The sequence below is a fragment of the Lissotriton vulgaris genome, chromosome 5, assembly GCF_964263255.1.
Source record: "Lissotriton vulgaris chromosome 5, aLisVul1.2, whole genome shotgun sequence".
Taxonomy (NCBI): domain Eukaryota; kingdom Metazoa; phylum Chordata; class Amphibia; order Caudata; family Salamandridae; genus Lissotriton; species Lissotriton vulgaris.
Genome location: NC_141693.1, coordinates 906,318,970 through 907,472,402, shown reverse-complemented (window position 1 = coordinate 907,472,402; position 1,153,433 = coordinate 906,318,970). Strand labels below are relative to the sequence as shown.

Genomic DNA, 1,153,433 nt, shown 5'->3' with positions numbered 1-1,153,433 from the left:
ACTTGCGCAGTACTGCTGCAGCTGAGTGGACTGTCACTCAAGCTGCAGCAGGCCCAGCCCCCCCCCCCCCTTCGCACTCCAGAAAAGTTTATTTTAGCGACGACGCAGTGGGTCCATGGGACTTAGTGGGGCCTCGCCCCTACGCCCCAATGGATGCACCGCGCCTGGCAAGAAGTGCGGTCAGTGGATATAGGTGAAAAGGAACTAGTGGATAGTACAAGGAAGGTTTATTAGTTATGGAATGTGGTTGGATTAAGGTGCGCCCGTTGGATGGCCGTCGTTGGCAACATAAAACACAGTAGCATAGTCAGTGTGTCCTGGGCCACAGTGCACGGAGAAAATGGGCCCCCTAGTTGTTGCTTGAACAATACAATTCAACAAGAATCAGGGTTCAGTGGGCCCCTTCAGGCCTCTGGGCCCCAGCGCACTGTCCCTGTTACAGCAATGATAAAACCGTCTAAACATCACAGTGTGTGTAGCTGCACATGTGAAAAACGCCCCATAAACGCAATTGATAGCGCAGCGGTATTCAATCAAGCTGAAAGGTTTACCCCAGCTAGCTTCCTTTTGAGGCCACAGGTCCATATGCCCTTGTACATTCTTATTACACTTTGAATCCTTTCTAGAGGTGTGCTCGAACTCAAAGGTAGGTGACTGCTCTGGCGGTGTGGTCAGTGCTTTATAAAACACTGTGGCATAACATAAACAAACAGTAAAGGAAAGAGAGCTGTGGGAATCCACCTTCACCGTCTCCTGCCCGCTCAGTCATGTTCTAGACTTTCTGCCTCACTCCACTTCCATGGGAAGACACCATCATAAATAACCAAGGGAAAACAGAGCTAACGCACATTTTATGGAACCTGCTGCAAAATACAAGTGCAGCTTGGAAGGAAGCAGACACTTCTCAGTCTAGGAACCAACTCCATGTAGCATCGCACTGAATACAGACCTCACCTTCAATACAACCTTCAAAACTCACCTCTCCTTAGCATGTTGTTCAGGCACTACTTCCATCCGCAAAGCGCCCAGAGTCGATCCAACTCAGACCTGCGCTATACACATAACCCAGTTATTATGCAGTATTAGGAAGGTGGTCTGAGGTGCCCATTTTGAAACGGAGTTGATGAATGGCTGGAAAGCACAGAGATACAGTCTCACTCTGATGAAATAAGTTCAACAAAGTCAGCTGCTTACAAAAATAGATACGTGAAAAGTTACAGCAGCCGTAAAAATAGCTAAAGACACACAATTGATGGACGGAATGTAGAACAAATCAAAACATTCACCCCCAGTCAAGAGATCTGGGTTAAATCCATCATTCTTTTGCTCACCATGCCACCCCAGTTTAGACCTGACCATATGCAAATCAGTGTTGACCCTGTGCCTCATGGGAACAGTCCAGCCCCAACTGCCAAGCCAGGTCCTCCTTGGACCAGAACAAGCATCCTAGGACCGGTTTCGGAGTTTCACCCCTCTTCAGCCAGGATAGCTTGCTTCCAGTGGCACAGTGAGCCCAGGACCCACGTCTGGGCATACCTGGCGCACTTAGGGTGAGAAAGCATACCTGGCGCACTTAGGAGGGTGAGTGTTTGCAATGTTCAACACTCGGTCCATCGTCCCCTTTGGTTTTGCTTTGTTCGCCCTAAGTTGGCAGGGTATGCCCAGACGTGGGTCCCTTGCTCACTTTGCCACTGGATTCAAGATAGCCTGGCTGATGAGGGCTGTGAGCCCGAAACCGGCTCCAGGATGCTTGTTTCCCGTCTAGGGAAGACATGGCTTGGCAGTTCGGGCTAGACTGTTCCCATGAGGCACAGGGTCAGACTGATTTGCATATAGCCATGTCTGAACTGGGGTGGCAGAATGAGCTAAAGAATGATGAAGGATTAAAACCAGATCAGTTGACTGGGGGTGAGTGTTTGCAATGTTCAACACTCCGTCCATCATCCCCTTTGGTTTTGCTTTGTTCGCCCTAAGTTGGCAGGGTATGCCCAGACGTGGGTCCCTTGCCCACTTTAATATTGAATTCAAGCTAACCAGGCTGATGAGGGCTGTGAGCCCTAAACCGGTCCCAGGATGCTTGTTTCAGGTCCAGGGAAGACATGGCTTTGCAGTTCGGGCTGGACTGTTTCCATGAGGCACAGGGCCAGACTGATTTGCATATATCCATGTCTGAACTGGGGTGGCGGAGTGAGATAAAGAATTATGATGGATTAAACCCAGATCAGTTGACTGAGGGTGAGTGTTTGCAATGTTCAACACTCCATCCATCATCCCCTTTGGTTTTCCTTTGTTCGCCCTAAGTTGGCAGGGTATGCCCAGACGTCGGTCCTTTGCTCACTTTGCCACTGGATTCAATATAGCCTGACTGATGAGGGCTGTGAGCCCGAAACCAGTCCCAGAATGCTTGTTCCCGGTACAGGGAAGACATGGCTTGGCATTTCGGGCTGGACTGTTCCCATGAGGCACAGGGTCAGACTGATTTGCATATAGCCATCTCTGAACTGGGGTGGCGGAGTGAGCAAAAGAATGATGATGAATTAAACCCAGATCAGTCGACTGGAGGTGAGTGTTTGCAATGTTCGACACTCCGTCCATCACCCCCCTTGGTTTTGCAGTAAAAACAGAGCAGTTTAAAGAAAATATATTTCCGAACAGACATATTTTCATGTGCATGTAGTGGCGTGCAGTCAACCTTAGGAGACGAGTTTGTTTGGATCGGAGACATGTTTACATTTTTGTGCTTTTCGTCAGAGTTCCGCCTTCTAAGTTTGGTTACACCAGATGTCTGTAGCCTTTCCCTTGCCGCTTGCTACATCCTCAGCCCTTTAAGTGCTCCACTCACACACCATACAGATTTTCATTCTAAAATAAACCTCAGTTGTTAGATGCATCGCATACATGCCAACATTTCAGGAGAGCAAAGTGGGAGATTTAAAAAAAAAAATCGGGAGAATGGGACTTTGAATCGGGTTAACGGCATGTATGGGCTTTGGAAGTGTGCTGCAGGATCGGACATTTGAAACGAAAATGCACGTTTTTTTCTTACCTTTCTGAAGCATGGAGCATAAGCCAGGCAGAGAGGGTGATGCAAGTGTTGGGCACTGGCCTGGTTGTTGCCAGTGCATGCACACCCCACACCCCTGTGGCAGCCCGGGCTGAAACCGCCCCTCTGCCTCGCCCCCTACTTCGCAGGTCTTTAAAAGACGATTCCCTTGTTAATGACGCTTTGTTAGTTTTTCACCCCTTCCAGAGCCCCTGCATCGTCACTCTTTGTTGGAAGAATTAGCACTTTACACAATACCAAGCCCTCTCAGCTGAAACCCCAGAGGAATCGGGTTTTTGCTTGTAGGAATCGGGAGGCGGGAGACTAGCCTTCAAATCGGTAGTCTCACGCCTGAATCGGGAGGGTTGGCATGTCTGACATCGAGAACATTCTATGCTAAATATGGCTTGATTCTCACTGTGGTTGGTTACAATGTTCTTGTTTGAGGACTCTGGGCTTTTGATCGGGTACCATAGCAGTGTAGCATTAATTACATTTTTGTTTAAAAAAATATGCAGCCATCTACGTCATTTTGTAGGAGGATGCCAATATGCATGCTGACGCCTACAAAATAGAGGAAGTGCTTTATTTATTTGACAACATAAAATAGATTGGTAAAAACAGCACGAAAAGTGGTGTTTTTACTTTTAGCACAAAGGAGCTTAAAAAAACGAGCAACGACCTCGGAGCGAGAAGTGGTGGTGGGGGAGGGTTCCAGTGTTGTTATGGGGTCAGGCAAGCAGTGTTCTAGGGGGCGGGAGGTGGGTGGGTCTATGGCTCGCTTAAAAATGAAAGCACTCTAATCCATTTTGACAACAAATGCAGCTGTCACGGTACTTCCGGACATCAAGTCAAGAGCGCGAACACTGCACAGAGTTGACAAACATGCTTAAATTTGGAACTGCGAGCAGTGACCTTGGAGCGAGAGGTGGTTGTGGGAGTGGGCTCCAGTGTTTTGATGGGGTCAGACAAGGAGTGTTCAAGGGGGCAGGAGGGGGGTGGGTCCATTGCACGCTGTGTGAAGAGAAAGGGGGGATGGCCAACAAAAGTAATCACTAAGTGAAATCGCCTGGGCTGAAACAAGCAGCCAAAAGGCGCGATAATTGAGTGGAATGGACCAATTGAAAGCCAGCATATCTGAATGCCACGAGAAAGAACCAAGGTCAATGGGTGGGTGTGCCAAACCCCACAGAAGAGATAATAGCAGTTCGATCGGAGCTCGACCTAAAAATAACTAAATAAAGTAAGACAAAGTGGTCGCAAAGTGTCCATATTGATTTTATTCACACCCTAACACATCAGGGTCCCTTTACAGAGTTGGCCACTGAAGCGCTACTTTTGTTGTCTTGTCTTTCTTTGAACAGCATTGTTTTCCCCAGGTAGGAAAGAGGACCCATCCTGGAGGTACTGGAATGCCTTATTGATGGGTGGATTGGAAAAAAATTGCATACTGCGACTGTTCATTGATGTGGTCTTTTTAACCATACTGCTTATGGTTTATAACAAAATAAGCAATGGACATTGAAATGGGTCCCTTTCGGGCCCTTAACTTTTCAGGCAAAAACACTCACTGATTTCTGAATAGTGAGTGCAGAAGCATCATTACTGCTTACATTTCACCTGCTTTACCTAATCTTGCATTCTCTATGAGTGTTTGCTTTTTATAGCATGTGGTTAATTTTTTTTAGGCAGCATATTGCCCTTGGCTTATGCTTAATTTGAATTGAGTCACATCCGGGTGTTTATAGCGGGACACAGTGCAAGCTTTCTCAGTGTGGCAGTATGGAGTTCAGAGGGAATGAGAATGCAGCACTATGGTCAGAGCTGCTGACTTTGGAACTGGGGAACCAGGTTCAGCCTTCATGACCAGACACCCAGACCAGTCTCCCGAGGGAGCACATTCCCATGCTGGACCTAAGAAGGCCCCGCAAGACCTTAGAAGCCCTGGTGCCCTAGCACCAGCAGGTGGACCTTAGCAGTGTCAAGTGTGGGTTAACCTTGAAGGCCTGTACACCAAAATCCATACTGAAGTTCACCTCCAGTCTTGTGGGCAGGCCTATGACACATTACACCCTAGAGCAACAGAGACTCTGTCCCTGAGGTCACAGGACCCTTGAGAAGGACCGGTCGTAGGGCTGTGCGACCGATATGACCGCACCGGGGGCTGACTTTGGGTAGGGACGTCAGCAACAATACAAATTTCATGATAACTCCAGTGATTAATGTTCTTCCTAGAGAGAGTTCAGAGTTTTGTCTATTGAAAGTTTTGACTCATAGAAAGTTAGCGCAGAGGGTTAATGTGCCTGCTGCAAAGAACATGTGCCATCAGATCACAAAGTGCACATAATGTAAATAAGTCAGTGGTCTACTGCTTTTGTCAAAGAGATCCTTTTGTTACTTGCAGTTTATAAGTTAAAATCCTAACATAAAACACTGAGCTATTGACTATCTAAGAGCTGCAGAAAAACTGCAAGGTATAAATTAGTGTGTTACGGTGTTTTCCCCCCAGTCTTTGATTATCCTAATGTAGCAAAAAGTGTTCATTTGTATAGAAATCAATTCTGATTATTAAAGAGAACCCCCAACCATGGTATTATGTTTTACATTCTGAGTGTGTGTTTCTCCAGATCAATAACTATTAAACTATAATGCCTACTAGTATGGTTGTCATGTGACTCCTACACCTTGTAGTCCTTAGTCTTTTTTTAACATGTTCTATACAGTGATTTACGCACATATAATTGATTGTCTCTGTATAATGTGTGTGATGTAAAGTACTCTGATGCCCTACATGGGTAAATCAATCAATCAATCAGTGGTTTATAGAGCACGCTACTCACCCGCGAGGGTCTCAAAGCGCTGGGGTGGTAAAACAGCTCCGGGTCAGTCGAAGAGCCGGGTCTTGAGGTCTTTCTTGAACGTGTGGAGGGTTGGGGAGCGTCTGATGTTGACCAGGCACACGTTCCAGGTTTTGACTGCAATATAGGAGAAAGTTCTCCCACCCGTTCTGCTTCTGTGGATGCGGGAGAGCTCTGCTAGGGCAAGGTCGGTGAAGCGGAGGTTCTTCTTGGGTGCGTGGAAACATACTCAGTCGTTGAGGTATTTGGGTCTGATGTTGTTGAGGGATTTGTAGGCGTGGGTGAGGAGTTTATAGGTGACCCTCTTCTCGATGGGGAGCCATTGGAGGTTTCGCAGGTGTTGGGTCATATGTTTGTGGCGCGATGTCCCTAGGACGAGCCTGGCGGCAGCGTTCTGGATGTTTTGAAGCTTGCGTAGAAGTGTTTTGTTGATTCCGGCGTAGAGGGCGTTGGTGTAGTCAAGTCTGCTTGTGATGAGTGCGCGTGGGTGACGGTCTTTCTGCAGTCGGGGGGGATCCATTTGAAAGAATTACAGAGGATGCGGAGGCAATTGAAGCTGGTGGAGGAGACAGCGTTGATCTGGTGGTTCATGGAGGGTGAGGAGTTGAGAATTATGCCGAGGTTCCGAGCGTGGTCTGTCGGGGTGGGTGGGCTCCCTAGAGCAGAGGGCCACCAGGCGTTTTCCCAGGCGGAGGTGCGGGGTCTGAGAATGAGGACCTCGGTCTTCTCGAAGTTAAGTTTTAGGAAGATGTCCTTCATCCAGACTGCTACGTTTATCATGCCTTCCTGGAAGCTGAGTCAGGTGGTTTCTGGGTTGGTGGTGAGGGAAAGGATGAGTTGGGTGTCATCAGCGTATTACATGATGCTAAGCCCATGCTGTCTGACGATGGCGGCGATGTGGGCCATGTAGATGTTGAAGAGCGTCGGGCTTAGTGAAGATCCTTGTGGTACTCCGCGGACGATGTCAATGGGGTCGGAGAGGAAGGGGAGGAGTCTGACCCTCTGAGTTCTGCCAGAGAGAAAGGATCGGATCCAGTCGAGGGCGGACTCCTTTATTCCTGGGTTGTGGAGTCTGGCGGCTAGTGTGCGATGTGAGACGGTGTTGAAGGCTGCAAAGAGGTCTAAGTGGATGAGGGCTGCGGTGTGACCCTGGTCGAGCAGCATGTGGATGTAGTTGGTGGCAGCGAGGAGGGTAGTCTCGGTGCTGTGGTTGCTGCGGAAGCCGGACTGGGAGGTGTCCAGGATGGAGTTTTAGTCAATGAAGGCGGCCAGCTAGGCGTTCACGAGTCCTTCAGTGACTTTAGCTGCGAAAGGGAGGAGAGAAATAGGCTGTTAGTTCTTCAGGTCAGTAGGGTCGGTTGTTGATTTTTCGAGGAGGGGTTTCATCTCTGCACGTTTCTAGTTGTCAGGGCAGGTGCCGAATGCGAGGGAGGAGTAGATAGTGGCGTCCCTGTGGAAGATGTGAGGGGGGAGGGATCAGTTGGTGCTCCTGAGTGTGTCTTCTTCATGGTTTTGGAGATGAGCTCGATGGACGCGGTGGCCCAGGAGGTGATGGTCGGCTTCTCGGCGGTGGTGAGTTTGTCGCAGAGTTCCTGGGAGGGTGCGATGCCAGTGACTTTGCAGGAGGGCTTTGCAAACTGCTGAATCACGTTGAACAGCTCCTTCGTGTTGGATGCGTTAGTCTTGACTCTGCGCTACGCAGATGGTAGTCCTACGCTGGTGGTAGTCCTTCATGGCAATCCTGTGGTTGTTTCGTGTTTGTGTGGTCTTCTGGTTCCACCAGGTTTTCTCCAAACATGTGCAGGTGGGTCTGGCTTCTTAGAGGTCGGTGGTAAACCAGGTGGCCTTTGGCGGGCATTGTTTGGCGATGTGTCGGAGAGGTGCCAGCTTCTTACATTTTTTTCCCCGCAGTCTTTGATTATCCTAATGTAGCAAAAAGTGATCATTTGTATAGAAATCAACTCTGATTCTTAAAGAGAACCCCCAACCATGGTATTATGTTTTACATTTTGAGTGTGTGTTTCTCTAGATCACTCACTATTAAACTATACTGCCTACTTGTATGGTTGTCATGTGACTCCTACACCTTGTAGTTCTTAGTCTTTTTTAACATTATCTAAACAGTGATTTACACACATATAATTGATTGTCTCTATATAATGTGTGTGATGTAAAGTACTCTGATACCCTACACTGGTATAAGTGGCACTGTAAAACAAAGTAAATGCATTTGAGAGAGAGTGTGGTTATGGAGATTTGAGGGACACTGTTTAATCGTGGTAGTGTAGGATTCTGTGGTGGAGGTGGTCATTGAGTGGCACCCACAAACATTGTTGCACAGGTATCCACCAGCACTAAGGCTGCCCCTGCCCTTTGACGCCAGTCTGCCCCACCGATTGGTATCTCCATTGGCCTTGTTTCAGTACTAGCAGTGCAACTCATCAGGGATCGGCAATACAGGATTTGCACACACCAAACTAAGTTTGTGAACTTTACAGTCTCTCTGCTCCATGCCAAGCACTTTTAGTTGTGCTGCCTGCTTTGGGGCTACGGGAATTATGCAGCAAAGGAGGACAAAGTAATGCTACAGTGTTTCCTAAATTATGCAGCAAAAAAAGGCAGCAGCATAATGTAGGATATTTTCTGATACTTTATTATTCTGACATTTTTACACATGCAAAGTCTCTGCAAAGATGTTGCCTTATTAGTACCAGTGTAACATACAAATACAGCAGTGAGGAAGGTGATCAGTCAGCCTTTGCAAAGGGCCGTCACTTCACAGCAACAGAAGTCACATTTTTTAGTAACTTTTGATCTGTTTGAGCTACAAACAATGTATTAGTTAAAATTGTCAGATTATACAGCAGATGTTTTATTATGTGGCAAATATGGCAGAGCCATAATTATATAGAGTCAGAGTCTGAGTCAGAGTCAAAAATACTTTATTCGATTATTTTAAAATCATAAAAGTATACTACACATGCAATTATACAGAAATACACATACATACACAGATCAGCAATACAATTCAATTATAGGCAATTGTTAAAAAACGGTTAAGATCAATTGGGTGTAAAAAAGTCAATAGCAGTTAAAACATTAAAAATAATTCATGTACCCTAAAACCATCATATTAGAATTTTAAGTAGTTTCATTTACCATGTTACTTCATCCTGAAGGCTTGATCACAAGAGGGAGAAATAAATGAACATCTCTTGACAGAATAAAATTAAATCTAAACTTGGGCTATTCCAGAATACATTCCATCGTTGGAGTACTCAACAATCTATGCCGTTTAGCACGCATCGATGCTACCAAGAAATTAGCAACCCCAAACATCACAATAGGGGTCTCCATAAGTTGTAAAAACAACAATGCGGGTTTCACTTGCTTAAATCCCTTGTCCCTCAGGAGTGGTATGATATATTTTTTCCTACCCTCAGCAAAAAAGGGACAAAAAAAGACAAAGTGTATCAGGTCTTGATCAGTGAAAGCCTCACATTTACAAGGATCATTATCCCTAGGCGTATTCCATTTCGGGTATTCACCCAATAAAAGATGCATCTGATTAAAACGGAATTTCGTCAATAGCCATCGATGATATGGCTTGTTCACTATAATCAAATAAGGCTGAGTAGTCATAGTTGATATTACTGAATAGTGTGCCCTTACTGTAGTTTTCTCTATTTCCTGGGCTTCACGGTGGATATTTCTATAATTCATAAATTGAACTTTTATCCATGTGACATCATCTTTACACAGGCTTTCGGGGTTAGAATATAGTTCCGGGCGGCCCAAATGTGTAGCTACGGTTTTAATATGTTTCAACCACTTTATGTCTTTGGCTCTATCTCTCCCCATACAATCGCTGATAATTTTACGATTTAGAGTCAGACTAGGATTCAGCCATAGTTTCACCCAAAGAAGTAGTGGGGCCATATTAAGTGCATCCTCAATATAACCTAACCCTAGTTCCGTGTGAACAGCAAAGGAGGGGGTAGACTGTGGTAAACCCAATAGAGAATGCATGGATTTGTTCTCTTCTTTCTGTATTGGGGTAAGATCCTTATAGCCCCAAATCCCAGCCCCATATCTTGCTAGGGCCAAAGTTTTGGCTCTATACAGAGTAAGTATGGCTTCTGTAGGTTTCCCTCCCAGCCTTTTAGCGAAACTCAATATGGCTGCAAACGACCTGCGCACAGCCATTGCTTTATTTGCAATCTGGGGGGTCCAGGTGCCCATATCATCGAAGATTACACCTAGGTATGTAAATATTTTAACTTTGGACAGTATCACACCGTTACATCGCAAGGTTTTCCTGGTTTTCTTTCCTTTCCCCAGTGACATAACGTGTGACTTTTCCATATTTACTACCAGGTCTAGTTTCTGCATAAAAGTCCCAAATGAGTCAAGAAGCTGCTGCTGTCCATTTGGGGTTCTAGAAATAAGGACCGTGTCATCGGCATACATCAGTACGGGCAGAGGGGAGCCACCCATGCTAGGTATATCTGGTGTAACAGTTGATAAGATTGAATACAATGAATTGATATACAAAGAAAACAACATGGGGGCTAAGATGCACCCCTGTCTTACCCCTCTAGCCGATCTAAACCCAGCGGTGCATTTTCCATCCATTGTCATACGCACTGATGCAGTCAGATCTCTGTGCAAATAGGCTAGAAAATTTACAAGGGCTATGTCCAACCCCATCTCCATGAGCATTGTCCACAGCTTCGACCTATTAACTAAGTCGAAGGCTGTGGACAGGTCCATAAAGGCCAGATGGATCGACCCCCTAGCAGCAACAGTATATTTACAGATGGTCATATACAGGTTAAGACACTGGTCCTCAGTACCCCTCCCAGTTCTAAACCCATATTGGGTATTGCATAAGATTTCATTTTCTTTTTCCCACTTGTTAATTTTTTCTAAAATGACTTTGCCTAGAATCTTAAATGACGAATCGATCAATGATATCCGTCTGTAACACCTTGGGTCACCTCTTTGACCTTTTTTAAAAATTGGGATAATGATAGAGTGTGACCAAGATGTAGGTATATTCGATGTGTCCATACAAGCTAGGTTAAAAACATTTGCAAGGACTATGGACCATACATGAGAGTGTGCCTTGTACATATCAGCGGGAACCCCGTCCGGCCCGGGGGCCTTACCACCTGCTGTGTTTTCTATGGCTTTTTGTACTTCTTTCACCGTAATTCTCAATGGGGTTTCTGGGGTTATAGATACTATGGAGGTGAAAGGAGTTGTGGCGATCTTACTGCCATAGATAATCTCAAAATGGTCCAGCCCTTGTTTCTCAGTAATGTTAACCTCCATCACCTCATTTTCTCTACCATTAAACAGTGGTGTATTCACTATAGACCAAAACTTGGCACTGTCCCTCAAGGTCAGTCTATCATATAATGATTCCCAGGCCTTGACTTTAATTTCTTTCTTGCGTGCCTCAGTCGTTATTTTATATTCCTTCCTAAGTCTTGTCACTTCTACAGTGTCGCGCGGTGTACTTTTCAAGGCATCTAGTAAGATATTATGAGCCTTTGAACATTCTGCGTTAAACCACCCATACGCTTTGCGAGGCTTATGATTGGGTTTACACATGAGTGTCTGTGCAACATTTTTACATATAACTTCAAAGGCATTTATAACATTCCCTCCAGTAGTCAATGGATCTCTGCAAATGTTTAGTTCTAATCCTACTTTACCACACAAATCATTAAAAAAGTCATCAGGAATGATCTTTGACCATTTGACTCGTCTGCCCTGGTCATGAGCCCGGATTTTTGTAGGGTAAGTTGGTTGAGATCCAGTGTTTATTATGGTTGGGTTGCTATTAATTAGTTCTATAATGACCGGGTTATGGTCGCTAAATGTCGTCTTGGTTGCATTATAGGAGATGACATTTTTAAGGATACTGGGTGACCCAAAAATAAAATCAATATTAGTGTTACTACCCCTGGCACTGTATGTTGCAACTCTGTCTTTGGCGTTCACAAAAATGGGTTCTGATATATCAAGATCTATCAGCAGTTCTTCTAAAGCACCCCCTTTTGCTGAGTGTTCAAAGTGAGAATAGGCCAAATAATCGTCTTCCAGGCAAACACCGTATTGACAGTTCAATTCACATAAATGTGTATTAAAATCACCTAAAAGTATATAATGAACAAATGTAGATTGACTCTTTTTATAGTCATTTAAAAAATCGGTCAACATAAGGATATTTTCATTACCTTGTGAACCTTCTATTGAATTATAAAAATTTACATAGAGGATTTTTTCCCCCGTATTCATCAAAACCTCTAAAGCTAGGCAATTGGGAGAGTTTACATTTATAGTTTTCATCACCCCCATATGGTTCACTGAGATTAAGAGTCCTAAACCTCCCTTGCTTCTCCCCCTATGTGACTTTCGTGCTGCTAAAAAAAGGATACATAACATTCTACCCAAAAGTTACATTCAGTGTCCCAAGTTTCTTGTAGTGCAACCACATCATGTTGTTTTATGATTTCCAGCCATAGTGTGTCTTCCCTTTTGGCTTGGAGTCCAGAAATGTTCCAAGTCATTAATTTCAAATTTCTGGTTTCTGTGATATCGCAGGGCTGTTCCTCCACCCCCTCCTGTGGGGACAGTCAGTTATTAGCATCAAGTTCTGATAGGACAGCAAAACTGTTTCTCAGTTCCAAAACAGGCATGGAAGCCACTGAGTGTTTGTTGTTATGAGCCAACTGGGAGCTTAGTGGTTGAGTTGCCCAGGTAGCTAGGCGAGCATTATGTCGTGGGGTGTTTTTCCTTGTATTCGTAATCAGCAAGGGAGTTTGTTGTGCTGGGCGAGGATAGAAAAAACCTAATGGGACCGCACGAATTTGTCCAAGTGTAATATTTGTAGCGTCCCAAAATAGCCTAGTGCAAACATGTGGATTCCTAAAGTTTACAATGACACAGTCATCAGAAAAGCATTTGGCGGTCGGACCCAACCAAGCTACTCTTCGTGCCAGGCATATAGATGCAGAAATATCACTTGGGCCTGAGCAGTTTGTATCACACCAACTCTTTACACTTTCCATAAGGGATAACTGGGTTTCTGACTCTCCTGGTTTGAGCATCGGTACATTGACCAGTACCGCCACAAACGGAGTTGCCTCTGGGGGTAAGTTTACCATGGGTTTTAGATATTGACCATTGCCCGGTCTTTGGCTAATTCTCTTGGAGTCGTCCTCTTCGTTGGAATTGAGTCTATAGTTGTGCTTGGGTTCAGGAATATGCTGGCGGGTTGTATGTGATATTTTATCAGCGGTTTTGGAATTGTTTGTGGAATCCGCAATAGAAGTATGTGGCAAAGGTATTGGATTAGACATAATCACTGCACTATTAGACTCCTCCATAGGTTGGCTTTGTTGGTTCAGGGGCTGTTGTGAGTCTAAGGCAAGATGCTCCGTTACCTTTTGAAGTAACAGTGAGTTCATCCTATCACATTTGCTTAGTATACCAGATACACAGTCTTTTAATGTTTCTACAATATCACTTGAAATCTTGATCAGCGTATTCTCGATGGTGTCTGTTAGAACCCTTTCAATCATGTCTTTTATTGAGCCTTCAAGCTTGGTTGAGGGTTGTCGTGATTTTGTGTTAGCTCTATATTGTGAGGCTTGCTTTTTGTGTAATCTCGCGATTTTTCTGTTTTTTTGCGTGTTTTGTACTTCCCCCTCCAAAGTTTGAACACGCTCAGGAGCCTCAGATACAACTATAGAGTCTTCTTGGTGTACTGAGTTTTGATGCTCAGGTACAGTGTCATGGACAGCGGTGATTATGATATTAGGTTCTAGGGGTAACATTGACTCTTTGGGGTCGATAGATACACCTTCCAGGCAAATTCTCGTTCTTTCTCGGCAATTTCCTTATTTAACTTCCCCACCGCTGATGTTAAATATGTCATGATGCTTTCAGAGGCGTTTGTTTTACGGGCAATTTTAACTTTACTAGTGCCCCCTGTAATCGAGGTCTGTAGTTTTCTCTTACCCATTCTGGCGAGGTAGATGTTAGGGGTCCGGCCTGTCCTGTCCTCTGTCGTCCCCTCCGCCCGGCGCCGCCCGCACGCGTCCGCGACGCGGAGGAAGCTGTTTCCTTTTGTGCGCCCTCCTGGCGCTAATTATATAGAAAACATTTGCAAACTAGGATATTTTGCCATTCATGTTTGAACTGCTCTTGTGGAAAAAAGGGAGGAGAAGTGCTGATGACAGAAACTCCATGGCTCGGAGACAAACGGCTTGTGCTTCCGCTTTTAAGAGTATTTGGGACATTCCGTGATTGGAAACATATCTCACTTTGTGAATATATTTTAATGTCAATAACCCCTATTAAACCTTAAATAATCATGTGTCCGTTGGTTGCATTAAATAACATAGTAAGCTGTAAATGGTCAGTGAAATGCCAAACAAATACTAAAAATTGGAATGTTTTGCGCATTCTGGCCACACCTCTGACTCTGCTCACTGAACCCATCCACAGGTTATTTCAGCCCTTATATTCTCCGCCCACATTTCCCCAAATTTTTCCCCCACTTCGACCACTGAATAAGGCAACTGTGAAAGTATAGTTATGACATCAATAAAGAGATTTAATTTGGTAACAGCGTAGGTAGCTGTCAATAAATCGCAATGGGTTTGGCCTTCAGATATTAATTAGGGGGAAATTACTGCGTCGCGGTGTTGTTTATGACACTACTCCCGTCTCAGCACGAAGATAGGTTTGCCCAGGCATTAGAATTTTATTGTACAATTTGTTTTCATGGCATGGCATTAGCAGTGCCCTCGGAGAGGCATACCTTGTGAAGCTTCCAGACATTTTTAGCCTGGTGCTTTGTAAGCTCTTTCTTGCAAAGAGAACTACAAATCCCAAAATACCTCGGGGCATATTTACAATAACTGCCGCATCCCTGCAAATCAGCAGGGATGCACCAGTTATTGTGCGCCACAACTCCGGCATCATGGATGCGCCGCATTTACAATGCGGCGCACCATGGTGCAAAAACGGCACAGATGCGTGACGCATCTGTGCCGTAAAAGTGACGCATTGCTGGAGTTGCGTTGCAAGCGCGATGCAGCTCCAGCAATGCTCTGGGGCCCTATCTAGTTAATGCTGTGTCAATCCTTAAACCTGCTTCAGGCAGGCGCAGGGTTTTGACGCAGCATGGGCCTAAAAGTGACTGAGTGAAATGTTGTAAATTTCACTCAGCCACTTTTAGGAGGCGTTCCTGTGCCGGAACGCCCCCCCCCCCCCTGCACAGGAACGCCTACATGTGGCTCAGGGCATTACAACGTGACGCATCTCCCAGATGCGTCACGTTGTAAGTACCCCCCCCACCATGGACGCCGCCGTAAAGTGACACAACGGCGGCGTAAATGAGGAGCAAGGGGCTTGTAAATCTGCCCCCTCTTGTTTCAAACTTGGAGAAAAGATGAATCTGATACAAATAGCAGGGGGCTAATTACTTCAAACCAAAAAGATGCAATTCATGAAAAAGCATTTAGGTTGCTTCGTGTAGAAAGTTAATAACTATTTAATAAAAAAAATATATACTTTTTTGAAAGCACTTACGGTCTAAGTGACAGAACACTCTGAATTAAATGTAAACTTCAATGCTATTAGCACATAGAGGCGCATTTTTTCTGTGCTCACAATAAACATCCCCCCCCCACCCTTATCTGTCAGTTATGAGCAAGTGGACGTTGCCGTGGCAATACCGGTCCTATGATTAGGTGCTCGAGGGGCAGAATGAATTACTTTCCGTTCTGCGGGACTCGGAATAGCCGGGCTCCGATCAATCCAACAAGAACAGCACCTTCGGCGTCCATTTAAAAAGCACAGCCTGTTAATTCCACACACCTGGGCAATGCCATTTGTCTACATCTGTGTTCAGGAAGGTCTGTTTTTATGACCTGCCTATCCATTTGTCAGGACATAAAGACACTGACAGCATGCACACAAATGGCTTCGGGATTTCACATTTCAGTGACACACTTGACTTGACAGAAGTTGAGTCCTAAATAGGTAGTTTAGCTCATAGTTTGCTGATGTGGCTTACACAAGTTAAATTATTGAGGAATAGATGTCAGAGGCTGAAACCAGCCGGACAGATGACAAACAAACTTTAGTCTTTTTATTCTATTGCTGTTTTATATTTTATAGCTTGTTCTTATAGAAGGATCGCATATAGCTCTCAGCAGACCTTCGGAAAGGCAGTGTCGGATTGGCAGGGCGGGCAATCGGCCGGTGCCCGAGAGGCCAGTGGCAGAGGCCAGATTGTGGACCGATTCTTTAGTCTGTGGATCAAGCAACTCCAAATGCCTGGGCCAATTTTTCCAATAGAGCTGCAGCTTTCAGGTGAGAGGTAGTCTGAGCAGCTCGCATATTAGGCCCATTAATTATTATTTTCAGAATGACAATAGGGCGTCAGGAGGACGTGCATAATCCCGGGACTCAGAAGGTACCAGTGAGCCTTTGTGGGAGGTGTGTCTTTTGAGCAGTGCAAATAACAAGTCGTTGGTGTGGAAAGGAGGCTTTTGTCCCCCACCGCAGGTCACAACGACCTGCCTGCAGCCAAATTTCTCAGATGGAGATTAGGAGTTCCATTCAGATACTGTGCAATGGAATTAGAGAAAAAAAACAAGAAACACAAAAGTTTTAAATAACTTTGCAACAAAAAAAAAATCTGACTAGAAACGGATAAGAAGAAATCACCTCTTTTGGCATGAAGGGTTGCAAACTGCAATTGTCGGCCTCTTTTTTTGGGTGCCTGGGCCAATTTTTCACCACAATCTGACCCTGCGGAAAGGTCTGAAAAGAGGCTAATTAAACAAACAAAGGTCAAGGTCAGTGTAGCCCTGAACGGATGAGTGTCTTTCCATATCTGTGGTAGTTGCACAGCACTCGTATCTTCTATAAGCTTCATGGGAACCATTTCACCCAATAGATTGGCACAGTGGACAAGACCGAGATTGGATTCAGAAGTGTCATGACCTAAGGAAAAGTTAACTCAGGGGCCGATAGTGTCTCAGAGTACCACATTGCTTTTCGTAAGCACCATATCTACTAAATAAATATTTTACTCTTTCATAAAGCTTAGTTGCTTCCCAGCATTTATTTGCTTGTGGTGTTCCTAGTGTGTCGCTGCTGTGTGAGTGTGTTGGCAAACGCTTTACACATTGCCCCTGAGATAAGCTTGTCTGCTCGTGCCAATCTACCAAGGGGGTGAGCAGCGTGTAACTCCCTTGCCCTGACTGAGGTGGTGGGTTCTGCCTGGCTTAGGTTTCTAACAGGCCTCTACTGCGCATGTTGGGCTGGCCGAAGAAAGGCAGACAGCCAACCTGGCATGTGCGCTTTGTAGCCCTAGGCTACGCGTTGCGTGCTACTGCGCCCAGTGTATACTGTTGGTTATGGTTAGTGGTGTAATTGAAGCCCCACCCACTCAGAGCCGCAAACATAAACAGTCTGCCGCTAAACACTGACTGCTGTGGGTACATGCATAAAAAATCAAATACATTTGGAAGTTTGTTTGAATAAAATGTATTTATTTATTTACATGTCATGGAAGAAAAGGAGGCTAAAATATGAGCGGGGTAACACCCCCATGCCCTACTGCAGGGACCACCCCTGTGGGCCACAGCAGAACATGGACGTGCGCATAAAAGATACTATTACTTAGCAGTAAGTTTCATTACCCTCGGTCCAAGAGTTCCTTGTCTCAGGCCTTACATTAAAAGGCGGCCTCCTCTAAAGCAGGCCCTGTCACAAAAAGTTTTCCCCTTCCAACTTCAGTTAAAGGGATAGTGCCTCTTCTATTTTACTTCCTGTGAGAAGTTGGCCTGGCATATGATGTCCACTATTCTAGTGGGCCCCTTGCACCAGTCCAAACGACCCTTATTGATGGGAGGTTTAGAAACCGTTATAGGAAGCTATCCTAGTGGTAGCTGTGGAGAGCAGCCTTCAGGCTAAGTCTTGAAGGAATGTAAAGCAGATTGTTTTAGCAGTCTATAATCTCTTGAATGATCAAATGAAAGCAGAACCACACCAGGTATATATATAAAATATATATATTTATTCTAAACGCAACCCCTCTAGTTCCTTTATGAGGCTAGAGGTCAAAGTACAATACAAGGACATAATTAGTACACAGTAAGTTGCACAGTATACGTTTTGCGCTAGGGGCCTCACAAACCATATACTAAGAAAGTGGTATAAGAACCACGTAGAATATAGAGACAAGGCCTAGGGCCTGTAGAACCACTGGGGCAACCAGGAACCACCCAAGGTAGGGACACAGGAGACCCACAGGGTTACGCGTGCAGTGTCTAAACACAGCTGCGAATCACCATTGAATTCTATGGAGGAAATTCAAGTTACAAAGTTAAAGTTTAAGGACACTTAGGGGTGAGTTACGATGAAACCCTTTTAGACTTAGACACTTCGAGAGTCAAGACCCACCGGAGGATCGGAGTACTCGTGTTACCTCACCCAGGGAAGCCGGGTGCATAGGTGTCTTTTCGTGTCGGGTTTCGTCATCGATTCCAAAGTAGAGCTGCGACGAAGTGCTACAGGCGACCAGAGGAAAAGTATATACTTATACTAAGTTTAGGGGATGGACTAACTCTAGGGTCCCACCTATGGGAGGCCCCCGCGGAGGAGATGGATACACCCCTTCCCCTTTGTCCAGTTTCTTGCCTGAGCTGGGGCTGAGTGCCCCAGCAACCAGTTTGAACTGGGAAATGCTTGGAGCATCTTGTGTGCACCAGGCAGAGTCTGAAAAGCATTCACTGAATGCAACCCACCCTGCCCCAATACACTAAAGCCTGCCTGGGGAGGTGCTGGCACCTCCCTGGACAGGAAACCTATTGTCTAGGCCTCCCCTGCTGGAGTTTCGTCCAGTATCAGGAGGGCAGACTCGTGTCTGTGGCAGCAGCATCCATTTTGTGATGCTGAGGCTCTGTTTAACTTCTACCGGGTGTACCAGTGTGTACATGTCTTCTCCCTTTAGAAGGGTGGAATGCTACCCCTGCCGCCAGAACTGGCGAGGGGGTAATATTCCAAAGTGTTTGACACCAAACACGCCATGTTTTGATGCAGCCAAACCAAAGTTAGCATTTACTGTGAGGATTATACTGCACTTAAGAGTATATGGTACGGCTGTATCATGGAACGGCTATAAGGAAGGGATTCCGAAAGCTGCAGAGGGGCTCAGCTCATGCTAGGGAACCCTCTCACACAAAACCAAGCACTCTGCCTCCAGCATTATCAAGGGTGCCATAGAACTGACTTATAGGTTTATATGTGCCCATATATATATAGGTAAATATAGGTATACTATATCTAAGCAAGAGGTGATTACACCACCGTACCCCGGCTGCAAGTGCAGACCTGTGGTGCCATTTTGGAAGGCATCCCAGGGGTGGCATAATACATGCTTCAGCCCCTGGTAGGCCTCTGGGGTACCCATGCCCTTGGTACCTAGGGTACTATATACTAGGGACTCAAAAGGGTAACCCAGTAACCAATCTGGTATGTACCTGATGTACATGCAATCAATTTAGAGAGAGAACAGCTAGGCTGTGGTCCTGATTAGCAGGGTCACAGCCAGACTAAAGTTTAAAAACCAGCGAAACACAGCAAAAAGTGGGGGTAACCATAGGAAGCAGATCCGACTCTCCTACACTTCCCCCTTAAAGTGTTTGATTTTTTACAGAAAAAATACCAGTGCCTGAAACTCTGCATTTCAGGTCTGGCTCCAGGATTCAGGAACTGAGAGAATTAGTGAGGCATGCTGAAGAATGGACTTGCTCAGCATCTCCCGGGCGTTAGAGACCTGGGTATAGGCATGCTTAATGATCTTGTTGGGGGATGAGCTGCATTCTTTGCCTCCTAAGGGGAGTCATGCTTTATAGTTTTAACTGTAGTTCTATGGTTTTGTTTTGTACCTAGATTCTTTATCTATTTTGAAGTGGAAGTTTCTCCTAAAGGGCAGAGGAGTGTTGCCCTGCCAGCTGCGAGCACAGCAGGTAAACACAGATTAATAAAATGCTCTTTACCATTTTATTACATGTATGCCTGGGCTATTATAGCATAAGTGTGAGGACGGGGATGGGCTGATTCTTGAGGATTGCAGGATGACTGCTGCCACTGCACAGTGCACATGTCAGATTGGCCAGCTGTCATTTAACAGCCAGCCTGACATGCGCATTCCAGGCTCAGCAATCCCAGTGCTATGAAACAGCTGGGGGATTGTTGACACAGGCCCCTAGCCTCAAAATGACCTCTGGGTTAGCCTGCTCCAACCAATCCTGGTGCTTCTCTCATGTAGAAAACAGCATAAGAACAGCTCTAGGATTTGTTAGATTCACATTGGCACTTGGCAGGAAGTCAACCACCTCCTTTCCCTTTCCTACTCATCACCCTCATGATCCCAGGAGATGAAAGAAACCGGACTGAGGGCCAGCAGCATCTCAGGGAGCTTTTTGGAATCGCACCACACCTCACCACTTTTTAATGTTACCTGTCGTCACTGCTCTTTTGCACTCTCAGTATCACTCTCCTTTCTCTCTGTTGCACCTTCCTATTTTTCTGCCTCACCCCTCTCTGTCTTCACATCACCATTCTCTTTTCACCATTTTGCATCATCCTACCTCACCCCCGTCTCTCTACACCTCACCTCACCCTCCTCTGTCTCTGTCCCACCCTTCTTTCACCATCTCATCCTCCTATTTCCCTGCAGTGGCCTCCTCTCTATCTCTTCACATCACCCTCATTTCCTATCCACCTCTCTTTCTGCCTCAGTCTTCTCTTTCCCTTTATCTCACTATTATCTCACTATGCTTCCACTTCCACCTCATTCTTCTGTCACCACCTCATTTACCTTTCACCTTTCTTTCTCTGCCATGCCCTTTGTTCACTCGCTCTCTCCCTTACCCACCTCCTTCTCTTCACCCCCCTCACTCTCTTTCTCACTATCCTTCCTCTCTGCCTCGCTCTTTTATCTCTTGTTCACACCCTTATCTCCCTCCCCTCTCTATGCTTCAACATCCTCTATTTGAAATAAAACTCTCCATCGAAGTCATGACTCCCTCCACCTCACCCTCTTCCAACAGCCTTACCTTCAATGCCGCTGCCTATTAGGTAATCATTTTGTGTATGTAAAGGAAGCTTAAACTGCTTCTGTACAAGTGGTTCTGCTGGTTCGGGTGTGCGTGAACGGACCTTGCAATCCTGCTGCCCTGTTCTTCACTGGCAGCTCTAAACATTTTAAACAGCGGTAGCGCCAAGGCCTGTATTATGCAGTGTGTGTATGCAGAAGATCTACAAAGACTTAGGGGACATGCATATTTTCAAGAGATTGCAAAGTGCTGTGTGACTTTTAGATGTTCTTGATAGTGTATTGCTTTTCATTTACTTCAAATAAGTGCAATAACAATTGGAAGAGCAATCAAAGTTGGCAAAGGTCAAACATCAAATGTGTGCCTGTTTCTTCCCTTAGCTGCGCACTGTGTCAAGAGCACAGATTCAGAGGATGACAAACTAAAATTGTAATTTGGTGGCTTGTTTTTCAAATAATATTCGGCTGTCGATCCTTTGAGTTGCATGTATTTTAAAAATGCATTTTAAGGAGAACAAAGTGCAAATGTATAGCACATGTGAGTGAATGCCTCAAGTCTGAATGGTCTTTTTTTAATTGTGATTGTCATGTTCCCTCCTCTTCTTCGTTTCTCCATTTAGTCTCTCCTATTTCATTACCCTGTCTCCATTACCCTCCCCACCCATCACTATCCTCTCCCTTCTGTTCTACCACTCTCCTTTTAACACTCCTTCCCATCACAACTAAGCATGAGCGAATTTTGCGGATCTCGCGTTCGCGAATTTTGCGGATTTGCGGATTCGCAATCCGCAAAATCCGCGAATTCTCGCGAATTTGCGGATTTTTTTTTTTTTTGTGTTTGCGCGGGTTTCTGCCAGTTCGCGAGGGTTTTGTACAATGTCGCAAATTGCGAACTTACCTGTCGGGTCGCAAGTTTCGCGAACTTGTTGTTTCTACGTGTCCAGCCTGTTTGGGACACTCTTCTTCATCACTGCCACTCTCTGTCACCACTGCCACTCTCTGACTACTCATGCCACCCTCTGGCCCACCCATGCCACCCTCTGTTTCATCACCACACCCTCTGGTTGTCCAGTGTACATTATTTTCGGCAAAGCAAAGCACACCTTCCCTGCCTCAAGTGACCTGAATTAATTTGGGGCTGATTAATGTGTCACAGAATATTTTTTTAGCTGGCACCTGCTTCCTTAGTGCGCCCTGATTAGTGATCTTTTGCACTTGCTAAGTGCTTTCATTGTTGCAAAATTAGTTACAACATCTGCCCTGCCCCAACTGACAATAATGAATTAGGGGCTGATTAATGGATTTTAACTTCCAGCCTGGCTCCTGCTTGTCTCCCTTAGCTGTAATTCAGGACCTTTGTGGCATATGTGTAACTATTCTGAGGTTCAGAGCAGGGTCACATAATAGTTGCAACTGGCAACTGAACTCTGGAGGGGCCCCTCAGGAAGCACTACAGGAAATGGCTACTAATGATGAGCCTGAACTTTTGAACCTGGTAAGTAGTTACTTTCAGTTTTGCTAAGATCGTATTTCTGCAATTTTGCACTTATTCGCGGGGCGCGAACTCACGCGAACTCACGCGAACAGTGCGAGCAGTGCGAGCAAAATCCGCTGCTCGCGGATTTGCGGATTTTGCGGGAGATTCGCGAATCTCGCGGATTGCGGATTTCCCGAAAATCCGCAAAATCCGCGAGCGGAACGGATTTTCCGCCCATGCCTAATCACAACACAATTTTGCATTTGCTCATTACCCTCCACTCTGATTACCTTCCTTTCTCATCATGCTCATTTTTATCAGCCTCATCTCCACCTTCACCTTTCCTTACTCCGCCCTCTTTACTCACTGCCACCCTTTTCTCAGCTCAAGTCTATCAGTCAACCTATTCCCATCAGACACATTTCTCAATGTTCTCCTGCTACATCCTCCTTTATCCACCTCTAACTGGGCAGGACTGGGAACTGAAAGCAGTCCTGGCAAATGTTGACAGACCAGTCCCCATCCTGCATCTAGCGAGCGAGCGCAGCGAGTGAGCCCGACCACTACTAGAGGGGTTTTGGGGGGTTCTCCTCCAAGAACATTTTGGAATGGCAGATTTTACAGCACATTTTTCATTACATATTCAATTGTATCATCATTCAAAGCACAGTAATTAGTAGATCTTGACCTTAAAGAGCACCAGGTTACCCACCCCGTTATATGTACCCATAGACATACTTTCAGAGAGCACCAAAAATAGACACAAGTAGTGAATCGGCGAGAATAAAGTAAAAGTGAGACCAGCCCCCACATTGTGTGTAGCGAGCAAACGCAGTGAGCAACCACTACTAGGGGTAGTTTGGGGTGTTCTCCCCCCAAGAACATTTTGGAGACAGAAAGGGCAAAACAAAGCATTTTTCAACACATTTTTTCTTACATATTAGATTGTATTAACTTTTACAGCATAGTAAATGATTACCTTATGGAGCACCAGGATACCCAGTCATAAATCACAGACATTCCTACAGAGAACACTAAAAAATTAAATGTTGAGCACGAAACATGAATTTAAATATAACCAATTTATTTCTGAGAGATGAACTTGCACTGTCGCACACCCTCTCTCTCCACTGTTGGTGGGGCTGGGAACTGCAGCAGGGCCCCTCCCTGCAGGATGGGTATACTGCAGTGGGGAGGCTGGGCTGGCACGGGTCCAAGTGGGTCCCATTTCTACACTTATGTACAAGTATCAGGCCCAAAGGGGGTGCCATCCACTTGCACACGTTAGAAGGGGCATTTCCTCAAACGTGGCTATTAGTCCCAAAGATGTGGCCACCACAGACACAGAGGGATATCTGCAGGCACCAGAAACAAGGAGGGCATTAAAAATACAGGAAGTACCTACTAAAGAGAGTCACTTACATCCATATTTTAAATGCGTTTTACATAGCACCTCAAACAGCCAAATGTTCTTGGCGCTATAATGGTCATGGATAAGCATTACTAAGTGATCAAAACATGAGGCAAGCCTGGCTCGTTTTCCACCTAGAAGTTTCGAAGTGTATTTTAAAGTCTGTTCTGGTGTCAAGCTCGCCTCGATGCATTAAAGTGAGGAGACGTTGCCTGGCTTATAGCGCCTAATGTTCCTGAAGCACAAAGTCCTTCAATTACTGCATTTCTCTAGCGCTTGCTGCTGTAAACCTCACTAGCCGTATCCTAGACTAGATAATTTCTTGTTGCACCCCATCTGTCATGCCACTCTCTTGTTCTATGTGACACTTTCAGTGCTATGAAGTGATAACGCGGCGAGTGAACGCTATACAAAACAAAACTGTTCAAATAAAATACAGCCTGCTGGGCTCCATGGCTTGGGTAATGTCATGTAACATGGGGTATGTACCACCAGAGCAGAGCATCCAGGATGCGATCCCAGGAAAGGGCCCGGCCGCCCTCAGCCCGAACACTGCAATTCAGATCCCAACTTCCACACGTGCCTTCCGCGACTGGGCCGCTGTCCTCTGCGCCACATCAGCAAAACCAGACACAAGACCCACCAACCTATCTGGCAGGCAGAGGTGCGGCGAGTTCAGAACTCCACCCAGAGCCACCAGGAGGCAGGGGAGCACTTTTGCCCAAGCTTTCACCATCCGTTAGATTGTTGGGCCTGAGGCGGAGCTCAAGGACGTGGATAGATTTTGGGAGGGCGGGGGCGCGGGGCGATCACGAGTGATCTGACCTATATAATACCAGCTCCGGGGATCCAAACAGCAAGGTAGAGGGAAACAGTGTGGGTGGAAAACTCCCTCTGGATTGGCTGGCTCTCCCAGCATCATGTTACAGCTCGGGCACAGAGAGCCCAGTTGGAGAGCCCTGGAACTCACCTGCTGCCGACGGTAGTCGGCAGACAGGGAGGCTAAATAAATTATGGCCATGGCAATGGTCATGGTGCCTTTCTCTGTCTCAGTCATCTCTGGGATCATAGATGCCTCATCCTCACCAGGCAGTCACGTGCACATTTAATTGCGCGGACCTGCATGCGGCATGAGTGACCCACCAGCCCCACCCTAAGGTGAAGTAAGGTGCGCAGACGTGGGGCGGAGGAGACATCTGCGCAAACGCGCCGAGAACCGGCAGTCCTGCAATGATTTTAAAATTTAATTCACCTGGCTGGCTGCATCGGGTCACGGTTGGACAGTGCTCTACACTGCAGTTGTGCTTTTTCCCCTGACCATGGAGGTGAGACACGGAGTAGTAGTCTGTCTGACCTGCAGACAGACAGTCAGACTAGTCTGTGAATTTCTCTGATCACATCACGGACCGAAAACAAGACCGGCCCCCTGTCTAAAAAACAGCCGCCGCCTCATCCAGCCTACTGGGTGATTGCCTGGTGCCTGGAATTGCAAGTCTGGCCCTGACCTCTAACACCATCTTCATTGCATTCTCTACTTCATGAGATACATCACTTACCTGCTCTCTAATCAGCCCTTCTGTCATATTTCTTATCTAGTTATGTTATGTTATGTTATGTTATGTTAAAACTATTTGTACCGCGCTCGGTCACCAGACGGTTTCATGGCGCTCAAAACAATTGCGGGGGGAACAGATCAGTGGGATAGCTCAATAAGCTAGCTGAAAAAGATGAGTCTTGAGTAATTTACGAAAGCAGGCATAACGAGGGCAGAGCCTAAGGGAGATATCTTGCATTCTACTCACTATTTTACACTTATTTAATCCACCTTTTTCCATTCTTTTTCTTATCCTTTCTTTTTTTCTTCACCCTTATCTTTGTTTACCCTAACATTCTCCTCTAATTACCCACCATTTCTCATCTCTGCACCATTCTCATCTCCATTTCCGCTTGTCAAGATTCTAGAATTTTTGGTTACGTGCAATACCCTTTAGAGCCGCAGCTGTGGAAGCTGTGGACCTAGGTTTTTTAAGACTTCTGACAAATAGGACACCATCACATCCACAGGTGCAAATAATAATTATTTAATAACACTAGTGAACGAAGCTTGTCATGTTCTCTGCCTTTTTTTTTGACGAACAATTTTATTGTTTTTACAAAGAACAAGCACCAGCAATACGACATTGGATAGCACCAACAGTGACACGAGACACTTAACAGAGCAAAGACATTGCTTTTAAACCCCACCTTGCAGCATTGAGTACAAGCATCCTGTTTAGAGTACGGGCTACACCACGGCACCTAGCCATTTGCCCCACACCCTCCGGTATTTCTTAGGACACCCCCCTTATGCCGCGAAGCAATCCACCCCCCTTCACCATTTCTCAGAACCTGGTGGCATGGAAGCTTCCAGGAGGCGGCTATGTGCCACTTGTTCACAACCATGGCTGTGTTGTAAAGTCATTTCTCGTTTCTGGACCCGTCTAGTCCATCTGTAATCCAGAGAAGGGAGTGACATGGATTGCGAGGAACCTCCCACCCCAGGACCTCGGTCAGTTCACTTTCGATCTCACCCTAGAACTGAGCTAGTTGTGGACAAGCCCACACCATGTGGAAGAAGTCGGACGAGTCCTGACCACATCGCGGACACGAGGCGGATGGGGAGAAGCCGGCTCGATGTAGGCGCTTTGGGGTTAAGTAGGCAGCATGCAAATAGTATAATTGGATCAAGCGGAGTTTAGCGGAATTGGTGACCGTCTTGGGTGACATGAGGGCATCACGCCAATTCTCCTACTCCAGCGGGCCTACCCACACCTCCCATTGTTCCCTGAGTCGGTCTAGTGTGGTCAGGGTATTGTTGACCAGTGTCCGGTAGATACTGGAAATACCCCCCTTCCCCAAGTCACCTAGCATTATCTGTTCTTCGGGGGGACTGTGTTCAGGGATCCTGGTATCGCCCGGTATGTGTACATGGAGGGCACATCTCAGTTGTAGATATTTTTAAAATTGTGATGGGTGCAGGGAATACCTGGACTGAAGGTCTTTAAAAGAGCACATATGGCTACTTGCCAACACATCACTGATCTGAGAGATCCCCATAAGATCCCAGGCTCTAAACCCCTGTAACCCACTGACCTCTCCATGCCATAGAGGCGTGTGGTGGGTGAGTCTATGTGTCCACTGAGTATGTCCTAGAGCAGCCTGCCAGGTTAGGAGCACGGAGCGAGTGACGTCAGGTAAGGTGGATGGGATGGATTCCCCCTACATTAGGGCTTGGATTCTGGGCAGGCCGAGCTCACTTAGTTGAAGCCTATAGGCCGGGTCGGACCAGTCCCCATTTAACCACTAGTGTTTAATCAGTAGACGAGTCATAATGTAGTATAGGTCATCCCCATGCCCCCATCGAATGACGGAATTCGACAAGTGTTTAACGCCAGCCGGGCCCTCCTCCCCCCCAGAGGAATTTAGTAGCCATAGTGTCTAGCTCCCAAAACCATGCCCTTGAGACCCAAAAGGGGGTGTTTTGGAGGACGTAAAGAAACCTGGCAAGAATCATCATTTTAAATAAGGGGACCCTCCCCAAGGGGTTCAGGGGTAGTGTCTGCCATCTGTGGAGGTCCGCCTTAGCTTTTTTCATGAGCGGGGTGACATTGAGGGACCATCCCAGGTCTTGGAGGAAAACAACCCAGATCCCAAGATATTTAAAAGACTGACGCCGAAGCGGTATCGTGGACTTCAGTCATAGCATTCACTGGAGTGGGACCAGGACAGACTTATTAGAACTCATTCAGAGGCCGGAGGTTTGCCCGAAAGAGCGCAGGATCTGGAGTCAAGGGGGACCTGATTTGGCAGGTTTGGTTAAAAAGAGAAGGGCATCGTCCGCGTAGAGAGCGATCATGTCCACTTCAGAGTTGGGCCATTCCCATCCTCGAACGAGATTCTAAGACCGAATCAAGTTCGCTAGAGGCTCCGTTCTCTGCCTTTTTAAAAGGTGCCAAAGCACAATTATTACTAGCTCAAATTAGTGTGTTGTTTGTCCAGATCAGAGACACCTAGAACCTCAGATTTGTTTTTACTAATGGCAGGACATACACTTTTATTTTACAGTCCATGCTTCTAGCAATCCTGAGTCAAAAACTGAAGGCTTAGTAGAAATAGGTGAACTTATGAAGCCACCTATTGTAGGAGGAATATCTTGGCAGCAAGTCCTATTCGTCCTCTATATTATCTTATTGGTTTATGGCCAAAGGGATATTGCAGATATATAATCCCTTTCTATTTATGTGACAAAAAGAGAGAATTTGTCGGTAGATTAAATTAACCGTACTCTGTGTACCAAAAGGTGCTATCTGTGCCTTAAGTTCCATCTATTTATGTTAGACTCAGCTAGCACCTCTGCATAGTGGGAGTAGGCAGGACATTGGCAGTACATGTTCCCAGTGCTGCCACAGGATAGCTGCTAATACTGTTCTTTGTATAACAGGAACTTGCACTGCTCCTGCCCATATTGTATCTGAGTTCTGCTAGTGAAAGTCAAATTGTGTGGCATTAGCAGTGTCTTCTTCAAACAGTGCAACAAGCTAAGAATTGGGTCGCAGAAGAAAGAAAAGGAAACAAACCACTACTAACATATAAATTGATTGTATGCATATTTTCGAATACTTTTCTTGAGATGGCCAAATCTGACAGTTTCCGCCATATGCATGGCCATTGTAAATATTCAGCTAGGGAGGACCAAATTATGTGACAGGGTGTACTAAATTAAGTGACAGGGTGTACTAAATTATGTCACAAGAAAAGGCAAATTATGCAGCCTAATTCAGCACATTTTGAAGCAGTAGTCGCCATCTTCTCAGTTTACACATGTTACCACTGTATGGATAAAGGTTTTGCCTCATTAATATCAGTTTAGCCCTTAAATACAGCAATCAGTTGCACAGAGGGGACTTTCCTCTCCTTTCTAAAAACCCTACCACTGTGTGGCAACATGTGTGGCAGCGTGTTAGTAACTTTTGATCCTTTTCAGCAAGAAAATTGTTTTTGTTAAAATCCGCAAACCATGCAGAAGATGATGGACTATGTGGCAAGTGTGGCCAGTCCATAGTTATGTGGAAACCACTACAACTGGAAAATCACAAAATCCCTTTGGCTCTGTCCATATGCCATCTCTGTGTAACGGGAGCTTGAGGCATTCTTTTGATGCTGTTGTGTGTCGATTTAGATTCCGTATATAGGTTTCAAGATGTATGTCCTTATATAGGCACAATTCACCTTGCCCTTATTTACGCATAGAAATCCTACCCTTATTTAGGCATTATCCATGCTAATCAAATACAGGCATGGTCGCGTACATCCGTCTATCCACGTCACAACGAGTTCTTGGAAAACCAGACTCTTAAGCCTTCAAGACTCCCCCTTGCTTGGATTAGTGATTTCTTCAAGAACTCATTTATTATGCATGAACATCTGATCCTTAGGGGTTTATTCATGACATTCCTCCGCCCGACTTTTACGTCAATGCTGGCATTCCTATAAACCTTCAAGATATAAATATACCTTCCCTTGCCATGGCAAAGCACGGCACGATTCAGCTTCATACTTGTACGGCTCACCACAGCAAGTTAGGAAGGAAGTCAAGTCCCCTCATGAAGCACTGGCATAGAATCCAGCTCCAGTGTTTCTGACTCCCCTTGCGGGGTGTTAGAGATCGAGACCCGGAAAGAGAGTCCAACCTCTCTCCTTCTAAGGTACTAGAACCTAGAGCACCTCTTGGCAACTCTTGGCAAAACTAAACTATAGCTAGCTATACTTATAAAACAGCACTTACGTCTTACCTCATACTACACTTAGGTTAGATACACTGGGGTAGAACTAGCTAGAAGCATCAGATGAGTATTCATATTTTAGCCTGTGTTATTTATGTATGTATTTTTATGAATATATGTCATAGCTACAAACCATGCTATTGCAGTATTATGTTATTCTACTTCTAACACTGTACATTTTATACTTTGCATTCTGTCTTACGATTGTAGCAGTTCATATCTCTTGCACAAGAAATAAGTCTGTTCAATAAACCCTTTTTATTGAAACGCCCGTCTATTTATTTCTGTGTAACTCTGTAGAAACGAAGCATGCACGATTGACTGAGTGAAACTGTTATCTAATATTTCCACGATTCTGAGACTGTTCCGATTCTAAGGGAAACAAAGTTGTCATGTTTATGCGGTTGTCAGAAACTAAGCCCTTCTTGTTCATTCGAGAAGTTTTTAGTGACCTCTGAGTTAGCTCCCCTACTCATAAAACTCCATAAGACGTCTGGAGTGGGTAGGGATAATATCCGCCTAGCTGAGTAGGACGAAAATCCTATGTATTAGCTTTTTGGTTTATTCAACATTGGAAGATACAGTGTTCCAAAATATTGTGCACCTTATCTTTGTTCCCTTGAAACTTGCTCTGCATTTTTCATTAAAAAATGTCTAATAACGGCAATAACACTGAAACCGGTGGAGCTGTACCCGACGATGTGGCAGTAGCTTTTGATTATACAGGTTTCAATGAAACCGATGAAGATGTGATAATCATCGCTCCAAATTTAAGGAGAGGCATCACTCTAAAACATATAAAACATAGCCTAACACCAAGAGGTGGTAGAGCAGTTTTTGTGATAGACGCACACGAATCTCACCAGACAGAGGTATTCTACTCATGGATAGTATTCCCTAAATCACATCCAGTAACTAAAATGTTTCACTTCTACAAAGAAGATGAACCACCTGAGGAATATATTCCTTTCGAGGATATTGAAATTCCACTCACATACCAGGAGCATAATCTCTGGTTTAAAGGCGCCATAAAACATCATAATTACATTACCAAGCACTGCCCACTAGGTAGACCAGGAGCAACATGGCCGATTTTAGCCGGTTACACACCTGACCCTGACATTGAATCAATGTTGGACAAGGAATTACTTAATAACATACAAAAGTTAATAGAATTATACAGTGAATCCACAACTGTCTGAGAGTTCTGAAAAGGACTCTATCAGGCACAATAATTCCTCTTCTAAAAAGAAGTGGGCGAATAACAAACAACATTCCAAAGAGAAACATTCTCAATCCCGAGGTAGATCTCCTCAAAAGGTGCCTTCTGAAAGGAGGTACAACCTTAGGAATAGGGATAATTTGAGAAAACCCGACAGGTATCAAGATACTGATACACGTTCCTCTCGTACCTTTCAGATATCGTCACAGACATCAGAAAGAAGAGGATGGTCAGAACTAAACTAAACTAAAAGAAGAACGTGTGAAGTCCAAAGACAATCAACACGTTCAGAAAAACAAACAAAAACCTCAATTCACAAAGAAGAAGGTAGCAGGTCTAAAGATCAGACATGCAGTGGATTCTGAGAACACAACTCAAGAACGGAGAATGTGCTCAGACAATGCTGGAGAGTTCAACAGAAGCAACAATACCTCACCAGAACATGAAGGGACTTCTGGAGACAGTGGACTTGAATGATGACATTCAAGTTGAGACTTCAGACACCATGGTTAGTTCTCCACATAGGTTATATGAAATAACACTTCGGATAGAGGGAGACATACTGTTAGAAATGGGAGTTCTGGTTAGCTACGGCTTGCGCCAAAGCTAGGCAGAGACCACCACTTCAGTCAGGGCAAGGGAGTTACACGCCAAGATAACCCCTGCCCCCCCTTTGTAGCTTGGCACGAGCAGTCAGGCTTATCCCAGAGGCAATGTGTAAAGCGTTTGCGCAACACACACACAGCAGCAACACACTAGGCACACCTCAAAAGGAACTCCACAGAAAGGTTATATCAAAAATAGCCTTTGTATTATCATAAAACACATTAGATGGTAATCACACAATACACACTGTGCCAACTGGCACTGGGAAGTATTTACAGGGGATTATATACACATGACAGGGCCACATGGACCACCGTCAGAATCAGCACTTAGCAGAAATAGTAAAAGTAAGACTTATCAAAGACGTAGAACACAACCAGTAATTGTAGCACAAATAGTAAATGTAGAGCACAACAAGTAACTACTGGCCCAATAATGACCTCAGCATTATCACATTAGGCATAACACATTAGGAGAACACATTGCGCAATCGGGGACACAACGCACTGAAACTGGCCCAAGGCCAACTGGCCTCTCATAGGGGCTCACAATGCCCAATGTCACAAATGTCAGGGTGGGCTTCACAAGCAGCAAAGTAAAGTGTGCAGTTGCACCACCTAAACGTGGAAGCAGCCCACTACTTGCTGGGCAGCTGTAAAAATGAGCACAGGTACTGAGGTGGCCCCTAAACCCCTCTCTGGGTCTCTAAATAACACTGTCCCCCACGATCGCAGCTGCTGGTATCTGCTACCCAGCTGTGGTGGCAACAAACTGCCCTGGCGCTCTTTGTGCCTCTGGCGCTCAAAACAATGCCCCACAAGCAATGGGGACGCGCACATGGGAGTCCCACTCTGGGACTCTGAGACTCACTATGCCCCAATGTTAGTAAAAGGGTACTGGCCCTCCACGAGCCGTCGTAGTCCCCCCTTCCTTGTAGCCAGAATGAAACAAAAGGAGCAGCCCTACTCACCGGGCTGACTCAGGACTCCCCCGCTGCTCTCCGGGCAGGTCTTTCCTCATCAGGTCTGCCGGTAACTCTGCTCTTCAGGCACCATCCAGGGGAGTTTCCTTTAGGGACTTGCTGGTCTCCTCTGTGCTGCTTCTAACTCCCACCAGGCATCGAGGAGTCCCCGCTCACCGGGCTCTCTCCTTCGTCAGCGGGTCAGGCTTGGCAGCAGGTGGGGCTCGCCACGAGCATGGGTTGCCCCGCTGGCTCACACGATCGCTTCCAGCTAGCTTCACGGGCACAGGAGAGCAGGGTAGGTTCCAATCTGATTCCTGCTTGGCTTGTGGCCCCGCCCACATCCCAACACAGGTTGCCTGGCTTCTGTCCGAGCCGGGCTGCGGATGCGATTTTGGCAGTTCCTTCCTGCAGGTGCAATACGGGGTAGGTTCAATTTTTAAGTGAGGACACTTGCGGGGTGGGTACCCGCTCACTGTACTTTAAACAAAAACAAGTCCGCATGCGTGGTGGGCACCCGCTTGGAGGCAGGAAACAGCGAGGCGGACACCCACTGTTTAAATATGCAAAACAAACGGCAAGGATGCGGGGTGGGCTCCCGCTTAAGAAAGCAATATTCAGCTGGGTAGGCTCCCGCAAGTTTTAAGAAGACAAATGCGGTGATAACGTGGGGTGGGCTACCGTAAGACGATAAAATATGGGGGAATCCCCAGGCAGCCTCTCCGTGCTGCAAATTAAAAATAGAAGCGCCCTCTAAGCTCTAGGGCCCACAATTCAGCAAAAGGTCAGAGGGGCAAGTTGGACAAAATAAAAGCGCTGTTCCCATGAAGCACAGTGTTCCTAAGTAAGGATGTAGCGCTTTTCAGCAATAATCCAGATAGGCGCTCAGTCCAGAGAAAAGTCCTTTAGGAGGAAGGGGCAAGGGCTGGGCCTAGGCAAGCCAGCTCACAGGGCCTTCCAGCAGGGATGCAGTCCTTAGTGGCGGTTCCTCCTGGCACCCAGCAGCAGCAGCAGGCCCCCCTCAAGTCAGAACAGCACACCAGAGAACACATTCATGGGTCACAGCCCCTATATTTATATACCCTTTTTCCTTTGTGTCACGGCATAGGGCTTGGGGATACCAGTCAGAACTGGTTTGGGGGAGCTTTGGGGCACTTTGTTTTTCTCAGCTCCTCTCTCCTTTGTCAGGTGGGGGCTCAGGGATCAGACGCACCACAGTGGGGGGAGCCGGCATTGTGGAGGGAAAGCACAGCCCTATTCAGTTCCCAGGTGCAACTCCTCCCTCCCATCTGCATGCAGATCTCTCTATTCACCACTGGGCTGACTCCCCCTGGCTCCTGGAGCCACCCAAACCTCTCAGCACCTGTTAATCACAAGCCAGACATGCAATTCACATCAGGCAGGCAGACACATAGCATACAGAAATGCCAGCTTCTAAAAGTGGCATTTCTCCACCAGTCACCATACATCTGTGCACACTATTGCGCAGCATTTATTCTCACAAGTTCATACATACTAAACTTGCCCCTGCACTCTTCTCATACCAGGAATTACCATGGACACACATATCCCCCATGCATTTCTATGGGAGGGCAGGCCAATCTCACCACAGGCACTCAGAGCGCGCACTCACTTTACACTGGGCCACAGTGCTAAAGTGTGCGGAGGCCAAAAGCTACCAATATCAGGTCACAGAAAAGGCAAAAAGTTTAGGGGTTAATCTGCCAAAAGGGCAAAGCCAAACACATACCAGGAAAAGTGAAAGCACTCTTTTGGGAGAGGCTTTCAAAGGGTTATGTTATACTTCTAGCAGAACAGGCCTGGCCACCAGAATTTGTCAGGGAGTGCCCACATGGCGAAGACATCATTATGCCAGCCTTCTCCAACCACGTTCAAGTACATTTCAAATATACTTATGCCAGGAAATTGGCAGTTGCCCAGGCCCCAGCATCATACAAAAATCATGTAGGATGGGATGAGGATTCACCTCATCATAAGATCCAGTAAAACAAAAACAACCAACTGCGCAAAGGCAGTATCTAATTAAGCAAGGAGCTAAAAAACAGGTCAGGGAGATCTTAGATCCACTTGAATACCAAGGGGTGATTGAAACATGCACCTCATCAATGAACAATCCTTTGTTTCCTGTTTCCAAACCAGACAATATATATCGTCTACTTTTGGATTACAGACACCTAAACTCTTGTTGTAAAACATTTGCAGTGTAAAATGCACACAGTACAGCATTAATTAATAACATTGTGTGTAAAAAATATAAAACCACATTAGATATTTCTAACTGTTTCTTTTGTCAAAACATAGCACCTGAAACTAGTTATTTGACAGCTTTCTCAACAATGGGGACCCAGCCTCAATTTTGTCAACTCCCACAGGGAGTCAAGAATAGCCCAGGGTTATTCTAAGCAAGGGTAACAGAGTTACTACATATTTATGATGATGAGGCATTGTCATATGTCAATGATATCTATATGACAGACAATGACCTGGACAGGCACTTGCACAGGGTGAACACCATTATACTGGGCTTCGCCTCTGAGGGTTATAAATTCAATTTCAAAAGATCAAGAATTACCAATCTCAACATCCTTTTTCTAGGATATAAACTATCAAGTGAAGGCAAAAGCCTGGCAAATGTGTGCGCTTCTCCAACCTCCAAAAACGCTGAAAAACTTACAGGTAATTCTAGGTTTCCTAAATTTTGGAAGAACATACATTCTAAATTATGCAGAAAGGGTTAAACCTCTCTAGGAATTAATCAAACCTGATCTCAAAATCACAAATTGGACACAAGAACACACAGTAATCTTGCATTCACTTCAAGCTGACATGTTAGCAACAAAACACTTACAAACACGAGTAAACATACGCAACTTAGTGATCTGAATCTTTCCGGGTCAATGCGGATTCACCTACTTCACTTTTAACGAAGGTGAAAAAGTACCAATTACGTACAAATCACATTTGTACACACAAGCAGAAATAAAATTTACATCGACTGAAAGAATTCTGAAAACATTTCAAACCGCTGTAGCAAAAGAAAGAGCCCTAGCACAGGGGAAACGCATTATGGTCATAACTCCTGTACCAGCCTTAGTGGCAGTTACAAAAGCGAGCATTCCAAATGCAAAAGCTTACATACAAGATGGATACAATGGGTTAATTCACTTGCTGCAACTGATGTTGAATATGTTTTTGATCCTTATTTGAAAACACAAGCATTCCTGCAATACGAACACGAATGTCCTCTGCCTACTGAAATTCTCCCTCTTGATCAGTATGAATTTATAATTTATACTGACGGATCTGCACAACCCGCTATGGGGGGTAAGCAAGCTTATAGTGCAGCATGCGCTATCCTTAAAGGTTGTATACACGATGGCAAATTCAGACCAATGGTCGCAAAAACGCATTCTCTAGGATATTGTACAGCTCAGCGAGCTGAACTACATGCATTCAAATCGGCACTTGAAAATACGGATCGCGAATCCCCCACACTCATAGTGTTAGATTCCTTGTACAGTGTTCAATCTTACAATGGATATTTACAGAATTGGCTTCAAAACTGTTTCAAAGATGCAAACCGTGGCACAATCAAGCATAAAACACTATGGGAACAAGTAGTTCTGTTGCAAGACGGACTACAAAACACTCATGTGATACACACGCTGAGTCATCAACGTGATGACGTTCACATTGAAGGGAATTTATTGGCTGATGAAGCCGCGAAGGAGGCTGTGCAAACGGCTTCCGTAGCTGCAATCACTCATTCAAAGACAAAACTAGACAGTGAAATAATACTGGCTATCAATGTTTCAAGCAAAGGCAGTGGTGCAGTGTTACTTAGAAAGTTTCCACTCAAATACTCATATACAATTGATGCAAACAATGTTCCCTTGGCTCAAATCTCTGGAGTGGGGGATAGGGTAATACCAAATATGGAACGTAGATTAGGACTAATCCTAGCAGCACATGAAGGGATTGCTCATGCAGGTGTTTCCACCACAGTATCACCATTAAATTAGAGATACTGGTGGCCAGGTATTAAGAAACAGACCAGAAACTATGTTTTGGACTGTGAAATATGCCAAAAGATGAAAGTCTCTACTGTAAAACGTTCTGCACAGACGCCCCTGTTCATTTCAGATAAACCACTAGCTTGTGTTTACCTGGGCCACTGCGGTCCCTTACAAAGGGATGGTAACTATAAATATATCATGGTTGCAGTAGATTCATGTTCAAGGTTCCTATGGATGTAGCCTCAGAGCTCGGTTGACGCTTGAACTGTTATAAAAGATTTGCGAGTCTTTATCGGCACATACGCAATTGGCACACAACACTCTGACCAGGGCCCTACGTTTAGCTCTCGAGCTTACAAAGAAGCCATGGCCAGTTTGGGCGTAGCATTGCGGTATTCTTCTCCATTCCATCCTGAGGGAAATTCTGTTGTGGTAAAACAAAACCGGGACATAAAGCAGTCCAACGCGGCTTGTGCCGATTGCTTGGAGGGCTTACCGGAAGGCACAGAAAGTACACCACTTCCGGCGGATGCAGAACGTAGCGCTCCAGTCTCTCGACTGCCCCAGTCTACAAAGGGCGGAGGGCAAGCGTAAGCGCATCGGACGCAAGCAGCGGGCGCGCCGGCGGCGCGCCAAAGGCGCACCAAAGGCAAGCCCGTCTGCGCCCGTCCGCGCCTGGCCCGCGCCCAGGGCCCAAACCCTGGTCCGACCCCAGCTTCATCTTATACCTACCATCATCAGACCCTCCTAGATCTACGCCCTACCATGACATGTCCAGATGGTACATACAATTTACTTGAACCCCACTATCACCTTAACCCCTGTATTCACTGTGGCTTTAAACTAAAGGCCCCTCAACTAACTCAAGCTCTCACTCCGTCTCTTAAAATAAGTTCTAAGCATATTAAAGCCTCACTCATTAATGTGAGATCGTTGAGTAAGCATAAAGAGGAAATTGCTGATCTCATCGGTAGTGAACAACTGGATCTATTGTTTCTAACAGAAACTTGGACCAGCCCGGCATCTGATCCAGATCTCCTTGTGGCCGTCCCAGAAGGCTATAATATCTTTAGGCAAGACAGACAAATAAAAACTGGAGGCGGCATTGCCATTATATACCGTAGTCAGTTCAAAACCACGGTTAACCCCCTGCCGCTCTCCACTTGTGAGGCCTTGCAGTTCTCCATAGTTCTAGGTCCCTCACATCGTTTTAAAGGTGTCCTTTTATATCGTCCCCCAGGCAGCAGAAGCAAATTCTTGACCTCCTTCGCCGATATGATGGAATCTCTTGCATTAGAACACACTGTGACCATCTTAGGAGATTTCAACTTTCCATTAGAAATTGAGACCAACAACGACACCAAAGCTCTCACTACTGACCTAGAATCTCTTGGTCTTATCCAACGTATTACAAACTGCCCACACGAAGCGGGCCATACCTTGGATGGGCTATTTACAAATGACACCAACCTATCCATTATGGAGATCATCCCACTGGGATGGACAGATCATCATGCTATCATTTTTACTATCCCATCTGATCCGCTATCTATCAAGAAACCCCACAAACGACCACTTAAAACTTTTAGACCCTGGAAACACATTGACCATCTCCAACTTCGCGATATGCTCTCCGCTACCGTACCAACCTTATCTCAAGACCCTGACAAAGCAGCCAGAGAATACTCAGAGTGGCTTTCTCTGACCCTAAATAAACTAGTGCCTATTAAAACCTCCTATAAAAATCGTAGTACTCCATCGGCGCCTTGGTACTCCGAGGATCTTAGGTTACAGAAACAACTTTGTCGCAACGAAGAAAGACACTGGAGAAAGACCTACTCCACAGAAGATAAGGAAATCTATAAGAAAGAAATGACAAGATACAAGACCCTCATTCAAAATGCTAAAAGTATATTCTACTCTTCTCAAATTGAGCAAGCAAAGAATTCCAACAAAGAACTTTATCAAGTAGTAGCCAAACTGTCTCATCTGCCTCCCCAATCGACCCCCAATCCCTCCCAAGCACTTTGCGATAATCTGGCCACCTTTTTCTTCGATAAGGTTAATAACATCTATACTAATTTCACACAGGAAACCCACACAGACACCGGTCCAAACACCTTCCCCACCAACCATCCAATCTTCTCTCAGTTTTCTGACACGAATCCTACACATGTTATTGATGTCATGAATTCCATCAAATCAGGATCAGCCAAAGACCCCTGTCCTGCCTCAACTCTCTTTCCCATCTCGGACATTATCGCACCTCAACTTGCATACATTTTCAACACCATGTTTAGCTCGGGAATCTACCCTGCTATCTGGAAGGACACGCTTCTCAAACCTCTACTCAAAAACCCCATCTTGATGCAGAAGACACAAACAATTATCGACCTATTGCCAGCTTGCCATACCCAGCAAAAATAGTCGAAAAACTCATGAACTCTCAAATGTTTAGAACAATATTCTTTACTAGATGACAGTCAATTTGGATTCCGCAAATCTCATAGCACGGAGACCGCGCTCATCAAATCCACCGATGAAATAAGAATAGCCCTTGACCAGGGAGGTGCGGCTATACTCATTCTTCTCGATCTTACAGCGGCCTTTGACACGGTCGATCATAACATCCTGATCGACCGTGTCAATGCCATAGGCATTCAGACCAAAGCAAAAGACCTATTGAGATCTTTTCTAGCTGGCCGCACCCAGACAGTCCAGCTAGACACTTTCCTATCAGAACAACTGGCCCTACCATGTGGCGTCCCTCAAGACTCATCCCTCAGTCCAACCCTTTTTAATGTCTATGTCACTGATTTGGCAAGGGTAATTAAGGATTGGGGGATGAACCTAACATCCTATGCTGATGACACTCAGTTAGTTCTTACCATCAAGGAGAATGGAAAAGAAATAGCAGCCAACTTTCAGCAAGGTATGATGACCATCAGTAATTGGATGTTGGAAAATTGCCTCAAATTAAACTCCAATAAAACTGAGGTCATGACCTTTGGCAAGCTCACTCCCACTTGGTCAGATACATGGTGGCCCACGACTCTTGGCCCCCCCCTTCCATCTACCAAGGTAAAAAACCTAGGAGTTCTCTTAGACAACAAACTCAATTTCTCGTCTCACGTCAATGCTATTGCTTCCTCATAATTTTTTAAATTGAAAGCAATTAAAAAGATTCTCCCTTTCCTTCCTCCCAATTCTGGTAAAACCCTCGTCACCTAATTCATTATGTCCTCAGTGGACTATTGTAACGGACTCCTGGTCAATGCCCAAAAAAAGGTCATCAAAAAACTGCAGTATATACAGAACGCCGCAGCCAGAATGCTTTCGAACACCCCTAAATTCAAACCCATTGCATACACCATAAAAAAATACCATTGGCTCTCAGTCAAAAATAGGATAAAGTTCAAGGCTCTCTGTATCGCCTATAAAGCCACGCACAAACAAGGCCCACGTTTTCTTATTGACCATTTCAAATTCCATGTTCCTAATCGATCACTCCGATCAATGAACAATTTCATCATGACGGTTCCCCGCACTAGAACAGTGGCTTGGGGTGATCGCAGCTTCTACGTATCGACGGCAAAACTCTGGAACTCCCTTGATTCAGACATTCAATCTGCTCCTACTCTGACTGCCTTCAGGAGAAAAATAAAAACATGGCTTTTTAACCAGTAACTCACCTTCCCTTTCACCCTGCCCTCATTCATAGCGCCGAGACGCCCTTGGGCAATTGTTCACGCTCAATAAATCACATAAATAAATAAATAAATAAATAATATGTCAATTAGGGTATTCGGTTCAGGTGACGGGTGGCTCAAACATCTTTATGGGGTCCAACTCTCATTAAATAATTTGCCAAGAGGTTCTCTAGGGGATGTCATTCCATATAAGGTCCTATTTGGGACTAGAATGTTGGTACCGGACCTTGATTGTCATGGAACAATGGTGGAAAATAAGCAATTTGATATCAAAGATCGTTTGGCTGCTTTACAGGACTTAAATGAACTAAGTTCAAAACAAAGCAACGTCTTCCTGAAGCCAACCACCACTGGGGAAAAAACAGCCGTCCCAGCAAGGCCTGTCTGGATCCCGAAGCTTGGAGAGCTAGTCAGAGAAAAGATTGAGGATAAGAAGGAATTTGGGCCTTCTTACAGACAACCAGTACCTGTCCTAGCAATCCACGGATCAAGAACAGTACTACTGCCGCCCCTTGCTGGTAAAAAGGAGAAGAGATTTGTGTCTATCGACCTGATCAAACCACACTATGTGACTGATACTAAGCAGTAGGCCAAGTGGACTTGGACAATGTAGCAGGCGCACTCCTCTAGCTACAATCCAAGAGGTTCAAACTGAGAAACTCATCATCTTTGAAGATTCTACAGTGAGAAGTGAAGGACTAAGCAACAAAGCTATGGAACTCGTTCCTCTTGAGACCCAAATAACAGTTCGTCCTGATACACCTGTCTATAATGAATTAACAAGTGATCAACTGGTTCCAGCGATTTCAACAAATCCTAAAGCAATTCCAACCATTGACAGAACTGCCTCTGGCTATTTCATTTACTTTGATACGTTTTCTGAGGATCCGAGCGAACCTGAAACGACTCCAGCACAAAGAACTTTCAAAGAAAAAGCAACAGATTTTTTTCATCTCCTAAAAAAGACTTATCTGGTTTCACCATGGATTGAACTATGGATTGTTTTGGGTATATTTTTTTTCTACTTTGTTTAGCTCTAGTAATAACTCTGGGTATGCTGATAAATGGAAGATATATTTAAATGGACACAGCAAGTAAAAGAATAAACTTACTTCTCCAGCTACACAAATCATTCCATTGTGAAGCAAGAAACTTGTCAGCAGTGAACATCAAAGCCGTTCCTATACCAGATGGTATAGTTTGGGACAAAACAGAATATGACATTTTTGGCCCATCTGAACTTTTGAAGATTCCATACTTATTTAAAATTTCATTAGGTGACTTTATTACCTCTAGTACCTTTTCTGATGATTGGGACTTCGAGATTGTTAATAACATGATGTCTGATCTAGAAATGTCTGCAGTATTCACAAATCATTAATATTTAGATGGTTCATCAGACTATGACCAAATGCATTGTTATAACCATTATGGTCATCATTTCTTGCACAAATCTGCCTCACCTAGAAATGTATTTATGTATAACCAATGGGAATAATGTCCTACACCTCAAAAGAGTAGCTCAAAAACTTTTACAAAGAAGTTTCCATATCTTTCATGGTTCAACTTGTCAAATCCAAAATCGTTTTACTTTAGAAATGTGAACAAGACAGGAATTAAAAATATGTTAACCATTACAAAACAGATTTATTCTGCAGCTTTTAGTGCCCAACTGTCTACAGAGGGTTTTGACTTTTGGAAAGACAACATTGAGACAAAATCTGTCTGGGCTACAAAAGATTGGCAAGTGCATCCTGGAATTTACCATACACACACAGATGTTGTTGTGGGGGGCGTGAAGTGCTTCTTAGCGGTACTAACTATGAAAACCCACTAAGCGGTTCTCTCCTTTGTCAGGGTATTAACTTACACGGGGCCTGTGATGGTTCCACTACAAACTTATCCTGTCACCTGCAAGGCTCACCAGCTGCAGTGATTAATCCAATTTTTGGACAACTTTCAAATGGAAGTTATCTCATGTTGAATGATCATAGCTGCTCTGGCATGTTGCCAGGCATCCCATATCTAGTAACGGTTACATCCAGGGTCACTTGCTGTATGCAAGTCTTGTTTCCACAAGAAAACACAGTCAGGGAGTCGCCTTTATGGCCTTTACTGAACATCACTTCTGTACGAATTGATACTCTAAGCAGAATGAAAGACGTTCTTTTGCAACAAACAGTGCCACTGACCTCGGCCAAAGAAACCTATGATCTACAAGTCACAAGGACTTCTGCCGAGATACATGCTCTTTTGAACACAAACTGCCCTATACATTTCTCAGAAATGTTGGAACGTATAATGAACATGTCTGATACGAGCGGTATTGTACATGTATTTAAGATTGTGTGTTCAGGACTGTTAGCACCTTTTCAAGCAGTTCTCTGAATAATTCCCAACTTCGTAAACTCTGTCTTTGGCGGACTGCCACTACTTTTAGCACTCGTTGCAGGGATCCTATTTTTGCTCCTACTGCTGTGATATGGCAAGCCAAATCACCAGCGTCACTACAAGCACTATAGAGAGACCTCTATTGGAGATGAAGTGTTGTGAGCGCATTGTCCAAATTTTGGGTTTAACTCGTCTACGAGAATTAATTACCACATGGTTTCTGTCGTTCAAACCAATATGGCAAGATTGCATTTAACCAGTTCTACGCCGCCTGCTTTGCGGTGAAAAATGCGTGCTAGACATCTGTCTAACACTCCCTTCAGTCATGCCTACGGATATTAATACTCTGCTGGACCCAGTACCGGTACATGATGTGTGTTGTTTCCAGCGGCTACCAATCTTCTTGATGGCATTAATTAGGATCTCACAGACGCAAATTGCTACTGCTGAGGTACGAGAGGAAACCACAGGCACGCAAGTAACATGTGATTCGAACATTGCTGATGCTTCCAATGCTGAAGGCAATAGTCCACATCTTTGTGCGGATAATCTTCTAAACAAGGTAATCCAACTTTCACCTACAACAGTAGACAACTTTGTGGCTGCAGGATAAGAAGATTTCATGTTTTCTCCATCCCCATACACTGGCGTTTGATTCAGCACACAGTGTACTGAGAAACTCTGAATTTTACCTTAATTTTTCAAAACAAAGACTACAAATTTGAAACTTTTTCCTATGATTAATTTTTTTGTCCAACTTTGTATTTTTCATTTTTTGGCAAAGTAATCTGCTTATAGTAGAACTATTCGTAGAGAACAGAATTCTTTGAAAAACTTCCAGCAACAATATGTCACCTTGTCAATAACAATTGTTTTATGTAACTTGACATGAAATGGTTTTGGCCTTTTTTCTTCTGTATTTACGAGCCATTTTATCATGTGTATATATATATATATAGATTGATAGCTGGCGAAGCAGCAGGAGCGCAAGTGGTGAAATATATATATATATATATATATATATATATATATATATATATGTATATATTCACAGAGACATTCCCTAAGCCATCTCCAAATCCGTTATATCGGCTAAGCTAGTAACAGGAGACGGACCACAGGATCTGGCCATAGGATAATTTATTGGTACAGGAAAACAGCCATGACGCGTTTCGGGCTACGAGAGCCCTTGATCACATGCAGAGTGGTTACATTTTTTTGTCATTTTTATGCAGTGAATAAAAGTACCTGCCTCCCTGATATCAACTTCCAGGTCACATGACTAAGGATATGGAAGAGGTACTATTCCCAATGGATTTTGCATGAATATTTGTAAGAAACGCTGGTTATTTGCAAAAAACAAACACCCCTTTGCAAGTATAAAAACAAGAACATTGCCTCTATAATAACCGCTATTTACATTGCGCAATCCACTAGATATGCAGCCCCCTCTATCAAGAGATACACATTTACCATGAATATTAATATATCAGCATCAATGCTTATATTCGATGACAGGTGACTGTACTCTTAACGATGTAACACAATTCAGCGTACATCACAAAAAGCTTAGAATGTAATATGCCAGGATAAATACTTGACCGAAAGGGCATCTCTATATATATAGAAATCCCTCAACGTGGAGCTTATTATGAAACCAGGGAGGAACTAGTATCAACAAAATACATACATTTATGTGAAAATATCTAAAACACCTCTGCAAAAATGTGCTAGAAACTGTGCAAAACAGTGCAGATAATATATACATAAAATGCAAGAGTGTATGATAAATACATCTGTATAAATACGTAAAAATATGTTCCAACAATATAAATTGGTCATGGCCTAAATTCATTGCTAAAAGACACATAAATAACACATTTATAATAAAAACAGTAATTCATCATATCGAAAAACTGGTGAGCACCTCAAATGTGAAGGAAAAAAGAGAGGACCAACATTTCATAATATTTACAAGAGACTGAGTCAGCAACAATTTTAATGTCGCGTAACAGGGAACCTGACTACCCAATCAATCCATCTCAATATATGATGGAGACAATAACCAATGTGAATGCACCCCTATCAGAGTCTTGTGTAATTTTAACAGGTAACAGGGACCCTGATTACCTATTATTTAAGAGACACCCATATAGTTCATAAAGAAAGCTCAACCCAACTGAAGAAAGGGCACCGGCTTTTATAGCCCAATATATCTAATGAATATAGGACAGAAAACTGCTAAGGTAGACCTTGGACTATTCTCACAAGAAATTGTGCATGTCCTCAGTATTATTGAGGCCATTCGGCCATTTACTGTCGAATTCCAAGATCATGGTGGTCTCAAGTTTCCTTAGTTTTTGCTCCCTATTGCCTCCCCTGCGTGGTTTGTTAATGGACCCAGCCACATAGTAGGTTAAACAAGCAACGTCATTATTATGTTTCTTTTTGAAATGATGTGCAACAGGATATGCCGGGTCACTATGCAGGATTGCTCTCAAGTGCTGCAAAATTCTGACGTGCACCTGTAATTTTGTACTGCCTATATAATTAAGGCCACAGGTGCACGTCAGAACGTACACTGCAAATTCAGGTTTGCAGTTATAACTACCTGCAATTGCAATATCTTTAGAGCAAAAAGGAGTTTGAAAGTGGGTTTTGTTGATTCCAAATTTGCAAGCCCTGCAAGAGGAGCATTTCCGAATTCCTAGCGCCAGTTGTAGCCACATACTCTTGTGTCTAGTCTCTGGGCTACTTTTGTCTAAGACTGTTCCCATATTTTTAGACCTTCGAAAAGTGACCAGCGGCATAATAGGAAGTTGGGGACCTAGTATCGTGTCCATTAACAAAATAGGCCAATTCTTTCTAACAATAGCTCTGATTTTGTTCTCTTCATTGCTATAGTCCGTGATCAATCTAGGGCATTCTGTCTTTTTGGTATCTGGTGTCTCATTGGGTACCTTCTGCGTAGTCCCAGAATGGTTCAATAAAAAAGGCTGTCTCTCGGATGTGTATTAGCTCTAACCAATGCTTGATTTAACAATGCATTGGAATAGCCACGATCTCTGAGTCTAACCTTCATGTCTTTAACATATTTCTCAAAGTCATCATTAGAACTGCAAATACGTTTAAGGCATAAAACCTCACCGTAGGGAATACTGCTAATGGTATGTTTAGGGTGAAGGCTCGAGGCGTGTAATGTTGTATTTCCGGCTGTTGGTTTCCTGAAAAGTGTGGTTTCCAGCCTGCCGTCCTTGACAAAAACTTTCACATCTAGAAAATCTATCTCATTCTTGTTTATGTGTGAAGTGAAGTTGAGGTTGAGGGAATTATTGTTAATCTCATTTACAAAAGCCAATGCCTCTTCCTCATCACCTTGCCAAAGAATAAAAACATCATCAATATATTGTAAATATTTGACAACCTTTTCATTGACCCAAGCATGATGTTCGATGTTAAGGACCTATTCCTCCCACCAGCCTATGTGTAAACACGCGTGGCTGGGGGAGAAACAGGATCCCATCGCAACACCTCTTAATTGCCTCCACACATCTTTACCAAAAAGAAAAAAGTTGTTAAATAAACACCATTCAATGAGACTAATGATTACTTTGTTGTGTTCATAAAAATCCACAGACCGTTTCCCAAGGAAGTGACTAACTGCTTGCAAACCGCACGAATGTCCTATACTAGTATAAAGGGACTCCACGTCCAAAGTTATCAACAACATATTGCTATTCCATTCCAAATCCCCAATCCTTTGCAAAAAATCACTAGTGTCCTGGACAAAACTAGGCAAGCTCTTAACCATATCTTGCAAATAAAAAGTCAATGTATTCACCAACATGTTCACTTGCACTATTGATCGCCGAAATGATCGGTCTTCCCGGTGTTGGAATAGTGCACTTATGAATCTTGGGGATTAGGTAAAACACAGGAAGGACAGGGAACTCGTTATTCATAAACTTGAATTCCTCCATGGAAATTAAGCCTTCTCTGCGCCATTTGTGTAATAACTTGGAGAGTGTCTCCTTATGTTTAGTATATTCCTTGTGATTGGTCCTTTCATAGCAGTTAGCATCATTTAATTGTCTATAGGCTTCTTTGGTGTAATCCTTTTTGGGCCATATGACAACATTACCACCCTTATCAGATGTTTTGATCACGATTTCAGTGTTGTTACTTAGTTCTTTCATAAAGGTGGTATATGCAACTTCCTGGCAATGGTATTTTTTCTTTTTATTCTTGCAAGTGGTGGATCTGTGAAGTTGTTTGATTTCAGTAGTTACACAATCATGAAATGTATCCACTGCATCCTTAGTCATGAGGGGGACAAAACTTGATTTGCTCTTAAAGGGAGTTATCCCTGCACCTTTTTGTAACTTATTAATTTTCCTTAGTCTGGTTTGTGTGTTCAAGTTTGCATCTGGGCCTGAAGGCTGTGAATCTGTAGCTTCATTTAAATCATGAAGAGTCAAAAGGATCGGGACATCCCCAGCTGTAAACTCTGCTGTCTCCGTACCCGTTATATATTACCTACTGGCGGTCGCCAGTAGGTAGTTATAGTTAGGATTATTTTCAATACAAAATCTCAACATTCTATTGTGAATAACTTTGGCGCCAGTTGAGGAATGTGACTGAGAATTTCCTCAAATTTGCCTTGCGGCGCCCCGGTCCTTCCCTGAAAGTTTGGGGGGGATTTTTCAAGCGGGGGCCAAGGCAGAAAAGGGGGGTCCCAAAACGTGTTTTCCACATGTTAATTTCCATAGGGCGGTCGACCTCACTTTTAGCCCGAACGGCTGAATGGATTTCCACCAAACTTGGCAAAATTGTAGGGACTGGTAGCCCGATGTGCCTTTGCTATGTCTCAAGATATGTGCTCCAGTGGATTTTGAGTAATTTAGGTTCGAAAATATATATATATCTATAAGCGCGCTCCGGTATGCGCACCGGGGCGCGTACCAGCGCGCTACACGAGTTCCCGCGCGGAAAGCTGATTGGCTCTCGGGTGTCTGTAAACATTCCAAACAGTCCGGAGCGGCCGCCATCTTGTGTCTCGGTAGGATCGAGATACAAGAGGTGGCAAAAACAATGGGTGAAATGACCAAAAGGGGGCAGGGTAGACCCCCCCGGACCCCCTAGGTTTGATGTGGGGGCCATAAAAGAGCGCCCGGTACGCGGGGGAGCGCCCGGTACGCGCTCCGGGGAGCATACCATGGAGAAAAAGAATGACAGTTTTAAAAAAGAAGTAGCTGTTTTAAAAAAATGTTCTTTTTGTTGTTTTTGTATTTTTTATTTAAGTACCTACATGTAGGTAACAATGCAGAGACTTAAATTTAATGTACACCGTCTCCTCTGTAGATATCTTGCATGTTGTTACAGAAGTTATTGTGGTATATGGAATACATACCATAGTCTGTCAGGAAAGCAGAAACATATACTTTAAGCACTCCCTGAGAAGTCCTAGGGGATCATGGGTAGTCTATCCTGCTCCCTTATGATGAAAAAGAGATGTAAAATACACATTGGAGATAATATAGTGGGAGAAAGGTAGTAACTATGAGTAAACTTACTATGTAAGACAAAAAAGTTGCACAGTATACTATAAGTCTCACTTTATATTATAATAATTTTGGTACTATTTCATAAATTACATATAATAATGAATAATTTGCCAAATCATTTTTAATTATTAAATATAAATTTATTGTTGTGATTTTTCAAACTTTAAAAGAACTTCTAACATTAGATCATCTGGAATGTCCTCATTTTGATTCAATGATTCTATTGTTTCAACAATGTCAAGTAATTGTTAGTCCAGTGACTGATCCATAAAGTCCAAGTCATCCATATCTTCCTCAGGATTGTTCTCAACAACAACTTCGAAAGAAATATTAATTTTGTCTTGTTTTCCTTCCATTTTCTTGCTGTAAATTACATAAAAAATAACTATATCAGTAGAGTTAGGGTACGGTTGGGTTTTTAGTTCAGACAGGTACTTCTGAGTTTTTAACAGTGAAGTAATTTTTGAGCAGTGTATGGTTTCAGGCAGGAAGTAGAACTATTAAAAAGTGCATGTGATGAAGCCTAAGAAAATTCATAATTATACCAGAGAAGCCTAACTCAATCCATAATTATAACAGAAAAGTCTATCTCAATCTCTAACTCTTACAGAGGGACAGTATATAACTATCAGAAAACGTTTTCCCAAATTAACTTAAAGTGCACAACATAGTTCCCCTTCCAAATTAACAACTTACCTTTTTCAAAGTAGTTGAAGTTTTCTGTGAAAATTCTTTCAAAATGTACCTCAGGTAGTATTAGTCAAAATGGCTGTGTTTCCCTCTCATTTTTCATATATATTCATGTACTTAACCAATCAAATGTCAGCACATAAAAGTACAAAATGTAAGTAACATTTTAATTGGTTGTAAATTCCAACAGTTTCATATGTGTTTTTGTCATGTAATTTATCTCAGGATATTTAGACAGGGCTACAGCCTAAATGGCTCAATGGAATACCACCAAATTTGGGAAAATGGTAGGGACTGCTATGTAGTAGGGCATATTCTATATTTGGTGAAGGTGTCTCCTGTGGTTTTTATGTAAATTAACTTCCCACATTTTTTTAGGGAGCGCTTACCGGTGCGCGCTCCGGTACGCGCACCGGGAGCGCTACGGGAGTCCGCCATCTTGTTTTTTGGTACAATTGAGACACAACATGGAGGACAAACAACGTTGGGAATGGGTAGACGGGGGCACGGTAGACAGCCCCTGACCCCCTAGGTTTTGTGAGGGGGGCTTATGAGGCCTAGTTAGGCCAAAAAAAATGATTTTTTTTTTTAATTTCACGGGAGAGCGCCCGGTACGCGCACCGGGGAGCGCACCTGGGACCGTACCGGGGAGCGTACTTTGGTGAAAAATAGTGAAAAAGGTTAGAGTAAAATAATCATTTAGAGTGATCAGACGTAGGGTAGCCCTGAAAAGACCTTTTGGGTTCTGTGTCTGATTTAGGTACCTACAAGTAGGTTCCAATGCACAGTCTTAAATTCAGGAGGAATATTCTATTCCCCTCATCTGAGAAGTGCACACCATCTCCTCTGTAGATATCTTGCATGTTGTAACACAAGTTATTGTTGTATATTGAACCCATTCCATAGTCTCTCATGTAAGCAGAAACAGATTTATTCACATGTTTCCGTGCTTTCGCAAATTGTGGACAAAATTGGTTGGACCAGTTCCATTTCTGTCTTTGACATATATTGGAATATACCAAGGCAGTTTGTGGAAAAAGTGTCATCAATTGACCAAAGGTGTCCTTTAAAAACATTTCCAGACCTACCCCAGTTAAAGTGCCCAAGTAATTTCCACCACAGTGCACTATTAAGAGGTCAGGGTTTGGCAGATGCAAAAAGGTTTTCACCAATGGCATCAATTGGTGACATCTCAATCCTCTCTGGCCAATCCACTTGATTTCCACATTTGATAAATCAAGGTTGTGAACATTTCTACTAGCTGCATACCTTTGAGCCCAGTGGATGTAGCTATTTCCAATAATCCAGACAATCTATTTACCGGATTAGGAAGCACATTAAGCTTTTTTATTCTTCCTTTGTGTCATATTTCCTGATAATACTTGGTTAAAAAATGTTAGTGCATAGAGAAATTGTATTTTGAAAAAAAGTGAGCTTTCAAAAGTGTAATGAAATACTTGTACATATGACCTATGCTCTGTTTTTTAAATGTTATGTAAAAATTGATTTACAGCACATGAATTGGTTTTACATTATTTACAAGGTTTAGATACTGTGTACATGATTGCACGTTTCACCTGTGTTTCCTCAGATAAGGAAGCAGATTGTGCAGATGAGGTGAGGCCTCTCCAGAAGCGCAGAGGAGGTGAGGCCTGTCCAGGGGAGCAGAGGTGGTGAGGCCTCTGTCTAAGATTGCAGTGGACTGGACTTCATGAAGCCTCTCCCCCACTGCATTCTTAGACACAGGCCTCACCTCCTTTGCACCCCAGCACAGGCTTCTCTCCCACTACACTCTTGAACACAGGCCTCGCCTCCTCTGCACCCTATACAAGTCTCACCTCATCTGCAACCCTGAACAGACTTCACCTCATCTGCACCCCTGGACAGGCCTCACCTCATCTACACCCCTGGACAGGCATCACCTCATCTACACTATTTATTCCTTCTCAAAAATGTTAAAACCATTCATTTGCCCTAAAATCGTTTTTCGCATCACATTTAAGAAACACAGCATAGGTCCTATGTACAAGCATACAATTTCACTACTGAAACCTCACTATTTCACAAAAGACAATTCCTCTATCTTGCATATGTTAATATCAATCATTTCCAAAAAACATGCCACAAACCAACAAGAAAGAATCTCAATCTTTAGTTTAGTTTAGTTTAAAGGAGTTTGTAAAGCGCCTGGTGACGCCTCTCGGCGTGTCCCCGCGCTGTGGAGAGAGTGAGTTTTAGGAGAGAGAGGATCCCATCACAAATTAAAAAAGGCATGTTTTCAATTTCTTCCTAAAAGAGGCCTCATTCACCTCTAGTCTGGTGTCCAAGGGCAGGAGGTTCCAATGCCTCGCTGCCATCGTGCGGAAGGATTTGCCTCCCATTCTGGCCTTTTTAGGACGGGCAGTTCTGAGCAGACCTGTACCTTTGGATCTGAGGGTTCTGTTGGGTTCGTACAGAGATGCCAGATCCGACATATAGGCAGGTGCCTTGTTATGGATAATCTTGTGACACCACAGCAGAGCTTTAAAAATGATCCTTTTTTTAATAGGCAACCAATGGAGAGTTGCCAGAGAGGGTCGTGAAGGGGCTCGACGAGGCACTCTTAGTACTAAGCGTGCTGCCGAGTTTTGTAGGACCTGTAGTTTCTTTATATTTTTCTCTGATGTACCCAAGAGTAATACATTCCCGTAATCAATTCGGGAAGTTATTAATGCCTGCGTCATAGTCCGTCTGGAGTTGAGAGGCAGCAAGTCAAGGGTGCGATTGAGTGTCTTCATCACTCCGAAGCACTTGCCTACAGTTCTCTTTATATGGCTATCAAAAGATAGCTTGTTGTCAACCCAGACTCCCAGATTCTTTGCCTCCCAGCTAGGAGGGGGCAAGGGACCCAAGCAGGTGGGCCACCATTCTTTTGTCCAATTAGTCTCATTACCTCCAATGATGATGACCTCCGTTTTGGTTCCATTCAATTTTAAACAGTGCTCTGTCATCCAAGAGGCCAGCTTGCTCATACAGTTATTAAAGTTATCAGCTTCCCTGGAAGGGGCTTGAGTCAGAGATATTAAAAGTTGCGTATCGTCGGCGTAAGAGACAAGCTCCATGCCGAACGATTGCACCACCTCTGCCAGGGGGGCCATGTATAGGTTAAATAGGGTGGGACTCAGGGCAGAGCCCTGAGGCACCCCCTGTTCAAGCAGCACGCTGTCTGAGAGGGAAGTCCCTCTTTGAACTTGGAAGCTCCTATTGATCAAAAAGGCTTTCAGCCATCCCAGTGCCTTGTTGGTTACTCCGGCTTTGTTTAGACACTGTAGCAGAATGGAATGTGCTACAGTGTCAAACGCGGCACTGAGGTCGAGCATGATGAGGGCCATGGTCTTGCCCTCGTCTGCTCCCTCTCGTAAGGTTTCAGTGGCCCTGAGGAGAGCCGTTTCCGTTGAAAAATTTGATCTGAAACCCGACTGGGATATATGGAAGACATTATGTTCTTCAAGATGTTCCATGAGTTGAATGTTAGCATTCAACTCATGGAATCTGCTTCCTAATTTGAGGTAACGCAGGTGACATCATTCTAAAAGGTTCAAATATATTTATTTAATGAGGCAAACACTATTAATTCCTTCTCAAAAATATAAAAGCCATCCATTTACCCCCAAATCGTTTTTTAAATAACATTTTACAAACACAGCACAGGTCCAAAGTACATGCATTCTATGTCACTAGGGAATCTTCACTATTTTACATAATGCAATTTGTCTATGCAGCAAAATCTATTTACCAGATTAGGAAGCACATTAAGCTTTTTTATTCTTCCTTTGTGTCATATTTCTTGATAATACTTGGTAAAAAAATGTTAGTGCATAGAGAAATTGTATTTTGAAAAAAAGTAAGGTTTCAAAAGTGTAATGAAGTACTTGTACATATGACCTATGCTCTGTTTTTTAAATGTTATGTAAAAATTGATTTACAGCACATGAATTGATTTTACAATATTCACAAGGTTTAGATAGTGTGTACATGATTGCACGTTTCACCTGTGTTTCCTCAGATTAGGAAGCAGATTGTGGAGATGAGGTGAGGCCTCTACCGAAGCGCAGAGGAGGTGAGGCCTGTCCAGGGGAGCAGAGGTGGTGAGGCCTGTGTCTAAGAATGCAGTGGACTGGACTTCATGAAGCCTCTCCCCCACTGCATTCTTAGACACAAGCCTCACCTCCTTTGCACCCCACGACAGGCTTCTATCCCACTACACTCTTGGACACAGGTCTCGCCTCCTCTGCACCCCTATACAAGTCTCACCTCATCTGCAACCCTGAACAGACTTCACCTCATCTGCACCCCTGGACAGGCCTCACCTCATCTACACTATTTATTCCTTCTCAAAAATGTAAAAAACATTCATTTGCCCGAAAATCGTTTTTCGCATCACATTTAAGAAACACAGCACAGGTCCTATGTACAAGCATTCAATTTCACTACTGAAACTTCACTATTTCACAAAAGACAATTCCTCTATCTTGCATATGTTAATATCAAGCATTTCCAAAAAACATGCCACAAACCAACAAGAAAGAATCTCAATCTGCTTCCTAATTTGAGGTAACGCAGGTGACATCATTCTAAAATTTTCAAATATATTTATTTAATGAAGCAAACACTATTAATTCCTTTTCAAAAATATAAAAGCCATCCATTTACCCCAAAATCGTTTTTTAAATAACATTTTACAAACACAGCACAGGTCCTATGTACAAGCATTCCATGTCACTAGTGAAACTTCTTAATTTTACATAATGCAATTCCTTTATGCAGCAAAATCTATTTACCAAGCATTATCAAAAGACATGATACAAACCAACAAGAAAGAAGCTCAATCCGCTTCCTAATCTGAGGTAATGCAAGTGACATCATTGTAAAAGGTTCAAATATATTTATTTAATGAGGCAACCACTATTAATTCCTTCTCAAAAATATAAAAACCATTCATTTACCCAAAAATCGTTTTTTAAATAACATTTTTAAAAACACAGCACAGGTCCTATGTACAAGCATTCAATTTCACTACTGAAACTTCACTATTTCACTAAAAGACAATTCCTCTATGCAGCAAAATGTTTTAACCAAGCATTATCAAAAAACATGACACAAAGCAACATTAAAAAAACACAATCTGCTTCCAAATCTTCTCCATAGAGCATACAAGTCTCTATCTAAATTAAATGAATCATTACTTACCTTTACAAATGCTTTGGGAGATTGAGAACAGTGTCAGACAGACACACCAATTTTTCTTTAGCAGAGCAAAAGGTATGCACTCAAGACACTGCAACCATGACTGGCACAGAAAACCTCTAATTCTACACACATATGCCTCATTTCAACCAATCAAAACTCTTCCCTCACTATTTTCAAACCAAAACCCTTCCCCCCTCAGACCTTTCTACCTGTTACCATAGCAACTCCCTCCGTACTGAACTCTCAGGTTCAAAAGTTTATTGTACAATGTTGCAAATGAAGTCAGCAAGGATGTTTGACCTCTCAATACACCAGCTTATCCGGTGCAATATTTCTTTAATTTACTTTTTCTTAACCATTCAAATAGCTTCTTTCACAAAACACAGCCATGCACCCTAACTTTTAGTTTTCAACTATCTAAATCCACCAATCATTGCTTGTGATTCAAGAGCAGTGAAACTCCACAATTATTTTTTTGTAAACTCCTACTGTTCCAACTGCCATTTCATTCCCACACTTCATCTGACTGCACCAGAACCTTCTCTCACCATGTATGCTGTCTGGATTATTGGACATAGCTACACCCACTGGGCTCAAAGGTATGCAGCTAGCAGAAATGTTCACAACCTTGATTTATCAAATGTGGAAATCGAGTGGATTGGCCAGAGAGGATTGAGATGTCACCAATTGATACCATTGGTGAAAACCTTTTTGCATCTGCCAAACCCTGACCTCTTAATAGTGCACTGTGGTGGAAATGACTTGGGCACTTTAACTGGGGTAGGTCTGGAAATGCTTTTAAAGGACACCTTTGGTCAATTGATGACACTTTTTCCACAAACTGCCTTGGTATATTCCAATATATGTCAAAGACAGAAATGGAACTGGTCCAACCAATTTTGTCCACAGTTTGAGAAAGCACTGTAACATGTGAATAAATCTGTTTCTGCTTACATGAGAGACTATGGAATGGGTTCAATATACAACAATAACTTGCGTAAAACATGCAAGATATCTACAGAGGAGATGGTGTGCACTTCTCAGATGAGGGAATGGAATATTCCTCCTGAATTTAAGACTGTGCATTGGAACCTACTTGTAGGTACCTAAATCCGACACAGAACCAAAAAGCTCTTTTCAGGGCTACCCTACCTCTGATCACTCTAAATGATTATTTTACTCTAACTTTTTTCACTATTTTTCACCAAAGTACGCTCCCCGGTACGCTCCCCGGTGCGCTCCCCTGTGTGCGTAAGGGGCGCTCCCCCCGCGAATTTTTTTAAAAAAAAATCTTTTTTTTTGGCCTAAATAGGCCTCCTAAGCCCCCCTCAGAAAACCTAGGGGGTCAGGGGCTGTCTACCGTGCCCCTTCTACCCATTCCCAATGTTGTTTGTCCTCCATCTTGTGTCTCAATTGTACCGAAACACAAGATGGCGGACTCCCGTAGCACTCCCGGTATGCGTACCGCAGCTCGCACCGGTAAGCGCTCCCTAAAAAAATGTGGGAAGTTAATTTACATAAAAACCACAGGAGACACTTTCACCAAATATAGAATAGGCCCTACTACATAGCAGTCCCTACCATCTTCCCAAATTTGGTGGTATTCCATTGAGGCATTTAGGCTGTAGCCCTGTCTAAATATCCTGAGGTAAATTACATGACAAGAACACATATGAAAGTGTTGGAATTTACAACCAATTAAAATGTTACTTACATTTTGTACTTTTATGTGCTGACATTTGATTGGTTAAGTACATGAATATATATGAAAAATGAGAGGGAAACACAGCCATTTTGACTAATACTACCTGAGGTACATTTTGAAAGAATTCTCACAGAAAACTTCAACTACTTTGAAAAAGGTAAGTTGTTAATTTGGAAGGGGAACTATGTTGTGCACTTTAAGTTAATTTGGGGAAACGTTTGCTGATAGTTATATACTGTCCCTCTGTAAGAGTTATAGATTGAGATAGGCTTCTCTGTTATAATTATGGATTGAGTTAGGCTTCTCTGGTATAATTATGAATTTTCTTAGGCTTCATCACATGCACTTTTTAATAGTTCTACTTCCTGCCTGAAACCATACACTGCTCAAAAATTACTTCACTGTTAAAAAGTCAGAAGTACCTGTCTGAACTAAAAACCCAACCGTACCCTAAATCTACTGATATAGTTATTTTTTATGCAATTTACAGCAAGAAAATGGAAGGAAAACAAGACAAAATGAATATTTGTTTCGAAGTTGTTGTTGAGAACAATCCTTAGGAAGATATGGATGACTTGGACTTTATGGATCAGTCACTGGACCAACAATTACTTGACATTGTTGAAACAATAGAATCATTGAATCAAAATGAGGACATTCCAGATGATCTAATGTTAGAAGTTCCTTTAAATTTTGAAAAATCACAACAATAAATTTATATTGAATAATTAAAAATTATTTGACACATTATTCATTATTATATGTAATTCATGAAATAGTACCAAAATTATTATAATATAAAGTGAGACTTATAGTATACTGTGCAACTTTTTTGTCTTACATAGTAAGTTTACTCATAGTTACTACCTTTCTCCCACTATATTATCTCCAATGTGTATTTTACATCTCTTTTTCATCATAAGGGAGCAGGATAGACTACCCATGATCCCCTAGGACTTCTCAGGGAGTGCTTAAAGACACTCTAAGGCAAAAAAAATAAGAATAAACATAAAAAAATAGTATTCCATAAATATAGAATATAGGAATAATTTTTAAAATATTACATTTAATAGCTATAGAAATTTGCTAATAAAAAACCTTTGAAATTCACTGAAAAAACCATAGGTTTCACACCAGTTATAGTTAGGAATTAGCATTTTAAAAACCTATGAAATTCACTGAAAAAAACATAGGTTTCACACCAGTTATAGTTAGGAATTAGCATTTAAAAAACCTATTAAATTCACTGAAAAAAACATAGGTTTCACACCAGTTATAGTTAGCAGGAAATTTTACTGACATAAAACCATTGAAATTCCACGTTATAGTTAGTTGGATTCACTATAACTTGCGTGCCTGCAATGCACTGCTGATGACGTCACATATTACATCACTCATGACATGGTCAGTGACATCACTCATGACATCACTGATGACACCATCCTTGTGACAGAGTGACAGACCTCCTTTCAGTGTAATGTAACCCTTGAAACACATATTCAAAAATAGAAACTAACATTTTCAAAAGATGGACATACCCATACCAGTTACAACAACCAATTCAGTAATTCCACCATCTATATACACATCCACTCATTCACCAACAGTTCTATATAGTCACTCATACATATACTCACTCATCATATGTAGTGATACACCTATACATCCTGTTACACGCCGACAGTCATCCAAAAGTTACTCACACACATACTCACACATGCAAATAAACTATAGAACATCCATTTATTTGCATATACAACTATACACACACTACCACCTTACTTCTAAGGATACTTACACACACTAACTCTCTCAAACAAACACGTATCGAAACACATACTTATTTAAACAGGAACTCTTACAATCTCTCACTCTCAAATATACTCACTTATATACATTAATACTCACATATACTAGAATAAAACATATGTTGTTACTGATAAAGACACTAGTGAGACAGTCATTCACTCACTAACACACACATATACACACTCATCCACCCATACAATCCTGCACATATGCTGTCTTCAAAACACATACAAACAGTGAGTCAGTCATTGATGCATCTATGTGCTAAGTAACACCCCCACCAAACCATGCAGACACTCATACTGATACTAAAAAAACCATCTAATAACCCATATACACACACATGTAGCTACTCACCAACCCATGCAGCCACTTATACACAAAGTGAAACACTGATACAAATATTTAAATATTTAAACAATACTCGCTAATATATGTATTCACTAAGATACACTTAATAAGTCAGTTAACCAATCAATTTAAAAAAAAAAAACATCCATTAAGACACTTATTTAAACATTTATTCTTCCATCGACCTTTACATATACATATATAAAACATATTTATTTTTCAGAAAGACACACATTCACTGGATGGTGTCATCAGTGATGTCATGAGTGGTGTCACTGACCATGTCATGAGTGATGTAATATGTGACGTCATCAGCAGTGCATTGCAGGCGCGCAAGTTATAGTGAGTCCAACTAACTATAACGTGGAATTTCAATGGTTTTATGTCAGTAAAATTTCCTGCTAACTATAACTGGTGTGAAACCTATGGTTTTTTCAGTGAATATATATACAGATATATCATATATGTATGATCATTGATTTTAAGCATGGGCGAATTTTGCGAATCTGGCGTTCGCGAATTTTGCGAATTTGCGAACTCGCAATCTGCAAAATCCGCGAATTCTCGCGAATTTGCAGAATTTTTTTTTTTGTGTTCGCAAGGGTTTCTGCCAGTTTGCGAGAGTTTGGTACCAGTTCGCAATTGCGAACTTACTTGTCGGCTCGCAACGGTCGCGACTATGTTGTTTCTACGTCTGGTTCATCATCACAGGTTCCCAGCACCCTCTGTTTCACCACTGCTACCCTCTGTTTCACCCATGCCACCCTCTGGTACATCAATGCCACCCTCTGGTTCATCATCACTGTAGATTAGGGGGAGGAAAAGCAAGCACACCTGCCGGCTTCAACTGACATGAATTACTTTGGGGTTGGTTTATAAATGTGTCACTGTTTTAAAATTCCAGGTCTGGCACCTGCTTCCTTATCAGTAATTTGCGTTCTGTTGCAGTGCAAATTTTTTTCCAGGACCTTTGTGGCCTACTTGTAGCTATTCTATGAGCCTGCTGTGAGGGTCAGAGCAGGGTCATACAATTGTTGCAACTAGCAACTGAACTCTGGAGGGGCCCCAGTCAGGAAGCACTACAGGGAATGGTTACTAATGATGAGTTTGAACTCTTGTACCTGCTGAGTGCTTTCAGTTTTGCAAAACTCGTTTTTCTGCAATTTCGCGGTATTCGAGGGGCGCGAACTTGCGCGAGATCGGATTCGGAAGCCGCAAATTTGTGCGAATATGCAATTTGTTTTTTTGCAGCGTGTCAGTTCGCAAGGTTTTGTGCGTTTTAGCGAGCCGCTTGTAGCGCAAGGCGCGAAGTTACCCTCGCGGTCGTTCAAGGGCGTGGCCATCTTGTTTGCATGACGTATTTCCGTTTCCGGGCGCGAAGTGTAATCTCGCAAAGTGTGCGGCTCGCTAGTACAATTTCGCGGGTGTTCGCGAGGAAAATCTCGCGCGAACTTACCCGCGCGGTCGTGAACGGGCGCGGCCATCTTGCTTCTCATTCATTGCTATGGTTCTGGGCATGCTTTTGGTATCCTCTCTGTATCTCTGCCATCCTTTGCTTGTTTGAAGTTTTTTTTATCTATTTTACTTATTATCTATCTCTCTATTTTTCTAGCTCTATATTTTTGTGTTTTCTGCTACTTTTGGTTAATTTTAAACTACTTTTTTCAACGTTTTACTTTTCTTCTCTTCCCTATTCTATTTTCTTTAATATTTAGCTTCCTTTCTGCCCAGACCATGGTGAAGGGAGCCGGGAAGCAGCCCGAGAAGGGGAAGGGTCCCGCACCCCGTGCCCGGCTCCCGTGCGGGCGTTTGAGGGGGGAGACAGTCGCACCCCGGGAGATCTTCAGCCCGGAGGAGGTGGCCGCACTAATTTTTCATGTTCAGTGCCGCCTCCCCAGGACCATCATGGCAGGCGGCAAGATCGGTAGCGGGTACGGGATCCGGGAGCGCCGGAAGCGGTGGGAGAAGGTGTGCCGGGCCATGTACCACCACTCTCGGGTCCGGCGCACCTACAACCAGGCCACCCACCGCTGGACGGATGTCCTGGACCATGAACGGGATCTGCTCGACCTGCTTGGCCTTGAGATCCCCGGGCTTGGTGAGTAGTAGTAGCTATTTCTTTACTACTCTGTTTTCTCCTGCTCTGTGTGTTATTATATTTCAAATTTTTGTTTTTTACCAAGAGCAATAATGCTGCTGATTACATTGTAGGTAAATTATATTTCAAAATCTTCTGTGCATTTCAGGTGCACTGCTCTCCTTCAAGCAGGCGCAGGGTTTGAGTCATGCATCATTGTCGTTAAAGTGAGTGATTGAAATCTTGTAGATTTCCCTCAGCCACGTTTAGGATGCGTTCCTGCGCAGGAACGCCCTCCCTTGCGCCGGAACGCCCCCTGGTGGCGCAGGGCTTTACAACGTGATGCGTCTCCCATATGCGTCACGTTGTTAATATACGCCGCACCATTGCGCCTCTTTTGCTCTGCCGCTGCGTCACAAAAGTCACGCAACAATGGAGCAAAAGAGCCGCAAGGGGCTTCTAAATCAGCCCCTACAGACTCAAGTCCAGTCCTTCCTTTGTACACATGGCGATAAGAAGAAATAGTGGTGGTGGATTGATAGTTTGAGTATTTTAATGACTGGTTAATGTAGTAGGAAACTTTAGTGTTGTCGCTGATCTGTAATCACGATGGATTTTGTCTGTCACTTCGCGTGCTGCGGACTGCTGCCTGCCAATCCTAGGCAAACCTTTTTAGTACTTTGTTTAGTGAGTTACATAAGAAGTTTCCAATTCGACGGTCCGCAAATCAAGCAATACTAATAACGTAGTAGACCACATGAGATCGGTCAATAATATATCCCGTGGAATAGTTGTCTATTTGCTATTTCGCCAAAATATTTTGTTATTGTTCTTTTGAAATGTTTGATTTGGTTGATAAATATCATCCATGTTTTCTGGTCTTTCTTTCTTTCATGTTGTACATCAGCTCCCCCCAGGGGCAAGAGGACACAGGAGGAGGAGGAGGGTGCTGTTCAGGATGCAGGCCAGGATCGGGCAGGCGAGGGCTCCTTTGCTGGCCCCAGTAAGTTTTAATTTTAATATAGAGTACTTATTTTTCCCTAGCGTTCCTCATTCGATTTTTTCTAAATAGTCTTTGATCTTCTTGTAGACTGGATCTAAATTCTTATCCTGCCTCGACTATGACTCCCTGTGGTATTACTAGATTATTCCTATTAGTCTGTCTGTGTAGCTAACTAAGATTGCACATTTGGCAATTCCATTGGACTCCCATTCTAGTCAGCAATAGCTCTATGCACTGAGTGCAGTCCTCTGGGATTGTCCATAATGTCTTTTCAAGTCTTCTAAATGTTTATGCTTTGACAATTGCCAACAATAAAAAGGTGAATGACCACCAAGAAAGAATAAGATAGTACTTTACTTTTGGTTTGGATAGTAGGACAATCCATTCTACTACTGTTGCAGGGACAAATCTGCACAAACAGAACTATGGGCACTAAATAATGCATTGCTTAGCTTATCAATTATAATAGGTGCTGTTAGACTTTCCACATACCTCAGTGATAACAGACTTTGTAGTTGAACCCCCAATCTCCTTACTGACTAGATAGTGTGGGAGAGTCATTTAGCTCCCAAAGTCACCGATGATTGATCCCCAATGATGTCAGAGGCACGGACTCATGCTTGCAAAAATTCCAAAGCCTTTAGCTCATCCACTCTAGTCTGGAGGACCAAAAACCACAGAGTCTATTTAAGTTTAAAAGCTTTATTAAAAGTAAACACATTTAATAAAATCAAGTTTGTCATAAAAGTAAACGTTTAACTGAAAATGGAAATGTGCTTAGTGCTGACGATTAATTGGACACATTTCTTGTGGTCGAGCCGAGCTCTCACCTGGTTTGAACTTGATCCTGCTCGTGTTCTTAGAAGTCAAGCTTCTGTCTGTTAGGAGAAAAAGTGGTGCGTGTTAAAAATAAAAAGCAAGCATTCATCAGTTGTGCCAAAAAGTGCAGCAAGACAACAGCCTTCCCTGGAAAAAGGGACATTTTTACTTTAGAGTAGACAGTCACAAATTATTACATTGTATTCTGTTTTTTTCACATTTCTTTCTTCCTCCTAGACCAAATATTATATAGTAGTGAGTGGTGTATTCTAACATTATTAAATGTACTTTGTAGGTGGAACATCTGGAGGCGGGGCCAGCGCAGAGGTGGTGGCATTGGACGAGGGGAACAACTCTGGGGAGGAGGCGGTGCAAGTGCCGGACATGCCTGTGAGGGATAACACGGTGGTGGCGGGCAGAGGTAAGCTATATATTCCTTACTTATTGAGATTGAAGACTGCAGAGTGTGCTTTCTGCACAGGTGTATTATAAATCAACCAGGTAGTAGCCTCCTCTAAATGTACTTCGACTTAGCTGTGAAGTTTTTGGCGAGAAGAATCCCAATCAGATCTGAGATGAACTTGATGGATGGGATAAACGAAAAGCGAAAGAAGGGTGTAAGTAAGTGTGGAAGGACGAGAAATGTAATGATGACTGGCAAAGAAGAATGATATGTGTTTGCTTGGTCCCCGAGGTGGCTGGGAAGGAAAGAATATGGTATGGTGCATGGCTGGGTGAATGATGAAGCAAGGATGGGTGGAAGGAGAAAAGCCTGGGTGGGTGAAACAGAAACTGTATGTGTGCATATACTTTGAATGGATGGATGCCTGGATCATGGTACTATCTGACTCTTAGATAGCATATGTGTATCTAGTGAGAGTAGACGGTCACTGGATGAACTAAGTGTTACTTTGAAGAGCATGTAACACCGCACCCGCACGTCCGTTCCAGTGTAGGAAAGGCAAGGAAAAGAAGTTGTAATTTTGTCCAAATACTACCATGAATAGTAGCAGTAGTTTGTATTGCAACTGCAAGCACAGCATATATCCGGTTATTACGGTGGACACTCCCTACCTCTCTTAATAACTTGAGTTTAGTAGTAGTACGTCATTCATGTGTGGGTGTATCACTGTTCACTCAATAATAAGCAAAGCACCTAAAGTCATCCCATATGTCATCAAATACATCCCATGTGAAGTGATAGATAATCAGATTATTTAGCTTCTTCATTTTCCTTTTCTAATACTCATTTGCACTATAGGGTGAAAGCTAAATTAATTAAGCGGTAGCCCTTTTAACAGAGTATTCTCAGTGCCACCCAAAATAGAAAAGTAAGAGCTTCTCCACCTGCATGCACTGGACCGGTACAGTAACGCAAGTCTGTCTCACTCATCATGGTGTGCGTCTGTTTTTCTCGGGTGCAAGTTCACTGCGCTGGCATTATGCCGGCTTGCATAAGATAACATACCAATTTTCCTAAACAAGAGAGAAGAAGAAGAATAAGACTGGTGTACTGTCATAGTCGACTGTAATGGAAGTCCATAGTGCTCGTAGAATTGGTTCCTTAAACTCCCACTAATGTTAGAGCAAGGATGAAGAAGTCGGAGGTTACATAGATACTGTCCTCAATAGTTATGTACTGTGCTTTCAATTTGCTACTTGTACTGTGACACAACTTTCTGCTCAATCATTTTGTGTTAATCTTAAGGAGCATTGGTTACAGACTATGTCTTTCTTTCTTCATATAGTTGCTCCTTCCAAATCGAACAGACCATCAAGGAGGAGGGAGCTGGCTCGAATGGCCCGGCAATGGAGGCTGGATGCCACTGTTGCCGAATATCAGCGGCTGGTGGCCCTGGAGGAGGAGGAGACGCAGTCTACCGGTACAACAACAACATCCACTGGGACAGCTGCATCCTCCTCCATGCCCCCATGGGCTGCCAGCCAGCGCAGTGCTCCAGCGGTACGGAGCCGGGCTACCAAAGCCAACCGCCACCGCCGAGCAGCAAAGACAGCAGCTGCCCCCCACAGGATTTTCAAGGCACGCCAGCGCTGCTTATGCCTCAGAGTGTCCTACCTGGAGCAGGAGGTCCTAACCTATAAGAACTTGGTGGAGGGCCTCCGCTTCGACCATGCCACCCTCCGCAAGGAGCATGATGCCCTGGCCTCTAAAGTCAACAGCACCCTGCCATAGTGTCCCTTGCCCCTTTTTTAGAGACTTTTGGGGGATGGGAATTGGGACTTGGGTTTTTTTGGGACTTTTGAAGGACAATCGTTGGGGTTAGGGAGGGTCTTGCGGGAGATTATTTTGTTAGGGCTATAAAAATATACTTTTTGAAACTTTATCTGACCACACCTGTTTTTTACTGCTTTTGAGTCTGGTGGGTGGGGGTTTAACAGTAAGTTTGTTTTCCTAAATAGTCCTAGGACTTTAGTAGTACTACCGTCAATCTCTCGTCTCTCCTAATACTCCATTATACTACCTCAAACCAAACGCTTATCTTACCTGTAATTTGTGTTTGAAAGTAGGGCTAGGCCCAGGGCTGGCTCCACGGGAAATGGCGAATAAGGGTGGCAATCCAGGGCTGATGAAATTTCCTCCTCATTGCGGTGGTACTAGTGGTGTGACACAGTGGCAGTTGCATGCCTATGGAAAAAAAGAAAATGAAACCTGGTTTGTCCTTAGTGTGGCATTACAACGGTACAATAGAGAATATAGCAGGTGACAGTACACTAGAACAGTGCCACAATGTAGCCTAACAAATGGTAAAGTATGGAAAGTATAACTTGTACTTGTGTTGGATTTCTTTGACATTGGCTACTACTACAAAAAATAGTACTGAAGCTGAGTAAGTCTAGAATATATCCTCGGATTCCTTCACCAGCCTGTTGCTATGACCTTATCCTCCCCAGCAAGTGTGTGGAATTATTGATGTCATTTAGTCACACATCAAGCAAAACCACACAGCCCGGGGGAAGAGGGTTAGGGTTTGGAAAATGGATGGGAATGGGGGTTTCTTTTTGGGTAGGTTTTGTTGAGAGAAAAAAAGCACAGCATGGACAAACAATAATTGAACATAAAGAAATTTTTGGGTACAAAGCTAACCATAAATCTTTTACGTGACATAAAGGAAGTGCATGCACGACTGAATGCATTGTTACTGAAAAGTAAGTAGTACTTTTGACAACCGTGAATGACAGAATGCGACAGTACAGGGCTACATTAAATTAGGTTTATAAAATAGCCGAAGTAAAACCTATAAATGGCTATAGGGATCAATTTAGAAGCAGAGAGAGATCCAAGAAATGCAGTCACACTCATAGAAGAAAACAATGGATACTGTATCTGTATGTTGTTGTAGTTGTCCTGTTGAATTTGGTAAGTAAGTTGCATGCAGCAAATAATTCCTCTTATTAGCGGCACTCCTCCATTCCAGCTGACGCTTCGTCCATCAATGTTGGTGACCAGAAGACACCCTGTCCACTGCCTGCCTGGCGGATGCTGAATTGCGGCTCGCTAATGTGAAGCCTGACTCCATCCTTTTTTCCCCATTGCACAGACTGAAACCCGGCCTGTAATTATTGAACGAAAAACAGGAAGTGCTATAATTTTACAACACCACTGATAAATAAATATAAGGTATGTACGCTGTGTAGTGCAAAAAGTCACACTTTGATTTTCCTAATAGGCAGTACAATATTTTTGAAAGTGCGTACTCTGTCTGAGTCACATTTTGAAGGATAAATAAGTATGGGCAAATTAATTTAGCGGATCTTTCCCCTCAAGCTAGGTGTACTGTAAACTGTGTTTTGGAACAAAATTAGACCTTCCCAGCAGTGCTCCCACCCAGACCCTTACTAAAGCTAGTCGCAAAAATGTAGAAGACCCCCAATCAGATCTCAAAAAACGAGGCCTAGCAGAAAACTGGTGACAAAACGTACTTTGAAAGTAAAAGTACGCCCAAATACCCCCTTACCCACCGTGGATTGTATTTAAACCACTTGCAAGCAAGCAAAAGTATCCATAGCCAGCATCGCTCCAAGACTCGAAAACCCCCCCACCCAAACACATGCAATAGAAATACTGCTAACCCTAACGAGCCCTAAGTTAAGAATAGTGGCAAAGGCTTTCCTTAACTGTGCCAAATCCCCCCTTTCCCACCATGGATTTTCTTCAAATGACTTGCAACCAAAATTACACATTCTCACGAGTGCTCTAAGACCCCAGAACTCAGTTGCAAAAATCTAGAACACCCCGAAACACATACAATCCTGCTGCTAGGGCTAACCCTAATGAACCCTAAGTTACAAAAAGTGCCAAAAGGCTTTTCCTTATGGATTTTGTCCCAAAGACTTCTATCCGGTATTAGACCTTCCCAGGAATGCCCCAAGACCCGCCAACCCACCCGCCAAAAAGCACAACACCCCCAAACAGCCAAAAAGGAAAATCTCATACTTACAATATTTCTCGGCCTTCGGTCCAAACGCGCTGTGCAGCTAGGCCATAACTCCCGTTTTCCACCACGGATTTCCCGAAAAGCAAATGCAATCAAGATTAGACTGTCCCAGCAGTGCTCCCAGACCCCAAAACTCACTCACAAACACCCGGAACCCCCCCAAAGAGCACCTCAAAGGCAAGCAAGTCAGCAAAAACACAAAAAAATTCCACCTCCGATTTGGTCCAAACCACTTTTATCCGGTATTAGAGCTTCCCAGCAATGGCCCCAGAGCCGTCCACCCAGGAGAAAACTAGTAGAAGACCCCCAAACAGCCAAAAAGCAAAAGTACAAAAATGGGGACTTAGTCATTTTCTTGCCAATTTCCCAAATCACTCCGCGCGCGCTCTGCAGCTAGGCCCTAACTCCCCTATGCCACCATGGATTTGCTTCAAACCTCTTGAAAACTAAAGTATCCATAGCCAGCAGTGCTCCCAGACCCCGAAACCCACCCACAAACACCAGGAACCCCCCAAACAGGCCCCCGAAAACGCTACATTGAGCAAAATGTCAGAAATAGCAAAAATAAATTCTGCATGGATTTTGTCTCAACCACTTCTATCCGGTATTAGACCTTCCCAGGAATGCCCCAAGACCCGCCAACCCACCCGCCAAAAAGCATAACACCCCCAAACAGCCAAAAAGGAAAATCTCATGCTTACAATATTTCTCGGCCTTCGGTCCAAATGCGCTGTGCAGCTAGGCCATAACTCCCGTTTTCCACCACGGATTTCCTGAAAAGCAAATGAAATCAGGATTAGACTGTCCCAGCAGTGCTCCCAGACCCCAAAACTCACCCACAAACACCCAGAACCCCCCCAAAGAGCACCTGAAAGGCAAGCAAGTCAGCAAAAACACAAAAAAATTCCGCCTCCGATTTGGTCCAAACCACTTTTATCCGGTATTAGAGCTTCCCAACAATGGCCCCAGAGCCGTCAACTCACCCGCAAAGAAGTAGAACACCCCCACAAGTGCTGAGTCTTTCTTCATTGGGCGTAATCCAGCCCTCTGCTTTGAGGGAAATAGGAGTCTGGAGGAGGATGATAGAGGAGCATGTTCTTCTGAACTTGTGAACCTGAGGAATGCAGACTGTGGCACCTTCAAATCAATAAGCAAACAAGTGAAGACAGTTCTGCTGATGGGCTTGTTTTTGTGATTAGGTGATTAAAGTTTGATTTATATTAACTGTGCACAAGAAAGAAAGACAGACACACAGGAATAAAAGTGAATAAGGACGAAAAAGAAAGTTATTGATTCATTGTCTCATTTTCAGGGCTGGGTGTTAGGGTCCAGGAATAAGAATAAGGCTTCGTCATCATACTCTGCGAATTCAGGCAGGGTGAGCTCAGTGTCACCTAACAGAGAAGAAATTCCCTCATCTACGTTGCTGTCCACCTCGTCTTCATCCGGCGTGCTTTCTCATACTTTGTAATCTGGTGATATGAGGTGCTGATTCATCTTGATCATTGTTAACCTCTCAACATTTTTGGGCGAGAGGCAGCTCCGTTTGGGAGTTACAATGCCACCAGCAGCACTGAAAACATGTTCAGAAGATACGCTTGCGAGTGGGCAAGACAAGTAGTTTAAAGCCAGGTTGGAGAGCTGTGGCCACAATTCTTTTTTCCCATGCCAATACGCCAATGGGTCAGCATTAACATAGACCTCTGTTGAGTCATTCAGATAGTCCTGCACCATCGACTCAAGGTCCTCCAAGGTTCCTCCACTTTGCTTAGCTGTTGCTGTGACCTTTTGAGAACCAAACCCAAGCAGAGTTAGCCAATCCTCTTCAGCATCCAATGTTACTGTTGTGTCTGGTGCAGATGATCCGGTTGCCGGTGTCTTTAACGGCTGAGAGGTCACTTGTGCCACAGCCACAGGTGCAGAAGTGGATTGTTTTGACTGGGGAATGCCTGCTGATGCTGATGCTGATGTACTGCCTTTTCCTTCAATGAGCTGCCGTTCTCTTTCAAACCTCTTGGCTGACAAGGCTAGCCAACGTTTGTACTTTGTAACATCTTCATCAGCAAAAGGAAAGAATGCTCGGCCTGCCAGCGCCTTTTTGTAGCGTGGATCCAGAATAGTAGCACAAATGTAATGCTGTTCTGAGTGGATCATTTTAAGACGTTCATCACCTTGTAGGCGCTTTAATAATTTCTCCGCCAAAACAAAAGGGTCTTGGTTTTTTTCATCTTTTTGAAACACAGAAGACACCGCCTTCAGTTGGTGCTCCAGCATGTACAACAATGGGATAGCTTTTCCCAAATTACAGTCCTCCTTGCTGACTGCACGCGTGAAGAACTCAAAAGGACGAAGCATGTCTGTCAGGCTTTTAACTAGCTCCCATTGCGCCGCATCCATCCTCAGGTCCTTCTGAGCTGTACCCTGTTTTTTAGAAATAGTGATTGAGTACTGTATACTGCTCATACAGATGCTCAAGCATGTAGAAGGTTGAGTTCCAACGTGTTGCCACCTCCTGGATGAGTGCTTTCACTGGCATTCGACGTTCATGTAGCAGGCTCCTCAGATGCTTCCGGGCCTTAAAAGAATGGCTGAAATGGTTGCACATTTTTCGGCAGGTGTCCACTACCTCGCACGCTGGACTGTCTTTATCACTCAAGAATTTTTTACCAACCAGGTTTATACAGTGCGCCAAACACGGCACTCTGAAATAGTGACCCAGCTCCATGGCCTTAACTACATTGGCGCCATTATCCGTGGAAACATAACCAATCTGGCGTTTTTTGGGGGCCAGCCAGTGAAGGACCTTTGTGTTAAACTCATCCAAAATGTTTTGTGCTGTGTGACGTTTCTCCAAGCCAAACATGGCTAGTGTTGCATGTTTCGGAGCAGCTTTAAAAACTTGGTCCGGGTCAACACCTGCGTTTAGCTTTGCTTTAACCCCTGAAAAAGAGACCCAGTGTGCAGTGATGCACATGTAATCAGCGCCTGCACCACTGGTCCACATGTCTGTTGTCAGATGTATAGTGTGAACAGCACTCTTCTGCAAAGCTGCCCCAATCACCTCCAGCACATCTTCATGTAGTGCTGGAACCGCAACTCTGGCAAAATAGAACTGGCTAGGAACCTTCCATTTAGGGCAGAGCGCTGCCACTAATTCTAGAAAACCAACCCCTTCTACAAAAGAAAAAGGGAGAAGGTCCAGAGCTAGCATTTTTGCCAGCTTAGTGTTATACAGACGCGTCAGTGGGTGGTTGCGTTCATATGGCGCTTCTGTTAACAACATGTTTCTAATGTTGCCCTGGACCAAGCATTTACGGGATGATGATGATTTCTTCGACCCAGTTACGCTCGCTGATTAACTTTTTCGCATTGGTGTCTCACTCTCTCCCACACTCTTAGTGTGGCTCACATGGGGTGTGCTGCTGACAGGGGTACTGGGTGTAAGTGAAGTGTTTGACACGTCTTCTTCCTTCTCGTCATCATCAGATGAAACATCAACATTTTCTTGACGTGTAATTCGGGCTTCCTTGATCGCCTGTAGGTGCGCAAACCATTTGACAGCGTGCTTTCTTTCAAGATGACCTCTCTGGCCTCCGGTACCATAGTTGGAACCAAACTTACCACGACTAACTGCAAACTTACAAATGCTACAAATGGCGAGGTTTTCCTTTTTTGGGCAAACACTAAAGAAGTCCCAAACTGCGGACTTGAAATGTCTTTGGGGGCCGGAGGAGGCGGCGATACTGGTGGTGGTGGTCCTGCTGCTAATGCCAGATGAAGTGGAGGATGTGGATTGCCGAACTTCAGTATGTTTTGCACTTTCACCACCACTAATTGAGGTCGAGGTGGATGGAGGTCCCTTCTGGCGAGTAAGAAATATGGAAGCGGTAGGTGTTGGTGTACTAGTTAACTCCAATGATTGTGGTGTTTCTTCCATTGCCTCCTCGTCTACAACATCATCACGCTCAGCAGCTTCTCGGGCTAGGGTCAAAATGTCTGTTTGCTGCATGCCCGCTGGGGCTGCAGTGACCTTTATGATGACTGGGTCGTCGTCGTGAGAGCCTTCATCAGCAGCAGTATCACCCACTTCTTGTTGAGCCTCATCACACTCCATAACTATGAGTTTTTCGATGACCTTCCTTTTACGCTTAACTACCTTTGTCAGATCATGGTGTGCCTCACTCTCAGACGGCCGTGGTGGTTCCCAATTTTCATCCATATCATCAGAAGGAGGTGGGCTTGAAGAAGATGTAGACACCACCCTTGATCTTTCCCTTGCTCGGGATGTGGAAGACAATGAATGATCATCAGGAGGAGTGGCTTCCTCAAATGATACCTCGGCTTGATTGTCGATTTCCTGATGTGCCCCTACTTCGGGAGGAACAACTATTGTGGGCACTTGTGACCCTCCATGCACCTCTGCTTGCGCATCTCCTTGCGCTGCCTCTCCTTCCACATGTACTTGGGCTTGTACTTGCACATGTGGTTGTTGTTGCGGCTGTGGTTGTTCAACACTCGTCAGATGAGTTACAACAACCTGTGTTGATTGAGGGACATTGCTGCTACTTTCTTGCGATGAGCCAACATCACTGGTCGATGGTGATTGAAGAAGTACACTGACTGCCTCTGCAGCACTCAAGGGCTTGGCTTAAGTTGGCATGGTGGTGGTGGTGGCACTGAGCCCAATGGAGCAGGGGTGCTGCTCCCAGCTTGGTCCCCAGCAGATCCCGCTGCTGCTGCAGGCGTACTTTTTTTTTACTCCCAAAAAATGTGGCGGGCGGCACACCAGTCTCCTTGGTAACTTGCTTCTTCTGCTCCTTACTGGCAACTTTCTTGCTAGAGGAGCTACGGGGAACTTTTTTTGGGGCCATCTTCTTCAGAGCAGGTCAGAACAGCAGGCCGCAGTTGCACCAGTTGCAGAGTTGTCTGTGGCCAGACCTGACGTCGCGTGATGTTATGCTGCACACACACACCGCTGCAGGACTTCTTCCTGGCACTGGTGGTTCTCTTGAGTCTTGTGCACCTAAAAGCAATGGAAGACAGAGGAACATCAGTTCAGTTATACACCCCAAAAAAATTGAAAAACACAGAAAAATCAGCACAATCCCATGCCCACCATGATGATTAAATTCAAGACACCCCACAGAAAGACTAGGCACATGCACCACTCACTACCCCTGGTGAAAAGGCCACAACAACAGCCCAAAAAAAAGAAAATCACAGAAAAATCAGCACAATCCCAAGCCCTCCATGATGTTTAAATTCAAGACACCCCACAGAAAGACTAGGCCTATGCACCACTCACTACCCCTGGGCATAAAGGTTCAAAGCTAGGCAAAATGGTTGCAGACCTAAGAACACTGCCTGCATTCAAAATGGCCCCCTCTCTCCCAGCACATGGCCAGGGCCTGTAGCAGCACTCAAAATGGCCCCCACCCACATGGCCTGTCCCCATGAACACCCCAAAAAATCGAAAAACACAGAAAAATCAGCACAATCCCATGCCATCCAGGCCCTCCATGATGTTTAAATTCAAGACACCCCACAGAAAGACTAGGCACATGCACCACTCACTACCCCTGGTGAAAAGGCCACAACAACAGCCCATAAAAACGAAAATCACAGAAAAATCAGCACAATCCCAAGCCCTCCATGATGTTTAAATTCAAGACACCCCACAGAAAGACTAGGCCTATGCACCACTCAATACCCCTGGGCATAAAGGTTGAAAGCTAGGCAAAATGGTTGCAGACCTAAGAACACTGCCTGCATTCAAAATGGCCCCCTCCCTCCCAGGACATGGCCAGGGCCTGTAGCAGCACTCAAAATGGCCCCCACCCACATGGCCTGTCCCCATGAACACCCCAAAAAATCGAAAAACACAGAAAAATCAGCACAATCCCATGCCATCCAGGCCCTCCATGATGTTTAAATTCAAGACACCCCACAGAAAGACTAGGCCCATGCACCACTCACTACCCCTGGTCAAAAGGCCACAACAACAGCCCAAAAAAACGAAAATCACAGAAAAATCAGCACAATCCCATGCCATCCATGATGTTTAAATTCAAGACACCCCACAGAAAGACTAGGCCCATGCACCACTCACTACCCCTGGGCATAATGGTTGAAAGCTAGGCAAAATGGTTGCAGACCTAAGAACACTGCCTGCATTCAAAATGGCCCCCTGCCTCCCAGCACATGGCCAGGGCCTGCCTGTACCAGCACTCAAAATGGCCCCCACCCACATGGCCTGTCCCCATGAACACCCCAAAAATTCGAAAAACACAGAAAAATCAGCACAATCCCTTGCCATCCAGGCCCTCCATGATGTTTAAATTCAAGACACCCCACAGAAAGACTAGGCCCATGCACCACTCACTACCCCTGGTCAAAAGGCCACAACAACAGTCCAAAAAATCGAAAAACACAGAAACATCAGCACAATCCCATGCCATCCAGGCCCTCCATGATGTTTAAATTCAAGACACCCCACAGAAAGACTAGGCCTATGCACCACTCACTACCCCTGGGCACAAAGGTTCAAAGCTAGGCAAAATGGTTGCAGACCTAAGAACACTGCCTGCATTCAAAATGGCCCCCTCCCTCCCAGCACATGGCCAGGGCCTGTAGCAGCACTCAAAATGGCCCCCACCCACATGGCCTGTCCCCATGAACACCCCAAAAAATCGAAAAACACAGAAAAATCAGCACAATCCCATGCCATCCAGGCCCTCCATGATGTATAAATTCAAGACACCCCACAGAAAGACTAGGCTCATGCACCACTCACTACCCCTGGTGAAAAGGCCAGAATAACAGCCCAAAAAAACAAAAATCACAGAAAAATCAGCACACTCCCAAGCCATCCAGGCCCTCCATGATGTTTAAATCTAATCCAAAAGTGATCCAAAGAAAGTCAAAAAGGCCTCAAATCCAAATATCCAGCAGCATCCACAAAAAGTAATCCTTCCAGGTGAAGAATCCGAATGAAAGTGACCAGCACATGAAGAAAGCACTGGGAGGAGCCTGCTGGACAGGAACAGGAAGTTGGAGACTGTGGGGCACTTCCTTCCTCCTCCCCCCCCCCCCCCAAATGGACTCCTTGCAAAGAAAAGTGCAGGCAAATGTCAACCTGAGAAGTTATTCTGATAAAAATCATCATTTCCAGAAGGTTTATGCTGCTTGCTGGTGGATTTCTTGTGCAGAATTGCAAATTTTGTATTTTCGCGAGTGTGAGATTGTTGCTGCCCGCCGCATCTACAAGTTTGCAATTGCGAACTCCCGCGATACGTGATCACGGCGTACTCGCGTTGACAAACTCTCGCAGTGCAAGGTGGCAAGCCGCGATGACGTAATCGCGCTCGCCAAACTCCCGCGGGATCCCGAAGCAAGATCCAAAATGGCGCAGCACTCGCAAAATATCGAGAAAAACAACTCGGCAAAAGCTGAATGACGGTAAGTGAACACCGCGCGCCGCAAAATTGTATCACCAAGAAAAAAAAATACGCTGCGTGCGAATTTGCGGATTTTCGGTAAATTCGCGAGCGTTCGCGGATTGCAAATTTACCGAAATTCCGCAAAATCCGCGAGCGGAACGGATTTTCCGCCCATGCCTAATTGATTTAGCATTCACTGTAAATATTTGCTTGGAATGAAACATTGCTTTAAATATGTACAGCACCATTGCATTTTATGCATAGCAACACTTTTAAATGCATTTTTTAGAAATATGTTTTTTAGACATGTTTTAGCAAATCATGCGAAACTCTTTTTTAGATATGTTTAACATGTTTAGGATTTAGTAATGTCGTTCATACGAAACTGGAGTGGGTGTTTTGAGTCGATCTACCGTATATAGGTTTCCCGATTTATGTCCTTATATAGGCACAATTCACATTGCACTTATTTAGGCATAGAAATTCTACCCTTATTTAGGCATTATCCATGCTAACCAAATACAGGCATGGTCACCCACATACGTCTATCCACGTACAACGAGTTCTTGGAAAACCAGACTCTTAAGCCTTTAAGGCTTCCCCTTGCTTGGATTATTGATTTCTCCAAGAACACATTTATTATGCATAAACATCTATTCCTTAGGGGTTCATTCATGACGTGCCTCTGCCCTACTTTTACGTCAATACTGGCATTCCTAAACACCTTTAAGGTATAAGTATACCTTCACTTGCCATGGCAAAGCACGGCACGATTCGGCGGCATACTTGCACGGCTCACCACAGCAAGTTAGGAAGGAAGTCAAGTTCTCTCCTGATGCACTGACCAGACGCTGTCATCCTCCTCGCAGAGAATCCAGCTCCAGTGTTTCTGACTCCTCTTGCGGGATGTTAGAGATAGAGACCCGGAAAGAGATTCCAACCTCTCTCATTCTAAGGTATGGAGCAGACTAGAACTGAGAGCAACTCTTGGCAAAACTAAACTATAGCTAGCTATACTTTAGAAAACAGCACCTACTTCTTACCTCGTACTACACTTAGGTTAGGTACACTGGGGTAGGACTAGCTAGAAGCACCAGGTGAGTATTCATATTTTAGCCTGTGTTATTTATGTATGTATTTTTATGAATATATGTCATAGCTACAAACCATGCTATTGCAGTATTATTGTATTCGACTGCTAATGCTGTACGTATTATGCTTTGCATTCTATCTTATGATTGTTCATATCTCTTGCATGAGAAAAAAGACTGGTCAATAAACCCTTTTTATTGAAACGCCTGTCTATCTATTTCTGTATAACTCTGTAGAAACTAAGCATGCACAATTGACTGAGTAAAACTGTTACTATTGTTTCCACAATTCTGAGACTGTTCCGATTCTAAGGGAAACAAAGTTGTCATGTTTATGCGGTTGTCGGAAAATAATCCATTCTTGTTCATTCGAGAAGTTTCCTGTGACACACAAGTAATTAAGTTTAATGTACTCGATAGAGACATACTGACCTCAGTCCTATGTCAAAACTATAGTGTATATTATTCCAATGCGCAGAGCCTATCAGGGATATAGGAACTACACTACAATGCAATAGACATGTCATAGGTACCCCTTCTTTTCCTGTGTACCTGTTAACAGCCATTATCCCCATGGACTTCACACTTGTCTCAAGGCTTCAAATAGCCCACAGCATTGGTGTTTGTCATAGAAATAAAAAATTCTACTTGTAAATGGGTCTTAGGAGGGCCTGGCCCATCTGGCCACCTTGGTTGAACCGAGCCTGCTGCACCGAAGCCTGTGGTCTATGCAATTAAATGTCAGGCATACCGAATGCCAAACCTGGCAGTTTTAAAACTATCTCATACCTCCTTCATCCACTACCAGACACACTCTCTCCCTTTATCTTCCTTCTGCAAGTTCCTGCTTTCTTCTTTTTGACAGTTTTGCCGCCTTTCGTTTGATATTCAGATAGATAAAGGAGATAGATAAGAAGTTGTGAGATCGGAAAAGATAGTCAGAGGCTCAGGGCCATATTTATCATGTAGTTGCATCGCACTTGTGCCACAGAATGGGGTGCCTGTGCGAAACAACTACTAAGTGTTATTTATCAAGCCACACAAGGCCACCTTGTTTGGCCCTAAGTGGCTTGAAAAAACCAGAGTAATGTAACGTAGCGCAAACTGGTGCATTGTTATACTCTGCCCCAGGGAGGAGTTCCAAGGGTGGTTTGTGGGTGTCCCCATGCAACACCTATGGATTTGACGCATTCCCAGATTTACCATAAGTGGCACCAGACATAGAAAGAAAAATATGCCTCAGGGGATTGTTTTTGTGCAGGAAGGTGCCACTTCATGTACAAATGCAATCCTTTTTACAATGCAGGCGCCCCTGCACCATGGTGTAAGGGTGCCTGTGTTGGCGCTAAGCAGCACATTGTGCACCAGGGCTGCAAAAAGACAGGAATGTGACATGTAATGTTAAATACGCCTCATTCTTGCCCTTTCCCTGTTGTGCAGTGCAGCAAGGTGGCTTGGTGCGCTGTTTGACTTTTTGAGAAATAGGCTCCTTAGTGTGTTTTAAACTGTGTCATTAACCAGTGATTTTTTTTTGTTGGACTATGAATGATGTAAGAGAAGGGTCATGCTTTAGCTCAAATCATTCCAGGTCTTGTTGCAGTATTGTTTTTAAGGTGGAGAATATTGGTGCTCCTGCGATGCCGATGGTTTTCTGATAAGGAATTCCTTTTTATCCTCAGGTAGTGTTGTGTTTACTTACCTTAAGGATGATGCAAGCTAGTGTAAATGGGCATTGCTTTTAGAGTGGGAGCCTTCTGAGTTTCATTAGTACCTGGATGTTGTGATCACATTTCTTGTGCCTGTGGTCAATCTAGCTGCTGAATTGTGGAGGACTGCTGCTTGACTTACTTATTTTATGTCATTCATATGTAGTTTGGATTGATTTTAATTGTTTTAGTAGAAAGGATGTATCACTGTGTATCATTTTAGAACAATTTTTAGGAGGTATAGCTGCCAGCACTTAGTGATGTTACTGTTGGGATGATGGGTGAATATGAGGAACTCCATTTCACTTCGATTTGAGAGGTCACACTGTTTTGTATTTTGAATATATAATTCTTGAAGTAGTTTGTGGCTAAAATCCCTATTGTTTTTTTGCATAAATGTGTGCCATTCACATATTGATTGAATGACAGGCCTAGATAGTTTAGGAGTTCTCATAATGGTTCCTAATTATTTAAAATATACAAATGTTATCTTACCCTAATGAACTTGTAATATGGCAACAAGGTTATCACTTCCATTTGTGGCGAGTAACCCATCCGCCAAACTCTGAATCAAGCTCAAAGTTTGTTGTAGCATCCACTATATACTTTTTTATCTTGACAATCAGTCAGCTCTCATGCAGAAAGGATAGGGTTTGAACAACCATATCACTGCCCCACCAATGGCAAAGCAAGTACACTGGTGCTACTCAGCACAGCATGATAAACCATTTAAAATGTGGGCTCAGGAGGCATTGTTCACCCTTGTACTTCATCTGCTATGCATCATACATGAATTGATGGTGGCTGTTTTGGTGTGGTACTCTATTCTGGAGCTGGATTGAAAGTTATTCAGTGGTCTGTTTTCAAGTTTTGAACTAGATGTTTTTCCATTGTTTTGCCAAAAATGGAAAAGGCCAGCCTTTGGTGGTTTTGGTTAGGCTTTATAGTGCGTTTCATAAAGGAGTTGTGAACAAAACTTTGGCCAGGAGGTGCATTGATTACACAAAGTGGAGTGGAGAGCAACTTACTGGCTTGGAAGGTCAGTTGGTGGAGGGTCGAAATGATTGTTTGGTTGAGGGGAATACTTCTTTGGGCTTAATAAATGATCCAGTTCAAGGTAACCAGCCATACAATGGCATTTTCTAGCTGGGGTGAATAGTAAGGATTATTGTTGGTGTTAACACTGTAAATGGAGTTCCATCTTGAAAATCTTGAATAATTTTATTAAAAACATTTGCAGGTGTAGCACATACTGCGCTCATCTGGTATTCGGACACATTTCTAGCGGCGGCTCCTTCGCTATGGTGGAGGAGCATCGCCTCACCTGCCAGCAGCCTCAAAACGGCAGGAAAGTAAAAATAAAACGATAATAAACATGCCTTATTGTTATTTTATTTTTCCTTTCCTGCTGAGTCTTGAGGGGTGGGGCCATGGGGATGGCAGGCTGCAGGAAGAGTGGTAAGTGCACTGTGATCAGCGCGCATGACAGTTTAGCTGGCTGTCTCAGCCAAAGTTTGCTAGAATAATTTTTCGATGTTATTATGTGTTCTTTGAGGAAAGCACCTTTGATGTTTATTGGATTGGATTAGTATTTAAATCTGCACTGCTTTAGGTTTTAGCCAGGGTGAGTGAAGAACATTTTTCTGTTTACATTCCAGAAAACATAAGGTTCATCTCTATGCATGTTCTTTGGGTGCATATTTTTTTATTCTCTGGAAGCATGTTTTTAGTTCTTTTATTCAAACCTGTTGTTGTAAGAGTCACTAAGGAGTGGTCATGTTCATGTTCTTGAATCATGCAGTTAGGATGAGCAATATTTAGGTCAAGAGTAGCTCTCAAACAATTGGTAGATTTTTCAAACAGCTGTATACGGTCCATGGTAAGTTGGAAAGAAAAAACGTTGCTCTGGATGGGTTAATGTAGTCGTTTATTAAAGCCCCCCAGCAAAAAGTGAGCTCTAGAGTATAGTAGTGATAATAAAGAAGGTCTTCAGTCACTGATTTATGAATTCTTGTCAGTGATGCAATAGAGAGTTTGAAAACAAAATCCAAGACCTAATTCACAAAGAGTCTTTAAAACTTTTTTTGAAGTGAAAGTCCCCTCCATACAGGTCAAAACTGAAATTATAGCCACCGCTGTGGAACTGCAGGTCAGATACTGGAAGAGGGTTAGCCCGCTAACAATCTGGAGCTTTTCAGTTTTGTCTAAAAATCTTTTAACATTATCGGTGCGGCGCATTTTCCCACTGTGCGCAGAAGATTTAAAAATCCCGTGGTTCATGACGAGCTCAGCTCGTCATGAGCGTACAAGAGGTGTACTTCATGACGAGCTGAGCTCGTCATCAGCGTCGAAGGGGTTAAGCACTGAAGCAGAACGTTTTTACAGATGTTAAAATATCTCCATGTGGAACAAAGCTGAAATTCAATCCAATGCTGTGGAACTGCCTTTTGGATACTTTTCACAGGAGTTACCACTGAGCCTCCGGAGCAAAGTTTACAGACTTAAATATGGTGCCCAAACAATGAGAGGAGTACAATACTAAGGTCCCAGTACAGTAGGGGAAGGCACTTAGAGACTTGCATGGTATCAGACAGAGGCGAACAGAAAAGTCCAGTCCCAGTCCAGTTGGGACTGGTCATTTGGGAACTTTAGGAAAAAGGCTGCTTGTAATTTGTTTGGTCCCTGGAGCCACACAGAACGTCTGCCAACTGACCTTTGGAATTCACTTATTTTGTTCTCCATACAAGAAGGAGATGGTCCAGTCCTTAAGGGCTCCTGTCAGAACACAAACTGTAGGTCCAGACCTCTTCTGTTCTCCTTCAGGTCCAGAAACTGTTCTAATGGAGTTCCTTGTGGTGCCACATATATGCCTGAAACTACCTAGTGGGTGGCAAAAGTCCTGGGCATGCCATAACCAATAAAGTAAAAGTTCCTTAGTGAAATCTACCCGCTTTTTCAGTAGTTCTAGTTTACCCTACTACAAACAGGCCCAACATGGGGTGTGTCATGGCATTCTTCAAGCTGGCAAAAGTCTTCTGGGCTATGAGGATTGTGGGTGTGTAGGGCAGTGCACTATGGTAATTACCAGGTTCTCCCACATCTAGCTCTAAAATCAAGTTTGAAGTTTGCCCTTTATCAACTAAAAACTAGCAGGCAGATGTCTGGTAAGACAACAGCAGAGCCCTCCAGAACCCAGACAGGGGATACACAAACAATTACTTGTCATGGCTACCTGTTTTCTCTTCTCTTCAACAGCACCATAAGTGTTACCTTTGGCTAAAACAGACCTCACAGGTGGCAGGATTTTATACTATGGTGTCAACAGGATGCCTACAGCCCCATTCTGAAGATTCTGCAGAGCTCAGAGGAGTTATCTCTGCCCATAATGGTCACCATATTGTGTAACTTCAAGAAGGAATTTCACACCTCATTTACATCTCATTCAGGGTTGAGGATGGGTTTGGAGCTGGCAGAGCTAATGTTAATTAGCCATCTGAAATGTCAGGGAGATAGAAATTCTCTGTAAGATCTTGTAGCACCGGCAATACTGTTTCACCTACCGCACTCGCTCCCCCCGCTGTGACGGACACAGGGAGAGAATGACCCGTAACAGCATCCGCTAGTAAACATTCCTGCAGCACCTCTTGAGCCCTTGGGACATCCCGGACTTCCCCTCCCATAATGCAACGTTCAGGGTTTTCTCCGACGACTGCATCATCAACTGTAGCATTAGAATGTGTTATTTCACCCCCTTTTCTGCTAGCCTGAACTTTAAACATCTCTGGGACTGTTAGTGTAAGTTGGCTCGCACTGTTGCCTACTCCTCGTATTTCAGACACTGGGGTGGCAGGAACACTCCCTTTCTGACTCTCAGTAACAATAGCATTATCAGCATCTTTATTCATTGAACGGCCAGAATTCTTTGATGGTTTCTCACCGCCATTTTTGGTGCTTCGTGTGCTGGCAGCCACCGTCTGCGTGGGATTTTGCACCTGCATTTTCTTCTTGCGGGACCCACCGCCACGGCCCCGAACCATAAAGCTCTGAGGCGGAAAAAAACCAGGAAAGCGCCAAAGCGGAGCACGCCGCTGTGCACGCAGCAGGTCAGCCAGCATTCGGAGAATGAGGGGAGGAGCGAAGTCCAGATAGCGAAAAGTTAGGAAAATCCGGTAGAAAGTCTTTAACTTTGTTACAGATTTGGCTGCTTTCAGCTACTTTGTATTTCTAATTTTTCCGAGCTCAGCAACTTTATGTATATGCGCTTCCCACATATAAATCAATTTTGCGAATACAACAAGCGCCGCTCAGAGACATTCTGCTCCGACACAGTCCACATTCCACCAGCTCAACTACAGCGGCGTGTCTTCGGGTTTTCAGGCTTTTTTTTCCCCGTAGCGCCTCCGGAGTCTCAATAGCCTCGGAGACTCTCTTACTACAGTCTTTCCTCCTCGGAGAGCTTTTCGCTGGTTTTCCTAAGCCCGTAAATCCATTCGGCCAAGGTAGATTTTCGTAAAGTCAATGGTAAATCCTCGGGAGGGTCCGGAGCAGGAGGACAGAGCTGCTTACACAGCCCACACCGCGGCAGCCATCTTGCCTCCAAGATAAAGGGTAACTTTCTGAAAGTTACTTTTCTTTAAAATGTATTAAAAATCTGACATCACCATTGACTTTTTTTTTATAACTATTGAAAATAGTAGTTTAATTATTGTTCTAGCTGTTCCCTTTCCCAAGTTAGCAGTACTGGTATTTTAATCCGTGCACTGGTTTTACAAAGGATAGCTAGACCTGCCAAGGTGAAAACAGCTTTTTGGGCCTTGTCACTGTAGGGACATGGTAATATTATTCTTCTACCTGTACCATATTTAAATACCTTGCACCCTGCCTTGTAGGCTACAGGAGCTACATACATACATAGAAGTGACTTCCTAATATTTAAAATGGAGCATGTTTTACATGGAAAAAGTCAGATGGCACAATAGGTGCTGCCGACCACAAGTGGCATTTAACATCTAGACCCTGGGGCACTTTCTACACCATGTATTAGTGACATACAGGCAGGTTAAATGTGCAATCAGGAATAACCATATTTAACTATATTTAAAGGGGGAGCACAAACATTTTACTCCTGGTTATCAAGGGTAAAGTGAACACAGCTCTGAAGCACACCAAGTAGAAGTAGCAATAATATGATGGGGCATTTCACAAAAGACGGTCTTTTCCTACAGGGGTGATCACATCACCCTAGTGCTTGATTTGAGCCTGTGGTTTCCGGTGCTTAGCACCGGCACTTAATTGTTAGCACTGGTGCATATGACAGTCTGGCACATGGTGGCATGTTTTTTTAATTCAGAGATCAGCAAAATGGTTGTTTAGCAAATCGATATACATTAAGAATGACTAATACCTGCTGCCAAAACCATTCTTTTAACTTTAGGGTACTGAAAATAATAGACTTATCACACTTGTAGGAGTTTGACTTATTAGCTATGCTGTTACTGTAATTTAATTGACCACAAGTGGAAGTGGCCTGCTGACTAAAGCCCTGGCACTTCTTTTTTTTTTTAAGCACTGCATCACCCCTATCTTGATGGAATCCCATTGGCTTCCCTTGCTGGCCTGCCCCAACTTCAGAATCGGTTGCATCATTTACAAAGCCATCACAGAGAGCATCCCTGCTTATCTTGCAAGCAACATCACCCTCTCTGGTGGCTCTAGGCACACCAACAGCCAGGACACCATCAGACTGAAGACTAAGAAGTGTTTAAAAAGAAAAAACACAAAGAAGCAAGCACTTTCCATCTACTCAACCAGGACCTGGAACAAATCCGTATATCCATCAAGACCGCCCCAACAGGGCTCCAATTTAAGAAAGAGTTGAAGATGCACTTCTTTAAAGAATACAACATCATAATGGACTAACAGTTTACAAGCCAGCTAACTCTCCTATCACTCATTGACTGTATGTATGTCTTTGACCCTGTATAGTGATCTGCAGCCTTTTGGCTAGTTTTGTATTATTTAGACATCCAACAGACATTCATACAAACATATATAAATCTTTGACCTGATGGCCCATCTGCACCAGGCCGTCAGACCACAGTCACGATTGCCCTGGCCTATTTAGGGAGGAGCGACCATCAATACCTCTCAATTTCAGTTCAAAGAATAGTTTATAAACCTGTTTGTCCATAAGAACAGTACATAACATGTTTGCAATACAAGACAATACACTCTACAACTAAAAAACAAAAAAAAGGTGAAAACCATAAAGTATTTATGCAAATATCACTAGTGTTCCCATCAAAGACCACCATGCAACCTACAGCATAGTGGCTCAAGACAGAAAATACATACCATAGCCTCCACACAAGGGAGAAAAATCCTTGCACATCAGCCACATCACTGTTTTGTTTCCACAAAACCAAACTCCCACTCAGAAATTATTGAAAACAGAAAAACCTTTGAGTGAGATCAACAAAACTTGGAAAACTTCAGTGCATTGAGTGGGAGCTGCCCTGGCAGCAGCTCCACTAAAGGTACAGGGATCTCCGCCTGCCTGGTAGGAATCTTTAAATATAGGGGCAGTAGCCGCCAATGGAGCAGACGTAACAGCCTTTGATGGCCTTGTAGGCCGCCCACCAGGCTCTACATTAATTGATAATGACATATAACTTTGAGTCTTAGGCAGACAATTAAGAACAGATGGAGTATGATCTCGATAGCTAGCACCATGAGAGTTTCATTATCATATTGTATGTGAAGTTCACATTTTCGGTCCGCATAACCTAAGATACATAGTTTATAACTATTGGCTATGGAATTGACATTGATTACAGAGAAGAAATTAGACATGTAAGAGTTCCAGGTTTTTATTGTCTTCAATGGTGTTTTCTATGTTTTTAAGTGTTTTTAATACAAATAGTGTAGAATACTTCAAATGTATTAGATCCTGTGTGGCAGATTTACAATACCTGGCGCATCCCTGCATATCAGCAGGGATGCGCCAGTTATTTTGCGGCAGGCCACCGCCACCATGGATGCGCCGCATTTACAATGCGGCGCACCATGGAGCAAAAACGGTATAGATGCGTGACGCATCTGTGCCGTAAAAGCGGCACATTGCTGGAGTTGCGCTGCAAGCGCAAAGCAGCTCCAGCAATGCTCTGGGGGGCCCTATTCTTACAATGCTGCGTCAATCCTTACGCCTGCTTCAAGCAGGCGTAGGGTTTTGACGCAGTATGGGCCCAAAAGTGACTGAGTGAAATCTTATAGATTTTACTCAGCCACTTTTAGGAGGCGTTCCTGCGCCGGAACGCCCCCCTGCGCAGACACGCCTCCTTCCGACGCAGGGCTTTACAACGTGACACATCTCCCAGATGCGTCACGTTGTAAGTACCCCGCACCATGGCGCATCTTTTGCGCCACCGCTGCGTCACAAAAGTGACACAACGGCGGCATAAAAGGGGGGCAAGGGGCTTGTAAATCTGCCGCCTAGTTTTTAATTTGGACGTGCCATCTGGATTATTTGCGTTAATAGGAGCCATGACATACAGGGTAATATGGGGTAATGACTGCAAGGACCTGCCATTTTGTGCCACAGTACAGCTTATTTACCAATATGAGAAAGGCAATCGTAGTTACACAGGGAAATTGGTGATAAAATACAATTGATAGTGTGTGAAAGTCCCCAAGTCGAAAAGTAATAAATAGAGTGGTGGATCATGGGCCAGGCCTGCTGGTCAAGTCCCAACACAAAATGAAGTTAAATTAGGAACCTGGCTCAATGAGGGAAAAGTATTTCCATGCCAGTTATGAAGCAATTATAATAAAAACAGGTTCTCCTGCGGGTTGGGAGGAAGTTTTCATTGAGACATGAATGTCATGAGTCATGCGTTTCTCTGCGGAAGTAATGTTATTGCAGATGCGTTTTAAACACCGGTGAATGAGTTCCCCTTAACAGTGCTTAAAACAGAAGGGTTGCTGTAAACTATTTATCGCATTACGTTAAAAGAGATGTGTCAGCTGAACTGTCACTTGCAGGTGTATGGCCCTGACTACTGCACAGGTCGCCCTGCCCTTACAATAAGGCCCCTTGTGTCAGAGTGTCTGAACCGAGATGCAGAGGAAGCTAATATTTTTTTGTGACTCACGTTAATACAGACCTCATTGTTTGTCCTGGCAAGGCCACGGGGCAGGAAGAGGAAGGCTTTCAAATCCTATGAAGCTTAATACTTTGAAAACCAAAATGCATTGTGAATATGCACTTCTCACATATTAGCATTTGTGTTGTTCATTTACTGTTTCACAGAGTCTCTTTAATTGTGTCAGGCGTGACATTTTCTGTTCTATGTGTCCACGGAAGCAGAAGGGATTTCTATCCAAGGCAGATTCAATGAATGTTGTTTCTGTGCGGCATTGTGTTCCCTACTTGCGCAGTTTTAATGAGATAATAGGCAGAATCCTTACAGCTCGGTGGAAAACATAGCTGGGAAAGGGATTTAAAATATATGTGGGGTAAGTAAACATTTTACATTACACAACTCTTGCAGTGATAAATATTCTTCAACATTGGTGAATGTTTACACAGGCAAGGTATTTATCATATTAAAGTACTCTGCACCACTGGTAACTTCCTAAAGCCCCAAGATGTTTGAGGTCCAGATATCTGCCCCTCATCCCACTGTATGTCGATGCCAAGACCTCTGCCCCAGTCAAATTTTCTGATACCAGACGTTCTGACAGCTTCTCATCAGGGCTGACTCGCTATACCGGGCACCGGGCAATCCCCCGGTGCGCCATACGGGTGGGGGGCGGTCTTGGGCCCCTGGGGGTCGGCTTTGTTACAGGGACGTTTTTGCATACCAAAATCGGCCGAATACCAGCCCTGGTAAAGAGCTCGGCAGCACCTCCAAGCACCCCCCCCCCCCCGGGGCCGGCGAGCACTTTGCCAGGGCCGGTTGTGGTTCCCAGTCCAGCCCTGCTTCTCATTCATCTCTACCTGTCCTAATTGTGAGCTTGTGCCAGGACTGTGTCCATTCACAAACACCATCTCTGCACCTTGCCCTTCACAAGAAAATCACAGCCGGCCGCTGTGCTGGTCCCAGATTATCTTACCTTTCACAATCCTCTTAATAAATGTCAGGCAGTACAAGGCATTCTCTTGCATTAAGCAGTAAGACTGAGCCTTACAAGAGGTACTCAATGAAATGAGATCAGAGAATGCACGGACTCGCCATATGTGTTCCTACAACTATCGCCTCCTAGCCGGTATACCCCTGAGCTCTAAAATATCAGAAGCCCCCAAAATCCTAGATAAACTCTAATCATGGCTGGATCCAAACTGGGGTGTCACAGTGAGCAAAAGAATGATAGATTAAACCCAGATCTCTTGATTGGGGATGAGTGGTTGGAAAGTTTCAACACTCCCTCCATCATCTTGTACTGTTTACTATGACATGGGCCGCAAACAGGTCTTTTCAATGTCTGGAACGACTATCAAGATGGCTTGAAGCCATAGTTCCCTCAGCATGTTATGACTAGCTGCCACCTTTGATATGCTAGGCCACAACATCTTCCTCCACCCTCTGTAATAAATAGCAAATGGTATTGATTTATACCACAAATATTTCAAATGCTTTCTCTGAGACCGCAGGTAAAAAGACAAACTTTTTGACCAGTCCTGCTGTCTCTGTTATATATAAAACTCCACCCATCCTGCACCACTGAAACATTTGTATTACACCTCTCTAGAACCACTTCAAATACCTCCACTTTTTTTTCAAATAATGGACTCTGACGACCAGCAGATGTACCTATGCGTCTCAAAAGGGTATGGTACCAGAATATCACTTTCAAAATAGCCTCTGACACAACTATTGTGTCCTAAATAATGCTTACAATAATATTGCCCATTGCAGTTAAAAATGGAAACTATACACCAATGGCATGATAGTTTTGTAAATGGCATTTAGGAAATTATATTTATGGCAGATATGCTGAAAATAATTTACTGACATTCGAAGAGAGAGGGACCACTTTCGCTATATACATGTTGCTCAGGGCAGTAGAGACCCAGATTACCCAAAACGCCATAAACATAACTAGCCCCAAACCAGTCTGAGGACCACTACTGCTAGCTACTGAAACAAAATAATTTGCTGTGAAGACACAGTCCCCATGGAATCAAGATGAGAAATAATGGCAGAATATGTGGCTCAGGACTGAGTACATGACCAAATTGGGAACAAAAAGTGCAATTAGCCTTTGAAAAAATGATGCTACTAAAAAAAGTACCTGGCTCTTCATTCTTTCAAAATCCTTCCCCATGGGAGTTGGCACATTCGCCATCTCATGCCTAGACCAAGGCAATAGTGTCAGTGCTGGTGTGCTAGCATAACAATTAAGATTACAACAGGCGCAAAATATGCTCAAAAGGCAGGGAAGTGTCTCATAAAGAAACACCAGATTATCACATTCAAATTGAAATCCTTTCTAGTTCCATATGCAGTCCAGACTTTTGTTCAAGATTTGTGCCTCACATGCAAGTACCAAGAAGGATGCAAATCCACTCTTTAGGACTATATTCAACAATACAGACGCTCATTCTTACTCTGCTTTTACCAAGCCGAACTCCTAGTGGTAGCAGGCCCACCCACAATCTTTTTGCCTTCTACCCACCTGGTTGCTGAAATTTGTTTTTGTTGGCTGTAGGGCTCTGCAAACTTTACCCCTGCCAAACAGTGCTAAAGTGTTTGTGCTCTCTCCTTCAAGCATAGTAAATGTGGCTTATGCTCAAGTCACTAGTAAAGTGTACACCTTTACCTAGGGACTGTACATAAAATGCTACTAGTGGATTTGCAGCCCAAAATGTCCCACCCACTTAAGTGAGTTAAACATTTATCAGGCCTGGAATTGCAGCCCGTGTGCCTTTTTTAAACTGCCAATTCGATCAGGCAAAGTAAACCTTTGGCTAGGCTTAAACCTTTCTTTTAAATGTATACAAGTCACCCCACTGCCATAAAAAGCTATTGGGCAGGGTGTATTGTATTTAAAAAGTTGGGTATGTACTTTTAAGTTTTACATCTCCTGGTAGTGAAAAACTCTAATATTTGTTTTTCACTACTATGAGGTCTTCCTCTGCCATAGGATAGCATTGGGTTGCCTTAGTACTTTATTAACTGATAATGTTTCATTGGGAACAGGTACAAATTTCATGTTTCTTGTCTGATGAATTAAAATTGTCTTTTAGAACGTTACAAATAAAATATCTCCTTGGAGGAAATATTTATATTCAACTTAACCTTATGCTAGTCATAAATATGATTCAATTACATCAATACATCACTTATGTACAGTACCAATGACATATTGTTATTGGCATGAATATATTTATAAAGATTGAATCCTCAAAACATCATATCCATTGCACATAATTACAGTACAAATATAATATTATATGCAACAGTACATCAAAAAAACAACACTGACCCCACCTTATGATCCCTAAAAATAGCAACTATTCAGTTTGGGGATCCAGGGAAGTGCAAAATCCTCCTACCCATGTGGTTTAAGACACCACAGTCCATGAGATACAAATCATTATATTTCAACTTTAGATGAAGGACTGAAAGCTGGTAATCCATTTTCCTATGTTTCATAGTTTCAACGTACTAGCAATTGTTTGTGGAAAATGTTGTCAAACTGATGGGGGGACCTGCAGTGCTATACATTTCCTAATACTAGACTGACTTCCTAAGTCAGCAAGAGGTCTTTTATTTAGATTGCATATGTTGTTCCACAAGAAGCTAATTGCTGAAATAAAAAAAATAGTGAAAATATGGAGAAAAAATAGTAATTGGTGATGTTTTCATCTGTAATTGTAGTCCTGATGTCCATTTACAAAAGTAACCTACATTTAAGTCCAGCAAACCCATCTGGTCCTAGGGATCTATTGTCTTTACCGGTTGTCCAGAACAAACAATACTCAGAGCCAACAACTGAGCTGCAACTTGTAATGATTTTTCATTCTGTGCCGACCATGCAGCAATTCATACGCTAAAATTTAATGAAGTAAAAATTGGCATTTTGAAATGTGAACAAGATGCTGAGTTCAGGAATAGTGGGTATTAGTATACTATTGTGCTTTAGAGGGCAGTTTGAAAATATTGATCTTTCTTGCACTCTGGCTTACATTTGAAGCCAATAATGGGCAGATATTTCGTTCATATTAAAAAATGTCATCCTATTCGATGATCCCACACTTCCCCTATTAAAAGCGTTATTCCTAGGGCCCATGACACATAAAGGCCCAAAATGCGTTGTGGTGATCCCATTTCCTGTAAAAAAAAAATCTGCTTTGGTAAGGGTGGCAGCAACAGTTTTTGGACATGACCTCAACAGCCACCCAACGAAACCTACCAAACCATGGCATTTCCGAAAACTAGACAACCAGAGGACTCCAGGGTGGGGTGTCTTTTATCGGTTCCATTATATTGTCTGACAATAATGCTGTGTAAACTTCAGACGTTGCTTAAAATCACTCATTCTCTTAATATTTCTTTAATTGAAACCTTTTGAATCTGCAGAGAGCCACAAAAGTCTTACTATTCAGCTTTCTCACACTTCTCACAATAAAAACTCTACCATACTTGTGTGCCTCAGCCTTTCCCCTGAGGCAGAAAAGATCCCCTGATGGATTACAGAAACATCAGCTTTTCCTGTCAAATAATGGCCTATTATAGTGATGGTGCTAGCTGTGGCTGACGCCACCCGGAGAAACCTTCCAAACCCAGACAAATTCAGTACTTTTTGTAAACTGTTCACCAAGGGAAGTCTACGGTGTTGTGCCTTGTATGGATGACATAATGTTTTCTTACACAAAATGTCCTGCAACCCTCAAACATAGAGTAAAATTACACATTTTTCTTAAATTTCCACCACAGAAACTTCAGTAATCTGCGAAGATCCACAAAATGTATTCCACTCAGTGTTACCACACTTTGTCAGATAGAACGCTACTCCACTTGTGCGGCCCAGCTTAGCACCCACGAAAGAAAATGCCCCAAACTATTTTCTGTAAATACAAATGATCTGTTTTGGCAATGAGCGTAGATGCAGTATTTGGGGCCAGGCTCGCCCGCCACCCAGCGTCACCTACCAGACTCAGACATTTTTTTAAACTAGACCCCCCAGGGGAGTCCAGACTGGAGCACCTTGCATGAATCCCACAAAGTTTCCTTACCCACAATGCCCCACAAACCTCAAACTTTGCCTAAAATAACACATTTTCCTCATACTTCTAAGATGGAAACATTAGACGTTTGTAGGGATCCACAAAATACCTACCACCAAACATTCTTATACTTGCCCCAATGCAAACTGTACCCCACTTGTGTGAGTGAACCTACAGCCCACAACAGAAAAGGCCTCAGAACACAACATGGAGAGATCACAATTTCCCTATCACAATTATGAGTTTTTTTATGTGGGCCACTGAGGATTTCGGGCCTGGGCTAGGCTGCCTCCCAGGGAAATCTGCCAGGTTTCAGAATTATCTGAAAACGAGACACACAGGGGAGACTGAAGATATCTGGTTTGTGTAGATGCGTCTACCTTGCCTTACACATAATGCCCTACAAACCTCATACATTGGCTACAAACATGCATTTTCCTCATATTTCTCGGAGAGAAAATTCCAGCAACTGCAGAGACCCACAGAATTCCTACCATCTACTGTTCCCACAGGTGCAGCGACAAAAATGCTACCTCACTTGTGAGGGTGGGCCTAGCACCTCAACAGGAGCAGAACATACTTGGTACCCCACTTGTATTTGGGGGCCTGGAGCCAACAACAGGTACAGATCAAACCAGAGATCCAGCCAACTGTGCAAGGACCTTGGTTTAATCTGTTTCTGTTGGGGGGCTCAAGGTCCACTCATACATATGTAGTACTGTTTTTGTCTGGTAAATATGGGTACGGGGTGGTAAGAATTTTGTGGATCTCCACAGATTCTGGAACTCTCCATCACAAAAGTATGAGACAAATGTGTTCTATCAACTGTATTGGCCTGCTAGTTTAGCAGGTCGCAGCGGGTTGCACAGCCGTATGCACATTTGTGTCTCGACATAACACAATTTCACCCAAGTAATCAATTTTAGTCCATTTAATTATTTCACTTTTCATCATCATTTTTCACATCTTTTTCATCAAATGTGTTCTAGCCATAGTCTGAGGTTTGCAGAGCATTGCGAGTAAAAATAAAACAGTTAGGGTGATCCATGCAAGCCAGACTTTTACGGCCTTCCCCTGGATATCTAGTTTTCCAAAACGACTGGATTTGGTAGGTTTCCCTGAGTGGTGGCTGAGCCAGGGCCCAAAATCCACAACAACCCCTACTGCAAAAAATGATTAATTTAGTTTGAGAAAAAGTGATCTTTCCATGTTGTGCGTAGGGGCCATTTCTGTTGCAAGCACTAGGTCCACCTACTGCATTGTTTTTAATTTGAAAAGTTTAAAAAAAAGTTGTATGTGGGAATTTTGTAAATCTCCCCAGATGCTAGAACTTTCCCTCTCTGAAATTTGAGGTAAATGTGTGATGTTCGCCAAAGATGAGCATCAGCAGGTAATTCTGAGTACCAATACCTAGTAGGATCCACGCAAGTCACAACACCATGGGCTCCTCTGGGTGTTCACTTTTCAAAAATGTCAAGTAGGGTTATTGTTCCCTCAGATATTACAGTCCCAGAGCTAAAATACCATAGCCGTACTTGAGCTTAAGTTGAAATAGAATTATACAGATATTCTAGCAAATGCTGAACTTTCACCAAGATAGAGTCCACTCTGGCCACCTATTGAAAAAACACCTGCAGCACAGTGTTTGTAGGTGAGAATGGCATCAATGTGAGAACAGATTTTAGGAGCAGCAGTTCTAATTAGAATTGCAAACATATCCACTATTCAAGTACAGACTCATCCAGGTTGGGTTTAGCTCAATTGTAAGTGGACTCTTCCGTTAAAAAATGATCTCATATGAATTAAAATGAAGTAGTCAATGTTAATAAAATAATTTGAGTATCAGAAAAATAAACTCCCGACTTACAGCTTGTTAGCTATGAAACCATGTTATGGAACCAACCACTTCACAGTCTTGTCACACACCTTTCATGCTCCACACACACCAACCAAATCATACCAACAGCCATGTGCCCAGCACAGGACAATGCACATATCAGCAAACTGCACCCAGTCAAAGGTCCATCACTTACATGTTCCCACAAGACTGATAGACCAATCACACACAACTCACCCAGACATCAGCCAATATAGATACAAAATATAACTCCAGAAAACCACTAAACATATACCACAGGCCAAAAGCTGCACATACCGCCAGTCAATAGACACACATACCATCAGCTAACAGCAACACATATCACCAGCCAGAAATGCCACAAGCTAACATCCACACATACTGCCAGTCAACAGCCATGCATACCACCAACACACACATGATGTCAATATCATAGCTGACAAGGTTTCAGATTGCCTATGTGTGACATTTTCTTATTTTTGGTGTAATTATGAGTGACAATCAACGCCTATGAGTGACACTTTCTGGCAAGCAAAATCAAGCAATGAAGACTAGGCAAACACATAATTATCAGAAATGTCACCCATTTGAGCAATGAGCAACTCTAAGAAGATCTTAAAACTGCCACAAAGCACCAGAAATGGAAGGGCACTCTGAGACCCAACTGTACCAAACAGGAGGTACTGGCCATACTGCCTGCAAATGAGCATCATGTTCCATAACGCCCACAGCTGCGAAGTATTCAGATTGCTTATATGTGACATTTCAATGGTTCCAGTGTACTTTAACTGCCAAATGTGTGATACTTAAGTGACACTTTCGCATGAGTAAAACCAAGCAATGAAGTGCATAGAAAGACATAAATATAAGAAATTACACTATTTTGATAAATGAGAAGTTCTAAAAGTGTCTCACGGACAATGTCCTCTTGCTCAGATCAGTAAGTGCTCTCTTGCTCGACTCACCTTTGCTCCCAGAAGCAAGTCCTCCTTGCAGTGCCAGACTGAGGCAGACAGCTTCTTTGGCCCATGTTTTTGGACAAGATAGCAACAGTGCTTGCTGGCAGGGCTGCTGTAGTCTGTAAGTCCCTGCAGCTCTTAGTCTCAGCTTTGGTGCTTTGCTTTTACTCTCAATTTATTTATTTATTTATTTATTTATTTATTTATTTATTTATTTATAGCATTTGTAGAGCGCTCTATAACCCTACGGGCATCCTGGCGCTAAAGTACATAACAACTTGCTCCCCTGGTATTCCAGCAAGTGAAAGTAGAGCCTCACCATGGACTTCGTTGTCCCTATCAGCATGATATGTCAGTCATGCTTAATTTAGCCCTGTCTTTTATATACTAATGAGACTTACAGCGTATTTGACATTTAGAGGATCAAATGCTAATATTGGATTATGCTGGTCTTTAGAATAAAAGTTTTACTATGAAATGCTGGCATGAATGCTCCAGAGTTATATTGCTGAGTTAGCAGCATTTTAGAAAATTAGAAACATCTTGAGGGCAGCACATGTTGACAAGAGTTGAGCAGCTGTTTTCGTTTGATTCATTCCGGCAGGGTCACCCGGGCAACAGAAATGACTTTCTGGGGGCCGGCTCGGCAGGATTTTGCATTAAAATTAAAAACACCCTGGTGCTAGTAGACAATGACGCGTCCCTGTCTAGGCAGACTAGCTCACAGTGCGCTACCAGTAAGGCTGAGGTCAGGCAGTGTGGACGGACCAGAGTTGCTATCTCTACTCAGATTGGTTGTACAGAGCCCGAGGACTTGTGAAGAGGAGCTGATGTCAAGACTTCCCTTCTTCATCGGAGTTCCAGCTCGAACCAAGCTGGGGGCACAGGAGCACCAGACACTGTGATTCAGGGTGTGAGCAAAGCTGTAACAGGCTCTCGCCATGTATGCTGATCACGTTCTAAAATTAAATCTAATTAACACCTCCCTGTGTGCATGCACCCCATTTCCTGCACAGCATGAACTTTTCAGTCCATGCCCTGCAGGACCTTTTTTGGGCATTCCCATTGCAGCGCCCATTTCCTGAGCCCCCTCTATGGAAATGTCAAAAACCAGTGGTCGGACCACAGCTATGGCGGTGCGGCGGCGGAACAGACATGGCACTGCATGGCCAAAGTCGTATTAAAGCCCTAAAAGTGCATTATAAATAATGTATACCACTTCTGATACAGCGGATGGGATATTGACCACATTTTGATTGTGTACGTCAGTCACTAAATTCTAAATCAGGCCCAAAGAACTTTAAAGTTTGGCAAACCGGATGTTCTTCTGCCCTCAGCATTTTGCAGTGCAGTGACTGGAATGCACTTGTAATATGGCGATCAGAATATCTCGAAAGGGTGCACAAGATCTGTGACTCTACACAAAGCGCACTACTCATGGACCTCTAAGGTTCCTACCAACAAAGTAAATTGTTTCAAAACAATTTTTACAAATTCATTAGGACACTCAATTTCTTGATGCTTTATCTAGATATATAGGTTTCGTTTGCACACTTTTTTATATTGGAAGACAAACAGACTTCCATATTTATCTTCCTCGCTGAAGCTTAACCAATGTTACATCACAATGTACAATTTCATTGATTAAACGTTATTGGAGATGAGGTTATGAGCTGATTCCCAATGTATTTCGGGTTGAAAACCCTTCTTCAGAGGTACGAAAATTCTTGCATATTGATAACTCTGATGTCACGCGGCCAACTAATTACTAAACATGTACAAACTTGTCACTGGTAAGATGATCCAACACGGGGCGACTTGGATACACTGTGGCTTGCCATCTTGTGCTTCCGTTGTGTAGACACGCGATTCACTCAGCGTGGACCGTGCAGTATTCCTGGTGCACTAAGAGTCAGAATATCTGCCACATTTTGACACAGGATAAAGATAGGAAGCAGGTCACAAGCAAAAATAAGGTGTACCTATTTACTAAATCAAGTAAAGGCAGAGCACCTGAAAGCTATCATCACAAAACTTCCTTTCTCAAGGCGCCTACCAAAATGTAGCCATTGCATAATGCAGATTGAAACATTGGGGGTGGCATAGCGCAGGATTTGGGGGAAGTGGGGACAGTAGTCCCTGGTTTCTTGTCTGATTCCCTTTTAGTAACAAACTTGTCATCTCTGGTAAAGTTTGTGCTTCTTCTCTGGTTCTAGAGGAAATTCTAAAAACTGCTATCTAACCAATCTAGAACAGCCTAAAAGTATAATGAATTTGCCCCCGCACTCCTTGTATACTTGATTGTTGTTTGTCTTTTTCTGTTTCCTGTTACTCCTGTGTTTGTTTTTCAGTATGCTACCTTTTGCATCACCCTCTGCACATAGGGCGATGAATGTCAACTGAAATTGATTTCACAGCCATCCCAGGGGTTCTGTGTCGCACCTAGCTGCACTACTTTCTTGGTGTCGTTGTACTTTCTTTTTTCGTCAAGTTTGTATTCCAGGCTGGAAATGCCCTTCGTCACGGAGGTTAATGTAACATGGTTGTGAATCTATTGACCATTAATGGCGGCTTTCAGACGTTAGCAGCGACCGCAGCTTCACCAGTACTAAATTTGTAAAAAAATAAGTACAAGGGCCCTCGTCAGGAGGCCCTTGCAGACTGCAACACCCATTGTCCCTGCCAGCGCTGCCAATGACAGTATATACACAACTACTAACCCTCACATTCCTACAAGTAGGATCGTTCAAACGGTTCTAGGCCCCCAGAGCTATAAGAATGGCTTGGGAGGCAGGTAGTAGTCGTTTTTAATGTATATTGAATAAATGAGCAACTTTTGTTATGCTCATCTTTAAGTTACTCAAACAGCACCAACATGTGACAGACTGGCATAAGTGCCAGTGTCAACATTAAGTGCAGGTGCCGTGCACCGGAAACCACCGGCACAAATTAAGCACTGAATGGCACTCGCTGCTATATGAGGGTTTAAATAGAATTACAACCCTGTTCTAACCACCTGACGAAGGCCGTTTTCAGAATGAAATGTATTTCGGATTAGCAAATTAAGCATTCATAAGTAATGAAGTGTTGAATAAACAACGTGACGATAATGAGTTAAACATGATAAACATTTTTATTCTTCATGAAAGCATCAATTATGCAGTGTTTGTTCAGTAACCCCCAGAAACTAAAGAAGGCAGTTAAATGACGTCAAGAATGTAGTGCACCCAATGTGTATTTGCTGTGGTTGTGCTGTCTTGATTGTTTGTCCTATGGGAGTCAATAGCTTATTTAACTTTTTGAAATGTACCTGAGTCGCTCTTTCTGACATTGTATTTGTGGAGTTTTAGGATTATATATTAAATATATGTTCTTAAGAACTATTTTTAAGCAGCATTAATATTTAAATGTGCATTACATGTTTTTAGGTCGAGATTTAGCAACCGCGCGCATGCGCTGCTCGCTCTGCGAGGCATGCAGTAGTAGATTATGGGAGACAAGCTGCCCTCTCTCTCCCCCAATATTTTTTATTGCCTTCTGTCTTTGTCCTTTGTAAATTCTGTCTTCTGATTGATTATGACACTTGTTGGTCCCGCCTTAATATGGCCATGTCGTCCTTTGTACCCTCCCATGGCTATTGGCCCCTTTACTTCGAGTGTTACACTGTACGAATGTGTTATTTAGAGCACTATTTTTTTCCCCTCTCCTGCCCCCACTTCCATTGTCCTTGCCTTCTCCTCCCCCGCCCGCACTCCCGCTGTCCGTGCCTTCTCGCCCCTTTGCACCTCCTACCCAGACTGCCTGCCCACCCACAATCCTGTTTGCAATGCAATAGGTCTTGTGTAAATGTGAGTCGTAATGCATTAAAAATCCTTGTTTTACTACCGTCTTTCTCCAATAGTAGAACAGGCATCTAAAAAAAAGTAACAATGCATCAGTTTAAGGTTTGCAATTGTCAGTGCTTTTTTCTGATGTTATTCAAAGTTCTATTCCACCAGTCCCATTTTCAACTATGACCATCTGGACGTGTATAGTTTTTGTCTCAAGGCTCTCTTTTCTATAGTTCATATGGAAAAGGGTCAGTGCCTTTAAAGACTTACATCTGAACTCGGTGCCATCTTCGGTGCTCTCTGGAGTTGACGCCTAGTGCACCATGCTTCGAGAGGATGCCACACGTCGACATGGCGTTTCGTGCATTTGGGTGCAGATGCACATTGCTGTATTTCTCTGTGCTCGCTCTTGGTCTGCCCGTTAGAGTCTAGACTGCGTATACTGTACTGTTGCTGGACAATTTTGAAATGTAATTTTACAGTCAGTGCCAAAACATTTTCATTTGACCTGACCTTACAAATTAAACATTTTGCACCTGACAGTTGATGCAAAATGTGTTTTTACACTGGCTGTGCAAAATTCTACCTCCACCCCTCACACTGAGGTGCAGTGTCAGGACTCACACACCTGATTTTATTGTCCTGGGTTCTTACAGACACTAGCATCACACTTAGGTCGAGAGGTGTTTATAGGAATGGAGTGTCGCAGGATGGTGAGGCAGGGCGGCAGGATTGGTTCTTTCCCTTGGGGCTGCTTTTTTATCAGGTAAGTGCGACGTGGAAGATGGAAGGTGATATTCGGTTTTAATGACTATTGAAATATTAATTAACTGTTGTTGTGATCATCTCTAAATTTAGCCACACATCGCCACCTTGTGGCAGACAGCCACAAGCGCTGTTTTTGACAATTACGTGCTGGTGCAGAGCACCAGGAACCACTGGCTCGAATAAAGGACTTGTAATAGCCAAGGAAACCACATATCTGCTCTTCTGCTCCAGGTGGGGCCTACGTTTGGCTAAGCTGGGCCCAAGGAAAGTGAGGTTAGCTTCTGAGCATACTTAGCAAACTGCTTTAAAAAAAACATTTCAATTCCAGGCTGCCAGCGCCTGTTTTTTCACTACAGCCTCTCATTTCCTTCCTGTACTTTCCTTTCCTTGCCTAGGGATGCCACATTTCCCAAAATACAAGTCATGTGTTCATGTTGTAAGATTCTGCAAAGGTCTGGGCCCGATACTTAAATAAGACTTTATATAAAATCCTCCGTCTTCACTTTCACCTCAGGCTTCTTTCATTGTTTAATTAAACTATCAGTCACTGATCATTAAGACAGTTTTAGAACATATTTCACAATTATTTTTTAAGTTTCTGCTTTAAGTATGTACTGATAAGAGGGAAAATACTGGAACTAGGTGATTTTTCTTCATTTTTGTTCTGCCAGAAGATTAAAATATTGGTCATCCCAGTAAAAATAAAACAATGGGCCAGGTGACAAACCTATTCTTGTTCTCCACCTTCCTTCTCCTCTTTCTCAAGGCTCCCACAATCTGTTTCGCTCCATTGGAGCTTGTGTGCGGCATTGTAGATCAGGTGAGCAGAGGAGGGGGAAATGTGTTCACCGTCCGGTCACTGTGGTGAGGTGATCAGCATGACCTGCCTGACCTATTAGCACTAAAGGGCTCAACAGTGACACCAGAGAAAGACCAACACGAGGGGGGAGAAAGACATAGAGTCAGTTGCTCAGGTTGTCACATTTTCAAAAGAAAAACATCGGCCATTTGTTCATGTTTAAGAGTCTGCAAAGGCCTGATTGTGATACTTAAAAAGAACGCCATATAAAATCATATGTATTTGTTTGAAACTTGACTTTTCTCTTTTTGTTTATTTAGCAGTCAGGGATCGCTAAGCCAGTTGTCGAGCATTTTTAAAGTGTTTTCCTGTATTTCTTGTTTGAAGTATGTAGTGATAAAGGGGAAAAAATACCGGCTTTAGGTAATTTTTCTATGAGACAGGCTATAAAATAAAGGTCATGCCTGTAAAAAAAGGATGTATGACATTATAATACAAACTATTACAACGCATACTTTTACAACATGGTTTTTACAACGCAACTTCCATTACAATGCATGCTATTACAATGCAAGCCATTACAAAGCATGTACCATTACAACGTAAATTACTATTCTAACACTGTTGGGTGCTTACCTCAGGGAAGGTGCTGGTCAGTGAGGCATATCTGCTGTAATGGCATGCATTGTAATAGCATGCGTTGTAATGGAACTCGTGTTGTATTGGCCGCATTGTAAAGACATTGCGTTGTAATACCTGCGTTGTAATCGATGTTTTCCATTAAGGAAAAGCCAGATGGCAACCCTATCAGTTGCAGTGAAGGTTGAAGAAAGTAAATCTTCCCTTATTCCCTGTCACAACCCAGCAACACCGTCCCTTCTATACCCTCAGGCTCACTCCATCGTATTTACTGTTGTAAATAGTGCTTAGAAAGTACAAGTAAAAGAAGAGGGGAAGCGGATCATGAAGGGTGCCAAATTTGGTTTTGCTGAGGCCGCTATCTGATAAAAGTTCAGCTCTGGCTCCAGACATCACTTTTTAGGTTGTTCCTAAAGTCAGCGCGCATGCACTGCTCTACGAGACTTGCTGTAGTGGAGTATGGAATAGAAGCCCCACCCACTCTCCCCCCATATTTTTCATTGGCTTTTATCTTTGTCCTTCATAAATACTGGCTTCTGATTCTGTAATTGGCTTGTTAGTCCCTCCTTAGTACAGCCTTGTCTTTATTTGTAACCTCCCATGGCTACTGGTCCTCTTACTTCGGTTGTTACACGGTACATTCTATTTAGTCTGTAGCACTATTTTCTTTATTGAGTGTATCTTGATGCAGGCACGAGGAGCTTTGCTTACATTCAGCGACCCCCTTCTTGTTTTAACCTCCTGCTCCATTAGTTCCACCCCTCCCCGGCCTCATTCCCGCCCTGCCCGTCACTTCACTTTTCCACCCCTAACTTCCATCCCTCGTTGCTCTGAGGAAAAGCGGAGTAAGTTCCCGGCGCAACGGTTGAACAAAGTGCTGCACCCCATGTAACTGTGGTCTGGGTGGCTGCTGACCCAAAGCCCGCATGCAAGGATATAAAAAAAACACACACGTGTGTGCCAAACACAGTGAAATAAATGAATTTACCGCACTGCTCACATGACGCGGTTCCAGCAGCGAGCAGAACTTTAACGTTCGGTTGTTTATTTTGGAAACATAAATGCGTTAAATGCCTGCTGCTTTATCTTAAAGTGCGTCCCTGTCTCAGGCAAGCAGACATCGAGGCAAGCACTCCCAGTCTTTGTGGTAAGGTTTTATTGCACCAGCTGCCGGACTGACTGCGAGGCTCACCAATATAAGGTTCCACTATCATTTCTGCTTCCCGCCTCCGATTGCTCAAGTACCTGAAAAAAAGCTTCACACCGTTACGGCTCTTATTGCGGCGGAAAAAGAGCATTTAGAGCAGAACTGCACAGATAAAAAAACGTGTACTTTCTGCTGTAAATTTAATCTCTTAGAGGAACGTAATTGAGTCAGTCAGTCAAACAAAACTTTATTTAGTTTGTTACAACGATAAAAGTATACAATTTTCATCTTATCATTCCAGTAAAAAGCATAAACATGGTATTATCATAAAAAATATAGCACATATCCACACACATAAAATAACACCTTCCCTTTAAAATAAGAGTCTAATATCATCCTAAAATTATTAAAATCAAGTAATTCATACATGTACATCAAATCCTTCATATGTATGATGAGCAATACTGTTATCCCTTAATAGCACAATCTCGTATTATCCTAAGGGAACCACTTACAATGCTTACTCTGTGCACTTGAGGAACACTTTAACTTTACTCATAAATTTCCCCATAGCACAGGCTATATCTAAGTTCACCATTCCCACCAAAAGGTTAACAGCTTGCATCCTATTCTTGATCCTATATTTTGTTTAAATCAGGCATAAAATCTCTTTTCGTATGTCTAAAATATTCATGCAATCTAATAAAATGTGCAAAATATCACAGGGGGTACCTAACGTACAAGTGCATTTACTATTACTATCTATCATAAAGTTTCGAACCCCATTATTCGCATAACATGGGTTTATCCCAATTCGCATTTTTAACACTTCCCGCCTTAAACGGTAGCTGGGTAACCGGTCTACATAAGGAAAATGTTGATCATTTTCCCAAGCCAGGGTCATATGGGCCACTGAAGTTTTTCGCGAGAGGTACTCCTGATCATGTATACGGGACATATCAAAACCCAATGACCTTAGTTCTTTCTTGTCTATTATCACATGGCCTTGCTGTGAGTATACCCTCAAACCAAGCCCCCCATACGCTTCACTTACTGATGCTCTTGTCTCTTTCGCCCAGGGCAGCTCACTAATGGCAATTTCACCTTTACACCATTTGAACATTTTAAGAGACTCCCCTGACCCTAAGCCCTGCCAAAAGTGCAATAGGGCCATGCAGGCTGTTACAGCCCAGGAGGTAATTCCCAACTCAAGTCTTGCTGCCTGTACCATTGATGATCTAGGCAGCAAGAACAAGCTTTGTAGGATATTTCCCTCCTTTTTATCCCAGGAGCTCTTACCACTTAAGTAAAGTACCTCTGCCCCATATAGGAATTGTGGAGGGACCGTTGCTCGGTAGCCCTTTATTACCGGCCTATCCGACATTTCTCCGTAAACACTATTACATCTTTTTAGGCCCTTCACAGAAGCTGATGCCCTCATTTTTAAAGTTTCTAGATTGGTATACCATTTCAGGGTACTCGTAAACCACATTCCCAGATATCTGTATTCTGTTACCCTCTCAAGCAATTCTGTGCCAAGATACCAAGAGAACTTTATTGTTCTCCTCCTGAAACATAAAATGTTAGTCTTCTCCATGTTCAGTACTAATTTTTTATTTAGGCAGTATTCTTTAAACCTGTTCCATTTTCTCTGGAGGCCTATCTCTGTCTGGTCCATAATCACCAGGTCATCTGCATATAATAAGCAGGATATATGATTTCCTCCCAATTTCGGACTAGCCCCTCTAACCTCTCTTAATTTTAGAGACAGGTCCGCTACGAACAGGGAGAAGAGTAAAGGGGCAAGTACCCACCCCTGCCTCAAGCCTTTCCCAATTTTGATCCTCTCAGATAAACTCCCTCCTCATCCAAGATTATATGAGCCCAGTTTTCAGTATGTAATGCTTGGATCAGGGCCAATAAATCATCATTTATTTCAAACCCTACCAGGGTTGACCACAGCTGCTCCATGCCCACGAGATCGAATGCCGCATGGAAGTCCACAAAACAGCAAAATAAATTACCCCTCTGATCTATCGACTTCCGTGCAATGGACCAGAGAGCAAAGCAGCGGACCATTGTTGAGTGACCTTCTTTAAACCCACTCTGTTCTGGGGGTACTATCTGTTTGTCATCTGCCCAATCCTTTAGCAAACCTAAAATTACTTTGGAAAATACCTTTTCACCTATGTCTAGGAGATTTATCAGACGATAGTTTTTAGGGGAATTTACGTCACGTTTTTTGTGTATTGGTCTGACAATGGCCCCTTTCTAACTATCTGGTATAATTCTGGTTTTTAATATCCCCTGGCACATATTCGAGAAGACCTCGACCCACCATTCTGGATTTGTTTTTATAATAATTGTTGGTAAATTATCTGGGCCGGCAGCTCGTGTTAAATTAAGCCTAGTTATTATGCTCCTAATATGTCCTGGGGAGAAATGCTCTTTTGCTTATTCCCTTACTCCAGGCCAGCTATTGCTAATTATTTCCACCCTCCTTGGCCATTTACCATAGATTTCCTCAAGATAGATCACCCACTTATCCTCTGGCACAGAGCACTGCAGGGTCCCTACAACTTTCCCTGAACATTCTTGTATTAATTTTCAAAAGCCTTTCACATTTTTTTCTTCAATTACTTCGAGTAAGTTCACCCAACATTTATCCTTATAGGATCTTTTTTTATCTCTAATAATTGCCTTGTATTTTATCTTTAATTTCCTAAATTCTGATGATGCTACTTCATTTTATCTACTTCTAAGGTGTCTCTCTTGTTGCCTAATGCCGGCCTTTACTTTCCGGCAATCATCATCAAACCAGGGTTTATTATTAGGATGTAATTTAGCTTTACGTACTAACTCGTGTTTGCCTCGTTTGATTTTTATCCTGAGGCATTCAACCAGTTGCCTTATTATGCTCTCATACCAGGATATGTCCTCTCCTGGTAGTAGGTTATCTAATTCAACTGTTAACTGGAGTGCACTCAGTTTCTTTATATTCTCTTCGCCAATCCGGGTTGTAAGTCGCTTTGGGTATTCAACCTCTACTTGTAATGCTTTTTGCCTCTGTAATTCTACCAGCAGTGGGTAATCGTCACTACCCTCCACCCTGAGTATTTCAAACTGTTTAATTAAATGGAAGCTCCATGCCTGGATAAATGCGTGATCTATGGGGCACTTTTGCTGCCTTATTTTAAAGGTGTGCGTAGCGGGCCGATCCGCTTCCTTTCTTCTATTAGCACAGACCAGGCCCTGAGCCCCCAACAGCTGGCCGAGCTTGACATCTTGGGCTGAGATGTCACAACTAGGGAACTTAGCAAACTCTATATTATATATTCTTAGCAGATCACTCTGCCAAGAGTCAATTTTTGGGGGGTTTAATCCATGCTTAAATTAACCCAGTATCAAGAGCACATCACTCGGGTAACTATCACATAAACCTTCCAGGTCCTTTTTTAAGCGTTCCAGGTCAGCCTTATACTCATTTATTTTTCCTTTCTGTATGTACACATTTATAATGCATAGACTTTCGCCCCCTAACATATTATTTAAAATCCGCACTCTACTACCTAATGCCCAGTTACACTTGAGTTCGAGGGGTTCTATGTCTCTAGCTATCCTTGTTGAGACCAACGTCATCTGACCGCCTCATGGCCTACCTACTATGTTCTTTCTTACAGGTTTTACATGGTGAGTGAAGCCTTTGGTAACAGGGGTTACGTCGCACAGCCAAGTTTCCTGTAAACAGACAATATCGGTCTTCCTAATGATGTTTTACAATTTTTCTGTACCAATATTCTTTTATATCCATTAACGTTCCAAGACAAAATGGATAGGCTGTGCGACGACCCTACTTCCTAATCATTATTACTCAAGTACCCATCTTCCTCACAATTCATATATTCCAATTCTCTATATCATTTCCCGACCAGGAAATCTTCAACATCCCCGATCCCCATTTTTAGGATTATAGTGGTTTCAAGAGCTTCCTTCTTACCCCGACCTGAACTGATCATTTTTATTTGTCGTTCTCCCTACCCCCCATGGTTCCTGAGGAATGATTTCCCTAGTTTGTCCATCAGAACATCCTCCCTTTTTAGTATTCTAATTCCTTCCCATAGCATCTCTGCTTCTGCCTTTTCCATTGCAACTTTTATTAGTGCTGAGTGGAGTAGAACATTTTTTATTTCTTCCCCCTTACTGTTAACCATAAACCCCACTTCTTTTAGGTCTAACATATCTTAAACTAGGACATTTTGCAAATGAAGAGAGGAGCTGGGAATGATTCAGAGGGTTTAGTTTCTTAATTCTTCCCCCCCCTTTCCCTGTCCTATTGGTTCAACAAATATCCAGGTATTTGCAGGCCTTTCTGACTGCAAATCTTGTGGGTTTTCATCTGGCGTTTCTTCCCTTCCTTGCCTATTTGCTTCTTCTCTACCTCTATTCCTGAGAACCTTCCCGGGAATGAGGTTACTAGGCCCTGCACATAAGGACGTCTCCATCCCCCATTCTGGTGCTCTGTTCTCCTTTTCCCCCGGGTATTTCCTCAAGGTATCCTTCTCGTTTTTTCCATACTTTTCCCTGTTTTCCACCTAGGTTGTCCCTCGGGTCTACCGGTAATTGCTCCTATATCTGCGAAGCTTAACTTTTTAGTTTCTAGCCTCACTACCTTATCAACTGGCCTTTGTTCTGAGTTTACCCCGCTCCCGTTCTCCTGTTGCTTCGCAGGTTGGCATTTAGAAGGGACCATTTTCCCTTTCCTTCGCTACATTGTATTTTGCTTTATATACCTCCTTTCTCCATACCTCTTTATAATCATGGGGCAACAGGATATATATTCTGTTGGTTCATCCTCCTTAGGACAGCTCGCCCTTACCATTACTTCCCCCCTGTCCACTTTATTTTCCTCCTGGGCTTCTACTGGCCTTACTAGTGAGGGCATCAGGCTTTTAATCTGTGCCAACTCCCCAAATACATCCTCAAACTGGTTGCCTTGTGTTTTTAAAATTTCATTAATTAAGACTAAGACCTCTAAAATGCCCTGCAAGGTTTTCTGGAGCATTAACATAACCTCAAGTATAGATAAACTGGAGAAACCTGTCACCTCCAGACTATGTAGAGGCAGGCCTGACAGGTCAGTTCGGGCAGCATAAGAGTTTTCCAGTCTTTCTTTCCCATTTGTGCTGGATTCCCTCTGGGCGGGGTCTTCTTCACACAAGGATTTACTTCAGTTTGTTCTTTCTTCCTCCACCACCTCTACTTCTTTGTCCAGGATAAATATCGACTGAAACAGCGTTGGCGAGGAAGACAAGCGTGGTTCCATTGGTATCTCAGCAATATTAAAATTAGACTGGTTCAGAGATTCCACGCTTATAACTGCTGAGTCCTTTATATTTTGCGGTGTCTCTAGCACACTTATCTGCTTGTGTGACGTCTCCTTCACTTTAAAACGTTTACCTAGAAAATCCTTAATAGATATTGATACTGCCGATCCCCCTTTTGCGCCCTGCTGACTTAGAAATTGTTGGCGCTATCTGTAGGATTGAGCTCGGTGAGGGGGTAGACCCCATAGCTGCTGTTCTACTACCCGTGGGTGTCGCCGTATCCACATTTACATCATTCAGGTTTTTTTTGGTATTTCAGTCAAATCCTTTTATTTTTTGATTTCTTAAGATTTTTCGGGACTTTATGGGGTTTAGTTTTCGCTAGGGCCATTGCTTTTACTTTCCTTAACTCCTTCTTTCCGGCATACACGATGTTAGGATGGTCTTCTCCTTCACTTTATTTAACTTCCACAGCTCTATGGGTACACTACTACCCCCACTCCCTATGCACTTTGTATAATTCCCCTTATTTTTATTAAAAGGGGCAAAATTGTCTCTTCCACTTACCTCTGTTCTGTGGGCCCGCACTCTTGCCTCCACCACTTCTCAATTACAGCCTCACTTTCCCATTCTCCAATCAAACTCCAGGCCGAATACTCAACCACTTCTGCAACTTAGACTGCTGCAAATTTCAATTGCCTTCACTGCCTACAATCACCCCCTCGCAGCTTCTTATGTATGTCTTTCATCCTCCTGAGTGTGTTTTGCCTGCCGCTTATATTTTTTAATGGGTTCTGTCTCCAAACAAGTTGTACTGCTGTCTGGCTGCCACTGCCGTTACACGGCTCGCGCCCCCGCGCTTCACGAGCCTCACGCACCTCCCGTGGTGTAGCTCGTACCTTATGTCCTTCTGGCAGCCGCGGAAAAAGCGGGCTCCACGCCCTTGCTGGCCCCCACGAATTACAATCGTCGTGACCCCACACACCCCGTGCTCTCTGCAACGGTTTCCCAAGTACGGCAGTCGATACGCCTGTCGATGGCGGCGTCGAAACTGGAAGTCGGTATTGAGGGCTGAGAAGTGGGAGGTTCTCCACGAGAGCACATCCGTAGCGAGTCACGAGTACCCAGCTTGACATGAGTTTGTGCCAGCAAAAGCCCACACAACAGAAGAATGTCAACACAATGTAACAAAATAGTGTGTTGAATAATGGTGTATACAAAAAGGGTGTAATACAAATACGATTGTTCAAAAAAGTGTGGTGAGTCAAGGGAGGATTTACCGATTTCTCCAAGCGGGGGCTGTGTTCACCTCTCAGTCATTAGCTGTTCTAGCGTGCGGCTGTTTATGTACGTGACTTATCAAGCTATTTTGCATATATACACTTATTTGACATAAATTAGTTTTTACAAATACAGAAACAGTATCTGCACATTTAAACACGGCACAGAGTATGATGTCACACCTGCCTCCTCTTTACACTGTCAGCAGAGGAGGCCTCACCTGGGATAATAGGGGCAAAGAAACATGTGAACCGCAGATATCTGGATTTTCTGTCTAGTAACTGATCAAAGACCGAGAAAACGCTCAAACATTAGACAAGTATGCATATCATGATACTACTACACTCACACTATTGATAGCAATAACATTTGTTTTTATTATTATCGTCAGCACTATTGTTATTATTAGTAGTAGTACTACTACTTTTTTTGCAATTGTTATGGGTGATTTTTAACAACAATAAGAATGTGACCTAACAGCTAGAGCGATCGACCTCGCAGCTGGGAACCAGGTTTGAGTCTTGGTAGGGAAACTCAACATCCTGTGATTCTGGGCAAATTAATTAATGTCCCTGTGCCTAACAAAATGAATGTGTCCCTCTGTAACGCAACTGGTGCTCATTCATGTAAAGCGCTCTGATACATTCGGGTTGAACTCGCGCTACATAAAACCAAATACATAATGATAACTTAATATGAGACACTGAACAATCTTTAGGTGCCTAGATAACACATACTGTTACCATCACAGTCGGTCTCCTTATCTCAGCCTGGTTGAAATGCTGAAGCAGCTGGTCCTCACATCAGCACCGAGGTAGTTGTGCTCTCGCTTAGGCCTAGGACTTATGGGAACCCTGTCTAGATAGTTCTACATTAGTAGTTGTGCAGTGCTTAAATGCGACACAAGACAAGAACCTTACATTTAGGCTGCACATTGTAAACAAGAGAGGACACTGGAACTGCTCTGGAGCTTTAAATTATTTAAAGCTGGGGGTGGAAGCACATGGGTGCCACCACCCCCCATCAATCCTGTACCCTGACATGAATGGTCTGTCCCTACATTAGGAGGAGCTTCAGTGTTAGAGAGCATTTGTTTCTCCAAATCTCTGGACTACCCACACTGACATGTTTTTAACTATCCTGCAAGCAGTTACAGAGGATTATCTGGAAACAGTTTCAAAGAACCTGGGGAGCGCCATCATGGTTCCTGAGCACTCAGCGTGTGCCATAGATGGGAGTGTGAACAAAATAAAATTGCCGGGGTGATCTCTTGTCTTTAGTGCAGAGGTGCAGTGGTTCTGGGCACAGTGCTGTGCTTAATTTGTCCGGCCATCAGCACTCAGCAATAGTACTGTGTGTGAAACAAGACCAGCGAGAGCAGCAGTCAGTCCCCGTTCACGAGTGCCAGCCTCTGCCTCGGAGACAGGCAGTGCGCATTGCTAATCCTGCTCCTCCTGATAACAGCGCTCCCTTCTGATTACAGCCCTGCCAATCTGATGACAGCTGTTCCTTGCCTGCCCTTCCCAAACTCCCCCAAATCTACACTGCTCTTGAAGGACTGGGTTTTCGTAAGACCCAGCGGTGCCAGGGATAACACCTAAAACCTTCGTGGGTAACCTGTTCCGGCGTACAAATGACAGAGACACGGGACACTTCCTTCGGCGTCAAAGATTCAAGGTTTATTTACTGCAGGGAACACAGAAGTCACAGGAAGTACAGCATGTGTATGTTCGAGTAGTCTGATTCGACTTGCCTCTGTGGGTCGCTCCTTTTTATACAGTTCTAATGCATTGAACATCATGGTACACAAAAGGTTACAACTCGGTTCCCATCGTAAAACCATAAGGGGTTACTTTCATGTATTCAAGGCCCGGAACATAAGTACAGAAACGTTTGGTGGTTCCCAACTGTAAAAACCCATCTTCCCACCATTAGTACATTCCAATCAACAATAAACAGATCGAGGAAGGGACAGAAACAGGTGCAGAGGAAGACAGGAACAGTGGGGAGATCGGAAAAGGTGTAAAAAGGGGTGGTATCGGGAAACACGAGCTGCAGGCATCAAAGGGGACGTGCCTAATGAATGCACAACTAAGACAATAGACCGGCACGGCAAGATGAGCCTCGAGCGGGGCCATCTGCCTTACAGTGCCGTCCTCCTTATCATAAAGACACCTTCAAAGGAAACGTGTCTTCCGCAAGAGTTTGGGAATCCCAGGGTCGCGAAGCGGACAGCGTCCGTTCGCTGACTACTTGAGGGCAAGACAAAATTGGTGCCGCATCTAAGATGGAACCCGTGGGCTCGGATGTAGAAACCCACGAAACAAACGAACGGTTTAGGTTAGCACAGCGAAAATGCGTACACCCACTAAACTCGTCATTTGCGGTTCATAGATACCAGACTCGACCATATTCGTACGAGTTGAAAACACCACTTACGATCGTCACGGAACCTCAGATGCTCCTTTTGCCCTCATGTAGGCAAGCACTAGTCAGAATCATATTCGATATTCATCAAACCATCTAGATGTTGCTGCAACATAATTCTATCCATCTGAGCTCCTTTGGTAACAGGCGGCTGTCTTATACACGTTGTAGCACAGAGGCCACATAAGGCAGGACCACACTGCACGCAAAGGCAACACGTGAACAGAAACGCTACAACAACCCCGATGATCATCAGAATCTTCCAACCCCAAGTCGACATCAGGCCCCAAAACCACCCAAGTAGCGTCCAATCCCCTACGTCCACGTGTATGGACTCAGAGATCTTATGCAACTTTGAAATGGCTTGATAGACAGTCGGAGCGTTATATGGAATGAAAATACAGCAGCTCAAATGGATCACCTTACATACTCCACCTCGATCTGCTAAAACAACGTCTAAAACCATACGGTTTTGTAACGTCATGAGCCTATCCGCCTGAAGTTCTGCTGTGATGTTACCAAGGGCACTGGCAGTGATATTAGCTGTCGATTCCACCACTCGGGTCAACTGTCTCAGGTTCCTACTATTAACCATAGGTCCCCAAAACGGAAAGAAACCTTTGAAAAAGTCTCCTGCCTCTTGACCGGCAGTGTCCTCTTCGCTAATCACGCCCCTCACAATTCGAGTCTTGTGGTAATCGGAGGCGACTGTAAAAGTCGGAGGCAACAAATTTGCAATGTAACATGTGCCCGCAAAGTCGGAGGGCAACCACGTATACGCACGATCATGACAGACAAAGTACGTACCCTTGGCAGTCAGAAACACAGGGGACGAGAGCATCGGCAAGACATACGTCTCGGAGCAAGCACTCTCTCCAAGATGAGCTCTCGTTCTTCGGCCACGACCTTTCAGACAGAAATTTCCAAGGTGGGGTACGATCCATATTGGAGACGAGCTTCTAAGCTGTCTTTCACCCACGAGCGCACTATACTCAGCCTCACTCAGATCCCTATAGGCTCGCACCTCTTCCTCTGGGATGAGCGAAGGCTCATAGATATCCCTATCTAAATCAGCGATCGCTATAGCCAAAGGCTTGTGGTACGGACCAGGACCAAAGTGGGAAGGACGTGGCTCTCGATTGGGGTAGGAATCTAGTGCACTTCGAAACATTGTTTGAAATGCTCGAGCTGAACCCTGGGAACTATAAGCATCAACCCACACACCCAACAATTGGTAGTGTTAACCACCAACTGATGTTGATGAAGGAGCTGAATAAAGGAATTATTCATAAATTCCGCACGTCTGGCCTGCTCGTGTTGGGGTAAGATGTGGAAGGAATGAGGAGAAACAGTAGAGGTAGTTTTAGGTTCAGGAGAAGGGGTAGGTGAGGCAGAAGGCAAGAACGTCAATATCAAGTAATACACCCCACCCGCCAATAGCGAAGAAACAGTTAAGAACAAGAGGAACACTTGAATCATGAAGCATTTTGTGCGAGTAATTTGCTGCAACTTGAATCTTTGAGCCTGAGCTTTTTCCAAATCCCCCAGCTTAGAGAACGGCATCCTCTAAAACCGTCCGCAACGTTTCTTGACGCACTTCGTTCTGTGTAGCAGTAGTCAATCCCCAGGAGTTCCCAGGAACCGACGGCCTTCGACCTAGTGTCAAGACCTACTAACCAGAAGGAAGTACACACGCGGCCCTACGGTACACCCGGATGTGAGGTACTTATTTACAAATATACACAATATTTCCAAGCTGTGGAAGCAAAAACATATGTGGAAACAAACTCACAATATTTACAAAAACCAAAATTATACGAGTGTGTTCAGACTGACTGGTGTCAATGGGGTAATGTGGATGTCAAGGGAGAAAGCAAAAACTTTTTTATTTGTCCTTAGTATTGGATCTCAGGAAGTATCGGCTTCTCCCAGGACGTGTCTGTTCATCAAACAACTGATCCGATGGTGGGACAGAGTTCTGCTGGTCAGTCAATTGTTCAGATCTTGAGTTTGTAGGTGGCAATTGTTCAACAATGTCGTCCTGCTGCGCTGAGGGTTCTCCAACAAGCTGAGCGTCGCTAAAAGGAACGAAGGTCTGTGCAGTTTCCGTTTCAGACGAAGCAATGCCTTTCCTCACCCACGAGTCTGCCGGCAAAGGTAGAGGTACCTTTTTAGTATGGGTGGCGTGCACCCAGTGTTTACGGCCTTCCAAACGAACAGCAGTCCTCGTGGCGAGAAGAACTTGGTAGGGTCCAGTAAAGCGGGGCTCAAGGTTTCTTTTACGTCCGAAGTTCCGCGTCACCACCCAGTCTCCAGGCTGGAGCTGGTGGCCTGGACCCTCCGTCTGCGTCGGCAGTGCTTCAAAGACCTGTTGGTGAATTAACCTCAGTTTAGCAGTCAGATCATGCAAATAATCGATCAACATTGGGTACTCAAGATCAGAGAACACACTCGGTACACCCGGTACACCCGGATGTGAGGTACTTATTTACAAATATACACAATATTTCCAAGCTGTGGAAGCAAAAACATATGTGGAAACAAACTCACAATATTTACAAAAACCAAAATTATACGAGTGTGTTCAGACTGACTGGTGTCAATGGGGTAATGTGGATGTCAAGGGAGAAAGCAAAAACTTTTTTATTTGTCCTTAGTATTGGATCTCAGAAAGTATCGGCTTCTCCCAGGACGTGTCTGTTCATCAAACAACTGATCCGATGGTGGGACAGAGTTCTGCTGGTCAGTCAATTGTTCAGATCTTGAGTTTGTAGGTGGCAATTGTTCAACAATGTCGTCCTGCTGCGCTGAGGGTTCTCCAACAAGCTGAGCGTCGCTAAAAGGAACGAAGGTCTGTGCAGTTTCCGTTTCAGACGAAGCAATGCCTTTCCTCACCCACGAGTCTGCCGGCAAAGGTAGAGGTACCTTTTTAGTATGGGTGGCGTGCAGCCAGTGTTTACGGCCTTCCAAACGAACAGCAGTCCTCGTGGCAAGAAGAACTTGGTAGGGTCCAGTAAAGCGGGGCTCAAGGTTTCTTTTACGTCCGAAGTTCCGCGTCACCACCCAGTCTCCAGGCTGGAGCTGGTGGCCTGGACCCTCCGTCTGCGTCGGCAGTGCTTCAAAGACCTGTTGGTGAATTAACCTCAGTTTAGCAGTCAGATCATGCAAATAATCGATCAACATTGGGTACTCAAGATCAGAGAACACACTCGGTCTAGGAACCCCCCAAACATTCGCAGGGCGGCCGAACACAATCTCGTAGGGACTAAGCCCTACTCGGGAGTGTACAGTCGCCCTAGTAGACAGAAGGGCTAGAGGTAAGGCGTCAGGCCACAAGAGACCAGTCGTAGCCTGAACCTTCGCCAGCTTCAATTTGAGGGTGCCATTATACCCTTCAACCAAACCTGCTGACTGGGGATGATTGGCGCTGTGGAATTTCTGGGTAATTCCAAGGCCCTTACACACACTCTTCATCACACTCCCCACAAACTCACTTCCGTTATCAGACCATACAATTCGTGGCATTCCATACCGAGGAAAGTATTCCTTCAGCAGGATTTTCGCAGTGGACAAAGCGGTATTATCTTTGAGAGGGTAGGCTTCGATCCATCGGGAGAACGCGCAAACCACAACTAAAACGTATTTCAGGTTATTGCATCGCTCCATATGGATGAAGTCTAGCTGAATCACCTCAAAGGGACATGAAGGGGGAGCAAAATGGCCAGGAGGTGTAGGGGTTCCTTTTCCAGGATTGTACATCATGCATATCATACAATTCTTCACCAGTCTCTCAGCACACTTCGTGATACCATCATTCTTCCATACAGGAGACAACAACTTACAAATACCTTTCGCGCTAATATGTGCCAAGCCATGTGCCATCGTCACAACAGCTAGTACATACGCATCTGGCAACATCCACCTCTTATTCTCCGACAGATCAATCCAACAACCATTCGCATCCAACTTTCCCGTACTCTCTTTCCACTTCGTCTTTTCAGTTTCGGTGGCCTCATTCTGAATCATTTTCACACTCTCGATGGTATCCTCACACATACTAGTCTCTGTAGGCCACCTAACCGAACTCGTCATATACATTCTGGTACTAAGATTCCGAGCAGTCTCTTTAGCAGTTTCATCAGCGAACGCATTGCCACGACCAACATCATCCGTCACCTTACGGTGTGCACTGGATTTAATAATCGCCACCTGCTTGGGCAATGTAAGTGCATCCAAAAGATCATTCACGAGCTGTCCGTGTTGGATCTTCGTACCATGCGATGTCATAAAACCTCTCTCTCGCCACAAACGTCCAAAGCTATGCGCTATGCCAAATGCATACTGACTGTCGGTAAACACATTCACCCAATTCCCTTTCGACAACACACACGCTCTAGTCAAGGCAATCAGCTCTGCCGCCTGAGCAGAATTCTGATTCAATCTCGCAGTCTCCACAACAGTATTCAATGTCACCACAGCATAAGCAGTCGTTACATCGCCATTCGGCAACTTAAAACATGAACCATCCACATACAGGGTCCCATCGGGATCTTCCAATGGAGTATTTTTCAGGTCTACACGACCTTTTGTTTCCTCTTCAGTTCGCAAGTAGCAATCATGAGGTGCTACTTCATCTGACTCCATACTGATTGGCAACAAAGTCGCCGGGTTCAGGACATTACAGCGTTTTATTTGAATGTGACTTGCCAAAAGCGTCAACTCATAACCAGACAACCTTGCACTCGTCAAATGCTGAGTTTTCGTACGATTCAAGAGAGTGTCAACTGCATGCGGAACCATCCCCGTAAGCATATTATCCATGACCAATCCTGCAGATTGTCGGATGGACACCGCAGCTGCCGCTGTTGCTCTCAAACAACTCGGCAATGCTCTAGCTACCGGGTCCAAGGTCGAGGAAAAATATGCACATGGAAGTTGCTTACCGCCGAATTGTTGCGTCAAAACACTCAACGCACAACCTTCTCTCTCGTGGACGTACAGTGTAAACGGCTTACTATAGTCAGGGGTCCCTAACACAGGAGCCGAACACAATGCATCACGCAGTTCAGAAAAACTTTTCTGACATTCTTCCGTCCATGGTAAAGGAGTCGGAACATCCTTGCACGTAAGAGCTACCAATGGTTTCGCTAACAATGAAAAATTTGGAATCCACTGTCTGCAGTATGACGTGATACCTAAAAAGGCACCCACATCTCTCTGAGTTGTTGGCACAGTCATTCGAGCAATCGCTGCAATTCTCTCTGGGGTCAACCTTCTTCCCTCCTTTGACAATAAGTGACCTAGATAGGTTACTTCTTGACAACAATATTGAAGTTTAGAAGGCAACACCTTGTGATGTAAGTCACAGAGATGCTGCAACAACGATACCGTGGCAATTTTACAAATGTCCTGAGTATCTGCAGCCACCAATAAGTCGTCAACGTATTGGATCAAGGCCGCACCAGCCGGCAACACAAACGCATCAAGTTGGCCCTTCAAGGCTTGACTGTATATCGATGGACTCTCACAGTAGCCCTGAGGAGCACGTTTAAACCGGAAGCTGCGGCCACCAAGAGAGAAACCGAAAAGGTCTCTACTTTCCTCAGCAATCGGAATACTGAAGAAAGCATTCTTCAGATCGATCACAGAGAACCAAGATGCAGAGGCTGGAATCAGAGTCAGTAGCGCCGTGATGTCAGGCACAACAGGGAACTGAGGAATCACAATTTTATTCACCTCCCGTAAATCGATAACAAAACGATAAACAAGTGGTTTTGATGGATCCGTGCATTTCAATATGGGCAGTACAGGGCTATTGCACACGTTTCCCCGAGTCTCCTCGATAACATCTTTGTCAATCAAATCGTAGATAATAGCTAACAATGCTCGCTCACCATCAAAGGAGATACGATACTGGGGAATACGTGGCAGTCGCACGTTAGATTTTAAATGAACAACATAGGGGGAGATGTCAAGCAGGCCCACGTCGTTGGGATCTGTTGCCCACAAAGATGCAGGAAGAGAACTCAATTCCGGTGGAAGCTTATCGATGGATAAGTACATAGGAGAGACAACTCTCTCACCTAACGTAAGCTTTACTCCTGCAGGAGAACAATACAAAGTCGCATACAAACGTTTTAGCAAATCCAGGCCCAAAAGATTTTCGCCACAACCAGTGGTCAAAATCAGAGGAGCTTTCAGCTCACGAGGCCCAATCGTAAGGGGCAAAAGGCACGAAACCGGATTGCTAACAGGGGCGCCAAAGAATCCAACGGAAACATTTGTTAAGCCAGACAAAGGTGCGCCAGGGAGTTTCGAATGCATTATGGAACTTTTCGCTGCACCAGTGTCCAACAGAAAAGGCTCAACGACGCCCGAGGTGGCAACTGCGACGTAAGGTCCTCTCTGATCAACCGGAACTGATACTACTCCCTCTCCTTGTCTATGGCTGTCCTAGTAATTACCGTCGTCAGCATCCTGATCGACGTAATAATCATCCACATTGTACTGAGCAGATCGCCCTTGCGACGATCCGCGCTGATCAAAACAATTATTAGAGTCAGAAGTATTAGTGGAACGGTCGTTTTGAGCACCGCGACCTCTACCACGTGATGTCTGTTGAGAACCACCACGACCTCCTCTAGACGAACTACCACTATTACGCTCATTCAGAACTGGACAATCGAATTTTAAATGACCCTCATTCCTACAATAGGCACACTGATTGTACCCTAACGAGGATCTCTGAGAAGAGGAATCATTTTGTGATTGTGACCTATTCGACTGAGATTGTGATCTGTTCCGCTGTTGCGAGTCATTCTGATTCGAACGCGGAGGATACGTCTGTTGCAACAACACTTTAGTTTTGAGCTCTTTTGTTTTCTTGTCAGCACGATCATTCTCCTCTTTCTCCCTATTCTCATAATATTGGGCCGTAGCCAATATTTGAGCAGAAGTAGAAACAGCCCACGCACTTTCTGAATTACGCAATTTGTTGCTTAAGTCAGGCAGCAAATTTGAGACAAACTTATCCACAAACAATCGCTGACCTCCTTCAGTACCCATATCTTGACCACTATGGTCGATGAAAGCCTCCTCAAATCTCGTAAAGAAATCAGAGACGCTCTCATCCTTCTTCTGCTTGCAAGCGGACAGTTTGTCCCAATTTACCTTCATGGCGGGCATAAGCGTTTTCATCAGAGCGATAATTCTCTGAGGCAGAGCCGTAATTAATTGATCAGGCTTGGCCCCACCAACTTGCAAAGCGTCAGCAGCCCGCAATGCATTCCAATCACCACCTAGTTCTCCCGCATGGTCTTCCTGACGAATCTTTGCCCATACCGGTAGCGGTACGACATTGCCAAACAGCATATCGATATCAGCAAGATTCATTATCGTAGCATCCACAAGCTGCGACAATTCTTTATAATACCCTGCAGGATTTTTGCGAGGGTCAGGCAAAGATTGCTTTACCTGCAAAACTCCCGAACGTTTCCATGGAAGATGTATCCACACTCTTTGAAAGTGCGGCAGGATCGGTGGGACTTGAGCAGCATCACCTGGCATCCACACTGGTGGAACTTCACGCATTGGGTACTGACCAGGCGCTGCAAGCGATCCCTCAATGTCCTCCACAAACAATGCCCGAGGCATCGTAGAAGGACGAAAAGACATTAATTGCTCGACAGCACGTCGAACATTGGTGCCCACCAACATTCCGCTCGCAAACTGGAGTTGAAGGTTAGTCAGAGCAGTCAATACCTCATCAGATGCATCAGCCGATATTAGGTCACGTAAAGCCTTGCACATTTCTTCAAACACGAACCTTTGTGTCGGTATGTTGAATTGGAAAAACGTATCTAACACTACACGAGGAGGATTTCTAAAGGGGTATTTCATCCAACCCATAGCCATATTATACAATGAGTCACGCTCCCTACCACCAGGAAGCTGACTTCGTCTTTGAGGACCGTCCGAACCAGCGGACTCAAGAATAGGTCCAAGAGAATTAAAGAAGTTAGCAGCAACAGAGGGGGTACGACGTCGGACAGATGGAGAAGAAGAGTAACACAACGAGGTAACAAGAGAAGAGTCAGGAGCAGAAGTAACAGCAGGAGTAACCAGAACAGCAGGAGGAGCGGGAACAGCGGGAGCAGGAGTATGGGGAAGTACAAATGGAGGAGCAGTAGGGACGGAAGCAGGTAGAGGAGCAGGAACATTTTGAGGGACAGGTTGTGGAACAGCAGCAGGAGGAACAGGGGCAGGAGGAACCACAGGAGTTACAGTGCCCTGTGCGTACGGAGGTGGCGACTTCAAAAGATAGGACATTAAAGGGTCATCTGCAGATTCCTCCTTCTTATCCGTACCCGTCGGTAAAGCGGGATAACACTTGTCTACAGACATACGTTGCACTCTATCGAAAACTTCCTTTTCCTTTTCCTCCTTATCTCGCTTAAACTGCTCTGCATTTCTTACCGTAGTAACAACTCCTTCTCTCTTATTGCGTTTAATCTGTCTGATCTCTCTCTGTTTGGCTTCTTTACGCCACAACCGAAAGGCATCAAACATGGCCGGCCTTGATTTTTTCTGAAACAATTTAGCCTCAAGATTATCTAAAATCGGGGTCTCAAAACTACCATGAGGTGGCCAACTAAGGACACCATCCTTTTTAGTATAGCGAATCCAATATTCATTAAAGGTAATTGGACCTAACCCGTGCTTGCTATATAGCTCATAAGTTGGAGTTCCAACCGGAGGTATCGGACACGAATCCTCCAGTCGGGAATCCGCACCACAACGTCTAAAACAACTGAACAAAGTACTACAGCCAGGCATCTTGCACACTAGCCGAGTTTCACAAACTTCAAGGGTTATAGGATGAACATTGTCCCTGCAAAGAGCAAAAACCCTCGGTTTTTGGCGACTGCAGACGTCAAATATCACAACAAAGAACCAAATACTCTAGAACCACAAATGCAATGGAACCATGCAACAACTAAGCACCCACAACTAAGGACTCTGGGAGCGACCCACAAATACTTAACTCAAAGATCGATGGCGTCACCAGGAAGGCCCGTCAATCGTCTCGCTGTACCAAGGGCTACGCCAGGCGCCAAAACAGGTCTACAGTCAGGGCAGCAGTCCGTCGCAGCCGCCAGGAGGCGGTGATCTTCGCGGGAAAAGTCGTCGGGCCACTTGTTTCGACAACAGGATCGATGAAGCGGGGTGCACCTTCCCTCAGAGATTTCACACGAAGTTCCTCACGATCGTCGGGCTTGGACCGGTACCACTGATGCAGCCCTACGTTGGGCGCCAACTGAAGGACTGGGTTTTCGTAAGACCCAGCGGTGCCAGGGATAACACCTAAAACCTTCGTGGGTAACCTGTTACGGCGTACAAATGACAGAGACACGGGACACTTCCTTCGGCGTCAAAGATTCGAGGTTTATTTACTGCAGGGAACACAGAAGTCACAGGAAGTACAGCATGTGTATGTTCGAGGATTCTGATTCGACTTGCCTCTGTGGGTCGCTCCTTTTTATACAGTTCTAATGCATTGAACATCATGGTACACAAAAGGTTACAACTCGGTTCCCATCGTAAAACCATAAGGGGTTACTTTCATGTATTCAAGGCCCGGAACATAAGTACAGAAACGTTTGGTGGTTCCCAACTGTAAAAACCCATCTTCCCACCATTAGTACATTCCAATCAACAATAAACAGATCGAGGAAGGGACAGAAACAGGTGCAGAGGAAGACAGGAACAGTGGGGAGATCGGAAAGGGTGTAAAAAGGGGTGGTATCGGGAAACACGAGCTGCAGGCATCAAAGGGGACGTGCCTAATGAATGCACAACTAAGACAATAGACCGGCACGGCAAGATGAGCCTCGAGCGGGGCCATCTGCCTTACAGTGCCGTCCCCCTTATCATAAAGACACCTTCAAAGGAAATGTGTCTTCCGCAAGAGTTTGGGAATCCCAGGGTCGCGAAGCGGACAGCGTCCGTTCGCTGGCTACTTGAGGGCAAGAGACAAAATGGATGCCGCATCTAAGATGGAACCCGTGGGCTCGGAAGTAGAAACCCACGAAACAACCGAACGGTTTAGGTTAGCACAGCGAAAATGCGTACACCCACTAAACTCGTCATTTGCGGTTCATAGATACCAGACTCGCCCATATTCATACGAGTCGAAAACACCACTTACGATCGTCACGGAACCTCACTCTGGAGGGCCGAGGCATCCTACTGTTTATTTACTGCTGTGGGAAGCAACATCCAAGCAAGTGCACTGAAGTTTAAAAAACTATACTTTTTCTGAAAACTCTCTTATGGCATACTATCATGATCCAGTGCAGCAGCCTGTTAAATTAATTTTAGCCTATTAATCTGACTTTCCTTGCGTTCATGCGCTCTCATCATTACTGCGCGTTCATTTTTTTGTTATGTGTGTATTTATCATTGCGTATGTTTATGCGCAGTGTAAGCCTTGTCTGGACTGTATACTAATTTAGCAATATTTAGGGGGAAAAGCAATGCATCAAAATACGCTGGGGTCTTTTTTTTTAATGGCTATTCTATTTGGCACACTCGTAAGCATATGATTTCAACACTAACATGGCTAAGAATATTTGAAATTCTGCATATTGTGTGGCCCAAAACAATGACTGTGTATCACTCAGGGGTATATTCACAAGAACGTGTGCTAAACATCACCAAAAGATGCTGACGTACCTTTACACATCACAGCCTACCACGGGAAATAACCATGTGGAATTCACAACAAGGCGGTAGCATGCAATAGTCTGCCTAAACCGAGGCCAATCTCCGCGATACAACCACCTCGACAGAGATAAAAACACAAACCGCAACACACAAAAAGTCTGAAGAGCCCAGTCGTGATGAGGAACGCAGGGATATGCACCGCCAGGCCCGCGACACACACAGCAGGTTGGAATAAGCACAACAAAAGCCTGAAAAAAGAGACAATCCAAACAGAAAACAACAGCAAAGCACAATGGGGGCAACCCGAGCCAGCACACAACCCCACAAGCCCCATTGCCAACAAAACATGGCAGGCCATCTTGGACAAGGTGAATGCAGCCTGGGAGCAGAGGTGGACAATGGAACCAGAACATCCGGAATGATGTGAAACGCACAAACAATCAGAAACATGCTGACAACAAGAAGGCAGCAATGCACACTGGACGTGGGAGGCCAGCCCACACCTGTAGCTGGATGACATGGTGTCAACCACATCAGCCTGGAGATGTGGCAGGACTTGGGGACTGGCAACTGCCCAAACAGACACAACAGCAACAGGGAGAGGTACCAGGAGGGAGCTAGGGGAGATGGGCACAATGGCACACATGCACAATTAAGCTCAGCACCACTGCAGACAAACCATGGCATCAGTGGGTCTTCAGGTGTGGCTCTTGGCTGGGCTCCCTTTCATGCTGCAGGTAGTCGTCCTACTTTACACCAGCAATGAGCAGGTGTTAATACCCTGCTATTTCTGCGGCTTATCTCCTGTTTTTGTTTAGCATCGCGGATCTAGCATTTAGTTGTGAAAGTGGTGTTGTAGTTTTTTTGTGTGTTTTTGCACGGGAACATCTACTCTGCATCTCATTAGGGTTAGTTGGTGGTGTCCACTGTGGAGATAAATTTTGGGGCAGTTGTCGCGGGAATACTGGCAATGTCTGCAGTTTGCACTGGCTTGTGAATAGGGTGGTAAATCTATTTCCGCATTTGTTGCGTTACGGTGGGGATAATTTGAAGTTGTGTCCTTGTTATTATCCCCCCTAGAGTCTTTAAAAATGTACAAATATAAGGATGCTGGTCCCTTCATTAAGCAACTTTTCCCAACCCAAAAATAATTCTCCACCCGGGAGCACCCAGTAATGAAGGGAGGTGTCCCATAGAATCCTCACAGCAGTTGAAAATTTGCTTTTCAAGTGCATTTTTTTTATGTTTTTGAAATTTACAAAGAAACCTGGCGGTCTAAGCAACAAAGAGACAATCATGTACTCAAAAACCTATATAATTCAAACGTCATCAAAGTACTAAGTAGAATAACCCATAGGTCTTCTATAGAATTAATAATCCAACGCATCCAACCACCAGCAAAAGTAGGTGAGACCCAAGATCCAGAGATGGATTACCATCAAAATCTTGTTAGTGATCTTATTTTCTCATCTGGTCATCCAAAAGGTTTGACTGGAGTGTCTATAGATCATTGAGACTGCTTCGAGATCCACCTGATAGGACTGGGGTCAAGCCCACAATCACTTGTAGACCATGTGTGGGATCACTAAATGGGACCAAATGCAGTGCAAAGAGTGAATGTGTACAGAAAGTGAAGTTTAAAATAGAATAGAGAACGAACAGTAAGGTAACTTTAATAGCTGTAAGCCTCTTTCTGTTTAAAAACCAGAACAGCGCAAAAACGCAGTGTAAACAAATAACTGTTATGGGGCCGACATGTTTCTGCCAATCAGGGGGATAACTCCCTAGGCTTTCTTCAGGGCCTCTGTTCTTAGAAAATCTTTTTCTACTGCTAGTGTGAACCACACTCAAAATCATAAAGGAAACAGATAAAGTGACAACATAAAGGATATGTATTTCTTTTCCTCCATGTCAGCTGGTGTATCAATCACCTAAAAAAGGCAATGCAAAGTGGTATAAGTACACCGGATATTAAACAATATAGATCTATAATTCTGAAAAGGACCGCCAAAGTTCCTTACTCACCCATACTGACAGGGGATATTACCTCACCTCGCCTGGACCAAGCTCAGGGTAAGGGAGGCCACGCTCTAAAGAGGTAAGAAAAAAAGGGGGAGAACACTCACATTAAGAGGAAAGAAAAAGAACTATTCCTTTCTATCTATAGTGAGTCCCTTATAACTGTCTTAGCTCTAAAGCTCATTCTCTCAGACAGTCTACAACTAAGCTCACCCACTGGCTGTCTGACTAGGTAGTAATAAAGAGGGAACCATGCTCCCACACTTAAGGAACTCTCTATCACGAGTTCAAAGAGTGTTAAATAACACGAAAGTAATGGCTGCAGGCGTTGCTTGCACTTACCTCTCCGTCGTTGCCTCGGACAGTATCTGAGGTTGGGGGAGGCAACGCTCGAAGAGTAAAAGCGTCTTATATTGGTTATAATTCACACCGTTTCCACCTATCCAACCAATAGGGTAGCATCACGTGTAAAAGCGTTGGCCAATAATCGTGCTGGTTAAATGAATCACCGGCCCTTGAATCACTGCTATGGATTTACATTACTATTAAAATTACTTCTTTGGGACAAGATGTCGTTAAGACGTTTATCGTTGAATGAGATTGCAGCCAGCATAAGAAGTTAATCGCGGCTTCGCGATTAACTTCCCACGCACCCAGGGAGGACGCGTGTGTATCAACCGATCTCTCAAGCTGGTAGACCTTTTGAACGCAAAGAGGGGTTATTTGATTTTATCATTCCCTAAATTGAGAATTTTCCAATGGTGCTTCACAAAGCGTTGAAACTGATTCGATTTAGTGTTAAACGTGGTCACTAATGTTAGCAGGTCAAGTGGTGGTTTTTCTGTTGGGACCTCTAACAGTGCATCACGATGATTATTAGCCGCCCTTTTCCACGAGCGTGTGATCAGTTTTTTAGGGTAGTGTCTCGCCTGAAGTTGTCGAGATAGCCCTTCAGCATGTTTGTGAAAAGGTTCGGATGCTGAACAATTCCGCCATACTCGTAAAAATTGCCCATATGGCAAATTGTCCCTTAGGGATTTAGGATGTTGGCTCTCATACAGTAGTAGTGAGTTTCTGGCCAGTGGTTTTCTGTATAATTCAGTTTCAAGACCAGTCGCAGTCACAATAACAGACAGATCGAGGAAGGAGATCCTTTCTTTACTGTTTTCCACTGTAAATCTCAGAAACTGATTCTGAGTATTGAGCCACTGGTGGAACGATACAATAGCCTGCTCATCGCCTCGCCAGATGACGAGGATGTTGTCTATGTAACGTTTCCACCAATGGATGTGTGACCGGAAAGGATTGTTAGTGGTCAGGACACGTCGCTGTTCGAATACGTGGACGTACAGGTTTGCCAGGCTGGGAGCGAAAATACTTCCTATACTGGTTCCTGAGACCTGCAGGTATATGGTGTTTTCATATTTGAAGAAGTTCTCTTTCATGGCGATCTTGGCTAAGGCCATAATGAAAGAGACCGGTGTTATTGACTTCAGATTGGGCCCTTCTAGGATGAGCATGATTGTCTCCAAGGTCTCATCTTGGGGGATGGAGGTATAGAGAGACTCTACATCTAGCGAGACAAGATCTGTCTCAGCATTGAAATCAATTTCTGGGATTACTCTTAAAATGTATTTGGTGTCCTTAAAGTAAGTAGGCATGGTCTGCACCAGAGGCCTTAGAAATAATTCTACAAGTGCACAGAGAGGCTCTAGAAGAGATCCCTGACCAGATATAATAGGTCTTCCTGGTGGGAGTCTTTGGGTCTTATGGACTTTTGGCAGAGTGTAAAAGTAAGGCATAGTTGGACTGTTAGTTTGTAAGAACTGTGCCTCACGTGCCGTGATCCATCCCTCATTGAGGTACAAAAAGGGGTGGTGATGGACGGAGCATCTGAATCAATCAAACACTCACACCCAGTCAAAAGATCTGGGTTTAATCCATCACCGTTCTTTAGCCCACTCTGCCACCCCAGTTCAGACACGGCTATATGCAAATCAGTCTGACCCTGTGCCTCATGGGAACAGTCCAGCCCGAACTGCCAAGCCATATCTTCCCTGGACCGGAAACAAGCTTCCGAGGACCGGTTTCCGGCATTCCAGCCGTCTTCAGCTCGGCTTGCTTGAATCCAGTGGCAAAGTGAGCAAGGGACTCACGTCTGAGCATACCCTGCCACACTTATGGCGGCCAAAAGCGGTACAAAAGGGGGTGGTGATGGACGGAGCATCTGAATCAATCAAACACTCACACCCAGTCAAAAGATCTGGGTTTAATCCATCACCGTTCTTTAGCCCACTCTGCCACCCCAGTTCAGACACGGCTATATGCAAATCAGTCTGACCCTGTGCCTCATGGGCACAGTCCAGCCCGAACTGCCAAGCCATGTCTTCCCTGGACCATAGAACAAGCTTCCGTGGACTGGTTTCCGGCATCCAGCCGTCTTCAGCCCGGCTTGCTTGAATCCAGTGGCAAAGTGAGCAAGAGACTCACTAGTGTGTTTAGGTACTTTCGAACAATCAAAGTGCGTGTGAAGTTAGAATAGTAAATACACACTTTATTACGGTCAACGCCTGGTCCTCATAACAATAGGCATGTTATGTTGTGTCTGTGTATGTGTGATTGTGTAAGAGGGGCTCCAGATGAGTGATCTGCACTAGAAAAAGCAGAACTTCCCAGTGGCGTCCAGCTCCCTACTTGGTATAGGTGTCTCAGAGCTCCCTGCTGTATCGACTGCCCCTCCCCACAATGGTCACAGTTTCCATTGCAATCTTGCCAGCTTCTTCAGTCTCCCAATGGCACATCTGTCCCTGTGACCAACCTAAATCGGTGTGCCTGTATAGACGCAGCCTGTAAGCAGGGGGTTTAAATTAAATGGTGCTAGGATGAGAATGTTTGTGCTCTGTCCCTATCTTTTCCGCTACGGCAACCCTCAACTCCCCTTGCTTTTCTAAGTCAATCAAGACGATTTCAAATGAGTTGGGAGATAGGTATATAATGAACATTTAACCTCTTGGCTGCTAATGACAAGGGTAACTCGTCATGCACTTTTCATTGATTTCAATGGAAATTAGAGGAGAATAGGTAAATGGCCTTAGCAGTAAAGGGGTTAAGTAAGAAATGTCATTTGTCGATAGGGAACACCCAGATGTATTTCTGTAGATACTCTCTTATTAGCATTGCTACGGTCTGAGTACTACTGAACAAGTCTCATTCCTATATGCTCATTTTAAATAACATTTGCTCACTTCCATTCGCATAGCTCTTAACAAAGGACTGGATTGATACATTGTGAGGCCAGCACATTATCACTGCCAGGTGCACAAATTTAGCACCCAGTATGAGTACAGGACCACTCTTTCCTGGTTATATGAACAGGTTGTTATGAGGTCGGGGGTTATGTGTCTTTTTCTCCCAATGGCCTGAGAATCCTGTACTTGGTATTTAGGCACCTATGATTGATCTTTGCAAAACAGTCAACTGGAGACCTGTCAAAGGCCAGAACTCATCCCCTTCCCTCTGTATAGCCATTTGCAATATCATGTGATCAATGGCAGCAAATCATCTTATGCTTGAATCATTTAAAATTATTCCCAATCCAGCCAAAGTAATGGTTATAACAGGAAAGAGTTATGCTTTTATCCAAACAGCAATTTAGTCTAAATTATACGAGGGGCTCTGTAGGAAAGTAGGATCTGCTTTCATGGTTACCCTCACTTTTTGTTGGTATCATACTGTTTTTCTGACTAGTCTGACTGGGATCCTGCTAATCAGCACCCTAGTCACTGTGCTTCCTCCTGAAATTGGCTATGGTGAGTACCTTGGTACATTCCTAATTGGCTGCTGGTGTACTCTAGTAAGTCCCTAGTATATGGCACTTAGGTACATGTATATGGCCTAGTTATGGCCTAGGTACACCAGGGGTCCCCCGTGGGCTGCAGCATGCATTATGCCACCCATAAGGGACCTTCCAAACTCTGCCTACAGGCCTGCCAATGCAGCCTGTGTGAGGGGGTGCTTACACTTCTCACAAAATATATGTTTCCTTATAGCTAACCACACTGCACTTAAAACCTCTAAGTCACCCCTCTGGTAGGCCTTTCAGTCTCAAAGGTAGGGTGCTCGGTTCTAAGTCTGAGGGTATGCCTGCATGAGCAGGACACCCCTAAAACCGTCAGAGTCCATTCTCCCGGGTTGTAAGTGTACCAGCCATTATGATACATAGAGAGGCCATGCGTCATAATGCGATGACCATCTCTAAACTGGCTGTAACAAACCCTGCCATGTTTGGTATCAAACATGTTTGAATCATATCTCCACACTGTGAATGGTGTGGGAGGTATGATTCATGCACTGCAAACCTCCTCCAGGGGGCCTTTAGTGCTCCCTATACTAGTCTTCCAGAACCGGACAGCAAGCTAAGGCTGCTGCTGATCTGAGACACGATTCTGCACTTCAGCTGCTGAGCCAAGCTCGAGCAGGGAAAGGCAAAACAGTAGATATCCTGTTACAGGGAGGTGTGACCACTTCCCATACAGGATTTAATGTATTGGGACAGGGTGGGGGTGCTTGCCAGTGCCACACAGACTGCTTGAGTGGCACATTTGGTGCCCTCCTTGCATACTCTAGCTCAACCATTAGCTCCTGTTCTCCTGTGAAAGTGGATAAAAGGACATGGGAGTATCCTCCCCACTGTCCAGCCTGTCCTCTGGGAAGGGCCCTTGAATCATCCCAACAATTTCCTTAGGGCACCTAAGGGCTTACCTGAGGGTGGACCCCTAGATTCGATGTGAGATTCAATTCAGATCCAACTCTGCGTCCTCTTCAACCATCTGGACATTCAGACTGTGTCATTCTGACCGTGTCAGACTTACCGCATCAGAATTCGCCTTGGAACCAACACTGCAACCAGGAAGACTCTGTCTGCTCCTGATCGCTTTGTTCTACAAGCCCACTGCACCATCAGTGTCTTTGTTCCATACAGGTCCCTAGATTGGATGTGAGATTCAATTCAGATCCAACTCTGCGTCCTCTTCAACCATCTGGACATTCGGTCTGTGTCATACTGACTGTGTCAGACTGACCGCATCAGACTTCGCCTTGGAACCGACACTGCAACCAGGAAGACTCTGTCTGCTCCTGATCTCTTTGTTCTGCAAGCCCACTGCACCATCAGTGTCTGTGTTCCATACAGGTCCCATCTAAGGCCTTGGACACCCGAAGAATGTCCCTTGGAGTGAAGGTGTCACTCCTCTGCATCCGCTGGCACCGCAATGTAGCCAAACTGCTCTGTTGATCCTGGGCTCCTACGGACTCCAACAGGTTCAGTAACACAGAAGGTGATTCTGCAACTTCTTTGAGGCCTGCACTGTCTTCAGACCGAGTTTGAGGCCAGGATTCCTCGTCGATATTCCCGGAACAGAGCCCATGCACTGGAAGTGCTTGCATTAAACCATTATCTCCAGAGACAAAAGAGTATGCCTTGGGCCAAGGCTGCTTACCTGGTCTAACATTGGTCCCTGATTGCAGCAACAGACTACACTGGTGGGGGTTCACAAAAAAAGAGGTAGGTAGTAGTGTTCCCTAACAGGGAAATGTCCGCACATTCGTTAACCAGTCTGTAGTAATAATGCAGTAACAGCATCAAGTTTAGTCGTGTGCTGGGAGTTTTTTATGGAGAAACTGACTTTGGAATAAAGGCTATCTAACAGCAAGATGACAACCTGTCCTAGATTTTCTATTTTGGACTAATATTGTTGAGAATGTCTCCATAGCTGAGTTAAATGGGGTTATTCATACCCATTGGTGTGACATACATGTTTATGACTAGAAAATAACAAGTGGAGTGCTGTAAACCCCTTACTTTTTTTCTTACACCGGTGGGGGTAATTCTCTTGTAGTCCACAAGGGATTGACTGACTGACTGTCACATCCTATCAACGAGATGTAACCTAGATCTGCTAAAAAGGGGATGCAAATGCTGAGACATACTACATTTCCAGTTGAAGGAATGGCCTTCAGTCACTAACAACAGACTCATAAGCCTGCAAATTCAGACTTCTCCAAGGCAAGTGTGACTGCATTCTCCAGCCAGGACATACAAGAACCAAGGATAGTGATGGATCACAAGATAGATGCTGTCACAACTGATATTAACCGGCTGAGGATCGATTAGTGCAAGCTGTCACAAAGAGGCATAGAGTCTGAGGGGCCTAACTACTAATCAATCATGCAACGCAGGTCAGCAAGCTAAGTTGCTGTGCTGCATTGCATGAAAGAAAAAGAGCAGAAATGCTCAATATTTACAAAGATATGCATTGTTTCTGCTCTCTCCTTGCACTATCTGCTGCCTAGTGCCAACGGAGGCACCCTGGCGCCACAGTGCAAGGGTACCTGAGTTACGGGAGGATTGTTTTTGTGCAGGTAGGTCCTGCACAAAAACATTCCTTAGAAGCATATTCCACATTCTATGTGTGCTGCAGAATGGAAAGAGGTAGTAACGAAGAGAAATAAAGATATTTCTCTGTGTTATTCCTCATTGGGGAAGGCGTAGCATTTCAACATATTTAGTAAATCTGGGAGCGTGGCAAAATCATCCATGGGTGGATGCAAGGGAATACCTATGCCCCACCCATGAAAGCCTCCCAGCTTCAAATGTAACATAATGCAGCACAAGCTGCTGCATTGTGTTACATTTTTTTTATGTAGCTATGCAAGGTGATGCAAAGCGATCCTTGCATGGCTTTGTTAATATCACTGAAGCCTTTGTGTTGTCCTTATGTCATCTTAATGACGCAAGGACAACACAAAGGCTTGCTAAATCTTGGGTGAATCAAACTTTCTGAAGTGAAGCCGTGGCCGGCCTGCTCCAACAGTCACATGACCTACATATGTGACTGAGGGGAATATTCACAACGCCATGTTGGAGCATGGTGTTACTCCAAAATTGGTAATGCCACGCTCTGACATTTTTAAAACACAGGGGTGCGCCGTATTTACAAAAATATGGCACACCTCTGTGTTTCCCCTAGCGCTGCTGCTAATAAAGTTGCCTAGCGCCAGTGCTGACAGCCTTGCATCATGTTATGTTATGTTATGTTATGTTATGTTATGTTATGTTATGTTATTTTGTGTCTTTTATAGCGCTCGGCTACTCAAAAGAGTGTCCCGGCACTTTATTGACAGGCTGAAAACGCCAAACATAACAGACAGATTAAAAGAGACAGGTCAGCAAAACAAAAATCTAGAAGGCAAAAAGCCAGGTTTTCAGGCCCTTCCTGAAAGCCATTAAATCAATGGGGTATCACCCACAGAATCAAAGGACCTGGGTATGAAATAGTATGAAAAACAATGGTCCTTGACTTTAAATCAAACAAAACTTACATGAATATTATTATTAAAAGGCTCTTCTATAGCGCATGGCCACTCGGGAGCATCCCAGCGCTTAAGACTGACCAGACAGAGATGGATTAAAAATGCAGATCTGTATTATCTAGTTTTTGGAAACAGAAGAGTTTTTAACTTTTTCCGGAAGACAAGGAGGTTAGGCTCTTGGCGAAGAGGTGGAGGAAGAGCATTCCACAACCCAGCCGCATTGTGCGAGGACAGACGACCTCCTGTGCGGGCTCTGCTGATCCTAGGAGCTATCAGCAGGTTTTGTTGGTTCGAGCGAAGATTCCTGGTAGGTTTGTATGGTCTGATCATGTCATCTAGAATGGGGGGGCCACTCCCATAGAGTGTTTTATGGACCGTGCAGAGTGTCTTAAAATGGATTCGCTCCTTTATGGGGAGCCAGTGCAAGGTACAGAGTGCGGGCCTGGCTGATGTACGATGGCTAGTGCCCGTGAGTAGCCGTGCTGCGGAATTCTGGACAACCTGAAGTTGCCGGATAACCGACACGGGGGCTCCAAGATAGAGCGCATTTCCATAATCCAACCTGGATAGAACAAGGGACTGGACTATGGTTTTCTTTGCTGTTTCAGGTAGCTGAGGAAGGATTTTCCGAATTGTTTTCAGCAGTCCGAAGCAGGTGGCCACTGTCTTCCTTGCCTGGGTCGTAAATGACAACTCTGCGTCCAACCAAAACCCGAGACTCTTTATCTCGGTCTTTGGAGTGGGTCCTGGGCCCATACAGGAGGGCCAATGTATCACGTTGTTAAATATGGCTCGTTTTCCTAGAAGCATCAGCTCCGTTTTTCCTCCATTCAATTTCAGGTGGGACAAGTCCATCCAGTTTGCTACTGCCTCCAGGCAACGGCAAAGCCTGGAGGGGGGGGATTCCACCTGATTGAGAGAGACAACTAGCTGGGTGTCGTCAGCATAGCTTACCAGTTGGATCCCAAAGGGAGCTACTACTTCCGCCAGGGGCGCCATATAAACATTAAACAGTGTGGGGCTAAGGGAGGAACCCTGTGGCACCCCACACTGTAATGGCATTGATGGGGAGCAGCTATTTTCTGAAAAGACCTTAAAGAATCTATCGCCAAGAAAGGACTCCAGCCACATGAGTGCCCTGCCTTTGACGCCCAGCTTTCTGAGACGAGACAGGAGGACACGGTGGTTCACCGTGTCGAAGGCGGCACTGAGGTCCAGGAGGATAATGGCCGCGCTGCCACCTGCGTCCAGAATCCTCCTGGAATCCTCTACCACCCTCAACAGTGCCGTCTCCGTTCCCTGTCCTCTCCGAAACCCGGTTTGGGTTGGATGGAGCAGGTTATGGGTCTCCAGAAAGGATGCTAATTGTTTATTTACCCATTTCTCGGCAAGTTTACTAATGCCAGGGAGCAGGGAAATGGGACGATAATTGGAAAAGTCCTGGGGGTCGAGATGAGGCTTTTTTAACAGGGCCCTAACCATGGCCAGTTTCCAGTCTTGGGGTACCCTTCCTGATTCAAGTGAGGTGTTAACTAGATGGATGATGTATGTACTGATATTGGGCAGGGCTAACTTTAGAATATTCATAGGGGCAGGGTCTAGCGGAGACCCGGTTTTTACAGAGTTGAAAAGCAAGGGTAAAAGTTCAGTACTGAGGGGGGAAAAGAAAGAGAGGCAAGGCAGAATAATATCAGTATCATCTGGCAAAGGAAGGATAGGTTCTTCCAAAGATAGAGGAGGGAGGGACAGGAGGATCTTTTGAATTTTTTCAGCAAAAAAATTCGCCAGATTGTTGCAGTGAGCGTCAGCCTCCTCCGTACAGAGTGGTGATGATGACGGGTCGGGGGCTTTTAACAGAGATTTGGCTATCTTATATCATTTCTGATTTGGTAATGCGATTAAATCTGCATACATTGATTCAAGCAAGGTAGGGGAGATATATTCAAGTGGACAATACATTTGTGCACATTAAATGCAAAGAAAAAACGCACCCAAAAGTTATACGTTCAGCCTATAAGAAGAAAGAAAAGATTATCGCCACACTCTGGGTACTTGTATTACCAAAATGTACACATTTATTTACAATCTCATAAAACAATTATGATCATAAACGGCGCAAAAGACTATCAAAGTGTAGTCAGTGGAAAGGAAAGGGGTGCTCAAGTGATTAGGAGAAGGAGAAAGGGAAAGATAGCAATTATACTGTACAATTATGATATTTACATAAACCAAAGAGGAGAAACTTCCGCTGTCATATGGGCCTGTCCACAACAATTGAGGGGGGAAAATAAAAAAATAATTGGTACAGGCACACAAAGCGTCTACAACGTGTGTGCCTGTACCAATTATTTTTTTATTTTCCCCTCCTTGTTTATGTGCAGGAAGGGACACCTTCCTCCACATATACAATCTTGAAACACGATTTGCACTTTCTATGAAAGGAGCAAAATACGAAGAGAAATGAATAATTTCTCCTTGTATCGCCAGGTCTTAGATTTTGGTGCTGCCCCAGCCTTGTAAATATGGGGCAGAGTCAAAAAGCAAGGGGTGTTATGGTGGAATGCCCACTGCAACACCCCTTGAATGCCCCTTTCACCCTAAGTGAAGCATGAAAAGGGGCCATCTTTACAAGGCGACGTTAAGCCTCGTTAAGTAGCTTAATGCCGCTTTGTAAATAAGGAGTAGAGGATGTCACCACCAGAACATCTCTAAAAATGATGTTCTGGTGGTGATATCCCCTTGTAAATATGCCCCAAAGATTCTTGGAATACAGGGTAGAGGACACTGAAGCACAGACAACATCCAAATTGTAGGTCTAATGGAAATAACAGAGCGCCACTTAATGGAATTATTTTTACAAAAATGGTTCATAAAAGCATTGCACCGCAAATAATTATCAAACCTCTTCACAGCTGAAAGGGAACACAGGGCCCGGGCCCCCCTCCTCACCCTGGTGCCCACTGCATCTGATTGTAGCAAGGCAGTTAAATTACAGGAACTGAGATGCTACCTTGCAAAGTACAAGACAGATGGGGTCTACCATGCATAACACCACAGTATGTACACACTCAGATTCACACCCTTACTGTACAACATGCTCAGAATAACTTACTAGAGGTGAAAAGAAGGTTATGAGAGTTCGGGCGGTAATACATGTTACCGTTTACAGTAAAATAGAAAATAATGGCCTATGAGAGCTCCCACTTCTTCACAGATGCAGTCACCGGCTTTTCAATTACACTAATCCGGAAGTTGTGCAAGATGATGATTGATGCGAAGATAAATGTACAATGCACAGAGGAAAGAAGCAGCAACAAACATGACCATTTCAGGTCAGGTAGCAGCTGGCAAGGCGGCAGTAGTGAAGAGTGTGCAGCAATCAAACTTGAAACAACTTAGTGATGCCAAAAGTGAGACGAGGGATAATACGAATGAAGCCAAGTCAGTGACATAGTTATAAGAGGAAAGCATATTGGGATCTGAGGGTGAGTCCAATGGCCGCAGATGACCTGGTCTGACTGGGAGGAACAGGTGGACTAGCTGGGCACCGTGCATGAGCTGCTCCTTTCCACCACTGGATCGCCCAACAAGGACGCGGTCACTGAGATAGCTGGTCTGGGGGAAATCAGTGCCGATGTTGTATCAATGCGCTGAAGATGGTGAGCTGAGACCATCTGCTGGCAGCCCAGAAGCTTCCCTTCTTTCCTTTACTTCTACTCCATTTCTGACTGTAATAAACTTATCAGTTGTCATGCTGTTTCAGGTTGAAGTTAGAAAATGAACAGTTAGTTTGGACAAGATGTGTGTGGACATAAGTTTTGTTATGTTTCTTTTCCAGCCCTGGGTGAGGGTTGTATGTTATCTCAAATATGTTGCTATATGTGGTCACAAAGTAGGCATAGCTGCGTGACTCAACATGGATCGCCTGGCTATGGCTTGCTCAACCACTACACATTTTTGAAATCCATGCCCCGGAGCTACAAATGCAATTTCAGATCCTGGAATATGAAAGGCATGGCCACCCCAGCTAAAATATATTATATGTATGTGCTTTTATGGTTATATCCAACCGAAATAAAGCTTTTTGGAATGGAATGGAAAATATATTCAATGTATACATATTTCAAATGCAGAGAGATTCATATAGCCATCTTGCACAAGACCCACTATAATGGGGTGGGAGGATAAGGATCTAAAGTAGCTAGATGGTGCAAGTATATCATACAAACTACTCAGCAAACACAGGAAGAGTGCTGGTATGGATCAGACCTCATCCCTGTGCACGGATCACAATGCAGACTCAGAAAGTACATGGTTGGTTCAAACGTTACGGAGTCAATATTTCTGATTGACCTCTAAGCACCAATTGATTCTTCGGTGTAGTTCATGCACAAGCTTAGGCCCACACTCAGATTTGGCTCATGCTCCACTAATATATGACGGAGACTTTGACTGTGTTTCTGATGCTGTTCTGGATTGTTTGTGTCCTCCTCCCCAGAAGCAATCCAGAGCTAGAGTGGCGGGTGACCTCAGGCATCTATGAGGTACTGGAGCCACAGGCCAACACTTACTGAAAAAAGTGTAGGGGGTAGAGAGAGTACCTCACGGTCGTAACACCCGAGGGGGTTGCTGGTTTAGCAATATCCGGTATACCCACTTCTCATCATCGGTCACTCTCTCTACGTGAAGAAAGGAACGTGCACATGTATACAAACAAAGACCCCAAGACAGCCAAAACAAACAGATAAATAAAACCTGGTAAGGTCTTGCTGGCCGTCTTTTTCTTTATTCTGATGCTGCAAGAACTTCCATTAAAAATGGTTAATTGTATACCATATCCTTTTCTTTTTCAAGCCTTGAAAAAGAAAAGGATATGGTATACAATTAACCATTTTTAATTGGGGTCTTAGTTTGTATACATGTTGTCACAGTATTGTTTCAACTCACTCACTGTTTTTCATCACTATTCTCACTCTGTGTACTAGTATATTTTTGTGCACGTTCCTTTCTTCACGTAGAGAGAGTGACCGATGATGAGAAGTGGGTATGCCGGATATTGCTGAACCGGCAACCCGCTCGGGTGTTACGACCGTGAGGTACTCTCTCTACCCCCTACACTTTTTTCAGTAAGTGTTAGCCTGTGGCTTCCTATTTCGATTTTGTTGATTTATTGAGACATCCTGGCCTAAGGAGGAGTGTTAGTATACACACCTAGGGTATAGAAACAGACACTGTGGTCGTTTATCCGTGTTGTGGTCAAGAAAGTGGATGTTGTGTTGACTAAGGTAGGGCTACATTTTGATTAACTTTGATTGAGTGGGGGGCAGCCTTACCTTTTTCCCCCTACACCCCTTGAGATTAGTTAGTACATCAATCAAAGACTTGTACTGTAAACAGTGAAGCTATCTGTCAGGTTGAATCCCTCATAAACTCAGATCAGAGGCAGATAAACCAATGGGTATCTCAGCAGAGTGGTTGGTCAGCAGGTTAAAGCAGTTTAAAGCAGAGTGGACCAAAAACTTGACTCCATAGGCTAGAAACGAACCTTTGAAAGGTTATTAGGTCTGGAGCAGGGTCATCAAAATTCAGCATTTTGAGTTTAGCAGACAGTATTCATGTCAACGTCAAGAAGGCAGAGTCAGTCACATGCAAAGTGTAGCACTTGACCAATATCACAAAAGAAATGTACTTATGGTGGACACTCCTTGACCGCATTGTAATTCAATGTAAGGGCCCGATTCCGATGCAGTTAGGAATGGCTCCGACCCTTGGTCGGAGCCATCCTAACCGCATCAGACCTGCCTGTTCAGATTCCTTTCCGACCGAACCATTCTGATCGGCTAGGTTGGAAAGGAATCCGACTCCGTTTTCCAAAGGGCTTCCGATGGGCTCGGAGAGCCCGTCCGCCATCCGGAAACCCCTCAGTACTCTCCCGGCCGGCTCTTTCCGGCTCTCACAAACAGTTAGACGTGGCTGTTCAATCAATAAACTTTACTTCGCAGTCAATGTCTAATCATAAGCGCCGAGACACCCAAGGGTATTTGTGCGCTCAATAAATCTCCCAAAATAAATAAATAAGGGAGTACAATGGCAGTTTCCCACTGCCTTTCTGTGTCGGTCTTTCTGAAACAGAAAGGCAGTGGGAAACTGTCTTTGGGGGCCTTCAGCACTTAACGATGCGAGCATACATTCCATTCGGAATGCATGCTCCAGTTGTTAAGTATCGGATTGCGACCGAACAAGGTTCCATTGCATCCTACTTGCAGTTCTGGAACCAACAACAAGAAGTTGTTCGTTCCAGTTCCTGACCAATGTTGCATGGACTCCGGTCCGTCCGACATTGGAATCGGCCCCTAAGTGTATTCGTGTTCTTAAAAATTCACTATAATATGATGAATGATTGTGTGAGGTGGGAGGGCGTACCCTTCCTGTAAATAGAGGGTCTTCTAGCCACAGTCAGTTCTTTAGTAACATCTCCCTTTAATATTCAATTGCATTTTTTCTTATACTAGGCCCTCCCTCCCTCATTAGCTATATAACATGCATGCCCGATTATTTTACTCATGGTCTCAAACATTGCCAAGACTATTGTCGAGAAGGTGTCATCTCGACCGGCGCCAAGTGAAAAATGCATGTTTTGTGGTATTAGACTGGATTAATGTCTTGGGTGGTAAGTGTAAGAAACTGGCTCTATATATACTGCACCAAAGTGAGGTACAGTGTATATAGAGTCCAAGGGTCTCCAGAGGTAGGCAGAGGTTAAAGTCAGATAGAACCTTACTCTCTAAAGTGGTAGCTTGGTCGAGCAGTAAGGCGGTATCAGAGGACAGTGTTAAGCATTCGATGCACCCACTCAGTCAGCAAATGAATTCACACACTCAAAAACTGAACTCTAGGCCAATTGTTTTTGTGTATATACTGTTGTTTATTTTTAGAACCAAGCAAGCCTCGTACAGGTAAGCATTAAATACTTTTCAGCAATAAGTTACTGGATATAGAACAGTTTAAAAAGGCAATAGAAATGGTACTTTGTTTGATTTACAGGGGAGCAGTAGTATGCAACACTTAGCAAATAAAGTACATTGAAATGAATAGGCGTTTTCAATAAATTGCAGGTAAGTACTTTTTACAATACTTTTTCTAACTCAGTGCTGGATGCCTAGATTCAGCACTGGGACATTTCCTGAAAACAGTTTAGAAAATGCGTTTAGGTTATTGTTACGATTTGTTAGGAATATTTCGAGCTTTCAAAACTCCACACAGTCGTTTTTTCGAAGAAAAATTGTCAATGTTATCCTATGGGAGGAAAACAGGTTAACGGTTCACAGGTAGGTAAACGACTGTGGGAGTTAAGGTTCTGGGGTAGGACGTCTGATTTTCTTACCCGCTCTGGTCACGGTAGGGTGGGTCCTCTGGATTGAGGCTGCAGGCTACGTCTGGAGGCTTGAGGCAGGTCAGGGGTCACCGGATCTCATGTCATTATCGGCAGGGGACCTCCTCGTGGAGTTTTTCCACTCGAGCTCGGGCCAGAGTCGGCGGGTGCAGAGTGGGCTGGATTCGTGGTCTCTGGCTGGCACCAGAAGCTGCAGCTTGAACAAGTCTGTTGTTCACGGGAGATTCCGTCTTTGAAGTGAAGGCAGGCAGGTCCTCTGGGGTTTTTTAGGTTGCTGGCTGCAAGACACACCGGGATGTCGCAGGAGCAGGTTCGAGGGAAGACAGGACGGTTGGGCTGGGGCCAAGTCTGTAGACCTCGTCCTCTTGTTAGCTCTGCACGGCTTTTCGTCCTTCTTATCTTCTTTTCTTGTGGTTTCTGGATCTGGGGATTCAAGGTTCAGGGGGCCCCCTAAATACTAGATTTAGGGGCGTTAAAAGTATGTAAGAGCAGGGACCAATGGGTCCCTTCCCTGGGGTGGGTACACCCCCGGTTCTGCCACTCTCCAGTGGGAGGGGGGCAGGAGCCTGTCCCTGGTTGGCTGGGTCCCCCATCCTCAAGATGGCGGGGTCTCAAGGTTGTGCTTCACTTCGCCTCCCCCACCTGAGGGGTGGAGTTGGCAGAGGTGGGTACACCTCCCTTCCTCACTTGTTTTTCCCGCTGGTTCTCCCGCCCAAAGTGGGGGGTAGAACCAGTGGGGACCGGTTGCTGAAAGCAGTAAATGATCTGGAGAGGCTCACAAAGGCAGCATTCCTTTGAAGCTTCTTCTTCATGAACCCTGCCCATCCTCGGGTTGGAGGTTTGGCACATCGTCCCAGTGTGTGCATTGTTTCAGGCCCCCGACAGCAGCATCTCTCGACCCAGGGGTCCAGAAACATGTCAGTTGGTGGCAGCCTAAGCAGCTGCTCATGTGACTTCGGAATGTGGCTAGGGTAAACCTTGTGCAATACCATTAATTTAGTTCAAAATACCAGTAATGTCTTGGAGGTGTTCAAGGGAACAGAGGGGAAACAGCCATCCATGTTTCCAAAAATCCTTTGTGGCCAATGGGACACAGAGGGCAGATTATAAACAGAGGTCCCATTCCCATGCAGAGAGCAAATTTAATCATCAACTTTATTCTGGACTTCAAGTACGACGGGAGCTCTCTCCGAAACTCGATATATTCACACAAACTGTTTTTACCTGGAAAGCAAGTTCTTCTGAGATATTTGCTCACGCACCTTACTGTTTTTCCTGGGACACAAGTCCCACTAAGACCCATGCTGAATGGGACTATTTTAGGTTCTGCCTGGATTTTGGCGGACCTGTTCTTGTTGAATTTGCGTTTGCCCTGAGGAAGTGGATGGGCAATATTCTCAAGATGAAACACTTGGTGGCTACATCTCGGCTATACCAGCTTCGCCTTTTTTTCCTAGAGCCACTTGTAAAATACCTATGGCTTTGAACAAGATGAGAAAAAAAAGAAGAAGAATAATATATAAGATTTGGAATGATACTTGCTTGGATTGACTTCTTGATGATATAAAGTTGCTCCATGCTCGGGAAAGGGACCTCTGTTTATAAGCAGCTATTCAGTCAGGTCACTAGAAGCTGGTCAAATTTCGGGGGCTTCTCTAAGATGCCCTCTGTTGTGCATTTTACATTAAATCCCACACTGGCATCAGTGTGGGTTTAATCAGCTGAGATGTTTGATACCAAACTTCCCAGTATACAGTGTAGCCATTATGGTGTTATGCAGTTCGTAATGACAAACTCCCAGCACCATATTCTCTTAATGGCATCGCTACCCTTAGAGTGCCCAGTATTGGACCTGGGTACTGTAGTAAAACAGGTCTCATCCAGCTGGACCCTCACCACTGGCATAGGGGTCCCAGGTAGAGGGGTGACTGATATATGCCAGTGCAGTGGGCATGGCATACAGGGATGTGTGCCATGATGACTCTTCACTTTGTTCTGCACCAAGACACGCAGCCTGCAAGGGCAGTGTGTGAGTGTCAGCCCCTAGAGGCCTTCTTTGGTCATAGTGCCCTGGGTACCTGTGGTACCATTAACCAGTAGCTGACATGTGGCCAGAGATGGCAATTAAGTTAGTTTTGGGGAAAGAACACAGGCCCTGAGAACCTAAGTGGCAGGGCCCCAGGGCACATCAAGTCAAAGTGCATCAGTAGTCGGGCAAAAAGTGGGGAGGGGGGTTACAGCAACAGAAACCCGCTTTCCTACAGTAAGGGCAGGGCATAGCAGGTATATGTAGATACCATGATCAGGAACAACCTGACTTTTTTGGATGTGGTTCCTGTAGAAGACCCGGGTGGCAGTGATTCTCTAAAGGGTGATGGAAACTGCTCAGCACAGGTGAATCCCTGTGCTTCAAGGTCCCTGAATCTACACTCATGGACTGCGGATAACATGAGAATGAAACAACTTCTACTGTCCTATAGGATGAAGTAAATAAAACAGATTTCAGTGAAGCTTTACTGTGAATCTCAACCCACAAGAGTAGCCACCTGGCCAATAGTTTGCTGATATGCTCAGTATTTTTATTTCAAGGGCTGTAAAAAAGGAAGGGAATGGGCAAATAATCCTTTATCTACCCTTGAAGTATAAACCTAAAATGACTCAAGATCTATTTTAGATCTGTCTCTAAACTGTCCATCAATGATTATTAAAAAACAGAGACAGAATTGTCCTGTTAAAAACAATACAAAGAATTTTATACAAAATGGTATTTATGATCCAGGTCCAGGACCTTACAGAATGTCGAGACATAAAAAAGTGGCTGTAATTTTTATTTTACACGTGTGGAAACACTCTAAAACCAAAGAGAATATATTATTTTTCAGCAGTGTGTCACTGTACTCACTATCTAGCCATTCTCCAGGAGTGAAGTGTAGTAAAACACATTTGTTGAATGACAGCTTTTGAACTGAAATTATTGCTCCTAGAATTCCTACTTTGCACGTCCCATTCTATCCAGACACCTGTGAAAATTCGACTTAATTTATCGGTCATACAAATACCTTTGTATGAAAAGGTTGGGGAATTTTGTGTAAAATTAGGGCAATTTGAAAGGCAGGTCTAAATAGAATTGAATGAATCTAGGGGCACAATATATTAGAGAACAGGCAAAATAATAAAATGCCTCTAATGTAGTGACTTCTTTAAATTGGTAGTAGCCCTAGTTTTCATGTTAACAGAAACCACTGTAAGGCCTCTTGGAAAATGCATTATTGAAATTCACAAAGAAGAAGCCCATTGGGTATCTAGGCTTCCTTGTGCTATGCAAAGAATGTAAAAAATGGGTAACATGGCAAGATCTTAAAACTCTTGTGTGTCAAATGTCTTATACAGACTTTTAACTCAGTTTCACCTTTTCACTTGTAATTAGGGAGAATCCTCTCTGTTGAGGTCACCGCAGTCTGAGATAAAAATCTACATCTTCTCCCAAGCATATGTCTATCTAGATACTATTTCAAATTCAATAAGCAAAATGCCAATGTGAATAAAACAAGCAAAATTTGCACAAATCAGAAATGCTTTAAACTTTTTTTCCATCTGGTGGAGCTTGTTTACATCGACGTAATTAAATTATTGTTCTCAGACTGAAGACTCTGACTTCACACAGGCCACAGTATAGGCGGGCCTTGCATCAACATTTTGCCCTTATGACAAAAGGTCTGATTTAGGGGTTGGTAGGCGGATTGTAAGATTCAATTAAAATGTTTTATTTATTAAGTTATGGAACTCAATAGAGATCTACAAAAGGAATACAGCAATTCATTCTTATCACCATCAAAGGATGAATTATTTCATCCATTCAAAATTGACATACATAAATCCATCGGCATAACCATCAAATGGCCTAAAACTGTGTAAGTGACAGATCTAGTACAACATTCTATCACAGAGAAAATATACAGCCTTATTAGGTACAAATATTCAATATTGATGCTAAATACAGCCCTCTATTATAAAGTGCCATGATCTGAAATGGCGAATGTATGCAAGTCAGTCAATTTAGGCAAAACAGTTTAATACAAAATACAATACACTCTACATTAAAAAACAAAATATTAAAAGGTGCAAATGAGCAGCTGATATGATAAAGAGGCAAGCAATAAACAATTGTGTCCACTCAAATTGTAAAGTGCAATAATCCCATTACATCTGTCGAGCATATTGAGTACTAATAGTACTTCCAATTGCACATTAGCAATTACGGTCCTCTACAATTAGAGCAGGGTAGAGAAAGCAAATAAAAACATGGACATATGAAATTTAAAACACATTTAAAAAAACATTTTTAAAAATGTAAAAAAAGTATGCAAACCATTTCAGATGGGGAGAGGTGCAAATATACATTGGTGATTTTCAACTACCGAAGTTATATTATACTTCAAAAAGAACGGTCTTAAAAGGTGGTGACATACAAAGTGAAGGGATTGGCATACAAAAATCACATGGTTTAAGTCTTTGAAATGGTTCAGGCAGAGATCACAAAACCGTTTCCATGTTCCTGTGATAACTCGTTACGGAAGCAAATGTAACCTCAATAACAGGATGAGTCCCGTTCACCATGTGGGAGATTCCATAAAATATAGGGTTGGGGCTTTTTACAGATACATTACAATTTAATTCCTTAAATGCTGCCAACAAAGCAAATTATTCCTTTTCCTATTCACTACGAGCAAAGATTTTATCATCAAGTTTTTTAGAAAATGTTTTTTGAATGAAATGTCCCCACTATGACTGACCTTACACATTTCCAGAGCTTTTAAATAATTAGAAAATAAGTGCACTTCTTCCTTTCAAAATATGAAAAATGTCAAACTCCATTGCAGCTGGGATAGAACCTATTTACCTACACAGTAAACTGTTCCCCCATCCTAGGACAGCTGCCATAGCAAGCACAATTTTGGAAGGTAACCCAAATTCAAGCCAAAGAGCAAATGGAGAAGCCAAAGTAATCAAATTACGAATTTTGCGCCCTGGTACAGCGCCTTACTTTTACAGTCATTTATGCGATCTTTGTTTAGGCAGTTACTTGAAAAGATTTTTTTTTTTTTTTACTTTTTTCTTTTTTGTCCTCATACATGCCACTAGAACAGATATACTCTAGATGGGGTCCCTCTGTGCCTTCCACACAAACATATTCGATAGCCACCCTGGATGTCTATGCCAGGCATACAGAGTTGGCCCAGAGGTAAGGTCCCACTCCCGTTCCCCCGACTAAACAAACCACAGGTTACTACGGAGGGCCGGACAACAATCCTCTGGCATTATCATAGGACAGATGTTACTTCTTCCTCCAGGTCTCTAGAGCTGACCAGATCTTATTACTGCTGGATTCATCGCAGGCCATATCTGACTGGCTAGTCATAATAATGATTTTAAGACAGTCGGCAAATGTAGGCGGGGCCTCTGATTTTCAGGCCCTACAGATCTCCCTTCTGGCAATAACTATTACATAAAACAGAAATTTTGAAGCGGGAGTACTGATGCAATAGTCCGGGAGAAGGCCAAAGAAAACCAATCTGGTACTGACTTCAATTGGCTTTAATAGGACCTCCTCCAGAATGCCACATAACGCAGTCCAATACAGAGCAATCCTTGGACAACCCATAAACATATGTAGGTCGTCCGCAGCCTGGTGCTTGCATCTAGGGCAATATTATTTCCTTGTGTTTACCTTGGATAGTTTAGCCGGAGTCCAATACACTCTATAGGCAGTATAAAGGTGATTCCTCCTAAGATTCGCGGGTTTAATCACTGACTGAGACATAGTGAAGGAATCGCACCAGATTCTCCGTACCTCCTCTCGATTTTCTGTAAAAACATTACCCCAAAGATTCTCCAACTCGGAGTCCAAACAGTCCCCTGCTTCAGTAAGGGCCCTGTACCAGAAAGAGATCTCACGTTTCCATTCGCCCGCTCTGGAGATGGAATTGATGGGCGAGCTAACTTCTTCATTTCCCCAGGATTGTGTTGCCGACCAAGCAGAGAGCTGGTAAAACTTAAATCTTGTTAGAGTCCCATTTGTCAGATTCGAGAGGGACTCCCAATTCATAAGCTGTGAGTTTTTACAAAGGTTGCCCCACACCATGATACCAGCTAATATAAGCGGCTGACACAGTTGATCCAAGAAGCAATCAGGAGTGCTGGGGGAATCCCAAATAGAAACCTGTAAGGTGTAATATGATATCCCCAGAATTCTCCTGATATAGCTCCAATTCCTTAGAGCAGCAGCAGGATCTTAAGTCGTAGTTTTTTGTAGTACTTGAGGTCGCCAAATTTAAAGAGAAAAAATTCCTGACCTTGCGGCACATCATGTAGCATTGCCCTAAATAAGCGACCCTGAGAGGCAGAATCTAGTTTATTGGCTAATATCCTAAAATTCTTAAAATGGATGGCATGACAGTAGGAAAGTAAATCGGGTAAGGCCAAACCTCCAATCTTCAGACCTCTCCTTAATTTCTTCCAGGCTATTCTGGATGTTTTTGTTGCCCATATAAAGCCACTGATCTTCCCTTGAAGACTGGCAAAATCCTTAGAATTAACGGATAATGGAATTGTATTAAACAGGAAGGTTATTTTGGGCAGGATCGTCATCTTTACAAGATTGACTCTCCCATAAATATTCAGTGGTAGACTCCCCCATCTCAACAATAACTTGCACACCTCCTTAGATACCTTCTGCCAGCTTATTTTAGGTATACCAATCAATTTCTGGGTTAAATAGATCCCTAGGTATCTCATCTGTTCTCTGGTCCCCTGTATGGTGCCTAAGCTATTCCACACCATTATCTCGTTTTTTTCCCTGTTGATCTTATAGCCAGAGATTCTACCGAATTCCTCAGCCAGTTCGAATAACCGTGAGATAGCAGCTATATGATTTGAGGTGTACAAAAGAAGGTCATCTGCATATAGGGCAGTTTTAAGCTCCAAGTGCGCAATTTTGAAAGGTGTGATGTTATGATCCATTCTAATTGCACACACAAAGAGTTTGATGTATACATTAAATAATAGGGGGACAGGGGACAACCCTGCCTGGTACCTCCAAAAATACTAAACCACCCCGTTAGGGCACCATTAACTAGGACTTTTGCCCTAGGATTCGAATAGAGAGATTTAACTGCTCCAATAAAGTTTTTGGGGAAGCCAAACTTATTCATGGTCTCCCAGAGATACTCCCAGTTAACCTGGTCAAACGCCTTAGCGGCATCGATTGCAATGATGGTAAGTGGCAACTTCTTTTCCTCCGCATAGTCGATTGCCCCGATTACCTGAAAAGTAAGCTAATTGAGCTGCCTCCCTGGTATAAACCCTCTTTGGTCCGGGTGTATGATGGTTTTAATAATTCTGTCCATCCTAGTGGCCAAAATCCCGGAGAAAATCTTCAAATCAGAATTTAATAACAAGATGGGTCTATACAATTTGATTTTTTGGGGATCTTTATTTTGTTTAGGGATGAGTGATACTGTCGCTTCTGACCAGGATAGGGGGGGTAGATTTGCCGTGTATGAGTATTTTATTAAAAAGTACTTTTAGTACCGGCACCACCTTCTCTAAAAGGCCTAGATAGACTTCAGTTCATTTTCCTCAATTGTTCCCTAATCTTCCCCTCTGTAATGCCAGAGGCTAGATATTCCTTATCCGATTCAGATAATTGGGGTAAATCCCTATGGTCTAGCCATGTCTTAACTTTCCCTGGTATATAAGTAATATCCTCCTGATATAGACTCTGCATAAATGACCTCCTCTCTGATTTTATCATCTTCTACTAGCAGCATCCCTGACCCCCTTTGTATCTCTTGATGTTATTTCTCACCCTTTCTGTTCTTGATTTCCAAGCCGGGAGGGAGCCACATTTTTCGCCATAGGCGAAGTTCTGTAATTTGCTGGCATCCCACCTGTCCTTCATAATCTTATCCAGTCTTTCTTTAAAATTCACTTGTAGACTAACCAACTCCCTCTCCAGCTGAGGAATACGTCACCTGGCTGCCAGGGCAGCTTGTTGAAACTCCAGCTCTTTTTCCCTAATAGCCCTTAGGCCCTCTATCTCTCTTTTCCTACTGGTGTTCCTCTTATGGGTCATTAGAGAACTCAGAAGCCCCCTCAAATATGCTTTAAAGGTCTCCCAGACCGTCTGTTCAGTGGAGGAGCCTATGTTGAAACTAAAGAAATCGCTTATTCTATCATTTAGCTCCACCTTCACTCTCTCGTCCAATAACAAAGTCCTTTCTAGGGTCCACCTAGTCTCTGTTTTCTTAAATCCAAAATTAAGGACTAACTCAACTGCAGAATGATCTGAAACAATAACTGGAATATAACTAATAGATCCTACTTCTGAAAACAACCCCTGATCTACTAAAAAATAATAAATCCTTGAGTATTGCTTGTACTTCTTACTATAGAACTATAATTCTCTAACATTATCATATTTTGCTCTCCAAGTATCAAGCAAATTAAAATCTTTCATAACGTTCTTAAGTATAGAAAATGTCCTAGTTTGGACAGAATATTTTGCTTTCGAAGTCCGGTCCAATTGTTTATCGAAGACTAAGTTAAAATCCCCACCAAGTATGACTGGGGCAGATGTGTGTGACAAGCTAGTCTCAAGTTTCAAGAGAGGACCTGAGTTGTCCTCATTGGGCCCATAATATACAGCACAACAAATTGTTAACCCGCTTATGGACGAAGTTGCCACCAACCATCTCCCAGACTGGTCTGTATCCCACTCCTCGACCTTAATCCCCTTATTTGCTCTTACCACTACTGCTACCCCTCTTGTGCAACCTCTTTGTTTGGAGCAGAACACTTCCTGCACCCAGCCTAATTTACTAAAGGCTTGTTTGCAGTCCATGGCTTCCAAATGAGTTTCCTGCAGTAGATAAATATGTGCTTCGCTGTTTTTTAGAAACTCACAGACCTGAAATAGTTTCCTGTCCCCTCCTAGACCGTTAGCAATCCAGGAGAGGAATTTTATCTTAGATGACCCAATCATAACCTATCCATATGAGCCACACATCTAGAGCTAAAAAATAACCGTCTTTATTTTGTATGAGGACACATTTTCTAATTTCACCCCTCCCTCCACCCTGCTCCCTCCCTCGCAACCCCACCCCATCCCCCCCCTTAGGAACCCACGCTTGATGTGTGGTTCTGGGGGTTCTGAACCTGTGTTTTAAATGTCATGATTCTGTTATGAATTTGGTATCAGTGAACCGCAAATGATGAATGCGTTATTCATGAGTGTTTTCATCATGTTACACCAATAGATTCACTGTGCATTTGAAGGTTTTGCATTGAACACTTGGGTTCCATCTTGTAAATAGCAGCCATGTTATTCGTTGCCCTTACAGTAGGCTCTCCCCATGGCAGAGCAAGCATTTAAAGGACATAACCTTAGCATGGGTTTGTGCTGACTTCTGCATGATCTGACGACAGCTGACCCTGTTGCTTGAGGCTAACCTCCCAAGCCAGTTCCTTGTTCAGCAGCTGGCGCAATAAAGTTCAGAGAGCAGGACATGTCCGATCTTTTATGGCACCATTCCCACCGCTCCTATCGCCGTCCCATCTGTTGCTGCCTTTCCTTTAAGACATGTTCATCGATCTAGTTTAAAGGTTTTATGGTGGGTTTGTCCGGCCTGATGGAACAGGAAACCAAGCATGTGTGCGATCCTTTTTTAGCCTGGACTTATCTTGAAAGTGGTGCTTTGTGTGCACGTCCTGGGAGTGACTAATAATAATAAGGAATGTGTGTGCCTAGAGCACAATTTTCTGTATAAAAGGCCTGTGCGAGGCCATGCAGGCAGACTCCCTCATTCAGTTGCTTTAAGAGTGGCTGGGCGACGGAGCCTCACAATTAATAATAATAAAGATGTCTTTTCATATTTCAGATTCTGTGTTGATTTCTTTGCCACTTTTGAATGGACTACTTATTGGTAAGAACCCTGAGAAGGAGTATTGTAAATATTTGTTTCTTCAGTTGGCGCAACCAACTCGGGCCTCATCATGAAGTGACTACCTGGAGGAGAAATTTTTCAGAGAACAGAATTCTGCTGGGGAAGGCAAGACAGAAATCTACTAAAAGAGGTACTCTGTGCACGGAGGTTCTGGGGGATTCTCTGTCTTTGCGGCCTGGCATATTTTTGATTTTTCTGACTTAAAACTCTCCAAAAGATGTCACTTCTGACTGAGCAACCCTTTTTGGCGTAAGTTTTTTTAAAGAGACTGTTAGTGCAGTTAGAAATTGGCAGTTAGAATTTGGACACCTATTTGTTTGGTACAGCTTTGATAAGTATTTGTGGGTCGCTCCCAGTTAGCTTTGTGGTTCCATTTTAGGAACATTTGTTTCAAATTTGTGAACTTGGCATCTGTTTGACATTTGCTTTGTACTTTGAAACTTGGCCTTTGTTGTTGAAACTTGGTTCTTTGATTTAAGTGGGTCGCTACCAGTCCTTAGTAGTTCTTTGTTTGGTTCTTTGTATTATTTGAAGATTGCAATTTTCAATAACCGAGGGTTTGCATATTTGCAAATGTATCGATGGAGATAACCCCTTGAAGTTTGATGCTTGATTAGTGAGCTATAAGATGCCTGATCTTAGCAAATTTGGAGCTTTGTATTGGCCAACTTTGTATACGCTTGAATTAGCCGGTTTATCTAAATAGGTTAGATTTACAAACATATTTCTTCCTTGGTGATTTTGTATCCCCAGAGAACTAAAATATGTCATAATACATGACAAGGATCCTTTGCTCTGTATAATTTTATGAATGGATATGCAGAACGATTTTTGGTGTTCTGCCAGCTGCAGCTAGTGAATTGAGTGTATTTTTTTGGTTTTTACACTGTTGAGCAGTGTTTCTTGTAAATATGACTTACAGCTACGTATAGTCCGGACTGTCCTGTTTTCGTTCTGAGTGTTGATTTGTGGGTTTAAATGTGTGTTTGAATGCGTGGTTAAAATGTGTGTTTACATGTCTATTTTGTTTGTGAGATTTGTTGTAAATTGCGACGGCGCGATTTACAAGAAATGTTTAGAGAGCGCTGTATTGTGTGTCCTAAATGTTTTCAACACTTTCTGTTTATGTCTGAAATGAGCTCAATGTGTGTGGTTCACATTTAATGGATATAAATAAGGCCCCAGCCAAAAACGAAATTACATGTTTTTGCAGAAATAGATACATTTACAGCGTTTTCACTTAAATGCACTGTATTAAATGTTCACAGGCAAAACGTTTTTAGCTGCAGTATATTTGCATAGGAATGTTTCTTCAGCCAACAATTATTTTGTAGTTAAACACGTGTGGAATTTTGCATGACGGCCCTTTTACATGACAGAGGCCCTAAAAGTGACGCAGAATGTGACGCTTTTTAGATTAGGCATATGCGCTCAGGTTTGTGAGTAGATGCATCTAAATAATAGGCAAGGGATGTAGCGGGCTCTTATATGTAAAACAATCACAAACAGAAATAATTGGGTTTTATTAGAAGACAAAAATTATTAAATATGGAAAAATAATTAATAAAAATTAGTGCTACCAAAATCGTTTTTTAATATTTATAAAGCTTAGCACTCATACTATGACCTCTTAGCATTAAAATGTGATTTACGTTATGTTGCATCACTAAAATGACAAGAATTCATGTGTATAAATTCGCTTGCCATAGGCGCAAGCAAGCTCATTTTTATAACGTATAAATTATTATTTTCAAAAACCTGCCTCATGGATTATGTAATAGACTTTCTAGTAATCCATATTCTGCAATAAGATTGTAGGATACTCATTTTTTAATGCCCAAAATCAGAAAGTCGATTTTGAGTAAATTCACTGTTTAAACTGCATTTTGCTTTCCTTCAGAGTACTCTTTAAAGTGTCTCAGCCTTAAGCAAATGCATGCATTTAGGTTTTGATATAAGGTTGTGCTTTCTTGTGAGTCAGTGGGTTAATGTGCCAGTACACAGGCATGTTTTAATATAAGGATTGGAGGTTCTATCTTCAAGCTAGGCCTACGGAAAGATTGCTTATTTAACACTGATGAAGTGTGTGCCATAGGATTGCAACAAGTAATTACTCTAAAAAACTGGTCTGTGTGTCTTTAGCTTTTGAGACAAATTGACAGTGAATGTAGTCTAATAATATGGGAATAGTGATAATTTTAGCGCCTAAAAAGAAAAATTATTTTTTAAATAGCTTGAATTATTGCAGATTAGATCCAGCCTACTGGCTTTGTCAGCTCCACTGTGGCAGAGGCCGGGGGCTGGGAGAATTTGCAAAAGCTGGCTCAGCGCTCGCTGAGATGTTCTCTTTTAAGTGTTTCCCCATAAATTATGGAGAAGGCCCCTCGTGTGTTGCCATTTACAGCCTCTTAATTAGGCCTTTGTTTCCAAGGAATGCAGAATGACCTCTCTGAACAGCTGCTAAGGGTGAGGTTTCTGGTTTCTGGTAACATGAAGGAACTTGATTTAAATGGGGAGATGAAAAGGGGTTTCTTTAAACATCGTGTTAAATGCTTGGCAGGACTGCTACATTGTGTTTCCACGTTAAGGAAAATAATGTTTGCTAACTGTGTTTATTTTACAGAAAACGAAATGATGCATCCAGTCTTAGATAAAAATAACATACGGCCTTTTTCACACAATTTTGAAGGTTATAGGCCTAGTTAAAGAAATTGCTCATTAAAAATAACATGCATATGGAGTATCAGTGTAACAATTTCTTTTAGAACGATAAGAATAAGGTGGTTTTATGTCGAGAAGTCACGGTTAAGTGATGTAAAATATTTCTGTGTCTCTTCCAATGTATTTTTTGGTGTTGTGTATTTTTCTGCTTTTTGCCAACAGATTGTTTATGGATTGTTCTTAAGAGGAGAAGACACGTGAGTTTGGCTAATTGACAAAAGATGTGTTTTTGCGTCATTTCTTTAACAGAAAGAAATGTACATGTTTCTGTTTGAGGTATTTACAGCTGTCATGACATATTATATTTGACAATGGACCTACAACTGCGTTGTGCTCAATGTCAAACGGTGGGAGTTTGGACCTGACAATTTAGACAGGCCCAAATATTGGGTTTTTGGCTGCAGGTTTAAAGTGCATAAAATACACATGCCATGGTGCTGCATTTTTGTATGTTTTGTTTATGTTGTTACCATCACAAGTTCTCCTGTGTTCTGAAGAGGTCCGCATGACGATACGTACCGCTACACAATTATTGGATGAATTTGGTATAATGATAAATTTCACAGATATAGTTTGCATACTGTGAGGAAGAATGGCAGCACTTTTACCAGTGCATTCCTATGTTTGGCTATATTGATAAGAAAACTAAACAAATATAAAAGGTTCAAAGTGTATCACCTGATGTTACTTACTGCAAATTCCCTTAAAGGAATAGGCAGCCCTAAATTGTTATGTATCCTTGATTGGACCTAAGGATTGAATTAGAGATCTGTGACTCACGGTGACCTAATTTTTATATTGCATTATTTAATCATGTTTTGTTTCCCAAATAGCATATGGCTTTTGTCCCTTGAAAGGAAGCCAGGTTTCATTTTTTTTCCTCTCCCTGAAGAGAGAACAGGAACATAGAATTAGAATTTGTGTAACTTTGGTCTTTTGTGTATTCCCCGTTCTCTTGGTGCTGTGTCACATGCCTGAGGCACCCAAGCAAACTCTTGTTCTTCCTATAGATTTTTCTTTTGTTGTTCCGCCCCTGACCAATGTCGCATTATGCTTAGTTATTAGGCATTTTAGTTGTGTCCTAATTCCATTTCCCTTTTTCCCATATCCCTTTCACCAGTCAGCCCATTTATTATTATGGGTGTATTGTTTATGTGCACACTTCTAGACTGTAGTTATGTATTAGGGACCCCCCATGTTATGTAAAATGTTTTTTTCAGACTGACTGTCAAGGTAGTGATAGGCTGGTTCCAATGTCTATTTTTAATTTTTCAGTTTTCTTGTGTTCCTGCTGCTTTAATTTTTTGGTGGGATTAGATGTGTTCTAAACATGCAAATACCAGGACTTTCTAGTGTTTGTTCTTTGTCTTCACATTTGATCATTAGCCTTTTGTATTGCATAGTGCACTTAATGCACATTTTTTAAGGGACTTTTCTTCATGTCTTTGATAATGTGAATGATGTTATTTTTCTATTCGAGATGTTCTAGATAAGGAATTTAGGAACACCTAGGCTTAGTCATTGAGGGAACACATGTATTTACCCCATTAGACAATGCCACTGTGTGAGGAAATTCATTTGGATAGAATTCCTGTGTAGCTATAGATGACAGGGAATAATGAAAAGAAAATAACTGAAGATTCTAAAGATACTGTTTTGCCCTTTTGCCTTTGCTCTTGTATTTTATGCTCATGGCACATTGTCACTCCCTTGCAGATTGCAGGCCACCTGCTTGCCAGTCCTTTTGTTAAAACACATGAACTATTTTTTGTGCTTGATTTGGAGGAAACTAACAATTGTGTTACATATCCTACATCACAAGGGTCCTGCTGGATCTTCCAGAGTCAAAGGAAGAGTGATTCCCTGCAGACCTGTGATCAACTCTAAGCTCACACCCCATCAGTGACCGCTCTAAGATGAACAGATTTCCTGGCTCTACAATTCTTGCAACAAGAAAGTCGCGAAGCTGGACAGCGATCATCAGCGCGACATCAGTGATACCTCCAAAGCAAGGCATTTGATTTGCGAAAGGCGTTGCAGAAGAAAGGAGGAGCTGATTCGTTTATTTGTTGTTTGGGCTCTGTACCTGTTATGTGCTGGAAAACCTCTGTCAGTGTACATTCCCTTGAGCCCTTGGCCCGAGTTTTGGCCACATTCACACCTCTTTTGCTTTGCACCAGTGGAAAGGCAGTGCACCCAAGGATCCACGTTTGGAAAAAGGCACTACATTCTGGTGCCCAGGAGAGAGCAGCTTGAGCGTCCTCTGACACTCAATGATGAGTGTTGGAGTCTGAAAGTGCTGCTGATTTTGCTAAATAGTGCTTGGATCTGCACAAGATGCTTTGTGCCCTTGATCAATGAACAGCACATCATTTGTAGTGTCTGCCACAAAGAAGAGACACTGGTGCATTGTTTTGAGACTTTTGAGTGAGCTGTGAGTGTTTTCCCCGGACGGCACTCCAACTAAACAGTATTGTCTCCTCATGAAAGGCCTGACTTGAAGAGGCCCAACGCGAAGAAAACACTGGAAGCGGATTTGATGGACTCTAGGTATTTTCTGTGAGCTTGTATAAACTCGAAGTTTGGAAACTAATTTTTGCTGCTTTGCTGGCATTGTTTTAAAGTACTATTCTGTTTAGTAAAAGCAGAATAAAGTCCACTCTCTGTGGAACAGTATCCCTTCTCATCTGAGAGCATTGATCAGGAACACCATTGTTTCACTTAAACATATAATGAATTACTGAAATGCATAGGAAGCTATAAAAAACGTTATTAGATAATTCTAGGATTTGCTTTCTGCTTAGGACTGTGCAAGTATTACGCATTTGACTTTTTGTTGTTCTTTTTCTCTTGCTGAATTGTATTATGGTTTTTTGTTAAATTTTTGATTGGTTGCCATTTGCCAGTTGCAGGGTCACGTAGGAGTACCAACGGTTCAGTTTGTGACCTGAGTAGTGGCAGTAGGCCTTCAGGACCTGCAGTGTCCCTATGACCTGCTAATAATCACAGCTGAAGTACTCTACCAAGATTGCGTGAGCGACATTAGAAAATGGAGATTGTATTGAAGAATTACGATAAAAAGCAAGAGATGAAAAAACGAAATCATAGAATATTGTTCTCTAAGTGCGGTATAGCTCTATCTATTTTAATACTTTTATGTATTTTATTGGCTACTATATTTCGGTTTGTTTCCTCCTACACAATTGACGTCTGCACCAACTTCCCAACGTACTCTTTCTTTTTCTACTGTTTCTTCACATGAGCTTCATATTTTACCTGAACATGAACTGGTTAGGTCGGAGTTTACTGATAATTCCTTTGGTACAGTATTTACATCAACACCAGCTAGTGATGAATATAGACATGGTCTCAGATTTAGCATGAGTATAGGTTATTGCCTATGTAAGGGCAAAAGGATGCTCTGTGGTTCTGGGGGTTCTGAACCTGTGTTTTAAATGTCATGATTCTGTTATGAATTTGGTATCAGTGAACCGCAAATGATGAATGCGTTATTCATGAGTATTTTCATCATGTTACACCAATAGATTCACAGTGCATTTGAAGGTTTTGCATTGAACACTTGGGTTCCATCTTGTAAATAGCAGCCATGTTATTCGTTACCCTTACAGTAGGCTCTCCCCATGGCAGAGCAAGCATTTAAAGGACATAACCTTAGCATGGGTTTGTGCTGACTTCTGCATGACCTGACGACAGCTGACCCTGTTGCTTGAGGCTAACCTCCCAAGCCAGTTCCTTGTTCAGCAGCTGGCGCAATAAAGTTCAGAGAGCAGGACATGTCCGATCTTTTATGGCACCATTCCCACCGCTCCTATCTCTGTCCCATCTGTTGCTGCCTTTCCTTTAAGACATGTTCATCGATCTAGTTTAAAGGGTTTATGGTGGGTTTGTCCGGCCTGATGGAACAGGAAACCAAGCATGTGTGCGATCCTTTTTTAGCCTGGACTTATCTTGAAAGTGGTGCTTTGTGTGCACGTCCTGGGAGTGACTAATAATAATAAGGAATGTGTGTGCCTAGAGCACAATTTTCTGTATAAAAGGCCTGTGCGAGGCCATGCAGGCAGACTCCCTCATTCAGTTGCTTTAAGAGTGGCTGGGCGACGGAGCCTCACAATTAATAATAATTAAGATGTCTTTTCATATTTCAGATTCTGTGTTGATTTCTTTGCCACTTTTGAATGGACTACTTATTGGTAAGAACCCTGAGAAGGAGTATTGTAAATATTTGTTTCTTCAGATGCTTGGCGATGAAACCGCCTTTTAGAAGCGCTCTCTGGGGCAGCACAGCATCTTCTTTATCAGCACTGAAAAAGGAAGCTATTCCAACTGATATCCAATATAGCCTATGTAGCGTTACTTTATATATTTTGAATATTTTTTTTTAATTTTCCCTTTCTCTACCTTTTTCTTTTTCTTTTTTATTCTCTTATTTTTCCCTTTTCTTTCCCCCCTTTCCATTTCTTTTCCGCTCCCCCACTTCTTCCCCCAAAGCCAGACCCTACCACCATAACATTCCCCTCACCCTCTCATCTGGGACAGGAGATCATCTACATCTTCAGGTTGACTGCAGCTATACATCTTGTTTTTCAACATTATTTTTAACAATGCAGGAAACTTCATCTGAACCTGCACCCCAAGTGACCTAAGTTTTGGCATTCTGGAGCCTAGCTCCCACTGCCTTTGCGCTGTTCTCCTCCAGATGTCTGACCGAATTTGGTAGGGGTTGGCCCCTCCCTAAAATTAGTTCCTTAATACTGAAGGTCTGGAAATTGACTAGGATCTTCCTGGGGGCTTTCCTATCCGGATGCAACCTAAAAGGGTCCCTATGCACTCTTTGTATTTCAGCCTCTAGATTGATATCTAGTCGATCTTTTAACACCCCTTCTCTTATCAGCTTACATACGAACCCATTTATGTTGTCCATCTCAGCTCCCTCCGGTATCTTCCAAATACTAAGATTATTCCTGCGTGCCTGCATTTTCAACCTCTCCATATCCACCTGTAAGGATCGGTTCTGGGCTTTTAGAGCATCTATATCTTTAGAGTTCCCTTGGACAGATTCAGTTAGTGATAAAACTTTAAGCTCCAGTGATCCTGTACGTGTGCATATTTCATCCAATTTTGACTCAAGGGCGTCACACTTATCGTGAATGTCCTTCTGGTTTGCTTCGGATATTTCGAACTTGGTCAGAAGGTCCCCCCTTAATGCCTGCAGCAAAGATCCTAGACTATCCCTATCCTTATTATCCCATCCTGATGCTTGCATTGTACTGTCCGTGTGAGATTCTCCACCTTGGGTTTGAGATTGAGATTGATCTATTTCCGACACTACAATACTTGAGGAGCTGTTTCCCATACCTTGAGGACTTCCAGCATTTCATTCCTGTGGAGGCTGTAGAGCCAAAAAGGCTGTGGGGGCCTGAGGGAGAAAAGAGGTACTTAAAACATCGTCGCTAGTGATAGTGTCGCTAGAGCAGCTGGAGGGACCACCAAGATTGGACACCATTAAAATCATGGCACTGTCACCAACCACTCCACTTGGACTCCTCTCCGGATCCACTATGTTTTCCAGGGGTGAGAAGCGATTTTCGAGTGTAATGGGGGGGGGTCACTGTCTTGTGCATACGGGGCTATATCTGTGACCCGAGCTGAGCCCGCTACCTGCTCCATAATTTTAAAGTAGGTATTGAGAGACGGGGTATTCTTCCGAAGGGGGCGAGTTGTTTTCGGGACTTTTGATTTGTAATTGTCCACGGTTTTTGCTGCTTTCTTTTTGCGTGGGGTGATGGAGTGACCCCAACCCCTTCCGTGTGATTCAGAATCCCCCTGGTCTTCAACTCCTGTTTGGACCTTAGCTCAGATCTATTCCTCCTAGGGGGAGGCGACCCCCTCCAATGCCTCTGTGCGGGAGATCTAGCACCGTCCTTACCACCACTCCCTTTAGACTCCAACTGCTGGCTGGACCCCCCTGCTCTTTCTGTGGGACTTTGTGCTGTTATCACTGCTGCTGCGAATCCCCCTACTACCGCCCTGCTCCTTGAGGGAATAACTAGATGGACATGAGTTGAGACCTGCTCCATGCAATCTTGTTTCTGCTTCCCACCTGCCCGTGACCTCCTTACCGGATCATGATGCAATACCAAGCTGCGCAGTAGAAATGTAGCTTGCCGCATGTAATCCCTGCATTCAAGCCCCCGGAACCTATTTTTACAAGGGCAGTCCGGGCACGTAACTAAAGCCTGGTCCGACGCTCTCGGGGTCCATCGAGCAGCACGGACCCTGTCTCCTGCTCTGCTAGCTCCGCCTCTCTGCCCATCCACGTCCTCTCCACATCCTCTCCTGGGTCCCAAAGCCTCCACAGAAACCCGGTTTTGGATGCCGAAAAAAGGAGAAAGAAAGAAACAAACTCAGCCCTCGTTCTAAACAAAATGGTAAAAAACTGCATCCCGTTCTCACCGGGTAGGTCTTAAAAACGTAGCTTCTTTAAATCATGCAGATTCTGCCGTTTCAGCGCCTCTCGCTGTGCTGCCTCTCCAAGCTCCTGCGACCGGCGTCAGCCTGCCGCCATGTTCCTCTGGCATGCCTGTTACTTGAGAAGATTTGGCAGAGGTAAGAATAGAACTGCACAACTTCCAACTTGACATTCCCCAGGAATCAAGTTTGCCTAATTATACACTCCTTCATTCTAAAAATCATAATTTTACTCTTGGATATGGTTATTTTCAAAAAGTGTTATTCTACATAATTCTCCAGCACACACAGATGCCTATGAAGGCTTATTGGGGTTAGATCCAACCAAATAACATTGTATGCATAAAGTAGACAGCCAACATTCATTAAGCCTAATTTAGGTGAGTCTCCCTTTATCTGACCAACTCTATGAGGCAAAACATGAGTATAAAGCAAAACAAGAAGAGGAGCAAGCAAGCAATCCTGTTTTAAGCCATTTTGCATCTCCACTCTACTAGACAAACCTTGGTTACCTCCCATCAAGACCTGAGTCCAGGTACAGGAGTGCAAGGCACTTATTAGCCTCAAAAGAGGAGTAGGCGTCCCTAATGCAGACAATTTTCGCCATGTGTCCCTTGGTCAAACTTTTGAACGCTGTGGAGTAATCAATAATTGCAGAATACATGAGCTTACCCCTAGCCAAAGCATTCTTATCAATTAATGTTTGAAGGGCCGTGATATTATCAAGGGCACCACACTTCTTACGAAAACCAGCCTGCTCAGCAGATATGAGGTTATGAGGCAGATTTAACTCTTTCGGGATGGTGGAGGACAATAACTCCACCATCTTGAGGGACATCTGTGTGGTGTTCAACACATTAGATAAAGTAACAGGAAACTTGTGAAGTAGGAAAGTGGGTATTTATTAACCCCATCCACGAAGACCAACGATCAACTACCCTCCAGGGAGGTGTACATTCTAAGCCAGAATCTCCTGACAAGTTTCCATAAATTAAAGGTACAAAGCATGTTAACACATTATCTCAAATCTCCCTTCCTAATAAAAACAAAAAAAACAAAAGAAGGAAGAAGAAAAGATTACACGTAATCTTTTAAGTTTAAAGGAGGTCTACGTACTCTCTGACCCAACCTAGAAGAAGAAGAGGAAGGCAAACTTGGAGATACAGGGGAAGAGTAACGGAAATAACCTGAATTACATCCAACAGGATGGGCACTTACAACAGCAGGCAACCTTGAATCAACCAAAACCACACGACTGTTATTCCATATCCTTCCATCATCCGTTTTGATAGCATTTCTAAAGATTTTCACTACAGAGCGAACTTCAGTGAACTTCGACCAAGACCTACACCCAACAGGAGCTCTGATTCGAACAAGATCACCAACTTTGAACTTATGAAACAAAACAGACTTTCTGCGATCAAAATATTCCTTCCTAGAAACTTGTTTGTCCAATTCCCTACACCTCCATTCACCAATACTGTTATCAACCAAACCTTTGTTCAGCTTCACCACAATGTATTGGGAACCCTCCCCTTAAACAATTCAAAGGGAGATCTTCCAGTGGTCGAATGGGGAGCCATCCGGTAACTGTTAATTCTATCTTTAAGTGAAACCTTCCAATCCAACCCAGATGACCTGGCCAGCTGAATCGCTTCCTTAAGAGTCTTATTACCTCTTTCAACCGCACCATTTGACTCAGGATGATACAAGGAACATCTCTTATGAATTACACCACACATCTTTAAATAATCTTCAAATAGCTTTGAGCAAAACTGAGGACCATTATCTGAAAGTAAACTGTTAGGAAAACTTTCTTTAAAAAAAATACCATCAAAGAATTTGATGACAGCATTTGAGGTTATGTCCCTCACAGCAGAAACCTCAATCCATCTTGAATATAAGTCTATTAAGACAATCAAATATGGAGTATCAGAAACCCCAGACAAAGGACCAACAATGTCAATTGCAACTTCATCCCAAGGATGATTAGGTAAAATCCTCTTTACCATGGGCATTTGTCTAGTCTTTAAGATTTTGTCGCTAGCACAACATTCAGGGCAATCTCTCACCATTCTCTCTATTTCTAGATCCATCCCAGGCCACCAAAACTGCAAACGAAGAATTTCTTTAGTCTTGACGATGCCAAGATGACCACAATGAGCATGGGACAATAATTATTTCCTGATACCAACAGGAGGAATTAATTTTGTCCCACGAGTAAGAAGACCATCATCAGTAATAGAAAGTTCATCTGAAACTAACAACCATGGTTTTTCAAAACGACTATGACTTTTTAAAGAAGAAATAAGTTTGGAAATTTCTTCATCCTTCTCTAACTCAGTCTTCCATTCACACTCCTCAACTGCCCCCTCAGTAACTTCACATACTCTGATACTGTCATCTGTACTGTCATCTGTATCAAAAATATCTTCTTCATGAACATTCCCTACAGCAACTAGCCTAGACAAGCAATCTGCGGACTTATTGGCTACACCAGGAATGTAATCTACATCAAAATCAAATTCCTGTAAAGAAATAACCTATTTCCTAATTCTTGATGAAATGGCATCTAAACCTTTCTTTGAAAAAACTTCTTTTAGAGGTTTATGATCTGATAAAACACACACCTTAGAGCCCCAGATTAAATTTCTAAATTTCCTCAAGGCCAAAAAAATTGCAAGAGACTCCTTCTCAATAACTGAATAGTTTGTTTCCGCACCCTTTAGACATCTAGAAGAACAACAAATCAAGAAATCATGCCCATCTTTTCTTTGCATTAAAATAGCCCCAAGACCTTTATCACTTGCATCAGTGAAAATAAAAGTCGGTAGACCAGGAACAAAAGCATGTAAAGATGGAGCCTTATTTAACTCATTTTTTATGCTTACAAATTCTTTTCTGCAATCATCCGTCCAATCAAAAACAGAACTTTTGGCAGTCAACTTCCTCATGCTATGTGTTTTTTCAGCAAAATTAGTGATAAACTTTCCGTAGAATTCAACCATTCCTAAAAATGAAAGTAACTCATCCTTGTTAACAGGTTCATTTATCTTTGAAATAGTCTCCATCAGTTCTTTTTTAGGGAAAACACCATCACCTGTAATTCTATGTCCCAGATAATTCACTTCACGCACACCGAATTTGCACTTACTTTTCTTCAGAGACATACCAGCTTCACCCAAACGTTCAAGAACCAGACATACTCGTTCATTGTGTTCTTTCAAATTTTTTCCAAATATTAACAAATCATCCTGATAACACTTCACCCCAGGCAAACCTCTCAGAATCTTAGACATAATCCTTTGAAATACAGAGGCTGCCGAAACAAGCCCAAATGGCATTCTTTTGTACTTGAAAGTTCCCATGGGAGTGATGATAGCCGTTAGCTCCTGTGAAGACTCATCCAGTTCCACCTGGTGGTAGGCAGAAGCTAAATCAAGAGTGGTAAAGTATTTTGCTCCACCCAAAGTGCCAACCAACTCATCAATGTTGGGTAACGGAAACCTATCTACGACAACTTCCTTATTTAGGGATCTCAAATCAACACAAAGACGAATTTCGCCAGTTGGTTTCTTCACAATAACAATGGGGGCCAACCACTCTGTTGCCTCAACTGGTTCAATTATCCCATTTTTTATCAGCTTGTCAATTTCTTCTTTAACTTTGGTTTGTTCTAACAAAGGAATTCTCCTCACCTTTGCTACAATAGGAATGGCATAGACTTTCAGTTTGATATGATGTTTATAACCACGTAAACATCCCAATTTTTCTTTAAAAACATCTGGAATTTTTTTTGAAAAAAACGTTACATAAGTCATCACTCACACAACTTTCAACACTCTCATTCACTTCTTGAATTATCACTTGAGGAATAGAATTTGGATCAAGTGTCACACCAAGTTCTCTTTGATGTAACCATCCTAATAATGCATCACCTTTTTTCGCTACATATATTTTTCCAACAGTTATGCGACTACCCAATTCCATTTCACCCAAGAAATGAACTAGAAATTTTATTGGTTTGTCACTATAACCTAGAGGTAATATATCCGATCTCATTAATTTTGGATTGTCTGGAAAAGTGTCCTTAAATAATTTTTCATCAATAAGGGTAATACGAGAACAAGAATCAAATTTGAAATTTATCATCTTATTCTCCACCTTCACTAAATGTGAAGGATGATCAATCTCATTACATTTTATCTCAAAACTCACAGTTCTAACTTGGGGTTGAGACCATTTCTTTTTTATAAATTCTCCTTTCAACATTCTTGTTCTACAGAACTTTGCATAATGACCTCTCTTTCCACATCCATTACACACAACTTTTAATGCAGGACAAGTTGGAGAATTTGCTAAGTGTGAATTTTGACCACATCTGAAACACGAAAATCTACTAGATTGAGAAGAAAAGAAAGCATTAGGCATGCTAGGATTCATTACATTTCCTATTGCACCCTGTTTTTCTTGTCCACCTGTACTTTCTTGCTTTTTTATTTGACAAACAATATCATCCACCTTAGTTTCTTCTTTAACATCAGGTTTCTCCTTTTCTTTTTTTAATTCACCTACACATTTACTCATGTGTTCGACTTGTTTAGCGATAACCAAAACTTCTTCAAGATGAGGTTCATCTTTCAACCATAACTCTTTCCTGATGTCATCATGTGCACATCTTAGAACAAATTGATCACGTATTCTCTCGTCAAGTGTTTGTCCAAAATTGCATGAAGATGCTAATTTCCTTAAACAAGATACATATTCCTCGACTGTTTCATCTTTCTTCTGTTCTCTCAAACCAAAATGATAACGTTCCATTATGGTGCTTAATCTTGGTAAGTAATGACGGTCTAACTGTAATATAGCGATTTCATATTCATTCAGATTTCTTTGCTCTGCTGCAGGTAAATCTGGTAGGTGTTCCAAAACGTCTTGTCCTTCACCACCGAGGCAATGTAGAAGAAGAGCAAGATTCCTTTCTTCACTCAAATTTGTGCCACATACCCTGGCATAATTCGCAAATATTTTCTTCCACTTTTTCCATTTCACGTTAGGTTCTCCAGGACTTACTAGAAAAAATGCTGGTTGAGTAACGTTCTGCATTTTTTTTTAAGTTTCCTCTTTTTTTTAAATGTTCACTAGTTTAATAGAGCCAATTTTATTTATATAACAAATAGACCTTATGTTTAATTTGAAGAGAAAAAAAATTTGGCATAGTTTGCTTGAAAATATCAATTAACAATGCTCTTTACTTGTTGAAAAATGTTCTTAGCTTGCTGATAAAATGTCAATTAATCAACAATGCCCTTTATATCAATTTACAATGTCTTGGAATGGTGGAATTGACTTAACTTGATGGAAAAAAAATTATATCAACCAACAACGCCCTTTACTTGCTGTACAATGCTCTTAACTTGTTGAGAAAATGTCAAATAACAATGCCTTTGAATAGTGAAATTGTGACAAGATACAATGCTTCGACTTGAAAATAGAACTCCGTGGTATTGTGACGTGAAGAATGCGCTGAGTAGAAATAATGGAACACAGCGCTGACTAGAGATGATGGAGCGCACAGCTGAAACGCATTGAGATTGTGCGTGATGCGCCCAGTTCAGGTCGTGCTTACGTCAGCTGCAATTCCCTTTCAGATTGTACGGCTCGCACTTTTCACTGCTCGCGCTCCTCACTTTGCTCGCGCTCTTCACTTTGCTCGCGCTCCTTACGTTCAGTTTATCTTTTAAAGCTCGCGCTTGATACTTTTAACTTCAAAGTTGATTTTTAGACTAAAAAGAATAATTTATCTACACTTTCGCTGAGTTTAAATGCCCACCGCTCTCCTCACCGGATGATAACACAGACGAACGTCGTGTAAACAAACCGCCGTAGGGAAGTCACCGCTTCCTTTTCTTAAACACAGCCGCTGGAGGAGGGGTGTCTTTATCTTCTTTTCCCTTTGTGTTGAGGTCTCCCGATCGTCGCCAATTTAATGTGGTGTTCAACACATTAAATAAAGTAACAGGAAACTTGTGAAGTGGGAAAGTGGGTATTTATTAACCCCATCCTCGAAGACCAACGATCAACTAACCTCCAGGGAGGTGTACATTCTAAGCCAGAATCTCCTGACAAGATTCCATAAATTAAAGGTACAAAGCATGTTAACACATTATCACAATCTGCCCGCCAAATCCAGAGTCATCCATTGACCTTGCAGGCAACTCTTGGCATTGACAGGAACCACCAAATTTTATGGAAGTTGCCATCAACCATGATGGTTTGCTGTCAAACTTTTCCAACTTGTTTTGCTTTTCAAAAGAAATAACTAATGACCCCCAGAACGTTTTCTCCCATTGTATAGGGGTAATTTTGGGTTTTTTCATGTCAATTACCCCCTGGTCTAGCTGGTGATGACTGACAGGAAATAAAAGCCTGTAACCTTCCACCCTGAATAGGGTGGAGAGTATAAACCTCTTCCTCTGCTGACCCCATTGGGCCATCAGAGGAATTATTCCATTTAAGGAACCAACGAGGACTCCAACAAGGAAATATTTACAGTCCACCCTACTTTAAATGAGGCAAGTGGGCAGTCAGTTTGGCTGACAGGTTGCTCAGTCATGTTTGCGAGAGAGTACCTTGTCCGCCAAACTCTTAATTAGGCCCTAACACTCGATACCAAACAATGGCAGATTGCATTGGCCCAGCACAGAAGTAATATCTTTAAAGAGGATTGTGCTCCACTGGACAGCTAATTCTACCTTTCGGTATTACATATCATCCTCTTCTCATGACTTGTCTTTTAAACATTAGAGAAATGCAGTGCTCCACAAGGTGTGCAAGTAACTACGATGATATCCAGATATTGATTCAACACACTCCTTCAGTCTTATTCACTAGTGTGGAAATTTGATTGTGGTAAATTTCTGTAAAGAAAAAGATGAGGAAGAATTTCACCTCTATAGCATTTACTGAAAATTAGCAAGTTATGCACTCACTACAAACATCAAACAAGTACATGGTGTGTGGTATGCTTCTTGCAAACTATTGTGAGAAAGAATTGCAAAAGTAATGAAGTAGTGCAACAAAGAAATAATGGCAAAATAGTGGCAATGGTTTTTAAAATTTAAGTATTGAAGCTCACTATTGTTTTAATATCTTAAGCATTTATCATATCTAGTACAAGCAACAAGACTGGGAAGCTTATTTATGAGAGGGGTGCATCACGTTTGCACCATGTAATGTGGTACATGTGTGATGCAAACCTCCAAGTTGGATTTTTCAAGCCACACAACACAGGCACCCTTGCACCGTTGTGCAAGTGTGCTGGCAATGGTATTAGGCGGGCAAAACGGTGCAAGGGTAGGGACAGAAATGCACTGTATTGACTTAAATATGGTGGGGCAGATGTATGAGGCCGTTGCGCCGCAATTGCGTCACTTTATTTGACGCAACTGTGGCGCAAACAATGCGCCCTATTTACAACGTGACGCATCTAGGAGATGCGTCACGTTGTAAAGCACTGCGCCATAAGGAGGCGTTCCTGCGCAGGGGGGGCCTTCCTGCGCATGAACGCCTCCTGCTTGCGACGCAACTCCAGCAATGCGCCACATTTCTGGCACAGGTGCGTCACGCATCTGTGCCGTTTTTGCACCATGGTGCGCCGCATTATAAATGCGGCGCACCATGGGTGGCAGAGCTGTGGCGCACTGTGGCGCACGTTAACTGGCGCATCCCTGGGGATGCACCAGTTAACATAAATCTGCCCCGGTGTGTTCTTGCCCTTTCCCTGTTACATAGTGCAGCAAAGTGAATTGCTGTGCTGCACTGCGTCACTTGCTCATAAATGAGGCCCTAAGAATCTCTAAAATTATGTAGGAAGAAAATCGTGAGGGTATATTCAAAACGTATACAGTTTCACCTAAAGAAAATAGAGGAAGTACTCATGTGCAGCCTAAAATTCAGCGACAGTTCTATCAGTTGATAGGCTTTTGTAAGTAGGCATGCTTAAGATACGATGTGCAGTGGAATACTGACAGGTACATAAAACGTGGAATGATGGGTCATGTCTATAAACAGAAGTTGTGTAACTGTTTTATGATTATTCCTTGTAATTGTTATGCTATTGACAAATAGATTACGGTTCTGCTGGGAATAAATCCGACTGCAACTGTTATTGTGGTGATGGGACAAGATTCATATGCTCCTACTTTCATGGATAGGAGCACAGCAATGGTTACTTATAGTGTTCATTGGCCTAACTCCTTCCATGTGATTCCGTCATGAACACAAGTTCAAGGGTGCTCATGTCGGAACTATTCCGCCTTGAGCACATGCTCAGAAAATCCCTCTGCTGCAGCCAGCAGAGGGATTTCCCTTTTTTTTCCTTGGAAGGTTGGGAAGAGCTTCCCCAACCTCCCCAGGCCTATTTTGGAATTTTGTTGTAATGACGATCACGCGCATGGCGCACAATCGTCATTGCAAGAAAAAAGAAACTGAAACTTAGTTTCAGTTTCTCCGTTTCGGTGCTTGTGAGGCTATCTCAGCCCCCCAAGCACTGAAAAAGATGGGAGGGGCATTGTTGGAAAAGGGAGAATCTCCCCTTTCCAATTGTATACTTCTCTAGTTGATCCCTGCTTGGAGATCGCCCTAGGACGGCGATCCCCAAGCAAGGATCCACCAACTGTCACCAGGGAGGGGCCCCTTAGGCAAGGGCCTCTGCTCCCCCATATTTGATTGGGCACAACCGTCTTTCTGCTCCCCCAGGAGCCCCCAATCTGCCCCCAGGGGGGGCAGAAAGCCCACTAGAAACCAGGGATATTTTTTTTTATTGACGTTGGGGTGGGGACTGCCTAAAAAGGGCATGGTAATGCCCCCCAAGAGAAATGTCAGTCTTTCTGCCCCCCAGGGGGCAGATGGGGGCGGTAGCAGAAAGACCACTAAACAAGGGATTTTTTTAATTTTAGTTAGGGTGGGGGCTGCCCAAAATGGCCACAACAATGCCCCCACCCCCAGTAAAATTCCAGTCTTTCTGCCCCCCTGGAGGCAAATGGGGGCAGTAGCCCCCAATCTGCACCCCGGGGGGAGGGCAGAAAGCCCATTAGAAACCACTGATTTTTTTTATTGATGTAGGGGTGGGGGCTGCCCAAGATGGACACGCCAATGCCCCCACCCCATCCAAAAAAATGAAACAGTCTTTCTGTTCCCCCCAGGGGCAGATGAGGGCAATAGCCCCTGATCTGACCCGGGGGGGGGGGGGGGCCAAAAAGCCCACTAGGCACCAGGGATTTTTTTTCATAATGTAGGGGTGGGGGCTGCCCAGAATGAGCATGATAATGCCCCCACCCCAAAAACATTTAACACAGTCTTTCTGCCCCTCCCCGGAGGCATATTTGGGCAATAGCCCCTTATCTACCCCCCGGGGGAGGGGGCAGAAAGCCCACTAAGCCTCAGGATTTTTTTAATTTTTATTCAGGGTTGAGGTCAGCCCAGAATGGGCATGCCAATGCCCACAACCCCCCCCCCAAAAAAAATGCCAAAGTCTCTCTGCCCCCCGAGGGGCGGATAGGATCAGTGGCCCCATATCTGCTCCGGGGAGGAAACAACTAGGCGCCAGCGATTACGCTGGCTTTTTCTATGCGTGGGTGTGGGGGCTGCCTAGAATAGGCATACCAATGCCCCACCCCCCAAAACATAGCCACAGTGTTTCTGCACCCCCCCCACCCCCCCCCCCCCCTTGGTGGCATATCGGGACAACCCCCCCCCCCTATTCCCCCCCACAGTGGCAGAAAGCCACCTAGGCACAGGCTTGTTTTTAGCAATGTGCCTACTTGTGGATTTTGGGCCCTGGCGCAGATGGTACATAGGGAAACCTAGTCAACCTGTACATTTTTTTAAACTAGACACCAAGGGAAATCTAGGATGGGGTGACTTGGTTGTCTCTCACCAGGTTCTGTTCCCCAGAATCCTTTGCAAACCTCAAACTATGGTAAAAACACATTTTCCTCATATTTCTGTGATGGAAAGTTCTGGCATCTAAGTGGATCCACAAAATTCTACCTACCCCGCATTCTTCAAAGTCTTCTGAGAAAAATGGTACCTCACTTCTGTGGGTAGGCCTAGTGCCCGCGACAGAAAATGGCCCAAAACACAACGTGGACACACCACATTTTCACAGTGAAAACTGACCCTTTTTTAGCAAAGTGCCTAGCTGTAGATTTTGAACCCTAGCTCTGCCGGTACTTACGTAAACCTATTAAACCTATATATTTTTTATAACTAGACACCCAGCGGAATGCAGGATGGGGTGACTTGACTGGCTCTCACTGGGTTCTGTTGCCCAGAATCCCCTGCAAACCTCAATATTTGTTTAAAAAAACAACATTTTCCTCACATTTCTGTGGTGGAAAGTTCTGGAATCTGCGTGGATCCACAAAATTCCACCCTCACTTGTATGGATGGGTCAAGTACCCGAGACAGGCAAGGGCCCAAAACCTATTGAGGCGACATCAAAATTACCTATCACAAAACAACCTGGTTTTGCAAAGGGGGTCCCATGGGTTTTTTCCAGCTAAATTTGAGGTTTGCAGGGGATTCTGGGTAGGCAAACTTTGGGGGATCCACACAAGCCATACCTCATTGGACTCCCCAGGGTGTCTAGTTTTTAGAAATGTGTGAGTTCTGTAGGTTTACCTAGATGGCGGCGAGCCCGGGGCCAAAACCCCAGGTGCTCCCCCCAAAACCAGGTAGTTTTGTTATAGGTAATTTTGAAGTCTCCACAGTACGATTTGGGCCATTTCCTGTTGCAGCCACTATGCCTACCGACACCAGTGAGGTAAAATTTTTATCGGAAGACCTGGGGGAACGCTGGGTACTAGGAAATTTGTGTCAGCCCAGTGCTCCTACAACTTTCCCACACAGAAATGTGAGAACAATTTTTTTTTTCAACAACATTTGGTTTGCAGGGTATTCTGGGTAGGGAAATGTTGGGGGGACCATGCCTTGATAGACTCCCCTGGGTGTCTAGTTTTCAGAAATGTGTGGGTTTGGTAGGTTTCCCTAGATTGCCGCCGAGCCCGGGGCCAAAAACTTATGGGACTCCCCTTGCAAAACCAGGTTGTTTTGTGATAGGTCATTTTGATGTCTTCTCAATAGGTTTTGGGCCCTTGCCTGTCTTGTGCACTTGACCCACCCGCACAAGCGAGGTACCATTTTTCTTGGAAGACTTTGGGGAATGCGGGGTTAGTGGAATTTTGTGTATCCACAGAGATTCAAGAACTTTCCACCACAGAAATGAGAGGAAAATGTTTTTTTGGACACATTTTTAGGTTTGCAAGTGATTCTGGGTAATAGAATCTGGTGAGAGCCAGTCAAGTCACCCCATCCTTGATTCCCCTGGGTGTCTAGTTTTCAAAGATGTATATCTTTGCTAGGTTTCCCTTGGTGCCGACAGAGCTTCGGTTCAAAATCTACAGCTAGGCACTTTGCAAAAAAGGGTCGGTTTTCACTGTGAAAATGTGGTGTATCCACGTTGTATTTTGGGCCGTTTCCTGTTGCTGGCACTAGGCCTACCCACACAAGTGAGGTACCATTTTTCTCAGAGGACTTTGGGGAATGGGGGGTAAGTAAAATTTTGTGGATCCACGCAGATTTCAGAACTTTCCACCACAGAAATGTGAGGAAAATGTGGGATTTTTTACACATTTTTAGGTTTGCAATGGATCCTGGGTAATAGAACTTGGTGAGAGTCAGTCAAGTCACCCTATCCTGGACTCCCGTGTGTGTCTAGTTTTCAAAAATGCATAGGTTTGCTAGGTTTCCCTAGGTGACAGCTAGAGTTCAAAATCTACAGCTTTGCACTTTGCAAAAAAAGGGTTCGTTTTCAATGTAAAAATAAAGTGTGTCCACGTTGCGTTTTGAGCCGTTTCCTGTCATTGCAGGCACTAGGCCTACCCACACAAATGAGATACCATTTTTATCAGGAGACTTAAGGTAACACAGAATGGTAGAGCAACTGTTATTACCTATTGACTTTCAATGCATTTCGACCTTCAAAAGGAAAAACAATAAAAACATAAAAAATAAGTCATTTTAAAAAATGACCTATAATTCTCATGCTAGTATGGGTACTCACAATTTCGAAAATGTGCAAATATTTAGTGTTTCTAAACTCTACATTTTGTTCCAATTTCAGAAATATATAGGTGTCTTTCATACCGATTCTTCCATGTATATATTTTCCCAAATGAATTGCTATATGCCCGGTACATAATAAAAAAACAGTGCAAGACGCTGCTCAGTTATTGGCTCTGGGTTCTTCGGGTTCCTGGTGAATGTACAAGTCCTATATATCCTCACAACTGGAAAGGTCCACCGGATGTAACGGTATATTGCTTTCAAACAGCTGTCACAATTAGAAGATGTTACAGGTGAAAACGGGACAAATGACTGGTTTTTTCAACACATTTTCACTTTTTCCTTTATTCAACTGTTAGTTTCTATGAAGAAACCTTGAAGGATCTACACAAGTGAACCCTTGCTGAATTCAGAATTGTGTCTACTTTTCTAAAACGTATAGCTGTCTAGGATCCATTATCGCTTTCTTACCCATTTCTACCATTAACTGGAAGAAGGTTGAAAGCACAAAAAATAGCAAAAATATGCCATATCCCAGTAAAATGCCAAAACTGTGTAAAACATTTGTTTTTCTGACAAAAGTCTGTCAGTCCCTAAAATTGGGAAAATGGTGATTTCATCCCCACAAACTTTTTGTTGATACCATTTGCAGTGAAAAAAACAGACGTTTTCATTGGCAGCACTTTTTTCTAATTTTCCCCCCCAAAAACAACATTTAGCTGTATTTTGGCTAATTTCTGGGTGCCCTCCAGGGGAATCCACAAACCCTGGGTACCTTTAGAAACCCCATGATGTTGGAAGGGAAGGACACAAATTTGGCGTGGATACCTTATTTGGTCAAAAAGTTACAGGGGCCTAAGCGTGAACTACCCCAAATAGCAAAAAAAGGCTTAGCGGTGGGGGGAGGCCTAGCAGCGAAAGGGTTCCACAAATGTGAAAAAACATGACCATGAATATTATGCATTATAGTCCTTCAAGTTATTCAAATGGTCACTGATTGTGGTTCAGGATGAATCTTAATCTATTTCCATCAGTCACAAAAGTGGTATGGTTGAGTGCAGTTCATGGTTTTGTTTCCAGTGCTGGAGCTCATTTTTGGACTTTGTTTTAAGGGTTAACAATTTGGGAATATTAGATTTGTATTGTGTTACACATTAACCCGTTTTGGCTCTATTTATGGAACCTTCACCAGGATGAGTGGGACTTCAATGCAATTAAAGCACTATGCAAAATTCACATGGTAATTATGAGAGCAGGAGCAATATCGTTGTACAGAAAGAATAGCAGCAACCCATTTTGACATTGAAATTAATAGAAACGATATCCCATTTTCTCTCTAGTACGAGACGTGCCACAGTAGTGTACTTTCAATTAAAGAAAGAAGACTCATTTGTAAAAAAGGTTTTAAATAACTCATATCAACGTTAATAGGAACATTAACTATGAAAGGGTATTATTACCCGTCAGTGCGATTCACCCTGTTAAAATCACTGCCTCCCAGATATCAAAATACTCAGCATTGTTGGAGCCGCACTGTTTAATGGGCTGTAATGTTAATTTATTCTATGAATTACTGAATGTGGAAAAGCCTATTTTAAAGAAGCAAGCTAACCTTTCCTGAGACAAGAAAATGATTCAGTATGTAAATATTGGAGGCGCCTGCCACTGTTTTCACACACAAAAGAACAGAGCCACCGAATGCGTGGCGTTGTAATCACCATAAGGATTTTGTTGTTGTCCACTTTTCATACAGAGAGCCTTGAACCTATTTCTGCTCTTTATAGAAAAACAGTGGTTTGTCTGTAAATTTGATTTCCACGAGGCCTCAGAGAGCAAGCATGTATAACATTTTTGGATTGGATTAAAAATGCCAGAAGTCCTATGTTTACACATTTTTATGGTCTATCATGGAGAATATTATTGTATATCTTATGAATATTAAAAAGGAATTTGTGCATATTTTATGTGAAAAAACAAGACACTTCTACCACTTTTGCAGATGTCTGTATTGATAATTGACAGTGCTAGAGAAAACTAAGAGTTTCGACTAGCTAGACTTCAAAGGACTAGCCAGACTTCAGTGGGCCTAGCTAGACTTCAGAGGGACTAGCCAGACTTCAGTGGGACTAGCTAGACTTCAGTGGGACTAACTACAATTAAGAGGGACTAATTAGATTTAAGAGGGACTAGCTAGACTTCAGAGGGACTAACTAAACTTCAGTGGGGCAATTGGGGTAGACCACTACTGCTAACAATAGCAAAAGAAATGCAAAATTGACATTACACTGGCCATGTTAAGTACAGACAGTGGCAGTGCAAGTTACATTCACACATAGAATCGGCAAAGCACAACAGCACCTGGTAAGCGCTTCCTTCAAGGTCCTCACTTCACTGTCTGGGTCTCCCACCTCCAGCAACAGGAAAGCAAACAATACACTTCCACTGTCAGGGGAAGTAATCCTCACCCGCAATGTGTTCCACTCTGAAACAGGGACATCCAAATGAATCCTACCTTACTCTTCTAATTAATACTGTGAGTGATAACTTAAGGGTGAGCATCAGAAGAGGTTATCTCCAGCATGTGCAAAATCTCCTTTTCAGTGTTTGCAGTATTTGCAAAGAATATTCTCTCATTTATTTTATTTAATTTTTTTTAAAGCTTTTGGAGAGACCTCTGGATATAGAATAAATAAGGAAAAAACAGAAATCATGCAATGGAACCAGGAGGTGGTGTTACCCGAAGCAAAATTAAGGATGAGGTACCTTGGGATCCAGTTAGTCCAGGACATTACAGAGATATCAAAAGTTAATCTGGATAAGGTGTATAAGGATATTTGTGGACAATTACAGCGTTGGTCCGGGCTCCCATTAAACATCTTCGGGAGGGTCAATCTTATAAAGATGATTATACTGCCAAAGGTAACTTTCTTATTTAACTCAATACCCTTATCTTTTGACACAAAGGAAGTGGGTAAACTCCAAGGAAAAATAGGTTCTTTTATTTGGAACTCCAAAATGCCCAGAATTTCTGCCAAGAAGTAGGAGACAATTAAAAATGGGAGGACTGGCGCTACCTGACATTCTGCATTATGGCCATTGCTTCCATTTTAAAAATTTCAGAGTTATGGCAGGCAAGGCAGATGCATCTTTTTTGGGACGTTTGTTTCAGGCAATACTGCATGGTATCCCCCAAGGCTATGAATATTTTTTATTTAAGTTTGGAGACCCCAGATTTAAAAAAAAGGTCAGACTAAAGGTTTTAGTTACGGCTCTGAAGAATTGGGTTTTTTTCAGGAAAAAACTACAAATCCCATACTATGCTCCTCAGTCCCAAATGTGGGACTCTCCAGGGACCCCAGAATGTCTTAGAGATCACTGTCAACCCCTCTTAAACTAGCAGGGTTGATGCAGTGGAGAGATTTACAAAATGACCAACAGCAATTGGGGTGGGATTCCCTCTTCCTGTTGACCGGAGGAACCCTTACAAGGTTTAAATATTACCAGCTATCAAGCTGGTGGTCTAGTGAAACATGGGATTGTGCATCTAACCCGAAATTTGATTTTGTAAACAGAAAGGGGCGTTGGGATAAAGAGCTTTCTTTCTGGTATGAGGCATTGATGGAAAAAGAGGGAGTTACTGATTTGGAACTTCTGAATCTCTGGGGAAATGTTGAGGGATTGGATGGTAACAAACTGGTAGACCTGTGGGGGGATTCTTTTAGTCTGGTGAACGGAATAGTAAAGCCAGCTCCTCTTAAACGAAACCATCTGTTCACACTGTACATAGTGTATTTTTCCCCAAAAAGATTGACAAGGATCACAAACCTGCAATATAGCTGTCCACGGTGTAAATCTCTAGAGGCAGATGACCTACATATGTCTGTTGAATGTCCTAGTCTCAACCTGTTTTGGAAAGAAATCGAGGGTTTTTTGGTGGATGTATTAGGAACACAGATTGAGGTGTCACCGGTAATGATATTGTTTGGCCTAGAGGCGGATTACCATCTTGACAATCTACAGACTAAATTTATTTTTTATGTGATGTTATTGGCAAGACGAGAAATATGTAAAGTATGGAAATCTGAAGATGCTCCCATTTTTTCTTAATGCTTAAAGTATATTATATATATCAGTGAGTCTGATATAGCATGTGATAATTCCTCAGAGTTCAAGATCTGGGAGCTCCTTGTGGCATGGCGGAACAGATGAGAATATTCCTATGATTTCACATGGGTACTGTTGGTGCTTAGTCCTCAACCAAATCGGGGGCCGCCAAGTTTCAGAGGTTGAGGTGGATAAAGCAAACAGTAAACACTAGAGGGGGGTTTCTTTTCCTGCCTCCACTGGCATCAAATTCTGTGGCCGTAACATCAAGATGTCAGGGGGGGGGGGGGGGGGGGGAGAGGATCTTCTTCTAGAGCACCCAAAATTGGTATATGAGGAATAAACGAAATAAAAAAAAAAGAATATTCTCTCATGTTGCTACTGTTGACTGGTGGTTTATTGGTAGTGGTAGGTAGGTACCTAAGGTCAGAAAGTGATGGAATTCACACCAATTTTCTCAGTGTAAACAACGCTTTAAGAGTACTCAATGGGTAATATTTGAATGCAGACTTGATGTGTGCTCTGCCCGGATAGCTCAAATATGCAATAACAAGAATGTCTGGTGAGTATCATGCCACAAGTTCAAGTCGCACAGCCGTGCAAGAAATTGCAAAGATCAAGAATCCAATATTTCATCTGAGTAATCCATATTTAATCCATGTTTTCCTTTTTCTCATGATTTATTTGTTCACAAATCGAAACAGCATCCTACCAAACTTTAAATTCTTCAGAAAGGCCCATCCAGGCATTTTTTCATTGGCATATAAGAAGATGCAGTTCATCCTGGGTAGCCATACACATATCTTCCCAATGCATCCCTTCATCATCAGTAACAAAAACAGAAAGAAAGCCCATCAGAAGTTGTAAAGAACCACATAAAACATAAACTTAAACCAACCATAAAGTATGGAACATGTACTCCTACAGTGAATATGCCAATTACAACATGCACATTCAATATAAAGCTATCAGTGCCATAAAACTTAGGACACATTTTGATGGTGCATGTTCCATACTTTATGTGGTTCTTTACGACTTCTGATGGGCTTTCTTTATGTTTTAATATTTATGCTTCAATTATGAACATTTAACCCCTTGCATGCTGCCGCGATTCTGCGCCTGTGCGACACATTCCGATTGCAGGTGCGGTCATGACGGCCGGGAGCCGTCATCAGCACACGAGCACTGTATGCCATAACGGTTCCCGGCCGTCAACAGCATGCAAGGGCTTAAATGATGAGAAAAATAAAAATATGGATTACTTAGATGAAATATTGGATTCCTGATCTTTGAATTTTCTTGCATGACTGTACGGCTTGAACCTGTGGTGTGATGACGCACCAGACAGAAACAATGCCACTGACACGACACTGGGTCCTAAATATTGACTCTATAACTTAGTCCCTTTCTCAACCCTTGGTAGTTGACACCAAGCAATGAAGCTTAACTTAGGAGACTGCCATGTAAAGCATTTAATAACACCAATACAGTAAATAAGTAAGATACAACACAATAAAAAACACACAGCAGTTTTTAAAAATAGGAAATAGTTTTATCTTTAAAATGACACCAAAACTTTCCAAAGTAGGGAAGATAGACATTTTTTAATAATGAACACTTTTGAGTGCTTAGAAACCAATAGCGCCACTTCTGGACATCTCGTCATGCTTCACCGGGACAAAGACAAAGTTTGAGGCCGACCAAAATGGAGCCCTACTCGGATACCCCACGTGTGAGACCTCGGTCAAACTTTTACTTTCGTACTTAGAAACTTTTCTGAAGCTTTATCCGCTGAAGGCCCTTTCTACTCTCCACCAGTCCAGATTTGTTGAGGGTTCGCAGGCTTGACTTTCAGGGAGCTCCCGGTCAAACTCTGTAAGTCAGAACTCCGGAGCTCTTCAGCATGATGAAACTGGATCGGGACCAGGTCACGGTTGAAGGTGGCTGATTTGGCTATCTCCGTCAGGTCAGTCACCTCCAACGTGTGACATCATCTTGTGTCAGAAGGCACTATTCCTCCAAAATCCATCATGGCTGAAATCTCAGCAAAGCAGTAGGACCTCACTAAACCATCTATCAGCGTGGCTCATTTTCATTGTTCTCCTCCCACTAACATCTGTAAATAATTAATTCCTTAATTCTGCTAGCCGGCTGCTGCACAGGGGAATGGGGGTAGATAACTCTGGCATCCCCTTCATGTCCTATCCTCCTTTGAAGCCACATGCTTTACGACCCCACTCCTCTGGCATTCCTGTGCAGCTGCAGAGCTCTCTCCAGCACATAGTCTCTCCCCTGGATAGCCACTTATTACCTAATCAAGGCAGCCTTGCTAAGCCTGTTAGCACTGACCAATCAGGGACGACTGCAGGAAGGCTAGATTTTGGCTTACATGCAAGAAAGTGTTATAACTTATTTTCTGTATGAGTTAGGATAAATTCAACATGATCAATTTGTTGGATTCATCAATACCATTCTGTTAAGTCTTTGAATTATGTTTTCATACTTTCCTAGGAATAGTTTTGCGTCCATAAAATATTATCATGTTAGCCTAAGAGGCCAAATATCTACAATGCGGAAAATGAAATGTGCAATTCCTTCCTCACAAGGGTTTATAAAACATATTTTATACCTGCTCATAATTCAAGGACCCCACCCCTGGGACACATAGGGGAGCCCTGGGGGGTGCCTAATATGTAAAACTTATGAAGATTACTATTTCACAGTGCACACAGAACCAAAGCAACCTTGCAGGGTATTTCCTACAGTGTGGAGCAATACAATGGACAGCTTTTACTCACTAGGGTTTGTAAAACATCTTTGCAAGGGACCCTGCTTTTAGGTACATGACACCTCACCCCTAGATTACCTAGGCAAGACCTTGGGGGTACCCAAACTGTAAAAATAAGGTAGATTATCACTTTTAAAAATGCCCATGCCAGCAAAGTTGAGTTTGCAGTGAATTCATTTTTAAAAGTAGTTCTGCAACACTGCTGCTTTTAAAATTAAATCATGCTCTCTGCAGTGCACACATGCATGTGCAAAAAGGCTGCTGGTCTCTAAACTGCGAGGCCCTAATATATACTATGGATTTATAGGTAGCTTTCATCCCCTTGCCCAATTATCTACTAGGGACTTACAGGGTAGGTCAGGCCAATTGTAAGTGTACCCTAATACATAGTGTACCCTATACATGGAGATGTTTAAGCATACCACGGGCCCTGGGCCTGCCTAGCATAGCCAAGGGCACTCTCAGAGTCAGACAACCAGCATTCGGGGGTCTCAAATGGGTCATGGGTAAGGGTACACTGCAAGCAGGTCCTGATTCCTCACAGCTAAGATCATGAGGTTACTGCTTCCTTTGAGTGCAGCCTAAAGCTCTTGATTTTTCCCTAGATATGCTTCCAGCCATTACTTTACACTTCCAACCACTGAGCTGATTAGCTCTTCTTGCTAAAGAAGTGATCCAGAAGTAGAGTAACAGGATAAACTGTTTGCCCATTCTAATGCCTCTCACAGGCTCTAATATAGGTATATAGACAAAATATCGACTTTTAATTATCGACTAGACATAATATCGAGTAAAAAATATAGAATAGACAAAATATCGACTAGACATAATATAGACTACCAAAATATCGCCTAGAAAAATTTATTATCAAATAGAATGGACATAATATCGAATCAAAAATATAGAATGGACATAATATCGACTAGACATAATATAGACAACAAAAATATCAAATTTAAGACAAGTTAATATTAATTTTCAATTTTTGTGTAATATAATTATGTAGCGGGTTGTGGGTTTATAGGAGAATAGGGTGGGAAGTAATTTAATTATAATTAATTAAATAGGTTATTTTATTTATTGGTATTTATTTAGAACTAATTGTTAATTAATTATTAATTGGTAATTAATTAAAATATAATTGGTAATTATTTTTAATTGATTAATTGATAAATATGTTAATTTTAGTATTTTATTTTCTGTAGCGGGTTGTGGGTTTATAGGAGAATAGGGTGGGAAGTAATTTAATTATAATAATTAAATATGTTATTGTATTTATTGGTATTTATTTAGAATTCATTGTTAATTAATTATTAATTGGTAATTAATTTAAATATAATTGGTAATTAATTTTAATTGATTGATAAATATGTTAATTTTAGTAAATTATTTTCTGTAGCGGGTTGTGGGTTTATAGGGGAATAGGGTGGGAAGTAATTTAATTATAATTAATTAAATATGTCGATTTATTTATTGGTATTTATTTAGAATTAATTGTTAATTAATTATTAATTTGTAATTAATTAAAATATGATTGGTAATTTATTGTAATTGATTAATTGATAAATATGTTACTTTTATTACATTATTTTCTGTAGTGGATTGTGTGTTTATAGGGGAATAGCTTGGGAAGTAATTTAATTGTTAGTAATTACATTGTTTTAATATTTTTTGTGTCTAATTTTTATTTAATTTTATATAGTAAATAAATGTATTGGTAAATAATTAGTAATAGTAGGTAATTGTTATTATTATTTAATTTTCATTTGTAATTTTAATTGATTAATTAATATGTTTTATAAAATTGTAAAATATTTTAATTTTTTTTTTAATTGGTATTAATATTTATGTTATTTATATTTATCTATGAAGTTTTTACTTTCCCTACTATTGTACTCACTGGAGTGGGAATAGTAATTTTTACCCCTACGCTATCCAACGCTTTCCCTACTGTTGCACTCACTGGAGTGGGAATAGTATTTTTTACCCCTGCGCTATCCAACGCTTTCCCTACTGTTGCACTCTCTGGAGTTGGAATAGTAATTTTTACCCCTACGCTATTCAACCCTTTCACTACTGTAGCACTCTTTGGAGTAAGAATAGTAAGTTTTACCCCTACGCTATCCAACGCTTTCCCTACTGTTGCACTCACTGGAGTGGGAATAGTAATTTTTATCCCTACGCTATCCAATGCTTTCCTTACTGTTGCACTCACTGGAGTAGGAATAGTAATTTTTACTCCTACGCTATCCAACACTTTCCCTACTGTTGCACTAACTGGAGTGGGAATAGTCATTTTTACCCCTACGATATCCAACGCTTTCCCTACTGTTGCACTCTCTGGAGTAGGAATAGTAATTTTTACCCCTACGCTATCCAATGCTTTCCCTACTGTTGCACTCACTGGAGTGGGAATATTAATTTTTACCCCTACGCTGTCCAATGCTTTCCCTACTGTTGCGCTCTCTGGAGTGGGAATAGTAATTTTTACCCCTACGCTATCCAACGCTTTTCCTACTGTTGTACTCTCTGGAGTGTAAATAGTAAATTTAACCCTCTCGCTATCCTATGGAAAAAATATTGTATATGTTCTGTTAATATTATGTGTGTATATATATATATATATATATATATATATATATATATATATATATATATATATATATATATATATATATATATATATATATATATATATATATATGTGTGTGTGTGTGTTTTAATTTTTTTTTTTAAAGTTACATTAACTATTTATTAATTTTAAGTTTATTTAAGTATTTTAAGTATGTTTAAATAAATTATATTTATTATTATATTACTTTTAAATTACTTTTAAGATATTTAAAACATTTGATATTTTGACTGTCTATAATTTTTTCCTATCGATATTTTGGAGTCAATATTTTTGTACTTACGTGTTTGTAGATAGGAAGTCGATATTCTGGCATTCTATATTTTTACCTCAATATTTTTGCAAGTCGATATTTTGACTGTCGATATTATGTCAGTGATCCTCTAATATAGCCATATCTCATATGCAAATGTTGTTGTTTCTTTCTACAGTTTTGCATCCCGAGATTGCATAATAGCTCAAAAACCTCCACTGTATTCCCAAAAGAATACATTAAAAACATCCCTCTCTCTTAGTTTCGAATGCCCCTCTCCTTACTTTCCATCCTCTCATTGCCTTCTCTCTTTGGGCTTAGCCTTCTTTTTCTCATGCACATTTGCCCTAATCTTTATTATTGTATTTCTGCAAATTGCCCTCATTTCATTCAAAACTTTCAGAAAATTAGCTATCTTTTTATAATGCTCATTGTTGCAACCTAACAATATCCAATCTCCTCTGTCTCATCTGTTAATCCCACCATCCATCTGCATGAACACAAATGCCCACCCACTACTAATTATTACACCTAACTCCTATTAACTTAATTGACCACAAGGAAACTGGCATGGAATGAGGTTTTTTTGCATGAAAGTTCAAGGCTAATTCTACTAACTGCTGGATTAACCACTCACCTTCGGTTTGGGAGTACTGTGCTCCCTGGTGTAAAGCTCTTCCGCACCTCATCAGGAGTAATACACACTATGTAAATGCAATTACAGTACAATACCTCTTTATATCTTGGTCAAGATACAGGGATGTCAGAACTCTGGCAACTATTTGCTCCAATCCACACTGTAATCTCCGACGATATAAAAAATGAAATGGTTGTTAAAAATACTGTTTAAGATATGCCATTTGATAAAAAGCAAAACATACCTTTTGACCTGGAATCCAGACATTGAAATGGGCCACTTTAATGTGCTCTCTTGTCCATTTTTTTTATTCTTCCAGGATAATTACCAAAGGATGAGTTTATTCTTGAAAAACAAATGACTCAGGGTTCCAGTGGGTAAGCTCCCTTCCTTAAATTAAATGCTGCTAATGTGCCTGTGGAACCAATTGTGCCAGTCTCTAAAGTAGCCTTTTAAACATGTCTCAGGCCCGCCATTGCAGCCTGTGTGTGCATTTTTAAACTGCCATTTCCTCCTGACAAAAGAAACCTTTTGCTGGGCCTAAAACATCCTTTTTAATACATATAAGTTACCCCTAGGATAGGCCCTAAACAAACCAGAGGACGAGGTGCAGTGTATTTAAAACGCTGGACATGGCAGTGAAAGACTCTTACATTCGGTTATCAGTACTGCATGGAATGCCTCACCCATAGGATAACATTAAGTCAACTTATTACATTTAATAAGCGATAACTTTCAGCTGGAAGCAGGTAGGAATATCAATACAACTCCAATTGAACGGTAAATCGTGGAGTCTTTAATGAAGTATACAGCCAGCCGACACGTGTTTCATCGCACTCGCGTCATTTATGTTCCAAAAGTGTTGTTGTATTGTTACTTAACAATCTATAAACTATGTTTTGAGTGCATCGGCAACCCAGTCAGTCAGAAAAGTGGTAGTTTTTTCTACTCAATCCGAGTGGTTAAAGGTTTGTCCACTCGCCGATTTGCACCTGAGATAATTTTGTTCACAAAACCTTTGTGCGTATGAACAGGCAGTGCACCCAGTGCTTAAACTGACCAAAAAACCTTTAATTCAAATCAGGTAGGAATATCAAGTTTGGTGTCTAATAAATTGTGTTTTAAAACATGAATTAACGGTAAAGTCTGCTTTTAAGTCACACTTCGGAAAATGCCACTTCAGGAAAGTTGCCATTTTCTGGTTCCAACCATTTGGTGCCTGCAGCCTGTATCATGGGCCACATGACTAGTGTTGGAACTGTTAGCTTTAAGGTGGTCTTCTCCCAGGCTTTTTGTCTTCTTCTCATTTTTTCTGACCTTGTTTATGCTGGCATTAGGACTCGGAGCACTTTACCAGTGCTAACCATTGCTAAAGTGCATGTGATCGCTCCTCTAAACATGATAATATTGGCTCATACTCAATTGGCATATTTAATCTATACTACTATTATAAAGAGAGAACTGGAAACCTTTGAGGCGGGTAAACTCGGGAACCACAGCGCCAATCCAAACACCCGATACATCATTGTAATTGTCAGGGTCCGCAGAAAGACATAGGCTATATAAAATAAAAAAATATACGTTCTTTAAAAAATTTACGATAAAAAAAAGTAGTCCCTTGGAAGTAGCGCTGGCTGCGATGTGCGTGCTGACAGCAGGAGCGCGGGGAGAAGCGTCGTACAGGAGCGCGAGGAGGAGCGGCGGACATGAGCACGGGGAGGAGCAGCAGACAGGCGGGGAGGAGAGGTGAGGAGCGGTGAGGAGAGGCGGACAGGCGGGTAGGAGCGGTGAACTCAGGAGCGTGGGGAGGAGCGGCAGCTGAGGTAGGTGAAGCAGCCGCAGGTGCGCTCCGGGGGACCCACGGACAACATAGGGGCGGGCGGGGGCCCTGAAGCCTGATTGCTCCCACGGACAACGTCGGGGCGGGCGGGGGCTCTGAATCCGGATTGCTCCCGGACAACGTCGGGAAGGGCTGCTAGTATATACATAAAATGCAGTTGACTTTGCATGCTCACTGTGGGAAACAGGTGACTATTTTGTACTCTATTTTGAAACCAAATCCACGCCTATGTAACCAGAGATATGGTTAAGCAAAGAGTAATAGTGTGAAAAAGTGGTTACAGAAGTCACATGGGACAGTGTATTGAATTGATGCCTGAAGATAAAATGGCAATACTGAATGTTAGAATTGAGTGTGAGGGCCTCATTCTATGGCAACCCTGAATGGTAATGGACACTGAATGGGCTCACTCAAAAATTCTGTGAAGATTACACACACAAAATCCTGGAAGGCACACACCGAAAATGGACATATCAACTCCTGGAATCTGACCCATACAAGAGTGAGACGCCTGGTTATGGCGATCACTCGTAGTAATTACTGAACACTCATAATATTTGATGGACAGCTGTAGTGGCAACATATCACCTCCTCTGTGTAAGGCGGGTCTCCATGATAATAATGGGAAGGAGACTATCTCAGGAGGGAGAGAACTCTTAAGCAGTATGACTAGCTGTAAAATGGGGGGAAATAAATATACCCTGGTTAGCCCTTCATATGCAAAAACCTGGTGTACTAAGGCAACAATGGTGAAAGGACTAAGCAAGGGGAGTCTCATGAGCGGTCTCATGAGCAGTCTCTCAGGCCATGCCCGAGGGGTTAAAATATCGTGGTCGGTCTGTGTTAAATAATTCATCAGTCAGGTGCTGACAGACCGCTATCTAAAGCTAGATGCGGGGGAGTGAAGTCGTAGAACAGAGCTTAACTGCTATGACGGGGAAACTACATGGAATGCAAAAGAAAGCAATGAGGATGGTTGAATAGTGTGTTAAGTAATACCAGGATACATGAATTCTTAACTTCTTTATTTAGACCAACACGCATGCTCCGACAACGTGGAGCGAAGCTGCAGTCAGCTCGGCAATCAGCTGGTAACTGTCACATCTGACAGTTATCAGCTGGTGACCTCACTGCTGGGACGGTGTCCTCGCAGGGACACTTGCGAGCACACCAGGTATGGTGTCCTACAGGGGACACACATATAATAAACACAACACATCCCCCTCCTTTAGGGGAGTAATGAAACCAATAAGAACGAGTAGGGAGCATAAGGGTCCGCTATCCACGTATATAGTCTTTAAGTTTAGCTGGCGGTCCCAGCAGTCTGCCGGTCCTGCTTGTGTCCACCGGTCGCGCCAGGTCACAGACCGGAATGGTAGGAAGCCTGCGCCTTGCGCCTGCAGGTCTGGATGAAGAGACCGGACGGTCCTCTGGTTGAGTGTCCTTGTGCATACCATCATCACCTTTACACCCTGGTGTTGCAGGAAATTCAATGTCAGACTCAGTGTCAGAAAAATATAGTCTTGCCGCACTTCCCTCAGCGTACTGGATTGCTCCGCAGTGGCATCCAAAAGTGTGTTGTCCACTCTATCGTTCCCAGGATGTTTCTGGGCCGACAGTGCAGAGAAATGCCAGACCTTCCCATCACTCAGGCGTGCAGAATTGCAGTACACCTCGCGAACGGTAAGAGGTTTTGTGTATCTCTCTTGACCCTTGCCGACGTGTCCGGTCCTTCTTACCTTCACCACATCACCTGCCTTGATTTCCACCTTCTTGCACCCATGTTTTTTGTCGTAGTAATTCTTGCTTCTAGATTGTGCTTGAGCCAGTTTTTCTTCCACCAGCTCTGAAGACCACTGTACTCTGCGGGCTGCCTTAACCCAACCCACATTGTCCTTTGTAAGTGGAGTCCGTCCGCTCATAAGTTCGAATGGGCTGTGGCCAGTAGACTCACATGGCGTTATTCTGTGCGCCCACACTGTTTTCATTATTTCTTTCTTCAAGTCCAGTTGATTTGAGGTGGAAATCTGTATGATGCCTTTTAGTACTCTGTTAAATCTTTCTACGGCTCCGTTGACGACTGGGTGGTATATTGACGTAGTCTTGTGTTCAATGTGGTGCCTTTCCATGTAGTCCTTGAACAGGTCTGAGGTGAACTGTGCGCCATTGTCGCTTACTACTTTTTTCGGTAAACCTTCACGCGTGAAAGTGTCTTCCAAGAATTGGACCAAGTGCTGAGAGTCTGCCTTTCTGGTAATTCTCACTTCAGGCCATTTAGTGTAGAGGTCAATTATAACAATTATGTATTGCAGTTCATTCTCATCAGACACCGGTCCCATAATGTCTACTCCAATTCTTTCCCAAGGCATGGATGGGCTATGTATTGGCTGCAGGAGAGGTCTGTACGATACTTGAGTTTTGTCAGCCTCCAGGCATAACTTACAGTTCCTCACATATCTTTCAAGGTCTCGGCTGATACCTGGCCACCAATACATGTTTTTCACCCTGTTCTTACTTTTCGCGATGCCCAGACGTCCCTCATGGCATACTTCCAGTATTTTCTCCCGGATATTCATCTGCGGTACAAATCTTCCGCTTCTCATAAGTGGTCCATCTTCTATGGACAGTTCATCCTTCACTTCCCAGAAGGGTTTCATTTCATCTTTTAGTTTATTCTTGCCGGTCCAACCTTCTTTGACCATCTGGATTACCATACCTATGTCTTTGTCCTTCATTTGTCCCTCCAACCATTCTTTCTTCGTTATCCTGCTGGAATTTTCCCATACATTGGCTATGCATGAGTCATCTATTTCGTTTGTTCCTGTGACATCGTTGGTCTTGATAGGCATCCTACTTAGAAAATCAGAAACCACATTCCTTACGCCGGGGACATATTGTATGTCGTACATGTAATAAAACAGTCGCACGGAAATTCTCGCTAGGCTTGGTGAGGCTGTGTGTAGGCCTTTTGTAGTAAGCACTTTTGTTAAAGGTTTGTGGTCTGTGCACAGGTGTATCTTCCTACCCCACAAATACTGTCTAAAATGTTCAAGGGCCCAAACACAGGCCAGTGCTTCTCGTTCAATTACTGAATATTTGTCTTCGGCTGGAGTAAGGGAGCGTGAAGCAAATGCGATCGTATATTCTGTCCCTTTGGCATCTTTCTGTGTTAGGACTGCTCCAATGCCCTTGTTGCTGGCGTCTGTCGTCACAAAGTTATCCAGGGTAGGATCAAATCCCTGCAAAGGTAATGCTTTGCACATATTGCATTTCAAGTCTTGGAATGCTTGCTCACATTCCGTCCACTCAAATTTGTTTTTCATTTTCAGCTGTTGCCTTAAGGCGTATATTTTCGTTGAGAAGTTCTTGATAAACTTTGAGTAGTACTCTACTAGTCCGAGGAATTACCTCACCTCATCCCTGTTGGTGGGTACAGGCGCCTCCTTGATGGCTTGGATTAGTTCATTTTTGGGACTGATGCCATCGCCTGTTATCTGATGTCCCAGATAGTTGACAGTTTTGCACGCAAATTTGCATTTGGAATGCTTAGCCGTTAGACCATTTTTGTTCAATAAGTCCAGGACTTGCTCAACTCCCCTGTCATGTTCCTCTCTTGACTTACTCATTACCAGTATGTCGTCCTGGAATAACAGTATCCCAGTGACGCCCTCAAAAATGTTAGTCATCAGTCTTTGAAAGATTGCAGCGGCTGAAGCTAACCCAAAAGGAACGCGAGTGAACCTGAAACAACCGAATGGTGTGACAAAGGTAGTTAAAGATTTGCTGTCCCGGTGTAGCTGGACCTGATGGTACACAGATTTTAGGTCAATGGTGGTAAACCACTTTACTCCCTTGGTGGTGGACAACATCTTGTTTATTTTAGGGAGTGGGCATTGCTCTACAATGATGTTTTGATTAAGATCGCGGAGATCAATGCAAAGTCTTAGTTTCCCGTTGGGGCGTTTCGCTACGACATGTGGTGCAACCCACTCTGATGCCTCCACCCTTTCTATTATACCATCAGTTAGCATTTTCTCAAGTTGATTTTTAACTTCTTCCTTAATTGCAAAAGGTATGTTCCGCACTTTATGCACTGTGGGAGTGGTGATAGGTTTCAATTGTATTTTGTGCTGATATCCCTTAAGTACTCCAATATTCCCACTGAACACCTTAGGGAATTTCGCCAGTATCTGGCCTGCGTAGTCGTCGGTGTCTGACATGCTAAGCACAGGTTCATGGCTGTTAGGATCCAGCTTGATTCCCAGACTACCTTGGTCCATCCATCCAAGTACAGATGGTCCTATTTTTGATATATACAGTTTACACTGTGCCTCTCTGCTCTTGAATATGAACCTGAGTCTCCTGTACCCCAATATTTCAATGGGTTTCTCGTTGAATGATTTAATGACAATGTCTGGTTTATTGAGTCTCTGACCGATTACTTCCTTAAATTTTGCTTCCCAGACCTTTTCGTTCACAATAGTGTACGGTGATCCGGAATCAGCTGTTATGTTAATTTCCACACCCCCAATGGTCATAGTACACATAGGTGTTTTAGTCTTAGCTCCTTTTCCAGTTTCTTTTACTTCCTCTTCTTCGTCGTCTATGTTGAGGATGTACATGTTGATGTCTTCATCCGTGTCTTCATCAAATTTGTCCTCATCTTCTACCACTGCCTTTACATGTCGTGGTTTTCTTCTATTACATGCCTTGTTAAAATGTCCAATCAGGCCACAGAATGTGCATTTCGCTTCGCGGGCCGGGCATTTAAAATCATACGCCATGTGTGCAGTGCTTAGGCATCGGTAACAATACCCTTTTCCCCGTTTCTCTTGCCTTCTTTCGGGTTGGAAAGCGTATTTCTTTCTTACAGCTTGCTTGCTGTCCTTCCACCCCTTATGATCAGACACCTTGCTGACATGGTCACTTTCTTTTTTTATTTTATCATCCTTCAACACAGCTTTAGCACATCGTCCAGTGAGTTCAGCCTTCCTAGCTATGTCTATTATGTTCTGCAATGGGTACTCACCCTTCGCCCAAAGGTTATCTTGGACGTTTTCATTTGACCCTTGCATTACTATTTGATCCCTTATTAGTTCATCGTGAAGACCTCCGAAACGACAGTTAATTGCTAGGTCTTTAAGGGCAGATACATAGTCGTCTATTGTCTCCTCCTTCCCTTGTTTCCTGTGGAAAAATTTGTATCTGTCTACCCCAACACAAACTGTAGGTTTATAGTATGCGTTTAGGTCATCTATTGCGTTGGAGAATACATCACCATCATTCACACCCCTTGTTTTCTTGTTTATTGAATTATAAACCTTTATTCCTCCTGCACTTAAGTTGTGCATTAACAGCTTGTACTTTTTTTCTGGTTTTAATTCTGCATCCTCTTCAATTGTGGAAATATAGTTGAGGAAATAGTCCCTCCACTCCTCCCACTTTAGAACTGGTACACTACCAGCACGTAGAAATGACTCGGGGGGTGACAGATTCCAAATGCAACCGGTTGCTAAGTCACTCATTCTGGAGGTTTGGTCTATTGACTTCTATAAATTATGACCTTTCAATGTGTTTCCACTACTGCACCTGTATGACCTTTTTTTCTGTTGCTAGGTTGGTCTGCTAAAGTCCCATGAGCGATTTCTAATTACCAATGTTATAGTCACTGTAATTATTATTTGCTGCAAGTGTCTATGTATTTATTATTTTCCTTTTTTAGTTATTATATTTTTACCATTTTTCTTCTTGATCTAGCATTGCGCCGATGCACTGGTACACCTCTTCTTTCCTCAGAGATGAGCGTTGTTCACCTCGCGTTAGCGCTCTGCGTTTATTTCCGCGTTTTTCTCTTGTTAACTAGACCGCTTTTACCAATTTGTTTAGGTACACCCAAAATGGCCGCCAACGTCAATTGCGTGTTGACGCGATGACGTAATAGCCGGCTCCGATTCCCTTCAGCTGCTCCTTGTCAGTTCACTGCATACGGCCATTTGTTTAGTCCGTTTGCTTGGCAGTTGAACGTTACTTCACTTACATTCGTTTTAGCGCTCAATTCTTTTCATTCACCATGTGAGGCTTAATTCTGCTTTTGATTCATTTTCGCCGCAGATAATCGCATAAACATTTATCTCCTGCGCCTCAGTTTTCACACACCAGCCGACGCGTCAGTTCACTCACAGTATTTTCGGCTCCTTTTACCTCAGTTTTCTCCGATTTTCAGCTTGACACTCTACCATATAAGCGCTTGATATTTTTCCTTGTTTTTTTTATTTAGCCTGTTTCTTCTTTTCTCTTATCAGAATCAATTTTCTTCTTTTGACTGCTTTATCTTCTCAGTGGGTTCGTACGTGTTGGCCCCTCGTCGCCAGTATTGTTAAGTAATACCAGGATACATGAATTCTTAACTTCTTTATTTAGACCAGCACGCATGCTCCGGCAATGTGGAGCCATGCTGCAGTCAGCTCGGCGATCAGCTGGTAACTGTCATATCTGACAGTTATCAGCTGGTGATCTCACTGCTGGGACGGTGTCCTCGCAGGGACACTTGCGAGCACACCAGGTATGGTGTCCTACAGGGGACACACATATAATAAACACAACATAGTACTTACCTTGAGGGGGAAATACTCCCGACCAGTCTGTGCGACCATGATGGGGAATGCTGCTCAAATAGGAACACACGGTATACAGCGTCCTACTGAACTTCGGCTCGACTGGCTGGATTTTGAAAAATAAACAAAGTCCTACAGAACTCATGAGAGAACCGTAGAAACAAAATAAGGGCTCGGCATGCTTCCTGTTAGAACAAGTGGGAGTTTGGCATCAAAATGCTGATGAAAGCTCTCAGCAAGAAATAACAAGCATTTGCAATGCAACAGGTCTCGCATTTGGGAAAGCTAGACCTGTTGCTGTTAAAAATAGCAATGTTTTTATTTGTGTTTTTGTATGTAGTTGAGTGATGATATCTGCATAGCGCTATTGCCATTCGTATGACCTTGGGGCGCCGCTGGAGAACCAGAACATGGGAAGTAGGTTATGAGGGAGGGGAGACAAGATAAGTATGCCATTCGGGGAAAAAAGGAACAAGAATGGAATTATATGCTGCTGCAGCCACAACATTTTAAACAGCATTATGTATTTATCAAACAAGACACGGAATCCACAACCTACTGCAGAATCTCAGATTACAACAAACACATCGTAGCTTAAACGAAAGTTAACAAAAAAGCCTGACAGATGGTGCTGGGCACTGGAATGGTCTCTCAAAGTTCGGCCGGTTACTGTCCAGCTGCTGATTGTTAAATTCAAGTACTAAACTGGCACTAATGAGGTTCATCTTTTCCACAGCCAGTAATTTCTGTCAAAGAGCTCTCCACACCCCTGGACCTTTTATGTGAAAGAAAAAGGAGTGCAAATGGCGTCCCAGTTAAAACGGAAGGGAGCGGAGATCACAGGGAGCTCAAGAGAACAAAAGGGGGGAAGGGGTGGGTGCATGGTGGCAGGGTGACTGGCACAGGAGCTGCGGTGGTTGGCTGTCTGGGGAGGGGTTGGGGTGGGCGCCAAGGTGGCAGGGTGACTGGCACAGGAGCTGCGGATGGTTGGGTGTACGGGGAGGGGTTGGGTTGGGTGATTGGTGGCAGGGTGACTAGCACAGGAGCTGCAGTGGTTGGGTGTCTGGGGAGGGGTTGAGGTGGATGATTGGTGGCAGGGTGACTAGCACAGGAGCTGCAGTGGTTTGGTGTCTGGGGAGGGGTTGGGGTGGGTGCATGGTGGCAAGGTGACTGGCACAGGAGCTGCGGATGGTTGGGTGTATGGGGAGGGGTTGGGGTGGTGCATGGCAGCAGGGTGACTTTGGCACGGGAGTTGTGGTGGTTGGCTGTCTGCGGAGGGGTTGGGGTGGGTTCATGGTGGAATGGTGACTTTGGGTAGATATAGAAGACTCAAGTACCTCTAATCACAGTCTCACATTCTACAGAAAGCCCCCATTATTTTGTCAGGTCATTGCATTCGCCAAATGCTGGCGAGTTGGTGCGAATGAAACGCCATAAACATACATTCCTGTGATGTCGTCCCAGACTGAGATGCTTGCCAGACTGAGCCCTCAATAATCCCAGTTTCAAGCCGTAGCCGCACTCTGCTCCTCGCACATCAGGCACAAAGTGTAAGCTTTTTAGCTCTGGACTCACCGTGCTATGAACACCTGTCAGAGCGAGGGGAGGGCGTCAGGGTTAGCAGCAGCTCCTGGTTTGGGACACCTGGGAAGGGGAGTGTCCTGCTTGTGAGGGCAACTGAGCTGTCCGGGTACACCGGGGGTGAGAATAGAGTATCTTGCCTTGCAGGATGGGGTGACGCATGCAAACTAACATTCTATGCCCCAAAAATCAAAAGCAGGCTGTAAATTACTGTACTGCGGTACCACGAGCAAACTGCAACTTCCGCTGTTGGAGATATTAATGACCGAGTGAGATGGTATGCATATGGCATCAGTCTACAATCACATGTGGCATCACATGCAGGGCAAACCCTTGATCCTGGGATGTTTCATAATATTGTTGAGAGATCGTTTGAAAGCACCATTTCCATCAATGTGTGTCTACTGCGTCTCGCTGATAAGCCCCACCAAAGACTGCCAACTTTGGTGCAGGAGACCAGGGTTTGAGCCTTGGGGTCGCGTCCACATCCTGTGGTTCTGGGCAAATCACTTAATCTCCCTGTGCCTGAATGTGTCACGTAAATACGGTGCTCATGTAAAGCGCTCCACCTTCGGGTCGGGTTCGCGCTATATAAATATGCAACAACAAAAAAGCGACTTTGGAGAAGTGTGGCTCACGGTGTAGAGCAGGCAGACCCGGAAGCTGAGGTCAGACCCGGGACCAGGGTTCAATTCCCGACGCGGCAGGGTCTTGAGCTCAAATGTCCACGGACTCGATAATTCTCGCTTCGGTGCCTGCTCTAATCATGGGTTCTCACTCTGCAACTCTGGGCATTAAGCTTGCTTAATCTCCACAACGGCCCCCCTGCGGCGGGATGCCTGGCTTTCACCTTGGGGATGCCCTGTAGGGGCTATCTCACAGGGAAAAGCCAGGACGGGTTCCCAAGGCAAGCGCCGGGAAACCTCCGGGTAGCTGTGCGCTCAATAAATGCAATAATAATAATAATAATAATAGAACATTTCGGAAGAAGTTTGCCTTTGCTAACACACACCCTCTAGTGGGATAACGTAAATGAATCGCCTCTTTAAAGTTACTTCATAACCAATTTGGCCTGTGTCTGTTACAAATGTGAGTCTCTCAAGGGGCTGTGAAAGGAAGATTGACAGGAGAAACATGTTTTCGACTCTCCGCTACGGGGTACTGTATCATTAAGGTTTATTGGTATTATTGGTTAATTAACTAATTGACACCATTTCAAGATAAGTCACTAAAACATGGTGTTAAGAATGAATTTATTAATTTAAGTTAATTCACTCACGCATGAATCTAAGTTGCAGACTGGCAGCAATTCCCTCGAGCAATAATATTTTCAAAAAAATATAGTGCTAGCGGTCCCGAAAATGAAAGCGGACAGCGCTCCCTTAGTGCATGCAGATGGTAGCAGACAGTAGAACAAGTGGTGCGCACGTCACGCCTGTGTGGGTACAATCATAGCTCCTCCCACGGCCTATTGGTGTCCATTACGCGGTTGGTGCGCGTAATAGACACCAATAGGCCATGGGAGGAGCTATGCGCGTGCTTCGGGACAATTGCGTGCAGTCTTTCACAATAAGACGCATTCAAAGGCCAATGAGGGAGCTGAAAAGGAAACGCACAATCACGAGCGTGTGCGATTCCTAGGTCAGCACACAATCCCCGTTTTTTTATTACAATAGCTCATGCGACTTTTGTGAGCACTGCTACGTAGTGCTCCGCAGGTTGCGAGACCTAAAAAGGACTAGGCAGAGGGACCTCATGAGGTAAACTAGTCCTATCTGACTACTACTTGGTTATTTAAATAATGGACATCGGAAAATGCGCAAAGACTCTGAAATTATAAAATTGATAGAACTGCATCAAACGGGCATGTATACATTGAATGCCAAGTAGGGAAAGGGTCAACAAAAGTAACAAAGGGGCATGGATGGTGTAAACAGCGTGGTGGCATGGGAAATGCTGTAGAGCCAAAAAGCCTTATTGAGTGTGAGTTGAAAATGGCGGGCAGCCACAATTGAAACTCAAAACTTTATTGAGGTTTCAGTGAGCGATAACAGGCCTGGTTGGCTCAATAGGTATATTACTCAGCTGAGGCATTAAATAAGATAATAAATGGGAAAAACATGTAACAAGAGTGCCTGTGAGTAATACATTTCTAGTTGATAAGAATAACATGCACATAGTACCACTTACGAATGGGCATGGCTGAACCAGGGTATATCATCATTTAAACCCCTGGTGTCCGTGTGCAACCTGAAGACCCAGCATTGTTCTTTTCTGAATAGGAACTGGGTCATGTTGGCAATGGGCTGGGTAATGTTAGCTTTGTCCAGAACAACCCACGAAAACTCATTGGCATCATGTCTCACTTCCAGGAAATGTGTGGTAAGTTTATTGATCTGTTTTGTGCAGCGTATTTTGCTCTTGTGTTCAAGTATCCGTGTCTTAACCTTTCTCATGGTCATTCCCACATATCTAAGTCCACTCGGGCAGGTGGTGAGATATATTAAGCACTCTGAGTTACAGTTGGTATGTTGTCTAACTCCCAGGGGTGAACTGCACCTACATCTATAGTGGTAGTGTGTGAGGTCTGTGTGCAGACCCTTCGGTTCCCACAAGAGAAATGCCCTTTCACCGGTGGAAGATTCCAAAGTGTTTTCTGTTGGGATGGCTGTTTGATCCGTAGTCTTGTGTGGACTAACTGGTCCTTTAGGTGGATGCTGCGTTTGAAGGCAAAATCTGGGTTTCGTTAGCCTATGGCTGCCTTGTTCAAGATATTCCAGTTCCTATTTATGCATTTCTGTAGGAGACTTGACTTACTGCTAAAGGTGCTGACACAAAAGTGAGGGGTGTTGTAGCCCGCACTGCGACTAAGTTCGCAGAGAGAGGAGGTTCCAGATGCTGAAGTATGCCACCTACAGGTGGGTGAGGGAATTTATCCATTACAAGGGACTCCGCTGCACTCCTTGTGTTGCAACTTTGACCCTGGGAGGCTTGTTTGTGGTACCAAAATTTAAATTTTACCTAAAAAAACAAAGGGACAATAAGCTAGTCCAGGTCCAGAATACATCCTACTCTTTATGAATCAATATACAAAGAGTATGAAGTTCCTAAGAAGAGTCAAATGGTATCAGACTCATGGAAATATTCCTCTGATCTTTTTTTTTGTATGAGTGTATTACCTATAGGATCTCCCACTTGACTCTACTTAGAAACTGCATACTCTTCTTATATTAAAATAATCTTTTACCAGGCCCAAGTATTCCTTTTTAATACATATAAGTTTCCCCTAGGTTAGCCCCTGGATAGCCCAGAGGGCAAGGTGCAATATATTTAGGCTGTCCAGCTTCAGGTTTAAACCTATAATAGCTGATAAAACATTACTGAAAGAGAAATAGCCTTCCCCTGTGAAAACATATAAAGACTGAAAAAACACCTGCACAACTGCAAACTAATTGCCATTCAAAGAAAGAAAAAGGAGAGTGAAAGAGTATGTTGTCTTCTTCTTGAAGGGGCCAATACAATGTAACTTTGTTATACAAGTTAGCAGCAAGAAATGCTGAGCTAACATTATTCTGCTCGAGTTTTGTTGTTTACGGATACAGCAAACATTTTGTTTATTCTTCCTTTTGCATTTTTTAGCTTTGTGGCCTTTGGTCTAAAGATACAGGGTTTAGAAGCATGTTTTAGATCTTGTTTAATTATGTTATAAACTGGGGGGCGTGGCTAGCAGCCGGAGGGAATGGTCGCTTGCTAACGCGACTCCCGGCCCACGCCCGACTATCTGCCCAATAGATCCGCTTAACGACTGGGGACTCCCCTGTAACTGGGAGGCCCCCGTCCTCAACCGCTTGTGCACGACTGGCAAAAGTGCTGGCCCGATCGGCGAAGCCGTGCCGAAGATCGAGCCCTTTGGAGTGGGGTCCCCCGGAGCTCGCAAGATGGAAGCTGCGCTTAAGCTCCGGCCTGAGTGCTGACTACCTTCTGCCGCTGGGGGTGAAACAGAGCCTACTGGAGCCTTTATCGCCCTGCCGCTTCTCATCGAACTTGAGTTGCAGCCTTCCGCGGCTGCCGGGGATCCCCCCCCCCCGCTGCCGCAGAGCCTGTGGGTCGATTGCGGGTGGAACTGGAGATCATCGCCTGCCCGCCGGGGCGTCATTCCTGCGACGCTCCGGCTTTGAGGCCTACCACCGCCGGAGCTCCGGTACAGTCCTCACTGGCCCTGCTGAGTGCGACTAACCTTCCGCCTGCTGCCCTTACAACGCCGGCAACTTGGGGGCTGAACATTGATTACCTACTTTTAAAGAAACAGTGGTTCAAGGGTGGCCTGATAAGGCCCTAAAGAGAATAAAGCGAATAATTAATTAACGCTGGGGAGCTAGAGATGTAGGTTCATATGGAATCTTTTATTTACTTTCTTTTTTTATATACAATTCTCATAATGTTTTTCAGGTGCTCAAATGAGTGACAAGGTGCAGAACGTGACACGAGTGAACATAGTGAAAAAACAAAATGTCACACAACAACAAGGCTAAAAACCACAGAGATATATACAATGAAGTGGGGGTATTTCCTTGGGTAGGTCGACGACGTTTCGATCTGTATGAATTTAGATCATCATCAGGACTGATGAGCCTCCTGAAACTTAGGGTCATTGAATACGACAGAAAAAACTTTTTGAAACAGGGTAACTGGTATATTCGGTAGTTTGCCATAGAGAATTTTGAGTATATTAAAACCGTAGTTTTTCATGGGGTCCGAGTAGCGCTCAATCAATTTGACTTCGAAGAGGGTCCTACTGGAACTGAGTATATTTAAAAACGTAGTTTTCCAAGGGGTCCGAGTAGCGCTCAATCAATTTGACTTAGAAGAGGGTCCTACTGGAACTGAGTATATTTTAAAACGGAGTGTTTCTTGGGAGTCCGAGTCACCATGATGGTGAGAGCAGCTAAGCAGCGAGGCACTCGGACGCCCTCCTACAGCCGCCCATCCGCTGTGATTAATTCTAGGCGACCACCACACCAACAAGTTATCCTCTTCTATAGCGACTACAGCGCTACTCGTGTTGGACCTATGGGAGGACCTGTACGGTAGAATGTACTTTGTTTGATCTGTATATAACCTTATGTGTACTGCAGTGCTCGTGACTGATTTCTGACTCTGCTTTCGTTATTTTAATAAAATCTTAAGTTATAAAAAATTATGTTATAAACTGTAGAGAATCAGGAAATATCAAAATCATGTTTGATATTTTGGCTGCATTTGATTCTTTCACTGGTAGGCAAAATGACTGGGAATCTTTACCAATACGTGTCATCACATTTACCCACAGAGAAAGGGTAAAAACCATTAATACATCAGCCCCCAGTTTCTAGTGAGTCAGTATTGGTAGTAGGTGAATTGCCAACACCTCAGGCTTCAAATATTCAATGCAAGGTATAGTGACAAGTATATGTGAAAAGAGTGCTATCACCAAGCATCTGGGATAGTGGTGAAAACATGACACCAGTCTTTTGGAAAACATGGAATGCAGTGTCACTTGGAATGCTTTGTAAAAAAGGTTCTTTCCAAGTTCAACAAAGATTGGAATGATATTGTTTATATGTGCAGTGATTCAGCTATGTTTATGAAAATGTTTTGTGATGGCCTGTCAAAATCGATACCTGAGCTGAAGTTCGTCCCGGTAAGAGATCCTTGCCACTTGCTAAATCATATGTTGCAAGCATCTTTACAATATTTAGAGTAAATGAAAATGCTATAGACTTTTTAGTCCATTCTGGTGCACTGTTTTAATATCCACTGGAACTAAAATACAAATATTTCTCATTTTGTGCTTTGTGTGGCATCAAAGAAAGCGTCATCCCAACTGTGTCACTTAGATGACGGTTCTCAGTCCAAGAGGCGATAAATGCTATAATATCCATGTGGCGACCATTTACAGAATTTGTGATGAGTGATGATGGCAAAGGCAAGAAATGTGAGGATCTTTGGTCGATATTGATAGTGATGTGAAAAAAGTACACTCCGCAGCATTCTTAGATTTTTACAGGGAAGCATAAATGCTGTAGTGGACATAATAAAAAAACTAGAGTCGAAAATCACCCTTGTCTGCCAAGTGTTCAGCATAATTGGTGTAGATGTGAAACATCTCCTGCAGAGTAGGCTGGGCAACACCTTTAGTGACTCTGGCACTGCAACATATTCCATGTTAGAGTGCTTTCCACTTGGTAAGCAAAGCAACGTTGAAGAGCAATTCAGGAACTTTTTTTTACAATATATGAGAAATGGCTTGCAATGATGCATAGACATGTCCCTTCACCAACATGGCATTTGAAGTCAATGAACCTCACTGTACAAGTTCTAGAACCCTTCTGTAAAGGGGAATTTCCTCTGTAGTTTCAAAAGTGCTGCTTCATTTTTGACCGATTCAATAACTCTGAGGGCCTAAGCGTCCAGTTCAATGCAAATATGCAGAACCTGGCATGAGAATCGCAATCTTCAAGTGCGCCAGTAATAGCATGGAAAGCTATGTCAATGGCCAGAGTCAACAGATTGTGTACTGGCTGCTTTGGTGCCATCTCAAGTGCCAATGTTGAGAGGGCCTTTTCACAGAAAAAAAGTTTACATGGGAAGGAAAGTGTGAGCGCACATGACCAAAGGCTCACTGAAGAAGTATTGTATGGTGTACTACAATAAGTTAAATTTGCAAAAAACTTTTTTGGACCTCATATATGCTATATGTACACTGTCTAAATACCATGTACTATCAGTGCATAAAGCAAGCAATGATAAAAGCAATACATTCCAACTGTTAAGATATAACTGGTTCATGTGTGGAATACTAATTAAAAATCCTAACTCATGGTGAAGTTGGATTTTAAATTAAAATTCTCAAAATGCCACTTTTAAAAAAGTTGCAATTTTCTTGCCTAAGCCATTTGGTGCCTTGCCGCACGTCTCTGGTCACCTGACTGAGTATAGTTGGCAATTGGGTTTTGTATATTCCTCCTAGACAGGCACACACAAAGGGAGCTTAGGCGTGACAGAATGAGCCATCACTGTCAGGATGGGAGGGATGCGCTGGACCCAGCCTCACTTCCACCTGAATACGATGAGTCCTGTCTCCACACAAAGGGCAGGATTGCCCCTGTAGTTAGTCTGGAGCCAGGGGCACTTCTGGATCTGTGGAAACTCTGCCAAAAAGAAGGACTGCTGTGTTGCTGAAAGACTGCCACTCTACTAGACTTCACTTGGCTGGACTCCTGCCTTGTTGAGCTGATTGATCTATTGCCTGCTGCCTTCTTGACTGGGTGGTAAGGAGTGCATTTGCATCTGCATCTCTTTACTTCAGGGACATAACAGGCTTCCAATCCCTGCACCTGTACCCTACCATGAGTCTACCCTGCCAAGTAGTGACACCCAAGACCTGGACCCTGGGAAATGTGCCTAAGGTGTTTGCCAGCAGATGTTTGCTGGCAAACACCTTAAAAGGTGTTTGCCGCATGGTCTCTCTGAATGACGCATCCCAGTGCAAAACAAACACATCTTCTCGGCTGAGCAGCGCATTCCCGAGCAGAATTGATGCATTGCCTCTGCGGTATGGATTGGACATGTCGCAAGAAGACTTGCCACAACATGCATCTTGCGACGATGCATCCCCTTAGAACCACCACTGAGCGATGCTTTCCCATGGTGCAAGTCTTTGCATCTCTTTTGTACGGCAGCTTCGGCACTGATGCCGAAACTCCCCATCGCAGCTTCACCTCTGATCGGAATAGACACATCGCCCTGACTGCGCATCCCATTCCCCACCAATGGACCTTGCTTCACAAGCCCCATCGATGAGATCTGCAAAATTGGCGCAACAGGACCTTGTCCCGCAGCTTTGACGCATCTCAGAATCGACGCATCGGCTCGCCTGTGCAACCCATCTTTGACAAGCATCCACGCAACGCTGCACAACCAGGATTTAAGGTACTCTTTCAGCAGGCCTAATTGGGTTCCTGTAGCCAGCCTGTGTTTCATCACCATCGACCTGAACTTACAACTTTGTCCCTGTCCAGCGAGATATCCCCAATAGCACTTTGTGCTTTTTGGCGCTATTTCTCACTACAAATTCAAAATTCAATAACTCAAATTATACCTTTTGGATTTTTGTCATGTTTCATTTATAAAACCAAGATCTATTTTTCTAGCCTGGTGTGGGATCCTTTTCTTGTGTGGTGTTGCACAAATAATTTACACATTGCCTCTAAGTTAAGCCTGACTGCTCTTCTGTGCCAAGCTACCAGAGGGTGAGCACAAGTTTATTTAGGGTTTGCCTTTACCTTACCCTGGTAAGTTTGCTGTTTGTGGTTGCTGTTTGGCCAGAATTCACACACCGGTCAACCAGTATCCCAATTTCTAACAACTAGGTGTAGCTGGTAGTTGGGCTGTGTGTATTGCTCCCAGACAGTTAGACAAAGGAGCATAAGTGTTAGCAGGCTGGGCCATCTTTGACTTGATGAGGGGGAGAAGCTGTCACCTACCACACTTGCAAATCACTAAAGCTCTGCCTGAGAACACTCACAAAGGTTTTGGGACTACTCTATTGTGATCGCAGACAAGCTCGGGCTAGGGCAAGTAGGCAGGAAGATCCAAACACCTCTGGGAGCGGAAAACTCCATAACCTTCTCCTACTTCAAAGGGGACACCAGGTATAAAAAATGAACCCTCAGACCCAACTCTTGAGTACACCTTGTGACCTGTGAAAGACTCAGAAGGACTTCTGCTCTGTTGTCCTACTGTCCTGTAGTCTGAGTAAGAAGGAGCGCACCTACATCTTGAACCCAGGACGAGTGGCTAGCTGGATGGTCTTGAGATCAGAGACTCAGGGACAAAAAAGGTGCCAACCATCTTGGACCAGGCATGTGGACTCTATTTGCTGAATGTCTTACACTCCAAGGGGTGCCACCTTAGTTCTGCACCCTTAAAAAGTGGTCCTGTAGGCAGAACTCATGCAGGGGATGTATTTCCTCAGAGTTCCACTTTGGAAATGCTGCTGTGTGACGCATCCCTAATGCAGAACTTCACATTGCAGCATCAAGTCTCCTCAGAACCACCACTGTGCACCACATTCTTGACACTTGCCTTTGTATTAGAAGCCCCTCATCTACGCCATCCTTGACGATGATGCAGAACTCTGATCACAGACCGTCAGCTGGTGTGCAACGCATCTTTGATACAGAACTTCACATCACAAGCCCCTCGTCGACAGCATACTCAATGGTGTTGAAGGACTTGCCCCTGCAGCCTCACAGCTCCTTAGAACCACTGATGTGCAATGCATCCTTGATGCGGGATCTCGAAACGTTCTGCAACCAGGATATAAAGTCTTTGTTCAGCTGGCCGAATTTGGTCCCTTTATCTGGCCAGCACTCCATAGCAGCTGGCGTGGACTTGTGACTTTATACTGGTCTGGCCCAACAAGATAACCAGAATTAGCGCCCTGTGCTACTAGACATTATTTTTACTCAAAATTTTGAAAGTGCATACCTCTGATTTTACTGATTGGATTGTTGTTGTTTTGATGTCAAAAAATTTATTAAATTGTGCTGTGTTCCTTTAAATTGATGTGGCATTTTTCTTGAAATGTTTTCACTTTATTACTGTTTGAACTGCGGCATAAATATTTTACACATTGCTTCTAAGTTAAGCTTGGCTGCTCTGTATGGTGAACAGCCATGACAACGCGGGGATTACCCTGCAATGCCATTACAAGACAGGGATTACAACGAAAGTCATTACAACGACTTTCGCTAGAGGGTGCTGTTGGATAGGGAATAGTTTAATTTTCTATCCAACACCTTCCCTACTGTCAACGTGGGCTGGAGTTGGAATAGAAAATTAAACTATTCCACTATCTAGCGCCCTCCAGCGACTTTCGTTGTAATGGCATGCGGGGTAAAAGCCTGCATTGTAATGCCATACAACCCTCTGTACTGAGCTATCAGAGGGTTAAGAACAGGTTAATTTGAAGTTTGCTTGTTACTTCACTGTGACAGAAATTGTTGCTGCTGCTTGAGCAGGGTTTCAACCCCTCAACCAGCAACCTGATTTCCAAAACCACACTGCCGCAGCACCCCCAAACCCCCAAACCCGTGTGAGAACCTCCTGCCGTGACTTTTTTAGTCACAGGTAGGCAGCTTCTTTGGGGTTCCCACAGTGATGCCTATGAACTAAGCATCGCAATAGGAACATCGAAAGAAATTCCAGCATGGCATGCTGGAACTGGGGCTGCATGCACACAGGTGGGCACATGTTGTGCCCTCCAGTGTGCATCCACACGGAGTAAGGCACAAGGGGACATGTAGGATGCTACTTTCTTTCCTCACCACCACTGTTTTCATAGAGGAACGACCTCCATGAAATCAGTGGCAATGAGGACAGTCGTAAAATGCTAGACGGGACCGCGGTTTCCTCAAGCCTGTGGAGCCGCCACTGAGTCGGCAGTCCCAGGGCGGCAGGATTGTCAAGGTCGTAACGTGGCAGTCAGAAGACCACATCCAACCACCACAACTCTGTTGGTCCGATGACCGCCAGACTCATAATAAGGCCCTTACTGTCTAATAAGGAATATTTGTGTATATTGTATTTAATGTTCCTTAATGGTGGAGTAGCAGGGTTTTAAACACAGTTCCACGTAGACCCTGTGGTGCAAGGAGGGCCCCAACCTCTCAGTGTGCTCCACACCCTTCAGCGAAGCTCCATTCTGCCCGAGACCAATGAGAATCTGTGCGATATGTGAGACTCAGGGGCCCCTCTACACATTCTGCAGGGAGGCCCATCACTTTAGGTTACACCACTGATTGCTAGCTATTCTTTAATGCCATACGATAAATAAAATACGTTCAAAACACAGATGGGTTATTTTCATCTTTCATGCTCAGCCCTTAGCAGCTTAACGTTCACGTGCGGTAGATAGTCACCCCAGTGACGAACCACTAGCCACGTTCGGTTCCCTCACAAGCGGAAGATAGGGGCGGTCAGCCGTGTGCGCATTGTGGGTATTTTTCAATGACTTGCATAATCTTCTGTCAGGAACGGACCAGCGAAGCTGTCAAGTGTGCACTTCCTTCCCAGTGTGTTGCAAGGCTAACTTTAGAGGCACACAGGGCTCATTGACAGGCAGAGTCAGACGGGCACACAGCGAGCGAGAGGCGCTCCCACCGCACAGCAGCATGGCCGCGAAGTTCCCCCTCCGCGAGGAGTTCGAGCGCTGGGCAGTGGAGCAGGTGATGGAGTTTTTGAAGCAGGTACGATACCGAGTGCAGCACAATGGCTTTCTTCTGAGCTAAGTGAAAGGAAAGCATTTTAATCGTCTTTTTTTCTTTACTATGCCAGTTATTTACACAGAGAAGTATTTGTATAATCATGGATAACTTTGTGTTCTGATATTTCCAATAATTATATCATATTTAAGTTACATCTTAAACTTTCTTGCTGAGCTTGAGCTACAAGAGACGCATTTTTTAACAACATCGTTCATAGCAGTAATCGGAAAAGCTTCAGTCCCACAACAATGGATATAAATAAGGAAATGACAACAATATGGCGGTCCCTTCACGTCCCGGAATAAATAGCAGTTTAATTCCAATTAAAAATGTTTACAACCAGCTGCATGTCACATCCACACGGTGTCTTGCTGGCACAAAAAATATGCACCAATGAAGTACAAACTAAGAAAAAGCAGGAATGTGTTTTTCTTAATTTCAATTGTTTGACGGTACAGAAAGCATTAAACGACCTCACTCATGACATGAGATTATATGACGCTGTTATGTCTATCTCTATCCCCACCGATAATGGGATGGACACTGGGCACGAATTGCGTAACAACTAGACTACACTCAGCTATTCCTAATTAGTGAGAAGCGTCTCATTTAATCAAATCCACAGAAACGAGCAACATTTGAATGTCAATAATAGCAGGAACTGCATGATACTGAATGCATTCTGACATAATGCGTCCCCATTATGTCAGACTAAACCATGAACACAGAGATCTCAAGGCGAAGTGTGCTATACCGTCTGCAAAGCGCTCCAGTGTCTCTATAGGGGTAGTGCGCACTGCATAATTCCCTCTTAACTCATTTACAAACAGATCTGTACACTATTTTAATTTGACCGGAACACTCAAATATGCTTTGGATTTATCCTCAGTAGCACTATCAGAGTTTATAGCGTTCATTAACGTTGTATATCTGTTGCAGAATTGTCTGTTTTCACATAATTTCCATGAGGTTCTTAACAAGTTTTTGTTTTGTCAGTTTGTCTTTGAAAAACAAAAAAAAATATGGGCCTTGACACAGATGGAGCTTCCTCCCTGAGCACTGGGACCATTGATGGATTTACTGCACAGGACCACCAATCTTCTCAAGGAGGCCCATGGCCAGGAAATCTAGTGAGTGTCACTGGCAACCCAGTGATGGACACACTGTCGGGTCAAGGACTTCAACTAGGGGAACCAGCTCAGTCTTCACCCATGGAAATCATGTGGTTTGCCCATATCTAAATGGGGCAGTAGAGCTGCGAGTTTGGTTGGTGGTTTACCCAACAATTAAGGGCTGTTCACCCGTTCCATCAAGCTCTAAATGCCCTCCCGAGGTATTCATGTTTCTGCACGATTATGTGAGACTCCTAAGATGTCCCCTTTGGCTTATGATCTGCAAACGAAATATACCTACGGCTGTGTAGAGTCGATAGAATTCCTTTGCTGCAGGATGTTGTACTAGTGCATGTTTTGTCTGGGCCAGATGTATCTCTATTACTGTTGGTTTTGAATTGTAGCTGTGCTCATTGACTAAAAAAGCTTCACTAAATTGGAGCCTAATTAGATTTTAGTATGTGTTTTTTAAAGTAGAGATGCTTCATCCTTACCCTTTGCACTTTAGAGGCTCACTATATAAAATCATAGTATTTATTACTTAGTGACAGTGCTTTTCTTGTCCATTGATATGTGTAGTAGTACTTCAGATGTCTTTCTTTCTTTGCCTTCGCTGTCACATTGTACTTGTATCCAAAAGGCACTAATGAGGTGTATGCTTTTTGGTATTTGTATGTCACTGGTAGGCGCTTTCAACACATACTGTATTCAATGGTTTATTGTTTTATGAAACACGTAATATGAATGATTGCATGGGACATTTCAGCCATTTTAAATGGCCAAAATTATATCCACCAATGGGACAAATTAAACCCTACATTCCATGCCCAACCTAGGAAACATATGGTAGCCGGACTAACTTGATAATCTGCATAGGGATGGAATACCCAGATTGGTCTCTTGCAGAAAAAAACCTAGCACACTGGAATTCCACAGAAAGGCACTGAATACAAGTTAGGTAGAGCGGAATTACAATGTGGAATTTCACTCCACCTAATCATGACTGGCTCGACTTCTGCGACCGATTTTCCCTGGTTCGGGATCACCGACCTGATGAGGTTGCAGTGGATGGGGTGTTAAGGCTGTTTTACTGGATAGGCAGAAAAGCCTGTGTGCGAGCAACAGTAAAACTGATACAACACGTGGGGACAAAATCGAAGAGCGAATGGACAAATGGATGCGTGGACATGACTGAGAGACATACTTTAGACACTGATGATTCAAGTGGCAAGGGAGAAATCTTCTTATAATGGAGAAAGTACCAGTGGTTATCCAAATAAAGAATGAAGACTTGGAGTTGTGTTCATGCAATAATAAATGAAGCATAACTGGAATACTGTAGTCCACACAAAAAGGAAATATGGAAGCATATGTTGAAAAGCTCATCTCTGGTTAGATTGATAGGTAGCAGTAGTCAGTTCTCTTTATTGTGGTTATGTGCACGATGCCTAGACCAGTGTCTGGGGCTTCCCTGACACCCATTATTTTATGTATACTGTAAAACAGGGACCGTGATACAATGTTGTGCATACCTAGGGCTCAGAGAGTGTTACAATGCTAGGTTTTATCCATAGTGATCTATCTAGATTTCACCATAGCGGTCCAGGAGGAGGGAAAAGCCTTTTGCCTGGGAAGATAAAAAACTACAAGAGCGCCACCCAGAACAAGCTATGTTATACCCCACCAGACTGAGTCACTTGCAAATAAAAAGTACATATCTTCACTGATCTTCAACCTGACACGAAGTTTGTTAAAGCAGCTGTGCTGAAAGACAAATAACTGAGGTCTGAGACTGTGCAATTAAACTCAATTTTGCATCTAGATGACCCTTGGTAGGGTGATGTGGCTTTGCAGGTGAGAGGGGATTTCCTCAGACTGAGAAATAGTTGTTTTTTGGACCCACGTGATACTGATGCTTGCTCAAGTAGGTCAGTCATGTTGATTGCATTGCTAGCAGCATCATAGACAAGGCCAATGTCAGATGATGCCTGAAAGATGGGAGATGGACAGAAATGCTCTCCCGATGTGATGTTTATTTGCTTCCCATTATTGTATTGTGTGATTTTATACAAAATCCTATCAATACTTTCAAGCTAAACACTTAAAAAAACATAAGGTGCAAGCAGGAAGAGGGAACAAAACTATGTTATGGAAAGAACACGTAACCAATTTAGGAGACAGATAAAAAAGAATCCTAAAGATTTGGATTTGTGTTCAAACTTAAAAAGGCTTAATTGCAACCTGCAGAAGTTACTGTGGGATGAAAGGAATAAAAGAAAAATGACCTCTGGGCTAAAGTGTTCTTTTGCAGAAAATAATCTAACTCCAGAGAATTCTGGAAGTTGATAAATGGCTTAGCATGACCAAATAGGTCAGCTGTTACATCTTCCTTAACGGAGAACGAGTGGATCAGGTTCCTGTCAATACATCTAAATGCTGGTGGGGATAAAATACAGCTGAAAGTTAGGGTCAATATGATAGAAGCGACAAGGGAGGACATGATACAAGATATTGATATAACAAACAAACAAATATGTAAATGAATCCAGAAACAAAAAAATGGTGAGCCTGGTCTAAACTGTGTCCCGTTTGCACTTTATAAAAATCATCCCAGTCTATGGTCAGGATACTTGACAAAGGTATTCAAGGAGATTGTTAGGTCATCAATGATCCCAACAACTTGGAAGGGATCTCTGATAGCTCCAATTTATAAAAAAGGAGATTGGTCTTTGCCGGAAAATTACAGACTCATTACGCTCCAGGATACCAATGCCAAATTATTTGCAGGTGTATTGTTATCAAACTTAACAGAATGGATAAAGAAAAGCAGATAATCCCACCAAATCAAACCTGATTTACACCAACGCTTAGGTACTACAACAAATATCCTTGTGTTATCTGTATTAATAGACAAATACATTACAAACAAACAGCCACTATACTTGTTCTTTGTGGATTTTAAGTCGGCTCTTGACTGTGTACATATAAATCTCTTGTGGCAAAAATTGAAAGATCAAGGTATACACCTCTCCCTTTTAAAATGAATTCAACTTCTTTACACCAACACATGGGTCAGAGTCCGGATTGGAGATGGCCTAACTGTAACAGAAAAAATACCAACTGCTTCAGGTTGGAAGCAAGGGTGCGTACTGACCCGTTGCTTTTTAACTTATTTTTAGCTGATCTAACGCAAGCACTGGATGAGGCAAATGCTTGTCCACCTAAATTAGCCAATACTCCGATATCAAACCTGCTATATGCAGATGATGTTATCTTATTTAGTCAAATGAAGGTCGGACTGCAACACCTGATAGATAGGATATCTACCTACTCTAAATAAAATAGAATGGTGATCAACGAAACAAAGACAAAAACTATGGAGGTTAACAAATATTCAAGGTCAAAACATAAGTATAAATGGATTTTGGATAACTCACAACTAGAACAAGTGAATACATATAGATACATAGGAGTATTATTGACCGAGGACCATTCCAACCACATAAGATTGACATACAACTGAGAGCAAATATACTGCTAGCAGCTTTCAGAACCATACAGAAATCCATGGAGGGGCAAAGTTATTGGCCATTGTTAAAAGTAATATCAGCAACACATTTGCCAACTCTAGCATATGGAAGTGAAGCATTGTGTGTAAAAGACTCAGTCATAATTAACAATGCAGCTATGAAAATCAATAAAGCCCTCTTTCTAATTCCACATAATGCATCACCCGTGCAGATTCAAATAGAATGTGGGTTAACTAATCATGTACTTGCGTGAAAAGGCCAGATTGTTAAAGTGTGGAAAAGAATAAAAACGGATATTGTAAATCAAATGTCCAAATTATTGTGGCAGGAAGTAGATTTAAATTGGAAAGCCCAGGCTTGGAAATACCTATTTACATCATTAGAGGAATATTCGGTAAACTCAGTCTGGGAGATGCCAATTACCTTGAACTCATTTTAAAAAGTTATCAATAGCACAACAACACATTTATCACTTCTATTGGCTAAAGATACCTTTTCAAAAAGAAAACATGCATGGCCTCTAATGAATGGCTATACAAGGGTAAAAGTTCAACCTTACCTTGAAATTTCTTGGTCTGTGAAGCACAAATAAATATTTATAAAAGCTTGCTTTGGAGTATTTCTGGGCACATGTCACCTAATGCCATGGTTGAGTACAGAGGGACCAACGTAGCTTATGTAACTTGGTGAAGAGAACATTATGTACCTCCTTTGTTTTTGTCCAGAACTAAAAGTTGAAAGAATATCTATTCTTAAGAGACATTTTAATGTTCGTGTTATTAGGAGTTGCAGATAAGCTTTGATAAGATGCCTCCATACTGATGATATAATTTAACTTCAGCTTTTGTAAAGTTCCTAACACGACTTAGAGTTAAGTTAGATTATCAAAAAGAAATAGAAGGTAATGTAGGATGTACCTAATATGCAAATAGTACAAGAAACGTGAAGCCCACATTTATTATTTTTGTTTTTTCATTTTATAATTGCATTGTATAAGTAAGAATTACTGAATTTATATTGTAAGATTTTATTTAATCAAACAATGAACTTTTTCAACCCTTCGCTCATTATTGTGTTCGTCGTCATGGATCCATGTTTTTTGAGGCCACTAGTGGGTGCAAATGTTTGTCATAAACAAATTGAGCGCACACCCCGGGAAAAAAACAAATTGGGAATTGGTGAGTTGGGATATCATTTCAGAGATGACCCTTTCTAGATGTGCTACTGAAAAGGTGCTATGACAAAATGAGGGAATGAGTTGAGCCCATTCAAAGATGATATTATGCTTAACATTAGGGATCTGGCCAGCAATGTTGCCCCAGTGTTAAGGGAATTGAGATGCATGGATTGATATCAGGGCTACAAATAATTTGGAGTATCTGAGAGTTGTATCCTGTGACCCCCAAGCACTTTTAAGCTGACGTGTTACTTTTCTTTGGAATGAAGGGAGGACTCTGTAAGATGTCAGGGTATCATGATTCTTTGGGGAATTGAATTAATACTAAGGAATTATTAAGTTTATTAATATCCACATACCATATTTGAGATCTTCTTTTAAATCTTTCCTTATGATACTTTCTAAATTCATGTGGGTGGGCAAACAACCTCATATGATTTTGGACACCATGAACTTGCCATATGAGAGAGGGTAGTTTTCTATTACTGAACCTCAACAGTACTGTTTGGTAGCAGAGTATGTACCATACTGAAGTACCACCTCCTAATGTGATGTGGATCCCCATGTCTAAAATTCATCCCAAGACCCTTGACTCAGATAAATATGGTGTGTTGCAAAAGCCTGGCGTGGCACCTTCTTGGTGGACGGTATTTGGTTGGTGGTGGTTTACTACCCTGAACTTCCATTGTTAGATTATCTTTGGGGACAGGTCACAATGGAAAAAAGGATCAAATGCAGATGAGAGACCTGGGTTTATGTGAAATGGGAGATATTTCCCCTCTCTTCCTAATAAATCAACAATATTAGTAGTCCTCATACACATTATCCTTGTAGATCGCTCATCTCTCGATTATACAGTATGGACTTCGCTAATCTTATGGAGATACCGGTGACTGTGCCAGGATGACAATGGGACGCAGACCTAAAGGAATGATACACTGGCAAGCAATCAACCTACTGCTGCACCCAAATTAAAGAAATAACATTAAACACTAGGCACTGATTGTTGCATTATAAATACCTTCATAGGTTGTAATATACCCAGTGCTTAATTTGAGCCAGTGTTTTCCAGTGCTCAATTGTCAGCACTGGCACTTACAACAGTCTGCCAAGTGGTGGTAAAGTTTGTCTAATTTAGAGAAGAGCACAACAACAGCTGTTTATTAAATCAATATACATTAAAACATGATTAACATCTGCCTCCCAAGCCATTCTAAACCTTGGGGGTCCTGGAATAATCTGAGTTGTCAGACTTGTAGGAATGTGATGATTACAAGTTGTGTTGGCACTGTCAACGAGTACACATTCTTAGTTATTAGTAGCCGAGTTACACAGCAGGTTACAGACCACTAAAAGGCATTGATCTATTTACAATGGAACTGTTTTATACACAGTCATTTGGGGAGGGAGGCTGCATCCGATGCATCACTGAATGACCAGGAGATGTGAATGGGATACGTGTGAGCTATGCTGTGAGGAATAAAGACACCTGATTTGTGGTGCCAAGGCTTTCTTGGTATGTGAGGGCAGTCAATGGCTTTTTGGTAAAACCATGCAAAATGTTGAATTCAAGTTATATACACAACGGGCTGATTGTTAAATCTCGAAGTTTGTACACTTATCATTGTATGTACCAACTAGTTGTGTACCACTCTTTACAGTTTGTGTGGTAAAAAGCAAACTTATGTTGTAAAACAAAACACAATCTTGGAACAGAACACATCAGAGCAACGTAAATAGAAAATGGGAGCAACCTGCTTCCACCATATTCCGAGACTCTGCGTAAACACCGTACTTTGAAAAGTTACCCCCAACAATTTCAACTATTGATAGTGTAAGGGCTAGACCGTCAAAGGTTCCCTAATGAGCATCAAGGGTGGAAAGAATAGGGTAGTGCAATACAGAATAAAAATAGTTCCCACTCCAGACAGAGTAGGCACAATTAAAGTTAGATTGTATAATACAGCAAATGTAATATAGTTAATTGCTAAAGCTGGTGAGAAGGTGGTTTAAGCATAATTAAAAATAGAAGGAAACTCAAATGAAATATAGAGGTTCAAATGTTTTTTCATTATTTTGTTGAAAAGGACACTGGCTGTAGAAGTACCGTTTGTGCTGACGTCAGCTTCTGGCTTCAGGCCACATATCAAGTCTGGAGTCTGGATGTAGAGGCCATCTTAGATGTGAAGATTTCCCACTGAAGCCAATGGAACCCCATTGGACTGTGACAGAAATCCCCTCCTATAAAATGGTCAAACATCAAAGTCATGACAATTTGTCAATCTTATATGAGGAGAGTCTCCTCATAGTCCTTCTTTTTGCCTAATCACTTTGCACCATCAGAATCAACACATTTAGCAGATTCTGTCTCACCTCACCCACTGACTTTCAAACCATTGCGTCCCACAAGCTTCTGTGATATCTGCTCACATTACATTTGATTGATGAAGGATGCAGTTCTCACTCATTTGGTTTTCTCCTATTTCTAAGCTCCTATCTCATCCATTTCCACAACAACTCATTATGTGACAGTCTACTCATTTCACCCGTAACCCCAGTATGAATTCCTATCTACTAATTCCTTTAAAACATTTGCTTTGAATACAATATTATTCTACAGTGAAATAGGCTGAGGCCTCACTATTCATTTATTCAGCATATGATTGGAAAATGTGGTTAGATGACAGCTGAGACATCGCAGAACTGTACCCCTGGGCACCAGGAGACACCATGGCTCTCTCTGTGTTCTGGATGATGGCCTCCATCCACATGTCAATGTCATGGCAAAGTGGATATCTTGGATGAGAAGGTTCCCTCAGAAACAAACATAATTCCCATTGGGGTATGAGAAGACAGCCCTCGTGTAAGATTAAAACATAGCAATGTCACAACATAGCTGCCATCTTAGATGGGAGTACTCTGGTCCGCTGAGGTTTGCTGACTAAACAAAGATACCAAACAGAAAAGTAAATCACCCCTTTATGCTAGCACTGTGTGGGTTTGCATGCTGACTGTGTTTCTCCTTTTTCGAGGGGAAGGAGGGAGTAGCAGTGTTGACAGTGTGTTCCGAAGTAATGGTAAATCAGTGCAATAATCACAAGGGCTGACTCAAAATGTGGAAGAAAGTTCAAATAAGAATTAGTTGAATGGGGTAACCCAAACCTCCTCTCTGTTCATGTTCTTGGTAAAATACATTTGGCGTGCAGAATCCATAAAAGGGTCCAAGCTCTATGGATTCAGTTTAGAGCCTTGTAGCTACAACGTGCTACAGTCAGGGTCTGCATTGATTTCTTGCTGATAGAAGAGCAGGAGTAATTTCTGCATAACATTGCATTTTAGCTACCTTTTGTGCTGGCTTACAGGACTGTGTGGTCAGTAGGGACTCAACAATCTGAAAAACCCATCAAAGCTAGAAGTTTCTGCTTATGTACTGATCTTCATCTTCAGGTATAGTCATCAAGTAGCCCCCGCCACTGGTTGCATGGACCCCTGCTGGTCGACAAAGAGAGTTTAAAAGGAGCATTCATGCACATAAACCTTTCAGTATAAGTCATTAATTTAACATTTGTAAAGTCAATGGAGAGAATTTCAGCGAGTTACAGGGTTTTATTAACAATTTAGTAAATTAAATCTATTTTATATAAAAAATATTACTCTTTAGTCATTGTACTTACAAATTCAAATAATCCATCAATTGATATTTCAAACCAAGATAAAATCCAAATTTAGTGAAAATTATTGTCAAAACAGTAATAATTCAACAAGTGTGTTCCAGAAAGGAATTTTCCGAATCTAAATTAAATTGATAATAAGGTGTCATTTCAGAAACCAATAAAGTGTTCTGATGAGAGAATAAAATGCATAAACTCGACACCTTTGCACTTCGAATAAAAGAGAATAGTTTAGCTGGAAAGTATTCTCAGCTATAATGCAGCAGACATCTAGTAAATGGGAACAGGCTCAAAAAGTAGTCTCTCATGAAGAGAGATATAGTCTCAGAAAACCCAGGGAAAGGATCTCCAGAATGTGATGACCTACTCTAGGAACACATGCTAATATAAACACAGTTAATTGTGAATTGAAATAAGAATCAAATTCTCCGTTCACAGCATTCAATAGGATTTCAGTACATTCCTGGCAGTAGATAAACTCCCCTGTTTCTCACATCTTTACACTAGGCTACAGACACATGTCCTTGAAAAGATACGTTGTCTACATTTTACAGTTCAGACAGCTCTTCCCATGAATCATCCTTCCTGTTGTCTCTTCTCCTCTTGGTGACAATCTCACTATCAGTTGTATTATACAACCGGTAAAAATCTTTATTTGGATAAAAGAAAAATATATTTAAAAGCATTACAAATTGAAGCCACAAATCGGTACATTGTAATTAAAAAATTTCAAAACATATTTTACCACAGTTAAACAGTAAACATCGATTGACACCTGTTACTCGATTTATATGAAATGAAATGAAATGAAAAAATATATTTATATAGCGTATAGACTACCCGGAGGCCTCGCAGCGCTTTAACTGAAGCGCTTTATATCAAACAAATGCCTATTCACTAACAGAAGGCTTTCTGGAAAGTTACAGCATCTGCAGTGGAAAGAAAAATGTCTTATACAAAATAACAATTCAGCACGAAAACAGGCCTTTCAATGTTAGAATAAAAATCTCTGTTCATATGGCATCAACTGTTAGGCTAACTGAAGCCAGTACATTATTATTTCTTTTGTATGCTCATAATGCCTAAGTTTGAATTCTTACAGCAACATTTATAATACCTAATACATGTATTTTTTTGGGAAGCAGGAGCCTGGCAGACAGAGCTGTTGTCAGAAAACTCCTATCCCACTCAATAGACCACACCTGCCTGGAATGCGATCTCATCAAAAAGACTAAACATATTGCATATTTAAGGGAATTTATTCAGCAGAGGACACTTCTGGCCATGAGCCAGATATGGTGGTGTTCAAGAGGGAGGCTGGAGTTGGGCTGAGGAAGATAATTAGGCAGATGGAGGCTCCAAGCTAGCATCACCGAGGTCTGAATCAGGTAATGAACTGGGAAGATGAACAGAGAACTTACTTGGATGTCAGAAGGGTAGGACCCAATAAAAATGTTAGCCAAAAAACGTTGAAGAACAGTGTTCTGGTACTACACTATGTATCAGTATCAAGCCAGCAAAATATTTCGGGGCAGATTTACAAGCTCCTTTGCAACACATTTAAGCCGCCGTTGCATCACTTCTATTATGCAGCAGCGGCGTAAACCATGCGCCATGTTGCAACTTATTTCCGTTGTAAAGCACTGCACCACAAGAAACCTGTGCAGGCTTCATGTGGGCGTTCCATCGCAGGGTGGGCGTACTGTTGCAGGAAAGCCTCGTAAAAGTGACGCAGTGAAATCTGAAAGATTTCACTGACTCAGTTTTACGACGCCGCTGCGTCAAACCCTTACGCCTGCTTGAAGCAGGCGTAATGAGTGACGGACCACGTTAAGTATGGGCGGCCCCTGAGCATTGCTGGATTTGCGTCACTCTTGTGACACGAACCCAGCAATGTGCTGCCCTTACGCCACAAGATGTGATATGCATCTGCCTATCCTTGCGCCACAGTGCGCCGCATTGTAAATGCAACTCGTCCATGGTGGCGCAAGGTGAGAATTGCGTGTCGCATCTATTCTGGTGCATTCCCGCTGATTTGCAGAGATGCGCCCGACTTTGTAAATATGCCCCCATACATTTTTTGCTGAGTGAAGAATCAGTTATACAGCATGAGCCAAGTGGCTGGGTTCACCTGGTACTCTGCTTGAAGCAGAAGGTAAGATGTGCATGCACATAGTAGACCTATGTTTTTTTATAGCATTTAAAACAAATAAAAGGTGGGTTAGAAATGAACAGTTTTTATTGCTAACCCTCCTTCATCCAATTAGTTAGCGAATTTAATGAAGACTAAGCTAAGCAGTGGAATGTATATATTGAAGAGAAATATGCAGAAAATCAAGATATTCAGATAGACTTTGCCAGCTTAACTATCAGAGTAAGTGCTAACTTATAAAGACGAGGACTGTGAAATTAATTTTGATGGTAGTAGGGCTTTATCACCAGGGCTTTACTACCTCCTGTCGGAAGGATAAATGCATCATTTCTTACTGGGTATCTTTGATATTTTTCTGAAAAATCAGTATCATCTTTTTTTTAAATTTGCTTAAATTTGTCACCACATTGCTTGAGTCTAATAAGGGGATGTCCTTTCTAGTCTCAAATACTTGATTGTGGTGTGGCCTTATTGCTAAATTTAATGATTCCATAGTTGTCAACTTCTTCTTTTTACTTAGGTTTGATTGACTCACTTCTGTGAAGGATTATCAAGCAGCTATTTACAAATGTCTTATTACGTTGAATCCTAGCAATGTATATGAACATTTCAGGGGTGTAAGTTGTTTAACACATAGGCCAAGAGCAGTAGGGTCGTTTAACAAGATATTAACTGTTGTTAGAGAAGGGTAAAGTAATACATTAGGTTTGCACCCATTGACTCAGAAAATCATTGAAAATCAAAAAAGGTTTCCGAGTTCACCATCAGAAATTTGGCCTCTTCTTTGGCAAGGTGGCTATTAATAAGTCTTCCTCGTGTTTGAAGATAGAAAATAATTTATTGATTTACATTTAAGGTTTTTTAGTAGGGTTTGTGATACCAATGCTTTACAAGGCAGGGTACTGCTGAACAACCCTATCTTTTATTCATACCACGTTGGGAAAAGGTACTACATTTGTTTGAAAAAATCATGTCTTTCTCTTACCCACCAAACTTCTAATTTAGAGTGGTGGCAAAATACAGGTGCATTACTAATCATTTTTGGTGCCCAAGGTATTTTGTAGGGTCAATGCCGTAGACTTCCTTTGACAGAAAAAATGTTGATGGTGTATGATAGCATGTCTTAACACATTTCCTATAGTGAAAAGACATTTTATTAATGAACTGATTTCACAGTGTGATGTACGAATAATGACAGACATTATGGGGCAGATTTATTATTTTTTCACGTAGCGCACTGCAGCAGCCCTAAAGGCTGCGCTACCTGAAAAATAAAGAGGAAGAGAGCGCTCTATTTACTTAAAATAGGGCACTCTCCTCCCCTATCACTAGCGCTGGTGCTGAAATCAGCTGTCGTGCGCCACGGATACACCTTTGCGCCATGGTGCAAGGTTATCTCTTTGAGTCTAGCTTAGGTTTTGTACTGGAAGAAACCCTTCCAGTACATAATACTATGCACAGACTCAATGTACCCATTTTCCCACTTTGTATGTGTGTTGTAACGTGCAGCACATATGCAAAGCCGGAAAAGGAAGAGAAATTAAAGCATTTCTCCTTCCTTGCGCCTACTTGAAAAGGGTGCAGTTTTCTCACACTAAACCCAATCTACTTCCTTTAGTAAATTGGGTTTAGCGTGAGAAACCATGGGTGGTTGCATGGCAACGGCCACGCACCACCCTTGGTATGCCCCCATGGTGCAAAGTAATGTGCAAGCTTCGCATTACTCTTCTGTTATTTGCAGCAATAAACAAGTATAGCACTGGAAAGTAAATTGGGAAAAAAATTGTGCCGATTTGTATCACTTTTGTGTTGCAAACATGGTGCAAAATCTTGGTAAATCTCCCCCTATGTGTCAAGTATTGCATTTTGAGAATGGTGTAATTATCTTGATTCCTGTTGCGACTGGTCTATGCTGAAGATTGCCCGGTTAAATTGAGGTCACGTTACCAAAACTCTTCCCAGGTGTGTAACAAATAATGGGCTGTGTAGTGCAATAAGTGATATCAGTCTATTTCCCATTGCAAACTATTTAATTTTTATCCTTGCTTAATCGACATTTCCTGCATGTCTTGCTTCCTTATCCCTGAAAATAATGACCAAACTCAAGCACTTCCCTAATCAAAATATTTCCTCTTACAAACCACTCAGTCATTTCAGTTCTTTACAGAAAACCAGAAAAGGGGAAGTGAATCTATGACTCTCTGAAGCAGTATAATATGTTGAACACAGCACAGCCACACATGTCCTTATAGGTTCTACTTAGGTGTAGGAATTAGACAGATTTGGGTTGAAGTAATAAAACAAGCCAAAATATCATTGTTTGGTAACAAACCTTTGTGCCCTTAAACTATCAGGAGCTATAGAGCGAAATCGCCAGGCCACCCTCCTCTCACAAATTATTCATACAAAAAGGCCTGGTTACATGAGAGTGTCTTCCATATAACTCTTGAAAACTGCTACTAATGTGGGAGTACCATTTTCAACCCAATCTTTGGCACCCTGTCCGCTTTTTCGCAGTCCCAGAACTCTCAATCTAATATAATCTTAAAAACACCACGAACCGCTGTTAGGCAAAGTGTCCAACCACGCATATCCTTCCCCACAACATATGAGTAAAGAATAATTTACAAAAATAAGTCAGAAAGTGTGAGGGCACCTCACGTATGCAACACCAGGGAGGCTACCAGCCGGTTCTCGCCAGTATGCCCACGTATATCAGCATTGGTTGCCCACTCATAGAAAAAAAGAAAATAGTGTCCAGTGCAGTAAGAAGAGTAAGAGAGGAACTGTTCCTCTCTTCCTCTTCTTACTGCACTGGACACAATTTTCTTTGGACTCATTTATGAGAAAGTGATGTAGTGCAGCGCAGCAGGTCACGTCGCTGCACTGTGTAACAGGGAAAGGGCAGGAATGTGCTGCATTTAAGGCAGTACAGCAATTCCTGTTCCATTCCCCTGCACTGGCACCCTTTTGGCAGCCTAGCACCAAAGCATACACCCTTGCACCTTTGTGCAAGGGTGCCTGTGTTACAAGCAGGGTTGTTTTTGTGCAGGAAGGAGCACCTTCCTGCACAAAAATCATCATGGGAGGCATATTCCTCTTCCTATTCTGCAGCACACTTAGAAAGAGGAAGAAACAGGGAGAAATAGAGATTTTTCTCCTCGTTACTCCTTCCCTGGGAAGGCAAAACGTTTTGGCACATTCCAAGGTTTACCAGCTCTGTTAAATCTGGCAATGCATGAAAAACCATGGGAGTTGCTTGGGAACCCCCTCACAATGCCCATGGAACATCTTCTAAGGGCAGAGTAACACAACACGCAGTGATTTGTGCTGCGTTGCGTTACTCTTAATTTTTGAAGCCACTTAGAGCCATGCAAGTGGCTTAATAAATCTGACTTAGAGGTTTGTATCATGCATGTACCACGTTGCGTGGTGCAAAAGCAATGTAAGGTTCTCATGAATATGCCCCCTTGTAGCTAAATAATGAAGTAAGAGCGTCTTAAGGTCATGATTCCCCAAAATGTTAGCAGATCCAAAATCTCGCAAAATACGATTTTTTTGGCCTTCACTTGCACTCTAGAATGGCAACCGCTGGGATTATGCCTGTGCCCCAATGTACTACATTTGAATAGGAATGTTACTGTTTCCCCAATATTTAGTTTGACAAGATGCAAATAATAGTGCATTTGCATGCTGGACTATTCAGGGGAAAATTGTGTGTTCCCCAAATAATCTAGAAATGGAGTTAGAATAGAAAAATGAAAGGACACTAAAGGCCCAGTCACTATCCACGTTCAATAATCTGGTGCAAATTGCACACCAGCTAGATTACACTTGCATGCTGATCATGCATTATCCATCATAATTTGAACCAAACTATGAGGTTTATTTACAAGTCCATTGCGCCATAGGTGCTTCACTTTTATTGATGTTTTTTTGATACACCAGAATCGCAATAGGCTTCCCCATTTTTACAAGGCCACGTGAAGTCATCTTACGAGACTTATCATGGCCTTGTAAATATGTTTCCCTTTCGTTCCATGGGTGTTGCTGTGGGTGTTCCCATGGAACGTTTTGTCAACCTGGGAATGCGTCAGAATCCTACACCCCCAGTGGAAGCATAAGGAGGTGCAACGAGGACAAATACTTTTATTTCTCTTTTTTTCCTCTTTCTATTCTGCAGCATACATAGAAAGAGAAAACTTGGTTTAATGATAGTTTTTGTGCTGGAAGGTGTCTCATTCTGCACAAAAACAATTATCACCTCAGCGTAGGCACCTTGCAAAATTAAGCAAGTGTGTCTGCGCTGTCGCACGGCTGCTGTTTCTGAGCAGGGGATCAGTACAGGAATGCGCTGTATCTGGTAGATATGGCACATTCCTGTGCTTTTATTTTGACGCACAGCAGCGCAGCAGGGAGGCTTGGTGCGCTGCTGTGCCTCAACATCTTGTAAATGAGGCCCTATGTGTTTGGTACCTTGGAATGGGAACTATCTACTATAGTGTAGCTTAGAAGGTGTGCGCTCTGCACAACACATACACTTATAATGCGAAGGAAACAAAAACGTAAAATGAAAGTGCACTTTGCCCAATCCTTAGAAAGTGACAATGATGTATGAGAAAACATATACTAAAAGCACAGTGAAAGCGTGCTTAGAGGATAGCAATAGAGAAAATATATATTGTGTGTCTAACTTGTCTAAGAGCTGAAATTCAAAAAAGCCTAAATCGTGCTAAACACTTTGAAGTAGTTATGTATGTCGTTTATTTGACTCTTCCAGTAGGAAGTAATTAAAATTAATCTATAGATGGAAGCAATGATAATGATATATTATTAGGCTTTACTTACAAGTCTAACGATTTGCATACTGAAAATGAACGCATAACTGTCTCAATGCTATCATCATTTATTCTCATTGCAATGTACCATTGACTTTGAAAAGTTGGTGCAAAACTGTCATATAATAAGTTAGAAAGCTGAAATTTTCCTGACATAATCCTTATACTGATAGAGTCCCGGATTTACTAAAACAAAAAATATTTCCTAATGTATGCACATATGGTACATGTATACGGACTCCAACATAGAAAAAGGCAATTCTTACTAGTGAACGTTTCATAAGACTGTTTATGACATTGACTGATATGCCAAATGTAATAATGAAAACACACAAGGCTCTGGTAAATGTGTACCTATAGATATTAATTATGATATATTACTCAGGGGGCGGCTCCTCCGCTATGGCGGAGCAGCGTCGCCCCACTGCTTTTAACCTCTTAGCTGCGTCAAACGTTCAGCACGCAGTGCTGAACGTTCGAATACCGAGCGCTGGCCCGTCGGCCAACGGTCGTGCGCAGCACTGGCAAGGTAGTGCTCGCGACGACCGTTGGCCGACGGCAGCGCTTAAGGGGTTAAGCAGTGCACTGCAAAGTAAAGAAAACATAAAATGATAATAACTTTGAGTTATTATAATTTTATGTTCCCTGCTTCTTTGCGGGAGGATGGGCAGGGGAGGAGTGGTTTGCCCACTCCTAAGTGTGCAATGACTGTTTGGTCGACCCTCTCGGGCCGCACAAACCAGTCATGCGCAACTTTCCCCGTTCTCCATGCAGGCTGCATTACTGCCTGCATGGAGAACAAGCCCAGGCCCCTATTCCCTGGTTGAGCGTGAAAACCAGGACACTCAAAACCAATCACAATGCTTTGCAGCATTGTGATTGGTCAGGGGATCCTTTTCTGTGCTTCCTGTGCCTCATTCTGACAAGGAGAACAGTAGTAGAGACACGGACTGGCACGGCACGGTAAGTGTTGCTTTCATTATTTTTTTACCATCCCCCACTCCCCCCTCGAGCGCCCTTATCTGCCTCTCCACCCTCGAATAATGCCAGCCGCCACTGATTGCTTCTTTAATGTACTGCCATTCCTGATAATGTACCATTTTGTGTCCTTTCTCATGAGACTAGAGGAGTCAATACATATTTTATTTGCATATTGATATGTTACATGAACTTTTTGCACTAGCACAGAGGACGTTTCAGCTATCAGTAGCTTATTGTTAATTAACAGGTGTGTCTGGGATAGAAAGTTGTTCTCACGCTTGCTGTGGGAAGATTCTTGATTGGCGCCACTTTGCACTTTGTGAGCAGAAGATGACCTCATTGATGTCGAACTATGATGGTGTCACAGTGGGTGACACCCCTGGATTAATGAATAGTAATATCAAATCTCTCTGAAGAGTTGGGATGTTAGTTCGTTGGAGAATTCATTTTTTGCTTTGTTGGCCTTTGGCAGAGCTGTTCCCCCACTTCATTCGTGTGGCTGTTCCCTTTCACTTGCCTGTTTGGACTTACTGTTTGTGGACTATGACCAGACCCTGTGCTGTTGCTGAGAGAACGTGCCAGACTGTCTAGGGACTCCTTGGCCATCCCAGAACTCCACAATTCTTTGCTGAGTTTCCACTTTTGAGCCTCCTGCTTCCTAAACTCCTTACCATGAGTAAACTCCTTCCCACGGACTTTGGAACTTTATCCTATGAACTCTGTTTAATGTGTAGTTTTGCACTACACCTGTAATTGACCAATGTGAGACTCATGGCTGAGCTTTTCTAAATGATGATTATTACCCTTGTGCTTCTATTAATACTTACCATAAACTCTAAATGCAACTCCTACTTATCTGAGCCTGTTGAGTTTTCTATTTATTTTCCCTACAGAGACAGTGCTGGGATTCCTACTATATAACAGACATAGTTATAAACTAATCACTGAACACGAGATTCTTATGTTATTGTTCTGTATTGCGGTGTAGCAGAGTTGTTAGTCTGTGGCATCTAACCCGTTCAAACTTCTGCAGGTGGTTTGAACTTCCAGTTGCTATTTTGTACCTTTACAGTATGGTCCTTAGGGTCATATACCTGATTTCAATCATCAACCTGTACATTTATTGCCAGGTCCAGGTACTCATTGGGTAGCCAAAGTTGACACCTTAACTCCCTCACCCCTCAATGCGATAAGCAAGAAACATTGGAGGACCAATTAAAGGAGAACAAAATATTGATTGAGATAGATAAACATAGAAAGAATCCCATGTGGGCCCGGTAAATGCTGGATCAATAGCATGTGTTATTCTATAGTTCATTGTGTGTATGTAGCGTAAGAGCACAATTGCTTCCACAATTTGAGCAAGGTTTCACCAGATGGCAATCACAGTAGCTAAAACCTGCAGTTTGTTCCTTCACTGTAATCTCATTATGGGAACAAAAATAGCTTGCACACAAAATGTAATTAATGGGCCAATTTGCACCTGTTCAATGTATTGAGGAGCATTCTTTAGGAGCAAGAGTATGCCAAGGGTGTGTAGGAGAAGTGTCTTTAAGATGATGCAGCCCAATTTAAAATGTATTCTTGCTTCTAAGGAAATCAATGAAGATCTCTTAGAACAGGGGATATATGGTTGAATAGTGCTTTGGCCGAAAACAGCACTGGTCACCAAGTGAAAAACAACTTTCATTGGTATTAGGCAGAACAATGTTATGTCTGTAAGATAGAATTCCAAAAAAAGTCTGGCTAACAACATAGACTTTATTACGTATTGAATTTGGGCATTTACATCATCAATCACTAGAGGAGGACATTCACCAGGAATTCAAATATCTTGGGCACAGACTTCTACTTCCTGGCATACAGATACATTTGCTAAGGCAACCCAGGTGGTTAAGCACAGCTCATCAGGAGAGGATGGTGGTGGGGTTGGCCTTCATTGGAGCATATTTCTATCCCAAACAGTTACCTCCACATTGCAGTATGATTTTTACTGCTGTGCCAGGATTCACCCCAGAGGAGGGCAAATGCTGTAAATGTTTGCATAGGGTCCTCTGACCCAGCACTCCTCAGAGTTCCAAGCTAACCACTGTTGATAACTATACACTCCAGAAGAGAATTTGGGGGCATATTATCAAAGACCGGCGATAAATATCGCAAAGCGCCCTTAGCGCTTGCATATTTATCGCCGGCAATCTCTGGAACTAATCGCCTGGTTAACGCGTTATTAACAAAGAGCATCGCAAAGGCGATAAAAATTCCAGAGATAGTGTGGATATCGCCGTTTTCCATGGTGGAAAACGGTGACATCCTAGATGATAGGGCCTGTGGTCTTAGCCACACAACACAGCCCCCATGTTAGGTATGCTTTAGTCAGGAATTTAAGAGACGTTAAATTCCTGCGTTAAGGCATTCTTAATGCGATTTTATATATATCGCTAACCCTCCTTGATAATATTGCGAAGCTGCCTTCGCAATATTATCCCATGTTGTTTTCACAGCCAGGCCTCCTTTGTATCAAATTTTCGATGCGAGGCGAGACGTCTGAAAACCGGGCGATAAGTCAAGGAATCACGCGGTAGTGTGTCCTTGATGATACTGCCATAATATTATTGTCGCTTTTCGCCCGAAAACGGGCTCTAAAGCGGCAATAATATTATCGCCGCCACTTGATGATATGTCCCGTAGAATTGCAACCACATTGTCTGAGAAGATGAGATTGTGTTGCAGGCTGCTCTTAAACTATTTATAGGTCTAAACTAATGTATGCCATTTCAGACTGTCTAGGTTATACAAATGCAGGGGCACACATTTTTGGAAGCTCTAGAAACATTGATTACTCTGGATTTCCGAACTTTACTGAAGAGCTCAAACCAGCAAGAAAGCACAAGCACTTCCACTATGATGGGTGTATTTTGTTATGGTATCGCAGCTACATCTTTTTTTTCTTCAAACATCTCCGACTCTGCCACATTCTACCACTATATTGATACCTATGGAACTGACCAGACATTTGAAAGAGCATGAAATCCCTCTTGAGCTAACCTTTGACTGCTGCGAATCCTTTGATACAACTGACAGATACGGCCCGGTAAACAGACATAATATCGAGTCCAAAATATCGATTGGACAAAATATCGAGTAAAAAATATAGACTGGACAAAATATCGACTAGAAAAAATATAGACAACAAAAATATCGACTAATATCAACTAGAATAGCCAAAATATCGAGAAAAAAAATATAGACTAGACATAATATAGACTAGAAAAAATATAGACAACAAAAATATCGAAAATAAGGTAAGTTATTAATATTTAATAATATTTGAGTAATGTAAATCTGTAGCGGGTTGTGGGTTTATAGGGGAATAGGGTGGGAAGTAATTTAATTATAAATAATTAATTATGTAAATTTAATGTAATTGTTACTTACATAATAAATGGTAATTAATTAAAATATAATAGTTAATTAATTAAAAATGATTAATTGATAAATAATTAATTTTTAGTAATTTATTTTCTGTAGCGGGTTGTGTGTTTATAGGGGAATAGGGTGGGAAGTAATTTAATTATAATTAATTAATTATGTAAATTTAATCTAATTGTTAATTAAATAATAATTGGTAAATAATTAAAATATAATTGGTAATTAATTAAAAAAAAATAATTGATAAATAATTAATTTTTTTAAATTTATTTTCTGTAGCGGGTTGTGTGTTTATAGGGTTCAGAATCAGTTTTCAGTTCTTGGGTAAAGGGGTATTTTTAGGGTTCAGGGTCAGTTTTCAGTTTTTGGGTAAAGGGGTATTTTTAGGGTTCAGGGTCAGATTTCAGTTCTTGGGTAAAGGGGTATTTTTAGGGTTCAGGGTCAGTTTTCAGTTTTTGGGTAAAGGGGTATTTTTAGGGTTCAGGGTCAGTTTTCAGTTTTTGGGTAAAGGGGTATTTTTAGGGTTCAGGGTCAGTTTTCAGTTTTTGGTTAAAGGGGTATTTTTAGGGTTCAGGGTCAGTTTTGTGTTTTTGGGTAAAGGGGTATTTTTAGGGTTCAGGGTCAGTTTTGGGTTTTTGGGGTACAGGGATATTTTTAGGGTTCAGGGTCAGTTTTGGGTTTTTGGGGTACAGGCATACGCTTTCTCTACTGTAGCACCCACTGGAGTGGGAATAGTAATTTTTACCCCTACGCTATCCAACGATCTCTGTAATGTAGCACCCACTGGAGTGGTTACATTAAATTTAAACCTTTTGCTATGCCACGGTAAATATATTCTATATGTTTTATTAATAACATGTATTTATATATATGTATTATTATTAATAATTTTTAAATTTACATTAATTATGTAATAATGTTACATTTATTTAATTATTTTAACAATGTTTGTATTAAATATATGTAATATTATAATAGTTTTAACTTATTTTAAAGACATAAAAAATCGATATTTTGACAGTCTATATTTTTAACACTCGATATTTTAAAGTCGATATTTTTGTACTTATCTTAGTGAAGATAGAAAGTCGATATTATGTCCGTCGATATTTTGTCATCGATATTATGGGAACTCGATATTTTGGTAGTAGATATTATTTCAGTGATCCATACGGCCCCACTGGCAATATTCCCACAGTACAGGGCCTTCAGTGGTATCTCCCCATATGTGCTGAGTTATCTCTCTCACTTAGCCTCCTCCTCCTTTGATAGTACTATAGAGTGTATGACGTGGGAGACCACCCAAAGCAAGAGAAATAAACAAAAAAGTGTTTATAAGTCGATAAACAATAGCAATTTAAGAAAGGGACACACACTCCTTATTTCTCAAGCCCACAGACAGTAGATACCACTAACCTGGAGGTTAATTCTGAAACTTCATTCAATGTGACTACAATGAATTCTGTATGACAACATCGTCATAGTGGAAGCACATTGACTCTTGAATATAAAGCTGCATCCACATTTTCATCACTTGCATCGATGGAAGAGGTCTACCCTCTGCCCTTCTTCGCTTAACAATTTCTTTTGAGGAGATCTAGCAATAAAGTTGGGATGCTCAATCTTGTTTTCATAATACAGTCCACATTTCTATATTTTACTTTTTACTGTTGCATTTTTATTTAACCGCATCGCTGCAGCGGTTATTTTTCCGCTGCGCAGCTTTTTTCGAAAAGCAGCGTTAGATGACGAGCTCAGCTCGTCATCCGCACACGACCACCGTGGCTGATGATGAGCTGAGCTCGTCATCAGCATCGAAGGGGTTAATACAACCAATAACTGGTGGTGTCAGGGGACTTTACATGGGCACAGTTCCCATTGCATTCAAATTACACGAAAATAGTTATTGATTTACGGTTACGAGTTCACATAACAACGTTACAAAGATAAAATATGGTAAAATATTAAAAGCAGTGAAAATGGTTGCAGTATTATTCATGAAGTCAATATAAATTTAAAGAGGCAAAAAGAATTTATTTGTAACTACATGAGTCTCAGAAACCCGCCATGCTCCTGGTGTACAGTGGGTGCCAGATTCAGTAAAGTAAACTTACAATTTTATGAGTTTACGATTTTTTGCAATTCACAAAGCAATTCTACGAGTAGTATCTTTATGAATGCCTATCTTTTTATGTGCAGTGTCTCCACCAAGAGTACGGATACTCCGCAGTCGTAAAGATATCACTCGTAAAATTCATTTGTGAATTGCAAATAATCGTGAGCCTTTGAGAATCAGGCCCTGAATGAGTGGGAGTAACCCTAATTTGGCGCCAAATGGTACTGTGTACATGCTATGTTATTTCAGACAGTGGCGTAGCTGGGAGGTGGGGGGTCCGGGGTACTTTTTTTGGAGAGGCGGCAAGTACAATGTCAGTTTTCTCTTTATTTTCCCTCTTCGTCTGTGGCCACCCGCTCGCTCTTACCTTCATCCGGCCATCACTGGGCAGCAAACTCAGCAACCGCCCCAGGCAGTAAAAGCTCTAGGTACGCCACTGATTTCAGGTGGTAATCAGCATTCTAGACTGAGGAGAGAATCTCTGAAAAAAAATGTCTTTCTTTTGTGTAGAGGTTTATGGCTCCTGCCATTGAATGTACACAGTTCAAAGTAACAGTAATACAATGTTCCTGGCAAGGTAGAGTGTCGGAGGCATGCAGACAGATAGTCTGTCTCAGAATGTCTATTGTTTGAGGCTCCCCATCCCCAATCTGTCCTAACTTACCCATAAACCTCTACAGCCATGCACGAGGAGAGGGAAGAGGTCAGACGAGGTTCTGTCTAGTGATCCACTATGCACCACAATGGAAAACAGCCAACAGATGAGAGCTAAGATGGCTCACAACATCTGGAAGCATCCCATTATTGAGAACATGCATGATGCTGGACCCTGAGTGCGTCAGAGGTAGCCACTGATAGTGCAACAAGACCCAGCATCAAAGTGGAGGAGGGGCTCTTACAACCATCAGGGAGTTCTGCCTCATCACAACCACAACTCATATGGCAGAATGGAATTCTGATGGCCATTGCCAGGTGATTCAGGCTTCACTGTTTGAGATCAGCCTGCAGATGACACACTCTAACATGAGTTGAGAAGCTGGAAAAACGGGTATACTGTGGAAAACTGTGGGCAGCCCGTCCAAGGCAGAGATTACAAAGGGGTTGCTATCAACTATTGAAAACTAATATAGACAATATGGAAAACTAAATGTAATGTTATAATGCTGCAATCTTTGGGCTCGTTGAAGTAGTCCAGGAAATAAACCTTGCTAGAATAACACCACTTTTATTAAGGTTTGCAATGACCAAGCTTACAGCTTGGGGACGTGATAAAAAGGCCCACAGGACCCACAGCTAGTGTGTTTCACTGTGAGCCCAAGAGTAGTCTAATTAGTTTGTGCTTTTCTAATTTGATTTGATATAAGTTTTGTATAGCGCGGCGTATGCGGGTAGGCATCTTGACGCTACCATCTGCATAAAGGCTGAAAACTGATTGTAGTTTAAAACTACATGAGAAGAGTAAACAACCAAGTTTTGAGACGCTTTCTGAAAATCAGTAGATTTGGCTGACTTCTCAAATGCCACAGCATTTGATTCCAGAGAAGGAAGGTAGTTTAAGAGAAACTTCTGCCACCCCAAGAGGTTTTATGAATTATTGGAACTAACATTTATTTTTGGTTGTGACTAATTGAAGGCATTTTTTAGGGGTATACCATTAGATTTGTTTATTAAGAAAAACAGGCTGGTGTGATTGAGAGCCTTATGTGCTTGGCAGAGCACTTTGAAAGGTAATGTATTTTTAATGAAGAGCTAGTGTAGTTCTTCCACAGCTTTTAAAACTGATTTGAATTTCCTGATGTTACTAAGGAGCTGGACTTCTGAATTTTGCAGTCTCTGAAGTTTTTATTTTTTAATGCCTTGCTTCACACCAGTGTATAGGGCATTGCAATAGTTCAGCCTTGATAGAACAAGAGAAGTAGTGACAGTTTTCTGCTGGTCAAGGGGTAAGAAGGGAAGGATTTTATTCAAGGTTTTCAAAATGAAGAAAAATTAAGACATAAGTTGACTAATTTTATTCATGAAGTGCAAGTTTTTATTTTTATTTTTTTAATCTCGTTACAGTTTGAGAGCCATTCATTAGCTACAAGGGCAGATATCACCAATGCATCAGCGCACTGAAAGGCATGTGTTTAAAAGCTGCCTTTCATACATTTGAAGAGTTAGACCGGTCAGCCTTAAGGTGGTCTTTCCTCAATCCTTTTACCTTACTCCTCCTGTTTTTGCTGAACTTGTTTTTGTTGAACTTAGGACTCTGTGCACTTTACTTCTGCTAACCAGTGCTAAAGTGCTTGTGCTCTCTCCCTTAAACATGGTGAAATTAGCTTACACACAATTGGCATATTTACTTTATTTGTAAGCCCCTATTAACGTGGTACTACATGTACCGAGGGCCTGTAAATTAAATGCCATTGGTTGACCTGCAGCACTGATTGTGCCATCCTATTAAGTAGCACCTTTAAACCTGTCTCAGGCCTGCCACTGCAGCCTGTGTCTGCAGTTTTAAATTGTCATTTCGACCAGGCAAATAAACCTTGGGCCAGAACTAAACCTCCCTTCTTAATGCATACAAGCAATACCTTATGGGGAGGAGGGCCCATGGGGCAGGATGCAGAGTATTTAAAAGGTTGGACATGTACTTTTAGCGTTTACCTACCCAGGTACTGAAAAAACTCTTCAATTCATTTTTCACTGTGGCATGGCCTGCCTCTACCATAGGATAACATTGGGTCACCTTCCATTCAATTTGTGATACTTTTCAATTGGGAGCAAGTAGGAAAGTTGAGTATTGTCTCTAAAGAATGGTCATTTAAAACGCTCTTTAATTGTGAAGTGGGATTTTAAGTCACAATTCTGAAAATTCCACTTTTAGAAAGTTGGTGTTTTCTTGTCCTAACCATTTGGTGCCTGCAGCCTGTATCCTGGGTCACTTGACTAGGTGTGGCTGGCAGCTGGTCTTTGTGTATTGTTCCCAGACACTAAAACAAAGAGGCAATAGATGTTGGCCTTACAGGCCATCTCTGTCAGGATGAGGGAGAGGAGCTGTCACCTACCACACTTGCACATCACAAAAGCTCTGCCTTAGCACACTCACAAAGGGTTTCACACTAGTCGTTTGTGCTTTTGTGCTGTGTGAAAATGCTTGTCACTTACCTAGGAATGCCAGAGTTGTTCAACTCTCCAGAGAAGCTGCTAAAGGTGGATTTGATTTAGGCCAAAAAAGCATATTTGCAGGAGTCACAGATGGATAGAGAGGCCAAGGGAATTGAGAAAGCCATTGGTGTGGGCACATCAATTGTTATCCACTTCATGTGCAGTGGAACCCTATCTAAACATAGCAACCAACCAGCACCATTGTTTCCTTTTAGTGAGGTTTAGATTTAATCAATTGCATTCACTTCTTGCTGAACCAAGGGGATGGAAAAAGATGGAGGATCTGGGTGTTTGTATGTGTGATAATTTTTCCACTCATGATTAATTGCACTTTGTTTTATTCTGTGAGCACTTTATGCACATCCGGAACCAGTTCATTTGACCTATTTGAAGGGGTAAAGGATTTTTACAGGCTAGACCTGCTTTATATATATTTGCAGATACTGACTAATGTCTGGGAAATTTTTAATATAGCTAGTTTTCTGACAGCAGTGGTCAGAATAAAGATAAAAGACAGGGATTGCTATGAATTAAATCATTTTTATTTATGATGAATTTTAATTAATTATAACATGAAATGTTTTTCTGTAGATGATCTAGATGCATTTGTGTACCCTGTTGGTGTTTGTGTAACTGTAGTATTTAATGTGTTGTATGTACTATGCTTTTATGGTTTTAAATAACCGAATAAAGTGAATTTGTCTGACTGACTGACTTGTCTTTTGTGGCCCCATATAAGCTGGGGCCAGGGCATGGAGGCAGGAAATTCCAGACTCCTCTTTAGGATGAAGAATTAAAGAAATCTCTGCCACTTCAAAGTGGGCAGACACAACACTTCAATACACTCCTGAATCTGTGGATACAACTGAAGAAGGATGACCTGCTGCCTTGCTGCTACTTGAGGCCTCCCCTTCCTGCGTAGAAGGAAAACTTGACCTGCAAATTTCATCCGAGGCTAAAGTCACTCCAAGAGTCAGCTTCCTGATCTCCTGTTCAGAGATACAGGGACACAACAAGCTCCAGAGGACTCCCTAGAACTGCTCAGCTGACCTGCTGCACTTGACCTGACTGGAACTGCAACTGGACCTCTCTGAGCCCTGCTGCCCTCTTCTGGAGTGAGTTCCTGATCCCCAAGAAGAGCCCTTCCAGTCCTGGATCCTTGTGCGGCATCCGTTGAGCCCCTCTTGGAAGAAAATTAGAAATCCTGAAGTTTTAGGCTCTTTGTGACCGCAAACAGGCCTGTTTGCCCCAAGAGCTTGCCACCCATGCCACCCACCAACATGAAGCTCCCGTTAATTCAACTCTTCAGGCTACAGTGACAGCGAGTGACTTCCGGCAATGTGAGATCTGCACTTCATGGTACATCAGTGATAGCCCATGGCAACCACCCACATGAATCACCGCCAACAACTGTACGCGATGCCAACAGGATCATCATGCTACAATGATGACCATCCATGACACTTGGCCTTCTCTTTGCACTGTAACGACAAGCATCTGCAATGCTCTCTGCTCCTCGCTGCTTCCTCCAACATGAACTGAACTCTTTGCACTGGACTGTAGAAAGTAACTTTTTCAGTAGGACTAACCCGGTCCCTGTATCCTGCCAGCACTCTATCTCATTCATCCTAAACTTATGCCTTTCACCTGGTCTCGCACAACCAGATACCGGTGAGTGGCACTTTGTGCTTTTAGGCGTGATACTTACCTTAAATGTTTGAAATTGCATGTCTCCGGTTCTAGTAAATAGATTATTGTAATTTTGGTGTCAAATAATTTATTTCCTTTTACTCTATTTCTCTAAATTTATGTGGGATTTTTCTTGTGTTGTTTTTTCACTTTATTACTGTTAGTGTGCTTAATAAATACTTTACACATTGACTCTAAGTTAAGCCTGACTGATTTTGTGCCAAACTACCCGAGGATTGAACGCAGGTTAATTTAGAGACTTTATGTGGTTCACCCTGACAAGGATTGTGGATGCTTAGTGAGTAGAGTTTCACCTGCATCAATCAACAACCCAATTTCTCACATTAAGAAATTGGGGTTAGTGGCAAATTAAATATATTTTATAGGAATCAAGCTTACCACTTAAAAAGTGGATTTGTCTAACTTTTTCCACTCGTCCTTCTCCTATTATTATTATTATTATGTTTCTTATATAGCGCCAGAATCGACCCCCGAAGGGGTATCTCCGCGCTTGCCTTGGGAACCCGTCCTGGTTTTTCCCTGTGAGATAGCCCCTACAGGGCATCCCCAAGGTGAAAGCCAGGCATCCCGCCGCGGGGGGGCCGTTGTGGAGATTAAGCAAGCTTAATGCCCAGAGTTGCAGAGTGTGAACCCATGATTAGGTCAGGCACCGAAGCGAGAATTATCGAGTCCATGGACATTTGAGCTCAAGACCCTGCCGCGTCGGGAATTGAACCCTGGTCCCGGGTCTGACCTCTGCTTCAGGGTCTGCCTGCTCTAACCAGTGAGCCACACTTCTCCACTTTGCTCTGTCGTAAAAATGCATTGATGATGTATGACCCGGCGGCGGCTCCTCCATAATGGCGGAGCAGTGTTGCCCCACTGCCTGGCTCAGAGGTATGAAAAATAAAACGATGTTCTAGCATCGTTTTATTTTTCATGAATGGCTCTGAGCCAGTGCTGTAGGGCGGGGCAGGGCCGAGGCATGGGGGGGGGGAGAGGAGTGCTATCTGCACTCCCTAAGTGCTCATATGTGTTTTGGCCGACCATCTCAGGCCGACCAAAACACAGATGTAAAATTAGGTTTCTCCAGCCCAGCTGCATTGAGCAGCTAGGCTGGAGAAACCCCACAGACTCCCTGATCTGAGCAGGGCGTCTTTTCAACCCACTCAGGCCAATATCTATGCCTCTCTGCAGTATGGTGATTGGATGGTGATTGGATGGGAGTCTGTCCCAGGGGCTGCTGGGACCAGGAAGAATAGAGCAGGCACGATGCGACAAGGGGGCAGCTTCAGGTGAGTTCTTTTAAAAAAACAAAATAATATATTATTACTAACCCCCCCAAAACCGCCCGCGCAACTTGACCCCCTCCGGCTTTCCCTCCACCCACTCCACCACCCTTTGTTTGTGGCGGCTGCCACTGGTATGACTTAGCTCGCCTGCATATCTTTGATTATTCTGGTACATCTTTGTACATTTACTGAGTTGGAATGTGAATCCGGAATGACTGCAGAAAGTTTATTGTTACTTTGCATTTGGATATCCATGTGTTTTTGGAGATGCATGTTGGGGGTGAGGATTGGAGGTATTTTCAACAGTTTTCGGCGGCAGTATAAAACCAGATAGAGCACAAAAAGTGAATGAGAGCAATTGTAATAAGCAATACTCAATAATCCTTGAGGCTTCCACTGAGGCATATGAAACATTGCTTGATTGAGCATTAATGAATCCAAATGGACACTGGATGCCTTTCATGCACCACCCCACATCAATGTACGTAAAATCGAAAATCGAGGATAATTGATGGCTACTTTTCTGCTCATTGGCAAAGGATATTCCCAAGGTCATCACAATTTGCCTTCTCCTTTCGTTTTCATAAAGTAGCTGCAAGCATCTACATGTATTTCACTTCCTGATTGTTGCTTTCAGGTACTCCTTAGACTATAGTGGCAAAGATGCAAACCAACCATGCACCTGTCCAACTGCTAATTCTTCTTTTGATGTCAGTACTTCACAGTCCTGGCTGCGGACACTCAACCAAACTATTGCTGCCACCCACAGAGACGTTTTAAGGCAAGGGCAAAGTGGGCCCTGGCCCAGGGCCCCAGCCTTTCAAACGGCCCCCACAGAGCCAGCTCTGTTCTGCAGAGAGTCTTGCCCTGATGACCTGGAATAATTCTTAAACAGATTGTTTTATGTACGATTTTCCTTTGATTTATTTTTAATGTGGGCAATGTTATAGAGTCTACTACAGACATTTTGCAGAGAAAAGTGTTTATATTTCATGCAACATCCATAAAAAGAGTTTATTTTAGATCAACATAGGACTTCACATATGAGAAATGGGAGAATGCCACAGAGATTATATGCAGTAATAGTAGTGACATTACGCGAGGTGTGACATTAAGCAAGGTGATTGAGGCAATTGAGATGAGTAAGGGGTGGAAAGCCCCGGGACCGGATGGGGTCCCTGTGGACTTTTACAAATTTGAGATTACCCTATGGGCCCCCATTTTGACCCGTTACTTTAATGCTGCTATTGAAGATAAGTTGCCAATTTCATGGGGACAATCAATTATTGTGCCACTTTTTAAAAAGGGTTCTAGGGCAGAAGCACGAAATTACCGCCCAATTTCACTTTTAGACTCGTCGTTAAAGATTTTGAGTTGTGTACTCTTGGCAAGATTAGAGTCCTGGGTTGAAGACAATAACATTCTCTCACCTATCCAATACGGGTTCCGAAGGGGTCTAGGGACTATGGAGCAGTGCGTGAACCTGGAACTTATCATCGGCAAGTACACGAAGGCCAAGGAAGGGAATTTGTTTATGTGCTTTGCCGATCTAAGTTCCGCATTTGACTTGGTGGAACACGCACTGCTCTGGCCCACACTACTTGCCATGGGCGCTCCGCCCGAAATCATTCACCTCTTGGCTAGAATGTACAGTAGCCTCTCAAGTAAGGTTAGATTTGGAACAGATGGTGAATGTACCCCCTTTTTTAAAATTGGCAGAGGGATTCGACAAGGGTGCGTGCTAGCCCCTCTTTTATTCTCCCTTTTTATCAACCAGGTTGACCAATTTCTACAAGAATCTTACGCTGATGCCCCTATTATCAATGGAAAGCAACTACCCGTCCTTTTATATGCGGACGACGCGGTCCTGATTTCTAGGACCGCGAATGGGCTGCAAAAGTTAATTGAGAAGTTTTATAATTTTATTCATGGCAGAAAACTTAAAATCAATAAGGGCAAGACAATGACTATGACCTGTGGGAAGAAAACGAAGAAAAACAAAACATTCTTTTTAGATGGGGATAAACTCGAGGCTGTTCAATATTTTTGTTACCTAGGTATCACTTTCTCAGGAGATGGGAGATGGGTAAATGAACAATCTAATGTTGACCTGAAAATGACCAGAAATGTAAATTGTATTTTTAGATTTGCCTCAAAACTAGGGGGTCGTAGAATCCGACAGATGATCTCCATTTACAATTCAAGGTGTATGTCCTCTGCCTTGTATGGAGCAGGGATATGGGGATATAATCCTCAGATTGCCCTGTCCATCCAGCAGGAGGAAAACAAGTACCTAAAACGACTATTATGCCTCCCTGCCTCGGCTTCAAATGAGATTACCCATAGAGAGTTAGGCATAAATCATGTTACAGATTTGATTGCATTGCGCCCCCTGTCCCTATGGCGGTCCATATGGGCCAAAGAAGAAACCAGGTTTACCCAGGAAGTAATTATGGATTGTATTAAACTTGACCGTCACTCGAAAATCCCCTGGCTAAAACACATTCAATCTTGGTATAAGACCCTTTTTGGCCAGGACATTTTTAAAGACTTACTAACAGAATCAGTTTTAACAAAGCGTGACCTCAAATCCATTTACCTGGACCATGTAAAAGGGATCAGAATGAAGGAGTATGCAACACAAAGTACGTTCAAATTATACATGGAATACAATCTCAGTACAGGTCTTTCCTCCTATCTCACATTTGTCAGTATTAATTCCCATCGCTTTGTTCTAGCCCGTTTGAGGCTGGGAATAGCTCACCACTTAGTGGCTTTCCCCACCGTAAAAAAACCTGGAACATGTCTGTGCCCATGCGATGGGAAATCTAAACAGAGCACCTGCCACTTTTTACTTTTTTGTAATTTTTATACTGGTTTTAGAAAGTTTTATCTGAAGCAATTATTTTTAGATCATAACATGTGCAATACAAGAGCCGCAATGCAACTGATGTTTTACTTGGCTTCCCGGGATGTGTGTTACCGTGTGGCCACTTATATCCTAAAATGTATGTGGCAAAGAAAATCTATAATAATATGACCTCTTCCCCCCCTGAATATCCTCCAGACTGTTACATTTTAAGTGGTATTTGCCTTTTGCACTAGCGTTTTTGCACTAGCGTTTTTGCACAAACCTTTATTGTAAACAAATTGCTGCTATAACGTTTATAGTGACAAAATGGTCTTTTGCGCTTTATATTTATTTGACATGTCAATAGCACTTTATGTATATAACAGGTTCTCTGAATTTTTGCATCTTTTGCACTTACCTTTTGTATAATAACTGCTGCTAGAATATACAGAGTGACCAAATTTAATTTTGTTCCCAAACGTGATATTCCTGTACTACAATTGAACCAAAACAAGACTGGTATGGATATTGATGTTATTTTAACTGTTTCATTATCTAGTTCACATAAATATGAATTTGAAACTGTATTTATGTGTTGCTACATGGTTGTACTTGTACAAACCGAATAAAGCATTTTGAAACGAATAGTAGTGAGCTGCTGCTGTGATATAATATTGAAAACACGTCGCTATCCCTCAATATGCGATGTAAACACATTTGGAATTTGGGAGGAGTGTGCTTGTGCCATGTCAGTCACCTGGACAAAGAGGTCATTAAAGAGTTGAAATTTGATCATAAATTCAACCCTGGTCCGTACAGGGGCCCCCAAAATATGTTTGGCCAGGGGTCCCCAAAATCCTTAAGATGACCCTGGCCACCCATGCTGTTGGCAATTTCATTAATCAGCAATGACGTAACGTTGGGAACTAAACCATGATTGTGATTTGAGTCGTATTGCATGGGATTCACTATTATTTTATAGCTAACCACACCGTTTACTGTTTTCAAGACTTGACTGGACTCCTTTAAATGATTGAATAAGATAAAGTTAATACTTGCATTGTTGTCAAGGAGAACTAGTATACTGTAGCATTAACTTAAACATAGACCAGTGTAGTTAGTGGATCAGGTAAACTGTGCTCTCAGAACACTGCACATTAGCATCACCAACATATTGGCTGCATTCTTGAAATATATAGAAAGAAAATTTCTTCTCGAAATAAGACAGACGAAATCTTACTCTCACATCTAAGAATAGGTGGTTGGCATGAGTTACGTCAGATCAAGATTTTGATAATGAATATTATGTATCTGCATACAAAAAATAACCACGGGGTGTTTTTCACAATAGGGGGGTTGATGGTTTTGTCTGTAGAGACGTTTGTATGTCATAATATCACTGTAATAAATGTCACTGGCATAAATATTCTCTCGCAAATATTGATTACAAAAGTATTGCCCCGTAGTGTGCAGATTTTCTATTATTAACTCTGTTGAGAGGATATTTTGTTACACAACATTAGGAACACATATTTATGTCAAACACCATTCTGACTTACTCTATGGAGTCGCTTCTCAAGCTCTTACTCAAGTGTGGAGGGGACATAACAGATTTTTCCTTGAAGCGTAAAGACATTCTTACCAAACTTTAGGAATGTATAGGACTCAAATCTCCAGGTGGACATTTGGCAGTCCATTTTCTCGTGAATCTGCCAGCTGAATGCACATTGAAATCGAATTTTGGGAAATTCGTTTTGGATTATATATTTCTGATGTGCCAGCGGTGTGCTCTTTCCAAGCACTTTTTAAAGATTTGTTACAATGAAAGAGAACATAACCCTTCTTCTAGTGCAATATAGGTTTCTAAACAGGGAAAAGTCCAATTAACAAAGCAGTTTGCATGCAAAGTTCTTTGCAGGGCATATGTCCTACCAGGATTCAGTCAAAGATTTAAATCTGCAAAGTACTTGGGGTACAAAGGAAGGCGTTTTTAGGTCGAGCCTGTGCCAGTGCGCAAGCGCTGCTCTGGCGATCTGATGTAGGTAGAGTACGAAGGAGAAGCCCCGCCCATATTTTTCATTGGCTTGTATCTGTGTCCTTCCTAAATGCTGGGGTTTGATTCCTCAGGAGGCTCTGAGCAAGGTGTTCCTTCTCTCTGCTCCTCAGAGTGTCGGGGAAGCCGCAACACTGCAACATGGTGTCATTTGTAGGACGTTATATCATTTAAAGGGTAGGGAGGGTTTGCGGAGAGAACAGAGCATTGTCTTCTGGAAAAGGTTCCCAGATGGCAGAGCAAAGCTTGACACAGATCTTTAGGCAGGAATCTGAGGTGTGGAAACAAAAACCTCTTCGAAAGGAGAGCTGTTCTGGGAGCCGGTGGGTGCCCCCTTCACATGGCATAGCCTGTCTCTGAGCAAAGGAGCCCACACTTCTGTTGCATGTAGACTTCTGCCCCCGGTTGCCTTTCAGGATTTTATTTTTATTGCCCTTGGTATGTCAGAATTAAAATGTACCTGTGACACCCCCGCCCCAACCCACACCACACACTTTCACTCCACCCACACACTCAGAACGCAGACATTTTCATTTTCTAACAACTAGTGATGCTTTTTCTTGCAGGGCACTTTGCTCGGATTGTTACCACATGTCTCGATATTCGATGGACAGTTTCTACTTTTTTGGGAGAAAGTTATCATTATTGTCAATTACATTTGATATAAAACAAAAAAAGAGTAACTGCATGTACCTTAAGCTCCATCAGAAATTTCCATTACATCAGCAAAATATTTTTGTGTTCTGTCTTTGGTAGCTCACTTATATTTCTCGCATGCCCCAAATGCTGCCCCCGTATTTAGTCTGTAAGCACTATTTACTTTATTGAGATTTCCTACTGCAGGCCGAACATGCACTGCTTCTGCTGAAACCACTGGTGGGTTTTTTTTGCAGCGCAGCTGCCCCCATAACACGAGCGCCTGCTTTCAATCACTTTAACCCAGCAATATCATGTATCTGTTTCAACCCCCACCCCCCCCAAGTAAAATAGAAGTAGAAATTATTAGCGAATTAAGTCATGTGAATTCCAGGCAGCACATAATCCTGTGCTAATGGTCTGAAGCTGACAACAGCGCATCTGTGTTACATGTAATCTGTACTAAAGCCACCTGATGGGTTGTTTTCAAAAGCCTGTTTTATTAACAACAACACCACCACCAATACCATCACCACCATCACAAGTACCACCTCCACCAATACCACCACAACCACCAACATCACCACCACCAATAGCACCAACACCACCACCAACTCCACCACCACCAATACCACCTCCAATACCACCAGCACCACCAACACCACCACCACCAGCAATACCACCACCAATACCTCCACCACCAATACCACCACCAATACCACCACCACCATCAATACCACCACCTCCACCAATACCACAACTAATACCACCAATACCACCACCACTAATACCACCACCACCAATACCAACACCACCAATACCATCACCAACAATACCACCACCAGTACCACCACCAATACAACCACCACCAATACCATCACCACCAATAACACTACCACCACCACCAATATCCATACCACCACAAATACCATCACCACCGATACCACCAGTACCACCACCAATACCCCCACAACCAGCAATACCACCACCAATACCACCACCAAAACCACCACCACCACTACCGCCACCACCCGTACCACCACCACCACCAATACCACCACCACCAACAATACCACCACCAATACCACCCCAATACCACTAAAACCAATATCAATAATACCATCACCAATACCATCAATACCACCACAACCAATACCACCACCAATTCCACCACCAATACCACACCACCATCAACACCACCACCAACATCACCACCAACAATACCACCACCACCACCAATACCATCACCACCAATACCACCACCAATACCACCACCACCAATACCAATACCACCACCACCAATATCAATACCAACACCACCAACAATGCCACTACCAATACCACCACCACCAGTACCACCACCACCAATACCAACACCACCACCACCACCAATACCACCACAAACACCACCACCAATACCATCAATACCACCACAACCAATACCACCACCAATCCCACCACCATCACCAATACCACTACCATCACCACCAATACAACAACCACCAATACCAATACAACCACCACCAGTATCAATACCAACACCACCACCATCAATACCAATACCACCACCAATGCCACCAACAATACCACCACCAACAGTACCACCACCACCAATACACATACCAATACCACCACAACCACCACCACCAATACCACCACTACTACCACCAATGTCACCACCACTAATACCACCACCACCAATACCACCACCACCAATACCACCACCACCAATGTCCTCTACTTTTTAATATCTAGGTTAGACCCCTGGCCACCATTTTGGAGAAAGCGGGCCTCACTTTATTTTCGTACGCTGATGACACTCAAAATATTTTTTCTCTTTCTACTGTGGAAGATGGCAGCATTTCAGTTCTTAAACAGGGACTGAATAAAGTCTCAGAATGGATGCGTAACAACTTTTTAAAGCTTAATGGGGACAAGACTGAGGTTGTTATCTTGGGAAAAGGGAGGAACTCATGGGGCCCTCTACACTGGCCTAAAGAAATGGGTTATTTTCCCCAACCTGTTGCCCAGGTTCGCAACTTTGGATTTCTCATTGATGAGAATCTTTCTATGAGGCAGCAAGTAGTAAAAGTGGCCTCCACTTGTTTTACTATTTTAAGATGGCTCCGCAAAATTATTTGGATGCTACCTGTTTTCACCCAAAGGACAGTTGTCCAGGCCTTAGTTGTTTCACGCCCCGACTACGGTAACGTTCTTTATTTAAGAGCTGATCAAGAAACTCTCAGAAAGCTCCAGGTTGTGCAGAATGCGGCTGCACAACTCTTATGCCATGTTCCGCGGGGAGTCTCCATTTCCCAGTCACTCAGTGACCTCCACTGGCTCAGGATCGCCAGCAGAATTAAGTTTAAGGCCCTCTGCTATATATTCAAGATCAAACAAGGCACGGCTCCCGCATATTTACAGGAACTCATCCACGCTTATCACCCTACCCGTACTCTCAGATCCTCTTGTAAAGGTGATTTTGTAATTCCTAGATTTAGGCTGGTGAAAATGGGTGGTCGCTCGTTCTCCCACCTATGCCCTAAGTTTTGGAATAACCTGTCCACTGTGCTAAAAACTGAAACTACCTATCTCGCTTCCGTAAAGGACTCAAGACATGGCTCTATCAGCAATGATTTGTGTTTGTTCTCTCATCTTCTTTTAATCTGTCCCTTGGTGCCGGGAAAGCCTCTGTGGGTAGCTGTGCGCCTTAAAAGTTAAATAAAATAAATACCACCAATAGCATCAACACCACCAATACATACACCAATACCACAAATACCACCACCACCAATACCACCACCAATACATCACCACGACCAAAACCAGTACCACCAGTACCAATACCACCTCCACCAATACCACCACCTCCAAGACCACCAGCACCACCAATATGAGCACCACCACCAATACCTCCAATACAAGCACCACCAATGCCACCACCACCAATACAATACCACCACCATCAATACCACCAATACCACCACCACCAATGCCACCACCACCAGCACCAATACCTCCACCTAAGTACCTCTCGCACACTAGTAATAGCTAGGGCACTGTATGAGGCCAGAGCTGCAGCTGAGACCATCCTTTCCTCCCTCTATGCCTACCATAAAGCACAGCCCACCCTTCACCAGGAGGTGAAGCCAGAGCCCTACTACAGATGGAGTATTTTTATTAGACCAAAGATAGCAATGACATTATACAATGCCGCACTGCACACTCAAATCACCAACAATACCAATACCACCAACATCAATACCGCCAACACCACCAATACCACTACCTCCACCACCACCAATACCACCACAAATACCACCACTGACACCACCACCAATACCACCACCGCTAATTTCACCACCAATGCCACCACAATACCACGACCACCAATAACACCACCACCATCAATCCTACCACCTCTACCACCACCAATACCACCAACAATACCACCACCAACAATACCACCAGTACCACCACCAAAACAACCACCACCAATACCACTACCAAAACCACCACCACCAATACCACCTTCACTAATACCACCACCACCATCAATACCACCACCACCAATACCAATACAATGGCCACCAATACCACCACCACCACCACCAATACCAGCACCAATACTGCTACCACCAATAACACTACCTCCACCACGACCAATATCAATACCACCGCCAATACCACCAATACCACAACTACCATCAATACCACCACAACCACTAATATCATCAGCAATACCACCACCACCACCAAACCCACCATCAATAACACCACTAACACCCCCATAACCACCACCAATTCAACCACCAATATCACCCCCACCAATACCACCACAACCAATACCACCACTACCAGCACCACCACCCACACCACCACCAATACCACCACCAACACCACCACTACCAATACTACCACCACCAATACCACCACCACCACCAATACAATCAATACCACCATAACCAATACCACCATCACCACCAATACCACTACCTACACCACCGCCACCAATACCACCACCACTAATACCACCACCAATATCACCACAACCACCAATACCACCAGCAATACCACCACTGCCAATACCACCACACCACCAATACTACCACCAAAATCATCACCAATACCACCACTAATACCACCACCACCAATAGCACCAACAGTACCACCACCAATATTACCACCACCAATACCATCACTACCACCACAAATACCACCAGTACCACCACCACCACCCATACCATCACCATCAATACCACCACCAATACCACCACTACCAATACAAATACCACCAATACCAATACCACCATCACCAATACCACCACCCCACCAATACCATCAATACCATACAACCAATACCACCACCAATTCCACCACCACCAATACCACCACCAATACCACTTCTCCCACCACCACCACTGACATCACCACCAATACCACCACCACTAATACCACCACCACCACCACGAATACCACCACAATACCACCGCCAATACCACCACCACCAGCAATACCACCACCTCCACCAACACTGCCATCAATACCACCAATGCCAGCACCAATACCACCTCTACCACCAATACCACCACCAATACCACCACAACCACTAATATCACCAGCAATACCACCTCCCCCAATTCCACCAATACCACCACACCACCAATACCACCACAAAAAACACCACCAATACCACCACTAACACCCCCACCACCTCCACCAATATCACCACCACCAATACCACCACCACCACCCATACCACAACTACCAATACCACCACCGCCACCAATACCACCACCACCACCAATACCATCTCCAATACCATCAATACCACCACAACCAATACCACCACCAATTCCACCACCACCAATACCACCACCAATGCCACTTCTCCCACCACCACCAATACCACCACCACCACTGACACCACAACCAATACCACCACCACTAATACCACCACCACCACGAATACCACCACCACCACCAATACCACCACCACCTCCACCAATACTGCCACTAATACCGCCAATACCAGCACCAATACCACCACCAACAATACCCCCACCAGTACCACCACCAATACCACCATCACCATCAATACCACCACCACCAATACCATCACCAATACCATCAATACTACCACAACCAATACCACCACCAATTCCGCCACCACCAATCCCACCACCATCATCAATACCACCAATACCACCACCACCAATACCATCACCACTAATACCAATACCACCACCACCACCAATATCAATACCAACACCACCACCATCAATACCAATACCACCATCACCAATGCCACCGCCAATACCACAACCACCAGTACCACCACCAATACCAACACCACCAATACCCAAACCACAGCCAATACCAATACCACCACAACTACCACCACCAATACTACCACCACCAATACCACTACCACCACCACCAATACCAACAATACCACCAATACCAGCACCACCAATACCAATACCACCACCAATACCACCAGCGCCAATACCAGTAACACCACCACCAATACCAATACTACCTCCACCAATGCGGCCACCAATACCACCACCAATACCACCACCTCCAATACCACCAGCACCACCAATACAAGCACCACCACCAATACCTCCAATACGAGCACCACCAATACCAGCACCACCAATACCACCACAAACAATACCATCACCAATACCATCAATACAATGCCACCACCACCAATACCACCATCAATAACACCAATACCAATACCAATACCTCCACCTCAGTGCCTCCCCCACACTAGTAATATCAGGGGCACTGTATGAGGCCGGAGCTGCAGCCAATACCATCCATCCCTCCTTCCATGCCTGCCATAAAGCACAGCCCACCCTGCACCAGGAGGTGAAGCCTGGGCCCTACTACAGCTGTAGTATTTTTATTAGATCAAAGATAGCAATGACATTACGCAATGCCACACTGCACACGCAAATCATGGAGAGGGCAGGAAATAGCCCCCAACTCTTCCTTCTGAGCCATGACAGTGTAATCACAGAGCAAAAGCTGTTGGAGAGCTTTGTTAGTTTTTATGGCTCGGATCATATGTAACTCTTACTTCACACTTTGTGTCTGTGAAATTTACAACAGTTACACATTTTCTTCACTGCACTATTTATCACTACTTTGAAGATGTCAAAGGCTGGTTTCTTTTTCTGATATTTACAATCTAACAAGCGGTCAAGAAGGTCCTTTATTGCAATGCGATAGGTCTCACATGTGCGAGAGCTTAAGCTATTAGTATTGTAAATGACAATGCCTTTTATTTAAGTTTTAAAACCCAAAACATAAATAAAAGGCATTGTCATTTACAATGCCAATAGCTCAAACACACGTGTATGCGAGACCTATTGCATTGCAAATGCTTGTTCCAAAGGGAAATAGTTTCAAAATGAAGAAAAATACCCACTTGTTACATTACCCTACACTGCTGATGGTCTGCGGGATATGTTGATATGCATGCAGGATTTGGAATATTGTAAATCTCTCCAGATCTTATGTCATGATTTTGGGCCCTCAAAAACCTGAAAACCAAATTCATGCTTATTGGTAACACATTGTTAACACCTGGGAAAGCATTCTATTATCTATGTATATTATTTGGCACTCCGGGGCAGATTTACCGACATTTTTTGCGCAGGTGCACAGTCAGCAAAAGTACTTCTAACTGGTGCAAAGTGCTGGTTTGTTTTTTACTTTCCAGTCCGAAATATCCGGCGTGTAAAATTGCCAAAAAATTACACAAAGTAGAGCTTTGCTCTACTTTTCATTAGTTTGCATCAAGAGGGCATTACAAGGATGGGACATGGGCATTCCCATTCTACCGCTCATGTATTGATGTGATGCCCAATCTACTGCCATTGTGGACAGTGATTTATGCCCAAACATTATCCTTTCTCAAGGCAGGCATTAAGGTAGAGGAAAGAATTTATTCATGCAAACATTTCAAACTTTCCATGTGTGCTGCATGTACAGCATACCTACAACATTTTTTTTTTTTTTTTACTGGAAAGATATCCTTCTTGATTAAACCTATGCCAGTCCTCAAGCACACACCTTTGCGTTATGGTGCAAAGGTATGTTTTCAGTGCTAGGAAGCCTAATCAAGAGCCAGAATAGAGTATGACATTAGGGGCTGCATTACAGATGCAGAGCACTCCCCTTCATTGCGCTGGGCGCACCTTTTGTCAGAAGGGGCACCCGGCGCGAAGAAGAGAAAAGCACTGTATTACCAGGAATGCACTGCCCCCAGGGCAGCTGTGAACTCGCGATGCTCTGGGGGCAGCACATTCATGTGAAAACCGGAGCAGCTGCTTGCAGCCGCTCCATGTTTTCACAGTGCAGGCGGCAACCCACCTCCACTTTTAAAGGGGATCAGAGATCCCCTTGCAGGTGGGTGCAGTCAATGACTGCACCCGCCTGCAAGGGGATGTCTGGGGGATCCATGGGGACTCCTTTTACCCCCTCCAGAGGGCTGCTCTCAGGGGACTCACTGACAGTGCCCCATCTTTTAGGTGGCACATTATCAGTGCGCCTCCTGAGAGCTTCTTTGCCTCTTGGCCCATGTCTATAATACAGCATGGGCGCAGAGGCAAGTGGATTCCTTAGTTTGCATGGGGCATGAGCCCATGCAAATGAGGGAACATCCCCTGAAGTAAGCGCTGGCGCTTTATGTATCACAAGCTGGGCCTAGAATACTTACGTGTTTCATTCCACTCCTGTGCAGCAAAAGATTTCCATCTTCTATAATTTCTATGCATTTTACATCAAGGATTGCCTGAAAATGAATGAATGTGTCAGGATGCTTTGACTGACGTTTATTAGACATATTACCTGGGATACTGGATGACCAGGGGGCATATTACCAAGCAATAGTGATAATTATCGCTATTGCTTGGTTAGCAGGAAAAAAATATCGCCAAGCACCGAGGATTTTTACCGCTGAGATATCTTGATATTATCAAGGTTTATCTCAAAAGCGGTAAAAATCCTGCAAAATGCATGAATATCGCTGAAAAATCAGAGATATTCATGCATTATCGTGACAATGCTCTTAGCCATGTTATCCACCGTCCATTGGATAACATGGGTAAGAACTGCTTTTAGCAGGCGTTAGCGTTTGGAGATATTCGTGCTTAGCGCGAATATTTCCAAAAGTTGTTAATAGGAGTTAGAGATGTTAGTGACTGTTTTCAGTCACTAACATCTTGGCACGCCCACTTTGCATGTCATTAGCGATAATTATCGCTGACATGCAAAGTGGGCCCCTAAATGCCCGCTATCGCCTACAAGCTGTCACTAACTGGTGTTAGCGACAGCTTGGTAATAGGGCGATAAAATTATCGCCGCATTAGCGGGAAAAAGTCCCGCTAATGCGGCAATAATGCCCTTGGTAATATGCCCCCAGATCTTTTTACTGAGCCTGATGGGATCTCTTAGGCAGACAAGAATAGTCTGGGGAGTTTTTTCTCAACTAATATGTATGTGAAAGAGACAAAAGTGAACCAAAGGAAAGTGACATTAGAGCCCATTTGTAGTGAAGGTTTTTATGGGGATGGAGACTTACTTAAAATGATAATTTGATGAATGAGGTCACATTAGATCTCAAAACTCCAGCTGATATCAAATAAATAAACAATCTTGAATGACTATTGTTGGTGATTTGTATAAATTTAGGACTGGCCGCAAAGAAACATATTTATCTCTACAATGGATGGCCCTTTAAAGAGGGTTGTCAGTAGTAAAACCAGATTTCTGCTGACTAAGCTGAGATTTGGCACCATCGTCCATTTATTGCCTTCTTCAATGACATAATATCTTTGAAGTGATGCTAATAAGTGTGGCAACTCATCTAGACAAACACGAATACATTACCTTTTCTTTAGTAAATTTCAATCTGCAGTTCTTAAGGAATGTATTAATCCTGTGATTAAGGAGAGACATTTCAGTTCATGCCATCCAGCCTTCCTATATCTTCTCTCTTTACAAGTTCCATTGATTTGATCCTTTTTGAGGATGGGCTAAAAAGAAGGAAAAAATTGCTTGTTGTATTACAAAAGATCCCTCACTTAGACTTTGATGGTCTTTAGAACAGTTTTGATGGTTTTAACCTTGGATCATTCATTTATTTTATAATTTTCTTTTATTAGAACGATGCATTGGATATGTTTGAGTGTTCATTTACATATTTTCGTTGTGGATGTGGAACATTTTTGTTAATAACAATAATTCATTTTATTATTTTCATTGTATTAATATTATGATTCTTTGGATATGTTTAAGTAGTATGTTGCACATTTTCTGTGTATTTAATGTATTTATCAGATGCTAAACTTTTTTACTCTGTGTTGGTGTTGTGGATGAGCGAAAATAAATTAAAAGAAACTAACAGAAACTTCGAATTGACAAAATAATTGCAAGACTACTCCTGGAAATCTGCAAATATCACAGCTGCATGATATCAATCTTGTACTCCTTTGTGAAGCAAACAATTGTTGGAAATGTACTTCAAACTTAAAAGCACACCTACATTATTATATGTTAACATTGTTTTACTCAAACCTTAAGATAATACTGCCGTGTATAAGAGAATTTTAGACAGTGGGGCCTGATTCGCAATTCTATTGGCACATGTAAGTGAAAGGTGTAAACAAAGCAGTGAACTGTAACATTGTTATTCACAATATGTGAATTTGCAGTTAAAAAGTATTTTTACCAACATGTGAGCAAGTCCCCTCATAGGTAGGGTTTAGGGGCATCTCAGTGAGTAAATCTATAGTGAACACACACAATCATGAGTGTCACAACCAATCTTGCAGTACAGTTTGTTCGCTAAACATTATCCTCGTTCCCTAATTTTAAAAAAACAACATTTTATTGGTAGTTTCCCAACCTGGGAATGGCTAAGGATTTACTTATGTGAAGAGCAGAAATAAATACATTTTTAGAAAAAGTAAGATGTAGAGCATGAAGATAATTTTTGGGGGATGTAGAGGAAAAGTGGATCAATATTTTCTCCGTGGAAAAAAAATAACAAGTGCAAAACTACTGAAGACTTATTTCTTCCCATTCAGTGATATATATATATATATATATATATATATATATATATATATATATATATATATATATATATATATATATATATATATATATATATATATATATATATATATGTATGTACAACAGTTACCTCCAAGATTACGAAGTAAGCCAGGACACACGGAGTTCTTTGCAAAGATTTAATGGCAGAAGAAATTGCGACGCGTTTCGCCGATAAGGCTTGCTCACGCTCGTCATACAAACAAAGTCAGCCATTTTTAAAGTGCTGAAAACACACCCCCAGTGTAAACATAGATTCACAGAAGTATTTGCAGGGTCGCCATTTTGTACTATGTTAATAACACATATCGATGTCTCATATATCACAAGCAGAGTAAAATAAACTGCGGGGGCCAAGCACCCACGTAATGTAGTGAACGCTCGAAGATTGTCTGTCAGAGCGCGATAATTACATAATATGTAGTCACCCATCCAAAATTTGTTATAAAATATATATATATATATATATATATATATATATATATATATATATATATATATATATGTGCGTGTGTGTATATATATATATATATATATATATATATATATATATATATATATATATATATATATATATCTATATATATACCTTTCTTAGTCTAATCCTGCAATTCGTTGTGAATTCAAAGACAGCAAAAAGAAATATTCAAAAATTGGAATGAACCTACAGGAACAGCTTTACAACATATTGTGAACTGGGTCAAAATTTGCACAGGCCAAATATTCTCCTCGAACTTTTATTCAGCTTGAGTGGACTTAGTAAGAAAGGGGGAGATATTTTTTTAACTAAATATATTGTTGGAACTTAGTCAGCCAACCTCATTTCAAGATGTGTTTTATGATGCCATTGAACCGGGCGGTTCTTATTCCTTCATCTTTATTTTTGTTTATTTTTACCTAAATGTGATTTACAGTTCGACCTGGAGACATTGACCTATACAAATGACAGCTGAAACGTGTCATTGCCAACATATCCACGATCCATTCCTTTAATTCATATCTCAGCGCACTGTGTCTAATATGAGCATGTGGCTTAAATGAGTACAGATGAGTTCATTTATGAATTTATTTATTTACAGATGAGGCTATTTATGGTAATGCCCGTCATGAAATTTATGAGCTTATGTTGTAATTTAGGTTTCATTAGCTTCCACTTTCAAGTATTTGATGACTGTTCCTGTCTCAGATCTTTATTAAAGATTAAAGGCGTTGGTGTGTCACCTTTGAGTAGCACAGCATGTTATTTTCATTTAATTGAATCAGATCTTTAACTTAAATGTCACCAAAACGTTTATTTAAGAAAGGGAACATACATCCTTCGAAGCTTTTAATATCTATCAATGCAAACTTAAAAATATGCGTGAGTTAGGCTCTTTGTGTAAAGTGCTTTTGCCATTTCCGCAACTGTTTTGCATAAAAAAAGAATGTTTTTCTAGGTTCTGCAATTTTGAGCGCTGAAAATTCCTGCCCATCCCCCAGCAAGAGGCCAGTAGTTCTAGTGACGTGGTATTACTGTTATGTAACTTCTGTTAGAATGTGACGGGTGGGTAGATATTGTCAGAAGTGAACACATTTGAGATCCATGATCTTCTGGTATGTGCTTACTCAATTCTCAAATGACAACTGGTGTGGAGAAACTGCAGTTTTTCCCACACAAGTTTCTGCAGGTAAGACCTGATAAAAATCAAATGTTAAGGTCTGCAGCTCGGAACAAGGGAAGCATGTGGCTTTATTGCATAAAGACGATGCAGACCTCGGAATGGGGAGGTAGCACTGCACAGGCATAGGCAGCCGGGTTAGTCCGCATTAGTATGGAATTACCTTCCGAAACACTTGAGCACCCAGAAAGAGTCCCAAACTTGATATTCGTAGGTCTACCTTAGGAACCTCTCGTCCCAGAAAGAAATTTTGGAACGGCCTAGAATATATTTCACTTTCACTGTGGGGCACAAGACAATAAAGGCATAGTCCAATGAATTCCCACTTAAAGTGAATCCTAGAGAATTATTGCTGTTTCATGGATCTGCAGTAGCCCATGATCTCTTTTAAGAATAAACAGGAACATCCTCCTTTTCAGCAGGGTTGAGTGCGAAGTCCTTGTCTTCTGTAAGGGGTGACTAGGGTTGGGCAGGAAGGTACCGCATTGGAGCATTGGCTCGTCCAGTCTGCACTCGTCTCTATTCTGCAAATGTAAAAACTCTAAAATGCCTTTCTGTTTGTGTGTTTAACCTTGTGACTGCAGACTGAACTACAAACTAGGATGGTGTCTACTGTGAGTAGCAGTTTATCATCAACCAGAAGGTGCCCACCGTGGGGCACAGACTTCTTTCAGTATGCTTTCAAATCCTTTCTACAGTTTGAAAATTCCCATCCTTGTTCTAGAAACATCCATACTGACGCCCTGTACATTGCAGTCGGGTCAATTTAAGAAGTGTGGGGACTTGGTTGGGTTTCTGTAAAGGCAAATTAAAAACGTGAAAGCATGGAGTGATGTTGAAATGATGGTAAAGTTGCCTGGCTATTTGACAAATCATATTCTGTTTCACAAGCCACAAACAACTACACGTGGTGTTGTGCATAGAAAACATATTGCTTCTGCCTGCAGCTAAATCTAATTTAGCCGAAGCACACTTTAAGGTGTTAGTAAAATGATGTGAAAACAATTGCCAGCACAAATGATAACTACTAAATGCCTTCTGAGAATACCAAAAGTAGTACGTTTAGGATTTTATCCCAGTTCAGTAGTAGTAAAGTTAGGAGTCTTAACTTTACTACTACTAAATGCCTTCTGTGAATACAAAAACAATAAGTTTAGGATGTTATCTTAGATTAGTTCTGTGAATCGCCCCTGCGTCTTTTATTTGTGTTAAAATCGAATCTGATAAACCATTTTTGAAATGTATCTCCCTATGTGTGGAGCACTAAAGGACATAATGCCATATACTGGTTCAGCTAATTTATTGTTAATTATGTATTTGTTTGTATTCCTTGTTTTTAAGATGTTTATAGTATTTGTAATGTGGGTTATTGTGTTTTGTTTAGATGATACTGTTTGGTTTGTAAGTGTTGTGCATGTTTTCCAAGCAAAGTCTGTTACATGATGTATCTTGTAGTATATAAATTGAGATAATAAATAAAATTGCTGATTTTTATCCAGCAGTTCCCCCAAAACAACCCAACTAAGTAGAAGAAGTACTAACTATTTTGAAGTTAAGAAATCAAGAACAATACAATTCCCAAACCAATTTAGAAAAATACAAAATAAACAGTATTTAGCAAAAAGAACAAAAATGGTTAAAATCAGGTACTGGGTATCAGACATATGAATTTTTAAAAGTTTTATGGCAAAATGGTAAAACAGTCCACTACATCAATGGATATCAAAGAGGCACTTACAGACTGGGTGCATTATCCAAAAACAGTCTCCAGACGCCTCTCTTGCACAAGAAATTAAAACAAAGATACATTACCAGCAATCGGTCTGTTTTGAGAAGCCGGGAGATCAGAAGCAGAGTCGGTAATCTTCGTCACAGGTACACCCTAGCATCTGCAATCTTCCTGGGACTCTTCTGGGTGACTCCAGTCACAGCTTCAAAGGGTCTACCAGTCCTTCCGCCTCTGCTTCTTGCTACCACTAAAGTTACAAATGTTTCTTTAGTCTGGGAAAACCACTCCTGAGGTTTCTTCTAAAGCCCACATGTTCTCACAACAGTCTTCCAGACACCAGGTCACTTCCCAAAAAGGGTACTCCCAAAGTTCAGTCTCAACTGGTCAGCTGGGTCTTTGTCGGAGTAGGGTGCCCTTCTGTTTTATTTAGACAAATTCCAATCCCTGGGTGCTAGCAGGAGCAAGGAGTTTTTCAGTCTTCTTTCCACGGCGGACAGGCAGAATCTTTCTTTCTTCCATATGTTTCTTCCTAGGTCCAGGAAAATTCTGATGTGCCAGAAGTGAAATGTCAGTCTTATCATGTGTGCATCAGCCAGTGAGTGGAGAACCTCATATCCCCAACTCTGACTACTCTCTCACACAATTCCCACATCCTTTTTCAGTACCTACTCTCTTAGTTTACTGCAAAATTCACAGAAGCCCTAAAACCAAAATGACTGTCACCATCCTCCACCAGGAGGAGTGGTATCCCTCCCTGAGCCACTGCACTATTTTGATGAGGTGCCCTCCTCTCTGTCAGCACCCATGCTGGGGTTTCCTCTTTCTGGGCCTTGGAATGAATGGATCAGTTTCTGTCAAATCAATAAGAGATCAGGTTGTCTGCTCTTCTGCCAGCTTTTTACACACCCTTGAATATAGCTAATCCTTGTTAAGTTACTATTTGAGACAAGACCCTAAATACCTGTACCCAGAAGCCAATCTATTGTATGCCTAGTGCAAAGTAGATAGCATCCAGCCAGGCATGTATATTGAGCCTCTGGAGTAGGGTTGAGAAGCAAACAGTCTCTGAACCAGTTTTCTCTCAGGCAGCGAGAAGAACATTGTTGTGAACTCGCTCCTTATTTGAATTAGCATAATGAAGCTATTACAGCCTTGCTGTCTTATTTTAAGTTTGAAATTATTTATGAACACAGTTTTGACTCATAACACAGTTCCTTGTGTGGTCTTGGGTGCCTACCAACCATGCGAACCTGCCTTGCTGAATGTTAGAGCAAAAGACCATTTTGAAGGACCGAAGCATGTTCTTTTAGGTGACAGGCTTAGTCTGCTGTCCAAGGTCAATGAGACAGCACACATTCTGGGATGCAATCAGACAATGAAGAGCATTGTGTAATTTGGATAGGTTTCCATTGGTTATGTAAGTCAGGTGTGAAGCTGTGTGCTCTACTGAAAAAAGCAAAGTAACAATAGGTCACTTTCTCTCACCTTTTTCAGTTTGAACCAGCTGGTAACCGAACCTCGAATTCTCAGTCTTTTCTATTAGTCAGAGAGGGTAATGTTAGGTTTTCCGGATTGGGTGACATTTGTTTAATATAGGTTTCATGGATTCTAAAAGTGTCAAATTACAAGTATGTAGGTGTTCTTATCAGGCAGGGGAGCGGACCAAATTGTTTTTATAAACACCTGTCTTTTGAAACTATCAAAATAGATCTCGAGGTTGGTCAGGATTCTGCCTGGAAAGATACCAAAGGGAGATGTAGAAACCTGCATCTTTCACTGGCATATCACCCTCTCGTTTCAATTGAGCATCTCGAGACAGGGACCTAACAGAACAGCTGTTTTAATGAAATTTATTGAACCATTCTTATAAAGAACCTGGAATGACAAAACCTAGTGGGATATTAGTAAAAACTTCGGTTTTCGTTTCAGAGGGGTGGTTGAGCCTTTCCTTGCCAAGGTGACCAATAAAACATCACTAAATTAACCTGTGCTTAACACACTGGTAGCTTGGCACAAAGAGGTCAGGCTTAACCTAGAAGCAGTGTGTGAATTATTTATGAAGCACACAATCAGTAATAAAGTCAAAACACAACACAAGAATAATCCCAAACTAATAAAAAAAATAGCGCACACTTTACTAAATATTATGACACCGAAGTGGACAAAATCCAATCAGCAGAACCGGAGACATTGATTTTGAAAGCTTTTAGGGAAAATAGCACCAAGAAGCACAATGCTCCACTCAGGGTTATCTGGTTGCGCTAGACCGGCGTAAAGTCACAAGTTTAGGCTGACTGTGATGAAGCGTGGGCCAGTTACAGGGGCCAAGTTAGTCCCCCTGAAAGTTTACCTTCTCAAGTTGTGGCGCGAAGAGTTCCATTTGTGTCAGAGGAGGCCACAAGAAGGATGCTTTTGGCCAGAAGAGCAGACCTAGTGTTGTGGACAGTCTTTACTGTGGAGGAGAAATGGAAGGTGCTGGAGCACCACGTTGATGGATTGTCAATGTTAGTGCAAAGTGCAGATCTTTCATTGCCAGTTGTCGCAGGCATTCACAGGCGGTCATTGTCGGCGTGAGGAGCAGGTCCAGCTGGAGCTTCATGTTGGTGATCGTCGCAGGTGACAGAGTCTTGGCATGACTTGACCCTTTTGTGATTTAGAGGATCCATACCTTCAGGATTTTTGCCTCTTTCTTTAGAAGGAGATCTCACTGATGCCAGCCAAGGGTCTAGGACCTGAGGAGCCACCTCTTGGGGATAACGGAGCAGTCCAGCGGAGGCCAGCAGCAGGGCTCAGGCAGATACAAGCAGGTCCAGTTGGTAATGGTCAGCTGGGCAGTTGCAGGCTTGTTGTTTACTTGTCGCTCACATAGGAGGTCAGTCCCTAGAGTCACTGTGGGCAGACTTGGTTCAAGGCACACAGGTCCTTCTTCAGACAGCATGGCAGTCCTTCTAGCAGCAAGGCAGTCCTTCTTCCGATTTTCCTACAGGCCCAGGAGTGTTCTTATGTGGGGTCTGAGAATTAGGGGTGGACGGAATTTGCGTAGTTGCCCTATGCAAAATTCTTCAAAACGTCAAGAAATCTCCGCAAGTACGCAGAATTTTGCATGCTCGTGGAGATGATTTTTTGTTGCGCCCATTCTAATCTATGCAGGGTCTCAGGAGCAGACAAGCATCGTGCCAGAATGAATCCTGCCCTGCATATGTATCCAAGAATATGCCACTGTTTTGTGCAATTCCTCTACTCAGCTGGAGTACTTTCTACTGGCTAATCAGTAAGTGCTACCTCATTGGGAAAATATATAGCGCTTTTCCTACATGACAGCTGCCTAAAGGGACAGTGACCATGTGTGTCTGTAACTTGAGTGAGCTGTCTGTCCATCACAGTGGGTAAAGGACAGGAAGAAGTTGCATACCGCTAGTGTGTGTGGGGGGCGGGGCTCTATGCGAGTTCACATGCCTCCTGTTTATAAAGGGTCAGAGACTGATCAGAGCAGCAGATGAGGAGAAAGAACCTCCTGGTCACAGGTACACAGGGACTGCGCTCGCGAAATTCATGGACGGAAAGACCTCCATCAAGCATCACATCATAGCTAATTTACAACAGTAGATATGGGGAGAAAGCACAACTGCCCAGCCTCGACCGAGCTCACAAGGTTTTTGGGCTGATTAATGCGTTCCAGAATTTAAGCTTCTACTTGGGCACCTGCTTTGTCTGTAAGTGCTTCCTGTCGAGATTTAATTTTTGTGATAGGAGCGGGCGGTGGGGCTGCGGGGCCAAACGGACAGAGCTTCTATGTGAGTTCACATGCCTCTTGTTTATAAAAGGTCAGAGACCGATCAGAGCAGCAGATGAGGAGAAAGAAAGAACCTCCTGTTCACAGGAACTACATCAGGACTGCCCTCGAGAAAGTAATGGATGCAAAGACCTTCGTCAAACATCACAACTAATTTGCAACGGTAGATATGGGGAGAAAGCACACCTGCCCAGCTTCGACCGAGCTCACAAGGTTTTTGGGCTGATTAATACGTTACAGAATTTGAGCTTCTACTCCGGCTCCTGCTTTATTTATATCTGTAAGTGCTTCCTGGTGAGGTTTAATTAATATCTCATACCCCCGAATTACGTTCCGCTGCAAATCGTGGAAGTTTCATAATCTCTACGTTCCACGCGGAAATGGCGAAATTTCGCAAGTTCCGCGAGTGGAACGGAATTTGCCACCCACCCTTACTGAGAAGGGCAACTTTTTCCCACAATGCCAACCTTGTGTGGGGGAAAATCCCCAGTCCACTTCCAAACTAGTTATGACCAGTTTCCCATTCCTTTCTGGGTTTAGCTCCCCACTGTCTAGGGTGACAAAAGCAAGGGCACGTCTGGTGTCAAGGTTCTTTGTGTGTGCTGTAGGCGAAGCCCTTTGAAGTGTACGTGGGGCTGGGTCGAGCCCCCATCCCGAGCCATCCCGTCAGGACGGCCCATCCTGTCTGCCCCTAAGCCACCTTTTTTCCCACGTCTGGTAGAAATCAACAACATACTCCAGTAGAGACAGCCACAATCATTTGACTCTGTTTACTGACAGAAATGCACAGTAGTTTTGGGCACAAAAATACCAAATTTAAGTGGCATTTTCAGAATTGTGAATCAAAATCGACTTTAGCATTAAAGAGAATCTAAAATTACAATTAACTTAAGTGTAAACATAATTTCTCTATCTTTTCCTATTCTGAAGTTAGCACTTATTAAAATATAATAAGGTAACCCAGTATTAGCCTATGTAAAAGAAAGCCTTATAATAGTGAAAAACAACTTTAGGAGTTTTTCACTGCTAAGACATGTAAAACATAAACCAATATGACCTATATTTTAAATACCATGTACTCTGCCCCAACATCTGTTAGGGCCTACCTAAGGGGTGACTTATAAGTCTTAAAAATGAAGATTTAGTGCAAGAAAGTGGGTTATTGGTTGTGAAGGATGTGAACCCTTCCCAAGTAATACATCTGTAATCTTTCTATTACTATGAACCAAGTTCCAAATTGAAGCATGCGACTCTCTCAAGATAGTGAGCAGAGTAGTCCAAGCCTTACATAGGGGGCTGTGGTGTGGTTAAAAGATATACAATAAGGTAGATGGAAATACATCCTCAAAACAGTTCATACCCCCAACAAGTCCTGAACCCATCATCATACACCTCCACCACATACACTAACTGCAACATCACAAAATGAGTGGGTGTCAGTATGAACTAGAGAGGCCTACTAGCGTAGTCAGGATGTCACCACAATGATAAAAGTAGAAATATGTCATAATAAACCAAGATAACACCTTTGAAATCAAAGGGATGGTACAATCTTAAAGCAACATTCATTAAGGTGTGTCATAACTCCCTGTTAACCTTGGGGGTGTCCATAATTCAATTTAACAAAGCAAATCAAATGTAGGTATATACCCTTGATTTAATCATGCAATGATTGACTGTTACCCTATTGTTCATCAATAAAACAGTTTTTATGGCCATGCATAAATGGATGTGTGACGTTACAACGCATACTTTTACAACGCATACCTTTACAACGCATTTTTTACAATGCAACATCCATTACAACGCATTCCTTTACAACGCATGCCATTACAACGAATTTTTAAAAACTACCTTTACAACGCATTCCATTACATCGCATACTACCTTTACAATGCATATTACAACGCATAACATTACATTGCATGTAAGGTAAGTATTGGATAGTGTAGAGGTAAAAATTACTATTCTAACTCCAGGGGGGTGCAACAGTAGGGTAAGTGTTGGATAGTCTAGAGGTAAAATTACTATTCTAACTCCAGGGGTGCAATAGTAGGGTAAGTGTTGGATAGTGTAGGGGTAACAATTACTATTCTAACTCCAGGGGTGCAACAGTAGGGTAAGTGTTGGATAGTGTAGGGGTAAAAATTACTATTCTAACTCCAGGGGGTGCAACAGTAGGGTAAGTGATGGATAGTGTAGGGGTAAAAATTACTATTCTAACTCCAGAGGGTGCAATAGTAGGGTAAGTGTTGGATAGTGCAGGGGTAAAAATTACTATTGTAACTCCTGAGGGTGCAACAGTAGGGTAAGTGTTGGATAGTGTAAGGGGACTATGTGTTGTAATGCTATGCGTTGTAATGGTATGCGTTGTAATGGTTGTGTTGTAATGGCATGCGTTGTTATGGATGTTACGTTGTAAAAGTTTTGTTGTAATGGTAGTTGTAAAAGTTGCGTTGCAAAGGTTATTTCCCTGCATAAAGTATATATCAATGCGTTGTCAACATTATCATGGTCAATAAAGCATATTTAAAAGAATTCAATGGGTGCAAGTTTGTGTCTTCTACTTTAATGATGCTGCATTTTAGTTTTAGGACCTACCGAGAGGGAGCTTACAGTCCAGCGCCTATGTGCAAAAATACAGGCACCAAGAGTGCTTCAACACATTGAAAGTGTATCTTCGAGCATGGCTATCACCCCCTGGGAGACTTGGGGCAAAAGTTTGGGAGCATCTTCTGGGAGGGCTGCTACACTCTCTGCAGTCCCCCACAACGCGTACACAATCTGTTGGTACTGCCCTTGCCCATTGTGAGATACCACATGTAAAAACATATGCAAATTTAGGGGCACTTGCTGGGATTCATGGGAAGATCGTCAGCGACAAACAGTGCACATTATTTTAGTGGCTTTGCAGCTTGTATAAATGCATTTATTTTGAGTGACAGGCTTTGTGACGCAACTTTCTCATGACCAGGTGCCTCGGTGAAGGCCCAAGGTCTCGCAGCCCCTGCTGACTCCCTGTGTGTGCGGCACTCTTTCAGTGTGCCATTTAGGAGCCGGCTGCAGCTTCTATTTTTTGACCCACACCTGCGATCTCTGTGACTGGGTGGGATGAGTTGCTGAATGTATACAGATGCATCCAGGACACCTAGCGCCTACCTGGCCTAAACAGATCTAGCCCTACCCTTGCCATGTTTCATGTTACTCGATGTCAACCCCACTCTTCCTGGCAAGAGTTCAGGGCCTCAGCTTCAATGTTGTCAAGTCCTACAGGTCTGAAATATGTCCCTCAGGCCGCTGTCTGTTCTCCTCCTGGAGAATACACAGCCCTAGTAACCTTAGGTACCTTAAGTATGACGACCAGCATCGAATCCATAACCAGGATAAGAGGAAAGAGTGTACTAAGACCTGGGGAAAAGGGCATTAGTAAAAACTTTTTTATTTTAACAAGTTTTGCGTCTGGAACTGGCCAAACTGCAACATTTTGATAGCTTAGATAATAAGGTTTATATAATCAGAAACAAAATAATCTGACACCATGAAGCTAAAGATGTTCATGAATTGCCAGAAAGGACATTAGTACCAGTCTATCCATTTTAAAACTCTGCATATAACCAATTACTGACTGGACAGTTTCCTGGGAGTTTCATATAGTACCAGATGATCAAAGACTGTTCACCAACACTCATTTACAAAAATTGTCATCAATGAAAGGGGAACTTTATGTAAATGTTCAGGTGTTGTAGATTCATCAGACAAGTCACGGGTAATAATAATCATAACTCAATAAGGATTCGGGCACCTTTACTGTGTCTGCTGTGAGATAATGAAATGCTAGTCGTTCAACATATGCAGCAACAAGTTTTGCCACTACTTTAAAAAGTCTGTGCACAGAAATGTGATAGCCTTACAGCTAGCCACAAAAGGTTGCCTGTCTATTGTAAATTGTTTAATTCTCTGTCACCAGTGCATTGAATAAAAAGTAGTAAATTCATCCAAGAAGAGGTAGTGGGAGGTCAATTTTGTGGTTTGCTTTGCCAGTTTGTGAATGCCTACAAACCATTGAGTTTATGAATATTTACTCACTCCTATCAGACCCTTTCCCACCCTACATATTGTTAGAGATGTGATCCAGCAAAGGGCTGTGTACTGGATCACCACCAAACATGGTGGGGTGTAGGGCAAATGTGTTTTCTCGTTAGAGGAAAAACACAAATAAGTGTGCCTTTCAATATTGAGCTGCTTTTCATTAGATATTTACGCATTGGGGAAATAGCAGCCTTTAAAATTCTTGACTAATGAAGGCTGTACGTTGCATAGTTTTCCTGGAATACTCAAGTGGAGTTTTCTGAAAAGTGGAAAATCCTAACCCCACATCCATGAGAACTAGTACTTTTACCAATGTAGATTTAGAGGCGTATTTATGAGAGCCCTGTGTCACTTTTGCACTACGTAAAGTGGTACATAGTGATGCAGGATTCTCAAAAAGCTATGAAGCCAAGCAGAGCTAACCTGCGTGGCTTTAAGCGACCTCATAAATTATGAGTAAGGCGATGCAGTGCAAATCATTGCGTCGCCTTACTCTGCATCGGGGAGGCGTTTCATGGGCATTGAAGTGTGCTTTCCCACACAACATCCATGGAATTTGACGCTGTACCAGATTTACAATGTGATGTAAACCTGGGGAAGCATCAAATCCGTACGCCTCCTGAGATGAGCGTAACGAAGAGAAATATGTTCATTTCTACTAGTTTTTTCCTCTTTACATATGTGCTGCATTCTGCAGCACACATGGAAAGAGGAAAATGCCTCGTAGGATTGTTATTATGCAGGAAGCTGCCCATTCCTGCACAAAAACAATCTGCCTGCAACAGAGGCACTCTTGCACCACGCTGCATGGGTGCCTACGTTGGAATTAGGCTGCCAAAACAGCACCAGTGCAGACTGAATGGACAGAAATCCACAGTATAGCTTAAATACGGTGAATTCCTTCCCTTTCACTTTGGCGTAGGGCAGCGCAGCAAGGTGCCTTGCTGCACCGCCCAATACCAACATGCCATAAATGAGGCCCTTGGGATAATGTTTGTGAATCTGACACAAATTCAGGTTCACAACAAAGTAACTCTCCCAAGACTCATGGGATAATGTTTGTGAATCTGACACAAATTCAGGTTCACAACAGAGTAACTCTCCCAAGACTCATGGGATAATGTTTGTGAATCTGACACAAATTCAGGTTCACAACAGAGTAACTCTCCCAAGACTCATGGGATAATGTTTGTGAATCTGACACAAATTCAGGTTCACAACAGAGTAACTCTCCCAAGACTCATGGGATAATGTTTGTGAATCTGACACAAATTCAGGTACACAACAGAGTAACTCTCCCAAGACTCATGGGATAATGTTTGTGAATCTGACACAAATTCAGGTTCACAACAGAGTAACTCTCCCAAGACTCATGGGATAATGTTTGTGAATCTGACACAAATTCAGGTTCACAACAGAGTAACTCTCCCAAGACTCATAGGATAATGTTTGTGAATCTGACACAAATGCAGGTTCACAACAGAGTAACTCTCCCAAGACTCATGGGATAATGTTTGTGAATCTGACACAAATTCAGGTTCACAACAGAGTAACTCTACCGAGACTCAGCTTAAAGTCTGGCTGCATTTTATTGTGTGCATTCTATTAAAGCAAAACATAGGTTTGATGTAACTCAAATTTGTTCATCAAACATTTTTAAACTTTTCTTTATATCATTTATTTCATCCTTGTTTAGTTTGGAATGCACCAGTGTGCTGGCGTTGTCCAGAAATTCGAATTAAATGGAAGTCGCTTTCTTGTAAGTATTAAAATCTATTAATTTTGAACTATTAAAATGGTTATTATATAACTGCTTACACTTTATAAACTGCACCTGATGTGTAGCATGACTACTCATTCAGACTCAATAATTCATGTCTTTTTTACAATATTTCATGGCTCTTGGAATTACTAGGGCCTCATTTACAAGGCTCCTGCCACACCAGAGCATCATTTTTTGTGATGCTTCGGTGGCGCTGTGTCCTGCTCCATATTTACAAGGCAACACTAAGTCACTTTGCGTGGCTTTACGCTGCCTTGTAAATATATTGTTCCCTTGTAATGGGTGATGCTGTGGGCATTTACGGCAACACCCATGGCTTTTTAGCACTGCCCTAGATTTAAAAGGAACCGTGAATCTGAGGCAGTGCCAAAAGCCTACGCCTCCCCTGCGGAGGCATAAGGGTGGCGCAATGAGGAGAAATAAAAGTATTTTCTGCAGCACACATAGAAGGAGCAAACTACCATCAATTTTTTTTTTTGTGCAGGAAGGTGTCCCAGATTCTGAAAGTGCATAAGAAACCATAGGAATGGTGGGAATGCACTACACAAATATATATTGCATAGCATAACTGATGCTTTCTAGTATCAGACAGTTGTCACTCTGTACTGTGAAGAAAATACTAATGTATAGCAGTGTCTTGGGATTTATTACAGCCTGAAGAAAGTCATATGACCAGTGCCACATTACGGAAACCTGTGCCTGGTGTGTTTTTCCTGGTATACTATTTTACCCATTTGCAAATGTCAGTAAAGTACAAAATTGCTTTCAGGTGAAGATGTAGGACTTTGCCCCTATTTTACATCTTTGTACCTGAATTGGGCATCTGGTGTTTTGACCTTTGGGCAGTTGAGGCCTTCTAAGCAGCTCTCAACAGCATGTGTTTTTCCATTTTTGTGTTTGGATTGGCATATTCTATCTTTTGGTGAATAAGCTGGAATTGAGCACATAGGCCATAACAATACTTTGTTATTCCACCTCAGTAAAGGTTTTAGACTTTGTATTGAAATGAACAGAAATATGTCTCCTTCAGAACTTCAGCTCAAGCTTTGCACCTCGTTATTTTGCTCTCTCTTCTGTAAAATCTCAGAAGTTCTAGCCTGTGAATGTATTTACTCTGACTGTCCTGTAATAAAGTCAGTGCTTAATTTGAGCTGGTGTTTCCAGTGCGCAGCATCAGCAGTTAATTGTCAACACAGTTACTTATATCATGACAGCCCACCACATGGTTGTGCTGATTGTCTAATTTTATGATGCGCACAACAGTTCTTTAATAAATCAATGTACATTAAAAATGACTAATACCTGCCACCTAAAGCTTATAGCTTTAGGTGGCAGGTATTAGTCATTTTTAATAGTTTGGGCGACACGTAAAAGTCATGTTTAATGTATATTAAAAGTCTGAATTGCCTCACTTGAAGGAGCGTGATGGCTAGTAAAGCATGTACTGTCGTTGGCAGCACTGGTGGGGCAATGCATGGTGCAATGCGTGGTGCAGCCTGCAATGGCCTCCTGAGAAGGGGCCTGGCTCTTATGTTTACAATTTAGGCACTGAATAAAGTGTATGTGTGCATATGTTCACACACGCTTTCCCTTTCCCAGTTTGTAAGGAGAAACGTTATATCACTCTTCAATGCACTTGTGGCTCTTGCTGTAGTGGCACTTTGCGATGAGAATCTTGACTTGTGCTTAAATACTTAACTTCATCTCTCACTTTTTCTAACTTTCTTTGGCAAGCCATGCTCCTTTGGATGCTGCTGGAACTTCCCTAATGGGTATTTCAAAACAAGGGAAACCCAAAAGGAATAACACTAGGGTCCTTGGGCAGTAATCTATTGTACAAAACAGGGGACCCTAGTACTAAAGGATCACATAAATAATAGACATATATTGAATAGTATATATGACCTTTGTCCAGCCGGACTGTTTTTTTATTTTTCAATATTAGGTAAAGGATCTGAATATAAAGCACACATTAATACAAAAGTGGGCACAACCTGTGACCCACATTAGGACAAGACAAAAACAAGTGACAAAAACAATTATGTAGAAAACTCACAAAAGCAGTCTGTACTCATTATTTAGTTTTACAGACTGGAATTCGATCATCGCAACCCATTGTTGTTCACAATTCAAGAAATCAAACCAACATATGGTGCAGTTAGGTCGACGACGTTTTGATGCAGTTCAGAGATACATGCATCATCATCAGGACAAAAACATGTTTTGTCATGCTTGTCCAAAGAATTATTTTTGAATAAAATGCCTCTATTGCGATTTACATAATGTTACACACATGTTTGAAAGAAAGAGAAATTAAGAATGGGAGAGAAAAAAACATGGACAGAAGATTATTCAATAGAGTTGACTAGGCATGAGTACACTATGTGTTTACATCAATCAACATCAAACTTATAAATGCTGTATCCGAATTTACAATGACATAGTGAATAGCAACGATTGTCTGGTGCATTTGGGCACATGCTAGTGACCATAAAACCGGGAGAACGTGTCGGTTATATGGTTTGGTTAAAAAACGACGCAGTGAAAGGGGTAAGTGCTTCTAGCTTTGTACGATAGTTTGGAGAAGGGTTTTGTGAAAACAAGCACATGCTTGTGGTTTTACAACGAAGCAGGAATGGCAATGTCCAATTGGATTTATTTAAAAAGGTCGGCGCAGTGAGGAGAAATTGTGGTGTAAACGGCGCGGTGTGTGGAGCAAGTGAGAGTCAAGGCGAGTACATATAAATAGTGCGTGAAGTGTAGGAATTAAAAAGAAGGCGCATTACTCAAGGCAGTTACCGCGTGAAGACTCAGATGAGAACCTCAGCATGTTTAGAAAATCAAAGCGGACAAGTATCTATTAAAACCGAAATACAGCCATTAATTTTTTACCGTGTTGAACGGTGCAGGCAGTGCTCAAAAGGGCAGTAATATATACTCACGATAACTTGGTGGTCGGGTGGAATAATACGGGGAAACTGAGAAAAAATACAATAATCAGCCTGACGTTTACACGGGAAGTAACAGTGCCGTGTATCATCACAAAACTTACTTAGTTTGATAGCTCAAGATGAGTACACGTGGCGGTCCGATTATCCATATTGGATTTCTAGGGGAAAATTGAGTAGACATGAGCTGGGCATAATGAGCTAAATTTAATCTAAGATAGGGGTCGGCTAGGAGCAGTACTTACACGTCAGTGCAGCATGATAGCAGGACGGTGGGTTTCTGGCGGTGATCGCTGGTTGGCGGGGAGAGGAGTCAGATAAATATAGTCGAGGAAGGACTGCATGCAAGAATCAGTGAATTGAGCGGCCATCTTGTAGTGGTGACAGTGATTCAAGTCGCAGTGATGTGAAAAGTGCCTAGTGAACATTCAGTGACATATCAAAAAGGATGCTTTTCAACTGAAAACTATATTAGCACCATACAGCAAAAACTGAACATGTTTTCATAGTAGGGAGGTCCAATCCTCAACTCTGTTCAGCCCCTTTCGTATACTGTCTGTTTTGAGGATCCAATGAAGCTCGACCTTGTTTAGAATTTGCGAAATGTCTGCTCCTCTTGGGGGTGCTTTGACTTGTGTAATCACAGTCCATTTGAAGTCATTCTCTGAGTGCCCTTTTTCCATAAAATGTTCCACCAAGGGTGCATTAGCAGTTTGACAGCGGATTCGGCTTCTATGTTGTCCCATCCGCAGCTTGATCTTCTGGCTGGTCTGTCCTATATATATCATCATGCATGGACATAAGATTGCGTATACCACATTATGTGAATTACAATTTGTAAAACAGTGCCTTTCATGTTTAATTGTGCCAAAGGTGAATGTTTTTCCCTCTATAGTAGAATCACAAGAAATACATTGACCGCATTTAGCATGACCTTTCAAAGTTGGTAAATTCCACATATCATTTAGGGTATTTCTCGAGTCAGATTGAGGAAGTGAGGCACAGACCAGGTGATCCTTTATGTTTTTCGCTCTCTTAAACGCAAACATTGGTCGTTCCAGGTTAAGAATACCGGCATTTAGAACTGGCCAACTTCCCTAATGAGTATGTTGGAAAATTGCCCTACAAATGGCCCACTCATTGAATGCTACACTAACCCCATATAGCTCTACTAGGCCTGTGACCCTGTCTTTATCCATTTCTATGCAGTCCCGCCCTACGCATTTCCTTGACACTATCCTTTGCCACAGCAGCGTTTCTGTCTTTATTCATTGAGCCACCTCCTGGATCCAAGTATATCTGTTCCACATGTTGTTAAAAACTAAGGGGGAGTCCAGTGTATGGGAGGTCTGTGCACAACTGATCTTCGGTATGTGCATGTATCGAATTGCTTAACGAAGCTGCTCTGCCAGTAGTTATTATGTGATGTGGAAGCTATGTGTCTAGAATGTCGGTCTACAAGGCCTCTGTAGTTCGACAGCTGTTTCATTGTCTTCAGCGCTATGCTGAGCTTTCCATGACTCTCTAGTAGAGGTATCCTAGTGGTGATCCAAACATCTGAAAAACAGTTCAGACATAATCACTGGCATTTCTTTAATGAGTCACAAAATGTTGAATGAATTTGATTTAATCCAATCCATGTCTAGTACATTTTTGGGAATGTCCTCCACACTAACCTCAATAAACATATGCCTGAATGGCATTACGGATAAACCTCATTGGCAAATCGTGTTCTTTTTTTTTGCTTCCCATACTACTGAATATCAACAAACACAATAATGGGATATAAGAATATCATGGGACAAAATATTGAAAGGTAAGTGCATATAGGGAAACATAGATTTAGTATTCCTAAATCCACATCTATGTACCTTGAAGATATATGTATCCCATAGGTACACATATTTTGAGTTACGTATAGAAAATCGAGACCTAGTTACCTGTCAATAATTTTTTTTAATATTTTGTCCTCAGTATTCTGCCCCTTTGATGTTGTGGCTTAGATATTTAGGTTGCTCCTCCTTTCCAGTGAATTGATGGGGCATTGAAATTAACAAATGCTGTCTCTTAGAAAGAACTGATTTGTCAAGAGTCAAATCCCAGTGCCAAATACAGCACCCACAAGCATGTACATTATATCTCAGTCCTCTCATATTGACTTGGGGCTTACTAATCAACATTTGGAGTTTTATTTCAAACTGCTGCCGCTATTTGAGCATTTTGCCTTAACTTCAAAAAGAGCTCCAACAATAAAGGGTAGTGAGTCAGACAAAGTGTCTCTTTGACATAAGGCTTTTCCTAATATGGTCAGGTACTTTTGCTGTGGTCTGAATCTCATTGGATGCAAATGAGCAATATATTTTTCAGCACATAAGCATACACTCAGGTTTTCTTCTAGAGGCGAGTGCTACTTCAAGAGTTAATACTTTTGCAGTCATAACAGTAAAACAAATTGGGATGTGCTACATTACCCCTGATTTGAGTCCAGATGTAAAGAACAGTGGGGCATATGTATAAAAAAATCCGATTTGCGATTCTCAAAAAGCGATTTTTAGCGAATCACATTTTGAGAATCGCAAATCGCGATGTAAATAAAAAGTCACAACTTTTTTGCGATTCCCTAAAAATCGCAGAAAAATCTGAGAATCCATTTTTTTGCTATTCCTTAAAATAAGAAATTGCAAATGTTGGGAATCTGCAATTCAGGTGCAGCTTGATGACATCGCACCCAGGAAGTGAGAGTGATTTGCTGCACCTGATTGCCTGAGGCAGAGTCAGAGGCTGTGAGGAGAGGCAGAGGAGTGAGCACAGCATTAGCAAACTGCTACAATGGAGTCATAGGACAAACAGAAGGACAAGGAGGATGCAGGAAGAAAAAGAAAATACAAATTTATCGAAAGGGAGCAGGAGGTGCTTATTGAGGAGATGGTGTGCAGCCTGAACTCTTATTTGGCAAGAAGGCACTCTGAGTACCTGAGTCCAGAAAGAGGAAGATCTCGCTGGACATACAGGTGAAGTTCTATGCAGTTGGTGTGACCCAGCGCACGGTCGAAGAGTTAAGGAAGCACTGGTATGACATGCGCAAAGGTTGAAGGAGAAGGTGGCAGCCAGGCTGTTGGAGGCCAACAAGACCGGGGGTGGAACATCTACTGCAACCGACTCAACACCCAATGAGGAGTTGGTGGAGTGAACCCTCCTGCCTGAGAGCGTCAGTGGTGTGGCTGACATAGACAGCTACGACCCTGCAACCACCAGCCAAGGTAAGATGCATGCTAAATGCAGCCGCACACATCACCATCCCATTCACACAGTCAGGAATGCACCAAACACAAACTACATATGTCACTCTGGTCCACGTTTTCAGCACACACACAGCAGTGCATCGTGGAGATGTAGTCAGATGCATAACAATGGGGCAATGAGACATAGCAATGTTAACGCAGTATGTGAATTCATGTAAAGGGGAAAAGTGAGAGATAGCAGTTAGCCAATACAAATTGAGAAAACTTTATTGAGTGAGAAATGCAGACAATGTCACAAAATCATAAATTCCCCTTTCCATCTGCAGCAAAAGCCAGGACAAAGGAAGAGAGCGCAGAGTGCGAGTAGTCTGAACATTTGGATGATCAGGCAGGTCATGGGAATTAGAAAGTGCACCAGTGTGCCACCACTGCCACCAGTGGAGGATGAAACACAGGCCACAGGGGAGGATGATGTACAGGCAGAGCAAGGGCAGCATGTGACCCAGGTGCGTGAACAGCACACACCCCAACATAGGGAGCTAGGAGCAGTGAGATGCAGGTCAAGGGCCAGGACCAGCTCTACCACAGACGAAGAGGCCACAGTGTTTGCAGGACTGGATGGCAGCATGCTGCAGATACAGCACCTGCAACAGAAATCAATGAGGTTCATTAACCATCAGCTGTGCACAATGAACGAAAGCCTGTGCTACATGGCGGGAGGGCATCATGGGCATGGCAGCTGCCATTCGCGAACTGTGTGTAACATTAAACAGTGGCCAGGCACAGGGTTAACCAATGTTCCAACATCCGTCTGCGCAGCTACACCAAGGCGGTGAACCGCCTGTGCACTACCACTAGCCAGCTGAAACATTGCAGCATCAGCATGCAAGTGGAGATGTCCCACTGCTGCCACATTGTTACGGAAGGCCTGACGCAGGTCTCCACTGCCGTTGAACAATAGCAGACGGCAAACACAGGTGGCCCAGCACTCATGGGCTCAGGGGAGAGTGAGGAGACATCCAGCAGGAGCAGTATCACCCCACCAGTGCCCGATCCAAGAAGGTGCAGTGGGAGAAAGGATGCAGCACCTGTTGACCCAAGGGAGGGCAATCAGCCCCCAGAAAGGGCAGCAGCAGTCCGTCCCAGAAGGAGGTGAATTTGAAACAATGAGTCACGCAAATGGGTGAGGCAACCCATTCCTACAGGACTCCAGACTTGCCTGACTACCTGCACTGTGGACCTAACATGTGCTACGTACAGCGATCCTCATGATGTTGGTCATACTCTGTGACAAATTTTCATCCTGCAGTTAGAGGTTCGAATTAACACAGATCTGCTACAAAATATATTTTGCCTCATGTCATCATTACTCACCTAGAAGTAGTTCTGTGTGATCTCACCGCATCTCTGCCGTCCGGCAGCTGCTCCAACTCCAACTGCTAGTCTGCCAGGGGGACCTGGGCCATCAACGTCCGATGTATCAGTATGACTCAGTTCTATTGGGATGCCTTTTTTCATAGCTATGTTGTGGAGCATTGCACAGGTAGCCACAATCTTGCAGCAGGTCTCAGGGCTATATTGGAGTGCTTCTCCGCTTTTATGCAGGCAGCGGAAACGGCTCTTCAGGATCCCAAATGTCCACTCTATTACACAGCGTGTAGATTTTGTGCACAGTTGTATCTCTTCTCCCTTGCATTGGCTGTGATTTAGGTACAGGTCAGGATGAAGTCCTACACTGCATATGCACTGCAGGAATGGAAACAAGGGGTGAGTCAATGTTCCACCCCCCAAAGATGTACTGTATGTAGGGACGTGTGCCATGCATTTACCTAGCAGGTAGCCCTCACCAAACTCGCCAGCATTGAGACGTCTGAATATCCCACTATGTCTAAAGATGAAAGAGTTGTGGGTACTGCCTGGGTATTTAGCTACAATGTCATTGATGATATGTTTGGCATTGCAGACGATCTGCATGTTCAGGGAATGGTATGATTTAAGGTTTCTGAATACATATTCATTGGTTGATGGGTATGTGAGGGCCACATGGGTCCCATATATGCAGACAATTACATGGGGGAATCGTGCAATCTGGTAGAAGTCCTGTTTAGTTTGCTATAATGCCTGTTGTGTGCTGGGGAATTGTATGAGATGTTATAGCCTCTGTACCATTGCATCTAAGAATGCATGGAAGAAGCGCGACAGGCCACTCTGTGAGACCCCACCACCACTGATATCACCCCTTGAAAACTCCCTGAGGCCAGTAGGTGCAGTGAACACAGAACCTGCACATGGGTCCTAATAGGATGAACAATTACATTTTATTTTATTTTTTTTCCTAAGCAGTTTTATTGTAAGTTTCTGTCCCCATAGGACCAGTGATTGGACATGTGTGGTGCTGGGCTAACTCTTTTTCTAATCTGGAATGTATTTACTACTGTTTTGGGTTCTTTTTTATTGTAGTAACTTTAGAAGTGCAGTTTGAGAATAGCAACAGGTTTACTGCTTTGGTGCTTGTTGACTGTCAATTCATAAACCCCTCCTATGCCCTCCCTAAGCCCCTCATTACTCCATCCTAAAGCCCTCTTAAATGCCCCTTTTTCCAGCCACTATCTCAGTTGCTGTCACATTTATTACTAAGTAGTAAACCTACATGTATGAGAGGTTTAGGTGGAGAGTTACATTTGTAGGTTATGACTTGAATTTTGTAGTAATAGTATTTTATATACTGCAAAATGGAGTTTGTAAATCCACACAATAATTAATATATGATACATTAATGTTTTTTATGTATTTATTAAACATTGATTTAAATGAGTTATTGTACTGTAACATTCAATTTTTTAGTTCTTGGTTAATAATAATAATTTAATTTACTTTTTTTTTATTTTGCATTAACATATTTTGTTATTATATGTCCTTTGCCATATGGAGGGCTCCCCCCCCCCCCATAGCGCAGACCTCCGCCTACATGTGAAAAGATACTAGTTGTAACTTTACATTCCTAGCAGGCTCCACCTCATGTTAGGAGGAGGTGAAGACATGTAAGTCTGCACCTAATAGTAAATGGTGAATAGCAAAAAAGTGTACAATTACTTCTAGGGCCAATTGTAACTATTCACTGAGTAAATCTAAAATTGAAAATTTATATTCGTGATTAGGTAGTCCAGTATTTAACAATGTATCTTCTGAAGGATTCTTTTTCGAAATATAAAAAATGTGGCCGATTATTTTTTACAAAATAGATTGTTTATTTTTGTTTTGCTCATTTCTTTGCATCCACTCTAAGATATTGCAAAATCTCCTTGTTAACCATGAGACAGTGGCAATGTATTATGTGGTTACTTCCTTCTCATTTGCAATAGAGGTGGTGAATAGTTGCCTATGTTTACGGCTATGGCTTTAAGAACAGCACTCTAGTTCCTTTTCTGATTCTCGTAAAAGAAGCTGTTTTGCATATTGCTTTTTCCCAGTAAACGTTTTATGCTGAGGTGACTATAAGAAAGCTTGTTTTGTGGTATAGATAAGATTGTATGCTCTGCCTATAGTCATCATTATGAAGTCGGAATATACTCAGAGAACCTATTTAAAAAAATCACACTTTCAACAAGTACACCTTCATTGTTCTTTTGGTCAGTTTGAAACCACATGAGCTCTGTGGTTCAGTTCGCATAGGTCAATAGTTATTGCGCCACGTTATGAAATATCTTTATGCCACCCCTATTTTAGCAGAGACTGGCATTACAGAGATAACAGCGGCTAAGAGACAAATGCTGACTGTACGTGAACTTTGCGAAAGCTCATAAAGAGCCATGTTCCAAATCAAAACATTTGGTTTTAAATAGTGCGTTCCCGCACCTGGTATTGGTTGGGTTTGGGTATGGAAGTAACACCTCCCTCCCACTTCGCCAGGCAATGAGGCCCTAGGCTGACAACCCCCCTCCTAGAAGAAAGTAGAACCTCACCCAACCACCATGGTCGAAGCAATGTTATGCACAACCAGATTGCTTATGTATACTTATGTTGCTATTGCTGAAAGCCCTTTTCATTGTTCTATTCAATTTTAGAATCTACTTTACACAAGTGTACTAACCTTTTCGTAGGACTCATTGAGAGCTGAATTACCTTAAGATATACAATTAATAGAGATCTAATACAAAAGTCTGTGACCTTGTGGCTTTCATCCCCACGCCATAAACTTGTGTAGTAATGTATTATTTAAATATTAATATTATTCATTTATTTGTTTTTCTTTCTGCATATTTATTAGTCTTGATATGCTAAACACAGCTGGGCCTGCCCCACAGAGCTAGGATGGTACAGAAGTAAAAGGAGTCATTGGGGATAATCTTGTGATGGGAATGTAATTAGCAGACACAGGGTGCTCTTTCATCCAGGGCAATGCTACCCCTTTCAGGAACCACTAGTTATGTAATTGAGATAGCTTAGATTAGTACCCATCCTTAAGGAGGGCAGACCAGCACATTGGACAGAAGAGGTGTGATGTGCTTAATCAATTGGGGTGCTGGTCGGTGTGTACTGAGTGTGTCGTATAATGGTCTATTACGTACCGGTAATCTTCATTACTCCGGGTCCCATTGTTCTCGTCCCATTCATTACAAAGAGGAGATAACCATCCCTCAACAGGAAAAAAGACGAGAGGAATGCTGGGACCCTAACCCCGCCCCTCCCAATGGGAATACATAAGCAGCACTTACCCAGCATTCCGCCTGAACTACCAAGCCCCCTACAGGAAGGCCGGTCGTCCGGGAGGGAAGGCAGGGAGTATGAATGAGATGAGGACAATGGGACCCGGAGTAATGAAGATTACCGGTTAGTAATAGAGCATTACCCCAGGTCTCTCCTGTCCTCGTCCCATTCATTACAAAGTGGAGAATACCAAAGCAGAAAATCCAGCCTTCCAAAACCCACAAGCACACCCAGGAAACCACACCAAAGGCAGCAATGCAAAGAAAGCAAAAGGGAAAACCAACAGAAACCCCACGCAGAGCACCCATACAGAAGGGTGCCCCACCAAAGCAGGGATGCACCCACCAAGATAACGAGGCACACAACCAACAGAGGTCATCCGGTACACACCACTGAGATTTGAATATCGTAGAAATCTCGATACAGTAGTAACATTGGCCTGGCACCTTTGTTCTATTGACCAGAGTCTCTTAAAAAGCCATAGTAACAGGATCAAAACACAAGTGTGTCCGAAGATAGCCAAAATTTCCAATCCTTTCAAATTTGGGTGACATTTCCCACAGGACCAAATCATCTAACACCTGAAAACCTGTGATATGTCACAGTACCAGCAACTGAAGCTGCATGCACAGCAATTACTGACTGCTCTAGAACTCCAAGAAAAAGACCTTACACTTACCAACATTGCACCTATATCCAACTTTCACATTTACATTGATAAGGATTAGAATCTACATCTGTTTTAAAATGAATAAAGAAAATCTATACTAGAAATGGCTGTGACCCTGTAAGACAAGTCCGAATGTACATTACATTACCTAATTCTCCTCCCCCAGAGTTCTCCTAAACAACTGGGGCTTTATTCACCAAGCCTAGGTCATTTGTCGATTTACAGACATGCAAATGACTCTCAATACCTCTGATCCGATTACTATAAAGCACCGGTTTTGGTCAGCAGAACCATTGGACCTCATAAAGGGTCCATAAGAAAATCAGCAATATCTATGCAGGAGATTCAAGCAGGTCATCTCTATGCTCCTGGTCTTCCTGGTACGCCCAAGTGTGCTTGACTGCTGCAGCATCAAGAATAATGGGGTGACTCAGTGTCCCTCAGAATCTGGGCATCTAGAATATGTGCTAAAATTGGTTCTGTTTGGTAAGTAATTGCTTTATAGTTTTATCAACATATGTACCAAAAAAAGGGAAACACACCTGATTGAACGACTCAAAATCAATATATTGACATCTTGTTCCATTGTTTTAGTTTGTGTCATAACACAGTATGGCTGTCACAAGCAAACACAAATAATTGAAAGCAACGACAGGGTGACTTGTAAGTGATTAGGTGATCTGGAGGTGACAAGGTGCTATGAGTGAACAAGATATTTACAGTGCTCTACAAGAAGTTTCTAAAATGTTAAGATCAATAAACATATGTCCCTAAACACACAAATCTCCAATACGCCTATTACAAATTCCGTTTTTTGCCTGAGGTGGAGAGCGTAGGGCATGGATTGTCGGGCCACATCGACGTTTCGACCCCGAGAAGTGCATGATTGCGACGGAGTCACGGCTGGTCTTCTTCAGGACAAGGGGGGACAGCCTGTTTGGACAAGATAAATCAAACATAAGTGGGGTGTGTTACACATAGTGCACAAAAGGACTGATGGTCCGGTAGACCTACCAGTACGGGTGGTATGGGAAACCACTTGACGTCTTATTTGTAGAAGCGTATTCCGCCATTTGGTTGGATTCTGAAATAAGCAAATGAGTAAAAGGGTAAGGGAGCAATTAAGGTGACTCGGAAAAGAATATCTCATGTTAGATAGTAAAGGGAAGTTACCTTTAATGTGGCAGAAATGAATCTCATGCCTAAATTTGATATATGTTGGCTTGTACCATATATGTCTAATGGAACTTCTATTCCTTGTTTTGATTTTAAAGCTAGTGACTGGGTCATTAAACTTCAACCTACTCAAATCTTCCTTAAGTTTGACTTTTAGATTTCTTGGTCGCAGAGCTGGGTATTGCCAGTATGACGAAAGGAGAACTATGTAAAAATATTTTAATATTGTCAAAGAATAGAAGTTTGTGGCAGACAAGGTTCCTCCTAGTGTTTCTGATAATTTTGATATAAAGCTCCATCTTGTGGCTATCCAGGAGTTTTTAAACAATGGTGCGAGATAAAATCATTTTGATTCTGCTCTTAGAAAGAGGGGATCTGTAGATAGTTGTAGCATTCTTCAAAAAAAGGCTCATTAATTTAGAATTTCCCATACATCACCCCCATTAAAGGTAGATGAAAGTGCCTGTATTCTATAGATCTCAAAAGTACCAACAGCATATCTCACAAATTATTTTTGAAAGCTGAGTATTGTTACACATTGGCATCTCTGTGCCGCTGTGCATGTGGTGAGCTAGTGAGCCCAGCTAACCTCATCTGAGAAACGAATCACAAATTAGTGTAACAAGTGTGCTGTAATTAATTTATTTACATGAATTTTAAATGCATGGAGATTGCCTTGCCTCTGATTTATGACCAGATTTTAAAGCAGACCTCTCGTAGTGCCCAAATACTCAATTTTCTTCCATGAAACATTGCCCATATGTTCTAGATATGATAGTAGCTACATCTGGAATCAAGGGGAGCTGTACAACCTTCTGCTTGTAGTAGCATCTAATTGGTTAGTGTTTTGTCCAGTCTTTTGTAGGGAGGGTTCCTGCTTTCCAATGTTGTTTTATTCGTAAAGTGTACTTACACATTGTACATTGAGCTGTGATATATAAAAATACATAGATAGATAGATAGATAGATAGATAGATAGATAGATAGATAGATAGATAGATAGATAGATAGATAGATAGATAGATAGATAAATAAATCTTCCTATCCAGCCTAGCAGTATCACCATCTACTGTACAAAGTCTATCAGTCACCCCATTGACAAATAAATGAAATCATCCGTGGTGTACACCCTTTTCCCCCATAAAGGTGCATTTCCCCAGCATACCATCCCTCACACTTGCAAAATGATCTTGATGTACGTGAAACCATCACAAGGGTGACGGTCTACATGTCTGTGTACTGTTCCTGATTGGCAGAAGTAAAGCCTGTGCAATTGATTCCGTGCAGTTTCGGATTTGAATTGGTTCTATGTGAAGCCATGTGGATATGCAGAATGCTCCAGTGACTGCCACCCTGTGGCACCTTTTGGTGCCATGGCTGGAATGGTGTCAGCAGCTGCTGAGGCGAAGGTAAGTGGATGACCTCAGAGAGAGATATGTAAATGTGTGAAGTTTGAGTCTGTCAGCAGACAGGTATATAGGTCAGGAGCTCTGTCGTTTTTAGTGCTGTTGATGATGCCTTCATAGCTTAGCGCCTGGGATAGCATTTGCCTTGACAGCACAATCTAAGGACTATCTCAGGCTTAGTCCTAGAGAGATACCAGGCTGCTGAAGAGGTAGTCTGTATTGGTGCGCCAACTCCCAACCTCAGAGTACATCTGCAGGCTGAGAGGTTGATGCTATGTTGAGAGGTGAGTCACTAGGATTCCAATTTTAGTGGCATTCAGTCAGGCGTGGACGCCATTTCCTTCATAGTACACTGCATGTGCAGATAGGACTGAGAGAGAGTGAAAAATGGCTAAATTGCATGGGGTGTTAGTGGAGGGTCATTTGCTACTAAATACCGAAAAGTGAAGAGAAAGTACTGTTATCTCAGAGAAAGGGGATCCATACTTTAGCCATAGAAAAAATGCCGAAGTCTTAAGAGGAGAGGGATATCATTCATAATGAGGAATTCTTACAAGGATCTGGTCAAGGTTTAGTCCGAACCAAAATGAGTAACGCATTGACCATGTATTAGAAGGTGCGCACATTTTCCCTAAGCATCAAACGTATTTATATAATGTAAAATCCGTCTCTTAAAATTCATTACGATTTAATCTTAAGTAAGACGATAAGCTTATTGAAAGCTTATGCAAAAAGACAATTTTTAGTAACAATACTCTTGAATGAACATAATATTTGAATGAACTTGCCATGCAGTTTGAAGCTTGAGGTTTAATGAAATTGAGAATTTTACACCCGGAACAGGTGTGGACAGTTTCTTAACCCTGAGGACATTACACAATAGGTCATGTTACGTTTATTTAAATTGCACACGACTCACCCCCAAAGGAGTATCTCAGCCCAGAAGCCTTCTGACAACAGGTAGTAATCAATGAAAACAATCCCTAAAACAGTTCAGTTTGGGGTAATTTCCTAAATTTAAGATGATCCATGCAGACACGTATCTGAACTGGGAGGGCATTCCAATAGAGAGGGATTTAATCTGAGGCATTGTGAGCAGCCTTTTTTCTCGGGTTCATAGAGCCTTTCCAGGACTGTCAAGGGTGTGCTTCGAATCTAAATATCAATCAATCAACCAGTCAGGATGTTTTAAAGCATGGCTACTCACCCATGAGGGTCTCAAGGCGCTGATTGGGAGGCTGTTGATCGGTCTGGGCGTGGAGATTCAGTCGGAAAGCCAGGTCTTGAGATCCTTCCTGAATTGGGTAAGCGACTGGGATCGCCTGAGGTAGAGGGGCAAGGTGTTCCAGGTCTTGTGGCGAGGTAGGAGAAGTCATCTTCCTCCAGTTCTGACCTTGTGAATCCCTGGGACCGTGGCCAGGGCAAGTTGGGTGGAGTGGAGTTGGCTGGCGGGTATGTAGAATGAGAGGTAGTGATTCAGATATGCTGGTCCTGCGTCGTGGAGAGCTTTGTAGGCATGGGTGAGGATGAATATGCATATGTTGTCTTTCTCCATCATTAGAACATTGAAATGTGGAGCACCCCATTAAATACAATGGAGTGCCTTGAGCTTCTACGGGCCAGGAAAGGCCCGCAAAGCAACATTCCAATGTTGTTTCACAAAGCCCCCTCGGAGCCCGAGGGGATTTAAACCTCCTCTGGCTCCAAGAGGACTTTGTTTTATTTGTTAGAACATTCTGCCCTCTAGTGGCAGAATGTTCTATTAGCCTTATAGCCCTTCGTAGCTGGGCTATACCGGCTATTAAAGTCATGCTACCTTGTTAAAGGCCCTCTCCTTCGGCGCGGGCCTTTAACGCTGGAGCGGGCCTTTAACATCCAGTATAGCCTGCTACGGCGGGCTATAAGGCTATATTAAATCACAGTAAATGCATCCATTTATTAGGCAAAATAGAGGCACTAAGATGTATAAAATATGTCCTGATAGCAGTCCGAATAAATAGCGTAGCATATTCTACGGGGTTCATATGAATGACAAGGACTCGGTCAACTTAGTCTCATCTGTGCTGAAGGAGTGAAGACATATCTCCTGTTTCCAGGCATCATAAGTTCCTAATGGGAAACCCCTTCAGGGAAACACAACACATGGAAAGGGAAAGTGTGACAGTTCCTTGTACTTATAGCAATATGAGAGGAGTGCTGCACAAAAAAGGCAGTAAATTCGAATTTGGAAATAACTTCTGATGCCTTTGTTTTCATGACCTTGACACACCATTGTGAATCAAGGGGATGGGGCGATGGGAAGTGGCGCCCCCACCCCGAATACTGATGTGGTGCCAGCATACCTAGCATACTTCCAAAGAGAGACAAATATATCTTAAATTCTCAGCAGAGCCCTGTAATCTGTTGGGGGAAAACTTAGAGGAGCTTTCCTTGAACTTCCACAGAAAACGCCACTATTTTCCAAGTTAACTCAGTTCTATACTCTGCAGCGCTAACTGCTTTGTGAGGCTACATTTTATACCTTCACTTCAATTAGGAATTAGAATTAGATAATGTAAAACTTGCTGATCACATTTGTTCCTTTCAAGTCACGTTATTGCATACAATTTGGGGAAGAAGTGTTGGCACCAATTAGAGATGATACATCGTGTGTTTAAATTCATAAGGGATCACTTTTAGACACACTCTTAATATATACACATGGAATATTTTGACGGCTACCAGGACCAGACAAATTAACAGTAAGGGGGAAGATTCCACTGTGCAACAGGTGCGGATGCACTGAGTCCGAGAGGTCCGAGGGGTCAACTGAACCCTGATGAAGGCTGTATTGCAGTGCTGTAACAGCGGCCAGGCGAGCTCATTTCCTTTCTTGAACTAGAGTCCATTACCCACTGCCTCTGCCACTGTGAACATGCGCATTCAGAGGGGGCTTTCAGCTGTACAGAAGTTGACAACTCTCTTCTACATTTAAACCAAAAAAAAGCTTTGGATATTCATCATAGAATGAAGTATGTTGGTTTCTAGGAATGTGAGTAGCGGAAGATACAATTTAGGGGTTTGTCATAGTCTTCACAAACATAGGAAACAGAAACAAATGCGGGTTGGACACAAACAGCATTAGGGAGCCCTTTTGCAAAGTCCTAGGAAGAGTGGCCAGTCAGAACCCTCACCCACAAGGGCAGAGTAGCATGTGATCCAGCGTTCCTAAAGCAAAACTGTCTCACAAACACTACTCATCTCCACAATACTTACCATTAATCGTAAATCATTGCCAAGGCCCCTAAACTTACGAGACAATTTTTGAGCAACTGCATCATGTGACCTAATTAATCAGAACTATTCACAAACTATATACACATTTATTTACAACTGCAGTTTATCATTTCTTCCATGGTTTTAAAAACATATGTCGTTTAATTAAGTCACAAAGGCGAATGAATCAACTAATGATAACTAGACCATGAATAAACAAGACCAGCTTGTCATTTCAAAATCTAATTTTATTAACTTTTCATTCAAAGAAAGAGCATTTTTTCATAAAAAACTTCTTTATTCGGCAGCTTCACTCTGTTAGGAACATCATCCTTATAGCTGGTACTTGGCAATTCGTCTTCTTCTTCTTCTTCAATTATTTCCAATCCACCAGTTTCAGAATTTTCGTTCCTCCTTCCAGAGCTTCCAGTCCGCTTTTCAATACTCTCCTGAGCTTGATTCACTTCTTGATCAGACTCTTTTTCTGCTTCTTTTTCTAGCAGATCTTCATCATTTTCAGAGTCTACTGTCACAATTTCTAGATCTTTTTCATTCAATGCCTCATTCGCATTTGAATCTTCCAGATGTCGACTTCCTTGTCGATCTTCAGGATCTGGATATCCTTCAGGTTCTTCTTCAGAATCCGAATCAGTTGTTGTATCACCTTCTTCGTCAGGATTCTCAGGTGGTGGTACTCGAATGGTATGACTAGCATGTATCCACCTCTTCAAACCTCTACACTTTACTGCATTTGTTGTGACAAGAATCACCTGTCTTGCCTTCTGCTACCTGGGTACCAGGCAATTTCTTCTTCGATGAACCTTTGTCCTCACCCAATCTCCTGACAAAAGATCATGAGCCTGTTCTTTTTCTTTTGTAAGTACTACAGTTCCCACCTGATGAAACACAGAAGTCAACACATCAGATAGGTTTTTGCAGTAGTCCATAATTGCACTATCATTTATACTTAGAACTTTTTCAAATGGAACACATGCTTGTTTCATTACTCTGCCCATCAATATTTCGTGTGGGCTTAAACCAGTTTTTCTATCTGGAGTACTTCTCAAAGACATCAGAACAAGTGGAAGTGCATCAGTCCACTTCATTCCTGTAGCCAAACACATTTTCGCAAGCCTATTCTTGATTGTACCATTGACTTGCTCAACAACACCTGATGCTTCTGGTCTGTAAGCACAGTGTAGCTTTTGTTTTATACCAAGTGCTTCACAAATCATTTGTAAAAATCTGTTTTCAAAATGTGTGCCACGATCAGTTTCGACCGTCACCAGAAACCCATACCTAGGTATGATTTCTCTCAAAAGCAATTTTGCTACAGTAACTGAATCATTGTGACGAGTTGGGAACGCTTCCACCCATCTTGAAAACAGACAGATTATGACTAAGACATATCTTAATCTGTTATGGGGAGGCATATCAATGAAATCCATCTGTAAAAGGTAAAAGGACCACCCTCCCGTCCTATGGTTCCCAAGCTTACAACTGTTTTTCTGTTCGGATTGATCTGTTGACAGATCAAGCATCTCTGGCAAAAAGATTCTGCAATCATTCTGAATTTTGGATTGTACCATGTCTGCCTAAACAACCTGATCATTGAATCTCTTCCTAAATGTCCTGGACCATGATACATTCGGGCCATGTCAGCAATCATGCAGTTTGGCATTACTGGCCTGTCATCTTTGTAAACCCAAATTTCATCTTCATCTCGCTGTCTGCAACCTGCTTTTAACCATGTGTCTTTTTCCTCATCATCTGCCTCATCTTGTAAATCTTTCACTCCTTGCCATGTCTCAACTACAGATGTTAGCATAAGTGAGTTCAAAACATGTTCATTGTCTTTTTCCCGATTAATGGGCATATTATTCTTTGCACAGAATTTGGCGATTTCATCAGCATATGCATTTCCTTTTGTCATGTAATCGTCTCCCTTCTTGTGTACTGTACATTTTACTACAAAAAACACAGTTGATGGACAGAATGCAGAACAATGTCTTACATTCACCCCAGTACAAAGATCTGGGCCTAAATCCATCGTTTTTTTGCACTCCACACCACCCTAGGTCAGACACTGGCTATATGCAAATCAGCCTTGACCCTGTGCCTCATGGGAACAGTCCAGCCCGAACTACCAAGCCATGTCTTTCCTAGACCGGAATCAAGCATCCAAGGACCGGTTTCTGACTATCAGCCTTCTTCAGCCTGGATACCTTGACTCCAGTGATGTGGAGAGCCTGGGACTCACGTCTGAGCATACCCAGCCCACTCGGGGTGAAAATTGCAAAAAACACAGTTGATGGACAGAATGAAGAACAATGTCTTACATTCACCCCAGTACAAAGGTCTGGGCCTAAATCCATCGGGTTTTTTGCACTCCACACCACCCTAGGTCAGACACTGGCTATATGCAAATCAGCCTTGACCCTGTGCCTCATGGGAACAGTCCAGCCCGAACTACCAAGCCATGCCTTTCCTAGACCGGAATCAAGCATCCAAGGACCGGTTTCTGGCTATCAGCCTTCTTCAGCCTGGATAGCTTGACTCCAGTGATGTGGAGAGCCTGGGACTCACGTCTGAGCATACCCAGCCCACTCGGGGGGAAAATTGCAAAAAACACAGTTCATGGACAGAATGCAGAGCAATGTCTTACATTCACCCCAGTACAAAGATCTGGGCCTAAATCCATCGTTGTTTTGCACTCCACGCCACCCTAGGTCAGACAATGGCTATATGCAAATCAGCCTTGACCCTAGGAAAGACATGGCTAGGTAGTTCGGGCTGTACTGTTCCCATGAGGCACAGGGTCAAGGCTGATTTGCATATAGCCATTGTCTGACCTAGGGTGGTGTGGAGTGCAAAAAAATGATGGATTTAGGCCCAGATCTTTGTACTGGGGTGAATGTAAGACGTTGTTCTGCATTCTGTCCATCAACTGTGTTTTTTGTACATTTTACTACAGCAATTTTCTCTGGTAGCTGAATGCCGTCAATCAGCCTTTTGATCAATTTTGCATTTCTGATAGGTGTTCCCGCAGAAGTTAAATAACCTCTTTGAGAACAGAGATGACCGTAGTCATGGACTACGACATATCCATACTGACTATCAGTCACTATGGTAATTTTCAACTTTTGCTCTTTCACATGCACGAATCAAAGCAATCAATTCCGCTATTTGAGCTGAACGAATTCCTGTGAGACAAGAAGCTTCAATTATGTCTGCAACTGTACAAACTGAATATGCTACACTCAGAATGCCCTCATCTGTCCTCAATCTGTCATCAACAAAATAAACAAAATCCGATTCAGTTAAGGGAACATCTTTAATATCCTGCCTAGGCGCTTGGTGCAATATTCTAAAACATCCAAGCATTCATGATCAATGTCATTTTCATTCCTGATTTCTGTCACAGTACCATCAGGCAACAATGTGGAAGGATTTAAATTCACACATCTAGCAATAGAAACATTATCTGATCCCAGAATAACTTTTTCATATTTTGTCAATCTGTTATTTGTTAAATGTTGAGTCTTGCTTCTAGTGAGGAGAATCTCAACTGAATGAGGCACATATACTTTAACAGGAAACCCCATTATTATCCCTTCACTTTGTTCCAGACTCACACTTGTTGCAGCTACTGCTTTTAAACAACCTGGTAAGGCTTTTGCAACAGGATCAAGAACAGCTGAGAAATAAGCAATTGGCTTTCTCAGTTTCCCATGTCTTTGAATCAAAACTGATAATGCACATCCTTCCCTTTCACTGCAATACAGCTCAAATTCCTTCTCATAGTCTGGCATTCCTAATGCGGGAGCTTCACACAAACTTCTTTTTAATTGCTCAAAAGCCTCTAACCCAATTTCTGTTAGCGTAATCGGGTCTTTTATGTCTGCTTTTGTCAGTCTCTGTAATGGTTTTGCAATCACTGAAAATCCACTAATCCATTGACGACAATAACCTACCATTCCTAGAAACAGTCTGACCTGTCTCTGTGTTTTTGGAGGCTGCATTGCTTGAATCATTTTTATTCTTTCAATTGTCACTTGTCTAATTCCTTTTGCAATTCTGTGACCAAGATATTTTACTTCTTGTTTGCAAAACTGTAATTTTGCAGGAGACACTTTATGTCCCTCATCTGCCAAATGATTCAAAAGAGTAATGGTATCTGTCACACAGTTGTCTTGTGTTTTTGCAGCTACAAGGAGATCATCAATATACTGCACTAATGGCGATTTTCCAGGCAAATCTAGATTTTCCAAGGATTTCTTTAGCAACTGATTAAAAATAGATGGACTTTCTGTATACCCTTGAGGGATATGACACCATGCTAAGATACGCTCTTGGAATCTGAACGCAAACATTTGTTGGCTTTCTGGATGCAATGGAACAGTAAAGAATGCGTTACAAAGGTCAATGACCGTATACTATTCTGCATCATGCGGAATCTGATATAGAATTACCGCTGGGTTTGGTACAACTGGGCAACATGGAACAACTATTTGATTAACCTTTCTCAGGTCTTGAACAATCCTGAAAGTTCCGTTTGGCTTTTTGATTCCCATGATCGGTGAATTACATGGACTGCTATCAATCTCTTTTAAAACACCTTGCTTTATACATTTTTCAATCACAGGTATAACACCTTCAATAACTTCTGCTTTCATTTTATACTGAGGAATGTTTGGATAATTTGCTCCTTGTCTTACTGTTATTTTTACTGGGTCTACATGTTTCATCAAACCCATTTCATCTCCAGATAAATCCCAAATTTTAGTATTGACTGTCTCTTTTAATTCTTCAGGTAAATCATTTTTTATCAAAAGCAGGAAATAATTTACTTTCTTCTGCTTCGACCATTAACATTGTTAATTTATAAAGGCCATCTACTACTGGAGTTTGAAGCTCAATACCATCCGGTGAACAATATATTTTACAATTTATTTTACAAAGGATGTCCCTTCCTAACAAGTTTACAGGACTGCTATCACAGACTACGAATCTATGTTTGTCTTTAAATTTACCAATTTCAACCTTAACTGGTTCTGTTAAATCTGTTTTGATCTGTTGATTAGCTACACCAACTGCTTGAATGGTTTCCCCAGAGAGAGGTAGGTTTTCGATTTCCACTGATCTAACAGTAGAACGGGTAGCACCTGTGTCCACAAGAAAAGGGATTTCTACATCATTCACTTTACCATTTACAAACGGACCAGACTGATCTACCTCAAGAGTGGCTCCAAGCACACACTCTTCCTCCTCTCTCAGGCACCGTCATAAGTAATCCTCAGATTCACTTCCATCATTTTCTTTCAACCAATATTGTTGAGAAACATTCAACACATTCACTCTTGGCGATCTGTTTACCTGTTCACCTCCGCAGAATCCTTTTTCTGTATTGTATCTCTGCACATTAACACAATTTGGAAGTGGCGAATGTGGAATTCGACTCTGCTAATTCACTACCTGTCGCTGTAGCTGTTGCTGCTGATTTATCTCATTTAACTGTCTCTGTAGCTGTTGCTGCTGATTTATCTCATTCTGCATCTGCGGATTTAATGATGCATTTTTAAAATTTCTGGGCGGATTCTTACACTCACGCTTCCAGTGTCCAATTTCACCGCAATTAAAACATGGGAGTTTCTGCTTTAATTCTTCAATATTACCCATCAATTTTAGTTTATTATAATTACCCTTAAATTTCCCTTGATTCTGGTGAACATTTTTGTTTTCTAAGGTTGCAATTTGTTGTTCAGCCACTTTTACCTGTGCCCACATAGCTTTTTCTTTTAGCTTCTTTTGTTTAGCGTCTATCTCATCACTGCAGTATTTCGCTTTTCTCAGAATGTCATCAACTGAGAGTGATTGCCAACCAACTATTCCTGATCTAATCATCTCACCAATTTCAGGTCTCAAGCCATAAACAAATCTGTATATAAAATGGCTCATATCCTTTTCACTCAATTTTTCATAACCACTGTATTGTTTAAATACCAGCAGTAATCTTTCATAGAATGAATGTACTGATTCTTTTGGTTCCTGATTTGTTCTGTCTATTTTAACCCAATCTACTTCTTTTGGGGGAATCTTATTTTTCAGCCACACAATCACTTTATCGTACAGTTTTATAATATCAGGTGAAGGTGCACCTGTTACTTTATCTCGAATAGGTTCTTCTTTGGGCCAATCTATAAAAATTTTACATTCTGTCCAAAGATCTGAAGGAACAACAATGTCAAAGAATCAATCAAGGTCAATCCACAGAAGTTTATGAAACCTTAACAAATCTTTATACCTCTCGATACCATTCCACAGGTTTTTCTCTCAGTCGGGGAAAATCATATGTAAACAGCAAAATATCCTGTCTTGTTCATGGAACATGAACATACCCTCCACCAGCTATTTCTCTCATAGGAAACTCAGTTGCTACTTCCCCTCTTTCTCTTTTTTCTTCCTCTCTTTTCTTTGTCCATTTCACTCTCCATTTACTTAATTCACCTAATCTTTTTAGAAACACTATTAATTCTTTTATATGAATTATCCTTCCTGTAGTGTTCATATTTTGAATATCTTTTTCAGAGAAATCCACTCTGTAATGTTTCTGCAAATTTGTCTGTCTACTCAAATCTATTTCTAATTCAGCAGCCATTTCCTCTAACTGATCATACTTAGTTTTCGTTTTCCATTGTATACTTTTACAAATAAATAATAATTCATCATCCTGATATAAATTTAAACTGTCAGGACCAATTGTGCCAATAATCAATTACTCCAAATCCGCCTTCAATTTTGTAACATCAAGTAATTTAAATTCTGGGGCCTGTGGAGTCTGTGTTAAATCTATTTTATTTATGCTCTTATCTGGAGTTCTAGAATCAGATCCTGCAACAGATGGAGTTTGATCATTCGAAAAACATTGATTAAAAGTTAAGTCTGGCATCTTTTTCTCTCGGTGAATTTCTGTTAAATCTAAATAAAATCTTTCAGCCACTTTCTGAATTTCTGCGTTTAATGGAACAGTCAGAGCTGAATGTCTAATTTCCTTCTGATCAAAAACTGGAAGAACAGGTCCAATTGTTACTGGTACCATTACCGCTTCCATGCCTTTAGTTAACTGCTGTATTAATTCTTCTTTTGATCAAATGTATTCTGCATTTGGTATATCCCCACATCCTTCTGTTCCCATTACATTTCTTGAGATTCTATTTCCCTGAACTGGAGTTTCAGCATAATATCTACTTGGAGAAGTTCCTTGAGGAATTCTCCGGGTAGACCATGAACAAACTGGTTGATAAGGTGGCGGTTTCAATTTTGTAATGTAAATCTCTTCTTAAACCGAATCTTCTAATTTACCAATATTATTTTTCTTTTCAGTACTCTTTTGATTAGCTTCTTCACTAAATCTTGCTGGGTACAAACCATCACGCATATCCATACGTCTCCAACGACACATTCTGTCTTCATGACTTTCTCTATTAATGTCTCAACTAGTGCCTCTTATTACACCTCTGTTTTCTCGTTCTAATTCTATCTTCTCATCTTCCCTTTCAACTAAAGCCTCAAAGTGTGTAGGTCTAGGTTTTGGTACAAGAGTCATCATTTTTTCTCTCAAGTTTATCAACACCTTAATGTTAAAAGACCCATCTTCCGGCCAAGCCAATACACCATCATTTTTGGTATATTCCATCCAATTCTCCATCCAAAGACAAGTATGATAACAATATTCACCTAACATATAAGCCGCAGATGTTTTGTACTTATGAAGTAATCTTCCACCTCGCGTTTCAATTTTCTTGTCATTTTTAAATAAATTTTTCATTTTCTGAAACCATGAAAGCCTATTTTCCTCTCTCCTGTGATAATAATCCATGTTTTTTAAACAATTCTGCTTACTTAGAAAAGATCGTAAATATGTCCTTGTTGTTCCGCTACACTAGGGAATCCGTGCGTGAAACTCACCAACAAGCCAATCCGGTTAAGTCACGTCACTACTCTGTTCAGCCAATAGAATTACTGAATTTCAGAATGAACCAATCAGCTGCAAGCCTACCCAGTCACATAAGCCAATCAGTGCGCGAATACTGTGACATATGTTAGCCAATCACAGCGCGAACCCTGTGACATATGCTGCCGCTGCAGCTTCGCTGTCCTCGCTCTGCTCTGACACTGACACCTCCTTTACAAAATATTTTAACAGCGCCATTTTTTAACAAAACTTTCAATAGAATTCAGTTAGTAACTCCACAAAAACAAACCATTTGTCTGTTTCGCTAAAATAAAGTGATAGTTTTCTCAATCATTCAAGTATCCTTTCGCGTGAAATAGACAACGCTATTTTCACAAGATTTTTAAATTCGTTGATAAAACAAGTAGCCTTGCCCTACCCTTCTAATACACACAATCATACAGAAAGAATCCCTAAAAATTCATACATGAAATTTTTGGTAGGACTTTAACCCGCCAATAAAAATCCTCACTTGCCAGTAAGAATAGACGACGCTTCCTTACCCTTCACTCAAGTTTGGGAAAAGTCTATTACTCTTCTCACAGTGAGTTTTAAAACATGACAGGTGTCCCTATACTCAAAAGCTACAATTTTATAGACAATCCTCACTATACATTCTACCTAACACACCTAAGATCCCTAAACTTGTGCTGTACGTCCACAACACTTGTGATATGTGACAATACCACTATTTTGAAACAGAAAAAATGCACTGTGTAAATTCACCTGTCACACTACTCCTGCCCGCACAACTAGGAATTTTCACACTGCTGGAAAAAACCTATCGACTACATATAACAACTAAACAAACAACAAGTTTTAGACATGTATCCTATGTAATTATCATGTAACATGTCAGTTACCATAGTAACCGTAACTCTGCTACCAAGTAATTGATCCAGCGCTCCTAAAGAAAAACTGTCTCACAAACACTACTCATCTCCACAATACTCACCATTAATCGTGAATCACTGCCAAGGCCCATAAACTTACGAGACAATTTTTGAGCAACTGAATCATGTGACCTAATTAATCAGAACTATTCACAAACTATATACACATTTATTTACAACTGCAGTTTATCATTTCTTCCATGGTTTTAAAACATATGTCATTTAATTAAGTCACAAAGGCGAATGGAACAACTAATGATAACTAGACCATGAATAAACAAGGCCAGCTTGTCATTTCAAAATCTGATTTTATTAACTTTTTATTCAAAGAAAGAGCATTTTTTTAATCAAAAACTTAATTTTATTAGCAAAGTGAAGGCATCATTTTATTAAGGAAAAGACTTATTAGTCTGACATTTCAAAGATAAATCAGTTAGCATGAATTAAAAGAAAATATAAGTTTCCATTCCCTAACTCCCTGTCTAAACTGACTTCACCTAAAAGAATAATCTCCAAAGACTGCTGTCCTTACGTGCGCTAAAGAATCCAACAGCACGTCACAACTTCAGGAATCGGGAAATAAGAAGAGATTCCCTCATCCCCATGGGCCAGGTTTTGTACCTTTCTAACTAGCTAAAGTAACAAAATTTTGCATTCTTCTCCATAAATCCAAACTTGTCATTGGCTGAGCTGTGTCATCCACCAGTATGTCATAACCATCTCCAAACCGAGAACAGGCTTTTCTTTAGCCCTATTGTTCTTTGCTTTCGTGTCATTCCGCTTCCTTGTAAAAGTATCTTTTACTCGAGCTACAGTTCATGACTTCCTTGCCTTGGCAATCTTGCAGCTTCCTGTCCTTGGACATTCTCTCCATGAGCACATTAAGAACAACTTATTCAACAGTATTTTCTGACAAAATTGTCAACGTGGTAAAACTTTCCACTCTGCAAGGCTCCTTTCTGGACAGGATTCGAAAACGCCATCTTTTGCAGGCCTAAGACCTCTCACGGAAACCAGTATTTAAACAAACACAAAACAGTAAATATTTAGAGAATTGAGACCCATTCTGTTACCCATCCCCTTTTGCTAATTATTAAAAACCCATTAGACTATGTTACCTAAAAAGCACACAAAGCAGCATTTATATTAACCTTCTTCTTTTAGACCATAAGGATTCTCCACAAGTTTTTGTCACAGAAAAGACATAACATAACATAAGCACACCAATAGACACATGCCATTAATTAATCAGCCGCATTTAATACTGACGAAGACAATAGACAAGGTTAGTTTATTATTTTCACACACTTGTGATTGCAACATAGAGCATAAAAATTAGTCCCACATGTTTTTCTGAATGTATGCATTTTTAAAACTAAGTTGATTAATCATTTCAACACATGCTTATTAATACGATTACATTTGTTATGGAAGTTTAACTTTGCGAGTTTGAACAAAATCTCATTCATCTGCTCGCTCCATCACATGCTTCATCCTCGGGCTTGCTCTTCACCCGATTCTGTTCCACAGTTTTAGTTGTGGTGGGCTCCCATACGGGAACTTCTAAGGGCGTCAGGATATTCAGAGACCACGATGAACTGTGTTAGGCCTCACTCTTGTACCAGTGTGTTAGAAATAGAATGGAGGGTTTAGATATTTGGTCATACATCAGATCAGAATCTCATAAAAGAAACAAATGGAGGGTGCAGATAAATAGAAAAATAAATTACTGCATACCTTATTCTTACGAGAAAAATATCAAAATATTCCCCCTTGATCCTGGCATACTTGTAAATAGGTGAGGCCCAACACCAGTTCAAGACTGTGCAAGATCTTCACCGCCATCCACACCTAGGGCCTGATGACAGCTTTTCCATTAAAGTGCACTCCCAGCACAGACAGCTATCTGACCTATGGCACCAGAGGAGGGCTTGGTGGGGCTCGTTCTCCAGCTACACTTGTCATACTCCTTCCTACCCCAACCCTTTTGATCCTACCACCAAAGCTATTGAAAGGTCACACAAAAACAAGCACTGCCAATGCCAATAGGTCACAGACCATTTTTATTGATGATTCATCAGGCTGCCAAAGGAGAAGTTGTTGGGCTTAAAAATGAGTGATAAAATCTGATGAATGAGAAAGAGCTGTCACCTACTTTGTTCTAAGATATGTAAATTGGTCATGAACAAGTAACAGTGGCCTGTCAATGAAAGAACTGTAAGTATTCTGTGAACTGTCGAAGCAGGTTTTCTGCACTTATTGATGTTTTAGTGTCAGTGAGGGGAAATTCACCAAGAGCCCATTTGCAGGAACAGTTTGAATACTCATGACGCAACGAATACTTGAGGGAGAGTTCAAAGCCACTAAATGTTCAGGTGCATAAGTCAGTGAGGCGCTAAAGCAAAAACATGTAAAAACGAGGAGGTCTTTGCCAACATGTCTGACACATAGTTCTGCCAAGTAGTGAGTGAGAGGATCACATTCCCTGATCTCCCAAAATAGGCGGCATTTGTGCAGGCCAGACAGTACTGTGAATTCATGTAGGCTTGTGGACCTGTAAGGAAAGACTAGTAAAGGGAGACTGAAATGTTTCTTGTAGGGATCACCTGTGGGAGATGCTTTGTATTGCAATGCTTCCCTTTGCCTCATGATATATGACTGCCTGCATGGTTTGTAATGTGCTGTACACCAGGGAAATCCATTTATATTAGGAAAAAGTCATAATTTAGATGTCCAGTGATGTCCTGTGATCTCCAAAAGGCTAACATTAAGCACAAACTGGTGACTCCTTCACTCTTAGCTTGCCACACAGACTCCAGGCACATCACCTCTAAAAAGTTACTTATGAGACCTGATGCACTCAGTCTTTTAGGTGCCTGCTTGTATATAAAAGCATGCTATTTCCCGAAATGAGACTTGATGCCCTTGCAAAAAAAAGTCACCATCTTGAGCACATTGGTGATTCCCCAGCGTCTACCTATTTAGAGCACTTCTGCTTTTATGACACTGGTGACTCAGCTTCAATTCAGCATGCTGCAATAACCTTTAATTCCCATGCATTCGGCTGTGCTATATTTAGTGTTCAAAAGTTGGGGCATACACACCGGTGGGAGACAAAGCTTTTCTTCCTCCTATGTCAGACTTCATTTACATTCTCAACTATTTTGAGAGATTGTTAAGCAGAAGGCACTTCACAGATGTACTAATTTAGACCATGGGAGGAATCAGGTGAAAAAAGTATGAAGAAGTCACTGATTAATCTTGGGATCTGTTGTGGAACTTATGGCTAGAGAGCAATGGTCATAGTATGTTTTAGAATTCATTGTTAGTGTTTTAGAATAATTTTTCTGAAACATCTCTGGGCAGCAACGTGGGTTTTTGCATGTCCTGCAAACTCTTGTCTAGCATTGTAAATCAGCGATTTGAAACCCAATATTGGTGACTCAACATGCAAAAAAGGTTATATAGCTACATTGAGAACTTATAGGTTCTGGAAGAAAAACATGTGCTTTGCAAAATAAAATGTCAAGGGGTGTTACAGTGTCTTACAGGTGTCCACGTTTACCTGGAGAGGAAGTTTCTGGTGAACTGGGGCAGAAATATCACAGCTACTTAGAGGATGTCAACTTTATTCCCCCTGGAGGGAGGTTGACCTCAGAGACTGATTCCAGACTTGTCTTCCGAATGTAATTGTGTGTGCTTTATTTATTCTCACTGATGAGAAACAAAAAAATATCTGCACACATATTAAATCAACACAGAAATGTGCACTTTCACCATTTGCATTTGTTTACACACAGAAAACACAGTTTTTTTTACTTTTCCCTTAGATTTTATTGTGCTGAAAAAAGACAATTTCACTTGCTATAATAATCAAAGTAGAATGGATCAATTGTCCTGTTAAATTAGGGTCTTTATTGTATGCATGTAAAAAAACCCTCATCAAACGTACACAGGCCGGTGGCCTTTAGGCGTGTATTCGGACGATACAGTTTTGTTTATACAAATGAAGCCGTAACTCAAGACCAGTTAAGCATGCGGAATTTGTAAATTTTTTGGTCCTGAAGAAAGCCTCAAGAATTTACAAGAAGGCTGAAACATGTCGACTCAATAGTGCGGAGGACTGGTAACTGGGTCCATACCCGCACCTCAAAAGGTTTTTAATTTTCTCACTTCATTCATTTTTGGAATAAAATTCTGGCGCAATAGAGTGGAGTAGAGAATTTTAATTCACAGCACTTGAGCACTTGCACCATATTCACTGCTTCTAATCTCTGGAAACATCTGGAAATCAGTTGGTCTACCTCCTGGTGGAGGACAGCATACTACAAATCTTAAACCCTATGATGATGCTGAAACGTTACACCTAGGTGGAGAATCAAGATATACCACCACCGGCCTGTGTATGTTTGATGAGGGTTTTTTCATATGCATACAATAAAGACACTGATTTAACAGGACAATTGATCCATTCTCCTTTGATTATTATTGCAACATTAGGAAGCGGAATGGACACATAGCTTCTACTTCCCTCCACTCTGATGATTACAATTTCATTTGCTAGACAAGTGGATCAGTTGGGTGTGATATACCATGATCATGAAACAAAAATCAGAAAACGGGGAGGAAGAGGTTTCCACTAGGTTCACCCTCCTTCTACAGTAATGAACACAAAAAAAATCTGGGAAACTGGAAATTGGAACTTAGCTAAGGGGGAAAGGAGACTTCCGCTCAGGTAGAGTGGAAGGGTCTACTGGTAGGAAACAAAACTTTCTTTCTATAGTCCTCTCACTCACCAGCGTTTCCCCTTGGTGACATGCTTCATCAGAGGGTCCTCTTAATCCCCTGCAGATTGAGGCGTGCTACGACTTGTGGAGTTACATAGGAGCACTTATGTGAACTAAATGTGTAGTGCAGTGATGTGGAGTGGAGAAAAAATGGGTTAAAAATACCTAACTAGTGGGCGAATTACTTTATTCTTGCTCCCAGTTGGTATGTTTAAAAATTGGGGTAACTAGGAAAATTCAACATAACCGTGATGAGTTAGACGTCCCTAGCGTAAGTCAACATGTTTCGAGCCTCCCCAAAGCTATTCCTCGGGACCACACAGGGACCAGCCCTGTGTGTACCACGCCTAGGTGACCTATAAATAAGGTAATGTGTGATGTAAAAGGGTGCCACACCTACTGTGCGTACACTAGTAATACATACGATTTACTCAATGGTATGTAGTATCAGTAGGGAGATAAAACAGAACGCTGTTAGAGTAACACTCGCCTCCCAGAATACTGGTAGGCATCATAATTATAGTTGTCATTCTAATTAGTATAAATGTGTGTAGTTTTACAACTCCTGCAATGGTTCCGGAACCATTGCAGGAGCACTCGTCCTGCTTGTTTTCCCCGCGAATCGGGAATCCCATTGGTGAGCCTTCACAAGTCTTACTTTTCGGCTAAAGTGGATGCTCCTACCTTCCCCAGTCATTCCGCTACAAAAGTGGACTGGAACTACCACATACCGTATTGTCAAGTTCCCAAATTATATCGAGCATAAATTCAGACTGGACTACTCGTCTTGACGTTTTTAACCATTTACCTGGTCTCGAGCGAGGCCGGGTTGGAATTATCACCGGCACAGCGACCTGTGGTTAAATACCCACCTACTACAGCCCTGAGGAGTCGCCAAAGTAGTGTATTACTTGGCGAAACACGTGTCGGCTGGCTATCCATAACAATAAAAGAGGAGCCGCACTACCCATCGTCCTCCTTTTTCTTCAAATGTGGATACTTGAACTTTTAAATGTCCATTGAGACATCATTTCTGTACTCTCTGTATTTGGTGTGCAACAGTTTTTTCTTCATTTACCTAGTGTGTGTCTCGGCACACAATTTTGGAGGGGTTTAGGGCCTTTATCCCCTGACCTGCATGCACCCTTACCTATCTGTACTTTTGTTACTACTGTGAGCAGTGCGCCTAGTATTTCCCTCATCTAAAAGCCATGGTCTCATTTGTTTCACACTCTGCAATAGTAATGGTAACAAATGTGTGGTTATTATTTGACCCTGTAAAAAATGCTGTGAAAAATGGGATTGACAGATGCTTCCATGCGGTCAAAAACCACCAAGTGTTGCCTCCGCTGTAAAGGAAAAGGTCAATGGCACTTTCTTAGTCAGAGCGTACCTCACCGGCAATACACCTATTCGCTCTCCTAGAGACCGCATATTAACGCATGTCTCCTCGGGTGCTTCTAAATATACTTCTGCATCCGCCTAGTCATTGTGGTATTGATTAGGGCGGCACAAAATCAAAATGGCAGCCGGGGCATGGCAAAACTGGTGGCCATATTGGGAGTATAGAGAGTTGTTTCTATAGACAGGAATTGATACTTAATAGGTGAAATACGGGGGTTATTTCCGATGATACATTATGTAAATGGAAAAAAGATGAGGCCATATTAGGAGATATTGAATGACGGATTTTGCATACAATATAGTACCCCCTTAGTGGAGAGAGAGACTCAGATCTCATAGTGAGTTGGTTAAGGGAAAGAAAATGATTATGCGTTCCTGCATAGTTGATAAACCACATATTCTACCTGTGTTACCATATGAGTGCAAGAAGGGTACATCAGCAAATTGTGTTTCAAGTCTCTGTCACTCTGTTTGATGAAAGGGTAAAACGTTAAAATTTTAAAAAACATCAAGGCTCATGGTTGGTCATGGTTGAAAAAAACAGCGATGGCCAACATGGTCAATCATCTGGAACTGTGGGTGTGATGTCAAGGGTACACCAGTCAGTATGGATTATCTTACTAAAGATTGTCACTGGTTATTGTGTTTACTTAGTAAATTGACCCCAAAGGATGTTATCATTCAAACCTTGGGTGTCGGTGCAGAGTTTGAACACTCAGCGTTGTTCCTTCTTGAGCAGCCTGTTTTCTAGCTTGTCTACATGTTTCAGGTGCTCCAACACTACGCATCTGAGATCATTAGGGGTGTGTTGTTTCTCAATGAAATGCATTGTCATTTTAGTGGTGGCTCGCTCACACCTGATGTTACGGCGGTGTTCCACTATTGGTGGTCATGCCTACGTAGTGGAGGTTGCAGGTACAGGTAATCATATACACTACTCCTACGGTGTTGCAATTAGTGGATTTTCGCAGTTCCCATGTCATGTTATTATTAAAGACCACCTTTTTAGTTGGAGATGTTAGGTGGCAAACACTGCCATTGCTGCAAGGGTGGTGTCCCCCCGGTAGTGTGCGGAGTACACGCTGCGCTCCATCAATGTCAGTTGTTGAATTTGGGCGTGTATGTACCAGTATGTCTCTAAGGTTTTTTCCCTTCCTGTATCCCGTTTTTTTGTGTTCACTACCATGATCATGATCAGGCCAGTCTATGAACCTGTGCTGCAGAGCCTCTGTGTAGTCTTTTAGCCTTAAGTGGATCGACACGCATTATAGCACCAAGGTTAGTCATAGTGTAAGTGGCGTTTTTTAGATGGCTCACACAGTGGCTTCTTGTGATCAATGAAATATTAGACAAAAGTAACACTCACTTCTCAGAGTCCATCATCAATGCGTCCCTCTTTCATTCACTTGTTCAAAAGTAGTTCAAATTTATGAAGCTCTCTCTGTGCAGTTGTAGTTTTATTGTAATAATGCATATTTGGTTTTCTTTATGTGTTTTTATGTCACTTCCACATATGATCAAATAGATCGTTTTTTAAGCATGCTGTTTATTATGCCAAAATGTAATGAAAGATGAGTTATTTAATGCATGCAATAACTATCGGATGCATTACATACCTCCCAGCCGATAACTATGGTATGCATTACATACTTCTAAATGTGTCATTCTGACCTGTGTATACACAGGGGTTTACGCACGAGTCGCAATGAACTGACCAACTTGTAATCAAGCCCTGAGTGTTGTAATCAGTAAGAAATTAACATCATTTGCTTTTGCAAATGAGTACTGCCTGTCCAGGTTCCATGCTCCCCAACCACATGAATGAGTGCACAGGATTTGTGTAATTCTTTGGGCGTTGCAAGGAGTGCGAAACACCTCTGTGTCTTCCTTCCACCTTGTAACTTGGAAGACTCGCAAAATGTCCACTTTCATGAGTAAATTGTTCTCACTGTGTGCAGAAGAGCAAATAAATTACAAATTCAGTAATCAACAAATGTTTTTTATGCTGGACGGATTAGGCATGAAAATGCAAATTACTCACAGAAAATTTCTTTAGCTCAAAATAATCTATAGCTCTCTTAATGCAATAATTATGTGTTAAGGAGACTAGGAACCTTTCAACCATGAAAGTAGTGGCTTGGGACTCGCACTTACGGTTCTTCTGTAAAGCAAAAGAGCGCACATTTGCCAATGACTTCACTTGTGGGTTAAAATGTCGGGCATGGTTTCAAACAATTTGAAAGAGGTCAAGTTTGGTGTCTACATTTTTTTAAAGTTTATATTGGTAGATAATATGTGGTTGGGACCTCTGATGTTGTTCCAGTGTTCATTTATACTTTAAGAAGTGGGCGCTTATTTGTGTCAGCAGACCACATCCTGCAGGCCTAGTTTCTTAGGCCAGTGAAAGATTTATGGTACACTTTATTAACCTATTTAGAATAGGCACACTCAAAGAAGGCACATAAAAACATGGTTTAGCAGTTACAGTGCACAGAAAAAGAGGATTTTATCAATGAATAGTCTAAGAAATAATCTATTTTAATATTCTTAAATTATGTAATACCTGGCCCTTGGCAAGGTCAGAGATATTCACAAACATGTTGTTGTTCAAGCTATTTATTTTCTTAAAGGTATTCAAGTTTTTTTTCAACACACAAGATAATCATTGTTGGACCTGGCTCTCTGTGCAGGTCACCCCCAAACCTTTTACCCTCACTCTCCCATTTTCTGAACCCATTTTTGCTGGCATCGAAGTCTCTGCAGACTTTATCCCTACTAAACAATGCTGAAGTGTCTGTGCTCTCTCCTTTAAAGATGGCAGAATTGGCTTGCACCCAATGGGCCGATTTAATTTACATGTAAGTCCCAAAAAAGGGAGCACTATATGTACCTTGGCCCTGCAGTTTAAGTGCTACTAGTGGGCCTGCAGCACTGATTGTGTCACCCACTTCAATAGACCTTTAAACCTGTATCAGGCCTGCCATTGCAGCCTGTGAGTGCAATTTTGAAACAGTCAGTTTGACCTACCAAAATAAACCTTTTGTCATGCGTAGACCTTCCTTTTTAATGAATTTATGGCACTCCTAGGGTAGACCCACAGGGCAGAGTGCAGTCTATTTAAAACTTTGGTCATGTACTATTATGTTTTACATGTCATAGTAGTGAAAAACTCTTAGATTCATTTTCCACTACTGAAAGGCATACCTCTCCAATAGGATAACATTCGATTATCTTATTTCAATTAATAAGCAAAAACTTTCAATTGGGAGCAGGTAGACAGGTCGCGTCTGGTTTTCTAAAGAACTGAAATTTAACACCCTCTATAATGATAAAGTCCGATTTTTTTCAATTCTGAAAATGCCACTTTTAAAAACTTGCCATTTTTCTGTCCCAACCACGGGATCTGCTGCCTGCATTCTTGGTCACAGTGATCCAGCGGGACACCAACCTGCAGACAATTATCACTAATGCACATACATTCTGGCCCATAAATCATACTCACTTACAATATCCGGTCAATGAAACCTCGCTCGAGATCAATTCTAAGGCTTTTCTATGTGCCCGATTTGCCTACAAATTTAAGCCTATTTAATTACTACGCCCTTTCTTACACATGGATCTATTTTAGTTGATTAGAATAGATGATATAATTAAGTAGTATTTACCTGCTATATTCATTAAATGACCACAGACTCAGTTTAGATTTATAATTTTATCTGAATTTTTCAAGTGAAACAAAATACAAATTACAGTGTTAACTCCATCTTTCTGAAGAGGCAAGATTTGTTTACCTAAATTAGACTATACAATTTACTGACGAGTACCTCAGGAAAGAGAGGATAGAGAGAAAAGGAACATTGACAAAATACACAGATTATATTTACCTAGGATGGTGCAAGATCAGACCCCTCTCACAAAGAGTTTGGGCCCCTTGGAAAAGTTACAGGTGACAGGTTCAGGACAGGATTAGGACAGGTCGAGTAACCTCTTCTGTATTTAACGTCAGCGTCAAACCCCTCTCTGATGCTAATTTCCTCCTTGATTCTTCAGCGAATCTCCCTCCTAGTTCTATTGCCTCCTCGGTTCTTCCGCAAAACTCCTTCCTAGTTCTAGTTGTAAAAATACAAAGGTATTTCAATCAGCATTCGGACAGCATCTCTATCTCTCAGCGTTCTGGCAGTTATGAAGGGTCTCTCATCTTACTAACTACCCCAGTTATACCTTTTAATGGCATGTTCCACCCTCAAATGTTTCAAACTTACGAAACTCTAAAGTCTGATTGGACAAGCGATGGGGATGATCATTACACCATGCCTAGTTTAATACTTTTTTTCGTAAGAGCATTGTCTTATGTTCCCGCCCATTAATTTTTTTCTCCCAACTTTATTTCCCATCCATTTTCATAATGTCTTTATTAACATTGTATAACATTTATACATTTGTCCATTGAGACTTTAGGATGTTTAGCTGTTTCCCAGGACATGGAAAAGAGGTGTCCTTGATCGGGTTCCAAGACTTGAGATCATGACTCCGGAGTTGTCTCTATTGTGCCTGTGCGTAGGGACCACATGATTATCGGCCTTAACTCTCTTTTAGGCCCAATTACGAACTAACAGAGGAGTCAAAAATACAAAATGTTAGATTCAAATAAAATAATTTCACTGTGTACCACTTATCTCTACTCTAATCCCATTTAATAAAAATAACTATTTATGCATTAGCACCTAGTACATAACATGGTTTAGTTTTTGGGCAGAGCAGATGCTTAGCTTATGAGTTCTTAAGAAGCCATATTGAGTGTTACTGGCAGAAGCAAAGCTTTCCCTTCAAGCGTTATGACGTCATGGAGTTGACGCATGCGCAGTAAATTTTCCTGCGTTAGCAGCCATTTTGCGTGGTACTTGGGTTACTTGTTAGTAGACACATAGGCAAGCTTCCCCCTTTTCTAGTAAATGTAAAAATATTGTGTAAACTTAGTATTATAGACATTATCAGTAATTTATTATGAGGTTATGGGAGAGGATTGCATCCGAGCAAGTTGCTTATTTGCGAAATCTTGCTCCATCAATCCCCTCTCTGATGGCATTTATGCCATAAAAAACTACCTATACCCAAATCAAATGCCAACTTTAGCATATCTCCATTCCCTTCTTTATGTTATCCAATTCTATTTCATCTTTTCCTTTCATGTTCTTTATCTTCTTATATAATTCTCCTTTTAATTCTTCAAGTCTACTTTCTTCGTATTTCCTTTTCTTTCCCTGTTTATTTACTTCATATTTTCTTCTCCTTTTAACACATTTGCACCAGATCATTATTACTAAACTTATCATAGTTATTCCAAGTATAGGTAGTATTACTTGAGCTACCACTCCTTTACCAATATTAACAAACCACGACCCTATTGATGTTAGACTATTCGTTAATTTCTTCCATACACTATCAACTTCCAGTGGTTTTAATTCTTATTTCAAATTTGTAATATTCTTAATTTATTTCCTGATTTCTATACTTTTGCCAGGTATGCAAGTGCAACAATGTTGCTCTTTCAGCATTATACAGACTCCACCCTCTTTTGCCAATAGAATATCAAGGGTAAGTTGATTCTGCAAAACCATAGATCTGATAGCAACTAATTCAGTATTGATCATTAGAAACCCTTCAGCAGTATCAGTTGATAAGCGATCAACTACTGTGGATAATTGACAAATTCTTCTTGTATTCAGAATTACTCCAACTGAAGGTATCAATGCATTAAATATATCTCCTACTATTTCTGCAAAACTAGCTCTTTTACTATGTATTAGTTCATTATTGTTTTCGTTGCTTCCAGTGATCCTTTTCACATGGTAAACTTTAGGAAATACTATTCCAAAATAGCAACTCCCATAATATCTTTCAGGTGGCTTAAAATAACCTTTGTTCCACATATATAATAGATTCCAGGAAATACTGGATCCATTCCTTCTTTTAGTCCCCATCCCCCAATAATCAAAAAATTGTGTTCACATTCACTGGAACCAATAAATACATTGTTATAGTCAGTTTTCAACCAGTGGAGACACATTTTCCCTTTCTTTTCAAAATCTAGTGCTATTGATGGAGCAGATTTCCTCTGCAGTCAAGCATTGTTTTTTTTTGTGCTTCAGACAGACTGCATTTAAATTGCCACGCACCTTTTGGTGCAAGTTATAAACATGGAACTTGAAAAATATGAAAGTTAGGCCAAATCAGTCTGACATGCTTTTGCTGAATTAACATGGGTTTTTGCAATGTAGAGAAAAGTGGCCTTTTTAGCTTTGAAGATTAATAGAATATGTTTCTCTCTTCCCAGCTCATCCCATGCAATCTACATTCACTATTTCTGTCTTAAAAGACTTTGACTTGTTGCATATTTTCATAAACATTTAGTTAATAACATCTCAAGTTCTTTGTGCACATTGCACATTTATTTTACATGTTATCATAAATAATAGAAAAACTGCTTTACACTAGTAGCTTGGCTAGGAAAACATTTATAATGAGTATTAATATGGAGTTTGGAAACATAATGTGCTGATTTACATGAAACTAATATTATCTTTGTGTTTATTTTATTTTGGGGCCTACCATTAAATGGCTGCCTGTGAAACCATCAAAAGCTATGGCTTGCTTTGAATGAGAAGGGAGCATGCGCAGACTGTGGCAGCTTTCCTCATGCCAAGAAGTCAAGAACACCTTGAACTGTACATCCTTGTGATTCTGCCAAATGCACCAGTGTTAGTTAAAAGTGTCCATCTGACTGCGCTTTGGCAGGAAGGAAGGAAGACTATTGAAAATTTTCCCTAGCAATTGTTGCAAACTTATAAAATGTATTTATTATGTATGCTTCATTTGTTAAAAACTGGCATGGTCAGGTTTTTAGAATGCGTCAGGGTGATGAGAACTCATGCCACCATGACTAACCAATCAACATACAGGTTTTCCTGAAATGCAACATTTTGTGTAGTCTGCCAAAATTTTGTGTATAAAAACTGACAGGGGCGGGCTTTCTCAGCTCAGCTGGCTTCTTGCTCATTTTGGCTTAGGCTTCTATGGGTTAGGTACGAGAAACGTCCCGGGAGATTGCTGAGGGTTTGTGTCCGAGGAGTATCAGGGGGAGGTTTCTTGCTTCCACGTCATATCTTGGCCACATTCCTTTGAGGTCTCGTGAAGGGCGGGCTGTCTCCCTCCCTGCTTGCTCTTTAGACACAGACAGATGCAGAAGAACAGCTGATTAAATTGAATTAGATGCTAAACTTCAAGTTATGCTTAGACAAATTAATTAGGTCTGAAAAGATTTATTTGACTTATGCATTTATTTTTCTTAATGGGAGATTTTTGCAAACTATTTGATTTTTGATTAGCCTTGCAAGACTATATTTTTCTTAGAAACTCTTTGAGTCTTGAATGACATTTTGCGCCACATTCCTATATGTAATGCTGATTTGCAGACTGTAAAATGTTCTGTATTAATGCTATTTTCCCTGGTTTTCAAATTCTGTAACCTGATTGATATTTTATTAATGAATAAAGGGTCAGAGAAAATTAACTTTTTACTACAAAATAAAACCCTTTAAACACTCAACAACTCTCTTTATTGGCTTAAAATAATAATTGCATTTTTGACTGTTCATCTTTATTTAAAGTCTCCTGAAGGTATTACATGGTGTGAAGGGCCCAACACCTTTTGAGCGGTAAATTAGAGGTAGCATGAGGGTTTTGCATTGAGAAATTACCAGAAGAAATTACCGCTCCATCACTATTGCAGCCTGAGCCTTGCCAGGTGCATACATTTTTTCTTTCTGCACCCATGACTGGATTTTGGGTTTCTTATCATAGGCCTTATTCTGGAAATCGTGTCTCCTGTCTTCTACTAAATTCAAAAATATCTTTACGTCTTCTTTTAGTGAACATGTTAAATTATGCTTGTGAGCTTCTGCTATATCTATTACATTTTGTGCTAAGAAAAATTCTCCCATAAACTGTGCAGCTAAACTAGCGAGCACTGGATTCATATTCTTTCTAACAGGAACTTCTAAAAATATCACATCAACGTTTGATTAATAATTCTGCAATGTTCCTGTTTTATAGAACAGACTTGTTAATACACTACATGATATGCCATAGGTTAATGGTAGATGATGGTATGTGATACCTTCTGCTACTGAAGCTGGTAGTTTTATACATACATAACAATCACTAACCTCCATAGTGTCTACATATTCAAATAATAGCTTTGTGAAAACATTTAAATCTGTGTTATTATTTGTTACTGTGTGATGTGTTTCTAACTCATCTGATGCTTCTAATTCTACTCTATTTCCATTTATGTTAGCTAGTCTTCCATCTGTAACGGTAATATTTTTCTTTTCTATACTCATCAAATATGGTATCACTATCGTTAATCCTAACCATACTATAATCACGAATAGGATATTACATATACATATTCTACAACATTTCTTCAAACAATTTCATTTTGGTCTTTTAGCAACTCTGTTTTTAGCCATTTTAAGATGATTACTCTTCTGTGCTTTCTTTCAGAAAATGTTAACTTCTCTTAATTCGTCTTCAATGAGGTCTCCCCTCTCCCTCATTACTTTGATCTGCAATTATTTCTTCATCACTTTCTTCATTTAAATCTAAATTTTCAAGTTCTTTGAGAAAAATGTAAGTCCATTTAGGTCCTTTAAACTTATTGTTCAATATTTTTAGTCTCTGACTTCTTCGCTTGTGTTTCTCCTTGTTCTGTCCTGATTGACTAGTGACTTCATTCACTTGATCAGGTTCTTCATCAATAGTCTTTAGGTGATACCTCAATCTTTTGACATATCTGGGCCAATTATCACCCATTCTAATCCTTTTGGGTTGCACTATATTTTCACTTTCTTCGTCACTTTCTAGTATTCTTTTATTTGTATTTTGTTGCAGCACAACTTGGTTTTCTTCGCCTTCTGAATCCCTCTCTAGTTGACCGAATTCAGGACTTTTTGAAGTACTACCCTTCACCTGAACATGTTCTGCATTATCTAACTGACCCTGTGCAGTGTCTTCTCTAGCTTGTTCTTCTCCCTGTTCTTGTTTCCCTATTCTTGTCTAGTTCTGCTCATGTTTTTCTTCTTCAGATTTGTGAAAATATTTCCTCAACTCAGTCTGTGTGTATTTTTCTTTCTCTATCTGTCCCTACTCAGAATCTTCAACAATCTCGTATTCTGCTTCCTGAACTTGATCTTCTGTATTTGTTTGGTCCTCACTAGCCTCTAGCTTCTCTGTTTTAGTTCTGCTGATGCCCAATCCTCCTGACTAGTGCTTGGTTGTTCTTGATCAGATATTCCATGCTCTTCAGCTGCACAACCTTCTGCACCTTCAACTTCAATTTCATGTTGTTGAATTCTGTCATCAGGAGCTGGTACTCTTTTTGTATGGCTGGCATGTATCCAGTTAGGCAATCCTGCACATTTCACTGCTGTCGCTGTACCCAGTATAACTTGTTTTGGGGTACTCCACCTGGGTGCTATACACGTCTCTCGGGTGTGATTCTTCACTACCACCCAGTCACCTGGATTTAGATCATGTGCTTGATCCGGCTGCCTGGCCTCTGCATCTTCTCCAGCCTGGTGAGAGACAGAATGCACTAGTTCAGCCAATCTTTTACAATAGTCCAATACCAAATCATCAGTAATGCTTAACAATCTGTGTCCAGGTATGAAAGCTAGTCTCACTGTTCTTCCCATGAGTACTTCATGGGGACTCAATCTGGTATTTCTGTCTGGATTGTTTCTGAGTCACATCCGAACAAGACACAATGCATCTGGCCAACACAGTGATGTGGATGCACACGCATTTGCCAATCTTGATTTTATGGTGACATTCAATTGTTCCACTATCCCTCTATTACTGGGCGGTAAGCACAGTGCAACTTTTGTTCAATCTTGAATGCTTCACAGATCAATCAAATGATTTCATTATTAAAGTGAGATCCTCTATCTGATTCCACCGTTACTGGAAAATTTTAAATGTAGAATAAGCTCTCTCAACAATAATTTTGCAACTGCTGTCAAATCTCCTGGTCGGGTATGCTTTCACCCATCGTGAAAACAAACACACTATGAATAGGATGTATTTTAGTCCCCTGCATGGTGGTAACTGAATGAAATCAGCGTGCAGCCTTACAAATGGCCCCTCTGCCTTTCTAATTCTTCCCCAACTGACGACTGTTTTCCTACCTGGGTTATTTTGTTGACAAATTAGGCACCTCTGGCAAAGGCTCTCTGCAACAGTCCTAAACTTTGAGTTGTACCAATCCTGTCTAAAAAGTCATAGCATCTCTACCTATATGGGTATCTTCATGGTACATTCTCGCTAGTTGGGAGAGTAAACAATCTGGCATAACTGGTCTGCCATCTGGACACATCCAGACATCATCTTCTTCTCTTCTTTGGCATCCTATTTTTAGCCACTCTTCCTTTTCACTTACTTCTACCTCATCTTGTAAATTTCTCACTTCATCCCATGTTTCTACAGCTGAGATAAGCATAAGTTGGCATCTGATTCCTGTAGTTTCAAATTTCTTGCTCACTGCCATTTTTGTTTTAGCACTGTATTGAGCAACCCGGTCAGCATACAGTTTACCCACAGTCACATAGTTATTTCCTGGCTGATGTTCAGCACATTTGACCACGGATACCTCTTTTGGCAATTGCATTGCTTCTAGAATCTCTTTCACATAATGTCCATTTTGAATAGGGGTTCATGAAGAAGTCATGAAATCCCGTTGCATCCAAAGTTGGCCAAAGTCATGCACAACCCTGTAACCATACTGGCTATCAATGTAGATGGTTACTCTTCAATTCTTCCCAATTTTGCAGGCTTTATTTAAAGCAACCAATTCAGCTATTTGTGCAGACCTGACTCCAGGTAAATAGGATGCTTCGACTATTCTAGCCAATGTACAGATAGCATAAGCAACAATCAACCCTCCTTTCTCATGCCTCATACACGAGCCATCTACAAATAGTACATTTCCACAATTAATCAGGGGTTCTTCCTGTATGTCTGGGCAAGGTTTTGTACAATATTTTGTTACATCTAGGCAGTCATGATCAACATCATCCCTCACTTCTTCTCTGTACACATCAGGTAATAAAGTAGCTGGATTTAAAACTATACACCTGATTACTGTTACATTTTCTGCTCTTAAAATAATTCTCTCATATTTTGTCATTCAACTTGGAGTGAGAAACTGTGTTCAAGTTCTGGTCAGAAGAATTTCAACTGAATGAGGGACCTATACTTTAACAGGATGTCCCACCACAATTGGTTCACTTTGTTCAAGACTTGTGCAAGCAGCAGCTACCGCTTTTAAACAACCCACTAATGCAGAAGCTTCTGGATCCAAAGTAGCAGAAAAATATGCCACAGGCCGTCTCATCAAATCATGTCTTTGGGTTAATACTGATAAAGCACAATTTTCTCCTTCACAACAAAACAGTGCAAAATATTTTGTATAATCTGGCATTCTTAAAGCAGGAGCTTCACATAAACAATTTCTTAATTTTACTAAGGCTCCCCTGCTTTCATTAATTCATTCTACAGGATCTTTTGCTTGTTTTCCTGTCATTTGTATCAGTGGTGTGGCCAGTAAAGAAAACCCTGCAATCCATTGTCTACTGTATCCTACAACGCCAAGAAACATTCTAATTTCCTTCTGGTTCTGTGATAACTGCATCTGTTTTATTATTTTGATCCTTTTAGGTTTCACCCTCCTTGCTCCTCTTTCTAATTGATGTCCTAAATATTTAACTCGGTTTTGGCAAAACTGTAGTTTTTCCGGTGACACCTTGTGCCCTCCATCGGCCAAATGATTTAACAATGAAATAGAATCTTGAACACAATTGTCTCGTGTTTTTGAGGCCACCAATAAATCATCTATGTAGTGGACCAAAACTGAATTTCTGGGCATTAGGAAGGTGTCAAGGTACTTTTTTAGGATCTGATTAAAGATTGAAGGACTTTCGGTGTACCCTTGAGGAACACGATTCCACACATAGATACGATTTTCTAATTTAAATGAAAAGATGTATTGGCTATCTGGATGTAATGGGAAAGAGAAAAATGCATGACACAAATCGATTACTGTGAACCAACCTGCATTCCATGGTATTTGATACAGAAATACTGCTTGATTTGGCACTACAGGACAACAAGGTACCAGTATTTTATTTATGTTTCTTAGGTCTAGTATTATCCTATATTACTGTTACATTTTCTGCTCCTAAAATAATTCTCTCATATTTTGTCATTCAACTTGGAGTGAGATACTGTGTTCGAATTCTGGTCAGAAGAATTTCAACTGAATGAGGGACCTATACTTTAACAGGATGTCCCACCACAATTGGTTCAGTTTGTTCAAGACTTGTGCAAGCAGCAGCTACCGCTTTTGAACAACCCAGTAATGCAGAAGCTACTGGATTCAAAGTAGCAGAAAAATATGCCACAGGACGTCTCATCAAACCATGTCTTTGGGTTAATACTGATAAAGCACAATTATCTCCTTCACAACAAAACAATTCAAATTCTTTTGTATAATCTGGCATTCCCAAAGCAGAAGCTTCACATAAACAATTTCTTAATTTTACAAAGGCTCCCCTGCTTTCATTATTCCATTCTACAGGATCTTTTGCTTGTTTTCTTGTCATTTGTATCAGTGGATTTGGCACTACAGGACAACAAGGTACCACTATTTTATTTATCTTTCTTAGGTCTTGTACTATCCTATATTTCCTGTTAGGTTTCTTAATGCCAATTATGGGTGAATTACAAGGACTGCTCATTATTTCTTTTAAAATGTCTTATTGGGCGTGTCCAAGATGGCGACCTGGTCGGATGTGGGTCTCTATGGCTCCCCGTCCTGAACCCTGCCAAAAGCCCTTAATTGCGCCGCCTTATCTCTCCAAACCATCGAGCGGCCCTGATATAAAGGGCTGACAGCAGCTAAGACCCTCCGAGTGCCGCGCAGCACCTACATCACCAAACGCGGCTCTTCGGGGTTGAGACGACTCCGTGGCGCCCCCCCCGTAATGGCGGCCGCCTGAAACTGCCAGCCGCCCTGAGAGCCTCTTGTTCCCGCCTCCGCGGATTGGACGGTGGAACCGCTGCCTGCTACGCCCGCGGAGGCGACCCATGACATCTGACCCGAGCTAGAGGCCCCCTGCTCGGCATTGTACTCTGCCATCGCGACCCGGTCGGAGGTGCGGAAGGGCCCGGCTGGGAGACGCGAAAATCGAGGCCCCGGGTTTGGGGCCTAGGGGTGAAGACTCCGGTGACGCTGATGGTGCGAGAGCGGCCCCCGCTGACAGCCGCAAGCACACGGTGCCCCCCACAGAGATCTGAAGGATGGCAGCCACAGCTTTGGAGTGACATCGCGACCCGGCCGGAGGTGTGGAAGGGCCCGGCCGGGAGACGCGAAAATCGAGGCCCCGGCTTTGGGGCCTAGGGGTGAAGACTCCGGCGACGCTGGTGGCGCGAGAGCGGCCTCCGCTGACAGCCGCAAGCACACGGTGCCCCCATAGAGATCTGAAGGACGGCGGCCACAGCTTTGGAGTGACGGGGCAGCTGCTCCCCTGCGGGGCCCGCAATTACCAGAGGTGGCGGCGAAGGAGGCCGGAGGGCAGAGGCAGCAGTAGAATGTAATCCAAAAGCCGGCACCACGATACAGCAGCATCAAAGGCAGAGGTGAGGCGAGTGGAGGAGGGAGTTGTGAGAAAGGCTCGGGGGACACAATCGAGCTCCCGGTGGGCGGACAGGTTGGGCCTACGTGCTGTGCTCTGCTGAGGGCCGGAGACACGATCCCCAACGTGGTTGTAGTGCAGTTGGACACCATATACTGTGTGTGCGGAGGACGTGTGGTCGCCAGGAGGCCATCTGAGAGCCGGGACAGTTGTTTGAGGGGAAAAGCCTGCCTCGCCACTACACCCCACCTGGCAGCTGCTGACCCCCCTCCTAAACATTCGCATAGCACGACAGTGGCATACATGAGTGCCCTTTGAGGGCCAGCCTGCTGCTTAGGTGTCCCCTGTAGCCTCTGGGCCCTGAATAACGCCATTGCATCTGGGAGACCGCCAGCTCTGAAGCAACCCGATCAGGACAGGAGAGCGGGAATCTATCACCAGCCGTCATCCTAGTGGACAGAGAAGAGCGCCGATTCACCTGCAGCGTGGTCTACTTTTCCCCCTGGGCTCACTGAGCCAGTGCGCTTTCCCCCGACCCCCCCCTCCCGGGGCCGCAGGCCATGTCGGTCCCATCGGCTGTGTGAGGCATGGCGGGCCTATGGGGGAAGAAAGGGACCCAGACACTCCCGGAGATGTTGGCCAAATCTCAGCCTCGGTCCAGCAAGGACCCACCCTCCCCGAAGACCGCAGGGACGCCGCCGGACTTGTCCAGCGATCACGTGCCCATCACCAGGTCTTTTCTGGAATCACTGTTTAATTCCCTCAGGGAGGACTTTAAGTCCCTGAAACAGGAAGTGGCGGAGGAGGTATACAACTGTTACAACGCATTTTTTACAACGCAATACCATAACCACGCATCTTTTACAACGCAAATACTTTTACCACGCATACATTTACAACGCATACTGTTACAACGCAAGTACTTTTACAACGCAGGTACTTTTACAACGCATTTTTATTGATATGAGTTTATTTGAATTAGGTTTTTTTCAAAGTAATTTTTTTAATATTTTTAAATTTTTATAAGAGTACTAGAGTATTTTTTTGTATAGTATTTTACAGTATTTGTGATTTTTATATTTGATAAAATTTTATAGTTGTTACAATGTATTGTAAATACTTGAGTATTAATTAATAGTAATTTAATTTATTTTTTATTTTATTTAAGACTACTAGAGTATTAATGTATGGTAGATTATTTTAGAGTATTTTTTTAATGTTTTAGATGTTTAGTAATACTTGTGTATTAATTAAAAGTAATTTATTTTATTTTTTATTTTATTTAAGACTACTAGAGCATTAATGTTTGGTAGATTTTTTTAGAGTATTTTTTTAATGTTTTAGCAATTATAATTTTTAAATTTTTAAATTTAAATGTAATTTGTTTAAATTAAAAAATAAATGTTAGTTATTATTTTTAGATTTTTTAAAACATATTTTCATAATTAAAAGAGATTCTTAAATGTGTAAATTAATAATATTATATATTTTTTATTTTTATTATTATTGCTATATTTTGGTGATATTATGGTTTTATTTTAGGATTCTATAGCATTTTTTATGGATGAGTACTTTTGAGTACTTGAGTATTTTATAGGTTATAATTTATTAAAAACATGTTTTTTAATTGAACATTTATAATATTTTTTAAATATAGCAATTATTTATTATTAGATAAAAGTATAGATTTTTGAACATTAGTATAAAAAAATAATTTAGATGTACGAGTTATTGTTAACTGATACATAGAATTATTTTAATATTTTATTATATTATTAATATGAATTAAATTTAAACATTGATTATATTTATTGTAATAAAGATAGTTATTTAGTAAAATAATATATTGACTCATTTTATTATTTAAATGTATACATATTTTTTTATATTATTTATCAAATAATTTTTTAGGGAATTATAAATTTATTATAAGTAAGTATTAAATATAGATTATTTAAAAAATGTATAATTCCTTAAATATATAAAAATTAAGTATACATTTTTTTTGAATAGGTTTTAAAAATAGGTTGCTATTTTATATATTTATGAAATAATATAAGGGAACTTATAACTTAGATTTAATTTTTGGTTCCCACGGTTTTACATTGTTTTCTATGGGTTAATTTGTCCTTCTTTTATTTTCATGATTATGGATATGTGTCCCGCGGTACAGAAAAAGAATGAAGAAAAGAAGATGAAAGAAAAGCAAAATAAGGGAAATGAAAGTAAGGGGAGAAAGTAGTTAATTTAGAAGAATTTTTTTTATTTTTAGAAGTAATGTTTAAGAAAATGAAAACAATATACAGATGATATTTTTTATTAAGTACTTTTTTTATTTTGCAAAAAAACATAGAAATAATGGTGGTATTTTTAATGATGTATTGCATATTTTTTCAAATTTTTAAAAATATAGTGATATCATTTAAAAAAATAAGTATTAAGTAATATTAAATAATTATACATAAATACAATAGTCCTTTTTTTATCGTTGCAGCATTCTTTGACGTCATGACGTAAACGTGAGCGTAAGCGGCCATTTTCAAGAGCATCGTAGGAGGAAGCAGCTGGAAGCTGATCTGCGTCCAGGTAGGAAACTGATCCAGCGCTGCAACTAAAATACTTTATAAATGATGTCACTATCTACCACCAAACTTACCAATCAATACCAGGCCCATAAAAATAACAGAGCAGCTGAATCATGAGGCGAATGAATCTAATATGTTTGTTTAAGACATTCACAATAAACAAGACCAGCTTGTCATTTTAAAAGTTTATTCAAACATATTCAGGAAAACTTAGGTTTGGAACTTTATTAAGCAAGCATTAGAAAAAGTCATAAGAACGTTTTATTCAGCATTTATAAAGAGAGCTTAATTCAAGAAAATATTATTCATTAGCAGAAATAAGTGAAAAAGAGCATTTCCAAATCCTAACTAACTCTCTGTCTCTACCCTCATCGCCTGAAAACAAAGTCTAAAAAAGTTACATTTCCTTACGTGTAATCATCGGACAGCAGAACATGTCCCTCTGGAATCAAGAAGCGTAAGCCAAAAATTTGCAGCTAAAGCCTATTCTTATACCCTAAATTCAGCTGAGCTAACTATTTTTCACATTCCATTAGCTGAATTCTGGCTCTCCATTGGCTGAACCACCTCACGCCAGAGTAAACTGTGACATCTTCCACCACGAGACCAGGGTTTTACACAGAGCCATTGTTCATGCACAGAATCCTGGCGACAGTTCCTTAGTCTGCTACATTTTGTAGCAAAGATGTTCAAGCAATACAAAATCTGTCACGTCTCTTCCTTTCAACCTTGAGCCTGTCCGTTCAGAGCTTTCCGTGGCACAAACAAAACCACTCCACAGAGTCGTCTTTAGCACTTCCTTTTTCAAAGGTTTCACAATAAAAGTTCATAGGCTTGTCATCTTTTTTCAAAATAAACTTTCTCCTGTGGCTTAGCATCAGCAGGCCTCTTTTAGAAGGCGTCAATTTTCTGCGCCACTTTTTGCTTGCGTCACTGCGCCACTTTCAGTTTGCGTCACTTTTTCGGAAAACTATTATTTAAACAAACACAAAAGAATCATTAATTCAGGTAAAACAAACCCTTCTGTACCACCCAGCCCTTGCTAATTATTAATTAACCCACTAATAAAAGACTTTTAGCAAAAGCAAACAAATAAAGCAACACATAAAATAACTACCATTCTTCATGTAATCCAGCTTTATGTTTCTGAAAGAGTAAAAAGATGATTAAATGATACACAGACAGACAAACACAACATAGGACAAACATGTAAGCACATATAAAAGCGCATGCCATGAATGATCAGCCGCATATTAATAGTGACAAAGACAATAGGACAGACATAACATACAAAACAATATTAATCATGTGTTACAAAACAGACTTGCAAATGCAACAAGAGCACATGTAATTAGTTTCCCGTGTGTACATGTGTGGTGCAAACTTAATCTAGGTTGTGTTAATTAAACAAATCATGCAACAGTTCATTAATTGATTAGTTCATGTTATAGAGAATTGAATCCACGAGTCAGAATAAAATATTTTCTGAAGCCCGCTTCATCAACTCCCTCATCTGGTGATTTTAAAATCGCCAAACAACACCCAAAAATTTTACTTAAAAATGTTATCTATTGAACATGTTTCAGGCTTACTCAGGATTAGTATTTAAGCTCTAATTTCATCTATATTTCTACAACTCTCATAATTAGTATTGAGTCTTACAGTCTACTAATTCTATTTCCTTTACCCTTTCTTTATTCAGCTAAGTTGGATCCTTTCCACCTTTGAATCCCCAACCCCCAATGAATTTAGGGAACTAAGTTTTAAATTGCATAACTACATTTTGAACTGCACCAACAAAACAAATATCAATCTAAATAGTATAAAACAAAACAAAAAAACAAAAAAGTAAATTCTTGAAAATTTTTGAAAAATTAGCACATAGTACACAGTATATACCCCCTCTTTTTTTTTTTTTTCAAATTCTAAACATGTTTTCTTCGACCTTGCGTCTTACATAAAAGTGTTTCCAGCTAACACAATTTCTTCGACCTTGTGTCACCTTAACAAAATTTCTTCAGCCTTATGCCAAAAATAAACCTCAACTTAAAGAAAACTAAACCTAGTCATTGTCTCCATTTTCTTTCAAGACCACTTGACTGCTACTGCGCTCCTCAACTATTGGAGTGATAGTTATGTAGGCCCATTCTGGAGACTTGTATTTTACATTTGGTCTCAATGGTCTTTTGCTCTTCCTGGTAATCATTTCAATCTTCTCTTCAGCTTGCTCTTTTTTGTCTGAATCACTCTTCTGACTTGACACTTCATATTTGAATTTTAAATCTTTAGGCCAGTCATCACCTTTTCTCAAGAGTTTCTTCTTCGGCTTGCTTTCTTCATATTCAGCTTTCCAAGCCCTTTTTCTGAATTTTCTTATTTCAGACTCTTCATTACTCCCATCTGTATTTGTTTCTGAGACTTCAAATCTGTACCTAGGAACTTCTTTACTCGGCAGCTTCACTCCGTTAGGAACATCATCCTTACAGCTAGTACTTGGTAATTCTTCCTCTTCTTCAGGGATCACCTTTAGCTTCCCAGTGTCAGGATTCTTGTTCCTGCACACAGAGCTACTCCTTTGCCTTTCAATCTCCTGGATTAGATTTTTGTCTTGCTCAGAATTTTCTGCTTCTGAATCTTCTTCTTTTCCTTGACATTCTTTTTCTATCAGATTTTCATCATTTTCTGAATCTAGAATCACAATCTCTAGATCTTCTTCATTCAATGTTACATTCACATTGACATCATCATCCAGATGTCGACCACCTTGTCGATCTTCAATATCTGGATTTTTGACATCATCATCCAGATGTCGACCACCTTGTCGATCTTCAAGATCTGGATTTTCCTGTTCTTGTTCTGAGTCTAAATCAGTTATAGTGTTTTCACTAACTTCATCAGTGTTATCAGGTGCAGGTACACAAAGGGTATTACTGATATGCATCCAACCAGTATCTGTTGTCACCTGACTTGCTTTCTGCCACCTGGGTACTAGACAGTTTCTCCTCTGATGAAACTTTGTTCTGACCAAATCTCTTAGCAATAGATCATGAGCCTTCTCCTTTTCCACATCTATTCCCAACTGATGGAATACAGAAACTGTATCATTCTTTCTTGTTGGAAAAGCTTCCACCCATTTTGAAAATAAACAAATGATGACTAGGACATATCTCAGTTTGTTATGTTGGGGCATTACAAAAAGATCTGTTTGAATATTTGCAAATGAACCACCTACCCGGCCTATGGTTCCCAAACTCTCAATTGGACCATGGTATATCTGTGCCATGTCAGCAATTATGCAATTGGGCATAACAGGTCTGTCATCTTTGTAAAAGCAAATTTCATTTTCCTCTTGCTGTCTGAAACTTTCTTTGAGCCATGTATTTTTCTCCTCATCATGTGCCTCATCTTGTAATTGTTTTAATTCTTGCCATGTCTGAATTGCAAAGATTAGTATGAGGATGCTTGAAACATGTTCATTGAATTTTTCCCCATTGATTGCAACCCTCTCCTGAGCACAAAATTTAACAATGGTACCTGCGTGCTCATTGCCTTTTGAGACATAATCATTTTTCTCTCCATTTGCAGTATATTTTAGCACTGCTATTTTGTCAAGAAGCTCAATTTCTTTGTTGAAGTCTAGCATGCCCTGAACAGGAGTTTCACACGAACTCTTTTTAAATTGCTCAAAGGCCTCAAGTTTAATTTCTGTCAGGACAATTTGGTCTTTTATATCTGCTTTTGTCGGTCTCTGCAATAGTTTTGCAAATACTGAGAAAGCACTAATCAATTGGCAACAGTAACCAACCATGCCTAGGAGCATTCTTACCTGTTTTGGTGTCTTTTGGAATTCCATTGCTTGAATCATTTTAATTCTCTCAATAGTTACCTGTCTGGGAATTTTCTCTTGGAACCTGAAAACAAAAATTATTTGACTCTCTGGGTGCATTGGAACCCAATACCACTCAGTATCATGTGGTAGCTGACAAAAGATCTCTGCTGGATTGGGCTCAATAGGACAACAAGGTATAATTATCTCATTAACCTTTCTCAGGTCCTGTACTATTCTGTACGTTTCATCTGGTGAGTTACAAAGACTGTTTATAATCTCTTTTTGGACACCCTGCTTAACGAAATTTTCAATAACAGGAATTGTTTCTGTCTTCATCTTGTACTGTGGAACATTAGGAAATGAGTTTCCCTGCTTCATTGCAATTTTAACTGGATCTGGTCTGTTTTCCTTGTCTCCACTGAATCCTGTATCTGTATTATATTTCTGAACAGGAATAATAATTTCAGAAGTACTAGGCATCTCATCATACCTACCTGTTGTGACACCTTGAGAAGGGATCTGGACTGGGACTCTTGGCGATACATTAATCTGCTCTCTTGGCGTCACATTAATCTGTTCTGGGAGTCTGCTTAAATTTCTGTCCTGATCTGTATTTACATCATTTTTACAATGATAAATTAATTCTTCTCTGTCAGGTTTATTATTTACATTCGCTGATTTGGGAATCGAATTTTCATTAAAAATGATTTCTTTTGGGGGAGGTGGTATTCTTTCAGAATATGTGTCATTTAAAACTGCATCTTTAGCATCTGTATTTTTATTATGCTTACTAGTTACTTCATTACTCACCTGTTTATTCATTAATTTGCTCTCACATGTAGCAACAACCTTTTTAACCTTTTTAAATACATTTTTCATTTTCTAATGGCAGAAAAACGTTTTCTTCTTCTTTGGATAATAATTATCCATGATTTAAAATAGTCAAAATAATTACAATAAATAAATGCGTTCACTTAATTGGCCTTCCAATCTTTTGCTGATCAATTAATTAATTAATTTATTAAGGTCAGGTGAAATAAAATGTTATCCCTGCTCAAAATAATACAACTCCTAATTTACCTGTATCACTATTTTTAATAAACCTAGGAAAAAAATATGCATTTACAAAACAGCAAAGTAAAACATTTATTTTGCAACAACAAAACACCTAAATGTGAATGGGTATGTTTAAAATGTATTTCTGCGTACGCCACCTTGAACACAGCGCAACCTTCCTAATGCACTTTGTCTATTTTTATGCTGCTATCAATAAATCATATGCAGCGTTGTGGGACACTATATTTACACCAGTAATTAATACAATAAGTAGCAAAATGCTTGGAAATATTTATTTATTTAATTTTGCTGCACAAACCTCCATTCAACCAGCTTTAAAACCAGTCTTCCTTGAACTTAATCCAAATTAAAAACACTAAAATAATTAGCTAACTTGCAGCTATCAAGAGCAAAAAGACCCTACCCCTTTCATGGAGGCAGCACTTCTTAATGATTTAGTAAACCTATTCAGGAGGGAGAATTTATTGAAAACTACAGACTGGTAATGCTTTGGTATGCCTGACCAATTGGACACAACTAAATCAATAATATAACTGTAGCGGTAAAGAAAACCTAAAGCATGCAATATTTGCAAAATGTAAACAACTCGGCAGACACACTCCAACCAATCACAGTGCGGCAAATGCCTGGTCCAACTACAGCATAGCTGGCATGACGCGCTCCAGCCAATCAGAGCACTGCTTGTGCGAGCACAACCAATCAGAACACGGCTGCGCATCGGCCAATCACAGCTCAGCGGCTGTAACACTCGGCCAATCACAGCACGGCCGTTGCTGTGACATATGCTGCTGATGCTGGAGTCTCCCCTTGCACCCTCGCACCCCAAGCAGCCTTCTCCTACAAATGCGCTTCTCAACACTGCCTGTAACACTTGCCAGACAACTCACTGTGGTGAGGAAAAGAAACCAAAGCAGGGACTAATTTAAATAATTCGACAATAACTTGGCAAGTGGTGTTGATGTCTAGCTCTCCGTGCTCAGCCCCTCCCTTGCACAATTGAGCTGAACTTACAATAAAGTGCACAATGTTCATCGGCCACTATCATACATTAATTGTGATACACACGGCTATAGCAAGGAAAGAAATCGAATCGGGGACATTTTTAAATTGTAAATAATTATTTTAAAGCAACAACGTGCCTCAGCCAATCACAGTGCTGGTGGCGATGCTTCACCCAATCACAGCATTGTTTACGCCGCTTCAGCCAATTACAGCGCGGCTGCAAATGCCACGGCCAATCAGAGCACGGCGCTCCAACCAATCCGAGCGCGGCCACTCCTAGCTTTCTCCTCGCGCTCCAAACAGCCCCCCCCCCTTTTTCCTTTACAAAATGCACGAGACAGACGCTCGAACGCTCACATCAGCTGTTAGACTCTCTTTTTACCACAATAGCGCGGCGAGAAAGGGAACAAAAACGGGATATTTATTTATAGTAATTTATTCAGTATGCATCAGGCAGTCATTGCGCTACCACTCTAGACACAGAAACACTGTCAACGAATTACAGCGCTGCTTTGCTGTGCCTGAACCTATCAGAGAGCATCTTTGCCAGAAGACATTCCAAACGCCTGAACCAATCAGAGCGCAGCTTTACTATTGACGCGCCTAACACTTCAGCAAATCAGAGCGCGGCAGCTCTATGACGCGTATCGCTACTGCTGCCGTCTCTCTCCCCTCGCGCTCAGGCCTCCGCTTTGGAAAATTTAATTTTGTCACTTGCCACACGTATCAGCTGCAACACAAAGGGAAACCAAAGCGGGGCTTCTATACTCAAATGTGTTTATGTACCGTGGATCAGCCCATGCAGACAGCCGATCCAGGACGTATTCTTAATATGTATTTAACTTGGGACACTTACTAAAGGACACTTACTAAATATTACAAATCTCTGCATGCAGTGGTGACGCGCATTAACCAATTAGAGCGCAACCACTCTAAACACAGGAAATGCTATCAGCAAATCACAGTGCATGCTTTGCCCAACGCCTCAGCCAATCAGAGCGCGTCGGGCTCTGACGTATACAGCAGCTGCGGCTGCAGGCTCTCCCCACACGCTCTCACTCCCAAAAATAGCCCCTCCTTCACAATTTTCAATCGGGGCACTTTTGAATCGTTTTAAACAGCGTGCAATGCTTTTTGAAGGTATTTAAATAGCGCAAAACACCCTTTAATGCTTTTAAACAGCGCAGACTTTACCTAAAAGCTTTAGAGCGCTTTACAATATTTTAAAATAGCGCATTCTTTACCATGAAGGCTCCAAAAACGCTTTCCTATTACTTTTTGAACGCAATTAATAACTACATAAAGGAAACCATTTGTCTGCTTCTCTAAACAAAGAGATAGTTTTACACATTCATTCAACTATTCTCAGCATGGAATAGACGACGCTATTCTCACAGAATAGTCTCAATGGCTAATAGAGTAATTCTTACCCTACCAATCATTCACACACTTTCAAACAAGAAAACCCTGATCATACACACACGAATTCTTGGCAGGACTTGAACCAACCACAAAAAACGTCAAGCGTTGATAAGAATAGACGACGCTATCTCACCCTTCTCTCAAGCTTGAATAAATCCTACTACTCTTTTCACAGAAAGCTTTAAAACAGGCTCACCAGGTCCCTCTGCTTAATGCTACAATTTCATAGGCAATCCTCACTATACATTCAACCAGACAATCTAAGGTCCCTAAACTTGTGTTGTACGTCCACAACACGTGATATATTCTATACCACAATTTTGAAACAGACAAATGCACTGTGTAACTCTTCTAGTCACACTACTCTTGCCATAGCAACCAAGAATTTTTCACACTACTGGAAAAATCCTTAAAGATTACATACTACATATAATAATCCGACAAAATTCAAAACCTCAACATATGTTAAACATTGATCCTATGTATATACCAACATATATGTAACATACATGTCAAAAACAACATATAACCATCCTCTGCTACCAAATTGATCCAGCTCTGCAACTAAAATACTTTATAAATGATGTCACTATCTACCACCAAACTTACCAATCAATACCAGGCCCATAAAAATAACATTTGTCCTCGGATGCTTGATTCCGGTCTGGGAAAGATATGGCTGTTGTAGTTCGGACTGGACTGTTCCAAAGTCCTAGGATGCTTGATTCCGGTCTGGGAAAGATATGGCTGTTGTAGTTCGGACTGGACTGTTCCAACATGGGGCACAGGGTCAGAGCTGATTTGCATAAAGCCATTATCTGACCCAGGGTGGTGTGGAGTGCAAAAAACGATGGATTTAGGCCCAGATCCTTGTACTGGGGTGAATGTAAGACATTGATCTACATTCTGTCCATCAAATTGTTTTTTGTAGTTTTTTTTTTTTTCATAAAAATAACAGAGCAGGTGAATCATGAGGCGAATTAATCTAATATGTTTGTTTAAGACATTCACAATAAACAAGACCAGCTTGTCATTTTAAAAGTTTATTCAAACATATTCAGGAAAACTTAGGTTTGGAACTTTATTAAGCAAGCATTAGAACAAGTCATAAGAAAGTTTTATTCAGCATTTATAAAGAGAGCTTAATTCAAGAAAATATTATTCATTAGCAGAAATAAGTGAAAAAGAGCATTTCCAAATCCTAACTAACTCTCTGTCTCCACCCTCATCGCCTGAAAACAAAGTCTAAAAAAGTTACATTTCCTTACGTGTAATCATCAGACAGCAGATCACGTCCCTCTGGAATCAAGAAGCGTAAGCCAAAAATTTGCAGCTAAAGCCTATTCTTATACCCTAAATTAAGCTGAGCTAACTATTTTTCAAATTCCATTAGCTGAATTCTGGCTCTCCATTGGCTGAACCACCTCACGCCAGAGTAAACTGTGACATCTTCCACTACGAGACCAGGGTTTTACACAGAGCCATTGTTCATGCACAGAATCCTGGCGACAGTTCCTTAGTCTGCTACATTTTGTAGCAAAGATGTTCAAGCAATACAAAATCTGTCACGTCTCTTCCTTTCAACCTTGAGCCTGTCCGTTCTGAGCTTTCCGTGGCACAAACAAAACCACTCCACAGAGTCGTCTTTAGCAGTTCCTTTTTCAAAGGTTTCACAATAAAAGTTCATAGGCTTGTCATCTTTTTTCAAAATAAACTTTCTCCTGTGGCTTAGCATCAGCAGGCCTCTTTTAGAAGGCGTCAATTTTCTGTGCCACTTTTTGCTTGCGTCACTGCGCCACTTTCAGTTTGCGTCACATTTTCAGAAAACTATTATTTAAACAAACACAAAAGAATAATTAATTCAGGTAAAACAAACCCTTCTGTACCACCCAGCCCTTGCTAATTATTAATTAACCCACTAATAAAAGATCATTTAGCAAAAGCAAACAAATAAAGCAACACATAAAATAACTACCATTCTTCATGTAATCCAGCTTTATGTTTCTGAAAGAGTAAAAAGATGATTAAATGATACACAGACAGACAAACACAACATAGGACAAACATGTAAGCACATATAAAAGCACATGCCATGAATGATCAGCCGCATATTAATAGTGACAAAGACAATAGGACAGACATAACATACAAAACAATATTAACCCCTTCCATGCTGATGACAGAACGGTTCCGTCATCAGCTACGGGTGAGCTGTGCTGATGACGGAACCGTTCCGTCATGAGCCCGTTAGAACCTTAGAACCCTCAGCACAGCGCGAAAATTCGCGCCGCGCTGAAGGGGTTAATCATGTGTTACAAAACAGACTTGCAAATGCAACAAGAGCACATGTAATTAGTTTCCCGCGTGTACATGTGTGGTGCAAACTTAATCTAGGTTGTGTTAATTAAACAAATCATGCAACAGTTTGTTAATTGATTAGTTCATGTTATAGGGAATTGAATCCACGAGTCAGAATAAAATATTTTCTGAAGCCCGCTTCATCAGAAACATTTTAAACTTAATTTAAAATAAATATTGTTAAAAAGATTAACATTTATTGTAAGGAAAGGATAAGTAGAGGTTGCTCTAATAGTAAATAATGTTAAATATGTAGGCATGTCGCTACTCGTATAACTAGAATATGCCTATGTCGGGTCTGTGGGTGGGGGAAGATCGAAAACTTTATTGTTTTGGGAAATAGTTGTATTTCGTGCAAAAAATGTCAATTATTGTTTATGTTTCTTATATATGTTATCGCTTTGAAAGCAATGTTTAAAAATGCATTTTTGAAAGTATCGATAGTTTATAAAAAAGAGATGAAAGAGAAAAAGGTGGTTACATAATTGTTGATAAAAGCCTTATCGATTGTAAACTTTGATATTTCCATTGTTGGTGTCATTGGTATTGCTTTTTCAGTTTGGATGTATTGTAGAATACGGAAAAAATAGATTACAAAGGTTGAAATGGATTTCTTGGATTTCTGGATAATAGGGAGAAGTTAGAATTGTTTGTGGATTATTGTGATAATAAATTTGGAGAGATATTTTGAGAGTTTTAAATTGTTTGTTTTGGAGAATACATTGTGTACTGTATTTTGTTCAGAATACGTTGTATTTGAAAAATATTAGACTATATAAAACAAGAACATTTTATTTATATAGCCCAGTACTGTTATTGGAAAAATGATCTTGTATATGTGGTGAATGAAATTGCAATGTATTTGTGAATTCAAAAATGTGTAGTAATTTATATATCATAAAAAATATGATTTGTTTTCTTCTCCATTAAGAAAAAGAAGATGGGTTTTAAAAAAAATGTTGATTCTGATCAAATATTGCATTATTAATAAAATGTATGAATTGACAATTTTTAGAAAATTTCAAGTTTATGCCAATGCTGATGGAAGGATTTTATTTAGTATGTTTTTTAAAAAAAATAGGAAATTAGATGACAGTTTTGGAAATATTTCAAAAAAATACGCTTACTTATTTGAAAAAGCTTTTTAAAACAATTATTTTTGGAACAGTGAAAAGCAGAAGAGTTGTATTATTTTTCAAAAATGCATTTTCAAAATATTTAACATTTTGTGCAAATACTTTGGTGAAAAAATTAATAGTTTTTCAAACTTCATTGTAAAAAAATATTTTTACAATTTAGGATTTCAGAAATTTATTGCAAGTAAGGGTTTTTTTAAAAAGTTGCAAAATGGAGTTTTATACCAAAAAAATAAAAATAAATAGGTAAGGTGACCCGACATAATTTTTTGATATTTTTAAAATTAAAAAAAAATTATGTAGCCAATTAAATTTAGAGAGGATGTAAATTTAGAGCAAAGCAGGAAAGTAATGTGAAATAGAATTTTAAAAAGATAGAATGTTAGCTAGATTTTCCAGGTAATCTAGAGCCACACACAACGTAAACTGTTGTAATAGTGCCAATAGTCTCTCTGACATTTCTTTTGTTTTTTGAGTAATCCGTGAGTTTAGACTACCTGTTAGAGTTTGAGAAATTCTCATTTCCTGGAAACTTTGCTCCTTCTTCAAAGTTTCCAAAAAAGAGTAGAAATTAGGGTGGGGTTTTCCAATTACATGGTTGAAGGAGTTATGCCATCCCTCAATGGCATTATTTGTTTTTGCCTCTCCATGTAGGCAACTCGAATAACAGTTCCACCACTCCAAATGGAAACGTGGCTTCCTCCTGTGACCCGATCTGCCTAGGGGTCCAATCCATGTGTCTTCCATATAATTTAGAATAGGTGCCAATTTATCCTCATTTGTAATGTAATAATCTGATTCTGTAATGGCAGTGTAGTACTCGTCTACACTTTCGGGAGGGACAAAACAAAGAGCAGTTAATTTTTTTAATTCTACTTGTAGTTTGCTGTCTGTTGAGTATTCTGTAACTAGGGGTGTTTTTTGTAATTTACGCCATAATGCCTGGGAAAAATGGAAAAAACACCCCTGAATTTGGGTATCCGTGTACATTTTGGTGATCACATTGATCATGCTCAATTCAAAATCCATAATTATTTTCCTAGGGCTTTGGTTAGTTTTTGATTTAATCACAGATAAAAATTCTGTGTATGTTGCAGAAGTCTTATCAGGCAGCAAACTATATACTAGGGGAATTACACTATTGTTAATTTTAGCATGTATAGTATAAATTTGGGTGAATGGATGGGGCGTGCTTTTAAACGTCCCATCCATCATCCAGATTTCACTACTTTCAAGTTTTAAAAGGTTGCGGGGTGTACTAAAAATTAATATACGTTTTAGAGTGTTTTCATTATCATGCAGAAGGAAAGGTTCATCAGCAAAAGAAATAGTAAGTTTGTGTGGTATAATTATGTCAGAAAAGGTATGAGGTGTATTAGTTTGTGTATTACTTGCCTGCTTTTGACGTTGAATAATTCTTCGCAAATTATGGATGGTAGGCATATTACTAGCTATATGAGTAGGGACATGCTGAGCAACCTCTCTTAAAATGGATCCTGTGGAATCATTGGAGGTGCTTGCAATTACTTTCATTTCATTCACTGTTTCTCTAACATCAACTTCCATTGCAGAGGCAGAGTGGTTATGGTCAGTTGTTCTTACAATAATGTCATCGACCGTAACCGCTCTGCCGCTGCAACGGGTTGTAAAGTATTGCACGCACCTCCAATGATTCCTTGGAAAACGTATCCTTTCCTTACAATAAATTTAACCTGCATGATTCAGTAGTCGGTTTCCTTTTCTGGACTTGATATATTTGGCAGTAGGATGAGTAGACATTTCCTGCAAAGAAAAAAAGTTGGTAATTTAGTTGCTTGTTATTTTTTTGGGTAATTTTTAGCTAGAAAATAAACATTTTGTCTACTACAGCAGTTTATTGGTGTTATAATTTTAATACATACCCCTACACTATCCTGCACTTTCTCTACTGCAGCACTGTCCTGGAGTTTGAATAGTAATTGATACCCCTAAAATTATCCAGCACTTTCCCTACTGCACCACTTACCTGGGGTTAGAATAGCAAGTAATACGCCTACACTATCCAGTATTTTACTATTTGCTGCATTTACCTGGAGTTAGAATAGTCATTGATACCCCTACATTATCCAGCACTTTCCCTACTGCACCATTTACCTGGAGTTAGACTAGCAAGTAATACCCCTACACTATCCAGCACTTTTCCTATTGCAGCACTTTCCTGGAGTTACAATAGTCATTGATACCCCTACATTATCCAGTACTTTCCTTACTGCACCACTTACCTGGAGTTAGAATAGCAAGTAATACCCCTACACTATCTAGCACTTTCTCGATTGCAGCACTTTCCTGGAGTTACAATAGTCATTGATACCCCTACATTATCCAGTACTTTCCCTACTGCACTACTTACCTGGAGTTAGAATAGCAAGTAATACCCCTACACTATCTAGCACTTTCCCGATTGCAGCACTTTCCTGGAGTTAGAATAGTCATTGATACCCCTACATTATCCAGCACTTTCCCTACTGCACCACTTATCTGGAGTTAGAATAGCAAGTAATACTCCTACACTTTCCAGCACTTTCCCTATTGCAGCACTTACCTGGAGTTAGAATAGCCATTGATACCCCTACATTATCCAGCACTTTCCCTACTGCACCATTTACCTGGAGTTAGACTAGCAAGTAATACCCCTACACTATCCAGCACTTTTCCTATTGCAGCACTTTCCTGGAGTTACAATAGTCATTGATACCCCTACATTATCCAGTACTTTCCTTACTGCACCACTTACCTGGAGTTAGAATAGCAAGTAATACCCCTACACTATCTAGCACTTTCTCGATTGCAGCACTTTCCTGGAGTTACAATAGTCATTGATACCCCTACATTATCCAGTACTTTCCCTACTGCACTACTTACCTGGAGTTAGAATAGCAAGTAATACCCCTACACTATCTAGCACTTTCCCGATTGCAGCACTTTCCTGGAGTTAGAATAGTCATTGATACCCATACATTATCCAGCACTTTCCCTACTGCACCACTTATCTGGAGTTAGAATAGCAAGTAATACTCCTACACTTTCCAGCACTTTCCCTATTGCAGCACTTTCCTGGAGTTAGAATAGTAATTTATACCTCTATACTATCCAGCACTTTCTCTACTGCAGCACTTTCATGGACTTAGAATACTAATTTATTCCTCTATACTATCCAGCACTTTCCCTACTGCAGCACTTACCTGGAGTTCGAATAGTAATTAATACCCCTACATTATCCTGCACTTTCCCGATTGCAGCACTTTCCTGGAGTTAGAATAGTCATTGATACCCCTACATTATCCAGCACTTTCCCTACTGCACCACTTATCTGGAGTTAGAATAGCAAGTAATACTCCTACACTTTCCAGCACTTTCCCTATTGCAGCACTTACCTGGAGTTAGAATAGTCATTGATACCCCTACATTATCCAGCACTTTCCCTACTGCACCATTTACCTGGAGTTAGACTAGCAAGTAATACCCCTACACTATCCAGCACTTTTCCTATTGCAGCACTTTCCTGGAGTTACAATAGTCATTGATACCCCTACATTATCCAGTACTTTCCTTACTGCACCACTTACCTGGAGTTAGAATAGCAAGTAATACCCCTACACTATCTAGCACTTTCTCGATTGCAGCACTTTCCTGAAGTTACAATAGTCATTGATACCCCTACATTATCCAGTACTTTCCCTACTGCACTACTTACCTGGAGTTAGAATAGCAAGTAATACCCCTACACTATCTAGCACTTTCCCGATTGCAGCACTTTCCTGGAGTTAGAATAGTCATTGATACCCCTACATTATCCAGCACTTTCCCTACTGCACCACTTATCTGGAGTTAGAATAGCAAGTAATACTCCTACACTTTCCAGCACTTTCCCTATTGCAGCACTTTCCTGGAGTTAGAATAGTAATTTATACCTCTATACTATCCAGCACTTTCTCTACTGCAGCACTTTCATGGACTTAGAATACTAATTTATTCCTCTATACTATCCAGCACTTTCCCTACTGCAGCACTTACCTGGAGTTCGAATAGGAATTAATACCCCTACATTATCCTGCACTTTCTCTACTGCAGCACTTTCATGGAGTTAGAATAGTAATTGATACCTCTATACTATCCAGCACTTTACCTACTGCAGCATTTTGTTGGAGTTAAAACAGTAAATAATACTTGTATTTTATCCAGCACTTTCTGTACTGCAGCATTTACCTCAAGTTAGAATACTAATTAATACCACTACACACTCCAGCATTTTTTCTTCTGCAGCACTTACTTGGAGTTTGATATACTATTAATTGATACCCCTACATTATCATGCATTTTTTCTACTGAAGGATTTACCTGGATTAACATAAGTAATTAATTTTCCTTCTATTCCATTTATTAGGCTTATATTTGCTTTTAATATCCTTATAATATCCAGTAATTTTTATACTCTAAACAAATTGGCATACATTTTTTTTAAATTTGATTGATCTGCATTTCAATTTATTTACCTTTTATAATGAAGCTTGGCTTTCAGATTTTTGTTTAAATGGTTGGTTTTTGCTTTATCGTTTCCAAAGCTTTCTTTGTGTATCTAAATCAGGGGTACTCATAGTACGGCCCGCGGGCCAGTGGCGGCCCGCCTGGCCTTCCCTGGCGGCCCGCGGACCTCTTTGCCATACGAGTCATACACATACTTGTGTATGTGTAGGAGTTCCTACCTGTAAACAGAGAAGATGGCCGAACGCAGGAGCATACGTAGTGAATACGTATTCAACACGTATTCACAACGTTTGCTCCTGCGACCATCTTCTCTGTTTATGTATTACCTCTGATTGGCCTGAGTTTCAGAAACGTCACACACGGCGCGAAGCACAGACCCTTTAAGTCAGCTGTAACTAGCGCTGTTACAGCTGACTTTTAAAGCTTCCTGTGTCCGTGACGAAGTCGACTTCCTCGCAGCCCCTGTAAGTAAAAAGCTTATGGAACAAGGAAACAGTGGTACTGGCATAACTACACACAATCATTGGGAAAAAAAGTAAGTAAAAACCTGCAAATTTGACTCGATATATCAAATCCATGAGCTACGTGAAAATGTACTCTGCAAAAAGCCCGTATTTCAGGAGGACGACACTGGCGGGAAATGCTCTTCAAAATTAAAAATTATATAACAAAGACACCAACGCAGATATTCACTGTTCAATTTTCAGGTTTTGACGATGAATGTAGAAAAAAAATCTAAAACAGTCAGCAAAGTCAAAGGTCAAAGAGAAAGGTTCTGCAGCCACTTTCTGACAGATATTTAGGTGAATTCTGCCGTGTCTGTTATTTGAGATCTACTTTCAGACAGGTTGCCTTTACGAGTGATTTGATTTCACATCCAGGCTTCTCAGGGCCCAGGAATCCACTGAAGTCATCAGCAATGCATTGCTGGGGGTCGAGAGAGCACGCGCCCTTCCACTGAGCGCTGCGCTCTCCTGGGGGCTTACAAGAAATGTGAACTGCTGGAACTCGACCTGAAATTAAAAATTAAAGTGGCCCTCCCCTTCTCACGAGGGGGAGGGGGTGTGAGTGAGGGGAAAGAAGAACCACGTTTAGTTACATTATTATTAGTGGTGGTATTACAATGTGTACCATGCACCTCACCTCGCTGGCCTCTGACCCCTCACTAAGCGTGTTAAAGTTGTTCACCGAGCACAGGAGATAATCTGCACTGTGTTAATGTAAGCCTTGTGGTGAGAGGCACCCGCCGCGTGCCGCCATCCACGAGCGGCCACAAATTGTATGTGCAGTTTGTAATGTAAAATATTTAATGTCGGCGGGAGACGAATGGCTGCATTTCAACAATCAATCAGGCCTTATTACTTCACAGAGCCAATGCCGCGCCAGCTTCAGAGATTTTTCCTGGGTCTTGTTGTCTGGTACACTCCAAAATGCCACGAAGAAACATATGCATTTAATATATTCCAGCGGTTGTAGAAACTAGGAAATCGGCGAATAAGAGGGAACTCAAAGGGATGGCAAGAACAGGAGACACAAAATGAGGGCAAAGAAAGGAAGCAAAGAGAATAGAGGAGAAGCAAGGGGGAAGAGAAAACAGCTCGAGGTGGAAGGGGGAAACAGAGTAAAAATGAGGGAACAGCAAAGGTAATTGGGGGATAGGAGAGAAAGGGAAGGAACATGAGAGAGAAGAAAGGAACAAGGGAGAGAAGAAGGGATTAGGAGAGCAAGGGAGGGAATGTGAAAGAGGTGATTAGTTGAGAGAAAAGGGAACAGGAGAGAATACGAGAGGTGGATAAAGATGAAGAAGAGAGAACAGTGGAAAGGCAGTAAAGAGACATCCCTCAGTTGCTTGCCAGCTAGTTTTGCCCTAAATATAAATGTCAATCCACACATAACTTCGTTATCCTCAATGTGCACTGGCTCTGCTGTTTGAGGGGCATATGTGTGTTTGTGTTTCTATGCTCGCCAATTGCCAAATGATGCCTGTTTTTGGGACTCTGAAGTCTGTACTGAATATCCGGTTGCTGCAAATTGCCATGCAATCCCACTTAAGATTGCTATTGTCTGATAATAAAAACATGTTATAAACATGTGCTCCATGTAGTTACAACTGCTTTGGAAATACAGCATTGTCTAGTAATGTTTTGAAATGGCAGTGATTTTTTTCCCCCACTGACCCCGCCCCCACCGGTGCGTCCCTCGGCCACAAACCACACTTTCAATTTGCCCCCCGAGAGAAAGTTTGTGAGTACCCATGATCTAAATCAAGGAAATAAATAATATTAATTTTCATTTATTTTGCTTATATGTTTTTTCTGATGTTGATGTTCAGGTTTTTATTTTATATTATTTTTCAAAAAACGATAATGACTATAAAAAAGATATGTCATTATTTTACTGTTATTATTTACTATACTTAGTATATGGTTGCCACATTTGATAATATGGGTTAGAAATCACACTAGGAAAGTTCGATCTTATTTTCGTACAAGTACTTATTAAATATATATTTCATTACCTTTTGGTTTAGATGTCGTTTCACTCTTTTCAGTCAAAACAATTATTGTATTTTTTCTCAAGTGATGTTTTCTGTAAAAGTGGTAAAAAACATGTGTATTAAGTGATTTATTTCAGCTTGTTTTTTTTAGAGTTGTCGAAATAAATGTGAAAATGTACCTTCAAATTATTTTAGCACAGTAGTGTTGGCAGATTCTTAAAGTATAATTTTCGTAGTTACACGTCTTTTTCGTCCAAGTCGTGAGTAGTTCGACTAATAAATTTAAAAAAATATTTGCACATGTTATAGCAAAATATGTATTTTATTTATTATTTTCATGTCTAGAAAAATAATCGCATTTTGAATAAATGTATTTGTCGGATTTAAAAATGTTGGTTTATCAGTACGTTTTTTTGTTTATTTTATTCTAATATATGTGTTTTTAAGAAATTTGATTAAAAAATAATGTTATTAATAATGTCTAACATTTTGTAAATGCGTTAATAATTAATTACTTTAATATGTCGTCAACTATTAACGTTACTCACTTGTAAATCGATTAATAATTCTTCCGAGTTTTGATAAAGATTTCGATAAGGTGAAAAGGTCAGAGAGTCAGGTTTGGCGTCTGGTCACTCTGGTAGTTGAGGATCAACTGGTTCTAAAATGGTGTCTGTCTCGTATTTATAAGTTTGGGTTACTGACTCCGTTTTTTTTACAAAAAGAGCGTTAATATCGTGGTTTTATGTATGTCTTATTTCTGTGTAAACATTTATTTTAAAACTAAGTTAAAAGATATGTTCTTTGCTTTTATACTGCCGTTTTGGCATCCATTTTGAATGTTGTGTTGTGGTATTAATTGATAGAAATAGTAGTAGGACTATTGTATGAGTTACTGCTTCAAAATGGCGACTTGTTCTTACTACATATATGTATGAATTTGATGTGTTTTAAATATGATTTTAACTTTTTTTACTATACATGTATTTGATTCTTTTTATTCGGATTTTCGGAATGTTGTGTTGTGAAAAATGAGAAATTTTTTGCAAGTAAGAGTATTAATTTTACTACCTGAGTATTAATTTTCATACTCGAGTATTATTTATTTTTAATAAATATTATTAAATATATTTATTTTATTTGTGTTGTAATGGTATGCGAAGTTAATGGTTTCGTTGTAATGGTATTTTTGTATTTATTTCACTATATTGCGTTGTTATAGTACTCGTTGTAAAAACATGCGTTGTAGTAGTTTTTGCGTTGTAAAAAATGCGTTGTAAAGGTATGCGTTGTAAAAGTATGCGTGGTAACGTCATATATCCGGCGGGGGAAGTCCGGGAACTCCGGCAAGATGTGGAAGGTCTCGGAGAGAGAGTGGTCGCTATTGAAGAGGCTGACCAGACCAGAAGTGACAAGATCGAACAGCTCCAGCAGGAGGTCTTGCGACTCACTGATCAACAGTTGGACCTTCAGGCCCACGAGGAGGACGTTCCCGGCGCAACAACATACGGGTCCGGGGAGTCCCTCAGAAAGCGGAAGGGTCGGACATCACCAGCTACCTGCAGGATCTTTTTCGGGACATCTTAGGGGAACCTGCCAATTTCAACGTCCGCATCGACCGAGCACATAGAGTTGGGCTTCCTAGGAGAGCTTCTGCCCTGCCACCAGACATCTTGACCTTTCTCCCTGACTACCCGCTCAAAGAAAGGATTCTCAGGGAGGCCCGACGTGCACAGCCCCTTCACTTTAAGGGTCACCCTGTCGCCTTGTACCAGGACCTCTCGGCCATCACTTTGCAAAAACTGAAAGAATTCAAAGTAGCAACGGATTTCTTACGGCAACAAGAAGTCCCATACTCCTGGGGCCACCCGTTCAGACTGATTTTTAAATGGAACAGCACCCTGCACCAATTGCGCTCGCTCAAGGACACCTGCGCTCTTCTGGGCCTAGAACTGGAAAACGATGAACCAGCGATGAAAGTGTCACAAGGACCCTCCAGAGGCGGATGGCAAACGGTGGGCCGTAGAAGATCCCCAACACATCGCTTGAAACCTGCCCCCGCCGTCATTACACAAGAAAGGGCAACGGCGGTAGCTGAGGTGGCCTGAGAGACTTCACCTCCTGAATAATTTGTGCACTCATTGGAGAGATTGTTCATAGCACACACTTTGCTCAAGTGATGGGAGGGTGATGGGCGGGGGGCCGGGTTGGCCGCCACTGGAGATGAGCCCTATAAGTAACTTCACCACGGCCCTGTATGGACTGGCAGGACTGGGACTGTACTTTTTTCTGATCTGGGGTTTGGGGGGGAGTTGGGTGGGGGGGATGACCATCCTGCTTTGCAAATTGGGGCTTTGGGCAGAGGATGCTGGGTTGAGAGTTGGGATGCTGGAGAGGGGAGGGGAGGGGCGGGGCAGGTTCTGGGGGGGCACTGGTTGTTTTTGGGATGTTTGTGGGGGGGTGGTTAGGACAAAGACCAGGGATGGGGCTGAGGGTGGGACCCAGTGTGTCGGGGAACTTTATAGGGCTAATTCGCTCTTCGATTCATCATCGGCTCCCTCAGGGAGACTGCACTCTCACAGCTCGAGGTCTCCGTGCTCTCCCATGATGGAGTCCAGTTTGAAGGTACTAACTCTTAATGTTAAGGGCCTGAAAAATCCGATAAAGCGGAGGGCCGTGATCTCATACTTGGAGAATTCCGGTGCCGACATATGCTTACTGCAAGAAACTCATCTCTTACTCAAAGATTGGCATTGGATGCGCTCGCCACCTTCCCTCAGCAGTTCTTCTCCTCGCTTCCGACAAAGAAGGCAGGTGTTGCCATTTTGGTCTCCAGGGGCTTCCGCGGCTGCGTGGGGGACAAGGTGGGGGAGATTAAAGGCAGATTGCTAGCACACACTTTCCTCGTGGGGGGACAGCGCTTTACGATTGCCTCACTATATGCCCAGAATTCAGGTCAGGAAACCTTTCTGAAACAGGCTGCTTCCGAATCCTTTCAATCCCTTAACTCGCCTCTGCTTATCGGGGGGGCCTCAACTTATTAATGGACTCAAACATGGACAGGTCGGGCCATCGGTATGGGGACACGGGAGCCATAACGGCTGCTGGTAGGGAGTGGCTACGCGACAAGGGTCTAATGGACCTATGGAGATCCGCTCACCCCACCACATCACACTTCACGTTCTACTCTCACGTCCACCACACTTATGCCAGGCTAGACCACTTCTTGGGCTCCTCTGAATTGCTCCCCATTCTTAAAGACATAACCATTACCCCTGCGGTGTTATCTGACCACAATGCTGTGGAACTAACACTACAGGTTCCCAGGTCCACCCGCCCTCCTGGTACATGGTGGCTGCGCGAGACCCTCCTACAATGACCGGTAGTTACCAAACAACTACATGCATGCTTCACCGACTACATGGCTGCTAACGACACTCCTGGGACTCCTGTGACTGCCCTATGGGGGGCCTTGAAGGCGGTGGCCCGAGGCGAGCTCATTGCCATTGCGGCAGCAGAGGCCAAGGACCGCAAAGCGAAAAGAGATGACCTCACAGCTCGGGTCTCTGAACTCGAGAGGGTCCATAGCCGCACCGGCGCTCCGCTGGTTTGGAAACAATTGAAGACCGCCAGGGCCCAACTGGCCAGCTTAGACACCGACCGTGCGGAATTCGCAGCTCTGCGCCTCCGTCATTCTTACTATGTCAGGGGGAATAAAACAGGCCGCCTGCTTGCTAGCCCCCCGAGGGCGAAGGCTCAACGCTCCCAGATCACTAACCTGACAGATGACTCCGGTCAGGACATTTCAGGCGAGACCCAGATTGCTGAGGCATTAAGGACATTTTATGCTACATTATGCAAGGCGGACTCTGTCTCGCCGGAGGACGTTCGTAACTATCTAGAATCTGCAAATTTAACGGAGCTGTCTCAGGACAATGTGGACTCCTTGGATGCCTCTATCCGCCTGGACGAAGTCCTAGTGGCTATCTCTCACCTCCGCCCTCTTAAATCCCCGGGACCAGACGGATTCTCATCCAGGTTTTATAAAACTTTCTGCCATTGTTGGCTCCAGTCCTTACCCGGCTCTTCAACTCCTTTGAGGGCCCGAGCTCTATTGCTCCAGACATGCTGGAGGCCGAGATTATTGTGCTACCTAAACCAGGCAAAAACCCTACCTGTTGCTCCGCGCTCCGCCCCATATCCTTACTTAACCTGGACCTGAAGATCTTTACAGGGATCTTAGCTGCGCACCTAGGCCCGTGCCTGCCCGGGATCCTGGAGCCTGATCAGTCCGGCTTCGTCCTAAATCGCCAATGCAGCGACAATACTAAACGTATACTACACCTGATTGATAAAGCCCACTTCCAGAACTCGGACTCCGCGTTGTTGGCTATTGACGCGGAGAAAGCGTTCGACCGAGTGGACTGGCTCTACCTCCAGCAGGTCCTGCGGTGCTTTCGGGTGGGAGATCGTTTTCAGGCCTGGATTGCGAGCTGCTACCATCGTCCCCAGGCCCGTGTCCACATAGGCGGTCTGCGCTCTGACCCTTTTGAGATTTAGAGGGGCACGAGGCAGGGGTACCCCCTTTCGCCCCTTCTAATCGCCCTCCACGTAGAACCTCTAGCGCAAAAGATCCATGACAACCCCACCATCCGAGGGATGACCTTTGGTGACATCATCGCCGCCCTGGATCGCCCAGACTGCTCCGTCCCCGCCTTTCTAGCAGAACTGGAATCCTTTGGGTCTGTCTCCGGCTTCAAAATCAACAAAGGGAAATCCCTTATATTACCCTTGGGCAAGAACGCCCAAACGCATACTCCTCCACCTGCCTACGGAGAGGGAATCCCATCGGCAGCACATCTCCCCTACCTGGGCGTCATGCTTACCGCTTCCACGGCCTCCACGCTGACTCTCAACTATACAGCCCTATCCTCCCGGATCAAGATGTCGGCCCTGCCTAAAATTCTGTATTTTTTCCAGACTCTCCCGGTGCTCCCCCCTGCGGGTACCATCCAGGCCCTCCAAGCCGCCATCCATCATTTCATTTGGGAGGGCAAACGGGTGCGCCGACATAAACACCTAGCCTATCGGAGCCCGGACGAGGGAGGTCTGGGTGTCCCCAATCTTTTGCAATATCTCCAGGCTGCGCAACTCCGATTTCTGGTAGAGTGGTTCAGGCCGGAGTCTGAGAAGCGCTGGTTATTCCAAGATAGGGCAATGGCAGGCACCTCCCTTTGGAGGGTCCCTTTACTTCTCAGCCTCACCGACGACGCTATCTCCTAAAGTCTCCTATCACTCGCACTGTCGTGCAGGTCTGGAACGCGGTCGCGGGCAAAAGGGGACTCACCACCTTCCCCTCTCCCCTAACGCCTGTTCTGGACAATCCGGAGTGCCCGCCGGGCAACGCCCCCAGGGCTTTCCCACAATGCCGAGGCATCAGTAGCTTCTCCACTGGTCATCTCTTCGACTTGCAAGGTTTCATCCCCTTAAAGACATAACTCAAAGTGATGACGTTGTTTCACCTCATCTATTTCAATACTTCCAGCTCCGACACTGGCTTACCCATCCTGACATCGCGCCCCTGGTTGGCAGGCCCATGACAGCCTTCGAGAAGTGGCTGGTGACGAAAGATTCAGACAAGCACCTTATAACGGACCTTTACAAAATGCTTACTCCCACTTCCCCATCGGTCAAGTCAGCAGGCCAAAAGAGGTGGGAGACAGAGCTTGGGAGGGCCTTATCACCCCAAGAATGGCGTTCTGTCTACTACAGAGCCGCTCACACCACCCGCAACACTGCCTCCAGGGAAGCGGCGATGAAGCTTGCCATATACTGGCACCTCACACCGGTCTGGCTCAATAAGGGTAACCCTACACGAAGCGCGCTATGTTGGAGGGGCTGCGGGGAACTGGGCACCTTGACTCACCTCCTCTGGGACTGCCGTGAAGTCCAAGACTACTGGAAGGCTATCTTGGACGAGATTGACTCCACATTCGACACGGAAATCCCCAGATTCCCGTCATACACCCTCCTGGGCTTACCCAACGTACTCACCTTCCCCCTGAAATCTCTGAAGGGTCGCCATATGGGGGTTGCCATGCAGGCCGTAACACAACACATCCTATCCCTGTGGGGCTCCACCACCAGACCCACTCACACGGGTTGGCTACATAAAATATGGTTTACCCTGGGCATGGAGCGCATTCACGCTCACGCATTCCACGGCTGCTTATCAGAAAGTGTGGCTTCTGCTGCTCTCCCTTCTGTCCAAAGAATTCAATGAGATCACATGTCCCAAGTACCTGCGCATTTTACGACTCACAGCGACTACAAATGACTCCGCAAGTTCATCTGAATGATGGTATCGACCACTACACGACTATGACTCTGCTTGTCCCACATGTTCGGCACACTGGGTGGGGTGGGAGTGGGGAGGGAGGTTGGGGGATCGGGAGGGGGTTAAAGTTGGGGTTTTTCCTTCTTACGACTTCATTTCCACACCGGAAGGAGCGTTCATACTCCCAGCACTACGTTATTGTTTCACCACATGCAAATAACCAAACATATGCTTATTGGATACTGCATATTTCTCTGCCTGATAGCCTTATATGCCTACTATGTCTCTCTTGCAATGTTTTGTATACTGATGCTCATGAAACTAATAAAACAAATTTGAAATTAAAATGCCTTATTGAATCATCCGTTCTATTTCTGCTATGACACCTGATTTAATTTCTGGGCTCATTCTATATTGTCTCGTATTTGGGTAAGTAGCACCTTCTTTTACAGTCACTTTCACTGGGTCCACATCTGCCATCAATCCTACTTCTTTTCCAGTGAAATCCCATACCTTTGGATTTACTGTCAATTTTAACTCATCTGGTAGGTCATCTTTTGTCATCATGGAGTACATCTCATTTACCTCTGTTCCTTGTTTTGCTAGCATCAATTTATAGATACTATCTTCATCAGGGGTTTGGAGTGTCACACCATCAGGTGTACAATATATAGTATAATTAATCTTGCAAAATAAATCCCTGCCTAACAAATTTACGAGACTGGAATCACAAACTACGAACTTGTGCATTTCTTTAACATTTCCTATACACACTTCCATGGGTTTTGTAACTGGGGTTCTGATCCGTCTGTTAGAAACTCCAATTACTTGGATGGCTTCAGCTGAGAGGGGTGGGTTTGGGATGTTTGCTGTTCTCACAGTAGAACGGGTAGCTCCAGTGTCCAATAAGAAGGCAATATACTTTCCTTCTACTTTTCCATCAATATATGGATGTGACTGATATACCAGTAAGGATGCGCCAAATTTTCCGCACCCATGACAAGGAAATTTCTTCTTTGCTTCTTCTCTACTCATTTTTCCTCTTGGTTTTTCCCTATTATTTTCACTCTGTCCTGATCCTTTATTCTGTTCGTTATTTAATTTGAGTTCAGGTTTTTGTGCCAATTTTACTTGTGCCCACATTACTTTTTCTTTTAACTTTTTTCGTCTATTATCTATTTCGTCTCCACAATATTTAGCATATTTTAGGATTTCATCTATAGGTTTCATTTGCCAGCACAACATATGTGTTTGGATCATTTGACAAATCTCTGGTCTCAATCCAGATACAAATCGATACACAAAATGTCCCATACTTTTATCACCAATATTTTCAAATCAACTATACTGCTTGTACACCTGCAACAGACTCTCATAGTAAGCATGGACAGTCTCATTTATTTCTTGTGTGGTTCTATCTATTTATATCCAATCATTTCTTTTGGAGTATTGTCCCTTTTAAGACAGTAATCACCTGGTTACATTTCTTCATTCCTTCTTATGAAGGTGCACCTGTTTTCTCATCTCTTGGATACTCATAATTAGGCCAATCTACCGTATTTTACACACTGTCCATAAATCAGTAGGTACAACTATGTCAAACAGACCATCCAAATCTTTCAACAAAACCTTTGAAACTTTCACAAACCCTTCAACTTGTCGTTACCATTCAACTGCATTTTCTCTCAATTTTGGGAAATCATTTATAAATGATCAAATATTTTACCTAGTCCATGGAACAAGTACATACCCCCCTCCAGGTACTTCTCTCATAGGACACAATTTTTCTGTCCTTTTAGGTTCCCTTAATACATATTCTGATGTGGTTTTGTTTGACTGTGCTTCCTCCTTCTTAGTCCACCTTGACTTCCACCTCTCTAATTCCCCCCACTTTTGTAAAATTGTCATCAGTTCTTTAATCTGTAGTTTCCTTCTGGATATGTTCATATTTTCTGAGTCTTTGTCAGTAAATTCTGCTCTGTAAGGTTTCTGCAGTACCTTGGATCTCCCTATTTCAATTCCCATCTCCGAAGCAAGTTCTATTAATTTCTCATGAAATATTTTTACATTTCTGGTTATGCTTCTACATATGAATAATATCATTTCTTCTAACTCTATTTTTAATCTATAAATGTTCAAAATCTTTGGTTGTGGTACTGTTTTATCCACTCCCTGTGCCCATCTTTATAATTATTTTGGTGACACTAGGGTAGCACTCTAGTTCCTATGGAAGTTTCCATTCCTATTTCTTTTCAACAACCATTCTTGGAGTCTCATTTATCTGTTCTCTGATTGGTAAGTCCATTATTGATATTACAGACTCACATTCACTAGCTTGATCTTCAATTATCATATTCTCTTTTCTTGGCTCCTTTACAGCAGTAGCCATACCTGGTGGGTTGGAGCAGTTTATTTGATCCCCATATAATGGGACTACAGGACCTACAGGACCTAAAGTCACTGGTATGGTTAATGTTTCTTTATGGACACTCAAATTATTAATTCTTCTTTATTTGTATTTAAGGCTTCACTTTCCTTTTCCTGTAATATTCTTTCATTTAATGAATCGTGCAAAACATGAGTAACTAATGGGGTTTCTAAAGCTGGAGCGCGTGGTATATTTCTATTGGGTCTTTCCTGGTATGGTGGAGGATTCTTTGTTACACTGTCTTCCATAAACTCATCTTCAGATTCACCACAACCTGTCATATTTTTAGTTTCCTGGTACATTTGCCTCCGGACTGCTCATCATTCTGTAACCATTGCCTGTCTCCATTGTTTCATCTAATCTTCACGTTTTATATGCAACGTTTTAGGATAGAATCCTCTATGACCCCTAGTACTTCTAGATCTGTCTCGATCAAATGCCTCCATTTCCCACTCCTCTAGAGCTTCATACTGGGTCAACCTGGGTCTAGGCTCCAATTCATTCACTCTATTCCTTAGAATTCTGTAGGATTCTACCATTGAATGTACCATGTTCCATAAAAGCCAATATTCCATCACCTTTTGTATATTCGATCCAATTTCCTAACAATACACAAGTATGAGATCCTTTTTCCATCATCAGAAACGAGGTAGAAGTTTGAGGCGGTGGGATAAGAATTCCTTCTCTAGTTTTAATATGTTTATCCTTCTTGAAATAATTTTTAATTCTTTGCATGAATGACATTTTTCTTTTCTCTCCGTACATTTTATAAGTTCTTCTTCATGTGAATTCTTGTCTAGCAAAACCCAAATATTTTCTATCCGGGGGATTTTCTATAAAGGTTGGATCTTGCTTCCACATACAAATTTCACTTTAAGATTAATATAATTTGTGCCTTTGTTTACACTCTGTTTCTCCAATCTTATTGCCGCTTTTATTATTTTATTGAATCAAATTTTATTTTATAAAATTCTTTTTATCTAATACTAGTGCGGCTTTGGTGTGACGTCAGTATTCACCCTTACTACTGACCCCTCCTTTACAATCCTCCGTAACTCACACGCCTACAGTCTTGACCAATCCTAGCGCGGCACCTGATGAGATCAGCGCAGCAACTGATCCCTCTTTTACAATTCCCTGTCTTGTCACCCACACCCGCTGACTCGGCCAATCCCAGCGTGGCACCTTGTGACGTCAGTGCAACTCCGGCAGCTGACCCTCCCTTCACAAGGTAATACGAAAACATATTTTCTTTTAATTGTTCACCAACATTTTCATTAATAATAACATTCGCTTCCCTGTCGGTTTCACAAAACCAATGGTAAAATTATTTTACTACGAGTAAAACCTTCTGCTTACTCTTCATGCATTGTGAGTAAAACCCTTCCGTGTACTCTTCACATAAGCTCAGAAGAACCTGCTACTCTTCTAGTGTTACCCTTTCTAGGTGATATAACACCAAAATTTCACCAGCAAACTCTTTGCTAACAATCACTCTCACTGTTTCACGAATAAATTTCCAAAACTGACAAGTAACCTCACTGCAGTGTGATTTCCATTCATCACCCGCTATACACTTCCCGGAAATTTCCAGACAACACAAGACAATATAAAAATGGGTTTGTTAATACTTAAATCTATGATCAATATTCACCAAATTAATCAATAAAAACCATACCTCTGCTACCAGCAAACTGATCCAGCAGAACACCAACCTGCGGACAATTATCACTAATACACACACATCCGGACCCATAAACCATACTCACTTACAATATCGGGTCGATGAAACCTCACTGGAGATCAATTTTAGGGCTTTTCTATGTGTCCGATTTGCCTACAAATTTAAACCTATTTAATTACTAAGCCCTTTCTTGAACATGGATCTATTTTAGTTGATTAGAATTGATGATTTAATTAAGTATTATTTACCTGGTTTATTCATTAAATGACCACAGACTCAGTTTAGATTTATCATTTTATCTGAATTTTTCAAGTGAAACAAAATACAAATTACAGTGTTAACTCCATCATTCTGAAGAGGCATGATTTGTTTACCTAAATTGGACTATAAATTTTACTGACGAGTACCTCAGGAAAGGGAGGATAAACAGAAAAGGCACATTGACAAAATACACAGATTATATTTACCTAGGATGGTGCAAGATCAGACCCCTCTGGCCATGATTTGGGGCCCCTCGGAAAAGTTTCAGGTGACAGTTTCAGGACAGGATTTGGACAGGGTAGGTAACCTCTTCTGGATTTAACGCAAGAGTCAAACCCCCCTCTGATGCTAATTTCCTTCTCGATTCTTCTGCAAATCTCCTTCCTAGTTCTAGTGCCTCCTCAGTTCTTCTGCAAAACTCCTTCCTAGTTCTATTTGTAAACATTCTAAGTCTGCTTTCAGGTATTTCGATCAGCATTTGGACAGCATCTCTATCTCTCATCTTTCCTGTACCAATGAAGGCTCTCCCATCTTACTAACTACCCCAGTTATACCTTTTGATGGCATGTTCCACCCCCTAATATTTCAAACTTGTGAAACTCTTAATTCTGATAGGGCAAGCCAAGGGGATGATCATCACACCATGCTAAGTTTAATACTTTTTTCTAAAAGTATTATCTTATGTTCCCACTCATTAATTTGTTTCTCCCAACTTTATTTCCCACCTGTTTTCATAATGTCTTTATTAACATTGCATAACATTTATACATTTGTCCATTGAGTCTTCAGGATGTTTATTTATTTATTAATGCCATTTGTAGAGCGCGTACAATTACCCTTGGGCGTCTCGGCGCTAAAAATGCAGTAATGTCTCACCATGATCAGGAAGTACAGAGATGTGGATTACTGATTGAATAACCATGTTTTCAGTTTTTTCCTGAACTGGAGAAGTGTGGGGCTTGTTTTTATATGGTTAGGCAAGGTGTTCCAAAGTCTGGGAGCAGCAATTGAGAAGCGGCGGTCCCCCCAAGAGACTGTTCGGCTTCGTTGAACCACTAATTGGTTGAGAGACATGGATCTGAGAGTTCTGGTAGGGTTGTAGGGTATCAGTTGGTATTCAGCTGTTTCCCAGGACATGGGAAAGGGGTGTCCTTGATGGGGTTCCAAGACTTGAGATCATCCCTCCGGAGGTGTCTCTATTGCGCCTGTGCTTAGAGACCACGTGATTATCGGCCCTAACTCTCTTTTAGGCCCAAATACAAACTAACAGAAAAGTCAAAAATACAAAATGTTAGATTCAAATAAAATGATTTCACTGTATACCACTTATCTCTACTCTATTCACATTTAATAAAAATAACTATTTATGCATTAGCACCTAGTACATAACACGGTTTAGTTTTGAGCAGAGCAGATGCTTAGCATGTGAGTACTTAAGCAGCCATATTGAGTGTTACTGTGCAGAAGCAAAGCTTTCCCTCCAAGCATTATGACATCATGCAGTTGACGCATGCGCAGTAAATTTTCCAGCCATAGCGGTTATTTTGAGTCGTACTCGGGTTACTTGTTAGTAGACACATAGGCAAGCTTCCCACTTTTCGAGTTGATGTAAAAATATTGTGTAAAATTAGTATTACAGACATTATCAGTAATTTATTACGAGGTTATATGAGAGGACTAGATCCATTATTTGCGAAACCTTGCTCCGTCAACAGGACTAGCTGTAGTTGGCAGTTGGTCTTTTTGTTTTTCTCCCAGTCAGTGAGACAAAGCGAATACATGTTATGGCAAGATGGGCCACTCTGAGTTAACCAGGAGAAGTAGCTGTCACCTACCACACTTGCACATTACAAAGCCTCTGTCTGAGCCCTGTCACACTGGGTTTGTCACCATTTGTTTGTGACACTAGACAAGCTGGGGCCAGGACTAAGAGGAAGGGTTTGCTTGGCACTTCAGGGGTGGAAACTTCAGGAAGCTTCCTCTACTTCAAAGTGGGTAACAATATTGGACCCTAGACCCCAACTCTTCAGATCACATCTGGACCTGCGTGCCCTGATAGGGAGAAGGACTGCCCAGCTGTGTAGTCTGCCCTGATGTCCAGCTTTGCTACCCAGGGACTACTCTGCTGCCCAGGACTCTTCTGCCCTCCAGAAACCAGACTGCCTGTGTGTACAAAAACTCCAAGATACCCAAGGGTCAGTCGGCTGACCTCTTGTTCTCATTCCACAGCGAAGAGGTGTAGCAAGAGGGGTGGGGCGGGTGGCCCTGGCGGCACGGCTTTTGGTTGCGGCGGTCTCCCCTGCTCTTACCTGCAGCTGGCGCAAAGCGGTAAACGCAAGAGTCACCAGCACCCCACATGTGTACACTGTGGGGCAGCAAATGCAGGGAGCACTACAGGTCGGCCAAAGGTCTAGTTGCACCACTGGCAGAGGTGGCTTGTGTACAGGGGCGAGATGGGTGCCACCCTGCCACTGTGGGGGGGTTTAAAAAAAATCTGAGATGGAACAAAGAGCAGTTAGCAATAAACTGTGTTGGCTGCTCAGTAAACAAAAGTCCAAATCTGCCTTTTTTTTTTTTAGGGCTGGGGAAGGATGGCCCTTGGCTCTGACTTGCCTTGGCCAGGCACAGATTTCTTCGACCTGGGGCTAGAAAGCAGGGCAGTGACGACACACTGGTGGGCTCGGCCTGCTTCTCACTGCCAGAATAAAGTTTCAGTTTAGGCGTTATTCCCATAGCCCAGGGAGGAGTCGGAAACCCTCCATTCATTTCAATGGCAGGGGGAGTGCCGTCCACTTTAGAGAAATGTGCATTGGGGATGGCAGTGGTGTGTGCCTCTCCCACGAGACCCAGAAACAGTTGTTTATTTCATAAATGATTGGTGGGCTGGGGCCTGCTGGTGGAGTTCAAATCCTGAATTTTCCCGTTCCTTCAAGGCATCCAGTTTGTTGTGATTCACTGTTGCCACGTTGTCTGCACTCTAAGTCTGGAAGTCCAGTCACGAGCAGCCCGGTGTGAGAACATTCCATAGGTGAGTTTTTAGTAATTTATGAGATGCACTTGGAGAACTGATTTTTTTTAATAAAAGACTTGGAGAGCGCTTGGTCACTTTAAATTAAGACGACCGAGGCCAAGCTCTCTCCAGGGCTTTTACTTGCAACTGCTCTGTCTTTTTCTGCTGTCAGAGCTGTGAAGGTAATTGATTTAAAAATAGTGTCTCTGGAATTTCCTTTCTACCATGCCTCCCTCCATATACAGAATACACACACACGCTGTGTGTGTATGTTGTCTATGGATGCAAGGTAGGAACAAAAGGCCAGGGACACTCGCTTTAATTGAAATGAGTGTCCCGGGCCTTTAGGGGCAGATTTATGAAGGGCTTGCGCCACGTTTACGCCGCCATTGCGTGACGCAACGGCACGGAAACGTGGCGCATCCCTGCGCCCTATTTACAACGTGACGCATCTAGGAGATGCGTCACGTTGTACAGCACTGCGCCATGAGAAGGCGTTCCTGCGCAGGGAGGGCGTTCCTGCGCAGGAACGCCTCCTGAAAGTGGCTGAGTGAAATCTATGAGATTTCACTCAGTCACTTTCAGGGCAATGCTGCATCAAAACCCTGCGCCTGCTTGAAGCAGGCGTAAGGCTTGAGGCAGCATTGAAAGAATAGGCCCCCCCAGAGCATTGCTGGAGCTGCGTCGCGCTTGCGACGCAACTCTAGCAATGCGCCACATTTCCGGCACAGATGCGTCACGCATCTGTGCCGTTTTTGCCCCATGGTACGCCGCATCATAAATGCGGCGCACCATGGGTGGCGTAGCTGTGGCGCACTGTGGCGCATGTTAGCTGGCGCATCCCGAGGGATGCGCCAGTTAACATAAATCTGCCCCTTAGTTTCTACCATGCGCCCATGCAACATACAATCACAGCGTGTGTTTCTGTTGTATATGGAGGGAGGCATGGTAGAAACCAAAGGCCGCGCATTTCATGATTTAAATGAAATCATGGAATGCGCAGTCTTTTCTTTCTACCATGATTCCCTCCATATACAAAAGAAACACACACACATTTCTGTGCATGCAGGGCTTTAAGTGGGATGAAAAAACTGGGGGGTTTCTAGTTCTTGTTGGGGCAGCTGATGTAGTATGAGTGTGGCTTAACATTTCTAAGCTAGAAATCTTTACTTAGCATAGTGTGGTGCCCCACTGCGCTGGAGAGATTAGCAACAGCTGCAAATCATTAGTTGCAGGCAAGGGAAAGCATTGCCCCGCACCCAGCTTTGAAATAACCCATGTGAGAGGGTTACCCCGAGGCACTGGGAGCACGTGGGAGGGGAAATAATCACCCTGCTTGATCGTCACAATGGTACTTCCTTGAAAGGCTACCTCAGACTAGAGACTGAATCAGTCACACTTTATTGGCCAGTGAAGGGTGCTTTTGTAAAAACAATAAGGTATTTAATGATCAAAGGCTGACTGCTAGCTTTATCGCTGTCCTGCTGTTTTAGTTATATGTGGTCTATAGGAATGTGGTGCACGTGTTTGTTTCAAGAAGACAGTGGTGCAACGCAAGTTGCCCTTCTCCTCCACCCCCCAAAGATTGTGAAGAGAGCCACCTGAGCATCCCATATCTGACAGATATTTACTAGCTTTCGGCTGAATAAGGGCTCCTCTGATTGATTAGGGGGCCCCTGTCGGCCTGGAGGACACTTGTACCCCTGAAAGAAGACCGTGGGTTACTAGAGTCGTTTCGGTTTTATACGTGCTGTGTTTTGCGAAATCACAAGTATCTCGCTGTCACTGATAGCTTTAGAAACTTTCCAAGACAATCTCTCTAAAACTGTGTAGTGTACAGATTGACTCAACATCCGGTGATTAAAAAAACAAAATGTATATGTAGAAACGGAAGGCCAGGGGCACTCATTGGGGCTTTGATTTCTACCATGTGACCATGCAACATACATACACAGCGTGTGTTTCTATTGTGTATGGAGGCATGGTAGAAACCAAAGGTGGTGCATTTCAGGATTTAAATAAAATCATGAAATGCGCTGCCTTCTGTTTCTACATGCCTCAGTCACTCTCCATACACCAAAGAAACACACACACACTTCTTTGTGTGTCTCTCGTAGGGGCAGCCGTTGTAATTATGAGCGTGGCTTAACACTGTTAAGCTAAAAATCTGTACTTGGCATAGTGTGCTGCCCCACTGGTATTGTGCTTCTTCTGTCATTGCCTCCAGATATATAATACGAGTGGCATGACACCTGCAAGCAAGCCAAGACTATTGGCTTTATCAATGGTTGTAAGTTGCATAAAATTAATAAGAACTACCTATGTTTTCATTGATTATTAAAATGAAAATGCTGCAGTTTTTATGAGCGAGGATGGCAGACTTCCGAGCTGAGAAAGCAGGCTCAAGCCTGACGTCAGCTCAACATCCGGTGATTTAACAAAATGAATACGTAGAAACGAAAGGCCAGGGACACTCTTGGGGCCTTTCATTTCTACGATGCTCCATGCAACATACACACACAGCATGTGTTTCTGTTGTCTATGAAGGCCTGGTAGACACCACAGGCCGCTCATTTCCTGATTTAAATGAAATCATGAAATGTGCAGCCTTTCGTTTCTACCATGCCTCCCTCCATATGTAAAAGAAACACACACATGCTTTTGTGTGTGCAGGGCTTTAAGTGGGATGGAAAAAATGGGGGGCGTCTCGTAGGGGTGGCTGATGTAATTATGAGCATGGCTTAAACTGTTAAGCTAAAAATCTGAACTTAGCATAGTGCGCTGCCACACTGGTATCGTGCTTCTTCTGTCATTGCCTCCAGATATATAATACAAGTGACATTACACCTACAGCCAGCCAGGGCTATTGGCTTTGTCAGTGGTTGTAAGTTGCATAAGATAAATAGGAACAAACTGCAGCATTTTCATTATTATATACAATGAAAACATAGGTGGTTCAGAGATGTGTTACAGGGGAGAAACACATAGAGGGCCTGTTTCCATTGGTTGGGTGTGCTTGGCTGGGGGGTCATTTTGCAAGCAGACCATTTAGTGGATTGGGCATATTTTTGATTTGTTTCTAATGTTTTCTTCACATCTGTGCTTTACTAAGGGGCATATTAGCAAGCTGAAGTATCGGGCGTTGGGAGAAGAAGACCTGCGATAAACTGCTCTGACCAGGTGTTAAGGCATTGATAACATGGGGGTGTGGATCATAACGCTGAATTCACCCCCCCCATATTATCAAGGCACACATTAGCGCATGAAAACAACGTTTGTTTTCATGCGCTAATGTTCCATATCGCCGACTATCGCCGGATTTAATTTCGCCTACGTGTTGCGCATTGATAATTACGCGCTAAGACGGCGAAAAAATCCGCCGATAGCCGGCGATATGGAAATGTGTGATGTGCGTTATATAACGCACATCTAGATAATATGCCCCTAAGTCCCCTTAGCTGCCCACACTCCATTGTGGTCGGCCTGAATTTGTGACTTTGTCCCAGTCCAGTATGACCAAATAACCACAGTTGGCACTTTGTGATTTTTAGCACTAAATTCCCAGAAATCTTTAAAACTGCATATCTCTGATGGTACTGTTGTTTTTTTGTCATTTTGGTATCAAATTATTTATGATATTTTATTATTTTTTTTAAACTGGTGTGGGATTTTTCCTTGTGTGGTGTTTTGCACTTTAATACTGTTTACATGGCTGCAGATATACTTTATACACTGCCTCTAAGGTAAGCCTGACTGCCTTGTGCATAGCTACAAGAAGGTTGAGCACAGATTAATTTGGGGTTTGCTTGTAACTTCACCCTGACAAGGATTGTGGTTGCAGCTTGTGTAGTGTTTCACCCCCCTCAACCAGTAACCCAATTTCCTACAATCAATGAGTTGGCTTTTAGTAGGAGCCAAACTTATAAAACACTATGCATAAAACACGTTTACAGTCACAAGCTCTTTGCAAAATCACTGGGTTTGCAACCACATAGGAAGTGTTTGAAATTGTACTGAACCCCTTTTATGGATCGGAAACGTCTTTCTGGCTCACAAATGGGCTCTGCCACTCATTCCTCTTAGAGGACGGGATATGAGAGGAGTGTCCGCTCCTGTGAGTTTACATGCCATGTATCAGTGGTTTGTGACCCCTTTGCAGTGGTATCAGCCTACAGACTTCCTTGGAGTTTAACAGGAACTGCTACTCTCCAATTTCTGTAGGAAGCTCTAAATATGGAGCTGATGCCACTGGCTTAATTTAATTCTCAATGCTATATTTATGGTATGGAAATTCCAGGCAGGGGATTGAGCTCCATAATTAAAGTTTCCTACAGAAACTCAAGGCTTTGCAGTTCAGTCCAAATTCTAACTGTGGCCTTAAGTATTTTGAAGCAAAATTGTATACTAATTAGGTATAAATCTTCGGAACTTGTTTGCTCTTTATTTCAACTTTATTCTCCACTCAATTACATTGTTTCCCATTGAGTCTGTATTTGCTCGGTTTCTGAGCCCTATGATTTGTGTTGCATTTCTGATTTTAATGTCAATAGTTAGAAAGTCGCTGGTAGAGAGGAGGTGGAAGAGAGAATAGGGGCTCGACAATTGTCTGCTGAGTTTCCACAGTATCCTTTTATTGAAATGGTTTTTGTTAATTCAAGCGGCACAACATAACATGGTTATAAAATGAGCACGCATCTGTGTATAGGACAGTATATAATTAGGGCTCCTAGTTTTATGGTAATTACTTTTTTAACATTTCCGTCTGTATTTACCCATATTTATTTTTTGGCCTTCTTATTGGTATTTATCCATATTTATTTTGTTTTTTTGTGAATATATGGAGTCTTAAAATGGTTTATTTTAACATTTATTTAACTGATAGACATACACTCATACTTTGCTGCATGTCGGATTTGAGCAAATTAAATAGCCAAATGTAGCAAAAAAATACACCTACAGGTAATTATCAGCATTATTAATGCAAATATATGTTAACATATGCCTCCATTTAGGGAAATCTCCACCTGTTTTTAACTTGCCATGCTGTCTATCTTCTCAGCTGTTGTCCTGGAAATTACGAAAAACAGCATGGAGAGTCGCCAAAAAGAATCACAATTTTCCATATTTTTCCGCTTTTAAAAATAAATACAGACCTAAAACACATTGTTTTCTGTCTGTATTTATCTGTAAAAATTGAAAATTGGGAGCCTTATATATATTGTAATTGTGATAAAGTTGATTGCGAATAGTATAGTTGGAGCAGAGGAAATCTAAAATGTGTTAGACCAAGCGATAGGGAAAATGAAAATTATACCAGCGCCTTGTGTAAATCTCACAGGTTCTTTATACTTACTCTGTGATCTTTTCAAGTGTCATAATGTCTCAGATTTCAGTGCTCCAGAGACCAAAGAAGCAGCTGACGCAACATCCGTTCACGTGCTAAAGGTATCACTAGCAGGTCCATCCTAAAGAGGATCTGAGCGGGGCGTGGCCAAGCCGCAGACCAAGATGGCCTCGTGGCTTTAAAGCTCTGATGGCCGCCTTGACGAACGCCCAGCATCCCACTCTCCAGTGAGACCTACTGCTAAGAAACATATTGTCAAATGAGGACGGAAGGCTCCGGATCCGAAAATACTCGGCTGCGCTGAAAATAACGCACAGATGGGGCGCATACGGCAAGGAAATGACCCAGCGCTCACAACAAACATGGCGGCGCCCTGAAGAGGAGAGAGGGTCTGGCAGAGATACAGCGGCTGCGGTGCTGGCAGCGTGTTCCAGTGTTGGGCGGGTGCGGTGAGTGCACCGGGGGTGGGCCGGTGCGCTTAGCTGCTGGTGTGGCACTAGCAGGAGACCCGTGGGCCTCCTGCGGATGTGAGCTCGGGCGGACTCCGTACGGAGCCCAGGCATACACACGGACTCACGCAGGGATAGGGCCTGTGTGTGCCAAACGCCATCCGCTTAGGTCCTCTCTCTGATGTCACACCGAGTGCCGCGGGGGCGCTTTGAAATACTGTGACTGGGTACACCAGCGCCCAGCTCTGCCCCTGCCGGTCTCTCCCCCATCGGAGATATCCTGCTGTGTCGCCGCTCGCCCTTCTAACTCTAGGCAATACACGTGGGCTTCACCTGCCTCTCCTCTGCGATCACTGCGCTCCCTCCTGCGCCATCACTCCAGCGAGAACCACGTGGCTCTGTGGCCTGCTGACTGCTCAGGGAGCTCCTGACGCTGATATAACTTCGGCGGGGGTTACATTGGTCCCCCGTGCCCTGGATTGCGCTGCCTGCTCTTGACCCTGCAGCAAGACAGTCCTCTACACATCATATCAAACTGCATGATAAAGGGGGCGGTAGCGCTGCCTTTTCCTGTTTGCCAGCCAGGCCCTCCTACCTACTTTGTCTAGTTCTGCTACCAATAGACCATGTGTCCTCAATCGGCTGAGCACAGGCAGCATGGGACGTAAAGACCCAAAACAACATTTACTGCCATTCAAAAAGGTGATAGACACTTACCAGGACAACCCCGGCAACATGGCGGAGGGAGGGCAGCTACTGACTGCACCAGATGACTCCGCCACCCAGATGAGCTCTCTTCTGCAGGAAATGCGCGCTAGCTTCAAGGCCCTAGATGTTCACTTTAACACATTGGATAAAAATATAGCGGACATGGGGGTTAAGATTCAGGCACATGACAAGCGCTTAGATGTGGTAGAGTCCCTCACCACTGACATCAAAGATGGCACAGCACAATCACTCAAAAGACTGGATCGCATTGAACGAATCCTCAAAGAGGTCGCAACCAAATATGAGGACGTAGAGGCGCGTAGTCGCCAAAACAACGTTCGTATTTTAGGTGTGCCTGAGACCACAGCTACTGGCCACATGGACACCTTTTTGGAGTTGATAATTGATGGATCTATTGGCAGGGACTCATTCACAGCGGGCTTTGTGGTGGAGCGCGCCCATTGTTCACTAGGGCCTAGGCCCAAACCAGGCTGCCCACCTCGGCTCATTATAGCATGCATCATGAACTTCAGAGACGGAGACACTGCCCTTCGCATGTCGCACGAGCGTGGCAAAACTATATGGCATGGTTCCAAACTATCGCTGTTCCCAGATTTCACCATCATGGTACAAGAGGCCAGATGGAAATATAATGGTGTCAAAGCGACATTGAGGAATCTTGGACTGAAATATGGCATGTTATACCCCGCCCGGCTTAGGGTCGAGGTCAACGGGAGGGCCCGCGTCTTCGATACTTCCACAGAGGCGCAGGAATTCTGCCATACATTTAAGGTCAAAAACACTCGCCCTAACAACGAACATAGACTCTCGCCACCACAGAGCAGTTCGGACGCTAGCATGGAGCTTTTCTCTGGCTCAGGACATGATTGAACTCTCATTCAGATCTAACTTTGCACTCTTACTCAATGTTGTGGGATATAGTATCTTTATTGTTTAGTTCAATCGCCAATGGCGGCTAGGGCGTTGCCACCTCCCCTTGGTGACCACCAAATAATTATTTTACGAAATGCTAATGCGCCTTCTAAAGGTTTTGTTCCTGGTATTGGAGTTCCAATGGGAGCATTGTTCTTATTTGTCACAATGGGTATTGCCTCTCAGAGGGAGGCTGGGTGGGGGGAGGAGGAATGGGTTTGGTTTTTGTTTATTATTATAGTGACAGTTCCACAAGTTAATGCAGTCTGGAGATGTAAATTTGATCGGCATCACATTATAGATTCACTATCTTAGTTTTGCTATGGCGCAGATAGGGCATAACCCTGGCCCCTCTGAATTATCTGTGGTGACATGGAACGTTCGAGGCCTGAATAACACCCGGAAACAAAGACAGGTTGTCCAGTATTTATTATGCCACGAAGTAGACATAGCCTTTCTGTAAGAGGCCCACCTTTCCAAGCCTGATCATTCCCACTTTGCTTCGGGTTGGGGCGCTCATAGATACTTTGCAAACTATAGCAATTACGCCAGAGGCGCAGCCATCCTTATACACAAAAGGGTCCCCTTTTGTTTATACTCTGAGATCCATGACAACGAAGGTAGATACATGTTGGTCCTGGGTTCATTAATGGGGCACAAGATAGCATTGGTCTGCATATACGGTCCTAACATCGACTCCCCTATTTTATTTTATTTCTTACTCTTTCTCCTAATGAAACTAGGCCTGGTATCCCTTTTATTAGGTGGGGCATTTAATATTACACCAACCCAGTCTTGGACAGCACCTCCACAGCGCCGGACCCTAAACCCCGCGTCTGCAGGGCCTTAAACGCATTAAAGGATCAATTCTCTCTAATAGATGTGAGTCGTGCCTCCAACCCACAACACACAGACTATACACACTACACAGGCGCCCATAATACATGGACACGGATCGACTTTTGGTTAGCTTCCCCAGATATATTTAGTTGGTCTAGTTCCATCCGCACGCTTCCACGCACGTACTTGGACCACTCTCCGGTTCTGTTAACATTGACAATCGCACGCCCGAGGGATTTGAGAGGCAGTGGCGATTCCCAAACTGAGCATTAGATGATGAGGCTTTTTTACATGACGTACGAGAGGCGATAGAAAAATATTTTACCATTAATACAGGCTCAGTTGATTCTACAGCAATGCTATGGGAAGGTTTTAAGGCATATTTGAGGGATGTATGCATATCTAAGCACGCCGGAGTGTTGCGAGATTTGTGGAAGACCCTGGCCAGTCTGTAACTAGACCTTAAGACATTAGACTCCAGACAGCCCTTGACAAAAAGACCCTGAAATCGACAAGCAATGGTTAGAGATACTTGCAGACTATAGAGACACGGCAGACAGAGAGATTCTGTTTATGGAGAAATACCACAGTGCATTGAGATATGGTGAGGGTGAATGCCCGGGTAGGGTCTTAGCTCAGATGATCAGACCTCCATATCAAAATGGTTATATATCTAAATTACAAACAGAATCAGGACAACACATTACAAACCCAACAGACCTTCAAGGGGAGTTTTTGTTGCATTTTAAAAAACTGTACACCACTAGAATAGGACAGGATCGGACAGGACAAGAAGCCTATCTATCTGAGGTGGCACTTGTCTATCTGGAGAAATACATGCAGGACTTCCTTACGGAGCCTATTTCAGAGACATACATAGATGAAGCCATCACTGCCCTTAAATCCTCCTCTGCCCTGGCTTAGATGGTTACATGGGGCCTTTTACAAGGCCTTCAAAGATCTGTTGATTCCACAGCTCTTAGAGGTGTACGCTGAAGTCCTGGAAAGTCAAGTCTTGCCCCCGAATTTGCTTGAGGCGGTCATTATCCTCCTCCCCAAACCAGGAAAAGACCCCCTTCACTTTGGCTCGTATCGACCACTATCACTCTTGAACTTAGATTATTAAATATTAGCTAAGGTTCGCTCCACTCGACCTTCACTATTAATGGAATTCATAGTATTATCGGCACAGTCAGGTTTCATTCCCCACCGCTCTACTGCTTTTAATCTGTGTACCTTATTTAATACTCTACACAGAATAAACCCTGATATCCCGGATGCCGCGATCCTGTTAGACACAAGAAGGCATTCGACTCCATTGAATGGCCATTCGTCATATCTATTATGCAACGTATGGGGATGCCGGCCGTATTCATAGCCACAACAGCATTATTATACAGCCAACCCACCGCCAGACTGAGACTGAATGGCACATTGTCTGCTCCCTTCACCCTTTCACGAGGTAAAAGACAGGGCTGTCCACTTTAACCCCTATTATTTATTTTGGCCATGGGCCCATTGATGCGGCATTTTCAAGAGAAGTACCTACAGAGAGGGCTGCAGTTCAGCACAGGCCCGCTGTTGGTATTGCTATACGCGGACGACACAATACTGTACGTCCGAGACCCGCAGGCAACTCTGGATCCTCTTCTGAGGGAAATTCTGAGATTTGGTTCATATTCAGGGCTGGGCATTAAGTGGAACAAGTCCGTGATTTTTCCTCTCATGACAAGCACAGCCCGATGGGACCTGGAGCTCTCATTAGAATGGTGCACAGACTTGGTTAAATATTTAGGCATCCATATACATTTGGACGTTGAACAAATAGTTGAATGAAACTATGGACAGGCTGTTTGGCCTTTATCCATTGCAGGTAGAGAGGCCCTCGTTAAGATGGTTGTGCTCCCTACATTTTTGTATTTATTTCATAATATTCCACTTCTCCTGCCTAATAGTTTTTTTTTTACGTTACGCACTCATTTAATACGACTGGTATGGGGCAACAAAGGGGCATGTGTTAAGTGGCAAATCATGGCAATACCTTACGACAGAGGGGGCTTCCCAGATATGTGACTGTATTACTTGGTAGACCAGTGTAGCTTTGCTCAGACGTGGTACCACCCAGATGCCAGAATCTCCTATTTACGCGTGGAATCAGATGTGGTTCGTACAGACACATTAGGAGCGATCTTGTATACTGGTTTCCCCAGAGACCCCAAAGACATCAAAACAGTATTGACAACCAGTTGGGTATGGGAGAAACTGAGATGACTTACTTGCACTCCAATTCTTTATTCCTCCTTATTACCTCTCCCGAATACCAAGTTGGGGAGGTATTCACCTGATCTCCAAACTTTATAAAGCATGTGCCGCTATTACCCCTGTCAATGACGATTGCGTAGAACATATATAAAACCATCCAGAAGATACAGAATAGATCCATCTAGATCCCATCACTGTCCTAAGTGCAAGGCTTGGTATGCAGACTTCGCCCACATGGCGTGGACATGCCCAAGTAGACACATGTTTTGGGTACAAGTACATGCCACTATAAGCAGTATGGTAAATGTTCCAATGGTGCCCCTGACAGAAATAGCATTACTAGGGTATGTTGCTCAGTTCCCTCCCACAATGAGGAAATGTGTAGCCATTGGACTGCTGTTAGCCAAAAGAGAAGTTGCCATATATTGGGGTGGGACAGCCTCGCCTTCAATTAAGGGATGGATGAACAACTTAGCCTCATGTTCAATGAAAAGTGAACTGTACGCGAGCACGACCCCCCCTCCTCCTGACCTAGGGACATATGGGGACCGTTCAGAGCACATTAAACCACACAACAGAACAACTCTGCCACGCCACGAGAACAGGGCATATCACCTAAGGGTGTGTGGTGAGACACACTAGACGTATGATGCTTGGTTTTTATGTAACACACAGATACGCTCTGTTTAACTGCTGGCTTACACTGAAGGGAACAGGTCACAACAATGGGTGCGGAAAAGTATACTAGTAGGTAATTACCCGGCAATGGTGATAGGAACTGATGAGGGTTGGGATAATATTGTTTTTTCATTTTATATTCATTATTGATTGAATGTATCATTCTGCCTTCACACCCAGACTGTATATCCAGTATTGTTTTGCTGAAAGATACTTGCATATTTTTCATGTATGGTTCTATGATATGTGGAAAATGCTAAATACAGTTAGAAAAAAAAGAGGATCTGAGCGACATCTTTAGTTAGAGCTAGGATTCTTTCTAGATTTGCCCTGTCCACCTTATGTGTGCCATGTCCTCTTGCACTCCTCCAGTATCCCAAATTCGTTCCAGGACATACAACACTCGCTTTGGCTGGCATCATATATCTAGCCTTTATAGAGGAGCTTGCGCATGTTCCTTTTAAACTCTAAAACATGGACTTGGACATGGAGACCGACGGTGCTTTTACTCATTTGCTGCATAATGGCTTTTTCCTATCTCATGTAATCTGGGTTTCTTCCAGGTCTGACATATCTGTACTTTGCAGAGCTTTGAAATTGCCTTAGAGTGTAAGATTACACAGGAGGATTTCTACTGGAGTGAAGCTTCAGGGAACCTTAAAATGGGAGATGAAAGATCCACTGCATCAGCCAAGTGCAGTGAAATAATTCTCTTACAATTGGTCTACATTGCACAAGTGCCATAGAGGTACCATGTTCATAGAACTATTTAAACCAGTGGCGTAGGAAGTGGGGTGCGGTGGGTGTTGGCCGCCCCGGGTGTCATCACTGAGGGGGTAACAAAATGGAAAAAATAGGTGTTTTAAACACATATTTTTGCCATTTTGTCAAGCCCGGGGGAGACAAGTGTCATCACTGAGGGGGTGACAAAGTGGCAAAAATACCTGTTTTAAACACATATTTTTGCCATTTTGTCAAGCCTGGGGTGACAAGTGTCCTTCCTGGGAGGGGTGACAAAATGGCAAAAATACGTGTGTTAAACACATATTTTTGCCATTTTGTCAAGCCGGGGATTATAAGTGTCATCACTGAGGGGGTAACAAAATGGTAAAGATTTGTGGGTTAAACACATATTTTTGCCATCTTGTAAAGCCATGGGTAACAAGAAATTTTTTGCACCGGGTACCACCTAACCCAGGGCCGCATAGCTGCAAAATACGCCCTGTACCAAAATTGGCTGAAAACCGGCCCTGGCCAAGAGCTCAGCGGCACCTCCAACCACCCCCCGAGTGGGGAGGGGAGGGGCCGGCCGAGTACCAGGGCCGGTTGTGGTTCCCTGACCTGACCTTGCTACGCCACTGATTTAAACATCACTGGCCCCAGGATTCCCATCTTTGGAGTTCACTGCCACCAATAGTGATGTAAAGTAAGGATTAGTAGACGTGGGTAAAGGAGTTCATGGGAACAATTATGCTTTGTGTTACATATTAGCTACGTTAGAGGACCACAGAGTTGCCGCTATTCAATGATGTAACGTTTTTCTGGCATTCTATGCTTGCTTTAAGCTAGAAAAGCAGTTTTAGTGGAATCATGACTTGTGATTGTCCAAATAGGGGATGTGATGTAATAGCCAGAGCTGCTGACTTTGGAGCTGGGAAACCAGGTAAGAGTCTTTGCGTCGACTCAACATACAGTGATTCTGAACAAATAACTTAATTCCCCCCCTCCCATGCCTGCAAAAAATGAATGTGTCTTTGTGTTATTCAATTGTTGTTCACGTAAAGGCCTCCAATGTCTTCAGGTCGAGTTTGCACTATATAAAACTGCAAAAAAGGTTTATCTAGAGTTTAGCATGATCACTAAATATACTTTTGAGCAGAGTGGCTGCTATGTGTTTATATGTCTCTACCCCTGCGGTAACATCCAAGCAAGGACATCGCCTGGGCATTTAGGATATTTGTTGGCCTATATAAATGATGTTTCTTGTGTCTTTGATAACTGACATTGTGCGTCGGAAATTGTATCAGCAATGGCTGGGCCATTTACAGAAATCTAAAGAAACCTTAATCTTTGCAGAGTTAATTCTGCTCAGCCATGGCAATTCCTAGTGCCACTACCTCTTACATTGCCCAAGGTCCTCGACCACTACTTATACACTAATAATGCTACCACTGCCCATACTGTAATTCCACTACCTCTGTCAGTGCCCTAATATCTTTATGACAGTGCTCGAGCAAAAATGTAATGCCAATATGGTTGCCCTCTCATGGTGGCTGACTCAATATTATTTTAGATTTTTATAAATAAACGCCCGAAGAGTGAGCGTGTTTCTTAAAAAGAAAAACAAATGTACAGTACATGCTGGGATGTTTCTCCCTGTGCATTAGGGACATTGCTGCATTTTCCTGCCTAAGGCGACTAGTTCCACTATTTCATTATGGACACTGTGATATCCTAATGCATTCTGGAAGTTGTTGTTTTTGTTTGTTTCTATTGAACTAATTAGACTAACACACCTCAAATCCGTTACTTATAAGTGAAAAGGTCAGGACTGGAGGCAGTGTCCATAATAACCTGGGATGAAGTAGTCATCCAATTCCTGGAAAAAAACACCATACATCTCATCAATGCCCTAGGCAAGAAAAACATAAGAATGGCTGCCCTAAATATGGTGGTCTTCATGATGTTCTCTTGCCCGGTGGCCCAGTCCTAAGTGAGGCAGGAAACCCATGGGTTTGGCAGAGCTAGAGCGCCACAAATTTACACAGATTCTACAGCTCCTCCAAACTCTAAATTACCCTGTAGTCTTCAGACAATTGAAATCTTAGCTAGATGTCCTAGCATGATTCTTGTTTTTTAACTATATATATAACTGAGGGTCTACCCAGAGCTATCCATACGTTTAGGGTGAGAAGAGCAGTCTTCAGCCATTGAATTCCCATATATTATCACTCCTATAATCATCCTGGACTGGACAAATAGAACTCAGTAATCTGTAAGGGACAGTGGAACAGGACATTATGATGAAATAATACATAACAAAATCCCTAATACTTAGTGTATTTGCATACAGCCACTGATGCACCCGTATTGCAAACAATGGGGAATCTGGCTGCACCTTGTAACAATGCACTTTTTAGTTCTGTCGTTAGGCAAGACCTTTTGATTTAAAAATATATATATGTGTACAATATACCTACATAAAGGCTTTTTAAGTCAGCTTTCTTCATTCATTGGTCTGTTGGTATGTCATTCAGTTCAGTTCAAAAGCTTTATTCGATCATTCAGAAAACAATCATAAAAGCACACATAATATTACATACATATCCAGTAAAAAATTGTTAAAACATTTCTTTTTTAAATTAGAGATTCAGTACAATCACAAGAGGGGTGGAATAACGATCGGCATAGCAGCAAAATATACAGGAGAGGGAATATTCACAGTTAGGTTATAAATTCCATACTTTTCCTGGCGGACACTGATTTTAGAATAAAAGTCGCAGTAAAAAAACAGACATCCGGAACATCAAGTGCAAATAAAAACCTCATAGCAGTTTTAACAGTGGACACAGAGTATTTCTTAAAAAGGGGGTTGAGATAAGCAATACGGAGATGCAAATACAGGGGGCAGATAAGCAAAAAGTGCACAGTGCTCTGTTTGGAGGTTCCGTCACATGGACAAGGGAATGACGTATGCTTTTTTATCAGGGGGAAAGCCACCAGGTTATGAGCAATGCCTAATCTCAATCTTGTAAGGACATACTGGTGAGATTGCTTGGTGACCACTTTTAGGTACTTTGAAAAGCCATAGCCTGCCATGTTATTAGAATGGTAAAATAAATGTGTTGTAAACTGGCTGATGGCTTCTGTATGCAATTTTGCTTTAACCCCCAGATAGACATGTTTGAGCTCCTGTTTTGAAATATTAATGGCGCTTACTGGATCCACAAAAACGTCCAGATCAAACACGTCTCTATATGAAGTCAAAACATATTTAAGCCATGGGATCTGACTAAATTTATCCAGGCGGAGGCAGTCGTTAATTATTCTCCTAGTGAAGCCTGTTTCATCATTGGCCCAGATAGACCTCCAAGACATTAGGGGCCTCAATCCTGTTAAATCAGTCAAATATTCCAACTCCACCTCTTTATGAACCAACTCATTTGAAGCCGAAGTTGGGAGGCAAAGAAGCCTCTTTAGAAAGTCATTTTCGGCTACTTGAAAATCCCCATGTTGACAATGTCCCCAGTAAGCATGGGCGGATTTTGCGGATCCACGATCCGCGGATTTTGCGGATTTGCGGATCCGCGGATTTGGGGCGGGGCTTCCATGCGAGTGCAGTCACTGAATTTGAGCATCAACTAGTTCGAGCGACCATGTGTGTGTTACTATGCAATCGCCCCGACGGGCGCAGGGGTCCCTTGAGTGAGCTGTCCATCATAGTGGGTGAATGGCGGACAGACGGTGCAAACCGCGAGTGTGTGGGCGGGGCCAAACGGGCAGGGCTACCATGCGAGTTCACACATGCTTCTTGTGTGTATAAAAGGTCTGAGAAAGATCAGTTCAGCAGATGAAGAGAAAGAAACCCCTGGTCACAAGAACAGCACGGGTATTGTGCTTGTGAAAGTCAAGGATGCAAAGGCCTCTATCCAGCATCACAGCTGATTTTCCACGGTAGAGTTGGGAAGAAGGCACACCTGTCCAGCCTCGACGACGCTCACGATTGTTTTTGGGCTAATGAATGAGTCACTGAATTTGAGCATCAACTAGTTCGAGCGACCATGTGTGTGTTACTATGCAATCGCCCCGAAGGGCGCAGGGGTCCCTTGAGTGAGCTGTCCATCATAGTGGGTGAATGGCGGGAAGACGTTGCAAACCGCGAGTGTGTGGGCGGGGCCAAACGGGCAGGGCTACCATGCGAGTTCACACATGCTTCTTGTGTGTATAAAAGGTCAGAGAAAGATCAGTTCAGCAGATGAAGAGAAATAAGCTCCTGGTCACAGAAACAGCACGGGTATTGCGCTCGTGAAAGTCAAGGATGCAAAAGCCTCTATCCAGCATCACAGCTGATTTTCCACGGTAGATTTGTGAAGAAGGCACACCTGCCTCGACGACGCTCACGATTGTTTTTGGGCTCACAGGAAGGGCATGTTGTAACTATTTTAGGATGGCGCCGGCAAGCTGCCAGCGCCATCCTAAAATACTTACTAAATTAGCTTCAACAGGAAGCTCTAATAGATAAAATAAAGCAGGTGCGAGCACCTGCTTTATTTTATCTATTAGAGCTTCCTGTTGAAGCTAACTTAGTAACTATTTTAGGATGGCGCTGGCAGCTTGCCGGCGCCATCCTAAAATAGTTACAAGTTGACAGGCCAGCCAGGCTTCAACTTTTGCCCCCGGAATCCGCCGCTTGCGGATTTGCGAATTTGCGGTAAATTCGCGGGAGTTCGCGGATCGCGAATTTACCGAAAATTCACAAAATCCGCGAGCGGAACGGATTTTGCGCTCATACTTAGTCCCCAGACACCTGAACCGTAGAGTGCCATTGAAGCACATCTATGTCGGTAAACATTTAACATATCATGTGTACGACGACTGCCTAATTCAGAAGCAAATCTAAAAACCCCTGAGGCCCCCTTGCCCATCTTAGCCTTAATATTAAGGATCTCTGGTGCCCATGTACCGCTGCTACTGAAAGTAATTCCTAAGTAACAGAATTTATCCACCACTTCAATTCTTTGATCCTTAAACTTGAAAGATCTCAACTTTTTCACCTTTTTCCCCACATGCCATAATAAAAGTTTTAGAATTATTAATTTTTAGTTTCCTCTTAGTGTATTTGCATACAGCCATTGATGCACCCGTATTGCAATCAATGGGAAATCTGGCTGCACCTTGTAACAATGCACTTTTTAGTTCTGTCGTTAGGCAAGACCTTTTGATTTAAAATATATATGTGTGTACAATATACCTATATAAAGGCTTTTTAAGCCAGCTTTCTTCATTCATTGGTCTGTTGGTATGCCATTCATATCTTGCTTCTGCCCTCTACAACATAAAGCATGGGGCAGAAGGTCAGCCCACTTCTGCCACTGGTTAACTTCAATTTGAGTGACTTCATTTTGCTCTTTCACAAAGAGCACATCCACACACAAGCTAGTTCCTTTCTGTAACAATGTTTTTTGTTTTTAATGTTATACTTTGATGTTGCCTTTGTGTTTTGACTCTGATGTGACAGCAGGAAGCTATATGCCAATGAGAGCACAGGCCACATTCCAGGTTTTACGAGTTCCTGTCTCCTGTCAATGCTGTTGTAAATTCTCTTTGGGAAGGATCTTTGTTGGAGGACTTTCTCAGATAAACAAAGAATACTCCGGAAAGATTTTTACAGCATAACAGATTGTGTCCATTTGAAACTGTTCTATATTAAGTTAATGAAAGCTTCAATATTATACATGTGAATTCATTTGCGGATAATTTGTCTGAACACATTTATTCTGGGCTCAATTTCACCAATAGTTCTTTAATAATGTTTGGAAAGAAAAAACTTCTCTTCATTGTGTTCAATTGTCATCATATGTAATACTTTTTTATTCCTTCTTTCTTCCTACTTTCTTTCTTTCTTTCTTTCTTTCTTTCTTTCTTTCTTTCTTTCTTTCTTTCCTTTACTCTTACTTTCTTTCTTTCATACCTCTATGCTTCTTTCCTTTTTTGTCCATTCTATCTGTCTTTTTGTTTTTATTCTAACATTCCTTTTTTCATTCTTTCTTTCTTTCTTTCTTTCTTTCTTTATTTTTTCTTTCATTCCTTCTTTCTTGATTTTCTTTATTTTCCCTTTCTTTCTTTCCCTTTTCCTGTTTTCTTTCATTCTTCCATTCCTTTTTTATTGTTTTTTGTGTTTTACCTTTCATTTGTTCTTTTTTTCTGTACTCTTTCATTTTTTATTCATTCTTTCCTTCTTTCATGCTTTCCATTTTTTCATTCCTTCTTTCATTCTTTCTTGCTTTTCTTTTTTCTTTCATTCCTTCTTTCCTTCTTTCTTGGTTTCCTTTTTTCTTTAAATAATTCTTTCCAGCTTTCTGTTGCCTTTCATTCCTTCTTTACTCTATTCATACTTTCTTTCTCTCCTGCCTTCTTCCCCCTTTTCCATTCTTTCCTACTTTCATTCCTATGTTCCTTCTTTCTTGCTTTCCTTCCTACTTTCTTCCTACTTTCTTGCTTTTGTTCCTTCTTTCTTGTTTCCGGCCTTCATTCCTTCTTTCTTGTTTCCTTCTCTCTTTCCTTCCCTTCTTTCCTTCCTTCTTTCTTGCTTACTTTCTTCTTCTTTTGCTTCTTATTGTTTCTTTCACTCTCTTTATTGTTTCTTTTTCTCTTTTTCTTTCTTTCTCTCTTTCTTTTTCTATCTTTGTCTTTCTTTTCCTCTCTCTTTCTTTCTCTCTTTCTTTATTTCTTGGCTTCTTTCCTTCTTTCTTACTTGCATTCCTTCTTTCTTGCTTCCATTCCTTCTTTCTTGCTGCCTGCCTTTCTATTCTTCATTCTTTCATTCCTTGTTTTTCGTTTTCTTCTTTCTCTCTTGCCTTCTTTCTATGCTCCTTTGTTTCTTGCCTTCTTTCTGACTTTCTTTGTTGCCTTTCTTTCTTTCTTTCATTCTGTCCCTCTTTCCTTAATTTTTCTTTCTTTATTTCCGTCTTTCTTTTTTAATTTGTTTTTCTTTCTCAAATGCAAGAGGCTGGCATCCAATGGCATAACAATTGGCTTGTTTAAGATTATGCACCCTAAAATTATTTTTATGACAAAGTTACTTATAAGGATTTTCAGCCACACTCTATCCATTTGTTTGTGGTTTTGCCGTTAACATTTTTCTCCAACTCACTCAAGCGTGCATCAAGGGCCAATGCTTCATCCCACCTCAGCCATTCACTGACTTCACTATGAGTTACAGCATGTTGCCCTTTCACAAGGAGCAAATCCACAAACAAAGTAGTTCCCTTCAGTTTCAGGGAGTACTATGGTATGGTTTTTGACCATAAAATGTTTTTGCCTTTGGTCAATGTCTTGCTTTTATTTTGACAATCGCATTGCAGCTTCCAAAATGATAAAGTTTTGCAAAACTCTTGACAAAACAAAATAAGAATTGCCAAAAGGCTAGAGGATGACGCCAGTCCTATTGACTTTGCCAATGCTTTCTAATACTTGAACCCTTATCACAGGACCTAATCCTGAGAGACAATACTGCTGCCTGGGAAATACTGATACTGTGTGATTTCCTTTTTACTGTGTTGAGGTATTGCCTCTCGTTATGAGTTCCAGAATTAGCCCAGGGAATAATCTTGTAATAAATACCTTGTTGTTTAGAGGCACAAGGAATGCTCAAGGAAGTTGTCATGTTTCCAGAGATTCCAAGGTTGTGCCAGAACGATTACATTAATCAAATGCCTTTTGGTTAAAACATATCATGTTTAAAAATAAAATAGCGTGAAATATGTTGAATTGGGACAGCTTTGGTCCTCAGTTTAGCTGGTATCCCTTAGTGCCAACGAAATCCTGTCATCCCTCAGCTTTTCTCTGGATAAAGATCTAAAATACCAGTGGTCACTCTTTTACAAGTGTAGCACTTTCTACTGTACTTGAAGGTGTCACGAAAAAGTGAACTGCCCACAGATAAAGAGAAGGTGAAGATTATCAGTTTTAAAATTGCATTTAGGAACTTAGGCACTATGGGCCCGATTCACAGAACTAACTTAAGACAAAATCCTAAACTTACTACCATTTTGGTATTTACAGAAGGCACTTACTCATTTTGGTATTCACAGAAGGCACTTATTCATTTCGGTATTCACAGAAGTTAGGAGTCCTAACTTTAGGACTCCTAAATGCCTTCTGTGAATACCGAAAGTCTTAACATTAGGATTAAGATTAAGAACTATGAGAGATTTCGAAAACACTTCAATTTGGAAATAGAATAAATATTAATAATGTTATTGCAATACTTGTATTAAAACTTGACAATATTTAAGTTTTCTTGCTGTAGCAGTTCCTTTTGCTGTCACTAGAGGTCAGTGTTGTATAAATGATCGCTCACGAAATGTTACACTGTTATGAAGATTTAACATGAAAGGGTGACACTTTAAAAAATAAATAAACGATCCGAAACGTATTTGGCTCTAGGGGTCAGGATTTCCTAACCCTTCTAAATAGAAAAGAACAGCAAGAATTGGCCAAAACAATGCTCGATTCTGTGTGGTGCATGAACAAAGAAGCACAAAACTGTAAGGCAGATATTGACATAGATACTGCATACGCGCAGACACAGCAAAACATGTAGAAATACCTAGCAACATACAGGCAAGCACATGTACCAACAGACACCAAGACCTCCCAAACACATAAACCAGCAGACAAACAGCCACCAGAACACACAAAGCAAACGATATACAAATAGCCGTGCACAGCCCAACAGACCCACATGCAACTATGCACTGACACCAACAGGCACACTGCCAAAACAGAACACTAGATATGTCTCCAAATATACAAACAAATACACAGCTTCGCTCTCTCTCTCTCTTACACACACAGAACACGGGACAGAAACACGTGCACTCCCACACACCTCATATCGTGTAATGGAGCACACCAGTCGGAACACATAGATGAACAGACCTATGAAAGAAAGCTCACTTGGTGAAGAAGAGATTCGTGATCAATATTCATTTATTATTTGGCGCCTTCTCCGAAGATAGTAATATTTGAGGTAGGCAAAGTAGTGGTGTGCTGACACTCCTTCAATCCTTAGTTTCTTCTCGTACATTTTTCTTCTAATGGGTGGTATCAAACTTAATTTTCCATGCCCATCCAATGTTTGGCCTCTTTGCAATAAAGCATGGGTATGTAATAATATCATGCACTCTGGGAGACTTTCACCAATGCTCTCTTCAGTGTAATCAAATCTATATAGCACTTGCATTAATTACCTGCCTCTCTCGAGTCCCATTTAGTAGGCCTGAGTTTTCGTTTGGTAAATAGTTGTTATCAAGTGTTGTAATAGGTCATAAGTGTTCACAAGAAACAGACAACTCCTTAAATAAACTAGTTTGTCATATGAAAGCCTAGGGCTAGAAACATAGAGCTCCATTTATGGAATTGTGGCACCTTCCTGCACAAAAACAACCCTGAGTTGTTGTCTTCTTTCTATATATGCTGCAGAAAATACAAATATAAATAAGGTGAAAAAGTATAATAAAAAGATAAATACTAGAATGTTATGTTTGTGACTCACTTCTTAATACATCTAGTGATGGTCAGCTCATAGAGCTTGTGGTGTTGGGCCTCCGGGCCGCATTACGTAAAGGATTGACACAGACACAAGGGAATGTACTTCAGTAACTTACAACGAGCACTTGCACTCGGCCCCCTTTATTGACCGGGTCACCTGACTCGTGACGCTGGTGGTGGGTGGGTGTATAGTGTGGGTTACAAATTCAGAAAGACTAGAACGTGTCCAGCAGGACACTACGGGGCATATTATCAAGGGGGTTTATCTCCGCTTTTTTGGCTTTAAAAGCCAAGAAAGCGGAGATACAATTATCTCCCTATTACCTAGCTGCCGCTAACACCAGTTAGCGACAGCTAGTAGGAGATAACGACCATCTTGGGCCCCACTTTGCATGTCAGTGATATTTATCACTAATGAGATGCAAAGTGGGTTGCTAACATCACTATCTCCTATTACCAACTTTTGGAGATATTCGCGCTAAGCGGGAATATCTCCAAAAGTTAACACCTGCCCTGAGCAGTTCTTAGCCATGTTATCCAATGGGAGGTGGATAACATGGCTAAGAGCATTAGCTCGCTAATGCATGAATATCGCTGACTTTTCAGCGATATTCATGCTTTGCGGTGATTTTTACCGCATTTGCGTTAAACCTTGGTAATACCAAGGTTTATTTGCGGTAAAAATCGCCGCAGCGCTGCGGTAAATGTTTGTCTCTAACCAAGCAATAGCGATAATTATCGCTATTGCTTGGTAATATGCCCCAATATTCCTCCCAAACTTTAATAAAAATTAAATGAATAAAGTCCGAACCTGCGGGAGGAAATAAACACACAATATACTGTTGTCACAATTTTACAAAAGTCTCTTCAGCTGCTTGACGGATGCCGACAGTGGAAAATTGCAGCTGGAACTAATAGTTCAAATGGGCACGACATCCTGGTGCTCCGTAGATCTACTCTTTTGGACTTTCAGCCTCGCTCTTGTGGTGACGACAAACAGATGACAAGACGGTAGACTGGATGGATGTTGTTTTCTACCACTCAGTCCTGGTTTCTTTAGTGTAGGCAGCGTGGCTTCTCTTTTCAAAGGAGGGAGTAGTTGAAAGACATCCTTCTCACTAGGATGCCCCTCTCGCGGGTGTTCCCCTGCCACAAGATATCCCGGAGGCCCTCTTCATCAGGTTTCCACTGGGCCGGGTGTTCTCCGCAGCGTTGCTCCAACTCCACAGTCTGCGTGTGAATGGAGGAGACGATGAGAGTACTACCTCAAAGTCCGTAGCTCCACCTGGAGGGTGGTTGTTGACTCCTGCCTTTGCGCACAAGTTCCTCTTCTTCCTGGGATGTACAGGGTAGACGGCGATGGATCCATCTCTCTTGTCGGGACCCTCTGCCACCGGTATCCCTGAGGCCTTTGCCCCTTGGATATCCACGGGTTGGTGTGGAGTGGTCAGTTCTCCTTCTGCCGGACGTCTGAGCGCTCTCCCCATCCAGACATCCGCTCAATCCCAAAGGTGGGTGTTGCCAATGGTCCAGCCTGTTCATTCCTGCAGTCGACAGGTTGTCAGAGGACTTGTAAGCAGATGCCTGTTGTTCTCCTCGCGCCACCGATATTCTCCTGGACATGTATGTCAATGTGCTCGATGTTGTGGCGTGTGTCACCTTCTCTTCTAGTGTGTGTTGGCTTGTCACACCTCTTCACATTTTCCTGGACGTTGTTGTTTCTGGTGGCACCATGCCCTTCGATTCCTTTCCTCCTTTCTTTCCTTCGTGGCGTCGTGCCACTCGTTCTCCATCTTCTTTTCTTCCTCGCGACGCGGTCTGGTCATCTTGCTGCTCTTGTCCTCCTGACTAGGCTTCTCCGAGCTGCGTGCACTCCACCCGTTTCCCTCTGGTCTTGTCCTGGGTCTAGGGCACTGTCTTCTTTTCACTCTGTGACTGAACCGGCCGCCGCGACCTTCTTCTGTTGATAGTTTTACTTCCGGTTTTTGATGATGTCGAAGTTCGTTGGGCCATGCTCCCGGACCACGTCTCATTTGAACTTCTTAGACCTCTTGCCAGTCCACTCTGCCGATCTCTGGCAGTGGTGTTGTTTGGCGCAGGTGCTGATGGCTGGGGTGATGTTGGTTGCCAGCCATGTAGTGACTCGGGATGACAGGTGTTGGTGACTTGCTGGGAGTGCTGGATGTCCGGAGAGGCTTGGCAGCCCTGTCCCTCTACTTTGCTGAGGTGGAGTGTCTGTGGTGGCTTGACACTTAGAGTGTGGGGATCCTCTCTTGCCTGTTGTGGGGCCACTGCCGACTCCATCTTGAGGTGGTGTGAGGGTGGGCACTCAGTGCTGATCTTCACCTGTGGCATCTGCGAACAAGAGCAGGGATGCGGTTGACTTAGACTGCCGACGCTCAGGGACGGGCGGTCGCCTGGGGAAGCGTTAGGATGAGATGTGGTTGGTGGTTGGCGCTTGCTGCGGCTTACGTTCCGTTCATCCATGAGGCTGTATCCAGGGATGTTGGTCCGCCTTGGTAGCTGTCTGGTGTGTCAGGGTGTGCTCTTGGCTGGCTGTGAGTCCTAGGTCTTCTCCCTTTCGTTGGCTTGTTCAGCCTACCTGTGCTCATCCGGTCTTCGGGGTGACAGGGCTGTCACTCTTCTTCTTTTCTTTGAGGGTGTTGCGTTTGGACCTCGAGGCGGCGGTGTCATGGCGCCGGCCTCTGCCTTTGCTCTGGCATGCTTGTCTGGACTGGTCATTTGTTGACGTGCTCTTTGCTTGCTGGGCGGCGTGACGTCCGGTCTTGTGTCGTTGGTTGTAGGCACGCGCGTTGCTGTGGTGGTCTGCCACGTGGAGTGTGCAACTCCTCTCTTGCCTGTCGTGGGTCGTGGTCGACTCTGTCTTGAGGCAGTGTGGGGGAGGACACTGTGTGTGGTCTTCGGCGGGGATCCGCTTGTGCAGTAGAGATGTGGTTTCTCTCTGTGCTGCGTTCAGCAGTGCTTCCTTGTGGAGATGTCTCTATCTCCTGTGCGCCTACCCGTGCTGTCAGGTTCCCTGGTGCGGTTTTCTGGGCGCCTCTGACTTTGCGTGCTTTGTCCTCTTCCTGGGCGTTGTCTTCTAGCACTTGGGGTGCTTGTACACTGGGAGGAGCAACTGACTCGATGTCTGCGTAGTCGGTGGTGGCGTTGAGCAGCCACAGGTGGTGCGTGTTCTGCACCAGTCTTCTCTTGCACCGTCGACAGGGACAGTTCTCTTGAGGGGATGCAGTTTACAGCTGGCCTTCCACTTGTGATGACGGGGCATGTGTTTTGCAGTGTCGGTTCCCTTGAGCGAGGGCGGTGCAGAGCTGTAGACGTCCTTGTTTACACCTGCTAGTTGAGGTGGGGTTGGATACTCTACTGTTGGTGCGCTCTCTTTCCTTTTCCTGGGTGTTGCGTGCTCATGCTGGGCTCCTGTGGGCCTTTGGTCACTCTGTTCTGACTGGACTTTACTTGGCGGCGCAGTGTGGGTTTCTCGCTCATGGATGTTCTGTAGGGTGTCATCTTCTGGGGTTGGCATGCTCCTTTTTTCTCAGCTTGCGGTGATCACGGTTCATTCACATGGTGTGCGTTGGTAGGTTTTCTCGTTTATGGCCAGGTGTGGTCGTTGCAGCAGAGTATCTTGTAGCTGTGGCTGGCCACAGGAGAGTATCCTGTGCACTTGTAGCTGTCTCGGTTTCCACTGTGGCAGAGGCTGTCACTCCATGCTTGCTAGGTGGCAAACCTGCTGTGTGCCTTGTGGGAATGTCCCTTGCTGCAGCAGCAATTTCTTGCAGGCAAAGGCAACGTCACAGCAGCTCTCAGGGGGCTGTGAGTGTTGTTGTCACAGGCTTTGATGTAGGTCACTCTGTGTGAGTTGCTTCTGGCAAGGTCATTGGGTGCATCATGAACTTGCTAACACCAGCATGTGCATCAAATGCTCATCAGCCTTCCTGCGGTGACGACCGATGGCCACCAGGGCTGTGCAGTGCAACTCCGGCCTGTCTTTGCTTAGTGTGCCTGAGTGATGTGATCCTAAATGTATTGGTGGCAGGAGTGAGGGCTGACAGGTATCACGTCATGTAGGGGTACAGCCTGTGTCGCGCCCCTTCATGGTTTTATGTGTCCGTATTTCTCTGTACCAGTTAACCACTTCACAGCATGCTGAAGGTGCTGGTAAAGTGAAGAGGGCAGCTGGGTGGCGCTGTTGAGTGCATTCCTTTCAGGCCGTGTGAGCAGGGTCGGTGAAGCGTGTCGGGCTGTCTTGGGAGAAGATTCTCTCCACTTGTTTCTTCCTTGGTTGCAGTCTTTCAGCAGCTACGGGAGGAGCTTAAGAGACTCGTGGTGCTGTGCTACATTTGGCCACTAGATGGCGCAGCCGGCGCTCGTGCCATGTATTGCAGCAGCTCTCCCTTTCGAAAGCAGGCTACGCGGGCTGGAGCTGCTGGCTGGAATTTGCTTGCGGGTAATTCCTGAAACCTGCTGAGTTTGCCACACTTCTCTCCCTCCGTTGCTGGAGCTTGGGGTTCTTCGGTGGTGGCGGCCGGCCGCGCGCCTACCTCTGGACCATGTTAATTGCTGGAGGAAGGTAGGGGGGCACAGTGGGGCGGTGCATATGGGATGGGCGGCTTGCTGGCAGCTATGGGGTCTCTTGAGCCCGGGTCCCGCGGCAATGTGTTTTTCCACGTCCCGGCTCACGCAGGTGTAGGTTTCCTACCGGGTGAAGACCGCCTCAGCTCTCTTCCCTCCGGTGCCAGCATTTGTCAAAGGCGGTGCTGGAGCGTGCTGTGGGCAACTGCAGTCCTTGTATATTGCTTCCGCCGGCTGGGCTTCCTCATGCACTGCGCCGGTGCCGTTGTGCTGTCTGTGGCTGCGGGGGTGCACACCCGTGTCGTTACGGTGCCTTCTTCTCTTTTTTTGTGTCGCAGATGCAGGGAGCGCAGTCGGCGGAGCATTGCTTAGCTCGGGGGTGGCAGGTCTGCTCTCGTGCGCTGCACAGTGAGGGTAGCAAGGCTCATGCAGCGGCGATTGCCTGAGTGTTGCGGCGGCCAACCACAACCATGGTGGGGAGACTCACGCTTTACTTTGCGTTTGGACGGCCACTGCGGAGGTGTTCATTCACTCCTCCATGTGCCGGGCGATGTGAGTGGGAGACGGAGAGTCTCCATGCCTCCTTCCTTCAAGGGAGGGCTGCGTTGCGATGCTGAGCACAACCCACACCCCCATCACGGCGGCAGCTCCTCAAAACCTCCTCATGAAGGCGAGGAAGCAGCGGCCATGCGGGGTTAGCTACCTGTCTCGTCACCAATGTGGTGTTGGGCCTACGGCCCGCATTACGTAAAGGATTGACACAGACACAAGGGAATGTACTTCAGTAACTGGCCACGAGCAGGTGCACTCGCCCCCCTTTATTGACCGGGTCACCTGACACGTGACGCTGGTGGTGGGTGGGTGTATAGTGTGGGTTACAAATTCAGAAAGACTAGAACGTGTCCAACAGGACACTACAGAGCTCTAGCAAGCATATAAAGAAGTAATACAGGTCGTGTGGGAGTCTTTCTTGTACTCTAAATCGGAATGACAGCCTTGTGTCATGCAAGTACCATTTTACGTGGTGCAAAAGTGGAGCAGGGCTCTAATAAATAAGCTCCATCGTATTTATTGTATATCTATAGATCTGGCCATCCTGGATGCACCTTGCTCTCTGTAATAGTGCTACTAAATGCAACTTCGTACAGTAAACAAACTATTTGGAATTTACCATTTAAACTAAAAGCAATTAGTATAGATTATAACCTGACCTAAGTATTACCAGGTTTTTCTCCATCATGGATGGTTTCTGTGGCGATCAGGAGCATATTGGGGAGTTGAATGTTACTCATTATCCATGTGATCCCTTTATTAAAGAGCTAAAGTATGCCCGGTCCCAGTCATTAAAGAAGCCACATGCAGAGTTTTGAAGAAGGGACACGTCAATGCTCCTCTGAAACATGCCTAGAGTGCCTACCTTCTCAAAAACTTTACTGTAGGCCCTGAAATCCTAGCTGCAGACTCTTTGCACGGACCCGTTTTTTTTCTAAGGCCCTTGAAATGGTGATCACTAAAAAACTAACCAGACATAGAGGGGCATATAAATTGCTGAGGGGTTTGCAATTGGGCTTTAGACATGCACCAAGCAGGTACAATGCCATACTGGATGTATACAAGAGGTTGCTCAAAATTGTAGAGCAAGGATCAGTTGCACTCTTGATGCTTGACCTTTCTTCTGCTTTCAATACCACTGATCATGGCTTTTTGCTGAAGCACCTAGAGCATGTGACTGAGTGTCTTCGTCTTTTCTCCTATGGTTCAGATCTTTCATATGAGGACTAGCATGCCACAGTAGGATGGGTTTATTGCATCAATGGTGGAGTCTGTTCATGGTGTATCAGAGGGCTCTTTCTGGCTGGCCCCTATGCTTTTAATGGACATTAAGCTTTATTAGGATCTGCTGGAAGGGCATGGTATGGATTTCCATGTATGGAATAGTGAAAGGACCACCTACCTACATCAGCCTTGGCAGAGCTGATACAGAGAAACAATGAGTGGATGCCTGAAATGAGTAGGAACTGATACTAATGTGGCCCTGTTCATCCTTAAAGAAGGTGGATCGCACACACTCAGTCTGGACCCAGGGTGATTGCAACATCAGTATCTCTAGGGAAGTTAAAACCCTGAATGTGGTGCTTGATGGGTGAGTTACCAATGAAGGACAGCTCAACAAGTGGACAAAATAATATGCTATTAAATCTGTCTGCTGCATACATTTCCGTCTTCGCTTTCAGAACCAAACAGAGCTGCTATAAATTGCGTCATAATCTGCTCTAGGATGGACTTCTGTATTTGTATGTACCCCATATCGCTCTTAGATTCCCTCCAAAAGACGTAGAATTCTACCTATTGAGTTGCTTAAGCCACCAGTACCAATCAGGCCTGTTTTGTAAAGACACCACTGGATCCCAATTGAAGTTTCGTAAATTACTTAGGATTTCCAAAATCTTTCATCAAAATGGCTGTCGCACTGGAGAACCAGATTCAAATATTAATCTCCATTCAGGGTTCTGGGATCTCAGAAAATTGACTTGCCGGAGATCACCAGGAATAAAAGGACTAGTCTATGTGGCAGCACCTCAAGGTAAGTTGGGCAATTTTATGGAAAGTCCTTCCTCTAGACCAGTGAAATATTTGGACTTTTCAAGAGCAGATTGGAACCCTACTTGTTTTACATTCTTTCGGTCTTGTTTGTGCAGGCATAATGACACTTATTGGTTTTAGTGCTCAAAAATGGTTTTGAATTGACTTGTTTTGACTATTGACCTGACTTGACCACCTGAATCCTGAAATCCAGTATCAGCTCAATGCTAAAGAACTGTTAGATTGTGTAGTAGTTAATCACCTGTCATTACGTTTGCTGTGTGCTCTGCGTTAACTAAAGGTCTGCGTTCAACTTGTGAAGAATAACGTGAACTTTTCTAATACTGTTGACTGGTCTTAAATGTGCCTACATCTTTGGGATTTTAAAAGTAGTCTCTGGCAGGCAAAAGTATGGTACTTAAAACATTTTTACATTTTTTTTAAGAATTGCGGGGCATATTACCAAGCAATAGCGATAATTATCGCTATTGCTTGGTTAGAGACAAAAATTTACCGCTGAGCTGCGGCGATTTTTACCGCAAATAAACCTTGGTATTACCAAGGTGTATCGCAAATGCGATAAAAATCGCCGCAATGCATGAATATCGCTGAAAAGTCAGCAATATTCATGCATTACCGAGCTAATGCTCTTAGCCATGTTATCCACCTCCCATTGGATAACATGGCTAAGAACTGCTCAGGGCAGGTGTTAGCTTTTGGAGATATTCGCGCTTAGCGCGAATATCTCCAAAAGTTGGTAGTAGGAGATAGCGATGTTAGCGACTGTTTCCAGTCGCTAACATCTTGGCACGCCCACTTTGCATGTCATTAGTGATAAATATCACTGACATGCAAAGTGGGGCCCAAGATGGTCGATATCTCCTACTAGCTGTCGCTAACTGGTGTTAGCGACAGCTAGGCAATAGGGAGATAATTTTATCTCCGCTTTCTTGGCTTTTAAAGCCACAAAAGCGGAGATAAACCCCCTTGATAATATGTCCCTGCCTTTTTACACACCTATTTTAGTAAACTTCACCCACTGTATACTTACTTTCGAGTATGTGTGAAGAAGTGGCTTGAAGTTGCCACATCAGCCGTGCCACTTGCCTTTTCCACCCGAGATTATAGCCAACAACTCTGGCTGCCATTATGGGAGATGTAGGGTCCTCAGCAGAAGGCACAATAAGCCCTGAACAAGGCATGCACCAGAGAGGAAATGTTTGTGAGAAGGAAAGAAGCAGGAGTGACTGTAACAAGAGGGTTATGCACCACACCAGCTGTTTCTTGCACCTGCAGCACTTATAAGGTGTATAATTTGCTTTCCTCTCCTGCGGTAGACAGAAGCAGGTAGCGGGGGGTCCGGCGGTAATGATGAATGAGTCCTCTCTTTTCAAATACAATTGTTTGGGGAAAATATACAAAATTTAGGTTGGCATAGAAGCTGGAGATGTTTGTGACCCAGTAAGGACTTTGTATAGCTTCTTTCAAAACCCATGAGGACTTGGGAAGAGGGGCGATCACATGACATGGAATCTTTAATTTTTGAAGACGAATATATCACGTTTTCCCTAGGCTTAATTTTGACGCCCTATACTTCCAACCTATTGAGGTGTAAACCTGAGTCAACCACTGCCTTTGGCATAAACCTCATTCAAGCATTGTATAACATACTGTTTTGTTTGCTTTATGCTGTCAAAAGGTGAACGTGATAACACCAAAGTACATCAATGAGAAAATTGAATCAAATCTTATCGTCTGACTGTAATTCTGTGGGGAACGGCTAATAATATAAATGATTGTGCGTGTCCTAACATTGAGCTTGGGTACAATAGGTTAGTGGGTGAAGGTACATGGACTGTTCTTGGACGCTGTGCGCATATGCATGTCAAGGGCATGTGAAATCATTGCCATGTCACCATGTTGAGATACTCTGAGACAGGTCCAGCCCTATATACCGGGACTCTGTCTTCTTCTGGGGAAGAAGCAGCTCAGTTAGAGGAAGGCCGAAAGAAAATGTGGAGAATTGTCAAAGCTGAATGAGGACCAAAATGAATTTGGAAGCATTGTGGTCCCAGGTATCCCACAATAATCCTGCACACAAGAAGGAGGGAGAGGTTACATTCCTACCCCGACCTTTTCAGTCAATGACTTTAACACACAAAAGGAGGTAGGAAAGTATATACTGGAGGTGGTACGTGCTCATTCAGTACGTACTCCCTCCAGTATACACTTTCCTACCTCCTTTTGTGTGTTAAATCCAACATGATGAAACAGATAAGTTGGCAAGAACACGTTAGCTAGGATCTTCTCCTTTGTGTCTCAAAGCTAGTGATCTAGCAGTTACACATGAGTATAGCAAAAATTAACCTCTGCTGCTGAGCAGAAAAGAAGAGGAAGAGCTATGGTAGGATATGATGGAGCAGAATACTGACCGGGTGGCTCATTGGTCAAGAAGGCCAGGCGGTTCTTTTTCTTGGAAACTTCCTCTTTGTGTCTTGGAAATTGAACTAGATCTTTGTAAACATTGTTCCAGTCTTACAGTTTAAAAAAGTAAAGAAGTTATAGCATAGCACGAGCCCCTAGTCTTGCCACAGAATCGACCTGAAAAAAATGCTAAGCTACATGATAAAATCAAGCATATTACAAATGATCATGTTGAGGTTCTCATTTTTAGGGAAGTGGATAAAAACACCTAATTTGATTTGTTTCCTCTCTAAAAAAAATCAGCAACATTTAAAAAGATGATTATTTAAATGTAATACACACACATTTAGACCAGTAAAATAAGGAACTCAGAAATATCAAAATGACTTGTTACTTATCTAATGTAGGGAAACAAATTATATGTCAATTTAGAAAATAAGATAAATACTCTATTTCCTGATGCGGTTTCTTAAGAAGAACCATACGACATGTTCAGCTATGTCTTAATAAATTAAACAAACCAGTTTCAGTTCCATTTGCACGAGCACGTCAAGATGCTCAAGACACGTTTTCTCTAGAGCAAATCCTAATGAACCAATAACACATTGCTGTTGAAAATAAGTGATACTCTGGGCTACTATTTTTTCATTTATTTTATATTAAACAAGATTCTTGATACTCATCCAGTACATTATTGCATCATAATATTGCAGTGAAGCAAGGGGACTTCAAATCTCCTAGTCCTCAAAAAATGTATAAAAAACACATGGGGGCAGGATAGGGATACCTTTGGCCTGGTGAGAGTGGATCCCTCGTTTGTGGCCAAAAACGATTTTGCGAATACACAGTTTTTTAAAAATTTTAAAACACAACCTCCCCCACTTTAAATAAACAACCCCCGCCCAGGTTGGTGGGCCAGTGCTCCGGGAGATGGGGGTTGGGGAAGCGCAACCATTTAATAGTAGAGGAGGCATGCAACCCTCCAAGCCTCCCTGAGGCCAGAGGATCCCATCCCCCGAGGTGAAATTCAAATTAAGGGAAAAGGGCCACACAGCCTCTCTAGCCCTCGGGACCCCCATCCCCAGGCCATACATTTAAATTAAGTGAAGGGGTGTGTAACCCTGCACCCTGAGCCTCCAAAGGCCACAGTGACTCCATCCCTGGGGGTCACTATTTTAAAAAGAGAGAAAAAACTGCTCCCTCTAGATGGGAGCAAAGCTGGCTCCCACTGCATTTAGAATGGATGATTGCAGGAGAGCTGGAGGGTCTGCTGGGTATGTGTCGTAGGTGCCCCGGTAGGGACCGGGGCACACACCTTACACAATGGTGGCTCCTCCACTAAGGTGGAGAAGCATCGCCCCACTGCTTTATGCAGTGTAAAAAAAAGGAAAAATAAAATGATAATAACTTGAGGTTATTATCATTTAATTTTTTGCCATTGCGGCCTCAATGTGGGGCAGGGCTGGTTTCAGAGCAGGGGGAAGAGTGTTTTGCACTCCTATTGGGCATGAGCGATTGGTTGGCCCTCGTGGGCTGGCAAAACAGTCAGGTGCACATATAATGTTCAAAAGACACAATTGATGCACGGAATGCTGGACAAAGCAGACATTCACCCCCAGTCACAAGGATCTGGGTTAAATCCATGATTCTTTTGCTCACCCCACCACCCCAGTTTGGACCCAGCCATATGCAAATCAGTCTTGACCCTGTTCCTTGTGGGAACAGTCCAGCCCGAACTGCCAAGCCAGGTCCTCCCTGGACCGGAAACAAGCATCCTCCAGCCAAGCCAGGTTTTCTTTTTCAGGCTGAGAGTATGCTCTCTCTTTGTCCGTGAGACTCTGACTGGCGTATGATACAATGTGCCATTGATCACACTCCCTGTCATATTGAGTCAATATAATTCCAAGTCCCACAGGGCTTGCATCCACGATGATTTCAGTTTTCCGTTGAGGATTGAAATTAGTAAGGTTATTGGCAGATTCAACAGAAGCTTTGATCGCGTGGAAAGCCTGATCACATTTCATGGTCCATTGGAATGGGTGGCCTTGTTTGGTCAGCTTTCTCAGAGGGTAGCTGATTGTGGCATAATCCTTGATATAGCGTGCACAATAACTTGCCATGCCTAGAAATGAACGCACATCTCCCGCGTCTCTTGGCCTAGGGGTATCGTTCAAAGCTGCGATCTTTTCAGGATCAGGTCTCATGCCGGCGCCTGAGAAAATATGTCAAAATAAATTTATGGAATTCGCATTTGTCTTTATTTAATGTGAGGTTGGCATCCAACAGAGCATGACACACTTGATCCAGCACCATGTTGTGTTCTTGCATTGTTGCTCCATACGAGGATGTCATCACTGTAGTTTAGAGTGTTGGGAATGTGATGGATTACTTTCCTGATGGCTTCTTGAAAAATCTCAGCAGCAGATGAGACCGCAAAGCTTTTTTTTTATATCTGAACAGGCCTTGGTGGGTCGAGAATGTGGTGATATATCTAGATTTTTCATGGAGTTCCAGCTGGTCATAGCCCTTGTTGAGGTCCAATTTAGAGAATATTTGCGTCCAATTGAGAGTCGCTGATGTGAGGTCCCGGGTGTCTCTCTCTTTCAATGGCATTGTTGGGTGCTCTCATATCCACACAGAGACGCACTTTGCCAGGTGAGCCCTTTTTTGGTACTACACCCACTGGAGAGACCTAAGGCGTGGGTCCTGATGTTCTCTCAATGATGTCAGCCTGGAGAAGATCCTGCAGTTCCTCCTCTATGGATTGTTGAAGGTGAAAAGGAATTTTCCTGTGATGTTGTGCTAGGGGGTTCACACGTTCATTTATATGCAATCGAACTTGACAACGAGCGATTTTCCCCAGTCCGGTGAATAGTTTTGGAAACTTGTGAACTATGTCAGGTTTGTCATCAACTTTATATGATATTTCCACTAATTGAAGTTGTTCCGCCGTGGGCAAGCTAAGAAAATAGTCTGCTTCAGGACCATCAATGACGTGAATATGGGCTGGAATAGTCTATCTTTGCATTTGAGATTTGTCTGAAATTGTATTAGACATGGAAGAGGTTCCTTTGACATCCATGTGTATACCCACACGGCAGCTTTATGCAGGTGTGGTTGCGTATTTATTTTGTTATATTCTGCAACTGAAATGTAGTTGAGATATGCCCCACTGTCCAAAACAAACTTGGCCATGTGAGAGTCCATTTGAAGAGGTAATCGTTTGTATTTCTTCAGCCTGTCAAGATGTGCGACCATGCAGACATATTCATCGCTGTCTTGGGATATTAGTGACAGGAACCTCGACTCACAAGATTGGAATCTACGTGATTTATGGGTGTCATGAGAATGACGACTGGACCTTGAAGAATCTCTGCGTTCCCACACTGATTTTTCATGATGGTGAGTGTTAGGTCGTAAATGCAATACTGTTGACACTAACCACACAAGTGGGAGGATGTAGGCTCAGCAGCACGGAGCCTAGGAATGTAGGAGTCCCAACCACTTGACATATGATCCACACTTCACATTGACATTGTGCATTAGTGGTAATGTAACTTATTACTGTTCAGTTGCAGCGTTTTAGGCAATTCCAGCACTTGCCTGACTTTCAAATGGCCGCCGGGCAGTCCTAACAGGTTATTGGCTGAGGCGCCTGACTTCAAAATGTCCGCCAACGAAATCTCGCTCCTCGCGAGATTACGGGCCAGACTCAGATGATGTTAGCAGCATGACGACAGGCAGGCGCCGATACCTTCATGGGGCAACAAGAGCAGCCACCGGGTCCAGGGCGAGCCCCTACACGCCTCCAAATGGCACTTGCAGGCCTCCACAGCAACGCGAGCACCTGCAGCCCGGAACCTGCGCGGCCGGGGTGAGCTCATGGGTCACACCGAAGAAGTGCACAGCAGGGAGGTGTACGTGACCAAGGTGGGTTCCTGGGTCATTCCGACAACAGCAGAAAGCACAGGCGACTGGGGTGGGCTCCGGGATCACGCCGAAGGCAGCAAAACAGCAGGAGGCACACGCGACCGGGGTGGATTCCTGGTGCGCGGCACGGCACAGCAGCTCCGAGGCAGCAGAGCGGACAGCAGACACAGCAGGGGTACAACGCAACTAGGGTGAGCTCCTGGCTCACGGCACAGCACATCAGCTCCGAGGCAGCGGAGCGCTCGACGGGACATTTCTTCACCAGGTAAGATAGCCAGGGTCCTCAGCCACCTCGTCGCCAGCTGTAGTGTCGGGCTGCATGAATAGACGACACCGACACTAGTATATGGTGAGAGCTTTCTTCTTCCACGTCTTACTTTCACTTCTCCCTGCTCCTTTCTGCCTCTGTGACTCATCCTGTTCCACCTCCCATTTTCCTCCCACCTCTACACCTCCTGTGCTGGATCCAGTGCCCAGCAGGTCTTACAACATTACACTGCCAATCTCTAGCTGGATGACCTTTTGATCCTCTTTCTTCTCCACTGACCTACTCATCGTTTGTGAATAATGCTGATGCCCCTAACCCCATCACTCATCAGCCCCTCCCCTTCCTATTCCCTCCCTCACTCTCTTTCTATCTCCCCTATTACTTTCCTCTCTCCCCTTAATTTCACTCCCCTTGCCTGCTTTGTCCCTATGCCTGAGCCATGCTTCTGTAACTCATAATATATATATATATATATATATATATATATATATATATATATATATATATATATATATATATATATATATATATATATATATATATATATATATATATATATATATATATATATATGTGTGTGTAAATATGTAATATATAATTTTTCCAAGCCTAATCACTGTTAAATTGTAATCCTGAGTGAATGTACTAGTTGTTTATAAGGAACGCTAATCACTAGTATATGTAGTAGACCTTTGTACTTACTACCATTCCTATGTGATTTTAGAGTTTTTCCGTTTGCATCTCTTCCTTGAGTGACTTTACAACTTGTACATTTGCAATTTTTTTCTGTTTATATCTCTTCCTTGAGTAACTTTACAACTTGTACATTTGCAATTTTTTTCTGTTTGTATCCCTTTTGTAACTCATGTAATCCAAAGTCCTTATGTAACGCAACTGGTTCTTTTGTAAAGCGCACTGACACCTTTGGGTAATGTTCACGCTATATAAAATCACATTAAATAAATACAAAAATAAAAAATGCTACATTGCAGCACTGTGATTGGCTGCGGGGAGCGTGGGAGACCTGGTGCTTCCTGTTTTCTCCAAGAAGCCAGTAAGAGGACACAGGAGCAGAGCCTGCCCGGCCGGGAAGTAAGTGATTATTTGGTTTGTTAACCCGATCCCTCCCACCCCTTCTCCCCAACCCCGTGCCACTGCTGCTTCCAGGTAGCACCCGCCACTGCCACCTTAGGCCCCGGGATGAGGTACTCAGGGGCCAGTGTTGACCACTGCTCACCATATAAGCATTGATATTTCATGTACTGTCTGCGGCAACTGGCACCACAAATCCAACTCATGGGGTGCATTTCATACTAGGCATTACTAGAAGAAAAGCATGTTGTAAAAACCTTAATAAATTCATTTATCTGGCTCTGGTTCTGGCCAAATGTTCTTTGGCCATGGCATGGAAATCCCCAATGGGCCCATCCACTAGACATTGGCTGCTCGCTCTTTGGCCTGCCCTGGTGACCGAACACATTACATCGATGTCTCGGCCTCCGCGATCAACAGCTCGGGCACTGCCTGTGGATTGGCAACACTATGTGACTACCATAGAAGCTAGTCTGCAGGAAGCAAATGACTATGGGGGATATGTCGAAGGCGCCGACACTGCACCTGCCTAACACACTCTAGTTCCCTCGCTCACCCGTGCTAGGTTGCGCCTACAGGTGGAGAGCTGGGTCATGTATATGTGGGAGTGACACTCACATACTATGGTCCCACACCTGACCACCCGATTACGCACACTCACATGTAACACAACACCCACTTTGCACAACCCCTCCATTATTCTACTTATATAGTGGCAACCCCAACAGCAGGACTCTGATAGCTTACACTCTGCATAACCGACATACTCAGCGGGAACATACTCGTGATACTTATAGGACAGACACACTATGAAGGTGGTATTAAGTTTATTAGTTTATTTCCTTTATGTTATGTTTGGGCATTGCTTTGTACAGTATCATCAGCTGTTAATCTCTGAAGTGAATTATTGTTGTCATTGTTGGATAGCAATGTCAAACATGGCGATATGCTCCCCCACCTATTAGGAAAAATAATGTGAATGGGGATGTAACATAATTTGCACTTTACTATGTCGTATTCATAGCTGTATGATGTGCTTAAAATAAAACAAATACAAATTATTCAACAACAAAAAAGCATTGATGTTTCATGATACCAAAATGAATACCTGAAGGTATTCACTATCATATTTATGTTCTTGTTATTTTCCTCTATGGGATCTTCATGCCTGTAAACATAATAACCATATTAAAAATGTAAAAAAGATTATGTTATTGTAACCAGTTTAAAATCCAATCAAACGTGTTTTAAAAAAAACAAATAGGACAAGTCTAAGATATACAAATGCAAGTTCCAGCTTTAGAACTCTTGGATTTAGGGAAGAACCCCAACAGTCCTCCTTCTGACCTAGAAAGAATATTTCTTCCTACCAATATGGTCAGTATCGTCGCCACAGCTGAATGATTTGCCCAAAACAATGCAATATTTGGATAAACCCATACACAATGGTTGAATACTCAACCTTTGGGACGACATCTTGGGCACCCGCCTTCAACCTTATAGTATGTCTTACTCAACCGACTTGGGGATAAATATGCTAAACTTCAGAAGTTTAAACCTGGCATTTCAAGTAACTGTGGCAAAGTATCCCACTGCCCCGGATCAGTTGTCATCCGATATTTCTCGTCCACTGGCTGTTTCCCAACTGATTCTCAAGTCAATTAGCGCATGTAGAAAAGTCTCAAGCAAATCTCTTTACAAGCCCATCGCAGTATTTCACTTATCCCAATGCTGCCTCAATACCAATTATGGCACTATATCTGCCTGTGGTTCAACCAGCCTTCAATCCCAAGTTTTAGCCACTGCTTTCACTATGGAGTCACAGGCCAGAATCTGGCCAAGAGGAGACTCATATCATTATTCTCAGATCCCACATCATAAGAGGCATGCATGGTAGAGGATTAATAAAAAAGACCCATTTTTGTATGCCTGCTCTACACAGACCTTGTTATCAATCAGTCTTGTTGTCCTGCAGATTCTCAGGTAACACTAAATAGGCCAGAACACTTTAGATTTCTTTTAAACAGGGATGACAAAAGTGTCTAGCTACCTTTACAAAAAGAGGAAAGGTTGTCCCAGTTCAGTCACCTCAATTGGCCTCAGGTATTGAGTGAGGCCAAATTTCAATCTCTGAGTAATGTGCTTCCGCTGATTTCTACTTTGTTAGCCATTATAACTGTGCACAAACTCCTGCACACCAAGCCCACCTTCATGCAGCGGAAGCTGCCACCTGCTGCCTGCCTGCGTTCACATCAAATCTAGCACATTAACCAAGATTTACAGCAGACACAGCAGCATGGCTATCCTGAAGAAAGTCACCCTGCCCATTGCCCACAGAGGGAGTCTCTACCAGAAGTCCACTGATACTTATAATGTTGTTAGTATTGTGTGATAACTTCCATCTATAATATCAGGTTGGAGTGATAGATAAGGACCCAATGTATTTATATGAAGCAGGCACCCACATAAGTGGGGCATAAACATGTCTTATAACACCACATTATCATGGGGCCTCAGTGGAAACAAGCAGCACTTTTTACAGTGTACCTTAGACTAGGTACAAGCTCTAAGTCAGGGGTCCCCAAACCGGTCCTGGAGGGCCGGATCCATGCCAGATTTTTAAAATAACTACATGTATCTCAATGGGAATATCCAAAAAATCTGGCATGGATCCGGCCCTCCAGGACTGGTTTGGAGACCCCTGCTCTAAGTGATGCACTATGCGCAACAGCAAGGTCAGATCCCATCTAGGATTTAGCAGATACAGGAAAACATCAACTACAATAATGGAGATATTATGAGATGTAATGACACAGAGTATTTTTGTACTTTCCTATTTAGGGAGTGTGAGTGCCAATCTCTTCAAATGTAATATACAAGTATGGCTGTATGGAGATTGTATTGAAAACAATATAATGCTTCTCAGGCGAACGACCTAACATTCAGAGCAATTGATCATCTTTAAACAATGACAAACCAATGAAATGACAAAGTAATATTAAACAAGAAATATCTGGGCAGCCGTGAGAGCTGCCCATCGACCTTGACACTCAGATTCACATGTCCTCTCTGGCTTGAGTCCGTTGTAGGGAGTCGATATTTGTGTATTCTATATTTTTACCTCGATATGTTTTACATCTGTATTTTTGTGTCGATATTCTGACAGTGAACCCTATTAGTCAATGTGTGATGATATATCAAATAAGCAGCAAGGAGTTCATAATACAACAGAATGCCTATCTTTTCACATATCAAACTATAATTCTATAAAAGTATGGTAATTAACGAATCAATATATAAAAACATAGAAACCCATGAATGCAGGCGAAATTGTAACCATATCTGAATGTTGTAACTGTAATAAAAAAAATGCATTTATCATTTATCAAAATCAAGAAATATCCTAATTTCACGATACCGGTAATATGAGGTTGTAGAACTGGGTGCACTATTACTAACATTCCTGCAGGTAGAATCACCCCATTTACCAACTTTAATATGTTTTTAGCCCAGAAGGGGTAAAAGGAAGCAGAATAACTCCGCCCTTTATTGTATGTTTTTTGCCAAATATTCCCACAAAATTGTTCAACAGGTGGAAAATGTGGACCGAAAACATGCAACTTTACCTGGTGCACATCCTAGCCGAATAACCCTTGTAATTGTGTTGGCGGTATTTTAATTGATAATCTATGTATATCCCAAGGCCAGAGGGCTATGGCAGACAGCTGTAGTGATTTATCCCACTATACTTCATCTCGCAAAGAGGGAAATGGGGAGTTTTCAAGCCTTAAATGCTCAACTATTTTATGTGGTTGTATGATATAAGCATGCATGGTTAAACCACACATGCCGCTACCACGCAGCCCAAACCATTAATTTGTCTTAACCATGCATGCCTGTAGCACGAAATGTTGTGTATAGGCATGAATAGTAAAGGGGTATGTGTGGCTAAGGTCGCCACTCCCCTGCCCTTCCACCCCCTGCGATGTCCCTTAAACTACCCCAACCCCTTCCACTGCTCTAAAACCTACCCGACCCCCAGCCCTAAAACTACCCCATCTACCCATTCCCCACCCAATATTCTTTTTTTGAATAATAAGTTATTGATTGTTTTTTTCATGTAGTGCACCGTCACTAACCTAACCTCTTTTGAATGTTTATTTATCATAAAGGAACATAAAAAACACCATTTAACCCCTTCACTGCGGTGGCTATTCCGCCACTGTGCTAAGGGGGTGGGGCGGCCGCGCGGCGGGCGCATGCTAGTGACGGAACCGCTCCGTCACCAGCCGCGGTTGAGCTGTGCTCATGACAGAGCGGTTCCATCATGGCCCGCCCGCTCAATACAACGCGCCGCGCAGGCGCGGCGGCCGGGCCATGACGGAACCGCTCCGTCGTCAGCACAGCGCCACCGCCGCTGATGACGGAGCGGTTCCGTCACCAGCAGGGGAGGGGTTAAAAAAGGGAACAATTTTTACAAAAAAATAAAACAGCAGTTAAGTCTGTGCAACTGACTGCTGTAACCGTGACACTGCCCGAGTGGCAATGCCCACTGCTTTCACTGTGCTACCTTGTAAATTAATGCTGCATTGCTTCTTCCTCTGACTGCATTCTCTGGCATCCACATCTGAAGCATTACTGCAGCTGCCCGGGCCTTCACAATACCCGGCTGTGTGCCTTTTACTTACTCCTTTGGTGAGGTGACTGAAAACAATGGTTGTACGTTTCATGAATGTATTGACCCTTTGATGAACACTGTCAGATCTGCTTTGCCAGTCTCTGATGGATTACACATACAGTTTTAGGTAAACGCTCATTTCTACAGCAGCTTAAGTAAAACAGTGAGGTGTTATAGTTTAGCTTTTATTACCACTGACTATTCCCATGCCGTAACAAATAGCTTGAAATATTTACTATTGTCATAACAATACGGTCAGCGAGCTGGGCGCTGATTTTTACTGTAGTGCTAATTTTGAAAAATAAGTGTTACAGATTTTTAGCAAGAAAAAAAACATGTTGCTCAATAAACCGTGGACAGCCATGACATGTTGCACCTGACAATGCAAGCTGTTTCTCTGCACGGTGAAAGATCCCTCTCCAAGACGTACAATTATAGCGGAGGAGACTGGAAAACACAGGAGCAGCCGGTAGTGGTGAACATGTAGTCTGGAAACTGCTGATTTCATGGATTGTAAAAGTATAGGGCTTTCCAGTTGCTCGCATGCACTTTCAGTTAATGTAATGGCATGCCATTAATTTGCGATTAAAGGTGCTAATTATACACTTGAAATGTGATGACAACCAGGTGAATCAAATTATGCTAAAGCAACTTGATCAGCAGGATTAACATTGTCTACATATTTGGAAATAAAGGGATGTAAAGCAATATTTAAAGATTGCTCAACAGTCGCCTACAGCTCTGTGCGCAGGTCTGAACCAGAGACCTGGACTCAAGCCAGAGAGAACATGAGAATCTGAGTGTCAAGGTCGATGGGCAGCTCTCACGGCTGCCCGGATATTTCTTGTTTAATATTGCTTTGTCATTTCATTGGTTTGTCATTTTTTAAAGATGATCAATTGCTCTGAATGTTGGGTCATTCGCCTGAGAAGCAATATATTGTTTTATTTAGCAAAACATTAGTTTTGCTTCAATACAATCTCCATACAGCCATACTTGTATATTGCATTTGAAGAGATTGGCATTCACACACAAACATATAAAGTTTTTCTATTAATTCTCAATTAGTCAAAATAGGCAAATATTAAAGTTCAGTCTCAAATTTTAGTTAATCTCTAAAGCCTTGACATACGAAATATGTTTAAATTTTTATAGGGATTGCTGTCTTTAGAGGAGCTAACCTATTTTCACATGAGAGCAATTTCCTTCAGCAAACTGACAGTAAAGAAGAAGAAAGAAACCTTTATGTAGGGAATGAAAACCTTTATAATAAGATTCCCAAATTAATTACCCATAAAAACATTTCCTGAAAACATTAACATACAAGACTAATTAATTACAATTCTAATAAAAATCATTTAAGCAACAACGATGTACTGGTTATTCAATTTCAATATTGTATTAGACTTTTTTCAATATTGTCTATGAAATTCACAATTCGGGTGATCCACTGAATGTTGTCACCTCTCATGACACAGATCACAGCATCCTTTACGTTTAAAGACTCAGCTTTTAAATAGTGGACTGTTAGACCTGGCTTTTCATTCTGTAATGTATCAAGGACCCCCTGGTTAGGATAAAGTTCCTGGGTCAGGGAAAACAGTTCAATGCGAAGGTATCAACCCAGGCCAAATTTCAAAGAACAAACACTGGCTATTCAAAAACACAAATTATGCATAAACTATAACACAGAAAATTATACTGATATAAAAAAGTTTTTTAATTATGTAGATAAAAGAGATTAAACACATATATCTTGTATACACGATAAATTGATACAATAAAAAAGTTGTTTGTTGATATTCAAAAATAAAACATTTGTTCTAAAAACACTCAAGGGACAGTATTGTTGTCCTATATATTACCTGGCTTTTCAAGCAGGTTTATCCCCAGACTTTTTGCTTTTGGGCCTCCTGTATTTTACCCTGTTTCTGTTGGTGTTAGGACTCTGGGCACTTTACCACTGCTGTTCAGTGCTAAAGTGCATATGCTCTCTGTGTAAATTGTTATAATGGATTGGTGTATCCATGATTGGCTTATTTTATTTACTAGTTCCCTAGCACAGTGCACTGTGTGTGCCCAGGGTCTGTAAATCAAATGCTACTAGTGGGCCTGCAGCCCTGATTGTGCCACCCACACAAGTAGCCTTGCAAAAGCTTTTCAGACCTGCCACTGCCATGTGCGACCTGGCCAGTGCACCCACTTGCCATGCCCTAACCTTCCCTTTCCGTACAAGTAAGTCACCCTCACGTAGGCCCATGGTTGGTACCCCTATGGGCAGGGTGCCGTGTATGTGAAAGGTAGGACATTTACTGGTGTGTGTGACATGTCCTGATAGTGAAATACAGTGTATTTCATTTTTCACTATTGAAAGGCTATCTGTCCAATAGGATAGAATGGGTGTTTATTTATAACAGCTTATAAGTATACCGTCCCACTGGGACAAGATAGAAAGTTGGAGTTTAGTATGCCTGAATTCAGAATATAAAAATGCATCTTTTACTAAAGATGATTTTTATATTGTGTGTTTGAAAATACCTTTTTTAGAAAGTGTTTTTTGCTTAGCCATCCTGTGTGCCTCTGCTGGTTTGTGGATTGACTATCTGACTTTGGAATGACAGGGGCTGTGGATGTGCATTCACTATATACAGCCACTGGGGTGTTGAGGTGTGTCCTGCCTTTCCTGGATGAATCAGGGCTGGGCTGAATAGACCTGGACTGCATTTAGAGTAGTGGGAGATGATTTCCTTGCACCTGATTTGGCCTGTTCTGTCTTACATAATGCTGTCTCCACATCCTGCCGGGAAGCTGGACCAGAGAGGACAGAACTGGTTTTGACTGAGCACAGAGCCTCTCTACCACAAGAGAAAAAACTGAAATTGAGTATAAATATTGGGGCCCAGACAACATAACTTTAGAATACTTCTGGACTCAAGAGGAACCTCTGCCAAAGAGAGAGCAGGGAAAGCTGGATGAGAAGCACTGCTTTGCTGTGTGTTGTCTGGGGTTGGCCTGCAGTGGCCGTTTCTGCCAAGGAGAGGACAAAGACTTAACTGTTTGCTGTGTATCCTGCTTGAAGAAGATCTCCAAGGGCTTGAAGTAGAGCTTCCCTCCTGTTCCAAAGTCTCAGGGACACAAAGGGCCCCTTTATGATGTCGGGCGGATTGCCCCCGCCAGGCTGGCGGTGGCTACCGCCAACCCGGCGGGGTCAATCCGCCCGACAACCACGCTCGTTTGCCTCCCGCCATATTAGTATGGTGGGGAGGACCTCGGCGGACGGCAAGACCGTCTGCCACTTTTCCGCCCCGGTCGCCTTGCGGCCGGGGCGGAAAAGGAATAATATGATGGCGGTGTCTATTAGGCACCGCCAGCCATATTACGATGAGCCTGGGCAGGTGCCTTTTCGTGGCGGCACATGCGGTCTTCACTTTGGGGGTTTCCTGCGAGCCCCCAAAGTGAAGGAGGGGTGGGGGGTGCACACGGGGGGTACCTATGGTACCCCCCTGCATTTGCATATACAATGCAGTAGGCACCGTGCAGTGTCTGCCGCATTGTGTATGCAATTGCATACATGCATTTATAGCATTGTGGCGGGCGGTGCAGAGAGCACCGCCCACCACAATGTTATAAATGCAGGATAGGACCGCCACTGTGGCACCCGCATCCTAATTCCACCCACGGGAACCCTGCCCTTATGGCGGGAGGTCCCTAGTCCCGATAGGATATATACACCTGTTACACAAAAATAAAAATTATATATATAAGAAATTTGAATATTAAAATATTTATTTTTTAAACTACATTTTACACTACATAAAGTGCAATAATAAGGAAAATGTTGGATAGCGGAGAGGCTACAATTACTATTCCTACTCCAGGGAGTGCAACAGTATGGAAAGTGTTGGATAGCAGAGGGGAATAATTTACTATTCCCACTTCACCAAGTACAACAGTAGAAAAAGTGTTGGATAGTGGAAGGGAATAATTTACTGTTCCCACTCCAGAGAGTGCAACAGTAGCGAAAGTGTTGGATAGCGGAGGGGTAAAAATTACTATTCCCACATCAGGGTTAGGGACAGAAGGGAAAGTGTTGGATAGTGTAGGGGTAAAAATTACTATTCCCACTCCAGGGAGTGCAACAATAGGGTAAGTGTTGGATAGCGGACGGGATAGAATTACTATTTCCATTCTAGCAAGTGCAACAGTAGGGAAAGTGTTGGATAACGGAGGGGAATAATTTACTATTCCCACTCCAGCAAGTGCAACAGTAGGGAAAGTGTTGGACAGCAAAGAGGATAAAACCAAATATAACAGCTATTAAACCTAAATCCCCAAACAAAATCAAAACGAAACAATTTCCAAAATATTTATCAATTAATAAATGAATATTAATGATCAACTAATGATTAGTTTACTTTAACTAAATTACTATCCACCCTCTACCCAAAAAAACACCAAAACACACACCTATAAATATTCACACAATTTCCATAGCTAATTTTACATTAATAAATAAATAAGAATTAACAACAAATCATTATTTTTTTAAAGTTCTACCCAACATTTTCAACTATAAACCCCACCACACACACATATCAAAATTATTTCACAATTAGCATATTGCAAATTTAATTTATTAGCATTAATTAATAAATAATGAATTCATTAAAAATAATTTACCTTCCACCATATTCCTCTATAAATGACACCACCAATGTTGTAAAACATGACACAATTAACATAATTAATTACCAATTAATTAATTAATTAATAACAATTAAGAACCAAATTAAAAACCAATAATAATAAATTAATTCAAACAACTAACACTCTAAAATATCATTATAAATAGTATCTAAAAATATTAAAAAATATTTTAAAATGTAATTACTTCCCACCCTACTCCCCTATCAACCCACAACTCGCTCCTAATAAAGTGACACAATTAACATAATTAACAATTAATTATTAATGACTGATTAATAAATAATAATAATAAATTATTGTCCACAATTAACAATATTCAATGCATACATATTAATTAATAAACATATTAGTTAATTAATTATAATTAAATTACTTCCCATCCTACTCCCCTATGAACCCATTACCCACTCCTAAAAAAATGACACAATTAACATAACTTCCAATTCATTATTAGTAATTAACAACTAATTAATAAATAATGGATAATAAATTAATGACCACAAATAACATTATAAAAGATTTAATACATAAATGTTCATTAATGAAAAATAATCAATAATTATTATAATTAAATTACTTCCAACCCTATTCCCCTATAAACCCATAACCCGCTACGGAACTAAAACGCAAAATGTAACTTAAAAAAAATAATAACTTCGAAAAATGTAACAAATATATCAAAAAACAAATGCAATACTTAGACAAAAAATAGAACACATACATTTAAAATACATACTAAAATACATAACACTAACTAAAACAGCGATATTTTTAACAACTATATTTTTCCAAACGATATTAATGGCTTCGATATTGTTGAAAACGATATTACTTACCTTAGAATCGATATTCTTGACCACAATATTCTGAAAGACGATATTTTTGCATCACGATACTTTGCACTCTATATTTATGCATTTTGACATAAACAGCTCGAAATGTTGTCTGTTTACTGCTTGTACCTGTGTTGGGCCTCTGGAGGTTGTTCCTGCTGCTACTAAAGAGGACGAATATGCACCCGTTTCCGACGCAACACCATCATGCGGGAAGAATTCCCATCATTGCCACTGTGCCGCTGAAGAAACCGACACAGCGCCTGTCTGCGGCTAGAGAAATCACCGCACACCGAGTCTCGTGCACCGATCTCTGAAATCCGAGATCACTGCACCTACTCCAACGCAGTCCCTGCTGTGCAACTGCAAGACCGACGCATTATGGGCCTGCAGTTGTAAAGATCAACGCAACACGAAACCAACACATCCCTGAACCCCCACGCATCAAACCGGAGTGCCAAGTCTACAACTACGCCGGGGCAGCAGTAAGAAACCGATGCATCACCTCCCCGCACAGTAAGAAACTGGCATATCTCCCCCTCTTCAGTAAGGATCCAATGATTCACCTCCCCTGCATGGCGGTACTGAATCTTCCCTGGAGCAAGGAACCGATGCATCACCTTCCCTGTGTGTAAGGAACCGACGCATCACCTTCCCTGTGGCTGCTTTTGTTTATGATTTCGATGCATCCAAGGTACTTTGTGTTGAAAGTGTTGCATCTATAGCATGCTATAGACAGAACTGTTTTCACCTTTTAAAAGTCATATCTTGATAACTCTATGTTGGATTTTTGTCATGTTGGCTTGTTTGATTTAGATAAAGATTACTTATTTTTCTAAACTGGTATGGTGACCAGTTGTAGTGTTTTCGCTGTATTACTCTATGTGTGTATAAATGCTTTACACATTGCCTCTGAGATAAACCTGTCTGCCCATGCCAAGCTATCAAGGGGTTGAGCAGGGGTTGTCTAAGGGTGTACCTTGCTTACCCTGACTAGAAGCAAAAGTCCCTACTTGGCCAAAGGTGCAAACCATTGCCAACTAGAGACACCCATTTCTAACATGGACGCAATCAGTACCATTTCTTGTTTAGAAATCCCAGTTAAATGCAAACAATGTGAGGTATAGATTCAGGGTTGCAATTCCAAAATCTGCATAATTTGTAGATACTACCACTTGATTGTGAAATTCCAACCTCAGGGTACATATGAAGGGAAGAGTCAGAAATGATCTGCGGCTACCTTTATGCATGAATATTGTTAAATATGATTGTGGAGCTTAATCAATAAGTGTGTCCATGAGATTATTATTTCTCTTCAACTTGTCAACCATCTGCTAGTCCGCCCAAAAAATTTGAATGTTTGCTTTAATATATACTTGGGATTTAAATACTTCCTATTTCATTTCCAGTGATCAGGTTGTGATCAAGCTGAATTTATGTACTCGATTTACGGTATTAGCTCGCAATATGTTGGATACCGACAACATTTCATAGCAAATCAGGTCCTGTAGTAGGGTATGTGAGCAGCTGTGGTCTGTGCAGGTAACAGCGGTGGGGCGGTGTGGGGGGGGGGGATTTTGAGGGACGATGCCAAGGGAAAATTAATTATTTATTTAATTTCCCCTTTGCATCGTCCCTCGAAATCCCCCCCCCCCCCCACGCGGCCCCACCGCTGCACCACTGTTACCTGCACGGACCACAGCTGTATGTGAGTACTGGTGTTTAATAAAATCATAATACAGGCATTCTGTCAACAAAGCAATGAAGATTTTGTTAGTTTGAGTTCAGGTATTAGTTGTGCATGAGGGGTTGGTTTGGGTAGGTTGATGATTCTGTAGATCCAGTTGTGCAATAAAATGTCCAACAAAAATGTAATGCTCCTTTTAATGTTATTGCACCATGTAACAATGAGGGGATCAGGCGGACTGGGAACCAGAACCGGCCCTGGCAAAGTGCTCGGCCGGCCCCCCTCCCCCCCCTCCGGGAGGAGAGGGGAGGGGGGAGAGGTGCGACCGCGCTCTGTGACAGGGCCGGTTTTCGGCCGTTTTTGTTACAGAGCCGTTTTTGCAGCATAACGGCCCTGTAACAAAAACGGCCCCAGGGGCCCAAAACCGGCCCCCAACCATGCGGCCCACCGGGGAATTGCCCGGTGCCCTCAACGGCCCGTCCGGGCCTGGAGGGGATACATTTTGCTTAGGTTATTGTTTTTTATATTTTGTATATTCTTTTTAACTCTACAAACGGGCCGCTATCCTGTCCGGTGCCCACTCCAGTCTCAGGCCACCTTGGCAGCAAACAGGACCTGAACAATGGCACTGTTCCTCTCCCCTCATAGACACTTCCGTCCCAGGCGATCTTAAGGTGGCTGAGCTTCCCCGTTTGCACCTTTCCTTTTTAGGTTCAGCATCAGTATGCATGCACTGTCTGCAAGACCTGCAGTAATCACTCTAAGGAGCTTAATCTGGCATTCTAGCATGTTTCTTGCAATTAGTTAATTTGTGTGTCGTTTTTTTGTTTCCTTGCTCTTTATTCGTTAGCACTCCAATACATAATTTACGTTTGTTTTTTTTTGCAAGGCGCACTTGCCAATAACAGTTCCCTTACCCTAGTAAGTATTACATGTTATTCGAGACTACTTGTTTATTTAATTTAATGCTAGTGTGAGGCACGGCACATTTTCACTTTGCTAAAGCTGGCTGCCGACCGCTTTTATTATTATATGCACGGCTGCAGCACTGGGCCTTTTCACTTTACTGAAGTAGCTACTGCACGCTTTTATTTGTTTATGCAGGGCTGCAGCACTAGGGGCAGTCGCCATTCGCATACACTTAAAACAAGCTCTGAACGCGAGTACAGCAAGTTCACTTGAATCATGTATATTTTTAGTTCTCCCGCATCCATACGCAAATGTCTACATTTGCGGTCTAATTAACACCGTCTAATGTTACTCATCCCTAGATGTCTGCCTGGAGCAGACTATTTCTTCTGCTTGCTTACCAGGTACCGCTCTAAGGTTTTCAACCTCATGATCATAAACTCCTCTCCGACAGTCTTTCTTGTTTAAATTTGCCTTGTGTTTGTGGTTATATAAGAAATGATATGTTCTTCTGAAAACAACCCTCAACACTGGGTCCAAGTAAAGTTGCTAGTGACTCTTCTTACAGGTAGGATGTGGAAAGTAGTGCACTGCTAATGACTAGATAGATAAACAACCTTTCCAAATGTTTTTAGTTGTTTGAACACTTGACTAGAAAATACAAAAATATATCTTCGGTCTCTTGAATCACCTGGCACCTAGGCGTCTTATACACAAGCCTAATTAATAAAGTATGCGTTGATTAATGTGACCTATCACTGAAAAGCCCTATTTAAAGGACGGAATCCCATCACTCACATCACCAATCAGGGACTATTTCCTCCAACGACTAATTTGAGCGTCGTGAGAAGGCGGTCCTATGACTCTGCATGACTACTGATACAACAATAAATACCACCTGATCCATTGTGTCCCTTACCTCCGCGACGGCTCAGTGTAGCCCAGGGTACCAATGGACAGGTGAGTTGCTAGCAGTTAGATCTCTATTTTGTGTTTGTGAGATGCATATTGTTATCAACTTCACCTTTTTTGACTAAATCAGGAACTGGTTTTTATGCACCCTCTATGGTTTTGTTGTGAGTGTTCCTTCTAACTGTAAATTCACTCTTTGAAGATAGATGGGTCATGGTCTCTCCTCTTTTGAAAACTGATAGACTCCTGTCCCACTCAATACCAGTTTTACACATCTGTGGGTTGTATTCTTTGTAATGTTTTCAGGATTAACAATGATACGAGGTATTCGGTGTTGTTTTCAAAGCCTGCGACTGATTACGCATGCAAAAAAACCTGCATGCACAGAGATATTATCTCTGTTTTCTTCTGTAGACCCTAATGCCATATGCCGGTTTTCTCTATTCTTCACTCTGCATTTTGGTTAGTTTCGGTAGAAGGGATAATTGTTACATGGATTTCCATAGAGGTTGGGAATCACTCATGTGTATTTCTTGACCGGCAGTGTACTTGTTCAGTACTGCAGATCGGGGTTTGGAGTGCCCCGTTAGTAGTGGCATTCCCGCTACATCCCCCTGCTCGGCATATAGAACGGGCCGATGTAATTTTATAACATCATTCTTCTTTGTTAAGGTTACAGGAATCACTACTGACTGTATAGGTACAGTTTATGAACAAGCATTGTATATTGGTCATAACATCTAGTTTTCAGGGCGCTTCATTTTATAGCCATATTATGTAGGTTTCACTACAGCTGATCGATCTTTGAAACTTTTTCACTCAAGTTAGTGAATACTGACAAATCTGTTTTTATTTTTCTTTGGCTTTTGACAGTTAAACCTGCAATTCATTTCAGGTTTATCCTCACTGTCAAATATATTCGTTTTTTTCCCTCTAGAGCGGGGCCTTACGTCCTGAGCAGTTGCCAGGTGAGGCGAGGTGATTTGCTCACACATAGTGGGTAAGTCCTTAAAATTATATTTAGTTTTCCATTTTCACTAATATGTGTCGAATTATTGAGACCATTGACTCATTTTCCATCACAATCTAAACATGAGTACTGATTTTTATTTTGATGTCTGCACCTCTCTTTTTTCACACAGGTCTGACAACTACAACAGTCCAAAATGTGTAGATCTGGTGTGTATGGTTGTATCTGTTCCGTTGAACAGTAATTACTTATTTTGTAGTCACTCTGTAACACTTATCATTTTTTCACTCTTTGCAGTAGCTTATACTTATAGGTCCTGAGGAATGATAGACACTAGACACTAGGGCTTTTCAGTGAGAGGTCACATTAATCTACGTATACTTTATTATTTAGGCTTGTGTATAGGACACCTAGGCGCCAGGTGATTCAAGAGACCCACAGATCTATTTTTGTATTTTCTAGTTCTAGTTGGGATTATATCTGTGCCAGTCTTCAAACTTTCCCCGCACCCTCCAATCCCAGGTTTATTTGTTGAACAATTGATTGCCATGTCTTCGCATTTTCCATAAAGGATGTACTTTATTAAAGAATGTATACTTCAAATCTTTAAAAAACGTTATTGCATTGTCCTTTAGTCTTAATAGGGCATGGCTATAAGGACATTATAGAATAATGTGAAGAAATGGCAATTAGTTGTTAAGCGAATCATAAAAAAAAAACAAGCAACTTCTTCTGACCAGCAAGTAGGGAATTGCAGCCAAATAAGAGAAGGGAAGAGTGCCAGACTGCAACTTGTTCTTGGGATTCAGGAGGCACCTGCTAGTGATGGCGAAACTAGAGGCAGAAATAGAATGTGCCTTTAAGGAATTTAAGAGTCTGCACCCCCCTTGGATTATCTGTCTCAGGAGTTCAAAGAACTCTCATATCCATATTTTAGAGCCATAATGGTTATCCCTCTGGTACAAACACAATTCTCTTAGTTACTGATGCGAAAGGGGTGAGAGGACCATGGAGGGTCTGGCCCCCACTTGTAAGAGCCTAGGCCTGCCATGTATCTGTTAGCGGTCTGTGACTTGTTGTATGTGGATCTTGTTGGTCAGTGCTGCAAGGAGGGTGTATGGTGAGGTGGGAGCTTTGGTGAGGGTGGTTTGAGCAAAAGTGTGATGACGGGTTGTTCAAATGATTGCTGATTATGAAAATGCATTGAGAGATCTTGTCATGCCATTTGCTTCATTACTTTCTTATGTTTCTCTTGGGAAGATGAAAAGAAGAAAACAAGGTAGTCAACTGTAGAATCTTCTTTATTTAGCCAAGTACACTCCAACTCTGCTTTCAACTGACAAGGTACCAACATTTCAAGAAAAGCTCCTTTTGAAGGTTCACCTGGGGTATGTTACACGGGGGGAATAGGGACGAACCAAAAGGAAGAACAAAGACAATCGAAAAGGAGGAAATTACAACACACTTCCCTTACATATATATAGAAAGAGTTAAACATTTCTGCATTTGACAATTCTATCAGAAGTCCATAACTGACCATTTTCAAGCAAAACCACATTGTTGTAGGCTTTGGTCATCCGGCATGGAGGGTAGAATGTACTTTGACTTTGATGATCTTTAATGTTCCTTCTAATCTGTACCCAATCTCTTTTCTTCCATGTGGGATTTTTCACCCCATTCTTGCTATCATACCATTTCTTGTACTTGCTCTGATGTTCTTCCACAATCTCACTGATTTTTGTTTTATCAGAACAAACCCCCATACCTCCTCCCAACCATATGGGGTTCATTTTAGTACAAGTTTCTCTTCCTCTGAAAGAAACAAATGGAGACGCGCCTGTGATGAGATTGGGTGAGGTATGGTATGCCCACAGACAATCAAGTACATAAGATTCTACACTGTGACCATTTACAACAGCCAATTGTATATGTTCTGTAATTTACCCGTTGGCCCTCTCCACTCTTTCATCTGTTGTGATGTGAATTGGACACCATTGTCAGTGACAAGGGTGGATGGTATGCCTTCCTTGGAAAAATTTGAAATTCTAATATAATTTTAGTACTAGTGCTATGAACTAATGTATGCGTAACCTGGTGCGAAGTGTAATCAATCAAGACTAGCATACATTTTATGTACATTCCCAAGTTATCTATCAGCCCAATTATATCCATGGCAAGCTTACTCCGTGGTTTCTGAGGTACAGCAACAGGGGATAAGGACTTACAGGTACTTTTAGATTTGTTACTGTTAGCACAGCTGTAACAATCGTTCACAATCAATTCAACCAAAGAATCCATTCTGGGGAACCAGAAATTTTTTCTGACTCTATTTTTTGCCATGCTTCGTCCTAGGTGTTTTTTGTGAGGGAATTCCACAATTCTCGTTCTCAAATCTTCTGGTGGTACTATTTTGTTGTTACGACAAACTTTACCTTCCATGATACTCAGTTCAAACATAACCTCCAGAAGTCCCTGATCTCCTCGTTGACATCACTGCACTTGCTTGGCCACCCATTGACAATACATTCCTTAACCATACTTAATCTCTTATCCATTTCCATTAATTTTGCCCATTCTTCTTCAGTTAACACTGGTTCAATTATAGACAAAATGGAACGGTCTAACATCAGGTGACTCTACTTGTAAAGGTGCCCTAGACAAAAAATCTGCAATTTTGTTCTCACCACCAGGAACATTCTCAACTTTGAAACAGAAATGTTCTGGTCCCAGTAGCCATGTGCAGATACAGGAGTACTGTGCTCCATTCCTTTGACTGTAAACATAAATGTAAGGGGCTTGTGGTCTGTACGAATAGTAAAATTTAAACCCCAGAGGAAGAATTAAAAATGTTTAACTCCCCAAAAACATGCCAGGGACTCTTTCTCCACCACAGAGTAATTTCTCTCTGTTTTAGTAAGGCACCAGGATGCAAAAGCAATAATTTAATTCTTCCTTACCATGTTTCTGCAAAAGTGTGGCACGTACACCTTTGTTCGAGGCAACAGTAGTGAGGATTGTTTTTTTTCTGGGGTCAAAAGTACCTAAAGCCAGTGAATCGACAATTTCTTCCTCCCATGTAATTAACTATGTATTTGTGTTCATCCTGCCATATAGAATATTTACTGTTTTTTAAAAGATCACGCAACCGTTCACATTTGACTGAAAAGTTCTTAATGTATTTAGCCATATACTCTAATAATTCTAGGAAGGATTTGAGCTCATCTCTTCTCTTTGGATAAGGGGCATCTCTCACTGCACTCAATAAGTTATGTTTAGGTCTGAAACCATTTTCTGAAATAGAGTGCCCTAATTAATCTACCAATGTCACTTTGCTCTGACACTTAGATTGCTGCACTGTCAACACAGCATCCATCAATCTCTTGAAAACACATCTGAGGGTTTGGTCATGGGATTCTTCAGTCGGACCATGTACTAAAATATTGTCCCAGAAACAAAGAGTGTTACCAACGACAAGATTTGGTGCAATATTTTCTGGAATACAGTTGCATCCGATGCCAGGCCAATAGGCCTTTTCTGAAACATGTATGCTCCGTGTAGTAACTGAGTTCAGACGTGTAGAGGATCTTTAGATATATTTTTTTGTAGTAAGTTACATGACATCCAGTTCAATCTAATACACCCACCAAGAGCAGCCAGGATGGTGCTCAGCCCTTCTCACCTGACATCTCTGGCTCCCAACATTCTGTAATAATAAACCGTTTGAAAGGGTACATATTCTGCAGGGAGCCCCTTTCCTATACTCTCTAATGTCTGGTCTCGACTTACTTGACACTAGCTTGTTATGGGGAGGAATCTGTACAATTTGCACGTAAGATGACGATGCTGTGGGATATGCACTCCAAAGAGGTAGAAAGGAACAGATGGATGAGACCTGTCCCTTGTATTGTCTTAAACTGCTCTCAGGATTGCCTAGACACCGAGACAGCTGGAAAGAATTTAAATTGGTCACTTATTTTCATCTGAAAAATCAGATAAATGTTTGTTGTCCAAACACGACTTATGGGGCTTGCCTCCTGATTGCATCTTCATTTCCCCATCCAAGAATAGTCTAATTTAAGTAGTGTGGTTGGATTAATTGACTGTCTTGGTGTTGTGGAACGGGAGTAGTAGGTGTATTCTTTTCTTGTATTTAGTATTTGGTACCATCCTGCGATGGCAGTGGTGAATTGTGAAATGAAATGCTAGATATTGTTTCAGTGTTTCCAGTAAAAATATACTGTTACTTAATTGTACAGATAAAAACACTGGGGTGTCATGCCAATCAGGAGTATTATTCTGATTTCAGTTCAAGCACATTCATGTGGCAATGTTTGTTTATACATTTTTGAGATTCGGTTTATCCCAAAACCTGTGGTATAGGTTGCATGTGAAATGTCATTGAAATGTTTAGTTCCTCTTTCCCTGATCTTGCTTCTTGCCTTACTCGATTGTGAAGGCAGGCTAGCACAGAACTGGACGTATGTGTTGGCTGACAAAAGCTAGGTTAAATTGTACACTTTCAGCTCACTGTAGGAACGCTTTCCGCCACCTGTACTGGACATTTTTAGGTCAAGCCTGTGCAATTCTGTATTGGAGTACAGACTTAAAGCCCCGCCCACTCTCCACCCAAACTTGTCTTTGTCCATGGTAAATGCAGGCTTCTTATTCATTAATAGGCTTGTTAGTCACTCCTTAGTACCACCTTGTCTTCATTTGTAACCTCCCATGAGGCCTGGCTCTTTTACTTCAGTTGTTACATGGTACTTCTTATTTAGTCTGTAAGCACTATTTTCTGTAATGAGTTTCTCCTACGCAGGTACAACATGCTTTCCTGCAACATTCAGCGCGCCATGCGCACTTTCAAGGAGCGCTTTTACAAGAAAAAGCATTTGTTTGTCAAGTTGACAAACAAATTCTTATTTGGTAAAAGTGCCCCATACCGCACTTTCACTTTAATAGCGGCTGCGGTCCTTTCTTTAGACATGGCTCATGTAAAGAAAGGAACATGGCGGCCTCTATTAACATAAAAGCGAAGCATGGGGTGCTTGTAAACAAAAAGGATTTACAATGCAACAGGCCTGCATTTTAGAAACTTTAAATAACAATGCCATTCATTATTGCAGGATTTTTAAACACATAAATAAAAGGCATTGTTATTTACAATGCCAATAGCTCAAAATCTCGCAATTGCGGACCTATTTAATTGCAAAGGCTTGTTTAATCTGTATGCAATACTGTTCGGCAAAGGCAGTTCCAAATGCATGGTAGACCTTTAGGCTCCGCTTTGATTGTGTGTTTTTTCTTTTACTCCGAGGGCCCCTGCATTCTCTTTATGCGCTCAATACCTTCAGTCCGCAGCCTCCCAGTTCGCCTGCCCCCACCAGTGATACTCCACTTTAGTCAAAGTCCCTGTTTTTTTATTATTATTTTTTGGAGCCAACAGCAAAGTTTTTCTAGGCTGCTCACCTTTCTTTTTGCCTTCCCATGCAGTTTATTTTTGTAGTTATATTTATCCCTCAGAAATGGCCATCAACCGTGTTGGAAGAGTAAAGTAAAAAAATTGGGAGGGCGGGATTTTCGATCTCTTATCTGGTTACTCTAGATCTAAATCCCCGATCAGGTCGGCTGAATCTTTGTTGCCTGTCATTGAGTAAAACAGGTAATCCACTACTAGGTTAATCAAACCAATAATTGGCACGACTCTGAAGAACCACTTACCACGGATCAGTTTTAAAGTTTTATTGTAAAGCCAAAGTTAACTGAAGATACAAGCATCTCAATATTAGGTTCAAAAGGTACACTGGCATCAACAGAAACATGAATTCTCTGAATGATCTTAAACGACAGAAAAATACCACCAAAGCCAGTTCAAGGTTTAGCAGGTTTGCCAATATAGACACAAGCTGAAACTTGAGAGACATTTACAGAATGAAGAAAATATCAGGTTAGACTGTCCCTACACTAGACTAGGTGACATCCCTACTTAGCAGAATCTTAACCTAAAAGGTGTCAGCTGTGGAGACTTCCAAAGAAGTTCACTCACTTTCTCTTAGTCTTAGGTGAAAACCTATGCATTGCAGTCATGCCCTCTCTGCCTACCCAACCGCTCTCTTAGGGTCCTCAGGCCATCTGCTCTAACTCCACCCCAGGGTGCTGTCCCTAATACAAAATCACAATCGAAATTTGGAACGCCCCTCTGAGACGCCCCTCACGTGGTTTCAGTTCTGGTTTCTTCCATGATGGCACTCCTCTGGGCCTCTCGTTAGCGTTGACCTTGCTTCCCAGGCTTCTTCTCCAGCCCGCCGGTACCCCCCAGAACATTCCTGAACCCTCCTCCAGGCCTGTGCCTGTCTCCCCGGACAGAGCTCTATTCATCACTCTCTTGATTGGAACCCCCTCGCACCTGCAAACAGACACCCATGAATAGGGCCCCAAATTCCACTCTCTAGTTATCTGGGTTCGGCCATAAACTTTGCACAGGAATGACAATTTATGCTTTAACGAGACTCGATTCTAAGTAACACGTGCAGATCAAAGAAGCCACTTTATCTTTCCAGGCCTACTAAATTATCTTGCAAGCGGCCTGCACTCTATGAACCCTTATTTCTAAAACTAAAACAATTCTTGTTAATACACTCTGATTATATAAAACACTTCTATAAAGCATAGTTCTTAACATGTGAGCAGAAATTACTGAATAATAGTAAATCCATGTCATGTGGAAGAAGTAAGTGCACGTTTTCGTTCTTCATACATTGCCATGAGGCCTGCACATTTCTACGTTTTGAAGCATTACATTTACTTCAGTAGCAGCTACATAACATGGAATCTGATTAACACTTCTAACATTTCTAAACATTTCCACACATTTCTACATTGGTCTCACACTATATATATGTTTCTCTATTTTAACTAAACATTCATGTGCATATGCGGTTATATATTTTCAACACTTCTAGATACTTTACTGAATTTGTGCAACTGGGTTGTACATATGGTGCACTTATACGTTTTCTCAGTTTTGCGCTCTCTCAGTTCCCCCCTTTGATGACCTTTAGGGGTCATCACCATTAATACATCGATCTTGACTTATCAAACAGAACTTATGCAAAGGTTCCCTCTCTTTATCGTTTCCAGAGCCCTCAGACTCCTGTATTGGTTATCTTGCATAGCAGCTAACCTCTGCTCCTGCTCTCTCATGGATCTTTGCAACCTGTTTGACCTATATCATTTGTACAACCTCACTAACCCCCACAGTATAATTATGCAAATCACTATTATGAGGATAGGCTTTAGTATGTACCAGACAAAACTCTTCCCTAGGTTGGCAAACCAACCTCCAACTTTACCCATTCCATGACCCACTTTTTCCCACACATTTACCCTTGTCAGATCTTCAATTTCTTGGTGAATCTCAGTAATATTCTGTATACCTTTCTCAAGGGATTTTGAATTGTCTGGAATGTAAGTGCAACATTCCTGGACCTTCAAAGCCTTACAGACTCCGCCCTCTTTGGCTAACAGAACGTCTAAAGCAAGACGGTTCTGAAGAACCATTGCCCTTATCGATTGCATCTCTCCTTCCACTAGCATCAATGATCTTGCAGTACTGGCAGATAATCTGTCTACAACTGCTGCCAATCTCCTGATCTTAACATCATTAAGTATCAATCCTAGAAGAGGGAACATAGCGCCAAATACATCTCCAACTACCTCAGCATCACCTACATCTCTTCTCCCCCTTGCTGAAGATTTTCCCTCTATAATCTCTAAATCTTTTGCATGATATATTTTGGGGAAGACAATTGCCAAATAACATGATCCGTACCAGTTGTCAGGCAGTTTCACGTAGGCATTTCTTCCACATACAAAATATACATTAGGAATCACTTGCATGCCCTTTAAGAAATCCTTCGTGTAGTATTCTAATCCGAGGCATGTTCACAACTGACTTCACCTACAAACACATTTTCATAGTAAGTTTGACTCCTGTGAATACATAGCTTCCCCTTCTGTGTTCGATCTAAAGCTATTGGACCATTACTACCCTTCCTTTTATGTGCCTTTTCCTCCTCTGTCCAATCTGTTTTCCACTGTCCTGACATTTTCAGGATCTTTTGCCTCCTGTAACGGTCATCCACTTGCCCTATAAACTTCTTCTCAATTTCTGACACCTTGCAAGTCAGATTATTTCTACGTGCATGTGAAGTATCTAGGGTATTCCAAGGAATGAAGAATTTCGCCAATCTATCTTCACTCTTGTAATAGTCTCATTTATTCATCTGCTTGTAGTTCGGGACTTCTGGTAACACTGAATCGTAATTTGAAAAATAATATTCAAAACTATCTCGTCCATAAAATATGCTAAGCAGTAAACTACATGTAATCCCATAAGTCAATGGGAGATGATGGTACCTAATACCCTCGTCTACAGAGGCTGGCAATTGCATGCAGACATAGCAATCCTTAACCTCCATGACATCAATGTACTCATATAACAGTTTGGCATAAGCGTTTGACTTAAAGTTGCCCTGCGACTCATCTACATGTAATCTACGAGCCTCTGCTGCTAGCAACGCTTTCTCCTGAATTGCATTGTCCTCCTTTTTCCCAGCAGCAGCAGGTTTCGATGTCTCTACAGCCTTTGCTTCTGTAACCTTCGTTTCGTTTTCATGTCCCACTATATATGATACGGTAACTACTATAACTATAAGAAAAATCCCTCCTGCTAAAAGTGTGCCTACTATGCATTTTGCCTTGCGGTTCGGGTTACCGGCCTCCATGTTCTCAAATAGTATGCTTTCCTTCTGAAAAGTCTTTTTCGTTTGTTTCTTCAATCAGTTTCTCTTTGCTTACTCAGTCTGTTAATCACACCTGGAAGCTGATAAACCCCTCTTGCAAGCTCAGTCTCTTAAATTTCAACAACAGACAACCCTAGCCCTTCTCCGTTCACTAAATGAAATGTCCATAATTTTCTTCTTCTTCCACTTGGCGCCAAGTTATCTTTCAAACTTTGATTATTTAAAGTCTTTAGGCATCCACTATGATACGCGTTCCAGCAGCTCTAATAGCGTATTCCAGTATTTCCATGTGAAGTATGAACTCCTCGTGTTCTGTTACTGTTGTGCCAAACGTTGGAAATTCCACTCCGTTCAAGACCATGTCCTTTATTCTGCTTAGGTAGGGAGGATTTGGAATATTGAGTGTCAGTAACCCTTCAGCTTCGACTCCAGGCACCAACAACTGCACTTCCACTTTGATGATGGGGTCAGTGCTGGCCACTATCACTGCCCTCACCCTCCCGGATCTCTGTCCCCAAGACATCTGCCACCAGGTAGGTCCACTCAGGAGTAGCGTACCTTCTGCAGGGCACACGCACCCTCCTTGACCTTCTTGGACCCTCTGCTTCTGAGTCCAATGCACCTTCGTCCAAGTCTGAGTCTTCGGATATCGGAGCAAGGGTCCTCTCTGGAGCTGATTTTAGGCTTGGCCTCCTTCCTCTTTCCGGCCAGCTAGCCTCTCCGTGCCTTGCCCTCCTGCTCCTTGTCCTTGCACTTGACTCTTGACCACTTGCAGCTTGATCAATGTCTGATTCGCACTCACAGCTACTTTCTCCTTCTGTGGCAACGTCAGTTTCGCTGGTGTACTGTCCGTCTTCGGCCTGGTCAGACACACTCCCAGCTTCCTCTGGCACCCCCACAGCTTGGCTGGTCCCCTCTATGGCTTCTTCGTCCACAGCTGGATTCTCATCCGAGAGAGGAGCTGTTTCTTCCAGGGGTGCAGGAACTCTCCGAGTGCGCGAGGCGTGTATCCAGTTGGGCAGACCTCCACACTTGACTGCAGTGTTTGTTACCAGTATGATCTGGTAGGGTCCACGCCAGCGCACGTCTAAGCAATTCTTCCTGACATGCTTCTTCACCACGACCCAATCACCAGGGCACAGGTCGTGGCACAAGTCTTGAGACGATGGAATTTCAGCAGCCTGCACCTGAAGAGACACAGAATGAATGGCGTCAGATAGTCCCTTACAATAGTCCAGGATCAGATCATCTGTGATATTCAACAGTGCGGCAGTAGGAACTGATGGCAGTCTCATTGCCCTCCCCATTAACACTTCATGCGGGGAGAGTCCTGTCCTTCTGTCTGGTGTACTACGTATACTCATAAGGACTAGTGGCAGGGCATCAGGCCAACTCAAGGATGTCGATGAACACACTTTAGCAATCCGGGACTTTATTGTACTGTTGATCTGTTCCACAGTTCAGTTCATTTAGTCTTTATTTCGAAATAAAATTCATAAAAGACTGCAGATATAAAAACATTATCAACATTACAACATTTTACAATGGATCCCCAGGTATATAAAAGGGTTAACCTACAGACAATATACAAACGTTAAAAAAATCAGGTTGAGTTAAAAGGGGTTACAGTTTCTTTACGCGAATTAGCCACATCCACCCCAAAAATTTGGCAACACAGATCACAGATTTTTCAGTGCGTAAGTCGCGTAATTTCAACAGGGCTGCACGATTCTCCCTACAATTTAAAATTTTACAAATTGGTTTCAACCATTTCAGTCTAGGCGATCGATATGCCGGGCATGCAAAAAATATATGACCAACACTTTCGACCTGGTCAGGACAAAAGGGGCATTTATTACTTGTATTCTTTGCCCACTTCGCAGTAAAGGAGTTGATCGGCAAAGTTCCCACCCGAAACTGATAATACAGCTTACGGTCAAGTGTTTTGCATATCAAGTCCCAGTAGGGTTCAAGGAATGGAGTTACCTTATGCGTTAGGAACAGTCCCGTTAGGCTATTTCCTGATGAAAGGGTGACCAGTGCAGATTTCTTTGCGGCCCAAAATAACTCTTTGTATTCCACTTTAGATGGGAAACTAGAACATTCAGGGTGTAACCAAAGTTCAGGGAGGCCCATAGAATACAATATTTGTTTTAGAAAAAAAAGAACAACGGTGGAGGATTCCCAACAGAACAGCACCTGGTCAAATATTCTCCCAAGATTGATTTAGACCCACACTATAATACATGGGACAATATGTGTGCACACTTCAAAAACACCCACCGTTACAATGTTGGTTCAAAACATGAACTATGAAATACTTTAAACAAGGTCAAGGTGCACCACTTCAGAATTTACAATAACTGATAACTTTGATGAGGTTAACAGCAATAATCACATTAGTTGTTACTTGTGTTCTTTAAGAGTTCTTTTATTGAGTTCAGTTGTAAGTGAAAAAACACACACAGGAGCTACAGCCGACGCGTTTCGTCCTCTTGGGACTTCTTCAGGGCAAGGTGAAAGATAAGATAGTGTCCTTATATCTTCTCCCGTGGTTATTAGGGTGCGTAGAAATGTCTGTAACGTTTTATTATGCTCAAAGGGGCATATCAAAATATAGATGATGGTCCAAATAGAGCTGGAACCAGGGTAGTAGATATTGGATGCAGGTTCTGTCTGACTATCTATTGTTGTTGACTTGTTGTAAGGGAAATGTATATTAATCCTCCTGCTTAGGCACTCTTAATAAAGTGAGCTAAGGCATCCCCTGGTTCCTAGATCAGCATGCAATGCAACGTCCTCCTCCGTCAGGACCATCATCTATATTTTGATATGCCCCTTTGAGCATAATAAAACGTTACAGACATTTCTACGTACCCTAATAACCACGGAAGAAGATATAAGGACACTATCTTATCTTTCACTTTGCCCTGAAGAAGTCCCAAGAGGACCAAACGCGTCGGCTGTAGCTCCTGTGTGTGTTTTTTCACTTACAACTGAACTCAATAAAAGAACTCTTAAAGAACACAAGTAACAACTAATGTGATTATTGCTGTTAACCTCATCAAAGTTATCAGTTATTGTAAATTCTGAAGTGGTGCACCTTGACCTTGTTTAAAGAATACAATATTTGTTTGACCTCCCGCAGCCATGGGATTTTCTGAGCACCCCACAATGATCTAACCTCGCCCAATTCATGAGCGAATAAACTAAGCTCTTGGGTCGTCCAGAGGCGACGCCAAAGAGCCGCAAGGCGGTACTGTGCCATCTCATTCAGCGGTCTACAGCCTAAATCTAGAAGCAATGGTTTTACAGGTGACGATTGAGGGAGCCCCACTAAGTTCCGAAAAAACCTGTTCTGTGCTGTGGTTAGTGCTGACAAGTCTTTGTAGCCCCATATGTCCGCACCATACAGGGTAGCTGCATTAACCTTGGCCTCATAGATTTTTAATGCCGGTGTGATACGTTTGGTCAAGGTTTTTTTCTGTTCCTTCAGCAACCATCCTGTAAGGCGAACAAATTTAAGAATTAAAACCTCCAACTGGGGGTTCCACGTAAATTGATGGTCAAGGGTCACGCCCAAATAAGTCATGACTTTGACCTGTTCAATTGGGACACCATCTAATAAAAATGAACTTTTAATTGGTTTATTTTTGTTAAAAATCATAAATTTAGTTTTATCAGTGTTAATCTGAAGGTCATTTATTGTGCAAAATTCAGCAAATCTGTTTAAGGCAGCTTGTAGGCCGCTCCGGGTCTTTGATAGGAGCAGGGTGTCATCGGCAAATATTAACATTGGATATTTTGACCCCCCCAGGGTGGGAGCATCTGTTTGTACTTCATTAAAGAATGCAACCACCCGGTTGATAAACAAGAGAAACAGGGTAGGGGCCAGCACGCAACCCTGCCGGACCCCACGTTCGACAGGGAAGCTTGTGGTCACCTGACCCTGTTTCCCCCATCTTACACGGGCAAAGTTATCCTCATGTAAACGCCTGACCAGCTCTAGTAGTTCAGGTGGAAGGCCCATGAGTCTGAGGGCTTCCCAAAGTTTAGCCCTGGGAACCAGGTCGAATGCCGACCTGAGATCGACAAAGGCAGCGTAAATGACACCACCGCCCAAAAAAAACACCTTCCAATACAGCATGGTAAAACGAAACACCTGGTCTAGGGTGCTGGTGCCTGATCTAAACCCTGCCTGCATGGGGGAGAGTATGTTATTCTGCTCAATCCACCCCTGTATTCTAGCCAGGGCCATTCGTGATACCACTTTTTGAATAGTATCGATCAGGCTGATGGGGCGATAGTTTTATGGTGAAGATCGATCCCCTTTTTTATAGACTGGAAGTATCTCAGCCCCTTTCCAGGATTGTGGCACCCTTTCCCCTGCTGCAATAGAATTTGCTAATGTTGTAATATAGGGGACCCACAGATCAAGATTCAATTTAAAAAGGTCCGCTGGTACTGCATCAATACCTGGGGCTTTCCCGGACTGGATAGAGCCTAGTGCCTGTTCGGTGTCTGAGGTACAAAAGGTGAGCCTATCCCCATAGGATACTAATATAGTCCCTGCTAAGGGCTCGCCTGCCAACTGTACGATATTGGGATCTTTGAATTGAGCGGAGAAAAATTCCACCCAATCTGCAGCGGAAACATGATTTTCAGGGGTCAGTGAATCTGAGCCCCTACCCCATCTGACTAACTCCCAGAACTTAATTTGGTTGGACGATTCACAGGCTTGAAGAAGATCAAGCCAGTACGCATCATCCCATTCCCTTTTAGCTTCCCAAATAATGCGTTTGTAAGCCTGTCTCGCTATCCTGATGTCTGGAGTGTTTCTGGATTTAACGGCAGCAATTAAGATGCCATGGGCTTCTCTGCAATTTTTATTTTACCAACCTTTGAATGGCTTCCCTTTCTGCTTTCTACATGGCCTAGTGAGAAGATCCCTAATAGCCGCAAAACATACCTCGTGGAGGTCAACAATAGTGGGCTTTGCCATGTCATTAAGAGATAAAGCAGACATCCTATCTCTAGTGTCTAGGACCTGTGCTTCTATTTGACAGACAAGCTCTTGGTCAGCTATGACCCTTGACCATTTGACCCGTCTTCTGTTGTCACACAGAACTAGGTCTGATGTAATACAAGCTGTTTCTGTCTGAAGGAGTCCTAGACCAGGGACCCTAAGTACAAGTGAGAGTGGGTTATGATCGCTCTCTGGCCTGGTTTCTATTGACATATCAATTACAGAAGCCCAGGATTCGATGTTGATCAATATGTAGTCGATGCGACTCGAACTAGACCCATTGTCAAAGGTTGGTTTTCCCGCCTTGTCAGACAGGCTGCGGCCATTCACCGCTCGGAGCCCCCATTCCAGGCAGAGCCCAAGCCAGTGAAGGGCAGCCTCCGTACCCCTGACAACCCTATTTGTTGCTAGCGGGGGAATATTCCAGACAATAGTCAAAAAGTCCTCCCGCTTCTACCTATGGAAGCCAAACAAGTGGCAGTACAGGGCCTGATCCAGTCCCGGCTGGACTCGAACAATGCCCTGTATGTTGGAGCCCCCGAGTTCACCCTTCGTAAGCTCCAGGTGGTGCAGAACTGCGCAGCCCGCACCCTGCTACAAATTCCACGGACTCAGTCAGCAAAACCTGCACTGAACCGCTTACACTGGCTTCCAGTCCGACAGAGAGTGGCATTCAAGGCGCTATGTATTGCCCACCGGGCCTTCTGGAAGTCTGGTCCAGCTATCGTCTCACAGCTAGTCAGCCAATACCACTCACAGAGAAACCTTCGATCCACGGAGGCCTTCCTGGCCACGGTGCCCAGAGTGAAAAGAGCTAGGTCCGGAGGAAGGATGTTCTCCCTAAACACCTCTAGGATGTGGAACTCACTTCCCTTTCATCTCCGATCTCATCCAAATCTACTCTCCTTCCGCAAACAATTGAAAACATACTTGTTTGCCAAATCCATCTAATCATAACCCTCTGTCACTCCCAGTTCTGTCCTCTGAGTTCTGTCTCCTCATTCCAGCGCTTGGACGCCCATTGGGCAGCAACCGCGCTATACAAATATAATTACATTACATTACATTACAATATCCTCATCTATCCCTACATCCTCGACAAGACTCGGGTTGGGTTCAAATGAGCAGTTCAGGTCACCAGCCACTAAAATGAGCTGGTCACTTTTATACTCATTTAAAAAATCTTCCAAATCATTAAGGATAGGTTGCTTCCTTCCACCCTGACAACCTCGGGCATAGATATTAATTAAAACAATATCCTTACAATTTTCCTTGCTTAGGGATATACAAAGGAGATCAGTATTCTTCACCCGGGTTTCCCTGGCGCTGAAACCAAGTGAGTTTTTTATCCATATAGTAAGACCACCCGAAGCCCTACCCCTGGAGCCCTGCGTAGCTGGTTTATGAAAATTTAGAAAGCCTACTCTAAACAGGGGATCAACTGACCAGGTTTCTTGGAAAACGATGATATCATATGTGGTAATATAATCAACCCAATCATCGTTATCCAAGCGACCCCTTAAGCCTGCTATGTTCCATGAGGCCACCCTAATTTCGTTATCTGGATTACTGGGGCTGGAATTCTCAGATTGTCCCTGAACTCCTAATTCAGTCGGGATTAGATTATAAACATTGTCCATTGCTGTTTGTGGGCCTGATGCTGTCATAGAGCAAGCCACACTAGGTACTGACAGGGTGGGTGGAGTAGAGTCTACTGGATGTTCTAAAGCAACCACCCCCCGAGTCAGTCAACCTCCTCCAAACAGCCAAACATATTTGATGTGGGAACCCCCTGCCACCAGGTGTTCTGGTTATACCCACCAATCCCATATCCTCTGTGCCTGGGCTTTTGGATTGTCGTCCAAGACCCTCCCTTTCCAAGCTGTCGTTGAGGAGGATAGAAAAAGCTGAGGGGTCTAACAACGACTGAGTGGTCCTCTTCGCACGGGGCCCACGAGCAAAGATGCTGAGCTGTATGGGGGTCAGCAAAGGACACCACTATACAATCACCAGTAATGGTTTTGTGAGTGGGTTCAACCCATGGTACTCTTCGCACCATTAGTACCTGACTTCTTTGGTGACTAGGTAGCTGTCTATTCGTATTGAGCCAATAAATGACCTTATTTTTGAGAGACCAATGATTCTCTTTAGTTTGTGGGTCAAGAGCAGGTACACCAGCTAAAACAATGACATATGGACATGCCTCTGGTGGTAAGTCAATATAACCACCACGGAAATTCGGTCGACTAGATTCTAAGGATGGCATATTCTTATTAGTCAAATGGTTAGGCTGTTGTACAACATCTTGAGGCCTAGATTTAGAGCGTGCTACATTCTGTTGTGGACAGGTTTGAGCCCTAGCATTAGATGGTGCTGTAGTCTTTGTGGGGCAAGCTTGATGCCTGGGTTTGGGTGGTACTGGGTCCTGGGATGGGGGACAAACGCCAAGATTTGAGATAGTATTAGCGTTGTCCCCAACTTTCGTGCGGGGTTTTGGTACAGGTTTAGGACCTGGAAGTGGGAGGTTCGGGAGGCCGGGAGTTCTGACTCTATTGCCTGGGAAGTTGAGCCATCCCCCTGTGGGAACCTAGCTTCCATTTGCTTTAGACTAAGGCTAGCCAATGTGACTATAGTCCTGTCCATTTCTAACAAATGGTTTTCCATTCTGGAGAGTCTAAGTTCCAGAGGGGAAAGTAACTTTTTAAGTGTGTCCCAAACAGTTTTTAAAAATTCTTCATCCCCCTTCCTATCCCCATCTATCGCACACAAACTACTCTCCTTTGACCATTTCTTACTCTTGTCAGGGAAAATGTCCACCGAAGGATCCAGCATCACACCACTTGGGGCATGGATATTATCACTGCCTAATGGTGCTGTATTAACTTTATCTTTTCCTTCCCTAACCCCAAATGTGCCCAATGGCCGCCTACTATTAAAAAACTGGGATCTCGCAATTTTGGCCTTTTTGCGAGCAAAAGTAGACCTAGCAAGACTTTTTTTCTGTCGAAGGGCAACCTTTTTATCATTAACTGCATTCTTGGGCACGACAATTTTTACTGGGGAGCTTGTACCAGCCACAAATGTCGGTGGTGCAAACTCCTCCTGAAGTGTTAATGTAGATTCCTTAACTAGCTCAGGAGGGGATGTGCTTAGCGGGTGGTGTATATCTACCACAGTAAGCAACGGGCGAGGGCCAGATGTTCGCTCAGGGGTTAGCGCTAGGGCAAGGTTTCCTAAGGATGATTTTTTGGAAGAAGCAATATTTAAAGACAGTTTACGTGCAGCATCTAGTTCTAGGGAAACCCTATGCTGCATTTTGTTAATTTCTGCATCAATGGCCAAATTGGTCCTTGTGAGGAAATCATCCAGGGTCCCACTAGGTTTGTTAAGACCCTTGGCAGTTTTACTGCGACTGCCCCGTGTACACATGATCGGAAACAACAAGGAACAGTAGCACAAATAAAAATAACACAGATAGTGAGAAGGTCAGCCAAGGGATATGGCCCAGCCCAGACCTCTCTGTCCTCGAACGGCCTCAAACGGCCCGCTCTTAGCCCGGTCTTTGCCCCGGGCTGCGTCCCGCGCTGCAGGAGAACGAACACTGTTTATAGTAGTTGGAAAGGGCGGGGGGCGGAGCTACAGGGAGAGCGGACCGGAAGGTGGGCTCGGTCTTGCAGGGACACCTGGGTCAGGTAGTCCCTGCATGCTCGCAGCCCTGTAGCTTTGCTGGTCCCAGAGTCCTTTCCCAATTACCTCCACAGGAAGCAGGCAGAGTCCGCGCTAGATCCACGGCGAAGCGGCACCCGCGGAGCGGGTGCGGCGAGCTGCTGATTACAAGGGCTGCAGGTAGCGCAAGTCCAGCAATGCGCTAGTCTTTAAGGCAACAGTGAGGTGTCCCAAGGGTCCAGGGCCAGTTCAGGTGGTTTTAACGGCAATCCGATGGGCGGGGGGCGGAGCTACAGGGAGAGCGGACCGGAAGGTGGACTCGGTCTTGCAGGGACACCTGGGTCAGGTAGTCCTTGCACGCTCGCAGCCCTGTAGCTTTGCTGGTCCCAGAGTCCTTTCCCAATTACCTCCACAGGAAGCAGGCAGAGTCTGCGCTAGATCCACGGCAAAGCGGCACCCGCGGAGCGGGTGCGGCGAGCTGCTGATTACAAGGGCTGCAGGTAGCGCGAGTCCAGCAATGCGCTAGTCTTTAGGGCAACAGTGAGGTGTCCCAAGGGTCCAGGGCCAGCTCAGGTGGTTTTAACGGCAATCCAATGGGCGGGGGGCGGAGCTACAGGGAGAGCGGACCGGAAGGTGGACTCTGTCTTGCAGGGACACCTGGGTCAGGTAGTCCCTGCACGCTCGCAGCCCTGTAGCTTTGCTGGTCCCAGAGTCCTTTCCCAATTACCTCCACAGGAAGCAGGCAGAGTTCGCGCTAGATCCACGGCGAAGCGGCACCCGCGGAACGGGTGCGGCGAGCTGCTGATTACAAGGGCTGCAGGTAGCGCGAGTCCAGCAATGCGCTAGTCTTTAAGGCAACAGTGAAGTGTGATCTGTTCCACAATTCCCGAAGCTTCTGGTCGATAACTACAGTGCAACTTCTGGTCTATATTCAGGGCTGAGCAAAGCATTTTCACAATTTCGCTGTTGAAATGTGTTCCCCTATCTGATTCCAAAGAGGTCGGCACCCCGAAGCGCGGTATTAACTCCCTAAGCAATAACTTTGCTACTGTGAGCGTGTCACACCTGCGTGTAGGGTAAGCCTCGACCCATCTAGAAAATATGCAGACAACCACCAAAACGTATCGAAGGCGATTGCATCTTGGCATTTCAATGAAATCCAACTGCATCCTATTAAAAGGGCCACCGGACCTTCCAATGTGACTCAGTGTAACTGGTGTCCTTTTCCCTATATTCAAATGCTGACAGGTGATACATCGTTGGCACATTGCTTCTGCGGCCACTCTAAACTTGGGGTTATACCAGGTTTGCCTGAATATCCGCAACATAGCTTCTCTACCTAGATGTGCTGGACTGTGTATTCTCCTTGCCATCGGACTAACTAATTCATTTGGCAGCACTGCCCTCCCATCTGCGGAAACCCAGAAACCCATTTCACTTTTCACACAACCTGCGGCTTCCCATGTCTTTTTCTCAATGTCTGGTGCATTTTCTTGCATGCATTTTAGCTCATCCCAGGTGTCTACAGTTTCCAACATCATAGTTAATTCTGTCCTTTCCTGTATCCCCCTCACTTCCACCTCTGTGAAGAAATATCCTTGCTCTGCACAGTAGCGTGCAACCTCGTCTGCGTACCTATTACCTTGTGACACAAAATCAGTATTTTTGGTGTGCGCTGTACATTTAACAACGGCAATTGATGCCGGACCTTGTAATGCTTCCAACAGTAGACGTACAAATTCCCCATTTCGGATAGGTGAGCCTGAAGAGGTCATGTACCCTCTTTGAGACCACAATTGCCCGTAGTCGTGAACTACCCCGAAACCATATTGGCTATTGGTGTAAATGGTGACTCGAATTTTGTTACCTGCCAAGCAGGCACGTGTCAATGCAATGATTTCGGCTACCTGAGCGGAGTGTACTCCTTCCAGGCAAGCGGCTTCCACAACTCCAGTAATGGTACAAACAGCGTAAGCTGCTCTCACCTGACCAATATCGTCCCTTACACATGAGCCATCAACAAAGAAAATTTCATCGGGGTCAGTCAATGGCTCATCCACGATATCTGGTCTCGGTTTGGTGCATAGTTCAGTCACATCAAGGCAATCGTGATCTTCACATTCATCATCTTCTATATCATTTGGAAGTGGCATCAAAGTGGCAGGATTCAAAACAGAGCATCTCTTAAGGGTAACGTTCTCTGCAGCAAGAAGGACTTGCTCATAGCGCGTGAGCCTGCTATTTGTCAGATGCTGTGTCTTGGTCCTGGTCATTAACAGTTTAACAGAATGCGGTACATACACCACTAACTGGTGTCCCATAACAATGTTCTCGCACCTCTCAATGCTGACACCCGTTGCAGCAACGGATTTGAGACATCCGGGCAATGCTGCGGCTACTGGATCTAGAGTAGCCGAGAAGTATGCAACTGGTCTACGGGCATTTCTGTGAATCTGGACCAAAACTGACAAAGCACAACCTTCTCTTTCACAGCAGTAAAGTAAAAATGGCTTTTCATAATCCGGCATTCCTAGAGCAGGGGCACGACACAAGTCCTCCCTCAACTGCAAGAATGCCATCAAACAATCCTTGTCCCATGGTACCGGATCACTCACCTCCTTGTGCGTCAGTTTTTGTAAAGGTTTTGCTTTCAGTGAAAAGTTAGCTATCCACTGTCGGCAATAACCAACCATTCCTAAAAACATCCTGACTTCTCTCTGTGTCGTGGGCGGATTCATTTTCATGATCGCCTCTATCCTGTCTGGTGACACCTTCCGTTTCCCTTTTTCAATTCGGTGACCCAAGTGCTGCACTTCTGTCAAACAGTACTGTAATTTGCTCGGGGACACCATGTGCCCGTTCTCGGCTAAGTGATTCAGTAAGGTGATGGTGTCTATTTTACAAGCTTCCTCAGTTTCTGATGCTACAAGCAGGTCGTCTATGTACTGGACCAGAACCGAGTTCCGTGGCAATACCAGACTTTCGAGATTTTTCTTCAGCAGCTGGTTAAAAATCGATGGGCTTTCTGTATACCCCTGTGGGATACGACACCATGTTAATACGCGATTTTCCAGATTAAAAGCGAAAAGAAATTGGCTCTCCTCATCTAATGGGATTGAAAAGAAAGCCTGGCAAAGGTCTATCACTGTGAACCACTCAGCTTGGAATGGTATCTGAAACAATATCACTGATGGATTCGGTACCACTGGACAACATGAAACAACTATGTTATTAATCTTCCGAAGATCCTGCACTATTCTGAATTTCCCACTAGGCTTCTGCAAACCCATAATCGGGGAGTTAAATGGACTACCCACGATTTCTTTCAGTATTCCCTGCTTAATCATGGATTCGATCACGGGTTTTATCCCTGCAATCGTCTCCGGGGTCAATTTGTATTGTGGCGTTCTTGGATATTCGACATTTGGTTTTACCATGATTTTCACTGGTTCTACTCCTTTGATCAGTCCTATCTCCTCCCCAGTGAAATCCCACACTTCAGATGACACCGCACCTCTCAAGTCCCATGGAAGCTCCTCCACCGTCAAGGTAGGATATAGCTCCACGCATACTTGTGAATTTGCAACCTTAAAATCGGCATCATCATCGTTAGTCTTCACTTCCACTCCCTGAGGCGTGCAATATATAGTACAATTTAGTTTGCATAACAGGTGTCTTCCCAACAGACACACAGGGCTGGAGTCACAGACCACAAACTGGTGCTCATCACTGTATTTCCCTATTTTCACTGATACTGGCTCCGTCAAAGAACTGGTTATTCTTCTGTTTGCGACTCCTACCACTTGAATGGTTTCCCCTGACATGGGCAGGTCCGGAACTACTGCTGATCTTATAGTGGATCGAGTGGCTCCTGTGTCTACCAAGAAGGTTGTAGGACACCCTGCTACTTCAGCCTCTACATACGGTCCCCTTTGGTCCACCTCTAGAACTGCCCCAAGGGTACAGTCCTCCATGTTACTCACACGCCGTCCAGTCAATGGATCAACATAATAGCATTCCTCTCCTCCTACGAAAAGTGGCATTTGTCTATAGGTTTTTCCCCCTGTCGCTATTCTGGGTGGTTGAGGGAACTGGGCTTGAGGAGCCAGGGTCCCCCCTTTGACCACTTTTCCCTTGTGTATCGCTGTCCCCTTTACCAGACTGCTCTGGTCTTCCTCCTCCTCTGGTTCTAGATCTCCAATTTCAGTATTATAGGGACACTCGCGTTTCCAATGCCCCACCTCGTTACACTGGTGACATCTGGTCGTCTTTTTCAATGTCGCAATGTCTAACCTAGGTCTCGAATTTGAATTTTCCTCACTGCCCTTATTCTGGTTATTTTGTCTCCTACCCATGGTCCCTGTTCCCTGTTGCTGCTGTCCACCCTTTCCAGCCGACTGCATCTGCACCATCATCAGCTTCTCCTTAAGCTTCTTTGCTTTGGAATCTATCTCATCACTGCAATACCTTGCATATCTCAAAATCTCATCTAATGGTTTGTTTTGCCAACAAATTAATTGTTGCTGAATCATCAAGCAAGTATCAGGTCTCAATCCCAAGACAAATTTCGATACGAACTGTCCTATGTCTTTAGGATCCATTACATCTAATCCACTGTACTGTTTGAACGCTTTCAGCAATCTCTCATAATATTCATGAACTGTCTCTTTAGGTTCCTGTCTGGTCCGATCTATTTTGACCCAATCTATGTCTTGCAATGGCACCATATCTTTCGGCCATGTCATTACCCTTTCGTACTTTTCCATGACTTTTTCTGATGGTCCGTTTGTCTGGGTATTCCTCTCCGGTTCAGACGTGGTCCATTCGACACTAACCTTGCATGCCGTCCATAAGTCTCCTGGGACGACAATATCAAACAGGGTGTTCAGGTCAACCCACAGCACTTTGGAGATTTTTACGAACCTCTCTACTTGCTTATACCACTCCACAGGATTCTCCCTCAGTTTAGGAAAAGAATTGGTAAATGCTGCTAAGTCCCCCATACTCCAGGGCACGTGCACATAGCTCCCATTCGCGATTTCTCGCAAAGGGTATGCTTCCATCCTCTGTAGCCCTCCCTCTGGAGACATCCCAATTGTGCTCCGCCTGATGGTCCCTTTCTTGGACCACCTTTCCTCCCATTTATCCAAATCTCTCCACGTTCTTATTCCTGTAATCAGTTCTCTTATGTGTGTTTTTAGCCCGATTGTCCTTCTCTCATCCAGATCCTGATCTGTATAATGCAACCTATGGTTACCCTGTAATGCTTTTGTTCTCGATAAATCCACCATGTATCTGTCTGCCAATTCAGATAATCTTTCATGTACTGCTCTCGCCTTCCGAGTGATATCCTTTGCTATAAACAGTACCTCATCTTGTTCGTACAAGTCAATCCTCTCTAATGGCAAAGTACCATCTATTATTTCATCTAAATCCGATTTTAGACTGGTCACATCAAGTCTCCTTGCTTTTATCTCAGCTCTCAATGCGTCATTCTTAGAGGGACCATTGACATCTCTCCCGTCCCAGCTCCGAGTCCTACGCCTAGGCTCGGGTGAGTTATGGGGAGTCCTCCCATGTTCCCATCTTTCTAGGTCCCATGCCCTTCCGTCTTCCCTCGGTGTGTGATGAAACAATGCTCTATTTCCCACCGTCTCATTCTGTCTATTCTGTTTGGTTTCTCTAGACACATGGTAGGGTCCTTCACCATTCCCCATGTTTTCACAGTTCCCTTGCTGTCTAGTGTCGCTCAGCACATGATAAGATCCTTCACAGCTCCCCATGTTCCCGTGATCCCGTTCCTGTCCGTGATCACTGGACGCATGGCGAGACCCCTCGCGGCTCTCCATGCTCCCGCGACTCCAATGTTGCCTACTGTCGCCAGGTGCATGGTGAGTGCACTTAAAGCTATCCCTGTACTCCTGCGTTCTTCGATCTCCTTCGCTGTGAATGGGGCGAGGCACCCCTCCACATCCTGTATTCTTATCTTCCTGCACTTGTCTACTTCCACCACTGGTATGGCGGGTATCTCCTTTACTTTCCTGACTCTTCCCGTCCCACTCTGGACCGCTTTTGCCAGCCCCGCAGTGAGACAAGGTCCTGTTGTCTTGGCTTCCCCATTCGGCTTCCGCTCCTATCCTGTTATTCTGAATCTCTACGGCAGCATCCCATTCCTTCAAGTACTCCCTTAGCTCTTTAAAGGATTTCGGTCGTGGTCCCCTTAGATCCATCAGCCCTCTCTGACCCTCTTGGTCTATTATGGGATCCCCTGCTTGATTTAACGGAGTGCTCCAATCTCTTGGACCTGACAACTGCCTTTGAGAATTAATCATGTTGTTCCTATTCTCCATTTCTGGTCTCTCCCTGTCCAACCGCACCTGTTCCTCCTCTCGTGCTCTTTCTGGGTTGTAAATCGATACTACAGGACCTATGGTAACGGGTACTTGGAGAGCGTCCGGCAGTTGGTAGGACTTGGCACGCTCTGTTTCTGGCACCTTTTGTACCACAAACCTTCCGACCACTCTCTGTACTGGACTAGGCTGAGGTATTTCCTCACCGTTGGCGTATCCTCTTTCTGCTATAAGAGGTGGTCTACTTTCTCCTGTACCAGCCCCGCCCCCCCTTTGGAGCTCGGGACCTTCCATCTCTCTATTGTACGGAGGTGGTCTGTCCAGCAATAACCTATTTATCAGGCTGTCTTCTGTATCACTCTCATCGTCCTCCACTAGTGGTTTCTTTTCTCCTGTGACTTCTATCACTGGGTACAGTTTATCTACTTCAATTCTCTGTATTCTCCACTTTTTAGCTTCTTCATCCCATTTAGCATCCTGCACTGCTCTTACCGATCGTTTTACTCTTTCCTGACGCCTGTTCAAGCTCCGATCGTACGCGCCCTAAACCATGCATTAAGGGCTTCAAACTGTGTTGGTCTGGGTAGAGGTCTCGTCGCGGGCATTACTGCTTTCAACTGGTTCAATGCTTCTAACTTAAACGTTCCGTATTTCGGGAACGCCAATTCCTCGTTCCCTTCTGTAATCTTACTCCACTCAGAGATCCACAGTATAGTATGCAACCCAACATTCGTAGCCATGTAATGAGCTGGTGTACCCTCCGGCGGGGCCTCTTCCTCGTCCACCGATTCTCTATTTTCTCTCTTAAAGACCGCTCTCAAGCGCCTAAAGCATTTCATGATCAAATTCACAATTTTCTACTGCGTTACGTTTGTTTACTTCCTGATGACAATCCACCAATCCTAGTGTGGTTCTTGCTAGCTGACCTATCACAGCGCGGCTCTTGACAACCGGCCTATCCCAGCGCGGTCTTACACCAACCGGCCTATCACAGCGCGGCTCTTACACCAACCGGCCTATCACAGCGCGGCTCTCTCTGACGTCACTCGTCTCCCCTTCGCAGCAGTTCCCCTCTTTTCTCAGCTCGTATCCCGGTCATGCATGCGTCCCATTCATACTCTGAAAAATGATTACTTCCGACCAAGCGATCACTTTTCTTGACTGTACGCCCACAGTCTAACTGTAATTGTCACCTCGACTGATGAAACGTCTTCCGTAAAGCGTTTTAGACGATCGCCTCAACTGATAGGTTACTTACACACAGTAACTTCCTACCAGCGTCCGTTACTCACACACTCACTATTTCATTCCCCCTATCTCGGTCCTGCGGGCGATCAATGGTACCTGATGACCCCCTTCACAATGGTTGACAATTACTCTGGATGTCCGATACACCCGAACCACTTAAGCTCTCCTCTGAACTTAAGATTTTCACCAGGTTGCGCGCGCTCACAACCGTCTCACAGTCACACTACAGGCATTCAACTCCGCTTGACATTACAACACAGGTACAACACAAAACACCGCAATCTGACAACGCATGACCCTTTATACTCACTCTCGACTGTCTCTGCTGCTTTTTCTCTCTCGCACCGTCAGCACCTTCTTCGGCAGGCGATTCTTCTGCTGGTCATCTCTCGATCTCTAGGGGCCTCGGGGTAATCTTAACCTAGTCTAGATCACCTTCCTCAAGAAGGCAACCATCCTCTGCTACCAACTGGGAGGGCGGGATTTTCGATCTCTTATCTGGTTACTCTAGATCTAAATCCCCGATCAGGTCGACTGAATCTTTGTTGCCTGTCATTGAGCAAAACAGGTAATCCACTACTAGGTTAATCAAACCAATAATTGGCACGACTCTGAAGAACCACTTACCACGGATCAGTTTTAAAGTTTTCTTGTAAAGCCAAAGTTAACTGAAGATACAAGCATCTCAATATTAGGTTCAAAAGGTACACTGGCTTCAACAGAAACATGATTTCTCTGAATGATCTTAAACGACAGAAAAATACCACCAAAGCCAGTTCAAGGATTAGCAGGTTTGCCAATATAGACACAAGCTGAAACTTGAGAGACCTTTACAGAATGAAGAAAATATCAGGTTAGACTGCCCCTACACTAGACTAGGTGACATCCCTACTTAGCAGAATCTTAACCTAAAAGGTGTCAGCCGTGGTGACTTCCAAAGAAGTTCACTCACTTTCTCTTAGTCTTAGGTGAAAACCTATGCATTGCAGTCATGCCCTCCCTGCCTACCAATCCGCTCTCTTAGGGTCCTCAGGCCATCTGCTCTAACTCCACCCCAGGGTGCTGTCCCTAATACAAAATCACAATCGAAATTTGGAACGCCCCTCTGAGACGCCCCTCACGTGGTTTCAGTTCTGTTTTTTTCCATGATGGCACTCCTCTGGGCCTCTCGTTAGCGTTGACCTTGCTTCCCAGGCTTCTTCTCCAGCCCGCCGGTACCCCCCAGAACATTCCTGAACCCTCCTCCAGGCCTGTGCCTGTCTCCCCGGACAGAGCTCTATTCATCACTCTCTTGATTGGAACCCCCTCGCACCTGCAAACAGACACCCATGAATAGGGCCCCAAATTCCACTCTCTAGTTATCTGGGTTCGGCCATTAACTTTGCACAGGAATGACAATTTATGCTTTAACGAGACTCGATTCTAACTAACACGTGCAGATCAAAGAAGCCACTTTATCTTTCCAGGCCTACTAAATTATCTTGCAAGGGGCCTGCACTCTATGAACCCTTATTTCTAAAACTAAAACAATTCTTGTTAATACACTCTGATTATATAAAACACTTCTATAAAGCATAGTTCTTAACATGTGAGCAGAAATTACTGAATAATAGTAAATCCATGTCATGTGGAAGAAGTAAGTGCACGTTTTCGTTCTTCATACATTGCCATGAGGCCTGCACATTTCTACGTTTTGCAGCATTACATTTACTTCAGTAGCAGCTACATAACATGGAATCTGATTAACACTTCTAACATTTCTAAACATTTCCACACATTTCTACATTGGTCTCACACTATATATATGTTTCTCTATTTTAACTAAACATTCATGTGCATATGCGGTTATATATTTTCAACACTTCTTGATACTTTACTGAATTCGTGCAACTGGGTTGTACATATGGTGCACTTATACGTTTTCTCAGTTTTGCGCTCTCTCAAAGTCAAAAGGAAAACCAGTGCATCGTGATGCAAGCATCACATGCAGAGGTAGTGAGCATATCCACGTAAATTGCTCACCTTAGAATAAGATGGACGTAATGTGCTCACAAGCATGCACATGCTTTGCTATGCATTTTGGTCAGTTTTTTCTTTTTTCTTTTTTTTTTCTTTTGCCATTACCATGTCAACATGGTCAACAGCCATTTCAGAAAGGTAAAACAAAACAATATAAAGTTCAAGGGAGTACAAAAAAGAAGCAAGCAGACCGGTTGCACTTTGAAGCTGCCAGATCCCCAAGGGAAAAAAAGCAAAATAAACAAAGCTGTGGTGGAGCCTATAGTTTGGCACTCACCTGTTAGAGGTGAAACCTATTTTCTTTGCCAATGCTTTAGTTCCCTTGCCCTGGGGAGTGAAATGTTGCCAGCTATTGTTTTGTAATAATTTGTTCAAACCTCATGCTTCCAGGTTTGCGATGCTATGCTGATTCGTCTCCATTTCCGATTTCAAATTATTTGTGGGATGTACGAATGAGACGACCATAGTTGATCTGTCTTCTTCTCCCATTTTGCACTTCAAACGTGTTTTTTCTTGTTTGCTAATTGGACCCATGAATTATAATCTGTCCCTCTGCTGTGCTCTTATTGGAAAATAACTTTGATAAGTTCTCGGCAGGTGGGCAGATGGTAACTGAATTATCATATTACTCTTCCTTCCTTGTCCCTTCTTTTTTTTTTTTTTTTATTTTAGTAATTTTTTATTGAAAAAAATATATATTTACATGGAGCATTACATCTGTCGTTCTGGTGCCACCTCCCCCTATTGAATCAGACTGTCATCTGAGTTCATAGGAATATGTCTCTGTCATTTTGTATGCCCTTTGGTCTTTGTTATGTCTTACATTCTCAAGAATGGTACAGTTGCTCATAGCTCCAGATTTGTATCATAACTTTCTATCATGCCAGCATGTCTCCCTGGGGCATGGTGTAGAATGCACTGGCATTCAGAAATCAAGGTGACTCTCAAGGGTGAAGCAGTCAATATTTAATTTCTACGGTTATAATGTAAGTCACAATCAGCATGTCTGGTACTGACTTGAAACTGGTCATGTTGCTCGTGGAATGGTTTCTTTTATTTAAAGGTAAAAGTGATATCTACATAGAGGAGACATTAAATCAATTCTCCCACCTTGTGTATCCTTGCAAAACAACACATATCAAATACACAATTATCGTGAAATTGTATAACGATCAAACAAAAGCGATCATTCATGTTTTAATATGTCAATGTGTTAATGAGAGACAGCCTCATCTGGACACTAATAATGCGGTCAACACTCACTTTTCTGAAATAATAATACATGTCAGCTCATTAAATGTGAAAAATGCACAATTCAAAGAAACGTATCAATAGGCTGTGGGGAAGCATTTTCATGTAACTGTGTCATTGAAGGGGGTGCAGGAAGAAGAAATAAAGCGACAGGTCTAAGGGTCTTGACCATGCTACAGAGAAGTTGGGCAGTTGAATAAAGCTACAAGAACAAAAGCAGCAGGAGGAGTGGTTTGAAGAGCATGAAAGGAATCAAACGGAATAGTTCATGTGGGCTAAAAATATGAGTTACCAAAGGGTTCATTGTAGGTAACTGCAGCAATATGTTGCGCATGAGTGATATGTTCCATTAGTCGCTTCCACTTTAACAAAAATGTAAAGGCTTCAATACATTTCCCCCATGACATAGCACGTTGACTTCTGAGGACTTGATCCTTTTGATGCGTTAATGTTTAATCTAGTAAATACATCTCATATTTTAATAGTAATATGGTGCAGCTGTATGAGTGAGCAGGGAACTGAGTGCCCTTAATTAGCAGTGGAGCGACTCTTCTCAGCCTTAGTGGAGGAGCCACCACAGTGAACCCCTCTCCACGAGTGGTGGTTTGTGCTGCTGCTTTCCTGTTTGGGTGTGGGAAGAGGGCAAAGAAGCTCTCTGCATTTACTGGGCTGATGTCGCAGCTGCAGCGCATTGCACTGCCTGCCTTCCTCCGCCACTGGTACCGACTCACCTCTAGACTCTGAGGGATTATTTTCCGTCGACACCCGCTCATCATGGGAGGCGCAGTGGTCAGTGAAAAGGCAGAGACTGGTGGGAGAAGCAACGTCAGTGGCAACACAGGCCAAGGCCCGGCAAGGAGACCCCGACGCAGGAGGAGGAAGGGAGACCGAGCTTGAGATAAGATATAGGGTGGGGTCTGCGCATGACCTAGTGGGGCACTTGGTACAAGGAGCTGCTGTCTGGAGTGGACACTGTGCATCCTGCGCCCGGTGACCCACCCTCTTCCTAGTTACAAAATCTGTCCCAACCACAACACTTCTTCTTCCTACTGGTCTTCTGCATGGTAACCCTCTTCAGCCCAGCTGTAGATGCCCAACCTTGCATACCTAATCCCCAAACCAACTTCATCAAAAGCCTTCTTGTCCAAGCCTTCTTTGACACCCCCCAATCTGTCACGAGTAGTCCTTATTTGATTTCAGTCACTTCAAGGTGGAGCGGAACTCCATGGAATCCTACCGAGTTTTTATGCAACTCCACAGAATTCCGCGTAGTGCAACTCCACAAACTCCGCCCACCCCTAAATGTGAGGTCATAGAGATACAGTATAACTTATGGTAAAATCCAAATCTCAACTGCTCCTATTGGAGCAGGGTTAAGACTGACTTACATACAGCTAAGTCTACTATGAGGTGGCATGGTGAGCAAAAGAATGATTGTTTGGAATGCTACTCCGAATGATTGTCAGTGGTTATAATATTGCAAGCATCCTCCCATCACCCTTTCTGTATTTGATGTACCACTCTAAGTGGCAAAGGGTATGCCGAAATGTGGGTCTCTCGCTTACTGTGCCACTGGAACCTAGTTGTACCTGGCTGAAGAGCCCCAATCAGGGTGAAACCAATTTTGAGCAATTGTGTTTCGGTTCAGAGAGGACATGTCCTGGCAGTTCGAAATGGACTGTTCTGACTCAAGCAGGATCAAGTCAGAATTGCATATAGCTGGATCTAATATGAAGTGGCCCGGTAGGCAAAAGAACAATGGGTTGTAATGCTATCTGAGCAATTGCAAGTAGTTAGACTAATTGCAAACAATTCTCCCATCACCATTTGTGTGTCTAAAGGATTTTCATCCTTGCAAGTTTGCATAACTCAAAGTAATAAACCTTGCAAGTATGATACCCAAATCACAATGTATTTCGATATGAAATGCCTTTACAACGCACAATCTCAAAACTGCAATCCTAAAAAAAAGGGTCAGCAAAGAACCTTTTCCACTGTTCATTATGATTAACCAGGAAATTTATCAATAATTTATCACCACTCAATCAATCAATCAGCATTTATTTTTATAGTGCAGCACTGTCACCCCTAGGGGTATCTAGGCACTGAGGGTTCCATGTCTCCATTGAAAAGCCAGGTCTTGAGTTCCTTTCTAAAGTCCGCCAGGGAGGATGCTCCTCGAAGGTGGAGTGACAGGCCGTTCCAGGTCTTGGCAACGATGTGGGAGAAGGAGTTTCCCCCACTGCAGCTGCAATAAATGTAGGGGTGTGCACGTGGACAATTGAGGAGGAACACGGGTATCTTGTGGGTAGATGGAAGTTCAGTTGATGGTTGATGTAAGCCGGCCCTCGGTCGCATAGAGCTTTGTAGGTGTGAGGATATTGAACTGGCATCTCTTTTGGATGGGGAGCCAGTGCAGGTTCCTGAGGTGAGGGTGATGTGGGATTATTTGGGGAGGTCCATGTTGAATTTGGGTAGAACTTGGCCCTTTTTGGCTAAAGTCCCTAAACTTTTTGATTTCCCCCAGACCTTTTTTCTGACATGGTGTTTCCAACTTAGATGCTTTGGACGCTTTGCTACTGCTAAACAGTGTCAAAGTGCAAATTCTCCCAGTGTAAAGCATAATGGTAATTGGTTGTCCATGATTGGTATGTTTGCCTTACTAGTAAAGTCCTTAGTAGCGTGCACTATGTGTGCCAGGGCTGGTAATGCAAATGCTACTATTGGGCCTGCACCCACTTGCCAGACCTTACGCTTCCCTTTATATGCACATCAGCCACCCCTATGGTAGGTCCAGGGTACCCCCTGGGCAGGGTGCAGTGCATGTGAAAGGTAGGACATGTACTGAGGAGTGTACCAAGTCTTGACAGTGAAATAATCTCAATTTCGTTTTTCACTGTTGAAAGGCCATCTTGCTTATAGGATAGAATGGGAAGGCTGTGTAATAGCTTAAGATGGAGAGGTGAAGTTTAGTATGCCTGAACTCACAATGTAATAACACATCTTTTAATGAAGGTGGGTTTTGCATTGTATGTTTATAAGCCACTCTTTTAGAAGTGGCTCGGTTGTTGTGCTCTAAACATATCTGTGTGTCTCTGCCTGGATGTGGATTGACTGTCTAGATTTAAAAGCGATAGGATCTGGAGAATGTCTTGACCCAGGGGAGGAGGTGAGACAGCAACAGGATGACCTGCATCTGGAGTGTAGGGGGAGGAGTAGCCCCTAGAGGTGAAGAGGCCTGGGTTGCTGCTATAAAACAATTGTCCCATCTCCTGCTGAGTGATTGAGAACCCAGACCCTCACTAATCAAAGGAAGAAGGTGTCACTGGCAGGGAGACACCCAGAACTGGTTTGAACAGGGGTAAGTGCCCCCTGAAACACAAAGACTTCAAAGCCATTGAGGGGTATAACTATGTGAGATGAAGCCCCTGAACTTTGGAGCATGGCTTGATTAAGATTGAACAAGACTGGGGCTACTTCGTGGTCAGGAGGAACCTTTGCCAGGGAAGAAACAACTGTAGAGACTGATGGAAAGGACTGACCATTGCTGTGTGTTCTGAGGCTGGCCTGCAGTTTGCTGTTTTAACCAGGGAAAGGCTAAAGGAACTTAGCTGTGTGCTGTGTCCCCCTGCTTGAAACAACTTTGCTGTGCTGCATCCTGAAGTAACGTATCCCAAGGGCCCGAGGTGAGCTGGCTTCCTGTTGCGGAAACACAGGAACACAAAAGTTTCCAGGAGACTCTCAACGGCTCTGTGTGCACGTGATTGTTGCAGCCTGAGACCCTCATAAGGTGTGCCCTTTGATCGTGGCACCTGGAGTCCAAGGAAGTATCAGCAACACTGTGTGCGTGTGCTTGTGCTTTTGGCTGCCTGAACCCTTTGTGAGGATTATCCACTTATCGTATGCACCGGAATTCAAGTGAGTCTCATCAATGCTGTGTGCTTGTGCTTTGTGCAGTGTGAGACCTTTGTGAGGATTGCCTTGTTATCGTGTACACCCGGAATCCAGGTGAATATCATCAACGCTGTGTGCGTCTGCTTTATGCAACGTGAGACCTTCGTGAGGATTGCCTTGTTATTGTGCACCCGGAGTCCAAGTGAGTCTCATCGACATTGTGTGTGTGTGCTTTGTGCAGAGTGAGACCTTCATGAGGATTGCCTTGTTAACGTGCACCCGGAGTTAAAGTGAGTCTCAGCGAACCTGTGCCTATGTTCTTCGTGCAGCCTGAGACCATCGTGTGAAGTGCCTGGTGATCGTGCACCCCCAACCTTAAGGAAGTCTCAGCGGCGCTGTGAATGCGTCATGTGGCAGCCTGAGATCTTTGTAGCAGTAGCGGCCCGGACTGGCAACCCCGGGGGAGCTGAGCCGCCGTCCCAAGCCTGCCATTGCTCATACACCAAGATTGCATCGGAGGCCCAAACCGCTAGTAGAGGAGAGGAGAGGCAGTTTGGGCCCCCCATGTAACGTGTGTCGACTCCTGGGGTGTGGTGCGGGCTCGAAGGGACACTCTCTCGGCCTCTCTCTCATTCTGGCAGCGCAAGCCTCGTTTTTAGCTCGTGCACCGGCCTGTATTGCCAAGGGCGTGGCAGTACCGGGGACGGAGTGCGGAGCTGCAGTTCTGTTGCACCATACCTGTGTTGGGTGCAACTTTTTACAGAGGCTTACTGCGAGTTAGAAGAAGTGGCTTAGAGAGACCGCCAAAGGCACTGTGATCGGTGCCGGAGTGTATTACGCATTATCTGATTTCTGCATAACGGAGTACCTGATTATCGTTTACACATTGCATAACTTCTGCATAATGGAGTACCTGATTAGTGTATGATGCATTGCATTATTCCTGCATAACAAACTACCTGATTAGGGTATGACACATGGCATTATCTCCTCATAACGAAATACCTGATTGTCGTATGACGCATTGCATTGTTTCTGCATAACGAACTACCTGATTAGCGTATTATGCATTGCATTATTCCTTCAAAACGAACTACCTGATTAGTGTATTACCCATTGCCTTATTTCTGCATAATGACCTACTTGGTGGTTGTATTACGCATTGCATTATTCTTACATTGCAAAGTGCTGTGTTGTTGCTTTATGCATTTTTTACATTGCAAAGTGCCTGATTATTGTGTTACGCATTGCATTATTTTTACCTTGCAAAAGTGACTGATTCTAGCATTACAAACTGCATAACATGGTATTAGGATTACTGTAGGATGTTTATATGTTGGATTTATATTGTGTATTATCGTATATCTTTTTAATATAAAATGTATACTTGTTTTTATAAAACTCGTGTTCTGTCATCATTGGGTTGCTGTGAGTGTGGTTGCAATTACTTTACACATTTGCCTTGAAAGTAAGCCTGGCTGCTTGTGCCAAGATACCAAGTGGGTGAGCAGGGGCTATCTCAGAAGGTGACCTTCCTTACCCTGATGTGGAACCGCGGATCCCTATTTGGCCTAAGGTCCTACCTCAGCCAACCATGGATCCTGGGATTAACAGTCTGGCTTCAGAATTTTGTATCGTCTGGAGTCTTCGGAGGAGCTTGGTGGAGATGCTGGTGTAGATAGTGTTGCCGTAGTCGAGGCGGCTGGTGGTGAGGGCCTGAGTAATGGTCTTTCTGGTGTTGACTAGAATCCATCTGAAGATTATGTGGAGGATATGGAAGCAGGCAGTGGCGACTGTGTAGACTTGTCATTTCATTTATCAGTACACTGTTGAGGATGATGCATACATAGTCTGACGGTGTGGGTTTGGCCCGAGTTCTGCTGGACACCCGCAGTGGTCTCAAACAGAGGTGCTCTTCCCAAAAATCAGTTCTTCTGTCTTATCAGAGTGGAGTTTGAGGCAGTGGTCTCTCATCCAGTTGGCTATGTTGGTCATGACGTTGCAGAAGCTGGTTTTGGTGTTGGAGGGGTCCTCAGTGAGGGAGATGATTATTGAGTGTTGCCTGCATAGCAGATTATGTTGAAGCCACTGGATCTAATGGCGTCTGCAATGGGGGTCATGTAGGTGTTGAACAGGGTGGGGCTAGGAATGATCCTTGGGGTACGCTGCATATGATGTCCATGGATTTGGATGTGAAGGTGGGCAGCTAGATTCACTGTGTGTGTCCTCTGAGGAATGAGGTGATCCACATGAGGGTGTTTGCTGTATGCTAATATTGTAGAGTTTTTCAATAGGGTGTGGTGGGAGACAGTATTGAATGTAGCTGAGAGGTCGAGGAGGATCAGGGCCAGAGTTTCTCTGGGGTCAAGGAGTGTTCTGATGTTGTCTGTAGCAGCAATTAAGGCAGTCTCAGTGCTGTGGTTGGCATGGAATCCTGATTGTGAGATGTCAATTCGGTGGTCTTGTTCCAGGTATTCAGTGAGCTGATGGTTGGTGGGTTTCTCAAGTACTTTGGTAGTCTTGGCAAGCAAGGAGATCAGTCAATCATTTTTTAGATCACTGGGGTCGGCAGAGGGTTTCTTTAGGAGGGGTCTGACCTCTACAGATCCTCTTTGTGTTTCCATTTGTCCGGTCAGGCAGCTCTAGAGATGGCGACGTTGATGGTGCTAATGGGTTGGTTTTGGGGTTGAAAAGACTGTAGGGGCAGGATTTGGTGGGTACCCCATAATGTATGGAAGACATGATGGCTGTGCTGGTCTGAGTGGTGAGCAGACATCAGGGGATGATCTGGTTGATTCTGTCACTGTAGGTGAAAATTCAGTAGAGCATGTGTCTGGCTTTCTGCATGGGTTCGGTGACCAGTTGGGTGAGTCCAATGTTGTTCAGGTTCTTGAAGTGAGTGAGGGAGTTTGCATCACTGGGGTCATCAATGTGGAAATTGAGGTTTTCAAGTAAGACGTAGTGGTAGGACTCGATGGCTAGGAGGGCAATGAGGTTGGAGATGGCATCGTAGAAGGCTGGTTGGGGTCCCAAGGGTCGGCATAGGGGGGTGCCTCTAATTGTGGTCTTGGCGTCAGTCTGGAGTTGGGAGTTGATGTGTTCCATAAGAGGTGTCAGTGAATCTGATGTTTTCCTTGACGATGATGGCAAAGCCCTCGTCATGTTAGTTAGTGCGGTCTCAGTGTATCATCTTGTAGCCATCAGGTGTTGCGGTGGCAATGTTGGGGTTCGAGGAGGGGTTGAACCACGTTTCTGTGATAAAAGCATCTTTAGGGGGGAGGAAGGTGATGGTGTCCCAGGTTTCCTTGGCATGTTTGCAAAGAAAACGGGCATTGAGCAGGATGCATTGGAGTGGGTTTGAGTTGTTCGTGGCCTTATGAGCTGGAGAGGAACAGGAACCAGTGAGGGCTGGTGGCCTTGTATTGCAGGAGAAGCAGTAGTGGCAGCAGGTGAAGGGTCTTTGGTTGATTGCGGGGAGAAGGTGTAACAGCTGTTGTTCTGGTGGCTGAGGTTCAGGGCCAGGAGCCCCCTGGTGGTGTAGCAGCAGGTGGCAGGAGGGCCAGGTGTCCTGGCGCTGAGCGCGGTCCAGGCACAGACGGGCTTGCCTTCAGTGCACCAGTGACCCACCCCCGAAATAGCCTGCAAAATTAGTCCTGGGAGGTGGGAGTGGCTGTCAGGGAGGTGGGAGGCTGGGAGCGGGCAGTAACAAAACGGCAGGAGAGGGCAAGGAGAAGAGCACTAAAAATCAACCAGAAGAACTAAATTAAGAAATTAAACAGAATCACTAAATTATCAAGAACCAGAAGCACAAAAGTTAAAAAAACAAAATAAACACCCAAGCGGTTGACAGCGGGATGAACCTGGTTGTCTCTGGTCTTGTGGCAGGAAGAGAGGCAACAAACTCTAGTCCTAGGCTGAGGCAGCGGGCGCTGTGCACAAATCAGGTTGGTCAGAGCTATCCACTGGGGATGCGCAGCAGCATGCATAAGTAGTCCTGGGAAGTGGGAGGGGCTGTCACGGAGGTGGTAGGTTGGGAGCAGGAACTACCAGGTGGGTAAAAAACAGTGGTAGAGGGTGGAGATGAGAGCACAAAAAATTAACCAGAAGTATTAAATTACGAAATTAACGAGAAGCATTGAATTACCAAAAAATTAACTAAACACCCAAGCGACATATGGATCGAACCTGGAAGGTATTGGGTCTTATGGCAGGATGCGAAGCAACAGACTCTAGCGCTAGGCAGAGGCGTGGAGAGCAGCACACATAGGAAGAAGGTCAGGGCTACAACTGTGCTTGCTGAGCAGTGAAAGTTTACAGACTGTCCTTGCCACTGTGAAATCTTTTGCTCAGAGAAAATTATCAATAAGCAACAGATTTCGCTCTGCCAATTAAAGTTGTGGGCATAAACAGAGCGACATTGATTCTATGGACTGTTGTGGTCTCTACGTGTCCCTTTTACAAAGTGCCACTTTTTTGCCATTGCACCTTCTGTCCCTATAAGGGACAAGGGTGCAAATAATGACGATTTCAAATACAGGCCTCCACCTTTACATTAATATCTGTCCACGTGGGTTTGCAGAAGGAATCCTGCATCATGGTTGTTGATGAGGCAGGATTTCTGTGCATCATGGTGGCCCTACTATGTGAGATGTTAGACTGATACATTGACCCCTAAATTACACCCATTTATCAAAGCCAAGGGAGTACACTAGGACAGACAGGGACGTGGGATCGTGAAGTATTTATGAGGGTACAGGGGTCCATATCAATTCAAATACAGAGAACAATCAAGTCCACAATGAATGTGCAATTAGAAAAGAAAATGCAGAGAAAATGTAAATGTAAATTGATACTTGTATAGCGCACTACTCACCCGCAAGGGTCTCAAGGCGCTTGTACGAATACCGCTGCGGAACCCATCCTGGCTTTCCCTGTAAGGCGTCCACTCCTGGGCACCCCCAAGGTGGAGGCCAGGCATCCTTAGCGTTGTGGGGACCGTTGTGGAGATTAAGCAAGCTATTGCCCAGAGTTGCAGAGGGGGACTCCATGATTGGAATAGGCACCGAGGCGAGAATTATCCGGTCTGTGGAATTATTGAGCCCAAGACCCGCCGAGGCGGGGAATTGAAACCTGGTCCCGGGCTAGACCTCTGCATCAGGGTCTGCTGCTCTAATCATTGAGCCACACTTCTCCATCTGCCCTACGTGATGAAGTTAGAAAAGATTTATTTAATCCACAATCATGATTCTCAGTTTTGAAATGAAATCCCTTCAAAACTGGTGAAAAAGCACATTGTGATAAAGTAATTCTAAGGCATAACAAACAGTGGTTTCCTGTGCACCTACACATAAATTATTTTAATGCACTTTCTCACTAAACTTCAAAAAAAGGTAACAAAATATTCTGCTCTAAAATCCCAGATTACCCTGAACTAATTAAGCGAAAGCATATGACATGAAATGTTGGTGGTAATGTGTTTACCTTGGGTTTCGAATGTCATTGCTCACAACGCAAAACGTTAATTCATTTGTCCACGATGTCACTCAAAAACGTTCGGTGAAAAGAAGACATTTCCAGAGTTTATAGCAATATATCTTTAACTCAAGATGTCCAGCCTACTGCCTTGTTCTTTTTGTTCTGATAAATTAAAAACACTTGAATTACACAACTCCCTGTGTTAAAAAATGGTGAAATATATGTGACACAATTGGGAATTTACAGCATAAATTGTAATCCCCGATTGAGTCGGGTACAATAATTACTGGCTGAATTGAGAACTATTGACCACTTATAATGATGTTTATTGAGGAACCAGTACTAGTTAGTAAAACAAAAAATCTGACCTCCCTCAGTCTGTCAAACACTCTGTGAGGTACCCTGCTATTCTGCTGATTTTCTGTAAACTGAAATACTCTTGCACCACCATGGAATTAGGTTTACAAGTCAAAGCAGGTGCTCCACTGTACCTCATAATTACACGATGTATGTCAAACATGCTGTTCTTCCAGGCTGGTAACATTGCAAATCATAGAGAAACAATTGTAAATAAGACTTCCTCGTTCAGATGCCATTTAATGCTATCTAAAGTTCACCTGCTTCAAGGACTCCTGCTGTCTGTGAAGAGGTGAACTATATAAACAATTAATGTTATTTAACAGACTCTGTACAACAAAGAACAGGAGGAGATGGTCCAAGGGAGGAAGTTTAAAGAACTGCAAGGATAAATATCCCCTTATTCAATACAATTACAGCACAAAATAACCTTGGGTCTGAGTACGCCCAAAAACAAGCTGAAAGTTATCAGGTATTTGTCTCATCAAGTCTCCTCTGGGGGAGAGATCCCTTTCAGGACGAATACCCTCACCCACCTATGGTGGTATGCTTCATCATATGGGTTTCTCCTCCCAGTGGGAACGCCTAGTCCCACTGAGGGCTACAACTTCCTCAATGTGAGGAGGGAGCTCTGGGATGTTTTGAAGGTAGCGCAACACTTATAAGGATGCTAAAATCCCATATTCCATGAGATTATATGGAATTATAAACAGTAGAAAATAGTTAACTTGCTTGTAGTCATTGAATTGGAAAAGAAAAGATCAGAAAAAATAAAACAAGAGAGATGATCGAAGAAGTAAAGGAATAGGAAAAGAGAAGTATAATAAACAGAGAATAAGGAACATTAAGGAAGGCCCCAAAAGGAAGGTAAGGAAGAGAAAACAGAAAACGGAAAAAGAGGCAGTACATATCCAAAAAGCACGACTGGAAAAAAGTACTAGAGGAAGCAGGGAAGAGAAAGGAATTGGGGTTGTGATTACTCATGAAACAATGACACACCCAAAAGGGTGGAGAAATCCAAGACACATCAGGACAACAAACATTCAAGAAGAAGGATCAGACCGACGCAATTACATAAGATGCATCTGAAATCAGATAAAAATAGCATTATAAAACACATAAATATCTTCAAAAATTAAAACATTTAAAATATTCTAAAGAATTCATAAAACAAAACATCAATTGAAACGATCTGAAAAGCCTATGAGGAGAAGAAAAAATGATAAAAAACAAGAAGATCAACCATTAGAAGGTCCAGCAGGATCCATAGTAACCAAAGTATGCATTTGTTTAAACTTCTTAAGTTCTGCTGGATCTTCAAACACCGTAGTATTATTATTATGAAAAGTCACTTTAAAAATGCAGGGATGAAAAAGACCATATCTGGTGGTAAGAGAACATAGGGGAGCTCTCAAATTGAAAAATTCTTTTCATCTTGCTGCCATGGCAGTGGAAACATTTTAAGATAGGAACACTCAAGTCAAGTCAAGTCAAAGATTGCTTTATTCGATTTTAAACATAAAAACCATAAAAGCACAATTAAAAAAGTTAAAACACATTGTCATGATCTACATAAATCCAGAAACGGTCAAAGTAAAAAATAAATTAAAAATGATTGAAAGATTATTTTGATCAATTTACCGAAGTCCTGTATCTAATAACAGTTTTTAAGAACAAGGACACGGAGTACATTGTCAGATCATCTTCCAGCATCTGTTCTTAAAAGAGCTGTTCTACATTGTCTCAAACCCCATTTTCTTATCATCGGGATCAGAAGTCTTTTCTTCAGCAGGGTATAGAATTTACAAAAAAGTATGCAATGTAACATAGATTGTACTGAAATATCATCACAGGGACATAATATCAAATTTTTAGACCAGCAGTTTATTTCCGGTAATGTCACCAGTCTAAAAAAGGTCCCCCCCCCTGAATCGTGTGAGTAGCATGCAAGAATAAGCACTTTGTGTCTGAATCAAATAAGCCTGAATCCCCTGTCCTTGAAGAATCAAATGGTTCTCCATGACAGAGGTCTTATGTTTCTCTACCAGACACCGTTTGGTCTTTAAAAAGATCAGACAAATTTCCTTTAGCTTCTTTCTTGAAATGGTCTCTAAGCTACTTGGGGAATCGAAGTAATCTGGGTGACCAATATCATAAAAGTTTTTTTACGTACATGATCCATGGGATTCTTAAAATCCCCTGGAGGTTAAGACAGTCGATAATTATGTCTCTGTGTAAGGCTGTCTCATCATTGGTCCATACCTTATGCCATAAAAGAAGGGGATCCACTTTGATAAGGTCTGAAATGTAATGTAAACCTAGTTCCTTTTGGCACACATATATAGAAGTGGACAATGGGGCGGCTAATATGTAGTGAAGGAAAGCATTCTCAGTTGTATGTTTTGAGGTTCTATTATTCCCCATATACCTGCCCCATATGTTGCAGTTGAAACGCATTTAGACTTGTATATGTCCACTAACACTGGCACAGGACGTCCCCCCAATTTATTTGCAAAATTGCGAACAGCCCCAATTGCTCTTGAGAAAGCCATTTTTCTGGCTTGTGCCGCTGCGGACCAGGTCCCTTTTTTATCAAAGTTGACACCCAAATATGAAAAGGTATCAATTGTATCTATTTTTGTGTTTGAGAGGAACATTTTACATGTAGGTGTCTTTTTGGTGATGCAGCACATAGTAAATGTCTTGGTTATGTTTATTTTTAAACCTCTGTCGGACATATAGTTTGAAAAATAACAAGGGATCTTTGGAGACCGACTTGGGTCCGTGACATAATTACTGCGTCATCTGCATATAATAAAATGGGGACTGGGTTATTCTTAACTTGAGGGTAATCCTGCTTGTCTCGTATGAGATGGGACGCTACACTATTTATATATAGATTAAAAAGAATGGTGCGAGTATACAACCCTGCCTGACTCCCTTTTTTATGTCAAACTTGGAAGTGCACTCGCCCTGGTTCCCAAACCTACCCTCGCCCCAGGCCCCCAGTATAATTCCTTAATAAAAATCAGCAGATTTAAATCTATGCCCATTTGCAGTAATATGGACCAAAGTTTGTTGTGATTTAAACAATCAAAGGCCGAGCTTAGGTCGACAAATATTAAGAACAAATTTTCCTTTTTTGCCACTACGTACTTAGCTATGATCAACGCTAAGATCAGGCCTTGCTCAGTTGTACCAATACCAGCCCTAAAACCATATTGGACTTACCTTTATCCTCTGCCCATAGTTGCAACTTATTGAGTATAACTCTCCCGGTTACCTTCATCAGAGAGTCCAATAAAGATATTGGACAATAGCATTTTGGGTCATTGCGGTCACCTTTCTTATAGATAGGGACCACAATAGCCTCTCGCCATGTATGAAAGAACCCATTTTTGTTACAACTGTTTAGGACATTAGTTAAAAGAGGGGCCCATAGGTCGATGTTAGTTTTATATATGTCTACTGGCACCCCATCTGGTCCAGTGCTTTCCCTGCGGCACTCTCATTTATCGCAGTTTGGACTTCTTTCAGTAGGAATAGGATATTTATTGGAAATGTTTCCTGGGACATGGGTTCATCTCCTCCATTTTCATCTGAGCTCATATTCTCGATTGGGTCATCTGCCTCATAAAGTTCTTTAAAATAATTGACCCAGCTGTCTTCAGTAATGGCTACTTCTATAGTGTCAGTCACCCTATCTGCAAAAAAAGGGGCATTTACAGCCTACCAGAAACCGATGTTATCCTTGGTTAGGCAGGCTTGATGTAACGTTCAAAAAACCATTGCAGAATCACGGTCCTGCATTCCAGTCGCACAGCTCAAAAACAGTCTTTGCAAACTTTGTTTCAAATTTGTAGTTTATTCCATGTATTCAAAACGTTTATCACATTTCTCTTGATAATTCACAATGAGACTGTACAAAGTCCAGTTTTTTCAAATGAGGCTTGATGTAACGCCTGCCAGGCTTCCTTTTTCAGCTGACTTTTACGATTTTGAACTGCACGTTGGTATGCAGTTCTGGAGAGTCTTACTTCCACCATATGTCTAGGCTCTCACTTTTTAGCATTATCATAAGGTGTGCATGGGCCTTACTACAGTTTTGATCAAACCATCCCAGCTTCTTGTTTGTCTTCCGATTCATTGGCCCTGTCAGCAGCTTGCATATTTCTCCCACAATTTCAAGGAATGTCTCGTTGACTGAAGCATATTCATCTGTCACAATTAAGCAGGTCTCAAATTCCTTATATTTATTAGTGATAAGGGTTTCGAAAAAGGCCACAGGTTAAATTTTATTCCACTTAATGGCATAACCATTCGTCCTTGCTAGACTCAATTTATGATTGTATAGTGTTTCTATAATGTTGGTTGTGTTTTTTTATTTCCTCCTCCAAAAGTGAGGCATAGACTATTAGGGAAATGATCACTCATTGCCATATCGCAAGTTTTATAGGTAAGGACATGGCAAGAGTGTCGACTGGATATCAGGGCAAAATCTATTGTGGAATTACATCCCCTTCCTATAAATTTAGGCACAAAGGGGACCGGGGGAAAACCCAATTTGTTTGCAAAGCCCAAGTCTAATTGAAAGATAAGGTCATTAAGGTAATTCCCCAGGGTCGTGTGGGAAAAGTGAGTGCAAGGATCATTTCTGTCATTGCCTAAGCCACAGATGCCCAGATGACTATGCGGGCATAATGAGCAGTTGAAGTCGCCTACCCATATGACACAGGTATCCCCATGCTGGTTTTCTTCTATAATCTTCAGCTTTTGGCATAACTCCTCTAGAATATTGCCAACTTCCATTTTCGGGATGTTATTATAGAAGTTTATCAAGAGTATTTTTTGACTACCCTCAATGCTCATCTGCAATATCTGATAGTATTCGGACTTTATATCAGATTTAACTATCAAATCGTTTAAATGATTTGACACATAGGTACTAAGTCCCCCTTTGTTCCTTCCCCTAAAAGACTGTATAGCCGGAGCGTGAAAGGTTTGATAACCATTGATGTGTATAGCCTCCATTACCCAACATTCTTGCAGCCAAATTATTGCGAAACCCTCCATGAAGGGTATACAACTGGGGTCCCTTATCCTAACAGACAACCCCGCGATGTTCCAAGACATCAATTTGGTACTGTTGACCATCTATGTGTTGTTGGTAGTTTCAGGCTCAGTTATCTGTAGAGGGACAGCACTGGGTATATTCCCACATATGGCCTGCCATACCAACGGTGGCAGATAATTTTCCTTGTCTTGTTTGTTATCTGCCAGAGGTTCTACCCTAGCCGATGTTTTTGTGATTATATGGTTCTTATAAAGGAGGTTGTCTGTGTTTAATGTATGTTTGGAGTTATCTATGGTAGCATTAGGACAAAACACCTTATCCATGACACCATCAGGGCTCAAGGCAGAGCGAGTTACGGTCTCTCCCGGCTCCGTAGTAGATGATTTATTTCCTTTTTCAAAATGGTTGTTTAATACGTCTTCTTCCCTGGTCATTTGCCATGTAGTCTTAGGGATGGAAGTATTCAGTGTAAGTCAATCCACCATGTCAAGTACGCTATATCTATTGCTAGTTGGAAAACCCAGTTCTAGACTATAGTTCTCGAATTCAGGTCCGTTGCTAGCTAAATGAGCTCCAGTGTATCCCCCTACGAAGCTTCCCTGTGGGGCAAAATATGGGCTATATGTTCGATAGTTGTAGAAATATGTGAGATTAAACGGTTGAATATTTGAATTCGACATATGAGGCCATTTATCACATATATGTTGGAATGTTTGTGCTTCTTTGAAATTTATAATAATACAGTCTCCAGGGTATGTTTTTTCTACTCCTGCCCACCCAACTAACTCTTCGTACAAACAATATATTGCTACGAGTATGTGGCAGTAGGGGTCTGTTGGCATTAAGCCAATGAGTTGTTTTATTTTTTAATTCTAGAAACGATTCCACAATTCCCTCTCCTAAGGCGGGTACCCCTGTCAGGACTACAACATAGGGAATTGATTCCGGCAGCAGATCTATGGTCGGTGCAGAACACCCAAGATTATTTTTTACAGTAATTACATTCTCGCCCCCCTGATGAACTTCAATAGGGCCATTTCCCGCCATGTGATTTGGTGCGATATTTCCGTTTAATGTGTCTGTTTTTTTTTGCATGCTTACGGCATTCTTGGGGACCAGCCCGCCTTCAATGTTCTTCGGCAGAATAGTTTTGGTAAGGACTGGTGTTGATATTTGGGATGTAGAGGCCAGGGCGTTTCTTGTAACATTTTGCGGGAGAGATTTGACTTGGGTCACTGTGGGAGCCGGTGATTTTTTCATTTTGTTGAGCTCAAGATTAGACACAGTCAATTGCTCAGCTTTCTTTAGTCTCTCTTCAATAATTTTTACTCTGTCCATAATCGGCTGCATGGAGGACGATAAAATTCCACTGACCTTTACCCAAAACCCGTCATCCAATATAACCGAGGTACCACCCAGTGCATTTACAGCTTGAATTTTTAGTCTCGGTGTATCTGGTTCCAAGATAATTGATGCAGCAGATGTCTGTATATCGCTATTTTTAGCTTTAGCTTCAGCTGTCTCTTGCTGTTTTGCCTTTTTTGCGCCCCTCTCGTTCTTCTTTTTAGGTATTGCTCCTGATGTGTGATCTGCTGGAGGCAGTATAACCCCGGTTGGGGCCAACGTAGATGCGCGAGTTGACACTCCTTTACATGGATTGTTTGCTATGTTGGTACTATTATTAGAGTTCTGCGTGTTGGACAACCCATCAGCCATACTTGCATAATGACCGCAGTTATTATGTTGCTGTTCAGGCTTATTTTTGTTTGTAGGTCATCTACAACTTTTGAATAAAAGTGTCGATCGGGGGTAATAGACAGAGCAATATTTCCCAGAGAAGACAGTTTACTGGCAACCAAGTCTAGGGAGAGTCGTCGCTCGGTCAAGTCTATTTCACGGGCTAATACTGAAGTGGTTCTTATGATGAATTGGTCTAAGGTCCCTGCCACAGAGCCACCATGAGCTGCCTTCTTCCCCCTTCCTTAGCAATCAGCCATGGCCAGAACAATACAGTTACAATGCGGGTACGACTGTGCGCCTGAAAGCAGAGAGTATAAGAAAGAAAAGTAAATATGGAAAATTGCACTTACTATCTCTCTCCGTTTGCCACCGTTAGAGGGGGGGCCCAGCCCAGCCTTTTCTGGTCTCTAACGGGCCCGCCCTTGGCTCAGGCTTCGCCCAGCGAGCCCCCGCGCCCGTCCCGCAAAGCGCGGGCCGCGAGGAGTTTTATGGCGCTGTGGTCGATGGGAGTTGCAGCACAGGTGTGCTGAGGACCGAGGCTACCTGATCCCTGTAGTTCCGGCGTGGCAGAAAAAAAAGCAAAGTCCCTCTTTCGAGCGGCTCCCGTGAAGCGGGGGCCGCGTGGAGTTTTATGGCGCTGTGGTCGATGGGCGTTGCAGCACAGGTGTGCTGAGGACCGAGGCTCCTTGTCCCTGTATTTCCGGCATGGCAGAAAGAAAAGCAAAGTTCCTCCTTTGAGTGGCTCCCACGAAGCGGGGGCCGCAAGGAGTTTTATGGCGCTGTGGTCGATGGGCGTTGCAGCACAGGTGTGCTGGGGACCGAGGCTCCTGTTCCCTGTAGTTCCAGCGTGGCAGAAAGAAAAGCAAAGTCCCTCCTTCCGCAAGGAGTTTTATGGCGCTGTGGTCGATGCTGACTGCTTATTTGCACATGATGACCCTGGATCTTTTTTATGAACTAATATACGTTGTTTAAGATACATCACATACGTCCTGACGAAGTTCGGAAATCGAACGAAACACGTTGGCTGATGTTTGCTTATCATGTTTGATGAACCTGAATAAAGTTTTTTCCAAAGAAGACACTGATTGGGCTTCCTTATTGGACATTATGCGACTTGGGAAGTGCACCGCTCCATTGCTTAGCTTATATTTGTTCCCGGCCATCACGGGTTGCACCCCCCAATGGCAGGTGCAGGAGAGGATAGTGCACACCCCCCATCCTATTTGAACCTTAGACTTCACTTTTAGTACGCTGTCCAAGGCTAGTGCGGCACCTGGAGTCTGCCGTTGTTCTTCCAAACTCTCACAGATTAAATACAAGTAGGTAAGTTCTCGTTCTTTTTCTTTTATTTCTGGATGTTCAGACAGCCGACGCGTGTTTCGTCACATACATGGGAATTAGTCCCGCGCCTTTATCAAGGCTATTGTCTTCTTGTATGGAATCCTTTATTTGTGGTGATACTTCCAACCCACAGTGGGGTTCAGTTTCTCGCGTCGTCCCAAGTGTCAGATCTCAAATCCAAATTCGCAAATATGTACGTCGCTCCTTGTGTAGCTGAGTACGGTGCACCGTACTCTGATCCAGTGAAATATAACAAAATGGCAGCCGCTTCTGTGTCAGTGGCAATAAAAAGAGTAATTAAGCATTATTTTCTAAAAAGCAGCACTGCAGCATGCTATTACATTCCTCTTTTAAAATCTGCTAAGCATGTCCATTGAGGTGGCGTCGAAACATGCCGAAAAGCCACGAGCAGCCTGTAGTGCAGCAGATTCTCCTCGTTAGGTGGCCAACTTAGGTGGCGCCGAAGCCATGCCCCACCTATTTATTTTTTGACTAGCTTCCCTCTTCAGAACCTTTAAAAGTTTTTCGGACCTAATGGGAATTAGGTGTGTAGTGGGTTATTCATCTGGACTCTTGTGACTCATCTCACCTCACATCTCATGCACATTGACTTTATGAGGTGAAGGTGGACATTTCTAATTCAATGACATTTCTTTTACATGACATCCCCGATAGTTACGGTGTAGTTGTTAATGACTCTGAGCAGGTAAATACTCCTCAAATCTTGCAAACAATCATTTTGAGTACCTTACTGCATTATGTGACAGCCTCCGTTTGCTAGTAAGCATGTTATTTGGTAGTTCTCCATGTACAAATGTAATTGCATGCATGCAGAAATGCGACACAAAAATGCCTTATTAACTATTTTGATGAAATTTTTATTTTTTCTCAGTCACAAATATATTGAATCCAGAATATTGACTACCATTACCCATCAATGTAAAGAGCTATAGATGTACTTTTCTTCACTTCACCTCAATATACACTTTTTCACTTAGTAACTGGAAATCTATACTTAACTATATATACTTGGCTTGATGATACAGTGGTAGTAGCTATTCTGGGACGAAACAAAATACTCAATATTTTGACATGCAACCAAAATATTTTTCTTCTGAATCAAACCTTCTCCTTCCCACTGAAAACACATTTATTTTCACTGTGAATACCTCTTACAGTTTGTAGGTATTTACCAGTTTTTACAGATGAATCCACAAAGTGAGCTCACAACCTGATTTCTACAGCTAGGCTTGCTCTCTTTGGAATCTGTAGGTGAAAAGGTCCTATTTGGAAGTGCAAACCCCAGCATTGTTTAAGCTGTTATCCATGAATGCCTTCATTTGCACATGTAAGGTAAACTTTGGTGTACACATAGCTTTGTGAATTGGGTGAAAATATGAATGGAAGGTGGTCAATGATCTCTGACTAACGTTAATAGCGTATATGAAATATTGTGTCATTGTTAGAAGTCATAATAGTACTAGTGGTATTTATATTATACTCATTAACTGCAGTGGTTTAATTATAAGTAGGAGTAATAGTAGAGTTAGTATCAGTAGTAGTGACAGTGGTAGTTACAGAAGCAGTATTATTAGCTTAATAGTAGTTGCAACAGAAGACAAAAAATAGTAGGAGAAGAAAGAGCAGTACTAGTAATATTATCAGTATTACCAGTAGCAGAAGCAACATTAGGCAGAACAGCCATAGAAGTCGTAATAATAAAAGTGATGGTGGTGTTTGTATTAGTAGTAGTAGCAGCAGTAGCCGAAGTAATAGTAGTGATAACAGAATTTCCAGCAGCAGACGTAGTATCAAATAATAGCAGCAGTAGTAAAAGCAGCAGGAGGAGCAGTAGAAGTACTAGCGGTAAATGTAAAGATAGAAATCCTAGTCGCAGTAGTAGTAGCTTCATGAGCAGAAGTATTGGTGGTAGCAGTGGTGGTAGTAGTAACAGCAGCAACAGGTGTACTAGTAGTTTTAAGCAATGGTATGAGAAGCAGTAGTAGCAAAATAGTAGCAATAGTAGCTACAGTAGTGTTAGTAGTAGTAATAGCAGTAAAGGAGTGCCAGTAATAGTAACAGTACTAGTAGTAGCAGTAAGTGCTAAAAATCCATAACAAGTAAGAGTTGGTATTTCATCTTTCCAAATACAACATAACGCTATTGTACCACACTGAATAATTACTGAGAGGAAGCCATGCATGCAGGTTATGACTGCATCAATCCAAATGTATGCAATCAATGGAACTAAGTCCAATTCTTGTGTAGTGTCTCATTGTTTAACTTTTTTCTTTTCATTTAATACTCAAATTTTACTACCAGGTCCCAACCCAGAAGTCTTTACGACTCTGAGAAAACAGCAAAATGTTTGAGGTACACACAATCATATTGCAGCCATTTCCTCCTAAGACAGCCAATACACTAGAGCCCTATTTACGAGTAGTCCAGTGTAAGGTGTGATATTTATCACGTGTGATCAAAAATGGTACTAAGAGGTATGTTATATATTTGATGCGAAAATGGCACCAATTACACATTTTCTCAAAAAAGGAAATTAATGGGCATTTTTTTCCCCGAAAAACATCAGCAGATTGACCTGCTGAAATGAATTTGGGGAATGCAATTTTGTATTACTAATCACATGGGTCTGATATATGCGGTAACAGGAGCCACCAACTTATCAGAATTTATTAGGCATATCATAATGAGGTCCTAGATATTTCATCATGTGCAGTGAGAATCCATTCACACAGCACAAATAATGGACTTTCATATAGAAGTGTCCTTAGTTCAGGAAAAAAAAACACCTTTAGGCACAAGCCTCGAGGTTCAGGTCCAAACATGTGACATGCCTTTTATCCTTTTAACACCTTGGCCGCGGGGGTAATTCCCCCGCTGTGCTGGGGGGCAGTGGGTGCACACAGCGCCCCGGTGCTCGTGAGGAGCTCAGCTCGTCATGAGCCACGGTGGTCGTGTGCTCATGACGATCTGAGCTCGTCACGGCCAGACCTGTTTGTGTGGAACGCTCAGCGCAGCGGGTGAATTTATCCCAGCGTGCGAGCGTTAGAGCCGTTATGACGAGCTCAGCTCGTCATGAGCACACGGCAACCGTGGCTCATGGCGAGCTGAGCTCGTCATGAGCATGGGAGGGGTTGAAGCACCCCTCCATCCATGGAGTAATGTATACACCAAGATCCCTCATCAAACATCAGAGAGAAGAAACTAGGGGTACATTATCAAGAATGGCGATAAAATTATTGCCGCTTTAGCAGCAGGAAACTGCTGCTAAAGCGGCGATAATGGGCTTGATAATATGCCCTTGTGAATTCCCATAGCAGCCCAGGTTAACACCAGAACCTGAGCTGCTATGGGAATTCACAAGAGCATATTATCAAGCCCATTATCGCCGCTTTAGCGGCAGTTTCCTTCCGCAAAAGCGGCGATCATCTAATCGAAGTTCTTGATAATATGCCCCCCAGTATCTTCTTTCTGCAAAGCCTGCGTGGAGTTGTGTCTTGCTTAATTGTGTCATGTCTCCTTGTCTGTACTATGATATGTCAAACCTTTGAATAAAAGGGTGAAGTCAATAAAGGCACAACGAATCAAGAGGAGAGCCACCCACTTTAGCTTTCTTGAGTATGAGATCAAAGAGAAGTAAAAATAAATACTGAATATTACTCAACCGTATTAATATATTCGAAATATTTTTGGTGAATGGTGTGTCCCTATCCTCCAAAAGGCTCTGTGGATAAAGAACTTCACAATGATCTGTTCACCCAAGAAGCAGCTGTATTTTAAGCAGCTGGGGCGAAATATGGCCCTCACATTGCTACACTCAATATTACTTGAGCTGTGCAGCTCTTTTTAGGTTTTGCCTGCACAGCCCTGCGGTATGCTTGAGAAATCTATTATTTTTAATATAAACTTAAAAGGGCCTCTTCTCTTTCCTGGCTTCTCGAGGTTACTGTGCATGCCACTTACCTTTCCTCCTTTTCTAATAGCTGTAGCATATTTTTCTGCATTCATCAATGCTTGTTCGTCGTCTGCTTCTCATATCAGTTTCCCACTGCCGACATACTGTTAACATTCACTTTGGTGGAACTATATTTTCATAAAGTTTTGCCTTTTACTCTTGCAGCATATTTATATAACAATTTATAACCAAAAGAGATTAAGTGATTTGCATCGAATCACAGGATGTTCCGTTGCTCTACCGAGAATCGGACCGGGATCCCCAGCTGTCCAGTCAGAAGCTTTGCCCGCTGCGCCAAATCCTCTCCATGCCCGTATTATCTGTCAGGGAGCTCTTTCCTACTGATGATTGATGAAAACACCTCTTTATTTATTGTATAGGTGAAACCGGTGCATTACCAATGCTTGTTTTGTATCATTCTGAAAACGATGTATTGGCATAATCTAGCCCTTAGAGTACAATTGTGTTTGCCAGAAATATGATATGATGTGTGGTCTTCGGAAATAATTGGAAAACTTTGTAATGCCACCATATCATCGCCACAAAATATAAATCATCATTATCTCAACAACCAGGCCTCAGATCCGGCTGTTTCAACTTTTTCCATAACTAGGCAACATTGCTATCCTTATTGCAAAGCACAACAGGAACTACCTAACACATGACCAGTTCAAACATGAGGTTATAACTCTGCAAGTCTTTTTTTGTCAGGCGTGGGCACCATTAAAATTCTTGCATTTAGTAAGATGATTTGAACTTTCAAGGCCCTTTGTTTAAAGTTCTAAACCAAACATATTTCCCAGAATATCACAGTAACAGCATCTTTTTTTCAGAGAAAGGGGAAGTGTCCTGTGGACCGGAAACAGGACTCTGAAGTAAGTTATTGAACTCAATGCTAATGCAACTCCAGAGGCTTCCTGGGCCAGGGTTGAAATTGGATCACATTTCTCTATGTATGCTGTATTATACAGAAAATAACAGTGGCCCTTTTGTTATCAAATGGATTGAGATCTTGGTCGAGCTGAGAGGCACTTCCTTAAAACATTTAGTTCATGTATTTGTCTTTTACTAGACCTATGTTAGAGTGTTAAATTGTGTCTCACATTATATAATCCATTCTCCATTTAATTAGGGTAGTTTTTACGCTTCTTTGACACTGACTACACTACTACAGTGATAATTCAATACTATGGTGAAATATATACATTGCTGAATTACTCATGCTAAAGTGTAGATGTGGAAGGCAGAATCCCAGAAATCCCAGATCAGAATTTGGGAAACCGTACATTTAGGTATAGGAAAGTGAATTACATGAATAGTCTTTTGAAGGCGTATTTGAAACTGTGGTTTGTACCAAAGAGCTTCATAAAAACACAGCGGATAGGCAGTGGCGTAACATTAGCCCCGCTTCCACTGTGGTGCGGGAGTGCCCCTGAGCTCCAGAGGGCCCCATCTGGCACTGTGTATGGGAGGGAGGCCCTAGCCTGAGCGCACTGGATGGGGTGGGCCTCCTTATACTTTGTGGGGGCCTCAAGTTTTGTTTCGCCATTGCTGACAGGCCAAAACAATAGAGCAGTGGACTGTTTGATAATTGTTCTGTATGTGTAGAACAACTAATGCTGACAAATGGAACATTTGATATGGAGGATGTAGGGTTCCTATAATCGCAGTGGCAGTGACTAGGTGATTATGCATGGGTCGAATAGGCTAGGTCACAGCGTGATGATGCAAAGGAAAAAAGTATACCAGAAGTTTCCCTAAATATTGTTGTTAAGCGAGGCATGTCAAATTAATGAATACAGAATATTAGAACACTGGAATGTTGAAATCTCCACTGAAGATAATAGAGCAGTAACTAGTATAGAGCCTCTGCCTCTCTCTTTCCCTGTCTCTCCCCAAAAAAATTGATTGGATAGGGGAAAACAAAGGGCAGAGCCTGTGCAGTAGAGCACACACAAGCCTCTTCCTCCCAACTCCAGTAGCTCACAGTCTCACCAGAGCCTAGGACTCAGAGAGAGGGAATTCTACTCAGCTTCTAGGTCCCACTGTCTTGGCTGAATGAGGTAAAGCAGCTTAGTCATGCCCAGGGAGAACCAGGGGCTGAATTATGTCCCCTTTCGATGTTTCAGCGCTCCGTCCACAATCTCCTTGTGTTTGCTTTGTTCGCCCTAAGTTGACAGGGTATGCCCAGTGATGGGTCCCTTGCTCACTTTGCCGCTGGATTCAAGCTAGCCTGCCTGATGAGGGATGTTACCCCGAAACCGGTCTCCCAGTCACCTGACTCAAACTCAGTCACTTCAACCAGAGGGAGGACTTTAGATAATAGGAACTCCAAAAGCACTTCCTTCAGAGGTTTGCCCAGGGGACATTCCAATGCTTGAATATTTAATTGAGGCATAACTACTTGCCTTAGAGCATTAATCAAGATCAACCAATTAACATCCCAACCATGTAGCCAAAACTACACAAAGATCCAACCATCTCTAAGGCAGTTGTAAGACTCCTAACTGATGCCCTTGAGGTACTTTTGCTGGAGCTGACTGAATATTAAATGTTAATCAGCAGTTGTTAGCTAGCTGGGTATCTTATTCATTTAGGTGGACAGTGTTTTCACACACCTGTAGTGGCAGAAAAACTAGGATCAACAATTTAAATAAAGTACAGCACATTCACTTCTGCAATAGAGAGAAAACGTGCATCACTTCAGCAGATCAAAAGATTGTAGAGTGGGGCAGACAGTTTGCAGGCTACAATCTGGAGCGGGTTGTTGGTTTATAGGGGAATAGGGTGGGAAGTAAATGAATTATAGTAAATGAATTATTCATTTTTAGTAATTGTAAATTAATTTTAATTCTTTTGTGCAATTAAGTTCTGTAGCGGGTTGTGGGTTTATAGGGGAATTGGGTGGGAAGTAATTTAATTGTAATTAAGTAATTTTTTTATTTTTTATTGGTATTGATAATCTTTTTATTTCTAATTAATTATTAATTGGTATATAATTATTTTAACTGCTAATTAATGTTTTTTAATTGATAATTAAGGTTTGTTATTGGTAATTACATTGTTTAATTGGCAATTACTTTTTTTAATTGGTAATTAAGGTTTGTAATTGGTAATTACATTTTTTTAATTGGCAATTAATTTTTTTTATTGGTAATACATTACTTACAATTGGTAATTGATATTTTTAATTGTTAATTACTTTTTACTAATTGAAAATGTATGTTATTAATTGATAATTCATTTATCATAAAAAATGTTTTTTTATTTAAAAATAAATTTATTGTTTACAATTTTTTAATTGTTAATCAATTTTTAATTATCAATGTGTTTTTTGTTTTGAAAAATATTTCAGTGTTCAATATTTATTATTTGGTAATTTATATTTATTAATGAATATTTATTGGTATTTATTGGTAATTTATTGTTAATTATTGATTTAATTGTAATTATTAATGAGTATTTGCAAATGATGTAGAGTTATTTAAAAATTTAATTTTTAATTATTTTCTTTACAACAATTATTTATAAGTATTTTAAATGTTTACCCCTACGCTATCCAACGCTTTCCCTACTGTTGCACTCTCTGGAGTGGGAATAGTAATTTTTACCCCTAATCTATCCAACGCTTTCCCTACTGTTTCACTCTCTGGAGTGGGAATAGTCATTTTTACCCCTACGCTATCCAACGCTTTCCTTACTGTTGCACTCTCTGGAGTTGGAATAGTAGTTTTTACCCCTACACTATCCAACGTTTTCCCTACTGTTGCACTCTCTGGAGTTAGAATAGTAATTTTTACCCCTACGCTATCCAACGCTTTCCCTACTTTTGCACTATCTGGAGTGGGAATAGTAATTTTTACCCCTATGCTATTTAATGCTTTCCCTACTGTTTAATTTTTTGGAGTGGGAACAGTAATTTTACATTCTACGCTATCCAATGTTTTCATTAATGTAGTTTTTTGGGACTTTAAATATTATTTTTATTTATTTATGTATTTAATATTTTTTGTATTATTTTAGATAATGTTGTATTTATTTAACTTTTAAAATATTGAAAGAATATTTCAATTTTTAAAATTTATTAAATAATAATTATTATTTTTTTATGTTATTTTTTATGTGTGTAGATGTATTAGTAATTTATGGTATTTGTCATTAATTTATAATTAATTAAAATATTTAATAAATATTGTTATTAAGTAAGTATATATTATATATTGTATGTTTATTTTTTATTAAAGTTTTATTATTAAATATGTATTATTTATTAATTTTAAACATTATTAAATATGTTTAAATATGTTTAATTTATTTATAAGTATTATTTACTTTAGTTAACTTTTTTTTACAACAAAAAATGATATTTTCAATTACGATATTTTTAACATCGATATTTTAGTTTCGATATTTTTGTACTTACCATGTTGTAGATAGGGTGTCGATATACTTGCCTTCGATATTCCAGTGTCGATGTTGCTGTAGGTCGATATTCTGTCCGTCGATATTCTGTCAGAGATTCGTTCTGAGGCAAGCAATTGAAGATCTTTCACAGCATTTGTTGGATGTTGAAAAGGATGGTGCTGAGGGATGATCCCTGTGGGACACCACATACCAGTTTCTTGGTCTCTGGTGTGAAAGGTGGCAGCCTCACCATTTAGATTCTTCCTGTGAGGAAGGGACAGATCCATTTCAGAACGAATCCTTGCATGCCAACCTCATGTAGTCATCGCATGAGGGTGTTGTGGAAGACATTGTTGAAGTCAGGCAAGAGGTTGCTTGCAGTGCTTTATTTGTAAAAAAAAAAAGTGCCAGGTTCCTAGGTAATAGGCCACCACAGCTTGCACAACTCTTTACCACTGCCAGTGCTGCCAATGAAAGGACCTACAGAACTACCAGCCATTACACTGCTACAAATTTTACAATCCAGACTGTTCAAGGCACCTCAAGATATTAGAATAGCTTGGGCAGCAGGTATTGGTTGCTTTTAAAGTATTTTGAACTAATAACCAACAGTTTTTCTGCTCATCTTTAAATAACACAAGCAGCGCCACCATGTACCAGCTGTCATAAGTGCTGATGTTGATAAATAAGTGTCAGTGCTGAGCACCAGAAACCACCAGCTCAAATTAAGCACTGGTTGAGGGGAATGAGGGCCCCTGTTTAGTCTCAGTCCTGAATGTTTAGAATTTCATTGGTGGCCGCAATGAGTGCTTTTTTAGTGCGTTGGTTCTTTCTGTATGCTGATTGTGTGTTGTTTAGAAGAAGGTGAAGTTTGAGGTGATTTGGAAGTTGCTTGTTGAGGGCCTTCTCAATCATGTTGGCTGGATAGGAGAGCAGGGAGATGGGTTGGACTTTGCTCAGTTGATTTGGGTTGACTGTGGGCTTCTTCTGGAGGGCATTAATTTCGGCAAGTTTCCATTCATCTTGGAAGATGGCAGACGTGATGGAGGTGTTGATGATGTGGGTCAGGGTAGTGTTGTTTGGTGATGTTTCCAGTTTGTAGATGTGGTGGGTACATAGGTCCACTCAGGCTCCTGAGTGGATGGTCCGCATGAGTACTGCTGTGTGGTTGCTGGGTAGGGTTGTCCTTTCAGTCTGGTGCCTGTTTTGGTAGGTGGTGTGAGGGTTAGCAATGAGTTCTCCGAGGTTGGGTAGAGGTGTGCGATTCTGCTGTTGAAGAACTTGGATAGGTTGTCACAAAGTTGTTGGGATGCAGCAATGTTGTTGAAAATGGATGAGGGTGAGGTGGAATCCTTGACAGTCTAGAAGATCTCCTTGTAGCTGTTGGGCCTTCCTTCACTGAGGTCCACTAGTGCTTTTTTCTTGGTGTCTCTAATCTGAGCCAGTCTGCTTCTGTGATTTTTCCCCAGCTGCGGCTCAGAGTGCTGTATCTGGTAGAGTTGATGACGTGAGATTTGTTCATTTAAAAGTGGATGATGGAGTGGTAGGCCCATGTGAGCTGTGTGGAGGCGTTGTATTTGCTGCTGTTGCTTGTGGTGAAGATGGGGTTCAGTGTGTGTTCTCTAGTGTGTGTTGGTTCTGTGATGAGCTGGGTGAGTCTGATGTTACTCAAGCTTTCGACGAGTGCTGTGGGGCAGGTGCTGTTTGAGTTTTTCAGGTGAATGTGGAGGTTTCCGAGAAGAATGTAGGCTCTGGAGTCAATGATGAGCGGAGCAACTAAGTCGGTGGTGAGGTTGGTAAGGTAGCTTGTGGTCCGGTGGTCTGAAGGCGAGGGTCCCATTCAGGGTGAAGTTTTGAAAGATTTGTAGCTTGAAGTGCAGGTGTTTCATGAATAGGAAGGTGTTCTCTGTGGATGCTGTGAATTTGATGTATTCCTTGTAGATGATGGCTTGTGAAGGCGGTCCTGTTAAGCGATCTTGTAGCTCGCTGGGGATTGCAGTAGTGATGTGGGGAGTTCAACTTGATTTCAAGCTTATCTCATGTTCTTATTGCAATACTATCACTGTATGGTGCAGGTCTGTGTAGAGAAGTACTGTGAGAGTAACTCAGTACTGGGATATCAGCTCACAGAAAATGTCAGCATATAGTGGCACTGTGTGAATTATTGATATCTCAATAGAAGGGTAGCAGAGCAAAGTTCACTTCAGTATGTATGTGTATTATGAGAGCTATGCAAATATCCCACTAATACATTATCAGTGGTTGTCACTGTGTTTGATTGATGCTTCATAATGCAGATAAGATTAGTGGTGTGTTGTGAAAGCGTTGTGGATTGCTCAGGATTAGCATATAAGTACATTGAGCAGGTCAGTAAGGAGTGCATCATGAAAGATTGGTAAACTGGGAAGTCAGTATGTTATGCAAATTAGTATAATGTTACTACTTGGTAGCGCTTGGTAGCGCTTCCAAAATACATTGGTTGTATCCTCCTGGGCACTTCTGATATCCTGGAGAAGGATTTCTCAATCTATGCTGCTTCACTCCCAAAAGAAATTTGACTCTTGTCACAATCCTTTTAAAATTTCTTTATTTGATTTTTCTATTCTCTGTTGGAAATTATTTTCATTTCAACATCTTTTTATTTAGCATCATTATTTCTTTGAGCTGCAGGCTCCAATGCATTTCGGGCTACCCGCCCTTCTTCAGGCAGCATTACTGAAAACATAATCATAGCACACATACTGGTAAAAAGATTGCCTGTATTCACAGGGTTCACCATTTCCCCCCATGCTATAATATGTTGGTGGTTTTTATATCTGGTACCCAAATCTTTAGTGATAGTGGTGAAAACATGCAATACTGTGGTTGTGAGGCTTAACTTATAACGCAGGTTCGTGTAATGTGTTGATATTAAAAGGCACAAAGTGGTATGGTGATTTCTTAACTGACGTGTGCTCTTGTCACCAAATTAAACAACAATTACAAAGTGCTGAACACCCCTAATAACTTTCTAGTTACTCACGGAGTTTCTATGTCTGTATTAAGCCTTTGCTACAGGAGAAAAGACAGCATAATATCAAATCGTTTAGACGCGACAAGATTTGAACATGTAGTAACGCTGACTAACAGCTTACTTACATTTATTTTGAAGAAATCGGGCTGTTCCGTGTATCAGTATTAAGGCGTTCAGTATCAGCGTTTCTATTTTTAAAACAGTTGTGTAGCTGGTGAAAGATGTAGGACTATTGTTGCATCATATTTGTATGAACATAAACGTAGGACTACTCGCCCGAAGTATTAAGAGGTGGCCATCTGTACGTGGAGTTAACCGATCGGTGTGTGTTAAAAAATGAATAAAGATAAAGTTGCCTCACGCCTCGATGTTTAACTATTATGTGTTAGAGAATTATATGTTTAAAAATCATGTGTTACTCATCCATGTTTCAATTTGTAAGTGTACCAGTGGGATCTTTTTTGTGAAAACTGTATATCATATTTCTGATTAAAGTACCAATGAACAGACAAGGAATTGAATTAAACAATTATTCAAAACCAAGTAATTTAATCAAAAGAAAATTATAGATAACAAGCATACTCCATACATTCATTCATTCCATGCGGCTTCTGTGATTCGAGTTTCATGATCCAAACGTTTTGTCTTCTAGGTAAATGTTTGTTATTGTCTCTAACTTCAATTTTGTGAATCACTTTGAGTACCTGAAATTTTAATTTAGATATATTGTGATTTTGTTCCAAGAAATGTGTTGTCACTGTGGATTTCATATTCTTTGTCCGGATGTTCGATTTATGCTCATTAATATGTATTTTGATCTTATGTTCTGTTTTTCCCATGTATACTTTTCCACAGGGGCATTTTAACATGTATATGATGTTTGAGGTGTCACATGTGGATGTGACAGGTAATTTAATGTTATAACCTTTCCTTGGATGTGATAACTTAATTCCTTGTATCACGTTATTACAGTTATTACAATTTAAACATGGTTTAGTGCCTTTTGGTGATGGGGTATCTATTTGTTGCTGCTTCAAGATCTCTCCCAGATTTCTGCCTCTGGTATGTGCGAATAATGGTGGTTGTGCAAACACTGTGTTAAAATCCGGCTCTATTGTTAACATTGGCCAATGTCATTTGAATATTCTTTTAAGGATGTTGCTCAACGTTGAGAATCTGGATACTATCACCATTCGATTGTTGTTAGGTTTCATGATATTCTTAAGCAGATCTAATCTAGAAGTAGAATAGCTGTGTTGTTTTGCTAACTCTAATAACGATGATGGGTATCCTCTCTCTGCAAATCTTTGTAACATTTGTTCTATTCGTTTGATGGATTTCTTTGGATTGGATGTAATTCTTTTTACCCTTAGCATTTGAGATACCGGTAGATATTGTTTTAATGATGACTGGTGAAAGCTGCTGTAATGTAACATATTGTTGCAATCAGTTTTTTTGTGGAATATGTCAGTTTCGAATCCATGGTTGGTTTTTGTTATTTCTATATCCAAGAATGTTATCCATGTTTCTTGTATTTCAAAGGTAAACTGTATCCGTTTATCGATGGTGTTCGGGTAAGATAATGCCATGGTTATTTTATGTTGGGTACCATTCCACAAGATAATTATGTCGTCTATATATCTAAAAAAAAGTTTCATGTTGTTTTTCCATAGTGGTTGTGATAGAATGTGATCTTCCTCGAATTTTTACATAAAAAGATTGGCATAGGCCGGCGCAGTACAATTGCCCATGGAAGTGCCCGTTAGTTGGAGGTACCAGTTGTTTTTCCTTTGAGAATAGATTTGATACAGGGTAAAGTGAACTAATTCCATTAAAAAAACTTGCATTTCTTGTTCTAAATCCGTTTGCAGCAGTGCATGTTCTATGGCTTCAATGCCCAATGAATGCGGAATTGATGTGTACAGTGATTTTATATCCGCTGTGCATTGTAAGATGTTTTCTTCTGCACTGACTGTTACATCTTGTAGTTTTAATAAAACATCAGTTGTGTCTTTTACATAAGTCTTCATCTTCCTCACGCTGGGTTGAACATATCTATCCAAAAAATGACCTAAGGGCTCATGTAGCCTTCCTCGTGTGGATACTATAGGTCTAAACGGTGGAGCTCTCAAGTTTTTTTGAATCTTCGGTACCATAAACAGAACAGGGCTTTTTGGACTTTGTTTGATTAATAATGTCATAGTTCTTTCTTTGATCACGCCTTTTTTATTAGCTTTTTTGACTATATCTCTCAGTAGGTTAGCAAACTGTATGGTCGGATTTGCATCCAATTTGGCATATGTTGTATTGTCCGAGATATCTTCTATAAATCGTGTCTCATAAAATGATGTGTTTATAATCACTAAGGCGCCACCTTTATCTACTTTTTGGCACATATTTTTTTGTTGTTAGCTATTTTTCTTAGTGTATCCATATCTTTCTGTGTCAAGATTTTTGTGATCTTCTTGTTGTATTTTAGTTTGGATAGATCTTGTTTCACTAGGTTCTCAAACAAGTCTAGTGTTTTATGGCTAACAGGTGCTTGGTACGTGCTTTGGATAGTTAACCCACGTTGTTGATCTGGTTCCTTTGGTGTTTGATCTTGAAGTATATTTTCAAAGAAATGTCTGAGACGCAACTTTCTCATGAGCTTGAAAAGGCTCACTTCAAATTCTAACTGGTTGGTTTGTGTGGTAGGAACAAATGATGTGCCTTTGTGTAATACCCTCAATTCATGCGAGTCCAGTTCATAATCGGAGATATTGATGACTAAGTTTCCTTGGGCGTTGTCTTCTTTATCCTGTCTTTCTTTGTTGTTGTGGTAGTCCTTGTGTTTGGATGTTCCTTTTCAAGTATTTTTGTCCAGTCATCTGCTGACATAGTGTTGGTCAGTTCACTAGTCACTAGTACAATCTCTTTATATAAATCCTCAAGGATGTTGGATAGCTGCTCTATGATCAAAAGGATTAGGTCAAGGGAGCACTTATTTAAAATCGCATACCAACGTTTTTGAAACTTTTGTGCGTTCTTGCATAGTGATGGTTTGAAAGCTATTCTTAATCCACAGGGTATGTATTGCGCTCTGTGGTATTTTATTAAAGTACTCGCATGTAGTCTTTGATTTATTTCTCTCTTTGATAAATATAATAGTTGTTTCATGTTTTATTCCTTGGTACGATTTGTTGTAGATTGTGTTGTTTCCTCATGTATGAGTGTGTAGATCCTCGATGCTTCTTCGTTTGAAAATGCAAATGTTTTTGCTCGTAAATCTGTTGTATTTGAGATCTCAAAACATATGCCTTGATTTTTGTTTATAGGTATGCAAGCATGCTGGTGGACGGATGACCTAAAATACTAACGGATTGTTAGCCCGCGCACAACCATTTGTTATTGAAGATTTTTGTCAATTCAAAAACGTTTTTAGTGTGCTCCTGGGATGTCGTATTCCGTGCTAAGAACTTCACTGTAGTTACTACTTGGTAGCGCTTCCAAAATCCATTGGTTGCGTCCCCCTGGGCACTCCTGATATCCTGGAGAAGGGTGGGTAGCCCGAAATGCATTGGAGCTTGGAGCTCAAAGAAATAATGATGCTAAATAAAAGGATTTTGAAATGAAAATAATTTCCAACAAAGATTAGAAAAATCAAATAAAGAAATTCTAAAAGGATGGTGACATGAGTCAAATTTTTTGGGGGAGTGAAGCAGCATAGATTGAGAAATCCTTCTCAAGGATATCAGGAGTGCCCAGGGGGACGCAACCAATGCATTTTGGAAGCGCTACCGAGTAAAAACTACAGTGACATTCTTAGCACGGAATGCACCACCCCAGGAGCACACTAAAAACGTTTTTGAGGGGCATGGCCAAGAGCGATCTGAAATGGCCGCGTAGTTGTAGAACTCCGTGATCGGTGAGCCCTAAATCTATCCTGGCTGTCTATCCTTTCGTCCGGAGTGCTTCTTCCAGGGCCGGAGGTGTTGTGGACTCAGTACCGTCAGTCCGGAGCTGATTGCGGCCCCTGCCGAGGCGTGGTGGCGGCAGACTCTGATCTCCCAAGTGTGGGCCTTCAAGCCTGGACCCACAGTGGTGACTCCGATCCAGCAATCAGGAACTTCCGGTTTTGCCGGAAGGTGGGGCCGCAGCGCTAAGAGGGCCTGACCGCGCTGTTTCCCGACCCCCCGTTGGACTGCACGGCTCTGCGCTCCCTCGGTGGGAGTGCGGAGCAGAGAGGAAGGTAGTGGCAGCGGGGGTGCAGCGGCGGCTGTGGCCTGGGCAGACGCAGCGCCTATTGTTGATTGCCGGTCCCGGGGCGGAGAGTGGATCTCCCCCCCCTAGTTTGACTGCGGATCCTTCAGGGTGTTGTCTCTCCCCGCCCCCCCCTGGTGATCCCTGGATTGAGGCGGAGAGGCGGCATCATTGGGGATGGGTCCTACCCCTCCCCCCTTCCCTTCTCCTCTCCTTTGCCGCTGGAGCAGATCGGTGATACTGGTGGCTTTGTGATCCAGGAGCTGTGGGGCTGGTTCGCAGCTTCATGGACGCCTCAGAGTGCTTCTGTGGCTTTGTGGGGGGTCCCCTCCCCCCCCCTTGATGGACAGCTTATTCTGCCAGCCAAATTGATAGCACGTGCTGCACTGATTGGAGAAAGACGCTGATGTTTGATGCTGTGAGGTGCGGAGCAGGCGACTGGCCCTGGAGTCACTTCTTGTTGAAAGCAGCTGTGTTGCTGCAGAGCCCCCCTTCGCCCCCTACTAACTGGCCCCTTGGAACGCTGCGCTGTTATTGGGGGCCACGCTTGTGTCTTATGGAGACTGGCGCAGGTAGAGCCTACAGGTGTGTGACAGGCCTGTTGTGAGAGGTTGGAGCATCTACCGTAGGGGGTCTGTTGCTGTTTTTGAGGCGGAGGGTGGAGGTGGACCTGAATTGAGTAACTCTGATCCCTTGGGCTGATGTTGACTTGGTGGAGCTTGGTCTTCCGGCGGCGCGTTGGCCTACTGGGCTGTCAGCGGATGGTGCATTGAACCTCTCTGTCCACGGGCATTGTATGGGGAGCAGTGAGTGGGCATCAAGACGCAGCTGATTAATATCTGATAGTGTTGCAGTGGTGCTGCCAGTGTCCCCTGCGGGGTAGTACTTATCCTGCTTTCATGTCTATGATGCGGCGCACCGGCATAGCGCCCTTCTCAGTGCTCATAATATTGGTGGGATGTGCTGTTTGTCCTTACTGCTGTGGACTCTGGAGGGCCCTTGTCCGGAGTTCCGGTGTTGGGTGTACTCTCTGGCTGTCCCTGGGGACTGCCCTGTATAGCGATCTGCTCATCGGGACATGGAGCGTGTGAAGGGCACCGGAACCAGGGGGTCGAAACCGGTTCAATCCAATAAGCTTGACAGGGACATCGTCACCAAGGATATGTCAAAAGGACGGCTGTCTGGGGATTCGGCGAAGCGGGCGCAGACTGGAGATGAACCTGAGCTCTCTCTTAAGATGTCATGGACGCTATTTCTGGGGTTAAAACTTCGCTGGAGCATAAGATGGATTCAATGGCCATAGATATTAACCTGATTCCTGTGGATATGGGGAAACTGAACGAAAAGGTAAAACAGGTTGAACTTACTACCTCCAGTCTTGTGGAAGACGTCACCCAGTTGCAGAGGGAGGTTGGAGAGCTGCGTGATTCACGTGTTGCCTTTGACCTCAAGTTGGATGACTATGAAGGCCGCCTCCACCATAATAATCTGCGCATCCTGGGTGTGCCTGAAAAGTAAGAGGGGGAGGCCCCAGACCTGTTTGTAGAGGATCTCATTCTCAAACACCTTACGCCGAAGGGCCTCAACAAGTTCTTCGTCATTGAGCGGACACACAGGGTCCCGGGCAGCCGTCCCAGACGGGCGCTCCCCCGAGGCCCATGTTGGCCCGAGTCCTGAACTACAGAGACAGAGATCCTATTCTTCAATGCTCAAGAGCCAGTGCTCCCCTTAAATATGAGAACGCTACTATTGCCTTCTTTCCTGACTTCACGCAGAGAGTGCAGAAGCAACGAAAATCCTTCTTGTCTGTGAAGCGCGACCTGCGGGAGAGAGGCATGAAGTACTCTATGTTGTTTCTGGCCTGTCTGCGAGTTGAAGCGGATGGTGGGGCATGCTTTTCGATCAGCCGGAGACAGTGTCGGAGTGGCTGGAGTTTCGGGGTCCTCCGGATCGGGCGAACCAGGAAGGAGATGGTGACTCAGAGGCTCAGCCTTCATAAATCGACATCTATCCTTTTGTCTTAGCTATGTGGGGGGTAGTGGTGGTGTTGTTGGGGGTTTTGGGGGGGTGGGTGTGGGGGGGAGGTGGGATGAGATGTATCCTTCATTTCAATGGGGGGGTGAGAGGTATAACATTTGGTATAACTGTACTCATACGGACTCATCATTATGGTTTATTTGAGTGCTGACCGGAGCTCTCATGATCTATCCCCCTAAGTACTTTTTTGTTTTTTTCTTTTGAATGTTATGGGCGACAGGCACTCGCCTTTTTCAATGTGCAGTTCTATGCCTAGTGGGCAGGGCAGTGGGGGGGGGGGTTGGGGAGGGAAGTTTGTTTCACCCGTTGGGCGGATTGTTGTTGGCATCAGCATAATGTATTTGATTAGCATACAGCAGGCAGAGGATTGTCACTTCATTTTCATACATGATGATGGGGGTAGGGAACTTTAGGTTTTGAGTTGGAATGTGAATGGGTTAGGGGACAAAATTAAACGTAGTGTGGTTTTTCAGTATCTTAAATGTAAAGCGCCGGATGTGGTTTTGCTTCAAGGAACACATTTAGTCGGTAATTCATGTAAGGCGATGCACAGAATGGGGTACAAGCTGGTGGCCCATGCGGGATTCACATCTGGTTCCAGGGGTGTGGGCATCCTAACTCGGAAGGCACTCCCTTTAGTGATAGATTCCACGTGGGAAGATGACAGGGGCAGATATGTTGGCATTACAGGTCGATGGGAAGGGTATGTTCTTACCCTCTTGTCTGTCTATGTCCCCCCCGGGTATGCAGTCAACTTCATTCGCTGATTTGGGAAAGCTTCTGCTCGAACTGCCGGTTGGGCTCCTGATCCTGGGGGTTGATTTCAACGCTGTTGTTTCTGGAGCTATGGATAGATATCCCCCGTGGGATATGGGGCGCACCATGCGATGACTACCCGACTTTATTGACGCAATGGGTTTAGTGGATGGCTGGAGATTGCTCCACCCTGATCAGAAGCAATATACATTTCATTCTGGTGCCCATGGCAGACTCTCCCGCCTGTATTACTGCTTGGTTTCGGCGGCCCGGCGTCTTGCGTCATGGAGGCTGTTCATCTTGCCAGGGGTATCTCTGATCCTTCCCCACTTTGGTTCCGGCTTTGTATCACTTCGAGAACGGTAGGTAGGGTAGCCCCCATTAACCCCTGGTATTTTCAGGAAACAACCTTTACAACGCAACTTTCACAACGCACTACCATTACAACAAAACTTTTACAATGCAACATCCATTACATCGCATGTCATTACAATGCAACCATTACAAAGCATGAAACTACAATGCATACCACTACAACGCATGTCATTACAATGCAGTCATAACAACGCAAACCATTGCAACACATAGTACCCTTACACTATCCAACACTTACCCTACTGTTGCAACCCCTGGAGTTAGAATAGTAATTTTTACCCCTACACTATCCAACATTTACCCTACTGTTGCACCCGCTGGAGTTAGAATAGTAATTTTTACCCATACACTATTCAACACTTACCCTACTGTTGCAACCCCTGGAGTTAGAATAGTCATTTTTACCCCTACACTATCCAACATTTACCCTACTGTTGCACCTCCTGGAGTTAGAATAGTAATTTTTACCCCTACACTATCCAATACTTACCATACATGCAATGTAATGTTATGCGTTGTAATGGTATGCGTTGTAAAGGTAGTATGCTTTGTAATGGAATGCGTTGTAAAGGTAGTTTTTGAAAATTCATTGTAATGGCATGCGTTGTAATGGAATGCGTTGTAATGTATGTTGCGTTGTAAAAAATGTGTTGTAAAGGTATGCGTTGTAAAGTCATACATCCGTATTTACGTAACCCCAAACTTTGCTTGGACCTTATTAAGGCTCTAGATTAATATTTTGTGGATAATGAGGGATCAGTGTCCTCCTCCATGTCTCTCTGGGAAGCCTTTAAAACGGTCAGTAGGGGTCAGGCTCTGTCACTGATAGCTGGAACAAAAAAGGAAAGGAATAGAGAGGTTGTTGATGCAGAGACTGAGATTGGTCGTTTGGAAGGGGAATTGGAACCGAAAGTAACGCAGGCTAAACTACATCTTTTGTGCCTTAAGCAGTATGATTATAAATCACTGGTCACTGATAGTGCCAGAGCTCTTGGCAGGGAGCAGCAGGGCAGGCTTTACGACCTCAGGGATAAGGCAGGGAAACTTATTGCTTGGTTGGACAAAAAGGACTGGGCTGACCGTGTCGTCCCAGAACTTGTTACGGAGGAGGGAGTGTTGCTTACTGATCCACAGAGTATAGTCGATAGCTTCGCTGCATACTTTCAAACTGTTTATACCTCGGTCTCAGATTGACCTGAAGAGGACTCTCATTTGCTGCTTCGTGATATACGGCTCCCTTGTCTGTCCCTTGAAGACCGCGATTTTATGGATAGTGCCTTAACAGCGGATGAAATAGCCCAATCTATTCGCTCCCTGAACTCGGCTAAGGTGCTGGGACCCAATGGGCTTCAAATCGAACTCTACAAACTCAGACCTGATAAGCTGGCTCCCTACCTTAACCCCTTGGATGCTAATGACAAGGGTAACTCGTCATGCCCCTCCCATTCATTTCAATGGAAATCTCATGATAAGGGCCTCAGCCCCTTAGCAGCCAAGTGGTTAAATGTATGTTTGTTGAGGGTAGGGAAAAAGGGATCTTGCCCAGTGATCAGAGAGTGGCGTCAGTGGTGGTGATCCATAAAGAGGGCAAACCCAAAACTAACTGTGCCTCCTATAGGCCTATTTCTTTACTGAATGCTGACCCCAAAATTCTCGCCAAACTTCTTTCTTATAGGCTGGTGAAAGTGGTCAGCGGGCTGATCCATCCGGATCAATCGGGCTTCATTCCCCATAGAAACACGGCCCTGAATTTACGCATGTTGCATGGCGTGATAGCCAGGGCCCACACTTTGCAGGAACCAAACGTAATCGCTTCACTTGATGCCACCATGGCTTTTGATACCGTAGAATGGTCCTATTTGTGGACAGTCCTGACTGAATTTGGCTTTGGCTCCGAATTTATTGGCTGGGTGTGCTTACTGTACACTGAGTCACTCACCCAAATAGTCGTTAATAATCGGGTCTCGGCGTCCTTTCGTCTTGGTCGGGGCACTCGGCAGGGCTGCCCTCTCTCTCCCCTTCTTTTCTTGATTGCCCTGGAACCCCTAGTGGCTTGGTTGCACATGGAACTATCTATCCGGGGCCTTCGGTGGTCCCCTGATTGGGAGGACCAAATTTCCCTGTACGCGGACGATATTCTGCTTTATTTGACCTCTCCCCGCAAGTCCCTCATTGTCGTGTGCGACGTCCTGGCCTAGTTTGGCAAGAACTCCGGGCTCTCCATTAACTGGGGAAAATCTCTGATGTTTGTCCTTAAGGGAGAGCCCCCGATCCATCCGCGAAATTGTCCCATTCAAATTAATACGGAAGGGTTCAAATATTTGGGGATTTTCATCTCTCTTGACCCAGCAGTCAGGCATGCCAAGAATCTCATTCCCCCTTTGCAGAGGCTTAGGAGTGACATCGCTAACTGGAGGAAACTTCCACTCTCTTTGTTGAGGCGAGCGGCTCTTTTTAAAATGATTGCTTTGCCTCATTTCCTTTATGCCCTTTAAAATACTCTAGATGTAGTGCCAGCCAGTTATTTCCGCGAGGTAGAAGGGTTGCAGCGTAGTCTTCTGTGGGAGGGCAGACCCTGTATCGCAGACCCCGTATCGCTTTGGCTAAGCTGACGCTCCCCTGGTATGATGGAGGCATTGCCCTCCCAGACATTAAACGGTATTTTTCCCAGCTGGCCGCGATTAATCATGGAATGGATGGCCCCGTCACAGATCCCGGCTACGCCATGGATAAATGGCTCCACCCCTGAGGCAGGGCTCTGTACTCTAAGCCAACGAAGTTGGACTTGACAGGGCCAACTAAACATGCTGTTCGGATCTGGCACGATGCCACGAGTTCTGTGGGATGGAGGGGCAAACTTACGCTAGCTACCCCTCTTTTTGATTTGGAGCGGCTGGGTAAGCTTTGGAAGACGAGAGGGTTTGATAAGTGGGACCTGATAGGGATCTCTACCATTAAAGACATCTGGGGCAAGGGGAGGATTAAATCATTTGAGGAAATGCAGGCTGAATTCGAGCTGTCGAGCTCTGAGTACTTTCGCTATGCGCAAATTCGACACTCTCTACAGGCGGCCCTGTCATTGGACGCAGACCTTCCGGAGGCCTCACCTCTCGAGGATAAGATTTTAGATGGTCACCTCCCCGAAAAAATGATCTCCCTGATCTATAAGAAACTAATTAATCACAGGGCAGATCTACTCAGGGAGTTGAAGAATAAGTGGGTGCAAGATGGAATAGAACTGGATGATGAGGACTGGCAATCGGCTGTATCTTCTTCTAAAGTGGTTGCCATTCCTGCACGTCTGCGGCTCGTTCAGTTTAAAATACTACATAGGGTCTATGTCATGGGGCCCCGCCTTGTACAGATGGGTTTGCCTGATGCTGGATTGTGCAGACGGAAGTGTGGTCTTGTGGGTATGTCCCTCCATATCATCCGGGAGTGTCGCTATATTACTGAGTCCTGGCATAAGGTTCACAACACTATACACAAGGTCTTGGGGGTCTCCTTGCTACCAGAGGTGAGGAGATGCTGCCTTAACATATGGTAACCTACTGACCTTAACTCTGCACAGACATAGTGGGCCACATTAAGCTTTATGATAGCGAAAATAATTATATATAAAAATAACTTAGATTAGTGTATGTTCCGGGAGAAGACTGTTTTCATGGCAAGAGGCCGCCCTCGAAAGTGGGCTTCAATATGGGGACCTTGGAATAAATATAGAGGCGAGATCTGTGTGCCACCCAGGGATGCTATTTTTGTTTTACCCCCATCCCCGTAAGGTTTCTGACATGTATGTATTCTTGATTCCTGTACCCCCGAAGGTGTTATGTTGGCTATGACAAGATTCTTCTGTACTGTGAGTTTTATTGATGCTTGTTCTAATAAAAAGAATTGTTAAAAAAATCGTTTTTGAATTGACAAAAATCTTCAATAACAAATGGTTTTGCGCAGGCTAACAATCAATTAGTATAATGTCACATCATGAGTGGTATATTAATGTCTCATGGATAGTGACTTGGATATAAGTGCACAGTGCAAGAGAAATAGGAGAGGCTGGTGGGACCGCTGCAGATGTTTCACTAGGGTTATATGATGAAATATCAACCACTAAAAATACCATGAAGGAACAACATCTTGGTAATAACATCATCAACAACAATATTGACATTAGCTACTCCTAACGTCAAGCTCAAAAATAACCCAGTCAAAAACGTTGTCATCCGCAACATTGACACAATAATGGTAAGTATATCTACCTAATTGAAATCAGCATGACTATATTTTAAAAGTTACCAGAAAGTGAGAGCAGACCCAATGATGAAGCATGACACCTAGCTGGCTGGCTGTGTGAGGGCCCTAGTTCTGAAAGGAGGAATTCCCCTGTCCTCCTTCGCCCTTGGGGGTGACGTTGTCCCTAAGAGAGTCTAGCACTGTTTGCCTCTCTGTAATCACCTCTATGGTGACCCCCTGAGTAACTGCATACCCTCTTTGCATTTGATTACTATGGGCAAGTATGCTGGACCTGACCAAAAGCCCCATTTAATCTTTAATCCCACTTTTTGATGAATGTTATATCATATGTAGCATCAAATGAGTTCCCTGTGGTGATTTTGTTTCTCACTGCATATTTTTATGTACACGGTGAGGTATGAGAGAAAATGTTATTTTGCAAACAATGTTTCATCGTCATGATTATCTAACACTAACTGTGCCCTATGCATGGTATGCCAATCTCAGACTCTGGATATAAAACTTGTCCAAATCATTGGTAGTTTCTTAAGGACCATTATTGATGTCTCACCTCATATGTTGCATATTTAGATAAGGGCTTCTTACCCTGAACAAGCCAAAAAAAATCAAATAATGTTCTAAAACACTTGGCACTTAAGCCACAACAGTATAATAGATAAGGTTCTGCATTGTTTTTTGAAGTTATCCTCTGTCAACCTACTGGGCCAATAAAGAGTTACCAAAGTAATTGCATTAATGTTGTTAATTTAACTATTATGAGTTCACTTATTTTGCAATAAATGACACACGTGGTGTTACTTTGACTATTTTGGTAGTAGTCTGGAAGATTATAACATGGATATGCATGATATGCATGGCCATTTGGTTGTTAATTACTGTGAAATAATGTCTTGATTCTGAAGTACCTGTTCAGGATAGACAGTTAAATAACTGGACATTCAGGTTTACATTGATTAGTCTGAAATCTCAAAATAGTGACTTATTTGAGTGCCTCTTCCTTCCTGGTATGTGTTATATGGGTTATCATTCTATTGATCATCTGTCGAGTGGATTAGTAGCATGCAGAGTAGGAAGAGCACCAAAGGAATTATACAGTGGATTTCCAAGGGGATATGATATTATGTTAGAAACTCTACTGTTGTTATACATTACAGTGACAACATAGGATTTTAAACAAAAAAAATCACCAGTTATAGTTCTCTCTAGCAACTGTAACTTGTACTCTAAAGGAACTATACCCGTGCTCCCGCCATGCACAGTTTTGTCATCAATATGTCATTTCAAATGTTGCAGGGATGTTATTAATGTTGTTATAAAACATGCCATGAGTGATGTAATATGTGAGTTAATTAGGTGTGCATGGCGAGAGAGCAAAGTTTAGTTATTGTAGGGCACAAGTTATAGTTACTAGAGATTAGACATAACTATAACTGGTTAATTGCAGTTTTTAAGTTTAAAACATTAAGCTGTGACTGTAATGGTACCCTATCTATAGTATCACTTTACTCTTTGTGTTTTTTCAGTGACTTTCTGTTTTTTTTAATGTAAAGTAATATTGCACACTATGCACGCTGTGGCAAGGTCATGCAATCTAACCCCTGCAGGCAGACAACCCCAAGCTGTGCACAAACTAAGCTGTGTACCCGTGGGGTTGGCCACAAGGTCTGGCCTGCGTCCAGGCCCTGCAACCAACCGCTTGTGAGCAGTAAACCCCATGCCACGCATTGCCTTCTGAAATGCCAAGCGTTCGGTTGATCTCGCAGGTCCTGGATGCACTCAGGCGGGCTTACTGACTTTGTAAAAGAGTCACAGCACCAAGATATATAAAGTGAGCCTATTGGCTTTATCAAGAGGTGAGAATATGAATATATTTAAAGCAGATCTATCATCTTTCTCCAAAAATCACCTATAATTTTAAACAAATTTATATTTGCACAATGCAATGTTTAATTGAAGGGATTATTATAAAAAGTTTAATAAAGTTTTAAACAAAAAATAAATCAACATATCTGTGAGTTTTAACATTGATTTATGATTCCCTTTTGTCGACTGAAAAATGAAAAAAGAAATACTTTTTTCATTACTAAGGGGAGGGAGTGTGTGGCCCCTTCCCCAAGCCACTATGGGCCCCATCCTGTGAGACCTTTAAAAAAAAAATAAGTGGAGGGGTTGTATGCTCCTCCCTTTCCTGAGTGTTTAAGGCCCTGGGGGCCCCATCCTGCAGGGTTTCCGTTCGGTGCCCCAGTGCCCACCCAGGACTCCCACAGAACACTACGTCGGGAATGCGGAGTAAACCCCAGTCCCCTGTGACTCTGCTGGCTCTGTGCATGCACTCCTCCTGTGTTCAGCAGGAATTGGCATTGCTCCGGCCTGGAAGGAGCAGGTATTTTTCAATGCTCCTTCTGAGCACGAGCAATCTGTGTTTTGCTGCAGGTAGGGAAACAAATGTTTGTCCCACCCAGTGGGATCATTTCTATAGCTCTCGCCAGGTGGGAGTAGAATTGTATTGAATTGAATGTAGTCTTGTAAAGCGCGGACTTAGCCGAAGGGCATCAAGGCACTAATGCGGAGCAAACGGACACAGGAAAAATAGGAGCCAGCTTAAGCAAAGGTGTCCGGAAAAAGCCAGGTTTTTAAGGCCTCGCGAAATAACAGAAGAGAGGCCTAACCGGAAATCTCTAAAGGAAGAGAGTTCCACAACTTCGGCGCAGCTGTGGAGAAGGCTCTGCCACCCCAATTGACCTTCTGAAACCTAGGGACAACAAGAAGGTTTTATGTAAAGATCGAAGGGGTCTACTGGGGGCATAATGCTGGACAAGCGACTTGATGTCTTCAGGGCCGGCGTCATAAAATTCTTCATGGGTCAAACACAGGATCTTGAAAGTGATCCTGCGGTCCATCGGAAGCCAGTGCAGGCTCCTGAGCGCTGCCTTGGCTGAATTGTATCTAGGAAGATTCAGCACCAGCCTTGCTGCTGAGTTCTGTGCCATTTGGAGCCAGTGGATAAGGCTCTTGTTAAGGCCCATATAAAGGGTTTTGCAATAGTCCAGTCTGGAGGACAGTAATGCCATAGTGGCCTGCTTACGTGCATCAGGGGAAAGATAGTGGGAGATCTTCCTGAGGATCCTAATAATGCCGAAACAGGTGGAAACAGTCCTGTTTACCTGAAGATCTAAAGAGAAGGCAGTTTACACTATCACCCCCAAGTTCTTCCCATGGGAGGCCGGACAAGGGCCCTCCCCGAGCGCGGACGGCCACCACTCACTGGACCAGATTGCCTGATCTTTCCCAAAAATCAGGACCTTGGTCTTCTCTCCATTCAACTTCAGGAAATTCTCCACCATCCATTGGGAAACAGCCTCCATGCAGTTCCTGAAAATAAGGGCACAGTCCTTTACCGTATGTGTAATAGGGACCATTATCTGAGTGCCGTCTGCGTATGACAACACCTCCAGCCCAAATGATCTCACCACACTTGCACGGGGGGCCACAAAAATGTTAAAAAGCTTAGGGCTTAAAGAGGAGCCCTGTGGAACTACACAGTGCAAGGGTTTGGGAGCAGAAAGGAACTGTCCCATCTTCACTCTCTGTTCTCCATCACAGAGAAAGGAGGCAAGGAGACTCAAAGCAGGGCCCTCGACACCTATCTCTTCTAATCCAGACACCAGAATATGGGTAGACAAGGTTTCGAAGGCTGCGGTGAGATCCAGCAGAATCAAGAGAGTGGTATGGCCGGTGTCAACCTGGGTGCGAATGTTATTAAGGACTGCCGTGAGGGCAGTCTCCGTGCTATGATGTCACCTGAAGTCGTGTTGGGATCTGTCCAGAAGGTGATGGTCCTTTCAAAAGTACTGAGATGGAGATTTAAATAAGCCTCCAACATTTTAGCAGGGGCAGGCAGTAAGGAAATGGGTCGAAAATGTTTCAAGACGGCCGGATCCAAAAGGGTTTCTTTAGGAGAGGCTTCACAGCCGCTGTCTTCCACATGGAGGGATAGACTCCCTCAGAGATGGTGTGGTTCATGACCTCCATAAGAGGGGGAATGGCGGCTTCCCAGCAGGCTTTAAACACCTTAAGAGGACAAGGGTCCAAGGGGGAGCCTGAGTTGATGCTGTTGAGAAGCCTGTCAGCCATCTCTAATGACAGCAGGGGAAAGCTGCGAAGTTTTGGGGTCAGCCACCCAGGCAGACTCTCTCCTAAAGAGGTAGGGATTGGAGTGCCCGACCTGATAGAAGAGTTTGCTGCTTCTAGTGAAGTATAAATCTCAGAAATATTGGTATTGAAAAAGCCGGAGATTTTGTCACAGAGTTCTTGGGGGGTGATTAAAGAATCAAGGATCTTAAAAAGATCCCTTGAGGAGTTTAATGAGGATGCAACCCCAGAAAAGTATGATCTTTTTTCTTCTAAGATAGCAGATTTATATTCTTTCAGACAATTCTTATGACGCTCTTTCTCCAGGGGCTCTCAGTGGGCTCGCCACTGCCTCTCCTGTTTTCTACACCCTTGTCTTAGCGTTCTAAGTCTGTCTGAGAACCAGGGAGCAGACAGGATCTTTCTAGCTGAGTAATGCCTCTTAGCTGGGGCAAGGGCGTCAATCGCTAGTGTGAGTGTCTGAGAAAGCTCCAAGGCCGTCGAGTTGGCATCAGGCTGATTAGAGAGCTCCAACTTATTCAGGAAAGGCAAAAGTGTATCCCTATTTGTAAGGTTAAAGTTCCTTCTTTCCTTATGCTTACTAACACCAGGATTAGGAGGTACTGCCGCCTGAAAATACAGATCAAACTGCACAGCAAAATGATCAGACCAGGCTAGGGGGATAGGCTGCCCCACCTTTAGCCTCTGATCGTTGGAGAAAACCCCGTCAAGGGTATGTCCTGCTGAGTGGGTAGGACCTTCCACCAGCTGTACCAGACCACAACAGCCCAGTGTTTCCAAGAGAGCTTGGGTATCTCTACATAAAGTATTCTCCAAGTGAAAATTGAAGTCCCCCAGAAGAGTGATATTAGCTCTCTCAAGGAAAGGTTCTATCAATTTACTGAGGTCCTGGCTAAAGGATAACCTAGGCCCCGGGTGCCTATAACATAAAAGGCCCGAAAAGCTTTCGGAAGGATGGAGGTTGATTGAAAAATAGAAGGCCTCGGATGCACAGCAGTTTTCCCTTTATGCCCTGGACTTCCTCCTGGTGGGGCTCCCAGGTGGCGATACCCTAACCCCATTCACGTCATGTCAACTATGGGACTTGAAGGTAGCAGGCATACTAACAGTTCATGAATGCTTCCAAAATGGGAGTTAATCCCACTGAATGACTTCCTTGCACACCACGACCTGACCCCTGGTCAGTTCCTACATGATCACGCATTTGAGGGGACTTTCAGTTCTTTGTGGCATGGGGGCATACAAGGACTGGAAACACATGCAGTCCTGCAGACGATGGCGACGTTATGGTCAACACATCGCCTAGTCAAATGGCTCTACAGGACACTAATGGAGATGGCCACACAGCCCCTATGATACACCCGGGAGAAGTGGGGAGCTTTATTGGGCAGGGAACTGACTGAATTGAAGTGGGGTAATGTCATGGGCAGCCCAAAGAAAGTTTCTAGGAATACTAACTTTAAATTTACACAACTCATTTTCCTGCACATGAACTATCTCACCCCACATATACTCAATATTATGTATGGGAACAAGGAGCAGCAGTGCTCGAGATGAGGAGCACCGGACTTAGGGTTTGCGCATATGGAATGGGATTGTCCAAATCCACATGATTACTTGCTCATGATTGTATCAGTACTCAATGAGGTGCTGTCACATTCATTGCCCTGTATGGCACAGGTCTGCTTTCTGGGATTATTTCCCAGACCTAAAGCTGAGAGGGTGGGCACAACATTTGTAGACTTTACTCTGGTTCTGGCGCAAAGACGTCCATTGGCGGGCGAGGGTGGGGCCCAAGGTGGTGGCCTGGGAGCGAGACGTGGACACTTGGGCAAGGGCAGAGGAAAGAGCTTTGATGTAGGAGGATGCCCAGGGGGTGCGGCAACGTCTAATAGCAGGGTAGTGGTTGGATTTGTTTCTTGCATAGGATGGCAGGAAGGTAGTAAGTATGGAGAGCCCCTCTGGAGACAACCCAAATGGGGAACAAACAGGGGTGAACATCAGAACTCCTTCCTCAGCTGCCGACGGTTGAGTTGGAAAAACCTAGGCAGGATTGGCGAATCTCCCTCTCAACCTCATATTAGTACAAGAACACTCATACAACAGAGAGTTGTAGTCACCACATAGCTGCGGAACCTGAATACCTACCATAAATGTTGACCCCAAGAATGCTTTGTTTGTTGAGTTGTTTGTTACTTTAAAAGAAAGTTCAATAACTGTGTCTTGTACTTTATTAAGATGTCAGATGTATGGCAGCAGCCTGACCTTCTTGTAGAATTTTGGGTCTCCAAACTTAAATAAAAAGGATTCATGCCCTAAGGGGATACTATGTAATAGCGCCTGAAATAGCCGACCCAAACAAGATGTATCGGCTTTGTCGGTCATTGATCTAAAGTTTTTAAAGTGAAAAGCATGGCAATAATGAAGGATGTCAGGCATAGCAAGTCCACCTGTCTTCAGCTTTCTCTTTAGATTTTTCAGAGAAATTCTGGGCGATTTAGAGTTCCAGATGAAGGATCCTATCCGTCCCTGCAATTTGGCAATATCCTTGGGATTAAACGACAGGGGTATCGAGTTAAAAAAAAATGTGATCTTAGGCAAAATAACCATTTTAATTAAGTTTACCCTCCGGAAAATGTTCAATGGCAGTACCGACCATCGATGTAAAAGTACACTTATATCCTTGTACACTCAGTCCAAGTTGACTTTGGAAATCTCGGAGATGTTCTGTAGCAAATGTACCCCTAGGTATCTCAACCGAGGTTTTGTTCCAGGGAGTTGGACCACCTGATTCCATTGCATAACCACAGTTTTCTCCTTATTGATTCTGTATCCTGAAGCCTCCCCAAAAGCTTCTACATGATAATATAATCGAGGGATTGATATGTCGGGATTGCGTGTGAACAATAAAAGATCGTCAGCGTATAAACCAAGTTTTAAATCTAATTCATTTATCCGGAAAGGCTTGATTAGGATATCCGATCTTAACTGGGTAGCCAGGGGCTCTAAATATAAATTAAACAATAAGGGAGAGAGAGGACATCCCTGTCTGGTGCCACAAGTTATTTGAACCCAGTCTGTAAGTAAGTTATTTACAAGAAATTTGGCCCTGGGGTATAGATATATTGATTTAACAGATGTTATAAAATTGGCTGGAATACCAAACATTGACAGAACTTCCCACAAGTACAACCAGCCAACCCGGTCAAAGGCCTTGGCGGCATCAATTGCTACGATGGTTAATGGAGCTTTTTCCTCTGTAGCATAATCAATGGCCGCAATTGCTTGAAAGGTTAGCTCGTTCAGCTGTCTACCAGGCATGAACCGCCTCTGATCCTCGTGGACCACAGACTTAATTACTTTGGCCAATCTCCCTGCCAATACGCCCGCAAAGATTTTATAATCTATATTTAGCAGCGAGATCGGCCTATAAGACTCAGCATTAGTAGGGTCCTTACTTGCCTTCAAAACTAACGTAACCGTAGCCTCTAACCAGGATGGGGGAGTGGGCTCTGCTGCTAAATGTATTTTATTGAATAAAGACGTAAGGATAGGAACCAATATATCAGACCCCATTTGGTATACTTCTACCGGGAGCCCATCTGGGCCAGCTGCTTTTCCCCTGGCCATTCTTTTTAATTGATGGTGAACTTCCCCCTCCTTGATCAAAGAACTCAAGAACAGGCTATCTGTCTCATTCAAATGTGGCAGGCGTATCCCCTCTAACCAATGAACTGCACCTTCAGTTAAGTTTCTGTCGTTATTCCCCATATATAGATCTTGCATATACGTTTTAATTTCACCCAAAATCTCATCATTGTCAAATGAGATATCTCCAGATCTCTGTATCCTTAATTTATTTATCTGGTTCCTAGTACGATCGGATCTAACCTTCCAGGCCAAAATTCGACCACATTTCTCCCCATACGAAAAGTTCTGCAATCTACTTGCATCCCATTTTTCTTTGATCATTTCATCCAGATTAGCCTGATATTTAATTTTTAAGCTCTCCAGCTCCTTCTGTATAGGTATCAAATTAATCTGCTGTTCAAGGGAGGCTATCTGTAGCTCTTGTTCTTTTTGCTTTATTTTAAGTAAAGAGTCATCTTCAGCCTTCTTCCTAATTTTATTTCTCCGTATCATTATGGTTGTAAGTATCCCCTTAGGAAACACTTGAAAGCTTCCCATATTATTTGATCTGACGCAGTGGCTTTATTTAGCTCAAAATATTCTGCAATCTGTTTCAGTAGATCCTGCTTTAACTCTTCCTGTAATAATAGAGATCTATCTAAGGTCCATCGCCTAATTTGAGGGCTTTGTGAAAATTTAACTGTTAGTTCTACCATAGAATGGTCAGATAGAATTGCTGGAACATAAGAGGTAGACACAATCTCTGGAAGCAGACTTTGATCCATGAGGAAGAAGTCAATCCGAGAATGGTGTTTGTGTCTGTGACTATAAAATGAATAGTCTCTGCTATTCTGGTTCTTAACCCTCCAGACATCTAATAAGTTAAAATCCCGCATCATATTTCTAAGCTCTCTTTTAGATCTACATAGGGAGGGTGAGGCAACTTTAGAAGTGCGATCCAACCTCGGGTCTAGTACAAGGTTAAAATCACCACCTAAGATAATGGGAGCATTTAATTCAAGAAAGCTCGTTTTTAAGCTAATCAGAGCTTCCGGAGAGTCCTGATTAGGACCATAATATATTGCGCAAGTCAGCTTAGCCTTACCTATAGCTAAGGATGCAGTCAGCCATCTACTTGTATGATCGGTTTCGTACTTCTCTACTCTTATCCCACTGTTGATTCTGATGATTATCGCCACCCCTCTGGTGTTACCGCTCTGATAAGAGCAGCGGAGGTCTTGAATCCATTTTTGACCTTTAAAAGCTACTTTACATTCCTGCAGTTCAAGGTGTGTTTCTTCTAAGAGAAGAATATGGGCACAAGATTTATTTAAGAATTCGCAGATTCTACCAAGTTTCCTACTCCCCCTCAATCCGTTAACATTCCAATTTATTACTTTTATTTTATTCTCCATTTTCCCAGGTTTTCGCTATTGAGAGGGTACCCGGTTGTAGAGATAGCTCCAGCAACCCTATAGTAAGAAATTGAGTCATGCCTGTCTCATCTTTTCTAGATATATGAGGACATTTTTTTCTTTTTATCACCCCCCCCCTCCTCCCCCCTCCTCTCCCCGTGAGGAACCCCCCTTATTACATTTGGCGATCATATCGCTATTTGGGGCCTGTCCCCCTGATCCGGATTCTGGTCCCAGTTGTGGCACCCATATAGAGTGATGTAACTACACCTATCTATCACCTAAAAAAAAAAAAATAATAATAATAATAATAATAATATTCTTTTTTTTCCCCCCTATTGTGTAAGTTATGTGCAAATTTTGTGCAAGTTATGTGGAAAATGATTATTATTGTTTTCCGTGTCTTCTTTTTCTCTCCTTTTCTATTTTGTTTCTCCTATTTACATTGTGTAAACACACGTGAATAATCTATATATTTCTTTTCTCTTTTCTTTTTTTTTTTTCCTTCTTCCACCCTTTTTTATTTTTATTATTTTTATTTAAGCCAAGTACTGTATGCTCTATGCACCAAACATCTATATATCTTATAGGCCTTACAGCCCATTCAATTAATCTCTAGTATGAATTTTGCAATCAGAATTCAGTGATACCAGCTCATTTCTTGAGATTAAGTTTTATTATATAACTATCTCTGAGCTTCTTTCAGACAAATAAGAAAACTATTGACTTCCTGAGGAGACGTGAAATTATGCGTCTTATTATTCCATACCGCCCTTAGTGAGGCTGGGAACCTCATCATAACCTGTGCACCCAACCCCCTCAATTCCTGCATCTGGGCCCCCAGCTCCCACTGTCTCTGTGCTGTTGCCCTACCGACATCTGACCGGATTGAATTCTTAGATGAGTCGATCTGAAGTGTGGAATCAATGAGGGCCCTACTTAATATTAACTCCTTCACTGAATATGATAGGAAATTCACCAGGATTTTACGTGGAGCATTCCTATCAGGATGGCGTCGAAATGGATCCCTGTGAGCCTAAAGGTATTGGGCACGGCCCTGAGAAATTGGGTGTTTCTGAGAAAAAAACTAGATATCCCTTATTATACACCTTTGGCTCCTATATGGGACTCTCCGGGAACACCCGAATGTCTCAGGGACCGATTATCACTCCCCCTTAGGACAGCTGGTATTATGCAGTGGAGAGATCTCCTTGATGATTCAGAGTTATTGGGGTGGGGTTCAAATTTTATCAGTTATCTGGCTGGTGGAGCACTATAGCATGGGGTTTAACAGCTAATCCTAAGTTTGATCTGGTAAAGAAAAAAGGGAGCTGGAAAAAAGAGATCTCCTTTTGGTACGAGGCCTTAAATGAGAAGGATGAGGTCACAGAACTTGAACTTAATAAACTATGGGGAGAAGTAGCAGCCTTACAGGGCGATAAATTACCAGCTCTATGGGGAGATTCCTTTCAATTGCTACATTCAGTCGTGAAATCAGCCCCTCTAAAACGAAATCATCTGTTCACCCTGTACAGAGTGCATATCTCCCCTAAGAAACTGGTTAAGTTTACCAATTGTGAACATTGCTGCCCACGTTGTAAGGCTTCTGCTGCGGACGATTTACATATGTTTGTTGAGTGCCCAAGACTATCGCTCTTTTGGACTAAAATTGAAGAATTTATAACAGAAGTTTTGGGTACACATATAGTTATTACACCTATGATCATCCTTTTTGGCCTAGGGGAACAGTACCAGCTTAATGAGATGAGGACCAAATTGTTATTTTATATAATGGTATTAGCTAGACGGGAAATATGTAAGTCCTGGAAATCAGAGAATGCTCCCACCTTTGCTGATTGCCTAAGTTACATTATGTATGTCAGCGAGTCTGATATTGCTTGTGATGACTCAAGCCTTGTTAAGATCTGGGCGGCCCTGGAGGCTTGGCAGAACAGATGAGAGTATTCCAATGATTTTACCTGGGTACTGTCGGTGCTTTGTCTCTTACCCAGCCAAGGGTCTTCTAGATTAAAGGGTATGGAGTGGACATAGCAAACAGTCTAGCCTGGAGGGGTATTCTCTCCTCTCTCCCATTTTTGGATTGAATTCTTTGAATTTAGTCCGGGCGGCCGGTACATCGTAATGGCGAGAGGAGGAGATACCCTATCCAGAATACCCATCATTGGTATATGAGGAATAAAAAAAAAAAAAAAAAAAGATGTGTGGCAGCAGCTATAACTCCCCTGAGGCATAATGTGAAATATGGGTAATGATTTGAGATATGAAGTTAAAATTATTGGGGAAAACTGTTAGTTCCATGGGTTACGCCCTGTACGATTTCGCATATCTCGAGAATTAACTAAAGCAAGTGTTTTCCAACCCCATGTTGCACTTATGCACACGCACATGTTTTCATACAAAAATGTCAATAATGAGATATTTCAATCTAACCAACACTGGGGAAAGTGCATACATTAGGGGTGGGGTCAGATGTAATATTCTAACTCTAGTCGAACAAATATTGGAGAAAGTGAACATATGGGGTGAGGCACAGTTTTGTATTCTAACTTCTGTCTATCAAATACAAAGCACATGCAGTGGGTTGTTCAAATACAACACCCACAGATACAATAAATAAACCTTATTTGCAAATAAATCATGTAAAAAATAAAACATTCAAACAAATCTTAAACATTACAAAAATATCAAGACTATAAACACTTCTTTTTATTTTTATAAATGAATAATAATTAAAATAAACAGCGTCCCTTAACCACCCCTCCACAAAACATGTAAATACAAAAGAAAGATAACATCTGTTATGACAAAAAAAGTTAAGGTTGTATTTAATTATAATTTAACTTGTTTTAAAAAAGACTACATAAATCACATATTCCCCAACATAACCCACATAGCAAAAAGAATTCTAAAATGATTAAAATATAAAAATTATCAAAATCATATTAAATAATAAACACATAAGAATTACTATACACTTTAGAAATAACAAAACCACTCCAATCCCAATACTCAACTTGATCCATAAAAATTAAACAATATATCTTATTAAATTAAATAAGCATTCATTTTTATAAATGAACAATATTTAAACATAGATAAAAATGTCAAAACAAAAACATTTTCATGAAAAATATATTATTACGCTTTTGCACAATAAAAAAATATTTTTACTTAAAAGCTACAATCCCATACCCCCAACAAACCCAACTACCCAAATTTCAAGCATAATAAATTATTGAAAAATATATTAAAAATGTAAACAAATAAATAAATATTTTACAAATTACTCAATTCGCATTAATTATTAAACTATTTTAAAAAGCACTTCCACCCAAACTCCAATAAACGAGACAACCCAAAATTAATATTTAATAAACAATCAAAAACGTTATTAAAAATATATACAAATAAATAACAAATAAAAATTCAGAGTGACATAGCTTCACCCTAGTCTCCTGTGGTGTATGAGATTAGGACTTGTCAGGCAAGACAGGGTAACTGGTGCAGGAGTGTCTGGGAAAACAAATGTGTACTGCTGGATGAAGTTACATGGAGGGAGAATACTTCAGCCAGAGTATCGAAAAGATAGTATAGCTCGAATGAACACATGTTACATCTAGTCATCTAGTCTGACAATGGCTGATGACTGGAGAACGGCTCATGTGAAGTGAAGACCAGCAGTAGAATTGATTTGAAGCAAGGTCATCAACTTCCTCATCAAACAAAAGAAAGTACTGATCCACTAGAAGCGTGTGAGTGGGCAAACTGGGAGATTTCCCCAAATCTCTCTACATAAATTATTACCTAAGATAAATTTTACAACCACACCTTATACTCATACTCAGCTGCCACAAACTTCGATATTAAAGAGTTTGGCCCATATAATGCTACATCAACCATGGACTTTAAGGGCTCTCCGATGGATCTTTTGGTCGAGCTAATAGGGACATGGGTAATCAGAGATGGATGGTCACTACCTCATGAGGACCTGGAATAAAGAAGTACCTATCTAACAGCCAATAAACATATAAATATCAAATGACTAAACTTTAAAAAATGTCATATGCATGAATCGTTATAACAAGCAAAACGTTATCTAGAATTCAAGTTGATTGGTCAAGACGCGAAGATACATTGGATTCATTTATTATTACTTTTCAACTGAATACAGGTAAAATCACAACCTTTCACAGTCCAGAGCAATGCACATCTCAAACCAATGCCTGTTGAGTGAGAGAGAAGAGAGAGAAAAGAACACAAGGCAAATTCAGTATACAATCAAGAACCATACAAACCAAGAATCGGGTACAGATTTATCAGGAACAGTGACTCAAGGTGAGCCCTGAAGCACGCTAGAACACAGTATGAAATAGCCTGAGTCTTTCAATCCTTCAGCCAAAAGGTTTGACCTGCTCGACTTCACCGGCCTTTAAGGTTCAGGAAAAAAAATCAGGAGAGTTCATTTTAGGGAAGTCAGAGTTCAGACTGACAGCATATGAGGCCTATGTAAAATTTTGCAAGAATAGCCCTCACAGTCCTTTTTCCACGGGGCAGTTTTACGTCCAATCTATCATAGTTCCTTCCTACAAAAGTAATTTTTGCACCGTTTGTATGATTTTCATTGGTCAAACTCCATTACTCGATCATGGGGTGATCATAATGGGGTGATCATTACTTTACCAAAATGATCTGGGAAATATACGTAATACCATTGTCCTACATTCATTATTTTACTAAAAGTTCAATTTCATTTTTCCTCGGATATAGGAAGTTTCATTTGTATCTTATCATGTCTGTTCCCAAGCGCTCTCTTCTGACCTCGCAACAAGGCCGGCACAATTTTGTACTAGCAGAGAGGGTGTCCTTTATTCAAGAGTGGAGTAAAGAAACTTCAGCAAAAGTTATCATGTGAAGTCATACAAAAGGGGGTGGTGATGGACGGAGCATCTGAACCAATCAAACACTCACACCCTGTGAAGTAGTGTGGCTCACTGGTTAGAGGCGGCAGACCCGAGAGCAGAGGATGGCCTGGGACCAGGGTTCGATTCCCGGCGCGGCAGGTTTCTGGACCAGGGTCAGCGGACTCGATAATTCTCTCGCCTCGGTGCCCACTCTGATCAGCGATCACACTCAGCAACTCTGGGCATTAGCTTGCCTCATCTTCACTAACGGCCCCACCAGACCGCCGGGGATGCCTCGTCTCACCCTGGAGATACCCATTAAGGGACCATCTCTCAGGGAAGCCAGGAAGGGTTTCGCAGCGGTCGAAGCGCCTTGGGACCCTCCGGGTAAGTAGTGCGCTATATAAATGCCTATACATACATACATACCCAGTCAAAAGATCTGGGTTTGATCCATCACCGTTCTTTAGCCCACTCTGCCACCCCAGTTCAGACATGGCTATATGCAAATCAGTCTGACCCTGTGCCTCATGGGAACAGTCCAGCCCGAACTGCCAAGCCATGCCTTCCCTGGACTGGAAACAAGCTTCCGAGGACCGGTTTCTGGCATTCCAGCCGTCTTCAGCCCGGCTTGCTTGAATCCAGTGGCAAAGTGAGCCAGGGATTCACGTCTGAGCATACCCTGCCACACTTATGGCGGCCAAAAGCGGTACAAAAGGGGGTGGTGATGGACGGAGCATCTGAACCAATCAAACACTCACACCCAGTCAAAAGATCTGGGTTTGATCCATCACCGTTCTTTAGCCCACTCTGCCACCCCAGTTCAGACATGGCTATATACAAATCAGTCTGACCCTGTGCCTCATGGGAACAGTGCAGCCCGAACTGCCAAGCCATGCCTTCCCTGGACCGGAAACAAGCTTCCGAGGACCGGTTTCTGGCATTCCAGCTGTCTTCAGCCCAGCTTGCTTGAATCCAGTGGCAAAGTGAGCAAGTGACTCACGTCTGAGCATACCCTGCCACACTTATGATGGCCAAAAGCGGTGCAAAAGTGGGTGGTGATGGACGGAGCATCTGAACCAATCAAACACTCACACCCAGTCAAAAGATCTGGGTTTGATCCATCACCGTTCTTTAGCCCACTCTGCCACCCCAGTTCAGACATGGCTATATGCAAATCAGTCTGACCATGTGCCCCTCATGGGAACAGTCCAGCCTGAACTGCCAAGCCATGCCTTCCCTGGACCGGAAACAAGCTTCCGAGGACCGGTTTCTGGCATTCCAGCCGTCTTCAGTGGCAAAGTGAGCAAGGGACTCACGTCTGAGCATACCCTGCCACACTTATGGCAGCCAAAAGGGGGTGGTGATGGACGGAGCATCTGAATCAATCAAACACTCACACCCAGTCAAAAGATCTGGGTTTGATCCATCACCGTTCTTTAGCCCACTCTGCCACCCCAGTTCAGACATGGCTATATGCAAATCAGTCTGACCCTGTGCCTCATGGGAACAGTCCAGCCCGAACTGCCAAGCCATGCCTTCCCTGGACCGTAAACAAGCTTCCGAGGACCGGTTTCTGGCATTCCAGCCGTCTTCAGCCCGGCTTGCTTGAATCCAGTGGCAAAGTGAGCAAGGGACTCACGTCTGAGCATACCCTGCCACACTTATGGCGGCCAAAAGCGGTACAAAAGGGGGTGGTGATGGACGGAGCATCTGAGCCAATCAAACACTCACACCCAGTCAAAAGATCTGGGTTTGATCCATCACCGTTCTTTAGCCCACTCTGCCACCCCAGTTCATACATGGCTATATGCAAATCAGTCTGACCCTGTGCCTCATGGGAACAGTCCAGCCCGAACTGCCAAGCCATGCCTTCCCTGGACCGGAAACAAGCTTCTGAGGAGCGGTTTCTGGCATTTCAGCCGTCTTCAGCCCTGCTTGCTTGAATCCAGTGGCAAAGTGAGCAAGGGACTCACGTCTGAGCATACCCTGCCACACTTATAGTGTAATACACTGTAGTGAAGTCATGTCAGCACATTCTAGTCTTATTCGGAAGAAATACTGCAGGAAAAATGCATTTTAAGGCTTATACGAAAACCTACTAAACATTATTTCCTACTAAAAGGTACACATTTTTCAAACATTTTAAGGAAATGAAGATAAATCGTTTTCATTTGTGAAAATACTTTCATAGTAATTTAGATATGAACAACATTTTGCATTTTATCAAGCATCAACTTATTTGCAAACCATTTATAAACAATCGTGCACATTTCTCTCAACATTTGAAAATTGCAGGTTTTACATGAAAGTGCTAATACATGAGCAGAAATTATTTTATTCATCTTCGATTTCGCTTATTTTAGCACTTTCATAATCATATTTTGTTAAAGGCTACATCATTACGTCACACATTATAGCATTTATAGGTTTTCATAGCACGTTATTGATTGTGAATTCATTAGCATCTCTCTCTCTCATGAATTATTCTCCTCTTGTGCTGGTTTGCGACCTTTCTGCATGCTTTTATGATGCAGGCTTAACTCTCACATGGTTTACGAATCACACTGTGAGTGATGCTCTTTAAATGCGCATTAGTATCACACTATCCAATGAGCAGGAGTTGATCGAGGCAAATCACAGTAAGATAATCACGCTCCATCAGTACTGAATAGAATCAAGAAACAAGAAGACAATTGAAGACCAAGAGTGTCAAAGGGAGGCACAGAAGATATAGGAAATTGAAATAAGTGATGAGCAGAAACTCTAGTTGAAGCAGGTAACCCTGCGAAGGTTTATATGGCTGAGATACCCGCCACCCGCTCTCAACACAATCCCCAAGAATGGGATACCGGAAACGGTTCTGAACTTTTGGAAGACGGGAGGGAGTGACCCTCCCGGCCGTATTTATTAAAATATGAAACAAAATAAAACATTAAAATACCAGTTTCATATTAATGTACAATTTCATTTCCACATTGCGATGTTTGGCTAACCTTAACATATTCTCTAATACAAAGGTTCTCCTAGCCGAACTAACATCCTACAAAACGTTTAACTTGAAATTGTACATCCTAACGTTTAAGGGCCAACGGCAAGGTCGTAACCGGTGTCAAGATCCCTAAACCAGACATATCCCCCCCACTTGTGAGGGGCGACCGCACAGAGGTGTACCTCAAGTGCATTTACCAATTTCCCTTGACTTGACGGGGGCCCCAATAAACTCGACGCCATTTAAAGGTCGTCCGAGGACTCGTGTGAGGTAACTAGAAGGTAGCGTAGACCCCCTCCCAAACCCCACACAACTTACCACATCTGCCGTCGCAGATGTCCAGGCCCCGGGAAATTCCCCAGGAGGGGGCTGTAGCCCCTCCTACCCAGGAAGGGGCCTTGACCGCCTTTCCTTTCCTTTCAGCGGCCCATCCTTAGAAGGGACCGCCTCCCCGTTGAGGGGCCAATGGCCACCTCCCTCGAGCGCTCCCATCCGTAATGGGTGACGCCCACCCATAGGGATCTTCCAATTACTGCTCACCGATCATGACCTTACCGCCCGACCAAAATAAATACGACAATTCTAACTAAATTACTAAATCACTAAATTACTAAAAGACAGTAATAATTACAACTTATAAAAAGGCATGATTACTGATCAACACTAGTGCATAATTACTTTATTTGCAAAACATATTACAATTTGACCATTCTTTATTGCATATTCAAAGTTATCACGATAGTCATCACAACCTGCAAAAAATAGTGTTACCACATCAAACTTTATTCAAAACCACTTGCTGTCCTCAGGGGCTGGTGGGTGGGTCAAAATTGGCTCTTTGTTCCGTCTCGAGCTCACGTGTAGCGAGGAGGTGCAGCTTCAGAGCACAGGAACAAGAGGATGCTTTCTTGGCTTGTTGCTCCTTTTATCCGTCTTCAGGGCGGGCGTAAACCCGCCCCTGCCTGCCCCAAAGGGCGTGGCCGGCCGCGTCAGTGTCTAGGCCAGCCCACTCCAGGGCGGGAAAAGGCGCGCCCCGGCTACGCCGCTTCGGGCATACCAGCCGAGACTCGCCTCCCGCCCAAGATGGCTTCCCGGGGGGATCGTGGTACTCCGCCATACGTTCGGGGGGACCGAATGGTCGCCCCTTTCCATATGGCTGAGATACCCGCCACCCCCTCTCAACACAATCCCCAAGAATGGGATACCGGAAACGGTTCTGAACTTTTGGAAGACGGGAGGGAGTGACCCTCCCGGCCGTATTTATTAAAATATGAAACAAAATAAAACATTAAAATAACAGTTTCATATTAATGTACAATTTCATTTCCACATTGCGATGTTTGGCTAACCTTAACATATTCTCTAATACAAAGGTTCTCCTAGCCGAACTAACATCCTACAAAACGTTTAACTTGAAATTGTACATCCTAACGTTTAAGGGCCAACGGCAAGGTCGTAACCGGTGTCAAGATCCCTAAACCAGACATATCCCCCCCACTTGTGAGGGGCGACCGCACAGAGGTGTACCTCAAGTGCATTTACCAATTTCCCTTGACTTGACGGGGGCCCCAATAAACTCGACGCCATTTAAAGGTCGTCCGAGGACTCGTGTGAGGTATCTAGAAGGTAGCGTAGACCCCCTCCCAAACCCCACACAACTTACCACATCTGCCGTCGCAGATGTCCAGGCCCCGGGAAATTCCCCAGGAGGGGGCTGTAGCCCCTCCTACCCAGGAAGGGGCCTTGACCGCCTTTCCTTTCCTTTCGGCGGCCCATCCTTAGAAGGGACCGCCTCCCCGTTGAGGGGCCAATGGCCACCTCCCTCGAGCGCTCCCATCCGTAATGGGTGACGCCCACCCATAGGGATCTTCCAATTACTGCTCACCGATCATGACCTTACCGCCACAGGCCGGATAGTTGACCGGCTATCCGGACCCCCCCACAACACTCCTGCCTAAAGGTCATGTCATAAAGTCTTTAGCCAAGCTATCAGGTCTCCTATGAGTAATTTGTTCCCCATCCGGGATAAATGAACACCATCCCTCAAATACATACTGTCCCCTTTAATACAACCATGCGAAATAGAATGCAGTGTACTTGAACGGAACAATCTACTCACTTTATTATTAATTTTCCTTACTGAATGGTTCAGAGCAGGAACCGAAATAGCCCCCCGCCACACTTTCCGTGGGATCATATGGGACCATGCAATTGTGCACCCTGGAACTCTTCTTGCCAACCAACTTACCGTGGAAAGCATTGCCTCAAGAAGAAGTCGTCTACCAGTGGTCACCAAATCATTGCCCCCAAGATGCACTATGACTACAGACGGCGGTGACCTCGTCCGCCCTAACAGACCCTCAAAAAATGATCGAAACTGGTCAATACAGAGCCCGCCCTTTCCGTAGAAGGACACACTGTACCCGTATTCCCCAGCCACGTGAATCATGTCACCTGCTTTGAATACGTCCCCGGCACGCCTCACGTATGAGTGGCCCACGACCCACACCTCCTTTTTCACAGCCGGTGATGTCTGACCGCTGGCCCCCCGGTGTCGGGTCAACTGCACAGTCCGCCCCGCCTCGTAGGCTTGCGCAACTGAAAACCAAACAAAAACAAGAAGCGTGAGTACATCATTACAGCTTCACAACATGTGCAACCGCACATACCTCTTATAACAGTTTGAGGACCAACGTCCCACACGTTTTACTTGTTCAACATTCAGACCCCTGGCTGTAGCCTCCGTAGCAGCCCCTATCCGAAAGGAATGGGTCCCAAACTCGCCGGGGTTCAAGCCCGCGGCCGAAATCGACATCGCAAGCACCCGCTGAAACTGAAACCTCGTCAGTGGGGTGGCGTCAGCGTGTCTCAACAAGGTCCCCCCCCCCATGATGCCACCCTTTGCGTTAAATATTCCTCTACGCACATCACAGGGCACATGGAAGACCCGGGAATCCTTTGTATGATTATTCCGTCCCCAATCGCACCCTGATCGGTCTTGGACCTGACAAACGAGACAGTCATTGTCTCCCCCTTGACCTGAACGTGCTCTCGGCACAGTCCCCCCATGGTATCCTGCTTGTTCTTTGCCACTAGTTCGCTTACCCGCATAGCGCCATGGAATGCTAGCATAAAAGCGGCTCGGAATAACACTGATTCGTACTGGGATGAACACGTTGCAGGAAGTACAGATAACAACAGAGCCAACCTATCCAGACCTATCGGGCGCCTTTCATCTACTCTGCGACCCTCAAGGCGTTGCCACCCACGTAGCGCTTTTTGCACAACAAAAGACGCAGTCGGGTCCTGGATCCCATGAGCCCTTGCCATAAAGGAAATGGCGGCCCGATGCCTCTGGGCCGTAGCCACTGATTTGCCTGCCTGATGTAAAGAGAGCAGAAATTTTACTACTAGCTCTTCCTGGCCCCAAAGCTCTCCCCTAGCAGTCCCCAAAAAGGCCCAATAGGATCGGAACGCCCCTTCATATGCCTTCCTTGTCCTGGGTGCTAAACTCTCTCCCACGAGGTTCTATAGTTCGGGGCACCGAGAGACCAGAGAGCTTCGGGAAAGGGTGCCGCCACCGGGTCCGCTGTGGGCAGAAAACCCCAGAAGGCCTGCATACGAAAACGAGAAAGCGCATTAGCCGCTTGATTCATTACCCCCGGTACATGTCTCGCCCTAAATAGCACGTTCAATTGCATACACAATAACACAATTTCCTTGAGCAATCTCAGAATCCATTTGCATCGTGCTGCCTGGCTATTGATACACTCAACCACGGTCATGTTATCAGACCAAAACACCACAGAGTGATCTCTGAATCCCTCAGGCCAAGTTTTCAGGGCCACCAGAATGGGAAAAAGTTCAAGAAAGGCAATGTTACTTGTCAGCCCACACTCATGCCACCATAACGGCCATTTTTGAGCCGACCATTGTGTGCCGAATATGGCACCAAAACCAATGCTCCCAGCCGAATCTGTCCACAGCCCCAGCTCTTCGGAGGACACCGGCGGTTTATTCCAGACAATTCGACCATTGAACTCCGCCAGAAATGCCAACCAAATGCGCATGTCCTGGCGAACCTCTGCCGATAGCCTCGTGCGATGATGACCCTCCTTCAGTCCGACCATGGCTTGAGCGATCGAGCGGGAAAAGGGGCGGGCTATCGGCATTACTCTCAGGGCAAAATTCAGCTGGCCCACCAATTGTTGTAATTGATGCAATCTGACTTTAGACTCACTAATACACGTTTCCAGGGAAGCCCTGAATCTTAACACCTTTTCTCTTGGTAATCGAAAACAACCTTCCCCTGAATCACGCTCGATCCCCAGGAACTCGAGGCAAGTCGAGGGACCCACAGTCTTACCTGGTGCCAGTGGCACACCAAAATGCTTCATTAAAACACAAAATTCATTCAAAGCCTGTCCACATTCCGGATCCCCGGCCGCCCCCAGAAACAAAAAGTCATCGAGATGATGCATGACATGTTGAAAACCCGTTCTCTTTGTGAAGACCCATTGCAGAAAACAACTGAACTTTTCAAAATAGGCACAAGATATAGAACATCCCATCGGCATACATCTATCCATGTAATAGTGACCCTGAAACATGAAACCAAGGAGACGCTGATCGTCTGGGTGTACCGGGAGCAACCGGAACGCTGACTCAATATCTGATTTTGCCATCAGCGCACCGGGCCCTAGGCGATTCAACATGGCGATGGCCTCATCGAAAGATGCGTACCGCACCGAACACACTTCCGGGTCTATTGCATCATTCACGGAAAGACCACGTGGGGCTGATAGATTATGTATCAGTCGGAACTCACCCGGGTCCTTCTTAGGGACCACCCCCAAAGGGGAACAAACAAAGTTAGCACATGGTGGCTCATCAAATGGACCGGCGACTCGACCTCGAGTAACCTCCTTCCCAATCTTCTCCTGTACCACGGTCGTATGTTGTAAGACCGACAGTTGGTTTTTGCATTTTGCTACACCCTGGAAATCCCCCACTGGGATGCGGAAACCATATGAAAACCCGTTCCGCAACACCCCAGCGGAAAAATGATCCGGGTATTCGCTGAGCCAAGGAATCATTGCCATGGTATCAATCGGAGTAGGTAAGGGCGCCCCTCGGACTATTTCAGACCTGTTTGGCGCCTCCCCTACCGCCGTTATCACCCGTTTTGGCTCTGCACATGGACTCAGGATGGGATGGCTGCCCACACCCTCCACATTCATGTCTAAACTTGCATGAGCCCTGGGGCCTCGTACATTTACCCCTGTTAAAGTTCCAACAAATCCCCCTTTTACCTGTGTTGCCGTTCGGCTTCGAGTGGTAGTCATTACCTGTACTTGATCGAAAAGATGTCCCAGCATACTGGCGGGAGGAGTCACCCCCGCTACTCCCTACCAATGGTAACTTCAACATACCAGTACTCTCCATTTTTGACCATGAAACAGAGTCGTAACAATCCCAAGTCAAGTTTTTGTCATGTTCTTTCGCTTTTCTAAAAATATTATCGTAACAGAACCACTGATTGCCCCCATATGATCCATAATATTCCATGATCCGTGACTGATAAATAGGCAATTCGGTCAGCAACTCGGGCCTACGTTCGCCCATGATGGAGGTAAAGATTCCCCATGCCCTGCCCCAAGTGCCAATGTTTTCGTCAACCTTAAAGGCGGCCATCTTTGCGCGCCAAACACTCGGATGCATGAGCTCCTTTTGGCTCTTAACATGCTCCATCTCATAATGGTCGGTAAGCAACGAAAATATGTTCACATACTCGTCCGCCCACATCTTTTCCTTAATTGCCAGAGGGACATGCTGACCCAATTTTTCCCTTCGTGAAGGTGCAGACTCCTCCCTCGCAATCGGCAATGGCCGCTTACCTGAACCAGAAGCTGCATTCGCCGCTGGACCTGCTCCTGTTGCTTTCTCCACCGCCGGAGACAGCGGGGTAACTGGCGATGGTGCCTTCGCCGCCTCCCTAGTTTCACGCAGTTGCTTCATCAACACCCGTGCGTCGTCAGCCGTGGCGCCCTCGCTATCTTTGCCCAACCACGCTGCCAATTGTGCTGCTAACTCAGGCGGCATGTCCTCTCCAGACACGGGAGTGACCACCACGGGAATTGGATTCCCCTCCCTCGGCACCGGAGTTGGCTCCTCGAGTGGGGTATCGGGAACCGGGATGTCCCCCCCAGATGCCCCTCTTCTGGGCCTCTTGCCTTTTCCTCCGGGAGCTGCTCCCGCCAAAGGTCGTTTCGGTCCCCCTTCCCCGTCTTTAGCCGCCATCTGCTTCTTCAGATCAGTTACTTCTTTCATGAGCATACGGAGCATCTGATTGGTAGTAACTCGCTTTCCGACTTTCTTAGGCATTCTCAGACAGAGACAAAAAGAAAGATTACCACGCTCAAAATTGGCTCTTTGTTCCGTCTCGAGCTCACGTGTAGCGAGGAGGTGCAGCTTCAGAGCACAGGAACAAGAGGATGCTTTCTTGGCTTGTTGCTCCTTTTATCCGTCTTCAGGGCGGGCGTAAACCCGCCCCTGCCTGCCCCAAAGGGCGTGGCCGGCCGCGTCAGTGTCTAGGCCAGCCCACTCCAGGGCGGGAAAAGGCGCGCCCCGGCTACGCCGCTTCGGGCATACCAGCCGAGACTCGCCTCCCGCCCAAGATGGCTTCCCGGGGGGATCGTGGTACTCCGCCATACGTTCGGGGGGACCGAATGGTCGCCCCTTTCCAATAAAAGCTGGAAGCACAGCTGCAAAGCGTCTTATCATGAATAGTTTGTTCCTTTCACAGTGCTCTCCAAGTGTCATATGCACAATGTTCACGTTTATGTATCACAGGAAAAGTATAACTCTCTGGCAATGTGCAGTCCTCAGCAAGACATCGTTTTTAGTCTCCCAGAGTCACTATCAAGCAGTAAAATGTATTCCTGTAGCTTCTTTGAGCAATGCTGGTACTGTGAGAGCCTAATTGGCATGAGTGCACGAGGATTAATTTCTACAGAAAAATACTACAGGATAATCAGATCTTTTTGTATATTGAACACATCAACAAGTCGCCCACCCCGTTAGAGTTGGTATGCATTCACCCTACTGACTGGATGGCATTTGAACTGGAGACATGATTTCAGGACAAGAGGATTTTTGATCTCAATAAACTCACTGGGCGCAACCACTTAGCCACATTCCCAGCATCTAAATTAAACCAGTCACACAGAAAAGCCCATGATATTTTTGGCAAGATTACTCCTATGTGATACTCTAATATGGTTATACCCAAAAACCACATGCAAAGCACCACATTGTAAGAGAGAAGAGAGGGTGGCATGCTGGCAACCACACACAGTCCCAGCATTTAACAGTTGGAAAATAGGACAGAGACATATGGCCACTGAGCGGGTTTCTCAGTGAGGCACAAGCTAGGAGAGCGGCTTGTAGAGCTGAATTGGCTGCCATGGTCGATGGCCATATCCTAGTCATAATCCCCTACCAGTGGTCATACCCAACCTGGCGGCCCTTGAGTCAAAGTGCCCATTACATGTAACTTGTTTTTCTGGGCAGAAGCAACAAGCACTTACTAAACACTGCTCAACATATGTGCGGACATATGTGCATAGAAGTTTTATAATGGATGACATGAGCACGAGCCTGGGATAGGAGGCCTGCCCAGTCTCCTTGCAGGAGACAAAGGGAGTAGATGGCACTTGGTACAGATGTACGGGGACAGAACCTGCAAAAGAAAGTCCCTGCAGCACCTGCCCCTGACAAACATGGTGACTGTGATGGTGAGGAGACGAGGTGTATGTTGAGGCCGGTAGCATGCTGGTAATGATGCTTTCGTTGAATCTGGTCTCTACATATCTCGACAATTTGAAGGCAACAGATACATATCTGGACAATTTGAAGGCAACAGATACATCTCTGGACAATTTGAGTGCAACAGATTTTGTCCTTCACTCCAAGTACATTAGGAATTTAGTTACAGTAATTTCAAAATTGAAATTACTGAGATGATGAATTACCTTTCTGTTCTGAGTTTTCTCTGTTGGATTTGGAAATGAAGAGGAAACCACAGTGCGGAATGCGCTGCCGGCACAGCTAAGTGGGGTGAGGCGGTAGGGTGGGGTGGGGTGGGGGCGCGAAGTTGACAGACGACGGGATAGGTAAAACTAAATAAGAAAATGAATAATACCACTTACCTTGCGCTCGCTGCATCGCTGAGTCAGCGATACAGGGATTGCAAGGTAAGTGGTTGAGTTAACTTTTTTATTCAATTTTACCGACGGCGTCATCTGTTGAGCCCCCCATCCCAACCCGCCCCAAAGCCCCACCACTCTTACCTGTGCCGGCAGCGCCTGCCGTGCAGCACTGATTTATAAAGGTAATGGCTGAATTTTTGTTGAGGTTCTGGGGACAAATCCTGCCACGTTGCAATGTAACTCGGAATGAGGGCCTTAATTGTTGTTATATTTGTTATGTAATCGGACGCAGATATATTCCTCTCTTCCTACTGGGCTTCCCAGTTTTCATAATGGCCTACAAATTCGTCCTCTCACTCCTGTCATAGGAGAATTCAAAGCGGGCATCCCGTGACTAATGCCCCAGTAGGTTTTACAACCCAACAAGACGTCAACAAACAAAGACACGTTCCAGATCTATTCTTTTTGGTGATTGTGAATGATGTAACATTTGGTAAAAGGAGAAGCTTTGTTTTTTGTTTGTCATGGATGGACTCTCAAAATCCCCATGTGATGTATGTACTCCCTCACTGCATGTGTAAGGAAAATTGCCTCTCACAAATGGCTAAAATTGTAACAGAAATTAAAGTATTGGCACAGCAATTTGTCGGTGAAGTCCTGTGGCGAGGGCTGTCTGTCAATCCCATTGCTCAGATGCATTTCATTTGTTAGGGGTACCAGCAGTCATCGAGAGATTTTATTAAACAAAAAGTGTATAAAAGAGGGATCGAAATCAAATGTTTCATCATAATTATATAAAATGTTCTAAGTAAGCACTTATATATAAATCAACGTTTTTATAATGCGATTTGCAAGTAGTAACAGAAATGTGTGACCTTTTGTTGTTTGGAATCACACACGGCTCTTTTTCAAGGCGAGACAAGGGGCATGTAAATAAGCCCCATACTTTTTAAGAGGACGGTAGGAGATCATAAATGCGCCATTTATTTATATTCTGGTGTTTAGTTGCGTTTTTGGGCCTGTGAAGGTGTTTTCTCTGACTGATTCTATTCTTTCAGTTTACTTGGAAATGGACTTTCCCACGAGGGAGGGACTCTCTTGCAGAAGGCCCTGAGGCTGTTCTATATATACAGTGAGATCACTTTCAAAGCCATGCCTCAGCCAGGCATCGACTCTGAGTCATGCAGGCCCACGACGGGCAAGACCAGGCCGAAGAGCTGAGGAGAAAACTGCTTACCCTAGGTTTGTTGAAACATGTTACTCGCTCCATTCCTTTCAGCCTGTCTCTGAAAGTAGTCTGTGTACTCCCGTCTTTCCGCAGTACACATTCAATGTACGTTAACAGTATAACGCAGGGGTTGGGTTACACGGACTTGAACCTGTGACACGTGTGTGAAAATCGTTAAAGGTGACGTAAACGTGAACACAGCTTTGCCGGATTTCTCCTGATAACAATTAAATCTGGCCACAACCTAACACACTTATTTTCATTTATGACTTCAGTATATTAAAGTGAGAGGTGGTAGATGATGCCATTCCTTCTGTGACGTCACTGTTACATATGAAAGAAAACATTCTAGCCGCATAAAGATATGCGCCATTTTAAGCATACCTTTCATAGGATTTTTGCTAGGCAATATCATATCAAGTGGCGAAGCGAAAAAATGTGCTTAATGTTGTGAAAGTGACAGAAATTGCGCGAACATACACAACCAGGACAGTTAGGAGACACACTATTTTCAGACCTCCTTTGTGAGGTGAGGGAAAACACAAAACACATCCTACAACCGTCGCTCAAAATGATGTCTTTATTTGGCCTGGGCAGAATTTCAATTAATCCGGAGTAATTTCGGCAATTCCACGTTAGTCTTAGACATAGAATTACCAATAATTACACAAATAATCCTCCTTGTGTAATTAAGAGTAATTGGGGGGGTCTTAATGCGAGAGCATTTTTAGCTTACGCTCACTATTTGTGTTCTGCTGCATTTTGTACTGGTTCTTAGCACAAAATGCATCCTCATGTCCATTTTGGATGCGAAGGAGCATTTTGCGCTAAGGAAATAGCAGTAAATGTTGGTAGGAAATTGGGTGAAAATCCTGTCCCAAGAGCACATTTAGCGAGTGAGAGCTGACACTCATGCTTGCTCTTTGTGTTCTGTTGCAGTTAGCGTTATTTCTTAGTGCAAAATGCATACTGATTTTGGATGAGAGTGGGCCTTTTTGCGCTAAGAAATAGTGCTAAATGGAGAATTACTCTTCTCGCATAATTCAAATGTAATCTGATTGGCTTTTTAGGTAAATCTGCATGATTACACTACAATGAATTACACGAGTTATGCCCAAACCTCGTCTTTCTCAAAGGTTTTTCTCCAGCCTGAATCTTCAAACATGAAAAAAATCTCTGGACAAAAAAATATTTCCTCTTAGCGGAAATTGATTCTACAGCGGTTCATCTACTAGCGTAACACAGGGGTTTCGCTTATATCACACCAGTTTTGAATATATGTATCTAAATTAGCCAAAACCATCGACCTTCTCAATTAATTTGTTCTGAACATTCACTATCACGTGAACCAGAGTGGTCTCAGGCGGGCCTGCACTACTGAAACAAGATTGAGCAGAGAGAGCACTTAATTTTTCTTGCATTTTTTCCCAAGAAAGCGGAAAGCCTCCACAGAGAAGGCCTGCGCGCAGGAGCCAAAGGCCATACCAGGCCAAAGTAGAGTCCCCCGAGGAAGAGTCAGAAGGGGCCGACAACCTCTACGCATCAGACGACTAGACTGGCAACCACAGCGCGCACTGCATGCTGCAGCATTGCACCCAGCCAGCCAATTCTGGCGCTGCTCACTTACTGATAGAAGCTCTCTCTGTAAGAGAGCAGCGCCAGGATTGGGGTGAGCAGACAAACTTGCCGCTCATTTCCCAACCACTGGGGTCTGTGGTTTTGGGTAAACCCCTAGTCACCTGGTGCTTGCTTTCTAAATGGCACTGTGCGCATGTTGGGTTCCTGCCTGCGAAAAGGCAGCCGGACAAACCGAACATGCGCAGTCTTGTCCCACTCTGCTCAATCTTGTTTCAGTAGTGCAGGCCCGCCTGAGGCCACTCTGGTTCACGTGACAGTGACGTGACGCCACCGCGCGACGGAGGGCACCGCTTTATATAAATTATTAATACAATTTCAACATTGAAGTTGAAATTGTATTAATAATTTAAAGCGAGGCACACTTTAAATGAGCCAATAATTGTTAGTGAGGCAACGCCCCGCTGTCCATACGGACGAACCGCCACTGCTGAGCAGTGAAAAACAAGTTTGGTTTTTCAAAGTTTTAACATCAGAGCAGAGAAAACAGATGCTTTATATGCATCACATATTATTGAAAATGGTGGCCTGCTCCTTCACCGTACCTCCAGGGACTTGAGGGATACATGTCGCTGATCCGCCACCACATCTCAAGCGTTTTCATGCCTGCGTTGGTTTTCTGCAGACCTATATTCTAATGACCTCTAGCTCAGGAAGATGCCTTGAACATGCGGCAGGTCTAGAGAAAATAGATGCTTTGCGGTCTAGTGATTTATAGGTATGAAATATGCTTCCTTATATGCTGAGCATTCAAGGAAAACAACCTGCCTTCACACAAAGAAATATGATAACCTTTGTTCTCAAATCTACCAAACACTCACACCTCAGTAACAGAAAGCACTTTTAAATGATTACGTTTTCATAGAATCCCTATACAATGAATGAATCTATTCATTCACCCATGCATTTCACAAATCTGGTCGCATCAGACAAAGTCACAAGTTCAGGCTGACTGCGATAGAGCACGGGCCAGCTACACAGACACTGTTAGGCAAGCTGAACAAAGTACCTTAAATCCTGCTTGCGAGCATTTTATGAATTCGCTTCTAAGATGTGTCGTACAGCAGAGGCAACGCGTTGGTTCCGAGGCTGCGGCGCGGGTCTTGATGCGCCGACATCAAGAATCATGTTGATGTGGCATGCAATGTGAAGTCTAGTGTCGAGGACGCAACACAGAGCCAAGGCGATGAGTCGCTTCTGATGAGCGATTAAGCTGCCATGCACAGTTTGGTTGTCGTCGTTGAGGCTGCAGTCGACGAGGGATGAAAGGAGCTTGCACTGTGAACAGCGTGATGCAGCAGCGGTTCTGAAGGTGATATGCCGGTCCCAGATGCGGGAGGCAGCATAGGGAAACATGACTCACATGCAACACCTTACCATCACTCAAAAGATGAAAATTGCAACAGATCTTCTCCACCCGTAGGGGCTTTGAGAATTTACTCTCCACCTTCACAACCAAACACGTTTTTTTACCCTGACCCGGTCGCCAATCATTAGGAATTGCATCTGTGTTTATTATCGAAGTACTTCTTATACGTATTTTGAGCTTTCACAAGTTTATCTTTGACCACCGCAGGTGAACAATCCACTTTCCTGGACTCTGTAATCATGCCCATATTAGCCATCATACCTGCCATCCTTCCGCTCATGTACTGTGTCCTGTCATTGCACAGGGAGTGACCCTTTTTTCTCACACCATATGCATAATCTCTCTTCTCCAACTCACATTCACACTCACACAAGCTACAAAGTATCTCTATTAACAAAGTTAAAGTGGTCTACAGCACCAGTACCCACCAGATTGTATACAAATGTAGTTCTGTGAACAAGCTCATTCCTTTTTATGAATGATTTGAAGGCAGCAGACATAAATTGCAGGCCATTGTAACTCTAAACGATATTGGTAACTGTTGTCCTTTGTATAAGAAGACACTTGTAGTCAGGTTGTAGGTTTCTTGAAGTCTTCTTTAATAATCTATCATAATATTGAGAAACTTCTGCATGTCATTCTCCTTTACTGGGCCCATAATCTCTATTCCAACCTTTTCCTAGGCACACTTACCGGGCATCCTGATGACTTGCATTTTGTCGGCATCACTACACAACAAACAATACACTACCAAGACCTCATTAGTTTTATCCATGCCAGGCCACCAGTACAACTATTTTACCCTGGACTTGGTTTTTAAAGTCCCTAAATGACCTTCATGGCAAATTCCCAAAACCTCTCTCCAAGATCCACAGGGGGTACCAGTTTACCATTCCTTATAACTTTCTCCCCAACAATGGAAAGTTCTTGCTTCAACTCCCAAAAGACTTGTACCTTTTTACTTAACTGCCTTTTCTTTAGCCATCCCTCAACTGTCCACTTCCTTTACTCCCTTCTGGACAACATCCTATTCCTGAGCACACATCCATTCCTTCCATAAAATAGCACTCTCGAACAATTTCACCTACACACTCTCAGATTCACACCTGGTGGCATTCAATATTGGTAATGGAAGGCAATTCAAAAAAATGCTATTCTGTTCTTAACTCTAGGTACATACTGAACCGTATAATTTAACCTAATAGCCTCGGTGACAACCATGCTAATCAAGGAGAAGAATTAAATAATCCTGTTGTTGTCAAACCTTTAGTAAGTGGTCTGTGATCACTGCATAATGTCACACATATCCCCCAAATGTACTGTTTAATATGTTCCAAACCCCATACACATGTAAGTGATTCTCGTTCTCTGACAGAAAATTTCTCCTCATTAGTAAAAAGTGAACGTGAGCCAAAAGCAATTAGACTTTGGTTGCCTTTCAAATTAAATAATGGTAAAACTCTCCCCAACCCTGTCCCACTGTCATCCGTCATGACAATACTCCTTAGATCATGTCAAAATCTTGTAAGGGTGGAGCACTACATACATCTTCCTTAAATTCTTGGAAAACCCTTTGGCACTCATCTGACCATTCAAACGTAGTGCCAAATTTCAACTTTTGGCGGAGTGGTGGCCTGGCGGTGCAAACCAACATGCCACCGCTCCACTGAAGGTCACCGCCGCCCACCAGATTACAATTTTTAAGTAGTCTGGCAAGGGGGCAGCATGGCGTTCCAGAGGCAGTGCCTCTTTTAAAGGCTGAGGTGTCTTTGAACAAAGGCACCACAATGGGAACGCCTCACAAGGTTCCTGCACGGCATGGACTCAAGAGTCCATCCCGTGCTGGAACTTTTGTGCATGCACACAGGGAGCCGCATGTTATGCCCCCCTGTGGGCATGCACAAGGGGAGGAGGCACATGGGGCCCTGGGGGCCCCCTTTGTCTCCTCCCCTTCAAGGTTTACATGGAGGAGGAACTGCCATGTAAACCCTGGAGGAGAGGAAACTTTTAACATGCTTGGCGGGCCCAAGGTGGTCCCACCAAGCATATTGGGACCTCTGACTGCCACACCACCTGCATGGAATGGCGGTTCCCAGGGGACTTCGGCAGTCCCAGGTTGGTCCGACCACCCAAATTCTATTGGGACAGTCAGACTGCCGGTGCGGCGTAGGCGATATCCACCACCACAGCTCCACCACGAGTCTGGTGGTTCTCAGACCACCAAACTTGTAATAGGGCCCTTAGTATCTTTCTTAAGAAGTTGCTGAATTGGGTAAGCCTTGTCAGAAAAATTGCAAACACATTTAGAATAGAATTTAACCAAACCTAGAAATGTCCTCACCTCATCCTCATTCCTAGACGATGGTTACTTTTTTTTAGCTTCTACCAATTCAGTTTTAGGTTTTATTCCATCAATACTCACTTCATGGCCTAAATATATGACTTTTTCTTTGGCAATTTTACATTTACTTAGCTTGCATGTGAGACAATTTTTCCCTAAGACCGTCAAGATCTGAATAAGTTTTAACTCTAATCCTCCCCATGACCAACATGTCATCTTGGAAAAACATGACCTTCTTTGTACCATTAAACAACTTGTGCATCAATCTTTTGAACATTGCAGCATCTGAAGCAAGCCCAAAGGGTACTCTTACAAATTCGTAACAACCAAAGGGGGTAACAATTATGTTAGTCTCCTACTGTCTGGGTGTAACTGAACCTTCTGATAAGCTTCAGTGAGATCGATGGTGCTAAACCATTTTTCTCCTTTGATCATGGACAACATTTCATTTATTCATAGGAGTGGAAATTGAGTATGCTTTTGCTTAAATCCCTCAAGTCCACACATAGGGGTCAAATATGATGGCGGTGAATCTGCATCCTCCGGGCCGGTGGAAGCCACCGCCGGCCCGGAGGATGCAGATTCACCGCCGCGGTCCTTGAAAACACCCACCGCCAGATTATGATGGCGGTGGGATCAGCGGCAGATGGCATGTCTGTCCGCCGCTGATCCGCGGGTTGTGGACCACAATATGGTGGCGGTGTCTGCAAGACACCGCCAGCCATATTATTATGTGTGCGGGGACATGCTTTTCCGTGGCGGATATTCCGCTGTGGAAAAGCATGTGGACCTTTGCTTCATGGGGCCCCTTACGGGCCCCCAGGGTGTTGGGGGGTGGGGGGTGCACATGCGGGGTACCTATGGTACCCCCCTGCATGTGCATGCACAAAGCGGCAGGCACCGCGCGGTGCCTGCTGCTTTGTGCATGCACATGCAAAGCATGCATTTTTTACTTTGCGGCGGGTGCTGCTTTAAGCAGCAACCGCCGCAATGTTAAATATACAGGATGTGAATGCCAGGGTGGCGGTCACATCCTAATTCCTATGGAGAGAACGCCGCTGCCCCTGCGGACGGTCCCTCCACCTCTGGGTGGCGGACGGACGCAGGTCCGCCCGCCATCCTAATCGACACCATAATTTCAATTAAACATTGGACCTACTCAACACTACCAACAGAGTAGTCAGATTTGATTATTTAATAGATTCTATTCCTAGCCTTATGGACACACAATACAGCATTATCCTTTATCCAAATTCTGTGTTGGAACCCTTTAAGTATAACTATTTAACCTGTGAAAACCTTAGTTAAATTGTATTTATTTAATTTATACCATTTGTAGAGCGCGCTGTAACCCTGCGGGCATCCTGGCGCTTAAGAAAGGTGCAACTTAGAACAATCAGTATTAAGAGCAAGAGGAGGTCTAAAAGGTCTAACAATTAATGTACAGCCCCATCCTCAGCCTGTGCAATCATGACTGGTACTGGACTGTTGGGAACTAAAATAATTCCTAAATCCCCCATATATCTCCACCCCAGCACTGCTGATCGATCCTTAGAGACGCTTAATTTACATTCTGCTTCCCTGTTCTTGAATTTTAAGGTCAGTTTCCTGAAACCCACCATATCAATAGTGTCACCAGTAAAAGTTTTTGGGTGAAATATCAGGTGGTTCTAGATGTTCTCCCAATGTAGGTCAAATTTAATAATCCAGACCTCTCTATTAACAATAATAATTTGGGTACTCAAATCTGCAATAATTTGCAACTTTACCCCACCAAAATCCATATAACAGACTGGTTTCATCTTCATAGACTGAGTACCAGACATACCTTACCCATGCCCTTCTCCATGAGTGTGACTCAGATGGTTTGGCGGGGACTGCCAACATTAAGGTGTCCATTAGGATGGCGGCGGACTTCAGTCTGCCCGCCACCCTAGCAGTGCTGAGACCGGCCATCAGTGGTGTGGCGGTCCCACACAGCCAATTAGGATGCGACCCCTACTCTGGCCGTCGCATCCCGCATAATCAACCTTGTGGCGGGCAGTGGTGTGAGCAGCACCTGCCACAATGCAGAAAATGCATGTCATGCATTGGCATGCACAACGTGACAGGCACCGCAAGGTGCCTGCCACCTTGTGTATGCCAATGGAGGGGGGTACCATGGGTACCCTCAAGTGCAGGCCCCCACCCCCCCGGGGGCCCACAACGGGCCCCCAAAGCGATTCCCGCATGCCTTTCCATGGCGGAGTCCCTGTCATGGAAAGGCATAACACTTGCCACATCATAATATGGATGGCGGTGCCTGCAAGGCACCGCCACCATATTATGGGCCTTTTACGTCCGGTAGGCAATCGTAACCATTGCCTACCTGCGGAAAATCGGTGGACGGTCTTTCCGTCCCCCCCATCATGCTAATGTGGCAAGGGTAAAAGGCTGTCCGGCGGGGTGTTTTGGTGGGCGGATCGCCACCATCGGTCTGGCGGTGGCGATCCGCCCGCCATTCTAATGGGTCCCTAAGTGTCCTTAGAATATTTCTCAATATTCTATAGACACTAAGGGGCACCTCGTGGAAAACAGGACCGCCCGTGATCTGAGTGGCAGTCCCGTCATGCACATTATGATGCGCCTGCAGCGGGCGCATCATGCATTTTTAACATTGCGGCGGGTGGTGTTTACACCAGCACCCGCCGAAATGCTAAAAATGCATGTTATGCATTTGCATACACAAAGCGGCAGGCACAGCGCGGTGTATGCAAATGCAGGGGGGTACCCCCCATATGCACCCCCCACCTCGCCTTCACCATGGGGGCCTGCAACGGGCCCCGAAAGTAAAGACCGCATGCTTCTCCACGGCGACAATGCCGCCGTGGATAAGCATCGGACCGCCCTCATCGTAATATGGTTGGTGGTGTCTCGCAGACACCGCCACCATAGAAAGGCACTTTTTCCGCCAGTCGACCGGGGCAAATACTTTCCGTTCGCCCCGGACCCCCCAGCCATCCTAATGTGGCGGGGGTCATTTTGTTGAGGATGGCGGGAGGATTAGTCCCGCTGGTTCAGCGGTAGCTACCGCCGGCCCAGCGTGGGCAATCCGCCCACCATCTGAATGGGCCCCTTAATGTTGTCAGTCCCCGCCAAACCATCTGAGTCACACTCACAATCTGCTTTCAAGATCTCTCCAATATTATCTTTCTTCCGCCGAAACACTTTAAAGAAACGGTCTGTAATATCGCATCCTGAACATTTCTGTTTAGATGCGGGACATCTTGTATCATTGGCAAAATGACTGCCATCCTACACCTATAGCACTTCCCATCCAGTATTTTATAAGGTAGTTTTTACCTATTAATGGACCTTCCAGTCTCCTCCTGTTTCTTCCTTGTCTCATGTAGAGCCATGGATTCATTAATAGATCCATCTTTTATTTTGGAAATAGTCTCCAAGTTCTTCTCTCTCCTTTCCCTTTCCTCCAAAGGTACAGCCTTTGCACATCTCCCAGTTAATTCTGTTCTTTTGACTACATATGTAACCTCTTGCAATGGCGCTTCTCCTTTAGCCAATAGCCTTTCTTGAATGTTATTAGATTCATACATGACAATTGGTCACAAACAAGCTGATTATGCAGCACCCCAAACCCCAAACCAGAACCTCAAACACAAAACCAGAAAATCCAACACTAAGGGCCAGATTACAATGTTGGATGGATCTGAGTCTGTCCAACATCGTTTCAGTACTGGGACTAGCCACCCTCCAGTTGGCGGTCCCAACCCAGCACTTAGGATGCAACAGAACACTCCTATTCTTTACAATGGGAGTATGCCTTCTGACCAGACTGCATGCTCTCAGCATAAAGTGAAGAGGTGCAGTTCAACCCCGCACCCCATGGCAGGCACCTCATAGTGCCTGCCATGAGGTGCAGGGATCAACAGGAGGGCGCCATAGGTGCCCCCTCGGCCACCATCCAGAGGCCGTTCACTCATGGGGGCCCTGCTGGGGGCCCCCAAAGTTGACTTCCGAAAGCCATTCTGTGTCGGAAAGACCAGCACAGAAAGACTGTCGGAAATGGCCTCCCTTGGGAGTACAGCAGGCTTTCCGAATGGCAGATGGGCTCTCCTGTTTGGATTCTTTTCCAACCGACTCCATCTAAATTGGTTGGTCAGGAATCAATACAAGCAAGAGATTAAGATGCTGTAGGAAAGACGTTTCCTGCGGCATCGTAATCAGCTCCTAAGTATTTTAAGCAGAAACAAAATCTTCAATTGGCTCATATCTACCCTGCTTCCTGTTAAACAATTTGTACCTGTCTATCTCTGCGCACACTGTAGGCTTGAACTATGCTTCTAAATCATCCAAGGCATTATTAAAAACATCTCCTTGTCCTTGCAATCTAGGTTTCTTCTCAATGTGAATTAACATTTTCAAACCTTCCGACCCAAGACAATGCAACAGTATTTTTTGTTTAATTTCCGAAGTAAAATAATCATTATTCTCAAATGTGGCTACATATAATTAAGGAACCATTCATGCCATTTTTCCCATTTAATGGATACATCCCCTAAAGACAAAATGCAAGGTTGTGGAGGTGTAAGAGTGCATGGGTTTAAATTAGCCAATCTAAGTAGGCAAATCCAACACTTTTATAATAAACTGCAGATGACATTAGGTAGGAATAGTTAATAACAAGCATTTGCAATGCAATAGGTCTCGAAATTTTAAGCTATTGGCATTGTCAATGACAATGCCTTTTATTTATATGTTTTCAAAACCAACACATAGATTAAGATTTGTCATTTACAATGCCAGTAGCTCAAAGTCTCGCAAATGCGAGACCTATTGCATTGCAAATGTTTGTTGCTCATGGAAACGCTGTCTCTGCAAAGATTTCACCTCATTAGTACTCGTTTAATAATCAAAAGCAGCAATAAACAACTGAAAGATAATTAGTCAATTTTTGCAAAGGGTCTTCTACTGTGCAGGAACATACTGCAGCATTTTGAGTAACATTTGATGCCTTTAAGCCATTAACAATATATATATATATAATATGGATCACTGATAGAATATGAAATGCCAAAATATCGATCTACCAAAATGTAGTGGAAAAAATATAGAATGCAAAAATATTGAATTCCTATCTACAAACAGGTAAGTAAAAAAATATTGAATCAAAAAATATTGTAAAAAATAGTTAGTCAAAATACCGACTTTTATTAAATGTCTTAAAAGTCATTTAAAATTCATTACATAAAAAATCTAATTAACTAAAACATACTTAAAAAACTTAAATAACCTTACAATTAATAAATAATTAATGTAAGTTAAAAAAAGAAACATACAATTTTATTTTTTAATACATATATATATATATATATATATATATATATATATATATATATATATATATATATATATATATATATATATATTATATATATATATTCACTGAAAAAACCATAGGTTTGACACCAGTTATAGTTAGCTGGAAATTTACTGACATAAAACCATTGAAATTCCCATGTTATAGTTAGTTGGACTCACTATAACTTGCGCGCCTGCAATGCACTGCTGATGACGTCACATATTACATCACTCATGACATGGTCAGTGACATCACTCATGGCATCACTGATGACACCATCCAGTGAATGTGTGTCTTTCTGAAAAATAAATATGTTTTATATATGTATATGTAAAGGTCGATGGAAGAATAAATGTTTAAAAAAGTGTCTTAATGGATGTTTGTTTTTTTTAAATTGATTGGTTAACTGGCTTATTAAGTGTATCTTAGTGAATACATATATTAGCGAGTATTGATTAAATATTTAAATGTTTGTATCAGTGTTTCACTTTGTGTATAAGTGGCTGCATGGGTTGGTGAGTAGCTACATGTGTGTGTATATGGGTTATTAGATGTTTTTTTAGTATCAATATGAGTGTCTGTATGGTTTGGTGGGGGTGTTACTTAGCACATAGATGCATCAATGACTGACTCGCTGTTTGTATGTGTTTTGAAGACAGCATATGTGCAGGACTGTATGGGTGGATGAGTGTGTATATGTGTGTGTTAGTGAGTGAATGACTGTCTCACTAGTGTCTTTATCAGTAACTACATATGTTTTAATCTAGTATATGTGAGTATTGATGTATATAAGTGAGTATATGTGAGAGTGAGAGATTGAAAGAGTTCTTGGTTAAATAAGTATGTGTTTCTATAAGTGATTGTTTAAGAGAGTAAGTATGTGTAAGTTTCCTTAGAAGTAAGGTGGTAGTGTGTGTATAGCTGTATATGCAAATAAATGGATGTTCAATAGTTTATTTGCATGTGTGATTATGTGTCTGAGTAACTTTTGGATGACTGTCGGTGTGTAACAGGATGTATATGTGTTTCACTAGATATGATGAGTGAATATATGTATGAGTGACTATATAGAACTGTTGGTGAATGAGTGGATGTGTATATAGATGGTGGTATTACTGAATTGGTTGTTGTAGCTGGTATGGGTATCTCTATTTTTTTGAAAATTTTAGTTTCTATTTTTGAATATGTGTTTCAAGGGTTACATTACACTGAAAGGAGGTCTGTCACTCTGTCACAAGGATGGTGTCATCAGTGATGTCATGAGTGATGTCACTGACCATGTCATGAGTGATGTAATATGTGACGTCATCAGCAGTGCATTGCAGGCGCGCAAGTTATAGTGAGTCCAACTAACAATAACGTGGGAATTTCAATGGTTTTATGTCAGTAAAATTTCCAGCTAACTATAACTGGTGTCAAACCTATGGTTTTTTCAGTGAATTTAATAGGTTTTTTAAATGCTAATTCCTAACTATAACTGGTGTGAAACCTATGGTTTTTTCAGTGAATTTCATAGGTTTTTTAAATGCTAATTCCTAACTATAACTGGTGTGAAACCTATGGTTTTTTCAGTGAATTTCATAGGTTTTTTAAATGCTAATTCCTAACTATATAAGACCTGAAAGCCCACCAGGAATCTCCAGTATGCGCCAGGGGACTGCATTGCAGAGAGGTGTAATGAAGCCAGGCCCCTTTTTACACCTCTCTGCAACGTAGCCCCCGTGCATGTTTGAAGAGGGGGAACTAATTCCCCTTGCATACTGGGGGCCCCTGGGGGCCAACTAGCCCACCTGGAACCTCCAGTATGCGCCAGGGGGCTGCATTGCAGAGGTCTAATGAGGCTATGCCCCTTGTTACACATCTCTGCAACGCAGCCCCCTGCCGCGTTTGCAGAGGGGGAACTAATTCACCTTGCATACTGGGGGTCCCTGGGGGCCAACTAGCCCACCAGGAGCCTCCAGTATGCACCAGGGGGCTGCATTGCAGAGAGGTGTAATGAGGCCACACCCTTTTTTACACCTCTCTGCAACGCAGCCCCTGTGCATGTTTGAAGAGGGGGAACTAATTCCCCTTGCATACTAGGGGTCCCAGGGGGCCAACTAGCCCACCTTGAACCTCCAGTATGCACCAGGGGGCTGCATTGCACAGAGGTGTAATGAGGCTATGCCCCTTTTTACATCTCTCTGCAACGCAGGCCACTGGCGCATTTGCAGAGGGGGGACTAATTCCCCTTGCATACTGGGGGTCCCTGGGTCATATCTGCCTAAACACCGATATTCCGAACGATTGAAAATGACTTTTATTGAGAAACATTTGGATTTGGATTATCATGTCCTATACTTTGGAATTTTTGAAAGACTGACTTTGAGGATGCTATAAATTACTCAAGTCTGCCCGAATTGTGTGGGCAAAATTGATACCTAGTCACTTTGAATAAGAATGTACTTACGTCTCGTCTAACATTTGGAAGAAATATCTAGTTATATGACAATAGGATACCGACATAACTTGAAGGAAATAAGAACGCCCTGAAGAAGTTCTGTTGTACAGAGCGAAACGTTTCGGCTGGCTGTGGTACATAAACTTAAGGAAAATAAAAGCATTTGAAAATACACCAAGATTCAGCGCTTCGATAAGGACTCTAAGTGATATGATTTGATTGGACTTATTGTGCAAGTGGTGCTGTGCCAAACTTTGAAATATTCTCCACTACTCTCTCCTACTTACTCTCTCCTACTCCACTACTCTCAAATACTCACTCTCTACTACTCATTCTCTACTACTCTACTACTCTCTACTACTCTCTCTCTACTATTCACTCCCTACTACTCACTATCTACTACTCTCTACTACTCACTCTCTACTACTCTCTCTCTACTACTCACTCTTTACTACTCACTCTCTACTACTCTCTACTACTCACTATCTATTTCTCACTCTCTACTACTCTCTACTACTCACTCTCTACTACTCTCTCTCTACTACTCACTCTCTACTACTCACTCTCTACTACTCTCTACTACTCACTCTCTACTACTCTCTCTCTACTAGTCTCTACTACTCACTCTACTACTCACTCTCTACTACTCTCTACTATTCTCTCTCTCTGCTACTCACTCTACTACTCTCTACTACTCACTCTCTACTACTCACTCTCTACTACTCTCTACTACTCACTCTTTACTGCTCTCTACTACTCACTCTCTACTGCTCTCTACTACTCACTCTACTACTTACTCTCTACTACTCTCTACTACTCACTCTCTACTACTCACTCTCTACTACTCTCTACTACTCGCTCTACTATTCACTCTACTACTCTCTACTACTCACTCTCTGCTACTCTCTCTACTGGTCTCTACTACTCTCTACTACTCACTCTCTACTCTCTATTACTCACTCTCTACTCTCTACCTCTCTACCTCTCTCTACTTCTCTCTCTACTAGTCTCTACCTCTCTACCGCTACCTCTCTACCTCTACCTCTCTACCTCTACACCTCTACCTCTCTACCTCTCTCTACACGCACACATATACACATATATATATGCATATATATGCATATGCATTTATATATATGTATGTGTATGTATATATATATATATACATACATATATAAACATATATAAACTGTACATCTATATAAATACAAATATAAATGCATGCATACATATACATATATGCATACAGATGCATGTTGTTTACATGAAATTTAAAAAAACACTAATAAAACCAAAGCGAAAAAGCCACCTCATTACAAACAGAATGGCTTTAACTTAAACGAGAGCGAGATCTATTGCATTTTCAATGCTTGTTTACTTTGGTTCCATCAAGAAGGCATTCAAATGTGTCACACATTTGCCATAAATTCTGAATGTTAGCACTCTAGTTGCTCATTAGATCACTGTAGTAAAGCTACTGCTCACCAGGGAAGTCTGCTGCTGGTATTCAAAGTGCATGTTTCAGTCTGCATGTCAGAATTTTTTTAATGAAATAGAAGAGCATTTGAGAAGTCACTCAAAATGATCCCTAATTTTTCTTTCTGAAGCACTAATCATACTTTCTATGGCAAAATGAACCCCCTCATTAAGTATGAGCGCAAAATCCGTTCCGCTCGCGGATTTTGCGAATTTTCGGTAAATTCGCGATCCGCGAACTCCCGCGAATTTACCGCGAATTCGCAAATCCGCGAGCGGCGGATTCCGGGGGCAAAAGTTGAAGCCTGGCAGGCCTGTCAACTTGTAACTATTTTAGGATGGCGCCGGCAAGCTGCCAGCGCCATCCTAAAATAGTTACTAAGTTAGCTTCAACAGGAAGCTCTAATAGATAAAATAAAGCAGGTGCTCGCACCTGCTTTATTTTATCTATTAGAGCTTCCTGTTGAAGCTAATTTAGTAAGTATTTTAGGATGGCGCTGGCAGCTTGCCGGCGCCATCCTAAAATAGTTACAACATGCCCTTCCTGTGCGTCGTCGAGGCAGGTGTGCCTTCTTCACAAATCTACAGTGGAAAATCCGCTGTGATGCTGGATAGAGGCTTTTGCATCCTTGACTTTCACGAGCGCAATACCCGTGCTGTTTCTGTGACCAGGAGCTTATTTCTCTTCATCTGCTGAACTGATCTTTCTCTGACCTTTTATACACACAAGAAGCATGTGTGAACTCGCATGGTAGCCCTGCCCGTTTGGCCCCGCCCACACACTCGCGGTTTGCACCGTCTGCCCGCCATTCACCCACTATGATGGACAGCTCACTCAAGGGACCCCTGCGCCCGTCGGGGCGATTGCATAGTAACACACACATGGTCGCTCGAACTAGTTGATGCTCAAATTCAGTGACTCATTCATTAGCCCAAAAACAATCGTGAGCGTCGTCGAGGCTGGACAGGTGTGCCTTCTTCCCAACTCTACCGTGGAAAATCAGCTGTGATGCTGGATAGAGGCCTTTGCATCCTTGACTTTTACGAGCACAATACCCGTGCTGTTCTTGTGACCAGGGGTTTCTTTCTCTTCATCTGCTGAACTGATCTTTCTCAGACCTTTTATACACACCGCATGTGTGAACTCGCATGGTAGCCCTGCCCGTTTGGCCCCGCCCACACACTCGCGGTTTGCACCGTCTGCCCGCCATTCACCCACTATGATGGACAGCTCACTCAAGGGACCCCTGCGCCCGTCGGGGCAATTGCATAGTAACACACACATGGTCGCTCGAACTAGTTGATGCTCAAATTCAGTGCACTCGCATGGAAGGCCCGCCCCAAATCCGCGGATCCGCAAATCCGCAAAATCCGCGGATTTTGCGGATCCACGATCCGCAAATCCGCAAAATCCGCGGATCGTGGATCCGCAAAATCCGCCCATGCTTACCCCTCATTTTGTTTCCTTATTAAATTAAATGTTTTCAGACTTACCACTTCATTCCAATCAAGATGGCTTCTGGTGTGCCATACTTTTGTCATAAGTAAGACTGTTAGCGCTCTAGTGGTTCTTTAGAACACTCTGGGACATTCTGTCATTGGGCTATACTTGGGCTACATCTGGGTGATATTTGGGCTACATTTGGGCTCTTTTGTCTCTGGTGGCCATCTTGGGAGACTGCATGTCAGAATGTTTTAATGAAATAGAAGAGGATTTGAGAAGTCACTCAAAATGTGCCCTAATTTTTCTTTCTGCAGCACTAATAATACTTTCTATGGCATAATATACCCCCTCATTTCGTTCCTTTTTAAATTAAATGTTTTAAGAGTTACCACTTTATTCCCATCACGATGGCTTCAGGTGTGCTATACCTTTGTAATAAGTAGGACTGTTAGCGCTCTAGTTGTTCTTTAGAACACTCTAGGAGGCTGCAGTAGAACACAAAGGAATCAACTGACAGTCTCTGTCCTTGTTGGATGTACATGTTTTACTGAGAATGTCAGACTTCATTCTCACATGACTGAGAAAGATAATGTGAATTTACAGAAAATATGCTTTCAGTTTAGCTTATAGATCCCCTTCCAAACCACTGTGGGAAAATCATGAGATATTAGTTTTCTTTCAAACATGATTCATGATATCACAGCAGAAGGCTTTTTCACATGGTAAAATCACCTTAGAACACACCACAATTCCTAAAATGAGTATGGTACCATCAACAAATGATTTATAATGTAACTAAAGTCCTAAAACCCTCTATTAACTACAATGCTTTTTAATGAGGTGCTATCATGTATATTGGTCCCAAGATGGCTGCCAACACTTCTTGGAGGAAGTGCTGACAGCCAATCAGATCAGATGTGTGGTTAGGCTCCGCCCAGATATATATATATATTTTTAACCTAAATTACTCAAAATCCACTGGAGCACATATCTTGAGACATAGCAAAGGCATATCGGGCTACCAGTCCCTACAATTTTGCCAAGTTTTGTGGAAATCCATTCAGCCGTTCGGGCTAAAAGTGAGTCCAACCGCCCTATGGAAATTAACATGGGGAAAACACGTTTTGGGACCCCCCTTTTATATCAGCCCTCGCTTGACGAATCCCCCCAAACTTTGAGGGAAGGAGCGGAGCGCAGCGAGGCAAATTTAAGGAAAATTACAGGCAGATTCCTCAACCGGCGCCAAAGTTATTCCCAATAGAATGTTGCGGATTTCCTATAGAAAACAATCCTAACTATAACTACCTACTGGCGACTGCCAGTAGGTAATATATATATATATATATATATATATATATATATATATATATATATATATATATATATATATATATATATATATATATATATATATCTCCAAACTTCAAGTTGCCCTGATACAAAAACGCCTCCAACAGCAAAGTGCTCAAAAGCCTTTTAATGTCTAAACCGGCATATACAGCTCCGTGAAAATGTTCTCCTTACGCGTTTCAGAGCGCGGTGGCTCCTTCGTCAGAGGATGACATCTGGTAAACTGATTCAAGCACCATTCACTGCATGCATCAATTTCAAGCCCCTCCTGGCTCCCTCTTCCGGTTTTCAGCACGCTGGTACATGTAGTTCAAAGAACATGTTGCCACAGTGGGCTCAGTTTAATTCAGTGTCCTTTTAAAATTAATCAATAGTAACAGCCCCAGTGGGCTCCGGAGCAGCATTTCCAGTTCAATGATGTGACCTTTGCTGTGCCAAAGGCTCCGACCTCTTCGAATCCTCTAAGGCCCCCTTCACAGTTCCAGGGGTGGGGCGCTCTTCACGTAATTTATGTAATATTAATAAAAAATATACAATATTTTTACCGTAGGATAGCGGGGGGGTAACATTTACTATTACCACTCCAGTGAGTACAACAGTAGGGAAAGCGTTGGATAGTGTAGAGGTAAAAATTACTATTCCCACTCCAGAGAGTGCAACAGTAGGGAAAGCGTTGGATAGTGTAGGGGTAAAAATGACTATTCCCACTCCAGGGAGTGCAACAGTAGGGAAAGTGTTGGATAGCGTAGGGGTAAAAAATACTATTCCCACTCCAGAGAGTGCAATAGTAGGGAAAGCTTTGGATAGCGTAGGGGTAAAAATTACTATTCCCACTCCAGTGAGTTTAGCAGTAGGGAAAGTAATGATTTAATATATTAATAAAAATAAATTAAATATCAGTAACAATAAAAATTAATTAAAAATAATTACTAACTTAATATTATGTAATAATTAATCAATTAGACATACAAATAAATATTAGTTATTAAAAATGAATACAAATTAATAATTAAATAATAGTAAATTAGTTATCAATACTCAAAAAGTATTTTTAATATGTAATTAATTACAATTAAATTACTTTCCACCATATTCCCCTATAAACCCACAATCCGCTATGAAAAATAATTGAATACAATGATCATAATTATCAATTAATCCATTAATACAAATTAATTACCAATTAATAAAAATGAATTACCAATTAAAAATTATTTAACAATAAATTAAAAATGAATACAATAAATAAATAAAAATTATTTACCTAATTACAATTAAATGACTTCCCACCCTATTCCCCTATAAACCCACAACCGGCTACGGAAAATAATTTAATACAATTAACTTAATTATCAATTAATCATTTAGTGAGAATTAATTGCCAATTCAAAATTAATTAACAATAAATTCAAAATGAATACCAATAAATAAATAAAAATATTTAATTAATTACAAATAAATTACTTCCCATCCTATTCCCCTATAAACCCACTACCCGCTACAGAACTAAAAAGCAAAATTAAATTAAGAACTAAATAATAATTTCTAAAAATTAATATTTAATTTATTATAATTAAATTACTGCCCACCCTATTCCCCTATAAACCCACAACCCGCTACAGAATTAAATGATGCAAAAATTAAATAACATAAAATTCATTACTTAAAATAAATTAAACATACATTACAAAAATAATATACACTTTTCACACATATACTAACATACAAAACACTTTAAAAAATTCGATATTATTAAAAATTCGATATATTTTAATGCCTATATTATATACTTCTATATTTTGACTTCTATATTTTGACAATCAATATTACTTTCCTTCAATTCGATATTTTTAACTACTATATTGTGTCCATTCGATATTTTGTCCATTCTATATTTTCACTTCAATATTATGTCCATTCTATATATTTTTTTCGATATTATGGCTAGTTACCATATAATTTATAAGGAGGTGGGGGATTATACCCAAATGAGGAAAATCCATACGGATGCAGAAATTCTCCGCAGGTCGGCTAACTCCAGAGGCCCTTGGTATAGCAGAGCAGCAGCAGTCAGAGGTGCAACTAGAGCCAAATTTAAGGGGGGGCTAAGAAAAAAAAATTCAGGGGGGAGGCTAATTCTTCCACCAATAGCCAGAGTGGAGATGAAGGGGCTCTTAGAAGCGGTGAAAAAACAACAAAGCGTCGATAACAAGCAATCAGTCTTTTTAAGACCTGTGAAGTACTCGGGTGAGGCTGTGTGTGTGCCCTGGAAGCTCTCTCATCCCGGGCTGCCACACATGACAGGGATCGCTGAAGCCCTTTGAGCCCAATGGGTGTTGCGAGCCTGGCAGCAGTGCAAGCTCTCCTCCTTCATAGCACAGAGAGAGCTCAGATAGCAGCAGCGCACGTGCCCTTTCCTGCCAGAACAGGTAGTTTGATAACAATAGTGCAAGCTTCAATCCCGCACAGAATGCGTACAGCTCAGGGTTCAGTGGCATTTAGATTACAGAACGATCACTGCAGCGAGTATTTCAGTTAAGCACTTGCTGCAGTGAGCCATCTGTAAATCACATGTCACAGACTAATTCACTGAGGCAAGTGAATGATTGATTGAGTTTTGCCGCCCCTCAAAATCACACTGTCATCACACTTGATCTAGATTTTAGACTTCTGTTTTCACTTGGCATGATGTCAGAGATTGAGAATAAAGACTTACAGGAAAACAGAGGAACATAACAGGAGCAGGAGGTAACAAAGCACAAGAAACCCTCTGCATGTTATATACGTTTTAAAATAGGTAGTTGGCTTTAATAGCAGGGCACAAGTCCTAAAAAAAGAAGTGGGGGGACTCTCCAAGTTAGGCGTGGTCACAGGAAGTGACATCACGACAGGAAGTGACATCATGACAGGTGTGAGCAGGACAAATGCAAGGCAGGGAGATCTGTTGAATAGGATGGCTCCCATCTCTTCCTCTGTCCGCACCATCTCTCCCTCCGCCTGCACCATCTCTCCCCCCGCCTGCACCATCTCTCCCTCCGCCTGCACCATCTCTCCCTCTGCCTGCACCATCTCTCCCTCTGCCTGCACCATCTCTTCCTCTGCCTGCACCATCTCTCCCTCTGCCTGCACCATCTCCCCCTCCCACTCCGCCTGCACCAGCCCTCCCTCTGCCTGCATCAGCTCTCCCTCTGCCTGCACCAGCTCTCCCTCTGCCTGCACCATCTCTCCCTCTGCCTGCACCATCTCTCCCTTTGCCTGCACCATTTCCACTCTACCTGCACCATTTCCACTCTGCCTGCACCATCTCTCCCTCTGTCTGCACCATCTCTCCCTCTGTCCACACCATCTCCCCTCTGCCTGCACCATCTCCCCTCTGCCTGCACCATCTCCCCTCTGCCTGCACCATCTCCCCTCTGCCTGCACCATCTCCCCTCTGCCTGCACCATCTCCCCTCTGCCTGCAACATCTGCCCTCTGCCTGCACCATCTCCCCTCTGCCTGCAACATCTGCCCTCTGCCTGCTCCGTCTCCCCTCTGCCTGCACCGTCTCACCCCCTGCCTGCACCATCTCATCCCATGCCTGCACCATCTCCCCTCTGCCTGCACCATCTTCCCTCTGCCTGCACCATCTCTCCCTCTGCCTGCACCATCTCACCCTCTGCCTGCACCATCTCTCCCTCTGCCTGCACCATCTCCCCCTCCCACTCCGCCTGCACCATCTCCCCTCTGCCTGCACCATCTCCCCTCTGCCTGCAACATCTGCCCTCTGCCTGCTCCGTCTCCCCTCTGCCTGCACCGTCTCACCCCCTGCCTGCACCATCTCATCCCATGCCTGCACCATCTCATCCCCTGCCTGCACCATCTCTCCCTCTGGCTGCACCGTCTCCCTCTCAGCCTGCATCATCTCCTTCTCTGCTTGCACCATCCACCCCCTCCGCCTGCACCTCCCTCCCCTGCCTGCTGCTCTTTTAACCCTTTCCTCGTCGCCTTCTCCCCCCCCCCCCCATGGTTTCTCCCACAGTTTTTGGCTCTTCTCCAAGTGACTGAAATAAACTCATGAAATGCGCTTTGAATTTGTGCACGCAAATTTGCGCCTACCCCGCTCCTACCCCGCTTCGATGTGCTGAGTATCGGAGCCTTTTTTTAATACTTTTGTATGATTCAACTGAACCTCCATTGTCTAGGGCAGGCGTGGCAAACAGGGTGAGGCCTTTTTTCGTTCCTCCTGCCATCCTGCACACTCTGTGACCTACCTGCGTTTGGCCCATCATAGCGCTGTCCAAAGAAATCAAATGGTCTTTTCAGTGCTTCTCATATTAACATCTGCAATAATGCAGGACAAGCCTCGCAACATATATACACGGATGATTCAAAAGGTTCCAAAAATTAACTGCAAATGTGACTTTTTACGAAACTCTGAAAGTTCTTATCATTAGAGATTGGGCCAATCTTGACTTTGTGTTCACTGAATGTGGTGTTCCCCAAACGCCCACATGCACTCGGAACATGAACACGACCAAGATCGCATCTCCGAGCAAAAAGAATAGCGAGCAGAAGGTCAAGGGCGGAGCTCATTTCATACTCAAGCCCCTCCCGACAAAGCCGCTGCGCTCGCAGAACTGGGAAAAGGAAGATTCTGGCATCCGTCCATTTCCCTGCACTATAAACAGCATGGGACAATACGGACGGTGTTACATGAACAGTAAATAAATAGTGAGGAGTTAATTTTGGTGTCAGCCCTCTGCTGGTGACACCCGGTGCGGCCCGCACCTCCCGCACCCCCCTTGTGACGCCCCTGATCACAACCATCCCCAGAAGAGCTCTCTTGTCCAATGATCTAACCATTCATCCTTCCATCAAACCCCTGATATCCACCATTCCAAATGTACATTGTCATCTATTAATTCTTTTATCCATCATGCAGTCTTTCACCATTCATTCTGTCCTTCCATCTGTGTGCCCATCCATATCCAAACCTTTTCAACTATTTGAAAACCTATCCATCGTCTATCTTTCCATCCATCCTTTCAGTCATCCATCCCTTCATCCATCCATTCACTCACTCATCCATCCAACCGTGTACCATTTCACCCAAGCATCCTTTCACTCATCCATCCACTCTTCCACCCACCCACCCATCCATTTACTCATCCATCCAACCATTTACCCTTTCACCCATCCAGCCTGTAAGACAATACGAAATGTACATTTGTCAGGTGTCATACCTGATATGTATTGTTAGACAAATTAATTATCATAATGTTATCGATCTAGTGAAGATGGAAGGCTGATACAGCAGCATGAGATTAGGGTACCCAACACTTTTACACTCGTTCCCTGAAAAACGATTGCATCATATTATGGTGAATATTGTGTTGAATATACCGAAGTGCACAAACATGTTTAAAAAAGCAGTCACAAAAGAAACATTTCCGGGGTGTCTGTGGATTCTTGTGCAAGGGCTATGAATCCCAAAAGTTACAGTGGAGTGGTGCATGCTTCCTCACCTTTCCAGTAATTAAGCAGGTGGTTCTTGCCTTTTATGCACAGCCAGTTGCGGGGTGTTCGCCTCTGATTTGAGCAAGCAGGCTGGACAGAAGGGACTAACATACCTCTTGGGAACTCGACTCACCGATTAACAGCCCTGCAAGAGCCTTCGCTGCTCAGATTTAATTTTTATTTTAGACACTACTGTGTGAAAAAAAAGTCTTAAAATAATCGAACTTTTATTTGAAACACATTACACCCTCCGTTCATTTTCAAATGTTGCACATCGTGTTAGCTTTCAACATATGCCAAAAGAAGAGAGAGAGAGACTCCTGACCCTGTGGCAAGCAGCATAATTCTGGTGAGATTTTTGGGAATGCCCTTGACCAGCTGTTAATGTTGCCGGCGGCGCTACCCGCAGGAAACGGCTCACCACATGCTGTAACACCCCAAACTGGCCCATTGTCATTCTGTATGTGGCAATCAGCCCCATACAAAGTGACAATGGGCGGGGTGGGGCTGCTCTTGCGCTTCTAGCAGCCTGTGATTGCAGGAATGGGGGCGGGCAGGTGGAGAGAGGGCGCTCTGTGCCAATGTTTTGAAGCATGTGCGATGCAGCAGAAGGTGGCATTTCTTTCAAGCTCCCCCACATCCTGCTCGGCGCCGCGGCGCCCCTGGCTTCTCATCACGGCGCACCGGTGTGCCGCGGCGCACACTTTGGGAACCACAGCATTAGGGGATGATGGGCTAATAAAGCTGGCAGTGAGGTGCAATATTGGGAGAGTCTGTTTTTTGTACATATCCGGCTGAGGCGGGTAGGCAGCAGGCGAGGCCGGGGATGAAGGAAAGTCTGGAGCGGGACGGCGTTTTGATTGAGCAGGGTGGATAGCGTCCACCCTGGAAAACCCTGGAAAATAAGTGGGGGGATGCCGTCCACCCGCGTGGTACCCCGACTCGTGCCCTGTTTAATAGGGATGCATGTCCATTTCAAAATAGTGGTGCAATATGCGAGTCCTGTAAATGTCTCAGCACTGAACTGAGAAGTATCCTGAGAAGTCAATCCCCTAATGTCAAAGGAGAGTGCAGTGCTACAATTTAGGCCACCTAAAAAAGGACACAATAGTAAGCGATATACAGATAAAAAAACCACAGCCTGTACGTGTCCCTAACTACGGCATGCTGCCAACTCACCCTGCCTCCCGCATCATACTTGCTCTAGTTGTGGGTTTTTGGGAAAGAGTTTTAACTTGCGTGAACTAGACCCCATGCATCGAGTATCAGAGCGCTTTACATCAGCGCCAGTTTCGTTACAGATTGACACATTCATTATTTCTTAGACAGGGAGATTAAGTGATTTGCCCAGAATTACAGGTTCTTGAGCGTTATTGCCGAGACTTCAACCTGGTTCCCCAAGTTTTTTGCTGGTTTTAAATTGGTACTCCCTTGCCCTCTTAAAACAAGAAAAAAAAGCTATCTGTAAGAATTACCTTCCTGGCTTGAAAGACTCGAATTAACAATGGTCTGCTGATTGGATTATTGGATGAGGAGGCTCTGCGTGATTGGTCGGATCCGAGAGTGCCTGAAGTTTGATTAATTTGCCGATGCCAGTGCAGCAGAAAGTTCTTTAGAAAGGGGGTTACACTGGGCAAAGCTTCACAAACTGGCCTACACCCACTCTCTTTGCAGCCATTTACTACAAACCATGTACCACGTCAACGCCTTTTTAAGTCCTTTGCTCTGAAATACAGGCGTACATTCGGAGAAAAATAAGAAACGCGAACGTTACCACTCCACTGACAGTTTTATATATTTAATGAATGAGTTTGTCTGCAAGTTCTGACACCCCGTATCTGATATACTGACGGATCGCAGCCCCTCTCCCTTTGTACCTCAGGCTGATCTGACTACAGATCTTTATGAGCGGATACTAAGCAAAATGAGCTGGTTTACTCAGTGGAATTCAGCGTGCTTCTGAGAAACAATAACTTTGTGTGGTTAGCAACACTGATTAACAGGCGCTGCGAGCGGTGAATTTCAGCAACGGGTGAGGCAGGGACACCGGTCTCTGCTGGCAGCTCTTCAGCCTCATAGGGAGGGAGAGCGGTGGGGTGGAGGAGCAGGGTAAATAAATACAAGAATGAAAGCAGAACCAGCGCGGCGCTCATGAAAGTGAGCCGCGCTGATAAAAATGCCTCATACAGAAGCACAACCCCCCTCTGTGGCCGAGGAGGAGTGAAGGCAGAGACGGTAGGGTGGAGGAGCATAGGAATCACACAGCAAAAACTAGCCAACTGCTCAAAAGTCTCCAATTACAAAGGCAGGCTACAGCGTGAAAAACAGATGGCACACTGCACTTCAATTAAAAGAAGTGCAAGCAGCGCGAACTAACACTGTATTTAGGCACCGCTGTATCGGGACTACAAGGAAGTTAGCAAATGACCAACAGCCAACAGAAAGGGAGATAACAACTACACTACCACAAGTAAGCCAATAGGAAGCGGAAAAACATATTACATGAAGTTTAAGCCAACATACAGATTACTTTAGGTCTCGCTTAAACAGCGCATGCAGAGCATGCACTGCCAAGGCGAGACCTAAAAATGAATACACAAGATACATTTACACCAGTTCAGTCTGTGCCACTCCAAGAAATCATCAAGTTACAGGTAGTTTGCCATGAGAGGTGAAGAATCAAGAGGCATAAATAGCGATTGGATCGCAATAATAACTATGTAAGATGGCGGCACGTCGCGGTAAACATTGGCACCCAGCTTGTCTTAGTCCAGTTCAATATAGGGGGCAAATACAAGGGACATAACAATAGTTCACCAACAGTCCATCTCCATGCTCACATTTGACTCCAAGCTAACTGAAAAGCCTGAAGGCAAAAGTACTCACACAGAGTGCAGTCGATGATACAGCCTCCGTAAACCACAAAAGTTCCACAAACTGTACGTAAGGCATGCAGGGGTTCGTGCTTGTTCAGCGATCGCCACTTCTTGTAAGAGAATGTCCTAAAAATAAGGTACTTGTATTATCTTTATTATAAGAACTGACAAGAAATGTACAGGTAAAGCTCCTCTGCTATTCTCCCTTCCAACGTCTCTTACCAACTGCCCACATCAGGAATGTTCCTACATCAGAGTTCTATGCTGACATTATAAACCCAACTTGGATCAATTTGGATTCTCATCTAGTAACGAATAGCAACACAAAAGTAATGCCTCCACATTGTAGCAAACAACAATTGACAAATGTTTTCCAGGTGTACGCTTGGAACCTGGTGGCTATTGCAGCTTTTTAGTTATGCAAAGTTTTTCTTAGTTCTTAGACATCATACATTTGTACTTATCAGAAAACGTAGATCAGTGGGTGCAGATTTACAACTTTCTTTGTGAATAGGGATCACTACATTTTCCCATCAACTGTTGCATGTCACATGAATGCAGCAAAGTGATTCCAAGTTATGAATAGTGGAGCATATCAGTGCCTCTAAATCCGAATGTGGCCTTATCAATTTGTGGATACTGCTGCACTCTTTATATACTGGGGACCTAATTCTGAAACAGATAAGTAAATCTGTGCCCAGAGATTTAGAACCTGGAATGTTTATACATTTAGTAATATCAAGAATACTGCACACGTTTTCCAGGTTATCTGCACCAGGTTTATACCTGAAAACACTGAAGAATTCAATTTATCAGACAGAAATATACACATGTATTTTCCTTCATGAATAAAAATGAGCAAGTGCAAATGCTGATTTTTTTCGACTTGGGGAAAATATTTTTCTCCTTCGAAAAAACCTTCAGCCTATCCTATCCCCCTCAATTTTGGAGTAGCTTATTTTGCTTTTCCGTGCTACAAAGAGATTTACTCCTGTCCTAGACTTGAGTAAATCACTGACAATTTCCAAGGTGAGAAGTGGTTTCAAAACGGTTTGTGAATATCCACAAATATGCAACGTATTTTATACTTTAGAACTGGCTTTTCCAACCTGAGACTAAACATTAAGCCTTATCTTTAGATAAATATGCCCAGCGAACTGAGTAAAGATGGATTTTGTGCCAAATTTATTTGAAAGGAAGGTAACAAACTATAAAATTGGACTTTTCAGCCCATGAATTTTCTGTGACGTGTACTTTATAAGACATGTTATGAGTATTTTGCAACCATGTCGGTAATTTTAAAAATACCTTTATATTCCTTTTGATTTACAGAATATGACGGAGGTTGAACTGAGCAAATTTAATATATTGCAGCAGCCGTAAGTCTCCAAATGCTTTTTATACCTTATTTGAAAATTTTTATTGTATTGGTATATTGTTCATATTTAGCTCCTTGAAAGGCAGATAAATAAAATGGGAGCTCAAATACAGCTTTTTGGGGTTAATTGGAGACTTTCTGAAGCAATTGTAAAACTAACTCTTGGTTATTAAAAGACGACCTGGTCCATAGCAGAAAAGCTCTTGTTTATAGCAATTTTTTATTTAGAGGCTAAAAATGTAAACTTTAAAATAAATAGAATGGTTTATGAAATAGATGTACTGCAACAAAACCTATCTAGGGAACGTTTCAACATCAGCTTGGAAGGGGAAAGCAGAGAAAATGGCTGTTGTGGGATGGGGACAGAGGGGCATATTATCAAGAAAGCTCGATATATTATCGCCACTTTTATCGGCAGGAAACTGCTGATAAAGCGGCGATAATGGGCTTGATAATATGCTCTATGGAATTCCAATCGAAGCTCATGTTAGTGAAGACATCTAACATGGGCTTCGATTGGAATTCCATACAGCATATTATCAAGCCCATTATCGCCGTTTTATCGGCTGTTTCCTGCCGATAAAAGTGGCCATAATGTATCGAGCTTTCTTGATAATATGCCCCAGAGTTTCCATGCAATCTCTTGTACACACCCACAAAATAGGAAATGTGTATGTACTATGCTTTCCATTAGACTTTCCCTGTAGATAAAAAAAATAAAAAAAACACCCTGTGTGATTGCACATGTACATTGTGCTTACATATATGGATTATCTGCCTTGTGGACAAAAGCAGGATTTGGTAGGATGCAATAAGCATACTTAAGTACACCTACTGCTTTCATAGAATTCAATGAGCACCTTATGGGATTTTTATGAACCCCTAATGGTTGGAAATGTACAAAGAATCAAGTTCTGACTTTTAAAAAACATCTTTAATAAACAGACCAGCAGCAATTGTATATGGCTCTTCATTGATTAACTGGGCACAAAATAACCTGGAAATACATTAACATATGCTACCACTTCCTCAGTTCATATTTATGGAAGAAGATGAGAGGGGGGTAGAGAGAGAGTGGTACGATGCTGCAGTGATAGGAGCACTGGGCCAGGGACAGACTGATTTGCATATAGCCAGGTTCTGAGCTGGGATGGGGCAGTGAGATAAATAACGGTGATGGATCAAGCCCTGATCTTTGGACTGGGTAAGAGTGGTCTGTTTAACTCAGACACTCTGTTCATCACCACCCCCTTTTTGTAAATCGTTTTTGGCCACTATAGGTGTGGCAGGGTATACTCAGACATGAGTCCCTTTCTCACTGCTCCATCAGGATTCAAGCAAGCCGGGCCGAAGAAGGCTGAAATGCCAGAAACCGGTCCCCGGTAGCTTGTCTCCTTTCTGGTGAAGAATTGGCTTGGTAGTTTAGTCTGCCCTGTTCCCATGATGCACTGGGCCAGGGACAGACTGATTTGCATATAGCCAGGTTCTGAGCTGGGATGGGGCAGTGAGATAAATAACGGTGATGGATCAAGCCCTGATCTTTGGACTGGGTAAGAGTGGTCTGTTTAACTCAGACACTCTATTCATCACCACCCCCTTTTTGTAAATCGTTTTTGGCCACTATAGGTGTGGCAGGGTATACTCAGACATGAGTCCCTTTCTCACTGCTCCATCAGGATTCAAGCAAGCCGGGCCGAATAAGGCTGAAATGCCAGAAACCGGTCCCCGGTAGCTTGTCTCCTTTCTGGTGAAGAATTGGCTTGGTAGTTTAGTCTGCCCTGTTCCCATGATGCACTGGGCCAGGGACAGACTGATTTGCATATAGCCAGGTTCTGAGCTGGGATGGGGCAGTGAGATAAATAACGGTGATGGATCAAGCCCTGATCTTTGGACTGGGTAAGAGTGGTCTGTTTAACTCAGACACTCTGTTCATCACCACCCCCTTTTTGTAAATCGCAGTGATAGGAGCAGCAGAAGCGCAGGAGCTGGGTCAGCGCGGGTGTAGGCCAGTTGGGGGGCTGGTCCAGGGAAGTCTAGAGGACAGGGCCTAGGTATCTGCTTGCAGTCAGTTGCACCCCGTGGGTAGAAAATCAAGCTGTGACCTTTGGTACATTTGGTAATGGCTGAGAACGTTTGACATCTTCCATGGCTATACTGTCGGCTGACACTGTGGTAGGGTCTACATAACACAAGTGTATAATTCAAAGAAGTGTTGATGCCAGATTGTAGTTATCATGGCACACATAGCCTGGAAAAGTTTGCAGCAAATTAAAAAATGCTGTATTTCAAAATGTTGATATCTGCTTTTTCCGATACCATACCCCACTTTTTTAAAATGCGTTCAATAAGGGTTGCAAATTATTTAATAATACTGAAAGGCAGAATTAAACTTCCATGCAAATTACAAGAGGATACAGGTGACTTAAGAAGAGACACAAACGAGCAAGTTAGGCATTAAAAGTATCGGCTGATGTGGTTTCAATTGGGAAGCATGTTTCAGCTAAATAGTATACGATCAAGACAAATGTGAAAACCTGGAATAGGTTTTATGCACCTTATTTTATGGGTACCAGGGACAACTTTGCAAGATCATACTCTACACTATTAGTGGTCTCAAGAATGCCAAGAGAAGGAACAATATTATGCCCCAGGTGTACTTGCAGTGCTTAGTTTGTAAAATATTAAGTGCCAGGGCCCTTTGCGGAAGGCAACTACAGCCTGCATTACACATTGCTCCTGCCAGGGCTGCCAGTGACAGAACCAACATAACACCTAACCATTGCACTCCTACAAATTGGGACAATTCACACTATTTCAGGCCACACAAAACTATAATAATGGTGTGAGAGGCTGGTATTTTTTCATTTTCAAAGTGGTTTGCCTTACTAAACACAGTTGCCATGCTCAAAATTAAACAGAGAGTGCCACCGTGTGGTGGCCTGTCATTAGAGCTGTTGCTGACAATTAAGTGCTGGTGCCGAGCACCGGAAACCACCGGCTCAAATTAAGCATTGTGCATTTCATGTATCCTGGCGCCCCAAAATGTCTATTGCCAGGCTACAATACCACAATCAAGAATGTGCCTTAATCTGTGCAAAACAGCCCACATCGCAGCTGTTCTGAATCCTCTCCACTGACTGCCTTTTGAAGCTAGGATTAAGTTCAATTTATTTGCATCATCGACAAAAACATCTGGAATGAATACACCTGCAGAAGTTGACCCTATGCTACATCCCAGCAAAACCCACTGATCCTTAGATTTGGATGCTAATGATCCAACACGGTTATCTGAGGCTGATGAAACATGGAGGCAGATCCTTGGGCGTGCAAGGTCCAAGATTCTCAAAAGTGATCGTACCTTTTTGGAAATCTGAGTTTAGTCACCTGTGAATCAGAAAACTCTTCAAAACTGAACTATTCTGAATTGCTTACTAATAGATGTTTCAGGTCATCAAGGAAGATTATCACAGATCATCAGCTATGGCAATCTACCCAACATCATTGGTCACATTACCCCACATTTTTATATGCTTCTGTATAGTCTTCTTTTTCCCTTCTTATTTTGCTTGGGTGAAATTGTCATTATGCTGCCATAATCTCATGCTATTTCTAGCATAACACACTGTTCTATTTACACTAAATTCCTGAAATTATCCATTTAGCTACGTTGCTTAATTTCCTATCCTTTATTGGAAAAATAGGATTGTGTGTGACCGTAACAATGTAAACTAACCAAAAGTGAGTGTCTGCTGTTTGCGTCTTGTAGGATTTTGTGCTATTAAGTGGAGAATGGACACAAGGATGCATTTCATGCTCAAATATATCCCTAAATGCCAGGTTTGCCGTTCTTGTAATTGTGCATAATATTCCCGAAATAGGTGTCTGCACAAAAGGAAATTACCCACGTTTTGCAAACCACTGCTTCTTATGTTCTGATGTAAACAAAGCAATTCAACAAAAAATCCAAAATAAATCAATTGAATGTTTAATTTTAATACAATATGCTGATAAAAACACCATGACTCAGAGCTGATACAAAAATACACAATATATTAATTACAGAAGAAAAGGTATGAACACGTAGGGCCTGATATGATGTCGGTCGGAAAGCCTCCGACCACCAGTCGGATTCTCCTAAACAGTCCCAGGATTCATCTGCCCAACTCAGTCGGAAACAATTCTGACCAACCAATTACGATGCTCGCGGTTGGAAGGGGGACCGTTCGGTCATTCCAAATCGGTACGACTGGCATACAGCGAATCTGAGTCGGTCTGAGCTGATTCGTACAATTCAATGGACAGCGTTACCAACGGACCGAATATGATGTCTTATTCCGACAGCATTTCCGACTCGGTTTGTCTGGCATGAAAAGGCTTTCAGAAACTAACTTTGGGAGCTCCTAGCAAGCACCCCTTCCTTCTGAATCCTCCAGTTTGTGATAGAGGGGGTACCCAAGTGATCCCCCTTTTTATAACCATTCACAGTGTGGCAGGCATCGTGGGGTGAGCCCCGACAGTGGGCAAGGTTTTCTGCAGACACCCATTTTCCCCATAGGAGCCTGTGTTGTCGGTAGGAACACGGACTCCCATTGAAGTCAATGGGAGTCCTTCTGAACGATGTTTGGAAGCATCCTAATAGGTCGGGAGGAACTGCCGACCACAAGTCGGTTGGAACCGAATCCGTCAAGGAGTCGGGCGGTTTAGGTTTTGACCGACATCGTAATGAGCCCCTTATTACGTGACAAAATCTGTCATTAATTTTATGTATAAATGCAAGAATTTTTTTTCCGAGGGTCTTAAAAATGCAGATGCTGAAACGCAGAGTACTTACTGCCAGTGCCTACAGTGGATTCATGCATTTTCCTATAAGTCCTATTGTAAAGGAGAAGTCTGCAAACATTAAAATTAAAGTTGGTTTATAGTTTCCCCATAGGCATACAATCAGGGCCATATTCAGGAGTAGGGCACTCTACTTCAGCTATGAGCTTTTTATGTACTTTTTATTTAGCATACAAAATGGGTTAAGCCAGCCTTGTCTAGACCACAAAATTCACAAGTTACCGTGGTTTTGTTTATGACCAACCACTTCCCTCTATAAGACAAGGCGCATAGTCAAGCATGAACATTTGCATTACAAAGGTCTCATCAGCCTTCTAAGATAGCACTGAGCTCCAAGAGTAGAGTAAGTGGGCGGCAACAGTAACATTTGTACTGTGGGTTCTCTGGAATTCCTGTAGTTAAACAACTAATCTCTGTGATAGATGTGGGGAAAACTTTGGTCGAATAAAGTGTCGAAATGCTAGGATCATCCCAAAGTGGTCTCTGTTTGTAGACGATCAGTAACCTGGCTAAATACAGAGTCACTTCACTCTTAAGAGCTGTAAATAATTCTTTTTAGAGTAAGGAGCTAACTAAGTAGGGGAAAGTAGACATAGCGGTTTATCAGTCTTTAGGACAATGGAGAGCGTATCAAGTTCCAGTCTACTTATAGATTGAAGTGAGCATCTTTTAAGTTTAAAGATTGTCATTGCTCATTGTTGTCAAGCAAACCGAAAACAAACTTGCATGTACCTCAGTATACCACAGCACAATATCCAAGGACGAACTTCATTTTCGTGAAAAAAGACCTTTTGGACTGGAATACATGATAGGATATCACTGGTCTCCATAAACCTTCTAACACACTGCCCACTGCTTGCACATATCAGTGCTACAGACCCGATGTGGGCATTCCAAGGCAACACACAGTTCAACATCAGAGCCACGTATACGCCATCAAGTTACTATCTCAGCAGGAGTCTAGTGTTGTACTTGTCAATCACAGCCAAATGAACAAGCACTGGCAAAGCCAATAGGTTTAAGCTTTAAAAAGCGGAGCTATTGGCTTTTTGCATTGTCATTAGCTAATGACAAAATCGCCACCAGTGCATCAGAAAGCATGTGCATGCATGCACACACATAATGTCCATCTTGGTTAGGTTTTCTACTGGAATAAAGCCATTCCACGATGGCTGATGATGTGTATGTGTCGTGAAGCATCAGTGTGCATGCTTCATGATGCTTGTGTGCACTTTAAGCCATTCCAAGATGGTTGTATGACAGAATATCAAGAACAACAATATTGAATTAGATGAATATTGTGTTACAAATATGGTTTACAAAAAATATCTTGTTTATATATTATGATTCAAACTACAAAAATATTGTATCAAAAATGTTATGAAACAGAATATCGCCCGGAAAAGCGAGAACATCATTTTTTATCAACATCAACGTATAAGTAACATATTTAAAATATTAAATTATTTAAAAAATCTGAATTTACAATATATTGTTTAAATAGGTTATAATATATATGCACATATTATTTAAATGAATACAAAAACAATAATTAAACAATGTTTTAACTATATTACGTTTAAAATATTAACGCTGTTACACTCACAGCTATTTTTATTTACTGGTTCAACGTGACTGCATAGGCCTTTAAAGTTAAAAAGTTGCAGCTGTTAGGCCATCATGAAAGGAATTTAAAAATGTTTTTACATTTTTTTAACACCTTAGCAGGTAGGGAATGTCCAGCTCCAGTGCTGAACGTTCCATTGCGCAGGTGAGGTTCCAACGGCCGACGGCAGCACTCCCGAGGTAGTGGTGCCATCGGCCGTTGGACTGGGCGCAGCACTTATGAGGTTAACTGGGGAGCGGGAGAGAGAGTGGAAACACAGAGCAGGACCAGGGAGCAACAGATGAGCAAGGGTAGGGGAGGGCGGAAAATAGAGAGTATGCAGGAGCACAGTGATGCTCAATAACGAAAAGAGGAACTGGGAGCAAAGTGAGAGTCAGGAAGAGAGCAGTATCAGAGTGGTGGAGAAGAGATGTCAAGAGAAACAATGAAATACATGCACTCCCCTGGAATGTGAAAGGAGTATCCCCTCAAGCCAGTAGTAGAAGGATGCAGCTTGTCCAGTCAGAATGGCGTGAGACCAAGATGCTGCTGACCGGAACAACCACAAGAATAGGGAGGAAATCCATGAGAAACAGAAACCTGATATTGACAACACAGCCATTCAGTTTTAAGGAAGGGGCTGACCCACAGTCCACTCTACATATATGTAACGAATTGGAAACAAGGGTACTGTGGAAGATAGTTAAAGCAGTAGGCAAGCATAAAATGAGGAAACCATCTTTGCCCAGCAGGAACGACTTGATGTAAATACTATTGTCAGAATCCGATTGGGTCAAGGAGCACAATGAACAGCTTTTAAATTACTTCTGCCATGCTGTTTAGGGCTCTTGCTTGCCACGGGGCTGTTGAAGCCCCCCCCCCATAATGTTTTAAGACAACACAATTTTCCCAACTCTAGTCTTTTAGCGAAAAAAAGGATCTAATGACCTCTAACCTAAGCATGAAGGGGGTTAGTCCCTCCTCCCTCTCCTTTTCGATCCCGGAAGTCACTAGTTCCATTAGAAGTTTGTCTCATAACAAGCCCCCTGGACCAGATGGGGTGTATGCTGACCTCTTTAAGAGTGACACAACTATCTGGCCACCTTCATTGGCAAACATCTTTAATTTTGTTTGCATTAAAAGGCACTTTATGTTCTTAGTCCCATTCCATCGTTGTGCCAGAATTCAAAAAAGGGTGACCTGGGGAGGGGACCCAAAATGTTACAGGCCAATGTCGCTTATTGATACCACAGTCAAGGTTTTGGGTCATGTCATCTTGAAAAGGCTGTCAAACTGGGCTAAACAGAACAACATCATTATGGATTCAAGGTACTATAGAACAATATTATCCTCCTTATCCAAAAGTATACGATGGCCAAAGAGGGCTTCATTCTTTTAGAATTTATGGATCTCTCATCAGCTTTTGATCGGGTAAACTGTTTAAAGTTGTGGTCTTTGTTTTTGTCTCTATGGATGGAGCAGGCCCTTGTCCCCTTCTTGGCAGACATCCATATGGATATGCCAGCCTCGGTTAGATTCAGGGAGGATGGCACTCATGCAAAAAGATTCCCCATCACCAGAGGTATCAGACAGGGTTGTTTTCTAACCCCCTTTTTATTTACCTTCTATATTAATGGCTTAGAAGCTGTACTGTTGGAAGCACGACGAGATCCCCCTTGGGCGGGTTTACGAGCGTTATCAGTTCTCTTATATGCTGACGATGTCACCCTCATGTCAAGGACAGCCCTGGGTCTTCAGAAACTTCAAGACTCCTATGATAAGTTCTTGGAGGGCCTGGACCTTTCGTGAACACCCCAAAATTCTTTGTGCTGGTTGTGGATGTTAAACTCACTAAAAACACGAATCATTATTGCCTTAAAACTAAGGGCACACAAGTTCACGCTTTTAAATCTTGTTCAATGCTAGGTCCTCCTGGAGCCCTTCTTTCAGTTGAAAAGGCTCTCCTGAGCCAGATTGTGTGCAGCGGTTCTGGATTTCAGCTTAAGGGTGGGCCCTGAAACCTTTAAAAACACTGTTTCATGTTTATAGGGTAGGGTGTCTCTGCTACGTGCTATGGCTGTGATGTCCTGGGGTATTCGATTGCGGTTCCCGCCAGAAAGAGAAGAACACGTTTCTAAGGCATTTGCTGAAGTTTGATCAACATTTGCAGTACATGAGGAACTTGGCCTTAGCTATACCTCAAACATCATTAAACTCAGGCCTATATTACTTTGGCTCTCTATATGTTATAAGAGGCTGACTATTCGGGATTGTCTGTCTTTAGCTAACTCCAAAGCAGATCCCTGGTTATGTTACATTCAGTCTGCTTTGACCTCATTGGGCTGCCCCAGCCTTTTCTTCAGTCAGACGAAATTGTCAAAGATGACTACTACCTGTGGGCTAAACAGAATTTCCTATCCCGGCTCTCAGTTCTTAGGGAGTCTCAGGAATTGGGTACACCAGTTGTCCGAGCATCTTGTTTGATAAAAACTGTCAGCTCCCTCAAACTATACGTGACCTTGGTCAACAATATTTACCATTGTTAGCTATTATATAGATTTAGGCTGAATTATTTCCTTCTATTGGTCAGTTTTCCCAAAGATTGGGCGGTGGACGACTCTTTAGTGCCCTGTGAGTGCAATAACATTTCAGCACAATCCATGATACATGTTGTAATGTTCTGTAGCTTATATACTCTGCCAAGGAAAAAGTTATTGGTTCCCATTCTACAAGCGGCCCAGTTTCAACAAATTAAGGTCAGCAATGGTATTCCTCCTCATGTTGGGTGAGATGTGCACCTGTATAAATAAGGGTTGCTTTTTTAGCACCTGCATCAAGATTCTTGGCCTGTCCTTTATCTGTTTGTATAAATTGACCGTATTTTATTGTTTCTGATGTATGTTGCAATTGTGCTTGTTTTGTCATTCATGTGTTAAGGATTATGTATAGTGTATTTTGTGTATATATGAATGAACTGTTTGTCACATGACTTTTTATGTGTTTTATCTTTTATGGTTATTTATTTAACTGAATAGAGAGATGTTAGTACTACTAAAACAATATAACTCAAATGCATTCTTTCCAAACTACTTGGGGTATAGCCAGTTCAGTTGTGATTTGACTTTTCCCATCAACACTCTCTACCATTTTCCGCAGCTATCTGTCCAGTCACTTCCAACAGGGCTGAGATTTTGTGTTGTGCTGTCCCTTAGACGTATACAGAGACCTCCTTTATAAACATCTTGTTAGTGAATCATTACTTAAGAAGAATGAACCTCCAGGACTTTATAATGTTCTTTTAGAACGTATAACTGACCACAGAATCACACAGCAGAGCTATTTATTTACAAAACAAAATTGTGAAATAAACACCTCACACAGCTTTTGCCCAGTAGTAGCAAAGACACTGAAATACTTGAGTGCAACTTAATAATTAACTTGCAGAACTGAGGAAGTTTCTCATCTGGTGTGTTGTCCCCAGCTTTCAAGGTCGAAGTCGAATACACGGCCTATTGGACTCTAAAGACGGGCATATAAGGCGCCTGTCACTGTGGTACACCGTATGCCTGCTGCACCTGTCTCGGTGGAACACTGCATGTCTGCTCTCGGGGTCTCTCGCGTCCTGGTTTGCTGTGTAAAAAGACTCCGAATGGAGTGAGGTGGAAATCCGCAGGAGATAAACATAATTGTCAGCTTCCTCTTTCGTTTCCTGTTTCTACATTATTCCTCCTGGAAACAACAAAGCGGAGAGAAGAAAATGAGTAGTGGTCTACGGTCTGAAACAAGGGCAAACAAGATGACGGTCACAAGGTAGGTGGCATTCTGGGAACGCAAGAGAAATGAAGCAATCCCTGTGCACCCAGCACAAGGTCCCTGAGACTCCCACCCTCCCCCATAGAGCCAAAGGTAGCCCTCCCTTCTGTATGTTCGTACCACCCACCCAGAGAGACTGAGGGAAGAAAGGGCAGGACCGGCTCCCCTCAGACTCCCCCCCCCATTCACTGGCACTGCAACAAGGCCAGTCCACGTGAAAAGCATAAGAGAGGTGACATTTTGTATTTTTATAGATTATTTGATTGCAGGTATTTTCACGCAAACAGTAGCAAATCATACCAATGTATATGCATTCGGAACACCTATAGGCAATCAAAGTAGTATACAACATGTGTAGTTCTAGGGCCATTTTTAGTTTAGGACTGTTCTACGAAGTTATATTTTTTTAATTAGAAATATATTCCTGTAAATCGTTCATTGCCACGTAAAATCAGTTTTCTCGCCTATCATTTAAGAGAAATGCAAACAATTTGTAGTAAAAGTTAACACGTTATACAGCCGCCCCTCTTCTTTGATAGCATGTGTCGATGCTAAAGTCAAAGAATCTTCGAGAATCACCGTCCCATTCTTTTGTGCCTCACAAAGGTTCTGTTCTGATGGCCACCCGAAAAAACTTCCACAACACATTTCAATCGGAGAAACTAGCGGATTGTTAAATGTTAGGAACTGGCCTACCTGCAGAATGAGCACCATTTATTATTCGCCTGCAGTGCGTAATGTAATATCATTTTACCCAATATTTATTCAACTTGGGGCCAGTCGTACAAAAATCTAGACTTTTGATTTCCTGATTGTGATTCTTACTGAATTGCAATTCTTACTGAACTGCAATTAAGAAAATCGCAATTCCTGATGTAAGAAAACGTACATTCTTTAAAGAGCAATCCACAGTGGGCTGCAAATGGACCTTCTCATGAATGTTAATGAGGTAGGTTTCAATATGCGATATATTAGTAAGCATTGGCCCTCTGGCAGAGGAACCATGGGACCATTGACCACTATCTGCTCTTAAAAAAAAGATTTTTTCTTTACATTCTCAAAGTGACCCTTTCCAATTTGCGAATGGGTTACCTCCTGTGTCCAGTCCATCGGGCAGGGTGTGCCTCAGGGCTCCGCTCTGAGTCCTGTACTATTTAATCTGTACGTTCAACCTCTTGTTACGGTGGCTAGGGACAAAGGCCTCACTATGTCCTCATATGTTGACAACACGCAGTTGGTGGTGACCCTCTCCGACGACTCCACGCGGGACGCTTTCCATTTTTTGAGCGGCCTGGCTGCAGTCGCGGATTGGATGACCACCAACTGCCTCAAGCTTAACGCCAAAATAACTGAGGTGTTGTGGGTGGGGAGAGACAGGAGACTGTGTAGTGAGCAATGGTGGCCCACCAATCTTGGTAGTGCACCCACCCCCAAGACGGTGGTAAAAAACTTAGGGGTATGGATGGATTCTACTCTCAGCTTTCAGATTCCCACCAAGAAAGTGGCCAGCATTTGCTTCGGCCTTCTTCGGGGACTTAGGCCCAATCTGGGTTTTTTTGATCCACCTACCCGTCAGTTGATCGTTCAAGCGACCATCTTATCTAGACTGGATTACGCCAGTTCGCTCCTCCTAGGGGCTAATCAGGCTGAGGTAGTGCGCTTGAAGCATGTCCAAAATGCAGCTGCCAGAGCGGATGTACCATGTTACAACGCATACCATTACAACTACCTACTGTTACAACGCGACCATTACAACGCATACCATTACAACGCATAGCGCTTTGAGGTGCTGGATAGTGGTAAGTATAATTTACTATTCTAACTCCAGTCCCCGTGGACCCTAGGGAAGGTGTTGGATAGTAAATTATACTTATTCCCTATCCTAGAGCGCCCCCCAGCGCAATGCGTTGTAATGGTATGCGTTGTAAAAGTAGCGTTGTAACAGTATTGCGTTGTAAGAAATGCGTTGTAACAGGTGTATACCTGCCAGAGCCCTGTTGGGGCTCCCACGTAACTGCTCAACCACTGGTGCTATCCTGCGGTTACATTGCTTGCCCATGGCCAAGTGGATCAAATTCAAGGCTCTCTGTTTGTCGTTTAAAAATCTGAAGCTTGCGTCTCCCGGGCTTCTGACCAACTTGCTGGTACCTTATGTTCCTAGATGCCTGCTGCGCTCTCTGGGGCAACACTTGGTTGTGGTCCCTCGAGTGACCCATCTCCGTGCCGGGGACTGGTCCTTCCGTTGTTTGGCAGCCAAATTATGGAACTCCTTGCCCTTTCAGATTCGTAGTTTGGATAGCTTGTTGGCCTTTCAAAAAGCCATTAAGACATTCCTATTCCTCTTGGTCTAGTCCCCCTTTTCTATGTGCACTACTTTCTGCACCGAGATGCCCAGTTTCTTAGCCTCTATGTTCCTCTGCTGTTAGCGCCGGGACGCCTCTTTGCTGCGGCAGCGGTGTGCTATATAAGTCTAGTTAACATTAACTTTAACATTAACACCTCATTCGAGGCATCGGTAAAACATTAATGTTTTGGGACCGGAATTTGGTTGCAAAACCTTAATGAATACCACTGCAATTCGCTATTCGGTAGGGACACTTTAAACACTCCTGTTCCAAATACTGAAGTGTCCATTCAAAAAAGCATTTTGCAGTCGCAAACGGACCAATTTATGACCACAAAAATGCTTTGTACATATGACCCTCGGTGCCTTTTTTTAGACAGCACCACTCAGAAACAGGCTATTTCCTGTTTTAAAAAAAGCTGTGGTCACAGTTGACTACAGTTTCTCAGTGTCAGGTCATAGGGCCTACTGAACTCTGAGGTGAACGGGCAGGGATTTGATTCAGTGATTGCATCAATGATGTCAAAGGATCAAGGATCAAAATAAGCTTTATTCGGCTTTTGAGTTTAAAACCATAAAAGCAGCAAAATGAAGTACATTTCATACAAGAATATCTCAACATGACATTTCATATAAAAAAAAGGAATGATTTGAACCCACTTAAAATCATTTAACAAACAAATCTACTATTCCAAGTAATAACCCAGGATACACAGAATTCCCCCTATTTCACCCGGTATAATGGTGATTCGGTGCTCGGGGACCAGGATAGAAATCGTGCAGGTCCCAGATACAGATGGAACCATCTCCAAGTTTGGGTTTGGTGGATCTCAGATAGGGGGCAATGTTTCTGTATTTAAATTTAATTAAGATCAAATCCCCCGAAACATTTTTAGGTAAATGACCAAGCCACCCCACCCTTCTGACGCTCATTATCCCGCCGTCTAGCGTAGGTGGTAAAGATCTATTGTTTTTGAGCCAAAAGATGGCTTTGTTCAGTAGGTCCTGGTGTAGCTCACGTTTGCCCGGCCTAAGAGGAGGGACCCCAGAGAGAACAGTGACGTATGGGGCAGCTTCGGGGGGTAGATCAATACGATGTCTTCTTTCTAGGGGGATCATATGAGCTCTATGCGGGGGACGTTCCGGGTTACAAGTAGCTTTTTCCCCAGTATGAGTGGGTGGTGTCAGAGGGGAGTTGCAAGTTTGAAATGTCCTGGGAGCATTGTTCATAGACCTTTCTCGGGTGTTATGGTGGATGTTAGAGGGGGTAGAACGTGTGAGTTTAACAGTATTTCTAGTTAATGGATATGGCCCAGTTACAGTTTTTTCGATCCTGGTCAGCCTGTCCCCCAAGTCATTTATTTTTGCTACCAGTGGAGATAGAGCAGTAATGAGCAGTCGCTCAATTTGGGCCAAAAGGGTCACTTGAAGGGGGGATACAGAGTCATTAGGTCGAGTCTTGGCTTTTTCCAACATAAATGAGGCTGGGTTGGGGGGAAGTAGAGAGGAGCTGCAGTTATTGAATGGAGGGAAGGTTATATCGGGAGATGCCTGGGGGGAGAAATGTACAAGATCGGTGTCTCTGTCCACTATGGGGGGGGTTGATGTATCCGGTATGTAATTTGTGCCACACAGGGCGTTCAGCTCTTCCCAGACTGACATAATGGTTTGTGGTCTGGATCCGGAAGACAACAGTAATTAGTTCAAAGCGGTAGAGGTTAAAAGGATAGAACCTGACTGTACCTTATCCTGTGACGGAGCCAAAAGTGATGGCCCGTCCCGTCCTCTTTGTGCCTCTGAGGGCCACAGAGGGCCCGCCCTTGTCCCAGGCTTAGCCCGGCGCCGCCCGCGCGCGTCCCGCGAGGCGGTAGGGACCTCTGCCTTTAGTGCGCCTCCGTGCGCGATTCCCGGTGGGCGTGTCACCGCCAAGGATGCTGGGGGCTGTAGTCTCTCTGCCGGCTGCCGCGTGGTGGAGGAAGCGGCGGCCGGAGACCAACTGCAGCAGGAGTGTGGCGTGACCCCCGGTGAGTGCTCCAAATGCCCTCGTAAGCCCTCGGGACCCCCGCTCGTCCGCAGGGACCCCCGCCTTTAGTGCGCCTCCGTGCGCGATTCCCGGTGGGCGTGTCACCGCCAAGGATGCTGGGGGCTGTAGTCTCTCTGCCAGCTGCCGCGTGGTGGAGGAAGCGGCGGCCGGAGACAAACTGCAGCAGGAGTGTGGCGTGACCCCCGGTGAGTGCTCCAAATGCCCTCGTCAGCCCTCGGGACCCCCGCTCGTCCGCAGGGACCCCCGCCTTTAGTGCGCCTCCGTGCGCGATTCCCGGTGGGCGTGTCACCGCCAAGGATGCTGGGGGCTGTAGTCTCTCTGCCGGCTGCCGCGTGGTGGAGGAAGCGGCGGCCGGAGACCAACTGCAGCAGGAGTGTGGCGTGACCCCCGGTGAGTGCTCCAAATGCCCTCGTCAGCCCTCGGGACCCCCGCTCGTCCGCAGGGACCCCCGCCTTTAGTGCGCCTCCGTGCGCGATTCCCGGTGGGCGTGTCACCGCCAAGGATGCTGGGGGCTGTAGTCTCTCTGCCGGCTGCCGCGTGGTGGAGGAAGCGGCGGCCGGAGACCAACTGCAGCAGGAGTGTGGCGTGATCCCCGGTGAGTGCTCCAAATGCCCTCGTCAGCCCTCGGGACCCCCGCTCGTCCGCAGGGACCCCCGCCTTTAGTGCGCCTCCGTGCGCGATTCCCGGTGGGCGTGTCACCGCCAAGGATGCTGGGGGCTGTAGTCTCTCTGCCGGCTGCCGCGTGGTGGAGGAAGCGGCGGCCGGAGACCAACTGCAGCAGGAGTGTGGCGTGACCCCCGGTGAGTGCTCCAAATGCCCTCGTCAGCCCTCGGGACCCCCGCTCGTCCGCAGGGACCCCCGCCTTTAGTGCGCCTCCGTGCGCGATTCCCGGTGGGCGTGTCACCGCCAAGGATGCTGGGGGCTGTAGTCTCTCTGCCGGCTGCCGCGTGGTGGAGGAAGCGGCGGCCGGAGACCAACTGCAGCAGGAGTGTGGCGTGACCCCCGGTGAGTGCTCCAAATGCCCTCGTCAGCCCTCGGGACCCGGGACATCAATGATGTATTTGTGATACTTCCAGCTTGACCATGTGTGACATGAGCAATGCAGTAGTAGAAATTATGGTTACATAGTTTACCACAGACAGTGAATATCTGTGATTGGTTTTATAACACCTTTTTATTGTGTAAGGAAAAAAAATAACCTTTAATAACGTTTTTTTCTTGTGATGTTTTTTGTGTTTGTTACCATTTTCATATACTCTTTTCTCTGTTTAAATTATCTTTGGTCTTTGGGCACATGGCGTTTGGTTGTTCACGGTTGTGCCGGTGTGACTTTTGGGAAACAACCTTTACAACGCAGTCATTACATCGCACTACCTTTACATAGTTGTCATTACATCGCAACATCCTTTACATCGCATGTCATTACAACGCAGCCAATTGCATTGCATGTCACTACAACGCATGTCACTACAACGCAGTCATTACTTCGCAAGTCATCACAACGCCTACCATTACAATGCATAGTACCCTTACACTATCCAACACTTACCCTACTGTGGCACTCACTGGAGTTAGAATAGTAATTTTTACCCCTTCGCTATCCAAAACTTTCCTACTGTTGCACTCACTGGAGTTAGAATAGTAATTATTACCCCTATCATATCCAACACTTACCTTAACTGCAATGTTATGGTATGCATTGTAATGGTATGCGTTGTAAAGGTATAATGCGATGTAATGGAATGCGTTGTAAAGGTAGTATCTGAAAATGCGATGTAATGCCATGCTATGTAAAAGAATGCGTTGTAAAGGATGTTGCGATGTAAAAACTGCATTGTAAAGGCATGCATTGTAAATGTATGCGTTGTAACGTCATACATTCGCGACCTTCAGCCACGTCCTTGGATTTGTGTACCTGCCCCTAGAGCCTTCGGGCATTACCTATATCTATGCCCAGCGGGCTCGAGGCACAGTGTATGGCGTTCTGCAATGCGCTGCATCTAATTCTATACCTACCTAACCGTAAGATGACTTGAGCCATGCCCAGTCGGCTCCAGAAGTCAGCAGAGTCTGGCATTTGGCATGTCCTTTCCCGAACCCATCAGCTCAGGAGACCACAGTTCTTGGCTTGTCCCATTCCCCGCTATATGTCCGTGCAATCGGTGAACTTTTACTATGTCTTGCACCTGGTCCTCCAATCCCGAAGCCCATAAGTTATGACATCTGTCAACACCACAAACTGATAACGTATCCCCAAGGCTTTCAAAACATCCAAAAAAGGCCTTGCTAAGTCTTAAAATTCCTCTTTATGCACTTGACGTGATATTGTAATCTCAAAATCCTGAATTTGGAGGTGAACGCTGTAATATTTTATCAGATTGGGTTGTGCAAACTTTCAGCTCTGGCAGAATGGAAATTAATGGCAAGGTCAGCTTACAGAGCTTTTATTTATGAATTGATTTCCTTATTTTGAAGTTTGTGTTGCACAGAACTGTGAATAAGATCTTTGATTTTTTCCAAACAATATGCACACTTTAAATTATAACAGATAGTTGTATGTATTTATGTATTGTATGTATTTAGAAAATATGCACATTAGTTGAACAGGTATGTTTTTACATTTTTTCAAACACTGTTGGGTTTATGGACTCCGATGGAAAGTAGTATTGACCGTTACGAAACAGACAGAGAATTGATAGCCTCTGCTGGAAGCCAGGTGGAACAGTTAGCTAATGCCTGCAGAGTATAAATATGTACATAGACAGTGTACACAGTAAATGACTGATATTACAACATGAACACAAACACCTTAAATCCCATGCTGTCAAATGTATATGATGTGCATGGAGAACTTAATATGACCTCCTTGATGGCACAGAGTGCTGGCAAACCTGCCACTAAACAACACTCCCCTCCCCACACCCAAAGACAACAAAGTTAGGTAAATCCCTTTAGGCAGGGACATAATGAAAGCAAGGGTAGTCTGGATATTGAAACAAGAAGGTCGGCTGCAGAACAGGAACAGGCAAACCATTCTAACTCAACATCTAACCATCTTACCCCCTGGGAAGACAAACAATGCAGTACGGGGCAAATGTGGTGGTAATTTAACTGCCCCAGGAAAGCAAAGTAAAATGTTTGACTTCAATGGGACTATGATAATGAAGCAGACCAAGTAAACTATGTCAGTTTTGCTAAATTGCTGAAAGGGGAAATTACTTTATGTAACCTACTGTTGCAAAGATGGTGCACACAGCCTGTCTTTGCTTGTTATACTTTTGCCAGACACTTGGGAGAAAGTCGTAAATTGAGTGTTGTTATGATAGAGCATGCAAGAGTCATGCCCACTGTCTTTTTAGGAATGCCCAGGATACCGATGCCCTATTGAGACTTCCTCTAAAATTCCTAAAATGATGCTGACACCTGATTAAAGCGACAAGTGTTTGACAAGTCACCAGGCAAAATGAACGGACTGCCAATGTCCCCCCTTCTTGAGATGTTAGTCACCCCAATAAACTGCACACCAAAGCTGTGTCCAGCCTAGGACTCGTAACAAGATTTGTAGGTTCAAGTTGTCAGCTGGCACTATTACCCAAACTGGTAGGTAAGAGGCATCCCTAGGAGTTTCGGTGCAATTTGAGTGCTGTATTATAAGTCAGCAGGGACCAGAATTCTGAAGCAACCAATATTGAGTACCATATTAAGGTATTAGGCAAGTCATTGATTCCCAAGCGGTTGGTTTCGAACCACTCTGTCTGCTTCCTTGGTGCATTCTAGGCCACGATGTGTATGTAGCTCTCACCACAATGCCGTAGAGGCAGTAAAAGTGATACACCTCCATGGATCTACCAGTTATTGGCCTTGGCCCTTTCTGCAGGGATATCCCCAAATATTTTGCCTTTACCCTCCTATTTCCTGAACCGGTTTTTATTAGCTGCTAGGACTCTGTGCAGTTTGCCTCTGCTAACCAGTGCTAACGTGCTTGTGCTCTCTCCTTAAAACATGGTAGAATTAGCTTATTCCCAATTTGCATATTTAATTTATTTGTATGTTCCTAGTAAAGTGCCACTATAGGGGCCCAGGGCCTGTAAATTAAATGCTACTAGTGGCCCTGCAATATTCTTTATGCAACAGGACAATCCAGTCTTCCCTCAAGGAACTGGGTATTGCAATGTACTAATACAATGTTCCCGTAGAAATTATTTATACTCAAATCAACAATATTCCAGCTGTGAAAAACTCTCACATATTCCATAAATGGCGTACTGCTGTAAACACAGATATGTTTATATAAAATTAATCAAGTTACAATACATACATTTTATAAAATGCAATTCAAGATAAGCAAGTTCAAATTCAGCAACACTGGTGCCCACCTCCCAGGCGATCCCTACAACCTTTGCAATGTACATTCAATCCTAGGATCTGGGAAAGCGCAAAGTCTTCTTAACTATGTAGGTTTATAAATCCACAGTTCAATGTAGTTCATCCTTTCGTTTCAGGTACTGAGATGATCGATACTTGAAACAAAAGGATCACTTGGAAGGCACCAGTGTTGCTGAATTATCTTTCACTACTGCAAGGCCTACCTCTCCCGTAGAATACAATTGGAGTTACATTATTATATTTAATAAACTGTAATTTTCAAATGGGAGCATATAGCCTGTTAATGTTTGGTGTCTTTGGAATTGTGATGAAAAATTCTAACTTATGGGATGTAGAATTTTAAATAACAATAAAAAAAAACACTTTTAAAAAAGTTGGCATTTTCTTGCCTTATTCATGTTGCATGTAGCTTCTCTCTTGATCATATGACTGGGTGTAGTTGACAGTTGGGCTGTGTGTATTCCTCCTAGACAGCCATACACAATAGGGAGCTTGGGTGTGCCTGCATGGGCAATCACTGGCAGGATTGGAGGGAAGAACTGAACACAGCTCCACTTGCGCTTGAATAGGCTATGTTCTGCCTCCACACAAAGGGCTGCATACCTCCTGTAGTTAGCCTGGAGCTAGGCCAGGGAAGGCAGTGCAACTGTTCACTTCAAAGGCATTCCTCTAAAAGCTTCTCCCCACATCAAAGGCACAACTGGGTTTACATATTGGACTTTAGACATCAACTCTTCAATACGCCTTTCGACTTGTGGATACCCTGTCAGAAAGAAGGACTGCTGAAAGGACTGCCACTTTTCTGCCCTGCTGCCCTCTTGCCTGGATGAGAAGGACTGAACCTGCATCTCTGAATCCAAGGCCCCATTGTGGCTCCAAGGGCTAGTTGGGCGGCCTCTTGATCAGAAGTCTCAGGGAGGAAATAGGCTTCCAATAATCTAGATCCCATCACCTGGACTCTGACATCTGTGAGACCTGCCCTCCCAAGTGGTGCCACCTCAGTCCTGGACCGTTGGAAGCGGGACTGAAGTTGCTCTGCCAAGCCCAGCTTTCATCCCCATTGGAATCAATGCAAAGCCTTGACGCACAACTGCAAACCTAATCAGAAACTACGCTGAGCAACACAACGCCCCGAAATGCCTTGGCACACACATGTCAGCTCCATCTGAACTGATGCAAAGCCCTGCCAAGCTTTGCGGCAAATCTCATTGAAACCAGCACAAAGGGACGTTGAGCCTTGCAGAGCATTGCTGCACAGCTTGCCAGGAACAACACCGGATGACACAAAGCGTTGCAAAGCAATGCAGCATAGACCGCGAACCAAGAGTTAAGGTAAATTGTTCAGCCGGCCTCAATTAGCCCCTGTAGATGGCCTAAACTTGTTTCTTTGACCCGGTCCAGCGCAACCAGATAACCACAGTTGGCACTTTGTTAAATTTGGAGCCATTCTCACTTAAATCTTTGAAATTGCATTTCTCTGGATCTACCGATTAGACCTTTATTGATTTGGTTTTATTTTATTTAGTAAAATCTACTCTTTTTCAAATTTGGTGTGGGATCCTATTTTTGTGTAGGGTTTTCATTTTGTTTGAAGTGTTGAACAAATACTTTACACATTGCCTCTAAGATAAGCCTGACTGCTCTTTGCCAAGCTTCCAGAGGTTTAAGCACAGGTTAATTTGGGGTTTGCTTGTGCCTCACCCTGACAAGGATTGTAGTTCCTGCTTGAGTAGGGTTTCACCACCCCTCAACCAGTAATTCAATTTCTTACACCAGTCATGAGTGAAGACATTACTCCTATAACACCAGCCATGAGTGTACTATCCCACGCCTACCTTCTCCCATCAATGGAACAGAAATGTAGGAAACTGAATCTTTTCTTTCCATCTCATTTATACCACTCACAAATAAAAAGCAAAAGGCTCTTGACATACAGGTAAAGTAGCCCATAGCACAACTGATTTCATAGCAGAATTTCTCTAGTAACTGCAGCACCAGCAATCAATTGCCAGTAGTTATCTTCTCTTCCCACCTGCACAGATTATGCATGGGCATTTCAATGTAGATGTTGGATGACAACTGTTGATTCATACAGGCTATGCCTCCGGGCACCATGACTGTTCCATAATAATAGTGTGCTTCCCATTCATAGTTTGAACGTTAAACTATTGGCTCACACATCTGTGTGTCCTAGTGTAAACCTCACATGAGGCAGAAGACAGTTTAACAGCTCCGTTGGCTCCTGGATTGTATTGTAATTGCATTTATACAGCACTTAGTATCCATAATGGGGCATTGAAGATCTTTACGGTGCTACTCCAGAACCCAAAGTTAGTGGTTAGTCCATTGGTTGTTGGGATAAGTCTTGCGTTCTCAAGCAAACCTTTCCATGCACTCCAACTTCTTTGTGGTGCATCAATGCCGTAACCATTAGCTCTTGCTTGGGTCTATTAATCAACAATAGCTTGTTTTGCTGACCTTAATGCAGGCTTCGTTCACCTCTGCTGTTTGGCGGGTTACTTAGTGAAGTCTGTACCTTACAACTTATGCCTGCATTTCCTAGATCCTTTTTCATTCCACACATTCTAAACCACACAACTGCCAAGTCAAAACAAATATTCCAGAAAGTGTTAAATGAACAAAAAAAGTACCTTGGTTGAATAAACATCTACGCCCAAGCAACAGCAGTGCTAAATGCAAATCCAGACCAGGTCTTGCTCGGAGTGAGAACGTGAGCAAAAGCAGCAGTTTGGCAGTAGCTGTGACGGTTATGACGTGGCAGTAGCAACGGGAAGCCAATAGGAGGCCAGAAGGGTCACAAAACCGCTAGCCGCACTAGGAGCCGCAGTGAAGGTCAAAGATTGGAGCGGCATTGGAGTTGGGGCTCTGCCAGGAGGGTTGCAAAACCGCAAAACCATGAGCCACACTAGGAGCAGCAACAAAGGTCATGGATTGGAGCGGCATTGGAGTTGCAGCTTTGCCAGCAGCGGTGTTGTGGGAAGTTGGGAGTCTCAGACAGAGGCTGCAGCGTGGAGCCGTGGGAGTCGCAGGAGGCTGCGAGGTGCTACAGTAGTCCCTGCCAGGAGAGCGGAGTGCCACGGTGACTGCAGAGAAGGGGGAAGCTGAGGTGAGCTGCAGGTGGTGAACAGACTTGGTGTGGTCGTTCTGGGGCAGTGGTGGTGGTAATGGTGGTGGCAGTGGAGAACTGTGTGGGTATGGCAATAGCATCTGCAGTGTGTTACCATTTGTAGCCACCCACAGCCACTCCTGACCCGCCACCCACCCTCATCGTGGTATAACCATGCTTCCCTCTGTGGTATCCATCTAACAGGCACAGAGGCTAAGAGGTCACTAGGGGCCTAGATGAGCAAAAGCAGCAGCAGCAGCAGCAAAAGCAAAAGTAAAAGCATAAGGAGCAAAAAGGGTGGGCAGGCGCCAGTTTTTGGCCAACCCGATCCTGACAAACTCCTCGAGCACAGAAAATCATGTGTTTCCGCAGCAACAATGTTAGAGAGCAAGCACCGGCAACAGAGCCCGTCAGCAACAGCCACCAAGGGAGGCACGGAGGGTCAGCAGAATTGGGCTCAGTACAGCACACCGGAGCACCCCGGAACACATAGGAGAACTCCGCTGTCAGTGCAGCGACAAGGGAATAACCCAGAATAACACAGACACCCCAATAACTAAAAAACACATTTGTCAACATTCAACTCAACTTCCCGACAAGGGAAATGAGATCGGGGAAAGTTTGTCAAGCAGCAACAGGCAAAAAAACAAATAAAACCAAATCCAAAAAATCTATTGAAGAAGGCTCTCCATCAAGCCGAAAAAGAAAGGCTTCAAATTGAGAGATAGAGGCTGGTCTCAGCGCCGACTCCGGAAACAACACCGCTGAGTCCGAGAAGCAAAACCAGGATTCGCAAATTCTTCTTTTTAAAGGACCCACTGGCTGTGATATACGGACCAACAGTTGAGGCCACCCAGCTGCCAAGCCCAATTTTTCCAGACTTTAGGACCAACAAGGGCCTCTTCAATACAGGAACACCTGCTCAACAAACAAATTGTGACCCCACTCATGTTAAAATAAGTGCGTCCTTCTTACAGGTCCTGGCAAACACCAGCAATGCACCAATAGGGAAACCAGCCCTACAGAAATCAATGATAGATCTAACAGCAAGTAAGTTGATAACTGTAACTGCACAGATGCACCAGATACACCAGTTTTAGTCCACAACAAATGAAAAGGAAGCAACCAGAAGCATAGTAGTTGAGGGTAACATAATGAAATTTATAGAGGAAAAGTTAAAGTTAAACAAATCAGCAGTGTGGGTAGTCCACGTGGAAGAAGCCTGGTCAAACTAATTTTCGTTATCTAATGACCCCAACCTTTTAGAAATTCTGGAAACTAAAACTCAGAAAGAAGAAACTCAAGGGGATCTCTTGCCACTGGAAACCTGCAGGGGGGCATAACAGAGTAGATTGGGAATGGCGGTATCCACTCCACTAAGCCCAACCCCCAGAAATGACCAACAAGTGATTGCGCCAGAGGAAGACAGTAGTTTTTTTTTACAAAAGTAAACCAATTAATCCTGTCATCCCCAATAACAATTTCATCATTTAGCAGGATCGATCACAGTTCAGGGGATTCGGGTAAGTGCCGTGAAGATTATCCAAACGCACAATGGAGCCAAACCTTGTTAGGCACACTGGATCAAGCAATAAGGGTATTGAATTACCAATCGGATAAAATGGAAGTATAGATATACCTCATTAGCCTAATCGCCGGCCACATCTCAGGTATAAAGGCCAAGATGGACTTAATCACATCCCTACTATCAATCGGGGAAAATCGGAGCCCTAAACAAACAATGACAAACTGCCTAATTGTGGCTACGGAATTATAATTGAGAAATTGGCAATTCTGCCTGAAATATTAAACGACATTTTAGGGGCCATAAAACTAACATGCAACACCAAGCAGCACACGGACACTCAAAATAAGGTTGAAACAAAGGAAATATTAAAAGCCAATAGATCAATAACAAAGCCAAGTAGCAAAGACGAGGGTGAAACAGAGCAAGAGGAATCTGATGATCCACCTGACATAACGGATCATCAAATGGAATTAACACAGAGCATCCTCAAGACTTCGCCTAATGTAAAACCAACAAAAAAGCAAAGAAAACGAGCAAGGAAGGCCAGGCTTAAATATAACAAACAACAAAGCTTAGGTCCGGAGAAAAACTTTTCAATTTTAAATCAAAACATTCAAAGGGGAAAAAAACAAATCACTGAAAGAGTCCACTTGTGAGGCACCACTGACAGTCGCAGATCAATCTAAATGTATGTTAGAACCGAACCCGATGCAAGAAACTTCGATATCTAGTGTCCCCACAATCCAAAAAAAGACAAATCAGGATCTCCATTTAGCTGCAGGATACCCACCGGCAAAAAAAGCAGACCAAAAATATAGACATGAAAAGTGGCATTCAGATCGAAACCAATTAATTGAGAAAGGTGCAGGGTGGAAAAAAAAACTCAAGTCCTATAGGAAAATGCGTCTCGGAGTTATAGATGTAAAATATCTAATCGGAATGAGGAGAGCAAAAAACGGCGCAAACTAGGAAGCTTGGAAGATTCTACAAACAAGAGGTTGCATGAGATAACAAATATCAAAGCTCAAAGCAATCATAAACCGATAAAAGTCACAATAATTGGTAAGGGCCGAAGATGCAAGCTTTCTCTCATTGAACCAGAATCTGAGCTAACAGGGACACCGACATCTAAAAACACGGGAAAAGTAGAGGAAAAAAAGGATGAGGTGAACGCAGAACTAATGGAGCAAGAATCCCAAGCTGATCACAACATATCTGTGACTAGAAACCCTGCAGTAAGAAAAAATGAAACTTTAGAGTTTTCCAGTAGCAACCAAAACCAGTCTGAGGAGTTTGAATCAAAACTGACATTAGGGCCTGAATATTCAACCAAAGGAAGGCAAGACATTTTGAATCGAGGGAACTTGCTAAGCTGTTTAAAGAAATTCCAGAGTTAAAAGGAATAGCTTCACAAGACCTAATAGCCGTGGAATTTTAACAAACAACATCAACTCCAGACATTGAAGAATCATTGACAACATGGTCCACAAAGGAATTAGTGGACAAGATATACGCAACAAGATCAAGGTTTGGATCCTGGGGAATCATGCTGAGGCTACACAAAAGCCCAAGGTACCCCTTCCACCTCCTGAAAAATTCCAAAAATGTAAAAGAGGAAGACAATCTGGGAAAAGCCAAAAAACGTGTACGCGGCGCCTGATCCACCACTCCTGTAATGCCTTCCATAGCAAACGGGGCCAACAAAACAGCGAGACTACTGAATACGGAAGGTTGAACATTTGATAGCATGGACTGGTCTTGGCTGCCAAAGGTGTTAAGTAACAAGCGTACCTAATGAAGAGCCTAAGTCAATCACGGAAGACAAAAGGCAGGACCACAACTGGGTGGAGGTACGGCAGGACATGATTATGATCTGCTCATGGAATCTCCATGGCTTTAAAGACATGGACCAGAACCATGAAACTCTATCCTTTTTCCAACAACAAGACATAATCCCGCTCCAGGAAACGTGGCATATGAACCCAGTTTCAATTTCAGGATATGTAGAACACCACTTTCTTGCAGAACGACTTTCAATCTTCGGTCACACACGAGGCGGTTTATCAATATATGCTTCCCAAAAACATGACTTGTTAACTGAAGAACTGGATGCAGGGGTTAACTGGGTTCAAATTATCAAAATTACCGGGAAGCTTCAGCCCAATAATTCAAATTAGCAATTAATGTTTACATTCAGCCAGAGAGAAAAAAATCTGAAAGAAAAATTCACTACTTTAATGAATCTGATAAAAGTGATGCAAAGATCTCACAGCAATGCCCTATGTTCATCTCAGGAGATTCCAACTGTAATCTCATAACCAATAATTGGAATGAAAGAGGCTGGAGAACTGGGGAGCACGAATAATAATGAAGGAATCACAAAGTCTTGGTCTGATAATTTTGAACGGCAATACAAAAGGAGATATACCAGCGGCAATAACCCACTTGATGGAAAAGTTCGTTCAACAATAGATTTCACCATTACCAGCAGTAATTTAGTCCAATGAATCGACACATTTCAAAACAACAGCGCATAGAAAGTGATCACCCTTCTCATATTACGAGAATTAACATTACTCTTGCGCAGGCCCAAAAAACAAATTCCCTTATTCGACAAGCATAAAAGTTCAATCTGCGAAAACTAAAATGGCGAGGAGCAGACTTGAAAATTACTCAGGACACAATTAAGGAACACTTGAGCAAACTGGGGCCGCCGATAGAGGAGGAGCGCGTAAAAAACTGGGAACAGTTGGCCTTATTCTCATCCGAAAATTTCCAGCCACCATGAGAGCCAAAAAAGACCAGATACAAGGAGGGAACCATGGTTTAATATTGAATTACGAGACCAAAAGAGAAGGATCGCAAGAGAGGTGCAAGCATGAGCGGCAAGAATGGGCAACAAAATTGATAAAAGTAAATTGAAGGAAATACGGAACAACTATAGGAAGAAGAAACCGTCTGGACAAAACTACTGTGTGCAAGCAAATTGCCAAACAGTAGGGACTTTTGGGGCATTATAATAATTTGACTGAAGGCTCAAGACTGCAACAAGAAGCAGGAATCGGAGAGAAAATGTGGTCTCAACATGTTAAACATGTACAGCAGCACGGTATCAGAGGCCTTAGAAGGGTTCCGAGAGCCCTACCTCGAACCGGAAGAAAACACAAACAATATCAATTCAGGATCGGGCATAACATAAAGAACCAGGACTAGAGACATGTAGTAATGAACTAAACAACTTGACTGACATTAAACAATTAAGAGGCATAATACAACATCTAAAAACCGCTGGCGGCTGGTCCAAACGGGCTTCCCAATGTGCTATTTAAAAATGACCCAGATTTGTGGTCGGACTATCTTACGCCGCTCTTCAATCAGATTTATACTCAGAACAACATCCCCAATTCCTGGAAGGGAACATAATCCATCCAATATTCAAACATGGAGATCACTGTAAGCCTGGAAACTACAGATTGATATCTCTGATTTACGCTTCTTGTCTCCTAACCCAGCTTCAAGATTGGATGGATGAAAAGAACATAATTCCCAAGTTTCAAACGGGTTTTAGGCAAGGGATGGGCACAATAACAAATTCGGACATCTTGGCGCTTTTAACTGAATAAACGGTAAAAAAGAAAACACAGCTGTACGCATGTTTTGTTGATTTAAAATCAGCTTTCGACCGAGTGAGTAGAAACCGTCTCTTGAGTAGAAACCGTCTCTGGGAAAAACTAAACGCATGGGGATTGCAGAGTAAATACTGAATGCAATACTTTCCTTATACAGTGACACCTGGGCAAGAGTGAAATTGGGCGACGGGTGCAGTGCAACAGCGATCATCCCTACGCAGGAAGGTCTAAAACAAGGCTGCATTTTAACACCAAGCCTATTTAACCTGTTTCTCTCACATATCAGTAAACACATGCAAGCAGCCGATTGTCATCCGCCGAATCTGGCCAATGAGCCAATTGCCTTTTTACAGTATGCTGATGGCATTGTGGTGTTGAGCCAAAGTCCCATTGGATTACAAAGAGCGATAAATAACCTAGTAACCTATTTTGACCAGGAAAACTTGGAACTAAACAAAAGAAAACCAAAGAGGTTCGTCTAGTGGACACTAAAAAAATTACGTTTATACGGCTTGTAAAAGGGGCAACGGTGGAAGACCAAATGTCCTACAAATATCTTGGCATAATAACAGGGTGGGGCACAACGCACAAGGGACACAAATTGGCAGACAAAACAAAGCGCAATCGTTAATTTTTCCATACAGATTACTGTATAAAAAACTAGACTGCCCGAACCATAATCACCTCTTAAAAGTGATGGCTGCTCAAATCCTGCATACCCTGTCATATGGTCTAGTCACCTGGTGCGGCACGGAGGCAGATCTGTTAAACGAACTTCAGACAAGGTTTATAAGGCCGTTTTCAATCTGCCAAAGTCTTCCTCTCCAGCTCTGGTCCGGCTGGAATTCGGCCTCCAGAATCTGAAATTCTGGGGCATGAGCAGCTTCGTTAGTCTATGTCATAGGTTCCGCTCCTCTGATCAAGACACAATGAACAGTCTATGCTGGGAAGAAATGAAACACCAGATGGATCAAGAAACACCAAATTCATGGGGAGGTTACTTGAGAACATCACTGGCTAAGCTGGAAATACAAACAGCATGGGATAACATGGCAGACAGAGCAAGCATTTGTAAAGCTGTCAATGACACAGAAGATAAAAAAGCAATTTCCAAACGTTGGCATGGATGGATTGTGATTAATTCTTACAAATCTCTAAAGCCGCAAGCTTATTTAACAGCTCATTTTAGCATGCAGACTATCGGATGGGCTTGCACGATTTAAGCCGCCATCTTAGAAAAACACCCAACAAGCAGCGCATTGTCGATTATGTGGCTTTTACAAGGAATCTTTAACTCATCTGCTATGTGTATGCCCAGTAGTTATTGATCTGAGGAGACAGTATTTAAAACCTATTTTTAACGAATTGAATATTCGCACATGCAGGCAAGCCGTGATACGCTGGTTGGCAGAGTCCTCTATAATCTTGGCCTGCCGAGGAGTAAAATACCTGGCAGAAGTAAGAAAACTTTTACGGCAAGCTAATCTGGAGGAAAACAAAGAAGTATGATCATTGCTGGCAGGGGCCTAGCTGATTCATATATGTAACAAATAGGCTGAATGTAAAACTCATTAAGAGACATTTTAATTAGCAGGCCCTCAGAAGTTTGCTTTTAAAACACACCTTACACTTTACTGTATAATTGCACTTTTTTCAGGAACCTGCTCCTTTAATTAGGGCTTTCTAATTATCCAGCTTGTTGTTTTAAAACACTGATCATAAGGTCAAAAGCACTATCATGGTAGCAATGAAAAATATGTATTTAGTAAATATCTCTATAACGCATTCATAATATTATATGCCGATGGTTTAGCACTTGCACTTTAGCTAATAATCATAAGGATCCCATCAATGTTGCCTGGTTTTTATCGTGTATGTAAAGACATATTTTATGTGTTTGGAAATTTGTAAAGATTTTAATTAATCATAAACAATAAACTATGACTGACAATAAGATAGGTGTGATCACTTGTGAGACGCAAATGGTTAATGGAGTTAATAGATAAGTTGTTAGATTTTAGGTTGCAAGACGATGGTTTCAAAGAAAGAGAGATTAAGGCAGGCAGGAATGTGACACATAGTTCATATACACACTGGAGGTATGCAGAAGGTAGAAGTGAAGGAGAGGGTCATTCAAAAGAAATACAGGAGGGCCAAACTAAAAGTTTAAGCCAAGTTCAATGTCTGAGGGAGGGTTTTAGAAATATAGAGGTGGAGATTTTTTAAGACAGCATGCAATTTCTGGATCAAAACCTGTAGAAAGAAACAACATAACCTTTGGCTGCAAGACCCAACTACAGTTTTCAATTCTGTTCTGAAAGAGTGTGGCTTTTTGCAGTTTTTTAATAGACACGTTTTAACTTTCAAAGACGTGGAAGATACATGCCTACCCATAAAAAGCAACCCCAGTGCTTGTTGTGAGACCCCTTTATGAATGACCATCAAGCAATGTGACATTTGAGCACGTCCTAATACCTTTAATTACCATTTGACAACACCATCGAGAAGGTTAGAGTCTAAAATTGCTTGAAGCATGTGATGCTAATTCAAGCTCGTGCGCACACCTCCCCTCTGTATACAATACATTCAATATTTGTAAACCCAGAAAGGACCCCTGTCTGTACCTGCTTCAGCAGTACATTCAATACTATGAAGTATTGTTAAAGTTTATGCAAATCATTTTACACCATACATAAGTTATACATATAAAAATTAAAAGAATTAAGCACCCACCAACTTAAAGTACAACAAGACAGTTGATAAGCATGTTGCAGCAAGCATCATTGATAATTTCAGTGTATGTTGATCTGACACATACATTACCTAGTTCAGAAAGGCGCCAATCATTACAGGATGGTTTTGCATCCTGGCCCCACCTGAAAAGCACCGGGCCCCACAGAACAGACACCCCAGTCTGCAGACTGGATGTGTCTGAAATCACCATGACCCTCCACCACCCATCTTGCCTACTAGTGGAGCACACCTGACCCTAAACTTTGCAGTTAGTAGTGTTTCACCCTATGTTCCTTATTATGGGTCAGTTTTGCAGTTAGACGATGCAAAATGTGTATTTAACTTATGTGAGCTGGCCTACATGAGCATGTGAAGAGTACATTGCTTAATTTGAGCCGGTGGTTTCCGGTGCTCGACACCAGCACCTAATTGTCGGCACTGATACTTAATTGTCATCACCATCAGTTATGACAGCTGCCTAATGGTGGCGCTGTTTGTGTAATTTAATGCTGAGCAAACCAGCAATTGTTTATTAATTCAATATGCATAAAAAACAACTAATACCTTCCGCCCAAGCTATTATCATAGCTTTGGGGGCCTGGAATAGTCTGAACTGTCACACCTGTATCAGTGTGCTGGTTAGTAGTGGTATAGGCACAGTCATTGGCAAAGCTGGCAGTGGCGATGGGTGCTGCAAGCTGCAGAGGCCTTCTGACTAGATCCCTGGCACTTATATTTTTACAAATTAAGCACCGATTGAGTATCACATTATAGTTCGTTGCTACCATTCACCACTGCAAGCTCTGTTCAGTGTATGTTTACTTGTTTTTCTGACTAGGGACATTTAACCAGTGGGATCATAAGAAGTTTGCTGCCAGTCTTGCAGCCGCCTGAACTGGTGTCCTTTCTTGTGTGCTGACAGCTGTACAGGATCGTTCGTTTTTCAGTAGCGTTACTTTTGACAGGTCCTTGTTTACTCTAAGCGCCATGACTCTTGCATCTCAAATACTTTGTGACAAACAGCTATTTAGTTCTGGTATTAATTAGCCTAACAGTGGCCTTCTCGTTATCAACGTTGCTTCAGATTACCCATTTTTAGGCTTGCAGCATTCCGTCTCTTAATTATGTATTGTTAACACATTGGCATCAAGATGATTACATTACTGTTAGTATTCACACTTTGGACTTCTTTTTTAAATGGACTCCTTTTGGGCAACTTATGTTAGTGTCAAGAACGGAGTCAGGTTATCTATGCTAATTACCTTTTAAATACAACAGACTGTAATTGTAACGGCAAGGAAATGTGTAACATTGGCCAACTGCTGTGTTTAATTATTGCTGTAATTTATTTATTGTTTGTTCTTTTTCTGATTCAAATATTTATTTGCATTTATTATCATATGGTTTTGCATTTATATTTCTGTGCAAGGCAGCGCTAGCCTCCCACGAAAGCACTGAAGCAGTTTGAATTGATCGACAACAGTTCGTTTTAAAGAGAGGAATAAAACTGTTGTTTTGATAGCGCAGTTAAAACAGGAGAGGAAATAGGGATGTTAAGTGTATTTGTAAAGCACACTATCATCTGCCAGGGTAGCCTAGCAGTGAGCAGGTGTGTGTGCATAGCCCTGCCTATGGTAGGTTGGTTGATTGAAAAGCCAGGTGTTCAGCTTTTTGCTGAATACAAGAATAAAGGAGGATGTGGGGAGGGATTTAAGAGAACGCTCGTCCGCCTGATCTGGTTCTGTGTATGCGTGCGATGTGTGCAAGTCGGAGTCCTCCGCAGTGGAGGTGTCTGGGTGGCTGGTGGAAGGAGATCCAACGGTTCAGGTAGTTGGGGCCTAGGTTATGTAGTGCCTTGCATGTGTGTGTCAGAACCCATCCAGAAGGCCACGGGACACTCAGGGGTTACTGGACCAAATCATGGTGATTGAGGCTTTTTACTCCTGATCCTCCTGGACCTGGTGTACCATGGATCCTGAGCAACATGTTCTAGTACACCTCCTGCACTTGACTCTCAGTGGTAGCTAAGCATGAGCAGTCAAAGGCTGACTCGGGGGAAGTGTATATATGGATTAGCGAACGTGAATCCAAACTCAAAGAGAGCACAGCAGTAACAATAAATCAATGTACATTGATTATAATAAAAAAATAAGTATTTTATTTCTAACTCTATGCATTCAAAGAAAGAGTATCACACTCCTAAGTAATAACAAAATTCCCACTGAGGTCAGGGCTTTTTTACTGGCAAACCCCATGCCTACTAGTAAGTCTTAACTCAAGAGCTCACTTCAACACTTAGAAAATAGTCAAAAGTTTCTTTGGCGCCAGAGTGCCCTTAGCGGCGAGTCTCCCTGGGCATGAATCATCTCAGTGAACCCACCCTTCGCTTGCAAGGTTCTAGACCTCCTTGCTGGGTCAGTCTGCATGCAGGAGTCATGGCAGCACCCAGCAAGCGCAGGCTGTTCTTAAGCTGATACAGCCGGCTTCAGCAGCTTGGGTGCTCCGCCTGCACTGTAAGTTCTGCGTTACCCAACGGGGGAGTGGAGTTCATTTCGATGCTCCCAATCTGTGTCCTAGCGATGAGGCAATGCAACCCACAGCGTCTCGCTCAGTCCATGAGGGCAGGTCGGTCACAATCCTCGATGCTTCCTTTGACCACGGGTCACACAGATTTACATTTTTCAGGTGGCAGGCTGATCCTCACAATATATAAAATTCTGGCAGTCCCACAACACTTCCAAATGAGGTCTAGCCCTCACGCATGGCAGACTTTACCACTGTAGCCCTTCCTGGCATCTGGGGTCACCGCAATGATGACACGCAGGCTTCCCTCTCCCCACATGACATTTAGATCAAGGCTTTCTTCACAGCTGCCTTCTCCTGGCATAGGGGGTTTGCCGACTTAGGTCTGCAAATGGCCAACCACCTGATCGATGCAGCAGCCATCTCCTCACACCTTGTACCAGGAGTCCTCTAGACGCCCTGTCCTCACTAGACCATGCTGCCCCTAATGCTCTCCTCTTCTTCACAGTGCACACTGATCTTGACAAGCAGGCAGGCACAGGTGCCTCAGACCAGATGGTCATGGTTTCCCTTGGTGATATCTAATCACTCAAAAGGGATACTAGGAAGCCTTGGCCCCCAGTCCTGGCCACAGGCAGAAGTCTTGCAGAGCTTTCACTCCTCACACAGCTCATCTGGCTGCTTGGCAGAGGACAGTACTCGAGGTCTCAACCTCCCCTTTTTATAGTCCATTTCCAGACATCAAATATGATCTAGGGCCTGAGGATGAGCCTGGCTGCTGAGTCCTGGATGGTTTGTAATCTTCTAGTGAGATGCTTTGTGATCACAGCGTGGAGTGTGTTCACATACTTCAACTTGCTGGTGACTAGGGTGTGAGTCATGATTCTTTTAGTGTTGCTTGGGAGCCTTTTGAAGATATTCCTCAGCATCTTTAGAGTTTGGAAGCAGGATGTAGTGATGGCGTTGACTTGTGCGGTCATATCCAGTTTGCTGTCAATTATTATTTCAAGGTTCCTGGTGTGGGTTCCGGATGTGGCCCCAAGATCAGCCGGCCACCAGTTGAAGTCCATGGTGAAGTGTTCTTGCCAAAAATCACTGCTTGTTTCTTGTCAGTGTTGAGCTTGAAACAGCTAGCTTTTTTCCAGTTATCCATTTCGGTCATGCTGTCCGGTGAGCTTGTTTCTTGTGTTAAGGGTCTTGTCCGCGAAGGAGAGTATGAGTTATGTGTTGCTTTTGTAGGAGAATATGCTGATGTTGTCCATAGGGATCAAGTATGCATTGAATAGGGTGAGGCTCAGCGATGAACCTTGAGGCCATCCGCAAATGAGTTTTCAGGCTTCTGAGGAGTAAGGTGCCAAGCTAACAGCTTATGTTCTATCCCTTAAGAAGGAGTAGATCTAGTGGACTGTGGGTCCTTGAATGCCAATCTCATGTAGGTGGTTGATGAGGATGGGTGGTGAGATTGTGTCAAATGCTGCAAAGATTTCCGGGAGAATGAGGGCTGTCGTGTCTCCTATTCCAAGGATCATATGGGTGTTGTCTGTGGTTGTGGAGTGCTGTTTCTGTTCTGTAGTATCTGGACTACATGGTCTTGAGTAGCTAGGGTTTGGTGAGGTGGTCAGTGAGGAGTTGGTTGATTAGTTTCTCTAACAATGGGTGCAGATAGGAGGCACAGTGCCTCAGTGATATAAATGAAGCATCAACGTTCAGCTATTAATGTATAATGAGGTACATGAGGAATATTGCATGGTTATGAGTGATGCTCAGGGGACATTTAAAGAACTGTTGAAAACATGTATGCTCTTGCAAGGGAAAGAACTTTAAAAACACTGCTCAATGTTCACTCTCAAATCGATCACTTTTCATGGCAAATAGCTTTTAAATGCACCAACAGAAGCTTTAAAAGTGTAATCACAAGCTTCAGCATATTTTATGTTCCACGTCCCTACTGGAAATCGTTTTTTATAAGTAAAAACAAGTAGTGTTTTATCAGGAGTTCCTTTTAAACTTTGGTTTAAACAATTGAATCCCTTGAAATGTGCCCTTTCTTGTTTCTTTGGCTTCATCTCAACGCAGAGATTAGTTTCATAGACCCACTGAGCGTAACTTTTAAAGTGGTAATTTTCAGACCAATTGCATAGAGCATCTATTATTTTGGGACAGTTGGCAGGCGTACATTTTTGCAGGCATCTATTTTTGCAGACATCTCTTGGCTCACGAATACATATGAATGAAATCCAAGGTTTTCCAGGCCATGTATTTTTTTAGCTATGTTCCATTTGATTCACAATAGGACCAAGATACTGCGCACTGATCTCAAGCCAAACCTCAGTCTGTGTTGTTACAGATGCATCAGCCTTGGATTGCATGGTGTACATTATCCATCTTGCGGCATATGTTACCCACACGGTGATGTGTCACGCCTTGCAATCCCTTCTGACGGACGTGGGTCACACGGTGTCCACAGAAACACAAAATGCAACTTTCTGTCATTCCCTTGCAATTTCGTCACCAAAAACTGATGAGATAAACTTGTGTTGGGGATTCTAATGGGAGCTGTAGGGGAAAATATGTAGATCAACAGTACTGTGAGCAATGTGGTAGTATAAAGATATGGACCAATACACAAATAATGTAGTGGTACGTAAAAAAATCGGGCACTGCTTAACATTTCAATATATAAATTCTGACAACAATATTCTGAGACCACAGCTCCTGATTGGTCCATTGTTGGACTGGAGATCTCTGTGAACAGCCATTTTAATTTAAACAGGCTGAACACTAATGGAGAAATGGTTCTGCAACAAGAAATCATTATGGGTGCAAGAAAGGTAAATCTGGTTTGTAACCTGCAGCTGCACTAATGGAACATTTATGCAGATGAAAAAGCCTATTTTTTCTTGCAAATCATTGGTCTACAAGGGAGCTCAGCATTGGCTGTATACACAAACTCGAGATTGTTTGGGGAGGCCACTAGACCTGGCTGAAATCCTGACACTGTGCAGTGAACTGTCAGCATAGAGGCTTGGTGTATGGCCCAGGGCATGGTTGGTGGCTAGGGCCTGCATTCCATTCCTGTAGTATTCTGATGAAGGCCTTGGGCAGGTTTCTTACAGCTGGGGGCTTGAGAAAGGACTAGACCCTAGGTGAGGTCATATGTGATATTACCATTTATGGCATTGATGATGTTAAGGTATGGCGGTATTGAAGAGTGCATTTGGGGAGAGTAATGATTGAATTGCTAGTCACAGCTAGTGACTTCGAGTGGTTTGTAAGGTGAAAATGATAACCATAATGTCCAATTCAATGGAAAAGTTAAGAGGATTGGTAGCTGTGTATCACCTTTTTCTGTGCAAAGCAACCCTGGAAGGGGATCCTGGCTTACATCTGGCTCTGTGCCAATAGTTTGGAAAGAAAGGGGACCCCTACGTACTAGTGGTTTGCTAATCGTAGGGAATACGTAGACATGGGTTGAGAAAAAGAATAACAAACCATTGATAATATTAATGCCCTTCTTTAACCCTCATTATATATATTGTTTACATAGGCAATAATAATTCACTTAGACAGCAATATATGAAAAATATATGATTATTTTATTTTTCTTGTTATTTATTTACTTTTTATATCTTTTTTCCATTTTGGACAAAACAATTCTATATTTCTTATTTATATACACCTATATTGATTTGATTCATAGAAAAACACTAATAATTCATAACAATAGTAATAAATAACATACAGTGCTCAATGTGGACAAACAAACAGGACAATATACATCTAAATATAAACAGGTGCTGTACGATATGTTCGGTCGATGGAGAATTTATGAAGGCAAATGCGGTAGAATAGAACACAACGCGTTTCGGCCTGAGGCCTTCATCGGGTGACCGTCATTCGTTTTTTACAGAGACAGGTGTACAACAAATTCCTATACAGACAAGGATAAAAACACATAGAGTACATACATCAATATTTTGTAATAATTGATATGCATTTGCTGTCTAAACATACATTATAGGGTTGAATGAACGAGGAGGGGAATCTTGTTGTGATAATCTATTATCACTATAAGGGTCGCATACTTTATTATCGAAGTTTATTTTAAGTGATTTCATGATACATTTTCAATATGTGTGCAAGGTAGACTGGTACTAATGACACTATATCATATATTGTCCTAACAGCTATCATACAATATATGCAACGATATGTGAAGAAACAATAGTTACATAACACTGACAATGGGGGTCTCTTTTTTTTATTTTTATCGCCCTTCTTACTTATATGTTCTAACCGGTGTATTGAATGTTTCTAATAGAATTAGTTGCAAAGGAATTTATGAAAAAGAGAAAAAGGACTAAGAAGATATATGTCCCAAATAATAGAATACAGATGTGGGTGCCAGATATTAGTGTTATTTTACATAGAAGAATCATGGAAATAAAACAAAACAAAAGATTATTGATGAATAGTGAGCTCAAAAGTGAGAAGGGTGTGAAATTAGGTACCAACTTATAGTGATGTGCGTACAGGCTCTGTGTGTTATTGGTACAAAGAAAGAGTAAATGGATACATAAACCCTAAGTTTGAATGTACGCTAAAAGGGAAAGAGAAGAAATAGATACTCAAGACCTAAATGGCAACTACTTATTTACTCACTGTGATTAATCTGTAGAGTAGATTCCAATTATGGAGATATGATTCGATAGTTTTTAATATTAAAGAGATTTCAGCAGGAGTTTTATCACACTAAAGGGATAGATATATTAACAGTTATATATCCAACAAAAAAATATATATAAACAAACGTTTTATTGAGTACAGGGTGATTAGTTGTCTAGGAATACCTGATATTGTTGAATAAGTGCGTTACGGGAGGTGACGGGTCAACAGTCTATGTTCGCAACCTATTTTGCTCCGGATGTGATCCACATTCTGATCTATAAAAATAAGACCGCTTTTGAGGTATATATATATAGATTTGTTTCCGACATATACTGGCTCAACCCTTTACTTAGTTAGCTCCAAGTTATGATTGCATATTGCACAGCTAGCAGTCCCATGTTGCTTGTACTTTACAATCACAAAGTTCTGAATGTGGACCCAATCCAAGTGCGTTGGCTCATTTGAAAGGTAAATTAAAGATTGGATGACATTATAATGAACTCTTTGGTATTTAAAGAATGTGTATATTGATTTTGACATCTTGTATTTTATGCCAAGACAAACAGCTGCTCATTTAACTTAAATCTCTTTAAAAAGTAAAGAAACATAATTGACTAATGAAGCAGCCAAGTTCATGTCCCAAGGGTTTGCCCAAAGTGTTATGCTAAATTCCAAATCTCCTTCCTTTTGTATCTTCCGAACCGAGGAAACAGTTCTGAGGAGACCAGAGTTACTAATGTCAAAAGTTTCGCATTGGGCTTTTTAATAAAGGAGAGGGAGCTGTGTGCCCTACCCAATGACAATACGCATTGTTGCTTTCTACCCAAGACTCTGTATCATTCTCCATGGCTGAAAGCAATTGAAAAGGCCCTCATAATGCTTACCTTGGTGCAGTGCTCTGTATGAAATCCCTCCCCTACATCATACACTGCTACTCTATACCTCCACCGGCAACATCCCACAGCGCTCTCAGATCAGACTGACTGGTAATACAGCATCCGGAACATACAAGTAAAAATCAAAAGAAGCTTTACTTGAGAAAATTTAAATTGAATGCTGAATTAGGAGCCAAGCGGGGACGTCTTGGGAACTAATCAAATAGAACTGCTCTCACGTTACAGAGGTAGTTCTCATTGAGAGGTAACTTTTTATATAGTTGTTTTAAAAAAGAGGCATTTTTAATTCTTAAAAGCACTTTTGACACCCTTTCTAGTAAGAAGTTGATTTGGCCTGTGAGCACCTAATGCCCTATCAAAGATGGTGCCAATGTTGAGATGTGCCAGATGCTGCATTTGAAAGAAGTTGACAACAAGTGACATCATCCCACATGCAAATCCAAGAAGTGCTGCTGGAGGAATATATCCCAATACATGGGTTGAAGGAATCTGGATGGATAGGCTACTGGCAGTGACTACGGGGAGGTCAAGTGCTCTCCATGGGACGGGGGCATCATGGCAGCCCTCTCTTACCACAATACTGATAAGGCTGTTATATTTTCTTAGTTGAAAGGATGGCAGTCTGTGATCCTTCCACTGCCAAGGGGCCATTTTACCTTTCAATTAGGGTGAGATTGTATGATAAAGACTTCTTTTATGAAAATGTGGTGAACCAAAATATTACATTTGAAATGCTAGAATGATTACGCACAACTATATTCTTGCTAAAGCTCATGAGTAACAACATTGGAGCTATGCACAATGGTTTTTATCACAGAAGCCTAGATACAGATCCGTGGTAGCCTACCAATCACTCCACCTGTCACTGTTGCGTGCTGTGGAATGATATGAACATATATTGAAAGATAAGAATGTAGTATATGAGGTGGCACCTTGCATGAGGCAACTGACTAAACAGAAGGGGCTAATAAACAGAGAAGTGCCGATGTAATACAGAATACTTGTGACATTACCTTACAAATAGTTGACCATATGTATGGTGTGTCTTATATATGTTGGTATATGTCTCTTTCTTTTCAGCTCATCTACATATTTGTGAAGAATTACATCCAGATTATGGGTGTAAACTATCAATATAAAGCTTTTTGCATAGCACATATTATTGTATATTAGGTAGGGCCACATAATACATGACTAGGTCTACCTACCAGAGTAGATTGAATTTATCCTTAGTTCCTGATAAAATGCTATTGATCCATTTGGGTCAAATTCGGTGTGAAACAGGCTGACCAAAGTTGAATGGATCTTGAAATCATTTTATTTCCAGTGATCTTTTGGTAATTTTATTCTTTAAAGGTGGCCCCAGTATTAAAAGTGGTGGTGAGGGACCCTCTTGTTAATTTTAACTGTGGATCAATCTACATGCTGCTTTAACCTCATTTTCACCCACATATATAAGAGATTAGAGGTCTGAAGACTTAATTCAGTAAGGCGATACAAAAAAAGATCTCCGGCAAAGAACCCCCTCATTGAGCATTGCAGTGCCGGCCCAACGAGGAGTACAGCCTGATAATAAAGCATGCCACCATTGGTGGGTGAGGGCTTGTGCTCATAATAGGATACGCCTCTGAATACCTGACAGATCAAGGCTCGTAGTATGGACTGATGGAGTCTTTCATCTTCACAGAACAGCACACTTGTGGTTAAGAACATTTGATTTGGAATGACGTATTCGGACAATAATCCCTCTCTGCCCCCTCATCTTTTGATTTCTGTTGGTATAATAGAAAGACAACAATTTACATTAAGGGGAAAACAGGTCTAGAGAAATGTGGAAGTCAACACAGTTTTTTCACAAAATTAGAAGTTATCTTATAGATTCTCTATATTGAGGCACAATAACCCAAAATTGGGAAAAAAATAAGAAAACAAATTATAAGTCCAACACCTAATTTAACACGCGCACATTTGGCAGGAGACTTACCATCAAGCATCAAATGTCACCCGTTGTTGGGGGAAACTCTTACAAGAATATGACAATGAGAAAACTGATATCCCGACATTTAAATATAATTTCCAGAGTGCTAAGAAACTAACCCTGGGTGACCCTCCTTCACCTGGCTCTGACCCCTCATTTTAAATTGCCTCTGAAATTGAGCCCCCTTCCTTAACATGTTTGTGATAAATATTGTACCAAACACAAGGCCACTTCTATGGAGGGCCTAAGTAGGTCACTAAGTACAGGGAACCAAGGGGCTCAGAAAAATCAGTGGAATTGCTTCCTGCTAAAGTAGCACAGAATGTGCCTGCCACTGCCTCCTTTTTCAGGGTCAGGCATGCAGGATAACCATTTTCTAGGTGCCCAACAGAACTACATTTGAATATAATTTTGGGGTTGGATATTGCAAGACTTTCTGTATTGACTGTAAACAGATAACCAGTAGTGGTTGGGAGGTGCAAAATCAAATGGGAGCAATCGCACACTCAGGGACATGTCTCTCTGGCATCACCTCCTTGACGTTACCAGCTGCTTCCTCCCACACTGTGCATTTTCAATGCTTAAAAAGTGCAAAGCAGTTTTGCATTCTCCAGTACTTTTATTTATTGTTTATTTTATTATATAGAGCATAATCTAAAATGTATTTTAAAAATAAATGTATTCGTATTTCTAAATGTAAATGCATAAGGAAAACATTCAACTTGTGCTTTTTTTTTTAACTACCACATCTAGATTAGAAAAGTGATGGCTGTAGTTTCGCGTGAATGGTTTTCCTTCCTCAAACATGCGTAGTAACAGTGAAAGGCCTGCACCTGTGGTACTAAATTAGAACAAAATAACCCTTAGTTCACCGGTGCGTTAAACTGTGAAATGTAGTCCATTTACACTATTAACATTATTACGCAAGAAGGCACACGCAGATATTTTGCATTCGTTATCTACGCTTCTTGGACACTTTTTTTAAATTGCTATCTGAATTTTTAAGACTATTCAAAGCTGAAATGTAAGACAGTTACCAAAGAGCCCTTCTTGAGGTACCCTGCACAAGCCATATTTAGAACGTTTTGGCAAACTAATCCAAAGCAATTGCGAACATTGTCCATTGAGTGCTAGGGATGAAAGCCCAATTATACAAAAATGACTAATCTTGATTCTCTTAAGAAAAAGAACTTCTATATATTTCCCTTCACGAAGTTATCCCTGGTCTTTTCTGTAGCCTTGTTACTAATAGCATAGAACTGAGATATTCACAGTTCTTATTAAAAAATGCAACTATTCTTTGTCGGGAGAAAGCTGGCATCACACCCTGGCAGTATCTCTTAAACCATTTTAGTTTTTGAAAAAAATTGCAATTCGGCGTCTTATAGGAGTTTCACCAAGCTCTACATTGCTACTCATCTGTTATTTAGAATACGTATTCACTGAGATGGGGGAAGGAGACAACTTAAGGGAAATTGTTGGAAATTAGTTGACTGGTTGAGAGGGGTGAACCTCTACTCAATCAGCAGCCACAATTTTTGTCAGGTTGAAGTCAGCCCCAACCCTAAATCAACCTGTGCGTAGGCCTCTGGTACCTCGGCACAAGTAGTCAGGCTGAACTTAAAGGCAGTGTGTGAAGTATTCATGCAGCACTTCAAACAGTAACAAAGTAAAAACGCATCACAGGAAAAATCTCACATCAATTTAGAAAAATAGAGCAAAATGTAATTGAGGCCAAAAACAGCAAAAATCAAAATAGTAGAACCGGAAACGTGCAATTTAAAAGATTTAATTTAAAATAGTGCCTAAAAGCACCATGCGCCAACTGTGGTTATCTGGTTGTGCTGGACCAGGACAAAGTCACAAATTCAGACTGACCATGATGGAGCACAGGCCGGGTATAGGGGCCAAGTAAGGCCCACAGAGCAAAGTACCTTAAATCCTGGTTGCAGAGAATTGCGAGATCCTGCAGCGAGGATGGGTTGTGCACCAGCAGTTACGAGAAGCTGCGAGGCTGTGATGTGACGTTCTGTATCTACCAAAGAAGATAAGACACATTTTAAAGGGGAAATGTGACATTTGTGGAGCATAATAATGTTTCCAACCTCATAAAGCATAAATATTTGGGATACTTGTGAGCTAATGGGACTTTGTGTCGGTCACCCCTCATGCATTTGTTTTATATCTATTACAGCGCTTCATGAATACAGGACATCAATGCAGAACAAGATGCATTGAAATCAAAGAGGAAAAAAGTAATTTTGCACTTTTTTCAAAGTTGTGTTCAATTAAGTGTAGTGATTATGTTCGAACATGCTGTTTTTTAGGTAATACCTTATGTGTACACATTGTATCAGTTATACTTATACTACCTCAACAGATTACACAACCTAGTGTTATGTTGAAAAACTGTAAAACGTTTAAGCTAGTATAAATTAAAAGAAAATTGTTGCTTCTGCTAATAAAGAGAACCCATTTTTTCAACTTGAGGTGTATCACATTGACATGAGCATAAACCTCCTAAAACAACCTTGGAGTATTCAATTATAAATTGACAAATTGTCTCCAATCCAAATAAATAGTCTGAAAAAAAAGACTGACAGGAATACATTCCTGGGGCCATATTAAAGATTCCTCTAACGGTTAGCAGACCAGTGGGTGTTTGCGGTCAAGTTTTGTGTGTCTGCTGCCATAGGCACATATGTAGGCCCTTCAGTGATAATGAGTGCACAGGCGCACATTTTGTGCTCGTGCGATTTTAAGAGTACATTCCCTCATTTCCACATGGGATTGCCCCACGTAAATGAGGGTTTGCTTTTACAGCTGTGCCAGCACCATATTACATATGAAGGCCCTGGGTAAAGCAGGCTGTCAAGAGGTGTACTGACTGCAGCATGATGGAAGCAGTGCACAGTTAGAATGCTCACCAAGGACATATTTTGGAAGGGGATAAGGCAGCGATGTTACAAAGCCCCTGCAGCCCCGACAGTGCGGGGAGGGGCCAAGCTTCAGGGGACCCCCCTCAGCACAGTACCCTGACCTGAGAGCTCCTGAGTGAGTACAGAGGGGGGGGCTCTTCCATATACTCTACAGCCCCCCCCCCCAAAACAAATGTCATTACGCCAGCGTGATAACAGTGTCCCAGAGACCCCACCAGGTATCCTTCTGCAGGCAAGTGTTCACATGCAGTGCAAGAGCTTGCAAGGGGGGTCTTGCCCCCTTTACAAGGTTAGGATGGTTTGCTCTACTCAATGCAAGCCCAAAGTCCCATCTCACTGCTTTCTTTTGCTGCAAAAGTAATCGAAAAGGCTGTCAACACACAGCTAGCACACTTCATAGAAACCAACAACATCCTAGACACCTCTCAATCTGGATTTCGCAGCAACCACAGCATCAAGACCGTCCTCCTCGCTGCCACCAGCGACATCCATGCCCTCCTCGACCAAGTCCATATGGCAGCCCTCATCCTCTTGGACCTATCAGCAGCCTTCGACACAGCCTCCCATCGCATGCAAGCCACCAGGCTCCACAACACCGGCATCCAAGGAAAGGCCTTGGACTGGATACGATCTTTTCTCTCAGGCAGAACACAGAGACTAAGACTTGCACCGTTCCTCTCAGAACTAACAGAGATCAGATGCAGAGTACCCCAAGGAACCTCCCTCAGCCCCACACTCATCAACATCTACATGGCCCCCATTGTAACCATCGTAAGAAACCACAGGCTCAACATTGTCTCCTACGTCGATGACACCCAGCTCATCCTCTCCCTCACCAAGGAACCCAAAATCACCAGGCATAACTTCCAAGAAGGGATGAAAGCTGTCGCGACCTGGATGAGGAACAGCTGCCTGAAGGTCAACTCAGAGACAACAGAAGTCCTCATCATCAGCTCCACAGCGTCTGGGACGACACCTGGTGGCCGCCCACCCTCGGAAACCCACCCACCCCAACGGACCATGAACACAACCTCTGAATCATACTCGACGCATCACTGACCATGAATCGCAAGATCAACACCGTTTTTCTCCACTTGCTTCAATACCCTCTGCATACTTCGCAAGACGTTCAAGTGGATACCTTCTGACTCAGAAAACTGTCACTCACGCACTCATCAACAGACTGGACTACAGCAATGCCCTCTACACTTGAGTCAACAAAAAACTCCTCTGCAAACTCCAGACCATCAAGAACGCCACAGCCAGACTTATTCTTGATATCCCACGCCACAACCACATCACCCAAATACTCCGCAACCTCCACTGGCTCCCCATCGAAAAAAGAATAACCTTCAAGCTGCTCACACATGCCTACAAAGCCCTCTACAACACCTGACCCCAATACCTCAACAACCGAATCTCCTTCCACCACCCCAAGAGAAACCTCCACTCAGCCGATCTCGCCCTAGCCACCGTCCCACGTTTTCACAGGACAGGGGCAAGTGGAAGATCCTTCTCCTACCTTGCAACCAAGACCTGGAATGAACTCCCCCTTCACCTCCGACGGAGCCCCACACGACACCTATTCAGGAAGGACCTCAAGACCTTGCTCTTCAGATGACCCCAACTGAGCTGCTCTCAGCACCCCCATGCCCTCCCAGCTCCTTAAGATCCACCCGGGTGAGTAGTGCGCTTTACAAACCCCGATTGATTGATTGAAAGTCAGGAGATCACTGCTGCACTGAGGAGAGCTCATTTGTTTTTATAATGTGCACCTGAGGAGGGAGTGTCCAGGTTAGGCCTATAACATGGGCCACATATTGTAATATGGCTCCTGTGGTCATTGTTGAGTGCTTTACTCTCTGCAAACACATGCACCAAATACTGTAAGTCTGCTGGTCTTAAATTCATCCTCTTTTACTTTGATCTTTTTGGTTTTCCGGGGTTCTCCTTTATTTTATCCTTCCTTCCCGAACACTTTTGTTTAATATTCTGCATCACCCTATTTGCATTTAATGCAAAGTCATCCAATCCCTCTTTCTGGAGCTCAGGGCACACTGTGATATTACCCCCACATAGAAGAATTATGAGTTTGGCGGCTAACACGGCACAGATACATTTCTACACATTTTATGCAGTTTAGGTAAGTAATATAAAGCTGCATTACTTTGTACTAAAAGGAAAAAAAGAAGTGATTCAACAACAATAGTGTGAAATGCCAAATATTGCATATGCACCTTTGCTATTTTAAAGAAACTTGGTGTGGACCCCTGATTTAACAGTTGCAAAGTCATTATTTCATGTACATGAGTTATTTGACTAGGTGAGGAGTGGTCTGTCCCATGATTTTCATTTCCCAAACTTAAAGTGACACTGCAGCAGCACAGACTCGACGAATAAAAAACAGGTCACAAAATGAGGCAGGTTGCACAGAGACATATATGTCTGTGGTCCTTCATCCATACATGTATTTGCAACGGTGTGCACATTGTTTTCTTTGCAAATTTTAAATATATTTACCACTAAAACTGTGTAAATATATGTGAAGGTCGCAAAGTCCTGCGCAGACTGGTCTTTCACTTGAAAACTGGTACTTTCACAAGTATATTGTTCTCTCAGGGCATAAGCACTGCAAGTCAGGGGCATAACACAGGCCCCTGCTTTGCAGGGGGCCTCCAATCCTCCAAGAGGCCCCAGTCCTTCAATGAGGGCCCAATTAAGCCCAAGATCAATGAATATCTGGGAGATATGGCAGACTTGGTGGCCCCTGTTCACATTCTGCATAGGCGCTCCATAATTTTGCGTTACGCCACTGCTACATGTATTCAGAATCCCAGCCATAATAAAGTAAGCAAGTTATGCAGTAGCGCACAAAATGTAGGAATAGCCGGTGAACTTCAATCAGTTTGCGGAGTTTTCTGCGTGGTGTGCAGAAAACTCCACTTTGCGATGTGCAGCGGAGTTTTTTTCCCCGCTCGCGATCGCAAACGGTAAGTTTGCGAGCGCAAGCTGGCGCTCGGGTAGAATTTCTACCCGAGCTGCAGGAACACCAGCACAAACTGCAGTTCGCACTGCAATCTGCTACTCACAGAACTTCGCAGAGTCTTTTTGTAACTTCGCGGAGTTCCGCATAGCAAAACTCTGTGAACTATGCTAAGGCCTAACAAAATGCTGGCGAGTTACTGATGTGATACCGTCGGCACCTAGAAAGAAGTCAATAATCGTCAATTCTGCAAGACTATCCTTGAGTTATAAAAAACGTGCACGCCCACAGTTAGCATATGTTAGCACATTATAGCCATGCCTATCAGATTTAACTATGGCTGGATCTTACATCAAATGAAGGGAAACAGCCCATTAGGTGGACAAACTACTTAAGTGTAGCTATCAGCTGAATACAAAACAAAAACATTCTGTCTGCAGCTCCAAAATATGAGGATTAGATGAGTTAGTTGAGGTATGATGTCAAATGATCAGTAGGTACAATAGTATTTGCAACAGATTGTTTTTGTGTAGTATCACGCAGCATTTCTGCTGTCAGTATTACCCGGTTTTATGGTAATCTCTTAAGTGACCTCTTCAGGAAAGATGCCCAAGTCAGTCCTTGGCATGACTCGCAGACAATTGGTTCTCCACGACTTAGTTTCCTCCAATATGCATTCTATGTTCATTTAACTGACTAGGCAATGTGGAAGGTGATAAGCAGAGGATATCTTTTTTAATAGAGCAAGTACAGCTGTTGTACGGGCACCCAAACAAGGTGTTCCCACTCCCTCAGTACATGCCTCACTTTGTAAAGAACTGAGTTTTGGAGCTGAAGTGCTGATGTGGGTGTTTGCCGGGATTCTTTGACTTCTCACTGTTGATACCCCTGGCAGCACACGTCCTATCAGTGGCTAATGATGAAGATATGACTGGACTACCAGCTTCTCATGGCTGCCACACTATATTGACTCTCTTTTGGTAAAGTAAACTGCAGTGGACAGCCTAGCCCGTGGTGCTGCCTGCCTCCCCTGCTCCCACCCTATGTGTTTCTATTTGTTAATGCAAACACCCATGGATGGAGCTTAAATGCTAAGGCAAGCATGCACAGAAATGTTTCTGCCCATCACTATCAGGCCTCTGACTAGGTGTCTGACACAATTAAATGCCAGAGCAACTAAAACCTGGCCAAGATGTGGTGTTGATTTCGACTGGCACAGCTGCAAAAAAAGAGCAGTCTAAGAGTTACTATGTGCAGTGTCTGCTGGAAGAGAGTCAGGCTATCTCATGGCAGGGGAGGAGGACCTGTGCGGTTTACCAGAGTCCCGAGTGGGAAATACTCCATACACTCACTCGGACCCATAAACTACCATGAAATAGCTGGAGAAAATAGCCCTGTTTGCTGTCCCAAGGTAAGACCAACACTTTTTATAAGAAATGGATGAAGGTGACTGACCCAAAGCATCCCATGGCTGAAGTGGGCTGACCCAAAGTCCCAATCTGTATATTCATTTTTGATTCGCAGCAAAAGCTCTGATAGACAGCACATTTGTCTCTGGCGAGACCTAAAAACACAGAAAGACAACAGGAATTGTTAACAGATTGTTGCATTCCATGATACAGCTAGTAAAGAAATAAAAGCTCAAGCATATTTGCCTGTATTTGCATAAATCTATTTAGATTTGAGTCAAAATTGAAAAATACATGCTCTCGTCTCTTGTTTGTTCTTTTTCTCGTGGTAACTTGGTCCAGTGCATTATATCAATAAAGGTAATATGAAGTTGAATTTGAAATTACTTTTGAATTCTGCAGCGATAAGTAAGGCAACTAGTGAGGTGAATACAGTGCCACATCCTAGAGGACCAAATGTTAGTTGGCGGAAACAATGGTAATTTTGTCATAAAAATCTGTCAACAAGTCTGTGACCCTTGTTCCAAGCCAATCTAGACTCCGTTTGTGCTGTAGGGTATTTGTCTTTGGTTTTAAGAAATGATGCAGAAGAAAAGCTGTGAGATCTTAGCGGCGGAATTGTAATGTGTCATTATCCATGTATCATTGTGTCACGATAGTAAATGAATTGCTTGTAGAGGATTGCAAAACGTTATTTATGGAATGCTTGAATTAAGTCGACAATTAAACCCAGTTACTGGTAATAACTCTGGGCCACAATCCCAAGTCCATCTTTTTCTCTCACTGTGCCACTGCATTTTGGGATAAATCATATGTAATTCTGTCAAGTAACCATCCCAAGAGGGACAGCCAAATCTGAACTACTTTGGCTTGATATGTTCCTTCGCTTTGTAAACACAAGCAATCGCAGACATGTTGCAGCTTTGTTGGGTCTCTTCACTGAGGTGCAGCTCTAGCCATATGGCACAGCAACCACTAGGAGCCATATCTGGCTATGACTATCCCACTTAGAGTTTCCCACTAAAAAGAACAAAAAATGATGGATAGAATGCTAGCATTAATCTCAGCCACTGGTAACTACTCCATTTCTCAGTCATTTCTTACTTTGCTTTCTGTGCCACTTACGATAGACCAAGCCTATGCAGATTGGTCTTGGTTCCATCTCAAATGGGACACTCTAACCTGAACTGTGTGGCTTTGCCGTCAGAAGTGTTTTTGCATTGTTGGGTCGCGTCAGTTAGGTTCAGCTTGAGTCCAATGACACTCCGAGCTTTGTGACTCGAATCCGGTTATACTGTCTCACTCAGGGTTACTCACTGAAAAGAGTAGTAGATTTGATGCTTGCATTAATCTAAGCTAATGATAATTACTATCGCCTTATAGCCCGCCTCCAGCAAGGGAGCGGGACTTTAATAGCCGGTATAGCCCAGCTACGAGGGGCTATAAGGCTATTAGAACATTCTGCCACTAGAGGGCAGAATGTTCTAACAAATAAAACAAAGGCTTTAGGGAGCGCAAAGAGATTTAAATCCCCTCAGGCTCCCTGAAGCCTTTGTTCACAGCCACAGCTTTGAACAAAGAAGCATTGGAATGTTGGAGCTCCAGGCTTATACCAGCCATTATAAACACAGAGCTACCCCATAGTTTTCAATGGAGCTTCCAACATTCCAATGTTCTAATATATAGGAGAAAAAGACTATGCAGTTCCTCAGGGTGGAGAGCAGGGGAGAGAGGGAGAAAGAGTGAGGAGAAAAAGAGAGGAAGGGAGGAAGGGAATTCCTCTTGTCGGAACTAGGGTCCTCACACACCCAGCAAGCTAGGTGTCATCCTTCATCATATGGACCTGCTCCTCGTCGGGTCAGTGCTGCAATACCCGATGGGCACCCATAAAGGGGCTCTTTTGTTCCTGGCCGTATGGTGCTGTGTGTGTGAGGGGCCTAGTGGTGTAGATGTGAGTGAGTGTAAGTGATTATTCAAACAGGTTGGATAGTCCAAAATATGACTATATTCAGGCTGGATATCCGCCTGACTAAAAACAAACGAAGAGTGGTAGCCTGCTGACGTCAAGGTTCAGCTCAGCTATGCTCATCTCTGTAGGTCAACATGTTTCATGACTCGCGGTCCTAGTGATCCTCGGCAATTCTTCAGGACCTAGTGTGAAGGAAAAACTATCTACACATAAGAGGTGGGTGCGGATGCTACCTACCACGTCAAGTACTATGGGAACAGTCTCTCCATGTAAGTCGGGTAACCTAAGAGAAATATATAAGAGGTAACCACAGCAGTATCAATGAAAGGTACTGAGTCTTCTCTCCAGTTATTCAATAACCCATGCTTTCTCCCAGTGATGGGTCATACAACATTGAGTGGTTATCGCAGGGGGGGATTTATACATGATAGCCACTGTGTAGGTAAAAACCAAATAGGTTTTGAGGTTAAAACCATTACTAAAATTACAATTACAATAGAATTTAAAACAGAAGAACTGATGACCTTGTGCCGGTCAAGCACATTGGAACATTGTATACTAGAGTAGGTAGACTAACCACAGGCTCACTGTTCGCTTTAGATGGAGGTAACACTCACCTAAATTAGTGTTACCACCTGCTCCAGTCCGTGTTCGGAGCGGGACCGGGACACCTAGATCGGGTGTCCTGCGGGTGACAAAAATACACATGAAACACAAGGAGCAATGAACACACCAAACATGGTATTAAAAGGGCTGGTTGCCTCATTGTTTGAATATCATGCAAGGCAATGGGTCTCCGGCGAAGAGACCAGCTATCACCTGCCAACCCCATCAGGGCCAAAACCGCAAAGCTAGTCAGAACCCTTGAAGCCGATCATAGCCTTACTGATGACTCCCAAGGGTAGTCCCATCATTGGCTAGTGTCTCAGGGCCCACAGCCCGCAATTCAACCCCAAACAGTGACCGAGACAAACTTGGACAGCATGGCGGTGCACCATAAAGTATGGTTACCCCCCGAAAGGGATGTGTACAACCCTTCGCCCTTACAAAATACAGAGACCATGGTGCAATTCCTTCTTTGTTACTCACGAATAGTATGTCGCCGGAATGGGCTGGAATACCTGCCCCTCGCCTCTTGAAACGGGGAGTCCTGCGCCATTGTGGAGACGCGCTGAAGTACTCGCTGGCGTGGGCGGGGCTGGGCTGGCTTCCGGGAATTCTATCACGTGTATCGGTCAAATGGTGAAATTACGTTTCTAGAATTCGAAAGGGCGCTGCTCATCAGGCCAAGCTGCCATCATGGAATGGCAATGTGTCCCGCATTGTCCTGGGTTATGTGCACATTATGACACACAGTCTCGGGTCTAGTGTGAAATCGCCTCGTCCTGTGAAAATAACTTAAAAATAAAAGTAAGAGTAATGAGAACGGCGGTGCGGTTTTAGGCAGTGACAGTGTGTAATCCATTAAGGGTGTTTAATAGAGATCGGCACATTAGAGGTTTGTTCTGCAGTGCCTCATAAATGGCCAACAGGGCTGGCACGTACCTATGTCCCAGTCACTTATCCCGCCACGTCATGCTCTGGTGTGGGGGTAGCCTATTGAACTCACAGACTGTAGAGGGTGGGTGTATTTGCTGGGTTGTAGGTGACTGTCAGAGTTACCACGGTTACTGATTTCATGCAGGCAGGTGATGAACTGCATAATCAAAGTGTGTGGTCACCAGGGCTCAGCTATTAGGTAGTAAGGACCACCGAATTTCACCATTCAAGCCATCCCGGTTCGACCTAAGGCAATGTATCCATCTCTGTTCTGTCCTGAATAATGCCCTTTGTGTTATCCCAGGATGGGTTTCCAGCAGCAGCCAGCGTAATGAGTCTGGGGTATGTCCCTGGTCCTTGGAGTGAGTGTACCTCTTTGGTGTGAGTCTCTGACACCTAATGTTACTTTTGTGCTCTGTTATCTGTGTTTTCACTGCTCTAAGAGTTATCCATAAGTATGCCTTGATACAGTGGCAGGTCACTAGATAGATGCAGTGTGTTGCAGTTCGTATGTCTCTGTATTCTCCAGGTGAATGTATTGGGGAAAGTGACCTGCTTGGTCCTCCCATCTGGGGACAAACTGAACAGTTGCCACATGGATGATGGCCTGTAACTGGTGGGAGATCCCACAGTGCTCTTTGCACATTACGATTCATAGTCTTGGGTCTAGTGTAAATGAGAATGTCTTTAAGGTTCTGTGTTCGCTTAAAGGCAAACCTTGGGGTAGGGATATTCAGATCACCAGTGCTCAGGATCCTCCAGTGTGTTTTAATGATGCCCTTGATGCGTGTCGAGTTTGATGTAAAGGACTTCACACACGTCAAGGTGTCTGTGAGTTCCTTGTGGTTAGGTTGTAGTAGGGTTTCACATGGGTTATTCCTAGCTCTTTTAAGGGAGTTTCTTATCTGACGGTCAGGGTAAACCCTCTGCCTCAGGTTAGAGTCTAACTGTTGTGCTTCAGTCTTGCAGGCCGAAATGGAGCTACAATGTCTCCTAATATGAAGAAACTCTCCAAAGGCAGATTGTCCTTCAGAGCCCTAGGGTGGTGACTGCTGTATAAAAGTAAGCTGTTCCTGTTCGTTGGTTTCTTATAAAGTGTTGTGCTCAGACCTGTGCCCCCGAGCATGACCCTCAATTCCAGGAAAGGTACATCTGTAATGGAGATAGTGTGGGTAAATCTCAAGTACTGATTTTGTGTGTTAATCCATTCACAGCAGGCCAGACACGTGGAATGGTCCCCCTTCCAAAAACTCAGTATGTCGTCGATGAACCGCTTCCATAGAGTCAGGTTATTCAAGTAGGGATTGTTTGGGTGCTTACTGACGTTCTCCTCAAAGGCGGTCATGTAGATATAGGACACGCTTGGAGCAAAAGTACTCCCCATTGAAGTACCTTGGGATTGGTGGAACAACTGTTTCTCATACTCAAAATAGTTCTCCGTAAGTGCTAATGTAGCACACTCCATAATGAAGGAGATCGAGGTAGGAGAGGTCCATTCCTCTTTCATGAGTGCTGTTTCAATTGCTGTTAGGGTGACACGTTGGGGATATAAGTGTATAGTGCTTCCACATCCAGCGTCACTAGGAGATCGATATCACCAGGATTCTGTGTCTCCTCTAGTATACGGAGCATGTCAGTTGTGTCACGTATGCAGGATGGGGTTTTTTTCACTATAGGTTGCAGGAAGTGGTCAACGAACCTTGAAAGGGGTTCCAGGAGTGACCCTATTCCAGAGACTATAGGTCATCCAGGTACTGGTGACGTGCCCTTATGGATTTTAGTAGTGTATAAAAATAGGGTATCCTGGGGTCTTTGGTGATTAGGTAGTCAGCCTCCTTTCTATTAATCCACCCATTACTCTCTGCTTCAAACACTATAGATGTAATCTGTGAGGTTAATCTAGGTGCCGGGTCAGTCAAGATGAGAGTGTAGTACCTGGTGTTCTTAAGTTGGCGCAAGCACTCAGCGTCATAGTCGGTAGCTGTCTGTATCACAGTGGCACCTCCCTTGTCAGCCTGCTTTATAGTAATGCCAGTGTCATCTGCTAATGACCTGGCAGCCGCCAGTTCTGCATTCGACATGTTATGGAATGCCTGCCCAAAAGGGATGGCATCCAGCTCTCGGAGAACAGCTTTCTCAAACGTGAGTACTTCTGGTGGGACCATATTGCTGGTGGGAGTAAAAGCAGAGGGGTTGCGTAGGCCAGAGTAATCTGTCCTGGAAAAACGCTTTTAAGCGAATTTTCCTAAGAAATGCATGGATCTCACAGTTGTCCCTGAACCTATCCACTCGTGGTGTGGGGACATATCCCAGTCCTTTCTCAAGTACTGCCTGTTCCAAAATAGTCAATGGTCTGTGTGATAGATTGACCACTATGTCCTTTTCCCTCTGATCCTGATCCTGGTTTCCATTGGATACTGTTCCTGGTCCTGCCACTGTACTCCTTTGTGTGCCCCTCTTTTTCGCCCTCTTCCTCTGCCCCAGCCTCTGCCTCAAAAAGGTTGGTTGCCCATGAGGTAGAATTGAGGTTGTCCATGTGGATATACCAAGAATTGCCAGAAGGGGGGAGGGGGTTGTGGTGGGCCTGCATAAGCTAGGCGCTCTTGTATTGGGGGTAGGAAGGTTGATTATTCCTCCTTTGGTTACTATTTCCCCAGCTACCAGTGCTTGAGTCACTATTAGCGTAGCCCCTCCTGGAGTTGTCAGAGTTGTCTTCAGATGAGTAGCTATTCTTGGCTGCTTGAAAATTATCCTTCAAGTAAGGGTATATTCTCTCCTTACCGAGTTTTTGAATATCCTTTTGTAATTTGGATATTTTTTGCTTAAGCAGGAACTCTCTGCTGTCAGCAATCTCGCTGTTAATCTCTGCCAGCTTGGATTTAAAGGTGGTGTTCTGGATGGTAGATTTGAGTGCCCCTTCTGTTGCTTGAATTCTTGCCAATAAGGCGTCTGCTATCCGTTGAGCAGTGTTGATAATGAGTACCAAAAGGTCTCGGGTGCACTTCCAGGATACCAGACACCATTCTTTTTTGAAAATGGGGACTTCCAAAAACAGTCTGGGAAAGCTGTTCACTATGAGTCCACTCGGAGCGATGTTAGCTCGCAAGTACTCAGTCATCAGTGCCCCATGGAGCGTGATCTTAACCCATTCTCTTTTTAAATCAGTTAAAGAGTTCCAGTCTTCTGATTGCGACCCAGAGGCCGCAGAACCCCCTTCCCCCAGCATGGAGGGTGTTTTCCTTAAAATATCGGCTACTGCTTCATCATTGAAGCTTAGTCCTTGATTAGGGAAACTGGAGAGAGGGAGAGAGATGGGAAAAAGAGAGGATATCTGAATATCCCTACCCCAAGGTTTGCCTTTAAGCGGACACAGAACCTTAAAGACATTCTCATTCACACTAGACCCAAGACTAAGAATCGTAATGTGCAAAGAACACTTTGGGACCTCCCACCAGTTACAGGCCATTATCCATGTGGCAAATGTTCAGTATGTCCCCAGATGGAAGTGACCAAGGAGATCACTTTCCCCAATACATTCACCTGGAGAATACAGAGACACACAAACTGCAACACAACACACTGCATCTATCTAGTGACCTGCGACTGTAACAAGGCATACGAAGGGATGACTCTTAGAGCAGTGAAAACACTGATAACAGAGCACAAAAGTAACAATAGGTGTCAGAGAGTAACAACAAAGATGTACACTCACTACAAGGACCAGGGACATGCCACAGACTCATTATGATGGCTGGTGCTGGAAACCCGTCCTGGGATAACGCAAAGTGCATTATGCAGGACAGAACAGAGATGGATACATCGCCTTAGGTCGGACTGGGATGGCTTGAATGATGACATTCGGTGGTCCTTACTGCCTAATAGCTGAGCCCTGGTGACCACACTTTGATTATGCAGTTCATCACCTGCCTGCATGAAATCAGTAACTGTGGTAACTGTGACAGTCACCTACAACCCAGCAAACACACCCACCCTCTACATTCTGTGAGTTCAATAGGCGGTCACTACCCCCACATCAGAGCATGACGTGGAGGGATAAGTGACTGGGACATAGGTACGTGCCAGCCTTGTTGGCCATTTATGAGGCACTGCAGAACATTCCTCTAATGTGCCGATCTCTATTAAACATCCTTAATGGCTTCCACACTGTCACTGCCTATATCGCACTGCCGTACTCCTTACTCTTACTCTTATTTTTAAGTTATGTTCACAGGACGGGGCGATTTCACACTAGACCCGAGACTGTGAGTCATAATGTGCACATAATCCTTGACAATGCGGGACACAGAACAGAGATGGATACATCGCCTTAGGTCGGACTGGGATGGCTTGAATGATGAAATTTGGTGGTCCTTACTACCTAATAGCTGAGCCCTGGTGACCACACTTTGATTATGCAGTTCATCACCTCCCTGCATGAAATCAGTAACCGTGGTAACTGTGACAGTCACCTACAACCCAGCAAACACACCCACCCTCTACATTCTGTGAGTTCAATAGGCGGTCACTTCCCCCACATCAGAGCATGACGTGGAGGGATAAGTGACTGGGACATAGGTACCTGCCAGCCTTGTTGGCCATTTGTGAGGCACTGCAGAACATTCCTCTAATGTGCCGATCTCTATTAAACATCCTTAATGGCTTCCACACTGTCACTGCCTATATCGCACCGCCGTACTCCTTACTCTTACTCTTATTTTTAAGTTATGTTCACAGGACGGGGTGATTTCACACTAGACCCGAGACTGTGAGTCATAATGTGCACATAATCCTTGACAATGCGGGACACATTGCCATTCCAAGATGGCAGCTTGGCATGACGAGCAGTGCCCGTTGGAATCCTAGAAACGTAATTTCACCATGTGACCAATACACATGATAGAATTCCTGGAAGCCAGCCCAGCCCGCCCATGCCTGCGAGTACTTCAGCGAATCTCCACAAGGGCACAGGAGTCCCCGGTTCGAGCAGCGAGGGGCAGGTATTCCAGCCCATTCCGTCGACATACTCTTTGTGAGTAACAAAGAAGGAATTGCACCATGGTCCCTGTATTTTGTAAGGACTAAGGGTTGTACACACCCCTTTCTGGGGGGGTAACCATGCTTTACGGTGCACCGCCATGCTGTCCAAGTTTGTCTCGTCACTGATTGGGGTTGAAGAGCGGGCTGTCGGCCCTGAGACACTAGCCAATGACGGAACTACCCTCGGGAGTCGTCAGTAAGGTTATGATCGGCCTCAAGGTTACTGACAAGCTTTGCGGTTCTGGCCCTGATGGGGATGGCAGTTGACAGCTGGTCTCTTCGCCGGAGACCCATTGCCTTGCATGATATTCAAACGATGAGGCAACAAGCCCTTTTAATACCATGTTTGGTGTGTTCATGGCTCCTTGTGTTTCATGTGTATTTTTGTCACCCGCAGGACACCCGATCTAGGTGTCCTGGTCCCCCTCCGAACACGGACTGGAGCAGGTGGTAACACTAATTTAGGTGAGTGTTACCTCCATCTAAAGCGAACAGTGAGCCTGTGGTTAGTCTACGTACTCTAGTATACAATGTTCCAATGTGCTTGACCGGCACAAGGTCATCAGTTCTTCTGTTTTAAATTCTATTGTAATTGTAATTTTAGTAATGGTTTTAACCTCAAAACCTATTTGGTTTTTACCTACACGGTGGCTATCATGTATAAATCCCCCCCTGCGATAACCACTCAACGTTGTATGACCCATCCCTGGGAGAAAGCATGGGTTATTGAATAACTGGAGAGAAGACTCAGTACCTTTCATTGATACTGCTGTGGTTACCTCTTATATATTACCTCCATCTAAAGCGAACAGTGTGCCTGTGGTTAGTCTACCCACTCTAGTATGCACTGTTCAAATGGGCTTGACCGGCATGAGGTCCTCAGGTCTTCTGTTTAAATTCTATTGTAATTGTAGTTTTAATAATGGTTTTAACCTCACAACCTATTTGGTTTTTACCTACACAGTGGCTATGATGTATAAATCCCCCCCTGCGATAACCACTCAACGTTGTATGACCCATCACTGGGAGAAAGCATGGGTTATTGAATAACTGGAGAGAAGACTCAGTACCTTTCATTGATACTGCTGTGGTTACCTCTTATATATTACCTCCATCTAAAGCGAACAGTGTGCCTGTGGTTAGTCTACCCACTCTAGTATGCACTGTTCAAATGGGCTTGACCGGCACGAGGTCCTCAGGTCTTCTGTTTTAAATTCTATTGTAATTGTAGTTTTAATAATGGTTTTAACCTCACAACCTATTTGGTTTTTACCTACACAGTGGCTATGATGTATAAATCCCCCCCTGCGATAACCACTCAACGTTGTATGACCCATCACTGGGAGAAAGCATGGGTTATTGAATAACTGGAGAGAGGACTCAGTACCTTTCATTGATACTACTGTGATTACCTCTTATATATTTCTCTTAGGTTACCCGACTTACATGGAGAGAATGTTCCCAAAGTACTTGACGTGGTCGGTAGCATCTGCACCCACCTCTTTTGTGAAGATAGTTTTTCCTTCACACTAGGTCCTGAAGAATTGCCAAGGATCACTAGGACCGCAAGGCATGAAACTTGTTGACCTACAGAGATGAGCATAGCTGAGCTGAACCTTGACGTCAGCAGGCTGCCACTCTTCGTTTGTGTTTAGTCCGGCGGATATCCAGCCTGAATAAAGTCATATTTTGGACTATCCAACCTGTTTTAATAATCATTTACACTCACTCACATCTACACCACTAGGCCCCTCACACACACGGCACCATATGGCCAGGAACAAAAGATCTCAGCCAAAGAGCCCCTTTATGGGTGCCCGTCGGGTATTGCAGCGCCAACCCGACGAGGAGCAGGTCATATTATGAAACATGACACCTAGCTTGCAGGGTGAGTGAGAACCCTATTACCTACAAGAGGAATTCCCTTCCTCTCTTTTTCTCCTCTCTCTTTCCCTCTCTCTCTCCTGCTCTCCACCCCGAGGAACTGCATCCTCTTTTTCTACTATAGCTAAACAGGGGATGTATGCTGGACCTCCATAACATAAGCCCATTAGTCTCTTGTTGTTGATAATGTTCTAATATAGCCTTATAGTCTTGCATAGCGGGCATACCCACTATTAAAGGCCCGCCCCAGAGTTAAAGGCCTGAGCCGAAGGCGAGGGTCTTTAACAAGGGATCAGGACTTTAATAGCCCGTACAAACCATCTACGAAGGGCTGTAAGGCGTTGTGGCGTGGGTGAAGTAAGGGACCGGAGACTCTTTCTTGTGAGATAGGGAGGGCTTTATTTTTGTCAATGATTTTCTAGTGCGGGACGTTAGCCTTTCACGAGCAAAGTCGTCAGGCTCTGTGGTTGCGGTTTCCCTCTTAGGGTCGGTTGGAAAGCTCATCTTCCGTCTTCCTCTTCGTCAGGCGTCTGTGTTGGCTCCCCACCGGTCAGATGTTGAAAAAAAAACAGAGGAGAGGCCATCAGCTCTCAAGGTCTGTAACTAGGCACCCACGAGGAACCGGGTTGTGAGGGATCACCACTGCAAGTGTATTATACAGTAGTGACTGTGATGTGGGTTGCATAGTGAGGAAAAGGTGTAGGGAAGGGGGGAAGGATGTGGGGAAAACGGGGAAAGGGTATATTTACAGGATATATACAGAGCGGTAGTTAGGCGTTTGTAGCGCTAAGGCGGAGAGTCTCTCCGCCTCCCGACCCAGCCTGCGAACCGCTGCCGTACCTGTCTCAGCCACACTCCTCCCTCAGGAGTGTGGCACAGCGCTCTGCAGGGTCGTTGGCCTCCTGGCTCGCCTTCCTTCTCTCCTCTCCCTCAAATCCGCACTCCGCTCCCGTCACCGTCAACACTCCGCAATGCTCCTTCCAAAACCTCCTGGGTGTCGTCACACGCCGGCTGTTGGATTTCCTGGGTTTTCTCCACTCCCGTTGTCCTGATGTCATGGGGGTGTGGCTTCATTCTCCGTATACGCCCAGTTAAAGGCACCTTCCTCGTTTTCCTCCGTGTTGGTTATCAATGGAAATGAAGTCCAGTCGCTCTGGAGGGAAGGAGGGGAGGTATAATCAGCGACCCACTATTCGCAAGAGGGGAAGAGGTCTTCCACCCTCCAGTCCTCCCCGTTACAGGCTATTAGAACATTCTGCCACTAGAGGGCAGAAAGTTCTAACAAATTAAACAAAGGCCTCTCTGAGTTTATTGGGTTTTAAATCCCCTCGGTCTCCGAGAGGACTTTGTTAAAAACACATTGGAATGTTGCTTTGCGGGCCTTTAGCAGCCTGTAGAAGCATGGAGCACACCATTGTAATTAATGGAGAGCTCCACATTCCAATGTCCTACTAAGGGTTACATTCCATGAGCAAATGTTTTATGACCATTCTATGTCCAGTGATCCTTTCGGCTTCTCCATTCTGCAGCATGGTGATACATTTTCATAAATGTAAGGTCCTAAGCTCCTATGGAATTCACAATCGGTAATTGAGGATATTCAATAAAGAGACAAGGATCCCACACAAGCAACACTAACCGAGGATTGAATGTATGACGTTACAACGCATGCTTTTACCACGCATGCTGTTACAACGCAAGTATTACAACGAAAACCTTTACAACGCATAGCGCTTTGGGGTGCTGGATAGTGAATAGTTTAATTTACTATTCCAACTCCAGTCCCCGTGGACACTAGGGAAGGTGTTGGATAGTAAATTAAATCTATTCCCTATCCTAGAGCGCCCCTCAGCGCAATGCGTTTTAATGGTTTGCGTTGTAATAGTTGCGTCGTAAAGGCACTGCGTGGCAAAAGTTGCGTTGTAAAGGATGTTCCCCCCGAGGATTTTCGTTCTGTGGCATTTATACGAATTAAGGTATTTAACCAGAGCACATGCGTGAAATCCATCCGTTGACATGAAATCTCATTAGGTGGAGCTTTTGAGCATGTTCTCAATCGCTTTCCTTTATAAGACTTTAATGAATGCCCGATGGAAGTCATATTGGTACACATGCTGAAATATCATTGTTTATTGGGTCACATGCTGAAATATCATCGTTTATTGGGTCACATGCTGAATTAGCATGGTTTTAGGGTCAGGAGTTTTATATACATATTCATTTTGTATGTGTTCTGGGCGTCACCATCACAATAAAATGACAGACTACAGTCAGTCACAAATCAATAGACCAAGTACGTTTTCTGAAGAGTGGCAGCTTGCACTGAAGCACTTTGAACTTGAAGCACACAATATCCAGCCATGCTATTTGATGTAGTAGATTATGCTGAGATACGTTAGCAGTAGCCATGAGCGAATTTTGCGGATCTCGCGTTCGCGAATTTTGCGGATTTGCGGATTCGCAATCCGCAAAATCCGCGAATTCCCGCGAATTTGCGGATTTTTTTTTTTTGTGTTCGCCCGTGTTTCTGCCAGTTCGCGAGGGTTTTGTACACTTTCGCAAATTGCGAACTTACCTGTCGGGTCGCAAGTTTCGCGAACTTGTTGTTTCTACGTGTCCAGCCTGTTTGGGACACTCTTCTTCATCACTGCCACTCTCTGTCACCACTGCCACTCTCTGACTACTCATGCCACCCTCTGGCCCACCCATGCCACCCTCTGTTTCATCACCACACCCTCTGGTTGTCCAGTGTACATTATTTTCGGCAAAGCAAAGCACACCTTCCCTGCCTCAAGTGACCTGAATTAATTTGGGGCTGATTCATGTGTCACAGAATATTTTTTTAGCTGGCACCTGCTTCCTTAGTGCGCCCTGATTAGTGATCTTTTGCACTTGCTAAGTGCTTTCATTGTTGCAAAATTAGTTACAACACCTGCCCTGCCCCAACTGACAATAATGAATTAGGGGCTGATTAATGGATTTTAACTTCCAGCCTGGCTCCTGCTTGTCTCCCTTAGCTGTAATTCAGGACCTTTGTGGCATATGTGTAACTATTCTGAGGTTCAGAGCAGGGTCACATACTAGTTTCAACTGGCAACTGAACTCTGGAGGGGCCCCTCAGGAAGCACTCCAGGAAATGGCTACTAATGATGAGCCTGAACTTTTGAACCTGGTAAGTAGTTACTTTCAGTTTTGCTAAGATCGTATTTCTGCAATTTTGCACTTATTCGCGGGGCGCGAACTCACGCGAACAGTGCGAGCAGTGCGAGCAAAATCCGCTGCTCGCGGATTTGCGGATTTTGCGGGAAATTCGCAAATCTCGCGGATTGCGGATTTCCCGAAAATCCGCAAAATCCGCGAGCGGAACGGATTTTCCGCCCACGCCTAGTTAGCAGCTTGTACACAAGAATCAAAGCGATACTGAGACACATACATTTTGCCATCCAGCCAAAAAAGCAGTGAGGGGGGCCTTTTGGATGTGACTAATGCCAACAACATAATTAATTCCCACGGAAAATAGTTAAGAGCCTTTCTGGTCACTGGACCGCTTTATCCTGGTACATCATTGAACTGTCAAACTGTCACAAATCTACTAAACAAAACAAAAAGTTTTGAAAAAATAAAAAACTTAGAAAAAGCAGATGCGATTGCCTCATAGAGACAGATTTTCACATATTGTTGTGTTGTTCCTTAAATGTGCTCTAGAAAAATCATTTCCTAAACTTCTATTTTTAGAGTGGGAAATTGCAGCGTAGGCATTGCGGTTCTTACTGTCTGGAGAAAATGAGATGGCAATACATACCAGAGTCAAACTGGTAAAGAGTAGAAACTTCTTGGGAGATTCAAGTGTGTCTGAAATAACGGACTGCGCTATTGAGCTACAAAGTAACTGCATGCGCAGATTAAAGATTTTAATTGCACGTAATAAAAAACATTTAGTTGAAAATATGAACCGTTTACTCGATTTTAAATTCTTTAAGCAATAGTGGTTTAAACTGAGTGTAATACAGTGTTGTTATGACTGTTGCTTTTACAATAAATGAATTCGAATGGGTGATTTGTAGCCTTTGTAGCATTGTAGCAGAGAAACCTATGAAGAGGGTATATAGGGAGAACTGCAGCCATGTTCAAAACTGAATGGAATCTTACAAATAAAAACATAAGATTGATTGTAGAACAGTGGAAACCTCACACCTTAATCATAATCTGCATCTGCCCAGGAGCCTTAAAACACTCCCATGAAACCTACCCCAACCATATAACAAGCACAAATAATGTGTAAATGCCCTCCAAGTGTCCCAAACAAATCTGTCACGGCCATAAGTAAGCAGTAGATTACTACTAAAACACATGAAAGCACAAAGGGGAACAGAGCTATCTCGCATAAACACCAAGAATGTTTATGATATGGGAAGTGAAGCATGGGTAAAATGGCGACGGGAAATAGAATCGTAAAATGAATACTGGCCACACGATTCTGGCAGGATAGAGGATGTGTTTTGGTGCCCACATGAAAAAGATTATCCAGAAACTACAAAAACATAACCTAATTATACAACTTTGGTAGTGTGCGGGGAAGGGTACAGAATAGAGCATTGTAAAACCAATACAAAACATTATTCTGAAAGAACAACAATTCAAACAACAAATGTATACAGGCATTGTCTGATCAGAATTTAAAAAAAAAACGTTCAGAAAAAAAGGAAATTCGCCATAAAAGTACTAAAATTGTAGTTGTTCATAAAAACCTATTTACTGAGCAATAGAACACTTTCCCTCAGACTTCAGTAGGACTGCTAACTTGTCCTTCACTGTTAAGTTCATGGTTCCTTCTTCAGCAGGCAAACACTGAAGCCCAGAGACTTTAGGAAGAGTAGGGAAAAAACAGGAAAGAAAAAATTAGAATGGGAGGATGACAATGCAGTGCCAGGTTCAGTAATAGGGTCATGGTTGGGAGGGGAGCTCTTTGCACACTGGGAGGTCCCACCACTCTTCATCTATGTGCTGGGTGGACACAGTCAATGAAATATGTTTTACATCATTGTTGGCCTCCTCAAAGCCTGTCATATGTGTAGTTTGCGCCCACAGATAGTGTCCAATTTAGACAGGACCTCCTGGGATGCAAGTAGAGGTGAAGTGGAAGCAGTGCCTTGGATGGCAGGAGCAAAAAATGCCTCAGTTCCAGAGCTCCTGGTTGGCGACCGTATCCTTGACGAGGGAGTTGGATGGAGTGTAGAGATAGTGGCACCTGTCACAGGTGTCACAGACTCTTCATCCACAATAGTGGGCTGGCTAAAACAGTTAAGCAGGAATATCTTCCAGAAGAGTTTTCTGGACCCGTGCTGGCCTCCATAGCAGCCCCATCTTTCTTTTCCACTCAGTTGAGGTTATTTGTTACTTCCTCCGACTCAAGTGGCACAACTCCTGGCCTTGACTGTCCCTGTCTGCCTCGGCTTCTAATCCACTACTCCACTCACCAGTCTAGTCATATGCCCAGTATTATTTCAAGATATAACATTTGGAAAACAAATGAAGCATTTGAAGCATCCGAAATTTTCAACATGTGTGTGGCTATAACACCGAACAATGCTGATGGATTTGCTTTGACAACCCCTTCACAGACACTTCAGCGGGGGCAAGCTTTGTACCTACCACATCCTGGATGCAGCTCCAGCCTAAATCCAATTTTAAAATAGTAGATTAGCAATAGCTACTGTCGTTGACCCTTCTGTATCCACAAAATACGCCTGACCATAACAAATATGCATTTAAGTCCCAATATGAATTCAATCATCACAGTAACCTGATACAATAAATTAGTATTAGAGGACTTGTGATGTCACATCTAAACTATGAATGCCACCTGCAAACCAATGTCTACATATGTGTGACAAAAAACTGTGTCTGACTCGTCAACCTCTTGTGCTGAATGAAGTGCTATCCAGTAGACAGCAATATGTGCCAATGTAAACAACATGTCTCAGGAATGCACAGTCTGTAATAACATTACTAGACCACAGCAAATCCCTAAATATCATGTGATGATGTTTCTAGATAAACATGCAATGACACTAGACACCGGCTGTGATTCACCACGCACACAGTGTGGCAAAGCAGAAACATTTCAATTGAAAATGGACATGACAACTGCGTTTAACAAATTCGACAAAATAAGACCAGACAATCCTCATAATGGCCACATGTTGGGCCATGTTCTGATTTAACCATAGGTCAAAAGCTTAACTTAACCAAACTGTGTGTACCCCCTTGCTGCTGTTCCCTTTCTTTCTGTTTTGTGAACAGTGGTTCAAAACGTACCTGTGGTAACGTATATGTTCTTTTTTCATGAAAGGGAAACACATAAATTGAAATAGAGTCTGTATGGTTTTTTTTTATTTCAAGGTATGTTTATTCTTTTTTTTACAAAACAAGTACATTTGCATTTTTGTTAAAGGTTTGACCTGGACTCTATATTATGTTAGATACTGAAAGCTTTTTGAAGAAACACAGCCTCCAAGCTTTATATTTGCAGAGTTTTATATAGCGCAAACTTGACCCGAATCGGGTATCAGAACGCTTTACATTGCACCAGTTACGTTGCAGGAGGACACACCTTCATTTTTGTTAGGCACGGGGAGATTAAGGGATTTGCCCAGAATCACAGGATGTTCAGCATCATTGCTGAGGCTCGAACCCAGTTCCCCAGATTCGAGGTTGACCACCCTAGCCGTTATGCCAACTCCTCTCTCCTCTCTTTGATCGTATAGTGCAATTAATTTATTCATTGCAGTATATCAAGAGTCTTTGTAGTATAAAGGTTTTTAAATATTATGAATATATATGATCCAGAGCTCGATTGGCACCATGGTTCTTAAATTTGCTAACAAAACGGGTGGACGACTAATCGCAAAGTTTCCCCCACATCTTCCCTGTTTGGATCCCTTTAAGCATTCAATTCCAAGTAAGTCCCAGCCTCAGCTTAAGCCTTGAATGGACTCTGATTTTTTGTCAATTTACCTCCCTCTCCTTCATGTTACAGATACTGCGGATTCATCCACTTTCAACGCAAGAGATTCGTTGATGTAGGCTCGCTCCTTGCATGATTCTCCAGTAAATCACCAGCAGTTACACTAATTTAATTAAAGCCCTGACTATCCTATGGTTAATTGATTAACCATGACCAAATTAAAAATAAGATGTGTCAACACTTTTTAAACAATTTGTTGGGCCCCATACTAATCAGCTGACTGTTATATGAAAAAACTCTCAGTTCTACAAAAAAACTCAACTCTACTAAAATTACGTAACCTATTCTATGACCCAATAAGCTGACTGTTATATGAAAACAAAAATACTGGGTAGAAAAGCTTTATTCGAGTTATAGACTCATAAAAGCACAACATACATATGTATAAAAACATCACACTTAATCAAGACATTTCATCCCATACATTAAAACAGTTGCGCAAGCTTAGTCTTTATAAAACAAAAAGATATACAAGTTAAAACATAGTCAAGAAGCATTAAGAGGAAGAGCTCTCCGCCTGATGGACCAAGCCCACCCCAGGTACTTTGCTATTCCCATGACAATAGGCTCCTCAGAAGTAGTGCAAATAATTCTCTGTGCCTCAGCTGCACTAGATGTCCCAAGGTTCTTACAGGTAGGAGTTAACCAAACCCTTCTTGGGGAGGCATAAGCCTTACAAGCAAATAGGAAGTGTCCCACACTTTCATTAGTTGCGCCGCACGCTGGGCAACACTGGGTATTCAAACTCTTCCATCTGCCTGTTAAATGTCTCAATGGGAGGGAACCAGATCTTAATTGGAAAAACAACTTTCTGTCCATAGGAACAGTTATACTGTCCCAGAAGTTTTCTAGTACAGGACACATTTTACTTTCCAGAAAACGACCTCCCATTGAGTCAGATTTGACCCCTCTCCAAAGCCTCACGTCTATCCATTTCCTATATAATGCTTTAAGTGTATTTTTGCTTGGGAATACTTCCCCCGACGGATTGTCCCAAAGGTTGGAAAGACCTAGTTCACCTAGCAATACCCTTAAGTTTTTCAGCCATAATATTTTATGGAAGGTATCAATTTTGATAATTGCCAGGAAACCTTCCGCATAATGCCTAATTTCAGGGGTGGACCAAAGTCGTCTCCAAAATAGGATGGGACGCAGTCTGGCTCGGTCGGTTACCGATCTTCTTCCCAGGTCGAGGCTAAGAGGGATTAATGGGGTACTCTGGGGCAGTCCCGTAATTCCCCAAAGAAACCTGTTCTCAGCTATCTGTAAGGAAGTTAATTTGTCAAAACCAAACAGCTCTGCCCCATATAAGGCCGATCCTATTGCCTTAGCATCATATACAGCGAGGACAGGTTTTATGGGTTTTGTTTTAGATCTATTGTGCTCCACCCGTAGGGCCCCCGATATTTGCTGATGTTTCAAGACCGCCTTTTCTATATGGTGGGACCAACCATAATTACTTGCGATCTGTACCCCCAGGTAAGTGAACTCCCTTACGACCTCAAGCCCAATGTTATTCAAATATATCCTAGGGCGAGGTTTACATCCTCGGGAGAAAGCCATCAGCTTGGTCTTGCCTATGTTTACTTCCAGACCATGCTCCTGGCAAAAGTCATCAAAAATATTCAGGGCCCGTTGCAAACCGGCTGGGGTCTTGGACATTATTAAAGTGTCGTCAGCGAACATCAGGATCGGAACCCTGATGCCCGCCAACGAAAGCGCATCCACACTAGCGTCCTGCATCCTGCCGACTATCCCATTGATATATAATGTGAAGAGCAAGGGTGCCATTGCACAACCTTGACGCACCCCACGCTCCACAGGAAAGTCGATTGAGGATTGACCATTTGTCCCCCACTGTACTTTGGCAAAATTGCATTCGTGCAACCTCATAATTAAAGTGAGCAATTCTGCAGGAATGCCTATCTTACTTAGCACTGCCCAGAGCTTGCCCCTTGGGACTAGGTCGAAGGCAGCCCGCAGGTCGACAAAAGCGACATACAGGCTGCCCCCACCAAGGAGTACCGTCCCCCACCTTAACATAGTAAAGCGGAACACCTGGTCGATGGTACTGGTAGCCCTCCGGAAGCCTGCCTGAAAGGGGGAAAGAGAATTATTTCGTCTACCCAGTCCATAAGTTTGTTTACCACCATCTTCCCAATTACTTTTTGGATGGTGGCAATCAAGCTTATGGGCCTGTAATTAGCTGGAAGGGATCAGTCTCCTTTTTTGTGGACAGGTATAATAATGGCTCCCTTCCACTGTTCTGGGACTAGCGCACATTTTGCAATTGCGTTCCCTAATAGGAGCACATATCTGCCCCACCTACTTTTATCATTTTTAAAAACGTCCGAGGGTATCCCATCTAATCCGGGGGCCCTGGCCCCTTGAACGGAGCTAATTACAAGTTCAACTTCCTTGGCGGAAAACAAATTATCCTTGGGAAATACATCCAAGATTGCATCCCCACCACCCCACTCTTTTGTCTCAGCATATTGGGGCCTAAAATAGTTCACCCAGTCTGATTCAGCGACATTATTGTCCGTTTTTTTTGGAGTACCACCTCTGCCCCACTTCACTATCTTCCAGAAAAGCCTGGAATCCTTTGATCCAGAGGCCTCCTTTAATTTCTCCCAATACTTCTCGTCCCATTCTTTTTTGGCCAAGGAAATGCTAGCGTTATATTGCTTCCTGGCAGCTTTGATTGCTACCTTGTCCCTGTTTCTGATAGCGTTACCCAGTGTTAATCTGGCTGCCCTGCACCACCCAGCTGGTTTGGTGGAAACTGTGCGATTACCCTTACATGCTCTCATAAAGTGCGGCTTTAAGATAGCGAAAAGATTATTATGGATTTCAGTGATCGCCCTAGATCCTGGCGGTGTGGGGCTAGCTAATTCCATGGAAACAATTGCTTTGTCCACTTCAGACCCAATAAAATCCATGGAGGCTGCATTCGCCAACACCGAGGGCCATTTCAATCTACGCATGTTATTCGCCATGTCTGGGAGCAACCCATCAATTGCATGTAGATTAGGCTGTGTCTGCTTTCACCAGGTGTGGGTCACGCAAAGAGGGTTGTGATCACTTTCTATCCTGCCCTTGACTTCCATGTCACAAACCCCCTGCCAAAGATTAAGACTGCAAATAACGTAGTCTATCCTACTTCTGTTATGACTATTATCATATGTACACACACCTTCCCTATCTCCCTTTGTTCTTCCATTGAGGGCTCGCATCCCATATTCTAAACACATAGCATTTAAAGAAAGAATATCCCTTGTCCAACGTTTGACAGGGGCAAGATTCAGGTAGGGAACACCCCATAGATTGTCCTCTTCCTGCCCCAATGGGTTCTCGGTACTGTCTAGAGGTTCAAAGGTCCTATTTAAATCCCCATCTATTACTATTCTATTCCCAAGGGACTTTGATTGCAGAAAATTAGTTAGAGCCTCTAAAGTGGGGGAACTCCCATTATTACAACCTCTGGCATAGACATTATATAAATCTATCACACCCCACTTTACTGAGGAAATTCGCAGCATTAGAATATCTCTACAACCCAGGTCCCACATTTTCACAGTAAATTCAGAACTCTGCCTAATCCAGACTGTGAGGCCTCCCTTGGGTCTACCCCTAGGACCTCGACATGCCGGTATTGAAAAATGTAGGTAGCCTTGGAGGTAAATAGGATCACAGGCCCATTTCTCCCGAAAAAAACACAGTTCAAACCCATTAATGAAGTCGGTCCATGATTGTAACATCAACTTACTCCCCAATCCTGCAATATTCCAAGATACAAAACTTCCTAGAGCAGGTCTGTCACTACCCATTATATTAACAATGGGCAATCCTATGGGATTCAATTGACTACCATCCTCTTCTCCCAGGTTGTGATCATTACCCACAATATTTTGTTCCGTTAACACCTCACCACCCGTGTTTTGCATTAGATCCCCGGTATTTTCCTCCTCAGATGCATCCTTTTCATCATCTTTTGTTACCTTTAACACAACATCAGTACTCAATGCCGGGGTTTCAGGGTTCCAACATGGCTTCCATTGTGAAAAGCCTCCCCTTGTGTTAAGCTTTGGTCAATACCCCCAATTCAAACATTGAGTGCCTTCCAAATTATTATAATTTAAGCCAATGTTTTGAGGTTGCCATTGCTGAAGGGTGGAGGGTGGGGGAGCAATCCTTACCATCGGGGGATTAGTGAAACTATTTAGATTCATGGGACCACCTTTTAATAGGCATGTTTGCCTTGGGTAGAAAAAAGAAAGATCCACAATGCCAATTCCACCGCTACTTGTACCCCAACCCTGCCTTGTTATCCAACCAGCCACCCTGGGGTCTTGAAAATTTATGATAATACAGTCTCCCCCCAAGTTTTTACAGGTGTACCCAATCCAGTCAATCCTCCTTGCCCCTATTATCAACCCATCCAGACCCCCCGGTAATGGTCTATTTTCCTTTAACCAGTGCATTACTTTGTTTTTAAGCATCTGGAAGGTTTCTCGTTGTCCAACTAAAAGGGGTGGAACATTAGTAAGGACCGCCACGAAAGGGTGGGAATCTGGGGTAAGATTCACAGGAGGAATCTTTCGAGATGGTTTCTCCAAATGAGTCAGTGGTGGTCTATTAACCGGGGCACTAGGACAAGAGTTAGGGATATTCGATTTTTGTTGAGAATTTATGGATATAGCATTGGTTATCCTGGGGCCATGAAGGCCCTCTGTTCCAATGTTTGTGGGGGGATTGGAAATGCTTGGCGTTGGCTGGTGGTTGCTTGCAACGGTATCGTTGTTTTGTGGACATTTTTTATTCTTGCCCTTTGCCATAGGGTTTGGGACCTTAGATACTTTTTCCCTTACGCTGGTGCTCGGGCAGACCTGCTCTGATGGAATAAGCGGTTGACTTGGTCCCTTTGTCAGGGACTCGCTTGAAGTGCAGCCTGCTTGGGGGTGTGATGCTACAACAGGCAGATTTTGTGCCTTTTCCGGTATTTCCTGAGCCCTGCTAGACTCAGTTATCTTAGGCTGCAATTTGATTAGTGACTTAATGTGGAAGAAATTATCTAAGGTAGCCTGCTCAAAATGGTCTAGTCGGTCAATTAACTTATTTACTTTGACCTCTATGGGTGTCAAAAGCGACATTAGTAATTTTTCCAACTCAGGTATCAATGAGTCTATTAGAGGGACGTTCACAGCCAACCCGTTCCCCTGAGGGTCACTAAATGATGGATTAGAACTCTCTAAAACTACATTGTCCCCCTCATTTAATAGGTCGCCACTTCCACTTACCCCACTATGTGCCTTTTGTGTAAGTAAAGGATTTTTTGCCACTTTTCTAACCTTATTGGGGGGTTTGGAGGGATGATATTTCCTCGGGGCAGTAATCCTTTTCCTTTTTACACACGGTTTTGGGTCCGACATGCTAGTTTTAACTATGGTTTTCACTGTAGATGGATAAACAATGGGGTTTATAGGTAGAGATGTTGACAAAGTGGCATTGTCCGATGTTTGAGGTGAACCGCCCTCAGTCTCCAAGGTTGAGGGAGAGGTATTAGGTATTTCAATCACCCCAGGCAAAGTAATAGAAGACAGAGGGGTGACCAATGCCGGATAGGCTTGCGGCAGACGTTTTTCCATGGAACTTTTAAGAAGCTCAATGGACAGCCTACGGTCAGCTCGTTTTTCTGCCAGAGAGATCTCTTTGTCTATATCTTGATTGGCACGATTAAAAAAGAATTTATCTAAGGGTCCTAGAATGGCCGTGCCACCCTCAGAATGGGGGGGTGGTAAGCTGGTGGTGTTTAACGTGTGGGACATTATTAACAGGAAATACGAGTATATAAACACAGTGGGGCACACAAATAAATGAGTCAGTATAGTCCCGGAAATAGGATAAAAATATATGAATCTCAGATCCTACTCGTCAATAGGGTGGCCCAGCCCGGCCTCCTTCGGCCCCGGACGGCCACAGACGGTCCCGCCCTTGTCCCGGGCTTCTCCCGGCGCCCTCCCGCGCAGTGGTATCACAGTGCAATAATAAAGAGGGAGAGGTGGGGCAAGGGGCGGGGCAGTCAGGGAGAGCGACCCAGGTGTTGTGGGTTGACCTCACGCAGGGACTCCTGGAAGTTAGAGTCCCTGCGGGTCCGCTCGCAGCCCTGAGCTTGCCTGTCTTTACGCCAGAGTCCAAAGTCCGGAAACAGAGCCCCTCAATCCACAGAGCGCCTCGCTCCACACAACGAAGCGGGACCCGCGGAGCGGGTCCGGCGAGGAGCTGCGGCAACAGAGGAAAATCCAGGTACAGGGAAGAGACTACGGCAACAACCGGTCAAACAAGGAATCCCACGACGTTCGAGGTGGAAGCTGCTTTCAATGCTGGGGCAGGGGGCGGGGCAGTCAGAGAGAGCGACCCAGGTGTTGTGGGTTGACCTCACGCAGGGACTCCTGGAAGTTAGAGTCCCTGCGGGTCCGCTCGCAGCCCTAAGCTTGCCTGTCTTTACGCCCGAGTCCAAAGCCCGGAAACAGAGCCCCTCAATCCACAGAGCGCCTCGCTCCACACAACGAAGCGGGACCCGCAGAGCGAGTCCGGCGAGGAGCTGCGGCAACAGAGGAAAATCCAGGTACAGGGAAGAGACTACGGCAACAACCGGTCAAACAAGGAATCCCAAAAATACTTTCAGCTCTACTAAAATTACGTAACCTATGCCAAGCCCCTTAAATACTTTGGCCTTACAACCTCCTCTCTCTCTTTTCTTTTCCAGTGGTACCAGGTGCTCATCCACCTACCCTGTAGATGATCTCAATTGCTTGAGATCGAAACGCTGTCGGCCTCATAACTATAACCAACTCCTGCTGCCACTGTATAAATTCATGTAAAGGAGTTCACAGTAATGCTTTTCTAGGAGTGCATGTTTTTTTACTCTCCTTTTGGCCCACTGGAGCAACTGTTTCACTTACCTGTGAGCACTGGATCATATATATTCATATTATTTAAAAACGTTTAGACTACAAAGTCCCTTGATCTACTGCAATGAATAAATTAATTGCACTATAAGGTCAAAAGGTTTGGAGGTTGTGTTTCTTCAAAAAGCTTTCACTATATTACATAATATAGAGTCCAGATAATGTACAGAACCTATTTCAATTTATGTGTTTTCTTTCATGAAAAAGGAGCATATGCATGACCACAGATGTGTTTTGAACCACTGTTCGCAAAACATATTGTTAATTGTGGGCGTCCCCTTGTTGTAAAGAATATATGTTCCTTTTCTTTCAGCCAATGTCATTAATCGGGGCGGCCACCTCAAGTGTCACTCCCATCAGTGGTCACCCATACTGAACATTTTTCTTATGCAGGGTTCAACTCGCAAGCGAGCAGGGTCGGATTGCCAATGCGGGCAATCGGGCATGGGCTGGTGCTTAAGTGCCAGCAGGGACTGCCTTTTTGGGGGCCTCTGTCAACTGCCTACAGAGTGCGAAGAGGCCACTTGTTGTGGCCTTTGGGTCATTCACACCTAGGGGCTGAATCCGATGTCAGATGGACCGGAGTCCATCTGGCATCAGACATGAACTGAAACCAAATGACCTATTGTGATCGGTTCCAGATCTGGAAGTAGGATGCGACCGAACCCTGTGCGGTTGCAATTCTATATTTACCAATGGGAGCATGCATTCTGAACGGAATGCATGCTCGCTTTGTTAAGTGCAGAGGTGCAGTTCATCCCTACACCCAGTGAATATCACCCCAAGGCACCTGCCTCCGGGTGCAGAGAGCAACATAGGTGCCCCCTAGGCCACCATTCGGCAGCCTCGCATCCATGGTGTCCCTGCTGGGGGGCCCCCAAAGAAAGTTTCCCACAGCCTTTCCCACAGCCCAGTGGGAAACTGCCATCATACTCCCTCGGCCGGAAAGAGCCGGGTGGAGAAGTTCTGAAGGGTTTCCGGATGGCGTATGGGCTCTCTGAGCCCATCGAAAGCCACCCGGAAAACCAAGTCAGATTCCTTTCCGACAGAGCCCATCAGAAGGGCTCAGTCAGAAAGGAATCTTAACTGCACATTCCAATGCGGGCTAGAGGGCTCTGATCGATGGTCAGAGCTCTTCCTGCCTGCATCAGAATCGGCTCCCTAGATGTCAGTTCTCCCCTCAGCCCCCATGAGGCCAGCCTGGTCCAGAAGGGAAGCAATGTCATTCACCTTCCACCTGACACCTCCTCCACTAGGACTTCACATTTAGGTAATAGTGGTAGGGGGTGTGGGAGTGCACAAAGACTGAAATTCCTCGATGGAAGTCCAGGTAAAGAGGTGTGGACAATTTTAACTCGACCTGGCTAGTTCAAATTGCATTAATTAATCCACCCAGCACAGGCCCAGTTTATTTTGTGTACTTGTAGCATGTACTTGTAGGAGAGATCCGTGTTTGTCTAGTCAGGTTTAACTCATCAAACAATAGCAGAGAGGGTTCAAACGCCTGCTGCAAACACAATGTGTAGCTTGTAGATTAAAGATTTGTATTTTATTTAGAAAGGTCAATGGGTTACTGCTTAGACATCCTTTTGTTACTTGCAGTTTATAAATTATAATCACTGGCATTGGAATTATGCGGTAGGAAGGACCAAATTATGCGTCATTTGATTACATTCTAGGGCAAGAAAAGACCACTATGCAACTTTTTGATGGTATTGTTTCATTATTTTGTCACTTTATATCATTGCCATCCTAGTCTGTGAAAACGTTTCCCCCCATTAGTATCAGTTTAACAATCAAATACAGCAATAACAATTGAAAGATGACCAGTCAACCTTTGAGAAGGGCCTTCCAATGCACAGGAACATGAGTCGTCACGTTTTTTATGACTTTTAAACTGATTGAGCTAGAAACAAATTTTTTTCCTTAAAATCTGCAAATTATGCAGTAGACGAATAATTAAGTGGCAAATGTGGAAAACTCATAATTTCACAGAAAATGGCATGGCTGCTGAATCACATAATTCCAGTGCTCCTAGTTGCAATCCTTTCAATGATGCACAGTGCGCTATGAACTAGCATCAAGGAGCTGCATGCAAACAGCAAGACATAGAAACCTATTTAATTTTTAATCAATCTTTTTTATTTTGATATTGCTAAAAAAGGGTTGAGGAAAAACCCAACCACTGCGTTATGTTTTAATTCTTGTCTGAATTTCACCAGACCAAGCACTTTTAATATATTATACCAACTAATATGGAAGATATGCTACTTTTACACCTTGTAACCATCATCGTCTTATGCAACATGTCCTATGAATTGATTTACACACTTGTATGATTCATTTTCTGTGTACAATATGTGAATGATGTGAATCTCTATGTCACCCTATACTGGGACACATAACAGAGAAGATGTAGCCTCACGACTAGAGCAGTCGACGTCAAAGCGTCTCGGCAACGACGCTCAACATCCTGTGATTCTGGGCAAATCACTTAATCTCCCCGTGCCTAACAAAAAATGAATGTTTCTTCATGTAACGAAAATGGTGCTATGTAAAGCGTTCTGATACCCGATATCTTCGGGTCTAGTTTGCGCTATATAAAAATCTATAAAAAAATAAATTGTGCTATAAAATACATTAAATAGAAAATAAATGATGCTTGTCCCTTACATAATGGGGTTGGACAAAGTCAAAAAGCTGCTTTGAAAGTGAAGTGGCGTAATACTTGCTCTGCATTCCTGTGAGCAAGCAAAGCAAGCATGTCCAGCTTCATGGAAGGGTTATATGTTGTCTCTTCCTAAAGAACTTTTGAAAAAGGAGGCTAAATCTTTTATTTTAAAGCAGAATTTTCACATAACCTTGCTCAAAAACCATTGTCACTCAAAGTGCACTTGCCAAGTCAATGAAAACGTTTAAACACATGTAATTCAAAATGTGCAGTGGGTGTCCCTATATGTTAATAATTATCTCCATGTGTCAGGGCTAGAATATTTTTTTGTTAATGCCAAGATTTACATACAGTTTGCCAGTGGCATAATTTTGCCATTGACTGCATGTATATATATGCAAAGATCGTGCTGCAACAGAGAGTTCCTGCTGGTCGCACGCAGAATAAACACACTGCTGCACATTTCACCTGACTGCTCTCATATTTTAAAACCATTTGAACATCAGTGCAATATCGAGCATAAATGTCCAACAAGGCTCTGAAGTAAGGACTTCCAGTTTTTACATCCTGTGACTGCATTGCACTATGGGAGTTGATGTTTTCAAGCTGAGTCATGTGATTAAAAATAACTTTGAAATAGCACGCCAAAGCGCATGTCAGTGTCTCCTTCCTCCTGTGATCAAGGCTACCCAGCCGAAACGTTAGGGAATAGGGAAGATGGCGCTGCAGGACTGTGCACGAGCTTGAATTGCAGTATTGGGCCTCATAACTTTGTTTTGCATGGCAAGTGCGTTTATGGGATGTTCCGTGCCCATTCTTAATGAGGCCGCTCTGAAGAGTCTTGGGCTCCAGAAACGGAAAACTGTTGTCTTTGGATATATATATATATATATATATATATATATATATATATATATATATATATATATATATATATATATATATATATATATATATATATATATATATATATATATATATATATATATATATATATATATATATATATATATATATATATATATATATATATATATAACGGGTGACCCAAAGTTCAAAATTACAACTAGAATGCCAAGGCCAGAATTTTGTTGTGGTTGCCTGCGTCCCCTGCCCAATATGCCATGGTTGTCCTCACTAATGTCCAGAATTATCCTGAGTATGGTAGCACCAGCATTTTTTCACAAGTGTCCCATATGCCAAAAATGATTTCCAACATGCCAAGGCCAGCATTTTACCACTGGCATCCCATAGACAACAAACTACCTCTAGTGTGCCTGCACCAGCATTTTGCCATGGGTGCCGCATCCCATATGCCAAGAATTAACTCCAATATGCCAGTGCCTGCATTTTGTCATAGCTTTCCCCTTTATGAAGAATTATGCCAAGTATGTCAGCACCAGCATTTTGACACAGCTGTTCCGTATGCCAGGATTTACAGCTTGTTTGCCTGCATTTTACCTAGGTACATCATATAGCAAGAATTACCGCCTTCACTCTTCTTTATTTTCACTCCTTCAGTTACTCTAGCTCGCACTCACTTGCACTCACTTTAACTCACTCTCTAATTTTAACTTAATCTCAAATATTCCCCCTCACTCAATCTCACTTAATTACAATATCGCTAATATACACCGCACACATACACTCTCACACAGCATTTCACAGGGTTTTATTTTATTTACTTACCTTCTGCTGCCTGACCTATTGGGCTCCAGATAATGGTATTGGATAGACTCTCAGGGCAGGTACACAGCTTCTTCCAGTCTCGAGAACTGAAGCACAAAGTTGGAATCTGCACAGTGATGCATAGGCTCCAGCTGTTAGTTTTTTACTTTTTTACCTCATCTTATCATAGGGTTGGATACAGTAAATGAGGTTCAGGCCAACCCCTCTGCCCTGTGATGAGATGGGAGAGGATGAGCTGATACTACCATGCCCCGAGCATGGTACGGATTACCACAAAAGTACTGAGGGCTACCAGTACCAGTGGCACTACAGCACGCCACTAATGGGGAAGTCTTGAGGCCTGGCAGAATCCAGAGGCCAAGGATAGGACTTTGCTAGTCCTGGTCAGTCTCGTTGATGACTGTTGAAGGTGCCTCTATTCGCCTTTGCCATGCAAACAAATGATGGACGGAATGCTGAATAAATCATGCATTGACCCCCAATCTAGAGATCTTGGTTAAATCCATTGTTCTTTTGCTCACCATGCCACCCCAATTTAGACCCAGCCATATGCAAGTCAGTCTTGACCCTGTGCCTCATGGGAACAGTCCAGACTGAACTGCCAAGCATCCTGGGACCGGTTCCTGGCTAATCAGCAATCATCAGCCAGGCTAGCTTGAATCCAGTGGCAAAGTGAGCAAGGGACCCACGTCTGTGCATACTCAGCCAACTTAGGGCAAACCAAGTGATACCAAAGGGGATGATGGACGGAGCGTTGGAGCAAATCAAACACTCACCCCCAGTCAACTGATATGGGTATAATCCATCATCATTCTTTAGCTCACTCCACCACCCCAGTTCAGACATGGCCATATGCAAATCAGTGTGACCCTGTGCCTCATGGGAACAGTCCAGATCGAGCTGCCAAGCCATGTCTTCTCTGGACCGGAAAAAAGCATCCTGGGACCGGTTTCTGGGTATTACCCTTCATCAGCCAGGCTAGCTTGAATCCAGTGGCACAGTAAGCAAGGGACACACGTCTGCGCATACCCATCCCTCCTAGGGTGAAAAGTGCTACGCAAACAAATGATGGACAGAATGCTGAATAAATCATGCATTCACCCCCAGTCAAGAGATCTGGGTTAAATCCATTGTTTTTTTGCTTATCATGCCACCCCAGTTTAGACCCAGCCATATGTAAATCAGTCTTGACCCTCTGCCTCATGGGAACAGTCCAGACCAAACTGCCAAGCCAGGTTCTCCCTGGACTGGAAACAAGCATCCTGGGAACGGTTTCTGGGTATTACCCTTCATCAGCCAGGCTAGCTTGAATCCAGTGGCACAGTGAGCAAGGGACCCAGGTCTGGGCAAAACCATCCCACTTAGGGTGAAAAGTGCTAAGCAAACAAATAATGGATGGATGGCTAAATAAATCATGCATTCACCCCCATTCAAGAGATCTGGGTTAAATCCACCGTTCTTTTGCTCAACATGCCACCCCAGTTTAGACCCAGCTACATGAAAATCAGTCTTGACCCTGTGCCTCATGGGAACAGTCCAGACCGAACTGCCAAGCCAGGTCCTCCCTGGACCGGAAACAAGCATTCTGGGACCGGTTTCTGGGTATTACCCTTCATCAGACAGGCTAGCTTGAATCCAGTGAGCAAGGAACCCACGTCTGGGCATACCCATTCCACTTAAGGTGAAAAGTGGTACGCAAACAAATGATGGACGGAATGCTGAATAAATCATGCATTCACCCCCAGTCAAGAGATCTGGGTTAAATCCATCATTCTGGGGGTGTGGCCAAGATGGCGGCGTGAGCCGACGTACCGCTCTGGAGCTCCCGCCGACGGCCTGTCTAAGCACCCTTCTCTTGGCCATCTAAAGCTACTGTTGGCCGGTGGGCAGAGTGGAATCCCCGTCAGACATTGCCGAGAGGTCCTCAGTGAGAGGAGGAGCAAATCGGACTGTGGTATCCCCCGGAGAGGGTGACAGGGCCCTGACGTGCCTCTGAGGCGGCCTGGTAATGGGAAGCAAGTCGCAAGCTGCCAGGGAGCAGAATGTCGACGCTTGCATCACTGAGCAGACACAGCGGATGGCGTTGTGGGTCCCTTTTTCCAGTGGTGACCCAGGCGGCGGAGTTCGCAACGGACTATAGCAACCACGACTTTGTGAGGCACGGCGGAGGCAGACCTGGGACTCCATTTTAGGGATGCAACTGTGGCTCCTGAGCTGGTCCGAGACCGTGGGCGAGCTCACCTGGGACTGCGGCGCTCTTTGGAATGGGTGAGCAGAACAGAGAGTGGCTGGCGGCTGGTGCCGTGGGACCCCATTCACCGGTGGTGACTCGTGCTGCGAAGCTAGCAGCGGATTGTCGTGACTGCGGCCTTGCGGGGCACAGCGGAGGGAGACCTAGGCCATCATTTTGGTGCAGGAAACTGTCACTCCGGGGCTGACCCGAGGCCGGGGCGGGCTTACCTGGGCCACGGTGTGCAAGATAAGGAAAGTCTCCTGTGGCGAAGGCGAGCAGCTGGGTGTTGCGTGGTGGAGCGGTCGCTGCCCGCTGGGCTTCCCGGACTGGTGCGGGACACGGGGGCTGCCGGTTTTTGAGTCTGTGCTTCCCGCCCAGCCTAGCGGGAGTGTGCGCTGGTCGGAGGGGACTGCTACCCTGGTCCCAGAAGGCAGCACATTGCTGGGGCAGCCGTGTATGACTGGAGGTGCGGCGGCCTGGTAGAGCACAAGGGGGTGGACTCGGACCCCAGCCCGGTCACCACTGGCAGCCCGGTCATGGGAGCAGCAGGAGTAGACTGCTGGTGAGGAGTGCGGAGGTCCCTGGATTGCTGGTAGGCCGTGATGAGGAGGTGTGGGTCCCCCGGAAACTCAGCGGGGTCTTGATTGGCGGGCGCGTGAGCAGTTCCGCCATTTTACAGTGATGCACACGTGGTTCTTGGCCCTGGCCAGCAACTACTGGTGGCGCAATGGTCGTCCACCCCTAGAGGTGCAGCAGTTGCCTGATACTGAACTCCTGGCAAGATAGGTACTGTGTGTGGGAGAGGCCCTGGGTGCGGACCTGCTGGACCTGAGAGGCAGCGAGACAGACGGTCAGTGTCTTGGTCTAGACCCCACCCCTGGGCGGAACTGGTGGCCGCAGAGCATCCACTGGGCAGAGGTGGGCTGGTGAGCGCCTAGCGGTTGGTGTGGCAGTTGGAAGGGAGGTCGCCAATGGACTGTCTGCGGCAGCATGTGAATGGGAGTGACACAGGCGGCGGCCTAGGCCTGAGGCTGAGAGAAGTTACGAGGAGTCTGCCCTTGGGAGACCGTGCGGGGGGAGCCTGAAGAAGGCTGTGGAGGCACGATTGCGGTGGCAGCCAGAGGCACTGGGAAACCAAGTGGCAGGGTTATATAGGAGAGAGTCAGCTAGACCCGCCTGAGAGTGGTTGGCACTGGTGGAATGGACGATTACCCCCAGTGCAACTGGAGCCGCTAAAGCTTGGGTTTGGAGCAGGTGGCCCATAGAGGGCTCGGGCACCTTCGAGCGGCGAGAGCGAGGTGGTATCGCCATTTGAGGATAGCACCGAGCGCCCAGCGGAGTGGGGAGTTGGCCAGTGTGTGGGAGAGTTTCCCAGATCACTACCGGGGATATGTGAGTGGAGACACAGTGGGGCCCCCACATTGAGCGACAGCGCAGCCTCTGGATCTCCTGACCTCGCAGATTGTAGCTCCTGCTCAGCCGTTAACACGGAGTCTCACGTCCTGGTCGGGCGCTTTGGCCTTGATTCTCCCTGCTGTTTGAGAGATCAGGGTCGGTTTACATCTACTGTGGTGCCTGAAAGGCGAAATGTCCACGTCCAGAGGTCGGAAAGATAAGACTTTAAAAGACTTGTTTGCCAAGGCTCAGGCGCATCAACAGTTAGCTGGCATGGCTTCAGGAGCATCCCAACCCATTTCTGAGCGTGAAGATGGCACAGAACCGATCACCAAGGCGTTCTTGGAATCAATGTTTGTCACTTTACGGGAGGACATCCACACACTCAAGAAAGAATTCACAGAAGAAATTAAGGAGGTCAGTAGAGACGTGGACAGCCTAGGAGAGCGAGTTGCAGAACTTGAGGACAAAAGCAATGGGAAAGACACTGAAATTGCGGCACTTCAGCAGGAAATCATCCGAATCCATGATCAGCAAGTTGACCTCCAAACGCATCTTGAAGACCTGGAAAATCGTTTTCAGAGTCATAATATTCGGATTCATGGGGTGAAGCTACAGGATGACACAAAAGATCCTTTCAAGTACACACAGGAGCTCTTCAATCACATCTTGGGGAGGCCTCTGGGAACGGAGTTCCGTCTAGACAGAGCGCACAGGGTGGGTCCCCCATGTGCCTCCTCGGCACCACCGCCGGACATCCTCGTCGGTGTGCAGGACTACCGCACCAAAGAGGAGATCCTCCAAAAAGCATGTCAAATGACTCCATGCAATTCCGGGATCAATCTCTGGTCCTAATACAGGATCTGTCAGCTCTTGCCCTACAGAAGCGCAGGACCTTTAAACCTATTACCTAGACCTTTACAACAATGCAATATCTCCTACAGCTGGGGTCACCCATTTCATTTGGTGTTTTGTATGGACAGGAAACTCTTTCAGCTCAGATCCCTGACGGAGGCCTGCCGCCTGTTAGGCATAGATCCCCCTGCTGAGGAGAACGACACGACGATCCCCGCAACAGAAGTGGACAACTCCAAGCCCTGGTGGCGTCAACAAGGGCGGAGGCGACAAGCCCGGAGGCCTCCTGCAGCAGAGATCATGAAGGGACAGCAAGCGGCACTGGAAGCGGCATCAACGGAATGGTCCACGTCCCAACCTGGCTGATTTCTCTGGCATCATGAGGCCAAATGATTTCTGGTTTTTGCTCCTGGGCCATTGGCGGGAGGGGGAGCTTTTCAAAACTCGACGGACTACCCTGATTCAGTACTTTCCGATCACCTACGGATGATGGACAATATGTTGTTGTTTTTTTCTTTTTCATATTGGAGGGTTTCTAGGGGGGGACTCGTTGGGGGGAGGGTTTCTGTGTTCCTTGTCTACTTACCAATTAGGGCTTGCATAGTCCTGCGTTCTTTAGGCTTGCTAGAGTTTCCACGCCCTTGTGCATTAATGAGGTCAGGTTCAGCGCACCAATATTGCTTTTTAACCTTTATTCCTGAGTGAATGCCGGCCACTACGCTTAAAGTTCTTACCATGAATGTGAGGGGTCTTAACAACCCAGTGAAGCCAAAGCAGCCCTCTTGTGTTCAGAGCAATCTCAAGCTGCTATCTGCCTTCTACAGGAGACGCACCTTTTATTGAGAGATTGCCACCGTCTTCAGTCCCGAAAGTTCCCAATTCAGCTGTTCTCCTCAGGCAACACTAAAATGGCAGGAATTGCTATTCTAGTGGTGCAGCGGTTCAAGTGTAGGGTCCTGCATAAAGAGGCTGAGCTAAAGGAAAGGCTGCTGACCTATAGGTTTGCCATAGGCGATTTGCCGTTTACTATTGGTTCTGTGTATGGCCTCAATGATGGTCAGGAGCGATTCTTTCACTCGGCCCTTACAGAGACCTCTGCGACGCCAGACTGCCACATCCTTCTGGGGGCTGACCTGAATCTAGTCCTAGACAACAACTTAGACAGATTATGTCAACGTACGCACCAGGCAGGTGCCATCTCCAGAGAGGGACTGAATAGACTTCATGACTTAGGATTTAGTGATTTATGGCGTGCCTTTCACTTTCAGGAACGTGGATACTCGTATTATTCCAATGCACACAAACCATATGAGCGATTAGATTATATGATGGCATCTGTGCCGGTACATGCCCTGGCGACGGAGGTCAAAATGGGGAGTCGCCTCCCTCTCAGACCATGCCCCAGTGACAGTTGTTCTTTCCCTCCCAGGTGCGAGAAAACAAGGACCCCCGGGGTATCAATAATATACAGACTCCTAGGGCAGGGTAATCACCTATGTGGGTAAAAAATCCTAGGCCATCAGCTAAGTAAGTGAACAATTGGTCTAGAACCAGTGGCGAAAAGAAAAAACGAATATGAACTGTATAAAAATATATATTTAATAGGTATAAATAAAAATCATATAGAGATTCAAAAGAAGTCAAACTATATGATAGGATAAAAGTATGATTCATAAGGAAACATCAACAGGTTTTATAAACAATGAGTACATATCATGTAAATCATACAGGTTACAATAAAAACAATACATTCACATTGGTTAATGACATGAAAAGTACTAAAGAATTATTCATTAAAACTCGACGCGCATTTCGGCAGAAAAAACGCCTTCTTCAGGAGTCTCTGCTGATACTCTGGAAATATATTTACAAGAAAGACATATATCAGATCAGTGGTTTTGTTTTACATAACTAGCATAATTTATTAACAATACATGAAAAATTATTTAAAACGAACACATAATAAAACAGGTTCATATTATATAAATCAGATTCGCAAATTCTTCGCTACCTATCAGGTTTAGACTCTAAATTTGGTCACTTATTGTCATATGATAGACAAATGTTATCATCAAGATTGTACAGTACTTAACTAGCAGACATCTGATCATAATTTATATAAGGTATAATTTTCTTAGCTTTTCTCATGTTAGGCTGTTTAAACACAAACCCCATATCGAGAAGATAGAAACAATAGACTTGTCCTAATCTTAATATAGCATTCCATGGTACATAGAAATAAACTTACATTAACAATAATGTGTTTCTATGCAGTATATTGAAAGCTGATGATATCTTCTTACATTCAAATAGTCAGAGCCACTTGATAAAGGCTAATTCCTGATCAAATGAAAAATAAAAATTATTAAATACGGTCATGTAATATGGGAAATGGAACATGCTAGGTCACTTTGAACACATAGCGCCACACAGATTGTGAAACAAAATGGTCTACATAATCTCATTAGGTAGAATATGGAACTGGAGAAGGATGGAGGTAATGCTAAAAAACTAGATAAAAAAAGGATACCATAGAGAATAAACATGATTTAATCAAGAATGACCTCAATATGGAAATATATAGGGGAGTGGCGATGATATAAGATCACACCCGCCTATCTAGTGGTGAATGCCAACCATGTTTGTAGAAAGTGTCTGTGCCGTACAGCGCCACTTGGATAGTCATGGCAGTTGACAAATGAAATGCGTGAATAGCTGCAATGTAAAGAACCAACATTGTGGAAGTACGTGGTAACCTAAATAGTGGGGATAACACCCGAACATAAACAGTCTTCCCAAATAACTAATTACTGCTATTCAGCTCTAGAAATATCAAAAATGATCTGGTAATAAAATTACCTGGTGTAATCTGTAATGTTCTTGTCAGGTGTGAGGACACGTTAGTTTCATATACGAATATCATGTACGTCCGCGAGGAAGGTTTAGCAAAAATTATTTTATGGTGCCACAGATATCAGCGTAAACGATGGAACTATAAAAGTGGAGGAAGGGGGGAGGGGGGAGGAATAAAAAAGGACCGAGTGGGTAACGTGTTAGCAGTTGACGATATAAAGTGAAATGTAAACAGTAAAACATTTGAATTGTTGCGTACGTGACTAGCGAGTCGATCACATTTTATAATAAAAGAATACCTTGAATGTTCAGATGCGGGTTCTAAATTCATGTGGTATGGACTACGTCAGTAGATTTAGACGTCAGCTTGTGGCCAATAGTTCATGGCTGTGGTTAGAAATAAACAAGGGATACATTAAAATAGATAAGATGCTAATCAATCAATGCTAGCTAGAGGACACTCACCAGCAGAAGGCTTATGTGAGTAACGACAGTACAGCATCACAACAGATACAAAACAGACAAGTACCTTGTATATTCAAAAGGGGCTTCTTGGTTCGTACTCTATGTTCAGGAATTAGCCTTTATCAAGTGGCTCTGACTATTTGAATGTAAGAAGATATCATCAGCTTTCAATATACTGCATAGAAACACATTATTGTTAATGTAAGTTTATTTCTATGTACCATGGAATGCTATATTAAGATTAGGACAAGTCTATTGTTTCTATCTTCTCGATATGGGGTTTGTGTTTAAACAGCCTAACATGAGAAAAGCTAAGAAAATTATACCTTATATAAATTATGATCAGATATCTGCTAGTTAAGTACTGTACAATCTTGATTATAACATTTGTCTATCATATGACAATAAGTGACCAAATTTAGAGTCTAATCTGATAGGTAGCGAAGATTTACGAATGTGATTTATATAATATGAACCTGTTTTATTATGTGTTCGTTTTAAATAATTTTTCATGTATTGTTAATAAATTATGCTAGTTATGTAAAACAAAACCACTGATCTGATATATGTCTTTCTTGTAAATATATTTCCAGAGTATCAGCAGAGACTCCTGAAGAGGCGTTTTTTCTGCCGAAACGCACGTCGAGTTTTAATGAATAATTCTTTAGTACTTTTCATGTCATTAACCAATGTGAATGTATTGTTTTTATTGTAACCTGTATGATTTACATGATATGTAATCATTGTTTATAAAACCTGTTGATGTTTCCTTATGAATCATACTTTTATCCTATCATATAGTTTGACTTCTTTTGAATTTCTATATGATTTTTATTTATACCTAATAAATATATATTTTTATACAGTTCATATTCGTTTTTTCTTTTCGCCACTGGTTCTAGACTAATTGTTCACTTACTTAGCTGATGGCCTAGGATTTTTTACCCACATAGGTTCTTTCCCTCCCACCAGTCCATCGGCCCCCCAGGACATGGCGCCTCAGAGAGACGCTATTACATCGCAAGGACGTGGTCACACGGATACAGCAGGTCATCACTGAATATATCTCTAACAATTGTAACACTGACACTACTCTCCCTACACAATGGGCAGCAATGAAAACCGTGGTAAGGGATGAGTTAATTGCTATCTCAGCCGTAGACAACATCGAGCGTATGCGCAAAAGGGAAGAACTTACCCAACAGACGAGGGAATTGGAACAGATGCACCAGAGAACAGGGGTTCCTAGGGTATGGAGGCAGCTTAAAGCGGTACGCCAACAACTTGCCGCCCTGGATCAGGACAGGGCCGAATTTGCCGCCCTGCGGCTGAAACACGTTTATTATACCGGGGGAGATAGGTGCGGACGTCTGTTAGCCCATAAATTGCGCAAGTCTAGACAGCAGCAAAGGGTACAGGGAATTTTCCAACAGGACTGTAATCTGGTCACAGAGGACAGTGACATTGCGGGCGCCTTTCGTGATTTTTATGCCAACCTGTATGCTAGCTCCCCCTTGGAGAGCTCAACTGGGGAGGCCTTCCTGGACTCCGTCCCGCTACCGGCGCTAACTAAAGATCAGGCAGATCACCTCGACAGAAAGTTTCGACCAGAAGAAGTTATTTCTGCCACCTCACGTCTTAAGTTGGCAAAAGCACCTGGGCCGGATGATTTTTCTGCTGTATGTTATAAGGCATTCTGTGCATAGGTCGCTCCTCTCCTCACTCACCTTTTCAACTCCTACTCGGAACCTGGTGCAATTCCAGGGGATCTTCTGGAGGCCTCTATAGCAGTAATCTTTTAGCCAGGGAAGGACAAATCTAGATGTGAGGCATATTGCCTGATCTCCCTTCTCAATGTAGATCTGAAACTATACACTGGAATTTTGGCCTCCTGCCTTGCAGCACCTCACATGCCAGGTCTTGTCGATCCGGACCAGGCAGGATTAATACCGGAACGCAAAACCTCTGATAATACTAAGCGCGCTTTGCATCTCATCCAAAAAGCCACATGCACGCAGGGAGAATACATGTTGCTGGCGATCGACGCCGAAAATGCGTTTGACCAAGTCCACTGGCCCTACCTAGAAATGGTCCTGGAAAGGATGGGGATAGGAATGAAATTTGCACATTTGTCCTGAATTGCTACAAATTTCCCATGGCCACTGTACGGGTCAACGGATTTACGTCTCCTCGGTTCACAATTGAGAGAGGTACCAGACAAGGGTGCCCTTTATCGCCCCTCCTTTTCGCTCTCCATATGGAGCCCTTGGCTCAGAGGTTGAGGCTCAACCCTTTGGTTACGGGGATTAAGTTCGGTGGCTATGTCCACACGATTAGCATCTACGCAGATGACGTTTTGATTTAGTTATCTAACCTGCGCAGCGCGCTGCCAGCATGCCTAGAGGATCTCGATTTTTTCGCCCGAGCTGCAGGGTTCAAGGTGAATATGGACAAGTCGGTAGCGCTGGACTTGTCACTAGTCACCCACTAGGGAATATCTACAGAGTTCTTCCGATATTTAATGGGCGACTAGTACAATTCCATATTTGGGGATCCAGTTAGCCCTCTCTCTCAAGGAGACGGTGGTCACCAATTACGCCCTACTTCGGCAGAAAATTTGAAGGGAACTGGTGCGCTGGAAACATTACTCTATATCGTCGTTAGGCAAAGTAGCTGCGGTCAAGATGACTATTCTCCCACAGATCTTGTACCTATTTCGTACCATCCCTCTCAGACCACCTGCTGGCTGGATCCAGCAAACGCCATCGGAATTGACTCAGTTCATATGGAATGGACGGAAACCACGTCTAAAACAGAGGCTAGCAACGCTTCACCCGGAGAGTGGAGGACTTGGGTTCCCAGACTTGTTGCTATATTTCCAAGCTGCTCAGCTGCGTCTCCTGGTGGAGTGGAGCCGCTGGGAGTCAGAGAAGCACTGGCTATTCCAGGACCAGGCGGTGGCAGGTAGGCCTTTGCAGGAAATCCCTTTTCTTCGCAAACTGCACAGACCACCTAATGTGTACGCTTCTCATATCACGAGGGTCCTCATGGAGATTTGGGATCAAACCAATATTAAACACGAACTTACCACCTTCCCGTCCCCACTCACTCCCTTGGTAGATAACCGGGATTTTACCCCGGGTACATACAAGACGGCTTTTGTGGGGTGGTGGCCCGCTGGGTGCCGATTCTTCTATCATATGTACACCAGAGAGGGAGTTCTCACCTTCTCCCAATTCAGTCAGGAGTATGGGATGCCAGAGTCAGAAAGGCTATGATATTTGCAAGCGTGACACTGTGTGCTTAGTGATCAAGTAAGCCCGGTGGCTGATAGATACCTCCTCCCCTATGAACACTGGCTTATCACGCGCAAGACCGTAAAAAAAATGATATCTGATTTATACAAGATGTTGCAGGCCAGGTTCATTCACACCTATAGGTCTGGGAGAGGGAGCTGGGCAGGACACTTAGTCATACAGAGTGGGAGGGCGTATACTATAGGGCACGACACTCCGCATACCACATGGGACTAACGGACACCCTCACAAAGATTGCGACCTACTGGTACTACACTCCTGAACGTATCCACGCCATGGACCACACTAGGGCCGCAACATGTTGAAGGGACCGTGGACAGGTGTGCACTCTGGTACGCATCCTCTGGGATTGCGTTCACCTCCAAGACTATTGGAAACGTGTACTAGACGAGATAGATGTACATTTTGACACGGAGATTTCATGATTCCCCTCCTACGTTCTTTTGGGTCTCCCAAATCCTTTAACTTACCCATTGCGCTCCCGCAGAGGCCATCTGATAGCAATATCGTTGGGCTCAGCGTTGCAGAATATACTTACACATTGGTGGACTCCCCACGTCCCGACATTTAATGGCTGGCTGCATCGTCTGTGGCAGGTACTTGGAATGGAAAAGCTTACACTGACTATGGCGGGGGAGGGATCTAAATATGTTGAGTTGTGGCAGCCCTCTTGTCCCTGCTGGCCTCTGAATTCCAGGAAGTCACCTCCCAGCGTTACCTACACTTACTGTCCCTCTCCAACAAGGAACAGATGGCACAAGGCTAGCGGACACAAATGGCCTGGATGGTAAAGGTGATGGACTTGGAACACAGGTGGGGGGTGGGGGAAGGGTAGGGTCAGGTTTTGGGGGGTTCTTGGGGTTTAGTTTTACATAGTTATTTCGAGCATATGCAACGCTTCTTTGCTGTGATTTGAGCTGGTTCTTGTACTGACAGACTTAGCTGGCTCTTCAAGCCCTGTATTTAGCTTTGCTAAAAGATACGATGATCATTTCGATATGTATAATTGTCGTATGTGCTGTGAATTTTTCAATAAAAAAAATGTCATACTAAATCCATCATTCTTTTGCTCACCATGCCACCCCAGTTTAGACCCAGCCATATGCAAATCAATATTGACCCTGTGCTTCATGGGAACAGTCCAGACCAAACTGCCAAGCCAAGTCCTCTCTGGACTGGAAACAAGCATCCTGGGACCGGTTTCTGGGTATTACACTTCATCAGCCAGGCCTTTCCCAGCCATGATTTACTGCCTCAGGCCGCAGCAACGGTGGGCATATTTTTTTTATTATACTAGTCAATAATAGGTTATTATTAATTACTGGTATTATAATAAACGGGCTGACACATGGGCGAGCGCTACTGAAAATAACAGGTTTTATTCTATGAAACCTGTATGAAGTGAATCAAGAGGAGGAATTTCAGAGCCCCTTTTTCTCTTCCGCTAGTCATTGTGGGTTCTTTTCCCAGGGAACTTGACCTAACCCCTTTTGCCCCTTGGATTTTTACTAGATTTTGATTGATGTTATAATCAGAGTTGAGGACCTAGTTGATTGAGAGCACGATTCTTGCAACTTTGTACAAGGCGTTAAGACTAAAAGACGTATTTCGTTTTTACCGCTGCGGTGTTACCAGTCTTCACCAATGGTACTGACCCTTCAGGCTTAAGCATGCTTAATGTACCATACATTTCTCCAGAAATGAGCCTCCTGATGCTAACCAAGCAATGCTTTGTGAAAGGTCAGGCTCCCCCACTTTTTTGGGGCTGCCAGGGGGCTATTTGTGGTCCCAATACGACCCTGCTTGCAAGCCTTGCTGCTTTCGTCGTGCGCGCTAGCGGAGGCGCTCAATTTCCACGAGTGTTTGCGTATCCAGTCAAAGCAGACGATCTTCTCGACCTTCCTGGTGATGGGAAGCGAAATTCTCTGCTTGATAAGATATCTAAGCAGTATGCCTGTTCACCCACACAGCTTGGGGTAATTATCCAGGGCCCCTTCAGGTTTGGGTAATGTTAGAGGTCCTGTAATAGCCACCTTCAGCCGTTTCCTCTGGAGGTGATTTGGAAGAGGAGCGTTATGTCAGAGAGATTCTGCTGGTGCACACTGAGCAATGGGTACATCCTCTTCTTGCCAGCAGCTGTTATACTAGCCCAATAGAGAAGGATGGTGCTTTTGTAATGAGCCTAGGAAGGACGTTTCAGTGACTTCATAAAAAAATACCATCCTGTTCTCCTCATAGACACACTGATTCATTCTCCATTAAGTATTTGAAATGCCCTTCATGTAGGTCATCGAAGACAATATTCCTTCTGAATCGAACATTTCATCTGAATAATTGTGTCCTTTCGCATGTTCCAAGGCTCTAACAATATTAATTTCACCGAAAATGAAAGCCATGTTACCAGACATGTATACAGATTTATAACATGCCATATGACAACACTATAACAATCTACGGACTAGATTGTGACGCCATTTATGAATTGTCAGTTTACATTAATCCATCAGATCACAAATAGACATCATGACAAAATTAAAATCGTTAGTCTACGTGCTCTCAGTGCTGCACTTCTGTGCACCTAGATCTTTCCAGAGGCAATAGGCCAAACAAGTCTCATTTCTACGCCTACTTTAAGAGACTTTAAGTATCAATGGGGTTACCTGAAATGCTACCGAACCCGGGTCAAACTTGCAGTATAATAAACAATTGGTCACAGTAGCCACAGTTTTTCAAAACAAAAGAAATACAAAACAGCATTCGCAATACCAATGTAGCATTGTCTGCGGTAAATGCGATTTATTTTCAATGCAAATATTCGCTTCAGTTATGGCAACGCATTTGCTCTTCCATCTAGAATCAATTCAAGTATTTATGAAAAAGGTGCTCGAGTGTTGGGAAAGGAAAGGTCAGGGTGTATGGGATCACAGGTGAATGAGTGAGGGTGGTGGACAGGGGAAAGGTGATGCGACATATAAACATCAAATTCACATAGTGAGACCAATCCGGCCAATCACAGGTCAATTGCTCCAGTTATAACACATGGCATTTTAAAAAGCGCCTTGTGCAGTAATGGTAGTCGACATTTCAGGACTGTGAGAGCGGGGAGCTCCGAGAGGCAATAGGATACTCCACGTTAGGGGGGGGGGGGGGTATGATTTGGAAAGGTAGGTAGTGAATGTTCATAGTAAAAGGTAAGGATTACCTAATCATTCCACCAGCGCATACATTCCGGCTGGACGGTCAATCAGAGTGGGCTCAGCAGAACTCCTTTATGCAGAGAAGTTACAAAATCAAATTACGAGCTGATCGATCACGCCGGGATAAAGACTATCTATCCCACTACTAGCATGTCACTTACTGAATTCTAGGAGAAGTAAACATACACAACCAACTTCTGTATTCAACTGTGGGTCAAACGATCCCTCGCAGTGGTAAGATGAATCTATCACATTTAGAAAGGACAGAGGGCAACCCCGGAGTCAAGGTGTAGTCTATCCATTGTTAAATTTAACATATGCAGAGGGCTGATGGCATGACATCCAGAAGGAAACCGTGCAGGTCTTTGGGGAGTAGGGTGAACTTCCTAGTCCAATTATGCAAAGGGAGCCGGCATACCGGGACTGGACTGAGCACATATATATCCATTTATGTTGTGGCATAGTGAGGTTAAAGGGGGCGCTTGAAGGTCCGCAGTGAGCGCAAACCTCGGGGGTGGGGGTCAATAAATGAATAAGTAAACCACTCCTGCACTCGTGCCCAATTAAATGCACGTACACTAGGAGGTAGCGTTAGCATAAGTGGGGATTTAGAGAGAGACAAAAACCGGCTGACATCAATCTCCGCCAAGGAGGTTAAACAAATCTATTTACAAGCATATTACAGTGCAAGATCCTGCGCATAGTACACTTACAGGCATGTTATTGGGGATTTAAACAACACTGGGGGAAAAACCTTGGGGAAGGAATCAGAGACATTAGATAGATAGTATTATAATGAGTAGGGCATTATGGTTAACAATGACGTAAAAAAATACCAGGGTGCGTGTTGGGTGTACTCTGTACCATAGTTCGTGGTGTGGTAAAAAATAAACAATTGCGTTATTTGGTTTAAATAACAGGATACATGTTGATGTTATACGCACTCTTTTTTGGTTTTTGTTCCATTCACTGCACAGTAGCATGATATATACGTAGGAGCTTTGAACGGATAAAACATTTTACTACGCCCCACATTACAAATGAGCAGGGGCGGCTGGTGACATTTGAAAGTGGTGAGCTGTAAACTAATTTGCATATTGCACCGCAGCGATTGAGCGCAGCGAGCGAGCCCAAACCACCTTGCATCCATCCATACATCATTCATGCATCCACCCATCTATCCACCCACCCACCCTGCATCCATACATCATTCATTCATGCATCCACCCATCCATCATGCATCCACCCATCATGCATGCATGCATCCATATATCATTCATACATCCACCCATACATCCACCCACCCATCCTGCATCCATACATCATTCATTCATGCACCCACCCATCCATCCATCCACCCATCCATCCATCCATCATGTATCCACCCATCATGCAAGCATCCATCCATACATCATTCATGCATCCATCCATCCATCCACCCATCATTCATGCACCCACCCATCCACCAATCATGCATCCACCCATCATGCATGCATCCATGCATCCATCCATACATCCATACATCATTCATGCATCCACCCATCCATCCACCCACCCACCCTGCATCCATACATCATTCATTCATGCATCCACCCATCCATCCATCATGCATCCACCCATCATGCATGCATCCATCCATACATCATTCATGCATCCACCCATCCATCCACCCAACCATCCTGCATCCATACATCATTCATTCATGCACCCACCCATCCATCCATCCACCCATCCATCCATCATGCATCCACCCATCATGCATGCATCCATCCATACATCATTCATGCATCCACCCATCCATCCATCCACCCACCCATCCTGCATCCATACATCATTCATTTATGCACCCACCCACCCATCCATCCACCCATCCATCCATCATGCATCCACCCATCATGCATGCATCCATGCATCCATCCATACATCATTCATGCATCCATCCACCCATCCATCCATCATGCATCCACCCATCCATCCACCCATCCTGCATCCATACATCATTCCTTCATGCATCCACCCATCCACCCACCCATCCATCCTGCATCCATCATTCATGCATCCATCCACCCATCATGCATGCATCAATCCATGCACCCATCCACCCACCCATCCACCGAACAATCATTAATGCACCCATGTTGAAGGATTTGCCAGTTTACATATTACATCACCCCTACCTTTTTATGATGGAAACCTTCTACCGCCCATGTATTTGCCATCCTGTAAGCCCTAGGTATGTACTATACAAATTCACATACAAACATACACCAACATGCATGCAATAATAAATGCATATATCATGCTATTCCGCCTCTACCGTTTGTTAACATTTTGAAATTTTATAACCTTAGTTCAAAGAGTACATTATATTTGTGGTGACAGTTGTTAACTCATTTTCTGGAAAATGTTTATAAAATGAAATCTGTTGAAGGCTGTTGTTGCAACTATCAAAATAGAAATTCTGCGAATTTTTACATTTCCAAAACCCCATGCCGTGAAATAAACGGGTGACCTGGAATAGACGCGCACATTTCTGCAGCAGATGCTTTAACACACTGAACTATATCAAGTCATTTGTGCAAGCTAGTTTACTGGAACACCGAAAAACACACACTCTTACCTTGCTGCCGGTCCCGCACACGTCACAGACTCACAGCGCCACTGGCCAATCCTGGCGCCAGGGGCACAGGTACCCTCTCGCCCGCAGCACGCCCATTAGGGCTCCTGATGGGCATGCGCAACGCCGCCAAAACACAAGTGCACATGCATGGGCACGGGTAAAAATTCACCCTTGGTCCCCACGCATGCGTACTTGTGTTGCCATCTGTACAATCATGTCAATGAATCAACATGACGCCCGCCCGGCGGTCTGACGTCATGTTGATTCATTGACATGATTGTCATGAGGGATCTGCGGGCGGCGTCGGGCGTGCGTCCGGCAGGGGGGGCTACGCCCCCACGCCCCAATGGACGAACCGCGCCTGCAAATGAGCCAGACGTACAGAATATAGACATGCATTAGGAGACAATATCTTTACAGGTGAGAGGTCAATAGTATCATGGTTAATGCACATTATCAGTGTTAATAATAGAAAGTTGTGCATTCGTGCCATCAAGTTCGTTGAGGCCATTGTGTACTGTGTCCATAGTATGCATCCATTTGCATTCGCGCACATTCAAATGGAACTGATGTCACCTCCCCTACTACCCAGAGACACCTTTTCCAGAACTAACCATCTTATTGATTCTGGTTTGCGTGCTTTCACGATGAAATTACAGGGACAGAGGATGGCGTAGATCACATCTGTGGAGTTGCAATTGGGGTGGACTTCTAGATCTATGGTGTGTTGCTTATAGCGACATTTCTTTGTTTCAATGGTCAGGTTGCATGCTTTACACTTGAGCATTGAAAGTGTCCCACAATTTCTGGCAGTTTCCAAAGTGTTTGGATAGCAGGCTGAGGGGGTGTGTTGAGTAAAGGTCGAACCACATGATCTCTGATGCTTCTTGCTTTTTTTTAAAGAGTGCAACAGCCATAGTAGATGGTCACAGTGGGCCCTTCTTCAAGGTTAGCCATCATGCTCAGTAATTATTTGACAGCTATGGTGGTCAGCAGCATTGGATGTACATGACAAATCTCACACAGTGGACAGTGGCATATCTGCTTCTCAGTGTCCACTCCATCTTTAAATGTCAATAATGCCTCCCATCTGAATGATGTTCTTGACTTTCTTGTCTCAGGGCATAGGATGAGGGATCTAGGTGATCCTCCATCAAATCTTAGTGCATGCTGTATGACTTTGCAAATCAACAACAGGCTCTCCCATGCCAATCATTCCACCTCTTCCTGATGTCACCCTAAAACATGAGATTGTGGAAGCACCACTGACCCTGTGTACAATCCTCACTGCCTTTCACTGACTGAGGCTGGTAGTGTGTACCTCAGTATCAAGAAGCTGGGGTTCCACTAACACAATCTCATCCACCATGACTTGTAGTTTATTTTTAGTGAATCTGGACGCTCTGACTCTAAACCTTATGGTACCAGTGACCATAGAATCGGGGATTGTTCACAGCTCTGTGTAACATATAAACGGCCAGATTCATGTAGCTTAATTGCGCTCGCAAAGGGCCAGATTCTCAGAATCTGGCCCTTTGTGAGCGCAATTTTTGCATTTGGGATTCATCATCCCAAATGCAAAAATCGGTAATAGCGATTTTGCTATTTTGCGAGGAATTACATTTAAGGAATCTCTATTTGAGATTCCTTAAATGCAATTCATCATCCATTTTACAATTGCGAATTCGCAATTTCAGCCCGCTATTTACCGCGAGGTCAAACCTCGTGGTAAATAGCGAAAACTTAGTAAAATGCGTTTAAAAGCATTTTTCTAAGGTGCATGTTGCACACACACATGTCCTTTGGACATGTGTGTGCGCAACACCTGTTTAAATTTGCATTTAAGGGGTGCTACAGGGTGTCCTTTGGACACCCCTGGCACCCTTTAAATCGCTATCTTATTTGCGATTAGCTAATTGCTAATCGCAAATAAGGAATACTTCCCATTCATTCCTATGGGCCTTTTGGCCCATAGGAATGAATGGGGAGTTATTCCTTATTTGCGACTAGCAATTTGCTAATCGCAAACAAGGAATGTGTAGGAATCGCATTTTATTTTGCGATTCTTACATGAATCCCGTTTTGCGAGTCTGTAATAGCGATTCCTTATGAATCGCTATTATAGACTCGCAAAACGGGTCTTTGATGAATCAGGCTGTAGGTGTCTTGGTGATTTGCACTTGGGTTTGCACATGAGGCTGCAGATGGTACCCATTACCTGATGCTATGAAAGTATGTGTCATGATAAAATTCCACCACAAAATATCTCAGGTATGAGGAGCTTTAAATATAGTGAATGTTCATATGCCAGATCTAACTTAGCATGTGGTGGGCAACTACAGTGGGGCACTGTCTACTGACAGTTTTACTCATCATGGCAGCCAACAGATACAGCCTCCCCACAATGGAAGGCCATCTGAGTTGGCAGAATATTGACTACCTCAAAATACAGTAGCTCTTTCTCTTCTGTGACAGCAGAGGTGGACATTCCATGGCAGTGGAATGGTGGCCCATTTGCTAAATTGTAATTAAGACCCCAAGACCTGTAGAGAATATATCACTCTACCCTGTAGACCCAGAGAACACTAATGTATGCGTGTAAGCAAATACAGAAATTGTTGTATAAGTCTATACTTACTGTTATACCTGGCATGCTTGGCATGGTCTTCCCCCTGACTTATTGCTTTCAGACCTCCTGTATAACAGACTTCGTTTTTGCTGGATTTTACGGCTCTGCGCAAATTACCACTGCTAACCAGTCCTAAAGTGCATGTCAGATTGGCTTATAACCAATTGGCATACTTAATATGCTTGTAAGTCCCTAGTAAAGTGCCACTACCTGTGCCCAAGGCCTATCAGTTTCATGCCATTAGTGAGTCTGCCACACTAATTGTGCCACACACTTAAGTGGCACTTTAAACATGTCTTAAGCTTTCCATTGCAGTCTGATTGTGTGCAGTTTAAACTGCCATTTAGACCTGGCAAAATAAGTATTTTCCTAGGCCCAAACCTTTCTTTTTAATACACATAAGTCATTCCTAAGGTAGGCTCTGGACAGCCCCAGAGGGCAGAGTGCAGTGTATTTAAAAGTTTTTACATGTCCTGGTAAGTGAAAACCCCTAAAGTCGTTTTTCACTATATCAAGGCCTACCTCTCCCATAGAATAACGTTAGAGTTGCCTTATTACATTTTGTAAATGTCATTTCCAAATGGGAACAGGTAAGAAGTTTATGTTTGGTGAATTGTAATGAAAAATCCTAACTTATGGTGATGTGGGAATTTAAATAACAATTTTGAAAATGCCTCTTTTAGAAAGATTCTGTTTTCCCGCCTAAGGCATTTGGTGCCTGCAGACTATCCCTGGGTCGTCTTACTGGGTGTGGGTAACAGTTGGGCTTTGTGTATTCCTCCTGGACAGCCACACACACAATGGGGAACGTAGGTGTGCCTGAATGGGTCATCACTGACAGGATGGGAGGGGGAGATGACCCAACCCCACTTACACTTTAACGTCTGTGTCCTGTCTCCACACAAAGAACTGCATACCCCCTGTAGTTAGTCCGGAGCAAGAGCTAGGAACGTAGGGCATCTGTACACTTTTGGACCTGTAGATACTCTGCCAAGAAGGACATCTGTGCTGCTGAAAGGATTGCCCCTCTGCTGGACTGCTGCTCTAAATGTCTGCTGCCCTGCTGTGCTGACCTACTGTCTGCCACAACAGGCTTCCAACAACCTTGCACCTGGACTCTGCCATTTGTGTGTCTTCCCTGCCAAGGGGTGCCACCCAGTCCTGGACCCCTGCAAGTGGGCTTAAGGTGCTCTGCCAGTCTCTGTGGTTCCAGCTGAACTAACACATCTCATCAGCTGCACGGCGTGAACGTGAGCAGAACCGACGCATTGCCGCTACTGCATGGATCGGACCCATGGGAATGCCCCACATTACATAACAGCGCATCAGAACCCTCGCTGTTCAATGCATCCTCGCTATAGGCCCTCCCATCCCTAATCCAAGGCAGTCTATACACTGTACTCCACATTGCAGCTCCTCGGAATACACGCATCGCCTCACCTGTGCGATGCACTCTCAGTACCAAACTTTCCATTGCAAACCTGATCGATGGTGTCCTTGACAACGACACAGGCCCTCTCATCTCAGCCTCACCGCATCTTGGAGCCAACATATCGCTTCTGATGCATGTCGCTTCTTCAACGGGGATCCTCGAAATGCTCCTCAAACTCTGTTCATCAGACCTAACTGGGTCCTTGGAGCCAGCCCACACACTGCATTGCAGTTGGCCTGTACTTGTGACTTTGTTCCGGTTCGGTAGGACCAGATATACACAGTTGGCCCATTCTACATTTTGGTGTTATTTTCACTAAAATCTTTAAAATTGTATATCTCCGGTTCTACTGAATGGATTATTGTCATTTTGGTCTTGTTTTATTGATTAAAGCAAGTTTTATTTTTTTAACTTGGTGTGTGATTCTTTTTGTATGGTATTTTCACTTTATTACTGTTTGAAGTGTTGCACAAATACTTTACAAATTGCTTCAAAATGAAGCCAGGATTGAGCACAGGTTAATTTAGGGTTGGCTAGTGCCTCACCCTGACAAGGATTGTGGTGGCTACTTAACCATAGCTTACACCACAGTCAAGCAACAACCTGATTTCTTACACTCACTTACACCTGTCTGGACTTACCATTTTTTTGTGAATATGGCCAGTCACAAAGAAGTCTGTCTTTTTGTGCACTAAGGGGCCCATTAGGATGGCGGGCGGATCGCCTCCGCCAGGGTAGCGGTGGCCACCGCCACCCTGGCGGAGGCAATCCGCCCGCCATCCTTCCCTGCATTCCCCACCGCCATATTACGATGGCGGAGGGGACCGCAGCGGTGACAAACACCGCCCGCATGTTTTCTGCCCCGGTCGCCTTGCGGCCGGGGCGGAAAACCAGTAACATGGTGGCGGTGTCTGTTAGACACCGCCCGCCATATTACAATGGTCTGCTCTCAATGCCTTTCCGTGGCGGTAATGCCGCCACGGAAAGGCATGCGGTGTTCACTCTGGGGGCCCCCTGTGGGCCCCCAGAGTGAAGTACAGGTGGGGGGTGCACATGGGGGGGTACCTATGGTACCCCCCTTCATTTGCATATACAAAGCGGCAGGCACCGCGCGGTGCCTGCCGCTTTGTATATGCAAATGCTGACAAGCCTTTCTAGCATTGTGGCGAGCGGTGCTGAGCGCTCCGCCCGCCACAATGCTAGAAATGCAGGATGTGCCCGCCACAGTGGCGGGCACATCCTAATGCCACCCCCGGGACCCCCGCCCTTATGGCGGGCGGTCCCATTCCCCGCTAGGATGACGGGCGGACAAAGTCCGCCCGTCATCCTAATAGGCCCCTAAATGTTTTAAAACCTGACCTGAGTTTTGTGCTGCAACTAATGTACAGATCACTCACAGCACAAAACCGTTTTTTGGAAAGAGTGAGAACTCCTTTCTCATTAATATATCTGAGGCAGGATTAATTTGGCGACTTCTTGCAAATAGCTTTGGGTGCAACCATGGAGGCCTGCGAAGGACATCTTACCTCCATCCCAGCATTCTCATGCACAGTATAGAAAGTTTTTTCATTAAAGTAGCCCTTGGGGACAAGGGCAGCTTTGAAAAAAAAACATTATTCCAGATGACCGCTGTTTACTGTCTCCAGCGCCAAAACCCAACACTGACAGGGTGGGAGCGGTCCAATGGTGACAGGTTCCGCTTTGCAAATGGATACTCTCTCCTGTATATCCTGTCCCGCCCCTATGTGAGCAATGATTTTTAACTGAATTTACGCCAGTACAAACACCCTTTTCTTTACAATCCTTTATAAGTCACAATGCGCACATCGAGAGAGTTGGAAAGCCATTTCTGACTGTCAATGTCCCCTTACAATATTGCAACAAGCTTTTTGCTGTTGCAAAGCTCTGATATTTTTAATTACTGGCCGAGCAACCAAAAAACAAAAGGCTGGATACATCAGGCTGCATGACCATTAGAGTTCAATGATTATTTTGTGCCAATTTACTACTTTGGGGAAAACTATACCCTTCATAGTTTTTTCTGGCCTGCTCCTGCCAGCCCTAGTTCTGTCTGTGGACTAGCTGCAGAGTGAACAAAATGCAGTCATGAGGTTTGGATAAATATGCACAGGCTTTTTCATTTGTATCCCCTTGCTTACTTTACCCTGAAAATATTTTCCATGATAATGAAATTCCTTGTCCTACACCATTGAAATAAAGGGAGTGGTGGGACAGTGTTCCACAGTTACTGCAGCACTTACACTTCCTTGTCAGTTAACAAATACACTTACTAGTGGGGGAAAAGACGTTTCAATATTTTGTTAGTAGGCACAGTTATATTTATTGAGTGTCCAGCGCATTTATAAAACAAACTCTCAAGATGCTCCCTTGGAAATACCCAATTTTTTCTCTGTGAACCTTCCACTAAAGAAGCAGAAAGCCTGGTGGTCTGGCCAGGTTGTCTTAGGCGTCTCCTGTGAATTCTGTAAATCACTGTCTGCAATTTATTGATCAGTATGTCGCACTTGCCACAGAAAGTGCTTTCAATTGACGTTGTTGTTGTTTGGATAAAATGTATATTTTTATTATAAACATTTTTGTTTGCATATAATGCAAGGAGAAATTGTGGGTTTACTCTTCGATATTCAAAAACTGAAAAGCAGATCCTTTTTATTGGTTGTGAAACTCGATGATGAGATGGAAAGAAGAAGTAGACTTTTTTTGGCCTAGCATTGGTTTTGTTCTTTTGTGAAACAAAAGTTACTTGTGCGGGTGACAATAGACTGTGTTTCTTGCACAATTAATTTTGATTATTCTGTCTAGCCCGGAGGTCTGTCAAAAATGGCTACATTGATAGAAGGAATTCCGGACCAATAGTGGTGCATATTGGCCTTACAGGCTCCTGTGACCTCATTGTCTTTCCTGAAGTTATATACATGGAATCCACCAGTTTAGAAAGAAGTAAAAAAGACTCTGAAAAATAGCTATGCATTTTCTTACTACTCGTATTTGTTAAATTGTTTGTAAACAGAAACAAGCACACGTATTTGAGCCAGGTGAAATGGACCTCAGAAAAGAAGGTATAGTTGAGTCTCACTGAACCTGATTCAAAATGTTTGAAATGTACTCCAGTCTGATTACGTCCATGCTTGAAGTTAATTTACTTTGTAGAATTTGCAGAGAATTCCATGAGTACTCTTAGGAAGTTGCATCCGAAATAGTTCAGGAATTCTTTGCAAATTGAAAGGTATTCTTGTGAAAAAGCATTTTTGCACATGTCAACGATGTAAATGTACATCTGCAGGAGCGTAAATGTGCCACGGATGCCCTTTTGCAACTTTTGTGCTTCATATTGTTTGGCTGAATATTGCTAGCAACACTCCGTGTTTGGTGTAGCTCACAACTTACAGGGCAAAGTGCTTTACTCAAGGTAAGCTGGAATAACTTGGCCTTGTGGTAATGATTGTTATGACTTCAGGCCAATTGCATGTGCTTGCGGCAGTTTGCCTCCTATCATTAGCTCTTTGTAACAGTAGACTTTTTAGGTCTCGCGACCTATCGATGCGCGCAAGCGCATCGAGCGGAGCGAGAATTCAAGTGGCGAAAATCATCGTCAAACCAAGGGCTTTCAGCCCCGCGGTTTCCATGCAGTTCACGTGAATCGCGTGATTAAACATGCACGCGCATCGGCAGCATTTCTCCTGCAGGCTCGCAAAAGGCTCTCCTCCCTCCCCACATCAAAGTCATCAATCACCCTCCCACAGGCTTCCCCAGCGCTGCCCCGCCCCCTGCTTCACGGCCAGGCCATCTGTTCCCAGCCAGACCTCTCACACCTCCGTCACAGCATGCCTGTGTACTTCAAAGGCTTTCAGTTTCGTCTCCTTTAAAAACTTGTTTAACTTGTTCCCTGCTTGCCTCTACCCCCCCAACCCCCCCCCTCCCCCACCACAGAAATGCTGAGGGCTGGTTTCACTTTCAGCACGGAAGACTTGCCTGCTTTGCCAACGCTTGTTTTTATTTTTTCGATGGTAAGTAAAACACTTCTCAGCTTCTTTGCAACCGAGGCATGCCGGAAATTGTAGTTTCTTAATTTTGATACGCCCCGTTACACAACACTGCTGGAGCATGCATCAGCACTCTAGGTATTGTAGACTAACCACGAGCAGCACCGTAACATAAGACGGCGTGTAACCTCACTATACTCTAAGCGATGTATGCCATACGTTATCTCTGAAGAGAGACTCGCTACACAATTGCATACATCTATTGTGGCAAATGAATAGACAGTTTCTTCTCTAGCGGTGAACCTACCGCTTCGCAAGGCCCTCTGGGAAATGTATGCCGGACATTGGACATCGCCTCCAATCTGAAGGTGAACCTTTTTGAACACGAAATGTGATCGCTATGCCCTCTTTGGTCTGGAGGCATAAGTGTTCCTAGACACTCTCTTCGACGAGGTCTAAAGTGCCCGCTCTGTGGAAAAGTAACTCAGAAGAAGAGAACAGATCATTGTTTTCTCTTCCCTGAAGGTTAACTTTGGCACTAACAATCACTTGGGAAACGTAGTCCACTGTATCATTGCAATCCAATTGGGAGATGCAATCCAGACATGGGAGAGCGCCTTTCTTAAAGTTAATGCGTCGCACAGGCCAGAATAAGGAAACTCATGTGTTGAAGGTGTATTATGAGAGCGCATGCAACTTGAATGTATTAGTTAATACTTGAAATTTTCTTTCCTCTCTTCAAACCTCAATCATCGGCTATGATGAGTTGCTGCCAAGCGTACCAAATGCCACGTGTAATACCTTCAACTATTCCCGGTATTTTAAATAACTGCGTTGCGCATCATTGGCTTTTAGTTTGCCTTCAACCTTTTACATATAAACCACAAAATACAAGCATGCATGGTCCTTTTGTATAAAAGGTGTGACATGTTGCAGGGAGGTGTAGCGTCTTCCCAACCCAGGAGCTTTCAGATGATTTATGCCACACAATAACTGCTATCAAGCATTCTTTTATTCCTCAGGATACACGCACATAATGTGCATTACATCATCCCTGCCAGACCTCACACCTCCGTCACAGCATGCCTGTGTACTTCAAAGGCTTTCAGTTTCGTCTCCTTTTAAAACTTGTTTAACTTGTTCCCTGCTTGCCTCTCCCCCGCCCCCCCTCCCCCACTCACCCACGCAACGCCATTCACCCACGCAACGCCACTCACACATGCAACGCCACTCACACACGCAATGCCACTCACCCACGCAACGCCACTCACCCACGCAACGCCACTCACCCACTCAACGCCACTCACCCACGCAACGCCACTCACCCACGCAACGCCACTCACACACGCAACGCCACTCACACACGCAACACCACTCACACACGCAACGCCACTCACCCACGCCACGCCACTCACCCACGCAACGCCACTTACCCACGCAACGCCACTCACACCCACACTGTGCAGTGCACAATAGGTCTCGCAGTAGGAAAGTTGGAGCTATTGGTTTTGAAAATGACAAAGCCCTTTATGTTTTTAAAATGAAAACAAAAATAAAAGGCATTGTTATTTGCAATTGTAATAGCTCCAACTTTCCTACTGCGAGACCTATTGGCAACGCCAGTGCTTGTTTCTCTTTCCTGGAAACTATCTCTGTATTCTCAAGGACGTCAGCAATAAGGATTCCTTCCACTGGTTCAGTCCTTCCTCTTTGCAAGTGCATTGATCTTCCAAGAAGTCAAAGATGATCTTGAGCTCAAACTTACATCTAGAAGTTGCTGCAGTTGTGGCAGTTTGCCTAAACTAGCCAGTCAGACTGCTGATCAGTTACACTCGATCATTTGGAGACCACCAACCAAATCCAAATGGATCTTTCTTTATGTGGTTATTGGGGGAATATGGCGATTCTATTTTACTTTTGTAACGCAGAGTTCTGGGCAAATTCCGCCTTGTGGCAGAATTTTTTCAAGCAAGGTTCCAGAAATGCAAACTGCTGAGTGCAGGCGAGATTTGGTGTCCCCTAACACGATTTTCTTACGTAAGCGGTTGCGAGCAGTTCTAGTTAAAGGGCTGCTTTTCGTGTAGATTTGTTGCGCTTGAGTAGATTTTCTACACGAGTGTCATCAAAATTACCTTGAATGGCCGCGTGCTCTTGTGTACCGCATGGTGCCACTAGTACTGATTTTTCAGTGCTGTGCTAAACTCTAGCACGAGCCGTGCAACAAGCATATTTTCGGCCTGTTGGCGATCGCCACAGAATCTTGCTGAGTTTTTATGTAACTCTGTGGAATTCCCCAGTGGGAAACTCCACGACTTCTGCCTACACAGGATATATATGAGACATCCCAGGCTGTCACTATTGATGGTGGAATCCTAAAAAGGGGGTCCAGTACATACAGACCTGCTACTGAACCCTTCCAACAGGATGATCAAAAAGCAAGTTTCTTCTCTTTAGACATGTATAAGTGGCTGTGCCCTGCCCTGCCTTTAAAAGCGGCATCCTCTTGCAAGCCACACGCTGTCTTTCAGAACATGCTTAAGTCACTTTGGTCAATCTCGAATTGATATTATTTGCCTCTTTGTCTTTGAAGCTTTAATGGATGCAGCCCAAACAATTTCAACTGAACCAGTAATTGTGGTGAAGGAATGTTTGACGGGCGGCGACATCTGTGACAATGCCAACCCAAAGCTTAGAATTGTAAACATATGAGGACCAATAAGGAGAATCACATTCCCTTCCACACACCTTGGAACAGTTATAACACATGTATTGAGGTGTCTGCATTATAACATAATCCCTCCATTTTACAATAGGAAGGCCAGAATGCAGCCTCCCTACCAGGGTTGTAGGCTAAGAGGCTGGTACCCTTGTTGCTATCACCTAACAATCTGATGATAGTCTAAATGTCTCCCTTACTAAAGGTAGAGGGTGTGTACTGCTTTAGTGTCCAGCATCCCTACAGGGACTCATAACATGCTACTAACTGATTAGGAAAGATGCCTGATCAAACAGAAGGATCACATTAGGGCCAGGGACCCTTAACTACACATTTACAATTATTAAAATCTGTTTGCCTCTATTATTTGTTCTGTTTAGTACAGAGCGATTTTGAGGAGTTATCGGATCTTGAGCACAGACATATTTTGGTCCTCTATTCACACCAAACCCCATGCAGCAAATAACATTTGCACTAGGTACAGGGTGAATGTTTACATCTGATAATTACCTGTGCACAAACAATTGGGAACAGTATGTAGGATTTTAGTATTATAGTTAGTTGAAATTAAACACAGGCTTCAGAGAGCATACCTATTGCAAGGTGATTCTACTTCCGAATATTGAGTCAAAGAAAATTGAGATACAGGAATATCATTGGAAAGATACTTAAGACCAAAATATCATTAGGTAAGTGCATATAGCAGAAAAATAGATTTACTATCTCTATCTCCACATCTAAAACTTTATATATATATATATATATATATATATATATATGTATGTATGTATGTATGTATGTATGTATGTATGTATGTATGTATGTATGTATATATATATATATATATATATATATATATATATATATATATATATATATATATATATATATATATATATATATATATTACTGGAAAAAAACATAGGTGTCAGGCACATTATAGTTTGAAATGAGCATTTAAAAAAACCTTAGAAATTCATTGAAAAAACCATAGCTTTGAAATGAAATGAAATGAGGTAGCATTTGTAAAGCGCATGGTTACCCGAAGGCATTCCAGCGCTAGGGTCGAACCACAGTACACTAAGCCAATCAGTGTGTAAAGAGCCAAGTCTTAAGCTTCTTATGGAAGGTGGAGAGGTCTGATTCTTTACACAGATGGAGCTGCAAGGTGTTCCAAAGTTTGGAAGCATTATAGGAGAAGAGACGTCCGCCACTTCTGGACCACCTAATTCTGGGAATGGACGCTCAGATGAAGATCATTAGAGCGTAGCTGTCAACGCGCTTTATAAGGTCGGACAAAAGATGAAATAATATCCGGTCCCTTTCCCCCAGCATTTTATGGGTAGTACAAAGAGCTTTCCTGAATAGGAAGCCAATGTAAGGATCTAAGGGCGGGTTTGGCAGATTGATGACTAGGGATACCCTCAAGGGTCCGGGCGGCATAGTTTTGCATAATTTTAAGTTTTTTGAAGACCGCACTGGGGGCACCCAGATGGAGGGCATTGCCATAGTCCACGAGAGATAGAATAAGTGCCTGGACTACGGGCTTTCTTACTAAAGGTGGAAGCAGGGGCAGCACTATGTCTTAGGGGCGTTATAGTTAGTTGAACATTTCACTCTTACAAAACCCCAAAAATTCCCCCGTTATAGTTAGTTCAGCCAACTAGAACCTTCGACCCCGCAATGCACTGCTGATGACATATTACATCATTCATGACCTGGTCAGTGACATCACTGATGACATCTCAAATGACATCACTGATGACATCATCCATGTAATAATTGGATGCATCTTCTAACACCCTAATATAACCTAAATTACAGACTACCATTCTCAAAACTATAGACACTCCAACACCAATAACTACAAGCCCACAGACTGATTCTTAGGTTTACACACACATCCACTCACTCACCCCTACAGTCACTCATACTTACGGGTTAATTTATATTTTTAGGAAGGGGGCTGTGCCCCCTTCCTTTTCTGTTTTATTGGCCCTGGGAACCCCATCCCCCAGGGTCTGACCCCTATTTTTTTTTAATTGGAAAGGGGCCACATGGCCCCCCTTCCGAGGCCATATTCAGCTCTGGGGACCCCTTCCCCCAGGGCATGGGCAGGTGTTTTTTAATGAAATTATTGGAGGAGGGCTGTGTGGCCCCCTCTTCAGGCCATATTCAGCCCCGGGGACCCCATCCCCCAGGGACGCCCTTTTCGTTGCTTTTTATAATGGGGGAGGGGGGGATGTGGCCCCCCTCCCAGGCCACTTATGGCCCCGAGGACCCCATCCCCCAGTGCCTGGCCTCTTGCTGGGGACCGTGGGGGGGGGTCCCCAACTCCCCCACGGTCCCGCCGGCTCCCCGCCTCCTGCGGGAGCCGGCATTGCTTTTCCACACGGGGAGCTGCTAAGATGCAGCTCCCCATGTGGAAAAGCAATGTGGTTTGGATTTTGAAAGCGAGAGCAGGTTTCCCGGGGGTGGGCACCCCGGAACACTGCAGGAGCCTGCCCTGGGGGGTGGGGGTCCCCAGGGCCATCAATGGCTCCAGGAGGGGTGCCAAGCGGCCCCCCTCCCATTGTCTGCACAGCCCCGGGGGGTGGTGGTCCCCGGGACTTGGGGGTCCTTAACAGACCCCCTAATTTTAAATGTATTGCCCCGGGGAGGTGGCGGTCAGCGGGGCGTGTAAAGGTTTATTTTTAAATAGCCCTGGGGGTGGCGATCCCCGGGGCTGGGGGGCTGTGTGCCCCTGCCATTAATGAAAACCCCGGGGTGGCGGTCCCCAGGGCTTGGGGGGCCTTTGCGGCCCCCCATACATTTTAAAATTTTCCCAGGGGCTGCGTGCCCCCCCGCAACTCTTTGCTCAAGCCCCAGGGAGGTGGCGGTCCCCGGGGCAGTGTGGGAGGTATTGGGGCCCCCCACACTTTTTTTGTCACTGCCCCGGGACCTGACCCACCCGGGGTCTTCATTAACACGAAGCGCGGGAGCCCACACTTTGTTTTTTTTTATTTTCGCGGCCGGATTCATGCACCCAGCACGAATTCGGCTGATTTTTTTTTAAAATGCTTTTTTGGGCGCTGGGGGTCCTTGTGGGACCCCCTGAGCAGGCCTAGGGGGTCAAGGTGTTTCTACCCTGCCTCCTTTTCTTGTTTTTGAGCTAGTTTTACTATTTTCTTGTACCTTCTACTGAGATACAGGATGGTTGCCAACACTTCCTGGTTCCATGGATCCACCGCGCCTCTATATATCGATATTTTTTTTATTTTTATTTTCCTAGGAACTACTGAATGGATTTACACTATTTAATAAAAAGAGCTCTTTCTGAACAAAGGGACACATGTGTCGAGTTAGTAATAGAAAATCTATACTTGCCTTTCCATATTTTGGATTCAATAGTTTGTTCTTGATATTTGTACAACTTGATATTCTAGCTTCAATATGTTGGGGGCATACCTTGTGACGCTTAATACAGAGGATTCTGGCTTTTGGATTGAAGACCATTTCTCAACTGACAAAGATCATAATATGGGCACTAGTTATAGGTATAGGTAAACAACCTCAGATTACAGAACTCTTACAGGCTCAGACAGTGATTTTTACCAAAATGTTAAAGCCTGAGACCAAAGAGCTTCTGCTTGGGATACAGATTAATCCCCTCTTTATCTGCTAAAAGGGCTTCACTACTCTCAGAAAATCTCACTCATCAACACCATGGTCATGTTTCACTTTGATTACTGAATTCATATTCAGGCCTCACCGAAGCTTCTCTCTCAAAATTCCAGAGAGTTCAACACTATTCTAGCCTTGCTCTGTCACATACACCATCGCATGCATTAAAAGACCTCTTGGCTCAACATCTGTGTACAGCACATGGGCCTGAAGATCAACAAGAAGATATCATAAGCCATGCCACTTAACATACCAAATCCATCACCAATCAATTTGTCCATAACTAAATAGTTCATCTACTTAAGCAGTACTATCAGGCATGATGGAGGGGCAGTTAGTGATATCAAGAGCAGACTAAACAAGGCCAGGAATACCTTCAGGATGCTGAACGATGTGTGGAAGTCATCTCAGTACAGCACTAACACCAAGCTGAAGCTTTACCAGATCTGCCCTCTACCCATACTCTTGTATGAATCAGAATGCTGTCAGATGATGGTCAGCCTTCCACACCAGTAGCCAGAGAAGAATCTAGTGCATTTCTTGGCCATGAACCACCATCTCCACCCAAGAATTGTTCACCAGATGCAGACAGGAGAGCATGGACACTATCAATATAAGAATAAGATGGAGCTGGATAGGACACACCATCAGAAGAGAACAAGACTACATCACAAGAAAAAGCTCTGCACTGGATACCATAAGGCAAATGGAAGAGAGGCAGGTGAAAGATGACTTGGAGGTGAACTGTGGAAACAGAAACGAAGACCCTGAAATGCAGGGGAGGCACCATACAGAAACTTCCCGAAGAGGAAGAAGTGGAGGTCCTTCATTGCTGACCTAAACACCAATTGATACAATGGGCCATTTGTAAGTAAATAAGTAACACTATGCAGCCCACATGTTGTTTGGTTGAAATCATATGGAGACATCACTATGACCCTGAAATCCCTCTACTGACTTGAGGTAAAAACAAGTGTAAACTTTAAAGCTCTCTTTCTAGTACAAAAGCCGCTCCATAGTCAATCACCAAACCTCATCACAAAACTGTTCATCCCTTATATATTCCCTAGTGCTCCAAATGAGACTAGAAGGTACTTTTCCAAGTTCAAAAATCCTCAGCTATTCTCCCTTCCATTTAGATAACCAATCATCTTCAAGTCAAACCTCCTTAATTGGTGCTCATAACCCTGGCTATTGAGACATTTATGACCCCCATGCCTTCTGCACACATGGCTTTGAAAACTCTTTTATTTTATGACTTTGCCACATTCAGGCTAATATTTAATGGCAGGTGCCCATGATGCATCCAAAACTTACTGCTTAACTGCCTGGTCCTTCATCACCGGGCAAAGATCCATCCCCCTTTTAGGTTATCTTTAAATCTAACTATATCACAAATCACTGTTTTGTCACCAATAGATAGTATGTAGGGCTTTACAAAATAACATAAATTGAAACAACAAAAGAGCTATCAATCAGTTTGCACAAATCTTACTAGCTTATGCTCAAGAATATAATACTGTCTTTTCATTTACACTTATCACATGTGATCATTCAGCACAAACCTCAGAACTAAACGTTGGGGTGCAGCTGCCAAGGCTCCCACTTGAGACATCAGAGATACCCTAGATGTTACATACATCTTTCAGCTTCCTACCGAAAATCAATTCTTTTGATTAAGAAAACCTTCCAGGCTAAAGTTTTGTAGAGAAAAACTACCCATCAAAATATACAGATCTCATTATTTCAGGCAGCAAAGATATTCCATAGGTTCCACATCTTACAGGCTCAGGCAACAATCCCTCATATTAAAGAGCTATGACAAGTTCAGTACTGAGAGTTGTCCTTTGGGTTCCAGCAATTGCACAGCTTCTGACGGCAGAGCTACTCCACACGTTAGACAGATCAGTCATGCTTCAGACACCAGACTTACCCTTCAGGTTACAGAGATCCTACAACCTAAGGCAGCATGCAGAAGAATGAGCCATCAGATTACACAGATGATTTCACAGGTTTAGGCTTTCAGCAGCTAAACTATCACTTATGTTATACAAATTGCGCATGTGCAGACCTGTGACAGAAGAGGTGATACTTGAAGTTGAAGCTGAAGTTGAAATAATTTGTAAAGCGCTCGGCCACCAAACGGTTTCTTGGCGCTGTGGGTTGACAAAACGGGGGGAGCACCGACCAGAGAGTTATTACACTGGGTAGGCTTGAGTGAAGAGATAGGTTTTTAGAGCTTTATGAAAGTCCAAGTAAACTGTCATGGACCTAATAAAAAGAGGAAGGGTGTTTATTTATTTATTTTATTTATTTATGTAACTTTTAATGCGCAGCTAATACCCAAAGGTGTCTAGGCGCAGTATGATGCTTTAGGATACAGTAGTTAGCACACAAAACTTATTGGTTAAAGAGCCAAGTCTTCAATGCCCTACGAAAACAAATGAGAGTAGGGGCAGTTTTGATATGTGAGGGGAGAGAGTTCCACAGTCTGGGAGTTGCTACCAAGAATCGTCTGTCTCCCCAGGTGGCAGTTCTTGTTCGGGGAACAGATAGTAGACAACTAGCTGCTGATCTTAGGTTCCTTATGGGGGTGTATAGCTGAAATGCCTCTCTTAAAAACTTCGGGCCAGTATGATGGATGGCCTTATAGGCAATACATAAGGCCTTAAATTTAATCCTGCTCTCCACTCTTAGCCAATGAAGATGGCGTATCGCTGCCGAGATGGACTGGCGCCTTGGAATGTTGAGAAGGATTCTGGCTGCCATATTTTGAACAGATTGGAGCTTGTTCAGAATATATTTATGGGTGTTGAGAAAGAGGGCATTTCCGTAATCAAGCTTGGAAAACACCAAGGTGGTAATTAGGGTTTTTCCAGCTGATGATGGTAAGTACGGTAGCAGCTTTTTTATCTTTTTCAACGTAAAAAAGGCAGCTGAAACAACCTTATTTACATGATGTTTGAAAGACAGATGTTTATCAAAGATTACTCCAAGATTCCTGACCTTTGCGACTGGGACCGGAGGAGGACCCATCTGAGAAGGCCACCAAATCGGGGACCATTCTGGGTAGATGTTACCAAAGGTCATAACCTCCGTTTTCTCCGCATTCAGTTTTAGGCAATTACTGTGTTCTAGAAGCAAAGGGCAAGGAAGGAGAACCTCATGCCACCCAGCTTGGACCTCCGAAAGCGAGGAACATTAAGAAGAGCCTGAGTAGAAGAGCCAAGGTTGCGACTTGGGATGTAGGTGGAGATCATGGAGTTAATGAAAATTGGGGGTGAGCCAGCAAGAGCCATGAAGGTCAGGCAACCCATCTTAAATAAAGATCTTTGCAGGATGGGGAGCCAATGAAGATACTTAAGCAGGGGAGTGGTGCGATGGAACTTAGGAAGCCGATAGATGAGGCGTGCGGCTTGGTTCTGTATTGATTGTAGGTGCCGGAGTTCATAGGCCGGAATGCCTATATACAGACCATTTTCATGATCCAAGCGAGAAGAGATCATGGCCAGGATAATAAGTTTAAGAGCATCATGGGAAAATAAATGGGAAATCTTTCATATGACTCTGAGGGATAGGAAACAGGTTGAAACGACTGAGCTGATCTGGGGGCGCATGGAGAGGTCTGGACTGATTTTAATGCCCAGGACTTTAACAGAAGTGGACGGCGTCAGTGGGGGGCCAAGGGCGGGTGGCCAAAAGGCGGGGTTCCAAGGGTTAGAAGGGCCACAAGTTAGGACCAACTTTGTCTTATCAGGATTAAGTTTTAGATGATTATAGTTCATCCAATCATAAATAAAGACAAGAGTAGTCTGGAATTTGAGGATGGAGTCAGTGGAAGAGGAAAGATTAAAGACAAGCTGGAGGTCGTCAGCGTAGTTAAAGATGGCGACCTCCATGTTTTGTAAAGAAACTATGAGGGGGTAGATATAAAGATTAAATAGGAGGGGAGAGAGGGAAGAGCCCTGAGGAACCCCGCAGGAGATCGAGAAAGTGAGGGCAGTAAAGCCATCCAGTTGGACCGCCTGCGTCCGGCCCTGAAGAAAAGAGGCATGCCAGGCCAGTGCAGTCCCCCTAATGCCCGTTGCTTCAACACGGTCGAGTAGAATGGAATGGTCGACCGTGTCGAAAGCAGCGGACAAATCGAGGAGGACCAAGGCCTGGGGGGGCATTGGTGTCGGCACTTCTCCTGAGCTCATCTAGGACAGAAAGGACCACAGATTCTCTAGAGTGGGCTGGACGAAAGCCGGCTTGGTGGGAAGCCAGAAGATGGTTGTCCTCGATGAAAGCAGAGAGGTAGGTGGTGACATGGCTCTCAAGGATCTTACCCAAGAAAGTGAGCAAGGAGATATGCCTGAAGTTGGCCAGAAGAGTAGGATCGGCCCCTGATTTTTTTAAGATGGGGATGACTGGAGCTGATTTAAGGGGGGCTGGGACTATTCCCTGAATGATGGATGTATTAAGAAGGGTTAAAGGAGGGTCGGACAGCTGGAGAATACTTCCCCCAGGATGTGAGCCGGACCGCAGTCGGAGGGGGAACCTGACTTAACCCTCTTTAGAAGAGTAAGAAAGGCCTCCTTGGAGATCAGAGGTGAGATGACCAAGACAGATGGACGTAGGAGGCAGAGGAAAAGGAGAGAAGGAGAAGGATGGCAGGGGAATATTGCGCTTGATGGCGGCAATCTTCTCAATGAAATATCCGTTGAGGGAATTAAAGATAGATTGAGAAGGAGCAGGTTTAGAATTGACTCTATCGGATGGGGCTAGGTTGTGAACAATGGAGAAGATCTCCTTGGGCTTGTTTGCCGCAAGGAAAATCTTCTGGGAAAAATATTCAGTTTTGACTAACAAAATGGTTTTTTTGTAGTCCCGAAGAAGGGCCGAGTATTGCGCCTTAAGGATAGGGCAGTAGCTGCACCACCAGCGCTGTTCCGCCAGTCTAAGTGCCAATTTAGGGACTTTTAGGTCATTGGTGAACCACCTGTTGGCCTCATGAGAGCCGCACTTTCTAACGAGTTTGAAAGGGGCAGCAGAATCACAGGAGGCAGAAAGCCAACTGTTGATGGTGGCAACCTGGAGGTCGAGTGGGACATCGACCATATAGGGAGACGAGGCTGCCAGGGAAGAACAAATTGCGCCCAGGTCTACACGATTCCAATTTCGAGCCCAAACATTCTTGGGTTATAGAGATTGTACATCCTCAGTTATCTCCCAGTAAAGCTACACTTTGAGTTGTATAGATTATGTAAATTCAGTTCTCTGACATTAGAGCAATTCTTCAGACTCTAAAGTTCTTGCAGGATCATGAATTTGTCAGAAAAGATAAGCCACAGATTACACAGGTGTTATGGAAGCAGGCCTAAAACAGCTGAGCTATCCTTCTGGTTACAGAAGTCATTAGGTGGGGTATACAACTGTTACAACGCATTTTTTACAACGCAATACCATTACAACGCATCTTTTACAACGCAAATATTTTTACCACGCATACTTTTATAACTTATACTGTTACAACGCTAGTACTTTTACAACGCAGGTACTTTTACAACGCATTTCTTATTAATATGTGTTTATTTAAATTATTTTAATATTTAATCTAATTATTATTTCATAGTAATGTTTTTATTAGAAATTAAGAGTATTTATTTATTTATTTTAAGGGTACTTTAGTATTCATTTTTAATTAATAATTATAACTTTATTATTTTTTACAAGTTTATTAAATAGAGTATTAATTTGAGTACTATAGCATTAATTTATATGTAATAAATATTACTTTTTATTTTTTAATTTAATTTTTTTAAATTAATTTATTATAAAGAGAAATTATTTATTTTATTATTTATTTTATATTATTTAAATTTATAATTTGATAAATTAAAATTATTTAAATATTGCTTATTATTTTAATTAGTTTTATTCAAATTAATATTTATTTTTTATTTATTAAAATTATTACTTTATACTAATTTTTTTTTAATTTTACAAAATCTTAAAAGATTAATAGAGTATTTATTTATTTTATTAAAAGGGTACTATAGTATTAATTTATAATTTATAAATATTACTTTATTTTTTTTACAAATTTAATATAAATAGTATATGTTATTTTAATTAATACATTTAAAAAAAATAATGTATTTAATACTTGAGTATTAGATAAAAATAATGTAATATTATATAATAATTAAAATAATTTAAAAAAATGTATTTAATACTTGAGTATTAGATAAAAATAATGTAATATTATATAATAATTAAAATAATTTCATATTAGACTAATAGAGAGAAAATGTAATGAATTTAAACTTTTAATAAATTTTTGAGTATTTAATAAATCTAATAAGTTAGAAAAAATAAAATTATACTATAGTAATAATGAATGGAATTGTATTTTACTTTGATTGAAATTATTAAAAAAGATATAATTATGTATTTTATTACATATTATTATTATTTACAAAAATATTTTTTATGATTTGTTTTTATAGTTTGTTTAAAATAAGTTAAAAAATTATTTATTCAAATAAATTAAAAATGTAATAAAATTATTGAACTTAATATTAAGTTTAAAATAAAATTTTATAGAAGATTGAAATTAAATTTAAGAAAAATATACTTAAAAATAAAATTACATTTATCATTACTTTTTTGGTTCCCACGGTTTACCATTGTTTGCTATGTGTGAATTTGTCCTTCTTTTATTTCAGGGTTTCTGGTTATGTGTATAGCGGTACGGAATTACATTAAAGTAAAGAAAAAGAATGAAAAGGAAAATAAGGGAGTAGAAAGAAGAAAACAGGTAAGTTATGAAAGTAGATAATTTAGAAGAGTAATGTATTTTTAAAGATATAATGCTTTTGAAAATAAAAACAATAAACATATGATAAAATAAGTTTAGTTGAAGTTTTATTTCACATAAATATATAGAAAATATGTACGATTTTTTATTGTATTAATGCATATTTTTTCACATTTTATAACATAACGAAAAAATATTAAAAAAAATAATTTTATTATAATAATAGAAATATATATAAATATACAGTAGTCCTTCCTTTATCGTTGCAGCACATTTTGACGTCATGACGTTTACGTAAGCGTAAGCGGCCATTTTGTGGAGCATCGGAGCAGGAAGCAGCTGGAAGCTGATCTACGTCCAGGTAGGAAACACTTTAAACCTTCTTTTTTCTAAATATTGTTAAAAAGATTAACATTTATTGTAAGGAAAGGATAAGTTGAGGTTGCTCAAAAAGTAAATAATGTAAAATATGAAGACATGTTGCTAACCGTATATCTAGAATATGCCTATGTTGGGTCTGTGGGTGGGGGAAGATCGGAAACTTTAATGTTTGTTGAAATAGTTGTTTAAAAATGAGAAGAAGTGATTTTCTATAAATGTAATATAAATTTGTAATCGTTTTGTAAGCAATGTATTATAATGCATTTTTGATAGTATCGAAAGTATAGAGAAAGAAAGATTATGAAAATTAATTTTACATAATTGTTGATAAAAGATTAATCGATAGTAAACTTTGATATTTCAAATGTTGTTTTGTTTGTTGGAGTAAAAGGTTTCTGATTTTTAGTTTGGAAGTATTGTATAATACGGTTAAAAAAGATTATGAAGGTTGAATTGTTTTAAATCGATTTTTGAAAAATATGGTGAAGCTTGCATTTATGGTTTATTTTTTGGTTATTACATTTTGAAAAAAATATACAAATTTTGCTACTTTCTGGTTTGGATGAATACCTAGAGTAGTGAATTAATAGGAAAAAACGTTTTACTTAATATATTTTATTCTAAATATATCAAGATGCTATTAATTTAGACAATTGAATTGATCTTGTGCAATTGTAATTGATTTTAAAGGATAACTAATACGTTCATTTCCTTTGCAAAAAAAATGTGATTTGCCTTTTGACAAAAAAATATATTGGATGTGTTGTTTTACCAAATTAGAAAAAGATGTTCACTTGTTTTAAAAAAAAAATTATATTTTTGGTAAAATAATTTTCTGTATTTTCAAGTTTTGTAAATTTCCCTTTTGATCAAAAATATAGAGTATTTGTTGAAGCAGATAGAAGAATTTCGGTAACTATATTTCGAGAAAATTTTGACAAAATATGCCAATATAAGTTACATTATTAAAATATCAGGGTACTTATTTGAAAAATACTTTTATCAACAATTGTAAGGGGTACAGTAAAAAGAAGAAGAGTTTTTTTTTCTAAAATGCATTATCATTTTTTGAAAGATTTTGAGGAAATGTATTGTTTAATATAAAAAAAAATTGGATAATAATCATTTGATTAAAAAATGATTATTATTTTGTTTTTACAAAAATCATTTTAATGTAAGGGGATGATTTTAAAAAAAATTAAAAAAATAGTTATTAAAAAAATAAAAAATAAATAAGATAGGTGACCCAACATATAATTTAGTAATTTTTTTTAAAAAAAATGTTAATTTTGCCAATTTAAATTAGAGAGGGAGTAAATTTAGAGCAAAGCAGGAAAGTAATGTGTATATGTATTTAAAAAGATAGGATGTTAGCTAGATTTTCAAGGTAATCTAGAGCCACACACAACGAAAACTGTTGTATAAGTCCCAATAGTCGTTCAGACATTTCTTTAGTTCTTTGAGTAATCCGTGAGTTTAGACTACCTGTGAGAGTTTGAGATATTCTCATTTCTTGGAAACTTTGCTCCTTCTTCAAAGTTTCCAGAAATGAGTAGAAATTTGGGTGGGGTTTTCCAATTACATGATTGAAGGAGTTATGCCATCCCTCAATGGCATTATTTGTTTTAGCCTCTCCCTGTAGGCAACTCGAATAACAGTTCCACCACTCCACATGGAAACGTGGCTTCCTCCTGCGACCCGATCTGCCTAGGTGTCCAATCCATGTGTCTTCCATATAATTTAGAATTGGTGCCAATTTATCCTCATTTGTTAAATAATGTTCAGATTCTGTAATGGCAGTGTTGTACTCGTCTACACTTTCGGGAGGGACAAAACAAAGAGCTGTTAGTTTTTTTAATTCGACTTGAAGTTTGCTGTCTGTTGAGTATTCTGTAACCAAGGGTGTTTTTTGTAACTTACGCCAGAATGCCTGGGAAAAATGGAAAAAATACCCCTGAATTTGGGTATCCTTGTACATTTTGTTGATCACATTGATCATGCTCAATTCAAAATCCATTATTATTTTCCTAGGGCTTTGGTTAGTTTTAGATTTAATCACAGTTAAAAATTCTGAGTAGGTTGCAGAAGTCTTATCAGGCAGCAAACTATACACTAGGGGACTTACACTATTGTTAATTTTTGCGTGTATAGTATAAATTTGGCTGAATGGATGGGGCGTGCTTTTAAACGTCCCATCCATCATCCAAATTTCACTACTTTCTAGCTTTAAAAGGTTGCGGGGGTACTAAAAATTAAGATACGCTTTTGAGGGTTTTCATTATCATGCAGAAGGAAAGGTTCATTAGCAAAAGAAATAGTAAGTTCATGTGGTATAATTATATCAGAAAAGGTATGTGGTGTATTACTTTGAGTATTACTTGCCTGCTTTTATCGGTGTATAATTCTACGCAAATTATGAATGGTAGGCATATTACTAGCTACATGGGTAGGGACATGCTGAGCAACCTCTCTCAAAATGGATCCTGTGGAATCATTGGAGGTGCTTGCAATTACTTTCATCTCATTGACTGTTTCTCTTACATCAACTTCCATTGCAGAGGCAGAGTGGTTATGGTCGGTTGTTCTTACAATAATATCATCGACCGTAACTGCTCTGCCGCTGCAACGGGTTGTAAAGTATTGCACGCATCTCCAATGATTCCTTGGAAAACTTATCCTTTCCTTACAGTAAATGTAACCGGCATGATTAAGGAGTCGGTTTCCTTTCCTGGAGTTGATGTATTTAGCGGTAGGATGTGTAGACATTTCCTGAAAAGATAAATAATTGATATTAAATTTTTTTGCAACATTTCATAATTTTATTTTCTACATAAATAACAAATATTTTGTGTTTAGTATATGATATTTGTGTTGGATTACTGCACAATATACTCCTACAATTTCTGGTATTTTTAGTACTAAACCACTATCAAGGATTAAAAATTGTGTTTTATACGTTTAAATTTTCAGGTTTTTCCCTACTGTATTAGTACTTTTTCTACTGAAGCACTTACTTGGTATATTATTTTAATTCTCTAGATTATCCAGCACTTTCCCTACTGCAGCACTTATCCGGAGTTGGAATAGTATTTTAAACCTCTATACTATCCAGCATTTTCCCATCTGCAGCACTTACCCGGAGTTGGAATAGTAATTTAAACCTTTATACTATCCAGCACTTTCCCTACTGCAGCACTTACCCGGAGTTGGAATAGTAATTTATACCTCTATACTATCCAGCACTTTCCCTACTGCAGCACTTACCCGGAGTTGGAATAGTAATTTATACCTCTATACTATCCAGCACTTTCCTTACTGCAGCACTTACCCGGAGTTGGAATAGTAATTTATACCTCTATACTATCCAGCACTTTCCCTACTGCAGCACTTACCCGGAGTTGGAATAGTAATTTATACCTCTATACTATCTAGCACTTTCCCTACTGCAGCACTTACCCGGAGTTGGAATAGTAATGTATACCTCTATAGTATCCAGCACTTTCACTACTGCAGCACTTACCCGGAGTTGGAATAGTAATTTATACCTCTATACTATCCAGCACTTTCCCTACTGCAGCACTTACCCGGAGTTGGAATAGTAATTTAAACCTTTATACTATCCAGCACTTTCTCAACTGCAGCACTTACATGGAGTTGGAATAGTAATTTAAACCTCTATACTATCCAGCACTTTCCCTACTGCAGCACTTATCCGGAATTTGAATAGTAATTTATACGTATAGATTCTCCAGCATTTTCCCTACTGTAGCACTTAATTGTGCATTTTCTGTATAGCTACACTTATTTTTAGTTACTTTTAAAAATTAAAAATTTGCATTTATGGACTATTTTTATGTGTATCAATTGTTATGACTTTTACTTACTTATGAGATTGCAGCTTTTATCACTGGAAAGGTGTAATTGATGTGGATGTTTCCTTTGGTTGTTGTTTTTCTGGATATTGATTTTTGTGGGTAGGACTCTATAAATAATATATGGAAAAAAATATGTTATTTATGCTTTTTGTAGAATGAGAGACTATTTAAAAGCAGAATGTTTATATGTATTTCTATTTATTATTCATTTCATTGATGTGCACTGATAGAGTTAGATAATATAGTTGACATTTTTATAATTAACCTGAACGTTCTGTTTTGTTGCACTTCAATGATGTTGGAATTGTAATTTATACCTCTATACTATCCAACAGTTTCTCTACTGCAGCACTTACCCGGAGTTGGAATAGTAATTTATACCTCTATACTATCCAGCACTTTCCCTACTGCACCACTTACCCGGAGTTGGAATAGAAATTTATACCTCTATACTATCCAGCACTTTCCCTACTGCAGCACTTACCCGGAGTTGGAATAGTAATTTATACCTCTATACTATCCAGCACTTTCCCTACTGCAGAACTTACCCGGAGTTGGAATAGTAATTTATACCTCTATACTATCCAGCACTTTCCCTACTGCAGCACTTACCTGGAGTTGGAATAGTAATTTATACCTCTATAGTATCCAGCACTTTCCCTACTGCAGCACTTACCTGGAGTTGGAATAGTAATTTATACCTCTATACTATCCAGCACTTTCCCTACTGTAGCACTTACCCAGAGTTGGAATAGTAATTTAAACCTTTATACTATCCAGCACTTTCCCTACTGCAGCACTTACCCGGAGTTGGAATAGTAATTTATACCTCTATACTATCCAGCACTTTCCCTACTGCAGCGCTTACCCGGAATTTGAATAGTAATTTATACGTATAGATTATCCAGCATTTTCCGTACTGTAGCACTTAATTGTGCATTTTCTGTATAGCTACACTTATTTTTAGTTACTTTTAAAAATTAAAAATTTGCATTTCATAGACTATTGTTATGTGTATCAATTGTTATGACTTTTACTTACTTATGAGATTGGAGCTTTTATCACTGGAAAGGTGTAATTGATGTGGATGTTTCCTTTGATTGTTGTTTTTCTGGATATTGATTTTTGTGGGTATTACTCTGGAAATAATATATGGAGAAAAATATGTTATTTATGCTTTTTGTAGAATGAGAGACTATTTAAAAGCACAATGTTTATATGTATTTCTATTAATTATTCATTTCATTGATGTGCACTGATAGAGTTAGATAATATAGTTGACATTTTTATAATTATCCTGAACGTTCTGTTTTTGTTGCACTTCAATGATGTTGGAATTGTAATTTATACCTCTATTCTATCCAACAGTTTCCCTACTGCAGCACTTACCCGGAGTTGGAATAGTAATTTATACCTCTATACTATCCAGCACTTTCCCTACTGCACCACTTACCCGGAGTTGGAATAGTAATTTATACCTCTATACTATCCAGCACTTTCCCTACTGCAGCACTTATCCGGAGTTGGAATAGTAATTTAAACTTCTATACTATCCAGCACTTTCCCTACTGCAGCACTTACCCGGAGTTGGAATAGTAATTTATACCTCTATACTATCCAGCACTTTTCCTACTGCAGCACTTACCCGGAGTTGCAATAGTAAATTAAACCTCTATACTATCCAGCAGTTTCCCTAGTACAGCACTTACCCGGAGTTGGAATAGTAATTTATACCTCTATTCTAGCCACCGCTTTCCCTACTGCAGCACTTACCCGGAGTTGGAATAGTAATTTATATCTCTATACTATCCAGCACTTTCCCTACTGCAGCACTTACCCGGAGTTGGAATAGTAATTTATACCTCTATACTATCCAGCACTTTCCCTACTGCAGTACTTACTTGGAGTTGGAATAGTAATTTATACCTCTATACTATCCAGCACTTTCCCTACTGCAGCACTTACCCGGAGTTGGAATAGTAATTTATACCTCTATATTATCCAGCACTTTCCCTACTGCAGCACTTACCTGGAGTTGGAATAGTAATTTATACCTCTATACTATCCAGCACTTTCCCTACTACAGCACTTACCTGGAGTTGGAATAGTAATTTATACCTCTATACTATCCAGCACTTTCCCTACTGCAGCACTTACCCGGAATTTGAATAGTAATTTATACGTATAGATTCTTCAGCATTTTCCCTACTGTAGCACTTAATTGTGCATTTTCTGTATAGCTACACTTATTTTTAGTTACTTTTAAAAATTTTAAATTTGCATTTCATGGACTTTTGTTATGTGTATTAATTGTTATGACTTTTACTTAGTTATGAGATTGGAGCTTTTATCACTGGACAGGTGTAATTGATGTGGATGTTTCCTTTGGTTGTTGTTTTTCTGGAAATTGATTTTTGTGGGTAGTACTCTGGAAATAATATATGGAGAAAAATATGTTATTTATGCTTTTTGAAGAATGAGAGACTATTTAAAAGCACAATGTTTATATGTTTTTCTATTTATTATTCATTTCATTGATGTGCACTGATAGAGTTAGATAATATAGTTGACATTTTTATAATTAACCTGAACGTTCTGTTTTGTTACAGCTCAATGATGTTGGAATTGTAATTTATACCTTTATACTATCCAGCAGTTTCTCTACTGCAGCACTTACCCGGAGTTGGAATAGTAATTTAAACCTCTATACTATCCAGCACTTTCCCTACTGCAGCACTTACCCGGAGTTGGAATAGTAATTTATACCTCTATACTATCCAGCACTTTACCTACTGCAGCACTTACCCAGAGTTGGAATAGTAATTTAAACATTTATACTATCCAGCACTTTCCCTACTGCAGCAATTACCCAGAGTTAGAATTGTATTTTAAACCTCTATACTATCCAGCACTTTCCCTACTGCAGCACTTACTCGGAGTTGGAATAGTAATTTAAACCTCTACACTATCCAGCACTTTCCCTACTGTAGCACTTACCCTGAGTTGGAATAGTAATTTAAACCTCTATACTATCCAGCACTTTCCCTACTGCAGCACTTACCTGGAGTTGGAATAGTAATTTAAACCTCTATAGTATCCTGCACTTTCCCTATTATAGCACTTATCTTGAGTTGGAATAGTCATTTACACCTCTATACTATCCAGCACTTTCTCTACTACAGCACTTACCCGGAGTTGAAATAAAAATTTATACCTCTATACTATCCTGCATTTTTAATTCTACAGCACTTACCCGGAGTTGGAATAGTAATTTATACCTCAATACTATTCAGCACTTTTCAAACTACAGCATTTACTAGGAGTTGGGATAGTAATTTATACCTCTATACTATCTATCTTTTTCTCTACTGCAGCACTTACTTGTGGTTGGAATGGTGTTTTTTACCTCTAAACTATTCAGTACTTTCTCATAGACATTAATACATTTTTATTAAATCCTTAAAAAACACTCGAAATTTTTTTTTAAAACATAAAGTGAAGCTTCGCTGTTTGATTTTCGTTTAAATTGATGAATTTTTTTTTACTGTGTCCAAAGCTCGGTTTACGTATCTAAAACATTTAAAAATATAGGATATGGTTTCTACTTTTTATATTATGGGTTAGTAATTACACTAGGATTGTTTCATCTAATTTCTGTATTTCTTGTTATTGAAAATAAAATGAGTTACCTTTTTCTTAAGATGTCGGGTCACTTTATTCAGTCAGTTATCAAATTGTATTTATCTATGAAGTGAGGTTTTCTGTGAAAATATTTAAAAACAGGTATTTATTAAGCGATTTATTTCGGCTACTTTATGTTAAAGTACTCGAAATAATTGTGATTATGTACCTTTTATTTATTATCGCCAAGTACTGGTGGTAGTCTTGACAAGAATATTTTCTGTGGTCACACGTTTTTTTTTCGGTCAAGTCGTGATTTATTCGACTATTAATGTAAACACATTATAATCATATGTTATTCCAAAAAATATTATTGCGTTAATAATTTCTTGTTTAGAAAAATACTTGCATTTAAAAATGTTTATTTCATGTATTAATAAAATATGGGTTTTTATCACGTTTTTCTGTTTAATATTATTCAGAAATATATTTTAAATGCTAATTACATTTTTAAATAATATTAATAATAACTGTTAACATTATTCTAAATTCTTTTAAAATTATCTACTTAGTTTGTTATATCTTTTACTAATAACGTTACTTACTTGATAATCGATTAATTATTTTGCTCAGTTTGGAAAACGGATTTCTAAAGGTGAATAGGTCAGAGGTTCAGATTTCACGTCTGGTCACTCGGGTAGTTGAGGATCAACTGGTGCTAAAATGGTGTCTGGCTCGTATTTATAAGTTTAGGTAACTGACTCTATTTTAATTTATAAAATATGCGTTAGATCTGGTTTTTTTTCTTTGTTTTATTTCTCTGTAAAAGTCTATTTTAAAAATTACTTAAAAGATATTTGCTTTGCGTTTATTGTGCCGTTTTGGCATCCATTTTGGTTAATGTGTTGTGGTATTAATTCATAAAAATAATAGTAGGACTAATCTATGAAAGACTGTCTCAAAATGGCGTCTACTTTTTTTGTCATATATGTTCGAATTTGTTTTGTGTTTAATATCGTGTGAATAAATGTATTTAAGTATATTTTTTTCGATTTCGAAAAGTAGTCTGGTAAAATTAGATGATATTTAACAGAAAGAGTATTAATTTAAGTACCCGAGTATTAATTTTCATACCCGAGCATAACATTTTTTTTTAACACAGGTTTGGTAATAATATGCTAGTTTCTCTCTTCATTATTTAATACACTTCCCCACCCAAAACCCCTATTTTCCCTGCATCCCGTGCCAGGTTTTATTGTACAAAAAAATATATATATATATAATTCGATTTTTTGCGTTGTAATGGTATGCGTTTTTATTTGTTGCGTTGTAATGGTATTTTTACATTACATTTACTATTTTGCGTTGTTATAGTACTCGTTGTAAAAACATGCGTTGTAATCGTTTTTGCGTTGTAAAAAATGCGTTGTAATGGTATGCGTTGTAATAGTACGCGTTGTAACGTCATATATCCATTAGGTGGTGTCAGAGCAAAGTTATCCTTCAGGAAACATAGCTTGTACTGGATGAGGCGTAGGACTACAGACCTATTTTTCATGTTACAGAGATATTATAGTCTCAACTCTATAAAAACAAAGCTATTCTCGTGTGACACAGGTGTTATAGGTTGTAATTCTTTCAGCAGTGCAATTTTTCTGGTTAGAGGCGTCATAATTGCTTGGACTGTAGAGAGTAGAGCTATCCCTCAAGCTGCAAAACTGCTGCAGGGTGAGGTCCCTGAGCGCATGATTACACCGATCTTACAGGTTGATGGTATGTTAGCCTGTGTTTAATTTCAGCCATTTGCTGCCGGTGGGGGACAAAGGTGCTTATTTTTTCAAGACCGGCACTCCATTTTCACATCAGATAATTATTCAGTGCAAGAGAGAGAGAAAAACACGCAAACAGCTAAGAAAGAAGAAGAGTAAGACTGAACAAGCATTGGTAAATGCATTCAATTTCGCCAATGTGATTAATAATAAGCTGATTTTTGTTGTAGGTTGTAGCTTGGCGAGCAGTTGTGCAGTATAACTTATTTCAAATCTTTTTAAGTGTTATGACTTGTTTATTGAGAAAGTTAATATATTTTTCTGAATACATTGTGTCCGGAATGGCCAAAGTTTTGGCAGGGGCAGCTACCATTGAGCTATAAGCGTAAATAAATGTATGCTATCATTATGCCAGAAGTGTACACAACAATTTCAACCAGATATGGCCATAAATACGCCAAGGATTTCCACAGTATGTCGTAAATTGTATTATTATGCCATGGGTGGATCTCTTAATGCCAAGAATGCACAATAAAAAGGCAAGCATGGCTATTGTTATGCCAAAGATGCACATCTTATGGCGGAAAGGATTACAACTAGGCCTAGAATGCTCTCAGTATGCCAAGGGTGGCAGCAAGCATTCCAGGTTTAGGTAAAGAATACCTAAATGGTGCCAGGAATGACCATGATTATGCTAGAGTCACATAATGCCCGCGGGGGCACAAGTATCCCATGCGTTTGAAAAGCCATAGAAGCGGGCAAGAAGGAAGAGGAGAAAGACATCAAATTGTCATCAAGAACTGGAATCTGCAAAAGTGAGATAAGGGGGAAGGGAGTGTGTTAGTAGATTAAAGAGGCCTGAAGTGGATTCCGGACTACACAGCCTTGGTATTCAGCACACTGACATTTGATAGGATAAGCCCCAGGCTTCCGAGCAGCTCTTTGGACAGCAACACTCATTATTTCACACATTGAGCACTTCTCTTGAAATACATATAGATGCAAACCTATTTAGGAAAGTCTTTTCAATATGCATGCACCAGAGACTGTGTAATCCTAGCCTCTGAGTCGTAGCTACTCAAAATGTTGAGAGCCACAACTACCTCCTAAATAATCGTTCACAAGCGTCTTGGACTAATAAATATAGGAATGTGCTCACATAAATTTGACTCCTGACATCTGAAGCATGTGCATCTTAAAAAAAAGAAATAGTTAAAGCATCAAGTCACTGAAAACATCTTTAAAGTATTGGAGCAACCATGCTGTGCATTTAATCATGTCTTTCTTTAATCCACTTTGTGGAAAACACTGCAGCCCCTCATGTGACAGCAAAGTGCACTAAACAAAAATACATTTTTTTTAAATCAATTTAAATCATCAGAAGGAAAAAAATAGATATATAGCTGTACATGGTAGGTAGTTTTCATTAATTCTGAGAATATAATCGTTCCACTGCACTAGGCAAAAGAGGAACAGCGTGCCGGTGCAAGACAGCATTTCACGTGGATGCAAGCGGCACAGATTCACCTATAGCACCTGTTTCCATGTTCCGTGCTCCTTTGTTATTAGCCTGGGTAAATGTAAAGCCACAGTTCAACCTGAGCAACTAGTAGATCACATTAAAGGATCACAAGGTCGAGCAGGCAAGGAGAGCAAAGCCAGAAACTTCCCCACGCAGCAGATGAGTTTGATAAACGTGCACTCTCGCCAGCGCCAGATAAACATGGCAAGGAGGGAGATAGGAGAGGAAGTGATGGTTACTCCTCTTTAGAGTACCTGAATTGAAGAAATGTCTAAAAACAAGCATCAACAATAACAGCTCCAGCCTCAGCCCCATATGTCCCCTATAACCTCCCAATTAAATGCATGCTCGATGACAGCACAGTATGGCTTCAGCCCCCTAAGCTAAGAATGTCAGGAGCTAGGGGATCATTAAATGTGCTTCTGTTGTCTGTAGCTTGGCAGAGTCACAAACCATTCTTCAAAGGTACTTTTTATTTACTGAACGATGGGGGCACCTGCAGGCACTGTAGAGTGCGGAATGATATTCATGTGCCTTACGCCAGTAAAGCAATTAAAAAAAATGTTAGGGAATCTTTTTTTTTAAAAGAACGCTGACCTTTGTTGGCATCAAGAGCACAACATAAAAGGGTTAGGAAAAAGTAAAAAAAACAAAAAAAAAACATCCGCCGTATGTGAATTTGCTGAAAGAAAAACAAAGGGCTCAACAAACAGGAAGTGCCGTGCAACCGAACTGCACACTGGAGACCAAGAACACTAGATCGCTGACCTTTGTCAGCATCATGAGAGCAGCCTCACAAAGAAGATCATTGAATGAAAAGAAGTACTTGGGACAATGATAAGAGCAGACACGCAGAACAACAGGAAATATTGTGTGACAGCCAATAGAAATGGAGGAAAAGTAAGTGGCAAGCACATGAAACAATACAAAGTAAGGGCATGTTGTAATCCCCTTTTAAGATTTGTATATACACAATAGATTCCTCATGCACAGCCCAAACGCTGTGCAGACAAAACCTAAAAACCATCACAAAGGGAGTAACAGAAACCAGCAATAGTGAGATAAAGGAGCACGGAGTACCTGGTAGTGGATTAAGGAAACCATGAGGTGGAGGTGGTTTAAGACTATCAGTCTCAGTATTCCGTGCGCTGATGTTTAATTGCACCAACCAATAGCTTCAGAGTAGAGCTTCGGGCACCGCACTCTTTCTTTTACAGATTAAGAACTTCTGATAGCAATTTATAGAGCGTGTGATTGCTTAGATACAAGATATTCTGCCATTGGTGGTTAGGACAACAAACCTATCCCTAATGATACATATGTTAAATGAAAGTGTTTTAGAGAGAACAACTAGCATACACATATTTTATTTATCTAACAACTGCCAGTGACGCTGTTCTGAGGACATTCAAATTGTACAGGCATATGCCTTCAATAAACATTTGTGAAGTTACATTGCTATTACCACCCCAGGGCTAGCATAAAAGTGAGATCCTTTGTATTACTAAGTTGGGAAATAATAACAACTCCTGCGAAACATATGTACTGTGTGACTATCTTGTACAGTAAAATTCTGGTTGGAGAGCTATAAAAAGCTGTTGGTAAATGTCGGGTGTTAAGTTCCTCAGGACCCATAGAATGAAGGTATCTTAGTGTTCCAGTTCAGGGAGAGAGCTCCAATAGGAGCAAGTGCCCTTACACACCCCAAAGGGTGCCATGCTTCATTATTGGGCTGCAATGCCAGACAGGCACCCACGAGGTGGCTCTTTGCTAAAGAGCTTTTTATAGCCATTTAAAGAAGTGGGGTGTGGGGGTTTTTGTAGTGTGTGTAAGGTGGTGTCACAAAAGTGAGATAAAATAGGTCTAGTGATGTTCAGTATCAGATTTCTTTATTGGTTGAGCTCGCTAACCTCAATAACAGATGCAGGGCTCATCTAGGGTGCAATGGTCCTAATAAGCAAGGATTTTTTTGATTTTTTTATTAAAAACGAGGTCAACATGTTTTTCGTCTGTATCTGTCCAAATAGATCAAATGTCAATTCTTCAGGACTTAACAGAAACAAACTACACTATATCATGACTAGGTTCAATAATAAGTGCATTGTGATAAAGTGATCAGCCATACTTTAGGTCAATGAGTAAATTGGACCTTGATCTGGATCACAACCCTAAGACGGGTAAAAAAAATGACCTCTTGATGTGAAGGCAGAGAGAAACGCATATTAGCGTCTCGGACGAGGTGTGGCGTCTGCTGTGAGGCGTACCCCAGCCCAACAAGGAGCAAGCTAAATGATAAAGTATGACACCCTTAGGGTGTGTGAGGGCACTTGCTCCTATTGGAGCTCTCTCCCTGAACTGGAACACTAAGATACCTCCTTTCTCTGGATCCTGAGGAACTGCATCCCTACTCCCCCCCCCCCTGTTTACCGATCGATTATTGATATAAGGAGCAAGTATGCTAGACCTAAATAAGCTCTTGCTTACTCTTTTTGTGGAAGCTATAAAAAGCCCCACAATGCAACATCCCACTTGCAAAACCTACCAAATAAACAAATCAGTCTCGAGTACAATTCAAGTATTTTTTTCCTGTGTGAGCACAGCTGGAATTGAGAAATCTTAGCACAAGGAGCATAACAGACAGTTATTTTTCTAAAGGGGATTCCCAACGGGGAAAGTCCACTTTTGTGGTGGACATTTAACACTATACACATTGAGGTTTCCATGGTGAAAGCTTTGCCAGCAGACACATGACATGCAGAGCACGGAGAGCTGACCTGCCAGCAATGAACTTGCACAGAAAAGTTTGAGGGAGCACTGCTCTTTTAGGGAATTTGAATCATAAATGCTAAACTGACGTTTTTTGGTTTCACTCATGGTTGCCCTTTGAAAAGATTTACTTCTCTCCTTTCAAAGAATAGAGTGACAGGAGTCCTTAAACTAGGTTACATTTTTGTGGTGAAAAGGAGAGGGAGGAAAAGAGCAATTGCATCATCACCTCGTCTTACAAGGTGACCTGAATCTGATGTTCACAGAAAAACAGCATGTACCAAGGCCAGCCAATCAGGTAACTTTCAAAGCAGAAAACATTACTTTATTGGACGAGCTATTGGCATCATTTTGCTGAATATGTTGTTGTACAAATCATATTTAACCAACAATAAAATGTGCAGTGTTATAAGATGGGATGGGGTGAGATGGATTTAGTGTGATGGGATAGAATGGGTTGGGATATCATTGAACTTATAATGTACATGCACTCATGAAAATTAGAGTTCAGCATTTATAATGTATTTTACTACTTTAGCTGGGTTGAAATCAACAACGAACTACAATCTAAATACACTCCCTACCATTTTTAGTTAGCTCTCTTTGGCTAAATCTATAGTGAAGTACATTGATGCTTTTCTCAACAAGACAGTTCCTGGAAACACTCAAATCAACAAGATGGGAAAAATATTGGGAAGTATTGGCAAAAGTCAAGTCACATCTGAGTTAATCTACATGCGTAAAATTACTTTTACACTCTGTTGTAAATGTTTTACTCTCATCAATTCACCATTTCCAAGTGTAAATCTAGTATAAAATGTAGGCTTAAATGTCCTCACCCCGGAAACCAGGGTGTGGTGCCACCCAAAGTTATGAGTTTAAAGTTACAGCCAGTAACTTTTCACACGTAGGCAGAGATATATGGAATATATAAAAAGTTAATTGAATTTTTTTTATGTAAATATGTTTTCATGCAAATGTTAATGCAAATTAATTGCATATATTTATTTTAAATATACAACAAAATAAAAAAAGTTATATGGCACTATTAACTGAATTTTGAACTAAAAATGTTATTCATTTATTTATACCAAATTACATTTAAATAATTTTTTGAAGAAATATTTTTAAAATGCCACCTTTAGTAAAATGTTTATATTTATTTCAGATGTAGTAAAAATGGCTGAACGTTATGTATAGAGTTAATTTAAATTAATGTAATTCTGTTATAATCAAATAATTTTTATTTTTATATTTTATGACATTAAAATAAATGTAGATATATTTTTAAAAGTCACATTAAATTAATCTTTTGTATTATTAGTTCCAAATGGGTGTTATTTTAAGTTAAAGTTAAGTTAACCTTCTACCTCCGTTATTTGCCATGGGACGGTATTACATTACCAGTGGCTGGCCATGTGTGGTGCTGGACTTACTCCAGGTCTGAGCTGAAGTACATTTACCATTGTTGTAATAGGTTGTGAGTAGTAATGGTCTTATTTTTTTGTTGTGTGCATATCTTTATTTAAATCCTTCTGTAGCCCTTCCGAAACCCCACCTATTTAATTCATAAATATTCCCCATTTTCCCAATACTCCCACGTCTCTCCCACATTTACTACAAAAACATATTCATAGACATGCAGAGATCTCCATAGTCAGGGCGGAGATCTCTGCATATAAAAGATAGGTGAAGCGGAGGCGGAGACCACTGCATGCAGTTTGATGAATAGCAATTTGTAGTACTATCATAGTACTGCTGCTACAGAATGCAGTTCTTGAGTAGGCCAGTGATGTTTTATCTACTACAGTGTTTAAAAAAAATAGATCTTATCACTTCTCAGTTTATCTGCCTAATGTATGGCTAACAGAAAATGCATGCATTCATTATTACAATTGGGTTTACTTGAGAATTGTCAAAGGCTGGCTCGCCATGCAGCAGATAAACACTGTGAGAAAGTGCCATCTTTCTTGCATTGTTATGCCCCCACTTTTTGCTGAACTGCTGATGTGCTTTGATTGAGTGTGCCCTGGGCCCCTGCCAACCAGGTACCCAAGGGCCTGTGTTCCTTTCCTAAAGCTGTATTGAAACAAAACTCAATTGGCATCTCTGGCCACCTATCAGCCCCTAGTAAATGATACCGTAAGTGGTAAGTGGTACCCTGGAGAGTCTCCGTCCCCGAGCCTGCAGCCTTTGTTCGTTTGTTACCTTTACCATTGAATAACATTGAGCGCCCGACGGCTCAAAAGCATCCTGCACCCAGCCACCCGAGTGCTGCTGGCCGAGCCACCTTTGCCCTATCCTACTTCCCCATTTGCCCTGAACAAGTGACCAGGAGCCCTGCTCCCACAGCCGCTTGGCCTGCTAGCCAGCAGCCACCAACCGAAGGCCCCCTGCCCCTCTTTGGATAACATTGGGCATAACTACCTCTGCACCCAGCCACCCCTGTGCCACTGAGGGTAAACCAAAGGTACCTACCTGACCATGGTGGACCCCTGAGTCTATGCCCAGAACCTTAACTTCACCAGTCGAGTACTCCCCTTGGAAACCGGTAACTCACTTACCTGCCATTGGATAACATTGACTGGCTTGACTCGAAAAATCTTCTGTGCGAAGTTTTGGAAACTTAAAATATTCATATAAAATCAACCGTATTCCAAATTCCGAAGTACTCACCGGTGTTCAGGGGAGAAGCCAGTACTGTACCTTGCAGCTCAGTACTGAATCGCAAAAGTAATCCTTGCCGAGTTTACTAGTAACCTGCATTTTCTCCGTAGGAATCCATTGTCTGCTTTTCTATTAAATTTCTTCTAAGTGTCTACTTTTAAAAACTTGAAATATTCTTTAAAAATCATACGAAATACTGAAACGCAATTACTTACCTGTTTTAAGTTGAGACCCCAGTGCTGGACCCAGGGGCCCAGTACTGGATTACAAAAGTAACAAGATTGTACTTTACCTGCAACCTGAATTTTCTCCCATTGGATAACATTGCCAGATTACTGTTGAAAAGTTTCTGTGAACTTTTAAAATAGCTTTATATTCTTGGAAAATCACGGCAATAACTAAAACGTTTTTACGAAGTTGTTTTTAGCTCAGACCCCAGGACTGAATCTAGGATCCAGTCCTGGGATTACCAAAGTAATCTACTGTGTGTATATAGGAAAAGCCATTGAGCTCAATGCTAAATTGTGTGTAGAATTGTGTTTCCTACTGCAACCCCTGTACCTATTGTGTTTACAAAGCGTATTGCCTTTCTGCAAAGTACTCATCTGAGACCTAATCTATTGAGAACAGTATATTTTGATACCTGTTGGTTCTAAAAATAAAACAGCTATATCTTTGATATAAAAACAATTGGCCTGGAGTTCAGTCTTTGAGTGTGTGAAACCTTTTGCTGACTGAGTAATTACAACAAATGCTTTACACTGTCCTCTGGTACTGCCTTACTGCTCGACCAAGCTACCACTTTAGAGAGTAAGGTCACACCTGGCTTTAACCTGTTATACCTCTGGGGTTTGTGGACTCTATACACACTGTACCTTATTCTGGTCCAGTATATATAGAGCCACTTTCTCACATTGGTGGATCAGCGGTGGGATACAAACTTGCATTTGTTGGACTAGTTGGTTACCATCTGATCACACGACAGAAGTCATGAATTGCCTTAAGAATTCTGAAATTCGAGGAGGAGCTAAGCCGTGATCCAAGATGGCCGCATAAGCTCCCGGCTCCGCCGACCTCCGCCGGCGGCTCAACTATCCTGTTGACTATCCTCTACCCACGCCCCGTGCCTCACTGTACGAAGGTTGCCTGATGCCAATGGTGCTTTCCCGGATTTTCTATCCCTTTTAGCGACGAAGTTATGTTGTGTTCTATTTTCGGCCTACCGCCGGGTCCTCGATTTCTGAAGCACCCGAGAGGGACCTCATCAACATCGGCTGTGGGAACGCGATTGTGGCCGGTCTTCCAGGTCTGGAAATTTTTTTTCTGCTCTTGACTCTTGTCCTTGTTGATGGATGGCGAAGAGACACTGTTGGGATCCTCCTGCACCTCGGCTGTGGGTTGCGTGCCTGCCCCCGTTTCTCCGGCCCGGGGCCGACGGGCTGCACCCACGGCCAGTGTCTGTTCTGAGTGCGCCAGTTTGGGACGCCCTTGCTATTGCGATCGCCAAGTGTGTGCCCGGAGCCCGGTGCTGTGTGCTGGAGTTTGTGTTCCCCTCCGTCCTCTGAGCCCCGGGATGGAGGGGGTGGATGGCGCACATTCATTGAGGTTCGTAATGGCGGCAATTGAAGCGCTCCGCTCGCAATTCACCGACGCTTGTGTCTCTCTGGCGGCGAAACTGGACGATGTTTGCTTGCGGCCGGCCACGGTTGCTGCAGTGCCTGCACACAACTCCGCGATCCAGACGACCGATCTGACCCTCCATCTGCAGGGACCCGAGCGGCAGCCCGATTTGGTTCCTTTGAGAGTCGGCCCCACCTTTCCTTCATCTACTGCAGCGCATGGTCTTCCCTTTACATCTCCTCTTCGATGGTGTGTGGTCGTTGGAAATCCTGTTCTTTATTGCCGAGTCTCACGGTCCCGTCGGAGAAGATCGCCATTTTCCTTTGTCCCGGCCAGTCTGCTCAACGGATGCCGCCATTTTGAAACCGACCCGTGCTCAGCCTTCACTGCTCTGGTCCATTATATACGCTTTGATTGCTTCTGGTCTGATGTGACTTGGTTGAGATGTGCTCCGGAACGGATTCGCACTGGTCAGGGCTGACATTGACTTTGGAAACTCTTTTGCTCCTTGCCACTGCTTTGAACTTTGGGACACTTCCTCGGTTTGCAACTGTTACGACTTTGGCGATATAACTCCTTGTGACGCTTGCAGGGTTGACTTCTAATTCCCTAGGGTTGCTCCGTTTGTTCTTGCCGGGTTTGCACCAATTACCCCACCGGGCAGGGGGTCGGGGGGGTTTCTGGTGACTGTCCTCCCCGTGCTAATGCTGACTGATTCTGCTTATTGATGATTATTGTGCTATGGGGGGGATACAGCCGGCGGGAGGTATCGGGTGTACGGGGGCTTGTTTGATTTCTCCTCCTCCACTTCTTTTTAATACTTTCCCTTCTGTGGGGCAGTTTCAGGGCGACAGGCACGCTGTTAGTGGGTTAGGCCGTAGCCATTACAGGGGTGCAGGGTGGCGGGTGCGGGGGGGTTTGTTATTTTAGTTTGTTTTGTTCTATGGTCTCTGTTGCTCTTTTCTGACTTTGGGAGGGTGCTTTCCTCTTTCGTAGGGTTGGCTGTCTCTTGGGCTTGCACCTTTCTTTTTCTCTTTTCGGCTTCTCGACAAGCCTCTGTTTTTCAGTGCTGGGGGGTAGGCTCTTTGGGGTGATTTTTATAAATGTTGATCATTGTAATGTGGTTTCCCGTCCAGTATTATCGCCGTGGCTGCTTGGATTGTATAGTTGCTTTGGTTATAGCCTATCTCCGACTGAGATTGGGGTTGGCCCCAATCGTCTCCTTTCTGCTCCTATCCTGTGAGGTGCGATGCCCTTGTTGTTGCAGCCCGCACTCTTCTTCTAAAATTTCAAAATGAAAACCTCATATCCTGTCTGCAAGCCCCATAACCGCATTTGATGTACTTTGATATATCCTGTTTCCTGATTGGCTTCAGTTTCTCCTGTTTTATTGATTGCTTTTGCGGCCGGCCATGATGGTTGTGGGCCTGCGCATGTATATCCTTCTTTTCTGAATAAAGGTTTTAAAAAAAAAAAAAAATCTGAAATTGTTTTTTCCAAAATACTAAAAGTCTGGTAGGGCCTTGCTTAAGTCCCATTTGAATTTTAGAAAAATAAAAGTCACTATAGTTAGGGTAGAGGGTTAGAACTGTCAGGTTAGAATGTCTCAACAGAACCCAGCTATTAGTGGAGATAACATGGACCTGGTTGAGGAGCTCGACCTCACACCTTACTTGCACTTGAATTTCAAGGAATTGGTGTCCCTATGCAAACTTAAAAATGTAGTCATGGGCCTGCATCCAACCAAACAAGGGCTCCAGGAGCTCCTGGCTGGGTATGCAAAAGGCCACCCCTCCGAACAGGGTGACACCCAATCAGAGGAAGAAGAGGAGGAGGAGTATGATACCAATTCCCCCTCCCCCCCCCCCCATCTCCAGGAAAGTAAGGGTCTCTACACCCTCAAATCCAAGAGTCAGCTTCTGGGAGCCTGGGAACCACACAGGTGGACTGGGCCCCAGAGAACACATTGGGGGAGCCCCAATGAAGAGGACAGATTTTTAGAAAAGTTGGCTAAGATATTGGATCTAGAGTCCAGACTCCTGGCTCTAGAAAAATAAAGGAAAGAGATGGGTTTAGCTCCCGTATCTGGTGGCAGCTATACCAATATTAAGGAAAAAGAGCAATCTTATGATCCTAAGATCCCCAAAGGGAATTTCCCTAAATTTGAGGAAGGTGATGATATCACCAAGTGGTTCACAGCCTTTGAGAGGGCTTGTGATATCAGAAGATTACAGAAATCTCTCTGGGGGCACTCCTGTGGGAACTGTTCTCTGGTAACTGCAGAGACAGGCTTCTGACCCTCTCTGGGCCAGATGCAGGGTCCTATGACCTCACTACAGAATTAGGTTCTGGGGGACTCACAAAACCCAGACCCAATCGTGGATAGATTTTGCAGACTACTCAGTAAAGACACTGGAAGGTTGGTTAACTGGACACAATGTGCATGATTTTACTGGACTTTATAATTTGTTTATGAAGGAACACATTTTGAGTAATTGCATCAGCATTTGGTAGACCTAGGTCTAATTTCTCCCCAAGAATTGGGAAAGAAGGCAGACCATCGGGTCAAGACTAGGGTGACAAGGACAGCCACTGGGGTGACCAAAAGAAGGTGGTTACAAAACCTCCCCAGGGAAAAGGTGTCGAGAATCCCCAGGATAAAAAGTCTGAGTCTTCCAAAAGGTCTCAAAAACCTGTACAGGTGGTTGGGTTCCAAACTACTCTCTTTGTGCCTCAGCCCTATAGGGGGAAGAACTTTGATCCTAACAAGGCCTATTGTAACAACTGTAAAACGTTGAGACATTTAACTGTAGACAAAAACTGCCCCTACAATAAAGCCCCTAAGGCACCCAATACAGCTACTCCAGGGACAGTGAGTCTACAGATGGGATCAGAGGAGTGCCCAGAGCAAATCTAGGAATACACTCAAGCTAATCTAGTCTCTTGGGGGAAATGGAGTTTTCCACTGTAGCTGGTTGGCCACCCAACTGTAAAAAGTATTTGCAATACCCCTCTATTAATGGAACTAGAGTAGAAGCCGTGAGGGATACAGGTGCCAGTATCACTATGGTGAAGGAAATGCTGGTTTCCCCAGAGCAATATTTGATTGGGAAAACATACCCAGTAACCAATGCTGACAGCATTACCACTCAATGTCCTATGGCTATGGTGACATTGGGTTGGGGGAGGTTGCTGGCCTGAAACTGGTAGTGGTCTCTCCACAATTGCCAGCTGACTGTCTGCTTGGAAATGACCTGGAAACCTCAGCCTGGGCTGAGGTTGAGCAAGTAACCCATGCAGCCATGCTGGGTATCCCTAGACTGGTGTGTGTGCAAACCAGAGCACAGAGCAAAAAGAAGGGTTAACAAATAGGTTTGGAGCCTGAAAGTATGGCCCAACCAACTAAGAGAAAAAGCAAGAAGACTGGGGGACCAGCTTCTACACAGCAAGCCTCTCATGACCCCTCTCCTCGGGGAGAGGACTTCGAAACCCTAGAGGGAACTGAGCCCATGGAGCTTGAGACTTACCAGGTTGGACTCCTGGGCCCAGAGGGACCCACTAGGGAAGAGATGTGCCAGGGTCAAGCTGTTTCAGAAGCCCGGGGAGATGTCAGTGGTGCCCACAGAGCTTATTGGGAAGAGTGATTACTGTATGCTGAGGCAGAAACCCCACTCCTGGAGCTACCAGGAGGGTGGTAGTGCCACAAAAGTACAGGGAGTTCCTCCTAACTTTAGCTCATGACATCCTCCTAGCTGGACATCTGGGGCAGAGCAAAACTTGGGAAAGGCTAGTTAGCCACTTCTACTGGCCCCAGATGAACCAAAAGGTGAAGGAGTTTGTGAGCTCCTGTGTTACTTGTCAGGCCAGTGGCAAGACAGGTGGCAAACCAAAGGCCCCCCTGATACCACTGCCAGTGGTGGGGGTATCCTTTGAAAGGGTAGGTGTGGACATTGTAGGTCCACTTGAACCTCCCACAGCCTCATGGAACAAATTCATTCTAGTAGTAGTGGATTATGCTACTAGGTACCCTGAAGCAATTCCCTTTAGGGTTACTACAGCTCCTGCAGTAGCCAAGGCCCTCCTGGGTGTCTTCACCAGGGTAGGGTTTCCTAAGGAGGTGGTTTCAGACAGAGGTTCTAACTTCATGTCTGCTTACCTGAAACACATGTGGAAGGAGTGTGGGGTGCAGTACAAGTTTACTACCCCATACCACCCACAAACCAATGGTCTTGTTGAAAGATTGCCTCAGAAAGGAGTGGGGTTTTCACCCTTTGAGCTTCTGTTTGATCATCCTGTAAGGGGACCCCTTTGCCTTCTGAAAGAAGGTTGGGAGAGGCCTCTAGAAGAACCCAAACGAGACATTGTGAACTATGTGCTTGGCCTAAGGTCCAGAATGGCTGAGTACATGGACAAGGCATCCAAGAATCTTGAGGCCAGCCAGGAGCTGCAGAAGCACTGGTATGACCAAAAATCTGCCATGGTTGAATTTCAACCTGGACAACAGGTGTGGGTTTTGGAGCCAGAGGCACCAAGGGCTCTCCGAGACAGATGGAGTGGCCCTTACCCTATCCTGGAGAAAAAGAGTGAGGTCACTTAGTGGACCTGGACACCAGCAGGACACCCAAAAGGGTTATCCATATGAACCGCCTTAAACTCTACAATGAAAGGGCTGACCTCACCATGCTGATGGTGACTGATGAGGAACAGGAAGCAGAGAGTGAACCTCTCCCTGATCTCCTCTCTGCCAGCCCAAACGATGGGTCAGTGGATGGAGTGGTCTTTTCAGACACCCTCTCCCCCCAACAGCAGACTGACTGCAAGGTAGTCTTGCAACAGTTTGCTAGTCTCTTTTCCTTGACCCCTGGTCTGACCACTTGGTGCACCCATGATGTGGACACTGGTGAGAGTAACCCTGTCAAAAATAAAATCTATTGACAATCAGACCAAGTCAAGGAAAGCATCAAAGCTGAAGTCAGCGAAGATGCTGGAACTAGGGGTGATTGAACTCCCTGAGAGCCCTGTGGTTCTGGTCCCCAAACCTCATCAACAGGGTGGAAAGAGAGAGATGAGGTTCTGCGTGGACTATAGAGGACTCAACTATGTCACCAAGACAGATGCTCACCCCATTCCAAGAGCAGATGAGTTGGTAGACAAGCTAGGGGCAGCCAAATTCCTCAGTACCTTTGACTTAACTGCAGGGTACTTGCAGATTGGCATGGCCCTAGGAGATAAAGAGAAAACAGCAATCTCCACCCCTGATGGGCACTATCAGTTTACTGTGATGCCTTTTGGGTTAAAGAATGCCCCTGCCACATTCCAGAGTTTGGTGAACCAAGTCCTGACTGGACTGGAGTCCATTAGTGCAGCTTATCTTGATGATATTGCTGTCTTTATCTCCACCTGGCAGGATCACCTGATCCACCTTGGGAAGGTTCTACAAGCGCTGCAATCTGCAGGACTGACTATCAAGGCATCCAAATGCCAGATAGGGCAGGGCACTGTGGTGTACTTAGGCCACCTTGTTGGTGGAGGCCATGTCCAACCCTTACAGCCCAAGATCCAGAGTATCCTGGACTGGGCAGCTCCAACCACCCAGACCCAAGTCAGGGCATTTCTTGGCTTGACTGGATATTACAGGAAATTTGTGAAGGGATATGGGTTCATTGTGACTTCCCTCACAGGACTCACATCCAATAAAATGCCCAAGAAAGTAAACTGGACTGTTAGCTGCCAAAAAGCTTTTGACACCCTGAAAGAAGCAATGTGCTCAGCACCCATTCTAAAAGCACCAGGCTACTCCAAGCAGTTCATCGTGCAGACGGATGCCTCAGAGCTGGGGATAGGAGCGGCCCTCTCCCAGATCAATGAGGAAGGCCAAGACCAACCGGTTGCTTTTATAAGCAGGAGGCTACTCCCCAGAGAGCAGCGTTGGAGTGCCATTGAGAGGGAGGCCTTTGCTGTGGTTTGGTCCCTGAAGAAGTTGAGGCCCTGGCTGTTTGGAACTCACTTCCTGGTTCAAACTGACCACAGACCTCTCAGATGGCTAATGCAGAGGAAGGGGGGAAATCCAAACTACTGAGATGGTCCATCTCCCTACAAGGAATGGACTTTGAAGTGGAACACCGACCAGGGACTTCCCATGCCAATGCAGGTGGACTTTCCAGGTTCTTCCACTTAGACAATGAAGACTCCCCAGGGCAAGGTTAGTCTTGTCACCTTTCGTTTGGAGAGGGGGGGGGGTTGTGTGAGAAAGTGCCATCTTTCTTGCATTGGTTTGCCCCCACTTTTTGCTGAACTGCTGATGTGCTTTGACTGAGTGTGCCCTGGGCTCCTGCCAACCAGGTACCCAGGGCCTGTGTTCCGTCCCTAAAGCTGTATTGAAACAAAACCCAATTGGCATCTCTGGCCACCTATCAGCCCTTTGTAAATGGTTTCCTAGGTGCCCAGGGCCTGGTGACCAGAGAAGAACCCTAAGGGCTGCAGCACTTATTGTGCCACCCTTAGGGGCCCTGTACCCTGACACCCACGCACTACTTTTGCAGGCTGAGTGTCTAAGTACAGAACTAAACAGAGAGTCGACATGGCACACATCCCTATGTGCCATGCCCACAGAACCCACTGCCCTGGCATACTTCAGTCACCCCTCTAGATGGGTCCCCTATGCCAGTGGTGTGTGCAAAGATGCATGAGCCCTGCGCCCCTACAGTACCCTGAGCATCCCGGGGCACTGTAAATGCAGTGATGACATTAAGAGTATATGGTGCTGGGAGGTTGTCATTATGAACTTCCCATCAGCATAATGGCTACACTGAAGACTGACAAGTTTGGTACAAAACTTCTCAACACATTAAGCCTGCACTGATGCCAGTGTGGGATTTAATGTCAAATGCACCAGAGGGCATCTTGGAGATGCCCCCTGAAAACCTAACCCACAATCCATGTCTGGTCTGAGTGGCTGCAGAAGCTGCCACACAGCAGACATGTTGCTGGACCCCTGGGTGGAGAGCCCCCGCTCTCCTGGGCCTGCAACAATGCAAATCCTGGGCGAGGTGCTAGGTCTCCTCCCCAGGAAGGGCAGGGGGAAGCTTCAAAGGCATGCCGCCTCTGTGAGCTTCTCCAAACCATTTGCTGTACTCAGCAACTGGCCCCCACCAGTTCCAACCCCCACTCTGGTGGGAAGACTGGTGGGAAACCCTACGTCAGGAAGGGGGTGTGCCAGCCTGTGCCAACCCTTCCCCTCAGGTGGGAGAGGCGAGGTGAAGCAAGACCCCGGGCTCCGGCCATCTTGAAGATGGGGAGCCCTGCCCAATCACAGCTAGGCTCCTGCCCCATCCCACAGGAAGGAGCAGGCTAGGGGATGTACCCACCCCAGGACAGGGACCTATTGGTCCCTGCCCTTGCCCTACCTGTAACGCCTCTAAATTTAGTATTTAGGGGCACCCTGAACCTTCTTTCCTGAGATCCTGATACGAAAAGAAGAAAGAAGATCAAGAGGAAGAAGATCCGCCGTGCAGCTGCTAACAAGAGGACGACCACAACTGACTTGGCCCCAGCCCTACCAGCCTGTCGATCCTGGAACCTGCTTGGTGTGTATTCAACAAGGACCCCCTGAAGTTATGGATACAATGGTTCCTAGGTCAGGGAAAGCAGAATTTATGACAAAAAGCAACCTAGGCAACTAGTATTTGACACTGTATTATACATAAGGACAATTGGCTACACATTAGTATAAAAGTACATGTTTTTATTATAAATTTGTTTTGGACATATAAGAAAACAATTGACATAAATAGAAAGAAGGGACAATGAACACAATTGGAATTGTACAATATCAATAAAATTCATACATTTATAACATTTTATGTAAACAAGGTTAAAAACAAATATTATAAGTGGCGGAATGAGTCTCTACGCGCGTTTCGGCGAACCAGCGCCTTCTTCTGGAGTTAGCCACACAAACTAGTTAAAAAAAGAAGAAAATACACCGAAGGTTGATAGATAATTGGTTTAATGCCAGGGGATTTTCTAAGTTGATGAAGGATTGTTGAACCTGATTCGATGCAACTTTTCTATGTATTTCCCGCCAGCCGGAGACTCGTCATAAATTAATCATTTGCGATAATTTGGTATCATCTTCTTCTGTGTAACTGATTTATCTTAAGGTTTAAGGAAGACGTTCCAAAGTTTGTAAATAGCAAATATGGGGCGGCTTACTTAAAAGATCTCCCTGTCCGAGTTTATTCGGCAGAGCTCTTTCTATTGATGGTTAAAAGATCTCCCTGTCTGAAGATGTTCAGCAGGGCTCAAAATGTCCGGCGGCGGGACGTCGGGAACGATGCGACTTGATCGTAGGTTCAGTGAACCTACGATCAAGTCGCATCGTTCCCGACGGCAGGGAGATCTTTTAAATAAGCCGCCCCAAATTTGCTATTTACAAACTTTGGAACGTCTTCCTTAAACCTTAAGATAAATCAGTTACACAGAAGAAGATGATACCAAATTATCGCAAATGATTAATTTATGACGAGTCTCCGGCTGGCGGGAAATACATAGAAAAGTTGCATCGAATCAGGTTCAACAATCCTTCATCAACTTAGAAAATCCCCTGGCATTAAACCAATTATCTATCAACCTTCGGTGTATTTTCTTCTTTTTTTAACTAGTTTGTGTGGCTAACTCCAGAAGAAGGCGCTGGTTCGCCGAAACGCGCGTAGAGACTCATTCCGCCACTTATAATATTTGTTTTTAACCTTGTTTACATAAAATGTTATAAATGTATGAATTTTATTGATATTGTACAATTCCAATTGTGTTCATTGTCCCTTCTTTCTATTTATGTCAATTGTTTTCTTATATGTCCAACACAAATTTATAATAAAAACATGTACTTTTATACTAATGTGTAGCCAATTGTCCTTATGTATAATACAGTGTCAAATACTAGTTGCCTAGGTTGCTTTTTGTCATAGATCCTGGAACCTGCTCCTGCCTAAACTCCAGCAGACAGCAACCTTGGGACACCCAGAGGACCTGCCGGCCTTGACCCTCTTAAAGACTGGGACTCCCATCAGTAGAGGCCCTGCTGCAACAACACCCTCGGTGCCAGCCAGGAAGCTCCGGACCAGCCCACTCTGCACCCGTCGAGCCCGGCCCGTGCCCAAGTGCTCCAAGACCACAAGGACATCCCCTCGGCGACTGGGACCCAATGTACAGTGCCCAAAGACCCTCCTTGACAATCCAGACGACGCTTGCTGACTCAGAATCAGGGACCCCTCCAACCGCGACAAGCTAAGGGTAAGCTTTCCCGACACCTAAAGACACCCCTGCACCCGGCGCCCTACAGCCCCCTGTGCCTTCCTTTGGGGTACCTACCTGTGCTCCAAGATCCCAACTTACCTCTCGAAGTGGTGGTCGCCCCTGGAGAGTCTCGGTCCCCGAGCCTGCAGCCTTTGTTCGTTTGTTACCTTTCCCATTGAACAACATTGAGCGCCTGACGGCTCAAAAGCACCCCGCACCCAGCCGCCTGTGTGCCGTGCCACCTTTGCCCTATCCTACTTCCCCATTTGCCCTGAACAAGTGACCAGGAGCCCCACTCACAAAGCTGCGCGGCCTGCTAGCCAGCAGCCACCAACCGGAGGCCCCCTGCCCCTCATTGGATAACATTGGGCCTAACTACCTCTGCACCCGGCCGCCCCTGTGCCGATGAGGGTGAACCAACGGTACCTACCTCACCCTGGGGGACCGTTAACTTCCCCAGTCGAGTACTCACCTGGAAACCGGTAACTCACTTACCTGCCATTGGATAACATTGACTGGCTTGACTCAAAAAATCTTCTAAGTGTGAAGTTTCGGAAACTTAAAATATTCATATAAAATCAACCGTATTCTGAATTCCGAAGTATTCACCTGTGATCAGGGGAGAAGCCAGTACTGTACTTTGCATCCCAGTACTAAACCACAAAAGTAATCCTTACCGGGTTTACAAGCAACCTGAATTTTCTCTATAGGAATCCATTGTCTGCTTTTCTATGAAATTTCTTCTGTCTACTTTTGAAAACTTGAAATATTCTTTAAAAATCATACGAAGTACTGAAACACAATTACTTACCTGTTTTAAGTTGAGACCCCAGTGCTGTAACTAGGGGCCCAGTACTGGATTACAAAAGTAGCGAGATCGTACTTTACCTGCAACCTGATTTTTCTCCCATTGGATAACATTGCCAGATTACTGTTGAAAAGTTTCTAAGTGTGAACTTTTAAAGTAGCTTTATATTCTAGAAACATCACAGCAATAACTAAAACGTTTTTACGAAGTTGTTTTTAGCTTAGACCCCAGGACTGAATCTAGGATCCAGTACTGGGATTACCAAAGTAATCTACAAAGTAATCAACTGTGTTTATATAGGAAAACCCATTGAGCTCAATGGTAATTGTGTGTAGAATTGTGTTGCCTACTGCAACCCCTGTACCTATTGTGTTTACAAAGCTTATTGCCTTTCTGCAAAGTACTCATCTGAGGCCTCTCATATTGAGAACAGTATATTTTGATACCTGTTGGTTCTAAAAATAAAACAGCTATATCTTTGATATGAAAACAATTGGCCTGGAGTTCAGTCTTTGAGTGTGTGAAACCTTTTGCTGACTGAGTGGGTACAACAAATGCTTTACACTGTCCTCTGGTACTGCCTTACTGCTCGACCAAGCTACCACTTTAGAGAGTAAGGTCACACCTGGCTTTAACCTCTGTTATACCTCTGGGGTCTGTGAACTGTATACACACTGTACCTTATTCTGGTCCAGCATATAGAGAGCCACTTTATCACAAACACATATTCTGGAGTTTAGGCCATTAAGTGTTTACAAAAATGTGGTCTTGCTGCTAGTCAGGACACAAACATGCGGGCTCCTGGTTGACAATGGAATTGTTTTCAAGTCTCTCTGCCTTTTACGTAAGTGTATTTATGGCAGTGCTTAAACATAAATGTAGGTTAAGATTCCCCACCATTAACTGTCCAGTTTGACTTCATCTGCCAACCATCACCTTCTCATACAATACCTTTTCGAAGACCACCATAGGCGCTCATTAGGCCTGATTCACAAAAGTAAACGTATACCAAAAGTCTAAGTTTAGACCTGGAGTCTAAGTTTAGAGCTACATTCTAACTTTACTACTACTAAAGTTAGACTTTTGCTGTAAGTTTGGACCAAAAGTCTAACTTTGGTAGTGGTAAAGTTAGAATTTAGGTCTCAACTTAAATTTCAGGTCTAAACTTAGACTTTTGGTTTAAGTTTACTTTTGAGAATCAGGCCCATTGACTTTTATCTTCGGAGTACTGACTTTAGAAATGCTCCGTGAAACTCTAATTTCAGAGCCCGGCTTCCATTTCAGGCATAAGTTTTTATCGTTTCTCCTTCAGGGCCTTATGCATGAAAGGGTCTTCCCCATCCTGTGTCTTTGGGAACATAGGTTAGTACATATGGCCCTTAGCCCTAAGCACTTCTTTGGAGACCAGCACCTTGAGACAACCACTTGGTTGTAGGAGTATGCTACTTAAGTAGTCTATCCATTCATAATAGCTGAGAGAATTCTATTATAGCAAATGTCGCAATGTTATCCGACACAGCAGCGAGAGAGATCTGGGTACAGGGTTTAGAGCCTAAGCTCACTCACATTTGTCTGGAACAAGGTAGAATTTGATGAACTTTGGCAATGGAAGAACAAAATACTGATTAATCGAAGGAGTCTTGCTATATTTAGCCTTTTTGACTTAGAACTCAGGACTATAAAGAGTTTTAGGATGATGATGATAATGATTATGATGAATATAGAACTTTGATGTAGCAATTGACATGTAACTTTTGAAGTGGCATACTGCGTAGAATTCCAAAGAACAATATCAAATATTTTCAACTAAAAAGGAAAAATGTACATTTAAAATAATGTGGAACGTGCTGTAACTGTGCTGTGCATTTCCTCATTTTACCGGCACTCACGAAAATAAAAGATGATAAACAGCTTCGCCCGGTTGCTCTGCCCTCCTTACTGTCAGGCACAGTGAGTCTCTGCTGAATTTCGAACAGAAACTTGTAGCACAAGAAACAGTAACAGGAAATACTGCCATAATTCCTTGAGCGCATCCCATTACCGTCGACCAATAGAAAAGGCCGCCTTCACCGGCTCATTTGCACATGCCCTGGCATAGGTTCCAGCTGATGAAAGGGACAATCAATCCGTAAGGAGGACTAGGCGTGTTGGTGACGTCACGTGCCAATGAAGAAACATGAAACCCGAACTTGTGCTCCGTCAAGTTTCAGTTCTCATGATTGGAGAGCGTCGGCTCGCACACTGCAAACCTGCGCGCGGAGAAGATGTGACACGTGCCAGCTTGGCTGATTAAACCAGGTGACCCTGCCAGCCCCGCGCGCACGGAGAGGGGAGCCACCTATGGTCATTTTTTGGGGTGTCTGGGAATCCTTGCTGCAAAGAAAATGGAAAAAGTGAACAGAATTACGGAGCCAGTACGCAACACTTTCGGGTGAGACATTTACTTTCTCCTTACTATGGTCGTTTGCTTACAATTGGGAGTTCGTCCTCCGCTAAAAGTCTTGTCCATTGGTTCCGTTCCAGTGTGCTGGTAAAACTGAAAAGAACACAGCAATATAGCCAGCCACGTAATTGGGACTGTTCCCTCTGCAATTAGTTTAAAAGTACAACGGTAGGAAGCGGCACCTGCTCGCGGTCCGCCTCTCCCAGGGAGCAGGAACGGACCCGTATTGACAGAGGTAGCTAAAGCAGGGGAACTTCCTGGTTGCTAATAGGCGTCTCTGTTTCGATTAAATCCCCGACAAGTAAAAGGCATTTAAAAAGTTGTCAGGAAAACGTTTTTAAAACATAAATGCCGCCTAAACAAGGTATCACAAGGTGTATAGGAGACAGAATACGGTGGATCAGATGAATTCATGTTTATTACTTTAGTAAGAGAAATAATTTTAGTGAAAAGTTTGCCTCTTTGTATTGTGACGTTTTTGAAATTGATATTCGGCGTTATTTACTCTAAATCATCCGTTTTATTTATCCGTTTTAAGTCATCTAAGTCATGTTTTTTGGGACAGACAGGGAGAGTCGTTGTCGAATGTTCAGAGTTTTGGGTGGCTTTCTCCAGTAAAGTGACACGAAAGGGGAGAGATGTCAAATGTGGTATGTATCTACAGCAAAGGGCCAGAGAATTCACTTTACCATGCGAGACATATTTATTTATTTCTTCCGGTTTTTCTACAGTGTGAAAATAATAACCCTAAACTAGGTTAGTACGTTTAATAGAGGGAAAAATAAGCGTGTTACAGTGGTCATATTAATGTACATTTTAATGAGTTTCGTGTATGTAGGTACATCAGAAGAATGCAAGATAAGAACATGTCACTTAAAGCTTTATATCTATTGAAGTTTGGTAGCTTTTCTGAAGGGTTTACAAAGTACGGTTATTACATCAATACTGTCATGGCCTATACAGTGAAGAATGCAATCGTGTCACTGAGGAAGCGTCAACTGTTTCGCAAGTTGGTGATTGCTCGGTCAGCTCCTGAAGGAAGTGAAAGAACTATCCTTCCTGAAATTTAAGGGAATGTTCTTCCGGATCTTGGGAGCGAACGCGTTAAAGTAGAGGTTTTGTTGCAGCCAAGTGTTTGCAGGGAGAGATTGCTAGTGCTGCTGGCATGTCTTCACCCACCCGCGAATTTCAGTTTCCTTTTCCGAGAGTGGAAGGTGTTAAGCTTCAGTGCTTTAAATATGTGCAGTGTGTTTGGAGAGGGAGACACTTGAGTTGATGAAGCTCTGGCCTTGGGATACAGTCGTTTTCTGGGGACACTCCCAGAGGCCAGTGGGAATAGAACTTCTGTATTGCTCCTGAGATTACTATTGCCATATGACTTGATCTAGATCTTCTTTGAAGATACATCTCTTTAGTGATTGTATCTGCAAAAAACACGGGAAAGGGTATTTTCAAGTAATGGAGAGCCATAAAAATCACGATGAATAACTACAAACACAAATGAACAAATAAGTGAGGTAGGTGCCTGCCTTGAACCAGCAACATATCTTTTAAGCGAATTTGTTTATATCTGGAGTTCTGAAAGACCCGTTTTTTGAGGTCATATGTTTAGAACTAGTGTGAAGTAGCATTTTTGTTCAAGTAAGTCCTACCCATTAAAATTGTTATCTGTATTTGAAGCCTGTTTTCAAGACATCCCTCGTGTGTTGTATGTAGCCGGTGAAGCTCTGCAGTGATATAGGCACAAAATGTGCACGTATGTCCTGTTAACAGTTAAATGCCACCATAAATTGAGACTTTAGCTGACCAAAAAGAGAGGTAGTTCATATAAAAGTGATAACTTATTTATATGTAACTAGTAAGTGAGCTTCAATGATATATATAATTGCAGTTTATATATGTAAATGTGTGATAAGTGTGAGTAGTGTATGCACACCTAATTTCCGATAAGCATTAGAAAAGTATGCATGCACAGGGAAGTGTAACGGAATTGGTCAAAGTCAGCTGATGCAAATTTATTTGCTAAGTATAGGAAAGCACATGATGTGTCTGTGCAGACATCAAATATACCCAAAAAAGAACCGTGGGAGTGGGGTGGAGGAAGTGCAAAAACAATCCAGTATTTACACCATGTTGGTACAAAAGAATGCTCCGTATGACAAAAATAACAATTTGACAGTAAACATTTGCTAAGGAAAAAATTCAGTTTCGTGATGCTCCCCTTGGCCACATATATTTGGAAAAATGCCTGTACATCCCCAATCAAAACTAATGTAAAACATATATATGTGTGTGCCTGTTTATGTGTGTGTTTTGTGTGTAGTAAAATATTCATACACTATACCTCACTTACATGGGCATGTATGTGAATTAGGAAAAATCATAAACTATGCACCTGTTCAGTGTAACTTGCCCATTGTCATATTAACACACCTTTTGACCGAACCTCAGTGAATCGGCTTCTAGGGTTCTGGAGGTAAAGTGTCAGGGGTGTAATGTAAGCCCCTGCAGCCCATTGACGTCATTTAGAGGTTGCAGCTGCCACCCTTGCAACCGCTGGCACGGCATTTGCGATCCCTGGACTCAGAGGTAGCAAATGCAGTCAGGGGAGGCTCCTCCGTTATGGCGGAGGAGCATTGCCCCACTGCGGGAACCAGCAGACACATGTAAAATAAAATGATAATAAAGCAGTTAGTAAAACTGCTTTAATATCATTTTATTTTACTCCTGAGCCGCAGCCAATTCTTGAGGCCGGGGCCATCAGGAGCAGAAGGAGTGGTGGGCTCAGGGCACTGCCAGTGTGCATGTAGGTTTGGCCGGCTGTCTTAAGACGGCCAAACTAACATGCTCCCTTGGATATCTCCAGGCTATTGCTTAGAGATATCGGCAGGCTCCCAAACCAGTCCCTGCTGGAGCGTGGAACCAGCCCGCTCCACCCAATCCCTATGCTTCTCTCATACTGGGTAATACCAGCTTGAGAGTAGCAACTGGATTGGTGCAGGGGACTCTGTGAGCCTGTGGGAGCATTGTCTATAAAGGCTGCGAGGCGGCGGACGTCAGGCTGCAGGTACGTTTTTATTTTTTTATGCTCCCACCCCCACGCTCCCCCACCAATTTCCGCAGCTAACGGCAGCCCCTGAACACAGTGCCAGAAATACAGGGGCAGCTCATCCTGACATTGGTTGGGGCTGACATCTCCTTGTTTTTTGTCAATTTTTGTTGCACTAATAGTGAATAATAACATATTATTCACAATAGTGTAATAAAAATGGTGTACAAATAGCTGGAATTTGACCCTCCGTAGCAGTTGATGTAAGTAAAAAAGGCCTTTAGATGTATGTTGTGTGCATGCGTGCAGGTGACATTATGGTAATGTGAGAGGGTGCGTGTATGTCTGATTTTGTGTGTATGTGTAACCATGTGAGTGTGAGCGAATGTAGAGCTCAATTGGCATGTGATGTCACTTCCGCTACCCCAAGATTTTTGGTGAATTGCCTTTCCAGCTGGAGCCTAGTAGAGGCAAGCAGGGATTCTCAACCTTCAGGGGCCTCTTTCAGCCTAAAGCCTGTGAATATCAGTGACATATGCAAGTATCAGATGCCCCTCTCTACATTCTGCAGGGCCCACCATTTTGATTTACCCCACTGCCTGCTGTCCCCACACAAAAGAAACATCGCCTGACAATGAGAGCTAAAACTGCAAGACTGTGAGCAACTTCCTTCAGACCACACATTGTGGGAGTCGGGGCACGAGGATGAACCACGGTTGTAAGGCTAGAAGAAATTAGAGCAACCCTGCCCTATCCAGAGCGGAGGCAACATGCCCAGACGTCAGCGAGCAGTCACGGCAGAGCGAGTGCAGATTACTCATGGGCTGTATAACCCAGAATTAAAAGGGGAGCTTGGCTGTGGGTGTTGTTCACTGTAGTTTTCGTTCGTCATTCCTGGTAGAGCTGAATAAAGTGCCGCATGTTGCAGAAAGGAGCCTGTGATGAGGTATTACTGCAAATTATAGATTTGATGCCCTTCAGCAGGAGCATTAATAGTGGCATTCCAGATATACATCCTGATACATAAATGTCAGTGCCAGGTGACCCCTTCAACCTTGCAATGCAGCCAGAGGACCCCTTTAAAGATGATACCTAGTTTTTATTAGTTATTGCTCACGCCTTTAGAGTAACACCAATAACGTTATATATAGGCCAAGGTTAAATGCCCTTTACTCCTGCGCAATCTCACATAATCTTGCATATTTCATGCTGCGCTTATTATATGAAACTCCTGAAATAATGCCTTTATATTATGTTGTATACGTTTAGTATGAAATCACAGGAACAACCCGAACGACCAGAAAGCAAGTGGCTGTTGCTCTTAGCACTTGTATTTTTTACGCTTTTTTTGGTTTGAAATGCATCCTCGCCTGCCAATGATAACTCAAGGATGCATTTCATGCTAAAATATATTGCTAAATACCAGTTTTGTATTTTGCATAATAATTGTTGTAGAATTTCGCATAATTACTCAAAAGCAAGTTACGTGAATTTCGCACACCTCTAGTTATATACAGGCAGATCCCTCAGAGTTGCAGAAGAGGAGTTAGCACTCTACAACTGCTGTTCTTAAACAGCATTTAAGTATTCCAAATTCTGTTATCTTGTGTATTCATCATGGAAATAAATAATCTCACATGCTGGAGTTTTGCTTCAGTTTAGTTTATTTTTATTCCTTTAATTTCTTTTAGAAGAGATTGAATCGAGTTTTAACATAGGAAGGAGGATCCACTAACGTGTTAGTACACGTTAGTTATGGGGACAATGTATCCATTTAGCTTTTTGGGCATTGCATATGTTTCATTTATTCAGTTGAGACATGTTTCACTCAGTTTAATATCTACCCTTTAAGCTTTAAGGCTCTATCTTTCTTTTGTATTCATTTCACATGAATTATAGTCTTATTTTGCAGTACATCTTCACTTATACTGGTTTGTTGTTAGCCTCAGAAAAAAGATGCAGTCTGAAAACACACCTTTTTTATTTGTGATGCCTTAACATGTAGAGTAGTGGTGACAGTGCTGGCTTGCAGAGGGAGTGCAGCAGGGCGGTGAGGCGGTGCAGGGGAGGAGCAGGGTGGGGGGGTTAGTGGAGTCGGATATACAACAGCCAGGAGTAAAGTAAGTCAATAAATAAATAAATACAAGTATTTACCTTGCGCTCGCTGCATCGCAGAGTTGACGATGCAGCGAACGCAAGGTAAATCGTTTTATTTATTTATTTATTTATTTACTTACTTTACTCCTGGCCATCATAGGCCTAACTCCACTACCTCCCCACCATGCCCCTCCCCGCCCACCCACCCACAGCACTCCCTCGGCGAGCCGCCACTGAGTGGTGACCTATACATTATTGTGTTATGTGCTTCACTTTTGAGTCAGTTCTTCCACCCCCTGCCAGCCGCTGTGTAGTTCTGCCAGCTGGGAGACTCCTTTGCATTCAATGCCCACAAAAGGTAGAGTGAGGTGCCAGTCGGAATTTGAATGCATCTCTGAGCTCGCTTTCCATCTCACACTCAAACATACACAGAAGTAGGCAAAGGGGCATATTCTCTCTCTCCCTCCCTCTCCCTCTCCCAAAAAGGTTCACTTGGGATTGTTACAGCAAGCACAGTGTGAATCTGATTGACAGAGAAGGGCCTTAATGGTCCCTTCTCTATCAAACACAGCAGGGCGTGAACATTCCAAACAGGACACCCCTCGCATAACGCACATGAGCCACTGCTGAATGGTTCAGCAGTTACTCACCTACGAGCTAGAGAGGCGCTTTGGCTGTCAGAGTGCCGTACAGATCTGCTCCTCTCTGACTGCCTCGAGCTCCGCAGAACTAGCACCAATTAGCTTACCATCACTGAGTACCGGTTCTCTCCTTAGCAGTGGAGAAGTGCCAGTAGTACTCTGATCGGTAAAAATAGGAAGTGCGGGTACTCGGTACCGGTGAGTACCGGTCCATTTAAAGCACTGATGTGAGCTATACAAAACTGCCTCCTATGTTTGATTTAGTAAGCTACAATGTTGTTCATGTGTAACAGTAAGCCAGCGCACACAGAAGGTACACATAACAACTGACTTGCATCTTGGTTTACAGCTGGCATTGTTGTCAGGGTGGGGGAAAAAAAATTCTGTTTCTAAGTTCATGTTTGAAAACTGTCACTTTAAAATAAAAATGCTTCTCAATGCAGTGATCTAATCTGATTTACCAAGGTGAAACGGTTCTGCATGTTAAACATTTTGAAGAGACTTTGAGTTCAGCGGTGCAGGACACCCTAGTTACTTCCTTTCTTTCTCTGTCTCAGGGCCGTTTCTGCCATTAGACAGGACTAGGCGGCCGCCTAGGGTGGCAAAATGGTGAGAGCGGCATTGTGTTGTGGCAAAAATCATGCAGTGGAGTGCACTGTGCAAGTGCACCTGCTGCTTATGACATGTTGCGCAGTTTAGAGCCGAGCGCACACCCTAGATTAGTGGCGGGGGCTGGTGGCCGGGGCGCACCCTAGATAAGTGGCGTGTGTGGAGCGGGACACTCACACTAGTGTAAATGTGGGTCCCCAGGGCCGTCAATCTTGTAGCGCTGGATAGCGCTACCAATGACGGCCCTGGGCAACATTCATGGCCAATCCGTGAGCAGTGCTTCTGCCAGGGAGGGCAGCCCAGTGACGGTGACGCGCACGGCGCACCAGTGCCACCATCTCTCTCGGTGCGCGGGGGACGGACTGTGTGTGTCGGCTGGCGCGCTGCTGGCCGTGAATAAATTACTAAATACTGCAGCTGCCAGTGCCACCTGTCAGTTCCACACAGTCTTGTTTTCCCGACTCCCGACACACTTTTTTTTACTGTCTCCGACTCCAGCACGCAGCACCTCGAGCCTGCAAACAGCACAGCCGTGGCCCGTGGTGGTCGTGAACGTATGTGACTTTCAGAGCAGAGCAGTGCACCGGTGAGTCAGTCAGCACAGTTAGCAAAGGCCGCTGGCTGCGAACGTGGATGTAAAATAAATCTAAATATATATTTCGGATGCAATCTAAATGTAATAATGTTCACTCAGGCCTGCTAATGTTGTAAAATGAGGCCTGTGAGTGAATCGTTATCTCCGAGCTCGTCCTCACAGCCGGACTGGCACACACCCACAACACTGACTGAGTGAAAGCTGGGTAGCAGCCAGGCCTGGTAGCAGCACTGTGAGGGGTGACGGGTGTCGGGTGAGTGAGGTTTGGATGGTGGCGTGGGGCGGGTTTGTGTAGTATTACAAAGAATGGACTACCCTCATTTATTGTCCATTACAGTCTGTTTGTTGCAGCAGGCAGGCAGGCTAAAGATCATAAGATGGTGGGCAGTGGCGGCCCATGTCCAGGCCTCCGGCCTGTGACTGGGGTCAGGTGAGGTGATGGAATCTCCCTGCATGTGCGTGAGGCTGGAGGAGTAGTAGGACACGGAAGGGGGGGTCAAGGAAGTGCGAAGAGAGTGTGCCTTGAAGAAGAGGACCCCTTACCTTGAGCTGAGTGGTGCAGTACAGCAGTGTGTGGACGGTGGAACTGGGCCTGGTGTCAAGAGCGCCACAGCATTTCACCAGAGCCAGCAGGCCCTCGTACCTTGAGAAGAAGAGGCCCCCGCCCCCTGTGCCCTTCCGTTCCCCAAGCAGGCAGGGAAAGCATACGTCTGCACTGCCCCAGGCATGTTGAGGGTAAGAGATGTTAAGGTGGGTGATTCGCATTGGCGTTGCCATAGATAGCTCCAGATATCCACTCTCTCCTGGATGACGGGGGAGAGAGTGATGGTAGAAAAAGGGAGGGGGCGGCATTTTGTCAATTCTCGCCTAGGGCGGCAAAACATCTTTAAACGGCTGTAGTTCACCTTTACATACATGCTTGCTTGTAGTGCAAGTCCAGTAACTAGCAGTCCAGAGCTGCTGTTGACCAAGGGGCCGCATTTAAAGGTCAGGAGGGCCTCCTGTGGCCCCAGACCGTACTTTGAGTATCAGTGGTCTATTACAAGGAACAGCCACTTGATTACAGTCCGATGCACAGCGCTCGAAGCGACCAGAAGGCCACATGCCAGTTCACTATAAAACTGCATAAATAGATACCAGTGTAGTAATATATGAATATGAGTGCACCTCCCTGTTATGGTCACGGAAAAAACACAGTCACGGAGTACCAGAGTTATAAACACAATCCTAGTGACTAAAGAAAACTCCATAGAAATAAAATAAGCATTAAAAACACCCCATGTACATATTCATATTCCGTCTACAACTTTTTCAAAACCTGTTCTATCTGCAAATGCCATTTAAGAGTTAAAATGCACATTCGAATTTAACTTTACATTTGTAACATTTTAACGCACCACAATTAGGCCGATTGTTAGCCTTGGGCCGTTGCGTTGAAATCTAATATTTCGTTAAGAATAGGTAGGTGAGGTGCATTATGGGAACCCTCGCTGTGCTTATTCCTTGTAAGAATAAAAAACTTTGTTTTCTGTCAATATAGCATTCTCTCTTTTGTGTGCTTTGCTACTATCTGGCTCTTTCCCTTCTGTCTGGAGATAATTTGAAATGTTTCAGATTGCACCAATCACCAAGGCTTCCACCTGCCATATGTGTTCATTGTTCATGCCACACACCTACGGTCCAGTTAACGCATTAAAAAGGAACAGCTTCTGATGCATAGTGCTTCTTTCTGTTCATGTTTTTTTTACTATATCCGTCTATTTCAAATTGCTCAATAAACAGTGTTGAACCCAGAGGAAGGCTCTCACAGAAACAGAGCCTGTTTAAAAATGGGGCGCACATTTAAAAGGTGTCCAGGCACATTTCAAATCAGAAGTGACATGGCAAATTGCAGTAGCAGTTGTGTACATGGGGCTGTATTTCTGGGCTCTGAGGGCCATTTGATCGTCATTTTAGTTTTGGGATGGGTTGGGGCGTTGGGCGGACTTTGATTTTTGTCTGAAAGTGGCTAGGGCACCTCTGTTGAAGACAGGTTTTTCTTCCCTGTCATGCTATCCCGAGCGTTCTCCTCGTGCTTTTTTCTCCTTATTTATCTGCCTTCTCTTCCTCCTACTTTACAGGCGTATGCTTTTCTTTCATTCTTTCCGGTCAGGACTTTTTTCATTTGAAAATTGAGAAAGCTGAAAGCGGTGAAGAGATCAAAAGCACTAGTAGATCCCCAAAAAAATCTTCGGTTCACAAATTGGCGGAAGAACAGATGGTAGTTCACCAGAATACCTATATGCACAACTCCACTTCTAAGTCCCACCTTTGTACATCTTTGCACCTTACTCTGGTTCAGTAGGATGAGCTAGATGTATGAACACTTTGAAGTTGGGCCATATCAGGTGTTAGTTATAGATTCAGTCCAGCTTAGATTCACTGCATTCGGTAGCATTTTATTTATAGTGTCTTGTATTTTACACACATGAAATACGTAATTTAAATAGGTACTGTTTCTGAATACTAATGCTGGACTGGGACAGTGACATAAATGCAAATTAGTCTTATGCCATGTGTGACACCTTCTGCCTTTCCTGAGTTGTTAGTGAACTGCATGCTGCATTCTGGTACTTGTACTTTCACTATTAACTTTGTATGCATAAAATGGTCATACTGTGTGCTTGGTGTGGAAAATTGCCCTCTTTTGCGTGGTGTACCCCCAGATTTTTGCCTTGACTGTTTTTGCTGGCTGTAGAACTCTGTGCACCTTGCCCCTGTTAACCAGGGGTAAAGTGCCTGTGCTTTCCGTTTCAACATGATGAACTAGGAATTCTCTTAAGTGGCATATTTAACTTATGTATACGCCCCTGCTATATGGTACAAAGTGCACCCAGGGCCAGTAAGTTACATGTCACAAGTAGAATACAGCACCCATTGTGCCATCTGCTACATTGACAGTGTAAACATGACTGCAGGTCTACCATCGGTAGCTTCACTGTGCAGTTTTAAACTGCAAATTAAATCTGCCAAAATAACCCCTTTTGATACTTCTAATCTTTCCTTTTAAATATCAATAGGTCACCCTTAAGTTGGCGGCACTGCCCACAAGGCAGGATGCATGGTATTTAAAAGTTGGACATGTAAAAGGATAATGTTAAAAATGACCTTACAGTGAAAAGGCTCCCCAAGCTATTTTCACTGTAGCAGGGTTGACTATTCCCAAAGGAAAGCATTAGGATACAATATTAAATTTAATAATATTAATACTGGCTGGGATGCAGCTAAAAAATGAATTCTTGGAAGTTTTGAAATATTTATTTGCAAACCAATTCACTAGTGAAGTCGGATTTGTAATACCTATTTTGGAAAAAGTTACCTTTTCCCTGCCCTAGGCTGCTAGAAGATTCCAACTTGCATGAGCTCCAACTGTCACCTGGTAGCTGGTTAGCACCTTTGATGAGGTGGGAACTGTTAGACTTGAATTTTTCAGCTAGTTTACCCCATACTTTTTGCTTTTTGGCCTCCTATTTTTGACCCTGTTTTGTTGGTTTTAGGACTCTAGGCACATTACCACTGCTATTCAGTGCTAAAGTGCATATGCTCTCCAGGTAAATTATGTCATGGATTGGTGTTTTCATGATTGGCATATTTGATTTACCGGTAAGTCCTAGTACAGTGCACTGTGTATGCCCAGGGCCTGTTCATCAAATGCTGCTAGTGGGCCTGCAGCACTGATTGTGCCACCAACATGAGCAGCCTGTAAATGTAACTCAGACCTGTGACTGCAGTGTCTGTGCGCAGTGTGGTACAGCCATGTCGAACTGGCAAGTGCACCCACTTGCCAGGCCCTAATCTTCCCTTTTCTTACATGTAAGTCCCCCCTAAGGTAGACCCAAGGTAGCCCCATGGGCAGGGTACAGTATATGTGAAAGGTAGGACATATAGTGTTGTGTGTGGCATGTCCTGGTAGTAAATTACAGTGCATTTTGTTTTTCACTATTGAAAGGCTGTATGTCCCATAGGATAGAATGGGAGTTTATTTATAACTTCTTATAAATAGAACTTCCCATTGGAACAAGATAGGGAAATGGAGTTTAGTATGCCTGCACTCAGAATGTAAAAATGCATCTTTTAGTAAAGATGATTTTTATGTTCTGTGTATCACTCTGCTGTGTGCTTTGTAGTGTTGGCCTGCCTTGGTTGCTTCTTTCTTGGGCAGTGAAAGGACTGGACTTTCTGCAACTTCTTTGTGTGAGTTTCTCAAAGGGCTTGATGTAGAGCTTGCCCCCTGTTCAAGAAGTCTCAAGAACAGCAAAGACTTCACGTTCATCAGCTACCAGCACTGGGGATGTATCTTTTATGCTGCAGACTCCCTGTCCTGAAGGCACTGCAGAGGGCACCGCTGCACCTCCCACCGCAAACCTGGTCTCACCGACGACGCCACCTGATGCTTGGTGGATTTTTATCGTTTTTGGTCTTGTTTTCACAGATACAATATTGGTTATTTTTCTAAAACTAGTGTGGTGCCTTTTCACTGTATTACCGTTGGTTATGTGAAAATGCTTTACACACTGCCTCTGAGATAAGCCTGACTACTGGTGCCAAGCTACCAAGGGGTTGAGCAGGGGTTATTTTAGGAGTGTAACCCCCTTGCCCTGACTAGGAAGAAGGGTCCCTACTTGGACAAAAGTACCTTCTCTGCCAACTAGAGCCCCTATTTCTAACAGAAACCCACTCCCAAAGCATGGACAAAAGGCGATGGGCATGGGGTGGTGTTGTTTTTCCTTTGACATGATGGCCTGTGTGCTGAGTTTAGGAACTAGGGTAACTTCAAAGGTGACTACTCTGTCACAGGCAGATGCAGCTAACATCTGGGGCTGCCCCCTTCCTTTGTCTCCCCCAGTCATTCAGGAACCAGTCTCAATGGGAGAGGAGCTGTCTCCATAACTGCTTTAAAGTGACCCCAGAAGAGGGCTCACTAATTTTCATGACCACACCTCTGGGTTGGACACAGGACCTCTTCACAGGGAAAGAAAGGTAATGCCATCTTGGTTTTGGTCAGAGAGAAGCACTGGGGAATTGTTTGCAGCAAGACAAACAGGAAATACTGCAAAAGTGATTAGGGTACCCTTAGAAACATTTACCCTATTGAGTAGAGAGTGGCCTGGAGTTCCTCCACCCACGGGCTTTTCAAAGGCATAACTGTGGCACCCACAGTACTCACTTCAGAATGCTTTATGGACCTATGGAAGAATAGAAGAGGACTGGACCTTATGTCTGTACCCTGAAAAGAGCCTACAACACTTGAACTGCTCTGCCTATTCTATCCAGAACAAAGGAGTGAACTCCATGGATCATAAGGCTGCCCCATTCAAGCTCCATGGACACAACAAGTTACAAGAAGCCTTCCCTGCAACTGCCCAGCTGAACAGTTCAAATTGGCACTGCCATTGACCCTGTTGCTGGTGTCTACTGGAGTGAGTCTTCACTCCCAAGTGCTTTCCCCAAGGTTCTGAACCCATGGCTGGTATCAATGTGTACTCATCCTAACAAATTCGGAAACTTGGGACTTAAAAACGTTTAAGCTTCAAAGATCTCCAGAGAAGCGGAACAAACCTGCCAACCTGATCCAACAAAGGTGCATTGCCACTGAGCTAAAGATTGCCATAACTACCACTTGAAGCTTTTTCAAAACACCACATCCTTTTCAGTGGGACCTTGCACCAATGGTTTCCGGCCTCATGGAAGCCTGTTCGGCTACAGCTTGCAGCATTGCCCCACTGGAAGAACCCAAGCTCCCAAAAAGCGCCCAAGTTTAAAGGTAGAAATCCTCACCAGGTGAAGGTGTGAAACATATCTGGTATAACCAAAGAGATTCTATCAATAAAAGTGAATAGGTGATAATTCTTTTAATTTTTAACTATATTAGAAGTGGTACTAGGCTCTCTCTTAAGAATGGAAAGATGGGAGCACAATGTGCTTGTTAAAATACCCCTCACACACTAAAAAACTGTTAGTGTCATGCTTCATCATAGGTGTCTTCCCGCCCCTATAACGGGACGGGGCGTGCTACGACCAGACGAGATACGCGGGAGCACTTAAGTTGTGACAGAGGCTATGTGTGGGTGCATGGGTATCAGTGAAAGTGTAGGGACCTAACACTAGTGAGTGTGAAAAAAGTGAAAAAGAGTTAGAAATTCACTGGCTTAGTAGAAAAAAACAAATTTATTAGCTTCTCTAGCTGGGAATGTTAAGAAGGGGTTGTGTGGTAGAGCATTAGCTGCTACCTAGTCGACATGTCTCGTAAGCAGTCCCCTACTGCTTACTCATCAGGACCAAATAACGATCCCTACTTGTTAGTACTCAGTTCTATGAAGTTGTGCCTACTGTCCTACAAACAAATCAGCAAAAATAAGCTGGCTGTTTGGGCTTTGGGACATGAGTTGGCCCAGGTGAAGCGAAAAAACAAAGCAATAGGTATGAAAATATGACCTGCTGTGGTCCCTGTCAAAGAATAAAAGAGAAAAACCAACATAAATGCGTAAATAAGCATTATAATCTGAATGGGAATACAGACAGAAAATTGTATACCACACTTAGTGGAGAAACCGCCTTGTGTATCTGAAAGTGATTCGGTTCCTGTATAAGAATCAACAGGTAAGTGGGGTGCGTCTTTCGACATCAACTGTCTGTCGCTAAAGACGTGTGGTGGCCTCACATTATGGGTTCCACTATCATCTCATCACACACACCGACAAACATGACTCCATGCATTTCCAATGAACTAGCAATTGAAAAGGGAAAAGGGGGGACCCTCCTTCGCAATATTTTCATGATCGAGAAAACGGTAAGCGTTTCGATCAACTCAAAATCTTTGTCCAAGAAATCAATACATACTTATCTCAATAATTGTCATAGCCCCATGAGTTTGCAGGCGAGGGGTATTCTGCGCAGTTTACTGTGAAGAACAAAACCTCGTGTTAATTGCTTAGACATCAGCGAGATTTTTGTTTGCTTGTTGTGCCCCTGTGACCCGTTTTTTAAAGACTCGAGGTCAGAGTCTGTTACTCACATGTCTGGCAGGAAAAGAAATCATTATTCCTACCCCCGTGCTCCTCCGAGGATTGCCGGGCTCGAGTGTCCGTTTGTTGTTATACGCCCTGCATAGCCGCATTGTCATCCGTGTGGGTCCCGCCTACTGCGTAACGCTGGAGCGCTAACTATCCAACATGGCCGCCCGTTTTTGGCACGGTCAGAGTGCAAAAGCGGCAGTCTTTCCGCGATGTCTACTGCCATCGTTTTCGGATCGTTCAGAGATCCCACGGAGAGAAATCAATCAGTTGGTAGTCTATGTACTCATTAGATATGGATGGAAAGGCTATTGCATTTATAATAATCATTTATGGGGTCAAAAAATAATATTTATACTGATGCAAATAATTTTAAATTTTCATATCATTGAATGGTGATTGTCATTTGCAAAAGTAAACTCTTAAAAGCAGCCCCACCATCTAATGCCGAAAGCAGAGAAGGGGAGAAGCAACAGGGGTAATATCCATGAGTGATGTTACTCAGAAACTGACAGGCGAGGGTGCCTTACAACTGGCTCCAGGGTATATCGTCGTTCAGCCCATTTTTGTGCGATTGGATGCGGAACACCCATCTTTGTTCCTTTTCCAACAGAAATCTTTCGTTGCTGACCAGTTCTATTACAGTCCATGTGATTTCTTCCAGTTTGTGATTCTTTTCAAGGAAATGGTTCGTGAGCTTGGTACTTGATTTTCTGCATTTTATAGTGCTCTTGTGTTCACCTATCCTGACTTTCACTGCCCTGCTTGTCATCCCCACATATTCAAGTTGACAGGGACAGGTGATCAGATATATGACATTCGCACTATTGCAGTTACTGAAACATCTCTGTTCCCAGATTCACCTATTCACTTTTATTGATAGAATCTCTTTGGTTATACAAGTCTTGCTTTGGAGGGTGATTCTGTCAGTACCTCTACGCTTCCTTTTTTGGTGTGAAACATATCTGGCCAGCAAGGGATCATCTCGGGATGTAAAATTCAAATTTCTCACGCTCTGAGCTTTCTTGTCAAAAGTTAACTTCTTCACAGAGATATCAACCAGCAGCTATTGATGATGTGGCACCCTAATGTTTGCCCAGCTGAGGAGTTTTAACTTTCAGTTCAGAGACTAAGTCTTAAGGTAAAACTTCTGACTGAATTGAACCTGGTTTCTGTATCCGACCCGTACTCCATCGCAGTCAGCTTTAGCTTGATCCTAGGTACCGATCAAGTTCACCCGGATGACTATGGTCAGTACCTAATGCTTTTCAGCACTAAACTTTAAAAATGCATAACTCTGGTTTCCCTTATTTTATATTTGTCGTTTTTATGTCATTTATTTAGTAGAATATTCTCTATTTTCCTTGTGTGGGTGATTGTGTACATACATGCTTTGTAGGTAGAACTGGAGGCATGTGACATGTAATCCATTAGCCCCAATAATCCATGCAATTCACACTTTTAGTGGACCACACTTGTGTGCCTCATGGTTGAGGGTCATATGGGATATTTATTTATACTATTGATAATTTTACACCATGCATAAAGGAATACTTATCTGTCGAGAGTAAAGGAGACGTCCAGAGTACCACGTCATTTAGGGCAAGTATATCAAATGGACATGCAGCAGCTCTAAGTTCTAAAACATACTTGTCAGACCTGCCTGCCTTAGGGTGGTTTTCCTCCAAACCCTTTCCTTCACTCTCCTATTTTACTGAATCCGTTTTTGTTGGCCTGAGGACTGTCAGGGTACATTGTAATTAAAAGGTTAGACATGCACTCTTACGTTTTACATATATTGGTAGTGAAAAAAAGTCTAAATTTGTTTTTTCACTTCTTTCTGGCCTACCTCTCCCTTAGGGTAACATTGGGTTGTCTTATTACATACAATAAGTGCTATCGTCTGATTGGGAGCAAGAAGGACTTTCATGTTTGGTGTCTGAGAAATTGTCATTTAAAATCCTATTTAATGGTAAAGTCAGGTTTTAGGTTACAATTTTGAAAATGCCACTTTTATAGAGCTGTGTCTGTCACAGGCAAGTGATCCTGCTGTGGTGGTAGGGGGCTGGTATCAAATAAACCGTTGAGAATATATGTACCCCATACCATGACTTTTTGTCTAATTTATACTCAGATGCGCCAACTATTCATATCTGTGATTGTCATTCATGACTTCTTATTCTTTTCTAGACTTTTCTTTAATCATTCGGCTCCCACACATCTATTTTTAATGTAGATCTTTGCACCACCACTTTCCATGAGATAAAGAAAAGACAAGGCATGTATAAAAGATGTTTCTCTCTCAATTCAGTGTTTGTACTTCAGTCACCACCCGTAATGCATTCAGTGTAGTGCAATAAACAAATAATACACATTTATAGGTATTGTTACATAAACATCATAGTAAACAAAATATCTACACAACATACAAAATTGTTACATGGTAACATTACATGTATAAGTGCACAACACATACAATCACAATTAGTGTTTGTTGAGAAAAACTGTCCAATATTGTAATGCAATCAAGGTTACATGTTTCTTTACAATGGGAATATATTGTAGCCCTCAGAAATACGGTTCAAGAGGTACCAAGTGGTCCTTAATAGTCGGGGGTCGGTCTAAAAGCATAGAGGTATTAATGCTCTCTTTGCCCTTTCATATATATTACTTCTCTCCTTGTTAAGGAATGGCTGTCTCCTGACCACTTTAATGTGTACACCAGTGTTTTCTGACGTTCTAGTGAGGCATGGGGGTTGTTAGTGAAGGTTTTCCTCAGGGCAGGAACTGTCCATATGAGGGACACTGTGTGAAATAAAAAGCAACGGGTAGATAGTCATAGCGGTCTACTCAAATTACCTCTGTTAAAAACATATTTACAAAAGCATATCTAATTAATGGTTGCCCAAACTGGTCTACCGACACCTTTCTCTAGAACAATGCCACATAAAAGATAAATTCAAGGGAGTTACAGCATGAACATACAATTCAAAAGAGTGTCATATTGAGGGTCTCAACCTTCGGGGGGTGCAGTCTGGGTCTGGCGCAAATGCTTTTTGTGCTTGCATGCCTGAAGTGTCCAATGACTTGAATGACAAGGGAAAGGCTAAGTGTCAGTGAGCTTATTTAGTTTATTAAATCAGTGGTGCTGTAATAAGGTCAGTGTAGAAAGCATACCTGCTTGTTTTCAAAGGGGGGTTCCTTGTCCTTCCTAGGGCGTGGTTTCTTGTATAAGGTAAGCGCTGATCGGGCCCAAACCACTTTTTGTATCTGACTCTATAGCGGTCGGCCATATTTTCTGACTTTTACCCGGACTTGTTTGGCAAGATGTCTGCGGTTGGCGCTTTGATCTTTTAGGTGTCGGTTTTTACCTTAAAATAAAAAAATTCAGAACCCTGACTCTACTGATTGGATGTTTGTCATTTTGGCATCAAATAATTTATTAAAATGTACTCTATTTTCAGAAATTGGTGTGGGTTTTTTCTTGTGTTCTGTTTTCACCTTATTACTGTTTGCGTGCTGCATAAATACTTTGCACATTGCCTCTAGGGTAAGCCTGACTGCTCTGTGTCAAGCTAACAGAGGGTAAAGCACAGGTAAATTTAGTGACTTTATAATCAGGGTTAACACCCCACTAAACCAACAACCCAATTTCTGACCAGGCTGATTTGCAAGTGCCCCAGGCTTATTGCTTTCTGCGGACAGGTATGTAAGTTTTGCCAGCCTGCCTGCCCAAGTGTCCTTGATGGAATGTCTATTGGGAATAGCCCCATGCAGAACAAAAAATAAACTGAAGAAGAGAACAGCAATGTTATCTCTCATCATAGCTAAGCATATTAAAGGTAATTAAGCATCTGAACACATAAACCCCATTCTGGGTATTTGAAGAAGAGATGTGGAAGAACTAACAATGATAGGAAAGAAGACAAGTTGGAGGTAGACCTGACTGACTGTAGACAGTTTGTGCAAGGCTTGCTGTATCCTTCTAGCCATGTGTTACTTGAATATGTACAAAATAACATTATTGTGAGGCTATATATAACTGAGTGAATGCTCAGGTGAACAATCTGGAAACGTTTGGGAGCACAGCACCAATGAGATGTGCATTTTGCACTGTAATGGAAACCAAATTGTCTTGGTGACAAGATTCCTGCTCTTTTCCATCTGTGATTGGCCGTTGATTTGTCGAATATATGATGTTTCCATGCCTACCTATGACAAATTAGTGTTCCTCTATTTGTTTTATTTTTAAATACCATTTAAATCATTATTTTGAAAGGAAGTACTAAGAAATCCACCTGTAAATTATTCTAGTCATTAGGAAAACGTGTCATCTACACGGTCAGGTATCCCAAACAGTGCATCTTTGTATTTCACGGTATGCATGAAAAGTACCAAGTAATATATTTTTCCAATGGCCCATTCACCAAGATAAAATGGATTTGCTGAACTATTTCAACATTGATTTTGACAGGCACTGCAGTAATAATATTTTAGATCCTTTATGATTTGCAAAATTAAACGTCCTTTGTGATAAGTAAGGTTGCACGTGGTCAAACTTCTTATGCCATCATATTATGTAAGCAGATTATTGGAGGTGGTAATGTCTGACAACAACATGTATATTTATTTGTTGAGTTGCATTTTGTAATGGCGGTAATGTGTTATTTATTTCTGTGCCGTTGTGTTCATGTGTGGTGTTATAAGATTACGTTATTGCTGTGTTGGATGGTGGTTGCCTCCTTAGCACTCTGTTTTGGATGTTTTGTTGCATTGTGCTCTGTTGTGTTTTTGTTGTGTTGCTATTTTACTTTTTTTGTTGATCTGTTTTGTCATGTATTTACTTTAGAGATGCCAATAAATGCTGCTACATTTCCAGACAAAATCCGCATATTATTTCAAATATACAGTGGCAAACAACAATTTACCCCTGTATAAAGCACCAGTCAGCTCAAAACTTTGGAAGAGGCTGACCTTAAAATAACTCTCTCAGTGCTTCCTTTGAGCTACAGTACAAAGGCTTTTACAGCAAATGCCTGTTTCAAATGACTTCTGTGAAGATAGGCTTTCTTTCTTCTGTTGCCACGTATGAAAACAGGAGATCCTGCCCTACTAGCTTAGTTCTATATTCAAACCATGACGTTTACATACATTTAGTGCTCAACCAGTCGCAAAGTCAGCATGTCACACAACAGTCCATGCCACTTAAATTTTCAGCAAGAATGAACGACACAAGCTGAATTCAAGTAATCTGAAAGATAAAAAATAAACAGATAAAATAAACAATGATCAAGAAAATCTGCAAGGCTTAAACGAGAACACAATACTACGTTAACACCAATGTTTCAAGGTTGCTATAGAGACTTTAAATGCCTAGCTTTGGAATGTCAGTTTGTTGAGCTATAACATTTTTGTCTTTTAGTTCCTCATGCCTATCTCTTAGGGCTTCAGGAGAAACCTTAACAAGCTGTAGGACTGGTCTAAACAAGCTGGGGTGATGGTTATTTATTTATGTTTTTACTGCAAGCAAATGCCACAAAAAAAATCATCTCTTAAACATGCTGACAGCTAGAATTTTTATTTGTGCAGCGAAAATGTCGGACATAAGGATAGTACTCGTAAATGCCCTTTGTGATTTTCCAAAGTTGTTAACTTAGACTTTTGGTTTAAATTTAGACCCAACATTTAAGTTTACCTTTGAGAATCGAGCCCTTTGTGAACTACTAATGAGTGATATTATTTGTAACACATATTATGTGAGTGGCTGTGTGTATCCATATGTGAGTAGATGTCTGAGGGGCTCTATGGGTGTGTGAGTGGTTGTATGGGTGAGTAAGTTAAGTGGCTGCACTGATGTGTGAGTGGGTGTGTGAATGGTTGTATGAGTGAGTGAGTCACTGTGTATATGGCTCTGTTGGTGAATGAGTGGGTGTGTCATTGGTATGTGGCTGAGTGGGTGGGTAAGTGAGAGGATGTAAAGGTGAGTGATGGGGTATGCAAGTGACTGTATGAGTGAGTGAGTGGGTGCATACGTGTTTTAAGGGTGAGTGAGTAGATGTGAGTGACTGTATGAGTGGGTGAATAAATGTGAGAGTGACTGTCTGGGTGAGTTTGTGCTTGTGTTAGTGACTGTATAAGTGAGTGAGTAAAATGTGTTAGTAATTGTATAAGTAAATGAGTGGGTGTGTGAGTAACTGTATGGGTGAGTGGGTAGGTGCTGGAGTGGCTGTATAGGTGAGTTAGTGGTTGAGTGAATGTATGTATGAGTGAGGGGATGTGTGAGTGTCTCTATGGATCAGTGAGTGGGTGTGTGAGTGCTTGCATGGGTCTGTGAATGGCTATGTGAGTGGTTATGTGGGAATATATGAGACATTGTATGTGAGTGTGTCAGTTGTTCTGTGAATTATGTCATCTGTGATGTAATCAGTGATGTCACTGACCATGTCATGAGTGTGTTAATATGTGAGGTCATAAGCAGTGCCTTGCGGGGGCATAAGTTATAGTTAGCTCAGGTAACTTTAACTGTTGAATTTCACTGTTTTTTTACGAGTGAATTCTGAGCCTATCTACATTGTCCCTGCCACCTTTGTTTTTCCAGTGAATGTCTATATTTTTTTTATTCTATTTCCTAACAATAATGCCCCTGTAACCTTTGTTTTTTAGTGAATTTCTTATTTTTTTATTTTTTATTTATAACTTCAACCTTTGAACTTTGAGACTGGATGTGTGATTGGCTGTATAGGTCAGTGAGTGGGTGTATGAGTGACTGTATGGATCTGTAAGTGGGTGTGTGAGTGACTGTGTGGATCTGTGAGTGGATGTGTGAGCGGCTGCATTGGTCTGAGAGTGGGTGTACGAGTGCCTGTGTGGGTCTGTTTCTGGGTGTATGTGTGGGTCTGTGAGTGGAGTTATGGGTCTGTGATTGGGTATATACGGTGGCTATGTGGGTCAGTAAGTGGGTATGTGAGTGCCTGTGTGTTCCTGTGAGTGGGTGTGTGAGTGGTGTTATGGGTCTTTTAGTGGGTGTGTGACTCAAAACACAAAAAGAGGCCCCTTTAGAAATAAATGAAGAGTTAGGAACCCAGGGGAATACAGGCAACATCAAACAGTATTCCTAAAAAATATAATTAGCAGGCTGAATATCTCACCATACATGACGCTTACTACAAAGTCACCATGGAGCCCAAATATATTTAAATAAATGAAGATAGTAGAGATAAAATATACACCCAAAGTAACCAGTATAAACGTACACATATAATATCACAAATTTACTTTTTAATACTTTTTTATTATATTAATATTTATCATGGACCATTGTATTCATGTAGTTCAAAGACAAAATAAGTGTATCAGAAGTTTTTCTTTAACAATATATATCAAAAATGTATATTCATTTGTTAATACATTATATCACTCTGGTCAAAATAAACATGCCTACACCCCTGGCCGTACTATCCTTACTAACAACCTTTCATACCTTCTTCATTCCTCAACTACAAAAGGAAAATAATCAAAATAAATGAATCAGAACAATGAGATACATCTAATAAAATAAAGACCTAAAGCCAGAGAAACTTGCTCCTATGTAGGATGAACATTGATTGCCTTTCTTCTTTAGATGAAAAAACCACCACTGGGTCTGGGCTCCCAACATCAAGGCTTAGCCTTCTAGCTGTTATTAAACAACAAGATTTGCCAATACCGTGCTATAATTTATCTCTCAGTAAAGTCAAAACATACGAGTTAAACAATATGCTTTATTTTCAAACTTATGTTTGGTTCAATCTTTTTTATTCTTTTGCAAAATGTCTTTACTTCATGATTTTGGTTATTATTTCACCCATTTTCACAATTTACAAGACCTTCTGTACACAACTTATACAAAAAAATACATTTGAACATATTACCTTATATACATTTTCCCATCATCATTCATTCAAACATACCCTCTCATTCATCCAGAGACATCAAACATTCATATATTTACACTGGAATTACAGTATTCACAGAATGCCATAGAAAAATCCTTTTCTTAGATCAGACAACTGTTTAGAGTAATTCAAAATGAATCCTTATGATTTAATGGCTCCCGTGATCCTTTTCGGACTCGGAAGCGCTCGCAGTCCGCGTCAGTGACGAAGAGACACGAGAAGGGTTGATTTCGGCTCCTAGGTGCGGCGGATACTCTGAACCCAAATGAAATAGATCCCGCCCACAAAGCGTTCCTTGTACACAGCAGCCTGCATTGAACAAACAAGCCAGGCAGTCCATTCTAATTTGAAATTCCTATATTGTCATAACCACAAATTCGTATTGTCCTGACTAGACTTGTTTTGTGCCGGGTTGATTTTAAGCAACCACAGAAGTTCTGATTATTAGAGCTTGATGTCCTGATGAGAACTCCACAAAACACAGCGAGTTCGAAATGCGTAGACTGTTAGAGCCATTAAATCATAAGGAAGATGTTATGAAAGATTTACTGAAGTGGAGCTTAAACTGGGGCACCTGCTATGTGTATATTCGTAAGTGCGTCACGTTCAGGTTTAATTTCTGTGAAATGCGCACCAGGGCCAGACTGGAACCTCATTTATTCCCAGAAGAGTTCCTACTTTTGCCAAAAACGTCTACCTAACTGGAGTACTTTTACCTGGTTAATTAGTAAGTGCTACCTCATTGGGTAAATGTCTTGTGCATGTTCTGCACTACAGCTGTGTAAAGGCCCGCGTGGCACTGTTTCCAGTGGCTTTGTCTGTATGAATTTCAGCAATGTGACTGTTCCTTTTGTTAAGCTGTTCATCAGGGAAAAGGGGGTAGACCTTTGCATACTATTAAGGAAAAAAAGGGAAGGGGGGCCGCACAGACTCCCTTCCCAAGCTGATAACAGACCCAGGGACCCCAGCCCCCAGGGTCCAGCCACAATGAAATGGGGAGGCAGGCCATGTGGCCCCCCTCCTCTGGCTGATTTTGGCCCTGGGGACCCAATGCTCTGGGGTCTGGCCATATCTCTCTGGGTGCCGTGGTCCCACCCATGCCACCCAGTGTTCATGTTGGAAACCATGGGGGAGCCTCAAGGCCCCTGCGGTTCCAGATGGCTCCCCACCTCCTGCAGGAGACCACATTGCTCTCACTCAGAGGGAGCTGCTGGAAATGCAGCTCCCTGTGTGCGAGAGCAGTACTTTCATCCCTTTCCCTGCCTGCATGTCTGTGGGCAGGGAAAGAGATGAAAACTCGGCTTCCAGCAAGTTTTGTCACAGCTCCCACCAAGCAAAAGCAAACAGCTTTCTCAAGAGGTTGGGCACCTTGGGAGAAAGCAGGAGCTGGCCCTGAGGAACGGTGGTCGCCAGGGCCATATATGGCACAGGAGGGGGCAATGCAGCCCCTCCCTCTCTTACAAAAAAGTAATTGCTCCAGGGAGGTGGTACTACACTGGGCCCAGAGGGGTCTGTGTGCCTCCATATGATTTTTTATTTATAGCCCCGGGAGGGGGTGTTCACTGGGGCCCAGGGGAGTCTGCACGGCCACCCCGCTTAATATTATCATTAGCCCCAGGGAGGTGTTGGTTCCTGGGCATTATTAAACCCAAGGAGGTGCGCCCGTGCATCCGCCCCTCCATTTTTATAATTAAACTCTGCATTCCCGGTGACCTTGCCCACCTCAGCTTTACAATTATAACAAGCGCGGAAGAACGCTCTTTTTTATTTTTTTTCACAGCTATATTTGCGAATTTTGCAGTGAATTAAAAAATGAAATGCTTGTCTGCCCTGCCAGGATCAAGGCTAGGGGGCTAGGGTATTCATATCCTGCCCCCTTTTCTTTGTTTGGCGTTTTTTCTGGGACTCGGCTGGTTGCTAACAATTCCTGATTGAAGTGTTGGGAGCCAATCAGAGCACTGCAGATCTCTGCACAAGCTTGTCATTATTTGCAAAGGATTTTCACCTCTAGATATCTAAATCTGGATTTCCTTTAATCGCTCCAAAAATACTGAACGGATTGACATCAAATAACAAAAAGTGTGATCTCCGGGAACAAAATATAAATTTCTGCCAAATTTGCTGTAATTCCGTCCAGCAGTTCGGGCTGTAGTCTTGTTCAAAACCCCTATGGGAATTAACATGCAAAGCATACTTTTTTGGGCCCCCCTTTTTCCTGGTCCCCGCTTCACAGATTACCCTGAACCTTCCAATGCACTACTAGAATCACCTGCATAATTTTTTGGGAAAATTTCATGAAGATTCGTCGATGAAGCCAAAAAAGATCTAGGCATAAGAAAAAACGCTTTCCCTATGGAAACATAGTCCTAACTAATATATATATATATTACCTACTGGTGATAGCCAGTAGGTATATATATTTAGGACCTAGCTACCATAGGAAATCCGCAACATTCTATTGGGAATAACTTTGGCGCCGGTTGAGGAATTTGCGTGTAATTTTCCAAAATTTAGGCCAGCTCCGCTCCGCTTCTTCCCTGGAAGTTCCGGGGGGATTCGTCATGCGGGGGCCGAGAAAAAAGGGGGGTCCCAAAACGTGTTTTCCCCATGTTAATTTCCATAGGACGAATAGACAAGGCTACAGCCCGAACCGCTGAATGGAATTACACCAAACTTAGCAAAATTGTAGGGACTGGTATGCAGAAGTGCCTTTTCTATATTTGGTGAAAATTGCTCCAGTGTTTTTTATGAAAATTAACTTAAAAAACACATATATATCTGGGCGGAGCCTAACCACACATCTCATCGTGAGATCTGATTGGCTGTCAGCACTTCATCCAAGAAGTGTTGACAGCCATCTTGGGACCAATATACATGATAGCACCTCATTAAAAAGCATTGTAGTTAATAGTTACATTATAAATCATTTGTTGATGGCACCATACTCATTTTAGGAATTGTGGTGTGTTCTAGGGTGATTTTACCATGTGAAAAAGCCTTCTGCTGGGATATCATGAATCATGTTTGAAAGAAAACTATTATCTCATGCTTTTCCCACAGTGGTTTGGAAAGGGATCTATAAGCTAAACTGAAAGCATATTTTCTGTAAATTCACATTATCTTTCTCAGTCATGTGAGAATGAAGTCTGACATTCTCAGTAAAACATGTACATACAACAAGGACAGAGACTGTCAGTTGATTCCTTTGTGTTCTACTGCAGCCTCATAGAGTGTACTACAGAACAACTAGAGTGCTAACAGTCCTACTTATTACAAAGGTATGGCACACCGGAAACCATCTTGATTGGAATAAAGTGGTAACTCTTAAAACATTTAATTTAAAAAGGAACAAAATGAGAGGGTATATTTTGCCATAGAAAGTATGATTAGTGCTGCAGAAAAAAAAATGTGGGCACATTTTGAGTGCCTTCTCAAATCCTCTTCTATTTCATAAAAAAAATCTCTGACATGCAGTCTCCCAAGATGGCCACCAGAGAAAAAAGAGCCCAAATGTAGCCCAAATATCACCCAGATGTAGCCCCAAGTATAGCCCAATGACAGAATGTCCCAGAGTGTTCTAAAGAACAACTAGAGCGCTAACAGTCTTACTTATGACAAAAGTATGGCACACCAGAAGCAATCTTGATTGGAATGAAGTGGTAAGTTTGAAAATATTTAATTTAAAAAGGAACAAAATGAGGGGGCTCATTTTGCCATAGAAAGTATGATTAGTGCTTCAGAAAGAAAAATTAGGGTACATTTTGAGTGACTTCTCAAATCCTCTTCTATTTCATTCACCTCCACCCTCAGAAGTTATTCAGTTAGTGATTTTGAAAAAGCGTCGGACGCTTGTACCGCAAGATTCATTGAAAGAGGTTACAAACCGAATCTTCTTATGGATGCACGGAATCGAGTTAGCCGTTTATCTAGAAATGTACTTTTTGAGAAGAAGGTCAGAATTGAACAAGAGGGTGGAAGGTTTCGGATGATTACCCCATATTCCTCCAATTCTAATAAACTAAGATCGATCCTACAAAAACACTGGCATATCCTAAAAACTGACAATATAATTGGTATGGACATTCCCAGGGCCCCTATGATAACATTTAGGAAAGCTAGATCCTTAAAGGATCAGTTGGTTCATAGCCACTTAGATCCAGTGACAAAATCAAAAGGCACATTGAAAGATGCCAAAGGATTCTTTCCTTGTGGACGTTGCAAGGCATGTGCTTTTAGCAAACGTGTCTTGTCTTATGATGTTGGAGGGGTCAAGGGAGGTAAAAAACGGACTAAATTTATGTCCTGCCATACTGGGTATGCAGTATACTGTTTGAGCTGCCCATGTAAAATCCGATACGTAGGCAGCACCATCAATCCAGTGAAATTACGAATTTTGGAACACATAAGGGTAATTGCAAATAAAGACTTCTCTTACCCTGTTGCTCGCCATTTTGCTATAAAACATCAGAGCAATAGAGATCTCCTACAATATTTCTGTTTGGATCATGTACCGGAACATACTAGGGGGGGCAATCGACTCCTTAAACTTAAGAGATTGGAGTCACATTATATTGTTGATCTAGAAACGAAGGCTCCGGGAGATTTTAATATTGGAGAAGAACTGCCTGTGCATTTGGGATCAGAAAAATACACAATCTAAGTCTGTAAATATGCAATTTTATGAAACTATCAGTACGTATAACTGGTCGGAAATTGCGTGCAATGTTTTCTCCCTTCTCTTTTCTCTCTTTTCTGTAAAATTTATTGTGTGATTGCACAAATGAATGGTGATGATTAGGCTATTATTAATTTTGAAACATGTTTTGTTATGTTAGAGCGCGGGATGAATTGAACTAGATAGTAAATATGATTGAGGTGGTTCTGTACATGGGCAACCACTGGGTTGCCCTTGCCGATCCACGGCAAGATTTGGACAATGGTTTGAAGTCACATGAATTATGGGCTCAAAGACATTAGAAATTGGTTTAACTTTACACATAAATGTGAAGATATATGTACACAATTCCTTAAGAGTAGGTTTGTGTTATGATAACTTTTTCACCTCAATATACTATGTCATACTATGGGATCGGGAAAGTACATTTGCAAAAATGGGACGAAAGGCAGCACAACTGTGCTGCAATTGCCGATCCACGGCGAGAATTAAGCTTTTGGGAATTGTGTGTAATATGTTGTTACAAGACCCCTTTGAAATTACTTACAGTATATAAACTGTGTGAGAAAAACATTCTCCAAGATGGCGCCTGTATGAGAATACGAGGCTGAGTCCCTTGTTTATATTAATTCCCGACAACTCTTGCGCTTTAAAAATGGTGCCGCGAAATGCATTCTCTATAACACTGACGAAGGGAGTCTTTCCCGAAACGCATTTGTTTAAATAAAGTTTGGCGTTCGACGCTTTTGTGACCCCGCGAGTGCTGTGTGTCTTTTGGGCAGGATTCAGAAGGACACTCTTTGGAGCTTAATATATGTATATGTATGCATGCATTTATATTTGTATTTATATAGATATGCAGATTATATATGTTTATATATGTATGTATGTATATATATATATATATACACATACATATATATAAATGCATATGCATATATATGCATATATATGTGTATATGTGTGCGTGTAGAGAGAGGTAGAGAGGTAGAGGTGTAGCGCTAGAGAGGTAGAGGTAGAGAGGTAGAGGTAGAGAGGTAGAGACTAGTAGAGAGAAAAGTAGAGAGAGGTAGAAAGGTAGAGAGTAGAGAGTGAGTAATAGAGAGTAGAGAGTGAGTAGTAGAGAGTAGTAGAGAGCAGTAGAGAGAGTAGTAGAGAGTGAGTAGTAGAGAGTAATGAAGAGTGAGTAGTAGAGAGTGAGTAGTAGAGAGTGAGTAGTAGAGAGTGAGTAGTAAAGAGTAGTAGAGAGTGAGTAGCAGAGATAGAGAATAGTAGAGAGTAGTAGAGAGTGAGTAGTAGAGAGTAGTAGAGAGTGAGTAGTAGAGTGAGTTGTAGAGAGTGAGTAGTAGAGAGTAGTAGAGAGAGAGAGTAGTAGAGAGTGAGTAGTAGAGAGTGGTAGAGAAAGAGAAGTAGAGAGTGAGTAGTAGAGAGTAGTAGAGAGTGAGTAGTAAGTAGAGAGTAGAGACTAGTAGAGAGTGAGTAGTAGAGAGTAGTAGATAGTGAGTAGTAGGGATTGAGTAGTAGAGAGAGAGTAGTAGAGTAGTAGAGAATGAGTAGTATAGAGTGAGTATTAGAGAGTAGTGGAGTAGTAGAGAGTAAGTAGTAGAGAGTAGTGGAGAATATTCCAAAGTTTGGCACAGCACCACTTGCACAATAAGTCCAATCAAATCATATCACTTAGAGTCCTTATTGAAGCGCTGAATCTTGGTGTATATTCAAATGCTTTTATTTTCCTTAAGTTTATGTACCACAGCCAGCCGACGCGTTTCGTTCTGTACAACAGAACTTCTTCAGGGCGTTCCTATTTCCTTCAAGTTATGTCGGTATCCTGTTGTCATATAACTAGATATTTCTTCCAAATGTTAGACGAGACGTAAGTACATTCTTCTTCAAAGTGACTAGGTATCAATTTTACCCACACAATTCGGGCAGACTTGAGTAATTTATAGCATCCTCAAAGTCAGTCTTTCAAAAATTCCAAAGTATAGGACATGATAATCCAAATCCATATGTTTCTCAAGAAAAGTCATTTTCAATCGTTCGTAATATCGGCGTTTGGGCAGATTTGACCCAGGGACCCCCAGTATGCAAGGGGAATTAGTCCCCCCTCTGCAAACGCGCCAGTGGCCTGCGTTGCAGAGAGGTGTAAAAGGGGCATAGCCTCATTACACATCTGTAAAATGCAGCCCCCTGGCGCATACTGGAGGTACCAGGTGGGCTAGTTGGCCCACAGGGACCCCCAGTATGCAAGGGGAATTAGTTCCCCCTCTTCAAATATGCACGGGGGCTGCGTTGCAGAGAGGTGTAAAAAAGGGTGTGGCCTCATTATACCTCTCTGCAATGCAGCCCCCTGGCGCATACTGGAGGCTCCTGGTGGGCTAGTTGGCTCCCAGGGACCCCCAGTATGCCAGGGGAATTAGTTCCCCCTCTGCAAACGCGCCGGGGGGCTGCGTTGCAGAGAGGTGTAACAAGGGGCATAGCCTCATTACACCTCTGCAATGCAGCCCCCTGGCGCGTACTGGAGGTTCCAGGTAGGCTAATTGGCCCCCAGGGGCCCCCAGTATGCAAGGGGAATTAGTGGATTGCGTGTGCGCGAAATATAGTTAGTACAACTAACTATATAGGAGCAATTTCAATGGTTTTGTATGAGTGATATGTCCAGCTAACTATAACACCCCTAAAACTTATAGTTTTTTGATAGAATTTTAAAGGTTTTTTAAATGCTAATTCCTAACTATATAGGGCCTGAAACCTATGGTTTTTTCAGTGAATATATATATATATATATATATATCTATATATATATTCACTGAAAAAACCATAGGTTTCACACCAGTTATAGTTAGCTGGAAATTTTACTGATATAAAACCATTGAAATTCCCACGTTATAGTTAGTTGGACTCACTATAACTTGCGCGCCTGCAATGCACTGCTGATGACGTCACATATTACATCACTCATGACATGGTCAGTGACATCACTCATGACATCACTGATGACACCATCCCTGTGACAGAGTGACTGACCTCCTTTCAGTGTAATGTAACCCCTGAAACACATATTCAAAAATAGAAACTAACATTTACAAAAAAGTGGCGATACCTATACCAGTTACAACAACCAATTCAGTAATTCAACCATTTATATACACATTTACTCATTCACCAACAGTTCTATATAGTCATTCATACATATACTCACTTATCATATGTAGTGAAACACCTTTACATCCGTTAACACACCGACAGTCTTCCAAAAGTTACTCACACATATACTCACACATGCAAAAAAACTATTGAACATCCATTTATTTGCATATACAGCTATACACACACTACCACCTTATTCCTAAGGAAACTTACACATACTTACTCTCTTAAACAATCACTTATAGAATCACATACTTATTTAAACAGGAACTCTTACAATCTCTCACTCTCACATTTACTCACTTATATAAATCAATACTCCATATACTAGAATAAAACATATGTATACACACTCATATATAAAACATATTTATTTTTTCAGAAAGACACACATTCTTTGGATGGTGTCATCAGTGATGTCATGAGTGATGTCACTGACCATGTCATGAGTGATGTAATATGTGACGTCATCAGCAGTGCATTGCAGGCGCGCAAGTTATAGTGAGTCCAACTAACTATAACGTGGGAATTTCAATGGTTTTATATCAGTAAAATTTCCAGCTAACTATAACTGGTGTGAAACCTATGGTTTTTTCAGTGAATTTAATAGGTTTTTTAAATGCTAATTCCTAACTATAACTGGTGTGAAACCTATGGTTTTTTCAGTGAATTTCATAGGTTTTTTAAATGCTAATTCCTAACTATAACTGGTGTGAAACCTATGGTTTTTTCAGTGAATTTCATAGTTTTTTAAATGCTAATTCCTTTGTATATCGAGTTTCTAACCTTTTTTTTTTTTACAATTTGCTGTTTTTTTTAAAGTATTTATTTTTTTTTATATTTTTTTTCTTTTGCGCTCTGGGTGCGCGCTCCGGGAAGCTTTCAGCTAAGCTCTCCTGTAAGCTTCTCCGAGAGCTCATCTGAAAGCGCACCCAGAGCGCAACTGTCGTTCGTGAAAAAAAAATATGAATGAAAAGTTAATAATAATGCAAAACATTTCGTACCATACAAATAAAATTTGTTTTTTTTAATATGGAAAATGATTATGCATTTCTATAAAAGATTGATGACGTAACTTCGGCGCGCAACGTAAGTGCCCTCGGAAGCGCATACGTGCGCGGCGCATAAACGCACGGAAAAGCGCCTACGATCGCGCCACGTTTGCGCCCCGGAAGCGCCTACGATCGCGCTGCGTAAACGCACCCGGAAGTGCTCCGGAGCGCGCAGCGTAAACGCGTCGGGTCATGTGACCCTCAAATAACACTTTTCATTGGTTGCTAACAGTTTTTTTTTACAATGAATGAAATCCCCACCCATTTCCTTCACTTCTTCTTTCACTTTTGTGACTGAAAGACCTGCCTTTTTTGCTGCTCCATATTCCTGGATTCATCATGGCTGCCAGACCATCCAGCAGTGAAGATGACTTCATTGATGAAGAGCCTCCTACCCCAAAGGTGAAGGAACATTTCATCTGGAAATTTTTTAAGTTTCCAGAAGGCCAGAAGAAGGTGAATGCACCAAAAGTAGAGTGCAGGATCTGCAAACAGGTCCTGTCACGGGGTAACCCCCAAAAAAAATACTCTTTTGGCAACTTCACCATGATTCGCCATGTGGAGAGGAGGCACCCCCAGAATTTTGCCCGGGAAAGTGTCAGGGCTCTGGCACAGGAGGTTCCCAGAGATGGGGCCTCTACATCAACAGGAGGAGCAACTTCTTCTGGAAGAGAACAATCTCAGGGGCAGGTAGCAAACATTCAACCTGCATTCAACCATGGGGTCGTCAGATGCAGATACTGCAATCAACTCCTCACCTATGGGGAGCAAAGTGTCCTGCTCATGGTTCGGGCATTGGAGAACCATCACTGCTCTTCCCACCCCTAATTTTTTTCTTTTCTTTTTGCTCCTGTTGAGCAGTTTCTATTCCCTGTTTTTGTTCCTCTTCAGTTAAAAGAAGAAAACCAAAAGTTCTTTTCAGAACTACCTCCAATTCTCATCAAAGAGCTATAATCTTAAAAAATGAAGAGTAAGTGAAATATAGTGCATTGATAATTGAAAGGAGAATGAGTAAGAAAGAACAGAAAGGTATGAGAGGTGAAAGGAAGTGAAGTAGGAGGACTGAAAGAAGGTGAGTGTTAGAAAAGAAAGTTATGACACAGTGAATAAACTGGAGGCCTCATTTCTGAAAAGTGACGCATCGCTACGTGAAAATAGCGATGCGTCACTTTTCTGGACGCACTCCTTATGACATTCCAGATATGTCATATTTAATATATGACTAATCAATTCGCAAGGAGTTACAGATATGTCAGTATTTCTGACGTATCTGTAAACACAAAAGTAACGCATTGCAGGAGTGCGTCACAAAAGTGACGCAACTCCAATAATGTGTCCTTTCACATGGAAAAAGCACCATGTGAAAGGTTTGCTGTGAAGCAGGCGCAAGATTTTGGCGCAACTGCATCCTAAAAGTGACGCACTGCGTCATTATTACCAAGCTTTTTGCAAGGAACACCCCCTCTGCATGCATTATACCTGACACTATTTTTTAAAAAGTGACGCATCTAGGTACATGGGTCACTTTTTAAAACTCTGCGCCATATTGTATCTGCATCAGGTATAATGTATGCAGAGGGGGCAATCCCTCGCAAAAAGCTTGGTAATAACAACGTACTGAAATCTATGAGATTTCCCTGCGTCACTTTTAGGATGCTATTGCGTCAAAATTTTGCGCCGGCCTCGCATCACTTTTATGTTTACACATATGTCAGAAATACTGACGTATCTGTAACTCCTTGCAACATGATTCGTCATACATTAAATATGACACATCTGGAATGTCATAAGGACTGTGGACAGAAAAGTGACGCATCACACCAGCAGTGTAATAAAATGTGCCTCGTTGCACTATATTTAAAGGATGCAACAGCATCCTAAAAGTGACGCAGTGAAATCTCAAACATTTCACTGCGTCGCTATTACAAAGCTTTTAGTGGGAGAACACCCCTTCTGCATGCATTATACCTCACGCAGATATAATGTGGCGCTTGATTTTAAAAAGTGACCCATCTACCTAGATACCTCACTTTTTAAATATAACGCAACGCAACACATTTTTTTACACTACTGGTGCAATGCGTCACTTTTCTGTGCGCACTCCTTATGACATTCCAAGTAACGCATTGCTGGAGTGCGTCACAAAAGTGACGCAACTCCAGTAATGTGTCCTTTCAAATGGGGAAAGCAGCATATGAAAGGTCTTGCCTCAGTCTAACACCTGCTGTAAAGCAGGCACAAGATTTTGACGCAACAGCATCCTAAAACTGACGCAGTGAAATCTCAAAGATTTCACTGCGTCGCTATTACAAAGCTTTTTGCGGGAGAACACCCCCTCTGCATGCATTATACCTGACGCTATTTTTAAAAAGTGACGCATCTAGGTACATGGGTCACTTTTTAAAACTCTGCGCCATATTGTATCTGCAACATGATTCGTCATACATTAAATATGACACATCTGGAATGTCATAAGGAGTGCGCACAGAAAAGTGACGCATAACACCAGCAGTGTAATAAAATGTACCTCGTTGCACTATATTTAAAAAGTGACGCATCTAGATAGATGCGTCACTTTTTAAATATTGCATAACAATGCGCATTTTTTTACACCGCTGGTGCGTCACAAAAATTGACGCACAGGAAGCGCAAAACTAACAGCGCAAGGCCTTCATAAATATGGTCCTGGATTTTCCCCGTGCTTCGCCGGTGCGCGTACCATGCGCTTCCCCCGCGCAAAACGAAAAAAAATTTTTAATGCCCTGCAGGACCCTATTTTAGTCCCTACATCAAACCTAGGGGGTCAGAGGGGGTCTACTCTTCCCCCTTATGGTCATTTGCCCCTTTTTTTTCAAACCCCTTGTGTCTCGATTTTACCGAGACACAAGATGGCGGCCGCTCCGCACTGTTTAGAATGTTTACAGACAACTGAGATCCAATCAGCTTCCTGCGCGCAAGTCGCGTGTCGCGCCTGGAGCGCACTCCGGTGCGCGCACGGGAGAGCGCCTATAGATATATATATTTTTTTGAACCTAAATTACTCAAAATCCACTGGAGCACATATCTTGAGACATAGCAAAGGCACATCGGGCTACCAGTCCCTACAATTTTGCCAAGTTTGGTGGAAATCCATTCAGCCGTTCGGGCTAAAAGTGAAATCGACCGCCCTATGGAAATTAACATGGGGAAAACGCGTTTTGGGACCCCCCTTTTATCTCGGCCCCCGCTTGACGAATCCCCCCCAAACTTTCAGGGAAGGACCGGACCGCCATGAGACCATTTTCCTGAAAATTTCAGGCAGATTCGTCAACCGGCGCCAAAGTTATTCAAAATAGAATGTTGAGATTTAACATTGAAAATTATCCTAACTATAACTACCTACTGGCGACCGCCAGTAGGTAATATATATATATATATATATATCTATATATATATATATATATATATATATATATATATATATATATATATATATATATATATATATATATACACATATAAATATTTATATGTGTATATATATATATATAATGTTTAATGTATACGTATATAATGTTCTTTGATTACATGAGGCAGCAAGACTGCTAAGGTGACTCTATGCATAACATCACCCAGTCCCTTTTGCTAAAGAAGGAATCTGTTTAAAACTGTCCTGGTCAGTATTTGTTCTGCAGAAAATACTTTTTATTTATGGACCCGTACATCAATGGAAGCTATTGATCTCGAACTGAATGACCAGTCACTCTCGAATCAATGTAATGTTTGATGATGGGAACACTTTTTAAATGGTATACGGCCAAACTAAAATATTCTACTGTATAGATCCACTAATACGTTGAAAGCATGTCTTTTTATACGAGATGTAATATGACAGTCAAAAAAGCCTTCTTGTAAGTAAGATAATATGTTTAATTGGTTAGCTTTTAGTGCAACTTATTTGCTTGCATGCGCTAAAGCATATGAGCCATTATGTCTAGGCTGATGTCAAAAAACGTATTGTGATTACAGTATTCCCGCACCAAGATAGAAGATGCATGGCATATCAGTAGCTTAACAAACATTGCATAACAGTAACCTACGCATAGATTGAGAGTGTGTTGTGGCAACAGCAAATATGCGGATTGGTTGGCAGACTAAGAGTGTGCAAAAGCAAGAGTGGATTTGGTAAAGTTGAACAAATGTGGGTTGGGCAGTGTAGGTCTTCAGAATCTGTCTCCTGGCCAGTCACAGAAGAGGCGTCTTCGCTTTTGCCCTAAACTGCATGATTGTGAAGGCACTGGCAGTGTGGGGGGAGAGTTTGTTTCACTGGTTGGGTTTAGGAAACAAGATTCCCGGTCCTGAGCATTGCTTCCATGAGCAGATCACACTGCGCATGAGGCTGCTTGCAGTTGACATTTTGATAGAGGTAAGTCGTGTGGAGCCCTATATGTCTGCAGGAGCATCTTAAATGTGACTGGGACTTGCATAGGGAGCTGAAATATCCTTCGAAGACCGTGGTCTTTAAACTGTTTAATGCCCCCTACCCCTGAGTAAAAATAAATATTCTTCCCCCACCGAAATGAAAAACAGTTTTTCACAATTATTCTGTACAATTGGTAGCTCTAAACTTATTCAATAGTTCAAACATTACAGTTATGCACGAGTGTCGCTTTTAAAGTGTAAATACATGATTGTACACACGCTATGGGAGCCTGGTCTCCCAAAATTCTAAATGTATCAACAGTGTGTGATCCTTTATCATTATCATAAATGGCGGAGGGGGTTTGCGGGTTATCAGTAACCACCTGCCCCTTTGACACCTACACCCAGCCAAGATATGCATCACAAAAGATGCAGCAATGGCCGTTATAGAGTGGTTGACTGCCACTTTGTTTTTATGCTAAAACCATCGTGCTGTTTACAGCATAATGCTAATCTTGGCCAGTGCATTGCCCCCCCCCCCCCCCCCCCCCCGTGTGATCGACTGGGGCTGCCCCAAAGTTTGAAATCCTCTGTTCGAAGACTAAAGACAACTAATTGACATTTTTGGCTCCAAAGATCAATTGTCCAGGTGTGAGTTTTTAGTCTCTTGAGCTGGTGTGATGGAGCGCCTGACATTGTATGCACCGTCAAGGCATGTAGAAGATCCAACGTTGCCCAAACCAAGCACAGGTGGCTTTGAGATGCAATGAATTTAATGGAAACAAATCCTGTTAGAACATGGTTCTGCGCTCACTCATAGAGTGTTGGACCAGTCTCACAGTGGAGTAAACCCTCATGTGGCCAAGAAGACTTTTCTAAATATTGAAATAATATTTCTAGACTAACCGATATAATTAGCTGGCATCACTGCAATGCAGCTGCTTAAAATAACACCTCTATTTTCAACTCTAGGATATATTCAGGGTTGGAAACCAACATGAAACTAAAGTTGGTGCTAATTAGGCTGGAGTAATTATACGGTTTAAAAATAAGCTGTAACGCTTCACAACATTATCCCCTATCTAACTTCTGTTATTGATGCTGACTATCTCTGCTGGACAGGGTACAAAAAGTTGCATTTATCTCGAAAATGTGACGAAGATTGAGGAAACATGAGTAGGAATGATTTCAGTGGTGGGTGGTTTTCCATTGACTGCTCGGAACATTGGTTCCATGCACGTTGTGTTATGGTTTCACTCCGTTAATTTGTCAATCTGGGTCACCGGTTTGTGTGTGGAGTTCTTTGAAACACAGCAAGTTGATTGTATTTGTGGTTTCACAAAACGCACATTTTAAGGGGACCTTCCGAAAATGTGAATGGCACCAAAGTGTAAAATCGAATGTAAAGTTAATGTTTTGGGGAAATTTCTACCCTTAAGCCCATAAAAACAAAGTAGATTTAAACAAAAAGGTGAAATGAATTTTCTAACTTGGGTTGTTTATATGATTACAGGATAGTAGAGTAGGTTAATGTACATGAAACTAAGTTATGTGAGAAACCCGTAGTCTTTGCTTTGAATATGATGGGGCTCACTCAGATTGTCATTTTTCTGTGATCATTAAAAGGAGGGCCATGTATGTTGCGTGAAAAAGATCACTTGGAGGGAATATTGTGCTCTATACAGTGCTCAGTTAGTAAAATAATGAGTTCTAGAGCCCAAAGCTCTGCTTAGATGCCCGCGGCCGGCGCTATTAAATGTCAGCGCTCCAAATACCAAGTATGCGTAGTCTTGAATTCACCTCAGGCCTCTTTAATCAACTATTATGCACAAGGCGCTTTATAAGATAGGCCCTTCGTACTTTCAAGAGCGGGTTTCCTGGTACGTGCCCAGCAGGAGCCTTAGATCCAGCTCCACATTTATGGTTACGGTCCCTACTGGGGTGGCAGAACGCTAGCCTATCAGGGACCAAAACTATGGAATTCTCTCCCCCTGGCTCTCCGCGCACAGCCGGCACTGCAGGTGTTTAGGAAGCAGCTGAAGACCTGGCTGTTTCCACATTAAGTCAAGGAGGTCACCTGGTCACCCCCCCCAATAAACCTATGACCCCCTTGTTCTTTCCGGACTGAATCTGCTCAGCGCTAAGACACCCTCGGGTAATGCGCGCTTCATAAAATCATCTCATTCATTCATTCCACCACCAGGCCCTGCAGCCCCTTCATCTCACTCTTGCAGGCTCCTCCTTTCTCCCTTTGTGACGGCTTTCCTGTCTTTCACTTCCTCTTTCTTTCCCCTTATCATGATTCTCTCTCTCTTTCTCTCTGGAAATGTCTGCTTAGTCATAAATAAGTGCCGGTGAACAAAAACGACCACCGACTCAGATTCAGCACTGACTCTATGAAGCAAAGTTTTAGTGCTATGATTATTAAATATTCGCCGATTAGATACAGTAGTGTGGAAGCGATGGGAGCGGTACTTTCTAGTTTTTTGCTCAGAAAAGGAACAGTTGTGGAAGTATGTCAAATATACCATTACAGCTAGAGGCTTACAGGACAGAGCAAGAAACAATATTTCGACATGGAAGATATGGTATTGAACTTCAGAATAAAACAATACAATAGAAATATATATATTTCAAGCTTTTTTTAATTTCATTTTGAGATGCTATTCAACTCAGTTTTAGGTCGAGCATCAGTGTGCATGCGCTGTTTGCAAGACCTGCTGTATTCATTAAAACCACATTATTACGGTCTGCTGCTTACCATTTGTTGACCCCCTTGTTGCTCTTTGTTGGCTGCTAACTGGTTCCACTAGCCAACACGTCACTTCCGGTGAAGGCTAAGAGCACCGGTAAAGTACAGGTTCCTTATGCTGTGGTTCTCCATGCATTGTGAAGGAGAACTCTTTTAAAAAAAAATTATTTGCCGCCCATTACTATTTGCAAGTGCGCGGTTGTTTCCTCAGAGGCTTTGCTTTGGCCACAATACCTCCAAAAAGAATCCACAGTGCCCAGAAGTTTAATAGAAGGGCAAGCAAAGGGAGGCTTCCACAAATGCTGTCAGATAAATATTCTAAAGGATAAAAATGAAAATAAGTCAAATTTGAAAATAAAAATTACGGATGGTGGCCCAGCTTCTTCTGGTCCATGTCGGTCGCAAGACGGGCCCGCCCTTGTCCCAGGTGCGTCCCATGCCGCAGAAGGCTTATAGAGCATTTAACCCCTTCCATGCTGATGACGGCCCCCAGCCGTCATGCATCACGGTGCTCGTGTGCTGATGATGGCTGGGGGCCGTCATGAACCCGCCCACTCATTAAAAGTGCTGCACAGGTGCAGAATCGCGGCCGCGCCCAAGGGGTTAAGTGCGTTTTTGAAGTGTGGCTCCTCCTCACCACCATTGAGGGTAAACAGGAAGTACAGGAATGCTAGAGACATAGTTCCAACCCTTGCCGAAGGAGAAGGCAGGGCTTTAATTGGGCCGGGTCTCACCGGGTCTGAGCACCGGCAGTTTTTTACAGGGGGCCCCGAAACGGGTCTCTCTCGGGCTCTGTTTTGTGACCCAGCACAGGCAAACTGCAATGACCGCAAGCACATCCATGTGCGCTGCTCACACTGCCCACTTCTCACTAGTGGAGAAGTTACGTCATGCCAGGTGAGCGTTGCAGGGGAAGGGAAATCCTTTAAAGTGTTTTTATTCTCTGGATTTCCCTTCTCTTTTTGAATCTCAGGAGCAGCAACATTGTCTGGTTTCACCAGGCTTTACGTGGAAGCTTTTTAAATATTATATACAAGCCATAGTTGCTGCTTATTTTTCTTATGCAACTAACAACCATTGACAAAGCCAATAGTCCTTCCTTGTTGTAGGTCTGATGTTACTTGTTTTTATCATATATCATATATCTGGATGCAATGACAGAAACAGCAAAATACAGGTCGGGTGGCACACTGCTAAACACAGATTTTTAGCTTACGTGTTTTAAGCCACGCGCTTAATTACATTGGTCACGCCCCTTTGAGAGCCCCCCAGTTTTTCTATCCCACTTAAAGCCCTGAGTGCAGGAATGATCGGGGCCATAGTCCCACCCCAGGGGAAGGCAAATTTGTGTCCAGTAATCATTTTAATCACAGACAGCTCCATGGTGTACTGTCAGTCTATTTTGTGACTTTCAAAAAACATCGGGCCAAACGCAAGAATCAGTCACAAAAAGATGGGCTGGTGCTGGAGAGGCCATGTAGTAGCTTGCACTCATTTCTAGGATCCCCATCTGCAGAGGCCTCGCACTGCTGGAAGTTCTACCCTGCAAGCTGCAGCCTGGAGACCAATAGGAAAACAAGAGCTGAAATTATGCATCTCCACCACTCCGGTAAGCACGGTTACCCTTCTCGGGGTGAAAAAACCCTAAATAAAGAACCTGGGGGGTGGGGGGATGACGCGTCCTTTCTCTTCTCTGACAACCGTTAAAGGTGCTCTGCGAGTTGTCCTTTCATCCAGGCATGCCTGCAGCAGGGTCCGTGTGCAGCAGCTGCATGGCTTTCAAGGCGCTATGAAAAACACATTCACGGAGGCATTAGTGACTACTCATCTGCACTGCTAGCAACCCAGTAGAGACAACCAACCCCGGAGACGTCTTTCAGCCTTTTGATCGTGGAAGCAACTTTTTATGATGTTTTACAAATAGAGGATTCAATGCTGATTTGCTCTATTTTTCAATGTATTTATTTATAAGTTATAACATTTCTACCAGATACGTTTTTACACAAGTAACGTTCCCAGACACCAGTCGGGAATACAAAACAATCATTGCTAATTTATATATCAACTTGACAATAAAATAACTCTTTTATGCTGCATGCTTTGTCCAGCAACATTTATTCTGCAACTCTAAATCTTATATTTCAGATACACATTTCCTTACAGGCTGAAAATAAATATTTAATTGCAAATTACTTTTAAGAGAGAATTTTCAAAGAAGATGCGGCCCCCCTTAGTAAGCATCACAGACCACAGGTTAAGAACAGCTGAACAAGACCTTATCACAGCTAGGTTAACACATTAAAAGTACTCTTGCATAGAAGTGTTTTACTGTCTATCCGTTTTGCTGTTTTTCACTAGTGTTAGAGTCTGGTATTTCATAATATATGTCGGCCTTGTAGCGGTTGTTCAGTGTTATTTCATGTATAGTGCCTTTTATTTCTGTGCTTTAAAAAACCTGCAAGCCGTGCATAAACACGCACTGTGCACTTATAGTCGTTGCTTACGAGAAGCAAGGTTATCAGTAACTGTGTCTCTTTTACTGCCAGCTTGTCTGTATTGTGTTGCCATTTTACCTTCCATGAAGATCATGTAAAGATACACATTTGGAAATGTGTTTTGTATGTACATTTAAACATTCATTCAGTCTCAGTGTTCCTCAATAGGGTTTGATTGCCTTATCCCAAAATGTCCACCTCAGGAAGCCAGGGGCCTCATCTATGAAGTATATTTACAGTTGCAAAAGCCTCTGAATCGCAAATCGATGGGCTTTGCCACAAGTCACAATATGCTAAAGGTGCTTTGCATTTCGAAAAGCCTTTGGTTTACAAGCACCTTTTGTGGTTCATTTCTAATTGTGAAGTGGGGGACCTCAAACAGACAATCACCTTAATAACGTCTGTGGCTCATCGGGAATTGCGCAGGGGGATGTGAAATGTGTGCGTACCCCTCCTCATTGCAAATCGCAATGATAGGTATCAACGCCTTACAAAGGCAGTTGCAGTCACAAACCTTTCACAGTATGTCAGGTGTCTACCCATATACAAAGTTGAATCGTCTACACGGCACAGCTTCACATTGTGAAAGTCAGCAGGTGATCCCAAGGGGGGCAGATAGCAGAACATGGGACTTCTGCATTCTTCCCGACGTTGTTCCCTGTATACCAATTGAATGCAAGCCCTGCCTCCTTATCGAATCCCAGGATTGTTTTTTTTAACAAAATACTGACATGCAGGAAATGCACAAGCAGGTAAGGAGGCCTGTTCTTAGACGGCAGATACATAAAACGCCTCATGCCTTGCACAAGTCCTAAAAAAAGAAGAGGGGGACATCACAACAGGAAGTGATGGCACGAAAGGTGGCTTGCAACATCAGACTCATTGCCTCCCCTCGCTCACCCCTTAGATGCGATTGCATCAAAGAAGCCAGCACGCGAGCAGCGTTCTGAATGAGCTCCGATCTTGCCCCAGAGAGGCCAAAGAGTGAACGTGTGACTCCATTTGCTCCAGTTATCGAACTCCCGGTAAAATAAGTGGGGGGACGCTGTCCACCCGCGTGGTACCCCGACTCGAGCCCTGCATATTAATGAGGCAGGGGGTTATGCAAACCTCCTGCAAATGAGCATGTTTTGATGTGACGGATTAGTACGGGAAAAGCAGGTTGCAAACCTTGAGTAAGCATTAAACACCTACTGGTTTGCAAGTGGCCCTTTTGTGCATTGGGCTCTAGATGCGTAGTTGCTGTTTGTAAGCAGCTAGCTGATGTACTCGACAACATTCAAACTCTGCTGCTGCAGTAGCTCCTGGTACCTTCAGTGCTTTCAGGTAGTTTCAGGTTTCAGGGACTATTTGAGAGTTTCACTGACATTCCCCTTGAGGTGAAGAGGTGTGATTTTTTTTGTGTGCAGCACTGGCACCAGTAATGCAGCTGCTTCCCTTTCGACGGCCTTAGCCAGCTGGGTATGGGCATCTGGGGGCCTGCTGTAATGTTTGTAGTCTTTCTTTTCTGCTAATGCATCTCTGTTGGCAAACATGGGCTGTGACCTTAAGTGTGTAAGTAGCTGAAAGGCGCCCATGAAGTACACCGAAAACAGGCACCTTATTTGGCCTTTCTTTTGTCAACGAGTGTCTACAGTATCAATAAACGTCTGTATTTTCCTTGTGCAATGTTTAAATGCAAAACAGACTGGGATGAAAAAGGCAATCTGTTCTGAAGTGAAAACAAGGAAACGGATTCTATTTTATTCAGAGATCATATGGGCAGGAACCACGTAGTTTTCAAAGGGTGAACTGGAACTGTTTTCGGAAGGATTAATTAAATTGGAAATGTGTGATCCCAGGCAAGACACATTTAATGCATCATTGACAACTAAGATGAGTATTGTTCATTTAGTTCTAGTGCTGTCATGTACTTGTATATTCTGACCTATTTTAGTAAATAAGGATCATTGTACAAAACTACTTTTGGAATATGACAAGAAATATCAAATCTTTACGAAGTGATGGAATAAGCAGTGAGGTGAATTTAGGAAATGCGCAGCTGTTAAAGGGGGAGGGTAGAAAGTTATTCAAATGTCATGATTCTTTCTTTCTTTTAAAACATGGAGACTGTAAGTCATTAAAAAAATTTGATTAAATCAATATTTAAATCTATCACTTTTTGTCCCATGTGTGTGAGTCTTCCTGAATTAGAGAACTGTAACTAGATTTGGCTTCTGAGCTCACAGTGCCATAGGACTCATGTTCAACTTCAGTGGCCGAAAGTTGTCTGGAGTTACTTGTGTTCCCATTCAGATAGGACTTGGCCAAGCAGTTTGGGTTGAACAGTTTGGGTTCATTTTCAGGCAGGATTACATATGGTTAGCCCCTGTTAATGGCACAGACAAGCTAAAATCGATCGAATGGAATACAATTTAGATTAATTACTAATGGTTGAGCTTAAATTAAGCTTTGCAGGTGTCCCATTTTGCAATGTCTAAGAAAAATTACCTGATCAAGCTCCCCTAATACTATCGAGTTTAATCTATTGACCCCTTCTCCTGTAATGGTCTTTTCCAATGGCATTACTGATTTCAGTCTTCTGACCCTATTAGACCCGACCTGTGGATCAGCAGATTTACAATTTTGTGAAATCAGTAACCTGATCACCAAGAACCTAAATAATATGAGGTTACATTATTGATAAATCAAATGGATTGACTCTTGACAACAGATGAGCTGAACTATTCGGTTATCCATCTGGACTTCTGCTGCAGTTATGGAACCCTATAAGGAAATACTTTACCACCTATGCCTGCGTAACTTAAAGCAATTCCAAACAATATAAGCCCACCAGCACTTTCCTTCTGTCTCTCGATCAGACTATTCTGGAGTAAAGTGTTAACAGAGGCGATGAAAATATTATATTCTCCACACATTAGATCTTAGCAGCAAGCAGTAACATAAAAAAGAAATGGCACTATACCTTGTGGCCTAAAGTAACTATAACTCACACTCTCGCCATGACCTCCTAAATACCTACACTATTACATCACTCATGACATGTTTCATTACATCACTGCAACATCAGAAATGACTTCATTGATAAAAACACTGTGAATGGCGGGGACGCAAATTATAATTAGTTTAGGGTACGAGTAGTATTTACTTGAGATAACTATAACTGATGAATTTCAGTGGTTTTGTTAATTTACAACATGTTTTAGCTGATGTTTTTACTGACGTTTTCACCTAAATGTGACCTTAGTTTTTTCAGTACATTTCTAAGGTTTCAAGATGTAATTATAATTCCTACCTATAACATATCATTAACCTTTAGTTGTTTCAATGAATATATAATAATGTACCTCTGTTTATTGATTGCATTTCTACTTATCAAATAAAACGAAAAAAAGGTAAGCCACACCTGGTCTTAAATATAAACTATTCATATTGTGTTAGTGTATCTCCTACTAAGACGAAAGGGCTACTCACAATACCCATTTTGAATATAATCCTCCTCGCTTTTTCATCTTGAGAAGACTAATAACACCAACAAAGGCAATTTTAAATTTGCCCTCATCAATAAGTTATTTATATCCATTCCTCCACCACCTAATTATCCATTCCCCACAATAATGTTGTCACTCTTTAAATTTGCTGCAAAAACTCTGAACGGTTGCCAAATTGATTTATATTTTTGCTGAACCAACCCTCACCCCAGCTTCTGCGAATCCCCCCCCCCCCCCCCACACCACCCCCTTCCTTTTGTGAAATGGATAGGCTGTGTTATGGTCACCTATGTTCCACCCTTCAATGTGCTAATTAGCATTCTGAACCAGGGTCTTTGATCTGGGAAGGAGAAAGAGAAAGATAGAGTAATAGAGAGAGAGAGAAAGAGAAACCATCTGTCGCTAACTCAAGAAGAAAATAAAAAGCTTAGAGAAAAAAATTCCCAAATGCACTAGTATATCAGTTATTCCTAATTATTTACAGAACCAGAAGTTAATTCAGTAGGACTTGGGCTTCTGAGATGTCAACCTACACTTTAAATGTTCCTGTCCAAAGCACTTAAAACCTAGAATTATGGACCAACTTCACCTGCCTTCGGCCTTTGTAAAGTCTGGAAAAAGTCTCAAGTAGTCACACTGTTGATTCAACTTCTCATTAGCAATCCCTTGGTATATGTGAAATGAAAGGCCTATCTATCATTGCCTCTCATCTCTTTCATTGCAAAAATATATTTTCTCTTTTAACGTGTAAGGCAGCTTCAGGTGCTTGGCAACATCTGAGGGCTGAATAGTAATCACAATGTGTGGGTGATCAGAATTAAGGAGAGGCTCACCTAAAATGACAAGCAATTTAAGGTTTCCTGATAGTTAACTCAGGCAGTACCTAGTGCTCGGCAATCACCACACACCTCTTTAATGATTGATGATTAGCCACTTGTGTCATGAGAGTAATTTATGTGATACAGGGCTTAGTTGGTTACACCTGTCCGTCATTTCAGACAAATGTGCAAACGTCTTTTCACACAGGGATCGGAATTCCGAATCTGTGTTAATTACCGCACCTCCTTTCACTTTTCCTTGATACAAACTTGATCCAAACAGACTACTACAGAAATAGGTGGGATAAGCACCCAGGCACCGCCTGGCCATAGCGGGCACTGGAAATTTTCCTGGTGGGCCGTTTTTAGGTTGAGGACCGAAGGCTGCGCTTGTGCAGTCTCCGGGAGGAGAATTAATGATTTTGAGTATGGAGGCTTGAACCCGCCTCTCTCCTCCATTGGCTGGTTTCCTAAAAGGAGGCCAGCCATTGGAGGAGAGGGGCGTCACTCCGTTCAAGCCCCGTCTATTTCGGATTCGGGGGCGTGTTTTTTTGCGTTCTTTTGACTGTGACGTCATCTGTCACTCAGAACGCCAAAAACACGCCCTCGAATCCGAAATTTTCAGATGTTTGCGGCCGCCATTTTTTGTTGTTGTTTGAGCGGGAGGCGCGCGCCTTTCTCGCCTCATGCGCTCCTAGTTGTAATTCAGGTCCCGCCTGGCAGGGCTCGTTGTAGGCTGTGGTGCGAAGCGAGCCTTGTCTTGGGAAAGAAAGAGGCTTGTGAGCCGGATTGACGGGAGGGGGCAGGAGCCGAGAGGCAGCGGGAAACCGGCTGAAGCTCCGGACCGTGCAGCAGGGGTGCGTGCGTTTGGACAGCGGCTAGACGCACTGCTCACCCGGGAGCTGACATGCGGTAGCCCGTTGTGGGCTCTACCGAGAGCTGTGACAGAGAGCGCTGCTGTCCTCATCACGCGTCTGCTGCTGGCAGGATCTGAGATCGGGGCGCAGGCGTGCGCTCTGCCGCTCCACGTTAGACATTGCCACAGATCTGTGTACCCCCGATGCTCGCCGCCGTGCTGTGAGCCCCGCAGCGCGAGGCCCGTCGCCGGATCCTCCAGGATGCTGCTCCCTCTGGACCTCGTTCTGCTGGGACCTACCGCCTCAGCGTCCTGCCCATCGAACTGCACTTGCTCCGGGGACCTGCTGGACTGCAGCCACCTGGGTCTTACCGAGCTGCCCGCCCCGCTGCCCTCCTGGGCTGTTAGCATGTAAGTACGGTAGTACGGAGGAAGCTGTGTCTGTGTGTCCTTGGCACTGCCGCGTGACACCCCTTGCCCAAACCAATAGCCTCCTCAATAACTGCACATGCCTCCTGCACACTGCCTCGCTGCATCCCCTGCAGCGCGGCACCTGATCCTTGCCTCCTGCCGTGCAGCACCCCGGGTATCACGTAGCCTCCCAGCACCCCGTGGCATGCGAGACCCCGCGTACCCGTCAGCAGTGCAACACGCCCTGAACTGCACAGGACGACGCGATGAGTGGGACAGCTCATGGAGGGCTGCTGTTGGTCCTGCGGTGAGAGGACGAGCCCATGGTGACAGAGGGAGGGCCGCGGTGACAATGTCCCCCTGGCTGGCCACGCCTGCCTTAGTCTGCCTGTTTCTTACAGGCATGTTGCTACTAACACCGCAACCTGCCCGTAAGCCTATACATGGGACATTATGTTTTAGTGTCTCACTCGTGGGATTGGGAATGTCGTTTGCTGGTTAACTTTGCACCTGGGCTTGCCCAGCCTACTCATGCTAAACCCTCAGGCTCGCAGGTAGTTAAAAAAAAATACGTAAAAAATAATCTTAGCCCCTCTCTCTATATATATACTACACCTCACATATTCAGTCTCACCCCTCTAGCTTTACCTCACTCTCTACCTCTTTCTACATCTCTACCCCATCTCCATTTCAACTCTCTCTAGCTCACTTATGTCTCCTCATCACTCACTATCAAAATGCCTCTTGACACTCAGTATGTTTTACCTCACACAACTTCATTTCTGCCACTTTATGTGCCTACATCTTTACCTCTCAATCTACCCTCTCTGCCTAACCTCTTCCTCAAACCTCTTGCTGCACCTCTCTCCACTCACTCGATGCTTCTCCATCCTCGTTATACTGCTCTTCCCTCTACTTCATCGCTTTTACTACCTTACTCCTTTATTAGTGCATTTCCCTCTCCCTGTCTCTACCTCCACAATCTCTCTCTCTCTGCATCTCTGTTGTCTCCCAGATATGCATAGTTCTGTGGTTTAGAGGGGGCCCTGTGGGGTGTGGGGGCTCCCTGCCCCGCTGGGCCTGCATGATGTACCTGATCACTCTCTCTTTACACCTGTATCAACCTTACCACTCTTTCTCTGCCTCATCTCGGTCTCTCTGCTTCACCTCTGTCCCTCTGTATCCCCCCCCCCCACTTTCTGTTCATCAGCCCTCTCTCTCTCTCACTCACTACTCTCTCTACCATGTCTGTGTATGCCACGTTCCATTTGCCCTGCTCTCTACCTCACTGGTGTTTTTACCTTGCACTACCCTACACATCCCTCACTATTTTACCTGTCTGCCTCTAACTCACCTCTCTTTCTCTACACATAGCTTCTAGGCCGCCTCCTTTTCCCTTTCTCGTCATTACCGTTTCCCAATCTCTAGCTCTCTCTCTCTCTCTCTATCGCTCCCATCCCTACAATACTGTCCCCGAGGCAGCTGTGAGTTCATCAGCGCCTCCGGGTACCCAACCAGCCTGTGTGTAGTGTTACCCTCCGGCAGCATGTCTCCTGGCTGCAACTGCGGGGTCAGTCCTAGCTTTTCATTGGGTAGACCAGGTGCATTGTTTAAATTAGTCATTTGCACAGCACCAAGACTACAATTCCCAGAATCCCTTTCTTTGATGACAGCTCAGATCTGGGAACTGGTCTGCCCAGACCCTGGAGGTGCCTGCTAACTCCACTAAAGTACTTGGCTCTGTCTCTGCTTTTATAGGACAGGTACACCTGCTCCGCTATTAGCCAGGTGTACTTTGCAAGATGAATGCTTCCAGTGACAAAAGCAAAATTAACTACGCACAAGGCAAGATGCTCTAGCTAAAGGTAGCATAGGTTGATGGACACACAGGACAAGGGGTACCAATGCATCAGAAAAGGAGGGCCCTTCGTATCCTTCACAATATTTGAACTTCGCTAACAGTGACAGAATCCTTAAGCCCTGTTTCCATGCACTGCCAGTTTCACTTAAACATGGTTTTTCAGCTGTGCTGTCTTGCTTGCCAGGGTACCTAATGAGGGCATGGGAAGGTAAGGTCACGAGGCTTCTTTGGAAGGTCATTGAGCCAAAGGTGCCAGGACTGAACATCTAACTACACCTGCTCACGGTGGGGCCATTTATGTGTACTGTCAATGTATAGGCTTCAGCGCTTTGCCAGGAGTAGTAAGTGCTATAAATGCAAATTAATTACAATAAACTCCCTCCTTGTCAGGGTGTTTCCTGTGTGCTCCTTCACCAGCTTACTTTACGACATCTTGAAGAATTCACACAGGATATTGGCTACAAAAGACACTGGGTATTCAGGGCATAGAAGAAATCCTGACAGAGGAATAAAACTATACACTGCAACCAGTGTCTTGGGAACAGACTGCCCAGAGGTTAAACATGTGGGAACTGTTCACGACAGACTATGTTCCAGTGTTGGCCCTGATATAAGTAGCTGCACATCTGGTAACTGAAGGTTGAGGTCCATATCATACAAAGCCTTGAAGGTACAAAATCCATTGGCTGCTCAGTAGAATGTGGGATCAATGCTTTGGAATGTGCTGTCACTACATGACGTTTCTGAAATAATAGTTAGAAAAAAGCAAGTACTCTAGCAAATAATTCGCCCCAAAGTTCCCATTCCAGGTGCAGATCTTACCAGTGCCAGGTGTAATTGCAAAACTCAATATCACAGGAGAAAAGGAGTGGTCTCTACAGCCAGGCAGGACACTGACTGTTGTAAGTTGTGTGAATAAAGCCTCGCACCAGATCAGGACACATCATCAAAGGTTTTTATGAACAAAGTCTTGCAGCAGAAGCGATCAAATATTATTAGGCAGTTCTACTACTGGTGACAGTAACATAGGAACTTAATAACAGTATCATAAACTCAGGAAGTGTGAGTCCATCAGTTGAAGAAAGCGTTAAGAAGCACAGTGAGTTATCTTTGACTTATTTTTATAGTACTATGTCTTCATAATCTCCTCTCATGTGGAAATGGGTTGGAGCCTCTCACATGGGCGGTTAAGCGCATCTGGGCAGTATGGAGTTGGACAGTGTGGATTTACTGATGTAAGCATCCACTGTGTGATGTGTTCCTCTGTATCTGCGAATACTCTCTACTACTCTCTAATGCTCACCTATTGCCATTGTGAATGACAATACCATTTATTTATGTTTAAAAAAAAAAGACGAAAAATGTCATGAGCAATGCCAATAGCTCTACCTTTAATAATGCCGAGACCATTGCATTGTAAATGCTTGTTTAGCAGTGCTGCTATATCGGCCCCCTGTATTAAAAGCAGCAGCAGTGTTTCCCACCAGCCCACTTTACTCTCCCTGGGACTTGAATAGGCCACAAGGGCTTAGCTCAAAGGGGATGATGAGGAGTTGAGTCAGACTACAGATGCTATAAAGATGTGAATGCCCTGCCAAGGTTGTAATTCTCTTGTAAATACACCACTATTTAATTTTATCCCCAAATATGTTTATATACACAGTGAAAGTCCACTGTAAATACTACTGAAATGGCAATGTACAACAACAAAAATAATGTAGTAATTTTCACTTTCCAAATGTAACTCTGCCCAGTGCATCCCTGCTTGGGGATCGCCACAGGAGAGTGATCCCCTTGCAGGGATCCACCCCCTAGCCACCAGCGGTAGGGGAAGCAGTCCTTTAGGCAAGGGCTAAGGCTCCCTAAAGGCAAACAACATATTTCAGTCTTTCTGCCCACCCTAGGGGGGACACATGGGGGCAATTACCCCAGATCTGCTCCTCCCAAGAGGGCAGAAAGCCCACTAGAAACAAAGGAAAGGTACTTTTTTTTATATAGAGGTGGGGCTGATAGGGGTAATGACACCCAATATACCCCTGGTGGCAGAAGGCCTACTAGATGCTAGGGATTTTTGTTTTTAAATATACGGGTGGGGGATCCCCAGCATGGGCATGGCTGCTCACATTCCAAGGAAATGGGGCACCAGTCTTTCTGCCCCCCCCTTAGGGACAGATGGCAGTAATTACCTCCAATTAGCCCCCCAGGAGTGACCAAAACGCACTAGACGCCAGGTAAGGCTTTTTTTTAAATATAGGGGTGGGGACTGCCCACCATGGGCATAGCTATGCTCCCACCCCAACTAAATCGACAACAGTCATTCTGACACCCCGGAGTCCCCCTGGGGGTTAGAAAGCTAATTATATGGCAGGTGATTTTTCTTAATGTAGGGTTAGGGGCTGCCCAGCATGGGCATGGCCATGCCCACACCCCAAGTAAATGGGTCAACAATCTTTCAGCCCCCTGGAAGGGCAGAAAGATCGGGTAATTCCCCCAATCTACCATCCGGAGGGGGGCAGAAAGCCCACTACATTCCAGGGAAAGTTTGGGATGCTCCACCTGACACCAGGAATTTTGCCTTTGAGGCAAAAGACAGCGGTGCAGGTGTTGCACTCTGGCATTGACCAAACCTCACCCCAAAAGGGTCAAACTAGTCTTCCTGCCCCCCAGGGGCAGACAAGAAATGTGCCTCAATTTGCCCTTGGAAGGCAGAAAGCCCACTGTATGGCAGGAATATATATTTTTTTATAAAATAAATGGGAGGATCTTGCCCATCCTAACATCAGGCCCCACCCTCACCCCTAAAAACTCAACAGTCTTTCTGTTCCTCTGCGGTACAAAGCATTTGATTCTTTTGGGAGTTGTCAATGTGGTTAACTCCCTATATCATCTAACTTGCAATGGTGAACGGCTCAATTTTTGAGGTTGGGGAGGCTGCCACCTAGAAAAACCTACTAGACCCAGACAGTTCTGAAAAACTAGACATCTGGGGAGTCTAAGGTGGTGTGCTTCGCATGCATACCATACCATTTCTTACCCATAATGCCCTGCAATCCTCAAACTTTGACTAAAAACACATATTTTCCTCACATTTCTGTGAAGAAATCTTCTGGAATCTGTGGAAAGCCACATAGGTACTACTACACAGCATCCCCACAAGTCTTCCGTTCAAAATGGTACCTCACTTGTGTGAGTGGGCCAAGAGACCATGACACAAAAGGCCCAAAAGTGCTGCTTGGAGAGGTCAGCAATAGAGGTAGCTGCAGGACGTGGGGCTGTGCTGTGCTGTCACCCATGGAAACCTACAAACCACAGACATTTTTGAAAACTAGACCACTAGGGGATTCGAGGGTGGTGTGCCTTGCGTGGATCCCACAAGGTTTCGTACTCACAGTGCCCTGCAAACCATCATGCATTTTTCTTACATTTCTGTGAAGGAAACTTCTGGAATCCACATGAATCCATCAAATTCATACATCCCAGTGTTACCCCACTTGTGCCGATAAAAATGCTGTGCCAATTGTGTGGCTGGTCTTAGTACCGGTGACAGGAACAGATCAAACCAAGGTCAATGGGAGTCCTTGGGAGGGGGCTCAGGCAAAGTTTGAGGTTTGCACAGCATTGTGGGTTAGAAATCCTAGTTGGATCTATGCAAGGCACACCACCCTTGATTCTCCAAGTTGCCTAGTTCTAAAAATTGTGCAGGTTTTCTAGGTTTCCTTAGGTGCCATCTGAGCTAAGGCCCAAAATCTACAGCCACCCACTTTGCAAAAAAACAGGTCCATTTTGAGTGAAAAAAATCTGATGTATCCAAGTTGCGTTTTGGGCTGTTTCCTGCCACAGGCACTAGGCTTACCCACACAAGTAGGGTTCCGTTTTTATCGGAATACTTAGGGGAATGCTGGGTGTAAGGACATTTGTGGCTGCCCACAGAATCCATAATTTTCCATCTCATCAATTTGAGGAAAATGTGGTTTTAGCCAAAGTTTGAGGTTTGCAAGGGATTCTGGCTAAAAGAACCTGATGAGAGCCACATACATCACCACACCCTAAATTACCCCATGTGTCTAACTTTTAAAATGTACAGGAGTGCTAGGTTTGCCCAGGTGCCACATGAGGTAGGGCCCAGAATCTACAGCTACCCACTTTACAAAAAACTGTCAGTTTTGACTGGAAAAATGTGATGTATCCATGTTGCATTTGGATCGTTTCCTGTTGTGGCCACAAAGCCTACTCACAAAAGTGAGGTACCATTTTTATCAGAAGACTTAGGGGAATGTGGGTGGAGGACATTTATGGCTCCCCAGAGATTCTAGAACTTTCCGTCATAGAAATGTGGGGGAAATGTAGTTTTCAGTCAAAGTTTGAAGTTTGTAGGGATTCTTGATGAAACAACATGGTGAGAGCCATGTAAGGCACCCCATCCTGGATTTCGCTAGGTGTGTAGTTTTAAAAAATGTAGAGGTGTTCTAGGCTTTCCTAGGTTCTGGCTGAGCTAGGGCCCAAAACCTACAGTTACCTACTTTGCCAAAAAGGGTCATATATCTGTGAAAAAACAAAATCTGTCAATGTTGCGTTTTGGGCAGTTTGCTGTCACAGGCACAAAGGACACAAGTGAGGTACCATTTTTATTGAAAGACGTGAGAGTATAAAATAGTAGAATATTTGTGAGTACCAATTGGATGTTGCTGCAGTTGTGCCTTCCAAATGTATGCTAGTGTGTAAGAAAGAAGACATTTTTTAAAATACCCTCTAAATCATATGATCATATGGGCACCCACAAATTCAGAGATGTACAAATAACCACTGCTCCATATATTGGGTCTATTTAGAAATACATAGGTTTACTTGATACCCATTTTTCACTCCACATATTTCACCATATGAATTGTTTATACTCTGTACACAATGAAAAACCATTGCACAGTGCATCTCAGTTGTTGGCTTTGGGTACCTCTTGTTCTAGGAGATACTACAAACCTCATATTTACCCATAGTCAAAATGGTCTAATGAACGTAATGGTACATTGCTTTGTAATTCAGCCATCGTGACAAAAAGTTACAGGTGAAAACATTGTCACAAATGGCTGTTTTTTTCTAATCAATTTCAATAACAGTTAGTTTCTTGGGCAAGGGATCAAGACATATGACTCCTTGGTGAATTCAGAATTTTGTCTACTTTCAATAAAATATAGCTTTCCTGGATCACCCATGGGTTTCACACTGGTTTCCACCACAAACTGGAATTCGGTTGATAGCATAAACAATAGGAAAAATTGGCTTCCTCTTTGAAAAATGCCAAATTAAAAATGAGTTTTTTTGATTCTGGTCTGCAGGTTCTGGAAAGTAGGGAACATGGTGACTTTAGCACAGCAAACCGTTAATTGATGCAATTTTTAGGGGAAAAACAGACACTTTTATCTAGAGCACCTTTTTCCTATTTTCCCCAAAAACTCAAAATGTAGCTATATTTTGGCTATTTTCTCAGTCCCCTCCAAGGAAATAAACAAACCTGGTATACTTTTAGAATCAATAGGATGTTGGAAAAAAATATGCATATTTGGTGTGAATACCTTATGTGGACAAAATGTAAAGGACCCCTAAGCACAAACTATCCCAAATAGCCAAAAAAGGGCTCAGCACAGGGGGGAAAGGCCCAGCAGGTAAGGGGTTAAGTACCATACACATTATGTTTTACAGATTGAAACCTAAATTGCAGAAGTAAACAACCTTGTGTAAGTTCATTCGGCCAACCACTATTTATTTATTTTAAAAAATGTTTAAAGGCAGACAACAGAGTCAGAATAACAACTGTTGCAACAACAAACGTCACACCAGGCATAATAGCTGGTATTAAGCGTTGCACAACACAAGGTGTTTTCAAAATTCTATGAGCTGGCAAATCCTTCAGAAGTCACCCTCATGGGAAATATCATAAGTGCAGTTCATGCTCTGGTTAAGACAAAAAGAGAATTTTTAACTGACTACACTGCTTCATAATATATATTAAGGTTCTTGGGGGGTGTGGGAGGGAGGAGCTCACAAGATCCCTCCTGTTTCAGAACAACCTTTATATTGATTATCCAAAGTAGAAAGAAAGAATGCCCGAACACACCAAGCTCACCAAAATGTAAGGTGAAATCTTGGGTTAAATTAATTCTGTTTATGCACTGCAAGTGTATAAACACAAGCTCCATGTTCTGCTGTGCTGGAAAAGCCCATAATGATACAGGTCCAAAACGTCTTCCTAGAAGGGCAGGTGAGGTAGCCTAACTGTTCTGATCTGTACACCAACTAGAGCATGAGGTTTTTTGGTTCAAATGGAGCTGCCTGTTAAAACAGCACAGGCTGAGTAAATATGACTCAGGCACTGAAGTCAATTAGGCCTTCAATTCTCAGTCAGGGCAAGTGTCCTAAGCAGAGGTAACAACGGTGCAATATAAATAACTAAACATCAGTCACAAAACCTGAGGTGAATAACACCTGGTACCAGAAAGGCCAGAGTATTGTACACACTCAGCCACTCCCAATTGGTGTCAGACTCTGCAATTAAATGAATATTCTGATGAGCTGAAGTGCAATTATGCCCTGCTCGATTCCCACGCATGCACATTTGGGCCTTTTGGTGACTGTGTGTGGAATGGTTACAACAATGCTTTTTTAATGAAACAATATTTTAGGTCATGGTATCATCCAAGAATAAAGCAATATTCACTAAAATATTAGTTTGAGGCAGGTACATCTGACATGTGACTGACTCTTCCACATCCTTACTAGCCTTTTCAGAGGTACGGGCCCATTTTAATTCAAACCTCTAAGATACTCAACATTTAACTTCAGTCATCTGACAGACACTTTCACTGCCCTGTCGCCTTTCTAATGGATGTAACCTATCACAAAATGCCCTGTCTAAACATTATCAACTTAATTGTATCGTCTGATGATTCATAAAGGCTAAGTTAGACAGGCCTCTAAAATGACTGACTCTGCCCCGACCTTAACTAATTTTCAGAGATACAGGCCAGTCACAGAATATTTGTATGGCAACATGCACATCAGTGGTATGTTTTCTCACTTCAAAAAGATGAAATGCGTTGTCATTCTTGCCTCGGATTCCTATCTATGTGAGCCCTGTCGACCCTTTACATAATGTAGAAGACAAACTAAGGTTCAAATGAACTAAGCCATTTCGTGATTGCAAACTCTTTGATTCATAAAATCATAGGGTTTGCAACCGCTGAATGGGTTTTTGGTGTGTTAGAAACCCATTTGGTTGGTCTGAAAAGCATTTCAAACTCGCATACTCAGGTGTATCGCTTCCGGGAATATTGCATCAACATTAGGAAGCATCGAGAAAGGGGCATTCCTATTTGTGATTCAGCATTGTAGGTGTCAAAAGTTTTCGAACACAAGCTAACCACTACTTAAAGGTGGTAGTAACTGACTCACAAGGAGGGACCTTCTCCTTTGTGAATGGTGTTGGCAGCCTCAGAGGAGGAACATTGCCTGCCTGCCTCACTCCCCAAAGTCTTTCCAAACAGATTTTTCTTTTTTTTTTTTAAATGCACCATCAGTTCCTTTAAAGAACACAGGCTGCTTTAGAAAGGAAGTAAACAAGTTTGCTGGTTCTTGTAGGTCACCATCCCTATGTGTGTAGCCAGTCACACAGGGTAGCGAATTGCAGGTCATTCTGCAACTCCCTGCCACTGGATATTTCACAATACGACATATTAATACATATGATGCATCAAAAACTGAACACTTGACACAAAACCTCGGTCAGCAAATGGTGAGCCCTTTTTGTGACCAATCTTTTTAAACCTGTGTCCGTAAATTATCTATGTATTGTTAATAATGGGCGTTAGTACTGATTATTATCCATTGAAGAAACTTCAGAAAGTGAGAAGGATGCTATTTTCGTATCTAAATTAGAAGCTGTGATCTGGAGATTTAAGTAACAGACTCATTAACCTGCTGAGGTATTTTCCTATTGAGTTTAGCTTATGATGTCTCGTTTGGAATCTTAACTTGTGCTCATAGCCTTTGTCAACCGTTTCTCTCGCTCTGTCCTCTCCCACAATTGATCATCCACTTGGCAGATCACGCCACCTTTGAAGCTGTGTTTTGAACTGCCTCTTCAGCCTCAACTCTAAATTTCAAACCTCACCTGAAGAATGTAGCCAGGTAATGTTCTTCTCGAGAAACCATTTGACTCTCCATGACACATTTCTGACAAAAAATGTGAAATACTTAAACTCACAAAGAAGTCTCCAATTTCCGGCAAATATTAGCATTGTGCGTAGTCTTCAAACCTTATTGCTTTTTTCTGTCCCATACATTTAAATACATTATTTACAGTTATTTTCATTTCAGTCAACGCAGTCCAAGTGACCCTTTAATCAATATGTCACTACACTCACCCCTATATGGCTAGAAATGCCCTTGTTGGTGTCTTAGTAATTTGGTTCCTCAGATGCCCCCTCAGTTTTCTTGTATCCCCTTCCCCTGGGCTTGGATCAAACTACCAGTCCTGGTGGTGCTGATTTGAACGGAATTCTCTTTAGGACCTTATTATGCATTGCACGAGTGTGCTATTCTGCTATGTTTACAAAAAATATAATATACAATATTTACTTTGCTTAGCCATCAAATTACATTATACACTTCATTTAAATGAATTTAAAATAAATTAATTTAAAATGGTATTAACATAATACTTAACCTCCAGCAAGAGTGTAATGCATTCAATAGAAATTATACTGGAAGAAACGGGTGAATTAGCGTTGTAATTAATTTATTCATTACAAATAATTAAATTGGTGTGTTGTGCCTTGTTCAGGTGACAGCCATAGGTGAAGAGGAATTAGGGAAGGGTATTTTTATATTTTTTTAATTAAATCAATTTATATAAATATATTTTAATTTGTATTTACCGGTACTCTTTTTCCCTATTAGTTTCTTTATGGAGATATCTGTCTTGGTAGCGAAGATTTCAACAAACACCTTCAAAGTTACTTTTTGTACCTTTACAAATGTAAGAACAGCTGTAGGAACCTCCTCCCATTCAATTGAGGATTTGGAGCTTCAAATCCCATCCCTGAGGAGATCTCCACCTACATGTAGGTGGAGATCTCCATGTGTGGATATCTCCACATGTATACTTACCTTTGTGAATAGGGCTCTTAGCGTTTAACAACTAGAGAAAGCACAATATTCACTGATGCTATGTATGTAGCCATATAGGTACTTTAAAATGTCCAATTCAGTCTCTTTCCTATGTTCTTATGATTTCATATTGTCTGTATTGTTTATTTTTGGAAACAACCACTAAAAACCTTTGACCAACAAAATGTCCAATTTAATAGAAAAACAGTACATCAGGGTGAGCTGACTTGTAATCTCAAGTGTTACAAAAGCAGAGCAACAGGTACAGCTTACTACAGAAAAAGCAAGAGATGTTGGGGCTCATGAGCTAGAAGCATTATTTTTGATAAAAGTCATGTTCTTTCCGCTGTGACCACTGTGAAGCAAAATGCTTTATTGCACCAATAAATAACCCTATTGGACCAATGATGTTTTTTGGTATTCATCTTTAAATAGACAATCATTGAATATTGTAAATGTGTTCATAACATTTGATAATATTTAAATCGCAATAAAATCAATTATAAACTCAGTTTACTTTTAGCTGCAACATTCAAAAGAAAGCTAGTAAAAATTATATAGAAGATGCAAAAGAAAAATTGTAATTCAAAATAAAAGCTGTTTTGGAAGCGCTGAGAATTCAGCTTAGGGCAGAACTGTTCCATTTGAACATGATATTTGTCTGTAAATTGCGTCCTTTCTATCATAAAATGTACTTATATTCAGTATAACGAAAATGTACCTAGTGTCGGATTTTAAAATGTAAATGATATTAAGCAACAGAGAGGCTGTATAGCTGGAGAAAAGAGATGTGAAAAAGGAGCAATGGATTTAAGTGGATAACTGCAATTAACTATTTTTGGCTCTTCAAAACTATAGTATGCTCTAGATCACTAAAATCTCATTTGAACTGGCCAGTTGTAAATCGTCGCTTACAATGAAAGTACAAATTAGCCCCTCATTTTGCTAGTTTACACATTCTGCTTTATAGAAAGTGGCTTGAAGTCAAGAACTCCATTTCAAGCAACATGGCTCGCAAGTGAGTCTTACTTGTGTCACAAAAATAAATTGTTAACGCTCTAGTTACGTACTGGAACACTGTTGCTTTTGGAAGTACGTCTTACTCAGCTTGCTAGACATCTATCTGAGAAGGGTTAAGACCATATTTCAGAATTTACAGAAAATGTTACCTTGTGTCAGCTTTCAGGACCACCATATGCAATGCTCAGGGTGAAATCCAACATAAAAATAAGTTAATCAAATCCCCAACGGAAATTAGTATTGTTTACATGATGAAAAATAAATAAAAATAATGCACTTTATTTGCAAAAAATAATCCCTGTGACACCACAGGTAAATGGTTTTAATTTTAACATCTGTTATCAACGTTTGTATTTGTTCCTTTGTTATGGTCCTCAAAAATGTTACTTAATTTTAAAATGTATGAAGTCCACTGTTTTAAAAACAAAAATGTGTTCTCATTATATTTAGGTGAGCCAAAAACAAGTAACTGATTAACTAATAATTACATTATTAAAAAATATAAATCTTGTGAACTGGAGCAGATAACTCTGGTAGGCCCACATTTACTAAAGTTTGTGTTGGTGAGTAACCGATGCAACACAATTTACGGCTTCACAGATAAGCCTTCAAAACATTAAGCACATTTTTACTATATTTGCGTCAAAGTGTGTCATAGGAGCACCAGTGAAAAAACGTTAGTAAATATGGGCCTTGATACCTGTAGGTTAAAAGAAACACAACGAAGCTTTAATAATGATGTCATTTTCTAAAAGTTAGTTGTATCTTTGAAGAAGAAACACAAATCTAAGAGCTTTAAAGAATTTAGTATTCATGAGAGTAATTGTTATCTAGTATAATTAGACCACAATCCAATACTATAGTATGCTAATGATGCATGTTACATGCAAGGCAGGCCTGATTGCATGTAAACATTACTGCATTTAACATTATAAAGTGTGTGTATAGACATAGTGGCCTTGTATACAGACTGTTTGAAAGGTTATGCTACCAATTGTATGCCCAATCACTCTGTTAGCAGTTTAGAAACATTGTTATGAGATACTGTTCAAACTAATAAGGCGGGGAAAGAAAACTTTCCACCCCTCTGGTACATGCCTTGTAATCTTGGCTGTAAGGGAAGATGGCCTGATAGAGATTGATCTTGCTTGGAAGAAGGACAAACTGGCAATATCTTTCGTTGCTTCTGTATACCTCTGCAAAGCAGCATTGTTTTCACATTTATATAGCAAAGTAGGAGATGTGCACGAGTGACCCCCTTCTCGCTCCTTAAGAAACCATCAGCACTAAGGGTATGTAAGGTTCTGGTGAAAGGGTGGGGTTAGACACATGGATCAGTAACTGAAGGGAGATGCTGAAGGGCTGAATTCAGACTGCTGACTCTATATCAGCTTAAGTTATGTGGTGAAACTATTCATGCACTGAACAGGGAAGCTTAGTGAACTGATGCAGTAATGCAGGTTGGGGGAATGAAACTAATAAAGATACATTGAGTAGGAAAGTGTGATGAAATATGATTGGGGCTTTCCTTAATTTCTTCCTATTTTCATATTTTCTGCTGAGTTGTTGATAGTTGTGATCATAGAGATACACTCATTATATGGACAAATACTGTACAATAAATAACCATGTAATTGTGAAAGACCAATAACTATGTGTGTGTGTGTGTCTAAGTATGGATTTGAAGTACCCAGTAGGAGCTCCATTTCATTATCACCTGTAGATACAAGATTCTTTGACAGGATTGGCTGCCTCCTAACACTTCTGAACTAATTGAACAGAACTCACTAGAGGTGGGATGAAAGACCCTCCATTTCTATTTTTCTCTGAAAAGGGTACTCTTCTTTTTGGGATTAAAGGGATCTACTGAGTGTGACCCCAGATAACTTTGAGCTGAACATAACATAATCATTATTTGATTGAATATAATTTTCTGTGTCCATGACATTGGAACTTTCAAAATAGTGCAAATATTCATTATTGATGGATTCACAATGATTTGTATTAATATTATATTTGCAATACATATGTCTACTGTATCGATGACTATGTGAAGTTTGGGAAAAATATAAATGAAAGTGGGAAAAATGTAATTTAATCTTAAGTATTTGTCAAGTTTAGAATTATTCTTAAAGAATAGGTGCAGACAGATCTGGCTATAGTAAGATGTTTGTATAACTGTATGTATCATTCATTTTTATTTATCAGCACGTATGTGTCCCTATTACTTAGATGGAGATCAAGTACTCATCTGTGTTCTCTGCTGGCTCAGTCCATCATACATCCATTAGTTTAATAATCTGTTTATTGTATAAATGGAGAGATATCAAAGCGGTGTTGCAAGGTTGGACGTTTCCAGTTACAATTAATATATTTCTTATTATGGCCTACAGGGATAAGGCTAATTTACAAAACAGAAAGTGATTAACTTGCCAATCAAAGCATGTGCAGTTTCAAATTCAGCCAGATCCCACAAATTACAAGGTAAAAGTTTGGTAAAGTTTAGTGCCCCCGTCACCCGAATACCTATTCAAAAGATCTTTATGGACTGCATTGTACCACTGATGCCCTATCTTGATTTGCTCCATGATGCACTCTTAATTTGGTGTGCCCTTTGCAGAAAGGGCTGATACACCCAATTACACAAAAATGCACTGTCCACCAATCTGTGTTCTACTCTGGGATGGGAGTCCCCACATACATTGCCCTTAATAAAATGACTAGGAGTTGGTTTGATGGCAGGATTTCCCTGCCTGATTTGCAAAAATACTATTGGTCTGAGCAGCTTGTCACTATTAACCACCAGGCCCATCTCCCGGGGGAGGAACCAGCAAATAGGATGGATTGGAGAAACATTCACTCCAGAGGCTACTTAAGAGCTATCTATGGGAGAACTCGCATCAAGTCCTTCCCTAGTCCCACCACAGTCACATGCCCTACTTAGCATACCACGCCAAATGCTTAGGGTTGGTGGGGCAGAATTACACAGGGCACTCCTCTGCGGGTCACTGTGCAACTAGGCACCCTTTCCACACAATCGGGCTTTGACAAGTAGTACCTGATTGGTCTGTCTAAGGTGGGAGACTTGTGGATGCATGGTGGGGTGATTCCATTTGCAGAGCTACAACAAGAATACCACTTGGATCGCAATGAAGCCTACTGGTATTTTAAAATTCGCCAAGCATTGCAGACAGCACATCCAAAGTGTGGGGACCTCCCAGAATCATCCCCTCTTGTTGATAGATGGTCACATGTTTCGGAAGACTATCTCCTGTACCTATACTAAGCTGCCAAATAACTTTCCTGATACCATGACTCGGTTACGGGAACATAGGGAGCATGATCTGGGGTGTTGGGGGATCATGAGTGGCCCAATATATTGTCGACCTCCAAAGAGGTGGCCATCCGATCAAGACTTTGTCTGTGCAACTAAAAATCCTACACAGATGCTATTATGCATGCACCACTCTGGTGAAGTTGGCAGGGCCGAGACCACACTGTGCCCTAAACAGTGTGGCCAGGATGAGACGTTCTTTTATATGATATTGAGCTGCACGGTGCTTCAGCAGTATTGGGAGTCCATAATTGCCTGTTTAAATGCCATTTGTGGGAGCGGCATGCAATTGTCGGTGAAGTGCTGCCTCCTAAATGTCTAGGAAGCCACTGAGCTCAATCATGTGGACCAGCTCTGGATGACACGGGGTTAATGGTGGCTAAACATAATATTGCACGAATGTGGTGGGCGGAGCTTGCTCCACGCCTGAATGATTGGAAGAGAACTTATGCTTTGATGCCACAATGTGCAATGATTATTGTTATTGCTTTTTTATTTTCTTGTGTGCAATAAAAATAATTTGAAAAAATGGCACTGTCCCCAGTGCAGGTGCAAATGCTGACAGTTCGTGCCTATGCTGAGGAGAGCAAGCTGGTGAAAGACAGAGCTGCAGTTTGAAATACAGCTGTCCGTCACTGGTGGCAGATCGGCCTCAGTTCCTTGAGTGGACAGGAATCTCCTAATGCCGGTGGAGTGTCTTACTGCACTCACCTGCAGTGGGATGCCTGTGAGGGTCAGAAGGACCCTTGCAACCAAATTCCAAGGAGCACCATCGGGGATGCACTGATGATGCTCCACGTTCTATGTGGCACACCCTCAATGTGCCTCCTGACAGGTTCTTTGCCATAGCGCATGCTCTGTATTACAGGGACACATCCACATTCAGATGTTTTAACAATCTTGTGATCACACATTTTTGCAACAGCATGAGCATATTACAGAAGTGGCTCCTTCTGTTATACCAAGGTACGCTTGGGTGTCAGCAATGGGAACAGGCACCCATCACCTACCCTGGGCAATTTGGTGTAAGGGGCCCCAGGTGTGTATCGCTCACTCAATACACAGCTTTAGAAAGAAATTTAATTTGGGATCCTGTCTAGCACTGCGTGGATTAGGTCTATTATGAATAGATTTCCTTTGATATCCATCGCGGCATTACTTAATGATTGAAGGGTAGAACGTTGTGCAAGGTGAAATCCACTGTGCCCAGCCTGGGCTGCTGCTACGTTACCCAGTATGTAAAGTGCTTTAAAGTCATTGATACAAGTGCGCACTCAAAAAGCGTGTGAATCTGCTCCACAGTGCTCCACAGTGGCCAGTTCTTGACCGAAGAATGGTCGCTCCACCAGCAATTTGTTAACGTTGTGACAGGAGGCACCCAGTCCTCTGAACCATGAGGGGAAAAAATCACCAACTGCCAATATTGGTATCAGAGAGAGAAAGGACGCCAGCTTCTGTAATACCAAACTGAGCAGTGGATAAAACTACAGTGCACAGTCGTCATTATAATATGTTTGTGCTAGGTATCGAAAAGGTAAACTTTATGTGTTATGCCACATAGTTTTACTCCAACGAGTAATTGATGGATAAACATGAGTTTAGCAAAAATTACCCTGTGCCTCATGGGAACAGTCCAGCCCGAACTACCAAGCCATGTCTTTCCTAGACCGGAATCAAGCATCCAAGGACCGGTTTCTGGCTATCAGCCTTCTTCAGCCTGGATAGCTTGACTCCAGTGATGTGGAGAGCCTGGGACTCACGGCTGAGCATACCCAGCCCACTCGGGGTGAAAATTGCAAAAACACAGTTGATGGACAGAATGCAGAACAATGTCTTACATTCACCCCAGTACAAAGATCTGGGCCTAAATCCATCGTTTATTTGCACTCCACACCACCCTAGGTCAGACAATGGCTATATGCAAATCAGCCTTGACCCTGTGCCTCATGGGAACAGTCCAGCCCGAACTACCAAGCCATGTCTTTCCTAGACCGGAATCAAGCATCCAAGGACCGGTTTCCGGCTATCAGCCTTCTTCAGCCTGGATAGGTTGACTCCAGTGATGTGGAGAGCCTGGGACTCATGTCTGACCATACCCAGCCCATTCGTGGTGAAAATTGCAAAAAACACAGTTGATGGACAGAATGCAGAACAATGTCTTACATTCACCCCAGTACAAAGATCTGGGCCTAAATCCATCATTTTTTTGCACTCCACACCACCCTAGGTCAGACAATGGCTATATGCAAATCAGCCTTGACCCTGTGCCTCATGAGAACAGTCCAGCCCGAACTACCAAGCCATGTCTTTCCTAGACCGGAATCAAGCATCCAAGGACCGGTTTCCGGCTATCAGCCTTCTTCAGCCTGGATAGCTTGACTCCAGTGATGTGGAGAGCCTGGGACTCACGTCTGAGCATACCCAGCCCACTCGGGGTGAAAATTGCAAAAAACACAGTTGTTGGACAGAATGCAGAACAATGTCTTGCATTCACCCCAATACAAAGATCTGGGCCTAAATCCATCGTTTTTTTGCACTCCACACCACCCTAGGTCAGACAATGGCTATATGCAAATCAGCCTTGACCCTGTGCCTCATGGGAACAGTCCAGCCCGAACTACCAAGCCATGTCTTTCCTAGACCGGAATCAAGCATCCAAGGACCGGTTTCCGGCTATCAGCCTTCTTCAGCCTGGATAGCTTGACTCCAGTGATGTGGAGAGCCTGGGACTCATGTCTGACCATACCCAGCCCATTCGTGGTGAAAATTGCAAAAAACACAGTTGATGGACAGAATGCAGAACAATGTCTTACATTCACCCCAGTACAAAGATCTGGGCCTAAATCCATCGTTTATTTGCACTCCACACCACCCTAGGTCAGACAATGGCTATATGCAAATCAGCCTTGACCGTGTGCCTCATGGGAACAGTCCAGCCCGAACTACCAAGCCATGTCTTTCCTAGACCGGAATCAAGAATCCAAGGACTGGTTTCCGGCTATCAGCCTTCTTCAGCCTGGATAGCTTGACTCCAGTGATGTGGAGAGCCTGGGACTCACGTCTGAGCATACCCAGCCCACTCGGGGTGAAAATTGCAAAAAACACAGTTGTTGGACAGAATGCAGAACAATGTCTTGCATTCACCCCAGTACAAAGATCTGGGCCTAAATCCATCATTTAGTTTAGAACTACAAGCCTTCTATAAATTAGTGATATTTTTGAGACTCTGCTTTATGACGGCATCAAGTTACAAACTTGATAAGGTCAATAGTAGAGTCATGACTTGAGAAATATTGGCGGTAATAGGCACTGCCCTTCATTTTCGTTTGTTTCCCACCGTTTCTTCGTGCAGTGCAGTGCGCCTGTTTCCGTTCCCATTTATATATTTCTCAGATCCTTTGTTGGTTGTATTAGAACAACCGTTCCAGTCGTCACCCATACTAAACCTCTTGTTTGGTATTACAAGGTAGGAATTAATCATGCGAGAAACGTGAAATGTTGTTGCTGTCCACACATCTGCATCCTGTAACGTCTGTTTACTTCTTTTCATTTCCTGATCAGTCCTTCCCCGGCTTCCCTCTAACCAGCCCATTATGTTTCCACCTGTGTGCAACATTGTTTTATTTTTTACAAATGATGTTGGAAATACATTCTCTAGAAGCTAATTGTTAACTCAGTAGGTAAGTACACACCACAATATTAAATCTATATGTAAGCATTAACATTTACCCTAGAGTCCCTGAGATTACCTGAATACATACAGAATGTGTTACTGGCAGGCGAATAAAGAAAGACACAATTTTTCTTTTCTTATCCTAAGGCTTACAAAACCTTTGTAGTAAGGGTAGGCAGGTCTGTAGTCTCAGAGACATATTTGGGTCGGTACAAGTAGCAGCTCTGTTTTTTCATTCTTGACTTCTTAAACTCTTAAGAAGTCAAGAATGAAAAAACAGAGCTGCTACTTTTACCGAGTAATGAACATTGGCAGAGTGAAGGAGTTAAGATTTACCATTCTGACTCCAGTCCTACAAACATTGGGGAAAGAGCCCAAATAAAACCATATTAATGTAACAACCGAAGTATTTCTAGAAATTAAAAAGTATAATAATAAATATTCAAATTGTAACATTAAAAATAATTATTGAATACCACGATATTTTGGCAAACAATATTTTAAACATTGATTTTTTTAAAATATTCCCAAAAAATATATATTAAGCATTGATATTATGGCCCATTATATTTTATTCAGGACCTATACCAATGTGCCTCATTAATAAATGTACAGTTGGATTGCGGCACCTGTCCCAAAATAACTTCTATCTTGTACTATTCCCCCTTGTAAGCCAGTTTTGTCCTATAGCTTTCACCTTCTCAGGGAAATGTGTCCCCTAACATTACCTCTACCATTCACTTGTGTTCATGCACCTTCTCCATAGCTGCTTGTTCTACCCTCAGCCACTAATGCTCCTCTACCTTTTCCTCTTACCAGTCCATTACGTCTTCTCTTATAACACAGTTATTGGGCTCCTTGTTGGCTCCTTGAGGAGAGAGTTATTAAAAGTCAGAGTGAGATCGACCGCCTTCATCTAACCTTGATCACACCCATAAAAAGATCAACCTAGGCTTGTAGCTCCAGCTTCTGCCTGATTGCCAAGATTATTTAAAATTAATTGATGGTAGATATGCCAATATTGCCATTATTTTTCCCTGTGGGTGTTAGTGGGTCTACCCTGAATTTGTAGGCTTGTCTCATGGTCCTTTTTGTGTCTGGGTGTTTGCACTTCCATGTGCAGGTGACATAGCAGGACAATTATCTAACCAGCCTTGGCTTGCACTAAGGCTGCCATCCATTCCATATCATGTGACTTTTCCCAGCCATGCTACTGTCTTGTCCTACTGCCCCTTATACTATCTTTGAATTGCTTTACAAGAGGGAGATAACAAGAAAAATGATGCTACACCACACCCTGAAAATAATGAACTTGAAGCTCAGCCACCAGGGGTTTCGACCTGTTTAAGGCTAAATCTTGAACGACAATGCTGCTGTATTTCCTTTTATTTCTCCCATCAGTTGTGTTAATGGATTAATACTCAATTTGCAACCAAGTCTGCAGGCTCCATTTTTTTGTGATTGGGTTATTAATTGTGTTTCCTTAGGTTCAAGTGCAGTTAGTGCACAAGTAGCCTGCAAACAATGACCTTCTCGGAGTTCTTTCTACTTCCCCATCATGTGATCCTATCCAGATTTTCCATCTTTTAGTGGTTCCCTCATTATTTCCCACAGACTCTCTCAATTTTCTTTCCTCCTGAGACCAACTTAACCCTTCCTTCCATTTTGTTCAGTCCAGATGTCGAGGTGGGTTAACTAATGGCGATTTCCTTAGCAACTTTACTGTTTGGACCTGTTGATCAATTAGTGCTTATTCATTTGCTTGTCCCACAATCTAAACCTCCGTCCCTTGTAAGCACTACCTCTTTGTCTTCACTTCTTCCTCCAATCTAAGTGGCCTTGACATTATTGGTTTTTCAAGAAGCAGCTTCTCCCTCTGGTTACATCTCCCACAACAGTTGACCTCATAGTCTCCTTAACTCTGGTGGTTTTAGCAACCTGCACTTTCCATGGGTTGTACATATATTGCTCCTGGGTGGTCCCTATAGATGGGTGCCCATCACTTATCCTTCCTGTCTTCCTCATCTTGCAATCTCCTTCATCTGAGGAAACCCTATTCCAATTCAGACAAGGAACTGATCTCACTTTAGTGACCTAAATACTAAAGGCCTGAGGCACAAATGCTTTTCTTCAATTAATTTGTACCTAGTTATCCAAAAACAGTTTCTGAAAGCAAATTACAGTCCCTGAGTAGGAAAATCAGAAGTGCTTTCAAAAAGTTAGCATGCACATGTGGGAATTCTACAATTGTAACAAACTGACCGATTGATAAGAATAAGTTCAGAGACAAGATAATGATAATTTCTAGGGGCGCCACTCTGCAAAAACTTGTAATTCTTTGGGTATTTAACTATCTCTAGCCGGTAATTTTCCAACCTATAAACACATATAAATGTGTTCCTGCCGAAGGCAGGAGTAAGTGTATTTGCAAGGTGACAATTGTAAGGGAACATCAGCATATTTAATGGAGAAGTAAAGAGTGAGTGTCTCCACTGGGGAAAATATTTTACAAATGGAGAAAAATATGGCCTGTTCTAGGCACATTTGTGTAGTGTGCCCACACTTATTTTTCTACCAGAGAAAATTGTACTTCAGAAAATCTGTAACTGCTGTGGATTTCATGGAAAGCTCCTGGAATATTTTGAGAAACGCATAGAATTCAGAAGTCTGTTCCAAACTCTAGAGTCATCCTGCAAGAGAAGATTTCCATCTTTGAATCATAGGTCTTTCTGAAAAGGGATCAAAAAGGCTAAATCAATATTATAAGTCAAGAGGAAGTTGCCAATCTATAAATTAATAAAAACTAAGAAGGCTTTCTAAAGAACTGCCACAGCAGCATAAGGAAACCCCTAAATTTTATTTGTCAAAATAACCAAACGATTCTACTCAAACAATAATTCAGTTGGATGTAGAAATGGATATTGAGAATATATACGTTGAGCACAGTATGTGGAAAACTGGATGTCAAATGCAACCCTACCACTACAACTTCCTAAAATGGGGGAAGGGAAAATAGAGGAAACATAACACAGAAGTGGCAAACTTAGGGATGCCCACCAAATACCTGTGGTATTTCTGGTATAGAATGGATCTGTCTCTGTCTGGCAGAACACAAGTATACAGCACACAGTGAAGCAAATCAATAGTGACAACATTATTGTAGGATAAGTAGGTATTGGGTTATTGGCTTCCAGTAAATGACGAGCTATTAACCAACTGACTGGTAGAACCGACAAGAACATGATCTGAGCAAGGAATAGAATAACCAGGTCAGAAGAAGAGAAAAACCCAGCAGGAACATGGATGAACCAAGGAGAAAAAAGCACTGAGAAAACTACAAAAGTAAGCAGCAAGTGGTTTGTTGATGAAACGTAGCAGCAGTGTAGAATTACACAACCATAATAAGCATTGTTAAGTGGGAACTAATGGGTTTAGCATCGTGAAATACTGTATTTAGAGAACCAGAAGATCAGCCTGGGTGATGGGGAAACTGAAGTGAACACTGGACATCATTGCTCCTGCAACTACACTAACACATCACTATCTGGGCCACAAATGCAGCCCTAACCCTGGCATGTCATAACATACAGTGATGGAAGTTGAAACCTTAAATGTTACTGTTTTAAAACTATTTTGAAGGCTAACATTGTCGGTGAATATGTGAATGAAATTACAGAATTCCCTTGTAGGGGGTCTAAAGACAAAATATTAGCAAATTATATATCCTCCAATTTCATAAACGTACAGTAAGATGGAAATCAGGAATTACTCTAAATGCTAGTCTGGTCCCCACATTTCAGCCTTTCAATAGAAACTCCTGTATCTAGTACTAGGAATAAAAAATACATTATTGGAATATTTATTGGTCACAAACCTTAAAAGACAATGATGATTGTGGATTACCTACTTGTTCATATCTAGCCTCAATTATTTCAATCCTACTTCTGAAAATAATTGATAATATTAGCTTAAGTTGTTGATATAAAATTAATTAAATCAGTTTGTATTTCATACTTCCATTGGATAGACTTTTACAAGATCTTTTCACACAAATTAATTTTTGGTGTGATTTAAAAATGATTAAGTGGACACATCACTCAGCCCATAACACAGCTGGGGCCGAATCAGCTTTCAAAGTTACATCGTACTGATACCTCACACCGGCTCACATCAACAGCTGGGACAAAAATCACACTGAGACGTGTTGGAGGGGGTGTGGGCTTTCTGGCTCTTTGGTACACTTACTCAGGCATTACCCAAGATTAGAGCATTTCTGGGAGGGGGTACTGAATGACATTGATAAAGCATTTGATACGGAGATCCTATGCTTCCCAGAGTACACACTACTGGGGCTACCAAACGTGCTAACATTTCCCCTTCACGCATTGAACGGTAGGCAGATGGTGTTAGTCCTACTAGCGGCATGTCAAACACTCCTTGCACAATGGGGCACTACGAACGTCCCGGACCACACAGCCTGGCTACACAGACTTTGGTTGACCCTAGTCTCTTTCAAGCCCAAGACCACAAGGGTGAGACTGATGCAGAATTATAGGCCCCTTCCATCCAAATATTGTCAAAGGAGTTCAGGGAGGTAACGTGCCCCAAATATCTCCAAATATTGCATTTGATTCCTGAAGTAAAGGAGGCAATGACGTCCCGCATGTAGTGGGTCATGTCGGGAATTAAGGCTAATAGCTTCTGACAGATGATTTAATTGTAGGCTGGGCTTCAACTGCTACGGGTCCCCTTTTCTTTCCTTTTTCGGGATGGGAGGGAAGAAACTTTTTCCTTTAGATTTTATTAATGTAGATAGGTTTGCTTATTCAATCCAGACAATGCTGCCAGCTCCCGGGTTTTAGGCATTGAAGCTGTGTAAATGTGTTTTGTTTCTAGAACCCTCGTTACCAGCCATTGTGGTTGTAGGCACACAGCGAAGTAATGCTGCAGGATTATTGCTCAAAACGAATAAAAGATTGGCTCCATAAAAATGATTAGGTGCAGATAGATTTGAATTAGTAGAGGCATTGAGCACATTAATGGAAAAGACTTCAGGATCATAACTCAATGTTCAGTCTAAGGCTTCAATTTTTAGCATGGAGCAAAACCGCATCAACTCTTCAGGGGGTGCCATCCCTCTCAGGTTAAATGTATCTTTCAATTTATGTTTCAACTATAGCTTTTATTTGACACTATTCCTCTTATAGTATTCAGTGTTAGATCTCTAAGCTTTAGGGTGGTGTTCCCGAAAACATTTTGCCTACTTACCTCATCTTTTTGCTGATTCTTTTTGTCGGCCTTAGGGCTCTGACAGCATTACCACTGCTGGCCAGTATTAAAGTGCCCCTGCTTCTCCCCTGAACATGGTAATATTGGTGTATACACAATTGATTTTTTTGTGTTACTAGTTTGTCCCTTGTAAAGTGGTATAGCATATTCTCAGTGCCTGTAAATTAAATGCCACTAGTGGGCCTGCAGCACTGATTGTAACACCAACACAAGTAGCCCTTTAAACAAATCTAAGGACTGTCACTGCAGAGCCTGTGTGTGCAGTTTTATTGCCACTTTGACTTGGCATTTAGAACCCTTTGCCAAGTCTTACTCCACTTTTATTACACATAAGTCCCCCAGAATGTAGGCCCTAGGTAGCACATAGGGCAGGGTACAGTGTAAGTAAAATGTAGGATATGTATTGGTAAGTTTTGCATGTCCTGGTAGTGAAAAACACCTGAATTCATTTTTGTACTCCAGTGAGGCCAACTCCTCTCATAGGTTAATATTGGTTCTCAAACCAAAATGACTTGGATTTCACCACATTCATGGTCCCTTCAGTAAATACTCTAGACTTCACCTTGATTCACAATATTACTATGTCAGCACATATCCCTAACCTTGGAGAAGCTGCCCAGTCCAGTTCCATGTTCTAAGGAAATTTAAGTCATCCATCTTAGTGTAATAGTTCAGTCTTGTGGTACAAGCAATGGTCCTCTCACACCTTGATACCTTATTTACTTGCATCACAGCATTGCATTGCAGCACCATGCAGTCCCCACAACAAGGACCAAAGGTACAATTCCTCCTCCTAGGGAAAAAGGTACCACTCCAGCGCCTATCACACCAACATTGCATTAATCTGCCCATCTTCTCAGAGGAGCAAAGAAGTTGGATAAGTTCAGGCCCATACTGAAAGACTGCCATTGGCTCCTCCAGAGACGAGAATCCAATTCAAGGTAGAATGCTTACACATAAAGCTTTTTATTTAGGCAGAGCCCGACCAAAATGAAATATATCTTGACTACTGCCGTTGATCACAAAAGTAAAGAAAGCAAAAACTTTGAACCAAGCCTTTTCCTGTTTGCCCATTGAGTCTAGAACAATCTCCCGAATTATCCTAGAGTACTTGAATCACTGTATTTCTTAAGAAGAATTCCCATGTACATGAAATCTATCTGTGAGAAATTGGGTTGTTGGTTGACTGCGGTGGGAGCCCTGGTCAAGCAACAGACACAATCTCTTGCAGGGTGAACCCCAAAAAGTCACTAAATTAACCTGTTCTTAACACTGGGTAGCTTGGCATAAAAAGCAATCAGGCTTAAATTAGAGACAATGTGTAAAGTATTCAGCCAGCATCCAAACAGTAATATAGTGAAAAAATGTACACCAGAAAAATCCCTAACCAATTTAGGAAAATAGAGTAAATTTGAATACATTATTTAACACCAAAACGACAAAAATCCATCAGTAGAACCAGAGTTCTGAATTTTTAAAGAATAAACGGTAAAAGAGTGCATAAAGCACCACCCACGGCTATCTGGTCAAAGCCAAAAGTTCAGGCCGTCCGCAATGGAGTGAAGGTCGACTACTGTCCCAGATTAGTCCAGCTGAAGGTTTACCCTCTCACAATTTTGTGCCAAGAGTCGTGTTCGCACTGGAGAGGGTCACCAGGAGAAAGGAGAGCATTGCAGTTAGTGGGACTTGTGCTGATTTTCCGTGTGAGTTCTAGTGCGCACGGGCCCATTTGCGGTCGGGAAGAGCACAAAAGCTTGCATTTGTGTGCTCAAGAACAACAACCATGGGTCCAGGACCTGAGGGGCACCTCTTAGGGGGGCCAGGAACTCACTGAAGATAGGTCCAGGAGCTGTTGGGGAGAATGTTATTTCCCTGAGGCTCCGATCAGAAGGCCAGCAGACTAGCCCTTTCAGTCACTCTAGGGTCCTGGGTTCAAGTTGGAGCTGCAGATCCAGTTCTTCTTCCCCAGGCAAGAGGGCAGCAGGTCAGCAGAGGTGGGCAACAGTTCTTCTAGAGCAGCAGTCAGCAAAGTACAGTCCATGTAGCAGCAGAGAAGTCCTTCTTTCTAGCAGAGTATCTACAGGTACAGAAGTGTGATGAAGAGTTGGTGCCTGAGGTCCATCTTCTTTCCCCTGGTTTCCTGGTTCTGGAAAATGGGAGAAGCTTCTAGACAGTGACTTTGAAGTGCATGAGCGTCCCTTCCTCTCCTACACTTGCTCCAAGATGGCTGAAGTGATGCTACCGGGTTGGTAGGCCTTTTGTGTGAAGGCAGAACACAGGCTATTCAAGTGTAATTGGGGCTGTGCTCAGCACAACCCCCCATCCTGCCAGCAGATGGCCCATTCAGGCACACCTAATACCTCTATTGTGTGACTGTCTGGGAGGAATTCACAAAGCCTAACTGTCAGCTACTTCCAATCACAGAACCCATGTGACTGCTCCGACCCCTGGTGACCCCTAAATTATGTCCATGAGTGCCAACTTTTAGGCTTACAGCTCTGTATTGGTGAAAGAAGAGAGTAGAGAACCTTTTTGTTGGCGTATATCTAATACCATTCTACTTATTTGAAAGGAAAATTGCCTGGAGGAGCGGGAAAGGGTTTCATGAAAGTGTTTGCTCTGATTATTAAGATAGATACCATTGATCTGTTCCAGCCTGGGGGACAGTGGCAATATCCAAGGGCAGCTGGAATCATCATCCTTCAAAATACTGAGGGAAAATATTAGCTTTATGTTTACATTGTCGGGGGTTGCAGTCAAGTGTAATTCACCAGGTGAATATCCAGATATTGTGTCAACAGTAAACCATAGGGTGGAAAAACTCTGTTCTAAAGCAGGTTGTACTATATCTTCTCATTGCAGATCTATAGGTACACTTTAAATCTCAAAAATACCATATCAGTTTCACGCATACTCCCCATCACTTTGCTTTCATTTGGTGTTTGTTTTCCCCCTTTTGCTCACTGCCACCCTTTTGCTCCTACCCACCACTTCTTAAGTACTAACTTTGGACTACTACCTTTTCCTAGGGTTATGGCATCCAGGCCCGGACTGGCCATAGCGTGCACCGGGCAATCCCCCGGTGCGCCGCAAGGGTGGGGGCCGGTTTTGAGCCCCTGGTGGCCGATTTTGTCACAGGGTCGTTTTTGCAGCATAGCTGCAAAATCGTCCTTGCAACAAAATCGGCCGAAAACCTGCCCTAACAAAGCGCTTGGCGGCACCTCCAACCCCCCTGAGTGGGGAGGGGGTGCCGGCCGGGCACTTTGCCAGGGCCGGTTTTGGTTCCCAGTCCGGCCCTGATGGCATCTGGTTCTCAGTGTGGGATCCTGACAGCAAATAGGTTTAAGGTGCTAGATATCAGGGTTCCCTGTGTGTTTTTGTCTTCTATCTTGGGCTGCTTGCCATCTCTTCTTTCCCTCCTGTGGTACAACTCACCACTCTGATCTATGCTCCTCCACTTTTCACTCCACTGCTCTTCGTACATCTCTCCATGGCTTCCACTGTCTCCTCTACTCCATGCTCCTCCTCCCTCATTTTGATGTTCTCCATTCCACCCTCACTGACTAACAATCTCTCATGTGCTCCAATATCTTTTGCACTCTCCAGCTCTTCCTGTTTGGGCACAGCCTCAGGCACACTAGTGAAATCAAATATCTCATCTAGATCACAGCTTTACTGAAATTTGCATCACCAATGTTTTTATTCTCTCCTTTGGCTTATTGGTTGAGGGTCCATATTAAAGATGAACAGCCACCATATTGGATAAGACCCTGTTGCTATTAGGAAGCAGGAGTCGGGCAGGTACAGGTACTTTATTCAGGAACACGTTTCAGATATGGGAACCCCACCAAGAGCGATGATGTAACCAGCACAGTAAGCAGCCTTGAGAAGCAGGCAGGTACAGCTACTTTATTCAGAAACAATTTTCAGCTATGGGAACTCCACCATGACCTATGATGTAACCAGATCAGCCCCCAGCTGTTGGCTGAAACTCCAATAGACAGGGATACAACATTGACAATGATGACATCACACATTCCGCATGACTCACAACATTCCACCTCTGGCTAGGACAGAAACAACAAACTAAAGGCCCTTAACAACTTTGTTGGGTAAAATACCACCTCACAGTCTTATTGTGGTTTAGAATATATATACAGGATATCACAATATGAAACTCTTTCCATAAGGGATGAGCCAATTCTTGCAATCAATTCACATCTGCCCTAAAGAGTCATTTATTTGCTTATGTCTCTCTCTCTCATGAGCTGCAATGCTAGACAGTCCCTGATCAGCACCTAGAGATGCTTCAACCTACATTCCACTATATGAGTGTACTCCAAATCAACACAAACAGGGAAACGTTGGTGCCTCTACTGGGCTACTCATTTGGATTTTATCAGAGCCATTCCGCTTCTTGCTCATATTCTTTGTCTTTTAAACCTAAGGCTCTTTAGAACTCCCCTGCTGTGGGATCACCTGCACGAGGCACCTGTGGCCACTCAACCGTGAAACAGTAACCATCTAGTCAGAAACCATTCCACAGGCCACTAGGAAAATTAGTGGTAACCTAAGGAGAATGTGGCGCCTCACATTCTGGGGACATTACCAATCACTACTTTCTTCACAACAAATCTCTTTGTGTCTCTGCCGCGTGTACACCGTAAGGTACCTAGCCCTGCTGGGTTCTCCTGCTTGTCCCCTAAACAGGCAAACCCCATACCCGCTTTTATCTCTCTGGACTGCACCGTGACACTGGCCCTTCTTTGGCCCTAAATATTCTTCTGTAACAGGTAATAATATGTTTTCCCCAAATTCTACAAGTATTTCCAAATGTAACATCATGGTCTTGGTTCAGTGCAGAGATGGCCCGTGTTGATGGGAGGAAATTGCACTAACATTTGAGTTTATGTGAGTTTAAATGTCATTTAAATGTAATGACAGTAAAATGTACGTTTTCCGCTACTGATTTATAGGTATATTTGAACTGGAAGTTTTAGCAGAAAATAGGGTGAGTAACAGTTTCAAAATAGTTCTCTTAAGGCACGTTTTTCATGTAATACGGTTTTAACTTCCTTCGTAAAAAAGCCTGAGTGAGTTAATTACTCTCAATGAGGGTGGTAGGGACTTTCATATTTTTTGGAGCAGATCCAGCTAAGTGCGTCCATGTGTTTTCCTTTTTTTGAATCTGACTGGATCCAATATTAGGGATTTCGCTCTTCTGGAGTCCCTTCTGCCTTCTGATAGCTTGATCCTATTCACCATGTATTGCGGACCAGAGTTGTGATGAGCTTTGTGTGTTATGCAAGCCACCTTAAGTTGGACCCTAGCTTCAACTGGGAGCCAGTTGAGGGTTCAGAGTGATGGGGAGATGTGGATTTACCCATGTGTGGCTGTTACCAGTTTTGCTGCTGCATTTATTGTTGCTTTCATTGGGGCTAAGCTGGCTTTCGTTAGCTCTATTAGTGTAGCATTCCCATAGTCCAGTCTTAAGCGCACTAGCAATTGAATCGCCATGTTGCGGTCACCCAGAGGCATGAAGGGTTTTAGTTTTCTTAGCAGTTGCAGATGTAAGTTAGCATTTTTGGTTGCAGTTTGTATGTAAGCTCATATGCTTAAATTAGAGTCTAGTGTGACGCCTAGTGATTTATGGAGTCGCAGATGGTTGGGCTGCCGATTAGTGATTTGAGGTTGAGACCAGAGATGCGGTTGAGGGGATCTGAGGGGTGGGGAGAAGAGGATGAATTTGTTTTTTGTCGGGTTGAGTTTAAGATGGTTGTGTGCCAGCAATTCCTGTGCTTTCTTCAGGGTGTCATCCAGTCTCCGCATATCCTCATGAGAGTAGAGTTTGATGTAAATCTGAGTATCATCAGCGTACATGTGGTATGCGATTTCTGATTGTTCAAGGATTTCAGTGAGTGGTTCCATGTATAGATTGAAGAGTGTTGATGAAATTGTAGATCCTTGCGGAATGCCCCTGTCAATGTCGGTTACATTAGATAGGGTGGAGCCAATTTTGATTCTGTTATCGGTACTGCAAGGAGGTGAACCAGCTATGGACAACTCCTGAACTCCTGAAAGGCCCATTCTGATATCAAGATTTTCTCTGAATCATTTGTGGCTAACCGTGTCGAACACCGCTAATAAATCTAGAAGTATTAAGCGATTGATCCAAGATGTGATTGACAATACCTGTAGGTTCATGGGTAAAAACTTCCTGAGCCAAATAAAACAATAGCTGAAGGAAGGTGAGCCAACACTCACTCTATGTGTGTATTGTATATATATATTTTTTAAAAGGTCTTGAAAGACACAGATCTAAAACGGCACTTATAGATTTAAAAGTATGTTAGCTATGTTTGCATAAAAAGGTAGAGAAGGCGGGTTCGTTCCACATATTAACAATACATAAAAGATTCACACATAAATAAAGAATGAGGAGTGTACTCCAAAATACAGCATTCATATGAAGTGCTTTGTTATGTTATGTTATGTTAAAAGAATTTTTACCGCGCACGGTCACCAGACGGTTTCATGGCGCTCATAGACAAAGCAGAGAGGATAGGCAGTGAGGTTTATTCATAGGCTAGCTGAAAAAGATGGGTTTTGAGAAGTTTGCGGAAGCATTTGTAGTCAGAACAGAGTCGTATAGAAGAGGAAAGGGAATTCCAGGTTGAGGGGGCAAGGAAGGAAAAACCGGAGCCACCATGTTTTTTCCGTTTGAACCTGGGGACGGTTAAAAGGTTGTTAGCAGAGGACCGAAGATTCCTCGAGGGGATGTGGCGCTTGAGGCTGAGGGAAGTGAAAGCTGGGGCAAGGGCAAGGAGTGACTTGAAAACAGTGCAGCCCAGTTTGAAAATACATCGGGAGGCTACCGGGAGCCGGTGTAATCTCCTCAGCAGGGGCGAGACATGTTGGTACTTAGGCTGTTGGAAGACCAGTCTGGCTGCCTGGTTTTGCACCAGCTGAAGCCGATGGAGATGGTAGGCAGGGATCCCCACATACAGGGAGTTGGCGTAGTCGATACGGGAGGTGACAAGGGCCATGATGACAAGTATGAGAGCCTCTGTAGTGAAGAACCTTCGAATTTTACAGATTCTGCGCAGATGAAGTTTGGTTCAGTTACATCCAATCATAAATTCCATATTTAATTCTCAAAAGACAATGTTAATAACATTGCATGAGTAAATAGTGATAAGATGTCAAGTAATGATTGCTGTCTAATGATAAAACTGTCCATCGTGTGTGCTAATTGCCTTTTTTGATTGTTGGGTACCTGCTTAGTGGCCATTTCTCAAAATATATGTAGAAAGTTATAGACATCAATAGACGGGTACTAGACCAAAACTTCATCTCAGAAGATGGAAATTTACTCATAGTTTTAATCCTATAATTAGAGATGTTTGACTTTTGCAGTGGTGGTGTTTCGCAAAAGTCCTAAAGACTAGTTGGGGACATCTATACAAATCATACATTTTAATCAGTACTGTCTCTTCGCTATACATACTCCTTTCGGATTGAGTGGACAGTATATAGGAGCACGTAAAGTGGATAAGTGCATGTGTACTTTAAAAGAATGTGTCCTTCTTTTCTGGTGGAGAAACAGAATTCTGGGGGTGTTTTCTTTCCTTTCTAACCTAGAAACACAGTTGCCCAACCCGTTTTTGGAAGTAGGTTTGAGGACAATCTATGAATTTTGCATGCATGCCCTTTCCCCATAGCTGTCAAGCCCACTTTTTTCCACAAGGACCTGATTCATAAATTGTGAAACTACACACAGATATTTAAATCTATTTCCCAGTATAGTTTTACTACTTTTGGGGAATTCACAAATATGGTTGGAATCTCCACGGAAAGCTGCTCTTGTGTCTCATTGTGGATTCCATGGAGAATCAACTCTGGCCAATCTAGTATAGAGCCTATTTTTCTGGCTTGATAATGGGCTCTCAATTAACCATCAGATCATTAAAGTAGCCTCCACCTGCTTTAGCGTTCTAAGATGCTTAAAGAACATACTTGGGTACCTTCCAGTCTCTGCCCAAAGAACAGTAATACAGGCATTACTTATCTGCAGGCTGGATTATGGCAACATTCTTTATTTGGGGGTGCCTGGGACTTCACTTAAATGGCTCCAGATAAGTCAGAATGTGGCCACCTGACTACTATTTCACCCTCCTAAATATACTTCTACCTCCAGGCTTCTTAAATATCTCCATTGGCTTCCGATTGAGAAGTGAATTCACTTTAAGACTCTGTGCTACATGCATACAATTATGTAGAACTCAGGTCCTAGTCACCTTAGCTCTCTTGTGACTCTTTACAGCCAAATTCTCTTCTGCGATCATGCAAAACCATCCACTCTAGTTCTAGAGTGAGGAAAGCCTGTCAAGGGGGCCAGTCATTTTCCTACTTGGGTTCTAAGCTGTGGAACACCCTGCCTGTTTTGATGAAGTCTTGCAGTTCTTTTTTCGGCTTACCGAAAGCTTCCAAAGACCTGACTTTTCTAAATTTGTGCATATTGTTAGTCCACGTTGGTATACCATGAAGTGCTTGGTGCTGGGAACCAATGTTTGGTTAGCTACACAATCTATAAATCTATATATAGTAATATCATTATTTCTGTACGAGGTTCTCCATGAAGGACTCCGCCTGGGAGAAATGGAATTTCCAGTGCAAATTCATGTATTTTGAAAGAAAAAAATCACCAAAGGGAAAAAATCTAGTGCTATCACCCATGATTTTTTGTACGAATATCTGTTAACATTTGGAGAGAGGACTGTAGGCCAAATAAAAATGCCTCCTCAAGGCATGCACAAAATAGTAGAACAGTTTTTTTCTCCAAATGTTTCAAACTTTTGCTGCACTGTACAGTACACTAATTGAGGAACGTTTTGAAGTATGTTTAAGCATAGTGTTTTGCACTGGTATGGTACCTTTCCAGTACAAACTCTATGCTAAACATTATGAATGCACCTTTGTACTATGGTTTAAAGGTGTGTGTGTGTGTGTGTGTGTGTGGTGCAAGGTTGCTTAATGTGTGCCTGCACTTGAGAAGAAAGCAGCAGCGCCATAACTTTGTAGATAGGGTACTGTGCTGATCACTTTCTTTCATACAACGAAGGGCAGCAACTTCGGTTACTTAGCTGTAGTGCAACGCATATTATAACATATAAGGAAACGAGAACCCAGGTACAGCTCTGGCAGCTGAACACAAAGATAGTTCTTATCCCCTCATCAAAATGTTCAGAGTTTCAACGAATGAACATTTTTATTTGAACATTTTTATATAGCGCTGGCTTGACCCGGAGGTATGATAGCGCTTTACATGAGTTACAGCGAGTTACAGGTTACATAGTTACATCACTTAAATCAAAGAGTCACAGGGGGAGGCGGAGGGAGGAAATACACAACGGGAAAAACGAGGAAAACAATGTCAGATGTCTGTTCATTATTCCAAAAAAAAGCAAACCGTTGTGGCCTACCTACATATGCTCTGGGGTACACAACCTAAAATAAGCAAAAGCGATATTATATCCTCAGCATATAAAATCAACTAAACAGCAACCTAAAGACACAGGACATATCAATAAATGAACAAAATGTTAATGCATGACCACAAATAACCAGAATACCTTAATCCAAATAGGCTAGAACAATTCCAAATCAAGTTGACTTCTGCAACAATAACCTGGAGGCAAAGTGCGCTGCTAACCCACTGATCGACAATTTGAAACCTGCAACCTTTATGGATGACCACCAGATCATACGCAACTCAATTTTGGAATAAGAGCTGTAGGATCTGCAATACGTCAGATTATTGTTGGTATTGCTTATGCTCTTTTTAATGTAATGGGATTATAAAAGAAAGCTAAGCACCCTCTCTTCTAGGATGCAGTTCAACAGTTAGCAAGCAAAGTTGATATTGTGCTCGCCACACAGACGTTTATCAATGCGTTGTGTGATTAATGTGCTTAATTGGTATACAGTTGATAATTCATTGCTTGATTTCTTGCAGACATCTTCAGAAGATGGTACGAGATATAAAGAAAAATGAAGGTGGATTCATGGACAAGATCAAAAAGTAAGTTCATCTTGAGTCCGTTAATATATGTTATTTTGAAGTAGGAAAATGTAGCTCAATGTTGTCATTTTAGGAACACGGCGCTAGGAATACAGCCCACACGTGGCTGTCAATCTTGCCTCCTTTTCTAATAGTTCCACCAGTGTTGAAGAGAGAAAAGAAAAGGATGTATGTAAGTGGTATAGTGTACAACAAATGTGCACGCGTCAACACATAATAAATTGGAGTGCTAACAAGACCCCATCCAATCTATCATTTTTTGCAGGTTGGCCTTGGGTGCCCCACTGGGATATGCTATCACAAGCTGAATTAATATAACATATTATCAGTCAGGGTCTGTGTATTAACTCTCACGTATAGAAGATCACCCACATTAGCCTCAAAACTAGCCTTTTAAAGGTCCAGTATACTGAAGTCTTACATTCTCGATTGACTCGACCCATCTTTCCTTGAAACCAGTGAATGTATGTGTGATATCTTGTGTAACTGTCAATGTTTATACATGTGAGCACATGTAAACATACTTCACTTGAAGTCATCTGTTTAATATTCATTGTTTCAATTTCCTCCCATCTCTTGTGATCAAGGATGATAACGCTTCCCCTCTCCTGAGTAGCTCATGCATGTGCTTACTATATCACGATTATGCATGAAGCACTTCCACGAGTCCCCTTTGGGGGCCTGCACACTCTCTGTTATTCTCTTACTCCTGAGCACACAAGGATTCATTTGTTCCTTGGTGTGCTTCTCTGGTGCCACCCTCTGATGTTGGGTGCCAATGTCATAAGTCAAAGCACATGTCTGAATTGGGACGGGGTCGCCCATGGAGCACTAAATGTGCGGAACCAATTCATGGCTCCTGTTTACACCCAGTTCTCGTAAAGCTTAATAGCTATAACATTATTTTTCAATAAATTCTCTTTCCTTACAATCGGGTGGACATGCGACTTTTATTGATGTATCAAATTTAATTCATTTATCTGTGTCCCGTTTCCCATTCACGGCTTCATTTCAGACTCCAATAGGCCCTTTGTCAGTAGGTGTCCTCTGAATGAAAAGAAAGCAATGTCTCTATTCAATTATCATTCATCATGTAAGGCATGCCATGATGAGTAAAAGAAGCATGCATATAACTATTGGTGAGAAAAGAGGATTTATTGAAAATCAGTGCTATAACTAATAAGCTTCATAAGAACTGAGAGTAATCAGAAGGACTGAATAGGTACTTCACAGGTAGTGTTCCACATGAGACACAGTCCTCCTAATTCGGACATATGCGCTGTCACATGTGACAGCATTGTGAGGTCTGACTAAAAAAATGCTGGTAACATAACACATCACCTGAAGGCAGTGACCTGCTCAACCAGATGCAACCCAGCATCAGCCCCTTCATATTGGGGAGCTACAAGTACAAGTGTACATAATATCGATGTTGTATTATAATGATATTCTGAAATTGCTTTTCATTGATGCACAACAAGAAAATTGTACCTAACATGTATTTTAATAATATATTAAAATGCAAATACAAACCATATATGTGGTGTCATTTAAGTAATTAGTTGCTACCCTTGGAGGGATGTTAAAATTGCAGCCTTCTGATAAACCTATGACAATATTCTGTCACCAACTCCTTAAAGTCCACGTTCTCTTTGCATTTATTAATTTGTTTTCATCCTCATTTTCTGAACCATGTTGAATAACATTCAAACTTCCTTCAGTCAATCAGAACACTTAACAAAATACATTTTTTAACTGATCTAGACTGCATCCCTGTTGAATATATCCAAGTTAATATCTACTGTGAAAGTTACCTCTATGCTTTCTTTTTTAAAGAAAATTTTAAAATATTTTTTTTTACAGTACATGCATGTTACTTCTAAGAACTAAGGGCCAGATGTATCAACGCATTTTGCGATTGCAAACGGACCGATTCGCAGAATTGACCCATTTGCGATCTCCACAATGCATTTTGGCATGTATCAAGCAATAAGAATTCGCAATATGGGTAATCGCAATTATTTGCGATTACTTAAATTGCGAATGCAGTTAGGGAACTCAATTTGCAATTCCCTAAATGCTATTCTTGTAGCCTTCGCAAACTGCGATATCTCTTTAAGGAATCGCAAATTACCACCAACTTGAAGTTGGTGGTAATTTGCGATTTTCTGTTAAAATGCACTGGTTTGCATTTTTTTAAGTGCCATGTGGTGCATATACATGTCCTTAGCGCATGTTTGTCCACCACATATGCATAAACGCATATTTCTGGGGTGCAACAGGGTGTCCTTTTGGAACCGTTGCACCGTTGAAATTGCATGCGCAATTTGCGAGTACTTATTCAGTACTCGCAAATTGCGCATGCAATTCCCATTCATTCCTATGGGCCTCTTGGCCCATAGAAATGAATAGGCATTCCATATTTGCGACTCTCAATTTGCGATTCACAAATAAGAAATGCATAGGAATCACTGTTTGAAATGTGAATCCTACATATATTGCATTTTGCGAGTCTTTAATAGCGAATCGGTAACATTTGGTATTAAGGACTCGCAAAATGCAAGGTTGATACATCTGGCCCTAAGAATTCTACATGCTGCATCATGGTTCTTGCTGCATGTCAAAGTTCTGAGTGGGAGTGTTGTTCTGTTAGCAGTGCCATTCAATGCCGTCCCCTTCGCAATACTACAAAGAGGGCCATAAGTGCATGTTATTCCAGGGCTTGTGTGGAAAGTTCCCGCATTTCCAGGGTCTACTATGTAATTAATGCACTTAAAAAGGCATTTGGGGTAAAACTGTCCCTTATGGCACCTTCTCTTTAACTCAAACTATAGGTATCTAATGTTTTAACTAATAATTGCACCTGGTTTTTAAGTTGGATTTTCTTCCTTTGCATTAGTTCATAAGAATATGGAGAAACCACCCGGGAGACCAATAGTTTCGGGTTGCGGCTCAGTGCTGGAACCTCTTTGTAAATGTGTTGACTTTTTCCTTAAACCATTGGCGGAAGACACAAGATCATACCTCCGTGACACTACGGAGGTTATTATTTGATGGATGGAATGACTTTTGACCCCGCAAAACAGATCCTGGTCACCATGGACATTGTGTCCCTTTACATGAGCATTCCGCAGGGCACGGCATTGGAGGTGATACTCAAAGCATTGGACAGAAGGGTGCAACCCATTGATCCCCACGGAGTTCATTCACAAATTATTGGAAATTGCCTTGATGAAGAACTTTTTCATGTTTCAAGGGGAATATCATCTGCAATCAAAGGGGGTAGCCATGGGAGCCACCTTCGCCCCGGATTTGACAATACTATTCATGTATCATTTTGAGGAAGATTTCATATACAACACCTCAAACCCATTCAGTACCAATGTGACCCATTGGAAAAGGTACATTGACGACGTATTGCTAATATGGACCAGTACTGTGGCAGAACTTCAGGATTTCCACACTTGGATCAATGGCAGATTGGATGATATTCAATTCACCATTCACAGGAACACCAAGTCTATTGACTTTTCTTGATATCTCCATCAAAGCTCGGGATCAAAATCTAAATACCACCCTAGTCCAAAAACCTGAAAAAAGGAATACTCCGTTTTGATATTTAATCACCCATCCCAGAGGATTGGGTGATGATCTGCCCTTTGGGCAATTCCTTAGGATCAGAAGGAAATGCTCCAGGAAGAAAGACTTCTTTCAGGAATCTGATGACCTAATATCACGACTGATTGAATGTGGCTATCCTAAAAGGTTTGTGAAGAAGGCAAGGAAAAGGACCTGGTTTAACCAACGTGACACACTGCTTGTGCCAAATGACTGAAGCACTGAGATAATGGAAAGGATGATCTGCGTGACAACTTTTAATACCTGCAGCAACGCCTTTAATCAAGTCGTTAACAAACATTGGGGTATCATTGCTGACGACCTGGAAGTACAGGACCCACCAATGCACTCTTTCAAGAAAGGGAAGAACATTAAGGAACATGTGATTAGTTCTTTACTTGAAATACCCCCAGAAGCAACCATCCAATCACTTTGGCAGCTTCCTGCGGTAGTTGGACATTTTAAGTGTAGCCACTATAAAGCGTGCAAGATGACTCTGCAAACCGAATAATTTTCTACTGCCAGCACAAGATTGAGCTCACTGTACACACTAACTGCAATACGTTGAAGGTGATTTATTCCATTCCATGTCCCTGTGGCCTAATCTACTTTGGCCAAACCTTACAGAAAGTAAAGGCAAGGATACTCCAGCGTTGCAGCAGGATTAGGTGTAACACTGTTGGGGCACCATTGGTGGAACATTTTAAAGGGAAAAAACATCAACCTGAATCCTTACAATGGTTGGTTCTTGAGAAAATCACATTGGGACCTAGGGGTGACGACCTTGACTCAATACTCGACATCCGTGAGTGTAAATGGATGGATCTTTTTGATTCCGTCAGGGATGGCCTTAATGAGATGGATGTCACATACACCCAACTGTCTTGCTTAGTTAAAGACTAGTATACCTACACCATGAGATCTTTAAAACATAAGGGTGTCTGACAACGCATCATTTCATTTTGGGACTTATCTCCGTTGATCATCCATACTAACATAAATTTCTGAACGTTTAACTATGTAATTTACATCTTGATAATGCAGTGATCATAGCACCTGTGATGTGCCTTAATCATATATATATATATTGTGGGCCATTGTCTTTTACAGTGACCAAATGTAAACTATCTGGAATACACAATAACCTTAGCATATAAGGTGTTGCATGACTTGCAAAAGACCCAAATAGGATAGTTGCCCTTGGAATTGTCTCCCAGATGTACAGTGTGCGCCATATGTCTTGCACAAGTAATGATGCTCAAAACAATTAGGACTATATAATGGCTTGTGTTCAAATGATTTGTGAACAACATAATGACACAATGCCCTAAGTACAAATGGAGTGATTTGTAAATAACATAATGATAGTTGCCAATTTATATTGTTGTCCCACATGTATACTGTGCGCCCATTGACTGGACAGCAACCCTTGTGAAACGCAGTTTCTTTCAGACAATATGATGATTTGATCTAGATCAGCAATAATTGTATCTTTACAATGTCCACAGACAATTTCATTTCCGAGATTTATTCTGCAACTTTATTTTATTTTTATTCTTCAAAATAGCCCTTCTTTTCACTATGCCGTTTTTTTACGGCTTGGGCCTAGAGCACACTGCCATGCAGTATCGCGCAGCGAGAGTCCTTTTCCAGGCGTTTTGAAAATGGACCTGGAAATTCCATGCAGCTCTTGCGTGTTATTTCCAAGGTCCATTTTCATTGGCCTTTGCGTGCGTGCTGTTTTTTAACAGAACATGCAATAGGCCATAGGCGGTCGTGTAGCTCCGCCTATGGCCTATTGGTGTCTGTTACGCGCACCAGAGGCCATATGTTTTGAATTATCGCGGCTTGACAGCCGCGATAATTCAAAACATATGCTCGCAGTGGCGCGTGTGCGAGCACCACTCGCTGGCTTTTTTTTTTTTTAGTTCGCAATCGCTTTTGATCGCTTTCATTTCTCGCAGATTCGTCTTGAGATAATTGCTACTCTCTGAATTGCTGAAGTATTAAGGATAAACGAGCGGCTAATGATGCACTTAGCGCTGCATGCTGCAACATTGAAGAACTCTTGTGGTTTATATGGTTTCCAGAGGATGCGTTTACAGTAATTGTCTTGAGCGGAGGCAGAGCGTCTAGGTCGAAATTACATCTTCTGTTTTTTCGAGAATTGATTTCGCTTCAAGTACTCCATCACCAACAAATATGTTCTAAAAAGCAACTTTTTAATCTGTTTAATTCAGTTCCGTACGTTTGTGAAAAGGCTCTGGTGGTTAACCCACTCTGGGCTCGTGCACATTTCTCAGGAGCAGGGGCGTGTTTATTCCGATATTTGAGCTGAAAGTGAGGCGGACGAGAGATGCGGAAGCAGGATGTTCTGTGATGTTCTGCTGCGGGTGCAGTTTTTGTCCATGGCCCAAAGGGTGTTCCCGGCAGACCCGCTGTGCCAAAGCAGAGGTGCTGGGAACCCCAGCAGCATCTGTTGGACACCCCCCTTTCTCACAGGTCCCATCTCAGTCATAGACAGCGCCATCCTGGCCCCTCCCTCCGTGCCTACTTCTAGCCTGACGCTGACCTTGGCACTTAAAGTGGCTGCCCCTTCTCCGTTCCCGCCTCCACCGCTGTCAGTGCGTGTGTACCCACAGTGCAGCTACCATGCTGTGTACGGCAAACTTAGGGTACCCAGATAAAAGAAAATCAGTGCACCGACTAAACCCAACGCAACGGGACCGAGCAGCTGCCGCCGACGGGAAGGGTTCCAGAGAGCACCTAAGCAAGGTCTTTCCGTTTCGGAGTGCACAGAAGGTGCCTGGATTTATGGGGAATGATTTTCGAGTCAGAGCTGGCAGTGCTAAGCCCCTCGGAATGGCTAAGAAATCCGCCTGCCTAACAGCTCCCACCGCCAAGGCCGTGCCAGGCCAAGTTACGTTCTCTCTCGGCCTGATATATGCACAGTACATAGAAACAGGCAACACAGGCAGGAGTGTGCAGGGTGAGCAGTGTGTGAATGTGCAGGATGAGCAGTGTGTGAGTGTGCAGGGTGAGCAGTGTGTGAGTGTGCAGGGTGAGCAGTGTGTCAGTGTGCAGGGAGAGCAGTGTGTGGGTGTGTAGGGTGAGCAGTGTGTGAGTGTGTAGGGTGAGTGTGCAGGGTGAGCAGTGTGTGAGTGTGCAGGGTGAACGTTGTGTGAGTGTGCAGGGTGAGCAGTGTGTGAGTGTGTAGGGTGAGCAGTGCGTGAGTGTGCAGGGTGAGCAGTGTGTGAGTATGCAGGGTGAGCAGTGTGTGAGTGTGCAGGGTGAACGTTGTGTGAGTGTGCAGGGTGAGCAATGTGTGAGTGTGCAGGGTGAGCAGTGTGTGAGTGTGCAGGGTGAACGTTGTGTGAGTGTGCAGGGTGAGCAGTGTGTGAGTGTGCAGGGTGAGCAGTGTGTGAGTGTGCAGGGTGAGCAGTGTGTCAGTGTGCAGGGTGAGCAGTGTGTGGGTGTGTAGGGTGAGCAGTGTGTGAGTGTGTAGGGTGAACGTTGTGTGAGTGGGCAGGGTGAGCAGTGTGTGAGTGTGTAGGGTGAGCAGTGTGTGAGTTTGCAGGGTGAGCAGTGTGTGAGTATGCAGGGTGAGCATTATGTGAGTGTCCAGGGCGAGCAGTGTATGAGTGTGTAGGGTGAGCAGTGTGTGAGTGTGTAGGGTGAGCAGTGTATGAGTGTGCAGGGTGAGCACAAATGACGTGCTTTGGTGCCAGTGAAGTCCAGTGCTATCACTGGGACGTTGTTCTAGGCACCTAGAAGACCTGGCACATGTTACTTGAGGCACACTGTTGTGGTGGTGTTAAAGACAGGGGCACTGCTTTCAGAGTCTTTGACTCCTAAGGGGGACCCCAATCACCTGCCAGCTCTTTCACAGGAGCGCAACATTTCCATGCTCCTTCATCTGACCCAAGCTTCTATTCCAGACGACAGACCCCGGTGTCTCACAGAGTATCACACAACACCACACAGACACACACCACACACACACACACCACACACACAAACACACACCACACACAACACCACACACACACAACACCACACACACATAACACTACATACATAAGACCACACACACACACACCACACACACACACCACACACACACCTCACACACACCACACACACAACACCACGTACACACACACAATACCCCCCACACACAACACCACACACATAACACTACATACATAAGACCACACACAGAACACCACACACACACACCACACACACAACACCACACACACATACACACAACACCACACATACACACCACCACCCACACAACACCACACACACACACACACACACTCACACACACTCACCACCACACACTCACCACCACACACTCACCACCAAACACTCACTACCACACTTTCACCAGGCACACACACACACCACCAGCCGTCGGTACACACTTTCAACAGGCACACACAACACCAGCCGTCACTGCACGCTTTCACCAGGAACACACACCACTAGCCGTCAGTGAACGCTTTCACCAGGCACATACAACACCAGCCGTCATTGCACGCTTTCACCAGGCACACACACCACCAGGCGTCTGTGCACGCTTTCACCAGGCACACACACCACCAGCTGTCTGTGCAATCTTTCTCCAGGTACACACACCACCAGTTGTCAGTGCACACTTCCACCAGGCACACACACCTCCATCCAGCAGTGCACGCTTTCACCAGGCACGCACACCACCAGCCATCAGTGCACAATTTCTACAGGCACACACAACTGAAGCCATCAGTACACACAACAATTGTTAACGCATCCACAATTAACTATTGTAGCAATCACAGTATAGCACACTTTACTTTTAAACATATTCATCTAAAGCGCAGCATGCCACCATTGCTACAATTCAAATCCAACCCACATATTCCACTACACACCACATGCGTACAGTTCATAACACATGGCGAAAAGGCATTGCCATTTACAATGCCATTAGCTCCAACTCCAATAAATCCGAGACCTATTGCATTTCCAATGCTTGTTAATCATGTGATGCTATAGCTAGCATTGAGCGTCTTCCAAGCTGCGCAACTAACGTGCATGCAGATGTGTTCGCGTTAAATAGAAACCACTAATGCAGCCGTGCAGCCTTTCCGAATCTGACCGGAGCCACCGGCGGTGAGTAGTGTGCTCTGCCCTTTGACTCGCGTTGTAACTTGGCTAATATTCATCATGTATTAGAGGAATCTGGGGATCTTATTTACAAATGAGACTGCACATTATGGCCATCCACGTTTACGTGGTACTTGGTTTTGGTAACCTACTCTGGCTTTCAATTCATTTAAGTATTGAATACTGGCATATTTACATTCTGCAACAGGTGTTTTTGTTATCCTTATATAATCTTGCTACATTGTTGACGCACCCTGGCAGTTCTGTCCATTTTTCCTAACCGTGATGAAGGTTTTTACACCCCTTTCTTTACCTGTATTTAGTCACTATTGCCCTTATAAACCTATTGGGGGTAAACGTTCGACGCATCCCAGTCATTAGAGATTCCTCTTGAAAAGGGACGGTGTTTTGAGGTTTTACTGTTATCATTCTCACTCGAGATTTGACTGTACCATTATCTCACCCATGACTAATTTGATTTACACCTCTTGCGCTTAACCTGGAGATTGTGCGCGCGACATTTAACGCATGTCATTTCTGTGCGCGCGCAACATTTAACGCATGTAATTTCTGTGATTTGGTTTTGCGCAGTTAGAACTGGGTTGTTCTGAAGCATTTCTTTGGCCATTATGTCTTCTTTAGGTTACTAATCAATTGAGTCCGGACATTCAGGTGTACTCTTGGCACCCATCACTCAATTTCACCCCCTAAAACATGGTTGAACTGGCTAACTACTAAATGGCATATTTAACTTTCCAGTAAGGCCATACTGTATGATGCAGAAAATACATCAGTGGCATGGGAACATTACATGTCACCTGTGGACTGCAGAGCATGTTGTGCCATCCACTATGGGGATAAGTAAAATATAGATAGTTTCAGGTCTACCTGTGTAGCCTGACTTCTGCAGTTTTTAAGCAGCAGGCAAACCAGTCAAAATAACCCTCTTGGCAGTAAAGAACCCTGTTATTTAATCCTAAATAAGTTACTCCTAAGTAGACATTGTAGCCCACAAGGTATGGTGCATAGTATTTAAAGGTGGCACATGCAATACTTTTGTGTTGTCATGTACCTACAGTGACTAGCCCCCAAAATCTATTTTCACTGTAAAAGGGCAGTAGCTGTCCTGTGAGGAAACTTAAAGTTCAGGATAAAATTAAAAATCTGCTATCTTTGGTTTGAGACAAGCTACCGGAATAATTAGCACATTATTTTTAAAGTACATTAAGAATCCTATTCAGTGCTTAAGTTGGATTTTTTAAAATACATATTTAAGAAAAGTAACTTTTAAATAGTTAGAATCTGCCTAACCCTCCAGTAGGCTAATTAGCATTAGCCTGCCAGCAGCTTTTCCCAGTCAGTGTTTCGGTTAATGAGGAATCCAAAATGCCCCCAGAGCAGCAATGGCTTAGGCCTTTTGACAATAAGATCTGAGTGTGAGGTATGTGATTCCTATCAACTCAGGAAGGACAGTTGGGAAGGGTTCAGGAACTTCATTACCTTTAAAGGGAACAGGGTGAGGCGGGTTCAGGAACTTCATTACCTTTTAGGGAACTGGGTGAGGCCTGTCCATTTGTAGGTAAGTGTAAAGGAAGACCTGGGGAAGCACATTCTTTTGTTTCCTGGTGTCTCTGTAGCCAGTTACGCCCCTACCTAGAGGGAGGGGGAGCTGGTCTCAATACCCGTTTGTTGTAATTTTGGGGGAGGTGACTGCTCATTTCTCTAATAAACCCTTGACTGGCAGCAGCAACCTCTAAAGACAGAAAGATGTTGGCATTCTTGGATTTGCCTCAGAGTAGTGCACTGTGGAATAGTTTGCAGTAAGACAAACAGGATGTGCTGCAAAAGTGCAAAGGGTTGACCCTGGGAACATTTTTCTCATTGGTTCGGAAGTGTCCAGGAGTCACCCCCTCCCGCTGGTAGTAAATCCTAAAAAGGTTACACCTCACTCACGGTTCATCAGAGCACTCTTTGGACCTTTACATGAACAGAATAAGACTGGGCTTGTTGTTTGAGACCTGTGTGGAGACCTGAAGTACTTGGCCTGTTTCCACTTACACTCAGGAAAAAGATGTGAACTCCACTGTTCTGTTAGCTGACTTCCTGTGTGACTACAGGTACTAAAAAGCTGTAATGCTCAGATGACCAATAGGAACTTGACTTGGACTGGACCCTACTGTTGGCCTATGCTGGAATGAGTCATGGTCCCTAGGTCCAGTCACTGAGATACTAGGAGCCTTAGAAGTAACCAAGAAAAGTTGCTCCAGAAAGTCTCAAAAGTTGGACCTTTAATCATTTTTGGACTTCCAAGACCTCTGGAGCATTAGTCGGACATCACAGGAAAGGTATTCCATTTTAAACAGACTTCAGCAGATACAGCTTCAGGCTTATCCCACTGGAAGACTCTGAGCTCCATAAAAAAGACTAAGACCAAAGGTAGAAATCTTGACAGGCTGAAGCTTTCCCCGCCAGCGGGCCTCGTGCTCTGGCAGCACATTACAAAAATGGTAAGGGATTGCAGCAAACTACATAGGCCTCACTGCATTGGCAAAGGCAGTGACAACTGAACTTGCACATTGACCTCTATTCCTTGTTGGTGATAAAGCCTCCTTTGCAGCCATTTTATTTCTAAAGTCCCCTCCTGTTGCGTGAGGAATGTTGAAAGCGCGAGCACTGTGCCGAAACCGAATGGCAGGCACTTTTATCGATGCTCCACTTCTGCCAGAAATGGAGGAGAAGAGATTTATTGTAGAGGGACTGCGCTGAAAAGGAGTCTGGCTTTAATATCTGGAAGTACTTGGTTAAACAGCTAACAGTCGACCTTCAGAGCAGCTGACAGATAAGATGCTTTAAGCAAACAAGGCAAGCACGCGTCTGCCTGGCAGTGCCATGGAAACACAAACGGTGGCCTAGAGTCAGAACAGGTGGAAGTGAGCAGTCTTTGTGATGCTCAGCAGGTAAATGAATGATAATCACCGGTGGCCAAACCTGTCTGATAGCGTTGATGTGTGTGCATGAGTGAGTGCAGAGAGGCGGATTTGACAGTCTGTGTGTTCCTGCAGGCAGCAAGGGGTTAGAGAGTAGAATTCCATTCTTTATCACCCACATATTTCTAATGTAGTTTGGACTTGAGATTCAACCTAGGACACACACCTGTGTCCCAAACTAGATGTGCTGCTGCGCTTGAATGGTACACGGTAAACAAGTGCAATGGGTTCCAGCTGTGATTCCTGCAGATCTGGTGCTATTGCTGAACCAACTGATCCATTCTGGTTAACAAACCTTGAGTAGAAGGTAAATATAGTCAGTAAATCCACAATTATTTATTTTGAAACTTAAGAGATGATCAAATCCATTGCACCTAGTAGATAAGGAATAGGGCCGCACCAGAGGTCTCAAACAAACCCTTCGAGTCTCCAGTGGTCCGTTTGTGACCATTAGTCGCACAAATAACCCCATTGGCACAGAGAAGTCAGGTTTCTCAAAATGCCTTGTCTGCTCTGTGATTTGGCAACATCCTGTCCCTCCTAGGACCCTTCATGAAATTCCTGTTGGCTGAATCAAGGGGTGAGAACTACTTGTCTCACTGTATTTTCAACCACATTACACTAGGGAGGTTTGGATATTTGGATATTTGGAGGGGTATTTATAGAGCGCGGCGTTCGCTCCGGAAGGAGCATCATGGCGCTGTAAGTCCTTGAACCAGATCGCAGAGTGATAGGAGAGGGGGTCTAGATGGCCGCTTTTGTCCAGTCGTCGGAAAGATTAAAAATCCAGGTTTTGAGGAGCTTCCTGAAAGGCTTCTCGAGAGTCTGAAGTCTGAGATGTCTAGGCATGCTGTTCCAGGCTCTAATAGCCAGGGAAGTGAGGGTTTTTCCGCCTTTAGACTTCAGATTGAACTTGGTGGGGGTCATGAAGTTTTCATGTGAAGATCGGAGGGAGCGACTCGGATTATAATGAGGGAAGCGTCTGGACAGATAGGAGGGACCGGATTTGTTAAAGCCTCGGAAAGCTACGGTGAGAATCTTGAAGAGTATTCTCTTGTGCAAGGGGAGCCAATGCAGGGTTTTAAGGGCTGCAGAGATTGATGATTTGCGTGGAAGTTTTAAGACAAGGTGGGCAGCGGTGTGCAGAACACTTTGAAGTTTCGAGAGAGTGGACTTTTTGGTCCCTGCCAGAAGGCCATTACAGTAGTCTACTCGTGAGAGTATGAGGGCTACCGCAACAGTCTTTCTGGAGTCGAGGGGGAGAAAGTCGAAGAACTTTCTCAGGGACTTAATTATTCCGAAGCATCTTCCTGCTACGGTCGAGACGTGGAGATCGAAAGAGAGGTCAGAATCGAAGAGGACCCCGAGGTTTCTGGCCGACGAGACCATCTGAGGTGGAGCTGCGGAGTTGTCAGGCCACCACAAGGCAGGGCAGAATGAGGCATTCTTTCCAATGGGGAGGATCTCAGTTTTATTTGAGTTGCAGCGGAGGTGGTTGGCGTCCATCCATTGAAAGACAGCTGTTAGGCAGTGTTTAAGATTGAGCTCTGCCTTGTTGGAATTGTCGTCTAGGGGGATGATAAGCTGAGTATCGTCGGCATAGGAGGTAGCGGTTATGCCGAACAATTCTATGAGGGTGAGAAGAGGGATGAGATAAATGTTGAAGAGAAGGGAGCTTAGGATGGAACCTTGGGGAACTCCGGAGGATACCTTTTTCTCATTGGATTGGAAGGAGCCAAGGGTGACGGTTTGGTACCTATCGCTGAGAAAAGATCTAATCCATGACAGGGCTGAGTTGGTGATGCCGATGTCCATAAGTCTATTGATCAGGATGGAGTGGGAAATGGTATTGAATGCTGCCGTGAGGTCAAGAAGGATCAGGATAGCCTTCTTCCTTTGGTCTTGAAGGATTTTGATGGTATCGGTCAGTTCGATTAGGGTGGTTTCGGTTGAATGTTTGGACCGGAATCCGGATTGCTGGGGATGGAGTATGTTATGGGAATCCAGAAAGGTCTTAAGCTCTTTATGAACTAGCTGTTCCGTTATTTTACCCAGAGCGGGTAGCAGGGTGATGGGACGGAGATTGGTCAAGTCCGTTGGGGGTTTGTTCGCCTTTTTCATAAGTGGCTTAACCACGCCTTTTTTCCAAGAAAGGGGAACAGAGCCTGAGTTGAGGGATAGGTTGATTATTTCATTGATGATGGTGTTGACATCATCAATGATAAGGTGGAGAATCTTGGGGGGACAGGGATCGGAGGGGGAGCCCGATTTGCAGGAAAGGATCGCTTCTCTGGTCTGAGTCAGAGTCACCGGGGTGAAGTTTTTGAGACTGTTAGTGGTCAGGCACGGTTGGTCCGGGTCCGGAATTAAGTGTGCTGGAGGGGGGGGGGAGGTTTTTTTGAATGGAAGTGATTTTATCATCAAAGTAGTCAGAGATCTTGTCACATAGCTCCTGTGATGGGGGGATTTCAGGTTGGAGAGCTTTGGGGTTAGTGAAGGTTTTTACAACTGAGAAAAGTGTTTTTTGCTTTTGGCTGGCTTCTTTAATGGCGTTTACGTAATAAGTTCTCTTAGCTGATTTGATGGAGGAAAGATAATTTTTCCTCTGTAGAGTGTAATTACTGCGGTCGCTATTATCATAGGTTCTGCGCCATTTGCGTTCCGCTTTCCTGCAGAGTAGATGTGCGGCTGCTAGGTCAGGCGTGTACCAGGGAGCTTTGATTTTAGTTTTCTTCGAAGTACTGTCCTGTTGATTAGGTGGGCATCGTTAGTAATTTCTTGTGAGAGCCAGCTGTTGAGGCGAACTGCATCTCTATCGATGTTACCGGAGAGAGAGGGGGCATTGGTTGGGGAGAAGGGATGAAGGATAAGATTATTCTGAACAGTTTTCCAATTTATAAAGTGGGCGTGGTGAAGAGTGCGTTTTTACTGGGAGGAGGGGGGTAGCTGGAGATGTGGAAGGGGATCAGACAATGATCAGTCTAAATCTGAGGTATGGGGGGCAGGGTGGTGATGAACGGGAAATTGGAGCAAACACCGTCCAAAGTGTGGCCAAGGGAGTGGGTAGGCAGCTTGACATTTTGTTGTAAATTAAAGATTTCCAGTGTCTGCAGGAAGTTTCTAGTGTGAGAGTCGGTTGAGGTCTCGAGGTGCAGGTTGAAATCACCCAGGAGGGTAAAGTGTGGGTAGCGGAGTAGGAAGTGTCCAAGAGCGTCGTTCAGGGAGTCGAGGAATTTAGTGGCATTGCCGGGAGGGCGGTAGATCAGGCCACCGGAGAGGGAGAGAGAATGACTGAGTTTGATGGAAAAGCCTAGTCCCTCTGCGTCAGTGAGAGGGTCGAGGCAGAAGGTGTGGCAGCTAAAGGTGTTCCTCAGAATAATTGCAACACCTCCTCCTCTACCTTTCTGTCTATCCTGTCTATGGAAGGAGTAACCCAGGGGGAGGGCAACGGCTATGTCGGGGTTACTGTCATCAGTGAGCCAGGTTTCAGTGATCATGAGACAATCAAGGTCATGGTCAATGATAAGGTCGTGGATGTCCTGACTATGTTTGCACATCGACCTGGCGTTTATCAGGCCACCTGTGAAGAAAGGACGCTGGGTTTTGGGGGAGGTTGTCTGCTCGGAGTCGAAGTTGAGTGTCCAGAGACATTTATTGCAGCTGGTCGAGCCGAGTACTTTTGACAGATCTAACTTACAGGGGCAGCCGGACCCGCCTCGGAGTTGGCGAAGGTCGTTGGGAACATACCTGATGGTGAGGGGGATTTGGGCAGGGGTTCCTGCGCCTGGCGCGGTCTTGGCGCGGACGGGCGCAGACGGGCTTGCCTTAGGCGCGCCTTCGGCGCGCAAACGGCGCTCCCGCTGCGCTCGTCCGCTGCGCGTCCTGTGCATGCACATTTATAGGGCGAGGAAGGGGGCGTGGCCTCAAGTGGGCGGAGTCAGCGCGCACGCCGCAGGTGATGGCGGCTGCAAGCAAGGAGCTAGGGACAGCGAACAGCTTTTGGTATCAGCTGAGCGCTAAAGGTAGGAGCGAGCGAGCGCTGAATTATGCTTGGTTTTATTTAAAAATACAAATGAAAGGGTGACACCACACAAGAACAAAGTGCAGTGAGAAGTACAAGATTTTAAAACAATAGAGTACCTCCAGCCCCGGCTTCCGCCTCAGGACTGGGTCAAGGTTTGCTACCGACCGCTAGGAATCAGCGGTTTAAGTAGGGCGAGAAAGGGGGCGTGGCCTCAAGGGGGCGGAGTCAGCGCGCATGCCGCAGGTGATGGCGGCTGCAAGCAAGGAGCTAGGGACAGCGAACAGCTTTTGGTATCAGCTGAGCGCTAAAGGTAGGAGCGAGCGAGCGCTGAATTATGCTTCGTTTTATTTAAAAATACAAATGAAAGGGTGACACCACACAAGAACAAAGTGCAGTGAGAAGTACAAGATTTTAAAACAATAGAGTACCTCCAGCCCCGGCTTCCGCCTCAGGACTGGGTCAAGGTTTGCTATCGACCGCTAGGAATCAGCGGTTTAAGTAGGGCGAGAAAGGGGGCGTGGCCTCAAGTGGGCGGAGTCAGCGCGCACGCCGCAGGTGATGGCGGCTGCAAGCAAGGAGCTAGGGACAGCGAACAGCTTTTGGCATCAGCTGAGCGCTAAAGGTAGGAGCGAGCGAGCGCTGAATTATGCTTCGTTTTATTTAAAAATACAAATGAAAGGGTGACACCACACAAGAACAAAGTGCAGTGAGAAGTACAAGATTTTAAAACAATAGAGTACCTCCAGCCCCGGCTTCCGCCTCAGGACTGGGTCAAGGTTTGCTACCGACCGCTAGGAATCAGCGGTTTAAGTAGGGCGAGAAAGGGGGCGTGGCCTCAAGTGGGCGGAGTCAGCGCGCACGCCGCAGGTGATGGCGGCTGCAAGCAAGGAGCTAGGGACTGCGAACAGCTTTTGGTATCAGCTGAGCGCTAAAGGTAGGAGCGAGCGAGCGCTGAATTATGCTTCGTTTTATTTAAAAATACAAATGAAAGGGTGACACCACACAAGAACAAAGTGCAGTGAGAAGTACAAGATTTTAAAACAATAGAGTACCTCCAGCCCCGGCTTCCACCTCAGGACTGGGTCAAGGTTTGCTACCGACCGCTAGGAATCAGCGGTTTAAGTAGGGCGAGAAAGGGGGCGTGGCCTCAAGTGGGCGGAGTCAGCGCGCACGCCGCAGGTGATGGCGGCTGCAAGCAAGGAGCTAGGGACAGCGAACAGCTTTTGGTATCAGCTGAGCGCTAAAGGTAGGAGCGAGCGAGCGCTGAATTATGCTTCGTTTTATTTAAAAATACAAATGAAAGGGTGACACCACACAAGAACAAAGTGCAGTGAGAAGTACAAGATTTTAAAACAATAGAGTACCTCCAGCCCCGGCTTCCGCCTCAGGACTGGGTCAAGGTTTGCTACCGACCGCTAGGAATCAGCGGTTTAAGTAGGGCGAGAAAGGGGGCGTGGCCTCAAGTGGGCGGAGTCAGCGCGCACGCCGCAGGTGATGGCGGCTGCAAGCAAGGAGCTAGGGACAGCGAACAGCTTTTGGTATCAGCTGAGCGCTAAAGGTAGGAGCGAGCGAGCGCTGAATTATGCTTCGTTTTATTTAAAAATACAAATGAAAGGGTGACACCACACAAGAACAAAGTGCAGTGAGAAGTACAAGATTTTAAAACAATAGAGTACCTCCAGCCCCAGCTTCCGCCTCAGGACTGGGTCAAGGTTCACCCTGATCAGTATGATAGCTATCATTAGTGCAGCAGGGGCAGTGCCTTTGGGGTCCAGTGGCACGAGGGAGCTCTCTGAACCCCAATCATGGCAGTATTTTGGGACCTAACAAGGGATCTGGGCATATTTTCTTTGCTTGCATTAAGTCCCATGGCACCCTCGCTATGCCACTGATCCTGGCAGCAGGAACATGAGTGCATGCTTTTCTATCCATGCATAAGAAGCATCTTGGTCTGCACTAAATCGTGGGGAGACAAGATCATAACTTCATGTTCAAATTTCAGCTCATACATGATCCCACAATGGCCTCCCAATCCCTCTCTGTAAATGCACTGTATGAGTGTGGCAGGAGCGAGGAGAACGAATGGTGGCAAAAAGGAAGGGAATGTGAAGAAGAGATGGTGGCTCATGCATGGACTCAATACAGCAGTACTTAAGGCGCATAGAGCCACACCCAAGGCACAACACTGCTGGAAAAACTGTACAGCATCATGGTATATACTGTCAGAACTAAGACACACTTAGCACCAGTCACATACCCAAGCATATACCGACAGATCCTGGGGCACCGTTGTCACATAACAAATTACACAATTACCATGTTTATGTGCATAGGATTGGTATATTTCTTACTTTATTTAAGGATATATCACCAGATTTATTTTATAATCACTGCGTTCGAAGTTGAATGCATAAACTTGAATCTGCCTTATAGACACATAAACATTTTGACATTTTTTATATTTGATATATATGCCATTTTTCTAATAAAGTTCATTAAATTTCTTGGGACCAGATGTACGAATTACTAGTCGTAAAAATCTCATTGCATTTTAGGGCCAGTAGGGTTGCCACCACTTTATGAACTGATCTATGTACTAATAGTTCAGTTTATAAAATTTTGATTTGGAGTCGTAATCCTGACTACTGCATGAATATTAATGAGGTAGGTTGAACATAGCAGCTCATTGTGATTTGTGGCCATTATAGGGATGTTGACCTGCTAAGGTCAGTAGATCACAAGTGTGTAATCACCTTTAAATAAAGTAAAAACATTTTTTAGTTCCTAAAAGGAAATGGAGATGTGTTTAAAAACAGTTTTCTTTTTTAGAAAGGTTTTCTTGACAGTTGGCAGTGGTCCTCTTGACCATTGTTGACTCCTCAAAAACCTTTTCTTTCTTTAAATTAACAAATTCATAAGGAGTTCCTTTTTCAAATGGATTACCACTCCAACTCGTGAGTCTGTAACTTTTCAGTTACAATTGCAAAACAATAATACATCTCATGCCGATTGTGTATTTGGAAGGGACGCCTACAGCACACTACTTCAAAATAGCAAATCGCTATAGGAGAGACGTTTCATTTTAGGAGTCAGCAAAAGATTGAAGACTTCTGAAATGGAATTGATACATACGAAAAACCTATTTTGCAATTGAAACATCCGAATTAGCGTGTTTGTGACTGAAAAATAGGTTTGTACACCTATCCTTTAGTTTCATAGTGTCAGCTTTTAGACTATGGGGCTGATTACGATGTCATTGCTGAAACTTTCCACCCGACTCCTTCTCGGATCTGACCGACTTGTGATCGGCGGTTCCACCCGACGGATTAAAATGTGACCGAACACTGTTTGGTCGGAGTCCCATTTACTTCTATGGGAGACTGTGTTCTGACCAACAACACTGGCTCCTATGGGGAATAGGGATGTTTGCGGAAAACCCTGCACCCTGTCGTAGGCAAACCATGGTGCTTACCACACAGTGCATGGTTTTACAGGGGAGTCCCTTGGGAAACCCCTCGGCCCCCAAATGGAGGCCTCAGGATGAAGGGAGGCCTGCAAGGGGCCCCCTAAAGTCACTTTCCGACAGCCTTTTCATGTCGGACAGTCCGACTCGGAAAGGGTGTTGGAAACCAATATTATATTTGCTCGGTTGAAAGCGCTGTCCGTAGAGCTGTACGATGCGGGACGACCAACACGGATATTCCGAGAGCCGGTCGGAATCGATTCGGAAAGACTGTGCTGTTTGCAATCTGACCGCAAACATCCTAATTGGTTATGCGGATTGCAATCCGACGGATTCAGGCAGATGGGTTCCAACATGGTCTAGGAGAATCCGACTGTCAGCCGGAGGCTTTCCTCACGAAATCGTAATCGGCCACCTTATGCGACTTCTTTTGCATTTGTCATATCTGCATAGGGGTAAGGTGAGAGTTGAAGTGACTTTGTTTGTTGGTTTACAGGGAAAAGAAGAAAGAAAATACGTTGCATTTGATTCGTAGTTTCTCATTATGACATTCTGGTACTCAGTCTGGTTTCATACGGAGATCCATATTTATTTAGTTATTTGTCACCTCTGTCTCATGTTCTTCAGCAGCAAGTGTGATTGGCTGCTGTGTATGTAAAGAGAAAAAAATACAATAAGGAAGGTATACGAAATGGAATTGCCCATGCAAACTTGCTCAGAATAGCCAATTTTCCATATGCCAATACCACAGTCACAAATCATCATTTTGTTTTTGCGATCCTTATTAGATATCGAGCTACTAGACAAACATTTGTGGTCCATTGTGGACTAGGAGGACATGCAATGGTGTGGTTTTAAACTTAGAAAGCAATGCAGGAACTAATTGTGCCCAGCTATTGAAGGTGGTAAACATTTCCAAAGTGAAAGTAGTCTATGGTGGACCACTTTCATTGCTGGAAATGAGACCACATTTACTCCAGGAACCCACAAATTGTGGGTGCATGTGTTTCATCTGAAGAAAGACAATCACAAGCAGCAGAGTCATGAGGGACTGTTAATTGACAGTCATCATCTGTATTATTTTTTACAGACTCCTGGCATCCTTGAGTAAAGTGGTATGAAACTGTTCTTTCTTAATTGATTGTAATTTGACTGAATCTGGGCCCACTTTGGTTTCCCGTGGTTACACGTATTAGTAGCTTTACGTTGCCTTTGCTTCGCACAGCCACAAATAATACATTTGCTTTTTTGGCACATCGTTTTAGAAATATGCTGTGCATATTATTTGTTATTACTCCCCCTGTGAGCCTATGTAGGCTTGTCTCTCTGCTAATGCTTGACAAGGAACACTTCTGCCAAAGAGGTAGCATGTGCAGTAGAATAAACATGTAGATACACCTACCACCATGGTGCTGACCCAAAACTAAATAAAACTGAATATATCTGGGATTACTACCCCAAACATCCATCACTAAGATTTCCATACATTTCTGCAGTATATATCAGAAATTCTTAAAGGCGGCTTTGTGTTATGGACTTAAGCTACGTTTAAGCCAAAACTCTATCCTCCCATCCTGCATCCCCAGGGTAAATGTAAGCTCTACAGTTAGTTTTCTCTCATAACTAGAGCTCCCTCTTGATTGCTCCTTCCTAATCATGTAAAGCAAAGAGCCAAGATTCAACCTGGAGGTAAGATATTGCTTGTTCAAATATGCCCGACAAACCCCTACTCTAAGAAGACCTAAGAGATTTTTTTCAAGTTTAATTGCTTCAGAAGCAATAGAAATGCACAATGCCAGCACCCTCCTTCTAACCAGGGCTTCTAATGTATCCATGTCGACCAAGTGCACAGAGTACGACATTTATTACTATATGTTACGGCTGGCATGGCCTTAACCAGTATGCCTTCCTAAAGCCCAAAGTTGAAAGTGTACCATGATCACAGTTGATCCTATTACACCTCCCTCAAGGGAACTACGTGAATGCTTCTTGGAATCATATATTGTTCTCCAGCTTAAATCTGACTTGGTCTGAAGGCACGAATGTCTGTGCATGGGCACACACTGAAGTAGTTTATGCCCTGGGACCCAAATGATGTTGTTACGCTAAGAACCAAAACTGAGATTTTTTGTTCTTTATTGTATTTTCCATGTTTAATTTGAGGTGATTTCCTTTGACTATCTATCCAAGGACCCCTCTGAAACTTGATAGTGTCCTATCTAGGATCACAATGTCATCTGCATAAAAGACGGACCCAATCTGCTGCCTGTTGCCCAACTCTACTACTCACCTCATCTTTAGCCATACCACTAATGTATATATCAAAAAGAATTGAGGCAAGCACACAGCTCTGCTTGGCCCCTGTGTGACTTGATATTGGGTCAGGCAGTTGGTGTGTTGTTCCTGTGTAATTAGTTCTACCCATGTTTTCCCATATAGAGCACTCAGAGTATTACACTGGTACATCACACCTAAGCTTTTTTCACAGTTACTCCTGTCCAGTTATATCAAAGGCATTGGAAAATGGCCACAACACCACAATGCAGAAGCCCATCTGCCCTATTTATGAGCTGACTAGCCACGATGTGCATGGCTACATGGACTGCTGAGCCTTAAACCTTGTCTTGATCTTTTATATACTTGCACTGCCTTCCATCTAATCTAGTGAGTATCTTTGGCAAGGGGGCAAAGCATGGCTGTAGCCAGCAATAAGGTGTCAGATTCCCATGCACATTGTTGTGCATCCTTCAAAGACAGAAGCGACTCAAACACTTGAACTCACCAAAGAACAAAAATATATTTCCAATACAAAAATGTGGCCTGCGCCTTCCTCGGATACTACATGGATGTATGCTCAGTGACTGCACAGCTGCTGAAACTTCTGGAATTTCGTAGAGCGTTAGAGTGAAGATTCCATTAGGAATGTGGATTGACTGCAGTCCTGAGATCTCTTGAGATATACAGTAATCAGGTTGTATTGTCAGTGATGTTCAGTCCATCTGGATGCATCGACTGTAAACAGCACATCCAGAAGTTTTCTTAGGAGTCCAGTAGTTCTTCCTTTAAGGCAAGTTCCACAGGGAAAATCTTCAAACCTGATAGTAAATGGTCCACAAGCCTATAATGAATCGCTAAAGGCTGGTCAAGTTTATTATATATTATTGCTGATTTGTGATTACTGAATTGTGTACAGAGGTCATTCACTGTGTGGCCTACATATTGTTTTTAACAGCTTTGGCACTGAATCTTATAAATAATGCATGTTGAGCAACATGGAAGTTGCTGTTTTATTCCAGAGGTTCTTTTTGTAACAGAACTTGTTACTTATGATGTTTGTAAAAGGGATTCAAAAGTGATGCACCTTTTACAATCACAGCAATGCACCCCCGTATTCATCGCAGCTTGTTTGAGTTCAGCACTCAAAATAAGTGATTGTAAATTGTAAGCTCCGCGATATGGAATGAGTGGCAAGTTTGGAAAAACCGTTTGACTTTTTTTGCCTTTTGCCGTTGGTATTCCAAATAGGTTCTTCAATGGGTATTTGCAAGGACTTATCAACTTTTTGCTGCATGATAGGTAGAGGACAACTTGAAATTTGAAATACTCTATTACAAGCTCCTGTCGATGTTATTTACAAGTGTTGTCACGACTGCAGATGAGTCTTATTCTTATTGCTTGGCTGTTGATGATACAGAGCTTAGTGTAGTGTGGGTGACATGAAGTCCAGTTTAGCTACAAATGAGCATCTGGGTTTGTGGTGCAGATCAGTTACAATCTTGTGTTCATAAGCAATCCAGAAAAGGGAGATGATGCTTCCGTTTAGTTTTGCTGCTGGTGAATTTGAGAGTAGGATAGATACTGATGATATGAGCTTTAAATTATTCAAATATTATTCCTTCTGCATTCTATGCTATACATATATCCTCGATATGTGTTACTGATACCAGTGGTTGATGTTACTAGTAGTTCCCATGTAGATATTCACATAGGATGCAGCCATCCATTTGCCTGTTGAAATTCCTTCTATTTGCTGATAGTTTTTTGCAATTCAAGGTAAAAATTATTGTATTTAAGGATATCTCTTGCAAAGCTGGTAAGCACTTTCGTTGATGGCTTTTTCACAGTTCTTTTATTAAGAGCTTTAGATAATTCATAAGACAATTCTCATGTGGTATGTTGGTATATAATCAGTGCTTGATTTGAGCCTGTGGTTTCCATTGCTCTGCACCAGCACTTAATTGTCAACACCGGTGCTTGTGACAGCCTGCCACAAGGTGGCTCTGTCTGCGTAATTTAGAGATGACCACAACAACAGTTAATTATTAATTCAATATACATTAAAACTTACTATTACCTGCAGCCCAAGCCAATCTTGTTGCTTTGGGAGCCTGAAATAATCTGAATTCTCTCACTTGTAGGAGTAGTTATGTTGTTGCTATCATAGGCAGCATGGCAGGGCCAATGTGAGGTGAAAGCTCCAGTGGCCAAAATTTCCAGAACAGGTGGCAATCCAATTAGCACTTGGAGTCACTCTGATAGTCCTGTGATCAAGCAGCAAGGCAAGCCTCAAACAGCATGGCAGTCCTCTGAGGGTACAAGGCAATCTTCAAGCAGCAGGACAGTCCTCTGGTAGCAGAAGGGCAGTCCTCTAAAGTACAAGGCAGTCCTTCAGGGGGTCGCCTGCAGGGCCAGGAGTGAACTGAAGAGCTGGTCTGAGGGTTCAATATTTATACCTGGTAGCAGCCTTTGAAGTTGGAGAAACTTCTAGGCCTTCTACATCTAGTTTCTGGAAACCTCTGCCCTTCCCCTAACCAAGCTTCAAGAGGTTTAGGGTGGCAAAAGAAGGGTCTGAATGTGCTGGAGGCAGCTCCTTTGAAATGTAATTGGGAACAGCTCAGCCAACACATCCTGGCAGGAAGGCCCATCCTGCCAACACCTAGCCCCCCCCCCTTTGTCTTACAGTCTGGGAGGCCAACTGCCTTGCTATTCACAGGCATGTGACCCTGGACACAGCTGCAGGCAACAAATTGGCAGGACCAGAAAATGCAACTTTTTAAAATGGCATTTTCAGAATTGTGACTTAAAATCCGACTGTACCATTAAAGAGGGTTTACATTACAGTTCTGTGGAGATCAAGCATGACATTTCAATCCGTTCCCAACTAAAAGTAAGCACTTATTAAGTGTAATAAGATAACCCAATGTAATCCTATGCGAAAGTTAGTCCTCACCATAGTAAAATATTAATTTAGTTGTTCTTCGCTACCAGGAAATGTACAAATTAAAAGTAAATATTCACCTTTTAAAATATAATGAACCCTGCCCTATGTGGTGTTTAGGGCCCGCCATAGGGGTGTCATATTTATTTAAAAGGGATGTTTAGGCCAGGCAAGAGGTGTATTTCGCGTGGTCGAATTGGCAGTTAAAAGCTGCACAAAAACTGCCATGGCAGATCTGAGACATGTTTTTAAGGGCTACTTAAGTGGGTGGCACAATAAATGTTTCAGGCCAACTAGTAGCATTTGATTTACAGGCCTTGGGTACAAGTAGTATCACTTTACTAGAGACTTACAAGTAAAATAAATATAGCAATTGGGTATGAGTCAATGTATTCATTTTTGAAGGAGTGATCACAAGAACTTTAGCACAATTTTGTAGTGGTAAAGTGCATAGTGTCCTTAGGCCAGCAAAAACAAATTTCAGCAAACTAGAGGGGGGAAGGCAAAGAGTTTGTGGGGAAGGCAAACCCAGAACTTTCAGGTCTTACACTGGACCATGGGTGCAAGCAGTGGGAAGGATCTGCAGAACTCCCAGTTTGGTCCACAGCAGATGACCTGTTGTGATACATTGACTCCAACTCCCTCAGTCTGCAGGGTCATCTTCACCCCTCCGACACAGTGGAGAAGTTTCAAATAGGCTGGTTTATAAGGTTTTGGTAGAGAGCTGAGCAGAGAATCACCCAGTGGTTGACAACGCACTACTCTAGTGATTAAATGGAGGTTGTTGTCAACAGCAAGCCAATGTTCCTAAAAGAATGTCTCATCCAATTTCAGTCTTTTGTAGCTTAATGTTAATGATTGTCACTCAGGCACCCCTACATATTTGAAAGCTCAAGGGTTGGGTGGCTGTAAACCATGGCAAGCACAGATACCATATTGTACTAGAGCTACCAACTTTCAGTGCCTAACACAAAAATTCACGTTATGCCCTAAATTGCAGGGCAAACCCTGCAATTGGATGTAATTGCTGCACTCAATGAATTCTCAGCCCTGGAATAAAGGATTTCACAGAGATCGATAATTATCCCATTTTCCACACGCTGCCCTCCTACCTCACATCTCCCCCTTCCTGCATTCATCTTTATGGCCTAAGAGGGACTTCTTGGGATAAATATTAAACATAAAGCTTTGACAGTCTACAGAAAGCATTGATGAGTGAAATGTCTTGTGACCTGTGAGGGGAATTCCAAGGAACGCAGAATGCTTCATTAGATTAATGACGCTTTACTAACTTTGAATAGGTCTTCCTCTTTCTCTCTGTTGACTAGAGTAGCAGCATCATGACAAGTCAGACAGTAACACGAAAAGTGCAGTAATTTTCGTAGGAAGTGTGAAACACCACAATATGCGTGGGAGAAAAAGGGAAATGTAATGTCATGTCTTTAGAACACTTGTTGTTTATGTGTATGTGCATCAGGTGTGCCATGGAACGTTATTTAACACTATTCAATGTTTTCTGCTGTGTTCATAACACATCTAGCATTATTAAAGGTAGGAGCAGACTTACTAACAAACTGTGACTGCACTGCATTGCGTGAGAGGGAGAGAACAGAGTATCTCCGTATATCGCTGCTACTGTCTTTCCACGAAATTCGTTTTGCATGAACTATTTCGAAGCACACACAGGTCTCCATGAACGAAATCATCCCCCAACGCAGTGAAATCAGCCCCCAGCTCGGCAGCATTCCAAACTGCCCGGTAGTCAGTCCGGCCCTGCACAGGTGCACTTTCAGGTTCCCAAGTCCTGGTGCACTTTTAGTCTTCCTAGTGCCATACTTCAAGGAGCAGTGACATAGCGGGGGGGGGGTGTCACTGGGCAGCACTCTTTTTTAGGGGCGGCGGAAGTGAGCAAGTCGTGTCTGTCGACTACTTCCATCTCCCGAAAACAAGTCGTCCGCTGTCCGTAACCCCCTCCCGCTCTTACCTGCACCGGGCAACAAACTCTTGGTGTCCATCCCGGGTGACAGTAGGTCTAGCTACGCCACTGTCAAGGAGGCATTATGTTTTGGTGAAAAGCCCTGTTGTATCATTGTTAGTAGATAGGGCTTTGTGTCATAAAACACAGGTGATAATATAGGAACGCACATTTACCAAATTTTGAATGTCGCCTTTTTTCAAAGTCACAAATTGCAAAGCACAGTTTGTGTTAGGTTTAGACAACGTTCCAGTGCACCAACGTTTTTGCTGGAAAGTAAACACTTTATCTAGAAGTTTGGGCTGGTTTCCAATAGTCAGCGCACTTTAATAAACCTGCCTGTATTCTTTCAGTTGTACTACTTTTCAGGCTTTGAATCTTTTTATGTAGTGTGTGCTCTGCTGCCGTTGAACAGAAATACACTGTTGCCAATCGCTTAACTATGTTCTCAATTGTGTTTGCTGTTCGTAATAATAATAAAAAAAACTAAAATGTAAAATGTTGGTAAATAACAGATACACTTTGCTTCTTTGTTAAAGGGTTAGCTATGCTGTAATGTAGACAGGTGTCATATGCTACGTGAATTTGTACAAAAAAACGTTTTGAAAGTAGAAAGAAGCGTACCTGATTAACTCCGATTACAGTGTGATTTTAGATGCCTCTTGACATACTCATTGCTGCAAGTGGCAAATTACATCTTTAACTCCATCACCACCTAGAGACCTTTTGGCCGAGAAGATGAGCTACCTAAATGGTGATCCTTTATGCCATTACTTGACAAGTTCTATCATAAAAGTATTCAGCCATGAAACCACCATTCATGTGAAGATTTAAATCGTTCCAATAGAGAATCTATTTTCAGACTGTGATCACAGGTTTACTTCCGTTCAGTTGTGTAGCCGCCATGATGTCACTAAAACAGTTTCTGCAGTGTTAGTCAAACTGGAAATTCTATGCTACCAAAGGAATAGACTACACAATAATCAATCGCTCCTTATTTGTAATTGTGCATCTCCTTCCAAAGAGTAAAGGGTGAAAAGGAAATCTGCATTTCCCCAAGGACTCTGCTGTACTGTTTATTCCCACCAGAAATAGTGTATGGGTTTTCAGCACTGCAGGCAAAATAACATTTTGCCAGCTGGAGTGCTCCCCCTTCACCAAAACCCATATATTGGTCTTCTCAGGTAATATGGAGACGCTTCTAGGTAGCACATAAGACTAGCTAAGATGTCCTACCTAACCTTAAGGAAGTTCCCATCTTCGACCCAAATATTTTACTCGCTTTGTGTGTGTGTGTGTGGGGGGGGGGGGGGGGGGGGGGGGGGAGTGAAGGAGCCACCTTCGAGATATTTGTGTTGTAAATGTGTATTAAAGTAGTTGAACTAGCCGGCTTCTGGGACTGTAAATTGCAGTGCATGTATAAAGATTTAACCAGTAACATTTCAAAATTGGTTAAAGATTTGCTGAGCATTTAAGCTCTTAACTCCCAGATCTAAGCTAGTGTAACTGTTCTAGAATGTGTTATATGCTCAACAGTTGTCCTAAATATCGGTAGGTTTAAAAAAAGTCAATATTTCTGTGTTCCTTTTCCCGTCATTCATGTATGTCTGTGAGGACAGGCGCAACATATGGCACACCGTCTACCTTTCCCATAGATAGATAAACTCAGCTGTTGCATGATTTCTGGTACATTAAAATTGCAGGCGTCTGCCTGCACGTACAGAAATGCTAATTTACCAAATGGGGTGAATGTAATCTTCCCAACCTACATTCTACGACTTCTGCATACAGACGCCAGGATACCCTCGCGGGTGATGGTACCGTTTCCAAATACAAAATACAAATACAACTACTCACATACTGCAGACACACATACGACATTCAATGAACCAGTGCGGAAAAATAAAAAGCACTCGCTATCGACTCCCAGTACAACTCACTTTACTCATGTAAATCCCATTCTAAAGGTAAAATACGTGCACATATTATGCGCCTCAGGGATGCACATTTATATAATCGCCCACATGCCCTACTTACATTCACATAGATGCACTCAAGCATGCTCTTAAACACACACCCACACACACCACAGTCACGCCCAACGTGTACTAAAAATCTACCAAGCCTGTGATAGCTTCTTACTAAAAGAAAGTACAGCTTGGATTAAATGAGAAATGATCTAGACATCCTGCCAAATTCCCGTGTGATTAGTTATGCATTAAGAGAAAACTGGTATTTTATAATAAAAAAGGTAGTATGACACAGTCAAAGCTGTACTTTACAGGTGAAATGGAGGCAAAGTAAATAGCAGAATCGCATTGACATTATATCTGGTCAGATATATAAATCCAAAATATCCTATTAAAATAAAGTAATAAAAATAAAAGCAGTGCAAGCGGAATATAGAGAATGTGTGACTGCCTGGGGGCAAAATTCCACAGATACCATTTTCTTGGACACATAAAGAGCTTATCACGGTCAACCTCTGGAATGGGTCCAGCTCAAACAGTATCTTAGTCAGCTATTGATAATGGCTTTACCCATTCAGCAAATAAGAAAATGAACTGAGCGTTTCAACCTTCAATGATAAGTAGGGCAGAATACAATAGGAGGCAGTACACGAGGAACTCACTGACAGATCTAGAAGCACATGAAATTTGGACCGCAGATCTGCCCGCAAAGCTTACAGCAAAGCTCCTGCTAAAGCAAGCAAGGCCAAGGGACCAAGGCATGAAAACATTGAAAGAAAAGGCTCATGGTAGCTTGACCTTCAATCACTATGACCTGTGATCGCTTCCTACATATTTATCCCAAACTTGGTCAAGGGCATGAAACTGAGTTTAATAAACTTACGATTTTGCCTGATCCCACTTAAAGGATACTGGTATGGAAGAAAGGATGGGGACGTAAGCAAGATATGGTGACTCTGGAAGGTACACGAATACACATAATCTCTAAAGGCAAACCCCTACTGACATACAGGAGATTTTGACCACGTCCCCTTTTGCGAGTACTAAATGTTTACCCATGCTCAATGCTCTGCTGCTTGAAAGGTGATTCCATACAATTGTCACGCACACTTCCTGAAAATGTAACTCATTATCCAGCGGGTGGTCTGACTACGGGTTTGGCAGTCTCACACTTGGGCGATGGTGTGGTGGCCCGCAGTGAGACTGCCAAACCCATAATCAGAACCTTTGTTAAAAGCTTTGTGGTAACCCCCTGTATCTTTAAAGTAAGGCATTCCTCAGTAATACTTTTTTAACTCCATTTTAGGTCTCGCCTGAGACAATGCATGTGCATTTGCTTACAAGACATTTTGTTTACTTAGAGAGGACTTAAAGCCCGCCCATTGTTTTACCATTGGAAGCCCTCATTGTCACTCTCATTTCATTGCTTCTCTTTGATCAGTGCGTTCATGCTTCACTTTCCCCACGTGTATTAGTCCCTCCTGTGGATCCTAGCCTATTTATTGCTCAGTGTCCTTCCTCCACTTGCACTATCAAAGATACTTTTTTTATTTTAGTTGCACCAGTCCATAAAAGTCCTTATCTTTTAAGGCTGTCTCCCCTCCTCCAATCCTGCTCCACTATTTAAGCCTGCCCATCCTACATTATTGCTTGATGGTGTTGTTGCTTTCCCTTCCCACCCTCCCTGACGTCTGTGTTGCTTTGCTCACACCATCACATTCTGCTTTGTCACTACCCTCCTTTCCCACCATCGATGTTAATTTGCCAACGGGCCAGCTGTGCAGCATGACTGACAGTAAAAGAAAAAAAAACACCATGACGTACCCATGCTTAAAACTGGTCTATTTCCGGTCGGTCCTTTATTGGATTCACATGAGAATGGGCTCATGGAAAACAAATGGTCCACCTATAGCATTTCAGACTAAAGGTGAATTAGGTTTTGCAATCCATTTACAGAAAGTGTTCAATAATACCAAAATCGCCTATTGCTTATAAAACATCTCTTAATTGTTTTTCTTTTCAAAATATTTTTTTTCAGTGTTTACAACTTCAGGCAGGAATAGAAATTATTGTCTGTTATGATATTGTGGAATACCTGAACGCCCCAAGAAAGTTTAAGTCACCGAACCATTTATATAATTGTGAATTTGACTATGTAAAGACGAAATAAAGTTCAAGGAATACATTTTAACTAGTCAAATCTGTTGTAAAATGATTTTTTAAATTGCGGTTTTCTATTTTACACAGTGATTGTGTTGATGGAGTTGGGCCAAACAATAGGTAAAATGTAAACAAGGCAAATAAAAAAATAAGTTTTGTATAGTTGTGATGCAACTCTAGGACATTTCCCAGTGTTGATAAGTAAGGTCATTGAATTCACTGCTTGCATCTGATATCCGCGTGACTCGTAGACCATAGGTTTAAATCCCAGCATGCCTGACTCCTGCCCAGTCCTCCCACACCTGCAGTTCCCCGCCCCATTTAGAGATGATATCATATCCAGAAATATGTTCCCTGCTTCTCCAGTTAAAGATTTGTGTAATATCTCCTTTTACATCTCTGACTCAGAAGAAACATTCTCACTGGGCAGTTTGGTACCCAACACATGCCATAAGAAGGAAAGCCGGTTTAGTCGCCAAAAAGTATGGGGGATAATTCAAAGGTGGGCATCTGGGCCTCCAAACTAATGGGGAGTAAGAAGTACCCGCTGTGCCTGGACCTTAGTTCTCTTAGTTCTACGTTCTCTCCTGATCTGTGAGGCCATTGTTGCTGAAATTGCTTCTGCCAACACTGGTGCTGCATTTTCAGACCAAAAGTAGTGGTGAGAGGGCCCTCATGACAGGGCAGCCCACTTGGCATTTTTTTTTGTATTACAGAAATAAATGGCAAAACTAGGGGGTTTGATTATGAAAAAAGAAATGTCCCTCGTGTGCTGGAAATTTTCTCCCAAGAGGCGAGGGGAGAGGGGGAAGTATTTAGATTTTCCTTTTCACGACATCCATGATTTACATGGCATCTGCAACCAAGAAAAACATGTATAGGTAGACCTAGCTTAAATATGTTGTGCCTTATGACACATTGTCGCCGGCCGCACTGTGGTGTATGGGTCACTTGATAATGGTTTCCAACAGTGGTGCTAGTTGAGGTTCTGATGACGGAAACCAAATGATTCTCCCACCTCTAACTGACATCTTACAAAAAAAAGCATCCACCAATTTTAGTGTTTACTCACCTTCTCAAAACTTTAAATGACCCCTATATCTTTTAGTAGTTAAGGCATAAAATGTCAATATTGATTAACAATATATTTCTAAATACAGCTCACACGTGATTTTTTATTTTTGTAAAATTGGTGGCCATTTGACAAGCTTTTATTTCACTCAATAACTTTCAAAAGAGCAGATACTTGATAGTGCTGTGCCAGGCCCACCCCTTATAGATGGTGACGCAACACCTATTCTAATTTAAAAAAGTGTACTGCTTCAGTGTTGTTATTGGGGCACATCTTTTAATGTGGTTTTACTCCATCGTAAGCATTATTATTTGATGTTCACTTGTGGGAGAGCAGATACAGAATAAAATGAAGGGCCTTATTTACAAAGTTGATTTGTGGTATAAAATATGCAAACACCCATTTCAGTAAAATAAACTGCATTGCTTCAGTAATGGTATAATGGCGCTTCTTTAAATGTGGTTTCAAGCCTCCTTAATGATTATTTAATGTTCACCTGTAGGACAGCAGACATGCAATAAAATGAAGGGTCTTATTCAGAAAGCGGAGGTTTCAAACGACATGGGTCTACTGCTACAGGGTCTTTCTTGTAATTGGGTTCCTTTTCCAACCTGTATAGGATTCAAAAGAAATCCCATATGTATGGACGAAAATCACAATTACAGATTTCTAGTAGTCTCTCAAATCACTACATTTTCTGGTGTATTTGCGCAATTAAATTTTTTAACACAGGCAAAATACTTTCCTTATAGAGAAATCCATCCTACTATATACACTCCTCCCAAACTGAAATTAAGCCTAGGCAGAGTTTGCAGAGTTCTGCGTTACGTGACAAAAAATCTGCACTACATTCCACGGAGTTCCGCAAACGGCGGAGTGAGGTAAGCGCCGCTGATTTTTAGCACCGTTTGTAAAATCAGCACGAATGGCACCACGCTCCGCACAAAAGGGCGCAGCTTCTTTCTGTCGCTCAAGTAGAGGTTCTACTCGAGCAGCAGCTTCCTCAACGTGAGGGCCAGGTTTCTCAGTGTGAGCGTTGGCACCCTGCCGTGACCTGCCGCAACCACCTGCATTGAGAAATCTGACCGAGAGGTGGTCTACGGCTGGATTTTCCACGCTCGTGTTTGCCAACTTAATGTTAGCGAGTGCGAGAGAGGAAAAACTCCACTCCGCACCATGGCGTTTTTTGGAAGTCCATGCTCTACATGAAACGTGGAGTGGGAAAATCTCTGCAAACTCCTCCAGCGGAGCAGAGTTTACCTCCCAAGCCTCCCTGAAATGTCACTACTGCTTCATTACAAGTGTACTCAAAAGTATGCTTTAGTGATGGAAAACTACCTTCAACAGGTATGGTAATGCTCACTAATCGATAGACTTTTGGGTGTCCATTTGCAACAGAGTGGACTGGCCGGAAATATCAGACCTCCCTCTCCCTAACGTAGTCCTAGATTTACAATGACCGAAAGCTCACCATTTTGCACCATCGTAAGTGTGGTTTACAGTTGCAATGTTCCAGAAATCCTGGTTCTGTGAGTCAGAATGAGTTAGTTAGATTCTTGAATTGCTTGTCTTTCACAATTAGGTACCATAAGTACAACATTTTGGTACAGAGTGCTTCAAAAACACAAATTAATAAGAAGATTTAGGATGGGTTTTTATACTTCACGCTTTTTAGCATTTTCAATTTAAATTTACATTGTGTTTTCTGTTTTTGTTTTGTGGAATCTTTTCAGCAAAGCAAGGCCTTTTGGAAATTGAGGAGGAAATGATTTCTTCCTTGGTCCATCATTGATTAAATGTGTATGTGCAGGATTTGAGTTTTTTCTTCTCTTAATGTTTAGGTTACGAACTGACAACGTGGCTATAATTTGCAAAACTGGGCAACGTACATGGGATCGGTATGGAAATCAAAATTCATTTTGCATGCTTCAACTACTCAAAAGGCAAAACTCACATTTTTCGCTTTAAGCTTTCAGTGTAACACATGCATATAGAATCTGCTTTTGGCCATGCTCTAATCTGCTCAGAATACTAGCAAAATTGGGAAACAAGCCATGTGTGCCACGCTACATGAAACTAATATAGCTCTAACACCAAGTGTAAGTTGAAGGTCTAAACTAATGGGCTAATTTCCTCATCAATGTATGCCTTGACTAATCCCTTCTGCATCTAAAATACAAAAGTAGGCCAAATATAAAAGATTGGGAAAAACCTGCAAACGTTGAATGTTTGGGTTAGTGTGAATAACTTCTGTAAAATGAACAAGAAATAAGTCTTCCTGTATTAAAATAAATATAGAATTTTTTTTATTTTTCTCAATAGTACAAGAATACTTCCAAGGCAGTTTGTGACTTCTTCCCCTTATATACCATTTTTATTATCTTATATTGTAGCTTAAAGCATGTCAGGTTTTTTTTTTCCAAAGTCGAGAAAAGCCTTTCTAAACAGCGTTTAAATGACACCTCTGCCATAGAAACATTACAAGTCACCTTGTTTCTATTGCGTAACTTACATCTGACATACATCTATGTTTTTAGAGGTGAAGATTAAGACCCTGATTCCAAAATGGTTTGTAACTGGAGGAGGAGATACCTAGGCAGAGCTACCGTTTCCGAGAGTGTCTCCACCCCATGTACCTGCCATCACAGATTCATGAGCCCAGAATGAGGATGTACAAGCCAGACCCGGAACTGCCAGATCCAATTCCACGTGCAATTCCCAATCCTGGGCCCATTTCCATGCACCTTTGGTTGAATAAGCCTGTTAAAATGTGATATTAGGTATGGTGGTTTCTCCCAAGGATATGTCACCTCTCCCAGCTAGAAATCGGGGCCTTAAATATTCTGGAAGGGAAAAAAATGATGCTTTGAGCTGCCAGACAGGAGAATGTAATGTGTTAGGGCATGTTGAATAGACTACCCTGTGGAGGATACTTTATACACTGTGGGGCATATTTACAAGGGAGGTGGGGAGTGAGGCGTTAGCCTTCCTGGCTTAACTCCGCACTCCGCCACTTCAGAAATGCACAGCTGCACCATATTTACAAGAATGTGGTGCAGCCTTGCATGTCCCCCTGCGCTGGCACCATAGTGCAAGGGTGTCTAAGTTGAGGGGAAGATTGTTTATGTGCAGGAAGGCGTACCTTCCCGCACATAAACAATCTTAAAATGCAGTTTTTGTAACTTCTATGTGTGCTGCATAATGCAACACACATAGAAGTTGCAAAACTGCATTTTTTTAAATTATTGTTTATGTGCAGGAAGGGGGAACTTCCTGTAAATAAACAATTATTGGTGTTTTGCTGTTTCCATGTGTGCTGTACAACGCAGCACACATGAAAAAAGCAGAAACGAGGAGAAATTAAACATTTCGCCTAGTTGCACCAGGGTAGACCAGGTTTTCCCTGGTCTTAATTGTGGCGCTGCCCCATATTTACGTCAAAATCAATGGGTGTTGCGGTGGTCCCCACAGCAACACCCATTGCCCTCCCCTTTCACTGTAAGCATAGCTTGAAAGGGGGCCTTATTTACAAGGCAGCGTTAAGCCGCATTAAGTGGCTTAGCACAGCTTTGTAAATAACTTGAAACACCTATCGCCACAGGAACGTTGTAAAAAGTGACGTTCCCATGGCGATAGGGGCTTGTAAATATGCGGGTCAAAATCACAAACATACCCACACACAGTTGCGTGTTGCAGCCAAATGTTCTGAGCTTGCAGATCTTGCTATTCAGTGAAAACCTTTGCGCTGGAGGAGGGCCATACCACAAGTGCTCAGTGATAACAACATGCTGACTTCGCCCCTAGCAGCGGCACTGACATCTATATATCTCAAAGGGCCAATGCTTGTTTAGGCATTGCATTATATTTCAACCTTTAGCTTAGGAGTAATCAAGTGCTTATGTAAGCCATGTACACTAGCAATTCTAAGATACGCAAAGCTATTCTACGGGAATCAGGTGTGGGCTAGGTTGACATCGCAATGCATCCATTTGTGTATGTGGTGTGTGGCAACATGTGTACATTCCACACCCATGGCCCCACAATATTTGCATGAAAAGGAATTGCAGATAAAAATAACATTGTCAATTGTAGCTCTGCCGCACATTTTGAATGTAGCTGTTGTGCTTGGAAATCTGGTCAAGCCCAAAATACCCCTTTTTCATCATGTGCGCTGATGGGAAAACATTGCTGTCAATCGGGCTCTCCTTAAGCAGTAGAGACTAGTCCACCCTAATACAACACACTCCATCATCAGTAGGGCAGCTCTAGATTCTTCAAGAAGGGAACTCTCCCACACCTAACTAAAACATTTATGTACATAATATCAGCTGTGGACAAAATAGGATACATACTGTGCTCGTGTATAACAATCTAGAATGTATGCATGATTTTCTTTGGCTTATGGACTCATACTGCTGTTTGGGCTGACTCTTCCGGGCTCTTTCCTGCAGGTGCCTGCTTTAGATGTTGGTTGAGCAGACACTGAATAGTAGATAGTAGAAAACTGAAGATACGTGAGGAATAGTAGTCAAGGTCTTAAATGGAGGGGGGCTGCCAATCCTCTACTCTAGCCTATTGAGCCCTATATTTATGTCCGATAACTTTACAGGCACAAACAGTGATCGTAAAAACATCTTTAGGTAATACATATCAGTGATGCAGTCCCTGTTAATGGTTTGCTTCATCTAGAATTCCCTACGAGTATTTGATTTTTCCAGATGTTGTTTCTGTAGTGTTATTTTTCATGCAAGGTATGATTCTTTCATGGTGCATAGTGGAACATGACTTATCTCTAGGCAACTGGGTGAGTTCAAGTTGTGGATAAGTGTTCAGGCTGCATACGTTTGAGATCTCTGTCGCCAAAACTTTTGGTAGTCTAATTTCCTCACAGTGCCTCTAAGTGGGTCATAAAGGTGTTCAGACTACATGCTTATTCAATCCTTGGCCTTTCTGCAGAGTGCAAAAAGCATTGGTCGCATATGTGCAAATTCCATTTACAGAAAATGTATGAAGGTGGCATTCACAACTGTTGACAGAAAAAGAAAATACAGGGCCGAATTTTCAAAGGTAATATACACGTTTGGGTAAGTTTACACTTTTGAGTAAGTTTACTATTTTTGATAGTCACAAACTCCGAGACTACGTTACTCTTTAAAATTAAAATTAAAAATGTATTGAGTCCAGCACTACACATGGCCAACCAATGTTGCTGCAGAACCCTACCAAAGAAAATAATGGAGGTAGGGACTTAAAATAAAACCCCATATTTTCTCCATTATTTTCTTTGGGATGGTGTGTAGTCTTGAACCTACTACCATTTTTTAGTAGTAATTTACACTAAGAATTTGTGAATACTGGAAAGTAGTAAGCTTACTCAAAAGTGTAAGGTACATCTTGTAGTAAGGCATTCTGTGTTTAGAGGCAAGGAGAGATAGAGAGCATGTGTCTGTGTGAGAGAGGGATGAGAAGGAATGTGAAATAAGGAAGCACATGCTGAAGGACAGAGGGAATGGATGAGATGAAAAGAAAGGAAAGGTGAAGGATGAGAAACTCAGATGGAGTGATTTCAGAAGGAGAGATAAGTGAAGAAAAAGAGTGAAAGTGACTAATGTGGCATAAGAGGTTTCAGAGGAAAGTGATGTGAAGGAGAGAACAGGAGCGGCAGGGACAATCAGAAGACTACTCCTCCTCCCACAGACGTTTGTAATGTTTAATTCATAGGCTCACATTTTCAGACTGGAAAGAGGTTTAATTCTAATTATTCATTACTGTTACTCTTTTATCTGATATTAAATAAGGTTTGGAGCTATCAAGCATTGGCAAATCAATATGTATTACTAGTATGAAGTTGATGGGCTGATTGTTGTGTGGTATATCTGAATGTATTCAAAAACTCAGAGAGAGATGCAAAAATAATAGTCAGATGTCACACTGCCTACATGATTCTATTTCACATGTTTTAGGACACACTCTTATTTGAATAGACTACACCGTTTTTAAAAGAGTTTTATTTAGCACTATTTGGCCATGTCCTTTTAAGATCTCCACCATTTTTATCACATTAAAACCACTGAGCATAGCATATGAATATCCAAGAGCTGCTGATGTGATAGCAGTGCAAATACATGAACATATATGAGAACTGGGAGGAGTATAGATAGCAGGGCCCCTTCTTCACAAAGCTGTGTTATTTGGCACTGGAAAAAGAGGGTCTAGATTTTCAGAATTAATATGTATTTTGTTTAGCAATTTCTTCAGAATTATTTTGACTTTTGACACATGGATCTTGTACCTTTACATTCATGTAGTGGCTAGTCAACACACTGGCATTGGCTTCTTTTGGCCCTCATGCCTAGGTGCAGAAGAGCGTTGAGGTACACCATGTGTCTTCAGGACCCCTGCGAAGGCTGTGGCTGTGCGCCTCTATATATGCCAAGAGTAGCATTCTCTGCTAAGACACTCTGTGTTGAAATTAGATGAGATTCAGTTTCTCAGTGCAAACCCTGAGTGGGCCACTTCCTCAACCAATGCCACTCCAATTCATCAAAAACCCAGGGGTAGTGGAAGTGTCATCATGTACACGTTGACCTTAATGATGTCACAGGAAGTGATTTAAAATGTCCTATGGGTTCCCCTTATGTCAAAATTACCTCCATTGCTAGGACCAGCGTTTTGCTATGGTGGACCCTTGTGCCAAACATTGCATACAATATGCCAGTGCCAGAAGTTTCCTAATACTACTTCTCTTGCACTATGGATATCCCTTATGTGAAAGGTTATGTTTAATATGTTGTGGACCGCATTTTGTCATGGATGGCCCATGTCATTGTCACAGTTTTCTTCCCATATGCCAAGAATGTCCTCCAATGTGCCATCACCAGCAACTTGCCACAGGTGCAACCAATGCCAAGAATTTCCTCCAATGGGCCAGCACTGACAGTTTTTCATCGGTGTCCCATGCCCAAATGTACTTGCAGTGTGCCAGCAGTAGCATTTTGCTGATGGTATCCCATATGAAAGTATTGTCTCCAGTATGCCAGTGCCAACATTTTGCCAAGGGTGCTTCTATACGCTAAGGGGCATGCCTGGTCCAATATCGGATTTGAAAGCAGAAAAACACACACTCACTTACATTCACTTACACTCATTCTTTCATTAGCACTCACTTGCACTTATTTATTTTCACCTAGTCCAATGCGCTCACTCTCACCCTGAATCGCTCATTCACACACTCTCTCTCTCATACACTCTTACTCTGACTGACTTATATTTACTCACTCATTTTGACACACACAACCACAATCTCACATGCTCACCCATATACCCGCTCCTACAAAAACTCAATCTCACCTACATGCATGCACACGACATACATTTAAAGCAATTTTATTTTTCCTACTTAAGATGTCAGTGAAGGTTCAGATCTTGCTGCTCCATTTTTATTACACTAATAGTGAATAATAACTATTATTCACTATTAATGTAAAGTGGTGTTGAAAGTCACTAAGATGGTCTCATTAATCGAGGACAAAGCCACCTTAGCCAAGAGAGCACACGGATGGGTCGTGCTGAAAGGTTACAGCACACTAAAACCACAAGAGTATTTAACAACGGGCCTTACACAGAAGACAAAAAACAAGTTCCTTAACATGCACCTGGGCAAAATTCCTATAGCTCCGCACATTGCACCATGGACAAGGGAAAATCCTGCAAATCCCTGCCGCCTCTGTCTTTCTGGGAAAGAGGACCTTATACACATAATCTGCATCTGCATTAACCTCCGGGACATAAGGCGCTCTCTGCTTCGGGCCCTATGGAACCAGAAGGGCATAAGGAGTTGTAGGCAGGCCACGATGCTTTGTTTTAACCCTGAAGAAACTCAGCTGAACTGTAGAACAACAAAATACTTCGACATAGTGGCCACAAGACTAAATGAAAAAACCAGAGGGTTTACTCAAAGCATTGGCCAAACAACAACAAAGTAAGAACATTTGCCTATCTTCCCCTGGAAATCTGGAAGCATTATGGCCACGCAAATCCAAACGAATCATAAGCACCCTAAGCTGAGACTTTTATGCTTTTAAAGATCGGAGCCCAGCTCTCTTCTGTTTTAAAAGTAGTACTGACTTTTAATATTTGTACGTTTTAAAATTGTGAGTTTTTATTAACTGAACAATAAACATACTACTACTACCACTATTAATGTAATAGAAATGAGCAGAAAACAGGGTTAGAGCCTAACTCTGATAATGCGAGACACCCCTGTATTCCTCACACTGATTTTGCTACTTCTGAGGCCAGAGATTGCAACGGCATGCCAGGAGTAGCAAGGGGCATGCTATGGCGACCCCTAAATGACGTCCATGCCTGTGGACCTCATACTGTATTATTTCAATGCTTGTCTTTCTGTTTCTCTCTGTTTCATTTAGAACATTTTTATCCGTAGTTGGTGGAATGTTCTAATAGCATTGTAGTCCTTCTGTCTCAGGCTATGCTAACTCTAAAAGGCCCTTAGCCCCCATTATATGTCCTTGTCTGCGGCTTGGCACTGGAACAGCAGGATGCACTTTAACATCTGGTACAGTCTTCTGCAAGGGGCTGTTCTGCTAAACTAGATTCAAAAACTGCATTGCATGACTCTTGCAGGAATGAAAAATACTTCTGTACAAGGACAGGGAATACTAAAGCAGCCTGTGGTGAAACACAAGCCCTCATGGATGAAAGATTGAGAGTTAAGAAAAGTAAGCTGTTCCACACTGAGTGTTGGAATGTCACATGTTGTGACAATGACTTGTAATGGTTTGAATGCAACTATAGAACAAGCTGTCAGCCACACCTCTGGGATGCCGCTGATGCTTGTTAAAAGCCTAAAAAGCTTATCATTCATTGCTTTTTTATTATTTTTGCTCGAAGCTACATCTCTTTGAACAGTTAAAGATAACTCCATTTGCGCTTCTTAATGTGTACTCAGGTTGTGGGGTAAGGGGTCTGTCTCTGCTCGAATGATAACTCTTTAACTTGCTATTTACAGAATAACCAATAAAGCACCGCCGAATGTGCCTCGGAGGGATTATTCATCAGGTAAGGTCTTTGTATCTTTAGAATACAGACGTTTCAATGGCTCTGAATATAATTCATGGAGATGTGCTTTCTTATGGGATAACTGCAGTGGGTCTAACACCTAGTCAGAAACTAGTCACAAATGTAAGTGATACCACTGAGGATTCTAGCTCCTTATAGCAAGGAAAGAGATACACAATTTCCCCTTCATATTTCTGATATACAAGCCTTAATACATTCCCTCCACTGGAGTGCAGTGGTGCCCTAGTGACACTGTACCTGCTGCACCAATCAAAGCCACACTCCTTCGACCATGTCATTCTATCCTGTGAGCTGGGACACACCTGTAATTGTTGGATTGTTCAGTTTTAGAACACTTTGGATAACTATGGAAGGCTGAGATTGAAACAATCAAGTGTTAAGATATTTTGGGGCAAATGTATTGGCTTATTTTACAGTTGCAAATGCTATGCTTTGGTTTTGCTATGCAACAATCATATTTTAGGAGTTGGCAAACTTTTACAAATCCCTAAAATGGGACTGCAAGGCCTGTCTTCCTGGAAGTGGGTTGTGTTTAATAAAAATGCCATTAAAAAGCAGTGGTATAAGATTTATAAGTGACAATCTGATCTGAACACCTTCTGAGCTGTTTTTCCTAATGCAAATGAATTGCAGAAGAATTTTGTATTTCTTTTTTACATTCCTGATGATGCAAGATCATATGATAGTGTTTTAATGAAACACCCTGGTGAGGTATACTTGAATAGTGTTGCAGAATCATTACTAACCTGCTAGTTGACAAAACAAAGAAGGAATTTTATGTTCAGAAACCAATTTCTAAACAATAGAAAATGCCCTTGTGATGCATAGCTCATCAGGCTCCTTAGTGAGTAATGTAGCATAGAACATCAAATCTTCTCAAAAGTTGCTACGGCTGCTCTAATACGCTTCCCATTGTCTTTTGGGACAACCAAGGATTCTTTTTTTTAAATTATTTTTATTGATGAGACCAAACATTGACAGTTCAGATTCATTTTACACAGCAGGATTGGTCATTAATAAGAATTAATAAACAAAAATTATTTTGATATATAGTCCTTCGGTACTGCAGAACATTCCTAGGAATTGAAAGTATTTGGGATTCGAACATGAAAGAAAAAATAAGCGAGAAAACAAGAGATTACAGACAAAACAATAATACATAAGCAAATAGCTGTATTTCCATTAACCAACCCATTCCATCACCGGTGCCCAAATCCTAGTTGCCAATTGTCGCCTCCTCCCCCCTTTACAAGAGAAAGCGGAAAATTCAAGCCTATGGATAGCTAACAAACTTGCTCGCCACTGCATAAAGGTTGGAGCTTCCGAGGAAAGCCACTGAGATGTTATGCAAAGGCGAACCTGCGGGATGGCTATAAATATAAGGGCTGACTGACATAAAGAATTCCTGCCTGTTAAAGTATTACCGACATCAACCCCAAATATCACTAATGCCGGGGTCAGTACCACACTAATCTAAAGTATAGAATTAATAAAACACTCAATGTCTTCTAAGAACCCGGCAAGGGATGGGCAGGAATGAAACATGTGTATTATATCAGCAGCCAACCGTCCACAACGAGCACAAGCATTGCCCTTTGTAACCCCCCACTTTGCAGTCTTAGCAGGCGTGTAATATAAATCTAACATTGCCATATAGCTTTGAGCCTTGAGTGAACCTGATATCATAACCTGACTGGCAAGTTCTAGCACCAGGGTTAAATCAATGCCTGTCCTTCCAAGTTTCAATTCCCACTTAACACTTTGGGTGGTCAGATCGTCCGGCAGGGTGGATAATATATATTGATATAGCGTCCCTATTTTACTTTTTTTCTTAATCAGTTCGATAATTGATACTTTATCCAGGATGCCTGGTGTTTTCTTCTGATATTTATAAATGAAGCTTTGAATCTGTAAATATTTGAAAAAATCGCGTGAAGATAGCTTAAATTTATTCTTGATTTCGATATAAGGTAGGACTTGTCCGTCCACCACTATGTCGGCCACCCCATGAACACCCTGCCTTTGCCAACTATACATTATATGGTCTTGGAAAATGCTAGGAAACACTCGGGTGGCTTTAAAAGATGTATACAAATTTAAATTTGGAATGGACATTTTCCTCTTAATTATCCGCCATATAGTAGATGCAGCAATCAGAACTTTGAAACGAGTTCGCTTATAATAGCTGGACTCCAAGACCTCGAGTAAAATGCCCTTTGCAGCAGATCCCAGCCCTATCTCAAAAATAGTAGGACGATTACATAATGGTACATTCGCTTTATCACCACAGATCAGCACTCCCATTACTTGTAACATTGCTGCCCAGTAATACATGACAAGACTGGGAACCGACCAGCCCCCACAATCTCGAGGAAGACACATCCATTTAGCTGCGCGACGTGAGCGCCTGTATCCCCATAAAAACCTATAACACACCCTGTCTGCCTTAGTCAGACTCTTTTGAGAAAATAAAAGAGGGATAGTCCTAAATAAATATAGAAACTTGGGGAGAATTAACATTTTGATAATATTGCAGCGTCCATATAAAGATAAATGTAAACTATCAAACCGCTCTAAATTAGTGTTCGCTGCATCTATCACTGATAGGATGTATAAAACCGGAATAGTATCCACTGCGGGGGTTATACGCACTCCTAAGTACGTGGCTTCAGAGACAATTGGGGCATCAGAAGTTAACATACCAGGCGTCTGCACCACCTGAGTCTTTGAAACATTAAGCTTATAGCCCGATACTGCCCCAAAATGCCCAGCGAGTACCTTAAGTTCCCTAAATGCAGATGAGACGTCAGATGTTATAATGACTATATCATCTGCATAGGCTAACAGATTATATGAAGTATTGCCAGCTCTTACCGGTAGTATGTTCTGATTAGCCTCAATTTTAGAAAGAAAAGGGTCAATATACAAGGCAAACAGCAGGGGTGAACAGGGACACCCGTGCCGCGTGCCCCTAGTAATAGCAAAGAAGCCAGTCTGCTGTTCAGAGATGCATAGCTGTGCTCTTGGAGAGATATACATTGCACAGATTGCCTGTACGAATTCAGCCGGAAATCCCTTCCATTTAAGTATGGCCCACAGAAACCCCCAAGAGACCCTGTCGAACGCCTTCTCGGATCAACCCGAGGGGAGAATTCGTAGTATGGGCCCAATCTAATAAGGCAATGGAGCACCTAACATGATCCCCTGTATCCCGTCCTGGAATAAAGCCATGCTGATATATAGAAACCATCGGGGTGATCACTTGCGCGAGTCGATTTGCCATTATTTTTGAAAATATTTTCGAATCACTATTAATTAGCGAGATCGGCCTAAATGACGATGGGAATAGCTCGGGTTTACCTTTTTTTTTAACAAAACTATAGTTGCATTTTGCCATGACTCAGGTACTATACCCTGCTGGGCGGCTCTTAATACCGCAAGAAAGAACTGTCCAATTTCAGCTAGAAAAGCCTTATAGAATTCTAATGGGACTGCGTCTGGGCCACTAGCCTTACCATTAGCCAAGAATTTTACAGCAAGCTCGACCTCCTCCCATTGAATGGGTGCGGCCAGTAACTCAGCCTGTTCATGAGAGATAGTAGCAGGCTCAATGCCTGCTAAAAAGTCTTCCACAGCCCTATCTATGTTTGCCCTAGAAATATCTTCCCTATAAAGAGATGAATAGAAATCCAAAAACACCTCATTGACCTTCTCCTGAGTATCATATATTGTTCCTTGTTCATCTTGTATGTTTACAACCTGGCTCTGTATACTTCGCTGACGAAGTCTCTTAGCAAGGACCCTGCCAGAGTTCTCCGTGAACTCATATAGCTCTGTACGATACTGCAGATACTTTAATGCTAGGTCCTGACCAAGAGACTCCAACAACCGGGCTTTCAAAATTGCAACTTTTTGTTGGCTAAGCTCTATGCCTCGACCGTTCTTGATATTTAGAATAAGATCAATTTCAACCTCCCTAAGCTCTTTCATGCCAATGCGCATGCGTTCTTGCTCTGACTTCCACCTATAAGAGTAGAAACTTTTAGTCTCACCCCATAGTCCAGCTATCAGGGTATCCCATACTACTTGATCTGTAGCCGTCCCCCTATTAATATTCAAAATTGGACGACCCATTTTTTAATATGTAAACAATATTCGTCCTCAAATAATAGCTTCCTTTCGAACGTCCATTCCCAAGGATTCAGTACAATTTTTGAAAAGCGATGCTGGATCGAGCAAAAACAGGTAAACTTACCGATTCAAATATTTGGAATAAATAACACAAAATACAATTTTTTTTTTCAGAAAGACTATGGCCTTTAGTACTCAGAACATTTTATTGAAAGTGCCTGTTTAGGCCCAATAATTTATACAGAGGACATTATTATCTCTGATTTTAAAGATTTGGCTGCAGGGTTGAAATATTCTTCTTATAGCCTGATGGTTAGAAAATGTATTGTAACTTTAAGCCTCACAAAACACCAGATAAATGATTTCTTTCACAAAGATCAAGTTTAGGGCATGATGTACAGTGTGACAGATGGATTACTATGTTACAAACAAGATGGATATCCTATCTGCCTTATTAGAAGTGCATTATATCCTATGTCGTTTATAATAAGGTGGACAGGACATTTCACATCTGTGATGGAGAGCCCATCTGCCACACTCTAAATCAAATGCAAAAACCACAGGTGATGGACCGTATGCAGAACAATGTCATACATTCACCCCAGTACAGAGATCTGGGCCCAAATCCATCGTTTTTTTGCACTCCACACCACCCCAGTTCAGACATGGCCATATGCAAATCAGTCTGACCCTGTGCCTCATGGGAACAGCCCAGCCCGAACTGCCAAGCCATGCCTTCCCTGGACCGGAAACAAGCTTCCGAGGACCGGTTTCTGGCATTCCAGCCGTCTTCAGCCCGGCTTGCTTGAATCCAGTGGTGTGGAGTGCATGGGACTCACGTCTGAGCATACCCATCCCACTCGGGGTGACAAATGCAAAAACTACAGGTGATGGACAGAATGCAGAACAATGTCATACATTCACCCCAGTACAGAGATCTGGGCCCAAATCCATCGTTTTTTTGCACTCCACACCACCCCAGTTCAGACATGGCCATATGCAAATCAGTCTGACCCTGTGCCTCATGGGAACAGTACAGCCCGAACTACCAAGCCATGCCTTCCCTGGACCGGAAACAAGCTTCCGAGGACCGGTTTCTGGCATTCCAGCCGTCTTCAGCCCGGCTTGCTTGAATCCAGTGGTGTGGAGTGCATGGGACTCACGTCTGAGCATACCCATCCCACTCGAGGTGACAAATGCAAAAACCACAGGTGATGTACAGAATGCAGAACAATGTCATACATTTACCCCAGTACAGAGATCTGGGCCCAAATCCATTGTTTTTTTGCACTCCACACCACCCCAGCTCAGCATTGTGGCGGGCGGTGCTGTGAGCACCGCCCGCCACAATGCTGGGAATGGAGGATGCCACCACCATGGTGGCGGTGGCATCCTAATCCCCGGGGCGGGACCGCCGCACCACTGGCGGCCGGTCCGCCCGCCATCCTAATGGGCCCCTAAATCTTACCAATCTTGATTTTTTTTTTTTTTAAATCACGTTACATAGACAAAAACAAGAACAACAAATAAAATAATAAAAAAAATATATATAATACACATTTGTATTTATTTATTAGTGTTATATAGAGCGCAAACATGACCCTTTAGGGTATCAGAGCGCTTTATAGAGATAACAAATTGTATAAAAGACGTAGACGTAGGTAGAGGGGTGGAACATTTGGGATTAAAAACAAGTGCAAACAATTTTCAAGTCAAAATGGAGAGAAAGTCCAAGATTTACAAGTATGGGAGCACCGGGAGGTGCAAGGTGGTTAGCAGACGGACAGTGCAAGGTGTAGTAGCAACAAAAAAAATACGTTCGCTGAACGGTGTGTGCATTTCAAGAGTTATGAGAGGAAGGATTTGGCTTCCTTTCAAAAAAAGTGCCAGAGATGGAATTCTTCTGATGACGGGCAGGAGTGAGTTACAATTTCTTGGTGGGGCCCCAGAAAAGGCACAATTGTAGTTTTTTGTTTTTTTTAAAGCGAGGAGGCTGGAGCAAAAGGTCTCTGGAGGACCAGGAGTTTCTGGTTCCTCCGGACACGAAGAGTTTCTGGGTGAGAAATGCAGGGGATTTAGTGTGTAGTGCCTTGTGAGTGATACATGCCAGTTTGAGTTGAATTCTGGCTTCAAGAGGAAGCCTGTTCAGAGCTTTCAGATGTGGAGAGATGTGGACAAATTTCTTTGAACCTGTTAGGAGTATGGCTGCGGTATTGAGGCAAGCTTTTAAGGGGGCCGTGGAGAACATAACTATCATCTCTAAAATGACCAGCAGGGTGAAAAGTTAAACAAGAACAAAATTACAGGAAAGATTACTTCCTGAACCTGAGTGGAATCTGCCTTCGGTTGCTGCTCCTACAGCCAGTAGGTCTGTCACTTGTTTTGGGAACAGAGCCACCTGTGCAATAGGATCCTTCACATGATTTGGCACCCCTCTTTTCAGAAGACAAACTGTACCCTTGATTAACAATACTCCCAAACTTGGTGACCATGCCTAGGTTCCACCAGTCAGAACCGTTAACTCTGACTGAATTGTCACACACTTTATCGACAACCACAGGATCACTAAACTTCTTGCCACTTATTTGGACATAGGCTTCCTTTTTGATATGAACCACATCACCAACCTTTACTTACACTTTGCTAACATGGTTGCATTCATCAAAATAATTATTTTTTCTGAGCTTTGCTTCAGCAACATTTCTCTTGACCATAGTCTCATGTTCATTCAGACACACACCAAATTTGATCCACCTGCTCATCCAATTGGGACAGACTTTGGTGGCTGGCTTTCTTCCTCTTAAAAGCTCAAAAGGGGAAATGTGAGTAGTTGAGTGTGGTTTTATCTGACAAAACCATAGCATGGAATGGACAGCATTCAAAACTACACACTTGTTGGCAATGGCCTATTGAACACACTGAGATAAAACCTTATTCATTCGCTCTGCCTGTCCATTTGTTTGGGGATTATAGAGTGATGTTCTTAGATGCTTAATATCACCCACTTTTAGGAAAGAATCCACCTCTTCATTCAGAAATTGGACTCCATTATCCGATATCAGAAAGTTTGGAAAACCCTCTCTGAGGGAACTCTCTTTTAACCTCATCCCTGCGGAGGATATCCTTCTCCTGTGTTGGGCCCTAATGTAAATGGGTCTGGTCATGACGAGCACAGCTCCACTGTTCCTCATGATGAGCTGAGCTCGTCATGAGCATCGAAGGGGTTTAGAATTCTGTAACAGCCTTAGCACTGGGTTCAGACACAAACTTCACTTCTGGCCATTTAGTGTAGAAGTCAACCATAACAAGCGCATCGCGTGATTGATTCGCAAACAATAAAATTGGCCAACTGCATCTATGCGTTTAGTGAAAGTCCTTCCCAAGTGCCCTTTGTGGGCAGTCAAAATCAGCCTACGCCTGACCCCTCTAGTGGTACCAACCCCACGCTCTGCCCACACTTAAGTATTGACCACTAGAGTCTACCATGCTATTGATAACCCTGGACTATTTTTGGCATAGCTTTCGCAATCCATTGCCTTTGTATAGTAATCTACTGAATGTGTGTTTTTTTCTTACTCATTGCCGGAAAAAAAAAATATCTGTAGGCAAAGTGATTGTATCAGAGACATTTTAAACCTAGGCAAAAGTGGGCTGTGGCCACCTTTCTAGAGGCCCCAAGAAAGTGATCAGGACACTCAGAAGTCATGTCAGAATAACACTGTTTTAACAGCTGGGCATTACAAGACAATCAACCCTTATCCCATTCACTACTACTAGTAATCTCCTAATCTACCTCCAGTTAGTTTGCTACTTCATGCTTACACCACTTTTCTCCAGTTGTACTCCGGTTCCCTCTCCATCAACTTTCTCACTACTCCTTTCTCGCCACCGCTTTCTTTACCCTTACAGGTTTTTGGCAATCATCACCTCCCCTCTCTCTCTCATCTGTCATTGCTCCTTTGTCCCTATTTCAATTCAACAACTCTACCTCAACTCTGTCTCTGTTCCTTTCCCTCCTTTTATCTCTCTACCTCTTCTCTCTGTCTCTCTCTCTCTCTTTCTCTCCCTCATAACTCTATCTCAGCCTTTGGCTCTCTGCCTCTTTATCAACCTTGCATCTTTACAAGCTTATCTCTCTCTCTGCTTCACCTCTTTTCTCTCAACATCTCATCTCTCTTTTTACCTCTCATGTCTTCCTCACTATCTTTTTCTGTGCCTTACGAATCCCTTTACCTCACCTGTCTTTCTATACCTGTCTCAGGTTGCCCCTCTCTCGCCAACCACACTCTCTCTACCTTGCATCTCTCCATCTCCTTTTTAAGGATGATACATTGAATGCCTTTCGTACCAATTGGTTATTAAAAAATGTTTTGTCACATTGTTGTCTCATTTACAATCTTGGTTCTTAAATAGAACAATCCAGCAGTTTCAGGTGTATGCCAGAGGAAAGATTGGAAACTTCAGTGACACTGGGGCCCAAGTTCTGAAGGCCTACTGCACTTTGCACAGTTTGGCTACCTGCCTTTTAATATTCATCCTTGGGAAGGAGATCCAATTTTACTTGCTTGCATTAAGGCTCATGCGACAACTTGCTACACCACTGAGTGGCCGTTCTCCAGACTTATTTCTATATGCATAATTTGAAGTGCATTTATTAAGGCATATATATCCCAAATACACAGGTGATTTTTGTAGACTCTTCCTTTGCTGTAGAGAACCAGAGGCCTCACTGATGTCACATATCGGAAATAAGTTCCATCAATGGTAGGACACACAGTAGTGCTTTGTCAAAGAAACTGTAAACTATTGAGTATGTAGAAAGGCTGTTTGGGCCATCCTTATACAGAAAAGTCCAGGTTCATCTAGGTGGAATTTCAATACAATATTGGAATCCCAAAAATCACAGAAAATAATTGTGAAAGAATATTGAGGCATCCAAAGGAATGGAAACCACTGCTGTTCTTGATTCGATAGGAGAGTAAACAATCTGTGGTGAAGAATAAATTAACACAAGAGTGCAAAAAAGGAGTTCAGGCAACATAAACAGTAATGTAAAAGCTGTCATTTGTCTTGCATTTGTGTGCCAATCTCAGAACTGGATCTATTCTCCTTTTCTTCGAGAATATTTGCTTACCTAATATATAGTATATTCGAATCTGCATGGCGTGTCAATTTGATTAATTAATTACATAATGCTGGTGTCAAAATTGTAAATAGAATGCATTTGCATCTGAATAGAATGGGCATTATGTTATTAATCATTGCAGAAGTTATTTGAAAAGACCTAATATTCTCGGATCAGATATATATTTCTTACATAACATTTCTGAGACCTATGTTATAGAGTGCAGGAAAGCAGAGAATGCGTGGGAAGCACTCTGGGCATCCAAATACATCAAATATATGAAAAATCTTCCATTAAAACTGTGTTTTACCAGTTACATTATTTTGTTATGCGTGTGTTCAATGCCTTTGCTCTAACATGCTATTGCAATGCTTTTAGAAAACGCCAGTGCCGAGGATGATCAGTGGTCAGACGATTTTGTGAGTATACGTTTGTTACTGAAAACAGATGCTGAATATTTCATTTTCAAAGCAAGAGACACTCTTTGTTTTTATTTCTAACCCTCTAAGAACGCCGGTTTATGATTAAGATTAATAAAACTTCTTAAGGTGGTCTGTGATGTTTGCAATCTGTATTCTTCATTGTCTTCCACAACAACATTATGAGTAATGAAGGTGACAAAATTAAGAGCCACTTTAACAAAGATCAAAAGTTAAACCTCAGCTGAGTCCATGAAGGGCTGGACAGGAAAGTTCATAGAGCGAATTTTCTTCATTGATGCACTCAGTTCCCTTGTGAATTGATTGCTTTCTTGTTCGTTTGACACTGCCAGCAACACAAAGAAAATATCCTTTGGTTATTCAGGGTCGTGATTGTAGAAGAGGTATGGGTTAAGTAAGTTTTAGCACACACTCAAAGTATCCCACCCGGTTGCACTATAATAGCGGGCACTATTCTCTCAAAAAAGGCGTGCTGGGAGGCAATACCTTTTAGTTAGATAACCCTCACACACTCTAGTAGTGTAATGCTTCATCATCAGGTTGACCCTGACTCCTAAAAGTCAGGGTGGGCTCAACCATATCTCAGGGAGCATTTAGAAGAATAGGCCAGGGCGTTAAAGATTAAAAATCCTCCGGAAACTCCTGGTATCCCTTTATTATTGGAGTTTCTGGGGATATTAAAACTAGAAAAAACGTTATGAAGATTTATTGGTCCTATGACCCTTATACAATTGTCAACATGTTTCAGCCTTTGTGGTGGTCCCTAATGGGTCCTAAGCTTTCTTCATGGCAAAACAAGAGAGAAAGCCCTCCCTGGTATTAAAAAAGTGTGTTGCTTGTGTAGTGTAGATAGCTGCCGCTCGAGTACCGGTTCTTGGATATACTTCTGCTGGATCCGGTGATTTTTATAAATTTATGTCCAAACTAATTTGCGAGGACAATTCTTATCTCTTGGGGATGCAGATTGAGGGGTGGTCCTGTAGTTACACAATCGTCAAGGATCCCAGCCCCACTCAAGAACCTATTTGGTTCCGCATCACCTGGCTTTTTGAGATCCAGATAAGTAAGTGTTAGCCAATACAGAGTCGTTCTCGCCCTATATTGTTTTAGCCTCATTACAACAATCAACTAACTACTGAGATCACATATGACCTCATTTGAATGGGTGTTATACTGCTAATGACAATGCAGGATATATGGAACGTGTGACTTGTATATAAGAGATTTCTTCAACCCTGACAACCTGTGAGTCTTTTGTTTTTTTATTAGAACAATCATGGGCCGATATAATACAAAGAATAAAACATGTGATGGAACTGATAATGATAATTATATTAACCATAGTAATAACTATTGTAACAACCATAGTAATAATTTACTACTACAGGTAACATTACAAATAATAGTAAAAATAAAAATACGAATAATTTGTAGTTGTTGGAGTCATATAGCTTTAATGTATTATTATAATTAGTAGTAGTAGTAGTAGTTTTAGAATGGGTGGCAGTAGTAGTAGTGTGACTGCTACTTATTTAGTGTATAATTGGAGGGTCTGTCGGTCGAGAACAGTAATGTGGGATGAACATTATGAAAGTTATTGAATACAAAATGTTTGATGATAATGCATGTAATAATCATGAATGATAATGTTATTACTAAAAGGAATTTGAAGTAAGCAGTGAAATATTCCCTATTTTTTCAGGACAGTGAATATGAGGATCCAGATGGACAGTCAGATTCTGAAACGTACGTGGACCCCAGTGATGACAACTATGCGTCTCCACCCATGGAGCCAGAGAAGAAAAAGGTTTTGCCAGCATTTTCGTACCCCAAAGGCGAATATGCAGGTATACAACGAATCAAGCTTATTTGCCATTTTAAACCCCAGAATTTTGGACTTTCGCTCACCAATTTATCAATTCATTGAAACAGTAGGAAGTTTACTTTTTGGAGCAGCTGATGTGTTTCCACTGTTCCTATGTGTGTTGGCCACCAAGTTGTGGTGAGGACGTGATGATGTCAGGAAACATCGCTTCATCATTTAACCAATGAGAGTGCACTGTGTGGTGACCCTTTAAAGAGCCTGTTCATTTAAAAATATTGAATAACATTTTTAACCTTTATATATTGTTTAAACGGTTGTTCTGTACTACAAGCTCTAAGATATGGTGAAGTTCAGAGTCTGCAATGCAGGCCCTTGCAATTTCAGGGCACTCTTGGGGTCAAGCCTGCAACAGCATGCACTAACGCATCCATCTCATTTGCAAGACACTATTTTTTAGAAATAGTGCCTGCAGCCTGCCCATTGCTTATCATTTGTCTCCTTCAGCGTCACTCTTCTTTGGAGCTATCTTAATTGGCCAGTGCAGCCGAAATGTCACTGTCAATGCTTGCTGTGGAACAGGGACTCAGCACAGAGTGCCAACGTTTTCAGGTCATATTTCTTGCCCCCTCCGACAACCCGTACCTGCTGCTCCCTCCATAGCAATGTTGCACTTTAATCTATGGATCCATCGCTGATCTGTAATGTAAATTATTTCTTTTATGTTCAGTTCTCCATGTGTTCAGCACTCCATGGGTTTGAAAGCGGACCATTCCTGTACTTCTTTCACCACTTTTTGTTACCCACTCCCCTTCCCATGGTGTTCGCCCATGTGTTCTTCCCATTGTCTCTTGCGCAGTGGTGTGACTTTATAAGCACGTAGGTTCCTTCTTTCCTCTGGCCTTTCGAAGTTACACAGAGAATGGACGTGTGTGCATTTCTGCACGTCTCTGGTCGGAAGGGAACTGTGTAGTAACACAGTGGGTTTGAACGTGCATGTTTTGCGCAGCACTTCTCTCCTGGCAGCCTCCAACCTTCCATTTATGTGTTGCTGGTTTTCCTAACTTGTGTTTTTGTCTGCTCGCAGTCTCCTTTTACTGCAGCAGGGGCAGCGTCTTTGCTGTTGCATCACATCAATGTAATGCTGGTTACATGCCTTAGTTTGCCTTCTCCTTTTCTCGCAGGTCCCATTTGCTATAGATTGTTGAAGTCTGCTTGCTCAGGACAGAGGATATGTTGGAGAAATTTAGCTCTGCTCCTGCATACTTTGCCATCAGATGGATTTCGAAAGTGCAAGAGGTTAAGTAATCTTGTTTAGCACAGGTCTTGAGTGCTTATGAAATCTAAAGTTTATTGTGTGACTTCTTTGCATCTCTCTCCCACCCTCCTGTTATCCATGTTGTACACCCCCCCTCCACCAGCCATAAGAAAAACATGTCATAGCGCGTTTTTAGGGGTCCTCTTGCCATTATTATAGCTTTCCAGCACTATAGCACGAAGAGGTACATGGTATAAAGGAGCCCATGTCATGGTTAGACTGCAGGCCGTTAACTCTTCCGTGTCCCTCAGCACTGTGAATATGCAATAGCTTTACCAAATTCGGTTCCAGTCATCTTTAGCCTTTAACATGCACCATGTTGTGGAACTGGTGTAAACTTTAGGTACAGCATCTGTTAATCTGATTACATAATACCAGTGTCTGCCAAACACTGAATCGCTGCGAATGTTTTTCGCTCCAGTTCCCTCTAGCCAACCTTGTTAATGTGGCAATAGCTCATGTTACGTTGGAACACTTCTTAGTTTAGTGGTCGGCGTTTGCAAGATGCATCGACAACCGTGCCAGATTGCACCATTATTGGGTAACTGGCATTGTAACAAATGGAAATATAAGGCAGCTTGCGCATCTTAGGTCAGTGAAACCAAGAACACTTATATCTCGTTCACTTTAGAATTGAATGCGCAGGGCATAATTGCTTGAAGGCTGATGATGGTGCTGTGGCCTTGTGCTCATTGATGCAGTAACCTGAGGACTGCACTGTGTGCTTGGTTCCTCGGGAGTAGAGGTGTAGCTTTTTTTAGGTCGAGCCTAGCGTGGCAGCGCATGCGCTGCTCGCTTTGCGAGGCATGCAGTATTTAGTGTAGCGTGGAAGCTTGGTGGAAGCTCTGTCCCCTCTCCGCCCACCTTTTTCATCGGCTTAGGTCCTAAATGCTGCCTCCCGATTGGTTTTAGGTTTGCTAATCCCTCCTCAAGACCGCCATGTCATCATTTGTTTCCTTCCATGGCTTCTGGCCCCTTTACTCCGAACACTATTTTCTTCCCTGTCTACCCCGCGGTCTGTGACTTCTCGGGCCCCCCCTCTCCGCCATCTCCCATTCGTGCCTTCTCACCGCCCACATTCCTGGTTCCAATGCAATAGGTCTCGCGTAAATGCGAGTCCTATTGCGTTGCAAAGGCTTGTTTACACTGTGAGCACTATTTTCTTCCCCTGGCGGAGCGGCTGAGCTTTTGGTGAGGGGAAAGTGCTTGGCAACGGAAACTGAGCCAATCTGCGGGAGCTCGGCGTTGAGGCCGCTGTACTTTGCGTGTGTCCGCTGCAGAAAAGGACGATGGGTCCCAAAACTATCAAGCCAGGAAAGGAGCCCCTGAAGGAGGCTGTTGCACGGGGAGGAACGGTAGTGTGCGGCATGACTCAACCCTGCCGCGGTGCACACTCCAGGAAGACGGAGGAGGCTGAAGCTCGAGTGGTCAAGGGGGAGGCTGAGGTTCAGAGTAAGCAGCGTGGGCGGCTGCAGAGGGCTCTCTAAGACAAACATCTGTTGCCAAAGTTTTCCCTCTAGCCTCCATTAGTGGCTCTGCAGACGCGGCAGTGGAATCCGGGACAGAGGGAGCAGAGGAATCGGGGGGCTCCTTCTCCCACGGATACAATGTTGAAGCAGCAGCCAGGACTGGGGTGGGGACCATAGGGGAACGGATTCTTCCACTCAATCGGTACAGCAGGAGCTGCCACAAGCACCAGCAGATGAGGAAAGATGCACTCCTGAGCAAGCAGGATCCCGCTCGGGGATAGAGCTCCCAGCAAAAGGTAAAAACAAACTATCTAAACATATGCCTATACTTACTCCAGTAATTGTTCTTCCAGATGGGGATCTGGGAGTCATGAAACCTCGCTGCCACGTTGGTCTAGTCATTTTTGTCCCAATAGTGTTCTTAAGCTGTGCCATGTTTGCTATTTGAAGTATTAATTTTCCATTATAAATCTGGGACTGTAAGCACTCGAACGAGATTTTAAAAAACAGCGTTCGTTGATCTGCAGACTTGTCTCAATTGTACAACTCCTGCTTAAAATGACTTGGTTACGGCATTATCATGTTGACAGACTGGATTTTTATTTAACAGTTCATTCCATTCTAGTAACTGCAGTCTTTACTTTGTTTGAACCAATTCGACTAACGCTGTATAACAACAGTTTGCAAAAAGAACGTCTGGATCCATGTTGTGCAGTGCACATGGAGAGATTTGCCAATAAAAAAAACGAAGGAATTTCAGAAGGAGAAACGTGGGCATGTATGCAGATACCAAAGAGGCCAAAGATGGAACGGGCATGGGCAGTGCATTGCCTTGTTACAGACAAGGCTTTACTGCAAAGAACAAAAGGTGTGGATGGGCATGCCTCTCCCCGTCCCATGCTGCCTTTGCAGAGTTCGTCCGACCAGGCTCCAGGTACAACTGTCCTCCGTGCTTTAGAGGCACTTAATGCATATCCTACCGAACCGTTCCTTCTGACCACTGCCTGCTTCTCCAAAAGTTTCAGACTAGCAACAAGAACCGGCATCTGATTGAATCCTAACTGTATCCACTGGATAGTGCCCACACCGCCAGCGCTCTCTCCGCACTGCGCACGTTAACACTTATATACCAAGGAGACACATGAGACATATTTGTGGGAAAGCAGTGGTGCAGGTTTATTTCGTACAACAAGTAGCTGATAAGGTGGGTCATCTTACAGGCGATCCAATGCGGCAGCCCCTCGCTGACCCGCATGCCTAAGGAGCCATCTTGCACTGCGAGTCGATGCTCTGACGGTGCAGTAAATTATCACTTTATTTCGTTATACTCCCGCCCCCCCTGTCAGGGCGGAGCGATGAGGCACACCCCCGGTCGGTTCAGGCCCCCCGACCACCCGAAGGACTAACGGGGGGCCGACGCTGTTTCCTGGAACACCCTCGGCTCCAGGTTCTTGGCTCAGGCACCCTTACTGTGCCAGGCAGAGGTATTTAGACTGTATCCTTCTGCCGCAGAGGTACCCCTACTGTCCATCTGCTTCCAGATAGCCCTGTACTCCGCCACAGCTCTGGAGGAGGCCCCCGTTGATGATAGAGCCCCCCACCACCTAGCTACTTTCGGTCGCTGTTTAGTGCACCTTTATCATAGTACCCTTCCGTTTCCTCTCCATATTAGTACCTGCCAATGAAGATTTCTTGCTATGGTTCTCAGGTCATGCTCTCAATTACATAGGCCACCACTTATGGATATTTCTTCGAACGGGTCTTAGGACACGCCCTTAGTTACATGAGCCGCACCTCTTATGGGGATTGCTTGGATACGGTTCTTAGGCCACGCCCTTAGTCACGTAGGCCACACCTCCTACAGAGATACCTTGGGTACTGTTAGTTGTTTTTGTCCGGACATATTATACGGGGGATCGGCAAGTGACTATTTGCATTATTGTATCTGCTGAGAATGGAAAACCAGTGATATTCGTCCCCGCAAAGAGGTGGTATTATGACAGTTATCCTGTAGTCAAATCATTTACTTGCTGCACTGGCACAGTGCTGCAATAATCATGACAGTGATTGTCCTGGCAAATCACTGCAAGATCATTATTTGAGAGTGGTTAGAGCCAACTGCAGATTCCCGTAACCGTCAATGTCATTCCCAGTTCTCAGTTTAAAGTGTTTGCCATTATTGCAGTGCTCTCCTTGTACCTGTGTTTGGTATTCTTTGGTGCATGCCACGCCACGCCACTTCTCTCTTATAACACACTGTCTGCTATTTCTCACGTGTTGTTTACCTTTGCACTTGCACAAGTGCCATCATTGCCTACGTAACGTTTGTTGCAGTATTATCCTTGTACCTGCGTTTCGTACTCCTTTGTAACATGCCCCGCCACTTTTCTCTTGTAACACACTGTTTGCTACCTCTCACATGTTGTTTGCCTTTGATACTTGCACAAGTGCCACCATTGCCTACGTATCGTTTGTTCTTGTGCCTGAGTGTCTAGCATATTTCGCAGTATTTTACCTCTAATTGTATTTTGTTACTCTTGTGACCTGCACACTGGTCAATCTTTTCCCCCTGTAATGCACTGTTTGCTACCTCATGAATTTGTTTGCTCACAATTGTCACTTTTACCTTATGTACTAACGTCTACTTTGTAAGTTTTTTACCTATCATTTACTGTTCCTATTGTGCCGCGCTCTCAGTCGTCCAAGCAGTACTTACGGCTTCGGGTGGCCTCAAACAGTCTGAAGTGTAACACCTGTGAAGCTAAGCTGCAAGAAACCTCTTCTGTACCGTGACAATGCGAGATAGCTAACAGCAATTCTATATCAGTCATATTGACTACTTTAATGTCCAAGATTGTCATTCGTTAACAGTTGACTATTGTTTATTAAGTCCGTACATTGAGCTGGTACGACTACACAGTGGGTGCATTTATCAGTTTTGGACCTGTGGGTAGACGCTTGCATCCCACGAGGGCTCTCTCCTCTCCAAAGCCAAGCAAGGTGCCGCCACTGCACGAGATGCAAACAAACAGGGGAAAAAGACATGCAACCGGTTCAGTGATCACTTTAAAGCGTTGCACGGAGAGCATGTCCTACCTGCAACAGCAGGCAGGAGAAGGGCATTTAAAAAATATTTCCGAGGCTATAATTAAAATGTACCAAGTAGCAACATGTAACAAGGGTGTTCTTATGGCAAGTTACAAGAAGATAAAGGTGATACTAATGAGGGACTACTATTTGTATTAACCAATGAAAAGCAACTATTTACAAAGGACAGTAACAGGATCCAATTAAAAAGATGGGCAGAAAGCGGGCGGAGCTTCATGCCCTTATCCTGCATACATCATGTCTCGATGAGACAGCGCAAGTGCTGCCTAGGCGAGACCTAAAAACTATGCACTGCTATGTATAAAAACTAAGTACAACCATCTGTTATGATCTCCAGGAAACATAGTTTCAGATTTGCTAATCTCAAGAAAAGAAATGTTTTAGTAATATGCGAAATAATTGGACAGTGATCTTACACACCGAATAACAAAATATTTTTTGTAGTCACACACAAAAATACAAGCAAGCAATGCAGCTTTGAGTAACTTCACTGGTTGAATTCAAGCAATGAACAGGGTAGTGCATTAAAAGGGACCATCCAGTGTATGAGGTCACAATACATCTCACAATCCCAGCTGACATCAATAAATACATTAACCATCTGAAAGCCCATTGTTGCGGATAGTTAAAGATGCTGGACGGGGGGTGGGGGGTGAGAGTGGGGAGCTTCTTTGTTCTCTTCTACACTTAGCTGCCCCTTTAAGAGTTGCATGTGTAGTCCTGACGTTTCGTTACGTCTTCCGTGAAACTGTTCCTAAATGGAACGCAAGAAGGAGCTGGTTTAGCTACAGAAAGATCTTAATGTCAAACAGGCCACATATCCACTATAAGCTCCCTTCTTTCATTAATTGGGTCGCGTGATATAACCAATTTAGTCCTCTGTGAGAACTTGTCGTTGCCTGTTAGGGTATCATTTGGACTCTACTGGTAGTGCGAACTCGGGCCCCAGGGGGTCTTATGCCGTGAGCAGCAATACAAGGTGGGCAGTTAGCTCACATCCCAGAATATTCTATGGGCAGTTTTTGCTAGTAAAAACCTGGCATCCTTATGTCGGGAAACAAACGGATCAGAAAGTGATAAAATATACAATAATTCTGAGTGTAAACTCCAGTGCAGCAGTTTAGCCTGCATTGCAAGAAGAGAAACTCGGAATGGGTTTTGAGTGCGCCAGTGACAAACTGAACAATGCAGTATCAGGATTTTCCTGAGGTGAAATTAGCAGCCGGTGGATCTGGCAAATTTGGAATACAACGCGAAATTATCAAATTACAAACCCCAGGTGAACTAAACAAAAACAAATAGCGCTCAATGCAAGATGGGCCCATGCTTAGACTGGCTCCAATGTCTCTCCTAAGGAATGAAAACTCACATTGATAAACGAGACAAATGGCAGCGCGAGCGCCTGCTGAGATTAATTTATAACGCGTAACAAACGGTGCCGACTGATGCATCACACTTTACCAACGTTGTTGTTGGGGCTACGTGCACAGTGGAGTGAGAGCAGAGGCCGTTCTTCTGAAAAGATGAAACGTGTCAGCTTGAGATAAAGTAAAAGAGCCTTTTCATATGAGTGGAAATGCCCTTTGTACACGATTATCTACTCTTGGGTTTGAGGGCGCGGCTCTGAAATCTAACATGAGTGGCCGGTGTGAAACCCTAGCAGATTGAGGCTCTGAGCAGTGTTTACCCTGATGGTGAAGAGATCCCCGTGGCCAGCTGCAAATGCCTACAGTAGCCTTCCCAAATGCCCACTCTGTGAGCCTCTACGTACCACCACCGTGGTGAGGATTGGTCATGTATTGGCAGGTCTGTAAGTAGAGCAGATTAAGGCACCACCGCAGGGCTGGATGATTGCTTGGTGGAGGGAGGCGCGAATGATCATTATGTAGCTGTGCGCTGGAAGGAATCTCAGTGAGCTAGAGAATTGATGTGATAAGGCCTGTATGGGAGGCAATCCCCTTGAGCGCAGTTCACTCCACCAGGCAATAGCATTTTTGACCACAGAATCCATAGATCTCTCCGAAGGTAAAGGAAACTGCGACAATGTGAATGGTCCAGAGGGGTCCACCACTCAAAGAGTTCCATTGCAGACAGTGTTAAAGGAAGAGGTAGGAACTCACCTTACTAGAGGTAGGACACACACCCACCTAAGAATATTTAAAGTGTTCCAGGCTATTTGTTCATTCTTTTAATTATACGATAACACACAGTGTAAGCAGACTCTGGCCCATCAGAGCAGGGTATGTGTTTGGCAAAGCCCAGATCACATGGGCGCAAAGAATAATATGACATGTCGAAAAGCGTGCAAGCGCATCAGCGCGTCATAATGTACACTAGAGCTCATTAGTCCGGTTCAAAGCTCTGAGCCTCCATACCATCTGGAATCTTTCTTGTATCCATTGCATTGTGTGCCGCTGTACGACTAAGCTGCAGATGGTCACGTGCATGGAGGTATTCAGGAATCTTTTATGGACATCAATAGTGATCGCTGCCCTACTGACGGGGACAGCTCAGAGAGCGTAGGTGGGAGCAACAGAGTGTCTGGGATCAGGTGTTTGTGGGCTAGAGGTAGTAGGGGGCATACAAATATGTAACCAATCAGGCCTAATGTATGTAAATCCTCAGTGGGAACAGCTGCTCATAGCAGGCATGAAGAGGGAAAGGCAAGGCAGGCTCTGAGGGAAGGCTGGCTGGGCATGGATGGTGCAGGGTAATCCTCAATCATTGTGTGGAAGCTGAGGGCTCAGTTAAGGCTACGATGTGCCGACTGGAAGTGGTTTGTCTGTGCAATGTCAGAGTGCAGTACAACTATACGTTTACAGTTCTTGTCAGTTGTAGAAAACGATAGACTCTACAGTTAGCCCATTTAAACAGCTTTGCTTTGTGTAGTTCTTGACAGAAGACACTAGGTACCAGTCAGCAAGTACAACAACTACCACAGCATGTAAATTAAATACCCGCTTAGGATTAATGTATAAATGGTGCTTGCCCCTTTATTATCCCACGGGACTCGCGTAAACTAGTGTGCACCAACCAAGGCTTACTGAGACGGCTACCTAGGTCAAATAAAAAGAAGCCCGCCGCATGCACACCATGAACTGCAGAAAAATGACCATCCCCTGGGAGAACATTCATCAGCACACCCGCTGTCCCAAAATAACTTGCGTGGTCATCTGACCTTTAAAAAGATTCCAGCTAGTCCAGTGCCACAGTGATCCTAGACAGATTGCAGACACGTGTGACAATCTATTCAATGCTATATGTTGTTCTAGAAGATCAAACCGAAAAGGGTTTTTCACCAATAACCACGCGGTGCATGAATCACACACGTCTCCGCAATGCTCATACATTGCTCACACTTAGAGGAAGCAAAACCTCACACCAAGAGCACGCGGCGGACCAGGAAGGGACTGAGCGTAGAGTCACGCGGCCTTTTACGCTCCCTTCCAAACTGTTCAGCAATCCGAACGATCCAAGACCCTTTCTACATGGCATAACCCCACCGAAACACAGGGTTTCTGTGTCCTACCTCCTGTATGAAACACCAGAAACGTAAATACTCTTAAAACGCACAGGCACACTTTACAGGACTTGTGCATGGCATATGAATGCTACATTTCTGCTCTCACTAAAGTGCATCAGCAGAGAAATACATATGTTGCGGAGGCTCATTAAACTATTTTAAAATGATGCCTTCCTTTTTCACACGTCAATAACTATGTCCACTATTGGTAAGTTCTGCATCAATTCACTACAATGTTTGCATGCTTTTATGTATTTTTATGCACATTTATGCTAGGAAACAAAGAAGTTAAACGGAGATCAAGAGAATTGTGTAGGTTAAATATAAAATATAGAGTGCAATAAGCAATAGTCACGTAGAGAGACTGCCGCCTGTAATGACAATTTGTAGAAAAGAGGTGATCATAAATCTATGTGAAATCCCCCCGATGCCAGCTCCCTGCAGCTCCCGCGCCAAACAAATCCGAAATTCATTATGTGCCAACGGCCACAACGATACTCGCCCACCCAAAAGACCAGCACGAGTGAATTAAGGCGTCAACCCAGTCCCGTCGCTCAATCCAAAATCGCCACCATCCCAAGACCTCAATCACCGCACCATCCCCCATCAAAACACAGTTCATGATTCGATCACCCAACCTCATGGCTCGACAAGTGGCTCGAACAAATAAACAGGGGCCGGGGACCCACGGTCCTTGTGGTGATGGAGATGTGAGGCGGACGCTTCCTCATGCCTGGTCACGGTGTGCTGTACGACAACTCTGCATAAAATGAATCCCCACTACAAAGGCCCATCACCGGCCGCCGCTGCAACCCCCGCGTGGCAATCTGGGCAGACTAAGTTTCCAAAGTCACCAGAAGCAAACATCATTCCCTAAATCGCTTTCGAGCACTTCGTTTACTTATTTTATTTTCGAGCACTTCGTACAAAAGGTGTTTAACCCCAGAGATGCAATCAATTCAACATCTGCTTGATAACAATTTAGAGTTTGAGTGCAACATAACGGCGAGCCGGTCCCTGGACATCCAAACAGGAAACACCGGCCTCACGGACCGCCAGCGCTCTAATTGTTCCCAGAAACGCCGGCGCCTTATTTTTAGACAGGGCACACACTTCCATCTTCTCTGCTCACCAGAAAACGTCGACATACTTTTTGCGCGCAGGACCAAGACGCCCAGTTTTCGACTCAACGCGCCCGTTATTTAGATGTCGAACATGAAACCGGGCACTATATTCTATTTACCACTTTGGAGCCGGTTACAGTAATAGAAAACACAAACAACGAGCGTACATGCTCACTTCTTGCTCGCAGTTGCAAGACCGAAAAGAAGACGGAACATTAACCACTAATTTTAATTCGTTTTCCAAGCTCAAAAGAAAGCGCTGCATCGCGAGGGAGACTGCAGGCAGCAGGACCCGTGTGAACCTGCATGGAACAGACACTGCCCGGCCCGCTCCCCCTCGGTCCCCCCAGGCCACACAAACCGCCGCTCTCGCTCCTCACCTCCTCCCGCTCTGTGCCCCTCCAACGCAGCCCCCGCAAGCTGAACACAGAACCCCGGAACTAGCACTCACCGCAAAACCCGACGAGGAAATACCCGACGCAAGACCCGCAAGGCCGGCAGGCGCACGACGGATACACAAGGAACAACAGCGCAGAGCAGCCCGAGGAACCGATGCGGGAAGGAGAGGCCGAGTAAAGTTGTTGGGCCTGGTATATACCCCGGGAACGCCCCCCCATCCCTAGAAGAGCCCTCCCATTGGCCGTTGGCGAGGAGGGCGGCTCAGCGGGGGTTGGCGCGCTGCAGGCTCCTCTCGCGCGACGTGTGGGACTAAGACGCTGTCTCGCCCATGCTCCCCTCCGTGTCGCGCGGCCAGCGGCATAGATGCTATCTGCGTCAACATGTAAAATCACAAACAAAACATGCTGTATGGCGCACATTGAGCACGGGTGAAAACTCTACCGAACACTCAATGTTGCTTAAAAATGGCTATAGTGTTTGCTATCTGATGATGGTTGTGAAGGCAGGCGTCCTTTTCCCTAGTCCTTCATTTCTGTCTATGTTTCAGTCTGTAGCCACGCACATCCTATTATACCGAGCAGCTGAGTCAAACAGCAAGCTAACAGAGCGAGAGCAGAGCATTTGGTAGTTATAATTTGATTTGTCTTCATTAAGTTTTGGACTTCAAAAATCTGGCGCATTTCGCCGCCATCTCGACATCTGTTGCTTTCCTTTTTTTTCTCTTTGATCCGTTATTTCGGTTTCATTCTACTTCAGCTACTGGCTGGTAGTAGAACTAACTACATGTGTTTTGAGGGTCAGCTTTAGCATTTTTCCATTAAAAGCCAAAGGTGGAAATAGAGCAGTAAAAGAGACAAGCCGATGATAACAAGTTCTCATGTGGTATCTCCCCGCTTCAGGAGTCCATGTACATTTTATAGTTACTAGAATGTCTGCACTAAGGGTCGGCGGATGTTTTAAGCGCACTTTCCTAAAAATGCAGATGTAAGCAGTGACTGGAAAGGTAAAGACAGACAGAGCTAATTTCATGCTCTGCCTCACCGTCACCTGCATTAAGAGTGGGAAGGCATATGAGTCTTTCTTATGTCTGACTGATAGTACTAACAAAGATAATCAGAGGAGGGACGAGGAAAACATGTCCATTTATTTCCCCAAGTAATATCAGAGTTAATCAAGTGAAAAAATGGACACTTGTAACAAATCCAGACCATTGGTTGGAAAAACTATGGTACCCTCAAAAGACCCAATGTGAATAGGTTTAGCGGTATATATCGTTCCTCCGCCCCTACATTGTGGTTCGTTGGCAGTTATCATTGGGTACCATAGAGAGTGTGGGTGCCTGCCTCAACCAGAGGCTCCTCTGGTCTGGGTTGCAGTGGCCAGAGAAAAAAAGTTTGTGCAAAGAAAAATCAAAAATAAGGCTGTCAAAAATAAGATCAGCACCTAGGGAGATTTTAATGAAATGGTGAAGATCTTATAATAAAACCAATGGGTACTTGTCCTAGATCGAATTATGGGATCCAGAAGTGCAAATTTACAAGGGTGTCGACATGTTTCAGCCCCCTTTGGCTCAAGGGAGTCTACGGGGCTTTCGTCAGGACAGAAAAAAGGACAGACAAACAAAAATATTCTACTCACACGTATTATGTGGAGTTCAATGGAAGTAATGAGGGTCAATTTTTGAGCCACTCGGGTATTAAGAGCCTGCAAAAGACAATACATACAGACATGTTGTGCAAAGTAATGAAACATTCATACAATATTGCTTGAATGAGGTGGGCACAGTAGTAAGCATTAGTCTTAACTACTACAACAGAGCATATTTAGCCAAACAAATTACATTTTATTTCTAAACAATAGGAGCATCCCCTGGTAGAGTAGAGGAAAGAGGGATAGGTAGAGAGCGGCTGAAAGAGCTGTAAAGATGTGTAATACAGCGTCATTATATGCGTAAGTTGTGCAAAAGGACCCCAGATGGGGGGGGCCCATCATGCGTGCTGAATGTTGGAGAGTCCATCACCACTGTAAACACGAGGGAGATTAATACAACGGAAGTGTTCGCGTTGCTGAGGAAGAGTACGCGCTGCTTGAGGAGAACGCGGAGTCCCTGACCCTAATGCGGTAAAATAGAAAAGACGCGCCCATACGGACGCTCTAGTTTGGCACTTACCCCCTAATGCGGAGATTGTAGCTTACATCGGGGAGGTTCAGAGCTGGAGGGAACGGGTATAAAAGGGTCAGAATTCTCTTACCTACTCGGAGAAGGAATTGGAATTACTGAGAGAGACACACGTTCCACCATTACCCGCGTGTCTGGGATCCTACGCCGCTTGTGCTGACTCTGCCCCCGGACGTCAAGCTAGCGTCCGGGGGAGGGTTTAAGACTGCGTTTTTTTTTAAGAAACTTTATTAGGATGTTACACGTAAACCAGGATGTTAGGGTCAGTGGATGTGTACACAATTCATCAAGGAGAGTATAATTTTGGATTTTAATGTGAGATAAGGCAACGCAGTAGGAAATGTGGTCTATGTTGCGAGTAGACTGCAGAACCACGAAGGGTTAAGGACAAATACTGCGACCCCATTATGAAAGGTGTTGGATTCTACACTGGAGAGATTCAGTTATGATCTTGAGATTTATAAGATTTTTAAAGGGGTATACGGACCTTCAAGTTGGAATGAGATAGAGTAACCTCAAATCTTAGGATGTATTCAGTGAACCGCAAACTGGTGCCAAGGGACGTTGTCATTCATCCCAGTGATGTTGGTCTTCAAACGGTCCAAACCCCTAACGCAGAAAGAATTCTGCACGAAAAAGAACAACGGTGGGTGGACCGTTTGAAGACCAACATCACTGTGATGAATGACAACGTCCCTTGGCACCAGTTTGCGGTTCACTGAATACATCCTAAGATTTGAGGTTACTCTATCTCATTCCAACTTGATGGTCCGTATACCCCTTTAAAAATCTTATAAATCTCAAGATCATAACTGAATCTCTCCAGTGTAGAATCCAACACCTTTCATAATGGGGTCGCAGTATTTGTCCTTAACCCTTCGTGGTTCTGCAGTCTACTCGCAACATAGACCACATTTCCTACTGCGTTGCCTTATCTCACATTAAAATCCAAAATTATACTCTCCTTGATGAATTGTGTACACATCCACTGACCCTAACATCCTGGTTTACGTGTAACATCCTAATAAAGTTTCTTAAAAAAAAAACGCAGTCTTAAACCCTCCCCCGGACGCTAGCTTGACGTCCGGGGGCAGAGTCAGCACAAGCGGCGTAGGATCCCAGACACGCGGGTAATGGTGGAACGTGTGTCTCTCTCGGTAATTCCAATTCCTTCTCCGAGTAGGTAAGAGAATTCTGACCCTTTTATACCTGTTCCCTCCAGCTCTGAACCTCCCCGATGTAAGCTACAATCTCCGCATTAGGGGGTAAGTGCCAAACTAGAGCGTCCGTATGGGCGCGTCTTTTCTATTTTACCGCATTAGGGTCAGGGACTCCGCGTTCTCCTCAAGCAGCGCGTACTCTTCCTCAGCAACGCGAACACTTCCGTTGTATTAATCTCCCTCGTGTTTACAGTGGTGATGGACTCTCCAACATTCAGCACGCATGATGGGCCCCCCCCATCTGGGGTCCTTTTGCACAACTTACGCATATAATGACGCTGTATTACACATCTTTACAGCTCTTTCAGCCGCTCTCTACCTATCCCTCTTTCCTCTACTCTACCAGGGGATGCTCCTATTGTTTAGAAATAAAATGTAATTTGTTTGGCTAAATATGCTCTGTTGTAGTAGTTAAGACTAATGCTTACTACTGTGCCCACCTCATTCAAGCAATATTGTATGAATGTTTCATTACTTTGCACAACATGTCTGTATGTATTGTCTTTTGCAGGCTCTTAATACCCGAGTGGCTCAAAAATTGACCCTCATTACTTCCATTGAACTCCACATAATACGTGTGAGTAGAATATTTTTGTTTGTCTGTCCTTTTTTCTGTCCTGACGAAAGCCCCGTAGACTCCCTTGAGCCAAAGGGGGCTGAAACATGTCGACACCCTTGTAAATTTGCACTTCTGGATCCCATAATTCGATCTAGGACAAGTACCCATTGGTTTTATTATAAGATCTTCACCATTTCATTAAAATCTCCCTAGGTGCTGATCTTATTTTTAACAGCCTTATTTTTGATTTTTCTTTGCACAAACTTTTTTTCTCTGGCCACTGCAACCCAGACCAGAGGAGCCTCTGGTTGAGGCAGGCACCCACACTCTCTATGGTACCCAATGATAACTGCCAACGAACCACAATGTAGGGGCGGAGGAACGATATATACCGCTAAACCTATTCACATTGGGTCTTTTGAGGGTACCATAGTTTTTCCAACCAATGGTCTGGATTTGTTACAAGTGTCCATTTTTTCACTTGATTAACTCTGATAGTACTAACATCCTGTCCAAGTTCACTTGCGCTACAGTGTAAACATCGGGATCTTGGGCAGTGCTTGAAGGTTTGAGTTATCCTGATTTTAAAGAGTCTCTCTACAGTTCATCCAATAATGAAAAGTAATGTGCCCGTAATCACAAAGTTTGCATAACAGTGAAGCCTGAATAAAAAAAATCCGATATTCAGATTGCACATCCAGGATTGTAGCCAACCTTCCATCCCTTTGTCTCATTTTCCTCTTAATGCTCTGAATAGTGTCTGCTCTTCAACATTTCTGCTGCGTTCTTCATGCCACTAAATGCCATTACACAGTTACACTACATACCACACATTCCACCCCACACAATTGCACAACTAAAAATTGAAAATCGAACCACTTAATTAAAAACATACATCCACTTCACAGCAAACAAAAAAAACATGAAAGTACAAAACATTGTCACTTACAATGCCAAAAGCTCTAGCTTCTCACAATTGCAAGACCGATTGCATTGCAAATCCTTTTTTTGTAGAGTTTTATATGGCGCGAACTAGAGGTATCAGAGCGTTTTACATGAGCGCCAGTTTTGTAACAGAAGGACACATTAATTTTTTGTTTTTGTTATGCACAGGGAGATTAAGTGATCTACCCAGAATCACAGGATGTTGAGCTCCATTGCCGAGACTCAAACCTGGTTCCCCAGCTTCAAGGTTGACCGCTCTAGCCGTAAGGCTACATCCTCTCCCCAACTTGAAATGATCTTGCTTTGTTCCCTGTGTTGCTCATTCAGATATTAATTTGGATAAAAATGCATATTTTAATTATGTTTACAAAGTTCCGTGCATTGCAATCATTTGATTATTTTTTTCCTGTTCATTGTTTTGAACTTTTTCTTATTCTAAACCTATCGCCCATCTATTGCCATTGGTTCTTTACTACGCTTGTCTTAAGTGCTTCTTTTTTCTTGTAGCCTTTTTGTATACACTGTCTGTGAGAAATGCTGTATTCAGTCTATGGCTGCATGGATAAATACTTATAAGTTCCCAAAGGCGAGACTGATTGCATTGCAAATGCTTGTTTAAAATAACGTTTACCCATGCTGAGCAGCAGCTGTGCTGCTGTACAATATGCCATAAAGAAATTGACAAAACAGCTCTTGCATAAGCGAGACCTATTGGGTTTGCCAATGCTTGTTATTACATTGTGCTCATGTCTGTGGCAGGCTTGTTAATATTAGTTAAGGCTGCACTGAGAAAACAGGAGGTGCACCAGGCAGTCATCGTCAATGCACCCCTGTGTGAATGTGAGGTGTGTTGAGATCTGTGCCTGCCTCTCTCCCAACACACATCCAATCCCAGATTTCCCAAGTTAGCCTGATTCATGTGCACAAGGCACTCTGCGTATATGCAGGTCATTTTGCACAGAATGTATGCACATGCACAATATGAGCTTTGTTCCAGGCTCTTATTTTTCAATCCAGCCCAAGAATACAAAACCAGATGTAAGACACTTTTTGAATGAAATTCTCATGTATTCAAACAATAATCCTCTGGTTTAGTTAGACAGCAATGTGGGAACTTAATTTTGTCTTCAAAAATATGGAGTCCAAGCTAAGTATATTCTGCTTTTTGCTGTTAACAAGCTTCCAGTTGGCTTGCACTGATTCCCAAAGGCAATACTTGATAATTTGCTAGTCCTTGGAAATAGTAAGTTCCTTGGAAAGATATCTTTTTACAATTGCGCTCAAGAAAATATATCCCTTAAAATGAAAGCTGGTACCAGGCCCCTCGGGGTAACAGCATCTGTGCTGTGGTGATGTGCCACGTTAAACCTGCCAGGTACTTTCATGGGCAGTTGTACATAACCAATCCCTTCTGCAGTAAACATCTGGAATGTAAACATTATACTTTTGTTGGTCCATAAACCTACACCAGTACATTTCATTTTTCTAATGCATTCGTCTACATTGGACTCAAGATTTTCGCAGATTTACAACTTATCCAGTATTATGGGTGTCTTTCATAGATTCACATGCCTGAATCATTCCCCGTCATCGAGACGGGAGTCTCCGGTACATAGAAAAGTAATGTCCTATAGACATACATAGAGAAAAGGAGGCCTAAGGCCCTTGCCTTAGCAGCCTATCTATGTCCTTTTGTGAAAAGGACCAAACTCCAGAAGGTAGCCAATCAGCTACCACCTCCCTCTAGAACCTTCCTGTCAGGAGCCTCAGTCTCTCAGATTTTCTACCGCACGTTGTGCTAGGGAGTCTCCACCTGAGTTCTCCTCAGGTTTCCTAGTTTTATCTCTTTTCTTCTCAGAAATTGGATATTTCCTTCATTTATACACCATGGCTGAACAACAGAAGAAGGGTCTCTTCAGAGCTTGCTCTTCTTGTGGTAAGAAGAGACTCCACGTCGACGATAAGCATGAAACCTGCTTATACTGTCTTTATCCGGACCATTCTCCTGAAGAGTTTAGAATTTGTAGAACATTCTCTACAAAAACACTAAAGGACAGAGAAGGCCGGCTGCTCCTCTGGTGAAAAGGCTGAAAACCAGAGAGGACCTGGAATCTTCTTAGGACGGTGAGATGGCTTCAGTTTCTTCTAAATTATCCTTGAAGAGGCCAAGGGTTGCTTCCCCTAGCCCTACAGACGTTCCTCCTAACAAGACTATTAAAAAGTCTTCTGAGGCAAGATCTACAACGTCTGACAAGGAGGTTCCTGCCTTCAGGAAGCCTGCGCCGTCGTCGACGACGATTACCTCAGCGCTGAAGAAGACTGTGTCTACAGTCTATGTTTCTACATCGACGGCGACGGTGTCGACGACGATGGCGTCATCAGCATTCTCATCAACGACGACGACAACTCCATCGTCGACGGCGGGTAAGCCTGTGCCGTCGATTATCCTCATTACAAGGCCCTCGATGAAGATCCCGTAGATGACGTCGACTACAACATCAGCGTCGACGACGAAGCCTAAACCGATGACGCAGTCGACGAAGACGCCCTCATCGACAGGCGTACCGTCGTCGAAGTCTCCGACGACGGTGAAGACATCGTCGACAACGAAGACATTGTCGACGAGCGCACCATCTAGGACTGGGCCGTCGACGAAGGTACCATCGACGAAAACTCCATCGATGGCGACGAAGACCTCGTCGACGAGCGCGCCATCGACGACGGAACCGTCGACGAAGGTACCGTCGACGAAACCATCATCGTCGACGATTAAAACTCATTCGTCGACGACACCGTCGACAACGCCATCGTCGACGCCATGGAAACAATCGGACTTGATTTCTCCGTTGTCAGCTGCCAGCCAGCCGCTTACAAAAAAGAGCACGAAACAACCTATAACCCCTGATTTAACATCTCCAAGTAGGGTGCAAAAGCTACCCCCGTCACATATATTACAGGACGATGAATCAGATGAAGACCAGTACGGATAGGCCAACAGTCCTTCGGATCTCATAGTAAAGTGCCAAAGCACCGATGAAGAGGGAGATGAGATGGTTTATACAGAAGAGGCTGAACATTCCCATGTCCAGACGAAGGTTACACCTATGGTATGCCTTCCGGTGTCTATAGTTTCAGACTTACGGTTCTTGATCCAAGACTATAAGCAGCGCTTTCCTGAACCAACCACTGCCCCTTCAACGGAAGCAAATCCAGTTACATCTGGACCGACACCATCCTCACGTCGTAGACCATCACCTTTGGTGATCCGTCAGGAAAGAGAACCAGTGCACAATTGTTAGACCTGGCACCTTGGCGTGAGTTTCCCTTCCACTTTTTGCTGATGTGCCTCCGATGTTTTGTTGGTTTTCCGATACTCAGGGCACTGCGCCACGGCTGACCCGTGCCGCAGTGCAAGTGCTCCCTACTGTAAAATATACATGCGATTGATGTCCATGATTGGTTCATTGGATTTACTGTTAGTCCCTAGTAAAGTGCACTAGGAGTGCCAGGGCTTGTAGATGCCAATACTGCTAGTGGGCCTGCAGCGCTGGTTGCGCCACCCACAGAAGCAGCCGTAAGATGTGTCTGGGGACTGCCACCGCAGAACCCGCGTGCAGTCTCGTACTGTCATGCCGGCTGGGCAAGTGCAACCACTTGCCAGCCCCTGAACCTTCCCTTGACTGCATATTAGTCACCCCTCTGGTAGGCCTGCGGGCAGGGTGCATTGTAGGTGTAAGGTAGGACAAGCCCTGACGTGTGTGGCATGTCCTAGTAGTGACTTACAACCAAAATCGTATTTCACTATTGAAGGCTACCTGCTTCCGTTAGGCCCAGGGAGCATGGTAGAGAGTCGTGTTTAGTATGCCTGAACTCAGGATGATAAAGTATTTCTTGTAGTCAAGTTTATTTTAGTATCCTGTGTTTGCAAAAGCTACTTTTAGAAAGTTAGCATTTGCTTGCCTAACCATTTCAGCCTGCCTCTGCTGGTATGTGTATCTGACTGTCTGGGATGTGTGAGTGACAGGGCTGGGGGGATGACAGGTGGTGAATGCACAGATTACACCTTAGTGGGAGGTAGGAGTGCCTCTTGACTCGAACTCTAGCTGTGCTCTGCCACCACAATGCTGGCTCCACCCTCCTGGGGAGCGACTGATGACTCAGCCGACACCTGGCCCAGGACGGGCGAAGCCCCATCAACAAGGTACTTCTGGCTGCCCCTGTCCGCACAATGCTGGCTCCACCTCCTGTGGGGCGTCTGATGCGCCTGCCCCTCACACTGAAAACAGAAGCCGGAGTACGCCCACCAGGGTACTCAAGGACTGAAAGTGGCTATGCAAAGGCCCCCCTGGCCTGCGAGAACAAAAGAAATACCGTATAAAAGAAGGAGCCCTGCTTCTTGAAAGTTAGATCCTGTTTGGGCTACAGAAGGAACTCTGCCCGACGAGAAGGACCGTGGAGGACAAGGAAGAGTGCTGTCTCTTGCCTGTGTCTGGTGCCTTGCTGCCGAAGGAGAGGAAAAAGGAAAGACTGCGAGAAGACTTTTGCTTGACAAGACTTTGTGCCAAACTCTGCTGAAACGATCTCCAAGGGCTTGCTGCTGAACTTGCCCCCTGACCAGCGCCCCAGGACTAGTGGGCGCTACACCCTGAAGAAAGCGACTGTGTGTGCTGCTCATCGCTGCAATACTGACAGAGGGGTCTGGGAGCGCTGGGCAAGCCTGCCACGCTCCCCGTAATCCAAGGCATCGATATCCTCCCGAACACCGTGACCGGGACCCAAGGCAACAGCGAGAGCAAAGTGAGGTCCAGCCGCCGCTGGCCTGAACACCGTGACCGCACCTGCACCGGGAACCGAGAGCAAAGCGAAGGAGGACCCGTCCGGTCCAAGCTCCCGAGCTGACTGTGCTTCGAGCCGTCAGCCCATCTGCAAAGACGGACAACCGCCCTGTGAGAACCCCCCTCTGGTCGATATCCTGCCCGACAGCCCAGCTGTGAGCGCGCAGCTGCAACCGGCCCTTGGCTGGGTACGTCCTGCACTTGGGGACCGTACTGCCACTGGCCGCCACCACAACAGCCGCCGCCTCCCGGGTTGGAGAGAACGCCGAAGGAAGGACCCTGCCGCCACCGAACACCGCTGCCCCGGATGACCCGTGAACTGCTCGGCTGAGAGCCGCAACGAACAGCGACCCCGGGAAGGCAACGCGACGTGGGACAGCTCCCCTGAAAGCCGCCTGCTCCACAAGAACTTTGTTGAATTGGGCAGAAGGCCCTAAAGAACGCTTATTGCTGGAAAGAACTGTGGCAACCCAAAACTTAAGTAACCTGGAACCGCTATCGAAAGTTTGACAACTGTATTTACAAGCCTGCTTGAAATCTATATAAAGATATATATTTTTACAGAATACAGTTTGGTGTCATTGTGTGGTGGGTTGGTTGTGATGGTGTAATATTGCAAGAGTTTAACCCTATGTGCCCCAAAGATTAGCCTAAGACTGCTTAAGCCACACTACCTAGAGGGTAAGCAGAGGTTGTCTGGAAGGTAACCCTCAGCCCTGACGAGGAAGAGAGAGTCCCTGCTTGTCGCTAGTGCTACACTGCGCCAACTAGAGACTCCCCCTTCCTACATTGGACGCAGCGGTGAGGATTTTTCGAATTTACACTTGCAGTATCTATACCTTAACTGCTGACCATTGCACAGTGATTACAGTCCAGTTACTTAGCCACAGACTTTGCTTTTGAAATCTTGCCGAAAGAAGATTCCGAGTGTGGAAACCATGCCGGGCACGAAGAGCCTGGATGGAGCGGAGTCCACGACCTCTGAGATGTTGGAGGTGGAGTGGGACGCCACAAAGCTGGATAAATACTCCAGAACGGAACTGAAGTTTTTTTGCAAGAAACTCAAGGTTCCACACACCGGTTGCAAGAACAAGCCACAGCTCTACAAGGCCCTGAAAGCCTGGATAGAGTCCAGAAAGGCCCCGGAGGATCAAGATGCCCTCGCGGAGCAAGACACAACGGAGGAGCAGAATGCACCTGTGGATCTGGTGGATCTCGAAAGGCAAGACAGCGTGCACAGCTTTGGTAAAGGCCTGTCGCCAGAGGAGCTGGCAGACAGGAAAGAAACAAGGAATCACGAAAGAAAGCTGGCAGAATTAAAAATCCAACTGGAGCTTGAAACCAAAAGAATGGCGCTGGAAGAGCGAAAGCACCAAATGGATTACGAATTGAAAATGAGGGAGATGAGTCTAAAGGAGAGAAACTTGGATCATCCTCCCTCTGGTGGCAGCACATCGCCAGTGCAGGTAGAGTCAAGAGTGCACATTCCAAAAGATGTAGTTAAAGAGTTCTTTAAGGGGGATGACATAGGACAATGGTTTAGGGCATACGAGGTAGCCATGTCCTCCCACCGGGTCCCTGACAAGGATTGGGGAGCGGGGTTGTGGGGAAGGTTCCTTAGCGAAGGGCGAGATACCTTGCTAGATTTGCCCGTTGAAAATCAGAGATCCTATTCCCACAGGAAAGAAGCTTTAATGAACAGGTACGGGCTTACCCCTGAAATGTATAGACAGAAGTTTAGGGGATGTACTAAGCGGCCTGGGAATACGTATGTGGAGTATGTGACTTATTTTTGCAGAGCACTGGATGGTTGGGTGAAGGGTAGCCAAGTGAATGATTTTCAAGGTCTCTTTGATTTAATTGCATGGGAGCACTTGTCTGATCACTGTTTTCCTGAGTTACGCCAACACCTGATCGATAGCAAGCTGTCCAACCCGAGGAAGCTTGCTGAGGAGGCGGACCGCTGGCTCAGCACCAGGGTCCACAAGGGTCCAGTGGGAGACTCCGCCAAGAGTGGGCAGGGTCCCCAGCAGAAGAGTGGGGGGACAAGGGAAAACAGAAAGGGTTCCAAAAAGGCCCCCAAAGTAATCCCCAAGGGGACCAGCAGAAAGGTTCTCAGCCTCCCCCACCCCCAAAGCAGAATGGGGCCCGACAGGTAAGCCTGTTCCAAAGGGGCCCTTCAATTGTTTCAAATGTGGCGAGCCTGGGCACATATCCAGTGACCCCAAGTGTCGCCTGTTTGGAAAACCCGCACCCACTGGTGCTCCGCCCCGTCAAGTGACTAGTGTTCACTTAGGAGAAGAAGTGATGGTCCCGGGGGTGGAGATCCCGTTCACATGACCCTAGTCTCGCTAGGAGACAGTGAGATGATCCCTACAAACTACCTGCCCTCTAACACTAAGAAATATGGGCAGGTAGTGATCATCAATGGTAAGGAAGCTGAGGCTCTTAGAGACACAGGAGCCAGTGTGACTGCAGTGAGGCAGCACCTGGTGTCTCAAGAGCAGGTTGTACCCCATGCCTACTGTAGGGTTATCAACGCTGATAATTCAGAGAGTCAGTGTCCCATGGCTCAAGTTCCCTTCGAATGGGGGGGGGGGTCTCTGGTACTCTGCAGGTCTGTGTAAGGAAAACCATGCCTGTTGACTGTTTGCTAGGGAATGACTTGGAGCACTCCCCTTGGAAAAAGGTGGAGAAGACGACTCACCTACGGATGGTGGGTCCGCCTGACTGGGCGTGCGTGACCACCCGGTCAATGGCAGCCAGTAGGGGTGATCAAGAGGTCCTGGGGCCTGAAGGAGAGGCCCAGGAACCGGCCTTAGGGAGAAGGCGCAGGGGGCGCGGGAAACCGGCCCCTGAAGTTCCCACGGTCCAGGAGGAAGCAGACCCTGAGGGGGATGCCCTGGAGCCTACAGGGGAACAGATTGCTGAACTGGGGGACCTGCCTGAGCTGACCCATTGGCAGCAAGAAGGAGGACCCTCCAGGGAGGAATTCTGCAAGGAGCAGAAAGAATGCCCTTCTCTCATGGGTATGCGGCAGCAGGCTGCAGACCAGGCCAATGGTGTTCAGGCCAAAACACATTATGTGTACTGGGAGAACGACCTCCTGTATTCAGAGCCTAAGGCTGCTGAACCTGGGTCAGCCCTTGTGCTGGTGGTACCCCAGAAGTTCAGAGCCTTCCTACTGGGTCTGGCTCACGATGTGCCTTTAGCAGGACATTTGGGGATGGACAAGACCTTTGACAGGCTTGTCACCCACTTTTACTGGCCCCAAATGAACAAGAGTTCAGACGCTCATTGTAGAACCTGTCCGACTTGCCAGGCAAGTGGGAAGACCGGAGGGAAGAACAAGGATCCCCTCCAACCCTTCCCTGTAGTTGGTACGCCATTCCAGCGAGTGGGTATTGACATCGTTGGGCCTCTGGACCCCAAGACAGCCATGGGCAACAGGTTCATCCTGGTCTTGGTGGATCATGCCACCCGGTACCCTGAAGCCATCCCTCTGAGGACAGTGACGGCCCCTGTGGTGGGACGTGCACTGATGGGAATTTTCTCACGAGTAGGATTCCCTCTAGAGGTGGTAAGCGACAGGGGGACCAACTTCATATCCAAGTATATGAAGTCCCTTTGGCAAGAGTGTGGTGTAACTTACAAGTTCACCACGCCTTACCATCCCCAAGGTAACGGGTTGGTTGAGAGATTCAACCGAACCCTGAAAGGCATGATCATGGGCCTAGAAGGTCCGATGAGGCGTAAGTGGGACGTCCTCTTACCATGCCTGCTCTTTGCATATCGCGAGGTACCACAGAAGTCCCTGGGGTTCAGCCCCTTTGAGCTACTGTACGGTCACCCCGTGAGAGGACCACTGAGTTTGGTAAAGGAAGGCTGGGAGCAATCTCCCAGGAAACCTCCCCAGAATGTATATAGCTACATGCTGGCCTTCAGAAACCAAACCAGGCGCTTCAGACAACTTGCCGAGGCAAATCTGGAAGCGAGCCAGGAGGAGATGAAGCGGTGGTACGACCAGAATGCCACTCTGGTCGAGCTTCAGCCTGGACAAGAGGTGTATGTCCTGGCCCCAGTGGAGCCCTGTGCCCTTCAGGATAAGTGGACAGGCCCATTTGAGGTTGTGGAGCGCAAGAGCCCAGTGACATACTTGGTGGACATGAAGACGTCCAGGAACCCTTTGAGGGTCCTACATGTCAACCGCCTCAAGCCCCACTTACGAAGGTCCGAAGTGGGCATGTTGTTGGCAACCGATGACGGAATGGAGGAGGAGTCGGAGCCTCTTCCTGACCTCTTGGTGGCCTGTGAAAAAGATGGGTCAGTGGATGGAGTTAACCTCTCACCCACCCTGACCACCGAACAACAGGAAGACTGCCGCCAGTTGCTGGGGCAGTTTCCAGATCTGTTCTCCCTGGTTCCGAGTGTCACAGATTGGTGCGTCCATGATGTGGACACTGGAGACAGCTTACCTGTGAAGCATAAGGCTTACAGAGTGACTGACAGGGTCCGTGCCTGCATCAAGGAGGAGGTCTCCAAGATGCTTGCCCTTGGGGTGATTGAGTCTTCCAGCAGTCCTTGGTCCAGCCCCGTGGTCTTGGTCCCGAAGGCTGCTGCGCCGGGAGCCACACCCGAACTCCGGTTCTGTGTGGACTACAGAGGACTCAATTCAGTCACGAAGACTGACGCGCACCCCATCCCCAGAGCTGATGAGCTCATTGATCGGCTAGGGGCTGCCCGGTTCCTCAGCACGTTTGATTTAACGTCTGGGTACTGGCAGATCGCCTTGACCGATGGGGCAAAGGAGAGGTCGGCATTCTCGACACCAGATGGGCATTTCCAGTCCCGGGTTATGCCATTTGGAATGAAGAATGCCCCTGCCACCTTTCAGAGATTGGTCAACCAGGTGTTGGCTGGGCTGGATGAGTTCAGTGCCGCCTACCTGGATGACATTGTGGTGTTCAGTGGCACCTGGCCAGAACACCTGCGACACCTCTGGGAAGTGTTGATGGCCCTGCGCCGAGCAGGCCTCACAATCAAGGCAAGCAAGTGCCAGATTGGGCAGGGTTCAGTGGTGTACTTGGGACACCAAGTGGGGAGTGGCAAGGTAGCACCCTTGCAACCCAAAATTGAGACCATCCTGGCTTGGGAACCCCCCAAGACCCAGACTGCAGTGAGAGCCTTCCTGGGGCTCACTGGGTATTACAGGAGGTTTGTCAAGGGCTATGGCACGATCGTGACCCCCTTGACAGAGCTGACTTCGAAGAAGCAGCCCAGGAATGTGATTTGGACTGACACCTGTCAGAAGGCTTTTGACACCCTGAAGACTGCCATGTGCACGGCGCCCGTGCTCCTGGCTCCTGATTTCTCCAAGGAATTCATAGTGCAAACAGACGCTTCAGAGCATGGTGTAGGGGCTGTTCTTTCACAGATGACTGAGGAGGGCTTTGACCAACCCGTAGCCTTCATAAGTAGGAGGTTACTTCCACGGGAAAGTAGGTGGAGTGCAATAGAGCGTGAAGCATTTGCTGTGGTCTGGGCGCTGAAGAAGCTAAGACCCTACTTGTTTGGGTCTCACTTCCGAGTTCAGACGGACCACAGGCCCCTCAGATGGTTGATGCAAATGAGGGGTGAGAACCCGAAACTGTTGAGGTGGTCCATTTCTCTACAGAGTATGGACTTTACGGTGGAACACCGCCCTGGTACAGATCACGCCAACGCTGACGGTCTGTCCAGATTTTTCCGCCTTAGTGATGTGGAACTCCCTGGGGAAGGGTAGTTCCCCCCACATTTCAGCTGGAGGGGACACATGTTAGACCTGGCACCTTGGCGTGAGTTTCCCTTCCACTTTTTGCTGATGTGCCTCCGATGTTTTGCTGGTTTTCCGATACTCAGGGCACTGCGCCACGGCTGACCCGTGCCGCAGTGCAAGTGCTCCCTACTGTAAAATATACATGCGATTGATGTCCATGATTGGTTCATTGGATTTACTGTTAGTCCCTAGTAAAGTGCACTAGGAGTGCCAGGGCTTGTAGATGCCAATACTGCTAGTGGGCCTGCAGCGCTGGTTGCGCCACCCACAGAAGCAGCCGTAAGATGTGTCTGGGGACTGCCACCACAGAACCCGCGTGCAGTCTCGTACTGTCATGCCGGCTGGGCAAGTGCAACCACTTGCCAGCCCCTGAACCTTCCCTTGACTGCATATTAGTCACCCCTCTGGTAGGCCTGCGGGCAGGGTGCATTGTAGGTGTAAGGTAGGACAAGCCCTGACGTGTGTGGCATGTCCTAGTAGTGACTTACAACCAAAATCGTATTTCACTATTGAAGGCTACCTGCTTCCGTTAGGCCCAGGGAGCATGGTAGAGAGTCGTGTTTAGTATGCCTGAACTCAGGATGATAAAGTATTTCTTGTAGTCAAGTTTATTTTAGTATCCTGTGTTTGCAAAAGCTACTTTTAGAAAGTTAGCATTTGCTTGCCTAACCATTTCAGCCCGCCTCTGCTGGTATGTGTATCTGACTGTCTGGGATGTGTGAGTGACAGGGCTGGGGGGATGACAGGTGGTGAATGCGCAGATTACACCTTAGTGGGAGGTAGGAGTGCCTCTTGACTCGAACTCTAGCTGTGCTCTGCCACCACAATGCTGGCTCCACCCTCCTGGGGAGCGACTGATGACTCAGCCGACACCTGGCCCAGGACGGGCAAAGCCCCATCAACAAGGTACTTCTGGCTGCCCCTGTCCGCACAATGCTGGCTCCACCTCCTGTGGGGCGTCTGATGCGCCTGCCCCTCACACTGAAAACAGAAGCCGGAGTACGCCCACAAGGGTACTCAAGGACTGAAAGTGGCTATGCAAAGGCCCCCCTGGCCTGCGAGAACAAAAGAAATACCGTATAAAAGAAGGAGCCCTGTTCCTTGAAAGTTAGATCCTGTTTGGGCTACAGAAGGAACTCTGCCCGACGAGAAGGACCGTGGAGGACAAGGAAGAGTGCTGTCTCTTGCATGTGTCTCGTGCCTTGCTGCCGAAGGAGAGGAAAAAGGAAAGACTGCGAGAAGACTTTTGCTTGACAAGACTTTGTGCCAAACTCTGCTGAAACGATCTCCAAGGGCTTGCTGCTGAACTTGCCCCCTGACCAGCGCCCCAGGACTAGTGGGCGCTACACCCTGAAGAAAGCGACTGTGTGTGCTGCTTATCGCTGCAATACTGACAGAGGGGTCTGGGAGCGCTGGGCAAGCCTGCCACGCTCCCCGTAATCCAAGGCATCGATATCCTCCCGAACACCGTGACCGGGACCCAAGGCAACAGCGAGAGCAAAGTGAGGTCCAGCCGCCGCTGGCCTGAACACCGTGACCGCACCTGCACCGGGAACCGAGAGCAAAGCGAAGGAGGACCCGTCCGGTCCAAGCTCCCGAGCTGACTGTGCTTCGAGCCGTCAGCCCATCTGCAAAGATGGACAACCGCCCTGTGAGAACCCCCCTCTGGTCGGTATCCTGCCCGACAGCCCAGCTGTGAGCGCGCAGCTGCAACCGGCCCTTGGCTGGGTACGTCCTGCACTTGGGGACCGTACTGCCACTGGCCGCCACCACAACAGCCGCCGCCTCCCGGGTTGGAGAGAACGCCGAAGGAAGGACCCTGCCGCCACCGAACACCGCTGCCCCGGATGACCCGTGAACTGCTCGGCTGAGAGCCGCAACGAACAGCGACCCCGGGAAGGCAACGCGACGTGGGACAGCTCCCCTGAAAGCCGCCTGCTCCACAAGAACTTTGTTGAATTGGGCAGAAGGCCCTAAAGAACGCTTATTGCTGGAAAGAACTGTGGCAACCCAAAACTTAAGTAACCTGGAACCGCTATCGAAAGTTTGACAACTGTATTTACAAGCCTGCTTGAAATCTATATAAAGATATATATTTTTACAGAATACAGTTTGGTGTCATTGTGTGGTGGGTTGGTGTGATGGTGTAATATTGCAAGAGTTTAACCCTATGTGCCCCAAAGATTAGCCTAAGACTGCTTAAGCCACACTACCTAGAGGGTAAGCAGAGGTTGTCTGGAAGGTAACCCTCAGCCCTGACGAGGAAGAGAGAGTCCCTGCTTGTCGCTAGTGCTACACTGCGCCAACTAGAGACTCCCCCTTCCTACAACAATGTCCCGTCTTCTGACGAAGAAGTCGAAGAACCAGAAGAGGGAGAGGTTCGGGACGACCAGTCCGACCATAGGGATGATGAGGACTACATCGCTTCATCTCCGGGCACTCCTGAACCCACTACCTCGGACTAACCGCCATTGGACATTGGCGGATTTCACAATTTGGTGGAGAGAGCGGCCACGAGATTCCATATGCAAATGGAATCCCATGAAACAGACTGCTTCCTATATGATTTTAAAGACCCTGTTAGGAAAACAACAAGATCAATTCCTATCATTGAGCATATATGGGAACAGGGAAAACAGCTGATGCAGACACCAGCCTCGGTCTCCGAAGTAGTCCCACGGCTGGACAAAAAGTATAAGGCACCAACAACAGCAGCAGCCTGCCTTACTGGGCATCCCAAGCCAGATTCTGTTGTTACCCAGGCAGCACAAAATAACTCGAGGAATCCGGCATCCCCATTGTCAGCTCCACCGGACAAAGAGGGCAGGAAGCTTGACAGTATTGGCAAACGCTTGTCCACCACGTCGGCCACGACTGTGAAAGTGGCTAATTCCATTGCGCTACTAGGCCGCTACAATAGGCAATTGTGGGAGGATATTGCCCCGTATCTGGCGGAACTACCAGATAACTTGAAAGAGGAAGTACAATCGCTCCTTAAGGAAGGCCAAACATCGGCATCAGAAATTATCGATTGTGCCGTAGATGTGGCTATGACAAGCTTCAGACAGCTAGCAGGGGCCGCGGTCTTGCGAAGGCAGGGGTGGCTTAAGGCTACATCCTTTCGCCAAGAGGTCCACTCCAAACCAAGGTACTGGACATGCCCTACGACGGCCAACACCTTTTTGGGGAAAAAATCGATGAGGCCCTGCAAACGATCAAAAAAGATACGGACATGGCACGAGCGCTGGGCACATTGCAGTTTAACCGCATGAGTGCTGCAGCTTTTCCCGCTGTGCGCTCAAAATTAAAAAAAAAACGCTTTACATGACAAAGCCAGCTCGTCATGCGCGCAGCGCAGGTAACGCCCATGACGAGCTGGCTTTGTCATGAGCACTGAAGCGGTTAAGAACCAGTCCTTTCGAGGGAGCAGAGGTAGAGGTCAATCCTCTTACAGAGGTTCTTACCAGAGCAAATCCTCATATTCCTATAACCAAGGCAGATCGCAATATCAACAGCGACAACAGCAACAAGGTCATCAGACCTCGAATGGAAGGTCTAACTACAGGGGGAAAAAATTAGAGGAAAACCGCTGGCGGACGCCATTGACCTTTTCCAACAGCCAGTCCGTCCACAATTTCATTTTTTCAAACTTGGAGGAAAACTAACACACTTCCTCGACAATTGGAGATCAATTACAATGGATCGGTGGATGCTCCAATTGATCCAATTCGGACATTCGTTACAATTCAATTCAATTCCCCCGACTACTCCTCCTCGCAAGCTTCAACACAGGCGTCTACGATTACTCCTTCAAGAGGTCTCTTCAATTTTAAAGAAAGGAGCAATAGAGCGAGTATCAGCAGCTCACAGAGGAAAGGGATTCTATTCCAGCTTCTTTCTAATACAAAAGAAAGGGAAGAAATGGAGGCCCATCCTAGACCTCAGGGCACTCAACACATTCTTGAAGAGTCAATCGTTCCGTATGGTGACTATCCAAGAGATCTTGGGGTCACTAGAGTAAGGAGACTTTATGACGTCTTTAGACCTGCAAGACGCATACTACCACATCCCTATTCACAAAGGCCACAGGAAATTCCTCAGATTCGCAGTGGCAGGTCAGCACTATCAATTCTGTGTCCTCCCATTCGGCCTCAAGTCGGAACCCAGAATTTTCACCAAGTGCCTCTCCCCAGTGGCAGCCAACAGTCAACAAGGACACCAAGTCTTCCCATACCTGGACGACTGGCTGGTAAAAGCACCATCTTTGAAAGGCGCAGTCAAGTCTTCGAGGGCCTGTCTCAATCTTTTCCAGCAACTGGGTCTGACGCTCAATCACGAGAAGTCAACCTTACAGCCCTCCCGAGTTCTTACCTTTCTCGGGGCGACATTAGATACGGAATGTTCAAAAGCATTTCCATCTCAGGAAAGGAAGCACAAGCTTATCACTCTGGCCACCGCAGTTGCCTCGAGAAAAACTTTGCCGGTCCGTACTTTCAAGTCCCTCCTGGGGATGATGTCCTCATGTATCCTGCTTATTCCACACTGTCGGCTCAGAATGCGCCCTCTGCAGGAAGCTTTGACCAGGTAATGGACTCAGAGCACAGGCTCTTTCGAGGATCGCATTGTGATAACACAGCAAATGTCCAAGGCCTTGCTATGGTGGAGGTCGTCCAAAAATCTCTCGCAAGGACTAACATTCCTGCTGCCTGCAGCCCCACACGTGATAACTACGGATGCCTCCCTAGAGGGTTGGGGAGCGGTCCTTCAAGAGCTGCAGATCAGCGGCAAGTGGACGGACCAGGAAAAGCAGCTCCATATCAATCTCCTAGAGCTGAGGGCAGTTTTCTCTGCAGGCTTTCCTACCGCGCATCCAGAACTCCCCAGTGCTTGTCAGGACCGACAACACTACGACAATGCACTGCTTGAACAAACAGGGAGGAACGCGTTCGCTCACACTATCTCGCGAATCGCAGAAAATCTGGAACTGGCTTGTGCTCCACAGTATCACGCTGTCAGCGGAGTATGTCCCAGGCAAAGACAACATCATAGCAGATGCTCTAAGCAGACAGAGATCGCTGTCCCACGAATGGGAGCTAGAACAAGAAGTGCTGGATCACATCTTTTCGGAATGGGGAAGACCGCAGATCGACCTTTTTGCCACCTGGGAGAACGCCAAATGCCGCAACTTCGCAAGTTGGCATCCCCTCCTGCGGTCCCTCGGAAATGCATTTTCCATCGCATGGCGCAACGTGTTTGCGTACGCATTGCCGCCATTTCCCCTGATACCAAGAGTCCTCCGAAAAATGAAGACAGAACACTGCACCCTGATTCTGATTGCCCCGTTCTGGCCGAGGCAGCATTGGTTCACGGACCTCCATCGCCTCTCAGTCCACCCGCCAATCCGTCCCTGTTCACGATGTCCAACGGCCAGGTACAGCACCTGAATCTGAAATCTCTCAGATTATCGGCTTGGCTCCTGAGTACCGAGAGTTCTGCCAACTAGACATTCCGCAGGAGTGCAAAGATGTCCTCACGAAAGCAAGAGCAGAGAGCACAAATAAGACCATTTCGTTAAAATGGAAACGCTTTTGCATTTGGTGTAAGGACAAAGATCTACATCCCTTTAAGGCTACTCCGGAGCAGTTACTTCCATATCTGCTACACCTGGTACAGGCGGGACTTGCGCATGCCTCTATCAGAGTACATTTGGCAGCAATTTCTCGCTTTACAAGAACTTCAAAAGGGCCCTCTCTCTGGCCACACCGGTTAATAAAGCAATTCCTTAAGGGGCTTTACAGAACCTTTCCTCGCCTACGGAGAGTTCCACCAACATGGCATCTTAATGTGGTTCTCAACCAGTTGATGAAGCACCCTTTCGTGCCTATTCACAGAGCAGATGTCAAATACATCTCCTGGAAAACGGCCCTTCTATTGGCCCTGACCTCAGCAAGAAGGGTCAGCGAACTACAGGCTCTTTCCATACAAAATCCCTTCATGCAGTTCAAGGAAGACAGAGTGGTTTTAAGAACTAACCCTCGATTTATTCCTAAGGTCCCGTCGGACTTTCATCTAAATGAACCTCTAGTCCTCCGATCTTTCTTCCCAAATCCCAGCACTGCAGCTGAAAGGTCCCTGCACTCTCTGGACCTGAAGAGGTGTCTTAAATTTTACCTCGACAAGACAAAACATTTTAGGAAAACGAACCTGCTTTTCATCGCTTTCAGTAGACCAAGAAAAGGCATGCCGCTTTCCAAGCAAAGTATTTCACGATGGATATCTTCGGCAATTGCCTTTTGCCACGACAAAGCAGGACGTCCGTTACACTCCAAAGTAAGAGCTCATTCTACAAGAGCTGTGTCCACATTGGCAGCGCTCTTTGCGGGGGTGCCAATATTGGACATTTGCAGGGCAGCGACCTGGAAGTCGCCGCATACCTTTACCAGGCACTACTGCCTGGATACGGAACTGATGCAGGATGCAGTAGTAGGCCAGGCTGTGCTTCACCATCTATTCCAGTGAGGTGAGCCTTCCTCCTTCCCGCCATCCTTTGCTGGTATACACATTTATTTACTTATTTCTTGTTACTTGTTGATGGCTTTTAGTCGATATGTATTATCTCAGACTACTGTATGCTGTTTCATCAGAAATGTGCATAATGTACTGCTTACTACTCTGATTCAGGCATGTGAATTTTACTTACCTGTAACTGCAGTTATCCAGTATTGGTGTCTTTCATAGATTCACATGCAACCCTCCCGCCTCCCCTGGAAGGACTCACTTCTCTCTCTAACAAGTATTACGCCTACCTAGCTTGGTGCGTACGAAAATCTGAGAGACTGAGGCTCCTGACAGGAAGGTTCTAGAGGGAGGTGGTAGCTGATTGGCTACCTTCTGGAGTTTGGTCCTTTTTACAAAAGGACATAGATAGGCTGCTAAGGCAAGGCCCTTAGGCCTACTTTTCTCTATGTATGTCTATAGGACATTACTTTTCTATGTACCGGAGACTCCCGTCTCAACGACGGGGAATGATTCAGGCATGTGAATCTATGAAAGACACCAATACTGGATAACTGCAGTTACAGGTAAGTAACGCATTTCATCTCCTCGCTCCATAAAACCAGTGCTCCATAAAACCAGTGTCATCTTAAGGATTTATGGGGACCGAGCAAGATATATTTTGGAGCCGCCTGCTTGGAGCAACTTTGAATTTATTACCCCTTTTCGCCTCATTCATGTCCCCCATGATGCCAAACAATACTGAATTATATGTTAAATCTTTAGAAATAGGGGTACACAAAAACTGATGGAAGCTCAAGCTGCCTGGGGCCTACCAGCCAAGCAGTACCAAAAGAAAACTTGAACAAGCATTGATGAAGCCATTTTCTTTTAGTTTGAATCTGCCTTTTTTTTTTAACTTGCAACAACATGTGGATTGCATTGTTTAACCAGCTTGTTACTCCAATTATAGGAAAAATAGTCGGCAAACAACAGCATAATATTAACCACATCGATGCAGCGGCTATTCCGCCGCAGCTCTAAGGGGGCGGGGGGCCGCGCGGCAGGCGCATGCTGGTGACGGTACCGCTCCGTCACCAGCCGCGGTTGAGCTGTGCTGATGACGGAGCGGTTCCGTCATGGCCCGCCCACTCAATAGAACGCGCCGCGCAGGCGCGAAATCAGCCCCGTGCATGCACGGCGGCCGGGCCATGACGGAACCGCTCCGTCATCAGCACAGCGACACCGCGGCTGATGACGGAGCGGTTCCGTCATCAGCATGGATAGGGTTAAAGTAATACACATGCACATATTGATGAAATTATAGCTTTAGTTGCTGAATATTTGTAATCAAATGGATACTCCTTTTTACTGTTGCAACAGTGAAAATCAAAAGACTCTTCAGAGGATTTTTACCATTCCATTGGTTAAAATATTACTTAGATTTATTTATTTCAACCCCTCAAGCCAATATTGCACCACCTTTGTAGAACATTGCAAATGAGTAAATGGATTTACTAGTGCAAGGTCAACTATTTTGTGGGGGCTTGTACTGGCAAATTGGTCCATTTGCTTCTTAAAGTTGGATTTGGACTCGCACTTGCAAATGGCTTTGAGAATTGGACTCAATATGTTTCTTTCTCTACTTGATAGAAGTATACACCTCTAAATATTTCATTTTCATTTAAATATTTCATGAAAGTATTTCCATTTCAGCCATTGCTTGCTCAGTCATGATGTTCTGATATATGAAAATTATAGCTACTGTTCTTTTTTTTTTAAAATAAAAGGATTGGCAAGATTACTTTTTGTCAATCTTGATTACTCCAGTTCTCTCTTCTTCGACCCAGTATTCACTCATTGATAATGGTTAGACCTGGCATCCTTTGGCACTGTTTCCCCTGTCTTTTTGCTTTTGGCCTCCTGTTTTTGACTGTGTGCTGAACTTCGTTTTTGCTGGTGTTACAACTTTGGGCACTTCAAAACAGTTGACGAGTGCTAAAGTGCATGTGCTCTGTGTGTAAAATGTAATGGGATTTGGTTTCTCCATGATTGGCATATTTGATTTATTAATAAGTCCCTAGTACCATGCACTGTGTGTGCCAGGGCCTGTAAATCAAATGCTACTAGTGGGCCGGCAGCACGGAATTTGCCACTCACATGAGTAGCCCTTCAAACCTGTCTCAGGCCAGCCACCACAGAGCCTATGTGTTCTGTTTTAATCTGCCATGTCGACCTGGCAAGTACGCCCACTTGCCAGACCCAAACCTTCCCTTTTATTGCATGTAAGGCACCCCTAAGGTATGCCCTAGGTATCCCCATGGGCAGGGTGCAGTGTGTTTAATAGGTAGGGCATGTAGTTTTAAGTTTTACATGTACTGGTAGTGAAAAACACTACAGCAAGGCCTATATTACCATAAGTTAGCGTTGGAGCTTCCTTGTAACACTTTACAGGTGTATCGTCCAAATGGATAGATCAAAAATTGGAGCTTGGTGCCTCTGGTCTCACAATTAAAAAATACATATTTTAGTGAAGTTGATTTTTTAATTGCAGGTCTGAGAATACCACTTTTAGAAAGTTGGCATTTTCTTACTTAACCATTCCGTGTCTCTGCCTGGCCCTAGAATACACATCTGGGTTGGATGACAGCATGGCTTTGTGAACTCTCTCTAGACAGTCACGCACGAAGGGAGCTGAGGTGTGCCCTGCATATCCTCATGACCCATCACCCCACTGATGGGTCTTCCTGAGCTAGAGTGGTGGGAGGAGCTGACACTTGGGTCTGAATGGGTATGTACTTGTCCCCTCACAGAGAGCTGCCTACCCCAGGGTCTTGTGCACTTGTCTCCCCACTTCAAAGGCTAAAATGGGTATAAGTAATGGACCTTTGACACCACTGACTCTGAACACTCTGGACTGAGGACATTCTACCTAGAAGAAGAGCTGATGTGCTGCCAGGAGGAGCTGCCACTTTGCTGCTTGCTATGCTATGTTTGCCTGCTACCTGCTGATTCTGTCCTGGAAGTGAGAGAACTGGACTTTACTCTCTGCATCCTGCTTTCTAAAGTTATCTAAGGGCTTGAGTTGAGTCGGCCTCCTGTTGAAAGTCTCAGGGCCATCAAATACTTCACCCGCAGCACCAGGGCTTTCCTGCTTAAAACCCTACCTTGTCAAGTGGTGCCAAATCCAGTTCCAGGCTCTTGGAAGTGAGTTTGCTGTGCTAAACGAGAAGAAACCAGTCAATCGACTTTGAGTGTGAGTTCGGAGCCAGTGCCGCTTTTCCCCACCATGCTGCTGCCTCACTGAAGCAGTGGTCCCCTCTCTATGCAATGACCGTGACTTGCAACACCGGCCTGATGCCGCCGCAGCACCTCTGAAGATTGGACACAGCATGAGTCTTGAGCACTGCATCACTGAAGTTTACAACGCCTGACTCCGACTCTGCAGCAGCACCTGTGGCCCTGTGGTGTGACATAAACACCACTAAGTTGACGCCTCATGGCTTGACCCTCAACACTTCATCGACCTCACACTGCCACCGGAACCAACACCTCGCTATCAGCGCTGTATCACCTTCCCTGTGCTTTGCAACATCCTGGACGACCCTGGCGTGCCAACGACCTGCATCGACAGTAAGAAACCAACGCCGCACCGGCCTCAGCAACGCTTCACCTCCCTTGTGCCTGGCAACATGTTTGTTTTGTGAACGTTTCCAAGGTACTGTAATCATGGTCTGTACTACTCCGTAGCCGGCAGGCGCCCCCTCGCGGTCATCCCCGAATTTTGAGATTCGACTTTATCAAGTACGTAGGTATAGCCCCCACTGGAGCTATTGTGTTTCTAAGTCCTAGAACTTCCTTTAATCTTGAAGAGATTTGTTTTTTTATTTGTGTATGTTGGATTTTTGTGTTTTTTGGTCTTGGTTTAATCAGATAAGTATTGGCTATTTTTCTAAACTGGTGTGGAGTACTTTTGTGGTGTTTTCACTGTATTGCTGTGTGTGCGTGCACAAATACTTACACATTGCCTCTTAAGTTTAGCCTGACTGCTCTGAGCCAAGCTACCCGAGGGTGAGCACAGGTAAACTTTTAGTGTGTACACTGTACTACACTTACGCTGACTAGGATTATAGGCCCCTACTTAGGAAAGGTGCAACCCTCTGCCAACTAGAGACCCAAGTTCTAAGAATGATTATCTGCCTCCTCAACACAGACATCCTAGGATAAGCAATTTGCTAGCTGTTGGACCCGGCCCATTAGGAATGAATGGGGAATATGTATGCCCATGGTAGATTCCTGATGCGTGGGGAGTGCAGGGTCGAGTTTGATATGTGTGAACTCGTGAGAATGAATGCTGCAAAATGATGTATGCGGCATGACTGTGTCTAGTCTAGAAGTACTACTTTTGGAAGTTGGTATATTTGTGTAAGTTGGGTCTGGCGTGTGATTGGCTGGTGAGCCTGGCCCAGGAGTGCCTGGACCTGCTGGTGGATGGACTATCTGGTTTGAGTAGGACAGGGTCTGCAGGGTCTGCAAGGCCCCAGAGGAGGGGGTCTGAGTCAGCCGTAGATGAACGGCCCCTCTGCTGTCAGGGATGGGAGGAAAGAGCGTCTGGTGGAGCCCACCCTGCTGGCTCTCCATCCTGACGGCCCACTGTCACCTCTGGCCCTGAAGCTGTCAGGAAGACGAAAACCAGAAACATTCCAGCACCCAGGGCCCCTTGCACGAAGTACTTCAAAGGCATTTCTGTGTATAAGAAGGGGCTGTGTCTCCTTCCAAGTTGTTCTTGTTCTTGCTCTTGTGGCTGACTTGGATCTACCAGGGGTGGGCGCTGCCCAGCCCCTGGATGCCTGGATTCCTGGACTCCTGGGGGACCCTTCGGCCCTGCCTGGGCTGAAGGGGTGACTTGGCTTTGCCCCTGGGGAAGCTCTGGGGCCATGGCAGCATGGAGAAGCTGCCTTTTCCTGTGGAGAGCGCTGGAGTTGGATTCTAGCGCCGGGAGGCGCTGTGCTTCGCCTTGAGCGCATGGGAGCGCTCTGCCTGCTGTCTAGCGCTGTGGAGCGCTTCATTTCTCCCAAGCGCTTGAGAGCGCTGTCGCTGGACTTTCTAGTGCTTAGGAGCGCTTTTGTGCTCGCTTATAGCGCTGGAGGCGCTGAGGATTCCTGGCCGTATTTACTTAATCAATTACGAGTGCCCACCTCGATCTGCCGCGGAGAAAAACAAACCACGAAGGGGCCGCGACCGGATTGGCCGAGACCCGAGGAGAGCCGTGCTCTGATTGGTCCTTGGACAGGGGCCTGGTCCAGGAGCCGCGCTGTGGTTGGCTGACTCCTGGAAGCTGCTTGCATGACGTGGTGGGGAGCCGAGGAGGAGGAAGGACGCATGGTGGCCGGGAGAGAGCTGTTCCCGCTTCCCCCTGCCTGGGGGAAGCTCTGATTGGCGTTGCCGGTCTCCCGTGTGCAGAGGGAGACCGGAGATTCCCCCGCCGCCAGTGGTGGAAGCCGCCACATTGAAGCCAACGGGAGGAGCCGCCGTCTGGAGGAGCAGGCGGGGCTCCGGCGGCAGGAGCAGAGAGCCCTCGCGTGCAGCCGCCGCCCCAGGAGACCGGTGAGTGGGGCTTGGGCGTTTGACCGGCCTTAAGACACTGGTGCATGTAGGGCGGCCCCAGATGGCAGTGGGCCGCCCCAATGTCGCGCAGAGCCTGTGGAGGCTCCCACAGCCCGGGGGCAGTATTTGTGACAGAGTCCCCCGTGAGGGACTCCAACGAAGCGAGGAGGCTTTGGGCGGCCCCGCTGGGCAGAGGGCCGCCCCGACGATCGCGGGGCATATTACTTGGAGCCCTGTGAGAGGCTCGTGCCCGCATGTTGTTTGGTGGGCCTGTTGAGGCTCAGAAGGGCGTTTTCGTGACTCGAGTCCCCCGTGGGGGACTCCAACTGCCTAAGTCGTGTTCAGAGTCCGGTGAGGCTCATGGGGGCACCATTGTTTTAAGAGCCCGTGTGGCTCCAACGTTTGGCATGTTGCTTTAGAGCCTCTGTGGCTCCAACGTCTGGGGCATGTGCTATGCCCAGAGCCTGTGTGGCTCCAGCAGTGGCGCAGTTGGCGCCTAAGGGCCAGTGAGGGCCCTGGTGCAGTTTTGTTCTTCCCCAGTTGCCCAGCACTTAGTGGGCATCTGCCACGTTTAGGCTTTTTGTACTTTGAGACTGGCACCCTGACATTGAGACTCAGGGCGTCTGAGCCCCAACAAGGCCGTTGGCCTAGGGACTGCCACAGGTAGTGGCTTATGTGAGTTTGCGCAATGGTATGGTTATTGCACCTCTGAATGTGATCTCTTGCATCATGTGTTATTCCTGCACCTCTGAAGGTTTTTAGGCCTCATGTGATATTTGCGCTATGGTATTACTCTTGACACCTCTGGATGTTTTATGCATTATGTGTCTTTCTTTTCATGCGCTGCACCTCTGAATGTTTAGTCATCATGTGTCTCCTTGCGCTGCACCCCTGAATGTATTTTGATTGCATCATGTGCTCTGTCCTTAACACCGCTGAATGTGTAGGTCTATACATCATGTGTTTTCTTTCTTTACCACTCCTGTGAATGTATATTCATGCATCATGGTAATGTGTTCTGATTTATACCCCTAAGTGGATTTTATCCTTAGGTGGTTGTTCTTTCTAGTACAGGTGGTCCTAGCGAGGTCCTGGTTCCCTGCGTGACATGCTCCTAAGGGGTTTAGGGTTGCGTAGTGTGTACTTACCTGTTCCCAGTAGTTACTGGATGTGATTCATAACTGTTACTTTGTGCTACAGTGATTTTATATTCTTTTATTCTAAGTTCTGACAGTATTTCATTTCTACTAAGTGCTGATTATGACAGTGGCCCATGTGGCCCTGTCTTGTGAATAATCCCATGTGAATATTGCCCGTGCCAGTTGGCACCATGTATATGTGTGATTTTATCTGATGTGCTTTTTACAATACAAAAGGTATTTTTATAATAACCTTGTGTGGATTCTCCTTTGTGGTGTGCCTAGTATGTTGTTGCTATTGTGCGCTGACGCAAATGCTTTACACATTGCCACTGAGTTTAGCCTAGACTGCTCGTGCCAAGCTACCAAGGGGGTGAGCAGGGGTTATCTTGGCGTGTGACTTCCTTGCCCTGACTAGAATGGTGGTTTCTGCCTGGCTTTGGCGCCAGCCTTAGCCTACCAGAAATAGCCAGTTCTAACATTGGTGGGTCAGCGGTGCGGATTTGGACTGGTGTTTGCGCAGTGCCATAGCGACAACTGGCTACATTGCAAAACTCTGCAATTGTTTTTTCAGATAGTCACATGTTTGGGATTATTGTTTTTGATTTTTTTCCTCAAGAGTGTCATTTTCAAATGTGTTTCTGCGCTTTATGTTTAGCGGCAGATGAGAGAAAGTGACAGGGCGGGACGCCAGTAGAGGGGAGGTTCCCATAGATTAGGAATCCCTTCCTGGGTCCAGTGTCCAATCCCAAATCCTGTACCTGTGTGGGTAGATGGAAGAGAGGGAGTGTGAGGAGAAATGACTAGCTCAGGAGGGTGGTTGTTCCCTGAGTGTAGTGTGTGTGTCTGGATTCCCTAGTGTGATAGGATCCAGTGGTGGCAGCTTTAATGTGTCCAGCGTGTTAACTCCCATTCCACGCTCCCAGAGTTTGGTACCTGTGTCACGTGTGGTCAGGTTGAGTGATCAGGGGTGGTAAAAACTGCCTTACCAGTCCGAGGGGGGGGAGTGTGCGCATGAGTTATGTCTTGAACTGGAGGAGCTGGTGTGAGTTTTTTTTAAAGGAGCTTGTACATGAGGTGTACCTCTGGTGGTGTGCAGGAGGTCCCGCAGAGGAACTGGACAAGAAGGTGGATGTCTGGCGGTGTGCTAGATGTCTTGCAGTGGCATTAGGGAGTGATTCTAAAAGCAGTGGCTTGTGTATCTGATGATCCTGTGTAGGTGAAGAGGTTCATGTGTAGCCCAGCTAGATCCCAGTAGAAAGGGTAGGGTGTAGGGGCTCACGTCCTGTCTCAGTGGAGGGGGAGTGAGTGTGGGACGGTGTGTCCCACGTTGGCCTGAAACCTTATCTCAGGGCCCGGAGGGTTCCCTAAGGGAGCGCCAGGTCAGGGGCCTAGGCTGTACATACAGGTCATTTGAGGAGGATCTTCCTGTGTCTAGAGGACGGGGAGTGTCTGTAACCAGAACTCCGGCGGTCCTAGTGTTGGGCAGTACCGCTCCTAAGTGGAGGGTGCAGAAGTCCTGGCTCGCTGAGCATTTGCCCGCCTAGAGTGCTTGACCATTTGTGGGGCCTCTGGAGGTCGTTCCCCGAGGAGGGGGGAAAGCCGGGTTGGGGTTGTGGCCTGACCTGGGAGGAGTACTGGAGGAAAGTGTGTCACTGATACGCCGCTGGCGTGTGCTCTGTCTAGCCTGGGACATACTGAGAATCACCCTGTGATAGGGAGTACTGGAGGAGAGTGTGTCGCTGATACGCCGCTAGCGTGTGCTCTGTCTAGCCTGGGACTTACTGAGAATCACCCTGTGATAGGGAGTACTGGAGGAGAGTGTGTCACTGATACGCTGCTGGCGTGTGCTCTGTCTAGCCTGAGACATACTGGGCCTGTAGTCATGGAACTGGAAGGGGGTGCAGAGGGACGGTGTCCTTACTTCTGACCCCGGTGCAACCTGAGGGTTTAGATCTTAGGTTGGGAGATTAGGAAACTTCTAGGTCAAGAGGAATCTCTGCCCAAGTGGATCAGCTGAAGAGACTGAGGGGGGCTGCCCTAGCTGTGTGATCTGGGGCTCACCTGCAGCTTGTTGTTTCCACTAAGGTAGAGGAAAGGGGGCTTTGCTGTGTGCTGTGTCCCCCCACCTGCTTGAAGAGGAACTGTGCGGTGTGCTTTGTACCTCAGAAGTGAAATAGTTTCCAGGTGGTAGACCAGTGATGGAGTGAGGTCCTGATCTGGTAGGAGAATTGTGTTCTGGTGAGTGCTTCTCTGTGAGGGTGCGGAAACCCAGAAGTAGAGGTAGGGTGGGGCATTCTTACCCGAGACCTCTGGTCAGCTTGGGGGTGTGGACCCTAGGTTGTTGGATCAGTGGTAGTCGTAGCTACACTGAGGAAGAGTGGAGAATGGCTATTGTGTGCCAGGGGTTACTGCCCCCCGCTCTGTGGATTAGTTAGGACCTGTGATATGTGGATGGTCTTGGCTGTAGATGACTAGTGAATACCAGTAGGGTATCCTAGTTGTGTCAGGGAGTTATTGTTTGGAGGTAACCAGGTAGGTTCAGAGTGGCGAAAAACTGGACGCTCTCCCTGCTGTGCGGGGCCGTGTCCGTGGTTTTTGTCACCCAAAGCAGTGAAGCCCATCAGTGGTGTGATTGGTCTACCCTGCGTTTTGGCTGGAAGGGGGTCGTGTTGGACCCGGCCCATTAGGCAGGTTCACCCCTAGACTTTTTGCTTTTTCCTAGCCTCTTTCTGGAACCTGGTGTTGGTGATTTTAGGCCTCTGCGCACTTTTTCACTGTGGTACAGTGTAAAGTGCTTGAGCTCTCTGTATAGGTGTGGTGAGTGGCCTGCCCTCCCATTGGAATGAATGGGGAATATGTATGCCCATGGTAGATTCCTGATGCGTGGGGAGTGCAGGGTCGAGTTTGATATGTGTGAACTCGTGAGAATGAATGCTGCAAAATGATGTATGCAGCATGACTGTGTCTAGTCTAGAAGTACTACTTTTGGAAGTTGGTATATTTGTGTAAGTTGGGTCTGGCGTGTGATTGGCTGGTGAGCCTGGCCCAGGAGTGCCTGGACCTGCTAGTGGATGGACTATCTGGTTTGAGTAGGACAGGGTCTGCAGGGTCTGCAAGGCCCCAGAGGAGGGGGTCTGACTCAGCCGTAGATGAACGGCCCCTCTGCTGTCAGGGATGGGAGGAAAGAGCGTCTGGTGGTGCCGGGCTGTGCCTGCCGCCCACCCTGCTGGCTCTCCATCCTGACGGCCCACTGTCACCTCTGGCCCTGAAGCTGTCAGGAAGACGAAAACCAGAAACATTCCAGCACCCAGGGCCCCTTGCACGAAGTACTTCAAAGGCATTTCTGTGTATAAGAAGGGGCTGTGTCTCCTTCCAAGTTGTTCTTGTTCTTGCTCTTGTGGCTGACTTGGATCTACCAGGGGTGGGCGCTGCCCAGCCCCTGGATGCCTGGATTCCTGGACTCCTGGGGGACCCTTCTGCCCTGCCTGGGCTGAAGGGGGGACTTGGCTTTGCCCCTGGGGAAGCTCTGGGGCCATGGCAGCATGGAGAAGCTGCCTTTTCCTGTGGAGAGCGCAGGAGTTAGTTTCTAATGCCGGGAGGCGCTGTGCTTCGCCTTGAGCGCCTGGGAGCGCTCTGCCTGCTGTCTAGCGCTGTGGAGCGCTTCATTTCCCCCAAGCGCTTGAGAGCGCTGTTGCTGGACTTTCTAGTGCTTAGGAGCGCTTTTGTGCTCGCTTATAGCGCTGGAGGCGCTGAGGATTCCTGGCTGTATTTACTTAATCAATTACGAGTGCCCACCTCGATCTGCCGCGGAGAAAAACAAACCACGAAGGGGCCGCGACCGGATTGGCCGAGACCCGAGGAGAGCCGTGCTCTGATTGGTCCTTGGACGGGGGCCTGGTCCAGGAGCCGCGCTGTGGTTGGCTGACTCCTGGAAGCTGCTTGCATGACGTGGTGGGGAGCCGAGGAGGAGGAAGGACGCATGGTGGCCGGGAGAGAGCTGTTCCCGCTTCCCCCTGCCTGGGGGAAGCTCTGATTGTCGTTGCCGGTCTCCCGTGTGCAGAGGGAGACCGGAGATTCCCCCGCCGCCAGTGGTGGAAGCCGCCACATTGAAGCCGGCGGGAGGAGCCGCCGTCTGGAGGAGCAGGCGGGGCTCCGGCGGCAGGAGCAGAGAGCCCTCGCGTGCAGCCGCCGCCCCAGGAGACCGGTGAGTGGGGCTTGGGCGTTTGACCGGCCTTAAGACGCTGGTGCATGTAGGGCGGCCCCAGATGGCAGGTGGCCGCCCCAACGTCGCGCAGAGCCTGTGGAGGGTCCCACAGCCCGGGGGCAGTATTTGTGACAGAGTCCCCCGTGAGGGACTCCAACGAAGCGAGGAGGCTTTGGGCGGCCCCGCTGGGCAGAGGGCCGCCCCGACAATCGCGGGGCATATTACTTGGAGCCCTGTGAGAGGCTCGTGCCCGCATGTTGTTTGGTGGGCCTGTTGAGGTTCAGAAGGGCGTTTTCGTGACTCGAGTCCCCCCGTGGGGGACTCCAACTGCCTAAGTCGTGTTCAGAGTCCGGTGAGGCTCATGGGGGCACCATTGTTTTAAGAGCCCGTGTGGCTCCAACGTTTGGCATGTTGCTTTAGAGCCTCTGTGGCTCCAACGTCTGGGGCATGTGCTATGCCCAGAGCCTGTGTGGCTCCAGCAGTGGCGCAGTTGGCGCCTAAGGGCCAGTGAGGGCCCTGGCGCAGTTTTGTTCTTCCCCAGTTGCCCAGCACTTAGTGGGCATCTGCCACGTTTAGGCTTTTTGTACTTTGAGACTGGCACCCTGACATTGAGACTCAGGGCGTCTGAGCCCCAACAAGGCCGTTGGCCTAGGGACTGCCACAGGTAGTGGCTTATGTGAGTTTGCGCAATGGTATGGTTATTGCACCTCTGAATGTGATCTCTTGCATCATGTGTTATTCCTGCACCTCTGAAGGTTTTTAGGCCTCATGTGATATTTGCGCTATGGTATTACTCTTGACACCTCTGGATGTTTTATGCATTATGTGTCTTTCTTTTCATGCGCTGCACCTCTGAATGTTTAGTCATCATGTGTCTCCTTGCGCTGCACCCCTGAATGTATTTTGATTGCATCATGTGCTCTGTCCTTAACACCGCTGAATGTGTAGGTCTATACATCATGTGTTTTCTTTCTTTACCACTCCTCTGAATGTATGTTCATGCATCATGGGTAATGTGTTCTGATTTATACCCCTAAGTGGATTTTATCCTTATGTGGTTGTTCTTTCTAGTACAGGTGGTCCTAGCGAGGTCCTGGTTCCCTGCGTGACATGCTCCTAAGGGGTTTAGGGTTGCGTAGTGTGTACTTACCTGTTCCCAGTAGTTACTGGATGTGATTCATAACTGTTACTTTGTGCTACAGTGATTTTATATTCTTTTATTCTAAGTTCTGACAGTATTTCATTTCTACTAAGTGCTGATTATGACAGTGGCCCATGTGGCCCTGTCTTGTGAATAATCCCATGTGAATATTGCCCGTGCCAGTTGGCACCATGTATATGTGTGATTTTATCTGATGTGCTTTTTACAATACAAAAGGTATTTTTATAATAACCTTGTGTGGATTCTCCTTTGTGGTGTGCCTAGTATGTTGTTGCTATTGTGCGCTGACGCAAATGCTTTACACATTGCCTCTGAGTTTAGCCTAGACTGCTCGTGCCAAGCTACCAAGGGGGTGAGCAGGGGTTATCTTGGCGTGTGACTTCCTTGCCCTGACTAGAATGGTGGTTTCTGCCTGGCTTTGGCGCCAGCCTTAGCCTACCAGAAATAGCCAGTTCTAACACTAGCCAACAAACATTCCTCAATGTCCCAACATTGGCTGTAAAGGGCAAGCTTACCTACAACACTTCCTTTATTGTTTTGGGCATCCATCTTTGATGAAGGCTCTAGCGGGCTCCAAGATCTTAGGTTTCTTAGTCCATGGTGAGGAGGGAGAGTGGGGCCGGATAAATGTTGGAGATAGTGTTGGATTACCGCCCGCTCTGCTCCTCTTTGATCGTTTGGGAATTTGTCTTGAGGGAGCAAACCCTAATTGAGTAAGTACTGGGATGAGTAGTTAATGTGGGATTGTATGTATTATCTTACACAGAACATCTCCCATTTTTTACCATTTCGCCTCAACCACTCCATCGTGTGACCTATGCTGCTAACATTAGATGCCAAACACTGTATTCAAACATTATCTATATTATTCAATTAGAACAATATTATGTTCTCATTGGTATCAATCCAAGAACAGGATATGGGGAACTCGGTTGCAGGATCTGTGTAGTTTGTTGTTGAGTGGTTTGGATTCTGTCTGTATCTTTTATGTAACTCATGTATTCCGAAATCCTTATGTAATGTAACTGGTCCTTTTGTTTAGCCCTCTAACCACTAGTATATGCAATAGACCATTGTACATTCTACCATTCCTATGTGATTTTAGAGTTTATCCGTTTGCATCTCTTCCTTGAGTGACTTTACAACTTGTACATTTGCAATTTTTCCCTCCTTTAGCTCCACTTGTACATTTTCAATTTTGTTCCTCTTTTATATCTCTTATGTAACTCATTTAATCCAAAGTCCTTATGTAACGCAACTGGTTGTTTTGTAAAGCGCTCTGACACCTTTGGGTAATGTCCGCGCTATATAAAATCGCATTAAATAAAATTAAAATAAATAAATAAAATAAAGTAAAAATACATTTCATTAGATATAACGTGTCTTTTGTTTCTATTTGAGGAAAAGAAGGAGGAGCCAGCAAGCAACAGCCATTCAGCCTACCACTCCCAAGCCTGCCAAGAAATTCTATGGGAAAGCAAAGTTCAGTGTTGCCTGGAATGTCGAATCAGCCATCTCCTAAATCGAATCCACCATTATGTAAACCAAATCCACCGCTGCCAACACCAAGGAATATGCCACATTCAAATACACATTCTTTGGACAGGAAACCACAGCCTCGACCCCATGAAAATGGGAACAACATGGATGAAGTAATACATGCCAAAGTATCAGTACCTACATGTAATATTAAGAATGAGATATGTAAAGATGTTATTAACGATATATACATATATTTTCTTTTTCTACAGCAGTAATAGTATAAATGTTATTGTAACTGCGCGCCCACATCTTAAAATGCACAGATTCTCCCCTAGTTTCCATGAAACCTCGTAGGAAGGCGGTCCCACCTTTATATCACCTTTGAGGAATCCCATCTACCTATTGTGAGTGCATGTATTGTTTGTTTGCTTGCTTACGACTTTAGCCTGTATTTTTATCTCAACCCTCAGGTGCTTCTGTATGGTGGAGGTAACCTTTATAACAGAACATCTTCACTCGGGCAGACACACAAACGTGGATATATTGTGGGTTATTTCTCTAAAATTTTGTTCGAGGGCTTGGGTGGCCCAAAGCGACGCAAAGTATTGCCCCAATTTACATACCATTAAAAAAAGCCAACGAGTGCAGAGCATAACTGTGCAGTGTGAAATAAGCGTCTGTGCAGTGCCTAGAATATAACCAATTTTTACTAAACATACACAGAAGAAAATAACCCCTTTTCACGTGGCCAGAATCCCCTGTCAAGTGCTATGCATCTTTTAAAGCAGGCACATCGAAAATTTAGCTGATGAATTTTGTCCTCAGCTTGTCACAACATGGAGCACTATGAGCATATAAACCACAGTGCCATAAAATCACTACATAAAGGAATTAGAGAGCTCTTTAAAATCCCTGGGAGCTCAGGTTCATTCTGATCAAGCAGACCTGTTGAAAACAGGATAATCATTTATTGTGCTTTCCAGAATCATCTTATTACAGTCGGTCAGAATCGGGATATATTTTGCCAAGCAGGAGTTTAAAACAACAAAATTAATTCCTCAAAGATATTTGTGCATGATCCAAAGTGACTTGAAAGTAATTATTTTCCTCTCTGAAAGCCATTGTGTCTGGCATGTACTGGGGAGCTGTTTTATCACTGTGGAATACCTCTACAAACTTAGGATGTTCCGTTCTGCAGTTACTGCAGACTGCTAAGGTGGAATAAACCAGTCGAAGACCATTATAATTGTCCAATACAATGCTCAGATTTAGGATTTGGTAACTTTTCAATGCTATGAAATGGGTGCCGGTGGCAAAACATTGATACATCTCATACCAATTCGATATTTGGAAGGAACACCTATAACACACCCCTTCCAAATACCAATCTGTGTGGTGTTGCAATCCGTTATGAGGAGTCTGTAATAGTTTACTGATTCCTATAATGGGATTGGTATATTAGAAAAGGCATTTTTGCCATCACAAACTCTAAATCAGAGTGTTTGCAATAGTGAAAATACTCTGTGCATTTACCTCAGAGTCATTTTTATGGGATATTGTGTCACAAATTAGTTTCACTTCCCTTAAAATATTCCTAAAAAATTCTTGTTTCTTTCTTTCTGCAAATATCTATCAAAAATAGTTAAAAAGATGCGTGAACCGAACAAAACAGCAGTGCAAAATTCCCCTCCTGGACAAAAACTTTGAAACTGGGAATGTTTTGCACCAAATACAATCTAAATTGTGAAAGCCTTCCAAACGCATGACCAAAACTAACCAATTCCCTTATGAATGGTTTTAGGTTCTCTGAAATGAGAAGCATGTCATATTTATATAAAATATCTGTAAACCATTGTGATTTATTCATCCTATTCTATTCTTTTTAAAATCCTCTGGCTATGATCTCCAGTAGACGATAAAAGAGAAGCAGCAAAAAGGGGCAGCCTTGTCTAGTTCCATGTACTAATTGGAAAAACAAGACTTGAAACAATCCACCAGAACTGGTAAATTCGCTCTGTCATTTCAAAGAGCCTTTAGAAAAACAAAAAGAATAAAGTGCACAAATGAGATATGGGCAGACCACTCGATGAAAAACATTTTCCAGAATGTAAGCTACAAGCAAACATTGGTGAATCTGAAGACTTATTCTTGCCAATATTAGAAATAATTGTCATATCCTCATATTTCTATATCCCTCTCCATAATTTTTATAAAGCCTACATAAAAATAAGACATCAAGAGAGGGAATTTTATTTTGAAAGTTTCACTTCAATGGTGGCAGTCTTCGTTTGTTCATCTCAAGAACCATCCAGGTTTTGGTGATTGGTGTATCAGCAAAACTGAAGTGTGTGCTTTCAGTTCTTTCGAATTCTTCAGGATCTTTTGAGTTTCATTCAAAAACATCATCTAGTGAGATTTACTCGGTTGCAAAAAGTGCAAGAGTGCATCTCCTTTCTGCTCTGGTCACTATTAACACTGCAGAGTTCTTCCACGCATACTGAGTGTTGCGGTGTACCCTGGGGTTTGCCTTGTCCCTTGCTTAATTGGTATTGTTGTTGGGTGAATTGCAATGCCTAATAAGGTATACATCCATATATACTGGGAATGAGATGATTGTCAACAATAGAATGAGTGGGTTTTGGTGCATCCCTTTTCTAATTAGATCAATTCCAATTTTTAAGGCTCCAACACCTCCAAGAAAAAGACTTATGCTACTAGTAAAAAGATGGATATAATTGCTTCCATTTTCAAAATCTAAATCTTCAGGGCAATGCCGGTAAATCTGACAATCACTTATTACAATGCTCTGTTGGTCAATCTGTTCTCTTTACCTTGCCTCTTAAGAAAATTGAACCATTTTATTGATGAGGGTGACGTTACAATTTTCATTCAAATCTTTGTCTTTGGTAGTTGCACTAGAACTTTCTACTTCTTTCATGTTCTTTACATTTTCCCCCACAACTATCTTCAGATGGTGGCAGAGCCTTTTCTTCCTGACCCCCTGACTGTGTAATTTCTCCACAAGCCACTTGTGGGCTTTCAAGCTATCCAGTGGAGCCCTCTTTTCAACTTGTCTCTTTCTCCAAAGCACAATGAAGCTAATGAAAATACAGTGCTCTACAAATATTTACACTATTCACAGTAACAGATACATCTATAATATAAAGGAGAACACAATATCAGTCTAAAAATGTCAGTAATTAATTTTAACTACATGTATATCAAACTGTTGAAGTGTTTTGTGGTACTTTTGATTTCAAACTGATGTGGCTCAGCTAAGAACAAAAATCAAGTCAGTGATGTTTATGCTATTTGTTTAGATACTAGCATGAGTTAGAACAAAACATGATGTGAGGAGTTTCTGCTGAACTCACCATGCAATTTATCTACTATGGTATCCATGAATATTGGCATCAGTTGAGTTCATCAACATCTTATGATATTTTTGACCCAAATATCCACCAACAGCTATGTCTCAGTAGCAAAGAAGCAGACTTGTGTTCAGTATTTGGTGTTGCATAGTTCATCCTTAGTTATTTATTTTTTAGGATGACTACATTGTGCCCGTTGAAGAGGAGGACGAGGAAGACAATTACGTTGAACCTACAGAGGAGGCACCACCCGTACCTTTAAAACGTATGTTTGAAAATCACTTACCCCAGTTTTGCATCATTCAGATCATAAAACCAATGAGAGATTGTTGTTCAATTAATCAATATCCTGTTTATTTGCTGAATTATAACTTTCAACATTATGCAAGGATTAATAATTGGAACATTTATACAACTGTACTGTTAAAATTGTATTAAATCGCCATCTAAAACAGTACTCTTATTTTGTATCAGGCTTTTAGATCAGCCTAATACAATTATGATTTCGCAAAATATTTGATTTATTTACTTTAATGTTTTTGTATAGCGCTCAGACATTGACACACCTTACAAGAAATAGTAGACAGTATATTGCAAAGCATGAGGAATTGAACAATTACTTTTCATGAATTGATCAATAAAGTGTGAACTTTTAGAAAAGAAGTGTTAGGATTATACTGCCAGTGACTAGTTCAGATGAATATGAAAGAAATGAGTTTTCAGCATTTTCCAGAAGTAGAGCATTGCAAGGTAGGTTTTGCACCAAAGAAGGATTGGGTCAAGGCAAGAGATGCCTTGCATTTTGGCATTTTCAGAAGCAAAGTATCTTTGCTCTTAAGATTTTTTTAGTTTTTGACCTTTCTGAATGGTAATCTGTGTGTGTCATGTGTGCCTGAGTGGATGCAACAGTGGGATCTAATTTAGAAACGTCTCTCTATTTCTCCCCACCTAATTTAATGGTGAAAAAGTAAATATAAATTATAAATAAATATTATATTATTTTTAAAACATTTTAATTAACTTTTTTTAAATATAAAATAAATGTAAAGTTAATTTAACAAAATCACTAGCCTTTTTAAAATTCTTCTATATATACACCTCTTAGTGACTTTTAATGTATAATAAATAAATATAAAAAAGTACTTTAGGTAGATTTTTATTAAATAATTCATTAATTTGATTTAACATACTTAAATTAATGAAATAGTAAATCCAAAATTAAGTTCATACTGCTGTAACATGTTTTAAAAGTTGTACTACTTTTAAAATACATATATAAAATTAATGAACATTAAAAAAAATATTCAAACTTTAATAAGCTCTAAAACTTTTCCTAAACTTTACCATAGGGAATATTCGGCAAGTGTGCAGATTTTCAAATATTGTCATAAACTCACTACTAGTTGTAACTTTACAATCAAATATGAAGCTTTAACTGACCCCACCCCCTTTTTCAGGGAGTGGGAACACGTACATTTACAGTTTTCAGTAACTTCCCACTTGCAAATGGTGACTATCCACAATTAGTTAAGTTACTGAAAAATGTAACAGGAAACCTACACATGTAGATGTACTCATGTGTATGCTTACTTCCTAAAGGAACATTGTAAGACATAAGTTGCAAGCATTTTTTTACTGTCTCTATGCAGCAGGGATGAACCTTCCAAAAAAAGCTGAACAACCATGTTTCAGAGTGTAATGTAAATCCCTTCTGTTTTTGTACTTTGTTCAAAGTACAAGACACGTGTATAAGAATGTTAGCACTGTCCAACAGCGCTTCACAGGCAATGTAGATGCTGCTAGCCTGTATACCTATGTTTCAGAGCCTTGTCATTTCTGAAGATAGGAGGCAATAGTTGCACCCATTGTGTCGCCTTGATGAACGAAATTCACGTAGCACTATTTTGCGACTAACATTGAAGTAGTATAACAGCAAGCCTTGCTTCAGTCTACTTGAAACTCTAAACCAAAGTCACCTCATCATTGGTATTGTGGTACCCTAAACAATTAGGTGAAGGGCTCTCAAAGTTACTCTATCAGATATGCTTAGGCCCTGATCAGGGAAGCCCCCCTGCAGAGTGTCCTCCTGCAGCACAAATGGTGCAGGAGCCTACATTACATGTCTGGATTTGGGAATTTGGCCTGTTTCACAACCTTCCAGCTGAGAAAGCAGGGAATTAGTTTTCAAAGGATAATGCCCACATATGGAGCACATTTTCACGTTTTTTGTAATTCTGATTTTAAAATTTAAGGAGTACTTCAGTCTCAGTGTTCAGGTGACACTCACATGCATAACGCATAACATTTACATGTGAATTTTCCACTAGGTGGAAAATTCGATTCAGGGAAAAATGACACAAATGTGCTTTAGAGCACTTATCGTTTATTGTCTGTCTATGGGGAATACTTATTTTGCCATAGAGAAAGCCACCCCCTTACACTAGCTTTAATATTTGGGAGAATTTTCACCAAATTCCCATCTTCCCTGACACCAGCATTAATAATTGGGGATAATACCACACAATTCCCATGCTGTTAGTGAATGCACTCTTGCCCTTGCTAAAAGCAGTTTTGTGAGTGTTTGTCAGGGCGAAATCTACCCTCATGGGATACATGAATAGCCACAAACATATGGGTACTTCCACTAAGTCGCCCTAAATTCTTTTTTCCATCAAAGAGTCTGGAAGCACAGCTGAGGGATTCAGAACCAAAGAAGGAAGAAGACAGAAATTTTCGTCAAAGGATCAAGGAAGACACCAAAAGTCAGAGAGTTTTTTAACTGAATTAGTGGCCGATGTTCGAAGCGCAACACGAAAACACTGAGCATAATTTTCAAGAACAGTGATATCGGCCATGTAGGTTGCAGAATAACCGAGTATGGAGCACACCCCATTTTGGTTTTACCTCAACTGCCACCACAAATTTTCATAAAAGGACAGCCACTATATATGCTACCTTGGCCTCCGAAAAGATCACATGTTGGAAGGGGGTGCTGTGGTTTCTGAGTTCTAGCCAAAGACCTTCAAAGCAAGAGAAAGGCAAAGAAGGGCACACTATGACATGGTGCAGTCTTAGCAGAACCAAGAGTCACTTAGGGAGTTTGTTTGTCGTGTGATGATGAAACCCACAAGAACACTGAGCTGGAGCAGGGAAAAGGTTCCTAGGCCAAATAAATTGTTAAGGCCAAGAAGGAAATAACACCGAAGAGGATACCTACAGGACATCAACTCTACAAAACATCAGATAACACACCAATGGCGTACTGTGGCCAAGCTGAAACCGTTTGACTCGAAGCACGCAACATTGGCCTCAACACTAGTCTTGCCAAACCAGCTGCAGAAAAGGTGGTCATGCCAAGGCTAAAAAAGAAATACAGTCGCTTGACTCAAGACACACCTTAAATCAAGGGCAATGTGGTTGCGGATTTCCTGATCGACGCAATGTCATGGAAGAGGGAAAAAACACAAAAGTCATTGGTTCACCTCCTGATAAAGAAAACAAGCAAGTGGACATGCTAGCCTGAAAAATAGAGAGGTCAGTGGCGGCACAGTGGTATATTTCAAACACCAACAAACTACTAAACCAATATGCCCACCAGCAAAGGGATGAAATTGAGGACCTCAAGTAACACCTGCCCAAAGAATGTAAAAAGTGTACAAAAGCAGGTATTCAAAAGGGCAAGAACATTGCAAACACTTGCTTGAAGTCATCACTCGATGCAGAAGACACTGCCAGCCGAAAACTATGTGCAGCCACAACCCTAAGGAGACACGCCTGGCCAAGGGTGTCAGGTTTGACATGAGGTGATCAGTAATCCCCTTCACTGAGGATAGACTCTAGTATAGTAGAAAATTCATTGAATCACTTGAAAAAGGACAGTAAGATGTCCAACATAATGGGGGCTCTGCAAAACAAAGGACCTTTTCAGTAGGGATTGCACCAAGGAAAAGAACACCCACAAGAGGAGGTCTGCAGCCTACAACGACTCTCTGTGCCTTCACACCATCAAGTGCCTCACCATGTATATCCCCACAGTGGCAGTATTTGTCACTATTGTGACACATCTGTCAATGGAGGGCTAGAAGAAGAGGGAACACCTCAAGAGGGTCAGAACTCTCAAGAAAGTGACTTACCAATGAAGTTACTCCTTCGCTAATACCTGTAGAAGGAAGAATCAAGTGTTCATACAAAAGTGGAGGAAAATCACCCCTGACAAATAGATTTAGTACTTAATTCAACATGGTTACTGATTAAAACTGTTAAATAAGTCTTCAGCTAGTGAGCAGTCCTTATAACAGAGGACTCTTGTCGGCAAATAAACAAGCAAAACAAACAAGATGATGGACGGAATGTTGCACAATGGCAAAACATTCACCCCCAGTCATAGATCTGGGTTTAATCCATTGTTATTTTGCTCACCAAGCCACCCCAGTTCAGACATGGCCATATGCAAATCAGCCTTGACCCAGTGCCTCATGGGAACAGTCCAGCCCGAACTGCCAAGCCTTGTCTTCCCTGGACCGTAAACAAGCATCCTAGGACCGGTTTCTGGCTATCAGCCATCTTCAGCCAGGATAGCTTGACTCCAGTGGTAGTGAGCAAGGGACCCACGTCTGGGCATACCCTTCCCACATAGGGTGAACAGCAAAACAAACAGATGATGGACGGAATGTTGCACAATGGCAAAACATTCGCCCCCAATCACAGATCTGGGTTTAATCCATCTTTATTTTGCTCACCAAGCCACCCCAGTTCAGACATGGCCATATGCAAATCAGCCTTGACCCTGTGCCTCATGGGAACAGTCCAGCCCGAACTGCCAAGCCATGTCTTCCCTGGACCGGAATCAAGCATCCTAGGACCGGTTTCTGGCTATCAGCCGTCTTCAGCCAGGATAGCTTGACTCCAGTGGCGTAGTGAGCAAGGGACCCATGTCTGGGCATACCCTTCCCACAAGGGTGAACAGCAAAACAAACAAGATGATGGACGGATTTAGGCCTAGATCTCTGTACTGGGGTGAATGAATGACATTGTTCTGCATTCTGCCCATCAATTGTTGTTTTTACATTTGTCACTCCGAGAGGGATGGGTATGCTCAGACGTGAGTCACATGCTCTCCACACCACTGCAGTCCAGCTGTGGCAGTATTAGTTAAACGTAATGTTTCCGATTTCTTTCAGCTTAGGGCAGAACTGGGTGGTCAGGGCTCAGACTATTGACTTAGGAGGTCAAACAACTTTCTTCTAACCTGGCAGCCTAGAGCATGCCCAGTTGTTCTATCTCTCGAAACTCTTACTTTATTTCTGTTTAGTTTCTCAATCAGCTTTCCTCATTATTTTTTTTTTTTTTATTATTTTTTTTTGAAAACCTTTATTTTCGTAAACACAGTACACAGCGTCTGCCTACAACCACTGCGGGCCGGCCGCTATGACAACATACAACCATTCCGGGGTACCTTGCGATGCAAAAAATAAAAGATAAGAACACTACGATGGATTTGCAAGGAGCCACAGGAAAAGGATAAAGAGGGTTTCATTTTATGTTTTTGACGAATCGTCCTAAAGTCAGACAGGGTAGCTGAGTGGGCGAGCCACATGAAGGATATCCACAAGTTATACATCGCTAACAAAAGATTGGCGTGAATCATTTACAATAAGGATACACAAGCACAGAAATAGATGTCGCCCCAATTAGCGCCCGCCCAATCAATATATCACATCAGGAGTTACAATCTAGCTTGTCTACGGTATGATAGGATATGGAAGGGTTCATTATATAGCAACAATAAAGGATCCAACGACATATAAGAAGGACACTTGTTATATGGGAAAAGTCATGACAGGATATGCGCCCTCAAACGATAGTGGAAAAAGGAAGGAAAAGCAAGTTCTGTAAGCATTCAATGACTATGTAGTAAAATCGATATCTTGATAATGGAATCAATAAACCATGTGATAAAGACATAGACGCAAACCACAAAGAAAAGTCCCGTGAAGAACCAAACCCAACCTCCCGTCTGACCCGAGATATATAGGAAGAGAGAGAAGTAAGAATAAAGATAAGAAGAAGGCCATAGAAACAAAAAGAGAAAGGAATAAAGACCCAACCCCCCCACCCTGCACGTCGAAGAGGCTACGGCCCACCCCCCCCTACTAACGTGCCTGTCGCCCCAAGAGTACCCACATAAGGGAAAGACGGGGGAAATACAACCCCCGGAGAAGAAGAAAGAGCGGAGGAGGGCCAGATAAAACAAACAAGCAATCAATGGATTCACCCCCGGCCGCCCCTCCCCCGACCCCAACCCGATACCGCACCAACGTTCACCTCCCCAGCTGTCCAATGTAATCACCAGCATTGTCCGCAGCAGAACAAAGTAAAGAAAGAGAAAACATCTTCAACCTTGTCCCCGTCGTTCCAGCCAGTCAATAAAGTCTAGTCGAGCAGCAGCCATCTTAGACGTAACCGAGCCAAACACCATCCACAGTGGTCTGTCCAACGTGAAGCCAAACCGGGCAGAACTACCCAGTAACGGTGGAAACACAGCAGCAATACCTGAGAGTTGACCGACCAGGACCATAGCAACAACCCCACAATGAGACAAAGGGACCCACCGAGGGGCCACAAAGTAGATCCAAAGCATGGTGTCCAAAAAGAAACCTCCAGCCGACGGATAGGATCTAGAGTCCCGCAACTCGTCACATCCTGACTGGGTAGCGTGGCGGCCACTATCCCCGGGGGCGTCCAGTGCTGTTACATACGTCTGGGTAGACTGGCAGCCATCGTCGAGCACAGGATGGGGCAAGGCGCACAGAGCATGACGAGCAGCGTCGCCAAGCGGGAGCCCAGCAGGCAATATAGTATCCAGTCGGCCCTCTAGGACCTGGGCATTAAAACACATAAAAGCTCGCAGGTTATTCAGAGCGCCCAGGACAGCAGCAATCCCAAGAGGTTCCTCTGTAGAAGTTTCATGCATCCGGAGGGCGCCGCCATATTGCCGTCTTCGCATATGTCCACCGGAGCCCATCGCAATAACAGTGTTGGATCCACGAGGTACTGGAGCCGCGGAGTTGGCAACCGCAATCTGTCCCTGGCTACCAAGAACCAGCCACAGTGTAGCATGCACCTTAATGAGCTCTCTGATCAGTCCTCCAGGGTCGGCAGTCCCAAAGTATTAAGCGCTCGGTGAAAGATGGCACTCACCGTAGCGCTAAAGAACAATCAGGCTCCCAGTGCCAGCCACAAGTTAACAAAGCGCCAGCAACAATTGCAGGCAGTAAGTGTAGAGGTGCGCAGGGCCGGGCGGTACACTGTAGCAAGGAAGGAATTGCAACAGTAACTCGCCAGTCACCGGTCTCTCCGCTGCAAGCATCCACAGCTGCCGAGTTCTGGGGCAGCCGTCTCCGGGAACAAAGACCCGGTCGCCCACGCACCACGCTGGAACGAAAGTAGGGAGGTATAGCCAGTTCTGCCGCAGGATATTCAGCGGGGAGCACACCATCAGAATCCGGATCGCCACCCGGTTCCGAAACGCCGACGCGTTACCAGGATGGATGCAAGGATCAGCGGTGTGTCGGAAAGAAAGCGGGCGGGTCGGCGGAGCCGAGGAGTCAGGCGGCCATCATGGTTGCAGGCTACATTTAAATGACAGCTTTCCTCATTATTGACACCATTTGATTTCCTTTCTCCAACTCTTGAGATTTAACTTGGAGTGCAAGAGTGGCTAGGTTTCCAAAGGTGTATAATACTTGCTTCAGTCTCTTTTTTTACTGGTAGTTTGTGGAGCCTATTTGTCGGGCTATCTACATACTCTGTTGTAATGTAGTACCTCTGATTTAATCTGCCTTTTGTGACAGTTAATTCTGCAGATGTGCAGTTGTTTGCGGCCAAGCATGTCCTCTGGATTTCTGATCTTGATCGTCAAAGGCATGGATTCCAGCTCTCCCACTCTGTGTGTGTTCTTGGGCTTGAACAAATATTGTAATGTTTGGATTTCACAGTCAGTAAGATCGGAGTCTAGTAATGTATTCTCAGGTCATGGAAAGTGCTGAAAATGTGTGTAAAATATAAAAGGCCATGATGTGAGACTTTTTCCCAAATAGACTCCCACTCCTAAATAAGGACTGTGACAAGAAAGAGCAGGATTCAGTCTGAGGGAGCTTATATGACAGAAAAGGAAACGTTACTCTCTACCAATGATATAAAGTAAAATAATTCTCAATTCCAATTTACATCAATTAAACAAAATGTATATTATGCCATTTTTGCATTCTATAGCTCCCCCTGTGATGCGGTCCAGCAAGCCAACACTAGCAGGATCTACACCTACCCCTGTGGTCATGTCTAAATCAGGTAAATAGTACCACTACTTACATATTGTATTTGCTTGATAAATGTGCATGGAAAATATGTTATTACTAGAATGTTCCTGGTTTGTGCAACTAAAAAGGAAAAAGGTAAAGCGTGGCAGTTGCTTTTCAGGTATGGCAAAATAAATGCCTCAGAGTGGTACCTCTACGGAGATAATTTGGCCTGCGATGCAAAAGGTGGAATTACTAGCTTTGCAATTGATTGAAATATCAGTGTCAAGTCTCAGGAATGGAGTATTGATGTTGACTGTATTCTTTCTTTGTCATTTTGCTGATTTGTGTTTAGACCTTCGCAAAAATCTGCTATCTTTCACAGATTTCATCAAAACTGTTTATTATATTGTGCCCTTTGTGAGTGAAATGTGAATGATGCTTGGGAAATATTTGGTGGAGCATGGCATTTAAATAAGTGAAAATTATATTTGTATCACATTTTTTGTTCAGAATGCATGACTGCAAAAAAATGAGAAAACAATAAATAAGTAAACACTTGTCAAATTGTCCAAAGTTGAAATGTACTTTCCATTTATGTCCATTTACTCCTGTGTGTGCAGCTGCATAGTGTTCAGATGTCAAGAATTTAATAACTTGGGAAGGGGTACTTAATAAACACAACCCGGTCTAATCCCAGCCCACTGATTTAGCTCTGTAAAACAATTGTTGTCCAGAGATTTTCATTTTTTATTTGTGTTATTGGATCATTAGAGAAGTAATTTAGATTGGGTAGACATTGCTGATCCAGGCCAAAGTTTCTGGACAACATTTTTTTTAAATAGCAGATGTATTATAGTGATGATGTAATATTTCAGGAACCAAGAGACCTATCTACTTCAGTTTGGTGTCAAAACATAGGTTTTGGAGGTACTCTTCCACCATTTTCCAAACAAATAATATGGGTTTTTAATCCTTTTATGTATACAGCAAACAATGTTTATGATTTGAATATGAAAACAAAATATTGTTCATCATTCCTGTTTTAGATACATTTTCATAGTTCACTTAAATGTATTTGTTTCGGCAATCATTCATGGTACATTTGCAGAACGCTGAACATTTGAAAAGAGCGTATTGAAAGGGACATCTTTTTGTAGTACAGGTTTTGCCAGTACATGTACCTGCAAATTCACATGGATCTTTCTCTACACATGCATGATCCAAAATATTTACACACCTTATGATCAAGTAGAACGCTCTTTTAATGTGTCCACGTACAGAATATGACATCAGTGGAAGACCACTTAGCCGGACTGATGTCTTGAAATCACTGTACCAAAGAACGTCAAATGTGTAACAGTCAGGACTCGTTTTCCACACATGCACAAGGTATTTGTTTACGTATTTAAAGTCACATTCTTCTTCTGTCTCAGCAAATCCTTTTAGAAACTTTAGAGGTTCAGCAGGAAAAGCTTCAAGCTTTGTTTCAATTTTGCTCATAGTGTCATCACCCATGAGAAATATGTGCCTTGATAAGAACACTCGGCGTCTCTGGGTCAAGTTTCTTGTACAGTATATGAAGCTGGATTAAGACTCTTTTCTCGCCTGTTCCACAACATATCCATAACTCTGACAATCCTTGACTTATAAACATTGTAATTAATTTAAGTTGCACAATAATATCTGTCATTTGACTGTACCGCAACTCAATTGGAACCATCTTGAACAGCCCACTCAACATGTCTTTTTGAACAATATGGGCCGTACCTTTTGAATATATCTCTGCAGGCACCAGTTCTCTTTGACAATCATTCCACTTGCAAAATTGGAAATTTAGTGTTCACTGAAGCATCAGCCATGTTTTGGTGAGTTAACAGCTCCAAGTTCATCTTGTTTGACATTGATGATCAGAATTGATCAAGTTGCACAGGTATAGGTGTCGAATTTTTGATCATGCAAGTTCAATTGTTCCACTTGCAGACATTCATATGAATCTCACATTTTTTGACAGATAGTTCAAGATAACGGTCAAAGACAATGTGCAGTTCTTGCAAGGTGCACACTGACTTTGAAATCAGTATAACAGTCTAAACAACCTCTCTGACGTTTTGCATGGATGAAATCTTGACCATACGCAATTGTGACATATAGTTCACAACAACAGCAGTTTTCAATGAGGACACCATTTCGAATTGAAATTCTTCAGTTGAAATTTTTTTTCGACTCTTGTACGAGTTTGTGCTTTTACTGGTTTGGTTGCAGCATCTCCATAAACTTTTGCATTTGTTGGCAAAAGATCATGCGACAGTATGTCCTTGATAAATTCACCCCTTTCTTTTGCTATATCCATCTTTGTGTATGCTTGTGAGAGTTGTTTTTTGTAACTTGTTTTGTAGTGGCTGGTTGGACGAAACTCTTACTATGACAATTGCAGCTTGGAAATTTGGCTTTAGTGATTTTGTCAAACAGCTCTTTCCCTTTAAGTACAAATCTCTCCTGCTTCAGTTTGGCGTACAGTTTTGATCAATGTTCCAGGACATCTAATAGATGCGTCTTTATATCGCTATCCAAATATTGTTTGGTAACGAAGTTATGTAGTCGCACAGACTTATTTAAAAGGGGTTTCCTTCCTGCTGAATGAAATGAAGAAGGTTGTCAACATATTTATTAAACCGTTACCCTCTCTTTCCCACAAGCTCGTGGTGAGGGACAGTTTCACGATGGTCCATTAATTTTGGATTTGTTACCTCTCAACATTGCAAATAGAAAGGACTTTATGGTAAATTAGCTGCCATTGAGCAACATATTCACTTTTACGTGTCTGACCAACAATTACATTGGATCTTTTCTGTGATCTCTGTATCATCTACTCCACTTCCATATCTGAAGCCACAGCATTGAACCTTTCCTCTCTGTCTTTCACCACAAAATGTTTTTGGATGAATTTTCTGTTGAGGTATAGTTTTTCCACCTCTAGCTTCTTCACTCTTTCTAAATACCAGGACCCATATCTCAGGTAGTTTATGCAATCAAATTTGCAAAACACAGTAATCAGTGACTTCACATTCTTAACGTGTAGCTCCCAATCACTTTCCCGATCAGCATTTACCGAGTTTTTCACTAGAGCTATCATGTGTAAAACATTTCTCCAGTTTTTGCAAAGTTCTGATTTTTCTTCACATTCTTTGACAAATTCTACGAGTTTGATTTTCAGGTTTTCTGATTTTGAATTGAGTGCATTGAGCATTTGCTTTCTTTGCATTTTGTTTTTTGAAGAAGTGCACCCTGTGCCTTGTTCGCTTCTGAGATAAGGTATGCAAAACCTAATTTGTCATTCCTGTTACAGAAAGCATTCCAACGCAATGTTTCTATAGCCTCAGATATGATGAGCATACCTTGTAACAAACTAACATAATGAGTTCTGCTCAATACTGACTGGACGGTTTTGCTTCCAAAGATTTCAGCCTCATTAGGTGCATTGTCTATGCCACATCCAGTCCTGCACACAGCAATGCAACAATTGTCATGTGGAAAATGCCCGTCATTGGATAAAGATCCTACATTTTTTATTGATTGCTCATAAAAATGTCAGCAATAATACAGAAAACACCTTCATGGCAGAAAATTGACAGGATTGTCTGGTCTTCAAGCTAAGCATGCTTATTTTGGAAGTTTTTTAGAGCTGTGAATACTGTTGTGTAGTTTGTGACTGGAGATGGTATTACTGGTAAGAAACCAACCTGCTTCAGTGGGATGGTATTCTGGCAGATCAGAGCAAACATTCCAGCCCATGGAGGAACTGCTTTTTCTTCATCCTTTAATCTGCACCGAATAACCAATATGATAAATTCAGATAAATCAGTGTTGTGGACTGCAGCATCAGGTAGAAGGAGATGCATGTCCTCAGCCACTTTGAAATTCTCTGGTAGACTGGGATGTGTTGATGGCTTGTAGTTATTTTGCACAGTTTGGCAAGGCAGTTGGTTTATAAGTTTGCAGCTTTGTTTGTTTATGCCTACAGCTGACACAGCCTGTTTCCAGCAGCTACTTCATTAGTACAGTCTTGAATAAGCTCCATGGTAGTACCATGTGTGCTGGATGTTGCAGACAAGGAAGAGCTGTCTTCAAAATCATCAAGAGGAGCAATTGTAAACCCTTTCCTGATAAAGTGACTTGGAAGTGGTGTGCTGTCAGATTCACAAGATTTTACTGCATGAGCTGCTAGCAAGTTCCTGCTCTGTACTACGTCATTATAACTTGCTGATACTCAAATCCTATATTGAAGTGATTATCTCCTACTTTTGCACTTGTCATAGATTGCATGCATCAGTCATCATATGTAGCGGAGTCTCCTTATTGCCATGATGTAATTCATAAAACATGATTTGGAAAAGACAGTACACAGCCGGGCATATACAAGTTTACTTGCGGCCCTCCTTTTCATGGTGGTAAGCCTGCCATGAAAAGGGTGGCGGTGAGGAAACTAATGGGGCCATACACATTTTCTTTGTTGAAGGAGTCCTCATATTTTGTAGTTAGCAACACTCTGTCAGGAGGTAAAGATCCTCTGCTACTACCTGCTACGCTCATGTTTATGAATTTGGATGAACAGAAAACCTGAAACAAAAACAATATTAAAATAAATTACCATTATGGGTGCATGCCCTCATTTGCATGTGGGCATGGCTCCAAAAAATGATGGAAAGACTTTGCCTATGTGCACAGGCCATGTTATGGACCCTGGCGTAGAGGAAAAGGTACATTGACTTTGGGCTACACAGAGGTAGCACATAGTGGATGCGGTCTCCAAGGGTGACCCCAGAAAGGTGGCAATTAGGTGCCTTTGAGCTGCCAGACGTCACAATGCAGATAAGAGTAGTCAGGTTCAGGTTCAGGTTTCAAGTCTTTATTTCGATTTGACAAATCATAAAAGACACATTATAGTACATTTTTAAAAGCTATAACTTAGAAAGCTTTTTTACAGGGAAAAACATGTGCAAATCTATTAGCTGTTAATTAGAATCTCGCTAAATAAGAAACCTGATAAGAACATAAAAATTGGTAATTACATAACGCACCATAACAATCAAAGGGACACCATTTCATACATGAAGTGCAGGAAGTGCAATCAGTGCGATCATATGTTTATGCAATAGACAGAGTAAACCACCTTATGAAGCAGTATTGGACGGCTCTAACAACTTGGGCATATGTTTTGACCTGATGATCCAGGCCCACCCCAGATATTTGGCTAGGCTCACTACGAAGACCTCAGATGTGATAGTCTTTAGCGCCCAAATGGCCTCTGCCGATTTTCTAAATGGTAAACGCTGAAACAGTGGTTTTAACCATTTGTTTTGCGGCGCCAAATAGCTAGGGCAGGCGAAAAGAAAGTGGCCCTCTGATTCCTTCTGCCCTGAGCAGCTCTTACAAAGATCTGAGACACCAGTAGACCATTTATTTACAAAGGTGTTCAATGGTAAAGCACCTACCCTGAACTGGTGGTAGAGTTTCTTGTCCAGCGGTTTATTAATAACATCCCAGTAGGGCTCCCGGGACAGGTCTAACTTGAAAGTAAGGAACCTGCCCGTGAGGCTGGTAAGGCTGGAGGTCGAAACTCGATGATGACGAAGAGACGCCCAATACAATGATTTAAACTCTTGTTTGAAGGGAAAGACATTAGTGGAGGGAGCTGTCCAGAGTTGTTCTAAACCCATATCTACCAGAATATTTTTTACGGCTTGAAGCCATGGGATTTTTCCTGAACCACCAATTGACCTGACTTCTGCTAGTTCTTTCGCAAATAAAGACAGGTCAGGGGAGGTCCATATTCGCCTCCACAGGGCCACCAATCTAAATCTGGCCATCTCATTGATTGGAAGGCACCCCAGGTCCAAGCAGAGGGGAATAGATGGCGATGACTGAGGTAGGCCTACCAAGTTCCGTAAGAACTTGCATTGGGTTTTAAAGAGATTTAAGAGGTCCATGTAGCCCCAGAGGTCTGCGCCATATAAGATTGCAGTGCTGATTTTGGCGTCATAGATCTTGAGAGCTGGGGTGACCCGCTTAGTAATGGATCTCTTTTGCTCCTTTATTAGACAGCCAGTTAGCCGTGCTAACTTAAGATGTTGTACGCCAACTTGATCTTTCCATCTCAAGCGGCTGTCTAGGGTGACCCCCTGGTAAGTCATGGTCTCGACCTGCTCAAGGTTGACTCCACTCAAACTCACGGAGCTCCAGACAGGATGGTATCTCGAGAAAACCATAAACTTTGTTTTGCCCACGTTCACCGCAAGATTGTTGATGGCACAGAACTCCTCAAAGCGGTCCAGCGCCCGCTGTAGGCCGCTGCGTGTTCTGGAGAGAAGTAGGGTGTCATCGGCGAAGATGAGCAATGGGAATCTTGTCCCAGCCAGCATTGGGGCGTCAGTGGGGGTATCCGAAAAAAATTTCACCACTTGATCGATGAACAGGAGGAAGAGTGTTGGTGCCAGGACGCACCCCTGACGGACACCTCTAGTTACGGGAAATGTTTCCGTCACTTGTCCCTGGCCTCCCCACCTCACTCTCGCATAATTATCCTCATGTAATTTAATTATGAGGTCAAGTAGTTCTGATGGTAAACCCAAGTTTCTCATGACTCCCCACAGTTTGTCCCTTGGCACAAGATCGAAGGCGGACTTCAGATCGATGAATGCTGCGAAGATGGTACCGCCACCGAGCAAAACCACTTTCCAGTAGATCAGACAAAGTCTGAACACCTGGTCGATGGTGCTTATACCCGATCTGAAGCCCGCCTGCATGGGAGATAATATGTCCTCAGATTCAATCCAGTCCTGAACCCGTCCCAAAACCATACGTGCGATGATTTTTTGTATGGAGTCAATGAGACTGATCGGGCGGTAGTTCCCTGGATTGGACCTGTCCCCTTTTTTAAATATTGGTATTATCTCGGCTCCCTTCCATGATTTTGGGACACTGGCTCCTTTAGCTAATGAATTGGAAATCATGGTTATATAGGGAAGCCACAAGGCGGGATTTGATTTAAACAGATCCGCTGGGACAAGATCCATGCCGGTGGCTTTCCCTCGCAGAGTCAAACCTAAAGCAAGCTCGACTTCTGATTCTGAAAAAATGAGTTTCTCCCCATGAGTGAGTGACGATGGTGCCTTTCCCAACATTGATAGGGGTTTGGATTTTTCAGCGCTGAATTGGGCAGAATAAAAGGTTACCCACTCTTCTGGAGGTACGTGGTTTGCCGGGGTACACGAGTCGGGATCCTTCCCCCACTTGACTAAATCCCAGAACTTTTTTGGATTGTTCGAAGTGGATGCATCCAAGAGATCCGACCAGAACCTGTCCTCCCACTCCCGTTTTGCTTCCCACTGGATTTTTCTGTAACGTAGCCTAGCTGCTTTAACTGCACCCATATCACGAGATTTAATAGTTTTAATAAGATCTGTATGGGCCTCCCTGCATTTTTTGTTATATCATTTCTGAGGGTGGGAGTTGGCTTTAGTGGGAGCACTCCGACAGGGGAGAGAGAGTAGCGACTTTAAATGGTCGAAACAACTAATGTGGTGATTGATAACAATATTTGCCGATTCCAGACTTCCCCCCGACAGATCAATTTTTAACATTTCATTACACACATTTTTAACCACTGTATTAACATTGACCCATAAGGTTTCGTCCTCCACGACCCTGGACCATTTCAGCCTCCTCCTATCATTGGTTATCAAAACATCCCCTGTCTGTGAAGTGGTAGGCTCCGCCAGACTCTTTATACCTGGCAGTTTCAGTAGGAGCGACAAGGGGTTATGGTCACCTTCTGGGCGGGGTATTACTTCCATATCCACTAATAGGGGCCAGTATTCCAGTTTTAACAGAACATAATCAATGCGGCTCCGCCTTAGACCGTTATCAAAAGTACAGTTGGCTCCTTTATCCGATCTTGTGCGGCCGTTGCAAGCCCGGAGCCCTTTGTTCAGGCAAAGAGCCATCCAATTAACTGCCGCCTCGGTCGCTTTAACAGTTTTATCGATCCTCAATTTAGGAATGTCCCAAGCGGCGTCCTCGGCCGAACCCCAGCTGTCCCCTATGTCATACAATGGCTCAATGGTACAATTTAAGTCTCCTGCTAAGAGGGTAACATTCCCACTACCCATTTCAGCAAGCTCGTGGTCTAAAACATTCAACAACGGTGGACTGCGACCACCAGGCATGCCTCTGGCGTATATATTGAACATAATCAGATCCCGTTGGCTGGCCTTGCTCAGCTTTATTATAAGAAGATCCGGGTTCTGAACAGGTAGCTCTATTGGATGAAATCCCAAAGACTGCTTTACCCATATCAATAAGCCACCTGAGGCACGCCCTTTGCCCCCACTAATCGCAGGTTTAAAGAAATTAACATAGCCCAACTTGAAGACTGGTTCAGGTGCCCAAGTTTCTTGGAGTAGGATGATGTCAAATTTGTCCACAAACTCCATCCAATCTTCAGAGAGCATACGGGACTTTATCCCTGCGATATTCCAGGATAGTATTTTCAGATTATCTAGGTTAGTGATCGCTGGGGGGGGGTGTCGGGGTTGAAACTACAGGAAGTACCTGGCTTCTCCCTCTAATCCTCCTGTTCACCATGAACCTAAGGTTATCCATAGGATCCCCATTCTTCATGGCCTCTGAATCGTCTTTGGATGCTGGTAGAGTGGTCTCCCTTGTGACTAGGCCTCCCATAACTGCATCTAGATTATCAATTAAATGTGGGGTCTCCCTGATCCACCTCGTCGACTCATGACCAACTACATCTTCGGGGGTAGTCTCACAGGGTGTTATATGATGCCAATCTATGGCCTCAAGGTCGGAAAGGGGACCAAAGTGGTTGAAGAGAAATGGACGTTGGTGGACAAGGGGTGTTATTTCCAAGGGGTATCTCCTAGCTGGTAGTTGACCAAAGTTGGAAAATGATTGAACGTGACTTTGCCTATGGGGATAGAAGTACGATAGGCCCAGTGTTTGAACATCCCCCTGTCTAGCAAACCTAGCTTCTCTTCGAATGGTATCTACCACCCATGGGTCCTTAAACGAGATTAGAATGCAATCACCCTCCAGATCCTTGGTACCATGGCCCACCCAGTCCACTCTCCTTACAAATAGTATTTCGGTAGGTGAGGAGGGGGGTAGAGGACGATTTTTATTTAACCAAAAGATCACTTTATGGTGAAGGTCCCCATATGACTCCTTACTACCAGGTTTTAATGGAGCAACACTTGTTAGAACTATTGTATGACGTGTTGCCTCTACCGGTAGATCAGCGCGTGGGGTGGTAAACCTTCTATGCCTTTCCGCCCTTTGGTTGGTGTTACTGCGCTGGCCAACTGTGTCTCCGTGTGGTGGGAGACGGGGGGGGGACAGGATTCGGTTTTACTTGTGGAGGTAGCCTAGTACTTTGAGGCCTACGAGGATTGTGTGTTTCAGTGACCTTAGTCTTAGATGTCTGTGTTAAGGTACTCGCAGGTGGCTTAAGAGGTGTAACTTTTGGTTCCCCCCCCCCTATAGTCATATTGGTGTCTAACCCTGATGTTTTGTTGTGGGCAGGGTTGCTAGTAGAAATCTTATTTGTGCTTGAGGTCTTCGGGGCTATTTGTGTTTTAATGACTCCTATAGGACTGGTGCCAGTTAATTTATGTAACATGACCTGATTTGAGATCACTACAGCCTCCATGCTGTCTATTTTCGAGGTCATTAACCTGGTCCGTTCCAGGACGGGTAGTAGTAGAGTTTTAAACATGGCCTCCATTTTTACTAACAAGATTTCATCACTATTAAGGCACATAGGACAGGGATTCGAGGAGCCCAAGGTGGTGAGGGAGGGGCACAACACATTAGGAAATACAGACGGAATTTGGGTGTCTAAAGGATGCCCAGAGCCCTGACTCCCATTGTCGGTAGTATCTTTTGTTTTTGGGATCTTACATTCTCTCCCCCCCGAGAGTCTTGAGTCATGTTTTCTCTTTCTAGAAGTATTGTCTGTACTTGGGGGATCTGTGGCAACAGTGGTATTTGAGACAATGGGGGGTAAATAACCAGATATCTGACTAGGTTCAGGTCCCATGCTAGCCTGTGAATCATCCCCCTGGCTAGCTTCTGAGTCCTCTATGCTGTATGCATCTTCCTCCAAAATGCGAACAGTTGGGCTCCCCCCCTCACTATCTAAATGAACAATAGCATCCGTGGTAATAGATTGTACACAATTGAAAGCAGCGTGTGCTACGGGGCTGGTGGTGGAAGCTAGTCCGCCCAGCGATGAGCGCTTTCCACTAATAAGGTCAAGCGAGAGTCTTTTTTCCACCATCGCAATTTCCTTCTCCAATATCCCCGTTGCCCGTGTGATGAAAGCGTCTAATGGGCCTGATACGACTCCTTTAGTGGTTTGGATTTGGACTGTGCGTTCTTTACCTGACCTTAAGGGCATGGTGGGATGTAGGTTGAATACAAATCCACACTGACTGTTGATGTTACTTTTGTCAGTCCCCACAGTACCAAATTTCAAGAATTTAAATAGTAAGGTAGACCGCCTATCTTAGGTACCAAAAAAGGGCAGGGGGGATAGGCCCGGGCCGGACTCTGCCGTACTCGAACGGCCTCAAACGGCCCACTCTTAGCCCGGTCTTCGCCCGAGCTGCGTCCCGCGCTGCGGGAGTTTGAAGATGTGATATAGGGGGACGTGTTGGGCGGGGGGCGGGCCAGCAGGGAGAGCGGACCGGATGCTGGTTCCCAGTCTAGCAGGGGCTCCTGGTAGTTGGAGTCCCCCGCACGCTCGCAGCCCCGCCGAGCCTGACGCCCAAGCCGCCTTGCTGTTCCTCTAGTCTGGAAGTCGGAGCCCCACGCACTCCTGTGCGATGCGGCACCCGCGAAGCGGGTGCGGCGAGGTGTGGGCGAAGTCACGATTGGCAGAACCGCCTGAGAAAAGATGCCTCCATAGATGCAGGAAGAACTGGTGTCCCGCCGAGGAAAGGTGCAGGGCGCCTTTACAGCCCTCAGGTGGGCGGGGGGCGGGCCAGCAGGGAGAGCGGACCGGATGCTGGTTCCCGGTCTAGCAGGGGCTCCTGGTAGTTGGAGTCCCCCGCACGCTCGCAGCCCCACCGAGCCTGACGCCCAAGCCGCCTTGCTGTTCCTCTAGTCTGGAAGTCGGAGCCCCACGCACTCCTGTGCGATGCGGCACCCGCGAAGCGGGTGCGGCGAGGTGTGGGCGAAGTCACGATTGGCAGAACCGCCTGAGAAAAGATGCCTCCGTAGATTCAGGAAGAACTGGTGTCACTTATTGCACCTGCTTGCAAGAGGATCTCTACTTCCTTTTGAAATACAGGCTAGGTGCTGCCTGTATTGTGACTTCCCAAAAAGCTTTTGTTGACACTGCTGCTGGCAGCACTTAGACAGACAGCTATTGCTAGCCTGTGCCTGTGTGTGTATGAGCATTTAATTACAGCTCATTAAATGAGAATTGTATTGGTCTTAAATTACCCGGGTGATGTGAACTGATTTATGCAGGAGAATGTTTCCTGTCCCTGAGGTTTCTGATACTACAATCTATTTCTTTTTCATGTGGAGGCTGTATGTTATTATCATTTATGTAGTGCCCCACACTATCTGTAAGTTGACCTTATCATCTGCAGGTGAGCAGGGCTCCAAAAATGGCACCTGGGAAGTGTTTCCAAGTTCAAACTGTATGTAACTTTGAATGAAATGCTAGCTTGTGAGGTATAGGAGTATCACCCGTTATTCGCCTGTTCTTTGTTGGTGGCTGGTTTCGTTTGACATCAAATTGTTACAAAAAGATGTCACACTATTTTGGGAGATCTTTCTTTGCGTTGAGACCAATGGCTGTTTACACCGGTTAGCTCCCTTTTGCATAGATAAAAGGGAGATTGTCAGCCTTGATGTAAAAAAAATATCTCTATAAAAGTTGACGAGTACTGTCGTTTGTGTCTTTTTGTACTGTGAATCTTGGCCCTCATTTGAATCCATTGCAATTATTAGAAGGCAATAGATAATGAATCATTTTCTTCAATAGTCTATTGTACTACTTTCATAACAGAACGCTTTTTCACTTCGTATTGCTAAATCATTTTCATTTCATTGAGACTAAGAGATAAATGTATGTTGTCATTGATTTGCATTCTTTTAATTCCAGTAATTCTCAGACTGATGACACTGATAGGAAAAGTGTTGTGTAAGGAAACAGGAGTAGAAACCCATCAACCTAGTTGGGAATGGGGTAGAAGGATGTGTATAAGAAACAATATCCCAACTGGTATTATTTATGGACAATTAAAAAGGATATCCGTACAGTATTATCCAAAAAGAAACAAGGAGACTCAATATGAATTTCATATGTGCTCACAGCATCATTTATATCAACATTTGAGAAAATCATGTGGGACAATAGCAATTACAGTTAGTGTCAGCACTGCAATTAATAAATAACCAATAATAGCCCTGTATTGTACAAGGTGCACGAGTGCAAAGTGGGTGGCACTATGGCGACGCAAGTGACAGTGAAAAACAGCGTGGTCGGCGCAAAGTGAAAAGTGAGTAAATATATACAGTGCCTAAAAACAATTCAGTATTCAAACAATTCAGTTTTGCATATATCATTTTATGACAACCACTAAGTAAAAGGGCGCCTAGGAGTTCGCTGGGAAGTCGACGGCGTTTCGATCCATGGGACTTAGGATCATCATCAGGACTGGAGGGCCAGGGGCAGTGCTGTAAGGCAGAAAGGAAAGAATCAAGGGATGGTAGGGTCATCGGTCCATCAGGAAGTTGGGAGGGAGGAGGAAGGACAGGGGTGCGTGAGGGGGCAAGGAAAGGGGGAAGGGGTGGTGCAGGACTCACCGTCAGGCAATTGTTGGGTGTGAACCACTGGTCATGAGACTGGGCGCTTGTCTCAGTTTTTTAGGGGGCAGAGCGGGAGAACAAGCGGGTCCGGAATTGCATCCTCAGTAGAGTAGATGCCTGTAAGCGGGAGAAAATGGAGAGCCATGTCACAATTGAGGGCTCGAAGATTGGGTTCGTCCGAGGCATGCATCTGGAGCAGGAAGGAACTTTCCGAGGGTAGTTGAGAAGTAATCCGGGACCGGGTGGTCCAGACAAGGTGTGGATATTCTCGGGGTGGGTGATCGCGGTAGAATGAATCGATCTGTGTGGAGAGGGGCAAGTTAAAATCAGGGACGAGCCGGCATAGCAAATTGAATGTAGCTCGGGTCAGGGATGACAATTGGAGGGACTCACCAGCAGTAATTCGGTCCGTCGGATGGCCGTAGTTGTCCGCGTAGAGGAGAGGAGAGTGAATCTGTGGAGAGGGAGGAGAAATGAATGCGGGGACTACCGCAGCATTAGCGGTGAGTTCCGCTCAGGAGCGAGAGTCTGTTGCTTGCACGAACAAGTTGGGAAATACCTTTCCTCTGTCGGAGTCAAAAGCGAGTGAAGCGCTGTATCTGGGTTGCTGTGCAATCATACAGCGAGGCACAAAGCTGGAAGGATATTGGTTCAAAGGGTCTGCCTCGTGACCTGGAACTCCCGGGCTATGGTAGAGCCAACAGGATAGGTGCACATGGGGAAGGGGGCGAGGCTTTGATTGAAACGTCAAACCTGGGAGAACTAAGAAACGAAGGACTAATTAGAGCCAGGACCCATGGGCAAGCATGGGTGGAGAAAGCTGGGGCTTGTGGATGGTCGCGCTATTGCTGCATGCTATTGTTACACGATTGTTTAAACAATAACAGTCATACCAATTGGAACCTATACATGTACAGAGAAGGCAGAATTGTGGATGTATATACACAAGTACAGTACAGATAAATATATATACAGTTATATACAAAATTATTATATACGGTTGATGTCTTCAGGGTGGAATAAGGATTGCAGAGAAAGGCATGAATTCAAGGGAAAACAAGTGAAACATCCCTGTCTATATAGGAATAGAGACTACTTATCAGGCTGTGTGTAAAGGGAAGTTACTCATTTGTTTCAGAATGGCAGGACAGTAGGACGGTGTATCAGGTAGTGTCAGATAGAGATGGTGCACTTCCATTCATCAATGGTATTTAATCCACTGTTAACAGAATCGCAAAGGGTCATCCAGCGGCATTCACTTTTATTCAAAAGGGAACGGATGTCGCCACCTCTTGTCGGCAACGTAAGCTGTTCAATTACTTGCCATCTTATGTCAGTTTCTTTGTGATTTTTTGCAAGGTATTGGTTCACCAAGGGAGCTGTACTCACTTTGCAATTAATGCGGCTTTTGTGTTGCACAATCCTGTTTTTGATTGGTTGTGTTGTTTGTCCTATGTACAGGAGTTTGCATGGACATTCAATAGCATATACAACATTAGTTGATCTGCAGTTAGTGTGGTTTTGAAGGGTGTGAGTTTTATTTTTGTAGTGGAAGACCTTGGTGTTGGTAGTTAGTTCACCAACTGAACAATTCTGGCACTTAAAATGGCCCAAGATTGGAGGTAGACCCCATGCTGCCGTGATGCTGTGGCGGTCTGCTGTTTTTTCAGACCAAGTGATGGCTCGTACCAGATGGCTAGACAGATTATTTCCTCTTTGGTATGAGAACAGAGGTTCATCCTTGAAAGGTTCAAATGGTCGAAGAATCGACCAATTCTTCTTGATTATTTTGGCCACTTTGTTGCTGTTAGGATTGAATTTGGAGACAAAGGGAATTCTCCTTGATGGCTGTTTAGTTTGGTTGGAGAGGAGATGTTCCCTGTGGCAATACCACGCTCTCTTTCGAGCGCAGGAAAGGCACGGTAGCGTTCTGCAGGATACCATAGAGAGGATGGATGTGGGGGAGATATGCCTTAGTACAGCGTTCTCCTAACAAGGGGGGTCTCTCTTCTACCTGAATCAATTTACACTGTACAGCGGTGCTTCTGTGCGGTAACAACTAAGAGATTGAGTACAAGTTGAAGGGCCTGGCTATTTTTAGAAAAATCAAAAGGTGACAATTTCAGGTAACCATATGCCTTCAGAGTTTACACAGATGCCAAAGTGTCCATGTGGCAGGGCATGCATGATGTACTCTGTGAGCAGCAGAGCACACAGTGAGGCACTTCTGGACATAGTCCAGCAGGGCAAACGGCCACTACAACGAAGCCGTTTCCACGAAAGACTTAACCACGCATGCATTACAACGCATGCGTGGTTACCACAAAAGCCTTTACCACGCATACCTTTACTACGAGATACGTAGTAAAGGCATGTGTGGTAAAGGGACAAATTAGAAAAGGGGAGCTTGGGGGGTCTCCCCCCCCCAAAAAAAACGTAGGGAAAAAAGGGGACTTGGGGAAGTCTCCCCCCAGAAATAAAAAATCACCTGAAGTCACGTCAAGAAGTCCGGGGAATCAGCGTCTTTTAAGAGGAACTGGAAAGAAACTTCTGGTTCCTCTTTACGACGTAGGGTTGTCACCGCGGAAGATGGAGAGGAGACGGCATGAAGAGGTAAGGGGGATTTTAGTATTATAAAAAAAGATATATAAAAGGATTAAATAGCTCAACAAACCGCTTGGCAGGCTAGTGAAGACCGGAGCCAGGACGGTAACCTGGAGCTTGAGCGGGACAGTTATGACAGCCTCGACAGCCTGCACGCAAGACCAAACAAACCTGTAGATTCACAACCTCATGTACCACATGTACCACTCGCCCAGTTCAACCCACCTCATGAAACTGAACCAGCCACCCCAGCTAATACCCCAGAACCCAAAAATCACCCGCATCAGGACAAAGTATCAAGACACAAGAAGGACAACACTTCAAGAAATATCACGAAAGTTCATCAACAGAACCTTTCTGGGACCAGCTACTCGGAACCATGAAGACGATAGGATCAGCAGCAACTTATCATGCCTATAAGCTGGACACCCAAGTTGAGCTATTAAACGCACTAGCACTATATGTGCATGGAATAGATCAAAAACTACATGACTTAAATGCCATGATAACCAAGGTTCAACAAGCACAGGACTTTACTTATTATACGTGCAATTGCCACCAGATAATCGACAAGTTTGCAACCGTCCCGACGATAATGTCGGAGCTGCTGGAGGTAGTAAAGGACACACAATTAAATCACACAACCTCAACGGAAGGAGAGCTTAAGGAGTTAGAAGGAACTAAAAAGGACACCCATACCATCAACATCAAACCACCAAATGAGGGAAACAATTTGCCAATCACAGAGAAAGATTGGGAACGAACAGAGGAACACCCCCAATTAGAAAGCTCAACACCATACGAGAATCAAAAATTACCACCCAACGAACAGTCACAAAACAAGGAACAAGGAATTTTGGCAAAACCCCTTTCAAAACGGGAACGCAAACGCCTGAGGAAAGCAAGGAAAAGCAAAATAAACAAAGTTACACCACAGACCTCGCCGACACAATCCAGAAAAGAACAGAGGAAAATAACGAAAACGGCAGCAAGCCACCCAGCATGATGAATGATAAAAATTCGGCATTAAAAGAATCCGTAATCACAATAAACCATGATGGCAAAAACAAAACAAAAAATGGAAACTTGTCAACTAACAAAATCTATGACATATTTAAGTCGTCGGCCGAAAAGAAAAAAGACAAAGAAAAAAACGAAGAACTGGTAAAGCCAGTCCTAACGCAAACATCTAAGAACCAAATTACAAAGGAAAAAGTAATAATGGAGCAGGATACAGCAACAAGCGGGGAACCTGAAAGGCAGATAAGAAATTATAATAATGAAATGCAAAACAAAGCAAAATCCCAAAGCACAATAGAGCATATTGGAAAGATACAACAAGACCAAATTAAATTAGTCGAGCCCAGCAAAATACATCGACAAGACTCAATAGAATTAACATTAGGGACTCTGACCGATTATAACAAAAAACAATTGCCCACGCCCCAAAGTCAGATAGAAATGATTCCACATTATAAATCGAGAGGACCCCACGACATTCTAAACCGAAGTACAATTATAAAGCTACTTAAAACCTTGCCAGCTCTAAGTCACATAACATCTAGCGATTTGTTAATAATAGAATTCAAATCTATAACTAGCCAAACAGGAGTTGAAAAAACAATAGCCACCTGGGAAAATTACTCTGTCGTTGAACAGATCCTGAGGCACAAGGAGGTATTTGCACAATGGGGCATAGAACTAAAAGAGGTGGAACCTCTCCGTTACCCAAGCCCCCTACAACCCCCCCACCGCATAGAGGGTATCCTAAAAGGAGCAAAAGGCCCTGAGACATACGAACAAATAAAGGATGATGTCAAATTCAAAAGACAAATCACAATTACAATCTCATACCCAGACAAAATTCAACAAGAGGTCAATCAACACCGGAGATCATTAAGTACACAACAAGGAGCTGCATGAACAAAATCCCAAACTAAATCAAACACAGTGCAGGACATCAACATTTGTTCCTGGAACGTGAATGGTTTGGCATCTAAAATAGGGGAAATAGATTTCGACGAATTTATTTTACAGTACGATATACTGCTGCTGCAAGAAACCTGGCAGACAACACATACGCCGATCATAGGCTATAAAGAACATTTAAACCCAGCCAAAAAGGAGTCAACACACGGAAGAGCAAAGGGTGGTTTATCAATATATATTGCCACAGAAATCCGATGGGAAGAAGAAAATATCGATTTAGACTCAAGCTGGATGCAATGCATCAAATTGAAAGTTAATATTGCTTGCACATTGATAATAATGAACATCTACATTAACCCAGCCCATAGGCACAAGGGAAGACACATGCAACAATCGTCCGCCATCATCAAAACTCTAAAAACAACACACCCTCACGCCCAACATAATATTGTCCGGTGACTTCAACATGAACTTGATGCAAGCTCAAGAGAAAACTCTACTGAATGGAATAACTGTCAGGAGTAACAATACAACAAGACGCGACACATTGGGCAAGAAATGCGCTGCACTTCTAAACAAACAAGCATTATACACTTTAAACAGTCGAGGCCCGCAAGATAGCCCGGCAGCATTCACAAGAGTGACGGGAAAATCAGGTGCAACCATTGTCTACACTCTAGCAGACCCAGATCTATTCCCCAGCATTACAAACTTTAATATAATAGAAAGAACAGAAAGTGATCACTATCCCCAATCATTCACATTAACCAACTTTAGGGAAAAGTCTCTTCCATCAAGTGCACTGACGCATTTTACTCAATTGTATAATTTAAAACGGTTATCATGGAATGAAAACAATGTAGATAAAATCATTGAGTCCTGCACAGACTTCCTGACTACTACAGGAGCAAAAGCATTGGGGATAGAGGCTTGGGAGTCTCTAATTAACAGCCTGCACAGTAAGTTCATACATAACTCCAAAAACCAAAAAGTAGCCCGGATCACCGTGTCAGAATGGTACACCAAAGCACTAAGGACACAAAAACAAAAACTAAATAAAGCATTGAGACAACTGTGAACCCAAGGCCAACAACCTTCCCAGGAGGCCTTGATAATAATCAAACAAATGAAAAGCAACCTAAAAAAAGAGATTCGGGCGCTAAACGTAAATATAACGAGCAGCTCTGTACAAAAATGCTCTATGTAAGTCGACAAAAAAACTCCAAGCAATTCTGGGCCCAGATTAACATTTTATCTAATGGAAAAAATCGGCATTTCAACTCCGATATAACAGAGCACGCATGGCGAACTCACATAGAAGCTACTTACAATTCACAGACAGCTTCCAGAGTTATATCTGAAAACGAAACAGGGAAGGCAATACAAACATACTATAATACCAACAGTGATACTACAACAAAAGAGCAGAGGATGCCAGAAACATTGAAATGGACCTCGCAGGCACAAAACCAAACGACCAGCAACTCGCACCGGTTAAACCATAGCAACTCACAAAATAAAAAGGAAGGAAAATTGCAGCAAACTGAATCGGAAATATCAGGGTCTGACAAACCAGTCGTCGATATCCAGACCTCACAAAAACAAGTAATGAACATCTTAAAAAAGCAGAGATCAGATGGGGCGCCAGGACCAAACGGGCTGCCAAACGCCCTATTCAAAAAAGATCCACAATTCTGGTCCAAATACCTAGCCATACTGTTTGAAAACATATGGAATCCCACACCATCCCTGATTCCTGGCGAGGAAGTATATTGCACCCAATATTCAAATCAGGGGCTCGTGCAAACCCCTCAAACTATAAACTAATAGCCCTCATAGACGTTGAGGCAAAAATCTACGCCGTAAACCTGCTCAAGGATCTAGAAGACTGGGTGGATAACATCAAACTGATTCCCAGCACACAGACAGGCTTTCGTGCCGGAATGGGCACTTTAGCAAACATTTCCGCCATAACACTCCTGGCTAATCAATCCATCGAAAACTCCAAAGTACTCTACACCTGTTTCGTGGACCTCAAGGCGGCCTTTGATAAGGTCCCTAGACAAGCATTGTGGGCAAAAATGGAATCCTGGGGAGCACCAAGAAACCTATTGAACGCAATCATAGACCTTTACTCGAACACATGGGTTCAAGTTAAATTGGGAGACGGACGAAGTCTAACAAACAAAATCACCACCATGAATGGTCTAAAACAGGGGTGTGTCTTGGCCCCCTGTTTATTTAATATATTCACAGCCGACCTAGAAAACCACCTACGTACAACACTGGGCGATCCTCCAAAACTGGGGAACGTGAGAACAGTAAGCTTGCAATATGCAGACGACATTGTGTTGCTCTCCCAAACGCCTCGAGGCCTACAACGACTAATAAACAAACTGGCAGAATACACAGACCTAAACCAACTTCAGATAAATTTTAAAAAAACAAAGGTCATGTGTTTTTCTAGTCCTCGGAAAAAAATAGCAAAATTCATCTGGACGATTAACAGCAATAGTTTGGACCGCGAGGAGACATACAAGTACTTAGGACTGACTTTGGATAACCATCTTAACTACAAGCAACACCAAGAACATCGGAAAACTAAAGCTAAACAACTACTGTTTGCATTTAAAACCCTGCAAAGAAAACTCAGTGTCAGCTCCACCACTCACTTATTAAAAGTCGTGGCATCAAAATTTCTACCTGCAATCACATATGGTTCCGAACTATTAAATGCAAAGGACCCAACATCCTTGAACATCGCCCAAATTAGCCTCTTCAAAAAACTATTCAACATCCAGCGCCATATCTCACAAGACCGGATAAGACTAGAGTTTGTGCTAATAAATCAGACCATGACAAGACAAGGAGCGCTGGTCAAATACTACTGGAGAATGCGTGTAGCAGAGGATGACTCCCTGGCACACTACTGCTGGCTGGAGGTCGAAAAGCAATCAAAACTGACTAAGTCGGTTTATTCGTACTTAAGAAAATCGATTGAGGCTTTAAAATTAGAGGAAGCATGGCAGACCATACCGTCCTCCTCGGAGTTCAAACAATTGGTAAACAAAACAGTTAACCAAATGTCCCAAGATCAGGATAAAGCCACGCTGTCCACGAAAACGAATGCATGGACGGTTCTGCCGACATACAAAAAGCTAAAACCCCAACCATACCTTTCGGAACATTTTGTAATCCGAATGAAACATCAATTAATCCTACTGAGACTGGGAGTGTATCCAACTAAAGATTTAACTCCCAAATGGAAACGCACATGGACCTCAATGGACTGTCGCCTTTGCGGACAAGGCGACGAATCTGTGCTCCATCTACTCTGCATTTGTCCAGCATTGTTATCTGAATGGAAAAGATTGCTGTGGCCGCTATTGATAAAAGAACAGATAAGGACATGCAGATTAGCAGTAATAAAATGTTTAGGTGGGTCAACAGTGCAATTGGCATGCAAATCATTAAAGCTCTTAACGCTAGCTGCAAAAGCGCTAGAAAAGAAAGACACAGAACTGGACACAGTAAATGTATAGACTTTTTTCAAAGAAATAGAATTCAATTCATTAAGCCAGAACAACTTCATAAGACTAAAAGGCACTAATTGTACCTTGGCTTCTTTTATTTTATGGATCAAAAAGTTTAAAATGGAAAGTTTACTAATTAACCAGTATTTATATATTAATTTTAAAGTGCTCATGTGTTTTTAGCGGTTAACCCGCTCTTTGTATGATTTGAACCAAATCAAATAAAGTATTTTTTTTTATTTAAAAAAAAAAAAAAAAGGATTAAGGGCAGGGGTAAATATAAGAAGGATTGGGGATGGGTGGGGAGTCATGTAAGGGGTATAACCTTTACAAAGAGTATTCCCTTAACAAGCTTAAATTTACAACGAAAATCGTTGTAAAGGTATGCATGGTAAAGGAATAGTCGTAGTAAAGGTTAAGCGTTGAAAAAGCATTCCGTTGTAACGCATGCATGGAAAAAGCATGCGTTGCAACGGAATGCGTTGTAAGAACATACAACCGTCCAGCAGGTGCGGATGATACCAAAGCTAAGCAGGGGACCATTCCGAAGACAGAGCGGGGGTGGAGCAGATACAACTCTCTGCAGCGAAGTGCCCAGGGGGTAGGGGGCTGCCACTGAAGCGTTTGAAGGGAACACACTTGATTACAAACAGTTTGCCATTGCTAAGTAATGGGTGGAGCTCCACGGAATCTCATGGAGTAATAATGTAACTCAGCGGAATTCCACAGAGTGAAATACCACGAGTTCCACCCACCTACTTACCGGTATGAGCAGCAATCTGAATAGTGCCTACCATAAGAAGTCCACCTCCATTCATAGAAAGACTTGCGCAAAGCCCGTCTGACTAGAAAGCTATCTTGAAAAAGATTCCACAGACTGAAACAAGTTAGAATTTTGACATTGCATTAACTTAGTTACCCCGATCGAACCAAGGACCAAGGTACGTGGCTGAAGGAGCTGCAACGTCTACTGCTGTTGATGCAACCATAAGCATGCACCATTTTAAAGTAGTTCTCTCTCCTTCCCCCACACTTCAGTTTCCGAGACTACACATTTCCTCTGACGAATGTGAACGCCACACTATGACTGCCAGGGGGAGCTCTAGAAAGACTTTACTACACTCTTCGTCTTTTGTTATATTTCACCAAGGCATCCATAGTGGATTCCGCTTATCTCTGCAAACATACACTCAATTAACCATGGAGTCCTGCCACCAGTTACCATATATAGAGCCTCCTGACACGCATATAGAGATGTCAGTGCAGGGTTTGGGCATTAAATTCAAGCATAACTTTATTTGAGTTGTTTGTTTAGGTACCACTCTAGTACCTAAACAGGAAAAAGGTCCGTGTAGCATTATCAATCAGAAACATGGTATTGGTGCCACCACCCGTTGATATTTATGTCTCAAGTCATAGATGTATGCCATGTCGACTACAGAGTGCATTCAGATGAGCGGGACCCTGGGTCTCATGGTCAGTTACAAGGCTTATGCGGCAACAGTCACACAGATATATCATTTGTAATTGCCCAAAAATGCAGGGGTCACTCAGGGAAGTGGTGCATGTTCGTACTACCTCCATTCATGTCCCAACAATGATATTACAATTCGATACTTATTTTAAAAACTGTTTGTAATTATTGAGGAGTAGGAGGCAAATGCGTGTTAAGGTTTAAACGTTCTGCTAAACAGCTGATCAGCTGTCGGTCACAATGTCTCTTGCCTAAATGATTGAATCTTTACGTTTAGGGTTACTCACTCCTAATTAGAGATTCCATCCGAGCCTGATAGAAGTTATCTATCTGTTTCCGCATTAGGAAACATGCCTGTGTTAGATATGGAGCTTGCACAGATTGGGATTCTCACATCATAAATGCTTTGCTAACTCTGTGGCAGTAAATGTGAGACAAAGGAACCCGTTTTCTTCCGTTGTTCACATATGAAGGCTAGGTATATATCTCTCTTTTAGATCCTTTGTGAAAATGGGGGGATGCTGATGTGATGATGGAAATGGTCATAATTGAATTTCTTACGTATACATAATGCTCTAGACTATTCGATCTACTTTCGCTTAGACCTTTTTGTTTGTTATCTGTATTCGTGAAAGGTTTGTATGTTTTGTGTTTAAAGTATAGATCAAAGAAGCAGTAGTGCCAAGATTCGTTGGTTAAAATGAAATAAACTAAATAAAAATTAAATATCAATCCATTAAAATTCAAAGCTCTATTAGGTCCAGATTCCTAGTTGCTCGGTACTGCTGAACCCGCAAGTAGTATGCAATTACGAGTTAATTTCCAGACAATAAGCAATAACAGTTTTTACCCATTTTTACAGACCATATTTCTGCCTGCTTTTACCTTTGATTGGGGTTTAAAATTCATATATATAACTTGCTCTAAGCAGGTTATTAATGTGATCATGGTGCTTGTGTGTGGGGGGGCTGTGGGCGGTGGGAGAAGGAATAGGAGGAGGTTGCTTTGGCAGTGGGAGCTTTACAAGTTGTTAAAGAAGACCAATGCGGCTTACCAGAGTTCAGCACTTCCATCCCAAAGTAAAGAAAGTCCTTTTTCCGTGCACACTCGTCCGGAGCTTGCCGCATTTTTGCTGCACTGAGAGTCAGACAAAGACGTGAGGGTAAGGATGGTGCACCAGGAACAAAGTCAAAGAGGGCTTCAAATGTATCCAAAATATCCTTTATTCCATAAACTAATTTTTTTTTAAATTTAACCACAGCCAACGAGTTTTGTTCTTTTAAACTTCGTCAGGGCTCTGTATTAGCGCGTGGATCACATCAAGGAGCGAATCCCAGCATATATGCAAAATATCAATTTGTATAGAGTATCAATTCCCATTCCTCCGTTCAAGACTGGAGGTTTGTTCAGATCACCCCAACATATACTTGTGGGTGACTGGGCCAAAATTGCGGCCTGATATCCTCCGTAGGAATCTGGTAGTGTAGTCTTGGGGGAAGGAGTCACCCCAGATAGTAATTAGAAATGGTGAAGGTCAGAGTAGCAGCCTACCGTCCTGTATTGCAGAGCCACGATCCAAAGCCAGTAGAATCTACGCGCTAATACAGAGCCATGACGAAGTTCGAAAGAACTAAATGCTTTGGCTGTGGTTCCATTTTTAAAAAATAGCTTTACAAGTTGTCTTTGTGCAATGAAAGGGGACCAGGTGGGGGGCTAGTGAATGGGGCTGGGCTGTATTGCAGCTTATTTCCAAAATTATTTTACCAGCTGAATTATCCGGCCAATAGTATCTGTTATGTTGCTCCAGCATCCAGAAGATCTTGGTGCTAGAACAATGTTGTAATCTACTGCTCCTGGTTGGGCGTTCCTGTAACCTGCAACTAAGTTAAATAAAACTACATCTATAACCTACAAGGATCCCTCTGATTTGTAACAAACAGCCCACTCATCACGGAGCAGAATTCCATAGACAAATTCCACTTTATTCAAAACGTAATTGGAGCATCAGATACAGGGCACTAACCTTTATATATATAAATATTTAAAGGACACAAACCAAGGAGTATAGGGTAGTTGCAAATGCACCTATCTCAATGTCTAAAATTGTAATGTTTCTGCAATATATGGGGGTGCAAAGAATCAGAGGCGCAATACCCCTTAAGCCTCCAAGGTTATAGATGGTATTTACAAGCAATGATTCAGCACTCCAACATGTGTAATGATTAATATTTTCCACAAGTACAGAGGAGGTGAAGAGAAGCACATCAATTCAGCCGGTTCTTGTTTCTTTGTTTCTTTATTGAAGAGTGTCTTCTTAAAAACAAGCATTTGCAATGCAATAGGTCGCGCATTAGGAAAGTTTGAGCTATTGGTATTGCAAATGACACATTTTTTATTTATGTGTTGGTTTTGAAAATAGCGAAATTAATAGCTTTGTCATTTACAATGCCAATAGTTATAACGTTCGCAAATGTGACACCTATAGCATTAGTAATGCAGCATGTTTTGTATTTACGTGACGTAGATATATGGATATTACAAATAAGAATGGCTTTTAATTTTTTTAAATAATTAATACTTAAATAAAAGTGTCAGGCTTGTACTTGTCCTTTAGTGACGTAGGATAACCAATCTAGCAATGCCCAATGCAATTGCCAATCATCTTACATGGCTTGTTAGTGCAGGTAAAAATGAAACATCATGCAGCAGCGCCATGCAGGCAGGGGGCATATAAAGCCAGTATTCGTCAAGTTTCGTGCCGTCCCACAGATGTGCACCATATTACTGTTGTGTTCTGCGCCTCTCCAATGTCTGAAATCATTACAAAGTTTAGTCCTGCATAGTTTCTCTGGTGACCAGTTCCAGCGGCGGACAGTCTTCAAAAAGCTATATTTTAGCAAGCTACACTGAACCCTTTGACGTAATCTGCTAGTCTTGTTTCCCACCCTCCTTCACACAGTGTTTCCCCCCATGTAAACGATGTGTAGGTTGGGTTGGGGAAACACAGTGATTAATCAGGGTGGCAGATAACCTCCACAATCTGTCACCTCGCCCTTGGATTGTGTTAGCCACGAAAGACAACAAGAACAAGCCTGTTGGCTTTGCCAATGCAAGTTGGGCCCATTCATTCCTACGGGATGTTCAAAGCCACGGTATTTTTCGATCATGCTGTTGACTGTGACTGCAATTATGTGGCTGTTTTCAATCATTCCAAACAAAAGTAAGCTAATGCACATAAACAGACTATGCAGGTGTGTATGCACAATTAAGATATTTCATACGCACTACGTCTCGCTCCTCGCACACGTGATGCTTGCTTAGGAAGTACTCTACCCAAGCCCGACAAACAGTGGTCTGTCAACAAAACACCTGAATAAGAGCACTTGAAGATACGTTCAGCGCCTCCCACTAAAGGCAGAACCCATGACAAGTGGAGCAATGGCGCGCACCCTGGGGGGTGTTTTAAGAGCGGCTAAGAGCCAGCCTTCATTTACCCAATCAATCTTCATCTTAGTCACGTTATGGACAAACATGGCGCTGCAGTGTGAGAACAAATACTTCACTGACTGTACGGCGATTGTTGCAAAGATAGGGAAACATTGTTAGGTGATAGAAAACTGCAGACTTCATTTATGATAATCTACGTTGAAAAAAACTGTCATATCGGTGTGGGCTCAACATCCTGTGATTGTGATCAAATCCCTTATCTCCTCGTGTCTAACCCCAAACAAGTTAAACTAGCACTGCGAAGCATGCACCAATCAATCTTAATAGTCTTACCTCATTTGAATCCTTCAAAGACATTGCTCTCAATTTATCTTACTCGTCTGCCTACTAGACGATCCCTATAAAAAACGAGTTTGCCGTTTTAACAAATAAAACAAAGGTAATTTTACCTCGTTCAGAACACAAGACACTTATCACTAGAACAGACTCAGAGACAGTGCTCAACCAAGCTTGCTCCCCGAAGAGATACTAATCACTCAGACATGCTCAGAGTACGACAAGCCCAACAAACCAAAAGAAATTCTTTTTAACTAAGAAAGAGCTCAAAATTAAAGCTCAACATGCAACGTGATGTATTGGCAAAACCAGGATTGTCCGAAAGCCATGCATAACAGGAAATTAATTGGTAGCTACGCCATTTATTAACATTCATAATTCAACGGAACGTCATCTGCATTGTGGACATCGGCAGGGAAAGCAGAAAAAAAGAAACTAGCGTGGCGTGCACAATCCCGGGCGGAAGTCAGGCAGGCCGGGGGCGGGACGTCAAGACACACCGGAAGCCCAGGCGGGAGCCTACCCAGCACTGGGACGTGTGGGCAGGAGGAGAAGGGCGGCTGGCGCTAGCGGGGCTCCCGTGAGGTGAGAGGGCCCCGCACCGAAGGAAGAGACCGCCGCCGCCTGCAACGAGCCCGCGCATGGAGAGCTGGAGACGAGTACCGGTGAGTGGGGGGCCTTTGCTGAGCTGCGAGGGCGGGGGGCATGACTGTGTGCGCATGCGGCGGGGGGCTCTGTATGTGTGTGAGCGTGCGTGTGTGTATGTGTCTTGGAGTCTGTGTGTATGCGTGTGTGTATGCGTGTGTGTGTGTTTAAAAGAGGCTGATGACTGTGTGGGGGGAGGGGGTGTGTGAGAGCGAGCGAGTGTCTGTCTGTGTGTGTATGCGAATGCATGTGTGTATGTGTGCGAACTTCAAGAAATCGGAGCCCGGGGATGTGCACAGCGCGGGAATTGCTGAGAATGTGGACGGAGCCGACGTGCGCGTTCACGCAGGCAAATCCAGCAGCAGAAGCGCGTGCTACCCTCCTGTCCCTAATTCCCCCGAGACGGACGGCTATACGTCTCTAGCTGGACGCATCCTTCGGATGCTACTCCAGCGAGACCTAATGACCGTAGCCAACACATTTCGACCGAAAAGTTCTTCTTCAGGGCAATAACAGTAAAAATGTTCTATTGTAGGTCATTAAGATCCTTTTTTGTAATTCAACTCTTCACCTTGTCTGTACTTGTGGAAAATATTAATCATTACACATGTTGGAGTGCTGAATCATTGCTTTGTTGTAAATATATAAATATATAGCAAAGGGCAAAACTATAATGAGCCATTTCATGCAGCAACTAACCAAAGCCAAGCCACTAGATAGTCGTTACAACGTGCAAGATGATATATAAAAAATGCAAAATTAATAAATGCATGTTCTCCATAAGTAGACACAATAAACAATTGACAAATGTACTTTGTATTTTCTCTTACAGTTTTGTATGAAGTTTGTGAACAAGAGGTAAGACGTGCATTTTGCAATCTTTTTCTTAAAACAACAAATGCATCGGTGCTCAATGAAATGTTTTAACTTGTTTCATCAGTGGCAGCGTTGCCATCTTCATGATGTCAGGAGTGTCTTGACTGCACTTGAGGGGCTCATCTATATTTAATTGCAATATGTTTCCTTAAACTAAATCAAGGCAATTTTAACTTGCCAGGTATCTTTTGGATTGGATGTATTCATCTTCACAGATCAAATATTTCTCAGTTTACTGAAAATGCAATTAATTCTTTATCGCTTAACTAGCCAATAGGTCTTTCATGATTTACTGCTCGCTTCTTCAGGGCCTTGGCACTATTACAATCAATTTCAATAAACAGTTCACATATTGCTCTCAATAATTGCTCTAGAAGACAAGCTAGGAAAACTTCCTTTTAGAAACTGTAAAAGAAAATTTATTTACAAGATATACAAAACTGATTAATAAATGAGCCTGTCTATCTTTTTGCGCCCAACCCTTCGCAGGCGGTCTAACCCTGCTCTGGGCGGTGTTTAGCTGTTCATAGCAGAACTGGACTGCAAAGCTTGACCTTTTGCCAGACACAGACTAAACCCTCCATGGGAGGATTGCTCCCTCTGCACACAGACTTCAGCTGTGCCCAACGTGGGGTGTCCGCAGGGATTGGTACCCCACCCACGGAGTAGGGATCATGCGCCCCAGGGAGGGCCAGAATTCACAAAACCTGCAAAGTTTGATTTATTTGCAAATCCCCCCTTAAAAATATTTTTTTAATATTTATTTTACTACCCCCTTACGCACTCTGTAGGCCATGGTGACAAGATAGCACAAAGCGAAGCTTTAAGTGGGTCATGTTGCCTAGCCCCTCTAAATAGCCAAATGGGAGTTAATGGGAACGAAAGATTCACACGACCTTTCAGAATCTGGGTGATCTCACCACTCACAGACCAACTAACACCTCCTGCAAAGGGAGATGACTGTATGCGGGGCTCGGAAGCAACATACTGCAAACCCAGGGGTGAAGTTAGTGAATGTAAGCGGAAAGAGAGAGTGACAGGGAAGGGGAGGAAAGAGATATTAAGGGACAGACAGTAAAGAAAAAATAAAGCACATGAAAAGAATAAAGACTTTCAAGTTGAAGAACAGGTGGTTTGCTTTCTTTTCTCCTTTTCAAAATACCGAAATGCAGCCTGTCTGCACAGAGCTCACTGTTGTGGTTAAGGACATGGCGGGGGCGCAATTAAGGATGGGGAATTCGCCTGCAGTATGTGTGCTGCAGCTAGGTGTGAGTGTGGGATGTGCTCCTGCAGTGCAAACGTGATTCACACAGTCACTACTGCATGATTGAGTAAGATTGGGACATGCTTCTGAAGTGCAAACTGCAGTGGTAGTGCATTGAGTAGCATATCCCATCATCACCCCATCACTAATGCTGGGAGTAAGAACAGTAAGTATACAAAACAGTGATGGATGGAATGCATTTTAGCCACTGGTATTCACTTGGATCAGCATTTCAATCCATCCTTATTCTGCAAATCATGCCACCTCAGTTTTGTCCCAGCTATATGAAAATCAGTGTTGACCCTGCTCCAATAGGAACCGGCCATCCCAAACTGCCATGCCAGGTCCTCCCTGAACCAGAACACAAGCAACCCAGGACCAGTTTTGCCCTAGTTATGGTATCATTGGCCGGGTGCAACTTGGTTCCAGTGACACAGTGTGCGCGGACCCACATCTGGGCATACCCGTCCCACTTAGGGTGACACAATAAGTATAAAAACAGCAATAGATGTAATGCTTGAATTCATCCCAGCCACTGATAATCACTTGGCTGCATCCCAATGTTATTCTGCACACCATGCTACCTATGTTAGAATGCTGCTATATGCAAATCAAAAACTGTGCTCACTGTGGCACAGAAATCAAGCCATACCTGGCTGATGAGCCCATAGTAAGGGTGAAACCTGTCCTGGGTTGCTGGTTTTCCGGTTCAGGTAGGACCTAGCCTGACTGTTCAGGATGGACTGTTCTGATTGGTGAAGGGTCAAGGCTGATTTGCCTATGGCTGGGTCCAAACTGAGGTGGCATGGTGGGTGAAAAACAATGGATTGGGATACGGCCCGAGAGGTTGCCAGTAGCTGAGATAAATTAATTCAAGAATTCCATCCATCACCTTGTTGTTGTTGCAGAAGTGAGACCAGAGCACTGGTGCTCATGTGGACCAGAATGTCCTGCTCTTGTGCCCAACGCAGTCCTTTCGGGTAGTGAATATGTGACATGCCCCTGCAGTACACTGGACAGGTTATGTCCAGTTGTGTAAGTTAAAGCACTAAAGTCAAAAGTTATAACACTGAAGTAAGAAATGCGTCTGCAGAGGTTAAGCAGTTTGGAGTAAGGATGGAGTCATTCTCCTTCAGTGCATAAATGCTCACTACTTGCTCACTGAAGAAGAGCGTAAGGGGTAAACATTCACCTAGCTGGCTGTACTTGTGAAATGCAGGAGTATCTCTCACCCAGATGCCATACTGAAACATTTCTTCACTGTGGGAACATGCCCTGTTCATGATTGCATTGCTCAGGATGGGAAAGAGTACAGGACATACTCCAGTGGCACACTCCTGTTCACAAACACTGAGAGTGGGTGAAATGAATTCAGGACTTGCTATTACAATATATCTGTGGTGAATCAGGGTAGGAGGGGGGAACTCCCCTTCAGCATACAGATGCTGCAGCTGCATAGAGCGACAAGGGTGTGCTACTTCAATGCATGTAAAGCCTCATTTGTTGATTGTGAAGCACTATCACTACACCTCCTATGAGTATGATGCCCTCTCTGTTCTGGTGACTCCCTTATTGATATAAAGGGTTACCGCCTGTAAGGCCAGTTCTCTGAGAGCTTAGGGAACTCTGGGACAACTGGGCAATCCTTGAGAAGAGTATTTATTACCTGTTGCCTCTTAATCCTCAGAAATCACATATACATTAAACCAACTGAATACCAAGACATGTCTTAGTTATCTTTGACTCTCTGAGAGTAGCGGCACTGAGTAGTCAAGACATGAAGGGTGGCTTAGGGTAAAATGCTCAGACACAGTTAACATTGGAATGGAGCATGCGTAACATATTTTTCCAAGCAGTGTGATACCTTTCATGAAAAGAATGCAGTTTTAATTCACAAATTAGAATTTTTATGGTGAAGATGCTAGATGGGGGTTAATCTGGGCTATAAACGTTTTGCAGTTTACTTAGAAAACCACTTTGACAGTTACTCTTTGCAAAAGCAGAACTAAGTGGTTTTCTTGTATGAGAAAAGGAAGGGTGCCACCGGGTAGCTCAAGGTAGTGTAGAGGAAAGGACTCTCTCTCGAAGAAACATTTTTGTCTAGAAAGAATGCAAAAAATATTAGTTTTTGCACATTTCTGTCATGCATACATCAGTGGATTGTCTATCATGAGGAACAGTCTATTGGAATACTTATTGTTTCGAAATCAGAGTTCATTAAAATGATTACAATTGCATTACACAGTAGTATTTGTAGTAGAAATTGAGTACGCCAGGAATCTGTGGTTTGTGTTCATTGTGAGGAATACTTTCACTAGATTCTGTGAATCCCTAATATCGAGGTAATTTATGTGAATTGTATACATATGTTTATAGTGCGTAAATTCATGTATTTTTGTGAACTGGACCCCAATGTCTTTTTCTGTCTCTGAATCTGTGGGATTAGCCACTTTCCCTGCGCCATCTTAGATTCTCTTTAAAAACACCTAAAAGAATATACATACATTTGATGCCCTCCTGAGGAGGTGATTGTTGGGTCTCCCTAAGTATACCCAAAATTCAAAATGTTGAGTGTAGATTCACTGAGCTCACACTGATCTTAGCTAAGATTGGCCATAGCATGGAAATCACCCAAAGCTTCACTGAGCGCTAAGTGGGAGGCTGACTGGCTTAGATGGACAGAGCCAGAGAGCACTGCTCTGGTGCAGCAAAAGACTGGTGAGGGCGGAGAGCAATCTCACAGGGTGGGATATAATGCAGCTTGCTAGGTATAATAATGATAATCCACACCGAAAAAGAGCAGAGTCTGTCACATATACAAGCGGTAGCGTTGCTGATGGACTTACTCCATCAGCCTCGATAGTAGCCAATAATCTAAAAGAGACACGTTAGTGATAGATTCCTTACCGTAGTATATCCCCAGGCGTCAGACTGGATCCGGAAATTTTTGCGTAGCAGTACCCTTGCGCGTCGGTAGGCGTCGTCTGCGGCTCCGCGTCCGTCGTCGGCATCTTGGGCGCCGTGATGACGTCGTTGGAGTACTTAGACGCCGCCTCCACGTGCTGACGTCAGTTCTTCTTTTTTCCGCGCCAGCAAGCGCAGATCTGGAAAAAGCAGGACTTTAGTCACTTTTTGACTAGTCTTTTTTGATCTCTTTTGATCATATTTCTCGAGTCTTGCGACTCCGGACGGTGCCTAGGGATGCCTGGTTTCAAGCCCTGTGAAGATTGCGCCCGACTGATGTTGGTTACGGATCCTCACCGTCGGTGTCTCCACTGTCTCGGTGTCGACCATGACGATAAGGCCTGCCTCGACTGCCGGGCCCTTACTTCGAAAACTAGGCTGGAGCGGTCCCGCAAGCGACTCGAACTCCGGCAGTCAGCCCCGCGCCGAGAGAGGTCCCGGTTCCGCAGGAGGTCGAGGGACAGGTCGCAGGGCCGAAGCCATCACAGCTCCGAGAGTAGGCATCGCTCCTCCGGGTCGAAGTCGTCGTCAGGTAAGAAACACAAGAAGTCGAAGAGACGTCATCGCTCTTCCGACTCCCCCCGACGCTCGCGTGACGCGGCCGGGGGTTCTGGTGACATCGCCCACGCGGCTCCGCCAGAGTGGCGGGCGTCGCGGCCTGCTCCACACCCTCCGGTCCCTGGGCCGGACGCGAGGCCGGGGGAGATCGAGTGATTCCTCATGGCCATGAGGAACCTCTCTTTCCCGACGGGTTCCACGGCCTCTTTGGGCCCAACGGACCCGTCTGGGGCCCCAGCGGGTCGGGGGCTTCGGCCCGACACCGTCGGGTGCTTCGGCCCGAAGCCGCCGGCGCCTTCGCGCCCGACGCCGCAGGACCTCACTGGATCCGCTTCGGGTCCGGGTCGTCGCCGGTTGACCTAATGACCTCGCCGGCGCCGGTCCCACAGGTGTCACCTCCGGCGTCGTCCTCGGGTGGCGCCGTCCCCGATGCCTCCCTCACTCCGGTTCCGGCGTCGGAACGGCGCCGCTGGGCGCCGCTTTCGACGCCGCTTGGGGAGTTTAGCTTCTATGAACCGGCCTCATCGTTTGACAACCCTGACTATCAGAGGATGGGTGAAGAGGAGTATTGGGAGGGGTCTGAGGACCCTCTGACCCGAGAGTGTCAGTCTCAAGAGGACTGGACAGGTGGACTTGGGTATGCCAGTGGTCTGGACACATCGCCAGACACTGGCTTTGTCTCACCTCCTACCGTGGCTATGGAGGAGGGGGGCAACCTACAGTGTGGTGTTGATGAGGGCAGCCAAGGCCTTGGGCCTTGAGCTCCCCGTCGCAACCGTGAGGACTAACCTCCTCACTGAGGTCCTTAAACTGCAGTCAAGCTCGGCCGAGCCTCTGCTGCCCTTTAATGAGGCCTTGACCGACGTTCTTTTGGGCACGCCCGACCCGGGCGGCCTATGTTTCCTGTCCACCCACTCCACCCCCGAGAGCCTGGTCATCCAGGCATCGAACTCCCAGATCGCATTCCCGTCGGCTCTGCCGGACAGGGAATCCAAGAGGTATGAGAATTATGGTAAGAAGATATTCTCCTCCCTCAGTTTGGGACTGCGGTCTTCCAACACGGCATGCCTCTTGGGCCGCTACACCCACTCTCTGTGGGATACGGTCGCGGAAGTGCTGCCAGAGTGTCCGTTGGAGGTACGGGCCAAACTCGGCCAAGCCCTTGTGGAAAGCCAGGATGCAGCGAAATATTCTATCCGGTGTGGGCTGGATACCACCGACTCACTAGGTAGAGCCATCGCAACGACTGTGGCGATTCGTCGCCACGCCTGGTTGAGGTCCGCCAACTTTTCGGCCGATGTCCAGAACACGCTGATGGACATGCCGTTGGATGGCCGTCGCCTGTTTGGCGACAAGGCAGACCATGCGCTTGAGCGCTATAAGGACTCTAGGGCTACGGCCAAGTCCTTGGGCCTCTCAGCCCCGCGCCAGCAAACGGGTGCCTTTTGCTCCTTTCGTGGCCAAGGAAGAGGCGCTCCCACACGTGCTGCCAGCCACACACCGCAGACTAACATCAAACGCGGTGGCAGCCGTGGAAATCGCAGTGGAGGCGGTCGGGGACAACGGCGAGGCCAATCCACACCCTCCCCCGTAGCATCCGCCTCAAACCCCTCCTAGTCCGTGCTTTTCGGCCCATGTGACGCCAGTGGGGGGCAGGGTTTGCCATCACCACTATCACTGGCGCACTGTCAGGTCAGACAGGTAGGTGCTGCGAATCGTCCGAAGGGGCTACTCCCTCCCCTTCGAGACGACCCCTCCAGCCATGCCACCGCAACACCACCACGTATCAGGGGATCATTTGCGGCTTCTACAGGAGGAAGTGTCAGCCCTCTTGGCCAAGAGGGCCATCGAGCGCGTTCCTTGGCCAGAAGTAGGACGTGGTTGCTACTCCCACTACTTTCTGGTACCCAAGAAGGGCAAAGGGGGCCTACGCCCTATCTTGGACCTACGGAACGTCAACGGCTTCCTCCGGAAGGAGAAGTTCAAAATGCTGACTCTGGCTCAGGTCTTAGCTGCCCTGGACCCAGGAGACTGAATGGTAGCGTTGGACTTGCAGGACGCTTATTTCCACATCCCCGTCCTGCCGGCCCACCGGGGCTACCTGCGGTTCTCGGTAGGCCACGAGCATTTTCAGTTTACCGTGCTCCCCTTCGGCCTTACCTGCGCCTCACGGGTGTTCACGAAAGTGATGGCGGTGGTCGCAGCTCATCTACGAAGGTTAGGGGTTTCAGTCTTCCTCTACCTCGACGACTGGATGTTGAAGGCGGGCTCGCCCCAAACAGTCGTCAGCCACCTCCAGACGACGGCAGACCTCTTGCACCTGCTGGGGTTCTCCATCAATGTGCCGAAGTCACACCTGTGTCCCTGTGTCGGTTCTTGACTCGGCGCAGTTTCGGGTTTACCCACACAAGCAGCGGGTCCGGGATATATAGGCACTGATTCCAATCTTTCAGCCTTCATCCCGAGTTTCGGTCAGGTTGACGCTGCGGCTTCTGGGACTGATGGCTTCCTGCATCCTTCTGGTGCATCACGCCCGTTGGCGGATGCGGGCTCTGCAGTGGGACCTTAAGTTTCAGTGGGCCCAGCATCAGGGCAACCTGTCCAACCATGTCCTGATCTCGGAGGGCACTGCGAGACAGCTGCAGTGGTGGCTCACGGACCGCGATTGGGTCAGCGGCAGATCCCTCTCTCTTCCCCAACTGGAGCACGTGGTTGTGACGGACATGTCCCTCCAGGGCTGGGGAGGCCACATGGGAGAGGCGGAGATCAGAGGACTCTGGTCTCCGGTGGAGTCCCGGCTCCATATCAACCTTTTGGAGCTGCGGCCGATTCATCTAGCACTGAAGGCATTCCTCCCCTCTGTCCGGGGGAGTGTAGTGCAGGTGTTCACGGACAACACCACCGCCATGTGGTACTGCTACAAACAGGACGGGGTGGGGTCGTGGACCCTCTGCCAAGAGGCTCTGTGCCTTTGGCAATGGCTGGAACATCAGGGTGTGACCCTGGTGGTTCAACACCTGGCATGTTCTCTGAACGCCAGGGCGGACAAACTCAGCCGCCGGTGCATGATGGATCACAAATGGCGTCTGAACTCGGACGTGGCGCAAGGCCTCTTTCAGCAGTGGGGAGAGCCTTGGTTAGATCTATTCGCCACCGAAGAGAACGCGCAATGTCATCAGTTCTGCGCGTTAGAATTTCCAAGGCGGCACTCGCTCGGAGACGCTTTTCGTCGCGAGTGGAGTTGCGGTCTGTTGTACGCCTTTCCTCCTATACCACTTCTGCCCAGAGTGCTGAAGAAGATCAAGCGCGACCAGGCACAAGTCGTCCTTGTGGCTTCGGACTGGGCACGAAGATACTGGTATCCCGAGCTACTCAGCATCTCAGTCGATCCCCCGGTTCGTCTGCTTCTTCAGGAGGACCTTCTGTCGCAGCAGCAGGGGACGTTCTCCACCCGAACCTGTCCAGTCTCCACCTCCATGCTTGGAGATTGAGCGGCGACAGTTGAGGCCATTTGACTTGCCTCCTGAAGTCTGTAACATCATTCTGGCAGCCAGGCGTCCCTCCACAAAGTCGGTATACGCCTGCAGGTGGAACAGATTTGTGGCATGGTGCACAGCAAAGGCTGTGGATCCTCTCTCTGCCCCTCTTTCTGAGGTTCTTCTCTTCCTTCTTTCTCTTGCCCAGCAGGGCTCTGCTCTGGGCACTATCAAGGGCTACCTTTCTGCCCTTTCAGCCTTCCTCAGGCTCCCTGACCATCTTTGTTCAAGTTCCCTATTGTAAATCGTTTTCTGAAAGGCATCACTCACACGTTTCCACCTGTTCCCTTTGTGATGCCTCAGTGGGACTTGAACCTGGTTCTTACTTTCCTGATGTGCGCTCCTTTTGAGCCACTTCACAACTGTCCTATCCGCCTTCTTACATTGAAGACTGGCTTCCTTGTTGCCATCACCTTTGCCAGGAGAGTGAGTGAGCTCCAGGCTCTATCCTCTAAACCTCCTTTTCTTTCTGTACATCCGGACAAGGTATTATTGCGGGCAAGGCCCTCTTTTCTACCCAAGGTAGTCACAGCCGTCCACATCGGGCAGTCCATCACCTTGCCCACCTTCTTTCCGCCTCCGCATCCCTCGAAGGAGGAAGAACGGCTCCACCGTCTGGACCCAAAACGTGCGCTCTCTTTCTATTTACATTGCACACGCCAGTTCCGGGTGGATGACCAACTCTTTGTTGGTTACGTGGGCGCTAAGAAGGGAAAGGCGGTGCACAAGCGGACCATCTCACCGTGGATCATCTTGTGTATCCAGGCGTGTTACTCCTTGGCTAAAAAGGAACCCCCTGTTGGGCTTAGGGCTCATTCCATTCGAGCCATGGCGACTACAACTGCCCTGGGCCGAGGAGTGCCCTTGCAGGACATTTGCCAGGCAGCTACGTGGGCCTCGCTGCACACGTTTGCAAGACACTATTGCCTCGACAGCCAAGTCCGGAGGGATGGCTTCTTTGGCCGTTCTGTCCTCCAGGACTTTCTGGTGTGATTATTGGTTCGCATACCCACCACCGGGGTTGGCATTGCTGGGGTATCTATTCTAAGGTAAGGAATCTATCACTAACGTGTCTCTTTCAGATGCACAAGTTACTACTTGTGTAACGATATATCTGTAAGAGACATTAGTTAGTGATAGATTCCTTACCGACCCACCCATCCTCCTCGTTCTGCGAACCGATATCTAGGGTTAAGGTCATCCCCTTTCAGGGCCCTAGTTTCAATGGCACCAGTGTTGGTTTTTAGCATAGCTCTGCGTTCCTGGCGCGGAAAAGCTGTGGCTAAGAACTGACGTCAGCACGCGGAGGCGGCGTCTAAGTACTCCGACGACGTCACCACGGCGCCCACGACGCCGACGACGGACGCGGAGCCGCAGACGACGCCTACCGACGCGCAAGGGTACTGCTACGCAAAAATTTCCGTATCCAGTCTGACGCCTGGGGATATTCTACGGTAAGGAATCTATCACTAACTAATGTCTCTTACAGATATATCGTTACACAAGTAGTAACTTGTGCGTTCGAACTGCTGCAAGATCACAGCACACTTCAAAATTGCTCACAGAATGGAAAAGACCAGCTGATGCTCATTTGCAAAGAATGGAACACCTAGGAGCGGCGAGCGCAGATAAGAGCTGTGGCGCCGGGTTGGGGGTGCGGGGGCGATTTGACAGGTGACCACGAGGGAAAATGAAATAATTAATTTTCCTCATCATCGTCTGTCAAAATCCGCCCTCCCGGCCCACCTCTCTTACCTGCACGGACCGCTGCTGCCTATAGATTGGAAGAGATGTATGCCTCTGGGTGTAGAGAAGGTACCATGAGATTAGTATCCTCTACTGGGGTAAAATACAATGTAATAATGCTGTTTAATACCTCACATAGTTGAATGTTGCACTTTGGCTTTAGCTGGAAATTACGTTAAAGGGGACAAGTGTTATCTACGTGTGGTGAGTTATGAAATAAGATCAATAATTAATGTATGCGCCTTTGTTTCTTCTCATGCACAAAAAGCCACTAGATAAACTGTAATATTAAATAGAAACACCTACAGAACACCTATTTGCTACGGCCTACAAACAGCAATGTATTGCCTTCTTGTACTGTGTTCCTAATTAAATCTGTATTGACTTTCCATCTGTAAACAGTCTTGAACTAAAGCACTATAAAAGGCAGTTAAATGAAGCGAATAATTTAGTTTCGATTTCATTAGTTAGACAAGATGAATTTGAACACTACATTCAGTATCAATCACCCCTTGAACACAAGGGGTATTACCATGAGCTGTGGCTCAGGATGAATCTAGCAAAGTAACCAGGCCTTAAACCTAGGCCAAATGCTTCCTAACTGAGTTAACAAGCATTTGCAATGCAATTGGTACCGCTTTTGGAACCTTATATGTATCTAGCTATGCAGCACATTACCCTGGGTGCTGAAACATCTACTGTTCTTTAACACGGAGGGAAAGTAAACACCAAACTGCGTGACACGTCAGGTATGGGAACACATGGAGAGATTATTGCCTTTCAGCAGGAAATGGTATAGTCCAAAGCTCTGTTTTTAATATAAAAGCAGGGCCTTTGGTGGTCATATCACTGAAAATACAAGATTTGAAAAAAAATATTATTGTCTACGGATGCTCATTGAAGACAATTTCTATGGACTGGAATATAGAAAATTCTAAAGATATTCGGGTATGTTACTGACCTCTGCAGGTCGTTTTCTATCAAGAAAGTTAAATAGAGGCAGTTGCCAGAGAAATTAAAAAAATAAAGTCCCTCAGCAGAAAGCAATTCTGGTATTTTACTGACCTCTGCTGGTTTTTTCTGTCAAGGCAGTCAAGTAGAGGCAGTTGAACGGAAAAAAAAGTCCCTAAGCGGAAGCAGACAAGTCCTAGGGCTGAGCTCCAGAGCCCACAAAGTACATACACATATAAGTATATACTAAAGTATATACAAGAGGTCTCGAATGCTCGACCTAAAAATGATGCAAGACATTACGAGATGCAAGGAAATGCTTCATGAGCCACGGAAAACTGGCACGAGAGAAAGAATACTGCGAATCCAGACATTAACCTTGATTTCATACAAACACATACTGTATGTGGTGCCTGCCTTCTGACAAAGGGAGCATTGTTACTATTAAAAAATTGTCCAACCATGGCACTGTCCCTGTTCTGTTTCTGAAACAACAACAGTAGAGTAAGCATATGCGTCACAAGACAATGATCCCTCTATTTCACGTCTGAAAGTCATTCATGAAAGTCAAGACAGCTCTGGCTCCTTTATTCTTACCGGCTGTATGCGTAGTGTACATCAGGAAGTCAAGGGCAAGAAAGTATGGGAGGGGCCACTGCTTCCTCATAGGGTGTGTTTACCTCAAGTTGAGTGCTAATAATGCGGCTCTTGTAGTCTCGTTAGTAAAATGCTCTGATTTGTAGAAGTGCTAAATCTGAGAGAGAATCCACAGACTGAATTTCCTCCAAGATAAGGATAGTACGATAGAGGAAATTTTGCAGGAAGATCTAGTGATTTTTTGAAGAAAGTGATTAGTTGAAGTAAAATTCACTATTGGGTGGCCTGGTGGATGAAATCTGGCTGTGAGATTCTTCTCAGGATTCCGAATTTCCTCCACCATCCAACTTCAAAATGCTAACAACACAAGGCAACCAACCACCAGAATTGGCTGTTCCAGACTCATGGTGGGCGGAACGTAATTCTGCTGGTGAATTTCACTTTTGTTCTTCGTCCAGAAATGGTAGGATTTTCTTTTGCCACACAACTATGAAGTAAACAGTAAATCTGAACGCAGTTGTCTGTTTTTGTTTGTGAATTCGCACTTTTCGTTCCCTCTACCACATCTAACAGGTGTAACTTTTTTCTTCAAAGGCAAAACCAAAACCATCGCCACCACAAAGCAGGTAATGGCAGTGCATTCTTTGCTTAAGTACTATTTCATCAGATAAAAATTGTTTATTCCTATACACATTGAAAATATAGTGGGCCTATTTATGAAATAGTCACACAGTGCAGCGCAGCAACTCACCTTGCTATGCTGCACGTTGTGACAGGGAAAGAGCAGGAATGCACCATATTTAAATCAATAAATCAATCATAGCATTTGTGAAGCGCACTACATACCCGTGAGGGTCTCAAGGTGCTAGGGGCGGGGGGAAGCTGCTACTGTTTGAAGAGCCAGGTCTTGGGAAGTCTTCTGAAGGTCAGAAGGTCTGCCGTATGCTGACGGGGAGGGTGTTCCATGTCTTGGCGTCGAGGTGGGAGAATGATCTGCTGCCGGCTGTCACGCTTCGGATGCGGGGGGCGGTGGCGAGAGCGGAGTTGGCGGGTGGGGGTGTAGAGGCTGAGTCGGCTGCTAAGGTATACTGATCCGGTGTTGTGGAGTGCCCTGTGTGCATGGGTGAGGAGTTTGAAGGTTATCCTCTTGTTGACAGGGAGCCAATGCATTTCTCTCAGGTGGGGTGTGATGTGGCTGCGGCGAGGGATGTCGAGGATCAGGCATGCGAAGGCGTTCTGGATGCGTTGGGGCCGTTTCAGGACTTTGGCCGGGGCTCCTGTTTAGAGTGCGTTTTCGTAGTCCAGTCTACTGCTGACGAGGGCCTAGGTGACCATCCTTCTCGTTTTAGTGGGGATCCACTTGAAGATCCTGCGAAGCAGGCGGAGTGTGTTGAAGCAGGAGGAGGAGACAGCGTTGACCTGCTTCGTCATGGAGAGGGTAGAGTTGAGGATGACCCCTAGGTTACGTGCATGGTCGGTGGGTGTTGGGGGTGTTCCGAGTGCAGTCGAGCACCAGGAGTCCTCCCAGGCCGAGGGGGTGGATCAGAGGATGAGGACCTCTGTCTTGTCTGAGTTCAGCTTCATCCGGCTGTTCCTCATCCAGTCGGTGACGGCCTTCATTCCTTTGTGGACGTTGGTTTTGGCGGTGTGGGGGTCCTTGGTAAGGGAGAGGATCAGCTGGGTGTCGTTGGCGTAGGAGATGATGTTGAGGTCGTGCCATCATGCGACGTGGGCGAGCGGTGCCATGTAGACGTTGAACAACGTTGGGCTGAGGGATGAGCCTTGGGGTATGTTGCAGATGATCTCGGTAGCTTTGGAGCGCAAGGGGGGGAGGCGGATGCTCTGTGTTCTGCCGGAGAGGAAGGAGGGGGTCCAGTCCTGGGCCTTTTCTTGGTTTCCCAGCATCGTGGAGGCGTGTTCGTAGTGTGCGGTGGCGGACTGTGTTGAAGGCGGACTGTGTTGAGGGCCGCGGTTTATCCGTTGTCTAGCATTGTCCTGATGTCATCGGTGGCGGCGATGAGGGCAGTTTCGGTGCTGTTGTTGCTGCGGAACCCGGACTGGGATAGGTCCAGGATGCTGTTCTCCTCAAGGAAGCTGGTCAGTTGTTTGTTGACGGCATTTTCGATGACCTTTGCCGGAACGGGAGCAGGGATATGGGTCGGAAGTTCTTGAGGTCCTTGGGGTCTGCCTTGAGTTTCTTGAGTAAGGCGTTGATCTCTGTGTGCTTCCAGTTCTCTGGGACGGTCACTGTCTCGAAGGAGATGTTGATGGTTTTCCGGAGATGGGGTGTGATGGTGCTGCTCGCTTTGTTGTGGTGTGGGCAGGTGTCTTCCGGGAATCCGGAGTGGACTGTGTTCATGATCTTAATGGTGTCATCGTCGTCGTTAATTATGGTCCAGGCGAGCAGGCGGTTGGTGTGGGTGGTGGTTGTGGGAGCGAGGGTCTCAGTGGTTGCCGGGGTGGTGACGGCGTTGAAGCTGACATGGATGTCTGCGATCTTGCGGTGGAAGAAGGTGGCCAGCGAGTCACACAGGTCTTGTGAAGGTGAGATGTCTTTGGTGTTGGAGCTGGGGATGGAGAGTTCCTTCACAATGTTGAAGAGCTCTTTGCTGTTGTGTGTGTTGTTGTCTACGCGGTCTTTGAAGGAGGTTCTTTTGGTGGATCGGATAAGCTGGTGGTGTCTGTGGGTGGCATTCTTGTGGGCTGTGTAGCTTTCCGAAGTTCGTTCACGGATCCAGTTTTTTTCGATTTTCGGAAGGTTTGCTTGGAGACCTGGAGGTCTTCAGTGAACTAGCTGGCTTTCTTGCTGGTGTGGGCGTTGGAGGGTTTCTTGAGCAGGCGAGGGTGTTGGCACAGTTGTTGATCCACTGTCTGAGGTTGCGAGCAGCGGTGTCGGGGTCGGTTGGGTCTGCGGGTGGGCTCCGGGCGAGAGTGGTCTTCATGACTTTGCTCCAGCAGCGGCGCGGCATCTATTGGGTGCAGTGGTGTGTGGTGGGTTTCCGGAAGGTGAAGTGGATGCAGTGGTGATCGGTCCTGTGGAGCTCGGTGGTGTGGTTGAAAGAGATGGGGGAGCTTGCAGAGAAGATGGGGTCAAGCGTGTGGCGGGCGGAGTGGTTTGGTGTAGTGACAAGTTGTCTGAGGTTGTTGATCAGGGTGGTGGAGTTGGAGGTGGAAGTTCAGGTCCCCGGGGAGGATGTAGTCTGTGGAGGCGAGGGCGTGTGTGCTGACGAGGTCGGTGATGGAGTCGCTGAACTGTGCTCAGGTCCGGGGGGTCTGTAGAGGAGGGTTTCTCTGAGGGTGGTGTTGGGATCGGTGTGAATCTGGAAGTGCAGATGTTTGGCGGTGCTGAGGGTGTCATCGGTGTTAGTTGAGACTTTGAGAGTGTTCCTGTGGACGATAGCGATTCCTCCTCCTGCTCCATTGGTGCGATCCCTGCAGGTGATCTTATAGCCTTCCGGGATGGCTATGGCGATGTTGAGTGCCAAGGAGGGGTTCAGCCAGGTCTCTGTCAGGAAGGCGACGTCTGGGCTTGCCTTATGCATGCCTTTGGCGTGCCAGCAGCACGCCCGCTGCGCGCGGCCTCCATATTAGGGGATGTGGGAGGGAGGAGCAGCTGGGATGCCTTAAGGCAATACGGCGCATTCCTGCCTTTTCATCTGAGCTTGCACCCTTTTGTCAGCCTAGTGCCAAATCAGGCACCCTCGCACCATGGTACAAGTGTGCCTTTGTTACATACAGGATTGTTTTTATGCACAAAGGGACACCTGCATAAAAACACTCCTAAAGCATATTTCTATATCTATGTGTGCTACAGAATGCAGTACACAAAGAAAGAGTAAGTAATGAGGAGAAATAAAGATATTTCTCCTCGTTAAGCTTCTCCTAGGAAGGTGTCTCTTTTTGGCGCATTTCCAGGTTTACAAGTTTTGGTAAATCTGGGAATATGTCTAAAACCATGGAAGTTGCGTAGGAACACCAATGCAATGCTCATGAAATGCCTTCCTATGGCAGAGTAAGGCAATACAGTAATTTGTGCTGCGTTGTCTTACTTCAGATGTATGGAGCCACTCAGGGTTACGCATAGTGGCCTTGTGTGACTTCATATATCTGACTTAAGGTTTGTGTCGCTCTTGCCCGCAAACCACTTCGTAAATAGGCCCTGACATTTTTAGTATCAAAGAAACAGTTTACCGTAAATGCAGTATTTGTTGTTTATAAAATATATAATAGTGAACTGTTAAACCGTCAGTGTATCTTGTGCAACAGCAGAATGTAAATAGGCTAACCAAAAAAATTATTAAGTAACGAAAGACCAAAAATAAATGTATAAATAGAAGTATATATAATTTAAAGTATTTTGTTCCCTTTTATTTCTTTGAGTGATCTGCACTTGAGAGCAGCCGTAGAACAAGCACCACGATCAAACTAAATAGTTACTACTCTAACATCACTGTAAATTTGCTTAAAGCATAACTTAAAATGACTCTCCTTGTTTGTGGTTGCTGTGATAACATTTGCTCCTGTATGTTTGTGTGCTGTATGTATCTGAAATTGATCCTGTGAACATTGTGTCCCTCTGCAAACAAGAAAGTCATTTTAGTATTGTTTTATTTATCTAGTTTGGTAGATAGGATACTGTTATGACAATAACAATACATTTAGGGGCAGATTTATAGTCCCCTTGTGACACTTTTACGTCGCCGTTGCGTCACTTTTGTGATGCAGCGGTGACGTAAACCATGCGCCATGTTGCGACGTATTTACAACGTGACACACCTAGGCAGATGTGTCACGTTGTAAAGCCCTGTGCCACATGAAACCTGCGTCAGGTTTCACGTGGGCGTTCTGATGCAGGGTGGGCGTTCCCTCGCAGGAAAGCCCAGTAAAACTGACGCAGTGAAAACTACAAGATTTCACAGAGTCAGTTTTATGACGCTGCTGCGTCAAATCCTTACGCCTGCTTGAAGCAGGCGTAAGGAGTGACGCACCACGTTAAGTATGGGCGGCCCCTGTGCATTGCAGGAGTTGCGTCGCTGTTGCGATGCGACTCTAACAATGAGCCGCCCATACGCCACAAGAAGCGTCACGCATCTGCCCCTCCTTGCACCATGGTGCGCCGCATTGTAAATGAGACGCATCCATGGTGGCGCAAGGGGGGGATTGCGTGATGCATCTGTTATGGCACATCCCTGCTGATTTACAGAGATGCACCAGAAGTTGTAAATATGCCCCGTAATACCCACTTCTTTCAATTGCCACAAATGTTACATATTAACTACCAAACCTTTGTCGAAACCTACTTTATAGGTTACCAATTGTTATTCATATAAACTTTTTCTTAAAATGGACAAAAGTTTGTGTTACTTTCTTTAGTTAAAAAAGGACTCAAAAGTTTAGACTGGAGGACAACAATGATGGGTCCTATTCACAAACATTTTGCCGGGGCGTAACGCAGGCTGTACAGCCACTTTTGCGCCGGTGAGTCCAACTCTTCAGGAAGCCCCTATTCACCTCAAGACCAATGAATATCCATGAGATATGCAAGACTCATTAGTCCCTTAGCACATCCAGAGGTGGAGACACCAACATTTTGCATTACACCACTTTGGGCCTGATTAGGCCATCGGCCGCGGTCCCGTATACTTCCAGCTGAGCTATCCAACTGACGCATTATGATCGAGTTGGTCCTAATGCATTGGTCGGAGGGACCGACCGACGCTACCATCGGAACGTCGGTCGGATAGTAGTCCCTACAATAGAGGCGGTGCACGCTCAGACTCCGCCGTTGGGATTACAATGTCCCTTCCTGACAGCAATTCAATGGCGATCCGACTGCCATAGATAGGCTGTTGGAAACGGACTTTGGGGGCCCCTAGCAAGGACCCTGTCCCCCCTGAGCCTCCGCTATGAATCCCAGAAAACATCCATGCACTGTGTTCCAGGCACCATGTGGTGCCTGGCACATGGGTCACAGATATTTGTAAACATGCCTTTGCCATTGTGGCCTGTGCTGCTGCCCTTTTCCGGGCCGCAGCACAAGCCTCGTAATTTGGAGGGTGGACCTCCTACTACCTGTTGGCCGGTCCCGTTCCCTTAGCGATGGCGGTAGTATAAGTCCTTTTATTTTGGGAGTAGGCAAAGTAGTACTTCTATAGTACTACCTCCTGTACTCATAAATGCTTTAGTGCATTAGACCACATGTTATTACCTATGTGCCAAAGTATGGATACACATGCAAAGTGTGTTATTTTCACTTTCACTGTGAATTTTCAAACGTAACTTATTTAGACACTCAGCACTTGTGTACAGATGGCTAGCATGATATTGGAGCCTGAAGGAAGACTTTCTTCATAATGGGAGAATAATGGAAAGATATTGCTAACTACAAAAATATTTTTCTGTGTTCAATTATTGTAAAAAAAGAGATTTGTGTGATCGTATCTCAAACAAAACAGTGTTAAACAACTTTTTTGTACTCCTAAATGCCTTTGTAAGGTGTACTCAAACCATCTAAATTGGATTTAAATGGGATAATTCTGAGTCTGCCCTCTTTGCACTTTTACTAATACAGAGTTGGATATTTCAAGCCGATTCACAACAACATGGAGTACTTTTTGGCATTATTATTGGTAATGCAAGTAGCAATGTAAGCAGTAGTGATGCTAGTATACTGGGTGAAAAATAGAGAATACTAATTAGTAAATGGAGTGGGTTAAGAGTGGAGTAAGGAGAGGTTAAAGGAGGATTAGGTAAAGGTTTCGGGAGGGGAGGCGCAAGCACCCATCCACAAAAGAGCAAACTCATTGCGATTCGCAAACTGTTATTCTATAGTTATAACAGTCACAAAGGACTCAAACCAGTAAAAATGTACTCCAACTTAGAGCTGAAGTAAGTCCAGCGCCACAGATGACCAACCACTGATATTGCAGCACCTTTCCAAAGAAAATAATGGAAGGAGGAACTTAAACTAAAACCCCACAAGAAACAATTTTAAAATAAATTATATTATTTACTTTTTTTAAATTATAAATACATTTTATTTAATGTTAACAAATTGTTTACAAATAAAATATCATTCATATTTAATTTTACAATATTTTATTCACTTTTTACATTAAAAGTAATTTAAAATTAACCTGTATTAAAATAATTACATTAATTTGAATTAATTTTATACATGATTTTTAATAATTTCAATACATACAGAAAATATAAGATTATTTTTAATTTACACTTCAGATTACTTTTGTATTCATTAGAATATTCAAAATAATTACATTTTTATTTTAATTTAAGTTATTAATGCTGTAACTTTTTATACTGGTCTATATATAAACACATATTTGACATTAATATTTACCTCAATATAGTTTTCCTAACCTTTAAAAAAGTTTAATAAACACTTACACAGCCATCTCAGCCCGGATTGCGAAGTTCTCTGCCAAGTGAGCAGAACATCAAATATGGTCATAAAGTCTCGACTGATAGTAACTTTGAACCACATTTCACATTTGTTCTGACTCCCTTATTTCAGGTAGTAGGGACATGTAAGTCTTCACGTTTCTGTATCTTTACAGTCTATGTCAGATAAAGGTTTAGGCAAATGCAGTGTTACTGACTGGAAAATTTGACAGCAGTTGAAAACTTAAAATTAAGAGAATATCATATTTCTCTTCTGAAACAGAAGTGTAGGTTAGCTTCTAAGACTTTATTTTGTTTTTTCACCTCTCTTGGGCTATGTTGAGGTGTGCAAAAGTAGGTCAAATAGTAGAAAGCAGAAAACTCTTCAAGTGCACTTGCCCACGCACATACCACATACTTACAAACAGAAAAACACAGATTGAGGACATATGAAACAATGCAATTTCAGTCACCTTATTTTTAACAAGAAAACATGATGATCAATGAGAGTTTCTTTATGAGTATTGTCTCAATTTTTTTTTTTAGGAATACTATTTGGAAGAGTCATTCTAAACATAAAATGGAAGAAAAGGTAAGTTAACCTCACTCTTTTATATTCACAGGAGATTAACTAGTTATATCTCTCGACTGCAAACTTTCAGAAACATACATCTCTACATCGTTCCATATTTGCATAAAAAGAGCTCCAATAGTAGAACTGCCTAGACATGAACATCAATTCACCAAAATGCCTGGGGTAATGGATGCGACATCATACACAATTTGACATTTACTTTCACTCACACACATATGCTAAGACATACACACACATTCACACATACACACACTGTCTCATATATAAACACAATTTCATCTTGAATCACGCACACAATATACATTTAAAAACATTGTTTGCTTACCTCACCTGACAGGGAGAGTCATCTACCAGCTAACTATACATAAGTTTTTTATTACACTAATAGTCAATAATATAATATTATTGACTATTAGTTTAATACAAAAAAGGTAGCAAATAAGTAGAATGGAGCCCCGACCTTACGTCCATAAGGACAATATGCCCCTCTGTTCCTGTCACTGATTTTACCACCTCTGAGGCCAGGGGTTGAAAAGGTAATGCCAGGAGTCTCCAGGGGCAAACCAGAGGGTCACGGATGCGACCCCTGGTGAACCCTAAATGGTGTCGATGTGTCTAGACCTCACAATGCCGATATGAGAGGTTCACACCACTGGTGGCTTTACATTAAATCTGATATATATATTTCCATCAGAATAAAACTGTCAATATATGGAGGCCTCAAGACTCCCTCCCCTTTGTTGGGAGAGGCACTGTGTGGATTGTCTCTTACACCCTAGTAAGTGATAGCATACAAATATCATTACTAGAAGTATGAGACCGTAACTTTGATTTATACCGAAGTCTGGACATTTTCAGAAAGGGGGTAATTCAACACAAATATATATATAAATAATTACATAAATAGATGGCAAACAAACAAATAAATGTCTTTTGACTGGTAAAGTCATACGACAGAGGATGCACATAATGCTTTTCCTAGCATACCATACTTGGTGAAGAAACAAAGATGAAAATGCACTACATGCACTCTCACATCTAAAGGTTAGTGTCATAGCAACAAAAACCTAGTAGATAAAGTGGCAAGAAACTTCAAATGTGTTTATTCGCTGTTCTGGATGCAAAGTCCTAAAAAAATCAGCTATTAACCTCAGTGAAAAGAACAGGAAAATGTCAGGCTCACATTTGCTAATAGTGGATCAAACATGATTCCTGGAACTCCAAAATAACTGTGGTTGTTACTGAGGTGGCTGGTGGTAGCAGGTAAACTCTGGAAGGAAATTAGGTTGAGAGTCAGAGGAACTTCAATAGGAGAGCCAGGGATAGGAGTCAGGGCCAGACTGGCTACCTGGCGTTATGGAATGTTGCTGAGCCGGGGGCTGATTTCGTTGTTGGGGACCTGCGTGTACTGAACGAAATTCGTTTTGCTTTCATTATTTCGAAGTACACACAGGTCTCCATGAATGAAATCAGCCCCCACCGCAGTGAAATCAGCCCCCAGCTTGACAGAATTCCAAAACACCCGGTAGTCAGTCCGGCCCTGATAGGAGTTCATTCTGCACATGAAATGTGCATAGCCCTTTTGATATCTACGTTTGTGAAACAACATGCCAGTGTGAAGACAATGTTCAATGATCGTTAAGGCTCTGTCAAGACTAAGGAGAGGTGCCAGCAGGTTCTAGCAGTAGGTGCCTATGGTACAAGAGATCAAAGCAATTTTAGTTTTTGATGATGTGCACGCCACTCAAAGGCACTCTTCCCAAGACATCTGCAGGCAAATGGTAGCAGATCCAGGCTGAAGTAAGATTCATCATTTGGCAGTATTTCTCAAACAACTGCAAGTAGTAGTAGTTCACATACAGAGAGTGGTGACTCAACTCAAGGACTGGTGCAAATAGCTTTAGTTATCCAACAACTTCCAATTCCAGAACAATGAAGTATCCCAGTTGGAGCCAGATGATGGCAGCAGATGCAAAGATAGCATGCCAGACCCACAGAGGGAGAGGTGTGGCGCCGCGGCCAGGGTGACTGACGCTGGAATCTGGGGATCACGGTACGATCCCCGGCACCGGCGGCAGATTAGCCCAGCACCATGTGACTCTGGGCAATAGCTTTCTTAATCTTCCTGACGGCCCCCAGCGCCTGGAGACCCTTACGGGTGATTGTTTCCGCTTTACAAATGTGGATTATAATATCTAGGAGACGGCAATTTATCGGACAGAGGTGGTAACAATGAATGGTGATGGGTGCATCATTTCCCAGCTGGGCAGATGAGGAGCGTTGGTGATAGAGGTCCAGTCTACTAACAAGCAGCAACAGTGGCAGTTCCGGCAGAATGCCTTGGCTTACGGCTTGATGCGGGTAGGGAGATGGGCCGACGTGGGCATATGTCTTGGGAGATTCAGCACTTTTGCACTGAGAGGAGTGAATTCACAAAGGTTTCACTTTGTTTGATTTTCCTGCCCCCATTGCTATGTGCCAGCTTCTCTTTAGATGGAGGGGGGTGGGAAGGGAACAGAAAGTAGGGTAAGGGTTCCCTCAATTTTGTTTTATTACTGATCTCATTGAGTGAGGGAGTCAAGGTATTCCACACTCACACCCAAAGATCACCTTTCATGGTTAACCTTTGGCTGTGTGCCTGTGTGGGGGACTAGACAAGGGCCCAATCAGGGGGCTACTTTCTAACACACTTCAGTCCTTCATCGGTCTGTGCTTCTAGTCTTGGCACTTCTACCTATCTTCCACCTTTCGGTGCTAATCTTTAAGCTTGCTTGTGCGCTATCAACAATAGATTGCACATGGATTACACATACACTGTCTTTGCTCTTGGAGTCTTTTAACTGCCCATCATCTCCTACCCAGTTGAAATCTTAAGAGAGGAGGTTAGAGGGGCTATTATTGCCCTAGTAACATCAAAGATCCAGGTCTGATGGGGTACCAGGTGACTTGTTTAAATCGAATGTCAATTTGTGGGCCCCTCTGGTCACTGTGCATCTTAATGCAATAAAAAAATTGCCAGAAAGCATCAAAATAAGCAAAAGCAAAACACCAAATCAATGGAGCAGAGATTTTTCCGGGTCAGTTGGAGCATGTAATGCTAAAATTAATACATTTTGGTGCTACATTTATACACTTCATCTCTATGCAAATGAATAGAAGAAAGAACAGGAGATAAATAAGAACTGCAGATAAGTGCTAAAGAGAAGGGGCCAGGCTCTTCTGTAAGAAGGTCTTGAGACTTAGATACAACTTCTCAAGTAAAATAGCTAATGTCACTAATTTCTGCTGTCCTTGCTTCATTGTGACAACTTCAGAAAGCTAGTTAGATTAATTTTTGTGCCCAACACTGAGAAAGAAATGTAAGCCATTTAGGTTCTTTCAAGACTCAAATGAGCTAACACAGAATGTTAGAATAGTCAAAAATCATCCAGTGAATCTAGACTATGTTATCGATATATATAAAAATGAAAGTATGTCTGTCTGTCTGTCCTTTATGCATTACTACACCATTCATCCGATCGGCATGAGACTTTGGGAAGTTGTTGAGTACACTCCCGCGAAGGTTTCTGTCAAAAATGTTTTAAAAAAATCATCCCCCCAGGGCCCTCATAATCTTTCGAATACTGAAATAGACAGCGAATTTGCGAGCATCATCAACAGTTATGACCCCCAAACGGAAATCGATTGGTCAATCTACATCAGAAGCACAAAAGAAAAAGGCATTACGAGCTTCAGAAACAGAGGAGCAACGGGAAGCAAGATTAGAAGCAGTTCGAATACAAACTGCTCAAGCCCGTAATTCTCAAACGAACGAGAATCAAGATTGGAAGCCGATCGAGTATGCACTGCTCAAGCCCGTTCTTCTCAAACGAACAAGCAACCAGAATCAAGATTGGAAGACAATCGGGGACGCACTGCTCAAGCCACACTTAGAAATGTTTTCAAAAATAAAATTAATAAGTTTCAATAACAATGACACAATGTAAATTTAATGTTATCATAACGAGTTTCCTTGAATTTCCTTTCTTCTAAGATCGCAGCAACGCGCGACGGGTAGGCTAGTCTAGGATAAAAGACAATGCATATCATTTGCATTTGCTCGGAGCCATTAGACCTAATCAAGTCCCGTTTCAAAAAGCTGTTTAAGTGAAATGGTATAAGTACAATTCAAATGGCAATGAATGTATCCCTGAACTTGTCTAAAGACGTGTAGAAATGTTATTAAATCTGAGGATTTACTTTACCAAATTTTGATGGAATGTGGCTGGGCTGAGATCTACATTTTTAATCAGTAGACTAAGGTATACGTCTTAACATTAGAATATGGGAAATTGTGATTTTAAACAAAAGTTTGTTCTTTTGTGATTTTGCAGTGATTAACATTCGTTCTAGAGTTCGTATTTATTAGGCCTGCAGTAAATAACTTTTTTACGCTTTGGTTAGTGTATTCTTTATAGTTCATATAGTTAATCACAGACACAATCTGGTAACAAATAAATGGTTACATAATGCTCATGGTTATGTGACACACACTTAGGCTTTACTATATTAGCCCATGTCTTAGCTTTAAAGTATGCACTAATATCAGAAATAGAGTAGTTGATGCTGCTATAGTAGTTTTCGATGCTGTAACTGATATCAGTAGTAAAATCATAGATTTAATTGTGATGTAATTTGTGATGGCATCAAATAGGTTTGCATTTTTGGGAAGTCCTCAAGACACATAATTGAAATGATAAATTTACAAAACTGTATATTTTATTAGCAATGGATTGTAACAGGAGCAACCCTGTATTATTTTTATACTCTGACAATACATTTTGAATTCTATTAAATTGCATCACTGAATTGAGCTGATTTAAAAAAAAAACAATATTTACAAAACTAGCAGAGTGAAGATCACTATGTGTCCTCTCCTGTCCGAAACCTAGCTAGTGACACATCTAAGAGCATATGTAAATTCTTAAACTTTTTGGCAAACACTGGCAAGTGAAAGAATGAGAGAAACCACACTTTGTTCTCTTGTGTAGCATGCTCATTAAAATGGCACAGAGAAGAGGCCTCTGAGTGATTTCAAACCTACAGCGTGAAGTGACAAAATGTGAGATTTCTTGATGGCCTTGACTCTGCTTGTTATATTGTACTACTTCTTATTTTTTACCTAACAGTTGAGGGTAATTTTTGTAAAGTAATGTGTATTACCTAAGATATTCTATTACATATGTACACCGTATAGTGGTTTGTTTTGGCCCTTTTCTAACCTATCTCATGATCAGTAACAACTAGACCCATGTCCCCATAACTTTCAGTGTTCTCCTTAATTGTTCCCATTACTTTGGTTGTAGTAAAGATGTTTGGGTTTCAAACAACAATGCAAGGAAACATAAAACCAAGATGCAGGTAATAGTTATAGACTACCCATTAGTCCAAAACAATTTAAAATACCAGTATTTGCTTTTCTTTTTGTTGCAGGATGAACCAGCAGGAGATGAGTATGAAATCTGTGACCCTGATGGTATGAGCAAAAATTGATCTAATAACAAATTTAAAGGTTGACTGGTTAAGTATCGATATAGAGCTTGAAGTCCATTGTCAACAACACACACATTTGCTGTGCAGCAGAATTACTCAAAAGTCACCACATTTGACCTGCATCTCCATCACTAGCTCGGGGTCAAGCTGCCCTGTGTAAGAGCTTCCGTTGTCATATTAGAATATAGGGCTAGTCCACTTTTATGTCAGAAACATTTAAATGATTAAAGATTTATATGTTTATGATCAAGTGGAATGATTAGCCCATCCATCAGCAACAGAGATTAATTATCTTTCAAAATATGCTAGGATCTGGGGCAAAATGAACATACAGCAGTGAAGTCAACTGTCCAAGCTTTTTGTTCAGAGTGAAACTTTTTTTTGCATTGAGCATCAAGTTGGAGGCTCGTTTAAAAAAAATGTGTATATATATCTATAATTAATAGCCACCGCCTTCAACAGTTTTACACATGGTAGGGTTGCTGAACTGTATATGAGTGCCCTGACGTGGCAAGACTGCTACATCACAGGAGTCTACAATACCTTTTAAATCACATGTGTGTGATATATGTATTTGTAGAAAGGAGTATTGTAAAGGTGTGTGTAATAAATGAACAGGAGCATTTGTTTAATAGCTGTGCCAGAAGGCACTGTGCTTGATACAAAAAGCCATGTTCACATATAACGTCAACCTATGCACACAAATGTCTTGATTTACTAATGCAGAGTATTCACAAAAGTTGAAAAACATTTCAGTTGGTATTCCCCAGGCAGACCTCTTTGCTTATTGCTTCAACTACAGCTCACGGTACTGAAAACCAAAAGAAAGAAATGGGGTGACATAGCATTTGCTAAAGCCGCAAGCAAACTTTAGAACGCCCTTCCAAAAAATATAAGGGTTATCTCTCAGCTCCAGCCTTTAGGAAAGCTCCTAAGACCTGGCTATTCTCCTTGTAGTTTCTTTCTGAATCTGGAGTACTAGTGGACTTCTTCTGGATGGTTTTCTGTAGCGCCTTGATGCCCTTGGGTAATTGCTGCCTCTATAAATTTTAAATCAAATCAAACTTACACATACATATACTCAAGCGTTATATTACTGCAGTTTGGTGCAATATTATGTATGACTATGTCTATTATACCCGGGCTTAGACAGTTTGGGAAAACCCACAAACTCATCTCTTGGTAGTTATTCAGGTGCTTTCGCAAAAACCGTTACCAGCCTGGAAATAGTCAGAGATTTATTATTCTCATGGGTAGGAGAAAATAGCTTTTTAGAGTGAGAATGAACAGGTAACACAGCAAAAATCGAGGGGGGTTTAGGTGTAGATGTTTTTCCAAGCGAAAAATATTTCCGAATGGGAAATAAAAGACAAATAGAAAAATGCAAAAGCATTTTTCAAGCATAGTGTGTACTGTGTACTACTATGCACTCGCAAATGCTCATCAGCAGGATTATGCAAAACTCTTCCAGGAGTAAACATGTAAACCTCTCACTGTTGCAGATTTTCATGCTTATGCATAGCAAGGTTTTTGAATTACCTGGTCCATTGTTTAATAATAATGTTAACACTGCTTTTCAGAGTTAAAATTCATTATCTATAGTATAAAATGAAAAAATGATGTGGGGTAATGCTGAAAAAAATGGTAACTCCACTTGTACTATTTTTGCTGTTTATGTGAAACGAATTGGAGAAATTGTTATGTGTATCAAAGTACTCAAAAAATACTTGCGAAGATCACTCTCTCCCATGCACTCAGCATCTTGTACGTCGATGACACACAACTCATCCTGTCTCTCTCAGAAGACCCCATCAACACAAAAAACACCTTCAAATGCTGCATGACAGAAGTTGCCACCTGGATGTGTGAAACTCAATGCTGAGAAAATGGAAGTCCTGATTTTCTGACCCAACAACTCTCTCTAGGACACAACCTGGTGGTTCACAAAATTGGGACTCAACCTGACCCCCATCGACCTGGCTCGAGAACTGGGCATCATCCTGGAGAACGTGCTCTCCATTAGACCCCAAATCAACGCTATCACATCCACCTCCTCCTGGACACCAGAAAGTCTTTAGCCCATGCTTTGACCGCGAACAGGTTAGACCATGGCAACACCTTCTACTACGGTGTACCCCCGCTCACACACAAGCTTCAAACCATTTAAAACGGCACTGCAAGACTAGGGCTCACCTACCCCGACGAACCCACATCACCCCTCATCTCTGGGACCTCTCAGGAGACTCTAATGACTCCCCGTCCAGAAACGCTGCCACTTCAAGAAACTCATCCTCACCTACAAAACACTGCATCAGAATGGACCCGCCGATCTCAACTCCCATCTGCTCTTCCTATAGCCAACCCGAACCTCCGATCTGCTTCACTGTCACTCGCATACATTTCAGGCATTAGCAGAAGCAGGGCAGGAGTCCGCTCATTCACCTATCTAGCAGCAAAGAGCTGGAACGACCTCCCCAGGACTACAGAACAGCCAACACTCTCAGAACATTCAGCAAGAAACTGACGACCTGGCTCTTCAACTGATGCTCCGGACCTTCTGCACAAGCACAAACAGGAAAAATGTGAAAATGGATTTGCCCCGTTTTTTGCACCGGTGCAAAGCTTCTGTATAGGCTGCCTTGTGAAAATCTACGGTTTTGGAACACACATGGGAAGAGAATGTGATTGATGAACCTTATCCTGCCTCAAAATCTATTTAGCTATTTAACGATTTATGTACATCGTTTTCTGGTGAATTGCCCAATAAAAGCTCCATTACCAAGTGCTTTAGCGATCACTTTGGCTCTTTAGGTGTCGCCTATGCAGCCATCTCGCCTACGCAGCGCGCATGGCTGCATAGGCAAAAAGACCTTTAGCGATCGCTTTGGCTTTTCAGCCAAAAATATGCGTGCGTTCCAGTGCCTTCAATGGCAACGTATGCATGTGTGGCGATTCACTTGCGGGGGCGCGCAGCGCCATATGGTAGCAATAATCGCTCCTGGCGCTGCTCTCTCTCGCAAGTGAAACGCGCTTGCCTCCTCCTCTCGCCCCTCCCCCTGCTGCCTTCTTTTACCCCGAGGAACGCACTTGTTTTTTTTAGCTATCTAATTCACTGAGAGCCACTTTTATTTGGGGTCAGGGCCGATTTCTGTCCCAGTCCTACCATACTACGAGTTATTTTAGAACTGCGACAGGATTCCCTTTCCAGAGCCTTTTCATGAAGTATTGGAGCCCGGGTTTCGACATTCCTGCCCGACTTTATCTGAGCTTCATTTTTAAGTGCCAAGGCGACCGTATTCTGGAATCAACATGGAGAGCTTGCATCACAAAATTGCCTTCTGCCAAGCGAAATACAAAAGTTGCTCCCAGAACGAGTTTCTTTGTGCTGAACTTGAGTATTGAAAGCATTAAAGGCGGCTGGATAAATGCCTCTGCAATTTGTCCAGCTTTCATCGCCTTTTTCCTCTTTGTCCATCACGGCCACAGACAAGGAAAATAGACATTTTAATTGCTTTCCTATCTCTCCCGCTTGCTTTTTAAACAAATGGATGTGATTCCTCTGTTTAACATTCTCTGCACTGAGTTATTTATTTTATAGAGGTTTTAAATAAACCTATTGTCAGATCCAGCCGTACTGTCATGCAAACAGGGAAGGCGAGAGAGCCGTGGAAAGAAAGACCAGCGGTGCCTCTGAATGCAATCGGCTGCTTTGTCTTCCTCAGCTGCGTTGGTTCAATGCTTTAGGACTGACCCGGCTTTCAGAGAACTGTTTTTAAATCTCGTGTAGAGTGTTAAAAAGAGGATTTGGCTTCTGGCTGCATCCCATTCTGGCTTTGAATGTGATCCACCGACATGTTTGGGCATTGATTTGATTGGGCAATGGTTTATTAACCCATTTCTCAAAATTTCACAACAGGATGCTGTAGAACGCCTTTCAGAATTCTTGGTAAGTCAAATACTCCAACGCTGGAAAATTCCAGTTAAAGAGACTCTCTCGCTAATCCCAGTAGCAATAGTGTTCTAGGCCATGCAAGAAAAGACATGCATTGGCAAAGCCAATAGGGTAGGCGTTAGTTGTCAGCCTTTCGGCTTTTTCAATGCTTGTTTTGTGTTGTCATGGTTTTTGTAGAACTTAATTGCTTGGGAAGCTACCATGCCTTTGTCAACTTAACAAACCAGCATTGGCATAGCCAATAGTTCTCGCCTTTGGGACCTTATAAGTGTTTAGCAATGCAACAGTTGATGTTGTTGCACCAAGGATATTGTGCTGGATAACTAAACACTTATAAGGTCCCAAAGGCAAGACCTATTGGCTACGCCAATGTTTGTTATAAATTGTGTTCTCTTGCAAAAGCCAAAAAACGGTTTTCTGTGTATGATTCGTCTTTCAAATATGGATATTAAACTAAACAATATTTTCTGGCAGAAACACATGCTAAGAAGTGATCTAGCCCAAGAACTGTAAAGTGCCACCCTGAGCAGCTATGAATTCTGGATTTTAGTCAGTCGAAAATGGGCTTCTTCGTTCGTGGACAAAAGTCTGTTTCATTCTTGCAGCATCAGTTAAACTGCTGAGTAATGTAAAAAAAAACAATCACTGCCACAAATGTTTAGTAATAGTTCAACTGCTTTAGTTTACGGAACTACTACAGTTCCCAACAGCAATTTGCTGGAGGAAACCAAAGACAAATAGATCCACAAAAGTACTCAGCAACATTTTTTCCGCTTGTTATTCACCATATATTTCTGCAGAGCTGTAACTCTGGAGCTAATACTGAGCGTTAAGATCATCACTGATATCCTCAATTACTTCCTCATATAACATAAACCTCACAATTTGGCCTGTGAAATTAAAAATCTTGCTCCTGTAGGAAAAACCTCCTAAAATTGTTCTTCCTATTTCTTCAGATTTAAAGCTACTTTTTGACTATATCAAATATTTAATATTAACCTGAACTTATACTTGACTCCACATTATCGACAACCTACATATTATTAAACTAAGTAAATGTGGACTGAAGACTAGTAAATCTATACTTTCCTATACAAGATGATAAGTTGATAGTTGGCATTTTGGAGTCAAAATATGACCATCTCAATATTACTGACCTCAGTATTGTGACTTTCAACTACTTTTTCAGTCATGTTGCTGTTGATCATGAGATGTCAGTCATTACTAGAAAATAAGGAAACTACGTGAAGTATGAAGCTGATGTGTCTACCATTTAAAATAAGCAGAGCGTAACATAGAAAAAATAACTATTTGCAATATTGTTATGAGGCTATGAAGGACATTTTTACCTTACAAACCACAGGGGAAAACATTTGGTCAAATGTAGTGTTTTCCCTTCCAGCTTGATATGGACATCTTGAAGAGTTAAGAATAAATTGAAATACATCAAATTCTGGTGCAAGATATGTTTATCATTATTTTTGACAATAAGGACCTCTTCATATCTGTTTCAGTAACTTTCTTCTTATCAGATGCATAATAAATTCAGCAGTTAGACCTGCGTCAATTGGCCTACTGCAAAGAGATTTCTGATGGTACCTCTAAAGAAGACTGGGGATCAGCAAGAAGTTGGACAAGACATCTTTCTTATTAAGGATATCTTGATCTCATCCTCCACTCAATGCAGTCTTCATTTTATTTGGCAGCATTATATATGCTTTTCATAAATTAATGGGCCTCATTCACAAACTGCATTTTGTTGTCCTTCAGTAGTACTAAAATAGTACTACTACCAAGGTACCATGCTATTTAGAAACCTACAAGACTAAACCTCAAACTCTGCTTCTCTTTTCTTTTGTATAGAGAGATCCTCAAACATGTAATTTTACGATTAGTAGTAAATGCGGGATGAACCAGGAGGAGTGGCTACTAAATAGGAGGAGCTTAGGGAGGAGTAAGGAGGGGTTTAGGGTGTGTTATGGAGGGGTTTGGGAGAAACATGCATCCTGCCATAAAAGAGTAATCCTATTTCAATTCATAAACTGCACTTCTAAAGTTACTGCAGCCACAAAGTGATCCTAAACAGTAGTAAACTACTCCAGCTTAGAGCTTAAATAAGTCCAACACACACATGACCAGCCATTAACACTGCAACACCCTCCCATAGAAAACAAATGAACACAAGGACTTAAAATAAAACCCCCTAGGAAATAATATTACATTCACTTAAAATGATTTTAAATAGTTTAAAATATTTAAAAAATATAATTTAAGGTTACAAAATATAAAACAACATATATTATTTAATTATAAAATAATGTAACAAATTGTTTTTGAACTTATAAATACATGTATCATTAATTTAAATATAGTATTTAAATATAGTTAACCTGCTTTTAATTAATTCTATACATCATTTGTTCTCTATGTTGGAATTAATTATTGTATTTGAACCCAGAAAAGGATTTTAAATAATGTATTTAAATTAATTAGGTATTCAATTCAAAAGTAGTTTAATAGTGCTGCAGCATTTATTTATTTTGTTTTACATCTAAAATAAATATTTAAAATATTTTAAAAAAATATTTAACTTAAATATGCATCTTCTAATGTATCATATAGTTGCTTGGCTTACCTCTGTTTCTTTTTGGCAATACTAACTTACAATTGTAAATTTGTCTCCACCCTCTTTTTTAGGGAATGGAGATGAGCAACTCTACACTTTTGAGTAACTTTATACTCTAATTTTTTCAAGTAAAGTTACTCAAAAGTACAAGAGTAAGTTACACGTGTGATTACTCACAAGTAGAAGTTACCTTTGTGAATAGCCCCATTCTGATGCTGATTCCGATCTGGGTTGGAAAGCTCTCCGACCGAGCTGGATCCGGAGTGTTTTCCGACTGAGCCGGAGTCCTGCAGTCCGACCGAGCAAGTACGATGCAGCCGCATGCTGCCAGACACGGTTTGGTCGGGCTCCCATAGAAGTCAATGGGAGCCCGTCATACGACGCGTACATGGGCTCCCATGACTGAATGGATATGTCTCGCACAAGGGCGCCCCTACAGTGGATAGGCGTCGGTGCCATCTGCACCATACATGCCTGTGTTGGGGAGACCCTTGGGTCTCCCCATGTGTCCGAGTCGTACCGCTGCGGGTGACAGGGGGTCCGACACGGACCCCCATAGGCAACTTCCTGGACATTTTGCGAGCCGGAAACTTCGGCTCGCACCGGCTGTCCGACGCGTGCATTGTACTGGCTCGGTCGTAATTCGCAACCATTGCACGGTGCGGTCAGCTTACGGACGAGTCTTACAGAGCGGTTCAGACCCGGAAACGACTCGTTGGTGAATTTTGCATTTCTCGCGCATACAGCTGTACGAGTCGGGCGTACAAAACGCGTACGCCTCTAACTTTTTCCGGCCGGATCACGTTCGTTGCCCTTCCGACCCAGATCGGAATCCGCCCTTCTAAGGTTAAAAGCCAACTGACAAACATAATTATAAACAACATTCACCACAAAGTGCTACAAAAAAAACTGTTCGCAATACTCAAGTAGCTGATTTAAGAAGTGGTACGAAAATGTTACATCTCAATTTGAACAGCTTTATTGAAATCCTGTTCTACTTAACTAAAGTCTTAAAAATAATTAAAGACATCAATATTTTAAACATCGGATGTATTATTTATGTTTAGATTCTGACAGCAATGGAACCCATATTTTCAAGCCTGCACCAGCACCTGCACCATTACCAAGAATAGGGTAAGCACAGTGAAAATGTATTGTTGTGTCTTATTGTTAGTGACTATAGAATCTATGTTTTCATATCTTCTGGATTTGTGTCCCTTCCACAAACCCATGTATTACAAGCATTTTAAAGGTAATGAAAACGTATACATCTTCTCGAGGTAGTCATTGGCCCCACTGCGTATTCTGACAAGGGTAGATTAACTTTAATTCTTCAGTACCATTGCACGGATAACACAACAGTTCCCTTTTAAGAAAGAGATCATTAATAAATTGTACATCACATCAGCAATGAATCAGCACTGGCAAACAGACCTATAGGATGCTCTGGAGCACGAATTAGCACCCCTCCTTAGGCATGCTCCAGAGAGGCAATAACATAAATGGCTCACGATCTTAGGCTCCTGTAAGTATCAAGAAGTATGCAAATACCACACCTCTGTAATCTCATGTGCCAGAAGTTCAGTCATATAAGGTTTTCATGTCTGTCCTCAGTAAGAAAATAGATTTGAAGGCTTTTTCAAGACACCTAGGAACCTTGAGCCAATACCCAGTTCCTACATGTCATTACCCACCTTCCTTTCTTCATCTCCTGTTACTTTTTCTCCATTCTTGTTTTTCTTCCTTTATAAATTGTCACAAGGTTTTATCAGTGAGGATGGATGTCCATCATACTTGTTGGCTTCCTACCTTGTGTAACTAATGGATCCTCCTCAACTGTTCATGCATCCACTCTAGAGCTACTCCACTTTCACCCATGGCACTGCACCCACAACAGCTTTGCTCTGATACCCCTCCTCGTATTCTTGTTGGCTTTCTACTCCTTCACCTTTTCTCTGTTCCGCATCTGATGCCACTCTTACCACAGCACTACTTTTGTTATCCTCCTCATCAGCTTCTACCCCAGCTGCACTGTCGGTCTTCCACCGCCTCCAAAAACACTGTAATGATATTAAAGTTTTACAGTCTCTCATCTATTGTGATTAGTGATCCATTTGTAGAATTAAGGGGCTCATTATGATGGCGGGCAAACATCAGTACGTCCACAACCATAACAGTGATGGGACCGACCACCAGTTGTGTGGCGGTCCCACCGGCCAATTAGGATGCACCCTCCATACTGGCGGGTGCATCCTGGCCTTTTAATTTAATTGATTTAATTTAATTGTGGGTTTATATAGCGCTAGAATCGACTCCCGGAGGAGTATCTCCGCGCTTCGACCGCTGGGGAACCCGTCCTGGCTCACCCTGAGAGATGGTCCCTAATGGGTATCTCTAAGGTGCGACCAAGCATCCCCAGCGGTCTGGGGGGGCCGTTGTGAAGATGAGGCAAGCTAATGCCCAGAGTTGCCGAGTGTGGTCCCTGACTGGAGTAGGCACCGAGGCGAGAATTATCGAGCCCGCTGACCCTGGTCCACGACCCTGCCGCGTCGGGAATCGAACCCTGGTCCCGGGCCGTCCTCTGCTTACGGGTCTGCCGCCTCTAACCAGTGAGCCACACCACTCCACTTTTACCATTGCGGACGGTGCTGCTGGCATCAGCACCGTCCACAATGGTAAAAAGGGCATGCACAGCATTTGCCTGCACCACGTGGCAGGCACCACACGGTGCCTGCCACTTGGTGTAGGGAACTGGGGGGTACCATGGTTAACCCCAAGTTCCCCCCACCCCACCCCACTCCCCCAGGGACCCGCAACGGGCCCCAAATGCCAATCCCCCCAGCTTTTCATCAACAGCGTCATAATATGGCTGGCGGTGTCTGCTAGGCACCGCCACCATATTACTGACCCAGCTCCACCCGTAACGATTGCCAACCAATGGTAAAGCGGCGGACGGACTTTGCGTCTGCCGCAATACCGACCGCCATCGTATTATGGCAGGGGTATTTCATGGCGGGATGGCGTAGCGGTCACCACCGCCGACTCGGCGGTGGCGATCGTTACGCCATTATAATGGGCCCCTAGGTTCCAACGTGCTACAGTTTTCTTTCCAAAAAATATTATTAATCTACAATATTTCTTCCAGAATTTTATCAATTAGTAAATGTTTCTCATGGAATCTTTACATGCCACAGTCACTGACCTATCCACTTTCTCTAGGGCTTTTGACAAATCTCACCAAATTCTTTTTAAGTTCAAAAGAATTTTATTTGATAATAATAAAAAGATAAAGACAGGTGTCAAAACAGAATACAATGGAATACAAAGTTAAAGACTCTTAAAAGGGCATAAATGTACAAATGCATTTGCAATAAGATAAAAAAAAAAAAAAAAAAATTAGGGTACAAAGCGAAAAATAAGGAAGAGAGACAAGAAAAATGCATGAGCGTAAAATATGGCAATCATAAAAACAAATTCTAATAAGTTGAGATAAGTGTTCTGACTGATGCAAGGTTTGGAAAGGTTTTTCCAACTTCAGAACTGACTGTGTTCCTTCAGGACATTTTGCAACGTTTCATCTCTCACAATGTCAGTGCAATATAGCTTTGGGACATGTAGGTATATATCATCCTACTTCATTTGTTTTTATACTCGCAGCAAGAGGCAAGCCACACCTCAACTGCCCACCTTTAGTACCATGGTACCTTTTGAGAGCTTTCCTATTGAGGTCATTTCTGTGTTTCAGTTAGATCTGTAGTTGTCTATGTTACTGATGACTTTAGTTAACAATGTGGTAAGGAAGCAGGTATGGATCATAAACACAACTTACATAATTTTGCATTAAAAACCAATATTCTAAATGTTAACGACACTTAACACTTGTGTGATGGAGTAGAGTGTTCAATATATCTGCAATACCACAGCCATATTTTTGGTGAATAATCAGTTGGACTATGTTTGTGTGCCTCCTCTTCTAGCTGGACATGGAATTGTGGCTGTTGACCCCCATATTGAAGCATCCACCCCTCTGCCACTCATCCTCTGGACATACAAAGTCTACAGGCTAAGGATTTGAGCAGATGAACCCATGTTTATCACTAGTGGGAGAAGCACCATAATGTGATATATGCACAGGCTTACTTTTGGCACCTCACAGAGATACTGCAACCTTAGTGAGAAAAGCACATCATCACTGGATGAGGCTTTCCTCCCGGAAAACTCATTTTACGTAACATGCTTTTCTTTCCCTCTCACTCACTTCCATGCATTCCAGGTCTCACATGTATTGCTTTAATATGTGATACCAAGATTAACACAAACAGATGGTGACTCTTTGGCCTTTTAGCATTTTTTGAGCAACCCACAATCACCCTTCTGCAAAAGAGTGGTTTTCTCTATTATAACAGGAGCATCAGATGTGAATATCCCTACCAAACTGTGTTAAGTATGATGGCAGAGAACAAGCGCCGCTGCCCTACATCCAATCTTAGTTTCAATCAGGAAGTTGTTAACATAATTATATATGCCTGGTAGCAGTATGGGAGCACGTGTCTCTGGTTTTCATTATAGACTTCAAATGGGAACCTACATTATTTACTATTTTCAAAGAGCTGTTTTAGAATTTATCTCCTCTTTTGTTTTTTCTAAAATTCAAGGTGACACATATTGATCTTATGTTACAGTAATTGATACCTATAGGAAAACAAAGTAGAATTCAAATAGTTCCAAAGTAGAGATTCTAAGTTCCTTTGCGATTACCTTCTCTACTGGTATCCCTGACTTAACAGCCTTCCACCCCATTAGTTTCAAACTAACATTTTGTATTCTCCGCACTTATAAGCACAACAAGTATATGGCAGTCAGTGACTTAGGGGCCTATTAGCATAGGTGGCGGATCGGCCCGCCTAATGACCCATCTTCACCCCCGCCATATTAGGATGGCGAGGGGCACCGCGGGTGACGAAAGACTGCCGGCCGCTTTTCCGCTGGTCGGAATCCTGGCTGGGCGGAAAAGGCCTTCAAAATGGTGGTGACGCTTTGCAGGCACCGCCATCCATATTAGGATGTGCCATTTTCAGGGCCTTTCCATGGCAGTGACTCTGCCATGGAAAGGCATGCAGTGTGCACTTTGGGGGCCCGTTGCGGGCCCCCAGGGAGGTGGGGAGGTGGTGGGGTGGAGGGCTGAACTTGTGGGGTACCCATGGTACCCCTCAACATTGGCATATACAAGGTGGCAGGCACCGCACGGTGCCTGTCACGTTGTGCATGACAATGCACAACATGCATATATTGCATTGAGGCGGGTGCTGCTTACAGCACCGCCCGCCACAATGCAATATATGCGAGATGCCACCACCACCGTGGCGGTGGCATCCTAATTGCAATGGCGGGACCGGCGCACCTCTGGCGGTCGGTCCTGTGTACCATTACGGTCCGCCCGCCATCGTAATGGACCCCTCAGTGTTGCAAAAGACAGCTATTCTTGTTGCCTTCATCTCTGCTGATGTGGGAAGCGCCATAAAAAGTAAAAAACAAGCATCATTTTGTCCTGAGGAAACACTCCGATTTCCTTTCAAAGGATGCCTCTCACTTTCACATCATTCAGGAGATCATTCTACTAACTTTTCCCAAATCTTTCATTGGGTTCTGAAATAAACCTCCAAAAAATTCATTTGTCAATGGTATTTTGGATCTACAGAAATTGCTTGTGTTCTCTGAGACATCACTCAGTCTCATAGTTTGCTTTTCTCACAGCTTCAGTTATCTAGCCATGAACCCTGATGCCATTGAGGAGCGACAGCATGCTTTACAAACTCATGCACATTAACATTCAGACAGGTTGTCAATGAGGGTCTAGGATACCCATCTCTGAGTGTCTTTATGCATCTTGGAATGATAGTCAACAAGGGTAATCACTGCTCCTGTGGGGATCCATGCATATGCTGGTAACTCCAAGGTAGTGCTTGTAGCTTATTAAAAGCCTGGTATGATTTACATGCTTTTTAATGCTAACAGAAGGGCTTTGCCCAAGACTTTCTCTAAGTAGTACGCATTGCATGCATGCCCTAGAACTGATGCTGGAGTTACTCAGGCAATTCTTGAGAACATCTTTGGCTGTTGCATATACCTTGTATAGCCTGCCAGGACTTCCCACTCCAAGAAAAGAAGAGTTAGAATACATATATTTAAGTAACGGTTACTCACCAAAATAACATTTCGACTCGTAGTCCTTTACCAGCCCTTCCCTTCTGTATCCCAACTTACCCATTGCCTCGCTTATCAATGTAGGCTTTATGTACATGACTAGATTATGTTATACAAATTAGTTTATGTACCTTGGCCATTAATTCCAAGCTCCAGTCGTCTGTTTCTTATTGGTGGGAAGCATGATTCATATCTGCAGCGGCTCTTCTCTTACATACGTTCTGTAGTTAATGCAATGAATCAAGTAACTCAGCGGTTTAGTGCCTTTCTGTCTCAGTCTTACTCGTCTAATGTAGATTTGTTGCATTGCTTTAGCTTTGATATTAGCTGCAGTTGCTTCTCACAAATGTGTCTAATTACATTTAATTTTTTTCAGAATGAAAATGCTTAATATATCAAAACAAGTAAGTTAATAACAAATTGTAAATGGCCTTGAAACAATGCATTAGCCGTGAGTCTTAAATCCAAGTGTAGAATTTGAATAACCAATGTTCTGGTGTTAATTTTTTCCTGAATGTTAACATAAAAATCACAACTTAAGTGCAATATTTAGGTTTTAACCCATACTAGACAGACGCCTATGCACACAAGAAAACTCATTAAATGTAAGACGATAAATGCTACCTCCTTAAATAAATGAATTACTTTCCCTATATTTAGCACATACACTATGAATGTAACCAATGTTTTCCTGGAATGCAATTCATACAAAAACTCTGAAGTGCGTAACTAATAGATGAATAAAAGTGCCTAGTATTTTCATACCTTTAGATGTTTATGTTGAATCACTGACAAAACATCGACTGACGAAATATTGTGTTCCTAAAATATCAGAACATAAATATTGATGACAAACATATCGACATACTATCTTCATAATGGTAAGTACTAAAATATCGAAAAAAATATATAGTTGTTAAAAATGTCGAAGTAAAAAAGATTGTTTTTTTAAAATGTATAATAAATGTAAAATAAATTAAATAATACATATAACTTATAAAAAAATATTTAGAATTATTAGAAAATGGAAATATAATGTAAACATAAATTAAACATACATATATAAAATATAATATATATATTTACTTAATAATAATTAATACATAATTATTTTGTTAAATTATAAAATGTTAGAAATATATTATAAAATATAAATACATATATATACATACACCTGTAACATATATGTATGTATATATATATTCACTGAAAAAAACCATAGGTTATAGACCATATATAGTTAGGAATTCGCATTTACAAAACCTTATTTCACTCACACAAAACCATTGAAATTCCATATATAGTTAGTTGCACTAACTATATATCGCGCACCCGCAATCCACTGCTGATGATGTCACATATTACATCATTCATGACATGGTCAGTGACATCACTGATTACATCACTGATGACATCTCAAATGACATCACTGATGACATCACTGATGACAACATCCAGTGACTGTATGTTTCTGTAAAGTTAAAATAGACCTTTCCACGAAGCATCCCAGGGGTCTGAATGCGGGGGAGGAGATGGCGTTCCATCTGGGAAAATAGAACCATGTACAGTATATATAGGCCATATGTAGGACACACCCTTTCCCAGCTATAACATAACGTCTTGGGAAGATTGGAGTAGACATTCCAGGTGATCAAAGAATATACACAGGGTCCTCATTGTGGCTGGAATGAGAAGTTGAACATGGCGTATGCCGACGCACTTATCTGTTTGTTTGTCTCACATTGTAAGATGCAATTACCCTGTGAAAATGTATGATTTATCTCATTATCTCTGCACTGTCTGTACGCACAGGTTGTCCCTGTGTCTGGATTTATCCATGCATAGGTTTCAACACTGTTGTGTCTCATGGCTTGCATGAATGCACTTACACAACAATGTGTACGATTATAACTTGAGATATGGATTTGTACAGCAAAATGATCTTGTGATCTTTTTTCGGTAACATAAGGTGGCATTTTCGTGCAGTATATTGGTGGATTGTTATTTGATACACGAGATAGAGGACCCTAGCCGATCCACGGCTTTATTTCTTATTCTGTTTATGCCTTGAACAGTATCATTTTTGTGTATACCCACGCCCTGTATGGATCTGCCCATCTGTGGGCTACATTGCAAAACCTGTGTTACATCTTTAGGTTGCGCACATTGATACTCAAAGATGGCGCCTACAGCAACCACAGTGGGGTTGTCCTCTGTCGTTTTCTATTATTGTAATTAGAAAGTGAGAATGTCTTATTTAAATCCACCTAGTAATGCAAAACGTTGTTACCACACTGACGAAGGCAGCACGCCGAAACGCGTTTGTGGAGGGTGCCTGCAAGAATGAAATAAACCTGCACTTTTCGAAAAGTAACCCCCGAGTGCTGTCGTCTTTCTCGCATATGAGGAGGAATTGGAGCGTGATGTTTTGCGGCGTCCTGCGAGCCGCTGACAGCACCCACCCGCGAGTGAGCAGTTTCCCTGCAGGAAAGGAGCGTTTTTCACTATAAACCGCGCACCGCCGCCCCCCGCCATCAACAGAAGGAAGCGATCTTTTTCGAGGGCGGAATACAGAGGAAGATGTTTGGTTGCGGCCGCGACTGAAAACTTCCCGAGGAAGACGTCACTCGGTAAGCGCTAACAAGGACTTTGATTTCCACTGTTTGCGCACATGCGCATTAGAAGCGGGTATTGCGGCAGGGTGACTGGGGGTGAAAATCGAACTGGCAGGGGCGCAGGCACCCTCCTTGGTCTCAGCTGAGCTGTAAGGAAAGAAGTGCCTGAGCTCATAGGCGAGACGTGGAACACGTGAACTGCAGGATATTGTCACGATGTTTACTGATGCTGAACGCCACACAGCGGCACAGGGAATGTTCAAACGGCGAGAAAAGCCGCCGACAGCAGCAACAGGCGCGTCTGCAGAGCCATCCAGTGACAAGCTAACATCGGTGATGGCAAAACTTGAGAGGCTATATGAGCGTGAAATACGCAAGTGGTGGGAGGCAACCAGTCTCACCAACTATGTGGAGGAGAAGAGGGTACCTAGAGGCCTAAGGGTACACACAGTTCCTTCTTATGAACACCCAGACCCACAGTTACTTACTGATTGGTTCGAACACACTGCCACGTATTGTGAGGGGACCCTGAAAATACTGATTAAATATGCATGGAGCGACCGTGAGAAAGTTCTGGCCGAGATCTCATCAATTAATGATGAACTTGACAAAGAGACCGATGCGAACATCATACTGTCAATCACCGAGAAAAAGGAACAAATGAAAGCTCGCTTGGTGAAATATGAAACGAAAATAAGGAATCGGAAGCAAGAGAAGTACGAGCGGGACGCCAATGACTACCTGTCAGGTCGAGTACTTACCTATGCCAAGAAATTTGACGCCCCACGCAAGGCTCTATTGAAAAGTTCCAGCACAATTACTGGAGCATCTACAGGATTGAACATCGCCACCTCTGAGTCAGAGGTCACTGAAAACGAGTCCGGCGACGAACAAGCTGAGCCAATCCAACGGGGCCGTACGCGTGGAACGCAACAAGGCAGAAGTAATAGAACCCCTTTTCAAGAGGAGTACGAGGTGCTCAAGAGTACGTGGCTCCGTGGAGGAAAGAACAAACCCCCGGACACGGAGGAGCCAGAAACAGAGGCACCAGGAGGACTAGGAGGTCAGGGGGCGGAAAAAGGAGGAAGAGGGGGAACAAGAAGCTCCCGCTGGGTCAACCGCAACCGAACCAAGAAGTAATGACCTCTGATACCAATGGCCGACAAGAACAGGCCAACTTAACGGTTGTCAACCTGACGTCCAAGCAACTGACCAACCAAGAAACCGAAGTCCTCAGTCTAGGACTAACCTTCTGCCCCAACAAGGAACTGGAATATACCCAAACGAGGATTGATCTGTTTCGCTTCACGCGAAAATTAAAACTCCACAAATATTTCAAGCTACGCCCCCACACTCAAGATCCTAAAAATCAGGGGACCAGAATAACAGCCACTGATGCCCTGAGCAGTAGAGATCTAGCAACAGTTGAGGCCCTGGAAGATCTTGAAAGAGAGGAGACACAAGATGTTCAACACTTGGACACTGCACAAAGGGCTGAGCTGCAAGGGATTGATCAGGAAAGGGAAGAGAGCAATTTTAAACCCCCTTCTATCTTTGTCCCTCAATCCCCGTGGGATGCTGTGGATGCGTTTAGCGAAGCTATGATTAACGACCTCATAAAGTATTGCAAGTCTAACCACACCAGTCACAACTTCAACATCTCTGAAAAGCAACTAGAGGCGCTGAAAAAACTAAAAGAAGACAAAAACATTGTGGTGAAACCTTCTGATAAAGGTGGGAACATTGTTTTAATGAGTAGGGACTACTATAAGACTGAGGCATTGAGACAGCTCTCAGATGAAAACTTTTACATCAAGTGTACCATGACTACGTACCAACAGAGCCTGAAAGATTATGACACTCTCCTCAAAAAATGGTACGACCTACAGATGCTGGGCAAGGATGAACATCTATTCCTACGAAACAACTGCCCAATGATTCCCACTTTTTACCATCTCCCAAAACTTCACAAGAGCAAAGACAATCCTCCTGGCCGCCCCATTATCTCCTCTATTGGGAGTTTAACGGAAAACATGTCGCGCTTTGTAGATAACATTCTTTTCCCTTTGGTGCTAAACCTGAAATCATATGTCAGGGACACTAAGGATTTCCTCATGAAAATAGGAGACCTACAGTGGAATCCGAGTTACCTGCTGGTAGTGCTGGACATCACCAGCCTGTACACTATAATTCAACACCAACAGGGTTTACAAGCGATAAGGCATGCTTTAGAACAGCGCCAGGCACGATTTGCAAGACACAATCTGATGATACTGGACTTTGTTGAATTCTGCCTAACCCACAATGTTTTCCTGTTTGAAGAACAACTGTACCTACAGAAGTCAGGGACGGCGATGGGTACTTGCTTCGCTCCCAGCTACGCGAACCTCTTCGTGGGCTGGTGGGAGGAGCAAGTACCCAGGAGCTGTAGGGTCGGGCAGGAGGTGGGTAACGCGGTGTGTTGGCATCGATATATCGATGATCTTTTCATCGTTTGGAATGGCAATATCGAGACAGCCACTGAATATATCAAACTGCTCAATAACAACAGCCTCAACTTACACTTCTCGGGTTCTATTAGTCCGGTGGCAGCGGAGTACTTGGACCTGAGGGTGTTTGTTGAAGATGGGCAGTTGCACACCTGCTTGTTCAGAAAAGAGACTGCTGGCAACTCAACACTCTTTGCCAGCAGCAGCCACCCACCACAATTGATCAACAGCATTCCCTACGGAGAGCTCTTGAGACTCCGTAGGAACTGTTCCAGGGATTCGGATTTCGAGGCGGCTGCCTCTGAATGCATATCCCGTTTTAGGATAAGGGGATATGGTGAAGACCTATTACAGGACACATTGAGAAGGGTTAAAAAGACATCGAGAAGGAGTTTGCTCACCGCCAGACCGGCTGGCTCAGGCCGTGATGCAAACAAAGACACCAATGTCAACAAATTCAGAATGATCACCCCCTACTCCACTCGGGCCTATGACCTAAAAAGAATGCTTAAAAAGAACTGGCATATCTTACAAACAGACACTGTACTGAAGGACGACCTTCCCCCCAATCCGCTGGTGACATTCAGCAAAGCGAGGTCTGTAGGTAACATGCTCGTTACAAGCCATCTGGAGAAACCCCTTCCAAGGGTGAATACCTTGAAGGACCAAAAAGGGTTCTTCCCCTGTGGGAGATGTAAAGCCTGTGCAAACAGCAAAAGGGTTCTCTCATACATCATACCAGATACAGGAAAGAGCATGCCCATAAGAAAGTTTATCACCTGCAGCACACAATATGCAGTTTATTGCCTACACTGCCCGTGTGGCTTGCGCTACATAGGCAGCACGATCAAAGAACTGAAACTGAGGGTCATGGAGCACCTGAGAGCCATCGACAAAGCTGACCCCAGTTACCCAGTGGCCCGCCACTTCGCGGAGGTACATGGACGGGACCGTAAATTATTACAGTACTACGGTCTAGACACCATACCCATAAATGCGAGGGGCGGAGATCGTTTGAGACGACTCCGCAGACTGGAATCTAGGTTCATTATAGACCTTTCCACGAAGCATCCCAGGGGTCTGAATGCGGGGGAGGAGATGGCGTTCCATCTGGGAAAATAGAACCATGTACAGTATATATAGGCCATATGTAGGACACACCCTTTCCCAGCTATAACATAACGTCTTGGGAAGATTGGAGTAGACATTCCAGGTGATCAAAGAATATACACAGGGTCCTCATTGTGGCTGGAATGAGAAGTTGAACATGGCGTATGCCGACGCACTTATCTGTTTGTTTGTCTCACATTGTAAGATGCAATTACCCTGTGAAAATGTATGATTTATCTCATTATCTCTGCACTGTCTGTACGCACAGGTTGTCCCTGTGTCTGGATTTATCCATGCATAGGTTTCAACACTGTTGTGTCTCATGGCTTGCATGAATGCACTTACACAACAATGTGTACGATTATAACTTGAGATATGGATTTGTACAGCAAAATGATCTTGTGATCTTTTTTCGGTAACATAAGGTGGCATTTTCGTGCAGTATATTGGTGGATTGTTATTTGATACACGAGATAGAGGACCCTAGCCGATCCACGGCTTTATTTCTTATTCTGTTTATGCCTTGAACAGTATCATTTTTGTGTATACCCACGCCCTGTATGGATCTGCCCATCTGTGGGCTACATTGCAAAACATGTGTTACATCTTTAGGTTGCGCACATTGATACTCAAAGATGGCGCCTACAGCAACCACAGTGGGGTTGTCCTCTGTCGTTTTCTATTATTGTAATTAGAAAGTGAGAATGTCTTATTTAAATCCACCTAGTAATGCAAAACGTTGTTACCACACTGACGAAGGCAGCACGCCGAAACGCGTTTGTGGAGGGTGCCTGCAAGAATGAAATAAACCTGCACTTTTCGAAAAGTAACCCCCGAGTGCTGTCGTCTTTCTCGCATATGAGGAGGAATTGGAGCGTTATATATATATATATATATATATATATATATATATATATATATATATATATATATATATATATCCCAACGCTGGCTCACCAACGCAGACCTCGGACGCTTACTTCAATCGGTGCGAATTCCTCGGCAGAGCCCCGCCGCTTTTATATTCTCCACAAGATTCAAAAATCACAATGAAAACGTACTCACGGGTTAAAGTTTTCTCCCATTTAATCCATTTCAACACACGAGGATCAACAGGGACAACCTGTTAATCCTCGTGTGTTGAAATGGATTAAATGGAAGAAAGGAGAAAACTTTAACCTGTCAGTGCGTTATCATTGCGTTATCATTGACAGAAGCCTCCGCTCCAGTCAGACCTTCCTTGCAAAAGCCCCCAGAATAAAAATATCTAGATCCGGAGGCAGGACGTTTTCTCATAATGGCGCCAAGGCCTGGAACGCCCTCCCGCTACACCTCAGAGCTAACCCCAATCTCTCGACCTTCTGCAAACAGCTGAAAACTTTTCTATTTCACTCAGTCTAGTTAACTTCTACTCTCTCTCTCCTCCTGGGCCCTGTGCGGGGACACGGTATTTCCAGCGCTTGGACGCCTCCGGGCAGCAATTCGGGCTCTACAAATGTTCATCCTATCCTATCCTATTGTGATTTTCAAATCTTGTGGAGAATATATATATATATATATATATATATATATATATATATATATATATATATATATATATATATTACATTATAAAGATATTTATTACTTTCTAAAATTACATTTTGCACTAGATTAGGTGCAACAGTAGGGAATGTGTTAGATAGCGGAGGTGAATAAATTACTATTCCCACTCCACCGAGTGCAACAGTAGGGAAAAGTGATGGATAGCGGAGGGGAATAATTTACGATTCCCACTGCAATGAGTGCAACAGTAGGGAAAGTTTTGGATAGCAAAGGGGAAAAATTACTATTCCCACTCCAGCGAGTGAAACAGTAGGGAAAGTGATGGATAGCGGAGGGGAATAATTTACTATTACCACTCCAATGAGTTCAATAGAAGGGAAAGTGTTGGATAGCAGAGGGGAATAATTGACTATTCCCACTCCAATGAGTTCAATAGTAGCGAAAGTGTTGGATAGCGGAGGGGAATAATTTACTATTCCTACTCCAATGAGTGCAACTGTAGGGAAAGTGTTGGATAGCGGAGACATACAAATTTCTATTCCCACTCCAGCAAGTGCAACAGTAGCGAAAGTGTTGGATAGCGCAGGTGTAAAATTACTATTCCCACTCCAGGGAGTTCAACAGTAGGGAAAGTGTTGGATAGCGGAAGGGAATCATTTACTATTCCCACTCCAGCGAGTGCAACAGTAGGGAAAATATTGGATAGCGGAGGAATAAAAATGACTATTCCCACTTCAGAGAGTGCAACAGTAGTGAAAGTGTTGGATATGAGGAGGGGAATAAATTACTATTCCCACTCCAATGAGGACAATAGTAGGGAAAGTTTTGGATAGCAGAGGGGATAAAACCAAAGATTACAGCTATTAAACCTAAATTTCCAAACAAAATATAAACAAAACAATTACCAAAAATATTTATCAATTAATAAACAAATATTAATGATCAACTAATAATTAATATATTGAAACTAAATTACTTTCTACCCTCTACCCAATAGCCCCTTTCGTGCTCAGGGTGTGCGTGTGCGCACAACGGCCGGGGGCCGTCCGAACCACGCCCAAGATTGGAATGTCCAGCACTGCGGCGGAATACGCGCCGTAGCCAAGGTGTTAAACACCAAAACACACACCTAAAAATATTTACACAATTTTCATAACTAATTTTACATTAATAAATTTAAAAAAATTAACAACAAATCATTAATTAATTTTAAAAAAGTTTTCTTCCGAACATTTACAACTATAAACCCCACAACTCACACATCAAAATTATTCCACAATTAGCATATTTAATATTTAATTAATTATCATTAATTAACAAATAATTAATTAATTATAAAAAATTTACCTCCCACCATATTCCCTTTGAATGACACCATTGTGTCATGTTGTAAAACATGACACAATTAACATAATGAATTAACAATGAATTGATTAAATGATAACAATTAACACGCAAAATAAAAACAAATAAAAATAAATACATTCAAACAATTAACAATTTAAAATAACATTAAATAATATTAAATTAAAAATATTTAAAAATGTATTAAAATTAAATTACTTTCCACCCTACTCCCCTATCCAACCACAACCTGCTCCTAAAAAAATGACACAATTAGTATAATTACCAATTATTTAATAATAATAATTAAAAAACAGTTAATTCATAATAAATTATTTAGCATAAAAAATATATAAATAATAATAAATTAAAAATATTATTGTATTATTTATAATTAAATTACTTCCACACTGTTCCCCTATAAACCCACAAATGGCTTCGGAACTAAAATGCAAAATGTACTTAAAATAAAATTAATAACTCCTAAAAATGTAATACATATTAATAAAAACAAATGCAATACTTAAACAAAAAGATCGAACACATACATTTAAAATACATACTAAAATACATAGCACTAACTAAAAAAACAATATTTTTAACAACTATATTTTTGCAAACGATATTAATAACTTCGATGTTTTTTTAAACAATAATAATGGCTTTGATATTGTTAAAATCTATATTACTTACATTAGACTCGATATTCTTTACCATGATATAATGACAGTCGATATTATTGTATCCTAATATTTTGTGCTCGATATTAGTGCAAGTGAAAATAAAAACTTGATATTCTGACTGTTTACCGTTCATGTTGAGGCGGTCTCCCACCCACAGGATGTTGTTTAGATGTTTAGTTACTTGCATTCATTTACCTCTGAGGGTATGGGTGACACATTTGATCACCAATAGAGGCCTCATTATGAGCAGCTCTTTAAATCTGCCAACCTCTACATGAACCGATTTTTCTTTCTCCACAGGATTTTTCCCCCTGTGGAGAAATTGCTTCCACCCTTAGGTCCATTTTAAATCTTGGTTTGCTCTTACCTTGATAGGAATATATATATCTATGTGTAATTTATGGTGAGAACTATTAACAGGAGAAACATAATTACCCACAAACTTAAGAGTTTGTGGGCGATTACTGTGAGAAGTTCTACCGAGAAAAGAGCACAAGCCTGCCTTTGATGCTAAATTTCCAGCCGGAGACAATTCACCATACTCACAAAACTTTGCATTAAAAGAATGCACTTAGCACATGAGAAAATCCACCTAATCCTGATTTGACTCCAAATGTAAATTTACATGGCAAAAAGGACATTTAGCACTTTGAGTTCAACAGAGGTAGACACAATATATTGCAATATATACCCCTTGTGATCCTGGTGTACTGATGGCTGCGAAACAAAAGGTAAATGTTCAATATAATTAAAAAAGGGATAGGGAATGTTCTAAGTCAGGATGATAAATGGAAACTACCACAATGGAGCTTCATGAAATGGCAGCATAAAATATGTTTTGCTTTAATTCAGATTTTACCTATCATAAGATGCCCATGCAGTGCTTAATTTGAGGCAGTGGTTACCGTGGGGGCCACCAGCAGTTATTTTTGGGGACCAGCACTTATTTCCTGCATCAGATATTTACCAAGTGCAAGAGAGGGAAAACATACCGATCGGACAGATGGAGGAAGCAACACCATCACAAAAGGAGAAAGCAGGAACCTGCAAGTATGAGATAAAGGGGCATGGAGTCCTTGATAACGGTTTAGAAACTACCAGCCTTGGTATTTGGCATGCTGATGTTTAATTGCTACGGTTTCCGGCTTCTGAGCAGAACACGGGGCACCTGCACTTATTGTTTCACAAATTAAGCACTGTCTTGCTGACTCAACTGCTATCAAGCAGGCCTGTGAAGTGAAGGCTGTTACACCCAGAAATTGTACCATTTCCCCAACCTCCACCTCTTCCCCCCCCCCCCCCCCCCCCAACCACATGGCTAGACTGACTACCGGGCGTTTTGGAATGCTGCTGAGCTGGGGGCTAATTTCGTTGATGGGGACCTGCGTGTGCTGAACAAAATTTGTTTTGCTTTGTTTATTTCAAAGCACAGGCAGGTCTCCATCAATGAAATCAGCCCCCTCCACAGTGAAATCAACCCCCAGCTCGGCAGCAAAAACACCCGGTAGTCAGTCCGGCCCTGCACAACCACCCACAAAGTCTTACCCATCACACCTTGGGACAGAGCTGGACATAATTAGCATACACATTTAACGTGAACCTGAACGGCTGACCCAGCCCAGGCCAGGAGGAAGGGGGATATACCAAAAGAAGGAGTGTAGTCTCAGAACTCCACAATGTAGGTCAACACAGTGGAATAGGCACTTATTGACAATGGTTTGTGACCACACAAGAGATAGTTGATTTATGTCCACATAGCGAAAGCAGAGGAGAAACAGATGGTGGTCAAATCTTTGTTACATTATGTTATGAAGAGTTGCAGAGTGCAATATCACCCGGGAGGGTATGCTGGCGCTGAGCAGGTCAGAGTCAGCCACATCTAAGGCCTGGAGGGATTACTCAAAAATCCAGGTCTTCAGCTACTTGCAGAATTCAAGCAGTGCAAATGAGGCCCTTATGTGTAGTGGTAGGCCTTTCCACACCTTAGGAGCGATGTAGGAGAACAAAGAAGCAAGTTGGATGGTGGAACCTTCTTTACCGGAGCACCTGACCACAATAGCCAAATTAGTATTTTCCCTTTAAGTACAAAGAAGGGAACAGTGTGCACACTGGAAACCACCCACCATCACAATGGCAGTTCTATACAGAACTTAGAGTACAAATTGTAATTTAAAGCAAAGGTGCACCACAATAAAGAAATGTGCAAACTAAGATCTCAAGTTTGTACACAAGAAATATCAAAAACCACATTTAAAGCAATTGTTTTTTCAAAAAAGACTTTTCTTTATTCACTCCAAATGTCAAAGGACACAGCCGACGCGTTTCGTCCCTAAGGGGACTTCTTCAGGGCTGTATTACAACAAAACAAAAACATATAAACACATCATTAAAATTGTAAAACATTTGTAAACTCAGCCGAGCTACAAATTATTACATAATTAAAAACAAGCAAATGTCAGTGTAACTATGTCTTGGACATATCTTCTGCAAGTTGCTATAAACATATAAGACATCAGACCAAGGTCATTAACAAAAAAATATATATAGCAAAAAAACCCTAGTAGCAATATATACATAAAACATATCCTTATTGGTACCATCATGTGTTTCATCATGTAAAATTGAAGAATTGAACAAGTTGATATTTTCCCATGTGTATGTGGATTTGGAGAGATAATTATAACATTGCACAAATGAAAACAGATCTTATTTCTCTATTTCTATCTTTATAATTTGGTGTGAACATTTTACTACAGGCAACATGCATGTTAGGATTCTGAAACAACCCCTAAGGAAAGCAAGAATTATAACAAAATTATAAAAAGGAGTATGATAGACATAATAGTTGGTGGGGCCTAGCTAAAGGAACTTAAGAGAATTGGAAAAAGTGGGATATTACACCCGAAAGGCATTGCTAATACTGAATGTGGACCTGCCAAAGTTAGTCGTGAAGGCTCCTTAGTCAAGATGGTATGTACATCAAAGATGAAACAGTTGCATGGACAACGACTGGATTATATTCAGTCTCAGGGTATATAGCTCGAATCGAAAGGGTGTACAGACCAACTATTTATACCTAATGGTAATAAATAAAACATAAATAGCAAAAGATGAAGGCTATTTATACATAAGAAGGTACATCTAATGGATATAGTAAAGAATACTTACAGGTGGTTGTTCTGTTATAACAAGTAAGGGGACCCAAGATGTGTGGGAATAACCTCCATAAATAGATTTAAGACTGTGGAAAAATAAGGAAGCATTATAAACACCATGTTTAAACTGAAAATGTTGCATAGCATCTAAATGGAAGAGGAGCTAGTTAATGTTTGCTGTCCAACATTTTAATCGACAACAATTGGTAGGGTTAGCTCTGAAAACAGAATTTTTGTTAAGGCAATGCCTGTGTTCCAAAATCGAGTGTGACACACCACTAGAGGGAGCCCCAGTGTAGTCCACAATCAACGTCCGTATGAAAAGATGTTTTGAAAAAAATACACTTACAATTGGATGCGCGTTTGTAGCATCCAAAGAGTCAGTTCGTGGAAGGATTGCGGCGAGTCAAGAAACGTGCTAGAGTGTAAAAATGAAGAAAAATAGACCATTTCAAAAAACGTTAACCCTGTGTATTACTGGTTACGTCAGGTATCTAATAGGCAGGGAAGAGAGGTATTTAAAGGCATATTACCTGAGCCCTATATAAGTGGCTCCAATCGGCAGTTCCTATATTTTATCAGTCCGGCGGTCGTTCAATTTCATAAAGTCTAATGCGTGATGATTCAATATCAGCGGCCGACTCTAAGTAACAAGAAACATTTCTATTGTTAAACAAGTAAAAGGGCAGACAAGAGTAAACTTTTGTCTAACCATGTGGCTAAAACATCAAGCTCTGATATAACATCCATCTAAATAGAACGCAAGATTCCTTTGCGGACGCGCTGTGATGGTATTCCCGACTTAACAACCTCACATGTCCCAAACATTTTACTTTACTGTGGACTCTAAATAGATCACCTCGCTCGATTATGGCTTCAAAAGTTAGGCTAAATTTAATGAGGTAAACCCCTCTTCTATCGTAATCCCAATGGTGAGGCGGAATGAGGGAAATATTTGTGTGTGCTCCCCGACCAGACTAGAGATCCGTAAACTCCCTAATTAAGCCGGCTATATTTGCATAATCACTTACCGCGAACAGCAAGGTAATCCCAATACGAGCGCGATCCCCCTCTCGTCTTGACCAGTTCGTATAGAGCCTGGTAGGAACCGAGTGGAGGTGGTGGAAGTTTATATACCCTATTTCAGTAAAGAAGTGAAAACACGTGTGAAAGTGCTTGGTGGCTAAAAGAATGTAACAAGTCAGTTCTATGTGTAAGCCGGTCGCCATCTTGTAACATATACCGCGGCAATCCGATACAATGTTCCTTCTTAGGTTTAAAGGAGGAGATGTATAATTTTGGATAAAAGAAAGAACGGGCCCCTGGCAGAATACCACAAGGAAAAGTGAATCCAGAATGATGTAACTGATTTTTGTAGAAAAAAGTAAAGGACTTAATGAAACCCTCACATCGTCCTATAGGGAAGTTAGACGCCCGCCATATTGGAATGGTAAAGGAGCACGTAAACTCCAATAGGATCTAAACTGAGCGTTTGTTTTGCGCACAGATGCGGGGGGACAGGTCTTTGAATTAATGGTTTCCATAATGATAATGGAACAGTGGAATACATTCCTGTATGGAGTCGCCCGTCAGGGCTTTTATGGTAAATTCCAATTGTTGTACAATCACTATAATACTGAACTGAGCACTATATAATTCAATGCGCGGCGGTGGCCATCTTATAGTGGTCAATTCAAGTTAGTCAACAATGAAAAATAAGTAGCTTCATACGATCTTCAAGTTATTGAATAGTCATAGGAGACTATATTAAGATGTAATGTATTATTAAGTGGTAATCATGAATACATATGGAGAGAAATATGTCCCCACATGTGACCCAATAATGTGGCTCCATATTTCTGCAAGTCTATAAATTCAAATAAGATATTATAATAAAGAACGGGGAAGGCATGTGTGGCGGGAAAAAAATATAAAAAGACAGACAGAGAGTGAAAAGAAGAGAGTAAAGAAGGCATATATAAAAGGGTCTTGCTTTCCTTTTACAATTTTGGCATGTACATGTATATAGCATATCTTTTTTACTTCCTGTATTTATGACATTTTCATTAACAACACCAAATTTTACCTATTTCCCAAATCGACTCTTCTAACCGCAACCTACTGGGTCAAATTATAAGTAGTACATTCATAAGGTGGTGCTTAACAATTTCTAAAGGCATTATGTCAGAAAATAGTGCATCTCATCATCAACATTGTGACCAAGTTCTACTGCTCTCAATCTACAAATCCAGGTTGCTTCCCTTTTCCTCAAAGCTAGGAGTCTATCTCCACCCCTCGGATGAACAGGGACATGGTCTATCCCCATAAACCAGATGGTCTCTTGTGGGTTATGTTTGTCCTGCATGTGATGAGTCAAAGGGTATTTTAAATCCCTATTTTTATGGGCTCTGACATGTTCCTGTATTCTAACCTTCAATGCCCGTTTGGTACTGCCCACGTATATTTTTCCGCATGGGCATCCTAGAATGTAAACTACATATTCTGTATTGCAGTTTATGAAGTGATTAATCCGATGTGTTTGTGTGGTGTTAAAGCAGAACTCTTTGGTTTTGTCCCTGCCTAAGTCACACATGTTGCAACCTCTACAAGTGTAGAATCCTTGCAACTTGTTATGTAACCAGACCGTCTTTTTCTCTCTTGTTATGTAACTGGGACAAAGGGTATTTCTCAGGTTGTTGCCTCGTTTATATGTCACTCTAGGTTTGGCCGGCAGAAGTCCTTTAAGGCTAGGAATAGCCGTCAGGAGATGCCAATGTTTGCGCAAGGTGTTATAGATTCTGCCACTATCTTCCGTATAGACAGTCGTGAATGCAATGAATGACTGTTTAGAATGATGTTTTTCTGATAAAGCCAATGTCGCTTCTCTTGATACTTTAGTGACTTTGTTGTATGCTTGATTCAAGATTCTCGGAGGGTAACCCCTTTGTCGAAAGCGTTCTGTGGTTTCATTTATGCTGTTCTGGAAAGTCTCTGGTGTACTACAGTTGCGTCGCATCCTAATCATCTCCCCATAGGGGATGTTGTTGATGACATGTGGGGGGTGTGCACTTGCAAAGTGTAAAGTACTATTGCAACTGGTTGCCTTTCTGTGCGTTCTGCTATTGATCTTATTGTCTTTCACGAAGAATGTCACATCTAGGAAATTAATCTCATTGTTATTATGTTCCATTGTGAAACGTATATTAAAGGGATTGTCATTCAGATATTCATAGTAGGCTAGCAGTTACGGGACAGGTCCATTCCATAACATTATAACGTCATCAATATACCTGCCCCAATATATCACATAGTCTGACCATAGTGCTGCCCGACTGCTCCAGGCATGCTCCCGCTCAAACCAGCCCATAAAGAGCCCAGCATAAGCAGGAGCAAACCTAGAACCCATCGCAGTTCCCTGCGTCTGTTGGTACCATGTGGTGTCGTGGAGAAAAAAGTTTTTTGATAGAATGATATTGGTCATTTCCATCAACATCTCATTGTGGCCCAAGTGTTCCGCTGCTCTCTGTCCCAGATAGAATTCAAGGGCATTCATACCAAATTCTTTTTTGATGGATGTATAGAGACTGGTAACATCCAGGGTGACAAAGATTAAATTGTCAGCCCATGTAAATTCTTCAAATTTGGCTAATATGTCCTTAGTGTCCTTGATATATGAAGGAAGGTTTTGGACAAAGGGCTGTATATACACATCCACATACTCCGATAATCTTTCAGTCGGGGAATTTACACCCGAAATAATGGGTCGGCCCGGAGGGAAGGGGCCTCCCTTGTGGATTTTGGGTAAAATGTATATACAGGGGGACGTCGGATCTGTCACTCTTAGATATCTAAATTCCTCTTCGCTGATCAAGCCTATTTCACGCCAATCGGTCAGCCTCATATTGATATGGGCTCCAAGTGGGGCTATCGGGTTGTATGTTAACTTAGTATAACAAGAGGTGTCAGACAGTTGTCGGTCAATTTCTTTAAAGTACTCTAATTTCCTCATCAGAACAACATTTCCCCCCTTATCTGCCTCTCGTATAACTAATGTGTTGTCTGTTTTTAAGTTTTCTAGGGCTCCTCTTTCCCCACTAGTCAGATTATGTTGTCGTGCATTAGGGCGGATGGGATGGTCAATTAGTTGGTATAGACTCTGCGATGTAGGAGAAGGCTTGGCTGCCAGATCTGGTTTTCCCAATGCGTGGGATGTGTGCAAGTAAGAACCCAGACTTGCGGAGGTGTCTGGAAGGTTTGTGAAAGCAGATGTGATTGTTGATTATGCTGGGGCACTGTTATGTATCTATCAATCAATCAATCAGGGATTTGTGAAGCACGCTACTCACTCGTGAGGGTCACAAGGCGCTCGGGGGGCATGAGCTCATAGTCAGCGAAGAGCCAGGTCTTGAGGCTCTTCCTGAGAGTGTGCAGAGTAGGGGAAAGTCAGATGTTGAGCGGGAGCTCGTTGTCAGGACCCTAAAACCTCTAGTGGCAGTAATTGGTCTCAGGAAGTGGCATACCAGGAAACCCCAGCCTTCGAGAGCCTTCTGGTCCGAATTGACTCGAAATTGGCATAGTAAGATGACCGCCGATTTCGAGTTCAGATCAGCAGTCTAGTCTTTAGACTCTGCAGCCGGAGGAATCCAGGTGAGACGCGCTCGTGATTAAAGCTGCGCACTTCACCAAGGATTTGGCCGTGAGAGGAAGTTTGTAGTGATTGACATGTAGTTTTAAGATTAAAAGATACATTTCAGAGTAGCATTTCATGCCCAAAGTCGCTGGGTATTAGGCGATAGTCGTAGGAGAGAATACTTACGTTCAAAAATACGGAAATGATGAAGAGATAACAGAATGCGTTAACCAGAGGAACTTCATACCGGAGGAGCGATGTGGCTGACAGAGCTGTAGACCAGAGCCTCCCAAGGAACGTCAGTAAGAGAAAAGAAGCAAGACATTCAGAAGCTAAGTGAAAAAAACTTTAAACTGTAATAACAATACTGCGTGTTTATTAGAGAATTATCTGAACATTTACTTACCTTTTTCAAGTGAGAACTTTTCATTCTTTCGTGAAGACGAATACTGCATTGTATTTAACGAAGGCATTTGAAAAGCTGAAGAAAGGAACATTTGGTTACATTTATTTTAAAAAGAAGTTAAGAAAGTGAACAAGTCAATCACCATAGTCATTAGAGAATAATACCAGACCGAAGAGAGTACATAGAAAAAAAAAGACTACAGTGAGAATAAGAAGGCGCCAAAATAGCGAAGTGAGTAATATCAGAGAAAGAAAATTAAAGAAAGGTAAATTCAAGGATAGCACATTAAAAGGTTGTTTGTATTTACAGGAGAGCACTAAATAGGACACAGATAGCAACTAGCCAACACATACAGTGAAAACACAGAAGAGAGGCTTAGCTCTTGAAAACTTAAGGTAGGTGCACAAATAAAAAGAATGGAGAAAAACAGAAGAGTAGGGAGAATAGGTTACTAACTGTGTTCCTTTTCCCCAGGTTCAGAAAACAAGTTGAGGTCTGCAGAACGGACTAAGACAAGACGAACCAGCCAAGACCAGTCTCTTCTCTTTTGTTATTTTCTCCACTTTCCCCCTTCCCCCAATGGAAATAAGCTAGAGACTCGTGTAATTGAGCTCTGGGTTGTTGTCTAGTGGGATTTGGGACCTTGCATCTCTGTTCCTGTGCAGCTAGTGGTAAGAAATTACAGAGTCTGACAGAGTGAAGTGCCCAAGTTGCATTTGGCACCCGAACAGCGATGGCGGAGGAAATAAATCTACAGACCTTAGGAGCAGTTTTAGACACTATTCAAAAGGAGTTGGTCGCAGTCAGAAAGGAAAATCAGAGTCTTAGACTAGAAGTAGTTAATTCAAGGAAAGCGACTGCAGAACTAGCGCAGAGATTAAGACAACCGTTTAGCTCTGGACAAAATGCGATAGACCCCACATCGGAGAGCACCAATAGAATGACCACGCAGGTAATCCATTCCTTGTCTCCAGTCATTCCGGTGGCAGCCTCCGAACGATTTAGTGGACACCCGCAAAAGGCGCAAATATTTATCACACAATGTTCCCTACATTTCATGTGCCTCCCATAAATTTTCCCTGACGCACAATCTAGAGTCGCTTTCGTGTTGTCATATCTGAGTGGGGACCCAGCGTCATGGTCTATGCCCCTAATCACCAGAGATGATCCTCTATTGCGAAGTTATGAAGAGTTCAAATAGCAATTTCTTCGGATTTTTGACAGGCGAAGAATATCCCAAGCCGTTGACAACGAACTACTTGATTTGAGACAAGGGAATCATATTTGGTGTCTTACTTGGCCCAGTTTAATAAACTTGTGGTGGCAACGGACTGGCCCGAGAGCAAGAGAGCGGCAGTTTTCTATCGCGGTTTGAAGGACGAACTAAAGGATGTGTTGGCCAGAATACCCAATAGGCCCAATGAAATTTCAGCGTTGGTGGATCTAGTGCTGGAAATAGATTTTCGACAAGGAGAAAGGAAAGGTGAAAAAAGGAAAAAATTTAGGTCAGTGGTTTCCAGGTTTGACAGAGTTAGGTCTGAAAATAGTAGAAGTTATGAAGGACAGCAGGGCACAGAACCCATGCAGATTGGAACCATACGTGGTCCCCTGTCAAAGGAAGAAAAAGAAAAAAGAAGAACCAGTAATTTGTGCATGTATTGCGGATCAGGAGGTCACTTTGTCAGGAACTGTCCAAAGAAACCAAAGACAACCTTCAAGCCAAAGGAAAACTAAATGCACCACCTGTTAAAGGAGTTGAACAGGTGGGTGCGATTCAAGAAACGACTCCAGAAGAACATAGATTGGCCAACACCTTACAGTCTGCAGCGCCTCATTTAATTTTATCAATGGAGGTTAAGTTTAGACATATAACGTTGACTGAAGTCTCTGTAATGATTGATTCAGGGGCCACAGGAAACTTTTGCGATTTGAAGTTCGCAGACAAGGTGGGAATACAAGCAATCCAGAAATCAAAAAGCGAGCCAGTTAGAGCCGTGGATGGAACAAATTTATCATCTGGTCCAATTGTGAGTCACATGGAAGTAATACATTTAATTTCTAACGATGGACCTGAGGAAAAGATTCAGTTCAATTTGATTGATGCCCCCAATTTCAGCTGATACTTGGCCTCCCCTGGCTCACTGAACATAATCCAACGATCAACTGGAGTACCAGAACCATTAAAATGGATTCTAATTACTGTTTAGAAAATTGCTTGGGAGTCAAGGAAAAGGCCCAAGAGTTAAATACAGCTCATTCTTTGTGTTGGACTGGGGGATCAATATGCGTCATCGATGTTCAAGAGATACCTGAAGAATACAAGGATTTTGAAGATGTGTTTAATGAGGTGGAAGCGGAACAACTCCCTCCTCACCGAGTCTACGATTGCAAAATCGAGATAGAGCCTGGTTCAAATTTACCCTGCAGTCGAGTGTATGCTTTAACAGAAAAAGAACATCATCACCTGAAGGAGTACTTAGATAAGTACTTAGCCAATGGATTCATTCGTCCCTCGCAATCCCCGGTATCCTCGCCCTTGTTTTTCGTCCCCAAGAAGGAAGGGGATTTGAGGACTTGCATAGACTACCGAGCCATAAATAAAATCGCAAAGAAAAACCGGTATCCACTACCCCTCATATCCGCCCTATTGGACCAGGTGAAAGGAGCCCAAATATACACTAAGCTGGATCTGAGAGGGGTGTATCATTTTGTTAGAATGCGAGAAGGCGATGAATGGAAGACGGCCTTCCGGACGAGATTTGGGTTGTTCGAGTACCAAGTCATGCCTTACGGCCTCTGCAACGCCCCGGCTGCTTTCCAGCATTTCAGCAATGACGTCCTGAAAGAGTATATCGATCAATGTGCGATAGTGTACATAGATGATATTCTTATTTACTCCGCTAATAAGGAAAAACATCAAGATCAAGTCAGAGGAGTTTTACCGAAATTAGGAGATCATCAACTATTTGTAAAGTTGGAAAAATGTGCATTCAATGTTTCCCAAGTGGAGTTTTGGGGTTTCGTCATCTCCCCAAATGGAATACTCATGGATAAGCGGAAAAGTGAAGCAGTAATCAATTGGAAGTCCCCTGCGAGTGTCAAAGAAGTTCAAATCTTCATCGGATTCGCCAATTTTTATCGAAGGTTCATCAGCGAATTCTCACGTAAAATCCTATCACTCACGCGACTGCTTAAGAAAGGAATTTAGTTTGAGTGGTCAAATGAAGCCGAAGAAGCCTTCAATTCCTTAAAACGAGATTTCACCTCAGCCCCAATTCTTCAACATGCAGATCCAACGGAACCTTTCTATGTTGAGACCGATGCCTCAGATCAGGCGGTCGAAGGAGTCCTATCCCAACGAAATAAGATAACGGGTCAACTGCATCCAGTCGATTACAGGTCAAGGAAGCTGACCCCTGCCGAGGTAAATTATACCATCACGGAGAAGGAGCTTTTGGCAATAAAAGACGCCTTTAAGGAGTGGCGACACCATCTCATGGGAAGACAACATCAGGTAACCGTATTCACAGACCATCGTAATTTAAAGTTCTTGAAGACTGCCAGAACGCTTACACCAAGACAGTTGCGGTAGTCGTTGTATTTTGTCTATTACGATTTTGTGATTACATATAGACGGGGGGCACAAAATGGAAAGGCAGACGCCTTATCCAGAATTGACACAGAGAATCAAAAAAAACCCTTGTAAAATCAGTCCATTATTCCAAGTGCAAAGATAATTGGTGTCATCACTTCGGTCAATCTTGAAACAAGCATTTCAGAAGCGATGGATCCAGAGACCATGCAAAACTGGGTAAAGGAAAAGGACGGCAGGAAAATTGTCTGACAACTACCTTACTTCCAGGAAACCTTGTATATTCCCACCAAGGAACTACAGCAACAAGTTATGCATGAATGTCATGATGAGAAATTAGCAGGGCACAAGGGAGAAGCAAAAACCAAGGAACTAATCAAACGACACTATTGGTGGCCGGATATGACTAAAGATATTGAGGAATAAATGAAGACTCGTGAGATGTGCGCTCAGGGAAAATCTGACCGGCAGGCACCGAAAGGTTTGCTTCAACCATTACCCACCCCACCTTATCCCTGGCACACAGTCACGTTAGACCTCATTACTGATTTACCACTTAGTCAAGGTTACAATACCATTTTAGTAGTTGTAGACCCATTCTCCAAGATGGCACACTTCACTGCCTTAAAGAGGATTCCCACTGCCAAACAATTACCCACTCATTTTAGTACCCAAATAGTGAAAATACATGGAATTCCCAAGGTAGTAATTTCAGACAGAGGCACACAGTTCATTTCCCATTTCTGGAAGTCTTTTATGGAAGGCCTAGGGACAGAAGTTAGATTTTCCACCAGCTACCACCAGGAGTTAGATCAATACTTAAGATTGTTTCTTTTAAAACAAGATGGAAAATGGTCATATTATCTGTGGGCAGCAGAATTTGCCCACAATAATGCTAACAATGTTTCCGCTGGTTATTCCCCTTTCTATATGAATTACGGTAGACATTCAAATTCGACAATCAGGCAGACTGAGATTTCTGTCCGGCGTTTGAGGAAATAGTGTCCCACTTAGAAAAGGTTCACCAAAATGCAATAGAGAATCTAGAAATAGTGAAAGAAAAGTATAAAAACTATGCAGATGAAAAAAGACGTGAAGCCCCCCTTTTAGAAACAGGAGACCATGTTTGGTTATGTACTAAGAACTTGAGACTAAAGGGAAGTCGGAAATTCCAACCAAGGTTTATCGGCCCTTATCAAGTAGAAGAAAAGATAAATCCAGTGACTTACAGAATTAAATTGCCACCCAAATTGAAAATTCATCCAGTCTTCCATGTTTCCTTGTTGAAGAAGGCTACCGCTAATGTGCGAACAAAATTGCCTCCGAAACCCATTCATTTAGAAACAGGAACAGAGTTTGAAGTCAAGGAAATTTTAGACTCAAAGAGATCTAAAGGACAGTTGTACTATCAAGGATGTTCCGGTTGGTTAAGTCCGTTCACCAGCGATTTCCTACCAAACCAAGACGGTGAGAACCTACCTTGTTGGAGGGTACTGTCAGGACCCTAAAACCTCTGGTGGCAGTAATTGGTCTCAGGAAGTGGCATACCAGGAAGCCCCAGCCTTTGAGAGCCTTCTGGTCCGAATTGACTCGAAATTGGCATAGTAAGATGGCCGCCGATTTTGAGTTCAGGTCAGCAGTCTAGTCTTTAGACTCTGCAGCCGGAGGAATCCAGGTGAGACGCGCTTGTGATTGAAGCTGCGCACTTCACCAAGGATTTGGCCGTGAGAGGAAGTTTGTAGTGACTGACCCGTAGTTTTAAGATTAAAAAATAAATTTCAGAGTAGCGTTTCATGTCCAAAGTTGCTGGGTATTAGGCGATAGTCGTAGGAGAGAATACTTACGTTCAAAAATACAGAAATGATGAAGAGATAACGGAATGCGTTAACCAGAGGAACTTCATACCAGAGGAGCGCTGTGGATGACAGAGCTGTCGACCAGAACATCCCAAGGAACATCAGTAAGAGAAAAGAAGCAAGACATTCAGAAGCTAAATGAACAAAACTTTAAACTGTAATAACAATACTGCGTGTTTATAAGAGAATTATCTGAACATTTACTTACCGTTTTCAAGTGAGAACTTTTCATTCTTTCATGAAGACGAATACTGTATTGTATTTAACGATGGCATTTGAAAAGCTGAAGAAAGGAACATTTGGTTACATTTATTTTAAAAAGAAGTTAAGAAAGTGAACAAGTCAATAACCATAGTCATTAGAGAATAATACCAGACCGAAGAGAGTACATAGAAAGAAAAAGACTACAGTGAGAATAAGAAGGCACCAAAATAGCGAAGTGAGTAATATCAGAGAAAGAAAATTAAAGAAAGGTAAATTCAAGGATAGCACATTAAAAGGTTGTTTGTATTTACAGGAGAGCACTATATAGGACGCAGATAGCAACTAGCCAAAACATACAGTGAAAACACAGAAGAGAGGCTTAGCTCTTGGAAACTTATGGTAGGTGCACAAATAAGAAAAAGAATAGAGAAAAACAGAAGAGTAGGGAGAATAGGTTACTACCTCTGTGTTCCTTTTCCCCAGGTTCAGAAAACTAGTTGAGGTCTGCAGGACGGACTAAGACAAGACAAACCAGCCAAAACCAGTCTCTTCTCTTTTGTTATTTTCTCCACTTTTCCCCTTCCCCCAATGGAAATAAGCTAAAGACTCATGTAATTGAGCTCTGGGTTGTTGCCTAGTGGGATTTGGGACCTAGCATCTCTGTTCCTGTGCAGCTAGTGGTAAGAAATTACAGAGTCTGACACTCGTTCCAGGTCTTTGCCACAATGTAGGGAAAGGCTCTCCCACCCGCTCTGGCCTTGCGGGTGCACGGGGTTTCGACGAGGGTGACGTCGGCGGGGTGGAAGTCTCTCTTGTGTACGTGGAAGGAGACTCTTTCATTGGGATGTGGGGTCTGGTGTTGTTGGGGATTTGTAGGTTTGCTTGAGTAGCTTGAAGGTTACTCTCTTGACTGGGAGCCTGTGGAGGTCTCAAAGGTGCTGGGTGATGTGTTCATGTCGTGGGATGCCGAGGACGAGTCTGGCTCCAGTGTTCTGGATGGTCTGGAGCAGGGATTTGTTTAATCCGGCGTAGAGGGCGTTTCCGTAGTCCAGTCTGCTTCTTATGAGTGTGTGGGTGATGGTCCTTCTAGATTCGGGGTGGATCCACTTGAAGGTCTTGCAAAGGATGCAGAGGGGGTTGAAGCAAGTGCAGGAAACAGCGTTGATCTGTCGGGTCATGGAGAGGGGGGAGTCGAGTATGATGCTGAGGTTCCGGGCATGGTCCGTGCGAGTGGGGGGTTGCAGAGGGTGGTGGGCCACCAGGTGTTGTCCCATGCTGAGGGGTTGGGTCAGAGGATGAGGACTTCTGTCTTCTCCGAGTTGAGCTTAAGAAAGCTGCTGCTCATCAGGATGCAAAATCTTTCATTCTTTCTTGGAAGCTGAGTCTGGTGGGCATCCTTCGTGAGGGAGAGGTTGAGCTGGGTGTCGTCGGCGTAGGATACTATGTTGAGTCCATGCTGTCTGACGATGTATTGCCTTGATAGTGTGGGTGAGAAGTTTGAATTGTGCTCCAATAGAGCTCCTTCAGGTCTGGAGCTTTGACAATCACCAACAGGTCAAAGTTGATGTGTTTCACTGTGGTGGCCTGGGGTCTAAGGATGTACGGCCAGATGTTTAAAGGCCTTTTTCATTTCTTAACGGGCTGCATTGCAATTATGGCCTGTTATGAAATGCATAACAGCTTTTTCCTCACAAAGGCCTTAAGAGAATCACAAAATGCAATGTCTACCCAGTAGAAATCACATTTTAAGATACCCCAAATAGGAAATCGCAAATATGGATTTCCTATTTGTGATTTCTTAGCACATGTACAAAGCATTTGCTAAAAGCAAAATTAGCATTTTAAAAAAAGCTCCCAAGATGCTTTTTTTAAGTGCAATTAAGACCACGCATTCCCCTAGGGAATGTGTGCTCTACATGTCCACCACTTGTTTTGGGGTGCATTACGGGGGCTTTAAGGGCCATAGCCATCCTTGCTTTAACATTTCCTTAATAGTAATTCCCTAATTGGAAAACAGTATGTAGGAAATGCATAACCGGCCCATTGGTATGAATGGCATGAGATAATTGTGATTTCCTAATAGCATTCCTATTCTGTAGGAATCACTATTAGGAAAACTGTAATTTCCTACATTTCATTTTGCATTTCCTAGTTGCTATTTAGGACCCAGAGTGTATATAATGGTCTGATGGTGTACCTGGGATGCAAGGCTGTGTTTTTGATGACCCTCGCTATATTCTGCAATACCAATGAACATTCTAATTGTTGAACATGCAATCTAATTCTGTCAATCGGGATATCTGCAAGTCGAGAAATGACAACAATCAGGCCTAAAGAACAACTGTTATTAATTAAGATGTGAATGCAGAAAGAATCCATTTCATTGTACATTCATTCAAAGCTGAAGATCTGTTTAGCCAGACCTTAAAAGGTTCTCATTGTGGAAGATCAGATTGAAGAATAATATATTGGCATTTCCCTTTTTGATAAACCAGTGCAGTTCCTTACTGTAACATGGTGTTGATCCATGGAGTCTTTGGAAAAAGGAAACAACAGCTGTAAGTTCCTATGGTCATCCAAACTCAAATTTATAGTGAACAAGGTCACTGGTGGAATGCTGGCTGACATATAATCAAGTTCTGAGACTCTTCATGCACCCATTTGACAATCGATATAGGTTCACTGATGGCATAACCTTTTAATATAAAAAAGTCTAAAAGCTTTCCAATCCATTAATAATTGCACAGCAAAATTACTAAAACTAGAGCGAAGCGAAATACAAAGAAAAAGAAAAATTAAAATTAAATGTCTATCATCTAAAAAAATCAGAGCTTTATATTTTAAAAATAGCTACAATCTAAAAACAGGTAAATGTAATCCTCTTGTAAAGTCTAGGTACTCCATAACTACATACACATGAATAAAACCGACTGAGGGACCTAACAGTAGAAGAGTATAAAATAGTGCTTACTAGGGCTTGACCTTGGTCTTTAAACCAAGCTCTCTATAAAAAATGAACCATGCAATATTGCTTTGTTCAATGTATGACATAATACTTAGGGCCTTAGTATAAGTGCGGCTAGTCCTACAATCGCCGTACTCACGGTGGCGTTCTGACCACTGCCGCCTCTGCGGGTCTACCAAAAGTGTTACTAATGTGGTGGTCAGACCACCACGTCTGCCATGATACTGCGGTGGTGGTGCAGTATTAAGGGACAGGAATATGCTGGCGGGGCCACTGTGGCACAGCTTACGCATATTCCAAATTGCTTTTCCACCGCCCATTTCATGGCGGTGAAAACGCCGTGAAACCGCCATGAAAAGGGTGGCGGAGATGCAAGTATGGGGGCCCTAACAGCGTGCCCCTGCTACTTCTGGGTCTGGAGGTGCACATGTGGTGCCCCTCTGTAATTGCGCCCTCGTTCTTGCACAGTGTGGCATGCACAACATTATGCATGCCACACCGTGCAGGACCGTGCTGCAGTCACTGTCATGGCGGCGGTCTGCTGTTAAGGCTCTCCTATGAGCCTAACATTGCTGCTGCCAAGAGACTGCTGCAGCACCGTCCGCCTGACCTTAAACTCATAATCTAGCGGGCAGGCTTGGCGGCCCTGCTGCAATCTCAGTAGTGGGGTGCTGAAGGAGGACCGCCAAACTCGTAATAAGGCCCTCAGTGTATCTCATTGTTAAAACTAGGTCATGGCCATTTTTTCCAACAATACAGAGAAAGCAGTGATCTTGTGAATGTTCACCACAACCACACCCTCGGGGGACGTGGCCTTTAACAATATCACAACAATATATAAATAAATAAAATATCAGAGCTTACATGTGGTGTATATGCCAGCAACCTTAAATCTAAAAAATACAATGTTGTCTCATCTATTTGCTGAGAAAAGAAATCATAGAAGTGACTCATGGAGGGATAGAATCAATCTCTGCTACTTATAATTACTTTAGACTGCATTACAGTCCCCTATTTATTTTCTCGCCCTGCCTTTATAGACAGGGACTAACCCTACATGAATCAGCTTTGGTTCTGTCTGCTCCATTAACAGCAACAAGCTGGAACTGTGAGACAAGTCTCATCTGAACTGGAACAAAATCAAAACCAGATCTGTTTTGGCCTCGTTGGATCCCATCAATGAGGTACAGCTTGAGGACTTTGGAACAGAGAGCAATGATTCCATGTCTGGGCATACACATCCCACAGTTAGGGTGTCTCAGCAAGAAATGTAAAAAAAAGTCTGTACACTGCCTGCAGGCCATACTCTATATATGCCATACTCTATTATTATAGATTGCTTTATATGCAGACTCTTATTTTAAATGTTTCTTTCAATCAGTAAATTACCTACTTTTCTAACGAAAACGTTATTCATCTCTGTTTTTGTACATTCTACAGAGCTCTATTGTTTAAAAAGCGTTACAGATAAAAAGGTAACAATTTTCTATTCAATTTCAGAATTTACCAGTGTCATTGAGAGAAACAGTGCCTAAGGAAGGTAATGAGATTACATTTTAGAAAACATCTGAAAATCAAATTTTGCATGCATACTTTTCTTAAAGTATGCACAGAAATGCAACATCTTTAATATGTGCCTGCTTTGTGGTGGATTAGTAAAATGTGATTAGTGGTTTTCATAATCTACATAGAAAAATGATTCTAAAACATTTGAAATATTTTAAATATACTTTTACTTCTGGTGATAAAGAGACTTTATTAGTGTTTTCTTTACAAACGTTCTACTTAAAAAAGTAAATCAAGGACAACATTGAAAAGCTCAACAATGATGGAATATATTGAGAATGAAGTAGCCTGAATTCTATTGATGAATTTAAACATTGTTTTTCTCAACCAAGATGTTGGCATGATGATAAAGGTATATTTATCATGCTCACATTCTCTTACAGAGAATCCCTGTGTAAGTTTAAAAATGAAATCATTGTGGGACACCACTGCCAAAGATGACAGGCTGGGCATCTTGTCAGTGTCAAACAGGTCATCAAGTTCATGTTAGAAATGAGCTGTGCAGTTCAAAGCATTCAGATGAGTGGAAGGAGACCTCATGTATTTTAAACACGTTTTGAAGCTGGGTCGAGGTACCTAGGGATGGCTGAACCATTCACTGTGGAGGGAGAATGGTTGTTTTTCAGTGTGCCTTCCACCGGCAAAGTGTAATGTGAGGGCTTCCTCCTTCTATCATTCAGCCTAAAGCAATGCTCCTTGGGATATGGAATGTGGAAAAAATCTCCCAATGTAAGGGAGAGAACTGGCAAGCCAAATTGCAGAAAAATGAGAATGATTTCTGATGTTTCAGGAGCTCTTTGTGTGCAAGATCTCAGGAATGTCCCAGTCAACTTATTGTTGTTGGAATATCCTGGCATTTTGCAATCCAATCTGTGGACGTCTGTGGGACAGAAATATATTCACTGCAAAGTAATGACAACCCTTAATGTATATGCTTTTTCTTTTCAGATAAACCAACACCTGTTGAGAGGCGAAAAGGTTCCAGCTCAGCATTAGAGGTTCCTGCACTTCATGAAATATCAGCTATAAATCTGAAGTAATTGTTTTTTTTCTACATTTGATCAGTTGAGTTCCCCTTTAAAGGGAATCTGGCAGGCTGGCGAAGATGGAGTTTGGTTACATGTGAGCTGTGAGTGAGATGAGACATTGACTAAACAGAAGAATCACCAAGGGCAAAAACAGTTACCTAAGGATATTCTTTTACCACATGTCATACCTTGGTATCAGCAATCTTTCATAGAAATGTCTATGAAGATAAAATTGTAATACATCAAGCAGACAGACTACAATAAAGTAATAGAAATAAAGAGCCTATAAGGGTAAACCAATTTAGAATAAAAATGTTAAAATGTAATAAGCAAAATGCCACAAGAAAGAACACGAAAAATCTGAAAATAGAGAAAAAAAGTGGAAAGATAACTGTTCTCTCACTGATTTGACGGGTTGCATACAACTTTAAAGATTATATAACTCCTTCGATGCTCATTACGAAACGGTTCCATCATGAGCGTCGGTTGGCCTGTGCTCATGACGGAACCGTTCCGTCATGAGCCCGTTGGCTCATTAGAACCTTCAGCACAGCGCGAGAATTCGCGCCGCGCTGAAGGTGATAACATAAAGCAACAAATGATGCATACTGGGGTAAACATTACTACATCTTTAATGGTATTCCAGCTTAATTTTGACTCCAGAATATTGTTCTTCAAAAATGTTATGGACAAAATGTTGAAGACCAAAATTTCATGAAAGTAAGAATATGCAAATAAGTATAGGATTACTTTACTTACTCCACATTGTGGTAACTTGAGAATATATATATATATATATATATATATATATATCACCTTCTGAGCGGTTCCTTCGCAGGAGTTTTTGCAGCGCTTTCGCATGTGCGGTATCCTGCGGCAGAACCAAGCCGCTAATTATCACAACAACTTTTTTCCCGAAGGGGAAAACAACGGGTCGCACAACCAGCTTGGATTTAAACAGCAATCCTTTTTATTTCTTTAGTTCAAAAAGGGCAACAGGCGCATTGATCTACGCGTTTCGGTGTCACTCCACCTTGCTCACGATCACCGGGTTTGCCCCACCCTCAAACATTTAAGCACATTTTTTTCAAAATAAGGTATTTCCTGTCACATGTTCTACTAAGGATTCTGGTCCTTGTAGTTTTGCCGAATGTTTGAACAAAAAACTATTAATGAATGTGCAAACCAATAAACAATTTTAGATCTATAAGTAACTGTTCAGTACATTAACTCATGCGCCTTCCAATAGGCGTATGACTCAATCATTTTACTGCCTCCCAATAGGCTGACTTTTACTATTGATTTTTACTATACATTGTTCATTCAGTTCTCATTCAATTTTTTTTCACAGGTGCACATACAATTCCTCCGATTGGTTCAACCCATTCGGGTGCAAGGTCCTCAGGTTGATAATAAATCTAGATTCAGCTTGCCTCAATTTTTTCGCTCGGTCACCTCCCCGCTCACCTTTGGTTATTGTCTGTATGCCATAAAATCTCAGTTTTTGCCAATCTCCCTGGTGTGCTAGTTCCATATGTTTGGCTATGGCATTTGAGCGGTCCTTATGGATTGTAGCCCTCATATGCTGTAGAATGCGATTTTTTAATTCCACAGTTGTACTTCCCACATATTGCATGGGGCACGGGCATTCCACTACGTATACAGTGAACGGTGTTTTGCACGTTATGCATTGTCTGATTTGCCATTTCTTTTTATTAGCCAACGTGATTTCTTTAGTTTGTTTTGCTATCTGGCACATTTTGCAGCCGTGACATTTCATGAATCCCTTGGTTTTCAGCCAATCATCCTGTCGTTTTTTCTGGAAGTGGCTGTGTATTAGGTGATCCTTCAGGTTTTTTGCACGCCTATATGTTATTGTAGGGTGCGTTCCCATGAACTCCTTTACGGTGTTGTCCAGTTGTAACAGTTTCCAGTTCTTCCGGAGGATTTTACCTATTTTTTCACTTTCTTGGGAGAAGTCCGTGATTAAGCGGATTTTATCCGTCTCTGTGTCATCCTCTTTATTTTTCCTCTTCAAGCATTCCTCTCTTGTTTTTGTATTGGTTTTTATGAGACTGTTTCTGACTGTTTGTTGTGGGTATTTCCTTTTTATGAATCTTTCCATTGTTTTTCTGCTGTTCTTGTTCCACTCTTCTTCTTCACTGCATATCCGACGGATTCTCAAAAATTCTCCGTACGGTATGCTGTTGAGTAGTGTTTTCTGGTGGAAGCTGGTAGCTTCAAGTGTGGCAATCGTTGACGTTGATTTGCGGTGGAGAGTTGTATGTATCTGCTGATTCTTAACATAGATTTCTGTATCCAGGAATATGATTCTTTCCTTGCTTATATTGTAAGTGAATTTTAAATTTTTCACGCTGTTGTTCATTATTTGAAAGTATTCCTGGAATTCTGATTCTGTTCCGTCCCAGATTATCAACAAGTCATCAATGAATCTCTTCCAACTCACAACTTTGTTTACAAATGTTTCATTCATTGAGTTCCACGCTATTTCCTGCTCCCACCATTCCATCGTGAGACACGCGTAAGATGGACTAAAGGAAAAACCCATAGCCGTCCCACTCCGTTGTTTGAAGATTTCTCCTCCGAATGTGAAAATATTTTGTTCTAGACAGATTGAGTCATAAGCCTATTGGAAGGCGCATGAGTTAATGTCCTGAACAGTTACTTATAGATCTAAAATTGTTTATTGGTTTGCACATTCATTAATACTTTTTTGTTCAAACATTCGGCAAAACTACAAGGACCAGAATCCTTAGTAGAACATGTGACAGGAAATACCTTATTTTGGAAAAAATTTGAAAAAAATGTGCTTAAATGTTTGAGGGTGGGGCAAACCCGGTGATCGTGAGCAAGGTGGAGTGACACCGAAACTCGTAGATCAATGCGCCTGTTGCCCTTTTTGAACTAAAGAAATAAAAAGGATTGCTGTTTAAATCCAAGCTGGTTGTGCGACCCGTTGTTTTCCCCTTCGGGAAAAAAGTTGTTGTGATATATATATATATATATATATATATATATATATATATATATATATATATATATATATATATATATATATATATATTTTTTTTTTTTTTCAAGGTACATAGCTGTTGAGTTAAGAATAGAAAACCTGCATTTACCTATATGGTTTTCGATTTTTGGGACTCAATATTTTAGCCATGATGTTTAGTATCACAATATTTATCTAGACAATGTTCCAACATTCCGACTCTTTAACTTAGCTGCTTAATAGCAAGGACAGAAAAAGGTAGCAAGAAGATATCTGTTTAATGAAAATGTCTACGACAGGGCGTCTGAGGTCCAAGAATAATCACTAGAGGGCTCTACCCACAAAGGAGGACCGTGGAAATGGTGCGATATTATGTTACCTCTACGTAGTTTTGTTGCATGCTTTCCAGATTATATACTAACGCTCGAAGACCGGTTCCTGCTAATATGATTCACTTAAGAATATCTTTAAAAGGTTCCTATAAGCTAGCCAATGGTCTGTAAGTCCACCCACTACTTCACCAGTTAACTTTTGGTGCGCAGTAGGGTTTATTTCTTCCAGGACCTTACAGGTCATGAACCTCCCATGCTCAAGAGGCATACTTCACAGAAGGTTACATGCACCAGCAACAGACAGGCTCAATTATCCTTGGGAGGTTGGTCAGGGAAATATTGTATAGAATCTTGTTAGGTTGGGACATTTCCCTTGATATTTCCTGTAGTAAACGAAGTAGGTATTTCTTCCTCTCTCCTTTCCAAGCTTAAACTGGTGAGCAGTGGATTTATCATGGGGATAAAAAGGACAGTCATGTATGTTATGGATAGATACCACTAAACAGATCCAGTTTTCTTACACATAGCATTATTACAATGTGAACTTTTACCCTAAGAAATAATGTTTCTAGTGATTTGGCAACTGCAACTCTCACTGATTGTTAAGGTCAACTTGTACTACATTTTACAAATCTATTGTATTGGTGAGTGCTACATTTTGATAGCAAGTGTTGTAGTGGCAGATCCAGAGATTGCACTTATACGAATGATTATGAATGTCAAGTTTCTTTTTTCTTTGAAAGTAGATTGACTAAGGTTGCCATGAAAAGTTAGTTCACCTCTTTTTAAATTAAAAAGTTAACTAGATTCTTCCTTTAAAAATTGTTAGAAGGTACAGAAGCCGTGTCTGCTTTTACCACTCCGTTCAGCATTGAGCCCAGTAAAATGTAGTATTTGACTGTTTTTCTTTTTTTTAGGCCAGTCCCTCCAAAACCAAGTGTTCTACCAAGTAAGTTCAACGTAATGTTCAACTGTTTGATTATAACTGGTAAATTCATTTATTTGCATTTCATAACAAATTGGGGATTCACAAACAACCACAAAGGTATGCCTTGATACCTCTCCTAAATTAGATTTCCATGGCTACTCCAACAACTCCACCATTTTTTGGGGGATGGCCTTTAGTGTGCATAGTCCTCAGAAAGATTAGTAGCAGAAATGTGAATTTGCAAATGTACCTTTTTTTCTTTTTTTGCTCTGCCTAGAAAATATTTACCAGGTGAAGAAATGTTTTCCACTATACCTCTTTCAAATATGGGTGTGATAGGTGTTTTTATAGCCATTTTGCACACTTTATTCAGCATTAAATGCCATAACGTGTGCACAAAATGAATGTGAAAATCAATTTAGAAAGTTTGCGTGGCCACTGCTTTTCAAATGACCCTGCCTTGTGCCCCTCCCCTGAGTAGACCTATTTTGTCTTGCTTTACATAAAGCTCCTAACCTAATTTACTTTAGGTCTCACAAGAGGAATGGGAAGCTCTATGAAAATAATGCTGTTTTGCAATATAACCCTAAACTCATGACTGCAGTAAGGCGCCATATTTGCCTATTTGTCCAATACATAAGACTTGTGGTCAGGAACAAGTTGTAAATCCTAATTATATGAATCAGTGTTCCAGATTTCTGAATGCAAATTCAATGTTTTGAGCACTGATGGGCCAGCAAAGCGTGTGAAACATTGTGTAAATTGGGTCCAAGATGGTTAGCTTTGGAGAATACTGCCCTCAGGAAACCCTTTTTGGAGTCATGTTGCGAGGAGTTTGAGGTGTCTTCCAGTTCTCAATTCGCAACATGTTTGGAGAATTCATAATGGGTTATGGATGAAAATGAGTAACAGCATTCAGGCCTGAAGTGTTCTCTAGTTTTGCTGCTGTACTCTTGGTTTCTGAAAATGAACACATATCATTATTTAATTTAGTGATTTCCAAAAGAGTTACTGTACTGTTGGGTGTTATTACAATCTAATGGGGTGACCCAGAGAACTTCAGGACCTGGGTAACAATTGATACATACCAAACAAGGCCCTGCCGGTACCAAAAGCAGTTTTGGCGAACCTATATTTCTTTAGGGAACCCAAAGACATAGCTTGAAAGACGATAAAAGTGAAAACAAGGAGAAGAAAACACATAGCTAGGATGGAAATGACTGCACACAGCATGTGTTATATTAAAGGTACATGAGACTATCTATGTACATGTCAATGAAGGTTGCTCCAACATGTGACTGATAAAGTGACATAAGTGCTCATGCAGAGTGACATGTGACAGATAAAGTGACTAAAGATACAATAAAATAGGAAATGCAGGGCGTGTATTGGAACTGCCACGATAAGGAACTTGTAGCAGTGGTGAATATTGTGTTTGTCAATTCAGACATGTTTGTTCAAGCTGGCTCACTGAAGGGCATACAGTATATTGTGCAGAACTACTCATCTGAGTGTGATATTGGAATAAAAACCCATCGGGGAGACCCACTGAAGGGCGTAATCATTACTGGTAAAGTGATAAGCAACATGCAACAGCCTCAACTTAAACAAACATTTTCCTGACAAATCCTGTGATCAAGAAGTGTGATATCTGAAATGCGTAAAGAGGCATGGATAATAATTAATTTCACTCCAGAATTGTATTGAGTAATTGAATAAATGCTAAAAAAGAGAGTGTGCTTTTGTCCTTTGGATAAACTTGTTGTATATATACATATATATATATATATATACATATATATATATATATATATATATATATATATATATATATATATATATATATATATATATATATATATATATATATATATATATGAACAGAATATCCAGCTCCCGTGAAGAAAAGCTCTGTGGAAGAAGGCACAGGCACAAAGTGGTTTCAGGATTCGGCATCAATTTATTGCATCATGTCGCCCTCAATCCCAGGTACAAGAAACGTTTCAGCAATCACAGAGGCCTTTCTCAATCTAGTTTGGCGCCATTGATTGTGTATGTTAAATAGCCCTTCCCACTGGACCTCCCACTGGACCTTGCAATGGACATAGAAAACACATTTTGGTGTAACCAATCCTCCCATAGCCCTACAAATGCAAGTGTGTATGACAGTACAATACAGCTGAATGATTGCAACATGTCAGATAAAACATAACGTAATGTAAAAATCACGAAATATGTACACTTGACTGAGAGATTGTCTAGTTAGAGCAGACAATTAGAAAAACATTTATGCTTGGGATTACGTCACAGTGGGAAAACTGAAAGCAAATAAAATCTGCAACCAAACACTGGTCCCGTAAAGTCTGTACACTTAAAATGTGTTAAAAATCCACGCTGCCGAGCGGAACTGATAGTTCAAAAATGTCAGGCATCTATGTCCACGCAGGCTCAGATGAGCCGATAATGTTATTACTGTTCATCGCGTCTTAGGCCCTCAGCTGCATATAATACACTTGTCTGTAAGATTGCCTGCCAAACTGCCATGATTAGTAGTGACAAGAATCGAAGGGTTTCCACCTCGGGGTCACATGTTCCTACATCAATTGTATTTCGGAATCAATGCCAAATGTCGAGCTTGTGCAACATACTCCTTGGAACTACCGGTCCCATAATGCCACACATTGGCCTGTTACTGCTTGCAGGTGCGGATCAACAAGTGTTAATTTAGCTGAATCGGGCTTTTAAATAGAAGGATGACACTGGGGCAAAGTTAAATACCTGGCAGCAAGGATGTGAATTAAATCAGACATCACCTCAGGGTTGGGGGCGTCCTCATGGCAAAAATGATGTTTGCGCCGTAACCACCTCACCGCATCACCTTTAGTTTCAGCGGTGCCCAGTCACCGGAAAGCGCCAGTATTTCGGGCGAGGCATTTCTTGAGGCAGGAACACCGGATCCCATGCTGGCAACTGCGAAGGCTGCCCCGCTCTGGGACCACCGTCTCTCACCACAGTCATCCACAATCCGCTACCTGGCTGCAAATCCGGGGACTCTGCCAATAGCACTAACGTACTCCTCCCAATGTCCGGTCTGAAAAGGCAGAGTCACAAACGACTGGTGTCCCATGGAAAGCATGACGACCGCTCATGCTGCAATTAATGAACAGAATATCCAGCTCCCGTGAAGAAAAACTCCGTGGAAGAAGGCACAGGCACAAAGTGGTTTCAGGTTTCGGCATCAATTTATTGCATCATGTCGCCCTCAATCCCAGGTACAAGAAACGTTTCAGCCTTCACAGAGGCCTTTCTCAATCTAGTTTGGCGCAATTGATTGTGTATGTTAAATAGCCCTACCCACTGGACCTCCCACTGGACCTTGCAATGGACATAGAAAACACATTTTGGTGTAACCAATTCTCCCATAGCCCTACAAATGCAAGTGTGTATGACAGTACAATACAGCTGAATGATTGCAACATGTCAGATAAAACATAACGTAATGTAAAAATCACGAAATATGTACACTTGACTGAGAGATTGTCTAGTTAAAGCAGACAATTAGAAAAACATTTATGCTTGGGATTACGTCACAGTGGGAAAACTGAAAGCAAATAAAATCTGCAACCAAACACTAGTCCCGTAAAGTCTGTACACTTAAAATGTGTTAAAAATCCACGCTGCCGAGCGGAACTGATAGTTCAAAAATGTCAGGCATCTATGTCCACGCAGGCTCAGATGAGCCGATAATGTTATTACTGTTCATCGCGTCTTAGGCCCTCAGCTGCATATAATACACTTGTCTGTAAGATTGCCTGCCAAACTGCCATGATTAGTAGTGACAAGAATCGAAGGGTTTCCACCTCGGGGTCACATGTTCCTACATCAATTGTATTTCGGAATCAATGCCAAATGTCGAGCTTGTGCAACATACTCCTTGGAACTACCGGTCCCATAATGCCACACATTGGCCTGTTACTGCTTGCAGGTGCGGATCAACAAGTGTTAATTTAGCTGAATCGGGCTTTTAAATAGAAGGATGACACTGGGGCAAAGTTAAATACCTGGCAGCAAGGATGTGAATTAAATCAGACATCACCTCAGGGTTGGGGGCGTCCTCATGGCAAAAATGATGTTTGCGCCGTAACCACCTCACCGCATCACCTTTAGTTTCAGCGGTGCCCAGTCACCGGAAAGCGCCAGTATTTCGGGCGAGGCATTTCTTGAGGCAGGAACACCGGATCCCATGCTGGCAACTGCGAAGGCTGCCCCGCTCTGGGACCACCGTCTCTCACCACAGTCATCCACAATCCGCTACCTGGCTGCAAATCCGGGGACTCTGCCAATAGCACTAACGTACTCCTCCCAATGTCCGGTCTGAAAAGGCAGAGTCACAAACGACTGGTGTCCCATGGAAAGCATGACGACCGCTCATGCTGCAATTAATGAACAGAATATCCAGCTCCCGTGAAGAAAAACTCCGTGGAAGAAGGCACAGGCACAAAGTGGTTTCAGGTTTCGGCATCAATTTATTGCATCATGTCGCCCTCAATCCCAGGTACAAGAAACGTTTCAGCCTTCACAGAGGCCTTTCTCAATCTAGTTTGGCGCAATTGATTGTGTATGTTAAATAGCCCTACCCACTGGACCTCCCACTGGACCTTGCAATGGACATAGAAAACACATTTTGGTGTAACCAATTCTCCCATAGCCCTACAAATGCAAGTGTGTATGACAGTACAATACAGCTGAATGATTGCAACATGTCAGATAAAACATAACGTAATGTAAAAATCACGAAATATGTACACTTGACTGAGAGATTGTCTAGTTAAAGCAGACAATTAGAAAAACATTTATGCTTGGGATTACGTCACAGTGGGAAAACTGAAAGCAAATAAAATCTGCAACCAAACACTAGTCCCGTAAAGTCTGTACACTTAAAATGTGTTAAAAATCCACGCTGCCGAGCGGAACTGATAGTTCAAAAATGTCAGGCATCTATGTCCACGCAGGCTCAGATGAGCCGATAATGTTATTACTGTTCATCGCGTCTTAGGCCCTCAGCTGCATATAATACACTTGTCTGTAAGATTGCCTGCCAAACTGCCATGATTAGTAGTGACAAGAATCGAAGGGTTTCCACCTCGGGGTCACATGTTCCTACATCAATTGTATTTCGGAATCAATGCCAAATGTCGAGCTTGTGCAACATACTCCTTGGAACTACCAGTCCCATAATGCCACACATTGGCCTGTTACTGCTTGCAGGTGCGGATCAACAAGTGTTAATTTAGCTGAATCGGGCTTTTAAATAGAAGGATGACACTGGGGCAAAGTTAAATACCTGGCAGCAAGGATGTGAATTAAATCAGACATCACCTCAGGGTTGGGGGCGACCTCATGGCAAAAATGATGTTTGCGCCGTAACCACCTCACCGCATCACCTTTAGTTTCAGCGGTGCCCAGTCACCGGAAAGCGCCAGTATTTCGGGCGAGGCATTTCTTGAGGCAGGAACACCGGATCCCATGCTGGCAACTGCGAAGGCCGCCCCGCTCTGGGACCACCGTCTCTCACCACAGTCATCCACAATCCGCTACCTGGCTGCATATCCGGGGACTCTGCCAATAGCACTCACGTACTCCTCCCAATGTCCGGTCTGAAAAGGCAGAGTCACAAACGACTGGTGTCCCATGGAAAGCATGACGACCGCTCATGCTGCAATTAATGAACAGAATATCCAGCTCCCGTGAAGAAAAACTCTGTGGAAGAAGGCACAGACACAAAGTGGTTTCAGGATTCTGCATCAATTTATGGCATCATGTCGCCCTCAATCCCAGGTACAAGAAACGTTTCAGCCTTCACAGAGGCCTTTTTCAATCTAGTTTGGCGCCATTGATTGTGTCTGTTAAATAGCCCTTCCCACTGGACCTCCCACTGGACCTTGCAATGGACATAGAAAACACATTTTGGTGTAACCAATCCTCCCATAGCCCTACAAATGCAAGTGTGTATGACAGTACAATACAGCTGAATGATTGCAACATGTCAGATAAAACATAACGTAATGTAAAAATCACGAAATATGTACACTTGACTGAGAGATTGTCTAGTTAGAGCAGACAATTAGAAAAACATTTATGCTTGGGATTACGTCACAGTGGGAAAACTGAAAGCAAATAAAATCTGCAACCAAACACTAGTCCCGTAAAGTCTGTACACTTAAAATGTGTTAAAAATCCACGCTGCCGAGCGGAACTGATAGTTCAAAAATGTCAGGCATCTATGTCCACGCAGGCTCAGATGAGCCGATAATGTTATTACTGTTCATCGTCTCTTAGGCCCTCAGCTGCATATAATACAACTTCTGTAAGATTGCCTGCCAAACTGCCATGATTAGTAGTGACAAGAATCGAAGGGTTTCCACCTCGGGGTCACATGTTCCTACATCAATTGTATTTCGGAATCAATGCCAAATGTCGAGCTTGTGCAACATACTCCTTGGAACTACCGGTCCCATAATGCCACACATTGGCCTGTTACTGCTTGCAGGTGCGGATCAACAAGTGTTAATTTAGCTGAATCGGGCTTTTAAATAGAAAGATGACACTAGGGCAAAGTTAAATACCTGGCAGCAAGGATGTGAATTAAATCAGACATCACCTCAGGGTTGGGGGCTACCTCATGGCAAAAATGATGTTTGCGCCGTAACCACCTCACCGCATCACCTTTAGTTTCAGCGGTGCCCAGTCACCGGAAAGCGCCAGTATTTCGGGCGAGGCATTTCTTGAGGCAGGAACACCGGATCCCATGCTGGCAACTGCGAAGGCCGTCCTGCTCTGGGACCACCGTCTCTCACCACAGTCATCCACAATCCACTACCTGGCTGCATATCCGGGGACTCTGCCAATAGCACTCACGAACTCCTCCCAATGTCCGGTCTGAAAAGGCAGAGTCACAAACGACTGGTGTCCCATGGAAAGCATGACGACCGCTCATGCTGCAATTAATGAACAGAATATCCAGCTCCCGTGAAGAAAAACTCTGTGGAAGAAGGCACAGGCACAAAGTGGTTTCAGGATTCGGCATCAATTTATTGCATCATGTCGCCCTCAATCCCAGGTACATGAAACGTTTCAGCCTTCACAGAGGCCTTTCTCAATCTAGTTTGGCGCCATGGATTGTGTATGTTAAATAGCCCTTCCCACTGGACCTCCCACTGGACCTTGCAATGGACATAGAAAACACATTTTGGTGTAACCAATCCTCCCATAGCCCTACAAATGCAAGTGTGTATGACAGTACAATACAGCTGAATGATTGCAACATGTCAGATAAAACATAACGTAATGTAAAAATCACGAAATATGTACACTTGACTGAGAGATTGTCTAGTTAGAGCAGACAATTAGAAAAACATTTATGCTTGGGATTACGTCACAGTGGGAAAACTGAAAGCAAATAAAATCTGCAACCAAACACTAGTCCCGTAAAGTCTGTACACTTAAAATGTGTTAAAAATCCACGCTGCCGAGCGGAACTGATAGTTCAAAAATGTCAGGCATCTATGTCCACGCAGGCTCAGATGAGCCGATAATGTTATTACTGTTCATCACGTCTTAGGCCCTCAGCTGCATATAATACACTTGTCTGTAAGATTGCCTGCCAAACTGCCATGATTAGTAGTGACAAGAATCGAAGGGTTTCCACCTCGGGGTCACATGTGTCTACATCAATTGAATTTGGAATCAATGCCAAATGTCGAGCTTGTGCAACATACTCCTTGGAACTACCGGTCCCATAATGCCACACATTGGCCTGTTACTGCTTGCAGGTGCGGATCAACAAGTGTTAATTTAGCTGAATCGGGCTTTTAAATAGAAGGATGACACTGGGGCAAAGTTAAATACCTGGCAGCAAGGATGTGAATTAAATCAGACATCACCTCAGGGTTGGGGGCGACCTCATGGCAAAAATTATGTTTGCGCCGTAACCACCTCACCGCATCACCTTTAGTTTCAGCGGTGCCCAGTCACCGGAAAGCGCCAGTATTTCGAGCGAGGCATTTCTTGAGGCAGGAACACCGGATCCCATGCTGGCAACTGCGAAGGCCGCCCCGCTCTGGGACCACCGTCTCTCACCACAGTCATCCACAATCCGCTACCTGGCTGCATATCCGGGGACTCTGCCAATAGCACTCACGTACTCCTCCCAATGTCCGGTCTGAAAAGGCAGAGTCACAAACGACTGGTGTCCCATGGAAAGCATGACGACCGCTCATGCTGCAATTAATGAACAGAATATCCAGCTCCCGTGAAGAAAAACTCCGTGGAAGAAGGCACAGGCACAAAGTGGTTTCAGGATTCGGCATCAATTTATTGCATCATGTCGCCCTCAATCCCAGGTACAAGAAACGTTTCAGCCTTCACAGAGGCCTTTCTCAATCTAGTTTGGCGCCATTGATTGTGTATGTTAAATAGCCCTTCCCACTGGACCTCCCACTGGACCTTTCAATGGACATAGAAAACACATTTTGGTGTAACCAATCCTCCCATAGCCCTACAAATACAAGTGTGTATGACAGTACAATACAGCTGAATGATTGCAACATGTCAGATAAAACATAACGTAATGTAAAAATCACGAAATATGTACACTTGACTGAGAGATTGTCTAGTTAGAGCAGACAATTAGAAAAACATTTATGCTTGGGATTACGTCACAGTGGGAAAACTGAAAGCAAATAAAATCTGCAACCAAACACTAGTCCCGTAAAGTCTGTACACTTAAAATGTGTTAAAAATCCACGCTGCCGAGCGGAACTGATAGTTCAAAAATGTCAGGCATCTATGTCCACGCAGGCTCAGATGAGCCGATAATGTTATTACTGTTCATCGCGTCTTAGGCCCTCAGCTGCATATAATACACTTGTCTGTAAGATTGCCTGCCAAACTGCCATGATTAGTAGTGACAAGAATCGAAGGGTTTCCACCTCGGGGTCACATGTTCCTACATCAATTGTATTTCAGAATCAATGCCAAATGTCGAGCTTGTGCAACATACTCCTTGGAACTACCGGTCCCATAATGCCACACATTGGCCTGTTACTGCTTGCAGGTGCGGATCAACAAGTGTTAATTTAGCTGAATCGGGCTTTTAAATAGAAGGATGACACTGGGGCAAAGTTAAATACCTGGCAGCAAGGATGTGAATTAAATCAGACATCACCTCAGGGTTGGGGGCGACCTCATGGCAAAAATGATGTTTGCGCCGTTACCACCTCACCGCATCACCTTTAGTTTCAGCGGTGCCCAGTCACCGGAAAGCGCCAGTATTTCGGGCGAGGCATTTCTTGAGGCAGGAACACCGGATCCCATGCTGGCAACTGCGAAGGCCGCCCCGCTCTGGGACCACCGTCTCTCACCACAGTCATCCACAATCCGCTACCTGGCTGCATATCCGGGGACTCTGCCAATAGCACTCACGTACTCCTCCCAATGTCCGGTCTGAAAAGGCAGAGTCACAAACGACTGGTGTCCCATGGAAAGCATGACGACCGCTCATGCTGCAATTAATGAACAGAATATCCAGCTCCTGTGAAGAAAAACTCTGTGGAAGAAGGCACAGGCACAAAGTGGTTTCAGGATTCGGCATCAATTTATTGCATCATGTCGCCCTCAATCCCAGGTACAAGAAACGTTTCAGCCTTCACAGAGGCCTTTCTCAATCTAGTTTGGCGCCATTGATTGTGTATGTTAAATAGCCCTTCCCACTGGACCTCCCACTGGACCTTGCAATGGACATAGAAAACACATTTTGGTGTAACCAATCCTCCCATAGCCCTACAAATGCAAGTGTGTATGACAGTACAATACAGCTGAATGATTGCAACATGTCAGATAAAACATAACGTAATGTAAAAATCACGAAATATGTACACTTGACTGAGAGATTGTCTAGTTAGAGCAGACAATTAGAAAAACATTTATGCTTGTGATTACGTCACAGTGGGAAAACTGAAAGCAAATAAAATCTGCAACCAAACACTAGTCCCGTAAAGTCTGTACACTTAAAATGTGTTAAAAATCCACGCTGCCGAGCGGAACTGATAGTTCAAAAATGTCAGGCATCTATGTCCACGCAGGCTCAGATGAGCCGATAATGTTATTACTGTTCATCGCGTCTTAGGCCCTCAGCTGCATATAATACACTTGTCTGTAAGATTGCCTGCCAAACTGCCATGATTAGTAGTGACAAGAATCGAAGGGTTTCCACCTCGGGGTCACATGTGCCTACATCAATTGTATTTTGGAATCAATGCCAAATGTCGAGCTTGTGCAACATACTCCTTGGAACTACCGGTCCCATAATGCCACACATTGGCCTGTTACTGCTTGCAGGTGCGGATCAACAAGTGTTAATTTAGCTGAATCGGGCTTTTAAATAGAAGGATGACACTGGGGCAAAGTTAAATACCTGGCAGCAAGGATGTGAATTAAATCAGACATCACCTCAGGGTTGGGGGCGACCTCATGGCAAAAATGATGTTTGCGCCGTAACCACCTCACCGCATCACCTTTAGTTTCAGCGGTGCCCAGTCACCGGAAAGCGCCAGTATTTCGGGCGAGGCATTTCTTGAGGCAGGAACACCGGATCCCATGCTGGCAACTGCGAAGGCCGCCCCGCTCTGGGACCACCGTCTCTCACCACAGTCATCCACAATCCGCTACCTGGCTGCATATCCGGGGACTCTGCCAATAGCACTCACGTACTCCTCCCAATGTCCGGTCTGAAAAGGCAGAGTCACAAATGACTGGTGTCCCATGGAAAGCATGACGACCGCTCATGCTGCAAATAATGAACAGAATATCCAGCTCCTGTGAAGAAAAACTCTGTGGAAGAAGGCACAGGCACAAAGTGGTTTCAGGATTCGGCATCAATTTATTGCATCATGTCGCCCTCAATCCCAGGTACAAGAAACGTTTCAGCCTTCACAGAGGCCTTTCTCAATCTAGTTTGGCGCCATTGATCGTGTATGTTAAATAGCCCTTCCCACTGGACCTCCCACTGGACCTTGCAATGGACATAGAAAACACATTTTGGTGTAACCAATCCTCCCATAGCCCTACAAATGCAAGTGTGTATGACAGTACAATACAGCTGAATGATTGCAACATGTCAGATAAAACATAACGTAATGTAAAAATCACGAAATATGTACACTTGACTGAGAGATTGTCTAGTTAGAGCAGACAATTAGAAAAACATTATATATATATATATATATATATATATATATATATATATATATATATATATATATATATATATATATATATATATATGTGTATATACACATCAAGGTTGCTGCAACACACCACCTTTCGTCTCCTCGGTAAGCAGACTAGAACCCAGTATCAGTGCAAAAACTTCAGTTTATTCTTCGTCGGCCATTACGCGTTTCACCACCTCAGTGTCTTGATCACATGACAATGCTAGTTTGATTCTGGACCAAATATAAAGCTGCACTATTTTGCACGTGATTAAGGTGAATGATAGACATAAACAAAACATTTTGGTTCTTATATATCGGTCAATACGTTTTAGACATGCGATGTATCATCGAAATATAAAACGTTGAAATACTAAATAATTTAGAAAAATTCACTTTCATGATTCTTACATAAAGCCAAGAATTTTAAATACTAGCTTAATATATATATATTTACAAATACAAAAATAGATTTGAATCTCTATAAATATATAAAATCTCCATCGGTAAGGGGATCTTTAAATATAGCAAATCAATAAAATTGATACATGGGCTTTCATGAAAAATCAGTGGATTTAACTAATGCAATACATTTCAAATATGACACGCAATAACTACATGAATGCATCTTTTCAATGCTAATTTCATTATCTATAATTTCAATGGTAACCACCAGAGTTTTATTATGAAAATGGACAAAAGACCCATTACCCATGAAGTAAAGTGCATATAGTGGAAAAAACACATAAAATGTTAAAAAATCGATAATGTTCATCGATTTAGAGAAAGGACAGCTCTAGTAAGTTGTGGCGTTGGATTATTGTTGCACAAGGGCAAAACAAAATGTATATGTTTATTTATAGTTATTATCAGAAGAAAAGCATATATAATTCATTATCAGAAGGCAGAGCATAGAGAAGGATTTGCGGGTTCAAATCCAAGCGGGGTATTTTAAATTCATAAGCAAGTGTGCAGGTCTTCCGTATTATTAAGGCCTCCAGGATTTTTACTATTAAAATTAAGTATGTACCGTGTCTCCAATTTCCTCATTGCCTGCTCCCTGTTGCCACCCTTTTTGGTTTTGGGGATAGTGTCAATGACATAATACGAGAGGTTATTTAAATTATTTTCATGGACCTCACGAAAATGTCGCGCGACAGGATAAGTTGGGTCACAGTTTTTAATGGCCCGTATAAGTTGCAACACTTTTGCTCGCTGGCAATTTAGTGCTGCCCACATATCTCCGGGGTCAGCTACATTCTGAAACATAAATGGCATATTCCGTCTTACAGTGTAGAGGTTTAGAGATCTTGATTTTTTTTTTTGCTGAAAGCGGTACAGTACTTTTTTTATTAATTCCATATTGGCACGCCTTACAGGACCTGCATTTAGTAAAGCCATTAGTTTTTGCTGGCAAATCGCTTGATGGTGATACTTCAGGATTACTAGAGACCAAGTCCCCATGCATTGATGGCGCCCTCCTAAAGGTTATGCTAGGTCTAACAGGCATATCAGCTCCTATTATTTGGTCACTTCTTACTAGCACCCAGTTCTTATTTATGATTTTGGATATCTTTTTTTCCTGCGAGCTAAACGGTATTATTAGCCTCACAGTATCAGGGTTACCGACAGTCATGTCAATAGGTTCTCTGAAATTTTTTGGGACCAATAGTGTGTTTCTATCTAGTTTCTGGGTTTTATCAATGGCTGATTGTATGATTTTGAGAGGGTAGCCTCTAGCTAAGAACCTCTGTTTGCAGCCAAGTTGAGCCTCAACTAAGTCCGCAGGGTTACTACAGATTCGTTTGATGCGCAGCATGTCCCTGTAGGGGATGCTGTTTATCAAATGGCAAGGATGGAAACTCGTAAAGTGCAGAATAGAATTCCCCGCTGTTTCCTTTCTATACAGCTTGGTCTCTAACCTGTTGTTTTCCACCTGTACTTGAACGTCCAAGAAGTTAATCTGAGATGGGCTAACAGTAGATGTAAAATGTAGATGAATACAATTTTGATTCAAACCATCTATCCATTTTTTGGCTTCTTTTTCGGTTCCCTCCCACACAAAAAATAAATCATCAATATATCTATAATACATCCTGACATGGTCATCATATTGTTTACCATGTGTGCCTTTGAGGACCAGCTCCTCCCACCAGCCCATAAAAATGCAGGTGTAGCTAGGGGAGAAGCTGGCCCCCATTGCCAGCCCCCCCATTTGCTGATAGTACATTTGTTTAAACATAAAAATGTTATTGTGAAGACAAAATGTAACCATATCTAAAAGCATAGTATCATGTTGAGGGCAAGTGGCGTTCCTTTTGTTCAAAAAAAATTCTAGGGCACGAAGACCATCTTTATGGTCTATACAGGTGTATAAAGAAGATACATCCAAAGTTAAAAGATGATAATTTGGTCCCCATTCACAGTCTTTGATTTTATTTAAGAAGTCATTTGTGTCTCTTAGATATGAGGCAAGTCCCATCACACTTTCTTGCAAGAAAAAGTCTATATATCTTGAAGTATTTTCTAGCAGGCTCTTTCTTGCCGATATTATCGGTCGCCCTGGTGGTTTTAATGCATCCTTATGAATTTTTGGTATAAAATAGATGTTTGGGATGGTCGGATGGTCATTTCTCATAAATTTATACTCGTCCAGGGAGATGAGCCCGGTGCTTTTCCAAGCTACTAATTTCATATAAAAAGAATTTGCTGTCTCTTTAATAGCTGAAGCACTGCTTCGCCTGTAGCACATTCGATCATTTAATTGTGATTGAGCTTCATTGATATATTCTTTCCTTGACCATAGCACCACGTTACCCCCTTTGTCCGAATTCCTCACGATTACATCATTATTCTTTTTGAGCTTGGCAATCAGATTATGATATTGTCTATTTCTGTGTGATATTTTCTTCTTTGTAGCACAAGTCCTGTAATTTAATTTTTTGATTTCTTCAGTAACTTGTTCATTAAAAATATCAATGCCATCTCTCAGAAGTATGGGGTTAAATTTGGATTTCACTTTAAAGGGAGTTTTCCGTTTAGCTACATTGATGTTACTTGCTGATTGACTGAGGTCTGTGATGGTTGGACTTCCTATGTCATCGCAATAGTTTTCATTACGTAGATCATTAAGTACAGTGCATAGGTTTGCTTCCAAATTTTGTGAGGGAGTGAGCTTGATTGTTATTGGATTTAAATCTTGTGACATAGCAGCCTCTGGGGCATTCTTGGATTTATTCATGGAGTGGAATTTGCGCAACTTCAACTTTCTAATGAACTGATATATGTCCATTCTTGTTTTTGCTTAGTCGAAGTTCGATTCATTGCAGAATGACAATCCTAACGACAGAATTAGAATTTCCACTTTACTTAATACTGCTTCCGTTATGTTGATGACAGTTTTTTCTTCATCTTCGTTGTTCTCAGGGCTTTTGTTGTTCATCGGCGATTCCACCACCCCCTTCCGCGTTTGTTGCTGTTGCCTCTGGGAGTCCCTGCGTTTGTGGGTTTTGCGCCGCTGGCCACGCTTGTAGTTCCGTTTTTGCCGACTTGATTTTGCCGGTTCCTCGGCCTTAGCATTGCCATACGTTCCTCTACTAAAAAATCAATTTCTTCGCCAGGGGAGGGAGTCGCATTAGTTGTTGCTAAAGGCGCCGTGTTGTTCTCACCGACCATATCACTTTCAATGGCAGAACTAAGGCTTGAGTATGATGACTCCGAAACTTGCTTGGCCCCTGACGTTCCTGCTTTTGCCCCATTGGTTCGTGTTGACTTTGCCTTTTTTATAGCATCATATTTACGCGAGAAAATACAAATGCGCCCTGATTCACAATCCACCCTGTCTCGATGGAATTTAAATGCTTTACGCGCCTTGATTTTTTCTTCCTCTTTTTTTAAACGGATCGTCATTTCAGCCTTTAGTTTAGCGATCTCCTCAGCAGAGCCCAGTTTGTCGATTTCATCAGATAATGCCACAATACGTTTCTGCAGTTCCACTCTGTCTGTATATATATATATATATATATATATATATATATATATATATATATATATATATATTACCTACCTATATATATATATTACCTACTGGCGGTCACCAGTGGGTAGTTATAGTTAGGACCTCGTTTCTATTCAAAAAGCGTTTTTTGTTTTCCCAATAACTTTGGTGCCGTTTGACGAATCTTTGTGAATTTTTTCAAAACTAGTGGCCCGCTCCGGTCAGCTTCTGTCTTGGAAGTTTCGGGGCGATTTGTCAAGCGGGGGCCAAGAAAAAAGGGGTGTCCTAAAACGTGTTTCCCCCATGTTAATTTCCATAGGAAACTTTAGACAACGCTGCAGCCCTAACTGCTGAAAGGAATTACACCAAATTTAGCAAAAAGGTAGGTCTTGGCTTAGAAAGAGCCCTTTTTGTTAAATGGTGTAAATCAGTTTAGTAGTTCGTGAGAAATTAGAAAAAGAAAAATATCGATATCTGAGCACCGAGGACGGTTTGCAAACCCTCCCGAGCGCAAGCTTCACTCTGATTGGCTGCCAACACTCCAAACCTGGAACTGTTGGCAGCCATCTTGTGACTCGGTAGCCAAGTCACAAGAAAAAGGGTGAAACAAAGATAAAAAGCATGAAAAGGGGGCAGGGGGCAGGGGACAAACACCCTGACCCCTAGGCCTGCTGAGGGGGTCCCTTAAGGACCCCCAGGGCCGAAAAAAGCCTTTTTTAAAAAACAAATTAGCTGAATTCACCCTGCAGTCGTGAACCCGGCTCAGAACATTTTAAAAACGATGCACGAGCTCCTGCGCTTCATTGTATTTAAGCCCCCGGGTGGGCCAAATCCCGGGGGCATGCTTAAATATGTGGCGGGGCCCCCACAGCCACAGGGACCGCCACCGCCCCAGGGCTTTATTAATGATGTGCGGGGGGCTTTATTAATGATGTGCGCTTCTTGGCGCACTGTTGGTGGGGTGATGAGGTCCTTTTGAATCCTGAGGACCTCAGGACACAAGTGAACTTTATCACCCAAGCAGCAGTGCGCCAAGAGGCGCGTTTGCAGAGTGGTGTAAAAAGGGGGCGTGGCCTCGGACCACCTCTCTGCAATCAAGCTCTGTGGCGCATATTGGAGGTACCTGGTGGGCTAGTTGGCCCCCCTGGGACCCTCAGTATTCAAGGGGAATTAATTCCCCAACTAACAACGCGCCAGGGGGCACGTTTGCAGAGTGATTGAGAAAGGGGGCATGGCCTTTGTCTACCTGCTGTTACCTGTGAAGAAAGGCTGCCCGATTAGTACCCCGCTGTGTCCTTGGATTGCTTGAAAGAGGTGATCAGTGATGTCACTGACCATGTCATGAATGATGTACTATGTCATCAGCTGTGCATTGCGGGGGCGCAAGTTAAAGTTAGCTGAACTAACTATAACAGCCGAATTTCTCAAGTTTCGTACGAGTGAAATGTCCAACTAACTATAACGTCCCTGAAACCTCTGTTTTTTTCAGTGAATTTCTAAGGTTTTTTTAAATGTTAATTTCTAACTATAACATGCCTGAAACCTATGGTTTTCTCAGTGAATTTCAAAGGTTTTTTAAATGCTAATTTCTAACTATGCCTCTTTGAGTCCATTGGACGCTGAAAAATTGCCTCTCAAAAGGTGGGACCGTGTAGCAGCCAGTGTCCCCTTTAATACAGTGCTAAGGCATCCCTCGGGTCCCCAACGCCTCAGCCTCAATACACGAATCAAGCCGGGCCGTGAAGAGAGTGTGATCATCCCTCTTCCCCGTGCAGTCACGGCCTGTCGTTGACAGCAGCCACTTGCCGGGCCCGTTCATGAGGCGGTCTCTGCAGAATTCAATACCTTGAAAACCACAGTTCCATTGCCAACAAACTCCCGGGACAACTTGTAAGGTGGATCCTTGTAACGCGCTCCTGGCAGGCTCGAAAATATCCACAAAACGATCATCTCTTTCAAGCAATCCAAGGACACAGCGGGGTACTAATCGGGCAGCCTTTATTCACTGGTAACAGCTGGGCATTATGCATTTTGGCATGTCGTCTTCCTCAGATGCCGCTAGTTTACCCAGGTTACACCTCCTCCCACCTTTGAACTAGTTGTGGCACTCCCATTGGAGGCAGATCAGCTGGCCCTGACGCTGGGGGCAACTGAAGTCAATGGTGCAACTACAGTTCCCAAAATGCACCTCGATGGTGAGTACCGCAGCAGGATCTATTTGAGCCATTGGACGCTGAAAAATTGCCTCTCAAAAGGTGGGGCCGTGTAGCAGCCGGTGTCCCCTTTAATACAGTGCTAAGGCATCCCTCGGGTCCCCAACGCCTCAGCCTCAATACACGAATCAAGCCGGGCCGTGAAGAGAGTGTGATCATCCCTCTTCCCCGTGCAGTCACGGCCTGTCGTTGACAGCAGCCACTTGCCGGGCCCGTTCATGAGGCCGTCTCCGGAGAATTCAATACCTTGAAAACCACAGTTCCTTTGCCAACAAACTCCCGGGACAACTTGTAAGGTGGATCCTTGAAACGCGCTTGTGGCAGGCTCGAAAATATCCACAAAACAATCATCTCTTTCAAGCAATCCAAGGACACAGCGGAGTACTAATCAGGCAGCCTTTATTCACTGGTAACAGCTGGGCATTATGCATTTTGGCATGTCGTCTTCCTCAGATGCCGCTTGTTTACCCAGGTTACACCTCCTCCCACCTTTGAACTAGTTGTGGCACTCCCATTGGAGGGAGATCAGCTGATCCTGCCGCTGGGGGCAACTGCAGTCAATGGTGCAACTACAGTTCCCAAAATGCACCTCGATGGTGAGTACCGCAGCAGGATCTCCTTGAGTCCATTGGACACTGAAAAATTGCCTCTCAAAAGGTGGGGCCTTGTAGCAGCCAGTGTCCCCTTTAATACAGGTATGTAACCTTATAGTTAGGATCTTGTTTCTAATATCTTTGGTGCCGTTTGACGAATCTTAGCGAAATGTTCAAAATTAATGGTTAGCTCTGCTCAGCTCCTGTCTTGAAAGTTTTGGGGTGATTCGTCAAGCGGGGGCTGTGCAAAAAGGGGGGTCCCAAAAAGCGTTTTCCCCCATGTTAATTTCCATAGGAACTTAAGACACAACTACAGCCTTAACTGCTGAACGGAATTACACTAATTTGGCAAAAAGGTAGGTGTTGGTCCAGAAAGCGACCATTTTTTTAAATTGTGCAAATCCGTTTAGTAGTTGCAGAGAAATTTAAAAAATAAACATATCGATATCTGAGCACCGCGGAGGATTCGGAAACCCTCCCGGGCACAAACTTCATTCTGATTGGCTGCCAACACTCCAAACCAGAATATGTTGGCAGCCATCTTGTGACTCGGTAAAACCAAGTTACAAGAAATCAGTAAAACAAAGGATAAAAAACATGAAAAAAGGGGCAGGGTAGAAACACCCTGACCCCTTAGGCCTGCTCAGGGGTCCCACAAGGACTCCCGGGGCCAAAAGAAGCATTAAAAAAAAAAATTGTTGGGATTCGTGCTGGGTTCGCGAATCAGGCCGTTTAGTTTGTTTTAAGCCCCCGGGTGGGCCAGGTCCCGGGGGCAATCTGGATTTATGTAGCGGGGTCTGCTGGGGCCCCGAAGCACGGGGAACTGCCACCTCCCCGTGGTTTTACCAATAATGGGCGGGGCACGGCAGTCTCTGAATGTTCCCATTTTAGATAATTTATTTCAACTCCCCTGGGCATGCGAAGAGTATGGACCAGAGTACTGCAGGAGTACTGTCTTATTTACTCTACGATTCCTTTGTCGATTGGCCCTGATGGTGCGCTTAGATCCGGAACAGCGTGTGCTATGTGTGCGTGCATGTGTGAAAGGGTCGTAACAGTGTGTGCTGGACATGCTTGTGAAGAAGAAAGGGGCAGGAGTGCACCCTGAAGTGGCGCAGCCCGAATAAACTGCCACCAGGACCCCTGTGTTGCTTATGGTTGTGAGCAGAGGGTGTAACTACCGGACTCCTGTGGTTGAGGAGCTGTAACCCACACCTTTTGCTACCATCAGCTCCCAGGGGTCACAGTCCAGTCACCCAAACACAGAAACTTTTTGTAAACAACGAAATGAGCCACCTTGCAGGGTGCTGGGTGGCCATCTTCAATGATGTACTTGCAACATTCTACAGATCCCCTGCTCCGTTTTGCATAGAAGATGTCGGGCCAGTCATTAATTTTGAAAACACTCATAGCTTCCTTAGCTGTCTTCTCGGATTTCTGCTAACCTTGGTTTTACAGCTACTTTATTTTATTTCTTTTTATTTATTATAAAGCGTCCACGATCTTGGCGTGGCTTGGTGTCTCTGTTCCGAAATGTAATTCAGTCAAACGGCTCGAATTTTACGCACATATTTCTGGTGCGGAAAATAAACTGTGTAAAGCTCTTCAGATTATAAAATATTATCGGCTGTTGATTGTAATGTCTAAATGTTGCCCGCTTAAGGCTTTTAGAATATCTCTGCACATTACAGTTTGGTTAAAAATGAAAATTTTCGGCATTTGGAGCGAGAAAGGCTCCTGAATTTCACAGACGCATGACCTCTAAAATCACGAAGCAGCTGCTGTCATAGAGGTGCTCACATCAGCGCAAAGGGAAATATTCAGTGCGACTGAACAGATATAATGACTGACTGCCTAGGTAAAATTGTGCATTTCTATTGCCTTTAAAATGAGAAGCTCGAAACAGGGCACGCACATTTAGATGAAACTGGGCAACATATTTACAGCAAGAGTTCTTCAGGTCTCTCCAACCCCCTATTTTTTAATCCCAACTTTTCAAAAATAGAGAAACAAAACCACAGATTGTAGGCCCACGGTGAGCTACCTAGGACTGTACACATTGATGTGTGCGTGCGAGTGCGCGTGCCTGTGGCTATTTTTGCACACCGTGTGTCTGAGTACGATTCTGTGTGTTCCCTCTTATGTGCCCGCATGTGTGTGTCTGTGGACGAGCCTCTATGTCATCGCGCGGATGTCTGCCTGTGTATGTGTTCATGCATGTGCGTGGGAATGCCTGTGTGCTTCTGCGAGTACATACATGCTTGGCTGCAGTGAGTGATTTTTAATGCAAATACGTGAAGCTAGGCTGTCTGGAAGGTTAGTGGGGGTTCCTGATATTCACACTCCTTCATTCCTTCATTCCCACATTCCATCAGTATGCTGCTTGTCCACAGATCAAGAAGGTTCCATTACGGAGGGGAGGGAGAAAGGGGGAAGGGGGCTTGGGAGTGGGCGCCGTTCAGCACTGTGTGTGTACTGGAGCCTTTCTGTACTAGCAGAACCCCTTATGCTTGGGAATGCGCCCATCGTCAGACATGAACTAAAGTGACACCCCCTCATCAAATTTCCCATCTGAAAGTTCCTACCTTAAATCCTCTCCTGGTGAATGTCTGCACATATTTTGCTTCCCATATATATTCCCTCTGTCAGCTCCTACCTTCCTGTAATCCTCTGTTCAGACCCTCTAGCATTTCGCGATCCACTAAATAATCGAAAAATCGGCTGAAAAACGCGATAGCCGCGATATTTACTATTTCGGCCGCAAAAAACAGTCTCCCAGCAGGCATAAAAAAATTATTCCATTTAATTGGCTGTACGCGTATATGTCACAACGTGAACTGCGCTGTACAGCCGTAATAGTTGGAAACAGGAGAGCGGCCATATCTGAATTACAAAAAAGGGCATTAGTAGCTGACTTGATTTGTGCCGTCAGGGCCATTGAGCATTTTAAATCCTAAAGGAGGCGGCGCCAAAAATAACTGCCATATCATATTGTGAGTTAACAGGCCATTTCTATTTATCAAAGAAGCAAACCATGCAGCCATGTGTGTGTTTGCGATCGAACATAAACACGAGATATTCATTGAACGTGCCTACCGGCAGCTGCCAGCCTGGTTCAATTACAGCCCACATCTTGTAGCTGCGCCGCACACTTATAAAGGGATCATATTGTTCAGCAGAAACCAAATGAGGTGAAAAGCACAGAACTCCCAATAATGGATTGTGCCACATGGATCCCAGAGGCCTGGACTCCATCTGCCCTGAGATGCACCTCAACCAACCACGTCATTCAGCTTCACACTTCTCCTTTCTATCTAGACTCTCACCGTGAACACTCGACTGCGGAGTTTGTCTCCATAGAATAATTCAGGAGCAGCTGGAACCAGGTGTGAGGGAGGTTATGCTTACGACTGATAGATGTGTGTACAATATCTACAGCACTCCTTTCACAGACACACAGCATCTAGGCTCATTCATGATTATGACAACACAGGTGTTCTTGTGGCCCTTTCTAACATGCAACTGAGTTGCAACTTCCTGAGGGGGTCAGAGTGTCCTCACATTGGATAAATATATACTTAACTATAGAGCTATCATAGTTGGACTATTGACCCAAATAAACCAAGAGGTCCGAGCTCTGATTTGACAATCTGTATATTGTGTTATTCATGTAAAACTTATCAGAGTTTCAAAAGCAATATCACCTTAGAAAACAAGATGAAGCCGTTCTGCTTTGGTACCCTCAGAAAAATGAAGGCAGAAAGGGTAGGTGTTTTTGCTCATCAGATTGTTCAGAGGTTGTGAGCTCAAAGCGTCTAAAGGGCAGGAGACTGAAATATTAACATACTGGTGAAAGGTGGGACTGTTCTTTGTCAGGACCAATTACTGAGTGCCTGCGCAATACTTAGGAGTGTTTGACGGCACAAAAGGAGAACTTGGCTGTGCTCAGACATACTTGGAAAATCACAGAAACTTGATGTGCTATAAGAGGCGGACAGGACATGGCTAACACAACAGTGCGCACTCCATGGCACTGCACGCTCGCACAAGCACAGTCAGCAGACCAACAGCACAGCCTTAGGCACTGCATGGAAGAGGATCGGCAGCAGGCAAACAGCACACTTTATGGCACTGCACATACAGGCTGCAGACCAGTAGCAAAGAAAACTGAACTGCGCATACGAGGGCAGGCTGGAAACCGATAGCCCACTCCATGGCACTACATATACGAGGACAGGCTGGAAACCGATAGCCCACTCCACGGCACTGCACATACGAGGGCAGGCTGCAGACCTATAGTACAGCCCATGGCACAGCAAAATTGCGGACAGGCTGCAGACAAACAGCACTGTTCATGGCAATGCACATATGAGGACAGGCTGCAGACCAGTAACACAGACCATGGCACTGCATATACAAGGACACACAACAAATAAGATATTAAACGTTGTACTTTATTTTTGTAGGCAGCATATTGCTCTTGACTAGTGTGTAATTTAAATTGAGCCACATCCATGTGTTTATAACGTGGCACAATTGGGTTGTAGTTGAAGGCAGTGCAAGTTTCTCTCGGTGGAGCAGTATGGTGTTCAGTGGGGGAGAGGATGTGACACCATGGTCAGAGCTGCTGAATTTGGAACTGGGGAGCCTAGTTCTGAGGGATGATTACTGCAAGATGTTTGTCCTATCAGCACTACCTATAAAAGAGAGTCAGTGTGAGAGGACGATGTATCTCTGCACCCAAAGAGCAAAAGGGGGGCTGTATGACTGAAACCAAGGAGCAAAGGGGAGCTGTGTGACTGAAACCAGAGAGTGAAGGGAGCTGCATGACTGAAACCAGAGAGAGAAAGGGGCTGCGTGTCTTAAACCAAAAAGTGAAGGGAGCTGCGTGACTGAAACCAGAGAGAGAAAGAGGCTGCGTGACTTAAACCACATAGTGAAGGGAGCTGTGTGACTAAAACCAGGGAGTAGTGAAAGTGGTGCCCCGACAGGGGTGCATACATGGGCGCTAGAACATCCCAGGGAGAAATATGGCCCCTCCCACGAGGTTAGTAGATTGGAGCTGTGCTTCGGTAGAGCTGCAGAAACTTTAAACATGCCTGTTTCAAAGTGGAATACTCTAATAAAACAGGTTCCATTGATTTTGGGCTGAAAATTAATGATTACGAGTAAAATAAAGTGCCTCAATAATGCTGCAAAATTTTCATTTTTGTGCCGCTAAATGTCCATGTTTGTGCCGCTACATTTGCAAATCTATGCCGCAATATCCTGGGGGTCTGTCTATTCTCCCAGCTTTATTTTTTCTCCTAACTTATCCTCCACTATCCACCTTCCCTCAATGGGCACTCTTTAATGTCCTTACTCCTACACCGTCCCGCGTATTCCCCTCTTACATTCTCACCATATTTCATTACAAGTCTTATATTTACTACACCAATTGTATTTTCACCCCTATAGTTCCCCTTTGCAGAATTAAAATTCCACTGTAGTCTTTGCTCCATTTTATTTCCTTGTTTATATTTGTATTTCTTTGCTGATCACCATTCCAATCCGAGCCCCATTCGGCCTCAGTGACGTCATACACCGCTATATTTAACTACGTTTATTGCCTCTGTTATCGCCCTTGTTTTTCCATCTTTGTATTTCGCCTTATACTTCCCACCTTACACCCCTAACCCTGTATTTTCTCCCTTATATTTCCACTCTTACATATTGAGTCTTTATTTCCCAGTTATATTTTTTCACCCTTAGAACTGCACCTTGATATGTCCTTCTTTAGTTTCCACACACACCTTCACACTCAGAACTCCCCTCAGACTCTCCTGGGTGTGTGTGTGGCTTTCTGCGAGACTGAATGTATGTCTGTATGTGTGTTGCCTGTGTGTTATGTGCCTGTGTCTGTATTTGCATCTGTGTGAGTGTGTCTGTGTCTCAGCTGGTGTCTGCATGTGTGTCTGTGTGCATGGGCCTGCACGTGTGCCTCTGTGCATGTCTCTGTGTGTGTTTATATGTGTCTGTACGCTTGTCTGTGTGTGTAGGCGCAAGTGTATATAAGTGTGCGTGTGTCTACGTCTCTGCGTGTCTGTAATTGTGTCAGCCTGTGTGTCTGCGTGTCTCAGTGAGAGTCCTAATAAGTGTAAGTGGTTTGCGAGCGAATGTGGTTTGCTCTATGCATGTGCTCTGTGTGTCTCAGTAAGAGTCTGAATGAGTGTATGTGTTCTGCGAGTGTGTGCGGCTGCCTCTCTGTAAGTGTTTGCATGTAGACGAGGCTGTGTAACTGCCAAGTGGTCCTTTCAAGAAATGAACAAAACAGTTTGCCAGTACTGTGAACTGGATTGTGTGGATTACCTTTGAAGAGCTACCAATCGCTCTCTCAAGCTGACCTCTTTTTCCGTCGCTACAAATTCAAACCACAAGGGCTTTCAGGATAATTGTTTATTAAATTCAACGTATAAATTTAGATCTACTGGCAAACTGTTTTGTTCATTTCTTGATAGGCGCAGCCTTACTGTGTTGTACGCCAGACCCTACTTGTTTCTAAGTGGTCCTTTCAAAGCACAGCCGCTGGACCGTCCTTTGCTGTTCCAAATCTGGAGCACACAGCACCCAGGGCTGCCAACACCGACCTCCTTGTGCAATGATCTATAATAATTATCCAGTATTAGGGGTGTCTTTCATAGATTCACATGCCTGAATCATTCCCCGTCGTTGGGATGGGAGTCCCCGGTACATAAATAAAGTAATGTCCTATTAGACATATAGAGAAATAGGCCCTAGGGCCTCACATTAGTAACATATCCATGTCCTTTTGTAGAAAGGACTGAACTCTAGAGAAGAGCCAATCAGCTATCACCGCCCTCTAGAACCCTCCTGGAAGGAGCTGTGGTCCCTCAGATTTTCTACTGCACGTCGTGCTAAGGGAGACTCCTCTGAGCTCTGCTCAGTTTTCTTCTCAGCTAGGTTTCCAGTGTTTTCTGGTGATATTTTTGGATATTCTGGATTGTGGTTCTCCATATCTTCATGGCTGAGACAACAAAAAAAAGTGTCTTTTTAGGCCCTGTGGTTCCTGTGGAAAGAAAAGGCTACATATAGACGACCAACATCAAGACTGTCTATATTGCCTTTATCCAGACCATTCTTCCAAGGATTGCAAGGTATGTCGTACCTTCTCTGCTAAAACCCTCAAAGATCGTGAGGGACACCTCTTAATCTGGCTTCAAAGGCTGAAAGACAGGGACCAGCTGGAGTCTTCTGAATAAAGTGAAGGCTCTTCAGTTTCTTCGAAGTCTTCTCAAAAAAGACCATGGGTGGCTTCTCCCGGCCCTTCGGCACAGCCTCCTCAAAAGAAGACACAAAAAAAGTCTTCAGAGGTCCACTCCAAGGCTCTTCCATCGAAGGTGTCCTCTCAGGAAGTCCCCACCTTCACCTACTTCTACTCCATCGATGACGACATTGTAGACGACGACTTCAGCGGCGAGGAGAGCTGTGTCTACAGCATTATATGTATCTACATCGACGACTACTGTTTCCATGTCGATGGCAACGTCGTCATTGACCTCGTCGACGACTACGACCCCATCGTCGATGGCAGGTAAGACCGTGTCGGCGACGATAAGCATCAAAAGGACACCGTCGACGTCGAAGCAATCGTCGAGGCTGCACTCGCCGACGACTGGGTCGTCGACGAGCTCGACGACAAAGACATCATCGTCCAGCGATGACACCAGTATCGACGACTGCCCCGCCGATGATAACTCCACCGGCTACGACAACCGTCGACATTTCACCGCCGACGACCACTCCGTCGACGGGCTCGTCTACGGCGATGGATCCAAGTCTCAAGAGCACATACGTGCATCTGAAAATTAGGAAAAAGACACTAACGCCGGCTCTAACATTGCCAAGCAGAGCCCAACCATTGCCAACAGAATGTCTTCTTGAAGAGGAGGATTCAGATGAAGGGGACATGTTTCAAACTGCGACAAGCCCCTCTGAGCTTAATGTAAAATATCAGGAGACCTCAGATGAAGAAGAAGAACAGGATGAAGAATATCATCCGCCTCCTCCACCAATGGTTTGCCTTCCAGCCTCATTAGTCTCTGACTTGCAGTACCTCATTACCGATTACAAACAAAGGTTTCCAAAGTCTCCTATACCTCAACCCTCTGCAGTATCTCTCTCACCAAGACCACGGCCTCCACCTTTAAATTTGCAGCCGGATCCGTTCAATTTATCACATCCTCCATCTACTGATGAGGATGAGGAAGAAGACCAACATGAAGAGGGAGAGCTTCAAGACACTCAGTCTAACCACGATGAATGGGATGTCTATGTCATTCCCTGCCCTGCTTCTACAGTACCTGCACAAGCGGACTCGCCACCCGGAGACATCTGAGGGTTCCATAATGTAGTTGAGAGGGCGGCTCAACGTTTTCAAATTCCCATGGTTTCTCTCCAGCAGGACTTGTTATATGATTTTAAGGAGCCTTTATAAAAATCTGTGAAATCGATACCCATAATAGAATACCTGTAGGGACAAGGTGTTAAAATTATGCAAAACCCCTCCTCAGTACCTCCGGTGTTACCTCGCTTGAACAAGAAATATAGGGCGCCTGTACGGCGCCGGCTTGTTTGATAGGACATCCCAAGCCGGACTTGGTAATTACACAGGCGGCTCAGAAGAGGTCCAAAAATCCTTCTGACCTGTTAACAGCTCCACCGGATAAAGAAGGCTGAAGGTTAGACAACATTGGAAAGCGTTTTTCACCGATATCTGCATTGACAGTAAAGGCGTCCAATGCCTTATCGCTTTTGGGGCTTTACAATCGACAGTTATGGGCAGACAAAGCCCCATATTTAGCGGTCTTACCTGAGGAATCAATGGAAGGGACAAAGAAAATATTACTAGAAGGTGAACGCTCTGCGTCAGAGATAATAGTCTGCGCGATGGATATCGCAACAAGAGGATTTTGCCAGCTTGCCGGAGCAGCAGTATTGAGACGACAAGGTTGGTTGAAGGCAACTTCCTTTCATCCAGAGATACAGACAAAAATCTTAGATATGCCGTATGATGGCCAATTTCGCTTCGGACCACAAATTGATGAGGCGCTCCAGACTATAAAAAAGGATACGGAAACTGCCAGAGAATTGGGGACTCTACAATTCAAAAGTCCGTCCTTTCGTGGCTCAAGAGGTAGAGGACAGTCTTTTTTTAAAGGGGATTACCAATATCGGTCATCATACTCTTCCGGGCAACAACATCGGCCACAGTATCAGCAGCATCAGCAGCAGCACCAATAATCCTCTTATGGCAAAACGTCCTTTCGTGTTAAAGGCCAGCAAAATATCAACGCTCATAGACAATGACCCTTCACTTCAGCCAGTCTCCAATTCATCTCCACCCTCAAGGATTGGTGTAAGGATTTCCCATTTCCTAAAAAATTGGAAGCAAATTACCACGGACCGTTGGGTTCTACAATTAGTACTGGAATTTGTTCACATACCTCCCAAACCCCTCCCTGACCTATGCTTCACAAAAATCTACGTCTGCATCTCCGAGAGGTTTCTCTTATTTTCCAGAAGGGGGCGATAGAAAAAGTCCCTCTGTCTCAGCGAGTGAAAGGATTTTACTCCCGCTTCTCCCTAATTCAGAAAAAAAAGGAGAAGAAATGGAGGCCAATTTTAGACCTCAGAGCCCTGAACAAATTCCTAAACAAAGCAGTCGTTTCATATGGTAACAATCCAGGAGGTCTTACAACTTCTAGATGTGGAGGATTACATGGTGTCTCTGGACCTTCAGGATGCTTACTTTCACATCCCGATTCACAGAAATCACAAAAAAATCGTAAGATTTGCAGTAGCGGGCAGACACTTTCAATTTCGCGTCCTACCTTTCGGACTCAAGTCTGCACCTCGCATCTTTAGGAAGTGCCTCTCTCCAGTAGCGGCGTTTCTCAGACAAAAGCACCATCAAGTTTTTCCATATCTGGACGACTGGCTGATCAATGCTCCATCCCCAGAAGATGCGTCCAGGTCTTTCAACGCTTGTCTGCAACTTTTCAATCCTTTAGCACTCACACTCAATCTGGAAAAATCAGTCCTTCTGCCTTCTCAGCGTATAAACTTCCTAGACGCTACCCTCGACACAAAACTGAAAAAGCTTTTCCATCACAAGAGAGAAAGGACAAGCTTTTGGCACTGGCTGTTCTCGTAGCTTCAAAGAGAACCTTAACGGTTCGCCTCTTCAAGTCCCTACTGGGAATGATGGCATCATGTATCCTACTAGTTTCTCACTGCCGCCTGCGGATGCGCCCTCTCCAAGAGGCGCTCTCAGCACAATGGGTCCAATGCTCAGGGTCATTCGACGATCTCGTAAAAACTACTCCTCAGATGGTTAAGGCTCTACAATGGTGGATGTCTATTCAGAATCTTTCTCAAGGCTTGCCCTTCTTGGTTCCAGCTTCACCACATATCATCACAACAGACGCCTCACTGGGAGGCTGGGGAGCTTTTCTCCAAGAACTGCAGATAAGCGGAAAGTGGTCCCCCCCCCCTTCGAAAAAGGGCTGCATATAAATCTCCTCGAGCTGCGTCGGTCTTCCTCGCCCTTCAAGCTTTTCTCCCAAGAATCAAGAATTCTCTAGTGCTCGTACGTACAGACAATACCACGACAATGCACTATCTCAACAAACAGGGAGGGACTCGCTCTCTACCACTCTCTTGCGAGTCGCAGAAAATCTGGAACTGGTTGATCCTGCACAATATCTCCCTTCGGGAGGAGTATGTTCCGGGCATGGACAATGTGCTAGCCGATTCACTAAGCACAAAGCAGACAACGTCTCACGGGTGGAAACTGGATCAGGGGATCCTCAACCAAATATTCTCACAATGGGACACTCCTCTAATCGACCTATTCGCCACAAAATATAACGTCAAATGCCAACACTTCGCAAGATGGCATCCCCAGAAAGGGTCTTTAGGGAATGCATTTTCGATTGCATGGTGCAAATCTTTGTGTGTGCCTTTCTGCCCTTCCCAATGATTCCCAGAGTCCTCAAGAAATTGAAAGCAGAGCCTTGAACACTCATTCTAATAGCCCCAACTTGGCCCGCCAACATTGGTTCACAGAGCTCCACCTTCTCTCTCTGGAACCGCCAATACGGTTGAAGCAGTTTCCATCTCTCCTCATGATGAACAACCAGCAAGTCCAGCATCCGGATCTGGCATCACTCAGATTATCCACTTGGCTCCTGAGTTCAAAGAACTTCAGAATTTAGATATTCCGCCAGATTGTAAGGCCATTCTGGCTCGAGCACGAGTAGATAGTACTAACAAGACATACTCTTTAAAATGGAAGAGGTTTTGCACTTGGTGTAAAAATCAGAAGATACTCACCGCTATTTGGATTTGGAGAACTGCTGCCTATCTGTGCCTGGCGAGGGATCTTTATCCCTACTTATTGACTGTATCCCGTTTTGCTGTGCCTGAGCTGACGCTCTCTTTCTCATTGCTCCGTGGTGCGCCTCCCCTTGACTCGCTGGTGTGAGCGTGAGCTGCAATCCGCACGCTCTGACCACCGCTCCCAGCTGGAGTCAGAAGGGTTGAGGCAAGGGTAAAAAATACAGAGCGCCTAACCTGGGGGACTGCGAGGACCAGAAATCCCAGCTGGGGTCAGCTGGTTCCTCTTCCCCCAGGCGACACGCCCACGGACACGCCCACTGACGAGGCAGGTCAAATATTCGTGACACCCGCTTCGCGGGCGCCACTCACCGCTATTTGGATTTGGAGAACTGCTGCCTATCTGTGCCTGGCGAGGGATCTTTATCCCTACTTATTGACTGTATCCCGTTTTGCTGTGCCTGAGCTGACGCTCTCTTTCTCATTGCTCCGTGGTGCGCCTCCCCTTGACTCGCTGGTGTGAGCGTGAGCTGCAATCCGCACGCTCTGACCACCACTCCCAGCTGGAGTCAGAAGGGTTGAGGCAAGGGTAAAAAATACAGAGCGCCTAACCTGGGGGACTGCGAGGACCAGAAATCCCAGCTGGGGTCAGCTGGTTCCTCTTCCCCCAGGCGACACGCCCACGGACACGCCCACTGACGAGGCAGGTCAAATATTCGTGACACCCGCTTTGCGGGCGCCACTCACCGCTATTTGGATTTGGAGAACTGCTGCCTATCTGTGCCTGGCGAGGGATCTTTATCCCTACTTATTGACTGTATCCCGTTTTGCTGTGCCTGAGCTGACGCTCTCTTTCTCATTGCTCCGTGGTGCGCCTCCCCTTGACTCGCTGGTGTGAGCGTGAGCTGCAATCCGCACGCTCTGACCACCGCTCCCAGCTGGAGTCAGAAGGGTTGAGGCAAGGGTAAAAAATACAGAGCGCCTAACCTGGGGGACTGCGAGGACCAGAAATCCCAGCTGGGGTCAGCTGGTTCCTCTTCCCCCAGGCGACACGCCCACGGACACGCCCACTGACGAGGCAGGTCAAATATTCGTGACACCCGCTTCGCGGGCGCCACTCACCGCTATTTGGATTTGGAGAACTGCTACCTATCTGTGCCTGGCGAGGGATCTTTATCCCTACTTAATGACTGTGTCCCGTTTTGCTGTGCCTGAGCTGACGCTCTCTTTCTCATTGCTCCGTGGTGCGCCTCCCCTTGACTCGCTGGTGTGAGCGTGAGCTGCAATCCGCACGCTCTGACCACCGCTCCCAGCTGGAGTCAGAAGGGTTGAGGCAAGGGTAAAAAATACAGAGCGCCTAACCTGGGGGACTGCGAGGACCAGAAATCCCAGCTGGGGTCAGCTGGTTCCTCTTCCCCCAGGCGACACGCCCACGGACACGCCCACTGACGAGGCAGGTCAAATATTCGTGACACCCGCTTCGCTGGCGCCACTCACCGCTCTTTGGATTTGGAGAACTGCTACCTATCTGTGCCTGGCGAGGGATCTTTATCCCTACTTAATGACTGTATCCCGTTTTGCTGTGCCTGAGCTGACGCTCTCTTTCTCATTGCTCCGTGGTGCGCCTCCCCTTGACTCGCTGGTGTGAGCGTGAGCTGCAATCCGCACGCTCTGACCACCGCTCCCAGCTGGAGTCAGAAGGGTTGAGGCAAGGGTAAAAAATACAGAGCGCCTAACCTGGGGGACTGCGAGGACCAGAAATCCCAGCTGGGGTCAGCTGGTTCCTCTTCCCCCAGGCGACACGCCCACGGACACGCCCACTGACGAGGCAGGTCAAATATTCGTGACACCCGCTTCACGGGCGCCACTCACCGCTATTTGGATTTGGAGAACTGCTGCCTATCTGTGCCTGGCGAGGGATCTTTATCCCTACTTATTGACTGTATCCCGTTTTGCTGTGCCTGAGCTGACGCTCTCTTTCTCATTGCTCCGTGGTGCGCCTCCCCTTGACTCGCTGGTGTGAGCGTGAGCTGCAATCCGCACGCTCTGACCACCGCTCCCAGCTGGAGTCAGAAGGGTTGAGGCAAGGGTAAAAAATACAGAGCGCCTAACCTGGGGGACTGCGAGGACCAGAAATCCCAGCTGGGGTCAGCTGGTTCCTCTTCCCCCAGGCGACACGCCCACGGACACGCCCACTGACGAGGCAGGTCAAATATTCGTGACACCCGCTTCGCAGGCGCCACTCACCGCTATTTGGATTTGGAGAACTGCTGCCTATCTGTGCCTGGCGAGGGATCTTTATCCCTACTTATTGACTGTATCCCGTTTTGCTGTGCCTGAGCTGACGCTCTCTTTCTCATTGCTCCGTGGTGCGCCTCCCCTTGACTCGCTGGTGTGAGCGTGAGCTGCAATCCGCACGCTCTGACCACCGCTCCCAGCTGGAGTCAGAAGGGTTGAGGCAAGGGTAAAAAATACAGAGCGCCTAACCTGGGGGACTGCGAGGACCAGAAATCCCAGCTGGGGTCAGCTGGTTCCTCTTCCCCCAGGCGACACGCCCACGGACACGCCCACTGACGAGGCAGGTCAAATATTCGTGACACCCGCTTCGCGGGCGCCACTCACCGCTATTTGGATTTGGAGAACTGCTGCCTATCTGTGCCTGGCGAGGGATCTTTATCCCTACTTATTGACTGTATCCCGTTTTGCTGTGCCTGAGCTGACGCTCTCTTTCTCATTGCTCCGTGGTGCGCCTCCCCTTGACTCGCTGGTGTGAGCGTGAGCTGCAATCCGCACGCTCTGACCACCGCTCCCAGCTGGAGTCAGAAGGGTTGAGGCAAGGGTAAAAAATACAGAGCGCCTAACCTGGGGGACTGCGAGGACCAGAAATCCCAGCTGGGGTCAGCTGGTTCCTCTTCCCCCAGGCGACACGCCCACGGACACGCCCACTGACGAAACGTTGAAAAATCGATTTGCCACGCGGGACGCGCGCGGGACCAAGCGCGGGACGAAGCCCGGACAAAGGGCGGGCCGTCTGTGGCCGTCCGTGGACGATCGAGGACGGGACGGGCTAACCCTCTTTCACCTAATCTAGGGATTTTCGAATACTTGAAAGGATACGATACAACACTGTCTTGGTAAGCCAGAACTTCATTACATGTTCATGTATAGGAGCTGACGAAAACTGATGATCTTATATAGCAATATACGGATACTCACCTGAAAACAAAATTATATCTATATCAAATATTCTTTACGTCAACATCTGAAAACCAGCTGTGACAACTAAAACCAACAGCTGATACCCGGCTCCAACATGAGGGCACTAAAACAATTACGTTCACGTACAATCTACATGAAACGTATGGGTACTGACGCAGCTGTCAGGAAATCAACAGATAAATCAATGAAACCGGGACAATTATCATATACTCCAGCTATAAATAAATATTTCTCTACCCTTTCCACGAAAAAACATTCATCCTTTTTGTTTTCAGATGAACAAGATAAGTTAGATCTCACAATAGATAGGGTACAGCATGAATCGCTAATCTCCTCCGATCAGAGACTTCACAAACAAGAATCTTTAATTACAGAGAATAGTTTGGCAAAGACTTCCTTTCCTGAAGAGCGCCAAACATCGCTCTTAGAAATGTCCCAAATAAAGCCCATAACACCGACAAAACTTCAGGAAAATGCACCACCTTTGGAGGTGTCGGTAAGCAACACAACGAAAGGAGAACACGAAAAATCAGAAATTCCATTTAGTCAAAAACAGCCATTAACCAGTTCATCAGAAAAATCACCCAAACTCTTCTCCAATCACGTCACTTACACAGATCCTAACTTTACAAATCTAAATTTAAATTCTTTAAACACTGCTTCTCCTCTGTCAAAAGCACTATTTTCACTGCAGGAAATCCTGGAATCAGTACTTATCCATCTTGGTCAAATTCTAGCCAACTCTGACGATACACTAGATGTGCAAATAGGAATCCTAAAATTTCTGGTCGAAGAAAAAAGGAAAAAAGATTCAACCAAAGTAACACCTAATGAACATGAATCAGTCAAAACGCTTCAAAACGAAGATTGTGAAAATAATGGAATAAAAAATCTAAACCAACAGGAAGCAAGCACTCAAACGACTGATGTGGTAATAATCGAGACCAAAACTAAGGATACAAAAAATAAGAAAAAACATCTTATTACCTATTCACTTAAAAAACTGTTTAGGGAAGAATCGGAAAACGCCATCGAAAATGATATTAAGCACTATCCCATCTTCTCAAACAAAGTAATTAACATCAATTCCGATCGGATAGCTGGGGATACTAAATTAGAGTCACCAAGAGTCATTACCGATCAGCAATCCAGTCAGATAGAAAAGACCGAAAAAAGTAATGATCAGGAAAAAGCAAGAGGGAAGAAAAAGAGAAGAAAGCCTCTGAGAAGAATACAGAAGAAAAAAGGGAATAAACTTAAATTTCAAAAACATACTCCCCCAAGCTCCGCGAGCTCTCCAGCAATCGAAAAAACACCTTCGGCAAAAACTCCGCTGGCGAATTCATTGAATCCGAAAGCAGAAGAATACTGTCCGATGATAGAAAACCGACCAAATCTGCGAAAGTCCACGGATACAGATAATTTACATGAAAAGAAATCTCAACAATGGGAAGAAATTCAATCTAAACATATACTAATAGAAGAACTCTTTCCAACAGATAAAATGCCGTTCAACCGTAGCAGAATAATTAATCTTCTACAAGAAATACCATCCTTGATCTCTCTAACAAGCAAAGAAATTGACCTTGTACTCTTTCCAAAAAAAGAAAACTATAAATTAGTACAGGTACCCTTTTTTTCTCCAGTTCTACCTGGAATAATAATTAGAGAGAAGGAAATTCTTCACAGAAACGGCTATGATGTAATTTCAGTATCAGACTCCAAAACCAACATACATACTAATTGCACAATTGGTCAAACTCAAAGAAGAAATGACAATTTTGGCTCAAAAAGGGGAGAAGCTGTATTTAATGCCATGAGAAAAGACACACTCAAAATACAAGTAACGCATGGTGAAAGGTCAGTTTGGTCTCGGGAATCAAGATTAAGTGATTCAGAGAACCCAATAACATCTTGGGCATGGCTATCAGAGACTCTTAACAGCAAAAAAACGGATAAACCCAATCAATATCAGGTTTAGCAAAGGTTTGTCGTTATTAACTTGGAACCTGGCTGGGAAATCTGTTAAAAAAATGAAAAATGTGATTAAGGATTTCCCAGATATTATAGCCCTCCAGGAAACATGGTCAACTGCTCCCTTTACACAAAAAGGGTATTATGTTTATGAAACTCTGGCAAAAAAATCTAAAAGAGGACATGCCAAGGGAGGTTTGGCCATTTTACTAAAAGAAGAATATTCCTGGTCACAAGAAGTAATCAATACTAACACTGATAATCTGCAATGTGTAAAGGTGTCACTTAAAACTAAAACATCAGTTACTTATGAAAAAATACTACTTTTCAATATTTACGCGCCCCCCAATAGTAATAATGACTTGTTGTTTGACCATCTAATGGAGACTATTACGCACATTATTGAAGACCAACTCTATATGTCATATATCATCATGGGAGATTTAAATGCTAAAATTTCAAATAAAGAACTTAAGAAATGGGCTCTCTTATTTAAAGAGGAATCTCTGGAAATATCTCTACCAGAGTTACCGAAAGGAGTAAAATCAGATAAGAGAGGACGCTCATTACTATCAATTCTTCCGAGTATAAATGGGACAATATTAAATGGTAACGCCAACGGAGACAAACCGGCATCTTACACGAGGCGGGGAAATGGATCTCCCTCTATCCTTGATTACTTTATATGTGGGATCGGAGAGAAAGAACAAATCATCCAACTCTCGATCAAATTTAACGAAGAAAGTGATCACGCACTTTTATATTTAACAACTAAATGGAATGCACAGTCTTGTTTTCCTAACCAGCTAATATTCCACAAACCCAAGACGGAAGTAAACACAACGAAGTGTCGAATATATTGGAGCACTGAAAACCTAGGCCATTTGAATACTTTACTTTCTCATACTCATTTATTGACTACCATCTACTCAGAAGACCCTATTGCGAACTTTGAACTTATCATTGACAAACTTAAACTTGCCTTACAAAGTAAGTCACAAATTGATATACAGATAAAAAGTAAACGTAGCAGTAAAAACAAAAATTGGAATCAACCCAATATAAAAAAACTTAATCGGTTGATTCGAGCCCAGTATTTGAATTTCTCGTCTGAAAATAAAACGGAAATCAACAGAATAAAGAACCAAATACGACGAGAAAAAACTAAACAGAAAAAGCTGAAGCAAGACTCCAACTGGATAGATATCCAACTAGCAGCCAAACAAAATAACCAACGCAAATACTGGTCCTTGATTGCGAAATTTACTGGAACCAAAAAAAAGCTGGAAGCAACTCCTGTTTCAGAGGAAGACTGGGATACATACCTCAGCGAGCTGTACAAATCAAACCAAATTAATAAGGCAAGAGAGGCAGATGAACGACTTATGGAAACGAATGACTCTAAAATCAATAAAACTTCGGCAGTATCTATTGCCATGAATATAAGAAAGGCAAGAAGCACGGGCGCCTCTGGACCTGATCAGATCCCTATTAAGATCTACCAACTCGACCATAAAAAGTGGGGTCTGGTGCTTTCGCCACTATTTAATTATATATTCGATTCCGGCAAAATACCAAACTCCTGGAAGGGAAGTATAATAATCCCGATTTATAAAAAAGGAAAAAGAACTACACCAGGGAACTATAGACAAATAGCGCTCATGGACGCTGCCGGGAAGATATTTGCCGCAGAAATTCTGGATAGATTGAAAACTTGGGCATTTACAACCGGACAAATTCCTATGTTTCAGTCTGGATTTCGTCCGAACCATTCTGTTACAGACAACGTAGCAATCTTCCAGACAATTTTAGATAAATACGTATCAAGGAAGAAACAATCCATTTATGCAGCGTTCATCGATTATTCTACGGCCTTCGACCGTGTCGATAGACCGACACTGTGGACAAAATTAAGAAGGAAGGGTATTCCTGAATCACTATTACAACTTATAGTGAACTTACACAGTAACACCTGGTGCCGAGTTCAAATGGGGCGAGAAAAGGGTCTGACGAAGAAAATATGGACATTTAACGGCCTAAAACAAGGGTGTCTCCTGGCTCCAATTTTATTCTCCCTGTATTTAAGTGACTTACCATCCCAACTACAATTAGGGTCATGTACTCCTCCAAAGATTGCCAACGAGTGCATTCATACGTTGCTGTACGCGGACGATATAGTCCTGTTTGACCTAACACCGTTTGGCCTTCAAAATCTATTAGACATCCTATATAACTACTCGAGGAAGAATTTTCTAATCCCAAATATAAATAAAACCAAAGTGGTCGTATTCTCAAAAAAGAAGAAACGTGTAAGGTATGAATGGAAGCTGGGAGGTGAGAAACTAGAACAGGTAAAAGAATACACATACCTTGGCAGAATTTTTTCACATAAAATGGACAATACCAAACAAATTGATCATCTTAAAAAGAAAGGTGATCTACATGCTGGGGCCCTGTCACGCCTATATTCAGCCGCTGGGAGCAGACACTTCTCTGCACTAATACAAGTCTACAAAGCCAAGATTCCACCGGTTTTGTCATACGCCTCGGAATATATCCCTCTAAAACAATGGGTATATATGGACCTACAAGAAGGCAAAATACTAAAAAAATTAATGAAAGTTTCTACATCTACACCCGTACAGGCGTTGAGACTAGAATGCTCCATCACGAGTGCATATGCCACAGCAATAACAAGCATCATCAGGTGGGCTTACAATCTCCTCCATTCTAAAAAAGGAACCTTACGAAATTTGTTAAAAATTGAGACATTTAATAATGATTCTGTCCATCTCACCTTTTCTACAAATATGAAAGAGGCTTTCCAGCTTGCAAAAATCAGTTTGGAAATTTTGTCAACATGGACACCTGCACATCTAAAACTTTTTCTAAAAAACTTTTGCCCAAAACTGAGCTACGAGCTTGACCATATACACTGCAAAAAACTATCTGTGTATAAGACCTATGCAGACTCCCAGGAATACAAACAAAAACAGCTGTACCTAGATTATACTCTGGTACACGGCGCAAGGCGAGTGATTATGATGTTGCGACTGGGCATACTTCCAGTATTAACCTTTAATTCTTCCTGGAGTCCAAATAGCTCTGCGCTATGCACCCTCTGTCAGGGGGGCATACAGAATTTGGAACACCTTCTTTTCATATGCCCAAATGAGAAAATTGTAAATGCAAGACTAACATGTATTGAACCTATTTATCGAACCTGTAGGATTGTTAATACTAAAGACTTTTTAATATTATGTAAAAATGCACCTAATGAATATGTCTGTTATAGAATTTTTAAGTTCTTGAAAATTTCACTGAAAATGCATTAATCTGTATGGAAATTTAATTGTATTTCATTTTTTAGCAAATTTGTGGTCCTCAATAGAGTACCGTAACAAATAAAAACTTTTTGACTTTGACTTTGAGAAGATACATCCCTTATCTTCGGGCCTTGCTTATGCCTCCATCAGAGTCCATTTGGCGAAAATATCCCGTTACAGAAGATCTCCTACTGATTCTTCTCTCTGGTCTCACAGATTGATGAAACAGTTTCTTAAAGGTCTCTTCAGGACTTTTCAGCCTGTGAAAACGTTACCGCCTACCTGGCAACTTAACACAGTCCTTAATCAGCTCATGAAGCATCCCTTTGAGCCGGTACACAGGGCTGATCTGAAATACCTCTCTTGGAAGAAGGCAATCCTTCTCACACTTACTTCTGTAAGACGAGTAAGTGAGTTCCAGGCCTTCTCAGTTCAGGAACCCTTTCTGCAATTCAAACAAGACAGGGTAATATTACGAACAAATCCAAAATTTGTACCAAAAGCCCCGTCGGACTTCCATCTCAACGAGCCTGTAGTCTTGCGCTCTTTCTTTCCAAATTCCCAGACTGCAGCAGAAAGAACGCTACATTCTCTGGACCTTAAACGCTGCCTAAAATTTTACATTGAGAAGACAAAATCCTTCCGTAAATCAACCAGCTCTTTGTGGCTTACAGTAGACCCAGGAAGGGCCTTCCACTCTCTGCAGCTATTTCATTCTGTCACAAACAGGCGGGGCAACCCCTGCAATCTAAAGTACAAGCCCACTCTACTAGAGCGATGTCTTCATCCATGGCGCTTTTTGCAGGTGTGCCTATCATAGACATTTGCAGAGCGACAACATGGAAGTCGCCACATACCTTCACCAGGCATTACTGCCTGGATACAGAACTCATGAAAGATGCTTCAGTGGGACAAGCAGTACTTTGTCATCTGTTTCGGTAGAGGTGAGCCTTCTTGTCATCCCACCATCCTTTCTCATGTGCGCACATTTCTTTATTATATTGTTTGATGAGATTTGTGCTTATAACTGAATGTTCCTATTGGTCACTTGATATGTTATTATCTAATGACTTGTATATTCTATACCATCCGAAATGTGCTTATCATTGCTTGCTACTCTGATTCAGGCATGCAAATCTATGAAAGACACCCCTAATACGGGATAAGAAATGCGTTACTTACCTGTAACTGCAGTTATCCAGTATTGGTGTCTTTCATAAATTCACATGCAACCCTCCCACCTCCCCTGGAAGGACTCATCTAATTCTCTCAGTGGTGCACTTACTTAACACGGTGCTTCCGAAAATCTGAGGGACTGGAGCTCCTTCCAGGAGGGTTCTAGAGGGAGGTGATAGCTGATTGACTCTTCTCTAGAGTTCAGTCCTTTCTACAAAAGGACATGGATATGTTACCAATGTGAGGCCCTTGGGCCTATTTCTCTATATGTCTAATAGGACATTACTTTATTTATGTACTGGGGACTCCCATCCCGACGACGGGGAATGATTCAGGCATGTGAATCTATGAAAGACACCAATACTGGATAACTGCAGTTACAAGTAAGTAACACATTTCTTTCAGGGAAAAGCCCGGGTAGCTCTGTAGGCATCCTGGGTAATGCACAGAGCCTCTTGCCCTCTGCCTCGGATAACAAAGTGCCATTCTGCCGGCTCTGGTGGACCAGTCCCGCTTCTTTTTTGGAACCCTTAAAATATGTTGCATATTAATCTGCGTTATAATTTCAAATCTATCTATCTATCTATCTATCTATCTATCTATCTATCTATCTATCTATCTATCTATCTATCTATCTATCTATCTCTCTATCTATCTACGATCTATCTATCTATCTGTCTCTCTGTCTGTCTGTCTCTGTCCGTCCCTCCATCTGTCTGGTCTGTCCCTCCCTCCCTCCCTCCGTCTGTCCATCCATCCATCCATCCATCCGTCTGTCTGTCTGTTGGTTGGCCGGTGGGTCTGTCTGTCTCTCCATATGGACGGACACACACACACTCAGCTGTGTACAGAGTGTAAACTGCAGTTTTTTTAACATTGTTGAGTGGGGGAGAGGCCATAACTCCTGAGAGCTGAAGCCTCAAGTGGGCCATGTGCCCCTCTACCATTTCAAAAGGTGTGCTAAATAGCATGTTACAATCTGCACATACACATAAATGGTTTATGCTATGGCATTTTTCATGCATATTTACCAGTGCCAAGATGCAAGGGGTTACATTTGTGCCATAAGGGCAACCTCACATAGAAGATGCCTCATGGTTTGTCACGAGGTTGTAACGTAATATGTGATGCCATAACCAGTGACCTGCCCACGTCACTTTTGCTATTGTGGAAATATAATGAGATTTGAATTTGATATTTTAGCAATAAATGTGTGAACGTCAACATAACCTCAACATCATCTCCTACGCCGACGACACCCAGCTGATCATATCCCTCACCGAAGACCCCCACACCGCCAAAGCCAACCTCCACAGAGGAAGGAAGGCCGTAGCCGACTGGATGAAGGACAGCAGACTGAAGCTGAATTCAGACAAGACGGAGGTCCTCATTCTCGGACCCACCCCATCAGCCTGGGATGACTCTTGGTGGCCCACATCGCTAGGCACAGCCCCGGAACCCACAGACCATGCACGCAACCTGGGGGTCATCCTCGACTCCACCCTCCCCATGACCAGTCAAGTCAAGGCCGTCTCTGCATCCTGCTTCAACACCCTCCGAATGCTCCGCAGGATCTTCAAGTGGATCCCTCCCGACACAAGAAAAAACGTCACCCAGGCCCTCGTCACTAGCAGACTCGACTACGGGAACGCTCTCTACTCAGGGACAACAACCAAGCTCCTGAGACGACTACAACGAATCTAGAAAGCTTTGGCACGCCTGATCCTCGGCGTCCCCCGATGCAGCCACATCAGACCTCACCTGAGAGGCCTGCACTGGCTCCCCGTCAACAAGAGGATCACCTTCAAACTTCTCATCCACGCACACAAAGCACTACACAACGCCGGACCTACATACCTCAACAACCGACTCAGCTTCCACATCCCCACCGAAGCCTCCGCTCAGCCAACCTCGCCCTCGCCACAGTTCCCCGCATCCGAAAAACCACCGCCGGCTGTAAATCCTTCTCCTACCTCGCCGCCAAGACATGGAACGCGCTCCCTACCAGCCTACGACAGACTCAGAACCTGCTGGCCTTCAGAAGACTTCTCAAGACCTGGCTCTTCGATCAGTAGCGCCCCCCCCCCCCCCCCCCCAGCGCCTTGAGGCACTCACGGGTATGTTGCGGGCTTTAGAAATGTATTGATTGATTTGCTTCAAACAACATGTCATTAGGACACACAGCAGGCACACACCCACCTCCCCTCAGCAGTTGGACAATTGTTTGGAGCAATTACTAGAAAACACATGTTCACACATTTATTACTAAAGTGCAAAGGCCAAATTCAATGTTATTACCACAGTATACCATAATTGGCCTAATCAAATGTTGCATGTTACAAGTTACAGTGACAGTGCAAAGGCAAAGGACTGAGGTAATAGTGGCAAGGCATATTCTTTCTGGTCGTGTCTCATCATGTTCATTTAACCTCTTGAATCCTGGTTATCTGCAAATACCTTTACTTATAGCTACTGTGCTTGCAGTCGTGCAGCACACTATTGTAAAAATTACTATTGTTAAGGGAGGGAAGTGGCATCATAAACAGAGTCACTTGAATTATGTGGCAGGGGCGCACCAAATTATGTGTCAGGGTTGACTAAATTATGCAGCTAAATAAGGCAAAGTATGTGGTATAATGCAGCGCTTTTCTTTACAGTATTACTTCATTATTTTGGAATGTGTACACATGGTTATGCCTTCTGGGCATAAATTTTACCCCATTAGTACCAGTGTGACAACCACATGCATAAATAAGCATCTGAAAGAGGACCAATTAACATTGCAAAGGCTCTTCCAAAGCATGAAAATACATATTGTCACTTTTTTTTAATAACCTTTGATTTTGAGCTTGAAACAATGTTATTGTTAAAATCTGCAGACTATGCATAAGATAATGGATTATGTGGCAAATCCTTAATTATGCAAGAAAAGCCACATAATCACATAATTCTAGTGGCCCTGATCATGATCCACTGAAGATTCACCTCGAATGAATCATGGCCCCTTCTCACTCTCAGAAGGGGTAATCAGAAGCATATTACATTCTGCACATCTGTGTGTGTTGGGTATGTGTGAGTAAAGCACAGGGTAACATGCAACCCATATGTAAAAGCCTGTCACTAATTTCCTTAATATATGGTGAGTTCTGACGATTCAAGTAATCTGTAATAAAGAAATGGCAGACCTGCTAAACTGTAAGGCAGCAGCCACAGTGAAAACCAGGCCATGGGATTTAATAAAACTGCAGTTTAAACAACAAAAATGAAACCTGCCTGCACTGAAGCAAGGATATATTTATGGGAACATATTTTAATACCCTAGGTAATTATAGTAGGACAGAATCTCTGCATGTTTCTATACTTCCTGAGCTGCTGTTTTCAATCTATTATATGAAACTGATTCTGATATATTTTTAGCAGCAAATGTCTAACTGCTGTTTTGTGCTTTTAACTTTGCTCTGGAGATTCTGCTTTCATTTTCACATTTGCAAACCACTTATCTCTTTCGTATGAAAAAGCAAAAAACCAGAGTGAAGCAGTTTGTAGGAACCCATGGGACCTTGTATTATACGGATTAAATACCCCCTGGGGAACATTATAGTAATATTGCATGGCACCTTGGAGTTGCATATGTTTTTCAATGAACTCTGACTTTGACCTTGTGCATCTATACGGTCACAGAACTCCTCAGTGACTTGTAATATCCTTATCATTTTCGCCAGGGGATAATGTAATCCCATATATAACTGGTTAGTTAGTTAGGCATTTCAGATACTCAAACCTGGCTCCAGAGATCAGCACATACAACATTTATGTACATATTTTACAACAGCAAATGTGTAAAATGATTTATATGGTTGAAGACAGATTACAGAAACCTCGATGTGTCAGGGATTTTAAACTCTGCTGTTTCATTATAAGACAGCAGTGTAAGGTTATTGTACACATGTTAATAATCAGGAAAAATGTGATTGAACGGAGTGTGGTTTTCGCCAAGTACCCATTACACACTCTTGAAGAAATCCTCCCTGGACCTGCAAGGCTCTACCTAACTGGAAATCACTGGCCAATGTTTCCAAGTACATCAATTAAATATCCTTGTGTGTAGCGTCTACACCTTGAAAAAAAGAACATGGTGTAACAGATCCAAACTGATGCACCGCGCGCAATATGGTACTCATTGAGGGGTGGGGGTTGGGGGTGGGGGGTATCATGACTCACCCGAGAAACCTCCTCTAGTGAGTCATGGGCACACCCCGTACACTACAATATATGAAAATAGCATATTGCCCGTGCCAGGTCTGCAAATGTGTATTAGTATCACCTGCAGTATTCTTAATTTATAAACACAGCTAAAATGGAAATAAATAATTTCATAAACCTACCACCTTATCACCTTACTTTATTTGCTGCAATTTATATATATATATATATATTCACAGAAAAACCCATAAGTTTCAGGGATGTTATAGTTAGAAATTAGCATTTAAAAAACCTTTGAAATTCACTGAAAAAAACATAGGTTTCAGGGATGTTATAGTTAGGAATTAGCATTTAAAACACCTTTGAAATTCACTGAAAAAAACATAGGTTTCAAGGATGGTATAGTCAGAAATTAGCATTTAAAAACGTTAGAAATTCACTGAAAAAAACCAGAGGTTTCAGTAACGTTATAGTTAGTTGGACATTTCACTTGTACAAAACCAGAGAAATTCAGCCATTATAGTTAGTTAAGCTAACTATAACTTGCGTCCTGCAGTGCACTGCTGATGAAATCACATATTACATCACTCATGACATGGTTAGTGACATCACTCATGACATCTCAAATGACATCACGGTTAACATCACTGATGATATTATCCACGTGATAATCTGATGCACCTACTCACACCCAAATATAACCTTTGATACACCCACTCTAAATTACAGATTGGCATTCTTGAAACCATAGACACACCAATATCAGTTACTACCTACCCACTCACTGATTCCTAAGTCTACACACAGATCCACTCACTCACCCATGCAGTCACTCATATATGCAGTCACTCATCAATACAGCCACTATCAAATACACTCATACACCCATACAGACACTCACACACTGCCACTCACATATAGAGTTACTCACACAGCTACTCAGTCATGCAAAGAATCAATCAGACTTGCATTCACTCACCTATACAGTTATACACACACCACGTCACCAATTAATACAGATACTAAGACATACTTACTCTCTTATACAATCACTGACACCAACACACTCATCCATACAGCCACTCACACAATCGCTCACTCTCACAACAGTCACTTATGTACTCCAATACTCAAATATACTGCCTTACACATATGCAGTTACTTACCCATATACCACCGAGTCATCAATTCACTCACAGACACAGCCATACGCACACTCACTCATCCATAGACTCCCTCACAGATGCACTTATAAACCAATACACCCAGAGATTCACCCACTCATACATCCATGCAGAGAGTCACACACCCCATTACCCACCCACACAGACACTCAGGCACCTATACAGGTACTCAGATTAGTAATCAATAACCCAAATAGACACTGATGTACCTATTCACCAACCCATACAACCACTTACACACCAATCCTATCAAGGAAAGGTCCACACCATCTCCAACAATTAATCACACCCTATACACCTAGCCAAAACCTTAGATCCAAATGCAGGGCATTGGTGATGGTGCCAAGAATACAGAAAGCAAGAATGGGTGCTCGCTCCTTTAGAAACTTGACAGCAAGAACTTGAAATACTCTACCTGCAGACGTTAGAGCAAAACCCTGCGAAACCACTTTTCGCAAAAAATTAAAAACATGGCTGTTCCCACGATCAAATCGGAGCAGTTCCACAAGAACCAATATCACATGCCCATAGGTTGCTTACAGTCTTCACACCCCATCTTTCAGAGTAGGCTAGCTAGCGCGGGGACACACCGAAGGTGTAACCAAGTGCTCTTCAAATGGATAATGAATAAATAAAAATAAAATATTCAGCCATGCGTTCACTAAGACACGTATCATCACTCACTTATACAGTCAGTCACACACTCACTAAATCATCAAATCAGACACTCATAAACCCACTTATTCTTCAATACACCTTGGGGTAGATCTATATAAAACATTCTTACACTTTTTAGAAACACTCAGTCACTGGATGATGTCATCAGTGATGTCATTTGAGATCTCATCACTGATATCATCAGTGATGTCACTGACAATGTCATGAGTGATGTAATAGGTGATATCATCAGCAGTGCAATGCGGGGGCGCAAATTATAGTTAGCTGAACTAACTATAACGGCCACATTTCTCTTGTTTTGTACAAATAAAATGTCCAACTAACAATAACGTCCCTGAAACCTCTGTTTTTTTTGTGATAAAAAAAAATATATATATATATATATCACAGCTTCAAACATCCACGGACCGTCTGTCCGTAAAGAAAGCAGCACACGCAGGGGGTAGTTCCACATTTAGATTTTATTCGGGAACTTCACAGCATACGACGCGTTTCGCCAGAGGGCTTCGTCAAGTTATGCAAAGAGCAGAGGCGCTCAACTCATTTAAATAAAATGTCTTACATCCGCATTAAGAGTAGAGAACAAAAAAGGACTATACAATCAATTAGAATGGATCGGCCATCTTTAGATGGTGTGATGGATTACAAGTTTAACCCAGTCTTGAGTTTAAACATATGTAATGCTATGTACAATCCATAAACATAATCACAAGTCCCACAATAAGTGATGCATAAGAGCTATACTTGATATATATATATATATATATATATATATATATATATATATATATATATATATATATATATATATCAAAACAAAACCCTTTCAAGAATATAGTGATGCATAATTTATGCAAAAAAAGAAGTTTAGGTGGAAAGCAGCTTCAATATATAGCACTCACAACACCAGTGACACTCTAAATTTGCTCACCTCAAATGTCTGCTTTTCCTTAAAAGTCTTTAAGCGTAGGATTAGCACAGTGCCATCCGCGCCGAGATAGAAATGGACAAAGTCTTTTGCTTTTTCCACAGCAAAGTCTTCAAACATAGGATTAGCACAGTGCTATCCATGCCGAGCTGTAAAACGGCCAACGCCTTGTACCACTCCAGGCACAGTATTACAGCTTTGGATTGGTAAAATACCATCCAAGCAAACCTGAAATTAATAAAAGCAACCCCTGACACGTGTTTTGCTCTCATTAGAGCTCTTCAGAAAGGTATAGTTTTGTCCAGACAAAAGGGTGCACCCAGTATAAGTCAAAACAAAACCCTTTCAGGCATAGAGTGACACATAAATTATAATATATATATGTATCGATAGATAAATAGATATACGTATGTGTATGTATAATTTTGTTAATATTAAATCAAATGTATACATATTTTTACAAAGTCAAAAATAATGTATTTTCAAATTATTTCCTATGGGTTTATATTTTAAGTCTTCCATTATTTTTTATGGGAGTATGTTGCAGAAACAGTGGTTGGCCATGTGTTGTGCTGGATTTAATCCAGGTCTGAGGTGGAGTACATTCACTACTGTTTTTAGTCCTTCTTTGCTGTAAAATGTTAGAAGTGGAATTTGTGAATAACAATGGGCTTACTCTTCTGTTGGAGAGTGTCTGTCCCTCCCTAAACTCCTTCTTAGCCCTCCCTAAACCCCTCCTTACTCTGCCCCAATCTCCTACCATTTAGTAGTATGTTTTCCCATTGTACAGTCACTCCCCTTGATCCCTCCCGCATTTACTACTGAGGGCCCGATAAAGATGCTGTAGGAAATGGCTCTGACCTTTGGCCAGAGCCCTTCCTATGGCACCTCAGCTCTTTACAATGAGAGCATGCATTCCCATTGTAAGGAATAGGAATGCCACCAAACAGTGTTCGGTGGCATCCTAATCGTTGGGTTATGAACGGCGAAAGTAGGTCAATCGGTCCCAGTTCCCAAACGATGTCAGAAGTACTCAGGTCCGTCTGACATTGTAATTGGGGCCAAGTAGTAAACTTACATGTCTAAGGCATGCCTCATAGAAAAGATAGGAGGGGTGATTTTCATTCATAGGTTTGTGAATTGCATTTTCTAGTAATTAAATAGTACTACTGTAGTACTAGTTTACATACTACCAAAGGTAGTTTATGGATCAGGCCCTTTTATGGTGTACTATAGTCAGATGTCGGCTTCTCATTGCTGTTTTTTTGGTCATCATACAATGGCTTATTCAACACTTACTAGTTATTATTTTGTTAATTTTGTAATTGCACTCAGTCCATGTTTTGTTCTGTGGAACAAAATCAAAAACTCATCCTAATATACAGCATATCTGGTGTTACTCGATGCTAGACATATATAGTCATATAAATAATACTCACTCACTGTATAATTTCCCTGGTATTAAACCAGTAAATGGAATTAACTCAAGAATACTATTTAAACTCCAAATCCAATCATGGTGTCAAACATATTCCAGCATTCCCTTGGATGTGAAAACCACAACAAACTGTATGAGAAGCTCAGTACAGAGATTATTTCTAGTAATCAGATTTTTTGATCTGGTTTAACAGAACTGCTGTCTACTTGACCTGTTGTTACAAATTGTTTATCATGTGTAAATTTGCCTCTAAAATGTACACTCAATCATCGCATATTCAATTATCTCAAACATGTATGTTGTAGAGAGTGCAATCCTTTTTTTTTTCATTGGAGTAGCCATTTTAAATGTTTCAGTCAAGACCTGTGTATGAGTCATTTATTTATTTTATTATTGACTACCCCTTTCCCCGGGTAACCAACAGCTTTCCAGACAATGCTTAAAAAGATTCTTGAATGTATGCATTCCTTCTATCTGTTGAATTCGCAGCCTTATTTCTATTTAGAGCTGTAATTCGCCAATGCAGTAATATGTTTTCTTGCTAAATACAAGAAGCAGATGCATTGCTGTGGGTTTGTCAAGATTCTGCTACAAAGTGGTGGGTGGGGGGATAGAGTCCAGATATCCGATGGTGCTGGTAGGCAAAACTTCTACCCCATACATGTTCTTCAGAGAAAGGTGCTCTGTTTGTATCCGTTATATGGAGGTTCGTAACTGTAATTTATGTACGTAATGTGTGTTTACCTGTGACTTTGAGGACAAATCTGTGTGCAATTTTAAATATGTATACATGTATGTGACGTTTTCTGGGAGCATGTGTGATTGAATGTGTAACTGTGTGACACTGTGTGTACAAGGGTCCAGTGTGCAAGGATGCATTTGTGCCCCGTACATTATTTTAGATGATTATTGTCTGTCTCACGTTGAACTTCATCAGTATCTGTGTTTTCCTTCTTCTTGCTCCTTTATGTCTGTCCCATTAACTTACATGTAAATGTATTACATGTATTTTTCCTATATGCTTTTTTCCACTATTTTGTTTGTTTCTTACTTTTTGTTCTTCATCTATGACTTTGCGTACAAAAAAAAAGCGTTGCCAAAGGAGAGAGTTCTGGCTTTAATGAGATAACATACGCAAATAGAGACACGGATGCTGTTTATATGAACTAGAACATTGAACCCAGGCCTTTCTGCTTTTCCAAAGCTCTTTTTTTTATTTCATAAAGACTTTTAGTAATTTTTCATAATAGAAAAACGAAAGCCATAGAAGAAACGATGGAATTCCCATACTAGTTTTGTCCAAAGCTCGTTTTTACTGCAAGCATGTGGCTTGTCATTTCCAGTCACCTTTTAAGCTTTTCAAGTTTTGTGTTTTGAGAACTGATTTGGTAACTACCGAAATAGCAACGTCTGACGAGAATTCATTATATCTCTCTGTCGAGAGCATTGAAAGACTGGAAAGAGGAGTGAGGGGAAAGGGGTGTAGTACAAAAGAGAGGGAAAGCAGTTAATATGTCCATCTGTATATTCGTGAGCACAACTGTGATGTCGGTAGCATTAGGATTTCAAGAGAAATGCTCCAGGTCCATCCTTCTACCGCACAATTCAATGCTGATAACTTCACCTATGACATTGCAGCTGATGTCACTGAAGACATGCGTGGCTGCAGCATTGGAGAAAAGGTGAAGATACACTGACACGGAACGTGGTGGAGGAAGCCAACTTGGGCGAAGCCTCTGTAACGATCTGACCATGACTCTGAAATCCTGCACTTGTACGACCCTAACTACAGCAGGATTTTCTATTGAGGGACGCCTTCCACTTATACAACATTACCAGGGCATTCATAAATTTTAGAGCAGTGGGCTACACGGAGGCTTCCTTGATCAATGCAGCGCTAATGGCAAGTTGGTGACACCGGATCCATGTAAGCACAGCCCAAGAGCTGCAGCTCATGATGTCGGTGTGGAACCAGTAATCTGTAGTGGCTGCACTGCAAGGTGTTGTGCTATCGCCTGAAATTAATATAGCTCATTACAACCCATGCGATGTGTTCGCATGCCATTACAACGCGGTTGTTACAACGACCGCATTGTTAGTACGCAATACCATTACATCGCAAGTCATTACAACGACTTGCAATAGCGGGCACGCTACCTTTGGAATAGTATTATTTACTATTCCTACTCCAGTATGCGCAACAGCAGGGAAGGTGTTGGATTTTAAATCCAATACCAGTGCACCCCCTACAGCAAGTCGTTGGAATGACTTGTGATGTAATGGTATTGCGTACTAACAACGCCGTTGTTGTAACAACCGCATTGTAATGGCATTGCGTTGTGGAGATAGCATTGTAAATGCTGTTTCCCGCCTGGAACACTTTGAGGCAGACAGAGAGGGGAAATGGGCAACAGTGAGGGGATTCACACCACCTGTGCATGCCTCGAAATTTGAAGAAGCATGGAGACAATCTTTCCACAAACGTCCTTAGCGGCTGTGAAGAGAAATCAACTTTGAGAGCCGCCAGCTGCTCATGCTACCCAGGGGCAATCCTCCACACATGGGGTTAGCAAACTAACGATGCTTCCCCTTTGGCATGCCAGAGGAAAAGATTATCTACCTTCCTTCTGCCTTGGGGCTCAATTGCAGATGGTGTCCCTGGGGCTACAGACATTGAAATGACCTGACACAGACATTGATCTTAGCCCCAGGGGATTGCAGTGACTGCTGCCCTAACTTTGTGGCATGTTGGAAACACATACAAGAAAGGGCTCAATAATTGGTGGGGACCTGGCGATCAGGTGCAGCAACTCAACTGCACAAGACAGGTGCAACCAGGAACCTTAGAACCCACTACCCATCCTGGTCGAGATGTTAGGGATTCAGTCCTTTTTATCATCACAAGCACTGTCACTGCTCCCTCAACACGGACATTGCACTCTTGGCCACAAAAACAGTGAGGGATAGCAGTACTTTGGGGCAAGAGGAGCATGATTAGGGGCAGTGCGTGTATCCCTCTGTGGTAGGAGTCTCTCTCTTCCAATCACATTCCGAACTTGCCCTGGGTGGAATGGTAATCAATGGACATTACTGGTGATCAGATGTCTACTACGAGGGACAGCTCAAGCACATCTCAAAAACAAGGCAAAATGAATAAATATACAAAACTGCTTCATGATAAACAGACTATTCCAGACTCGATGCCAGCATTATTCAGGGCCAGGATTCCCCCCCCCCCCGACATGCAAGCCTCAATATCTCTCATTCTCCTAGCAATACATGAATCCAAGACAACTCTAGAAATAAAAGTTGGATCAGACATGTTACTACTAAGGTAGGACCTTCACAATGCAGAAGAGAGGGTCACCGAACCTAAGCAATGGATATCTAAACAAGAAGACACAATTAAAAAGCGCAAATCTATTGTTGCCAAGTTTGTCATCTCATCTAAGAAACTGATTCAGTGAGCTGCAGATGCAGAGGGTCATTCCTGAAGGAACAACTTAAGATTTGTGTGCTTTCCTGAGGAGTCCGAGCCAACTGATCTAGAGCATTTCCTGAAGGCATAGCTGTTGATGAATGTCCCATAGGAAAACCTCTTGCCATGCTTTGTCATTAAACAGGTCAATAGAGCCCTAACTGTAAGGTCCCTGCCAGAAGCTTCAACTTGACTTATAATAGCTTGCTTTCTTAACTTCCAAGATAGAGACTTTATCCTCTGCAAAGTCATGTTACAAGGTAAATATCTGTGGATACAAACTGCAGATGAGACCTTGGGCAGGGCTGCTAATATTACACCCCTACTAGAAAATATACTGAGGGATACCCTCCATTGATCGGCCCTTCCAATATCATTGACTGAACTGATAGCTCTAATTAAGATGATTCTTCTTCATATATATATATCAAAACTAAGCATGGGCGGAAAATCCGTTCCACTTGCGGATTTTGCGGATTTTCGGTAAATTCGCAATCCGCGAGATTTGCGAATTTCCCGCAAAATCCGCGAGCGGAACGGATTGGATCAAAAGTTCAAGCTGACTTTTTGTAACTATTTTAGAATGCCGCCGGCAAGCTGCCAGAGTCTCTAAAAAAGTTACAAAAGTCAGCTTCAACAGGAAGCACTAATAGATAAAGTAAAGCAGGTGCTAGAGTTGAATCTCAAATTCAGTTACACAATCATTAATCACCCCAAACTTGGGGTGATTAATGACTGTGTAACTTAATTTGACCTTCAACTCAAGCACCTGCTTTACTTTATCTATTAGTGCTTCCTGTTGAAGCTGACTTATGGCTGAGGGCAGAAGGGCACAAAGTGGGACAGAGGGCATGAGTTAGGCAGAGGGCAGAAGGGCACATAAACCAGTGGGGCAGAGGGCAAAAGGGCACAAACAAGAGTGGGGCAGAGGGCAGAAAGGCACAAAAACAAGTGGGACAGAGGGCAGAAGGGCATAAAAAACGAGAGGGTCGCAGTGATGAACCAGGCAAAAAAAAACGCGAACACACAAAGCGCCCCGCGAATACGCAAAGTTCCCTGCAAACACCAGCGAACACGCAAAAATAAAAAATCCGCAAATTCGCACGAATTCGCGAATTTTGCGGATTGCGAATTCGCAAAATTCGCCCATGTTTAATCAGAACTACCTGATTTATTTACCCCCTCAACTCCCCAACGAAATTGAAAGCTTTTCATATGGAGTGGTGGTCCTCTTCAGGTGGCCTTTAATAAATGCTGCAAATCAGTAGAATATGGGGGACTTTATGTGATTGATATTGATCCAATGTCATGTTATAGAGCTGCCCACTTACTGGTGATCATTGAGTGGATACAGGAACCTACTGTGTATGCAGCATATAGGCTGGAGATGTGGGCAATGGGTAGTGACCTCCTTTACATTAATTAAGCGGTAGGAAAATGCTGCATGGTATCCCCTTTCCCTGTAACTAAGCCTATTGTCTTAGCTGCATGGAAAGCCTCATTCAAACAAATAAAATGGGACAAGATTTATTAGGGGGAACTACCCCGTGGTGGGGTAAAAAGTTTCTGCATGTTAATGTCCTTAAGTGCTTTACAAGGAAGGACTGCTTAGGAATATCATCTATGGGGAACGTAATTGCATCTAATACTTTGAAATCATTTGAGAACATGCTAATGGACTTTGGTCTATAGAACCTCAAATATATAAATACTTACAAATATGCCATCCATTTATGCCATATCAGATATCTCATATGGATATCCCTGAATATAGCCCACTGAAGGATAAACTAACCATGTCTCAATTACATTACATGTGCATATCTCCACCATATTTAAATATCTAATAAATAATTCAATTGACACTTTCCTGAATCAAAAGAGAAATGGGAACATGATATAGGCCCCTAGAAGATGTAAAGTGGAGCCTGGCACTAATGGCCCTATGGGAATCTGTCATATCAAAATGTTTTTGCCTGATTCAATTTAAATATCTCCCTTGTATCTATCTAATCCCCAGCATCACTTACGTATGGACAGAAATCCCAAGCTGATGTGTGTTGGGTGTATTATGGAGGAGGGAAACGTGTTGCATACAATTTGGAGCAATTTTCAACCATTTTGGAAAACCATACAAGACAAAATGAGTACTGTTCTTGGTTGCCCACTTAATTTAGCTACTAAAATAGCAATATTGAATATTGTAGATGAAGAGGGGTTCATGAATGGGGAAAAATACTTTTGTGATTGGGACTCATAACTGGTAGGAGAGACATAGATTAAAAAAATTGATTTGTACAAAATACACAAACTACCTTCAAGTACAGCAACACTTGAAAGCCTGAGTTTATACATTGCAGCTTTAAATCTCAATGTATTATCTTCCTTATACATGTACACCCTTCCTATGTAACAAACACAAGGAAATGATGGCCGGAGCGCTGAAACTTTCCAGACACTCACCCCCCCAGTCACAAATCTGGGTTGAATCCATCATCGTACTTTAGCTCACTTTGTCACCCCAGTTCAGACCCAGCTATATGCAAATCAGTCTTGACCATGTGCCTCGTGGAAACAGTCCAACCAGGGCTGGACTGGGAACTGAAAACAGTACTGGCAAATGTTGCCAGACCAGCCCTCGTCCGTCGCGTTGGGAGCAAAACCGAACACTACTAGGGGGGTTTGGGGAGTTCTCCCCCCCAGAAAATTTGGGGAAAAGACAGACCAAAATGGTGAATTTTACAGCACATTTTTCATTACATATTCAATTGGATCAACTTTCAAAGCACAGAAAATAGTAGATGATGACCTTAAAGAGCATGAGGTTACCCACCCATAAACATTCTTATACAGAGCACCAAAAATAGACACAAGTAGTGAATCAGAGAGAGCAAAGTAAAAGCGAGACCATCCCACATATGGTGTGTAGCGAGCAAGCGCAGTGAGCAACCACTACTAGGGGGAGTTTGGGGGGTTCTGTGCAATGGTGCACAGTGCACAGTACACGGACCTGCTCCTAAAAGGCCAAATGGATTCTTTATCAAGCTTATGAGTGAACAGGAAGTCTTTCTTGTTATCTCCCCCTACTTTCTCCCCCCAAAGTTTCATTATTCCCTCTTTCCTTTCCCTCCTCCCCACCTTAGCCAGCTTTGATGGCCCCAGCAGATGTACGTGGGACTATGTGTTACCTTCGTTTAAACACTCAATAAAACAGATTTAAACAATAATTAAAAATATGCATTTGTTTGCTCGAAAACTCATGTTCAACTTGAGTAGGCCTCTTGCGTGAAACAAGGGACCGTAGCAAGTCTTTTTTTATTTGGTCTGCAAGCATAACTTGTATTAAGTAGTTTACAATGAAATCTAAGCAAGGAATGCACTCCCATACAAAATGCTGGCCAGTCACCGGAGTCATCCAACACTTGCATGTGAAACTATGTCAGTGGATAGGTGTGGGAAAAGCGGGTAAACTCTGAAAACTTGCCCTATGCAATTAATTGTGGATTCAGCTCAATTACGCATGTATAACACCCATCCAAGGCTTCACACCTATTATTAGCAATTGTAATTATGCCACCAACCCCCAATCTGGTGCCCAATTAATACACACAAGGATGATATTGGCATAAACTGAAATTCCATCAGCACTTTGCTTACTGGCATTTCTGAGCCCATAATTGCAATGAGAAATACAAACCTGCAACTCCCATGCTCTGTCCAAAGCACTAGCTGTTCGTGAGGGCGAGCTTTAGGTGTGAAAGCAATTTTGGCTCCACCTGTCCTGACTATTACGTTGTGTACAAAAACAGCATCTGCTCCTTTATGTATGAGAAATAAAATAACGAATGTGCTCTCTCTTTCTCCTTACTTAGGAGTGGTGACACTTCAAGAGAAAATTACAGAAAGACATTTTGGCGCCAATTTGATTTCACTGTCGTCTATATGTGTCACCACAAAATATTAACATAAAATGTATTAACAATAGCATGCCCTCTGCTCGTCACAAAGCCCTGCAGGCCCTGGATTACTTAGGTTACAACAAATACGTCCCATTTCTATTGTGCGCAATTTGTGCCATTTGGTTGGTGCAAACGTTCAATTTATAGACTGTAGGCTTAATTGATATTAAAAAATTCCATCTGCACTGCTGTAAAATTAGTTACTATGTATTATTTGTTTGACGTGTGCACACCTAGATTCAAATTAAGTTCAATGCTCCAATATGTCAATTCAAAGGGTGCTCCTTTGGTATCGCCCTCCACCCGTTAGGCGAATGAGAACAAATGTAACATAAGTGTGGTCAGTTGAAAACTGATAATATCCCACAGGGCACTCCAATATTTGGGAAATAATCCTCCTCTGTTCATTACACAAATCACATAAATTCGTTTTCAAAGATTTATTCTTCATTAATTCATCCTTGATTCAGATAAATCGTGTTTTTTTTTTCAAAAACAAACGATGCCATTTATATTGAGGAACATATATATTTTTCTCTCTCATTCCTTTTCATATTCGCTCCAATGCATTTCGGGCATTGCCCTTCGTCGGGGAGCATCTAAACGAAACGACATATGTTGTTCTATGTTCAGTATCATCATTTATAAAAAATCAACAAATCTCTATTGTCTCGCTAAAACAATAATGATGATCATGTGGTACTACAAATGTAACAATTAGTAAAGGTGCTGTGAATGCGTGCAATCCACGTGATGAACAAACTTATTTCAACGTGTGTATGTTCATGCAGTTTCTAATAAAGATAGATACAGCGTGCTCTAGTTGATAAAAGTGAAGACCACAAGATTCCAAGAATGTATAGATTGTGAATTTATCAAAGTAAAAGGTCGAAATTAAACGAGAGTGAAAAACGCGTGATTAAAGAACAGGTAAAGCGCTGTGATTTAAACGGAAGTGAAAAACGCGAGTTGCGTTATGAAAGGTGGTGAAACGAGTTAGTTGACAGCTCGTTTGACCGTGAGAGGTGTCAAGCGGTCAGGAAAGTTAGTAAAGAGTGAACGGGTTTAGATTACTTACTAAATGAAAAGCGGCGAGGTTTGTAATGGCATCTTCACGGGGCTGGTTACTACGGAACCAGTCAGCGGCCAAAATATAATGCAAAAAACCAGGAAGTGGTGTATTCACGTAAGCGTGATGGTAAAGATAAAGATAGGACCTCATTCGCCTAACTGGTGGAGGGCGATACCAAAGGAGCACCCTTTGAATTGACATATTGGAGCATTGAACTTATTTTGAATCTAGGTGTGCACACGTCAAACAAATAATACATAATATTTTGACCACATACCTACCCGGTGACACCTAGCACCCGAATATAACATTTGCCAAAATGGAATACAAGGATATAGCACGCACCACAGAAGCGAGGGCAGAAACCTTCGCATTTGCCCAAGAGGAAGCAAACAGAATATACGCTTTGATTCAAGACGACATATCACCAATATCTACGGCCAGGAGCAAGGAACAGACAATCAAACAATTACTTTATTTATCTAAACGACGAGTAAACCAAAGGTTACACGCCAATACTCTTGTTAAGTATCATAAATCTCAGCGCATTCCCCGAGGCCTAAGAATTGCACTTAAACCTTCTTTATGTAAGAATTCTAAATCTTTCCAAGATCGCTGGTATGCTATATTGAACAAGTGTAGCCTGGACCTAATTCTTTTGACCATCGAGGAGCTATCAAATATACTAATAGACTTGGAAAAAGAAATAACAGAGACTACAGAAGAACTCAGCAAGAATATGACAGCAGAAGAGTTAGACACATTCATTGTGGATATGAAACTCCAGCTTGAGAAACACACAAATGATATAAATGACCGCAAAATAAGAAAATTTTGCTGTGATACCCTAGATTATAAATTAGGGGAAGTATACACCTGGGCAGAGGTGTATGCTCAGAAAAGAAGAAACCGACCATATACACAAAATACAGAGACATCTTCTTCAGATAGTGATACCAACCGACCAAGGAGACCTGGAATGCAATCGTCCCAAAAAACACAAGATCCACAACCTGGTGATAAAAATGTACAAACTCCAAGTACTTCAACCAACTCATTAAATAGTGATTTTTTAGAACAGGTCGTAGAACCAGAAGACCCAGGAGGAGTAAAGCAAAAAGGACCTCCACAAACAAGGAGTACCACACAGCCAAAGAAAGACAACAGGAAGAAACAAAATGTAACTTAGTCATAAATATTTCTAGCCACATGTTGACAGAACAAGAAACTAAATTACTCCAAAAAGGCACATCATTTGTACCGACTGCACAGACAGATTTATTGGAATTGGAGATAAGCACATTTAAATTGACTAGAAAACTCAGACTACGACACTTTTTCACGAATGTAGTACCTTCACAAACAACTAAGGAACCAGACCCTTTAATGGGGTTAAAGACTACTAGTTCCTTTAAAGCACCTGTAAGCCATAAAAGCATAGACTTATTTGAACAGTTGGTCAAGAAGGAGATACAGTCTATCAATTTAAAAAAAAGCTCACATAAAAACATGACTCAAAAGGACCGTGACAAATTGCTAAAAATAGCGAATGACAAAAACATGATCTGCACTAAGGCAGATAAGGGAGGAGCCCTAGTTGTTATGAATTCCAACATGTATCAGCTAAAATTGACAGAACACCTATCGGATGAACTAACGTATATGCGATTACCTGGGAATCCAACAACAGAATACGCAAGGATTCTGTAAGAAATTGTGGAAAAAGCATTCAACATGGGTATAATCAATCAAAAAACCAAGAACTTTTTGATTAAGACCAACCCCAAAAGTCCATTTATCTATGCAGCTCCGAAAATACACAAAAACTTAATGGACCCACCTATACGACCAATAGTATCAACTTGTGGCAGCATTCACCAACCGGTGGGACAATTTTTAGATCGCCATCTGCAACCGATGGTACAATCACTTACCAGTTACATTCGAGACACAACAGACTTTCTGTGCAAATTAAATGCCATTGAAATAGAACCCAATGAACAGTTATTGTTATGTACAGCAGACGTTTCTTCCCTGTACACTTCGATCCCGCACCAGGAAGGTATTGAAGCCATAGAACAGGCTATCTTAAAATTGGAAGTGGAAGAGACAATGAAAGTGTTCCTAATGGAATTAATAATGTTTACGCTGTATCACAGCTATTTCAAATATGAGAATGATTGGTTTTTACAACTGGTAGGCACCAGTATGGGAAATAGCGCAGCGCCGATATACGCGAACACCTTTATGGGTGAGTTTGAACAGACTCACATCTGGACTAACCCTACATGGACAAGACATCTGAAAATGTACGCACGGTACATAGATGATTTATTTTTCCTTTGGAAAGATACCAAAGAGAATTTGGAGGAAGCTCTTTTGAACTTAAAATCAGTTAACCAAAGAATACAATTCACTTGGACAATTGATTCAAAATCCATTACATTTTTGGATACACACATTACTATAAACAATAATGAACTAATTACAGACATTTTCCGAAAACCCACAGACCGAAACAATCTTTTGCACTACACTAGTTTCCACCAACCATCTTTGAAAAGACATTTGCCCAAATCTCAATTACTTCGAGTGAAACGCATTACATCTAATCCTGAGGTAGCGGAGATAAGAATGAAGGAAATGCTGGGCCGATTTAGAGAAAGAGGTTACCCGGAACAAATATTGGAAACAGCCAAAACTCAAGTACAAAACATTCAAAGAAAGGATCTGCTCAAACCAACACAAACTAAAACTACAGACGACCGGATGGTTGTCGTATCAAAATATTCCAATGTGAGTCAACTGTATAAAAAAATCATACTAAAACATTGGCCAATGTTACAAGTGGAACCTGACTTTAAAGATATGTTTAAATCAAAACCTTTATTTGCTTACACTAGAGGTAAAAATGTAGGAGAAATTCTAAAACAGCCACACAGGAAACAAGTGGTTTCAAGAGGAACAAGACCCTGCAATAACTGCAATAACTGTCATAACATCATTCCAGGAACCAAAGTCAGCCATCCTATGAAAGGTTTTGATATTTCATTAAATGTCACAGCTACCTGTGACACCAGCAATCTCATATATTTACTAAAATGCCCTTGTGGAATGGTATATATTGGGAAGACTGAACGCAAGCTGAAAACTCGCTTAACACCATCGATGCTGATGCCATTCTCCTCCGATGCTGAAGAATTGGAAATCCCATTGTTCATGACGAGCTCAGCTCGTCATGAGTGTATGAGAGGGCTATATCATGACGAGCTGAGCTCGTCATGAGTGTCGAAGGGGTTAAACAAGCACAAATCTAACATCAGAACCAAAAACTTGAAATCATCAGTGGCAAGTCATTTCGTTGAAATGAATCACAATATTTCCCAACTTAAGTACATGGTGTTGGAAACCATTGATAAAATTGAAGGCAGAGACAATAACAGGACATTGCTAATGCGTGAAAACTATTGGATTTACAGACTCAATTCGATAAAACCGAATGGGCTCAATGAACGCATCGAATTTGCTTGTTATCTATAAGTTATCCCTCGATGCTGGGGGCTCTCTGTTCCGAATATCCGTTTGGCCTGTTGTTTACATTTTAGTATCATGATGGTTATAATTTTGCATTTTGCGTCAGGATTACATTTGCCTAGTTAAGAATTATATATTGTTACAAATTACAGGTTTATACTGATGTTACACTTGCATTTGCAACTTTATCTATGTTCACATCTATGTTCACATCCTAACTACGATTTTCAACCTGGTCCTATCTTTATGTTTACATCCACTTTGGTGCTATCTTTACCTTTACCATCACGCTTACGTGAATACACCACTTCCTGGTTTTTTGCATTATATTTTGGCCGCTGACTGGTTCCGTAGTAACCAGCCCCGTGAAGATGCCATTACAAACCTCGCCGCTTTTCATTTAGTAAGTAATCTAAACCCGTTCACTCTTTACTAACTTTCCTGACCGCTCGACACCTCTCACGGTCACACGAGCTGTCAACTAACTCGTTTCACCACCTTTCATAACGCAACTCGCGTTTTTCACTTCCGTTCAAATCACAGCGCTTTACCTTTTCTTTAATCACGCGTTTTTCACTCTCGTTTAATTACAACCTTTTACTTTGATAAATTCACAATCTATACATTCTTGGAATCTTGTGGTCTTCACTTTTATCAACTAGAGCACGCTGTATCTATCTTTATTAGAAACTGCATGAACATACACACGTTGAATTAAGTTTGTTCATCACGTGGATTGCACGCATTCACAGCACCTTAGCTAATTGTTACATTTGTAGTACCACATGATCATCATTATTGTTTTAGCGAGACAATAGAGATTTGTTGATTTTTTATAAATGATGATACTGTACTTAGAACAACATATGTCGTTTTGTTTAGATGCTCCCCGACGAAGGGCAATGCCCGAAATGCATTGGAGCGAATATGAAAAGGAATGAGAGAGAAAAATATATATGTTCCTCAATATAAATGGCATCGATTGTTTTGGGAAAAAAAACTAAAAAAAAACACGATTTATCTGAATCAAGGATGAATTAATGAAGAATAAATCTTTGAAAACGAATTTATGTGATTTGTGTAATGAACAGAGGAGGATTATTTCCCAAATATTGGAGTGCCCTATGGGATGTTATCAGTTTTCAACTGACCACACTTATGTTACGTAAAATTAGTTACGCCAGCATGCTCCACAAAATGTGATAGGAGATAAAGTACAATCGTCCTCATGTTTTCATTCTGGGACGACACTTCAAGAGACAAGTTTCAAGGTTCAAGTTTATTTATTTATGGTAACGGAACTCAATTGAGGTCCACATAATAATTCAACAAAAAACAACAAGATTTCTTAAAAAAGAAAAAAGAGAAATTTAAAATATCAATATAATGGTAAAAAACATTTAAAGAAATGAAACAATTTAAAACAAAACATTTCGTTCGGAGGGTTAAACATTGCTTCAATAAAGTCAAAAGCAGTAAAAATACCCAATTGAAGGCACATAGGTCTTAACCATTTGCGTCTAAAAGCCATAAGGACCGGACAAACAAAAATAACATGGTACATATCCTGGGAGTTAGAGTTACAAAAATCACAGATATCTGAACCACCATACCATTTGGACAGAAGACAGTTCAGAGGGAGTACTTTATACCTTAACAGAAGGGTAAATCGCCTAACTCCATGAGGGAGATTCCAGCAAATGTATGGCTGGGGTTCTTTTATTTCACAAAATTTACCAGTAGGGAACATTCCTCTCTTTGCTTTACTTGTCCCACTATCTACTCTAAAACTCAATTCCCAAGAGGCAGACTTTAAGGATCACTTTAATTGGGCTGCAGATAATGAAAAAAGGCCTTGTTCATCTAGCTGTAGTAGTAAAACAGCCTGTCGGAAATTCCTTACAATTGAAGAATAAGCATTGAAGGAACCCAACAGCTCATTTTTTATTAGGTACCTCAGTGTGCCAGGCATCCCTCCAGCTATATTAAAAACTCAATGCACCACACTCGCAGCTGCCTGAGCCCAAGAGCTGCGCAAACCGAATTCTTGTCTTAACGAAGACGTAGAATGTGCAGTATTTACAGAAGCTAAGTTGCGTAATATTTTTCCTTCGGTAGAATCCAAAAAATTCCAACATGCCATATCTACTATTTCTAGTCCGTAGATTAGGGATGCGGGAATTTTTGCTTGGAAAACCTCGAGCAATATGGAAAAGTGCCTTCTACCTGTCGCCTTGTAAAGAGAGATAAGACTCTTCCCTTGAGCAAGTGCTTTCCTGCTATTGTTCTCAGTGTGGGTTTTTTCATTTAAATTACTCGTGACAATCTTTCCAAGAAAGGGGTAGGATTTGACTACTTCTAGTCTTTCGCCCCCAACGGACCAGTAATAATTTTCATATTTGGATTTTCTCCTTCCATGGAAGCACATTATTTTACTTTTTGAAATATTTATTTTTAAGAAATGAGCCTCAGCGTAGGAGAACAGAGCTTGTAAACGGCCATTCAAACCTTTTGGGGTAAGGTCCAAAATTAAAATATCATCTGCGTACATTAAGCACGCTATTGGAGATCTCCCTAAAACTGGTGCAATACCATTACTAGATGATAATAGAGCCTTAGGGAGGTCAGCAATATATAAAGAAAACAACAGGGGAGCCAATAGGCAGCCCTGTTTAAGTCCATTATTTGTAGGTATAACCCTGGATAGTCCTCTCTCACCACCCATTAATACTCTGCACCAGGTGTCTGTGTGCAGTGCAATAACTAACTTTAATAAACTAGGGGGCATCTCTAATTTAATTAACTTGCTCCACAGCAGAGATCTGTACACCTTATCAAAGGCCGTAGAGAAGTCAATAAAAGCCCCATATACACCTCCTCTACGAACTGTAACATATTTTTCTACCAGGATTTGAAGAGCAGTAAGGTTGTCTAGGGTACCATGTTTTTTCCTGAAGCCAGTCTGTTCTAACGGAAGTATTGCAGACGCAGATACCCAGTCATTTAAAGAATTCAATAAACATTTAGCAAAAACCTTGCCTATGGCATCTAATAGGGCTATTTGTCTGTAATTTTGAGGTAGATCTCTAGCCCCCTTTTTGTAGAGAGGAATTAATAAACTCCCTTTCCAGGAATGCGGAACGGTGCCATTGTTAAAACAAAATTTAAAGACTGGATATAAAATTTTCCCCCATAAAGTACTATGTGATTTTAGCACTGAAATCGGAATTTCATCTGGGCCTAATGCACCAGAAGAGCGCAGAGCTTTTATTGCAGCAACTATTTCCAATTCAGAGGGAGGATCGTATGGGAACAAGTCCTCCTGCAGCTTACCGGAATCAAACTTCTCACCATTACTGCTATATAGATGCTGGATAAAGTCAACCCATGTCTGTTCATTAATAGATATCGGTGAGGGTCTGAATCTTACCCCACATCCTTCTCCAATTAATGACCAGAAGGTTTTTGCCTTCCCACTCCTAGTTGCCTCACGAAGTTTAATCCAAAGGGCATCTTCTTTCTCCCGTTTTAATCTATCCTTTATCCTTTTTCTCCTTCTTCTCAAAAGGGATATTCTTTGTCTACGTTCGGGAATAAAGGAGAGGTACTGGGCCCTGACCAATTTATTTATTTCTGTATTTAGATGACGAAGATCAGAGGGAATTTTAGGAATTATCTTTCCTGATGGGGGCTTTTGAACTTTAGATTTTAAGGTATGCAGAAGGGACGCAAATCAAAGTAGCTCTCTACCTTCCCATAAGATTAAGTTCTCTGCAGTGTATTCTAATATGTTGGTCAAACTTCTAATGGACCCTGAATTCCAATAACATTTCCCTTTTTTATTATTAACGTTCAATAAGTCATCCCCAATATTCCATAGGTCCCTTTGAGATGATGTTAGATTTAATTTTACAAACAAAACATTATGATCACTAAGATCAGTAACAAGTACAGATAAATCCTTCAGAGAACTAAAAAAGGTGCTATCAACTATCATATTATCCAGGATCGAACCACCATTCCCTGACTTATGTGTAAGATGAGCAGGACTATCCGAGGGGAGCCTTCCATTGATTATTATACAATCTGCTTCGGCTAAACTCTCCAGGATTAGTTTCCCTCTTTTATTTGTTTTAATGTTCTCTGGGAATATGGCTTTAGGTATCAGGAACGTTTCCTCCTTTACCTTATTCCTGAATAACTCCAAGGCACTGTTAGATATTTTACCATTTAGGTCACCTAATAATAAAATATGAGGGGGGAAAGTAGATTCCTGAAGATTTAATATGAAAGAACAAATTGTCTTAATACCAGAATTATAATTTATATCTGGAGGTAAATAGGCATTTATTATTACGAGTGATTTCTGGGGGGCATCTTTAGCAAAATTTATTAAGGTTATTGCCTGAAATAATTTGTTCGAATCTAAATAATGGGTATAGTTCCAATTGACTTTATTTGACAAAAGGCAGGCTAGCCCTCCCTTCGCACGGCCTCTCGTAGAGGGAGTAGCATTACTCTCCAATACATAATAGTCTTTTACAACCGGGAAATTCCCTACCAGCCATGTTTCCTGCAAACAAATGATGTCTGCTTCTAAAGAATGCAAGAATAGCAACTTTTCGGTACTCTGGATTAATCCAGCAGTGTTCCACGATATTATTTTTAAATTATCGTTAAAAATCTGAATTCATTCTAGGTGTAAAACCAGATTTATCTGATAGAACAGCGGGCAACCAACTCCACTCCAGATCGGCGTCCTTTACCCTGGTTTGTTTTATAGATAGCGGATTATTTACTATCACCTGTCGCTCATTTTTTGATATGCGTATTTTTAACTCTTCGGTCACTGCAGAGGAACCATCTGACGGACAGGATTTTATACCCTGATAAGTTAACATTTTTCGGGGTCTTTGGCTTTCTATTTTAACTGGAATAAAAGGATCGACATCGATTCCTCTTATTTGAAATTCTTCTGCCCATTGTAGGACGTGATTTGTTACCAATTTGGAATAAAATTGTACCCGTGCTATCTTTCCATTCTCTGAGTTTATTAGTGTTATTACATCTAGATCTGCAGATTGGATCAATTTTAAGCTTTCTATTTCATGGAAACAGTTAACTAATGCAGATCTATTTAAAATAAGATCTGGATCGAAAATAGGTATAAAATCAAGGAAGAAGGTATGCACATTTTCTCTAATCTTAGGCACTGTCTTAGATACATATTCAGTTGCAACTACATCTGAGAAGGGAATAGCAAGAGGGTTAAGAATTAATTTTGGTTTGGAATCTATAATTGGAATTAAATTTTGATCATTTACCAATTTGATCTGCTCATCGAGGTGCTGTTGATTTATGTGAGATGAAAATTCTTGTTGTATCTCTGTAGGGATCAACTTTGAAGTTCCCGTTGGCTCATGTAACGAATTAGAGTCCAAATCCACAGGTTTGGAATTATCCAAAGAAGGCTCTTGTTCACATTCAAAAGTAATTTTCCTTTGCCTTTTTTTATAAAATCTACGGTTTGGTTTTCTTTTTTTGCATCGTTGTTTTTTAGATACTGTTATTTCAGGTTTTTTCTCCTTTAACAGAGAAACTTTATCCGGGAAAACAGGGAGGTTTAGTGTTTCTTTATTTGTTTGGGGAATGAAAATGGGGACGATAGGGGGTAAAGTGTTAGTCAAGTTATCCTCCGTAGGTGATAAGGCCTCGATCTCCTGGCTAATAAGAGCTACACAATTACCGTTAATTGGATTCTCATTCCTATATACGGAAGATTCAGAAGGAACTGCAGTATGAGTGTTAGCTTTAACCAAGGGATCAGACGGTAAAGATACCTCAAGGGGTGTTTTTACATTTACTTCCTTATTTCCTTCCTTACTTGGATTTTTGGATGGAGTAATTATTTTTGGATGGGTGACACCTTCCAATCCTGTGTTATGACTCAACAGCGCCTTTAAAATCAGAGTTACTGTATCAAGTACGTTATCTGACCCATTAACTAATTTTTCCAAAAGTTGTAAAATAGATGAGATGAGCCGCCCTAAGGAGGATAAGGAGTTAGATATTACATTATCTTCTCGTATATAAGAGTTTAGGGGGTCTTTATTTTTAATATGAGTAGGGCTGGGAAAAAAATTCATTTCGGGGTTGGAAAGTTTTTTGAGGGGGTACTGCTAAATAGATGTAACCTAGGAGTAGCTACAATATCCTGTGAGATAATGGAGTTCTGCGCTTTAATTAATCCTTTCTGGGACTCAAAGTTTATGGCAGGAAGGGTGAAGTCCTCTGGGGAAATATGCAGAGAGGAAGAAGTACCAGGATGGATTTTTGATCTGCCTTTGGAGGAGGAGGAAGATTATGTACTACAGCCACAACAGGGAAAACAGAGGTGTTGCCTAAATCTGCAACGCTTACAGCTTTATCTTGGGTTTCGGGAAGATGGGCGGGATCTCCCTCTTGGTTGTTGTAAAGTGTATCTTCTAAAGGGGGCAGGGCAATGATGCCTGATAAGGTACTATCATTTTTAGTAACAGAGGGGTCTCTCACCTGTTCTTTACTGTCAATATTAATATTTTCAGTGAGGGCCCCCTCACGGTCTACTTTATCTTTACCCTTATCCCATAAAGAGTATAGTTGACATTTACTTTTTAATTGTAAAGCTGACCCATCTCTGTTTCGCAAGGGGTTAGATTTAGTTTTGGAACAGGCTCTACCTACTAAAACTCTTCCTGATCTCAATTTTTTAGTAGTCATCTTGTCTAAAGGGACAATATACGATACCACCTTAAAAGAAATCAGTTAAAAGAGAGAAAAAAAACACAAAAGAGTAAGAAGGGAACACAATATATTCCACTAATTAGCAGTAAACATTAAACACTCTATCAGTCCTAAAACAAACAGACTAAAGGGGAGTGGCCCAGCCCAGCCTCAATTGGTCACAGTCGGTCCCGCCCTTGTCCCGGGCTTCTCCCGGCGCCCTCCCGCGCGCTACCGCGCAGCAGTGTTAATGTTCTACTTTTGTATAGCGGGGAGGATTAGGGGGTGTGGCCAACAGAGAGAGCGGCACCAGGTGTTTGTGGTGAGGTCAGCAGCAGAGACTCTTGGATCCTGTAGTCCTGCTGCTGCCGTGCTCGCATCCCTGCTGTGCAGAAGTCCTCACTAGGAATCAGCGAGACCTGCTCCCCTCACAGTGCACACAGAAGCAAAACAAAGCGCCGCGGGGCCCGCGAAGCGGGTCCGGCTAAGAGTAGCGCTCTGTCGTGGAAATAGCGCTTAGGAAGAGAGGCAATAGCAATAGCGAGCTCCACCGGTGTCAAGAGTCCAATCCAGCACAACTCTCTCGCATGAAAAGACAATCCAGTGAAGGTAAGCGACCAGAGTTCTTTTAGTGTTTGAAGGGGGGGCGTGGCCAACAGGGAGAGCGGCACCAGGTGTTTGTGGTGAGGTCAGCAGCAGAGACTCTTGGATCCTGTAGTCCTGCTGCTGCCGCGCTCGCAGCCCTGCTGTGCAGAAGTCCTCACTAGGAATCAGCGAGACCTGCTCCCCTTACAGTGCACACAGAAGCAAAACAAAGCGCCGCAGGACCCGCGAAGCGGGTCCGGCTAGGAGTAGCGCTCAGTCGTGGAAATAGCGCTTAGGAAGAGAGGCAATAGCAATAGCGAGCTCCACCGGTGTCAAGAGTCCAATCCAGCACAACTCTCTCGCATGAAAAGACAATCGAGTGAAGGCAAGCGACCAGAGTTCTTTTAGTGTTTGAAGGGGGGGCGTGGCCAACAGGGAGAGCGGCACCAGGTGTTTGTGGTGAGGTCAGCAGCAGAGACTCTTGGATCCTGTAGTCCTGCTGCTGCCGCTCTCGCAGCCCTGCTGTGCAGAAGTCCTCACTAGGAATCAGCGAGACCTGCTCCCCTCACAGTGCACACAGTAGCAAAACAAAGCGCTGCGGGACCCGCGAAGCGGGTCGGCTAGGAGTAGCGCTCTGTCATGGAAATAGCGCTTAGGAAGAGAGGCAATAGCAATAGCGAGCTCCACCGGTGTCAAGAGTCCAATCCAGCACAACTCTCTCGCATGAAAAGACAATCCACTTCAAGAGACCTGATAGTACACGTTTGAACTGAAGACATTCTTACACCCCTCATAAAGAAAACCCTGCCACCAAAATTAAAACAAAGCAGACCTTGACGGTCACAGTACCTGAGAGAGACGTGCAGTCACCCAATACCTATGAGCCAATCATCCTCGGATGAATGGAAGGCGGGCGTGCAGCAGGTAAACTCTGTGCCCAAGGTACGCCTTTCATCGCGATTCATGATGGCCAGATAGATGGCACTGCAGTAGTGATTTTGAGCCACCCAAACCCTCGAAGCCATCAATGAAGCTAGGCACATTGCTTGAGTGAGCAAAGCAGCTGCGCCTGTATAGCAGGTGGGCAGAGAGGTCAGCCTCTTTGTACTCTAACTCTACGTCCATAAATAAAGACTTACCCGAAGTTCTTCTGTCGGACCGGCGTTTTCTGTTTGACTGCAGGGAGGAAGGCATAGGGGAACCTACATAAACTCGTGCTGTCGGAAACCTGGCCCCAATTCTGGCAAAGTTATTTTTATCAGGCTGCATTGGAGATATGCAGAGTTCCTTCCGGCACATAAATGGGGCTCGCTAGTTGGTCACATTTGGAGTTCACATGCGGCTGAATCCAATTGTCGATGGAGGTCCACTCTCGCATCTTCTCTACGCTAAGACACACAGTCATGCGCACATTGCGCAGGAGTGAAACACTAATGCCTAGTCTCTCCAGTCTGATTGGATGACCGAGGTTCCTCAGTCCCCGAGTTGCTCGTATTGGGGGGCACTTTTGGCAGTTAAGTCTTGACTGCTGGGTTTGTGACTCACAGTCACAAACCCAGCAACAAAACCGACACCCTGTCAAAAAACAGGCCCCCACCCCATCCAGCCTACCGGGTGATTGCCCGGTGCCTGGAATTACCAGTCCGGCCCTGAGTCCAACCCAAACTGCCAAGCCAGGTCTTCCCTGGACTGGACACAAGCATCCTGGGACCAGTTTCGGGGTGACACCCCTCATCAGCCAGGCTAGCTTCAATCCAGTTGCAAAGTGAGCAAGGGACCCACATCTAGGCATGCCCTGCCAATTTAGGGCGAATAAAGCAAACACAAGGAGATGATGGATGGAGGGCTGAAACTTTTCAGACACTCACCCCCAGTCACAGATCTGGGATGAATACATCATTGTTCTTTAGCTCACTTCGCCATCCCAGTACAGACCCAGCCATATGCAAATCAGTCTTGACATTGTGCCTCATGGGAACAGCCCAGTCCGAACTGGCAAGCTATGTCTTCCCTGGATCACAAGCATCCCCAAACAACCATTTCTAAATTCTTCCCTCATGTATCCCTCCTTTGACTTATCCTAAACCTTATTTACTGTTATGATCTCCCTAATCCCTTTCTAGACACTGTTCTGTCCTCCATTTCTCCTTTTTACTCATCCCAATCCTCATCTTACTATTATGATCTTCCAAATACCACTTTCTAGACTCTTCCCTCTTCTATACCGCCATTCTATTCAATCCAACTAAGAGACTCACATGTACATGACTCAATTTAACTCATATTTGCCTATATTAATCCACCACTAATCCTTTTGGATTTTGGAGTAGCGTGCTACCTGCCAGAAGGGCTTTGACTCCTTGTCTGGGGTAGTAAGCACTATATAAATACAATTACAATATCTAAGCACTGAAGGCAACCTGCCCCCCCTCCCTCCCCCACCACCACCAAGTATTACAAAGTGGAAAACTAGTATGGATATGTCCTGTCTGTTAGAGAAACTGGTATACAAATTGCAGAATTATCCCAAAATCGCACCAGAATAAGGGGACAATGGCTAAAATAAGGAGACACTGCTTAGACATAAATATAACGCGATGTAATGTGGTGGCTGCCTTTGATTTTTATATGTAGAAAATATTGCCACTGGTGGAAGTGGGTAGGAACCAGTGGGATCGGCAGTCCGATACTTCCTTTTAGTAAATATAAAATCTTTCCATGAACGAAAATGTAATCCCGAAAGGTAGCAGACTTCATTAGCTGCACTCATTAATTTCCTGCAAAGCCTGGCAGAGCTGGAAAAAGAGAGGGCAGCACAGAAAATGATACCCACCACACTGTTTCTGCCACAGACATTACAGGAGTGTTAGGCTGCAGAAGGGCTCTTATCCTGGGGCCAAAGCCCCTTGGGACTCACTGAGCTGGGCAATATTGCTCGTTTGTGACCTTATTTGTTCCATATGCGTGCAAAACTTGCTCATTGTCATTTTGTTGCGCACATCTTCACTTGTAAGGTCATCTGTACCATGTAACCCAATAACTCAGAGCCACTTCTGATTCCTGCAAGAATGTGGTCTCTCCATTTCAGAAACTGTGACTGCTTGTTTCACATGCAAAAACAGCAAAAGCAGACAAAAGGACCCAGGCCCTCTGTGACACCATGGGCCAGACTTGTTTTTTTTGCTAAAAGTGTTTTGCGGTACAGAAATGATTTTAGCTTTTTACAATATACCTATCTGTCAGTTATTCTTTCGGCTCACGGATTTTCTATCCCCACATTCAACGCTGCCCCTGCTACAGTTATCATTACCCTCTCCTGCCCCCAAAGCGTTGCTTACTGCATTACATCCCCTCCTACTTTTTTTGCACCCAGACCACTGGTTATTTATTACCAAAGATATAAGGGAAATTACAACAGTAAGCAAAATGGTTGCCATTCGCCTTGTGTTTCCTGGTTGCCTCACTGCAGCCCGCATTTAACATGGTTTGTATATTTCCTCCCTTCCTAGGGCCGCCAGAACCTGCGAGTCGCAAATTCAACCCACCACCAGCACGAAATAATGTTTCAGCCAGTTGTACGACAGCAGAGCAGGTACGGTCTGAAGTCACTCCGGCTGCAATGGTCTTGTAATTGCATCTCTTAAACTGTGTAGGACATCTTATCTTTTACTTTTCTATTTGCTGTAACAAAGAAAGACCAAACAACAAAAAAGGAGAGGAGGAAAGAGAGAAGGAATTCAAGGGATAAAAAAAAATAAGGGCTGAAAGAATGACGGGTAGGAAGGGAGCAAGACGGGATGGAAGAAAGGAATGGAAGAAGGAAGATAATAGGATATTGCATCCGCGAATACAGCCAAGCTTTTGCGCGCCATAACATGTTCTATTTCCCAGAGAAGACATTTCTGGAAGATTATTTATTTTAATAGGGACTTAGAAGACGGGAAGAAATATGGAGGCAAATAAGTTTCAGACACAGCACTCCATGCTCATGTATATAGTGGGTTTAAAGAAAAAACAATTTGGACAGCAGGTGGCAGCAGTGCCATTAATAGGCGATGACAAACATGATGGTTAAGGATTTGTAATAGGTCAGAGATATTAATATGTGATTCTTTTCATATAACTTTATTTTCATACATCGTAGGTAAGAAACTTTCACCATGAAAATGTACAAGTCACTCAGAAGGCAGTGTTACTTTAGCATTTGTCATTTAAAGGTGGAAAAAAACCCAACAATTACAGTAACATTTTGCCCTATTTTCATCTCATCCATTAATATGTACCAATGTCACTTTGGCACTGGCTTACATATAGGGCCTTAATAGTAAAGTGTACTTCTTATATCAGCTATCCATGTCGATAATGTCCTACTTTCTGGACTAGTAACATTATATATGCCACAGCCGTTCCTTCCCCCACCCCAATTACAGGCCCCATGCACGGCCCTATACGCAGGCCAGCAAGAGATTCATTCTAATTAGCTGTCCAGGTCCCACCATCCATGCAAGGAGTTAATGTACATTTCTTGCATCACAATTCAGTTGAACACCCATCCAATTGTGTGTTGCTGTTTTAGGCCATTAAAACCTCAATTAGGGTGATCAGGTGATATATTTAGGCAAATTCAGTGGCCGACGCCGTAAACAAAATGTGGTAGGCAGGTGAGTGGTGCGGGGTGTGTGCGGGAAGGGGAGCGCGGGAGGAGTTTAATAATAATTTCAAATAAAATAGAAGACTTAACAAGCTCCGGGCCTCCTACCATGTCGTGCCTCAGTGTTGTTCTTTCTTTTCCCAGCAAACACTGGGGCAGCATCACAGCCTCCCTGTGCAATTCCCACGCTGCTCTCATGCGATTAGACCAGGGTGGGTATTGGTGTGAGCGGGCAGGTTTGAATCTCTGCTTACAGACAGGGAGTCTGGGCTGTTTCTCCAACTTTGCTGTTCTATACAGCCCGGTTGGAGAAACCTAAGTGTGCATGTGTGTTTGGGTGGCCTAAGTCATCCGGCCAAACTCACATGCGCACTTAAAAGGGTACCAACCAGTCGTTCTCTCCCTCCCATGGCCCTGCCCCTCCCTACACAAGCTGGCTCAGCCAGCAGGTGAAAAATAAAACGATGATAGAATATCATTTTATTTTTCAGCTGCTGGCTCTGAGCTAGTGGGGCGACGCTCCTCCGCCATTGCGGAGGAACAACCCTTGGGCAAATTTGACTCATGTCCCAGTTGTTAGAGCGGGTCAGCTGAAAACTGTGGGAAGCATGTTTTTATGTGTTCCTAAGAAGGGATGGTTAGCAGCTGTTCTAAGAAAGCAAATTAAAAGTTACGACGCTGGTTTTAAAAATTGCAGAGTTTATTTCCGTAGTCCCTCTTTTGTGTTTCTATGTTGATGAGCGTTCCCTTTCTGTGCTGCTCGATTGATGTAAATTTGTAGTCCCTCCTCTTTTTTTTGCAAAATGCCTGGGTTTTTACTTTTCAAAATCCAGTCACCCTAATCTCCATACAACCCTATAACTTTTAATGTCAATCCATATAGCACACCACTGAGCGGTCCTGTATGCTCTCTAATGCAGCTTTGTATTCTAACCTAAGGAAGCTGGTGTCTACAGCAAAGAGTGGTATGCTTCGTCTTGTGATCGCAGAGCCGCAGAAGAAGCCTTACAGAAATCGAACAAGGTAATACAAATTCAACACAGTGCTAGTATTCTGCTTTTTTAGCAAATTGTAACAAAATTAGACAAACATCCTATATAACATTAAAATAATCTCTTTTTTGGCACAGGATGGAGCTTTCCTCATAAGAAAAAGTTCTGGACAAGATCTACAGCAGCCATACACATTAGTAGTACTCTTCAACCGGAAAGTTTATAACATTCCCGTACGCTACATTGAATCGACTGGGCAATATGCCTTGGGAAGGGAGAAAAGTGGAGAAGAGGTGAGTCATATATTCATATAGTACATTTGCTTCATGCAACGTGTGCACACATGTGTAAAAAATATACTGTGTTTGTGCAAATTAGATTGCTCACACGTGTCTAAGACAAGATGCTCCGATCCTGTGTGGGGTCAGGGTGTCGATCCTTAAGATTCCCTCATTCAGAGGGTGAAGCACATTAACTATGCTCACCTGCAGCTGGGTCTCATTGAGGGGTAGGCACAATACAGTTCTCAGTAAGCCCACATACAGCAAATGCTCATACAAGGCATAAACCACTGGGTTCGAGGATTTAAGTTCTTTCCCCATATTAGTATAGGAATTTCATTTCATTTATTTCACAAAAAATATCTTTAAGAAAGTGGATTATTATTTCGAGTGGCCAACTGTTCATCTAGAAGATCAAAATCACTTCTTGTCAGGAACAAACCTTGAAGTCTATAAATTAACCTGAGCTCGACCCCCTGGTAGCTACGGCACAGAGCAAGCTGGATTAACCTAGGGCAATGTGTTAAGTATTTATGCAGTACCAAAACGGTAATAAACCCCCACAACGCGAGATAATTGTACCACTGCTCTTGCTGCACTAATATTAGCTACACCTCCGTCCCACTACCCGGCTCAATGGAGCTGATCACTACTAAAGGTAAAGCTACATTCTGGCTGGATTAGCATTCATGGAAGGTAGGGCTCCAAGAGGCAGTACCGTCTCTATGTTGCTACCACAACACTACTCCAACACGCAGGTCCAGCTTGTGAATCAAAAATTGCCTGCCTGCACATTCATATTTTATGGTTTTTGCTCGTAATTTCTCCCCTTATATATCACCTTTAATATCAAACGTCAAAACAAGTGTTCCTCTACTTCTCAATGATAAAAGGATAGACTAGAGTGCAGAGAAGTAAAAATTGTAGCACAATGCCGTGCTGCACAGTTAACCTGTAGTTATCAGTTTATATCAGGGAATGTTTGGCATTACAGTGCATGCCTTTAGCACACATGGTAAGTATATCTTAGGTAAGTAAAACCAAAATATATCTATCTATATATAGATACTATAATAAAGGTGAGTGAGTAAATACCCTTGGAGTGCTGGATTATTTCCTGGGATTGTGGAAATTATTGAATATATATACATATATATATATATATATATATATATATATATATATATATATATATATATATATATATATATATATATATATATATATATATATATATATATATATATATATATATATATAACTTTGGTGCCGATTGAGGAATCTGCGTGTAATTTTCCTTAAAATTGCTTCGCTCCGCTCCTTCCCTGAAAGTTTCGGGGGGATTCGTCAAGCTGGGGCCGAGAAAAAAGGGGGGTCCCAAAACGTGTTTTCCCCATGTTAATTTCCATAGGGACCTTTAGACACGGCTATTGCCCGAACGGCTGAATGGAATTACACCAAACTTGGCAATATGGTAGGGCCTGGTATGCAGATGTGTCTTTGCTATGTTTGGTGAAAATCCCTCCAGTAGTTCTTGAGAAAATTGAATTTGAAAAATTTCAAATGGCATTTTCTATGGGACCTTTAGACACGGCTACAGCCCGAACAACTGAACGGATTTACACCAAACTTGCCAAAATGGTAGGGACAGGTATGCAGTAGTGCCTTTTCTATATTTGGTGTAATTCCCTCTAGTAGTTGTTGAGAAAATTGAATTTGAGCAAATTATATATCTATATGCGCTCAACATTCTATTGGGAATAACTTTGGCGCCGATTGAGGAATCCGTGTGTAATTTTCCAGAATTTTGGCCAGCTCCGCTCCTTCCCTGACAGTTTCAGGGGGATTCGTCAAGCGGGGGCTAAAAGGGGGGTCCCAAAACGTGTTTTCCCCATGTTAATTTCCATAGGGACCTTTAGACACGGCTACAGCCCGAACGGCTGAATGGAATTACACCAAACTTGGCAAAATGGTAGGGCATGGTATGCAGATGTGCCTTTGCTATGTTTGGTGAAAATCCCTCCAGTAGTTCTTGAGAAAATTGAATTTGAAATTTTTCAAATGGCATTTTCTATGGGACCTTTAGACACGGCTACAACCCGAACGGCTGAACGGAATTACACCAAATTTGGCAAAATGATAGGGACAGGTATGCAGTAGTACCTTTTCTATATTTGGGGAAAATCCCTCCAGTAGTTGTTGAGAAAATTGAATTCGAGCAAATTATATATCTATATGCGCTCACCGTACGAGCACAGTAAGCGTACGGTACGCGTACCGTACACGTACGTGCGCGTACCCTTACGTGCGCGAGCGAGTTTCTGATTGGCTGGCAGTCGACTGTCAACATTCCAAACTGTCCAAACCAGGAAGTGTTGGCCACCATCTTGTTTTTCAGGAGAATGAGGCACAAGAGAGCCCAAAACAAGAGTGGAAAACACGAAAAGGGGGCAGGGTAGAGACCCCCCAACCCTCTAGCCCTTCTCAGGGGGTCCCAAAAAGACCCCCAAGGGCAATTTTTTTTTTTTTTTTAAATCGCGGGGTACGCGTACCGTGCGCATACCCCGTGATTTAAAAAAATATTTTATTTTTTTTGCACTTGGTGGTCCCTCTGGGACCCCCTGAGAAAGGCTAGGGGGTCAGGGGGTCTCAACCCTGCCCCCTTTTCGCATTTTCCACTCTTGTTTTGTGCTCTCTTGTGCCTTACTTCTCCTGAGAAACAAGATGGCTGCTCAGGTGGACCCAGAAGGATAATAACATATATAAACATTATCTGCTAATAGAATTAGCATTTACATAACCTTTGAAATTTATTGAAAAAAAATAAAGGTTTCACGCCTGATATAGTTAGGAATTAGCATTTGAAAAACCTTGCAAATTCACTGAAAAAACCATAGGTTTCAAGCCTTATATAGTTAGGAATTAGCATTTAAAAAACCTTGCAAATTCACTTAAAAACCATAGGTTTCAGGCCTTATATAGTTAAGAATTAGCATTTAAACAACCTTGCAAATTTACTTAAAAAAAACATAGGTTTCAGGCCTTATATAGTTAGGAATTAGCATTTTAAAAACCTTGCAAATTCACTTAAAAAGCATAGGTTTCAGGCCTTATATAGTTAGGAATTAGCATTTAAAAAACCATTAAAATTGCTCCTATATAGTTAGTTGTAATAACTATATTTCGCGCACCCGCAATCCACTGTTGATGATGTCACGTATTACATCATTCATGACATGGTCAGTGACATCACTTATGACATCACTGATGACATCTCATTTGACATCACTGATCACATCACTGATGATATCATTCATGTGATAATACGATGCACCTCCTCACACTCTAATATAACCTTTGATACACCCAGTGTTAAATACAGACTACCATTCTTGAAACCATTGACACACCAATACCAGTTACTACATACGCACTCACTGATTCCTAGGTCTACACACACATTCACTCATTCACCCATAGAATCACTCATACATACAGTCACTCATCAATACAATACTATCATATGCACTCATACACCTATACAGACACTCACACACTGCCACTCATCCATGGAGTTACTCACGCACCTAGTCAGTCATGCAAAGAATCAATCACACTTCCATTTCCTCAACTATACAGTTATACACACAACACCTTACTTATTCAAACATATACTAACACATACTTACTCTCTTACACAATCACTGATACAAGTACACAATGATCCATACAGCCACTCGCACATTCACTGGCTCTCATGTATAGTCATTTATATATGCCAACTCTCACATGCACTGTGTTTTACATATGTACTTACTTGGACATGTAGCACTGAGATATCCATTCAATCACCAACACACCCATGCACACAGTCAACTGCCCATATAGCTGTTTCCACATGCACTCTTGAACTCATACACCTAGTGAATCAACTGCTCACACATCTATGCACACACCTCCCAGCCACCCACACACACACTCAGTCTCCCATTCAAATACTTGGGCAACCAATCAATAACCCATATAGCCACTCATATAGCTATTGATCAACACATGCAGCAGCTTACACAACAACAGACATACTGATGCACACATTCAGACAGTTTAGTCACTAACCCATGTATTTAGTAAGACACATTTAATCATTCATTCATACAGTCAGTCACACAGCTACTAAATCCTTCATCCAGACACTTATACATCCACTCATTCTTCAACATGTAAAACATATTTAAACTTTACAGAAACACACAGTCACTGGATGATGTCATCAGTTATGTCAAATGAGATGTCATCAGTGATGTCATTTGAGATGTCATCAGTGATGTCATTAGTGATGTCACTGACCATGCTCCTGCCCCCCACCCACACTGACCTGGGGACCACCATCTTCCCAGGGCAATAATTATTTAAATACGGGGGTCCATTGCGGACCCCAGGGCCCCGAGGACCACCACCTCCCTGGGTCTTTAAACAGTCGGGAGGGGGGCCACGCAGCCCACCTCCTGGAGCCCTCGATGGCCCTGGGGACCGCCACCTATCAGGGTCTGCTCCTGCAATGTCCCATGATGCCCACCCCGGGACATTTCCGTTTGCTTCTTGGAAGTGAGAGCAGGAAACCCGCTCTCACTTCCAAGAAGCAAAGCAGAATTGTTTTTGGGCAACGGGAGTTGCATGTGAGCAGCTCCCCTTGCCCAAAACCAATGCCGGTTCCCACAGGAGGTGGGGAGCTGGCTGGGACCCTGGGGGCATCGGGGCTCCCCCCACAGTCCCCAACACTGAGGCCAGGCCCTGGGGGATGGGTCTACGGGGCCAGAAGTGGCCCGGGAGGGGGGCCACTCGACCCCCATACCCTTTAATTTACTAAAAGATTTTTTTAAAAGGTAGGCCAGCCTCGGGTGGGGGCCCTGGGGCCATAAATGGCCTGAGGAGGGGGCAACGTGGACCCCCTTCAAAATGTTTTTTTTTAAAGAAGGCTGGCCAGAACCCGGGGGATGGGGTCCCTGGGGATATAAATGGCCTCAGGAGGAAGGTCACGCCGCCCCTCATCCAAAATAAAAAGAAAGGGTAAAAGCGTCAGGCCCCGGGGGATGGGGTCCCCGGGGCCAGAAGTGGCCCAAGGAACTGAGATATTTAAAAAAAAAAAATTTAAAGCCGCCTTTCCTTGGCCCCACCCCCTCCCTGTACCCTCTGCAAATGTACCTCCTGCCTCGTTCTAAGTTGGGTGATTAAGTTCCCTTGAATCCTAAGGGGCCCAGGGGGCCAACTAGCCACCAGATACCTCCAGTAAGCCCCACACAGCTGGATTGCGGAAAGTGGTCCGAGACCACGCCCCCTTTTTACACCCCTCTGCAAACGCGCCTCTAGGCGCACTGTTGCTCGGGGGATAAAGTCCACTTTAGTCCTGACGTCCTCAGGACACAAGAGGACCTCATTGCCCCACCAGCAGTGCACCAGGAGGCGCATTTGCAGAGTGGTGTAAAATGGGGGAGTGGCCTCGGAACACTCTCAGCACGTCAGCTGTGTGGGGCTTACTGGAGGCACCTGGTGGGCCTCTTTCTGCACCTCTTTTGCCTCAGTCTGGCCACCTGTTCCTTCTTTCAGCACCCCTTTTGCCTGTTTCTACAACTCTCTTGCCTCTTTCTGCAGTTCTCTTACCTCCTTCTGCACCTCACTTTTGCTTCTTTTTGCACCTTAGTTGGTTCTTTTGCACTTCTCTTCCTTCTTTCTGCACCCCTCATGCTTCTTTATGCACCTCTCTTGCACATTTCTGCACCTCACTTGCTTCTTTCAGCAATTCTATTGCCTCTTTCTGCACTTATCTTACCTGTTTCTGCACCTCTCTTACCTCTTTCTGCAGCTCACTTGCTTCTTGCTGCACTCCTGTTGCCTCTTTCTGCACCTGTCTTCCCTCTTTCTGCAACTCTCTTACCTCTTTCCACACCTCTGTTTCTTCTTTCTGCACTTCCCTTGCCTCTTTCTGCACCCTTTGTGCATCTTTCGGCACCTCTGTTTCTTCTTTCTGCACTTTTCTTCTTTCTTTCTGCACCCCTCGTGCCTCTTTCTGCACTCTTTTTCCCTTTTCCTGCACGTCTTGTGGTTCTTTTTGCAATGCAGTTGCCTCTTTCTGCTCCCTCTTGCAAATTTCTGCAACCCTCTTACTTCTTTTGGCACCCCTCTTCCCTCTTTCTGCAACCCTGTTCCCTCTTTCTGCACCTCTTCTCCCTGTTTCCGCACCTCAGCTGCCTCTTTCTGCACTTCTCTTGCCTCTTTCTGCACTCCTCTTTCCTCTTTCTGCACCTCTGTTTGTTCTTTCTGCACTGCTTTTGCTTCTTTCTGCACCTCTGTTGTTTCTTTCTGCACTTCTCTTGCTTCTTTCCATACCTCTCTTGCTTCTTTCTGCACCCACTTGCCTCTTTCTGCAGCCTTCCTCCCTCTGTTTACCTCTCTTTCCTCATTCCGCACCTCTCTTGCCTCTTTCTGTACCTCTCTGGCCTCTTTCTGCACCCCTCTACCCTCTTTCTGCATCTCTTTTGCTTGTTTCTGCTCTTCTTTTGCCTCCTTCTGTTCACCTATCGCCTCCTTCTGCACCTCTGTTGTTTTTTACTGCATAGGTCTTGCTTCTTTCTGCACCTCTCTTACAAATTTCTGCACCCGTCTTGCCTGTTTGGCACCCCTCTTCTCTCTTTCTGCACCTCTGTTCCCTCTTTCTGCACCTCTTCTGCCTGTTTCTGCACCTCTGCTGCCTCTTTCGGAACTTCTCTTGTCTCTTTCTGCACCTCTGTTGGTTCTTTTTGCACTTCTCTTGCTTCTTTCTGGAACCCTCTTCCCTCTTGCTGAACCGCTGTTGCTTCGTTCTGCACTTCTCTTGCCTCTTTCTGCAACTCTCGTGCCTCTTTCTGCACACATAGGGCTACTTATAAACTGACCCCAGGCTCAGCAGTGCACACATTCAAGTGCAGAAAAGGGCCACTGGCCTCTAAACTGCCATGCCTTATTATATGCCAGGGACTTAGAGGTAGTTTTAACCCCCTGCCCTATTATGTACTAGGGCCTTACAGGGGAGGTCATGCCAATCACAGGGGTACCCCAACCCATAGTGTATCCTAGTGTATGTAGGTGTTTTCATTGTATTCTAAGTGTCTTTCAGCATAGCAATGGCTCTGGGCCTGGTTAGGCAGAGACCAGGGTCAGTCAGAGTCAATTACTACCAGTACTAGTCAGTAAAAAGTTGGGGGTTGGCCAGGAATCAGGATGACTTTGCAACAAACCCTCTTTCTGCACCTCTGTTGCCTCTTTCCGCATTTCTCTTGCTTCTTTCTGCGCCTTGCTTACTCTTTCTGCACATGTCCTACCTCTGTAGGCATAGTTAAAAATTAGCATTTAAAAAACCTAAGAAATTCTCTAACAAAACCACAGGTTTCAGGGCCGTTATAGTTAGCTGGACATTTCACTCGTACAAAACAAGAGAAATGTGTCAGTTATAATTAGTTGAGCTAACTATAACTTGCACCTCCGCGGTGCACTGCTGATGACGTCACATATTACATCATTCATGACATAATCAGTGACATCACTGATGACATCATCCACATGATAATCTGATGCACCTCCTCACACCCTAATATAACCTTTATACACCCACTCTAAATTATAGACTACCATTTTTGAAACCAGAGACACACCAATACCAGTTAATACATATCCACTCACTGATTCCTAGGTCCACACACACAGCCACTCATTCACCCATGCAGTCACTCATATATACAACACTATCATATGCACTCATACACCTATACTGACTCACCGCCACTCATCCAGATGTAATCACACACCTAGTCAGTCATGCAAAGAGTCATTCACACTCCCATGTACTCACCTATACAGTTATACACACACCACAGCACTTATTCATACAGATACTAACACATACTTACTTTCTTATACAATTACTGATATAAGCACACAATCATCCATACAGTCACTCTCATAATCATTCATTCTCACATATAGTCATTTATATACTCCAACCCTCACATATACTGCCTTTCACATATGTAGTTATTCACACATGTACCACTGAGACATCAATTCACTCACCAACACACCCATACCCCCCTTCACAGGTGCACTCTTGAACCCATATACTCAGTGAATCACCCACTCACACATCTATGCCCAGTCACACACCCCCCACCCACCCACACAGACACTCAGGCACCCATACAGATACTCAGACAACCAATCAATAACCCATATTGACACTCATGTAGCTACTCATTAATCCATGCAGCCGCTTACACAACAACTGACAGATTGATACAGACATTAACAGTTTAGTCACTAACCCATGCATTCAGTAAGACACATTTAATCACTCACTTATACAGTCAGTCACGCACCTACTAAATCATCCATTCAGACACTTATACACCCACTTATTCTTCAATACACCTTGGCATATATATTTATTAACCATATTTAAACTGTACAGAGAAACACAGTCACTGGATGATGTCATCAGTGAAGTCACTAACCATGTAGTGAATGATGTAATATGTGACGTCATCAGCAGTGCATTGCAAGGGCACAAGTTATAGTTAGCTCAACTAACTATAGCTAACTATAACTTGTGCCCTTGCAATGCACTGCTGATGACGTCACATATTACATCATTCACTACATGGTTAGTGACTTCACTGATGACATCATCCAGTGACTGTGTTTCTCTGTACAGTTTAAATATGGTTAATAAATATATATGCCAAGGTGTATTGAAGAATAAGTGGGTGTATAAGTGTCTGAATGGATGATTTAGTAGGTGCGTGACTGACTGTATAAGTGAGTGATTAAATGTGTCTTACTGAATGCATGGGTTAGTGACTAAACTGTTAATGTCTGTATCAGTCTGTCAGTTGTTGTGTAAGCGGCTGCATGGGTTAATGAGTAGCTACATGAGTGTCAATATGGGTTATTGATTGGTTGTCTGAGTATCTGTATGGGTGCCTGAGTGTCTGTGTGGGTGGGTGGGGGGTGTGTGACTGGGCGTAGATGTGTGAGTGGGTGATTCACTGAGTATATGGGTTCAAGAGTGCACCTGTGAAGGGGGGTATGGGTGTGTTGGTGAGTGAATTGATGTCTCAGTGGTACATGTGTGAATAACTACATATGTGAATAGCCATATTTCTCTGGTTGTGTACGAGTGAAATGGTCAACTAACTATAACGTCCCTGAAACCTGTGTTTTTTTCCAGTGAATTTCGATGGGTTTTTTTAATGCTAATTTCTTACTAGACCGTCCCTGAAACCTATGTTTTTTTTCAGGGAATGTGTATATATATAGTGCCATCATGAAGTCCTAGGATGGTACTCATGAAAAGAATATGTGACAAATGAATGAAGGACCTGAGCTGAGCTCGTCATGAACAATGGGGATCCTGGAGTTACAGAACTCCAGGGGAATTCCCTTAGCACTGATGTGGTTAAAACTACCCACCCTAAACGATAAAATTACCCATATCTATCTTTACCACTGCCCTCCCCTAAACTCTTATTTTAATATATAATTTATTTCTTTTCTTTTTGGAGTGGGAATCTACCCAAACCTGTCTTTGAATTTAATTTACTCCTGACTTTCCCTAACCACTAGCCACCTCTACATCCTAAAATTACCCATACCTCCCTTTACCACTTCCCATCCTTAAATCCTAAAGCTACCCGTACTTCCCTTTACCACCACCCAGCCCTAAACCATACAATTTACTTTACCACCCTTTACCACTATGCACCACTAACTCTAAATATACATTTACCTCCCTTTAACACTACCCATCCCTAAACCCTAAAAGTACCCATACCTCACTTTAGGACAGCCCACGCCTTAACTCTAAAGGTACCTTCACCTCCCTTTTCCACTGCCAACCCCTAAATCCTAAAGTTAACTTTAACACCGTTTACCACTACCCACCTGTAAGCCCCAAAATTGCCCTATCCTCCCTTTACCACTACTACTACCACCCAAACCTAAACCCTAAAATTACTCTGACCTCCCTTTGCCATTACCCACCCCAAACCCTAAATGTTGCCCTACCATTATTTGTTTAAGGCAGGCAGGCAGGAAGGGATAGATAGATAGATAGATAGATAGATAGATAGATAGATAGATAGATAGATAGATAGATAGATAGATAGATAGATAGATAGATAGATAGATAGATAGATAGATAGATAGATAGATAGATAGATAGATTCTATGCCTGGTAAAGGCATTGTTGTAAAGGCTGTTTCCCCTATCAGGCTGTTGACTCTTGCCTTCATATAAGGTACATTTTACATATTTTAAATCGAACATTCAAAATCCTGTCCAAAAACAACGGATTTCCAGCAAATGTATTTAAAAAAATGTATTGCTGCTCAACTGTTTCTTCTGACCTAATTCTCAGAAGAGTGCACATTTTCTTATTCTAAGTATTAGGCCACAAATGGAACGGTGTGGCCACCTAGGAAAATCCATGGCCTTGATGGGTGGTTGCTCCAAGCACTGCCGAACTAAGAAAAACTTATCAACGCCAGTGGCTAAAGATGGGGTGACTCAAATCAAACCGTTTCTCTGTACTTCCTATTGCATTTTTCAGGAATTAATGACATCAGGAGAAAGACAGCTACAGCAGACTGCATCCAGTCCTGAAAATTGGGTCTCCCTCTATGAAAATCTGCGTAGTCACATCTCCCTCAATGAAAATCTGCATAGACACAACGCTTACTTGTTCCTTGATTCCTTAGAGATTCCGTAGGGTAGAAGAGTACATATGAATGTGTGAGGGTGCTTGAGGAAGCTCCTTCCTTCTCCTGTGACGTTTCTAGAAATCACACAATTGATAGTGGCTCCATCTGGAAGAAAGGAAAGTATTAGAATTGTTTCAAGCACCTATCTCCCCCAAATGCAAGATGGTATGTTTTCAGTGTGAACTTCGCTGTTCTGTGATTTTTCAGAAAGAGAATTAGATATTGTTTTTATTTCATTTGAGCCTTTCCTTAATGCTAGGCAACAAACGTGAATTGAACTTTGTTTTGAAAACCTCACAAAAGGCTGCTCCACTTTCTACAGCCACTCATGCAAAAGATGTATGTGTGATCATTATGAGAACTCATCCACTTCTCGCTTTTACTTCCACCCTACAGCGGTTCAGCAGCGTCGCCGAGATGGTGCAGAATCACCAGCGTTCCCCTCTGGTGCTAATTGACAGCCAGAACAACACCAAGGATTCCACTAAACTCAGACATGCCGTCAGAGTCAGCTAGTCGGGCAGAGACATCCTCCTCAGTAGACGGAACATGCTCACCTTGGCAACAGGACTTGTTATTGGAAAAGAGAACAGTCTGAAAATAGCAGCACTGAAATCAAGCACATGTTGTACTTGGAAGACATGCCCTGGAGTTTGATGTCCAGTTTCTGCAGTGCGGATCCACGCTGCATGTTGTTTGAAAGATGGACCTAAAGATGGCCTGCGAATGTGGATCCAGATATCGGACACAATACAACCTCTCCTAGGTTTGCGAGTGCATTTAAGATATACGTCATGAAAGTCAGGCATTTAGAGCCTTTTTTTTAATAAACCATGTTGGCGAGTGTGTGAAAAGAACATTCGTAAAAAAAAGAAATTACCTTGCAAGAAGCGAAAGTAGTGCACATGCTGGGAGGGGGCTTTGAGAAGGAGGGGAGGGGGTGTTTAGTGTGTCAACAGTGAAAAGGATTCTTGCACCGTTTAAGAGTGGATCAGGACACAAAAGCGAGCACGCTGGTGAGTGCAACACACTCGAAAGCAGTGAGGACTGATGTCTATGTAGATTTACACTTTCTGTTTTGATTACACGTATAGCCCCTGATGTATATAATATATTCGCCAACCTAAAGATTATAAGCTATTATTGTACCATAAACCAAAACGTTTGCTTTTTAATTTCTGTTAAACCGAAAGCAATATTTGACTGGTGCCTTTTGCAAACCAGTTTTATTTGTGCTTAACCTGGTACCGTAATTTGTGCAGATAATCTATTCACCAATATCTGGACTCGTCTGAGCAGCCAGAATGACGCCAGCTCCTACAGATTTCGAGGCTTGAAAATACATTGTTAGCTACAAGCCACTGTGTGAACAGAAAAGTACGTCGATGTAGCTTCATTGCCTACCTTGGCCTGTTCTGTGTCTGAGGGCAAAGAGCGGATCCTCCCTCCTGGCTTCAATTTAATAACTTTCGATCTCCAGTTAAAGGTAACAGGCACACTTCTCGCATAACAATCGGTCCAATCATCAGGGCTTCAATTGTAAAATAAATAAGTACATGAAACAGGGGCCCAACGTTTTTCTTGGGAAACATTGCCCAGCTTGCAGAATGCCTAATTTTGATTCCTCCCCTTGCCTCTTCCACCAACATACACTTCATGTTCTATCTCTATCTCGTGCCTCCATTGTGACGGAGTAACCCGTCGGCCAAGATCTAAATCAGGCCCTTTGTTTTTAATCCTTCTTTCTCCCCATGCTCTCCCTATGCCGCTGTATCCCTATCCATCTATGAATACTTCTTTCTCTCTTTTCTGTCTTTCTTTACCTTGTTGTGGGTCATAGTCTAATGATGACAAAATAAGCCCCGGTTCCTAAAAATCTGCATCAGCGACAAAAAAATTAAGCTAAGGTTCAAATATTTATATGCCCATGTGTATAGGCACGGTGTTTTGCTATCTTTTATCATTTAGTGTTCTGAACAATAATAGTGTATATCCTTTGTGTCACCGTCTCCCAAAGTGGCCGTCACTTTGTATGACATTTCCAGTGCAATGCACGTACACAGCTACAGAAATGAAAAATGCAGCCCACTGAAGCGAACATTTCCGAGGTAATTTAGACTGGATGTAGTGAAAAAACGAGTGCAAACTGTTTAATAGTGGGGAGCGAATTCCACTTGCTCAGGTACTATTAGTTTTAAGAAAGTGAAAAGGGAGCCAGAATAGGTAGAAAATGCCAAAGAAATTTATACGAATACATTTTGCCTATGTTATAGACCAGTTTTTCAACCTATGTTCACATGGGGCATCCAAACACTTGTTACCTGGAGAAAATGTTATTTACTTGTGAAGGGATGATTTAGTGCCTGCAGTCTCTAATGTCTCTACTCTTATGGATGACAAAAGTAGCCAAACACGCACACATAGAGATTTTTCACCCTCTCCAGCAAGCAAATTCATAAATTATTTATATGAAGTCTACATGCTTCGAGAAGGCAAAACATGATACGGCTCTGCAGGTGTTGGGCACCTGATCTTTAAAAAATGCTGTTTATGCATTATTAATTCAATAAAAAGATGTTATTACATCTTCTTCCATCTCCCACAGCACACTTCACACAGTGAGTCAGTCTTCAGCCTGTTGTGTGGCCAATATTGTGAAGCTTCTTCACTTTTCCTAAGAGTCATCTTTCAGGTTACAGGGAGTTACTGTGGCCTATTCACGAATCATTTTCCAAATGTAAGTTGAATTCAGGTGCACAGAATATACACATCGCAAACAAATTCCACATCTTGAGTCACAGGATCAGGATTTGCGAAATAGCAGAAATCTGGTTCTGTAGTAGGGGATCTCTGTGTATACTCATAATCTAGTGAATAGTCCCGCCCATGTGTGTGGACCCCGGCAATCAAATAAAACTCTTAAATTGTCAAGAAATGCAGAACTGCAAGACACTTAAGAGAGAATTAAAGACAAATAATGCAGCCTATATCCACAGGCTACACTGTCCAGTACTTCAACTAGAAATTCCACCAAAAAAACCACACACAACACAGCCTGCCCAGTTTCTTCCATAGAGAAACTTGCCTCTACTAGTAAAAGCCTCTGGAATGATAGAGAGGAAGGCATGGACAGACAAGCCCCATAGGCTGCCATTATGTGGCTTAAATAGGATACTGTGCCTTTAAGAGAACTTTCCAGAACTTCTCCCAGTATCCCAGAATGCACAGCAGGTCCCCTTTACTTTCAGTTCTTTTTTCCGGCTCCTGCTAACAGGACCCTGGCATTGAGCTCTCCCCTTTTCAGGGGTTTATATTGGATTTACGTTCACTTTTTGATAAAAGTGTTTGCAGCTTACATTCTTGATGTTTCCCTTCTCCCCTGTGTGTTTGTTCAGGCTTTTTAGGGCTCTAAAATGCCTGCTCTTTTCGACAAATGCCCAGCATGTGGAAGGAAGAAGGCCAAGACTGATCCACACGACGTCTGCATTATTTGTCTCCCTGAAGCACATGTCCCTGAAGACTGTGACATCTGCCAGAACCTCTCAGCAAGGACCCTGAGGGAAAGGCTGAAGATTAGGCTTCAAGGCTTAGAAGAGAGACGACTGCAGGCTGCAGGTGGGTCTGGGCAGGCTGGGAAGGTTCCCACTGCCTCTGCTGAGGCCTCTGGGGGGCTCCCAGAGGCAGGAAGACCAGCAAGCGGTCCCGGTCTATGTCGGCGTCGATTGCATCGACGACGACGTCGAGAGGGATGACGGCGGTGTGTTCCCCATCTCCCCGGGGCTCCGGGTCGAGACGGCGTGAAGATTCGACGTCGAAGAGCCTGGTTAGGCCTCCGTTGAAACCACTGTCTACGGAGTCTTCGTCGTCGACGTCAGCTTCGAGCTATCGACGTCGAAGGAGAAGCCACAGGCGTCGGCGCTCGTCGTCGAGGCGATACCGCTGGTCGCCGTCGAGAGGACGGTCGGCGTCGAGGACCTCGAGAAAACGAACGGCGTCGAGGAGGAGTCAACGCTCTTCGTCGATGGTGGAACGGTCGACGTCACGGAGGCGGCGTTCGGCGTCGAGAAAGGAGAGGTCGACATCGCGGACGCGACGTTCGACGCCGGAGTCGCGGAGTCGCCATTCGACACCGGAAAAACGACGTTCGGAGTCGAGGAAAAAGAGGTTGGCGTCGAGGAGTCGTTCCCACTCCCCGAAGCGGCGCAGAAGGAGTTCTGGCACCAGAAGTCATGCTGAGTCTGGTGGAGGGCGCCGGAGACGGCGATCGCATACGGAGGGACTGGTTCACAGTCCCCTCTGAAGAAGAAGTCACCGGGCTCGGTGTACTCGGTGGTATATACACCACCTCGGCCGAAGACGCCTCCTCCCCCTGTACCGAAGGAGGATCCTCCCGTCAACTCCCCTCTGCCACCACTTCCTCCCTCAGGACAGCCACCGCCACCGCTCCCGCCGCATGGGCATGCCCCTAGGCCGGAGATACCTCCTGTTCCTCCGCCAAGATCGGTGTCACTACCTCCTCTTCCTACACCACCTAAGGGGACTCCTAGACCAAGACCCCAGGATAGGCCACGGTGGACGCCTTCGCGGAAACCTGCAGAGCGCCCACAGACCGGGAGGTCGCTCTCTTGCTCCAAGAGGAGGGAGCGATCGCACAACAGGTCTTCCACGCGGTCGAGACGCCGCCATAGGAGGCACAGGTCTCGCTCTCGCTCAAGGTCCTCAGGGACCAGGGACTACTCTCAGACTTTGTCGGGATCGCCAGACACAAGGGTGTCACCGGTTGATGATCTGGTCACGTTTCATGATGTCCTACTAAGAGGCGCAGCCAAATTGGGCATCTCCTTGACGGTGCCCATGCCCAAGATATCAGTCATTTTCGAGACACTGCACCAGAAACACTTGTCTCGTCCGCTTCTGCCTCTGGTGCAGGGCCTGGAGGAACCGGCCATGGACCTTTTTCTCATCCCGGCGGTTACTAAGGCGGCCCCCTCAAGATTGCAGTAAAAATACCAGGCCCCCGATTCGGATCCGGCTTTTCTGAGAGTGGAACCTCCGGATTCTGTGATAGTGACGGCGGCCCACAAACAGCATGCTACCACCCCGTCATCCACAGTCCCCCCAGACAAAGAGTCTAGATGGATGGATTCAGCTGGAAGGAAAGTGTGTGGAACATCGGCGACCTCTATGAAGGCTGCGAGTGCCACGGCTTTGTTGGGACGCTACGACCGTGCCCTCTGGGACTCCGTCCAGCAGTTTGCGGAACACTTACCTCGTGAGAACAGGGAAGATTTCCAGGAAGTGTTAAATGAAGGGATGCTGGTAGCGAATCAGATTATCAGCGCTGCAGCAGATTCGTCCCTCTTGGCGGCGCATAGCTTTTGCCATGGGATCAACTAGCGACGACATGCCTGGCTCCACCTTACGTCACTGAAACCGGACGCACAGCAAAGGGTTGCCAATCTTCCATTCTCTGGCGAAACCCTATTTGGGAAACATGCGAAAGATGAAATGGCCCGCATGAAGGCGGAGGCCGAGACACTCACGGCTGTGGGTCTAGAAAAGCCCAAAGAGACAAAGAAATCGTACCGCCGTTCCAATGGCGGTTCGGTGGACAGGGCAGGGGACGTGGCCAAGCTTCGGGACAGTCACAGCAACAACTGCAGTTTCGTAAGCCGTTCCAGAAACGCCCGAAGGGCAGAGGCGGCCAGCAGTCGGCACCAGCGACCAAAGGCCCGGCCGGGTCTAGGCCCTGAGCGCTTACTTCCCCCGGATCCGTTACCCACTCCGGTAGGGGGAAGCATGGCAGAGTGGAGAAAAATTACTCAGGACAAGTGGGTGCTGAATATTGTTTGCAATGGATACAGTCTTCGGTGCACCAGCCCTCTCCAGCAGTTCCACCGGTCAGCTCGCAGTTCCAGCTGCGTGAGCTCCAGGCGGAGGCAGATATCCTGTTAAGGAAAAGGGCGATAGAAGACGTACCTCTATCTCAGAGAGGAAGAGGTCTGTACTCCCGGTTCTTCCTGGTTCGCAAGAAGGACAAGAACGAGTTCATGCCCATTCTGGACTTGCGACAGGCAAACAAATGGATTCGCAGAGAAAAGTTTCGCATGCTGTCGTTGCATCAGATTTATCCTCAGTTGCAACAGGGAGACTGGCTATGTGCTATAGACCTACAGGATGCGTACTTCCATGTGCCCATTGCACACAAACACAGAAAGTTCCTGTGATTCCAAGTCAGCGCCAATCATTATCAATACACAGTCCATTCGGACAAAAGTCTGCGCCAAGAACATTCTCGAAGTGCATGGCGGTGGTAGTAGTACACCTGAGGAAGAACAAGGTGTTTGTCTACCCGTACCTGGACGATTGGTTGATCAAGCCCTCCTCCTTCTCGGAAGCTCGAGCACACTTCCAGAAGATGTGCGTTCTCTTGAACAAGCTGGGGTTGCACATCAACATGTCCAAGTCTGTCCCGACTCCGTTCCAATGCATACAGTACTTGGGAGCCTCCATCAATACGCTGTCAGCAAGCGTGTCTCCTTCGGAGGAGCAACGATTATCACTCCTTCGGAAGGCTCAGGCTCTTATGACCACTCCATCTACAACAGTGAGGACGGTGTCTTCTCTACTGGGATCGATGGCCTCTTGTATCTTCCTGACGCCACACGCACGACTGCACATGAGACCGTTGCAAGAGTGCTTGGGGGACCAGTGGGATCAGAGGAAAGGATCTTAGGACGACAAGATACGGCTGTCTCTGCATGCTCTTCAGTCTCTGAAGTGGTGGTGTTCAGCGGAGAATCTCCTCAGAGGGGTTCCCTTCCACAAGGACATTCCCACGCAGACTGTCGTGACGGATGCGTCTCTCCACGGATGGGGAGTCCACTCCGGAGAGTTACAGATTCAAGGGACGTGGTCCCCGTCGGAGTCCACGTACCACATCAATTTCCTGGAACTCAGAGCTGTTCACTTGGCACTGAAGGCCTTTCTTCCGTCCTTTCAGACCAGCGCTCTGCTTGTACAGACGGACAATACGACCACGATGTATTACCTCAACAAGCAGGGGGGCTCGAGATCACGCATTTTGTCACAGGAGGCGCAGGCGATCTGGCACTGGCTTCTGGCCAGAGGACTGACGATAACGGCTACCCATCTGCCAGGTGTGCAGAATGTTCAGGCGGACGCACAGAGCAGACTGATTCAGGAAAACCACGAATGGGTCATATACGACGAAGTAGTAGGAGAAGTCTTCGCAAGGTGGGGAACTCCAGACGTAGATCTGTTCGCCACCGCCGAAAACAGCAAATGCCGAGACTTCGCCTCCAGGTACTACCAGCAAGGGACGCTGGGGAATGCGCTATGGATCAACTGGTCGAAAAGCTTTCTGTACGCTTTTCCACCCATTCCCCTGATTCCAGCGGTACTCATCAAGCTGGCCCGGTCCAGGGCGCGGATGATACTCATTGCTCCGGAATGGCCCAGGCAGTGGGGGTTCACAGACCTGCTTCACCGGTCTCTCCTCCCTCACATACGGCTGCCGTGCAGGCCGGACCTTCTCACGAAGTTCGGGGGCAGATGTTGCACCCCAACCTCTCGTCTTTGAGTTTGGCAGCATGGCTCCTTCGATAGTGCAATATGGCCATTTAAATCTGCCCGAAGATTGCATGGACATACTAAAGGAGTCTAAGAGACCTTCCACTCGGACTTCCTAGGCTTACAAGTGGAAAGGGTTCTGTATCTGGTGTCAGTCCAAGAACTATGACCCGATGATGTGCAAGGAAGATGTCATCCTTCCTTACCTTCTACATTTGGCGCAGCCAGGACTTAATGTTCATTCCATTAAGGTTCATCTCGCTGCATTGACTGCCTACAGGAAATGCCCTTCACAGACTTCCTTCTTCCACATCCCTGTGATCAAAGATTTTTTGGAAGGCTTGAAGAAAGTGTTCCCTCCTGTCAGACTTCCTTCGCCTTCATGGGAATTGAATGTGGTGCTGTCCAGATTGATAAAGGAGCCTTTTGAACCTATTCATAAGGCTTCATTGCAGCACCTGTCCTCGTGGCCTTTACATCGGCCCGCAGGGTGAGTGAAATTCAGGCGTTGTGTTGCCAAGAACCTTATACTGTATTTCATGCTGCTAAGGTTGTTATGCATACTCACCCTAAATTTATTTCCAAGGTTATTTCTGATTTTCATGCCGACCAGACTATAACTTTGCCTACGTTTTTTCAGAATCCTTCATCTCCAGCGGAAAGGTCTCTACATTCCCTGGATGTTAGGAGGGTGTTGAAATTTTATCTGGATAAAACCAAAGATATTCGTAGGTCAGACCAGTTGTTTATCAATTATGGATCGATCAGGACGGGTCTTGCTACCTCTAAGCAGTCCATCTCTAGGTGGATTGTGTCCTGCATACAGTTGTGTTACCAAAAAGCTAATAAGACCTTAGGGGGTAAACCTAAGGCTCATTCCACCAGGGGCAAAGCTGCCACGACAGCTTTACTCCGTAACGTTCCTATTGCAGAAATCTGCAAGGCGGCCACTTGGAAGTCGGTTCATACCTTTGCTAAGCATTACTGTCTGGACACTGATGCCAGGGCAGATGCTCAGGTTGGGCAGGCTTCGCTGCGAAATTTGTTCGCACAATAGTGGTGTTAATTTTCTTCTCTCTACCGCCGCTTTGGTGTGGGGATGGGCTTGCCATTCTATTCACTAGATTATGACTATACACAGAGATCCCCTACTACAGAAGGAGTAGTTTCTGTCCTGTAACTCCAGTTCTGTAGTAGGGGTATCTCAGTTATAGTCATAAGCGCCCGCCCTCCTCCCCGGTGGAGACAGATATCTATGTACAGAATGCTACAGGTCTGGTGTGCTTCGCCTTCAAAAAGAACTGAAAGTAAAGGGGACCTGCTGTGCATTCTGGGATACTGGGAGAAGTTCTGGAAAGTTCTCTTAAAGGCACAGTATCCTATTTAAGCCACATAATGGCAGCCTATGGGGCTTGTCTGTCCATGCCTTCCTCTCTATCATTCCAGAGGCTTTTACTGGTAGAGGCAAGTTTCTCTATGGAAGAAACTGGGCAGGCTGTGTTGTGTATGGTTCTTTTGGTGGAATTTCTAGTTGAAGTACTGGACAATTTAGCCTGTGGACATAGGCTGCAATATTTGTCTTTAATTCTCTCTTAAGTGTCTTGCAGTTCTGCATTTCTTGACAATTTAAGAGATTATTTTTGATTGCCGGGGTCCACGCACATGGGTGGGACAATTCACTAGATTATGACTATAACAGAGATACCCCTACTACAGAACTGGAGTTACAGGACAGAAACTACTCCTTAGAATCGTGGATTTTCTGTAATCATAGATTTTCTGTTTGGGGCTGTTTTTTGGCCCTTTTTAGGTTGTTCTAGATCCAAAAGTTGGCGAACACTGACAAACATAAAATGTTCTGCCATTCGCATACCTCTTGGAGGTTGTCTGTCTCTCTAGATACCCAAGCAAGTATACCCTTATCAAAGGCAGAAGTAGGCAAGTTTCCATGGTTAAATTAAGAAGGGGATATTTTAATACACCTGCTGGGGGTGTACATGGCTGTTGGACTGGGCCCTTTCCTGCAGGGTCCCCCCAGCCTTCCTTTCATGAACAATTTACTCCTGCTAATCAGAGGTAATGTGGCTGTGCTTTCCCTTCTAAACATGGTAGAATTGGTATACCCCCTATTGGATTATTTTACTTACTTATGACATTCTAGTATATATGGTGCACCATGTACCCAGGGACTGTAAATTAAATGTGACTAGTGGGCTGCAGCACTCATTGGTCCTCCCACTAACGACGCCATTGGCAGGCCTCTCGAAACGGAGGCCTGCCATTGGAAAAAGCTCCTGTTTTGCAGAATTGCCTGCTCTGGATACCCCCTCTCGAGGACTCCATGACCTGCCTTACGGTATCACGACAATATTTCTTGAAATATCGCATTGGCAACCTGAGGCAGGTCAGGGAGTCCTGGAGGGGCGGGATTCAGTATCCTGTTTCCGCCCCGTTTTTTGTTTTTTTTTGCGTTTGTGCCGTCATTTTGTTGGGAGTCCTCTGAGATGGAGGTTGTGGGGGTGAGGCGGTGCTGGTCAGTAAACAGTGCTTGTTAAAAATGTGAGAATCCAGGGGGTGGCTCCGTTGGTCAGTCCCAAACTCAGGGCTCAGGTTCGTAGCCTCCCACTTGGCTGTTACTATGCCGAGCTGGCGAGGTCTGTTTCCTATCAGGGTCAGTGAGGGAGGGGGGGAGCGGAAAGGGAGTTGGTTGAGAACGGTAGAGGGAGGGGCGCTAGCTAAAGGTGACAGATGGCAGAGAACAATTGTTTGGTGGATGGGGGTGGAGAGGTGAGTGAAATAGATACGCAGATGCTGGAAGCGGAGGTGAGGTGGAGTGGGAGAGAAGGGCTGGAGGCGGCTGAGCGACATCCCTTGCTATGCATAGTTCTGTGAAGGCATATAAGGGGAGGCGCTGGCCGGTGCATAGCTGGAAAGGGTGGATTGACAGCTACAGGGGAGAGCGAGAGTCGGCATCAGGCGCAATTAATGATTTATTGAGCTTCATCAGCTGTTAAGATATCGAGGGTTTGAGGGAAATAAAAGGCGCAGATGGAGGCTGCTTGTAGACTGGTCTGTGGAAAAGGGCCGCCAGTAAGCGGATCTGTAGGGATAGGTGCCCCCGGATATGCCGGGATAGGCGGTTGGGTATGAAATTAACCTAGTCCTAATGTATGTAAGTCAGCAGTTTGGTTGAATTTAGGAACTCTTTAGGGGGTTGGGTTTCGATACCTTGTAATGTGACCTCAAGAAAAGCTAATAATGGCTTGAACGACATTAATACACGCACCTTGCATAGGAGTGGGCGTTTATTACGTATGATCTTCTTTTGGGGTGCGGGTGGAAGTTTGTAATCTAGCGCTCCAAAATGCAATGGGTCTCGCATTTATGCGAGTTTAAGCTATTGGCATTGTAAATGGCAATGCCTTTTATTTATGTTTTAAAAACAAAAATAAAAGGCATTGTCATTTGCAATGTCAATAGCTCAAACTAGCGTAAATGTGAGACCTATTGCATTGCAAATGCTTGTTAACACTTAGGGTAGGCTCTAACAGATCCTAGAGTTGGATGCATTCTATTTAAAAAGTAGGAGATGTGGATTTGGGTTTTATGTGGCCTGACTGAAAAACTCCTAAAGTTGTTTTTCACTGTAGCAAGGCTATCTTTTTCATAGACTAACACTGGGCTACCTTATTGCACTTGATAAGTGTTAACTTCAGTTTGAAAATAGATACAGAAATACTTTGCTCGCTCACATGAATTATTATTAAATTCCTTTCTAATGGCAAAGTCGGGGTTTAAGTTACTGTTCTGAAATTGCCACTTTTAGAAAGTTGTCATTTTTCTGCCTAAACAAAATGTGGCTTTCTGCCAGTGTCTAGGGTCACATGACTGTGAATGACTCTCCTGTTGTATGTTGTGTATTCTTTCCAGACATGGGGAAAAAATTATCCAGATTGAAGTCAACCCAGGGGAAGGGGAAGAACTGGTCAGAACTAGGATAAGGTAGACTGGACCTGTTTACCTTGAACCCAGGATTCCCGGAAGTGACTCCAGGGGTCAGTTGGGTGACTGCTTGTTTGTACTACACGGACACATCAGGCTTCGAGAGGCCTTCCCTGGAACTGCCCAGCTAACTGGACATACCTGAGCCCTGCTGCTGGCATCTGCTGGAGTGAGTCTTGGTCAATAAGAAGTACCCCCATGTCCTGGACCTTTGGTTGGCCTCAGAGTGTATTCTACCTGGCTCAAAAATAAGCTCCAGGTGAAAATCTAGAATTTTTAAGCTCTTTGGAACAGTAAGTGGGTTCGTCGCATCCGCAACAATCACCATATCTCCCACCACCTTAAAGTTCCGATGGAACCTCCTCTTTGCTCCAAACAGCATCTGCCTGCATCCCTTGCCAAAGCGAAGCTCCAGTGACCACAAGCTCCTCACACCGACAACGATCTTGTTGTAGCTCCTGTCAACGTGAAGGTCCAACTGAGGCTCATCTCATGGACTTGGATGTTATTACGATTTTAGCGCTTCATAACTACAGTACAAATTGCCTCTAAGTTAAGCCTGATAGCTTTTGTGCCAAGCTACTAGAGGATTAAGCACAGATTTAATTAATGACTTTTGTGGTTCACCCTGATAAGGATTGTGTTTATTGTGTGAGTGGGGCTTCCACCTCTCCCAACTAATAACCCAATTTCTTACAAAGGCAAAAAACAAAAATAGTTAAAGGCTGGAAAAAAAGTGCCTCTTTTACCTGTGCAGATTGTCCCTCCTGGTGGAAAATCAGCATACACACATTTTACGCATCTCAGTACTCAAGCTACAAGTGCTGTAGATTTCACTGAGTATTCATGGGATCGTTTGTGAATGCAGTAGAATTGCTATTTATTTTTTGGGGCCATAGGTCATCAATGGGATATATTGTATTTACATCTGATGTGGATTGTTAATGAAGTTCTCTGAAGATGGCATTGTCTAGCAGCCTGATTCATGAAGCAAAATTGCGCCCGCAATAGCTGCGAAAATGCTATCACGGGCGCAATTCCCATTATCGGAATTCACCATGAAATTTGCGAATTCGCAAACACAGATTTGCGAAATCGCAAAAATAATCGCAGAATGCCGGCAGGAGACCATTTGCGAATCGGAAATAGCGAGAAAGCACGGATTCTGCGAAAATAATTGCGAAATCGCACATTACTCGCAATCGGTATTCATGAAAAATCGCTAATAGCGAAAAAGCCCAAAATCGCATTTTGCGAGGCGCAATTTAAGGACAACCCAAAGCAGGTGGTAACCATCAAACCCATAGGAAAAAAAAAATTGAAAAACCGTTGGCCAATCAGTAACTGGTGCAGGCCTGACCAAACACACTTAAGGGGAAGCAGCATCAGCAGAAGGAGTCTCACAATGGCAGGAATGTACATGGTGGTCAGGCGGCGAAGGCTACAGCGAGCAGCAAGGAGGAGACGCAGAATCCAGGACAGGATATTCCGCCAGCGGGTCACCCTGCTGGGCCAGACCAGAGAGCATATATACGCAAAGTACCGGCTGAATGGGGCTATGATCATCAAGCTAATACAGGACCTTGATCCCCTGATGCAGCACCCAACAAGGCGGACCAATGCTGTCCCAACACATGTCCAGGTATTGTGTAGCCTGCACCTCCTGGCCTCTGGGAGCTTCCAGGGGATAGTTGCGGTAGCTGGGGGGAAATCCCAGCCCACCATGTCCCGCTGCCTACGTAGTTTCCGTGACGCAATGCTGACCCAGCTACACCACCACATCAAATTTCCCACCAGCCAACAGGAATTGGATGAGACAAAGCTACAATTCTACAATGTTGCCTGTTTCCCACACGTGATAGGATGCATTTACTGTACCCAAGTCCACATTTGCCCACCTGCTGCAACGGAGTACATGTACCGCAATCGCAAGTCCTACCACTCCCTCAACATCCAGATGGTCTGCAATGCAAAGACATTCATCACGGACATAGTGGCACAGTACCCGGGGAGTACACATGACTCATTCATATTCCGGCACAGCGGCCTCCACACATGACTGGTCAGGGGAGACTTCGGGGAAGGACACCTACTTGGTAAGTACACTTTGCCCACAATGTCACATTGCGAATAACTAGCTGCGCTGCACAGGCACTCACCCTCTGCTCCTCTCATTCAGGTGACAGTGGGTACGCCCTGCGTGAATACCTCCTCACCCCATACCTCAACCCTGCTACACCACAGCAACGGCGTTACAACGTATCACACATACGCACAAGGAATTGCATAGAGAGAACTTTTGGCCTAGTGAAGAGCAGATTCTGCATACTCCACAAGACAGGTGGGGCCATGTACTACAGTCCTGAAGTGTGCTGCTGCATTGTGGCTGTGTGTGCTATCCTACACAACATTGCTGCCAAGGGCCGGATACCTGTCGACATCTCTGGCAGTGAATCGGAAGGGGACGACCGGCCACCTGCACATGCGCGCCATGCACGCGGGGAGAACCCAGCTGAAGGCCACAGACGTTGCAACCACATCACACTGAACAGTTTCTAGTGCACCCTCTACCCTCACCCCACAAATCACATATGCATGCAAAATGTAATATCGACACAACGCCAATGTGTGCTGCAAAATAAATTATTATTGTTTCATTCACAATAATGGTACCAGTTTAAATCTTGTCAATGCTAACAGTATTTCAGCATACTGCTGTGTGAAAGGACAGGGCAGGCTTATACTCAGCCTGTGCCTGTAATAGTCGTATGAAGTCATGTGCGCCTCCTGCGCGTACCACCCAAGCACCTCTGCGGCTCATCCTCATCCAAGGCACGTGTTCCTGCAGTGGGCCTGGTGCTGCGTCTGAGTGCCCCTACGTGTGAGGCAGAGTGGCTGCTCACACTCGATGTCCCCTCACTGGCATCATCACCCCCAACAGTGGCAGGAAGAGCAGGGTGAAGTGCTGTCACAGCAGTGGTCAGGTGCTCAAGGACCCTGGCCACATCCTCGCAGCACTGGATGAGCTGCTGCTGCTGCGCAAGGGACCGGCACGATAACTGTGAGGTGGCATTGCCTATTACATAATTGGACCTGGTGTAGGCCGTCAGCCGGGTCAATAGCTGACGGTGGCGGCGGCGTGCTGCGTTGCGCTGCAATGTCATTGCAGCAGTGTTGGCCTCCATGGCTGCAGTCATGCGGGCCATTCCCTCCCCCACACCTGCCAGGGCTGCCGTCATGCGCCATTCGGTCCCCCACTCCGGCCACATTGCGGCCAATGTTGTATAGCTGTAGCTGTATGGCACCTTGCCGGCGTGCCTGCAGCTGATGTATACGGAGCATGCGTCGTTCCACGCTCATTCTCGCCAGCCGCTGTCCATTCCCCCTCCTGCTGATAGGTGCATTGGTCTGCAGGCGAGATCTGCCACGCCGGCTCTGCTGGCCTGACACAGTGGGTGGCCGCTGTATTGCAGCTGTCGCGGGCCCTGATGTTGAAGCACCAGCTGCTGGTGGTGTCACGGTAGGCGTTGCTGGTGCGGCAGGGGCTGGAGGCACACTGGTAGTGGGCCTGGCTGCGGCAGTAGTTGCTGTGGCAGAGGCTGGGGGCACACTAGTTGTGGGCCTGGCTGCGGGAGTAGTTGCAGCGGCAGAGGCTGGGGGCACACTAGTAGTGGGCCTGGCTGCGGGAGTAGTTGCTGCGCCAGACGCAGGAGGCACACTGGTGGTGGACCTGGCTGTAGGAGTTGCTGCTGCGGCAGGGGCTGGAGGCTGTGTATGTGGCGGCACCTCCTCCTCATCCTGTGCTTCCTCATCTATTTGCAGCCTCTCGCTGTCGCTGCTGTCTGCGCCACCTGTGAGGGGAAGTGGACGTTCATTAGTTGCATGTATCTGTCACACGTGCAGTTGCTACATGCGTGCTGGGTGACATTCCCTGACTGGCTATGGCTTTGCGTACTTTGGAACCTGTCTGGCTGCATTGTGGTACTTCTACATAGTGGCCACACTACATGTCCCACAATGCTTTAGGGCATTACCTGATGTGCAACGATGGCATGACTATGGAACATTATGGGAGGCTATATGGTCATGGCCATTCATAGGGGACAGGGTCGCAGTCGCATGCCACTTACCTTGGATGTCTTGGGTGGGGCGGGATGAGTCCAGACGAGTCACTCCGATGCACGCCTCAGACTCCAGCGTGTCTTCTACTTGGTCCTCCAAGGGGGTGTTTGGAGGGACTGTAGGTCCTCCCCCTCCAGTGCCCAGGGACTCTCCAAGCCTCTCAGCTACCTTCTCTTTGGCACGACCTCGGAGGTCGTACCAGCGTTTCTTAAGTTCGTCCAGTGACCTATCGGCCACACACACAGAGTTCACCGTGGACGCTATACCCTGCCAGATCCTGCGTTTTTCCTGCTCGGGCACCCTCCTAGAGTCCTTCCCAAACTGTTTGGAGTGGTTGGCCACCACCCCTTCTATTAAGTGCTCCAGCTCCTGCTCGGAGAATTTTAACTTTCTCTTCCGCCCTGTGGTGTTGCTGGGCCCAGGAACTGCATCCTCAGACATTGCTGTAGTGTAGTATCACAGTAGAAATCCAAGCAGAATTGCAGGAGCTCTCCCAGTTGCTGACTCGAGGTCTGCCTCACTGTGGTGAATGGGGGTGGGAACTGGCTGCTTCCTGGTGGTGATGTCATCACTGTGCTCGAAATGCGACTTCCCGTTTTCCCGATCTCGCGATTTTGCGATCTCGCTTTTTGCGATCTCGCAATTAGCGATATCGCTATTTGCGATATCGCAATTCCGACACGGATGTAACCGGAAATTGTGATTTTTTTTGCGATTATTGATAATCGCAAACGGCTTTTGCGGCCGCGTGCGAATCGCTTTTTTTTATCGCAAAACATCATGAATTCCTTTCTGCGATTTCTCAATTGCGATTCGCAGTTTATCGCTAATTGAGAATCGCAGATTCCGGTTTTCATGAATCAGACTGTAGATTTTTTAAAAACCCTCCTTTGAATATTCACCTGCTAACATAGCATACTTGTGAAACCACAGTACGAATGAAACTAGGAAACATTCAACTTTACCAGCTTCAGTCCGAATAAGTGCTTCAATACTGGAATACTGCTCATAGCAGGCATTCTGCAAATGGAAAATAATCCCTATTGGATATACCAAAAAATTTCAGTAATGTACATAACAATGAAAAGGGTTTCAGGCTCAGGTATCATCCTATTTATTGTCATGAGGGTGACTTTCAGCCGTTCATGTTTTTCAGCCAACATCACAAAGTATTCTAGGGATTGTAGGCCTACAAGGAACCTTAAAATCAAGTCCAAGACTCGTCACAATGAGTTTGTTTTTTAATGATCTTTCTTTACTTTGTGTTCCACAACTCTCTAAAAGAGATGACAATTCACAGTGACGTCATTCTTTGGCGCGCCATGGGATGATTGAAATGTAGGTGACCTTTCAGATTTATTTATAACCATCTTTATTTGCACCAGATTAGCAGCAGCATCTACAAATTTGAAGTCTGTAAATAACTCGTTTATGTTTAGAAATAACTACTTTCATTAAAATGCAACTTATCTGTCAAACGAAGGTCAGAATATTCTAGAAGATCTAAAAATCAATCAGTCAATCAAACCCAGCATTTATAAAATGCGTACACTTACAGGTAGGTAGTTTGGTGGTGGTCTTGAGTGCTTTTAAGAAAAGGTAAGTTTATAGCACTGATCTAAAATAAGAAAAGGAAGATACAGTCCTTAGCTGTAGCAGACCAGCCAAGCCCCCATCACCCATCTTAAGTTGTATCCTGGGAATGTACATAGGCTTTCTGCCATTATTGCAAAGACTTGTGGTAGAGGGGTAAGGCATAAAGTGGGTGGATAGGTATACTGGCACAAAATTATACATCCAGTAACCCTAGTTAAAGCATATGCGTTTTTTAACAGTAAGTCATTGCAATATTTTCTGTGCCTGGATGGCATCTCTTTTTTGAGACCCACAATAAGCCACCATGCTGCATTTTGGGATCTCTGAAGGCACGCGATTTGACAGGAAGGGAGTATAAGAAATCGAAAAAGACCAATCTTGCATTTTCTAACCCTTCCCCAAACTGTAACTACTAAGGTCTTTTATGCACTGTACCACAGTGGAAGAAGAGGTTTAAGATGGCTGAGTTGATGTAAACAACTCCTGAACACTTTCCACCTGGGGCCATATCACAGAAGGTTCTTGGGAGCATCCAAGTCATGCATCTCCGGGCACTTTGGTATTACAGAAAGAGCCACAGATACTTGTGCAGTTCCTTCCACAAAATGGATTGTGGTGCCACATATTTGGAACCCACAGGATACAAAGAGGGTGTTCCCCTATTTGCTGGGATCATGGATCCCCTGCGTCCATGCCATGTTGTAGATGGATGCAGAGGGAAAAGGTCTTTTGGGAGGTGCACAGATTGTGGCCACATATGTGGTGGCACACAGTCAGAGCCCCTTCTACCTAGGAGTACCCATTAAAGGTGGGCCAGGGCCCCATGCATCCCTCTGTCAGCAGTTACATCACACATTCTACCAAAGTGCTGTTGGTCAATCTGCATTGAAAGACTGAAAAGTGTTTCAAAGCTACACTGTCCACCGGTTCAGGGACAAATGTGTGCCTGCACTGAAAATAGCAAATTTTTTATGAAGTATGGAGCACTGTCCCATTCTATATTAACTGAGACTGACGAAAGTGTGACGCAGGCGGAAGGGCGGAGCGAGAGCTCGTTGTGGAGGATGGGTAGGAATATAGCTGCGGCGTTCAAGGAGCTTAAGTGGCTGCGGCGCTTTATCAGCCTGAGTGCTTGGAGCTTGGTGCCGCATGGGTCACAGCTCTGCGGCAGTTTTGCCGGCTTATCAGTGGTGCACCAACCAGACCGACTGTGTGAGCAAGGGGCAGCTTGCTGCTTGCTGTCTGGTGCGCCACTTGCTGCTTGCTGCCTAGTGTTAGTGCTGGACGGCCAATGGAGCAACGCAGCCCCTTGAGGATGGGAAAGCGCAGAGAATGTTTGAATTTTCAGGTATAATACGCAAAGTGCCGCCGTTTGCCATCCAATTTAGGAGTGCAACATGTTAAGAGTGAATTCAGGACCACAGGATCACAGAACTACATAAAGGTACATTGGGGGCACTGTGAGGCCCTGGGGGGTACATTGGGAGAGTAAGTAAGGTTCAGAGTTGCAGATTCTTCAGTCCCGGTGTGGAAGTGGCCGCCATTAGGTCGGTATGGCTTGCTCCTGCTGAGGGCCAGCCTCCACTCCCTGCCCTCGTGCTCTTGTGGTGCCATTCCTTACCATAAAGAGAAGGAAGAAACTTCAATCACTGTCGACTGTAAAACGCACTAAAGTAGAATTAACTGGAGAGAATCAACCATCAATTTCACCTGTGATACGAATGTTTGAAAAGTCAACTAAAATACTGCATAAGTTTGACTATCTGAAGGGCCCAGTGAGGTATATTGTTGACTATGCAAGAAGATACACGTATCCTCCCAGCACCAATTACACCAATTATAGGTGCAAAACCTACTTTTTCTGATCAGAGCAGTAGTATCATGAATAAGACTGAAATAGAGCTAAATTGTGAGCTGGTAGAAAATAAAGATTCTCATTGGGGAACTATATCTGACTTGGAGTTGCTTTTTCACTAGGGCCACTTTCATCACAGTTCTTAACTGGTTTATGTTCACCTCAAACAAAAACCAGGAAAGTTTCGAAGACCGTTTTTGAGATCAGGTGCTCCAACGCCCCTAGAAATAAATGTAATAATAATTAAAGATCCTAATAATGCCCGGAAATCAGTAAACCACAATTCCCAAATAAATCAATCACCCCAAGTTGTAAGTGGACAATTGGAGCAACAACAATTACTCTCAGCTGCACTAATAGTTTATTTTATTTTTATTTTATTTATTTTAATTATTTATATAGCGCAGCTGATACCTTGCAGGCTTCCTGGCGCTGAGGAAAATACTATACTGAAGAGGAGCACAAGTAGGTAAGACGGGGAGGTCTAAGGGAAGAGCCAGGTCTTGATGCACTTCCTAAATGGGAGAAGTTGAGGGGTTTGGCGTATTTTAATCGGCAGGCTGTTCCATAACTTGGCAGCTGCGACCCTAAAAGATCTGCCCCCGGTTCTGGCTTTATTGTATCTGGGCACCCTTACCAGATACGCCGAGGAAGACCGTAGCTCTCTAATAGGAGTGTACCACTGAAACAAGGTTTGCAGGGGCCTGGGCCCGAGTCCGTGCAGGGCCTTGAATACAATGCAGAGGGACTTAAAAGCCATCCGCTGCTTTAGGGGTAACCAGTGCAATTCCGCCAGTGCCGCAGTGGCCGAAGACCTTCTCGACCAGCCGAGAGCCAGTTTGGCCGCGGCTGATTGAATTCGTTGCAACCGGTCCAACAGCGTGACAGGGGACTCAAGGAGTAGGGCGTTGCAGTAGTCCAGGCGACTCAGAATCGTACACCTGACTACCAGCGCCCGGGCTTGTGCAGGGAGAAGTGGCATAATTTTTCGCAGGGAGCGTAGCAAAGCCGTGCAGATCCCCACTGTTTTTGCCACCTGGGTTTCCATACTCAGCTTGTTATCGAGCATGACCCCCAGGTTGCGGACCAAGGAGACAGGTTTAGGTTTCTCCCTTGTCTCAGGAGGCCAGAAGTCATTCGGGAACTGGTGTGATAGAGTGGTGCCAGCACAGAACAGAACCTCTGTTTTGGAGGCATTAAATTGAAGGGAGTTCCTATGGAGCCAGCCAGCCGTTTCTCTAAGACACTCATGGAAGGAGGTCAAGGAGATGGAGTCTTCTCCTTCCCAGGAGAGAATGAGCTGGGTGTCATCTGCGTAATTAATTGTTTTTAACCCGAATGACTTGATTAATGTGATCAGTGGTTTAAGGTATACATTAAAAAGGATGGGACTGATGGAAGATCCCTGGGGAACTCCCTGTGGCACAGGTGGGAAAGCAGATTGGAATGGGGGGAGGGAGACAGCCTGTCTCCTGTCCTGCAGGTAAGAGTTTACCGCAATTCACTTCAGATACACAAATTGACACGTTAAAGCAGGGGTCTCCAAACCAGTCCTGGAGGGCCGGATCCATGCCAGATTTTTTGGATATCCCCATTGAGATACATGTAGTTATTTTAAAAATCTGGCATGGATCCGACCCTCCAGGACCGGTTTGGAGACCCCTGCGTTAAAGGAAGTGTTGTGTTGCTGCAGAACGGTTGGTTCATTGGGAAACTGACAAAATGTTATCAAAAAAAGAGAATCTTCACCTTTGGAGCACGCCACGTTTATACAGCAATCCAATCACCAGCTTTCAGCCTATGCAAGATAAAATCGTAACTGAAAGACAACCAAGTTCATTATCAGTTAGTAAGAGCCTGAGGAAAGGTAACCCTGTTTCCTTGCAACATGAAGCCTCTCCAGTAGAACGAATAACTGAATAAGGTGCTATTTGGGATATTTTCTTTATAACTTTGCAGTTGACATTAGAAGCCCGGACTTATCACAGACAATGGACGTCCAAGTGGACCTCTTCAATGTCAAGGCAAATCAGTCTCAGGTATTGATCAGAAATTGTCCAATTTAAATAATCTAATAACATGAGGACAAACGCAAGTAGAAACATCGTACAAACATTGCACTTGTGCACCACTGATTAATAAATTAGCAACAATTCCAGATGTTTTGACCACCCTAAATGAAGATATAAAAGTAGATCTGAATGGTCCTGGCTGTAATAAGGATCCATTTTGCCTGTTCAACTTGTGGAGAAAAAAATCTGATGGATTTGATAATAGGAGGACAGTGAGCAACAGAACAGCGACTCACAGTCAAACTACAGAGCCTTTAGGGAAGAAGGATGAGGTGGCAAATGCATACACTAGTGTGAAAGCTTACAGACCCGACAATCCTCAACCTTATTCTCCACCATATTTAATGATAATTAAAAACAGAGGAAAAAACAAAGCAAAGCTAGGAACAAGATAACAAACTGCTTAGGAGATATCTCTTGTTCTATACTACATTGGCGAATGACATAATTAAACCTAATGAGGGGTCAGGCAAAATACGAAATTGGGTAGGGAAGGGACCAAGGGAAAGGAAAAAGCTCTACTCTCTCTTCGATAAAAAAAAATATGGCAAAGTTCTTGAAACACCACCCCGGTTGAAGAGAGTAAAGTATGAACACATCCTATAGATCCAGTGATCTCTGGCTTTCCAGCGAGGCCATGTATCTCAACACAACATAAAAGGGATCATGCCTGGTTCCATCAAGAGCCAGTGCTTAGCAATACGGATAGCCTTACATCCGTGGTAGTCACAGTTCATCCTCCACTCACACAAAGAAATCGAGAAGTTATGACTCATGAGAGTTTAAAAAACTACGGGCCATATGTATCAAGCTAATTAGCCTTCGCAAAGGCCGAAATTCTGAGAATTTCGGCCTTTGCGAATACTAATTAGCTAAATGGTATGTATGTAACATATTTGATGCAAAATAAGGAATCACAAAATGTGCTATTCCTTATTTTGCAATTGCACTTAAGGAATCGCAAATTTTGCGATTCCTTAAATGCAATGTATCAAAGAAAAAATATTCCAAAAATGCCATTAAGGATTCGCAAATTACCACCAACTTCTAGTTGGTGGTAAGTTGCGAATTCTTTTAAAAAAGCTTTTTTTTAAAAAAAACAAAGGTGCCATATGATGCTCATACATGCCCTTAGGGCATGTATGTGTGCCATATGCCCCCAAATGTCATTTTCAGGGGTGCAGCAGGGTGTTCTTGAGACACCCCTTCACCCTTGAAAATATTCCTAATTTGCGATTAGCAAATTGCTAATCGCAAATTCCCCCTTCATTCCTATGGGCCTCCTCGCCCATAGAAATGAATGGGTAATTTGCGATTAGCTATTTGCTAATCGCAAATTAGGAATGGTAAGGAATCGCTATGAAACAGCGATTTTGTACATACATACCGTTTTGCGAATTCCAAATAGCGATTCCTTAAAATTCGCTATTTGGAATTCGCAAAACGGAACTATGATACATATGGCCCTAAGATCTTAATCCAGTGGAACTAGGCCAAGTGATAGAACCAGCAGACCTGATTTGGACCAACAAACTACCTGAAAATGGCCATGCTAATTATGGAACAGGCAAGACAATCGCTTCCCCTGCTTATACTGAAGTAAGTAGTCAAACCATTTTTACACCATAATACCACTCAAGGAGGAAACCACAATATTCTGAATCCTGGGAACATTTTAAAACTTCTAATGGCAATTCCATCACTTGATAAAATTACAATAGAAGATTTTAAATCCATCGAATTTCTATCCAATAAAGTATCTACCTTGGTGACTTGGACCTCTACACATCTAGCTGGGAAAGTCCTCCAGGAACAAGAGTTCTTTTCAAATTTGGAAATTAAAATCAGTATGCCTCTACCCAAGTCCAATTGATTTATCAAAGGAGTTTTCTCAGCCACAAAGTAAAGATGACAATCCCAAGTCTACTCTATTCTTAAAAATGACACTGGCAAAATGGTTTTATAACCACCATACTTCAAACAGTTTTGCACATTCCCTTCCATGAAGGACAACTTTACTAGCTCGTAAATTGGTTCTATTAAATAGGAGGTGAATTCCATCAGAAGCCAATGCAGAGCAGGCATTTCGGTTGTCCTAAGGACTTTCAAAATCCTTTTAATGTTCTCGACGGTGGTAAGCAAAAGGATAGACCTGTATTCCAGAAGGGAGATGCAGCTTCTACCGAATCTGGGCATTTACCAGTTACAGCAAGATCTGTTAAAATCATTTAAAAATTAGTATTTTAAAAAACATTTAGAAGCTCACACAATTTAAAAAATGGAGAGAGTGCAGGATAACATCACGTGGGAGACATAGTTAAAGTTACTAGTTTGATTAATGTCTCATCCCAGTAATGCTTATTGCCTCTCAAATGGCCTTTTTGTACACTTTAATTACCTCCTGCATTCACTGCGATCCTTAGCTCGTTGATACTTCCTGGTTGATTTCTAGTCTGCAACTGATTTGCTTATAGCAACTAAGTGTTGCATTAAACAAAGCAGCAGCAGGGCACTGGGACCTGGATTTTGTTTTAAATTGGAAGAAAACTAAATGGACTTATTTACAAGCTCCTTTCGCCGTTGGTGCATCACTTTTAATATGGGAAAAAGTGACGTATCATCCCTGCACGGGCTTGTAAATAAGCCCCTACGTTTTTTTGGGGGGCAGCGAAATGTCTGAACTCAAGATGTACTAGACAATAGGCATTGTAAGACCTGACGTTTATGCTCATCCTCTCCCACAGGCACCTTCTCCTAACCCGCCAGGCCCAAGGACCTGCACTCTACCTTTGAGTGCTGATAGCCAAGCCAGGTGCATGGATCTATTTCTGATGTGTGCAAAATACAGCTCAAGCTTACCTTGCAAGGCCGGTGTCTCTTCTAAACCCTACCACACCCAAACGCTCCCTGGTGAGCGTTGAGGGCACCAGGTTGGTCCACAAGTTGGCCAGGTGGAGGCTGAAAAGAAGCAGGGAGACTCAACTCCTTTGCTCCTTATGCAGTTACCTCCATGGCAGTAATATAAAATCCGTTGTTGATTGTGATTGGTAAGATGTGCATGCGTCTTGCTGACCACAATTCCAGGAATGAGTACTGCCAGACTTTTCTCTGAGGTCTAGTCGAAGGTCAGTTTTTCACAAAGCATCTCCGTTGCTGTGACCAACAAAGCTCTATTCAGTTTGAATGTAAAAACAACCAGAGCATTGAAATGCAAAAACAAATATAGCACCACTGTGAGTTTGTTTCGAACACTGATATCAGGAGAAAACAGCTTCTTAAATACTCAACAACACAAACTAGACATGTAAACATCTGGCAGATGCCATTGGCTGATACAAAAAATGATAGACAGCACACCCAGCCACTGCCTGAAGGGAGTTCTCCCATAAAAGCCAATGGCTTAAGAGGCTGGTCCAAAGCCCTTGTTGTAGATTACATTTTGTGCTGAAATGAGATCTGGTAGATTGCTTAAGCTCTCTTTAGCTAGGCATAAAACATGAAAAAAATGAGTGGCAAATTTGATACTAGAGTGTCTGTGGTACGAAATTTGTCTGTAGTGGGGAATTTGGCATTTGCATCACAATATGAAATCTCTTTCAAGGATTAATTGTTTTGCATAACAAAAGTCTCATTGGAGACTCAATTTGACTGCTCTTATTCGCCATAAAGTGTGTATGCCCTAGTCAGAATGGACTCTCCTTTCTGGAAGAATAGTGAGAGATTGTTACTGAACACTCCTGAGGGTAAGTTTGCTGTTAAAAAAACTGTAACCTATCTCTGGATCAAATTTTGAAGCAGACATTCCTATAGCAATAGTACAAATATGGCCATGCTGTACCCAAACAAATAGTAAATAATACAGGACTCCTTGATGTGTGGCATTAGTGCCACCATGGTCTGCAAGATTATACATCTTTTGCTTCTTCCATTAAACTTTACTAAAGACTTATTCATTAATAAACACCTTTCTCATATTTTATTTCTCATTAGAAAGTGGTCCAAATATCTTATTTAATCACATTGTTTTGTTTATATCACTGGATTTACGCATGAGAGACCAGACATGATGTTAGAGGTTTAACTCTTTTCATTTCGAAAATTACTCCTTTCTGAGCTGTGCTCAACACAATACTGAAGATTATTTTTAAATAGTAAAGTTGACGATACTTCAGTCACTAACATATTGAATGAGTTTCAGGCACCTCTGCTGCGTGCAATCATTACACTTAAAGCCTCGATGAAAAGAAATGGTCATAACATTTTTAGAATATCACAATTTAAATAGGACAGCTCACAAACATTCTCTGCCATCTAATGAAGATTTAGCTTAATTATAAAATAAAATGCAAATTAAGATTCGAAAAGGAGAAAGACAGATATGAAAGGTTGGGGAATAACTTTGAAATCTATTTTTCAAGAATCTCTATATCTCTGGAATACCATCTACACTTTCAGATTTTTTTCCAGTGGAATCCCTCACAATATCCAAATGAATCTTGACAGGTCTAGTCAATGATAGTACATCACTGCAGTGGAGGTGTGCACACAATTAAGGAAACTGATGCAGGATGATGGTCGAAATGGATTTTCAAGACCAAACATAGGAATATTTTAGCATATTACATTACCCCAACTCACAGCGTTTTAAGACGTACAGTAGAACAAATTCACGAGCTATGATTATGTTACAAAAAATGAGCAATACGTCCACAATAAAACCGAGAAGTATAGGTCAACATCACTAGAAAGATTGAATGCAAAATATTTGCAAACCCCCTAACTTACAAAACATTCCATCTAAGGTAGTCCAAGGTAACAAAAACAACTTCCTTTGTAATACGTGCCCAGGCAATGTCAGTATATCCTCTTATCCACTGTTTTCAGCTGCCTCTGTCCTCTCTAGTGTTGTCTTTTAGGTCAGGGTGTGGTTAGTGCAGATGTACATGACATGTTGCTAACAAGATAGATGGAGTGGCTTTAAGTCTGCCTCTTCCAACCACTGGCTTTCTTCAACCAGCCTCTTTCAGCCATTGGGTGGAGACATTGTCAATAGTCTTGGCTCAGCCCAGTGGAATACTGATCTCTCATCTAATGCTTTTGGATCTTGAGGTGTATCGTTCAGTTGCCACCCCAATGCCTCTCCAATTGAACTGAATGAGGGACTATTTTACAACTATATCCATCTCTTGATGTCTCTCCCTCTCGAGTGTCTTGCTCAAATGTGCTAATGCTGAATGAGTTAGCATCTTTGCCAGTGCTTCTTATCTGTTGGAATTGCATTTTTGTAGGCAGGTGACAAACTTTCTCATTCACTGCAGGATTCTGTTTGCATCTTTGCAGTTTAAAATATCCACTGTTTCATTATGCTTTGGTTTTGAGTCTGTAGATGCTTACATAGGAGCATTTGTGTGGGACCATTGTGTGGGTATTTATATACCATTACCCTCTGCTAACACCTAAATCATTCAGTATGAAGCTATAACAACAATAAGCATGACATATCCTGAGGCAGCACTTGAGCATTGCTGGAGTCTGTTTTGACAGACAGTGGCGGAGGCAGGCAGAAGACAAAACACCACACCTAGCCCCTCGCTCTCATTGCAAGTCCAGTTAATTAGGGGGTTTCTAGTCAGTGACAATAATAATATCAATTGATATTGGAATTGCCTTGTAGATAAACATATAAAAAAACATGAAAAAATTAGTGTAATTGTAGTCTTGAGTTTGGTATACCAGGCAGATAACTGTTACACTGAAAATCGTGGGGTTCATTCATTTCAATACATAAATCTATACACCCACCCTACACTATTAGTTTATTAGTCACTTGGGAGCAAGTGAGGGAACATCTCCCCGTAGTCACACACTATAGGCAAAATACAATCTGGCACAATTTAAATTTACTTCAACAAAAAAAGAGAGGTCTGGTCAGTCACAGGACTGCCACAAATTTGGAGCGAATGATGGAAGGGTAACACACTCACTCAATTTGAGTAGGAAGGCCCTCACACACCGACCTGGTCAGTGTCATGCTTCATCATCGGGCCCCACCAAAGAGGCCGAGTGCCTCTTTGGTGTGCTGCGACGCCAGAAAGACTGCGGAGCTGGTCGTGTGGGGAGGGCGTGATGTGAGTGAAATATAATTAAAAGTGCCTAGGAGGGTATCAAAAAAAGTTTTTTAATAAGTGATCCCTAAGACACAGGTAAGTGGTATATGTGTCTGAATTTACGTGCCAAGGTTGTTAGGATTTGGTTAAATTCAGCTAAATACCACACAGTTAATTAATCAGTCAACATGTTTCTGCCATACTAGTGGTATAAATTCACCAAGGCATTCTTCAGGACTATACCCCGGCGGTATGGACACTCTAATAGTCCACCCTAACCTGGGGACGTGAAAGTGAAAAAAAGAAAAAGTGAAAAAAGTGCTTAAAATTAGAAGAGCGTGATGCTCATTCTAAAGAAAAAGCCCCAAATTCAGGGGTATTTCAGCACCTGTGGAGAGAAGATATACAAACAAACACATATGGACATACATACAATTAGTATACGCCATTGCGAATTATCATAGTGCTCCATAGATGGTGGCAAACATTAGTGTGCCCATAGTAAACGCTATTTTAAGCACCATCCAAGTAGCCCTTCGGGGATGTATAGCGTTAAACTCTGGGAAGTGAAGTGCTAGAGGTGTATTAAAACTACAGTTGAAGAAGGGGGAATAAAAACACGGTATGAATTCTCCTTATAGGAGGGATCAATTGACCAAGAGGTCGGTGACCCCCCCTAAGATGGTAAATATGGGTGATATCTCACTTTTAAAGAGGGCGCTACTAGCACCATGGGTCTCGGGAGGAGGATTGGAGCGCGCCTGGCACATCCTGAAAAGGAAAAGAGTTAGATGGCATTGCTTCCAAAGCGTTCAGGTACTTAGCTCATGGAGATCGGGATAACCGTCCTGCCAGTAATGAAAACTCACGCCCTCAGCGCTCACAACCCGCTTTTGAACCTTCAAAAATCCTCTGAACCGGACCCCGACGATGGGGAGTGGGGCCGGAGAGTGAGTTTAAATGCGCTGTGTTTGGGTTTCAGCGCGCGATTCCGGGTTGGGCGTGTCTCGCTCAAAGCGAGGCTTGGAGCGCATACGCCCATGTGGGCGGGGTGCGGTCCGTTTCCATAGCGAGGCTTGGATTCAGAAGCCTAACGCTCGCCGGCCGTCAATGTTGTGCCGGTCGGTGTCTAATGATGGAAATTATACCATTTCGGCATGAATAAAGGATTATTGACAGTGCTCCTGTGACTTGAGAGAAATGGGGATATAAGCAACAGGGAAAACTGAGAAATTAAGAGTGCATTTGTATATTGCTGTTACACACGATATAAGTAATGATATTGGGAATATTTACAAGGAACTAGATGTTAAGTGCACGGATTATAAGCAAAAGGGAAAACAGAGAAATTAAGAGAGCATTTGTATATTGCTGTTACACACGATATAAGTAATGATATTGGGAGCCCGGCCCAAGGGTTCACGACAGGACAGTGTTCCACGGGATGTCGTCGTTAAGGCCATTGATGTTGGTCCCTAGACGATACACCCAGCGCTGCTCTTTTTCGAACAGTCTATTTTGTACATTCCTTGTGCCACAATTTAAATTTATTCATTGGAATGTTCCCATCTATCTCATTACACACACACAAGTGAACACAAAAGCAATATGCAATGTAGAAAAGCTACAACATGCCTTACAAACCACATCCTTGAAGATTAACACATTGATAGACATGTACTGTACAGTAAATTAAAAACATTAGATCGTAATATGCAGAATATATGTAAAGATAAATATATAAACTTGTAACCCATATAAGAGGCAGAGAGGATCGCATCCCCTGTAACTTACTCAATTTGCCGAAAGCTTGATTTTCTGCTTTAGTAATAAAAACCATAATAAAACGAGCACTTAACCAAAACTGTCCTGCACCCTTTCTAGGCTGATTCCTTAATATGGAGTTTTAAGATATCTTACAGTGCCTTTTAAGCACACAACACATATATTTAAGTGTGTTACATAAGCCATTTACTGATTGTCTGAAGTGGGATGACCCTGTGCCTCATGGTGTATGTGTGACTGGAAGGATCAGGTCAGTCAGCCTGGAACAGTACAAGACAGAAGTCTGTGACCTCTCCTAAGGAGATCCGCAAGGTTCCTACCTGAGCCTGACCTTCTTCAACACACACACATGATCCCTCGAGCCAGCACCATCCACTCTCACATCAACTTTCTCTCCTACGCTGATGACACACAACTTATTCTCTCCCTCTGGGGCGGAGTTAGCAGAGACACGAAATGGCTGCGCCTTGAGCGAGCTCCCCTGGAAGGCCGCATTAATCATCCTCATCCTGCACAACCGATACGAATATAAAACCACCAAAACCGCTGTTTTAGCACTACCTTTGTGTCCCTCACCTCCGCTGCAAGTTTCGTGGGGCCCGCACCGGCAGAAGTAAAATTACGCAGACTTTACTGCAGAGGCCTGCGGAGTGCCGAGACTAGCTGCGCACCGGCCCACAGTGCTCTGGCCGGCCGGGACGCATGGCACGCAACCCGGAGTGTGGCGGGCTGCGCTCCCGGGGAGACGGAGAAGAGTGGTGCACGCCTCGTTGGAGCAACGCTAACTGGGACCGGACCGCCAGCGCCAGCTTCAACTAGCAGGTACCGGTGCAGATACAACCCAGGGGACCCACATCGGTAAGCCGACGCCACCGGATTTTCAATACTACAGCGCGTCTAGGCTGTGCACTGCAACGTGGAGGAAAGTGAGGTGAGAGTGCGCCAAAAGGCACAGTATTGCATGCGACACTTGGAAGCTACCCTGCAGACCCCCTACAACGGTTATTGAGATATAGCTGCCCGTTAACTCTAGGGCACCCATGTCGGGGACGACAAATTAATTAATAACAGCAAGGAGCTCCTGGGCCCATGCAGGCACACGTAATGACATTGGCACGACTCCAGCTCCATTAAAGGGAATGGACTATACATCAGGCCTGAGAACGAGGTGGGGGTGTAAGGCTACTGAACAAACTGTCACATATTGCGGGGTACCCAACCTACCTATAAACCACAGAACCTGCTCCCATGTGATGTGAAGCACCACAAGCAACGACCAACAGGTGCCGTTTACATGTACCAGAGAGTTGCCTGAGGACTGCTGACGAGGCTGGGGAAGGTATGAGCAACTACACTCTGCGCTTTAAAAATTGCACTGTGCGGCACAAACAACGCAGAACCACTCGAAAGTATCAGCACTTACGCGCTAATACCGGCAACCGTCACTCACTCACTGTAATACTGAACGGCAGTAAGTAAAGATATATGTTGGCATCTGGAGCCTAGGAGCTGTTAGGAAGTAACTGTACATAGCGGGTACAGAAATAATACACTGTGACTCGCGCTAAAGAGGTTATTTGTTCAAAAATATACGCAGCTTCTTGGCCCAACTACATGACCTGGTGCCCTGAGTGGAGTGAAGCCACCTACCCCTGGGATAAAAAATGGGCAAACCGGACAAGAACCAACCTAAGCTTACTTTCGACAATTCCAAAAAAGCACTGGAACACTCCGGAGAGGAACAACAAGCACTTCCACCTTTAACGGCATCCACCGGTGGGCTCCCAGCGGACAATATTCAGTCGATGTTCCTAACAATTCAGACTGCGCTGACGAATATAGACGGCAAAATAAACTCTCTCACGCACAGAGTGGATCACATGTCCGAGAGACTTGATAGACATACAGAAAGAATCGGCATGGCTGAACGTAGGATATCAGACGTAGAAGACACAAACAATCAGATCACTGCAAAACAATCTGGAATAGATAAGCAACTAGTGGCGCTCTCTTCTAAAGCCGAGGACTTAGAAGCCAGGTCCCGAAGAAGCAATATACACCTGATGGGAATTGCAGCAACCACAAATACAGGCCCCATGGAAAAATATGTGGAACAGCTCTTAATCACGCTGATGGGCAGAGACACTTTCTCGGACGTGCTCCTCATTGAAAGAGCTCACAGATCCCTCGCTCCCAAACCTCCACCGGGCACTAGACCGAGGCCCATCATCACAAAAGTACTAAATTACAGAGACAGGGATGCGGCACTACGCAAGCCGCGAGAACTGGGCGCCCTACGTCATGAGGGCAGGATATAGCGATATATCCAGACTTTACGCAATTGGTGCAGGAAGCGCGAAAGAAATATAATTTGGCAAAACAGAAACTTCGGGACCTGCAAATCCCCTATGCGATGCTATATCCGACTAGGCTCAAGATCACTCACGACGGGCCACGAAGATATTCAATGAACCTAAAGAGGCCCTGAAGTACCTGCAACTGAGGAAACCGAAAGGAGAGCGCAGGAGATCGCCGCGAGACCGACTAACTGAGCGCGAGGCGATGTCTGATGTGGGATGACGTACCATAATCTGGATTGGATAAATTGCGAATTAACCGGAGGAACTCTTTGCTCTAAATCGCTTGACTTTGCTGCGATGCCGATGAATGTACTGTCTGTGTTCGCTGTATTGGATAATTGGCTGGAGCGGGTAACCTGTGCAATGCCACACAATGCATTCTTGCTGAGGCACGGGGGGGTGAAACGTAAACACGACGCACACATAAGTATTCATGTAGAGACTCCGATTACTATAAGAGATAAAGACATTCGCTATGGAGCACTGGGTGTTGTTGAAACTAGACATGTTGTGTTGGTATATAGACCTGTGGTGAGGATCAATGTTATAGTGCTGTATTATGTTGTTAAATGCCCCTCCCTTCGTACACTATGGCGAAGGGACAAGACTCGGCAGCTCCTGCCCACTTGTGTGAACCACATTTGTTTCAATTTTGGGGTGCTCTGTTAGCGCATGCACGGGTGGGGGGATAGGGAATATGGTTTCTTTCTTGGGGCTTGTCTTCGTTGTTTCGGGAATGACGGAGTGGGAGGGTGAGGGAATGGGGGGGCAGTTAAAAGTGTCACCAAGCAGACACAGCTGGGTGTTTGGTCCGTGTTTGTGCTCTCTACTTTGGAAACTCATGCAACAATGTGTACTTATCTGGATTCTTTTTATGACAAATGGCGACTGATCTAAGGCAAGTTAGGACGTTGACTTTTATGACCTGGAATGTTAGAGGGCTGCAAAACCCACAAAAAGTATGAAAGGTATTAGCTTATGTAGACAGACACAAGTTTTACGTAGCCTGCTTTCAGGAAACTCATCTCACACCACAACGGGAGAACAAAATTGGATATAGGTGGGCACAGTATCGATTGGCATCTTCCTACTCAAACTATGCGCGGGGGTGTTGCTGCTGATTAAACGTAATACTCTGTTTACTATTGTCAATGCAATCACTGATGACCAGGGTAGATACGTTATTGTATGGGGTACCTTTGCGGGCACAGATCTTACAATTGATTCAGTATATGGCCCTAATACGGATGACCCACTGTTTTACGACGACATTTGGATCAAACTTAGAGACTTTCAACCTGTGGCTATTATATGGGGGGGATTTTAACACAGGCTTAGACCCTACTATTGATAGGTCATCAGGTACTGATAGACATGGCAGGGGGGCAGCCAACGCTTTACTAACGGGTATGGAGGACTGGTCTTTGGTGGACGTATGGAGAATGAGACAACCATGACTAGGGTAGATACGTTATTGTATGGGGTACCTTTGCGGGTACAGATCTTACCATTGATTCCGTTTATGGCCCTAATACGGATGACCCACTGTTTTATGACGACATTTGGATCAAACTTAGAGACTTTCAACCTGCGGCTATTATATGGGGGGGGGGGGGGTTTAACACAGGCTTAGACCCTACTATTGATAGGTCATCAGGTACTGCTAGACATGGCAGGCGGGCAGCCAACGCTTTACTAACGGGTATGGAGGACTGGTCTTTGGTGGACGTATGGAGAATGAGACATCCAGAGCGGAGGGGGGGGATCATGCACTTCATTGGCGCATAACACTTGGTCGAGGTTAGATTACTGGCTCACCACACGGGAGGTTAGTACCTGGATAACGACAGTGGAACATTTGCCTAAAACGCTATTGGATCATTCTCCGGTTCGACTAGAGTTGGCCGTCCCCACCCATACTCCCAAACAGTTCACGTGGCACCTCCAACCGTCAGCTCTGAAAGATCAAGTTTTACACAGTGAACTGCGACAGGCAATTATAGATTTCTTTCAAACAAACACTGGTTCTGTAGACAGCACTAGGTCTCTGTGGGAGGTGTTCAAGGTCACTATTAGGGGTCACTGTATTAGTAAGCATGCAGGGATACTTAGAGATCTGTTGACAATGGCAGAAAGGGACATTCGACAGTTGGAAGAAGACTACGCATATTCTGACTGATAATGGGTTACAGTGTACTTCAAAGGAAATGGAGATATTTTTGAGGTAGAGAGATATTGTACAGAAAAAGTGTTGTTTGTAGCATCCAGAGACTAATGGTAGGAGTGAGAGATTCAACAGAACGTTAAAAGATATAGTACAATAGGTGAAGGATAGGTGGTGGAATACAGGTTTACCCCACATAGAACAACAGGGATCACACCATTTGAATTGTGTAGAAAGCCAAGCCTTGCACTAAGGTATGTCCTCCTTGGGTAACTACTTACAATGCAAGTAATTCAGATGTAGAGGATTAAGGTGGGAAAGGAAAGACAAAAGAGCATTGTTCGCAAGAAAAAACTGTGTGATCTGTGCAAAAGTGTTGTTAGAAATGGGGTCTCTAGTTGGCAAAGGCTTGCACCCAGTCCAAGTAGGGACCACAATCCTAGTCAGGGTAAGTCAGATACTCACCCTAAATTAACCCATCCTCACCCTCTGGTAAATTGGCACAGAGCAATCAGGCATACATTAAGAAGCAATGTGTTAAGTATGTGTGAAAAACTTAAATTACAGTAACACAATGAAAACACCACAAACGACTCCACACAGGTTTAGAAACATAGAGAAGATTTTTCTGAGAAAAACAAGACTAAAACAACAAAAATCCAATACGTAATTTTTAAAGATTAAATGTGAAAACAGTGCTTAGAAGTAAGGGTGGACGGCTAAGTCTGTTCCGCTCGCGGTATTTGCAAATCCGGGGTGGAACGGAATTCGGGGGAATGAGGTATTAATTAAACATAACCAGGAAGCACTTACAGATATAAATAAAGCAGTATCCCGAGTAGAAGCTCAAATTCTGTAACCCATTAATCATTCCAAAAACCTCGTGAGCTCGGTCGAGGCTGGGCAGGTGTGCTTCTCCCCATATCTACCATTGTAAATTAGCTGTGATGCTTGATGGAGGTCTTTGCATCCTTTACTTTCTCGAGTGCAGTCCCCGTGTAGTTCCTGCGACCAGGAGGTTCTTTCTCCTCACCTGCTGCTCTGATCGGTCTCTGACCTTTTAGACAAGAGGCATGTGAACTCCCATTGAAGCCCTGCCAGTTTGGCCCCGCACCCCCGCTCCAGTGTGTCTGTCACTTAGCACCGAGGAGTGAGTGTGCAGGTACCCCCAGCTGCAAACACACAGCACGGCGCACGTTGCTCACAGAAGCGGGGTCTTGGAGAGCACGAGGGGGCTCCGGGGAGAAACCATGCTCAAGACACAGACCCTTGGAGAATGTGCGGATGGGGAGGCTGGGGGTGAACGCGTGTGCATTAGGTGTGAACGAGTGCATGTGTGCATGGGGGTGTGTGGGTCAGGACCGGCAGGGACGACAACAGCCCCTAAGCAGCAGTTCCTTGTGCAAGCTCGACTAGTTCATAGTGAATATTAATGCCTCAGCTTTTTTTCTTTTCCCAAGCCAGTTCTTAACAATGCATCCCCCGCTCCCCCAACCCCTCCCCTGCCTCCTCCCCCCTTCACTCTCCATCCCCCACGCTGCTGCACACACCAGCGCTCATCCACACTTTCTCAGCACCCTCATCTGCGTGTCTAACAGAAGATATCCTTCCAAGGAGACAAGGACCCTCCATTGTTTCAGAGTGTCCCCCGCCACCAGTTATCCCCCCAAAGCAGACCTAGGCGTTCCCCCCGAGCACCAAAATTAAGGGGTCCCCTCTCCTTTCATCCCCTTCCATCCCTGCCAGGACAAAGGCAGCGGCCACTCGGCTGGACCAAGCATGAGGGGCACAGTTGACGGGGTGGACCTGCCTGTGGTCAGGGGGGACCCTGCTCTTCTCACCCTGTGGGTCAGCTGCACGACAGGGGTGGAAAGACACCCCTAATCGACACCCTAAGGAGGGCTAGAACCGGGGTACCATGCATCAGATCACCCCAGATCTCAGAATGAAATATTAAATGTATATAGTGTGTGGTTGCACAAGGTGCGGAAACCACAACGCTGTTGCACCATTGGTGTGTGTGTGTGGGGGGGCTATCTTAACCCCCTCCCTCACTCTCCTCATCTCTGCCCCCTGCAGCCTGTCTCTCTCCCCTCAGTGGCCCTGGCAACCTCCTGCACTCTCACTCACTATCACGTCCTTTCACTCATCTTTTTTCCACCTCTTTCTCACTCTTTGTTCACTCCTCCCGTCCTTCCTCCCTCCTTTCCCTCTTCCTTGGTCCTCTCGCGTCAGATCACGCTCTCCATCACGCTTACCAAATAACTTTTGTTACTTCAGTGTTTTCTTCCCGTTTTGTTTCATGCCCTGCTTGCTCCTCCTGCCCCTTGCCTTTTCTAGCTCATGCTCTTTCCCCCTTTCTTCTGTGCGGTCTTTATAGGCCTGTCTCTCCTTCCTATCATAACTTTGAAGTTCCTTTCTCTTTCTTTCTTTGTCTCTTTTTCCGCTTTACGTTTTTTTCATTTTTTTTTCTCTAATCCCGTACCTTATTTCTCTGCGCATTTTTAAAAATAATTAAAATAATACAACTTTTTGGCGATATTTACAAACCTACATCAATCCCGTGGAATATTAAAAACATTTTCTACAAAGACGTGTGGATTGTGTCTTTTGTGATATCTTTTATTTTTTAAAGGTTGATTCTGCACTTCCCAAAATGTGTCTCTTTTCTAAGAATTTCAAACAAGGTGTTTCTCATCTCCTTTGAAACGTGCCTCTTCCTGTAATCTGTTTCTTTGTTTACCCTCTCACTACTAATTCACACACTTGTGTTGTCATGTGTTTACACACCCATGAGGTGTACCTGCCAGGCACCGAAGCTTCGAGGTACCTCCCACCGCACCATTGCACAAAACAGTGGCATCTTCTTGGATAAATGTACAGGGCAGCATTCATTCTGGCGCGATGCTCATCTGCCCCTGAGACCCTGCATAGATTACACTGGGCGCAACAAGAAATCTCAGCAAGCACGCAAAATTCCACGTGCTCGCGGAGATTTCTTGCCGTTTCGCAGAATTTTGTGTAGAGCAACTCCGCAAATTCCGCCCACCCCTACTTAGAAGTCACTAGTGGTCAAAAGGTTACTTGAGGTCACAAGGTACTGGTGCAAATGCAAAGTTCAGGCTGACCGCGATCGAGGGCAGGCCAGCTATAAGACCCAGACAGGTGCTGCTGAAGAAATACCTTGGCAGGAGCTTTTGTCGACATCCAGAGTCTACAGTTTCATTGTCATAGAGCTGTTCAAAGGGGGTCTTGCATTGTCATCAAGCTCCGTTGAAATGAATGCAATGCATAATTATCAAGCCATGCAGGCTGCGGATCTGTCATTGTCGAGCAGTATCGAAGGGCGATGTGGCAAAATTTCTCACGCACTTGAAGCAATGCGTTGGTTTTTGCAAAAATCAGCTGTAGAACTCACTTCTGAGACCTAGGACTGGAGGGGGCACCTCAGCCCTTTTTGTATGGACAGAACATAGCCTACGCAGATGTAAATGTGAGCCACCCCTCCCCCCTTCCAGCCCAGGAAGGCTATCAGAATGCACAGACCCTGGGTGATAGGCGCTCTATAAGTATAATTAAATACAAATACAAATAGATGAGTTCTCTGTCACACCCAGCCAATCCTGTGTATGTAGTTGTCTAGAGGAAATGTACAAAGTGTAGCTGTCACCCAGCCCAGACATGTATTGGAGACAGGCTGCAGGCACACAGAGAAAAGTTAATAGTAGAGAAATGTACACTTTTTAAAAGTGGCATTTCTAAAATGGTAATGTCAAATCCAACTTTACCACTAAAGAGGATTTATCACCACCATTCCAAAGATATGAAACATGATGTAGATACTTCTTTCTGATCAGGAATTACAGCTTAAAAAGTGTTTAAGGAACTCCCAAAGCTAGCCTATGAGATGAGTAGGCCTCACAGTAGTGAAAAATGAATTTAGCTGTTTGTCATCACCAGGACATTTAAAATGTAAAACTACATTCCTTTTAGTTACACAGCACCCGCCCTTAGGGTCACATATGGCCTATCTTAGGGGTGATATGTGTAATAAAAGGGGAGTTTAAGGCTTAGTAGGGGGTTTTAAATGCCAGGTCAAAGTGGCAGTAAACTGCACACACAGGCCCTGCAATGAGACAGGGTTGAAAGTCTACTTGTGTTAGTGGCACAACCAGTGCTGCAGGCTCACTAGTAGCATTTAGATTACAGGCCTGGGTATATGGTACACTACTTTACAAGGAAGGGACTTACAAGTAAGCTAAATATGCCCATTAGGTATAGACCAATGTCACCATGTTTAGAAGAGAAGCGCAGTGGTGAAGTGCTCGGTGTCCTAAGCCCAACAAAAAGATACAGCAAACAAAGGAGGTAAGCAGGCAAAAAGTTGGGGAAGACAACCCTAAGGATGACTGGTCTAGCAGCTGTCAAGCCTTGTGATGACATGGTGAAAGTGAAACTATCTAAGAAGACATGTGGATCTTCTTCCTTTAGAAAACTTTATTGTGTCTCAAAAGTTTTTAAGGGGGCAGTGAAGTTGAAGGACAGTTAGATATGACATTTCAACAGGAACCTGATCAATAAAACCAACTGATTTGTTGTTATTTTGTATGTTATTTTTAGAGGGGATTTGTGATATTTCATTTTTGTGGGATGGTGGATATGTGGTATTGTTAGGGTATTTCTTTTTTTTTTGTCCTCATTCTGCCAATTCACTTGTTGGCAACACACCCTTCCCGTCTTTGGTAAACCAGACCGGGTTGGAGTACTTCCACTCAAGAGTACACGCTGTTTCCACTTCCATATAAACAGGGGTCTCAAGAAAAAGCCACAAAAGTCAGCTCAATGGTCGGGACTCCTAGCTAAGTGAGTCCAGACTCAGGTTCCTTATTCAGCCTAGAGAAAGGAGGGGAGAAACACTAGTAGGTTCAAGTAACGATATAAGTGATTGTTGGTGAGACTCAAAACTAAGTCGGTGGATTCCCATCAGTATGTCATGGTGATCAATTTTCTCATTTGGTCATCCACAAGTGGAGATGGTGTGTCTCTTGATCATTGAGACTCTTTCCATGCCCACTGTCCCGGACTAAAGTGGGTCAAGCCCACAATCACTTACAGACCATGAGAAATAGATTATATGGGAAATAGTGCAGTGCTAAACAAACAGTGGTGACTAAAATAGGGTGAAGAGACAAAAAGAAACTCTTTATTAGGATATTGGCTCTACCCCTAATTAAAAACAAGAACAGTGCAAAACAGCAGTTTCAACAAATAACTGCAGACGGGCCAACATGTTTCAGCCAAAAGGGAAAACAATCCCACGGCTTTCTTCAGGGCCTCTGCTCTATAATGATTGCTACTGCATGAAGTGATAACAAAAAAGGATATAAGTGAACATCTAGATGGACGTCACTGTTTCTCCAAATCACGTGGTGTGTCTCACATCTAAAAATCAAACACATATAGTACATAATTACTAAACTCATGCGTTCTTCTCCTGGGTCCATGCCCAATAGTTGAATAATTTCTTGAACTCACCCAGCTTGACCGGGGACTGGACCTCACCTCTCCTGGACCTTACTCAGGAATTAGGAGGTCCCGCTCTGTTAAAATAAGGTACGAGACAAAAGAGTAAGGAGAGAGGCCCAAGGGCTTCTTCTATCTATACAACTTTTCAAGTCTCATCTGACACCCTATCCAACATGCAAACACTGAAACTGTATACCAACAGATGTGGGTCTCTACAAGTATCTGTAACTAGCATCTTACAAAAATGCCCATCCTATGACAAGCAATATTAGTCAACAAAACATCCTGATCCTCTGATCACCCATACTATCCCAGAACTGTTAAACGTAAAAACGAAAATATGGGATTACCAAGGCCTCCATTCTATTTTAGAAAAAGGGGATCGTGATAGCTATAGGCAAGCCAAGAGATGAAAAACCATATGGCTCTCTCTGTCAAGGATCCTCCTCCGTAGAGGAGGCTGTTTATCCACAGGAGCAAAGATGAATGTCCCACACACTTCCAAACAACAACGACCAAAGCGAGAAGAGATAACTCGCTCAAGTCAGCTGCCACCAAATAGTGTGGGGGGAATTTTCCCAGGGAGTATACCACTCTCCCCCAGCAAGGGTGATGTATCTGCAGTCTCGATGGCAGTAGATGGCTGGAAAATAAACGTACAACAATACTAACCTCACCAGTAATTTACAGGACTGATATATAAGTGTTCAACATAGCATTCCACTTACCTCACCAGGTGAGCGTCAGGGCTTTAAGCTAGCAGTCAAGGCGAGAACCAGGAGGTACAGAAGGGAACCTGGGTGACTACCAGCAAGGATACCTCCAAGGCAGAATGCACACAATTCCAGTCCTGCTCATAAACTGAAGACAGAGCAAGACTGGGGCCACAAGCGCAGCTGATGACAGACTTGTATCACTTATAAAGCTAAAGACAAAGTGATACAGAAACTCCCACTTCCAGCTCATAAACTTAAGACAGAGCGGAGTGAGAAACAAATAACACACCACACAGACAATCCCCACTCCCGGCTCCTAAGCTTAAGACAGAGCGGAGTGAGGAACAAATAACGTAGAACACAGACAATATACACACCACGTCCAACTCGTAAACTTAGGACGGAGCGGAGCGGGTGTACATGTAACAATACGAGATAGACGAAGTAGCGCTCCACTCGTAACCTAAAGACGGAGCTGAGCGCGAAAACACACACAAACAGAACCCCCTCGATCACTCTGCAATAAATGACAGAAATGACCGCTGAGAATTGCAGGGCTGAATTGTCAGAATAAACTGACAGAAACGAGGAGTAAGGACAGCCGTGGAAACAAGGCGGAAGGGAGAGATAGGCACAGGGGGAGGGCGTGCCGGGAAGGAGAAAGTTAGCGGAACAGAGCGGGATGTACAAACAACGGGCAGGACACGGGCCAGAAAAAGAAATACTGTGACACAAAGGCGAAAACCACAGGAACAGGAAAGGAGCACAAACAGGATCACTATGGCAAAACAGGATCTCAGAACGCTACGGGAACCTCACGGAGCAGAACGCTGAGTAGAGGGGGCGTGGTCACTAACCAAACAGTAAGCCAAGCAAGGATTCGCGGGTGAGATTCCCTTTTCTGCTGGTTAGGGAGCGTCTCAAAATACCGTAGGCTAAAGCAGTAAGAGATTTAGGGAAAGTCACAAAAGGATCTCAGGGGTACAACAATAAATGCAGAAAAGAGCATTCTACGCAGCCTTGAGGAATCTACGTTGAACACTCATGAATGAGGTCAAATCCGACCACCCCTAACACTCTCCAAATCTCAAACACATTGAAACTTCTACAAGTGTCCACCAACCTGTCCGTCGTTGCCTCTGACGGAAAACTGAGTCAGGGGGGAGGCAACGACCAGCACAGGATGGGCGTATTTATTCCAACCGACCTCAATTGGTTTTTGGATTTGTACAATCACATTCCTATGGATTATTCGATATTTAGGAGCAATGGGAAAAATTCTTAATCGATTGCCCTGGCGACCCGTAAAAAGTTGTAATTCAATCGAAAACGCTTACTTAGATCGAAAACGCTTCCTTGGCAAACATCCTCGAAAGATTGTCTTGCTCATGCCGTCTCGCGAGATCTCGTAAAACTACTGGATGGCATTAGAAAAGATGGCCTCTGTAGTTCTAATTAGCTCAGTTTCAACTAATACACCAAAATAAGTTATATTCAACTTATACAGTTAACCCAAGCGATATTGATACCAATGCCCCAAAGTTTTAACAATTAAAGCAGATGGGGGGGTAGACGGGGAGAGTTGTTTGTATTTTAAAGATCGTTATACATGCCTGGACCTGTTTAAAACTTACAGGGTAACCACATTTATTTTACTTCCCAAATCTCAAAGAACTATCTAAAAGGCACCAAAGGATAGTAGGAAAAAACAGTTAGTAGGAAAAAAACGAACCATGCATGGCCCGTGTAAGCTATAACTAACCAACAAAATGACAACATCCATCGCGCGTCTGTAGTTTATTGAACATACTTTCAAGAGGCTTTATTGACAACATTAACCCTCCTACCTTCCTACAGAACTTGTACTCTGGAGCACTAGAGTTTCTCATTAAAAGGGCTGACACACACGGTTGTTAATGAAATGGTCTATCGACAATTCAAGTGTCAACACCACACTACTACCTTACAGTAAGAATAAACCTTAAATACTACCATATTTTGTAATGTCAATTATGAAACAACAGGCTATTAGACCAAACCAAACAGTCATCTGAAGCTAGAATATGTTGGAGTTGTCTTCTACAAAAGCGAAAACAGAGGATAGGTTAAGAACACTCTACCATTCATAGCCTAAAAACTCAATAGAGGCTGACCCAAGTTATTTCGTTATTCAGGCATTTAGTATCAGTTGACAACCTGTAGATCCATTTTTCTTCCTTCATGAACAGATACCTGGAGACATCACCAATATGTGATGGTATAAAGGGTTTCTCCAGTACTGTCCATCGAAAGTCCTCCTCTCCATGATTCTTTTCAACAAAATGTTTCGTGAGTCTTGTTAATGTCTTCCTACACCTGAAAGAGCTCTTATGTTCAAGAATCCTTGTTCGTACTTTGCGAGTTGTCATGCCAATGTACTTAATTGAACAAGGGCAAGTCAGTAGATAGATTAATTGTGAACTATTGCAATTTGTGAACACCAATTGCTCCCATGGTGGTCAGTACCTATATCTATCAATGTAGTGTGTTTGGTCTGTTGACAGACCGAACAGCTTCCACATGGATGATGTCCTGTCACTGCAGGGAGATCCCAAAGTGTACCAACCATGCATCTAGGTTTCTCTTTTGGTCGTGTATGTATCAAGCGATCACGTATACTGCTTGATCTCTTGAACGCAAAAAGTGGAAGTTCAATTTTGTCATTACTGCAATTAAGGACACGCCAATGGTGTTGAACATTTTTCTGCATATTGTTAGTCCTGGTGTTAAAGGTACTGACAAAGGTTAGGCGATCCATAGGTGGTTTCCAGTAGGAGGCTCAACAATCTGCTTTTATTGTTAAAACTTTGGGGCATTGGTATCAATATCGCTTGGGTTAACTGTATAAGTTGAATATAACTCATTTTGGTGTATTAGTTAAAATGGGGCTAATTAGAACTACAGAGGCCATCTTTTCTGATGTCATCCAGTAGTTTTACGAGATCTTGCGAGACGGCATGAGCGAGACAATCTTTCGAGGATGTTTGCCAAGGAAGCGTTTTCGATCTAAGTAAGCGTTTTTGATTGAATTACAACTTTTTACGGATCGCCAGGGCAATCGATTAAAATTTTTTCCTGTTGCTCCTAAATATCGAATAATCGATAGGAATGTGCCTGTACGAATTCAAAAACCAATTGAGGTCAGTTGGAATAAATACGCCCATCCTGTGCTGGTTGTTGCCTCCCCCCTGACTCAGTTTTACGTCAGAGGCAACGACGGACAGGTTGGTGGACACTTGTAGAAGTTTCAATGTGTTTGAGATTTTGAGAGAGCCATATGGTTTTTCATCTCTTGGCTTGCCTATAGCTATCACGAGCCTCTTTTTCTGAAATAGAATGGAGGCCTTGTTAATCCCATATTTTCATTTTTACGTTTAACTGTTCAAGGATAGTATGGGTGATCAGAGGATCAGGATTTTTTGTTGTCTAATATTGCTTGTCATAGGATGGGCATTTTTGTAAGATGCTAGTTACAGATACTTGTAGAGACCCACATTTGTTGGTATACAGTTTTAGTGTTTGCCTGTTGGATAGGGTGTCAGATGAGACTTGAAAAGTTGTATAGATAGAAGAAGCCCTTGGGCCTCTCTCCTTACTCTTTTGTCTCGTACCTTATTTTAACAGAGCGGGCCTCCTAACTCCTGAGCAAGGTTCAGGAGAGGTGACGTCCAGTCCCTGGTCAAGCTGGGTGAGTGCAAGAAATTATTCAACTATTGGGCATGGACCCAGGAGAGGAACGCAGTAGTTTAATAACTATGTACTATATGTGTTTGATTTTTAGATGTGAGACACACCACTTGATTTGGAGGAACAGTGACGTCCATCTATATGTTCACTTATATCCTTTTTTTGTTATCACTTCATGCAGTAGCAAGCATTATAGAGCAGAGGCCCTGAAGAAAGCCGTGGGATTGTTTTCCCTTTTGGCTGAAACATGTTGACCCGTCCGCAGTTATTTGTTGAAACTGCTGTTTTCACTGTTCTTGTTTTTAATTAGGGGTAGAGCCAATATCCTAATAAAGAGTTTCTTTTTCTCTCTTCACCCTATTTTAGTCACCACTGTTTGTTTAGCACTGCACTATTTCCCATATAATCTATTTCTCATGGTCTGTAAGTGATTGTGGGCTTGACCCACGTCAGTCCGAGACAGTGGGCATGGAAAGAGTCTCAATGATCAAGAGACACACCGTTCCCACTTGTGGATGACCAAATGAGAAAATTGACAACCATGACATATTGATGGGAATCCACCGACTTATTTTTGAGTCTCACCAACAATCACTTAAATCGTTACTTAAACCTACTAGCGTTTCTCTCCTCCTTTCTCTAGGCTGAATAAGGAACCTGAGTCTGGACTCATGTAGCTAGGAGTCTCGACCATTGAGCTGACTTTTGTGGCTTTTTCTTGAGACCCCCAGTTTTCGGTGTTATTTGTATCTGAATGTTAGGGGATATATACCTGGGCAGGTCTTTAAACATCCCTTAGACCCTTCTCTCCCTGTGGTGTTTTCTTATTGTTTCCACTTCCACCCTTCACCGGTGTGCACGTAACACAGAATCCATTCCACCAATTTAACCCATACTCTTCTTCAGCTTCTGGAGTCACAGGCTAAGTCCTGTTTACTTATGGTTACAAAGTTCTTTTTGCACTCCAGGAAGGGCGGTGGTACCCCCGATTTCCATGATCTCCCGTCTTCCTAAGAGAATCACATAAAAGATTAACTTTGCCTCCAACCTGCTGATACCAGTATCCTTTTCTTGACAAATTCCAAAAAATATAAGTAGGGGGCTTACCCTCACCGTAATACCTGTGCCACTGGCTAAAAACTCACACACCTTGAGCCAAAATTTTGTGATCTCTGGGCACGAAAGAAACATATGGAAATCGTCGGCTGAGGGACCTCCACATTTTGGGCAAACATAGTGTATTCCTGAAAACATTTCTAACCTCACTCAGGAACAATAGACCCTATAGGCAGTGAAGAGGTGATTCCGTTTTAAATATGCAGGTTTAACTGTCTCACTAAGAATCGCAAAGGAACCCAACCAAGCTTCCCCCAGATTTATATTCACCATTTCGCCTCCCCGGAGCTTATGGATTTCCTTATCTAAATCATCTTCAGTGTTTACCAGAGTATGATACCACAGAGCAACCTCCTTCTTAACAGGACCAGATTTTGTTGCTTGGTCCCACCCAAAATCTTCATCTGGCTCGTCCCAGTCTTGGGTTACCCACCACGCTGAAAGCTGGGAATACTTAAATCTAGTTAGTTGACCCCCAGTTAGTAAATGTAACGTTTCCCAGGCAACTAACTCGGTTCCCAGTTTCAGGTCACCCCAGTGAATGATTCCCGTGTTTTTCAAAGGAAGGCTAATTGAATCTTTCAAGCACTCCGGGTCTCTGGTGCGTCCCATATCGGGGCCCTCTTGAATGGTAGGGAAACCCCAACTTTTTCCAAATGAAGACCCATACTTTTAAGGCCTCCACTAGGATCTTCAGTCGTACTTTTTTTTCAAACTTCGGGTCCCCGAACTTAAATAGAAATTGATCATGCCCCTCTCTCAGCTCACTAAGAAATGCCCCAAAAAGATTTCCTATTGCTGAACTATCAGCGTTGTCAAGAAGCATCCGACAATTCTTAAAAAGAAAAGCATACCCATAGATCAACAAATCCGGTAGTGCAAGCCCGCCCTTTTCCAACCTCCTCCTTAATTTTTTCCAGGACTTACGAGCCCCCTTCAAGGCCCAGAAAAATCTACCTATCCTTCCTTGTAGTTTAGCGATCTCCCTTTTATTAAATAATAGTGGTATGGAATTAAAAGGAAAAGTGATTTTTGGCAAAATTATCATCTTAATAAGATTTACCCGACCATACAAATTCAGAGGTAGGTTAGCCCACCTAACCAACATTCTCCCTACCTCCTGGCTAATCTTCTTCCAGTTCACAACAGTTACATCTGCCAATTTTTACGTGATTAAAATGCCAAGGTAGCGCATGCAGGATTTTGCCTGCATGGTTTGCTTTGATTGGTTCCATTCCACAATTTCTGTTTTATTTCTATTCATCCCATATCCTGATATCTGTCCGAAAGCTTCAGCTTTAACCATTAAGGTGGGAATGGCCCTCTCGGGATTCAACGTATAAAGTAAAAGATCCTCAGCGTATAAGGCTAATTTAACCTCAAAGTTTCCATAGGTGAAGGGAACATTGGTGGTATCCTCTCTAATCCAGACAGCTAACGGTTCAATATACAGATTAAATAGCAGCGGGGACAGAGGGCACTTCTGTCTCGTTCCACACATTATATTGAACTAGTCGGTTAACTCTCCATTCACAAGGAGGCTCAGTGGGCGCTCCACAAGCAGTAACTTCGGTAAAGAGACCCTCTAACGGAGGTACAATTAAAAAGTTTGGAGCAAGAGAAACAAGCTCTATTACTAAACCTACCCCTCCCTTAGGCCCCACTCTAAAATTATGGAGCAATTTTAAAGGAGGCTGAGAAACATTGATTGAGAGCTCACTGGGGCAGTCACAGGCTATGGGCCAAGATCAGAGACGGTGCTTGTCTGGCAGGTGCAGCCTCTGGGTTGCAAACATGCTTCTGCTTATGCAGCAACAGCATCTTATCCACCGGATTATCTTGAAGTCAGACAACATCAGCACTGGGATTTGGGGTGCTGAAGGGTTGCTGGACAACACATTTACATTCTGGGCTTGATTTCTGCACATGACCCACTGCAGGGATGAGCTCTGGTTTCACTTCTTAGAGCAGTCAGTGTGGGTGTTCTGCATGCCAGGAACACAGCTCACTTTGCCCTTGAATAGTCTCTCCACCTTCATGGCCAAGCACTTTCCTTCGTTTTCTTAGCAGGTAGGATGGTTTCTTGGTTGTAGGCACACCATCTGCTGCTCCAGCAAGTTTTGCAAACTGCAGGTAATGTCTCTTCACCTCTTGGGAAAGACTTGCCATGCAGACACCAGCCCTGATCACACAGTAATCCTTTGAGTACACAGCAGAAAACTCTCTTCCTGGGTTACAAAGAACTTGGATTGAAACAATGTTGGGTGGTTGGATTCCCACTTTTATGGTTTAAATCTTTTTTATTTAAATAAATGCCACGTACTGTAAACCTGTTAAACAGCGATGCAATCAGTTGGGCCACGCAGAGCTCCAATGCAAACGAATGACATATAATGTTACCAAAAAGTTAAACAATAAAATAAAACCAATGTGGATTACTACTTATATACACATTTTTCAGACAGGGGATGTGGTTCAGCAGTCATTTGCAAAAAAGGGCCTTATTTAATTTCTAATGGTAGCCTCGTCTCTATCCACCCTCACTTCAGTGTCTGAATCCACCACAGGAATTCAGACAATACACTCCCACTATCTGGGGAAGCTGAATTGCGCCCTACATCTAGCACCTAGCTCAACCAGGGTCCATCCAAAAGGGATCCCATTGGTCTCAGAACTCAGGCTAACACCTGGTACAGAATCCTGCAACCATACATCTGATACACATTCATGATCTCAATACACACACTGAATGTCAGTGCAAAGACCTGGGGTTCACTTAGCAGAGGAAATGTATATGAGACAGTTTAGTAGACTCTCCTCTCTTTGGCACAGAGGAAAAGGTCTGGTCACACCACTGATTCACAAAAAGGAAGTACACAGCTACCACCGCTTTACATGATTCAATCAGGGAATGGACAGTAGGCTACACCCATTATGACTGAAGTAGTTGTGTGCCCCCCCAGATCACAGAACACATTCTGGACCTCAAATCACTAGAGAGAGCCCTAGCTCCCTATACATGCTAAATAAATATGATTGGAGAGCTAAATTAAAAAGTCAGGATACCAGTATGGTATACAGTTTGGCCCTCAGGGTAAAGATAAGTAACAATTTACTATGCAGGGGATATTCACATCCGTGCAGACACCACTCTAAGATCAGAATAGCCAGACCCATACTCCATGTTAGCGAAGTCTGACTGTTTTATAAGAAACACTGATAGGAAATTCCTGCTGGATTCCCATGATTCATTCCTCCTTGTTATCAAGTTGAGCCAGTACTGCTCCAACTCTCTTATCAGGGGCATGTCTGTTCAATAAATGGCTGATCATTGTCTGGAGGATTCTACATAGGACCAATATATAGTGCTTTCTTCGGGTCTTTGAAGGCCTTCGTACACTTGGCAGCAGAAATCGCTTTATCAGGTTGCTTCCTAGAAACCAGGGCAGTCAAGAGAGCCATAGTTGTCCACAGAGTTCCTGTACTACCTAGTGAGTCCTACAAAGCCTTTTATTTGAGTCTGGGTGTTAAGAACCTCCCATTCTAAAACAGATTAGATCTTAAGATCCAAGAGGTGGATCTTCCTGCTACTCTTGGTAGACTAAAGAGGACTGCTACACCCAGCATTTGGTTGCCTAGTTTCACTCCCTGTATCCTGGCCAACACCTGTTCTAGGTGCCTCAAGTGGTCCATCCACAAATTGCTAAATATAGCAATGTCATCAAATTTAGCCGAACTCTCCCAATCCAGGGAGACCATAGTTCCCCAGGCACTGAAAAGTGGCTAGAGTTTTCTTAAACCCAAAAGGACATGATCCTAAACTAGTATAATACCACTAAGTCAAGACTGCAGTTTTCTCCTTGGCACTAGGTGCTAATGTGATCTTTCAACAGCCACTGGTCAGATCAAAAGGTACTTAAGAAGCAAGCAGAACGCCGCAGGTCCACTGGCTCATCAGTTCTGGGAAATAGGTGTACATCTGTCTTGGTCACCTAATTGAGGGACTAGTACTCCACACAAAAAGAAAAAAGTCTGTTGACCCTTGCTTGGGCACCAAAACCAGTGGACTGGTCTAAATATCACTGAAACGCTCAATGGCACATAAGTTCAGCATCACAGGAACCTTTGCTTTAACATACTTCTGGATCAGGTCTGACATCCTGTAAACATTGCTCTTTTCTGGCAAGCTATCCCCTATATCTATGTCATGCACAAAGTTTGACATTGACTGCCCACCACTTTTTACTTTGTGCACTCACTTTTTGGGTGAAGTGTTGGTTGTGCTCTAAAGATCTGGGAGTTCAATGAGCTGCCCCATAAAACCTACTTAAGGAGGCTGGCAACACGTCAGTTTCTTGTTTACTGATAACCATCTTATATTTTAATTGCCATTTTAAATAAGATTATTTGCATCCATATGTAGCACTTTCTGCATTGGAAATAAAAACAGATTTTAGTTCCATGTGTTCAGTAATTGGATATTAATTTGGTACTCAACACTTTGGGAGCTTACGTTGCACATATTCTGTGATTTTCCTGTTTTAATCACGGTTTCTATGTAGTGAGTGTAAGAAGCCAGGCTTTTACTCCGCTCTCCATCACTTTCGACTTTGTGGCAACCATTCCGGGAGAGTTTTGGTTGTGCTGTAGACATCCAGGGGTTGCAGTGTGTCACCCTCTTACAGCCTATTTAAGCAGACTGGCAGCAAGTCTGTGCAGCGGGAGCGCAACAAGCGTGCCAAAGGCAAATGTGTCTGTGACCTGGAAATGCCAGATATTGGGAATGCCCGGTTACTCACAGGCAATCTTCTTTACTCTGAGTCCTGGTAGTCCCGTTCCATTCCTTACCAGTGAGCATCTTGTCTGCTCTACAGAAACCTTCATGATAGCAAATGAAAATACTTCCCCCAGTATGGCGCTGCCTACACTGTCGGCATGCATAAAGGGGGGAAGTACCACAGAACTACATCCTAACAATACCGAAGATACTCAAGACAAAGAAAAACACTCACCTGAAAACAAAAAAGAAAGGAAAGGAAGGGAGTGACGGGTCGAAGAATGGAACAGGAAGACCAGTACTCAGAGTAATGAAGATTACCAGTGAGTAACCGGGCATTACGTCCTCGTCCATCTTCCCATTCCATTCCTTACCAGTGAGCCCATACCCAAGCAAAAGGTGATTGAAAAACACAAAGACCTGAAGGATGCCGCACAACCAACAAGTCAAATTTAATCAAAAAAGAAACAGTACAGATCACAAGTTATGTACAGCAGATAAAATATGAGAGCCAAAAGCAGCAGATGCCGCCATCCCTAACTGAAGGCGGTAGTGGGAGACAAAAGTATGGGGAGAGGCCCAAGTATCAGCATTACAAATACCCAGCAAGGAGGCACCCTTAAACAGGGCCCAGGAGGAGGAAACCCCATGAGTGGACCACTCCTGGACAGAAGAAGGAAGAGGATAGTGCACCGACTCATAGGACAGGATCACCGCACACTTCACCCACCGGGCCAAAGTGGACAAGGAAGGCTTCAGACCCATGCCAGACGTCCTGTAGGTAACAATAAAAGAATCCGTCTTCCAAAACTCACTGGTACAGCCAGATAGATACAAAGAGCCCACTAAACATTAAGGGAATGCTGAACATTCTCCTTGGCAGGAAGGATCAGGAAAGACCACAGGAAGAACAATATCCTCCTGAAAGTGGAAGGCAGGCAAGACTTTGGGCAGAAAAAATGGACTAGGCTGCAAAATCACCTTGTCTGAACAAAAACGCAAAAAAGGGGTAGACGCTACCACAGCCCCAATCTCACCAACCCTCTTACCTGAAGAAATGGCCACCAAAAAAAGAACCTTAGCCGAAAGGAACTTAAGGTCAACAGAAAGCAGGGGCTCAGCTGGGGGACCAGTCAACGCATGAAGCATCAAAGGAAGATCCCAAGCGGAAACCGGAGACAGGCAGCTGAAGCAAAAAACTCTGAAAAAGGCAAGACATCAAAGGTGAGACAGAGGCTACAGCAGAACCCTGGAAGTCAAGAATGGCAGCCCATTAGGTATGGGGAGTGGAGACAGTGAGACCCAACACAAAACCATACGGCAAAAATCCAAGGCCAGGACAGGATTACTGGAAGAAGACAAACCCTGCTCAATACACCAGGAGTCAAAGTACTTCCAATGCTGCACATAAGACTTCAGGGTTGAAGGCCTATGAGATAACTGAATACTCTAGGCCACCTCCAGCGAACAGCCCTGACCCAACAAACTCAATCTCTCAAGTGCCAAACCATAGCCGGAGGCGAAGATGAGAGGTCTCGCTAAGAAGGGGAGCAAGGAGAGTGGATGGGGACAGGGGAAACTGCCAATGGGGACATATCGTCAAACGCTGAAGGACGGGAAACCAGGGCCTCTGAGACCCTTCCGGGACCATCAGAAGCAACTCTGCCTGAACCAACTAAACCTTCCTGAAGATTCAAGGTACCAAGGGAAAAAGAGGAAAGGGAAACAGGAGCTCCTAGGACCATAGGATGGAGAAGGTATCAATCTCCAGGGCAACCGCGAGGGAATCAGGCTGCAGAATAGCGGAAGAAGGGCTGTCTCCTCCAAGGCAAAGAGATCCAGCTATGGAACGCCAAACATGGAGACGATCTTCCGAAAAAGACGATGAAAAAGACAGATGGCTACGGATTAGGGAAATACCCTGCTCAAAAAATCAGTAGTCCCATTCTCCCTCCCAGAAGATAAACTGCAGAGGGAGAAAAGCGATTTCCCTTGGCCTGCAGACCGATCTTCTGGGAAAGGAGAAACAGACCAGCGCATCTCCACTTACCGGTTGACATAGGCACGAACCACCGGATTGTCCATGTGAACGCAGACAGCACGTGACCGAAGGAAGGGAGCGAACTCCTGCTAATTCATAGGCTGATAGATTTGGAACAGGACCATCAGCCCTGGGCCTTGGAATCCCCTAGAACTGCCCCCCCCCCACCCTGTGGCACTGGCATCGGTGGGTAGGAACACAGAGGAAGTAGGGGGAAGAAGGTTGACACCCCTGGGAAGATTGAGAGGGACAGCCACCACTGGAGGGAGTCCTGAATGTCCTGAGACACAAGAATGAGATCCTCATAGTCCTGTGAAGCAGAATCCCAGTGGGGCAGATGGTGAGGCAAAAGGGGAAAAACCAAAGGGGATGATGGATGGAGCGTTGACAATACAAACACTCACCCCCAGTCAACTGATCTGGGTTTAATCCATCACCGTTCTTTAGCTCACTCACCACCCCAGTTCAGGTTTTCTTCATGTCTTCCCTGGACCGGAATCAAGCTTCCCAGTACCGGTTTCTGGGATTACAGCCGTCTTCAGCCAGGCTTGCTTGAATCCAGTGGCAAAGTGAGCAAGGGACTCACGTCTGAGCATACCCTGCCAACTGCAAAAGGGGATACAGATGAAGAAGGGACAAGGGAAGGACATGCAGAGTGGAGGTCTTCTCCTCTGACTTCCCAGCCAGAGTCGAGCCGACACCTTGGACCGGGAGAGCACCCAGGAGAGATGCTGGAGCAGTCTCAACTGACACTCTGGAAACAGGAACACAGGCGTTGCTTCAAAACAGGAGTGGAGGAGGCAACGTAGGACAGAGACCGGGACTTGTCACTTCCAGGCGCCCCGACCACAACCCCTGCCTTGAAAGGGCTGGTTAGCACCTCTAGACTGAGGAAAGGCAAAAGCATGGCGATAACCAAACTCCCGACCCCAAGATGAAGGGCAAACAGGAACCACCATCTTCTTATGCTCAGCCAACTATTTGATCATATCCTCCAGCTGAGGGCCAAACACCTTAGCACCACCAAAAGGCAACTTCAGAAGGATTAGTTTTTATGAGGACTCTGCCTTCCAAGTATGCATCCAGATATGGCAACGAGCAGCAATGGAACCCCAATAGGCCACAGCAGCCGCACACAAATGATCAAAGGAAATGTCAGATAAATAGTGAACCTGGAGCTCCATTAGGGCCAACAGGGAGGGGGTATCCCCACCCTCACTCAATTAAAATGCCAGGGCCTGGAAGTCCTTCAAAAAGGACGGGACCATATGATTTGTATAGGCAGTTGTCCTAACCGAAAAATTGGAGACTGCGTAAGACCGTTTAACAGCCCCTTCATCCTTCTTTTCAACGGGGTCGGAAGGAAGGGTGTCATCAGAAAGAACCATGCCCTGGAAAGAGAGACCAGCCATTAAATTATCCACTTTCAAAGACTGAGGGAATTCCTTAGAAACCCCCCCGAAGTTGCAACAATTCCCCAAAAAGCTAGGAAAGGTAGTCTTGTCAACATCCCGCCACTCATGTGCAAGAACCTTGCAGACAGCAGAATGGAGCAGGAATGGGTCATGGTCAGGCTGGTGGTTCTGGGTGAAAAAATCCTCCTCCAACTCATTCACCACAGGAACAGGAAACCCCAGATTGCCCCTAATATGGGCAAATAATTTGGAGAGCTCAGTCCCCTGAATAAAACGACCCTTCCGGCCCTCATCATCCTCACGATCCTCCAAATCAGCAAAAGGTTGAGGCTGAGGCACCTTAGCAGGAGGACCATCCACCTCTCATGCCTGAAAAGCAGCCTTCTCCGCTCATTTATTAAAACATGGAGGGCATACAAAATAGGGACACTTAAGGAGCACCCAGCAGCAGATTCCATCATGTAATCACAAAAGAAAGGCGCTTCCTTCAGCAGACCCATCTCTAAGAAAACAAAGTCTCGTGAAATTACCTCTTGCGGGAGGGGCCTGCTAGCAGGAAGTGGCCAGAGCAGCAAAAAACAACCCAGAAGGGAGGGCACTGCATGAGGCGGGAAGCCGGAGAAGAAATCTGTCAACAAAATCCAATGCCCTCTATAGCAGGGCAAAAATGTAGGACAAAAAGACAAGGCAAGACAAAGCAGCGGGGCTGCTAAAGCAAGCTACGTCCTCGTAAGCAACCAACAAAGGCAGTGCAGCTGCTAAAGCAGCCACAACACCGCAAACATAAAAACAAAAGCAGTGCAGCTGCTACTGCAAGCCGCGCCTGCAGAAGAAATAAACAAGCATTGGCATGGCCAATAGGTCTCGCATTTGGGACTCGGCCAATGTAGCTTACAAGGAACTTGATACACCCACGGTGAAATAAGACGAAAAGTAGCTTGTCTGGTGTGTAATCTAGGAGGAGGTAACATATATATATACCAGAGCTCCCTGTGTGTTCGGGAAGTGGTGTGGCGGTGTTGGGGCCATTCAGCCTCACATTGGGCGAGGTTGATTCTCAGCCTTACCCCCGTCTATAACTATCCCGGTGACGGCAGGGTGAAGCGGTTGGGGACAGAAGGAGACGGCGCGTTCCATAAACATGGGACAAGGTTTCCCACAGCAAAAATGTGTATCCGCCCCACGCAACACCTTCCAGATACAAACATGGACATTGCATGCTGGGACTGGTAGGCGTTGATCCACCTACGACCTGCCAGGGCTGTATGCGTTGAGTATACAACTTTAAGGAGCGGAACACTGTTCAACTTATCGGGAAGGGCTAGATACTTTAGCTGAGAAACACGACCCTTCCTGAACTATTTACACCCCTGGCGCTGAGGAAGGCAGATAATACGCCGAAATGCATTCGCCTACTGCGGGTGTTGTGGGACTGATACTTGCCTATGCGTTGGAATAAAGCTGTTTCCTATGGTTCCCCTGCTGTGGCCTCTTCACTTGATCTTCGGAAAAGGTGCAGAATGTTAATATATATATATATTTATATATATATTATATATATATATATATTATAGCAAACTGTATTGGCATTTTATGAACCTAAAAAAATTTGAAATACTGCGTTTACGCTTTTAATATGAAAAATTGCACTTGCACTTTAAATATTGAATTTGTCCTTATGAGCGACACTATTATGTTTTGTTCATTCTCATTAGGGATCTTAATGTTTATTCACATGTATATTTGTTTTAAAGCAGGAAAACAAATGTTTTTGCTTTCTTTACATCCTTTTTGAAGGTATTTGAAAGTGTTAAAATGGCCGCTGTATTTGCAAACAAGTACATGTCTTGCCGTGAGTCCCTCTACTATTTCCACTATGTTTACATGCACTAAAGGGAGGGCTCTGGACAACGCAAAAACATCGTGATCAAGGGAGCTTGACTCCCGAAACGCGTTGATGACATTGCTGCAATTTAAATAAAGAAGCCTATGAAATAATGCTCGTGAGTGCCTGGATGATTTCAGCCAGAGACCGATTGGAACTGAAACCTTATTTTCCATAGAGAGCGACGTGGTCGATTGTCGCAGAACCAGGCACCGCCGGCGCTTTGGAAGCACGCCAGATTGAATCGCCGCCAAAAGAAAGCAAACGAAGACAGGCGCCCCCAGAATCGACCCTTTGGACCGGTGAACTGTTCGCGTGTGGTGTAGTCGAGGAAAGGCGGTCTACTGCAGCCCGGAGATCGGCGGGTCCGAGCGGTTCGGTAAGTCAGCCCGACTCGCAAACACACACACGCTTTTTCTTCCGGGTCTATTACTGGGTAAACGGGAGCCGGCTCTTGGTTTTCTTCCCCTTTAATTGTGTTTCGACTGAGAAAACAATTTCTTCATTGGGTAACCAACGGAAAGTAAATTAAATACGGGGGATTACCGGACGAACATAATATAGGCAAGAAATATGAGCGATGAAGAGTATGCAGCGAGGGAGCTCGAGACAGTGAAACTTTTTGAAGACTCTGTGCAACCGAGACCGGACAAAGGAGGGGCGGCTGCCCCTACTGGTAACCCGGATTTAACAAAAAATTTACAAACTTTTGAAAAACTGAAAAAGAGAGAAATATCCCGATGGTGGGAGGTGGCCTCAGTAAGACGCTATCTTGAAGTAAATCGAATTCCGCGAGGACTCCGTATAATGATTTCCCCTTCCTCTGAAAACCCAGATATTGGAATGCTTGAGGAGTGGGCTGAAAATAGTGCTGGGAGTTCGAAAAATATGATGCAAATACTTCTAAAGTATGCTGAGAAAGAACGACTGGAAGTAATCGACAAATTAAAAGACCTAAATGAAATATTGGATAAACATGATGATAAAACAAGAATTGACAAATTTAAATCTGATCTTAAGCCCAAACTGGAAAAATATCAGAAACGTATTAAAGACAGAAAGTCCACGAAATGTATAAGAGATCGCATAGACTATGAAACAGGGCGAATCTACACATTCGCGAAGAAATTTGACATAGTAAGGCGCCAAAAGATCTTTAGTGGACAAAACATCAGGCAGACACCATTGCAGAGTGATGCAAGTTCTGAAACGGGCTCAGAACAGGAATCTGATGATGGCAGCCGGAAAGGACCGAAGGATGTACGGCTGCCAGTTGCGGATGAATTCCGTTTTATGATCATGGAACAACAGTCAGACCATCGCACGGGGAAAGAAAGACGATGGGGAAGGGGCAGCGGAAAAGAAGACAAAGACGAGGGGGCGAAGGGTACAGGAGGAGTACAAGGTTGGCAAACAAAAAGATCTCTACGCTCGAACAGCAAGAAGTAGTTATTGTTGCCAATAAAGACACCACAATTATCAATCGGAGCTCAGTTCAATTGACCAGTGAAGATGAGACAATCCTAAAATTGGGGCTCTCCTACTGTGATACTAATGAATTTAATTACCCGAACAGCAGGATGGACCCTTACCGATATATTAGGAAACTTAAACTTACAAAGATGCATGCAACTAAAAATAGTAATTCTGGACTGAGCCCGGTAATAGAATCAGATACCATACAGCCATTCCTCACTGTCAATGAATTACCTGCTTTAACTGATATGATGGCATTAATGAATGACACCTCCGAGGAAGAAAATTATGACAATATCGATTGTGGAAATGACCTATTAGCTGGAGATCATACACCATTCAGGGCTGCATCTAAATTTCTTCCACAAACACTGAAAGACAATGTAGACCTCTTTGGTGAGAATGTAACTAAAGATCTTAAGAATTTATATTTCCAAGAAAATCATAAGAAACGTAAAATGAACCCCAGGAAAGCTGTTTTCCACAAAACGGTAAAGAAACTACAGATGGAAGATGGCCTCCTAGTGAAACCTTCTGATAAAGGAGGGAACGTGGTTCTCTGGGGAAAAGAACAATACAAAAAAGAGGCGATGGGTCAACTATCTGACCACAGTTGTTATAAGCGAATAAGCCCCAGAGAATATGAGAATGTAATTGGAGAATTTTATGGGAGATTGGATCACTGGAACGAAACTGGTTTATTGAGCTGGGATGAACATAAATACATCAAACAAGACAACCCAGTGATTCCAGTCTTCTATATGCTACCAAAGATCCACAAAAACCCCACTAGTCCACCAGGGAGGCCCATCATTTCATCATGTGGCAGTCTATTTGAGAAAGCGTCAAGATATATAGACTATTTCTTAAATCCTATTGTCAGAACACTTCCATCCTACATAAAAGACTCTACCGATTTTTTAAAGTGTATTTTTGATATCTGTTGGGACCCTATAACTATGGTTCTAATGACATTTGACATTTCCACCCTATACACTAGTATAAGACACACAGATGGTCTTAGAGCATGTGAGCATTACTTGAATAGGAGACTGATACGTCTTGCATCCCAGAACAGAATGATTCTTGAAATCATGGAATGGTGCCTAATGAAAAACATTTTTCTCTTTGGTAATGATCTGTATATTCAGGAGCGGGGGACCGCGATGGGCACCTGCTTTGCCCCCAGTTATGCCAACTTACATCTCGGCTACAGGGAGGAGCAGGTGCTCAGAGGTGGCCCTCTTGATCATTGGTCGGAACACACCCTATTATGGGTACGTTGTATTGATGATGTCTTCGTGCTGTGGCAGGGCACGGAGGCATCAATCAACCTGTTTATCGAGGAGATAAATCAGAATTTGTTGAATTTGGAATTCGTGGGGAATTCCAGTAAAACCTCGATTGATTTCCTTCATATCAGGATCACCCCCATGAACAACAAATTGGAGACCACTGTGTTCCGAAAACACACTGCTGGAAACTCAATCCTGCACGCCGAGAGTGCCCACCCCATGGCATTAATAAGGAGTATTCCGTTTGGGGAATACTACAGGGCAAGGCGTACCTGCAGTAGTGATGAGCAGTTCGACACCATAGAAACTGGAATGACCCAGAGGTTTTTAGAGAGGGGATATAGCAAGACGATCTTGAAAGGCGCTTCAAGAAAAGCTAGGAAGCTAACTAGACATTCGTTACTCTTTGAGCCCTCTAAAACTCGAAAATTGAATAGAGGTCAGCAAGATCAAGGAAGCTCAAGATTCATTACTACGTATAATACTAAGCATAAGGAAGTGAGATCCATCCGTAGAAAACACTGGTATCTAATCAAAAACGATCCAGTATTAGGTTTAAAGGTGAAGAAGAACCCTGAAATCACTTATAGAAAATCCAAATCATTAAAAGATCTTATTGTGCGTAGTGAGTTTTCTGATAAGAAAAAGAGTAATGCAGATTGGCTGAAACCTAAACCCGGTTTTAAAAAGTGTTTTAAATGTAAAGCGTGCCAGCATGGAATGAACCGCACGTATTTTAAAACAGCTTTTAATAAAACCGTGAAAGTGAGAAGTACCATTACGTGCAAAGGTGAGTACGTTGTCTATCTACTGCAATGCCCATGCCCAAAGACTTATATCGGTAGTACGATTTTACCTGTACACCAACGGATCCTACAGCACAGAAGGGCAATAGTCAATCAGGATAGGTCCGTCTTACCCAGTGGCCCGACACTTTGAACTACATCATCAAAGTAACCCCGAAGGCCTGCAATACTCATGCATTGCAGAGGTCCCAAAGAAGAAAAGAGGGGGAGATAGAAAGAGTGAGCTGAGAAGATTAGAGACTTATTTCATATTAGAATTTAATTGTAAGGAGCCACAGGGTTTGAACGTGGATGAAGACCTTTATACTTGTTTAAACTGATTGACTGTAAATATAATGAATTGTTTTTTCTAAACCTCGAGTACACCCAAACTGCATCCGAAAATCTTTTGTTAATGATTTTAATCGACGAAAATTTTCGATTTTAAAAGTCTTATTCTGAGTTCCTCTCCTTTTTAAATTGCATGAATGGTAGTGTGTTGTTCTGTAATAGAATTGGCTCAGGGGCAGTTATATTGCAATGAGTAATGCGGTTTTCTTATGATATGCACTGACACTTTAGAAAAATATTTGTTGAAGTGCAATATGAGTGGAATGTTTACATCTATGAAGTACTGTTGTTGATATTCAAGCACTAGCACTTTATTGAAATTGAAATGCACTTTGAAGCACTGGCACTTTATATTTCTATTGTGCAATATCTAGATAAAGGGTTTACAGTATAGAAATACTAGTTTACGAAAGCACTTGCACTTTATGATTGATGATTAACACCTTAGCAGCTATGGAACGTCCAGCTCCAGTGCTGAATGTTCCATTGCGCAGGTGCAGTTGGAACGTCCAACGGCAGCACTCCCGAGGTAGTGGTGCCGTCGGCCGTTGGAATAGGCGCAGCACTTAAGGTGTTAAAGTTGATTTGATTAACCAGCATTACCATCTGCAAATAGTCCCACTAGGATCTGTGAGTTAACAGGATCAATAGAGCCAGAGGTAAACCCACATAAGACATAACAGTGTTAAGTTGAATACATTGTGGCGAAATACTTAAAAAATATTGAGATGAAAGTAATTAATGATTCCTGTTTTACAAATAAGGTCCCATCTGTTGAAAAAGGCACTTGCCCTAAAAAAATGTGAAATACTGCGTTTACGCTTTTAATATGAAAAATTGCACTTGCACTTTAAATATTGAATTTGTCCTTATGAGCGACACTATTATGTTTTGTTCATTCTCATTAGGGATCTTAACGTTTATTCACATGTATATTTGTTTTAAAGCAGGAAAACAAATGTTTTTGCTTTCTTTACATCCTTTTTGAAGATATTTGAAAGTGTTAAAATGGCCGCTGTATTCGCATCAAGTACATGTCTTGCTGTGAGATCCATCCCAATTAGAAACTGCTGCGAGGACTTGTCTTGTACATTCTGAATTTGATAGCGATATCAAGCTCCATGCTCAAACTGCTGAGGGAAAACAAGCCAACAACGTACCAGACCTACAAGTCTCTGCTCCTTATGTTCGGTCAGGAGGTGATTCCTCATTATCAACTATTGACCTAGAACTTTGTGGTCGTTACTTGGATGGCGGTAGCTTGAAATCTCCAGAAGCCATCAAGTCTTCAGTGGGTGCTACTCCTTCTGGACTATTGTTGTATAGCAGCACTCCATCAATAAACGTGCAGGACATGTCCGCATTGCTAAACGTCTCCAAGAGCCCTGAGCTTAATTTATCTGGCATTTGCCCTTCGGTTGCTGTAGGCGAAAAACCTATATCTGAATCTTTGATTGCCCTGGAACATCTTCTGGCCTCTATACTATTACTTTTGGGCAAATTTGTGGGTAGCTCTGACTGTATCTTGGATTCTGTTACACAAATATTGAAAACGTTGTTGCTAAAAGTCCCCGAAAAGAGTACTGACTCTCCATCGGTGGCGGCTACTAGCAAGGCAACGGGGTATGTAAATGTACCTGCAGGTAATTCTGGTATAAAGTCTACAGTAGTAGTTCAAGAAAACGATGCCATGATTTTTCCGATCACTGCAGCAGCTAACTGTGTAAAGATCTCAGAATTTGAAATAGAGGAAGAAAACCTGTCTGTTTCCGACTTAAAAGTGGTACAAGAATTATTTCCAATATTCATCCCGGACAAAAATGGGCAACATGTTGATGAGAAAGAGGAAAAGGAAAAAATTGGCAAATATAGAAATAATAAAGGAAAAAAAAGGAAACCTGTGCGCAAATACAGGAAGAAAAGACAGAGGCGGATAATCTTCCAAGATCCAATTGCGTTAACTGATAATGAGGACAATGTTAGTGTCTCTAACCCTGTGGCCACGAACCCGGCTGTTGATAACCGCCTCTCCAACTGTGGACCAAAGATTATATTCAACACTCTTCCTATGGCTGTGGAGGGCCTTCCCCAGAATGATGGACATGGGTTGATCGCCCCCCCCAGTGGCAGAGGTGACGAGACCTACCCCGGCCGAACTTGGGGCCCTCAACCCTTTGGCTTCTTCTTTCTTACTTCTAGAAGAGGACGGTGTACGTCCCCATTCTTACTCCCAGGCAAAAGTATCAATATCTTATGTGGACACTTTGGTTTTGGACTTTTTGCCTTTATTTGATGCTGACTTGCCTTTAAATAGAGCATGGTTGCTCAAATGTTTTAAAGACTTGGAAAGTCTTCACCTCATACAATCAAGTGACATCGAGTTAGTTACTCTGCTAGGTGGAGATAGTGTGACACGTATAAGGGTCAAATTTCATTCCAAAATTATTGTAAATCTTATTTTACAGCAGGCGGAGAATTTCCAATGTAGAGGAATTGACGTTTTGCCTATTTTCACTTTAGGAAAAGCCAATCCACCCCATGGGTTGGCCCAAAGGGGTGATAAACAAGTTGGGGCCCCCTCTTCCTTTAATGATTTAAAGATTTTGGTTTCTAAGGGCAAACGTTCGGTCTCCCAGGTATTGCCCCCTCCACTAATTCAGAATTCTTTTCCCTCAGAGGATAATCAACAGTGGAATTGGCTGCCAAGTGCCTTATTTAATAAGATCACAGATAATCCCAAATTATTTCAACACCTTTAACAATAATTTGAAAATATATAGTAGTCCAGAGAAACTAGAGTTCTTACTCTCACTGGAAGCAAACGTGATCTGCATCCAAGAAACATGGTGTACTAATAACATTTATGCAGGGAAGGATTACTATGTGTTGGAGGCACCGGCTGCTTCCTCCAAGATGGCCACGCTAAAGGGGGAATTGCTTGTTTTTTGTCTAACAAACTGCAGTGGAGATTCTCTCATTATGTTGACCCAAGTAATCTCTTCCAAGCTATAACAATAGCTAATCTCCCTAGCTCTGCAAATAAGTCCTCTGTCATAATCATTAATGCTTACATTCCTCCCGAAGAGTGTTTTAATACTTTATTAAAGCAAGTGTTTCATTATATCAGACAGATTAAAGAGGTTTATCCTCCACCTGAAGTTATACTTGTCGGAGATTTGAACTGTAAAATCTTTAATTCTAGTTTAAATCTATATAGAAACAAAGCCAAAGAAGAGGCCTATCTTATCCCACAATCTCTCTTCCCAGATAAAATAAAAACTAATAAAAGAGGGAAGATTCTTTTGAAAGAACTGTCGGCAGTCAAGGGGCTTATTTTAAATGGGAGATTTCCCTCTGATGTGCCCGCGAAAATTACTCATAGGTCTCCTTTTGGCGTTTCAATACTTGATTATGTGATCTCCGATTATGGTATTTTTCCGCTTGTTCAGAATCTAATAGTTTCCCCAACAGCTTTGAGTGACCACAGCATGATCAGTATAACTATTTCTTTAAAACCTCCGCCCACTGAGTCTTGGTCCCTTAATAATAAAGGTGTTAATTTCCATAAATCTTCGGGTAGATGCTTTTGGAATCCAACTGCCATTATAGGTGTGCAGGATATTCTCTGCAAAACCATATTAGAATTAAGCAATTGGCAGGGTTCCGAAATTGTAAACTTCGAAGAATTTATGAGGAAGATCATCTCGGATGTGAAAAAGGCCAGTTGTTCGAGGAAAAAGGTGGTATACCCTAGTGTATTGTGTTCCCTGAATAAGGAAATAAATAAACTAGTGAGGAAGCAATTTTTATGTAGATCTGGTGAACTAGCAAAGGAAATATCGATGTTAAAAAGGAGAACTAGATTGAAATTGAAACTTAAAAAAGAGAAGGAAGACTCTGTATGGATACATTTAAGGGAAGCTGTTCGGCATGGTAAGGCTAGAGAATTCTGGGCTATAGTTGGTAAGGGATATGGTGCCAGAACTAGCCCTCTCCCCATCCCTATTTCTGAAGAGGTATGGTCCTCTTTCATTTTGAAGCTCTATGCTGGGAACGACACACTGGTTGAAGATAGTGAGCTTGTTCAAACATCTGATGGTCCTATTAACTTCCCAACAGAGAAAACCATAGAAATGGCCATAAAGAACATGCGCTCCTCCGGAGCAATGGGACCTGACGAGCTACCTATGACGGTTCTGAAGCAGGAGCCCTCTTTATGGAGTAAGATACTCTATCCATTGTTTAGATCGTGCTTTGTCACTAAAACGGTTCCTGCTTCCTGGAGGGGAAGTATATTGATCCCAATTTTTAAGAAGGGAGCTAGGGACAACCCCATGAATTACCATCTGATAGCTCTCCTTGACTCGATCGGAAAGGTTTTTGCAAAATGTATTTTAACCTTACTTAACGAATGGGTCGAAAAGAATAACATCTTACCATTAGAACAAACTGGTTTCCGTAGGGGGCACGGTACATTAGATAATCTCACCGCCCTACAGGTGATCACGGACAAATACACACATGTCCGAGGGGGGGTGGTGTTTGCTGCGTTTATTGATTTCTCCACAGCGTTCGACAAAGTAGATCGTCGTACTCTGTGGAGAAAATTAGCAGCATTAGGTTTACCATCTTACTTATTGGATCTTGTACGTGCCCTTCACACGGATACTTGGTGTCATGTGCTCCAAGGTGGAGAAAGGGGTCTTTCGCAATTAATTCCATCTTTGAACGGCCTTAAACAAGGTTGCCTCTTGGCTCCATTATTGTTTTCCCTGTATACTGTAGATCTCCCTGCTTCCTTGTCTGCTTGTGTGGGCATAGCTCCGGTGGTGGGGGAGTCCCCTATCTCTTGTCTGATGTATGCAGACGATATCCTCGTCCTAGATTTAACACCTAAGGGCCTGGCCAATCGTCTGCAGGCTTTACATGCATTTGCTGACTCTCATTTTATGAAGATTAATACATCTAAAAGTAAAATTATGTGTATTGCAGGGAAAAAGAAGGGTCGATCTGAAAATTTTGGATGGTCCATAGGCGGCCAGAAAATAGAGGTTGTCAAATCCTATACTTTTTTGGGTAAAATAATTGCGGCCAATTTGAGTGAGAAGCCCCATATCGAGCATAGTTCACGTAAAGCCCTCGCTCATGGCAAAGGTTTGGATTCCCTTTATCTCGCCACTGGTAAAAGACACTTCTCCTGTCTTCTTGAGGTGTATAGGGCAAAGATTCCTGCTACGATATTATACGGAATAGAACTTGTAGAGCTAAAGCACTGGGGTTTCTGCCACACAATTGAAGGGAAACTCCTAAGATCCTTATCTACCCTCAACACCGCGTGCTCCCTGGCCGCATGTAGGCTCGACTTTGGCCTCAGGAGCAGCTGGGTTCAGGGACTATGTGCTTTGATAAGATGGGTGGCATGCTTGGCCAGAGCTGAACCGGGATCGCTGAGAGCTCTTCTTAAAGGAGAATTGTTGGGCAACTTTAAAGAGTTCTCCCGAATAGTAAGGAACTTCAGAAGAGCCGTGTCACTTCTAGAGTTAGATGAAAGTGTTTTATTCTTACATTCGCCGGCCCAGCTAAAAACCCTGCTGAAACAGGCATCGTGGGAACTCTGTTTTAAAACAGATAAGAATGCATTACAAGAACAGGGGGGTTGTGATCTCCTTCTTAATTCTTATTCTATGAAGTTTGCCCAACCCTATGCCACATGGAATATTCCACATGGTGTCCGAAGATTGTGGTTTCTTTTAAGATATGACCTATTGCCTCTAAATTTACTTTTATCCAAATGGTATGGATCCTCTCGGATGTGTATTCTCTGTAATATGAGTGTTCAGGATCAAATTCATGTGCTGCTGATATGCCCTGCCCTCCGCTTACTGCGGTTGAAATGGTTAAAGCCAATATGTCTCCAACTAGGCATTTCCAATGTAAATATCTTCCTGCAAGCTCTGTATTGCCCTCCAAATGAAATGTTTTGCTTACATATTTTTAATTTTTTTAAAGGTTTTTTAGCTATTTATTAAGGAGACATGGAGGTGTTTGGTGTTGATGATTCTTGTCTATTGTCAATCGATGCAGTTAGTCTTGTGACTGTTGTATTGAATTTTTTCTTTTGTATGTAATTTGTATTGTGTATTTTATGTGGCCCTCGTTGAGAGCCAAAACATAATAAAATAAATTGAATTGATACATGTCTTGCTGTGAGTCCCTCCACTGTTTCCACTATGTTTACATGCACTAAAGGGAGGGCTCTGGACAACGCAAAAACATCGTGATCAAGGGAGCTTGACTCCCGAAACGCGTTGATGACATTGCTGCAATTTAAATAAAGAAGCCTATGAAATAATGCTTGTGAGTGCCTGGATGATTTCAGCCAGAGACCGATTGGAACTGAAACCTTATTTTCTCTCTCTCTCTATATATGCATATATATATATATATATATATATATATATATATATATATATATATATAGATAGATATAGATATAGATATATAGATATATGCCAGAGGGAGAACCAGGGTGATAATAAACTGACCTGTGGTACTGGATGAACTGTGTGGTGGTCTTTGTGTCCTGCGTGCCGTGCCTGGAGAAGCAGGAAGGAGAGGAATATATATATATATATATATATATATATATATATATATATATAGATAGATATAGATATAGATATAGATATATAGATATATATATATATATATATATATATATATATATATATATATATTATAGCAAACTGTATTGGCATTTTATGAACCTATGGCACAGTCACAGTGACAAGTAATATAGATATATACACACACATACCTATATACAAGAGCTTGGTAAGTGCACATGGGGGTGGGTATAGGAGTGCGTGCATGGGTGTATGTACTTAGGCATTGGTATGTGGCTATGCAGGACATGACTCCAGGCACAGGTGAGTGCACCCATGCAAGGACGGTGAATATTCACACAGGGATATTCAAATGTACATTGACAAGGGGATGCATAAAATATGCACAAACGTGAGGACGAGCCTGTAGTGTTTACACTAATGAAGTTTCCTCAAATGGACACCTGAGTATATCGCCCATGTTGCATGCGCTAGGACCTTTTTTTTGTTGCAGTTTTACATAGTGCGAACTCGACCGGAAGGCATTGGAGCACTTAATATGAGCACCAGTTGTTTAGACGGACACGTTCATCTTTGGTAGGCACGGGGGCATTAAGTGATGTGCCCAGAACCACAGGACGTTGAGCCTACGTCAGACTCAAACCTGATTCCCCAGCTCCAAAGTTGGCAGCTCTGGCCGTTGAGCCACATGCTATGACAGGTCAGAGGTTGCGAGACAATATGGAGGATCATGGGAAAAAAGCGCAGGTGCGGAAGTGCATGCCCACATATAGTGCGTTCCCACTTAAAGAACTATGCTTTCTCAATGACCTATACTCGTAGCAGCCAGCCTGATCAGCACTTGGCCACATTCCTTACCTCAGGTAAAACCACAATGCCTGCAACATTTTCTCAAGACAATATGGAACAAATGTAATATAGCACTAAATTGTGTTCGAACCTTCCACTGCCGCTCTCGTTACTTAATCTAATTTAGAATTTGTGAGTTTCTCGAGCTTTAAGAGGGCTGTCTGCAGGGAATCTCTGTTCCCAGAGACAGAGGTGGGGGAGGAGCGGAGGGGCGACATTAACAGATTTGTCTGGCTGGGTGCGATCGCAGACTTTGCTGCAGTTTGCTAATGGAAGTAAATAACATGCTTATTAAAAACAATCTGCAAGAAGGAGCTTTCATTCCTCTTCCCATTTATCTCCTGGTCAATTCATTTGAGACGGTTTATTTACGGTGCAGGATGCTTCATTACATTTGCTTTATGTTGAGAGCCACCCGGGCCCTCTCATACAATGTTGCCGTACACCCATGCATCCTCACACCCCGCAGGCGGGCTCGTCCCTATGGTATAAATAAAGGGGCCGGAGACCGCTCGGGTCTTCCGGCTGATAGTGAAAGTATTGTCTCAAGTTCATTCTTTAGCGCTGTTGCGGCCTACTCTGACCTGGGCCCCGCCGTGTTACACTTTATCGAATTCAATGAACAGCCCAGTAAAATCGCAGCCAAGAGGCATGCTACAGAGGCAAGCAATAGCAGCACCCATTTTGGGAGTGAACTAAGGCCTCCTGCTCGGGGTCTTTACGGGAGGGCCGCTGTTGGTTTGTTGATAATGCAAGCGTTACAAAGAAAGTACCCTACGGTCACAAAACTTGGGGATCAATCTTTGGCAGCAGAATGAGGGTGGGGCATCCAACTTACATATCAATTTGTTTTCATAAATCTTGCCCCTAAAATTGTCAAGAAGAATGAACACACGTGGTAATGTGTTCGGTTTTACTTAATTGGCCGCAATCAGACTGCATTTTAGAATATCATACGGCTTGTAAGCAAGAAGGCGGGGGAGGGGCGGAGGCAGGGTGCAAGCAAGAGGAAAGACAGATGGCGCTGAAGGCTGCCGGTTAGTGTTTTTTGCTACATTCTAACACAATGGCACTCCTCTAAAAACTAAGCTTGTAACATCTCGAGCATACGAAAACTCTGAGTTGCGAGTCTTCCCATCATGTGGCACTAGCAACATATGACACTTGTCATCCCTGGCGTTTGAGCAAGAACTTGTTGTACTGCGAGACTTCATTTTAATAGGAAATTTTAAACTACGATTCCCAGATTGCACCATTCGATAAAATGACGGACAAAAACTAGGGTCAAAAAAGGACACTGCGCATTTCTAAGGACATGCATAACTTATTTGGCAACAGATGGTAAAATACTTGCTCTGCTGTGCAGGTGTAGAACAAAATATGGGAAGTGCAACTTCCTTCACAAAGATAACGGCTGCAAGCTCTACAATTGAAGATTACTGGGTAAAGAAATTAGAACAATTGCGGCCGTCAAAGCGAAAGTGACCGAAGCACGCAACATATGGGAGGTGCAACTTCTGTCAGAAAGATGCCGGCTGCAAGCTCTACAATTGAAGATCACTGGGTAAAGAAATTAGAACAATCGTGGCACAATTGAAGATCACTGGGTAAAGAAATTACAACAATTGTGGCACAATTGAAGATCACTGGTATAGAAATTAGAACAATCGTGGCACAATTGAAGATCACTGGGTAAAGAAATTAGAACAATCGCGGCCGTGAAAGCGAAAGTGACCGAGGCACGCAACATATGGGAAGTGCAACTTCCGTCAGAAAGATGATGGCTGCAAGATCTACAATTGAAGATCACTGGGTAAAGAAATTAGAACAATCGCGGCCGTAAAAGCGAAAGTGACCGAGCCGCGCGGCCGTGAGACGCGCTCTGTGGTGGGAGAGTAGCAGTTGTGAGAGGCGCTTAATTACCCATGACATCAAAGGAAAGGCAGATGGCCGCGCGTGCCCGTGCACGTGCACTCAAGCATGTATACAGCCAGCAAACGCCTGGGTAGCACTTTCGAGATCCCCTTTACTAAAGGTCGAGCAACAGCGCGTGTGCTGTTCTAGGCTCGACCTGAAAAAGGCAGCACACCTGCCATTGTGCGCCATGGCCATGCAAGAAAAAAACAAAGGCAGCGCGGCTGCTAATACAAGCGGCGAGACAGTCCCATTAACACATAAAAGACACTTACCCGATGCTATGTAAACAGCACTGCAACACAGGAAAAAAACAGGCTGTTGTTCTACCTTACTCCCTTTATGCATGCTTGACAGTGTAGGCGGCGTCATATTGGGGGAAGTATTTTCATTTGCTATGGTAAACTTTTCTGTAGAGCAGACAAGCTGCTCACTGGTAAGGAATGGAGCGTGAAGATGGACGAGGAGGAAATGCTGCGCATTTAATTTCCTGTTTACTTTAGTTTAATAGCTAGCCTTCTGCCACCTTCCCAATGTACCCAGCTTCTTGGATGCAGTCACTAGCGGCCTGCCTGGTACCACTTCCACAGGAAGAATGTCCTTCATACCAGATAGGAGATTTTCCACCAAGTTAATTGACCCATTTAATTGTATGCTACTAAAAACCTACACTATCCCAACGCCGCACACGAGATTACTCTGCTGCTTGACTCAGCTAAGTAAGACATTCTCTTCATTATAAAGACCACTCTTAAAGACTCCACTGGTCCCAATTTAGCAGCAGTGGCTCCCCAGGGTTATTCTTTTATTGCTAAGCAGATACATAATCGCACCAGGACAAACTGGCAATAACTTATTGGGCCTCCTACTGCATGACTGGGTTACAGAACCGTTTGATTCAGCTAGTTTTATTCCCAACAATCTTCATTATGGGTTTTCTTACATACAGTACCCCAGGCGGTGTTACTAAATTTGATTCTGCTACAGCAGAGTATCTTGCATTATTTGTGCTAAAACATACTAACTTTATGTTACAGGGGGATCCTAAGTTGACTTGAGCTGTTTGCAAAATCCAACACTAGCTCTTTAATAGAATCCTTAGATACTATTGGGCTTACTCAGTTAGTGTGTTTACCTTCTCACAAGGCGGGGCATACGCTGGACGCCATTTTCTTTTCTAAAAAATTGATACAGATAGGACCACCTTTTGTCCTGCCAGGGACGGACCATTGATGAGTTGTCTTTTTCATTAAGAATTCTCTACCTATCAGAACCACTGGTACCGCAGTAGATGGTCATAGACATGTGAACCCTGGGCCAGAATAAATTCCACTCAACAAAACATGACTCCCTGTATATTACAAGTAAGGATATTAATGGCTATGCCTAACACATTAATGATTGGATTAATGCAGCCTTAGCTATAATAGAAAATTTTATGTCTTGATGACCCCATATGCTATTCCACTTGGCCATACTGCATTCTGATAAATACATTTGTTTTTAAAAGTTCCGGCATGGAAGGAAGCAATGGATTTCCCTTTATTAAAGAAGCCATTGCTGATACTTTGGCACTTGAACTGAGCAATTATGGACCTATTTATCTTCCCCTTTTTCCATCTAACATATTGCAAATAGAAATTCCTTTTCAGCATTACTCCTTCGAGTGCAATAACATCCTTGATGCCTCATAGGTGGGCTTTCACCCCATAGGTAGAACTGAGGCTGCCTTACTGGCTGTTACCGATGACATCCGAATGCTGCTCTTATTCCCTTAGACCTTAATGCTGCTTTTGACGCAGTTTCCCATGTTCTACTTTGCTATAGGTTCCATTCTGTCTGAGCTTGCAAGGAATCAATAGAGTGGATATGTTCCTTCCTGATAAATGATCTCGATCAGTTGTTCTTAGACATTACTGCACAAAGGCTAAGCCCTTAGTGTGTTAACTTCCAAGAGTCCTCGGTGAGGCAACAATTTTTCACATCTACGTGATGCCACTAGTGATCTACTCCATAGCAATGCATTTGTCTCTTTTTTTAAAATTATTTTTAAAAGAATTTTTGATATAATTATTTTTCCCGGTGTTACAGCACACCACACAGCAGAATACTTTACAGTGTATACATGGTATTACCTTCTTTTTGCATAATTTATACATGATTTAAACAAAACATTACAGTTTCCTGCCAAGTAAAAACAGAAGAAAATAAAAAGGCCTCGCGGATAGGACAGGAACTTCAAAACAGAAAGAGGAAAGAGCAAGAGCAAGCGAAATAGACCATACAGAATATCCACCTGGTAGAGGGGGGTAGATAGAGATCCCTACTCCGATATACTGTTCAGGCCCCTTTTCCATTGTTCAATGGGGTTCCAGATTTTTTCCCAAGTATTCTACTCCTTCGACCTTTCCTTGCATAAATTGTGTTTTCTAAATTATAAGCAGCAAGCAACCTAGCTAGCCAGAGATGAAGGGTAGGGGGCGCCTTATCTAGCCAAGACTTTGCACCGCCATAGCCATGAACAGGAATTCTGCATGCGGACCCCCTGCTTCTGCATTAACCCCCAAAATTATTAAATCCGCTGAAAGAGGTATCAATAAACTTCTCATTCGCCCTAAGAAGAGTGTGCAACTGCGGACAGGTAGCGATGATATGGATTATGTCTGCCTCAGTGGAGTCAAAGCGTGGGCAGGTAATGCCTGACGTGCCCCCCGACTGCGCTATCCTTGCAGGTGTATAATACAGAGAGTACACCGTCTTATAGTGTTGTGCTTGTAGGGAGGCCGAACAAAGTATGGCCCATTCCAAACCCAGGGAAACCTGAAATCCCTCCTGAGTGGTGAATAATTTCTCTGCCCATTTTGCAGCATATTTCTCCCGGTCATCCAGTTTCACTGCAATAAGTTCTGCATAGATCCTACGTATCGTGCGGTCTCCGCTACCTTCAATGGCGTCTAAGATACAATTGTGGCCGAAACCTAGAGGTCCACTGTGCTAACTCGAAATAAAACTCCGAACCTGCAAGTATTTAGAAAACTCCTCCTATCTATACCATACTTAGATTGTAGTTCCGAGAACTGGAACACTCCGCTAGGGCCCAAGAGATCACCTATTTTCTGAATACCGTGCTCCCCCAGTCCAACATCACTGAGTCCCTAAATATTTCTCCTGGCAGGGAGATGTTTGTTGACATACGAGTATATCTGTTGAACCTTCTGTTATGGCTGGATTTTCTGAGTAGGTGGGATCAGCCCCTAGGGGCCCCTCCAACCCAGCCAGAACGTAATCACATCCCTCCTCAGGACCAACTATCCAGGCACCTGGGCACCCACCTGAAGATGGGGAACTCGCAATATACAAGCTCATATTATTAAAAACACCACTAAATCTATAGGGATACTAAGAATACTCACTGATTACTAGGGATATCCATACCCTACACCACACTTATTCACATCAGTTGGTCTCGCGGCCACCCTGACCCAGACCGTTCTACCCTAGGGCAGATATGACACACAATCCGGTGCGTCTACACATGGGCCTGCAGAACCCAATGCTCCCTTTTCCAAACTGTTTGCAATCCTGCAAAACTACACACTAGTTCGACCTCCTAGTGCTCTCACTTATTCAAGCCACAATCCTGTGGGTATAGGCACTGGTAATCCTCCCCAGTGTTCTCACTAACGCCGTATATCAACGACGACCACATTCCTATGAATACCTATATATATATAGTGGGAAGTCTCTTCACTAAGGGTCTGCTACTACAATATTAGGAGTTAGCCAATTAATATTATATGTCTCCTATTCTTGTCATCATAGGTCCACTCACTCCCTATTTATGTGATCACCACTTACCTGATTGGGATTATTCATCCATTCATGCAAACACTAAACACCTAGGAGATACATTTACCTGGATTGAACAAGAATACAAGAGATACACGCTAGTTTGTTACAAACTGGGGGGTTATTTTATTACAACAATATAAACATTTACACAGATCTGTGACTGACAAAGACTATAGGTAGAACACACCGCTGAAAGAGAAAAGATTAAACATAACAGGAACACTCCGCTGAAAGAGAAAAGATTTAAACATACAATAGCCTAGGGAATAAGGACAAGATTAAGATGCAAGTGTAAAGCAAAACTAATGTGATGAAAACAATATCACCTGATTAGTGTGAAGTCTTGTTCTAGCTGTCATCTGGGTTCCTCTCTCGTCTGTGCCTTGGCTCATCTCAGACTCCCTCTCTCTCCTGCACTCTTGGTTACACCTCTGCGCTGATCACTCTGTCTCTGGACTCCTCTCCCCCACACGAACTGTCTCCACCTTCCAGCTTCAATCTTAATGGTTCCTGCCGCTCTGATCACCGTTCATTCCACTAGCTTATTCACTCTGTCTCTGCGCCAATGTCCAATTAACTCCATCTGCTCCCATAGGTTAGTCCACGATCTCTCCTCCGTCTCTTCTAAAAGGCAAAACTTCAGACTCCAGCTATTCACACCTCCTCCTGCTTCTGACTGCTTCCTTCAGTTCCAGCTCATTATTCAACTCAGCTCTTCTCCAGCTTGAACCCTCTCTCTCTGCCAACTCCACTTCACTGCTTTCCACTCCTCCACCTTAACACGACCCTCTGGCTTCGCCACCTTCACTCGACTGCAACTCTACTCGACTCCCTCTCTGCTTGACTCACTGGCTCCGCCTCTGCACTTCACTGATATAGAATGCTGTTTCCTCATGGAAAGTTCCAGCCAGCAGCTTCCTCCCACCAATCCCATGCACCAGGCTCCTTGCGCTAGACGCTCCCACAGTGACCAGTCTGCTTGTTTCGTCTAGAGACCTGAGCCCGGGAACAATTCCTGATTAGATTCAGCTCTGGCCGGTTCTCTCCGGTCCGCTTAGGGCGAACAACAGTTATAACTATAAACTTTGCCTTTGCCCTGAAAAGCCTCTCAGCTTCATCAAGATGGAGTCCCTCTAGCTCTAGGCCTGTAGGCCTGAAAGGGGTGAAATGCTCCTTAGCTCTGTCAGAATACCTACATAAACCATACCAATGTGTCTAATATGTCAAAGCCAATAGGCAATAGACAGGTTAAAGTCAAGAATAAAGGCATATTAAGCAGCTATCCTCTTCTAGGTCTGGAAAAAGGGCTTAAAAGGGCCAACACAGGCTAAGAATACCTATACTAGATGCGAGCAAGATTAATGATCTATATCACTGCTAAATAAAGCCAAAAACTCTGCCATTACACTCCACCCTTAGATCCTTATCTTGCGAGCATCAGTAAACAACAACAACCATCTAAACAAACATCAACATAATCTATCCAACATAGGCTAAGAATACCTATCCTAGATGTGAGCAAGATTAATGATCTATATCACTGCTAAATAGAGCCCAAAAACTCTGCCATCCACCCTTAGATCCTTATCTTGCGAACATCTTATAAACAATAACATCCAGATAAACAAACATCAACACAATCTATCAACAAATCAAAAACTAAAAAACTCCCTAAAAAGAATGACAACTTAAGGAAATTCCACCTGAAACTCAATGGTAGGGAATACAAACCTAACAACCAACTGAAAACAAATCAAAGCACCCTTGACTTGAATGCTGAAACATATCTGAGATTGGATCTGATAACAACAGAAACTAACCAAAGCATCCTCAAACTAAATGTGCCTCAACTTCTAGTGATAACTGGTGAAATCTAGTGATGTAGGGACTTATGTGTTGAATGAAAACAGCAAGGGGCCTAAATGGGGCCTACTTCGGACAACTTAAGCCTAAATGAAGCCTACCTACTATTGTCAACTTAAGAACTAAATGTGTTTCAACTCCTAATGAGAAAACAAGAAAGGGCCTAAATGAGCCCTACCTACTATAGGCAACTTAAGCTAATGATGACTCATGAAACTATTGGTGTAGGGGCTTGTTTGTGGGATGAAAATAACAATGGGCCTAAATGAGGCCTACCTACTTTAGTTAACTTAAGCTAACATTTTGGTGAAATCTGAGAAGTAGACATGACAAATTGTGTCAAGGTTTGGGCAAACATCAATACATAATCATACTAAAAGACACACCTCCCAGGACAATCTAAGGTCTAAGGTAACCACCCTTGGATCAATCAAGATGAAAATGTAAGAACAGTAAAAAAAAACCATTTCTACAAGATAGCTGGTGTAACACCAAGCTTAAAACATCCATTTTACATCATACTGTGGAACACATGTGTGCAGCACCATTAAAAAAAATAGTCCTTCATTGGCAAAAACTGTTTTGAAGAAAACAGGAAAACTATAATAGGTGACATGTTTTTTGCTTTAAAAGTGGGGCCTGCTTGTCCAAGGGATTATGCAACCAAATCCCTGTATGATTCTGTCACAAATAAAACATGTTTGTGTTTTTTTCTTTTTTTTTAAAGTGGGGCCTGCTCGTAGTGATGTCAACAACAAAAAAAAAATTAAAAAAAAATTGCAGGCCAAGGAATTATGTAACCGAGTCCAAAAAAAAAGTCAATTTTAATTCTTCAGTGTAGGCCACCACCCTGCATCTTCGGTATCCGGACACTTCCTCCGATGCAGCCATCCATCACCCTTCCGGTCTGGTCTGGTCTGGTCTGGTCTGGTCTTGTCTGATTCCATCATCCAAAAATAATAAACTAAAATAAAAACATGAAAGTAAAAAACTAAAACAAGAAAGGAAGTGGAAGGGGGAGGGACCCACGCACAACCACAACCCAGCAATCCTAGAGACAAGAAAACAAGTATCATTAATCTTGCAAAATAAAATTTTTATTTAAAAAGCACCCCGGGTGCCTTCCATTATTGAAAAGAAAAATATCCTAATTAATTAAAAACATTCAAAATTTAATTTTTAAGTTTATGAAGTGGGGCCTATCATACCCTAATCCTCTCTAAGCCAGCCCCTCCCTTCAGAGCAGGAGCAAGGCTACAGTATGAAGTAATTTGAATTACCGCCAAATGATGAGCTCACAGCAGGAGCAGGGCACTGCAAGCCTCCCATTTCCCTGGTCAGAGAAGCCCGCCCAGGCCCACTGCAACTAACTAACTACAAGGGCAAGAGTCTGCAAGAGTCCCTTATCAGCAGGCAATGAAGCTGCCTGCGTCAACAGCCAGGAAGAGCCAGGTCCCCCCGCCTTTACAATAAACAAACCCTCCGCGGAAGAAAATTGGATTATAGCCAATCATAATGAACAGGGACGTGATCGGAACCTGCAGAGGGAAGGAAAAAAAAACTCGTCTGCACAAACCAGCTGGTCTGCCAAGGTCGACAAACAAATTCCTTGCTTGTTCCCAGGCCTGATTGTGCTAACCAACGAAAGCTAGCATTTTAAAAAAAAACAATTCAGTTACAGTGTACTGCCAATTAAAAGCTCCAGTTTCTAAAAAGACTTTTGTCTAACTAATTCAGCTAAAGGCAAGACATTTAAAATATGGGCACTTATTTAGAAAGGGGCAACTAAGTTTTGCACACAAGATTATACATTCTGCATTTGAAAAAAAAAAACGAATTAACATGGACCATTGTCAGCTGCTGAAAGAGAAATAATTTTAAAACAACATAATTGTACATTACAATGTAATTCAACATGCAAGCCATCCAAGCCAACCTAATAAAAGGGCCACATTCATACACTAATAAACAGCGTATTATTTTCTAACTGAATTGGTGAACTTATTAAAAAAGGTTTTGCTGACACATTTATAAAAGAATACATTTTAATTTACATTTGGGAAAATAATAATGTTACATTTAACATTTTTTCAAAGGCACACGGTTGCCTTTCACTAATTAAAAGCACATGTAACCATGCACTGTCGGGCAAGATTGATTATTCTCAACCTGTGATCATTGCAACCAGCACATTCCTATCTAGATGGAAACCCCTCAAAGAAATAATTAATGAAAACAGCTCCGTAGCGTGCACTCTAACAGGGCCATTTTTTTTGTAACATTTCACTCATTTTCTCTCTCCGTGCAAACCCTTTATCTCAATCCGACTGGTTGATTTATAACCACATCAGTTCCAAGGCAAACCCACACAAATTCGTAGACGCATTTCAAAAAGAATGTGAAATGAACAAAACCCTTTGCAAAGCACAAGATGTTACCTTCCCGTCAAGAAGTTGACAAAGCACATAGGCAGACCAAGGAACCAAAAAAAAAGTCAAAATCAAACCATCAAATAATCCACTGACTTTTATAGTCAAGTCAGATAACCATGCATGTTGACAGCATGTTAAAAATAAAGACTGCCATCTCAACTCAAGATATTAACCCTTTGGCAGCTCAAGCAGAATCATTCCCCAACGTCTGCAGATACATGGGAAAATCATGAGCACATTTCTTCACGTTTACAGCTAACACGTACACATATTTTCAAAAACGTTATCCCCAAGCACCCGAGAGAGATCCAGCTCTCTCCTGCCTAACGTAATGATAACATGCCCTGTCCAAGCCATGACCACATGGCGCTATTCACAAGCCATATTTACAAGACAAGCTTTTCACAAACAATATTTCCAAGGCGCAATGCACAAGGAACACAGCAGATCAACATGAGAACATGCACCTCAAAAGCCACAATAATATGGCGCTATTCACAAGCCATATTTACAAGGAGCTATATTCAAAGAACTCCACAAATCATAGAACAATGAACACTTTCACATTGCACAGCATAAGCAGATGCAGCAAGCAATTTAATGGGCAATTTAAAAGCACTTTTTACACACATTTATACAATTGGACCATCACAAAGATGTAACTGGCTTCCTCATGTAATGCCATCCTTCAACCCTGACACTTTAAACACCAAGATGAAAACCATTCCTTCCACCCTGAATAAAACAAATGCCATGATGTAATGCAATCTCCTCACGCTGCAACTGTTCAAGCCCATAGGTCTAACAGGCTACATAAACTGCAACATTACGCCAGATGGAACCAGCGTTCAGGGCACTCCCTCAGAACACATGGGAAACTCTCTAAGCACATGGCCAGATCACACAGGATTCGTAAGATGACGACTACGCCAAATGTTATGGCTGGATTTTCTGAGTAGGTGGGATCAGCCCCTAGGGGCCCCTCCAACCCAGCCAGAACGTAATCACATCCCTCCTCAGGACCAACTATCCAGGCACCTGGGCACCCACCTGAAGATGGGGAACTCGCAATATACAAGCTCATATTATTAAAAACACCACTAAATCTATAGGGATACTAAGAATACTCACTGATTACTAGGGATATCCATAACCTACACCACACTTATTCACATCAGTTGGTCTCGCGGCCACCCTGACCCAGACCGTTCTACCCTAGGGCAGATATGACACACAATCCGGTGCGTCTACACATGGGCCTGAAGAACCCAATGCTCCCTTTTCCAAACTGTTTGCAATCCTGCAAAACTACACACTAGTTCGACCTCCTAGTGCTCTCACTTATTCAAGCCACAATCCTGTGGGTATAGGCACTGGTAATCCTCCCCAGTGTTCTCACTAACGCCGTATATCAACGACGACCACATTCCTATGAATACCTATATATATAGTGGGAAGTCTCTTCACTAAGGGTCTGCTACTACAATATTAGGAGTTAGCCAATTAATATTATATGTCTCCTATTCTTGTCATCATAGGTCCACTCACTCCCTATTTATGTGATCACCACTTACCTGATTGGGATTACTCATCCATTCATGCAAACACTAAACACCTAGGAGATACATTTACCTGGATTGAACAAGAATACAAGAGATACACGCCAGTTTGTTACAAACTGGGGGGTTATTTTATTACAACAATATAAACATTTACACAGATCTGTGACTGACAAAGACTATAGGTAGAACACACCGCTGAAAGAGAAAAGATTAAACATAACAGGAACACTCCGCTGAAAGAGAAAAGATTTAAACATACAATAGCCTAGGGAATAAGGACAAGATTAAGATGCAAGTGTAAAGTAAACTAATGTGATGAAAACAATATCACCTGATTAGTGTGAAGTCTTGTTCTAGCTGTCATCTGGGTTCCTCTCTCGTCTGTGCCTTGGCTCATCTCAGACTCCCTCTCTCTCCTGCACTCTTGGTTACACCTCTGCGCTGATCACTCTGTCTCTGGACTCCTCTCCCCCACACGAACTGTCTCCACCTTCCAGCTTCAATCTTAATGGTTCCTGCCGCTCTGATCACCGTTCATTCCACTAGCTTATTCACTCTGTCTCTGCGCCAATGTCCAATTAACTCCATCTGCTCCCATAGGTTAGTCCACGATTTATTTATTTATTTATTTATTTTTTGACATTTCTAAAGCGCAACAAATACCCGTAGGCGTCTCGGTGCTAAAACTGCCCTTATTTTCATTGGGCTAACTGGAGAACATGGTGGGAAATTATTGCTCGAAGAGCCAAGTTTTTAGTTGTTTACGAAACTGGAAGAGGGATGAGCTTTGCCTGATATGTTGGGGGAGGGTGTTCCACAGTTTCGGTGCAGCCACCAAAAAGCGGCGATCGCCCCAGGAAACTGTTCTGGCCCGTGGAACAGTTAACTGGCGGAGAGTGGCTGATCGGAGCAGTCTACTTGGTTTATAGTGTTGGAGTTGCTCTTTCAGAAAATGTGGACCTTGCTCATTCAGAGCCTTGTAAACTATGCATAAGGATTTAAAGTGTATTCTGTTCCTAATTGTAAGCCAGTGGTATTCCTTTATGACTTTTGAAGTAGGCTCAAACTTTGTTTTCCTCGCAAGCAAGCGAGCTGCGGCATTTTGAATGGATTGAAGTTTCCTTATGACTCTGGATTGTGCGTTAAGGAATAATCTGTTGCAATAGTCCAGGGTGGACAATACTAATGAGCTAATCAAAGTTTTGATAGCTGTTTCCGGAAGAAACGGACAAATCTTCCTAATCATCTTTAATTTAAAATGAGCTGTAGATGCTGTTTTTTTAGCATGGTCCATAAAAGTTAATCCATCGTCAAAGATGATACCCAGGTTCCTAACCTTGGCTGTGGGTTTTGGAGGGATGCCAAAAGTTTCAGGCCACCAGTTTAATGGCCAACTCGGAGAAAGGGGTCCAAAAATGACCACCTCAGTTTTATCCGAGTTCAGCCTTAAACAGTTGCTAGCCATCCATTCACCTATATCTAGCAGTCCTTTATTAAATTTCTTTGCCATTTGAAGCCCGTCACCTTTAATAGCTAACACCAACTGAGTGTCGTCAGCATAGGATGTTAGGCTCATCCCATGTGCTTTGATGACATTAGCAAGGTCCGACACATAGATATTAAAAAGTGTCGGACTGAGGGATGAGCCTTGAGGAACTCCACATGGTGACGATTGTGGTGTCGATTGAAAGGGTCCTAAGGTGACCGCTTGAGTTCTATTCACTAGAAAAGATGCAAGCAGGTCTTTGGCGGAGTGACAAAGGCCGATCTTTTCGACACGGTCGACCAAGATGGTATGGTCGACCGTGTCGAAGGCTGCAGACAGGTCCAGCATTACCAGAATCGCTGTTCCCCCCTGGTCCCTTATTGTCCTGATGTCATCAGCAGCCTTTATCAAAGCTGTTTCCGTCCCATGATTTTTCCGAAAACCGAATTGTGTGTCATCCAATCTATGTTGTTTTTCAATGTATTCGGATAACTGGGCGTTCATGGCCTTTTCTACTACTTTGGCCACGAAAGGGAGACTCGCAATGGGCCTATAGTTTTTCAGATCTTGTTTATCAAGGGAGGGTTTTTTTAGCAGGGGTTTTAATAAAGTGTTTTTTAGCGAGTCTGGATATATGCCAGAAAGCATAATTAAATTACAAACTTGGGTCAGTGCTGGAATAATGGAGTCCATTACAGGTGGGAGAATTGAAAAAGGACAGGGGTCCAGGGCTGAGCCTGTTTTTATTGTGGACACAATTGTTCTTATGTATTCTTTTGTTACCACCTGGAAACTTGGGAACATGTTATCTGTACGGGACGTGAGGGAGCTACCTATCCCTTTAGGTGGTCTAGTAGCAAAGGTTTGGTAGATATCATCTACCTTGGTATAGAAATAGGTTGCCAATGAGTCACATAATGCTTGTGAAGGGGGAGGGGTAAGATCTGGGGTATTACCTGACAGCAGTTTAGTAATTTGGTACAATCGTCTACGATCTCTCCTCCGTCTCTTCTAAAAGGCAAAACTTCAGACTCCAGCTATTCACACCTCCTCCTGCTTCTGACTGCTTCCTTCAGTTCCAGCTCACTATTCAACTCAGCTCTTCTCCAGCTTGAACCCTCTCTCTCTGCCAACTCCACTTCACTGCTTTCCACTCCTCCACCTTAACACGACCCTCTGGCTTCGCCACCTTCACTCGACTGCAACTCTACTCGACTCCCTCTCTGCTTGACTCACTGGCTCCGCCTCTGCACTTCACTGATATAGAATGCTGTTTCCTCATGGAAAGTTCCAGCCAGCAGCTTCCTCCCACCAATCCCATGCACCAGGCTCCTTGCGCTAGACGCTCCCACAGTGACCAGTCTGCTTGTTTCGTCTAGAGACCTGAGCCCGGGAACAATTCCTGATTAGATTCAGCTCTGGCCGGTTCTCTCCGGTCCGCTTAGGGCGAACAACAGTTATAACTATAAACTTTGCCTTTGCCCTGAAAAGCCTCTCAGCTTCATCAAGATGGAGTCCCTCTAGCTCTAGGCCTGTAGGCCTGAAAGGGGTGAAATGCTCCTTAGCTCTGTCAGAATACCTACATAAACCATACCAATGTGTCTAATATGTCAAAGCCAATAGGCAATAGACAGGTTAAAGTCAAGAATAAAGGCATATTAAGCAGCTATCCTCTTCTAGGTCTGGAAAAAGGGCTTAAAAGGGCCAACACAGGCTAAGAATACCTATACTAGATGCGAGCAAGATTAATGATCTATATCACTGCTAAATAAAGCCAAAAACTCTGCCATTACACCTTCCAAGGCCAAACTTCTTAGAGAAAGCTGCCCAGATCTTATACGCCGCTTGTAATGTCTTAAAATGTGTTTGTTTATAGTAGCTAAAGTCTATGCAGTTTAGAAAGCAATTCCCTGTTTCACTCCCCAGCAGGATATGATATAGACTGGTGTACCTGGGCCTGCCTCCCGCGCCCCCTACTTCTTCCCCTGCTCCTCCTATTAACCCCTGCATGTATTGGAGTGCCGCGGCCAAATAGTACATTCTGAAGTCTGGGGCCACCAGTCCCCTCTCTCCCTGGGCAGGGTAATATAACGGTAAGCTCTCCTTGTCTTGCCATGGGCCCAGATAAACCTGTTCAGTATATGTTCTAGTGTAAGAAACCATTTGGGCTCAAAGAAAAGCGTAATTGCCCTAAACAAATAAAGGAACTTAGGCAGTATGATCATTTTTATGACGTTTGTACAGCCGACTAGTGTTAGGTGTAGATTATGTACCCTTTCAAGATCCCCATTAACTTTATTTATCAGTGGCTCCATATTCTGCTCTACCAAGCTGCTTAGATCCGATGAAATCCTAATCCCTAAATATATAGCTGATGGACCACTCTGTCATCATCGCAATATGCGAAAGCGTTTTTAATTATCTGTGTTTTAGCCCTGTTGATCGCGTACCCTGAAACTATCCCGAAGCCCCTGGCCTCTATCGCAACCTCCTTAATAGAGTTGGTTGGAGCTGACGTGATGATGGCAACATCGTCTGCATATGCAAATGTTTTATACTCCTCTCCCTGCATAACGACTGGCGGGATCTTATTGTTATATTCTAGTCTTCGTAGAAATGGATCCATATATAGAGTGAATAATAATGGAGAGGAAGGAAACCCCTGCCTAGTCCTGCGCTTTATCTGCAGCGGGTTGGAGAAACCTCTGCTGATTTTCAGTCTAGCCGACGGGTCCCTGTACAGAGCCTGCACAGCCCCTACATATCCTTCGCCTATACCACACCACCTCATAACTATCCACAGATAGTCCCAGGAGTCCCTGTCGAAAGCCTTCTCTGCATCTAATAGCAAGGCCGCGGCAGGGTCCACTGAGACCTCCGCTGCATCAAACAATGTCGTCATCTGCCTTATGTGCTGTGTAGTTCCCTTTCCCGGAATGAAACCATGCTGCGTGGAGCTGACCAGGCTCTCAATCACCCTACCTAACCTCATAGCCAGTATTTTAGAAATTATTTTTGCGTCAGCGTTCATGAGTGTAATAGGCCTGTAAGAGCCAGGATCCAGAGGAGGTTTACTCATTTTCAATATAACTATTATATCCCCCCCCCAGGAGTTTGGTATTGATATCCCTTGTTGTCCTTGTACCATAATGGTCTGTATATCCTTACTTAGCAACCCACTAAAGACTTTATAAAATACAGACGATATCTGATCCGGGCCTGCCGCTTTACCCGAGGGGAGATTTTCCAATGCAGTGGCTATCTCCTGTAATGTTATAGAAAGGTGCAGCATCGCTTTTTCCTCTTCTGAGAGAACCGGATGCGAAATAACCTCTAGATACTCCTGAATGCAAGCTGTTTCAGTTGTCGGTTTTGGTCATAGAGAGTCGCATAGAATAGTCTAAAAACCTCCCTTATTTCTTCGGAATCTATAGCTACACCTCCTTTGCCATCCGAGATCTCCTTAATTTCCCCAGCTGCCAATTTCTGCCTCATGCGGATTGCAAGGATATGCCCTACTCTCTCACTCAGTTCATAACAACTCTCTCTTTTACTCAAGTAGCTAGCAGCCGCCTTACTAGAAATACACTGGCTTGCCTCTGCTTTACTTAGTGTGATCCTAAGTAGGATGTCCTCCAGGGGCGCCTTTCTTTCTATAGCTACATTCAGCTCCTCCTCTATTTCTGATAACTTCCTTGTAATTCTTTCTATTCTATCCTTATCCTGCTTTTTTTATGTAATGTGTAACTTAATGTCTCGCCTCTAACGCCGGCTTTAAAGGTCTCCCAGACAACCCGTGGGGGGGGGGGGCACTACCTCTGTTTATCTGTTATCCTCACAGTCCTCGGGATCAGCGTGATGTTCAAATATGGCCATCTCCTGATCTATCTAAACCCTGAACGCTGTAATAGCCCTGGGTTAAGGAAGGATCAAGCGAGGGCAGAGATAGACGCGGGGAAGGAAGGGAACAGCGGGGAAGGAGATCTGAAATGACAAATAAAAAAATGTTTGTACCACTTTCTATAAGCCCTATATCAAAAAGACACAACAAACAAAAGCTGTACCCTCTACCTGTAAAGGAAACGAAAGTCACTGTAATGTAGAAGATACAACTTTTCACCAACATCAGAGCCCTGGAAGGATGTGAGCTGTGCTACTTCCCCCTGAAACACACAGAGAATAACAACCCTTATCCACTGTCCTAGAATTCTCTAGCGGAATAGTGAGAACTTTGTAAAGTTTGTATATACCCCATGTAGAATGATTATGATGGAAAATAGGGAAGAGTTTTGAGCAGTTCCTTAGGAACTCTGTGTTCTTTAGCAAATGGTAAAAATAATGTTAATCTTAAATGGGTTACGTCACTCAACAGTAGTAAGATGAAAAGTACAGTACCCGTGCCACCAAAACAGTATGTTTCTCTTGGTATCGTTTTCAGTAATTTCCTTATACCAAGTAAGTTTCGCCGTTGCTTAACACCTTGGCTGCTAGGGGGTTTTCCTGTCCTGCACTGCAGATTCATTATTACCACTGTTCATGACAAGGTCAACTCGTCATAAGCACAGCTCAACCGTGTTTCATGACGAGCTGACCTTGTCATGGGCATCCAAGGGGTTAAAAGGACTGATAAGCACTGCTGCCATATATAACCATAATGATCCTCTGCATGAGCCGCAAGACTAAGTATGGGCGGAAAATCCGTTCCGCTCGCGGATTTTCGGTAAATTCGCAATCCGCGAGATTGGCAAATTTCCCGCAAAATCCGCAAATCCGCGAGCAGTGGATTTTATGGCTTGCTCGCACTGTTCGCGTGAGTTCGCGGCTTCCCAGTTCAACTTCGCGCCCCGCGAATAAGCGCTAAATTGCAGAAATACGATCTTAGCAAAACTGAAACTACTTACCAGGTTCAAAAGTTCAAGCTCATCATTAGTAGCCATTTCCTGTAGTGCTTCCTGAGGGGCCCCTCCAGAGTTCAGTTGCCTACTTGCAACTATTATGTGACCCTGCTCTGACCCTCAGAATAGTTACACATATGCCACAAAGGTCCTGAATTACAGCTAAGGGAGACAGGCAGGAGCCAGGCTGGAAGTTCAAATCCAGTGACACATTAATCAGCCCCTAATTCATTATTGTCAGTTGGGGCAGGGCAGGTGTTGTAACTAATTTTGCAACAATGAAAGCACTTAGCAAGTGCAAAAGATCACTAATCAGGAAGCACTAAGGAAGCAGGTGCCAGCTAAAAAAATATTCTGTGACACATTAATCAGCCCCAAATTAATTCAGGTCACTTGAGGCAGGGAAGGTGTGCTTTGCTTTGCCACAATAATGTACACTGGACAACCAGAGGGTGCTGTGATGAAACAGAGGGTGGCATGGGTGAGCCAGAGGGTGGCATGGGTGAACCAGAGAGTGGCAGTGGTGACAGAGGGTGGCAGTGATGAAGAAGAGTGTCCCAAACAGGCTGGACACGTAGAAACAACAAGTTCGCAAAACTTGCGACCCGACAGGTAAGTTCGCGTTTGCGAAATTGTACAAAAACCCTCGCGGCCTGGCAGAAACCCGCGCGAACACACAAAAAAAAAATCCGCAAATTCGCGAGAATTCGCGGATTTTGCGGATTGCGAGTTCGCAAATCCGCAAAATTTGCGAACGCGAGATTCGCAAAATTCGCCCATGCTTACGCAAGACGCAGGCTCTGCCAACAGAGGACCAACTTACCAAGCCTGGTAAGTAGCTACTAGTAACAGGCGAGTTTTCGTCCTCTGCATGAGCCTTTGTAAGGCAGGCTCTTCTAACGGAGGGCAAACGCTGTAATATTAGCGCGAAACGTACGCTATTAAGAAAACACAATTCGTTCTCAGCATGAGCCAACAGTATTTGGCTCTTCCAACGGAGGGCAAGGCAGGCTCAGATTAACCCACCACATGTACATAAACAAATTGTCCTCCGCATGAGTCACACAGACTCGCCAATGGAGGACCAAGCACAGGGTGAAACCGGCGGAACTTGCCGATCGAGCTGAATGCGCTTTACCACAACAGGAAACAACCAGAAGCTTTCCTTTTCCTTCCAATGGAAAACGAAAAACAGGAACCAGCAGAAATCCTTCTGGGGTCGAACGTAGATCCAGAATATCCGACAATGAGTACAGGAAGTGCTCTCCTATATAGAACCGCCCATCATCCTGTCTGCCGCTAAGACTTCTGGGATATGTAGTGTACGCCAGATTCTCGTTCTGTATATAGAAGTAGCGAGGCGCTCTACTGGAGAACTATAACAGTACATCCCCCCTCAACTAGAGCGCCTCAAAGGACCCGGACGCATTGGGTACTTCCTATGGAACAACGCCACCAATCAAGGAGCATGAACACCCGTCGCCGGTTCCCAGGTGTTGTCCTCCGGGCCATACCCTTTCCATGAAACCAAATAACGAAGGCCATGTCCTTCCCATCTCGAGTCCAAGATGCTCTCCACCTCATATAACAACCTGTCCTGCACCAACAAAGACGACAGAAGTCTCCTCACAGAAGACAAAGAAGGCTTCAGCAAGGACACATGGAAGACCGGATGAACCCACAGGTGTCTTGGGAGTTTCAACCTCATAGCCACTGGATTGATGCAGCATTCAATAGGGTAAGGACCGATGTAGCGAGGGTTAAAGACGCTGTGTTTCCGGAATCTAATGTTCCTGGTCGATAACCATACAAGATCCCCCACCTGATACAAAGGACCAGGACGTCTGTGTTTATCGGCTGCGCGTTTATACGCTACCTTCGATGCCTTGAGATTGACTTGCGCCTTCATTAGCGTATCCTTGATATGAGAAACCCTCTTTGCAGCCTCTGGAACTTTATCCGCCTGAACAGGATGAAGAAAAGGAAGGAAACGCGGATGACGCCTATAAGTACAGTAAAAGGGAGACACCTGCGTGGCACTATGAGTAGCATTGTTATATGCCACCTCAGCAAGCCACAAATAGTCCACCCAGTTGTCTTTGCTATGATCTACGTAACATCTCAGAAACAGCTTCAGGGTCTGATTAAGACGCTCCGTTTGCCCATCCGTCTGGGGGTGAAAACTGGTGGACAAGGCCGTCTGAACATGCAGGGAGGAACACCAAGAATTCCAGAACTTTGCTGTAAACTGGGATGTGCCTAGCCCCCCTCAAAAATGTCTCCATTCAGTGAATGCTACCTTAATAGCCAGGAGCTCCTTTTCGGCGATACAATAATTGTTCCCAGCCCAGTTCAGCTTCCGGGACATGTACGCAACTGGATGTAATTGACCGGTCTGATCATGTCTTTGTGAAATTATGGCTCCCAGTGCAACTTCAGAGGCATCCACCTCAACAATAAACGGCTTGTCCGGATTTGGATGGGCTAGCACCGGGCAGACACAAACGCTTCCTTCAATGCTTCAAAAGCTTCATGGGCCTCATATTTATTTATTTATTTATTTATTTATTTATGTGTCTTATAAAGCGCACTATAACCTTGCAGGCATCCTGGCGCTGATGGCTCAAAGAGGGCGAAAGTGTCAGAAAAACCGGACAGAGCGGGCAGTTACTCATCCTATGGAAACAGCCAGGTTTTAACCTTTTTTCTGAACGGGAGAAGCTCCTTGATTTGCCTGATTTCACACGGAAGCAGGTTCCACAGCTTTGCTGCGGCCGCCTCAAAAGATCTGCCCCTTGATCTGGTCTTCCTAAATCTAGGCACACTCACCAACCTAGCCTCTGAGGAACGAAGCAGCCTGGTTGGGGAGTACCACGCAAATTTAGATTGTAGGGGTAGAGGGCCTATTCCGTGTAAGGCCTTAAACATGAGGCAAAGGGCCTTAAATTGTACCCTCTGTCTCAAGGGGAGCCAGTGCAGCTTCGCCAGGGCCGCCGGCGCATGTGCTCTCCAAGGAAGCCCCAGGACCAACCTAGCAGCCGCTGATTGCAGTCTTTGGAGCCTGTCCAAAAGGAAACCAGGGGACTCCAATAGCAAGGCGTTACAGTAGTCCAACCTACTGAGGATTGTACACCTTGCCACATGGGCACGCGCATGAGATGGTAGTAGTGGCATGATCTTCCGCAAAGACCGCAGAATAGCAAAACAGCAGGAGGTCGTCTTTTTGACGTGTGTCTCCATACTGAGCTTCTGATGAAGCATGACCCCTAGGTTGCGAACTGATTTCACTGGCCGCACTTTCGTCTATGTCTCAGGAGGCCAAAAGTTTTCTGGAAATGGCCAGGAGATCTTATTCCCAGTGCTAAAGAGCACCTCCGTCTTCCCAGCATTAAATTGGAGGGAATTATTCTTTAGCCAGCATGACATATCACGCAAACAGTTGTGGAATACTTCCACATGTGTTGATTCCTCTCCCTCAAAGGAGAGGATCATCTGCGTGTTGTCAGCATAGTTTATGATTTTAATTTTATAGGCTTTAATAAGTGAGATCAGAGGTCTTAGATACAGGTTAAAAAGAATGGGACTAATTGCTGATCCCTGTGGCACCCCATGTAAGACACTGGAAAAAGCCAATTGAAAGGGAGGCAGGGATACCGCCTGCTGTCTGTCCTGCAGAAAAGACCGAAACCATCTCAGAGCGCTGCCTCCCACCCCAGCATCACTTAAGCAGCCCAGCAGAATCTCATGGTTAACCATATCAAAGGCGGCAGACATGTCAAGCAGGATCAAAACCGCTGCCTGTCCCCTGTCTGCGCGCCTTTGAAGCTCGTCCACGGCAGTGACCAACGCTGTTTTGGTCCCATGAGACGGCCGGAAGCCAAATTGATCTTCCTCTAATAAGTGATGCTGTTCCAGGTGTTTGGAGAGAGTTAGACTCACCCAGCGCTCCACAATTTTAGTGGGGAAAGGTAGCAAGGAAATGGGTCTGTAGTTCTTAGAGCAGCCCGGGACTAAAGAAGGCTTCTTCAGCAGGGGAGATATCACTGCCTGCTTCCACTGGGCTGGATCGCTACCCGTGTCAAAAGATTGATTGCAGATCAGGCGGAGAGTAGGAAATAATTCCTCCTCAAACTCCTTCCAGATCTTAGGTGGCACCGGGTCCAAAGGAGAGCCAGACGAGATCCCCCTTGCCAACCCGCTGAATACTTCTTCCGTGGGTAGCGGGAACTCTAATAGAGGTTCACCCAATGACCAAACCTGCTCATTGATCTTGTCTACCAGCGCCCCATTACCCGTGGCCACTGAACAGTTAGTCACCGTGGAGTCCTCCAAGTCCTCAATGATTAGCTCGATTTTCTCCTTGAAGAATTTGGCAAGGTTCTCACAGAGTTCCTGAGACGGAACAATTGAGTTCTTAGAACACTCAGGGCTGGTAAGACTATTTAATATATTGAAAATGCTCCTAGAGCTATTGGTAGCATTACAAATCACGGATGAATAGTAGTCGGCCTTAGATTTCCTGATCTGATTCTTGTATTCCAAGATTTTAAGCTTCCACTGCATCCTACAGGATTCCTCATATTCGCGCCTCCAGCATCTCTCCGCTTGTTTACAGCCATGCTTCAGGTTCCTCAGCGTGTCGTTAAACCAAGGGCCAGAGTTGTTTCCCTTGTAGCTGCAAACTTTAAGGGGGACGTGTAAATCCAACACCTCCGTGATCTTGGTGCAGAGTGAAGCATAGTTCTCCTCAATTTGCTTATCCAAAGCAAAACACTCTCCCACTTCAAACACTCGGCCGGAAGACTTTAATCGGGCAAGAGCCTTCCAGTCTCTACACAGAAAGTCCTTGGTCACCCGTGAAGTCCTTGTCTGAGATCCCTTGCTTTTGACATAAAATTTGACAAGGGAGTGATCTGTCCAATCCATAGGCAGAATTTCTCCCGTAACCACCAAGTCCGGGACACTAAACACCAAATCCAGGAGGTGCCCTGACTTGTGGGAAGCTTCAGTGACTTGTTGATAAAGTCCGAAGCTTTCACATGAGTGAAGCAAATTTGCTAACCCTACATCCAGGGAACCATTTAGCCAAAGGTTAAAATCCCCTAAAATTATCAGATTATGATGGGAAGCTGCCATATTAGTTAGGGTCGCTAATAGCGATTGTTGCTGCTGAACGCTAAAGGCCCCTGGAGGCCTGTAACACAAGACTCCGGAAAAGATAGTCCCGGAGCAGCTCTGAATAGATAGGCCAAACAACTCTGTTCCCTCGGCCGGGTCCATATCAATAATTCCAATCTTCCAAGCACTTTTATAAATAACCCCAACCCCCCCACCCCTCCCGTTAGACCTGGGGAGGTGTAGGAATTTAAAACCAGATGGACACGCCCAGCCGGGGTCAACTAAACAGTCAGGGCGAGTCCATGTTTCCGTCATGAACAAGATGTCAAGCTCATGTGTTTCAATTAGCAGCTGGATCTCCGCGCTGTGCCTAGGCAGGGATCTCACATTCAGAAGCCCACACAACAGGAGATCATTACTAAGAAGGCCCCAGCCTAAGGGTCCCTCTATCTGCATTGAGCTTACCAATGTGTAGCAGAGTCTCCCTGGGATATACCGGACCGGAAAATTGTCGACAGTCCTCGGAGTACCCCAAGCGTGCAGCATAACTAGCACTGGGCGCTTCCTTGGCCGGACGGGCGCAGACGGGCTTGCCTTTGGCGCACCTTCGGCGCGCCGCCGGCGTGCCCGCTGCTCGTTTGCTCCAGTGTTGTTCTTATGGAGCCCAGAGCGTGCCTCCCCGAGCACTAGAGCGTGTCCCAAACTACCCCCAAGATGGCGGGTCCGCTCGCACGGACGGTCCCGACCAGGGGAAGGCAGCCAGGCACCCAGGAGCCTCAGGAGACCACTCTGATCCCCCACAAGGTAGGCGCTGTGCAAAATAGCAATTTAGAGCAGCAGTGGTGGTTTTGGCAGCAGTATTTAATATTTAAAAATAAACTAACAACTTTAAAAATAGCAGGTTTAAAAACTGCAATTCACTTCAGGAGAGCACCGACCGTGCTGACAGCGCCCTGCCAACACGTCGCCACCCTGTGAGCCGAGATTAGGGGTTGCACGCTCGCTCCAGCCCTCTTCTTATGGAGCCCAGAGCAAGCCTCCCCGAGCACTAGAGCGTGTCCCAAACTACCCCCAAGATGGCGGGTCCGCTCGCACGGATGGACCCGACCAGGGGAAGGCAGCCAGGCATCCAGGAGCCTCAGGAGACCACTCCGATCCCCCACAAGGTAGGCACTGTGCAAAATAGCAATTTAGAGCAGCAGTGGTGGTTTTGGCAGCAGTATTCAATATTTAAAAATAAACTAACAACTTTAAAAATAGCAGGTTTAAAAGCAGCAATTCCCTTCAGGAGAGCACCGACCGTCCTAACAGAGCCCTGCCAACACGTCGCCACCCTGTGAGCCGAGATTAAGTTATAATGGAGATAACCTTGGTTCCAGACAAAAGGCTGTGCTTTTCTCAACAGATGTGTGATGGGAGAGACCACTTGAGAAAACTGTTTAATGAAATGCCTGCAGAAATTAGCAAAGCCAATGAAGCATTGAACGTTCTTTACGTTCTGAGGTACAGGCCAGTCCTTTACCGCTCGGATCTTATGTTCGGCCATCTCCTGGCCATGTGGGCTGAGCATGACTCCTAAAAATTCCACAGTTGAAACGTGAAAGTCGCATTTGCTCATTTTGCAGAATAGGCTATGCTTTTGCAAGATCTGTAATACTGACTTAACATGGTGGACATGCAATTCCTCAGACTCGGAGTAGATGAGAATGTCATCTATGTAGACAAAAACGTAATGGTCCACAATCTCTCGCAGCATATCATTGAGGAAGTACTGGAAAGCCGCCGGGGCATTGCAGAGCCCAAACAGCATGACCAAGTACTCAAATAGACCATACCTGGTCTTAAAGGTGGTCTTCCATTCATCCCCTTTCCTCATTCTTACCAAATGATATGCGCCCTTTAGATCCAACTTGATGTAGATGGTGGCTTTCTTCACTTGTTCCAGTAACACATTAATCAAAGGAAGGGGATATCTGTTCTTTACGGTCACTACGTTTAGCGCCCTAAAGTCCACACACGCCCTCAATTCCCCATTAGCCTTGGGAATGAAGAAAAGAGGGGAGGCAGCCGAGGATTCAAAAGGACGAATGAAACCAAGCTCTAAGAGTTTATCCAGATAGGCCCTCAGATGCACATTCTCGGGTTCAGTCAATGCGTAGAGGTGTCCACTCTGAATCCCAGAACGAGGGACTAGGTCGATTTGGCAGTCGTACTGCCTATGTGGAGGGAGAACTTCCGCTTGACCTTCATCAAAGACCCCTTTGTACTCCTTGTATGACTCAGGCATTTGTACTTATTTCTCAGCTGCCGTGGCCACAAACTCTCCGCAAGCTAAAGCTGAAGAAGGTCCCTTGTTGACCTCGTAACAGTTCTCCCAACAGTATGAGGAATTCAGTGTGATGGTGCCTGTACCCCAATCTATTTCAGGATTGTAACGTTTCAACCAGGGGATACCTAAAATGATACCATATTGCGGTTCCTTGATTATGCTGAACGTGACCCATTCCTTATGACACCCAAACAGCATTTCCATCTCTCCTGTATGATACCCAATGGAGCCTATGTCTAATTTCCTCCCTTCTACAGCATGAACCTCTTCACAAGTGTCTCTAGGGATCAAACAAATCCCAGCTCTCTTTGCCTCCGTCAAATCCATGAACATACCTGTGGCACCGGAGTCCACCATAGCATGCATTGATATCCAACAAGGAAGGGTTGCAAACCTGACTCCAAGGAACCCCTTCGTTCACCTTAGAGTCCTCTAGTTTTCCGACAGTTTCTCAATAGCTGCTGATGCCCCTCTATTAAAGCGGAACCTAGACATCTTAGGTTTAACAGGGCATTCCCGAACGAAATGCCCTTTTTTACCGCAATATAGACAGAGCCCGTTTTTACGACGCAGCTCTTTCTCAGTGGTAGTTAAGGCGGCCCTAACCGCCCCTATATCCATGGGTTCAGAACTAGTGGCAGGGTTATTGTCTATGGCCTTTGAATGCCCATACGAGGGGACCATTCTACCCTTAGTTTTATGGTCTCCTTTGTGTTCCCTTAATCTATGGTCCAAGCGCAAAACCAGATTAATTAAATCCTCACAAGTAACTGGCTGGGGATCGATCTGCGCTATGATATTTTTCATACCTTCATTTAATCCCTGATGGAACAAAGAGGCTTGTTTGGCCTCAGGCCACTTAGTTTCCGTAACAAGCCGCCTAAAAGAATTCAAATAGGTCAAAATATCCTGATTTCCTTGTTGGAGCTCTAACAACTCTCTATCAGCTGTGTATGAGTCTGCCCTTCTATCGAATACCTTTGTGAATTCGTCTCTGAAGGCTTCCCAATCATGTATGATAAGGTCATCTTTTTGGATCAGTGGTACCGCCCACTGTGCTGCGTCTCCTGCTAAGTAAGAGATAAGGAGCGCAACCTTGGCCTGGTTGGTGGGAAAGGACTGAGGTTTACAAGCGAAATGCAGCATTACCTGTGTGAGAAACACCTGTACCGAGCCCGCATCCCCCTTAAAACGTTCAGGGTTAGCTAAAGGGATAATAACAGGCATTTCTACCACCACAGGACTAGATGGGGTGGTACTCGAGGCCCCCGCATTAAAAGGATTCCTCTGGATGGTATCTAGTTGGTTACGCAGATCCGCTGTCTCCTGCCTAGAGGAAATCAACTCTACTGTACTAGCACTAGGGCAGCTAACACATCATCAAGAGTAGCCATTTCAACAACCACTGACCAGGAGGATGTAAATTCTTAGGTGGGATATTCTGTTATCCTCACAGTCCTCGGGATGTTCAAATATGGCCACTCCTGATCTATCCAAACCCTGAATGCTGTAATAGCCGTGGGTTAAGGAAGGATCAAGCGAGGGCAGAGATAGACGCGGGGAAGGAAGGGAACAGCGGGAAGGAGATCTGAAATGACAAATAAAAGAACGTTTGTACCATTTTCTATAAGCCCTATATCAAAAAGACACAACAAACAAAATCTGTACCCTCTACGAAACTAAAGTCACTGTAATGTAGAAGATACAACTCTTCACCAACATCAGAGCCCTGGAAGGATGTGAGCTGTGCTACTTCCCCCTGCAACACACAAAGAATAACAACCCTTATCCACTGTCCATTAATTCTCTAGCGGAATGGTGAGAACTTTGTAAAGTTTGTACATACCTCATGTAGAAGGATTATGATGGAAAATAGGGAAGAGTTTTGAGCAGTTCCTTAGGAACCCTGTGTTCTTTAGCACATGGTAAAAATAATGTTAATCTTAAATGGGTTACGTCACCCAACGGTAGTAAGATGAAAAGAACAGTACCTGTGCCACCAAAACAGTATGTCTCTCTTGGTATCGTTTTCAGTAATTTCCTTATACCAAGTAAGTTTCGCCGTTGCTTAACAAGAACTGATAAGCACTGCTGCCATATATAACCAAAATGATCCTCTGCATGAACCGCAAGACGCAGGTTCTGCCAACAGAGGTCAAACTCACAATGGGAGCTCAGAGGGAAAAGTAGGACTGGGTCGCCCTCCACTCAAACATAGACCAACAACAAAAGACCCAGTACAACGGACGACGATTTGTGTCAGTTACTAAAGGAATAGAACAGTCTATGTGTACCGATACCCATTCCAGTGCCCTGCAATTTATGAGGGAACCATTCACTGCACTGCACCCAAATTCAAGTTAAAAGAGGCCCATTTTCCTTGACAGACACACAGAACAAAAAGTACAAGTTATCTGGCCCACACCCTCAGTGTTGGACCTACTTCTACTTAGAAATAATGTGCGAGAAACAAATGACACCTCACGGAAACACCACCAACGGGGTAACTGGTATGAAATTTCCAGACAAGCCCCTGTCTCATCATCGGTAGTCACTTGATTCTCAAAGAAAATAGAAAAAGAGTGTCCAAAACAAACAACCAAAAACGTGTAACAAACAGTGGAAAGCAGAGAACATCTGCTCGTGACAAACACAAAACATAAATCAGTGCATAAAACACAGGATCCAAATCCCGTAACCAACTTTATTCGTAGGGAAATGAGTGTATGCTGTACAGATAAAAAGGCTGGTAGCTTATCATGCATACCATTACCTATTGCTAATGCCGACATATTTCACTGCTGCATCAATTTAGGCAGTTTCATCAGGGCTGCACTATATGTTGCCACTCCACTCTTGGACACTTGTTCTGTGTTAACTGCCAAGGAAACAGGCACATAAAAACAGTTAAAAGCATGTAAACACACCTATGGGTAGCCGTATATATAGTGTGCTGTATGTAAGCATTATTTACCAAGAGCCAGCCAAGTTGTTCATACCGGCCGCCCAGGGATTGAAAGGGATGCAGGAGAACTCCAAACGTGAGTTCTCACCTTCCCTTAGCCTTTGGCATTCTGACAATATAAACACACAGGATTTTCAACTGTCAGCAAACATTTACAGCCTATCTCGTTGATAGGAGGCTATAAGCCCACTCTTTTAAGCCATCAGAGGGAGCCCCCATACATACTCAATCTCATTGTTTAAAATGTTATACCGCTGTGAAAAAATTGTCAAACAGAAGCGCATATCATTACTAAACGTTATGCACCTCCCGCTGTAGATTCAAACTTAACTTAAGCACTGCTCAAATGTCGACGTCTGACCGTCGCGTATTTGTACTTAAAAAGACCGGGGGATGTAATTGACAAGCACCCTGGCCTCTCAGGTGATAAATGCTCACTGGTAGCAAATGGCCATCGCGAATTCATGCTTGACTGGGTGATGCGAATGTTAAGCACCCTTACTTGACTAGTAATCACCCTCACACCGCAACATGTGATACACCACACTGTATGGAGGACCAAATCCTCTCCATGCCCAATGCGCGACTGTTGGGCTCAAAGCAAGGAAAACACGCCCAGAGACCAATTGTTCCGATACTTCTCACCGTGATAACTCGTGCTGAGCGCTTCGTCTCCTTCGCAATGTGTATGCTCCGGTCGCGCTGTAATAACCACCTGCAAGCGCCTACGCCCACTACGAGCAGTCACATGACGCGCTTGCAAAAGGGGCAGCCATACTGAAAAATTTCACGATACCAAGGAGCCAATGCCGGTAGCTGTAAATGCCAATGCCTGTGCCAATTAAATTACAATGCCAAGCTTATCGTCTCAGCTATAAATAAATATGAAGCAATTGATAGGCTAAGGACGTGCCTCCTAGTGATTTAAACGCGCAGCAAGCCATAGCAAAGTGCAGTGCTGTCAATGGCGGCCATTTTAGACTAGTCAAAATGTGCGTTGCTTTACATAAAGAGATCCACACGCTCGCCAGAAGGAAAAACAAGGCACTGCAACTTAATCCAATTTGAACCCAGCAGCCACCTAAGATGTAACGTTTCTGTGTCACTCCATACCAATTAGAACTATATGTTCAAAAGAACGTAAAGCCCCCAAAGCATATGTGAATAAAGAAGGGACATCTATTATATGATATGTACTGGTAGGTCCAATCTCATACTAGGCGTTTCCAAGCCAGTGCATAACATTCTGTCAATATGACTATGCCTGTTGAAAAACCCTATCCAGTCTCAATAACAAGCTAATCATTACAGGAAGCAATGAGACAAGGGAAGGGAAACTAACAGAAATTGCCTAACGCCTCACAGTTTAATCCTATTCCATTCAATAATTTCGTTAAGTCCCCCTTGGTCTGTTTTTTCGCTGTAGATCCACCGTGCTTCTTTTGAGAGCAATATGCTCTCAATGTTCTGTGGGGTCCCTTTCACCTTCTCTAACACTGTCCACGTAAAAGTGTGTTTTTCTTTGAAACAGTGTTGTACCAATTTTGTTGTTAATTTGCCTGCCCTTATGGTACTCAAATGCTCTTGCACTCTGACTTTAATTTTTCGAGATGTAAGTCCTATGTAGTGTAAACTACATTGACACGTCAGTCTGTACACCACTTGGGTAGAATTACAATTACTGAAGTGGTTCAGGAACCATTCCTTTCCAGATGTCAGAATCACACTCGTACTTTTCTTAGTGAGTGGACAAACGGAGCACGTTCCACACGGATAGTGACCATTTGGAACTGTGGAGGTCAAATTAGTTCTTTCCGTAGGCATGCAGGAGTGCACCAGTTTGTCTTTAAGATTACACGCTCTTTTGAATGCGAATCTAGGGGGCGGCATTTGGAATTCGTAATTCGATAACAGTGACCAGAAACTATTTTAGCTATAAGAACCAGCTCTACCTCCAGGTATTGGGGACTTCCATGGGGGCCACAATTGCCCCCAGCATAGCCTGTATCTATGTTGGGCAGTTTGAGGAGCACGTCATCTATCCCGATAACAACCCCTTCCAGAGTAGTCTCCGACTCTGGAAGAGATATATAGATGACGTGCTCTACATTTGGTCATGCACCGAGGAGAACTTGCTTAAGTTTCTGAATTGGCTCAACGAGCAAGATGCGAATCTTAAGTTCACCTGGTCCTATGATAGGCACAAGGCTGTATATCTAGATTTAGACATTGAGTATAGAGACAACATGATCAACACCTGTGTTCACCAGAAGCCCACAGACAGGAACTCTCTACTTTCCTACAATTCTTTCCACCCCAGGGCATTGAGAGATAACCTGCCCGTGGGTCAGTTTTTAAGATACAGACGCAATTGCTCTTCCACCAACACTTTTTTGGAACAATCAGAAGAACTGGCATCCAGACTTACAAACAGGAACTACCCGAAAAAAATGTTAGACAAGCTAAAAAGAGAGCTGTAAATACACCCAGAAGTGCTCTTCTGTAGAAAGTCGTCAAACAAAGAATGCGTACCGGTGGTGATGACATATGACCCAATGGCGACCAAAATAAGACAATCGATCCGGAAGCACTGGTCACTGTTATCGAATAACGAATTCCAAATGCCACCCCCTAGATTCGCATTCAAAAGAGCGTGTAATCTTAAAGACAAACTAGTGCACTCCCGCACACCTACGGAAAGAACTAATTTGACCTCCACGGTTCCAAATGGTCACTATCCGTGTGGAACGTGCTCAGTTTGTCCACTCACTAAGAAAAGTACGAGTGTGATTCTTACATCTGGAAAGGAATGGTTCCTGAACCACTTCAGTAATTGTAATTCTACCCAAGTGGTGTACAGACTGACGTGTCAATGTGGTTTACACTACATAGGACTTACATCTCGAAAAATTAAAGTCAGAGTGCAAGAGCATTTGAGTACAATAAGGGCAGGCAAATTAACAACAACATTGGTACAACACTGTTTCAAAGAAAAACACACTTTTACGTGGACAGTGTTAGAGAAGGTGAAAGGGACCCCACAGAACATTGAGAGCATATTGCTCTCAAAAGAAGCACAGTGGATCTACAGCAAAAAAACAGACCATGGGGGACTTAACGAAATTATTGAATGGAATAGGATTAAACTGTGAGGCGTTTGGCAATTTCTGTTATAGTTTCCCTTCCCTTGTCTCAATGCTTCCTGTAATGATTAGCTTGTTATTGAGACTGGATAGGGTTTTTCAACAGGTATAGTCATGTTGACAGAATGTTATGCACCGGCCTGGGAACGCCTAGTATGAGATTGGCCCTACCAGTACATATCATATAATAGATGTCCCTTCTTTATTCACATATGCTTTGGGGGCTTTTCGTTCTTTTGAACATATAGTTCTAATTGGTATGGAGTGACACAGAAACCTTACATCTTAGGTGGCTGCTGGGTTCAAATTGGATTACGTTGCAATGCCTTGTATTTCCTTCTGGTGAGCGTGTGGTTTCTCTTCATGTAAAGCACCGCACATTTTGACTAGTCTAAAATGGCCTCCATTGACAGCACTGCACTTTGCTATGGCTTGCTGCGCGTTTAAATCACTAGGAGGTACGTCCTTAGGTTATCAATTGCTTCATATTTATTCATAGCTGAGACGATAAGCTTGGCATTGTAATTTAATCGGCACAGGCATTGGCATTTACAGCTACCGGCATTGGCTCCTTGGTATCGCGTACTTTTTCAATATGGTCGCCCCTTTTGCAAGCGCGTCATGTGACTGCTCGCAGTGGGCGTAGGCGCTTGCAGGTGGTTATTACAGCGCGACCGGAGTATACACATTGTGAAGGAGACGAAGCGCTCAGCACAAGTTATCACAGTGAGAAGTATCGGAACAATTGGTCTCTGTGGCGTGTATTCCTTGCTTTGAGCCCAACAGTCGCGCATTGGGAATGGAGAGGATTTGGTCCTCCATACAGTGTGGTGTATTGCATGTTGCGGTGTGAGGGTGATTACTAGTCAAGTAAGGGTGGTTAACATTCGCATCACCCAGTCAAGCATGAATTCGCGATGGCCATTCGCTACCAGTGAGCATTTATCACCCGAGAGGCCAGGGTGCTTGTCAATTGCATCCCCCGGTCTTTTTAAGTACAGATTTGCGACGGTCAGACGTCGACATTTAAGCAATGCTTAAGTTAAGTTTGAATCTACAGCGGGATGTGCATAACATTTAGTAATGATATGCGCTTCTGTTTGACAATTTTTTCACAGCAGTATAACTTTTTAAACAATGAGATTGAGTATGTATGGGGGCTCCCTCTGATGGCTTAAAAGAGTGGGCTTATAGCCTCCTATCAACGAGGTAGGCTGTAAATGTTTGCTGACAGTTGAAAATCCTGTGTGTTTATAATGTCAGAATGCCAAAGGCTAAGTGAAGGTGAGAACTCACGTTTGGAGTACTCCTGCATCCCTTTCAACCCCTGGGCGGCCGGTATGAACAACTTGGCTGGCTCTGGGTAAATAATGCTTACATACGGCACACTTTATTTATACGGCTACCCATAGGTGTGTTTAAATGCTTTTAACTGTTTTTATGTGCCTGTTTCCTTGGCAGTTAACACAGAACAAGTGTCCAAGAGTGCAGCCCTGATGAAACTGCCTAAATTGATGCAGCAGTGAAACATGTCGGCATTAGCAATAGGTAATGGTATGCATGAACAACTATCAGCCTTTTTATCTGTACAGCATACACTCATTTCCCTACGAATAAAGTTGTTTAAGGGATTTGGATGCTGTGTTTTATGCACTGATTTATGTTTTGTGTTTGTCACGAGCAGATGTTCTCTGCTTTCCACTGTTTGTTATACGTTTTTGGTTGTTTGTTTTGGACACTCTTTTTCTATTTTCTTTGAGAATCAAGTGACTACCGATGATGAGACAGGGGCTTGTCTGGAAATTTCATACCAGTTACCCCGTTGGTGGTGTTTCCGTGAGGTGTCATTTGTTTCTCGCACATTTTTTCTAAGTAGAAGTAGGTCCTACACTGAGGGTGTGGATCCCTGTTATTGATCTAGATGGGCCAGATAACTTGTACTTTTTGTTCTGTGTGTCTGTCAAGGAAAATAGGCCTCTTTTAACTTGAATTTGGGCGCAGTGCAGTGAATGGTCCCCTCATAAATTGCTGGGCACTGGAATGGGTATCAGTACACATAGACTGTTCTATTCCTTTAGTAACTGACACAAATCGTCGTCCGTTGTACTGGGTCTTTTGTTGTTGGTCTCTGCCAACAGAGGACCAACTTACCAAGCCTGGTAAGTAGCTACTAGTAACAGGCGAGTTTTAGTCCTCCGCATGAGCCTTTGTAAGGCAGGCTCTTCCAACGAAGGGCAAACGCTGCAATATTAGTGTGAAACGTACGCTATTAAGAAAACACAATTCGTCCTCCGCATGAGCCAACAGTATTAGGCTCTTCCAACGGAGGGCAAGGCAGGCTCTGATTAACCCACCACACGTACATAAACAAATCGTCCTCCGCATGAGTCGCACAGACTCGCCAACGGAGGACCAAGCTCAGGGTGAAACCGGACGAACTTGCCGATAGAGCTGAATGCGCTTTGCCACAACAGGAAACAACCAGAAGCTTTCCTTTTCCTTCCAATGGAAAACGAAAAACAGGAACCAGCAGAAATCCTTTGGGGGTCGAATGCAGATCCAGAATATCGGACAATGAGTACAGGACGTGCTCTCCTATATAGAACCGCCCATCATCCCGTCTGCCACTAAGACTTCTGGGATATATAGTCTACGCCAGATTCTTGTACTGTATATAGAAGTAGCGAGGCGCTCTACTGGAGAACTATAACATTATCTCCCAGAACATGCCAATCCATTTGTGCATATGTTTAACATATTCCTCGTCTTTCAACAGAGCCCCCTCAAAGGTCCAGTTATTTTGTTAATCGAAGCTTTCCCCAGTTTAATCGTGAGTACTAAAGGATTATGGTCGGATATAATTCTAGGTTGTTTATCTATTCGTGTTCTTGTGACTAATGAATTTGAAATCAAAAAGTAGTCCAATCTAACAGAGATCTTATGGGGAGCTGAGTAAAACGTACTGCTGGAGCCTATAGGGTTAAACCGAGCCCATAAGTCTGCTAATGAGTTATGATATGCCAGATTGACTATTGCTTGGCAAGCCATCTTCTTGCGGCCAGTGTAGACCTGCCCGACCTCTGTGTCAAAGCCAGACAGCCCGTTGATATTAAAGTCACCACAGCAAACAATAGGTTCTGGCCAAAGGGGAAGTTCGGAATCTAAAAACTCAAAAATGTCTGGGTCATCCTCTGTGGACCTGTAGACTAAAACTAACGTAAATGTCTCGCCCTTAATACTACACTCAAGGAGTGTCCACCTCCCCAACAGATCCTCCTTCTTCCTCTTAATTAAAGTGACCCCCCTTTTGGCGAGTACGGCCAACCCTGCGTTTTAGTCCCCTGCTTTGTGCATGCCAGTACTGAAAAACCCTATTGTTCCAGGAGATAGCTTTTAGTCCCCTCAATGTGGGTCTCTTGCAGACATACTATATCTAAACACATTGTTCTTAGGAGCGCTGCCACTCGCTGCCTTTTATTGTCCTTGTTGAGGCCACAACATTTATCGAAGCAATTGTAATAATCATTAAAATATGTCGTATTGCTTTCCTGCCGTTCTCATCCCGGTTTTACCCAAAAAATATATACGAGCTGTATAATGCTGTGCTGCAGTGTGCTGTAAGAACCACCAATGTAAATACCTTACACCCCACCCCTTAGACCCCTCTTGCCACCCCCCACCCCACCTGTCCCACCCTGTGTCCACCCCCCCCGGACCCCCCCCCCACACCCCTTACAGGCAAATAGGTCACACATGACCTATGTGTGGCCGCTTTTGAATTGCAGCTATCGCATCCCTCTCCCCCTATCACTATTGAACCCTACTGTGTTTACCCCCTTACACCTCATGTCCTCCCACCACCACTAGCTTAAATGCAAGAGCTGTGTTCTTACAGGGCCCCTGAAGTGGTAAGCTGTATTGCCGTTCGAGCAAAACTAGCCCGCCTAACCATCCTCCTGTCCCTTTAGCTCCTCCATATATTGCTGTGCTTTGATTTCAGAGGAAAACATACTCACGTGCCCCCTTGTAATTACCTTAAGCCTAGCAGGAAACAAAAGGTAAGCCTCTGAGCCTAGGGCCTGAAAGGGTGTAATTAACTGCCTTAACTTTCATCTTCTTTCCACAGTGACGTGACAGAAATCGGGCCTAGCAAAGAAGGTGGTGCCATTAAACGACCGCTTAGAGTCTGGTCTTGCCTTATCGATAATTTCTTGTCTTAGCAGGTAATTGCCTACATAAACCAATATTGCCCTAGGCAAACCCTCCTGTCCACATCTACGCACTTTCTTCATCGTAAAAGGGAACCTGTGCGCCCTTTGCACCTCATTCTCCCATTGCCAAGGTAAATCAGGAAAGGCTCCCTTCAATCGATTGATAACGAAGAGCCTGGCATACTGCCCCTCCGCCACACCCAATAACCTGACATTGTTCCGCCTCTGGCGGTTTTCGAAATCCTCCAGCTTCCATTGCAAGTCCTCTGTCAACTTTTCCTGTGCCGTTTTGAAAGTCTGCCAGCTACCAACACCATCTTCTAGCCTTCCCGTTCTTTCCTCGACCTGCATCACTCTGTCCGCTACTTCTTCATAAAGTTTATTCACTTTAATCAGCGTGTTCTGAATTTTCTTTGTTGCCTGCCTAGCCCTACGGCTCCCTGCTCTTGCTTCCCCCTGCATTTGTTTAAGGGTATTAAACAATAAATCTAATGAGGCAGGCTGGGCTGGAGGGGGATATTGACATTAACCTCTCCTTGTGTGGATGGCGAAGTATTACCATATAGTATACTTGAGAGGTGGCCGAGTAGTCCCAGAGAAGCTTTTTTTCATGCCCGCCGGGGACTCAGGGCCATTCATCCTTTTTTTGGATCTTCGCTTTTTCTGCGTGCTCTTCTTTCCAGACGTGCTGGACACTGTGTCTGAACATTCCCCTGAGCTCTCTTCACTGGGGAGCAGAGATTCCAAGTCTTTGTTCAGGGAGTAAAAGCAGTCCCCTTCTGGCGAGCCTCCCCCCTCTCTCTGGCCCCTCATGTTGCAGTCTGTCACTTGCCTTGACCTTATGCCGTACCAAACTGGTATCACTCCCCCAGGTACTCACTGTTTGGCTTGGGGGTTTCAGTCCAGCCTCCACCAGCAGCAGGGCGCTCAATTTATCTTTACTACCCACATTTGCCAGATCCAGCACTGCAGCAGTACCCAGGGGCTCTCCTTGATTCGCACCGCAGCCTGCCTCACCTCTTGGCTGCCCGACTGCAGGATCTCCCGCTGCTGAGTCCGACCATTGGTTGGCAACCCCTCTCACAGCGTCCTCGAGGACGGCACCATCCTCGTTCTCTCCCACGTCGGCCTCCGGCTGTCCTATGGTCTTCGCATTGAAAGCTTCAACCATGGTAGGCTGCCTTATTGTTGTATCCTTCTGTTTAATGCTTTCTTTCTCAGGCTTATGACTCGGCGTGCTCCGCGCCTCCTCCGTGCTGACCGGATCGCCTGCCTATCTCCGTTGTTCCGTCTTTTTCTTTGGTGCAGGATTAATCGCCTTCCGAACAGCGCCCGCAGAGTGCTGGATCATGCCTGAAGCCGGGGGATCCTACTTTGGTATTCTGTACGCTCCAGTCCTTGCTACGGTCGCGGATTCCGGCTGTTCCTTCTCTTGTTTGGGGGGGGCGTGGAGGCATCGTGATTAGAACGCTTGTGCGGGAGAAGAGGGCAAACAAGTTGTCTAGGCCGATTTTAAAGGCGTTGAGTAAGAAGCTGAGTGGGGATGCCGGCCATTTACCAATCCTGTATTAGCGTTGTCTTGCTTGCGCCCAGTTTTCCAAACCTCCGGGGGTGCACAGCATCCTATTCAGCGCTCCAGCCACCTTTAGGAGGGAGAGAAATTAGATGCAACTGTGCGCTACGATCCAGCTGCGGCCATCTTGCCGTGTTTTTTGCAATGCATTTTTCTCGAATGTCTTGCCATGACAACTCTCAGATTGTTGTCTCGTTTTAGGTACTTCCTTAAGCTTAATAGTGACACAACCGAGCTTTTGCTCCTTGGAGGGTCCTCTGTGATTTTCTCTTCCTCATGGTGGCTGCAGGTTCTGAACAATGCTCATCCTCAAAGGAGTTGGTAAAACATTTTGGGGTAGGTATGAATATCACACTTCATTTACTAAGCACATTAACACTTCCCTCTTCATGCTTTTATTTTTTGAGTACCCTTTGCAATGTAATCCCACTGCTTACTATGTACTCATGTTGCACGGTAGTATGTGTGATTAATTACCGCAATACACTATACTGAAGCTCAAAATCTTCCAGCTAGAGCTTGCAGCTGAGTGTCTCCTTCTCTGGGCTATCCTTTCTCTCCTCCTGTTTAAAATTATTCTGTTGAGAGGTCCCCTCTCCCTCTGGCTTGGAGATATGCTACCCGAGCCCTCTTTTAAACCGGTTAGATTGCCATTTGTAAGCCTACACTGAAAGCTCGGGCTGGATTTTTCTGTTAAGTCAGTCAAGTATTGCTTAAGTGGTGTAGAGCAATCCTCGAGTCTCTCTGGCAGCCTGTACTTATTAAGTGCATGGTAATACTTTGCCTCCGTGACTCACTCCTACTTGCACAATACCCCGTGAATCCAAGTTTCAAACGGAACACCATCTATTCCTTTGCTTCTTTGAATCTCTGAAGCAGGGGTGTCGCCAACCTTTTCACTTATGTTCAATTAAAATCATCCTGAGCTACTATTATTAGGGGTGTAATAGTGACCATGTCAGGGAAAAATTACGTTGTTGCCATTCCATGCAAGATTACCAGGAGTGATCACCTCAGTGTATCAGACATGTTTGACAGCAATAATATAAAAACAGCTTCATCAACTTTGAATGCCCTCTAGAGGGGTAATATGTAACAGTCATCTAAGGCCCCTAGCACTAAGATAATATAATTAGAACTAGGTCTCACCAAAGCCACATGATGTATCACTCAAAAAACGGTAGTTTTGCCACTTTTTCCAGACATCAGCTTATGACTTCTGAATATGCAAATATTTTTGGCTTCAATACACACTCTCTATGTTGGTATGCAAAACCATATGCTTTAGTAGGCTGCACACATGAGAGCCACTTGCAGGTAGATGGGGAGCTACTAGCAGCTGATGGAATGAAAGGAAGGGGTCCTTAGACTTGAAATGGGTACTTCTCCACCCGATTGAGGTCCTTATCCATCAACCAAAAGCGGTAACCTTTATAATCAGAATCTATTTTAGCCAGTCCCTCTGCATAGGACCTGCATGTAATGAATAATAATAAATCATTCCGTTTTTTTATGTATAAATAGAGTTCCGTTTACCCATTTCAAGATAAATCCATCGTATAACACGACCGATTGGAATAGCTAATCATTTGCAGACTCCACCGTGATTGCCTGACTTTACTGCACAATAGTGGTAAGCCCTGTAAGACGTTTACCTGTTGTCACTTTTGTTAATATTTGTATAACAGAACGAATACCCTCCTTTCAAATAGATCACATAGTTTGTATTTTGTTCTCTGTTTCTTATCCAGGCCTCTCATATTAATTTGTAGTTAATCTACATGGAATAGTTTGATTCTCTGAAGCAACGACTTCGAGGTATCAGTCACGCAAATTTATGCATATTCATCCTACAAACTAGAGGATAGCGGTAAGCCCCCAGCGTGATGACCTCCTTAGAGATCATGTTTGTTTGGAGATGCTCATAGAGCAAAACCGTTTTCTTTAAAGCTTAATAACTTCTCTTGTTCTGTAGGCTGGAAACCCAATCCTACCGATAGGAAACTCTTTCAGAACTCGATTAGACTTGTACGTTCAGAGGCCAACTAGGTAAAACACAATGTGGCATTTATCCAAATGTGCCCCGACTGTCTCTATTGGCTCAGATGCCTGTGCAAAATATGACAAGGGATGACCTATCAATCTCACTGTATTGTTTAACTTTCGTTTGTATTAGCTGACAACCGCCAAAGCTGTAGAAATTTCCTGATTGTCTACAGTTACTAATCCTGACTCCGGACCAAGAATTATCCATCTTTTAGTTGATCACACCCTCTCGCCCAGGTGGAAGGTGAGAACTAGTCTAATGTCTAATGTCTAACTTAACAATGTGGGTTTCAGACCCAGAAAGAGAACACGGTTTTTAATTGTTTATTTTGCTCCACCCTCCTTTGAATTCATAACTGGATGGGTTGGTTCCTAATTAGTCTTTTAATTGTTCCCTAGGAATTTGCCCACCCACAACTTCACTGTCCTGATGAAGACCCGCTCGTAAGGAAAAGATTCCTACAGTCTATTTGGGTCGAAACGTAGACGACTACACATCCAACGACCAACTCCGGTCCCAACCTAGACACTTATCGCTTTAACGGAGTTAGGCCAATTTTGCTAGTTATAATTCGGACTCTTTATGAGCCTCATGGTGTGGCCTTTACTTTAAAGGACCACTTGTAGTTGTTTTTTGGATTATGAATAAGATTTGTCACTGAATGACTCAGACCACGTCTATCCTATCCCCGACACTTCCCTCACTTCACCCCTCCCCGTTGTGAATGTGGGTACACACATGTTAATGAAATTTGTTGATTATAATACGAACCGTAAACCTATTTGAATAGGATGTATATGCAATGTTGAATTAAACTCTCTTTGCATCCAATAACTTTGTTTTCTGAACTAATTTAATATAATGAAATGAATTTGTAAATTTCTTTGTTCTAAGTCTAAGGACCCCTTCCTTTCATTCTAACTGTTACCCAGGTCCCCATTGACTTTATTGGGTCTAATCCTGTTTTTCCATAACATAGTCTGTACAGGCGCTGGCCTGTGAGGTTTTGCTACCTCCCGAGTGGAGGTTTTCCCCGTGTTTTCTAAAGTTCTGAATCTTTTGTTACAAACAATTTGTTTAAGTTTACATGATTCACCAACATGGTAGATAAGGAAATACTTACCTACACTGAAGACTATATTGATCAACTATTACATGATCCGGCAAACAATTTTCTGTCGGTTGGCACACCTATCATTGACATTACCCTAAACGACAAAATTTCTCAATCAGAGAGATTAGAAAAAAAGTTGATTCGCACAAAACTACATGGACACTTTCTCGCTCAATGTCTTCAGAATAATATTATACCTGCAGGCCTACAAGTCAGAGTTGAACCTGCCATTTTTGTAGACATCCCTAAATTTCGTGAAGGATTCAGTTTTGTTGCAAATAATTGTTCAAGACACTGGATGGTGCTGGGGATAGAGACTGCAGCTGAACAGGTGGCGATCCTCACCTAACAGATATCCGAATTAAAGGCAAGCATTTCAGGCGACAGCACCCTCACCAATTCCAAAGAGGCTCTATCTAAACTTGTTGCCACTCTTCAAGATTTCGAGACCACAACCATCAAGAAGAAACTTGACAAACTAGCCCGTGATCTTAAATTCGACAATAAGAAAAAAACGTATCCGTATTTATCTGAGGATTATTTCCGTCAGGACCAACAGGGATGCTTTACCAATCGGGGTTACAGAGGTGGGACATCCAGAGGATGTTTCACCACGTTTTCTGACTCTTCCTACAGCTCAGGAGAAGATTCAGAGCAAGTGGGTAACAGCAATCCCTACGGTTACCAGGATAACTATCGTTCCCAGTACCAGCCAAACTCTTTTTTAGAACAGGGGACATGGAGACCGCCCCGAGGACGTGGCAACAACTGGAACCGAGGGACAGGACCTGGACAGCAAGGTCCCCCGATGCAGTGGGACAACGACGGTGGCAGAGGCCGTGGGTTAAAACAGGTTCGATTCCAACCGGAGGAACACGGGGAACGGTCCACCCGGCGCAAGAATTACAGATGGTAAAAACAACAGATACACCTATCATCAACCTGTCTTCACATGAACTCAATGAGGATGAACTCAGGGTGCTCAGTAAGGGTCTGTCTTTTGTCCCTACAACTCCCCCTAATTGTTTCAATACATTAATGGAACTTTCAAAATTCTTCCGGAAGATAAGATTGCTATTCTTCTTCAAAAACCGACCACCACCAAGGAACCTTTCGGTAACTGGATTCAGGGTACCATCTACATTTGTGCCCCAATCCAATCTAATGAGCCATCGAATACTGGCGTATGAGAGTATCATCATTGACGAGGTCAAAGAAATTTTAAGAGAGAAGACTTACGTGAAATATAACATTCGGAAGAGCGAAAGAGCAGCATTGGACACACTTAAATCTAATCCCAATGTTGTTGTGAAGCCAGCCGACAAGGGCGGGGCTATCATCATTCAAGATGTCACGAAGTACAAAGAAGAGATCCTTCGCCAACTAAATTATGGCGCAAGTTACAGAAGATTAACATCCGATCCTACACGAGACCTGGCCACCGAAATTCAACGGGTTACCCAGGAAGGTATCCAACAAGGTTTCCTCACAGATCAGGAATACCATTATCTCAATCAGAGCCACCCACGCATACCAACGATATACACCTTACCTAAGGTGCACAAAGATCTACACAATCCCCCGGGGCGACCCATCGTCTCCGGGTGCGGATCCATTCTTGAGCCTCTATGTCGGTATATAGACTTTTTTCTAAAACCATTAGCTGAAGCCACTTCTACCTACTTGAGGGACACCACACAGACCATCACTCTGGTAGATGGTAAAGCTTTTAATCCTGATGAAGAACTACTGGTAACTTGCGACATAGTGTCGCTTTACACCAACATTCCACAGGAGGAAGCCCTGATGGTGGTTACTGAAGCCCTTGACAGCTGTGAAGCCCCAGTACAAGTACCAACCTCATTTATAATCCTCCTACTAAAGATTGCAATGATGAGAAACTTTTTCATATTTCAAAATGTATTTTACCTACAAACGAAAGGTGTGGCTATGGGGGCAGCCTTTGCCCCGGACCTGGCCATTCTGTTCATGGCCTTTTATGAAAAAACTTTTGTCATCTGTGACCAAAATCCCTTTCAACATCATATACAACTGTGGGTACGGTACATTGATGATGTGCTGCTAATCTGGAAGGGCAATAGCAATGAACTTGAACTTTTCCATTCATGGCTAAATCTATGATCTCCAGACATTCAATTTACAATGCAAGCTAGTAATAAGAAGATAGACTTCCTGGATATTACTCTAGTGGCAGAGGGAGGCACACTACACACCACGCTGTTTAGAAAACCTGCAGAACGGAACTCGTTGTTGCAGTACTCCAGCCATCATCCTAGGAGCCCAAAGTTCATAGGTCGCACGCTACTCCACCATTCCAGCGTGTGTACCCCAGGAGCATCACGGTAGATGTAGTTTTCTGAAAGCGGGTGCGCTTATCGAAAGTTCAGAAGTGTGATGCACAGTTGCAGGCCAACTCTGGACACCGGTGTTTCTGGATAATTGTCCGTCATCAGCAGAGTGTAGGATGAGTTTCAGGGGTTGCTGTGCAGGCTGCCAAAGTGTTATCAGGTATGGTACCTCTCCGGGCGCGTAGGGCGTTACCTGAGCTCGTCAGCTCAAGGCTCAAGGGAGCCGAATTAAGTACAAAGTTCATAGGTCGCACGCTACTCCACCATTCCAGCGTGTGTACCCCAGGAGCATCACGGTAGATGTAGTTTTCTCAAAGCGGGTGCGCTTATCGAAAGTTCAGAAGTGTGATGCACAGTTGCAGGCCAACTCTGGACACCGGTGTTTCTGGATAATTGTCCGTCATCAGCAGAGTGTAGGATGAGTTTCAGGGGTTGCTGTGCAGGCTGCCAAAGTGTTATCAGGTATGGTACCTCTCCGGGCGCGTAGGGCGTTACCTGAGCTCGTCAGCTCAAGGCTCAAGGGAGCCGAATTAAGTACAAAGTTCATAGGTCGCACGCTACTCCACCATTCCAGCGTGTGTACCCCAGGAGCATCACGGTAGATGTAGTTTTCTCAAAGCGGGTGCGCTTATCGAAAGTTCAGAAGTGTGATGCACAGTTGCAGGCCAACTCTGGACACCGGTGTTTCTGGATAATTGTCCGTCATCAGCAGAGTGTAGGATGAGTTTCAGGGGTTGCTGTGCAGGCTGCCAAAGTGTTATCAGGTATGGTACCTCTCCGGGTGCGTAGGGCGTTACCTGAGCTCGTCAGCTCAAGGCTCAAGGGAGCCGAATTAAGTACAAAGTTCATAGGTCGCACGCTACTCCACCATTCCAGCGTGTGTACCCCAGGAGCATCACGGTAGATGTAGTTTTCTCAAAGCGGGTGCGCTTATCGAAAGTTCAGAAGTGTGATGCACAGTTGCAGGCCAACTCTGGACACCGGTGTTTCTGGATAATTGTCCGTCATCAGCAGAGTGTAGGATGAGTTTCAGGGGTTGCTGTGCAGGCTGCCAAAGTGTTATCAGGTATGGTACCTCTCCGGGCGCGTAGGGCGTTACCTGAGCTCGTCAGCTCAAGGCTCAAGGGAGCCGAATTAAGTACAAAGTTCATAGGTCGCACGCTACTCCACCATTCCAGCGTGTGTACCCCAGGAGCATCACGGTAGATGTAGTTTTCTCAAAGCGGGTGCGCTTATCGAAAGTTCAGAAGTGTGATGCACAGTTGCAGGCCAACTCTGGACACCGGTGTTTCTGGATAATTGTCCGTCATCAGCAGAGTGTAGGATGAGTTTCAGGGGTTGCTGTGCAGGCTGCCAAAGTGTTATCAGGTATGGTACCTCTCCGGGCGCGTAGGGCGTTACCTGAGCTCGAAACTACATCTACCGTGATGCTCCTGGGGTACACACGCTGGAATGGTGGAGTAGCGTGCGACCTATGAACTTTGTACTTAATTCGGCTCCCTTGAGCCTTGAGCTGACGAGCTCAGGTAACGCCCTACGCGCCCGGAGAGGTACCATACCTGATAACACTTTGGCAGCCTGCACAGCAACCCCTGAAACTCATCCTACACTCTGCTGATGACGGACAATTATCCAGAAACACCGGTGTCCAGAGTTGGCCTGCAACTGTGCATCACACTTCTGAACTTTCGATAAGCGCACCCGCTTTGAGAAAACTACATCTACTGTGATGCTCCTGGGGTACACACGCTGGAATGGTGGAGTAGCGTGCGACCTATGAACTTTGTACTTAATTCGGCTCCCTTGAGCCTTGAGCTGACGAGCTCAGGTAACGCCCTACGCGCCCGGAGAGGTACCATACCTGATAACACTTTGGCAGCCTGCACAGCAACCCCTGAAACTCATCCTACACTCTGCTGATGACGGACAATTATCCAGAAACACCGGTGTCCAGAGTTGGCCTGCAACTGTGCATCACACTTCTGAACTTTCGATAAGCGCACCCGCTTTGAGAAAACTACATCTACCGTGATGCTCCTGGGGTACACACGCTGGAATGGTGGAGTAGCGTGCAACCTATGAACTTTGTACTTAATTCGGCTCCCTTGAGCCTTGAGCTGACGAGCTCAGATAACGCCCTACGCGCCCGGAGAGGTACCATACCTGATAACACTTTGGCAGCCTGCACAGCAACCCCTGAAACTCATCCTACACTCTGCTGATGACGGACAATTATCCAGAAACACCGGTGTCCAGAGTTGGCCTGCAACTGTGCATCACACTTCTGAACTTTCGATAAGCGCACCCGCTTTGAGAAAACTACATCTACCGTGATGCTCCTGGGGTACACACGCTGGAATGGTGGAGTAGCGTGCGACCTATGAACTTTGTACATCATCCTAGGAGCCTTCCAGACAACTTGCCCTATGGACAGTTCCTATGGGTCCGAAGGAACTGCAGCAAAAAAGAAGACTACATGCTACAATCTGAGATCCTGATGGAACGCTTAATAGAGAGAGGCTATCCCAAGCGGCTTATCAAACGCTCAAGAAAAAGAGCTTGGTTCTGCCACCGTGAGACACTTCTTGAACCATCAACACGCAACAGTCAATCAGAAGAACGCATGATTTGCGTGACTACCTTCTCTACAAAGAGCCACTCAATTAAGAAGGTTATAAACAAGCATTGGAGCCTCATCGCCAAAGATCTGGATATCCCAAATGTACCGATGCATGCCTTCAAAAAAGCCAGGAATGTTAAAGACTATGTAGTTTCATCCTTTTTAGAGTATCCACCTGAACCTACCATTGCCTCATGCTGGCAACAGCCACGGATAGTTGGACATTATAGATGTGGTAAATGTAAGGCTTGTCCTTCGACCATTCAATCTAAAGAATTTGTGTTCAAAAACCATCGACATACGCACAAACAACATACAAACTGCAACACTAAAAATGTGATTTATGGAATATTCTGTCCATGTGATCTCATATATGTAGGTCAGACACAGCAGCGCGTAAAAGCACGTTTCCTTTCACATTGCAGTAGAATCAGATGCAAAGTACCTGGGGCACCTCTAGTGGAACATTGCACCAAACACAACCATTTGCCTGAATCACTGAAATGGGTAGTTTTGGAACACGTCACACTGGGCCCAAGGGGTGGAGATCTATCTAATATTCTAAATATCAGAGAGCTCAAGTGGATCTACATCTTTAACTCTGTAGTCGAGGGTCTCAATGAAACTGAAAATAGTTTTGCACAATTAGCGAATCTTTAGGGTAACGTGTTGGACTCTCTTCTAAGCCACACCAACGAGAGTTGATAATTCCCCTTTCTCTTTCAACAATACTATGTGTAAACGGGCTGAGTTTTCACTATCCTAGGTGACAAATGCACTCATCATTTTTTTCTGTACTCACAGCTACTTAAATGTATAATATGATGAGAATATGACGTTGGCACAATCTTTTTTGCATACGTTGTGCACCTGTTCACAATTTGATCTTCGTGTAACAATGTAACGTTGAGTTTACACTATCCTGTGAGATAAGTGCACTCAACATATGGTAAGATAGTGTGCATTGAATATCGCGATTGGCTCAGAATGCAACAAACGAGCTCTACTGTTTTGATAGGTCTGGGAATGTATATATATGTTTTTTTTAGGGATAAGACCTAACAGCGCCACGCTAATTTTTTGAAGATGGACAATACACATTAAATCTCAGATTGGAGTTTTACAACTTAAAGGAGAAATATTAAAAATACCAGTGATAGGGATTAGACCCAATAGCGCCACAATCAAATCTCAAATTGTAGTTTGTTAACACGAGGGTATCCTGAACTACAAGTCGCCTAAACAAGTGGAGCCTTTTTTCTACCTCTACCCCTTTTGGCACGAGGCCCCGCCCATTCGAAACCAACCAGGAAGGGTTACTCGGGAGGCGTCTGCCTAGAGAGAAAGTAACCTGAGTCTTCACACGGGACGGTAATGGCAGTCCCGCGTTCGGAATACAGAGCTTTCCGTGTTTGAATTTCGGACACAATGACGGACGTCTCAAGGTAACCAACGCCCGTCTCTCGCGCATACGTGTATATTCGCGACGAGATCATGAACGCCTTTACAATACCTTTGGGTGTTTGTTTTATTCACAGATAGGAGGCTGCAAACACTGCGCTTGATCCTGTCTTCCTCCATAGATAGCCAGCATTCATTGGAGGTAACAATTGAATTTTGATAATAGCTCCTCGCAATGGGAACTTTAGCATCATTATAATTTGAAATAGATTGTTCCTTCTTATTAATTTCCAGGCTTAAACCACTACTTCTACACCCGATTGAGGTCCTTATCCATCAACCAAAAGCGGTAACCTTTATAATCAGAATCTATTTTAGCCAGTCCCTCTGCATAGGACCTGCATGTAATGAATAATAATAAATCATTCCGTTTTTTTATGTATAAATAGAGTTCCGTTTACCCATTTCAAGATAAATCCATCGTATAACACGACCGATTGGAATAGCTAATCATTTGCAGACTCCACCGTGATTGCCTGACTTTACTGCACAATAGTGGTAAGCCCTGTAAGACGTTTACCTGTTGTCACTTTTGTTAATATTTGTATAACAGAACGAATACCCTTCTTTCAAATAGATCACATAGTTTGTATTTTGTTCTCTGTTTCTTATCCAGGCCTCTCATATTAATTTGTAGTTAATCTACATGGAATAGTTTGATACTCTGAAGCAACGACTTAGAGGTATCAGTCACGCAAATTTATGCATATTCATCCTACAAACTAGAGGATAGCGGTAAGCCCCCCGCGTGATGACCTCCTTAGAGATCATGTGTGTTTGGAGATGCTCATAGAGCAAAACCGTTTTGTTTAAAGCTTAATAACTTCTCTTGTTCTGTAGGCTGGAAACCCAATCCTACCGATAGGAAACTCTTTCAGAACTCGATAAGACTTGTACGTTCAGAGGCCAACTAGGTAAAACACAATGTGGCATTTATCCAAATGTGCCCCGACTGTCTCTATTGGCTCAGATGCCTGTGCAAAATATGACAAGGGATGACCTATCAATCTCACTGTATTGTTTAACTTTCGTTTGTATTAGCTGACAACCGCCAAAGCTGTAGAAATTTCCTGATTGTCTACAGTTACTAATCCTGACTCCGGACCAAGAATTATCCATCTTTTAGTTGATCACACCCTCTCGCCCAGGCGGAAGGTGAGAACTAGTCTAATGTCTAATGTCTAACTTAACAATGTGGGTTTCAGACCCAGAAAGAGAACACGGTTTTTAATTGTTTATTTTGCTCCACCCTCCTTTGATTTCATAACTGGATGGGTTGGTTCCTAATTAGTCTTTAAATTGTTCCCTAGGAATTTGCCCACCCACAACTTCACTGTCCTGATGAAGACCCGCTCGTAAGGAAAAGATTCCTACAGTCTATTTGGGTCGAAACGTAGACGACTACACATCCAACGACCAACTCCGGTCCCAACCTAGACACTTATCGCTTTAACGGAGTTAGGCCAATTTTGCTAGTTATAATTCGGACTCTTTATGAGCCTCATGGTGTGGCCTTTACTTTAAAGGACCACTTGTAGTTGTTTTTTGGATTATGAATAAGATTTGTCACTGAATGACTCAGACCACGTCTATCCTATCCCCGACACTTCCCTCACTTCACCCCTCCCCGTTGTGAATGTGGGTACACTCATGTTAATGAAATTTGTTGATTATAATACGAACCGTAAACCTATTTGAATAGGATGTATATGCAATGTTGAATTAAACTCTCTTTGCATCCAATAACTTTGTTTTCTGAACTAATTTAATATAATGAAATGAATTTGTAAATTTCTTTGTTCTAAGTCTAAGGACCCCTTCCTTTCATTCTAACTGTTACCCAGGTCCCCATTGACTTTATTGGGTCTAACCCTGTTTTTCCATAACACACTGGCAGCTAATGGGCTGCTTGTTGGAGACGTCTGTTCTGAAGGTACTCAGTGGCTTCAGCCCAACTGTCTGAACACAGTTTCCTTTAATGACTCATACTTCATCTGCTCAGCCACAGGCATTGTACAATTGATTCCGGATCCTTATATGGGCAGGTGACTCATTAAAGAGGCAGTCTTAAACACATCATAGAGAGCCTGTTCTCTACAAGCAATTTCAAAACTAACAATCTGTTTCACGATATACCTGTATCTCATATATGTGTGTATTAGCTCTTTTGGAACATTGGTAGATTCTCCTGGAAAGCTGTAGGTAAATTAGCCTTTTCCAGAGGTAGATGTCTCTGCTGCCATCCTGTGGTATTGGGTTCTCCAGGCCTACATACTCCGCAGAATACTCGCTACACCATAAGAACTGTTGGCACGGAAACTAGAGAATGTAAAAGACAAGTTTATTAAGACCCCATGGGGTGGTGGTACATTCCTACAGCACCCTTCGGTAATGCAAGAAGTATCACACCGAACATCGGTGCGAGTCCTTCTTTTATACAGTTTACAAACGTAATAAAGGTAGGCGGTACATGGTTACAGAGTTTTAGGTACATATATGGTCATTTTTGGAACACAGCCAACTCATTGGAGGGGTTACAACACCACTGGTCAGTTTGGCGGAACATTCCTAAGGGATGACTGGTCAAACGGAACTGCGCATGTGCGGGCTTGACCATTACTAAAAATAGCCTGTTGCTGGGCAAACTCAAGTGGTCAGTGGCACGGACAAAGGACTAAAAGGGCACGGTGCCCACGAGGCAGCTCGTTCTCTAAAATGGCCGCCGTAACATACAAAATGGTGTTTTCAAGTAAGGCCAAGATAAGGGAAATAACGTGTAGCAAAGCTTAACGCTACCCAGTCATTGTCAAATTACGACAGACGACCCTTTTAGCGTTTAGCTGAAGCTACCTCATAATGAACATAATCAGGATATTCATCTTCTATATCGATGGACATAATCTGGGCCACTTCTTTATGAAGCATTAATTCATTTTGGGCAAAAGCTCGCCTAGATGGAATACAAGCTGATAAACACATAGAACATAATGCAGGGCCACATTGTATACACAAGCATAAGAAGAATAATATCCCAATTATTATACATAAGATCGTCAGTAGCTTCCAGCCCCATGTGCTGAGCATTGACCAGAACCACCCCGCAAAGGTCCATGTACCATTATTCGGATGTATTTCAGCAGCAATTTTATGCAATTTGGATATGGCATCATATACAGATGGTGAAATATCTGGCACGTAAACACAGCAACTACTTCCGATAATTCGGCATGCCCCCCTCGATCGGCTAGAACTACATCTAGAACCATCCGGTTCTGAAGCGTTACAATTCTAGATATTTGAAGTTCTTCAGTTATATTCCCCAATGCAAAAGCAGTATCATTGGCAACAGCTTCAACAACACGAGTTAATCGTCGTATTTTCCGACTGTTTAGAGCAGCTCCCACAAAAGAAAACAAACCCAAATTAAAATCTACATATTGTTGCAGTGCGGTATCAGTCTGGTCTATATCCTCGAGGACTACTGCCCTTTTGACTCTGTTTAGTACAAAGTCATGATACAAAACATAATCATTATGATACATTGGTGGGGCAATGAATACAGGGGGCAATACAAAAGAGATGTAGCATGTGCCTAACCATCCTAACGGAAGACGATGATAACCTTTATTGCCGCATATGAAGTATGTATTTCGGGAGGCTACAAATGAAATGCCATTCGGGCTATCAAAGGTAAGTGTGGTGTTACATTCACTTCTGCCAACTGGGATTGTACCTTTATTACGTATACAGAGGTCAGCCTTTGTATCAATGACATTAATAACATGAGAATTGGACATGTTAGTGTTTCCTTGGTTACTGTAAATTCGTGGTGCAGATACATTGTCGGGGCGGTACTCCTCCCATTCGAACCGAGTACCCTCAGCTTGTGGATAGCCGTCCCGACCATGATAGCATATCTTATTTAAACGGAAAAGCAACCCCCCTTTTGTTGGCCAGCGCAAAGTAAACAGGAGAGTGTACCAGGCATTGCAAGACCCATTGTGGGAAAACGGGAGTGGGATAAGAGGTGTGCCTCCTTTTTTCTGATGTCCAGGCAACATCCCACATACCCAACAGTTAGAAGTGTTCGTCATATTGTGAGTATGATGCAAGATTTGAATGAAGCTATTGTTCAAGTAAGTCTGTCGGTGCCGTTCTTCATGATACGGTAAGGTGAAATGAAAATGTTCAGATGGAGCCGGGGTAGTCGGCAGCAAATGTTCTCGTACAGGTACCACAAGTTTTACTACCCAGGCTATTACAGCTATCACCACAATTGTCAACACAAACAATACAGCACCAAGGATTATTTTGTCTCGTGCTGCAGAAGACGCCATAGTTCAAAGAGTTCACAATGTCTCAAAATATACAACTAAAAAATAAAAATATGAGTGCTGAGCTCTGAGGTAGCCGTTGTTTTCTTCTCCGGGGTCAAGACGGGTGTCGCTACTCTTGGCAGAACTGATCCCCCCCCCTTGAGATTCCCGGCTTCCGTTTCACAAACCCCAGAGCGGTAACTCAACCAGTCTCGCACCAAAAAAAAAAAATCTTCCTCTTATCGTGGTCGCAGGTTATATCTTTGTCGTCCAGAAACAGTGTGGTCCGGGAAGGCTCCCTCCAATTCGGCCGACGTCACAGCTGGGCTCTTTTCCTCGTCCAAGATATCTCTGTAGTCAGATAGCACAGTAGGATTCACCAGGTCCGGAGAGACACGGCGGCAGTGAGTTGAATGCACCCACCGCTTCCTGTTGGTCACTCGCACAGCCGTTCGAGTTGCAAGCAGTACCTGCTCGGGGCCACGCCACCTCGGTTCCAAGCTGCTTGTTCTCTCGAAGGACTTAACCATCACGTAGTCCCCAGGACGAAGATTGTGAGCCTCTCCAATAGAGTTGTCAGGGAGCGCTTCTCGAACCTGTTGGTGAATAGAGAGTAAATCATTTGTTAATCGTGCCAAATAATCGTTCATCATTATACAAGGCACATCATGTAACAATCGAGGCTTAGAAATTCCCCATATATTCATTGGCCTTCCAAACACCACTTCGTAAGGTGTGAGGCCATTTCGAGAGTGGGGCACTGATCTGATAGAGAGTAATGCTAACGGCAAGGCATCCGGCCACTTCAAAGATGTGGATGCCACAATCTTAGCCAACTTTAGTTTCAAAGTAGCATTGTACCGTTCAACAAGGCCTGCCGACTGAGGATGGAACACAGCATGGAACTTTTGCTGAATCCCCAATCCCTTCAACACATATTCCACAATTTTCCCAACAAAATGGGGACCATTATCGCTCCACAAAAATTTGCAAACACCATATCGAGGGAAGTACTCTTTGAGCAAAACCTTAGCTGTTGTCAAGGCTGTGTTATCCTTCGTGGGGAAGGCCTCAACCCATTTGCTAAAGGCACACACCACCACTAAGACATACTTAAGGTTATTGCAACGATCAAGCTGGATGTAATCCATTTGTAGTACCTCGAATGGTGCAGAAGGTGGGACGAACCCTCCTTTCGGAGTATGCGTCCCTTTTGCAGGATTGTGCTGTAAACATATCAGACAGGTCTGCACTACTCTCTTGGCCGTGTTAGCAATCTCAGGATGCTCCCAAACTCGTGTTAGCAATCGAGTAATTGCAAGAGCTCCAACATGTGCCAACCCCTGTGTCATCTGGACCATCGCTTGCAAGTAAGCTGCAGGCAATTTCCATCGTTCCATATCTTTACTCCTCCAACAACCCTCATCATCCAGCACCCCCTCTGCTGACCATGTTGCAAGTTCTGCTTCAGTTGCTGATTTCTGAATGTCTAATATCTCTGCTCTAGCATCATGCCATCGCTCAGCCTGCGACTTCACTACATACATGGGGGAGTCATTTCGCGACATAGCCGTTTGTCTTGCTATATTGTCTGCAAAGGCATTACCTTGTCCCACTTTGTCAGTGACCTTTTTATGTGCACTGCAATTAATTATTGCCACTTTCTTTGGACAAAGCAACGCGTTTAGGAGATCACGCACTAGTTCTCCGTGCATGATGTGCACTCCGTGCGAAGTCAAAAACCCACGCTCTCTCCAGAGTAGGCCAAAGTCATGCGCTACTCCGAAGGCGTACCGGCTGTCTGTGTAGATGTTCACACATAAGCCATCACTCAGTTCGCAGGCTCTTGTCAAAGCTATCAGCTCCGCTGCTTTGGCCGATTTCTGTGGTATTCGTGCTGTTTCTACCACTGTCTTAAGTGTCGTGATCGCATATGCTGCAGAAGTTGTGCCATCTGGCAGCCTCAAACACGATCCATCAACCCACAGTTCCCCATCCACATCTGGAAGTGGCGTATCCTGTAAGTCGACACGACCCTTTGTTTGTTCTTCGGTCAGGAAAACACAATCATGGTGTTCTTCCTCTTGGCCCTCAGCAACCGGATATGGCAATAAAGTGGCAGGATTCAGGGTAGCGCATCTTTTCAGTGTGATATGTGGCGCCAGAAGTGTGAGCTCATATCCTGTTAAACGTGCGCTCGTAAGATACTGTGTTTTCGTTTGATTTAACAGAGCGTCCACTGCATGGGGAACTAACACCAACAGTTTGTGCGACAAAACTATTCCCTCACTCTGCCGTATAGCTACTGCTGTTGCTGCAACTGCTCGGAAACACCCAGGTAACCCTCGTGCTACAGGATCAAGAATGGCTGAGAAGTACGCACATGGCCCTTGCTTATCCCCGTGTGTCTGCACTAACACTGATAACGCACACCCATCTTTCTCGTGCACGTACAATGTGAAAATCTTTGTGTAATCTGGTGTACCTAACACGGGTGCAGAGCAAAGGGCCTGTCTCAATTGGTCAAAAGTGTTTTGACATTCGTCTGTCCATTCAAGGGGCATTGGTGTAGTTTTGGACAGTAACGCTAACAAAGGTTTAATGATTTGCGAAAACTCCATTATCCACTGTCTACAAAAGGACGTTAGTCCTATGAAGGCGCGTACATCTCTCTGAGTGCAGGGGACTGGTGTATCTAAAATCGCTTGAATTCTAAAATCGCTTGAATTCGATCAGATGTTAATGCACGCCCCTCCTTAGACAAAAGATGACCGAGGTAGGTCACCTTTGGTCTACAGTATTGTAGCTTTTTCTTAGAAACTTTATGATTATTCTGAGCCAAAAAGGAGAGCAAGGCAAGTGTACTTTCCTCACATTGTGCATAGGTGTCTGCAGCCAATAGGAGGTCATCAACATATTGAATAAGGGCTACTCCAGATTGCAATTCAAATGAATCGAGCTGTCTTTTTAAAGCCTGGCTATAAATGCTAGGGCTTTCTGTGTAACCTTGAGGAACACGACAAAATCTATACGATTTATTATTTAACGTGAAGCCAAATAGGTATCTACTGTCAGGGTGAATGGGAATGGAAAAGAACGCATTTTTAAGGTCAATAACAGAAAAGGTCGTTGCAGTGGGGGGGACCAAAGTGAGCAATGTAGTGATGTCAGACACCACCGGGTACTGGGGAATGACAATTTTGTTAATTCCTCTCAAATCAATAATAAATCGATAGACTTTGTCGTCAGTGTCTTTCTTAAGGATCGGAAGAATAGGGCTGTTACAGACATTGTAAGGAACTTCCTCCACTACTCCTGCAATAATCAAATCCTGAACGATGTGTGTCAGGGCAATTTCACCTTCTCTGGATATCTTATACTGCGGTACACGTGGCAAAGATACTCCCTCCTTAACAGTAATTCGAATAGGCGGGATGAGCATCTGTCCCACATCCATATCTGATGTTGCCCATAACGTGTGTGGGAGGGAGGCTAATGCTTCAATTTCCTGCATGGTACAAAATCTGCCTGAATCTGGGTAATTGTCATTCAAAATAACCCGCACTCCTTCCGGAGCGCAGCGTATCGTTGCTCGAAAATATTTGAGCAAATCAATGCCCATAATGTTGTCTGGAGTATGAGGTGACAACAAAAATGGACAAAAACCAAAAAATGTATCAAGGCAAAATGCAAGAGGTTGTGATAATGGGCTTGGAGAGGGTGTACCATCGAACCCTATACATGTAATCGTTTCGCCAGACAGGGGAGCCCTTGGAACCAAGTTTTTAGACAAAGCACTACGAGTAGCTCCTGTATCAACTAAAAACTGATCAGTAGAACCCAAAATGCCCGCTGATACATATTGACCTCTTTGATCTACTGGCACTTCAACCGATTTCACACCCCATCCTACGCAATCCTATGCATGCACATAATCCTGACTCTCCACGTTCTCACCCTCCGATATCTGATACTGATTTCGCCGATCAAAAGTGTTTCGTTCGTCCTGACCACGACCCCTCGCTTCAAACCTACCACGATCACCTCCGCCACCCCTCGCTCCCGAATAACTATTCCGCGACCTTCCACCTCCTCGACCACGCTGACTACGTTGCTCACGAAGCACCGGACAATCTTCAGCCCAATGCCCAAACTCTTTACAATATGCGCATTGATCCTCAGCAATATCGGTACAGCCATACGACGCAGTACCCCCTCCTCGCCTGCCTCTATCATTCCCTCTAGATTGCGCACCACGAACCTGTGCCAACATTACCTTCGTTTTCAATTCCTTCGCTTTCTTATCAACACTTTCTTTAGCCTCTATTTCCTGCCGCTCGTAATACTGAGCCATAGTTAACAAAGACGCAGGGGTCGCCGTGGTCCAGGAACTTTCACTTGTTTTCAATCGCTTTGCAATCTCCGGTAGGAGATTGGCCACATACTTGTCAACAAACAGATGTCTACCCGTATCATCTGTTAACGATTGTCCACTGTAATCATGAAACGCTTCTTCTAAACGTGTGAAAAAGTCAGAAACCGATTCATCTTGTTTCTGTTTGCACGATGCTAACATGGTCCAATCAATCTTTTTAGGGGGAACAAGCGTTTTTAATTTATTCAAAATAACTGTTGGAAGATCTAAAATCAACTGACATGGTTTGCATGCAGGCTCCCTGTCTAAATCAGCTTGGCTTATCTCTTTCCAAGTTGCCCCAAACATTGCTTGATCATCGAACTTACGAATCGCTCTCCACATATCAGGGGGAGAATTAAACCAAAGAAAAGATCTATATCAACGAGCGTCATAACACAAGAAGAAATAGCCCCCTCTACTCCTTCACAGAAAGCTGCCGGATTTTTACAGGGATCGGGTAAAGCGTTTTTCAATGCCATAACATCCGCTCTGTTCCAAGGCGTATACACCCAATTATATATAAAATACCCCTTTGCATCTACGGACGTTTTATCATCATCTGTACCTTGCCCTTTAGGGGGAACATACAAAGGTGCAGCTTCACGCATAGGCATA

General features: G+C 43.4%; 1 protein-coding gene across 17 annotated transcripts; it reads left to right on the top strand.

The window, feature by feature from the left end:
- The first annotated feature begins 199,323 nt into the window (after positions 1-199,323).
- On the top strand, positions 199,324-1,032,453 carry BLNK (B cell linker). 17 transcript variants are annotated; one of them, XM_086922513.1, is made up of 24 exons: positions 199,324-199,489; positions 257,287-257,349; positions 511,814-511,860; positions 737,474-737,539; positions 771,025-771,081; positions 778,215-778,264; positions 787,920-787,960; positions 789,684-789,828; positions 836,309-836,559; positions 839,938-840,025; positions 848,035-848,109; positions 875,764-875,789; positions 888,018-888,049; positions 895,371-895,416; positions 900,892-900,934; positions 908,597-908,663; positions 914,110-914,137; positions 941,828-941,867; positions 942,842-942,929; positions 947,184-947,215; positions 1,017,690-1,017,772; positions 1,019,771-1,019,854; positions 1,019,961-1,020,116; positions 1,031,288-1,032,453. In XM_086922513.1, the coding sequence occupies exons 1-24, from the start codon at positions 199,415-199,417 to the stop codon at positions 1,031,405-1,031,407; spliced, it is 1,803 nt and encodes a 600-aa protein (XP_086778639.1). In that variant the 5' UTR covers positions 199,324-199,414; the 3' UTR covers positions 1,031,408-1,032,453. The 17 variants fall into 17 exon arrangements, with proteins under 17 accessions (XP_086778639.1, XP_086778640.1, XP_086778638.1 ...); XM_086922514.1 differs by having other exon boundaries at positions 199,349-199,489; positions 836,315-836,559; XM_086922512.1 differs by having other exon boundaries at positions 199,360-199,489; positions 836,315-836,574.
- Positions 1,032,454-1,153,433: the final 120,980 nt, after the last annotated feature.

Coding starts and splice junctions, on each gene's coding strand:
- BLNK (XM_086922511.1), top strand. CDS start 199,415: ATGGCCGCGAAGTTCCCCCTCCGCGAGGAGTTCGAGCGCTGGGCAGTG. Junction 888,050..895,370: donor CCATCGCCACCACAAAGCAG/GTAATGGCAGTG, acceptor TTTTTTTTTTAG/GAATACTATTTGGAAGAGTC. Junction 908,664..914,109: donor GCACCATTACCAAGAATAGG/GTAAGCACAGTG, acceptor AATTTTTTTCAG/AATGAAAATGCTTAATATAT.